At 44.6% G+C, this 1,062,852-nt stretch overlaps 1 protein-coding gene and 1 long non-coding RNA gene across 2 annotated transcripts; one reads left to right on the plus strand and one right to left on the minus strand.

Moving 5' to 3' along the window:
• Positions 1–188,914: 188,914 nt before the first annotated feature.
• On the minus strand, positions 188,915–802,178 carry PDSS2 (decaprenyl diphosphate synthase subunit 2). Its single transcript, XM_069235439.1, has 8 exons — positions 801,613–802,178; positions 588,508–588,642; positions 517,909–518,107; positions 398,447–398,521; positions 319,766–319,939; positions 279,776–279,907; positions 213,192–213,227; positions 188,915–189,891 (listed from the first exon to the last, which is right to left on the minus strand). The coding sequence occupies exons 1-8, from the start codon at positions 801,858–801,860 to the stop codon at positions 189,733–189,735; spliced, it is 1,158 nt and encodes a 385-aa protein (XP_069091540.1). The 5' UTR covers positions 801,861–802,178; the 3' UTR covers positions 188,915–189,732.
• Positions 802,179–926,897: 124,719 nt separating this feature from the next.
• Positions 926,898–928,300, plus strand: LOC138297370 (uncharacterized). The gene is made up of 3 exons (XR_011204062.1): positions 926,898–927,183; positions 927,577–927,647; positions 928,175–928,300. It is a non-coding gene; the product is annotated as an uncharacterized lncRNA (long non-coding RNA).
• The last annotated feature ends 134,552 nt before the right edge of the window (positions 928,301–1,062,852 follow it).

Raw genomic sequence — 1,062,852 nt, forward strand, 5'->3', positions numbered from 1 at the left:
AGGCCATTCAAAGGATGGGTTCTCCGAAAACACAAAGAGAAGTCAGATTGTTCTTAAGAGTGGCTGACTACTGTAGACAGTGGATACCCAACTTTTCCTTGGTGGCTAAGCCTTTATTGAGGTTGGCACACAGAGATGTCCCTGATCTGATTCCACAGAATAATAAATACATGAAAGCCTTCCTAGAGCTGAGAGAAAGCCTCTGTCATGCCTTTGAACTAGGAATGCCTGATTATACCAAGAGATTTACTTTTTCTGCAGTGAGAGGGAGGGATGTCCTCTCAGTGCTTAGCCAAATGCATGGAGATGCATAAGAACTTGTGGCCTATTTTTCAGTTACCCTTGATCCTATCGATGTAGGGCTGCCTGGATGTCTACAATAGGTGGCTGCTGTGAGTACGAGCCTCAAAAGATGTGAAAGCATTGTGGTGGGACATCCATTAACTGTTATGCTGTCTCACTCGATTGAAGTTTTGTTTACCAGAACCCAATGCATGACTAGCTCACAGTTCACTAAGTATGAACAAGAGATACTTGCCTCAGAAAATATCTAGCTAAGATGTTGCCAGATTTTGAATCCAAGTATTCACTCCCCTTGCCTCAGAATGATGAGTCTGATAAACTTGAGCATGCCTGTTTTACTGTCACAGATTTATGCACCAAGCCTAGATCTAATTTAAAAGTTGAGCCCTTTATAAGTCCTGATAAGGCTTTCATTGTTGATGGCTCATGCTTAAAAACAAATGATGATTCCCTGAGAGCAGCTTATGCTGTGAGAACAATACAAGGGTTTGTAGATGCTTCATGGCTTCAAGGAGATTCCTCAGCACAAGGCACAGAATTGATTGCTCTTACCAGAGCTTCCATCTTGACAGCCCAAATGACAGTGACTATTTTTTACAGATAGTCAATATGACTTTGGTGTGGTCCATGATTTCAGTCAGTTATGGTCATAAAAAGGTTTTATGATCTCATCTGGCTCGTCCATAAGGAATGGCGAACATGTGAGAAGGCAACATGTGTTGCAGCTTCCAAATGAAATTGCTGTTGTAACATATGCGGCACACAGGAGCGACAATGGTTATGTCACAGCTGGCAAAAGATACGCAGATGAAATGGCATGCTCTTCTGCGATTGTGCCATGTATGTTTAATGGAACATTCACAGATGTTCTCAAGAGGACTGTAAGAAATTGGGTCTCTAGCTGGCAGGTGTACACACACTGTCCACGTAGGGACTACAATCCTAGTCAGGTTAAGTCAAATACACAGCATAAATTAGCCTGTGCTCAACCTTTGGTAGCTTGGCACGCAGCAAGTAAGCGTAACTTAGAAGGCAATGTGTAAAGTATTTGTGCGACACACTTATAGTAAACACAATGAAACACCACAAAAAGGACTCCACACATATATTAAAAAATAGAGATTATTTATCTGAATAGATCAGGACCAAAATGACGATGAAATTTCAATGAGTATTCACTTTTAAAAGATATCACATTAAGTGTACTGTGTATGAGGCTTGTTTTAGAGTCTTTACGGTATTGTGTGAGAGTATGGGTGTCCTTCTACAGGGAGCACAGTGCAGACTAATCAGGGGCATTTGGGAGCAACCTGGGCAAAAAGTACAAGGTATTTTATCCTTGGAAAGCAGAGAGTGCAGTGGAAGCTTTAAGGCTGCTCGGGCCTACGTGGTCTGGGAATGCACTTCCGCAGCCGCGGGTTTAGGGCAAAGTGATCTGAGTCAGGCCGGAGTGCGGTCAAGAAGCAGGGTTGCGCCTGAGCGTGACTCACTGGTTGGGGAAGGCCAGCGCATATCACACATCTCCGTCACTTGGCAACACGGGCGGCGGCCTGCACTGAAGCTGCTCCGAAGTCTTGATGAGATGGGTGGCAGGCTGCAACGAAGCTGTGCTGAGGTCTTAGTGCAAGGTTCAGCAGGTTGCAATGATGCTGCGCTGAGATCTTGTTAAAATGAGCAGCAGGCCACAATGAAGCCGCACTGAAATCTTGATGAGATGAGCAGCAGGTTGCAACAAAGCCGCACTGAAGTTTTGTTGAGGAGAGTAGCAGGCCGCAACAAAGCTGCTCTGAAATCTCGATTAAATGAGCAGGACGATGCAGTGAAGTCACGATTGAGGTCTTTTAATATCCCGGAGACTTAGCATGGAACGGGGGCAAGTCGGCAAGCCCTTGGAGTCACTCTCCGGGTGATTGCTCATTCTTGGGTTGCAAGGCAGAAATCAATAGGCAGCAGGACAGCTCAGTAAAGCAGGGCAGCATTTCCTTGAAACTGTCAGACACAGCAAAGTGGCAATCCTCCACAACAGCAGCCTTTACTCCAGCAGAGATTCCTTTAGTCCAGAAGTGTACTGATTTTAGTGTGTCAGCGGCCCAGTCCGTATACTAAAAAGTGCCTTTGATGTGGGGGATGACTTGAAAGCTTTCTGTGAAGTGCATAAGTCCCCCTTTTAGCTCTCCCCTGGCTCCAGCCCTTTGTGAGGTCTCAAGCCAATATCCTTTGAGATGTAAGTGAGAGCCTTTCCTAACCTTCCCTCCTAGGAAGACCCATCAGTATGCAGATGAATGCAGATGCAACTGAGTATCCTGAGTTTTGGGTGTCTGAAGGTAATGCACAAGTGTAGCTGTTACCTAGCCAAGGCGAGACGTGTACTGGAGATAGGCTGTAGGCACAGAGGACAGTGAGGGCGGAGAATTGCCCACTTTCCAAAAGTGGCATTTCTAAAATAGTAATAATAAATCTGACTTTACTAGTAAAGAGGATTCATTCTTACCATTCCAATGATACTAAACATGATGCAGCTACTCCTCTCTGGTCATGAATGACAGTTTAAAAGTATTATAATAACATTTCCAATGCAGGCCTATGAGGGGCAGGCCTCATAGTAATGAAAAACGACTTTGGGAGTTTGTCATTACCAGGACTTTAAAGACTTAAAAGTCCTTGTCCTGCCTTTTACTTACATGGCAGCCTGCCCTATGGGCTACCTAGCGTCTACTTTAGGGGTGACATATACAAGAAAAGGGGTATTTAAGGCTTGGCAAGAGGTTTTGAATGCCAAGTCAGGATGGCAGTAAGACTGCACACAGGCTCTGCAGTGCCAGGCCTGAGACATGTTTACAGAACCACCTGAGTGGTTGACACAATCACTGCTGCAGGTCCACTAGTAGCATTTAATTTACCGACCCTAGGAATACCACTTTACATGGCACTTATATGTAAATACAAAATGCCAATTGTGGATACACTAATGTTACCATGTTTTAGGGGAGAGGCACATGCACTTTAGCTCTGGTTAGCTTTGGTAAAGTGCTCAAAGTCCTAGGGCCAACAAAAAGTTACAGCAGGAAAACAGGCGGTAAAAGTAAAAAGTCTGGGGTAACACCAGCCTAGCGATGCCAGGTCTATCAAGGATGCTGTCTTTTTAATGTTGATGTCCATAGCTGACACATGAGAAGAACTGAAAGAGTTACAGAAAAATGGCACTGAAGCAGAGCAGCAGGGTTGGACCAGAGCAGGATGTGGAAAGGATGCGAATGACATTTGGGTTTCAGCAGATGGAAGAGCAGTGTTACCAGACAGTTTACTATCTCCTTAGACATAAAGGGGGTATTTACCGCCAGGGCCAACGACCGCGGGAGCACCGCCAACAGGCTGGCGATGCTCCCTTGGGCATTCTGACCGCGGCGGTACAGCCGCATTCAGAAACGGAAAACCGGCGGTGCACCGCCGGTTTTCCGCTGCCCAGGGGAATCCTCCATGGCGGCGCAGCTTGCTGCACCGCCATGGGGATTCCGACCCCCATACCGCCATCCTGTTCCTGGCGGTTTTGGCCGCCAGGACCAGGATGGCGGTATGGGGTGTCGTGGGGCCCCTGGGGTCCCTGGGGGCCCCTGAAGTGCCCATGCCAATGGCATGGGCACTTCAGGGGCCCCCGTAACAGGGCTCCACCATGATTTTCAGTGTCTGCCATGCAGACACTGAAAATCGCGACGGGTGCAACTGCACCCGTCGCACCCCTTCCACTCCGCCGGCTCCATTCGGAGCCGGCATCCTCATGGAAGGGTGTTTCCCGCTGGGCTGGCGGGCGGCCTTCTGGCGGTCGCCCGCCAGACCAGCGGGAAACCCAGAATACCCGCGGCGGTCTTTTGACCGCGCAGCGGTATTCTGGCGGTTCCAGCCAGGCCGGCGGCTTCTGCCGCCGCCCAGGGTTGGAATCACCCCCAAAATGTTCATAGTGCTACACATTTTGGTAGGGATGCAATGGTCAGGTCACTTAGGCAAAGTTGGTTCAATCTCAGATTTAAGGCGTGTTCTTTCTCTCGACAGGTTGAAGCTATCAATGAAACTCTGCATCAAGAGCAGTGCCACAACCTCAGCCCCCGTGATTGGGTGCTGATCAAGAAACATGTGAGAAAGTCCTGTCTGCAGCCAAGGTGGAAAGGCCCATACGAGGTAATTTTAATCACAAATACTGCAGTCAAATGTGCTGGAATGCCAAACTGGGTGCATGCCTCACATACTGAGAGAACAAGAGATCCGTATGATGTAATAGTGGTCTATGAGCCGGAACCAAGAACACTGGTGACTGTACACCTGCAAAGTGTACAAGTCACACAAGTGAAAGAAGCAAGACAATAATACAAAAAAGGGATAAAGAACTGCAGACAGGTGCCAATGGCAGAAGAAATCCAATTCTTGGATATCTCACAAAGTGGCATTAGAGCTCTTGTTACAGAAGATGTGGAAGCAAGAACACGGACTGAAGTGACAGTTGAAACAATTAGAGAGTAACCAGATTATCCAGGGGAAGGAACAAGATCTGAATCAAGAACAAAAAGAGACAACAACAATGCTAGATAACCAAAAGCCTACAGTCAAAAGAAACTGAAGTCAAGTGTGCCAATAGATTCAACACCACCGACAATTGTTGGGGAGACAAAAACAAGCAGGATAAGTGACACAAAAGGAGATCAACAAAAATTTAGAAGATCCAAAAAGAGCCAGAGTACCTTGTCAAAGGTATTCAGCACCTGAAGGGACTTATTACATGAGCCAAGTGCTAAACATCCCAATATCAGATCTGCTTGACTGCAATAAAGAGCTGCCTAACCTCCTTGAAAACTGTTAAAAGCAAAACCCAATTGTGAAACATTTATTGAATGAACTGTGCTAATAGACTGAAGTAAAAACTGATAAGTTGTCAAAAAGAAGAAAGAAGATTTACGTAGGCCCAAAACAGCAGAAGCAGAGTAGGGATAACATTCTAGAAGAACACTGGGTAGGGTTAGGGAAGGCTATGCGAAGATTGCTGTAAATAAACCTGCAAGAAACTGAATTACAAAAGAAAGAAGAAAAACAAAGACTGTCTGCAGACTAAGTATCTGAAAGCAAAAAAACCTACCACTTGCTGCTACATTTGTTATTTTAAAGAATCTAACTTTAGACAAACCTGTGTTCTAACTAGAGCTAGATGCAAGATTATTATAGACATTACATTCTTACTAGTGGTCTTATTGGCTATAGCAATATTATTAATGATACACTTTTGCACTAGAGACAGAGAAATCTGTACATGTATCCACTAACGCAACATCTTTACCTGACATAGATGAGGATAAGTTGAAAGCCTCATTCGTACATGAAAGATAACTTGCACATGTTTATTCTAGATTAGTTCAAGATTATAGACAAGCTATAAATGGTAAGGATTGTTATGTGTATGCACACTTACCTTCATCAGCTGATGAAAAGATGGCATACTATCACATTCCTCTTGTCACATCATGTAGTATTTCACTAAGCTTACTTTATAGACAAATACATTTCGAGTATTATAATTCTAACTTTGACCTGATTCTTTCAAAAGTATCTTTGGAGAAAACCACAGATTTACATCCACAAGCTAAATGAATGGAGACAGCTTTGCATTACTTTAGACCTTTCTTACCTATAGACACTGTTAACACATATGAAAATACCCCACCCTGCTCAATGAATCCATTAGAGCAGTGGTTCCTAACCTGTGGTCCGGGGACCCCTGGGGGTCCATGAAGCCTCTTCAGGTTGTCTGGGACTGCTCAGAAAATTTTATATTATTATCAGATAAGGTCCCCAGCTTTCAATAATGACTTAGTGGGCGGTCCCTGGATTCTAATAATGATTCAGTGGGGGTCCCCGGGTTCATGTAATGATAAAGTGGGGGTCCACGGAAGTCAAAAGGTTGGGAACCACTGCATTAGAGAAAACTTTTATCATGATGTTAGAAGACAGAAGAACCCATTTTGCATGTAGCATTAACAAGAATAAAGATGTTTTATGGAACATTTGGAAAAAGGAAGAAGATGAACTTAGAAAGAAAATGCCTTATCCAAGACTAAAGTTAAAGGCGAGACATAGAGGGAAAGTGTGTATTTTCAGAAGAAAAATTCAAGGCAAAAAGTGACCTGTAGGAAATAGTAATAGTGATCATGCGTTTGAATTATCAGGGGGTACATGGCAGATTTTACAGGAAATTGAGTCAACTATACTTGGAGTTTACTTTGTGTGTGGTGAGAATGCATATTCACAATTACCTACAGATCGGGAGGGAATTAGCTTTCAGGCTTGCTTTTTCCAAAAATGTACCATGCACAGAGCCTAGATACTTTAACAATGACATATACACAGAGATACACGCATAGTGTTAATGAAGAAACACAAATGGTGGGAGACATTTTTGGAGCTATTATACCCGCATTAGGTGTGATACTAAATGATGAAGATTAGAAAGCTTTCAACTGTAGTGGGCAATGTAGCAGCCAGTACATCTTGAGCTATACTAGTTGAGAACACAGAGCTAGTGGCAATTAGTTTAATGGTTTTCCAAAATAGATATGCTTAAGACATTTTACTGGGAGAAGAAGATAGAGTTGGCAATATCCTAAAATTAGAAAAGTGTTGCAATTATACCGCTGAAGAGAGTAAGAAGACTGTAGAGTATGCATAGAATATGTCTGATCTAAAGCTTCATCTAAAACCTTTAGAAGCCACTAGTATAGTAAAAAGCTTCACAAAAGGAGTTTCTTCAATGGGCAACTGGATTGCAACAGCAGGAAAAGGATTCATCCAAGCTATACTAGCACCTGTATTAGCTTTAGTGGTTTGTTTACTACCTATATTAGGAGTCTATAAAGCTATAAAGGCATTATTGCAAATGATGAAAAGCAGAGAGATGAATAAAAAAATGAAGAAATACTTCGAACTGAAAGACTGTGTAAATAAGGAGTATGAGAAGCTAAAAGAGAGGAAAAATTTAAAGAGAAAGACAAAATACACAGCTGAAGAAAGAGTGAGCTCTAAAATCATCTGTGAAACTTTGTGATGGTTAGAGACCATTAGACAGGGGTGGGGGTTGTGAAGGTGTTAGGGTATAATGGAACTTGTAATACGGCGGACGGGAAATCCTTCATATTTGTGACAGACTAATCCCCTCTGCCAAGCTTGTAATGAGGCTCTAAGAGCTTGGCCTGAGCCAAACCCTTAGTAGGGTTTTTCTAGAATAAAGATAAGCCTTACTAGGAGTTGTCAATTATCATCATGTATATATGTAAAACCACAAATAGTGTCAAAGAAATGGTTTCTTTAAAGGACATTGAGTGATCACCAGCGCTTAATTTGAAGTGGTGGTTGCTGGAGGGGCAGCACTTATTTTTGGGGACCTGCACCTATGTTTTCTGTATCAGATATTTCTTGAGTGCAAGAGAGGGAAAAACACATTGATTGGAAAGACTAATTAAGAGAAAGACAGAAAAACTCTCACAGAAGGAGAAATCACGACCCTGCAAGAGTGAGAAAAAAGGGGCAGGAGTGTTCTAGTAGTAGATTAAAGACTACCAGCCTTAGTATGTGGCACACCAAGGCTTAATTCCACTGTATGTGGGTTTCTGAGCAGAGCTTCAGGCACTGGCACTCTTTTTGTTTTGCAAATTAAGCACTGGGGCCCCTCACTCTCCCAAAGGTGGCATGCTTCCTCACAGGCCCCGTTCTCACATTTGAGAGTGGACTTTCGCATGTGTGAGCTCAACCTCACCATTGAGGGTGTGCTTATTGTTCTGCAGTTTACTTTGAGATGCTGTCCTTACCGTATGTTTCTAATGAAAGTAAGGAATGCTGATGTTTTTATTGCCTTAAGGTGTGCCAAAGTTGTATTCAATCAAAAACCTACTGAAACCATAAGAAAGTGTAGGACTAATTCACCCTGTGGATCAGGCCAACATGTTGCTGCCCCCGTTGACAAGCCCAAAAGGGTGTGGGAATTTTCTCAGGGTCAAGAAAATTGTTTATGTGGGGTTGTCGCTTGATGTTTATATTTTCCCCCTATTTTGTATTTACCACACACAGGGCTCCAAAGAACACCATTCTCTTATGCCCGAAACAGATAAAGGAGGGGACAGTGTCCCATTAACTAAGGAGCTGTGTTACCTCATGTGCCACAACCTTGCCAGTTACTGCGCATAAACATCATATGCAATTCCATACACTTCAAATGTGGCAGCACAGACACAGTCCACTTTACTACTGAGAAAGCAGTGCTGCTTTAAATGGGCAGGTACTCATAGGAACTTTAGGGCATATTTATACTTTTTGGTGCAAAACTGCACTAACGCAGTTTTGCATCAAAACTTTTTGCACCCGCTTGCACCATTCCTGAGCTCCAGCCCAGCACCATATTTATGGAATGGTGCAAGACGGCGCAAAGGGTGGGCTAGCGAAAAAAAATGATGTTAGCCGGGTGGGGTGGCGGTATGGGAGAAGGGGGTTTTGCACCAAAAAATGACATTTGGCAGGCTAGAGTAAATAAAAAATGACTCTAACCAGCCTCATGTCATTTTCTGATGCAAAACCATCCATACCACACGACTCCTGTCTTAGAAAAGACAGGAGTCATGCCCACCACCCCAGTGGCCAGCACAGGGGACCAGTGTCCCCTTGACATGACCATTGCACCCAGTGCCACGTAGGGGGGCCCATTTCAGGGCCCCCAATGGCACTTTAAAAAACAAAATAAAATACTTACCTGTACTTACCTGGGATGGGGTCCCCCACTCTCCGTTGTCCCTCTGGGTGGGGGTGTCCTTGGGGCCTGGGGAAGGCACCTGTGGGCTTATTCCATGGTGTTCCACCATGGAAATAGGCCCATAGGTCCCCTAACGCCTACCCGGACCTAGGCATTAAATAATGGTGCAAAGCAAGCTTTGCACCATTATTTGACCACTCCTCCCCCGTGCGTGATTTTAGCATGGGTGATAAATATAGCGCTAAGGCCATAGAGTCATTTTTTGCACTGGAACGACTACCTTGCATCTCATTGACGCAAGGTAGGTTTCCAAGTCCAAAAAAGATTTTATCTCCATAACTTTGGCGCTGGACGGGTCTAGCACCAAAGTATAAACATGGAGTTAGTTTTGCACCAAATTTGCGTGAAAAAAATGATGCAACTTTGGCGCAAAATAAGTATAAATATGCCCTTAGTACCTGCAGTGTTTTATTTTTAATGGGAGAGTACCTGCTCTTCTCAACAAGAGGGCAATCCTTTTACTGGGAGCATACCAAGACCTCTCAGAAGCAAACAGGCTCTCTGGATTTATGAGTACCTGCACCTTTCTATTTCAATTTCAAGAACTGTGAGAAAGGGACTGTAGAGATTTACTCTGGGTCCCTTGGTTGTCTGCAAAAGGAGTTGCACAGTAATTACTATTTCATCAATGTGTGCAGGCATTAAGAAGTAAGAATGTTTTTCAGTGGGTTGAGGGGCCCACGTTTGTGCTGTTAGGTGAGAGAACAACATTACCAGCAATAAAATAGACCAGGACCACACACACCCTCCCTAACCCCAACAATAAAGTCAACAACAAAAAATAAAGAAGATAATATACTTTAAGACAGCTTTACAACACAATTAAGATTCCAAATGCAACCATCCTCTACCTGCACTGCTCCTCTGAACACCTTGATAACTTTAAATGGTTTACTGAAATGGGTCAAAGAATTCCCACGGTTTCTGGATAATATTATTTTCACCATATCGCCCACCTTTACCTCAACATGTTTGACTGACTTGTGTATATCATGTCTCATCTTCCTTTGCTCTTGAATGCCAAGTTGTCTCATCCTTCCTTCCTCCATCTGTTCAGTAAAATCTGACAGTTCGTTACCAAAGGCTGTCACCCATGGGGTACACAAATTGGTATGAGAAAAACGTTTCCTTAATTGTACAAACGGACTAATCCCAGTGGTAAAGTGAGGTGTGTACCTATACTCTTTCACTCTACACCATACCACCTCACTCATAATCACCCCTCTCTGTTTAGCTATTTGAATCACTTCCTTCAGCATCCTGTTACATCTTTCATCCACACCATTCATCTCTGCGTGGTACAATGTACATTTTTATGTACAATCCCTCTAGAATCGTGAAACTCTCCCATTGCCTTAGATGTAAATTGCACCTCAAAATGTAAAAAATATTTTAGGAGTTACCTTCACACACAAACACTTCTGACAGGAATTTCATAACACCCGCTATAGTAATCTCAGATGTCACCATGACTATGGGCCATCTAGAAAGTGTGTCCATCACGATCAACTCATACTTGGAAGTAGTATCACTGCTAATAGGTCTAATGATATCCAAGGAAACATCTTCCCACACTTTTTTTGGAATCTCTCTCTTTACCATGGGAGGTGTTCTAACTTTAAGAGTGTAATCAAACAATTTACACTCCTCACAATCTCTAACCATTTTTTCACCATCAGATCCATCCCAGGCCACCAATAAAATGTTCTCAGCCTTTCCTTCATTTTACTCATGCCTTGGTGTCGTCCATGAGCTAAGCGTATAGGACGCCCTCTAATACTATTAGAAGGGCCAATTTGCAACTTTGCAGTACAATACCCTTGTTGACCGATAGTTCCTGTGAAACTTTGATGTAACCCATCAAACTTTCAACACGGGAACACAAATCATTCACTGAAAAAATACTTTCTCTCACTGTCTTCAACTTCTCATCCTTATTCAATTCGTCCAGCTACTCACATTCTGACACACAACCACTAGTTACAACACAAACTTTAACCGCATCATCAATCCGCCAAGACCATCATCTTCTCCTGCTCATTGAACTTCACTTCTTAATCTTGATAAACAGTCTGGCAATTTATTCTCTCTTCCTGGAATATACTTCACTACAAATTGAGAATCTCACAAACCCACAAACCTTTCTTCCAGAAAATCTCTTGTAATGGATTATGATCGGATTGTACAACAAAATGCAGAACCCATAAAAATTACCTAATTTTTCTGAAAGCCCAAAACACAGCTAGAGCCTCTTTCTCAAAAGTGGAGTATTGTCTTTCTGCTCCTCTTAGAGCTTGGGAAGTGAAAGCTTCCCTTACCATGTTGCATTTTCTTAAGTACACATCCCATGGCTTTGTCAGATGCATTAGTAATGACACAACATAGTAACCCTGACTGGTAACTTTTGAGTAACTGTGCTGAAGACAAAGCACACTAAGGCCCTTATTACAACCCTGGCGGTCGGTGTTAAAGAGGCGGTAATACTGCCAACAGGCTGGCGGTAAAAAAAAATGGGATCACGACCACGGTAGAAACCGCCAACAGACAGCCACTTTAACACTCCAACCACCACGGCGGTAGCAACAAACACCGCAGCGGTCACCGCCAACAGACAGGCGGAAGACAATGTACCTCCCACCCCACCACAACCCGCCAATCCGCCAGCTTTTCCGGGGCGGTACCAATGCCATCAAAAGCATGGCAGAAACAGTGTTTGGAAGGGAAACCACTCGACACTCAACGAAGAACCAGGATGCCATGGAGCCCGAGATGCAGGTCCTGCCTATGATGGTCTACCTCCTCATCTACCAAGAATACGAAAGACGGCGGCGACGACCACGGTGAGTACTGCACCTAGTACACAGGGGAGAGGGGGAGGAAAATGAGAGTGATACACACACGCAACACCCCCACCCCCACTCTCACCCACAACACCATGCACACAAACACATGCAGCAACCGTACATTTACACCCCATTACCCCCTGGAAGAAGGCAAGGACAAAAGGAATATATCAGTGTAATTTTAGAAATAGGCAGATCTACGTAAATATTATAAAAACAGTATCCACAAAAATATACAATATGTACATAAGGCCGTACATTGTCCCTTCTAAATGTCCGTGGGCCACTGGGCCAAAAATCATGGGCCAAGCCCACACTTGACTCCTGCCTCAATACGGAGAAAAAACTGCAGGGGCATCAGGTCCAAAACACACAGGCACCTCAGGGGGACAGGGAAGGGGGGGGCACCTCAGCCAGAAGTTTAAATCATGCCACTGCTCCTCGAGGGGGCTCCATGCTCATAAGCGATGTCCTGGGGGTGCAGGGCCACAGTCTCTCAAGTGGGTGGTTTGCCCACTACTTGGTCCTGGGGAGTACAAAGCCACAGTCTCTCAGGTGGGTGGTTTGCCCACTGCTTGGTCCTTGGGAGTGCAAAGCCACAGTATCTCAAATGGATGACTTCTTCCATTGGTTCTGGAGGGGGCATTGTGCCCAGTCTGCTTCATCCTGCCAAGGATAGGGAGAGTGGATGCCTTTCTCCACTGGTTCTGGAGGGGGGCCTTGTGCCCAGTCTGCTTCATGCTGCCATGGATAGGGAGAGTGGATGCCTTTCTCCACTGGTACTGGAGGGGGCAATGTGCCCAGTTTGCTTCATCCTGCCAAGGATAGGGTGAGTGGATGCCTTTTTCCACTGATTCTGGAGGGGGCCTTGTGCCGAGTGATGCAGCACTTGGGTTGTGGCAGTTCACATTCCCTCACCTGGGTATCTGAGGCATGGGATTTCCAGGGACCAGGTTGCATGATAGTCCCTGGAGGCAGGGCTAGACTCCATGCTGCGGCACCTAAGGCTGCAAACTGGTGGTGTTGCCGGTGCTGGTGGGGGTGCTGCCAGTGGTGGTGGGAGGCTCCAGCCCGTCTCCTGCAGCCTCGGATGGCTGCCCACTGGGGATGTTGCTGCTGACAGTAGTGGTGGCAGCGGCAGTGCAGGTGGCGGTGCTTGTGACGGGGCTGCTGGCGGTGCTGGCCGTGGTGCAGTTGCCGGTGCTGCCAGTGGTGGAGGTAGGCCCCAGCCCTTCTCCTGCAGCCTCAGACAGCTGCCCACTGGGGATGCTGCTGCTGACAGTAGTGGTGGCAGCGGCAGTGCAGGTGGCGGTGCTTGCGGCGGGGCTGCTGGAGGTGCTGGCCATGGTGCTGGTGCCGGTGCTGCCAGTGGTGGAGGTAGGCCCCAGCCCTTCACCTGCAGCCTCGGACTGCTGCCCACTGGGGTTGCTGCTGCTGACAGTAGTGGTTGCAGCGGCGGTGCAGGTGGCGGGGCTTGCGGCAGGGCTGCTGGCAGTGCTGCCTGCAGTGCAGGAGGCGGGGCTGGCAGTTCTGCTGGTGGGCACCAGGCCTTCACCTGCAGCCTCCGATGGCTGAAGTGCCTTGCCTTGGGTTTTCTGCCCCTTCCTCACCTTGGCAGATGCTGTTGTGACCTTGGCTCTGGCAGCTGGATTTTTGGAGGAGGCCTTGCTGGGTGATTCGTGCTCCTTGCCCTTGCTGCATGTCGTCCCCTTCTTCACCTTGGTAGGTGGGGGAATGGTTTGGTCCTTTGCAGGGGTTGGTGGCACACTGGATGGCCTGATGGGTGCCCCCTTTGAGCCTCTGGGAGTTGGAGGTACCACAGTGGACGCCGACTTGGTGGCTGAGGGGCTGGCCTGGGTTCTGGACACCCTGGCCCGAGGGGAAGGATGGGGGGGAGGGTACAGGTCAATGTTTGCCAGGAAAAGCTTTTTAGACACACTGGGGCGGGAAGAGGGAGAGGGTTTGGGAGTGGAGGAAGAGGGAGTGGTCACCAGCCCATGGGGTACAATGCCTAACGCCATCAGCTGCACACCAGAAACCCACAGGACCCTGCCCAGTAGTAGATGCCCACTAACAATATTGGGGTAGGCGTGCTTCAGACCCTGCCCAACAAGGGACCTACCCTGCCATTTTTACCCTGGCCTAGGGGCACCCATAGCCCTCATCCCCCACCCAGGTACGTCTTAACGCGCGCAAAGTCAGGAGTCAGATTCTGTACTCACCCCCTTGTGGCTGCTGTGATGCCTTCAAGCGCCCATCCAACTTGGGATAGGCCACCGCCAGGATTCGGAACATCAGGGGGGTCATGGTGCGACGGGCACGCTTTCCTTGTTGAGAGGCCAGCCCCAGCTGGGCCTCCGCTGTCTTCTTTGCCCAGCGGCGCAGGTCCTCCCACCTCTTGCGGCAGTGGGTGCTCCACCTGTCAAAGACCCCCAGGTTCCGCACCTCCTTGGTGATGGCACGCCAAATACCCTTCTTCTGGTGGGCGCTGACCTGCAGGGAAAAGACAGCAGATAAGGGAATTAGTCAACCGTCCGGACCGTCAGACTCATGGCCCACCAGATCCCTCCCCCATCCCCTGACCCACATACATTGTCCACCTTACATGCTGCACTCTGGCCAGGACACCTCTGCCCCCCATACATGTGGCTTACATACACAGCACTCCATACATTCATGGCCCACTCATCATGCTCACAGTGTACTCACCTGTTTGTCTGGAGGACCGTAGAGTAACGTGTATTGGGGTAGGACCCCATCCACCAGTTTCTCCAACTCCTCCGCAGTGAAGGCAGGGGCCCTTTCCCCAGACACATGAGCAATTGTCACTTCCAGACATAGGTCACAGCAGCACTTGTAGTGTAGGTCCTCTCCTGGTAAAGGTCAGGTAGCAAGTGAGTGGATAGATAGAAAATGGCGGTCATCTCCAAGGCGGTGTGTACCGTCACCATCAGCGTTCTTCGCCATTGGCTCCTGGAACCCATAGGGCCCAATGATAACCAATTCAAAGTTGCACCGCGGTCATTGACCGCCTACTGCGACGGCACACAACGCCAGCGCAATTACCTGATTTCCACTTGTCCCTCCTCACAGGTCAGGCATCCGCCATTTCAGGGGGGCACAGGGCATGGCACCTAACTGCGTCACAGCAGACATTGACACGGCAACTGACAGTCAGGTTCAAATTTTGTTTCTGTAAAGTAAACAAATCATCATTAGTGCAATAGATGTGGGAATATGACCCTCTGCTCACCGTTCTCTTCCATAGGCTTCAATCGCTGAGGCTGAATATGAGATGGTGGCATCCTCCGGTGTACAGACCACTGTTGGACCTTGCAACAATGGAGGACAGACACATTCTCATTACATACAGACTTGATCGGGCCACAATCCAAGAACTGTGTGCCCAATTGGAGCCAGACCTAATGTCAGCTATTCGCCAGCCCACAGGAATCCCCCCTCAACTGCAGGTCCTGCCAGTGCTCCATTTCCTGGCAAGTGGTTCATTCCAAACAACAGTAGCCATGGCATCAGGGATGTCTCAGCCAATGTTCTCCAACGTGTTGACCAGAGTGCTGTCTGCCCTGCTGAAACACATGCACAGCTACATCATGTTCCCCCAGGTGGAGGATTTGGCAACAGTGAAAGCTGACTTTTATGCCCTGGGTCATATCCCAACATCATTGGTGCCATTGATGGTACACATGTGGCATTTGTACCCCCCCCGAGAAATGAACAAGTTTTCAGGAATAGAAAAAGCTATCACTCTATGAATGTGCAGATGGTTTGTTTGGCGGACCAGTACATCTCCCATGTGAATGCCAAATATCCTGACTCTGTGCATGAAGCCTTTATCTTGAGGAATAACAGCATCCCATATGGGATGGGTCAACTCCAGAGGCACTGGGTGTGGCTAATAGGTGAGCCAAGGGTCCCCACCCAGTATAAGTTGGTGTCTGGGTATGGGGTTGTCCCTAAGGGTTAGTGTGTGTCTAACAGTTGTCCCTCGATATTTGCAGGTGACTCTGGTTACCCCAACCTCTCATGGTTACTGAACCCAGTGAGGAATGCCAGGACAAGGGCAGAGGAACGTTACAATGAGGCACATGGGCGTACAAGGAGGATTATTGAAAGGACCTTCGGCCTCCTGAAGGCCAGGCTCCGGTGCCTCCATCTGACAGGTGGCTTCCTGTACTACTCACCCAAGAAGGTGTGCCAGATCATCGTTGCATGTTGCACAACCTGGCTTTGAGATGCCAGGTGCCTTTTCTGAAGGAGGATATGCCTGGAGATCGTCTTGTGGCAGCGGTGGAGCCTGTGGACAGTGAGGATGAGGAGGCATAGGAAGAAGATGTGGACAACAGAATCAATATAATTCAGCAGTACTTCCAGTGACACACAGGTAAGACACTGTAGGTTCACTTTACATTTCAGTTTTCTGTTGGACATTGTACATGGCAGCCTGATTTCCCTATGTCTATGGCCACTTACTGTACCCTTTGGCATCTCTATTTTCAGATCTCTGTGCCCCACTCTGGCTCCTGCTATGTGTACTGCTGCCCACCAAAGGTCATTCCAAAGTATATTTCACTGTACATTTGAGTTGCAATGCTTTGATAATGTTGTACTAATACATTTGTGAATCATTTGACAGACTCCAGATTAGTATTTGTTCCAAGGGTGTTTATTTAGGTGCTCATAAGTAGAGGGGGGTGTGCAGTGGGCTGGGCTGATGGTGGAGGAAAGTCCAGGGTAGAGTCCAGTCTCTTGGTATCACAGGTGCATTGTTCAATGGGGCATAGGAAGGGGGGTAATGGCAGTTCAAGGTGGACAAGGTGACAGAGTGGGACAGAAGGGTGACAATCAGGAGAGTCTTATTTCCTGGCAGGGGTCTTGGCAATGTTCTCTGGCTTCTGCCTGGATCGCAGGGACCGTTTGCGGGGTGGTTCTCCTTCTGCAGGGGGTGGGGTGCTGGTGGCCTGTTGGTCCTGTGACGGGGCCTCCTGTCCACTAGCGCCGGCGGAGGTGGAAGGCTGGTCATCCATTTTGGCTAGTGTCAAGCACCCGTTGTTGTGTCACTGCCTCCCTCATGGCCTTGGCCATGTCGCCAGCACCCCTGCAATGGTGACCAGGATGGTGTAGAGGTTAGTTAGGTCATCTCTGATCCCAGGTATTGTCCCTCCTCCAGCCGCTGGGTCTCCTGCAACTTGGCCAGTATCTGGCCCATCGTCTCCTGGGAATGGTGGTATGCTCTCAGGATGTGGGAGAGTGCCTCGTGGAGAGTGGGTTCCCTGGGCCTGTCCTCCCCCTGTCACACAGCAGTCCTCCCAGCTTCCCTGTTGTCCTGTGCCTCTGTCCCCTGAACCGTGTGCCCACTGCCACTGACCCCAGGTCCCTGATTGTCCTGGGTTTGTGGGGTTGCCTGGGGTCCCTGTAGTGGTGGACACACTGCTGATTGATGTGTGTAGGAAAGTACCATCTTGCCTGGCATCTTACCCCCATTTTCACTGTATGTATGTTTGTTTTTGCCCATGTGTCACTGGGATCCTGCTAGGCAGGACCCCAGTGCTCATAATGTATGCCCTGTATGTGTTCCCTGTGTGGTGCCTAACTGTATCACTGAGGCTCTGCTAACCAGATCCTCAGTGTTTATGCTCTCTCTGCTTTCTAAAATTGCCACTGCAGGCTAGTGACTAATTTTACCAATTCTCATTGGCACACTGGAACACCCATAAAATTCCCTTGTATATGGTACCTAGGTACCCAGGGTATTGGGGTTCCAGGAGATCCCTATGGGCTGCAGCATTTCTTTTGCCACCCATAGGGAGCTCAGACAATTCTTACACAGGACTGCCACTGCAGCCTGAGTGAAATAACGTCCACATTATTTCACAGCCATTTTTCACTTCACATAAGTAACTTATAAGTCACCTATATGTCTAACCCTCACTTGGTGAAGGTTGGGTGCCAAGTTACTTAGTGTGTGGGCACCCTGGCACTAGCCAAGGTGCCCCCACATCGTTCAGGGCAAATTTCCCGGACTTTGTGAGTGCAGGGACACCATTACACACGTGCACTGCACATAGGTCACTACCTATGTGTAGCGTCACAATGGTAACTCCGAACATGGCCATGTAACATGTCTAAGATCATGGAATTGTCCCCCCAATACCATTCTGGTATTGGGGGGACAATTCCATGATCCCCAGGGTCTCTAGTAGCACAGAACCTGGGTACTGCCAAACTGCCTTTGCGGGGTTTCCACTGCAGCTGCTGCTGCTGCCAACCCCTCAGATAAGATTCTGCCCTCCTGGGGTCTGGGCAGCCCAGTCCCAGGAAGGCCTAACAAAGGATTTCCTCTGAGAGAGGGTGTTACACCCTCTCCCTTTGGAAATAGGTGTGAAGTGCTGGGGAGGAGTAGCCTCCCCAGCCTCTGGAAATGCCTTGATGGGCACAGATGGTGCCCATCTCTGCATAAGCCAGTCTACACCAGTTCAGGGATCCCCCAGCCCTGCTCTGGCACGAAACTGGACAAAGGTGAGGGGAGTGATCACTCCCCTGACCAGTACCTCCCAGGGGAGGTGCCCAGAGCTCCTCCAGTGTGTCCCAGACCTCTGCCATCTTGGATTCAGAGGTGTTGGGGGCACACTGGACTGCTCTGGGTGGCCAGTGCCAGCAGGTGAGGTCAGAGACCCCTCCTGATAGGTGCTTACCTCTTTCAGTAGCCAAGCCTCCTTTCTTAGTAGCCAAACCTCCTTTTCTGGCTATTTAGGGTCTCTCCTATCAGATAACAAATGCAATAGTTCACCAGAGTTCCTCTGCACTTCCCTCTTCGACTTCTGCCAAGGATCGACCGCTGACTGCTCCAGGACGCCTGCAAAACTGCAACAAAGTAGCAAGACGACTACCAGCAACATTGTAGCGTCTCATCCTGCCAGCTTTCTCAACTGTTTCCTGGTGGTGCATGCTCTGAGGGCTGTTTGCCTTCACCCTGCACTGGAAGCCAAGAAGAAATCTCCCGTAGGTCGAAGGAATCTTCCCCCTGCCAACGCAGGCACCAAACTTCTGTATCACCAGTCCTCTGGGTCCCCTCTCATCCTGACGAGTGTGGTCCCTGAAACACAGGAGCTGGGTCCAAGTGTCTCTCACAGTCCAGTGGCCCTTCTGTCCAAATTTGGTGGAGGTAAGTCCTTACCTCCCCACGCCAGACAGCAAACCTGTGTACTGCGTGATTTGCAGCTGCTCCGGCTTCTGTGCATTTCTCCAAGGATTCCTTTGTGCACAACCTAGCCTGGGACCCCAGCACTCCGTCCTGCAGTGCTCAACCCGCTGAGTTGGACTCCGACGTCGTGGGACCCTCCTTTTGTGACTCTAAGTTCACAGATCTTCTAAGTGCCTGCTGCAGTACTTCTGCGGGTGCTGCCTGCTTCTGTGGGGGCTGTCTGAGTTGCTGAGTGCCCCCCTGTCTCCTCCTCCAAGGGGCGACATTCTGGTCCTTCCTGGTCCCCAGCAGCATCCAAAAATCCTCAACCACAACACTTGCAGCTAGCAAGGCTTGTTTATGGTATTTCTGCCTGGAAACACTTCTGCAACCTCCAGCACGCCGTGGGACATCTTCCATCCAAAGGAGAAGTTCCTAGCCCTTTTCGTTGTTGCAGAATCTTTGGCTTCTTCCACCCGGAGGCAGCACTTTTGCACCTTCATCCGGGGTTTTCTGGGCTCCTGCCCCCCCGGACACTATCGTGACTCTTGGACTTGGTCCCCTTCCTTTACAGGTCCTCAGGTCCAGGAATCCATCTTCAGTGTTTTGCTGGTGCTTGTGGTTCTTGCAGAATCCCCTATCACGCCTATTGTGTCTTTCTGGGGTAGTAGGGCAACTTTACTCCTACTTTTCAGGGTCTTGGGGTGGAGTATTTTGGACACCCTTACTGTTTTCTCACAGTCCCATCGACCTTCTACAATCTCCCATAGGTCTGGGGTCCATTTGTGATTCACATTCCACTTTTGGAGTATATGGTTTGTGTTGCCCCTAGGCCTATGTCTACCTATTGCATCCTATTGTGATTTTACATTGTTTGCACTACTTTTCTTACTGTTACTTACCTGTTTTGGGTTTGTGTACATATAACTTGTGTATATTACTTACCCCCTAAGTGAGGGTATTCTCTGAGATACTTTTGGCATATTGTCACTAAAATAAAGTACTTTTATTTTTAGTAACTCTGAGTATTGTGTTTTCTTATGATATTGTGCTATATGATATAAGTGGTTAGTAGGAGCTTTGCATGTCTCCTAGTTCAGCCTAAGCTGCTTTGCCATAGCTACCTTCTATCGGCCTAAGCTTCTAGAAACATCTCTATTCTACTATTAAGGGATAACTGGACCTGGCACAGGGTGTAAGTACCACAAGGTACCCACTATAAGCCAGGCCAGCCTCCTACAATGTGTCCTGGGGACAGTGGCATGGGCCCACTGGGTGGGTGCTGTGCTGGTGTTTCCTGAGGGGGGAGGCTCTGTGGTGGGTTGGGACTGTGGCTGGGTACCCGACTGTCCAGAGGTCCCTGATGGGCCAGGTTGGTCATCCGGATCCAGGCTTGCAGAGCTGCTGTCGTCACTGTGGACCTCTTCAGGGAGGGGGACTGGATGTAGCTGGAACCTCCTCTCCAGTGACGTTGAGTATGGGTCCTGTGGGGATGCAAATGCAGTGTTAATGTAGCTGTGTGTGCCATCTTGTGCATAGGTGTGTTTCCCTGTATGGTTGTGATTTCCCTGTCAGCTTTGCCTTGTGTGAGTGGTGATTTTGTGGGCTGGGTGAGTCTCTTTAGTGGGCATGCTGTGGTGATGGGTGTCCATGCAGGTCTGTGTTGGGGGTCCATGATTTGGTTTTGCATGCAGGGCTTGGTATTGGGATGGGTGAGTTGTGATAGTGGGGTATACGTGAGGTGGTGGAGTGATGGGGGTGTGGGTAGGAGGAGGAGTTTGTGATGGCATGCAGGTAGGGGGGGTGAAAGTAGTAAAATGTTTACTTACCAGAGTCCAGTCCTCCTGCGACTTCTGCAAGGCCCTCGGGATGCATTATTGCCAAGACTTGCTCCTCCCATGTTGTTAGTTGTGGGGGAGGAGGCGGGGGTCCACCGCCAGTTCTCTGTACTGCTACCTGGTGTCTTGCAACCAAAGAACGCACCTTCCCCCGTAGGTCGTTCCACCTCTTCCTGATGTCATCCCTGGTTCTTGGGTGCTGTCCCACGGCGTTGACCCTGTCCACGATTCTCCGCCATAGCTCCATCTCCCTTGCAATGGACGTCTGCTGCACCTGTGATCCGAATAGCTGTGGATCTACCTGGATGATTTCCTCCACCATGACCCTTAGCTCCTCCTCAGAAAACCTGGGGTGTCTCTTGGGTGCCATGGATGTGGTGTGTGTGATATGTGTGGGGTGATGTGTGGGGTGATGTGTTGGGGTTTATGCTGTGAGGTGTGTGGATGGTGTATGGTGATGGTGTTCTGTGGCTCTGATTGAGTGGGTGCTCCTGGCTTGTGTCTCTCTGTGTTGGCAATCTTTTTTTTTGTTGAAAGGGTTGTGGGTAATGTGGGTGGGTGTTTTATAGTGGTGTTAGTGTGTGGGTGTGGTGTGTGTATGTTTGTGTCAGGTGTGTGTAGTTTGAATTTTCCAATGTGGTGGTGTTTTGTAAATGTGTGTGTATTTTGAGGGCGGCGGTATGTACCGCCAGTGGTTTACCGCGATTGAAAGACCGCCGCGGTGATTCATGGGTCGTGTTACTGTGGGCGTATTCTTGTTGGCGTAATGGTGTGGGTTTGGCTATCGCCAGTTTATCACTGAGCTTTGGTCTGGCGGACTTGTGTGGCTGTCTGTATAGTGGTGGATTTCTCAGTGTGGGTCATAATACCAGTAGCGGAATACTGCTGCAGTCACGTATGTTGGTGGCCGTCAGCACGGCGGTAGGTGGCATTTACCGCCACGGTTGTAATGAGGGCCTAAATAAATATCATCTCTCTGATGCAACAAAAGCATTTAGCAAAATTTGGTTTGTATCTAGCATACAATTCTGCCATACCTAAGAAAGCTTGAACTTCTTCCTTCTTGTTAGGATGTGCCACTTTAAAGATAGCTGTCATTAACTCATCTTTTGGTTTCACCCCATTTTCAAATATCACATGCCCCAAGTAAGTTATCTGTGGACAACAGAATTTTCATTTCCCACTTTTCAGAGTAATCCCCCTTGAGCGGAAAATACTCAACACTTCTTTCACTTTAGGTAAATATTCCTCTAATGAATTGGTAAAAATAAGAACATCATCCTGAAAGAACTTTACCCCTTTAACACCTCCAAGTAACTTTGTTATTAGTCTTTGAAAGACGATGCACAGAACATAATCCAAATGGCATCCTGTTCACCCTGTAAACTGCAAATGGTGTTATAAACGCAGTCACATTATTTGACCCCTCACACAATTCTGCTTGATGGGACGCAGAACGTAAGTCCAAAAATGGTAACATTTTTGGCCTTTCCCAATAAACTGATAATTTCTGTAATATTGGGTAACCGAAATTTGTTCTCAATAACTACTTTTTTAGATGCTCGCAAAGCCTGGTGCTGCCAGAACTTTTTGTGGAAACCACAACTGGGGCAATCTATTCAGAAGCTTCAACAGCTTCTATAATACCATCTATTTGTAACCTTTTGAGTTCATGTCTCACAGCCCCTTCTAGACTAAACGAAAGTTTTGCACCTTGCAAGATACTGGTAATGTATCGTTCATAATACATATATGGTGTTTGTACCCTTTAACACATCCCACTTTTGACGAAAATACATCTGGGAAATCATTCAGCAATTCATCATTTGTGATGTCAACTTTGCGAATCTCCACCTGAGGAACTGCATTTGGATTCGGATAAATTCCCAGTAACTTTTGATGTGGCCAGTTCAAAATAATATCACATTTTACTGGCACATACATTTTCCCCGACGTCCTGTTCCCTCTAAAACTAATATCGGCATCAAAATAATCTACAAATTCTATGGGTTCTATGGGTTTTTCACCACAGCTCTAGGGAGTAACATCTGGATCATGTAATTAAACTTTCCCATGAAAGTATTTAGAAAAATCGGATTCTGAAACTCATGACAACTTAGTTCAAGAATTCATCATCATGGATACACTTATGCCATTTGGTTCAACTACATTAGAAGGATACTCACAGCCAACACTACAGACACAATTCACATCATTGGCTGTGAAAACTGCACAGCACAGCACCTTCTTGAGTAACACACTCGAGAGTCCACCGCAAGATCCCTGGTGCAGCATGCTTCAGTGTTTTTGTTTCCTCAAGCTTAGAGCAGGCGAAGTCCGACACAAGAAAGACATGTCACAGGAAGCAGCCGGTAGAGGCAAGGGCTCACAATCATGGCAGGGTGAAATAATGCTCCAAATTAAAGTCACCACTAGTAGAGTTTAAGAAGAGATTCCCACTGAAATGAAATAACTGTGAAAGCAACAATCATCAAAGGACAGTGGGAAGGCAGCAGGGTTACCCAGTCACCGCCAAATGTGTAGTAAATTTCAAAGGCAAAGATCCAAATGATAGACAGTGAAGATGAACAAAGCCTTTATTATCAGATGAAGAAACTCCAGCCACTGTTCATCCAGCTCCTCAAAATATACATTCCAAAGGAGAATCACTATAGAACCACTCAATTGAATAAAGGGGGAATAGGGAACATACCTATAAAATATGAATGAGCCCAATATTATAAAATAAACCAATACCACAGAAATCTTACATTGTACATTTTTGTGTGAAATCGGTATCACCTGATCTACCCACATATTTATGTCTTTGAGCTTGAAAGATTACATGGCTGAGATTTGAATCTGTGACCAGCAGGTCAAAACAAAGATCTGAGGAGTGAATACTTACACAAATGACCTTTATTGAAACATGTGCCCATGGCTTTGGGGCAAAGATCTTGTAAATAAGTTGTTTAAGGAAAAACAATTTGTGGGGATTTATAAAGATACTCCTATTGAGGTGATAAGGCAAAATTCTACTCAGGAGCATACATAGATTTCTGTTAGAAATTGGTTCTCTATTTGGCAGTCAGTTTACACCCTGTCCATGTAGGGACCCTCACTCCAGTCAGAGTAAGGGAGATACACAGCTCAGATAACCCCTGCTCCCCCCTTGGTAGCTTGGTTCAAGCAGTCAGGTTTATCTCAGAGGCAATGTGTAAAGTATTTGTACAAACACACACACAGTCATACTGTGAAAACACCACAAAGAGAACTCCACACCAGTTTAGAAAAATAGCCAATATTTATCTAAATCAAACAAGACCAAACCGAAAAACATCCAACGTACACAAGTAAAGATATCAAATTTTAAAGTAAAAAGAGTCTGAATCCTTAGGAATCAATGGGTGTGTTATTTTAGGACAAAGTACCTGGTATGCATCAAAAATAAAGCCTCAGGGTGAGCTTGCATGGGCTAAGCAAGTAAAGCGTCAATTCCTTACTCGCAAGAGTGGCAGTGTGTCGAATCTTTCTCTGCCAGGTAAGCAATTCATTGATTCTTTCCTCAAAGGGAAGGGATGCGCCGGTTTCTGGACAAGCAGCCTCGGCTCTGTGCAGTCATGTTGAAGATTTTGACGTCCAGGGACGATGCGTGGAAAATCTAGATGCACGGCAGCGATGAGTCAGAGATGAGCTGGCAACGAGTCGATTTCATTGGTGCTGTATTGATTTTTCAGTCGCTGTGCAGGCGCTGCATCGATTTTTCTGCCACTCGGCTCCAGTGCACGGATTTTCACCTTGGGTTCACCAGTTTCTCCTTTCAAAGGACTGGATGTTGCACCACTTGGCAGGGTAGGGGTTTCAGCAAGACAGCCCAGGTGCTGGCAGATGAAGTCTTTGATGGCCCTGAGACTTTAGAACAGGGTCAAGCTCAGTCCAAGCCCTTGGAGAGACTTCATGAGCAGGATTTTAGAAAGCAAAGTCCAGTCCTTTCCCTCTTAAGGCAAAAGCAGCAGCAGACCACCACAGTAAAGCAACAGGCACAGTGGCAGGTCCTCCTCAAGCATCAAGCTCTTCTCCATGGCAGAGGTTCCTCTTGTTCCAGGAGTAATCTGAAGTTGTTGGGTCAGCAGTCCAATACTTATACTCATTTCTGTCTTTGAAGTAGGCAAACTTCAACGGAAAAGTGTTTGTAGTGCACAAGACCCTGCTTTTTCCTTTCCCTGCCCCAGACACACACTAGGAAAGACCATCAGTGTTGGCGTGATCTGTTCCAGGGCAGTGTTCCACCGTAATGTCCATTCCCTGTAGGGAGATGGACCACCTCAACAGTTAAGGGTTCTCACCCCTCATCTCCTTTAGCCATCTGAGGGACCTGTGGTCTGTTTGAACCCGGAAGTGAGCCCCAAACAAGCAGGGCCTTAGCTTCTTCAGTGCCCAGATGACAGAAAAAGCTTCCCTTTCTATTTCGGTAGGAAGTAAGCTCCTACTGGTGAAGGCTACAGGTTGATCTAGGCCGGCTTCGTTCAGCTGTGAGAGCACAGCTCCCACACCATGCTCTGAAGCATCTGTCCGCACCACAAACTCTTTGGAAAAGTCAGGAGCCTTAAGCATGGGTGCTGTGCACATGACCTCCATCAGGGTGTCAAAAGCACTCTGGCACAACTGTGTCCAGATCACCTGACATGGCTGCTTCTTGGATGTCAGCTCTGTCAAGGATGCATCAATGGTGCCATACCCCTTGACAAATCTCCTGTAGTAAGCAATGAATCCTAAGAAGGCCCTAACCTCAATCTGAGTCCTGGGGAGTACCCAAGCCAGAAGGGTGTCAATCTTGGCTTGTAGAGGCGCCACCTGGCCGCTCCCTATCTGGTGTCCCAAGTACACCACAGACCCTTGCCCTATCTGGCACTTACTGGCTTTTATAGTGAGGCCTACACTCCTCAGGGCCATCCACACTTCCTGGAGGTGTACGCATGGCCTCTTTCAGGGTACCAAAAGCAATCTGGCACACCACTGTCCAGATCACCTGACGTGGCTGCTTCTAGGAAGTCAGCTCTGTCAAGGGACCAACAATGGTACCATACCCCTTGACAAATCTCCTGTGGTAAGCTATGAGTCCTAAGAAGGCCCTCACCTCAGTCTGAGTCTTGTGGGTACCCAAGCTGGAATGGTGTCAATCTTGGCTTGATAGCACTGGCATCTAGGTAGGCAGCACTGAAGTTCTCCAACCCAGCCAGGACCCGGTTGACCAGCCTTTGGAATGTAGCAGGGGTGTACTTGAACCCAAAGGGCATGACACAAAACTGGTAGTGCTCCTCTGGTGTGGAGAATGCAGACCTCTCTTTTGCTCCCTCGATTCTGGCAATCTGCCAGTATCCAGATGTCAGATCAAACATACTGAGGAACTTGGCAGCTCCCAACTGGTCAATGAGCTCATCAGCTTTGGGGATGGGTTGTGCGTCAGTCCTGGTGACGGCATTAAGCCCCCAGTGGTCAACACAGATCCTAAGTTCAGGTGTGACCCCGGGTGGGGCAGCCTTGGGGACCAGGACCACTGGGCTGGGCCAAGGACTGTTGGAGTGCTCAATCACCCCTAACTCTAGCATCTTTTGACTTCCTCATTGATGCTGTTTTTCACTCTGTCTGTTAACCTGTAAGACTTGTGCTTAACAGGCAGGCTGTCCGCAGTATCAATGTCATGGGTGCACCAGTGAGTGACCCCAGGGGTAAGTGAGTATAAGGAGGCAAACTGTCCCAGCAACTGGAGACATTCCCTCTGCTGATCTAGGGTCGGAGTAGGGGAGAGGTTTAAACCCTCCACTGACCCATCCTGCTCTTTGGAAGACAGGAGTTGAGGAGAGGTTCACTCTCCTCTTCCACCCCATCATCAGTGACCAAGAGCATGGTCAACTCAGACCTCTCAAAGTGTAGCTCGAGGTGGCTCACGTGTAACACTCTCAAAGGGTTTCTAGGAGTCTGCATGTCCACCTAGTAGGTGACATTACTTTTGCACTCCTTCACCTCAAATGGCCCAGACCAACGGTCTTGGAGAGAATGGGGCTGTACTGAGGCCATTACCCACACTTTCTGACCAGGCTGAAACTCAACCAGAGTGATATTCTGGTCATACTATTGTTTCGTATCTTCCTGGCTAGCTTCCACATTCTCTTGGGTGAGTTTCTAGAAGTAGGCTGCCTGGTTCCTGAAGGCTAGCATGTAACTGAATACATCCTGAGGGGGCTTTTAGGGAGCTTGTTCCCAGCCCTCCTTCACCGAACTGAGAGGCCCTCTCACTGGGTGCTCATACAGAAGCTCAAAAGGGCTGAAGCCAACCCCTTTCTCTGATACCTCCCTGTAAGCAAGCAACAGGCATGGTAACAAGATGTCCCACGTACTCCTCATGGGATCAGAGAGACCTATAATCATGCCCTTCAGGGTACGGTTCAATCTCCTAACCAACCTATTGCTTTGGGGGTGGTGAGGCATGGTTAACTTGAATGTTACACCACACACCTTCCACGTGGCCTTCATGTACAGCGACATGAAATTGGTACCCTGGTCAGATACCACCTCCCTGGAGAAACCCACACAGGTAATGATCCCCATCAGTGCCCTGGCCACTGTTTGCGCAGTTACTGTCCTCAGGGGGATAGCTTCTGGGTACCGGGTGGCATGGTCCACCAAGACCAGAATAAACCTGTTGCCCATGGCTGTCTTGGGATCCAGAGGCCCCACAATGTCAATGCCCACTCGCTCAAAAGGGGAACTCACAACAGGCAAGGGATTGTGAGTACCCCTTTTGGGTACAAGAGGAGGAGCCTTGCACCTCTTCCCAGATTTGCCACTTGCCTGGTAGGTCTTACAGGTCCTGCAGAATGCATCTGAGGTCTTCTTCATTTGGGGCCAATAAAAGTGGGTGAAAATCTTATCAAAGGTCTTGTCCTGCCCCAAATGACCTGACAGTGGCACATCATGAGCCAGACACAGTAGGAAGGCTTTAAAGCACTGGGGTACCACCAGCACACGGGCTGCCCCAGGCTCAGCAACCTTAGGCTCACTACATAGGAGGTCATTATCCAAGTAAATCAGGTCTGATTCAGAGGTGTCACCAGCTGCCTGTGCCTCGGCCTGTTTCTGAAGCCCCTAAAGGGTAGAGCATGCATTCTGCGCCATGCAGAACTCCTCCCGGGTGGAACCTCCTTCCTTCTATCAATGGGTCAGCTCAGGTAAGTCCCCCAGTTCAGCCACTTCTTGCCCTATAGGTTCAAGGGCAATCCCCTCAGTTTCAGCCTCCTCCCAGACCGTGGGAATCTCAGGAGAGGGTTTCCTGCGTCCCTTGCCCCTTCCTTTCTGGCAGGCACCTGGGCCACTGTTTCAGGCTCCAGGTCCTCCTGATCACCTTCTATGGTGGCCATGGATCATGTGGTAATGCATGCCGACTCTGGCAATCCCAACATTTCCAAATGGGACCTGAGTTCCACCTCTTTCTAGGCAGTATGCTCTAGGAGGTTCCCTAGAAGACAGTCAACAGGCATGGATGGACTCACAGTTACCCTCAAGGAACCTGATATCCCCGCCCCCATTCAAAGAGAACCTGAGCTACCAAGCATTGGCGCTCACTGCTGTCTACTGCTACAACTTGGTGGACCACATTAGGGATTTCCTGCTCTTGAGGCACCAGATGACAGGGGACTGTTGTCATACTGGCTACTGCATCTCTAAGAGCATCTAACTGCCTTCCATTGATGGTCACCCACTGTCTATACTCCTTTGTATTATCAGGTATGAGGGTTTTCTGGACCACCTCATCCTCACCCAGGGAGACTAGGGTTAACCTATCTTGCTCCCAACCACTAACTGGAGCCAACTCCTCCTCAAGCAATACACTGGCCACCCCAAGTGACTGCCCACTGGTGGGGGCGCTGTGTCCCCTCAGGACACTTGGGACTCCCTCTGATGTGCCCTTCCTGACTACAGGCAAAGCACTTGATGGGTCCTTTTCCTGCAGGCTTTCCTGAAGGGAACCAATTCTTCTTCTCAGCAGGGGGCTGGGAATTGTTACCCTGGGAATTAGTTTGGGGCCCTTTAGAAAACTCCATACTTTTATCCCTGCCCTCCACCCCCCAGTCCTTGCCCACCCTTGGCACAGTCTCCCATATACAACTTCTTGTGGACCCTGTTACTCATCCAACGGTCCGCCTCCTGAGCAAGCTTTCTGGGTTTAGTAAGCCTGCTGTCAAGGAAAATACAGACTAGGCAATTGGTCCCATACAAACAAATTGTACAGTCTCTGGTAATCTGTTTCCTCCCTGCCCTTCACCTAACCATCCAGTGCTCTGTAAAATGAATCCACACACTCAAACTAGGTCTGGGAATCAGGTATCCTACTCTCTCCGAACTTCTTCCTGTACATTTCTGGTGTCAGGCTATACCTACTGTTGAGGGCATCCTTCACATTAGAGTAGGTGAGCTAACTAGCCGCCTCTAGTGCTTCCCCCTTCTGTGAAGTAGTTCCACAGGCCCAACCCCCCCCCCCCAATCTCTATGAGGTGTTCCGTGCACATGGAGAGCTGCCTCATAGTCCTGAAACCACCTGTGGCTCTCATCCTCCTTAGTGTACTTTCCCTACATTCTTGGGACAGTGCACTCTCCTCTCAGACTGCACTGAAGAAACACTGCCACCATCTGTGATGGACCTGCTCCTGCAACCAGCTCCTTCAAGCCCAGCTCCTGAGCTAAATACATTTTCTCCTTCTCCGTAGCTATTCTCTCTTTTTCAATAGCAATTTTGTCTTTCTCTTCCTCCCTTATCATCCTAGCCAGCTCCAGCTGAAGCACCCTTCAATGATATAGCTTGAGCTTCCCCATTTCCAATTGATGCCTCCTGATTTTCCGCCAGTCCTCCAGTTCCTCCCGGGTCAGACTTTTGGAAGAAACACTGCTGCCTGCCCCTGGAAACTCCCTCCAGGGAGGCTCTGGTTATCCAACAAAATATCATAGATGCTCTGCACCTCTTCATCCACAGCAATAATCTCCTCTGCTGTATGCTCCTCATACTCTTTTGCTGCCAACCAGGCCCTCAGTGCCTTTTGCAGCTCTTCCTTCTTGGTGGAGCTTTTGAGTGGATACTTGAAATCCTTACAAAACTGCTTGATCTGGGCTACTGTGTAATCCTCCAACTTCTCCAGCTCAAACACCACATTTGTAACACCTACTGATGGCTCCCAGACTGAGACATGCTTGTGGATAAGGCTCAACAAAGGTGCAGAGTTTCAGAAGGCAACGGAAATCCAAAAAGAAAAGAAAAAATCCAAGAGAAAAACAGTATGTGGTTGTATAATAGTCTGCAATAAAACAGTAGTATACACCAGTGGTTCCCAACCTGTGGTCCGCGGACCCCCAGGGGTCTGTGACACATTCCCAGGGGGTCTGCAGACCTGGGCTGGGAGAAAGGCACTTCTCCAGCTGGGGCCTCTGACACACATGTGCGTGTTTTTATTACTTCCTTTATTCAGCAGTTTTAAAAGCACTGCAAAGCTCCGTGTGCAGCAAAAATGAAGTGTCAAGATAACTCTAGTGATTAATGTACCTGCTGAAGAGGAATGAGAGTTTTGGGCAGTGGCAGTTTTGACTCAAAGGTAGCGCAGGTGGTTAATATGCCTGCGGCAAAGGACATGTATCATGCAAAGAACAGTAATGGATGTGTAGTGAATGGCACAGTGTGTTACTGCTTTTGTCAGAGATTCTTTTGTTACTGTGCGTAATCGTAATATAGCACAGTGAACTATGAACTGCCATTAAAGAGCTGCATGCAAACTGCAGGTCACAAATTAGAAAGTTGTTTTTTCCTAGTCTTTCATTTTCCTTATGGTGCTAAAAAAAAGGTTTGCTTGTGTAGAAATACATTCTTATAATTAAAGACAATGCTAACAACTGCGTTGTGTTCTGAATCCTGGGTTTGTGCTTCTCCAGACCATGCACTGTTAGAAAATGCCTACCAGTGTGGATGACATGTGAATCCTACACCTTGTAGCCCCCTGTAAAGTGGTCTGACAGTGGTATGAGAGGTGCTATAATACAAATGAATTACATGTGACAGAGAGGGATGAGAGGCCCTTATGACTTACTTCCTTTACCCACCACATATTTATGTGAAAAAGCTTTCTCAGATCTTACTACCTAAAAAAATAATAACAGAAATCGCCCGGAAAGTAAGAATCTGACCTGAGGATTCACCTTTCCTAAATAAAACTAAACATTAAAAAGTTAATATTTGTTTGGTGTATACTATTTATTGCGCATTACTGTTTGAATGTTTGAAATTTAAATTGTACAAATTGCTTGGGGGTCCCCGGCTTCCAGCAATGATGCAGTGGGGGTCCTCAGGAGTCAAAAGCTTGGGAACCACTGGTATACACCAATCACTGTATGTCAAGGACAAATACAAGTTCTATCCTCACCGCTCATCACCAATGTTAAAAATTGGGTCTCTAGTTGGCAGTCAGTTTATACCCTGTCCAAGTAAGGACCCTCACTCTAGTCAGGATAAGGGAGATGCACAGCTTAGATAACCCCTGCTCACCTCCTTGGTAGCTGGCACAAGCAGTCAGGCTTATCACAGAGGCAATGTGTAAAATATTTTACACACAGTAGCACAGTGAAAACAGCACAAAAGCACTCCACGCCAGTTTAGAAAAATATCCAATATTTATCTAAATCAAACAAGACCAAAATGACAAAAATTAAACCTACAGAAGTAAAGATATCAAATTTTAAAGTAAAAAGAGTCTTAATCCATGGGAATCAATGGATGCATGGTTTTAGCACAAAGTACCTAGTATGCATAAAAAATAAAGCTGCAGGGGTGAGCTTGAGTCAGAAAAGCAAGCGATGCGTCAAGTCCTTCCTCGGAAGTGAGGCCATGCATCGATTCTTTCTCTGCTGGGTAAGCGATGCGTTGATTCTTTCCTTGCGTGGAAGAGATGTGTCGGTTTCCGGCCAAGCAGCCTCGGGTCTGTGCAGTGATGTTGAAGGTTTTGACACCTGCGATGAGCTGCTGATGTGTCGATTTCACCAGAGCTGGGTCAATTTTTCAGCCGCTGTGCAGGCGCTGCATCGATTTTTCCTCCGCTCCGGTGCGTGGATTTTCACCTTGGGTTCACCAGCTTCTCCTTTCAAGGGCTCAGGGACTGGAGGTGGCACTCCTTGGTAGGGTACGGGTCTCAGCAAGACAGCCCAGGAGCTGGCAGATGAAGTCTTTGATGGTCCTGAGACTTCAGAACAGGGGGCAAGCTCAGTCCAAGCCTTTGGAGAAAATTCACAAGTAGGAATTCAGAAAGCAAAGTCCAGTCTTTTCCCTCTTAAGGCAGAAGCAGCAGGCCAGCACAGCAAATCAACAGGCACAGTGGCAGGTCCTACTCAAGCATCAAGTTCTTTTCCTTAGCAGATGTTCCTCTTGATCCAGAAGCAATCTGAAGTGGTGGGGTCGGCAGTCTAATGCTTATACTCATTTCTGATTTGAAGCAGACAAACTTCAAAGGAAATTCTTTGTAGTACACAAGACCCTGCCTCTTCCTTGATTGCCCCCGACACATACTAAAGGGTTGGAGACTGTATTGTGAGAGGACAGGCACAGCCCTTTCAGGTGGAGGTGTCAGCTCCTCCCTCCCACTCTAGCCGTCAGGAAATGCAGGACACACCTCAGCTCCCTTTGTGTCACTGTCTAGGGGCAATTCATCTAAGCTAAAGTTAGTCAAAATTAGGTATTAGACATGTTTTTTAATAACTTTTTGGAAATAGATTCTTCCATGCCATACCCTGTGGTCCAAACGTGATTAGCACGCAAACAGCAGTATTTAAATCATAAAATAACAGATAATATGTAGCATGTAAATGCATAGCATATTTTTTGACAAAAGAAGAGAACACATACGCTCCTTAAAAACATCATATGACCCAAGTATCTACATTTCACATAAAAGACTTGTGTGTGGCTGTCACTTTTTGCAAGCAATGATGGAATCAACAACACTGATAAGAGTAAAAACAAAAAAAACATGAACGCAGACCTGTATTCAAGTGAAATCTTTATTTTCTTATACGTTCCTACAAGATCTGGTAATTGAGTCACAAAACGCATTGAAGCATAGTTTTAAAAAAAATATAAGAAAAGCTCCCTGCAGCCCTTTAGTAGAAAGCTTGATGCAAGAAGATTCAGTTGAAGCGATAAGAAGGAAAACAATTAAATAGAAACGCTCTCAAACAACAGACCCCTGGAGAAAACATTTGCCAATTGGAGCTCCAGCTTCTTGCTATTTTATAGAGCGCCCTGAGGCATGACAGCCACTTGAGGTCTAGGCACTAGAAGAAGGCTCACAAGCCCTCATCTAGACACTCGAATGCCACAGGCTGTACTGTCGCAATCGCATGTTGCAAAAGGCAGAGAGTCCCTCGCCTTCGGAAGATGCAGGACAGACGAGTTAGACTTTGACTCCTGTTTTGCTGGTCGCCTCGGTGGGTGTATTTTTGCTAAATTTGTTTATAAAGGAAGTCGAGAGGGCCATAGGGTGTTGCAGAAAACTACAGTTCATTTCAAATTTGTGTGGATAATCGGATCCAGGTGGCATCAATGTCCATTGAAAATTCCGTTGTCCCCAGTAGCTTATGGCCTCTCCCCACCACTTTTACCATCATTCAGCAGGTTTGGTGACACGGACGAACTCTAATGGAGTGACACGCCTTCAAACCTCCCTAACCAGCAATATTGCTCTCAGAAAGACATCCAGTAATACTTGTAATGCAAGCAGAGAGGCTACTTTCGGAGCTCCCTCCCCGTAGCCTCATTTAAACATATTGCCATCAAACAATGCACATACACAAATATAGAATAAAGATAGAAATAATTTAAGAGAGTGACAGTGTAGAAACAATTCCCCACATCCTGAAGTCCTGTCCATCTTGAGTGAGACATCCAGCTGCAGGGAATGAGCTGTGTGAAGTAAAACTTCACTTTGGTGAATTCAGAAAACCTAGCCCTTCTCTGGAAGGGGGTAAAGATTTGTAGCTTTTCTCAACTTCTCAGTTGATTGATTTCACCTTCGCCAACTCCTAATCTGGGGTCCCTGGAGACTACAAGCGTGCCATATCCTCCATTTCACCACCAACTATGTCATACTGAAAACAACATTAACTATAACATAAACTATGTGTCAACTACATCACACAGACCTCTGTGGATTTGACCACACATTTTGAGCATTAACGTTATTGTCCAGAAGTAGAGGGAAATGGCACAACTGGTAAAGAGATCAGGATAGAAGCCAGAGCATCGCAGAGGTCCACCAATACATCAGGCACTGCGTAATCTAGTGTGCCAACTGGACCGGAAACGGAATTAGCCCCAGAGCTCTAATCAATGACTGCAAAGAACATATAGGCTACACCAAAAGCATTGTTTTGAAATGTTTTATATGTTTCCTTGCCACAAAAATCTCTCTTCAGCGATTATTAGTATTAATTAAGCATTTTGAACCCAAGGTCAACTTGTATGGATTAAAAAGTCCTCGCATCAAGGCCTTAACTACAACCCTAGCAGGTTCACCCGAAGAAAGGCTTCTGAGGGTCTATACATGGCAGGATACGAATCCAGAGAAAAACAACTATTTGCTAGCCCTTGTAAAAATAATTGCGAAATTCGGCTCAACTGGACAGCAGGTGTCAAATGGTGTTCCTGTATTACCACAACCCAACGACAGACAATACCAACAGAGGATCCCATTAAAACTTCTGCAGGAGGAAATTCACTTGCTCCGTACAACTCAGCACTCATATTACCTATAAAATAGATCTCAGTACCCTGTTGTAATGTCACCAAACACTGTGTTGGGGGCATTAGTCAATGTGTGCCACAGTATGACAGCTTCTACTTAGGCTGTCTGTGGACTCCGAAATTCATCATGTAAGATGGGAGTATTACCTGCACTGAGACTGTCTCAAAGGACCAGCACCGGGCTGAATAAAGGATGCAGTGTCACTTAATTAGTCAGGCTCTCATGCTTGTGAGGACAGCTGCTACCAGTACGACAACGAGCATGTGCAAGCACAAGAACCAACAGAAGCCTTAGGAACACTCTACCAAAGCCTATGGCACCCATGTGTAAACTGTACAGCAGGGAGAATACAAGCTTTGCATGTATCCATGTTTGGTTACATGATCCTAGTGAAACAGGCTTGCACTGCAGTATACTAATAATCAACTGGTTACCAAGGTGGGCACCAGAAGAGGCCGCTGTACATGCCCGTGTGCACATGGTGTGGCCTACTGCTCTGGCCTGGAATAGGCCTGGGTCAGTTCAGTGAGCATCTACTTGTGTTACAAGCAGCTTGCGTTAGCAGTCCCAGAGCCTCAGAGTGGCTTTGGTGGAGGAGGGAGGCAGCAGTGTATCAGGACTCCCGCAGTGGCCTTTATTTCAAGTGGAACCGCTGCAGATGTGCTGCAATGTGGGGAGCCCCAGTCGACAGCACTAACATCTTTGTGCCAAGAGCAGTGTTTCAGAAAGCTGAGCAAACCACTTTTGAGCATGGTATAACTCCCTCGCCTTATATGTTTTTCTCTAAAGTTATCCTGTAACCTCCTGATCCACTTAGAAAGAACATATTTATACTAATATACAGTGTATTTATTACATAGCATATTTATTATATCTTCCTTGTGGTCTTCATCCTTCCTTCCTTGTGTCGCTTCAGAATGTGGGGCATTTGATTCCTAAGGTTCAACGCAGCCGTTGTGGTATTCTGGCTGCGGCACTCCTGTTGTGTTACCAGCGATCTGTGTGTCATGTCTACCGCTATCATCCCTTTGTATCTTTCATTGGTAAATATATTGCACATAGTTTTTTTGTGGGTGAGACTCGGAGGCGCAACAGTGCCTTTCTGCCCTCTGAAAGTTATTGTTGGATATTGTCAGACCCAAAATGGCTAACTGGTAATATCTCCTGCTCAGATCTCACCACATAGGCGCAACTACGCCCGAACTTTGTGGGGGCACTACCTCAGTCAGTGGTGGTGGGGAGGATACCATTTCATAAAATGGCAGCTGAGACATCCTCAAAGCCAGTACTAGAATACACATTCGGAAAGCCAATAGGTCTGGCTTTAATGTGCTCAGGCAGTCAACCAGGATGTGTGCATGCCAGTTCCTTCATAGTTTAGCACATTAAAGCCAGACCGATTGGCTTTGCTAATGCATTACCCTGAGACACTGAGCACTGGTGGAGCCCAGAGAGTGCCAACCAGACCTGCGACCATCTGATGTCTGCAAGATGGTCGGTACCAATTTAGTCTTGTGCATATTTGACACACAGCAAAGAAAGCACCGAAGGATTACTGGGAATGTGTCTTTTCATACTGAAAGTTGCACTAGCTGCTTAATGAACAAATACTTTGGAGAACAAGAAAATGTGTGTGGAGGGAATCGCACAATGAGCTCAGTGCTCCTACAGACAAAGAGAAGTAGACTTATATGAACCCCATTAATTTGTGAAAAATAAACTAGGATAATAAGTTCATGCATGGGTTCACCAACAGCTCAAAAGGAACGGGTATCCACAGAGAATAAAAGGCTGAATACCTGTTCACAATGTATAAACACTCCCCCTGCACGTCAGCCAGTGCAGAGCTAATGCTCCCTCACCTGAACAGATGCCTAGTGGTCTCTCACAGAACGATTGAAGGTACAGCTATCAGTGCAGGGGTATAGGGAGTGATAGAGCGGTCCGTAGTAATAATTTACCTGCGTTTGGACGCTCTTTAGGCCGATGAATCTTTTGACTTAGTGGGAACTCACTGTACTCTTAATTCGATCAATCTCATCAAAATCAATAATCAATAACGAACATAAGCAACACCTTGAACGACATAACACCTTACAATTAATCCAGAATACATTTCGGCGAACCCTGACCTTTCAGTCAGGAATAACCACACCAGTTTATTGCAAAGTTAGTGAATTTATTTCCCTATATCAACAAAGCTAGCACAATATAAATGTGTCTCAACACCAAATGATAAACATATATGAACATTAATAGCTGTCCATAGCGTCGAAACAAGTGCAATCTATGAAGCATTTGAAACACAAGGCATTCGATAATAGCAATGCAAATCACTAATACGATAATCTGTAATGAACTAATTGCGTACATTTAGTCAGCATAACAAGATCTCAAATTGCATCGTGCGACATATGGAAACCTCGTCTAACCTCAAATTAGCATCGGCATGTGGGACTTCATGCAAAAACAATTTAGCAACATTAATTTAGAAAAACTCTTAACTAGGGCTCTTACCAAAAAATCAGCAGTTGGTTACCTAAGAGAAACACAATGCAATTTTACAATTTCCTTTCATAATTACCAATTACGATCAGCATACAAGGAAGTCTTCGTCTCACAGGTACCGTTCTTCGGTCATCATGGGTACCGCTTCTCGATCAGCATGGGACGGGACAAAGGGGCAGGGGTGAACGGGGCAATTGCCTCACGGCGGCAAGGTAAAACTATTACTTCATGCAAAGGGATCAGATCAAAGTTACAGTCTCTAGGGCAAGAATCATTTAAAGTCTCTTTCTCTCGATTAGAGAAAGAATCAAAGTCTCTCAAGATGGCGTCGTAGCAAAGTGGGCCATAATAGCTACGAAGTCTGCAAAATGGCGGGTATCGAGCTGGTAATGGCTGCAATGGCTACCTTCTTCTCGTGCACCTTGTTTTTATAGACAACAGTTCAAGTCCTGTAGGGTCTCCATTGGAGGGTTCATAGGTTAGCTTCAAATTGACCAATCAAAAACGACAGTTCTCAAGCTTTTACTTAAGCATACATTATCCTTGGAGATGGGTACGCAAGTTGCAACATTGTCTCCCAATTAGCTTACTCTCAGAGCCTCCATTGTCCGCACCTGCAAGTCGACCTTGAATTAAAGAGAAAATATGCCAGGCTGGCACTAACTTTAAGATAAGCATGTGAACAGCTTCTGTGGAAAAGTACAGCTTCAAGCAAAAATACACGTTTAATAGCACAGTGGAAAAATACGAGCATCTAAACCGTGAGACCGGGCAACTAGGCCAAAGCCTCCGCTAAAGTAATGCTAAGCTAAACATTTCAAACAAGCAAATCGTAGCACACGTTTATGATTATGTCGGATTAGTGCAATTCTAATTCACCACGTTATATAAAGCACGCGTATAAATGATGGCAAACTACTCTGAGGGCACATTTTGTCCCCGTACAATCTTTATTAGTTCGGTTAATGTCACACATGATTATTTCACACTACGTTTTAGCGTTAATAAATCAAAACCTTCATTTTCTGCTTCATCAGGAGTGCACATAGCCTTTGTCCACTTTGGACACCATGATTTGTGGTGCCACCAAGCTATACATTAACAACTGTTGAACATGCACTAACAGGCTGCTGTAGAAAAACCTTCTTATTGTAACCTGGAGGTTAAGCTGCTCTTACAAACTTTATGCTTTACTTTTCTATCACCCACATTAGGGGGTTGTCTGCTCCACCAACCCCAGGGAGGCAAATGAATAAAACAGCAAACTCCTTCAATATGTCAGGGGTTTGTGTTTGATGTTCCATGCAAAACACAATTTCCGAATGGACTAGTCACTAGATTACCTTGTACAATTCTCAAACATAGCTGCTAAGTGACTCTGTCACATGTGCAACACCTTCACTCAACCCAGTGATTAATTTGTTAAAAAACACACATACGTGCTGGTGACCAAATGCTTCTTTGGAGATTTGTACCTGCAAAATCCAGTCAGACTTACGGTGAAGAAGCAATAGGAATGGGTGAAATGTGCTGTAAAGAGTGCCTTAGCATCACTGTTGCGCTTTTTGTTCACACCTCTCACTAGGCCATCTCTTGTTTCACGCTCATTCTCTGCTCTATCCAATCTTAGTCATAATCTCCTCTCCTTTCTTTTTCCACTCTCTCCATATTCTCTTACGCACTCCTCTTTCACTAGCTCCCTCTCTCTTTCTCCAATCGTCTCTAAATCCCTTCTCTTTCTGTTATTTTCTCTCTCATCTTTTCCTCCTCACGCTTTGAGAAACAAGCAACGTGCAAGGCTAACTGGGGGGAGAGGCATGTGACACTCCCCCAGAATAGTAGCCTGTCTGAGTTTCTCAGTCCTAACGGAACTTCAGTTTTTCCATTATAGGAATGAATACTGATTGGGCTGAATTCTGCCTTTGAACGTGCTCACCTTGATCTATGTCTGTTGAAGGGTCCAGCTCGGTCTGGAATGGGCCTCAGTGCTGTGTTTGCAGTCTCAACTCTAGCTAAGTGAAATAAATCACATGTGTGTGCACGGCCTCTGGTCTATCTGTGCAGGGGTTCTGGACTTGGTATGCATGGACTTGCCTGTATATGTGCTAGAGCTCAGCTCTATCCGCAAAGGAGCTCTACAAAATGATGGCATCTGTGGCAAAGTCCCACTGTCTCTGTGTGCTTAGGAAGTCATTTTCATCTGAGCAAGAACTCGTTTATTTTTAATAGGAGTTCGCTCTATAACCAGAGTAACAACCAATTTCAGTTTTGGCTTCCGCTCCTTAATAAAAGAGGTACTTCCCCTTTGATTGGTAGTTTGCCCCACAATAGTTTGGACATGTGGCGGTTTGCTCTATAGTTGCACCTCTGATCTTTACTTACCTTGTCTTCCTACACTCTCTCAACAGTACAGCTACTTCCTCCCCTGGATATGCTTTATTGTCAACATCTTCTTGATGCTCATTGCTTTTATGTCATTTTAATGTCCTTTTGGTCGACATTTGTAGTGAGGAAATTTAGAAAGAGTAGGGAAGATCAGGCAAAGTAAGGAGACAATGTACACATAAAATAATACGAAGGTGAAATATAAAGGGTTGGATGGGGTGGTGGACAAAAATAAAAAGGGAGGATGGCAGGGAGCATGGCAGGATTGAGCTGCATGTGAACAGAGTGACTACAGGGACAGAGGGCAGGATAAAAAGGGCTGAGTTCCAGTTGACAGCCTTTGGGCAATACAAAATAAGTTAAAATGCACTTTAACACAAGGGAAGGAAAATGCAGGCCTGAGTGAAAGAGTCAAAGCACAGAAAAACAAATAAAATGTGAACACCTAACTCCCCACCAAGCTTGAGCTTTAAAATTCACTCATCAGGCAGAGACTGAAATGAGGAGAGACATATGTTTCAGACGTCAGCGTTACCATGGGGTAGTAGAAGGCAGGGTGAACGCCAGCAAAAGTGGGTAAGCTTGAGAGACAAGTTCCAGCAAAAGCACAGCCATTGTACATTTAGGTGGAGCCTTTGAAATGTATATGTGTCTTGTATACGAGCAGACACCCTTCTCCCTTTGCTCAAGGTTTTCCAAACACCAAGTACAACTTACAGTGGCAGAGTGGACTAGGGAACACCATGCTGCTGTGTCTGTAAGCTTTGGTAGGTGAAGTGCCAGGTACAGCCCATGGATGGCATCATTCTGATCTTCCTCTTACGTCTATCACATGTCCAGCCACCAAACACCAAGGGGGTGGGAGGCATACAGGAGCCTACTGTAAGGTGGGCTGTGAAGTCAGCACCCAACAGACCCTCACCTTTGCTTAAGAGAAGATTGCACCACACATGTACAACTGCTGTGGTGAGCATGTCCAGCCCTATCCCATTTGAGCCAAAGAGCAATCATGAACAGATGGGCACATTGAGGTGCTGCACTGCACAGCTGCATGAGTATGAACTGTTAGAGTAACTGCATGGCATCATGTTGAAGCCACCACACTGGCACTACTACTTCCTCACATGTAACATCAATGCTTGGGCCTTAGTCAGCATTCCTGAGGGGAAAGGACAGGCAGCCACAAACAATTTACACAGAGGATAGGCACTGCTACATCTTGGACTTTCTTTTAAGTGTCCCTGTCCCCACTAATAGGTGATGCTGCTGTCCACCAGCCACACCCATATTTAGCCAACATCATTTTACATGTTCTTATTTTTAAGTGCCACATGAGATAGGATATGCGCTGTAGATTGAAAGACATTTTGTTTAATTACAGGGGATTTAGATCCCGCCAATTGCTTAGCATTAGTTGGCTTCATCATAACTTTCATTTCCTTGCTTCTCTTAGGTCCTTGTGGTTGTCCCTCCCCTGTAGCATGGCCGAAGTACTGCCAGTGTCCTATCACTGTTTGCACTTTCAGAGCTACCTGTTTCTTTTAGTTACAGCACTCCATAAGAGTGCATGTGTTTGCAGGCCATCTTCCACCATTCTGTCCTGCTCCACATTGTTGCATGTACCCTCTACCAACCCATGTTGTTGCTTGCTCCCTCCTATCCTTCCATCCACTATTATTGCTTGCCCCCTCCACCCTCTTGTGCTCCATTATTTGCCCCTCCCTCTCTCCCATCCTTCATTGTTGCTTGTCCCCGTTGTAGCCTGCCCTATTGTTGCTGACACCCTCCCACCTAGCATTGTTCCTTGCCAGCTTTGTTTCTTCCTCCTCCAACATTCCAAACATAGTTTTGCTTCCCCTTGTTGTTGTGTGGCCACTTCCAAATTCCGTCCTACATTGTTTTGCCTTCCCGTTGTTGCTTGCCCCCTCCCACCCTCGCACCCCGCTTTGTTGCTTGCCTCTATTTGTTACTTGCCCCTGTTGTTTCTTGCCTCCTCCCATTTTTGCTTGTCCCCTCCCAGCTGGCATAGTTGCTTGCTCACGTAGTTGCTTCCCACTCCCACACTCCTATTCTGCATTTTTGCTTGCCCCCTCCCACTTTCTATCATGGGTTGTTGCTTTCCCCCACTGTGCCTCCACCCTCTCACCTTGTGCTGTGGCGTGCCCCTTTTGTTGCTCCCTACTGGCTCTTGTTGTGCATTGTTTCTTCTACCTTAACACTCTCCCGTCACGTTTTGTTGCTTCAACCTCAACCCTCTCATCCCCTGTTCTTGCTTTCACCTCCCACCTGAAAGATACAGTTGTGTACAGGGCAAACAACAGGTAAGTTGTAATCTTTTGGGGGTATAATACTTCTAGCAGAGATGGGTCTACAATTTCCTCCTGAGTGGCAGCAGGGTAGAAGCCATTCTGATGTCAATGGGGATACTGCTCCAGATCGTCAGTATGGCGAAGGTTTGTCTTCCTTTTTAGGGTCGAGCCTGCAAATGCATGAGCTAGCGCATGCATCTCGCGTGCAAGATACTGTTGTTTACAAAAAAGGGCTTGGAGTCCACCCATTGCTTATAGTTTGTTGCCTTGTATGGCACGCTTCTTTACAGGTTTGTAATTTGTCACTGCAGGCCAAGCATAATTTCCGTTCCTTTATATTGAGCAGGGACCAAGCACTGATCGATTCAACTTAATCAGTGCCTGTCCACTGCTCCTGATGTGATAGAGGTACTATTTTGTTCTTTTTATCAACTTCTAGTAGCCTGCAAACAGAAGATGTGTGACTGACAAAAACGTGCCCAGCAGGGCAAACAAAATTGCAAAGGTTTTTTTCGATAGTTAACTCTTTTCTTTTTTTTTCATCTTTTCTCACTTTGCACTTGTGTTTTGTTTTTGCTTGTGGGTGCTAGCTATTCTCACAAGATGATGATTATCTTGTTCTAAATATTGCAAAGAGTTGTTGTTTCTTTCCTATATGTAATGTCCTACATTTTCTTTGACACATAATCGTGCAGTACACCACCTCACCCCACACCAATCCATCCCAATCCAATCCACCCCACACCAATCCAATCCACTCACCCCATTCTAATGCAATCCACCACACCAATCTTGCCAACCCAGCCAATCCAATCCACCCAACATCAATCCACCCAATCCAGTCATCCTCATTCCAATCTGCCACAGTTGAATCCCCTAATCCAATCTGCCCCACTCCAACTCACCCAATCCAACCCACCTCACCCCACACTAATCCACCTCACTGCAATCCACCCACTCCTACCCTATCCACTATACTCCAGTCCAATCCACCCCACCCAATCCAGTCTTCCCCACACCAATCCAATCCAGTTCACCCTGCACCAAACCACTCCACCCAACTCAATCCAATCCACCACAATCCACCCCACACCAACCTAATCCTCCACACTCCAATCCAATCCATCACAATCCACCCCACTCCAATTCACCCACCATTCAAATTCAACCCATCCCATTCCAATTCAATCCAACCTCCTCCACTCCAATCCATCCCACTGCAATCAATCCACCCCACTCCAATCCGCCATACTCCAGCCTAATCCAATCCATCCAGCCCACTCCAATACACCCTACTCAAATCCACCCACTCAAGTCTATTCCTCCCCATTCCAGTACAATCCACTCCACCCCACTCCAGTCCAATCCACCCCAGTCCAATCTTCCCCACTCCACTCCAATCCACTTCACTCCAATCAACCCCACTCCAAACCATCCCACTCAGTCCAATCCCACCGCAGCCTAATCTACCCCACTCCAATCCACCCCATCTAATCCACCCCACTCAGTCCAAATCCCCCTCTCCAATACAATCCACCCCCACCTCAATGCAATCTACGCCACTCCAATACCCCAATACAATCCACCCCACCCCAATCCACTTCACCCCAATTCAAACCGCCCCACTGCAATCCACTTCATCCCACTCAAGTCCACTCAAGTTCACTCTACCCCAATCAAATCAACCCCTCCACATTTCAGTCCACCCCACTTCAAACCACCCACTCCTATCAACCCCACTCCACTCCAATCCAATCCACCCCACTTCACTCCAATCCAATATTCTGCACTCCACCTCCAATTCAATCCACCCCATTCAACTTCAATCCACCCCACTCCTCTTAATCCACCCCATTCTACCCCAATCCAACCCATCCCATCCCACCCCACTCCAATCCAACTCACCCAATCCAATCCACCCCACTTCACCCCACTCTAACCTAATCCAGTCCAGCCCACTATGTCAATCCACTCCAGCCCACTCCACCCTATTCTACCCCCACTCTACGCCACTCCACTCTACTCTACAACACTGCAGTCTACAACATTCTCTGCACTGAACCACTGAACTCTTCCCCCTCTACTCCACTCTACTCCCCCTACTCCACGCCAACAAATCAACTCTATGATACAATACTCCCCCAGTCCACTCTACAACACCCCACACCATCATGCTTTAGCCAAAGTGAACAGCAGCCAACTAGGGTACAACATGGCTAAAAAAACATTGCAAAAGCCAATTGCTGTTGTATAGGTGAGACCTATTGGCTTTACCAGTGCTTGTTATAACATGCCCTTGACGAGGCAATGTCTAACATTGCAATGGAGTCAATCTAATGACCCACAATGTTGGAGATCCAATGTGCATCATCTTCTTTCAGAGCAGATATATCTGTCTTTATTGTTAAAAACTGGAGAATGGTACTACACACCTCTGATGAAACCCTAGATTATTTGACCCTCTGTATTCTTGACTTACACTTACACTGGACCTTCCCCTCTTATCTCTCCAGACTCACCACCTTGCCCTGTCATTTCTACTTCTCTGCCTGCACTCCTGGACCAGGACAATTCTCTAGTGCTCCTTCAAATATCACTACTTTTGTTCCGGACCTGTGGCATCTCTCGCTCTCAGTTTACACAGCTAAACTATTTCCTGGTTGCCTAACATTACATTACATTATGTCCGTGCCCGCTTCCTGTCCTATCTGTAGTATTCAGTGACTATACCCCGCTGACAAAGCTTACTTTAATATCTCTCCTCTGACTTCGTTTTCTTTCCTCAAATTCATCTGTTCACCTTCTTACGGGTCTAATTCATTATACTACCTCTTAACCTTTCAATATATTTTCTACCAATTGCCCCAAATGATACTGTAGCTCCATACTGTGCTCATAAAATACCTAATGTCAATGTACTTGCTAACTGGAAGCTACCCACCAAGAACCTTTATCACACCAGAGTTACCATGGATTATATATACTTATTGTTTGAAATCGAACAACAAAAAAAGTACTCCCTCATCAGCTATCCTACACACTACCATAAACATTCCCCCAAAAGGAACCATCTTATGTCACCTCTATTGATTTGTCAAAGTTAGTTGTTGACTACAACTCTTATAACAATACACTGTCCACCAGAACTCTACTAATACTCCATAAGTCTGTGGACATAGACCCCCAAACACACAGAAACAAATACACCAACCACAAAAATATTTTTGTGATACTAACTGATTTCTTCCCTATCAAAAAAGGCAGAACATTTCTAGGTTAACTGTCCTTTACATAACTGTAGATCAGCTGGTAAACATGGAACGGAGACAACAAACACTATTTCTTCACCCTTGATCTTTTTTCTTGACTAAAACGTGGCCTAAAGATCTGTCTCAACCAGTCATGCGGTTCTAATTTCCCCACCCCTGATTATTCAATCATATGTTTTGCCCACGAAGGAAGAAGGAGTTGCTGTTATTTACTACAATTCAAATCAAAGTACATGTCTAAAATCTGAGTGATACATCACTTTTCAGTGCCTGTAGTTTACAACCTATCATACTAAAATGCATATCGTTTAACCCTCTGACTGACAATCCCTCTATAGTAGACCAACTCATTCCTAGCAAGACATTGACATGCTGACGCATTTGGCTTGAATACATATGGTGGTGCCAGAACGGCATGCATGTGAAATTGTGAAGCAGAAAATTACTGAACCACATCACTGCTGACATAATGGAAAGGCAATGGTAGCGTGGCCACCCACAGTATGCTGGGCCAGGTACTGTAGCATCTCATTTGCATCTGAAAGAGGAGTGCTAAAGCTGTCTGTAACCAGATGCTAAATGTAGTGCTTAATTGAATACAATTTTTGTGGATGACACTTTTTAAGGCCCCAGAGTGTATCTTTTTTGGAATAAAAGTATGACCCTCAATTAACAAAACGTAACACAATGGGAACAACTCAATGATTGTTGCCTATGGTCAAGGGGAAAACACTGCAGGTCAAGCAATGCGGGAAGGATTCACCGAATAGAAACAATATGAAAAGTCAGATTAATGCATGCCAAAATACAACAAGCATTGGCACAGCCAAAGGGTGTGGTCTTCTCAAGCTTGGGTTACTTTTTCATTTTTATTGATGGCATAAAATAAAAATAATAAGAAAACAAAAACAAAAGAATATATGTCATCATGTAAACGCGGTGACGTGCTTACGATAAAAAAAATCGAATGTAAACAAACTAACATTATTTATAATTTTATTAGAACAGTAGAGTGCTTTTTAGCAAGCTGTTCCACAACAGAAATAGAAATGTATTACTGTCTTTGAATTGTTGTAACATGAAGACATATCGTTGGCACCAACAAAATATGAAAAATGGAAACAAAAAAACATTGGCAAAAAAAGTACTGGCCTACCAGCCCTGACAGTGAAATGCACTTCTCTTGAGACAAATGCACCCGTATGGTCAGGCAAAATGCAGTTACTCACGCTGCAAGAGAGGCAATGGCAGAAGTGGGCTGAACTGAAGCCCCATGCTGTGTGCTGCAGTGGGCAGAATGTAAGTTGACCAAGGAATGAAGAAATCCCAGATCCCCTCTATTTATTGACACATATATGTATTTTATATTTAAGATTTTTTATCACATGAGGCTGTCGAGAGAACTAAAGATGTCACTAGGCCAGACGTAACAAATGTACTCTCAGTATTATGAAGCCAAATCCAATCACTTTCAAACCCCTTTGTTCCTCTTAGTATTGAGACGTATAAAAGAACGCAGTCCTGTGTCGGAGAAAGTTGCCTTTACATTTTAGCCTTAAGAGCCTCTCTGATCATCATACTAATATTAATGACACTAGTATCAACTAACTCAATTCTCATTACAGTGAAACAAGGTAAGATATCCTTCACTATCTTGCCCCCCAGAAATGAAATTAAATGAACCAACTCTATAACATTTACCCAATGGTACCTGGTACACTTAAATGAAGAAATGACACCACCTACACTGCTCTACACAGTTGGTGCTAATATCCTTTGAGGAGTGATCTGAAAATACTTTACTGGGCAAATACAAATAAAAAATACATTCGATGATAACTATTTCAATCAGTTTAAAACTGACTTCCCCAACAATTACCCTCAAAACATTTTGAGATTGTGAAACTGATGACTAATCCCATCTATGCTTTCACTGGCGATAACCCAACAGAGACATGCAAAGAATTTGCCCGTTTCCTTGAAGCAGAAGTCATAAAGACCAAACTTCTTCTAACTTTGTCTAATTACCATCAATAATGTTTTTATCAAATTCAATCCACTTGGAGAATTTATAACGTTTAAGGAGGTAAGTGACTAACATCTTTGTAAGTTTAGGAGACTACCTTCCGTTCTTCTACCCTTTTCCCAACTTCTCTGAATACCTGGCTCCATCTTTGGCTCAGCCTGATTAAATGCGGTCTGCTGCCCTCTCTTTTCTCATTTTGGTCAGGACCCGCCTGTACTATAAAAATAAAAAAATAAAAAACCTGGTGCTTATTAGAGAATTTAAATAACGCCCACCCTGTTGCAGGCATACCTTTTTTCGGCAAAAACTATGGAGAGTTGAGTGGCTATACAACTTAATTCTTTCTTGAAAATGATGGGCATGATGATTCACAATCTTATTTTCGATTGTCTTGCACTTCAAAGGCTGCTATATTATAAGTATTTGATCAGATGCTTTGCATACTGGGTATTGGTGACCCCTACCTACTTATTCTCCTGAGCATATGAGTGGCTTGTAATACTGTTAATCACTTCACTTTACTTAAAACCCTCAAGAAGCAAAGTGTGGACAGAACAGTACAAACTGGTTTGCTTCCACCTTAACAAATCGATTGCAACTGATAACTTCTGGTAACACATTTTCGAAGACTTCCTGCCATCAAAGGGTCCACCAAGTTTCTATTTTTGTTTTGGCACACTTTATCCTAAGCAATAAACCCTTTGGATCCATTTTAGCTACTCAGGTATTTCTTACCATCATGACACCGGTGATAGTCTTATTTTTTAAATCCGCTTTTCTTGATAACATCACTCTAAAAGCAAGGGCTTTTCAAAACCATCAGGATTAGCATTCTCAGCAACAGCAACAGCTCAATTGCAGGCACTCAAACCCAAGTTTCACTTCTGTGGGGCAATATTCCATTTCAACTATGGCTAGATTTCCATAAATATCGTAGACTGTAAGACATCGATTATCAGGTGTCCAAAATCTATTGAAAACATTCTCATTAAAAACTATGGAGCATATTTAAGAGCCCCATAGCCAATCCAACGCCACATCAGCGTAATTTTCTACCACTAATGTGGCGTTAGAAGGGCAAAAACGCTGCACCATATTTACAAAGTGGCCCAATGCTGACCTCTGGATGCTTTGTAGGATTAGCGTCAGGAATGTTTACGCTAATCCTGCAAAGCACCAGACTAGCGTAAAAAATTCTGACGCCGATTCCCCTAACTACCGTCATGGTGCACTGTATATGGCGCACACATGGTGGCGCTAAGGGGTGCAAGAAAAGTGGCGCTGCACTGTGTGCAGCGCCATTTTTCTTAAATACGCACCCAAATGTATGTTTATCTCAGCAACTTGGCCAGAACTGCCCAATATCAATAAAGAATCTTACATGGGAAAAATCAACATATAGAAACTAATTTCAAGGATATAGTACAATCTTTAGTTCTTTCTAGACTGTCTGCAGAAACTCTCCACCCATGAGTATTCCAAAGGTTCAATTTGTTCCATCAACACTGCATCAGGGTTGCTCACAGTGAGTAAACGCAGTGCCTACATTACTCCTGACAATCAAATAATATAATTAAAAAATGGCTTAAACCTGTTTTTGTAACATACATACGCACAGTCTATGCAGTGCATAGGATACTCATTGTAGGAAATTGGGTTACTGGTTGAGGGGGTGAAACCCTACTCAGGCAGCAAACAATTCTTGTCAGGGCAAAACACAGGCAAACCGCACATTAACCTGTGCTTAACCCTCTGGTAGCTTGGCACAAAGCAGTCAGGCTTAACTTAGAGGCAATGTGTAAAGTCTTTATGCAGCACTTCAAACCATAATAAAGTGAAAACACAGCACAAGAAAAAATTCCACACCGATTTAGTAAAATAGAGTAAAATTCAATACATTATTTGAGACACAAAACACAAAAATCCAATTAGTAAAAACAGACATATGCAATTTTAAAGGTTTAAGTGAAAACATGGCTAAAAGAAATAAAATTCCAACAGTGGATATGTGGTTGTGCTGGACCAGGACAAAGTCACAATTCAGGCATACTGTGCTGGAGCGTGAACCGGGCATAGGGACCAAGTTAAGCCCACCAAACCTTAAATCCTGGTGCGCGGTCTGCGTGGCATTGCTTTCCTAGGCTTTGTGTCATCCTACGCTGGTTCTGAGGACATGCGAGGTCCTGCATTGCACTGCGTCAGTTCTGGTGAAGTGTGGCGAGGCCTTGTGTCAAGTTGCGTCAGTTCCAATGGGCTGGCAGCTGGGCATCCAGGCGTGGTGAGGTTTTGAGTTGCTTAGTGTCGATTCCGTTGAGGCTAGCATCTGTATGGCAAGGATCAGTTGGGGTTCTGTGTCTCTCTGCACCGGCACCAATAAAGCTTGTAACTGTGCCATGAGGCTTAAGGGGATTTCTGTCACTTTGGATTTGGTGAAAACCATGGCTGTGTCAGCAGAGCACCTTCAGGTCCTTTGAAGCGTCCAGGACTGGGGTGGCACCACATGGGGGCAAGACTCACAGCAGGCAGCATCCAGGTGCTGGACTGAAGGTGGAAGGAGCCTTTTCTGTCCCTGAGGCTCTGATCAGGAGGGTAGCCAATTAACCCTTGGCATCACTCTGGTGGTACTGGGCTCAAGATGCAGGTCCAGTCTTTCTGACTTAGGGTGCAGGGCAGCAAGGCAGGAGGGTGGCAGCACTTCTTTCACCACAGGTCTTAAGGTCCAATATTTATGTCTGGTGCCCACCTTAAAGTAGGATATATTTCTAGATATTTCTCCTAACATGAGGTGTTTGGAATTTCCTGCCTTCCTGACCTAGCCCAGATTGTCAAGGGCCAAAAAAGACTATAGGCAAACCGTTTGTAAGTCAAACCCTTTGTAAAGGTGCTGAGGCAGAGCGCCTCTGTGATGTTCAAGTGTGGTAAGTGACAGCTCGACCCCTGAATCAAGTTAAAGATGACCTATTCTGCTAGCACCAATTCCTCCTTAGTCTCACTGTCTGGGAGTAATACACAAAGACCAATTGGAAGCTACACCTAGTCATGTGACCCAGGCTACAGGCACCAAGTGGTTAGGACAAGAAAATGCCAACTTTCTAAAATTGGCATTTTCAGAAATGTAACTTAAAATCCAACTTTACCATCAAAGAGGATTTTAAATTACAATCCTTTAGACACCAAACTCCTATCTGCTCCAAGCTGAAAGTTACCACATATTAAATGTGATAAGGGGACCAGATGTTATCCTTTGAGAGAGGCAGTCCTCACAGTAATGAAAAATGAATTTGGGAGTATTTCACTACCGGGACATGTAAAACTTAAAAGAACATGTCCAACTATTTAAATACACTGCACCCTTTCCTCTGGGCTGTGTAGGCCTACTCTAGGGGTGACATATGTATGGAAAAAGGAAGGTTTAGGACTGGAAAAAGGCTTATTTTGCCTGGTGGCAATAGCAAGTTAAAACCGCAAACAGGCTACAATGGCAGGCCTGAGGCATGTTTAAAAGGCTACTTAGGTGGGTGGCACAAAGAGTGCTGCAGGCCGTTACTAGCATTTACTTTACAGGACTTTGGTACATGTAGTACCACTTTATTAAGGATTTATAAGTAAATATGGCAATTGGGTGTAAGCCAATTCTACCATGTTTAAGGGGGAGAGCACAAGCATTTTAGCACTGGTTAGAAGTGGTAAATTGTGAAGTCCTAAAAGCCAATACAAACTGGTTCAGAAACAGGGGGTTGAAGGCAAACATGTGGGAATGACCCTGCAGAAGGGGTCAAGTCCAGCACTCATGCTTAGGTTAAATCACTAGAATAATTTTTTTACTATCTTTTGGTTGTTTTTGTTTTTGTTTTCTTATACATTTCACCTTTTTGGATAACTGGGAAATTAGCACATGTTCCTGTAATTCCATGAGCACTTAAATCTGAATGAGTCAGGGGGACATGCACGGTGCAGAAATGTGTGAGAAATGCATTTTCAAATGTTTTGTGAATCACTGCTGAGTTCAGTAAGAGTAGGTGTTAATCAGTTCTACACATGATTTCACTGATCACTCTTCTGACTCATTCTTGGGAATATCCACTGATGTCACCTATGCTAACAGCTGTGACAGCGCAGTGAGCAGATGGCACAGTGAATTACTGTATGCATTTAACCTGGTTGAACGAACTTGTAACTCAGACTTAAATTATGCAGCTGTAGCATTACCTTTCTAGTCGTATATTTGATGTAATCACCCCATGGGAATCTGACCCTGGCTGTCAGTGCATGCTCCTGAGCCATTACCTTTACACAAGATACCGAGCACCCCAGTCTTGAACTGCAGCAGTCCCTCCTGGTTGGCAGTGGTGGCTGGTGAACTTTAAAAGTGGTGAGGCATAGACTGTGCCCCTCATTGTACTAAGTGAGTAAGTGTAGCAGTGAGACCCAAATATTGCAATAAAAGATCACATCTACACACATAACAATGCAAGGGCTTCCCATTTACATGCAGGCGGAAAACTGAAAATGCTGGCTTTCTTCACAGTCGTGTGCAGTGGTACAGCTAAAAACATAGTAAAAAATGGACTCAAAATGATGGGTCAAATTCACAAAGACTGACTGGATGCGAGAAGAGAGAGGTGAGTGCTGGCTTTCTCTCCTACATTTCCAAACCACAATCAGGTTGCACACCTGAAATCTTCTACTGCCAACGCTAGGGCGTCTGTAAGAGAGAGTGTGTGCGCGTTAGTGTGTGTGTGTGTGTGTGTGTGTGTGTGTGTGTGTCGGGGATGTGAGTGCAATGTATGTATTAGGATGGGCGACGGGGATTCCACTATGTGCATGTGGCTGTGTGATTTATGTATTAGTAGGGGCGATGGGAATTCCATAGTGGCACACACGTGTGAGTGTGTGTGTACGTGTGGTAGGCTAGGGTGTGTGATGTATATATGAGCAGGAAGTGGGGATTCGAAAGTGGCAACATCAATCGGTAACTAGGAAGTGCAGAGCCAAGAGTATCATCCATTAAGGTGTGAAAGGCTGGTTCAAGGGCACACTGATGGGTAATTCTAAACAGCTGCGTAGAGTACCAAAGCAGTGGGATGCTAAGCAGGCTGTGCATATAGCAAATGATAAATTGTTATCAGAGGTAGCTGGAAATTCCTATTTCACCTGAAGCAAAAATTATTATTAAATAGATATGCTGTCTTCCAGATCGTTGATATTATTTATCTGTAGGTGGTTTATGTATATTCTAATGGATTTAGAGTGGAGAATGCAAGCTCGCTAATGGTTGTGACCCCATGTGTATATATAAGTGTGTTGAGGAAGTCTGGGGTGTCAGGGAGAGCTACTGTGCATTCTAGGGGTGGCAATGTGTTGACATGTGAAGTGCGGAGATAGTCTAGCTAGTTCATTGACTCCATGCCTAAGTGCCCGGAAAGCTAGAAATACATTTTACAAGATTTGTAATGTTTTTTAAAAAAAATGCTCCTACTACACACATTAGGTACTTATTTTACCCATGTTGTGTACTTCCTGAAATTTGAAACAGCTTTTAGGGAGATGTCTTTAAGGCTCCTTCCAGACCTCAAAACTCATATACACGTGTAGCCAAAGGCACACGCCCAAAAACACAAACCTTCAATATACAGACATGCTCTGTCTCACAATACCCTAATACACACATACACACTCACTTGAGTGGGCCCTAGACACCCTGTAGGCTTTGCTAATAAATCACACACTCTCTACATCACAAACACACAGGAGCATATTTATATTCTGTTTGCGCCGCATTTGCATCATTTTTTTAAGCAAATGTGATGCAAACTTAACTCCATATTTATATTTTGATGCTAGACCTGACTATCATCAAAATATTGGAGTTTGCACCATTTTTGGATGCGTGAACCCACCTTGCGTCAATGAAATGCAAGGTAGGCATTCTCATCCAAAAAATAACACTATCCCCATAGTGCCATATTTATCCCCCCATGCTAAAATGACGCAAGGGTAGGAGGCGGACCGAAATAATGGAGCTAAGGTTGCTTAGCGCCATTATTTAACACCTGGATCAGACCAAGCCTAGGGGACTGGTGAATCCATTTCCATGGTCAAACACCTTCGAATGGGCCTACATGTGCTCACCCCAAGCCCCAGGAACACCCCTACCCACACCAGAGGGACACCAGCGGATGGGGGACCCCATCCTAGGTAAGTAGGGTAAGTATGAGAATTATTATAGTATTTTTTTTCAAAAGTGCCATTGGGGGCCCTAACATGCATGACACTGGGTGCAATGGCCAAACCCAGGGGACACTGGTCCCCGAGCTGGCCATTGGGGTGGCGGGCATGACTCCTGTCTTTGCTAAGACAGGAGTCATGTTTTTGGATGGTTTTGCATCTGGAAATGACGCAAGGCTGGTTAGCAGCATTTTGTTTGCCTCTAACCAGCCTAGCGTCATTTTTAGATGCAAAACCCTCTTCTCCCCTACCCCCACCCCCACCCGGCTACCGTCTTTCTTTTAGATGCTAGCTCAAGCTTGGTGCCGGCTTACACCATTCTATAAATATGGCACCTGGCTGGTGTTGTAAAATGACGCAAGCCAGCACTAATTTTTTTGCTGCAAAACTGCATTACTGCAGTTTTGCAGCAAAAAGTATAAATATGGGCCACAGTCTCTCCCACACACATGCAACTGTTTCCACCCATATACCAGCTGAAAACATGCGGTTCCTGTTTTCCTTTCTTAATAATTTTCTGGTGGGCCTCCGATGGGCCCCTTAATCTGTTCAGCAACCATGATGAGGTTGTGGAGTTTGGCAGCCCCATCAGAAGGCAGGATAGGCCCAGGGCCAGACTTTTCTTAACCCACTGTCTACTCGGTTTTCTCATAGGACATGGGGCGACAGAGATGAAAAACATGTCTCCGCCCCGTCAGGCTTCACTCTTTCACATGCGTGCAATGCACTGGGAATGATCAGCATTCCTTATGGATTGCTAACATGTGAAGGGGGCGGAAATGAACAGCACTCTACACATATGCAAGGCATGGATGGAACTCTACAGATGTCCCCTCCCTGGCCTGCTGCTGCTGACATGAGCAAATTAATTTGCCAGCAACACAAACTTTGGAAATGAAAAAAGATGAACTGACATATCGGTCATTATATCTGTTTACATTTCTGCTGCTCGAAGCTGCAAAGAACAACTCAGCTTCTTGTGTGGTGTGTTGGTAATGGTGGGGTTGCACCCCACGTCCTCAAGGCACCAGCCGCCACTGTGGTCAGCCAATACTTACAAATTACTAAACCGATGTGAAAAATACTGAACCTTTCATGTGTTTGAATGACACAAAAACATTAAAAATATACAAATCTGCTAGGCCCAAAAATATTTTCATAAAAAATCCCTGTTCTCTTTATTAATTTGCTGTGGCTTGGTAAAACCAAAGTTTGAATGAATACAAAATTGCAACCCCGTTTTTCATAAGCCTTATAGGCTTTCAGAAACTTCAAACCCTTCATGATATTGCAGCAACCAACAGCAGTCATTAATGCTAGTTGTGTTAGACACACAAATATACCTCTGCCATACAGGGCATGCTAAGCTTTCTATAATGATGGGAAAGCAAATTCACAGCTCTCATGTTGCAACCATAAAAGACTGTTCAATGAAGCTGACACATTGAACTAACATAGGCAGAGACCCATTTGCACTATTGAAAGCACACCTTCACAAGCCTAAACAGACTATGGTTTTCAATGGAAACTTTAAAATCTTTTGTAAAGTCATCATAGGATTACCAAATGCACTGAGGTGCTTCAATTCTGGCAGATTGTGTGTCACACACGACTCTAACACAGTGCTTAATTTGTAAATAAAAAGGTGCCGGTGTCCAAAGCCCTCCTTTAAAACAAGCGGCTGCTACAATTAAATGTCTGAACACGAATACTGAGGCAGTGTAATCCTGAAGCCATCTCGGGCCTCTTCAAACCATTTAAAGCCACTCCCTGCCCCTTCAGCTCATTCTTGCAGCTTTCTGCTTTCTCCCTTTGTGAAGCTTTTTTGTTTTGTCCTTCCTCTGTCTTTCCCATATGTGTCTTTTGCTCGCAGAAAATGCTTGAGGCAGAAGAATAAGCCCCGGCCCTAAAAAATAAGTGCGGTGCTCAGCACCGGAAACAACAAGAACAAATTAAGCACTGTCCTAACATAACATGTTGGTGCGAGCTTGCAAAAGCATTTTTGAGTATTGAAAGTATTACTAAAGGGGAGGTATGTTACATACTCTTACATGCCTTTGTGAATCAGTCTCCTAAACGTCCAACTCACTATTAGTAAAAATGCAAAGAAGGCACAGTCTTTTCTATTTGTGCTAGTTGTGTATGAATAGTCCCTGAACATTCCAATTTTATTTCCATTTTAGATGGATTGGGGCCAACTCACAAAGGCATGAAAGAGATATGAAACAGTACTACAGTACTACTGCTTTACAGGTTCCAAAATGCCTTGCGGACAGGTCACACCTTCCCTACAGCTGAAGACAATCAAAGAATGATCACTAAAGCTATCAAAACTAGTTAGGGGCTGAATAATCATAGTTCCGCTAGAGGGCGCCCTCTGCTTCTCGCCATTGTTAGGCACAATAGCATTCTTTTAGCTTTGAGGTATTCTGCAGATACACTGGAGGAAGGAATGTGATTCTGAAATAACGTTTGCACAAGTACAATGCAATTCTCGTGCTATGTAATGATATTTCACAGAAACTGGATGGCATGCATTCTTTAAAGCATCTTTGTCAACAGGCTGAATGTCATGAGGGTGACTTCAAAAAGTCACACATTTTAAAACAACAATACATTCATGCTGTGATAACCACTTTCGCTTTTCCTTTCAAATGTTCGCCACGGCCTGTATTGTGTTCTTGGCAGAAAAAGTAGAATTTGCTGGAAGCCCGCCTATTGACATAGGTCCACTTTAAAGCTATGTAAAAGCATGATTTAAAATTCTATCGGGTGACCTCTTCTTTTTTAGGTTAGTATGGGCGTTTTCATTTGTTCGTAACTATGGGGGTTATTCTAACTTTGGAGGAGTGTTAATCCGTCCCAAAAGTGAAGGTAAAGTGACGGATATACCACCAGCCGTATTACGAGTTCCATAGGATATAATGGACTCGTAATACGGCTGGTGGTAAATCCGTCACTTTTCCGTCACTTTTGGGACGGATTAACACCTCCTCCAAAGTTAGAATAACCCCCTATGTCTCTAATTTATGTTACCATTCGTGAAGCTAAAGGATTGATTCATCAGTCATCATATACTTTATTCGACCATAGGTCATAAAAGTTACATATTAAATTGTACAAAAAAGGTACGTTTTCTTCATTATACTTTTACACTGGCTGAAAATAGTAAGGTTTAGAATAGGAGAAGCTTCTATAGGCAATGGCCTACTATAATCCACCATTGATCCCGATACATAACTTAACATTTAGATACCAGGGTTTCTGAGACAATTACTTCATAACGTTAAAATAGTACAAATATTTAAAACTCTTAAAACAATATGGGGTGATTTCAAAATACATATTTCCCAGATGGTGTCATCATCAAGATAAATACAAACTATCCGACCCAAGGATTGATTAAATTAGACGACATCATGTAAGCCGTGCAGGATGCCCTTTTCCTGACTATTCAGTTTCTCAGGCCTGGCATCCATTCTGACAGCATCTGTCACAATTATTCGCAGCGCTGCCATTAGTCCGTCTTTCTATGGTGACAGCGCCCGGGGTGACAAAGAGCCCAGGGCGCCATTTCTCGTGCTCCTCAGATGAGTGGGGGATATAGCCAACTTTTACTGCCTCTTTTTAAATTTCACTTTTCGACCCAAGAACCATTATTATTGCTTAGAATTGTTTAAAAGTTAACACAAATTTATTTGATATTAGTTTTAGAGAGACAATGGATAATAAAAGTATTTTTTGGTGGGGTGATTTTGGCGCTATAATATTTCAGATTTAAAACACACGCTACTCTTACTCTCTTTAATGAGGACGGTTCTATTGATCGTAATGAAATATCTTTACTTCATGGGCGCTTTGACAGAGGAATTTATCAAAGAACCTAAGAACATGTTTTATATTTTAAACATACCTGCTCTAAAATACTTTAAGCTCAATATGCATACACACAGAAACGTGTAAAATTAGTGTAACAAAATGTGTCTGTATAATTTTGAGAGCGACAATACAAACCCGGCTCATGATTTATAAAATGAGTCATTTGCTGCAAATATCCCCTCAAAAAGTCAATGTATTGTGGGCATAGTCTAGACGTATTCTGTTTACCCATTTGAAAATGTGCTCCCCTGCTTGGCTGAGACCGCTGCTGGCCATACCGGGTTTAGTCTGATATTTTACCAATGTGTTTTCCTAGCCAGGTCTTTGTGTACGTGTCATCTATCTCATGGGAAGTTGACTTGCTAGGAGTATATGCCTGTTCTGGTCCTGTTTGATGAGGGTCTCGTTAATTAGATAACCGAAGCCTATCACACTCTCACGCAGACCTCAAAGCGCTTTAGAGCACGGAGAAGGAGTGGCAAGTTGATGGAGGGATGATGGGACGAGAGGGGACAAAAGGGGGATGACCGTGCAGTAAGGCTACTCAGGGTTTCGAAATTTCAGGCAGAAATTCAGAATGCGACACTGACCTGATTTTTAAAACCGTGTTGAAAGGGATAGGCTGAAGTTCATGATCACTCTCAAGTTTCTTTCTAGTTCAAAGTGGTTGTTTGGTGTTCGAGTGCCTTGGACCAGATGGAGATGAAGTGATGCTTTATCCAATTTCCACAGCGAGAAATTCTGTTCTTGGCAAGTTGAGCTTGAGTTATTTGTATAGCATTCAGTTTGCCCTGCTGCATATTTTTTTCTCTTTTATTAGACCATTAGGATGTTGGGAGCTCCACTGAAAACAGTGGAGTGCTCAGGCTTCTAATGGCCAGTAGGACTTAGGGGCATATTTATAATCTGTTTGTGCAGAATGTGCGTCAAACATTTTGACACACAGTGGGCGCAAACCTTGCCCCATATTTAAACTATGATGCCTGACCCCGCGGACGTAAAAAATCCTCTGTGTGCGTCATTTTTTGGATGCGGGAAACCGCCTTGCGTTAATGACATGTAAGGTAGGCGTTCCCGTCCAAAAAATGACTTTAAGGCCTGTGCGCCTTATTTATACTCCTGCGTTATTTTGATGCACAGGAGGGGGAGGGCCTTAAAAAACGGCGCACAGCCTGATGCGTGACGTTTTTCAACGCCTGGGTGAGGGCAGGCGTTAAGGGACCTGTGGGCTCACTTCCGTGGTCTCAGACCATGGAAGCAGTCCAGAGGTGCCCTTCCCTGCCCTCAGGGACACCCGCTGCCACCCTCGCCCACCCCAGGAGGACAGCCATGGATGGGGGGACCCATCCCAGGTAAGTGCAGGTAAGTTGGGTTTAGTAGTATTTTTATGTTTTTTAAAGTGGCATAGGGGGGCCTAATTTGGGCCTCCCTACATGCCACTCTGCCCAATGGCCATGCCCAGGGGAATGAAGTCCCCTGGGCATGGCCATTGGGCAAGAGGGCATGACTCCTGTCTTTGCTAAGACAGGAGTCATTTCAATGGGGGTTGTGTGTCAAAAAATGGCGCAAGTCCGGTTTGAGCCATGATTTTTGACTCAAACCTGACCTGCACCATTTTTTGATGCACAACCCCCATTTTCCCCTACGCTGGTGCTGCCTGGTTTAAGTCATTTGTTTTTTACTCTGACCAGCCTGCTGCGCCGGCTAACGTCAATCCTTAAATAAGGCGCCCGCATGCTGCGTAGGAGTGGCGTTAGCCGGCGGTAAATTTCTTGACGCAAACCAGCGTCGGTGCTGGTTTGCGTCAAAAAGTATAAATATGGGCCTAAACGCCAACATTCCAATGCCTTTGTTCTCAGCTGATGCTGTGAACAAAAGCCTCATGGAGCCTGAGGGGATTTCAATCCCCTCAAGCTCGTGAGGCCTTTGTTTTTATTTATTAGAACACTCTTCCCTCTAGTGGCAGAATGTTCTAATAGCCTTATAGCCCTTTGCAGCTGGGCTATACCGGCAATTAAAGTCCTGCTTCCTTGCTAAAGGGCCGGTATAGCCCACTACAGCAGGCTCTACTCTATATTAGAACTTTGGAATTTTGTAGTGCTGTGGGCTACTAATGGCCAGGAGAAGCATGGAGCTACATCATTCTGTTTTCTTCACAGCTATTGCTGTGAACAAAGGCCTCACGGAGCCCGAGGAGATTTTAATCCCCTCGAGCTCCGTGAGGCCTTTGCTTTAGTTATTAGAACATTCTGCCCTCTGTCCACTTTCACCACTAATACATCCCTCCTCTTTATCTAAAAATAATAATAATAATAATGATAAGTGCGGCCCAAAGGGGGGGGATTATTAACAAAATATATATTTTTTTTAAACGTACCTCTGCTCCTGCGCCGCTCCTCTCCTTCATCGCCGGATGCTGCAGGCACAACAGGCTCCCAGCCTGCCCTGCGGCCAATCCTGACACTGCTCAAAGCAGCATCAGGATTGGCTGGGAGCGCCCAGCCAGGACACTCCCAGGCAGACTCGGAGCCTGTGCAGGCTCTCTCCAGCCCAGCAACTTTGTTGCTGGGCTTAGAGAGACCTGTGCGCATGTGTGTTTGGCCAGCCCCAGACGGCCGGCCAAACACACATGTGCTCTGAGGGGCATGCACAGTGCACTCCCCTCTGCTCGTCACCACAATGGCCCACCCCTTTCATAAGGAAGGGATAATAAGTACAGTTTATTATCCCTTTCTTTTGAAAAGATTTGCAGCGGTTGCTGCTGGCAGTGGGGTCATGATCCTCCGCCCTTATGGAGGAGCCGTCCCTGTGAACAGTGCCTCAAACATTATAATCTCAGTAGAAATTGGACTGAAAAAATAGTCACAGGTTTGCTGCTGATTGGCCGTGTAAAGATCACATATAATCCATTGAGAGTGTATAAGAATTTAATTACTTGTGTAATAAATGAGAGCTCTTGCATTATTGCTCTTCAGTAAATGATTCACGCTAATGCCAGACATTTTATGAAATTTACTCAGAAAATTATGAAATTTACTCAGCGCCTTGAGACCTTCCGGGTGAGTAGTGCACCTTACAAATCCCTGATTGATTGATTGATTGAAGAAAAGACTGAATTTGCCTCCACAAAGCCCTCTGCACCATTTTCCACTGTTTTCAGTGCAAAGAAAAGATGTGCTGGTACGCAGTGATCCCAATGAACTTTTAAAGTGATGTGGTATAAATAGGGGAGTGAAAGCGGCAAAGCAAGCAAAACTGGATTTTTGTAGGATGGCTTGGAGCTGCGTTCTTCCTTTGAGAAAATACTGAAACTAACAATGCCAAATGGTGAATTGTGCTGCAAAATGTTCACATATATTACCTGAAAATGATGAAGTGGTACTAGTGGAATGTTTATGGTGTGTACCAGGTATGTATTAGCCTTCTAAAAGAAGCCTAGAAAAATGGGGCAATACAGTGGACTCTTCAGCACAATTTTCCAAACACTATATTTAATTTTGTGTGTTTTGACCCTTTTGAAGTTCTGGTTGGTGATGACAACACTACTAAACATTTGGGGGGGAAAGACTAGGACCAATACATGTGAGCATTGGGAAAAGTTGGAACCAATCTATGTCAACATGGCACCCAATGCAGCATTTGCCCTGGAATGATGGCATTTTAAGTAATATTCTCTGCGAGCCTCAGGGTTTCACAACAGTTGCGTAATGCCAAATTGCACTTAGCAAATGCCAAATGTCCTGCCAGACTCGTCAATATGCATCATATTCATAACCAAATCTAGTTTGATCTGCACATCACAAGGTCCAGTCTTTACAATTCAGACTTTCATCCTTCTTTGGGAGATGCTTTGAGGACTTTTAAACTGTGTTATTGCCACCTCTTAGTTATAAAGTTCCAAAATGGCATGAAATATAGTATAAAGACATTAAAAATAAATTAAGTTATCATCAGGATTATCAGCCATAATATGTCGCCTTGCTCACTGGAATGGTTACACATCATTCATAAATGACTTATACATTATGTATGACTCTCACTGAGCCCCACTAGCATAAACACAAAATTCTAAATCTGGTTATTCACTGCTAAGATGTCGCCACAGTATACAGTGACTTGAGGGGACACTGGATCAGATTTATCATACTTTCACCCAAAACAAGGCAACTTTCTGAGCTGCGTGAAAGGGAGAGGGCAGGAATGCTACATTTTACCAATATAAGGTGTATTCATGTTCTCTGCCTGCGCTGGTGCACCATGCGCTGCCTTGCACTAATGCAAGCACCCTTGGGCTGTGATGCAAGGATGCCCGTATTGTAGGCAGGATTGCTTTTGTGCTAGGGAAATTCTTTCACAATTAGAATATCAAGGTGTTATTGAACCTTGTGTCTCTCCAATGAATAAACATTTATTTCTTGTGCCAAACCGGATCATCCCTATTGCATTGTCTTAGACTATAGACATTTATACAGTCATACATAGAAGCTTGCTATACAAAATTCTCACTGTACAGCTTTAATGCACATGTTCTTAAAACATTTCTGATTTTTTTTCTGTCAAAATATAACACTGAAAGCAAATATTTAATGGCTTTCATTGCTCTAGGGATCCAGAGAAGATTCTGTAGGCTCCTTCGGAGGTATGGGAACAACCCAGGTTTGTGTGGTGCCTGTGTAACATCAATTTGACAAGAAATCGATTCAGAGGCATTGTCTTACGTTGATGACATTTACCTCACAGATGATGATTTAAATTAGGGTAGGTGGTAAATGCCACTCCCCCAGCAGAGTTCGCGGAGTTCTGACCACTCTGCTTGCAGCTTGGAGTTCCGGAAAAACTCTGTCAATCGCTCTGTGGGAGAGTTTTTTCTCATGTGCAGCTCACCTATGTTAAGCTGGCAAGCACATGTGAGAAAATTGAGCGATGGCGCGCCTCTCAGCGAGGTTTGCCAATGCGGGTAGTCGTGCCGGTTGCTACCACTCTCGTTGAGAAAGCTGCTGCTCGAGTAGAAAATCGACTCGAGTGGCAGAAAGAAGTAGCACCCTCTGATGTGTCACATAGTTCCATTGTACAGCGCGGAACAGGCTCCCACTGCTAACAATCAGCGTGACTTACCAAATTCCACCATTCACGGAACTCCACGGAATCTCACAGAGTTTTTAGGTAACCAAGCAGAATTCGGCAGAGTGAAATTCCGTGAGTTCCACCCATCCCCAATTTAAACACACATTTGGCCAGAGTGGATTGTATAGTTCAAAGATTTGCTCACTATGGCTATAAATTCAATTTTCCAAAATCTAAAGTTGCTTTACTCAGTGTCCTGTTTCTAGGATATGAATTGTCAAACGAAGGCAGAGGCCTTGCACCACACTTCTTAGAGGAGTGTGCTCTCCACCAAATACCATAAAAATGTTACAATCACTTTTAGGCTTTCTAAACTTTGATAGAACATACACACCAGATTACGCACAATGGGTTAAACTGTTGTACAATCGTCCTGATTCTTCTGACAAACACTGGACTTCAGAACATACTAACATTCTCAGAATAGACATATTTGCACCTAAACACTTACATACTCGTGTTAACACTATTCATATAGTAATCTGCATAATTGCAGGCTCCAGTGGTTACACATATGTCACTTTTAATGAAGGTGAAACTGTACAGATTGCACAAACCACATTTATATTCTAATTCAGAAAAGCGTTTTACATCAACAGAAAATATTCTGACTGCAGTTTAAACAGTTCTCCTATAGGAACATCCATTGGCTAAGGGAAAATGCACAATTGTGATGTCTTCCATTCCATGCTTAGAGGCTGTCACAAAGGCAAGCATTTCTAACACATAAGCCATACATCCACGATGAATCCAGTGAGCCACTTTCTTGACAGCTACTGATGTAGATTATGTTTTTGACTCTACATTGAGAACAAAGGAGCTTCTCCATTATGTACAAGAGTACCCCATGTTGAATTAAAGTTTGCCTCTGGATCAGTATGATTACATAATATATACTAATGGTTCAGCCCAACCTGCGGTTGGTACTAAACATAAGTACTCGGCAACATGTGCTGCAATGAAGGGTGTCATGAAAGACGGTGTATTTCAGGCAAAAAAAAACATATACAGAAACTTTGGGTGACTGTACTGCTCAACTGGATGAATTGAAAGCTTTGGTTCTGGCACTGCAGAATACGGATCCAGAATTCCCAACACTTATAGTGTGTGATTCCTACTGCGTCCAGTCCTATACTGATAATTTATATTATTGCCACTTGAAGGGATTCAGAGATTCTAAAGGTAATGATATCATGCATAAGTTGTTTTGGGGAAACGTGACAGCTCTTAAAGATGCTTTGTCACGGGCTCATGTCATTCACACACTGAGTCAATATGCTGAATTCATTGGTTGATGAAGTTGCTAAAGCGGCTGTTCAGACTGTTGTAATAGCTGCAATTACTCCTTCACAAACAAGGATAGACAATGATATTATTACTGCGGTCACTGCTTCGCCTAGTGGCACTCCTCTACCACAAAATTATCCGGCAAAATACTACTATCTGTTGAGTGCCCAAAATACTTCTATTGCCTGCATTTTCCGGGTGGGTGATCGAGTGATACCCAACCAGGACCGCAGGTTAGAGTTAATAATTGCTGTTCAAGAAGAAATAATGTCTGCCCATGCTGGTGTGGTGAGCACAGCTTCTTTGTTACAACAAGGGCTACTGATGGCAGGGTCTTTACAAACAGACTAAAAAATATGTTGTTTGTTGTGACATTTGTCAACAAATTAATAGTTCCACTGTTGCACGCCACCGCAGACGCCTCTTCTAGTCTGAAATACGCAACTACAATGTGTCTATTTGGATCACTGCTCACCACTTCTTACGGATGGTATGTTTACATTTTTTTTATTGGCTACTAATTCATGTTCTTGGTTCTTATGGGTGTGGCCACAGTGATCAACTGACGCTCAAACTGTTATTAAAGGTTTGCAATGCCGTGGCGGCATTCCACTCGGATCATGGAACGGCCTTTGTCTCCAAAGTTTACCGGGATATCATGGGCACCCTCGGTGTTGCTGTGCATTATTGCGCCCCTATCATCCTGAGGGAAATTCAATAGCAGAATGGAAGAACTGTGACTTAAAGCAGTCCTTAACAGCTATAGTATTAGGTTCAGGTAGGAGTCATCACCTGTATGGAAGGCAGAGAGCTCTAGATACTTTGCCTAAAATACATTTAGGTGGTAAGACTCCATTTGAGGTCCTTTCTGGGGTCCAAATGTATGTTCCAGATCTTGATAACCCTGGCACAGTGGTGGCAGATGTGCCCATTGACAGCAATGAACATTTCACTGTCTTACCGGAATTTCAAGACTTCAGAGATGAGAGCTTAAATATAACTTCTAAACCTTCTGCCACTAACAAAGTGAAGGAGCAATCAGTGACTTCCCACTTGATTCCTAAATTTGGGGCTCTAGTCTGGGAGAAGAGTACAGACAAGAAAGAGTTTGGCCTGGCATACCATGCACCGGTGCCTGTCCTTACTGCTCAAGGTACTCCAAATGTGATTATGCAAACGCTTGTTGGTTGTAAGCAGAAATGACATGTTTCCATTGATTTGATAAAATTACATCATGTTGCCAGTTTTCCAAAGTGAACCACAGGGATATCTGGGCAGTTCTGTATCTCCTCTCCCTGCCTTGCAAGAGATCCCTCTACATGCATTAAGCAGCCATAATATTTTTAACCACTGGCTGGGGTCTTCTGATGCTGAATTTGCACTCATGCCTATTACCTCTGCCAATACAGGATACATTTCTGATGTGAGTTTACAGTTTTCCACTGCTGCTCCAGGCAATTAAAATGTTTATTATCAACCACCTTTGCCTCATGAGGTTCCTGTTTTGGCACAGACTGCATCTGGCTAATTTGCTGACACTGATGATTTCTGTTTAAATTATTCATATACTTTCTTGCATGGTGCACATGCGCTGTTGTTTTGGTTGAAAAATACTTATTTGATTCCTCCATGGTCAATCTTTGGATTTTTCTTTGCTTGTTTTGTCTCTTCATCTGGATTTGATTTGTTACAGTTTTTGTCCTGCTGTTGAATGGCCACTGTCTCTTAGATCGTTCTCCTCCACAACCGGTAGCTGAAGTACTTCAGCCCAATCCTTCCTCTCATAAGGTCAGAAGAAACTTGTCCCTTGTGAACATTACTGCATTTCCTGTCCAAAAAGGTATTGTTTGGGATAAGGTCCCCTATCATATTTTTGGTACCACAGAAACCTTACAAATGCAAATGTCTTCAAGATTGCTATGGATGACTTTGTCACCCTAGGTCCCATTTGTGATGAATGGGATGTTGCAACTGTTTCTAATATGCAATCTGAATTACAACCCTATAGAGTATTCAAAAATGAGGATTTGTATTTGAATTCTGAAAACTATGGTGAAATGTTTTACTACTATCATTATGCATATCACTATTTACACAGAGCTAGTACTCCATGTGCTGTTTTTAATAATATACAGTGGGAACATTGCTTAACACCACCTGTAGGGCGTCCCCAACAATATTTGAAAAAGTTCAGTTATTTTTGGACATGTTCCGACAGACCCAGTTTTTTTTATTACAGGCTTGCACCTTCTCAAGCAAAGAAAAATATGCTGACACAACAAAATTGATTTATTCAGATTCCTTTATTTCCCAATTAACCCTCAAGGGTTATGAATATTGGAAGGACAATACTGATTTGAAATCCATTTGGAGTACACAACACTGGGAGTTTCAAGACATTGATGCTTCATTTATGGCTTGTCTGATCCCTTGACAAATTATATTTTTTTAAAACAGTACACAAGACTATGGCCCTCATTATGACAAATCTATTATGACAAATCTCATTATGAGTAAATCCCACTTACCGCCATGCTGACTGCCACCAACAAACCGCCGCCGCAGTGGATATCCGTTCACCATATTATGACACACACAGACCAATCCATCACTATTCAGCCACAGACACAACACCAAAGGTCAGTGATAAACTGGTGGTATCAAAACCCACACCGTTAAGCCAACAGAACAACGCCCACCACATAATGACTCACGAATCACCACTGCGGATATTCAATGGAGGTGAACCATTGGCGGTACATACCGCTGTGCTCAAAATACACACACTCAAACAAAACAACACCACATTGGACAATTCAAACTACACACACCTGACACCCATACACACACCACACCCACACCACTATAAAACACACACCCAATATACCCACAAACCTTTACGAAAACAAATCATTGGCACGAGACAGACACCACGACCACAGACAAGACCAGAGCCACACATCACCATCACCTATACACCACTCCACGTACCTCACAACACACACCCCAACACATCACCCTACACAGCCTCACCCACACTACTCACACAACACCCATGACACCACAACACCCCCAGATCTCTGAGGAGGAGCTAAGGGTCATGGTGGAGGAAATCATCAGGGTAGAGCCACAGCTATTTGGAGCACAGGTGCAGCAGATATCCATTGCTAGGAAGATGGAGCTATGGTGGAGGATCATGGACAGGGTCAACGCCGTGGGACAGCATCCAAGAACAAGGGATGATATTAGGAAGAGGTGGAATGGCCTACGGGGGAAGGTGCGTTCCATTGCAGCAAGACACCAACTCGCTGTACAGAGGACTAGTAGTGGACCTCCACCTCCTCTCCCACAACTAACAACATGGGAGGAGCAAGTCTTGGCAATCATGCATCCTGAGGGCCTGGCAGGAGTAGCAGGAGGACTGGACTCTGGTAAGTCAACTCTATACTACCACCCCCCCTACCTGCATGCCATCACATACCCCCACCCTCTTTCCCATCACTTCCCACACACCCCACCATCCCAATGCCAAGCTCTGCAGGCCATACCAATGCATGGACACCACTCACAGACCTGCATGGACACCTATCACTAAAGCATGCACACTAGAGAGAATCACCTAGCCCACCAAATACCAACTTACACAAGTGAAAGCTGCCAGGGCGAATACAACCAAAGAGGGCAACCCACAGATGCACAATATGTCACACACAGAAACAATAACACTGCATTCACATCCCCAGAGGTACCCCAGCCAATGTCAGCGGAGAAGAGGTGCCAGCACTATCCAGTCCCCCCACAGAAGAGGCCCACAGTGATGACAGCGACTCTGGTCGCCTGGATCTGGATGACCAACCTGGCCCATCAGGGACCTCTGGACAGTCGGTAACCCAGCCAAAGTCACACACCACCACAGAGCCTCCACCCTCAGGAATCGCCACCACAGCACCCACCCAGCATACCCATACCTCTGTCCCCAGGACACGTCAATCAGCAGTGTGTCCACCACTACAGTGATCTCATGGCACACCTCGCCCCCAAGACAATCAGGGACCTGGGGTCAGTGGCAGTGGGCACACGGTTCAGGGGACAGAGGCACAGGAAAACAGGGAAACTGGGAGGAGTGCTGCGCACCACGGGGAGGACAGGCCCAGGGAACCAACTCTCCAGGAGGCACTTGCAACGATCCTGGGAGTCTATCAACATTCCCAGGATACGATGGGCCAGATCCTGGACAATGTATGTGCAGGAGAACAGGTGGCTGCAGGAGGGACCGTACCAGGGGATCAGGGAGGACTTGCAGGCCGTAAACACCACCCTGGTTTCCATTGCAGGGTCGCTGGCAGACATGGCCAACATTATGAGGGAGGCAGCCTCACAACAGTGGGCTCCTTCCACTAGCCAGACTTCTGAACTGCCTTCCACCTCCGTTGCGGCTAGTGAACAGGAGGCCACGCCACAGGACTCTCAGGCCACCAGCACCTCTCCCCCTGCAGAAGGTGAACCACCCCGCAAACGTTCCCTGCACTCCAGACAGAAGCCAGAGACTATTTCCAAGACCCCTGTCAGAAAATGAGACTCTCCTGATTGTCACCCTGGTGTCCCACTCTGTCACCCTGTCCACCTTGAACTGCCATTGTTTCCTTTCCTATGTCCCCTTGGACAATGCACCTGTGCTACAAATAGACTGCACTTTCCCCTCTACTTCTTAGCACTTAAATAAACACCCTTTGAAAAAATGCAAGCATGGAGTATGTCAAATGATTTAAGTATGTATTTGTTTAACCAGGTTCAAACATTGCAATTTAAACGTACAGTAATGTTCACATTGGAAAGACCTGTAGTTGGCTGCAGTGATCACACCAGGAGCGATAGTTGGGGCACCAACATCTGCAAAATGAGTTACCAAAGGGTACAGAGAGTGGGCATAGAAGTGGGAAATAACAGCATGCCAGTGACAAAGATAAACAAGAAAACGTCAATGAAAGATGAAGTAACATTGGCCTACCTGTGTGTCATTGGAAGTATTGTCTGATCACAGCAGTTCTGTTGTCCTCATCCTCTGCCTCTTTATCTTTACTGTCCACAGGGTCCACTGCTGCCACACGGCGATCTCCAGCCTCCTCCTCCTACAGAAAAGGCACATGGCGTCTCAAGGCAAGGTTATGCAACATGCAGCATGCCAAGATTATCTGGCAGACCTTCTTGGGTGAGTAGCAAAGGGATCCACCTGTTAGATGGAGGCGCTGAAACCTAGCCTTCAGGAGGCCAAAGGTACATTCAATGATCCTTCTTGTTCGCCCATGTGCCTCATTGTAACGTTCCTCTGCCCTTGTTCTGGGATTCCTCACAGGGGTCAGTAGCCATGATAGGTTGGGGTAACCTGAGTCACCTGGAAATATTGAGGGACAACATTTCGCCACACACTATGCCGTATGGCCCACACCATACCCATACACTAACATCCACTGGGTGGGAACCAAGGCTCACCTATTAGCCTCTGTAATTGGCCCATCACATTTGGGATGATGCTATTCCTCAGGATAAAGGCATCCTGCACAGACCCAGGATACTTTGCATTGAAGTTGGAGATGTGCTGGCCCACCAGGCACACCATCTGGACATTCATTGAGTGAAAACTCTTTCGATTTCGGAACACCTGTTCATTTTGCTGGAGAGGGGGAACAAATGCAATATGTGTGCCATCAATTGCCCCAACGATGTTGGGGATATGTCCCATTGCATTGTAGTCAGCCTTCACTGTGGCTATATCCTCCACCTGGGGGAAAACAATATAGCTGCACATGTATTTATTTAGGGCATCCAGCACTCATGTCAGCACTATTGAGAACATTGCCTGTGACATTCCTTCTGCCAAGCCCACTGTCACTTGGAAAGAACCAGTTGCACAGATAGGACTTGCACAAGAGGGGGGATCCCAGTGGGATGACGGATAGCAGATATCAGGTTAGGCTCCAGTTGGGCACACAGCTCCGTGATTATGACCCTGTCAAGTCTGTAAGTGAGGATAATGTGCCTGTCCTCCATTGTTGCCAAGTCTACCAGGGGTCTGTCCACTGGGTTTCATCCGGTGTGTGTGAAGGCCTCGTGTAGGGGGGGGTTGGTGGATGTCCCCTGGATCGCATGCAGCTTGTGTGCTGGTCTAGGTCTGTGCTAATGGGGATGAGTGTAACAGGCAGGACTGTCTGACTAATACATTTCCCTGTGTGTATTTCCTCTGCAGGTCAGCACCCATCAAAAGAAGGGCATATGGCGTGCCATTGCCGAAGATGTGCGGACCCTGGGGGTCTACGGCAGGCAGAGCACCCACTGTCGGAAACGGTGGGAGGACCTGAGTACCTGGGCACAGAAGACGGCGGAGGCCCAGCTGGGGATGGCCTCCCAATGAGGAAGGGGTGCCCGTCGAACCCTGACCCCCCCCTGATGGCCTGCATACTGGTGGTGGCCTATCCGGAGCTGGATGGGCGCTTGAGGGCATCACAGCAGCCACAAGGGGGTGAGTACAGTGCTCATCATTACTACTTAGGTCTGGTGGGGTGGTATCCGGGTGGGGGATGTGTGTCTGTGGGTGCTTCTAGGCCAGGCCTGACATTGCAAAGTAGGTCCCATGTTGGCCAGGGTTCTGATGTGATAGTCCTCTTACCTAGCTTGTAGGCGTCCACTACTGGGCAGGGCTGTGTGGGTCCCAGGTATGCTGCAGTTGGGGCGATATGTGTCCCTCCCCATGCCCAGGTGACTACAATTGTTACTGATAGTGCATTGCATAGTGTGTAGGACTGTTCCCTCTGTGTGAGTGTGCTGTGTACGCCAACAGTGGTGTTGGTGCAGCCATTGACCAACTGTATCCTTTGTCTCCCATCCCCCTTTTTTGTTTTGTCATCCTGTCCTTATGTGCATTACCATCATCTGGCGGAGAAGCAGAGGCACTGGCAACGGAGGGAGCTGCATCCCACAGGACCCAGGAGGCAGAGTCCACCGACGGTGAGGGCACCAGTGGGATGGAAAGTGAGGGGAGCACCACGGCGGAGACTGGAGGGGACAGTTTGGACACAGATACCTCCTCCGATGGAAGCTCCCTGCTGGTGGCGGACACCTCTGTGCCCAACCCAGCTACAGGTACAGCCGCCACCCACCCTTACCAGCACTGCCCTCCCAGCAGCCCCTCATAGAGTAGACTGTGCCCGCTCACCCAGGAGGGTGGGCATCTCCTTCGCCCCAGGCACCTCAGGCCCTGCCCCGGTGAGCCCTGCTGCCCTGAGTGAGGCGGCTTTTGACCTCCTGCGATCCATCTCTGTTGGGCGGTCAACCATTGTGAATGCCATCTAGGGGCTGGCAGCCCAAATGCAACAGACCAATGCATTTCTGGAGGGCATTCACACTGGTTTGGCAGCCCAACAGAGATCAATCCAGGCTCTGGCCTCCTCTCTGATGGCAGCCATTGTCCCTGTTTCCACCCTCCCCCCCTCCAACTCCCAGTCCCATTCCCCTTGACCCCAGCCTATCCCAAGCACACATGCAGACGAGCATGCACACAAGTCAACACACAAGAGTGCCACAGGCAAACACAAGCACCACACTTCATCCTACAGGCACTCACACAAACACCATCCAGATGCAGACATACCAACATCCACTGCCTCCACTGTGTCCCTGTCCTCCTCCTCCTCTACCTCCCTCCCAGTTCCGTCTACACTCACACCTGCATGCACTACATCCACATCCACTACCACCATCACCAGCACACCTATCAGAACACACACCTCACTGGCAGTCACCACCCCAACAGTCATGTACACAGTCCCTGTGTCCTCTCCCTCTGTGTCTGTTTCCCTCCTCCCAAGGTACAGAAACACAAGCACTCAGACACCCAACAGCCATCCAACTCACAACAGCATCCAACCCATGCACCTGCCCCCAAAATCAGCAGACACCTCCTACAACCACTCCCTCTTCCTCCACTCCCATACCTTCTCTCTCTTCCCGCCCCAATGTTCCTAAAAAACTTTTCCTATCCACCATTGACCTCTTCCCTACCCCTCCCCCTCGTCCTCCATGTCTGGCCAGGGTGGCTTAAAACCAGGCAGGCACCTCAGCCACCCAGTCCACGGGCCCAGTAGTGTCCACACCCACTCTTGGTGGTAAAGGATCCAGGACACTAGGCTGCCTCACAGAAAGGGTGCCTGCCACAAGTGCTGCCAGGAAGGGCAAGGAGCCATCCCCAGTTGCTGCCAGGAAGAGCAAGGAGCCTGCCCCAAGTGCAGCCAAGAAGAGCAAGGAGCCATCCCCAGCTGCTGCCAGGAAGGGCAAGAAGCCTGCCCCAAGTGCTGCCAAGAAGAGCAAGGAGCCATCCCCAGCTGCTGCCAGGAAGGGCAAGGGGCCTGCACCAGCAGGCAGGAAGGACAAGGGGCCTGGTGCTGGGACTCAGTCGGAGCCCCCACCTCCAACCATGGTTGTGCAGCCATCTGAGGCTGCAGGGGATGATCAGAAGCCTCCCCCACCACTACAAGCAGCAACAGCACCACCACCAGCAGTAGGCAGCCGTCTGAGGCCGCAGGGGATGGGCAGGAGTTTCCCCCCACCACTACCAGCAGCACCACCACCAGTAGTGGGCAGCCATCCAAAGCTGCAAGGGATGGGCAGGAGCTTCCCCCTACCACTACTAGCAGCAGCACCACCACGAGCAGTGGGCAGCCCTCCGAGGCTGCAAGGGATGGCCAGGAGCCTCCCCCCACCACTACAAGCAGCAGCACCACCACCACCAGTGGGCAGCCGTCTGAGGCTGCAGGGGATGGGCAGGAGCTTCCCCCCACCACTACCAGCAGCAGCACCACCACCAGCAGTGGGCAACCGTATGAGGCTGCAGGGGATGGGCAGGAGCTTTCCCCCACCACCAGCAGCACCACCACTGAACAGCCATCACAGTCTGTAGTCGTGCCTCCATGGGCTGTTGTGCGGCCTGCCCCCTGCAAATCCTGTGGGAATGACACCCAGCTGAGAGACTGTGACCTTGCACACCCAAAGATCTGCATCACAGGGCTCGATGCCCCCCTCCAGAACAAGTGGGGAAGCCACCCACTCACCTCATCTTCCCCAGGATGAAGATCACAGAGCACGATGCCCCCTCCAGAACCATCACAGGGCACGATGCCCCCTCCAGAACGAGTGGTGAAGCTACCCACTCACCCCGTCCTCCCAGGATGAAGATCACAGGGCACAATGCCCCTTCCAGAACCAATGGAGAAGTGACCCACTCACCCCATCATCACCAGGATAAAGATCACAGGGCACGATGCCCCCTCCAGAACCAGTGGGGATGACACCCACTCACCCCATCCTCCCCAGGATGAAGATCACAGGGCACGATGCCCCCTCCAGAACCAGTGCGCAAGTCACCCACTTGAGATACTGTGGCCTTGCACTCCCTAGGACAGTGCACAGGGCATGTTGCCCCCTCCAGAACCAGTGGATTTGTTCCATCTGCTGGCTGAGTTGCCCCCAGTTCCCTGTCACCCTGAGGTGCCTGCCTATTTTCGAACTGATGCCCCTGCAGTGTTCTCTCCGTGTTGTTGCAGGAGACAAGTGGGGCCTTGGACTTTGTCATGTGGCACTGTGGCCCACGCACATTGAGGACTGGGCAGTGTCCCTTGAATCGCACATATGTATTTACTTTTAGATTGGATGCAGGTATTTCTACTGTATTTTTATTATTACACTCACTTTCATCTATTTGTGTTGTCCTTGCCTTATTCCTGAGGGGCACGGGGTCAATATGTTTTCTTACTGCATCTGATTGTGTGTATTGTGTTGGGGGTGGGAAGGGGTGTGTGTTGCATGTGTGTGTCACTCTCTTTTATCTCTCCCTCCCTCCCCTGTGTGCTAGGTGGCTATACTCACTGTGGTCGTCTTTGCCGTCGTTGGTGTTCGTGGTGTAGCAAGATGTAGAGGAGCATCGGAAAGATCTGCAGCTCGGGCTCCATGGCGGCATGGTTGTTCTCTGTGTCTCCAGTGGTGAATCCTTTCCCTTCTGTGCAGTGTTTCCACCAGGCTTTTGATGTCGTTGGTACTGCCCCGGAAAAGGTGGTGGATTGGGCTGTCATAATATGGTGGGCGGAACATTGACTTCCCGCCTGGTTATAGGTGGCTACCGCCGATGTGGCTGTTGTTTCCGCCCTGGCAGTAGGTGTGGTAAAGTGGTCATAATTTGGCGGTAAATACCGCCAGCACATTGGCGGTATTACCGCCACTTTATCACTGACCGCCCAGGTTGTAATCAGGGCCTAAGTGTCTTGGATTAGCTAATATTAAGAATTTAAATACACCCAGCATTCCCTTTGTTCCACTGTTTGACAACTGGCAACTGTACATTATTCTCACAGAAGAACAGCTTAATGAAATGGTGCAGAATGGTACATACAACTCTTCAGTTTCTGGTTCGGTTGGTGTGGCTCGTTGACACTAATTGCTGCCATTCATGTTTTGTAAACTCTTCACAGGTTTTAAAGCAAGCAGACCAGCCCCCCAGTATATTCAGTCTCAACTCTTGGGTGTAGTAACTACCTACAGCGTAGGAAAGTTATGCCAGCAACGGTTAGAACATTCCACCTTGTCCGCAGCCAAAGAAAACTTATCTCCCCATTCTAAACATTTCATATATGCCACTTATAATGAAATTTGGAAACTTTCCCAACAGGAAGCTGCTTAACGGTTCCAACAAATTGATGAGAAAATTTAGAAAAAGCATTTGCTGTTGTCGATAATGGCATGACTACACTGTCTATTTGTATTCATTCATTTAATAAAGTTGTGTCCTTTGCATTTGATATCATACAACATGACATGACTGTGATTCAACATGGTCAAAGTCTATTGAGATCGATTTTGCAATTGAGTTGGACATTGCAGGTTTTAAAATCAGAGTGCCATGGAAATGTAAGAATGTGAGAATTGTTTTTGCCTTATAACTTGTCACATATGCAACAGGTGATGGCGGAAAAAGAAGCAACCTACAGTATGCAGAGTACTTAGAGAAATTGCACTTTATAGTAGCTGAAACGCCTTCAGATATATGGCTCATCCATGGCTTCATTTCTTTACCAATCTCTAGGTTTCATTTCACATCAAGTCTGAAATATTTTCAAGTAGGCAGACAAGAGCTGATGGGTGGGAATTGTTTACATGAAGCTTGGTTTCTTCCCTTTGATTACAGATGTATGAGTGAGAGCAGAGAGGTTTTTAACTTAAATGAGTTAAGCCAACTGAAAGCCTTATTGTTTCCAAAAGACATGGCACTATAATCTCCCCAAGAGTATTTTGCTCTCCAAGTTGCCCGATCCTCTTCAGAAGTACAGTCGCTCTTGTGCACTAACTTGACACTGCATTTTGGTGAACTTGAGCACTGCATTTTTAATGCTTGAAACACTGCTGGAGTGGCACACTTTTTTAAAGTGATTGGGTCTGCATTTGTCACTACATTTCAGACTCTGTTCGGAGTGACTCCGTCTTCTATATATTCTTTATTTTCAAGCATTTTTGAGAGGCATCCTGCTTGAATTATTACTGTTGATCGCTATTTTGGTTCTATTTTTGCTACCCTGCAACGGATGTTCCGCAACAAAGCCAAATAGTGATGAAATAGCCACACACCCCTCTGTCGTAAGCGTGTGTTCCAGTACTTTGAAGTGTCCTTGTTACAGGAACTGAATGAGAACTTGTCTTTATCTTTCCGACGCACGTGGTTTCAGAGTGTACAGACTGTGTTTCATTGTCTATGGTGCCTTTTCAAATGGGCACTAGAGTTATGCCTTCCGACACAATTGACGCAAACTATGGATATAAACCTGTTCGGGCATCCTTAGCTGTTGCTGCAGGAAGCTTATTATGCGGCACCTCCACTACTTTGGATAGATGCTTCCGCTTCCGGTTCTATGGGGTCTGGGTCCTCTTCTGAGGCTGCACTCAAACCACTGAAGCCTTTGGCTTCTGCTGAATGGGCTGGTACTGACCATGTTTGTCCGTTTGTTTTGGGGATACCCTCCTGCACTTCCAGTGCCTCCTATACTGTTTTAATTTGGCTCCTTCTTTTACAATTTGTTTCATTCTATTTTAAACAGCTTGTGTGATTTTTCAATTTGGCTTTTTTAATGTCTTTCAGTAACTGCTTGGATTATTAAAGTACTATAGTTTTAGCTTGACAGCTTTTTCTAATGCTTACTTTTGACATATTTTCCACTAACACGAGAATGTGCTGCATATGTATTTATTTTTAGTAGGCATTGTTGCCCTGTTGTCTGCACATTTGGGGCCTCATTACGAGTCTGGTGGTCCTGGGACCGCCAGACTTGCGATGGCGGTCAGACCGCTGCAAAAGCAGGGGTCCAGCCTACATATTATGACCGTGGCAGAATTGCCACGGTCTGACCGCCAGCACCTCCAGGTTGCCGCCAGTCGACAGCCTGGTGGTTTTAGCGTTCGTAATCCGCCAGGGCAGCGCTGCAAACAGTGCTACCCTCCAGATTACGAGTCACCTTTCCGCCAGCCTTTGCATGGTGGTCGGACCGCCATGCAAAGGCTGGTGGAAAGGGGCATCGGGGGCCCCTGCATTTGGCATGGGCAGTGCAGGGGCCCACATGGACAGCCCTGTCACACTTTTCACTACCCGAATTACCGGCAGTGAAAAGCGTGATGGGTGCTATCGCACCCGACACACTGCAACATTGCCACCGGCTTGATTACGAGCCGGCATCAATGTTGTGGTGAGTTTCCTGCTGAGCCAGCAGCTATTCCCGCCTGCTAGCCCAGCAGGAAACTCGTAATAGGGCCTGCGGAGGGATGGCGGCATATGCGGTCATCACGACATGGGACTTTGGCAGGGGGCCTCTGCCGCAATCCAAAGTCTTAATGAGCCCCTTAGCCCAGGGATGTACAATCAAAATGCAATGCCCTTGTCTTCTCTTTCTTTGTTTGTTAGGAGATATCCCCTTTATGCTAAGCGAAACAAAGTAGCTGTTCTGCACCACTGTCACAGTGCGATAAGGAAAGAGTTTTATTATAAAAAACAGCATCCATGCTACACTCATTAAGAAGAGCACTTCATGCTGGATTATCCCAGTTCACAGTGGTAGAACTGTGCCTGAGCTGCAGCCTTGCTGGCTCCGACCTTCATCCTGTGAAGGAAGACAGCCTAAACACTTAGTCCCATATTTATACTTTTTTTGCGCCGCATTTGCGTCATTTTTTGATGCAAACGTACAAAATATAATTATATTTTGTACGTTTGTGCCACTTTTGCGTCAAAAAGTGACGCATATGCAGTGAAACAAAGTATAAATATGGGCCTTAAACTGGCTTTCTGACACCTAAGACCAAGGTACGGGGTTAGACTATCCAAACTGATCTGTCAGAGGGTACTCATTCTTTGCTCTCTTTAGTATAGTATTAGATAAATATAGGATTGAGGTAAAAATAGTAACAATTAAGGCAGTTGAAGTGTTATATTATTCACCATTCTAATAATTCTGATTACAGTAATATGTCTCATTCTTCTAATAATCACAGCTCATGTTTTCTTTGCAAGAATACGGTCATTTCAATAAGAGTTTTGAAAATGCATTTTCATATCTTTCTTGTGTATACCCTGGGCACGCAAGAGTGACAAAACGAAAGGGTTAGATCTCGGTCCATAGATTCCTTGGGAATCAGAGAGTTCATGTTCGAGGAAACCAATAACATCTATTACCCTGGTCAGTTTAGGGGTTTGTACTTGTAACTGTGAGCTAGCCAAAACAAACCAACATTCACTAATGATATTTGTAGACTGAGACTCTAAATTGTGAAGTTCGTTATATGCACAGCCCTACTAAATTTGTAGTAACCGTATAGCAGCAGTAACAGCACTGTTTAAAGGCTGTACTGTAGTTTCAAAAGGGGATATCGCTCCCTTGCACACTAGATTTTGTTTTGGGAGTCAACGACAGTCGGCGAACGTGGGAGCGGAGCTTTAGGGTCGCTCATTCCAAGTTGGGGAAAAGAAAGAAACTGACATCAGCGCGTAGGGGTGGCACTTATATGTGGGCTCTATTTCATTTCTTCCATTACGAAAGCCAATGCGGGGCCACAATGCACCACCATGTGGTGCGCAGGAGCATTGCTATGAAGAATTTTTGCCTCCAGTCTGGTGCACCGGACATATTCAAAGGTGAGCCATCAGCAAGTTGAAATTGCTTAATAGGTACTTCCCGAATTGCAGTCCAGTAATAAATCTTCCTCTCCTAGCCTTCAGTTGACGGTTGTGGAGGTACATTAATTGGGAAACTTTTTGTTGTTCGTAGGTTTTGCATTGTAACCTTCATATTGATTAATTTTCTCATGCAATGAGACTAGCACTGCAAAGCCCCACTGCCACCCGAGTAACTTGAACATCCCTTTGTCGGAAGCAAGCACAGTGAAGGCTACAGCCATTCTCCCTGTGAACTAATCAGATATCTGTTCATGCCCGAAAGTTGCCAACTGCGAACTGTTTTTTTATTTGTATTATTTGTTACACATAGCGTACAGCCTCGATTCACGATCTATGCTTCAGAGGTCTCCACGGTTTGTACCCTCCATCTGGGATGTTATGGGCTCTAAAAAAAAATCTGCATATATGATGATGCCCAGGAAGTTGGTTCTACCTGTAAAATGCTACAAATGCATAATGATGGTACTAAAATGTATGTAGGAGGGGATTTTCAAACATTCCCTTCTACCACATGTGCAAAAGGCTCGTGGAAATGTTTGAGTCACCCCAAAATTAGCATTTTTGTCCATCGGTGTAATCACACGATACAAACAAGAGGCTAGATTATTGCCCAGTACCAGAAAGTAAAATTTAGTTTCGTCCATGCACTTACAAATGTGGTTAAGAATGCTTTGAGTGTTCCTGTGTCAGGAACTGATAAAATGCATCTTTCAACCCCCTCCCCTCCCCCCATCCCCACGCCCCTGTTAAATTACAGGTTCAACGTGGCAGCAGGATACAGAGTAACAACCCATTTGTTCTTAGTTTGTGAAGGGTATGGACCATTGTGAATGTAAATTAAGTGGCCTAATAGTGGGCCACAAAGACCTTAAATGCGAATCAACATGTGGGAGTAAAGGCTGTGACCTCAAATACCAGAAACAGACCAAACAACACAACATTGTAATACGCACGGTGATTCTCATGAGACAAAAAACATTCCATCATACAAGTGTTAACTGCTGTACAACAGAATAGAGTTCCCAAAACACACAGCACGGATCTGGCATGCAAGACCCACGCTCGGAGATGTAAGCTCCCAACAAAAGGTGACCCGTGGGCACCCGGAGGCACAGCCTTCGGGCTAGAGGCGAAGACCCATGTTTGACAAAAGGTCACCTCAGCTCCACCAACAGGGAGCAAAAGCACTGTTTTGGGAATACCAGGAAAAGGCGAACACTTCCCAACGAAGCTGTTGGCCCCATAATTGCTGCGCACAGATAAAACGCAATAACATGTTTGGAAACAGCGAGAAACACGAGGAAGCCCATGAAGCGCGATCGAATTTGGGGTGGGTAGGTAGGTGGCTGAAGGCGGATAGAAAATTGGAAACCGGAATGGGAAGAAGCCTCATTAGAAGGATAAAACAGGAACCAACTGAAAATTAAATTGGGCGTCACAGGATGTGTATAAAGGCTAAGAGAATTGAAATAACTGCCGTGGGTTCAACCACGCTTCCAACGCCCTTGAAAGTTAGTCAAAATGGCTGGAAGCAAGCGGTGAGAAGGCCCTATAGCCCCCAATGGTCAGTGCCCTTCACACACACGTAAGGTGAGTTTTCGCCATTTTTATTACAGCGGCGCGCGCACATCTCTCTGACAGTCCAGGCACCTCCCAACATGTTTGTTGGTGACTTAGCAGCTTTAACCCTTTTTCACTCACTTTTTCCTAAGTCCCCTCACAGTTTTTGCAACAGCAATTTAGGAACACGCGGACATGGCATACGATTGTTCTGAATTGTACAGATGTTGTTACCGACACTTTACATGTTATCAGTTCACAATAATATGCGCTGCTGCCTCGGTTTGTAAATTCACCATTCCGCTTTCCGCCGCCGTGTGTGATTATTCAGTTTATTTTCCGACAAAGACCTCGGATAGAAATTCTTCTTGACAGTTTTTCATTCCCGTGGAGATGACCAGCATGTGGGGTTAAATCTTGCGATTCTAAAAGAAAGTCACCGAGCTCGCGCCTTTTCTGCAAATGTCTTATTTATTGAAGATCAACAACACATTCCTGTTATCTCCATGAAAATAGGAACAGAGATGCAGCTTTCTCATGCCTGCTCCTGTTACCTCATTTTCACCTGTCAAATTATTTTATTTGTACTGAATTATTCCGCGCTGCGCCACAGTTTGTGGTCCACCAGAGGCTATAATTATGAGGGCTGTATGTTTGTCACGGTTGTCATGGAAACCGTGATTTTAGCATTTGTCGCGAATTGATAAGTCATTTTTAAATGTGTTTTTGTAACATTTACTCTGCCGGAAATGACTGACGTAGGACAAATGGAGAAAATAATCTGTTGTTCAGTCGCCTCTCATTCTGGTTCACATTTAACCATGCAGTGCTTATTTTAGTTCCGCTTTTGTTGACGAAACTAGAAGCTTGGTTAAGATATATTAGTAAAACTTCCTCTAAAGCGAAGTCAAACTACTTTTTGGGCGCATTTCTGTTCTTTCTCTCTTTTTGATTTCACTGACGCAACTTTTCGTTCGCCAATGAGCTTGTCACAGCCTTGATCAGGGCTGCCATTAAAAATATACACCAATGGTTCCCAACGTATTGACTTGTGTGCACCCCCACTTTATCAGTTCTGGAACCCGGGGACCCCCACTGAATCATTATTGGATTCTGCCAACCCCCCAATGAGTCATTACTGAAACTGGGGACCTAATCTATTAGTATTCTTAAATTTTCTAAGCAGCTGTGGACCCCCTGAGGAGGCTTGGCGGACCCACAGGGGTTCCCGGACCACAGGTTGGGAACCACTGACACGATTTCGCACATGAAGGGGGTTTGCCACTAAACAGGTGACCTGCAATTCAGGATCGTTACTAGTAGCTACCATTAGTGCAACAGGTGCAGTCAGAGGCGTAGATGTCATCAGTGTAGCAATTACAATGGCACGGGAACTCAGGGGTTTGAGATGGAAGATGGGGACAGCCCATTCCTTCGCTTGTCCTGGGCCCCCCGCACTATAATCAGGCCGGCTTTAGGGCGGTGCGGCCGCACAGGGTGCTGACCTGGATTAGGGGGTGCTGACTTCAGGGGGGCGCTCTGTTTAGCAATAACGTACGAAACTTGTGATTTAAAAGCACCTGCTGAAAAGTTCCTTGTGGGTCCGGCCTTCAGGGAGCAATTCAAATGTCAAGATACCTTTTGTGAATAATGCTCCTGTTAGGGAGAGAGATGAGAGTTTTGTCTAGCAGCTTTCACTCGCCATAAAGTAGTGCAGAGGGTTAATATGCCTGCTGCAAAGACAGAACTATATTTTATGTGGATAGCTGAAAGGATTACTAAAGCCATCCTTTGCAATCACTTTAAAACAAATTAATGTATGTGAAAGTGGGGCTATGGAGAGATGATGGGCACATTTTCTGGGTGGTAGTGAGGGAATCTGAAGAATTGGTAATGGGGTAAGGGGTGCCTAAAAAGTTTGTCGCCCAGGGTGCCACCAGTGCTAAAGCCAGCCCTGACTACAATTATGAGTGTATGGTCTCCAACTATTGGGTAGAGGGGCCCATTTTCCTTGCTTACATTAAGCTTCATGGTACCTTTGCAATGCCACTTTTCACACTAATATAATATACAAAATCCATGTAAATATGTATCGGTCATTTTGACATAGCCATGTAAACAGCAGAAGTGAACTTTATACACTCTCTGACACCATGCCGTGTAGCTGTGCTCTACCATTCAATTGATCCTGATGCATAGGGTCTATGATAGCACTAACAGTACTGAGACCAAGACAGAAATATGCTCTCCCACTCCTTCATACTCTTTAGCACTCTCTGGCTACACATTAAATGGATTTCACTCCCTCAGTAATGGGCTAGGGTTAAAACAGTCTGAATCCATAGGAAGTTTCAAATGATAGTATAATTGTTGTGTCAATCACTGGTGTGGAATACCAAATCAGAGATGCACAAATTTTATACTCACTAGTTTGAGAATGTGGATGTAATCTGCAATGCGACCTTCCTGCTAGTAGGTCGCATTGCAAAATGACCTGCCTAATGAATATTAATTACTAATGTAGACATTTTTGACCCTATGTGATTGGCTGCAGGTTTGATGGTTTACAAGGAACAGCAGACCACCATCCATTTATTTGCTTTTCCAACCTGGAGACATTTTTTTATGCAGGTTGGGCTCATACACAGGTGTGGCTCTTTATTTTTTGGGAGCAATTCACCAAGAGCATGCAGTGGTGTTGTAGGCCACTGCATGATGTCCCCGAGACTGCCCAAGATGAATCCCAAAGTGGAAGCTGCTTCATGGTGAGCGGGTTTGCACAACTAGGGGTTGCTAACTGAGCAATGGTTTGATGTCAGTTGCAGTCACAAACCACTGGTGCACAGCTTTCAGAATCGTAAATATGAGGGAGGTCAGCACTTTCACACCCTCATCTATATGTGATATGAAAGTAGTTGGAAAAGCCATTTTATGAGCCAGAAATACTTTTCTGACTCCTAAAAGGGTTTTAGAACAGCATAAAAAGCCCTTTTGCAGTCGCAAACCTTGTGATTTTGTGATTTGCACTGTCTGCAGTGGAAAAAGGGCTTTGCATGTGAGCCTTTCAATTCTTTAGTGACCTGATCTGTATATACATTGTGACTAGAACATAAAGTGACATTACTTTCAATCTCTATGTAGAACCACTTTCTTCTCTTCTCACAAATAACAGCATTAACAGTCACCAATATACTGATGATACACAATTCAATTTGAAATTCTCTTCTGTGTCAGACATCCAATGCGGCAAACACTGTATGTACATCATCCATACAGGGATGTCCAGTGTCTACTTCAAGCTAAAACCAACAAATATAGAATTCTTGTTATTTGCTAAGAACAACAACCAAGAAACAGTACAAACCTTGAAGATCTCAAACCCCAACTTTAATTGAATGCAGTCATGTGGATTTATCGTGGACACTAACTTCACCCTCAAGTAACTTATTTCCAACAAAACACATAAAGTCTGGTACCAGCTCTCTTTTCTAAAGAAAGTCAAACCGTTTCTTCCAGGAAGTGATATCAGAGCTACTGTTCAAGCCCATTTATTCTAGCATCTGGAAGGTGGTACCGCCCTGGTCCATGGCCTCCCAGGCTTCACAAGTGCACTTCTTCAGGGCATCCTACGCACATGTTGCATCCATGGCCTGAAGGAATATAAAATCAACCCCATCCTGATGAAACTCCACTGGCTCCCCTTGCCAGCCCACATCATCTTCAAAACTAACCACATCATTTACATAGCCATCACAACCAACGCCCCACATACCTTACAGGCATGTTTATCATCTCCTGTAGCTACTGGCAGTCTAAGAAGCATAAAAAAGTAAAAACTAGGCAGTAGGCCTTTTCTGTGTATGTACCCAGCTGCAGGAAAAACAGCCCTGTATTTGTAATAACACCTCAATGCTGAGATATTAAATAAATAGTTGAAGACACACCTCTTTCAAGAACACCACATCACAATGCATCAACACTCCACAAACCACCTACCCCTCGTATCACTTGATGAGTTTATACTTGTCTTTCACCCTGTATTGTGCTTTGCTGCCTATTGGCTAGGTTCACACTATGGAAACAGCACATGCATGCATATTTGGTGGCGATGGAACCTAGAAACTTAATGCTACACTTCATAATGCCGGGCCCTCACTTACCAGTGCAGTGTCTTAGTGTGTGGCGTGATCCACATACATTTTTTTAAAATGTATCTTATAACGACTGTGGGATCACTATTACTTCAGGGGCTCCATCGCTTTTAACACCTCTCCACACAATTCTATGAGTCACAAGCGGCCTCATCACTCATTTCCAAAGGAATAACTGTATTATTTCAGGGCTACACACTCCTGTAATCCACAGCATTGTTTAGTGAGTGACAAGGGTTCATCACTGAAACCCATTTGGGGTTTCAGGAAACTGAGGGGCATATTTATCGAGGGGTTTGTGTCGCCCTTGCACCATGCAAAGGAGCACAGGATGATGCAAAACCTCTAATGAGATTTACCAATCCATGCAAGGCCACCTTGCTTGGCTTGGTAACTCTGGAGTAAGACAAGGCAGCACAAGTTAGTGATTTGTGTTACTCTGTCCCAGGGATGCATTCCATGTAGGTGTTCCCACACATCCAAACATGGATTCAGAAGCATTCCCAGATTTACCAATACTGGCAGACCTGGGAATGCGTCAAAATGCTACGCCTTCCCAGGGGATATGTAACAAGGAGAAATATCTTTTTTCCTCCTAGTTTTTTCCTCTTTCTACAGGTGCTGCATTCAGCACACACAGAATGACGAAAAAGCCTTGGAGGATTGTTTTTATGCTGGAAGGTGTCCCTTCTTGCACAAACACAATCCTGCCTGTAACAAAGAAACTCTTGCACTACAGTGCAAGAGTGCCAAATCTTGAGGGATATGGCACATTCCTGCCCTCTCCCCTTCAAGCAGCGCAGCAAGGTGTCTTGCTGCACTGCAGGAAATAATGATAAATATGGCCCTTGGTGTCTAGTAGGCTAGCCCAAACAGGCCCCAGTTAACTAAAGCATTACGAGTTACCTTAGGGGCTATCTGCAAGAAACTTTCTGTCAGAGTTACCATGTGTGAGTTTTTATCCATGGATGTGTAGTTTAGTATGATACCTTGCAGAGCAGTTAACAATAAACTTAAACACCATTATAGCTAGCAACTTTAACCATTAACATTTGAGGACAGGACAGATAGAGTAAATCGTTGATCACCCTGTTGTCGCACATTCTACATTCTAAAGGGTGCCCATATATATATATATATTGGCCTAGATCTTATTGGCTTGCATTCGTAAGTTTTTCTGTGTTAACATTACAAATTACAAATATTACAAATTAAAAAACCCGGTAGTGTCTGCATCAGTCCCTTCACCCAGTGGAGAGCTACCTCTCTTTCAGCAAGCAATAAAAGTATTGCAACAAGATGCATTAAAGACTTTGGTTATCTTAGTTACATATCCCAGCACAGCAACATCCAGTGCAACAAAACCTCCCCACTCATGCTGTGGCATTCTGCCCTCCATTCTTACTGATCTACACATGCCTACTATCTTTTCAGGTGAGCATTTCCAACTGCTGTTCTCTACTCAGCATCACAATTGTATCAATGTCACTACAAGACTCATTAATCTTCTGAACAATAACACTAACACAGATCTGTGTCACACAGACATGCACACCAAGAAATACAGGAAAACAATGGCATATATAAATACGGTCTGGTAAACAATCCATTCCTACTTAGACTGTATAGACTAAATAACATTGGAAAAATACTATGATGACCTCTGAGGTGCTGGGAAGGAATTAGTTGGGCATTTTGGCTGTGGGGCACACATCCGTTTTTCTAAGAGGGTTCAGTACTGTTGAACTTCCCCTGAAGTGTTTGTAGATAGCTACAGTTTCAACAATTGTTGTTTTTCTGTACTGAAATGCAGCCTTTACAAGGGCAGTGCACATCACATCAAAGTACCTGTGATCCAGGGTTGTAACCTGTTTGAATCACCCATTTGGCTGATTTGTACCCATCCAATGAACACTTTCAGTGCAGTGCTGGCTCCTACAGGACATGTGGGACAATTGATCAAACTTATATTTTATATTTGTGAACTGCCAATAATCTTTGTAAGGAAATGGCTTTTTTTGCATGTCCAGCCCAACATTTGTGGACTGCTGCTGCTGGCTTTTCAACTCTGAGAGTGCACGGAGGCTTGCTAACCAGACCTCAGTGCTAATGTTGTGCACCCATTCAAACTATATGTCAAACTGGATGCACCCAATTGGCAAGGCCTGACTTACTTATACGTCCCTAGTAAATGGTACCCAGGAAATGTAGGGCAGAGTGCCCACTCAGGGCTGCAGTAGTTTGTGTCCACCGTTCATGTCACAAGGAACAAAATGTCTCCCAGCCTGCCATTGCAGATTGGATGGACGGTGTTTTCACTGTTAGTCCGACTTTGCTATTCAAATAAATGGCAAAGTCACTCTGCCCCTTAACATTATATATAAGTCTTCCCTAAGGAAAGCCTGTGGAGTCCTATGGCAGGGAGCTGTATTTTGTTAAGTGAGATATATTTTTTCGATATGTCTCGTTAGCAACACTTCCAAATTGTTGTTTTGCTGTAGGTAAAGAAGGTAGTCCCACTGGCTAATACGGGGTTACCGAGTGGCACTCCCACTCGACTAACCTTGGCTGGGACTACCCAACTGGGTCATGTGAGGTATGAAATCATGGCATTAAATGCAATCTGATGCTCAGGTCAAAATAAATGTCACTATTAATGGTTGGCCATTTTTAGAAAGTGTCCACTCTATGTTCTGCTCGTCCAGCAGCCTCACAAAAGCACAAACATACAGACAATTTTCTGACCACCTGGGGAGATGTGTGAACAACTCCCAGGCCCAGGGACAAATGCAGTTCCTCAGCAGTGAGGTGTCACCTCCTCTGCCAAGATGGCCACTTGGGGGATTAGCCCGGAGGTGTGCTTCATAGGGAAAGCCGCTTTTGATAGGCCACCTGGCCCAACACCCCTGAGAAGGATGCCTTTTGTCCCTGTAGACAGCATGGACACAGGGCCAGAGAGGGGAAACTCACCCCCAAACTGGTTTTACTGTGGGTTTGTTGTCCCCAGGTAGCCACACCTCTAGGGTGGGCTACCTTGCTCTCACGACTGAGGAAGGGCTATGCCATCTTGAAGAAGGCATGAATGTGGCGTTCTGGGACAGCCAGATGCCACACATCACAGGAGCTTCAACACTAGGTAAGAGGAGACCTAGCAGCCCATCGGCACAGGGCACTTTCCTTGGATAAATATGGCATCCCTGGCACATTGACCTTCAGTACTCGCTGGACTTAGGAAGAGGACAAGAAAGAGACCACTCTGCACCCATTGGAAGCACACAAAGAGAGGTTGCAATGCTGGAATGACTGAACCTGCTGCACTTTGGGCTATTGGAAGTTAAACCCTGTTCCGCATGCCTGGCTCAGGAAAAAGTTGATTTCTGACCCCCAGTCTGAAGCAAAGACTCCAAGGGACATTTGGCTGACCTTCCAGAATGGCACTTGGGACACTACACCTGAAAAAGCCCAAGTCACACCTCTGGTAGCCACATCAGAAGTCTTGTCACTACCGTATGCCGGGCACCCCAAAGGAGAATTCGGAGATAGCCAAAAGCTCAACCCGTCTGCCGGGCTTATAAGTGTTGGTTGGGACCGGATTCGTCACCCAAGAGGGACACCAGACTCTACCAAAGATTTGCACCATGACTGCTGGGTGACAAAAGCACAAGGTCTGCATCAGCATCTCTTGGAACCCTGCAAAGAGGACTTTGTGGGACCTTGAAATCCATGGACTGAGTCGCCCCCACTCGCATGTGGACCGAGGACTCAACCGGACTTTCCCCCCACGGACCGCACAGCATCTGGAGCATCCTTGAGCCTACATCCCTCAGCATCAGGACCACTCCATTATCGCCTATGGTGGTCAACCTGTAAAGTTTGCATATTGCGCTAAAAACGCTTTGCTGGCCAGGTGACTGTCCAAGGTATTTCTCTGGCCCCTTGGACCTCTGTCCTGCCGGACTTGGTCACCCAAGCTGGGCCAGAGTTGCTGAGCTAACTCTTCCAAACTTTTTAAAAATTTCTTACGTTTTTGTTGACCAATGCTGGTTTGCAGTTGTTGCTAAAGTTATTTATCCTTTTAAAAATCTATATCTCTGGAACCCTCATGCGGATTTTGATGATCAAGATCTCTAAAGATTACTAAAAATCAAATCAAAATGTCTTGTTTCTTCCATGTTGTGTGACTTTCTTATTCTGCTGTTTGGTGTTGTTAAATGCTTTGCACATTGTTACTTTGCTAAGCCTTACTGCTCGTAGCCACAGCTACCCAGGGTTGACGTTGAGGATGAGTAAATGTACCTGACAGGACCAAGACGGTATTTGTAAGTGTACTGCACAGTGGGACTTCCCAGCCATACAATACACCCTAAATCCTCACAGTCTTCTTTTTATGTTCTTTTTTTGGTTTAGCTTTGGATTCCTTGATCTTATTACCATTTTTTTAAGTATTCCATTTTAAGTTAAACCTGTATGGGACATTTTTGGTTCTTCGGCCCATATTCATACTTTTTTAGTGCTGCATTTGTGCCACTTTTTGATGCAAAAGCGGCGTAAACTTACAAAATACAATTGCATTTTGTAAGTTTGCACAGCTTTTGCATCAAAAAATTACACACATGCGGTGCTAAAAAAGTATAAATATGGGCTTTTATTTCTTAACTGTAATGTTATAAGGTTGAGCTGCTACACCTCACCCATAATTTCTAATGATTATTATTAGGTCTGGTTACTAGCCAAGGAACCTTAGGAGGAAGCTTTGTGAACTGGCCTTTGGCTGCATCCGACAGGTCAAACTCTAAAAGAAATCCTATTCAAAATAACATATGTACTCAATGCAGGATCTTCAAACATGTCTGGGAAGAAAGCAAGAGAAAGGAAAGAAATAAGTATCCCCTTACAAACTTCAGAGAACATGGGGGAGCCATGTTTTAAGTAAACTGGAGACTTCACACAAAGATTAGCTTAGTAATGCAGGGTAAAGAGAAAACCGATTAAATAATGCACTGCACCAGAAGAACACTGCACCTGTGTCTTTGATTTTCAACAAAACAAAAACAGAGAATCCAAATTGGTGTATGGTACCAATGAACCCAAGACTTCTTTACTGAATATGATGTTGTTAGACCTGGCATCTTTTGGCATGTTTCCCCTGTCTTTTTGCCTTCTGACCTTATGTTTTTATGGTATGCTGGAATCTGTTCTTGCTGGTTTATTCCCTCTGCACACTTTACACTGCTGATCAGTGCTAAAGTGCAAGTGCCCCCATGTAAATTGTATTGGTGATTGGTTTATCCATGATTGGCATATTTGATTCACTCATAAGTCCCTAGTAAACTGCACTATGTGGGTGCAGGGCCTGTAAATCAAATGCTGCCAGTGGGCCTTCAGCACTGATTGTGCCACCCACATGAGTAGCCCTGTGAACATTTCTCAGACCTGCCACTGCAGTGTCTGGGTGTGCAGTTTTAAACTGCCAATTCGACCTGGCAAGTGTACCCACTTGCCAGATGCAAACCTTCCCTTTTACTTCATATAAGGCATCCCTAAGGTAGGCCCTAGGTAGCCCCATTGGCAGTGTGCAGTGTATTTAGAGGGTAGGACATGTACAGGTGTGTTTACATGTCCTGATAGTGAAATACTGCCAAATTTGGTTTTCCCTATTGCAAGGCATATCTCTCTCATAGGTTAACATGGGAACTGCCTTTAAATATCTTTTAAGTGCAGTTTTCCATGGGGAGCAGATAGAGATGTGGAGTTTGGGGTTTTTGAATTCACAATTTAAAAATACATCTTTTGGTAAAGTTGTTTTTTAGATTGCCAGTTTGAAAATGCCACTTTTAGAAAGTGGGCATTTACTTGCTCACCCATTCTGTGCCTCTGCCTGCTTGTGTATTCCACATCTGGGTCAGATTGACATTTGAGCAGTTTGTGAATCTTCAGTAGACAGTGACACAAAGGGAGCTGGGGTGTAGCCTGCATATCCTGATGGGCCATCAGGGCTAGAGTAGAGGGAGGAGTGGTCACTTACACCTGAAAGGGCTGTGCCGGCCTTCACACAATGCAGTCTCCGACCCACTGGAGTGTGTCTGGGGTCAGGCCTGGGCAAGGCAGGATCTTGTCAACAACAGAGACTTTCCGTTGAAGTTTGCCTACCTCAAAGGTATAATTGGGTATAAGTAGTGGACCCAAAACCCCAGACTTGCAGAACACTTCTGAATCCTGCCAAGGAGAAGAGCTAAAGAGCTGGAGGAGGAGTACTGCCCCTTTGCTGTGTGTGCTTTGCCGGGCTGGCCTGCAGTTGCTGCTTCTGTCTTAAAGAGGGCAAAGAATGGACTTTGCCGTTTGCTGGTAATTCTGCTTATAAAGTTTCTCCAAGGGATAGGAGTAGAGCTTGCTTCCTTTTGGAAGTCTCAGGGATATCAAAGACTTCATTTTCATCTGCCTACAGCACTGGGAACTGTGTTTTTTGTGCTGCAACAGAAGAAAAACCACTGCGATGATGCTGCTGCCTGCACCGTAACCTGATGATGCCACACAGAGCCGTGCCCCATGTTGCACCGCAACCCTGGTCTTACAGACGCCGCCATCTGATGCCATCACTGAGTCGCTGCTTGCACCGTGACCTGTGGGTCCGCACTTCGCATCACCTTGCTCAGACCGCAGCCCTGGCATCCTCGACACCACCGCTCCACGCTGACACCGACGCCACTGCCTACACCGTGGCCTGAGGACACCACTCATGAGGTACGCGACGCACAGTCCCGAAGCCCTGGTCCACTGACGAAAGCACCATCGACTCCTGCGTTGTCAACAGACACTCCTGTCTGCACCGCAACCGGTGGGCGCTGCATGAAGCCCGACCCGCACCGCCCCCTTGGGCACACCGACAATAGCGCTTCAGCAACAACACCTCTGCCTGCACCATGACCTGGAGACACCGCACGTTGCACTGCCCCACTTTGCACCGCAGCCCTGGTCTCACCGATCCTGCAGGATGCCGTCACCGAGCCGTTGCCTGCACCGTGACCTGTGGGCACTTTATTTTGCATCATCCCACTTGGCACCACAGCCTCAAAGCCATCCACACCAGCGCTCCTGACTTTGTCATCCGCCCGGAGTGCGGTCTGCAATGTGTGTGATTTCAAGGGACGACGACCCCTGCACCAATCTCCGGGACTGACGCCTGTGACGCTGCCCTCTGGATCTCATCATGAGGATCACGATGCTCTACATTTCCAAGGTAGTGTTTGCGGGTCTTCACAACACCATAGCTGGCCCCCGATGCAGCGGCTGGCCTGAACTGTTGGATTTGTTGTTCATGACTCCGAGATAGCCCCCGAAGGAGCCATCAACTTCAAGGAACTTTGTTTTCAAGTTAATTTTTGCAAAATTCATATCTTTATTACTGTATGTTGGATTTTCCTCGTTTTGGTCTTGTTTTACATAGATAAATTTCGGCTATTTTTCTAAAACTGATGTGGTGTCCTTTTGGAGTGTTTTCACTGTATTACTGTGTGTTATGTGCAAATGCTTTACACATTGCTTCTGAGATGAGCCTGACTGCTCGTACCAAGCTACCAAAGGGGTGAGCAGGGTTTATCTGAGCTGGGTATCTCTCTTATACTGAATAAAGTAAGGGTGCCTACTTTTACACGGTGCAAACCAACTGCCAACTAAAGGCCCCATTTCTAACAGATGTTATGATGAGAGATCTTATTCATCAAATCACAGTGCTTGGCCATGTGACATATGATAATAAAGTGGTAAAGGTGGTAACATCAGTCACTGATGACAACAAAATGTAACTCCAACATCTTTGTCTTGAAATAATTTATAATCTTTATTAACTGCATAGGTGAGTATATGTCCCTCAAAACAAGGCAGATGTGGTTCTAGATATTTTTAAAAGTCAGCATGTGATGAGATAAAGATATCTTATCTCATCTAAGGTGTCAGAAATATTACAGTGCCGTACCCAATCATTAGGAAAAGACTGGCTTGATGTCATGCAATTGAAGCTGTTGTTCCCAAATGTATATTTAACAAGTAATTGTCCAGCATGTCCTCTCCATGTCTCAATTAGATCTCCAATGATTATATACTATTTTAAATCTTTACTTACATTTTTAAGATAGCAAGGCATGTCTATTTTCACTAATGAACACTGTGGGGGTCATGACCGCCGGGGCCAGGGTTGGCGGGAGCACCGCCAACAGGCTGGCGGTGCCCCGCAGGGCATTCTGACCGCAGCGGTTTGGCTGCGGTCAGACAAGGAAAACCGGCGGTCTCCCGCCGGTTTTCCGCTGTCCTTTAGAATCCTCCATGGCGGCGCAGCTCGCTGCGCTGCCATGGGGATTCTGACAGCCCATACCGCCATCCTGTTCCTGGCGGTTCTCCCGCCAGGAACAGGATGGCGGTATGGGTTGTCGTGGGGCCCCTGGGGGCCCCTGCAGTGCCCATGCCAATGGCATGGGCACTGCAGGGGCCCCCATAAGAGGGCCCCACTTTGTATTTCAGTGTCTGTTTTGCAGACACTGAACTACGCGACGGGTGCCACTGCACCCGTCGCACCTTCCCACTCCGCCAGCTCAATTCTGAGCCGGCGTCCTCGTGGGAAGGCATTTTTGCACTGGGCTGGCGGGCGGCCTTTTGGCGGCCGCCCGCCAGCCCAGTGCAAAAGCCAGAATCACCGCAGCGGTCTTATGACCGCGGAGCGGTGTTCTGGAGGGGGGAACTCTGGCGGGCGGCCTCCGCCGCCCGTCAGGGTTAGAATCACCCCCTGTGTCACAGTGTGAAAAGACACAGAGATTTAAGAATGTTCTCTCTTCAAGAATCCTGAAAGTTCCTAGGCCTTAGCATCAATGAGGCTAGAAATTGTTGAGGCATTTTCCTTCTCAGGATTATGCTTTGGACAAGGTTGTAAATCTTTTCATCCAGCATAAGGGTGTAGAGACAAGAACATCACAACTTCACAACAGTCAAGTTAAAATGGCAGTATGACCAATATGGCCACATAAATAATACTCCAAGTTAAAATAAAGTCCAAGGATTTTTATCACAGATTAACTCTCAGAGTAATGAAAATAACTCTCAAGACAAGACTATAGAGCTACGGAATCATGATAGGCTGTCCAAACCTCCTAAAGAAGTTCAAACTAACTAACATCAAAAAGACTAAACCCTCAATCAATGCTACACATAACAGCAATAAAAAAAATGAAAAGGAGGAAACAAATGCTGGCTGATTCTGTTAATTATTTAGCAGTTAATATTACTGTATATTGCTTTAAAAACCTGGACAAGGGGTAACCCTATGAATGAGCAAGTCCATGTTAACATGTGCTGGGTTAAACATGTGAACAAAAAGGCAAAAAAGCACAAAGGAAAAAGGAAATCTAGGGAAACAGGTGACTAAGGTTGGAAAAAAGAAGGTAAAAAGGAAAGGGGTCAGCATTTCGGACGTTCTTGAATGTATTGGGCTCAAAGATAGTTTCTCAGTCTCACTATGAGTAAAACAATAGAGTATCTATTTCCAAGCTAGCATTCTCATGACAACGGAGTCTGAAAGAAAAGTACATGTTAGCAAGGATGATTAAACATTTTCTGTACAGTCAAGAAACAGGGCCTTGCAGGTCTCACTTAGGCTAAGCAAAGTGAATTAAATCACTACATTCATTAATGCAATTAATACAAATATAATATTCAGAATTATGAATTTAACATTAAAAAGCTTTGCCAATATTCATGTTATAATAAATTCAAAACAAAATGACTATTAACCCATTCTTGTAACTGTGGCACATAACTACGTTTTCTACATCTGCATGTCACTTTTAAAATAATTCTTCAGTGAAAATCATTATCATTTTAGTACAGACTGTTAACATCATGAATTATAACACAGAAACAAATATTAATTAAACGTGACATGTAAAGGCCATACCACAACAGTTTAGTCTAGTGACCTACAGTGTATGCACATTATTTTGGCCTTTCAGTGCACCACTTTTCAACAAAACTATTAGTACTTTGATTAACAAAATGCATAGATTGTCACATAAAGATGATCACTCCGACATCAGGGACAGTACTAAAGTTTCTGCTGCATCAAAATTAAGCCTCTTTGAGCCTGCTGGAATTCTCAAAGTTCATAATGGGTTTTATTAAGATAGATATGATCTCCAAGTGGTTGATCAATCAGTGAAATATTCTAGGGGTAATCCTCTTCAAAGAAAAACCCAAACAGTAGGTGGTGGGGACAAAGACCTTTATGTGGACTTGGCAGAGTGAGTGAACTGCTTTAAACTGGAGGTCCACCTACTAAAAATAAACTGCATTTGGCCTGCTGCATTTAGAAGTTGGGAAACCAAAGGGTTTCTGAAGGCAGAATCCCAGCTAACTTTGACACTTGGCAATAATTACATTCCTCTGACCTAGAACACCACTCAAGACATGGCATTTCTGGGTAGGGAAATCACTCAGTGGCTCGCAGGAACAGGCAGAAAACTCCCTGCATGTCAGGGCCATTGAGTTTTTGTTTTTCAAAAACAAACTGCTGCTTTGGGAATTTATTTTTGAAAAGTAAGATATTTTCTCAAACCGGCATAACAAATACAGTGACTGGTCAACAAACTATTCAGCCTTCATAGCCAGCATCTGCAGTTAGTCTGAAGGCTTAGAGACCACTGCCGCAGGTTAGAATCTATAAATCTGGCAGATGGCCTTCACTGGGGGAGCCAAAGCCACCATTTACCTGGCGAGCTGGTGGTCACTCACCAGGGACTAAATGATCCTTGTAGAGGTTACACTGAAGCAATACCTACCCATCTGGTTAAGCTGCTTTCAAATAATACAATAGGTGCCTTCAACATCATGATGTGTGTCACTTCAACTGTGTCACTGTAAATGATAATTAGCTACCACACAATGCTTTATTTACATTCACAAATCGCCCCTCATGTCCATTAAAGGTAGGTGAGTCACAAGTTTGTTGTTCTGAAAAGTAGGTGGTGGTTCTAAAAAGTTTGGAAACCACTGAGTTAGTAGATTAATGGATGAACGGATGGGTGGATATATGGATCATGGTTGATGCAAGCATAGCTAGAATGCAAGAATGGATAAGTGCTTGAATGATGGAGATTAGGGTGGATGGACGGATCTTGCTGAGTGGATGGATGAATCTTGCTGGGTGGATGGGTGGCTAGAAGAATAGATGGGTGATGGGTCCTTGGATGGACTGATGGATAGACAGATGGGTGCTCGGATGGATGATTGTATCGGTGAAAATGGAAGGATCTTGGTAGGTGGTTGGATGGATGGACAGGTGAGAGGATAGATAGTTCATGGTGGGTGCATGGATGGGAGTACAGAAAGATCGATAGTTGGGTGCTTGAATGATGATTAGACAACAGTGGATGGATGGATCTTGGTGAGTTGATGGATAGATCTTGGTGGGTGGACATATGGATTTTGTTGTGTATGGATAGATGAAAGGTTGAGTGATGGCTGTTTGAATGGACGGGCGCTGAGATGGATGGATGAATCAGGGTGAATGGATGGATGTTGGCATGGGCATAGATGTATGGGCAGATAGGTGGATGGATGGATCTTAGTGGGTGCATCAATGAATATTTGGAAGGGTGAGTTGGTGGATGTTTGAATGGATAGATCTGTGTGGATCACTGTTAGTAGGTGGATGGGTAGATAAGGGAGCTAGGTAGATCTTGATGGGTGCATGGATTGATGGATGAATGAATAGATGGGTGTGAAAACATTTTTGATGCATTCTGTTCACATGTTGAATTATTGTTGTGCCTCAGTATTGCATGATCTGCAGCTTGCTGTGTCAGCCAGAGTTCAAGGGCTTCTGGCTTTGACTCGGATACAGAGGAGCTGCTTCTATTCATATAGATACCAGGAAGATCTATGAGAAACACCAGTGTCAAAGCTTCGGAGGCCTTTAGACAATACTGTGCTCTGTAGGCTTCTCAAGATATAATCTAAGTGATCATCTTACAGTGGTAAGGTATAACTACGATGCTGCCACATCATGAAAGGGATTGTATGCCTAATGTGACAAAATCAATATAGGCCACTTCCCTTCCCAGTGAAAGGCTCAGGTACCTGTTCTGCAATATCCATCTGGATCAGATCGGATGGTAGGTCTAACTAAGACCCTTTTTGAATTTTATTGCCAGAAAATACTTTATAAAAACGCTCAAGCTAGCAAAGAGGAAGTGAAATTCTTATTTAGATTGCATGGTATTAAAAATATATCAGGTACAGCTGTAGAATTACATTCTGGTAGCGATTATAGATCTCTTGAATGCCCTTGTAGGTAGGGTGCCCATCTGTTTACTAATTTCTCTGACTCTACATAGTTTGAGCCTAATTTCCATTGTCTGTTATTGATCTGACAATGGACAGAATATATCCATAACCTCAGCACTCTTGCACTTTCTTCAGTGAACTTGTCCAAGTAAGATGACATAAAATAACAGGCTTGTCCGTTATTCCGAACTTATATACCAGACAATATTTGCCTACACTTTTCATGCTGCTTCCTGACAGCCAATCTTGTGACTTACTACACCCTTCAGTTGCTACCCTCAGCTGTGGCCAGAGTGTATATGCTGGCCTCGGATCCACTTACTCATCGGACAGCTAATCCTAGAGCTCTCTATGCAACATGCTCTCTGCTCAGTGGTCCTAAAAGTCCAAGCTAGTCATTAATTTATGGCATTCTACTGTGCCTTTGTCCAGGTAATGGACTCTTTACTTGGGATACACTGGACTTGTTTTTGATCTATGTCCTTCAGAGGAGCCAACTATGACGTGATAACTTGATCTGGCCCCGACCTAAGCCTACCCTGCCAATACAGTGGGCAAGTGACACGATCAGTGAAATCTCTTCAGGTGTACAATAACACTTTTCCTCTGACAGGGATATAACGCTCCATGAGCTCAGAGTCCAATTTAGGAAAATTACAGGGGATTCAAAATTCCACAGCAAGGGCAGCAGTCAGAATTGTGAGGAGAGAGCATGTATTGCCTATCTTGTATTACATGGACTTGCTGCCAGATGAGAAGGTGATTTATTGTAAGGTACTGAAACTGGTTGAAAATGTAATCTACAGATCAGCACCTGCATGCCTGTAAATAGATCTGAGATTTAGGATCCTATTTGAGGAGTCAAATCTCCTCCATGTCTGGATGCCAAACAATAATGAACTCATTACAAATGATGATGATAATGACTGTCATTACAACGGTGATCTATCCAGAGTGCGTAGATGTCTTCATTGAAATGGTGGAGTTGTCTATCAAAGTTAGTTATGACTGCCCTAAGGCAGTCTTAGGCATGTTTTCCAACAAAAACCTACACATACTATTCTGGGGAAAAGTCCATGATATGCTTTAGAGTTCTGCAAAAGTGAAATGTGGGCATGAACTAGTGGACATTTGATGGTGTAGCTTCAAGAAAATAGTAATTATGCTTTTCAAATGCGTTACCTGAACCGTTGCTTCAAAACTGGAGTCTTAAGCAGTGTGAAAGCAAGTATTCTGAGGTGTTAAATAATAGACAATGGATTGGACGTGTGGTGCGGTGTGCCAGAAATTATGGTTCACTGCACTGAAGGTGATGTTGGACTGTACCAAAGTTTAGAGCTCACTGTGCTGAGGGTTCACTGTTCTGGGTGTGATGGTGCACTTTGCCATTGGTGGAGGTACCCAGTGCTGTGGGTGGTGGTGCACCTTGCCACAGGTTTTAGTTGACTGCTCGGAGGGTGGTGCTGCAATGTGCCTCAGAATGTAGTTTGATGTGCTAAGGGTGGCATCATGTAAGTAGTAGAGCTATGTGGGAGTGGGCACTATGGCTTTGGTTGAGGTATATGATGCAGGGGGTAGTGGTGCAACGTTTAGCACATCCCTGGTATGATGACTGAGGTAAACGTGTGTGGGATTTTTTAAATTGATGCAAGTGCTCCTTTTGTGCATCTCATGCATGTTTGTAGTTTGACCTGTAATTGGTTCATCCTTCTTCAGCCAGTAGTGTCCTTGCATCAGGAACCTTCAGGTACTGATGTGATACATTGTTAGTCAAGTCTCTTATGTATACTACTGTCCTATTGCTTCCTTAGGAATGCAGGAGGAACTATTTCAAATCTGAAAAGTATACACTGTACTTACACATTTGATTATTTTTCTTATCCATTCAATGTATACACACACTAATCCTATTTTAATTTTGATGCACTGCATCAGACATTTATACTGCTTTTTTGTTAGCACTCAAGCGTAAACATCAAACCTGTTGGCTGTGCCAGTGGGTGTAAAAAACCTTGAAGCTATTACCCAAGACTGGGTCTGGACTGATGGATGCAGAGACAGAGCAAATACCATTTAGGGGAGGTTGAGTGAAGCCCAACACTAGGTTTGTCAGAAGCAATCAAGCTGAAATATCCACGCTTGTACATACACTATCTCTCTCAAACTAATGACTTACACAACACTTCTCCCCTTCCTGCCTATAACAGTAGTAATACTAGTGCCCATGAGCAGAAATAAATAGAGCTTTGCTTCAAACACTATCATTCAAGGTAAGGGGTCAAAATAGTACACATTTACTACACAAACATATACCTACGTGTGCAGAGGTCCTCACAGTCAGGGCAGAGATCTCTGCAAATAAAAGATAGGCGAGGCGGAGGCATAGACCTCCACATGTAGATTAGGGAATAGCATTTTATAGTATATTAGTGGTACTATTGTAATACTACACAATCCAGTTTTTGAATAGACCCTTTGTCTTTAAGTCGTTTCAGTACACCATGTGAAAACATAGGTTGCAAAAACAATTTTTGCTCAAACAGCTATGCAAAAATAAGAATTTTCAAAATTCCAACCTCACAAAATCTTTGAACTGTTTTAATTCATATACTCAGCTAAACCCACTCCTCACCTATTTTTAGAATGGGTTAGTATATGATCCTAAATACAGGTGTAGTTCATCTGAGGGAAAATACTTGATAACTTTTCTAGGTATAGCTTTGTAAAGAACAAGATTTTGGATTCTACATTTTTGATGCTACGTTTTAGAAAATACATTTTTGGAATTATGTTTTCACCCGGTACCATGAGGGGTCATTTCCAAGTAATTTTTTCCTGGCCTTTAATTCTGTATAGAGATTTTCTGGGTGCTAATTGCAAGAACTAATGTTCCAGCCATGGCTGGTCCCAAAGTTAGACACAGTGGCACTTGCACATCTGAAGGATAGGTACGTGTTGTTCCAAAAGAGACCAGACATGGAAGTGGTCGACATTTTCTAGGACTAAAACCAAAGTTGGGATGAGACGGGTCTTTTTTTAGAAACGATATGACATAAGATATTGTTGCCATTAGATATACAGTGTTGACTTGATCCACTAGAGCTTTCATATTGACATTCCATTTATTCTTTGTTATCCCATCAGTTGGTTCAGTAATCTGACACTGGCACAACTTCTCTTTGATAATGTGGAGATCTTCATGGCTGATGCTTACACAAAGCTTTTTGTTGGGGTGGGGCAATTTTCTCCTTATCCAACAATGATGTGTGTAGAGTACAATTAAGAGCAGTGGTGGCTGGTGATCCCTGAAAGTGGTGGGGCATCATATTAATTGTAACACGTTCATCTTATTCTTTAAAACAAAATGTCTTGGGTGCCCTCACATGCAAATGTACACATACACACACACACTGTTTCTCACTCACAAAGGCACCTGCAGAAACTCACACTTTTACAATCAATAACCCTCACTCACAACTGCTGGAGTACAGAGGTCTGATTTGAGGTTCTGGAAGGCAGGTGCTCTGCTTTAATAGTGCAGCACATGCAGTTGCACCAGTTCCTTTAGACCCTGGTGCATTTGCACATGTTGCACCATTGACTCACTCCCACTCCCTCTCCCTCTCCCAATCTCTGCCTCACTCATTCATTCTAACGCACTCACACTGCTTTACTCACTCTCTCTCTTTACCTTATTCAAACTCACTCACTTATTGATTGTCTCTCTTTCGTTCTCATTGACAGTCTCAAACACATTAAACTAACACATTCACTCAATTTCATTCTCTCTCTGTCACTCACAAATACACTTTCACTCATACATACACAGAGAAACAACACAGATTTTTTTACCTACCTTTCTTCGTTTGCTGGCAACTCAGAGGCTCCATAGAAGCAGCGGAGCAGGAATCTGGTGCTGGACTTGGAACCAGCAAGCCATGATTCCTAACGAGGAGCCAGACAGAGCAGCAATGCCAGGTTTCAGAGGAGGACCCACCTCAATCCCTCTCCCAGCTTCTTTATAGGACTGGAAGCACTGCTCTATCAGAAGCGGGGACAGTTCTGGTATTCTTTCCCCTTGCTGCTCTGTGTGGCTCTTCATTGGCCTCAGGGAATGTGTTGATGTACGCCAACAGCCATATTATAGCAGATATACTGTGCTGCCTGAGGCATGCACAGTATGTCTGCTAAATAAAAAGATTGTGCCTGTGGTAGGGGATCATAGTTGAACTACGCCCCTCACATGCGCAGTGCTGAACACCATCTGCAAAGCGCTGTGTTTTTAAACAGCACATTGTAGCTGGATCATTGCTCAGCCCTCCCAGCCCCTCCTCCTGTCATCTGGAGGAGTCCGACCTGTTCCCTGCAGAGTTCGTGTAAACGCAAAATTAAATTATTACAAGTGTAATAATTAAATTTAGCAGTCACTCCTTAGGCTCACAGGTGGTAGGACGACGCCCTGCAGCCTCTGAAGAACTCCCCCATTAAGTGTTGCATATCAAAACGCCTACATGATAATTCATGTATTAATGGCACCTTAATTCCTCATCTACAAACTAAGCATCTGAAAGGTGACATACCAGCGCTATACAAAGCACCAACATACATTTTCTATCATCCGTTTCAGAAGAACTCTTAATCTGGTTTCTGTCCAGACCTTCCCCTAAGGGGTTAGATGGATCATATATTGGGAATATGAAGACTAGTATAACGCGCTGTTATGCAGAGGCTCATATCATCTGCAACATCATGGTAGATTTGAGAGAAGATGTGTGTTTTAAAAATTTCATTGAGCCGAGAAAAAATGGGGGATTTCAGAGAGTTATTCATAAAAACAGTAGTAATAAGACCATATGGTATTGGTCACAGTAGGCCTCTATTGGTGGACTGCCAAGCTTGTCGCTGTGGGTAGAAATAGCAGCTTGTTAGTGAGATATGAGGAAGTCAGGCCATGAGTGCATTTAACCCCTTAGCTGCTACCCCCTCCCCCCCCCCCCCCCCCCCCCAACAGTGCTGAGCACTTTTTTGGCTATTTGGGCAAGTTCACGCTTAGGTCCCCCATAACTTTTTGTGCACATAAGCTATCCACACCTAATTTACGTCCTTTTTTACCAACATTCTTGGGATTGTAAAGGTACCCAGAGTTTGTGGGTTCCCCTGGAGGAGACCAAGCAATTAATCAACGTACAGCTAAAATGTGTGTTTTTTTTTTAAATGGGAAAAAAGTGCTGCAGAAGAAAGCATCTGTTTTTTTCCCCTGCAAATGGCATCAACAAAGGGTTTGCAGTGCTAAGATCACCATCTTCTAAGCTTTCATGATCAGGCAGACTTGAATCAGAAAACCAAATTTCTCAACACAGTTTTGTCATTTTACTGGCACATACCCCATTTTGACTATTTTTTGTGCTTTCAGTCTCCTTCCAGTTAGTGACAGAAATGGTTGTGAAACCAATGCCTCGGCAGCTAAACATTTCTGAAAAGTAGACAAAATTCTGAAATCAGTAAGGGGTCATTTGTGTAGATCCTTCAAGGTTATCTTACAAGAATATAACAGCTGAAATAAAACAAATATTGAAATTGAGTTGAAAAAAACTGCCATTCCTGTCCACGTTTTCTTCTGTAACTTTAAAACAATATACTGTTACGTCTGCTGGACTCTTCTGGTTGCAGGGCTATATAGGGCTTGTAGGTTCATCAAGAACCCTGGTTACCCAGAGCCAATAAATGGGCTGCACCTTGCAATGGGTTTTCATTGTATACCGGGTATACAGCAATTCATTTGGTAAAATATGAAGAGTGAAACAAATGGTATCAAGACAACCTCTGTATTTCCACAATAGACACAAGATAAGGAGTTTAGAAAAAGTGGTTATTTGCACATCTCTGAATTTGGGGGTCCCTATAATAGCATGTGAATTACAGGGCATTTCTCAAAATTATTTCTTTCTTACACACTACCTTACATTTGAAAGGCAAATAGACGTCTTTTTTACACACTCTCTTATATTTGGAAGGAAAAAATTTAGAGAAAGACAATTGGCAATAACACATGTTCTTATATTCTGTGTTCCCCCAAGCCTCCCGATAAAAATGGTACCTCATCTGTGTGGATAGGCCTAGTGCCCGCAACGGGAAACGCCCCAAAACGGTACACAGACACATCATATTTTTCAATTGAAAAATAATGTGTTTTTTCTAAGTGCCTAGCTGTGGATTTTGGGCTGTAGCTCAGCCAGCACCTAGGGAAACCTACCAACCCTATAAATTTATAGAATGTAGACACCTAGGTAATCATGTATGGGGTGACTTGTGGGGCTGTCACTGGGTTCTGTCACCCAGAATCCTTTGCAAACCTAAAAATTGGGTTAAAAAAACACTCTTTCCTCACATTTTAGTGCTACAAAGTTCTGGAATCTGAGGGGAGCCACAAACTTCCTTCCACCCAGCATTCCCCCAAGTCACCCAATAAAAATGGTACCTCACTCATGTGGGTAGGACAGGTGCCCGTGACAGAAAATGTCCCAAAACACAACGTGGACACATTACATTTTTATAATGGATACGGAGGTGTTTGTTTTACAAAGTACCTAGCTGTGGATTTTGGTGTCTAGCTCAGCCGGCACCTAGGGAACCCTACCAAACCTATACATTTATGGAAAGTAGATACCTAGGGAAATCCATAATGGGGTGACTAGTGGGGCTCTCACTGCATTCTGTCACCCAGAATCCTTTGCAAACCTCAAAATTGGGCTATAAATACACATTTACCTTACATTTTGGTGCTGCGACGTTTTGGAATCAGAGGGGAGCCATAAACTACTCCCACCCAGCATTCCCAGGAGTCTCCGGATAAAAATGGTACCTAACTTGTGTGGGTAGGCCTAGTGCCACAGGCAAGAAATGCCCCAAAATACAATGTGGACACATCACATTTTCCCAGAAGAAAACTGACCTGTTTTTTGCAAAGTGCCTAGCTGTGGATTTTGGCCTCTAGCTCACCCAGCACCTAGGGAAACCTACCAAACATATTCATTTATTGAAAGTAGACACCTAGGGGAATCCAGAATGGGATGACTTGTGGGGGTCTCACCAGGTTCTGTCACTCAGGATCCTTTGCAAACCTAAAAATGTGGCTAAAAATCACGTTTGCTGCACATTTCGGCAATGGAAAGTTCTGGAATCTGAGGGAAGCCACAAACTTTATTCCACCCAGCATTCCCCCAAGTCTCCTGATAAAAATGGTACCTCATTTGTGTGGGTAGGACTAGTGCCGTGTCAGGAATGGATCACAAAACAGTCAATGATAGTCCTTACATGATGGCAACTGTTGACCCTGAGTTGATCCATTCCTGATGCAGGCACTAGGTACAGGCACTCAAGTGGGGTAGCATTTGTATCAGGATAGGTGGTGAAACACTGTTTTTTAGGAATTTTGTAGATCCCAGCATATTCCTGTAGTTTGTGTGACAAAAATGCAAGAAAAAATAGAGTTTTTATTCAACATTTCACATTTGCAGGGTATTCTGGATAAGAAAACTTTGGGGAATCCACACAAGGTACACCTCCGTGGACTCCCCCAGGTGTCTAGTTTCCAGAAATGCCTGAGTTTGGTAAAATTATTTTTTTTCGATACCGGCGCGTTCAATTGGGGGAAAGAAAAGAAAAAGGCGCTCTGAGCTAACCAGGTGTAAGTCAATTCGTGAACCACTACTGTATGCGGTGCACCCTTGATGGACCTCACCCCTCAGTCCTAACCGTATGGAAACCTTACGGTTACAAATACTACAAAAACAAGAGGCACTCAATATATTTCCACAAATAATTACAGTAATGCTAAATCATCCAAAAAATTCATTAGCAATGACCAAAATCATTACATGATAGCTTCTATTACATTATAGTAAGATACACAAAAATGTATTCATGAACAAATACAGCTATATTATGCTTATCAGTGATAGTATCCTCTGATATACTCTCAATGTCCATGAATTGCTACCAAATAGCTTTATTATGTGTCCATCCAGTCCATATTCATATATCAATAATGAAAAGTATATATTCCTTCCTTCCACGATATTTGGCCAATATGTTGTTGAATTTAATCCCAATTGTCGAAGCCAATCCGATTCAGTTTGATCTTGTCACCACAGCCACAGCCAACACGTGTTTCGTCAGGGGATCATCCCCTTTCCCACTTCCTCAGGGCTGAATATTATATGCTTTGTTGGATTAATAAAACTCCAAGTATACACAGCACAAAACTGTTGCGAATGCAACCTCATGAATTCAACTCAGTAAGTAACCTCCCGATCAATGCCATAAACCGCAAATAACTCCAAACGTATAATCGTGAGTGCGCATAGAACTAGTATCCTGTCACCTGAGTTTGGTAGGTTTCCCTAAAGGGCCGCTGAGATCAGGACCAAAAACGCATGTGCCTGCCTTACAAAACCAGGTTGTTTTGTGATAGATAATTTTGATGTCTCCACAATACGATTTGGGTGGTGGAATTTTGGGCTGAACTAAATTGGGGAGCTCCCAAGAGAGCACTCTCTCTGTGCTTGTAGCCGCATGCACCTGCTCTCTGGGTTGGGCTAACATGCTGTTGTCCCGCCGCACAGACTGTGCTTGTGAAGGGGCAGCAGGACTGTCCTCATCACCTCCCTCAGAATCACTGGAAGAGGAGTTGTCGGATGGGACCCCTCCGACTGAAAAATCACTCCCAGAGTCTGCGCCATTGTCCTGTCCCTCAGATGGTGTCTCAGTATCTGCTGTCTCAGTCTCTGATCCTACGTCAGAGCTGTCCTCTATAACCCGAGTTAGGGCTTGAGCAGCAGTCATCCAACGAGATGCCATCTCTGCTACTGGCTAAACTGCCCCTCTAAAACACTAGCCTATGTAGAGAGTCACAAAATTGTTGGTCGGTGTGTGTGATGCGTGCAACAAAAAAGGTCAGTCACCTTACCTTCGCTTTTTCCCTCATTCAGCATGTTCTCTCAAAACACTCAAAAAACAAAAAAGGTACTATTACTTCACCTTGTCACATACCAATCGTCACAAGTCTTTAGTGCCTCTGGCGCCCAGTCCAACAATCATTATTGGCGCTCCCACTCCCATGACCTCCTCCTTGGATTCCCTCACTACCACCCAGCAAAAGTGCCCTTCATCTCTCCATAGCCCCCCTCGCAAATACATTTCATTTGTATTATAGCGCAGGTAATGGATGGCTTTACTGATCCACTCAGCTATTCACATAAAATACAGATTTGATCTTTGTAGTAGGCATATAAACCTTCTGCACTACTTTATGGCATCAAAACTGCCACTGGACAAAAGTCAGATCCTTTTCTAGCAGAAACATAATCACAAGAATTATCTTGACTTTTTTATTGCTGCCTAAATGCTACGGTTGAACGCGTTGGTTGGAGTAGGTGCATTGCTTTGAAGATGCGAGCTGCGAGACAACTGGTGGCAAATATATATATGTATGTGTGTGTGAAAAGAGATCACTTTTGTATGTGGGTGTGGTTTCCCGGGGGGGGGGGGGGTGATCGCAGCCCCCAGGGAAACCACACATGCATTGACAAAAGTGAGATATATATAGATATATAGATATATAGATCTATATATAGATCTATATATAAATAGATATATATCTATATATATAGATCTATATATATTTTTAAATAGCTGTATGGTTTTTCCTTGTGGGGGCGATTGTGGCTACTTTTTCAGAGGGAGCCGACCCCCCCCCAAAGTGTAATCCCTGGTGTCTAGTGGGGTTTCCCCTTTCAAAGGAGGTCTTCCCAAAGGGTGGGGAGGCCCTGAGGACCTTTCGGGCCCGTTTTCCCCACCGGAGCAGCCTTACCTGCTGCTTTCTGCTCCAGTGGGAAAAAAACAAAGTGTGACGTCAGCGCATCTCGGCACGCTGACATTACAGAGGGGCGGGGAGAGACACTGAAGGTCTTCTGTGTCTCCCAAGGGTATTTTTTTTTTTTTAAATCCTCCAGTTCAAACCCCTCCCTAGCATCGGCGAGACCCGCACCAGAGAGGGTGTGCACGCGTTGGCCAGTGGCCGACGCATTCACTGATGGGGTTAAATATCAGGGATAAACACCTGAAAATTATGCAGACTTCAATCTTACCACTTGGCGGTCATGTCTGGTTGTAGATATGTTCTCTCTGTTGCAAGGCTCTCCTATAAGTCTAACACCTGCACTCTCTGTGAATATAAGTTATTGTAGTAGGGATTTCTTTTGATGCCCAGCTATTAAGAATCGGTGTAATTTAGTTTAGAATTAACTAGGATGCCAAAACGTAGTGTCGACAGTGGCTTAGAGAAGAGGTGTTGCATTTTTCGGAAGCTGATTAAACGTGGTTTTAAGGGGAATGATTCGTCAATGAGAACCCAATGACTTGGCCCTACAGTGAAAGGCTTATGCCTTCGATTTAACATGTGCGTTACAACTGGTCTGCATTTTGCTTAGGTGTCCCCTAGGAACAAACAAGATTAGCTGTGTTTTGTCATGATTAGGCTGCAGTCAGTAATTGTTTAACTTAGTACCAATCATAAGGTTGGTTGGTCTGCCCAACTGATTAGGGCTTCCATCCAAGGAGAATATATTCTAGGTGCCACGTGTGTAAGACAGATAGTTCAAGTAGTTGAATGAGGGACAATCAGAGGTGGCTATAGATACTGATCAAGTAAAGTGATGAGTCCTGCAGAACTCCTAGTTAAATTTGTAGCTGGTGAATGGCACCTTTCAAGTTCAATAGTGGTCTTCTGATCTGTCAGAAAGAGTGGGACCGTGACAAAGAGACCCTCAATTACTTTCCCACTTGCTGCAGTCTTTGCAGCAGCTGTGAAGGCCCAACATAGCAGGGCTGCCTTCCATCTGCTGACCATATCATACATAACTGTGCAGTCTCAGTGTGTGTCCTCATTTAAAACCTGGCATCCTGAGGTTAAGTAGAAAGAGGTAGTCCAGGTGTTCTTGAAGCTGACCTTTAACTATTTCTTCTATTAATTTACCCAGTACCTGCAAACCTGCAAAAACTACTTGGGAATGAGGGGTTCACATGTTTTTTTTCGGCAGGAAGATATTATATATGAGCGGAAAAGTTCTGGAAAAAGATTTGGGAAAGAGGCTAATGCCAATACATTGAAGATCTAACACGAGGGCTTAATTTAAGTGAAGGCTAATTATTTCCTGTGACATGCTGGTAGATTCAAAAGCATAGGCTTGCCCAGCAAAAGGGAGATGGATGACCAGGAAATTATCTGGTTTATCAGTCACTGTGATGCTTGCCACATTATCATAAAAGAAGTAAGAAATATTATTGCACTTTTGGAATGTTAATAAAATGGACATAAGTTCAAACATTTCTGTACTCAAATTACGAGAATTTTCTATTTGTTTGCGAGGGAAACTGATTTGGTTCTCTGTATGGGACTGTGATCCATTTGATACTTTTCCAGACAGTCTTTGTTGGTTTTCTTATCAGTTTTTTTGTCCACTCTCTAGAGAACGGGTCTGAATAGGTTTCTAGAAGTTCATGGGCCACTGACACAAAAATCATAGACATCTGAAGAAAGATCACAGGCAAGCTGTAGTAATTAGTCACAGATGGAGGTCGGACAGATTTTAGTTATTTTCCTCACGATCGGACCCCAGTGCAGTGAGTTAAAAGTTTGAGTTTAGCTCCAAGATCTCAACTCTGTATAGAAAATCTGACATCAGTATTGTCTAGCAACGATTAATCTCTTCAAATATAATATTCTTGCTGAAGAGCAGATCCATAATGAGTATGCCTACAGTTATGAGTGAGGTTATTAACATATTTATTGGACCTTAAATGACCCATAATCTGTCTCAGGTCAATTGTGGATTAATAAGGCCATCCATTTTGAAACTTAAGTTTCCAACCAGCAAAACTGATTTAAATCCTCTAATGACATCTATCAAGAGTTTTTGCAAAGTCCCTCTAGGGCAATATACAAGAAGCTATATTATATATTATTTAGTAGACATGCAAGTTGAATGTTTCAATTAGTTGAAAGATCACAGGATAGTCCTATTCATGGCAGTCCCTTATTTAATATGTCCTTCTTAGACTACAAATTGATGGGACCTAAAGCCTCAATAGTGTCTTACAACATAGCCACGATTCTAATAAGAATGGATAATCAGGAGCATGGCCTATGATATGATAACAGATATATTATGTATGGCAGACTGCCACATGGATATTATCTCGGGAGCACTGCAACCTGTCACTTGTTGGGTTCCCTGCCCTCAAAGGAACTTTCATTTATAAAATCGGCAACTGCTGTAATTGGTTTAATGTGAAGTACTTGGTACTTGGAATGTATGCTGCAGAGCGAGAACAAACGTTTTGGAATATCTGGGAATGAAAGCAGGCACTGGAAACCAGAGACGTCATACTGGGAAATACAGGCTCCATGCTGTTGAAGCATATCCTAGCAAAATGTTGTGTTGCTACCGCTGTGCTCTGGCATTCTTCGGCCAAAGTTGGAAGGAGTGATATAGTGTGGCAAAAGTGTAGCACTTGGCCCCTACCATTTCCTCATACCTACAATCAGATCACCAACACAGAGGTCTCAATAAGCAATGAGCACTTGTCACCTCTCAATTTAATGCGCCTCCAGCATGTACAGTCAATGTGGCCAGGTGAGCAGGCCTACATGAGCTGTACGTAAGCATCACACCCCTTTTTGTTCCTGTCTATCTGGACAGACTTCAAAGGTTTTTGAAGGACACCAGTGGCGGACGTGAAATACTCTCATGGGAGTCTAAGGTTTTCAATGTCACAAAAAAAGTAAACAAAATTACATATTGAAAAGTGGATAGACAGGTTAACACAGCTTACCAACAATGCTGTACAAGGTAACACTGAGATTCCAGTCAAGGGGGTAATAGACAGTTCTTCCTGTTTGAAAAAACTACCACTCTCCAATCCTCATCTCTTCTTCCCATTTGATAATCTTGTGCTTTCCTCAGTTGGACTGTTATCCCAATGGAAAGACCTCGCTAAGAGTTCCAGATATTGATAAGAGGTGGCAATGTGCCATATTATTGTGGAAAGTGGTTAATGCAAGAAAGAAAGAGGAAGGAATTTAAGCTGCTGGAAATAATATGATGATATGAGTAAATAACTTGCTACAGATATGTTAGGATTGACTAACTGCTCATAGGAAATGGCATCTGTTGGCTCATGTTTGGTAACATTGCGAAGAAAGGACTGATCTATTTTCAGGCGGTCTGTGGCCAAAACTTTACACTGTGCAGGTGGTTGTCAGTGGGCACCTGCAGCACTTATTTGACACCACTGCCGCACTTCTCTTCTTACATCAATCCAGATTACTAATTGAATTTCACTGTAGCCTGGCTTGTGGATTTCATCGTACAAAGGTCCATGCATGCGTGAAGCACACTAGTCCTCTCTCAATGACTGTGGTGCTTTGAGTTACTGGGTGGTTGTCAATCTAAGGATGACAGGAGGTGGAGTGACTGAGATCGGAAGATTTTGGCAGTACGTTTATGGTGTGCAGAACCATCCTAGGTTGACACTAATAATGCTGCTTGACCCTCAGCAATTCTGTGACACTAATAAGTTCAAAACGTCAGAGCAGAAAGAGTACTGCACAACATCCCTGCCGTTGCTTACCGCTCATGTGTAGTGACAGAAAGTGGACTATTAGTTGAGAGAAGTGACAACCCAACCTAAGTAGTAATCATAATCTTTGTCATGGTGAACTACAAAAGTCACTAAATAAACCTGAATTCAACCCTTTGGTAGCTATGGCACAGAGCAGACTTTATAACTTAAAAAGCTATATGTAAAGTATTTGTGCATTGATTCAAGATTAATATAGTCAAAACACAACAGAAGAAAAAAACCTAATCCAATTTATACAAATAGAGTATAATGTAATAAATAAAATGACACCAAAATGACAAACATCCAATAAAAGGAGGCCGAGATATGAGTTTTTAAAAATTTGAAATGGAGCCTAACAGCATCAAGCACCATCCCTGGTAATCTGGTTGCGCTCAACTGGCCCTAAGGTGAAAGTTAAGGCTGACCGTGACGGAGCGCGGTTTGGATACAGGGACTTGGTTTGTCCTGTTCAAAAATTTACCTTTGGACTTAAAAACGTCTAGAGAAGCAGAAAGTCTTTAGTTGACTCAGGAAGCAGGCTGTGGCTGAAGATGGGCTAGTCGACAATGGGGACGAGGTCTTAGTGAAGCCATTGAGGGAGGCAGGAAAAGCTCTGTGTAAACAATTGCATTACTGGTTGAAGGGGTGAAACACTACTTAAGCAGCAACCACAATCCTTGTCAGGGTTAAGTCCAGTGCAAACGACAAATTAACCTGTGCTCAACCCTCTTGTAGCTTGGCAGGGAGCAATCAGGCTTAACTTAGAGGCAATGTGTAAAGTATTTATGCAACACTTCAAACAGTGATAAAGGGAAAGCACAACACAAAAAAATCCCACACTAATTTAAGTCAAGACCAAAACGACAAAAATCCAATCAGTACCACTAGAGATATGCAGTTTTAAAGATTTCAGTGAAAATATAGCCAAGAAGCACAAAGCGCCAATTGTGGTTATCTGGTTGCGCTAGACTAGGACAAAGACACAAGTTCAAGGTGACCATGATGGAGCACGGGCTGGGTACAGGGATCCAGTTAGGCCTGCTGAACCCAGTTCATTAATCCTGGTACAGAAGAGATGCAGAGTCCTGTGTCGAGGATGTGTTGAATGGTAGAGGTCATGTAAGGTCTGGCTAGGAGGTGCTTCTCGCAGCAGTGGTTCTGATGGTCTGGGTCAGGCAAGGAGATGTCCTTGCATGGAGATGCGTCAGCTGTGATGGGGCAATGCCAAGTCCTTGGGTTGGGGAAGTCCACACAGCAGAGGTGACTCGCCGGTTCTGAGGGCAGTATGTCAAGCAGCATATGCAATGCTGCTGGATCCACAGATGGGCTGGCAGAGCACTTTCAGGCCCACGTCCAAGGGTCCAAGACTGGAATGGCACCACTTGGGATGGGAGGACTTACAGATGACAGATTCCAGGTGCTGGGGTTGAGGTGTTGTGCCTACTGCCTGTGCTGTCTCTGCCATCAGGCACTAAGCACTATTTAATCAAGGCAGGCCCTGTTTGAAAGGTCTCTATTCCCCACACTAGAGAGGGCAACAAAGATTAGTTCATTACTCCTCTGCCCCCTTCCTGGGCAAGAATCTAGGTTTCCTGTGCCCCTTTCCTTTTCCTCACATATTCTCCATGGGCCGTAGCATAACAAGCCCTTGTCGCTTGAACTCCAGCGAGATTTAGTGGGATTTAGAGTGAGTTTTGTGATCGGCGGCCATCTTGGCTGTGACTGGTATGAATGCCATGCCACAGCCATGAGACAGTTTCTTGGCTTTATGTTTGCAGAGAGGACAGACTCTCCCCATTGCCTGTGACTTACCTGCCAGCTAGGATCCGCTTCCAGGACCAAGAACTCCTTGCCCCCAAGGCCTTGCGATCCAGAACTCCTTTAAGAAAAATAAAAAGGACAAGGTCAGTGATTTCAAACCTCACTGACTTGTGAACTAGTATTTCCTTCTACCTCTCTGTGCACAGAACTGTGAGCCTCACTTTGGAAATCTCTTGGGAAATCTCCAGCAGGAAGAATCAACGGTTTTGAGTGCAACAACTGTAGAAACTGATTTGAGTGGATGTTGAATAACTGTGGAAAAGACTGTTGATTTGCTTGTTCAAAGTTTATGGATTGAGAGAAGGAACAACCCTTTAAGTGTTGAACAGCAACCAATCACGGAACCCAAGAACTGAGTGGAAGATTAGAACACTATATTTGGGTGAGTCTTGTTGGGATGCTTACCAGGGTAGATTAACATTTGCTAGTAAACTGTGCTTGTGTATGATAGTAATTCCCTGTTCTTGTATCCCTAGTCTCCTGGGACACTACCCACATCGTAGTACGATCATGGAGAACTAATGACTTAGAATCTGAATGCTTCTCATCCCAAGTGTTGATGCTGATACTCTTCACTCCTTCCCAACCCCCTTTCCCATTCCGGGACAACTGCCAGGACCAGACTATAAGCACAGGCACTGAGAGTTGTGCGTGAAGAGATAGGGAGGACAATCATTATTCCTGCGGAGGCCATCAGCTTGGCAGGTGAGTGGCAAAGTACAGCAAAAGGTTTTTGGAAGCCTGTTACTTCCCTGAGGCTTTTGATCAGGAGGCCAGTCAACTAGACCATGGAGTCACTCTGGGGTTTTGGGTGTAGAGATGCAGGTCCAGTACTTCTTACGCAGGCAAGAGGACAGCAGGACAGTAGGTCAGCACAGCAGGGCAGCAGGCCTTCACAGCAGCAATCCAGCAGAGTGGCAGTACTTTCAGTAGCACAGCAGTCCTACTTCCTGGCAGAATATAGGTCCAGAAGTGTGCTGAAAATGTGGGTCTAAGGTTCCAATATTTATACATGGTGCATACTTTGAAGTGAAGAAAGCTTCTAGATATTTCCACCCCCTGAGATGTCAGGCATTCACTTCTTCCCTGTCCTGGCCACTGCTTATCTGTGGCCACAAAAGACTAGTGACAAACCATTTGTGAGAGTGCTCAGGCAGAGCCTTTGTGATGTAAAAAGTGTGGTAGGTGACAGCTCCTCTCCCTCATTAACTCAGATTGGCCCATCCTGCCAACACCTATCTTCCTTTTGTCTCCCTTGTTGGGACCAACACAGCGACCAACCACTAGATCCATCTAGTCATGTGAACAAGGATACAGCCTTCAGGCACTGAATTGTTTTGACAAGCACTATCAAAGGGAAAAATAAAGCTAAACTTTCATGGCCAATCAGTCCACAAGGTTGAACAGATCCCCTTCGGCGGTGGCACTGGTAAAGCTTTCTACATTCAGACTTAACATTTCTGGGACTTGGATTTCCTCAATGGGGCAAGGCTGCAGGCTGTGGTAGAAAAGAGCATGATTTCGCTGAATGCTGGTCAATAGCGATCCTGCTGAGGCAAATTTGCTGCTGCAGAAAAGACTGTAGCATGAGCTGCAGCAAACTCAATCCCAGCAAAGATGCACACTCAGCAGATTGGCTGGCCAGGTTGGTCCCAGACCCATGTTGGTTCTCTTTTTTTCCCTCATAAAGGGAGCAGTGGCATAAATACATAAATGGCTATCTTGACAATAAACTGAAACATTAAATTCAATCTATTATTATACAAAAACAATTACCTATACAGGTGGGTGAACTTACCTAACAACTGCAAACAAATTCCTTCACCACAGCCATCCAGAAGTCAAATCGAATGGGAGTCGGAACAACGCATGCTGGAACCACGCATGCCTAAACAACGTGGTCGGAACAACAACCACGTTGTTACCACGAATGCCGTTACCACGAATGCCTTTACCACAAATGCCTTAACAACGATTTTTCGTTCTAAAGGCATTCCTGGTAAAGGCATGCGTGAACGGCATGCGTGGTACTAGCATGTGACTTCCATCACCCCAACCTCCCACCCCTAAAACAATCGCACCTCAACCCCCCACCCCTAAAAATAATTCTACCACTACCCCAACCCCCATTCCTAAAACGTAAACTACCACCCGCCCCAAGAAAGACCGCGACCCTCCACCCCCCTAAAAATTAAAAATACCTGACCCCCCTGCTCCGCCCCCTTAAAACTACCCCAAACCCCCACCCCACTCCTAAAAACTAAAAATACCCCGCCCTTCCAACCCCGCCCCTAAAAGTACTGTGACCCTCACCCCCTAAAACCTAAACTACCCCGACCTCCACCTCACCCCTAAAACTAAAAATACCCCAATGCCCCATCCCCGCCCCTAAACCTACAGCGACCCCAACCCCGCCCTTAAAACTAATGCAATCCCCCACCCCCTAAAATCTAAACTACCCGACCCCCAACACCGCCCCTAAAAACTAAAAATATCCCAACCCACACCCCTAAAACTACCACAACCCCCACCCCTCTAAAACCTAAACTACCCCAACCCCCCACCCCACAATCCTAAAAATACAGCGATCTCCCACCCCGCCCCTAAAACTACCACAACCCCCACCCCCTAAAACCTAAACTACCCTGACCCCCACCCGCCCCTAAAAACTAAAATACCCCCACCTCCACCCCTAAAACTACTGCGGCCCCCCACCCTCCTAAAACCTAAACTACCCGACTCTCCCACCCCGCCCCTAAAAACTAAAAATACTCTGACCCCCTACCCCGCCTCAAAACTACAGCGACTCCCCCATCCCCACCCCTAAAACTAAACTACACTGACCCCCCCACCCCGCCCCTAAAAAGTAAAAATACCCTGACCCCCACCCCGCCCCAAAACTGCAACAACCCTCATCCCTGCCCCTAAACCTAAACTACCCCGACCCCACACCTAAGAAATAAAAATACCCAACCCCCAACCCCGCCCCTAAAACTACTGCGGTGACTGAAAGCAGTGGTGGGGCACAAATACAAGACAGAATTGCACCTTGTGAGTGAGCCTCACTACCCACGTATTTCCATTCACCTACTCACCCACAGCCTTTGGTCACCTACCCATTTACTCATCCACATTGTCATCCACTGCCATTCACACAACTCTTATACACAGACACCCACATTTTCTCAGCCACTCAGTCAAACCCTTATTCAAACAAGCACACATTGCCTCACCCATCCAGTACCTGAAACTGCAGTGATAAAAGGTACACGTTTATATGAGCTGCAGATTACATGTTTAATATGACATATCACGTCATTAGTCTGTAGAAGAAATAAAACGAGCATAACTAGCCATGATAAATTACTGGAACCATTACTGCCTTTGAGAGATGAAATCACCTACAGAGGCAGTGAAGGGAGAGGAGAGCTGAGAGAACAGATTTTTTTCTTATTGTCTGTAAAAAAAAGATAGAGCTCCAACTTATTTGTGTGCAGGATTGTCTTTGGCATATTTATGACTTGAGGTCTTCAGGTCACACTCCTGTCTCACAGAGAGCCCTGGATGGAGTTATTTATTGTATTTATACCATTTCTCTGCCACAGACTGCTTGTAATGCAGGAAAAGGGGATTTTCTTTGCGCAATGCCACATCTTTTAATAAAATGTGACCTCTGGTACGTAGACCCTTCTGATCACACCCCACCATTTGAGTAAATAGGAAAGGGTGGATAATAATATCGGAGTGACATGAAGTTTTCAGAAACCCGGGCTGAACAAAAAACGCTCCAGGCTGTTTACTATCAGGGCTTCTGGTGGAGGAGGAGATAAGCCAGGGACGTGACTGCGTTCTGAGAAAATGTAAGGGCTTTGTGTGGGCAAGCCCCGTCAGCCCTACTGTGCAGCTTTCAGCCACATACTGACACAGACGCAGTGGGGCTTTACAAAGTGCACAACTTTCACTCAGAAAATGTTGTGCAGAAAACGTTTTACTTTCATCATGTAATTAAATATATGCTTCACTAGAGAGGTCAGAAAAGGCTAGTGGCGCAGCCCCTTAGCTCTTGAACACCAGCCGCCCCTGCCCCACCCTCTAAAACCTAAAATACCCGACTACCCACCTACACCCAAAACTACAGTGACCCCTCCACCCCTAAACCTAAACTACCCTGACCCCCCCACCCCACCCCTAAAAACTAAAAATACTAGACCCCCACCCCATACTTAAAACTACCCGACCCCCCATCCCGCCCCTAAAACTACCACGAGCCCCCACCCCTAAAACCTAAACTACCCCCACCTCCACCCCTAAAAGCTAAACTACCCGACCCCCAGACCCTGCCCCTAAAACTACCACAACCCCCACCCCCTAAAACCTAAACTACCCCAACCCCCCACTCCGCCCCTAAAAACTCAAAATACCCCAAACCCCCTACCACCGCCCCTAAAACTACTATGGGCCCTCTCACCCCCCTAAAACCTAAACTACCCCGACCCCCCACCCCGCCCCTAAAAAGTAAAAATACCCTGACCCTCCACCCCACCCCAAAATTACAGCAACCCCCATCCCTGCCCCTAAACCTAAACTACCCCAACCCCCACCCCACTCCTAATAACTAAAAATACCCAGACCCCCCCAACCCCGCCCCTAAAGCTACTGCAACCCCCACCCCCTTAAACCTAAAATACCCCAACACCCACCCCTAAACCTAAACTACCCCAACCCCCCACCCCTAAAACTACCACAAACCCCACCCCCTAAAACCTAAACTACCTCAATACCCACCCTGCCCCTAAAAACGAAAAATACTCTGACCCCCCACCACCACCCCTAAAACTACTGTGACCCCCTATCCCTCTAAAACCTAAACTACCCGACCCCCCACCCCTGCCTGTAAAAACTAAGAATACTCCGACCCCCCCATCCCCGCCCCTAAAACTACAGTGATCCCCACCCTGCCCCTAAAACTGAAAATGCCACGCCTCTAAAACAGCCCCAGCCCCATTTACCTGATCGCGTCTTCCTACAAAGCCGACTCCCTTCTTATGTGCCTTAACCACGCATGTGCGTTGTTCAGCACATGCGTGATTTAGGCACCGAACAAGGAAGTCGTGGTTAACAAAAGCGTTGTTCACAACTTCGTTGTTCGGGAGTCGTGGTTGGGGATGATTCCCAGTCACATCACGTAGCTTCACCATAATCCAACACAAATTCAGAGAATAACAAATGCACATTACCCTATTGCCCACAGATTCAACAAGGCACATGATTAAATATGGATTTGATCATTGCCATACACGGGTATATCACTTTTTACATAGATAGCCCCAAAAAATCCCATTATACAATTAATTAATCACATCAGGCCAGATGTTACGGCTTGCACACAGTAACCCTTAAAATAAGTAGACAAAGTATGAAGGCGGGACACTCAGTTTCACCAGCTAAGATTAACATTACACCACAAACTTAACTACAAAGGCTGTGTCGAGACGGGGCCATTCACCTGAAAAGCAGGATGTCTGCAGGGGCGATGGTATGCCCCAATCTCCTGGAACACCTCTCGGTACTTTCTGGTGGACACAGAAACCCCGGCAGGTGTTCCAAAAGGAAAGGGGGAGTGGAAGAGAAAGAGACAAAACACTGCCACGTCTTGCCGATCCAGCCAGGCACCCTGTATCTTCGGGGGGCAGGTCGTTGTTGACAGGGTGATAGTAGAGTTAGTGCACTCAACTTCCTTGAAACTGAATCTCTCATTCTGATATGGGCACCGGAGCGGTAGAAGAACACTGGAATGCTCCAGCATTTTTCTTGGATAATAATAACTGTTGGCACAATTACTAACACTGCATTACCAAAAACCCAAACTGAGTACCATAACAATAAGTACTGCGACACTAGTGCTGGCTTCACAAGGATTCACTGTTGCACACTACAATTAGAACTGTGGTTGCACTTATCAAGCACTACAAAGACAAACAAGGGCATTAATTATATCACGTATAACTTTCCTGCATGCATATCGTTAATCTAAAAGGAACAAAAACAATCCAAGAAATACAAATGTCCACTCTGGGTTTAAACAGTCAGGGTGGCACAGTTTGGTTTGGTTTCACTGTGTGTGTGAAAACCCTTCAAAAGCAAATTCCTCAAACCTGAAACACAGGCATGAATGACAATTTAAATGCAAGAGTTATGCTATTAAAGAAAGAAAAGCCACATAAATGCTCTTTTAAAACTGCACTGTCACTTTTTGTAGTACTTGAGCTCAAGCAGATTTCCTGAAGCACATTTAGGCAAGTAACTACAATAATAATGTAGAATGTTCAGAAATGAATTTGTCCTTTCAAAATAAGCACTCTGCCAAAATACGAGGTCTGAAATACACCAGCTGTTCTAGGAAAGTGCAGCGCTGAAAGAACAAACTCCCTGGAGAATACTAGTCACTTAGCTGCAGTCTTTTCCGGAGTGATGGAGGAATGCCTGGTGTCAGATGGTACAGGAACGAAGAAAAGAATTGCCTCATAAGTCCTGAATGCGAGGATGACAGCAGGGGCTGGACTTCCAAGTCAGATGCTCAGATCAGGAAGCAAAACAAAGCCAAGCAGGGAGGCATGCTTCACTCTGCTATTTATAACCATTCAGGAAAGCAGTTGAGTTTCCACATGTGGATGAGTCACCACACCCAATTAGAAGCACATGTCTACACCAGCTCACATTAGCAAACAAGCATTGGTAAAACAAGCATTGATAAAACCAATTGTATTAAATAGCACATGTTTACTTAGAAACATTAAGGTTTAACCAAGAACAGAGATATGATTTAACCCTAATCCCTGGGGATGCTGACAGATAACGCAGGAGGCACATTGGGGATTCCTGACAAGCTGCACCTAATAAAGAACTCCCTAAGCAGTTAGTTCTCAGATCAGGAGATGATAAAGTGGGGTTGATGAAATCTTTGATTACAACAGCCAGTTATTCATCCTCAGACTGTCTTTTATCCAGTCAGTCATTGGTGAGCTTACTTGCTCCCCTTCCCTTACAGATACACATATCTTTCTCTAAATTATACAAGCTCAGCATGTGTGAGAACCACGGCTGCATAGTCAGTGGATTCACACTCTTCCAATCGGTCTCTATAAGGAGGCGCGCTACAGCCACAGAAATAAAAATAAAGTACAACCACCAGAAATCCCCTGAAATTTGCCGATCAATACCAAATCACATCAGTGCTGGGGTGATATGGCTCTCCGTTGCGAACAGCTTCTTCAAAAAAGCCTCAATCCCTTCTTTAAATGCCTAGAGCTTCCCACACTTGCCGAAAATTTGTGCAGTGTTGGTGGGAGCCTCGCCACAGCGGAGGCACCTATCATCCGTTTCCTCACCCCAACTAAACAAGATGGCAGGTGTATAGTTCAGGTTAAATATTGTTTTTTTTTTAGTATTGGGTTCTCAGGCTAACAGTAAGGAGCCTTTAGATCTATCCTCTGTATCCCCACCCTCTCCTCACATCTACAGCGTTGCAGCTCAAGGTCATCCTGTACCCTATCATTCAAGATGGAGTAAATCTGGCCAATCTAATTTCCAAGGTGAGGATTATAAGATTATATCCAAAAGAGGAATTTTTCAACTGATAAAGACTTCTTACCTAACTTGTTCAAACAATCTCTAACCTGCAAATATTTAAAGAAGGTATTCAAATCGGGCCCAAAATCCTGATGCAAATCACTAAATGAGGAGAACTGTCCCTGAGAAAACAGGTCTCCAATATTACACAGTCCAGCTTGCTACAATTGCCTACATACCCGTCATGAAATACAGATGAGAAGACACAAAGGAGTTAATCTGTTATACTTCTTAATTCCCAGCATTCCGTTGACCTCATTCCAAATCTTCACTGCGGCTGCGACAGTCTTAGTCCTCACCTTCTTGTAGTGGCTAGGCTTGATACAGCTTAATAACCAGTCTCTTGCATTCTATCCCTCAGATAATTCATAAATAGATGAGAGCTCTCCCCTTGCAGAGATGGAACCCTGCCTGGTTCCCCTATACGTGATAAGAACCCCCATATGCTGCACAAATGCCACCCATTAATAAAACACAAAATTGGGGACTGCCCTGCCCCCCGAACTCTAGGGAGGGACAGATACTTTAACGAGCACCATGTCCTTTTATATTGCCGGTTTGCTGAGGACTGCCCCATCCAGTTCAAGTGGGATGGCTCTAAACTGATAATATTTTAGGAAGCACGTCATTTTTAGCACATTGCACCTACCGGCCAGGGTAAGATGCAATCCTTTAATCTGCCTCAGATCTTTGTTAACTTTCTTTAGGAGGGGATCAAAGTTTAACGCATAAATGGAACCTATTCTAGGCGAGCCCTTAACCTCTAAATAGGTGGCATTCTCCACTCTGCAATTATCTGGCATGCCAACCAGTACAATCTATCTGGACTTTCTTTTTATTAAGATGGTACCCAGAAACTGTCCCAAAATTTCCAGCCAGTCTTTCAACTTCTACCAGCGCAACCTGGGGGGTCTGATGTTTACAGGGTGATGTTGTAAGCACATGCTAGATCTTTAGTTTCATAGCCATTGATCCTTACCAGTTGAATAGATTGACTCCTTAATAATTGATTAACGAGAGGGTCAATATAGAGGGCGAACAGAATTGGGCAACAGGGACATTCCTGCCTAGTCCCCCTAGTTATTGCGATCCTGCCTGATTCTAAACCCATATTCTGAAGTCAGGCAGCCGGGTTAAGATCAAGTGCTCTTATCGCCTTGAGCAGGTCGGGCCCAAACCCCTTACACCTCAGTACCTCCCACAGGTACCCCCCGGACACTCTATCAAATGCCTTTTCAGCATTGAGGAGGATCATAGGTACAGGGTTCCCAGACACTGTGACTATATCACCTAGTGTAACAGTGCGCCTGACTTGTTCTGTGGTTCCTTTCTCTGGTATGAACCCATGCTGCCAAGGCGAAACCACCCCGGCTCTGACACTCCCCATACGTGCTGCAAATAACTGAGTAAAGTTTAAAATTACAGTTGATCCAAGATATAGGCCCATAAGACCCAGGCTTATCAGGCGACTTTGCCTTTTTTGTAAACACCACAATATTAGTGTCACCCAAAGAACTTGGTAGAATTCCCTCACGCTGCACGTTGAGCAAAGTATCTAGCAGATTCTTAGCCATTTCTGGAAAAAAAAAGCTTTATAAAACTTTAATGGTATTCTGTCGGGGCCTGCAGCGTTGCCTGAAGCCAATGGTTTCAAAGCGCTAGCATCTTCCTCCATCCTAATCTCAGTTTCCAGTATCTAGGCATCTTCTGTCTCTAGAAGATCACTTTTAACTTCCTCTAAAAAATCCTCTTACAGGACAATTGAGGGAAGACTAGCTTTCTGATATAACTCGCTATAATACTCCTCAAACACTTTGACTATAGCAGTTGGTTCTGTCACTTTGCTACCATCACTCTTTTCTATACTATCGATGCCCCGTCCACCTCTCCTTGCAGTATGGGGAGGGCCAGCAAATTGCCCACTGTATCCTCATACTTAAAGGTTTCTGTTTTGTATATTTGAAATTTCTCAACCATCTCCCTTGCTTGATAGCTATTAATCACAACCTTAGCGACTGCTATTTTTTGTTGCATTACTAGGCCATCAGCCCCTACCATGACCATCTCCATATGCTGTGCCTCCAACTTAGTTAGTTCCTCATAAAGCCCCCTGAATCTGCTCTTTCCTATGGTATGAAACAGAGCTAAGGGTCTCCCTCTGACCCCCAGCTTTTAAAGCATACCAGACCGCCCCTCCCGATGCACTGTCCCGGTCAACTTCAAGAAAACCCGTTAACCATTTTCTCATATGGGTTATATAATTACTATTCAAGAGCAGTTTACTATTAAAAGATCATGTGCCCTGGCAACTAGTTGTTGCTACATCAGATAACTCTAGGATTAAAGGGTTATGGTCCAAGAAGATTTTAGGGAGTCTCCTCATATCTGCCTTCCCCACGAACCTGGCGGAGATCAGGAAGTAGTCCAGCCTAACATATTTTTGATGAGGACAGGAAAAGTGGGTTTACCTAGGATCCGGAGCATTGATACTGTCTCATATATCAACCAGTCCATGAGTAATCATTAAATGATGCATTGCTTTGATACTTGCAGTTTTCTCCCCTGATAGTTGAGCCCTTGCTTTCCACCAATGCTCAACTGCAAGTTAAAATCACCACAGAGGCCAGCTCCAGCACTAGCTCTTCCAAGATGGCGGATTCATGCAAATTAGACCCATAGAGCAGATGGTAAATCCAAAACCCCCGACCTAACACTCTGCAATTGCCGGTCTACCAAACATGTCCACCAACTTTTGTTTCCCTGCTCCAAAACTACTTTTTGCCCATACTGCCAGCAACCTAGTAAAAGAGTTCTGAGGTGTACAAACGATCAATATATCACCCCAGACCTGCAATAGGTCTATTTTCTCCCAGGGGATTTGAGTCTCCTGTTGGCAGGCAATATCAGGTCCACAAGTTCTGATTACTGTGGCCACATTTTGCCTCTTAGATTTATCATTTAAACCATAGACATTGACAGAGCATATACGAATTCTACCAGCCTGTGTCATGTCTGATTTCGCTGGTCCTGAAACAATATCCTCCCCACAACCTGTACATATGATTCTTTCCTCCCTATACTAAAAGCCACAGTGACTAAATTTACCCACAGTTCAGACTGTCTCTCCTTTGCTTTACCTGTGTTCCCTTTGGTTTTTTGGAAACTTACAGACTGACCCTTGCAGTTTACGCGTCGCAGCTTGAACCCTGAGGCTATCAGTCCGGGGTTTCCTCCCTATGTGTCATTATACACTTGAAAATGGTCTCCAAGGCTGGTCGATTCAACATGTTCTGGCCCTGAAAATCATCCACTATGTCCCCCACGAATTGAGCTGCTGCAGGGGGAATAGTTCCATTTCAGCCCTTTACCAGTATCAGCTTGCCGCTTAGCCCTTTGGCAGCTTTGCAAGCTATTGGCGGACTACTGCCACCTAAGATATCACTATGCTCATTAAGTGCACTTCCTTGAGATGCATCTCACAAGTCCAAGTCCTCCTCAGACGTCTCTGTCCCCTCCGACAAAGAAAAGTAACACTCATTAGCACCAGCCTTACCCACAATGAGTAAGCTTTTACCCTGCTTAAGAGACCTGGATTACTTAAGTGCTTTTATGGACACTACATTAGTTGAGGTCAGTCCCAGCATTGTCCATGTTTCCATAAAGCCAGGTGACTGCCAGCCCCCCCCATCCAACTGCATCCTCTCTCAGAACCCCCTCTGTACCTGTGCATGTCAGAGTACCTAACTCACACTGCTGAACCTCACCTACTGGATGATGACATGATTCATTAACTCGAGATCTTGAAGGGTGAGTTACCTCTATTGCTGCCACGAAGTTTCAAGGGGGTGGCCCTCCAAGCTGCCCACAGATGTGCCTGGGTTTTCATTGGAGCTGGTCTGCTCTGTTTGCTCCACTTGTTCTGCTTGCCCCACCTGCCCTGCCTCTGCTGGAGGCACCTCATTTGCTGCCTCAAGTTTTGCTTCCACTAGCTGGCTGAACTTCTCAACTGGTTTACAGAGGAGCTCAGCAACAGTTGTCCCAGCCGAGTGGGGAGGGAAGGAGCAGCCATTTCTTCTTTTCCATGTTGCCCTCTGATTGATTAGTGTTCCCCCCAGAGGGGTGGTCCAACGGCCACTTTGCCTCCCAAAACCATCAGCAGGAAAAGGACTCGAAGTTTGTTGTGTCCCTGTAGCTCAAACACATCTTAGAAAATGCCTTATATGGAAAACACTGAAAAGAGAGAAGGCCTTTTGTACAAAAAGTATTTTAAAGGGAAAATGTAGAATGCAGCTGATCAGCAAAAACAATAAGTTTGACATTTCTCCTTTAGCGGAAGTGACATCACATACACTTTGACCTTATTGACATCAAAGGAAGTGATATTATATGACCATTGGCCTGGAATCCTAAAAGGAAATGATGTCATTTGACCTTAACCTGGATTACATCACAATTATTGACATCACTGAAGTTACATTATAGCTGTCATTAATAAAAAAAAAACTACAACACAAATGTCTCTTTTGGATACATCTATATTACACCTATATTAGGGTGCTGACATAATGTTTGAACGGGGTGGGGTGTAATACATTACTTGCCCTAAACTGTACTGAGCAAAGCGAATGAACCAGAGATCGATTGAATGGGTTCAGGGGCAAGGGGATCTACCCACAAGAACATTCGGAAAAAATGGGTCAAATAGTGCATTTTAAAGCAAACTTTTCACATAAATCTACTAAAAAGCCACAGCTTTAAAATGGCACTCATTTTATGGTGTGCCAAGCGAATGAAACCTACCGTTCCACAGGGGTTGAACGCCTGTTTTTCAAAATGTGCTATGGGTGCCTCCATATGCCAAAAATAACCTCCATTGTGCCAGGACAGCATTTTGCCATGGGTGCCACCTATATGAAATGGATCCCTCCTTATGCCAACAATTACATATATTATGCCAGTCCTATGCTATTAATGTTATCTATGCACCATGAGTGAACATAATGTCAAGATTTACTTCTAGTATGATAGGGCCAGCAGTCATGCTTGTCCCCACCTATTTGCCACAGGTGTCATTCTTTATGCCACAATCGCATCCAATGTGCTTGCCATGGGTGTCCCATACCAAGAATTACCTCCATCATGCTTGCTGCAGCCTTTTGCCATAGATGTCCCCTATATCCAGTATTACCTCTAATATGTCAGGTCGCTGTCTGTTAAAAATTGCCTGCAGTATGCCAACACCAGTATTTTTCCAAGACCGAAAGCAGACTCGCAAGCATAACACCACATTCTCACTCATACTAATTTACATTCACTAATTCACTTTCAATCTCATTGGCTCACTATTACTCAATCATTCTCATTCAATTACACTCATTCATTCTCATTCAATTTTACACTTACTTGCACATTGTCTCTCATTCTTTCACTGAATTACTCCCACCTACTCACTCATACTGACTTGCATTCCCTCTTACTCTCACTTCATCCTTCTTCTTCACCTTGACTCATAATCACTTACTGACATTTATGGCCTGATTTAGATCCTGGCGGAGTTGAATACTCCGTCACAAACGTGATGGATATCCCGCCTACCGTATTACGATCCCATTTTACCCTATGGGGATCGTAATACAACGGACAGGATATCTGTCATGTTTGTGACAGAGTATTCCATCCACAAGAATCTAAATCAGGCCCTTAATATTATTTATTGCCACTCCTCTCACTGTCACTTTTGCATATACAAATGCTTCTACAAACACTCCTTTTTGTCACACAGTCTCACCCACTAGCATTCACAGACTATACATTTAAAAACATTTTTTCTTGCCTTCTGCTTTTTATTCCAGTTTTTATTACACTAATTGTGAATAATATAGAGTTATACACTTAACGTAATTAGAAAGGAGCTGCAAACAAGGAGGGCAAAGTCATCCCTGTCTTCTTGGCACTGTTTTTGCCACCTCTGGGGCAAGTGGCCACAGGAAGCACACCAAGGTTCGCAACTGCGAACCCTGAACTGCGTCCATGTGAGTGGTCTCTCCTCCAGCATGGGTGGTTTGGAATCGCATATTTGACAAACTCATTTGCCAAACTTCTTTGCCAGTAGCTAGTTATACCTAGGTCTGCTTTTCCATAGATGGAGTATTTTTTGGTTTGCTTATAACTTTGGCCCAGTTTGATGAATCTTCACAAAACTTTCAAAACAAAACTTCATCTACCTCAGCTCTTTTCTGGAAAGTTTTGGATGATCTGTCAAGCGGAAGCTGGGCAAAAAAAGCACGGTCCCAAAATGCTAAATCTTCCCCTGCATTCTCCATAGACATTTTTAGACAACGCTGCTTCAAAAACTGCTGAACAGAACTATACCAAATTTGGCAAGAAGCTAGTTCTTGGCCAGCAGATTGTGCTGTTTGTGATTTGGTGTAAATCTGTTCAGTAGTTTTTTGAGAAATTAAGGTTAAAAAATCATTGTAAATCTAAATGGTTGGGTAAGTGACACTCTCAGGAAAGTCCCTCAAACCCCATTTAAAAAAAAAAATATAGAGTGTTCATATGGGCCCAGGGAGGTTTTGTCTTCTTGGGCCAATTCGGTCCCACGTAAGTCGAACTCCCGCTGGAGTCAGAGCACTGATTGGCTGCAAGCAACATGAGAAAAATGTTGCGGGCAGCCATTACAGGACTCGGTCCCCTGTCCTGAAAAATAAGGTGGCTGGGTACCCCTATCCTACACTTTATGGGTAGGACTGCCTGGGTCAAAATAAAAAAAAACTACAATTTTTCCTGCGAACCTGGGGGACTTTTGCAATAACTAAAAAAAAAAAAATAGAAAAATGGCATCCACCACTCTCTTTATTGAATACATGGGGAGGAGGGTGAGTAGGTCCCTTTCCACAAGGCCATTTTGGCCCTATTGCAACCCATGCCCCAGAGCCAGGTATATTAATTAAGTGGAGGGGGTGTAAGGCCCCCCTCCCTGAGTGTTGACCAAATCTCCTGAGCCTGAAATCATAAAAAAAGAGGAGGGGGATGCATGGCCTACTCCTCAAGCATTGACAGACCCCGGGGACCATATTCTCTGGGGCCAATTTGATTAAAAAAGAGATGGAGGCCATGTGGCCACCCTTCTTGAACCTTTATAGGCCCTCAGGTCCCCAGCCCCCTGGGCCAGCTCACCTACTGTGTCCCATGAAGCTCATCCCCAAGACAGTAGTATCCCTGTCTGCACCAGAGCAGGCAGGGAAACATGTGTTTGCTCCTGTCTGGCAGGAGCATTTTTTAAATTTCCTGCCACACTGGAGCAAACATGGAATACTGCTTCTAGCCGGTGAGAGCTTTAAACATGCTCCCACAGTGTGGAAGCAAACGTCTGTGAGTGTGAGCAGGTAAAGCAAACACATATTGCTTCTGACCAGAGGGAACGTGCATAAATAGCTGCTCCCACCTGTAACTTGTAACTATAACTTGTGTCCTTGCCAGGCACTGCTTATGACCTCAAGCATTACATCACTCAATCATGTTCTATGACATAATTTATGACAAACTGATGTCATTTCAAATGACATCACTGATGACTGTGTTCGTTTGTTTTAGTTTAAATAGTTGCGGTTAACTACCATATTGCCTCTCTACCTAATTTTGTACAGCCTGTGTCCAGCTAATGGCTGTATGTTTTTGTAAAATGCATGTGTTCCTAATGCATTATAGATGTGTAGAGGTAGCAGAAAAAAGTTTCCAACAAGGCAAAGATTCTACATAGTAAATACTAAGTATTATAAGCAGCCTATAGTTTTTTGCCAGGATCGATGAGCATGAAAATGTCTACATAACATAGAAGACTGTGTGCACGAGGTACTAACCCATGTATGTAAATGCCCTTCTTTAGCTTCAAAAGATCAGCTATCATTATGAAGGCTACAGGTAGTATGATCTTTAGCACCTTTAGACCTTAGTTATTTTACATAAATAGTCTCTCTTTGGACAAGTTTTGCATTGTGTGTACACTTTTCTTAGTAGATACCTTTTAATACTCTGTGGTATGTTTCTCATTAGAGTGTCTGTAGAAGGGCATTAGTTTTGGAGCAGATGTTGAGTATCTTTAGGAGCTTGGATTTCTCTAAACAGGTGTATACAGATTGAACACTGTGCAGGAAGAGTTTCCAATATATCTGTGGGTGACTTCTTAATGTGAAGTAGGCTAACCTTGAAGTTTTTCGTATATGGTCAATGTTGCACATAACACAAACTTGCTACACCTAGGGGAGTTTTATCTATGATGGCATTAACGAGGCTTCATATTTTTCTGCGCTATTTTGTACTTTCAGACCTCTAATGTCATAGTTGTTTATAGAGTAATGTGTACAAAAGAAGTTTGGAAGAGGCAATTAGTGATGCCATCAATTATGTCAGTTGAGATATCATGAGTGATGTTATAAATTATCTCATAGAATATGTTGTGTCATGTAATGTGTAATATATAAGGTCATATGAAGTGCATGGGGGAGGCACAAGTTATAGTTAGCTCAGCTAGAACTGGTGAATTTCTGTGTGTGTTTTTTTTTTTTAGTTCAAAATTTTAATGTTAGCACCGACATATTCACCCTAGCTATAATGTCACTTTAACTTAGTTTTTTCAGTGAATATATAAATGTGTACTTCAAAGGATCCCAAGTAAACAATCACTGATGATCAAGTGATCAAGACCCTACTGGGCGAAATGCGTTATGAGATGCTATCAGAATAAACCACTATTTTACTAGATTTTATTCTACTTAGATGCTTGCCTGCTCTTCCAGCTACACCCCCCTCCGTGTTGTACAAGAATTTTATATATATATATATATATATATATCTGTATATATATATATATATATGTATATATATATATATATATATATATAAAAACAAAGGTTACAGGAAAACTATATTTAGGCTCACATTTAAATGTACAAATTCAGCAGTTATAGTTAGGGGCACTTCAAGTAACTGTAACTCGTGCTCTTGCCATGCACAGTTTTGTTTAGCGGTTCAGGCTGTAGGTGTGTCTAAAGACCCTATGGGAAAATGAATGAGGAAAACGTGTTTTGGGTAAAAAATATATATACTAATCTAAAAAACACAAAGGTTACCAGGATGTTATAGTTAGGTTCTGATTTTACTCGCACACAATCATAGAATTTAGCAGTTATAGTTATGGTTATCTCAACTTGCGCCCTAAGGTAACTATAACTCTCACCCCCTCCAAACACAGTTTTCTCATCAATAATTTGAGTGCTAATGTTACATTGATTTTTTAAATGATGTTATAAAAGATGTCATGAGTGCTGTATCTGGGGTAATTAGCAGTGTATGGCGTTAATCCAACCACTGCTGTAAACATCCTTCTGCCAACCTCCTATAACCACCAAACCTTGTCAACCAGGCCCTGTGGTCTACCCTCATACCCACTCAACCCCACTGTGATCGGGCAGTCCCGATCTCGGCCGCAGCGCCGCGGTTGCTTGACGTGTCGGATGGGTCCGACACGTCACTTCCGCGTCCTCGCGTTGCCGTGACAACGCTCCCTGGCAACGGAGCACGTCACCAGGACGCCGGAGAAATGCCGGAGGACTTCCGGGCCGCGGCGGGATCAAAAGGGAAGTGTCCTGACGATGAAGGAGGAGGAGAGAGAAGCCGGGAGGGAAAGGACGATGAAAACACGAGCAGAAACGGAAGACGTGGAAGAAAGACCGGGACGCCGACCCACGACGAGGAACTGGAGAAAGAGGTTATCCCCAGTGAACCTCAGCTGACGGGACACGCAGGAGCCAGCCACGGCCCAGGAGGGTCGTGGCTCTCCAAGGTACGGTCCTTTTGGGACAGCAAAAGCACAATATAAATTAAGAGGGCACTGGGGAAGGGACCCGGGAAGGAGTGAAGGGAGGGCTGGGAGGGATTGTAGAGAGCACCTGTTACACCACCTTAAGTCACCAAATGTGCACTGTAAAAAGCTGGTATTTCACACTATCCTACCTCACTACCAGCACCACCCTAACCTTTTCCACCTTCCCCTTAGTATAAATAACCTGCCTACAGAGTTAAACGTCCCACTTACCGTAGCGTTTTCCTTCTTTTCCGGTCCATCCTCGCTGGAGCCCCACCGAGAGGCAGAAGGAACGCCAAACTGAGAAACAGAAAAGAGAAGAGAATAAAACCCAATAAGAAGATTGGAAGACGACCACGAGAGACTTTTAAAAATCCTATAAACCTCCGGATAATAAACAAACTACCCACCCCACTTAAATAAAAATAAACCACGATATTGTCACCACAATATCTCTCCGTTGTATTTATACCGTTCGATCTGCCACAGTGGTGTCAGAAGTGGGATTTTGGATATATCCCAGGGCGACTGAACGGTATAAGCCATGAGTGAAAGTCCGAACCTCGAGGATATGATTAAGCAACTGGCGGAAGGCCAACGCCACTTGCAGTTGGTATGGGAAGCCCACCAACGCGAAGCCAAAGAGGATAGGGAAGCCTCACAGTCGGCCTTGAAGAGTCAAGCTACAATATTAGCAAACAACCAACTCGTCCACGAGACAGCAATGAAAAAACTAACAGAGACAATAGCCGCAAGCAAAGTTCACCCCAACGTCCCCAGTTCGGTGTTGCAAAAGTATCAGGAGGGAGAAGACCCGGAATCATTTTTCACGAACTTTGAAAGAGTTGCTTCTTCTGCTCAATGGCCAGAAGAAAGATGGGGACAATACGTCGCACCTTTGCTTACTGGACTCTTGCAAGCCGCGTATCAGGCAGCGAACCCAGGGGGAACAACACCCTACAAAGACATTAAAACCAGCATCCTAGAACGGATGGGACACGATGCAGAATATTATCGAGTTAAATTTAGGAAAGTAAAGTGGGGTCCGAATGAGGACCCCCGAACCTTTTATTTCCGTGTTAAAGATTTGGCCCTAAAATGGTTGGGGCCTATCGGAAATAGCCGGGAAGAGGTCATACAAACGGTTATCCTCGAACAATATTTGGATACTTTACCCACTCCTACAAAAAACTGGATAAGACAACATCCAAAGGTAGACACGGACATGGCCATCGACTTAGCCTGTGCATACCATCGATCCACGGATGTGAGGAATATATCTTCCAGACCCAACATAAAATCGGTCTTACCCAGTCCCAAACCCCCACTGAAATTTCCGCTAGAAAGCCCGATTTCCCGCAGACTTGGAGAAGGCCCACCGTCACAGGGACCACAATGTTTTAACTGCGGAGACTGGGGTCATATAGCTCGTATGTGCCCGGGGAAATCGGAAGTGAACCGATGGAAATAGGAGTGACCCGGCGACGTGTTCTATGTACAGGAGGGGGAGACATTAAGTTTAAGCAAACCCTCAAAATTAATGGTCGATCCTTATGTGCTCTCATTGATTCTGGTTGCAGCCAATCGGTTGTCCGCGAAGACTTAATAGACCCTATAGATAGGGTAACCAGCCGATGGGTCACTATTTGCTGTATTCACGGTGACAAGGAACAGTACCCCCTGAAAGTAGTCGAATTAGAGTGGGGAGAACACAGGGATTTTCTTCCAATGGGAGTTATGTCTCACCTTATTGAGGAATGTATCATTGGTACCGACTATGACCATTTCCCAGATCTCCTGGATCATGTTCGAAGTCCCAAATCTTCCCAGGAGGGGCGGCTTGAGGCTCCCTTTTTGAAAAGTCCCATCGAATGCACGGTAACCCGACGTAAACTTTCACGTAGCGAAAAGCGGGGTGAGCGAGTACAGTTCCGGGCTCATAATAACAAGGAACAGACCCAAAGACTTATAGCAGAGACACATGAAGCACCATTAAGTTTCCATCATCAACAGAGAGAAGATCCTTCCCTCACTCAGGCCTGGAGCTCCGCAAAGACAGAAGAAACCGATGAGGTGGGTCCCTACTTCCTGGTTAAAAGAAATCTCCTCTATAGGGTTACCACTACCCGAGCAGGAGAACGAAAACATCAGTTAATTGTACCCGAATCCTATAGAAATCAAGTTCTGACACTAGCCCACAATCAACCTGGGGGGGGGGCATTTTGGGAGAGAAAAAACTGAGGAGTATCTCCTCCGACGGTTTTATTGGCCCGGGGTTTTTGCACAGATCAGGAAATATTGTTCCCAATGTCCCAGGTGTCAACTCACTGAACCAGGCAGACCCAGGAAAGCGCCCCTTTTACCCCTTCCCATCATAGACATTCCATTCAGTAGGGTGGGGATGGATCTAATTGGGCCCTTAGTGCCTTCCTCAAAGGGGCATACATACATATTGGTGATTGTAGACTATGCTACCAGGTACCCCGAAGCCGTTCCCCTGACAAGTATGACCACAAAAACAGTGGCACAAGCAATGATAACGGTGTTCGCTCGAATAGGCTTTCCCCGAGAGATACTCACAGACCAAGGGACCCCATTCATGTCGAATCTCATGAAACAAGTTTGTAATACATTGGGCATTTCCCAGATAAAAACCTCCGTTTATCATCCACAGACAGACGGATTGGTGGAACGTTACAATCGGACCATCAAATCTCTATTAAGGAAAATAGTCAAGGATTCCGGCAAAGATTGGGACCAAAAATTGCCCTTAGTTCTGTACGCTATCAGAACCCATGAACAGGCCTCAACGGGACATAGCCCATTCGAACTCGTGTTCGGCCGACAACCCCGTTCCCTGTTAGATATGGCAGTAGAAACCTGGGAGGAGGAAGCCGTGGGAGAGGGTAGGCCAGTGTTGGAATATGTCCACACCTTGAAATCCCATTTACAAGGATTGTGGGAAGAGGTACGACAGAATATGGAGCAGGCTCAATCAATACAAAAAAGGTATTATGACAGAGGGAGTAAGTTGCGGACCTTTCAGCCAGACGACCAGGTGTTAATAATGCGCCCCACATCAGAGCAAAAACTTCTCGCAAGATGGCAGGGTCCTTATCGGGTTGTTCGAGCAGTAACCCCGGTCACTTATCTCATAGAGCTAAGTACCAATCCGAAAAGGACCCAGATCTATCATGTAAACCTCTTAAAGAAATGGGAGACTTCAGAGAATGGGGATAATTCAGTAGAAATGGGCCGGTTTTTACATCCCAATAAAGACCTAGAAATAGAGTTCTTTCCTAAGGACCGGCCCGATAGTACCGAAATGCCCGCTATCAATAGTTCCTTAACCGGTCTCGAGAAAGAACAGCTATATACCTTATTAAGTCAATTTCCACAGGTGTTTTCAGGAAAACCCGGAAAAACCTCATTAGTCTGTCATAAAATACGAACAACCCCAGGTAAAATAGTCAGATTACGCCCCTACCGTATTCCTGAGGCAAGGAAACAGATCATAGAGGACGAGATACAGAAAATGTTGGCCCTCGGGGTGGTGGAACCCTTCAATAGCCCCTGGTGCTCCCCAGTAGTCCTCGTACCAAAACCTGATGGGTCCATCAGATTTTGTATCGACTTCCGAAAACTTAATGAAGTATCTATGTTTGATACATATCCAATTCCCCGAGTAGACGATGTCCTTGAAAAATTGGGAAAGGCTAAATATATGTCCACATTGGACCTAACTAAGGGGTATTGGCAGATTCCTCTGGCACCAGAGGATAAAGAGAAAACGGCCTTCTCTACCCAATCAGGACTGTATCACTTTACAGTCTTACCCTTTGGTCTACATGGAGCACCAGCTACCTTCCAGAGGCTTATGGACCGGATATTAAAACCTTTTCACACCTTCTCAGCAGCATATTTAGATGATGTCGTCATTTTCAGTGAAACCTGGGGGGATCATCTAGATCATCTACAGCTAATATTTAAAACACTGGCAAAGACAGGGCTGACAGCCAACCCCAAGAAATGCCTCTTAGGGAAGACTGACATCTCTTACCTCGGATACAATATTAGCCAAGGTACACTACAACCCCAAACCACAAAAGTGGAAGCCATCAAGACTGCCCCTACCCCTAAAACAAAGAAGGACTTACGCTCTTTTCTGGGACTAGTAGGCTATTACCGACGGTTCATACCGGGATATTCCACTCTCGCCGCTCCCCTCACAGACCTCCTTTCCAAATCCCACCCTAATTGATTGTTACCATTTTCAGACCCCCAGATGGATAGTTTTGAAAGGTTAAAATCCTATCTGACTAAGGAACCGGTATTGAACTGTCCAGACTTCTCCAAACCTTTTCATTTGTACACAGATGCCTCTGATGTGGGACTGGGGGCCGTTCTCTCGCAACCTGACGATGAAGGCAAGGATCACCCTATAGATTTATCAGTAGAAAACTTCTTCCCCGTGAACGCCATTATCCCATCATCGAGAGGGAGTGCTTGGCTATTAAATGGGCCGTGGACAATTTGCAATATTATCTCTTGGGCCGACCTTTTGTTCTATATACGGATCACGCTCCCCTTACCTGGATGGCCGGTCATAAGGATTCTAACTCCCGGATTTTGAGGTGGTTCCTTGAATTGCAGCCTTTTTCTTTTCAGGTTCGCCACATCCCGGGTGCTCAACAAGGTCCTGCGGATTATTTGTCCCGTTTTCCCTGTTCTTCTTCGGTCCTAGAGCAGGACCGCTCTTGGGATGGGGTGTGTGATCGGGCAGTCCCGATCTCGGCCGCAGCGCCGCGGTTGCTTGACGTGTCGGATGGGTCCGACACGTCACTTCCGCGTCCTCGCGTTGCTGTGACGACGCTCCCTGGCAACGGAGCACGTCACCAGGACGCCGGAGAAACGCCGGAGGACTTCCGGGCCGCGGCGGGATCAAAAGGGAAGTGTCCTGACGATGAAGGAGGAGGAGAGAGAAGCCGGGAGGGAAAGGATGATGAAAACACGAGCAGAAATGGAAGACGTGGAAGAAAGACTGGGACGCCGACCCACGATGAGGAACTGGAGAAAGAGGTTATCCCCAGTGAACCTCAGCTGACGGGACACGCAGGAGCCAGCCACGGCCCAGGAGGGTCGTGGCTCTCTAAGGTACGGTCCTTTTGGGACAGCAAAAGCACGATATAAATTAAGAGGGCACTGGGGAAGGGACCTGGGAAGGAGTGAAGGGAGGGCGGGAGGGATTGTAGAGAGCACCTGTTACACCACCTTAAGTCACCAAATGTGCACTGTAAAAAGCTGGTATTTCACACTATCCTACCTCACTACCAGCACCACCCTAACCTTTTCCACCTTCCCCTTAGTATAAATAACCTGCCTACAGAGTTAAACGCCCCACTTACCGTAGCGTTTTCCTTCTTTTCCGGTCCATCCTCGCTGGAGCCCCACCGAGAGGCAGAAGGAACGCCAAACTGAGAAACAGAAAAGAGAAGAGAATAAAACCCAATAAGAAGATTGGAAGACGACCACGAGAGACTTTTAAAAATCCTATAAACCTCCGGATAATAAACAAACTACCCACCCCACTTAAATAAAAATAAACCACTTACCTGTCACCACAATATCTCTCCGTTGTATTTATACCGTTCAATCTGCCACACCCACGTCACTCATTAAGTGTTTCTTTGTTTGGTGGAAATGTAATCATATTCCTAGGCATCAAGAATGTGCCCCAAATTGTTGGGAAATGTGCTCAGAAGGTCCTTTTAGTAAGCTGTTCATCATCCTGGGAAAATGGCAGGAAGATATTGCATACCAATAATGTATATGGGGTGGGGCCATATGGGTGCCTCACCCCCCCAATCAGCATTTGAGATGTCATCAATAATGTCATAAATGATGTCATAGAACATGTCATGAGTGATGTCATATGTGGGGTCGTAAGCAGTGCTTGGCGGGGAGGGCAAGTTATAATTAGCGCTGCTAACTATAACTAGTAAATTTCAGGTGTTTTTTTTTTTGTTCAAACTGTTAATGTTGTCACTGAGAAATTCACCTAAGGGCAACACAACTTTAACCTGTTTTTTCAGTTTTTCTTAGGGTTTTAAAAAAAATATAAAAAACAGATATTTTTATTACACCTAACTATAACACTACTTTAACCTTTGTTTTTTTCAGTGAATTTCTAGGGTTTGTTTTTTAAGTAAAATAATTACTTAGGTGTGTGTATCTGTGGTACGGCAATTTTGTAATATATGTTGTGCTTAGATATTATTTTGTAAAAAGAACGTTTTTTCTTGTAATATAACAGGGTATTAAACAGATAATTATATTATATTTCACTAGTGAATGTGTATGTGCTCAGTTCTTGTAACTCCCAAATGGATACATGATACTTTCAATCTATTTTTAAGGTGTCATAACTCTCACAAGAGACTCTAAACTGTCAGCTAAAACATCTCTTTACAGAGCTACTTTCCATTTTTATCATATATGTTGTTTTGTACTGTGTCCCTTGTGAGACTCTTGCGAGAGTTAAAGAAACCAATCCTAACTGGTGGCTCTCATGATCTTCTCGCAAGAGTTAGGGAGGTAATTTCTAGGCTGCTGTCCGAGGGGGGAGTGGTTCCTGGCTTGCTCTCATGAGCATCTCGCAAGATTTTACTTTTTATAATGGAATTTGAATTTACACTGCAGATATCCTGGTGTAGTGTTTATAATTTATATACACCAGAATAGTATCAGTTTTTTAGTTTAATGAAATGCAGCCCATTATATAATTGAGGGGAAAATTAAATCACTTAGATTTTTTTTTTTTTTAAACATGTGGTGTATGGCGGGAGACTGGCCTCTTCTATTAGATGATGGGTACATGTATTAGGGTGTGTACATGGACTGGCCTATTCTGTCAGACCTGTCTCTCAGATGGCGGGTTAGCGTAGTAAGGTGTATGCATGGACTGGCCTCTACTTTCAGACCGCTCTCGGATGATGGGTGTGCCTAGTACGCTCTGTCCAGGGACTATCCTCCCTGCTAACACCCTCTCTCTGATCATGGGTGTGCATAGCAGGGTGTGGGAAGACTGTACTCTACTCACAACTCTTACCAATCCAATGGGTGTAAGCAATAGACTCTGATAAACACCATCTCCAGTAACACTCCATCCCACAGTAGTAAGTGTGCACCTACGCAATTCTACTTTTCATGATCCTGCCATAGTCTTGTGAGATCATAACTTTTTTTGAAAATAAGAATTAACCATCTACTCATCACAGTACTTATCTCTTACATACTTCCTCTCAAAAACAAGCCACAATAGGTATTCCTACTAATGGAGTGTATTGGGAACTCATGTACCCATTTTTACTACCCATTGTACTGCAACAGTCCGGAGAGATTGTAAAAATTTGTTAAAAAATATACATTTATTTTCTCCACCATAGTTATCACTTAGATGTTTCCCCTTTAAACTTACGGGAACAGCATACCTTTTTACTGCCCCTATACTGCTTTATTATTTAATTGACACAACACCTCAATTTTTCACAGTAAACAGGAATGGCAGCTATTTAAGTTCTAATATTCCAACAGCCAGCCAGCATGCTCGCTCTTATGGGATTCGCAAGAACCTCTCACTCCTGCAAGAGTATGAAGGGTAGAAGGAAAAATGGGCCTCTCAACCAATCACAGGACTCCATTTCTAAATTTTTGCTCTTGTGGTAGGCTTGTGGGACTCTTGCGAGCCCAACCGACAGTGGTGGTCAGCGCAACACGCACATTGTTGTAGGGCAGCAAGGCATAACACATAGCCATGGCCACACTCACAAGAAAGCCCCTAGATGGGGGTATTGCCTCCCTAAATTGAGATTGTATTATTGGGCGATGCCGTTACAGGTGATCAATGAATGGGCCTCACAGCAGGAGCCCTCGGTACAGGCATGCAATGGACCTGGGGAGGTTCACACGTTGGCTCTACAGAAAGCAGGAGAGGGCAGTCCTCCCGACTGCCATAGTGGTGGTGGTCAAGACTTGACACACGGCAAATCAGACCCTGGGATGGCAGGGGACATTGATGATGGAGGCCCTGCTGTAGGACTTTGAGATTCTACAGGGGCTGCACGAAAAGAAGGGCTACAAAAAATGGGATTTGATGGATATTTTGATGGTCGGAGATGTCTGGTGGGCAGCGGAAATTATACCATTCTCCAATACTACAGAAGCAATGCTGTCGTAGCTGGACTCTCGCTCCTTAGCAAGACTGCTGGTTTAGGGGCAGCAGCACTTTTGTTTGTAGGCGACTGAGTCACTCCTACAACAAGTCGCAACTATCAGCCCAAACCTCCTAGTTCACAAGCAGTACCTCACCAAACTCAGAAAGCAAAGGTGATTTCTGGCAGCCTTATGCATGGGCTCTAAATGCACCTCTCATGGGAGTCGTGGTGGAACATAAGTTACCCTTTCCTCTTGTTAGCAATAAGTCTCATACAAACATAGGCAATGAAGGAGGTGCAGGTGAGTTTTCAATATATTTATTGAAAAGATTACAATCTATTGTAAAATGCATGAATTGCAATGATTAGGATAATGAGCAATACTAAAAGCAAAATCATAAAGATGAGAGTTGTGAATATAAAAACTCCCACCATATTGCAATAAACATAAGATATGAAATTCCTAACAAAAAAATGGCTAGGTATGATAAACCCTAATCTGCCAGTACCATGACCATGAGAAGCGGCCCCCAGCCCTCGTTACCTTGGAATGAGGTCCCTAGGCCAGACTGTGGAGACACAAGGTGACGTGCAGCATAGATGGCATCTGGAAGGAACCCCTCTAATGACCCTGCCCGTGTGAGGTGTATTTATACGGCTCATGTAGGATCCCTGACACAGATATGTACCTAAAAAACTGATAATGTGGCAGACTTGTGTTGGCAATTACATAAACAATCCCTAACAAGTGTGTATTATGGTCCTGTCAAACGTAAGAGAGAAAGGGACATGATGACAATACTTACGTACATCACTGATAATGACCATTCTCAGAACGACACTGATAATGAAAAGCAAAACATTTCTTATATAATAATAACTATTGGCAAGTGTTAAAAGAAATAATAAAATAAATGGAATGAAACAGAGCATGCTAAGTGGGTAAAAGGTCACTAGGTAAAAAGAGGAACAGGCCTGCAAGCCGATGGCTAAGCTATCTCCTGTGCACAGTGGGGAACTAAAATGGATTCACCACAATGCTAACAGGGGGCCAATATCTCTGTTATCAGCAATTGCGTCGCCTACTGTGACTCCCCAGAAAGCTGTTGAAGGAGGTTCTCGATTAAATACCCTTGGAGTACAGAGTAATAATGTCTCCCTTGACCAGTTACGTCGTGTCTCGGTTATACGCCTCCTTCCTACTCAATGGCATGCCTTCGCTGGACAAACCCAGGGACAAATGGGATCAAGACCTGGGCAGTGTAGAGGACGATGAATAAGGGGAGGGGAGCTTGCTGATAACTGTGCAAGATGGCCATCAGGGTAGGCTTTAGGTTAATCTAAGTAAAGATACTCCATAGAGCATACTACACCAGCCAGGCTGTTCTGCATGCCACAAACTGACTCAGATCTGTGTTTGCAGGGGTGTGGGAAGAGGGGCACCATGGGCCACACACTCTGGGGATGTCCCAAGATTCAGGACTAATGGGAGAAAATAGGCTGTCTGCGGTCTTGGAGTTCACTTTGGAGCTCATCCCGCAGTTGATGACACTGGATTTTTGTCATGCTGGTAACAAATGTGTAATATTGGTACAGTTTAGTGGTGTGGAGTGGAGTGTTATTAAGTAGGGTGTGGTAGAATATATATATTTGGGATAGTGCTGTAAAGTATACTGTAGTACAGAATGTTTTGGTATACTGGAGTGTAATAAAGTGGAATTAGGTATACTGGAGTGGCATACACTGAAATGGCACATAGCAAAGTGACAAAGGGTGGAGCAGCATCGACTGGAGTGCATTAAACTGAAGCTGGATAAGTAGAGTGGTGTATGTTGCAGTAGCATAGAGTAGTGGCATACTGTTAGTGGTATACAGTGGGGTAACATACGGCGGACTGTGGTAAAGTGACATTACATCCTGTAAATACTGAAGCATGTAGCCTGTAGTGGCGTGCATGGAGTGCTACAGATAGGAGTGTTGCATAGTATGGGGCATATATTGGAATATTGTATACTAAAATAGCATACAGTTGAGTGGCATACTAAGAAGTGTGGTAGACTGGAGTGGCATAAACTGGAATAGTGTACACTGGAGTGGGATACAGTAGAGTGCAGTGGAGTGGCATATATTTGACTGGTGTACCGTGGACTTACATAAAGTTGAGTGTCATACAGTGTGGTGTTGTAAAGTACAATTGCGTAAAGTGGAGTGCTGTATATTGGAGTGCCATACAGTGCAGTGGGGCAGAGCAGAGTAGCGTACACTACAGTGGTGTACAATGTAATAGGGTACAGTGCAATGGCATTTACTGGAGTAGCCAAATTTATAGTGTTGTACATCAGAGTAGCGTACAGTTAAGTAATGTTTAGTGTAATAACAGAATTTCGTGGTGTTAAGTCTTGGGACGTAGATTAGAGTTGCACATAGTGGGGTGCCATACAGTAGAGTGTCACACAATTCACCAGGGTAAATTGTAGAAGCGTAGAGTCTAGTGACGTATACTGAAGTATTGTTTAGTAGATTGGTGCAGAATGTAGTTTTGTAAAGTGACATAGCATACAGTACATTATGGTACACTGCAGTGGAGTATACTGCATTTTATTCAAATTCAGTGTCGCAGAGTGGAGTAGGGTACACTAGAATAGCATGTAGTATGGATCATAAAGAGGCTAGCATATATATATATTATGTCACTTTCTTTTAATTTACCTTCAATCCAAAGAAATAGTGTTATTATTTTCCAAACAATAGAGCAGTATAAACGAAATAACTAGCTCAAAGCTTTACTTTAATTAGAGTTCTAGTATAGCAATATAACAAATGTAAATACTGTTTGCGTACGTTTAGCAGTACTGGGCTATGCTTGTAGCCTACTAGTAAATGTAATGCAATAGCAATATCTGTTACATCCAATTTTTATTTATAACAAACCGTATTATTTGGGGGGGTGGGTTTGTCATGTGATTACAGTAAGTCTCAGTTTCACAACAATTTTCTACCAAAACACCAAATACATGCATATTTGGTGGATTACTCTTGTAATACTATAGTCTATTAGTTTACATGTTCATATGACCTTAAATTGTCACAAATTAGCTACAGCTACTCTATAGTATGTTTAAAGTTTACAGTCTAGCCTTTTTTAGGAATAGATATTCTTCTCTAGTATGGTTTGGGCTATGTTACCAGTCTAATCTCACATACAGCCACAATCAGCCTGTTTGTTTCATAACTATTATGTAAGGTAACTAGCCAGTATTGTAGCTCAGTACATCCATATTTTACTTTAATACATTCACTCAAGGTTTCTTGAAGGTAGTATTGAAAGAACATGGTTTCTACGGGGATTATTAGATGCTGCTATATACTTTGGGCTACAGTGTATGCCAAGAAGAGAGGAATTGAGCATAATTAAGGTACGGCAAATGTTGAGATCACATGGGTGGCTGAAAGAGGTATAATGTGGAATAATGTTCTACTTCTCATTTCATCTCAGTAATTGTGACCGTCCCCATTTTATAATTATTCATTGTGGATGCCATGATATTGGTCACCTTATTGGTGTATGAATAGAAATAGAAATGAAAGCTACGCTTAAATCTTTAATGATTCAATGATTTCCTCACACCCATTTTGTATATTCCAATATTTGCCAAAGGATAAAATGGAAGTGCTCAGCTGAAAATGCGGCAAAGTATGAAAAATCCCACAGACATTTCAACAAATGGTGTCTGCCTTCCTAAGGAATCGCATCATGTCTGCCACATATCACCTGAACATTATGCTTTCCAATCCTCACCTTTATCGTGCAGATGGTGTACTTGTTAATGCAACTGGTAATAACATCTTCATTAATAGCATCCGTCAACTCCTGCTAAAGCACATGTGAATCTGAAATACACACTTGCAATAAATGACTCTTCTAAGAGCCAATCTAACAGGAGCATAAGTAAATATGAATATATATGGGTTGTGTTTTTCAAAATACCTTCACGGTACAGCTGTACTCTCTAGAGACCAACTCAAAAGTACAAAGGTATGCCATATTTTTTTTTAGAAAATACCTTTATAACTTTACAAACAATATTGACTACATATCATTGCAATACTGACCTCAGTACAATTACAAGCCTGAAGTAAATTTTTCAGGTCTACTTTAAAACACAGTGAAAGTGATTCGGAAAAGAACAAGGCTGCCATCAGCCTTAGGAAAAGTATACATTAGCAAATCAGATAATACCTTGTCATTGCTATGTGCCATGGTTGTCAAATGGTACTACCACAGGAACAGATATAGCTAAAAAATAAACCTTATTTCTTAACTTTTACTTACTGTACTTGCCTGAGGTACACTACAGAATCATCTAAACACCCTACTATGCAATACTGCCAAATTACAGACAAATCCAGCTGCTGGGTTCTGCAATACACGAAATACAAAAGTCTATGCTAAAAAAGGATTAGATTTCAACCCCGTTCTGGGACCCCCCTCTTTATTCTTTGCACCCCCTTGATGAATAGACACAACATTTTCAGGACTCCAAGAATAAAATGGGGGAAGTAGGTCTGCAAAGGTCCACAGATGTGCATTAAACGGTGGTGCAAAGATATTAGAAGCAAGAATTCCAATCTCTGGTGACCCTAACTATAACTACAGAGTGGCTATCACCAACTCTGTAATTATTAATATATATATATATATATATCCAAGCATGTCCTGTTATTCTTCCTGTGCTCGTCTGAAGATGTGGGTGCTCAAACAATGGGCACAGGACCCATTCTAAATATGCTTCACATAAGATTCAAACGACGGCACTCCATGCAGTTTACTGTCCTTTATTTATGTCAGGAATGCCATATAAATTCAAAAACCTCAAGGAATCACAGGTTTAGGGCGACACGTTTCAACCATCACGGTCTTCCTCCTTGCCCTCCAAGTGCTCAAGTCATGTGACCCATCTTACTCTTTAAATAACCACTAGTCTAATTAATAGACATAGAAGAAATCTCATTTTTTTTTCCTTTCCTTTTTCTTCCCCTCCTTCTTTGTGTCCCATATGCATTGCTCCTCTCTGTAAATTATACATTTCTAATTACCTAATTCATCTATTCATCTCTGATGGGCATCATTGCCCCTCCCAACCTCAAAATTAACCTATAGGACAATACGTCATTATTTATACCGTTCCTTGTCTCCCTTTTAGGAGGAGTCACCACATGACTTCACTAACTGAGTTAAAACTATAAAACTAAAGAACTACCAATTTGTATAACACTAACCCAATTCTCCCTTTACTGGATATTATGCACTCATCCAATATGGACATGAAGTCCTTCATCCCACGGGAAACGACAATTCAATCGAATAATGTATATCTGATTCTATCTTCCTCAATTGTTTCTCTCTGTCGCCCCCCGATGGTACCCACTACCCTATCAATCCCAAAGAATCTCATCTCATCTAATTTCCCATCATGTACTAAGTTACAATGGCGCGCCACTGGATATGTAGTATCCTTATTCACTATCGCGCTCCAATGTTCTAAGATATGTTTTTTAAGAGGGAAAATTGTACTGCCAACATATTGCAACCCACAAGGTCATTCAATGACATAAATGGCAAAATCTGAGGTACAGGTGATAAATTTCTTAATATTCTCTTTCTTGCCCATCGGTAAAATATACTGTTTCCGATTACTGCTATGTCTGCATGCTTTGCATTTGGAACATTTGTAGAACCCCAATTGTGTGTCTAGAAAGGTTCCCTTCTTTTTCGGTACAAAACTGTGTACCAGAATATCTCGCATGGAACTACTTTTTCTGTAGGTTATCAGTGGTAGGGGACTGACTAACTGGCCAATCACTTTATCAGCTTTGATTAAATGCCAATATTTGGTCATAATCTTCTTGGTCTCCAATGAATATGCATTAAAAGTTGTCACAAATCTCAGGGGACCAGGATCAGTTTCCTTCTTTTTTGGGACTAAAAGTTTCTCTCTATGAACCTCCCCTGCCTTACGGCATGCCTGCCTCACAATATTGCATGGGTATCCCCTGGATTTGAACCTCTATATTATTATATCTCGTTCCCTGTCATAACCGTGTACTACAATTTCTCTTTGCTCTAAGCAATTCTCCATAGGGAATGCTCCATTTAACACAGGGTGGGTGGTGACTTGCCGCATGTAGGATACTGTTACCCGCTTTGGTTTTCCTGAATAGCCTAGTATGTAGGGTGCCATCTTCTATGCTGACCTCTACATCTAAGAATTCCATATTCTGGCTGTGTATTTTATATGAAAACTGTAAATTCAAATCATTATTTGGTAAGGCACTCAAAAATTCACGTAACAGTAATTCTGGACCGTCCCAAATCATAAAAATATCATCGATGTATTGTGTCCAAAAAATGATATGTTGGAACCATTTCAAGGTCTCATCTGCCATTACCCATTGTGTTTCCCACCACCCCATAAACAAACAGACATAACTTGGAGCAAAGCAGCTCCCCATTGCATATATATATTTGTTTCAGGTGACTCATAAACTGCACTGTCGAAGGAGTGGTTTATAAATGCCCCCACAACCCTGAAATGGGAATCTATAACTATATGGTACATAATATCCACAGCTCACAAGTGTAATTGATTGGGATTAGAATGTTAAGAATTTGCTTAGCTTCCATATATCAAGTGGTAAGAAAACAATGGGCAATGGTGAGATCAGTGGATTTATGCAATTCTGAGGCAGAGGCATCTTGGCACAGGTATTTATTAAATGCAACTACTATGTAGTTTGCTACATAATTTGCAAATTTGCAGATTTCACAAAAATGACCTTTCTAGTTCAAAGAGATAAAAATTATATTGCCTGAAAATGTGCAGCATAATTTGAATTTTTTGCTGCATATTTTAGATAACATTGTTGCAAAATTTGGTCCTTCACCTGCGCAATTCTAGCACCACTGACAATGTGTAAGATCTGCAGTCACTTGGAAGAGATCATTATGATGATGAAAACCATTTTTCACAGGCAAACATTGTATTTTTCCATATATCACGATTTCCTGCAATATATGAGTTTTTTTATCACTGCTGTTTGCGCAATAAAAGGACTTATATATATGTCATATAAAACACACATGGGTCTCCAGCCCGGCGGCCGTCACTATACAGCCGGCGGTATTTGGACCCGGCTGACCGCCATGGATTTCATGCATGGCGGTAAGCACGATCAGTGCCAGGGAATTCCTTCCCTGGCACTGATAGGGGTCTCCCCCACCCCCAACCCCACCCCGACACCCTCCCCTACACCCCCCACCACCCCTGCCACCCCCCAAAGGTGGCAGGACCCCCCTCCCCACCCCGACCCCCAACATCACAGCACTCATGCACACCCGACACGCACGCAGGCACCACCAACACACATACACGCACACACACCGACATACATGCCAACATCCACACACACAGTCAGACATGCACACCCACATTCAAACATACACGCACACATCCATACAGACATACCTACAGACATACACGCCCTCATTCCCAAACACACAACACCCCCGCAAGCATACACGCACTCACACACCCCCTCTCAATACACACATGCACACCCCCATGCACGCACACAACACCCCCCCACCCCCTCCCCTCACGGACGATCAACTTACCTGGTCCGATGATCCTCCGGGAGGGGACAGGAGCCATGGGGGCTGCTCCGCCGACACCACACCGCCAACAGAACACCGCCACGCCGAATCACAGGACGTGATTCGCTGGGCGGTGTTCTGTTGGCGTGGAGGTGGAGCAACCCCCACTTCCCGCCGCCCGCCAGTATGGCTGTTGGCGCATCTCCGTCCGTAAAAGGACGGAGAGCTGCCAACGGTCATAATAGGGCGAGCGGCAAACCGCCACCACTGGCGGTCTTCCGCACGGCAGTCCCTTGGCGGTCTTGGAAAAAGACCGCTGAGGTCAAAATTACCCCCTTTGTCACTATCTAGCTTGGCGTGGATAGCACTATGCTGAACCTATGCTTTAAAACTTTGCTAGATAAACAGACATTTGAGGTGAGCAAATCTAGAGTGTCGCGGGTGTTGTAGAGTGCTCCTTATTGGAGCTGCTCGCCACCTAACTTTGGGAACTACCCAGAGTTCTTGCTTGTATTTTGCATAATTTATGCGTCACTCAAACCCTGAAAGGGTCTTGTTTTGGTTTATACTGGCTGCTCCCTTGTGTCTGGACAAAGCTAATCCCCTCTGAAGAGCTCTAATAAGAGTGAAACACGTGTCAGGGGTTGCTTTACACATTCCAGGTTGGCTTGGATGGTATTTGAGCAGTCCAAAGCTGTTATACTGTGCCTGGAGCGGTAAATGGCTTTTGTCGTTTTATAGCTCGGCGAGGATGACACTGTGTCAATCCTATGCTTAAAGATTTTGCTGTACAAATAGCAAAAGACTTTGGTGGTCATTACAACCCTGGCGGTCAGTGTTTAAGCAGCAGTAAGACCGCCAACAGGCCGGCGGTAAAAAATTAGCAATTCCGACCGTGGCGGAACCCGCCAACAAAGACAGCCACTTTAACACTCCGACCGCCACGTCGGTAGAAACAAACAGCTTGGCTGTCACCGGCAACAGACCGGTGGTGGACAAAGTAACGCCCACAGTATCACAACCTACCAATCCGCCACCTTTTCCGGGGCGGATTCACTGCGGATAAAAACACGGCGGAAACAGGATTTCGAAGGAAAAAAGCTCACCTCTACACACCCCACGAGGAACCAGGACACCATGGAGCCGGAACTCCAAATTCTCCCTGCGATAGTCTTCCTGCTCCTCTACCAGGAGCTCGAACGCCAGCGGCGAAGACCACGGTGAGTACTACTCCTACGACACAGGGGAGGGGGGAGGGAAAAAACAGGGATGCACACACGCAACACCCCCACCCCCACCCTCACCCATGACAACACACACACTAATACATATTTATACATGATAGTTAAACCCCCCAACCCCCCTGGAAGAATACAAAGACAAAAGAAAATGAGTGTAACCATTGTAATATATTAAAATCAAGTAGGCAAAAATATATATATACACCAAGCATAGTAGTCCAGGTAGTGCTCCAATTAAGCCTGTGGAACACTGGGCCCACACGGTATGGGCGAGGCCCACACAAGATCCCCGACCATGACGGAGAGAACACTGCAGGGGCATCAGAGAGCAAGAAAACAGGCACCTCAGGGGGAGGGAAAGGGGGGGCACCTCAGCCGGTTGAGTGCACGACGCCAAATCCACGAGGGGGCCACATGCCCACTGTTCAATCCTGGGGAGTGCAGAGCCACAGCCTCTCAAGTCTCTACAGTGGGTGGGTTGCCCACTGTTCCATCCTGGGGAGTGCAAAGCCATAGTCTCTCAAGTCTCACAAGTGGGTGGGTTTCCCACTGTTCCATTCTGGGGAGTGCAAAGCCACAGTCTCTCAAGTCTCTACAGTGGGTTGGTTGCCCACTGTTCCATCCTGGGGAGTGCACAGCCACAGTCTCTCAAGTCTCTACAATGGGTGGGTTGCCCACTGTTCAATCCTGGGGAGTGCAAAGCCACAGTCTCTCAAGTCTCTACAGTGGGTGGGTTGCCCACTGTTCCATCCTGGGAGTACAAAGCCACAGTCTCTCAAGTCTCACAAGTGGGTGGGTTGCCCACTGTTCCAACCTGGGGAGTGCAAAGCCATACGCTCTCAAGTCTAACAAGTGGGTGGGTTGCCCACTGTTCAATCCTGGGGAGTGCAAAGCCACAGTCTCTCAAGTCTCTACAGTGGGTGGGTTGCCCACTGTTCCATCCTGGGGAGTGCAAAGCCACAGTCTCTCAAGTCTCTACAGTGGATGGGTTGCCCACTGTTCAATCCTGGGGAGTGCAAAGCCACAGTCTCTCAAGTCTCTACAGTGGGTGGGTTGCCCACTGTTCCATCTTGGGGAGTGCAAAGCCACAGTCTCTCAAGTCTCACAAGTGGGTGGGTTGCCCACTGTTCAATCCTGGGGAGTGCAAAGCCACAGTCTCTCAAGTGGATAACAGTCTCCACTGGTTCTGGAGGGGGCATTGTGCCCAGAGTGCTTCATCCTGCTCGTGACGGACTCAGTAGCGTCAGTGCCCTTGGCGCTCATGGCCAGCGGTGCTTCAGGCGGCGGTGCCCTGTTCAGCGGTGCTTGTAGCGGCGGTGCCCTGTTCAGCGGTGCTTGTAGCGGCGGTGCCCTGTTCAGCGGTGCTTGGAGCGGCGGTGCACTGTTCAGCGGTGCTTGGAGCGGCGGGCTCCTTTGCAGTGACTCAGCTGCTGGCGGTCCTCTCTGTCCCAGCGGGGCTTGTGCTTGCGGTCCTCTCTAGCCCAGCGGGGCTTGTGTTGGCGGTCCTCTCTGTCCCAGCGGGGCTTGTGCTGGCGGTCCTCTCTGTCCCAGCGGGGCTTGTGCTGGCGGTCCTCTCTGTCCCAGTGTGGCTTGTGCTGGCGGTCCTCTCTAGCCCAGCGGGGCTTGTGCTGGCGGTCCTCTCTGGCCCAGCGGGGATGATGGCGGTGGCCTCCTGGGCAGTGGGGATGATGGTTGTGGCCTCCTGGCCAGCAGGGATGACGGCTGTGGCCTCCTGGGCAGCTGGGATGATGGCGGTCTCCTCCGCCATGCTGCTCTTCCCAGACTTTCCTGGTTTCTTGTGGCCCTTCCCCACCTTGGAAGGTGTCGCAGCTGACTCCACACTCCCACCGGGACCCCTGGGAGCGGCTTTGGTGGCTGGAGTCTTCCCCCTCTCCCGCCGGGCACTGGCCAACTTTTGATGCTTGACAGGTGGGGGACTGTCCGTGCTGTGGCTCTGTGCCACACTGGCTGCCCTGGTGGCCGGTGCACTCCAGATTCCGGTGACTACAGGCACCACTGGTCACGGAGATGTTGTGGCTGAGGTGCTAGTTCGGGACCTAGGAGACGGACGGGGTGGGGGAGGTGTGGGAAAGAGGTCAAGGTTGGACAGGAAATGTTTTTTGGAGACACTGGGACGGGTAGCTGGAGGGGTTTTGGGAGTGGAGGAAGAGGTTGTGTTTGTAGGAGGTGTTCGTTTGCTGACTTTGGGTGAAGGTGCATGCGCTGGAGGCTGTCGTGAGGTGGATGGCTGTTGGGTGGGTGTGTGCCTGCGTTTGTGTATCTTGGGAGGTGGCGTCACAGACACTGGGAGAGGACACAGGGGACGTGTGAATGGTCGTGGGGGTGGTGACTGCACGTGAGCGGGGTGTGGTGGTGTGTGTGCTGATGATGGCAGTAGTGGCTGTAGATGTAGTGCATGCAGGTGTGAGTGTAGACGAGACTGGGAGGGAGAAGGGAGACGAGGAGGAGGGGGACACAGTGGAGGCAGTGGATGTTGGTGTGTCTGCATGTGTGTGATGCTTGCGTGAGTGCCTGTGCGATGTGTGGTGCTTATGTTTGCCTGAGCTTCCCTTGTGTGTTGACGTGTGTGCATGCTGGTCTGTAGGTGTGCTTGTGATAGGCTGGGGTACAGGGGATTGGGTCTGGGTGGAGGAAGTTGGAGGGGGGAAGCTAGACACAGGGACAATGGCTGCCATCAGTGCTGAGGCCAGAGTCTGAAAAGCTCGCTGAAGGGCCGCCTGACCAGAATGAATGTCCTCCAGGAATGCATTGGTTTGTTGCAACTGCCTTTCGACACCCTGGATGGCATTCAAAATGGTAGACTGCCCAACAGTGAGGGACCTGAGGAGGTCAATGGCCTCCTCACTGAGGGCAGCAGGGGTGACTGGGGCAGGGCCTGAGGTGCCTGGGGCGAAGGTGATGCCCACCCTCCCAGGAGAGCAGGCACGGGGCAAAGGCTGAGGGGCTGCTGGGAGGGCGGTGCTGGTGGGGGGGTGGCGGCTGTAGATGGGGGGGCACAGAAGTTGCCGCCACCACAAGGGAGCTCCCATCAGAGGACGAGTCCGTGTCGCTGGTCTCAGCTCCTGTCCCCGCCGTGGAGCTCCCCTCGCCCTCTGTCCCACTGGTGAAGTCCGAGTCCGTAGTGTGGCCCTTCATGGCCATGTGGGATGCAGCCCCCTCATGCTCCGGTGCCACTGCTCCTCCGCCTGATGATGCTAATGCACACAAGAACAGGGAGACCACAAAAAGGGGGGGGGGCGACAGAAGAAAGACATGTTGAGTGCATGCATTACCGCTACCGTTGGCGGACACGACAGACACAGAAGCCCCCTGCACTACGCCGCGCTCTTGGGCTCCACTGTTCAATTCCTGGGAAATGGCCTACTAGGCTATGGACAACATCTGCACACATGGATGACACAGGGGTATGACTAGGTTTACTTGGCACTCTACAGAGGTGGGGTGGGGTGCCACATGGCCTGCCTTACGGAGGGACCTTGCCTACTAAACTCGCCCTGGCCTAGGGAAATCCACACCCCACTTCCCCCACCCAGACACCTCCACTGCGCGCAAAATCAGCAGGATGAGAGTGTACTCACCCCCTTGTGGCTGCTGTGATGCCCTCAAGTGCCCATCCAACTCCTGGTACGCCACCGCCAGGATCCTGAACACCAGGGGGGTCATGGTGCGAGGGGCACCCCTCCCATGTTGGGAGGCCATCCCCAGCTGAGCCTCCGCCGTCTTCTTGCTCCAGCGGCGAATGTCCTCCAATCTTTTCTGGCAGTGGGTGCTCCGTCTGTGGTAGACCCCCAGGGTCCGGACGTCCTTGGCGATGGCACGCCAAATATATTTTTTCTGGTGGGCGCTGACCTACAGGAATTGTACAGGGGGAAGAGAAACTTATTACCAACTGCACCGTCACAGTCACTGGCCCCCATCCCTACCCTTGCCATGTGGCACATGCACTCACCGTCGTTTCATGCACGCCGCAATCTCTCCCCCTTCTTACATCCACCCCACTCCACACAGGCATAGCCCATACAGCATGCTTCCAGTGTACTTACCTGTTTGTCTGGAGGACCGTAGAGTTGCATGTACTGGGGGAGGACCCAATCCACGAGTTTCTCCAACTCCTCCGATGTGAAGGCAGGGGCCCTTTCCCCAGACGCACGAGCCATTGTCTCTTCCAGACCGAGGTCACAGCAGCACTTGCAGTGTAAGTCCTCTCCTGTCGAAGATCAGGTATCGAGTGATTGAACAGATAGAAAATGGCGGTCACGTCCGCGGCGGTGCGTACCGTCACCGCCGGCGTACATCGTCATTGGGTCCTGGGACCCATAGGGTCCAATGTTAACCAATGCAGCATTGTGCTGCGGTCTTCGACCGCCTAACGTGACGGTGTACAACGCCAGCGCAGTTACCTCACATCGTCTCAATTTACAGGTCAGGAAGCTGCCGTTTCAGGGGCCCACATGGCTTCATATTTAACTGCGTCACACATACCTAGGCCTAGACTCAACACACATACAGGCCACTTTTTGGATTATGATTCGTGTTCTGTGTAAACTGTGGGTACGTACCTCTGAGTTGGTTGACTCTGTGCTTGCTGTTGTCCTTCATAGGCACCGTCCGCTGGGACATGTGAGGAGATGGCGGCATCCTCCGGTGTACCAACCGTTGGTGGACCTGTCGACAATGGATGAAAGACATGTGATCATCACCTACAGGCTTGACCGTGCCACAATCCAGGAACTGTGTACCCAGCTGGAGCCAGCCCTGATGTCAGCTATCCGCCATCCCACAGGAATCCCCCTCAAGTGCATGTGCTGTCAGTGCTCCATTTCCTTGCAAGTGGGTAATTTCAAACAACAGTGGCCATAGCATCAGGGATGTCCCAGCCTATGTTTTCCAACGTGTTGTCCAGAGTGTTGTCTGCCCTGCTGAAACACATGCGGAGCTACATCGTTTTCCCTCAGGTGGAGGATTTGCCTACAGTGAAAGGTGATTTCTATGCCCTGGGACATATCACCAACATCATAGGTGCCATTGATGGGACCCATGTGGCTTTGGTATCCCCGCAGGAGTGAACAGGTGTACAGAAACCGGAAGAACTACCATTCCATGAATGTACAGATGGTATGTTTGGCAGACCAGTACATCTCCCATGTTAATGCCAAGTTCCCTGGCTCAGTGCATAACACCTACATCCTGCGGAATAGCAGCATCCCTTATGTGATGGGTCAACTCCAGAGGCACAGTGTGTGGCTATTAGGTGAGCACCTGGAAGCAAGACAGTGGGAATGGTTGTCTGGGGATATCCCTACAGGTTAGTGTGTGTCTAACAGTTGTCCCTCGCCATTTGCAGGTGACTCTGGTTACCCCAACCTGTCATGGCTACTGACCACAGTGAGGAATCCCAGGACAAGGGCAGAGGAACGCTACAATGATGCACATGGGCGTACACAGCGGATAATCGAGGGGACCTTCGGCCTCCTGAAGGCCAGGTTCAGGTGCCTCCATATGACAGGTGGATCCCTATTCTACTCACCAAAGAAGGTGTGCCAGATCATCGTGGCCTGCTGTATGCTTCACAACTTGGCTTTGCGACGACAGGTGGGTGCTCCCTTGTGTCCGGACAAAGTTAAACCCCTCTGAAGAGCTCTAATGAGAGCGTAACACATGTCAGGGGTTGCTTTACACATTCCAGGTTGGCTTAGATGGTTTTTGACCAGTCCAAAGCTGTAATACTGTGCCTGGAGTGGTGAATGGCTTTTGTCATTTTACAGCTCGGCAAGGATGACACTGTGTCAATCCTATTTTTAAAGATTTAGCTGTACAAATGGCAAAAGACTTTGGGGGTCATTACAACCCTGGCGGACGGTGCTAAAGTGGCAGTAAGACCGCCAACAGGCCGGCGGTAAAAAAACGGGAATTATGACCGTGGCGGGAACCGCCAACAAAGACAGCCACTTTAACACTCCGACTGCCACGGCGGTACAGACAAACAGCTTGGCGGTCACCGCCAACAGACAGGCGGGAGACAATGTACCACCCACAGTATCACAACCCACCAATCCGCCACCTTTTCCGGGGCGGATTCACCGCGGATAAAAACACGGCGGAAACAGCCATTTCAAAGGGAAAACGCTCACCTCTACACACCCCACGAGGAACGATGACACCATGGAACCGGAACTCCAAATTCTCCCTGCGATAGTCTTCCTGCTCCTATACGACCATCATCAACGCCGGCAGCGAAGACAACGGTGAGTACTGCACCTACGACATAGGGGAGGGGGAGGCAAAAGTCAGGGACACACACACGCAAATCCCCCAACCCCCACCCCGACCCTCACCCACTACAATACACACACCAATGCATATCCAAACATTACAGTAACAACCCGCAACCCCTCCCCCCCCGGAAGAATGCAAAGATAAAAGGAAATGAGTTCAACCATTGTAATATATCAAAATACAGTAACCAAATATATACAGATATATATATATACATTCAACAAAATATACATCACGATTAGTAGTGCAGGTAATGCACCATTCATTGTCCGTGGACCACTGGGCCCAAAATGCATGGGCGAGGCCCACATCAGATACCTGATCAAAACGGAGAGAACACTGCCGGGGCATCAGAAATACAACAGGCAACTCAGGGGGAAGGGAAGGGGGGGCACCTCAGCCGGATGAGTGCACCACGCCAGATCCACGAGGGGGCTCCATGCCCATTGATGTATCCTGGGGAGTGCAAAGCCCCAGTCTCTCAAGTCTCACAAGTGGGTGGGTTGCCCACTGTGCCATCCTGGGGAGTGCAAAGCCACAGTCTCTCAAGTCTCTACAGTGGGTGGCTTGCCCACTGTACCATCCTGGGGAGTGCAAAGCCACAGTCTCTCAAGTCTCCAAAGTGGGTGGGATGCCCACTGTACCATCCTGGGGAGTGCAAAGCCACAGTCTCTCAAGTCTCTACAGTGGGTGGGTTGCCCACTGTTCCATCCTGGGAAGTGAAAAGCCAGAGTCTCTCAAGTCTCACAAGTGGGTGGCTTGCCCACTGTACCATCCTGGGGAGTGCAAAGCCACAGTCTCTCAAGTCTCACAAGTGGGTGGCTTGCCCACTGTACCATCCTGGGGAGTGCAAAGCCACAGTCTCTCAAGTGGATAACAGTCTCCACTGGTTCTGGAGGGGGACTGGTGCCCTGAGTGCTTCATCCTGCCAAGGACTGAGGTAGTGGATGCATGTCTCCACTGGTTCTGGAGGGGGACTGGTGCCCAGAGTGCTTCATCCTGTTAAGGACAGACAGAGTGGATGCATGTCTCCACTGGTTCTGGAGGGGGACTGGTGCCCAGAGTGCTTCATCCTGCCAAGGACTGAGGTAGTGGATGCATTTCTCCACTGGTACTGGAGGAGGACTGGTGCCCAGAGTGCTTCATCCTGTTAAGGACAGTGGTAGTGGATGACAGTCTCCACTGGTTCTGGAGGGGGACTGGTGCCCAGAGTGCTTCATCCTGCCAAGGACTGAGGTAGTGGATGCATGTCTCCACTGGTTCTGGAGGGGGACTGGTGCCCAGAGTGCTTCCTCCTGTTAAGGACAAACAGAGTGGATGCATGTCTCCACTGGTTCTGGAGGGGGACTGGTGCCCAGAGTGCATCACTCTCCCCATGACGGTCCCAGTTGCGTACACCCTGGATGGCATTCAAAATGGTAGACTGCCCAACAGTGAGGGACCTGAGGAGGTCAATGGCCTCCTCACTGAGGGTAGCAGAGGTGACAGGGGCAGGGGCTGAGGTGCCTGGGGCAAAGGTGATGCCCACCCTCCTGGGTGAGAGGGCACGGGCGAAGGCTGAGGGGCTCCTGGGAGGGCGGTGCTGGTGGGGGGGGGGTGGCGGCTGTATCTGTAGAAGTGGGGGGCACAGATTTTGCTGCCACCACAAGGGAGCTCCCATCGGAGGACGAGTCCGTGTCGCTGGTTGCAGATCCTGTGACCACCGTGAAGCTCCCCTCGCCCTCCGTCCCACTGGTGTATTCAGAGTCCGTGGTGTGGCCCTCCATGGCCATGTGGGATGCAGCTCCCTCGTGCTCCAGTGCCACTGTTCCTCCGCCTAAAGATGCTGATGCACACAAGAACAGGGAGACCACAAAAAGGGGGGGGAACGACAGAAGAAAGACAGGTTGAGTGCATGGCTTACTGCTAACGTTGGCGGACAATACAGACACAGCAGCCCCCTGCACTACGCCGCGCTGTTGGGCTCTACAGATGCAGTTCCTGGGATATGGCCTACATGGCTGTGGTGGACATCTGCACACATAGATGACACAGGGGCATGTATACCTGCACTTGCCACTCTACAGAGGTGGGGTGGAGTGCCACATGGCCTGCATTACGGAAGGGCCTTGCCTACGGAACTCGCCCTAGCCTATGGGAACCCACAGCCCTCCTCCCCCACCCAGACACCTTCACTGCGCGCAAAGTCTGCAGAATGATGTTGTACTCACCCCCTTGTGTCTGCTGTGATGCCCTCAAGCGCCCATCCAACTCAGGGTAGGCCACAGCCAGGATCCGGAACATCAGGGGGGTCATGGTTCGACGGGCACCCCTCCCACGCTGGGAGGCCATCCCCAGCTGAGCCTCCGCTGTCTTCTTGCTCCAGCGGCGAAGTCCTCCCATCTCTTCCGGCAGTGGGTGCTCCGTCTGTGGTGGACCCCGAGGGTCCGGACGTCCTTGACGATGGCACGGCAAATATCCTTCTTCTGGTGGGCGCTGACCTAGATGAAATGTGCAGGGGAAGAAGAGAAGTCATTAGCAACTGCACCGTCGAAGTGAGTGGCCCACATCCCTAGCCTTGCCATGTGGCACATGCATTCACAGTCCTTCATGCACTTAGAACTGTGGCCCCTTCCTTCTTACAACCAGCCCTCTACACTCAGGCATAGCCCATACAACGTGCTCCCTGTGTACTTACCTGTTGGTCTGGAGGACCGTAGAGTAGCGTGTACTCGGGGAGGACCCCGTCCACGAGCTTCTCTAACTCCTGTGCAGTGAAGGCAGGGGCCCTTTCCCCAGACGCATGAGTCATTGTCTCTTCCAGACCGAGGCCACAGCAGCACTTGCAGTGTAGGTCCTCTCCTGTCGAAGATCAGGTATCGAGTGATTGAACAGATAGAAAATAGTGGTCACGTCCGCGGCGGTGCATATCATCACCGCCGGCGCACTTCGTCATTGGCTCCTGGGACCCATAGGGTCCAATGTTAACCAATGAAGCATTGCGCCGCGGTCTTCGACCGCCTACCGCGACGGTGTACAACGCCAGCGCAGTTACCTCACATCCCATTGTCCCAGTTTAGAGGTCAGGCAGCCGCCATTTCAGGGGCCCACATGGCTTCATTTTCAACTGCGTCACACATACCTAGGCCTAGACTCGACACACATACAGGCAACTTTTTGGATTATGTTTCGTGTTCTGTGTAGACTGTGGGTACATACCTCTGAGTTGTTTGACTCTGTGGTCGCTGTTGTCCTTCCTAGGCACCGTCCGCTGGGTCATGTGAGGAGATGGCGTAATCCTCCGGTGTACCGACCGCTGGTGGACCTGTTGACAATGGAGGAGCAACATTTAATCGTCACCTACAGGTTTGACCGTGCCACAATCCAGGAACTGTGTACCCAGTTGGAGCCTGACCTGATGTCAGCAATTCCCCATCCCACAGGGATCCCCCCTCAAGTGCAGGTGCTATCAGTGCTCCATTTCCTTGCAAGTGGGTCATTTCAAACAACAGTGGCCATAGCATCAGAGATGTCCCAGCCTATGTTTTCCAACGTGTTGTCCAGAGTGTTGTCTGCCCTGCTGAAACACATGCGGAGCTACATCGTTTTCCCTCAGGTGGAGGATTTGGCTACAGTTAAAGGTGACTTCTATGCCCTTGGACATATCCCTAACATCATAGGTGCCATTGATGGGACCCATGTAGCTCTGGTCCCCCCCCCACAGGAATGAACAGGTGTACAGGAACCGGAAGAGTTATCATTCTATGAATGTACAGATGGTATGTTTGGCAGACCAGTACATCTCCCAGGTAAATGCTATGTTCCCTGGCTCTGTGCATGACGCCTACATCCTGCAGAATAGCAGCATCCCTTATGTGATGGGTCAACTCCAGAGGCACCGTGTGTGGCTATTAGGGGACTCTGGTTACCCCAACCTGTCATGGCTACTGACCCCAGTGAGGAATCCCAGGACCAGGGCAGAGGAACGCTACAATGAGGCCCATGGGCGGACTAGGAGGGTGATCCAACGCACCTTCGGCCTCCTGAAGGCCAGGTTCAGGTGCCTCCATATGACAAGTGGTTCCCTATTCTACTCACCAAGGAAGGTGTGCCAGATCATCATGGCCTGCTGTATGCTTCACAATCTGGCTTTGCGACGACAGGTGCCTTTTCTGCAGGAGGATGGTCCAGATGACGGTGTTGTGGCAGCTGTGGAGCCTGTGGACAGTGATGAGGAGGAAGCAGAGGAAGAAGACATTGACAACAGGGACTCAGTGATCCAGCAATATTTCCAGTGAGACACAGGTAAGAATACAAACCTGCCTACTACATGTACTTTAACACTACTACCTCTCTACTGTCTGTCGTTTTCACCCAGTGTATGGTCACTGAGTTGTCACTTTCCCTTACGATTTCACAGATGTGTGTTCCACAGTGTGACTTCTGCTTTGATTCATCATGGACTACATCTGTGTGACATAGGTATGTTGACATTACAAATGAAAGAGCTTTTTGACACTGTAATTGCTAATACACTTTTCCGAAATCACAGACTGACTCCAGATTGTTTTGTGCTTCAAGGGTGTTTATTTTAGTGCTCTATATTGGAGGGGGTAGCAAATTGGTGATGGGTGATGGTGGAGGAATGTCCATGGCAGAGTCCAGTCTATTAGTCTCACAGGTGCACTGCCCATATGGGCATAGGAAGTGGATCTGGGGCAGTTTAAGGATGGACAGGGTGACAAAGTGGGACAGTGGGATGACAATCAGGGTGGTCTCATTTCTTGGTGGGGTCTTGGCATCGTTCTCTGTCTTTGTCCTGGATCTCAGGGACCGTTTGCGAGGTGGTTCTCCCTCTGCAGGGGGTGGGGTGCTGGTGTGGTGGTCCTGTGGCGGTGCCTCCTGTCCACTAGCGCCGGCGGAGGTGGTGGGCAGTTCTTCGTCCATGCTAGTGTCAGGGGCCCCTTGGAGTGCCACAGTGTCCCTACTGGTGTTAAGTATCTCCTTCAGCACCCCTACGATGGTGCCCAGGGCGGAGCTGATGGTTCTGAGTTCCTCCCTGAACCCCAAATACTGTTCCTCCTGCAGGCGCTGGGTCTCCTGAAACTTGCCCAGTACCGTTGCCATCGTCTCCTGGGAGTGGTGGTAAGCTCCCATGATGCTGGAGAGGGCCTCGTGGAGACTGGGTTCCCTTGGCCTGTCCTCCCCCTGTCGCACAGCAGCCCTCCCAGTTCCCCTGTGTTCCTGGGCCTCCGTCCCCTGGAACGTGTGCCCACTGCCACTGCCCCCAGGTCCCAGTTGTTGTTGGGGTGGTGGGTTAGCCTGGGTTCCCTGTAGTGGTGGACACACTGCTGATTGACGTGTCCTGGGGACGGAGGTATGGGCCTGCTGGGTGGGTGCTGTGCTGGTGTTTCCAGAGGGGGGTAGCTCTGTAGTGGCCTGTGACTCTGTGATGGGAACCGACTGTCCCAAGGTCCCCGATGGGCCGGGCTGGTCATCTAGATCCAGTTGGACAGAGGTGCTGTCATCACTGTGGGCCTCTTCTGTTGGTGGTGTGGACCCTCCTGTCCGGTGACGTTGGGTAGGGGTCCTGCAGGGGTATAAAAGGATGTTTATTACATCTGTGTGTGGCCATGGTGTGCAATGGGTGGGTGACTGTGTACCCCAGTGCTTGCATTCCTGTGTGGGACCTTGTGTGATGATGGTTTAGGGGGGTGTATGGGTATGTGCAGTGGACATGCTTTAGTGATGGGTGTCCATGCTTTGTTGTTGCATGCAGGGCTTGGAGTTGGGATGGGTGGTTTGTGATGTTGGGACATTTGTGAGGAGTTGGAGTGATGGGGGTGAGGGTGAGGGTGGGGGTATGTGATGGCATGCAGGTAGAGGGGGGGATGTAATAGTTAAGATTTGACTTACCAGAGTCCATTCCTCCACCTACTCCTGCGAGGCCCTCAGGATGCAGAATCACCAAGACCTGCTCCTCCAATGTTGTTAGTTGTGGGGGAGGAAGTGAGGATGCGCCGCCAGTCCGCTGAACCGCAAGGTGGTGTCTTGAGACCACGGAACGCACCTTCTCCTGTAGGTCGTTCCACCTCTTCCTGATGTCATCCCGATTTCTTGGGTGCTGTCCCACTGCGTTGACCCTGTCCACTATTCTTCACCATAGCTCCATCTTCCTTGCAATGGAGGTGTGCTGCACCTGTGATCCGAATAGCTGTGGCTCTACCCGGACGATTTCCTCCACCATGACCCTGAGCTCCTCCTCCGAGAACCTGAGGTGTCTTTGCCGTGCCATGGGGTGGTGTGGGTGATGTGTGGGGTGGTGTGTGCGGTGATAAGTGTGCTGATATGTAGTGGAGTGTTGTGTGAGGTGCGTGGAAGGATGTGGGTGATGGTGTTGTGTGCCTGTGGATGCTAGTATTGTTGATGGTGGTGTCTCTCTCTGGCCTTCTCTCGGTAATTGTGGTCGTAGGGGTTTGTGGGTGATGTGGGTGTGTGTTTTATATTGTATTGGATGTGTGGGAGTGGTGTGTGTATGTGTATCAGGTGTGTGTATTTCAAATTCTCCAATGTGGTGGTGTTTTGGAGATGTGTGTGTATTTTGAGCGCGGCGGTGTGTACCGCCAATGGAATACCGCGGTTGAAAGACCGCCGCGTGGATTCATGGGTCGTGATAGTGTGGGCGTATTTCTGTTGGCGTGACGGTGGAGGTTTTGTTTTCGCCAGTTTATCACTGACCTTTGGTGTGGCGGACTTGTGTGCGTGTCTGAATATTGGCGGATTCCGTGCTATGGATCATAATAGCTGTGGCGGAATTCCACGGCCGCGGCGGTGTGTTGGCGGTGTTCTGCACGGCGGTAAGCGGCCTTTATCGCCAATGTTGTAATGAGCCCCTTTGACTCTATCTAGCTCGGCGTGGATAGCACTATGCTGATCCTATGCTTAAAAACTTTGCTAGATAAACAGACATTTGAGGTGAGCAAATCTAGAGTGTCGCTGGTGTTGTAGAGTGCTCCTTATTGGAGCTGCTCTCCACCTAAATTTTGGGAACTACCCAGAGTTCTTGCTTGTATTATATATATATATATATATATATATATGTTTTCATTGTTCAGCACTCTGTCCATCATCCTTTTGTGCTGCTAAAGTTGCCCTAAGTGGGAAGGGTATGCCCAGACATGGGTCCCGTGCTAACTGTGCCACTGGATTCAAGCTAGCCTGGCTGATGAAGGGTGAAACCCTGAAACCTGAATGCTTGTTTCTACTCCAGGGAGGACCTGGCCTGGCGGTTCGGACTGGACTGTTCCCATGCAGAGCAGGGTCAAGAGTGATTTGCATATGGCTGGGTCTCAACTGGGGTGGATAGGTGAGCAAAAGAATGATGGATTTAACATAGATCTGTAACTGAGGATGAGTATTTGAAGAGTGTCAGCACTCCATCCATCTTCCTTTTGTGTTGCTAAAGTTTTTATATATTTTCATTGTAACTTCAGGACACAGGAACAAAACACCCCCCTTTTTTGTTTGCCCACGCTAGATGGATCATCCTGTAACTTTCCAGGAAGGAGCTGAGGTGGAGTGAGTGAGAGTGTAGGTGTGTGGGGGGGATGTTTACACACACAGATGCATACATACTTGTCACTTTCAAAATTAAATTGATCAGAAATGTATCTGAATAAAAAATGAAATTACATGTGTAAAGTGCATTTTGTTACATTCACCATGATTTAATTTTTTTTCTCAGACAAATGGGAAAAAGGACTGCAGAAGAAAGCATGTGTTTTTCTCCCTGTAAATGACATCAACAAAAGGTTTGTGGTGCTACAGTCACCATCTTCTCAGCTTTCTGGAACATGCAGACTTGAATCAGAAAAACACATTTTTCAACATAATTTTGGCACTCTACTTGGACATACCCCATTTTTACTATTGTTTCTGCTTTCAACCTCCTTTCAGTCAGTGACAGAAATGGGTGTGAAACCAATGCTGGATCCCAGACAGCTAAACATTTCTGAAAAGTAGACAAAAATCTGAATTCAGCAAGGAGTTATTTGTGTAAATCCTTCAAGGTTTTCCTACATAAATTAACAGCTACAATACAAATATATTGAAATTGAGGTGAAAAAAAGGCTATTTCCAGCCACGTTTTCTTCTATAACTTTTTCCAGCTATGGTACTTTTTGAAAGCAGTTTGCTGGACTCTTCTGGTTGCGGGTATATATAAGGTTTGTAGGTTCATCAAAAACCCTAGGTACCCAGAGCCAATAAATGAGTTGCACCTTGCAACTGGTTTTCATTGTATACTGGGTATACAGCAATTTATTTGGTGAAATATAAAGAATCAAAAATAGGTATCAAGGAAACCTTTAAATGTCCAAAATAGGCACAGGATAAGGTGTTGAGAAGCAGTAGTAATTTGCACATCTCTGAATTCAGTGGTCCCGATACTAGCATGTGAATTACAGGGCATTTCTCAAATAGACTTCTTTTTTACACACTGTATTACACTTGGAAGGAAAAAATGTTGAGAAAGACAAGGGGCATGTTGTGCACTTGTTGTGCTATTCTGTGTTCCTCCAAGTCTTCCGATCAAAATGGTACCTCACTTTTGTGGGTAGGCCTAGTGCCCACAAAAGGAAACGCAACATAGACACATCACATTTTTACATTGAAATCTGACGTGTTTTTTGGTAAGTGCCTAGCTGTGGATTTTGGCCTCTAGATCAGCCGGCACCTAGGGAAACTTACCAAACCTGCACATATTTGATAACTAGACACCTAGGGAAATCCAGGGTGGGGTGACTTGTGGGGCTCTCACAAGATTCTGTTATCCAGAATCCTTTGCAAACCTCAAAATTCGGCAAAACAAACACCTTTTCCTCACATTTCGGCGATAGAAAGTTCTGGAATCTGAGAGGAGCCACAAATTTCCTTCCACCCAGCATTCCCCTAAGTCTCCCGATAAAAATTGTACCTCACTTGTGTGGGTAGGCCTAGAGCCTGTGACAGGAATGGATCACACAACGGTCAATGTTAGTCCTTACATGAGGGCAACTGTTGACCCTGGGGTGATCCATTCCTGACACATGCACAGGCACTCAAGTGGGGTAGCGTTTTTATCAGGACAGGTGTGGAAACAGTGGGTGGTAGGAATTTTGTGGATCCCAGCATATTCCTGTAGTTTGTGTGACAGAAATGCAAGAAACAATTGAGTTTTTATTCAACATTTCACCTTTGCAGGGTATTCTGGGTAGGGAAACTTTGGGGAATACACACAAGTCACGCCTCTGTGGACTCCCTAAGTTTCCAGAAATGTCTGGGTTTGGTAGGTTTCCCTATATGGCCGCCAAGCCCAGGACCAAAAATGAAGGTGCCTGCCTTACAAAAACAGGTTGTTATATATATATATCAAACCAAGGCCCTTTCAGGGATAGAGTGACGCATAAATTATGCAAAAAACAAAGGAGAACTCTGGGAAGTTCCCAATTTTAGGTGGAGAGCTGCTCTAGTAAGGAGCACCCTGCAACACCAGCGACACTCTAGATTTGCTCACCTCAAATGTCTGCTTATCTAGCAAAGTCTTTAAGCATGGGATTAGCACAGTGCTATCCTCGCCGAGCTAGATAGTGACAAAGTCTTTTGCCATTTGTACAGCAAAATCTTTAAGCATAGGATAGACATAGTGTCATCCTTGCCGAGCTGTAAAACGACAAAAGCCATTTACCACTCCAGGCACAGTATTACAGCTTTGGACTGGTCAAATACCGTTCAAGCCAACCTGGAATGAATAAAGCAACCCCTGAGACGTGTTTCGCTCTCATTAGAGCTCTTCAGAGGGGTATAGCTTTGTCCAGACACAAGGGAGCACCCAGTATAAGTCAAACCAAGGCCCTTTCAGGGATAGAGTGACGCATAAATTATGCAAAAAACAAAGGAGAACTCTGGGAAGTTCCCAATTTTAGGTGGAGAGCTGCTCTAGTAAGGAGCACCCTGCAACACCAGCGACACTCTAGATTTGCTCACCTCAAATGTCTGCTTATCTAGCAAAGTCTTTAAGCATAGGATTAGCACAGTGCTATCCTCGCCGAGCTAGATAATGACAAAGTCTTTTGCCATTTGTACAGCAAAATCTTTAAGCATAGGATAGACATAGTGTCATCCTTGCCGAGCTGTAAAACGACAAAAGCCATTTACCACTCCAGGCACAGTATTACAGCTTTGGACTGGTCAAATACCGTTCAAGCCAACCTGGAATGAATAAAGCAACCCCTGACACGTGTTTCGCTCTCATTAGAGCTCTTCAGAGGGGTATAGCTTTGTCCAGACACAAGGGAGCACCCAGTATAAGTCAAACCAAGGCCCTTTCAGGGATAGAGTGACGCATAAATTATGCAAAAAACAAAGGAGAACTCTGGGAAGTTCCCAATTTTAGGTGGAGAGCTGCTCTAGTAAGGAGCACCCTGCACCAGCGACACTCTAGATTTGCTCACCTCAAATGTCTGCTTATCTAGCAAAGTCTTTAAGCATAGAATTAGCACAGTGCTATCCTCGCCGAGCTAGATAGTGACAAAGTCTTTTGCCATTTGTACAACAAAATCTTTAAGCATAGGATAGACATAGTGTCATCCTTGCCGAGCTGTAAAACGACAAAAGCCATTTACCAGTCCAGGCACAGTATTACAGCTTTGGACTGGTCAAATACCGTTCAAGCCAACCTGGAATGAATAAAGCAACTCCTGACACGTGTTTCGCTCTCATTAGAGCTCTTCAGAGGGGTATAGCTTTGTCCAGACACAAGGGAGCACCCAGTATAAGTCAAACCAAGGCCCTTTCAGGGATAGAGTGACGCATAAATTATGCAAAAAACAAAGGAGAACTCTGGGAAGTTCCCAATTTTAGGTGGAGAGCTGCTCTAGTAAGGAGCACCCTGCAACACCAGCGACACTCTAGATTTGCTCACCTCAAATGTCTGCTTATCTAGCAAAGTCTTTAAGCATAGGATTAGCACAGTGCTATCCTCGCCGAGCTAGATAGTGACAAAGTCTTTTGCCATTTGTACAGCAAAATCTTTAAGCATAGGATAGACATAGTGTCATCCTTGCCGAGCTGTAAAACGACAAAAGCCATTTACCACTCCAGGCACAGTATTACAGCTTTGGACTGGTCAAATACTGTTCAAGCCAACCTGGAATGAATAAAGCAACCCCTGACACGTGTTTCGCTCTCATTAGAGCTCTTCAGAGGGGTATAGCTTTGTCCAGACACAAGGGAGCACCCAGTATAAGTCAAACCAAGGCCCTTTCAGGGATAGAGTGACGCATAAATTATGCAAAAAACAAAGGAGAACTCTGGGAAGTTCCCAATTTTAGGTGGAGAGCTGCTCTAGTAAGGAGCACCCTGCAACACCAGCGACACTCTAGATTTGCTCACCTCAAATGTCTGCTTATCTAGCAAAGTCTTTAAGCATAGGATTAGCACAGTGCTATCCTCGCCGAGCTAGATAGTGACAAAGTCTTTTGCCATTTGTACAGCAAAATCTTTAAGCATAAGATAGACATAGTGTCATCCTTGCCGAGCTGTAAAACGACAAAAGCCATTTACCACTCCAGGCACAGTATTACAGCTTTGGACTGGTCAAATACCGTTCAAGCCAACCTGGAATGAATAAAGCAACCCCTGACACGTGTTTCGCTCTCATTAGAGCTCTTCAGAGGGGTATAGCTTTGTCCAGACACAAGGGAGCACCCAGTATAAGTCAAACCAAGGCCCTTTCAGGGATAGAGTGACGCATAAATTATGCAAAAAACAAAGGAGAACTCTGGGAAGTTCCCAATTTTAGGTGGAGAGCTGCTCTAGTAAGGAGCACCCTGCAACACCAGCGACACTCTAGATTTGCTCACCTCAAATGTCTGCTTATCTAGCAAAGTCTTTAAGCATAGGATTAGCACAGTGCTATCCTCGCCGAGCTAGATAGTGACAAAGTCTTTTGCCATTTGTACAGCAAAATCTTTAAGCATAGGATAGACATAGTGTCATTCTTGCCGAGCTGTAAAACGACAAAAGCCATTTACCACTCCAGGCACAGTATTACAGCTTTGGACTGGTCAAATACCGTTCAAGCCAACCTGGAATGAATAAAGCAACCCCTGACACGTGTTTCGCTCTCATTAGAGCTCTTCAGAGGGGTATAGCTTTGTCCAGACACAAGGGAGCACCCAGTATAAGTCAAACCAAGGCCCTTTCAGGGATAGAGTGACGCATAAATTATGCAAAAAACAAAGGAGAACTCTGGGAAGTTCCCAATTTTAGGTGGAGAGCTGCTCTAGTAAGGATATATATATATATATATAGAGAGAGAGATCTGTATATTTTTTCGATAGCTGTATGGTTTCCCTGGGGGCCATAGTGGCCCCCAGGGAAACCATACAACTATTTTAAAAAATTGCCCCCACGGGGTGTGAGCTCTGCTCACAGGCGACCCCCTGTCAATTTCATTTTTTAAAACAATTCATAATTTTTATTATTTTGTACCCTCGGGGGGGAGTTATAGAGGGAGTCGACCCCCCAAGTGAATTCCTTGGTGTCTACTGGGGTTTCCAGGCCCTGGATCACAGCGTGGCTGTGATTCAGAGACACAAAACTGTTTCAGGAAGGTCTAGTTTGAAAGGGGAGAATCTCCCCTTTCAAACGAGGCCTTCCCAAATGGTGGGGAGCCTCGTTTGGGCCCGTTTTCTCCACCGGACCAGGAAGCAGCCTTACCTCCGCTTCCTGCTCTGGTGGGGAAAACAGACTGTGACGTCAGCATGCATCGCTGCCCGTTGGCGTTACAAAGGGGCGGGGGAGACACGTAAGATTTTCCGTGTCTCCCAAGGGGTATTTAAACAAAAACATTTTTTACCTCCGGTTGATTTTTCAACCCCCTTTCTGGTGTCTGCCACTGGTTGTGACCCACACCAGCGAGGTAGTGCGGGTGTCGGCCAGTGGCCGACTCCCACACTAAAGAGGTTAAGACAAGTCACAAGTCTCTCAAACAGCCTTTTCTCCCTCTTTATGTAAAGTACAGGTACATACTCATATCTTGAAAGGTCATCTTTCCCAGGTCAAATCACTAGCTGTCCTTTCTATTGTGATCTTTTCACATGGAATCATGTTATCTTTGCATGTGACAGGATGTAGCTTTGTAAGAAATACGTAGAGAAAAATACATTACATTTGTGTGTACTAATTAATGTGATGTCATTTTTTTTGTTTTACCCCTGTAACCGAAATCTGAATCCAATGTGCATTTATGAAGTTGGAGAAAGCAGAATGAATGCTTGTTAAGAGCTATTAGGGCATACGCAACCAATGTGGAAACCTTAAAACGCACATCTTCAACCGGAAATACTGGGGTGAGTGTGCAATGTTGACATTGACATTCCTTCACATTGACATGTATTAGCACCCCAAAATGTTTAGCAGTTTTGCAACGACTAGGAAGAACTTTAAAAAGGTCACATGTTAAAAAAAAATGTCACCTTGTTTGTTTTGTCATGGTTTACTAAGGGAAGAAGATTTTGTAGCATCTAAGGTGGTCTTTACAAGTTTGGCGGACAAATGCCAGCTATGCTGGCAGTGGCGATCCGACCGCTAACAGGCTGGCGGTGCAGACCACCGTAATACGACCATGGCAGTGAACAGGCCAGCACTCACCCAGTACACCACCCATACAGCAGTGCAGGCCAACCGCCACCGACAGTGGATGCCATCTACAGGGCAGCGGGAAGGATCTTACCGCCCACCATATTAGGGATCAGCACACCGCCACGATTTCCGTGGCGGCCCAACCTCCACTCCAAGCATGGCGGAAAGGAACAGTATAAAAGGAAACACTCACCGCAGGGACACTGAGGAGGCCGCCGACGAAATGGAGCATGACCTGAGATCTTCCCAATGCTGGTACTTAGTATCCACCTCCAGGACATACAGAGTGAGTGCGACAACGGTGAGTGCGTTGCCTACCACGCAAGGGAGGGAAAGGGACACTTACACACCCGACACCGACTGCCACACCCACAGCAACACCCCTACCAATATACACACACACACACATACACTCACACACAATACACTCACGCACAACCAGAACACACACCACGCCCTACAGACACGACACACACACCAAACAACACTAACCATAAACATGTCACAACACACATACCCAGCCACACACAAACTGATCACAATACCACGGCTGACACAGACACCAGGCAGAAGACAGCATCACAGACACACATACGGCACACAACCACAAGTGCCAACCACACATACACTGGTACCATACCATGACGCCATCGTCCATACCAATCACTCCACCCACACCATGCACAACCACTGAACACACATCACAAACAATTACCCACACACATACCATCCACACCAACTTCCAAAACTATCACCACACAAACAGCATTGCACACCCAAATACAGACAGGGGCAAAAGTGAAAAATAGAAGTGATGCACCCACACAAGCACAGTACAAATGCACAGATAGGGACAACGATGCCCATACCTGTGCACACAAGGCAGCCATTGTGAAATGCAGGACAACTTGATCAATGTGCACCAACTGTGCAAGTTGGCCAGATATATTATTGTGCAAAACAAAAGGGGAAACTGGAACTAATTACAAATGGGCCCATTGGGCAGTTCATTAGTCCATGATCATGCAGCCAAACAAGCACAACAAGGCCCCAACTTGACTCCTGACACAACCATGATCTCAATAGGGCAGAGGCATCAATGGGGCAGGCACCTCATGGAGCAGGGGAAGGGGTTGGTGGTGGGGACTCAGGTCATGAAGGGGGGGGGCTTGGGCTTCGGCTTGGGGGGGGGGGTAGCTTTGTCTTCGGTTTGGGGGGGCTTGGCCTTAGTACCTGATGGAGAAGGGTGGGTGGTAGCGGGATCAGAGTTCTTGCCTGGTGTCTTCTTGGAAGGGGAAGGGACATGGGAACTGGAAGGAAGGTCCAGGAAGGAACATGAAGCCGAGGTACTGGTTTTGGGGAGGCCACAGGAATGTGCAGAGACAAGACGGAGTGGGCCAGCGTGTTCAAAAAGGTCAATGCGGGAAAGGAAACGTTTTTTAGGAGCACAGGAAGGGGCTGTGGAAACAGGTGTGGGAGTAGAGGTAGAGGGAGTAGTCCTAGGACATGTAGGTGTGCTGGACATGGATGCAGGTGGGTGACTGTCAACGGGGGCGGGATCTGGAAGTGAGGATGCAGCGCTTGCGGGTGTGTGTGGTGAGGTCACTGTAAGGGAGGAGGGATTAGGGGAGACAGTGGAGGACGTGGCTTTTGTTGTGTTTGCATCTGTATGTTGAGTGTGTGCATGGCTGTGGTGTGACTTGTGGTGCCTGTGTGTGTCCTTGTGTGGTGTGTGTGGTGTTCTGTGTACATGATGTTTGGCTTGTGTGCTTAGGGTGGGTGAGGGGAGAAGGGTGCTGGATGGGACACAGGTGGTTGGAGGGGGGACGGAGGGACCTGGGACACTGGCTGCCGTCAATGAGGTTGAAGGAGCCTGAAACGATTTCTGGAGGCCAGACTAGGCACCATGAATGCTTTCCAGGTAGGTATTGCTCTTCTGCATCTGGGATGCCAGCCCCTGGATGGCATTCACAATGGTTGTCTGTCCCACAGAGATGGTCCACAGGAGGTCAACAGCATCCTCATTGATGGCAGCAGGGCTGCCTGGGGCAGGGGCTGAGGTGCCTGCGGCAAAGGAGATGCCCACCCTCCTGGGTGAGTGGGCGCAGGCAACCTCTTTGGGGAGCTACTGGCAGGGTGGTGCTGGTACGGGGATTGGCAGACGAAGATGTTGTTAGGGTGGTCCCAGAGGGGTTCGCCACCACCAGGGAGCTGCCATCACAGGAGGAATCCGAGTCTGATATTGCAGTGGTAGTAGGCTCCCCCGTGGTTCTCCCCTCGCCCTCCAACCCAATGGTTCAGTGTCGGTGGCTGTGCCTCCTGGATCCCGTGGGCTGCAGCATCCCACTCGCCGGTGCCTCTGCTCCTTTGCCTGCTGATGCACACAAAGACACAAGAAAACAGAGGGGAGGAGGGAGACAAAGAAAGGGATGCAGGCTGTGAGCAACTCAACTATGATGCAGGTAGGCACAATGCAGTACACACTTCAGTCTCAGAGCTCACCTTACCATAGCCTATGCACTACAGAAATGTACCACTGATAGGGAGTATACCTGCCTCTTTGGAGTACACTACACTGACAGTGGTGCCCTACAGATTAAATGCAAATGTCCTGCAACTCAAACAGGGTATCCATTTAATGCTCAGATGTATTGAGTACCACTACGTCACTTAGCAAGACAACCGAAACATTACCTGACTGACTTTACTACCCAATTTCCACCTTACCTGGGTACACATGCCCCCTACACTACAAGGTAATGTAATCTGGTCAAGAAGCAGAACACACCTGCATACCCTGAGTCACTGTAACAGCAACTTTTCCCCACATTGCCTACCATTCCCCCACTACAGTTGGCTGCAGGGCAGTGTGAAAACTCACCCCCTTGTGGCTGCTGTGATGCTTTCAAGGGCCCATTTTAGGCTGGGTAGGCCACCGCCAGTATGCGGGCCATTAAGAGGGGTCAGAGTCCGACGTGCACTCCTCCCTCGTTGGGCCTCCGCGGTGTTCAGGGCCTCAGGTCCTTCCACCGTTTCCTGCAGTGGGTGCTCCACCGGCTATAGACCCCCAGGGTCCGGACCTCCTTGGTGATGGCTTGCTATAACCCCTTCTTCTGATGGGCGCTGACTTGCATGGGAGAAATATAGGAATACACATTAATGTAGACTGACCACACGCATGCTGACTTAGGATACAATCGCACTAACAGTTGAAAACAATACACTCGATTATCTCCATACAGGTACACATTGATGGCTTACTCCACTACTCCTACACGCTTGGTAATCCTACATTCACACATACCAGCACCCAAGCAATCGTACTCACTGCTAGGACACTGTATCCACTCACCTGCTCCTCTTGTCGCCCATACAACTTGGCATACAGGGGTAGGACACTGTCCATAAGCCTCATCAGCTCCTCCTGTGTGAAGGCTGGGCCCCAGTAGCACGTGCCATCTTCTTGACCAGATGCAGGACACAACAGGACATGCAGAGGAGTAGTGGTCGTGGGGAGTGCAGGAGTCAAGTAGCTAAGGGAAACCCAAATGGCAGTGGCGGTATGCACCGTTACCGGCAGCAATTGTGATTGGCCCCTGTTCTCCATACACACCAGTGTTAACCAATGGGGAAGTGCAAAGCGGTACAGACCGCCTAACGCAATGACGACTTACACCAGCGGGGTCATGTCACTTCCATCTGCCCTCAGCATGGAGTACAGGCGACCACCATTGAACTGTAAAATGTAATAGAGTGCAATCTCTACGCGCCCTCCTTGCCGTCATATCTTCCTAAACATGTTATGCACAACAGCCATACATAGCAATACATGCGATATGTGATGTGTGGCATCAGTTATCTGCATTTGTAGGTTGCATGGCACCATGTACACACATCGTTTGTCACAGTGTTAGCTGCATGCAACCCTTCCATAATGTGAAGGCTATGTTTGTGCAGCTGTGTGTGCGCTGACATAATCCGTAATGTGTTGGTGTGGATAATTATGTGTGTTGTCCCTCTCTAGGTACCGACCCCTGCAGAGACTGAGGGATGCACCAGTGTATCGGCCCCTAGTTGACCTGGCAACCATGGAGGAACGACACATCATGCTTACCTACCACCTGAACCGGAAGACCATATGTGAACTGTGTGCCCAATTGGAGCCAGATCGAATGCCAGGTCTATGTAATCCCTATGCTATCCCACCTACTGTGCAGGCACTATCTGTGCTACATTTCTTGGCCAGTGGGTCATTTCAGGTGACAGTTGCCTTGGCAGCAAGTGTGTCACAGCCAATGTTCAGTAATATCTTAAGGGATGTCCTGACTGCCTTGCTGAAACACCTCCACACCTACATCACGTTTCCCCAGCCTGCTGATATGCCCACTGTGAAATCAGATTTCTAAGCCATTGCATGGATTCCACATCTGATTGGGACCATAGATGGCACCCATATTCCCTTGATTCCTCCCAGGGTAAATAAACAAGTGGTACGGAATAGGAAAAGTTTTCACTCCATTAATGTACAGGTGGTGTTGTCTTGCATACCAGTACATCTTCCAAGTAATTGCCAAATTCCCTGGATCTGTGCATGGCTCTTACATTTTGAGGAACAGCAGTGTCCAACACCTGATGGCACAATTACAAGGACAGAAAGCCTGGCTTGTGAATGAGATGTGAGAGTGCAGTAACTAACAACCTGCCTTTCTAACTCGTTACCCTCTACACAATGCTGACATGACCTATGTTTTCCCACTCTTCCCAGGTGATTCAGGATATCCAAACCTGTCCTGGCTGTTGACACCAGTGAGGTATCCAAGGTCAGGGGATGACATTTGCTACAATGAGGCACATGGCTGGACAAGAAGAGTTATCGACAGGACCTTCGGCCTCCTGAAGGCAAGATTACAGTGCCTGCATTTGTCAGTGACAGTGGGATCCCTGTGCTGCTCCCGAAACAAGGTTTGCCAGATCATCGTGGCCTACTGTATGCTGCACAACTTGGCACTAAGGAGACATTTACCCCTACTGGAAGATGAGGAATGACCTGATCCACCGGTGGCTGCTGAGGGGACAGAGGACAGCGATGACTGGTGTGTAGTGCAACTGACAAATGGTAATACTGGTCAGTGAATAAGTGACAGTACTCTGTCAATGATGTTCAACTTTGGACACAAAGCAAGTACATGTGTCATTGAACAAACTGTCCCTAAATGTATGCTACATATCTGTTCCTTGCAGGCCTTACTATGGTGAGATACCCATTGCCATGCCGTGTACAAGGAGGATTACGACATTTCTGGTGCAAGTGTCAGGAAACCATTTCTCAGATTTGGAATATTACATGCCTGCAGAAATTTGCCCTAGCCAATTTCTGGTACTGTTTAACATTTGACATAGAGAAAGTAATACATCACATGCACACATTATGAATAAACCACAGATACATTGGGTGTGAATGTACGATTTTTAATTAAGTGCAGCAAAATAAGGGATGGTGAAATACAACGAAGTGGCCAGATGGTGGATGAAATAGTCAGTTTGGTGTTCACAGCTGTTGGTAGCACAGGTCCAGGGTCCATGGGGCCATTGGGAAATGGAGCACAGAGATGGCCAACAAGGTGTGTCAGTGGCACACAAGGGAGACAGTACAAGAAGGGATCACTTCCTGGTGGTGCGTTTGGTCATCGCTAGTGTCTGAGGTATGTCTGGATGGATGGCCACATTTGTGAGGGGGTTCTTGGGCAGCAGAGGAAGGGGTGCTGGTGTTCTGTGAGTTCCCTGGCAGGGCAACCAGTCCACTACCAGCAGCAGATGTGGAGGGCTGGGGTGTCTTGTGTCTTGTGGATGGGGCCTGCATGCGGGTTGAGAACTCACGCAGTACTCCAGTCATGTCCTGCAGCACCACTTTGATGGAGGCCATGGTGACATTGTGGGCCTGCAATTGCTCCATCACCTCCTGATAGTGTTCACTCTGCAGCCTCTGAATCTCCTGCAAAGTGGGCCGAATTTGGCCCATCCTGTCCTGGGTGTGCTGGTATGATGACAGGATTTGGGAAATGGCCTCTTGGCCAGTTGATACCCTTGTTTGGCTCCCCCTTTGTCCCACAGATGGCCTCCCACTGGCCCAGGTCCCCTGTGTTTGTGACCCTATTACAGTCACCACACTCCCACTTGCACCAGGACTTTCATCATCTTGCCTGGTGACAGGTGGTGACTCCGGTCTCTGTACAGGTGGGCACACAGTGGCTGAGCCAGGGACACTGGTTTTGGGGCATATGGACACAGCTGTTGGTGTTTGCTATGTAGTGGGGATCTGTCTGGTGGGCTTGGTGGGGCTTCTGGAGGGTGACTGACCAGAGGTTCCCGATGGACTAGGCTGGTCGTCCAGATCCAGACACCCGCTGTAGTGTCAATACTGGGGCCTTCTGCTGTGGGACTGGCACTGGCACCTCCTGGAGTAAAACAAATCAAGTTGATTGTGTGTCCTGCAGAGTGTTTGACTGTGTGTTAGCTGGGTGGGAGTAATGTTCAACCGCAGCAGGGGATATGGCAGTTGTCGATGGTTGACATTGCACATGTGCATTGCTTGCACACATTCTCAGTGGCATGTGTTGCATTCTGTTGTCCTGTCATTGCCTTTTCCCTGTCAGCATCTGCCACCAGCTGACTGTGCTTACATCCCCATACATCTGCATGCAGGACTCCCATTGGGATGAGTGCAGTGCATGGAATTAGTGAGATGGGGGATGCATTGTGGGACTTGTGTTTCAAGCATTACATGCAGGGACTTGTGGTTGTGTGCACATTGGCTGGGTAGGTGTTAGTGGGGTGTGTGGGCATGCATGGGATGGGTGTGGGTAGTTGATGGGGTGGGATGGATATGGGATAGGGTGTCTTGGGACCAGTAGGGGGGGGGGGGTGACATGCCTTTCAAGTGCAGGTGGTGGGAGGGTTGTGTCATTGACTTATCAGAGTCCAGTCCTCCAGTGAGTCCAGTGAGGCCCTCAGGATGAAGGATAGCCATCTCCACCCATGCTGTCAACTCGGGGGGAGGTGGTAGGGGATCACCGCCAGTCCTCTGGATGGAAATCTGGTGCTGTGATGCCATTGCCCGGACCTTCCCCCGCAGGTCGTTCCACCTCTTTCAGATGTTGCCTTTTGTGCGTGGATGGTTTCTCACTGCATTCACCCTGTTGAGGATCCTCTGCCATAGCTCCATCTTCCCGTCTATAGATGTCTTCTGGACGTGTACACAGAACAGCTGTGGCTCCACACGGATAATTTCATCCACCATGGTCTGCAACTCCCTGTCAGTGAAATGGGTGTTCTTAGGGGGTTCCATAGTGGGTTGTGTGGGTAGATGTGGTGGCGTTGTTTGGGGTTGTGCAGTGTGTGAGTGAGTTGGTGGCAGGTGTGGTGAAAATTGAAGGTGACGTTGTGGGATGCATGGTTGTGTGTTTGTGAGTTATGTGTGGCATGGGGTATGCAAAAACGTGACTTGAGTTTGTGGTGTCCCTTTCCAGTTGGCCAGTAGTTGTGTGGCAGAAGATAGCAATAGCTTGGGATTGTGGGTATGGGGGGGAGGTTTATAGTGGGGTGTGTGAAGTGTATGTATGTGTCTCAGGGGTGGGGTTTGCAAATTGTCCAATGTGGGGTGTTGTTGTTGGTGAGTCCATTTTGTGAGCGCAGTGGTCCAGAATGCCAATGGGGTACCACCCTGTTGCATGACCGCGGTGCTGATTTCTGCTTTGTACTTAGGAGGGCTGTTTAGTTTTTGCCATGGCAGTAGGGGATTCTGTGCAGCCTGTTTCCCGCTGTCGTTCGGCCTAGCGGGGTCAAATAGTTCCCTATTGTCTGGATGATTTTGCCTTTGGGGTCTTATTACGGTGGTAAGTTTCCTGCGTCCACACTGGTCTTTTCACAGCAGACTGCACCACGGTTGGCAGTGATTACTGCCTAATTCTTAATGACCACCTAAATCGACATTCTGACTGTTGGTGTACATGCTTCTAGTGGTTTGAAATTAGACCCTCCTGAAGTCAGGGGTAACTACATTAAGAAATGGAATCTAATTCAGGCAATGGAACAACTATAAAATTATATCCACTTTTCCAGATTTTGACTTATTGTTCAATATCAAGCCACAAACACTGTATATGCACTAAGCGGTTAGTACAGAGAGGGTAGTTCGAATCTGCTGTATGCAGTAGACCAGAGAGACACAAATAAAATTAAAAACTGCAGCAGTTTCTCCTGAAAACAAGGCATCTAAATAGGTGAACACTTAATACTGTGGTGTTAACGCAGGGAAACAGGCATACTGTGTGGGATAAGCTATAGCCATCTGCTCCCTGCTGTAACCGAGTACTCTGTTCCCAAATGAATGTCTGAATGTATGTAGTAGTAGTGAATATGAAGTATATGTGCAATGGAAATGCAAAAGTGACTTTACACTGGTTTAATGGCAGCAATCTACATATCAGACACTGCTCAATATTGTTAAGGGAGGAGACAATTGCCTGAGAATGAGACTAAGTCCTCTCTAATCTAGAAGTGCTGTCTGCGGTACTTGATTGTGAGTTCGGTACATCTTTTAAGTTCTTGGCCCCTGATATTCCAAACGCGGGATGAACAAAATGAAACAAAGAAAGATGTTGTATACATTTTGATAAACCATATGGCTGCCTGGCAGACGTTAGCCAAAGAAATGCCGCTAGAAACAATCACAAAAGGAGCCATGGCCCTAGTGGGGAGGGCAAACATGGGTTCCAAAGGGGCTTTCTTGGCCAGTGCATAGCCTATCTTGAGACATAAATTACCTTGATACATAGATCCCTTTCTTGGCTACACACAAAATAACAGCTAATCTTCCACTCTGTTCTGTTGAGTATAGTCGACGGAGCAGGAGTCCACAGTAATCCAGTTTATGTAGTCTGTCCTTCTTGGTAAGGTGAAGAAGGAATGTTGTAACAGTGATAGACTGAGCCAACTGAAAACACCTTGGGCAAGAAGGCTGGGCAGGTGATGAGGACCAGTGTAGAAAGCTGTGAAAGGGGGACAGACTGAAAGGGACTGGGCTGAAGTTCTCTGACCATTAGTTGAGGTTATAGAAAGTAGTAATAGTGTCTTCAGTTAAGGAGCTAAACTGGGTAACAATACATTGGGCCAAAAGGGAATGCCATCAAGAATGTCAGCACGGGATTTAAACACCATTGAGGAACAATGAATGGAGTGGAAGGAAACAGGTAAAGCAAACTTCTCAGAAAGCGTACCTGTACAGGTGACCTAAACAACGCTAGGTGATTATGAAAACACAAGAAAGTCGATAGGGTAGCCAGCTAACCCTTGACTCTAGCCACAGCCAGACTCTACTGTGCAAGAGATCGTGTGAAACGCTGTATGCCAGAAGGGCACAACTTAAAGGGATCCAAGCCTTCTGACCCTCAGCAAAGCAGACATTGTGATGCACATAGACAAATTTTAGAGCAGGTTTTTTGGCAGCCATGGTGACATCTGCAACCCAATCAGAGAGAAAAAGGACTACCTAACATTGCTCATTGGCCTAGCAACCAGTGTTTAAAGAATGGAGTGGTCTTTTGCTGCAAGCACAATCCTGCCCTGGGTGGGACAGGTAGAGGTGGCTAAGTGCTGAGTGTCAACTGAGCAATGCAGTAGATCCCCCTCAACCAATACTGGGCAATTAGGATCAGCTGTGCTTGGTCTTTCCATACGTTTTGCAGCACTTTAAGCAGAAGCAGAATTTTAGCTGAAGGCATTCCTCGAGGTACCATTTGGAGGGAAGTATAGACAGTCAGAACTTTCATCTGAATCTTCTGTGGCTTTAGGACCGTCCCCGAGAACAAGGGGGAGCGCAGTTTTGGTGAATGGTAACATGACTCAAAATGGTCTCAGGAATGGTATATTTCCTCTAGAGAGAAGAGAATTTCTCGTTCCAGTGGTGCTTTTTTTTTATTCTTCTGGGAAGACCTCTTGGGAGACCATTCCCTACCCATAAATATACCTGTTGCTGGGTACGCTTTGGCATGTCCCTCTGAGCCAGGGCCAAGAAAATCCTCCACTTGCTGATGCACTCTGGGTGCATCAGGCACAAAGAATCGCAGTCCAATGCGTTATGCTCAAATCAAAAACATCACTTTCAGATTTTACAAGAATCTGATAAACACATCTGCTTGTATCCCTTACAGCAGGGTTTGAACACTATACCTTTGGAGAAGATATATGACCTCGTCATTGTCGAGGCCGGGAGGAATTTTGTTGGTGAAGCACTGTGAGTGAGCTCTTGACTGCATCAATGAGGTTCAGAAAATAGGAACTGCCCTCAGCATGCAGGTTGGCTTATGGCATACACCGGTGACGTCATGTCTGCCGGGTGGTGTCACAACTGAAGTGTAACGGCGTCACCTAGTGGTACTGGAGAGGTACTTCTGGGAAAGAAGCTTTTCCAATCCAGTCTGATGCCTGGAGAATGTCCTAAAGGTGAGGAATATGCAGTAAGGTGTAGCAATCATAAATAGATCTTCCCTGTGCTGACTGCATCAATCTAGTGGGTAAACTCACAAGTGCTTTTGACAATGAAAAACTAGGTGGAAGTGGGAATAATGCTATCACTAGAATTACTGAGCATGTTCCACTTTGGATGCGTAGCTTTGGCTATACCACAGGAACTGTCATCAAGGTGGCATGACAGGTCTGATTTGTTCAGGACATTTTTTGACTATAACTCTACATCATTCAGTAAACGTCTAATTCCATTGCATGTTTAACAAAATTTAGAACCGTCACAATAGCTATTAAGATCAGAATCTTGTTTAAAACATCAACAACGAAACACACCAAATTATACTGAAATACTAATAACTTGTTTTGATATATCACTAAATATCACATTTCTAAGTGCTATCAAAATCGTGTATTGCTATGACCCTATTTAATGGTACTCAATGTACAGACCTTTGAAGGATGGAAAAACTATGTTGAGCATGTCCAATCTAGTGAACAGCAGATGACAGAAAATATCTGCAGCAAGCGTTTACTTCATTAAGCTGTCTTGTCCACCTTTAATATTAATCTACATTACACAGAAACACTGAGAAAAAGAAAAACAAGGACTGGCAAAGCTAGTAGGTTTGGATTTTAATGCATCAAGCATTAGTACAATGTAGCAAGACAAACAGAAAGAAGCCATGAGGGGTCGAAGGAGAGTGATATAGTTGCAAAGCTGTCCCTCATTTTGTTCAATGAAAGTGCTCCAGTGGAGGCCGAATGACACACCTAAACAGCCAACAGCATACATTGAGATATGAATATCCCACTGGGCTGAACAAAAACATGATTGATAAAGTCTATAGCCTAATACTGAAAGAGGCTAGTTAAAAACTGCACGTAGCTGAAAGTGGTGGACTGAAAGCCCACTATAAGTATATTTTAAGAAAGAGGTCTATTGACAGCTATGCTGCCAAAACCCAAACCTAAAACGAATAATACGCTCGATCAGCCAATCAAGAAACACCAAGGGAATGTATAGAATTAGGACTTGCCAGTCCAGTTGCGGCTTGTGACTTAGCAAAGTGGTGGGGTTGAGGGGAGTGGGGGGTGGGGTGGGGGGTGGGGGAGTAAAATAAAAATAAACAGCGCATCCATACTGGAAAGCGAAAACCAAATAAAAAAATAATAAAAGAAAAAAAAAACTCCAGCTTCCTGCAGTTGTGTGAACATTCTTTCAATATACTGAGCTCATGATGGACAAGCCCAAGGTGCACAAGGCCCCTGGCTCACTCGGAACCTTAACCAAAAGAGACTGGGCCCACTGACAATAGGCCAGCGGCTGCAAATCTCAATGTGGGGAGGAAGTGGGGGGTGCTGGTAGAAAGGGTACGGGGGAAAGAACAAAAATAAAAAATAAAAAGACACTTACCTTCCGCCGCAGACTCCTGCCACCTTGCTCATCTCTCCTCTTCTTGTTGTGTCCCAACATTCACTAGGACACCAGCACAGGCTCCCAAACAATCCTGGTGCTGCTTTCATGACAAAGATAGCATGAAAGCAGCGTCAGGATTGGCTTGAGCGGCAGTGACTGCGGCTCAGACACAGCCCTGGGGTCTGTGCAGTTTCTCCAGCCAGGCTGTTAAACACAGCTTGGCTGGAGAAACCCAAGTGCGCACGTGGGTTTGGCTGGCCTGAGATAGCCGGCCTAACACATATGCACACTAGGGGGACTCTGTACTGCTCCCCCCTCCCGCCTCCTGTGACCCAGCCCCACCCCTCCCTGTGCTGCTGGCTGAGCCAGCAGATGAAAAGTGAAACAATAGTAGAACTATTGTTTCATTTTTCATCACCTGGCTTTTGGCCAGGGGGGATACGCTCCTTCGCCATTGCAGAGGAGCCGCAGAGGAGCTGCCCCTGCAATAGGAACGATTCAGATCTGATAACCACATATGCATAATAACCAGGCTTACATAGACAAATTGAATAAGATTGTCCCTAATATCACAGGAAACAAGAGAGGCACAGGAGACCTAAATAGACATGGTATAGATGGATGTGGGTTTCTGGAGAAATTACCAAAGAAAGTTATCGGACATGGTTAAACAGGCAGAGACCTCACTGAGTGAACTACAACCAAGCAAAGCTGCCCTGCAAGGGCAGGTACTGAAGTTGACTTAGAGGGCCTGCTTCCTTGAATCTAAGGCTGAAGACCTTTAAAGGCGGTTCAGATGCAACACTATCAATGTAATACGCCATCAGGAGGGGTCAAAAGTAACAATATGAAGCATTTTCTGGAAGACTGGCTGACAATGGCAATCACACTACCACATCTGCCAAATTCTACTCTGTAGAGAGGGCTCATAGGGTTCCTATCGCATCATCCCTTCTCCTCCTCTTCAGAAGACCCCCACTGGAAAAATCATTCCCTAGACCAATGGTGGTGGACCACTCCAATACCTGGGCAGTCCAACAGCAGTAGGCATCCTTCGTGGAAATCAAAAAACTCTACATGAGGCAGGCATGCACTATTTGCTGTTGTTTCCAGCAAAACAGAAGATGAATGTGGACGACATGACTTCCTTATTCACTTACCCTATACCATGCCCCAGCCGGGCTACACTGCCCACAATGTTCTTCCTGTTGTGGGCCACAGTTCCCATAGTGTACTCCCTGGTGCTGGAGCTCATAGTCACCAAGTCACAGTTCCTCTGCCCCCCACACTCTGTGTCCAGACCACGAGCCCTTGTTAGGCAGCACCCCACCTCAAGTCTTCCCACTTATGGAATGTGCCAGCTCCTGAGATTTGCGGAAGTGCCACCCATCCTAGAACTCACAGGAACACAGAAAATAATTATGGTGCAAGCTATATAAAAAATCATCTTTGATTCTCCAATCTTTGCTTGGCTTTAGTGTTTTTAGAGAGAAAGAGCATCCTGAAGCACATACTCCAGCGGGAAGACGGCCTTTCCAACCTCCGGGGAGCCAACCAAAGATCCAAAGGCCCAAGCATCTATCAAGGACCAGAAAGCTGTGTCCAAAGATCAGTCTCAAGCACTAGGAAATTTCAGGATAAAGAACAGAAAATCACAATAAGGTCAGTGCCTATGGCAATGTCTCCATTCCTTAGAGTTAGAACAAAGTTTCACCAGCAGGAGAAAAGTGATCGAATTTGAGGTAGTATCTGCAGGAATAAACTTTTCAGGAGTAGACTTTGGACAGTGAACAACTTAGAAAAGCAATTGCAGGGTATCTTAGGTCTAAAGAATTTTTGATCAACCTTGCTCGGTGAAGTTAAAAAGAAAACTAAGTGGAATAGTTACCTCTGATGGCAACAGGAAATAGACTGGCACTAAGCTCTGTGAAGAAACAGGGAATAAGACTCTCCGAGAAACTCATTCAAGTCAAACCCAGATCAATGACAAAACTGAGGGAAATTTAGTATGAAAACAGCTAAAAAAGTGGAATTGCTTGTTAAGACAGAGCCTAGAAATGTAAAGATCTGGTCCTATAATTCCACCTGTTTGCAGATAGCGGCCACCTGTCTGACTAAGGCGAGCAACTACCACAAGCCACAACAAAAGTCGCCACAAAGGTAGCAGGTTTGGCCCAGGACATTACCAGTCTCTCTCAACCTCCCCTTTCACCTGTGCTACCTTTTGAATGCCCAAATAGAATCCTAGTGGGAAACTGTGACGAAACGAGGAACTGGAGTCATTCATATCATCCCTCCAGCAGTAGCTGGGATCCCAGGTTAGTGACTTCTGACAAACGTAGGAAGCATGGGACTTGCTTGAACTGTGCAAGGCAGGCAATGACAGCCTGACCGCTAAAGAGCTAGAAGAAAAGAAAATCTAGATGGCAAAACACAAAGGAAACATCCCGTTGCTGGATGAGAGCTGAGACAGTGGCAGTAGTAGTGGTAGCGATTGAGTCCTGTTGTGAGTGGACTCGCTCTCGAGCACAGTCCCCCCCAGAGCCCCCCGAAGAGCACCGGTTCAGACTGTGACCGCTCTGTACATGAGGAATCTGGGCCTCCGCAGCTGATCCAGGTAAAGGCGGATGATTTATGATAAGTATGTTCTGTGCAAACGTTGCTTCTGTTGTTGAAAGAGTGGGGTCCGTGTCCTGGGAAGCTCCTACACGTGAATATGTTTTGGGTGGAAAATGGAGGGTGGCAAAGGAAGAAACTTTGAAACAACAACCTACCCACCAGATTATTACTTCTGTGACAGAGTGGAAAGATATATGGTTCTTATAATTTAATTAGACGCACAAATATGTGGGGCAGAGTAGATAATTTCGAGGAGTGGATCACATGTAGGACGCGTTTCCTGGTCGGGTTACAGGGGAGGCAGCAGTTCAGTGGTCTTCCGGGCCTGTGATCAGGGCCTATGGTGTTGTTCTACAATTGGAACACACATTGACAGGCTACAAAGATTCACCTTTGTTACTTGGAACATAAACGTCATATGCTTAATAGGCAGGAGTGCCAACATCCTTCAGTACCTCAGGTATATGGGTTTCCATATAGCTTTCCTGCAAGAACAGATGCCAAACAGGATAGGTTCCAATGTAAGTGGATATGCTAAATTGCTCTGCATATGCTTGGTGGCCCTAATTTGGATTAGGCTTGGGATAGCGTTCTCTACCATTAAAAAAACGGATTGACAGGGAAGGTAGAATTGTATTGGTCACAGGTACACTTGATGGGATGGATATTATCCTAAGTAATAACTATTTAGAACAATAAACTCTTTCAGACCATCACAGAGTACCTTTCACATTGGTCCTGGGATCCCAATGATACTAGGTGGGGACTATAAATGCATTCTGTACATTGTCTTGGACCCTTCATGCCCCCCACCCACCTACCCGTACCCCGCCTCCCGCAAACAGGTATAACCTCTGTAGAGTGGGTCTCTCATTGTTTAGAGACCTGGCTGGAAAATTGGTAGATATGTGGAGACGTGCACCCCAGTCTACGTTTCCTCAGTGCATGAATTTCATGTCAGGCTAGATAGTGTTATGCTCGACCTCCCTTCAGTTCCTATGGTCCCATGTGGAATAAATGACCAGAACTATACCAGACAATAACTATCCTATACTGTGCATGACATGAGAAAAACAACACAAATCCATCCTCGTTTGGCATCTGCAAGATCAGGCATTTGCAGAAGAGTTGGGAAATGACACTAATTCAGGGGGAAACAATGGCACTGATCCCAATGTACATGCCGATTGACAAGCCTTTGTTAGTGGACAGTGCATTAGAATGGTAGTGGAAACACTACCTGACAGAACAGGAAGGGACCCACGAACCCACCCTTAGGGAGAGACAGGTGACAGCAAGGAAAGCATATATCCTGTTGTTAGAAAGCTTGAGATCTCTGAACCACTTTGACTACTTGGTAAAACCACTCAATGAGGTAGTCAGGTTCAAGGCAAGGAGTTCTAATGCACGGCTAATTAAAACCAGTAGGAGAAACAAGAAATGACCATGGGGAAAGAGTTAGTACACAAAATCGACATCAATACAACCTACCTGGACTATTGTTCCAATCTATACAAAGAGAGAGATAGGAAATCAGACGAAATAATCAAATCCTGCAAAGATAGGGCAATTCTGACCCACAAATGTTAGTTGAAGGGATAAGTACCCACCTCAAGTAATAATCACAATTGCTGCCAGGGTGAACCCTCAATGTCACTAAATTAACCTCTGCTCAACCTCCTGATAGTTATGGCACAGAGCAGACAGGCTTAACTTTGGGCAATGTGTAAAGCATTTATCCATTACCAAATCAGAGATAAAACCGAAATTGAAAACAATAAAAATCCCAAACTGAATTAGAAGAATTCATCAAAATTTAGTAAACAAAATTGCACATACATGACAAAAATTCCAATAATGGGAAGCAGAGATAGGAATTTTAAACTTTTAAGTAGAATTAGCGCCAAGAAGCACAAAATGACTATGATAGTCGATGGTATAACAGGGCCCAGGCGCAATTTGATGCTGACTGACATGGAGCACAGATCGGTCACGCTAACCAGTTCTGTCCAGGTCAAAGATTTTACCTTAAGACTTTAGTTCTTTTAAGTCCCAGTTCAGCACTAACTGACCCTTGGAGTCCATTTCTTTCTCCTGCGCACAAGACATCTAGCAGGTCCAGACTTGTAGGATCTTTTCATGTCTCTGACAGCAGGTTCAGTCCTCTTCTGATTTCCACAGGTCCAGGAGTGTTCTGAAGTGGGTGCCTAGAGGTGCCACATTTATGTCTGGCATGAGCTAGTAGGTGGGAATGACTCCTGGGCATGCCCTAACCAAAGGGGTAAAAGTTCCCAGTGCCAACCCTGTCCACTTTCAAAATGGCAGGAGTCTTCAGCTACAGTAAACTTGGGCTCGGAGGGCGGGGTTGTGCTTGGGGAATGTATTATGGTAATCATAGTGTACTCCCACATCTAACACTAAAATCCAGTTTCGGCAGTCACTCTACCCCCCAATAAACCCAGAAACAGAAACGTGGTACAACAAAGCAGGGTTTTCCCATGAATTGTCTTGCATCCTGTTCTTGCTCTTAAAAGTGCCACCCAAATATTACATGTAAATCCCCAGCAGACCAGTCAAGCAGGGTTTGACACTCCAGCAGGGCTTGACATTGTAATGTCAAAAAGAGACCTACTGTGATTATAGCCTGCGTGGCAGGGGTGTGGGGCAAAGGTGACATTTGCCTGTGACAGTGGAAGCCTCTTTGAAGTTAATCCATTTCCTGGGCCTGACCCCACTGGCCATCATGTCAAGGAAACATCTCCCCACACCCAGGCCTTTGTTCTCGTCTCTCTTCTGTCATCGAGGGGGCTATTCAGCTGCTGGATGACAGTTGGAGCTCATGTAAATGCAGCCTCCAGTGGCTTACGCATGGAGAAGGTAACTTCCTAAATGTAACTTGTCCTTAATTATTAAACATATGACTTAATCATTGAAATAGATTTTTATTAATTATTAAAACTGGTTGTTTCATATTTGCTAGTCAATCCCATTCCAGAGTTAGAGTATCAGTATTTAATATTCCATCCCAGTGTTTTCATATAGAACAACCAGCCTTACTACAGGGGGAATAGCTTTTGGGGCCTTTTTCATTGTAAGGGCATGTTTAACAATAAATTCCTACACATCCTACTGTTAAATATGATGCAAGCTGCCGGCATAGGGTGACAAATATTTAAAAGAAAGGTTTTGATCCATCAAAAGTTGCTATTTTGACAGGTCAAACTTCAGATTTCAAACTATCGCAGCCAGGCTACCATAGTATGGCCTGCAGTCATGTTTGCATTACTACTGTGGCAGGTGGCCACAATGCGTGCTGCAGTCCACTAGTGACATTTAGTTTACAAGCTCTGTGCATACTTTGTACCATATACTAGGGAATGATAGGTAAGTTAAATATGCCATTCAGAAGATATACCAATTGCGTCATGTTAAAAGGAGAACCACAGGCATTTTAACACTGGTTACCAGGGGTAAAGTGAACAAACTTCTACAGCCAGTAAGAACAGCTAATGCAAGAAATCTGAGGGAGCACCACACAAAAGATGGTAATTTCCTGCAGTTCGAAATCTGTGAATCTCCCTGTAACAGATTGTGAAGTTAAGGAAACTATAGAGGACATGGCCAGAGGTAAAACACCAGGATTCAATGGCCTCCCTGGGATATTTATTGCACACATATAGTTACATTGGTACCACATAGATTTGGGTTATCTCACAGGGGCTACTAGGAAAGCACTCAGTTTCTTTATTCAAACCCTGCGAACTTATTCAAGAGAGCCTCAGATACACCCTTAGCTATACTAAACTCAGATTACAAAATCCTCAGTCACATCTTGGTTCAATTCATATATCTGCTACTACCTCCCCTATTAGATACCAATGATATGGCTTTATCCCTATCTGCAAAATGTCCTTGACTCTCCGTTGCTTATTTCAAACACTGGGGGTGGGCCCTTGAGATCATCTATATTCGACAGTCATGTCGATAGACATGGAGAAGGCATTCAACACACTCAATTGGCGCTACATGTTTGCAGTGGGTATTGGAAGTGTTGGGACACTTTATTAGATCTCCCCATAAATGCTCAGCCGGAGTTAAGACAGGCAGAATAATATCAGATCAACTCAAACCAACTAACTAGGACTCTGAAAAAGGTTTTGCATTTCCACAAAAGAAATATGCAGACTTTTGTAACACCCTGCCTAACTCTGGGCAAAGTAACAATGACCAAGATGGTAGTATTCCTCCAACTCCTGTACAAATGTACTACTCTTCCCACACAGGGTCTTAAAGTGTTCTTCTGAGAACTTGGTGCCTTGTTGAATCACCTGGTTTGGGGATCCAGCAAGCATCAGGTTGCATTCAATAAGCAAAACCTTCTGATAACCGGTTGACAATTTAGTGCATACAATTTTGTACACTACTACCTGGCAGTACAACCACAATTGATGGTGCAGTGGATGCAGCAGTGCGCCTATGTGTGACTCTGGTGTGCCCAGGCAAATGTCAGCCAAGGTGGCCTTGATCTGGCTCATTCTGAGATGTGGGACCCTAGGTGGCCAAGTATAAGATTGAGCCAAACAGAGTCAAAGTGCTGAAAAGAGGATGAGGGCTAACCAAATATATACTGACCCATATTCTGTCCGTCCCATTGGTAGGCCTACAAAAACTTGAAACCCACATCACAGTCAGACAGCTTGAGGCCTGGATAAGGGCTTAGATAGACACAGTTGGCCACTGTTAATTCATGAGAGTTATGAAGTCACTGGATCAATGACTGAAGAGGACAGACTTCCAGCAGACAGTCCTACTCTATGGTGTCCTAACTAATGTCCTACGCGTACAATGGAGCTCTGCAGAAATAAATCCCCAGACTTATGACCTACTATAACAACACCTGTCCATCATAAGTGAGTGTAGAAAGAAAGTTTTGTGGCATGTAGGTTCCCTACACTCCATGACAAAGATTGATTAGTGTTAAAGCAAGCTGGATCTGGATTTAGGAAAGGAATTGGATGACAGGGAATGCAATAATGTATTAGAATCCATCTATATCGTATATGCAATTTAATTAAACACACAGGACATATTTGACTTCCAAAAGAATTAACAAAATACACGCTCTAATATCTTTATCCTGCTCCATAAGCGCACACATGGATTCTTCCACATAGTGTGGATTTGTCCTAACATTAGGAGACATATTGGATACAACATTATACATACCAAGGCTTGGACACTAATGTTACATGCTGACAAGGCACTGGGCTCCTGGGAGATCCTGGTGGAACAACATCTCCCCTCCACACAATACCCTTCCTGTGGTCTAAACCACAGGCCATTGCACAACAACATAGATACCCAGATGAGTATGGAACTACAGACGACCCATACACTCAGCATGGAATCAATAGCCTGCGATAAACTGTCCTTCGCCTATTACAGGTTGAAATCATTTTGGACAATTCTGCCTCAGGTCATTTGACCACTGCTTGCTGAATTGTCTTTATTTTTATTACTTTGTTTGTCATCCGTGTACATCTATGAGAATGATACACTTGACTCAATGTGGTTGAAGATTTTCCACTACAAGATATCCTGATTACATGAAAAATACCTCTTTATTTCTGTTGTAAGGCATGATTGAATGCTTTGCTTCAACTTAACAAAAAAAACTTTTTTTTTTTTAAAGTACACCAAAGTTGTCATGCATATTAACGTTGCCACTTAATGAACCAATGCCTGCAACATTGATATTGCCCTGGATGGAACACGTAGGGCCAGATTTACAAAGATTTTGTGCTGTGTTTGCATCACAAAAGTTATGTAAACCAGGGCAAAATGCTTTTTTATTGGTTACTTTCAAGCTTAAAATTTGTTTTGCACTGGAAAGTTGTCTAAAAGTAACGCTTTGCATTGCTTTGCATCAAGGGGGTGTTACATGGGTAGTATATAGGCAATTCCCATCCAACCACCCATGCTTTTTTGACACAGAACCCTATCTACAACAATACTAGATAGGGTTTTCTGTCAAAAATTACCACCACTTGAAAGCAGGCATTAAAAGGAAAATGGTTTTTATTTCTCCATTCTTTTCTGACTTTGCATGTGTACTGCACTGCACAGCACACACACAAATTAGAAAACATTTTAAAAGTTGCCTAGGCATAGTATTTTGTACTGGAAGTGAACCCATTCTAGTACAAAACTTATCCTGGGTTCATGCACACACCCTTAGACTCTAGTGCAAAGGTGTGAGTGTGGTGCTTGTCAGCAAAATTCTGCAACAGCACTAGGGATACAGGAGGAGAGAGACGTATCTTTGTAGATACAGGGGCGTAACAAAGGCCCCTGCAGCATGGGGGTCCACCGAGCTCCGGGGGGGGGGGCCTCAGCATAGCACCTGGCCTGAGTGAGTTCAGCGGGGGGGCTCCCTCCATGTTTGTTACGCCACTGTGTAGATATGGCCCTCTCCTGCTCCCTCCCTGTAACGCAGAGTAATGCAGCATATTTGGCTGCTGCACTGCGTTGGATGACACTTTTGTAAATTTGGGCCCACGTGCACACAAAGGTTAATCAATAAGGTTCTTTTATGTATGCCTAAACACACTATTGATCACAGGAACATTTAGGGACCTGGAAGTTCCAAAAGTAGAGAAAAATATCCCAACTCTAAATGAGCATTGTCTCCGTCTTGATATAGGCAGGAAAAGCCTGTATGCCCTTGGAACAGTCACTCTTGACAGGCGAATCAAAAACAAACATTGATTTTATCAGTCAAACCATACACATCACATCCTTTCCAGGTGTTCGTCAATCTAGATCCCACAAAAAATACTTAGGAACCCGAAACGGGAAATATCCTTCGATACATCTGGCTCTATGACAGTGTCACTAGAAGCGAACATGTGCAGCGGTTCAAACACTGAAAACTTAACGTCTGTGGCTATGGTGCATGTCTTGGCAGATAATTCACAAGCAAACATTGTTTCAATCACCACATTTCCCACTCGCTAATATTTTGCCGGATCAATGTGCAGAAGTTAGTCATTCTGGAACCTACAAATTGTGGGTATGTCTGGTTTGTGAGACTGAAACTATGTCCGCATGCAAATCTTCTGTCAAGGGTGACTGCTGTACAGTAGGTAGACCCCTTCCTCGCAGGCAAGGCCGGCACCGCAGCTACAATGGCGAGCTTCCTGTCTTGAAACTACAGCACTTGAGGACTCTACTAACACTAATAGGTGATCCGAAGGGATAGATGGGTACCGCCTTTGATAAACGTGCCATACATCCCTAACAGGACGCTGCAATTAAGCAAACGCACACACCACGCTTATGTCTGACAAGATCAAGCAAATTAGGCGACCATGCAAATTCGACGAGTCATATTTAACTGTATGTATAGGAAATAGCTCCAGCAAGCCAATCCTCGATCAAATCAGTTTCAACACAGGTGGGAGGGTGCAAGGGAGGAAGAGAATTTGACAGAAATAACTGCGCTAAGTGTTTGAGTGAACGATGTAATGAAATCTGTTTGCTGTGCTAGCTGTCTCCAGATTGGGCTGTAATTACACCACAGAAGGAAGAAAGGTAGCTGAGTCTCAATCTGCATCATTTATGTAAACTCAGCCTTCTTGTCAACGGCCTTCTCGGGTTGCATGCATGCAAACCACAAAAATCATCTCCTATGGACGAAGCAGAGACAGTGTCGGGTTGCAGACTTGCGATACACCTTATATTGTTTCTGTCACTGGGCTGCTGCGGTTCTAGACTTTCAAGCGCTGTCAAACTAAGGTTAAAAACTTGTCACGCCCCAGACTTTCTGGGATAAGCGTGAGAGAGGGAAGCGTAGGTGTCTGTCACGTATCACCCCGAGAGTACAGAGGTGCAGACAGTACACCTCAAGCAAATATTTTGGAACAAAAGCTAACACATTTTAGAGTCAGTTGAAATCAAAGCAAGTCTTAAACGACTTACAAGAAATAAATATCTTTTGAGGAGATACAACGGCTTGGGTGAAAATAATCCGACAAGAAAGTATATCAAAGCAAGTTTCAACAGATTTAGACGAAATCTGAGGAGAAAATAACGGTTAGGGGAAAAACAATGTGACAAGAAAGTAAAGAGCCGCTGGAGTAAAATATTTATTTCCTATGCAAAGATGAATTGATATATTTGGCACAGGTGTGTGTCATCAGAGCCCCAGGCACCTAATACAAATCAACAGTCCCTTCACACATTTCTTTTTTTTTTCACATAATCTGTAGGATTTAAAACACATCTAGTCCAAAGGTTAACTGCAGGTTCATTTATAGGCATTACTGATTTTTTAACCAGCGTAAGGAGACCCAGCAGCACGGCAGACGGAGACGATTGCTGCTGTTTTAATTGACTGTCTGGACTCTTTTCTGCTCCATTGATAAATGTGCACGTTTAATTCTCGAAGCCTGTGCCTTCTCTCCCTGGCTGCTTTAGAAAGCGCTTCTGACACCTGCAGCTCGGCGCTTCCCCTCCTCCTGGTCCCCTCCCTGTCCTCTGGAGGAGGGAAACCACAGGCCACCACACTGGCGCCATCCCCGGCTATGTCCAATCAATAAGGACTTATTTCCTGTCCATTTGCTGAGGTCACAGGAGGGAGTCTCATTAATTATTTCTGCCGGTGCAGCCTCAAGTGTGCTTCTGGCATGACAAGTGAAAACTATTTGACCTTATTTTCTGATTTTGTTTGCTGCAGTTCCAAAGGGAAACATGCTCCTGCCGTGATGTGGTGAATGAGAAAAAAAACTTGAAGCCACCAGTATGAATTCAGATCCCCCAGATGTATGAAGGGGTCTCCCCGCTCTCTTCGTCGACGTCCACACCGGGGCCACTCCCCTCGCTGATTTTCTACATAATAATTTAAGGTGCGTCTCGTCTCCCCCATATGACTTTCGTAATATCAGGAGAATCTGGTCACTGCATAGACGATGTTCTCCAAGGCAGACTTGGCCTCCGAGGGAGGAAAGCCCTTGAGGGCTTCCAATGCTTTGTTTCCATGGTAACGACACAGGTCAATAGCTGCAGTGACACCTTTGCCAGCTTTGATTGCTTCTTCCAACTGTAAGAAAAGCAGACAAGGGGAGCATTAGCAGTGATGGTAACGAACCGTTTTCCTTTACACAACAAGCCCTCAGTTTACCATGCCTTGCAGACACCACAGTCATAAAGGTAAACAACCATCTCGTCTGTGCACCTGTTGTTCGTCCCCTCTGTGAGTTCTAATAAAATAAATATATTTAAAGGCAAATAACCACAATATATTTACTCCTATTACTCCTAGAATTAGTGCTCCACGTGAGACTTTTTCTTCTGATTACATGCATGCGAATTACATGCCCAAGTGGATGAATCCCAGATGACAAGTTTAGCTTTTGGTTTACACAGTATTTAGTGTGTGTGTGTGTGTGTGTATATATATATATATATATATAGAGAGAGAGAGAGAGAGACGCCACATATCAGCAATGCCTCATATACAGATCGGACCTGCATGTGCAAACGGAGAAGTAACAACCCTTGATCGATCCTTCTAACTTTTTACAGATTCCTCAACTTTTGATTTTTCCCTAAGAACCAGGCTGGAACTGGAAACGTTTCTAGTAACATCTCCCACACACTGGTCAATGGTGCTGTAAAGACTCTGAAGCCAGTGGTGTTACAGAACTTGAGGGCCCCTCCCTGTAAAAACATGAAGGCACCCCCCCCCCCATCAACACAGGGCCGGCTTTAGTGCTGGTGGTGCTTGGTGCAACAGTCTTTTTTGGGGCCCTCCTCCGTTCGTGACCTCCTTCTCTGCAAATTCCTTCACTACCACTCTCCAACAGTGCCTCCCACCTCTCCATAGCCCTTCTCTGACATACATTTCTTTTTAAAGCGCTACTCATAATTCACTCACAGTTTTGTGATCTGCACAGTACACGTTCTTTGCAGCAAGCGCAATATCCCTTTGCGCCATTTATGATGAGAAAGAACTGCTACTAGACAAAAATCGGGTCTCTCACCAGCAGTAACATTAATCACCAGAGTTAGCTTGACATTCTTATTGTTGCCTGAAAACTGATGAATGCATACACACGTTCAGTGCTTCTATACCCATAAGTAATTTTTAAACACAGTGCCCATACCAAACTTAGTGCACTGGTCACACTGCCCTAAAGTTGGCCCTGCCCCCACGCTATGGACCCAGCCAGGAGCTCTCAGGCGAGGGGACCATGCACAGTGCCTGGGGCCCCCTGGAGCTTGCTCCCCACCCCGCCCCGGACCGCATGGTCTATCGTTAGGCCACTATCTGAAGCAGCCTTGTACCATATCCAGAATTGACAATGCAGACCCCCATACAGTCCCCGCCCAAGTACATCGATGTCAGTTCCTTTCTTTCTGCATGCCCTTCAATGTGGATCTGGAGGTCTGCACCCAACATTTTATTGTTGTTTATCAACTCAAAAAAAAAATATATTATTGATAGCGTGCTAGGGAAAGTTCTCCCCTGAAGCCTACATCTTTTAAGTAATGCTGTGACAGCAGGAACCAGATTCAGGCTACAGATCCACACAAAGCCTGCCTATGGTATCTAGGGTCAAGGCACAACTCCAAGTCTTGTAATAAACGGTCCCTGATGCATTCAAAGGCTATCGGAGTGTGGGAAGCGAAGCTGTATGATAGCAAACACAAGAAATAGAGCAGGTAACACTCCAAGTGCCAGACCTGCACCCACTACAGGTTTTGGTCCTGCTCAAAGTCGGTATCCTCCTGAGTTGAAGTCGAGACAACTATCACCACAAAACCAAAAAGTCTAAGATAGCCTCATCACGCTCCTCTCACTCCAGCTCCAAAAAGAAGTCACGCAGCTGCCACTCAAAGGACCTACCTCCGCTTCCAACATCTGACTCCAAACCCATACCAAAGCTGGTGTCGGGCACCCACCACGTTCCCCATGCCATCGTCTACCCTGCAGTAGATAGAGGTCGTCAGGTAGGGCACACTGCAGTTTTTGGAATGATGCTGGCTCTTTCTGGAGCTCCTTTCGGACACAGGGCCCCCTAATCAGACCTATTCTGGCAGATCCTGCTCTGGTGCTGACTGATCCAGTTGGGCTTCCATAATGGTTGCTTACCTATGCTGGCTCATATCTCCACTTTGCGTTAGAGGTTGAGTCGGCTCGCACTACAGACTAACTTTCATGGTGAGCGTAGGTTAAGTGACAGACATCCTTGCATGCTCCCATGGAAGTGACCACCACTTGGGCAGAATTTACCACCTTATCAACGGTTTGTACTGCTGAGGCAGTGTGGCTTTCTTTTGCTGGACCAGTGGGCCCGGCAGCTTACTGGGCGGCATATGACGATGCAGAATGCTGTCTGTTACGGGATGTCCTTCACCTGCAATAGTGAGTTGGGCTTGCATGGTGAAAGCCCTGGCCAGGGATCAGGCGGAGGTGTGGGGGATTCCTTTCTGGTGCAGGAGTGCCAGCATGAGCACTGCCCTAGGAGGTTGAACCTATCGGCAAGAGAACCGGAAACAAGTCTGGGAATGCTGTAACAGTACTCTCAGCAGTGAAGATGGTGGTGAGAACAGCATGGAGGTAGCTTGCTTGCAAAGGTATGAAACAGCATGGAGGTAGCTAGCTTGCAAAGGTATGAAACTCAAACTGTCAAGGCTGGATGGTATAGTTGTTCTATGTCAGTGGCTTCACCTCCTGGGCCCTTAAATGAACGGGCTGTTTGGACTATCTATCCAAGGGGACACCACACCAGAAGGAACATAACAGGAAGGAGAGAGAAAAGGAAGGGCTGACTAATCCCAGAAAAAGCTCCTGGAATTCCAAAGTTTCTCAGAAGTCAGAGGCTCTGCTGGGTGATAGTTCATTTAAGAGGAAGCAAAAAGTTGTTTCCCATCAAAAAAGGGCGAACAGATACCGAGTAAGCACAACTGGTTTGGAAACCAGGGTGGAGGACTCCATTAAACCAAGACATACAATAGACTGGTAGGCAGCAGGGCGAGGGAACATGTCCAGGATCCCTTAGATAAGAGGTCATGTTGCAAGAAAGTCTTTCTGAAAAAAACTACAGGTCATAATCTACTAAAACCATTCCCATCTTTGTGGACTTATTTTAAAATCATAAGCCCATCAGCCATGTCAGTAGCCGTTTCACTACCAGAGGTGTCTTTGCTCAGAGTGTCTAACAAGATTGGAGGGGGACCTTTAGGTCAAGGGTGGAACAGGAAGGCATTTCATACATGTCAAAGATGCACCTAGCTACTGTAAAACCGACTCTTACTTTAAAGAGCTTGATGGGCCCATAGAACCACCAGGTCTGCAAAGCTCTGGTCAAGCTGCAGTGATTAGGAGGGATGAGAAAGAACAGGGGGAAGCTGGTAGCGTTAACATCTGACTCTCTGATGGGCTGAGGCCTAATTTTAACTTGCCAGTGAATGAAGGACTAAAGGGGAGCCTGGCACAGCAGCTGTAGACACTGCCTACTGCAAACTCCTGGGCCGGTCATTACAAGAAACAGGTAAAGAGCCGGATCCAGGGGGGATTGAGAGTATTCTAATAAGCATCTTGGAGGAAATTAAAAGTAGGTTTGCCATCAAAGAATTAAATCATAAAGAAATCTGCGAGTTGTGTCAGATGCTGAGCAGAAACCTGGATGACCTGCTGGTGAGAACTTCTATTTTGAAGGAGAGCGCAGCAAGCACAAAGAGAACAGTGGAAAGAATTTGCACTCCTTAATGAATGAGAAAAATCAACACAAGAAACACTGGAGAGATTGGAGACTCAGGCAAGAAAGAACAACATTAGGATCATGAATGTACCCGATGGTGCTGAAGGAGCAGATGCAAAGACATCTGTCATTTCCTTAATTCAAGAGTGGTTACAGAACACCTTACAGGGATATCTGACACAGTAAATACAGAGAAACCCCCCAATAAAAGTATGCCCAGGAAGATTCTTGTCAATTTCCGTTCCTTCTTAGTAAAAGAAGAAATTCTCTCCACCACCCTGGAAATCAATACTATTTGTCTATAAAAATTAGACATGTGAAATTAGATTGGACCTATGTCATGCTACAGAGGAAAGACACTGGCAGCTGGGGATGAGAGCGAGTAAACTACAGGAACTGGGGGGCAAAGGCCCAGTTGGCATTCCCTGCGCAATAAAAAAATGGTGACTTACCCATAGGAGTAGTTTTGATTTGCAGTTTAAGGAATGTTTTGGATTCACATGCTTATTCTGCCACCTAGTGGTTGGGTCCAGAACTATTTCCTTTTTTTTTTTTTTTAGTTTTGTTCTGTTATTGGACAATGACTACATCCGCCATTTGGTTTAGTCGAGCATTCTACTGATGTCAGGCACCTATCTGGAGAATCTTCTGCACGTGACCGCCATCAGACAATTTTTTCTGGTGACTCTTTGTTCATTTTATTATGCCATGTTGTAGGCTTCCTCCTGATTTGTATCTTATCTGAGTCCTTATTTACTCTGCCTCGCCTTCATTATTGGGGAGATGGGTGGGATGCATGTTAATCCAGAAAATTCCTTAAGCTACAAAACTACTCCGACTAGTATGTAACCACTTCGTTTTGCAATGTAAATCTTTTTTTAATTCACATCATGTGCATCGATTTTGTAGTGGGTACTTCACTATGGTGGCTAGGTTGCAGATGAGGCTCTGCTTTCAAATAAATGTTTCAGTAATCTCTGTCCCACCTGTGCTTCTCTGTTCACCTGGACTCTGCTGCAGTAGTGTTTTGTGAACTGACCCCATGTTGCTGCCATACATATGTTGCTCAGCAGGATGTTTGCCAGGAAAGCAGAGTGTGCTCTTGGTTTAGTGTCTAGTTCAGGTGTCCCCAACCAGTCAATCATGAGCTTCAAGTAGCTTCCTGACCCCTTCACAGTAGCTCACAGCCTGGAGTTCTTTTTTAAATAAACACAGGGTCAAATATTTCCTTTTAAAGTTAAGGGAAAGCTGCATTTATTTTACATTAATATCACCAGGCTGCAGATAGCAAAGCCTGATAAGCAGTAGTACTGGAGTCAGATTTATGACCCAGGTCACAGAAGTGAAGAATAGAGGCACTACGGTATTTAACTCTTAAATAAAAGTCCTTGTCAACTCAGTGTTAGAATTTAAATAGGAGAAAATTTAAATGAAAAGTTATCTTACAATTAAGCTAACTTTTCATTTTCATTTTCTCAAGTTATTTTTTAAAGTGTTACATTTACAAACAGCAGGCCTCTTGCTCCCAGCGGCCACTACAACACTGTGGAATATTTATAACTGAAAAATACAATCATTTTTTAAATGGGAGAAATTTAAAGTGCAGAAAAATGTTCACATTGTTAACATATTTGCACTTTAAATTTCTACCATTTAAAAACATGGTTGTATGTTTGTGTTATACTTGCAACTATGCGACATATGGCGAAAGGTATGCCCTGTGCCACAAGTACATATGGCATTGGCTCTCAGTTACCCGTACACATATATCCCATCCATATGCACACATGTTCATTCATCCCCAAAGACCACGCTCCTATGGACACACGTGGCTCTAGTTAAAGTATTTTGTTCAAACCACAGCATCTTGCTCTATGTCTGAACATTTGGCTTAAAGTCAAGGAAGTTTGCCGTGTGGGTGTCTGGAAATAATGCTCGAGTTGTTTAGCCTTCGATGATTTTCACTGATCAGAAGTAGCTCCTGCTACAGAAAAGGTTGGAGATCACTGGTCTAGCTGATGTCAGCTTTTTCTCTGCACATTTTAATTGTTTGAGCTATTCACCGTGCAATTGTGTTCTTGGTAAATAGTTTTCTCTTGTTATGGTCTACAAATGATACAAGGATCGGTTTCCTTTTTACTGATTGATTTTGTTCTTTCCAGGTAGTGCATTCTCTATGGAGTGGCAGTGTGGGTGTCTGGATGCGTAGAACTGGCATTTTGTGTTTTGTGGTGTTCTGAACAGGTCTATTTCTGGTGTCCTCCATTTTTGGCACACCTGTTCGATCACTGTTTCATTCAGCTCCCACTCAAGTGAGGCGGACTGGTGTCTGCTCAGTTTGTCCACTTCTACGTTGTCTACCCATGGTAGATGTATTGCTGTTATGGTTATCTGTCTCTCGATAGCCCGCCTCCATATCTATTATGCTAGCTTTGATAGGGCGGGGGGATCTTATCCCCTCTGCTTGTTGAGGTAGAGCATTGTCATTGTGTTGTCTGACTGAACTTGTACTGATTTCCCCATGACTGCTTCTGAAAAGCTTTTAAGGCTAGGAACACTGTCTAGTCCCAGTGCATCTATGTGTGTACTGATTTTTCTGACTTCCAGACTCCTCTGATGTTGCGCTTCCTCATATGAGCTGTGCATACCACGTGTGAGGCATCCATGTTGATGATTACCGTCAGAGTTCATAGCATGAAGGTTCTTCCTATTGTTATGTTCTCCCTGTTTACTGTAATGTTCACCCAGTTCTATCACGTCATTTCCTCTTGTACTCTTTGGGTGACAATCACTACATCTTCGCAACTCCCCGTCACTTGTGACCATTGGTTCTGGATCAGTCTCATGTATAGCCTCAAATGTCGTATTAGTGGTATGCAGAAGGCCATCACTCCCAGCAACTTTCCTGCAGTACTGAGTCAGAGAATGGTCCTTCTGGTAGCAGCTATCTTCTTGCTTTGTTGCCAGTGCCCTCTTTTTGCATGGGATTGCCCCCGTGTGCATTGTATTGATTCTTGCTACCAGGAAGAGCTTCTCTTGCTCTGGAATGTGCAATGATTTTTCAATTTTTTCTGGACAGCCCCAGCCTGTGGAGTGTCATCATCACTGTTTCTTATGCTATCGCTGCACTTGTGGAAGGAACTCTCCTTTACCAGCCAATCATCTAAGTAGGGGGTATACATGTATTCCTTTATTCTAAGATGCAACTCTATGGCCGCTGAGGACTTTGTGAATACACAGGGTACTGATTTTTTTCGGAATGGTAGCACCCTCAACCGGTACTGTGCTTTGTCTATTTTGAAGAGTAGAAATTTCCTTAGTCTGTGGTTCATTGGAATGTGTAGCTACACGTCATTTAGGTCTATGGTTGCTATGTTATCCCCCTGCTGGAGTTGTGGGATAATCTATTGTAGCATTGTCATTTTGAATTTCTGTGTCTTTATGAACTTGTTTAGAAAGTGGAAGTCTAGTATGGGTCATAGTGATTTGTCTGGTTTTGGTACAAGGAAATATGTTGAGTAGTTTACCTGGTTGATCTCCTTCAGAGGTATTTTCTTTCCTGCCTGTTTTTGCAGCAATTCTCTCACTTCCTGGCAAAAAAGGCTTTTTTTTCTTTCTTCATTTGGGTTCTCTTCTTTCCCTCCACTCCTGAAGGAAGACTACTATCCCCGCCACAGGTGCTGCGTGTCCCAAAAAAGCACTCTTAGCTTTTACATGGAGCACAGGAAGGAGCACCAGATGGATGACTATCTTTTTATTAGGTTTACCGCAGGTAAGAATGGAAAGGCAATTCCGAAGCAAACCTTGTCTTGATGGACCGTCTTGTGCAAAAGGCAAACTATTACCTAGCATAAAAAGGAGCTTCCCAAGGGTCTTCAAGCTCATTCCACTAAAGTGAAGGCCGCCACTATGGCACTGGCTAGATGGGTTCTAGTTTTGGACATCTGCCAGCCTGCTACATGGGCGTCCGTACACTTCTTCACCAGTCGCTACTGTCTCAACAATGAAGTCCAAAGTGAAGGTTCAATTTGCTGGCTCCCTCCTGCAGGAGCTCCTGATGTTTTTCCAGTCCTCAGACCCTTCACTTTTGGCAAGTCCTGCTTTGGTATCTATTGAAAAGGTGAAGAATCTGTGGTTAGAATTGTTTCATCAGAAAGCAATTACCTTCAATAACTCTCCTACTGGTGGACACTTTAGCTGCAGATTCCTCAATACCTTCCCTCCTCCTTGTTCTTTGGGGTGGACTTCTGATAAGTCAAAAGGGTCCATTTTAGAGCCAGTAAACTGTCCAACTCTATGTCAGACACTCTGCTTCCAAAGGGGCTAAAAATAAACTAACAGCGCGCATGGTTTTTGCCTACATGTGGGCCAAGGTTGTGCTTCCAGAGGTGGGACGAGGCTACAGTGGAGTCTGATGGCGCTACCTACCGGCATGATGGAAGTGTTTCTGAATGCAGTCTACTGCTGTGGAAAATTCCATAGGTAAGCAATCTGAAATTAGAATATCCACCAGAAGAGCGGTAGCAAGGGTTTAAGTAACTTGTTCTACACATCAATGAAGAGACAGCAATACAAAAACAGATACCCGCATTTATTTATTTAATAGATGAACAGGCTATCAGAAATGCAGTCAACCATAGCCACCAATAGAGGTACACTCATAAACAACACACATGCAGTCTAACACAAAACGCATACAGTAAAACAAAACACAAACACAGAAGGTCATACAGTGAGAGATATGGCGAACGGTTAAAGACTACATTGATGCTCCCACACGCAGACCCATACTTACAGGTACTTGTGCACGCAAACCAATCACAAACATGCATATGCACACAAACAGAAATACAAATATACATGCACATCGGACAAAAGACAGTCACATATACCAATAAACAGCTTTCCTTTTAATTAATTGTCACAAAGTCTACCCCTGCCACCCTGGGTTCCCATTGGGACCCCTGAACCGCCTTTGCTATCCACGGTCTAAGGGGTCACGAGGAAGTAGGAGGCACACTTCAGCAGAAAATTAGGCTGTTTAGAGGCTGATGGTTGTTCATAGGGTTCAAATGATGTATGATTTTACTTCCACTGGTATTTTGGTGAACTGAAGAATGTGGTAAACAAATAGGTGCACATTCACATAGGACGAAAGACATACAGATGTCCATATACTCAGACATACAGGCACTAATACACAGACCTAAAGAAAAGCAGATGGCTAATATCACACAAAGACAACACACAAACTGTTACAGGCATACAATAAAGTCTGCGGGCCGACCCAATCACAAAGATACTGTGTGATAGCAGACTTCAGTCTGCGGGCCGACCCAATCACAAATCGGTAAAAAATACAGTACACTCGGCATGTTCATTCCATTCTTGGCTTGGTTGGTATAAACATGTACATATAACAATGCAATTTAGTACCTGCTGCTCTGTGTACTAACAATATTGGATCAGTGTGAAGATAAAAACCAATCAACCATCGGTTTCGTTTGATTTACAAACCTCCTTCTAGTTGGACATTTCACTATATGTCCTTAGCTAGCTGTAATGAATCCAAAGTGTGAGAATAAGCGTGGCGATCACCACCAAAACATTTTATTCTGCTGCCCAGCACCTTCAGTTTTCACACAGGATTCTGGTATAGCAGGGATCTCTTTTATTGTCTAATGTATTCTTCATTGCGTCCTGAAGGGTATGATGTAGGGTGACCAGATTTTGAGGAGCAAAAACCGGCACAGGTCAGACATAAAAGAAGGACTAACGACTTTACACTCACTTTTATATCTGGCATGTCCCGTTTTTTTGCGTAGCTTTGTGAATGTGTGCCTATACAATATATACATACACACACACATACACACACTTACAAGACTCCACATATAAAATAAACTATGGCTTTACCTCTCAATCTGCACCCTCAAACCGCCCCCACACACCTCTATCTCCTTCCCACTCCCTCTCTCTGCTGGGAGCAGACAGGGGACTGTGTTGCCTGACTGTAACACATGAATTGCTTTAAATATTGCATACTTTGTAGGCGTCTGTTAAAGGAGAGCATACCTTGAATTTATACTTCGCTAGATAATCTGACTTTTGACCCAAAAACCAGGACATTTATTTAAAATTAAGAGAAGCATCGGGACACCGGGACAGTCCTCTAAAAACCGGGACTGTCTGGGGAAATCCGGGACATCTGGTCACCCTAGTATGGTGCCTCGCTTCCCCTGGGATAAGATGACACCTTACCTCCATTGCTGCATCCTCCAGTCTGCTAGTTTTGCTATTTGTAAGGATGAGAAGATGGACATTTTCTTTGACTTCAAATCTTTGCCTATTATGGTTGGAACACTATTAAGCCAACAAATTAGTAAACTTGTTGACAAATAAAGCGGGTATGTAATATGACATGAACAAACAGCACATGTGTAAATGACCCCAGTTCATGCAGAAATTAAAGTTTGGACACGGAATGGAATTCGCTCGGTAGTTGTAAACCGGGCCAGAGATGCCAAATAAAAACAATCTCGGCCAAGAGGTATACAACTGGTATGTCCGATGAGTGGCATAAGCCAGCAGAGAAATGTGTAATACTGGTACACTTTGTTATGAAAAAATCTGGCAAAACATTTGATCTGAATAAAATAACTAGGATTTTACAATTTGCTTTGAAGAAAAAAAAACTGCCTAAATATATCATGGCTAAACTTTACTGCGATTCAGATTCACCAATCACCACAGTGGGTCCACGTCACGAAATGTCTTGCCCAACAGAATTCAAAGTGAGAGCACAAGAAGTTGAATTTGCAGTTTGAAATTCTGGATTTGTTGATTTTTCAGATACAAATACCAGGTCGTATCATACAGATATTTAGGTTAGGAGTGGGAAAATGAGTGTTACAGCGCCGTGTCCGAACAGGATGTAGCAGGGGCCCACAAATGTGTACGTTTAAGGATACTCCCAAACCTTTCCAATGGTTTTCGACATGCACACTTAGTGCCAAAGGAAACTGAAATGAGTGTGCATATTAGTGGTGAAAAAATCCCAAATGAACAGATTTCTTCACAAGTAAAAATATTAACCATAAGGAATTGAACGAAAAAATGTATGTGTACATGAAAAAATGCACATGCTTCCAGTACATTCTACTGTGCCCGTGAAACACAGGGCCGGCTTTAGCAGCGCTGGTGGGGGGCGCCCTGTGCGACGGTCTTTTTTGGTGCCCCCCTCCCCAAACTGCCTCCTCGGATTCTCTCACTGCCACCAAGCAAATGTGCCCCTCATCTCTCAAACCCCCCCCCCCTTTCACATATTAATTTGTTTTAAAAGGCTGGTTTACTAATCCACTCACCAACTCTACTGAGAATATAGTTCGGTTCTTTGCAGCAGGCATATTAACCTTCTTCGCTACTCAATGGCGGGTCAAAGCTGCCACGGAACAAAACTCCCATCTCTCTCCCTAGCAGGAACATTAATCACAAGAGGTATCTTGATATTTTAGTTGCTTCCTGAAGGCTGGGGGCCCAAGAAACTTTTCAAGAGGTGCTTTTAATTGGTAAACTTCTAAGTTTTTGCTGAAGACAGCGCCCCCTGAGGTCAGCACCCGGTGCGGTCGCTCCGCTCCCACCGCCCTAAAGCCGGCCTTGGTGAAACATCAGCCCTATGAACTATACGAAGAAATGTAGGGAAGAAGGAATAAACATGTAAATCAATTACTTATTTACATTTTAAGACATGCTGCGTGGTACTTTGGTGCATTCCGTGAAAACATGGGGATCTATATAAACCTCCAGCGCTTCGATTTTTCTGAAGTAAAAAAACGTATCAACATATTTTATTTGCTAACGGGGCCTATTTTCTCAAGCCTCCGACCCGATTAGCAGACATTTTTGATTTCTGGGTATTGTATTGTATTGTATTGTAATCGTATTTATATAGCGCTTACTACCCCTGACGAGGCGTCGAAGCGCTTTTCGATGAGTAGCACGCTACTCTGGTACCCAACAAGAATTAGTGATGGATTAGTATAATTTAATAAGGAGTACAGTTTTAGTATTATTATGAGTTAATTTGAGTTGCGGATATGAGAGTTTGTTAGTTAGATTGACTGGAGTAATGGAGGGGTGGAGGAGGAAAGAAATCCAGAAGTGTTAATTGGGAGTTTGTCCTTCATTTACTCAATCCAAAGGCTTGAGATGAATAAAAGGGGAGCGGAGGGGAAAGAGGATGTGGAAGGGTTAGGGAGAGCATAGTAGCAGGGTGAGATGAATGCAGGAGAATTTAGTAGGGTTGTGTGGGAGGTCACAGAGGTAGAGAGAGGTTTGGTGAGTTAGATGTGGAGGTGGAGGGAAGAGCTTAGGCAGAGATATTTAGGAGATTAAAGTGGTCGAAGGGATTTGGGATGAGTCCGAGTGAGAATGGAGGACAGTTTGATAGAGACATGACATAAGAGTGATGAGAAGATAAGTGTGATAAAAAGAGAGCAGAAATTCGTAGATATCTAGTATAACAACCCAAAAAACCAGGAGCCATGCAATGATCCACGAACATGCCAGGCACAGAAACAAAATATACACATACATACACATATATATATATATTTGTACACACACACACATGAATACACACACATATGCACATAGAATACATAATTAGAATCATGGGTAAAAAATACTTAGTCAGACAGGTTTAAAAGAGTGTGTGTGTATTTTATTGTTATTGGTTTAGTTTCTGTAAAATGAGCATCGTGGCCTACCCAACCGGAGTATTTTCTACGAGTATGTCAGTAAGCGTTACCTAGCATGTTTTATACGCCCCATATATATTGTACACTAAGGGTACGTGATGGGCCACGGGGTAAACGTCTCCAGCAACCTTGTGTGCCTTTGGCAATGTGATTGTTACTAGTGCGTCTTTGTGGAGATGTCATTGTGCTTCTGAGCATCAACAACGCACCACCGGAATCGGCGGTAAAACGAATTGGGGTCGTTTTGGAAAGCTGTCCATCATCCTGGTAAAAAGCGGGAATTCCTTTACCTACTTCGAGGTGGACGGGGGCGTGGCTCAGCGGGCGGAGCTTACAGGTGCTTTATAAAGGGAGAACCTTCTACTCTGTGTCTCCAGCAGAGGAAGATAGAAGCCGCGCGTCTCAGTCAGATACAGATTACGCTCCAGTACATCATCAGTTCACCTCCAGGATGGATTCTAGATCTTTTCTGCTATGGGATCTCTGAGCGCACAGCCTTGCTTTAGTTTCCAAAAGAAACTATAAATAAATAGAAATATACATATAATCTGAAAAAAATAATTATCCACATAGGCATATGCAGTTCATAGTTGTTTGAAAAAGGTGGTTATGAAGGAAAGAGCCAACTCTTGAGTAGTTTCCTGAAAAACAAGAAAGTTATCTGTGGCTCTTATAGTTGGGGGTAATGAATTCCATAGTTTGGCTGCTTGGACGGAGAAGGATGTACCACCTACAGTCTTTTTCTTGTATGGTGGTGTTCTAAGGCGGGGTGCCACTCTTGAGCGGAGGGTTCTTTGTTGGATGTATTTGGTAATTTTCTTTCTGATGAAAAGCGGTCCTGTTCCATGTATAGCTTTGTGGGTGATACAAAGCAGCTTGAAAGTGCATCTTCTGGCAACAGGTAACCAGTGTAGTGCTCTCAAGGCAGGGGAGATGTGGGCTTGCGGCTTTATATGTAGTAGTAGCCTGGCTGCGGAATTCTGGATACGTTGTAGTTTTTTCATAACAGATAGAGATGATCCATGGTAGAGGCTATTGGCATAATCCAGTTTGGATAATACAAGTGAGATAGTAGCTTGCACCTTGTGTGGAAATCCGAGGTGAGGGAAAATGCGTCGTAAAGTCTTTAAGGTGATGAAGCTTGTGCGTGCTAATTTGTCTACTTGGGCATTCATAGTTAGTTTGGAATCCATGGTGATTCCTAGGTTTTTCACTTCCTTGGATAATTGAGGAGGTGGTCCGAGATCGTCAGGCCAGACGCACAGAGGGTCATAAAGTTTCCAGTCACCACATATGAGTATTTCAGTTTTGGAGGAATTTAGTTTGAGATGGCTCCAGGTCATCCATTGATCAACGGCTCTGAGGCAACTGAAGATTTGAGAGTTTTCAATGTTTTTGGGGTCTTCTAATTGAAGTAGTATTTGTGTGTCATCTGCATAGTTGTAGCATGTGAGATGGAAATCATTGATCAGTTCTGGTAAAGATATCATGTAGATGTTAAAAAGCAAAGGTGAGATGATTGACCCTTGGGGGACCCCTGTTTTTGTGAGGTAGGGTTTGGATGAGAAGGGGGGTGAGTGGATGATATTTGCTCTTTTTTGGCGATAGGAAGTAATCCAGTCGAGTGCAATCCCTTGTATGCCGGCTTCGTGGAGTCTTTGAGTTAGGGTGTCATGGTCAACCGTATCAAAGGCAGCTGAGAGGTCCAAGAGAAGTAGTGCAGCAACTCCATTTCGGTCAACTGTGTTTTTAAGATCGTCCCAGATTGCCATGAGTGCCGATTCAGTGCTTCTTCCTAGGCGGAATCCAGTTTGGAAGTCTGAAAGTATAGAATTGTCTTCAATGAATTGTGACATCTGGGCGAATGCTGCTCTTTCTATCAATTTGCCCAGGAAAGGTCCATTTGTGATAGGTCTGTAGTTGTTGGGGTCTTGCGGGTCTAGATTTGTTTTCTTCAATAATGGTCGTATGTATGCCTTTTTCAGGTCTGTAGGAAAAGTTCCTGAAGTTAAAGAGTTGTTGATGATTCTTCTTACAGGTGTGGCAGCGGAAGTAGATAGCAGGATGTTCTTGAAGATCTGTGGTGGGCAAGGGTCAGAAGGGCAACCAGAAGGTCTGCTTGCTTTGACCAAATCCATAAATTCATCCTGGGATATTTCTTTGAAGGACTGTAGAGGTTGGGATGGTTTATTCTTAAAGGGTATTTTAGTAAAGGGGTTGGTGCTGATGGTTTTCTTCTGTTTTAAATAGGAGTCCAATGTGTCTGCCTTGGTTGTGTAGTGAGTTGCCAATTTGTTTGTGAAATCTTGAGTGGTGGGATGACTTCCTTCCATGCATGTGGGTTTTCGAAATTCATTGAGAATTTTGTAAAATTCCTTGGTTGTAGATTGAGCATTTAGAATTCTGTCTGAGTAGTATCTTTTTATAGCTTTTTTGATTGATGATTTGTATATCCTGTTAAGTTTGTGTAGCTGCAGTTTGTCTTGACTGTTGTTTGTTTTGAGCCAGGTCCGCTGCAACTTTCTGATTTGTTTCTTTATCGTTTTAAGTTCTGTGTTTCTCCAAGGTGTTGGTTTTCTTTTGTCATGTTTAGTTTTTCTGAGTGGTATTAGGACATCAAAAGCTTCCTGTAGCCACTCATAAAGTTTAGGTACAGAATTGATTGTATCTAGATCTGTGTTTGCTGTAAGTTGTGTTTCTAAGTGATCCAAATTGAGTTTTCTCCATGGTCGATAGGTGTATGTATGTAAGTGATTGTGGGGTGTGTTGATTTGTGGAGTTGTCTGTCGGAAAGTTATCAGATGGTGGTCTGACCAGATGGTTGGTGTGATGCTATGAATAGTAACAAGTTCAGGCTTAGCAAAAATTACATCTAGGATGTGACCAGCGATGTGTGTGGGATTGTGTACAATCTGATGTAGATTCAATGCGAGTAGGCCAGTGGTGATAGCTTTTGGATGGGGCATATTGGGTTTGTCAAACCAAATGTTTAGGTCCCCAAGAATGCATAGATTGGAGTATAGTGTAATAAGGTTTGAGACTATGTCAAGAAAGGCATCTGGGAAAGTGGAGTTGTTAGGTGGAGGTCTGTAAAGGAGGAGAAAGTTACAGGTGGAAGTTGGAGTAGGGTGGCATCTGGTAAGGAGGGCTTCACAACCTTGTATGGAGATGTTGTCTGTTTTACTGAGGTTTATTGCCTGTTTGAATATAATAGCTAGTCCACCTCCTCTCTTGCCTATACGGTTTTGTGTGATGGTTTGATAGCCTGGAGGAAGGGCTTCGTGCAATACTGGTGCCATGTCATCTCCCAACCAGGTTTCCGTAATGAATAGTAAGTCAGGTTGTGTGTCTGTGAGAAGGTCGTAGATGTGGTGCTTGTTTTTTTAGAGTGATCGAGCATTTATGAGCTGGCAGTTTAGATAGGGTGTGTTAGTGGTAGTGTTGTTTTGTTTAGTAGAAGGGTAAGTAGTATAATGTGAGCTTGAAGCAGGAGTGTTGCTAGTTGTGTTAACTGTTTGAGGCTCACAATAGTCTTGCTTTTCAACATAGTGTTCCTCTTCCAGCAGGTTAAGGAGGCATTTTGTTGGGTCTGTGTGTGTGGGTGGTGAACTTGGTGGCTGAGAGAGCCATGAGGAGTGTAGTGTTTTTTGTAGGGTAGTTTTATTATGAAACAAACAAGGGGATGCGAGGTTTCTATGAGTGGCATGTTTTTTATTTTGTTTGCGTTTGTTTAGTGTGGATGGAGTATGGGTTAGGGGTGGAGGAGGAGCATGTGGATCATGATGTAAGGCTCTAAATTGTGCAATGGAGGAGAGGCGACTGAAAGAAGGTTGCTGGGATGGGGTGCTTGTGGTAGGTGTTTGTGAAGAGTGGGGGGGTAGGGGTGCAGATAGGGTGGAATTTGTATCCTTTGTGTAGTCTTGGGGGTGAGAGTGGGTATGATGATGAGTGTAATGTAAGTTTGTGTTGCTTTGATGTTCTGATGTTTGTGGTTGGTATTGTTTTTGTGGAATAATGAGAGGGGCTATTGGTGTAGTTGTTTTTGGTGAGGGACTTGTATGTGAGTTAGTGCTGTTAAGTGGAATTTGAGTGTTAGATGGGGTGTTGATGTGTTTTGGAGATGAATGTGTGAGGTGTATATGAGGTGATGGATGTGTGTCAGGGAGATAAGTATTAGTTGAGATGACTGGAAGAGGTAATATGTGTGGTGGAGTGAAATGTGGGGATTGTATGGTTGTGTGTAATTGGTGAGCAGAGGGGAAGAGTGTGTGTAGATGAAGTGTTTGAAGGCAGGGTTTTGGCATTGTTATGAGTTCAGGTGTGAAGCGAACAGCGGATAGTGTTTTTGGTTAGTATGTGTAGAGAGTGTGTATCTGGGAGACTGAAACTGAGAGAATTGTATGTTGTAGTTTTGTATTGTGTGGGCGGTGGCAGGTAGTGTTAGTGGGAGGGGACAGAGTAGTGTTTGCTGTGAGTATGAAGGTGTTTGACTGTAGTAGTTATGGGGTGTATGTGTATATGTGTTGTATGTAGGGTATTGTGTTGGGTGGTGGGGCAATGCAATATGTCTATGGTCAGTTTGTGATGCATGAGTTGGATATCTTTGCAGATAATGTGTTTGCATGTTGAGGGATGTGTTGGGGCAGAAACCATTCCTGGTGGAATGGGAATTGGGCAGCATTTCTGGCCCTAGTCCCTAGTCCCTACCTGTCCCGAACAGGCCCAAACAGACAGCTGCCCTTGTCCTCTCCGCCCTTTGCTGAGACGCCCTGAATCCTGGCCTTATATAGCCCTACTGGCCAATAAGAAGCTGGTCCTAACCCTAGCCAATCCGATTTTAAACCCTGATTTAGCAAATTAATGGGAGGCCCAGCCCTAATCACCAGTCACAGCCCTATTTCCTGACCCCCAATCACAGCCCCAGCCCTAGAACCAACAGCCAATCAGAATCCTAGCCCTATCCACCAATCACAGCCATAGAACCAACAGCCAATCAGAATCCTAGCCCTATCCACCAATCACAGCCCTAGAAACCAACAGCCAATCAGAATCCTAGCCCTATCCACCAATCACAGCCCTAGAACCAACAGCCAATCAGAATCCTAGCCCTATCCACCAATCACAGCCCTAGTACCAACAGCCAATCAGAATCCTAGCCCTATCCACCAATCACAGCCCTAGAACCAACAGCCAATCAGAATCCTAGCCCTATCCACCAATCACAGCCCTAGAACCAACAGCCAATCAGAATCCTAGCCCTATCCACCAATCACTAGCCCTATCCACCAATCACAGCCCTAGAACCAACAGCCAATCAGAATCCTAGCCCTATCCACCAATCACAGCCCTAGAAACCAACAGCCAATCAGAATCCTAGCCATATCCACCAATCACAGCCCTAGAACCAACAGCCAATCAGAATCCTAGCCCTATCCACCAATCACAGCCCTAGTACCAACAGCCAATCAGAATCCCAGCCCTATCCACCAATCATAAATGCATCCCTTGAGCTAGCAACCAATGAAACACCATCTCCCAAAAACCAATCACAACAGCATATGCAACAACCACGAGGAACCTATATAAGGAGCACGTTAACTAAAGTCCAGTCCCTGTGGCCTGGGGGGAGGCTACTGCTGCTCTATTCAGTATCTCCTTGGATACAGACAGGCTGAATCCACACTTCCAAGCTAGCAGAGTCTACTTTTCAGGTAAGGGGGAGATTGTTTAAGAGACAAACACTGCAATAGTTCTGGGCGCACACTCTAAAATCGGGCTTTTTTAAGGCAAAAAATACAGGGGGGCAGACAGCTTTTAAGCACAATTTAAATCACACAAACAGATTAAAAACAGTCTCCTAAAACCACACTCTGAAAGATCTATGTAGTCTTTTTTACTAAGAATAGGGGTGAAAAAAGGGGGGCAGAGGGGGGGAAAAGGGGGGAGGGGGAGCCACAAACTAGCAAGGGAATTCACACAGTCACAGCAAAAACGATTTTGAAACAAACACCACTATAAAAGAGGCCAGGCTGCCTGAAAAACACAGAGAGTCCACAGAAAAACATACACTTTTTGAACAATTAATACTATTTGACTAGAAAATATCTTTGGGCTCCTTACCTAGGTCTCTTTGCAATCCTTGAACACTGGGCTGTACCAGGACACAGGAGAGATGCACAGAGGAACACAAAATGGAGGTGTCTCTGACATCTATGCATCAAATATTTATATCTGTATTTCACGTAAATTTCAACATTTTTGGCACTGATAAAGATCCCTGGAGTATGTTTGCAGTTAAATGCAGGTTGCAGATTTCCACGCATAATTGGGTCACTCTGACCGTACGTTTATGGATTGTCGAAAGACAATCAGCTAAAATACGCCAGGGGAAAATGGTTTAGTCGCACATTTCTTTTTACTTTTGGACGCAGGAAAATATTTTCCCTTACGGAGAAACACCTTGCTCCCTCCCTCCATACTGCTCCCACATTCTCTTAGGAATATAAATAAGGATATTTCCCAACCACTCTTTCTTCTCTACGCTGGTACTTACGCTCCTATCTGCTGCTGAACATTCTCGCGGTAGGCAATGATCTGAAAAATATTTCACACAAACAAACACGTAGGTTTTACTCCCTACTCCAAATCCTCTCTAATGTGGCATTCCACGTTCCTATGCCTAAAGTTAGGAATGCGGAAAACGAAAATCCAGACAACTAAGTTCCATCTGTTACCACAAATATGAGTTGAACCCAATTCGGTGACTCTGGTCTGGATAAAGACACCGCTTGCTTGCAGAATACTTTTATGAGGTGCAAAAATATGTATTTATATCAGGCCCTCTGACTTCAATGGGTCTCTGTGGAAATTAAAACACAGAAGCATCTAATGATGGGTTTCAATAGACCTCATGGGCCACTCAATACAACAAATGATTAATAGGCCTTAAAGGGTATCATCATAGGGCATGTCCCTCTCAGCATGCCTAGTGGCATGTGTCATGTGATGAGACCCTTTAAGCCCTATTATTAGAGACCTTTGTTTTTTAGCATTTTCGAAGGATTCTAATTATTCAGACTGGACGGTTGATACATGCTCTTCCACTCCACTAGAACAGTATTAAAGAAGAAGCCACATGCACTAACTTGGTGCAGACCTAAGTGGTTAGATTAACTTCTAGAAGAAAATGAGATAATGTGTTATACAACTGACAATTTCCCTACATACATTACATATGTGTGGGTTTTAAACCAAAACTGATAATCCAGTTTTGTGCAATAATTCACGGAATACTCATAAACCTCACTTTTTGCAATTGTCTTAGTCTTCGAGGCTCTATGAGCTACGCAGGCCAGTTTGAACCAATTCTCTGCTTTATAGGAAGACAATGCAGTTCTTTCAGAGCTGCTGACCCGGAGTCAAATTTCCTTCTATTAGTGATCAGCTTGGCCGACAAATTCTGTACCTTTCGCATTCTGGACAAACTGCACAAAGACTCTCTTGGAAAAACATGATATAGAGCATTATAGTCATCCAGGTGAGATAGAATTAAGGGCTGGATTATTCGAATATAAATCTGCTTGGGGAGAAATGGCAGAATCTTTTCGTAACTGTCAAAGTTGGAGAAAATGGGCAACAGACACTGCAATTACTTGCTTGTCCATGTCTATCTGGTTCTGTGTCAACAATGACACCTAGGTTTCTTTCCCACAGTGGCTGGTATGGGAGGTTCTCCTAGTTCACTCAGCCAAGAGTTTGGAGAATTTGTAAGTGCTAGTGGTCTGAAACAAATTAGCTTGTTATTATCTCTGGTCAATTTCAGAGCATTTCTACACATCAATTACATTATGCCTTGCATGCAGTCATGAACATTTTGTTAGCCGTTGCCTCTTCTGCTACTGACCCCACAATTTGGGCGTCACCTGCATGCAACATCATAGAAAAAAATAATTTCCTGATTAGTGAGGCCAATGGAGAGACACAAAGGGAGAACTAACTTTGATACCTAACTGAAATGTGAGGGAAAAAACTTTGACTCATCCAACAGAAAATGAGGATGTTGGACGTCGGTCTAGTGGTGTGTCAAGCATTTAGAGCTGTAAGATGAAAGGAAATAAACTGTTTCCACACCAGAGTGCACGTGGCAATTTGTTCAGGCGCAGCCTCTCCATGTGAGCAGAGGAGCATCGCTGCTAAATAAAATGCCCAGTACTGAAAAATAAAATAGTAATAAACTTTCTTTATTACCATTTTATTTTTCAGCACCTCGTCCTGAACTGAATGTCAGGATGTGGCGGGGCAACTGCTGCAAGTAGCGTCACTGCTGCAAGTACGCAAGTCCCTTTGGCCGGCCGTCTCGCGACGGCCAGCCAGACATGCACACTTTAAACATCTCAAACCCAGCTGTCTTTAGGCAGCTGGGTTAGAGAAAGTACAGGCCAGAGCCCGCTCCTATTAAACCTGATGCTGCTTTCATGCTAGTTACCAGCATGAAAGCAGCACCAGAATTCGGTAGTGCAGTTTCCTGGTTTCCGTCGTGCATTGGAGCCAGGAGAGGCGAGACGACGTGAAGACATCCCAAGGTAAGTGCAGTTTTAAAAAAAATGTATTACTACTGTATCACCCTCCCGCCCCCCCCCCATTGTAAATACGAGCCAGCCACCACTGAAATTTTTGTTCTTCATGGGAGTCAAATACCTCTTACAGAACTGGAAACTTCCACATATTGAAAGGTCAATATAATATTGAAAGAAAAAGTAAACTAAAATTCTCCTGTTTTGGCAGGGGTCTGAGTCTCCCAAATGCACTACTGATTTGTTTTTGCCACAAGTAATATCTCACTCCTCCCCAAGGACTTTCTTTCTTGCAGGGTGCTCCGGGGGAGGATACTTCTCTGATCTTATTTATACGTATATTTCTACACTACCTTCATCCACACTAGCATTTCAAAAACAAATCTAAACCTTAATTTTTTTTTTACACCTTAATTTTATTTTTACACCTGGCATGAAACTACCAACAAAAAAATAATTTCGGATAGAACCATGGAGGTCATTTAGGGGTACCAGCAGCGACCCCTGGCTCGCCATTTGCTACCCCTGCCACTGCTTTTGCGACCCTTGGCCCCCAAAGTGGCAAATTCAGTGCCAGGAGCACAGGGTCAGTTCGTCCTTCTGGATATCAGTTGGGGCTCCAATCTCCTTGTTTTTCTGTCCATTTGTTTTCACTAATAGTAAATAAGGACATATTATTCACCATTAGTGTAATAAAAATGGAGTTCAATTAACTGGAATATGACCCTCCCTGGTAGCTGATATATGTAAAAAATGCTTTTAAATGTATTTTGTATGCGTGCTTGCGGGTGAGTGTGTTTGTGTAGGAGAGAGTGTATATAAGTGTGAATTTGTGTGTATGTATAAGTATGTGTGTGTGTGAGTGAAAGTGGATGTCAAAGGCCATGTGATGTCACTTCCGCTACCCCTGGCATTTTGGTGAAATGACGTCCAGGGATAGAACGCAATTTTCTTTCCCCAAACGTTTTTGCCCAGACCACTGATTGAGAAACATGCTCTCGAAGGTAAGCGATTCTTTACAAGATTCATTTCAAACAGACTAGATACAAGTGCAACCACGTCATCTCACAATCATTCTACATATGTTCTTTACGGATTTAGTGTTAATTTTGACATTTTTTGTATGAGATTATTTATTTGTACAGAACTAGCAGATGGAACTGGTGATCACATACAGTGCTGTACACTGCATACGGAGAAAATTTTAAAAAACAGCATTTTAGGGGAAACACACACAACTAACTGTATGTATAATACATCTTGTATTTGAAGAGGAGCTCTGGGCGATAATCGACTTGTTAAACAAGTTTTTTTTGTCTACACTTTTTCAAATCACCTGAAATTAACCAACAAAAAGTTATAAAAAATGACAAAATGCTTCATACACAAAAGGTAATGTGACTGTACTTACAATATGATTTAAATATACTTTAACCACTAGATTTTTATCATTGCCTCCAAAGAGCAAAATCATGATGTTTTCGTGTTTTCTAAGCACCATGCACACTAATTTCGGTAAAGACAGGGTCATTTTGAGATATCAGAATATGTCTTATTGATGTGTATTAAAGTGAAGTGTGGCTAATGTCAGCGGCAGCCGTCACATATCTCAAGAGGAGGGGTGGGGGGAGCCGGAGGGTGAGAGGGCATAAACAAATATAATTTAAAAAAACATAAACTTACCTTTTCCTGCCACCGCCGGCTGACTTGCTCTTCTTCTGATGGTGTTGGTGCCCCAGCAGTCCCTGGGACACCAGCACAGGCTCTCCATGCAATCCTGGGGAGAGCAATGCCAGGACTGGCCTGAGCAGCTTGGTCTGCCGCTCAGACACTGCGTGGGGGTCGGTGCAGTTTCTCCAACCCAGATGTGCAACACAGCTGGGTTAGAGAAACCTAAATGTGCATGTCAGTTTGGCCGGCCTAAGACGGCCGGCCAAACTGACATCCGCACTTAATGCACTGACTCCACTCTTCCTCTTCCCCCTCCCATGGACCAGCCCCGCCCCGCACCCGCTGGCTGAGCCAGCAGCTGAAAAATAAAACGATCACAAAACATCGTTTTATTTTCAGGTGCTGGCTCTTAGAAGAGGGGCGACGCTCCTTTGCCATTGCGAAGGAGACACCCCTGGCTAATTTATGCATTTGCCACGGCATGTACCAGCCTCAACCAGTAAACCTTAAGCCTCCCATTACAAACACACCCACTCACATGAAGGTATATATCGATTATGGGCCTATGCTAGAGCTCAATTAGAAAAACGCGTGTGAAAAAAATTAATGCTGCACAGTGACTTTACATACCTTAGTAAAGTCGACCATACTCCCTTTCAGCCGTGCCTGGAAAAGAAAATCAAAGACAAATAGAAAATTGTTTAGCCAGAAAAATAAAAGAAAACTAATACAGGCACATACTCCTCAAAAGAATTAACATGACATAAAAAAGTATCAAGCACGTACAAATAAAGTCCAAAATCTGGACAAAATGGGGGTTATTACAATTTTGGAGGAGGTGTTAATCCGTCCCAAATGTGACGGATATACAACCAGCCGTGTTACGAGTTCCATAGGATATAATGGACTCGTAATACGGCTGGTGGTATATCCGTCACTTTACTGTCACTTTTGGGACGAATTAACACCTCCTCCAAAGTTGTAATAACCCCCAATGTTCCTTCAGCTTTGTTAATGTCATAGAATTTCCGTAAATGTGTCCCCAAAACAAAATTAAAGCAACTGAACAGTTCCTTAAATACATACAACTAAGCAAAGGACATGAAGCATTAAGTATCTTTTTTCCTACCGCATTCATTTAAATTTAAACTCTGATCTAAAATAAATATCTTCTCCAATAGAGAAGATACATCTTAGTATCTCATATGCCTATTTTTAAGGTCTTGGCTAAAAAACACATTAGAAGTCTCACCAGTCTCATGTAATAGAAAAATCATAAATAAAAATGCACATATATACGCTCCTACATGCATAAAACAACAGCACTTTCCGTCAACCCTTTTTACCTATGATCTGTCCAACTATGATTCACATTTTGCTTCCACTCACCATAGCAAACAATATGGGAAATGGGACAGCCCACTTCAGCCATTGGCTCTCTTGCACTGCGAGTGACTTTTTTGCCTGATCATAAGCACACAGCCACATAAAACGAAGAACATTGTACTGCCAAGACTTCAGAGCCAATACTTCTTTTACCAATGCTATTCTGTTTCCATTTCTTTTCTTTATTTTTTATACCCTCGAGTAATCTTTGTCTATTAAAGTATGTCTTGAGGTTACACTAAACGCCAATAATACAGTTTTTTGCATCAATGCGAATCCTATCTCATGTGATGTGCAATAAAATAAAAAAGGGTTTCTAATATAAGTTCTAAGTACAACTGCCTACAAGGACACAATGTTATGGTGTTATTAAAATTATATGCAGCGGTTAACATATGCCATTACCACAAACATTTTGTTGTACAGGCATGGTTGGTGCAGGGATTTGTGGAGTAAAAATTTAATAGGTAAGTATTATCTATCCATCTATCTATCTATCTATCTATCTATCTATCTATCTATCTATCTATCTATCTTATATATATATATATATATATATATACACACACACACATATATATATATGTATATATATACACACACATATACACATATATATATACACACACCCATACACACACACACGCACACACACATATATATATATATAATCACTTTTCCACCCACAAATCCATATCCACCCTAAACCCTAAAAATACCCATACCACCCAAAAACTCATGCTCACCCTAAACCCTAAAAACCCCTTACCACCCAAAAACCCATACCCAACAGAAGCCCTAAAAATCCCTTACGACCAAAAATGCACTTGCCACCCAAAAACCCATACCCACCTTTAACCCTAAAAATGCCCTTACCACCAAAAACTCATACCCACCCTAAACCTTAAAAAAGCCTTATCACTCAAACACCCGTACCTACCCTAAAACTTAAAAATGCCCTTACCACCCGAAAACATCCACCCTAAACTATAAAAATGCCCTAACCACACAAAAAAAACCATACCTACCCTAACCCCTAAAAACTACACATAAATAAAACACGTAATACTTACTTTACCGCACATCTGTCTTTACCATTCATGCCTTTACAAAATTAAAAAAAATAATGCTTACCTTTAAAACCTTTACCATGCATATGGCTTTACCATTCATGCCTTTAGAACGAAATTTGTTGGAAAGACATGCGTGGTAAAGGCATATTCGAGGTAAAGGCATATTTTTGGTAAAGGCATGCGAGATTACAGCAGCGTTGTAATGGCTGTTTCCTGCAAATGCCAGGTGGTGGAGTGCTCTGCAGCTATATTTAATCTGACTCTTTGATCTTCCACTCCATAATAAACAGACTTCCATGCATGATGTAGTGATGACAATGGAAACGTTCAAACTTTGATTTTTCTTTATTACTAGATGCGGATGGCTTAATGTGATACCAATATTGTACACTAGTACGTGGTTAGCCAGTGTGCAGTCTCCAAATCTTTGTAATTACGATAGTTAAAAAAAAAAAAAAAAGCTCTTAATTATGGCGTGATTTCATAACCACAAATAGTTTATACTCTGATCAATTAACATTGTATTGGTAAGAGTATGGTTAATGCATTTCAGAGAGTTAAGTAACAATCTCTTGGGATATACATCTATTAATCAGTGCTCTACTTTCCTTCCTGGACACTGTTCCAATACTGTTTCCAGCAGACGCATACCTTAATGCCATTGCATTCACTCCCTGGAATTGAGAATTGACCCAAGTGCAAGCCTCATGCACTTCCTGGCTCAGCATCGCCAATCGTCCGATGCTGCACTCAGAGTACTCTTCTAGTGGCACCTCCATCCTCAGTTGCCTTTTCACCAGAAAATAGTCCTCTTGCCACACTTCGTACCAGATTTGTTTTCTAGAGCCCAAAGGCTAGGCTTCTGTTGACCAACATCTAGATAAGCAGGAACGATTTCCTTTCAAGACCGGAGGCCATCATTATGCATAACAGCTTTTAATGCCACTCCTGCAGCACATTTAAAGAACCACAATAACACTCTAGAACTAGAACTCCTAAGTCCTTAAATAATCCCCTCACGGAACACTCTTCCTCTTTTAAATTCTGCTCCTGTGGAGATAAGTATTACCTTTTACTGTCTTAACAATTACTAATTTGATATTCAGTATTAAGAGATGTACATTTATTACGATCTAAAGTATTTCCTCACAACTTCTAATTTTTAGAAGTGCGCTTATTTAGAATATATTTAATAATTATGGGTTTTCAAAAACGTAACCCTGTTATTGGGATGTTATTTAGTAGATTGATTCAAGCATTTAATAAGATCACAAAAAACTGATAACGTAACTTTGTTACATGAATAAGGTCCATTAATTTTTTGATGAGGCAGTGAAAAAAAACTAACCAGTTCGGGATCCTGTCCTGTTAGAATTTAAACACATGCAGGAGACGTGTGTGGGAATTGGGAGTGTGTTAAGGGAGCGCTTGATTGAACAGCATTGCTTGAGTGGCAGGGCAGATAACAATCGTGTCGGTTCTAAACACAAGGTTGTGCAGCCCTTATTAGGCTTGGAACATAAGTATGTGTAGAATTTCTGCTCAAGAGTCTCTACGGGAGCCGTTGATCTCATATGAGCAAGTAACGTGATATTTGGCGGACATTTTACTTAAGGAAAAATAACATTGATGCCTGTGCAATTGATGAGAGCAATCCAGAAGGTACCATTTCAAATAACAGTCTCATTAAAGCATTGGTTCAGGAAGAGGTCACCAGGTCTTTTGAGCCGTTAGATGGGTACTGTTTGATAAAGTTTACATTTTGAGGCTATTATTATTAAGGTTAGTATACTTGTGGTAATTTCTTGAGTAGTAAGAGACAGTGGTAATTAGACATATTCATATCTTGAGTTACTCCACGGGTGGAGTCAAAGAGCTTATAGGGAATGCAAACTCTGGATTATTGGCTGAAGGAAGGAAAGCCATTGAATTGAGTGTGGAAGCGAAGGGGTTGTTATTTGGAAAGATTTTGTGAAGAGTTTAGGGAAGTATGTATCTAATTTTACTGCCTTAGACAAAGCACAAGTAAACATGAGAAATGTTTTTGGGAGTAGTGTTTTTGGAAGGGCCAGTAGACTGGAACCATTAACTGGCTGAGGAGTACAAATGTCCCACCATAATAGTCATTACAGAGGTTATAGTAGAGGATATCAAAACTCCGCAAGTTTTTACCCATGTATGGGTAGAGGGGGACATACAGGAAAAGGAAGACTTTCAAGACAGGGTCAGAATTTCCAAGGAAATCAAGGTGAGTATGGTGACAAATTATGGGTCTTCCTAGGCAAGTGTAGGAGGAAGACTGAAGTATTTTGTGAAAGAATGGGAACAAATAACAAAAGATGCATACGTTTGGGTTTGATAACAATACAGGGATTCAAGAGGAGTTTTTGAAGAGACCTCATCAAGTAAGAGATCAAAGGCAGTTCTGCTTACCAAAGGAACAACAAACTGTGGTAGATTCAGAAATAGAATCTACCACTGTTACAAAAGAATGCAACAACAGAAGAAGAAGAAGAGGAAACAAGGTGTTTATAAGTAATCTGTTCTAAGTGGAGAAAAAAAAAAGAAAGGATGGGCACCAGTTATAAGTCTGAGGGAATTAAACAGGTATTTCGTATACAGACATTTCATAATCAAGGGAATCCATTGTTTGAGAGACATGTTACTAAGAAAGGATTAAGTGGTGAATTGAGATCAAAAGGATGCTTACTTCACAATTCCTATGGAAGAAAAAAGTCAAAGATATTTACAGTTCAGATGGAGAAAGAAAATGTATCAGTTTTCAATGACTTCCTTTTGAATTGTCTTAGTAGTGATGACCCACCTTCACGAGAGGGGTGTAAGACTGACTGTTTATTGAGACGACATTTTACTAATGTCCCAGGATGCAGAGCACTTAAGAAAGGAGTTGGAAACTGTGAACAATTCACTGGAGAAGTTGGGTTTTTTGATAAACAAATCAATCTTCATTTCTACTCAAAGCATAAAGTTTTTATGATTACCGGTGGATACATTGAAGGTGATGTTATAGCTTCCACAGAGAAAGGTAGATATGATAAGAAAGGAGATTTTGCATGTGCTACAAAATGACAATTAATCTCTGTGAGATTTGGCTTGTATGGTAGGTCTGTTATCTTCATCAGTTCAGGCAATATTTCCAGGTCCCTTACATTATCGTGCTTTGCAGACGATAAAAAGGGATGCATTGGAACAAAGGATTGTGGTATGGAGACAGAGTTACAGTGAATAAGGACCAAGAGCGGAATTAAATTGGTGGTTATAGACCGCAGAGGCATGGAATGGATGGGCAATATTTGGATGTGTACCACATTGTGCCTAGGTGACAGATGTCAGGTTGACAGGCTGAGGGGCACGTCTGCGAGAGAAAGAGACAGGAGGGTGTTATAATGTGGACTGGGAGATGAAACCTTTTGGAACCTGCCACCCAGTTTGTTGGTTACCATATCCATGATGTCACTATGAGAATGGATGGAATGTTGGGGAAGAGCTGAAAAGGACAGTTGGAGGACTGCAGTTGAAGGAATGGTTCATGTTGTATTTGGCTTAAATAAATATACTTGGATTATACTTACACTGTGGAAACTACTTCGATTTGGCGACGAGCGCCTGCTCTCCAGCCAATACACGCCCACATGAACCACTACCCACCAACCTGAAGAGAAATTAAAGGGAAACATGGGCAATGGACATTACACAACTGAGCGACCCACCGCGAGGAAGCGCACAAATTGTCCACACACCTTGCTGACAGTGAGGGTACTTGGAAGTACCCATTTCTACGAGCGGCCAGCCTACAAAATGATAACCATTCGGGACCAGCAAGATCAAGTGTACATCACATCATCAAGATTCACAACAGTGAAAGAAAAGGATTCAGCGATTCACCTAAGGCTTGGTGTGATGAAGAAAAGCCCTCTTGTGTGGTAATTTTTCAGCATATTTCTTCAATTTGGCAGGCGGCAGTAGCAGCAAACCTTAACGGCCTCAGTAACAAGTGAGCACACATCACGCAACTAAGGCGTGCGTCATACGCGTACACGCCATGTTGGATCTAGTTTGTTCAGTGATACGCAGACCACTTACACTGCGTTTATTACGCTTTACAGGTGTGTGTGACAAATGCTTGGCGCTATATTGGATTGAGTTTGTACAGTGATACGCACATCGTTTCAGATGCGTACACCACACTTACAAACAGTGATACGCACATATAAGAAGGAAAATATGTATCAATGTGCATGTTGCCAGTAAACGCTGATATGCACACCTTAAAAATAACGAAATAAAATAATTATATCTGAGATGAACAACAGTGAAATTTTGGCATTTGCTCACAGTCTACAGCGTCCTTACTGACTGCAGCACCATTACCTTTTACAGCATATGGATTGATAAGACCAATAAAGAGTCACAAGCAGCCATAAACATTAAGCCTATTTATTTACCTCAATTCCGCCCAGCACAATTTCCGCTGAGCACATCTACATACAGGGATTACCCTTGAAAGCACTGTTTACAAATCTGATTGGCCATTCTGAACGGCGGCCATTTTTGCTTGGGAAAGTGTACTAGTGGCTACTTAGTGGATATTTTAGTGGAGATTATTTGTGTGGATTTACCTATTATCTGACAAGTAGTAAAAATTCACGCAGGGGTGATACAATATTTATTAGAAACTGCAGCTATGGATCTTTGAGCCACACAAGGTGTAGCTGCACCACCTATGTTTTTGGAGCAAGCAGGAACTTTACAAATTGAGTGGGTGGAATGGAGTGTTAACTTTGAAAATTATCTGGAGGCCATAGATGGGTAGAATTTCGGAGCATTTAGAAGAAAAGGTTTATTATTAAATACATTGGGAAAGGAGGGCCAGCACATGTTTAAATTCATACCTGTGGCAGTGGATGCGGATAATGAGGAAATCCATACTTTGAAGCAAATAAAAGGTTGGGGACGTATTTTGGGAAGCAAATGAACATCATCATGCAAAAGACATACAAGTTACTTACCTTCGGTAACGATATATCTGGTAGAGCTATATTCTAGTTTCAGATTCCTTACCTTAGAATTTCCCCCAGAAGTCAGACTGGATCCAGAGATTTTTATTCGAACAGTATCCATGCGCGCTGTTAGGTGGCGTCGGTTGACTCCGCGGGCGTCCTTGGCACCCTGGTCGCCGTGATGATGTCACGTTGTATATAGGTGCCACCCCAGTGCACTGACGTCAGTTTCTTTTCACGACTTTCCACGCCAGTAGTGCAAAGCCTTGAAAGACACTCAGAATGGTGCGCCAAACTAGGGCCCTTAAAGGGAAGTACCTGCCCTAGAAATCAGTTCGCAGTGCGGGGAGGATGGGCGGGTCAGTAAGGAATCTGCTGCTAGACTATGTCTCTACCAGATATATCGTTACTGAAGGTAAGTAACTTGTACATCTGATAGAGACTTCTAGTTGCAGACTCCTTACCTTAGAATAGATACTCGAGCAATAGCATGCCCGGTGGTGGGCTGCGAACCAAGATAACACCAAAAAGTCCGGCAGGACCGAACTGCCAAAGTAGCCGTCTCTGCGGACCTAACTGTCCAGGTAGTAATGCTTGGTGAACGTATGCCCATGTTGCAGCCTGGCAGATATCCAGGACTGGAACTCCGCGTGATAATGCCGTGCTAGCAGCAGTTGCCCTGGTTGAATGAGCGTGCAAACCCTCAGGGGGTTGCTTTTTCGCTAAAGCGTAGCACATCTTGATGCAGAGGACTACCCATCGCGAAATGGTCCTCTTCTGCACTGCCTTCCCTTTCTTCACACCCACATAACCCACAAAGAGCTGATTGTCCACCCGGAAATCTTTGGTACGATCTAGGTAGAACGCCAAAACTCTTTTTGGATCCAGACAGTGGAGTCTCTCCTCCTCATGAGAGGGATGTGGGGGTGCGTAAAAAGTAGGCAACGTGATAGACTGGCCTACGTGAAAAGGTGTTACCACTTTGGGAAGAAAGAAAGCCCTGATACGAAGCACCACTTTGCCAGGATGCACTGATAGGAATGGTAGCTTCGAAGAAGTTTACTCACTCTGCGAGCACAGGTGATGGCAATCAAGAAAGCTGTTTTAAGGGTTAAGAGCAATAGAGAACAATTGTGGAGCGGCCCGAAAGGGGCATACATGAGGTATGTGAGGATCAAGTTCAAATCCCACTGGGGCACGATGAACAGGGTGGGAGGAAACATATCAGTGAGGCCTTTAAGAAACCTCCCAACAATGGGAGATTTGAAAAGAAAAGGTTGGTCTGGTAGCCTTAAAAAGGCAGAGACAGCAGGCAAATATCCCTTGATGGTGCCCAGAGCAGAGCCCTTCTGAGCAAGAGAGAGAATAAAGAGGAGAACCTCTGAGAGAGGTCCGGAGAGGGGATCAACAGACTTGTTGATACACCATGCAACAAATTTCTTCCAACAACAGGCGTATACCATTTTGGTGGAGGGACACCTGGCTGCCGAGATGACATTACAGACTTCAGGTGGAAGGTCAAAAGCTGTCAACTGTTGCGGCTCAATCTCCATGCAAGGAGGCGGAGACTGGACAGGTTCGGGTGGGTAACCGTCCCCTGCTGCTGTGACAGAAAATCCTCCCGAAGGGGCAGCCTGATCGGAGGATCGATGGCCCTGCTCAATTACTCGGGATACCAGACTCTTCGTGCCCAGTCCAGAGCCACCAACATTACTTGGGTCCGGTCTTGCCTGATCTTCTTCAGACCTCTGGGCATAAGAGGTATTGGCGGGAAGGCAAACAGGAAGCCTGAGTTCCACTTGTGACGAAAATCATCGCAGAGCGAGTGCCGCCTTGCTAACTCCAATGCACAAAACAGCTGACATTGCGTTTTCTCTGCAGAGGCGAACAGATATAACCAAGGCTCTCCCCACTGCTGAAAGAGACCTTCAGCCACCTCCAGAAGGAGACGCCATTCGTGATCAACTATGCATCGACAGCTGAGTTCGCCTGCTCTAACATACAGAGAGCCTGCCAGATGTTAAACCACCAGGGAAATGCCCTGGCGTTCCAGCCATGTCCAGAGGTGAAGAACCTCTTGACAAAGGGTCCATGACCCACACTTCGCCCTGTTTGTTGAAGAACCACATGGCAGTGATGTTGTCAGTGAACAGCTGCACCACTTTCCCTTTGAGAGAGGGAAGGAATACTTTCAATGCAAGTCAGACCACCCAGAGCTCCAGAAGGTTGATGTGGAGCCCGGAGTCCGCTGGAGAGCAGAGGCCTCTGATTTCCGCCTCTCCCATGTGGCTGCCCCGTCCCAGGAGTGATGCATTTGTCACTACTGTGAGATCTGGTTGGGGAAAGGAGAGCGATCGGCTGTTGACCCAATCTGGATTCAACTACCACCACTGCAGACCTTTCGCAGTTCCCTCCGAGATCTGAACCATGTTGGAGAGATTCCCCTAATGCTGCGCCCACTGGAACTTCAGATCCCACTGCAAAGCCCACATATGCCATCTGCCATGTTGGACCAGCAGGATGCAGGAGACCATGAGGCACAGCAGCCTCAGAGTCATTCTCACGAAATCCAGGATAAAGGCTGAAACATCGGTATCAAAGCCCAAATATCATGGACTCCCTTTTTGGGAGGATAAGCCAGAAACTGCACTGTGTCCAGAACAGCTCTGATGAAAGGGAGGGTCTGAGAGGGAGTCAGGTGTGTCTTCAGCACTTTTATAGTGAACCCCAGCGAATGCAGGAGGTTTGCCGTAGTCTCGAGGTGAGAGATGACTTTCCGGGCCGTGTCCGCCTTCAACAGCCAGGTAGGGGAAGAATGGAACCCCTAACCTGCGCAGATGAGCAGCAACCACTACTATCCCTTTGGTGAACACCTGAGAGAAGCTGGTAAGGCCAAAAGAGAGCACAGTGATCTGAAAGTGCTCGTGACCTACCATGAATCGTAGGTAACGTCTGTGGGCTGGCAGAACGGGAATATGATAATAGGCACCCTGCAAGTCCAATGTTACCATCCAGTCTCCAGGGTCCAGTGCAGAAAGGACCTGAGCTAGGGTTAGCATCTTGAACTTCTCCTTCTTGAGGAAGAGATTGAGGGACAAGAGGTCTAAGATAGGGCAAAGGCCCTTGTCCTTTTTGGGCACCAGAAAGTAGCGGGAATAGCAACCACGACCCACTTCTGGCGCAGGGACCCTCTCCATGGCTCTCTTGGCCAGGAGAGCCGTGACATCCTCGTGGAGAAGTGCCAAATGATCCTCCGACAGATGATCGAATGATGGTGACATGGCTGGAGGGGAAGTCTTGAAGGGGAAGGAGTAGCCCCTTTGGACGATTTGTAAAACCCACCTGTCCGTGGTAATGGATTCCCAGTGAGGTAGGTGATGGTAAATCCTGCCGTCAACTGGTCCCAGGTGTTCAGACAGACTAGGAAGGTTTGGAGGCAGAGGGGGGTGGGTGGACTGGGTGGCCCCGCTGACTCCCTGATCCACGAGCTTGTTGGATCCTGCTTCTGCGCAGGGTTTGAACAGCATGCGCGGGTTGGTGGCCAGGTGGAAATGAACGTGGTTGGGTGCCCCTTCCCTAGCCACGAAAAGCGGACTGAGGGGGGCGAGGAGCAGCTGGGAGGCCAAGGGACTGAGCTGTAGCCGGGGAATCCTTAAAGCGCTCAAGCACTGAGTCCACCTTGTTTCTGAAGAGACGGGTGGCATCAAAAGGCCTGTCCATCAAAGATTGCTGGACATCCCCCGAAAAGCCAGACGTCCTCAACCAGGCATGGCATCTTAATGCCACCATCGAGGCAACCGATCTGCCAGGTGAGTCAGTCGTATCCAGTCGACAAGGTATCATGAACTTGGCTGTGTCTCTCCCATCTGTCACACCTTGGGAGAGAACATTCCGGGCCTCCTCTGGAACTCGAGGCAGCACGTTCGTGACCGTATCCCAGAGAGTATGGTAATAGTGGCCCAAAAGGTATGCAGTGTTCACGGACCGCAGCGCTAGACGGCGGAAGAAAACATCTTCTTCCCCAAGGTGTCCAGTCTTTTTGATTCCCTGTTTGGGGGAGAAGTAGGGAATGCACCAGAGGATGACAAAGCCTGGATGACGAGGCTCTAGGGCGTAGGGTATTGGGTCAGGAATTTCGGGTCAGCAGACGCAGGCCAATGGCGGTGGGTAACCGTCCTATTTACAGGAGCCCCTGTGCTGGGTTTGGACCATGTCGCCAGAAGGAAGTTCATAAGTGCTCCATTGAAGGGAAGGAAGGGTTCCGAGTTGGAGGCCCCAGGCTGAGACACTTCGGTCAGGAGATTAGTCCTGACCTCCAAAGAAGGAAGTTTGAGGTCCAAAACCTCAGCAGCCCTTCTCACCACCATAGAATATGATGCTCCCTCCTCCGTAGCCACGCTCCCTCCTCCGTAGCCACAGTAGGGGGAGAAAGCATGCCAGCACCAGGGGAGGTGTCCATCCCACTGGCATCTCCCAAATCCTGCACCCAGTCCATGTCAGGGTCAAGCTGGTATTCTAAAGGCTCCAGCGACCCCCTTTACACTATCCCCGTATCCATACCCATAGCAATAGGGGTTAGGATCAACCCTGGGCCCAGGAGAGCCCATGGAAAACGGAACCGGCGTTGAGTGACATCGTTCGGCTCCAGGTTGTCGGGGATAAGTATAGGGTTGGCGTCGATTGTGGGTCCACCCGGCGCCAGGAGCGTCGACGTCTGACCCGACGCGTTGGCACAACCAGTTTGGAACAGATCCGGAAGCGGACCCTAAGGTGCCCTCCCAAGTCACTTGGAACACAAGGGGACCCTCACCAACTCCCCTGAGCCGAAGGCGCAGAGGGTGGATCAGACTGCCCAAATATGAGGTGCATGGCCTCATAAAATTCTTTAAGTTGGGCAGGGGTGGCACCGTCTCCCGGAAAGTCGGGGAGGCGCGGAGCGAATGCAGACGGAGGCTCCAAAGACAGAGGCCTAGAGCGTCAACGACGGGGCGAAGCCAAAGAACGCTTTGTCTTCTTCGACTTCTTCTTCTTCTTACCCAAATGTCCAGATGACTTGGATGAAGACGAATGGTGATGACTCTGTGATCGGTCTCCTGACCTTCCTCTTGAATAGGACCGACACGGAGGCGAGTGTCGGGCCGCCATGAGCTTTGCTGATGCAGAAAGAAAAGAACTGAGATCAGCGCACCGGGGCAGCGCCTTTATACAACCGCAACGTCATCATGGCGACCATGACGCCAACGACGCCCACGGAGTCGACCGACACCACCTAACGGCATGCAAGGGTACTGCTCGAAGAAAAATCTCCAGATCTAGTCTGACGCCTGAGGGAAATTCTAAGGTAAGGAATCTGCAACTATAAGTCTCTATCAAATATACGTTTTGTTTATATCCAAAAAAGGTGCATGAGTCGATTGACCAGTTTGTAACACATTTAAGAGTACTGGTGTTAAAATGTGACTTTGGAAACATGACTGATCAAATGATTAGGGGTCAATTACTAGTGCAGTGTAGAAAGAAAACGATGCAGGAGAGGTTATGGGCTGCTAGGAATCCAACATTGCAGGAAGCTATTGGGATAGCCAAGATAGTGGAAGAAGCAGATTTGTGTATGAAAGAAATGCAATATATAGAACAAAAACAATCAACAGCCTCCAATGATGAAGTCAATGTGGTGTGCAAGAAAGAAACTCAGGCGAAAGAAACACAGGCGAAGTCAACAAAAAGTGAGGGTAGCAAAGAAAAATCTACTAACGATAAAGCAAAAGAGAAAACAAACCCCAAGTCAGGAATCAAGGGATGCAATAGGTGTGGCAGCCTATCACAGACTGATGACTTTAAAGGGTGTGATGCCCAGGACAAAGATTGTCAAAAATGTGGAAAGAGGGGTCGCTTAGCGAGAGTTTGTAAAAAGCTGTCAAGGAACTGTGTGGCATGCATAGAGGATGAACAAGAATACACTCCTGATAGAGTGTATGTGTAGGGTATAAGGAGGGAGCAGAAATTAACAGACCTAAAGCAATATCTGCAGTAAATGGAAGAAAGATTGAGTTAATGGTGGATCGGGGATCAATGTACACTATTGTTCCGCAAAGTGTGTTTGATAAAGAGTGGCGTGGAATGCTATTGCAACCAAGTGATATAAAACTCAAGGGATATGGTGGTGGTGACATTCGGATCAAGGGTTTCATACATTCAAAGTTTTAATTTAGAGGGAGGAAATCAGAAGGAAAGATGTACAGGGAGTGCAGAATTATTAGGCAAATGAGTATTTTGACCACATCATCCTCTTTATGCATGTTGTCTTACTCCAAGCTGTATAGGCTCGAAAGCCTACTACCAATTATCTCTGTAATGAGAAGGGGTGTGGTCTAATGACATCAACACCCTATATCAGGTGTGCATAATTATTAGGCAACTTCCTTTCCTTTGGCAAAATGGGTCAAAAGAAGGACTTGACAGGCTCAGAAAAGTCAAAAATAGTGAGATATCTTGCAGAGGGATGCAGCACTCTTAAAATTGCAAAGCTTCTGAAGCGTGATCATCGAACAATCAAGCGTTTCATTCAAAATAGTCAACAGGGTCGCAAGAAGCGTGTGGAAAAACCAAGGCGCAAAATAACTGCCCATGAACTGAGAAAAGTCAAGCGTGCAGCTGCCACGATGCCACTTGCCACCAGTTTGGCCATATTTCAGAGCTGCAACATCACTGGAGTGCCCAAAAGCACAAGGTGTGCAATACTCAGAGACATGGCCAAGGTAAGAAAGGCTGAAAGACGACCACCACTGAACAAGACACACAAGCTGAAACGTCAAGACTGGGCCAAGAAATATCTCAAGACTGATTTTTCTAAGGTTTTATGGACTGATGAAATGAGAGTGAGTCTTGATGGGCCAGATGGATGGGCCCGTGGCTGGATTGGTAAAGGGCAGAGAGCTCCAGTCCGACTCAGACGCCAGCAAGGTGGAGGTGGAGTACTGGTTTGGGCTGGTATCATCAAAGATGAGCTTGTGGGGCCTTTTCGGGTTGAGGATGGAGTCAAGCTCAACTCCCAGTCCTACTGCCAGTTCCTGGAAGACACCTTCTTCAAGCAGTGGTACAGGAAGAAGTCTGCATCCTTCAAGAAAAAGATGATTTTCATGCAGGACAATGCTCCATCACACGCGTCCAAGTACTCCACAGCGTGGCTGGCAAGAAAGGGTATAAAAGAAGGAAATCTAATGACATGGCCTCCTTGTTCACCTGATCTGAACCCCATTGAGAACCTGTGGTCCATCATCAAATGTGAGATTTACAAGGAGGGAAAACAGTACACCTCTCTGAACAGTGTCTGGGAGGCTGTGGTTGCTGCTGCACGCAATGTTGATGGTGAACAGATCAAAACACTGACAGAATCCATGGATGGCAGGCTTTTGAGTGTCCTTGCAAAGAAAGGTGGCTATATTGGTCACTGATTTGTTTTTGTTTTGTTTTTGAATGTCAGAAATGTATATTGTTGAATGTTGAGATGTTATATTGGTTTCACTGGTAATAATAAATAATTGAAATAATTGAAATGGGTATATATATATATATATATTTTTTTTTTGTTAAGTTGCCTAATAATTATGCACAGTAATAGTCACCTGCACACACAGATATCCCCCTAACATAGCTAAAACTAAAAACAAACTAAAAACTACTTCCAAAAATATTCAGCTTTGATATTAATGAGTTTTTTGGGTTCATTGAGAACATGGTTGTTGTTCAATAATAAAATTAATCCTCAAAAATACAACTTGCCTAATAATTCTGCACTCCCTGTATGTATCTAGTAAGGGTCCTGCAATTTTGGGGTGGATGCATTAATATGATCTGCATGTGGTATTGGATCCCAGGTTGTATGAACAAGTGTTGGTGGTACAGGAAGAAGAGGGATTTGAGAGAACAATAAGGAAATTTGACGAAGTATTTGAGGATCGCATAGGAATGTTAAAGGGGTATATGCATGAGAACATGCTGAAGAAAGGTGTGGTGTCAGTTGGGCATGGTATAGGAAAGGTGCCAATTGTGGTACGGAAAGAAGTTAAGGAAATGTTGTTGGAAATGAAGAAGGAGGGTGTTATTGAACTGGTGGAGGCATCGGAATCGTAGTCTGCGGTGGCCATAACGAAAAAACTGATGGGCGTTTGCGATTCTGTGTGGATTTGAGGCTTCTGAACCAGCGCATAATGATGGATAGCTTTCAATTGCCATGCATACCTGAGATGGTTTTACAGTTGAATGGGGCAAAGTATTTCACATGGTTAGATTTAAAGTTGGTATATCACCAGATCAAACTGTATGAAAAATCAACAAAATTGACAGCTTTTATCACAATGGAAGGGGCATTTCAATTTACAAGATTACAGTTTGGCCTCTCATCAGCTTCTAGTGTTTTTCAACGGCTGATGAATACATTGTTTGAAGAAGTCCCAAATGTTAGATTTTTCCAAGATGAGATTCTAGTCTATGGTGCCACGAAGGAGGAACACAACAGTACCTTGGTCAGAGTTTTGGAGATCACAAGAGAGGCAGGGCTAACCTTGCATAGGGAGGAATGACAGTTTTTGGTGGAAGGAATAGAGTACCTAGGCTACACCATTTCAGGACACGGAGTTAGTCCCAAAGAGGATTTAGTCAAATCCAAAAGGGAAGCCCCAATACCTACAGGAAAATAGCTGTGTTGGTCCTTCATGGGGTTAACACAATATTATTAAAATATTTTAAGTAATTTTGCTGAGAAGAACGAGCCATTAGGGGGGCTACTAAGAAAAGGTGTGGAATTAGAATGAAGTGAAAGGCAGGAACAAGCTTTTGTAGGAGTTAAGGATGAAATTGCTAAGTCCAAAATGTTAACGCCTTTCGAACCAAAGTGTAGGACTGTGGTAACGGAGGATGCAAGCGCACATGGTCTTGGGGTGGTTCTATCCCAATACAAGGACGGGGTAGAAAAAACTGTGGCATTTGCTTCAAGGTCTCTTAGTCAAACTGAACACAATTATGCCATGATTGAGAGGGAGGCATTGGCAGCGGCGTGGGGAGTACAGCATTTCCGCACATATGTGTGGGGGATCTATTTCACTTTACGCAAAGACCATAAGCCTTTATTAAAGGTGCTGCAGCCTGTGGGCACAAATAAAGCACTGGCCAGATTGGCATCCCATCTTCAAGACTATCATTATTGTGTGGAGTATGTGGTTGGGTAGAAGAATGTACAAGCAGATTGTTTGTTAAGACTAATGTTGAGAGCAGAAAGGAAAAATCAAGCTGACGACGAAGTAGTGTGTATAGTAGCAGGAGTTGAGGATGCATTGGAAGGGGATTTCAAATCCATTACACATGAAGAATGGGAGGCAGGTGTACGTAGCAATTAAATCTTTCAGGAAATTAAGAACATTTGTGAAGTGTGGAGAGGTGAAGGTGATCTTAAAGTGGCTTTATGGGCTTATGTAAAATTGCAAGATGAGTTGAGCAGAGGGGACAATGATGCCATAATAATGTGAGGAGAGATGTTTGTACCTCCCGAAGGAGTTAAAAAAAAAAAAAAAATGGGGTGTGCAGAACAAGGTCAGTTGGATCAGACCATTTCTAAAAAAAAGTTTGAAGGCAACATTTTAATTTTGGTGGCCAAGGATCGAAAGGGATGTGAGGGAATGGGTTGAACAGTGTGAGTTATGTAGGGAAAGTGAGAAGAGATTGAAGGTAACAAACAAAGGCATGGGTTCCCTTACCAAAGAGGGAGGTGCTTTGAGGAAGGATATAATTTGGCCCATGGAATATTTGAATGATGGTGAGCGTTTTGCTGCAGTAATAATGGATGTATAGTCATGATGGTTGAGTGTGGAGTTTGTAAGAAATATACCAACGGAGAAGTAATTAGAGTATTACAAAGAGTGTTCATAAGAGAAGGAAACCAGGCATTCTAGTAACCAATAATGGTACGCAGCTCACGTCAATGTTAATGAGAGCCTTTTTGAGTGGACATGGTATTAGACACAAATGTACATCTTTGTATAACCCACAGGGAAATGGAATGGTGGAACGTGCTAACCGTATGGTAAAAGGCATGATTCAAACAGAAGTGAGTGAAGCAGTGGAGTAAATTATGTCGGCATACAATGCAACTGAAAACGGGACGACAGGTGAAACTCCTTTCTGGAAAATGAGAGGTAGAGAGGCAAAAACAAAGCTGTGGCCACAGTGGCTGAGTGAAAGTGAAGTAAAGAGACAAACTAATGAAAAAAAAGAAAGCGGAAAGATAAGTAAAGCTGATTTTGTAAAAATAAAGTTGGGCAGGAAAAGAGATGGTGCCAATATTTTTGGTTCCCAGGGAGGTTCATGATTGGCATGTGGTGTTAATTAATGGGCAAAAATGGAACAAAAGGAGGGTGGCATTGTATTGTAAACAATGTGATGTCCCCACAAGGTAAACATGAAGACTGGAGAGAAGGGACGTAACAATGTTCGGGATTTATGTTGATGGATCACAAGGAAATACCAGCAACAGGAAGGAGAAGAAGACAGAATGAGTGAGATGAGGGGAAAAGTCAGGGGGGATTATGGAGCTATGTTTTGTGGGAGGAGAAGGGAACGTAAGGCATGTCAGATGGCCGTCAAGTTTCGTGATTATATAATGAATTGATATTTCATTTTGAGTATTCAAGTTCTTGTATGTATTAGTACAAGGGTGTGACGTTGAAATGTATAAAGTTTATGTTTCAATTATTTGTATTTAAATGACATCTAGGGGGAAACATGTTACATTAAGTTATTCATGGGTGTTGTAATTTTATTGTGAAAGAAAGGGGATATGTTATAATCTGGACTAGGAGCTGGAACCTCTTGGAAACTGCCATTTATTTTCCTCGTTACCACAACCATGATGTCACTATGAGAATGGCTGGAATGTTGGGGGAGAGCTGACAAGGACAGTTGGAGGAGAGCAGTTGAGGGAATGATTCATGCTGTATTTGGCTTAAATAAATATAGTTGGATTACGCTTCCATTGTGGAAACTACTTCAGAGGGCTTTGGTCAGGAAAGGATAGATTGAATCACATAAACTGTCTAAAATTAACAGCGGGTTATATGCTTTAAAGAGCATCAAGGAAATTCGGAAAGGACAGTCAGTTTTGATGGAGATAAACAATGTGTCAGTTGTACTTTATATCAATCGTTTAGGGGAGCAGATCCTAGAAGTTGACAGATTTGGCAAAAAAGCTTTGGTGTTTTTGCATGAAGCACAAAATAATAGTAAAGGTGGAACACTTGCCAGGGCAAATTAATTCAATGGCAAACTCGAACTTGAGGAATTTCAGGGATTACAGGAATTGGAAACTGAACCCATGGTATTTCAGGAAGTTAGACAATTTGTGGGGGGCTTTGAAGGTGGCTATTTTTGCAAGCGGAATTACTTTCCAGATAAAGAATTACTTCAGTTGGATTCAAGGTCCAGGGGAGTGTGTGGTGGATGCTTTTCAGCAGACTTGGAAGGGGATAGAAGCTTATGCCTTTTCTCATTTTGCTATGGTACAGAGAGTATTACTGAAAGTGAGAATGGAGAAGTGGCAAATTGTATTGGTGACACCATTTTGGGTATCTCAGGTATGGTTACCTGCTGTAATGGAGTCGGCGTGTGCAATTCCTTTCTTAATTCCAGCATAAGAGGGACTACTACAGAATGGAGAAGGAGAAGAATATACGTTAGTAGAGAGTAAAACATTGAGCCTTCTTGTTTGGAAGATGTCAGGAGATCTGAATGTTTCCAGGGACTTTCGACCAGAACTGTTGAATTGCTAGAGAAATCTTGGTGACCAGGTACAAGAAGAGGATATAAAGAGGTTTGGAGAATATGGTCTGGTTGGTGCATGGAGTGGAGTGTGGATTCCCTGGAGGCGCCTGTAGTTGAGGTGGTAAATTATTTGGTAGAGCAATATGAGAAGGAACTAAGGTACAGGCTCTGAGTTGTTACAGGCTATATCTGCAGGACACATTTATGTGGATGGAAGACCTGCGGGTAGAAATCATATAGTTTGCAGAGTTTTAAAGAGTATGAGATTTAGAAGACCTTACAGCACGGTATGAGGTTTTGTGGGATGTGAATCTACTAGTCTTTATTTTTGTCACGGTCAATGAATAGATTTATGGAATTAAAGAAACTAACTATTAAGTTAGCAGCTTTATTATGCTTGATCTCATTTAGAAAAGTTTCAGATGCCAAAGCATTAAGGTAAGTAGTAAGGTATATGGACCAGATGGAGTCTATTTCCAGATATGGTTAAGAACGGAAAGTATGTCAGAGCCGGTACTTTACATAAGTTTTCCTGATTGTAAGAAATTGGGTGTGACTGATTGTTTGAAAAAAAATTGAGAAAAGAGCAATGGAAATCAGACAAGATGTTGAGTATCAATTGCTAATTTCTTATGTGAGGCCTTATGGAGCAGTAAGCAATGCCATGATTGGGACTACAATGGAGCAAGCAGGTATAGATGTAGCACAATTTAAAGTACATTCAGTAAGAGATGCAATGGCAAGTAAAGCCTGTTGGTCTGGTGGTAAATCGGAGGAGATTCTGAAGGCTGCTGATTGGTCGAACACTGACAGTTTTGCAAAGTATTATTTTAGACCAACAACACATATGACAAAGGAGGTATTGAAAAGCATTCAAAATGCATAAGGGTAGACTCCGGCCTTGAAATTAAATTCTCCATATTATATGAACAGGGAATCAAGATTTCATTAAAGACGTGGAGGCTAACACTGTCCCACCCTCCAATTCCTGGTTAAAAAAAAAGAAAAGATAATAAAGGAAAATAAAAGATTGGATATATACGTTTTAAGAGTAATTTGGATGACAAATGTTTTGCAGTATTTATGTTTACAGGTTAACTGCTTATATTTATGTTTACAGGAAAACTGCGTATATAGATTTTTGGTTAGTATTGAACATTGTTTTATTATTTTTAGACGCCCAATGAGAAAGATAGAGGAAGGAGGAATTCATATGTGCTTCCACACAGACGAAGAGGTTGAATCCAGAAAAATGAAGTCTACTGCATTTAAAAGAGGGAGAGTGTTCCGTGAGGGGCTTATTTATGGACTTGGAGTTCTAGTTCTAGATTGTTGTTGTGGTTCGGTAAAGGTGCTGCATGAGTGGCATTAAAAGATGATATGCATAATGTTAGCCTCCATGTCTTTAATTAAATCTTGATTCTCTGTTCATGTAATATGAGGAATCGCCATTACAACTTATAGCAGACACCTAGATTAGCCCCTTTACTTTGTCCTGGCCACCAAGGTTTGCAGTGGCCCCTTCATACCAGTCACTGCATTTAACATAAACTTTCCTTTCTAGGAAGGCCACATGCCTCCTCTTGTGAGGTCCTGAACTCAAAAATCTACGATGCTTGTCTGTTTTGCTGCAGCATTTCCTTGATCCACCATATTAGGACCCACCTTGATCACTTACTCTCTCTGTACATTACCTGGAAGCCTTTACACTGCAAAGAGAAGCTGCTCAGTCCCTCAACGGTTTCATGTCTCATCAGATAAACTGGTGCCACCATTCCTCATGCAACTCTTTGCTTCAGAAATGGTGCTCCTCCTTGAATGCTTTTTTCCCCGCACATCACTCATTTTTGTCAAGGTATCCCTATTGCATGTGGCCACACCTTACAAATCTTCTAGTTTAAAGTATATTGTCACACCAAACAGTTGAATGTATTGCAAGGATGTTTTTTAACAGTTCTATGTGGTTGCCCCCAATAACAGCATCAGGGGCCCGATGTACGACCATTACAGTTTGCGACTCGCAATTTGCATATTTTTTGCAAGTTGCAAATTGTGAGTCGCAAACTGTAATGTACAACAGTGTCTGGGACACTGTTAGCGAGTCCCAAATGGGTGGAAAAGGGCTTGCCTCAATAATATTCACAGGGATGGTGGCCTGGTGTGGTCAGCAGACCACCAAGTCTGAGACAGCTTTTTCAATAAAGCAGTTTAAAAAAACAAAAATCCTTAAAGGAAAATGGGAAGCATTTCAAAAATACAAATGAAATGTTTTCTTTTAATTTTTTCAGAGTAGGCAGTGGTCCCTGGGCCCACTGCCTGGTCCAAAAAAACATTTTTGCTACCATTTATAAAGGGGAAGGGGTCCCTAAGTGACCCCTTCCCGTTTGGGAATGGGTTCACACCATTTTGAAATTGGTGTTAACTGCAATTGTTTTGCGACCGCATTCACAGTCACAAAACAACCATACATGGGCCTACAAGTTGCAATTAGGAAGAGTCGTCCTTGGAACACCCCTTCCTAATTGCAAGTTGCAATCCCCATTTTGCGAGTTTGTAACAGGATACCAACTTGCAAAATAGGGATGGTACACTGTACAAGGCCATTTTGCAGTCGGAATCGGCAAATTTCGACTGCAAAATTGCTTTGTACATCAGGCCCATAGATACTACAGTAACGCCAACTCCCAGGGCTTCACAGTCATTAACACTTTGTCGATGCCAGAATCTCAGGGGCACTGCTGCATCACAGCTGACAATTCACAGTGGGTCCCAGAATCAGAAACTCACAGTGACTATCAACACCTGCGCCAGAATTTTAGGGACCGTTTGCAACATGCGATCCTCCTCCTGTTATCTTTTACAATCTACAAACACTATGGACCTAACCCAAGACCTAGGCTGCAGCCTTACTTAGCATTATCGTCCCATGGGGGTGCTTGCTCAGTTAGAGGGGAACTGCTGCATGGAACAGCATCCCTCTATAACTAATCAAACAGCAAACAGCACTGGGCCAGATCCTTGTTCCAGACATTAATGTCATGGGTGAGAATCCTGATGTCACCAACTCGCATAAACATATTTGAGTCTCCTCTAAACTGCTGCAGGACACAGGTTTGATAGATAGAAGGGAATATTGAGAAAAGGTTTGAGCATAGCTAAATGATCACTATTTTAAAGTGGAGGCTTCTGTACCTTTGCATGTCAGTGACCTCTGTTTCCAGTCCTGGATCTCTGCTCTGCAGTAGCTATATATACAGAGTGATTTAGGAAGTTCTGTTAAAGAGTGAAAACTGTAGTAGACAAAGTGAGTCTATCCACTGTGAGCTGCACAATTAATTTTAGTATACTTAGGCCAAGGTAGCAACAGTGATAGTTCTAGTAGTGTTTCCAATAATGCCCCAAACTTTATAAATACCGTACTTATCTACCATATGTATCATAATACTTGTAGAAAGTCAGATCATGAAAAACCATGAGTAGTGAGAAACTGGCACATCAGCGAAGGAACACAGAAACACCCCAATTCCTAATAAATTAAGTTGGACTTCCAAAAACAGATTCTAAACTCTCCAATTAAATTTGAGTGGAACTATCACAATTAAATATCCATGAAATGAAATGATATAGAATTATAAAGCACACATCTACCACAAGTTGTCAAGGCACTAAAAGAAAAGAGCTCCAAAGGAAAAGGAAAAAAGTGAAATAAAATCATATCTGATTATGAGAACTGCTGGCCATTAGTTAAAGGGAAAAAAGCCAGGTCTTCAACGCTTTCCTGAAGATGTTGTGTTCCTACAAGTCACTGAGAGCTCTTGGGAGGGAGTTCCACAATTTTGCTGCGGCCACAGAAAAGGCTCTACTTTTTCTTCCTAAATTTAGGAATGACTACAAGATTGTAACCAAGTTGAAGACGTATGATTCACCCAGGTCACAATTTACAAACCATTTTGTGAACATATGCTGAACTTACTTGCAAATTAAGTGCCCATCTACTGGTCTTAATTCACAGAATCATTCTCATCAGTGACATATGCCTAAATGGGAAACTTATTATGTGGAAAATCTCAAATAATGGTGCATTTTCAGCAGTTGTAAATTTGTAGTGTATGGTGGTAGACTGGACATACCCAGGTAAGGGGCAGGCCCCTGATCAATATCCCCAAAAGTTTAACTTTGGAGGCATTCCTAAACTATTCCTCTGGCATCACCCTCAATGTGCTCACCTACATTTGGTACCCTATATATCTGGAGTGAGTGTGGACATTTCAGGTGGGAAAACACTGACTGTGCACCTTAATTCTTAATTTAAGCAGATTATCTACCGTTGAAAATCTGCCACTTTAAGGATAGGTGTTTGCATGGAAATTCTCGATTTGAATATAATTACGTGGAAAGGCACTTGGATTTTTTGTGTCCCAAGAAAAGAACGGCTTAACAACATTCGGTGTAAACCTACAAATAATAAAGATACGTGTTTATTTGTAAGCGGGTCCGAAAATGTGCTCTAAATGTAGTGCTATGTAAACTGAATCAGCGGTTTTGGCAGATGCAGGAACTGAGAAGAAAAAGTCGAGGTGCGCCAGGATCACACACTATGATAAGTGAGAAAGACAGGATGAAGTGCTGTTTTGTCACAGTTGGGAAACGATATAACAAAGGGATATACTTAGCATTCAGGAACCTAGCTCGAAAGTCATGCCTCTCTATTCCCTAAAAGACAGTACAAAAAGTAGTAAATCAATTTCTCTTTGATCTAACAAATCTTGACGAGGGTAATCACAAAAAACTGGAAAACATTTAATACAACAAGAATCAAGATCCCTAATCATAAAGAGTTCAGATTCCCGCCCAAATCTAAAGCTAAATGTTTAGAAATGCAGAGGCCCTGACCCTCCCACTCCAGACTCTTTTGAGTACACAACTACAGGTTTCGTTTTTTCTCCCTGGTCCAAGGTTAGCTCTATCACAATCTAATCAAACCCTAAAGGGACACACTTTGCCCCTTTCACTGACCCTGTAATAGGCCTTAAACACCTCCACATTCAGGAGAACTCACACTTCCGCACTCGGGTTTTCTTGGGATCTCGATGGGCTAAAAACCTCTTGTAAACAAGCAAATTACTAATAGTGTAAAACCTACAAAATCCTGTGCTTAAAACCAAATACTATGCTTTGATGGAAAACTACAAGGCGGCCATGCACTGCGTTTGTGGCTCTCTACACCGTGAATGGATCTGCGTGCTCAAAACACCACTAAAAATCTTTTACATTACTCAAGAACTTGGTTACCTAGCGTATAACAAGACACTGGTGCCCCATATGTACTCCTGTGTGAAGATTTGTATGCCTTGTTTCATATCCAAATTCAAGTCACTGAGAGATCCTTTTCTACCAGCTGTCCTCCAGGGTAGATATGTTTACTCGCTGACAGCGGAACCTCAGACTATGTTCTAAACAGCTTCCTCTCTATATCAGTGTCCGAATCACTAACATTTTGCATACCAGTATGTCGCATTCTCCTTTGTAACATTGCTAACATTAGGAGTGGACTCTATGTTACTAAGGACACTGCATTCCATTCCTGGGCTTAACTTTTTTATAGATCATTTTTTTCTTGGCTCAGTTGCAACAATACCCAGGATACTAGGTTATTTAAGGAAAGCCCAGGGCTAGAAAATTGTGTCCCTAATGACGTAGCACTAGCTATTACATTTTGGCTCCCTTTACAATTATGTATTGCAGCTCTAATCACAACACTCCTGTTCAGTATTGTTTTCTTAGCACTGGACTGGTTTTGTCCTACCTTAAGCAAGAAATTATCAACTGATCATGGGATCTATCTTGTACTTTGATATTTGTTGTGATTTATTGAGATTTTGTTGCCTGACAGAGTCCTCCTCTATTTAATCGTGATAAAACTGCATCACTACTATGGTGAAAGAGGTCAGCCCAGAGTCTCAACATTGAGGGCCATATTCCAAGGACTGCCACACTCGCGGTGACGGTCAGACCGCCACAACATTGGTTCCTGACGTCATGACGGCAGTCTGAGTTGTACTCAGCCAGGGCGGTGTTGAACTCAGCACCACCTGGCTGATTACAACTTCCCTTACAGCCAGCCTTTCCATGGCGGTCTGACCGTCAAGGGTGTGCTGAGGTCTACAGGGGGTGCCCCTGGACTGCCCATGCCCATGGCATGCGGCCCCCTGCCCAGCACCATCGGAATGCACATTGTCTGCTTTGCATACAGTGCACATTCCGAGGGTTCTAGTCGGCGCCCTCTGTGCTACGGTATAGGACTCGTCTCCCTTAATTGAGCCGAGTCCTTTATCGTAGCACTGCTCCTGCTGGTCTATCATAATGTTCCCGCTTGTCAGCCCAGCGGAAACATTGTAATGGGGGGGGTGCCACCGGTATGATGGTGGTGTCCTACCCACGGCATTGGCGGTTGACTGGTCCGACCGCCAATTTCGTAATGAGGCCCTGGGTATTTACTTAATTCTGCATTTCTACTGAATGGCACTATCTGCCCTGTCCATTTTCTATTGTTCCTAAAGTCAATACCGAGCTGACATATTCATGCAGACTTTGGATTGGAGGGAGGATTCTTGCCGCAAGCCGGTCTGCCACACTGAGCGCTGGGGGAAGCAAAAGAGACGTGTGCAGATAGTTCTGTATTTGTGATGCCTTTATGAAGCACATCTGGAATGATGGGGGATTGGCAACTGTCAGGTCCTGTTAAGTCAATCAGGGGAAATCTGAGCCAGTATTCAGATGTTACTAGGTGGAGGGACACGGACAGTAATTTGTCTTTGGGACAAAGAAAGGGGATGCTTCCTGTGTCAAATGATAGTCAATCACGACAGTAGAACAGCAAATTAACAGTGCACTCTTAGAAGGCATGGAGATGTTGCCAAGCAAGTAAATAGTGGTGATGGATTAGCCCAAAAGCAAAAGTACAGCACAAAGATTGGGGAGGCTGAAGGGACGACACTGGTATTTTGATTAGAGTATAGTTGCTCATAGTGATTTGGGGAGACTGTAGTGACACCAGGTGTGGAGAGGTCATTTCAATGTAGAACAACAGGGAGTCGAGTGGACTCTCTAAAAACTGACTGAAGGGCTGGGAAAGAGCAACATAATAGGGCAGTGTATGATGGAGTAAAGAAGCAACACACTCAGCATATGTTACTAGGTTTGTGGGGTGGCCGCTAAGCTACTTCAGTGTGACTGCAAATGTATGTCTTTATCAACAGGGGACTTGCTAGAAAACTACAGGCTTTTGAGTCAGCAGATGCACAGGGAGGAAGCACATTAGGTCTGTGTGGCAGAGAGGTAGTGGGCCAACATGTGATGGTAGTGTGCAGTTAAACCTGAGCACCAGATGTCTAAGCCCTGCCTGTAAATCAGTAGTTGGTGAACAGTTTAGTGGGAGATCAGGCAAGGATGGAGGAAACCTTGCAAAGCGCAAAGACTATTCAGGAATCTGCGGTAATGTGGGTTGTGTGCTGCCATGAACGCCAATTCGCCAAAATGATAGCACAAACCCTTTGACCTTCTCACACACACACGCACACTCTCTTACATAAATACACTTCTCACTTGCAAGCACGCACACAACATACATTTTAAAGTGTTTTTACTTACCTCAGATGCAAAAAGAATGCCATGTTCCAGCTAACTACTACATTTTTATAACTATAACAGTGAATAATGTTGTATTATTCACTATTAGCATAATACAAAAATTGTCAGACAACAAGACGTGCATTAGAATAAGCAGCCCCTGTGTTCCGTGCATTTTGCCACCTCAGCCAGGGTAGCAAAGGTAGTGCCAGGGGTCGCCAGGGGCAAGCCAGGAGTCACAGCTGCGACCCCTGGCGACCAAGGCAATATAATACTGGCCAGTGAGATTTACACCCAGAAAACTTTCTGTGCGAAGTGTCAGGAATTATCTGGGGCTGTTAAGGGGCTTGTAGTGTTTAGTGGTAGTCACTGTGGTTCGATAATTCCTGGGCTTTGGGACAGTTTGTCAGCCTTGTGCTCTCAGTGATTGCAGGAGTATGCCAAAGCATACAGATAAGTAGGCTTGTTGCTTGTGGGTGTTGCATTCGTGTGTGGATGTTATTAAGTGAGCTGCAATCTCGATAATGCTATTTAAAGGCCTTGCGCTCCACATAGAGAAATCTGACAAGGCGACATGTTGATGAGGTACCCACTATACAAAATGGATAATTACAATAATGCCGGTGGTATTCTATGGTGCAGCAAGGTCGTCTATCCTAAGTTTGAACTGTTTCTGTATTTTCTAAATTCACAGCTTTCAGTTCAATAACCCTACTTCAGCCTTCAGAGAGATTTATTTGCCAATACATTACAAAAATATTTTATTAGCTGAAATATTAATCAAAGTATCAAAGGTCTAAAACAAATTGTGTAAATTTTGAACTGCAGGCAGAAGTGGACACAAATATTTAATGAATTTGCTTCATTACTCATTGTGAGATGTATTCATCCTCAAAATGTCAAGAGATCCTATAATTGCCAAAAACTATATGGGTCAACTAATAGAACCTTCTCTTCTTCCTCGAGTCACCTCTCATGGACAACAAGAGCGCTGAGCCTTCCCTCTATGATCCTGGAATGCAATCATATGACTCCTCAGCATTTACTTGGCACTTGACAAGAAGAACCCCCAGGCTCTGCCCTAGCACTGGCAGTGAAAGACGATCTGACTCCAGAAATTCATGTTTTTGCGGCTGCGACATTCTAGGTGCTTGAAAAGAATTGGTCCGCATCTCTATGATTCTCGCCCAGCTTCTGAGATATATGAGCAGTGTTGGTTTTCAATTCTATGTCAGGGCTGGAGGCGAGGATTATTCATTCTCTTCTTCACTTTAATAAACAGCAGGTTCAAAGTCAAAGAAAAAACATTTACTACGTTTCCCATGAACACACAGTCCCAGGTAGCCATAAAACCAATGACCAATCATAGTTTAGTCTCCAGTGTATATCTATATCCATGAAGTCATTTCCTCTTCCTTCTTCTTCATTACTCTGTCAGTTAAATTCGCTACGTTCCTTACCTCTCTCTAAGGGGTTGCGGTTTCTAGTGGGATTTGAAACTGATGTGACTCGTGATACTGCACGCTATTTTGTGCACTGTTCTGATTGTTATTGTTATTCTGCCACTGTTTTCCTTTGTAGATTACACCGCTTGGAGGCTTCGGTCCAAGCGTGCTTTATTTTCAATACACAGCGGGTCCATTAGAGGGCGCTCTTTTGCGCCGCTAGCGGTCCTCGGGCATATTGCGGTCTGAAGGAGCAGCTTTTGTCGCACTCCTCAGCCCAGGGATAAACGCTAGGGCTTATTATAGAGAGTCTACGCTGTAGACCTCTCTAGTGCCTCAAGCCCTGCCAACCCTCGCCTGAACGCCGCAGACGTAGGCGGTTATTACTATGACACCACGAGTGCGGTCAGCGGCGTACGGGCCTCAGTGCCCTCTGTATAAATATATACAGCGGTATCAGCCGTTTTCAAGTACATTCTTCCATTTAATTTTAATAGACATCTGTGGGTGTTTTGGCTGATATTATTATATATATATATACTGACACTGGTGCTCACACCCTGCAATGGCCACCCCAACACCAACTCCCTGCAGAGGTGGACAAGCTTCTCTCAGTGGCTATTTCCCGAGCGCTTGCACCTCTGCAGGAGAGTGTGGATAAACTGATGTCTCAAGTCTCTGGGGGACCTGGTCCACAAATTGACCCAGATCAGAAGCGCAGTAACCAGCTCCTAAGGAGTACACCTAAGGCCCAGAAACGTGATGTGGGGCACCTTGAGGGCTTCAACCGTCTTCAGGAAGCTTTCTCCAAGAGTGTGCGCACATTAGAAAATGCACCCTTCCGGGGGGAGAAGGTACCAGGAGAAAAACACGACTTAGTCGTCCCAAACCTTGACCCAACAAGGGGTCACCGAAAGAAGGAAAAGGTGAGACTGACGACAGCGGCTCCTCTGGCAAGGAACAGGATTCTGGATGTCCTTGGCCTCCCGGATCTGCCACCTCAGATTCCTTGGTGGGAGAGGCAGGCTCATCTGATATGTTCGATCCAGAGGGAATATTCCAACCCAAGTCATCAAAATGGCTCCTGGAACCCAAAGTGGCAGAATATGTGGCCACCAAAATAAGGCGACCCTTAGACAGAGAGGTATGTGCCCGCTTGAGAGTGGAATGCCCACAGCCCTCTCGCCATAGGAGGATAGATCTAACACCAGATATTGACCCAAAAATGTGCACTTTTTTTCCAAGTATATATGAGACCCTAAGAAGCAAATTGATAGATCTTGGCGGGTATGCCAAGATACGTTGCTTGATGTCTTGGGGCTGCTGACTAAGATCATTGAGTTGGCAGAAATGGCTAAACAGACGGGTGAACCACTCCCAACCGACATTGTTCACCTAATGGGTGCAGAGGGCGGTATGCCTCCTTGCTAACGCCAACTGTGCCCTGTCTGCTGAGAGAAGAAGGTCTTTGTTGATTAAATTCGACCCCAAGCTGGTCGAGCTCACCTCATAGAAGGCTGGAGCGGTGGCACACAGGCACTTATTCGGGGACTCATTCGTGAAGAAATTGGGAAAATTTGTTGCCACCTTCTCAGTGCTTGACAAGGCCCAGGCCTCCATAAAAAAAGATCTTCCCCAGTAACGTTTTCACCGGGGCCGGAAGAGGCAGGGGCCGCTTCTCCGGCCGTCCAGATCTCCAAGTCTCCTACAGAGGACAACTCAAGAGGAACAATGGATGGTATGACGGCCGTCAAGGGGTCGACTTCCCCATTCGAGGTGAAGGCAGAGGCCGAGTCAGACGAACAGCAAGAGGAGGGGCAAACGCCCCTGGAGGTTTTAATGGTAACGAATCACCTTTATTTCCCTCAACGCCTGGGGCCAAATCTAATACTTTCTTGTCTCTGATTGTATATAAAGTTCTTGTTGTGCATTCCAATGGGTATCAATTTAGTATAATAAAAGATTCAAGTCTTCAGTAGGCATGTATTCAATGAATGATTAAAGGCGCATTAAACTTACCTTCCTACAGCGAAGAAGGAAAAGGAAACAACGCCATGGACATATGTATATTGGGGACTACACTATGACTGGTCATTGGTTTTTATGGATAAACGGGACTGTGTGCTCATGGGAAATGTAGTAAATGTTTTTTCTTTGACTTTGAAACCTGCTGTTTATTAAAGTGAAGAAGAGAATGCATAATCCTCGCCCTTGTGTCCTTAACAGAATTGAAAATGTCCTTCTCGTTAGCTAGGAAATGTTTCATTGTGCAGAAACCATCAGGGTCTTGGGGTGTAAGTGGGTGTTTGATAAGTGGGTGCAGTCATGGGGCAAATGAGCGTCTCGGACGTTTTTGAAGAGGAAGCGTTGCCTGTTAGGAGGAATGACTAACAGGTGGAAGATATAAAACAAACCAAAAGCCTCTATTCAAAATAAGAAAATAAGCAATCTATGACAGTGGCTGGGGCAAGTGTCATCTAACGAATTGACAGGTGCGGGCCCCCACAGCACTTTTGATTTTCTCTCGCAGATACTGTCTCCCTGTACTTGAAGGCATAAGTGCAAATCATTGACTAATCTCACATTTACTGACAGCTCGCGAGATGGCAGACAGATCATGCATTTGTTAGTCCTACAAAACTCAGATTTCGCTATTCAATAACATTGTTTTTTATTCAATATGGTTTATCAATAAGATATAGACATTAGACCACCTATGACCCCAGAAGTTAAGCCAAGAATGTCACTTCCAGAGGAGGCTGAATAACCAAAATTCATTAATGTCAGCAGAGGTCACCATACACAATAATCTGCTGCCAACACATCCTTTCTTTCCAGGCCCCTGTGGAGAACTGTTTTGTTACTCTGATGCACCTAGTTTGGTCTATGTTTGGTTGATCAATGTTACAGCTTTATTCTTATCTAAACTTTTTTAAAAACTTTAATAACACATAAAAAACATAATGAAAATGCATTATATTTTTTGTACATGTTCGATCAGTTCTCAACCCTAAATCTGCCCCTTTCACCTGCGTTAAAATGGTACAATATTTAGCTTGGTTCTAGTTATTTTCGCAAGTACATGTTTTTATTAGCAATATTATATTTTTTATTATTCATCGGCACACAACAATAATGAGAACCAGTTAAAGTCTACACTGGCCCAAGCAACAATTCAGAGCAGGGATCTATTTGTCTACAGTGCTCCCGCTGGCACCATGCAAAACCTTTGAAGAAAATACAATGATGTTCAGTTGCCAAGTCATGCCATGTCATAGAGCTATGGAACATTTTTTTGTTTCTGAAAAAAAGCATAAAACAAACATTTCTACTGGACTGGGAGATTTCTCCCAGTGTGTCAGGAACATTTTGGTCCTTTTCCTGTGCAGGATGTACGCCTTCCATGGCAGACCCAGGCAGTTAAAATCAGCAAAATCAGCGACTTTCTGATGCATGTCAGTCGGCAGCCGGGAGGTGGATGGGCTGCAGGCTAAGGGCTGGTTTTCCTAGTCCCTGCTGTTTGAAACACAGTTGTTCCTCCACTTGTGAATCCAATGGGGGAGCCGTGAGGCTGGCGGAGAAGGAGATCTGCTAGTTTACAGCAGATGTCCCCCATTTGTCAACCTCATAATGGCCCCCTCATCTATGAAGTACTCTGATACTTTACAATGACTTTTCTATGGCACATCAAAGAAAACTGTTATTTTGAAGAGCCTCTTTGCCACTGTAGGTCAATGTTATAAGTTTGTGACACTAAATATGGGTTATGTATCAGTATTATTTAATGTTGTTAAATTCACCCCTTATTACTACTGCATACGTAGGAAGTAATTTAAACAGCTCTGGATAGAGGACTGTAGATCAGATGAAGACATTATGATGGTTTCTGCGTATTAACTCATTTTATTTGCAACCTAATCCAATTTACAATTCTAACAGAGGTAGTTTGTTGGTGAAGAATTTAAGTGACTCCAGGGCTACAATAAATATTAGAGACGTCTGGTGGCACCCCTGCCTTGAATTTCATGACAAAGAAAAAAGGGTATGTTATACCATTTACCGAAACAACTGCTTTGTGTGTAGGTAGCATGCTAAAGTCATTTGCACAGTACAATCACCAAATCCAAACCTATAGCGTGCTTTCTGGCAGAAGATCCATAAACCCTTTCAAAGGTTTTTCTGACCCCAAAATCTAGTCCTTTTATTGGTTTTACTCCACTGATGATAATGTTAGCAGATTTCTTAATCTCTCCTAAGCGAGGTGAGAATAAGTTCCTAAACTTGTACGGGATGCATTGCTGATTACCTGCAGCCTCTGAGGTTAGGCAAGATGAAAGCCTACTCCACATCGTTTATACACTCAGTGAATCTCAAATCTAAGAGATTAATGTACATAGAATTGAGGACCTTGGAGGAAGGTGGCAGATATCAGGTTGGCTGAGTACAGAAAACCAAAGAGACTGGAGATTGTGAATGTTATAGACAACACGTTGGGGGAAATGCCACAAAGACACAAATATATTAGGATAGGAAAATAATTTCAAGGAAAAATAATTCAAATGTTTAGAGCACTCCTCCTATATCTGTAACAAAACATCTGAGCAAACAAGCAGGTCAGCTTCAAAAACTGCACTTCCACAACTCTACTATGCAACCATTTAGATTATGTTAGGGCATTAGTTCTGTTTCTAATACAGTGAAAGAGGCAAATAAAACTGGTGTAGCTGGCTCAGTTTGGTGAAGTGCCCTAAGAACCTACAGAAAAAAAACTATTCAAAGACAACCCCAGATGCATACATACCTATACTGTTTTGTTTGAAGACTCACAAGTTGTATTCAAGATCCATTCAAACACCCTCCCACAATAGAGCACCACTGAGGGGAAAACCCTCAGCTGCAGACCACATCCTTGACACTGAGTCAGGGTATGGTCAGAAGTTCCTCTAAACCTCATAACACCTACCCTTTGGAGATATTCAATTGGGGAAGCCATCAAATCTAAGTTCCTATTCTGCCATATGACGCATCAAGTGGCCAAGAATTTGACCACCGCTGGGCTCTTCACATAAGCTAACATAAAACAGAATGTTACTCTGATTTATATGGCACTAAAATCGATTTGTAAATTAGATGGGTGACATAAGCCATTGACCTTCATCATGTGAAAAGGATCAGTCATTATGAGTTGACCGCCTTAAAGACTGACTCATAATCCATGCCAAATCCACCTGGGCTGACTTTGGCTTCCCAGGTGTCCACTGGGTCGGCAGTGTTATAAATCTACTGTCACTTCACACTGTAATACCTTTTTTTTTTTAACAACGCATCACATTTTTAGATGTTCTTTTATTAAAGGCAAACAATGTTTCTAATCCGCAGTTCAAAAGTTACACAATTGATGTGGACAGCTTTCAGAGTCTACACTCTTACCACACACCTCTCCCTTCACCGAGTAGTGAACTTGTGCCCATCCTAGATTTACAGACACTAGAATCGTGCTTACTCCTAATCCTCTATCAATGGTTCAAGAGTAGTAAACCCTCCTTAAAATTCAAAAGATATTCAAATTCCATAAAGCACTTGTCCTGAAGGGAAGAGACAACGTGGTACATGTAATTAGTTTATTGACTTCACTCATAGTCCTCATGGCACCAACTCCACTCTCCGCCACCCCCAGGTTCCACGCAGGGAACCAGAACCTTGCCCCACTAACATTCTCCCTAACACACCCCTCCTTTACAATGACAACTAAAAGAACACTAGCAGAAAAATGATAACAAGTCAGAGAAAACAAAATTCATATACAACACCCTTATCATATTTAATGTCATCAGGACATTTGAACTCTCAACTAACCTGGTTGGGCCATAGAAGTTAATACATATTGTAATCACTGAACCTTACAGGACTAGATTTAGAACTACGTGATATTCTCCTTTCCTCCCTACCATTTCTGCAACACTCACTTGTCTGCACACCCATCTTGCCACTCACATATTCGGCTTTATTTTCAGGTACGATGGAAAGGAAGGACTTGTTCTGTGTTTTTCCATTAGCCCAAACCACCACGTGATCCTTGACCTCCTTCACTCTCACATGAGAAGAAAAACGAGCTAGCCCTTTGTGGACAAAACCCGGCTTCCTGATCCTGACTAAACGTCCTTCCTGAACAACCAAACTCCTGTGCGTACAGTCCTTGGACATGTTCTTCTTTTGTACTAACATCCACCACACCTCCCATTCTCTCCAAATCAATACCCTTCTTGTCCATCCATTCTTTGCTTAACTCAGAACCAGACAATCTTCCTCTCAGGAGGGTGAATGGGGACATGCCAGTACTAATGTGTGGTGTAGGTCTTATTCCTCACAATAACTCTTTAATAGAATTCTTCTAATCTATTTTATTGATAAGAGCAAGTTGCAGATTTTCTTTTATGACCCTGTTGGACCTCTCTACCAGGCTGTTGCTGCGGGGATGATACCGGGATTTCAAAACATGCTTTATGCCAGCACCTACTAGGAAATATTGCATTTCTAATGACACCAGTTGTGTGCCATTATCAGTCACCATTCCCTCTGGGAAACCTTCCCTCGAAAACACTTTCTTGAAGAATCGATAACCGAATAGGAACTCTCATTATCCACAAACTTTACTTCTGGCCGCTTACTCATGTAATCTACCATGACCAAAGCATATTTAGGTGAACTACCAAAGAATCCAAATGGACCAGATACATCAAATACAACCTTGGTCCACAGTATATGCTTTATCCTCTATTGGGTGCACAGGTAAAGGATACATTACCTGAGTTTTGTCACTTAACACACACAAACTGCATTCTTGAACATAATGTTCAATTATTCTGTCAATTGCTGTCCACCAAAAATCCTTCCTCACTGCGTTTCATAGCATGCATTCCGGGATGCCCTTCATGTGCTAAGTCTAATACCCTCTTCTGCAAAGTTTCTGGAACCACCATTTGATAACCTCTTCGAAGCAAGTTCCCAGCCACAGACAATTCCTCCTCACTTCTCTTGTAAGGAATTAGGACCTCATTTAATTTGTTTTACATCTGGCCAACATTCTGTTATGAATTTCTTTACACATTGTAAGTGCTCATCATCAGCTAATGAATTCACCCACTCCACTTCCATTCGGGCCCCCTTGGATACCTCTGTAACATAATTCACCATACACACCATCTCTAAGTCATCTATCACATCCAAACTGTACTCATTAGCATCGAAATGTAATCTTGAAAGACAATCGTCCACCTTATTCTTCACACCGGGTACATACACAAGCTTATACTGAAATCCTTGCAACTGATAATGCCACTTGGCAATACGAGGGGCAGCCCTACCACCAGTTTTTGTTGTGAACAAATCCACTAAAGGTTTATGGTCGGTTCTCCAAATGAACTCTCTTCTCCATAGGAAGTTCTTAAAATATTGCACTCCCCACCACAATGCCAACACCTCCTTCTCTATGGTGAAGTACATATTCTTAGTCCCCTCAAGGTCCTTGATTGCAAATGGTATAGTTTCTTCATTTTTATTGTTACGTTGCTGCAGGAGAACTGCACCTAACCCTGTGTTACTTGCATCAGTGGTAACAATACATAAATCATTTATGTTGAAGGCCTTGAGGGGATGCGCTTCTGCAATATCTCTCTCTTAATTTCTTTAAATGCCTTGTACACTCCTCGTTCCAAGAATACTTTGCATTTTTCTTTATAAGATTACATAGGCATGCTGTCTTATTTGAAAAATTACATTAAAACTTTGCATAAAACTCTACTAAACCAAGGGACAACCGTAGTTGGTTTTTGTCAATAGGTTCAGGCACATTTTTTATAGCATCTAAGATTTTCATTTTGGGTTCTACACCCTTCACAGATACATGATGTCCTAGGTAATGTAACCCATTTTGTTGGAATTTGCACTTGTCCTTCCTCAAAGTTAATCCACTTGTTTTAATGAGCTCCATGACCTCCATCACCCTTGCATCATGTATCATTTTATTTTCACTGAAAATCTAAATATCGTCCCGAAAGTATACGACCCCCTGTATCCCTTCAAACAATATTTTCATTAATCTTTGAAAAACTGCAGATGGAAGTCGAAATGGCATGTAGACATACCTGAACGCCCCTTCTTGAGTCACAAATGAAGTGTAATGTCTTGAATTCCTGCTCAATTCAATTTGATGATAAGCTGATGAAACATCAAGTGAAGTGAAAAGTTTCGCCCAACCCAAAATCAACACCATTTCATTTATATTCAGTAAAGGTTGTCGATCAACCCATATACTCGCATTGAGATCTCTCAAGTCTACACACAATCTTAAGGACTTATCAGCCTTACGCGCCATAACCACAGGGGCTAACCATTCAGATCCTTCAATGGCTTCAATAATTGCCAGGGAACATAGTTTATCCAATTCTTTTTTTAGTTCTGATCATAACCCCAGTGGTACTCTGCGTACCTTGTGTGCTACTGCCTTGGTGCCCTTTTTCAACACAATACGATGTTGGAACCCTTTAAGCTTCCCTAGTTCCTCCTTGAATACCTCTGGATATTCTTTGATCCAATCTCTGCACATAATCCGATTCACCTGGCATACAGCCTTACTCTTGGACAGAACCATACCTGGATGATTAGGATGTAAAATGATTCCTAACTCCCCCTGTTTATCCCAACCCAACAGATTGGCTCCATCTTTTATAACCTACACAAGACCTACAGCACACTTCCCATCAAATTGTAAGTTCGTCTTGAATATCCCCATCACCTCCACTCTTTGACCACCATACGCAAATATGTTTGTGCAAGAGTCATGTAACACAATGTTGTCAATCATGTAAAAATCTGGTATGTTCATTAATGTGAATGGCGAACCAGAATCAGACAGAAATTTCACATCTTTATTGTTGTCTGAAATGACACACAATGGAGCTTTTCTCTTCTGTGCCACCACCATAGATGATATTTCCATGGTTCCATCCCATTCTGGTCTAATCGATGAAAGCATAAGCACTTCATTATTTTCCTCTTCTGAATCACAATAGCTGTTTTCTAGCATCCTGACTGCCTGATGAGTTCCACCATTAGTGCCGATGCCTGCTTTACAATCATGTGCAAAGTGTCCCTGCTTTCCACACTTAAAGCAATTTTGGTTGACTGCTGCCCAATACTTGGAGTTACCCATGTACAACTTGCTGGCACAACGGAAACATATGATCGGTCCCTTCTCCTCTGTTACCCTGGATGGTGAAACTTCATGATCCCGATGTAGCTTCGTCTTGCCCCCCCTCGAGGTTTGACTCGACTTGGGTTTGACTTTCAAGTGTTTCACGCCCAGAGCCTTCGCTCCCTCATTCATCTCTTTCATCTCTTTCATGCAATACTGTGAGTGTTCAATGCTTCTAGCTATCTGAAAAGCAGTTTCCAAATCAGGATCATCTGTGGCTAAAAGTTTTCTTGCACCTTCCTGTTGTTCGTTTTCTCAATAAGTTGATCCCGGATGATATCATCTCTAAATTCCTTGTAATTACAACACGTTGCAAAAGTTCTTAATGCAGCCACAAGGTCATCTATCGGCTCTCCTTGAATTTGCGCACATTGAAGGAATCTGTGTCGTTCCAGAACTATATTTTTCCTCTTGTTGAATCTCTTTTTCAGTGTGTTTATGACTGTCGCATACTCATCAATGGTGGAAGTAGATTCTTGTTCATCATCTCCCACTACATAAACACTGACTACTTCTGGAGGTAACGTTTTCAAAATGTTTCTGCCTTCCGCTCCCAAATTGTACATTAATAAGGCTTTCTTCTTTTTAGGTGTCAATATCCTTTAAATACGCCTCAAAAGTCTCTTTCCAAATTTCCCATGGCACAATTGGTGTACCTGCCACCTGCATGAATGGCGCAGGTGCTAGTATTTTATCCATTTGTGCTTCACAAAATAATGATCCCAAATTTTCCTTGTATTTACTCTAACTCCTTGTAATTAACTTTTTTTCTTTTTAAATCACCACAGTGTCTTATTACTCTATTATATTATCCTCATCAATGTTAGCTTCCCAACCTTTCAAAATGGCCACCGCACATGCTCAGATGTGCACGTGTTGGCCTTGTTTCTATATCCGTTTGGGCACAGTACTAACTGCTTCCCAATCTCTCAAAATGGCCGCCGGACATGCTCACTTGTGCACACGTAGGAATTGTTTCTTGCACAAGTTGGGCACAATCTCTCCAGTTTCCTATGTCATATATGGCCGGCAGACATGCGCAGATTGCTGATTCCTTGCGCACGTGCACAAACACCCCCGTAACATCCTCACCAATTAGCCGACTAGACCTCGCCTCGCTGCGATGGCATAGTGACAGTTGTTTGCCCCTCCTCACTCGCCTGCTGTGCGGTGTGATCCGTTCCCGCACCCGGCCTAACTCCATCAGCTGCGCACTTCATGTAGTTTGCCGTACACTTTGTCCTTTCACTACGCGTTCTGCAGCGACTCGCTCCTTATTGTATCCTGGAAGCAGTTTTAAATTAAAACACAAAACAAGCTTTTCTCCTGGACAGGTCATTTGCTGGTCCAGGGTGTCATCTAACGTGGCACAGGTGACACTCTGACGAGCACCAAGTGCCATGTCCTCATGCAATACATAAAGCCTAAAAAATGCTGACCAGCCTTGCCCCTACCACCAATTAAACTGGGATATGCAATAACTCAGCATGCACTCTCCCATGTCCAGTAGCCTCTGAGAAGCCAATGTGTGCCGCCAGCGCTGGTGTGGTTCAGTGACGTACCAGGCACCCACCAATCTGCTCCCCCAGAACCTTGCTCACTGAGCACATGGCACACCATCAAGGGTAACTGTGCCAGTGCTGAGGAGTGGGGGCAGGTAGTCATTAGTGCTGTGATTCAGACCATGTGGATGGGCTAGCTCTGGCGATTAACCAGAGTGATTACCATGTACTTGCAGTCACTGGCCAATAACACTGTCCTTTAGTGTTATTGGTTTTACATGGGGGTTACCTTTTTTCAGAATTTTGGTTTCCAAATGCTGGCCCAGCTTCTCACTTTGGGTTACACATGCCTTAATCAGGGGCAGCTCCTCCACTAGGGCGGAGGAGTGTCTCCCCCCGCCAGCAGCAGGAGCTGCAAAACCTTTATAGAAACAACATAATAAACTCTGTTTGTTATGTTGTTTCTGTAAAAGTGGGTGGGCCACTGGCATGATGTGGACGGGGGGAGGGAAGTGCTGTGCACACCCCCTCCATCCAGTGCGCAAGCATGTTTGGCCGGCCATCTGGGGCCAGCCAAACACACATGCGCACAGGGCTCAACATGGTAGCTGGGCTGGAGAGAGCCTGCATAGGCTTCCAGTCTGCCTGGGAGCGCCCTGGATGGGCGCTCCCAGACAATCCTGACGCTGCTTTGAGCAGCGTCAGGATTGGCCACAGAGCAGGCTGGGAGCCTGTGCCTGCCTGCAGCCTGCGATGGGGTAGCAGAGCGGTGCAGGAAAAAAGGTAAGTTTAATTTTTATAATTATTATTTATTTTGTGCCCTCCCCGCCACACGCTGCCCTGCCCCTTTTCCCTCCTGCGAACCGCGACTGGCCTTAAAGCAGTAATACTCATAGTATGGCCCTTGGGCCTCCTGCTGCCCCCTGACCTTCACATGCAGGCCCCCTGACCTTCACATGCAGCCCCCCTGACTTTCCCATGCAGCCCATGGCTGAACGATCGCGCTGGGTTGCTGTTTATTTAAGAGAGCTCTAATTTCCAGAAAGAGGTTACAAACATAAATGAGCAAGCGTTTATTTACAGGACTGAAATATATGAAAAGAAGAAAAAAGGTGTCCTACACCACTTAACTTTAGGAACACATTCATTTTTAAGACACTTTGCTACAAACCTATAAAAGAATTACAGTGTCTCTTCAAAATCCAAATAGTTCATTAACAAGCAGAAGCGTTTCACCTTAGTACTACAGATTAAATCAATATATTAAGAAGTATTTTTTAAAAGTGATAGACTTCAAAAAATGAACGTACAAACGTGTACCTCCTCCCAACCTGACAATATTGCCAATAGTGAACTACTTAGTCAATCTGTTCTCAAGTTGAACCCTCTCAGTGGCCTTGATTCTTATACGTGGACAAGGTTATAGTTTATTAAATAAGAAACAACAGAAGGTTTTGTTCAGTACAATATCCTGAACACACATATTTCAAGGTGCTCTTACATGTGAAATGAAAAGGGCGGTAAAGTGAAATAAATCAATTAGCTAGGATCACACAATTTGGTCAATTGGGGAAGCTGGGACTGGTCATAATTTTTTTGTTTTAGTTTGTGCAATTCATTTTCATTTCAATTCAACAATGAAGTTCCTTCTTTTTTGACACTTGATTCTGTTGCAGGCAGAGAAGGCTGGTAGAAGGATAGTGATTCAGATACTACCTAACTCAGTATTGTCAAATCTATAACTCTTCTAGAGACTAGGGTATTAAATTAGAGGGCAGTATGGGATGAAATTCTCTGAGTAAGTCCATGACTTACTGACCACACCATGTACATGCTTCTCTTCCCTAATGCCCACCTTACTTCTCACCCCAGTCCTCAAAGCCCCAACCCCACACTTTTGGCTTCGATGTGACCCTCAGGCATACGGCCCCTGAGAAAATGTTTGCAAGTACCCATGCCTTAATGTGTTGTAAGCTGTACTTGTTCTCGACCCCCTCTACCTGGGGATGGTAATTCATCACCAAGGAGGGATCTTGGGTGTGGGAGTCCCAAAAAAGGTGGCTGAATATGTAGTTCTTAGCTCCTAATCAGATATAGAGAAATATGAAGCAATCCGGTAATCCTGTGGATCTGGGTAATTAATCAAATCTTTCATGTTCCTGAATAGTTGTGGGCCCCTACACCACTGATCTTTGTATGGTGTTGATGGTGAGGAAGACTGATTCCCATGCTCTATCAAGATAATTTGGCACAATACAGTCTCTGTGCTGAGTTAGCTGCTACCTGTTGTAATCACTTGTGGGATTGAAACGTCAATTTATCACTAAAGGACTGATACTGATGTTGTATATTTTACCCAAGAACTATAATTTTGAGTCTTGCTGCTAAAGGATTGCTGAATATTAGCCCCTAGATTGTGCATACTGCAAATAAGCACGTATGTACTTTATTCACCTATGTCATTTTTCACTGCGAGTTTTTGGGAGCACCTACATATATGAAATACAAACCATAGCTTTGCTATAGTGATACTGTATTTGGTCAATAAGCTATATTTACATACTGTACCAATATTGAATTATTATGATTCTGTTAAAAATGGGTTCTCTAGTTGGCAGTCAATTTACACCCCAAGATAAGCCCTGTTCACTCTCTTGGTAGCTTGCACAAGTAGTCAGGCTTATCTCACAGGTAATGTGTAAAGTATTTGCATGCGCACACACACTAACACAGTGAAAACATCACAAAAGTACTTATCACCAGTTTAGAAAAATAGCCAATATGTATCAGAGTAAAACAAGACCAAAACACAAAAAATCCAACATACACAAATAAAGTTATCACTTTTGAAAGGTTTAAGAGTCTTACTCCTGCAAAATCAGTGGTTGTATCCTTATAACACATAGGGGGTTATTCTAACTTTGGAGGAGGTGTTAATCCGTCCCAAAAGTGACGGAAAAGTGACGGATTTACCACCAGCCGTATTACGAGTCCATTATATCCTATGGAACTCGTAATACGGCTGGTGGTATATCCGTCACTTTACCGTCACTTTTGGGACGGATTAACACTCCTCCAAAGTTAGAATAACCCCCATAGTATCTTGGATGCGTCAGAGACAAAGATGATGCGCCCCGCAAAGGAGGGGATGCTTTGGAAAAGTAAGCGATGCGTTGATTATTTCCAGGCTGGATGGGCGATCTGTGGATTCCTTTCCCACCGGTTTATGATGTGTGGATTCTTTTACCGCCGCACGTCCGAGACATGGATTCTTTTCCTGCCGGGTTGCCGATGTGTCGATTCCTTACTGTGGTGCAGCATCGATGAAGAAAATGACGCCCAGGGATGATGCGTGGAAAACACAGACGTACGGCAATGATGGATACGCACTGTAGCAGACGATGCATCCGTTTTGCAGCCGTGAGACAAGTGCTGCGTCAATTCTTCAGCTGCGGTGCAGGCGCTGCTTTGATTTTTCTGCCGCAACGGCCTTGGTGTGTGGATTTTACTTCAAATCACCAGCTTCCACTTCCAAAGGCCCAGGGACTGGATTTGGCACCACCTGGCCAGGGAGGACTCTCAGAAAAAGAGCCCAGGTACTTGCAGATGAAGTCTTTGATGTCCCTGAGACTTTACAACAGGAGGCACATTCAGTTCAACCACTTGGAGAACCTTGGAAAGCAGGATGTAGAAAGCAAAGTCCAGTCCTTTCACTCACATGAGAGAAGCAGCAAGCAGCAGGCCAGCACAGCAAAACAACAGGCGGAGTGGCAGTTCCTTCTACAGCTTCTTCCTGTCAGAATGCCCTCAGTACAGAAGTGTTCTGAAGTTGTGGGGTCAGCAGTCCAATACTTAAACTAATTTCTGCCTTTGAAGTAGGTAGACTTCTAAGCAAAGTCTGTGTGGTGCACAAGACCCTGCCCCTCCCTGTCCTGGCCCCAGACACACTCTAAGCGTTTGGAGACTGCTTTGTGTGAGGACAGGCACAATCCTATTTCAGTGCAAGTTTCTGCTCCTCCCACTCAGAAAGACCAATAAGGATATGCAGGACACACCTCAGCTCCCTTTGTGTGACACTCTAGAGTGGATTCACAAACAGCCCAACTGTCTGTCTGACCCAGACAAGTATTCAGCAGCCAGGCAAAGGCACAGAATTGTTAAGCAAAAAAATGCCCACTTTCTAAAACTGAAATTTTCAAACTTACAATCTAAAACTAACTTTACCAAAAGATGTATTTTTAAATTGTGAGTTCAGAGACCCCCATCTCCAAATCTCTATCTGTTCCCAATAGGAAACTGCACTCAAACGATATTTCAAGACAATTCCCATGTTAACCTATGGAAGAGATAGGCCTTGCAACAGTGAAAACCAAATTAGGTAGTATTTCATTATCAGGACATATAAAAAAACACTGCAGTATATATCCTACCTTTTAAATTCACTGCACCCTGCCCATGGGGCTGCCTTGGGCCTACCTTATGGGTGACTTACATGTAGTAAAAGGGAAGGTTTGGACCTGGCAAGTGGGTGCACTTGACAGGTCGAACTGGCAGTAAACACTGCACACAGACACTGCAGTGGCAGGTCTGAGACATCGTTACAGGGCTACTGACGTGGGTGGCAGAATCAGTGCTGCAGGCCCACTGGTAGCTTTGATTTATATGCCCTGGGCTCACATACTGCTCTTTACTAGGGACTTACCAGTAAATCAAATATGCCTATCATGGATGGGCCAATCACCAATACAATTTAGACAAAGAGCACTTGCACTTTAGCACTGGTCAGCAGTAGTAAAGTGCCCAGAGTCCTAAAGCCAGCAAAAACAAAGTCCAGCACGGGATAAAAAAACAGGAGGTCAGAAGCCAAAAAGACAAGAAAAACCCTGCAGAATGGGCCATTTCAATCAGATTCTTACTGGCCTAGTAGGGAAAGGCTATTTCTTTTCTCCAAGGGGATTGTTGTGTTGTACATTATCTCCTAATAAGCTCAATATTTTGACTCTTTGGAGCATATTCTATCTCTGCTGCATGGATAAACTTTACTGCAGAGGTTCTATTTACATTGTGTTTTCCTTTGATAATGTATTTTACCTTAAGAAAGAATTTCCAATGAGTCCCAAATAATGTTAATTAAGATAGTGTAAATATATTATTTGACGTTCTTGCAAAATTCCATTTTGTTGTGAAATCCCAGAGCATCTGAAAACAGCAATGGAGAATCTATACCTACATCACACATGGAGCAATTCAGGATCAATCTTTCTTAATATAAATGTACAACTCTGCTTCTTTGAAACAAATGTCATAAGCATGATCTGACTATTATTAGTTCTAATGTGTGCAGAAAGTCTAGTTGAGGGCTTAATAGCTCACACAGGAATAAGGCTGACACAGGAACTCTGTCAGAGAGAGGGGGAGTAAGACAGGGGAGGCACTAGGTGTTGCTGTGGGTTCCGTCAGCAAGGGAGGTTAAGCCAGCAACCTAAGAAAATCATTTGGTCCTGGCACATAACCCTCAAGCCTTCAACAACTGATACATAAGATCCTTCACTTGCTTCTGAATGTACTACCATTGCCATTCTCTCTTCAAAAAACTCAAATATGTTTTCTTTTCAACTATCTCCCTGCTCTCCTCTTCAGAATCTCGACATCACCCTCTTTCCCGTTCTAAACTCCAGATACTTCCTCATATTCATAATGCTCTATTCCAAGTGGCCTGGTATTTCCTCAGCAAGAAAAAGCACTTGCATAATCTTTGGGACGTATTTTGCCGTGAGCAGAGCCACAGATTGGCCCACATCCGACCCACTAACAAACCAGCGAGGGAGACTGCAGCTTTGTCTTAGCAGTTCGAAGCCTGCTCTAGCTTCAATACATTAGCCACCCCACCTCCAAGCCACGGATCCATCACAACAGCCTCCTGACCATAGATGGCTTATGCCTCCTAATACTGCTGATGCAACTGGCCATATTTAACATGGTTGACCACTCCACCTTCAATCACAACATGAAGTCTCAAATGGAATTCACTGGCAATCCCCCACTGGTTCTCTCCAAATAACAATGGCTCAATCACACAGAATACTCCAGATACTAGAAACGTCTCATCACCTGCAGAGTTCCCCAAGGATTATTCTTGCTCCCCCTTGGATTCAACTTCTATCATACATCTGATCATACATCTGATCTTATTAAAGTCTCCTCTATTCCAATTATTCAATGCCTTTAACACTGCCTCTACTTCATCTAGACCTGGATGTCTAGCAACTGCCTGAAACTTACTCCTCCCACAACAAACTGGTCCAATTTGGAAAACAACAAGAAACAACTAGTCTTGACAAAATGAACCTCAAATCCCATTGACTGACCAATGCCAACTCACTCAAACTCACCCTGAACACCGACCTTGTTCTCAAGAAACACACTGCTAAAATACAAGAATGGCCTAGTTCCAACTATCCCTGTTAAGAAAAGTGAAGCTGTTCCTTCAAGGAATAGACTTCAGATTTGCTGTTCAAGCCCCCAGAACTTTTTAATCTTCATGAAGGCAACACTCCAGTAACCTCTCTTCATAGGAGCACCCCACCCCAAATAAGGGCATTTTACACACCACACCAAGCCTTACCAGGCACCTGAAAAATATGACACGTCTCCCCAACCTAATGAAAGTCCACAGGTTCCCCTTGGGAAATGAACCATGTTCAAAACCACCCAAAAGCCATCACAACTAGCACCCTCACCTATTTAGTTGACCAGCTCACCATCTTCAGTGAGTCTTAATACACTTGAGGTCAGGACACTATGAGGCTAGAGACAATGAAAATCAAGCATTGGCGAAGCCAATAGGTCTTGCCTATGCAAGATCTATTTGGTTTGTTAATTTGTTTTAGCCATGTTGCACAGAAACACAGCTGAGGTGCAGCATGGCGAAAATATATATATATGTATGTAACCTGTGAGCAAGGAGCGGAGGCTCTGAAACGCGTCAGGATTTTTCTTTGCTGTATGCAGAATAAACACGCTGGTGAGAAAAGAGTTGCGGTACGTTGCTTTGTTGACGCTGAGGTGGTTCGGGTGTTTTGGCAACGCGTTGCTTGGATATGTAGGGCTTGCTATCCTGCTGTGGACTCGCCGCTATTAAGAGGCTGGAACCTAGCAGTTCCAATACTATATATATATATATATATATATATATATATAGAGAGAGATATATATATATATATGGGTGACTGAGTCACTTCCACACCGACTGGAAGCTGTCGGCCCAACTTCATCAGCTAGCTAGCAGCACCTCACCCAGAAAGTAAAGGTGATTTGTGGCAGCCTAAAACATGACCCTCTGACTCCTCAGGGAAGTCCTGGCAGAACAGACCATATCCCTTTCTCTCAGTTACACAAAGTCTGACACATGCGAAGGCAGACAAAGAGATAAACAATAAGTTTCAATATTTACTGAAGCAATTGCATTTGGTAATAAAAAGCATGAGCTGCGATTATTAGGAAGATAAGCCATAATACAGTGATGACTGTGACCATTAGAGAAAAACATAAAGACAGTCCCAACATCCTGATCTAATCATAAGATCTAGTATTTCCTACCAACCCCTAATGTTTAAACCTTAGAGAATAGCAGGCTTGGCCCTTCTGCCCATCTTGGTCTATGGAAGGAGCCCAGACTCCATACCTGAAAGGAGGTCAAGGGTTTGCCTACTGTTTGCTGGCAATCCTCCTGGTTGGTTGGAACGACAAGGCCAGGATCAACGAAGCTGTCAACAGATGGATGTACATTCCCACACGGCCATGGCTGGAATGCCCTCTACCCTACTTTGGCCTATGCAGAGTTTATCTAACAAAACTTGTTGTGTTCTGAGAACAGGCTTGCCATCATAATATGTCTAGGGTTTGAGTATGACTCCGTAACTCTTGCAGCAACAATACTGGGTAAACGATTGTGTAGCAATATGGCAACGTGAAGGAAGCCCTGTGGAGGTGGTGGTCCCCAGGGACCCCCTTTCTATTGTTTACTCTTTGCCCCGGGAACGTGGTAATCCCTGGGACAGCGGGGGGAGGGCAGGTGCCCACGTGTATTTATAAGTGTGAAGCCCCAGGGAGGTGGTGGTCCCCGGGGTGCAGGAGGGCCAGATGCCCCCCGCACTTCAATTTAATAATGCCCCTAAAACTTGGACTACCTGGGGGCTTAAAGAAAACGAAGCGCATGAGCCCATGCTTCCTTTTTTAAACGTTTTCACCAGATTCGTGGATCCTCTGCGAATTTTGATGAAAAGTTTAAAAAAATGCTTTTTAGCCTTGGGGGTGTCCCTCTTGGACCCCACCACCAGAGCTAAGGGGTCAGGGTGATTCTCACCGGGACCCTTTTCTTATTTTTAACGTTTTTTGTGGGACACGGCTGAAGCTAAGTTCCAACATGGTTGACAACACTTCCTTGTTGAAATGTTGGGTAGCCAATCAGATCTCAGTATGAGATCCAGAGGGGGCGTGAATCCTTTGAGTTACTAGATATACAAATTTTGATTTTCCTTAATTTCTCTAAAACTACTGAACGGATTTACGTCAAGAGCTACCTTTCTGACAAATTTGGCATAATTCAGTGCAATGGTTTTGGTGCTATCGATGTTCAAAATCCCTATGGAAAAATGAATGGGGAAATGTATTTTGGCACACCCCTTCTTTCCTCGGTCCCCGCTTGACAAATCACCCCGAGGGTTTCCAGACAGCAGCTGAAGTGAGCGTGAACGTTTTTTGGAAACTTTTGTGCAGATTCGTCAAGCGGCGCCAAAGATATCAGCAAAACAAAAAACTATTTTTCTATAGCAAGTAGGTCCTAACTATAACTACCTAGTGGTGATCGCCGTTAGGATTTACATATATATATATATATATATATATATATATATAATACTTCAACAGATGGACTGATGGCCATCTGACGGCTGCACCGATCCCGTCGAATGGATCCCAATTATCGAAGCAAATTCATATCCAATAAGCTCGTATTCAGTTCATAAATTTATTTTCTTATGCAGGTAACACAGAGTCCTGAAATGCAATGTCAACGCGTTTCGGCAATATATATATATAGTGCTTTGGCTGTTGTTTTCTTTCTACATATGTTTACTATAAACAAAGGAATTTTATGTTTTACTATTGTGTTTATGGCAGCGTACAGAGTATAAGGTACATATGTTGGAAGATGAAAATAAAGTAAGCTCCTGGAGTGCGTGTCGAAAGGATAGGGAAGGCAGAAATGGTTTGAAGTGCTTAGAAGAGCATTGATTTTGCCTATGCTGAACTTGTCCGGGTGTAATTTTCAGACACCGGGATACGTCTAGCAGAACATGCACTGCTGTCTGCTTTCATTCTAAGCAGCAACATGCAGGCTGGGAGGGGGCTTTTAAAAAACGTTATTTTAACCTCCAGCTGGGCCAAAGATAAAGGCTGAAGGCCATTAGGCCTCCTTTTGTGTCAAACTGATCCTGGCTGGGTGCGGTCTGGACTCTCACACTTAAATGCAGATGGAATGGAGGGAAAATAAAGGCTCACAGCTTGTAAGCACTTCAGAGAAGGTTAAGAGAGGCATGCTTTTGACTTTGTTCAGATCCTTTTTATTAGAGAAATGCATGCACTGTAAAAACGTCAGATTTATTGGTCTGTCAAATGACAATGTAAATACCACTATTTTCTTCCTTTTATAGTGCTACTCATCACAGTGCAGGGTGTCAGAGTGGTTTACTTATCATACAAATTATTAATTGACAATAAATCATGTAAATATATAAATCAAAGTGCAAGATATTTGTTGCATAAAACAGCGAGTGCTTTGCACTGATTCGAAGTATTATAATTTATTAACTGCAAGTCACAAAATGATCTCTATGGTAAAAGTAGTAAGCCACTAACATATCTAGCTAAAATAAAAATCTGTCAAACGCATTTAAGGGTTATGTTACAGCGTCATACACTGAAGCATAGATGGGGCACAACGCGAGCTACATGGGGAGAGTAATCTGCATTCCTCTTTCCTATGAACCCTCTCATTTTGAAGCCAGCGAAAGCAAAGTAAACACCAAGCTCCCTGGAAGACACAGATTAACATTTGACCTGTCTTTGAATGTCCAGAAATTGTGACAAGATAAGAACACGATTTAAAGGCCTGTTGCAGAAAGTGAGTTGTAGAAGAATAAAGTAAACAAGGTTTGGGCAAATGGAGAGACGAACACACGCTGGACAGCTGAAAGCAAATAAAGCCAGCAAATAGAAACCCAGAAAAATGTGAGTTATAAGCCACCAAGACAATGGTAAGCAACGGGTAGACTGCATGCCCAGGCCAGCTTTCTGAATGTCTCCAAAATGTTTTTAGCAAACCAGACAGCTGGGCTGTCTGGTAGGCTGTGACCTAAAAAAACTACGCTGATTAATTTTTATACCAGCCTACAGACCATCCTAGTATGCAGGATAAGTTACATGCATTTCTAATACACTGCAGCTATTTTCTTTTGTACAACTGCAGGTTTTCTGAACTGTGTATTGAGTATAGCCTCATTCAGAGGATTGTCACTACAAAGTGAGAATTTTAGAAAATAGTGCAGTCAGCGCCTTTCTATGCCTTCAGCATCTTTCCCTTAAAGTCGTCCCACATTACATTACATTATATATATATATAAACAAGGCCCTTTCAGGGTTAGAGTGACGCTTTTTGCCATTTTACAACTTGGCAAGAATGGCACTGTGTCAATCCTATGCTTAAAGATTTTGCTGTACAAATGGCAAAAGACTTTGTCCCTATCGAGCTCAGCTTTGATAGCACTGTGCTGATAGTATGCTTACAAATTTTGCTAGATAAACAGATATTTGAGGTGAGCAAATCTAGAGTGTCGCTGGTGTTGTAGGGTACTCCTTACTGGAGCTGCTCTCCACCAAAACTTGGGAACTACCCAGAGTTCTCTCTCTCTCTCTCTCTCTCTATACATATACATATATATATATATATATATATATATCCATATACATATATATATATATATATCAAAAACGAAGTTGTCCTCATGTGAAAGCGCACTCCCAACAGGTTATATAAACGGGAAGAAAAAGCAAAGCCGGCAACTCACAGTGAATTCTTTAAGCAGTTTCATTATTCCAGGCCTTAGGTAATAAAATCATCTCTGGACACGTGTTTCTAGGTCAATCCTTTCTTCAGCAGAGAAAAATATAAAAGTGTTTCACCCTCGTAGGTGCAGCCAGTGCTGGAAGTGTTCCAGGCATTTCTTTCTTACTGAAAAGACCGGCATGGCTTCAGCTTGTCTAATTACAGGCACCTACCTGGTTGATCCTGCCAGTAGCATATGCTTGTCTCAAAGATTAAGCCATGCACGTGTAAGTACACACGGCCGGTACAGTGAAACTGCGAATGGCTCATTAAATCAGTTATGATTCCTTTGATCGCTCCTTATATTTTTCCCTGCTGAAGAAAGGATTGACCTAGAAACACGTGTCCAGAGATGATTTTATTACCTAAGGCCTGGGATAATGAAACTGCTTAAAGAATTCACTGTGAGTTGCTGGCTTTGCTTTTTCTTCCTGTTTATATAACCAGTTGGGAGTGCGCTTTCACATGAGGACAACTTCGTTTTTGATATATATATATATATATATATATATATATCCACATATATACACACACACAACCTAGTGGCGGTCGGCACTATGTAATTTAATGTAGGGCCATGTTTCCACAGAAAAATAGTTTGGGACCATTTGCCGAATCTCCACAAAATTTTCCAACAAAAAGTGTGCTGTGATTCTTGTTGCACACGGAACGTTTTGGGGTGATCCGTCAAGCTGGGGCCGAGAGGTGTCAAAATAGTTGCACTTCTTAAATCCCATAGGACCTTTAGACTTGACTACAGCCCGAACAACTGGTCGGAATTAGATCAAATTTGGTAGAAAGCTAGGTTTTGGTACTCTTTTGCTTATCTGGTGTAAATCTGTTCAGTAGTTTTTGAGAAATTAAAAGGAAAATAAATTTGTACATCTAGGGACCCAGATCCTTGGCGATGCATTTACAAATAATGACAAGCTCTTGCAGGGAAATGCACAGCTCTGACTGGCTGCCAACACTTCAAACAAGAAAGTGTTGACAGGTATTATGGGACTACGCCTCAGCCGTGTTCCAGTAAAAAATGTGAAAAAAAGAAAAAGGGGCCAGGTAGGCACACTCTGACCACATAGCTCTGGTGGTGGGGGCCTAGAGGCCCCCCAGGGCTAAACAGCACTTTAAAAAACATTGCAGTGAATTTGCAAAATTAGCACATGTGCAGTAAAAATTTTTTAAAGTGGGCTCCCTGGCTTGCTTTTGTGAGCCCCCAGGAGGGCCAGGTCCCGGGGACATTTACATTTTTACTGCAGCAGGATCACCACCTCCCTGGGGATTATAATATGGGGGCCCTTATCCAACCGCATCCCCAGGGTCCACCACCTCCCTGGGGCTTTAAATCAATATAACGTAAGGGGCCGCACCCCCCCCCACACACAGCTTCAAACAGTTTAAATGGATGGAGGGGGCCTTGTTCCCCCCGCAGCCCCAGAGACCACCACCGTACTGGGGCTTTGGTCAAATTGTATGCAGGTGGTTGCGCAGCCCCCCCCCTCCCCAGGACCCCATGGACACCCACCTCCCAGGGCCATTTCTCAAAATATGTGTGGGGGGGGGGGCCACAGCTCCCCCCCCCCCCCGCCCCGGGGACCACCAACCCCTGTGGCATTTCTGAAAGTATGTGTGTGCCGCATGACCCTCCGCAGCCCAGTGGACCACCACCTCCCAGGGGCAAATAATAAACATAGAAAAGGGGGTCCATTTCGGACCCCACCAGCACGGGGACCACCATGTCCCTGGGGCTAAAAAGATTATTGGAGGGGGCCCTCTTCAAGGAGCCAATGATAGCCCTGAGGACCGCCATGCCCCAGTGCTGGCTCATGCTATGTCCCGGCCTGCACACCCCTGGGGCATAGCTGTTTGCTGTGGCTTGGCAGCAGCTTTGATAGCTCAGGTAAAGCCACAGCAAACAGCTCTCCCTCACTGCAAGCAGAGGTTTCCTAGGTCTTCCTGCCCACGAAGATGCAGGCAGGAAGATAGAGGAAACTGCTCTCACAAAGAGGGAGCTCAACCCCCCTATCCACCCTAAAAATTAAAATGAAATGTTTAAGCTGGACCTCAGGGCTAAGGTCCCCTGGGGCTGGGTTTGGCCTGGGAAGGGGGACCATGCGGGGTTGGATTATTACAGGGGTTGCTGCAGGGACTGGCCACAGATCATGAGGCATGAGTTATAGTTACTTGAGATAACCCTAACTATAGCAGATGCATTTCTATGGTTTTGTACGTTTGAACTATAAGCCTAACTATAACATCCCTGTAATCTTTGTTTTTTAAGTGAATATATATATATATATACATATATACATATAAACGTAATTATAATGTAATATTTTACAATTTCTAATTTAATTTATCTACTATCCTATAAATTGATTTTTAAAAATAAATTAATTTATTTACATTTAATTATGTCCGTTTTTACTCTACCTGTTTACTGGTTGTTGAAACAATTGATAAAAAGATATAGAAATAATAATTTACAATTTCATTTATTTGTAATAATTACACTGGTTTTACATTGAAAAGAATTAGATACGAAACAAATATTATTAAACAAGTAAATTATTATTACTTTTTACTTCACTATATTTTACTTAATGTATTTTGAACTATTCATCCCTCTTTCCTAGACAGACCGTACTATTCATATACATCCCTGAACTCTTGACTGCTAAACACTACCAGTTCATGAAACTTAAAACTTCTTACAGCCCCTATACACAACCCATAGCATAACCATAAAAACCTCTAACAACAGTTATGGGAAACACGGCGCAAGTGCAGACAGTCTGTGCATGTGCTATGTGGCCCATAACTGCGCTGCAGTGCACGCTCGGCCCAAAGACGTTGGCAGTGGCCGGGCGTGGCGCTGCTGGTGAGGGGCTGCACTGGCGCCAGCAACGGATCCAGGCCTCCCTCCTTTCACTGTCCGCAGGAGCCCGGGATCAGGGGCAGAAGGAGGCAGATTTACATGGTATATCCCCAGATTTGTGGCTTAGCTTTTTGTTGCTGTAGAACTTTACCCCTGCAAACTAGTGGCAAAGCGCATGTGCTCTGCCTCTCAACATGATTAAACTGGTATGCCCCTAACTGGTATATTTAACTTACCTGTAAATCTTTGATATATGGTCCCAATGTACCCAGGGCCTGTAAATTAAATGACACCAATGGACTGCAGCACCCACTGTGCCGCCCACTACAGTGAAAAACGTGGCTTCAGGCCTTCCAATGCAGCTAGACCTTTTTGTGCACAAACTGTATTGCTTTTACAATTGTGGTAGCACATGAACAAGTTATAAACAGACACATCCAGGATTATATGAAAAAGCATAATGGTCATTTCCCCTATGGGTTGCAGCAAACTATGACACTGTGTAAAGTCTGCCAGAAGCTCTTGGTCCTTAATTACAAACTAATAAATCAACAATGATAACAAACTAGGTCATAACAGACACATGTACAACCATGAGAGTGTAAAAAAAAGGGTGTGCGCTTGCTAGTCCCTGGTGTAGTCTCCTCCCTCCGTGTGCCCATAGGTGCCCATTTGAGGGAGCACCAAGCACATATCGGGCTGGGACTGGTCAGGTAGAGGGTTGTGATAGTGACTAAGGTCTTCTACTGAGGGAGGGGGGGTTGAGGCCTGATGTTTTTACTGGGATTTGATTATGGGTAAGATACCAGTTTGAGTCCCTGGATTAGAGCCCCTCAGCCAGGTAGGGCCTCCTTAAAGTTTTACAGCTCATATAGAAGTTAATCCCAATCCGTCACTGTGGTAACCCTGTGCAAACCCCTGACCTCCTGCCGCCGGAGGGCCACAGATTCAGCCTTACCCCATTTAAGTGTCGCTGCGCACCAGTGCTTTAGATTAGGCAGTGTGTTGGCTTTCTAGTGCACAGCTATGGATCTACCAACTATGAGCAGTGCCAGATCGAGAAATCGGTTAGTAGCCCCCCGCCTTCCTGTCCCTTGACAAGCCCAGAACCCCACTCTCCATAGTGCAGACGTTTGTTCGACCCGTGATTGCAGTCAATGCCTCTGTAACTTCCCGCCATAGTGTGGCCGCAATCGGGCAGCTCCGAAACCTATGAGCTATGTTTGCATCTGGCACACGGCATCTGGGGCAATGTGAGGTTGAACTGTAAATTTTGTGCAGGAGTGAGATATGCCCTGTGAAGAATATTATGATGGATGTACTGAAATTTGGCACTGTGAGTAAGCTTAGATGGGCATGCTATTGTCCTGTCCTTGTCTTTCTGGGACAATTCCCAGCTTATGTCCGACTCCCATTTCTGTCTTGTTGGCAGTAAGGGGTCCTGTGAAGTGCATGCTAATGATCGAGTGACTCAGGTAATAGGTCGACGGCCTACACCAAAAATGTGGACTATGTGTATATCAAGATGTGTGCTTGTGGTTCTGTATCCATTATCTGCCACAAGCGTTGCATTTCAGCTGTCTATTATATGCCAGGAAATGGCCAGCTGGCAGTTCACAATCCCTTTGAAGCTGTGCAAATGAGATGAGTGCACAGTTTTGAAATAGGGTGCCTAGTGTGTCCACACCGGCAGCTTCCCAGGTCACTAGGCCCTCCCTCCAAACTATTTTTTTTTTTTAAATCTGTTTATTAAACATAACATTCACATACCAGTACACTGGCTGTTTACAATTTATCTAATTTTTTGCTTGCATAAATAATCTTGCACGGCCACGTTGCATATTAACTGGTATGAAAGAGAAAGAAAAAAAAAAAAAAAAAAATTTCAAATTATAAACAAACATAAGATAATGCCAACAGAGCAGGGAAAAAGGGAAACATACAGCTTAAATACTGTGCGGCAACTACTTGCCGAGTATCAATGCAGCTAAGCACGACCAATGTCATTGATAATATTTGCAACCTCAAGCCGAGGTAGAGAGAGGTTAGAGGAAGGAATGCAGCTAATATATGTAAGTGTGTTTAGATCGAAGGACAGAGGTGGGGCAAGGATTGTGTTTTGTGGGGTTCAGCTGGATGCTGAGCCTAATTGGCATTAATCGAACTGGGTTTGACCTGCGTAGAGTCTTGTATGCAGTGGAAACAGCCTGGTTTGTTAGGTTAATACTTTGAGGATTAGAATGAGAGTGTCAGCAATGTCTATAATTGAGATTGAGGCAGTTCAAGTATCCTGCTGAACGTATCCACCTTGCTGTAAGATTTGTGTATGTTGCACTATTCACGGGGGGTGCAGGTCATCACGCGCTTCTATTGCCACCACGAAGGTATTCCAGACTTCAGGGCCCACTTCGATGAGACCTTTACGTTGCAATAGATTGAGTGTCTGCGCCTCGGCCTGCGAGCGACTATGTAGGTCGTGCAGCCAAACCGAATGGGACGGAACATGTGGAGCCTTCCAATGTGTTGCAATCAGACATTTGAAGACAACAAACGCTAAGTCTATGAATCTGTGTGTCTGTTTATCTCCCTTAGTGCGATGACGTATGCCCAGTAAGCAGGACTCTGGTATGGGGGATAATGCGAGGGATGAAATGTCTGCTGTAACGTTTGTAACTCGGTGCCAGGCTGAGTTTATTGAGTGACAACTCCAAACCATGTGGTAAAAGTCGGCTGCCGGGGTAGCACATCTTGGGCACGACGGAGTTGTGTTCGGGTATATTCTTAGAATGCGGGCTGGGGATAAATAAGCATGGTGAATATAATTAAATTGGGTATAGCGTAAGCGAGGATTACGGGATATTGATTTGATCGTTGCAAGAGCTGCGGTCCAGGTTTTTTGTGGTAATGGCGTAGGAAGGACCATGTCCCAGCGTGCTTTAGCGTGCGGCAGGGTAGTGCAAACTGCTGCTAATAGTATTTTGTATATTTTAGTTATGGTACCTTTTGCGCTACCTATTGTAAGGATAGTAGTGAATAATGGGGACTCAGGGGGTACATTATTGCCGAGGCCCCAGATCTTGTTTAGCAGTCGTTTAATGGCGCTGTATGTCAAAAAGGCCCCATTGTGCATCACCCCGGCAGACACCAGTTCCGTAAAGGAGTACAGCGCGGAATGGGAGTATAGATCGCCTACCTTCAGTGTATTTATATCCCATGTGTTATGATGTATTGAAATAATTTGGGTGCCCGGCAATTGAAACAGCGGTATCAAGGGTGAATAAGGCGGGGAGGGGGACTTGCCATGGACATATCTGTACCAGCAAAAGCGAGCTGCTTCCATCAGTATGTGTTTCGAGGGTAAGGAGTGAGGGGTAGATAACAATGTGAGCAGCAGCCCCTTGGGGGCCATACATGACTGCAGCAGTGCGCCCTCAGCGGAAGGGGTATCCTGCAGCCATCCAGCCAGCCACGACAGTTGAGCGGCCGCGTAGTATCTTTCGAGGTTAGGCATGCCCAGCCCGCCCATTTCCTGCGGATGTTGTGTTATGGTTAATGCTACTCTTCGTCTATCTTTGCCCCAGAGTAGGTCGGTTAATATTGAATGTAATTTATTAAAGAAGGAACGTGGCAGGCACACTGGCAGGGCAGTAAAATAATATAGGAACCTCAGGAGGATAATCATCTTGGTTATTGCTACCCGGCCCAACGGGGATAAAGGGAGTGAGCTCCAGAATGGTATCGAGCTGCGAGTGGATCTCACCACTCTGTCAATATTGCCCTCTTTTAAATTTGTAACAGAATGGTAAATCTGCACCCCGAGGTACTTAATGGTTGTATATGACCACGGTAGTTTATATTGCGGAAGTGTTATATGTGCATCAGTCGGGTTGGAGATAAGAGGGAAAATACTGGATTTGGACCAGTTGACGTGAAGTCCAGAGGCGAGGGCGAAGGAGTCCAGCAATTTCAACACCTCTGACATGGAGGTAGAATGATTACGCAGATAAATCAGGGCATCATCTGCATATAGAGATATGATATGATAGGTGTTAGATTCCGGGATGCCCCATATATGCGCGAAGCTACGTAGTTTAATTGCCAGTGGCTCCATGGCAATGGCAAACAGCAAGGGGGACAATGGGCAACCCTGTCTGGTGCCTCTACTTATGGCAAATGCTTCGGAGATAATGCGACCATTTTTTACACGTGCTGTGGGCTTAGAGTACAACGTCCTGATCCAGTTTATGAAGCCAGGTCCGAAGCCGAACGCCCTGAGTGTGCAGATAAGATAATTCCAGCTTAGTGTGTCAAACGCTTTTTCAATATCTAGGGAGAGGGCGACCGCTTCGGTGTTTGTGTTGTTATGCATTATATGGAGCAGCCTCCTAATATTTAGGAAGGTGCTCCTGCCGGGGATAAAGCCGGACTGGTCTTGATGTATCAGACTCGGTAGGTAGGGGAGAAGCCTATTCGCTAATATTTTCCCTAGTAATTTGCAGTCTGTATTTAGGAGGGAGAGCGGTCTGTATGATTTAACATCAAGTGGGTCCCGACCAGCTTTTGGAAGGACCACTATTAAAGCTTCGCGCATAGAGTCTGGCATTTGCAAATTACGGTACGCCTCATTGAACACTTCTACGAGCGGGGGCAGGAGATGACTCGCATGAGAGTTCAAATATTCCACCGGGAGTCCATCCGATCCGGGGGTTTTACTGCGCGCCATTTGTGCCAAAGCTGAGCGCAGTTCTTCAATGGTAATGGGGCCATCTAGAATATGGGTGTTATCGAGGATAAGTTGGTTTTGAGAGACTAGTTGTAATATATCAGTTAGGTGTGATTCCGGCAGAGGGGGGGGGAGACGTATAAAGTGTGCGATAATATATGAAAAAGGCTTCATTAATGCCAGACTGAGTGTTAACGATGACGTTGGGGTTTAAACGTATCGCGCCGATAGGTGTTGGCTGTGAGGGCTGTCGAGTCAGCCAAGCTAATAATCTGCCGGATCTGTCTCCTTCAGCGTGCTGTCTTGATATATAATGTCTGTAGTCATGTTTGCTTAGCCTAGTATCTGCTTCGTTATGGGCGGCCCTGAGCGAATTCAGTGTTGTTAGTATGGACTCGTCCCCGACAACCGCAGCCTCCGCATTGCGGATTTTTACCTCTAGTGTTTGTAGCTCTTTAGTGAGTACTTTTCTCACCCCTACCGTGGCTGCGAGGCAGTGTCCCCTTATCACCACTTTGTGGGCATCCCACTCTATAGAGCGGGATGATGACGAGTTTTTATTTATCAGGAAATAATCAGCTAATATTTTAGCTATATCTGTTTGAAAGGGGGGATCTAAAAGGGCTTCCGGCTGTAAACGCCACGTTGGTATGCGGGTGTGCATGTGACCCCAAGCTATTGTTACACATAAAGGATTATGATCTGATATAGTGCGCGCTAAGTATTCCGATCCGCACACCTTCTGAATCACTGTTGCAGATACAAAAACCATATCTATTCTGGTATACAGCTTATGTACAGGGGAATAATAAGAGTATTCCCGTTGGGCAGGATGGGACGTCCTCCATACTTCGCTCAGGCCATTGTTTAAAGCCCAACTTGCTAGTGCTTGAGAGGCACGATTGGAAGGAGCTGAGGTAAGCGGGGGGAACGAGCGGTCCTTTTGAGTGTCTAAGACACTGTTAAAGTCTCCTCCCCAAACGCATTCCAACGTAGGGTCATTAAGGGTGCCGGTTGAAAGTGTAGATAGGAAATCTCGCTGGTCTGCATTTGGGGAGTACAGTGCAACTAGGGCTAAAGGGGATCCATCTAGTATGCCCTCAACTATCACGTGGCGACCATTTGAGTCACATTATGTGCGAGACACGTGAATGGAACCCCGGGGGCGATCCAAATCGCTACCCCACGGGCAAATGATGAAGAAGTTGTGCCATGCAACTGCCCCTTCCATTTTGAGCGTGTGTTTTCTAGCGTAGCTTTAGAGAGATGTGTTTCTTGCAATAATGCTATATGTATCTGATGTCTCTTAAGAAAGGCGTAAACCCTCTGACGCTTCCGTGGGGTTGCCATGCCTCTAATATTCCATGTGAGCACTTTGTATTTTGCTATACTCTGATGGGTTTGAGTGGCCATGATATTTTTGTGGTTTTCGTATGTCCAGGGGAATGAGTGTCTGCTGACCATGACATAAAAACATTGTGACATGCGCACGCTAAGGTTGGGTAACCTATATCAGCGATATTGCGAGCTGTAGTCCTATTGCTATGATAATCATGACATGTACATTTGCTGCTGCATTTGCAATTAACTAACATGTGATAAAACCAACAATTAAATAAAAGGGAGCACACTAAAACAACACACAATAACAACTGAATTGAAAAATAGTAATCTATTCCAGCATTTGCTGGCATGAGAGAATGGTCCATATGGAGCAGGGGGGTGTCGGGAAGCATTGATACAGAGTCTAGGGTTTACCTTGCCCTGTTCACTTGTGGTGAAGAGTGTGCCGCCCAGGGGCACAACCGAATCACGCGGCGTAGCAGGTAGATGCCGATGGCGCTCAGAAGGAGGTGTGATAGTATTGTAATACTGTCCACGATCTGTAAGCACCAGTAGGGTCCAGCTGTTTAGCAGATATCATCTGCTGTGCGTGGTGTGAGGGTAGGGCCACGTGTGGATTCAGCTGAGTCAGAGTTTACATCTTGTTCTTGCTCAACGTCCGCTTGTGTAGAGGAGGCAGTAGGTGACGCGTTAACAAATCTGGATGTGGCTCGCAGAAGTCGGGAGCGTTCAGTTTGCGCTTGTTCAGGCGAGGGCTTCGCGCCTTGTTTCTTGCGCTGTCTACGACCTGACGTGGAGGAGGGTCTATCGGCTCCCAGAGCATTTGTGTCTAACGGATCGGCTAGCCCCTTGGCATGTAGCCAGGTCCAAGCATCCTCTGGAGAAGTAAAAAAGAGTGTGCGAATGTCATCTTGTATCCGGAGTCTGGCAGGGAACAACAGCGCATACTTGATGTCGTGTTTTCGGAGACACGCCTTAACATGGTAGAAAGAGTTGCGTTTCTTCTGTACTTCTGCTGTAAAATCTGGGTAGGCTGTAATCACACCATCTTCGAAGCTTACCGGACCAGATTTGCGGAATAGCTGTAGGATAAGATCTCTGTCACGGTAATTAAGGAGCCTCACTATAAGCGGACGTGGTTGTGAGCCAGGAGGGGGAGGCCTGGCAGGAATCCTGTGTGCTCTTTCGACAGAGAAGAACTTCGGGATATTATCCTTCAGAATAGTATCAGTAAGCCATTTCTCTATAAATAGTTCAGCACTGAGGCCCTCGGCGCGCTCGGGGAATCCCACCATACGGATATTGTTGCGGCGGGATCTACCCTCTGCATCCTCAGCTCTGCGTTTTAAAGAGTCCACCTCTGTCGATAAGTGAACTAGTTGCGATTGGAGATCTTTCATCGAGCGGGGGATAGCCACAGTATCTCTTTCAAGTTCCGATACCCTATCAGCTAGTGCGTGTTGGTCAGTGCGAAGTATGTTAAGATCTTCATTACCGAACCTATTTTAGCTTCCAGAGTAGTTTTAGTGTCTAGAATGGCTTGTAGTATCTTTTCGAATTGTGATGTGTGTGATTGTAGGGTCAATTCTAATTTCTGAAGTGCCACTTGTGTGTTGGCGTAGGGCTCTGAGGAGGATGAGGTGGCGTGTTCCATCTTGCCCAGAGGTGCACGTGGGGTTTTTGGTTTGACCATTTGGCAAGTACAGGAGCCCTTAGACGTTAGCGTGCTGAGAAAACACGAAGCAGTGCGCACGATCTAGTCGAGTGTCACGCCAGTTCGAGCCTAGACGTTGAAAAGGAGCAAGGCCAGGAACAAGCAAGGCTTTGGATAGCTAAGAGCCTGGTATTTTTGCTATCACTTGTGTCACTTAATAATGACAGGGCTAGTATGAATTTATAAGACTGGTGGAATAGGGAGCAATACGCTGTGCATTGTGACAGAAGTTACAGCAGCACATGGGAACTAGTGTCCCAGGAGGGATGATTCGTGCGTGTGCGTCCTACCACACGGTAACTGTTAACAATAGGCACTTCACTTATAGACAGCCAGGTCCATTATGTGTTTTCCCCTCTCCCAGATAGCTGACTTCGTGATACCTCGGTCTCCCAGAGGTGAAGCACGGGCCAATGCAGGACAAGGATACGTACAGTAGGGGCTGCGGCTGTGGTCCCCTGTGCTGGTGTAGCAATCCGCATTGATTCAGTGCGTTTAGTTGGCTACAATTTATCATCCAACGTGGCCTACGACACTGGAGCCAGTTATTTAGTGAACCTGTTTTCCCGGACTGCTCTGTGCAGGGAGCAGGGATGCCACAGGTCGATGCCGCCCCCACAGCAACAACGCAGAGTGAGTTTACGGGGTGCGCGCCCCGATACGACGCGCCATTGCACAGCGCCACCCACGCGCCAGCGGGCCTTTTATGGCAGAGTTAGGCGCTGTTGTTTGCAATTTGCAATGGATGCAGAGGTGTTACGTATTGGCCGCCGCCTGTTGGGCCCGTTGATGCGATGGATTAATCAGTAGCCAGAGCGCGGGGTGCCATGCAGCTGTGGGTGAGTAGAGGAAACCAGAACACAGTCATCCACACCGGCTTCTCATCTCGGTAATTATGGTGGGGGGGAGGGCCTAACTTGACAGGATTCGGCCCGCGAGGGGCTCCGCCGCGGTGAATAAAATAAATTCCAGCCGGCACAGTTCCGTGTAAAGTTCACGATGGCGCCTTCCGTGCATGCGGCGCAAACCCCAGGCCACACCAACAGGAGACGTGTTCCGTGCGGTCCGACCTCAAGGAAGGCCACGGAACGGTGTGTTACCGCAGAACAGCAAGAGAGTCACAATGCGGGGAGCCCCATCCACCGGGTGTAAAACAGGTAAGCCTGCTCCGGCAGGGCTTATCTCGCTAAGATGGCGCTGTAACGTAGGTGGCCTGGACGGCACCGCCCCTCCAGAGCGCGCACCCCGGCGCCCCCCACCACCGGGTAAAAACGAAGGTGCTGTGTCGCCTCAGCAGCACGCGAACCCGTGTTCTGGGACCGGGTCGCGGGTGGTTCCGTGTAGCGCTCGCCGCGAGCGCGTTGTCTGCAGCGCGATCACGGCCTCAATCCAGCCGAACGCCAGCCGTGCGAGTAGCGCGTCTCCGGCCGCGATCAACGATGCCGCCCCCGGGCAGCCCCCTTAGCGGCAGTCGGACCCCCTTACGGGGGGGGCTCGGGCGCCTCAAACAGGATCTTTTACCGGGCCAGGGATCGGAGCTGCAGTTATGCTGCCGCTCCGGTCGCCATCTTGGCCACGCCCCCCCTCCCTCCAAACTAGACCTCAGAAGGGTCATATGGAGCTGGTATGAATCGCCGGCATGTATGGCATCAGGTCTGGCATCAGTCGCAGGCTCTTGTGGAAACTGTTGTGTGGCATGTGTAAGAAAGAATTAGACCCACAGGGCACTCTATCCTGAGGTAGGAAAATTTTGCGCACCAAGCACAGCACTCTGACTGCCATGGGCATTACCTTTTCCTCCAGCAAGCGTCCCGCTAGCCAGCTACGGGGCCACTGTAACTGTGCAGCGAAGTAATAAGGTTCGATATTGGAGGCACCAAACCCACTTTTTCCACTAGGAGCTGCAATTTATACAGTGCTACACAGCACCTCCCTTGTTCCAAAGGGAGCCTCCCACCATGCCATGCAGGGAAAAGAATGTGCTGCCGGGTATGTACACTAGAAGGTTCTGTAAGATAAGTGCAGGAACATTACCATTTTAACTAGTGATACTCTTCCCTAGACTTTGAAGGGGAGTGTGCTCCAAACTGTCAGTTGGAGGTGAAGGGAGACAATAGCTCTGGTGAGGTTACCGTCAATTAGGTTCCGTGTATTGTGGTACATCAGAATACCTAAGTATGGGGAAATGTGTGGTTCCCAACAGAGAAGGTGCGTATCCACAGTCAAGGGTTGCGGTAGGCAGTCAGGGCTGAGTGGGAACAGACATAACTAAAACCAATTGACCCCCCCAGGGCTGATACCACCCGGAACTCTATCAGAATGTCTCTGAGCTCCACTATCCTGCTACGTAAATCTCAGATGTAGACAATGTGAATTTCATCATTGATCGGGATGCCCCACCCCCGTTGTATGAGCCACTGTTCCACTGGCTCCATCATCAGAGCAGAGAGGGGAAAGTGGGCATCCCTGTCACATCCTTCTGCTTATCTGTATAGGGTCTTGGATAAACTGTCCAGTTGTCACACAGGCAATTAGGTCTGTATAGAAAAGTTTAATGAGGCACTGGAATCTGCTGTCAATACCCAGAGATAAGGTCACAAATATGAACTCTCAGTCTATTGTATCGAATGATCGCTCTAGGTTCAATACTAGGCAAGCCGTGTATGGCAATAGGGCCGGTGTGAGTGCCATCACCCTACAGAGCCTGCATATTCTGAGTGGTGGACCTCCCATGAATTAAATCACTCTGGTCTTTATGGACCACAGAAGGAAAACACTCGAGAAGTTGCCCTGCTATTACCTACCTGAATTTTACAATTGGTCCCTAGCATGGATAATGGACGATAAGATGTCAGCTCTAGGGGGTCTTTGTTGGGCTTTAAAAGAGAGATGATGAGGGATTTGCAAAGTGATGGTGGAAGTCAACCTTCCAATAGTGCACTTTGATTCCTTTTAAGCATTTTAGGGACCAAGAGGTCCTCACAGGCGTTGAAGAACTCAAATGGGACACCGTCCAGGCCGGGTGTTTTACATGTGGGGGAGCCATGAATGGCCCTCCCGATCTCTTGCTCTGTAATGGGCACGTTTAGTTACTTGTGAGCAGCAGGGTCAACAACCGGTAGCGTGATTTAGTCTAGAAAGTCTAGGACATGGGCTGTGCAATTTACTTCAAGGGGATCGTATAGGGTCTGGTAATGGGTAGTGAACGCTGCATGTATGTCTGTTTGACTGGTTCCTAGGCATGTTGGTGACCGATGAATGATGGTGACTGGGGCAGCTGCTGTTGCACTAGCAAGCATGTCAACAGGTGACCGGGCTTGTCCCCCTCTGGTGCATTTTTGTCTGGAGGGCCTGCAGTCGAGTCATCTAAGTTGTTCAATTAATTGGACATAGTGCTCCTAGGCTGATGCAAGCGCCTGTTGAGTGGCAGTGTCTTTGCAGGTCTCAGCTTCTAATGTACCCAGGGATGTCTCTATCCGGACCAGATCCTCGTGAAGGTCCGCTCACACCCCACTATCGCACTGATGTACTGTCCCCGAAGCATGACCTTTAGTGCCTCCCATTCGATGGGGCTAGATGCAGCTGTGCCCCACTTCTCTGTTAGGTACTGTGACAATGCCTTGTAGGCCATGTCGTGGAAGACTATTTTTTCCAGCATGGTTAGCTGCAGGCAGCATGTAGGACTAGGTGGACCTGAAGTGTCTCAATCTAGGTTGCAGTTAGAGAATATATACATATATACATCAAATTATATATGTAATAATATAACTCTTGTGTAGCTTAAAATATTTAAGAATGCGTAGCTAAGATTAAAGTCAGAAAGGGTTGCAGGAAGTCAATCTAGATCTTTTTAAAGAAATTACGTCAATTCATGTCAAAATAACTTTTTCAAATCAAACGTCTCAAGTGTATTTAATATTGCTTCAAGCACTGATTTCCTCATGCAGCCATTACACGCTCGCCTGTACAGCATTCTACAGTCCTTCATCCCCAGAGAACAGATAAATACTGAATGAGGTGAATAGAAGAATATTTTATTTATATCACCAATTTAGCGTGTGAACATGAGCCTTCGGGTGCAGATGCCGCAGTTAAGACCTAACAAACATTTACAGCAGTACAACACGAGGCCAGAAATATAAGGAAGCAACAAGACAAAACATGCGAGGAAAAAGCAGGGATATTTATGAGCTCGTTGACGACTTTAAGGAAAAAAAACACCCCAAAAAGTATGCATTGTAGCACCATAGGACAAAACACATCCTAATACGTAGGAACCGTAACAGCCATAATAATAACAATTATCAAAAGTCTCACTATGACAATTTACGATCACTTCATGAACGTAGCTTATGAAAGCAAGAAAATATAACTGTGTTGTGTCATGTCTTTTTCTGTCATTTTCAGTGTGCTAATACCATGACGTCATTAACATGTAAAAATAATTATACGAGAAAATGTTGTTTTTAAAATGTCGTGCAAGTGACAGTAAAACGCCACTATGTGCAATTTGGTAACACCTAAATAAGAAGTAACATGGGAATGGAAATAAAGAACGAAAAATGAAGAAATGAATAACAACTAGAACACAAACAAAGAAGACTCCCAAAAATGTGCTTCAAAAAATTAAGAAGCCTCTCGGAAGCACCCAGCTCCATCACACTGATGCTGTATAGCCTGCCTCAATATGGAGGTACCCGTCGAGGAACGCAAGAGAGACTGTGGCTAAGATGTGGAACATGTGCATATTTAGCATGTGACTGGCCTGCGAAATTAGGTCAATTTTACATACTGATCCCAGATCCCATATTAACATTCACAGGAGACTAAAGAGTTTTTTTCTCGGTCTCTGGGACCATCTATGGTATATGGTTTTCATTAAACAGCTCCACAACTTGGATACCAAGATTTGGCAGTTTTTTTTCTAAATGTGAAAATGAAGCTTGAATGAATGAATGTACTTAAATTTAAAAAACACACTTGAACAAATGGTGTGTCTCTGGGCAGGTTTGCCAAAGGGGCTGCCTAAAGAAAGAAAATCAATTAAAAAATGATAGCCTCTGCCTCGAGGATTAAATCAATACTCATCTCCAGGCACGTGTAAGAACCATAACTTTCCGGACAGCGGTGGCGTTATGACCAACCAAGGACCGAGTACCACAAAGGGAGAATCCAAGGTTTTAATGAGTTAAGCACTTATTGTTGATATGTCAACATAACTTCAATTGCCAGTTCGATAAAATGAGAACCACTAAGTTGTAACTCAGTAACATCACTTGTTACTACTTAGAAATGGGCACATGAAACCAACACTCAAAGATAAATTCAATGTAGATACAAAAAATCTAAAATAAGGTAACAAATAAAATGCCTCAGGAACCTCAACCTGGCGATCAGTGGTATGGTAACTAACACAAAAAAAACCCTGCTCATGGAAGCAACAAGATGCCTCTAGATGACAAAGCATTCCTATCAATATAATAATAAATCAATCAATATGGAAGCTGGGATTATTAGGCTCAAGTGAATTTGGTATTTATGGCTACTCTTTACCAAAATAAATTAGCCAAGTCCTGATCTCTCAAGACAGCAATCCCTCATAAACTGTGACGCTCAAGTGAAAATCAGACAAATGGCACCTAGGGGAAGTTGAATCAGACTATCAAGTAGCGCAATGTCCCTCTTTGATACACTGAATAGATGATGAGAACTCTGGAGCAGAAAGGAGTTCTGTGCCAACCAATCTGAGGTTCAAAACCGAAACACTGGTGCCTAGCTAAACTCACTTTGCTCGGCTAAGTGAGCAAAGTGCTCGCTGAAGACAGCTGGCGAGGCCACAAGTGAGAATCCTGGGTACGGCCAAATCTCATTTCTTTCTTCTGAGGGTGAGAAACGTGTACTATTTCATGGTCGAATAGCATCATGAAACCTAACAAAACTGCAGCATTATCATGTACGAAAAAGCTCATGATATCATACTTTTCCCTGTTTGGGGCACTGCTGTACACAATGGACTCTTCCACTACAGACTGAAGTTAAACAAAAAATGTGGCTTGAAAATAACTGAGAGGAGTCTGGTGTGGTAGAGTCTCACAAAAAGCACCCACAGCGACAGTTCTCTCATGAAAAGGTTCAGTCAAAAGAACTAACCAGCACATCCAAAAGCATTACTCTACAGAATAACATATGAAAGAGAGCAACAAAATCCCTTCTCCATGTTCAGACCAGTAGCAGCACTGAGTAACAATTGAATTTTAGGAGATTGTTGTACCTCTTCGATCTGATGGACCCACGCCTCTCGACCAACAAACTCCTGATGCAGGACCACTGGTGCTGAATTGAAACTGAAGGGCGAGGGGCCAGCTGACTTTTCTTTCACAAAGGGCAGAAGGTCAGAGCTTAGCTGTAGGGAAGAAAATAAAAATAGAACATGATGGCATCAAGGCATTCTGTGTAAGTCTACGTTCTTGAGCAAAAACATCTAAAGAGCTGCAGGAAATTTGGTGATGTGGCAATATTCAAGGTCACCTTCTCTAGCATACTAGGCATTACTTCAAAGCGTGATATTTATATGTTGCAATTTAGGCTATATTAGAAGGTTCTTATGTAGCAAAACTGAGGCTATTTACAAGACCTCATACTGCAGTTTGGTTGCCTTTGATTAGCAGAGTGAGGGGGATGCTGGGGGTTTACATAGAGGGGAAGCCACACATAGGGGGACTATTGAGACTTACAAGTACCCCCACCACCCAAGTAAAGTCAGTGGGGTGTATGTTTAAAAATAATGGCTTCACAGCAAACTACCTTTTTGTTTTTTCCTGGGACTCTTTTGGCAGTCTTGATTATCAGTGCCTCGTATGACGGTTGTGGGCCTTCCTGCATAGATGTATACAGCAAAAACAACTAATGTTTCACTTAGTTTTACCCACAAATACAAAAGGTGTCTTAACGTAAGAGTTCTTGCCTGAGAAGAGTGCAAAAAGTTCCTCAACTGCTATGGCTAAGGGCTACTGAGTGTTTTCAATTCCCATTAGTAATATGTCTCAGGTTTATGGATGCTATTCCTTCCATTACCAAAGGGACTTATGAATCACAACTTCACTGAGTCAAGGAGTGTGGACACATGAATGCCCCTCTTGGCTTCTGTGAAACAGTGCCCAGGTAGGAGGCCACGTTACAGATTAGGCTAATGTATTTTTTTAGGATGACCTTTCAAAGGTATATGACATCCATCCTTCCTTTGAGATCATATGTCCTTTTTCTGTCACATATGGATTGTTGGTGCTTACTGATCAAAATGTTACTGAAAGCTGGTTGTGGAGATTTAGGGTGTCAGGGGCTCTACTGCGAGCAAGGAAAGTGGGAATCCCTACAACTAAATTGGGTAGTAAAATCTTGCAACAATTACGGGCCCCTAATACATTTAAACTTGATGCAACTGCACTTTCAGCACAAATGACAGCTTCAACTATGAGCTACAAATTGTCCTATCCCTGGGACTATGGGCCTCATTATGACCCTGGAGATCTAATGACCTCCAGTGTCGCGGTGGTGGTCGGACCGCCGCCCGTGCGGCAGTCCGAGCGCCATATTATGACTGCGGCTGAAGCGCCGCAGTTGGACCACCAGCACTGCCAGATTACGACTTCACGTCGGTCTGGCGGTCATAATTCGTCAGGGCAGCACTGCAAGCAGCGGTGCCCTAGGGATTACGACCCCCTTCCTCGACAGCGGATTCATGGCAGTAGCACCACCATGAAAAGACTGGTAGAGACAGGGTGCATGGGACCCCTGCACTGCCCATGCACTTTGCATGGGCAGTGCAGGGGCCCCCCCGGCCAGACACATCTGAATGTTCACTGTCTTCTGTTGCTGCCGGCTCTATTACAAGCCTGAGACAATGCTGTAGGCCGTTTCCCGGTGGGCGAGAGAGACACTCGTAATGGGCCTGGCAGGGAGGCTGCCACACTGGTGGCAACCTACCTGTCGGGACTTCCGCAGATGGGCTTTTTCGCCCGCTGAAGTCATATTAACCCCTATGTGTTTTCAAACACTTTTTGATTATCTTCTTTACAACTCCTAGATGCAGTGATATCTCCTGTTTCTGTGGCTGTTTGTAGGTGCCTATTATGATTGAAGATTTGCGTAAAGCTGTAGTCATCTGTGCTCATTGTCAGATGTTGGGGGTAACGATCAATCTGCTGACCATCCTAATTTTTTTAAACCATTTGTTTTTTCTTTTTAAACTCATTTTCCAAACAAGTTATGAAAGACAAGTTATATTTATATTACAAACCATATCTATAGAGATCCCTTGCATCTCATATACATAAGATTAACTGAAAAGTAACACTATAACAATATTTGTGAAGGCAGGAGTTTAGTTTCTTGGAAACAAAGAAACAATAATAATTAAACAAACTTAGGGTGTGATTTAGAGTTTTTAAGAACGGGGCAATCCGACACCACCTGGATACCAGGGGCATATACACACATCAAGGACAATGGTCCCTAGTGAAACAATGATACTACTTAAGGTCAAATCAGTCATCCAAACAGTAGAATGAATCAACAGTAATTAAGTCATATAATTAATCATTATCATTTTATAATAGAATATGAAAAAGAAAATGAAGATGTGGACCTGTATTGAGAGTGTAGATAATAAAACATGTATTAATATTAGGATATAAAAAGAAAAAAGTGCTCTGGGCTCAAGTGATCACACCATAGAAAAAAACAAAATAGTGTTGAACAGTTTGTATAAACATGACAATGAAACAGTTTCAGGCAATAGAGGTCAGAGCAAGCCTCCAGTGCCAAAATGCAAACACTTCAGATATTGTGTTCACATTGTCATAGTGGTCAACAGCGTTTTGACCCCACATGACTAAGGGGTCATCTTCAGGACAAATAACAGTTCAATGATGCAGGAGCAAGGTTGGAAATCTTTTCAAAAATGTATTTCATTTAAGAGGTGCACCGACAAGTGATTCAGTTGAGCTCAAGAACCATATCAAAACTGGATTAGAGAGTCCTAAACTTTATTGAGCAACCAAGGGGAACCATCTGTTAAATAGCCCAAATATTCATATTTATGGCGAATCACTGCTATCTCTTGATACTTAGAAATAGCACTTTCTAGAGATAGAGATTTTAAGGTTCGTAAGACATAGAAAGCTTTTTTAATTAGGGTGCCATGGTGGCCCACTGAGTCTGAGACAAGGTCTTCAATACCCTATCAATGAGGAGAAAAGGAGAGAAAAAAGTTTGATCTGATAAATTTATCGGAACAGTTTTGTCACAATCTACAGTGAGAAGCAAATGCAACATTTGCCATCTGCTATGATGTGAAAGATGTTTAAAGTCTTAAACAGAACTATTACAACCTGATGTTCAAGGTGACGATGTGCAGACATTCAACCTACGGAGCTCATCTTATTGAATCCTGACAGAGTTCCAGAGAGACCAAAACACCTCAACAAGATAATTACTTTAACACAGGGGTGTAAACTGATCTCTCTTATATTTATATTACTGTGGTCTTCTGTAGCTGGTACTTAATTTATAGGGGAAAAAAACTGAGTATGTCATGAATCCAAAATCTCTTAATGGTTTTTTCTCCCACTCAATCACAAAGTGAAATTGCCTCATCTAATTTCAACCCAGAGTTGTGGTCAGAACCCAGTTCTAAAGCTTTTCTTGCCACCAATACCTGAATAGAAGAGGGACTTCATGCAGTATGGTGTTCTTGGTCAGCCACCAGCTGAAAGGCTTTGTATGTGGTTATTTTTTGTAGATGTACGTCTGCAAAACCTACGGCTTTGAAGAAAAATGCTCACAATATGAAGAACTCACAGGAAACAAAAATCTGTACCATGGCTCAAAACAACAAAAAAAGACCAATAAAAAAAAGAATGCTTCACATTACATCTTGTAGCCAGTAACAGAGCCCACTGCTGTAGCTCAGTAGGCAACCTGTACGTCACAGGTTGAAACACAAAAGAGCTAACATAGACACTGCCATCGATCATAGGCTCATGGATGAATACATCAAATTGGGTGGTAGTAAGATCGACTATTTACAGCTCTCAAGCAACAGAAGAAACCGGGCCTGTAAGTGCTAAACTAAGCAACACATTATTACAACTAGTTCCAGAATTACTCGTATACTCCAATGCTCAAAGACAGCTATTGTTAATGTTTCCTACATGATTGATAGCCCTAACAGCTGAAGAGAATTTACAACTTATCTAATATACAGACCCACATAACCAGCTTCCAGACAAGGATCGTCATATCACTTAAGGTGCCTGTAGTGCAGGCGTCACCATAATGCATGCCCTTTTCCAGATATGAGGTGTAAAGAAAAAGCATTAAAATTGGTCTTGGCAAGCACTGATATTACCTGTAAGAAGTGTTTGAAAGTATCAGGTTTCTTTCAAGTAACCCTATGGCAGCAGGTGGAAGCTGGCCTCTAGATCTCCAGGGAAGATACAAGGTGGCACAAGGCAGTTTAAATGGCCCATTCAAAACGATTTTGCGAATTCTTTCAGAACTACAACCAGGGCCGGCTTTACCATTGGTGGCCCCCAGTGCAACTGCCTTTTTCTTTTTTTCGGAGTCCCTCGTCATCTCCTTCCCCACTAATTCCCTCACTTCCACCATCAAACAGTGCCCCTCATCGCTCCAAAGCCCCTCTCTGACACACATTTCATTTTTTTATAGTGCTGCTCATAGTTCACTCACTCGGTTCTTCTGTGATCTGCATGGTACACCTTCTTTGCAGCAGGCACATTAACGCCCTGTGCAACTTTCTGATGAGTCAAAACTGCCAGTACACAAAATACCGATCTCTCTCCAGTCGGAACATAAATCACCAAAGTTATCTTGACAATTTTAATGTTGCCTGAACGTTGCTAGATGCACAAGGAAGTTCATGAAGTTCACATGCTTTTAAATCCATAAATTATTTGTAAAAACTTGCGCCCCTCACCAAAGTAAGCACCAGGTGAGGCTGCACCGGTCGCACCTCCCTAAAGCCGCCCCTGACTACAGCATAGGGACACCTCAGTGTTTTCTGAAGACTCCAGAAAGAGTTTTCTGCTTTTGTAAAGTTTCCCTAAACTAGCCAGGTGTCCAACAAATGAAAACATAGCACCTTATGTGGAAAGAGTGATTATCGTTGAAAGAAACCATCAGGAATTTTTCTTTTCCATAGATGGGGGAGAACAGATGTGGAAAGCTTCCCGATGTCCCCCTTGCTTTTTCAGAAAGAAGTGGGGCATCCTAATTACAGTGCCCTATCAGGTGGCCACTGAACGTCACATCCTGGGGAAGAGTGCATGTAAGATGGAGACGAAGGGTACATGAAGAACTCCAACTAGGACAATATGACGCGCTTTAGTGGCAACGTCTTTCTCATTATAAATATACACACCATTGTCTGATTACATTTGGATGCCTCAATTTCTGGTTTCTTTTCAAAGATGTCCTTTTATGAATATCATTAAGTGTAAAACGTTATGGTGATCTACTCAAATTATCAGTAGAAAGCCCTTGAGTAGTGCTGAATTTTCTCTCCGTTTTTTTCAGTCATTTTGCTTGTATTCCCTGATATTGCAATTTCATAAGAAGAAGTTAGGGTACACAAAAAATGTTTGAAAAAATGAGGGCCTCTCTTTCACATCCCATTCATAAAATTGGGTACAATACCTTATGCCTTTCAATTTACAATTTTGTAAATTTAGGACATAGTACTGTGAATGTAGGAAATTTTAAACATTGTACAAGATGGGCAGTTGAATTATTATCGACTTCATTCTAGGATGATTGGGACTGTGAAGTGATGAACCTCTTGAATATAGTAACCAATAATTTACGTGTTTGGTAGACACTTCGTGTAGCTTGAACCTTGTGATCCTTTAAGAGGTACATAAGAAGTGATACAAATTGGCAATAACAATTATTCATGATAGGTTAGGTTTTGCTGTATTGTATCATTTGACCACCTTTTTTCTGTAAATGGAATTGGTTTTACGAGTAACTCTCTACAAGGAACAATAATGGAATCTGAGCACACTGGGAGGTGTAGGCAATGGAATATTACTTGAATGTTAATAATATGACTTAAATTACTATATAACTTGCAGATTGTCACAGTCAAATCTTTGAAAGCATACCTGGGATGGATTGGGAATACAAATCATCTACTTCTTTTGACATATTTTAGACTTTATTTAATTTGAAAGTGTTTTCCCATTACAATGTGTGTGGCAGTGGGAATTACCCCATGCCATTGTGATACCACCACCAAACAAAGCACTTGTCACTTTACGTTATTTTGTCCACTTTACGCAGGTCCAAGAAGTACCTTTCTGATTCCACTGTTGCAACGGGGGAGTTTAGGCAACATTGATCTGCAATGGAATTTTTTAAAAAATGAATCACAATAGGTTTGTGCTCTGCAGTGTTACATTTTATGAGAGTTGTTAGACTTTTCATCCTTGGCGTGGTCTCCCTTAACTTTTTGCCGCTGTTCCCCAGGTTGTTGATGTGTACTGGACTCTTATTTTACTGTTTTTGTTACTCTGGGCACTTTACCACTGCTAACCAGTGCTAAAGTGCAAGTGCTCCTGTTTAAAATGTGTACGTAATTGGTTCTCCATGATTGGCATATTTGTTTTACTGTTAAGTCCCTAGTAAAGTGCACTAGAGGTGCCCAGGGCCTGTAAATCAAATCTTACTAGTGGGCCTGCAGCACTGGTTGTGCCACCCACACAAGTAACCCTGTAATCATGTCTCAGACCTGCCGCTGCAGTGTCTGTAAGTGTATTTTTACACTGTAAATTCGACTTGGCAAGTGTACACACTTGCCAGGCCTAAACCTTCCCTTTTCTTACATGTAAGGCACCCCTGAGGTAGGCCCTAGGTAGCCGCAAGGGCAGGGTGCAGTGTATGGATAAGGTAGGACATATAGTAATGTGGTTTATATGTCCTGACAGTGAAATACTGCCAATTTCGTTTTTCACTGTTGCAAGGCCTGTCTCTCTCATAGGATAATATGGGGGCTACCTTTAAATATGATTAAAGTGTAGATTCCCCTAGAGAGTAGATGGACATGTGGAGTTTGGGGTCCCTGAACTCACAATTGAAAAATACATCTTTTTAGTAAAGTTGATTTTAAGATTGTGCGTTTGAAAATGCCACTTTTAGAAAGTGAGCATTTTCTTGCTTAAACCATTCTGTGACTCTGCCTTGTTTGTGGATTCCCTGTCTGGGTCAGTTTGACAGTTGGGTTGTTTTTCACCTCGCACTAGACAGTGACACAAAGGGGGCTGGGGTGTAACCTGCATTTCCTGATTAGCCATCTCTGCTAGGAGGGAGGGGTGGAGTGGTCACTCTCATCTGAAAGGACTGTGCCTGCCTCTGGCAATGCCGGCTCCAACCCCCTGCTGTGTGTCTGATGCCTTGCCTGGGCAGGGCAGGATTTCACAAGTAGGTGTGAGTCCCCTTTGAAGAAAGGTGACTTCAAAGACTAAAATGGGTATAAGAAGGGCACCCAAATCTACAGACTTTAGAAACACTTCTGGAACCAAGAGGAACCTCTGCCTGGAGAAGTGTTGATAGCTGAGGAAGAAGTGATGCCCTGCCTGTGACTGTGCTTTGTGGAGCTTTCCTGCAGTGCTGCTTCTGCCAGAGTAAGAGGGCAAAGACTGGACTTTGTGTGCCTTCCATCTTGAGAAGAAATTTCCAAGGGCTTGATTTAGAGCTTGCCTCCTGTTGTTTGAAGTCTCAGGGACAGCAAAGACTTCTCTCTGCCAGCACCTGGAGTCTCTGGAGAGACTCCTGCCCCGACAAGTGGTGCCCTATCCAGTCCCTGGGCCCTTGAAAGGAAAGCTGGTGGAAATCCAAGGAAATCGACTTCGGACGACTCCGGACCAACGCCGCTGCTGAACCCGGTAACGCCGCCTGCACCTGACGCCGTGACCTTCGCTGGAACGCAAAGCTCTTCGCAGGCCCGGCGCTATCCATGCTCCTAGCGACAGATGACAGGGTGGAGGAAGAGAGTGAGCCTCTTCCTGACCTCCTGTCTGCAGGAGAGAAGGATGGGTCTGTGGAGGGGGTGATCCTCTCCCCCTCCCTGGCTGAGGAACAGCAGAGGGACTGTCGCCACATGCTGGGACAGTTCGCCTCGCTGTTTTCCCTGATCCCAGGAGTCACACACCTGTGCACACATGATGTGGACACTGGGGACAGTACACCTGTTAAACATAAGGTTTACAGGGTGACTGACAGGGTCAGGGCTTGCATTAAGGAGGAAGTCTCCAAAATGTTAACCCTAGGGGTTATTGAGCACTCCAACAGTCCTTGGGCCAGCCCAGTGGTCTTGGTCCCCAAGGCTGCTGCTCCTGGTGCCACTCCAGAACTTAGGTTCTGTGTGGACTACCGGGGTCTCAATGCGGTCAGCAAGACTGACGCACACCCCATCCCCCGAGCTGACGAGCTCATTGATCGGTTAGGAGCTGCCAAGTACCTCAGTACGTTTGATTTAACATCTGGGTACTGGCAGATTGCCTTATCTGAGGGGGCAAAGGAGAGGTCAGCATTCTCTACCCCAGATGGGCACTTCCACTTCAATGTGATGCCCTTTGGGATGAAGAACGCCCCTGCCACCTTTCAGAGGTTGGTCAACCAGGTGTTGGCAGGACTGGATGAGTTCAGTGCCGCCTACCTGGATGACATTGCTGTGTTTAGTTCCACATGGGAGGAACACCTGCAACACCTCTGGAGAGTGTTAGAGGCCCTGCAGAAGGTAGGCCTCACTATTAAGGCGAGCAAGTGCCAAATAGGGCAGGGTTCTGTGGTGTACTTAGGACACCAGGTGGGGAGTGGCCAGGTGGCACCCCTACAGCCTAAGATTGACACGATTCTGGCTTGGGAGCCTCCCAAGACCCAGACTGAAGTGAGAGCCTTTTTAGGTCTCACAGGATATTACCGGAGGTTTGTTAAGGGATATGGTACCATTGTTACCCCCTTAACTGAGTTGACTTCTAAGAAGCAACCCAAGAAAGTGATCTGGACAGAGGCTTGCCAGAACGCTTTTGATGCCCTGAAGGCTGCCATGTGCACAGCACCTGTGCTGCAGGCACGTGACTACTGTAAGGAGTTTGTTGTGCAAACAGACGCCTCAGAGCATGGTATTGGAGCAGTACTCTCACAGCTTAATGAAGAGGGCCTAGATCAACCCGTAGCCTTCATTAGCAGGAGGTTACTACCCAGGGAACGTAGGTGGAGTGCCATAGATCGCGAAGCATTTGCTGTGGTGTGGGTACTGAAGAAGCTAAGACCCTACTTGTTTGGGATTTACTTCCGAGTTCAGACCGACCACAGGCCCCTCAGATGGTTAATGCAGATGAGGGGTGAGAATCCAAAACTGTTGAGGTGGTCCATTTCCCTACAGGGGATGGACTTTACAGTGGAACATCGTCCTGGTACAGAGCACGCCAATGCTGATGGTCTGTCCAGGTTCTTCCGCCTTAGTGATGAGAACTCCCATGAGGTTGGGTAGTTGCGCCCCACTTTTAGCTGGGGGGGACACGTGTTAGACTTTTCATCCTTGGCGTGGTGTCCCTTAACTTTTTCCCAATGTTCCCCAGGTTGTTGATGTGTGCTGGACTCTGATTTTACTGTTTTTGTTACTCTGGACACTTTACCACTGCTAACCAGTGCTAAAGTGCAAGTGCTCCTGTTTAAAATGTGTACGTAATTGGTTCTCCATGATTGACATATTTGTTTTACTGTTAAGTCCCTAGTAAAGTGCACTAGAGGTGCCCAGGGCCTGTAAATCAAATCTTACTAGTGGGCCTGCAGCACTGGTTGTGCCACCCACACAAGTAACCCTGTAATCATGTCTCAGACCTGCCGCTGCAGTGTCTGTAAGTGTATTTTTACACTGTAAATTCGACTTGGCAAGTGTACACACTTGCCAGGCCTAATCCTTCCCTTTTCTTACATGTAAGGCACCCCTAAGGTAGGCCCTAGGTAGTCCCAAGGGCAGGGTGCAGTGTATGGATAAGGTAGGACATATAGTAATGTGGTTTATATGTCCTGACAGTGAAATACTGCCAATTTCGTTTTTCACTGTTGCAAGGCCTGTCTCTCTCATAGGATAATATGGGGGCTACCTTTAAATATGATTAAAGTGTAGATTCCCCAAGAGAGTAGATGGACATGTGGAGTTTGGGGTCCCCGAACTCACAATTGAAAAATACATCTTTTTAGTAAAGTTGATTTTAAGATTGTGCGTTTGAAAATGCCACTTTTAGAAAGTGAGCATTTTCTTGCTTAAACCATTCTGTGACTCTGCCTTGTTTGTGGATTCCCTGTCTGGGTCAGTTTGACAGTTGGGTTGTTTTTCACCTCGCACTAGACAGTGACACAAAGGGGGCTGGGGTGTAACCTGCATTTCCTGATTAGCCATCTCTGCTAGGAGGGAGGGGTGGAGTGGTCACTCTCATCTGAAAGGACTGTGCCTGCCTCTGACAATGCCGGCTCCAACCCCCTGCTGTGTGTCTGATGCCTTGCCTGGGCAAGGCAGGATTTCACAAGTAGGTGTGAGTCCCCTTTGAAGAAAGGTGACTTCAAAGACTAAAATGGGTATAAGAAGGGCACCCAAATCTACAGACTTTAGAAACACTTCTGGAACCAAGAGGAACCTCTGCCTGGAGAAGAGCTGATAGCTGAGGAAGAAGTGCTGCCCTGCCTGTGACTGTGCTTTGTGGAGCTTTCCTGCAGTGCTGCTTCTGCCAGAGTAAGAGGGCAAAGACTGGACTTTGTGTGCCTTCCATCTTGAGAAGAAATCTCCAAGGGCTTGATTTAGAGCTTGCCTCCTGTTGTTTGAAGTCTCAGGGACAGCAAAGACTTCTCTCTGCCAGCACCTGGAGTCTCTGGAGAGACTCCTGCCCCGACAAGTGGTGCCCTATCCAGTCCTTGGGCCCTTGAAAGGAAAGCTGGTGGAAATCCAAGGAAATCGACTTCGGACGACTCCGGACCGACGCCGCTGCTGAATCCGGTAATGCCGCTTGCACCTGACGCCGTGACCTTCGCTGGAACGCGACGCTCTTCGCAGGCCCGACGCCGCAGCAGCCCCGCTGAAGTCCGCGACTCCGTGGAAGTCGCCGCACCACGTCGTGACCGACGCCGCTCGAAGTGCACGGATTCAACGTTTCGCACAGACGCCGCGATTCCCGACTTCGCGCATCGGCTTGTTTTCACTCTTCACCAAAGGTACTGTACTTGGGGGTCTACATGACTCCGTGTCCCTCGCCGCTGGTGTCGGCTGGTTGGGAACGACCCCGTCACGACGCCGTGTTAACATCTCATCGAAGCATTTTTGTTTCTAAGCGCTATTTTTTTAGTTTAATCTCTAAAAATTCATAACTTGACTTGTGTATGTTGGATTTTTGTCGTTTTGGTCTTGTTTTGTTTAGATAAATATTTCCTATTTTTCTAAACCGGTGTTGTGTCATTTTGTAATGTTTTCATTAAGTTACTGTATGTGTTGGTACAAATACTTTACACCTAGCGCTCTGAAGTTAAGCCTACTGCTCTGCCAAGCTACCAAGGGGGTAAGCACGGGTTAGCTGAGGGTGATTCTCTTTTACCCTGACTAGAGTGAGGGTCCTTGCTTGAACAGGGGGTAACCTGACTGTCAACCAAAGACCCCATTTCTAACAAGAGTGCTATCCGAATTAGAAACAGTTATGAGTTTGTTAATGTAAACTGAGGTTTTGTCGTAAAAGAGTATTAACATTCCCCCTGAATTTTAGGAACTTCATTGAATGTGATTTTTATGCGTTTTATTGATCACTTGTGTTATTTATATGGAATTTTATGTTTTGTTATGTGTAAGGTGTTTTTTTATGGCACGCCGCTGAAATAAAGTTGTAATGACTGACTGACTACATAACTATTTGTTTAGGAATAACAGAATTGGCATGTTAGGGTTCCGAATCATGGCCTTAAATTGGATCTTTCCAGCTTCTTGATTTGTAATTTATTTAGCACTGCTGCATTACCCTAATGAATTAGAGAAGATAAACTACGATGTTTTGTTGTCTAACAAATATGAAATAAGAAATGCTTGTTCAATGGGGTGCTATCATTATAACCAATGATTGGTTACATTTGTGAATTTGTATTTCAATGCACAATATCTGTGTTTTAATTGATGGTTTATGTATTGTTTATATGTTGGTTATTTGTATTTTTATTGTAGCCCTGAAGAAGTTCAGTTGGAACGAAACCCATTCGCTGCAGTTGATGAATTAAACATGATCTTCAAATAAACCTTCAGTTTCAAAATGAGACATTGGATCATCAGATTAATTGATTTACTGAAATTTACATATTTTTTTCATCCTTAATGGTCCAATGTGTTAGACTGGAGGAATGCTGAGTTATATTTTCAAAAATATATTATACCATACCAATCAGAAGGACTGACACTGGCAGAGTTAGCCAGTACTCCTGGGACCCTGCACAAAATAATAACAGGACCTACACCCTTTCTAAAGGGGTGAGGGGTTCCTGATATAAAAACAATCTGGCAGGTTTTAAGATAAGTCGGAAGAAGGATTGAAGGACAAGTGCATGTACATTTCAGCAACCCTAAATATGAGCAGCTGATCAACAAGGACCATTTGCTTAATGCCATTTTAAAAGTGGCCAAGATGTGTTAGGTCTGGATAGAGTCATGGGTTGAATTTATATTCAACTGAGGTAGAGGTTTACCTTCAGAGAATTTCAATTATTTAGTTCTATTGCAATTATTTGGTAGACATATTACTCTTAAGCCATTTGATTACTTGCTTAATTGTTTATCTTCCATCCCTGAGACCTGAGAACTGACCTAGGTCTTGTTACTAGTCCAAAAATAAAGTGATTTCTGGGGCTAATCACCTCAAAGTCTAGTGCCTCAAATTTTAAATGTAAGGCAATGAAAGCATGAGTGTTAAGATTATCAAAAGAGGGTTTATGCACCATGCATTTGTTTTGCACAAGAGATGTCGTAAGATGAGGACAATTTAAAGTTATAGCCAAGAGAGAAAGTGCGTTAGGATGGCCTTATCGGGAAGAGTTTGGTATTAGTTAATCACTAATAAAAAACACCATGTGATGCAGAGTGAGGGAATTGAAGTGCGAGGTTGCAGAAGTGGATTTTGCAACGAGATGTAATCTATCTGCCCTACTATTTCTAAGTAAGAGTTTGGGGGTCTCAAAAGATGTGCACAATGCATTTGGGCCAGGGCAGGATCTACACCAGTTGTTAACAAGGTGCAGATCGTTCCTATAAATTTGAGAGAGGCATCAAGAAAATCCTGTATGAGGCAATCACCACTGAGATGATTACTACACATACATGGATCAATCTAAGTAACAGCTAGAAGTCTCACAGACAAGACAAGATTGTAATTATTTATTTAGAGAGTCCATCTTCACTGACGTTTCTTGGTGCCAGAGGACAAAAAAAGGACAGACCACATCAGAAGAGCAAAGAAAATACAATACTTAATAGCTGAGATTTCAACTGCTTCCAGAACTAAGGTGATCTGATTGGCTCCTTAACCATAATGGCAAATCATTCCATTGTATTGATGTCTGTATTCAAAAAGTTCTTCCACTAACTATAGTCTATTTCATTTAGGAAAATAGACTGTGAGGTTAAAAGTGGCGCAGTTAAATCGCCTTCCATTACACTACTGAAACTAGGTGGTCGAAAAGTAGTTGACCTGTTTTAAACTGTTTCATAGATCAAGCATACGGACTTAACTGCATTCTGGTATGAACAATAACGTGAAATTATATCTAAGTATTTGTAAATCACAACAGTATAGCACTTATCTGAAATGTTTACGTTAGATTAGAGCCCGCGATTAGCCAAAGATTCCTAACAGCATACGATGGTCGAGGACACATGAGGAACCAGGCCTTAGTCCTCAATTCGCAGTGCCCGAAGTGGTCACCAATTAGGTTTATAAAAAAAAACACTGACAACCACCAGGTCCGTAATGATTAACAAGCATGGAGCTAGGCGTGATGCTGAAGGTTTTTGCAGCGGGGGGAAATTACTTGTGTTATGGCATGTACATGAAAAAAGAGATATTGTACGCTGTAAGAACACGTAAAGGGCTGGAAGGACCAGTTAAGTGATAAAGATTATTAAAGGGAAAAAACAGCATTGGCAAAGTAAATAGTCTTGACGCATTAAGTCAAGAGTTGACCAAAAAAAACAATACAAATGCCTACCACAGAACACAAGAATGAAAACAAATGCTTTGTGCACCCGCCGCATGGATGTGATAAAGAAATGAATGTGGAATTACAGAGATTGTGGGGTGAAGTGTCTCAATGTGATATAATATCATAAGTGGGTCAGAGGAGTGTGGAATCACTATTGCTACCTTTCTATGATTGTAGTGAAATGACATCAGCTATGAGCATCGGAATGCAGGGCTTGCAGACTCTTGCACTGAGACAACTTTTTCAGGTAGTGAGCAGACACTCATCAATCATATAGATGGCCGAACTCTGACATTATCTCCATTTGATTAGCGTATTATGGCCTCTCAAGCCATGCTTATGAATAAACTCTAGTTGAATTGCTCCATAAACACAGATTACACTCCTCTGCTTGCTACCTGCAGAATCCAAAAAAGCGTGGATTCAAGAGCAATGGAAGACGATGATTGAGTGTTAGGCTAAATTTAAATGGCTTATAAATTATGTACCGAAAATCTGTTCTGTTCCATTACAGTAAGCAGCGGAACAGCGAAAACAGCTTTATATTAATTTATTATCAACGAGGAACCGTGGAGTAGCCCTGGGAGGAACAACGTGTGCTGCCATTTCTAAGTTGAAGTGCTTTTATTTTTCATAACAGGTAGCTAAATATGAAAACACATCTGTTATTTTACATGCAACACGCATTACTGACGCAATCCCCCTAACTGGTAATGAGCATAATTATGTTGGCGTTCTTTTCCTAAAAGGCATCTACATTTTATCAGATGAGTGTTCAGGGTTTATTCTATTACCATTGACATTTGCATTTTTTACGTTTATTCGTTAATAGTCAAGCGGTGTCCACACTTGCCTTAAAAATGGCCCATTTTATTTATTTTTAGCACTATTCATTGCATGTGATTTCGACCTTTCGAAATACTTTGCATGAAGAGTGAATGCATATACTCAGCAGCAAAATCATGTTTGGGCCTGCGCAGTTTATGTAAAGCAGAAAAATCTAATATTTACATTTGCCTTTAGAAAACAGGTATTTTATGAGGGTGATAGAGTGGAGTGTCACAGAGTGCAGTGTCATAGAGAGGAGTAGCATAGAGTGTAGTGTGTAGAGTGGAGCATAGTGGAGTGTTGAAGACTGGAATGTCATAGAATGGAGTGGCAGGTCGTAGAGTGGAGGGTCGTAAAGTAGGGTAGAGTGACATAAATTGGAGTAGAGTGACAAACTGGAGTAGAGTAGAGTAGTGTAAAGAAGAGTCGAGAAGAGTGTCGCATAGTGGAGGGAAATAGTGTAGAATGCCATAGAGCAGTAGTTCCCAACCTTTTGACTTCTGTGGACCCCCACTTTATTATTACTGGAACCCGGCAACCCCCACTGACTCATTACTAAAAGCTGGGGACCTAATTTGTCAATATTTTTTCATTTTCTAAGCAGGCGCGCACCCTGTGAGAAGGCTTCGCGGACCCCCAGGGGTTTCCGGACCACAGGTTGGGAACCACTGCCATAGAGTTCTTTGGCGTTGAATGGAGTAGAGTGGAGTGGCGGTGAGTGGGGTAGAGTGCTGTGGAGTGTCATGTCGTACAGCGGATTGACGTGGAATATCGTAAAGTGCAGTGGCATAAAGTGGAGTGGTGTAGCGTGAAGTGGCATAGAGTAGAGTGGGCTGGTAGAGCGCAGAGTGGAAGAAAGTGTTGTAGAGTGCTGTAGAGTGGAGGGCCATACTGTGGAGTATCGCAGAGTGGAGTATTGTAAACTGGAGTAGAGTGTTGTAGAGTGGAGGGACAGAGTGGAGTAGAGAAGCTCACAGTGGAGTAGAGTGGCACAGAGTGGAGTAGAGTGGACTAAAGTGGTGTAGAGTGGAGGAGTATGTCATAAAGTAAAGTGGCGTAGAGCGAAGTAAAGTGGCATAGAGTGGCGTTTAGGGATTTGCCTATAATGGAGTAGAAGTCAGAGTGGAGTGGCATAGAGTGGAGTGTTGTGGTGTACAGTGGGGTGGCATGAGGTAGAGTGGAGTGGTGGGTCAGAGTGGAGTGTCATAGTGTTGAAAAGAGTGACGTAACATGGAGTAGAATTGAGTACACTGTGGAAGAGAATAGTGCAGTGTAATAGAGTGGAGGGACATAGAGTGGAGTGTCGTAGAGTTTCGTAGCGTTGAGTGGAGTGCCAGGGAGTGGAGTAGAGTGCTGTAGTGTGGAGTGTCATGTCGTGGAGTGGCATAGAGTGGAGTAAACCTTCGTAGAGTGTTGTAGAGAGAAGGGGCATAGAGTGCAGTAGAGTAGAGTTGAGTGGAGTGGCTGAGTGAAGTGGCATAGAATGTGAGTGGCATAGAGAGGAGTTGAGTGGCATAGAGTGGAGCCATGTGGCACAGAGTGGAGTGGTGTAGAGTGCACTACTGGAGCAGAGTGGAGTCATGAGTCACAGGGTGGAGTGGCATAGAGTGGAGTAAAGTGCCATGGAGTGACATAGAGAGATTTGCTTAGAGTGGAGCAAAGTGGCATACAGTGGAATAGAGTGTTGTACAGTGGAAGGGCATAGAGGGGAGGAGCATAGAATGGAGCAGAGTTGAAGGGTGGAGTGGCACAGTGGAGTGGTGTAGAGTGGCATAGAGCAGAGTGCTGTGATGTGGTGAGCTGTAAAGGGTCAGAGTGACATGGAGCAGAGTGGAATAGAGTGATGTAAAGCGGAGGAGAGGAGAAAGGAGTAGGGTGTCAAAAAGTAGAAAGGAGCATTGTAGAGTAGAATGTCGTAGAGTGGAGAGGCGTACAGTGGAGTGCCATAGTGTCATGGCGTAGAGTGGAGTATAATAGAATACTGTAAAGTGGAGTGTCAGAGTGGAGTGGCTTGGAGTGGGATAGGAAGTACCACTATACTTTTAATGGCAAGTACAGAAATATCGAAATAAAATATTGTTTTACACTAATATTGCTAAAAACAATACACACATTTTTATATATATACAGGGAGTGCAGAATTATTAGGCAAATGAGTATTTTGACCACATCATCCTCTTTATGCATGTTGTCTTACTCCAAGCTGTATAGGCTCGAAAGCCTACTACCAATTAAGCATATTAGGTGATGTGCATCTCTGTAATGAGAAGGGGTGTGGTCTAATGACATCAACACCCTATATCAGGTGTGCATAATTATTAGGCAACTTCCTTTCCTTTGGCAAAATGGGTCAAAAGAAGGACTTGACAGGCTCAGAAAAGTCAAAAATAGTGAGATATCTTGCAGAGGGATGCAGCACTCTTAAAATTGCAAAGCTTCTGAAGCGTGATCATCGAACAATCAAGCGTTTCATTCAAAATAGTCAACAGGGTCGCAAGAAGCGTGTGGAAAAGTCAAGCGTGCAGCTGCCACGATGCCACTTGCCACCAGTTTGGCCATATTTCAGAGCTGCAACATCACTGGAGTGCCCAAAAGCACAAGGTGTGCAATACTCAGAGACATGGCCAAGGTAAGAAAGGCTGAAAGACGACCACCACTGAACAAGACACACAAGCTGAAACGTCAAGACTGGGCCAAGAAATATCTCAAGACTGATTTTTCTAAGGTTTTATGGACTGATGAAATGAGAGTGAGTCTTGATGGGCCAGATGGATGGGCCCGTGGCTGGATTGGTAAAGGGCAGAGAGCTCCAGTCCGACTCAGACGCCAGCAAGGTGGAGGTGGAGTACTGGTTTGGGCTGGTATCATCAAAGATGAGCTTGTGGGGCCTTTTCGGGTTGAGGATGGAGTCAAGCTCAACTCCCAGTCCTACTGCCAGTTCCTCGAAGACACCTTCTTCAAGCAGTGGTACAGGAAGAAGTCTGCATCCTTCAAGAAAAACATGATTTTCATGCAGGACAATGCTCCATCACACGCGTCCAAGTACTCCACAGCGTGGCTGGCAAGAAAGGGTATAAAAGAAGGAAATCTAATGACATGGCCTCCTTGTTCACCTGATCTGAACCCCATTGAGAACCTGTGGTCCATCATCAAATGTGAGATTTACAAGGAGGGAAAACAGTACACCTCTCTGAACAGTGTCTGGGAGGCTGTGGTTGCTGCTGCACGCAATGTTGATGGTGAACAGATCAAAACACTGACAGAATCCATGGATGGCAGGCTTTTGAGTGTCCTTGCAAAGAAAGGTGGCTATATTGGTCACTGATTTGTTTTGGTTTTGTTTTTGAATGTCAGAAATGTATATTTGTGAATGTTGAGATGTTATATTGGTTTCACTGGTAATAATAAATAATTGAAATGGGTATATATTTTTTTTTTGTTAAGTTGCCTAATAATTATGCACAGTGATAGTCACCTGCACACACAGATATCCCCCTAACATAGCTAAAACTAAAAACAAACTAAAAACTACTTCCAAAAATATTCAGCTTTGATATTAATGAGTTTTTTGGGTTCATTGAGAACATGGTTGTTGTTCAATAATAAAATTAATCCTCAAAAATACAACTTGCCTAATAATTCTGCACTCCCTGTATATATATATATATATTATATCACGAATCCAAACTCTCCAAAAGAGAAAACGCACGCTCAGGAATTCAAAAGTAGAAGTGTTTATTCCACACAACGCGTTTCGGCTGACAAGCAGCCTTGATCACGTGTATAGTTCAACCAATGTGCTATCCTTTAAATACCATCTTGACATCACCATAAAAACAGGACTAAGTAATTGTTTTCGTACAAGTAAATATCCTAGAAGAGATTTTAAATGGATGATATAAACAAAACTAATTCAATTAAGAACTGATTCAATTAAATAAATATATAAATATATATGTATACAGCCACATAACTTATTATATCACTAAATTACCACCAAGTTATTAAGTAGTGAAAACATTATAAATATATGTAAATATGATTGTACATTATTTATATCAGTATACATATAAAAATCATCATAAATATATAAATATAAGTGTAATTATAAGTATAAATATTGCTCTATTAACATTTATAAGAAATATTTTTTACAATAAGAGTATCATATATATATATATGTAGAGATATATATATATATATACACACATATATATACAGTTTAAAACAGTAAATCTTAAAAGTTATAATATATAACATTAATATAACTAATATTAAATATGATATAATATATACTTATAAAAACATACAAACATGTGTAAATGTACACACATACACATATAGTACCACTATTATTAAAAACATATATTTTACATTATATTACATTTTAGAAAATATTTTTTAAATGTACTATTTTAAAAGCAAATATATATAATTCACAAAAATATAAAGAAATCAATTACAGAACATTAAAAAATTACAAAATTAATAAAATATAAAACAAAATTAAAATCCAGAAAAAAAGAATATTGACTTTATATATATATATATATAGTCACTTCTTGTAGCGTAACTTATCCGCACCTGAACGCCGGTGGTGCCGATATCGGACGCACGCCACAGCGTCTAACTATATAAACTTTCCTTTGTCGATACACAAGGATACGGCACTCCACAAACGAAGGAAATAATTAGAAGTCCATTTTATTCAACATGCATCGACTTTCCTTCGTTTGTGGAGTGCTGAGTCCTTGTGAATCGACACAGGAAAGTTTATATATATATATATATATATATATATATATATATATATAGAGAGAGAGAGAGAGAGAGAGAGAGAGAGATATATATATATATATATAAAATAAAATACAGAAATAAACAAATGAAGATAATAGATATATTTAAACAATATTAGGAAAAGTCTAACAATAATAGATATACTATTCCTACTCCAGTCTGTGCAACATTAGGGAAAGCTTTGGACTTCGGAGGAGTAAAATTTACTATTCCCACTCCAGTCTGTGCAACAGTAGGATAGGCGTTGGACTGCTGAGGGCCAAGATTCACTATTCCCACCCCAGTCTGTGCAACAGTAGAGAAAGCAATGAACTTCGGAGGGGTAAAAATGACTATTATCACTTCAGTCTGTGCAACAATAAGGAAAGAGTTGGAATTCAGAGGGATTAGATTTACTATTCCTACTCCAGTTTGTGCAACAGTAGGGAAAGGATTTGACTTTAGAGGGGTTAAGAAACAAGTTACTTACCTTCGGTAACGCCTTATCTGGTAGAGACACAGGCTAGCCACAGATTCCTTAATCTCCCCTAGGTGTCAGACTGGATCCGGAAAATTTTCCTCAGCAGTACCACTGAACGTCGGTAGAAGGCATCAAGCGACTTCGCAACTACTTCATCCCCAGACATGACGTGAGCGGAGTCCATATACTCCCTCCTCCGACGCACTGAAGTCAGTTTCTTCAGTCACTTGAAGCCACTGAACAACGCAGCACCACAGTGAAACTGGCAGTGAAATGGTAAAACAGAGTAATGCTGAATATGCCAACCAGAAAAGAAAAGACACATCATGAGATGTACAATAACTAGAAAACACCCAAAACCACCCTAAGAGAGACCGCAGAGTACACAGTTCGCAAGCGGGGAGGATGGGTGGGTTGATAAGGAATCTGGGGCTAGTCTGTGTCTCTACCAGCTAAGGCGTTACAGAAGGTAAGTAACTTGTTCATCTGATAGAGACAACTAGCCGCAGATTCCTTATCTTCGAATTAGATATCCAAGCAATTGCCCGCCCCTCTCCTCCACCCCAGAGGATGGGTGCGAACAGATCACACCAGTCTTGCAAAGAACAACCCAGTAACACCGAGGAATAACCAGGCTCGAGACAGAGAGGGCAAGAGAATAACAGAAGTTACTCATTTGAAAAAACAACTGGCATATCCACAGGGGAAATGCCAAGGCAGGACTGGTAAGGGAAATTGACTACAGAAAACAAGGCAGTGACCCCGCCCATGGGGCAGTGAAAACTGCAAAAAAAAAATAGTCAGAGACAGAAGCAGAAAACACGTGATAGATACCGTGTAAAAGAGGCAAAGTAGACGAACAAGCATAAGCGTGCTATACAAACAAACCCACAGTCAGAATGTGAGAGTACCCCAGCAGACGCGATATGTGAAACACCCACAAGCCAAGTCAGAACACAGGGTCAGGGAAAGAACGAATGAAAAACCTGAAGGGTACAGGCAGACCATCAATGGTTGCGTTAGAATGAGCAGTGAAGGCAGCTCCAAGCCCCAATGAAATATAAAGGGAAAAAAAACAAAGGTCCTGCACTCAAGCGCAAAGTGTATGGACATGCACAAGTCAGAGAACGAGAGAAAGTGAAAGAGATAACACAGAAGTGAAACTGGAACGGCAAGGGAAAAGAAATGGAAGGTCCTGTATGAATCCAGTGCAAATAAATGAATGTGAAAAAAGAATTGCAGGGGGAACAAGATTGCCCAAACAATGAAAACAGGCTTGAAAACAAGGAAGCAGCCTGACATGGGAACCAGAGGCATAATAACCATCCGCACATAAAGGAACCCTTAGAACTGTGCAGCAGAAAAGCACAGAATATATCGAAAGGAGCATGACTGAAAAACAAACCAATCATGGCACCCCGAAGAAAGAAGAGGTCAGGAAAGGAAAATGAAATTGGAGACATGTCCAGAGACAAGAGTCTGAAAAGACCCACTCCACGAAAAAGTGAGGGTCTATGACCATGTCCAGGAGGACATGAAAGCATGGAAAGACAACTGTTGGCCATGGCCAAGAAAAAAGGCAGGAATTAAGCAAGGTGTCAAAACACCAGGATGTATAGGGAAAACACAGAACCCACCCTAAGCCAGAGGATGGAACATACGGTAAGGAACTGACAGAATCAGTGCTCAGAAACAATGAACAGGTAAACAAGAGACACCTGTGAAGGAAATAATCCCCGCAGGCGTGCACAAAAGGGGACCAAACAACCTGTCGTCAGCAGAACCACAAACAATAATGTAATGAAGACCGACAACAGAAAGCAAAAGGTAGCAAGCTTCCCATGTCATCACAATGAATAAATGAGGAAAAAGGCACCAAGCAAGCAGTAAGAAGCCTGCACAAGTAAGATCAAGAACAGTACCATTGCCCTCCAGTCGAAGTGGAGGGAGGGGGGAACGGTTGAATGTGGTGCCAGGATGAAAAATCAAAGAACAAGGGACACCCCTGTGTAGGCCAGAAGGTGGAATGGCACTGCCTCCAGAAGAGGGAGTACCACAAAAGCGCCCACAACATCCCGTGGGAAAGAAGGAACCTGTGAACAATAGCATAGGAAGGGCTCAACTCAGGAAGGACCCAAAAAGAGTGGGCAAGAGAGGAATGTACCCTCCAGTGGAGAGTATAATATTAGGACTGTCCGTTTATTTTATTTTTGTTTTTTGTTTTTTACATAAACAGTGTTGCAGTGGCTAGTCTGAGACCCATGGTATGGGGGAGCTGGTGCCCCGAAAGTAAAGAGACGATAACATTGAGCCAGTGATTAATGGTCCTGAAAGAAATGTGAATATCAAAGGGTACAGTAGAAGCAATCAAGAACACCCTGAAAGACAGGGAGAGGAATCTGCAACAAGCACCAATATGACCCTGTAGCAGAGGACAACAGGGACAAGGTGGAATCCATTGAAAAAATAGGGAAAGAAGCCTTCCCACAAGATATAAGAGGAAGCGACACCAGAGGTGGAGACCCTACAAAACGTAGGCTACCAGTGGACTACAACAACATATTCCCACATGGGAAGAAAAACAAGGTAAATGCGTAAAGTAGCCTACTACCAAAAGCTCAAAAGAGTGAATCTCCAACCAATTTCCATATCAACAGAGACGATAGGCAAGATGCCTAGGGTAAACTAAAGTAGAGGCAATGTTGTCAGAACGCACAACAAAAAGAGAACCACTAACCGCAGAATGAAAAGGCCAAAAGTAGGCAGAGGGATCCGCCTGTAGATATAGCCAAATGATAAGAGGGCACTTGGCCCGCCTCAGAAGTAGAGCTACTACTCAACATGGCGAGAATCCACCGAATGTAAATGAAACTGAGAGTTGGAACTCACACAGAAAGTTAACTGAAATTTATTGTTACAGGCCCTGGAATCAAATCCCCGTACAGAGGAGCCTACAGCAGCAGAAGCACCTGGCCATGCCACAGAACTACAGCACTGCAGAAATGAGCAGCAGCATGAAAAGCACACAGATCACTACGAAAGGAGGTGCAACAATATCCAACGTGGATAAAAAATAAACTGGAAAGAACAGGAGGAGACTCTGAAAGGACTCAGAAGTCACAGGGACACACTAAATGCAATAACATGTAACAGAATCAGGTGAGTACGTAACAGGACCCATATCTCAGAGGCACCTGGCGGTGCAAATATAGTTGCAACAGAGATGCGTAAGAAGAGGATGGACATTAGTCTCCCACATGAGAATCATGAAAACGGCGCAAGGCTGAATCTGCATCAGCCCCAAAAAGAGATCTGCCATCAAATGGCATATCAAGAAGAGCATCCTGCAGAGGAGATGAAAAATTTGAAGTGGACAACCAAACCCTGCGACAAATGGCAACGGATGCAGCCATGACCCGAGCAATGGAATCAGTAGAATCCATACCTGAGCAGACTATAAGTCGAGCAGCCTTTTGGCTATCTCTGATCAAAGGCATCAGGGCAGTGTGAACATCTTCAGAGAGCAATGGCAACAAATGTTCAACGGTGTCCCAGAGAGTATGGGAAAAACGGGCCAACACACAGGAAGTGTTGGTGGAACGAAGAGCGGTACTAGAAGAGGTGAAGATACGCCTACCGGCAACATCCAGCTGAGCGGTGGAGTCAGAGGAATCTGCTCAAAAGCCAGGATGCCCAAAGCAGTTTGGACAACAAACCTCCAAGGGTAAGGATGATGGCGAAGAAAAAAGGCACTCGAACACCGAATCCACGTTTCTGCGCAGAAAAGAACTGACTTCAGCTTACCGGAGGAGGGAATATCTGGACTCTGCTGACATCATGTCTGGGGACGACGTCGGTGTGGAGACACTCAATGCCCTCTACTGACGCACAGAGGTACTGCTGAGGAAAAATTTCCAGATCCAGTCTGACGTCTGAGGGAGAATTTTAAGATAAGGAATCTGCAGCTAGTTGTCTCTGTCAGATTTGACTATTCCCACTAATTAATCATACTTAATTAACTTCCTTTCCTATACCCCTACAAACCCAGCAACCCACAATGACACTATAAATTACTACTAGGAATTACATAAAAAACAACATAAATCAGTTGAAATTACAAACTATATTTAAAAAATGTGAACTAAAACACAGATGCATAAAAAACTATATTTTTGACAAATTATCGAAAATGACATTAGCAACAAAGATATTCTTGAAAACGATATTACTTACCTAATCGATATTCTTGTCAACAATATTTCTGCATCACAATATATGTGTATCACAATATTTGTTTCCCAGTATTTCTGCAACTCGATATTTAAAACTCAATTTTGTGTCCAAACAATGTTGTTGAGTGGTGTCTTAGAATGGAGTGGCATAGAGTGGAGTAGCATAGAGTACAGTAAAGTGACAGAGTTGAGTAAAGTGACAGAGTTGAGTAAAGTGGCACAGAGTGGAGTAGAGTGGATTGTCGTAGACTGGTGGTGTTGAGTGGATTGTCATAGAGTGGAGTGACAGAGTGTGAGTAGCATAGAGTGGAGTGGCATAGAATAGAGTTAAGTAAATAGAGGTGAGTACATTAGAGTGGAGTAGAGTACCCTAAAGCTGAGTGGAGAGGAGCAAGTAGAGTGGCGTAGAGTGGAGTAGCATAGAGTGTTGTGCAGTGTTATAGAGGGGTGTGGAGTAGCGTAGTCATAGGCTGGCACAGAGTGGCGTAGAGTGGAGTATCAAAAAGGGGAGTGTCAGAGTGGAGGTACGTCGAGTAGAGGGATGTAGGGCGGAAAAGAGTGTTGTAGAATGGATGGGCATAAAGTTGTGAAAAGGAGTGTTGTAGAGTGAACTGTCGTAGACCTGAAAAGCATAGAGCTGAGAGGCACAGCGCAAAGGGGCGTAGAGTGGAGGGGTTGAGAGCAGAGTAAAGTTTTGTAGAGTGGAGTGATTTAGCATACAGTGGAGTAAAGTCCCGAAGAGTGGAGTGGCACGGAATGGCGTAAATGTTGTAGATTGGAGCGGCGTACAGTGGAGTAAAGTTGCAGAGTGGAATGATGTATAGTGTAGTTGAGTGGTCTACAGTTAAATGGCACAGAGTGGTGTAGAATGTCATAGGGTGGAGTGGAGTACAGTGTAAGAGTGTAATGACAGAGTGGAGGGGCATAACAGTGGAGAGGCAAAAGTAAAGTGTCTTAGAGTGGAGAAAAGTGTTGTGAAGTACAGTGGAGTGGAGTGAAGTAGAGTGGAGTGGAGTAGAGGGGAGTAAGGTGTGGTAGAGGGGAGTAAGGTGTGCTAGAGAGAAGTGGCGTAGCAAATAGTGTCGTTGGTTGGAGTAAAGTGGCATGGAGTCTAGTAGAGGGGCATAAATTGTCGTAGAGTGTCACTGAGTGGAGTGTCGTAGCGTGATGTACAGATGAGTTTTGTAGAGTGAAATATTGTAGAGCGGATCAATGTGGCCTAGTGGCAAGGGTGTCGTTAAGTAGAGAGGCATAAGTAGGAGTGATGTAGAGTGGCGTGGAGTAGGGTGGCACAGAGTGGAGTGTCATAAAGTGGAGTTGAGTGTCACAGAGTGGGATAGAGTGAAGTGCTGTGGAGTGTTGTAGAGTGGAATGGCTTGCAGTGGGGTGTAGTGGTGTAAAGTCGAGTGTCATGGCGTAGAGTGGAGTGTCGTGGAGTGGTAAGTCATACAGTGGAGGATCAAAGATTGGAACAGAGTGACGCAAAGTGAGTGGAGGCGCATAGACACGAGGGGATGGGGCATTGAGGGGACTGTCGCAGAGCTTCATGGCGTTGAGTGCCGTAGAATTAAATGGCATGCAGTGTCGTGGAGCGGCGGCATAGAGTGGAGTGGTGTAGACTGCAGTGGCATAGACTGGAGTGGCATACAGTGGACTGGCATAGCGTAGAGTGGAGTGAAGTGTTTCAGAGTAGAGTTGCAAAGGGTGGAGCAGAGTGGAGTAGGGTGGCAAAGGGAGGAGAAGAGTGGAGTAGGGTAGAATAGAGTGGAGGAGAGTGAAGTGTTGTAGAGTGGAAGGGCGTAAAGTACCATTGAGTGGCATATCAGAGTGGAGTGGTGTTCAGTGGAAGGACGTGGAATAGAGTTGAGTGGCATGGAGTGCCACTGACTGAGCAAGTAGAGTGGAGTAGAGTGGCATAGATAGGGTGGGGTGGAGAGTAGTGGAGTGTCAAAGTGGTGTGAAATAGCATAGAGTGCTGCAGAGTGGCAGAAAGTGTTGTCGAGTAGAGGGGCATGGAGTGTATTACAGTGGTGGGGCGTACAGTGTCATGGAGTGTTGTAGAGTGGATTAGAATGTTGCAGAGTGGAGTGGTATAGAAAGCAGTGGTGGAGATTAGAAGCACCTAGAGTGGAGAGGAGTGGAGGGACATAGAGTAGAGGGGCGTATGGTTGAGTGGAGTAAAGTGTCAAGAGAGGCATAGATTGTTGTAGAGTGAATAGAGTGTCCTAGAGTGGAAAAGAGTGTCAGAGTGGGGTGGAGTGGCGTAGACTCAAGGGGCACAGAGTGAAGGGGCGTAGAATGGTGGGACAAAGAGTGGAATAAAGTGTTGATGATTGGAGGGGCCTAGCATAGAGCGGAGTAAAGTGATGTAGAGTGGAGTGGCTAGAGTTGTGTAGTGTTGTAGAGTGGAGTGATGTACATAGTAGAGTGGCCTAAAGTTAAGTGGCACAGGGTGGCATAGAGTGGTGTAGACTGTTGTAGAGTGGCATAGAGTGGAGTAGAGAGTTTTGGAGTGGGGTGGAGTAGAGTGGAAGAGTGGAGTGACATCCAGTGGGAGGGCATTATAGAATGCAGGGTCATAAAGAGTCTTAGAGAGGAGAAAAGTGTTACACGGTGGAGTAGAGTGGAGTGGCATAAAGAGGAGTGTGTAGAGTACTGAAGTAGATAGGAGTAAAGTGTCAGAGTGGAGTGGCATAGCAAATAGAGTTGTGGAGTGAAGTAAAGTAGCGTGGAGTCTAGTAGAGTGGCATACAGTGTCAGAGTGGAGTGTTGCAGAGTGGTGTACAGTGGAGTGTTGTAAAGTGCAGTGTCGTAGAGAGGAGTAGTGTGGCCTAGACTGAAGTTGCAAGAGTGTTGCAAAGTAGAGATGCATAGAGTTGAGTGGCGTAGAGTAGCGTGGAGTAGTGTAAAGTGGAGTGGTGTAGAGTGGAGTAGTGTGTCATAGAGCAGAGTAGGTTAGAGTGGACGGTCACTGTGTGGAGTGAGGTAGAGTGGAGTGGTGTAGAGTACAGTGGAGTGGAGTGTCAGAGCGGAATGACGTAGAGTGGTGGGTCGCAGAGTGTAGTAGAGTGACGTAAAGTGGAGTACAGTGCCATACAGTGCAGTACAGTGTCGAAGAGTAGAGTGTCAAAGAGTAGAGTAGAATGTCGAAGAGTACAGTAGAATGTCGTACAGTGGAGGGACATAAACTAGAGTGTTGTAGAGTTTTGTGGCCTTGAGTGGGGTGGAGTGGAGTGGCAGGGAGAGAAGTAGAGTGCCAGAGAGTGGAGTGTCGTGGAGCTGAATGTCATAGAGTGGAGTATCGTAGAGTGGCGTGTCAGAGAGGGGAAGGGCAGAGAGGGGAGTGGAGTGGACTGGAATAGTGTGAATTGGAGTGAAGTGTTGGAGAGTGAAGTAAAGTGTTGCAGAGTAGAGTACAGTGGTGTAGATTTGAGTGTTGTAGAGTAGCAGGGAGTGGAGGGACACAGAGTGGAGTATCTTAGACTGGAGTGGAGTAGCATATAGTGGAGTAGCATAGAGTGGAATGGCATAGGGTGGAGTAAATTGGCATAGAGTGGATTAGAGTGATGTAGAGTGGAGCAGAGTGGCACAGAGTGCAGTAAAAAGAGTGGAGTAGAGTGGCATAGAGTGGAGTAGAGTGACGTGGAATGTCGTGCAGTGTCGTAGAGTGGTGTGAAGTGGTGTAGTGTCATAGAGTGGTGTTAAGTGTTGTACAGTAAAGTAGAGTGATGGAATTATCAACAGAGTGAAAAGAAAGTGTTTGCTTACCTTCCCAGGTATCAACTAACATCATGGAAAGCGAGCACATTACCTAGTAGTCTTGGTGCTCGGTGCTCCCCTGGCGTCAACAATTGAAAGAGGGAGGGGAGGTCAGGTTTTTGTTACACCACCCTTTGGGTTTCTTTCGCAACCCTTCGGTTTTAGTGAAAAGACCCCTTACTAACCAATCTAGTTGACAGCATGCTTCATCAAGGGGGGATCCAAACTGGGGTGGCATGGAGAGCAAAAGAACAATGGATTAAACCCAGACCTGGGACTGGGGGGTGAGTGTTTGAAAAGTTTCAGCACTCCATCCATCATCCTTTTGTGTTGCTAAAGTAGACCTAAGTGGGAATGGTATGCTCAGACGTGGCTCCCTTGCTCACTGTGCCACTGGATTCAAGCTAGCGTGGCTGATGAGGGGTGATACCCCGAGACCGGTCCCAGGATGCTTGTTTCTGGTCCAGGGAGGTCCTGGCCTGGCAGTTCGGGCTGTACTTTGGGCCAAGACTAATTTGCATATGGCTGGGTCTAAACTGGGGTGGCATGGTGAGCAAAGGAATGATGGATTAAACCCAGATCTGTGACTTGGATTGAGTGTTTGAAAAGTTTCAGCACTTCGTCAATCATCCTTTTGTATTGCTAAAGTAGGATTGACTGGTAATGGATTGGGCCACCATCGCAGCATTTCCAGGTGATCCATTGCTTGCTGAGACCCCGGGGACCAGCAGGTGAGAACACAGCAAATACTGCAGTCTGTTCGGGTCGACTACGGTGCTCAGGATATGGCGGCCATGTGAGTCCCAACGGCCGCAGACCTGGAGAGAAGACCCTCAGTTGACGGAACACTCAGACTTGGTTGGGAGGTGCTGCCAGTAGAAGCAGTTGTGGCTCCAGCTAATTCGCCAGATCAGATAGCCCTACGGTGATCGCCGTGGCCTTGATTGAGGCTCCGGTGCCCTTCCCCCCCAGTGACTGCAACTCATCGCACCCAGCCAGAAGACCCTGCCGGTGGCCGGACTCAGAACACCAGCACAGATTAGACCTTGCCCTGACGAGTTCCGAGGCACAGGAGGAACTGGCATTCAGGGGCCTAGCATGGGGCTGACCGGAATCAGTGTTACTTTGCATGCACTTTAGAGCTGGCACCTCGTGCGCCCTCCAGGGCAGGCATACTAGTGAATGCTAGTTGCCTAGGGACCCTGATCTCGCATGTAGGCCCCTGGGCCAGGCCAGCACCTGTTAGGTAATTTATAGTGACTTTTTCTGCCAGACCCCGCGCTGAGGCCTCTCCATTGAGTCGCTTGCAATGAGGCCGGTGTGCCCAAGAATTTTGATTTAAAGCGGTACAGCAAGTAGATCTTGACCAGTCTCCCTCCCCACAGAAACGGCACTGAGGTGTCCTAATAGGCACAATTGTACCTATGATAAAACTGTAATGATTCCCTTGTGGCCAACATTAGACTTCCGACACAGCAGTGAACACTAAGAGAGGCCATGGGGGTGGACCTGCCTGTCCTGATGGTGTCAGTGACACCACACTCTTCCAGTACCTGAGCCTCTTCCCCCCTCACCCCAAAATGAGTCCTTACCCTCGATTATAGCATCCTCACAAAGTTATTAAAAAAAAGAGGGTTCCCACAAAGACCTCTCCACCAACACCTCAGCAAAAAAGATGGCCTATCTAGAGAAAACACAACTGACTCTGGTACAAATGAAGAAGAGGGGGTCTTAGAAGGTGACAATACCCCGATAACAGGGTCATTTCTTGAACAGCTCTTTGGTGTCCTCAGAGAGGATTTTGCCACCCTTAAGTATGACATAGCAACAGAAGTCAAAGACCTCAAGAGAGATGTCGTCGACCTGGCACAACAAGTCGATTCACTAGATGCACACAAAAGGAATTAGACTATCACTAATGCGTAATCCTTGCATTGAAAGACAGAAACCAGGAATTTCTGCATCATTTGGAGGATCTGGAGAACTGATCTTGGCGCTCCAACATCCTTATCAAAGGAGTCCCACTGCAAGCAGTATCTGGGAGCTCTGAATAGTTTGTGGTCCGCCATGTGGCCCCAACTTAAAGATCAGGACATACTACTTGACCGTACCCATGGGGCCAGCCAGCCAGCCCGCCCGCTTCCCAGGCCAAGCACAGGACTTCCTCACTTGTCTCCAATACTATAAACAAAGAGAGGCCATCTCGTCAGCAGTTCGCAATCAGAATACAGTGGACTTTGAGGGTCTCAAAGTAGGCTTATTTGAGGACCTTTCCTCAGTGACACTGCAACGCTGCCGGTCCCTTCATCCTAGGACAGATTTCCTCCAGGAGATGGGGATTCAATATAAGTGGCGAACACTCTTTCCGTCTACAATTTGTGTGGAATAATGAGACACAGAGCATCCGTTTGCTGGAAGAAGCCTATTTGCTGCTGGACATGCCGTCGCATTTGGGAGACCCCAAGCCACAGGAGCTGACCCGGGAACTGGCTGCACACACCGCGGAGCGACACCACAAAGCCTGACAATGGAAAGGTAAACAACACAAGACCGCAGAGGTTAAGAGCAGAAAGAAAGAGCTGCACTAATCCTCTGCTTGCAGAACCAGTACAGTGCGTCAGAGGCAGACCCGGACCACTAAGAACGTGTCGCACCTGCTTACCTTGACTGCCTGCCTACATGGGGGGCATCCTTGCCATGGAGGCCCATGAATACCCTACTGACTACCCGTGATCGCCAATGGGTGGCAGCCTGCTGCTGGTTGCAGTGTGGGCAACAGGGCTCCACCCCCCTTCTACTGGATAACGAACTAGCGCAATCTTGTTCCACTGATATGGACCCCCTAGAGCATGTTTGACTCTGTTCCCAGGCGGGGAACTGTTTTGATTATTGGTTACTTGTTTGTTCCTGTTCCTCTAGCTCCTTATGCATACATTTCATGCTGGCACTATCTGTAGGTAACCCTTGGACGAACCCTCAACTCCTAGTCTGACCCTGGGGGCACACATCAGCCAATCCATAATGCACAAATAATGGTAAACATACTTAGTCTTACCATTAGAGGCCCTAATGCCCCTGTGAAGAGGATGGTCCGTCTTTCCTTTCTCCGAGAAACCAAAAGTGACATATGCCTTATACAAGAAACACATCTGTTACAGCCCGATTGGAAACGCATGAGGTTTAGGTAGAATGATCACCAATATTTTTCCTCAAGACCTGGGAAATGAGCTGGGGTGGCTACCTTAGTGGAGACTCACTTTCAGAGGAGGGTGGTACAAATACAGGTTGAGATATCAGGGAGGCTTCTCTCCCTACAGATACACAGACATACATTCACAGGGGCCAATATCTATGGCCCTAATGACCATCAGGAAAGCTTTCTTAAAGATGAACTTGAAAGAATTCTTACTACATCAAATGTCAACATTATTATAGGAGGTGACTTTAACACTATCCCTGACTCTCAGGTGGATAGATCTATCCAAAGACATGGACAGACTGGTTCACTGTCTCAGAACTTTCATGAATGGCTAACGGAGGTAGGCCTTACAGATATTTGGCAAATGAAACACCCCAGAGATAGGAACTATACCTTTCCTCTGCTGCACACCAAACTTACGCTTGTGTAGATCTTTTCCTCATATCACCATGCATCACCAGTGTGGCATCACTGATAAGGATTAGTGGCTTTCTCAGATCACTTCCTCATCAATTTGAGCTTCACACTTCCTAGGCTCAGGTCTGGCCTACAACCTTGGCACCTTAATACCAAACTTCTCATGTATGGTAACATACTTGAAGAAATTAGGGCCACATTAGAGGCTTTCCTGGCCATGAACGACACACTGACGACCACCATTGCACTACTGTGGAACACCCCTCAAGGCAGTGGTGGGTGGACAATTCATTGCCATTGCAGCGCGCTTCAACACAGTTAGACAGAATAAACGTCTACAGTTAGATGACACACTGAGGGAACTAGAAGCTTCACATGGATACATGGGATCATTAGCAATGAGGAGACAGCTCAATGTGACTCGCAAACAACTGAGAGCATTGGAAATGGACAGGGCAGAGCACGCCTTATTGCAGACAAAACAAAAGTATTATGCTGGAGGTAATAAGGTGGGACGTCTCCTGACCCACCTTCTCCGCTCACAAGCAGTGCAGTGGAGAGTGGAAGAGTTAAGACTGCCTGATGGTACCCTGACTAGTCAGGAAGAACAGATCCTTAGAGAATTTGAATCATTCTATGCTACCTTTTATGTCGCAAGATTCTGATGACATTGAGGAATACTTGGTGTTGGCCCCCTGACGGCTGGTGCCAGATTAGATAAAGATATAACCCTTACTGAGGTACTTTTGGCAATACAGCGTCTCCAGGTGGGTAAAGCACCAGGACATTGTGGTTATGGAGCAGAATTTTATAAAACATTTGGGACACTACTGGCCCCTGTGCTGGCACGGCTATATAACGATTTTAGTGCATGTGGCTCCCTCACTCCCACGGTACAACTGAGTATAATTATGGTCATCGTCCAACCAGGGATGGATTTCCGGCTTTGCTCCTCCTATCGTACTGAATGTGGATATTTATGGGCCTTCTGGCTAATAGCCGTGACCCAAATATGCAGGACCTGATACACCGGGATCAGACTGGATTTATCCTTGAAAGAACCTGCAGCAACACCACCAAGCGCCTCTGCCATCTTTTGGACAAGACACACCGCTCCCAAATGCCCTTCTTCTTCTATCTATCAATGGGGACAAGGTATTTGGCCGTGTGCATTGGCAATATCTACATGCGGTTTAGGCTCGATGTGGGTTGGGCCCACGGTTTTGTGGATTGATTCAATGCAATTATGAATCACCCAAGGCCATGGAGCGTGTGAATGGAACTCTGTCCCGACAATTTTCTATCTCCAGGGGCAAGCAACAGGGTTGGCCCTGTCGCCTTTACTATTTCCTCTATACAAGGAACTGTTCGCTGAGTGAGTACGCCGCCACTCACATATAATGGGTATACCTATGGGGGGGGGGGGTTAGAAAACATAAACTGGCACTCTACACTGATAATGTGTTATTTCTTCTGTCTCAGCCACAAGTCTCGCTCCCAGCCATCATGAAGGAACTAGCAAACTTATGGGAGGTATCTGAATTTAAAATCGGTTTGCACAAATCATCCATTCTGAATCTCACTGTGCCAGCGGTGGATAGAGCACTGCTGAAGACCCCCTTCCCGTTGACTGAAAAACATGAGGGGGGGAAATATCTGGACCTACAGATATAGCCTACGCCAGCATCCACGGCAGAGCATAATAATTACAGCCCGCTTTTGGAAGATGCTCACTCGAACTTGACTAGGTGGAAAGCCCATAGCCTCTCCTGGCTTGGCCGTCTGGCAGCAGTCAGGATGATGCTTCTGTCAAAAGTGTTATATGTCATGCAGATCTTGCCGTTGCAACTCCCCTCCCCAAGTTACTGGACAACCAACAAAGTTTCATTTGGGAGCTCATCTGGGACAGCAAGAAGGCAAGAATGGCGAAAGCACAAGCTTACCTGCCACAGGCTGAGGGAGGATTGGGAGTCCCATACCAGGTGAGCTACTATCAAGCTGCCCATCTGCATTATATGGTGAAGTGGTCCTGCCCAGGCACCGAGAAACACTGGTGCTTTATTGACCAGGCAGTGGCAGGGGTGCATATCTGGAAAGTACTGTGGTTACTGAAGGTGCACCGCCTGCCCAGAGTGCATATCTCCCCTGTTCTGTGAGCCATGATAAGAGTCTTGGGCAAGGTACAAATATGGAGAGGTTTGTTCATCCCCATATCTCCGTAGACCCCCATTATAGGGAACCCAGACTTTTCGTCCGCTCTGTCCGAACCCTCCTACCACGCGTGGCAAGAATCCAATTAAAAGAATAGGCGACCTCTTTGATACTGATTGACTTATGGATTTTACTCACCTCCAAATGGGGTATAGCCTCCCTGCAAAGGCTTATTGGCAATACCTGGCTGTTCGCCACTGGGTGTTCTTGCCCACAATCTGTCCACATGCAAGTAAACCCCTTAGTCAGTTTCAGAGATGGCTGGTAACTCGTTCATCTGATAAACAACTCCTCTCCAACATATAGGCTTTTTTAGTCACACCTCAACTTCTGCCCAGAATCCCTGCGCATGCGAATGCACTTTAACAGATCGCGAGTGGTGTGAGGTCCTACACCATGCACGGGTCTGAGCATGTAACACAGCTACTAAACATATGTTCCTGAAAATAGCCTATTATTGGTACTATACCCTGGCGAGGATAGCCAGCTGGAAGACAGGTAACACATGATGGAGACAATGAGGACAGACAGGTACTTTTACACTTATATTGTGGCAATGGCCCAAAATTGGCTTCTTTTGGTGAGATGCTCTACAAGTTATAGACGAGAACTACAATACAAACATCCCACGATTCCTGGGCACCTTCTATATGTTACCTTTCAAAAGAGTTCAGGGAATTGATGTTCCCCTTATATTTGCGTATTCTTCGTTTGATTATTGATGACATTGGCCTAACCTAGAAGGGTGGGCTGCATTAAATGACACATGACTCTGCCAATCATTACGTTTGTTCCCCATGAAAGGCTTACTAGGTAGCTCACCACCACAGACAGTCGTCACAGGTTGTTCCACCCCGACCCTCCCTTCCCTGTTTTCTACCCTCCCTTCCCCTGTTGCATATCATTGATGCCCCAACGGCCTTTGGATTTAGGTGGGTGATGTTGTATTTGTTACGTATGCTTAAAATCAATAAAAGAGATCTTAAACTAAATAAGTAAAATACATTTGTAGAGCGCATAGTACCCAAAGGTGTCATGGAGCTAGCAAAACCCAGTGAAAAAATCACCCCTCTTTCACACCCCCAGATTGTCAAATAAAGCATCCCACTTTGATGTCAGAGAAAGAAAAGTAAACACCTAAGCTCCCTAGGAAGACAGAGCTTGACATTTGAGCAAATATGACAAGATAAGAACAAAATGTAAAGGCCTGTTTACAGAAAGTGAGCACTCGGAGAAGAATATCGTAAAGAAGCTGTGCTTCATGGGACGGACTAACTCATGCTAGACAGACAAAAACAAATAAAGCAAGCAAACAGAAAGCAAACAAATGTGAGTTACAAACCATAAAGCCAATGGTAATCAATGGATGGAATGCATTCCAAGGTCAGCTTTCTGAATGTCCCCAAGGTGTCTTTAGCAAACCAAAAAGATGTGCTGTCTGGTAGGCTTCAACCAAAACAACTTACTACTTCCCCTTTTGAATCCATTCCTATCATTCTATCCCTACTCAAAACTCTACTAAACACACAAGAATCAAAATCACCAGCCTAACACAACTAATGTACAAGAACAAAATCCGTATTATTATTATTCTACCAACTAATGATCTCTAATCTTGGGTTATATACTGCTTACCGCCCCTGACAAGTAGTTGAACCGCGTTGTGGCTACACACGACGAAGCGATTCAACCCCTTGTCAAGGGTAGTAAGCCATATATAAATATATTTTGTAATTACAACATTAATAGACAAATCAGTGTAGTGCAAAGTGGATTTAAAAGAGGAAATTCAAAACTGGATTACTGTTTTAGTTTATAGTCGATAGCCTGGAACTCAACAGAAATGAAGGGCAATTTGTATTGTTGTTTTGTTGAATTCCGGTCAGATTTTGATATGGTAAACGGGGAAATACTCTGAAAGTCCATTAAAGAATTGGAAAAACCAAGAGGGTTATTGGGTACACTTCAAGAAATACAAAGAGGGAACTTGGCTAGAGTTGAATTAGCTCAAGCAGGTATATTATTTAAAAAAATATATATCAAGAGTAGGTTATGCAGAGATGTGTCCTGGTGACAGCAATACCTACTCCCCATCTAATGGATTTACCCTCTGTGTTATTGAGTACCCATTAATTCTCAGCCAAAATGGGAGGATGAGATGTGCCCTGCCTGTTATACTTTGATGACCTAATGATTATGGATGTAACTTGGATTGGGTTGCATATATTTTTAGCTCACTCTGCCACAACGTTTTTAATCAAGAAGTGACTCTATTGCAAATCATAATGTGGCTATGCTAAATCGCCAGGACAAGTCCCCTCTGAGTGGATACAAAGGTAACCCAATGCAAACTTTCAGCCTTGTTCAGCCTCACCAGTGATTTACAGCTTAAGTCCTGCACCATAGTGCACTATGGGATCGTCATCTGGGAATACCCGATGTACTTAGAGAGTTTGAATAAGGAAATCAAAAAAGTCAAGTGTAGAATGCGTGAATAAAATTGAGCTTCATTCCAATGTACTGCCTTTAATCCTCACTGTTCCTCTTCAGTGACAAACATTATTCAAGTAATCACCCATCCTGCTCCAATATGGACAATCCAGCATGAACACACCCCACTCTAAACAGAAAGACATGCAACCCCACCTTGAAACCCTCACAGGTGATTTGCTGTGCTATATAAATCCTGATTGATTGACTGACTGACCCCAGACCCAGTGGAGTGGAGTTTTGTAAAATATCTACTTGTCCAAGAGATGGGCCGCTTCACAAATCTACCTGTCCTGTAAAAATTCCACATATCTTTTTTGTCGCTATGCAGCTGAAGTGAGAAATTATGGCAGTATTCTCATATCTAAGCTATGATAATAGCCTCCCTTATTATGTGAGAGCTCATCACGTTTTGCAAGGCTCTGATTTTGCCACTGTTCTGCAAAGATACATACAGTAGCTGTAAGAAGGTGGAAATTGCTAGTTCCTGGACAGGTATGCCTATACGTTTGTGCATTTCCACAAGCGTACATGTTTAAGGGTATTCACCAACTTCTCTACTATCTCTTTCCACACTGGAAGGAAAAAATGCACTCCTTACAAGAGAAGGATTAAAAATATTTCCCAGCTATGAAAAAAGTTGTGACGTAGGGAAAGGAGTTTCTGCTTGGGGAAAAATATTTCCTCCCTAGAGAAAACAGGAAAGAAAAAACTAAAGTGAAATTGAATTCATTCAGCAGAATGCAATTCACAAACGTTTGCTAGGAGCACAATTGCCAGACCTGCTTCTGTAAACGTTTGTGAATTCCTGAAAGCCGTAAGTCTACACCAATGCAAGGTCATAGACCTACAGGTGGGCTTTTGTGGCTTTCCTTACGAATGAGGCCCCTAATTTATATCCATGTTGCTTATAAAGCTGCCCATAATTGATTTAATTGATTGTGGAAAACTATTTTGTTTTTAACTATGGCTATGTTTAGGTTTTTAAATGATGCCTCTGAAAAATTATATTTAAAGTTGCACAATAGTTTAGGAAAATATTTTTTTTCAACTTTCCCCTAAGTTTGTGTAGATTTCCTTAAAACAATCAATCACCAATCTTGTGTTTAGCGTCCTGGATATATTTGCACATTATCAGGGAGCTTTTTGAGAGTATAATAAATAACCTCCAATTGTTACAGTTTGCAAACATGTACATTAGGACAACTATCAGTAATGCAAGGTGGGTGTACAGCTTACTGCATTTCTTTAGATTGCTCACCTAATAGTGAATGTTTTGCATTAATCAATCATCTATACCAGTGGTTCCCAACCTGAGGAGTCGGGACCCCCGGTGGTCCGCGAAGCCTCCTCAGGGGGTCCGCGATTGCTTAGAAAATTAAATAATATTAACAGATTAGGTCCCCAGCTTTCATTAATGACTCGGTGTCGGGGTCACCAGATTTCAATAATGATAAAGTGGGGGTCCACAGAAGTCAAAAGGTTAGGAACCACTGATCTACACAGTATTGAACAACTTATACATATGGATACGAATCTTGCCTTTGTAGCCTGCAATACTCCATCCCGCAGCCATACTGTGATATTGTAAGCTGGCAGCCAATTGGCTTGTGCTGCTGAGGGTTGGACATGGTCTTCTAGTCTACTAAAGAAAATAAATAAGAAAATGTGTTGTCATTGACCCCAGAGAATATGTCCTGGGTGTCAGGCTATAGGAATTCTCCATCATTGTCAAGATTGGGTTGAACCTTGCTTGGCCAGCAACGAGATGCAGCTTTGCACCCTATGGCACAGTGAGCATGTGACCCACGGCTATATCACTTGCACGTAAGGTGTCTCATTGAAAAAAACAAAAAAGTGATGGGTGGAGTACTTGAATTAATCTGAGCACTGGTAATTACTCTGAGTTGAGATTAATATGAGTATTGCACCCATCTCTTTTTTCTCTTTTGTGACTCAATTGATAAGGATATTAGTGGAAGTGCAAAGTTGAGGAGAACAGCATTCCATAAAAGACTGAGCACAAAATTGAAAAACACTATGGGAGCTGTAAATGCATTACCTTCTAAGAATGTGAAAATGAATCTTTTGGCACGGATACTAAACAAAGATGTTTCAGATGATCATTTTCCACCAGAGCAGTTGCAGCTGAAGCGTCCTAATATAATGTAGTGTCAAGCTTTGGCCAAAGAAGTGGATTCGCTGACAATCCCGTCCATCTCCCAACTTTCTATGATGGTACTGAGCACTTTAATACCTATCAAGGGAAAGGAGGGGAAAATGGGGAAGAAGAAAAGATAACCCAATACACCTTGGTGTGGTGTGGTGCGGTGTCCTCAGTGAAACCTGGTCTGAAATGGCATCTGTTAGTAGACTGGTACCATGGACGACTTTTAGGAAGGAGGTGAATTGAGTTCTGAATAAAGGTGGTACGTGTGAGAAAGTTAATGAACTTGCCATTCAAAGTATAAACTTGCACAGCAAGACATAATTCACTATCGGGGTGAATATCTTACTGTGATACAGAGTGGGAGAGGCGGTGAAGAAACCAGACACTAACCAGGACACCAGTGTTGTTTGCCAAGATGATAAAAAGCAGAGAACATTTCAAGCAGCAGTCACCAGATGATGGACAAGCAAGTTATAAGGAACAAGGACTAAGGGCCTGATTACAACTTTGGAGGAGGTGTTAATCCGTCCCAAATGTGCCAGATATACCACCAGCCGTATTACGAGTTCCATAGAATATAATGGACTTGTAATACGGATGGTGGTAAATCCGTCACTTTACCGTCACTTTTGGGACAGATTAACACCTCCTCCAAAGTTGTAATCAGGCCCAAAGTCTTAAAAGCACAAGGACAAAATCTATCCAGTAAAGGGGAACTGGGAAGCAAAAAAAACAGAAGTTCTGGGACACCAGGCTGGATTGAAAAACTAACCAGGAGCAGAGGGCCAATACCACTATGAATAGTTGCCAAGCAAGAAGCTAACAGTGTAATAGTGTTAAGTATGTTCTACCACTTTTGTCCTGGAAGTAGAATCCTAATTTTTGAAGTTCCTACCCAGAGCTAGTTAGTGGTTTAGTTATGATACTGTCCCGGTTTCCAGGGTTCCCAGTGTCCTTTCCTATCTAAAATGGGTGATCATGTAATATGGAGGTGATGCTGCAATAATAGTGGTTAGCAGATTTCTTAGCGAATATTTTCTTACGCAAGCGAGTATTTGACCCATTCCCAACTTGCTCCTGGAATTAAATCCTGACTGGTAATTTGGAAAAAGCAAACGCAAGTAGGACATATAAGGCCTTCTATATCCCGGACTGGGGACGCTACTGAAGGTACGATGTCTTTGACAATAATATATTGTCATCCATAGCAAGTGTTCAGACAATAGCAGCAAGCAATGACCAATGGTCGTTTCAAGAAAACAAGGGAGTTACAACTGAATAATAGGGTTGGAATACAGCACTGGACAACAAAGAATACACCAGCATCGAAAAAATAGCAGTTTACATTTTAGCTATTAATGTAGTTTATATAAATATGTAAGTAAACATACCTTGTGACTCAGTGACATATGCTCTCCATATCTATATGCCATAGTCTGTAACAGCGAATCATGGTTAGCTAATTCCATCGCAGCCTTGCAACTCTTGGCTAGCAGTGCACCATGCGACAGAAAAATGTGCTCTTTCCAAGTTGATATTCCAATATCGTCCGTAATATTGTTTTCCTGAAACAAAACAAAGGTAAAATGGACATATTTACATTGACAGTTCACACTTCAGCTCTTCCCTCGACTTTTCGTCCATTTTGTAAGAGAGCCAGACTTTTTAGATTGACAAAGGTGGTTGCTGCTCAGGGGTAAAAAATAGTTAAATATACAGGGAGTGCAGAATTATTAGGCAAATGAGTATTTTGACCACGTCATCCTCTTTATGCATGTTGTCTTACTCCAAGCTGTATAGGCTCGAAAGCCTACTACCAATTAAGCATATTAGGTGATGTGCATCTCTGTAATGAGAAGGGGTGTGGTCTAATGACATCAACACCCTATATCAGGTGTGCATAATTATTAGGCAACTTCCTTTCCTTTGGCAAAATGGGTCAAAAGAAGGACTTGACAGGCTCAGAAAAGTCAAAAATAGTGAGATATCTTGCAGAGGGATGCAGCACTCTTAAAATTGCAAAGCTTCTGAACATCGAACAATCATCGAACAATCAAGCGTTTCATTCAAAATAGTCAACAGGGTCGCAAGAAGCGTGTGGAAAAACCAAGGCGCAAAATAACTGCCCATGAACTGAGAAAAGTCAAGCGTGCAGCTGCCACGATGCCACTTGCCACCAGTTTGGCCATATTTCAGAGCTGCAACATCACTGGAGTGCCCAAAAGCACAAGGTGTGCAATACTCAGAGACATGGCCAAGGTAAGAAAGGCTGAAAGACGACCACCACTGAACAAGACACACAAGCTGAAATGTCAAGACTGGGCCAAGAAATATCTCAAGACTGATTTTTCTAAGGTTTTATGGACTGATGAAATGAGAGTGAGTCTTGATGGGCCAGATGGATGGGCCCGTGGCTGGATTGGTAAAGGGCAGAGAGCTCCAGTCCGACTCAGACGCCAGCAAGGTGGAGGTGGAGTACTAGTTTGGGCTGGTATCATCAAAGATGAGCTTGTGGGGCCTTTTCGGGTTGAGGATGGAGTCAAGCTCAACTCCCAGTCCTACTGCCAGTTCCTGGAAGACACCTTCTTCAAGCAGTGGTACAGGAAGAAGTCTGCATCCTTCAAGAAAAACATGATTTTCATGCAGGACAATGCTCCATCACACGCGTCCAAGTACTCCACAGCGTGGCTGGCAAGAAAGGGTATAAAAGAAGGAAATCTAATGACATGGCCTCCTTGTTCACCTGATCTGAACCCCATTGAGAACCTGTGGTCCATCATCAAATGTGAGATTTACAAGGAGGGAAAACAGTACACCTCTCTGAACAGTGTCTGGGAGGCTGTGGTTGCTGCTGCACGCAATGTTGATGGTGAACAGATCAAAACACTGACAGAATCCATGGATGGCAGGCTTTTGAGTGTCCTTGCAAAGAAAGGTGGCTATATTGGTCACTGATTTGTTTTGGTTTTGTTTTTGAATGTCAGAAATGTATATTTGTGAATGTTGAGATGTTATATTGGTTTCACTGGTAATAATAAATCATTGAAATGGGTATATATTTTTTTTTGTTGAGTTGCTTAATAATTATGCACAGTAATAGTCACCGGCACACACAGATATCCCCCTAACATAGCTAAAACTAAAAACAAACTAAAAACTACTTCCAAAAATATTCAGCTTTGATATTAATGAGTTTTTTGGGTTCATTGAGAACATGGTTGTTGTTCAATAATAAAATTAATCCTCAAAAATACAACTTGCCTAATAATTCTGCACTCCCTGTATGTAGTAGAACACTCAAGGCATCTCATTGAGTTCTAAATACTCTCCTGTGGCCTCACACATAATAAATTCTGCGTATCTGTGTGTGTAAAACAGTGGATTGTGGTCATAAAACACAAATCCGGATTCACAGACACTACAACTGAGGGGTTGACATCACAAATTCAATTTCCTAATGTGGAAAATTACAACAAATTCTCAGACTTGTCCACACGAGGAAGTCTCCAACATCAGGGTCACAAGGGGAGGAAAGTGGTCTCACAGGTGGGGTTGGGGAATACAAACACACACATAATATAAGAAATTTGTGAGTATTTACAAAAGTTCTGATAGCACGTACCATAATGCAAGGGCACACGACTGCAGCAGCAAAAGGTATAAGATTGCTGCCAGGATGGAGATGGGAATACCCTGGTATTTGTTGCGAGTGTAGAAGACGGTAGTTCCCTACAGGGGAAATAATTCCACTCCCAGAAAAGGGAAGAATAGTCAATTGTGCTAAAGAACAATCACCCTAACCTCACTTAAACTGGGGCGCTCGGGTCTCCTCTTGCTGGTGGCCCTCTCCCCTCTATGTTGTATTTTTGTTATATGAAGGATGACATGCTTACAGTGGTTCCAGTCAGATGTAAGTGTTGCATATGGAAAAACCAATAAAGAGATTTAAAAAAAAAAAAAAAAACTCACGTAAATCTTCCTCTTTGTGGCCACTCCGTATGAGACTTTCAACTTTCAAATAGATGTCTGTGAATTGTCCGTGAATAGTAAATCCTCTTTCGATTGGTCAGTGCAGGGTTTCAAGGGATAACGGACTAAGGCGGTCATTCCAACTTTGGCGGGCGACGGTAGCCGCCCGCCAGGCGGGAACCGCCAATCGGCCGCCATGCGGCCAAAAGACCGCTGCCGGCATTCCAACATTCCCGCTGGGCCGGCGGGCGCTAACCAACTTAGCGCCCGCCGGCCCAGCGGGAATGAGGCCGCAACACAGAAGCCGGCTCCGAATAGAGCCGGCGGTGTTGCGGCCGTGCGACGGGTGCAGTTGCACCCGTCGCGCTTTTCACTGTCTGCTAGGCAGCCCTGTTGGCATGGGCAGTGCAGGGGACCCCAGGGGCCCCAGGACACCCCTTATCGCCAGCCTCTTCCTGGCGGTGAAAACCGCCAGAAACAGGCTGGCGGTAAGGGGGTCAGAATCCCCAGGGCAGCTCTGCTTGCAGCGCTGCCCTGGCGGATTCGCCCAGCCGGGGCAAAAACAGCAGGAAACCGCCGGCCCCGGTTTTCCGACCGCGGCTTTACCGCCGCGGTCAGAATGGGCTTTGAAGCACCGCCAGCCTGTTGGCGGTGCTTCCGTCATTCTGCGCCCTGGCGGTCCAAGACCGCCAGGGTCAGAATGACCCCCTAAGTTTATATACTTCTTTAAAGATGATTCCCAAATTCGGTGCACAAAAAGCCTTGTTTGATCGTGAATTCCTAGTTTCTGATTCACAGAATCAGGATTTGTGGACATTTATTATTATTCACGCTCTTGGATGGAAGTCCGGAAGTAAGGCAACAATTCTAGACGAACTACAAAGTTGTAACTGTGGAAATTAATGGCCACTTTCACTCCCAGCCTGTAAATACACCTACTTGTGCTCCGAACAGAAGGGAGGGTTAATTAAGCATATTTGTAGGATGGTAAAAGGATGAAGAACCCTCCTCCCTTTGTTTCGCAGGGGTGTACAGAAAGACTGCTCCACAGGAAAACAAAAAATCATATGAACAAAAAAATTATTTTGTGCATGGAATCTTAATCTTGCCATGGGTATTCATAAGGGTCTGCCCTTTCGACAGGGGTGCAGAGGCGCAGCCCTTCTCATGAAAACACATTTGCAGGATAACTCAAGTAATTTTAGGGCTTTTCCAAGCCGAAAATCTATTAAAATCAATAATGTAAATATATAATCATTAGAATTTTGACTTTTATAATTTAAAAAAACCTGGTTGATTAGCCCTAATGAGGGCGAAACCCAGTTTTGGGAAGATTGTGTTCCAGTTCAGGAAGAACCTGGTCTGGCACTTGGGGCTGGACTGTTCTTACTGGAGCAGGGTCAGGATTGATTTGCATATGGTTGGGTTCAAACTGAGATGGCATGGTGTGCAAACAAGAAGGACTGGAATGCGCCCTCGAGTAATTAGCAGTGGCTGAGATTAATACATGTATTCCATCTATCACTTTGTGTATACTTCAGTGTGTCTTTGTAAGTTATGCACATAGTGCCTGTGTCAGGCACAGGGTATTTTCATGACCAAAAAGCTAATTCTTGAAACAAGACATCCATGCACTTAATTTGCCTTTAGAAAAGGCAGTTTTACTGATGCCTCTGTCCCAAGCCAAGGTAAACAAAAAAAAAACAAAAAAAATGTAAAGTCACTTTCTGCTTTAACGTGGTAGATGCCCATATACGTTTCCAAAATAACGAAGCAGAAACACAGTAGTGAGGAAAATGGGTATTTAATGAATGAAACTGATTTTTATTCAGAACAAAACGGGGAAATTACACACCTGATAATGCAAACAATTGAAGTTATGATTACCAAAAACAAATTGGTTCCTAATTACCAGAAGAGTCACAAAATGGTGGCATTCTAGATGCATTAATCCGCGTAGTAACAAATGTACTAGACTACTTATTCATAAATTGATTTTCCATAAATGTCACAGGTACAGCACTGGACGTCGTTCTTCGTTGGAAGACCGGCGATGATCTATCAAGTGTATTTGTCAATGCGCATTATGCTGATGCTCACTGTGGCAGTTCATAAAGGACCTAAAAGATAAGTCATAAAGTTGCGAATTGTAGGACGCAACCTATTATTTACTTTACAATTCTGAAATTGTGGAGATTTTAAGAAATACGGATGGACAGCTGCATAAATCATAGACTTCTACGTGTATGTCTAACAATAAACCTTGCGCTCTTCGGTGGCGGTGAACGGCTGGCAGTTTCCATGGCGGAGGATAAAGTTCAGCAGGCACTTCTGCTGTTAGAGGAAGCCGGGCTCATTGACCTAGTTCGACCGGAGGTCCGGCCGCCGATGCTCCCGACTCAAAAATCTGCCAGTGGAGTGGGGGTGGCAGTATGGGCGTGTTCGCCCCCGCGCTGGGAGAAGGTCCATGTGGTCCAGGTGAGGAAAAAGGGGGGGCAGTGGAGGGAGGAGCGGGACGACTAGTGGGGGGAGGGCTGGCGGGTGTCGTACAGCTTGCCGGATCGCCGATGAAGGTGTGGCAGCTAAAACATGTGGCGGGGACAGCCGCGAAGGGTGAAGTTTATGGGAAAGGGTCGCGCGCACCTTCTGGCGCGCAATCAGTGAGGTCGGTGTTCAGAGCGCAGCCCAGAACGACTTAGAGGAAGCGACGGTGGGGCCTGAGGGGCCAAAAAGAGTGAGAGTTGCCGTGGTCAGGTTCGGGGAGCTGGGGAGAAAACGGGCGGTAAAAACTGATGTAGCAACGTCGTCAAGGGTAGCCCCGCATGTCATGCTACAAGGAACGCATGACAATGCAGAGAATCTGCATTCAAGGGGTCACAGAAAAAGGGAATGCAGGAGCAAGGTGACAGTGATGATTGGCGTAGAAGAGAGTTGGGAGGGGCAGGGGAAGGTAGTATGGCGGCAGGGCCGGCTCATAAGGAGAGTGCGGACGGCTGGGTACCGGTTTCCAGGAAACGGCCTACGATGCTGGTATGGAGTGAGTCTGACAGTGAGGGGGGGGGGTTGATGAAGGTGCGTGTTTGGGACGTGTGTCTCCGTCTATGCAGGTAAAGCTGCTGGGATGGGTTTATGGTCAGCAGGAGCAGTTTTTGGGGGGCAGGAGCGGTTACTCAGGGAAAAGGATATCAGCAAGAAGGTGAGGGAGTGCGTAGCGGGGGGCGCTCCAAGTAGGGGAGTCTCGCACAGTTTAGGAGTTAGTTCTCAACCTGGCACATTGGACCTTTTCTGGCTGGAAGAGGCAGGAACGAGTGACGGTTACCCAGGCAGGCAGTTTGCAGCTCTGCTGCGCTGGGGAGAAGAGAAGGCGGGCCCCAGTGCGGGCAGCCGGTTGGCGTCACCAGAGGTTTGGAGATCAGACAACACGGTCAAAGATGCTCTTCGGGGAAGGTGGGATGATCGGGGCAGTGCGCACAACAGTGTTGCCTTTCCTGGGGAGCAGCATCTTGGCGCAGCAGCAGGTGGTTTGGCAAGGCAGGCAGTACACCCAAAACGGTATGAGGCTGGTGAGTTCATGGTCAGTGAGGGGACCGGAGAATGGGACCCAGAATGACTCAATGACGACTTGGACTTTAGTGAGGGGAGCTTGGAGCAGGGAGAGATATCAGACGACGAAGAGGATGAGCAAGCGTGGTGGGGAGGTCGGGGTTTTTCTAAATCTGTTGATAAGTCATTGCAGGTGGCATGTCCAGTCAGAAGAGGCATACAGGAAGGGGCCCAGCTGGTTAGGCGGAAGGCACAGGAGGGGCCACCGACCTTGGCGCCAGGTAGGGGCTCATGAGAATGGTTTCGGTAGCGATTAAATCAAAAGGCGAAGTCAGTGAGCACGAGAGGCGTTTGGTGAAAGGGGTGTATGTGGTGGATGCAGGAGTGTCAACAGATAGTGAGGCATCGGGGCCGTCGGCTAAGGTAGAGGATAACTCAGAGCAGCAGGTTCCTAAAGGGACAAAATTGCCCTACAGGGGCACGGCTAAGCCGTTGGCGGCTCATGTGATGCAGACTACAAAAGAAAAGATCTGGAAAGATGAGTATGTTGAGATTTTGAAGTTGTTACACCGGGAGGTCCGATCGAAGAAGGAAGAATATGAGTTGGTTAAGAGGCCTAAGGTGCCAGTGAATATAGAGAACTGGACGGCTGCCTTTTTAATTTTTGCAAGTGTGTATTGCGAACGTCACCCTGATAGGTCGGTGGTGCTTTTTAAGTACACGGATGTGATCCGAAAAGCACAGATCAATTATGGAGGTTACAAGTGGCTTCAATATGATGAGGAATTTAGGGCAAGGATGGCAGTGTCCCGGACATACAGTGGGGGGAAACAGACGTGGATCTGTGGCAACATACCATGGGTCCAGCAAAGTTCGAGAAAACCATATTTACGGCTACTGGACTTCCCATCACTTATCGGCCCTTTCAGGAGGGCCCCACCCAAGGGGTGGGGGTGATGGAGAAGGACAGTTAGGGCAAACCGCCAGCACTTGAGTGGGAGCGTGTTGGGACTACAACAAAGGAGCGTGCTCTCTGGAATATTGTAAGTTCTGACATGAGTGTTCGAAGTGTGTGGGCCACCATGCCTTGGTGCACTGTTATGGGCAGCCCAATCAGTCCGGGGAGGAGCACCACAGGGACCTCTCCAGGGACAGGCTAATGCGGGGGGACAGCCTACCGGCTCCGGGGGACAGCGTTTTAGACAGGGCTTTGCAGGAAAAAGCACATACTCCAGTTAAGGTTGATCGTTTGAGATTTTGGTTGCAATATATGACAGACATCACAACACTGAAATGTTGATTCAAGGTTTTACGCATGGTTTCCATTTGGGGTACACGGGACTGAGAGAGCGCAGGTGGGCGGACAACCTCCTCTCAGTACCAGGTAGAGAAGCAGTGGTGAAAGAGAAACTAGACAAGGAAGTAGCGGAAGGTCGCATGGCTGGCCCTTTCACAGTTTGGTTGATGCAGAATTTGATTGTCTTGCCGATTGGTGTTGTCCCCAAAAAGGAAGCAGGCCAATTTCGGTTAATCCAACACCTCTCCTGGCCGGAAGGCTCCTCGGTGAATGATTTTATACCAGTGGAATTGACAAGAGTCTCCTATGAGTCTGTAGACGTGGCAGTTGAAATAGTGGAGTCTATGGGGCCTGGCGCATTGATGGCGGACATCAAATCGGCCTTCTGATTGTTTCCAGTTCACCCCCTTGACTTTGAGCAGCTTGGAGTTCAGTTTCAAGGGAAGTGGTATGTATACAAGGCGCTTCCGATGGGGTGTTCTATCTCTTGCTCTCTATGTGAATGTTTCAGTACTTGCCTGCAGTGGATTTTTATGAGGGTCACGAGGCATGGGGCACAGACATGTGACGCATTAGCTCGTCGATTTTTTCTTTGTGGCACCGCAGGATTCTCCGAGGTGTGCGGAGGTTCTACAGCAATTCCAAGCGGTGATGGGAGACCTAGGTGTATCCTTGGCCCCCGAGAAGACCATGGGGCCCTGTACGGCTTTGTCATTTTTGGGAATTGAGCTAGATATGGTGAGCAGGACGGCCCGACTCCCTGGCGACAAAAAGGTTCGGATGTTGCAGACCATTTACGCTATGCTGGAAAAGAGTAAGGTGACTGTGAGGGAAGTGCAGGTGTTGCTGGGTCATCTCAATTTTGCTTGTAGGGTGGTGAGAGCTGGACGGACTTTTTGCAGAAGGCTGGGACTGTCTTTGGCGGGGCTTTACCTTCCTCATCATCACGTTAGGCTCAAAGCCGGTGTGCGGGAAGATTTTCGCATGTGGTGTCTATTTCTGGACTCGTTCAATGGCATTCCACTGCAGGCGTGGCGTGAGTATGAGTGGGATGTGCAGATTTTTTCAGATGCCGCAGGGGCTCATGGCTTTGGACTGTATTGGCAAGGATTTTGGTGCACGGAAGATTGGCCAGCAGGCTGGATGAATGGAGGATGCAGTATAGCGTTTCTCGAGTTGTTTCCGCTGGTGGTGGCAGTATGTTTGTGGGGGCATCTGCTACAGCACTAACGGGTACTGTTTCAGGTGGATAATCTAGTGGTGGTGCAGATGATTAACAGGCAGTCGGCTCAGGTCTTACAGCTGCTTCAAGTGTTTGTTTTACAGTATTTGCGAAGGGATATTCTGTTTAGGGCGCGACATGTACCCGGTGTAGACAATGACACTGCGGATGCTCTGTCTCGTTCACAGTGGGAGAGATTCCATGGGTTAGTCTCGGGCATGCCCCTGAACAGAACAAGAATGCCAGACAGGATGTGGAGCATAGGAACGACAGGATGCTTCCATTGGTGCGGAATTCATTGGCGCCCTCCACGTGACGTACCTACATGGGCACATGGCAGGAGTTTTTTAGATCGGTAGCTCTGAGGAGAGTGATGCATGCTGACAGGGTGGAGGATGTGGTTTGGTTCATAATGGATTTAATTGCTCAGGGACAGCCCAGGGTGACTATAGCCGGGTAGCCGGCGCGCTGGGGTTTATGGTTAAGCTCTTCTGGGGATATCACCCGTCAGCGGGGGAATTGGGCCAGAGAATTCTTGAGGGTTGGGCGAGAGAGGGAGATAACAGAGGGAGAGTGAGACAGCCTCTGTCGGTGAGTTTGTTGAAGGGGTTGTTGGAGAGCATGAGTGTGGTGTGCGTGAGCGAGCGGGAATCTTTGTTGTTTAAGATACTCATGTCATGGATGTTCTTTGGGACCTTTCGTGTTTCTGAATTACTGGGTATGGGTCATAGAGCTGGCATTGCATGAGAGAATATTTTCTTAGATAGAGAGGTGTTACGATTAGGTTTCAGTCTTCCAAGACAGATCAGGTAGGGAGAGCGTTAGATGTCAGGTTGCGTTGGTACCCGGTGGCTGCCATTTGTCCTTTAGCACTGGTCGAGCACGGGCGTCCGGGAAGGAGCGGTTTTTCGACATGAGGATGGCAAGGCAGTCACAGCATACCAGCTTTTAGGGGTTATGAGGAAGGGTTTTAGCCATGTTGGGAAAGGGCGGGGAACGATTTGGTACCCATTCTTTTCGGATTGGGGTGGCTACGGAAGCGGGAAGAAGGGGATGGGGTAGGACGGAGCTCATGGGGTTGGGGAGATGGAAGTCAGATAGTTCTAAAAGATATGTGCGGTCAGGGCACATTGTTTTTTAAGAAATATAATGCTTGTGTTTTTTACCCTTTACAGGTGTGGTGCCTGGGCCAGAAGTTGCTTTCCTTTCAAGTTGGGAGGTGGGACATTCATTTATTAAATGGGCACACAGACAAGCATGCAGAACTGCCATTGGAGAGAACCTGGGTTTGGATAGGAGGCTTAAGGTGGTGCGAATTATTACCTCGTCTGCGTAATTTAGTGGTGCGGGGGTTTTGTCCTGACATTTTGATCGTGGATGCCGGGAGAATGATCTAGTTAAAACAACAGGACTTGATTTAATTAAAAGCATGAAGAAGGACTTAGAGATTTGTGGTAGGTGGCGAGGCTGCCATGTGGTCCTTGCAGGATTCGTACTGCGTTGGGTGTGGCGGGGGGCTAAGAAGCCCAGCGCCATTGAGAGGGCCAGGAGGAGGTTAAACAAAGAGATTAGGAGTTTCCGTGTGGGCCGGGGCATCACTTTTATGGAGCACAAAGATTTACGGTTCGAGGACGTAGAATTCTTCAGGGGTGACGGAGTGCATTTGTCTTTCATGGGGATGGAACTTTACTTACTGTATATAAAGGAGACGTTGAAGACGATGCTTTGCGAAACTTGATGAGGCGGTCCGAGGGGAGTGAAGAAAAGCCAGGCTAGCTGGCTTTTCTGGTGGCGACAGTGAGTCTTACATGACAAAAAGACATACGTACGGATAGCGAATCTGACAGGACCCTAGCAGTTACTGAGTTATTGGAAGGGGAGACAATAGAAGGACTAGACGGACAGGAAGGTAGGCTGACATTAACAGTTATGACACTGGGCAGGGACGATTGTCAGGTTGCATTAAAGAATGGATAAGGTGAACAAATGGGTGGACAAAGAAAAAAGGAACGGACAAATACATCTGGGGAAGGAAAAAAGGAAAGGGGGGAGGGCAGGACGGGGGAGGGGGAAGGGCTTTGGATAGGTGATGTTGATGTTTAGTGCCGTTTTAGTTTTGTAAGGCATAGGCCAAGGTTTGTTATTTGTAAGTGCACCTGTTTCTAATAAAGCGGCCTTTTCCACACTCAGCAACAGTGTCATGTTTCTGTGCCCTCTTCCCCAATAAATCTTTAATTCATGAGACATTTTGGTGTGGGGAATCTCTAGGATAACACTATGTTCAGTGTGTTGCAGGGCTCAAGTCGGGGGTACGGGCGGGTGGACGGCATCCACACACTATTTTCCTGCCAAGAAGCTGGGCCTTACTGTAAAATGCTGAACGTGCCTCACCGGGACACTTTCAGCAGCACCAGCACGTTGTCTGCCTTGAAGTGATAATTTAAAATACCGCTACTTTTTTATTCCTGTTATAATGCACCTCTTCAAAATGCAGGGTTGTCAGAGCAATTTAAATCAAAGAGACTCTTTACATTGACATTCAATCACACAAGTGTTTCATCAATGTTCAAGATATGTTACATAAGACAGAGATACAAGGTGTAGGAGTCATATATTGCCCTTCATAGCTCACTCCACTATATTTATATTAGAAAGTAACAAATGTATCACTTTATTAGAAGCAGTAACCTACTTACCTCTCTACATAAAATAAAAATATGTCCTCTAAATGTTACATGATGTGCTTTACAGAAGGCACATTAACCATCAACTTACTCTGAGTTAAAAGGGGCACTAGACAAAACACAGATCATTCTAAATGCGTTCACCACCAAAGTGATCTTACCATTATTATTATTCTCTCAGATTTACTAGGAACCCAAATACATCTGCAGCAGGTGCCTTACTCCCATAAGATATTTTAAAATTCAGACTTTCCAACCAATTAAGCAGAACAGATTTACTGTCCCGTTTCCCTTGTTGCCAATTTCTTTGTGGCAGAGTCTTTAAAAACATATGTATAAGTTGAGGTGCAGATTTTGCATAACAGTTGCAGCACTTTTCTGGAGCAACTCTGATGCAAAAACTATTTGGGGATATATAGTGCCACACAAATCCTGGTTGAGTTAATTTGTTGAAAAAAAAAAAACACAAACGCAAGGCAGCATATTGCCCTGCATTGCATTTCCTTGCATCAGGTAGGCGTAACATGTAAGGAGTGTTTTTATGTATACTCATAATGCGAACTCACACAGCCCGGGTCCTGCGCATCGGCCCTCTGAATTTATTACTCCAAAGTGTAAACAGAATTTTGAGGGAGGAATGCGGGCAAGGATATAAAAGTGATAGAATAGAATACAATTGAAATACACAATTTGGTGCAAATTAGAATGTGCAAAATGTAATTAACTATTCGCACCTCCAAAATTGTCAGGAGTCAGGGAATCCTGGAATCACCTGTATTAAGGCTGCTGTTCCTGTTGATGGGTCAGGAGTTGCATTACGTGAGTAGTATCATTAGGGCTTCTTCTGAAACAAATTGTCTTGCAGTTAGTGTTTGTGTTGTCTTGCAAAGTGTGATTTAGAATAAGTCAATTGATGTGTGCAGGCAGCGTAGAATGTTATGTCAATGGTGTTTTGGCATTTCATGTAATGTTTTATGCGAATTGCTGAAGCTGTTTACAATTTCTGTGGATGATGTGATTTTGTGATTTTTTGTATGCCTGCAAACGTTTTTCGTTTTGTACATAAGGTTTATGGATTTAGGGAAATCATAGATCTCAAGATAATATTATAAGGTTGCCTGCTTAGAAGTTGGCCCTGTTATAGGTTAAAGTTCTTTAGGTTAAAATCCTATATAGGGCTTAATAACCTGTGTACGAAGTAATTGGGGTTATATCGCTTAGTCTTTGGTGCACAAGAATAGACATCCTTTTTCTAAGGGTAGGCTGCTGATCGAGAGCCCATCTTGTTGTGACTGGAAGCTCTCAAGGTGTTTTTCCCCTTTTCTGTGATAAGTTCATATTCTGTGCTGTGTGCCGGTAGGCAGACATGGCTGTATTTGTTATGGTTTACATATTGTGTTTCAAGATTTTTTTAAAAAAATCATATAGTGACTGGTTGTATTAATATTTTGTATATTGTGCGCTAGATTGATATTAACATGGTGAACCTTTGAATACGTTTATGATTCCTGCTAATATAGGAGACACTGCTCCCAATTGCAAACCCCACCTACGAAATGCTGTTGGACCACAGCATACATACATATTTGTGGCTTAAAGAATGGAATAGCATAATTGCTTCCAATAAAAAAAAACAATTTCATGTACATTGCACATTTGAAGTGAAAAAGACTGAGAATCTGAGGCGTGTCATGTTTGAGATGATGCCACAGACAAGACCTGTGTAGTTCAAAGCCTTGAATGAGTGGGACTATGTGGAGAGAGAACACATAGAAAGATGTTAAAGTGGCAAATTGTTAAGGCTGTCAACCATTAGATGGAAATGAGATTGCAAGGTATTAAAGAGAATGGACAGAACCAGACAAGGCATTACAGAGGTAAGTAACTTGTAAGTAAGACTTCTAGCCACAGGGTCCTCACATCAGAATAAGCAGCCAAACAATATCCCCCTGTAGGTGGGTTTGCAAAACAATTTCACACAAAAAAGACCTACATGACCAAACGGACGAAGTGCCCATCCTTACGGACCTGACTGTCCAGGCACTAGTGCTTGGTGAACGTATGCAGAGAGGCCCACATTGCTGCCTGACAGATGTCCACAACAGGAACTTCACAGCCCAATGCCGTGGTCGCAGCCTTTGCTCAGGTGGAATGAACACGCAACATCTCGGGGTTGCTTCTTGACCAATGCATAGCAGATTTTAATACAAAGCACAATCTATCGGGAGATGGTTGGCTCCTGCATGGCCTTTCCATTCTCACACCAACATACATTACGAAGAGTTGGTCAAAAAAAGTAGGCAGGGTGGTGGACTGGCCTACATGAATGGTAGTGATGACTTTCAGTAGGAAGGAAGCTTTAGTTCGCAGACACAGCTTACCTGGGTAGATGTTCAGGTACGGAGGATTGGATGACAAAGCCTGAAGCTCACTGACCCTATGGGCGTAGGTTATTGCCACCAAGTAGGCAGTCTTGATGGTAAGGAGCCTGAGAGGACAGTTGTGCAAGGGCTCGAATGGAGCACACATCAAGAACGTCAGGATTAGATTAAGGTCCCACTGAGGTAAGATAATAGGCGAATGAGGAAACATATGTTGCAAACCTTTCAAGAACCTATGTCCAATAGGAGGTTTGAAAAGGGATGGCTGATCAGGTAACCGCAGAAAAGCAGGTATAGCAGAAAGGTGGCCTTTTTATATGTGCATTTTTATCTGTGCACAGCAGAGTCCTGCTGGGCAAGGGAAAGGATGAAAAGGAGAACCTGACAAAGGGCAGCAGTCAGAGGGTCAACCTGTTTCTCTGCACAGCACCTACAAATTTGCTCCTACGGCAGGCGCATACAGTCTTGACAGAGGGATACCTGGCTGCCAAGAAAACATCAAAGACTTTGGGTGGAAGGTCGAAAGCTGTCGCCGCTCATTCTCCATGCAAGAAGGCGGAGCTTTGACAGGTTCGAGTGGAGAACCCTGCCATTCTGCTGTGACAGAAGATCATCCCGAAGGGGCAGCCTTATCCGAGGACAGATGGCCATGCTCCCAGACCAGAGCCACAAGGATGGCTTGGGCCCAGTCATTCCTGATCTTCTTGAAAACTTTGAGCAGGAGTGGTATGGGTGGAAAGGAGTAAAGGAGACCAGAGTGTCTGAATGAGAGCCGCCTTGGAAAATCCAGCATGCAGAACTGATGGCATTACATGTTCTCGGCAGTCGCAAACAGATCTAATCAAGGTTCTCCCCACTGCTGAAAGAGTCCTTGAACCACCTCCGGATAGAGACGCCATTTATTTGTGATCTACTAGGCATCTTGAGCTGAGTCCATCCGCCCTGGCGTTTAGAGAGCATGCCAGGTGTTGAACCAGCAGGGATATGCCTGGACATTTCAGTAATGTTGAGAAATGCAGGGCCTCTTGACAAAGGGTACATGACCGCACTACACCCGGTTTGTTAAGGAACCACATGACAGTGGTGTTGTCCATGAGCACCTGCACTAGCCTTCCCTTGATGGAAACTAGAAAGGCTTTAAATGCCAGTCAGATTCTCAGAACTCCAACAGGTTGATGTGGATTCCCGATTTTGCCAAAGACCAGAGGCCTCTGATCTCCACCTCCACCAGATGGCCACCCCATCCAAGAAGTGACACATCCATCACTACTGTCAGATCTGGTTGGGGAAGGGAGAAGGATCTGCCGCTAACCCAATTGTGGTTCGCTAGCCACCACTGCAGATCCTTTGCAGTACCTCCCAGAGCTGGACCATGATGAAGAGATTCCCCTGATGTTGCGTCCACTTTAACTTCCAGTCCCACTGCAGAGCCCGCATATGCCAGTGGGCACGTGACACATGCAGAGTACAGGAGGCTGTGAGTCCCAGCAGCCTCAGAGTCAGTCTCATAAACATCCAGGATAGAGGCTCAAACATCAGTATCAAAGCCTTAATATCCTGGACTCGCAGTTCAGGAGGAGAGGTTTGAAACTGCACAATGTCCAGAACATCTACGATGAAATAAACCATCTGAGATGGAGTCAGGTGTGACTTTGGCATGTTTATAGTGAACTCCAACAAATGCAGGAGGTCTGCCATAGTCTGGACGTGGGAAAAAACAGCCTTTGGCAAGCCCACCTTCAGCAGCCAGTCGGGGAGGTAGGGGAAGACTGACAACCCTGATCTCTGCAGATGATCTGCAACCACTGCCATCACCATGGAGAGCAGTTGAGGGGCACGGGTAAGGCTGAAAGGGAGCATGGCGAACTGAAAGTGCTTGTGGCCCACCTTGAAGGGCAGGTGTAATAGGAATGTGAAAATATGTGTTCTGCAAGTCTAACGCTACCATCCAGTCTCCTGGGCTCAGGGCAGACAGGACTTGAGAGAGAGCATTTTGAACTTCTCATTCTTGAGGAAGAAATTGAGGGTGCAGGTCTAGGATAGGATGAAGGCCTCCATCCTTCTTGGGCACCAGAAAGTAGCAGGACTAGCAACCACGGCCTACTTCTGGCACTGGCACCCTCTTAATGGCTCCCTTGGCCAAGAGTGCTGTCACTTCCTAGTGAAGGGATAGATGGTTCCCGTCAGAATGTCATAAGTGGACGACATGAAAGAAAGGGTAGACACAAACGGGAGGAAGTATCCCCTCCATACAATTAGGAGAACACATTCGCCTGATGTGAAAGACCGCCACTGGGGCAGGTGATGGTATATCCTGCCTCCTACTGGATGCCCATGATGGTAAGAGGGCAGATTATAATTGTTTGGAGACTGCAGCTGCCAGGGGAGGGGTGGACTGGCTTGACCTCTGGCTTCCCAACCCATAGGGTCTGTGGGTACTGCATCCTCAGCGTGCAGAGGGTGGGAAGCTTGTGTGCCGCCGTGACTGGGAGGGTAGAAACACAGCTTGAAGGATCTTCTGTGGTCATGAAAGAAGCGAAAGGTGGATCGGGTGTGTCGAAGGGACATAGAAGGGACCTGGCCGTAGCCCTACTGTCCCTAAAAGGCTCCAGGGCTGAATCCACCTTGTCTCCGAAGAGACAGGAGCCATCAAAGGGCATGTCCATAAGTGATGCTTGGACATCCCCATAAAAGCCAGTTGTCCTCAGTCAGATGTGGCACTGTAAGGCTTCTGTCGATGAAACTGCTGTGCCCAGCGAGTCGGTGGTATCCAGTCAACATCTGATTGCTAGCTTAGCTGCATCTCATCCATCAGCAAACAGACTGGGAGAGTACAGCCCAGGTCTCCTCTGGGACTGTTGGCAGCACATGTGCAACAGTATCCCACAGAACGTGGGAGTAGCAGCCCAAAAGGCACAGGGTGTTCATGGACCCAGGTGCGAGGCTGGTAGAAGAAAACATCTTCTTCCCTAAGGTATCCAAACCTCTTGGATTCCCTACCCCGTGGCATGGTAGGGAGTGTGCAAGGATTTACGTGGGAGGTAGAGGCCTGGACCACTAAGCTCTCCAGGGTAGGGTGTTGTGAGGGAAATGGGGTCCCCTGGGGTGGAGCGGTGGAGGTGGGCAATCATCCTGTTCACAGGAGCCTCCCTGCTGAGCTTGGACCAGGTCCCAAGCAGGACGTCTGTAAGGGCTTTATTAAAAGGGAGAAGCAGTTCTGAGGGGTTCACTCCCAGTTGAAGGCATCTCCATCAAGACGTTAGTCTTGACTGCCACACAAGGCATGCTAAGGTCCAGGACCGTGGTTGCCCTTCTCACTATCTTTGTAAATTATACTTTCTCCTCTGTAGCCACAGTAGTGGGAGGAAGCATGGCAGTATCTGAAGATGTGTCCAGTCCACTGGCTCCTGCCAAATCCTTACATTAGTCGATGCTTGGGTCGAAAGGCTGGTATTCTTCAGGGTCCAGCAAGCCCTTCTAATCCCCCCTGAGTCCTAGCCCATAAGAACAGGGCTCAGGGTCCGGCCTGGTAGGCATGGCTCCAGTTGGCACTCGAGTCGGTGTAAGACACGTCCCTCTGGCTAAGTGTCTGAGATGGTTATCAGAATGGGGACGGCACCAACGATGGGCACCAGGAGCATCAGCCTCAGGATTTGGGCCAGGGAAGAGTGAGACGGTATGACCAGTGCCAGTCTGGTTCCATCTGTGGATCGAAGGGGCCCAACTGGCACTGAATCTGCTGGCATCTATCCAGTAGGGGCTCATCCCGAACCCGCAGGGCCCGAAGGCACAACAGAAGGATTGGGTTGCTCAAATATGATGCGGATGGCCTCATTAACCTCCTTAAGTTGAGCGGGGGACTCAAGGATCATAAAGACAGCCCAGGCTCTGGCTCGACTGTGGAGCCAGTGCTCAAATGCCGAAGCTCCCTCGTCTCGTTGGCCGACGGACAAGGTGAAGTCGAAGACCACTTCCCAAATAACCTGACAACTTAGAGTGTGACAAAGATCTTGGAGTCCGAAACCACTCCTGAGACCTTCCTCTCGACCACGATCTGGAACATTGTGGTGTTGCGCGTTGAGCCGCCAGGAGCTTGAGGGATCACTTCCTCAAGGCCTTCGGTTTCATGGCTTGCCAATCAGAGCAGGCCTTCGGATCCTGGTCGCGCTCAACCCACCAACAGCATCTAAAGTGACACTGAGCAATGACAGGCACCACAGGGCTTGAGGCAAGCCTTCCGAGAAGACATCCCTGCCACACCAGGAGAAGATTCTCACAAAAAGACTTTGACATAGAAAAAGAAAAGATTAGTCAAAAAGTGGATAAGGAGTACCTCTCTCTTGATCTGCCCTGACTGGTGCAGAAAGAAAAGAACTGAAGTCAGCACTGGAGTGGCACCTATATAGGCACCACGCATGTTACTTTCTATGTGGACAATGCCGACAACGCCATGCCGAGCTGAACGTCACCACCTACCAGCGCACAGGGGTACTGCTCATGAAAAATTTCCAGATTCAGTCTGATGCCTGGAGATAATTCTAGGATAAGGAATCTGCAGCTAGGAGTCTCTGTCTGATACAGTTGTGCACCAAACCAAGACCGTATATTCAAGATGTCCAACTTGAATTGGCAGATTTGGTTTTATTTTGGATGGTTCTTGTCTGAGAGATCATTATGGAACTCTTCAAGCAGCACTTGCAGTTTGTACAACAGCATATACTGCGAAATCATCATACTTGTGTAATGTAACTTCAGCACAAGTAGCAGAATTGACCACAATTACAAGAGCAGGCTGCATAGTCAACGGATTGACTGTTACAACCTATACAGATCACCGTAGGGTGTGGAGTGGTCCATAACATTGGCCTACTGTGGTCACAAAGGGTTTCTTGATAGCCGCTGGCACTCTTACACAAAATGTCCAGGAATCCTGGATTTGTTAAAAGCCCTACAATTTCCAAACAACATTGCTGTTGTTAAATGTGCTGCACAAGAGTGGAAATGTCAAAGTTTCAGTGGGCAACAATTTTGCAGATGAGGTTGCCAAGGGCTGTGCTCTTGGGAACAAATGAAAAATCATAATATGAAATAGAAAAGGTCAACAAGCGATACCTCAATCACTTGGGGAGCTGAGAGAAATACAAAATTAAGTGCCAGAGGATAAAAAGAAAATATGCGAAAAAGTATGATGTTCAAAAGACAATAAAGAGATTTGGATGACAAGTGATAGAAGATTCATACTGCCTGTTTTCATGTTGTTGCTGATTAGTTTAGTTCACATTTCTGGAAAATTGCAGATACACTATGTCAGATTTGTGTCACTTGTCAACAGGTAGGTAAGCCTTGGTAGTAGGACAAATGTGACCATGAGTTACAAAGGAATTCAAAAGGTCCCTTCACAAAATCACAAATAGATTTTATGAGGATGCTCCTTTGTAACACTGTAAGATATTTTTGGGTAATTATCTGTCTTTTTTTCTAGATGGGTTGAGGCTTATCTAAAACCAAGATGCAAATCACTAACTGTAGCCAAGTTTTTCTTTAACCGAATTGATCACCTGATTGAGGTTGCCACCTTCTTTAGAACTATGTAGAGCAACTTGTTTTAAAATTGAGGTAATGAGAGTCCTTTGCTTGGCACTAAGAATGGAGCTGAAATGCCATTGTGGATATCATACAGAAGTATCAAGAATTGTAGAGAGGGCCAATGCTACACTGAGAGCTCAGTTGGCCAAAGTGTGTATGACAACAAAATTGAAATGGCTGCATACCCTTCCTTTAGCTTTGCTGAGTGCGGGCAGCACACCCAACAAGACTATAGGCTTGTTTTCCCATGGAGTCTTAATGGGGTGCGCAATGTGGATTCCCTGTATTCCATTAGCTGCACTTGTGCATATTACTGATGATCTAGTTCTGGGTTACTGCAGGGGTTTGGCTGATCTTGTATACTCTACCCCTCACAAGGTGAATTTGGCTACACCTTCAGAAAGTGAAGAACTCTACAGTGACCTAAAGCCTGGGGACTGGATAGTGTTAAAGAAACATGTTTGAAAGATTTGTTTAGAGCTTTGATGAAAAGGCCCTTAGTGACAAATACTGCTGTGAAGTGTGGATATGTGCCACAATTGGCCCACACATCTCACTCAAATGGTCTGGTAAGCTCTATCTCTCACACAGTGAATTTGGTTACACATTCAGCAAGTGAAGAACTCTACCATGAACTAGAGCCTGGGAACTGAGTAGTATTTAGAGCCTCGATGTATAGGCCCTGGCTGACAAATACTGCTGTGAGGTTTGGATTTTTGCTACATTAAATACACACATCTCACACAAAGAGAGTGATGACTGTAGCTGAAGAAGTAGTTACAAAGACCACTAATTCACAGGGGTGAGCTTGGGTTTGCTTCGTGGATTCAGAGGAAGAAGAAAAAAGATATGAAGAAGATGAACAACCAAAACAAAAAGAACAACATGAAAATGAAACTTAAAAAACTCAAACTCCGTAATCCCCGAAGCAAACTCAAGTTGTTCCATTTGCAAATTGTGTAAATCATGAAACAAGTGAAGATAAAAATGATAGAAATGGAACAAATCTGATTGAATATGGAAGCTTGATAGAAACTGATTGGTCTGACGCTGTGAGAGAGGGGAAAAGAATGCTGTAAAAATTTGGTAGTTTGCAGAAAAATTGAGAAAACCCAGCTGAAACAGTGACAGATTTGAGCACCAACAATTCTAAAAAGCCTGCAGATGTACATCTGTGTCTGATAATAGCAAGATGAATAATACGTAGATTAAAAATATAACTAGTATTTCGCACATAGCTAAAACCTTGGGAGAGACTAGTGCACAGGAAATGACTGGTTCATGGTTCAGTAGAGCTGGAAAAAACTGTAAGGATTGGTGAATGGTTTGGTGATGTGGGTGGTGGCAAATTAAAAAAGGATACTATGTTTTAGTATTAATTATTCTTAGTCTAATTGTTCTATTTCTTCTATTAAAAGTTTTAAAAGTTATCTGTTGTAAGGGAGGTTTGAAATGTGTTTGTGGAAGGAAAAAGGCAACCAGAAAAAGAAATATGGAGGATATTGTATTACAAGACATCAATTCCAGAGTTTACGAAGAAATTAAGGCCTTGGAGAAGACAAATTTGAAGAAAACAAAATTGAAGGACGATTTATTATAGAGTAGTGTTTGTAATGATTTAAAAAGTAATCAGAGGGGCAACAGATCATTTGGTATTAACAGGAAAAGTATTAACGTGGTTGATCCACAATGGATTTGATGTTCGTGGGACATCAGGAAGATTGGCGCATGTTGTAGCATTAGAAAGCCCAACCACCTCCAATAAATATATTAATTGGGATGGTTTGATCAAGGCCATCGACCACTGCCAAGCTTTTATAAAATAAAAACTACCATAGTTGTTGCTCCTGAGCCAGTATGCTTACAACGCTAATGAGGCCAATATGGACATGAGTTGGTTATTTTCTTTTTCCCTCCCTGTAATCAGACTACCAGGATCTAACAAGCTTTGAGAGTTGTGATACAGGCATTATTGCAAAGAAGTTTCACAAAGAATAGAACAGTGGACATATGGCTACAGTCATATTTTACCAGCGGGTCACATCCTGTTAGCCTTAAAGGGGATAATTCAAAACTATTTGATAGATTGGGTGTGTTACCGAGTTGAAGATGCTAAATACGTGAAATACTGGCACCATGACACAACTTTTACAAATGGCACTGAAGACGGTCTTTCTCACTAAGAAATCTGATGGAAAAAAGCAAGATCATCAATGGTGAGTTCTAGCACTGATGGTAAATATTCTTGCCTAATAGCCTTTTACAAAATAAATACTGACATTACTCCAATAGACATTGATGCAAATTAAAGAGAATCTGCCATAACAAAAGGCTTTAACGAATTGAAGCTTGGGTGATGGGTGTGATAGGGCATGACTAATATCACTTGGAGTACCAGCCACTGGAATTTAGGCGAGTGAGTGTTGTGATGAGGCACTTTCAGTAGGAGGGCGACTGAGACAAGAGGCTGGAAGAAAGTCTGTGTGCTGCTGTTTGGGCTGTGTATTTACCGTCTACCTGAAGCACAACTGGAAATTATATATTTGAACTCTCCTCCACATTGGGTGTGGATCACCTCAGCATGTGACGGAAAGTGCTTTGTTACATTAGCAACAATCATCTTACTAAGGGAGCAGGGGTAAGTTATATGGCTCATCTGTCCCTCTTAACAGTAAAATAAACAACTGTCCTTGGAACACATACGAAGGTAGCTAAAACAACAGAAGTATTCCTTAAGTTTACAATCATGCTGATATCTTGGCCATGGATTTCTGCAGCTGAACTGAGAGATCTGTACCTACCAGGTGATGAGGTTTTTTTTCCATCAGTGCCTTTTTTTAAGGAGGGTGGTAAAATGGCGCATAAGATTAAGAATTTTCTTGCTGGCATCTAGTTTGACCTACAGGTCAGAATGCCGAATCTCAACACAGCCAAATCAACCAATCATCCTTTCGAGGTCGATATGTGAGTACTAATGACATCTATTCTTTACAATGCAATATAAGCAATGCAATAAAACACATTACTATTTCACTCTCCACCCCTTTGTGTGTGCTGCCTCTTCAAAAAGTACTTTCATTCAAGGTAGTTCTTGCACCTTTCCAGGGGAGCTGTTTTTTTCCATCTCTTCACACTCGTGCTTACACGAAGCAAGCCTTTTAAAGTCATATGATTAATACCCACAAAGTCTGAGCTTTCACATCGTGACACCCACCTTCAAAATACATTGAAGAAAACTGCAAAACACAAAAGCCTCTTCCTATTGGTCTTCGTTGGTGTTTGGAAGGACAGTTGTTCCTCCATGCTACACTTGTGAATGGTTGATTAGGAAGCAGTATATTTGAGGTTTCTATGTCCCCTACTGCTACGAAAGCTGTTCACCATGTAGCATTAATATAACTATTATTAGGTGTTGTCTACAAGACAGAACAAGTTGCCTGCTTGTGAAAGACCTATTGTGAGTTTACAGTGGGTTTACTGCCCGCCCATTGCTTACCATTGGCTGGATTAATTGTTAATCTCATTTACTTGCTGCTAGCTGGATGTCTTGCCTTCCTGTTCTTGTGTTTGTCCCTCCCCTAAAGCATAGCCTATTTACTTAACTTTTGATTGGCAGACTTGCATCCTTCCAATTCTCACATTTAGAGAACTACTTTATTCTTCAGCGCTCCATGAGAGTGCATGTGTTTTATAACTATTTCACTCTTGCACTGCTTTCCTCCTTGAAATAATCCCTCCATCCGTGCTATGTTGCTCCCCAACCCTCTCAGCTCGGCTGTAAAAGCACACCAATATGGATATTTTCGCTGTGGTATGGATGAGGAGTGTAACTTATGGTTTCTTTTTGCTTTATCTCCTGCATTACACATGTCCAAGTGATAAAGATATTTCTGATTAATAAATAATGCTTGCTTAATAAAACAAATGTGTTGTACCGAAAATCTGAAAGCTTCATTTTACACAACCGTGTTTTCATAGCATTTGCCAGATAAGGCCTTAACTAGGCTCATCTCCATCTTGTATTTCTCTGCATGCATTTTGTGTCTCATTCTGTCCCCACACACAGAGGAATGTACAGAAATGAAATACTTTGTTGATGTGTTGTTCTTGATAAACTTGAAAGGTGGCTTACATCGAAATGTAACTGTTCAAGGCCTTTTCATGCCTGTTACAGCAAGCTTATTCATTACATAAGCCTGTCATTGTTTTGAATGTAACTAGATTTGTACTGTCATATCCGATGACATTAGTTCAAGAGGGGTTGCATTAATATTCATTTAGGCTATAGTGTTAGATGATGACGCATTTCATTCTGTATTCTGATTTGTTACACCTGTGTAACAATTTGATCACCTTATGCTGACAATGTGATTTTCACTGTGTATTTTGTTAGAAAAAGGTTCAATTGGGAAGTGACCCCAGGGTCATTTTCTTGATTTTTAGAGACCTTGCCCACATCAGTCTGTCTTTTTGTTAGATTTAGTGCTGCATTTAATTGAGCCTGATGCTAATTTATTATGTTGACTTTCTAACTATATTTTTGCCTTCTGTAATGATTTCTAAACCTCCATGGCTTCTAACTTGAAATCTGACTCAAGAAAGCTAATTTAACTGATTATGTTGGCTACTTTATTGTCTATTGTGACTCTGTTAGTGAAAAATTGCCCCATTTATTGCTGAGTGCAACACTATGCCCGATCTTGCAAATATGGGTTAATCTACTATCTACCAGATTATCAAAGATAGCGTCAACACAAGCAGGTGTACTTAGCCTGACACTTCTCTTGGAGACCCATAAATCTGCTCTTTGGGCTACTTCAGAAGAACAAAAGGCTGAATCCTGTGGAAAGTAAATTCGTTGGCAAGTGCTTCCTCTTACATTCCAATACTACCTTATGCTTTTTTAAACTCTGTTCTGAAAAATAGTTGAAAAATAAAACATGCTTTTCATAAACATCGAAAACATTACACTGAATGTATAGATATGAGATACCATAAGATATGCGTTGGCATTTCCTGAAGTATTTTGACATTATTTTGTACTTTTTTAAAACAAGATGTTATAGATTAATATTGGCAAAGCAACAGGTCTTCGCTCAGATTAGATACCATTCGTTTTGCCAATGCTTGTAGTTACCGTTTTTAACAACAACTGTTAGATTCTCAAATTCTATCTGTGGCATCCATGCTACTAATTGGGAGAGGAGATATGCCTGCCCTGTCCCTGTTATGTATCTTTTGTGTCTGCTTCTGGCTAGAAGTACCTGTCCTGAGTAACTGTGATGTTTCAGTGCGTTACAGGAACAAAAACTGTAAATATCCCTCTTCTTGCATCAGTCGTGTGCTATTGTCCAAATGCAGGGAAACTATGCCTGCCGTGTCCCTATTCTTAGTTGAGAGGCAAGATTCAGCTCGTGTGGTATTCTTTATGCTGTTGCACATGGTTTTATCCAGCTTGGTAGAACTATTAGGTAACAATGTGATTTTCATGTAACCCTGCAAAAAAACATAGGTTCTGAAAGAGCAGTAATAAAATACTGAAGTAATTTTATGGTGCACCAATGAAGTCTGACAGTCCCCAGGCCTTAACTTAACATTTTTCAAAATGTTCAATAGGCACGGGAATCCCCCACAAGTAAAGAATTACCTACAGTGTGCCAGGGCCAACGTTTTTTCATGGCCCTAATGCCATTACCTACAATATGCATGTACCATTAATGCCTCCCATGTACCACGGAGATGCCTCATTCTCAGTCACTCACACTTAGTCTCTCGCGCTCTCACTAAAGTGTTGTTACTCACTCTTGTTCTCATTCAGTCCTACTCAATCACCCACCCTCAATTTCCTCTTCCTCATTCACTCTTGCTCACTTTCACACTGTCATTCTCTCAAGCACAGCCTCCCCCACACACAGAGCAAAAATTTAGTTTGATTTCTTCCTACTTTTCATCCTATGCTGATGACTTTCCATGGTTGTAGCATAGACGAAATCTCACGCTTTAAATGAGAAGCCAGGCAGACAGCATGGACAGGACTCAGGAGAGGAACATCCACTCCAAGCCTTGTGACAACGTCTAACATACAGCCCTCTCAGAGGCTGGTCATTGGTGTGCCAATCCCATTCCAAGCCGCAATCTCTCATTCACCTTCATTAACTAAAACCCCCAGACACAGAGTCTAAACACAGTCACCTTCAGCTATAAAGGGATCACTATATTGACAGTCCACTCATTAGTTCCACTCAAATTCAAATAACTATGACTAAAACCTAGAGAACCATGGATCGCAGATAAACGGAGTGCTAGAAGAAGAGAAATTTAAAATTCTGAGAATGTTTGATAAGCCTCCAAGCCACTAGTCCTCTTCACAATAGTACATTTTTAAAGGAAAAAGTACAAATCCCATATCACATCTGCAAAATCTAAATTCCTTCAGAAGCAGTTAAAAAAAAGTCACTCAAACTGTACATAATACTATTTTATTTATACACTCTTACCACATTCACCTCAAAATCCTTACCATCTAATCTACTGATGAATGTAATGAGTTCCTGTCCTACTTTAATGTCAAGATATGAGAAATCAGATACTCCCAAATCCTCATACAACCTCATCAAAGTTCCCCCAGTCTTCTAACAACCTACAGCGCAAGCTCCCTTGAATCAGAGCGCTTAGCAGCACTAACCTGAATCATACAGCACTTCAGGCCCACTTTCTATCAGGAGGTTACAGGCAAACAGCATCAAATATAATGTCTGCATCATTACAGAAAAACTGAACAAACTAAGAAATATCTCTCTGGCAGAGTACATTCCCTGAACTCTTGAAATGTGGAGAAATGGTCAAATCATACCCATCCTTAAGCAGCGTAACCTAGACCAAAATCACTCATCTACTACAGACCAATTTCCAACTTGCCATTGCTACACAAAGCTTTCAAGAGATGTGGATCTCTGCAACTGACAGCTTACATAAACTCAGAAGATCTCTTACCAAGCTGCTAGTCAGGTTTCCATATAGGTTGCAATATCAAGACCGCCACATTAAAAACCCTGGACGATGTTCATCAGATTCCATTTAGAGGGGATTCCTATCTCTTGGGAATCTTAGATCTTACAGTAACCTTCAATACTGTGGGTGACGGGCCGTTATTGTCACCTATTGAGCACCATGTGGATTACTGAGGCATGAACTGGTTTGTTTCCTTTCTCTTAAACTAGTCTCAAATGGTAAAGATTGACTACCACACCTACGTGCAAGGGTATGGGAGTTGCTCTTCATCAGTAAGTAAGATGATACCCAGGATTACATTAAAACGTACTCGATACAGGACATGGGCACACTGCACTCAGATAGCATTAAGCTACAAGTACGGATGTCAGATAACTTCCTAAAACTCAAGCCCAAAAAAAAAAAAGTTTATTCTTTTCTCAACAAAACTAAAAGAAATTCAACCATGGTGTACTCAAAGAGGTGACCACTGGAGGCTTCTCTTCTTCTCTCTCACCCTCTGTAATCTCTTTATAATTTACGATCAACACTTCCCTTTCAAAGGTACAATTAAGAATAAACCGTAGTCTATTGTTTCTTCCCCAAAAAATTAAAAACTCGCCTTTCAGAGTGCACATCTAAATTTATAATTGTTTAACTATTTCACTCTTTTTTTTCTGTTCAACAGAAGGCTTCTATTATTCACAGTGAGTCGTTATACCCCACTGAGGGACTTCTTTGTGTTGTATTCACTACCCATTAAGATCGCTGATTACATAATGTTACAAGTAATCAATTGTTGTATTTCTATATCAATCACATACTCCCGAGTCATGGAGAACTAAAGAAAAATAAATACATATAATATCACAGAAACAGACTTCAGTTTTATTAGCATGTACAAGAAACAGAAATGGACCTACAGTCTGGATTTCAGTCACTAATGAAGGTATCATTAGTTTCCAAAGTGGATCACACCAGGTTACACCCTACATTACCTTGTCACACTGCTGATTTATTTAAATTCCTTTTCATTCCAATTATTTCCGAATCATGCAGCTGTCATCTAATAATAATAATAGTGAGACATCTTCCATCTCTGTAGGTAAAGTTAATGTTCTTCATCCTCATGTATACCTGAAGCGCATGAGCCATCAATCGGAGCTGAGATCTCAATGTGTCTTGATCATCACCTCCATCCATGACAGCGCTGAAACTGGGCACTTTATGTTTCCTTGGGGATCACGGATAAAAGCAGTGATTCAGGTGAGGGGTGTGAACTGCAGGTGCAATTTGTTGCCGATGTTTGGGTTTGTAATTTTAAAACAAAGTAGGAATTTGGCTGCAACAATCTATGGGAGTTGAGTAGATGCACTTGAAGGTTAAAGACAGGTATTATAGACTTATGTTCATCATATCTAGATTTGATAATCATTCCCGATTCCAGAAGAACCAATCCAACAGAACATGCAATAATAAAAAGATTACAACACTGTAGCATGTAGATCGTTATCAAATATCCATTGAGGCACCTTGAGATGTACAGCTTAAGCCTGGCCCATCCTCAATAATGCAATCACCCACTGTCCCAAAGGGATATCCTGAGAACATGGCACTCTAAACCAAACCAGTTTAATCAGGTCATTGGTACAGGGGTCTTATGGTCTTATTTATAGTTTGATGGACGTGATACTCCTTGAAAACGTGGCGATTATACAGCCTGCCGCATTACATGTGCAACAGGCTAAAATGCTCTTGTAACACAGCAGACAGGACATCCGCCACATCTGTGACCAAGTATCCCACCCACTAAACTCTAAATAAGTCTGATTGTTCCTACCCCAGGTAAAAGAAATGCCCCACCCTGAGCTATCATGTATTTGTCCCAAGCCTTTTCATTTCCTAGCACTTTCCATAAATCGATCCAAATCTCTATGTAAAGGAAGAATATCTTAAATTACCTCTACTTGCTAAGGAACAAAACATATCCATGTGACCCATAATTTTATAATGAGGTTTTATCTTTACAGAAATCAATGAAAGAAATTAAATAAAATTCCAGAATCAGGTAGCAGCCTTCCTCCCGCCTGCATGTACCCGGGGTGCTGCGTTACAGAGGGAAGAAAATATGAGACTAATGAGGAATGTAACAATATCTTCGACACCATCGAAATACACACAGTCCATCTGTTTGCGAGAAGGGACAGGGCGCATTTAGGACCTGACTTGGACGAACAGTTTCTGTTGAATAAAACACTGCCCATTCCTAAGAAAGAAATGTTCTGATTTATTATTATTTTCCTCCTCCCAATTACCAATCCAATGTGAAGTATAACCTTGGTTTCACACAAGGAAAGACTATTTAATAAGCATTTCCCATTCTCCAAAAAAAACAACTGGATAACTAGAGTTATACTTATCTCACTAGAAATGCGGTTACAATTATTGTGGCTCAGTGGTTATGACAGACTCATGAAAATGTAACCGAGAATAACAAAGTAGTCCTCCACCTTACGCAAAGTAAACCAAAAAGCCAGTGGCACACAGGTGAGTCAGGTAAACAGAAAGTTACTACAACGTCAGACGCACTCCGTTACACTTTCTAAAACTGCTAGAAATTCCATCGTTTGAGATCAGCAAGAGGGTACTTGCACGCCTTGAAAACATAACTAAACTTCGTGTTTAAGAGGCAAGGTGTTCAAATCCTTGTGCACCAACAAGCAGAATATGTGAGACAGACATCATGGGTTAGATTTAATCATCATTTGTGGTATACTCCAGATCACAAACACCGGTTAGCTTGTGGGAGCTAGTTTCCACTGCTGCATTGTCCCCGATTCCTCTCTGTAATCTGTTACCCCACCACCCTACTCCCTGTTGTGTCTTTTGTCCTTAAAGGAAGTAGTCCCAGATGTCGAGTTAACGTGCTGTCCCTCTTAGATGTCTTGTCCTCCTGACTGGATGACATGAACGTGTGTTTAAGGTGTTTTTTGAATCACGTATAACCACTGCATAAATACGTGAAACGAAGACTGTAGGTTTGACACCAAAACAGGAAGCAGAAGGGTTGCGTCATAACACATGACAAAACCAAGGCTATGTAACGCTGCAAAACTGGGTCCACTGGATGACACATGATGGAGGCCAAGTAATGAAACAAATGAGGCCATGTGATGACACGTGACTGAAGTCAAAAATGGATTGCGCCGATGTTGTGTAAGCAGCTTTTGTGTCACTTGTGTTGATCTCCTGGGGGGTGCAGCTTGCTACTGGATCCCCACTCAGAAGCCAATCACTGATCACTGAGTGCCTGGTAGCGGTCCATGGTCTGTCACAACTGGGATTCTCATAAAGATGTTAGCAACTTCTGGCGGGTTTTCAGCTAGGAGCCCTAAGGTCTGTCCGTGTTGTTTGCATGATTGGATGAGCAGATGCAACCTCAACCTTGCTGGCCAGCAAACCTGCACTCGATCACCTGCTCACAATTTGCAAAGCTGGCTGGTTGCTGGCTCTCATGAGTTCAAAAGTGGCCCTCCGACTGGGTGCTCGGGCTCGTGCTAGTCCTTGCAGGTGGCCTACTTATGGAGGGAGGCAGTGGCAGAAGGGCAGAGGGGGATAAGCAGCAATAGTGCTATGATGCCGCAAGACAGGAGCCTTAAATCCTCCTATGTATGTTGGTTGGTTCGGTTTCAAATTAAATTCTCTCATGGGAGCAACTGAAATATTATTTTAGGGATTCAGACACGTAGCAATCTTTCTATTTTTAGCTAATTTTATTGATTTAATCAAAAACCACAATGGATCCCGAATAATAATAGCAGGACAGCCACATCAACATATTCTTTTTACCGAGATTGTACATACGACCAGACCGTACTCGGGAAGGTAACAACACCAAACTGGTGTTGACACATTTAGCAACGAAACTATTCCAGCAGCTATAATCCCATCTCTTTCTAATGATCTAATCTCGCATGCCGACCATGTTATTGGAACCTCAGTACATTATTCCCACTCATGACCTGCATTGCAATACCAGGTTAACTGGCATGACAATACTACTCTGATTCACGCAATTGGCCTAATTCATGAGGTTAGAGAAAATTACGTAGAGGGACCCAAATATCAAGTGTCCGGCCAGGCACAGGCAAAAAAGATAAGTAATTACAATTAACAGCCATCTGGTTTTGTTCTAGGTAGGCCCCATAACCAAGACATCAGCTAACAATGGTATCATAGCTGTGAATCTTCGATATTTCTTACGGACATCTCTCATAAACCCCAGTAACACGAATATTGGGGTGGTGTTAGTATTTCCCTATCATTTCAGCTACTGCACCAGAATTTCCACGCAGTAGTCCTGAGTCATCATGTCTCCACAGGCCAAGTGCATAATGCCTACCTTGGTGTGCCTACAACGAAGTCACGCAGAATTAACTGTTGGGTCAAATTTCTGCAGTAACCTTTACACAGAGGAACCTAAAATATCGTATCCTATGACTGTGATTGAGAAAATATTTTAATCTGTTGGAAACAAAACAACCATTGGTCATCTGGCTACACTGTGCTCACAGCTGAGTATTCTCGTCCTCAGGCAGTTGGCACATCACAGATTTTTGCACCAATTGTGTAACGTCACATTGTGGGTGCCAGACATACTACATCTAAAAATGTGAACAAAGAATGTGAAATCTGGGGAATATGACAAATGATAGTCAAGGGGACCCTGGTACACGCACTCCAGAGTTACTTAAGTTTTTTTTTTTAAACTTATCCAGTTGTGTCCACTTGGAAATGATCACCCTCACCCCCTCCCCCCCTCCCCCCCCCCAAACACACACACACACACACACGCTGGTGGTGAACGCACATGTCCGCACATTAATTAGCACACCTATGCTCAGGAGATATGACCTCCAGGAGCAGGACCCTGTGTCAGACTTTAAAGCGTCTCCTCTTTGTACACACAAACACTTTTGACAGTGAATTCTGGCCATTTCGAAATTCTTTCTATTCCAAGAATGATATACAAAATGTAAAGACTCCACTAACCACATTTCAATGCATCATCAATTCAATAGGGCAGGACTCACAATGCTTTCAATGTGTTCGGTAGTCTTCAATACAAAAATATTGCGATTCACTTATTTCTTGTCATTAAAGGTGCCCAGTGTTACAAAGTGGCCTCCTATAAACAAGTCATCCAAACTCCTAAATCCCAAGTTATCTCTTGGCTCCCTGGCTCCAGAACAAGATGAATATTAGAACGAACCCGGCCAGGCACTGTCGATGAATACAGAAACTTCAACCAACAGTACTAATTCTAGGGATCTATGTATTTAATGTGGGTGTGTTTTTGCCATTATACTTTACAGTACACCAGAGGCCATTAGCTACCGTCAGACTAACATGAGTGGGTACCGTGTCAAGGCAGCCCTTCGTTACTTCTTACATTTAGCTTTTGAAGTATTGTGTCCCAACTAGAGATCCAGTCATCCGACCTACCCCTTATTTGCACGCTGCCAATGTCGCATCTCTGCTTCTGCTCATTTGAGAAGGTCCCTCTTCCACCTCACTATCAGTGGGGCAGTGTCCAATTTCCACGACATGGCTATGTGTCTTTCGGTCTGTACCAGGACCAGGCCCGTGAATCTATATTTGTTCTTTTTAGCTGGAGTAATAAGACCCAACAGACATGTTTTAGAGGTGGGTTAAAATTGTTTTGTGTCTCAAACAATCCAGTATTGCGAGATGACCATACAATTCCGAAACGTGTGCATGAGGCCTGAGGTGTCAGAGCTACATCTGGCGCATTTACCAGTGGGTGATGAGCTCATCTTACGTAGCCTAGAGGGTGTTGGGTAGCTGTGCTAACGCAGATTATATTTAGGAATTTAATTCAGGCATTTCCAGAAGCTGCTTTAGGATACCCCATCACACACCTCCACCCTGCATCTGGCAAAACTCCTCCAGATCCCTAGCCTATGCATCTTAATGCCTGAAGAGATGGCCATTAGTGCTGGGTCAAGCTGGCCCACTGCCTTCCTACAGCTTCCCGGACCAAGCATTATTTGCAGTACAATATACGTCTTAGGTGCCTCTGCACCACAGGTCCTGATCTGTTTAACAATGCTAGTTACATCATTAAAGGCTAGAAACTATCCCACCACTATAGAACGGTGTCCTGTGAAGTCTGAATTGTGTGTAGAGTGGTCCCTTCAAACATATTGCCAAAGGTTGACACTCCTGTTTTAATCCATGCCGTTATGTTGGGTATAGCCTCCAATGTCTCTGCACAGTCACCGGTAAGCACCGTGGTGGCCATTCTGGTGCGTAATCCACCTCCGTGGGGGGATCTGTTCCAACACTGCTTGGCGATACTCAACATCTTGCTTGATGTCTACACAGTTTCGTAAACACGAGTCAGCAGTTTCCCATATCTCCTGCTCCCAGCTACCAGTGCAGCATATATGTAATACATCTGAACTCCCATTTCACCAGTAAATCAGGTAGACCACTTGGGTCCTGTCCTTGCAAGGGCCTCAACTGGTACTGGCATGGCTTACCTATGTCCACCTGCAGCCCAGACACCACCCCAAAGTGGTTTAGGTGTGCCAGCGCGGCTTCTAACCCCACTGAAACATCATTTATGCATAGAAGTACACTGTCTTTAAAGAGACACAAATTGTGTGCGCCGACCTACTGTAATTGCATTGAAAGCTGCTTCTTTGCGCAGTGACTGAACTAAAGGCTCCATTGCCAGTGCAAACACAAAAGGGTGTAGGGGGTATCCCTTGCGTATGCCTTTCTGTCCCGGAGAGGACTCAGACACAACTCTAACAGACTTTACACTAGCAGCTGGACTTCAGAAAATTATTTATCCACAACATTAATCTAGGACCAAAGCCCATTTTGCTGAGTACTAGAAATACATATTTCCAGTCAAGTGTGTCAAATGCCTTCTAAGTGTCAAAGGATACCACTGCTGTTGAGTTATACCACAGACGAAAACACTGATGTTGGAGGCATCAGGTGATGAGTACTGAAGAGGTATTGGTGAGAGTGCTGGGGCAGGGGATCCGAAGGACGATGAAGCCCTGGAGGAAGACAGTGGTAAATAAACGAGGAGAACTATTTATTGAAATCTGGGACATGTATTTTGTTTTGGTCTTCGTTTTGGTGGAATATTTTTTTATTTCTCTTTCCCGCGCACCACAATGTCTACCTTCTTGGTTGCCAGGATATTCATTTATCTCATCAAATGTCCTCTTCCACATCCCTTCCACCATTAGATCTGAGTTGTTCTATATTTGTCACCTGCCCTATCTCTACAGATGCCACTGTGATTAAGCTTGGTTAGGAGTTGTGCATGACCATAGCGGACATGCATCCAAGTTGATATGAAAGCAGTTATGGTGAGTAAATGGCTTAATAGGAAACAGGTACATGTAGGTGCATGAAGCACAACAGTCAGGCAGGCAGTGAAACATGTCACATCCAAAGACTGGTACTTTCATTAATAACAGTACACGCTCTTTTGTAAATCTGTACACCTACACATGAACATGAGACAGAATCAGATAGGAGGTGTAAAAAAATGTAAAAAGGGTTTTTATTTAAAACAATGATTGGTAGAGGCACTTATGCACGGCACATGTGGTCCTTACGCGCGTAGGCATTCGGTACAATGTCGTTCTACAGTGTAAGAGCGAACATTTCCTCAGAGTGACAGACATACTTTGAGGTTTTGTCTGTTGGTAATGGGGAGGCATCTTCATCGCCTAATGAGTTCTGAAAATGGTGCAGTCGAAGGGATGTAGGTGTGGACAATGTCCTTACTGAGACAAAGGCATTGGCCAGGTGGTGTTCCTTTGTGCTGCAATCTTCAGTACGTGTGCAGCAAGCGTCCCAAAGAGTTACTCTGGGTCTGCCTGTTGCCTCATTAAGCTTGATTTCAGCTACAGATGTCACCATACTTAGCCTCTATCAATGCGTCTCCACAGCAGCAGGATAACCTCACGGGTGGAAGTGTGCTTTACAAATACACATAACACAACATATAGCTCTACCCTTTGCGTCCATAACAGCACTGATGTACTGGCACCCAATCAATGCATAATTCTCAACAACTTCACACTTCATTCCATAGAATAGGAGTGGCTGTGTCACAGTCTCGTAATGATGGTAGAAATTGTGCTTCTACACTATGCAATCCTGCACACATACAACTCCAAGCATGGGTGATGCAAGGGGACAACAGGCAGTAAAGAGGCACACAATATGGGTGTGGTAAGAACATGCAAGGGCTGAAATGAGGTAATAAGGCATTCGGACTGCCTGAAGAAGTGCCGATGGAGAGCTCACAGCAAGGTGGGAAATCGCTGGGGGCATCAGGTGTAGTTTCTGCATCTGCACTGCAGGCATTGGCACGGAAGCCAGCACTGACAACACAACGAGAGATCCGAAACTGGGCCTAGAATGAGAAGATCCCGAGCATCGGCCCTGAGCTTCCTAGTGGGATTTCCCAGTTGGGTGTAATAGTCTTATGGAGGACAATGATCTGCCTCTTCCACCATGTCATATTTCTGGCTTATTGTGGCAGGCAGTACCTTTAGGTGCTTGAGAGTAAGCTGATCAGCCTCTACAAATGGATGATGCATAGATTGTACTGCTACAGGATTTGTGTGGGAGAAATGTGGTTGTGGAAAATAGCTACACCCAAGAATGGCTATGTCCATTTCAGGTAGCATATACATTGTATATCTTCACATGCATAAAGAATGCTTGGCCATGCTTATGAGTGACTTTTACATTCACAACTTGTTGATGTCTTAGTATAACTGCAGATGTTTGTTGTCAATAGGTTGAGTACAGATGTGTTTTAGAGTGCTCAAGGGAGCAGACAAGATGGAGTACGGTAAGGGAATATGATGACATAGGTACCTTAAGACAGGGTGACAGCTTTACATGGCAGAGGCACCTCCAGGCGGTGACACATCGAGAAGGGTGTGATGAAGGCATAAACGTAAACATTGCACTTGTATAGCGCACTACTCACCCGTTAGGGTCTCAAGGCGATGTACGCATACTGCTGTGGAACCCCTCCTGGCTTTTCCCTGTGAGGCGCCCACTCCTGGGCAACCCCTAGGGTGAAGCCAGGCATCCAAGCGCTGGCAGGGCCGTTGTGGACATTAAACAAGCTATTGCCCAGAGTTACAGAGTGGGACCCATTAATTAGATTAGGCACCAAGGCGAGAATTATCTGGTCCAAGGGAATTGAGCCCAAGATCCGCTGAGGCGGAAATTGAACCCAGGTCCCGGGCCAGATCTCTGCATCAGGGTCTGCCGCTCTAACCACTGTGCCGCACTTCTCCACCTGGAGACTTACAGACTGGGGTTTATAGACGTTGGGGAGAAAAGGGACTTTGAGATGTGCGAAAAAGGTTCATGGGGACAAGGGAATAGAAGGACAGGGGTACTGGACATGGAGATAGACAACAGAACTAAATAGAGATTGGAAACATGAAGTCAGCGACCAAGGGGCAAGGTCAGAAAGATGGGGTATAGGAACAGCGGTACATGGAGGTAGAGGCATTGAGATGGGTTATGATCAGGGGGTATGAGGACAGATAGGCTTTTCAACAGGCAATCAAGGAGACATGAGGAAAGGAGTAAATGGATATGGGCGGTTGATGGGACATGATGACAAGCACAGGAGGAGGAGATGGATACATCTGGGCAGTAGACATAAAAATAGAGGACATTTTTACGGGGCAAGAATACACGGCATGCATCCGATGGTCCCAGGCCATGAAGCTTTTAGAGTTGTTTGTTTCTTAAGCGGAGAGAGTTGGTCAAAATCCAGGGGAAAATACTTCCCACCCACATTCTGCTGACCTTCTCATTGACCTGTCCTCTCTTCTTTATTTCACCCACAGTGCACGTCTACCCAAGCACATTCACCACCATTTTTGACTTCCTTTCACAAGACTTACTTGGCTGCTGCAGTCAGGATGTGAGGGCTGAGCTGAGCATTTTCTTCCATCACACAGCTCCCAATGATACCTGCCTTTGCGTCTGTAAGAAGGATTTTTTCATACTTTTTAATACCATTGTCTGAATCCCTCCACTAAGTGAACTGTAGCTACAGAGGGAGAGGAGCCGCTTATGGCTCATGACTATTTATGTTTTTACTTATCTCTACGGTATTCATAAACCTGGGGTTATCGTGGCACTTGGAAGCAGTAGACTTAAGGGCAAAGATGTATGCTCAACAAAATTTAGCACAATAGGTAAGACTTCGAAGCCCTGTGACCTTGCAGACAGCTGAAATTGCCTTGACTGGTGAGGAAAGATTATTCCATAGCTGAATGTCAAAAACCTGAATGTGTCCGACATACACGCTAGAAGCAGGGACCCGAGAAAGGAACATGCCACTTGATCTACGAGTTCACACAGGAACATACAGGGCCACCTAATTGGAAAGAAATAGTGTCTAGTTTTGTAGAAGCTCCTTTGAAAAAGAACAAGGCCTTCATATGAGAGTCGCTGATTGACTGCTAGCTAATGGAGCAGTCAGACAGCTGCAGAAATTTAATGAAATCCACACAGCGCGCACAAATGTTACAGCCACATTCTGTATTATTTGAAGCATGTCAATGAAAGAAGCTGCCAGGCCTAGATATACATTCTCATAATTCTGACACAAACCGTCATGTACAAGGCATGCTATGAGACAGGAAGGAAGTTAGGATTTGCAATAACAAAGGAAACTACAAGGAACAATATTACGAGATTGTAAGGAGCTGGGCTTTGGTTTCACTATTCTCCCCTCCCCACTTTCTGCCTGATTTTTAGATGCGGCTTTGACTAAAGTGCACAGAGTTCCTGCTAACCAGGTCTCCAGTGCCAGTGTCCCTTCCCTAAACCAAGACACCTAGTTACTTGATCCCCAAGTGATCAGGCCCTTCAGCCCCCAGTTAGTCCCTAGTAAACAGCACCCCAGGTAACTAGGGCCTGGGTCCTGAAAAGAGCCTCTCAGAGCTGCAGCACAACGTGTGCCACTCAGAGGGACCCAGCACCAACCTTATGCAGACTGCCATTGCAGGCTGCGTGACAAAGTGCTCCCAAATTTGAAAACATGACATTGCACACAGCCTGTGTGCCATGACTCCTAACACTGCATGTAATATATGTAAGTCACCCTCTAGCAGGCCTTACAGCCCCCAAGGCAGGGTGCATTATATTACATGTGAGGGTATGGTTGCACGAGCAGATATGCTCCTGCTTTGACTTTGTCGATTCTCAGACAGAGTAAGTGACAAGGGAAGCCATTTTAAGCCTGTGTTGGACACTGGTCATTGCGAGTTCCCCAGCTACATGATGGCTTCACTGAAAATAGAGATGTTTGGTATGAAAGATCTCATATTGGTGAACCCACACTGATGCCAGTGTTGGATTTACCAATAAATACACCCAGAGCGCACCTGAGAGGTGCCTCCTGAAAACCTACCAGCTACTAGCTCCAGTTCAGCACATTTGCCATGTTTCTGACCCCCCAAGGTGAAAGGCAGTGCTCTCGGGGTCCAAAGACAAAAGCCTGCACTCTCTGGAATCTCCAACTCACCTGTTGGCCCCACTCTTCAGGTAAAGGCTAAGAGGACCTCCTCATCTGAGGAATCATCCCCTATGGGTACACTAGTAACCCCTGGGGGTTTACTAGTGGGTTTGTTTTTAGGTCAAAAAGTGTCCTTGGTGCAGTGCTCCGTCTGTTTACAGTCAAAGCACTGTGTCTTTGTGGTATCACAGTTTTTACCCTGGTACCCACTTTTGTTTTGTGAGCTGTCTTGAGACCCACCCTCCTGAACAGATTTTTGGGGACCTACAGAGGACGCAGTTTCTTTATTTTTAGGGTTGGACACCTTTTTCTCTTGATGGGGCTTCCTTGACTGTTTCTTGTGGTCACCCACTCCATGTCTGGTCTTAGACAGTCTAATTCTAACCCAATGGTCAGGCTTCCTCCCCAGCTCTTGGGGAGAGACTGCCCCCAGAACCACTGGGTATTGATGCAACTACTCAGAAGTACAGTTACTTAATAGAATTTCCTTCATAATCAAATTATAAAGCTCATCATAATCTTGCACCGGACTTCCCTTTAACCAACCAGCTAGTGTTTTCAATGAAAAGTCCACAAAATCAACACAGGATTGACTCTGGGGTTTATGAGTCTTCCTGAACATGATTCTATACTCCTCAGAGGTCAGTCCAAAGCCCTCAATCAGGGTGTCCTTCATGAGGACATAGCATCTGCCTCATTCAGTGTCAGGAGTCTATCCTTGCACTTTCCTGAGAACATTTCCCAAAGGAGAGAGCCCCAGTGTTTTTGTTAACCGCTATGGAAACAAAGGTCATGAACCACTTGGTGATATCATCACCATCCTCATTTTTTAAGACAATCCCTTTAGGGATTTTAAGGCCAGCGTGCCCCACTCTGTCCCTAGTTCTACAGTTACTGCCACCATTCATGGGTGCTAAATCCATCTCTGCTCTTTCCCTTTCCATGGCTAGTATCCTGTCCTCCAGGGCATTTCTTTGAGTTAATCTTGCTAAAAGAATCTCCTCTTCAGAGAGTGCCTCACTAGGCCTTGAGGAACCTGAGCCATCCTCACTTAAAGGAGGGGTGCTCTAGGCACCTTGGGGCGTGGTGCAGGTTCCTCTATTTCAAGTGATGGATATTTCAGCTCTTCATCTTCACTCATTCTGCCCTGATCATCAGGGTCAAGGGCTCTATCAGTAGGATGGGGATGCTCATATTCGGCAACAGGTCCTGGAGCTTTACAGTGGCCGGGTTTGAGCCTGTTTTAATTTTGTACCCTTTGCAGAGGGCTTATGAGAAAGCTGGAGGTAAGGCGTAAGGTCGAGCTCCTTATCCACACCCTCTGAGGTACTCATTATTTCACTAAAGCTGGGAGCTTTTTGAAGCTAGAAAAAAGTTCTAACCCAGATTTTAGAGTCCTAACTAAAGTACGTTTTAAAAATGTTTAGAATGTTAAACTACAAGGACCTAACCAGGGCCCTAACAGTTACTTTGAAGAATTTGGAAAAAAAATACCCAATTAAAAAATGCAATGTATCTAAAGGCAACTTTTGAATTAACTCATGTAGTCACTTATTGACCAAGTGGTATCAGCAAATGCTAAGTCGCAGACCCCACCGCTGTTCCACCAATGTAGAAAGCTGGCTCTGCTATGGTGCACTAAAAAGAATTACACAGTGTAGTGAGTCCAGCAGATCCCCAATTGGTTTGCAGAGGCAAAAGTAGAAATGCTCTATTTTGTGGTAGGGTGGGCGAGCAGTTAGGCTTATCAGAGGGTAGTGCCACGCACTGGTTGTACTCGCAGAGGTAAAATAAATAGACACACACTCAAATAATAATTCCAAGACCAATTTAGAAAAATAACCTCTTTGTATATATACTTTGAACCCAAGAACTTTGTTATAAAGTAAGAATGTTTTAAGCATAAATATTTTTTAGTTCCAAAAATTGACACATGGTGCACTTTCAGAGTTCTTCAATGTTAACCTACAGAAGGAAAACACATTCACCAAACAAGCACTTACTGACAACTCATAGGACCAATCTTGTAGACTTAAGGTAAGTACTGGGCAAGGGTCAGGACCACACCAACAGGTCACTCCGGGCAGCACTGGGGTGGCTGGGTGCAGATGTGCAGTACGTATCTGGTGTCCAATGTATTTCAATGGGGATTGGTGGAGTGCTCGGGTATATAGGTGCACCTTTGGCCCTCTTCGCCAGGACCGAAGTGCGACGGATCCAGGGGCGTCCTTTGGCATCAGGTTTCCTTGTCCAGAAGCACTTGCAGTTGGTGAGTGCACTTGCACTGCACGACCAGTTGCAGTTGGTTGTGCAGTGGTAACTTCAGGTGTCAGGTCTTTGTGGTTCTGGAGGCTCAAAGTCCTTTCCTTGGAGTTGGTTGGAGAGCAAGCCTGCTGTTCATGGGAGACTTGAGTCTTTGTTGAAGGCAGGCAGTCTCCCTAGGTTTCTGGAGGTTCAGCTGAAGGACGAGACGTCTTTTGGTACAGAGACCATCGAGAAGTGCAGACAGACCAGCAGGGCTGGTAACAGGTCAGTTGCTCAGGATCATGTGGAATCCTGGAGGATCCTGCTCTATCCTCTTTTCTCTTTAATATGTGTCAAGGCCGGTTGGGTTGGTAACAGGTCAGTTGCTCCTTCTTCTCCTCTTCTGCGTCTCTTTTTTGTCCTTTTCTTCTTAGCGCTTCAGGATCTCAGTTCTAGGGCACAGCGGTGCCACCTAAATACTCAATTTAGGGGTGTTACAGGGAGTGTCAGGTGAGTATTTAGGTGGCATCCCTGAATTCTAGAACTCAAATACCCACGACCTAAGAAGAAACAGACAAAGAAGAGACACACTAGCAGAAGAGAAGGAGCAACTGACCTGTTACCAACCCATACGGCCTTGACATATATTAAGGAGAAAAGAGGATAGAGCAGGATCCTCCAGGACTCCACATGATCCTGAGAATTCTGCACACAGAAAGAGGCACAGAAGCAAACTGGGCCCACCTCTCAGAAAAGAGGAGAACCCGTCCATAAAAGAGCTTGGTAAACCCATCTCCCAAAAAAGTCACAATTGACTGCATCAGAAGTCGCTGAGAGATCTACTACCAGCAGGCCTTCTAGCAGCCCATCATCTCTTGTGACCCAAATTCATCTAGGAAGTTAGTAAGATGTCTGTACTGTCCCTCGTCCGGAACTAGCCTACAACCAGTTTGGCATCCCATAAGAGTCCAAACGATTGGAAAGTCCTGAGGCAAGACTGTACATAATGCAGCTTCAAACTATAAGCACATAAATGGGGAGTTTCTTCTGCAAGATATCAAGCTGGGATGTTCACACATCATGATTTTCTATGTATCTTGCAAATTTCTACACATAAAGTGATGCACATTCGTACATGGTGCAAACACAGGGCATTTCTGACCACGAAAACGTTAGCAAAACATTCTCTGCTCATACATATGTACGTAGGTACATTTCAGTAAAATGTGTAGTACCTGCAGAATTTATGCCTCCTTTTTTTTAAGATCTTCACACTTTTACGTCAATAATAAATTTTGCCTTGATTGCTGGATGTTTTGTAAAACCCTTTGCTGATGGAACATATGCACACCAGGATTAAATTATGATTTGTTTTGGTGGATTAACTCAGAAACTCAGCACTGTGTTTCTTGAATTAATTATAGTTCATTCTAATAGCGTTTTAGCCTGGCGAGCACCGAGCGAAGCATGGTGCGTTTTCTTCACGGGCTACTGAATTACTCCCTTTCACCCAACATTACACATTGCTGTTTATCAACCTGGGTTTTCTTACTCATCGGCAAGGTTTAGAAATCGGTGTTGAATCAGCATTTCAATGTTTACAGGTAAACACACCTGCCCTAGTAATAGACGGTACTCATGGTAGTAAGACATGCAGAAATACATAAGACTGCTCTGGCGATATGACTACCCAGTCCTCATTCTGATTTAGAACATTGGAATGTTGGGGTCTCCATTGCAGACAATGGAGTGCTCCTGGCTTTTACTCACTGGTAACAGCCTGGAGCGTCAACATTCCAATGATCTCTTTGTTCACAGCATGATCTGTGAACAAAGCCTCACAGAGCCTAAGGGGATTTTAATCCCCTCGGGCTTTGTGAGGAATTTGTTTTATTTGATAGAACATTCTTCCCTCTAGTGGCAGAATGTTCTAATAGCCTTAGAACCCGCTGCAGCAGGCTCTATCGGCCATTAAAGGCCCTTTAATGCGGGAGCGGGCCTTTAATGGCCGGTGGAGCCCGCTACGGCGGGTTATAAGGCTATAATAGCCATCACTACAATGCTTCGAAGGCCACTGTGAAATCACCATCTCGAGATGGCGAGGTGCCCAGCCCACACAAAGCAATAATAAGAGTGATAACTAGGAATAACGGTATGAAAAGTCTCTGTATGCACTACCACACCTCGCAAGGGGACATAGGAGAAGAATATTGCAAGAAAGTATCTTTCTAACCATTTATCAGTACGAGAGGTATATCTGTTCAGATAGTCTTCAAAATGGAGGGAGTGGAGGGGGTTGACATTGTAAGAGTTTGGCTTCACAGGCAAGGAGGTTGCTGAATGTCCATGTGAACGAAAACTAACTCCAAATTACAATGTACTACAGAATTATCTTTCACTTCTTTTCGTCAGACAGAATCTTTACTCAGTGAGGAAGACAATCCAGCAGGCTTGCGCGTTGGGCTGCAGTCAGGGTGCGGTTAAACATACTCTTAAATTGTGTGCGTTACCGGTATCTTGCGTGTGGTAATGCTAACCTTCCTCAAATGAGTCATAAAGGGCACCCTGCTCAAAGGAGCTGCTTTGAGACACTGAATGAGAAGAAAAGTTAAAAAAAAAATACCCCTGCAGGCCTGTTTTAATTGGCTGTCTAAATAGAGCGGACTAATGAGCCCCTGTGTAGAATGCAGCCATCTCTTCAAGACCTGCGCTGCCCACACCGGCCCACCTCTGCTCTCCCCGACACTATATGGAGCTTTTAACATGGCAAACTAGCTTCAACAAGGATCACAGACATGACTGCAGACTACCAATGTACAGGGGTGGGGGGCAGCCGATGGTTTACAAATATTTCCACATATAAGCTGAAAATACAGTTTGACATACCAGACAAAATAAACTTTCCAATTTAATGTGTCTATGCAATGCTCCACTGTTTTTTACTGACTTTGTACGGTGTTACCGTATTATTTTTCATTGTTTGCCATTTGTCTAACACTAATACTTCATTAGGGTGTGGGCAATACGGAAAATCATTAGGATGTAGGATGTGCATTAGGGGTAATGGCCCTCTGGGAAGGAGAGCGCAGAAAGACCATAAAAATAACAGGGAAGATCTGAGCAATATATGGTAATCCCACCTCCTCTAGGGAAAGAAAAGTTTACTTTTCCAGCAACGTCATTTATAGGTGAGATGAAAAATTAGCTAACATAGCAAAAGGTCGTTGAACCTAATAATTCAAAGAAAATACACCAAGTACTTCAAGAACTTAGGCAGGTTCAGGCTGAGGTTGTGGTTGTGACCAAATTTCTTCAGGAGCCATGATACCCAATCGCATTCAACTGGTCGCAAAAGGGCATTTCCCCAGATGTTGTAATGGAAAATCTCCATATGTTGCTTCAACTGGATCATGTCTCTATGACTAGGGACTTCAGTGGAGTATGGGACATTCAAGAAAAGCTATTTATATCCCTGCAAACTGTCCAATTTAGAAGTTTGTTTGTGAGTTTTATACAGCACATCAAACACCTGGAGGGCTTCTTGGTGCAGCATGCACTTAGGGGTTTCTTGGCTCTATAGTATTAGTGAACAAACTGAAGGTGGAGACTATCAAAACCTTATCTGGTGCCCTAAACATTTTCAAATAATCTTTTGAGATCATAGATTGATTTCTATGAGTGTGGGTTGCACCTACCTACATTTAGAACATTTCATTCAGCATGTTCAGGACTTTTGCTGGAATTAAGTTTCACTTTGATTATTTTCAAGGAATCATTTTTATCCTGTTTTTGTGTCTGAGTGCATGTATTTAGATCACCTAATCAGGTGTACGTCATAAAAGCTTTAGAAAGCTTGTGATGTCACGTAGATGGTAAGGCACGGCAAATTGTTTGAGGGTAGCATTTAAAAATGTGAGAATTTATAGGAGTTGCACAGATCTGCACCATTGTAAAGTATCCTCAGAGGTCTCACAACATGATGATGATCATAGAGTAGAGTTAGTTTAAAAACCTACCATAGAACTGCTCACGGCACTCCTGACAAAGGGCCCTGTGTTTCCATTTTCATGGCACTGAGTGGCTGTGTCTGCCTTTATTACTTCAGAAGGATTGTACAAGAGATGCACTCTGTGATTACAGATTCTCAGATGAACTATCAGGAAGCATATTATACAAAGTCTCCTGGGTGTCTGCCCATTTTATTCACTCCTCGGGCATTACAGGAAGGGCAGAAGACGCTTGTGTAACCCCTTCTGGTGCAAGGACCGCTCCGTTGCTAAATCTGCACCTGCGTAATCCCAAAGGAGTGAACCTTAATTTCACTAAATGTGCACAACACAGAAGTGGTGCACACTAAGTGTGTCCACCCACCCCACTGTACCCTGAGGAAGATTGCATAGGGTCCCATGGATTCTCTAGGTATTCCCCTGCTGGCAGGTGAAAGTCACTCACAGTTCTCGCCTGCAGGGGATCACTACCTCCCTCTAACAATGAGGCCGGGTCCCGTATGCTGTGAAAGGCAGACAGGCTAGCAGAATTAAACAGACAGTCCATTTTCAAATAATGCACAGTTCACAATGAAGGAGCACCTTTGTACCTGCACTGTGAACAGCGTACATGCTGCATTAGGGTGCACTGTCCTTGTCAGCGCCTAGCGCACACACTTAAGGATGCACCATGGTGTACAGTTGAACAGTGTCCTTTATCCGTATTGCGGTTCCAGGAGTCCTTATGGCACTGATTTAAGGCTGAATTAAGAAAGTCTGTAGGGTGAATGTCTGCATTTATATAGCGAGTAAGCAAGCAGGTGCACAACAGAGCGCTTAACATGGTCAGGAGCCCAGGATATATATATTCAAAATTATATACAATGAAGGAGGCTATTCATAGGTGGTCATTCTTATCATTTAGAGATTCAGCACTCTACGAGGAGGTGAGTATTTATATCTTATATGAACTCAAGTATTGTTGGGATACTTTTAATTTTGATGGGGATGTTGTTAAACATCTTGGGAATGTAAATGGAGAAGACTGATCTTTCCATTTTCACATTCCTCCATTTCTCCCTTCCCAGTCCGGCAATGCCTTGGATTTAATGTGATGCTGTCTGCCTAAAGAACAAGTTACTTACATTCAGTAACGCCTTATCTGGTAGAGACTCTATCTAGCAGCAGATTCCTTACCTTAGGTTATCTATACCCAGGCACTGGATTGTATCCAGAAGATTTTCAAGCAGTATCCCTGCATGCCAATAGGTGACGTAGTTCAGCTTTGCATCATCGGCTTTGCAGAGATTACAGAAAGATACCCTTTTGACAATGCCAATAGCAGAGCCCTGCTGGACCAGATAGGGCAAAAAAAGACTATTGGATAAAGGTGCAGGAAGGGGTTTAACATTGTGGGAAGCACACAGTGACACAAAATTATCCCAACAGCAGGTGTGTATCGACTTCGTGAGGGGACGCTTGGCTGCCAGAATAACATCACAGACTTTGGGCAGAAGGTCAAAAGTTGTCAACTTTCGCAGCTCAAAATCCACGCATGCAGGTGGTGGGAGCACAGGTTCGGTGGAGAACCCTGCCCTGTTGCTGCGACAGAAGATCCTCCCAAAGAGGGGGCCTGACTGGAGGACTGATGGTTATGCTCAACAAGCTTGGGATACTACGCTACCCATGCCCAATCCGGATTCAGAAGAATTACTTTGTCACGGTCGTTCTAATTCATCTTGAGAACTCTGGGCAGGAGTGGTATTGGCAGAAAGGCGTCCAGGAGGCCGAAACTCCACTCTAAACGAAAAGTGTCTCCGAGTGGGAGTCGTCTTGGAAACTCCAGCACGCAAAACTGCAGACATCACACGTTCTCAACAGTGGCGAACAGATGTAACCAATGCTCTAGCCATTGCTGAAAGAGATCTTGCACCACTTCCAGATGGAGACATCATTCGTGAACCACTAGGCGTCTGCAGCTGGGTGCCCTGATGTTCCAGCCATGTCTAGAGGTGCAGGGCCTTGTTACACAGAGTCCACAACCCCACCCCTCCCTGTTTGTCACAGTACCACATTCTTAGGTGTCTGAACACCTGCACCAGCCTTACCTTAATCAAAGGAAGAAATGCCTTTAATGCCAAGCGAATCACTCAAAGCTCCAACAGGTTGATATGGAGCCCGGACTTCACCTGAGACAAGAGTCCTCTGATCTCCCCCTCTCCCAGAAGGCCCCCCTCGCCCAGGAGTGACACATCTGTGGTTGGTAGAGGGGTCTTTCCACTGACTCAACAGCGGTTCGTTAGTAACCACTGCAGGTCTTTTGCAGTTCCCTCCAAGATATGGACCATGTCAGAGAGGTTCCCCAGATTCTGTGCTCACTAGGTCATTCTCACCGAATTCCAAAATAGAGACTGAAACAGCAAAATACTGAAACATCAAAAGCATAGCTTGAATATCCTGGACATGTGCTCGGAAGGATGGGCTCAAAACTGCACTGTGTCTAGAACTGCTCCGATAATTTTGATGGAGCAAAGAGAGATGGTCCTTCATCAGCCTATTATAAGTGGGTGGCATGGGTGGAGGGACTGTCACAAAGGGGAGGGAGGAGCACCTAGGGACCATCTGGAGTACCCAACTGTCTGAAGTTATCGACCACCAGTGGGGGAGGTGAAGGCATATCCTGCCTTCCACTGGATCCTCATGATGGTCTGAGGGTGGTCTAAAGAGGCTTGGAGGCAGTGGCTGCTGGGGAAGTGGGAGGGGAGAAATAGACTTACCTGACCGCTGGCCACCTGTCCCATGTGGTCTGTGGGACCTGTGCCATCGGCTACAATAAGGCTGGGAAGCCTGCTGGCTGTGGGGGCTGGGAGGATATGGGCGTAACTGGAGACCCCTTCCGTGGCCATAAAAGGGGCAGAAGGCAGATTGGGGTCGACGAGGGGCCATAGACAAGCCCAAGGACTTGGCCATAGCCCTTCTGACCTTGAAGTGTTCTAATGCAGAGTCCGCCTTCTCTCCCAAAAAAAAAGGCCATGTCCATGAATGAAGCCTAGTCATTACCTGAAAAGCCAGATGTTCTCAGCCAGGCGTGGCACTGAAAGACCACTGACGATTAAATTGCTCTAACCAGCAAGTCAGTTGTGTCAAGTCCACATTGGATGCTACACTTAGCCGCATCCCTCCCACTGGCAACAGCTGAGAGAGTATGGGCTGTGCCTCCTTTGGGGCCATAGGCAGAACTTGCACAACTGAATCATAAAGCATAAGGGAATAATGGCCCAATAGGCATGCAGTGTTCAGTGACCGCAGCACAGGCTGGTGGGAGAGAACATTCTCTTTAAAAAAGTGTCCAGCATCTTGGATTCCCTATCTGGTGGAGTGGTGGGGAATGCATCAGGGTGTATACAGGATGAAGAGGCTTAGACCAACCAAGCTCTCCAGGGTGTGGTGCTGGGTAAAGAAATTGGGGACCCCAGGAGCGGGGCAATGGCAGCAGGCCATCGACATATTCACAGGAGCCAGACTGCAGGGCTTGGATGAGGTCCCATGTAGGACGTCCATAAGGGCTTCATTGAATGGGAGTAACTGTTCTGAGGGGGTGACTCCTGGCTGAAGCACCTCTGTCAAAACATTAGTCTTAACGTCCACTGAGGGCAGGTTAAGGTCCAGACCTCAGCTGCCCTGTGCACCACCACAGCAAACGGATCCCTCCTTCATAGCCACAGTAACACAGGAAACTAGGCCAGTGTCAGGTGAGGTGTCCAACCCACTGGCCTCATCAAGTTCATCATATCAGTTGGCCTGTTCCTCAACTGGTTTATCTCCATAAGGGTCCATAGACACCTCCCAAACCTCTCCCTCACCAGGTCTATTAATCAATTAAGGCACATATCCAGATTGGGAAGAAAGTCCTCGGGTGGGGCTGGATGTGTTGTTAGATGACACCATCCGGCTCTGTCAGTGATACTGAAGGGGATGGCGCCAGCACCATAGCAGGCACCAAAGAAGGTCTTGGTATCACTGGCGGCTCTGCTTCTGATCCAGCACAGGATCCATGGGGGACAGCTGGCACCAAGGGCGAACCCACCAGCCTACATCCAGTAAGAGCCCCTCCGAGGCCCATGGAGCCCAAAGGCGCTGGGCCACCCAAAGATGAGGCACATGGCTTCATACAGTTCTTTTAGTTAGGCGGGGGATAGGTCTGGCTCTGGGAACATGAGAGAAGTGCGGAGCAGGCCCAAGATAAGGCCATCCTGACTAACAGGATCTGTGCCGACACTTCCTTGTCTTGTCAGAATGACTTTGACAGACACGGTGAAGTGGAAGAGAGCTTAGACTCCTTTGTTTTCTTGTGTTTGTGAGACTTGCCTGACTTCCCTAATGACTTTGAATGCAACGATGACCGGACCTCAAGTGTTGTGGAGTCAACCAACGTCGGGCTGCAAGGAGCTTGAGGAATTGCTTCCTCAGTGCCTTGGGGTGCATGGTGCAGTAGCCTGACTGGTGTCGTGTTCCAGCTCCAGGCACTACAAACATACCAAATGATGGTCTGTCACAGACAACTGTCTGTGACAGGCTCCACTTGGTTTGAAACCAGATGTTTTTTTGGTTAGATCCTCACACCGAGAGATGTAAAATCTCAAAAAGAGTTGACAAAAAGTCAAAAAAGACCAGTCAAAAAAGGAATGGGGGTAGCTCAAACCAGATCAGCACTATTTGGCACAGAAAGGAAACAACTGAAATCAACGCACTGAGGTAGCTCTTTTATAGGTAGTGCACATATAATTTCTGCTGCCAACACTACCGATGCAGAGCCAAATGATGCCCTATACCGGCACGCAGGCTCACTGCTCAAAATTCTTCAATAACCAGTCCGACGCCTGGGGATATTCCAAGGTAAGGAATCTGCAGCTAGGAAATTCTATCAGCTGTAGTTCTTGTATGTGAGGCAGTTGGGGAGCCAAGTAGTTCCTTCAGGGTTAGCGTAAAATGATTCAACTTCTCCATGCTTTTGATTGGACACGGTCAGCAGGTGGGATTTAATAGGTGGCTGTAGAGTGTGGTGTTGCCTCCAACCAGGTGTTGGGAGAACCAAAGAAAGTTTGTTTCCGGGAGGAAGGATTTTAATTTCTTCAGGGGAGTGCAGGTACCATGCTATCTTGGTTTCCTGGGCTGCAGCTGCTTTTACAGTGATGTTAGCGCAGAGGGATTCCGATGTTAGCTGGGGGTTAAAGCTGCTTAGGGAGTCAGGTTTCGATTTGGGGTTCTTTGTTGCTGTTGGTATGCAGCAGGGAATCTGTCTAGATTAGGCTGAATTTTAGGTAGGCTCCCACCATCTCATTCTGAATATGACTGAAGCAAGATGAGTTGCTGAATGTGGAGATCAATGAAAGTTTCATGTATGATGATTTTGCCTGGCTCCATAGTCTTTTTGAGAGTTTTTATTTTAAGCTTTAGACAAGCTGAGAGATATAAGGCACCTAAGAGTATTGGTATCCCTTTTTTATAAAAAAAAGATTTAATTTGATTTTAGGGTGATTTCATTGTTTATTTCACTCTGACTCAATCTCTTAAGAGTGGCACTACTGTGGGTAATTTCTATACGTCATCACAGCAATGGCCGGAAGGATGCAATTTATTACTCTTTTGGTGTTGAGGGGCCAAAAACGGCTAAATGAATGGGGAATTATTTAGAGGATTACAACCCAATTTAATGAAGACTACAGAATAAAACACACAATATTATACTTTACAACTCCTTTGTGAAGAAGAAAAGGCAGCATGGTTTTGTGCATGTAAGTGATGATACAGGAAATACTTTTGCTGGTTTCTATTTTAATAATAAAACAACAGAATGTTTATTTTGTTGGATTGCTATCCTTGTCTGGCCTTCATTATGGACACATCACTTATAAGTATCAACCAAGGGCCTGGTGTAAGTAAGGATGGAAATGAAAATCCCTCAATATCTGGAGGAAACCCTAAATATGGATAAAAATCCATTGGCTGAATTTCCTCCACAATCATATCCCTTAGTGGAGGAAATACAGTTGGTGATCTTCACTTCTTCAGTAGTGTTTCCACCAGACCTTGAAAGATTGTTTCAATTCCCCCAAAATCCCAAATGAGCCTTTAGTTTATTTTATTAAACATGCAGCTAGTGACTGGTACTTAAGGATTCTCCTTAGATGATCAGATATATTGGTATACATGAACTCAAATAGCTATCAGCCCTGACTCCATTCTCCTGTTTTATCATACAGCCTTGCAATGGGGAGTACAGTGTTAGGTAAGATATTTGGGTAGAATGATCTATTACTATAGTGCAGGTAGAACCAGCTTTGAATTTTATTCTAAACTACGGATTGTATTTAAAAAAAATACTCCAGACCGTTGCTACCTCAGCGGAAACCTTTTGTCCACTGAGGAAAACTTTATGTGGTTGGAGATATTATGTGCAATCATTCACAGGAGCAAAGCTGCTGAGTTGGGAGATACATAGTAAAAAACGACAATCCACTTGATAAAGTAGGGTTCCACTTTAATCCCTGCTGAACTGGTAGCTAATGCAAAGCTAGCAGTGCAGCGCTGATGTGATCGCTCTTCAATCTAAGTAAGGTATTCTGAAAGAATTCTACTCTTGAAAAGATAGACTTTGAACACCCCAAATAGATTTTCTTACAGTAGTCTAAATGTGAAAATACAAGCACATTAACTATTGACGCTTTGTGAGGAAACAAATAGGAATGCTGTCTTTGTATTGTGCAGATAAACTGAATTGATCTGTGGATGCATGAATAAGTCACACTGACACTGGAAGTGGAGCGGTTCCTAGAGAACATGGTCAGTAATTACCAGTTCATATAAGGCACAGATTAATGTTTTATTGTCATTCAGCTCATGTCAATTACGACACGTGCTGGCATACAAGGTTTGTAGATACACCTTTAGGTTCCACACAATGGCAACAACACTGGAACCTCAATTCAGAAGGATCATAAATTGCAGAGAAAGAAATTGACAGACAACTAAAATCATATCTAGAAATCAATAGTAGGTACAGTCTTTCTGCCACCCCTAATCTGCGTCTCCCTTGGGGGGGGAGGGGGGTAAAAACCTCACCAGACACCAAGAGAGCTTGGCTAACTCCTAACATTGTCTCGCTTGCAGTGGTGAGCGGCTGTACTTTTTGGACTTGGGTACCCTGCCACCTGGAAAAACCTACCAGACCCAGACACTTATGAAAACTGAAAATCTAGGGGAATCCAGGGAAGTGGTCTTCACAAGCACCACACACAGTTTTCTTACCCACAATGCCCTCCTAACCTACAACTTTGCCTGAAATCACACATTTTCCTGACATTTCTGTGATGGAAACTTCAGCAATCCTAAGGAATCCACAAAATTTCTACCACCCAGCATTGCCCCATCTGTACTGATTAAAATTCTGCCCACTTGTGTGGGTGCCCAAAGCAGAGTCAACCTAAAAACGCATGAATACAAACTGCCCTTGTGGACCCTCCTTGGCTCCCCCCCTCAATTTCTACACATTTTTGGCCCACCCACACAAGTGAGACATCAATTTTATTGGGAAATTTAGGAGAACATAGACTAGTATAACAAGTGTTATTAACAATTGTCTTTCTCTGCCTTTCAAATATAAGACAGTATGTAAGAAAGAAGTCATTTTGAGAAATGCTCTTTAATTCACATGCTAGTATGGGCTTTTCCCAAATTCAGAGATGTGCAAATAATCACTGCTTCTAAACTCCACACCTTGTGCCCATTCTAGAAACACATAAGTATCCTTGCTATCTATTTTTCACTCTTGATATTTTACCAAATGAATCGCTGTACACCTGGTACACAATGAAACACCATTATAAGGGGCAGCTCAGTTATTGGCTCTGGGTAGCTTGGGTTCTTGGAGAACCTACGAGCCCTATATATCCCTGCAATTAGAAGTGTCCAGCAGATGTAACAGTTTATTGCTTTAGAAAATCTGCCATAATTAGAAAAAGTTACAGATGAAAACTTAGACACAAATGGTTGTTTTCTCCAGCTCAATTTCAATACTTTTTTTTATTTCAAGTGTTACCTTCTATAGGAAAACCTTGATCTATGCATATGACCCCTTGCTGAATTCAGAATTTTGCCTCCTTTTCAGAAATGTATAGTTTCCGTTTACATTGTTTTACACCCATTTCTACCACTAACTAGAAAGGAGGTTGAAAGCACAAAAAATATGAAAAAAGGCCATGTCCCAGCAAAATGCCAAAACTGTGCTGAAAAATGTGTTTTTCTTACTCAAGTCTGTCTGTCCTGAAAGCTGGGAAGATGGTAGTTTTAACACCGCATACCCATCACTGATGTCATATGCAGGGAAAAAAGACACTTTCTTCTGCAGCGCTTTTTCCCAAAAAACTCCTCCAGGGGAATCCAAAAACCCTCGGTACCTTTAGCATCCTCAGGATGTTGGAAAAAAAGGACATTTGGCGTGGATACCTAATGTGGACAAAAAGTTATGGAAGCCTATGTGTGAACTAACCCAAATAGCCAAAAAAGGCTTAGCACAGGGGGAAAAGGCCTAGCAGTGAAGGGGTTCATATATTGTGTCCTGCAGTTGATTCAAGCATATTGTACAAGAGTAGGTGCAGGAGGAATGTTTCCAGTTAAGACACCAACACATGTGGTAGATTCTCACAGTACTGTTTACACTTAGAGCCAAATAAAGACCAAGGTTTAGATTCAGTAGTTGACATGTCAACTAGAGGGGGTAATGTTACTGGGAATGTAGAATATGTATGTGAAAATATTGTGCAACAAAAAACATTGGGAGAAAGCATTACAAGATATGAAATAAAAGAACACTGCAGGCCCAAATCCAATGCTGACCAAAATAAGGTGAAGAGTTTACTCGAGGACACGATTGGAGCTAAAAGCGAACTCCTGTTTAACAAACATTTAGGAATTTATGGCCCAAAAACACATGGGTTCACTGGCACATATTTTGTGTGTCCAGATTGTAAATCTGATTAAACAATGGGTGTAGAAAATGTAATTAGCTCGGACTACACAGAGTGCTTAGGGTTACAATGATATACACACTTGGTATTAAAATTGAATTTGATGAAGAAATGTATGAATTCTAGCGTGAAGAATGGATAGTTTGTCTAGCATTGTTAAAGCCACAAGTAAAGAATGTGTAGAAGATTAGTTAAGAGTTTAGGGGCTACCGGGTCACAGGTGTTCAAATGTTTATCTGTTTCAATCTATGACTGACCAGTGAATCATTATTTATTGTTTTGTAATAAATCACTGTGTGATTTTGTATATAAAAGGCTGTCTGTGCTATAGCAATTTAAGATTGGCTGCCTGCCTGTCTGAGGAGTGTTGATCTCCCTATCACAACAGTTTAGAACTGTCTTTTCATTACCATAGGAGAGTTTGTCTTTTTTCCAGTGTTTACGCTTTTTTTATTTGCCCTGCAACACTGTACTGAAAATAATCACAAGTCAGTTGCCCAGGCCTCTATTCTATATTGCCTGGACTACTATAATGCTGCAATGCACTACACTTGGGACAACCAGCTAATCCTATCATGAGATTGTAACAAGTCCAAAATTGGGCAGCCAGGCTTCTACCAGGAACATGCCATTATAATGCAGTGTGTCCAGCCTTAAAATCTTTACATTGGCTGAAGGCAGAGAAAAGGATTATATTTAAAACTAGTTGTTTAGCTCATAGGGCATTCTATAAGAAGGGACCTATGTGATTAGGTGAGAACCTTTTAGCTTATATGCCTGCACATTCCTGCATTTGGCTGAGGTTTACCTTCTTAGTCTTACCCACATAAAATCTGCACATAAAGGAGGGACGGTTTTATCCTGTCTTGCCCATTTGATTTTGAATGGCCTCCCCATATGCTTAAGAGCTGGAGCTAACCAGCTCAGTTTACAACAGAGTCTCAGAACATGGTTATTCAAACAATCTTGGTAAGAGTAGACAGTAGACTTTAGTTTTAACTACACACTTTTGGGGTAGTGTCTTGATGTGTGAAGCAGAGAAGATCTGAGGGCAGCTATGTATGGAATAATGGCTTGAACTAGTGTACAAAGATCTAGAGGACACAGATAGAATACTATTGTGTTTATTAATTCACCAATGTGTTTTTCCACATAAAGATGAAACCCCCCCCTAACTTTTTCCATGTGATTTCCCTTGTCAGGTTGGTGGCACGGTAATATCGGGATTCAGGATGGACATAGGAGTCTTCAATTCTGGAAGCATCAAATGAGGCAAGTATCTCGCACAACACTAGTCAAGATCATGGCCCTTACAGAAGACTGCTCACTGGTCTCTGACTGGATGTTACTCTCATGCACAACTCATGGGAAGATGCCTGCTTCCTTCCCTCTATACTTCATGTTAAATGGACTTTAACCTATCAGCATGCCCAGTGAGACTGAGTACTCCCCTTTTTAAGACAAACTGAAGTAAAATAAATGCTCCCTACCTAAGTCTTCGATTACTTCACTCTTGAAAAAAATTGAGATTTTACCTGTAGAGATGATGTTGTCCAATATTATAGAACTCATCACCTGAAGCCCCCTAAAGTGATCACATTCTTCTTAGATTCCAAATACACCTCAAGACAAACCTGATGCATTAAAAATTATTTTGTTGAACTTACCTCAATTCCTTTAATTCCACTTTGCAATGTCCAGCCCTTTTGCCTTTTTTCTGCCCTAACTGTAGGAGCTATCCATAGTTACTGAGCCCACTATTTCTGACAGCATTCAACACAAGTGAAACAACTCAGTCGATGTTAATGAAAAGTGTGCTCAAACATTGAAACGTTTACTTGCTCCTTAAATAGTTTCATATTAAATTAACCGAACTAAACATTATTTGACAAAGAAGTATTGCGTGTACTAGAATTTCTGCCTCACTTCTTACCCACTTAAAAACAGTCGGAAGCCTAACCAGAGTTGTTTAGGATGCATGAGTTTAGTCTCAAATGTATGACTTGTAATGAGATGCTAGTTAGCATATCAAAAAAAAAATTCTACTTCAGGCTGTAATGGAAACATCTTGAAAGTTAACACCCTAGAATGCAAAATAAATGTCATCTTGCCACAATGAAGGTAGACTGTGTGCTAAACAAGTGGCAAACAACAATACCAATATGTGTTAACATAAAGTGTACGGTAGAAAAAGAAAGAGTATGTATGTAAGTATGTGATATTTGTCTATCACAAACCTAGCCAAAAAGCTGTACAGCACTGTACAAGGTGACACACAATGATACAGTCAAAAGGTCACTGGAGGGAAAGGTTGGTTCTGAGAGTTGACATGAACTATTACTTTGATATAATGGGGTGTTCTTAAAAAAAATGTGTATTCACTCTTTCCTAAACAGGAGCATGGTTGGAGTGATACTGATACAGGTCTGCTGTTTCAAATGCAGGGTGAATAAATAAAGGAGACCTTTTGGCGTGTTTTTAATTTAACTTCTTTGTCTTCAGCCTGATGGCTTTCTGGCTGCAGGGGTGCTGAGAATCACAAGAGGTGGTAAGCTTGCCAGCCAGACAGGCAGAGTTGCCATTGATGATGGCTCTGAAGATAGTGTAAATGTTTTTTGAAGCTGTGTGGGACAACAAGGGAAGCCAGTAGGGTTCCTTCAGGGGCAGTGGGTGATAAGGTCATATTTAGTCAGGTCTTTGATGAGATGAACTGCAACATATAGGATGGCCTTAAAGGGGGCCAATGTGGAGCATGGGAGCCATGGAGCACGACTTTACCACGATCCATATGTGATAATTCTTCAATAGCAGTTCTGAAGCTGCTTTATAGGATGAATGGTAGATACTGATGATCGGTGTGTGGTTCTTTCAACCTGAAAGTAGACATAGTGGAATCCCACAGGCTTTTACTTCATCCACCTGAAGCATAATGTCGAGAACTCTACTTTTTATTAAACTGTGGGGGTTTGTCCATATAACATCTCATGTCATTCTTGTCTATAAGTGATGAAGGATATCTGGACTGACAGACATGCCACCAATGAGGTTGATTGCAGGGCATATATTGACAGCATTGGATTTAACCTCCAACATCAATGTGACAGACTTCCAAAATTGGTTTAAATCCCACAGACATCCTGTGGGAGAGAATCATCAGACAATATAATTTAATTTTCCTTGAATCCTTACTGTTGGTGATTGTTGGTTATGTAAAAAAGAGAAAAGAGAAATAGATGCTTTCTTTCCACTGGAAAGACCACTGAACAAAAAAAAAAAAAGCCTATGTCTGGTTAAGGAAAGGTACCTATGTGCGTAAGGGATGACGATAGCTGGAAGAACAAAGGGGTGGATGCGGACTAAAGAGGGTCCTACATAGCAAACTGCAGTGCACCTTATTACTGATTGAGTTACAAGATAGACCCCTTTAAAGAACACTACTTTACAGTGCATTAACACTAATCCCTCCTATCACTTGTTGACCTAATGCTTGTCTTTGGCCCTGTACAGTGCTCCGCCTCCTTTTGGCTATGTTTGCGCTACAGAATTATCCAGTACATACATACATACAAGATGGCGGATTTGCGGTCAAGATGATAAAGCACTTGCTGCTGACATCAGCGTGTAACCTGCAGTTCTCAAGTTTGAACACCAGTACGCATTGATGTTTTGTCAGCGGCTTCAAGGTGTCGCCCTGCCTCCTGTGAGGAACCACTTACCTCCCCTTGCCTCTGCTTCTAATGAGTGAACTGAGCAGTGTGAAAACATGACTCATGTTTTCATGAACAATGCCAGTGTGCAGGTCATCCCTCTCTGCATTGTCTCTATGGCGTCTGATGACAGGAGGAGGGGGACAGAGGGGCTGAGGCATGATACATCTACAGAGTGTAGTTTAAAAACAGTACTCTGTAGGCTGATGCCTGGATTGCACATTCTGAGGGGTGTATTCACTTATGATCACCTCCCGCAGGCACAATGTATTTATTTGGCAGACATGCTGCGCAAGCCTCAGCCAACTCAGTATATATCTGATAAAATGTGGCTGCTAGGGTGCACATCAGTGCATCCTTGAGGCCAATGAGAAGTCACAAAGAACAGCGGGTCCCGGAACCCAGCACTGTCCCAGCTTCTGATGGGGCTGTGGTTTCAGTCCTATCAAGATCATGGGAGTAGGACTGAGGTGGGCATTTCCCTTTTCAAACCTAGCCTTGCTGCTCTCTCTGGCACCTCCGTAGAAACAATGTCTTAATGGTTCTAATATCCGGAGGCAGATTCCTGCTCTGCTGCTGCCCTGGAGCCTCTGGAATGCCAGCAAAGGAATCAAGGTAAGTAAAACATGTTGTTTTTCTGTGCATGTTTGTGAGTGATTGAGTGATGTGGTGAATGTGTCTGAGGGTGTCAATGGGAGTGAAAGTGAGTGGAATCTGAGTTTCAGAGAGTATGAATATGTGTGGGTAAAGGAGGTGAGTGAAGGACTGCGGGTTTAGCATCAACCACCTATCTCTAGCAAAGAAAGCAAGGTAAGTAAAAATGTTGCTTCTCTGTGCATGTTTGTGAGTGATTGAGTGATGTGAGTGAATGTGTCAATGAGAGTGATAGTGAATGGGAATCTGAGTTTAAGAGAGTATGAGTATGTGTAATAAGTACACAGGGGTGAATGAGTGACTGGGAGTTTTGCATCAACTACCAATCTCTACCCATTCAAAATCGCTCTAAATCAATCAATAAATCAATCAATCATTAAATGTATAAAGCGCACTACGTACCCGTGAGGGTTTCAAGGCACTAGGGGGGGGGAGGGGGGTGCTGTTTACTGATCGAAGAGCCAGGTTTTGTGGAGTCTTCTGAAAGCGAGGAGGTCTTGGGTGTGGCGTAGGTTGGTCGGGAGGGAGTTCCAGGTCTTGGCAGCGAGGTAGGAGAAGGATCTGCCACCGGAGGTCTTTAGCTGGAAGCGGGGACGGCAGCCAGGGCGAGGTTCATGGAGCGGAGCTGGCAGGCAGGGGTGTAGAAGTTGAGTCTGCTGTTAAGGTAGGCAGGTCCGGTGTTGTGGAGGGCCTTGTGTGCCTAGGTGAGTAGTTTAAAAGTGATCCTCTTGTCTACAGGGAGCCAGTGGAGGTCTCTCAGATGGTGAGAGATGTGGTTGTGGCAGGTACATTGAGGATCAATCGGGCGGAGGCATTTTGGATGCGCTGAAGGCGTCGTAGGTGTTTGGCAGGGATGCCTGTGTAGAGTGTGTTGCCGTAGTCTAGCTTGCTGCTGACGAGGGCTTGTCTCACGGTTCTTCTTGTTTCAGTCGGGATCCACTTGTAGATCCTGCGGCGCATACGGAGGGTGTTGTAGCAGGAGGAGGAGACTGCGCTGACCTGTTTGGCCATGGAGAGGGAGGAGTCGAGGAGGAATCCTAGATTTCGTGCATGGTTGGTGGGAGCTGGAGGGGTTCTCAGGGTGGTCGGCCACCATGAGTTGCCCCAGACTGAGGGGGTTGGTCTGAGAATGAGGACCTCTGTCTTGTCCGAGTTCAGCTTCAGCCGGCTGTTCCTCATCCATTCGGCGATGTCCTTCAAGCCCTCGTGGAGGTTGGTTTTGGCAGTGTGCGGGTCTTTGGTGAGGGAGAGGATGAGCTGTGTGTCATTGGTGTAGGAGATGATGTTGAGGTCGTATTGGCGGGCCGTTTGTGCGAGGGGGGCCATGTAGATATTGAACAGAGTAGGGCTGAGGGAGGAACCCTAGGGAACGACACAGATGATGGCAGTAGCTGTGGATCGGAAGGATGGGAGGCGTACACTTTGGGTTCAGCCGTGGAGGAAGGAGGCGATCCAGTCAAGGGCTTTGTCTTGCATTCCGGCCTTGAAGAGGCGGGCTATCAGGGTGCGGTGGCAGACTGTGTCGAATGCGGCAGGAAGGTCCAGGAGGATGAGGGCTGATGTTTCTCCGTTGTCCAGTTGGCGTCTGTGGCAGCTAGAAGGGCGGTCTCGGTGCTGTGGTTCCATCTGAACCCTGACTGGGAGAGATCCAGGATGTTGTTCTCTTCGAAGTGGCGAGTCAGTTGCGTGTTGGCGATTTTTTCGATGACCTTTGCCGGGAAGGGTAGCAGGGAGATGGGGCGGAAGTTCTTGAGATCAAGGGTGTCAGCTTTGGGCGTCTTCAGGAGGGCGTGGATTTCTGCTCTAATAAGAAAGACTTGAACAACTAATCCTTCATCACAATATCACATTTCATCTCCCACTGAGCTGTGTTCCACATAAACAGATAAACTGTCAAATATATTAATGCATGTAATGTCTTGAATGCAATGTTCTCTATCAACACTCACTTGGTACCAATATCAACACTTTCTAGTTTCTATCATCCAACAAACTGTTTATCTTCATGCTAGTTACCACAAAACATGTTGAAATATATAACATTTGTTGCAGAAAAACTCATGATACTGATCAACAAAAACAATAGAAGAGACAAAAAGGTTACAGGTCGACTTACTATGTCTCTTGCATTGGCTAAGTTCAGCTACTATGCACAGATAACCTTTTTACAAGCCACATTCATGATTCATAACATGTTTTCACACTCATACAAAATTGTGGGCACAGGTAGTGTGAACAAATCGTCTTAAGGAGCGGTGTGTCTAAGAGTTCCATTACAGGAATGCCATTACAAAGTATGCACAACTACAAATCTGCACGTTAGTGGGTATTCACAAACTTCCTCTTTGAGCCCATTACCCTGGACAAAGTCACAAATGTAGTCCTGTCAAGGGATCAGTAAATACGCTTCTAGCACGGCAATGGGAAGGGAACAGCAAGAGGTTTTCCAACAGAGAAAATATTTTATGCATGGAAAATAACTGTAAGTGCTTTGGCACTTGCTCAGGAATTTTCACATGGGCATATTATACTTGTGTATATTTTCTTATGAGACAATGGAACTCACAAAAGGGTTTCTTACAACAAGTAGTCCTGGAAATATTTGTGAATTAAAATAAATTCATAAATCTATCTTAAGCCTAGATACACACCTAAGGGATTAAATGCACATTTTTTGTATGTCTGGTTCCTGTGTCTAATAGGCAACATTTAGTGCCTGATTACTACCTAGGGGGATGGGATACTCTGTCACGAACGAAATGGATATCCTGTCCGCCATATTACAAGTTCCATTATATCCCATGGAACTTGTAAAACCGCAGGCGGGATATCCGTCACGTTAGTGACTGAGTATCACATCCTCCAAGGTCGTAATCAAGCCCTTAGTCTTACATTTTAAAGAGTAACATTACTATTATTATTAAACAGCATACCGTTTTTTGAAAAAAATGTCCGCCACATCTTCCAGAACTATAATATGTGGTGTTATTGGGAAATATTCAGTGCCAAAATAAACACACAAATATGCAACTAGTAATCTTTCAAAAACATAGTAAAAGCAGTTTAGACACTTTATAATGCATGGTAACAGGCTAACACATTCCTTGCTTTCCTGTAATCAACTCTAGAACAGCAATTAATAAACTTGCTACAATAGAAAAGTGAAGGAATGCGAGTGTGCTAGAAGAAATAAGCGATTAGAGATTGTGAGAGGTTGTAGAAGTGAGCCAGGGGTGTAGCTATCAATCATGCAGCAGGTGCATTTGCACCAGGCCCCAGAGTCAGTGAGAGTGAAAGGGAACTGTGTGTAAGTGTGTTTGTAAGTGAAAGTAAGTAACAGTGACTAGGAGTAAGTTTGTCAACAAAAACAGTGAGGAAGAATGAGTGAAAGATGTTAATCTGGAATGAGTGAAAGGGAAGACTGAATGTGAAAGCAAGTGAGTATAAATGAGAGTTAAGTGAGCGAGTGTGGGTAAGAGTGTATTTGTTTGCTTGTTTTATGATTGTGACTCTGCCACTAACCATGTCATACTCAACATAATTCCCAGCTTACAGCAGCACCCAAGGTAACATGCTGAAGCTGGACTACTGGAGATAACTCTTGGCATGATGAAGAGCACCAATGGCAAAAGACAGGCCCTGACATACTAGACTTAATTCTTAGCATGGGGCTGCTGGAGGGGGGGAAGGGACTCTGTGGAAAAATGCTGGTGCTGGCATACGCAAGGTAATTTTTTGCCTCAGTGAGGGCAGCCATGGCATATTGGGGCTGAGGGGTAGGTTGAGGAAAGCAAACCATGATAAAATGCTGGCTCTGAAATACTGGAGGTAATTTCTGACATATGTGCCACCCATAGTATCTGAGCAATATCAATGGCAAAATTCTGGTACTGGAATACTGGATGTAATTCTTGGTATGAGGGGAGACCCATTAACAAAATGCTGGAATTGGCACAATGAAGGTAGTTCTTGACATGTGGGTTACTCTCAAGGCAAATTTTGAAAAGAAATGAGAAGAATTTCTAGTAAGTATTACTCGCCACCACTTTCAAAGATCACCAGCAGACACTGAGTAAAGATAAATGTATGTTTCGGTTTTACTGGATCACCCCTTAACCCCTAGGGTGCCTTGGACGAGGTCACCTCGTCCTACACCAGGGAACTGGGGGTAGCGCTAGCGCTCCCCCCATGTGCACCACACCCACTCCCCCAAGGCAGGGATGGAAGGGGAAGCCCTTCCCCTTCCACCCCCTGACCCCCCGTGACGGATTTGTCACAGGGCCTCCTCCCATCGCGTGATCGGAAGAGAAATGCTTTGCATTTCTCTTCCGATCACGTGGGGGAGGCCGAGAGAGGCTTCAAAGGGAAGGAAAGTTATTTCCTTCCCTTTGAAGTCTCTCTCTGCGTTTCAAAAGCCGGATTGCAAAGCAATCCGGCTTTTGAAACGCCCACCAGACACCAGTGATTTATTTTTTATTTTTGAAAGTGGCATAAGGGAGCGACCCCTTGGGCAAGGGTCCCTCCCAGGTAGGGCATTTTTTTGGAAGGCCTTTTCTGCCCCCCCACCCCCGCCCCCGCAACAAGGGATCATTTTTTTTTTTTTTTCCTTTTTGTTTTGTTCTGTTTTTTAGGAGGTGGGGAGCGACCCCATAGGCAAGGGTCGCTCCCCTAGGGGGCCAATTATATTTAGGCCATTTCTGGGTTCAGAGGCCTATTTTTATGAGGCCAATCTGCCCCCAGGGGGACAGAAACCACTAGACACCAGGGAGTTTCTTTTTTTTACGTGAATTTCACGCAAGGGGAGCAACCCCTTAGGCAAGGGTCGTTCCCCTGGGGGGCAAATTTATTTTAGGCCATTTCTGCCCCCCTGGGGGGAAGATCAGCCTATTTTGATTAGGCCGATCTGCCCCCAAGGGGGGCAGAAACCACTAGGCACCGGGGATTTTTTTTTGTTGTTTTACAGATGGGGAGCGACCCCTTGGACAAGAGTCGCTCCCCTGGAGGGGAAAATAGTATTTAGGCCATTTCTGCCCCATCGGCCGATTTTTGCTACGCCAATCTGCCCCCAAGGGTGGCAGAAACCACTAGGCACCTGGGATTTTTTTGTTTGCGCCAATGTCACGCAGAGGGAGCGACCCCGTAAGCAAGGGTCGGGGGGGAGGGGAGAGGGTTGGGGGGCAAATTTATTTTAGGCCATTGCTGCCCCCCTGGGGGCAGAAACCTCTAGGCGCCAGGGTAATTTTTTTGGGGGGGTGTTTTTTGTTTTTTTAGAGGTGGGGAGCGACCCATTAGGCAAGGGTCGCTCCCCTTAGGGGCAAATTGTATTTAGACCATTTCTGCCCCCCTTGTTTGTTTGTTTTTTTAGAGATGGGGAGCGACCCATTAGGCAAGGGTCGTTCCCCTGGGGGGCAAATTGTATTTAGACCGATTTTAGGTCAATCTGCCCCCAAGGGGGCAGAAACCACTAGGCACCGGGGATTTTTTTTGGGGCGCCAATGTCACGCAGGGGGGGCGACCCCGTAGGCAGGGTCGCTCCCGGGGAGGGTTGGGGGAGCAATTTTATTTTAGGCCATTTCTGCCCCCAGGGGGGAGCAGAAACCTCTAGGAGCCAAGGCAAAAATAAAATTGTGGTTTTTTTTTGTTTGTTTGTTTTTTTAGAGATGGGGAGCGACCCATTAGCCAGGGGTCGCTCCCCTGGGGGGCAAATTGTATTTAGACCATTTCTGCCCCCCTTGGGGGCAGATCGGCCGATTTTAGGTCAATCTGCCCCCAATGGGGCAGAAACCACTAGGCACCAGGGATTTTTTTTTTGCGCCAATGTCACGCAAGGGGAGTGACCCCGTAGGCAAGGGTCGCTCCCGGGGAGGGGGGTGGGCAAATTTATTTTAGGCCATTTATGCCCCCTGGGGCCGGCTGAGCTAGAGGCCAAAATCCACAGGTATGCACTTTGCAAAAAAACACCTCTGTTTTCTGTGAAAAAATGTGATGTGTCCACGTTGTCTTTTAGGTCATTTCCTTTCGTGGGCGCTAGGCCTACCCACACAAGTGAGGTATAATTTTTATCGGGAGACTTGGGGGAACACTGTGTGGAAGGAAATGTGTGGCTCCTCTCAGATTCCAGAACTTTCTGTCACCGAAATGTGAGGAAAACGTGTTTTTTTAGCCAAAGTTTGAGGTTTGCAAAGGATTCTGGGTAACAGAACCTGGTCAGAGCCCCACAAGTCACCCCATCTTGGATTCCCCTAGGTCTCTAGTTTTCAAAAATGCACAGGTTTGGTAGGTTTCCCTAGGTGCCGGCTGAGCTAGAGGCCAAAATCTACAGGTAGGCACTTTGCAAAAAACACCTCTGTTTTCTGTCAAACAATGTGATGTGTCCACATTGTGTTTTGGGGCATTTCCTGTCGCGGGCGCTAGGCCTACCCACACAAGTGAGGTATCATTTTTATCGGGACACTTGGGGGAACATAGAATAGCAAAACAAGTGCGATTGCCCCTTGTCTTTCTCTACATTTTTTCCTTCCAAATATAAGAGAGTGTGTACAAAAGACGTCTATTTGAGAAATGCCCTGTAATTCACATGCTAGTATGGTCACCCCGGAATTCAGAGATGGGCAAATAACCACTGCTCCTCAACACCTTATCTTGTGCCCATTTTGGAAATACAAAGGTTTTCTTGATAGCTATTTTTCACTCTTTATATTTCAGCAAATTATTTGCTGTATACCCGGTATAGAATAAAAACGCACTGCAGGGTGCAGCTCATTTATTGGTTCTGGGTACCTAGGGTTCTTGATGAACCTACAAGCTCTATATATCCCGGCAACCAGAAGAGTCCAGCAGACGTAACGGTATATTGCTTTCAAAAATCTGACATTGCAGGAAAAAGTACAGAGTAAAACGTAGAGAAAAATTGCTTTTTTTTCACCCAAATTTCAATATTTTTCTTTTTCAGTTATTTCCTGTAGGAAACCCTTGTAGGGTCTACAGAAATTACCCCTTGCTGAATTCAGAATTTCGTCTACTTTTCAGAAATGTTTAGGTTACTGGGATCCAGCATTGGTTTCACGCCCATTTCTGTCACTGACTGGAAGGAGGCTGAAAGCACAAAAAAATCGTAAAAATAGGGTATGTCCCAGTAAAATGCCATATTTGTGTTGAAAATTGGGTTTTCTGATTCAAGTCTGCCTGTTCCTGAAAGCTGGGAAGCTGGTGATTTTAGCACCGCAAACCATTTGTTGATGCCATTTTCAGGGAAAAAACCACAAGCCTTCTTCTGCAGCCACTTTTTCCCATTTTTTTGAAAAAAATGAAATTTTCACTGTATTTTGGCTAATTTCTTGGCCTCCTTCAGGGGAACCCACAAAGTCTGGGTACCTCTGGAAACCCTAGGATGTTGGAAAAGAAGGACACAAATTTGGCGTGGCTAGCTCATGTGGACAAAAAGTTATGAGGGCCTAAGCGCGAACTGCCCCAAATAGCCAAAAAAAGGCCTGGCACAGGAGGGGGGAAAAGGCCTGGCAGCGAAGAGGTTAAAGAAAAAATGCGGCCTCGGACGGGTAAACAACAGGGAACTATATGAGCAAGGCTTAATGACGACTATAAAAATGATTAGTACAATCGGCACATTCTACCATCTGCCTGATCTTTAGGCGCTCACAGCGGGCGTAAATTATTATCTACCTGGATTGTAATCTTTTTATTGACCCAGGAATGATAGGTGTCCTTCTTTCCACAAAGACTATATTTAAGTGCCTCATCCGTACATCATTACTGATTTTCATTTGGCCAATGCAACACACTTGCAAACGCAAAGTGAACTATGTCAACCCCTATTTTTGCCCAGAGGCGTACCCGTTTGACCAGCACCAGAAATTGTAAAATCCTGATGGAAGGCTCATTTTGGGCTTCATGAATCTACATCTGGATCTTAGTAGAAGTCATCTTATGTTTCTGTGACAGAAATGTGCTTGCATCACCTGCACAAAGTAGTGCTACAACAAAAGTTCCCACTAAACGCACAATGATTTATAATGCTATCCCCACCACAGTACAGTCTTTTTCAGGAATTCGAACCACTCCACATTTAATAAAACGAGTTGCACATTTCATACTACATAAAATATATATATTTCCATGAATGTGGATTGTGCTGGAAGATGCAATGTAATCATCTGTTCTGGTGTGATGCTTTATAGACTGAATTATGGGGGACGGTGGAATGAAAGGATCCCTTTCTTTAAACACTTCTAATGAGCGGATAGTTAATATAGACTTTATACAGATGATGAATTAAATGACTCATTTATTCCATGCCCGTGCTCACGCTTTGTTTCACAACATGGGTCGATCTGAATGAATTTGATCTTCATATGAATAAAATGTGGAACAACTGCTTTCCATTTATATTAGCAGGTAATGCCTGTGAATGAACTGCTGCAATTAATGTGCTTGATTGGATGATAAGACATTCTAAATTAAAAGAAACGCTTTAATTGTAAGGCTTCACAGGGAGAATCTCTTTCCATATAGCCTTTTTTGTAATATTTAATTGGTTTTTCAGAAACATTTTCCATCACTGAAGTTTGATCTCATTATGTCACTTGATATAAAGAATGGTCTTTTTGAAACTCATCGAAAGCAGAAAATCAGATGTGCAACAAACGAGAGGATGTGCAACAAACGAGAGGCGGTTAGCAACTGTCTTCTCGTTTAATATATTGAGCTTCATTTTTTATCACAACATTTTATTGAAAATTACAGCAAAAACGGAATTGGAGAAGAGAGAGCAAATACAAAAAATAAACAATAATGGTCACTAACAGAATCAATGTATTCATCTTCTTCCCTCTCCTCTATAACTGCAACATCAAAGAGGGAGAACCATTGTTATTTCATGTAATAAAGTCTGAATTTCTCATGTACTCAGTACGAGGGAAGAAAAAGCTGTGTATACAGTACAGCGGAAGTCAGGCTCCCCTCCAGGGCGAACAAAGGGTCCTATGCTGACTCAGTGCGGGTAGCATTCTCGGGCAAGGTACTCACCCCTTCAAGTAGGCCCAGGGAGCTCCCAGTCCACAAAAGAGTACTCTTAAAACTTCTCACGCACACCTACAAAGCCCTGCAAAACATTAGCCCTCCTTACCTCAACAACCGCATAAAGCTCCACAAACCTACCAGCACCGCAGCCTGGCCACACAGAGTCCCCGAATATCGCAGAACCAAATCTGGCGGTGGTGCCTTCCTACCTCACGCTCAAAGCCTGGTAGGACTTACCACTCCATTTCACAGCCGCCTCTTTAATTCTTGTATTCCATAAGAAACTGAAGACCTGTCTCTTTACCTAATCTTACCCCTGGCCTATGTTGATCCTGCTTAAAGTGCAAGACACCCTCCCGAGTGAGTCATGCGCACTACAAACACACTTAAAATATTGTCCTGAATTTTTTCTACTCTCCCATGACAGAGTAGGAGAGCATTTCCATAGCCACAATGTTCCATGACGGAGTAGGTGAGCATTTACGTAGCCACACAATTACCCACTGTAGGCCGAGTGGTCTATTTTTCCAGTGTCCTACAATTCCTGTTTCACTGTAAGTAACATGGGTGAGTAATACCCTATCATTGCTGGGCATGTTTTCTAAATCTACTGTCCTCAGTCCCAAAACTGTCATCTGAAATTCCGCAGGGATCGGGTGGCCTACCACCTTTTGAAATACTGATGTCCAATAAATCTACAGTGCAGAGAAGCCCATCTTTGTACTTTGTCCGACTTGTGACCACATCCTTTCCAGCACAGCTCCACATCAAAACTCTGTACTGCTACAGGTAGGTGAGTCGGCAACTGCTGACGGTGTACCATTTTGAGGAGCAGTGGTCTGACAGGACCCAGCCTTTACATTACACCTGCATTTTGCCTGCTAACCCAGTGTGTGTATTAGCAGTCACTCCTCAATATGTTCTTGGTGGGTTGTTGGCACAAGGAGGCATTTCCGCTAATAAAGAAAATCTAGGAGGAGGAAAGGTCGGCAGAGGAGAGAAGCCATGGAGGAAGCCTCCATGTCACCCTCCTCCCGCGATTCACAACCAGGAGGCCCTTCTATAGAGCTCACATCCAAAATGGGCATACTAGAAGCCAATACAACCTAGGACACTTGGAACGAGGAACGTTTTTTTCCTGTCACACACTCAAAAAGAGCATAAACAACAAAGGAGGTATGTTTTCGATATTTTTTGTGCATCTAAGAGTTACATATTTAATTCTAAATTGAAAGTAACCAGAGACTGGAGACTTGCTAAGCTTTCCTGTTCCCAGACATAGCTTGACTTACAGAAAACAGAATGTAAAACTCCAAAGAGACTGAAGAGACTCACAGTATTATACTTTATGGAAAAACTGAATCGTTACTTTAGATATGACAATGTTTGTATTTTACTGTATATATTTTGTATTAATAAAAAGTATTTTGAATAGCAATATTCTAGAGTTGTGTGGTTCATGAGAGGCATGTTACATGTGTACATGCATGTGTGCAAGGGTTAGAGATGGGTGCACACTGGCTAATCTAATTTAGTTCTAAAACTAGGCAAACATGTTAGTGTAGAAAGAGAAGGGCAAAATTGGCAAGAGGGAAAGACCATAAGACAACAGGTTAGCAGAAAGGGGGGAGGGGGGGAATGTACTCTACGTTGACGCAGTGATCTGCACTCAGTGACTGCCTGACCCAATGGAGACAGGACACAACTATGAACCCTTTACATGAACACTCTGCCAAATCTGTCCACTACGCAGAAGTACAAGAGGATCCACACAGAACTGCACTGAGTTGGCCTCTTGTAATGAGGGCTAAGTCAGCCTCAATGGGGATGTGATTTACAGATGAAGTAGCATGATCATACTTTTACCTCATTCATGACGCCCTAGTAGACATGACTTGGGCAGTATGATCTCTTTTACAAATGTATAATATCCCAGGGGCAATGGATCTGCCATTCAGGGAGACAGATACCACCATGTGGGTGACTGGAAGGAGACCAAAGTCACAGTAGAGGCAGTTACAACTGCCACCCTAAACACTTCTACAGGAAGTACGGATAACAGGATATTTATGAATAAAGTGAAATCAATACACTAAACAGGGAGGGAGGTACGATCTGATACTGGTGAAGAAATACCCCAATCACAGGGCTATTATGATACTAGACAGACAGACTTGCATAGCATATGGTCCCTTTAGTTCTCCCACAATCTTTGGAAAGATGGTAACTCCAACACCTTACACCATACTTCTGCATATATTGGAGTGAAATAAAATGGCAGTTCCTTTGACAGCATCCTTGGCCATATTATATCATGGTAAGACATCAGACTAGAGAACTTCCTAGGTTGTTACATATACCTACATTAATGAATAAATACGTTTTGTAAGATGCTTGTGAGCCAGGAATGTTTCATGCTGATGGGGATCTACTCTAGACAGAAGACTTTACTGGAGAATTCTGGCTTCCACTGGTCAACTGAGCCTGTGTTGTGCAATGCACATGAAAGGCAAGCCTTTTAACTCAGCAGACACAGCTGAGCTTAGTGATTGTATTAACACCTAGCCTTCAACTCACAAGCAGTTGCCAACCAACCTTTTGATGCCTTGCATGAGCAGTATGACTAGCAGCATGTTGTAATCAAAGATCCTTTCTTTGGAAGTAGGAGTCAGATAGCCAGTCCACGTAGGGTAGAGGTTGTAGATTTATTTAAAAGGTTACAGAATAAGTGTTAGATCTGACAGCCTTAGGGTGGTCTTCCCTCAACATTTTGCCTGCCTGCTCCATTTTTCTGATCTTGTTTTTGCTGATTTTAAGACTCTGTGCACTTTACCACTGCTGAGCAGTGCAAAAGTGCTTGTGCTCTCTCCTCTACATATGGTAACATTGGGTTCTACCCAATTTGAATATTTACTTTACTTATAAGTCCCTAGTAAAGTGCACTAGATGTACCCAGAGTTTGTACATTAAATGCTACTTGTGGGCCTGCAGCACTGGCCTGCAGCACTGACTGTGCCACCCATAGAGCAAGCCCCTTAACTGTGTCTCAGGCTTGCCACTGCAAGGCTTGTGTGTGCAGTTTCACTGCCACTTGGACTTGGCATTTAAAACTACTTGCCAAGCCTTAAACGCCCCTTTTATTACATATAAGTCACCCCTAAGGTACCCCTAAGGTAGGCTCTAGGTAGCCCATACAGCAGGGTGCTATGTAAGTAAAAGGCAGGATATGTGTTTGTAAGTTTTACATGTTCTGGTAGTGAAAAACTCCCAAAATTGTTTTTCACTATTGTGAAGCCTGCTCTACTCATAGGCCAGCACTGGGAATTCCCTATATTTAAGTGGTAGTTTCCGATTGGAAAGGAGTGGCATTGTCATGTTTGGTATGGTTGGAATGGTAGTGAGAAATCCTGCCTACTGTTGAAGTTGGATTTAACATTACTATTTTAGAAATGCCACTCTTAGAAAGTAGGCATTTCTCAGCCTTTCTGCTCTCTGTGCCTCACAGCCTGTCTCCAATCCACGTCTGGTCTGCGCTGGTTGACAGCTCAATTTGTGCATTCCACCCACACAGCCATAAACATGAGACACTCAGATGGATCTGCATACTGATAGGTCTTCTGGGGCAGGAAGGGTGGAGGGGCTCTCACTTACACTTCAAAGGCTAGTGGCCTGACCCAACACAAAGGAGTGATAACCTCCACATATTTCCAGGCAGACAGAACTGGGTTGAAAGGGGAACTTGTGCATTTCAAAACTAATCTTTGAAGTCCCCTTAACTCCAGAGGCACATTTGGGTATATATACTGGGTCTGTGACCCCCTAAAATCCGACACTTCTGGACCTACAACTGGCTCTGTAAGAAAGACTGTTGTGTTGCCCAAAGGACTCTTCTGGACTGTTTTTCTGGAAGAACTTCTCTCTTACTTGTTGCCCTGCTGTCTGCTGCTCCCTGGCTGTGCTGGAAGGACTTTGCTTCCCCCCACAAGTGATCTCTACCCCCCAACACAAGTGATCTCTAAGGGCTTGTCAACTTGCTTCCTGTTCAAAAGTCTCAGGTCCATCAAAGACTTCATCTAAAGGAAAAAATCCACTGCAATGGAAAAATCAACGCAATGCCTGTCTCGCAGCTGAAAAATGTATTGCCTACAGAATCAATGCAGTGCCTGTTTCATCATCATAGTGTGTTTAGATTTTCCATGCATCGTCCCTTGGCCTCAATTTATCATCAAACTCTGCACGGCAGTAAGGAACCATGGCTATGTGCCTTTAATTTGACGCATCACCTTGCCTGCGAGCAAAGAATTAACACATCACCTCCCTCGCACTGGAAAAATCAAGGCATCTCTGTTCTTTCTGACGCCTCACCTCCTTCGCGGCTCCCAGCATGGGTATTTTTGATGCATCCCAGGTACTCTGTGCTAAAGAGATACATAGATTGATTCCTATGGATTAAGACTTACTTAACCCTCTAAAAAGTGATATCTTGACTTGTGCATATTGGATTTTTGTCATTTTGGTTTTGCTTTATTCAGATAAATAATATATATTTTCCTAAACTGATGTGCAGTACTTTTTGTGGTGTTTTCACTGTGTTACTGTATGAGTTATTGCACAAATGCTTTACACATTGCCTTCTAAGTAAAGCCTGCCTGCTCTGTGCCAAACTACCAGAGGGTGAGCACAGGATAATTTAGGTTGAGTTGTGACCTACCCTGATTAGGACTGAGGTCCCTACTTGGACAAGGTGCATACCTCTGCCAACTAGAGACACAATTTCTAACAATAGGTTACAAGTTACTTAGTAAGGAAACCCCACCATGAGCAGCATCCTCTATGCTCAGCCCACTCTCTCTCTCTCACACTCCTCCAATCCCTTACCAACATTCCATGACATCACACACTGGCTGAGCAGAGAACAATGGAGGAGTGCACAGAATGCATCACAAGCATAGAAGATTATACCACAACTCCTTTCTTTAGAAAACAATAAAAATGCAAACAGGAAACGCAAGATAGAAAATAATTAAATACAAACAGAAAACATAAGAGACTCTAGCTTTGATTAGGCCTATACACTATTCAAACCCTATAAAATATTCACACAGTGGTCGCATGCAACCCCATTCATACACAACCAAAAGCACACCCATATACAGGTCTCACTGAACCTTTAACACACCACCCATTACTTAACCAGGCAGAAACAATCAAATGAAACACAAAAACACAAAATGGGTATTGTAAAACCCTCACTCACCCTGGAGCAGGGAAAATTATGCATAACATAATGGGTGTCTTTCAACCCTTGCTATAACGGTAGACAAAGGTGTCTTTCAAACCCCATTCTAGAAATTCGCAATGGGTATCTTTCAACCCTCATCCAATCTGTGGCAACAGAGAACCTCATGAATTTAGCAAATTGGTCTCTTTCAACCCACACTCAAACCCAGAACTTTGGGTATCTTGTGAATTTAGCAACTTGTCTTTTTCAACCCACACTCATCCTAAAACAACGCAACATCTTGTGAATTTAGCAATGGGTCTCTTTCAATCCACACTCATCCCAAAACAACAGGATATATTGTGAATTTAGCAACAGGTCTCTCTCAACCCACACTTATCTGAAAACAACAGGGCATCTTGTGAATTTAGCAATAGGACTAGCACTACAAGTTCAACCTCCACTGCTTACTCTTGCAGGCTTAGGAACACTCACTCTCTACTGCATGCTTTCACAGGACCAGGGACTCAAATGACACAATGCATGTATCATACAAATGCAAAATATGGACATCTTCTATTGTACACTTTTTCAGGACCAAGGATTCAAATGACACAATACCTTATATACAACAAAGATAAACACATTTTCCTGACTACTCTACTCAGAAATGGAACGGAATGAGCAAACATGTACAATGCAATTTGACATCAAATATAAACATTCAGCGTAGCATTAACATGTTCTCTAGCAGCAAACCTAAAATCCTTCTCTCTGGTGAGCAGTGTCACCTGACCCTTCACATAGTGCACGGACTGATAGTACACTGACTGTATACAGATTCCTGTGTCTAGCTGAATGCTTCAAAACAGCTACATTTACTATTCGTCACATTAAAATGAATGCTACTAATTTATCCTTCTGCAGAAACTTGGCATTCTAGCCTTCACTGTACTTGCCCTGTTCTCCTTTGTCAGGATGGTGCACTATTGTTTTCCCCAGACTCCTTCCCGGCACATATCAGCTATCCAATGGCTTTTCTTGTAGAAAAAAGGGGCGGAACAAAGTGGAGCCATAATGGATTAATTAGGGAATGATATGAGGCTTTCTATTGTTTGTAAGGGAATACTGGTATGCATTTCATTGTTTTTAGTGTCTGTAACTTCCCTCTCCTCAGCTGGACACACACAGCTGTATCGACACACGCTCTGTTGACAAAGTTTCCCTTAATAACGTCCTTGGCATGTACACTTTTGGATTCATGATGCTTTAATGCTGAATGAGTACAACATGCTCGGGTCAGACAATACAGTCTTGTGCACATAGTACTTGGCATTCAACGCAACTTCAATGGTTCAGTAGGTCCCACTAGTTTTTTCAGACTGCCAGTGACAGGTCTTTTCATGCTCCTTTAAATCGTCAACGCTCTTTCCTGATACTTGCTTCAGGCTGCCGATGACAGGCGCTCATGCGCACTATTTAAATCATAACACTGAGGCAACACCTGTCTCCACTGCACAACACCAGCACTCTATTACCGCTGCAAAATTTAGGGTGACCCACCCTTTAGCCCCAGATGTAATTTCCTACAGGCAAAGGTTGAGTCAAGGTAAAGTTGCTGACAATGCCCGCATTTCAGGCAGTGCCAGTTCACTCACCACAGGTGTGCCTTCACCCACTGCTGGTTCACTCACCCACCTGTACATCTTGCAAAAGTGACAAAATGCTATATCAAAGTCAACTCCACACAATGCTGACACTGGTTACACAATCATCTCCGTACACCTGCATACATTCAGAGTTCATCCAGTCCAGCGCCCTTACACTTTCATTTTCCGCAGGCTGTCTGATGGAAAAGACACTGGTAGGGTTACAGGGCGTTTCTTATTTCTTTTTAAGCCTTCAATCTTCAATTTACCTTCACTTCTTTGTTTACACTGGTTCTCCTCACGCGTAAGTTCGGTTTTCAGTTGTAATCAAAGATCCTTTCTTTGTAAGTAGGAGTCAGGTAGCCAGTTCACGTAGGATAGAGGTTGTAGATTTATTTAAAAGATTACAGAATAAGTTCCAACGTACTTAACATGAAAACCTCACCAGCAGCAGCATCCTCTCTGCTCAGCCCACTCTCTCTCTAAATGTCACACTCCTCCAAGCACTCAGCGGCATTTCATGACATCACACATTGGCTGAGCAGACCAGAGAACAATGGAGGTGTGCACAGAATGCATCACAAGCATAGCAGATTATAACACAGCAGAAGCTTTTAATGAGACATTAATGAGGAAGCCATTTACTTCACACTCGTTTAGCACTGGCAGTGCTAAAGAAATAGAAGTAACTGCATGACAGGGTAGAGATCAACCAGTGCTTATATTGTATTCTAACCCTTTCAGGGTGCGGAGGGCTTTGATAGGCTCACTTTATATATGGCTCCATTGTCACTGACAAGCAGGGGAAGAAAGTGAGAGAGTGAATGGACCCAGGGGTAAATGGGCAATGCAACCACTGTGCTTCTCCTAACTAATCATCCATGTAGCAGTTTCTTGATGTCAGTTATACATGTAACAAGAAAGCAGGCTCGTGTCCATCTTTCATCACATGGGAACTTGAATTATTCCACTTGAAGCTTCATCCACCAACATACTGTATTGCTGAACCTCTGAAGAAAATAGTGCCTGCATGCATCTTGTACTTGGATGGGACTTTGATTGTTGTGCTCCAAAGGTAACCTCTAATACTTTACATTCAAAATGATTACATTGTGTGCTTCTTCATCTTCTGTATGCTGTCAGTGGGCAGTGCACTGTGTTGCAACACTGGGTCACCGACCTTGCTCACTCTAAGAAAATAAATGTGGGGATTCCCATCATTGCAAAATCCAGTCAACTTGATGATACCTCTGCACAAGATGTAGCAATAATGCTTTTTGGCAGAACTTCCAGACTACCAAAGTCAATAGTGATTGATATCTTGCCACAAAAGATAGAGATACAATGGCGGTCTAGGCATACAAAGTCTTAAGAGAGGTCAGATGGACAAAGCCTGCAAAGGAAGCATAAGTGTATATGTAGGCATAGGTACATGATTCACTAACATACCCCCTACTTCATTTAGATTACTAAAAGTGGTCAACGTATTAAATCGTCTAGAGTCAAACACACATGTAGACGGTGCAGGGAAGTCATTGAGATAACAGAATGCCACATCAGAAACTGGGAGACATTTGGAAAATGGAATTTTAGAACAAGCATTTGCAATGCAATAGGTCTCACAATTTCATGAGCTAGAGCTATTGGCACTGTAAATTCATAACTGGACTTTTCTTGCCACATAAATTGGTCAACCCTGCCTCATAATTTTGTCTTTTCCTGCCATGTAATTCCAGTGGCCCTGCATATAACTAAATCAATTCCATTTAATGTCTTCTATCTGCAGCAAAAAATGAAAATGTTGCCATTTAGCATCCTAATTTAAATCTGCCATGGAAAGGCTGGAAGATTTTGTACATGTGTGAGAGAGATAAATAGTGCATGTGTGTGTGTTGGGGGGGAAGGGTGATTTAACCGAGAGGCATTATTTTAGAGCTTCATGTTTTAAAAAATAAATAAAACTAGTTGTTTTCAGTTGAATGCAATATGACTAATTTGGCTAAATGTTGATGTTTTAAGAATAGTATAGAAAACAAAATGGCTCAAATTGGCGTTCTCTTTATTTAATGTGTTTTTCTCATGCAAAAATATGTTACAAATGTATTCCAGGGATCCTGTATGTATGCTGAGATATTCTACTGGTAATGGATATAAGATAGCATCCCATGTATGAGAAATGGCTTATTACCTACCTGATACACATCTAAGTTTTAATCTCTGTCAAACTGCCTTACTTGTATGTTGGGCATGGAGCTTGGGAAGAAATCATACAGGAGGTCTTCTTTCTTCAACATCTGGAACTCATCCATTTCTGTTAGAGGGGTTGTTCAGGTGAGTCAGAAAAGCCACATCAAACTTTCTTAGTTACCTCACAATCGGGCTAGTGAAGACTCTGCCAGAGGCCTGCTTTTGAACGGACGATAGAGCAAATTCTTCTAAAGCATGAAATAATTTTGTGATGATACCAGGAATAGGGTTAAGGTTTTTTATTAAAGCCTCTACATGGCTCTCAAGATGTCCAGAGAAATGTGGTTGATTTAGCACATGAAGAGGACAAACAAATCTGTCAAGACCTTCAAAGCTGAAGTGCAGACATTACAAAGGTAAATCCTGTTTGTCATTCTGAAAATTCCTGTGCACAAAGAACAAATAAGATACATACCACCACATGGGCATCTACCTGTTGGGAGATATATTAAAGTACCACCTGATCCTACACCAATCCATACTTCCCCTAAACTCTGAGCCGACACTAGAAGACAACTGGAAAACACCTTATTTTCCCAAGGTCTCAGGGGGAGGGGCTCGCGGAGAGAGAAGCACTAGACAAGTTGGATAGTACTCGCTTGTGAACTCTGGAGTCTCAAGATTAAAATCTTCAAAGGTGCAGAGACAGCACCTCTATAGGAAAAGATAATCACACAGTGACCTTAAAAAAGCACTAATGTTAAATCAAGATATTAAGATTTGCAGGACTTAATTTGTAGTACACCTCGTCTGCCTCCAATAAATTAAATGTTATAACGAGCCCAGAAAAGGCTAGGAACCAACCTTGAACCAGGAACAGAAGTGAGTCTGAAACAAAGCACTGTGAAGGTGGGAAAAGAAGAGGCATGTGAGAGAGGAACCAGATGGAATGAAAATATTGTAATGGGAGAGAAACAGCCAGGCGAGAAATGAAGCAACTAGCGGAAGACAAATAAAAATACAAAATGTTGCCAGACACAGACCCAAATATTCGCCCTCTCATATAATATTACTGCCCCAGGCAGCCCTCTGAGCACCCATATGCCCAGGGTCAGGGAGTAGGGGTGCGCATATCAACAGCAGGAGGCTTAAGCCCATTGGCCCATGCTAGCCCTGGGAAGAGTGCGAATCTGAACAGTAAGAACTCTGCCAGAATAGAGAGCGGCTTTTTGTGAAACCTGATGTTAAGTTTGATCTCACAAGCGAGGTTCCATAACACACGCTGTCAGAGCTACAGGTAGCAGGGTTTAACAGGACTGGGTTCTTGGGAAGCGGCAGTGGAGGGCAAAAAAAATAGAGATAACTAAGGGGAGGAGCAAAGCAATGAAAAAATCTTACAGAAAAACACAGGGGGTGGAGAAGGCGGATAGGGACTAGAGATAAAGAAGACAGTGAATACAAAGTGAAACGAAATATGAGCTGTTTGCTATGTGCTGCTGTTAATAACCAGCAGGGTCACAGAGCTTCAACTGAATGATAGGCGGGATAGATAAAAACAGGATCGAGTTCACGCTACATAAAACTGCCAACCAAAAAAAAAAAAAAGTTGTGACCTCCTGTAGGCTTGCAACTAAAATAACAAGCCATATATTTTATTATTTTAAATAAGGGCATTTTAACAGAAGCATGAGGTGAAAAATAAACCCAAATACTGCACTAAAACAAGACAAAGAGCAAGGGTGAGCTGGCCATTGAAACAACCCCCTCTGCTGTTGGTTTTATGTGTGCAGAGGGAGCTGGGGGGGGGAAGGGAGTCCTGCTGAGGACTTGCCCAAAGAAGAGTGTCTGCTATGGAACACACACCCAACAGTGCAAGACGAGCAGGCAAAAACAAAAAAACGTCCCCTACATAAGAGATAAAAAGGACAAAGCGTAATTATACAGTAGTTGGTCCCTGCTCCCAAAGAGAAAAAGGCAGGACAAAGAGGCATGTTGACTACTAGCAAGCAAGGATTTGTAAATGACACAAACTATCAAATAAAATAGCTGGAAGACCACAGAAGAAGTATACTTAAAAGTATACAAGAAGTCGTATACTTACGCTCGACCTAAAAATGAGGCAAAATGGTGTACTGTGAATCTTGTATCAGTGGAGACAGGGAAGGGGAGAAGCAACTAATAAAAGGAAGTAGCATTAATACTTATAGTAAAAGTAGGATCAAAATATTCTTGCAGGTAGAGGTTAATATTTACGCAGACAACATTAGTGAAGGCATTACTTTGGAAGAACTAGGCCAGAAGCTATTGTTTGGTTGGGCCAGAGACAGAGAAGTACACCGGAGACAAGATATAGGTTGTATCATCTAAAGGAATGAAAACTTAAAGTGAGATGAAAACTCACAATTGAGATAAGAGTTAATGTTGTGTCAGAACCACAGAAACAATGGACTGGCACTGGTGGTCTCTAGGAAATGGGAGACTGAATAGGTGCTTTCAAAGTGGGTGTAAAAGTATAAATCCTGAGAAGGGCAGGGCTATTGCAGCTCCACTAAACCTTTGCCTAGTAAAAAGCTGTTTTACTTTGTACAAATAGTAACTCCTTATGGGGTTTAGTATGGCAATGCATGAGCGAGGATTGCACATTATGCGTAGATAACCATCAGAACTAAGCATATGATTTCAAGGGAGCGTGAAAGAACTGGGGCTCAAGTCTAAGTAGGAGAAAGCTCTAAGAGGGTACTGAAAAACAAAAAAAAACAGCCCAGGATGTTCCTAATTCTACTGCTCTCTATTCCATGATGTAGTCTACAAGCTCTCTATTCACTTCCATGATGGCACACATTTGTTTCAGCCTGTGTATTCATTGAGGGTGCCACTTAGAGTTTATTATCAACCATTCTGTCCTCTAATGCATCACAATTCCCCTTTAGGTTGGTCAGTTTCTCAGTGTCCTACATGGATAACTGAATGTATATTGACGTGTGTTTTTTTGCATTGCTCTATTTGGTCTTATATTTCTTATATTATTATACATTTTTGCATTTCACAGTGAACAGATTTCATATGTTCTTACCTCTGATAAATTAGAGTTTTCATAATATATGCCTTGCACCAAATCACCTATTGCGCTCGATACAAGCTCCACAACCTGAAATATAAAGGAAAAGGAATTAAACCCCTGCACACCCAATTGTGTGTATGCAACATAATGCTCAATAACTTGAATTGCATTTAGCTGATCAGTGGTTTCCTGAAAGACTAGGTGGGCAGTGGATGATTATGTGTATATTACCAAGACTACACATATTATTGCGTGTATAAATGAATCAACACGTACCCATTAAACTTCTTAGCAATTTATTTAGTCATGAGTTTCATACAGCACCACACATCATCTCACATCTACTTCAGAACTTGGTACCTCAAAATTAAATATGGGGGGAGTAGGAGTCTGCCTAACAGTGACTAAAAGCCTATCAAGTATTTAAAGGCCAGTTTCAATAACTCAGGGTCCTATTTATAGTTTGGCAGAGAGGGTACTCCATCACAGTGGCAATAGAGTACACTCTCTGCCAAACTAAAGGACCACCTGTCTCATTTAGAGTCAGGTTGACCTTTGGTATGTCCACAGAGCTTTGGGAGGTTTAACCATTTGACTGCCCAGCCTACTCCGAGTAGGCCGACCAATGGCCAGATGTCACTGTCCGTCACCGTCAGGAACAAAGACAACTGTAAAATGACCCCCACACCATGGCAGAAAACTCCCATGGCAAAGAGGTCAATGTATTTTTACGTTTCAAAAAGAAAATCCTGCTTTGGGATTTTCCTTTTTAAAATAAACCAAAAAAATCACTGAAAGTATGCTGCACGGCTCCACCATGTTGACCGAGCCGCCGTCAAACTTTCCATGCATTTACAGAAACTGCCACAACTGTGGTTCCTGTAAATGGAAGTGATGCTCGCTGGGCCGGCGGACATCTTAAAATTTGTCGAGGGTGTACTCCCTCAGGCTGACACCGTTGCCCTGACAGAGTAAATACTAGTCTGCCAAACTCTAAATGAGGCCCTTAGTTTTTAACATTTTTCTGAAGCACAGATAGTTCGGGTCTTGTCCTCAAGTTGGCTTGGAGTACTCCAAAGTTCTGGGTCTGCAACTCCTAGAGTTCTGGGTTATGGAGAAAAGAAATTGGAAAAGGGTGTTGAGCTACATAACCCTATAACTTTATTTTGTTCTGCCAAACCACATGGAACCCTTTCCCCTTTGGCTCAGGTGCTCCAAAACTATACTCTGTTTCATCCTCTGTAGATATCTTAGCCCCAAATAAGTTGATTCCGCAGAAAGCATTTCCATCTAATGGCTCGTATGCACTTGAGCTAAAAGCTCTGTTAGCTTTGTCTCAGCGAACGACACTGGTGTTGGGACTACAATCCTAGTACCAAGGGTGAGTGGAGTAAACTGATTACAAACAAGCTATCCAGAAAGCTAAGTATGTTTTCTATTCTAACACAATTTAAAAATCAGCTTATTCAGCTAAAACTATTTTTTTAACAAAAGCCTCCATAAATCACCCATACATTCTAACCTAAAACAAATTTGATTACAGAAATTTTCTTTCAGAAAATGAATGTTATTCAGTCCTCCCTGAATGTCTCTTCCAACTAGCCACAGATTTTTATACCCCCCTCTAATCAAACCACTTTATGTGAATTTTCACTATGAATGACAAGGAATTTAGCCTACTGGCAGCTCAAAGTAAACTGCCTGGTTCTCCTCAGAACTAGTTCCCAGCTCTCCTGCATAAGGAGTACCTCTTGCTAGTCTCCCTCGTTGAAGGCTGAATTCAGGACTTTTTTTTTAAAAAGGGCATTTGTAACCCCTCCCCCATTAGAAAACATTCTTTGAACCCTCAAGAACTATATAATTATAGGCCCATCTTTAAATTGCTTTTTCTCAGTACATTATGTGAGAAAGTGATAAAACAACAACTTTCTAGTTTTTTTACTAATAATAGACTTTCACATTTCTCTCAGATGAGGGTTCATACAGGTTATAGCACTAAACTCACCATTGTCTCAGTGCCTGAATACGATATACTGCTGATGAAGGCATTCTTACTGTATTGTTCTTTTTGGATCTAATAGCAGATTCTGACATAGTCAAGCCACAATGTGTTATTTTCTAAGCATACCTAAACTAGCCAGCATGTCTGAATTGCGAAATGAGTGGGGGGGGGTTCCCAGAAAGCGCCTTTTGGTTTTTTAAGTTATAAAAAAGACCCAGTGCGACAGTGAGTGAGTCAGTGGCCTCAATCAGGATTCTAGACGTCAGATGCCTGATGTCTTTCCCGTGAGGGTAGAGATCTCTTTCTCAGTCGAACGGGGTCATCGTCTTGCTGGCATGAGAAAGATGAAGAACCTGGCAGGCCCTATGGTGATGCATTTTTAATTCATTATTTGCTTTGCATTACATAGATTTGCTGTGTATATAGCAGTGGAGAATCATTTTGGTATGTTTTCCTTTCTTTGCTGTGACTATTTTTAAATGTGTGCTTTAAACATGCTAATCTCCTTTTAGGAACCTTGAGGTGAAATAATAAATGTTTTCTTTGAACTAAGAAGTGCATTCCAGAGATTTGGGTCAGCTCGGTCATTAGTGCAAAACAAAACATCACGTTTTACAGCTGCTTCAAAGTTTCTTGCATTTGTGGTTGTTAGTGTGGGAATACCGTGTTTATGCAGCCATTCAAAGTAGATAAATGTGAGGTTTGCTTGGTAAACAGAAGGATTTAAGTTTAACAGCTATTCACATCAAGGACATTTTACTGAATTTGATGGTACAATGGTTACTACAGTCTGTGGCTTTTCTGAGTGACTGCAAATTGAATGTGCATTTGGGTGTTATCAGCATCTCTGTGACAGGATACATATAAATTGACTTACCAGAGGATTAGACATCTGATAGCTCATTACCTTTGCAATGAGTACCCTGACAGTATATTAATTTGCATGACTTGGAAACATGCATTGGGCAACGCATATACACCTGTACTGGATGAAGTACAATCTTGTTCTTTTAGGGTTTGGGCTTTAAGGGAAAAACGTGGTTGAAAAGGGGTGTATGTGAGAAATCTTTGGAAACGTGAATGCAACAGTAATTGCAATAGGTTTTCAGCATAACACTTTAATTTCATCCATCAGTTTGAAGAAGAGGCACTAGTTCATATCTTTACATGTAAACAATGACATGCACCTACTGCTTCTTCTAACTTTGTAAAGGTAGTTGCAATGTTATAGTTTGTGGTTGTGTATGTAGTATTTTAACCCGACATTGTCTTGACCACAATTACCCATGCCAGGGGTCACAATTGCTCAGAGTGGCCAGCAGGCAAACAGATCAGAATGCTCTGTTGGTTCACTGAGAAGGATACCTAGCAAGTTCACTGGACAAGGTGGAAACATGCAACACTGTGCTCAACCCCAAACGTAGGTTAATAAGGCAGTTCATACATTATTACTGAATTTCACACTAGACGTTACTCTCTAAGAGAAAACAAAAACAATGGGTAACCAAAACCCATAACTGTAATCACTATCAAAGACCTATTAAATCTGTCTATTGATCTATCTATCGATCTATTTACATATCTATCTATTTATCTATCTCTCTATCTATATTCACTGAAAAAAACAAAGGCTACAATAACGTTATAGTCAGGAAATATAATTTAAAAAAACAGAGAAATTCATTTAAAAGACCAAAGATTACTGGGATATTATAGTTAGGATCTGAATTTACTCGCACAAAACCATACAAATTCATCAGTTTTAGTTATGGTTAGCTCAAGTAACTATAACTCGTGACCTAAGGTAACTATAACTCGCGCCCCCGCCATGCACAGTTTTCTACTAAATAATTTTACTGCAAATGTTACAGTAATATTATCAATGATGTAATCGAAGGTGTCATGAGTGATATAATATTGGGGGTAATTAGCAGTGCATGGTGAGGGTGCAAGGTATAGTTACCCAAGGGCACAAGTTATAGTTACTTCAACTAACCATAACTATAATTTCTGAATTTCTATGGTTTTGTGCAAATAAATTCAGATCCTAACTATAACATCCTTTTGGTTTTTAAGTGAAATTCTGTGTTTTTTTAGTTCTACTTCCCAACTATAACTTCCCTGTAACAATTGTTTTTTTCAGTGAATTTCTATGTTTTTTTTTTTTTTACATAAAGTAATTTTAATTACTATACGTTACTGCAACCACAGCCGTGCAAAGCCTTTGGCTGCATGGTCTGGCTTGTGGCTAACCCGCTATAATTACTCAACTATGCCACACGCAAGGCCTTTGGCTGAGCACAGCGTGGGTTAGCTGAAGGGCCTGGCTTGCGGCCAACCCGCTATAACTACTCAACCCTTCCCATGCACGGCCTTTGGCTGTGCGTACTGGGAGTTGGCCGCAGGGCCAGGCCCTGAGGCCAACCCACTATAACCTCCCAAACTTGCATTATTAAGCCTCTGGATAGGTCTGTGAGTGTGTGCATGAGTACCTCAGTGGGTCTCTCAGTGGGTGTATGGGTCTCTGAGTGAATGTGGAAGTGGATGTATCACCCTGAGTGGGTCCGTAAGTGGATACATTTCTGTCTGAGTGGGACTGTGAGTAGGTGTGTGAGTGTCTGAGTGGGTCTGTGAGTGCATCAGTGTCTGAATGCCTGAGTGGGTCTGTGAATGGCTGTGTGAGGGTCTGAGTGGGTGTGTGAGGGTCTGAGTGGATCTGTGGGTGCGTGAGTGTTTTAGTGGGTCCGTGAGAGGTGCGTGAGTGTTTGAGTCGGTCTGTGAGAGGGTGCATGAGTTTCTGAGTGGGTCTGTGAATGGGTGTGTGAGTGTGTGAGTGGGTCTGAGGGTGCATGAGTGCCTTAGTGAGTCTATGAGTTGGTGAATGAGTGTCTGAGTTGGTGTGAGAGTGGGCAGAGTCTGAGTGGGTGTGTGAGTGGGTGCATGAGTCACTGAGAGGGTGTGTGAGTTCGGGCATGAGTCACTGAGTACATAAATGAGTGAATGAATTAGTGTCTGAAAGAGTGTGATTTTTTTTCAATTTTTGCAGTATTAATTACAAATTTGTTGCAACGTTATATGGGGCTGCTGCGCTGATGGTCACAACAACTTCGCAAATATCGCACTTGAGGGATAAAACCTTTTTCTCAACATATTCTACGCATCGGAGGTCACTCACAGACACCTATATTACAGATATGGGGTCAGGCTATATCCATCCTGACCCCTTAAGCAACTTTCTGCCATTTCATTTGAGTCCCGAGGACTGCCCAATCAACTAAAATGGTGGCTGCAACTCTCTGCTCAGGTTGCAGCCAGCCAATCACAGCATTCGTATTGTCATGCATATTCACAAATTCTCTGCAATAATCATGAATTTGTCACCAAAGATCCACGGCCTTAAAAATAAAAAATATAATTTCCTTTAGTGTCCCAACAATTACTGAACTAATTTACACCAAATAACAAAAACACAATGTGAGGAACAAAATCTTGCTTTCTGACAAATTTGGTGTAATTCCATCCAGCGATTCGGGCTGTAGTCGTGTCCAAACCTCCTATGGGAATAAACATGGGAAACACTTTTTTTGACCCCAAGCCCTTTTTCTCGGCTCCCGCTTGACAGATCACCCCAAAACTTTCCATGTGCATCACAATCACACTTTTTTGGAAAATTGCATGAAGATTCGTCAAACGAGGCCAAAGATATAGGCACGTCAAAAAATGCTTTTCCAATGGAAACATCATCCTAACTATAACTACCTACTGGTGATATATATATATATATATATATATATATTTATATCCTAGGAGTGGTCGCCATCAGTTAGTTGAAGTTAGGACCTAGTTTTTATAGAAAAAAGTGTTTTTTTGTTTTGCTAATACCTTTGGTGCCGTTTAATGAATCTTCACGAAATTTAAAAAAAAAAAAACAACGCTCACTTCAGAGTCTGTCTGGAATGTTTTGGGGTGATCCTACAAGCGGGGGCAGAGAAAAAAGGTGGCATCCCAAAACGTTTTTTCCCCCATGCATTTTTCCATAGGAATTTTTAACAGGAATAGCACCCGAACCACTGGATGGAATTACACCAAGTTTGGCAGAAAGGTAGCTCTTGGTCCAGAAAGCGCTTTTTTTATTATTTGGTGTAAAACCGTACAGTAGTTTTTGAGAAATTAAAGAAAATCTAAATTTGTATATATAGGGACACAAAGGCTCCGTGAACCCTCCCGATCCCATGCTGAGATCTGATTGGCTGCCAACACTTCAGCAAGGAAGTGTTGGCAGCCACGTTGGGACTAAAAAGAGATTTTAAAAAATAAGAAAAGGGGCCAAAGTAGGGACACCTTGACCCCTTAGCTCTGGTGCTGGGGTCCCAGCAAGACTCCCTAGAGGAAAAAAGCATTTATTTTTTTAATTTTCAGTGGGAGTCACGGCGGATCTGCTCAAAATGAAGAAAAAAAATAAGAGCAGGGCTACATTTAAATAAGATAGGGGGTTCATTTCAGACCCCTGGCCCAGGAGGCCACCTCCCTTGGGCTGTATAAGTTGGAAGGGGGCTGCAAGGCCCTCCTCAAGGAGTCAATGATGGCCCTGGAGACTGCCACCCACCCACCTCCCCCCTCCAAGGGTTGGCTCCTGCTATGTCCCAGGGTGCCCACTCCCAGGACGTAGCTGTTTGCTCTGACTTTAGTCGCATTAGTGGCTCCCGGCAAGTCAGAGCAAACACTCCGGTTCAATGGTTGCTGGAAGTGGAACTTTCTTCAGTTTTGCTGCCGCTAGAGATGCAGGGAGGAAAACAGTTGCTCCCACAGACAGGGAGCTGCATGTTTAGAAGCTCCCTGTCTGTGACAGCAATGCTGGCTCCTGCAGGAGGAGGGGAGCCGACTGGGACTGTGTCAGCCTTCAGGCTCCCCCCACTGTCTACAACAGTGGTGACTGGGTAGCCTGGGGGGCACACAGGTGACATGGCTGGACCATGGGGCAAGGGATCCCTGGGTCTCAGATCGGCCTGGAGAGGGGCCGCGCATTCCCACTCCTCCGAGTAAAATATAAAACATTTAACTGGGCCCCCGGGGATGGGGTCCCTGAGGCAAAGATCGGCCTGGGAAGGGGGGATACGCGGCACTCCTGCCCCACAAAAACAGGGGCAAGGGATCCCTGGGGTGGAAACTGGCCAGGGGAGGAGGGCCACATGTCCCCCCTCTTACTCCCACAAAAAACAATTTTAGAAGGCAGGGCCCCAGTGGATGGGGTCCTCGGGCCAAAATAGGCTGGAGAAAGGGGCCACACGTACCTGTGGCCAACTTTCACTGAGCGAGGCCAAAGGCTGTGCGCAGCATGGGGTTGGGTGGTTAGGGGGGTTGGCCGCAGGGACTGGCCACAGGCCAGGAATTTTGGTGCATTAAATACAATTATATGCATGTTATTCCCTAAAAATTCAGAATGCATACCACAGGGTATCAATATTTCTCAGGTGCAATAAAGAGAACCTGTTCGTCTGATGCACTTCAGACGAATCAGGCATCAGGGCTTAGGTGTCAATGGACCTCCAACTGTTCAACTGAGCAGTGCCCTGCAGACCACAGCAAGACAGCTTTCAATGGAAGCTATCAGACAGCCAAAGGGTAAATGGGACATTGAGGTAGAAGCCTTGCAAATCTGATTACTTGATTTTCTCAATTTTGGTCTAATAATGGAATTGCATCATGGCAGGGAAGTTGTATTTCACTGCCCCTGAACTGGATGGTGTTGGACTTTTTTGCTTATGCAGGGACATCCCCAATCTTTTTGCCTCCTGCCTCCTATTTTTTCTTACCTGCTGCTGTTGGTTTTTGAACTCTGAGCACTTCACCACTGCTAACCAGTGCTAAAGTACATATGCTCTCTGTGTAAATTGTATTGTTGATTGGTTTATCCATGATTGGCATATTTGATTTACTAGTAAGTCCCTAGTAAAGTGCACTGGAGGTGCCAGGGCCTGTAAATCAAATTCTACTAGTGGGCCTGCAGCACTAGTGGTGCCACCCACATAAGTAGCTCTGTAATCATGTCTCAGACCTGCCACTGCAGTGTCTGTGTGTGCAGTCGTTAACTGTAAATTCGACTTGGCAAGTGTACCCACTTGCTAGGCCTAAACCTTCCCTTTTCTTACATGTCAGGCACCCCTAAGGTAGGCCCTAGGTAGCCCCAAGGGCAGGGTGCAGTGTATGGTTAAGGTAGGGCATATAGTAATAATGTGTTTTACATGTCCTGACAGTGAAATATTGCTAAATTCGTTTTTCACTGTTGCAAGGCCTGTCCCTCTCATAGGTTACCATGGGGCTACCTTTAAATCTGATTAAAGTGCAGATTCCCTTTGGGAGCGGATGGACATGTGGAGTTTGGGGTCTCTGAGCTCACAATTTAAAAATACATCTTTTGGTAAAGTTGATTTTAAGATTGTGTGTTTGAAAATGCCACTTTTAGAAAGTGAGCATTCTCTTGCTTATACCATTTCTGTGACTCTGCCTGTTTGTGGATTCCCTGTCTGGGTCAGTTTGACAGTTGGGCTGGTGGCACCCCACACTAGACAGTGACACAAAAGGAGCTGGGGTGTAGTCTGCATTTCCTGATGAGCCATCTGTGCTAGGAAGGAGGGGAGGAGTGGTCACTCACACCTGAAAGGACTGTGCCTGCCCTCACACAATGCAGTCTCCAACCCCCTGGTGAGTGTCTGGGGCCTGGCCAAGGCAGGATTTCACATTCAAAAGAGATTTTACTTTGAAGTAGGCCTACTTCAAAGGAGAAATTGGGTAAAAGAAGGGCACCCAAAACCACAGACTTTAGAAACACTTCTGGAACCAAGAGGAACCTCTGCCTGGAGAAGAGCTGAATAGCTGAGGAAGAATACCTGCCCTGCCTGTGACTGTGCTTTGTGGAGCTATCCTGCAGTTGCTGCTTCTGCCAGAGTAAGAGGGCCAAGACTGGACTTTGTGTGCCTTCCATCTTGAGAAGAAATCACCAAGGGCTTGATCTAGAGCTTGCCTCCTGTTGTTTGAAGTCTCAGGGACAGCAAGTCTTCTCTCTGCCAGCACCTGGAGTCTCTGGAGAGAATCCTACTCTGCCCTGTGGTGCCCATCCAGTTCCTGGGACCCTGAAAGGAGAAGCTGGCAGCATAAAGACAAGAAAATCCATGCACAGAGCGCCGTGCGGGGAAAAGATTCACGCGACTCCGATCTGCGCCTGAAAAAACAACGCGCCACCGGCTTCGCAGCTGAGAAAATGACGCTCGCAGGAAACGCAACCGAAGAATCGACGCACGGAGCAGGAGAAACGATGCGCAGCTTCGCTGACGGAGGCTGGGAGGTCACAACCTGCGCTGCGGGGATTTCAGATCATCGTATGGCTGGATTTCCGACTCACGTACCGCCGTGCGGAGTTATTTTTGATGCACACCCACCCGTGTGGGGTTATTTTTGATGCACACCAGGTACATTTTCACGCTAGCAGTGCTAGTGTGTGTTTAAAACTACTTAAAGACTCTTTTTGTATTTTTATTGATAACTTGACTTGTGTATGATGGATTTTTGTCGTTTTGGTCTTGTTTTGTTTAGATAAATATTTCCTATTTTTCTAAACTGGTGATGTGTCATTTTGTAGTGTTTTCATTAAGTTACTGTGTGTGTTGATACAAATACTTTACACCTAGCACTCTGAAGTTAAGCCTACTGCTCTGCCAAGCTACCAGGAAGGGTAAGCAGGGGTTAGCTGAGGGTGATTCTCTTTTACCCTGACTAGAGTGAGGGTCCTTGCTTGAACATGGGGTAACCTGACTGTCAACCAAAGACCCCATTTCTAACAGTTGGGAATAGGCGTATTCTCCTTTTCAAACATTTTTTTTGCAAATTAATGGGTTGTTTCAGGCAGCAAGACGTGTGCACTGGGCTATCTGCTTTTAAATGCAACAGAAAGGTATGGCTATCAGCAAATAGTACACGCTCTGTGTAGTCCAGCTTGTACTTTTCTCCTAATCCGGAATATCATGAATGGAGTGTTGTGGATTTAGAAATCAAAGTGTTCTTATTGCCTGCCTGTCCTACACCTCATAATATATAAACTAAACTGACCTGTTTTCTGGATGACGGAAAAGCAAATTTCTCATTAGTCAAAAACTCTGCCTGCATCATTGTTGTCAGTGCGACTTTCTGCCTCCCTGCTTGTGTATTTACTTTCAGGATACCCTAAGTGGAAGACAACAAAATAATCAGTACGTTTCTTAAATAAAAGAGCCATATATATTTTCAATTCTGATATCTAATGATATTAAAAAATAATTATTATATGTACTTTCAAAGTAGGAACTTCTAACTCAAATAATTACCTACACTGGGGAAAACATTTTGTAAGGACAAGCTGTGCCATCCCTGATGTTCTTCTGTTTTTTGCTTTTCTGTAACACTGCATAGGACTTCGGTTCCTAAAGGACCGCTCAAAATGCAAACTGGTGCTCCTAGGATCACAAGAGAAGAGCCCAAATGGTACTTTCAAAGGGGTAGCTCCTACACTGCATCTGCAAAAGCAATTGGAGATTGATGATGTATCCTTTTATTTGTGAACAATATGTGCATAAGGTTTTCAGTAACCTATTGCAATCACTGGAAGATGTCCTCAAAGTAAGTGGTTCGCACATACTACAGGTACACTAGCTGTTAGAGGTACCTGTAGTTGGTGGCAACCACTTATTTGTGTAAGAACATACACTGCAAGATGGAGAATGGATGCTGCACACTGACAGTACCCCCATTCCTACATCTTCTTTCACTGTTCTTTGCTCCAGAAGGCTGTTGGGAGGGTAATTCCAAGATTTCCTGTGAGGGCAGGCCCAAGGATGGTGTATGGAGGCTTTTTCACATAGGCAGAGGCCACCTGGATAGAGGAACTTCCTAAAAATCCTCTTTGAGGATGGAATCTGTAATCTAGTTTGATTGACTGGAACCTTTCAATGTGAAGGATGCACTGACTGGGATTGTCAATAACACTTTTCCAGCTACCTAACATTTACAATTTGAGCTAGAATGTCCCTCCAGATGGATGGTCACTTTTTGGACCTTGATCTGAATGGAACCTGATGCTGTTCGCCACTGCAGAATGTGGAGCTGGGTGCTGCACACTACTTCTTGGCTGAAAACAAGCCTGAGGGCCCTGCAGAAGCTCTGTAGGCCAGTCCCACTACTGCTTGGAAGTTCACAGCCAATGCAAGGAGTAAAACATCACGGGCACCGCATCAAGAACCTTCGCTACCCTTAGTCTGATAGCAGAGGACCACTACCTTGAGAAACTGCAACTACAAGTGGTGACCATACTGTGGTCATTAATATAACCTCAAGAAGCAGCATTTATGTCCTGTAAATGCATCAAGTATCACAAATGCATTTTATAATATGCTACAGCTGCAGCTCTTTTTGCATGATAATAAAAAGACCTAACTGAGTAACATCTCTCAAAGGAAAACCACTTGATCTTCAAGAAAGATCAGTCAACGTTTCAGCTGTATTATTTTGAAAAAAAGATACCAGATTTTCCAGCATTCTGAAGGTATGTCTTGCATACATTAAACAATAACCTATTTGATGCACTCAGTTAAGAATCATTTCCTTCACATTTAGCCTGATTTGGTCATGTGGCTGTGCTGGATTTCTGCCTTTGCAGGTTTATTCACGTCAAGCAGTTGTGTCACATACTAAAACATATATTTCTATAGAAATATCTGCACAATGTATTTCTCACAGTCTTCCCTTAGCTGGGCCAAGACAGGATACCTTATTTCTTCAACATTAAGGGTCTGATGTACTAATGGATCTTGTTGTCACAAAGCCAACAATTCACAAAGCCTGCGATTCACAAAACCACAGACTTTGAGACCACAAAATCCAAAGTTGTAAAAACAGATAGAGATGAACACATGCCTTTATGAGCAGCAATGGATGCTTTGCAACCCACTACAAATCTTTAAAAAAGAACATTTGAAATGTTTGTTCCCATTTGCTAATGACTCGCCATTGAAAATAACAATCATTTGTAACCACTAATTTGATACCCACACCCAAAACTGAAAGCTGTCCATGAGGGATAACTTTCTCCTTGTGAAGCTGGGCTGTGGCCACTCAGATGGACATACAGGGTCCAGGGGACAGCTGTATGCTGCCCCAATAAGTCCTTTACATCATGCCAATACTTTTTTTATTTATCGTAGGCACTGTCTTTTAAGGGAAAGAGACAGCAATACAAAATAACACTTTGTAATCTGGAATGCAAGGATATAGGTTTTCTGTCCCTGACATGCCTCCATCACTGCATTCCCATCTCTATAAGGAGGATTAGCAAACAGAACTCTGTTGCATTCATATTAGTAGGGCAGGTTTCTGCAAATCTTATTGAAAGACCATGTTGCACCGCAAAGGAGAAGCTCATCTATTGATACAAAAAGTAGGCTCATGGTCACCAGGTAGAGGTTTTAGCGTGCAGATTCATAAATCAGGACATTTAACATTGGTAAAGAGATCATTCTACAGAACAGGAAGGCGGAGGACAATGAGGAATCTGCTGTTAAAAAGAGTATATACCTGCAAGAGCATTAGCAAAGGTAAATGACTTGTTCTCCTGATGGATACTTCTAACCGCACATTCCTCCTCTTTAGAATAGATATCAAAGCAACACCTCCCAAGGTGGTGGGTATGTGTAATAGCTCAGATGAAAAAAGTCCTGCAGAACTAAGCAAGCAAAATGCACTTCCCTGGGAATGTGATTGCCAAGGTAGTAGTGCTTTGTGAATGTGTGTAATGATGCCCACATCGCTGCCTGATAGATGTCAAGGTCGGGTATTCTGAATGCCAGCACACTGGTAAAAGCCTTGGCATTGGTGGAATGGGCTCTCAACCCCTCCAGAGGCTGTTTCTTGGTCAGTGCGTAGCAGATTTTGATATAGAGGACTAGCCACCTGACAAAGTCCTTTTCTTCACTGCCTTGCCTTTCTTTGCCCAGAGAACCCTACAAAAAGCTGATTGTCCACTTGATGGTCTTTAGTGCAATTGATGTAGAAATTCAAAGCCTGTCCACCTGATGGTCTTTGAAGCGATCAATGCAGAAATTCAAAGCTCTTTTAGGGTTTAGTCGATGACTTCTGTCCTCTCTTTCGAGGGGAGAAGCATGGCATAGAATATTGGAAGAGTGATGGATTGTCCAACTTGAAGAGCAGTGACAGCTTTTGGCAGAAAGGCTGTCTTGGTCCACAGTATCACTTTGTCTGGGATAAAAGGTGGTATAAGATGCCTGCACAGAGAAAGCTTAAAGTTTGTTTACGCACTAAGCCAAGGTCCCCACAACTAGAAACACAGCATTCAGAGTCAGGAGACGTAATGGACAGCTGGGCCCGAGTTTGAATGGCATTCCCATACGGAAATGAGAATCAAATCAGGATCCCACGGTGGCATCACAAAGGGTTTGGGAGAAACAAATAGGTCAAAACTGTTAGGAACCTCATCACAACAGGTGATTGAAACAAGGACAACTCATCCAGTAAACATAAAAAGCTGAAAGGGCTCAAAAATATTCTTTAAGCGTGCCCACAAAAAGTCCTTGCTGGGCCATGGATAAAACAAAGAGCAAAACATTCAATGGCTTGCCCTGTAACCGGTCAATATTGTGCATGCTACACCAGGCTTCAAACTTGTCCCGGCAACCAATGTTGACAGACTTTGTAGAGAGGCTCAGCGCAGCAAGGATGGCATCCACGACCTTGGGAGGAAGATCTAGTGCACTGAACTGCCGCTGCCCAAACTCCACACATGAAAGTGCAGACTGAGTATGCTCGGGTGCAGGACCCTGCCATGCTGCAGCACCAGAAGATCCTCCTGAAGTAGTAGCCTGATCAGAGGACAGATGCTTGAGGCTAGAAGTTCCAAGCACCACACTCTACTTGTCTAGTCCGGGGCCACTAAGATGGCTTGGGGCACTTCTTTCCTGATTCTCTTTAGAAAATGGGGCAGGACAAGCAGAGGTGTCCAGGAGCCCTTGTGTCAATCTATTCGAAATTCATCTCTATGAGACAGCCTTCTTGGAAACTTCAGCATAAAAAGGTTTTGCCACTGCACATCCTCAGCAGAGGAGAAAATATATACCCAGAGTTCTCCCAATTGCTGGATAATGCCTGGCACCAATTTGGAGTGCAAAAGCCCCTCATGATCTGCTAGGTGTTGCAGCTACCCTGCCCGGGCATGTAACAATTCTGTTGGGTGGTTCATGACCAGGGAAATGCCTTGGCGCTCCAAAGTGCCTCCTGGCACATGACCTAGAACCACACCCCTCACTGCTTCTTGAAGTATCATATGGCTGTGGTGTTGTTCGTGAGCACCGGAACATGTCTCCTTTTGATGGATGGGGAAAATCATTCAGAGTCAGTCAAATGGCCCACACAACCATCAGGTTGATGTGGAGGCAGGTCTCCCACAGAGACCAGAGTCTTCTGATCTCCATCTCTCCAAGATGACTTTCGCATCTCAGCAGCAATGCATCTGCCACTACCCTCAGCTCTAGGTGGGATGGGGAAAAGGGTTAGCTACTGGTTCAACTGCAGTTGAACCACAACTGCAGGTCTTTTTTTAAGTTCTTCCTCCCATGGTCGTGGAGGCCATCCTTGCTGCATTGCACCCATCTATGTAGCCTGAGACATCGTTGGAATCCCATAGATTCCCCTGGTGCTGGGCCCACTGAGACTTCAGGTTCCACTGCAGAACCCACATGTGCCACCTGTCGACAAGCAGGATACAGGATGGCAAGAGGCCTAAAAGCCTCATCAGCCACTCTCACTAAGACCCATTACTGAGACCGAAATTCTGGGATAGGAGACAACATTTCTTACGCTTGTTATGGTGGAGGGAGGGCTCTAAACTGCATCATATCCGCAATGACTCCAATGAAAGGGATTCTCTGCGAAGGAGTCAGTTATGATTTCAGCATGAGGATTGTGAACCCTCAACGATATCAAGGTTTGTCATAGTCTAGAGGTGGTCTACAACAGACTGTGGCAAGTCCGCCTTCAACAATCAGTCGTCGAGGTAGGATCTAACTGGGATCCCCAACCAATGAAGATGTGCTGCAACCCCCACCACCATCACCTTTTTGAACACCCAAGGCACTGGTGAGGCCGAAGGGGCACACAACAAACTGAAAGTGCTCCTGGTACATCTTGAACTGCAAGTAGCGTCTATGGGTCTCCAGGATGGGTACATGAAAGTAAGTGTCCTACAGGTCCAAAGCCACCATCCAGTCTCCTGGATCGACGGCAGACATAACCTGAGCCAGCATGACATCTTGAATTTGTCCTTCCACAAGAAGGTATTCAGGGCAGGGATGTAAAATAGGACAATGTTCTCTGTCCTTCTTCGGCGAAATAGCAAAAACAGAAGGTAATACCCATTTCCTGGGCTGGGACCCTCCCTAGGTCTTGTTTTGCCAAAACAGCCTGCACTTCTTGACCCAGATGGACAAGTGCTCTTCTGAGAGATGCCCCAAAGTGGGTGTAAGGTGTGACAGGTCAAAAAGGAATTGAAGGCCTTAGCCTTGTTGAACAATCTGCAGCACTCACCTGCCCAATGTGACCTTTTGCCACCCTCAAATGAAATATCTGAACTGCCTCCCAAAAGGGTGTTTGTGTGCCTGTAAGGACAAAATAAAGTAGTTTAGAGGTAGATGCCAGGGGGGTGGGGGTGTAAAGTTCACTTTCCTTAATGGCCTGGACATTGTCTACTTGATCTCCAACTAAGACCCCGAAAGGACTAGGGTGCCTGTTTCGGGGGTAGTGGGCCTTGGCAAGGGCAGTAGGTCAACCCTCTGGAGTAGCCTAAAAAATAGCAAAACTGGGAAGCATACTGTCTCGCAGGGGTAGAAAGGCAGTGGAAATGTGCCATGGCCCAGCTTTCTTTAATCGTTCCAATTAAATCTGTTTTCTTGCACAACAAGTGAAAGACGTTTAAAAGCGTTTAAAGAGGGTAGCATGTCCCCAGGGAACCCCGAGCGTTGCATCCAAGTATGCCGCCGAAGCATCATGCTAGTGCCAACTGCTCTGCCCAAGCAGTCTGTCATGTTGAGTCCAGAGTGGATGATATACTTTGCAATGTCTTGACCATCCTGGATGGTTTGAACCAAATGGGCCTGAAATTCCTCAGAGTCCACAGCAAGATCTTGCCATCCATGGCCCATAAAGAATAAGTATAGCTCCCTTGCAAATAGCTGGCATGATTCACCGGGGGCCAGGCTAGTCAAGGAAACCATCCGCTTTATGAATTTTGTTTTTTTTATAGTCAAATTGTATTGTTTTTTAAGTGAGCATGTACATCAAACATAATGCCACAAAATTGCATCCATCCCCGCACTCCACCTCACATCCGTTTGTGTACAGGACCACCACATTTCAATGTTCACAGCACAGCTAGTTTTTGGACACCCTTTGGCTGCGAAAATGGACTCTTCTTGCTTTGCACACCAGTCCATCACCTGCTCCCACTCAGTAAGGGTTGGTGGATCCAAAGAAGCCCATGTGCGTGCAATGTCTCGCTTGGCTGCAACCGTGACCATCCTGACTAGCCCACTCAGGCATCTCCCACATCCTGCAGGAGGGCCATTGTAGGAAAAGGCCACTGTTGGCATGGTTACGCCCTAACTTTTTGCCTTTTGTTGATGCTAGTTATGATTGAAAGTGCTAAACAGGCCCCAGCACCAGTGTTCTTTCCCTAAAACTGTACCTTTGTCTCCACAATTGGTACAGCCCTGGCACACAAAAAAGTCCCTTGTAAATGGGACCCCTGATACCAAGGGCCCTGTGGCCAGGGAAGGTCTCTAAGGGTTGCAGCATGTACTATGCCACCCTGGGGACCCCTCACGCAGTACATGCACACTGCCTCACAGCTTGTGTGTGCTGGTGGGGAGAACAAGCGTAGTCGACATAGAACTCCCCTCAGGGTGCCAAGCACACAACCCACTGCCTGTGGCATAGTAAGTCACCCCTCTAGAAGGCTTACAGCCCTAAGGCAGTGTGCACTATACCACAGGTGATGGCATAGCTGCATGAGCCAATTCATAGACATTGCAAGTGCAGGGTAGCCATAAAGAGTACATGGTCTGGGAGTTTGTCAAACACGAACTCCACAGTTCCATAATGAACTGAATACTGGGAAGTTTGGTATCAAACTTCTCAGCACAATAAATCCACACTGATGCCAGTGTGGGATTTATTGAGAAATGCACACAGAGGACATCTTAGAGATGCCCCCTGTATAACAGCCCAACTACTAGTGCTAGGCTGACCAGTTTCGGCCAGCCTGCCACATCCAGACGGACTTCTGGCCACACAAGGTGAGTGCCTTTGTGCACTCTGTGACCAGGAACAAAGCCGGTACTGGGTGGAGGTGCTTCACACCTCACCCTGCAGGAACTGTAACACCTGACGGTGAGCTTCAAAGGCTCAAGCCTGGTGTTACAGCGCCCAAGGGCACTCCAGCTACTGGAGATGCCCGCCCCCGGACAAAGGAGGAGTCACCCTCCAGCTAGGACAGCCCCTAAGGAGTCCTGAGCTGAGGTGACCCTTGCCTTAGAAAATCCTCCATCTTGCTTTGGAGGATTTCCCCCAATAGGATTAGGGATGTTCCCCCGTCCCCACAGGGAGGAGGCACAAGGAGGGTGTAGCCACCCTCAGGGACAGTAGCCATCGGCTACTGCCCTCCAGCCCCAAACACACCCCTAAATTGAGTATTCAGGGGCGACACTGAACCCAGGAAAACATATTCCTGACAACCTGAAACAAGAAGAACTTCTGACCTGAAATCCCCCAGAGATGACAGAGACAACAACTGGCTTGGCCCCAGCCCTACTGGTCTGTCTCCAGACTCAAAAACCAGAAACAGCGACGCATCCAGCAGGACCAGCAACCTCTGCCGACTCAGAGGACTGTCCTGCAACCCAAAGGACCAAGAAACTTTGAGGACAGCACCTCTGTCTGAACATCCAAGAAGAAACCATCTTTAAAGGGACTCCAGCCTCACTCCGGAAGCGTGAATCCCCAACACTCTGCACCCGACGCCCCTGGCTCATGTCCAGAGAAACCAACACTGCAGCGAGGACCCCCAGGTAACTCCCACAATGTGGACACCCTGAGATTACCTCCCTGCACCCCCACAGCGATGCCTGCAGAGAGAATCCAGAGGCTCCCCCTGACCACGACTGCCCGGTAACAAAGAACCCAACACCTGGAAGAAGCACTGCACCCGCAGCCCCCAGGCCCGAGAAAAAACAGCTACCAGTGCAGGAGTGAACAGCAGGCAGCCCTCATCTTTGCCCAGTTGGTGGCTGGCCCGAGAAGCCACCCTGTGCCCTGTTTGCATCGCCAGAGTGACCCCCAGATGTCTCCAATGATTTCTATCTAAAACCTGACACCTACTTTGCACACTGCACCCGGCAGGCCCTTTTGCCGCTGAGGGTGTATTTTGTGTGCCTGTTTGTGACCACCCTCCCCCCCCCCCCCAGTGCTCTACAAAACCCCCCTGGTCTGCTCCCAGAGGATTCAGGTACTTTCCTGCTAGCAGACTGGAACCGGAGCACCCCTAGGCTACATAGGTGCCTATGTTATTTGGGCCCTACTTTGACCTCTGCACCTGACCAGCCCTGTGTTGTTGGTGCTAGGTATTTGGGGTTGACTTGAACCCCCAACGGTGGGCTGCCAATGCCCAGGAGACTGAACTTTTAAGTGCTTTACTTACCTGCTAAACTAACTTGTACTTACCTCCCCCAGGAACTGCTGATTTTTGCAGTGTCCACTTTTAAAATAGCTTGTTGCCATTTTTGGCAAAACTGTGTACATTACTGTTTTAATTCAAAGTTCCATATTTACATATGCCAAGTACCTTACAATTTATGTACTTACTTGAATTCTGAATCTTGTGGTTCTAAAATAAATTAAGAAAATAACATTTTTCTATATAAAAACTTATTGGCCAGGAGTAGAGTCTTTGAGTGTGTGTTCTCATTTATTGTCTGTGTGTGTACAACAAATGCTTAACACTACCCTCTGGTAAGCCTACTGTTTGACCACACTACCACCAAAAAGAGCATTAGTATTATCTATTATTGCCACTATCAACCTCTAAGGGGAACCCTTGTACACCATCTCTCACTTTGAGATAGTATATACAGAACCAACTTCCTACAGCCATCTTAGGTGACAACTCAAATGGTCTTTGCGTTAAGGTATGGGAGATGTGCTTCCAGTACTAAACTGTACATTCCCACACCATTTGGAAGAAGTCTGCTTCGGGGTGCATGCAGGGGGTGCATGTGGAGTCGGTAAGTAATCCAGCTCTCCCGAGCAGCTGCAGTGTGAAGTAGGTCATGTGTATCTAATGTAGGTGAATCACCTGGAGGCATGCACATACTGCAATCTCTCAGGGAGCCATAAAGGCTTCTCGCCAGTCCATGTTGTTGAAGGTACCCACTCACTGCTCCCATCTGTGGCAGAGGTTTTTGAGTGTATTGGGGACGCTGCAGATCAACGAATGGTGAATCTGGGTTATTGCGCAACAACCCAAGAAAACCCATAAGAAGTTTGGCCTTCAACAGGCTGAAGTCTGATACATCAATGAGTTCTGTGGATTAATTTGATACTGCATGGCGAAATTAGAAGTATTTATGAAATTAGGTATGTGAGAGTTTGAATTCCATCTGTAGCTCTTGGAAGGACATCCTGTGAATCCTTTTCCAGACAATCCCTTGGGTGGTGATCCCTATTTTATCTTATTTCGAAAGCCTTTTAGGTGGGCAGGTTGGTGTACCAATCAGTGACTCCATAATGGAGTCAGCTGTTTCAGCCTCTTGTCCCGTCTGGTGAATCTATTAGTGGCTCATCGGATTAATAGCACAACCCTTGTAATCTCTAGGGCATGAGACGGGAGGGGCAGCCATATAACATGTCCATCAGATTATCGAGTTCTAAAAGAGCAAACTCCAGCAGGTATGCCGGGTCACTCCTCCCTTAAAGCCCGCTGCCCTGACCCCCTCAGTGTAGACTGGCAACCAGCATTTGTCAAGTGCGATGCGCTGCCCCTCCAGAGAAAGGAATAAATTAAGGCCGACAAGTCAGTGATCCACCCATTTGGAACAGGGAGTGGGAAATTCTGTAACAAACACAGAAAGAGCTGGAGGACCAGCATTTTGACAAGGGCTACTTTACCCATGACATTGAGTGGAAATTTAAACCAGCTATGGAGGTTCTCTTTAATCCTACTTAGGAGGGGGTTCAGGTTGAGATTACAGGTAAACTCCAGTATTACAGATATGTGCACCCCCAGGTATCTGAAACTGAGATGCTGAGCGGGGTTACCGGATTGCCAGGTGAAAGTAGCATTGCCTCCCTGGAGGGGGACCAGGAGGGATTTACTCCAATTGTTTTGGAGTCCAGAGGCCTCTTCGCATAACTTCCGGAGCTCTAGGGTTCTAAGACTTCCTGAAAATGTAAAGACTTTTCAACCCTCTGTCAGGAGGTGTAGTGGGAAAAGAATGGGGGTTCCCCTACTAGTTGAAGCTTGAACCAACAAACTGTCTGATGAAGGGTACTGCGTCAAAAAATCTGGGTCGCCTGGCACCAGCCTATGGTGTCTGACAACCAGTCTATTCAGTGGAGGACAGGAGCAGGGCTTAGACTGGGTGCCCATAAGGGTGTCAGTCAAGGATTTCTTGACTGGGTCGGAAGAAGTTTGTCCTGGTTTTAAAACCTCTTTTAGGACATTGGTTTTGAATTCTATAGTTGGCAGTTGTAAGTCTCTCTTCTGTTGGTAGTCCAGGGAGAGAACACAACACAGTATCCAAGGAAGTCTCTAACCAACTGGCAATGTGCAAATTCTGATATAAATTGTCATGATCAAAACACTGGAGAAAAAACTCCTCTTTAACACCTTTGGCATCCCCACAATCTGTCTGGCTCCGATCAGAGTCTTAACCAAAAAGCTGCTAGAAGGCTGGCTTGAGTCTACGAGACAAAGGAATGGTTCTGTCTAAGTCAAAATGAACTGTGGCTAGGTGCGTGGGTACGATGTCAAAGCATGACTTTGGTCAAGCTGGGTTGGATTTATCTCAGAGTGGACTATAGAAATGGAGGTGCCTTCTAGCAACTTCGGTGCTGGCATCAATGTTGCAGGGGCCGGCATGGATTTCCGTGCCAAAATCGAATTCGTCTCATACATCGTAGTGGAACCTGAAGTGGCTTCTGGATGCACAGAAGGGACCAAGGGTGAACCCACTATTGCAACTTAACTGGAGGGCCCGCATATCCATGGGGCCCAAAGGCGAGCCCGAGGAAAGGTGCAGAGAATTTGCAATATGGCTTTTCCGAAGGCTTCAATCTGTTGTGATGTTGCTAAGGGATTTGGAAACACAGGGTGTATCAGTATCAGTTGTAGAATTGGCTCTTTAGCAGGGGCCTCAGAGCAGGACCGCGAGGCATCCTACAGTCCCTGCTGATTTTCAGGCTGGAATTGGTGGGACTGGGACAAATCCCATTTGCTCTTCTTGTACTCTGGTTCAATTTTCACTTACCAGAAGGCTTTACCTCCACGAGGACCTGTTGTGGGAATATACTTGGCATCGGGAATGGGTTTGAGCACTCAACTTCGAGTGGAATGGGACTGTCGAGACTTCTTTCAATGTTCAGCATTGGACAGCTTTTCCATGCATTCCTGGATCGTCTTTGGGTTCATAAGGGCGCACTCCTTGCAGGACTAGGAGTTGTGCACAAACCCAAAAGCTGAACTCACAGGGATCTGTCACAGACATCTGTTTGCAACAGATTCTAACAGGCTTAAACACTGTAATTTTAGGAGGGGGCAAAGTTTCTTTGCACAATAGGAAAAAAATATATTTGAGCAAAAAACTCAACTGAAAAGGGAAAAAGTTGGGAGCGAGCTCCAGCTCCACATACGAGGGTGTGGAAAGATAGCAACTGACATCAGCTGCAGGCGTTACATGAGGCGCTGGTTGTAACTTTTGGGGAGGAACTAAGGTGGTGTGGAGCTGCATGATGCCACGTATTGGCACACAGGAGCAATGCTGTTTAAATCTTGTAGATCCAGTCTGGTGCCTGGAAATATTTTTTAGGTGAGGAGTCTGTGGTCAGAAGTATCCATCAGAATGTTCCATAGCTTATTGTATGCTTCCCCCATTTAACCAATGCACTACCTCAGTAAAGATTTTTTTTATCTTCATTGTCCTGTCACCTGTTGTGGGCATATTATTTCATTTTGCACTTGTAAGGAGCAGGATTTACCATTAGAAGGCACTTCAGCATTTTGGTAATGCGGGGATGTCCTACGTCATCCACTAGTCAGAAATAGTAACAGGCTCTAAACTATTTCGGACCTAACGTTTAGAAAATGATGGATCCGCTTTGCAGACATTTTCCGTAACTGCAGAGTGTTCCTATCTTACAATTTCCATTAAATTCAATAGGTTTAAAGAGATGAAGATACGTAACTACAGCACAAAACATTTGCATATTCTTCCTTGTAGTAAAAAGTAAATAGGGAGGGTGGCAACTTAAAGCAGGATGGAGCTTGTTAAGAACTTTATTTAGCTAAATGTTACATCTACTAATCTATACATTAAAACTACTAAACTGTATTTAAAGGTACTTTAACGCATCAAGGATAATATATCGCTGTGTGATGTGACATAAACAACTAAATGGGCCATGCAATGTACAGAACAAAATGTTCTTTTTATCACGTTCTGCATCTCTAACAATCACCAGCAATCAGTGTTCTAAGATGTTGCCGTGTTTTATGATGTCAGCTGGGTTTTTGAGATGTACTGTGACAGGATGTCTCCTTTATAATAAGAAGGGATCATGCTTCCTAAAACTGGGGAGAGGTAGCTTATATACGAAGCAACCAAACAGCTAGTCACTATTTTTGTTGTAATCGTGGCTGTCTCACTGAGTATTACAGTGCTTAATTTGAGCTGGTGGTTGCAGTTGGGGCCCACCGGCATTCATTTTTGGGGGCCAAAACTTATTTTTCCACATCAAACTTTGACCCAGAATGAGAGAGTGAAAGCATACAAGAAAGAAAGAAATGATAGAAAGACTGAAAACCGTGAGAAAGGAAGAAAACAGACCCCTACAAGAGTAAAATAAAGGGGGTAGGTCCCTGGTAGTGGATTCAAGAGGCACAGGGTGGAATCAAAAGTACTCAGCCTAGGTATCTGGCACGCCGACATCCATCACTGGCCAGGGGCTTCCAAGCTAAATATTGTGACCTGGCACTAATTCTTTTATAAATTCAACACTAGAGTCTTCAATATATAAGCGGTCAGGACATTACTCAATATTGTGAGCATCTCAGATACAGGAGTCTGTATAGAAGACCACACACAGACAAGGTACATAGTGGTGAATAGAGGATTTTATGCGACAGAACAGAAAGTTAAAGAGATCTGCTTTATTGTAGTAGAACTACATTTGCTGCCAGTGTCTTTTAGTATTAGAATATGAGTGTGTGGATGGAAATTGTGTGATCTTTTTAGCACAACCTTTGTGAGATTCTATAGAACACTTTGCACCTAGAACATGTAATAGCTAAGTTTTAGGCATTTTAAAATATGCGTTAAAAAAATCATGAATTTATATCACAAAAAGTAAGTTTGCAGACAAAAATTCTATACATTTGCTACATTACAGGTAGAAAATCTCTGTTTAGGGAAAGCTCACAAAGAAAAAGCCTGCAAATATTTTACCCCTTGACTGGGTTTGATGACAGTAAAATTATCTGAAAATGCGCAAAAAATCTGTGCTCAGTTGAAGGCGAACTTGCATTGAGGATTTTTGCATATTGCATGAATTGTGAAAAACGGAAACTTCACAGAACGTCGGTGGCCTACAAAAAACTTCGCACAGCCTTATCAGAAAGACAATGTTCCAGGTACTGTCTCAGAAAGTTACCAAGAAAATTGTGTTTTTTAACTGCTCTGTTACTTAGCTCGTGCTTTTTTTGGTGTGATGTCTGCCCCTAATCATAACAGATGACTCGACAGCCATTCATCAGTGCTGCAGCCATGGAAGACGCCGACGCAGCCTGGCTGGACTTACTCTTTGAAAAAGCGCACTGAGTAACTTCCAGACACCTCCGTGCTCATTTTTTTGGGGACGGGAACATATGTGTTTTTTTATCCGACTTTAACCTAAACCAAGAGAAAGAAAGGAAAAAAATGAGAAAAGGGAACGAAAGAGAGGAAGACAGAGAAAGCTGAGGTGAAAAGGTACTTGAAAAGTGAGATAACGGGACAGGAAGAGTGGCGTAGAGGTAGAAAGAGGCGCGAGGTGGAAGCTCCACGAAGCAGCCTTGGCAATCTGCAAGCCTTGCATCCCGCAGCGCCTCTGGCAGGCACATAAGAAAACACTGGGCCCAGCACTTTTTTTTGTTTTATTTATTTAAAAAATAAGCACTGAAACGGCTTCTGAGGCAATAGTTTTCCAGCTGCAGCTACTGTATTTTCACTCTGGTGGGTACATGTTTACTTTACAAAAACGCAAACGTGGGTGGTGGGTCAAGGGAGATTTTGGGACCTTGCCGCAGTCACCTCCGACTGGAACGACATATCTGCCTATCTACTTTGGCAGGTTGCAAAGTTTTAGTTTCTCAAATGTTTAATTTCCTAACACTGCCCTTCCAGGGCCATCCGATCCCCTGTCTTCGTTTCCTATACTTTTGCCGCGCTCTGATTGAATTAAAGGATTGCATTTCAGTCTTTATCATAATTGTAACCCAAGCCCTGCTGCTGAAGGATACAGTCCTAAATCACATGATACGTCTCAATATCTCAGATGTTCTTCATTTCACAGCAGCACAGACATACTCCCCTCATTCGCTAGCGCTGATAATGCTCACTAATATTTTGGGGATTTTACTTTTATTTTAAACATTAAGCAAGTCTGCTTGTTGCCGTAGGATTGCTGTTGTGATTGAATTTAAGGTTTTATCTTGTAATGCAGTTCTGGTAATTTGTAAGATGTAAAATATATTCAATTTCCATTTCTTTATCGTGTTCCCGCCTGTGGTAACCGGATACACACGAAATATTGCAGCAATATGAGCTGAAAGGACAATGAGCCCACAGTCTACCAGATGTGTTGAGTTATTTAACTGGTAACAGAGAAAACCGAGGGCTTTTTTCAGAAGGTATCAGATAAGCTTGATTCCCAAATCCAGGAGTATTGAGTATCGCCAACAGGCCCATGAAGGACTGTAACTGAGCACGGGGCAGATCAAACTTCACTTTATAGAAATGACATCTCTGGATACTCCTGATGGGCGGACACCTAATACATATCAAGCACTCACTCGAACATCTTATGGTTTCTGAAACAGGTTGAGTCAAAAGAACGGTTCTGACAAGTGAGCAGAGGAATTTACAAAGACTCTGAGGCCTACTCGTGATGTACAAGCGGAGGGCTTATAAAAGTTCATTCTCATCCTTTGCACTCGTTAATAAAACCCTAAACACAACACAGAGAACCAATGGACTGGGTCCATTCTTCAATGCCCCGACTTTTCAAAGGTTGTTTTACCTTCCTATTGTGGATTCTAGCAACAAAATAGAACAGGCATCAAAGTAAAATGGATTTACTGCTCAAAGACCGCTTTGGAGAGAGATGTAGGACAACAGGCATAACCAGTCTGCCATTTCCATTCCCTCTATGTCTTGGCAGTCCTAACTTCGTCTCCATTTTTATGGGCGAGCGCAAAGCGCTCTGTCCATTCTGTAATCTCTCTTTGGGCTACAAACCACGCCCATGGCACATCAGTCACTCACATTGGCTCCTAGGCTTGCCTTTTTGAATCCGCTTGCTTTAATTTGTGAAAGGCATGCATAGGTTATGCCTTTTCCGGTGTTTAGCCCACCTACACAGCACCAGTAAAGTACTAAAAACATCCGAACCTCGATGTTTTCAGTCTGGGGTCCGGACTACTTTATCTGTTTATTTTTTCTTTAATCGGCTAGCTTATTTCAACTGCTTTACTTTTTATTTTCAGTTTGTGTGGCAAAACAAAGTCCAGTTAGTAATTTTCAACGCAAATAGCTCCAACTCGCGCGAACGTGAGAACCATTGCATTGCAAATGCTTGTTATCAGTGCTCTGGAAAGACTACTGCTACCTTTTGCTGGTCCTAAGCTTAATTTAACAGTTGCTATGAATGCCTCAAGCACTACTGCTGGAGTGATGGTTTGGTACCTTCACCACCGCCTCTTTCGCAACTTATTTCGATATTACACTCATGCCTCCATTCTTAATTCCCACAGAACCAGACCTCAATCTAGAATTGCTGACCCACTCCAAAATACTGCTTGGTGCAGGGGTATTTCATTGTGAGATTTCAATATACCCGCAGAGCCGCTCTCCATTCTGCCAGTTAATAAGAATCTAAATCTTTATGTGTTTCTTTGTGTTCCTAAATATAGTTCAAACCCTTCATCTCTCTGAAACCTTCAAAATGTGGCTTATTTAGAGAGGGGGAGGGACGTATTACTGCTAAATAAAAGGCTAATTCAACTTTTGTTTTCTGCTGGTTATATCGCTACAAATGCACCTCAACATCCTGCGCCATCTTGCCACTATTCCGTGCCTTTGGAAGCTTTGAAAGCAACCAATAACGTATGGTCGTTAGTAGGTGGTTCTTTTTAGGTCTGGCTTGACAACACAGCTTTCTTTATGACCCATTTTACCAATTACTTGAAATATGAATAAAGTGGGCTTTGGTTCCACCCAAATGCACAATTCTATCTCACGTTATGCCGTCTGGGGTATAATTCTGCCTCCCATGAAATGCTTGCATTGAAATTCTCGATGGATTATTACACATCCCAAAAGTAAGCTGAATCACCACACATTAAATTCTTTACCTGATGCATGCACTGTATACACATATTAATAATTATCTCTATTGTCCCTGCAACAGACTCTTTTTAACTAATGTCTTAGTCAGGACTCATCTGTGCTCCCTGTAATGTCCTCTGCATTGTTCTTACCCCTCTGTGTTTTTCCAACTGCTTCTCCATGTTTTCTCCCTGTCTCTTACTCATTGGTCTTCACTGGCTGTGCATTTCGGTAACAAGAGCATAGCCAAGGCCGAAAGGTTTGGTTTTAAACGAGTTAACACATGCAAGGCATGCCCAAATGCAATATTGAGTCGTTAGCACATTAAGGCTAGCCCTACTGGATTTGCCACTGTTTGTTTTCACCAGCCTTTAAAACCTCTTAGTCAGTCTTGGGGTTTATGCAGACAAAGCACATGAGGTTTTCTTTTGGCTTGTTTGGTTCACCAATATTCTAACATGGCATAACGTTTTCATGATTTCTGCATTTACATCGATGTTCAACAAATGATACTGAATCCAAGATCAAAACAAATTCCAGGTAGCAGAAGGACGAAGCACCAAGAGGTTATCTAAACTCTTTCTTCAAGAAAGAAAAGATCATTTTAACAAAATGTAGGTGAATCAACGCATAAGGAGGCGTGGGCCATTTCAGAGCAGTGGTTACTTCTTCATTTTACTTATCAATTGCACATCCTACAACGATGACATCCCTATATATTTTGGAATGTGATAATGTACTCATATTTACCATAAATGAACAGGGACCTTACTTATACCGAGGCTTCACTTCTGATTTGAATTCTCCTTAGTAAACTCGCTTCAATGCTTAGGGCTAGGTTTGAACACATCAAGTTTATTTTACTTTTTACATTTATTTCTGGATTTTTTTTAAATGGCACTGGATCAACTAGATTGAAGATGTTAATTACGGAATCATCGGCGACAGAAATACAAGAGGCAGTTGGGGATCAACTAGGAAACTTCATTATTAGGAAAGCATACTTTGTCTAGTAACATGCCCAAAGGAAGGTCAGATTCATTCTGTCAATACATTATTTTTCCAATATTGAAATGCTGTGTCATAATATTCGAATACATAAAACGCTCACATATATTTCCACAGTAGAACCGAACTATGTGCGAGACTAAAGCTTATTTATTCAAGCAAAGTTCAGCCCATGTAGAACAATTTATGTTTAATTAAACTGCTGCTTTCCTTGCACCTCTAATAAAAATACCAACTATCAAAAATAGTATTTATGGAAAACAATGAAGGTACCATCACTGTGTTACGTTATATAATTCCTTTGAATAGGTCTCAGACTACCCTTTAGCTGCCTCAGATTAATTTCAGGCAGGAGAGCTGGGAAAGCATGGGTAGAAGGGAGTGAAATGACTAAGGAATGGCACTCCATAGACCACAAACTAGTTTATTTCATGTGACGATAAGGCAAGGCAGAGTGTAAATTTGACGCTCTATCTGAGCGACCACCCTAGCAGCTTTACTGAGACCATGATTTGAGCAGCTCTTCTTGGTGAGAAATTGAGGCAAAGTTTACAGTTTTGCATTCTTTGAATATTGGCTTCATTATGGCTAACAGGTCTCTGTAATCACTAACCACCATTGCAGTATTCCTCATGAGAGAGGAGGGTATTTCCTTGAAGTGTCAAGGAAATACTCAAATTTTTGCTTTTGTGCTTTTGTCGTCGACGTTTTGAGAAAAGCTCTTTGACCTGATAGTGTGTGACAGGATCTTTTTGAGCCAGAGGTGGTTTCAGTGTTTTGTATTTCTCGTCATCTCTTCTGTAATATTCGTAACATTTCGTAACATTGCACAGTTTATTCCACTGCTTAGCTTAATTTTAGGCTTTTCTCTAACAAAGCCTTGTTTTATGACCACATGCTTTCAGGCTGAGGTTGATCTTCAGGGCCGGGTGGCTCAGGCCATCAGTGCCTGTTTTTAGCAGCTCACAACTCAGGGGGTTTCGTTATGAGGTCTCTGTTAATCCTGATTCAGCTTGTAACAGGAGGTGTCATCTGAACCGGGATTACAAGATCTTCAGTAACTGGGAATCTCTAGTGTTGCACCCAGAAACTCCACCTGCTGAAACAACGTGGAGTTATTGGGTGCAATATGAGTAAAATACCTTGGGAATCAAGATCGGAATTATTAACTCCCCCATAAATCTTTTTTTTTTAACCTTTTTTTGTGTAATCAGGTAGAAAGGGTTAATTGAAAATTTCCATCATGATTCGATGTCTTCATGTCAATTAATGCACAAAACAAATTATCTGTATCTCCAACAGAAATGCACAAAAAGGAAGATAACATCCCACAAAAGGATAATCATATAACTTACAAAAAAGGCCACACACCCACACAACTGAAAAGGAAATTAAGACTTCACCAACCGAAACTGTTAAAAAAACTGGCATTATACAGCCTTAAGGAGAATGGGTAAAACCCATTCATTAAGACCCAATCTGACAAGATGTGCTAAATGTTCCTGAACTGTTTGCTAGCACCAACTCTTTTCACATAAAACTCTTCAAGCTGTTTAACCTGCTTCGTTTTAGATAGCTATTGATTAAGGGTGGGGATCTTGGTGGATCTCCATTTTTGCAGATGTAAAGATTTAGCAACTAGTGTGGTAATAAAAAGAAACTGTTGGTGTCAAAGAGTAATTTGTCTATGTGGAGCACACATGCCAAACAAGGCCCAAAAGGGGTCTGGACTGATGCGGACCTGCAGCTTATCACTAATAAACTGAAAGATCTTTTCCCAAAAGCGGCACAGAGCTGGACATATAAAACAAATGTGTAACCAGTCGCCCTTACCATGGCCACATTTGAAACATGCTGCTGATTAGTAGAGTACATTTTCTGTAATTGATAAGGAGTAAAGTACAGAATCCATTTCGGGTAAAAAAGCCATTCTTCTATAATTTGCTCGACAAATGGCTTTATGGGTCATTTGATTATACCAGGTGCATGATGCCAATCTTACATTCTGTGGAGGTCATTACTTTAAAAATGGGGGAACCACTACCTCAAGTAACTTCTGCTATATTTGGCGATACCGATGGCCAAATCCTGTGAGACAGGTCAAGAAATAGGCTTTTCTAATATACCTGGCAGGTTCACTGAGTGCCTGACAATTGTTTCACAAGAAATGACTGATTTTTCAGGAAAAGAAAGCAAGTGGGGGGTGGTGGTATCATTATTAATCAGCTGTTCCCAGGACATTACTACACAGTTCAACAAAAATCACCAAGCCTGTGAAATCCAGCGTTTTCCCAACTCCAAATGGCTGCGGTCTTTAATTGAACACCTAACCGAAAGCAATCACTTAAGAGCATGGAGGGATGACCTGGGGAAACTTGAATTCATATTTTAGTTTCTTATATATAAAAGTCAGAATGTAAGGTAGTCTGTATCTAGTACGATCAGGTAGTTTTGGTACTTTTAAAAAACAGAGAGCTGGATGTCAGCTTTGCTCAGCATATGCTGAAGATAAAAACAATCCCAGTGATAGTTTACATTTGCAGCACGGATGAGCCTATCGAGGAAGGCTGCTTGATAATACAATTTACTGAACAGAAGTGCCGGCACACCATCATCAACATTTAGCTGTAATGTCTTAAAGTTGGTGCATACCTTTTTCACCTGCCATAAAAAGTGGTGTAGCTTTTGACAGATTTCATTGAAAAAGATTGATGGATTTTAATCATAATGTTTCAAAAGATTAACATGAATAAAGGAAGGCTAGCCATCTTAACTAATGCTATAAAGTCCCATAATAGTAAGGGCAAAGGATGCCATTGAAGAAGTAGCCCTGCACTTTATTGCGGGGGTATAATATAATTGAACTAAATCTGCAAAGTTTGTTGAGACGTAGATCCCAAGATATCTGTTGAGGCGGGTATCAGAATTATGAAGTCTCATTGCAGCGGGTAAAACTGAGGAAGTACTATTAAATGAGAGAGCTTCAGACTTGGCATGAATAAGCTTGTACCCTCCCCCCCCCCTCCAATATCTGTAAATTCTTGAATTTTAGCAAGTGCGTTTTGATCCTCAGTGGCCAGATGTAATATTTCATCTGCAAAGAGTATAATCTTGGATCTGCCCCGACTAGGAACCCTGATTTCCAAATCTTGTCTGAAAACTGTGGCCAGAGACTTGATGAATAGGGCAAACAGAACAGGAACAGGTGAAATAGGGCACAATTGCCTTGTGCCTCTTTTGATTGTAGCACGCCCCATTGTTAGCAAATTGATTATGATTTTAGCCTTTGCCTTCTTATCCACGTCCTCCAATAAATAAACAAATTTCGAAGGGAGCGCAACAGTATAGTGAACATGACCTCTCATTGTACTAGATCGAAAGCTTTTTTGGCGTCAAACATGATAATGGACACCTTTGTGTTGTTAACTGAGTAATAGTCAATAGCCTGTACCAAAACATTGGTATTGGATGAGATCAACCTAGTAGGTAGGAATCCACTTTGGTCTAAGTCAGGGTTCTGCAAAGTTGGTCCTGGAGAGCCGGGTCCATGCCTGATTTTTAGCATATCCACATTTAGAAAAACGTAGATTTCTGAAACATCTTTTTCTAAATGTGGATATGCTAAAAACCTAGCATGGACCTGGCTCTCCAGGACTGACTTTGCAGAACCCTGGTCTAAGTGAACAAGAGTTTGTGCTAATGGGACTAGCCTGGTTGTGATCATTTTTGTAAATATTTTATAGTCACTGTTCAACAGGCTGAAGGATTACCCTTTTTAAGGAAGCTAATAATCATGGCTTCTGTGAATGAGCTCGGTATATTGCATCCTTCTAGAATTTCATTGATAAGGAAAACTAGAAATGTGTCCACTTGGGCTTCAAACAACTTATATACTTCGGCCATGAGGCCATCGCTTCCACAAGGTTTTGCGTTGGGAGATGATTATATTGCATCTCACTAAAGAGATGGGAACAGCAACAGTGGCTTGAAGGTTTCTAGTGAGAACAGGTAGCCGAATCAAATGCAAAAATTCATCACTATATTCGGGGATAGATTTATTGGATGGTGCCTAAAGCCCTGCATAGTGGTCACGAAGGACTTTGCTAGTTAGATCGGGTTGAGTGACAATGAGTGACCTCATTAAAAGTTGCTTTAGTAGTCTCATTATTCCTTTATTTCTCCACTGACCATGAGTAAAAAAGCCCTACTTGCTTGCTTTCCTCCCAACGTTTCTGGAAGCATGTATTTTGATTGACACTTTCTCTAGACATAAAGTGATATTTAAATTTTTGATGCACTTGTAATACATTGTCATAGTAATGGAAGTACAAAGTGTGTAGTATGTAAGCGTAGTCAGGTCACATACGCGCTGTTGGGGCAGAGGCCTGTTCCTGCCTTTGTTTATTAATATGTGCCCTAAATAAATTGCTTACCCCCCTAATAAAGGCCTTTAAAGCGCCCTAGACTGTGCAAGATGGAGCTGTGTCTTATATTTCTTTCATGAAATTAATCTATGGCAAGACGCATCACTATAACTCAATTATTGTCCACTAATAATGACCTATCAAAGCACCACCTAGGCTGCTTAGCCCTCTGATTCCTCAATGACACATCTAAGAATGGGGTTAAATGGTCCAAGAGGGAGTTTGCTAATATACCTGTTTTACTTCTGCATCACTTACGTGACACCATAAAGAAGTCAATCGTAGAAATGGAATTATATTGTTTTGAGAAACAGGTATATTCTCTCACCTGAGGAGGACCGCCAAGGGCCAATTTTGAGCAAAAATGCTTCCCAATTTAGCTAAAAAACATGCTGATCTCAGCTTATTTTGCTGCTTGTTGGTGCATGAGCTGTCCAGTCTGATGTCCTGGATGACACTGAAGTCCCACATAGAACCATGAGCCCCTTTAATTGCAACATTAGGTTATAAACTACACGAAGGTGGGAACTTCATCCTTGCTAGGACCATAAATAGCCAAAAAAGTGGATGAGCTGTTTGTGGATCCTAAGGCTCATCAAAATCCATCTTGCCCTGAGATCTCTTAACGTCTGATGCACAGCACATGGAAGATCTTGTGAGTTCAGCACTGCCGCCCGCCTAACTGCAGCACTAGCAGATGAATAATATGCATGCATGATAAATCCTGGGATACTTGGCTGTTTAGCTGAGGATGTGAGGTGAGTCTCCAAGAGGAGACTAACCTGCAGCTTGGATAATTTGAGCCACTCCAACACGGACCAAAATTTAGCCTGCTTATTGATCCAATTAACATTGCAGGCTGCAATCCTGAAGCATCTAGTATTCATAGTCGTTAAGCATAATGAGGCTTGGTCGAGCCTTCCCCTGCCTCCCAAGAAAATTCCAACCATAGTCCGAATTCTTTTGTACCTCACCTCCCTGTAACTTCAGAACTAAAAAATCTTGTAGCCTGCACTCATCTTTGGCAGTGGTTTCCCAACCTGTGGTCCGGGGACCCCTGGGGGTCCGCAAAACTTCCTCAGGGGGTCAGCGACAGCTTAGAAAATTAAATATTATTAACAGATTAGGTCCCCAGCTTTCAGTAATGAGTCAGTAGGGGGTCCCTGGGTTCCAATAATAATTCAGTGGGGGTCCCCGGGTTCTAGTAAAGATAAAGAGGGGGTCCACAGATGTCAAAAGGTTGGGAACCACTGATCTATGGCATTTCTCTGAAAGGTTAAATATTTCTGAAATTTTCTACCTGAATTTTTCTGCCCTCTAGTGACCCTATTCCCCCACCTAGATCCCCACTGACTCCTACCCCTTGAGCCCCACCTGTCACGGGAACTCAAAAGAGCAGCCACCAACCCACCCTTGAGTGCACACCCTCCCTTCCCTATTACCTTCCTTCCCATAGGAGAGTGCCCTGACAACCTCAACCTAAAACTGCAGATGGTCAGTGGCGGTCCAGACTGATACATGACCTTTAATAACATAAAATGAACAAAAGTGAGAAAATAAAGTGCTATTTAAGGGGCAGAGCATAATAGAGTGAATGAACATTAACAACATATTGAGACACTCCTGTCCATAACACTTACTCCTCCCCCCACCAATCAGAATTTTGAATAAATTGGAAAAAGATTTTGGCCTGGTCCACTGAAAGAAAGATCTGTGATTGCCATTTATAGAGGGCTTTCAATTTAGATTGCTGAACAATCCCTGCTTGTGCCCCTTGTCTCCTAAAGTTGTCAATCATTGCTTTGAACTCTTTGCACCACCATGCTGCGTACAGAGACATATCTGAAAAGATTTAGAAAAAGTAATTTTCTGAGGTTTGATATGTTTTATCCCTTACTGCCATGGACAAAATCTGCTTTGTGACAGGAAAATCTCCATACTCTACCAAGGTAGTTCTGAATAGTTTGAGTTGGGGGACAAAAAGGTCTGGACATTCTCTTGATCTTCTGGGATCCCTACAAAGCACAAATTGGAAATGTAGATCTGTTTTCTACATATTCAAGTTTTAACTGTAGCTCAACTAATTCCGATTGGAGCTCTAGAGTTATAGGGTAGAGTTTATTCTTAAAGTCTTCTAGATCAGAGACTCTTTGCTCCACTTGTATGACCTGTAAGCTGAGGAGCTGAATGTAAAACTGGCCCAGTTGGTCATTTGTCTCTTTGTGGGCCTTCTGCTGTGAGATTTTCATCTCCCTGATTTCACCTAATATTTGCTGCAGGATCTCTTCAACTGGAAGGGATCGGAATGGGCACAACAGGAGCAGTTGGTCGGCTACCGTTGGCTAGGCCTGAGATGGAGTTAGACCCAAGAGAGAGAGGCTTGGGTTGTCCCACAATAGATTACTGCTGCCTTTGTTGAGCCTGTTCCCTCTGGAGAGTTTAATGAGGCATCGTTAGTAGAACATAGCACGCTGGGCTGAACGCTGCCCCACAAAGGTTCCCCATCTTGCTCTGGACAGTTATTGAACTATCTCCTCCCTCACTGATCCTTTGAGGCCTGCGGAAAAGAACTTAGGGTAAGTTAACAGCTTTTTTTTTTATATATAACAGCAGTTCTAGGTGCAGGATCACAGGAAGCACTTTCCAAGTTAGAAGATATGCATTCGATAGATGGCTGGAAAATTAGGTTCTGAGATGGCGATGTTGCCACCTTTGAGAAATGCTCCTCCAGGTTAACTGTGGCCATCTCTTGCCTACCCCCTGTCAGGGCAAATATATCAGAAGATGAATCAGACATTAATGGACTAGTAAGACTGGTTTCACTGAGTCCTTACATGGAAGCTGCCAGGTGTCCTGGTGCCCCTATCCCTTTAAGATTCTCATATAGAGGCTGTCTATTTGGCCAAGTGACCTGCCTCTCCTCCTGAAATCTTGGCCCATGACATCAGAGTAGGTGGTATTTGGGTGTGGTGCTTGGCTCCTTTGGCAACTTTGCCCAGTACACAAGTTCTTACATAGATATCTCGAGAGAGTTGCTTCATTTGATTGCAAAGACAGTTAGACTTGCTTTAAGAATCAAGAGCATGCTGGGAATACCTCAGTGGGCTGCAAGGCACATCCGCTGCTACACGGACCGCCTCCACAACACAGGGGGTGGTTCCAGCTCCTGGGAAGGCACGTATTGCACTGCGCCCACACAGACGACTTAGGCTACTTAAGTCACCAAATCACCAATCGAAGTTCCCTGTAAACTCGCAATGTAAAGTGGTGCTAGAACTGCTGTACTGAATTGTGTGCATTGTGGGCCTTCCAGAGACACTTCCAGGGACACTTTAGTTTGCTTGCCTCCTGCTTGAATGCTTGTTGACCCTCTAGCTCCTTACCTGCCCCCCACTGCTCACCATTCACTGCTATTGCCCACTTGCTGCTGCTCTAAAATTGTACATGTGCCTGGCACTAAAATGTGTCCCGTAATGTCTGTCTAAGGGTGCAGGCAAAACACTTAGCCATCGTCTTTTATTGTAACATATGCCCCTTCCAGCAGTCACCACACAATCATTAGGAAGATATATCCTGGTACCTCAAGTAGCTGGGTTATGCTTGCTCCTCCAATTAGTATCATCCACTGCTTTGTGGGTAGCAGTGATGATGCGAGGACTGGTGTGCAATGAGGACTCGTCGATTAAAAGGGGCGGTGTTGATGACAATGTGCTTAAGGTTCTGTATGAGTGGGAGCAGTGGGCAAGTAAGGGTGCAAACCACAAGGGGCTTTCTTTCAGCCAGTGGTAGCACGTATGCAGTCACGGCTCGAAGTGTATGGAAGGGGCAGGGCGGCGCACAGGAGGGGGGAGTTTGGGAAATAAAAATTAAATTAAAAAAATAAAGAAATAAACACTTACAGTGCTTGCCGCCGCACCACACCGCTTCATCTGCTCCTCCATCCTCGAATGCAGGCACAGATTCCCAGCCTGCCCTGCGGCCAATCCTGATGCTGCTCAAAGGATTGCCTGGGAGCGCCCAGCCAGGACGCTCCCAGGCAGACCGGGAGCCTGTGCAGGCTAGGCTGGAGAGAGCCTACTGCGCATGTGTGTGTGGCAGGCCCGAGCTGGCCGGCCAAACACATATGCGCTCTGAGGCGGAGTGCACTCCCCCTCACTGCTCGTCAACCCCGTGGCCCTGCCCCTTTACAAGGAAACGATAATAAACCCGGTTTATTATTGTTTCCTTGGAAAGGTTTTGTGGCTGCAGCTGCTGGCAGGGAGAGGGGCGGCACTCCTCCGCCCTAATGGAGAAGCCTACCATGTACGGATGTAGAAGCCTTCATGTGCCTGATGGGAGTCAGGAGGATGAGGAGATGGAGAACAAGGTGCGGCGATGGCAGATCATGCTTGCGTCATCTTGGGACATGCCCTGATCACCTGGAAGCAGTTACTAGTGGAGCATGATGAGAGCTCCCACATTTCCCTCCCATTCCCTCATAATTCAAACTTTTGAAGAAGAACCTAGGCCCCCTACTTGTATTCTCTGATAACTCCGGAGGAGGCAAAGTTACCTTGGGAAGTGACAGGGTCCCTGTAAGGAAGCCCAATACATTTCTAGGCTGAAAAGTGGAGTCAGCCTTGCACTATTGACGTCTTGACAAGGATTAGTATTTTCAACAGGGCCGTAATGGAAACCAAAATCAGTGTTGGGAAGCATTTTCAAACGAGCCCCAAACAGCCACAGGCCTGCAGCCCAACAGGAAAATGACAAAGTGGTAATACCACCAGTCTGACCCCGCTATTCAAAGATTCTTTGCTAATCTCTGTGAGCTTGACATACAGATAGTAAATGATCGGACCAGTTAGAATAAAGTTATCAATGATCATGGCTTCTACCTCTAAAATAATTCTAGAATGTGTACTTTGTTGTGAATTAGAAATCAACTATCTGCTTTCACTAAAGACACACACACATTTTCCTGCTGTGTCTTTGGATTCCGCATGTTACGAATAAAATTAACATATACAGAAATCTAATCAAAGCAGTTGAGATTATTCAGACCACGTCAAATGTGCAAATGTTCAAAAATACTTGCGAGGAGAAAACATTCACAAGTTAGAGGTGTCAGTGACAGAACAAAATCACATTAGAAGCTAAAAGATGCACTTTTCTGTTCTCGGTTTGCTTGACAAGATTCAGTAAAGACTCTGTTGTGGCAGCTAATACATCACATCATCACCATGCTTACTTCCTGGAGCGCAGGGGTGTAACTCACGGCCACACAGTCCACGAGGTGTGGGGTGGGGTGGACTCCCCACCCAGAGTGGGGCGGGAGGACTCATCCTCCTCTGGACCTGCCACAAGCACTAAATAAACAGCTGCTGTCGCTGCGATAAAGCCAGCGAAATTGGAAGTGCGTGTTTACTTCCCCAATAATTCAACAAACACACTTTTTAAAAAATGGCTTCATTGTTGCATGTGCAAAGGAGGCCCTGTTGGAAAAGGAATCCTATCTGTTACCAAGTGTGCAGCAGGGGAAGACATGGTACATCACTTGAGGACATAAAGCAACAGGCCGTTAACAAACAGCCTAAACCCACTCCTTTGTTTAGAGCAGCGCTATTCATCTGGGCCAGGGCTCAATAGCAATTTAATATAACGTATAAAGTGATACTTCAAATAGGGACAGGACATAACTGAACCTGCAAAAGACAAGGTTAGGAGGGCCCTTCATTTTGCCTTTCTGTGGAAACTGTGGAGCTCCTGCGGCCAAAGGCACAACAAGAATATCAGGGTATGTAATGCTAGCACAGTAAATATTCTCCCCAAACTCTCTCTCTAAGCCTGGTGAGGTGAGGCCCACTGGTCTGTAGCTCCTACACAGACTTCCATCATGATTATGCAGCATCATGCTAAAAAAAAACATGGCTGAATCCTTTCGGTGGCGTCTCCTGCGCTAACTGTAATTTTCTTTTTAAATAACTTGAGTGAAACACGGACCTGGCTGGAAAGAGAGTAGAGGCCCTGGTACATTTTTTTCAGATTGACAGCCCAAGCACTCTCAGATGTGCATTGTAAAGTTCTAACCACATTTATATAAATGATTATTAAAATGCCTCTATTCCGCCATGCAGATGGGTGAAAAGCTTACATGTTCAAGCTCCGGGAATATATTACTTGGCTGAAATATTTAGGGCTTGATTAAAATATTTGGACGGTACTGAAGTAATGGTAAAGTAGCATGCAAATTCACACACACACACACACACACACACATACACACTTTAAAAAAAAAAAAAAAATTAAAAAGAAATCAGGGAATGGGACAGGGCTCCTGCTGCAGCCAAAGCCTCAAGAGATTTTTCATCTGGAATTCACTGCTAGAAACATTAGGTACGGTTTTCCAAACCCCCATCGCCAAACACCTACACTTTCAGATTCAGACCAATCCGAACATCACACTCCGTGGTGCCCTCATATACAGACCCCCTCCCCCCCAGTACCCCAATCACCTTTCAGTGAAGCCCTGGCCAACCTCATTGCTCCCCATGCCCTCACCTCAATGGGCTATAACCTCCTTGGTAACCTCAACTTTCACCTCGACAACCGCAGCGACCCGAACACCTCATCCCTCATCCCTCATGGAGAATCTCACCAACCTCGGGCTCAAACAACAGGTCAACCTCCTGACACTCTCAGCACGACACACCCTTGACCCTGTCTTCTCCGCCGGAAACAATATCTCCTTCTCACACACCTCCGAACTCCACTGGAACGACCACCACTGTGTCCATTTTTGATTCACCAAGACTCCCGAAAGTCACCACGCCCACTGCCCCTTGCAGAAACTGAAGCAAGGTCACTGAAGCCCAGCTCAGGAGCTACCACAGCACTGAAACCGCAATTCTAGCAGACACGGACGACAGCTGCACCATACTGGACCACTGCGAAACAGCTGCCCTCATCCTCCTTGACCTCTCCTCCGTGTTTGACACCATCTCCCACACCACCTTCTGCACCAGACTACACGACGCCAGCATCCACAGCAAAGCCTTGGAGTGCATCCGCTCCTTCCGCACCGGCCGAAATACAGAGTCAGGCTCCCACCTTTCACCTCGAAACTGACGGAAACCACCTGCAGAGTACCCCAGAGTTCCTCTCTAAGCCCCACCCTCTTCACTGTCTACACGACCCCACTCGCCGAGATCGTCAGACGCCACGGGCTCAACATCGTCTCATAAACCGACAACACATAGCTAATTCTTTCCCTCACCGATGAGCCATCAACAGCCGAAAGCAACTTTCACAATGGAATGAAGGCAGTCGCCGACTGAATGAAAGACAGCTGCCTCAATCTCAACTCGGATAAGACGGAGATCCTCTTCCTGGGCCCCACCCCTACCTCCTGGGACAGCACTGCCCTCAGACCTGCTTCATCTCCCACCGACCATGCACGCAACTTCGTCATCATTCGTGACTCCTCGCTGTCTATGGCCCGCCAAGTCATCGCCCTCTCACTCTCAAGCTTCCACACACTCCACCTGCTCTGGAACATTTTCAAGTGGATCCCCATCGACGCAAGAAGAACAGTCACCCATACACTCATCAGCAGCAAACTCGACTACAGCAATGCACTTTATACAGGCATTAACAAGAAACTCCAAACAAGACATCAGAGAATACAGAACACTGTCCACTGAGAGACCTACATTGTCTCTCCGTTACCAAATGCATCACTTTCAAACTCCTGACAAACACTTACAAGGCCCTACAAACATTCGACCTGCCTACTTCAACCACCGCCTCTCCTTTTACGCACCCCCAGGCAACTCCGCTCTGCCCAACTGGCCCTCGCCACCACCCTTAGGATCGAGAAGAACACAGCTGGAGGAAGCTCTTTCTCCTACCTTGCCGCGCAGACCTGGAACGCGCGGCTGATTCACCTCAGGCAGTTCCCCTCGCTGGCTCAGTTCTGGAAGGACCTCAAGACCTGGCTCTTCGACTGATCTGCATGCCCCTAACAGGGCCTTGAGGCCCCAGGGGTGATAAGCCGCACTATACAAATATCTGATTGATTGATTGATTGGTTTTCCCACACCAGAGAACTAAGGTGCGGAAATACCTACCCACGCTGACTCAGGTGGAACAAAATTCTATGTTAATTTTGCTCTACCTGATTCTGAATCAGATTCTTTGAAGATTAAACCTGTCACTGTGAGTGTAACTGTATTTCAGACTTTGTTCTCACAGTAACTGTGCTTGATACTACAACACACACTAGCAAATAGCAAGTTTTATTTATAATGCATGTTACACCCTGAGCTATGGCCATCACTAATAATACAATTTAAAACGTATGTGCAGACTTTGCAGCTATCTAACCGTTATATCTCTGCAGCCACCACTTTGCCTGCAGCATACCTGTCAGACAGTGAACGAAGAGATCATTATAAGAGTCTAAGGCCCTAATGAAGGTTGCATTACAGACGCCATTTTTGTGCGATCCGAGAACATGTTTGCACTTCGACGGATGTAGTAATCTAACATTCAGTACGAGTGGCAGAATCAGTGCCACATTTATATTTACAAATTGCAAGGATGGACGTCTGTCAAGTACAACAGATCCCCATATCTTTATTCGCATTCGCAAAATGGCAACATGATGGGCAGAATCCCCTTGAAGGCGTGACCTATTTACAAACTGCAAGCTCCCTGTTACAGACAGCCTACTTCTAGCAAATGCACAGGACCCCTACGAGCTGTTCAATCAATGGTCTGCAACGGCAACTCCAGTCGAACTTGCAGTTCACAATCAAGGCAGGAGTCCCTTTTGAACCCAAATTTCTTGAGGAGTCGGTACAGTTTGGCCCATCGAAGACAATATTTTGCCAGCTCTTATCTCTATGTCTGGGTGTGCCCTGTGAGTGGGTTAGCTCTAACACATAACCAAAGCGTTTTAGACAAAATTAAGTTCATCACTTAGTCCATAAAAATCCAGCACTCGCTAAAGGTGTCAGATATGGCACAGACATATGCTTCAGTAAGTTCCTGTTACTGTTAGATGCTGCTCGCCTGTACCAGTTTTGTAGGGAAAGCTTGCTCTGCTCATCCTTGTACTGCATCTATTTCAAGTGAATGAGGCTTGCAACTCTGCTATTCTTGTTTTTCTTGTTTGATGAACAGGATCCTTACAGAGCTCTTGCCATGCCTGTTTTGTGAGGAAGGCTTCTTCCCTTGCACTACAACTTTTGTGTCTAAACAGTTGTTTTCTGTACTATGCTCATTTTTTGATGGAAGCTTGCCTTGGTGTTCCTTATGCTGCCAATGTTTTGCGAACTGAAGGCCTGCAGATCTGCCTTCTGAGCGGTGCATGCTTCGTGAAGGAGCCTTGCACTATTACTTCTCATGCTGTACCTGTTCTGTGGTAGGGATGCCTACAGGTTTTCTTTCACCACTGCACATGGTTTATGTTAGAGCGGCTTGCACAGTTGCTTTCCGTGCAGTACATTGTTTTTGTAAGGGAGGCCTCCACAGCTGTTCAACCAGGCTTGCACTCCTAATTCACATGCTATTTCTGTTTTGAGCGAAATTGGGGTTTCACAGTTGCTACCCACGTTTTGTACTTTGTCTGTGTAAAGCATCCTTTGGCTGCTTTGTTATGAGGTGCCTTTCCCCTTATGCCCCGCCTGTAGTGTGAAGGGAATGTATGACTGCTGCTCTTTGACGCTGAATCTGTTCTGTTTGAAGGAATCTCTCTCCTACCTATGCAGTACCAGTTTTGATGTGTCCGATGCTCACCGTGTTATTGTATATGCAGTGCCTTCAGTATGTGTGAGCGAAGCTTGCTTTGCTGCTGCCTGTGCGCCCTTGTTGTGTGGAAGTAAAACCTCCTCACCTCCTCTGTTGCTTCCGTTTCTTACGTATATTACTTCAAGGGTTCAGGTGATCACTGGAATATTGTCTCAATTCCAGCACCTAGTTGAAAAGTCTTAGATAACCCGGGGAAGAGGCTAAACCAGCAGAACTTTAGTGTTCAGGGGCTGAAGTGGAGAAAAGGTCTCAGCATAGTGACGTAGAAAGATAAAAACGTGGAGAGAAAGGAAAACAAGTTAGGATGAAGTAAAGGAAGAGTACTGAGAATGAGGAACAATAAATGGGAGAGAAATTGAAGAATGGAGAAAGAAAAAGTAAAAGATAAGAAGTGGGTAAAGGAAGAAAAGTAAAAGGAGAAACACAAGAGAAGAATTCAAACATAATTGGAGGAAAAACCAAGCAAGGTAACAAGGGAACTCGCAGCAGAGGCAAGCATGTAAAGAACACACGATAAAGAGGTAAATAACTAAAGGGAAAAGAAAGAAAGAAGAGGAAAAGTGATAATGATGAAAGACAAGCATATAAGTATGAGGTGGAGAATTCAGGAAACGGGAAGAAAAAGGGGGAAGAAAGGATAGAAAAAGGAAGTGCAAGGTGGAGAATTGGAAAAAGATCACGAAAGGGGGAGCATGAGTGAGGTATCAAGAAAGGAAAGTCAGGAGAGAACAGGAAAAAACATTAAAGAAGTAGTGGTAATGACTTATTCAGTGAATGGAGCATAAGGGAGTGAGGGAGGATCCACACAGATGTAGCACGATGAGTAGAGAGGAAAGAGGTGACAAAATGATGGGGAAAGGTGTGAGCCATGCAAATAAAAAGGGAGGAAGAAACATGAACTTGAGTCTGCTGAACGGGCCATTGTGGGATAGGTACCCCATTGTGCAGATTCTACGCACTGTAAATAAAAAGCAATACTGTTACCCAGTTTAATGGTAGTCAATTACTTCGGAAGGATGGAAGGCTGTGTTGGTACTGGCCGAAATCAAAAAAGTGACCCACAGATCACCTCGAGCATCCACTCACTGAGCCATCATAATGCTTCTGAGTATTGTGGCAAACTCTGAGTTATTGGACTTCTCTGGTAGTGACCCTTCGGCACGACCTGTAAAATCTAGAGATTGCTATCTCATTATTTGTGAAACTGTGTTGAAAAAAATAAACAGCTTATGCTCAATGTTCTCCAATTTCCTTTAGTGGAAGGACCACCCTTAAAGCCAATCAGTCACTTTACAAGGGACTTAAGTATGAGAATGGGTGGCAATTATGCTTCAATTGCCTCAAGCACAACTGAAGCACACCCTTGGCATTCCCAGTATCAACAGCCACATATATTTCCATCCCAGGACTGCAGAGATTTGGTGAAAAGAGAGTTGGAATTTGTGTTCAGGTCTCAATGGCTACTAGCCACTAGCACATTTATCGTCCTCAGGGCTGGAATTCCCATTCCGCTGCTCTGACAGGCCCCTAATGGGCTGCAGGCAAGGGAGCTGCCTTCAGAGCCGGGTGGTCTATCATAACATATCCATGTCCCCATGGCTTCTAGTGAACTGGTGGGCTTCTGAAGTGAGAGTCGGGTTTGAACATTTTTGCCAGGGCTGATTTTGGTTTTCAGTCCAGCCACGTTTGTCCCAGTGTCCTTGTACATTAACAAGAGTCACCTAAGTAACACTTCACCCGATAACATTTCCTCTCTAAAAAGAACAAGCATTGGAAATGGCAACAGGCTTTACAAGAATGTTGTACGGCAATGTAAAGCACAACAAGTAAACAGAATGGACATTAATATGTATTTGTGTGGAAGCAAAGAACTGTGGAATAGAATTGGTGTAGGTTAAAGGGTCAGGTGACGGTTGCACTGTCAAACCAGACCTACAAATCCACCTAGTTTGATGACTGCCCTTCTCCCATCCGTGCTCATGCCAGAGAAAAGAAACAAACTATCTTGTTATCTAAGGCACATTCATAGCATTACAATGTCGTGTGTGCACTTGCAAGTTCAATCCCAGGCTGCTGGATAAATACAAAGCTGTGTGGAAGACGAGCACATTTTGTGGAAGCACACAACTTCTGCTCAATCAAAACATGTACTCCTGGCTCACAACATGTAGGCCCAGCCAAGGCCCCTCTCAAGTAATGCTCACATAATTGTCTGGCGATAGCTGCGTTGGCAAGCCAGACCATAAAAATTAACTAAGGGTGCAAGGCACCTCACAGAAAGGAAGTTCTGATTTTAACCACTGGATTAAGGTAAGAATTCTTGAATTTTAGTTTTCACTTCTTTGTGAATATAGTTAATTTGCATTTATATAACTCCGACAAAATGATTTACTCAACTCCTTTTCTTAAAGGCTGCACTGATTTAAGTTTTTGTGATGTGCTACTTAAAGTTTCCCAAAACTCCCATTCTGCAGATCAATCACACCAACGCCTGTTTTCAGTGTGACAACTGTCACTACAGCTGCAGAAAAGGTGTTTTACTTTCACTGTAACTGTACTGTTAAAAACGCATTGATATTGTGGGGGCAGGAAAAAGGAACTCGCACAGAACAGGTTGCAGGGTGAGGGCACAAGGCCCCCACAACATACCGCGCAGGGGGATTATGAGGGATATAGGATTGACGGTAGTCAATGTGGTTAGGACATGTGACATCAGGACACAAAACTGAGAGCTTTGCCTTTCTTGTGCTTGAGCCATCTACGTTAAAGTGCCGATGTTAACTAGGTGCACCCTGAGCTTACCAACAACGACAGGACTTCTCATTATGCAGACTATAATACTGTCTTTCGATGAGCAGCACGAGAAGGAAGATGAAGAGTTTCATCCTTGCAGCTGGCATCGATATGGATATGGTACAGCTGAAAATAAGATCACCGGGCAGAGTTCCTTTCTAGGCAGTTTTCGTCCCTTTTCTATTGCCATGGGTCAACCTATGAGGTGCCTACGTTGCAACTGGATCGCTGCAGTGCACTTCGACATGTTTTTGCTATTTTCTACTTTCCACTGACTTTCAATGCAATGCTGATTCTCGTCCTATTCCATTTTCCCAGCGGACATCAGTCTGGCAAATATCAGTGCGTATGTTTAATACCAGGATTCATTCTAGCACAATGCCAGGTTTATTTTCAATAGGACATTTTTCTTTTTCCCAGTGATTGAGCCCTTTATCAAATTTGTTTCCTTTTTTTTTTTAATCTTCTCTTTTTAAGTAAGATTGGCGTGGACTTTCATGTTTTTATTTTTTCAGCTGTATTCTTGAATTTCTGCTTTGTCTGACTCTTGAGGATTGCTTTGTGGCCCAGGGCAGGCTACTCAGAGTGAGCGAACATTACTCCTGGTGAAACCTATTTGCCTTTGGTTAGAAATGGACAAGTAATGAATGGAAGACTACATCGAGAAATAGCTGCCTTAAGGCTGGACCGCTGCATACTAAGTACTAAGAGGTGGAGGCTTAATCTTTAGCCTCTTTGCAGAGCCAAACACATTCAAGAGATTGAAAGGAGCTCACTGTCAAAACCCATTCTGTCTTTGGCCTCTGTTATTACTTCTACTTCTTGACAGAATAATTAATTCTTCATGCCTATCAAACCCTTTGCCAGAATGGAATAATCACCGGAAGGTACAAGACACCGGGCATTATTTCATCGTTGGAGACTTTGGTGCAATCCTACAAATGCAGCGCTGTAATCCAATGCTTGCACCACCATAGTAGCAACATATGCCACACACTGTTGCCGGATCCCTCCACATACGTCAAAGAGGTGGTGTCCAGGCTAGGTCTTTCCTGCATCAAATGGATAATCAGGTGTGTTAGTCAATTGGTTCATTTCAAGTAATTAGACTACAGTAATGAAATGCATTGATTTGTTAATTGAAATCCGGAGACAAAACAAAACATCAGGGGCCAGATGTAGGTAGGTAGATTTTTGCGACTTGCAATTTGCGAGTCACAGCGACTTGCAAATTGCAACTCGCAAAACGAAATGCAGAAAGGTGTCTCAGACACCTTCTGCGACTCGCTATGGGGTCGCAAAGACCCACCTCATGAATATTAATGAGGTGGGTCGCAGTTTGCGACCCCATAGCGAGTCTAGCCACTCACAGGGATGGTGGCCTGCTGGAGACAGCAGACCACCATGTCCGTGACTGCTTTTTGAATAAAGCAGTTTTTTTTCTTTTTGCAGCCCGTTTTCCTTAAAGGAAAACGAGCTGCAAAAAGAAAAAATTCCGACACCATTTGGTTTCGTTTTTTTCAGAGCAGGCAGTGGTCCACAGGACCACTGCCTGCTCTGAAAAAATATTTTTATTGGCATTCACAAAGGGGAAGGGGTCCCCTGGGGACCCCTTCCCTTTTGCAAATGAGTTACCATCCACTTCAAGTGGATGGTAACTGCGAGTTGGTTTGCGACCGCTTTCGCGGTCCCAAAGCAACTCTGCACGGCGATGCGGTCGCAAAAAGGAAGGGGTCACCCCTTCCTATTTGCGAGTCGCAGCCTCAAATTGCGAGTCGGTACCGACTCGCAATTTGCGGTTGTACATCGCGTTAGGCCTTTTGCGCCTCCCAAACTGCGTTTTTCGCAGTTTGGGAGGCGCAAAAGGCTTGCTACATCTGGCCCAGGTTTGGCATTGACAGAGACACTTGACAACCTTAGTTACACTACAAGTTTGCATTCACTGTTCATGATGTCGACAGCGTCACTTCTTTGTTACCCCTTTGTAGGAAGCTGGCTCTGTATATACTATTTAAAATTAAGATATAGGATGCACAGAGTCCAGGGGTTCACCAGAGGCTTAACAGAGGCTAAAGTAGATAATACTAGTGCTCTTTAACATGTGCTCCTATGGAGACAGGGAGTACTCAGAATCAGGCCTGCCTGCAGGTAAGTACCCGCAGCTCAGAGGGCATACCACGGGGGATTAGAAGACCACTGAGGGGGCCACAAGTAGGCACTAAACACATACCATCAAGCAGCAAAAGGGGCGGCCGGGTGCAGGGGGAAAACAGGACATCAGGTTTTCAATGCTGGTCTATGAGGAGACTCCAGGCGGCAGGCGACTCCAGGCTGCAGGCGAGGTCCAGGGGGGTGTCTCAGGCACACCACTGGTTGGACAGGAAGGAGGGCCGCCTGCTGACCGTAGAGGCACCGAGGGTCAAGGCCTGGGGCTGCGGGTGCAGTGTGTTCTTATGTGTCGGATATCTTCGTCCGGAGTTTCGCGGTCAGGGGGTTCCTCGGGATTCCCTCTGCAGGCGTCGTTGTGGAGGGTTGGAGAGGTCAACCCAGAGTGGGCACTTGCTCACAATCGGCTGGGGACCTTCTTTTGCTGGGTGGACCACCTGGACATGTGCTGTGTTTCCTCAGACAGAGCCGCTGTCCTCGGGAGTTCTTGGTCCTTTTGGGTGCAGGGCAGTCCTCTGGAGTTGGGCAGATGTCGCTGGTCCTGCAGAACTAGTCACTGGTCTTCTTCAGGCTCTTTGAAGCAGAAGACAGGCAGGTAGAGCTGGGGCCAAAGCAGTTGTCGTCTTCCTTCTTCTCTTTGGGGGTTTCAGCTAAACAGCCTTCTTCTTCTTGTAGGTCACCAGGAATATGGTGAGCTGGGTTCAGGGAGGCCCTTAAATCCTAGATTTAGGGGCGTTTAAGGGGTCAGAGGCAGTAGCCAATGGCTACTGTTCCTGAGGGTGGCTACACCCTCCTTGTGCACACTCCCTTTGGGGAGGGGGGGCACAAACCTAATTATATTGATCCATGTCCTCCAAACCAAGATGGAGGATTCAGCAGGGAGGGGGTCACCTCAGCTCTGGAGACCTTAGGGGTGGTCCTGGCTCGGGTGGTCACTCCACCCCGTTTACCCTAATTATTCTACCGGACTTGCTGCCAATAGTGGGTCTTTGTCCAGGGGCGGGCATCTCCACTAGCTGGAGTACCATGGGGGCACTGTAATCCGAGGCCTGAGCCTTTGAGGCTCACCGCCAGGTGTTACACTTCCTGTAGGGGGGAGGTGTGAAGCATCTCCACACAGGACAGGCTTTGTTTCTGACCACAGAGTGCACAAAGGCACTCACCCCATGTGGTCAGAAACTTGTCTGAAAGTGGCCGGCTGCCACAGACCGGTCAGTCCTACACTAGCAGTTTGGCTAACATACAGGGGGGATCTCTAAGATGATCTCTGTGTGCATTTTTCAATAAATCCCACACTGGCATCAGTGTGGGTTTACTGTGCTGAGATGTTTGATATCAAACTTCCCAGTATTCAGTGAAGCCATTATGGAGTTCGTAATGGCAAACTCCCAGACCATATACTCAATATGGCTATACTGCACTTACAATGTCTTAAGAATGGACTTAGACATTGTAGGGGCATATTGCTCATGCAGCTGTAGTATAGCGCACCCTGCCTTAGGGCTGTAAGGCCTGATAGAGGGGTGACTTACTTATGCCACAGGCAGTGATTTGTGGGCATGGGACCCAGAGAGGGGTACCATGTCGACTTTGTCTTTTTCTCCTCACAAGCACACCCAAGCTGCAAGGCACTGTGTATGTGCTTGGTGAAGGGTCCCCCAGGGTGGCATAATACATACTAACGCCCTTAGAGACCTTCCCTGGCCACAGGGCCCTTGGTACCATGGGTAACCTTTACAAGGGACTTAACTGTGTGCCAGGGTTGTGCCAATTGTGGAAACAAAGGTACAATTTTAAGGAAAGAACACTAGTGCTGGGGCCTGCTTAGCCCACTTTCAATCAAAGTTGGCATCAACACTTAGGCAAAAAGTGGCAGGAGGTAACCATGCCACCAGTGGCACTTTCCTACACCCTTTTAAATAGGAAACACGATGTATCTAGGATGACATTCTGCAACACTAAACTCGCTGCAATACAAAATATTTTACTATGCTAGATCATGAAACTTTTTCATTATTATGTGTTTACATTTCACTGAATTGAAAAGGTGGGAACACCCTGTATAAGGCGAGACACTGGGGCATTTAACAAAAGCATAACTAGTTCTCCTGAAACAATTACTGACAGATACTTGAATCAAAAGTCAGCTGTGATAATGTGTATGGATGACAACCCACAGCAGATTAATCCTTCATACTGACTAGTTTCAGTGTCAATAAAAGACAGTCCATGATAGATTCTGAACATTAGATTCCAAAGCTGTGTGAATAATCTGTAGTTTACACTATTAATAGAAAACACAGTGAATCAAATCAAAGGAAATGTTAATTACATAAAATTGTAGCTGTTCAGTATTACCGTAATCTAAATAGGAGTCTTATGGTAAACATACAGAGTAGTGTAATGTTACAAACATAGGCAGAAAGCTTTGATATTGCAACACAACAGGCCTATTCACATTATTTTAAACAAGATTTGAAGTCCAGCCAATCAGTACATTCTTCACTCTTCCCTACCCAGTTCACCATGATCAGATTTCATAGCACAAGTGCTGAAGAACAGTATAACTTGGGAAGTGTGAGATGGTAAGGAGGAAAGGTCACATAAATCTATGAAAGAGACCAATACTTGACAACCTTTTCTTTCTCCAATATTGAATTTTTCAAAGATTCACATGCTTGAATCGGAGTAGCATGCAGTAAATATACAGTATATGTAGTTAAAAGTGGATTATGGAGAAGAATCTAAGGGGGAAAAGGGCTGATCTTGTTCCAAGTGATGACGCAGCACTACTTGAATCTATGCCACATCTGGTAACTGTTCAATCCAGAAAGTAAAGTTGTGTGAAAGTAGGTTTTTTCTTCCAGATTGTTGGCCTGCAAATGCCCTCCAGCATACATGGCAGTGGACATCGTTACACTTCTAACGGAGTGGGCTGAAACAAATTTCAGAAGGGATATCCCACTTTTTGACAAAATAACAATGGCTGCCAACACCCAGTGAGGAACTCCTTGTTTTAACAGAGATTGTCTTTTCTGTGGGTGATGGTGATCACAGGACACTAAGAGCTGATCAGTTTGTCAGAAAGATTTAGGGCCTTATTTAGATCTTGGCAGTCACACTGCCAATCCGCGTCGGCAGCAGACCCGAGAAGACCGTCAAGTTGACAGTGTTTTGCACGCAGTATTTGATGTTACAGAGTGGCAGGCGGTGGGCTGGAAGCGGTTCGCTGACGGAGGGAGGATATCACGGGACCCAATGGACAGCGGACAATGGAGTGGCTGTGGAATAGAGGTAAGTCTTGCACACACACACACACACACACACACACACACACACACACACACACACACACACACACACACACACACACACACACACACACACAGAGTACATCTGCCATATATGTCCCCCCGCATCACACACAACACACCACATACATTCCTGCATCAATTGCATTTCCACCACAACACGTACACCACTGACACTGCAACCACACACAACACAATTACATATTCAGCTATACAAACGCACAGCTACACACATCACGACAACGACCGTCACACAAAACTACCCACCTGAATGTTGCATGCAGCAACGCAATACAACAACATCAAACCCATATACAGGTGACACACATACTGACACAACCACAGCACCCACTCCAGCTCCCTCCTCCTCATCCAGCCAATCGCATTGCATACACACATAGACATACTGACTCACACACACAACTCGCAGCACAACATGACAGGTACAGGTCCCCTGGCAAAGTGTACACATAGACACAGTTGACAAGTATCAATGCAACATCTTTGTGGTGTCAGCATTCATTAGGCAATTAATAATTACACCACAATGACATCTGTGTATGTGTGCCATATGTGTTGCATACCAGTGTGTTCCAGTATGTCCCCATCCGTGTCTGACCCACTCAGGGCCCGAAATAAGTATGTCACAGTAACTTAAAAAAATTACTGCAACATGTGTATGTCTGCAGTGGTCTCGAATACATGTGCAGTAATGCCCACAACGTACACAGCAAATGCAGGTTCCCTACCTTTGTGTCCAGCGATAGGAGGGTGGTGTTTTCTCCGTGGTCCAGTGGCAGCAGCAATGGAGGGTATTGTCCAGTCAAAAACGAGAGTGAAATTGGAAAAAAGGTGAGTTCTCATCGCCTTCACCCCCCGCCAATCAGAAGTGGGGGCTGGCCCGCCCCTTTTTTCTTGGCGGTAAGACATATCCAAATCTGCACGGCAGGAGGGATGGCTGGGGTCCCGCCAGCATTCCCCTTTCCCTCTCCCGCCATTAACGCAGGCAGTATTTCTTGACGGGGATGGCAGTTTGAATGAGGGCTTTCCTCTATGAGACAACCAAGATCTAAATACAGCGGGTGGACCATCATGGTGGCGGACAGGTTTTCAGCCAAAAAGTCGACAGCAGGACCATTAGCACCACGATTTTAATCAGGCCCTTACTTCTGTTAACATAAACCTTTAAACATCTCTTTACATCTAAGGTATGAAGTGTTATTTCCACTGCATTGCTTGGATTTTGAAAGTATGTTTATAATGCTCCTGGTTTGTTCAAGTGTAAGTCAGTTGGTACTTTAGGAATAAAACATAGATTTGTTCACAGTATGATTTGATTCTATCATCCCTATATTAAAAAAGTTTCTTTGATCACGAAGTCTTAAATTTTTCTAACTCTCCTTGTGGAAATTAGCGCCAACAGATGTGACACCTTACAAGGAAGGATTTTTTATTCTGCCTTGTGAGTTGGTTTTAAAGGACTCCTGATAAATTGGTAAAGAACTATGTTTAATTGCATTAGACACCTTTTAGGAAATCATTAACACATTTTTTACACCAAGGGGATGGCTGGTTTAATGTTCTTCTAGAGCATGAAAAAGAAGCTAAACATACTTTGACTTATGCATGACTTAAGCCAGATCTTGCTAAATTAAAAGATGTGTTAATATTTGCCATGGAAAGGGGTGATATTGGGTGAAAACTGTGGTTGACACACCAGGAACAGAATTGTTTCCATTTTCCTCCATAAATCCTATTTGTGGAAGCTGCTCTTGTACTAGACAGTATTTTTCTGCAGCCTTCCGGAATATCTAGGTGGTAGAATTAATTGAATTAAGGAACCAGCCAATAAGCTCAAAAAGTTTGGATCGAGATGCAGGATCTAGTCACCAAGGAATTCTGGGTTGCTCTGGGAGAAGTAACTGTGAACCAGTACTGTCTGTGCCACCAGGGGGCTATCAGAATGAGGCGACACAGCTCTCTCCTCATCTTTGTCATGGCCCTCTGACTGATTGGAAGTTCTGGCAACACAGTATTTTGTGATTCCTTGGAAAGCAGGTGGGAATGTGTTCCTCCCTGATTGTTGACATAGTACATACTTGAATTACCTGTTCGGATCAATATGGAGGAGTTAATTTTTTTATTCTTGGGGAAAAAACAATGTAAACTTAGTGTTGTGGCTCTCAACTCCAGGACATTAATATGTAGCTGTGCTTTTTGCGCGAACCCTTGTGAGCCCTTGCTGCTAACTGCTGATTACTGCAAGTGTGCACCCCAACCATTTAAGGTGACCTTTGTGGTCATAACAAATTGAGGATTTTCTTGGAGAAAAGACAATCCCACATTGGTATTGTTGTGCTGTGTCCACTATAGTAAGGCTTCTCTCATTCTGTTCGTCATCCTTATGTGGTTGTCGTATGATCCCTCTCTTTTTAGCTAATGTTTGTTGAGTTCCTCTTGAAACAATCATGTGGGAAGGCGGCAATGTGGGATCAAAGGGATACCTAAAAAGGACAGGCTGAGTCTTGCTATTCTGTCAAAGAGCTGCAAGCAGTCTCTGGTTGATTCTCTTGTGGAATTGGGGGAGTTTCCTTCAACTAGTCAATCATCCACATGTGGGAAAGTTTGAAGACCTTGCTCTCTCACTAGGCCTCTACTGGAGCCATGCACTTCATGAATATCCTCGGGCCGACTTGAGTGCAAACCATGGACTTTAAGTTGATATATTGACCGCCAACTGCGAATCTCATGTATTTACCATGATCGGGATGGGTTAGTATATGCATGCTTTAGGTCCTGAGATGTCATGTAATCCTCTTGCTGCAGCAGCTGGACATTGTCTTGCAAAGTCACCATGAGAAAAGTTTGTTTTTTGAGAAACACGTTCAAATTTCATAGATCCAGAGTTGGCCTCCATTCTCCAGATTTTTTCTTTATAAGGAAAAAGCAATAATAAAGGCCTTAACTCACTGGGATTTGGGGACTTTTTCTATTCCACCTTTGTGTAACATAGTATGAATCTTGGCTTGCAACAGACAAAGAGGTTGATGGGGTGCACTACTCGGTGGTGTAGGTGGTGGTTTCTGAAAGAATTCTAGTGCATGGTCATATTGCATGAGGTCCAATGCCCAGCGATTCGAGGTTATATTGGCCCACTATCTGTAGTAAGATGAGATTCTTCCTCCTACAGGTATTCCTGGATTTACTGCGACTTTTGTTTCCATAGAATTAATGATGTGTTCATAGACTCATGACTGATTTCCAAACTATCTGGCGGGGGAGGGGGCGGTGCTTATGGTAGGCTGCTGGTTGTAGTGCACTATACTGTTGCAGAAAACCCTGGAAGTATGTTGGGTGGGCCGGTTGATACAGTAGGTCCCTATGCCTACCAGGTTGGTAACCCAATCTAAAAGAAAACTGTCCCTTTCAACAGACTTCCTGAAAGAGCTGAGGTTGTTTTTGTTGTAGTTCACCTTGAGATCCTGCCATACCCATGTATGTCCTAACAGACTGTAGAGCATCCAAGAGAGATTCTCTGTCATGCAGCATGTCTATAAATCCACTTTGTACCTTTGTCTAAAAGAGGTGGAAAACAGTTGCCCTTACCTGCATAGTCCGAATCTTGTTAATGCAATGCCCACTGCAATGTTGATGATCGGGGAAAATGTTTCCTCCCCCTATACGAGCATTGCTTTTGCTTTGGCCTTCTTATTGTCGGGCAAGTAGTTAAGATATGGACCTATAGGGGACCACGTATGGCAGTCACACTGTACAAGAATTGCCAGTGGGTTAGCTAGTGAAGATTTTCCTGATGTGCAGTTTTGGCTGAGAAATTATTTGTGCAAATTAGTAATTTGAATGAAGAGTATGACCATACCAATAAACTAATGATTTTGCACTTACAACGATATAATTATCTCATTTAGCACAGTGATAAATAATGTAGTATAGTTATGGCACATTTTGTGTGAAACACCAACTAATTAAAAAGGATGCAGTTTCTAGTGTGCTGCTCTTCTTGATCCTGCTCATTTCCACCACTCAAACAGCTACCCGGCTGTGAGTCTTCTCTCCCCACAGTTTCCGTGGAACACAGAAACCTAGGACGCAAATAGACTGTTGTATTAGAAAGCCTGTATTCTGAATGAAACTTTCCATTGTGTACCTGATGTGTGATTTTGAAGGATTTCCCCTACATTCCAGATGCAGGCATAAAGAAGAACATAAACCTATGAGCTATCGTTAAGAAATGTTTCATATTATGCTGTATATCTCCGTAGTGCAGTTACTAAGGAAAGAAATGAGTTAGTGCTAAAAAGCTTTTATAATTACGATAATGTTTTTGATTCATAAATGCAACCTAATCATCACATGAATGCTGAGTTTCGATTTTTATTATTTAATATGCATACTCTGTGTATTAAAATCCCTGGCTTTGGAGGATTGGAGTGACATTCCATTTCCTCTAAAGATTCTGTCTGATTTTTTTTCGATTTTTTTTTCTTCCTCGTTTAGGATGCTGTCAGTACTCTTTGGGCCAGATGTAGGAACATTCTGAATTGCGACCCGCAAATTGCGAGTCAGACCGTTGGATGGTGTCCCTGACAAAGTCTGTGATTCGCAGGGGGGTCGCAAAGGCCCACCTCGAATATTCATGAGGTGGGTCGCAATTTGCGACCCCCTTGCGAATGGCGGCCCTCACAGGGATGGTGGCCTGCTGCGGACAGCAGACCACCATGTCTGTGACTGCTTTTTAATAAAGCTGTTTTTTTTTTTTTTGTAATGCAGCCCGTTTTCCTTAAAGGAAAACAAGATGCATTACAAAAACGAAAAATGAAACGTTTTAGTTTCATTTTTTCAGAGCAGGCAGTGGTCCATAGGACCACTGCCTGCTCTGAAAAAATGTTTGCAGTGCCATCCTCAATGGGGAAGGGGTCCCATGGGGACCCCTTCCCTTTTGCGGATGGGCTACCACCCATTACAAAACGATGCAAACTGCGATTGGTTTGCGACCGCGTTCGCGGTCACAAAGCAATCCTGCATTGCACTGCAACTCGCAATTAGGAAGGGAACACCCCTTCCTAATTGCAACTCGCAAACCCGTTTTGCGATTCAGTAGCCAGGTTACCGAATCGCAAAACAAGGTCTGTGCATTGCAAAGTGCATTTTGCATGTCGCAAACAGCAAAATCAGATGTTTGCGACGTGCAAACTGCTTAGTACATCTGGCCCTTAATGAGTTTATAACACTTAAAATGTAAAGAGATTTTATTTCCTAATTAGGGTTTTCATTATGATTCTGTGTCGAGTCGGTTGGAAATGTCCCTTTTTGCAGGGTCATCCTTAAACTGTTTGCCTCCTTTCTCCTATTTTTTCTGACCAGTTTTTGTTGGCTTTAGGACTCTGGGAACTTTACCACTGCTAACTAGTGCTAAAATGCATATGCTTTGTGTGCAAAATGATTTGGTGATTGGTTTATCCATGACTGGCATATTTGATTTACTAGTATGTCCCTAGTAAAGTGCACTAGAGGTGCCTAGAGAGCCTGTATATCAAATGCTAATAGTGGGCCTGCAGCACTGATTGTGCCACCCACGTAAGTAGCCCTGTAAATATGGCTCAGATCTGCCACTGCAGTGTCTGTGTGTGCAGTTTTAAAATGCCAATTCGACCTGGCAAGTGTACCCACTTGCCAGGCCCAAACCGTCCCTTTTACTACATGGAAGGCACCCCTAGGGTAGACCTTAGGTATCCCCAAGGGCAGGGTGCAGTGTATTTTAAAGTTGGACACGTACTGGTGTGTTTTACATGTCTTAACGGACTGCCAAATTAGTTTTTCACTGTTGCAAGGCCTATCTCTCTTTTAGATTAACATGGGGGCAGCCTTTAAATATTCTTAAAGTGCACTTTCCCTTTGAGAGCAGATAGAAATAGAGAGTTTGAGGTCTCTGAACTCACAATTTAAAAATACATCTTTTAGTGAAGTTGGTTTTTAAATTGCTAGTTTGAAAATGCCACTTTTAGAAAGTAGGCATTTTCTTGCTTAAACCATTCTGTGCCTCTACCTGCTTGTGTGTTACACGTCTGGGTTGGACTGACAGGTGGGATGATGTGAATTCCCTCTAGACAGAGACACAAAGGGAGCTGGGGTGTAGCCTGCTTATCCTGATGAGCCATCTGGGCTGGAGTACAGTGAGGAGTGGTCACTTACACCTGAAAGGACTGTGCCTGCCCTCACATAATGCAGTCTCTGACCCCCTGGAGTTTGTCTGGGGCCAGGTCTGGGCAAGGCAGGATCTTGTGAAACACAGAGACTTTCCTTTGAAGTATGCCTACTCAAAAGGCAGAACTGGGAATAAGTAGCGGACCCAAAACCCCTGTCAGGAATAAGGCCAGGCGAGGTCAGGTCTCGCCCGAAAATCCACTGCGCGACTCTGCAGCGCTTTATGCGCACCACTTGTCATCCCCTCTTGTTCCAAAGGTGACCATCAGCGTTGTCTGCCCTGTTGCAAAGCTCATAGAGCTGCAGGTTCAGGACATTGGTGGACAAGATGCACTTATCAGTGCTATTCTATGAAGGGACTACAATTCCCATGTTTTTAGAGGCAGCAGCCATCTTGCGGTGTGGCAGGCCTATAAAGCCCAGCCACATCCAAGCACGTTGCTCACTATTTTAAAGACTTCGATGCAGCCAGACCTCGTGGGGGTTTCTCTGGAGAAGAACAGAGTTCCTGAATGGCAAAGGGTCGTCTAACCAAAGAATCCTTGTTTCCATGGTGCATTCAAAAACGAGTAGGTCGTACTCATAGCGGTAAGGCCTTGCTGAATCCAAGTTTGGAGGAAGTCATTACTTCCAAAAGGTAAAGCGCCCCTTAGCATAACGAGCAAGGCGTTTTCCAGTTTCTAGAGTACAGCAGCCTTGGCTCAACGATCAAAGGCATTTCAGAGCACAGATGTAAAGCGCTCTTTTGCACACAATTCAAAGCGTTTCAATTCACAGATGTAAATCGCTTTTGTGCACAGCAATTCAAAGCTTTTCCGTTCACAGATGTAAAGCGCTCTTTTGCACAACAATTCAAAGCGCTTCATTTCACAGATGTAAAGCACTCTTGGCATGACAATTCAGGCGCTTCAGTTCACAGATGTAAAGCACTCTTGGCACGACAATTCAGGCGCTTCAGTTCACAGATGTAAAGTGCTCTTGGCACAAAAATTCAAAGCGTTTCAGTTCACAGATGTAAAGCGCTCTTGCCATAGCAATTCAAGCGCTTCAGTCCTCAGGTTTAAAGCGCTCTTGGCACGACAATCAAAGCGCTTCAATTCACAGGAGTAAAAGGTTCTTGGCACAACAATCTAAGTGATTCAGGCTACTTGAGTGAAAGCGCTTCCTGGTATTATTGAGTAAAGCGCTTCAAGGTCAATGAGTAAAACGTTTTGCCGTTTATTGTTGTGAATGTGAAAGTATTTCTGGAGATAAGCAAATCATAGTTTTCATTGTTCTTTGAAAAGCTTAAGATGTGAAAAGCATATTTAATTCTTTGAGATTTTCTAAGTCATGATCAAAGGTTTATGTTGTAAATACATAGATGTTACAGGATTGATATTCTGTGTATAATCATAGTTCAAAATTCTTGCCATCTCTTGATTATGAGGTTGTAGTTTACTCTTGTTCCATGTATCAAAGAAGGGGCTTTGTCCTCATTTCAAAAGAGGTCTCCATCTGATATCTCGGAGACGCATTTAGTCAAGAGTTTATTGATGAGTTACATTTCTATGAATGAGTAAATGCATATTTGTTCTAACCTTTACTTTTCAGATCTCTCTCCCTGCTGTTCCCTACCCTAATTCCCTTCCCCCGACTGGCTTCATCATAACTCCGTGCTATAATAGCTTTCTGAGCTGGTGACGCCGGAATGTGGGCCTTTTGTTCAGCAACGTGCAGATCCCGGGGAAAGGACACAGTGACAGAATAGGGAGCCCACGAGTTTTATACTTTCCTCTTGGTCTGTATGGGAGCTGTGCAAAATGGCCACCCTAGATACCCTTATGCAAGTAGTCACTCAGATACAAAGGGATTTGACAGACTCAAAAAATGTTACAGCTGATTTAGTAAAAGGTAGATGGTTCTGAATATGAGTCTCGTCCTACACCTCCCGCATCTACTAACATAGCTGTGAATGTGCCGACACAGGTTCCTTTAGCTGCACCAGAGAGGTTTTCTGGGGACCCCAATAAGGTTAAAATTTTCTGACACAGGTGGAATTACATTTTACGTGTCGGCCTAGTGCTTTTCCGGGCGCACAATCTAGAATTGCATTCCTTATATCATATCTGAATGGTGAAGCAGCTACTTGGGCAGTGCCATTAGTCTGATTAGACAGTCCTCTTTTATATAAGTGGTGCCATTTTGTAGAAGAATTCGTAAAGGTTTTTGACAGACGCGCAATCATTATGACTGCAGACAAAGAGTTACTAGAATTACGTCAAGGAAATAAACACCTGATAACGTATTTGTCACACTTCAACTGGTTAGTGGTGGAAACCGCTTGGCCTGAGGAAAAAAGGTCAGCAGTATTTTATCAAGGGCTAAAAGACGAACTAAAAGATGTATTGGCCCAAGTTGAACCACTACTAGAAACTTGTACTGATTTAATTAATCTAACCCTACAGATAGATCACAGACTTTCTGAAAGAAAAAGAGCAAGGAAAAAATGGGAAAAAACAACCTGGCGAATGGAAAGATCCAGACACTTTCAATTGTCTTCAGATTCTATGATAGAACCGATGGATATCGGAACTGTTCGCCCACCACTGACTAAAGACGAGAAAGACATGCGACGAAAAAATGGTCAGTGTCTGTATTGAGGGAAAAAGGGTCATTTTGTAAAAGAGGGCCAAAAGAAACCCAAAGGCAAAATTGATCCAACAGTTGTGACAAAAAAAGATAGCGGTTGCTTTGGAAAATTCACAGGAAAACTAAAGTGCCCATGAAAAAACGAAGGGGACCTCTTGGGCAAATTGACAATCCCTTCAGTGTGCTCTTGCACAAATCGTTATGTCAAACATTTCCGAATCTTAGTACAAATGACTGTGCGGGGAAAAAGACATAGGCCCTCATTCTGACCTTGGGCGGCGGAGGCCGCCCGCCAAAGTCCCGCCATCAGGTTACCGTTCCGCGGTCGAAAGACCGCGGCGGTAATTCTGACTTTCCCGCTGGGCTGGCGGGCGGTCGCCTTCAGACCGCCCGCCAGCCCAGCGGGAAAGAGGCTTCCACGATGAAGCCGGCTCGGAATCGAGCCGGCGGAGTGGAAGCTGTGCGACGGGTGCAGTTGCACCCGTCACGTATTTCACTGTCTGCGCAGCAGACAGTGAAATACATGTAGGGGCCCTCTTACGGGGGCCCCTGCAATGCCCATGCCAGTGGCATGGGCACTGCAGGGGCCCCGCGACCCCCCCTACCGCCATCCGGATCCCGGCGGATGGCGGTAGGGGGGGTCGGAATCCCCTCGGCGGCGCAGCAAGCTGCGCCGCCTTGGAGGATTCAATGGGGCGGCGGTACACTGGCGGGAGCCCGCCAGTGGTGCCGGTCCGACCGCGGCTTTACCGCCGCGGTCGGAATCCCCATTGGAGCACCGCCGGCCTGTCGGCGGTGCTCCCGCGGTCCTCCGCCCTGGCGGTCTTTGACCGCCAGGGTCAGAATGACCGCCATAATGTTCAAGTCCTAATTGATTCAGGGGCAACAGGACATTTTGTGGACCAACAAACTGCACTAGACCTGCATATACCCAGTGTCAAGAAAAAGGTTCCAGAAGTTGTGTATGCAGTTGATGGAAGGGAGTTGGCAGGGGTCCCCGTTACTAAACAAACCTCACGAATACAAATGATTTGCCAAGATGAGGAGAATCAGAACCACTATGAGATAATTCGCTTTGATATAATCCAAGCACCTCAATATGGTTTTATTTTAGGAATGCCGTGGTTAATGTTACATAATCCATGCATAGACTGGCGCAACCAGGTTTTGCATTTTTCTTCTTCTCCTTGTGCAAAGAAATGTTTTCAATCAAGACGAAACAAAGAAGGAAATCTTCAATACTCTATAGCTACTGCAGTTGAGAAGGAAATTGATTTACCATCACAGTATTCTGAATATACCAATGTTTTCAGTGAAAAGAAAGTGAGCTCATTACCACCTCACAGGCCGTTCGATTGTCAGATCGATCTTGTACCTGGCGCCAATATACCAAATTGTAGGATCTATGCACTATCAGAGAAAGAAAATCAAGTCCTACGAGAATACCTTGATCAATGTTTAGCCAACAAGCTAATTCTGCCATCATGATCTCCAGCGGCTTCTCCACTATTTTCCGTACCCAAAGCAAATGGCGATTTGAGGCCTTGTATTGACTTTAGAGCGATAAATAAGATCACAGTTAAAAATAAATAAATATCCACTACCTCTCATACCAGTCTTGTTAGACCAGGTAAAATCCGCTGTCATCTATACTAAACTTGACTTACAAGGTGCTTATCACCTAGTTCTAATTCGAAAGGGAGATGAGTGGAAAATGGCTTTTAAGACTCGTTATGACCTCTTTGAGTATTTAGTGATGCCGTTTGGTCTGTGTAATGCCCCAGCAGCCTTTCAATATTTCCTAAACTATGTCCTGAGAGACTATCTAGACATCTTTGTCATCGTTTACATTGATGATATTTTGATTTATTCAAACTCTGGTGATATACATGAAGAATATGTTAAAAAAGTGTTAAAAACTCTACAAAAACATCATTTGTTTTGTAAGCTAAGTAAATGTGAATTCCATACCAAAGAAGTTGAATTTCTAGGAGTCATTCTAACTCCTGACGGTATGCAATTGACTAAAAGAAAAATTCAAGCTGTATCCAAATGGCCCACACCAAAATCAGTGCGTGATTTTCACTGTTTTTTGGGTTTTGCGAATTGTTATCAACGTTTCATCCATCACTTCTCTAAGAAAAAATGCTGTTTTCAACTGGTCCCCAGAGACCGAGAAAGCATTTCAAGATTTAAAAAAGGCTTTTACTGCCGCTCCCATTCTAGCTCACCCTAATGTGGAAGAACCATTCATCGTGGAAGCTGATGCATCTGATGTTGCCGTTGGGGCCATCCTGACTCAACATCATCGAGAAACTGTACAATTGCACCCCATAGCATATGCATCAAGAAAACTGAATGAAGCAGAACAGAATTACACCATAGCAGAAAAAGAATTACTGACAATTCGTAATGCCTTCAAAGAATGGAGAGATTATCTGTTGGGAGCGAAACACACCATAACTGTATATTTTGATCATAGAAATTTACAGTTTATGAGTTCTGCCAGGCTACTAACTGCAAGACAACTAAGATGGATGCTCTTCTTTGCAGAACTTGATTTCATAGTGACTTTTAGACCAGGAATAGATAATCGTAAGGCCGATGCATTATCTAGACAAGATTCTTCAATCACACCTACTGAACAAAAACCTTCAAAAGTGTTGTGTTTAGTAGCTGCCGAGAAAATGTTCGATCTCATTCGTAATCATTTTCACATCACTAAGTGGCAAGAGTGGTTACAACAAGACACCAAGAGATCTATTCAACAAGGCTTACCTCTACATGAATCTTGAGTATTCCTGCCTACCTTAGAGTTAAGAGAGACAGCTTTTCATTGGTTACACAAGCATCCTCTGGCAGGTCATCCAGGTCCTCAAAAAACAATAGAATTGATGAAAAGGTATTTTGGTGGCCTACATTCGTTCACGACCTTAAGCAAATGCTACAATCATGTGAAGTATGTGCAAGATGCAAAAGCGAACATAGCAAGCCTAAAGGTCTGTTGATACCTCTACCCATTCCCAATCATCCATGGGAACATACTTCTATGGATTTTATTACTGGTCTTCCTCAAATAAACAACCATTCCAGTGGTAGTAGACAGTCTTACCAAGTATGCTTATTTCATTGCCTGTAAAGGACTCCCAACTTCCGACACCTTAGTGACTATCATTTTCAAAAATATAGTTTGGCTTCACTGACTTCCAAGACTTATCCTCTCTGATAGAGGAACACAATTTTCTACACGTTTTTGGCAACAATGGTGCAAGGCTCTACAAATTGATTCGACTTTAACTACTAGTTATCATCCACAAACGGATGGTCAAACCGAGAGACTAAACCAAACTCTGAAACAATATTTACAATGTTATGCAACAAAGTCTCTTACAACCTGGCTGGATCTTTTGTGGCTTGTAGAACTGGCTTATAATAACTCTCACCACTCTTCAATAAACTCAACTCCGTTCTATTGTTTATATGGGCGTCATCCGCACATTTTGCCAGTTACGTTACCTGCATCTACTCAAACCACTCCAGCAGTCAAGGACATGCTAACACATGAAAAATATACATGCACAATAACAAACAAATCTTTGTCAAGCAAAGAAAAAATATACAATGCAATATGACAAAAAACACCAGCCTGGTCCTCAGTATACAATCAGTATACAATCAAAGATAGAGTTTGGTTATCCACAAAAAATGTATTCAAAAATAAAAATATGTTTCATCCAAAATTCATAGGGCCCTATGAAGTAATACGACAAGTAAACCCAGTAACATATAAGCTAAAATTACCATTGTCTTTGAAAATTCATCCAGTGTTCCACACTTCGCTTCTTAAACCAGCTTCGCTCTCAAGCGTCACACAACCTGCTCCTCTATTAGTTCAAGGTCATTGGGAGTATGAGGTGCGATCTATTCTAGACTCTAGATATAGGGGGTCTTCCCTTTGGTACTTGGTGTCCTGGAAAGGATACAGACCCGAAAATGACTCTTGGGAACCTGCAAGACATGTCCATGCACCACTTTTCAGAGTTCCTGAGTGGCAAAGGGTGGTCTAATCAAAGAATCCTTGTTTCCATGGTGCGTTAAAAAACGAGTAGGTTGTACTCTTAGCGGTAAGGCCTTGCTGAATCCAAGTTTGGAGGAAGTCATTACTTCCAAAAGGTAAAGCGCCCCTTAGCATAACGAGCAAGGTATTTTCCAGTTTCTAGAATACAGCAGCCTTGGCTCAACGAGCACAGATGTAAAGCGCTCTTTTGCACAGCAATTCAAAGTGTTTCAGTTCACAGATGTAAAGTGCTTTTGTGCACAGCAATTCAAAGCATTTCCGTTCACAGATGTAAAGCGCTCTTTTGCACAACAATTCAAAGCGCTTCAGTTCACAGATGTAAAGCGCTCTTGATATGACAATTCAGGCGCTTCAGTTAAGAGATGTAAAGCGCTCTTGGCACGACAATTCAGGTGCTTCAGTTCACAGATGTAAAGCATTCTTGGCACAACAATTCAAAGCGTTTCAGTTCACAGATGTAAAGTGCTCTTGGCATAGCAATTCAAGCGCTTCAGTCCTCAGGTTTAAAACGCTCTTGGCACGACAATCAAAGCGCTTCAATTCACAGGAGTAAAAGGTTCTTGGCACAACAATCTAAGTGATTCAGGCTACTTGAGTAAAAGCGCTTCCTGGTATTATTGAGTAAAGCGCTTCAAGGTCAATGAGTAAAACTTTTTGGCATTTATTGTTGTGAATGTGAAAGTATTTCTGGAGATAAGCAAATCATAGTTTTCATTGTTCTTTGAAAAGCTTAAGATATGAAAAGCATATTTAATTCTTTGAGAATTTCTAAGTCATGATCAAAGGTTTATGTTGTGAATACATAGATGTTACAGGATTGATATTCTGTCCAGCAATGTGCAGATCCCGAGGAACGGACACCGTGACAACCCCAGACTTTTAGAATCTTTCTGGATCAAGAGGAACCTCTGCCAAGGAGAAGAGCTGAAGAGCTGTAGGAAGAGTAATGCCCCTTTGCTTTGTTGCTTTGCTGGTTTGGCCTGCAGTTGCTGCTTCTGCCTGAAAAGAGAGCAAAGGGTGAACTTTGCTGTGTATCCTGCTTGAGAAAGTTCTCCAAGGGCTTGGAGTAGAGCTTGCCTCCTGTTGGAAGTCTCAGGGATATCAAAGACTCCAGTTTCATCTGCCACAGCACTGGGAACAGTGCGTTTTGTGCTGTTCAAGAAAAGAAATCACTGCGACGCCACCAACGCTGCTGGCCTGCACACTGACCTGCCGATGCCTCAGGGAGCTGCACAGCCCCACCTCACACCACAACCCTGGTCTCACGGACGCACCATCTGACACTGCCACCGAGCCCCTGCTTGCACCGTGACTTGTGGGCCCCACACTCATGCATCGCCTTGCTCACACCGCAGTCCGGGCATCCCCGATGACAACGCTCCTGCTGACACCAGTGCCGCTCCCTGTACCGTGGCCTGTGGACACAGCTCATGAAGTACACAAAGCACCGTCTTGTCCCGCACTGCAGCCCCAGTCCACTGATGCCAGCACCATCAACTCCAGTGTCATCACCATGCGTCCCTGTCTGCACTGCGAGCCGTGTATGCTGCACGGAGCCCGTTCCGAGCTGCACAGCCAACTTCGGTCTACAAACGACAGCCCTTCAGCAATGACAACGCCGCTTCCTGCACGTGACCTGGTGACACCACACGTCACCCCGCTTCACACCGCAGCCCTGGTCTCACCGACGCCGCTGGATGCCATCACCGAGCCGCTGCCTGCACAGTGACCTGTGGGCACCGCACATCGCAATGTCCCGCTTCACACCGCAGCCCCCAGGCCATCCACGCCAGCGCTCCTGACTTCATCAGCCCGGAGTTCATTTTGCAACGCGTCTTACTTCAAGGGCCGATGACCCCTGCACCAACCTCTGGAACTGACAGCGCAATGCCGCTCCCTGGAACTCATTGCGAGGATCAAGACGCCCTGCATTTCCAAGGTACTGTTTGCAAGACTTCCTGACACCGTAGCTGCCCCATGAAGCTGCAGCCGGCCTGAATTGTTGAATTTGTTGTTCATAACGCTGTGATAGCCCCAGATGGAACTACTGACTTCAAAATACTGTATTTTTAAGTAATTCTTGCTAAATTCATATCTTTATTACTGTATGTTGGATTTTTCTCGTTTTGGTCTTCTTTTACACAGATAAATACTGGCTATTTTTCTATAACTGGTGTTGTGTCCTTTTGTAGTGTTTTCACTGTATTACCGTGTATTATGTGCAAATGCTTTACACATTGCTTCTGAGACAAGCCTGGCTGCTCATGCCAAGCTACCAAGGGGGTAAGCGGGGTTATCTGAGTGGGTATCTCCTTTATAGGGGAACGCCGTATCATAGGAGTTGAAGGCACTAGTATGATAGAAAAGCGCACAGGATTGTGTGGGGTGCATGGTCTTACGTGAGGTCCTTGACTGAGGCAGAGATGGAAGTTTTGGAGACTGATTTGCAGGTTCTGGTGTTGATTCCAAAATGATTTTACAGTAGTCTGCAACCATAAGTCAAAGATCTCTGACTAAGGTTATAGGAACCCGGCTCATTGGTTCCTGTAATGTCTACCTAGTTTGAGTATAAGTACCAGAACTGTATTTCCAAGTATTATCATCCTCATCCCTAAATTGTCGAAAAGCTGGTAAGAACCTTTGGAATTAGGGTCTTGTGATTGATTAGGATCAGCCAAGTAAACATCCTACATATCTCTGCATTCCTCTTTAATATTTCTAATATTTGACTTTTCATTGTGTTGGACTGTATGTGGGTCCAAAAGGACCAACATCCTCAAACTCTTCCATATACAAAAGTTTTTGTGGTGGATATGGAGATACCTTGAAAAGTGACATATTTCGTTGTCAACAGTATTTTCATCATTGAAGGAGTCCTCATTGTCAACGGTATTAATAGTATCTCTTGGACAGAGTTGTAGTTGGTGCTGAAACTGTCATTTAAGGGTGTCATTATAGTAAGTGCTATTGCCGTCGACGATAGTCTCATTGACAAGGATTTCTCACTAATCAAGACAGCTAAATGACATTCAGCTTTCTTCATTGAAGATGGTCTTGTCTACAGAAATGCTGACGCTGGTTTTGTCGATGATGATGATGCTGTTGCCTTTGATTTTGAAAATGTCTCCTCAGACATCTTTCTTGGGGAGGGTGGCTCAGATGACAGCTTGTGGGTTGACCTTGAAGAGATCCTTTGAGTCAGCCTGATTATCTCACTAATAACCCCAACAGAAAATAGTCCTCTTAAGAGGTGTGTGTCTCTCCTGATCTTGATTTTTGGAGCCATTTAAAAGTCTAACTTCTGGGTCTTTTAGCGTTCTTGGGGAGAATGTAAAACATATATTTGCAATTCTTAGCCTTGTTTTCAGGACATAGACAATATATGCAGTCCTTGTGGGGGTCTTCTGAATGAAGTATTTCCTTGCCACAGGCAGCATATGATCTAAAACAAACTATGTTTAAGAAGATTCAGCTATATTAAGTGTAAATATGATGATATGCTCTCTGAAATACAGAAAGATGCAGAAACAGCAAACATATCTGTGACTGTTTGACCAAAGCTCAAGGGACTCCCTTCACACACAACATGCTGTAGAAATCTGAGGATTGTGCTCTAACTAGGGAAGGGTGAGGAGTAAGCTGTGCACTGCTTGGTTGAACTGTAGCATTCTTTGAGAATTATGTGAACTGGTGTCAGGAAAACTATTGCAGCGTTGTTAAGTTCTTTCCTCAGTAAAAACGATTCCCCTTTTCCTTGTACCCACGTTGGTTGCAGAGGAGTCCTCACTCCTGATGGCTCTTGCAGAGGCTGTTCTTAGAACTCAACATGGTGGCCGCAAATCCTTGTGAGGTCAGCGCTCTAGTGTTTCTACCTTAGTTTCATGCTGAAGCTTCCCTCCAGCTGTTTCTCTCTGGGAGCCCTGCACTTCAACTGTCATCCTGAGGAGAATGGACAGTGTTCCTGAGGTGCTTCATTTCATAGAGAATTCTTCCAGTTTTGAGTAATTAATTATTTTTCTTGATACTGTGTGCACACCAGCTACTTTTTCCCTTTTGGAGAAGCTGAATTTTTTCCTTCTTCCAACAACTGGCTATCAGCTTTCTGAGGAGAATTTGTTTACGCATAACTGAACTTCAAGCAACTGCAGTAAGGAATTCTTTTGTATGATTTCCAAACTTGTCAAAATATATAAGTACGTATATATTCAAGTACTCTTTGCTTTGCAGACTTGTCAGTCTTAGAGACAAACCTCAGTGCTCAGACTAATTCCTAGAGACTGTGACTGAGAAAACTGAACCTTGAGATGGAGTTTTCGTTTCCTGTAAAAGACATTAGTAGTTTGTATTTTTTATGAACTTTTGAACTGTTCTCCAGAGAACCTTGGAAACCTCTGGGTCCTGGAGTTAAGAAGATATTAAGTTACCATTGTTCTCTTAGAGAGTCTCTCAAAAGATCCAGGTTAGGAGAATGATAGAATTGGGTGAATGTGAATGGCTGAACAGTTGAATGTGCAATAGGAATGTATTTATCTATGCTCTTATCACCCAACTGCAAGTCCTTCCTTTAAAGAAATCCCAATAAGAAGAAAGGTGAAGGTTTTCAGAGACACACACTGAATATCCTATCTTCAAGTTGGAAACACGGGCTGGAATTGGATCTGGAGGAGGTCTCTCTTTTTCTATTCCCATTCCCCTTTCCCCCGAGCAGATGCAGGGTTCAGATAATCAGTTAAAGTCTGAGCACGCATCTGTTGGAGGGAGTTGGGTAAAAGGCATCTGCTCCTGTAGACGTTTGATTTAATGGGTAATCTTCTGACAGATAGAAGTGCCTAAAAATACTTATTTCCACCCGAGCAGAATGGCTGAATGTTTAGATTTTAATGCCTTGGCAGCACTTATGGACGAAATGCAAAAACAGTTAACCCTTACCCCAGATGAAAACAAAAACTTGAGAGAGGAAATAAAAAGATCCCCTGTTGAGACCCAACAGCTCATGCACAAATTAAATAACTTCACTTCTGGGAATACCGCAGGGACTAGGGGGGTTTCAGGTAAAACCTTCCCTACCTCTACCTCAGGAGTATTCACACAAGTCATTCATTCCATCTCCCCTATCATTGCCCAGGCCCCAACTGAACGTTTTAGTGGAGATCCTTACAAGGCGCAGATATTTTTATCCCACTGCTCCTTACACTTCCTTTGTCGTCCCGTTATTTTTACAGACGATCAGTCGAAAATAGCGTTCATTTTGTCTTATTTGAGTGGAGATGTGGCTTCATGGTCCATGCCTCTGGGGTCACGAAATGACCCTATATTATATGATTTTGAAGTCTTTAAAACCGAATTCCTTCGGATCTTGGACCGCAGAACAATTTCTCAAGCCACAGATAATGAATTAATAGACTTAAAACAAGGTAACAGGGATTTGATCTTATATCTGGCCCAATTCAAAAAATTAATTGTGGAGACTGATTGGCCTGAGGGCAAAAGGGCTGCAGTTTTTTACTGAGGTTCACAAGAAGAACTAAAAGATGCGCTAGCCCAAATTCCAGATCGACCTACTGATGTGACAAAATTAATTGATCTAGTTTTACAGATTGACCAGGTTCTGTTTGAAAGAAATGCTGAACGCAAGAGAGAATTTTGTCCTATCCTACCACATTTCGATAGGAGTAAAGAGGAAAGTATCAAGACCTCCGAGACACACTCTTCGGAAGAGCCAATGCAAATCGGCAGGGTTAGAGATCCCCTGTCTAAAGAGGAAAAGGACAAGCGAAGATCTAAGAATCTATGTCTCTATTGTGGGTTGTCTGGGCATTTTGTAAGAGAATGCCCAAAGAAGCCTAAACAAGATAATTCAGGAAAAGAGAAAATGCATTCTACCAAGAGAGTAGCCCTGGTTGACTTACCACACCAACCAGCCCCTGAATCCCAATTAGTGGCAAACGCCTTACAGTCTGCTTCCCATCATCTTACCATCTCTTTTGACCTTATCTTCAGAGAAAAGAAGCTGCAAGAGGTTTCAGTGATGATTGACTCAGGAGCTACAGGAAATTTCTGCAACATCCGGTATGCCACAAAAATGGGAATACTTTTTGTAAAAAAAAAAAAAGAGAATAGCAGAGCCTGTTTGTGCAGTGGATGGAACAAATTAGTCTTCAGGTTCTATCACAGATGCAACTGAATCTATAGTTCTGAAAGATCATCTAGGACACCAAGAAAAGATATATTTCAATCTCATAGATGCTCCTCAATTTCAGTTGATCTTGGGCTTACCGTGGCTTACGGAACACAACCAAGAAATTAATTGGGAAAAGAGGACTGTCCAATTTAATTCAAGTTACTGTCAAAAGCATTGTTATGGTCCTCAAGAGATGAGTAGTGCACTATCTCCCACTCACGGTTTAGCTACTAAATCCAATGTGGTTTGTGCTCTGGAAAAGGTTGTCATTCCCCCAGAATATAAAGAATTGTCTGCAATGTTTGACCAAGCAGAGGCAGATAAGCTACCTCCCCACAAATCTTATGATTGCAGGATCGATCCTGAGCCAGGTGCGAATCTACCTTGCAGTAGAATCTATGCCTTTACTGAAAAGGAGAACAAATTCCTAAAAGAATATTTGGAAAAATATTTGGCAAACGGTTTTATTCATCCCTCTCAATCCCCAGTCTCTTCCCCACTTTTTTTCGTCCCAAAGAGGGAAGAAGAGTTAAGAGCTTGTATCGACTATATAGCGTTAAATCATGTTATCGTAAAGAATAGATATCCCTTGTCCTTGATTTCAGTACTGCTAGATCAGGCAAAAGATACAAAAACCTACACCAAACTAAATGTTCGCGGAGAGTACCATTTAATTCGAGTTGCTAAAGGAGACAAATGGAAAACTGCCTTCCCCACCCGGTTTGGTCTATGCGAGTACCAAGTGATGCCTTATGGCGGCCATTTTCCAGCACTTTGTGAATGATGTTCTGAGAGAAGGTTTAGATAAATTTTTAGTAATGTACACTGATGATATTTTAATCTTCTCCCAAAATTTGCGAGACCATGTAGATCACGTGAGAGCAGTTCTAAAGAAATTGTTGGAAAATAACCTATATGTAAAGTTGGAAACGTGTGCCTTTAATATGAAGGAAGTAGAATTCTTGGGATTCGTCTTATTGGAACATGGAGTTTCCATGGATCCTGCTAAAATTCAAACAATCCTGGATTGGCCGTCTCCTAAAACAGTGAAGGAGGTGCAAAGTTTTATTGGCTTTGCCAATTTATAAAATAATTTTCTAAAAAGGTGGTCCCCATTACAAAATGTTTGAGAAAAGGAGTACCCTTCCATTGGTCAACTGATGCTGAAGAATCTTTTGAGTTCCTCAAAGGAGCCTTTACGACAGCCCTGATCTTTCTCCATCCTAACCCTGCGGAGCCATTTTTTGTGGAAGCTGACGTCTCTGACCAAGCGATTAGTGGTGTATTGTCTCAGAGGCACAAGGAAACAGGTCAACTTCACTCAGTGGGATTTCGATTCAGGAAATTAACTCCTCCTGAAAGAAATTATCCAATTGCTGACAAAGAGCTATTGGCAGTGAAGGATGCCTTTCAGGAATGGCGGCATTATTTATTAGGGGCTCGACATGTAGTCAAAGTGTGCACTAATCATAAAAATCTTTAGTTTTTAAAGTCTGCTAAGACATTAGCTCCAAGGCAATCGAGATGGTCCTTGTACTTTGTAGATTTTAATTTTACCATTACCTATCAACCTGGCTCTGCCAAAGGCAAGGCAGATGCGCTTTCAAGAATGAATAATATACCTGGAGCCGGAGAAGCTGAAAAGATTCCAATTATTCCAGCAGACAAGTTTGTTTCTACCTTACAATTTTCCAAAATAAAAAGGAAGGTTCGAGAATCCATGTCTGACCAAGAAATTTCAGATTGGGCCAACCAAAAAAGAAGGAAGAAGGGTTTTAGAAAATATTCCTTTTGCGGAAAATACTTTATATTTGCCAACTTGTGAGTTGCAAGAACTAGCCCTGCAAGCGTGTCATGATGATCCTTTAGCTGGTCATAAAGAAATTTTGAAGACTACCAAATTAATTAAGAGGTATTTCTGGTGGCCTGCCGTGATCCCTCAAATAAGACAATACGTTCAAACCTGTGATAAATGCATTCAGGGAAAGACAACACGATTAGCCCCTGAAGGTGAGCTTCAGCCTCTTCCCATTGCACCATATCCCTGACGCACCATTACTATGGATTTGATTGTAGATTTACCTTCAAGTCAAGGTTTTGACACAATCCTAGTTTTTGTAGACACCTTTTCTAAAATGAGTTATTTCATCCCTCTGAAGAAGGTTCCTAGAGCCTCTCAGTTAGCCCAGATATTTTCACAGCACACAGTGAGAGCTCATGGCATTCTGGTGGTTGTAATCTCAGATCGAGGTCCCCAATTTGTCTCCCAATTCTGGAGGGCCTTTATGAAACAACTTGGAATAGACTCACGTTATTCTACCAGTTATCATCCGGAAACGGAAGGACCGACAGAAAACGTTAACCAGGAGATAGAGCAGTACCTACGCTTATATCTCCTGGACCAATTTAATGATTGGCCAGATTTCATTTGGACAGCAGAATTTGCATAAAACAATGCTATTCATGCCTCCCATGGTTATTCTCCTTTCTATTTGAACTCTGGTAGGCACCTAAACATTATCTTAGGAAGGTCAGGAGGCTCGGTCCCAGCTGCAAATGACTTTAGTAAGAAAATTCAAAAGACCTACCAACCCGCTAGAGAACACTTGATCATGGCGAAGGTCTCTTACATGAAACATGCTGACAAAAAGAGGAGAGGCAACCCTGGTTACTGCGAAAGTGAGAAGGTATGGCTATCCACTCGACATTTACATTTAAGAGGGAAAAAAAAATTCCAGCCTAGATATGTAGGACCCTTTAAAATAAAGAAAATTGTAAACCCAGTAACAGTCAAACTCGCCTTGCCCCCTCAGATTAAGGTTCATCCAGTATTCCACATCTCGCTACTCAAAGAAGCCCTCCCAATGTGAGGACAACCACCCCTCCAGATCCTATCCAAGTAGATTCACATTTAGAATATGAAGTGAATAGAATTTAGACTCAAAGTTTAAAAAAGGAACGTAATATTACCTCATTGATTGGAAAGGTTTTGGCCCAGAAGAAAGGTCCTGGGAAGCCTTCCAAAATGTGCATGCTCCTAGGTTGATAAAGCAATTTCACAACACTTTCCCCAACAAACCTTCTGTGGGAGGGAGTTCTCTGGAGGGGGGTACTGTCAGGAAAACTATTGCCAGTGTTGTTAAGTTCTTCCCTCAGCAAAAACGATTCCCCTTTTCCTTGTACCCACGTTGGCTGAAGCGGCGTCCTCGCTCCCGTGGCTCTTGCGGAGGCTGTTCTTAGAACGAGCTTCTTCAGGTTTAGCTGTCACTCAAGATGGTGGCTGCAAATCCTTGTGAGGTCAGTGCTCTAGTGTTTTTACCTTAGTCTCGTGCTGAAGCTTCCCTCCAGCTGTTTCTCTCTGGGAGACCTGCTCTTCAACTGTCATCCTGAGGAGAATAAGCAGTGTTCCTGAGGCGCTTCGTTTCATAGAGAATTCTTCCAGTTTTTAGTAATTAATTCTTTTTCTTGTTACAGTGTGCACACCAGCTACTTTTTCCCTTTTGAAGAAGCTGAATTTTTTCCTTCTTCCAACAACTGGCTATTGGCTTTCTGAGGAGATTTGTTTTGGCTTAACAGAACTTCAAGCAACTGCAGTAAGGAATCCTTTTGTATGATTTCCAGACTTGCCCATATATATGTAAATATATATTCAAGAACTATTTGCTTTGCAGACTTGTCAGTCTTGGAGACAAACCTCAGTGCTCAGACTAATTCCTAGAGACTGTTATTTAGAAAACTGAACCATGAGAAGGAGTTTTTGTTTCCTGTAAAAGACAGTAGTTTGTATTTTTTTCGTGAACTTTTGAACTGTTCTCCAGAGAACCTTGGAAACCTCTGACTCCTGGAGATAAGAAGATATTAAGTTAACATTGTTTTCTTAGAGAGAGGCTAGTCCCTCAAAAGAACCAGGTTAGGAGAATGATAGAATTGGGTGAATGTAAATGGCTGAACAGTTGAATACACAGCAGGAATGTACTTATCTATGCTCTGATAACCTGACTGCAGGTCCTTCCTTTAAAGTAATCCAAATAAGAAGAAAGGTGCAGGTTTTCAGAGACACACACTGAATATCCTATCTTCAAGTGGGAAACACAGGCTGGAACTGGATCTGGAGGCGGTCTCTCTTTTTCCATTCCCATTCCCCTTTCCCCCTTGCGGAGGCAGGGTTCAGATAATCAGTTAAAGTCTGAGCACGCATCTGGCCTCTGAAGACGAGGGGAATTACCTGCTGGTAGACTGGAACTGGGGCACCCCCTTCTCCATTCAAGCCTATTCGTTTTGGGCACCACTTTGACCTCTGCACCTGACCGGCCCTGAGCTGCTGGTGTGGTAACTTTGGGGTTGCCCTGGATCCCCAACAGTGGGCTACCTTGGACCCAACTTTGAACCCTGTAGGTGGTTTACTTACCTGCAAAACTAACAAACACTTACCTCCCCTAGGAACTGTTGAAAATTGCAGTGTCCAGTTTTAAAATAGCTTATTGCCATTTGTGTGAAAACTGTATATGCTATTTTGCTAATTCAAAGTTCCTAAAGTTCCTAAGTGAAATACCTTTCATTTAAAGTATTGTTTGTAAATCTTGAACCTGTGGTTCTTAAAATAAACTAAGAAAAGATATTTTTCTATACAAAACCCTATTGGCCTGGAATTGTCATTGAATGTGTGTTCCTCATTTATTGCCTGTGTGTGAACAACAAATGCTTAACACTACCCTCTGATAAGCCTACTGCTCGACCACACTACCACAAAATAGAGCATTAGAATTATCTCTTTTTGCCACTATCTTACATCTAAGGGGAACCCTTGGACTCTGTGCATGCTATTTCTTACTTTGAAATAGTACATACAGAGCCAACTTCTTACATGAAGTCACTCCGGTCCCTATATCTGAAGATCTTTGTTTCAAGCTTTCTGAAATATTTTTAAATAAAGTTCCGCAACTAAGTCCATCGAAGGCTATGCCTTCTTTCACCCCTCCCTCCCACACACTGATCAAACTTAGGCCTGTCATCACTGGCATTCCATCAGTTTCTTTAGGAACTTTTTCCCTGTTGGCAGTTGACTTCTGAGCTAAAGCAAAATGCCAGTTTTGAAACAAAACTAATGCAGCTATTTTTATTTTGACCAATGACCATTCTTTTTCTCTGTTACCATTCATTACGCAAATATATAGCGCAGTCAACACTCAACTTTCCAAATTTCTACAGGGACAACCACCTGGACCCTGCCATGCTACAAGCCGTTGATGACACACAAAGAAGAAGACCAATAAGCATTAGTTTTTGAAGATTTTGGAACGTCTTTGGTGTAGATGTGCCAAAAAACAGGAGCATCTTTACATTTAAACCCAGAAACTACCCAGAGTTACTGCTTGTGATGTTCATAATGTATGCAGCACCTTAAGCCTGCAAATGTTTGTTTTCTCCTATACTGATTCCCTTTTGTGACTGGACAAAGATAGTTAATGTCAAGCGCAAATGAGAATGAAATGTGTGCTTTTCACTTATTCTAGGTTGGCTTGAAGGGTATTCTACCAAACCAAAGTAATACTGTTCCTGGAATAGTAAGATGTCTCTGTCATTTTTCAGATGCACTGACAGCAAAATCTAATCCTATGCTTAAATACTTTGCTGGAAAAATGGTAAACATTTGTTGTCATTTTTCTAGCTCGGCATGGATAGCACTGTGCTATTTCAATGGTTACATTCTGCTAGAAAAACAAAAGAGTCATTCGAGGTGGGCAGACTTGGTGTGTTGTAAGCATTTGGATGCGCTTCATTAAAATACATTAAAAGGAGCAGCACTCCATCAAGATCCAGGAACTACCCAGAATTCCTAACTCATAAGTTGTGTATCTTTTTACCTAACATTACTGTATATGAAAATTAGAGGCAGTCCCACGAATTCCCTCAAATCTAGGACAAACTCTTCATTCATAGGAAGCATTACTGATTACTGAATACCCATTTTGGAATATCAGCATTTAATTATCAACAATACCAGACAAGACAGGAATTAGTGTTTCCCTCAATCATTGAAAGACTGAGAACCTGATGAATTCAATGTCAAAATATCACTCAGTATGGATTATTTTAAAGAAAACACAACCATAGATAATTTATGGGGTGTTCTAATCCCTGATGTTCCATGTTATAAACCCCAGCATTGGTGTAAGTTACAATGCGGAATTATGTACCTGTGCTTTGTGTCTAGTTGCCTTTCAGTGCTCAGTGAAAGATGGTAGAAAAACCTTTCCTCAAATACAGTACAAAATAATAAATGAAAGATGAGCACTTTTTAATATACAACTAAAAATATAATAATCAATGCTGTAGTGTACTCCTGAGCCTGGGTACCCGCCAATGGATACGCGACACACGGAGCTATGTATTATATGTCTTTATTCGTCTGCATGTAACCGCAAAGTCAACATCTTAAATCTGCATTCGCTTCACCACACTCTAACGCTCACGTCATCACTCTACAGAGTCTTTCGGGGGTCAAAAGGGTTCTGGTCATTCACACTCACATGACACTACATCTACCCTTTTGTTAAATAAAAAAATTACATTTTTTTTTTTACAAACAAATGCACAATCTTAACTCTTCAATAAGCCTTCTTGGCACTTTGACGACGTGTCCTGATCATGTCTTCAGAAACTGGGAATCAGCGACAGGAATGTCAGTAATCTGTATTAGAGATAAAGGAGCAACAGCAGTCTGTGGTTTTCTAATAGTCTATTTTGAACCAGTCTCTACGTTGACATCAGTATCTGACAAGCGATGAGCCAGGTGTCTGAAATGCGAAGAAATCTTGTGTGATGGATTTCCCAGGACGCTGGGCAATCCCCATGTGTCTTTTCCTGGTTACAACATGGAATGGCTCTGCATCAAATAGAGCATCAGATTTATGTTTTCTCGGCTGACAAACATGCACTTGATCTCCTCTTATGAAAACATGCATGTTGCCTTTTGTCGGCATAGGCCTTCATTTTATTTCTACAACCCAAGTTTGTTCTACATGTCTCTTCATCAGTTGTTGATCTGGTGTTGGTCCACTGAGATAACTTGGTCATCAATGGTTTCCCAAACAACAAGGTTGAAGGGCTTTCACCTGTGGTCGAGGGAGGAGTTAAGTGGCAAGCTCATTGGGTTGAATTCAAGACAGCCTTGAGGTCGAGCTTTTCGAATGCAGCACACTGAACAGCTTTCTTCAATGTACTTATGAAATGTTCAACAAGGCCATTAGCTTGCGGCCAAAGAGGTGTGTTCTTCTGATGCTTTACATTAAGCAGATTGAGAAAGTCCCTGAATTCTCGACAATTGATAGGTGGGCCATTGTAAGATTTTAAAATTGCAGGAATGCCCCTTGTCACAAAGATGGCATCTATTCTATTGATTACTCTTTCCTGCGTGATAAATGAGAGATCTTCTATGAATGGAAAGTGGGAGCATTCATCCACAATCACCATCAGGTGATGTCTGTTGTCAAGCTGACAGAAAAAGTTAACAGCAATTAATTCCCATGCATGCTTTGGCAACTGACATATTTAAGGGGTGTTGAGTACCTTTCGATGACAGGGCATTGCATAAATCACAGGTTTTCAGTTCACTTTCTTGTGTCAACAATTCTGCAATATCCTTTATGGGCTACTTCAATTATCTTTTGTCACAGACTCTCCGGAATGACAATTCTCAAACCTATCAAGATAATGCCTTCTTGTGTCACGGACAGTTCATCTTGACATTTTTTGCCTTCTAGTATACACTGGTAAGAGGTCAAGTCAAGTAAGAGGTAGCTTGCTTAATCTCCACAACGGCCCCAACAGCGCTGGGATGCCTGGCTTCACCTTGGGGGTTGCCCAGGAGTGGGCACCTCACAGGGAAAAGCCAGGAGGGGTTCCACAGCGGTATGCGTTCAGCGCCTCGATACCTTAGGGTCGGAGTGCGCTTTACAAGTACGAATTTACATTACATTACATTACAAGTATGTTGATTCCATGACTGATGTGTAATAAGGTCTTTAAATTTTAACTTATCAATATCTTAACTCATGGCTGTGATAATTTGTTCCAATGAAATGGCAGCTGGTGTTTTTGATTTCAAAATGAAGTTTATATAGGTGTATAGGCACTCTGGAGAAGCAGTCTGCAAGGTTTTGATTTTTCCCTGGTCAACGCACAATTGTGTAATTGTAATCTTGCAGACCTCAACGATCAATAATTGGAAGCATCTTAGCCTTTGGATTGCCAAAGATGACCAGCAATGCTTGATGATCTAAAACAGTCGTGAAAGGTTTTCCATATAGGAACACATGGAAATGTTCACAAGCCCACACCGCTGCTAAACTTTCTTTTTCTGGCTGTGAATAATCATGTTCAGTCTGGGACAAACTTTTGCTTGCATATGCCACAATAGGGTGTCCATTGTGCAGTGCAAGGACTGTGCCGAACACGACCGAGCTAGCATCAACAACTTCTGTCTGTTACTTTGAATTAAAATATGCCATTTCTGTAGCATTTTCAATAGCTTGTTTGATTCTCTTAAAACTTTGCTCACATTCTTGTGACCAGTGAAAAGACACATTCTTTTCCGTTAGGTCTCTCAATGGAGTACTTACAGTTGCAAAGTCTTGCATGTATCTGGAATAATAACTGGCCATGCTAAGGAATTAAAATAACATGGAAACATCTTGTAGGGGACTGGCAGTTGACAACACTTGTACTTTAGCTGGATCTGCTGTCATGCCCCATCTGAAAAGATATGGTGCAGAATTTTAGCTTTGTCTTATTGAATTTACATTTCTCAGCATTTAGCCTTAAACCTGCATCAACGAGCACACTACACACTTGCCTGAGAGCTTTATCATGCTCCTTCTGTGTAGCTCCAAAACCTAATATGTCATTGGTATAGTTGAAAGCATTCACAACAGGCTGCATGGTACGTCTAATGACATCTTGAAAAATCTCTGCAGCTGATGACAAACTGGAACTTAGTCTTTTGTACTGAAAAAGACCAATATGTGTAGAAAAGTTTGTAATGTATCCACAATTCTCCTTGAGTTATAATTGATGATATCCTTTATTCAAATCAAGTCAAGATAAGACTTTTGCACCATTTAATTCTGTTATGTCAGCAGTGTGTGGACCTGGATGTCGTTCTCTTTCAGCTGCCTTGTTCACTTGATGCACATAAAAGGAGATGCATACCACTTCTTAACTGTCTTTATTGGGCACTACCACTATGGGAAAAACCTATGGCATTAGGCCAGTAGAATGCTGAATGATATGCTTAAGTAATAATCTGAGTTCTGTTTCAACAGCTTCTTGTAAATGAAATGCAATACTTCTGTGATTTTGAGCAACTGGACAAACATCCTCATTAATATGCAACTGTACTTTCATAGTCTTAAATTTCCCTAATTTATGAAACAATGAAGGTAACGCATTTACTATTTCATGATTAGCATTCATATTGTAGTTCACGGAGGGTAGTCCCATTTCAGCAACTGTGCTCTAACTGAGTAAACAGGCACTTGACAATGTACTTGAATGGGCATCTGCACTTTTGTTTTCTTGTGTTTCATATATGTAACAAATTAACCTTTACTTTTCAAGGGTGTCAATGCAGCCCATGTGTACAATTTGCCAGTCCATGTGCACTTTTTTCTGAGGTAAACATCGATATTGCACAATCATCTTCTTCACTTTCACTTCATACTGACAAACTATTCAACGACAATTTAGATGATGATCAACTTTGTTTGGTGTTGATTTGTCTCAACTGATGTTTGCGTTTGGTCTTGTGGCCATGCATGGAGCGTCACTTCTGGAACATTCGGTCATCTATTTTGTCTTGTCGTCATGACTCACTTTTTTTTCTTCGCCTTGCAAACCGTTACAAAATGGTTCTGTTTAAAATGGCCTTTGCATATGTGTTCGATGGTGGGACATTATCTTCATGTGGAACTGATAATCCACATCTGAAACACAACTTATTTTTCCAGGAAGACACCCTGTGTCCTTCAGCTTTGTGTTTCGGCTTGCTTTTCATGTTAATGACTGGCTCACTTTGGGCACCTCCGGCCCCCATGTTAGCAGCTTGTTGATCAGCATGCTCTTCAGCCCTGGCAGCCATGAGAACTTGCACCTGACTAAGAGTTTCTCTCAGCATTTATTGTCTGAATGAATCGGACAGGCATCCATTAATAACTCTGAGACGTATTGCTTCTTCGTCATTAAATTATTTGAATCTACACTGTTTGATTAGCGTATCCATTCTCTCAACAAATGTGTCTATGGTTTCACCAACTCTTTGTCGCTCTTGACTGAAAATGTATCTTTTGTAATCTACATTCGCCTTTGGATTGAACATGAGATTCAAAGCTTCTTTAATTTGACAGGAGGTAAGTTCTTCAGCTCGTGGTATTTTCGTTCTGACTTCTTTTACACCATAAACAGCAAGATTCTTCAGGTACTTGATGATCTTTTTGTTATCTGTTTCTTATAGCGAATCAATGAAATCATCAAATGTCTCTATCCAGACAGTCCATCTATCGCCAATATTCTGCCTTTTGGCAGCATCAAAGGGTGGTGGTGGTTTCAGGTAAGTGGCAGCATTATAACTGTTCAAAGGAGTCTCTGACACTTTGACTGGTGCTCTCGTCGAGTCCATCTGCCATGCATCAGGATCTGTTCCATTCATATCATCAGCCTGGTCCTGTGACGAGCTGTCCTCAGGGTCATCTAAATGTGGCCTCTTTCTTGGTCTCCATTGGAAGAACAACCTTCTAGCTGGCATTTCGCCGCTTCAAGTATGGATGGCCCTGTAAGCACAAACCTGGGCACTTCTCTTGGGCCACCTCCAGCAGCAGTAAGATGACTGTCTTTAATCAGTTCTGATAAGCATATCACCTTTCATTGTATCTGAATTGCTGAGTTCTCAGGTGTTGTTTTGCGCTTTTGACACTTGGTTGATCACTGCCTCACAGTGCTTCTGATCGCAGCAGTATTGTGCAATTTAATGTCCCTATTTGCTGCATTTTTAAAACCTGGTTGTATCCACCTTCAACAGTAGCACTCCATATACTGCATAGCTTTATATTGTATAGTAGTGCTGTACCTTGTTTCCTGGCCAATGAAGCGTAGACTTCTCAGAGAAGCTTTATCTTCAAATGCTTCACACTAAGTTGAGGTGCGCTTTGACGCCACATACGCCGAACATTGATTTTGCACTTCGACAAACACACATGTGGCATGCACAAGCAGTTTGCTTGGACCATGGCAAACTCTCTGGGAAAGTACTGTCGAACTTCAAGTCACTTATCCCCTACCTCATCACCAACTGTAGCGTCCTCGCCAATGAATACGCCACACACGGAGCTATGTATTACAAGTCTTTATTCGTCTGAATAGAACCGCAAATTCAATATTCTACACCTGCATTCACTTCACAAGGTTCTAACGCACATTACATCACTATACGGAGTCTTTCAGGAGCCAAAAGGGTTCTGTCATTTGCACTCACATACAAATTACAGATTATAAAGGTTTTTTTTTAGTATTTCCTTGAAAACAACTACAGTACACTTTTCTTTTTATGTATTTTTACGATGAATATTTAATGTGCATTTTGCAAACTTTCAAACAGATACTGATTGAACTAAACTCTAAGTTTTTTGGGCACCCACCACTTACCAGTTTTATAGGAAAAAATTCCAAAAAGACTGGTCGGTTTTTAAATAGAGTGGCACTTCCTAATCTCTAGAATAGCACATGTGGGTTAGGTGGCTTACAATATCCTTATAACATTCGGTCGGGATCTTTCTCCCCTACCAAGATTATATATGTTCTGGTCCTACTGGAAACGTACACCTTCCCACAATTCCAAATAAACCCTGGGAGGTGTGCTATACCTAAAGTGTGAACTGAGTGTATAGATGTACTGTTATAAATATTCACAAACTGCAATGTTTACATGTTGCTATCAATGCTACCTAACAGGTACTCGAAATCGGCATAAGCATTTTTATATTTTTAAAAAGATGGTGACTTAGTTTGTCTCCAGGGAATCTTTGCTTATAATGGAACTAGAGATGCTTTCTTGGGAAGCATACACTACATTGACTATGGTGCAAAACTCGGACCAATTTGTCAAATGAAAAGTCCTCTGATGTATCCTGGCCTACATGCTAGCCATTTTGCCACATTCTCCTATTACTGACAGAATGTCTCTCTGGCTGAACATACACTTATGACGCTTCTCTGCTTCCCATATACCTCATTCTTCTTTGTACTGTGTATCGCCTATCAAGTTGTCACTCGTGGGCAGTGCTGGTACTGCAGTTTTTTCTCTTTACCAGGGGAATACTTTTTTTTGTACTTTTTGAAAAAACTTCTGACATCCCTGCCCCTTATTTGACCACTGGATCTGCTCCCCCTTCCTTTAACATTAGCACCCCCTCTACATCCTGTCCTCTGCCAACGCCCTTTCCGCAGTCTCCTTCTCTGGCTCTATCCACAATTCAACCACTCCTACTTCGCATTCCCCAAGAACACCTGTCAATCACTACAAAAAAACTTGAATGTAGGTGACAAGCTGCCTTTCAGGTGCACTACAGTAATAAAAATACAGAAATAATGAAACAATTATAAAATGAATTAAAGCAATTACAATATCGTCACTGTAAATTAACAATCAGCGTTGCCTCAGGCAATTACCTTGTACCACGCTAGTGTCTGCAGGGAAAGCCTAAGGGAAAATAAATTACTCTGATTATGTTATTCGTGGCAATTAAAATATTGGTCCCCATTTCATTAGAAGTGTTGAATCTCATGTCTAAATGTCACCCCCATGAGAAGTACTGCGTAAACGTTTGCTACAGAGGATACGATAAATCAGGCAGATACATGTTGTACTCCACCAACAGGCTTTCCTGGACAATGCAAGCATGGTATAAAGAGGCTGTCTCTTATTTTATTTTATGGTGTGCCTTTCCATTTCTTCTATATTGCCAGCCTACTTACTGTAGTCCGTGTAAAGCTGCGTGTGTGTATTTTAATTTCGGTAAAACAGATTTGTTTGTGGAACTGAAATAACTGCCATTCCTTTTATTTTGGCACAGTGAGAGTGCTAGCTTCTTTGAACGACTAACTCAGCTCCCCATGCTGATGTCGCAGCCTGTCGTGACATCCATGCCTTGGCATATGTGCGAGTTTTTTGTTTTCATGCTTTAAAATGAAGCATTCAAATTTGTGTTGATTTTGATTTCTGATCAGGGCGTAACAGCCGCACATAACCCATGAAACTGGTAGAGAAAGCATTTGCAACATAAATTAAATGGTTTGAGCCAGACCTTAAATTAAGGTCGCCTACCTGTGACGCAACGTAAGCGTCCGTCACTTTTCCGACTATTTTCACTATTCAAGAAAATATGTTTTCCATACAGTAATAACATAACCGTGGGCAGTGGATTGTGAGTGTGCCTTCGTGTAAGTGTAAGGCAAAAATTAAAAGACTTTCATGATATATTAGTTCACTTATTAAGAGTGACTAGAGACTAAAACGTATTTGGTGCCAACCAGCACAGAGGATGGCTGGCATTCGTGATTCTGGTGATCAGACACACCATGGTGGAATGGAGATGCGTGTGCGCGAGCAGGAGGCCATCTTAGGGTTATCCCAGTATTAAGCTCTGTGCATATACCTGTAAATGGATCAGAATGTAACCAAGCTGACACCTGCTTAACTCAGCCTTACTCTTTGAAAGGTATATACATCACATACTGGCCACCGTGCCGACCAGTAGGGTGCCAACATACATAGTGGGTGGCTTTTGCTTCGGTCTGTAAAATGTAATAATCTTACATTTTACTCAAAAACATTACAGCTTTTGAAATTACAGTACAAAGGTGTGCTATATCTTAGTTTTGTTTAAATGTTATAATACCTATTTCGGAATTTACCATGTAATCACAGAGCGATCACATTTCCTTGACGCAGTGACTGACGTGTGCTAGAAGACAGAAATGTCACCCTGAACTTCATCGGGAAAAGGCTTTAATGCCAAGCCAGGCCATGGCTGTTCCACTGCTTTGTTGGACCCCTAATTCCATCCTTGGCCCTTTAGTGGCCTCTTATTTACTGCTGAGGGGCCAAGGGAAACAAAAGGTGTAGCTTCTACAAGACTACCCAGGACTCTTAGACGCCAATTTACTTTTTTTTTTGCTGGCACTGTCTTCATGACCCCAGAGACCAGGGGTTACTAAGGCAATGTGAGAGTTTCCGTAGGGAATGCTAGGGGCAGCTACTGCTACTCCTGGGTAACTAATAGACGTCCACGTGTTCCACCATTTCGTAATGATGCCTTGCCGTCTCCATTCTCTATAATCCTAACCCTATTACATATCTTCTCTACAACACGTTGTCACATCACTGACAAAAATCCATACTTCCCTTACCAGCAGTACTACTTATGAATAAATTAATGAAGACTGAGGCTACATCCATGAGGTAACATATTGCCTCCGTTTCCTCAAAATGAAAACCCGCATATTGCACTGCTCATCACTCAGCAATTTGCTAACCTCCTTTGTCAAAGTCATTCCCATGCTGTTAAACACGTTTTGTGCCCCATAAAGTACACAATTATGTAATATACCATCGTCTAAGTAGGACCCATCCATCACTTCGTCTTCTACCAGGATGCTCGACCTATCAGATCATAATCCATGTGAACAATTAATTTAAGAAAGAAAAGCAACCAACCTAAGGTAGAGAGATTTTATAACTAGACACACTGACTAATCTGCAATTACTAAAGTCATGAAACGCTCAGTTACTTCAGGATCTCTTGTGGATACGTGGTACCAAACATTAAACTGCTGATCTTTAGCTATCATTCATTGTTTTTAGAAAGTGATCCAAATATGTACAGTGCCAGATGTGGGCATGAACCACCGTGTTATTTGAAGACTCACGTGTAACAACCAGCGGGGGTCGACTTACAAAAAAAGTTGTATACATATGGGCAATTTAGGAGTGTAGAATTTTGGATTGTAGCTGCAATTGACAAGTCGTCGGTGAATGAACCAGGGTTAGCACATTACTACACCTGTCACTATGGTATAACCATAACGTCTGCTACACTAAATACACAGAACATTTAAGGAGAGATGCCAAAGGATGGCCATGGATAGGTCATGAACAGTAACAAAATAATAGCTCTGTGGGTATTTGTCAGCCTTCCTCAAAGTGTTTCCCGGCCATTATACGATCCTGAGCATGTGCCTCAGACAACGGGGGTGCCCTGAAGGCTTCACAAGCCCATACTCTCTGCAGCGGTGACCTGAGGCGCGGAGCTTGCTTCAGATCGGCCAATGAGGGGATTCTATGCCTGTGGAAAGAAGTGATCGAGGCAATCAAGGTCTCTGAGCTGCGGCACTCTTTTGGCTGGCTTTAGAAGCTGATCCCTACCCCTGAAAGAGCCCCCTTATTCCGAGGTGACAGCAGTGAGTGGGGCGTGTGCATCATCTTGGCATTATGGACTACACTAGTGGCTGGGGTTGAGCATGCTTGAGCTTGCACCCAACCTGGCATGAGTGCACATGAGGCTATATATTATATATATATATATATATACATATATATATATATATATATATATAGATCTGTGGTGGCGCTTTGCATCTTGTTCGCTGGAGTCTTTCGCAGCTACCACGAACTTGGAGACCAGTCCGGGGCCTTGCATGTGGGCCCATTGCATAGCGGAAGACTGTCACTGAGTGGATTTATAGTCCTGTGATTGATACCGGGGCTGTACATTGTGGCCCTGTGAGGATTCTGAGGTCCCACATGATGGCAGTCTCTTAGAGGCTGTGTGGGGTGCCATGGTTTGCCACACCAGAGCCTAGGATACATTACATACTTACCATGTTTCCTGATTGCGAACCCTGGTGCTGGGGGCTGCCCTAATGACATATGCTGGTTTACTTCCTGTCTCTGGCCAAACTGCCCAAACTGATGCAACCAGGGGCACTTGCTGATGGCACGCTAGAAAGTGCCATAAGGAACATGCTTCTTTTGCCAAATTCCCTGTCTGGTGTGTCTGACCTTTCTCCAGTTCTGGCCTGCCTACTTTGCACCTTATGGTGAGTAGGGGCGCCCAAGGGGGTGTTTCTCAGCTGGCCTGTCAAATTGAGGGAGGCCATTCCCCGTCATGGTGCTCCGCCACAGCTACGTGCTGTGCCCTCCGAGGACCTGCCGCACCGCTAATTTGATGTTATCTCGCCCTTTTGTTTGTCACACCACCCGGGCGCATGGATGGTAAGGCCCAAGTTTACCGAGAATGAGAGCCAGGACCCCATCAATGCCGCTCCTCCGGCGACATCTTAGGATTCGAACACTGACGCAATGGCCCACCTCCATGCCACTCTCTCAGTCACTCTGCTCAGTTCCACAAAGTCCTTCAAGCTATTTTGGACTCAAAAACCTCCACAGAGGCCAAGATTGACATAATCTCCCTAATGTTAATCTATTCAAAGTGGATCACAGTAGGCTGGCAGAACGGGTAGATGATACCGAATCAACTCTGACCCCAATGCAGCCTACACTTCAGATTCATTCAGTTTCAAATACAGGAGCTACAGACAGAGGTCACAAACCCTTTCACCTCCGGGCAGAAGATGCAGAGAGCCACTCAGGTCGGAATAATGCTAGCTTCCTTGGCTTTCCTGAACACTCGGAGGGTCCTAATGTGGAACTGTTTCTGGAGAACTGGCTAATGACAACAGTCCTGGAAGGCAAGGTGCCAAGATAATTTTCTGTGTAATAGGCACATTACATACGTGGAAGGCCACCACCTCCTGGGGACCGTCCATGACCAGTTATAGCTAGCTTCCTAAATTACAGGGGCTGAGACTTGATTTTACAGTTGTTCCGATCCAAAGGCCCATGGCACTATGAAAATGTCACCATCGTGGTGTACCCGACTTCACAGCGCAAGTATAGCAGAAGCTCAATCCTTATACTGCAATTAAGCAGAAGTTGCAGAACTGTCCTTGAAGTATGCGCTACTGTACCCAGCCAAGCTTAAAGTTGTGGGTAGTGATTCTACTCAGTTCTTTTCCTCGCCCAAGGATGTATGGACCTGGCTGCATGTTAAAGGTTTGGTAATGGATATGGTACTGAACATATTTCTGGGGAGTGGCTGACACCTAAGCTGTGCTGCAGAAACACAGGAAAACAGCACATCACTTCACCCTGGAGCTGGTGTTAAGGGAACAAGCGCAAGCAGTGGAGGAGGCTTCGCACCTTGGATCAAATCCATTTGCGGTGTTACATCAAAAGCGCCCCTTGGTTACCAGCTCGTTGGCAAGCAGCTCAGACACCTCACCGGAGACAACAACTCGAGGACCGGTTGTGATGCCCAGAATGGCAGATGACTTGATTTGATGATCCCATTGACTTTTTGTTCCTATATTTAACCTTGTATTCGTCGCTTGTCTCCTTTGCAGCCCAGTGGAGGGGGTCCCATTGGTCGGATCCAGCCCAGTTACCATGAGCATAATGGTGGGCACCATGGCCAGAACTATGTTCTCATAACTGTTCCAAGCCCTGTAGGGATTCCGATAAAGGAAGGGTTTGTTGGATGTGTTTTTTTTTTTGTATTGTTATTTGTGTGGGTGCTATAGGAGGGAGAAAAGTAGTCTTACTCGCAAGGGTGGGGTTGGCACTGCTCTGTTTTTCTTCACTGCTTTTCTCACTTTCTTTATTTTTCTCATTGGATTATGATGTTCATATTCACTGGAATCTGCTGTGCAGCTTTACAGGGGTGGGCACTGCCTATGGCAGTCAACCCTTAGCTTGTTGTGGAATGACGTGCAAATAGGGCTTGTGCTAAACAGGTCAATAGATCGGAGGGCAGTTGTACTTACATACACTTATACATGGGCAATATCATGCCTGGCACTGCTCCCAGTCATAGACTGCTAACTTGTAATGTCTGCGGCATCACCACTTCCACCAAGCACTGTAAAATACATGCATACATCAAGCACCGCCACATTCATTTTACTATTTTACAGGAAACACACTTTATGCATGGAGAACTCAGCACGGTGAGGGTGAAATGGAGGGGTCAATTCTATGGAACTATGTCATCGGCCTATGTGAGGGGAGTGCTGGTTTGAACAGCCCCAGGTGTTCCTTATGTGGTGGATTCAACTGTTTCCATCCTAAATCCCTGAGGGAAATCTCCCAGCTGGCTGGTTTGTGCGCCCCAGGCGTAACTGCTTTCAAGTAGACAAATTTAAAGGCCATGCCAATACTCTGTCTACTCAACAGCTAGACAGACTATACCCTGCTCGGTTGATACTTGCAGCAGCCAAGAGAGCCAAAAACAATAATCGTTAGGCACTTCTGGACATTAGACCTCCCAAACCACCTTTGGAGAGATTAGTGTGTGTAAAAACCTTCTGCAGCCTCTCTAAACTGATTAAGAAATCAATATGTAGCAACTGACATTTCCTGAATAAAGGCAACCTGTCTATTCCACACACCCTTTTTGTGTTCAAACGCAGTCACAACATCAAGGACAAACTTGTCAATACCAGACCTGCCTCGCAGACCAGCAAGAGACAAGTTACGCTTTGGGGCCTTCCATCAGTACAAGGACATTTTCCTTGCAGTTCCTGCGGTGTATGTGCTTCAACCGAACATACTACCCATATTGATATTGGAACTGTAATATGTTGTGCATTTAAATTCCAATTCCTATTGTGTTTTATGTAATCTTGATTTTCTGTTTTGCTTTCTTGTGTACTGTTGTCTTTTGACTCGATCCATGCAGCGTAGCTTAACGATCCGAGTTCAAGGTTCTGAGGGCCGTCAGTTGGTGACAGACTCTCGGCTCGGATGGTTGTGGCTCTCGCTGTCGTGGGTCCCATATCTACAATTAAACCAACTTTAACTGAAGAAGCACACTGAAGTGTCTTGGTGCGTTATTTTCCTGTTTGGCAGACGTCCCTCCTTTGCTCCTACATTTTGGTACCAGGAGTGTGGTACCAAAAAAAAAAAAACTTTTTGCCGTACCTGGGACCCACCGCCGTACCTGGGACCCACCGACTCTGCAAACGTCATCTCGGTGATTTGATGCGGGAAGCCAATTTCTTCTTAGCAAGTACGGTACGTGGAAGATTTCATACTTGAGAAGATTTGTGGAGACATAGAGATTTTTGGGCATTTATACGGCTGTTCAAAAAAACTGTTCTGTGCGGACCGTTGGATATATGTCTGTGTGTGCAGACTCCTACCTGCTGCACGAGCTTTAGTCGTCACGAGATCCTGCGAGCCTTCAACTTCAGCCCCTACGTAACCCATCTTGGATACGTCACCACAGCACGTGACTACTCGCAACCAAGACAGCACGCGTCTTAGCAACGACGCATAATCTCAACGCATTGGGATACGCAACGACGCATAATTTCAACACATCGGCATACGCAACGACGCATAATTTCAACGCATCGGCATACGCTTAACAGCCTTCACGTCAGAAGACGACTCAGGCTGTCGATGTCGTTTTTTGGTTATTTTCTTTTCCTGACGCTGTGTTGTCGCGGTGATACTACGGTGTTAATACATATCCTCTCAGGGTGCTAAGACTGCTATCATGAGCGCGCTGACTGCTGGCACGCAGTAAGTTATTTTATTACTCAACTGGAGGACTAGATGGAAACTTAATTTTCTTATCTACACCCTGAACTTTACTGCTTTGGTGGACATATTAAGAAAGAATCCTCTGTGTATCTGGAGTTGATTCTTCAGTTTGACTTTGGGGAAAAATTTACACATTTTACTGTTTGCTGTCTGTTGACTGGTGGTGTAACTGTGTTATACGTTGTTTTTGCACTTCCAGGTTTTGGGTTAATCACTCTCTTACCATGGCCTCCTATCAAAATGTTGTCCAACCTCCGTCTTTCCTACAAAAGAATGGGAAGCCTGATTTAAAGTGGTCCGAGTGGTTAAAGATATTTGAGAACTATCTTGTAGCCATTGATGCCCATGCGTTTTCGTCTGCAAGGAAAATGGCTTTGTTGTTTAATCACTTGGGGGTAGCAGGGCAACGTGTCTTTGACAGTTTGCCACCAGTGCCCGCACCCCTTTCTGGTGATTTGTTGTGGAATTAGTATGAAGAAGGAAAAGCTAGAATGATGAAATAGTATGCGGACGAGTCCAGTGTTTTATTGGAGAGATTTAATTTTGTCATGTGCAAACAGGCTGCTGATGAGACAGTAGAGGAATATGTGGCTACGTTGCGTGTACTTGCAGCCAAATGTGATTTTGGTGCCAATTTTGATCTACATATTAGAGATCAATTTGTTTTTTTACTGTGTTTCTAAAAAAATTCAGGAACGCCTTTTAGCCTGACGCAACCCAACCTTAATTTTGACCATTGACATCGCAAAAAGCATTGAGAGATCTATAGTATCTTCCAAAGCTCTATCCAGTCTTAATCATCACATGGGAGTTAGCTCCGTGGTGGAGGAAGATTCTGTTTGTAATGTCTTTGACAAATCGCAGAAAAGTAAGAGAAATTCCAGTCAGAACATGAGCATGCCAGTCTGTTTTAGATGTGGCTCTTATAGTCACTTAGGGAACTGCCCATCTTGTCCCGCTCTGAACAAAAAATGTTTGAAATGTAAGAAAATTGGTAATTTCCAAAAAGTATGCAGGATGGGTAAACTTAAGCCAGGTTCAGGTACCAATGCATCCAAAATGCGTATCAGTAATGTATATACTACAGAACCAGAGAACGATGTTTCTGAATGCCTGAGTAGACTTTCTAATGTTGTATTGACTGTAGGTACACACAAGGATTTCAGTTTTGATGAGGTGAAAATCAAAGGACCCCTATGTGAGGCAAGTATAGGTGGAAAACAATTAATGGTCATAGCAGACTCTGGAGCTCCCGTGACCATAATTGCTGATAGGACATATTTTGCCTTATGGCCAGATTCTTCTGAGTTGCAGTGTCCTGACAACAATCCAAAAGCTTTTGGTGATCAGGATATAGACTTATTGGGGTATTTTTGGTCAGATTTATCTATTTTAGGAATATTAGTACATACCAAAGTCTATGTGGCAGTCAATTGGAGAGATATTGTCGGTTGGAGGGATTTAGCGAAGCTCGGTATTACTCTACGTCCGGGCCATTGTACACCCATTACGTTAGCTGACTTGCCGGTGAGTGGCACTCCTGTTTTGTCGGTGATGTCTTCTGAGTCAGTTTTCTGTGATCTCATACTCAGACTTCCCAAAGTGTTTCAGGACAAAGTTGGAAACGTGAAAGGCTTTGAACATAATATCAAGTTAAAGAAGGGAGCATCGCCTGTAGTTTACAAAGTTAGGCCAGTACCCTTAAGTATCAGGGAAAAGTTGAAAGAGCTGTTGGACAAATTGATTTTTGAAGGTATAATTACTCCTACAGACTCCTCTGAGTGGGTTTCACCCATTGTCCTTACAAAAAAAAGATCTGGGGACTTGAGATTATGTGTAGATTTGAGGTCACTGAACAAAAATATATTAGTAGATTGTCATCCTCTCCCTCACATACAGGAGCTTATTACTAGCATAGGGAACTCTAAGTATTTCTCCACCATTGACCTACACTCAGCATATCATCAGATACCCTTAAGTCAGTCCCTCACCACTTTTGTAACCCCTTTTGGGGCATATAAATATCGTAGGCTTCCATTCGGGTTGGAATACGCAGCCTCAGTTTTTAAAAAAATGATGGATTCCTTGTTCAGTGGGATAAATAATGTGGTAGCTTTCCAAGACGACATTTTAGTTCACAGTGTTACATCAGAGGAGCATATTGTTCTTTTACGCAAAGTTTACGATATACTGCAATCACATGGCATGACTATTAAAGCGGATAAGTGTAAGATTCTAGCTGAACAAGTAGAGTATCTTGGTCATACCATTTCAGCAGAAGGGATAAGACCTAAACTTTGTAATCTAGAAGCCATTAAAAATGCCCCTCCTCCTTCAGATAAGGATGCTTTGCGTTCCTTCCTGGGTCTGTGTGAATACTATGCCCGTTTTGTGCCTGGGTATGCTCTGATTGTCCAACCATTGAGGTCTTTGCTCAAGAAAGGTCAGAAGTTTATCTGGGACACCACGATGAATACTACTTTCCAAAAGATCAAGGAACTGGTGTTATTGGCACCCTTACTTAAATCTTTCATATCTGGAGGTGAGTCATTTATAGCAGTAGACGCCAGTCTAAAAGGTTTAGGAGCTGTTTTTGGGCAGATTGTCAATGGTAGGGAGAATACAGTTGCGTTCGCCTCTCGGTCTCTGTCTGATGCAGAGAAGAACTATAGTACCATAGAAAGGGAGGCTCTTGCTTGTGCTTGGTCAGTGGAAAAGTTTAAAACATACATATGGGGCAGGAAATGTGACGTATTTACTGATCATAAACTGTTGGTTTATCTTCTTAGTGGCAATGGCTTGGGGAAGGCTTCTGCTCGCTTAGTGCACATTTTATCCAAATTACAAGAATACAACTTAAATGTCAAGTATATTCAAGGAGGCATGAATGTTCGTGCTGATTGTCTGTCTCGCATGACACTGGAAGTTTCTGGAGACGAAGTGGATTGTCGGGAGGATAAGTGTGTGGTTGGCTTAGTGGAAGCTGTTTCAGCTTGTGATGGAAATATTACTAAGGATGAGTGGAAAGCAGCCATGTCTTCAGACAAAGCATTGTCTCGCATTGCTCATTTCATCAAATGTGGTTAACCTACTGAGAAAACCCTTGATAAGGTCATGAGAACATTCAAGCAAGTCTCAGGAGAATTGTCTTATAATAATGAAGTTTGCATGAGAGGAAATCTATTCATACCACCCAATGATCTCCGCCATAAGATTATCAAAATTGCTCATCTAGGTCACTTAGGAATCTCTGCTATGGTAAAGAAATTGAAAACATCATATTGGTGGCCTGGTTTACATGAACAAGTTGCACACTTTATTGATAATTGTGAACATTGTGTTGTATTGGACAAACACTGGAAGAGTTATACTAAACCTTTACATCCTGTCCCTTTTCCAATGAAAGCACGGGATAGTTTAGCCATTGATTTTTTAGGACCTTTCCATATTTTACCAAGAGAATTTAAATATCTTATTGTACTTGTTGATTATTTTTCAAAATGGATATATTATTCTTTTGTCGAATCTGCTAACTCTGAGTCTGTTATGAAATTTCTCGAGAAACTCTTCCATGTGGAGGGTCCGTCTACTACTATAGTTTCTGATAATGGGGTGCATTTTTCATCTCATAAAATTGAATCTTTTTTCAAGAAGCATGGTGTTAAGCACTCACAAGTGTCACTCTATAGTCCCTCTTCGAATGGCTTGGTAGAGAGGGCCAACCGCATTTTGAAAGAGGGTATTCAGACAGCTATTGCCATGAACATTGACGTTGCTCTTTTTCTTCAAGAAACGATTTGGGCGTACCATACTACACCTCATTCTACCACAGAATTAACTCCCTTCTTACTTCTTAGAGGAAGGGAACCGACTACCAACTTGACTCCCACATGGCTTCTACAGAACAGAAATCCTAAGAAAGAAGGTGAAGGTTTGATAAACTTGGATAAATTAAGATGTACTGTAGAAAAGAAACAATTGGCACAGAAAGAGAATTATGATTTTAGACACAAAGTCAAAGATATTAACATAGACGCTTAGGACTTTGTTCTAATAAAAAAAACCTTTAAAACAATAAAGAGGGAATCCAAGTTCTCCTTACGTGTTAAAGTCATCAAGGTTAACAAAAATGATCTTTTGTTAGAAGGGAAGGGATGGTGGAATAGGAATAGTGTTGTTCCGGTGTCTAAGCAACAAACTGAGATTTTTAGTAAAGTTTACTCAGAGCCTGATTTAGGTATTTCTGCATCTCCTAATAGTTCGAATTTCTCAGACTTTTCTATTGGTGGAAGTTATATGCGTGATGACTCCATGCCATCAATTTCGGCACAATTTTCTTCAGACACTACGACAAATACTTCAATACAAGCCGACAACATTCCAACCAAACAGGCTGAGTTAGCTTTTGACACAGGTGAATGTAAAAAAAAAGTACAAAATACAAGGTTCAAACGTACTATCAAAATGCCTTCTAGATTTAGTGATTTCTTGTTGAATTAACTTTTTTTTACTTTGTTGTTTTGTTATGAAAGGGAGGTGATGTAATATGTTGTGAATTTAAATTCCAATTCCTATTGTGTTTAAAGTAATCTTGATTTTCTGTTTTGCTTTCTTGTGTACTGTTGTCTTTTGACTCGGTGTTCTCGATCCATGCAGCGCAGCTTAACGATCCGAGTTCGAGGTTCTGAGGGCTGTCAGTTGGTGACAGACTCTCGACTCGGATGGTTGTGGCTCTCGCTGTCGTGGGTCCCATATCTACAAATAAACCAACTTTAACTGAAGAAGCACAGTGAAGTGTCTTGGTGCGTTATTTTCCTGTTTGGCAGACGTCCCTCCTTTGCTCCTACAGGAACCAAACACCCTGGGAATTGAGATAGCATATTAACAATAACAGCAAAAATCTAATCTACCTTATCGCCTGCCCGTGTGGGCTGTGGTATGTTGGCAAGACATCACGCAAAATCATGACTCATACTACGGGACATAAAGCACAATCAGATGCAAAAAAACAGACCACCACAATGATCAATCACTTCATTAAGAAAGGGCATACAGCTGATGAACTACACTAGACCATGTTAGACAAGGCAATACCACAGATGTCTGTCCATAACCTTTCACAGTACCTTTTAGTCAAGGAACAAAAATGGATATTCAGATTACGGAGCCATATCCAAGGGCTCAACGATGAAATACACTGGTCATCCCTTCCATGATTCAATAAGATATTGTGTCATGACACCACCCATTAATCTGAATATAAGCACATCTTTCTAGCACCCAACCCTGCTCGCTTGACTTTCTGGTATTGAAGAATATCATTTTTTTCTTTTATCAAGAGCCCTAGGCACACTTGTCTACATACACATTATCCATGTTCTGAGTTTATCTATACCCATTTAGATGAGTCCAACTCAGCCAGAGATGACTGTGGGTAAGACCAATTTTGTTTGGGGATTATGAATAAACGCCTGGTCATGACTGATCTTTTAGCACACGCTGCACCAGGTCGCTACTAATTCACCTCTTACTGGGTGAATTGAGTATGGACGCAATGACTGCTTTGGTTTATCACATATACTAAGGTGATAAGTGATACAACTTTCTACTGCCACATTCATCTGAACTATAACCTAGCTGTTTTTAATTTCTCTGAAGGTTGACTGGCAGTGGATCTGTTCTGGATTTGACGACAATCCACTATTTGGTTTTGTATCTCTACACATGACCACATACTTTTTGGAGCAGTATCAGTTTTCTTCAGAGGTCATGAAGAATGCCAATACACCTCTGTTGAGGGTAAAGTGGCAGAAGCATGCTGACCTTCTGTTGTGACACAATGAAGCAGGACTAATTATCCCCTGCTGTGTCCACTTGTGTTGATCCTGTCCCAGGTGCACACTGATAAAGTTTCCCGCACATTCTGTAGTCAGTTTTCATCACTATCGCTTGCACACTCTGCATATCTCACCACTTTTTTGCTCCCCATACCATCTCGCTATAAAACAGCCTCAGAGCTCCTCTCTCACAGTGAGGGATTCATAGCCAGCACTGTGATTAGCTGTCACAGTTGCCAGGAGATTTCCGATAATGAAGCATGCCACCTTCGGCGGGTGAGACAAATCATCCTTAAAAAGGAATATCCCACCATCAGCTAGGTTGTGCTCCCTTGTTTCTTTCCCAGTTTACCTTTTTAATTTCTTCCTTAAAGACACAGGTGTTTATTTTGTGAAAAGTATATAATGCAATTCAACATGCAATACACACCCTCTGGGGAGTGGAGGGGAGGGAACCCTCCCCAAATCCCAATTATTGCATGTTTGTTATCCTGGGCAGGGGGAAGAAGGCGGGGGGTGGGGGGCAACGCACGGTACACCATTACAAATGTATATACTGCCTTAAAGTCCATGGCCCATGGAAGTTCAGGGCAGGCATAAGGTCAATGGGACTCGGTTTTACTTACTCCACTGGCAGACAAACAATGTGCCCAGGTTTTCCAGCATGTCAAGGCGGTATCCGCAATCTGTGCTTCTGGTTCACTCAATTCAGTTTTGTACACCAAACCTACCTCACCGCATACAACGCATGTGCCCAGGGGCTTCCTGGGAATGCCGCAGATGCAGGATACCAGATGGTGGTTTTTATGGGCGAGCACAAAGTGCTCTGTCCATTCTGTAATCTCTCTTTGGGCTTTAAACCACACCCATGCCACGTCAGTCACTTACATTGGTTCGTGGGCTTGCCTTTTAAAATCTGCTTGCTTTCATTTGTGAAAGGCATGCATACCCCATGCCTATTCCGGTGTTTAGCCCACCTACACAGCACAGGTGAGGTACCAAAAACATACGAGGCTCAATGTTTTCAGCCTGGAGTCCGGACTACTTTATCTGTTTATTTTACACGCAGTGCGATCGCGCTGCATTTTACATAGCGCGATCGCGCTGTGTTTTTTTTTGCTTTACAATGCTAATAGCTCTAACTCGAACAAATGCGAGACCCGTTGCATTGAAAATGCTTGTTATTATACGACATAAGATTGTGCAGTGCTTCAACGTGCATGGGAGCAGAAACTGAGATAACGCCTGGAATAATGCAGTGCACGCTACCATCCACACTGGAATCTTGTGCGTTAGGGATTCGCACCAAGGCAAAAGAGGATAAGTTAATAAATTCATAAGCCTGCTGTTTATCTAGTTTAAACGCCACACTGCCATGCACTGGTAGGCCGCCGTAGCGCTAGAAATTTAGGGGTGGAATGGGGACGCTCTTGACATGGGCTTGCATTGAATCAGACTTCTTTATATTAATGCGTTTCAAGGCATGGCGGAGGGGAAAGGAACCTGCTGGGACGGATATGTTGGAAAGATCGAAGCAAAAAAGGAAGACCGTCTTCCCTCAGTTCTATGTACTGCCGACTCGACTGCGGATTTTGCCTGTTGTTGCTATCTAAGAACAGTTCAACACATATCTGTCTGTAATATTCCTAACTTCACTTACCTTTTCAGGGCTTGTACTACTATTATGATTGCACATGATCATTTTGTTGATTCTATTATTGGTGAATTCATTATCCTATTGATTTTTTATCTTGCTCTATCAGTATATTTGTTCCTTCCACAATAGGGAGATGCTATCTAGCCTATAGAAACAGGGTGCTCTGTTGCCCTTGTTTAAAATCAATAAAACAAATTACCAAAAAAAGAGTCGTAGAACCAGCTTGTCAGGATAGATGTCCAACTATGGAAGCTTGGATGACATAACCTGCAGCTCACTGACCCTCCGGACAGATGTGATTACCAGGAAAGCTGTTTTGATGGTAGGAGCCTGAGAGGACAGTTATGCAAGGACTCAAAGGGAGAGAACATGAGGAACATCAGGACAAGATTAAGATCCCACTGAGGCATGCTAAAGGGAGAAGGAGGAAACATATGTTGCAGACCTTTCAAGAACCTATATACAATAAGGGATGTGAAGAGGTATGGCTGGTCAGGCAACCGCAGAAAGGCTGACATGGCAGAAAAGTAACCCTTTAAGGTGCCCAGAGAAGAGCCCTGCTGGGCAAGGGAAACAATAAAGATAAGAACCTTTTCTGCACACCATGCCACAAACTTGCCCCAACGGCAGGCACATACCGTTTTGGTGAAGGGATGCCTGGCTGCTAGAATAACATTGCAAATTTCTGGGCAGGAGTGGTTTGGGCAGGAAGGCATACACAATATCTGAGTTCCGCTCAAGATGAAAAGCGTCTCCGAGCGGGAGCTGCCTTGGAAATGCCAGTGAGCAGAATTGCTGACATTGCGCATTCTCAGCGGTGGCAAAAAGATCTAACCAAGGCTCTCCCCACTGCTGAAAGAGACCTTGCACCACCTCCAGATGGAGAAGCTATTTGTGATCCAGTGGGCATCTTTGACAGAGTTTGTCCACCCTGTCATTTAGAGAGCCTGCCAGGTGTTGAACCACCAGGGATATGCCCTGACATTCCAACCATGTCCAGAAACCCAGGGCCTCTTGATAAAAGGATTCACAACCCCACAACAACCTGTTTGTTGCAGTTCCACATAGCGCTGGTGTTGTCCGTGAGCACGTCCACTAGCCTTCCCTTCATGGATGGTAGAAATGCTTTTAATGCTAGTGAATCGCCCAAAGCTCCAGAAGGTTGATGTGGAGTCTAGATTCTGTCAGAGACCAGAGGCACTGATCTCCGACTCTCCAGGCTCTTAGACCATCCCAGGAGTGACGCATCTGTCACTACTGTCAGATCTGGTTGGGGAAGGTGGAGGAGTCTGCCGCTGACACAATCAAGGTTTGTTAGCCACCACTGCAGGTCCTTTGCTATTCCCTCCGAGATCTGGACCATGTCACAGAGATTCCCCTGCTGCTGCACCCACTGTAACTACATATTCTGCTGCAGACCCCGCATATACCAGCGGGCATATGTCACAAGCACGATGCAAGAGGCTATGAGGCACAGTAGCCTCAGAGTCAGTCTCACTGAAATCCAGGCTAGAGGCTAAAACATCAGTATCATAACCTGAATATCCTGGACTCGCAGTTCGGGAGGATAAGCCTGAAAGTGCAACATGTCCAGAACAGCTCAGATGAAAGGGAGCGACAGAGAGGGAGTCAGGTGTGACTCTGGCACACTGATACTGAACCCTAGCAAGTGCAGGAGGCCCACCATAGTCTTGAAGTGAACACCCGAGGGGGTGCTGGTAAGGCCAAAAGGAAGCTCTGCAAACTGATAGTGCTTGTGGCCCACCATGAACCACAGGTAATGCCTGTGGGCAGGCAGGACAGGAATGTGGTATGCATCATGCAAGTCCACTGCCACCATCCAGTCTCCTGGGTCCAGGGCAGACAGAACTTGAGCGAGCATGAGCATTTTAATCCTCTCCTTCTTGAGGAAGAAATTGAGAGGGTGCAGGTCTAGGATAGGACGAAGGCCCCTATCCTACTTGAGCACCTGAAAGTAGCAGGAATAGCAACCACAACCAACTTCTGGGGCCGACAACCCTTTCATGGCTCCCTTGGCCTGGCGGAGAAGGGATACATGGTCAGCCTGTCATATCTGGGTGGCAAAGGGGGTAGACACAAAGGGGAGTTAGTATACCCTCTGGACAATTTGGAAAGCCCATTGGTCCGATGAGATCGGCCACCATTGGGGCAGGTGATGGTATATCCTGTCTTCCATTGGGTACCCATGATGGTAAGAGGGCAGACTATAAGGGTATGGAGTCTGCAGCTGCCGGGGGTGATGGACTCGTCTGACCTTTGGCTGTCTAACTTAAGGGTCTGTGGATGTCACATCCTCAGCCATGCAGAGGCTAGGAAGCTTGCACACTACGGTGGCCGGGAGGGTACAGTTGTAACTGGAAGCCCCTTCCGTGGCACCAAAAGGAGTGAAAGGCTGACTGAGGGTGACGAGGGGCCACAGAATGGCCCAAGGACCTGGCCATAGCCCAGCTGTCCCTATAGTGCTCTAGCGCTGATGAATCTGCCTCATCCCTGAAGAGAGAGAAGCCATTTAAGGGCATGTCCATAAGAAAAGTCAATTGTCCTCAGCTGGCTATGGTGCCTTAAGGCCACTGTCGAAGAAACCACTTGGCCCAGTGAGTTGGTAGTATCCAGCCCATATCTGATAGTGAATTTAGCTGCATCTCTCCTGTTAGCAACAGCCTAGGAGAGTACGCCCAGGCCTCCTCTGGAACCTTTGGCTGCACCTGTGCAACCATATCCCACAGAGCATGGGAGTAGCAGCCCAAAAGACACACAGTGTTCACAGACCACAGTGCTAGGCGGGTGGAAGAAAACCTCTTGGATTTCCTATATTGTGATGCGGTACAGAATGCACCAGGATTTACATGCAAGTTGAGGCTTTGAGCCCCAACCTCTCCGGGGAAGGTTGTTGCGTGAGGAAGTTAGGGTCCCCTGGGGTGGGGTGGGGTGGGGTGGTGGTGGTGGGCAACCGTCCTGTTAACAGGGGCCCCTGAGCTGGACTTTGACCAGGTCCCAAGCAGGAAATCTGCAAGGGCTTCATTAAAAGGGAGAAGCAGCTCTGAGGGGGTCTCTCCTGGCTGAAGCACCTCCATCAAGATATTTGTCTTGACTGCCACAGAACGTAAGCTAAGGTCCAGAACCTCTGCCACCGTTCTAACCACCATTGCAAAAGATGCTCCCTCCTATGTAGTCACAGTAGGAGGATAAAGCATCCATTATCCAGAGATGTGACAAGTCCACTGGCTTCCACCAAATCCTCACACCAATCCAGTTTTGGGTCGAAATGCTGGTATTCTTCAGGGTCCAGTAACCCCTCCCAATCCGTCCCAAGTCCTGCCCATAAGAATGGGGCTCAGGCCTAAAAGGCATGCTCCAGTTGGTTCCCGAGTCAGCATAGGGCAATACCCCATCAGCTCCATGTCGGTGTCAGGGATCAGAATGGGGCAGCACCACCGGTGGCGCCAGGGGCGTCGACATCGGAACCAGCACTGGGGATTGTCGAGATGGTATGACATGCGCCAGTCTGGAACCAGACAAGGATCCAAGGGGACCGAATGGTTTTGAGCCATGCTCAAGGCTGCCAATGTGAATCCAGTAGAGGCCCCTCCTGAACATGCGTGGCCCAAAGGCGCACCAGCAGGAGCATGCTGAATGCTGCTCAAATATGAGGATCATGGCCTCATAAAACTCCTGAAGTTGAGCGGGTGTTGTTCCAGGTCCCGGAAACTCAGAGAGGAGCAGAAATGGCCCAGGCACTGGCTCAGCCATTGAGCCAGGCCTCAAAAGCCAATGCTCCCTTGTTTCATTGGCCGACGGTTGATTTGAAGTCAAAGACCTCTTCGACTTCTTACTCTCCTTTTTGCGGTAGGACTTACCTGAATGACCCAACTACTTTGAGTACAGTGAAGATCTTCGACCACCTTACAGCTCCCGGGACCTTCCTCTCGACTGACATTGAGAATGTTGTGGCCTCACACATTGAGCTGCCATGAGGTTGAGGGATCGCTCCCTCAAAGCTTTCGGGTTCATGGCGCGGCAATTGAAGCAGGTCTTCAGGTTGTGGTCATGCTCGAGGCACCAAAGGCATACATGGTGTGGGTCTGTCACCGACATCGAGCAGCCAGCATGCCGAGATGATATCCCTGTCACATCTGGAGAAGATTATCACAAAAAAAGACTTCAACAAAAGTTTTTAAAAAAGTCCCTCGAAAAGTGACTATGGTGTAGCTGACTGGCGTGAAGAGGAAAGAACCGATGTCAGCGCGCTGGTGTGACGACAATATATGCACTGCACATATTCCTTCCAGCACGGACTACGCCACATAGAGCAGATCGACACCACCTACCAGTGCGCAGGGGTACTGTTAACAAAAATTTATAATTCTAAGGTAAGGGTAGAAGTCTAGAAGTCTCCATCAGATAAACCCCTTTGTTTCTTTTGTTTTTTTATGTCTGGCTGGAGAAAGCAGGTGTCCGTAGGACATTGTTAACCGTGTAAAAAAATACAAAGAGTGAACTTTGGCTTTACCCACAGGGGCATTTCTCTCTCACATCTTGCCACTAGCTATTTAGTGTATCATTCCCTCTTCCCGGAAGTGTTCTACTGGAATGCAAGAGAGACTTTTACATCTGAAAATTACACTAAGTCGTCATCCTGTTTGTCACATAAAGCAATCATGTTGTGTTACTTCTACCAGCAGTAGCTCAGCCAATACAGCAGCCATTAATGTAACAAAAACATCTGTGCTTGTAACACAAGTAAACATTGTATGTGCATGCCTGTGTTTATACATCAAAGCCAGACCTATGGCTTAGCCAGTGTCTGGCATTGCTGTGATGTCACAACAATGAATAACCGGCAACAGATTATGCTGTTGCTGTTAATGCCTTTTTATGGAAGCTAAACACTTAAGTGTTAATGAATTCTACTGACAAATACAAGCTTTCATAATTCAAAGATGAGTAAAACACACAGCAACCTACAAAAAGACATGTCTCTAGTTTATCTTAAAATGTTTCATGTTAGTGAATCACACGTGGATCCCTACAGTAAACTCTAGGAGTGGGTCCAAAATGTTATGTGTTATTGAACTTAAGTGAAATAGCAGGGTTTAGTTAACTGAAGGTACATGCCAGTTTTACCTAAACCACCACACCAACTATGTGTATGAGTGCTACCATTGATGATGAGATATGATAGTGGATATGCAGTTATTGGCAAGGATATGGTGGCTAACCCTCAAAATCTCATAACATTTTCGACTAACTGTGGCAGCTTCTGTACATTCTTAAAATAATGAACTAGCCTGCCCACATTCATATATAATTCCGCTGACTACAATGGCAGTCCAGCAAAATGGCTCGACTTAAAGAAGTTTCGCTAAAGAACACCATAACATTATTGTTTCTGCTTTTACTGGATGTTCTGGGGTGGCTATACTAAAAATACACCTAGGCATCTACCATAAAGTAAACTTCTGAATCTTGTACACGTCTGGGAGTTGTAAACATTGTGCCAGAAATAACAGACTTTAATTACATGCAATAATTCTATAATACTCCATGACTGCTTACACTTTTCACTTAAGGCCTTCTCATAGTTTCACTTGCCCTTCAGATCTCCCCCCTCCACCTATTTGCACAACTCCAACCAACTCTACTTTCCACGGATCTTTGGATAACACACCTTAAGTAATCATACATACATTTTACATGGACCACATATCACCTGTGTCTTCATCCCTTGTTACTTCTTCCTTTGCTGACACCAACTTTGAGAGACAGGTGCCACTGTATTTTTCACCCCGATATATTTCAAATATAAAATGTGCACCCCTGAAGAGAGTGTAGTCTGCCTGGCCAACATGGTGGAGGCACACTGAGCGGGCTCAGACCTGATTTTCAGCATTTCACCGACAGGAACTCGAGGTCGCACACCCAGGAAGACCGTCATGGGGTGCCTCTGCCTCACTGGAGGACTGGCGGACTGAAGGTGGGGGCACCGGGATGGTGGAAGTGACACACATAAGCCCTGGGAAGAGGCCCAGCAAAACCACTGTGAGCTCACGCGACCCTCTGCCTCTGACGGTGCATTGCTTCGTAGCTCACTAGCACAGTGCAGGCGCTTCGCAATGGGTCATTGCCGTAGCTGTGCTCTCCACTGCTGCTCCTGGGCCAAGCTCTGGGAACACTGCGCGTCCCTGGATTTGCATCGCGGCCGCACCTGATTGGGGAGCACTTCATGGAACGGCCCTGGAGACACACTGAGAGCTGGACTGAGAGCAACACCTGGGGATAGAATGAGATAGATCACCGGAGCCAGGAGCGGGCTCCCCCTCGGTCTGCGGAGTTGCAGTGGGCCTTTTTGGCAGTGGGGCCTGCTCAGCCCGGCCACATCTGATGGACTACCACTAAAATCTGCTGATTTATTTTACTGAGGCGCCAAGGGGGCAAGATGTTTTTGTCTGAGGAACTACAGAGAATGAGGCGATTCTGAGTTGAGGCAGTGACGGGCTGATTTTCAGCTATCTGGAGGTAATTGGAGGCAACTGGCGTGCAGCCCACAAGGAACCTTCCCCCTCCCCTTTTCAAAGACTAGCGATTCCCTGCATAGCCTCACGGTAGGTGGGGGCCTTTAGTAGTTTTGATTGCTGGGCATCAAGTAGGTGGCTGAAGCTGACGTGGGACTTGACTCTCCCTCATCGACTGGAGTCAACCGTTGACGGCCCTCACCGCAGCTAGTGGCATAAAGACAAGATAAGGGGATACTGCACCTGCCAAATCGCAGCACATGCATAAAAAGTGGTGATTCACAACCCGGGCCTGTGTAAATTACTACATATCGTCCCCTGAACTACCTGTAGTCTCCAATGAACTGTGCTTTTTGAGATGGGCCAACTTCTCACCACCATCACACAGGGGACCCCTGCGGCACCCTGCACATCGCAAGACTGGATGGGGCACACAGCTGACGCTGCTGATGAATTGCCATCACAACACGCCATCAGTGATAAGCTGGACATGGTCCTAGCAGGAGTGCATAGGGTAAGAGCTAGACTGGAAACCACAAGGACATCCCTAGAGGGCAAAATCAATGCAGTGGCACTCGCCTTGACACTGCTACATGCGGACCAAACAAAACTTGCTAGTAGAGTGCATGCAGCAGAGCTAACTCTTGATGAACTATAACCTAAGGCAAAGACACCTGAAACATCTTGGAACAACCCGAGCTGGAGGACCTTGTGGATAACGCAGAAGGACAGTCCTGCTGTAATACCATCCGCTTTGTGGGACTGCCGGAGGGTGCTGAGGGGTCAGATGCTGTGCGATATGTAGAACCTTTGTTGAGCCAATTATTGCCCCCGGATGTCCTTTCTTCCTTTTTTGCAGTCAAAACATGCTCACGAGGTTCCAACTTGCCGCCTTCTGCCGGGCACGGGTCCCAGCCATTTCTCTTCTGCCTGTTGTACAACAGAGATAGGGACGTAATCCTCCGTAAAACAAGAAACATAGTGGAGATTACGGTGAATAGTGCAAAGGGAATGTTTTTTCTTGACTATACCCTCACTGTACAGCAGAGGCTTAGTTCCTACACTGCAGTCAAACAGAAGCTCTGCAAGCTGAATCTACAATACGTGCTTCAGTTTCTGGCGAGATTGTGGGTGGCAACGGGGAACCAAGACCGTTTTTTTAAATTTCCCTGAGGAAGCTTGGAGTTGGCTGGAGATGGAGGGCAAGGTGGGACCGGACCAGGTTAGTCGGTGTGAGCCTCCCTCACGTACTAGGAGACCATCTCGAAGGAGGCACAAACAAGCTTGCCTGGAGCAGACACGGCTGCACGGCAATGCCCCTACCTAAGAGCAAGTGATCCAATAGCACCGTCAGGCCTTGTGTAGAAGGCCACTGAACTTTGGGGTTCGTGTCATCGCTCGGATTCTGGAGAGGACTCTGAGGGAGTGAGGAGGGTTCCGCTGTAACGGACTTATCTGGTACTGATTCCATTGCTCTCCCGAACATCACTCCACAAAGTGTGGAAAACATTGCCTGGTGTGATATTAATATATGCATATTCTTATGTTTCAATGAACATTTCCTTTTGAATGTGTTGAAGGGAGACTCATGTTGGGGACAGGCGGTGTTGTAATACTGGTTGCCCCCCGAAGTCAAAGTAGTAAAGCAGCTCGTAACCCCCGCCTCTGTGTCACTCCCACTGTAAATGTTTCATATGCGTTTGTCCCACGTGCTGGTTCCACCCTACTACTGTTAGTCTGTACCTGAGATTGAGATTTAACCCTCCCATCTATATGCACCATGTGGGATGGTCTTATGCCGCTCACGTGCTTTTTGCATCATTGTTCTCCTCACTCCTTTTCTCCTTTATTCAACTCAACACCCAACTGAATTGAATTCCAGTTGTCTTTCATTGTAAGTTTGGGCAGAAAGGCTGTTGCATCTCTGCACTAAAGGCATTTATAGTTTAACATTCACTGCAGTTCTGAACTTTGCAGAGACCATTGCTCTACTTGCCCCAACGCCCCAATCCTTGCTCTACTCTACCCGTAGAGTGAGCTACTACAATTGTGCAAATAATGGGGTATCATTCACTGACACCAGTGCACTGATTCAGAAGCTATGGCGCAGTTTAATATATTTACATGTAATGTGAAAGGTATCCACACTCCATAACGCAGATATGCAAATATACTCTTCCCTGAAACATCACAATGTACATATAGCCTTACTGCAAGAGACGCACATTACTCAGGCCGAAGCACTTAAGCTACAAATGTGCTGGAGGTCAGGTAATCACCACAAACTTCTCCGCTTACGCTAGGGGAGCCATGTTGTGGGTCAGGCCCGGCGTACCACTTACTGTGGAAGTTAGGATGGCTGATCCAGGGGGCCGCTATGTCCTATATAGAGGGTGACTTGATGGCAAGGTCATACTATTAGGGTCTATTTACGTACCCAACACTGATCAAAGCGCATTCTTGAGAACACTTTCTACCACTCTCTCACAGTGGGGAGACATCCTATGGTTACTTGGGGGGGGTGGGGGGGGGGGGTTTAACAACGTGTTGGATAAGAGACTAGACAGTTCCTTTCCGCCACTGTCACGTACCACTGCGGTCACAAATGCGCAGGAAGTAACTGAGTTTGCTCCGACACTGGCATCTGGTAGACCTTTGGTGAAATAGAGAGCCTGAAGAGAAAGTCTATTTGTTTCATTCTATCCCCCATGACCTGTATGTCCAGTTAGACCGACTTGCGGGGACGGCAATGCTGCTCTCCTCCATCACTGACGTGACTTACCTGGGGCACACTCACTCAGACCACAATCCCCACATGCTATAAATAATATGGGATAGGACACCACCACCACCTATCCCCACATGAAGGCTGAAACCAGTGCTATTGGAGGAACCCCCCATTCTGGAACTAAGTGTGATCCATGGTCGCTGATTACTTTGAGGTCAATGAAATTACGGGATCCACAAGGCTAGTGGAATGGGGCACTTTTAAGACCACACTGCGAGGACACTGTTTCGGGGTTCAGGGTTACATGAGACAGACACTTAATGGGGATATCACCAGACCAGAAAGTTCCTTCATGGCTCTAGAGGCATGTGCGGTGACCGATCCAGAAACGGACCCTAACTGAGGTGTAGGGTGAGCATTCGATGTTTTTGGACTGCCTGTGCTGCTTGAATTACACAGCACACTGCACATTCACACGTGTCGGCAGACAGAGCGGGGCGACTCATAGCATGCCTAATTCAGCAGGACAAACAACACTCACCCATAATGTTCCTGTGCATAGAAGATGGCAGACACAGCGGGCCATACATAGGGAATTGACCAGCCACTATTCCCACGTGTATCAGGCATCCTCAATCGCGGAACGAGAGTCCTACGATTCCTTTTTTAACAGGATATCTACACTCAGCATTACTGCCGAACTGCTTGAGGAACTTGATGGTCCCATCACCTTACTAGAAATAACAGAGGCCATACGGTCGCTGGCAACAGGCCGTTCACCTGGACTGGATGGGCTGCCTACTGAATTCTACAAGGCTTTTGCATCCCGTTACCTCCGCGATTGCTAATAGTGTACAATAATACTTTAGCTGCAGGCACACTCTCTGACTCCCAAAGGGAGGCGCTGGTGGTGTTGTTGCCTAAGCTGAACAAGGTTCCCACCCTAGTCAGTTCCTATCGACCTCTGGTGTTACTTAATACCGACTAAAAACTTTTAGCAAAAATCCTAGCAGAGCGCTTGGCACCTTTAGTCCCTGATCTGGTTCACACTGACCAAAATGGGTTAGTACCAGCTTGCAAGGCCTCCCTAAATTTACGGCGTTTCTTCAGAGTCATGTCGTATGCCACTCACGATTGGCCTCGAGCGGGCTGTATGGTCTTATATCTAGAAAAAGATTTGACTCTTTAGATAAGGAATATCTCTTTGCATACTGTTGAGGTGTGGCATTGGGCAACGTTACCTGCGACTGTCAAACTGTTGTACAAAGATCCCTTAATACGCGTCCGAACATGACCTCTTATTTCACATGCAGTCACCATACGCAGAGGAACACAGCAGGGTTGCCCGCTGTCACCTTTGCTTTTCTTAATGACAATGGAGCTCTTGGCATTGCATAATGCGTTGGTTGGGCACAACATGGGGTATCCCTCTAGGGGACGGAATGCATGCAATTTCTTTGTATGCCAAAGATATGCTGTTATACAACTGTGATACTCACAGGGTGCAGTTTACCATCCCTCACATGCTCTCCTGCTTTGCTAATATTTCTGGACTTTGGGTGAACTAGATAAAGGGCCTCATTACAACTTTGGCGGGCGGCAACTGCTGCCCGCCAAGTTGTAACCGTCTTGCGGCCGCCAATGCGGCTGCACTCTTGCAGTGCCCATTTTGACATCCCTGCTGGGCCGCAACATGGAGCTGGCGGTGTTGCAGCCGTGCGACGGCTGCAGTTGCACCAGTCACGCTTTTCACTGTCTGCAGAGCAGACAGTGAAAAGCCGCATAGGGACCCAGGGGCCCCGCGACTCCCCGTACCGCCAGCCTGTCGTAAGTCCGTAATGACCTCGGAAGCACCGCCAGCCTGTTGGCGGTGCTTCCGTCATTTCAGCCCTGGCGGTCCTGTACCGCCAGGGTTGAAATCACCCCCTTAGTCTTGTATGTTTGCCTTCTCACCTACGCCCCAAGCCTTGCGATTCAACAGCTTGGGAACATCTCTGACATGACCTCTTCGATGGAAATATCAAATGCACAGTGTCCTCTACTAAAGTACAAATAGTTTTCTGGTGCACACTGCCTTTGTCGGTGACCAGGAGGGTAGCGCCGCTAAAAATGGTGGTCCTCCCTATGCTATTATATCTCTTCGCTAACCTGCCTCATTATATACTGGTTGCATTTTTCAGGGACTTAGATGCGCAGGTGAATGACTTTATTTGGCATGGCTCGAGATGTAGGGTGAGGCTTGCTAAACTTCACCTTCCCACTGACAGATGGGGGTTGCAAAGCAGTACTATCTAGCAGTTCAGATCCAATGGATCGCTAAGTGGTTTGCTGGACTATATTTGACGGACACTGCTACAACGTTGCCTACGTGAACCTCATAATCTTTAGAACATTTGTTCCATCCATGCACATGAACTCCTGACCCCATATTGCTGCACACGGCATACCTCTGTTTGAGACGCTACCTTACCATTACAAAGCATGTCCATCCATATGCCCCGGGATTGCTGCTTTTGGGAACACCCAGACCAAAAGGGCTCACGACAGTGGCATGACATGGGACTATACACAAATGGGGATCTATATAAAGATGGTGTCTTAATTTTGAGGTCCTGATCACTGAGCAAAACTACCCCTGGGGCAATATCTCTTGTATAACTCCTTGTTTGTCACACTAGGACGAAACTGGGGAGATCTTTCTGCTGAACCAAAGATGCACTTCACCCTGCTGTACTTGCCTGTCATAGGATGCAGGAGACGCCTCATAAGTTGCCTTGCTGACTCACTGCGAAGTCATACTGCTTTCTCGCTTGCACAATTGCACCTACACTGGGACACAGACTCTGCTCGCCTCTACACAGTTAGACATTTTCAGGAAATATTTGAAGGCCCAAATAATGTTCCTCATAATGCTTGATTTAAACTCATCCAGCCATATGTTTTACATAGGGTATATCTTACTCCAGCCAAGATAAAACATTTCTATCATAGAGCTTATGTTGGCGACAGAGTGGATGCCCATTTGTTGCATATGCCATGGGGTTGTCCCACATTATACGATTACTCTATCACTACTTTTCTGTCAGAATGCACGGGCGAGAGGACCTTCACAACTGGGAGACATGTTTGCTTGGTCTTTACAGTAGGAAAAAGACCCAGAGGGCGATCTCTCTCTTCTTGGATCTGGGGTTCATTGTGGCCAAGTGACTTATAACATGAAAGTGGTTATGGCCCAATCCTCCAAGCTATGCAGCATGGAACCACTCCATGCTCAATTGGACACAAGCGGAGAGTGTAGCATTGCGTAAAGAGGACCCTCTGGGACACCGCAAATACCCCATAGCCGCCTGTTGGGACAGCATTCTTATGCAATTTCAACATGGGCATCCACATGACACTGTGGACCCTAGTGAATCCAGTACTCCCATGCCACGCTCCTAGCGCACTGCCACAACAAGATATGGTTGGTATCCCTCACAGCTACACTTTAGTCAATTACGATTTCTGTAGCATATTCAGCTTAGCTTGGCAGTTATTGAATACAAATATTGGATTCCGGCATGTTTGGGGCAAACTACAACTGTTTTTACGCCTCTATGGTCTCTGCGATTATTTGTGTTATATTGTTGTTAACTATGGTAAAATTGTTTCTCATAAAAATCCATGGCCCTGCAATCTGACAACATAGTCGCGGAGTTATTATAACTCGACTGATGCTTAATGACTTGTCATATCTATTACACAACGCTGTATTCCTGCTTTTGAATCCAAATCGCATGAGGTGAAATTATACTGTAAATTGTATCTAGAGTTGCACACACACTAACTACCAATAAAGAGATTCAAACAAAAAAAGTGTGCTCCTGAAGGCAGGCTACCAATTCACAGATTCTAGATGGCACATCATCTAATGCATTTCTCCCCAAAATATCTCACCTACAGGGACAAGCTAAAAATCAGTCATAATCACAACTTCTGGGTCCCTCTAAACTTGCATTACAAGCACCCTTTACACAGCACATCAGTGACTCTGTGTTCCAAATCTCTAAGACAAATGGGTTTCAGCAACACCTTTTGACCCCCCTGGTTTCTAGTCAGCATCGCTTTCTGGTCATAACATTCATCAGCTCTTGTTTAGTCAGAGCGTTTTTCTACAATTGTGTCATCGACTTCCTGAGGTAAATCACATAGTCATCCAGACCTTTCTGAGGTTACTTGAAACTTCCAACCCACCCTTTTATGAACAAGGTGAGTGGGTCACACATTGGGTACCCAAACAGAAGTTCAAAGCGCCTGAAACCCTTTCTGTCTGTGGAATTTCCCTATAAGCGAATAGGAGACACAGCAGGAGAGCATCCCACTTTCTGGTGTTCTATAACAGATCTACCATCATGCTGTGGGGGGGGGGGCTTTATAGAACCCTACCAGCAACCCATTAGTTTGTCGGTGGCATGCCTTGGAGAAGTGATAAGTCACATCTGTTTGCTACCACATGTATAAGGAGATAAAGTTGGTTCCCCAGTCGGAAATAAAGAGTCTTTGGAAATCCGGCCATATAACAGATCCCTAGGAAAGCCCTAGCTACTACCTTTGCAGTTGTGCTCCTCACAAATACCGCCTCTGGAAACCCAGTTGCATGATCCACCACAACCAAGATATACTTGTCTTATGTCATTAGGGGGAGAGGGGAAAAGGGTAGAGGTGCGGCCAGGAGCAATGGGCAGTGCCTTTTTTTTTTTTTAAGGGTCTGCCTTGACCTTGTCCAAGTTAGTCTGGAATGGTCCCAGCCTGATGTGACCAAAACCATGTAGGCTTCTGGTCCTGAAATCTAAAGCAGGGACAATTTAAACAATGGCCAAGAGACATTAAGAACCTTGCTTCACCCCTATATCAACCATGGCTGACTTGATTTTGGTTTCTAAATCAGCACAGGCAAGCGGGTATTGTATGTTCTCTCCACCAGCCGCCACACCAGTGCCATTGGCACTGGGGAGAAATCCCCTTTGGTTTGAGATACTTCCTTTCAACCATTGCTCTGTAAGCTGCTGTATCTCTCAGGGCAGGAACCACTTTCCATATATGCTAGGTTTGAAAACAAACCCCATCGTGTTTAGGTGAATATGCCTCACGGCACCTGGATCTGTTTCCCAAATGTCCATGTGAATAGTCACTATGTTAAGGGCACCAGGGCTCTCTCGGTCCCTTCATCCACAGTCAAAATACTCACTACAATGGGTGCTGCTGGTAAAGGGTCTTTCACTCAACAGTCTTTTTTATAATGCTCTGCTAGTGACACCTAAAACAAGTATCACATTGTGCTTGGAAGGACCTTTCTGTCCTTCTTTCTACTTGTGTTCTACCTGACTTGGAAACCAATTTCCTTTCTGTTTGCGTCCTCCCCTGGAAACTTGGGAAGTGCCACGGACTTTACCCTTCAGTTTGGAACAAGTCTGGTGAGCGTTCCTTCCTCCATTTGCCTGGCTTAGGTTAATAAAGGACTAGAGAAGCATAGCTCTTATTAGCTAACCGCTTATCAGACAACACTGCATGTTTCTTTGGAGCCTTCTCAGTCAAATCTGAAAGGTTTTGCTAAAGTAAGATATAGCATTTCTCCTAGGGCCTCTATGCACCACCAATTGGTTAAGGCATTGAACATTTTTGGCCTTATTATCTCCTGCCCCTCATTCCAATCATGCAACATATCATGAATCTAGGTTTCAAACTAAACAACATGCACTCCCCTCCTTTCTTTAAACCTCTGAAAATACAGAGCTGGCTTCAGCTCAAACCATCTGATCTGAGTTTCCATTGTTCACTCATAGCTTAATTGCTCAGCTACATGCATCCTTCCAATGGCTGCTGTGCCTTCCAACCTTCTATGGGCAAGCAATTCAATAAAGTAACTGCTTTAGACACATCATTCAAAGCCTGCACTTCACAAGTGATTTGAAAGCTCTGAAGCTATCCTCTTGTTCTCTCGCCAATTCTCTCTCCTTTCCCTTTTCCAGCTTTTTATTTCCCACTCCTCAGATTCCTTTTTTCTCTTTTCATGGGACCATTCTTCCTGCTTGTCTCATTTCCTTTCCTCTTGTTCCATCTGAGCTAGTCTCAGGTTCTCCATTTCAAAATATCTGGGCTTCTCCTCTTCTTCAGGCTTCGCTTTCTGAAAAGTTAAGTGCAAATTCAGGTTCTCAGCTCGACCCAACGCAAAGAAATAACTACTGGCATTGGTGACAATGGTAGCCTAGAAATGGGTGACAGTGATTAGCTTAGGGAATCACTGCAAAGCACATTTGGTAATATACATGGAGCCTGCCTGTGTAAAAGGGCTTAGAGCGCATGACAACATAGCATTCCCTCCCTGGGTCCCTTTCCAGGTACCCTCCACAGAGTCCATCACAATTTCTTCCCTCCCCTCCAGATTATCTAACTGAACTTTTATGTAACTCACAAGGACATCCTTGTCCTTGTTCCTGGGAGCCTTCCACCTTCTATCCAAACACACATTCCTCAACTGATCTAAGCATAGGGTGTCAAGGACTATCCTCACTGACCTTGTATTTGCATCATCAAAGTGCAGGGTCTCATGTGCACATGCTGAACTTATCACATGACTGCGGCAAGTTTGAATTGGCTTTGAGTGGATCCCACACCGCTTGCTGCCAATTGCCAGGCGGGGTCAAAGGCCAAGAAGGAACTACTAGGCACCAACAGTAGCAGTTGATATTGTTTGCCTCTGACATTTCAGGGTCCACACTCCAATGGCTCTGCAAACCGGGCCAAATACAAACCCCTCAGCACTTGACTATATCGTTAGCAAGGGCTTGCAGTCGCAGGTTTCTCAGGGAGGCAGTATTGGGTGTTCAAGCTCAGCACATTAATGTTATAAATGATTAAGCAACCTAGTGTTTAATTTTCAAGAATGATAGCTCTTTAATGTACACTAGAACTACACACTACACATGTGAAAATGCACACAATGATTTCACTGTCCTAGGCACTGAAGGATGTCTGTGCATCTCCTCACTAATGACCCAGCCCCCACCCCCTTATGGTGCAAGCAGTTCTCTCCCCGGGTCAATGTCCAGCTTGATGAAGTTCAGGTGCAGATTACCCTCGTACTCTTGTAGCTGCACACAGTCTTTCTTTCAGTTCACTGTTTAATATTCAGCAAGTCTCCCAACCTATGCTCAGGTCGGCTTTCTCAGGTGGTTGCTGGCTCCTTCTTTGGTTACCCTCTATGCCTCTTCTGGGTGCGCACGAGTCAGCAGTTTTTCCTGGCTTCCTCGTTGTACACGTCTCTGGAGATGCAGCTGCTTTGGGCTATTGAGGGTGGCTGCTGTGAGGGAAGTCCTGATTCAAACATTGATGGTTTGGCAAGTGCAGCCCTGCTCTGGGTGATCGGGTCTAGATCACTGCGGGCAAGCAAAGCCTGGGTTCGAGTAGGAGGTAATAGGACTGCACAGATCTCACTGACTGAATGGCCACAATGGTTTAGATCATGCCAAGGTCTCAGTCTGTACAGGTGCTTCAGGTCACACCTCAACTTTGATGCGGGTGCAACAGCTCAGATCACACCACAGCTTCACGAGTTGGGCACAGCAGCTCGGGTGACATTGCAAATTCACAATTTGAGCCTAGAAACACAGTGGAGAGTCACGGGGCACACAGATCACTCTCCACAGTCTTCATCTTCAGGTAAACCAAAACATCAGAATCATGCTGCACCTTGCTCTTCCTGGACAATTACTCCTTCTGCAGAGTTGGCAGGCTCCTTCGGTGTCTCAGCAGGCAGTCTTGTTTCTGGACACTTCAGAGTAAGGGACGACTCATGTGATGTCCCCTGAGCTCAGATAAGTTGACTGTCAGGAAAACACTAGTGCTGGCTGTGGAGGAATCCTTCTAGGACTCTGCTGAGCAATCTTTCCTTGGTCTTAATGAACTTGAAACTGGAACAAGTGGGTCAGAGGGTCTGACGTTATATAATAAAATCAGACAGTAGATGTGGATCAGCTGTCTGCATTTTCAGACCCGATTTCATCTGGTTCTCCTTTCAAGTGTCCTATCTAGGTTGTTCTTCAGACACAGCCTTTGCGTAGAATGATGTTCCTGAGCTGTTCAACTGCACTAACTCAAACACCATCAAAACACCCTCTCCAAATAACTGTGAACCGTAAACAGAACCTTTTCCTCTCACGCTTAATAGATTCCCCTTCAGACCTCACTTGACCCATTTTTTTCAAACAGATTTCTAGCTTCTCTTACAACTCCTCTTCTTACTTTACCTCGGGTAGCATATGCTGTAGCTCTCCAAATTTAACACAGGTCATTTGCAGAAGCTGATCTGACCATTTTGTGTCTTCGCAGAGCAACAGTTATCCAGCACATGACTGAACTATATGTACTACATGGGTAACTGAAACTCGCTGGCCTGATTTCAGAGTAAGGGTGCATCTATTCCACAGGAGACACTGGATTGTATCAATAGGATTATTTAAAAAACATGTTTTGCATTCCTACCGCTGACTTTCACTATTAAAAGGTGTTTGATTTAAACACCAAAAGCAACAAAAAAACACTCAACTGTAGTTTGTCCTAACAGCAACATCACAGAACTAAATTGTATATTTTTAGGTCTCACCTAATGGAGCGTATTCGCTGTTGCTGCGAAGGATATTGTATCAATAAAGGGCTTGGAGGCTGGCCATTACTTACCATTTGCCGACTTGACTGCCAACCTTTTTAGCAGCCTCCTAACTGGATACCATATGCATCACATCACTTCCTTTAATTTCTCAGGAGCATGGACCAAGTACCAAATGATTTTGTTTAATTTGTCACCTTCCGCTGCTCGTGTTGTGATTCAGGGTAATTTGGGATTATTATTTTTTTTAAACAATTTTTTCTGACTGGCATTTTGTTCTACCTTTGACTTCGTTTTCTGTGACTTCAGCGTTTCCTTTCACCTTGATTTCGTGTGTTTGTGTCCCTCTGCTGCTCAAGCTGTGATTCTTTAACAATTTTTTCCGATCAGCATTTTGTTTCTACCTTGCTCTTTCTTTTACGTGACTTTTTATGTTTGGTGCTTTCTTTTACCAACACCTTTAGGTTGCTTAATTTCTTCTGCAAGCCAGCACTTTGTTTTACAGGAACAAATAAACAGCACAGACTATTAAAGCAGTCTATGTGCCTGCATGTATGCCACAGTCTCTTGAAGGAGCTACCCCACTCCGCTCTAATCAACATCACTCCAATCTACACCAATCTATCACATCCCACTTTAATCTAACCTACTCCACTCCATTTTACCCCAGTCTAACCTACTCCACTCTACCCAAATCTAGCCCACTCCACCCTTATCTACCACACTCCAATCTACTCACTCCAATCTACACCACTCAACCCCACTGCACTACAATCTACCTTACTCCACTCTGCCCCACTCCAACGTACTTTAATCTACCCTACTCCACCCACTTCACTCTACCACAATCTACCCACTATACCCCAATCTACTCCACTCAACTCCAATCTACCCCATCCCACTGTAATTGACCCCACTCCACAACAATGTACCCCAATCTACCCCACTCAAATCCACAGTACTCCAAGGTACCCCACTCCATTGTACTCAAATCCACCCCACTCCACCCCAATTCAACCCACTACAATCTACTCCAATATACCCCACTACACTACAATCTACCCAAATCTACCTCACTACAATCTATTCCAACCGGTCCCACTCTACCCCAACCTATCCCACTCTACCCCAACCTATCTCACTCCATTCTACCATAATCTATACCACTCCAATCTACCCTACCAAAATCTATCCCATTCCAATCTACCCTATTCCACTCTATCCCAATCTACTTCACTCCAGTACAATATACCCCACTCCAATGTACACCACTCCACTACAATCTACCCCACTCCACTCGACCACAATCTACCTATTATACCCCAATTTACCCAACTCAATTCCAGTCTACCCCACCCCACTGTAATCGACCTCGCTCCACAACAATGCGCCCCAATCTACCCCACTCAAATCCACCCCACTCCAATCTATCCCCACTGCATTGTACCTAAATCTAGCACAGTCCTATAGCACAATCTACCCTAATCCACTCTACCCCAATTTAAACCCCAACAATCTTCCCCAATCTACCCCACTCTATCTCCATCTACGCAACTCCACTCCAATCTATTCTACTCTACCCCAATCTATCTCTCCCCAATACATCCCACTTCACGCTACCCAACTCCACAGTACTCCAATCTACCACATTCAACTCTACCTCAATTTAACCCACTACAATCTACCCAATATGCACCCCTTTACTCCACTCCACCAACATCTACCACTCTCCACTCCAATCTACCCAACTCCAATCCACCACAATATACCTGCACTCCAACCCACACCACTATACCCCAATTTACCTCCCTCCACGTACCCCTATACCTCACACCAATCCACTGCACATTACTTCTCTAAACTCTACCCCAATCTACCCTACTCTATCCCCCTCCAATCTACCTCACTCCAAACAATTCCTATCTATTCCACTCCAATCCACCCCACTCTACCCCAATATATCCCACCAAAATCTACTCCACTCGACCCCTCTCCACACTACCCTAACCTGTCCAACTCCACCCCAATCTACCCAACTCCATTCAATGCCAATCTACACTACTCCAATCCACTCCACTCTGCCCCGCCCTACTCCACTCTACCCCAACCTACCCCACTCAGTTCCAACCTACCTCACTGCACTACACTATATTGTACCCTAATGTACCCACATCCAATCTACCCCATTCCAATGCACTCTACCCCACTCTTCTCTACACCCATCTACACCACTGCAAGATCACCTCAATCTACCTCACACTACCCAACTCCACTCTACCTCAGCAATCTACACAATCTGCTGCATTCAAATTTCTCCACTCTGCCCCACTCCAAACTACCCCACTCTACGCCCTAATCCAATATACTCCACCCCATCTGCCCCTACATGCCCCAATACACCCCACTTCCCACCACTACAATCTAGTCCATGCTACCACACCCTACTCCCATTCCAACCTACCCCAATCTATCCCACTCCAATCAACTTCAATCTATCCCACTCCAATCAACTTCAATCTACCCAACTCCACCCTACCCCACTTCAATCTACCCCACTAATTACAATCTACCCCGCTGATTACAATCTACCCCAATTCACCTCTACTACACTCCAATATACCCCACTTTACTCTACCCCAATCTACTCCACTCTAACCTCATATAACCCACTCCACTCTACCCCAGTATGTTCTACTTGAATCAACTCCGTTCCAGTCCACCACAATCTACCCCACTCCAATCCACTCCACTCTTACCCACTCTACCCCTCTCTAATCTACCCCACTCCAGTCTACCCCACCTAACCCCAATCTATCCCACTCCACTCTACTCCAATCTATCGCACTCCACTTTACCCCAATCTACCACACTCCAATCTACCCCACTCTACTCTAGTACAATCTACCCCAATCCAATCTAAACCATTCTACCTCAGTCTAACCCACTTCACCCCATTCTACCCATCTAACTCGGTCCACTCTACCCCAATTTACCTCACTCCACACCTACCCGAATCTACCCCACTCAATTCCGATTGACCCCAATATACCCCACTCACTCTACCTCAATCTACCCCATCTACCTCACTCCACTCTACCCTAATCTATGCTATTCCAAACTACCCCAATCTACCCCACTCCAGCTACTTTAATCCACCCCACCACACTCCAATCTACGCCAATGCACACCACTCCAAGCCACTATCTTTTAGCCCGGTGAACATCAGCCACACTGAAGTACAACATGACAAACATATTTCCAAACAGAGACCTATTGACTTTGTCTATGCTTGTGTTTTTAACCAGTCGCAGAGAAACCTTGTTTATAATTTTGTTATTTACAGGATATATCCCGGAATTAGTATGTTACCAGTAAATAAACATTTGCTTATAGACCAAACATCAGTGAAAGAAGTCACACGTGGGCCATATGAAGGGCCTCATCCCACAATGTCATCCTTGTTATTTAATCATTTTGCAAAATCAGGAAAGAGTAACAATTCTCGAGTTTTTAGGACCTCAAGTGGAGTAAAAAGCAAACTTTTTTAGGAAAAGGGTCAGGCACCAAGGTTTGGGGAAGTTATTTTTGTTTTGTTTTTTATCCTGGTAGGTGACAGAGAGGAGCATAAATCAGAGTCTCGAATAAAATTAGTTGTGAAAGGAAAATCCTGCCTATAATGACACCTTCTGGGGTATGTCTTTTTATGTATGTCCTCTTGAAAATCGGACCAGTTTACATATGCTAAAGAATGGAACTGTGCACCCTTGAAGTAAGGTAAAATCCTAATCGACACTTCCTTCCCCAACTGACAAATCAGCTGAAATGACAGGTCTGTATCCCAATTTTCAATATCAACCTTTTATAAAACTACTTTGTTGATGATATAATTTATAAACCAAACAATATAAAATGTTCAAAGGGCGAAATAGGATATTCTCATCTCCGCCACTGTGGTTCGCAGAGGGTACTAAACACAGACAGACATGTTGGAGGAATATCTCGCTCAGTGTGCTTTAAAAAAAGAATAGTAAAGTACAGTGAGATCAAAATAAATTTTGACTTGGAAAAATAATGTAATAATGTCATGGCTAAATGGTACAGCAAATTTTCCTGTATGTCTAACACTGGTTATCAGTCCAACACTTTACTTTATGTGTATGCCTTACTATTTCATCATTCACCGAGTATTATGTTTTGGTCTCTTTATTACGCCATGATATCGTTCTCTGCACTTCTCTTCTTCCTCTTTCCTTAGTTCCATTCAATCTACCAGTTCTGATATAGCCCCTAGACAACTACCCCTCCATTCTACACCCCACGTATGGCTCTTTTCAAAATACTCATAGTCTATCAAGTAGTCCTTCTATATAAGATATATTTTTCACCTTAACCCAGGACCCAAACATTATTCGGAGAGACTTCAATTTGATCATCCACTTTCCAATAACTGAACAAACGTTTTAACAGTACCAAAATCCTTGTGGTGCAAAAGGATATCCTTTTACTTATTGGTGACCTTAGAAGCACGTGTAATAGTTTAATACCCGCATATTGCCCCCAATCGTCTTTCACGCGTCTCTGAGGTGGACTCCCTCGGCTTCTTACCTCTAACCTGCAGTGCAGCTTTGGTCAATAAATGATGTTATAACTCCCCTTTTGGGACTGAATAAGAAATATTTTTTGTGTGAGTGTATGTTACTCTGAGATACTCAGGAGCGTGTCACACTTAAATCAGGCACCCCTCCAGCATAAACAATAACCCACTTCTATCACCCACCGAAAAGCAGTGGCAGAACATTCACTTACCTTGGTATTCTGCAGCTGCGCTAGGCCTGTGCAAGCATTTGCCAGAAGAAAATCTCCGCTCAAAATCGCCATTTTATTTCCAAACTGCATGTCCTTCATTGGCCCATCGCAGGCCTTCAGCTCTCTGATGTTGACTATCCCCCGATGCACAAGAAACGCAGTGTGGATCAACTCTGTAATTTCAGCAAGACCTCTCTGACTGACAGAAAAAAATGCAGAAAGTGACAGGTCATTTGTAGCTTCCACAACCATTTCTCCGACATAGTTTCCACAAGGCATCATACAAATCTCCACGACTAGGACAACGTCCCTTATATCCGCTTTAAATGGAAATGTTGAACACAGCAATTAGCGTCAGCCCGCCATCCCCAGACCCAAATTTCATATAATTACCGGCAAACAAACCCAGATCCAAACTATGGACTGATGCACCTGTGAGGAAGGGAAATGTTTGTGACGTACTCCTACGCTGAAGTTGTTCACCTTCAGAACATTCTATTTTCAGTTTTTCCAGATACAATTATTGCCCCTGAGAACTGATTTCTTGGTGATCCCATGTGCGTTTATTCAGCAGATTTAATGAATACAACTCGTGCTATTTTTCATTTTTTAGATATGAACTGCAATGAAAAGGGCAATGTTTCCCTTTCCATTTAATGTTGATAGTTTACGTCTTTAGGCGGCATTGTCTGATGCAATGTCTGCAGTCTGCTGCTTCAAATTGGATGGGCTATAAATAAGGATAAATGAAAAGAACAAAATGCTGTTAATTTTGGGTTCCAGGCTTTTCTACTTTAACCCTTCAATCAGGGTGCAAAAAATTTACAGAAATTAACAGTTGCTCCTTTAAACATGAATGCAACTTTGTGTAAGGAATGAGATAGGTTTAATTGAAGTATCTGTTGAACAAGATAGCTGGGGGACAGGGTATGGGCGATTTGTGGAAAATGAAAAGGGCTTGGGTGCAGAGTTTGGATGGTCAAAAATAGTGCACTTTATGTTTACATATTTCAATGAGTTTGGTTTGTAATATTTCCTTGTTCGGTTGTGCTGCTGGAGTGCACTGCTGAGAAGGCGCCAACTCAGGAGGTTTGGAACCTGTGACCAACAGGCCACACAAGAATCTCTGCCACAGGTGAAATAACCCACTGACCCCTCTCACTGGGATTAGAAACTGACAAAAGCTGGTTGCACATTAATCTTTGCAATTGTCACACAAATTGAAAAGCACTGCTACTACCTATATACACAAAGGCATAAGGTATATTAACCAACTGATCTCATTAGTCTTCACTTAGTGGCCTACAGAATGCGCATAGATTCTGTACATTTAAACACCTGGTCATTTCCCTTCGTTTGGGTGGTATTTTTTCAATCTTTACTTTTTTCTCTCTCTGTTCCCGACCCTCTTGCCTAGACCGGGTCGCTTTCTTCTGCATTTTCTTATTTTTTCATCTTAGTTCTCTTCCTGCAGTTTGTTTTCATCTCGCTTGTTTTCAGTTTTTTAGCTACATCTCTCTTCTGTCACTCGTTCACTTCTCACCTATCCCTCTTCACAGGCCCCTAAGGCATCCGTGTTGCTCCTTTCTCTCTTCTGTTGTCCGAGTCTTCTTGTATTCACTAATGCCCAGCAAAGTGACAAGTTCTCGTTCCCTGGTGTTAAATGCACCGAACCGCAGCAGCTTTTCAGGGGCTCAGGGCAAGGAACCCCCGGGGAAGCAACAACTGAGGTCCTGGCGTTATTTGCCCACCTCATCCTATGGTAAACCCACGTAGGCTAATGTCTACATTATCAATCTTTTGTAATTTACTACATCGGTAAAATCCCAAATGAACTATGGACGATCAAAACAATGACAATAATGTATAACTACTCGGAATTCTGTTTCACTGAATACGCGTTAGTGGGTTTGGCAGTGCTTGTATTTTGTAATAAGCATCAGAATCAGCAGATCTGCCACAGAAAGTAAGTCAGAAGGGAGTCAAATCAGGCCCCTATTCCAGGGAGCTAGTGAAAAATGCACTTCGGAGATTTGAAGGTTAGCTTTACTCAGTCTTTCATCCTTAAAAGGTCGACAAAACTGGCACACTCAAATTCGATAATGGTAATACTTGGAATGCGTGGCTTGGGAGCATCCAATGCGAAAGCTTAGACTGCGGACACTGACTGCAGTTTCTTGGCTGAATTGTAAGCTCACTGAAAGTGAATGCCAGGGACAGGAAGCCGTTATTTGGGGGTGAACATTGGCAGGACAGATGCTAATGGCTCTACTATCCACAAGCTGCCAGTCCTTAATAGTTAATAATTACAATTTCCTCTCAACAGGCACACTACCTTTCGGTTCTCTCCCATCATTGAGGTTTGGGCCATTAATAGCTGTTAATGCCCCACCTTGATAGCAATAACCCTCCATTATTTGCAGTGTTATGGAACATAACCAAACATTAACAAGTTCTTGTCTCCACTGAAAACAATGAAGCTCGGAGAGCAATACTCTCTGACATACGCCATTGTCAGAGGATGATAACGTGCTCAGCTTTTAATTATTGGCATTTTTCACCCCACTCCCCATCTTAGCAGCGACTGCTTCAAACTGACTGACAGCAACAATATGGCGTCCACAGCCCTTGCCACAACTGTCATTCGTCATAAACAGGTTTCGGGAATCACTGGGGACCAGCTGCAGGTATTTGGAATGGGGGGTTTATGCAAAAGTAAGTTGCCTTAATTGGGGTCTGTGCTCTAGTAGCCTAGTGCTTAATTTGTGCAGGCAGTTGCAGGAGGTGGGTTCCAGCACTCCTTTTGGGGGACCACAACTTTAATTTGATTTTGACAGAGAGCAAGAGAAAAAGGCAGTAAAAGAACGAAGGGAAAGAGAAAGACCAGGACCAGAGACAGAAGAAGACAGAAGGGGTGAAAAACCCTGTAAGAGTAAGATAAAGGTCTGCATTATGAATGGTCCGTTGAATTCTGATATGTGCAGTAACGCAAGTCATTGAAGTTATCAGCCAAACCCCTATCAGCATTAGGGGTTTGGCAGATTTGATCATAAATGGAATAGCCGGAGTGTGACATGAACTGCATTTCCTTGAATACTTTTCAGCAAGTCAACCCTGACGATATCTACGGGGGGTGGGGGGGATTACTGGCATATGTGGGTTTTTGTAAGGTAAGCCTCAAAATATGCACATATTCCCCCTTTTAAGAGCAAAACTGGTAATAGTAGCTACTTATCAGACCTCATAAATAACATACCCCATGGTATTGTTAATTTTCAATGAGTATATGAGTGGAAGACCTCATGAATCAATCAATTTATGCTTTTCAACTGAAATACCTGTGGTAACACTATAACAAAATAAGCAATATTGTTATTGTGTCATTGTTATGATGAATGATGCATTTGGATGAAGATGTGTAGCTGTGACAGCGGGGCAGGCAGAACCCCTGCCATAGTCATAAACAAATGGCAAGGGAGGGGGAAGGTGGCAAAAGAGATGGTGGTGTGGAGGCATTACTCCATAACCCATGAGATTCTGCACATTTTCAGGATGAACTTACATCTTGCATCTATAACTTATCACTCCTTGGTATCCCTGCCTAGACTAACGGTTCTCTTCACAAAGTTCAGTTTACATGTGTAGATTTACTACAAGTAAATCTACTCTTACCGTTTTGAGTAACACTACTTCCTGTGGTTACTCATCATTTACAAGTGTAAAGATACTCAAAAGTGTAGACTTACATGTCCCCACCCCTTGAACTAAGGGGGGTTGAGCCTAATTTAGAAGTGTAAAGTTACTACTTGTAACTTTGCAGACAAAGGTCTCTGCCACGGGGAAGATCTGCCCATGGTAAGGATAGGGAATTATTTAAACGTCTATTAAACTAAAAAAAAGTACAAATATATTTAATTTAAATATTAATGTAAATTAATTTAAAATATTTATTTTAAATATAGAACAACATTTAAAATGCCACAGCATTATCTTAATTTTGGACTAAATACTTAATTTTTTGCATATATGAAATTATTAAATAATGCTAAATTACAATTGTTGTTCTTAAGATTTAGATGAAAAAACACCTACATTATAAAATGTTTAATTATTAAGTTATAAAAAACAATCAATGTTAGGTACAGAATGAATTTAACTTAATTGTTGAGAAACACATGAAAGTTACATTAAGTTCATTAATTTTTAAAAACAAAAAAGGCTAACATATTTACATTAAATTAATAATTATGTTTTATTTACCCATAATTGCTTTAACATTAAGTTTATTTATTTATATATTTTGTAAACGTAAAAATAGGTTAAATTAACTTAACATTATATTCTATGGGCTTTTATTTTACGTCCAGGCCTCCATTATTTTCTAGGGAAGGTCGTTGGAGTACCAGTGGTTGGTCATGTATGGTGCTGAACTTACTCCAGCTCTGTGCGAGTGGTTGGTCATGTGCGGTGCTGGACTTCCTCCAGCTCTGAGCTGGAGAACATTTACTACTGATCTGGGTCCTTTTTGGGTGTTATAACTGTAGAAGGGCAGTTTATAAATACCAATGGCTATTCTTCTTTGTGCATGAGTGCATGATCCTCCCTAAATTCATCCAATTTAGTTGTAAGTTTTCCCCATTTTCCAGCCACTTCCCTGTCCCTCCCACATTTAATACTAATATGAGACACACATCTCAGCAGGAGAGCAGGTGGGGTAGACCTCAAAAGGTAAGTTAGTGAGTATAATTTTGTAGTAGGTAAGTAGTACCACTGTATTACTACAATTACTACAGTCTGTGAATAGACCCCGCCCCCCTAAGTTTGTCAAGCATGAAGCCCAAGGATTTTGAGGCCACTGAGTGTGTATTATTATTATAGTTATACTTGTTTATCACTGTGATACAGAGCAAATCCTCTCAAAATGCTTGCAGGAACGGCAGGCATTAGCTTTTGGTATGTATCCTAACGTTGAACAAAAGTATAAATGATTAGATGACTGTGTTAGAATGTGTCACTAATCAGACTACACCCAGGATGTATTCTTCATTCTTCAGGCCCACACACAAGTGCTGATTGTTCAGCTAGTACAGCACCATGATTAGAAGATAAGATCTAGAGATGTGGACGGTAGTGTTACCAGTAAACCAATAACACTTGGGTCTATGACTATTTTGCTCTACAACCATATGCAGCTATTATTCTATGTACTGGCATAGGTTGGTGAATGGATGGACCAGAAACTGGATGAAATTAAATGTGACTGCAGTTACGACTGTGCGCTGAATGCTGAGCACGGAATGGTCAATATTCCACTGATCAACAGGACTTGCCCACAGCAGATGCCTGTGGACACACAGGTTGAAGCTACCCTCCAAGAGGATTTTATTAGCTGAGAGGAACCATACCAGGAAGATTTTCTCAAATCACAAAGCCACGCGACAAGGGACGAAAGCTGGCTAGTGTAACATTCACATCTCCAAACACTACTGCAAGTACTTGGAGAGTACCATCTTACTCTGCACTCTACATCTACCTCCTTTCAAAATTACCTCTTGATTACCTTCTTGGCCCACAAAACACTCCAAAGAATGGTACCCGGGTCTGTCCCGAGCCAGCTGCCCCTTCAACATGTTTTCAATAATCTTTATGTTCTCAGGGATCTTCAGACTTCACCAGCTCATATTATTACATTGAGCTGTATACAAAAAATAACCCTCGATTTGGAAATCTGTACCCTTGGAGATCAATGTACCAAATCCAGCAGAGCATCTTACTGACGAATACATGCTACACATGAAGATTTGCAGATTCTATTTATTACCCTTGTTTAGGGTGGGGATGAGCCATGACTCACAAGAGGCAAATGCTGAAGTGAGTCATTCTGAACCACGAGCCCATTAACAATAATAATAATAATAATACACAGCATACTGCACTCCGAGGATCCTCCAATATGGTTTATACCATGATGTTGTTTCATGTCTATTAGTTGCAAGCTTTGGGTCAGATGTACTGTTCACAATTCATGAAGGTGCACGTTACTCTCTGGCATGTTTGCGAAAGGGAATGCATAGGTTGCATTACAAATTGTAGATTAGCAGGGGTCGCAAAAGAGAACTGACTAAAGGATGGTGATTAGGGTGGTCTCGATTTGCAACCCTCTCTGATTGGCTGCAAATACAGAGATGGCTTCCTGCAATGCACAGCAGACCACCAACCCAGGATTTGCTTTGTCAAACTGTAAACATTTTTTTAAAGGGGCACTTCACCATGAAAGGCACAGGAAGCTGCTTTAAAAACCATTCCCCATTGGGAAAACATTGGAGGAGCAGGCAATAATCCGGGCTACAGTTTGTTCCTCCACCTTCCTTCCAAAATGCCGACATGATTCTCAAAGGGAAAGGTGCACAGCTTCCCCTCTGGATATCAGGTAACACTCCCATCTGAGGATGGGCAAGTGATCAATAGTTTGTGACTGCAATTGCAGCAATAATCCATAGATGCATGCCTTTCAAAATAGAAAATATGAGGGTGGATACCTCTTTGATGCCCCCTTCTATTTGGCAATTTGCTAAGTGTTGAGAGAGCTCTTTTATGAGTCGGAAAGGTCTATTGTACATTGCATTTTTTGCTGCTGCCAACTCTTTGATTTTGCGATTCACATTTGCAACCAAAAAAGGGCTTTGTACATCTTTACTAAGTAGACCCAGAGCACAATCTCATTTGCCATAGCGTGAATTAGTGGCCACATGAAGGCTCAAGGGTATGAACCTGGCTACAATAAAGTTTTAACAGGCCACATTTATTAAGGTCGAGCCTCTGAGAGACTCTGTTGTATACAGTAAAGGACTTGGGCCCACCAATGCTTACCATTTGTGTGCTTCAGCGTCACCTCTTCTTCATAGGCTCTTTAGTTGGCTATGGCAGGCAAAACGTCATATCCGGTCATTTTTGAGGAGCAGTGACCAAGCACAGATTGATTAAAGTTAATTTGTGCCAGTCTGCTGCTCCCAACGTGATTACAGTACTATTTCTTCCCTCCTCCTACTCCCCCTGCCTACTCTCTCCACAGTGCTTTGCTTGTTTTCTTTTTTTTTTTTTAGGTACGAGGAGAATAATTGAATTGTCCAGAATCACAGGATGTTGAGGCAATGCTGAGACTGGAACCTGGTTCCCCAGTTTGGACATCAGCATCTTTGCCCCTAGCGCCACCTTCTTCCTCTCTCCTCCCAGCCACTACTCCACCCAGGTATTGTATTGTAATGGGCAGGTCTGGATTCTGCACCATTAATGTAGATTTTCCAAGTAATTTATGATGGAAAGTCTTAATTTTATTTAAGACACAGAGGCGAGTATTATGCTTTTCTTTTCCTGCTTTATTTCAATAAAGCTCCAGTCAAGAAAACATTAACCAATCCCAGAAGGCTAGCAAACATGCAGCCAATGGGAATAAAGTAACAATACAGTGGACCAATCAAATATACGTAATACATATAGAATACCTAACTTGACTGCAAAAAGCCCTCTTTTGTTCTGCGAGAAAGTCAAGAATAAGATTTAAACATTGGAAATATACATGCGATTATACATATAGCCAAAATGAATGATACCAGGTCTTGAAATCATTTCAAACAAAAAACTTTAACAGCGTGATTCTGAGTTGGAAGAAGTGAATCCTTAGACATCACAGGGGAAGCCAGGAAATCCCATCTTGGAAAGGATATGGAGCGAGGAAACTTGTTATGTGGAAGATGGTGTAGCATTTGTAAAAACTATAGGGTGGGAAAGAAACAAACACAGTTGATCAATTATGGAAGGGATAATACTCACCTCCGTCTCTTTAATAAAATTAAGACTTTCCATCATAAATTACTTGGAAAATCTATATTTTATGTTAAGACCCGAGGCTCGTATTATGCTTGTTCAAAGCATAACAATTGCTACCGAAGATGCAGTGTACATAGGTTTATAATAGGAAGTACAATAAATAACGTTGTTGGACCAATCAGCTGATCTCAGAATGTCCTCCAAATGGGAACCGGCCCAATAGGCTTTGGAAGCCATGGCTCCCAGGGAAGAATGGGCTCCAAATTTAGACGTATCAATTCCAGCAAGAGACATGACCCATTTAACCCAACAAGCTAAGGTGGGAGAAGAAACTGGTTTACAGGGTTTTCTGAAGGATATGAGGGGTTGGGTGACAGAGGACATTCTGAGATGAACAGTTCTTTGTTCATAAGATTTTAAACAGTTTTCAACACACAATTTTGGATGACTGGGAAAGAAAGGGTAAAACACAGTAGAGATATTGGTTTTGGTACGTCTTGTAACATTAAGTAGACCCCTGTCCTTGAGTGATTGACCATTAACTCTGTTTCACTCTTATGATTAGTTTTAACCTTGGCCTCTGACCTATATATTCTTATTAAATAGATTCCTCTTTGAGGTTCAGTGAGTCAATTTTAGATTTCTTTTTCTTGATCTCCTTACTTTATGCACACACTTAGGGTCTTGGCATCATCTCAGACAAGAACTCCGGCAAAGAGCCCCCCCATCTGGGGTGGTGCCCGTCAGACATTGCAGCGCCAGTCTGACAAGGAGCAACTCCGATGATGAAGCATGACACCTATTTGGGTGTGTGAGGTTTTTGCTCCTAAAATAGGATCCTCCTATAGTTGCTGTCTTTCTCTCTAACTGGAACAGTGTACTTTTCTTGATTTGCATACCTCTAGGGAGGCTGTACACTGGACCAATATTCCTCCTTATCCCTCTGTTTATTAGTATACTAGCGCAGCTGTTCAGCTGTGGGATCTTGTGCTTCACTAAACCCTTGTGATGGATAATTTCCAGGGGCTTATTTTTGACGACGACATTGTATCTGCAATTTTGCAGACCCCGTCAATTTTGGGGAATGATGGGGCTGGACCTTCCGGTCCATCAAAGGAAGAGTGGGACAGGCTCTCCACACTTAAACGTGACCTTATCAAGACGGTCCTACATGGGACCATAATGACCGAATATTTGAGAGCAAACATAGCTCCTAATGGTCTCTTAGTATCAAACATACCCAGGATTTTCCTTCAGGATCTTGCATTTAGGAAAGACTGGGCCCAGATCGCCTGGAAATGTACCAGGGACTGGTTGGTACTAATCATCAACACATCCAAACGATTAGCAGAATCCATCTTGGTACAGATCAGTCTTCTTTAGGGTACTTTGAAAACCTCTATCTCTCTCACTGCTTTCAAGTGTCGGTTAACTGAAATTAACTCTGAACTCAACGAGACGAAGGAATTTCTAACGCAACAGAAGATTACTAAATTACAAAAGGATATCTCCAAATTCAGTAGAGAAAAGGTATATCCTTATATCTCAGACGACTTCTCCGCCGAGACTCACTCTGTCTCCTCGGATGAATCTTCTTCCTCAGTGAAGAAACCCCGGAAATACAGCAATAGCTCTTCTTCCGACGGATGGAATACGGATGATGATGGAGCACATCCTTTCTATCATTACCCCCATTACCCCCAGGACAACCACTGGGGTGGCAACAACCCTTCCCCTTCTACCAACCTCGCCCAATGCTTCCTTATCTGCCTTTTTTTGGCCGAGGCCGGGGCAGGGGAAGAGGCAGAAGGAGAGGAAGAGGCAGAAGGGTCCATTGGGCCCAGGAAGAACCACAAATGGTGACCCGCAGCCAAGGGAAGAATCCACCCAGTCGGACTTAGTGGTCAACCTTTCTTCCAGACTACTTTCCTCAGTGGAGACACGGGTTTTAAATAGAGGGTTAGGGTTTGTACCCACCCCTAACGAAGACCCCTTTCGTCTTCACTGTGAAATGTCTCAGTTTTTCAGAAAAATCAGATTACGGTGTTTCTTTGAAGGGAGACTTAACACTGAGGAGCCTCAGGACTCCTGCCTCAGGAGACCTTCTAAATTCACGCCCCCTACTTCAGCCATCCCTTGTGAAGTACTCGCTTTTGAAAAAGCTGTACTTAGTGACATTACTTCTCTACAACCTAAACAGAAGTTTGTCAATACTTCTAACACTGAAAAATGCGCTCTCAAGACTCTGTCATCCGACAGGAGCATTGTCATAAAACCTGCAGACAAAGGGGGAGCCATAGTCGTAATGAATTCCACTGACTATCGACAGGAGTGCCTTAGACTTCTTGGGGATTCTTCTCATTATATTCAGATCACTAACGATCCCACTGAGAGACTTCAAATTGAAATACGTGGAATGATAGAGGAAGCCCTTGGCAATACATGGATCTCGCGCAGAGAAGCTGAGTTCCTAGATAATTTGAATCCACGTATCCCGTATTTCTACTGCCTCCCCAAAATTCATAAAGGCAAGACACCTCCTCCTGGCCGGCCCATTGTCTCCGGTATCGGTTCTGTCCTTCAACCACTCTCTACTTTTTGCGATCATTTTTTGCAACCAATTGTACGGTCATCTTCTACCTACTTGCAAGACACTAAGGATGTTCTCAACTTGATTGAGACCATCAACTCCACTGTTCATGTCCATGCCCTAATTACTATGGACGTTGAGGCTCTATATATGAATATTCCTCAAGATGCCACATTGCGGGTTGTTGAGACAGCCCTTTCCTTCAGTGATCACCCTCTTACTACTCCGGCACATTTCATTATGCACTGTGCGTCTTTGGCTATGAAAGAGAATTTCTTTCAATTTGAGGATCTCCTGTTTCACCAGATCCACGGGACTTCTATGGGTAGTACTTTTGCCCCGAGTCTCGCTTGCCTTTATATGTTTGATTTTGAGTCACGATATATATTACCAGACAGCAATCCATTTTTTGACAATATCAAATTATGGCGTAGATATATCGATGACATTTTGATAGTCTGGCAAGGGACCATAGAAGAAGTCGATCTATTTACATCTTGGGTCAACACATTGGACCCCTTTCTGAACTTTACATCCTCGGTTTCTGTCACCGAGATACCTTTTCTGGACCTTCTGATCACAATAGTGAATGGCAAGCTACATACCAGCAACTATCGTAAAACCACTGACCGTAATAGCCTCTTACTATATGCAAGTCATCATCCCAAAGCATTAAGAGACAACTTACCATACGGTCAGTTCCTTCGGTTGCGACGTAATTGCAGCAATCTACAGACGTTTGTCTCACAGGCCAGAGACCTGTCTGATAAGCTTGACAACCGCCATTATCCCACTCGGGTAGTCAAGACAGCCTTCAAGCGGGCTAAATTTTGTAACAGAGATTCTCTACTGATTCACTCTCCACACGTCTCGGACACTACACTTACCTGTGTGTCCACCTTTACCCCCTTATCCAATTCCATCAAGAAAGTGGTTAACAAGAGGTGGTCTATTCTATGTAGTGGAGGTCTGCAGCTTCCCAGACCTCGTTTCACATTCAAACGTACTTCTAACGTCAAAGACATACTTGTCCACACTAGCCCACCCCCTGCCCCTCGCCTTCAGAGACAGACACTTCTGTGGGATACTCCTCCAGTAGCTGGGCACTTTCCATGCGGTAATTGCAACGTATGCATTCTGACTAAATGATTAAAGTGCCTCACTTTGGAACGAATAGGCACTTGGCATCTTTTGAAACACACTAATTGTAATACACGCAACTGCGTATATTTGATTACTTGCCCATGCGGGTTACAATACGTGGGTATGACCACACGTACGGTCAAACTCCGTATCAATGAGCATCGCAGCAACATTAGATGCGGGAGGGCCACTACTAAACTAAGTATTCACTTCTTTGAGGCAAAACACAGTCCAGACGACATGTGGTCGGTCGTACTCCAGACCAGTACATCCAACAATACTAGTGCCCTTTTTGAATTAGAACAACGGTGGGTGTATAAACTCCGCACTCATTTAACTGGACTCAACGATGATATACCTTGGTCAACTTTAGTCCGGTAGAACTTACCGTAACCATTAGTCTCTTGTGCTTGCTTTTTTCTTTCATATCAGAGTATAAAACTGACCATCTTATGTTTCATAAAAGCTATGCCATACCCAATACTCTAAGTCTTTTTTACTGAGTTCCAGATGCCTGACATTTCGATAGCTTGTTGTAGTTTAAAATTATAGACTCTTATATTGTGGTCGCTCTACTTTAATTATTTTTCTGAATTTCTTTTACTAGTACTAGTCCCTTTTTTGTGTTTCCTGTGTTGGGCCCGCAATTTGGGAGTCCTTCTACACTTTCCATGACCTCCCTGATCAGACGTCGTAACCAGAGTAGTTCCGGTTGGGAATGGCAGTGACTTCCGCATCAGACTACTCTTTTACCGGGTCCCTCCGTGCTCCTCCATTCATTCGGGAGACGCGGACCCGGGTAGGAGGATCCTAAGTCAGTAAGTTACTGTCATTTCTCTCTACGCTGATTTCTTTAACCGCTAGGTGCTTCGGATGAAGCACCTGTCCGGGACCTAATGGGGCTCCGTGGGCACTTTGAGATTAACAGCATTACTTTAAAGACACTAATCGGACCCTCATTACGAGGATCCCATTTTGTATATTTTGCGCTTTAGACCGCAGCAGGGTCTAGTACGGCTCGCTATGGTTTTTCATTTACAACCACTATGGCGATTAATCTCTCTTTTTTATGATATGTCAGGTTGAGAGTTAATATCTAATTTCTCTCAGATTTCATTCTTCTGTATACTGCCTCCATTAATGGATGAATTATATAAAACACTGCATTTTTATAATGACGATTTTTGATAATGACGATTTGAATACCAATAATTTTCGTTTCACTACCAATAAGTTGATTCTGCTTTGTTGTATTTTGTTTTGGATGTCTTCCTGTTTCATAAAAATAGTGTTGTAGCATCTTGCATTTTTGAGTATTTTACAAACTTTCTTCGCTCAATATAAGCACATCCTCATTTGTTACATTAATTTTTTTATGTACCATTACTCTCCCACTCCAGAGGAGATATATACCTGACCATTGGTCCGCTCTGTCCCATGTAGCACGCTCCTTAATGGGGACGGTAAGCTGTTTTTTGATGGTTTTTTTTATGTCTTTACACCTTTTTGTGGGGTCACTTGTTTGACACTCTCACTGAGCCTTACCACTTTGTTTGACACCACTATTTCCCTCTCCCATGTTGAAGAATGTGTCATTATGGGTATTTATGTCAATATTACATACCATTGCTCAATTATGTTTATCTCATTTCAGAGGGCGACAGACAGGATTAGCAATTCCATATTAGTGTGAGTGACTGGATACAGTTTGTCCTGACAATTTCAGGTATAAGTTTATTTGCACTTTACACAAATAGGAGATACATCTAGCCTATTTTTGGTCCTGAAGAAGCGTCACTAGACCCGTTTGGGCCTCTGTGAGACGCGAAACATGTTGACCTTTAAGGGGGATGGCGTGGAAATTCCCCACCCCTGTCCTTGAGTGATTGACCATTAACTCTGTTTCACTCTTATGATTAGTTTTAACCTTGGCCTCTGACCTATATATTCTTATTAAATAGAATTTTTGTTTTACATTTACATTTACATTCCTCTTTGAGGTTCAGTGAGTCAATTTTAGATTTCTTTTTCTTGATCTCCTTACTTTATGCACACACTTACGGTCTTGGCATCATCTCAGACAAGAACTCCGGCAAAGAGCCCCTCCATCTGGGGTGGTGCCCGTCAGACATTGCAGCGCCAGTCTGACGAGGAGCAACTCCGATGATGAAGCATGACACCTATTTGGGTGTGTGAGGTTTTTGCTCCTAAAATAGGACCCTCCTATAGTTGCTGTCTTTCTCTCTAACTGGAACAGTGTACTTTTCTTGATTTACATTAAGTAGAACACCAATAGGAGTGAAGTGGCGTGAGGAGATATCAAGGGCTTTGACATCTGAAAGTCGTTTCATAGAGACTAGACACTATAACATGGTTAGTTTAGCGGAGAGCATTTTGAGTGATAAATCATTATCCCGCCCAGACAAAAACAACTGTAAAACAAGATTAACATCCAATAATTTACTATATTTAACAAACGGCAGATGAGAGGGTGTTCGCCAACCGGTTTGCCATTAATGAAAGGGTGATGTAAGAAGATGGCTGAATGGTAGAGATTGATTGTTCTGTAGGATTTACCCGAACTAGCCTGAGAGGCAAGAAAGTTGGCAATTAGGGTGATATCTGTTGAAAAGGGATTACCACATTTTCCCAGACACCAGCTAGACCAAATTGACCAGGCAGAATTGCATGCCTTCGATGTGCCTGGGGCCCATGTCTTGTTGATATAGCATGAAACTTCGATCGACATTCCTGGATAGGAATTCGAAGTCCTGTGACTTTCCAGGCTGAAAGAAGAAAGGAGTTGTTGAGAAGTAGTTCGTGGGCAAGACCCTGAGGGCTGAGGAGGCGTTTGGGAAAGGAAGGAAGAAAGATTGGAAAATCCATTGCTAATTCTAGAAGGGGGGGGGGAATACCAGACCTGGGACTGCCAAAAAGGGCACTACCAGAACTAACGTGGCCATTTGTCAACGCACTTGGGCGAGAACTCTGTTGATCATCTAGAATGGAGGGAGGGCATAATTGGTCGTCAACGACCAATCTTGGAGGAAGGCATCTGTTGCTAAGGCCTGGGGGTCCGGTCTCCAGCTGAAGAATTGGGGAAGTTGGTTGTTCAATCGAGACGCAAAGAGATCTATATGCAGAGGACCCCATTTGAGGTAAAGCAAATTGAAGATTGATGGATGGAGTTTCCAATCGCTGGAATCGAATAGATGATGTGAATACCAGTCTGCTACTTAATTGAGTGCTCCTGGAAGGTATTCCGCTTGTACTGAAATTTTGTGGCAGAGGCAAAATTCCCAGAAACCTTTAGCGAGTTCTGCCAGCGGTCTGGATCTGGTACTGCCAAGATGGTTGATGTACCCTACGGCGGTGAGATTGTCCATGTGTAAAAGTATTGAGCATTGAACCCTGTTTTTTGTGAAGCTTCTGATTGCAAAGAAGCATGCAAGCATCTCCAAACAACTGATGTGCATTGGAGACTCCTGAGGAGACCATGTGCCTCCAGTCGATATCTGACCACACCTTGAGCCCCATCCTGTTAGACTTGCATCGGATTCTAACACAAGAGCTGGGGCTGATGCAAAGATGGTCTCGTTATTCCAAGCGTCTAGGTGATCTGCCCACCACTGAAGTTCTATACGTCATTCTTGGTCTAGGGGGATAAAATCTGAATAAGCAAGACTCTTGCGTAAATGTCAGATTTTCAATCTTTGGAGAGCCCGTTAATGAAGGGGTCCCGGAAAGATCGCTTGAATCGAAGAGGAAAGTAGACCTACAATCCTTGCAAGAGACCGCAGGAAGAGAGAAGTCAGCTGTAAAGAGTGGGTTAGCTCTGATTTTATTGAGTTTACTTTTGATTCTGGTAGTTGAAGGGTGCCTTCTGGGGAATTCACGAGAAACCCTAGGAATCCATGTTTTTAGAAGGATATAGAAAATATTTTGTTTTGTTTACTATAAAGCCCAAGTCTGATAACAGAAAGGGGGTGTAGGAGAGTTGTTTGAGAAGAGTTTGGACATTTTGGTGCACAAGTAAAATATTGTACAGATAAATAATCAGCCGGATACCTTGGGCTCTGAGATGAGCAACTACCGGTTTCATTAATTTGGTAAAACACCAAGGGTCTGAAGAGAGACCGAACAGAAGACAAGAAAATTGATAGATTTGGTTTTGCCATTGGAATTGGAGGAATGTCCTGGGTTTGTGATGAATGGGGACTGTAAGGTAAGCGTCTTGGAGGTCGAGGCGAACCATCCAATCGTTCTGTAAGTGAGCATCCCTGAGATGTAATATTGTTTCCATTTTGAATTGGCAATAGACAACGAATTGGTTGAATTGTTCTAAATTTATGACCAGTCTCATCTGTTTGATTTCCTTGATAACAAGAAATAAGGAACTTAGAAACCCTGACGGGTGAAGATGAGAGAGTTGAAATGCGTGTTTGTGAAGAAGTGTTTGAATTTCTTGAGAAATTAGAAATGTCATATCTGTAGAGAACTTTATAGGAGGAGGGAAGGACCTTTGAAAAGGTTTTTCATAAAATTCTATGGAATGGCCCTGGACTGTGTTTAAAACCCAGGGATCGGAAGTGACGTTTTTCCACCTGTGAAGAAAGAATTTTAGGCGACCCCCTACCAAAATATGACCAAAATCTGGACTTACCTGCGGATTGGAAGGACTTGAAATTAAGTTGGTTTCGACCTCTGAGGCCTCTTGTCCTTTGGGGATAAAACTGATGACGGAATTCCTGTTGTTGAGTTGGATTGGAGGATCCTCTGTAACCTTGGTAGAACAGCCGGTAAAGCGACTCCTTTCTCTACCGGCCCTGGCAAAAACACAAGCATTGAAGACTTTAAGTGACTGTTGCGCTTTATCCAATGAGGCAAAAGTTGGTACATATTTGCTTAATTCCTTTATGAAGGAATCACCGAATAATAAGCCATCAGCCTTGTGGCCTGGATCCATTGCTGCAAGATTAGCTAGGTTAGGGTCTAGCTTGAGGGGCAGATCTTTGCCTCTTTCGTGCGTTATCGCAGAGTTTGCATTCCTTAAGAGACAAAAGGCCCTGTTGAATCCAAAGGGAAAGTTCTTCCGGATCAATTGTATCATTTTGTAATCTGGCTGTCTCTGCCATATCGAAAATGGGGGATAAAGGTCATACAACATCCAACATTTTGTCTTGACAGACAGACCAAGCTCTGTCAACACCTTTACAAGGGTCTTTTCCAAATTTAGAAAAGAATGTTCTCATAGAGGGATCTATAGCAGGGGTAGAAGTGATGTGAAGAGGAAGGGAAGGCCTCGGACATTCAGAACGGAATTTAGACCAAACTTGTTTGCCAAGGGGAATACGTAACTTGGCGGTAATATAATTCGCAACGTGATCTGAGGGAAGCCACTTTAGATTTGGGGTGATGAATCAGTTTGGGACCAAACATGGGATTACCATCTGCATCCAGAATGGGCGTGGAAGAAAACAGATCCATAGAAGGAATCAATTTATGTTTTTTGGAAGGAGGTCCAATCCAAAAATCAGAGTTACTCACGTTATTAGTATCTTTGTCTGAATCAGTGTCATCAATGTCCTCATCCGCATCTTTAATATTTGAAATCACAATCTTGTAAGCAGAGAGTAAGTGTTTTGTTTTGGATTTACTCTTAGTGCCTGGAGTTTTCCACTCCTGATCGGAGGCCTGTGAGGAACTTCACCCTCCATCCTGTGTGAGGAAGACTCACTGTCCAAAAGCGCAGAATTTAAATTAGTTTGTGTACCTTGAGAAGCCTCTGTGGCTTTGTGCTTTCTGCTTTCCCCCGCAGATAGAGCCAGATTGGATTGTTATATACACAATGACACCGTATTTTCAAATTGTTTAGAAATTGTACTCATTGAGTCTGTCACAGCCTTTGCGACAGAGGAATGTATAAATGTATTTAAGTTGTTCTTGAAATCCTCTTCGCTATCATTATTTTCCTCAAAAAACGAAGAAAAATCCATTTTAAATAGGAAAGATGTAAATAAACTGGCAAATAAGGGGTTAATGCAGAAAAGGAGAGGAGGGGGAGGTTCTATGGCTGAGGGGGTGGGGAGCAAAGACGAAAACCTTCAACCGGTGTGAGGAGACTGTACAAGCCGCGCCCCTGGAAGGAGACACAAGTCGTAGCGAAGCGGAAATTAATTGCTGTGACCCAGAGGAAAAACGGCTGCCCGGTCGTGTATGAAGCAGCGAAAGATCGTATGGAGTTGAAGACGACGCATGCTTGAAGCGGTGTCTGAGAGAAAAAACAATGCGCGGTAAGAAGCGCACAAGCGTTTGCACCGACCAAGACGGTCGGATGGGGAGGGGAGCCCAAAAAGACCGAAGGAAAGTAGCCGAGGCTAGGCAGCGGCTGCTGGGGAACAGAACTATTAGAACAAAGTCAATAAAAATAGAAACATATGTAATAACACCAACATAATTATGAAGAACAATTGCGTTTAAGAAAAGATATACTCATCTTGACTGCGAGCAGCAAGAAAAGAGGGCTGCTTGCAGTCAAGTTAGGTATTCTACATGTATTACTCTTATTTGATTGGTCCACTGTATCGTTACTTTTTTCCCATTGGATGCATGTTCGCTATTCTTCTGGGATTGGTTAATATTTCCTTAACTAGAGCTGCTATTGAAATAAAGCAGGAAAAGAAAAGCATTATACGAGCCTCCTGTCTTGACATAAAATTAGTCGTCATGCTCTGTTATTGTGTGGCACATCCTGTGCATTGTATTCGCTCTGCTTCAAACTCCGTGTTTACATTTATATAGCAGCCTACTTGGAACCAGAGTAGCCTCGGTGTGTGGGGGTCGTTTGTACAAAACCTACACCCTTTCTGTCTTATTGTGGGAACAGCCAAGTTTTATACACTAGATGTGCTTCAAAAATGGAATGTGTTATTGTACATTGCTTGTGAAGAAGAGCCCCCTTTTTGCTTCAATTGGTGATGCGCCTTCCCCCTCAACAACAGAATCTAGCAGACCTTAGCTCCCCTGTCCCCCTTAGATGCCTGGCTTGACGGCAAGTCCTGTTCTGCAACCCAGCTAGTGCTCACATATTCCATTAATGCAGCAGTGACAATAAGATGTCAAAGTCAGGACAGGGAACTGTGGTGCTTATCTGGCATCCCTGGGTCCCATTCACTGCATTAAACAGAGTGTCCGGCTGTGGGAGGAGGCTTAAAAAAGTAAACCCTCAATAATGTATCTTTACACAACTCTCACAGTAGCACGATGTTATCATGCCTCCCACAAGATATTACTTTTTTATGTATTATTTTTCATATGGTGCCCGCGTCCACATCCAGCGGTGGTATGGGCCTCTTCAACAATATCGACCTATTTTGAGATGCTTGCCGCATTGATGCGCTATTGATGACATAGTGTTGTTATGAGGCCGACGCTTCAGAAGGATGAGAGGCTTCGTCAGCCCTCAAGATGGAAAATTAACTTCTGCTGCAGGTGCACAACTCCATCAAGCTATTTAATACATTGCTAGAAAGGGGGACAGATGGCTTTAGAGATATGAAAAGCATAACGGGGGAGCAGTTTGCATTATGTAAGTGACCCTTTCATTGCAAAGACATGGGGTGTCACCTATGTCAATGACTGTGAGCCCTGAGTCAACGGATGCAGTGCGAATCTTGTCAGTGCTCGCACACAGGGCATACGTGTGAGAACAGCATGGCGCGCACATGGACTGAGGTACTAGTTCCAGTGCTGTCATCCTGCAGGCACTGACCACCCGCACCCTGAAATGGGTAAAGCATACTACATTTTATGACATGATATTTGTGGCACTGAAAATGCCACTTCTAGCTCTCTATATACTAGCTTTCAAGCACTGACAAAGCCAATAGGTCTCACCTATGCGACACCTATTGGTTTTGTCAATGTTGTTTTAGCCATGTCACTGCCAACTTTATTGCTTAGTTAGTAAAAACTATAACAAACAATGTATACAAATAACTATAAATATTGTATAAAAAAAAAGCAAGATCAATAAAAAAAATTGTACCACCACTACATAAGGACTGACCGGTCTTTCAAGAGCATGCATGCGGAAGGTCACCCTTATGCCGTACAGTTTATAGTCGCTGAGTGAGTTACGTGTGAGCATAGTGCCACTATGGGCTTAACCCATAACGAAAGTGCTACGTGCAGAGAGCCACCCCGTATCAAGGATATTGTTCAATGATCTTGGAGGCATAATGTGTTATGAGGTTTTAGGTGTCATTGATGTGGTTTGGGTTCTTTATAGGAGAGCTCTGAGTTCTTTAACATATTTAACTCATCTACTAACAATTTTGAGTCAGTTTGGGAGAAGCAGAGCGAGGAAGCCGCCTGGCAGGTACAAACCCACTTTGCCAGGAAGAGGGTTTCAGTAGGGTCCTCCTTGAGGTGTCAAGTGCGGGGCAGCAGCACAGAAGATGCAGGTATGATTCGCATTTGAAGTTGCACAGTCTGCAGGCCTCGTCGTTGCCTGGGCTAGCCCAACCTGGGTTGAAAGTCTGTTATTGGTAGGCCAATCAGTCTCATGCACAAGATAGGTGTTTAGCCACGTTCTCTAGCAGCCCACATGCAGTGCAGTATGGCTAAAAGTTAAAAAAAAAAAAAAAAAAAAAAAAGTGCTATGGAGCAGTCAGCCTAGTTGCCTGCCAGCTCCTGTTTTATTTCAACCATGCTGCACAGCGCCAAGCAGCTGTACAACATGGATTAAAACACTGAAAAGCCAATAAGTATAATTATTTGGCTTTTCAGTGTTTTCTTTGCCATGTACTACAGCTGTGTGGCTACTGTGCAGCATATCTGAAAGGGAAAAAAGGGGGGGGGGGAGGCACTATAAAGCAGCCAGTGTTGACCGCGCCAAAGCACTTTTTCTTTACTTTCAGCCATGCTGCACAGCAGCTGAGATGCTACACAAAATTGCTAAAAAAAAAAAAATGACTACGCCTATAGATCTCACAGAGGCGAGACCTATTTGCTTTTCCAATACTTGTTATTACTTGGATGGCATAAATTGTTTATATCACCATTCCATTTCGAAAGGCAACGTTATGGTAAAAGACCTCTTTGATGTCGAATTTTCTTTTATTGTAGCAAATGAAGTAATGTTTATGGGCATTTTTTTAAATAGACATAGATATATCAATAGATGTAATAGCTGACAGACGTAAGCGCTATTCTGTTTAACATCCTGATGTTAACAAACACAATTTAACATGGGAATCTCACAACCTAAAAAGAAACCAGCGATCAGTGAATAGTGCAAATCCTAAATGTTAGCCCTCTGAAAATTATTTGACATTTTGTTGTTTGCGAAACAGCAACGGTAAAAGCAGCTCTGAAATTTGGCGCACTATTTACAATTGCCAATGTATGAATAGGGGGAATCATGCCATCTTCCGCGTTCGCTCATTGTAAAAAATACTTTTAAACCCTTCGGGATAACAGGGGTAAAAAGAATTGTTTTGAAAAGACACTGAAAATAGCCTAATGGCGCATCCTGACGAGCTTGCGGCCCCTGTCATGGCACCCCTCAGAAAGGACGGCCACGTCAGTTCGCTTGCTCAGACAGCCGATCGGCATTAAACAGTCTCGAAGTGGGCAGACAGCAAGGTACCTGTCAGGAATACCAATGAGCGGCCTCCGCTCCCCTGCGCCACATCTCGCGGGTCACAGGGGGCTCTCTGGTGATGGGCACAGAGGGCGGCAAGCCTCTCAAGTGATGCCTCATTTCCACGGCTGACGGCCGTCATTAATATCCCGAGGGCATCAGCCCTGCCTCCCTGACCCCGCCGACTCAAGCGGGAAGACGACCGTCCTATTTCCGGACTAAAAAAATGCTCTAATGAAGGAACAGCAACCCCCTCTTTGACTTCCGAACCGCTGCAAATAGAGAATCTGCATAACCAGGCATCCGATTTATAGACACTGCTTTAAGGTGATGTATTAATTCAATCGAATATTAGGATCCTGCCATAGCAATTTGTAAATTCTGACGTCTTTCCACGACGGGAGTGGAGTCGAGATCAGAATTACGCACGGCTGAAATACCGACCTGCAAAAATATCGTAACAACATCGAATACCAAAATATTGTCAAAGAAGGTAAGCCTGGAGTTAAGAAAATAAGATCTAGTCAAGCCTAGAGGAAAATATGCAATCTTATGGGAGTGAAGGGAATGTGACTAACTTTTGTAAAGTTAACTGTAAAATCGATTACCATATCGATGTTGAACGTTATTCTTGTTATCTGCTAATGAAACTCAATACAACTGAGTAATGCAAAGTAGTACATGTATATTTCCCTGTATGTAAGTAGCTTTAACATGCAGCGACAGTCTTAATTTGACATTTTTGCAAATCAAGACGTATATAACAAGCCACAGAGGCCTTCCTCCAGGCACGCCTGGCTCTAATCACCCACACTAGTGACGTTTGTATGTTATAAAAACGCTAGCTACACGACATATGGTTCGTAGCTACACCTGCATCTGCGTCTGAAGGAGACATCTTCGCAAGGAAATGTTGAGGGGATTCTTTCATGCCAAAGCCGCTGCCATTCTCCCATTGCTATTTCCTTGAATTATTGGACAGCACTAATTAATGACTCCTCCACGTCACACACAAGTGATAGTATTTCTTTATTTTTCATTGTTGTGAGTTATAAGAAGCATAATTAGGTAGTCTGGGGGATCTGAGACAGGACAAATGCTATCGCATTTCCCCAGGATTGTTCCTGCTTGGTATCACAACGTTTCATTAATATGTTTCCACGAAAAAAAAAATAGAACGCTATCATTAGCAGCTCTTTACTTTTTCACTCCGCTTTCCAATAAGGAGCAAAGCAATAAACGGTTTATCACTGGTTTGCATGAGAAGAAAGTAAATTCAGTGCAAAACAACTGATATCCCTCCCCCCACAACTGTGGAGCAGTAGAACCTTAGCCATAATGGCCCATGAAGGGCCTGCCTTTGTGTACGTCTACGAAACATACAGTGCAAACGTGACTGTACAGGAAAGGGGCAGACAAAATGACCTGAGGAGCGGGTGGGCGCGCTTGGGGAGAAGGAGATTATGACGGGAATGGAAGCAGGACATTCTTGTACATGGGTTAGGAGTTCCTGGTTGAGCCAGGAGAGGGGGCAGAGGGCAAGGCAGTCTAGCAGAATAAGGAAGGGGAGATGGGGGTGAGAGTCAAGGGCAACACCGCACAACACTCAGGGCACAATAGCAGGAATCTCTATGCTGCTGGCACTACATCGATAGTCGCTATATCACAGGCACATTTTCATACAAATACATCAGCAGTCGGTTCACCGTGGAGGTCATTACATCACAGATAAATATTAAAATATATTTTATATTTTCAATCGATATACCCGTCTCTCTCTGTATGTAGATATATGTTACAGAGAGGCAGTAGCTACTCTAGTTATAGTTAGGGTTACCATAGATAGGAATTCCTTGGACATTTCAACATTAATGACGGACTAATAGACACAAAACTTTGCAGACTTGTTCTTCCTTCAAATCTGGCAGATGATGCAAAGCTTTGTGGTGACTGGTAAAGGGGGTGCAAAGATAAAAGGGGGTTCCCAAAATGTGTTTTTACAGCAATGCACTTTCTATAGACGTTTGTATTGGATGTAACACAAAAACAGCTTAACGGATTTACACTAAATGTGGCAGGATTGCACATTATGGTGCACAGATGATCATTTTGGATACTACAGATAAGTACTGTTAAAGTTATAAGGCTTTTTAACTTAGTGATATTTGTTGCAGTGTTTGTGTGAAATTGTAAGGTCTTTCACAGCATTTTGCAGAAGTACAGTGTAAACAGCGATGGCAAGTCATTAGGTGACTGGCTAAAGACTATCTTTACAAAAGTTAAAGGCAAGTATGTTTTTTTTGAGGTACAGTTTGGCCGTGTTCTGTGTTACATCTTCAGATCTAGGTAAGCATTAGTAACTAAGCCCTAAGCTTTTTAAAACTTAGAACTTTAACAGTACTTACACTATTCACACATACCACAAAAAATTTGCATTTACACCTCATAATGTATATATCTTCCACCTTACATTTACATCCATTAACATACTTTTACGCTACGTTTATTTCCATTAACACACTCCACTCTATGGCACTCTACTGTATGCTATTGCACTCTACACCACTCCACTCTACACCACTCCACTCTACGTCACTCCACTATACTCCACACTCATACACTGTACACCACTTCACTCTACACTACTCTTTACTATTATAAGCTATGCCACTCCATTGTATGAAACTCCAGTCTGCACCACTCCACTGTATGCCCCTTCAGTCTATGCTACTCCACTGTACGCAAATCCACTTTACAACACTAAACTCTGCACCATTGTACTCTATTGTACTCTATGCCACTTCAGTGTAAACCACTACTGCACTGTACGCTCTTCCACTGTATGCCTCTCCACTCTACACCACTACACTTTAGCCACTCCACTCTACGACAATCCAGTGTATGCCATTACAGTATACAATACTACATTCTACGCCACTCCACTCTACGTTATTTCACTCTAGGCTACCACACTCCATGCTGTTCCATTGTACAACACTGCACTCTATGGCACTTTACTCTACTCCACTATATGCCACTCCATTCTACATCACTACACTATATGCCACTACACTCAACGTTATTCCACTCTACATCACTCCACACGTATGCTACTCCACTATATGCCACTACTTTCTATGCCACTAAACTCAAAGTTATGACACTGAATGGCAGTCCACAGTACACTATTACACAGTATGTCATTACAGTCTACCTCACTACACTCTGCCTTGCCCCACTCTACAACACTCCACTCGAAAACACTCCATTGCACGCTATTCCACTGTACGCTACCATATTGTGGGGCATTTTTAAATTATTTATTTTGCTGGTGGTGGTGGTGTCACTTTAATGTTTTCAGGGGCTGCAGGAAGTGTGGGATCCGTTCCACTCTACAACACTCCACTTTACGGTATTTCACTCTACAACACTCCACTTTACACCACAACACTGTACGTCACTCTAGTCTATGTTGATCCACTGTACACAACTACTGTGTAACTCACTACACTGTATGCCATTCCACTGCATGCTACTCAACTGCATGCTACTTCACTCCATTCCACTCTACCTCAGTCCAATATACAATATTCACTGTACGTCACTCCACTCTACGTGACTTCCCACTACTCTTCTGTACGCTACTTCACTACAATCCACTCCTCTCTATGCCACTACACGCTATTACACTGAACGCCACTTCACTCTACACCACTCCACAGTATACTATTACACAGTACGTCATTACAGTCTACATCACTACACTCTAGCATGCTCCACTTTACAACACTCCACTCTACGCTATTCCAATGTACGCCACCACATTGTGTACCTCACTCCACTCTCCCGTACACCTCTCCTATCTATGTTATTCAACTTTATGCCATTTCACTCTACACATTTCACTACTCAGGCAAGGAGCACTCCATACTACCCTAGGGCATTTTTAAATTAATTATTTTGTTGCTGGTGGTGTCCCTTTAATGTTTTGGGGGCTGCAGGGAGTGTGGGACCCGTTCCACTCTACAACACCCCACTCTACGGTATTTCACTCCACTCCACTTTACGTCACATTCTAGTCTATGCTGTTCCATTGTACGCCACTACAGTGTAACTAACTACACTCTACACCAGAGGTCTCCAAACATTTTAATGCCGCGCCCCCCCCCAGTTGAAAAATAAAAATCATTGGGCCCCCCTCAGAATTTTTCACAATTATTTTATAAACATGGCAATGATTAAATATGTCTAAACCTATTTAAACATTGCAGTTAAGTACTGTTACCTTTTAAAAACTGCAATAACATGCTTCTGCTTAAAACAAAGGCCTGTTATCTGTATAATATTTATTTTGGCCAGAGTCTGGGACCCCCCTGGAATCACTTGGGGGCCCCCCTGGAATCACTTGAGGCCCCCCTAGGGGGGCACGCCACCCAGTTTGAAGACCTCTGCTCTACACTATTCCACTGCATGCTACTCCACTCTATGCAACTCCACGCTATTCCACTGTACACCACTCGACTCTACCTCAGTCGAGTATATGCTATTTCACTGTATGCCACTCCACCCTACGTGACTCCACTCTACGCGACTCCACACTACACTGAACTTCACTCCACTCTATACCTCTCCACTGTACGCCACTCCACTGTACACCACTCCACTGTATGCCACTGCACACCACTCTACCTTACGCTATTCCACTCTATGCGGCTCCACTGTACGACACGCCAGTCAACACCACTCCACTGTATGCCACAGAACTGTACGCCAATCCACTCTACACTATTCCATTGTACACAACTCCACTGTATGACACTCCACTCTATGTGATACCACTCTATGCCATTCCACCGTACACCACTCTACAATATGCTGTTTTTGTACACTACTCCACTTTATGCCACACCATTCTACCACATTCAGCTCTACACCACTCCTCTGTATGCCACTCTGCTCTATGCCACTCCAGTCAACGCCACTCCACTGCATGCTATTTCACTCTATGCCACTCCACTCTACGCATCTTCCACTCTATGCCACCCCATTGTATGTCACTCCACACTACGCTACTCCAGTGTAAGCCACTGAACAGTATGCACCTTTACTCAACGCTATTTCAAAGTATGCTAGTCTATTGCACGCTATTCCACTATAGGCCACTCCACTCTACGCCCCTTTATCTATGATACTCCACTGTATGCTATTACACTTTACCACGCTCCATTCTACACCACTCCACTCTTTGCCACTACACTGTATGCTACTCCACTCTATGTCACTCCACTATAACCCACACCACGCTTCTCCAATATACACTATTCCACTGTATGCAACTACGATCCACACCACTCAACTTTACTCTATGCCACTCATTCTAATCCACTGCAATGTACGCCACTCCACTGTACCTCACTCCACTCTATGCTATTCCACTGTACATCACTGCATTCTATGCCATTCCACTGTACCCTACTACACTCTACCTGATTTCACCATATGGCACTACATTCTACGCCACTCAACTGTATGCTATTCCACTATATGCTACTCCACTATACGTCACTACACTGTACAACAGTAACACTCAATCTTATTGTGCTTTACACCTCTGCATTGCATGCTACTCCACTGTATGTCACTCCACTATTGGCCACTACTATGTGTTATTCTACTGTACGCCACTCCAATCTACAACACTAGACTCTACGCCACTTCCCAGTACGCTATTACACTACACACAAGTACAGTCTGCCCCACTACACTCTAAGCAACTACACTGTACACCACTCCACTCTAAGCCACTCTGGTGTAAGCTATTCCTCTGTATGCCACTACAATGTATCACACTTCACCCTACTGTATGCTACTCCACTGTACACCAATCCACTCTACTACAGTCTATGCCATTCCACTCAACACATTTCACTGCTCTGGGAAGGAGCGCCCTATAAAGCCCTAGGCCATTTTGAAATTATTTATTTTGTTGCTGGTGGTGTCTCTAGAAAGGGCAGGGGCACCGCCAAAAATGTGTCTATGTTTTTGGGGTCTGCAGGGAGTGCAGGAGCCACCCAACGTTAAAATAAGCACAGTAAAAACCCTAGTTCATTGAATCCATGGCACCAGAAGAGCTTACCATATGTGTTTTTAAAACACTCCGAGCTGGAAATATATGCTCTTCAGGTGGGGCGTAGAGCCTTCTAGTGGTTGGTTTTTGGTAGCACTTTGTGGCCTAAAAAAATAAAAACCTCAAATACAAATTAATGTTTTTTAGAGGGCTTTATTGAAAGCATTTTGTTACAATTACTATTAATAAGCTTTTATTTATGGTTATTATTGACTTATGACAAAGCCAATAGGTCAGCTTTATATGTGTTGATCTGCTGACCCCATGATAAAACCAATACACCGTACTATTAGTTGTCTTGAGCCTTTGACAAAGCAGGTAGGTCTGCCTTACTTTAAATGACACCTTTTGTATTGTTACATGATATAGCAGCCATGCAAGTGGCTTAGAGCCTAGCCACAAACCAGGCCCTGCGCCCAACTCCAAATTGTGCAATAGGAAGGGTGAAGGGCCTGACCGCAAGCCAGGCCCTGCACCCTAATCTAATGTCAAACATGGTGATGGACTTCTTACTTTACATTTAAAAAACATAAACATTTATAGAAGAGAAACAAAGGTTAAAGGGGCAGTTGTAATTAGGTATTTCAAAAATACTTAGAAATTCACTGAAAAATAATGGGTAAACGGGCAAGATAGCTAGGTGAAAATGTCAATTAAAACATACTGTTTGAAACCAACAAATCCACAGATATTCACCACTTACAACTGCATAAAGTAACTGTAACTTGTGTCCAAAAATAAGTATAACTGTGACCCTCCCCATGCATTGCTAGTTCACTCACATACTACACCACTCATGACATAATTGATTACATCATTGCAACATCTGAAATTAGATAATTCATGACAAAGCTATGGATGGCAGGGGCGCAAGTTCTAGTTACTTTTAGGCATAAGTTAAAGCTACTTGAGAGAACTAAAACTGGTGAATTTCAGTAGTTTTGTTAGTTTTAAACAATATGTTATAACTACCATTTCACACACACACACAACCCTCTCCCACGCTCACAGACATATGTATATATTACCAAGTGGAGGTCGCTTCTAGGTAGTTATAGTTAGGACCATGTTTCCATAGAAAAAGCATTTATTTGACTTGCTATTTCTTTGACACCATTTGACAAATCTTCATGAAATTTCCCCCCCAAAAGTGCCCTGGTGATTCTTGTTACGCACAGAAAGTTTTGGGGTGATCCGCCAAGCGGGGGCCGAGAAAAGGGGTGGGTCAAAAGTGTGTCCCATGTTAATTCCAATAGGGCCTTTAGACACAACTACAGCCCGAAACACTGGACGGAAATACACCAAATTTGGCAGAAAGCTAGTTTTCGGTACACATATTATGCTTTCACTTATTTGGTGTAAATCCATTCAAGAGTTTTTGAGGAATTAAAGGAAATCCAAATTTGTATATCTGTGATCTTGAAGATTTTACAAACAATGAAGAGCTTGTGCAGGGAAATGCACAGCTCTGATTGGCTGCCAACACTTCAAACCAGGAAGTGTTGGCAGCCGTGCTGGGACTCAGCTTCAGCCGAGTCCCACAAAAAAGTTTTAACAATTTTTTTTTTTAAAAAGACAAGGGGCCAGAGGAGAGTCACCCTCACCTCTGGTGCTGGGGTCCCAGAGGGACTCCTCAGGGAAAAAAGCAGTTTAAAAAAAAAAATACTGAGAAACAGTGATGACTTTGCAATTTTTCAGCCAAAATAAAATTAAAAAAACAAGCGCAACCTACTTTGCATGTTTATTAAGCCACGTGGTGGGACAGGTCCCAGAGGCATTTTTTTTTTTTTTTTTTTAAATTGGGGAGCCTCCTGGCCCCCCAACAGCCCCAGGGGCCACCACTTCCCCGGACATTTGCTAAATTTGGTGTGCCCCCCGCCACACCCCAGCTCCGGTGACCACCACCTCCCCGGGGCTTTTATGTAATATGGTGCGGGGGCCGCGCCCCCTGGAACCCCAGGTACCACCAACTCCCTGGGGCATTGTAGAATTTTGGTGCTGGGGGGCCACGCAGCCTCCTGCAGCCTTGGTGGCCACCCTTCCCCGGGGCATTTAACCAATAAAGTGCAGGGGCCATGCCGCCCTGGGGACCACCACCTCCCCTGGGCATTGTAGAATTTTAGTATGGGGGGGGGGGGGGTCACACTGCTTCCCACAGCCCCAGGGAACACCACCTCCCCAGGGCAAAAAGTAAAAAAATGTAAGGAAGGTCTCTTTTGGAACCACAAGCCCTGGGGACTACCACCTCCCCAGGGCTATATCCACATAGGAGGGGGGCTGCCCCCCCTTGAGAAGCCACTGATGGCCCTGGTGACCTCCACCCTTCGGGGCCAGCTCCTACTATGTCCCGGTGTGCCTATACCCTTGGCACCGTTTGACAAATCTTCATGAAATGACCCACAAAAACGTGCCCCCGTGATTCTTGTTGCGCACAGAAAGTTTTGAGGTGATCCGTCAAGTGGGGGCTGAGGAAAAAGGGGGGGGGGTCAAAAGTGTTTCCCATGTTAATTCCTATAGGACCTTTAGACACAACTACAGACCAAACCACTGGACGGAATTACACCAACTTTGCAGAAATCTAGTTTTTGGTACGCAGATTCCGCTTCCGCTTATTTGGTGTAAATCCATTCAGGAGTTTTTGAGAAATGAAAGGAAATCCAAATTTGTATATCTGTGATTGTGAAGACTTTGTGAACAATGACGAGCTCGTGGAGGGAAATGCACAGCTCTGACTGGCTGCCAACACTTCATACCAGGAAGTGTTGGCAGCCATCTTGGGACTCTGCTTCAGCCGAGTCCCACAAAAAAAAAAAAAAAGAGTAAAAAAAAGACAAAGGGTCAGGGTAGAGTCACCCTGAGTGACCCCTTAGCTCTGGTGCGGAGGTACCCTCGCCGGGGAAAAAAAAAGATATTTTTTTAATTTACTGCAAAATTATGACAACGCCGCAAATTTGTGGTAAAAAAAAAACAAGCACGGACTCCTGCACTTATTAAGCACTCGGGTGGGTCAGGTCCCGGGAGCATTGTTTATTTTTACTAGGTGAGCCTCCAGGCCCCCCACTGCTCTGGGGACCACCAACTCACCAGGGCAAAATTATCTTCTTGTGTGGGGGATGTCCGACGGCCTCCCCCACAGCCCCAGGAACCACCACTTCTCCAGGTCTTTTATGTACTATGGTATCGAGGGTGTGTGCCTCCCCACCCACAACCCCGGGGACCACCACCTCCCTCGGGCATTGTAGAATTTTGGTGCGGGGCAGAGAAGCCCCCATCAGCCCTGGTGACCACCCCTCCCTGGGTATTTAACTAATAAGGTCTAGGGGGCCAGGCAGCCCCCCTGAGACCCCAAGGACTACCACCTCCCCGGGCATTGTAGAATTTTGGTGCGTGTGGTGCCACGCGGCTCCCTGCATCCCCGGGGACCACCACCTCCCCGGGGAAAATAGAATAAAAATGTAAAGAAGGTCTCTTTCGAAACCCCAAGCCCCGGGGACCACCACCTCCCTGGGGCTTTTTCCACAAGGGAGGGGGGATGCATGGCCCTTCCTCGAGAAGCCACAGATGGCCCTGGGGGTCGCTGCCCCCCCAGGGTCGGCTCCTGTTATGTCCCGGTGTGCCCACCCCCAGGACATAGCTGTTTGCTGTGGCTTGGCTGCAGCTTTAACAGCTGCAGCCAAGTCACAGCAAACATAACTCCGCTATCTGACAGCGAGGCAAGTCAAACAGGTCCCACTGTCAGAAAGTGGAGTTTTCATCTGTCTTCCCTGCACGCAGATATGCAGATGAAAACTTTGCTCCAGCGAGCAGGGAGCTGCTATTAAAAGTAGGTCCTTGCTGGCTGTATCATTGCTGGCTCACGCAGGAGCTGGCAGGGACCACGGGAGGAGGCCTTGAGGCCACCAGCGATCCCAGATAGCCCAGAAAGGGCAAAACATGTTTTTAAAAAAACAGTCTGGTGGGACTGCGGCGGAGGCCTTAAGGCTTCCCCTGTGGTCCCCGATAGCCCATAGAGAGCATAAAAAATGGAAACAAGAAATAATTAGGTAGGCTAATGGTGAAGGTCACAGACCTTCACACTGAGAATTTAGGGTTCGAGTCCCGGTGATCCATAGTCATTTCCCTCCTTTAATTTATTTCCAACTGGAAATGTTTAAGGCTCATACTGAAAGGTGATCTTACTTTTTTAACTGACAAATACATTTTTCTTTTTAATTTGTAGAGAACATCTCATTCTAAGAATATTATCTATCAAAGCCTAAAAAACTCTCCATCTCTCTATCTCTAATTCAATCTTTCTCCCACTCACACACCCACCCACTCAGACCCTTATGCACCCACTCACAATCCCACTCAGACACTTGTGCACCCACTCAAAGACCCAGATTCTCACCCACCCACTCACAGACCCACTGACACCCCCATGCACAGACACTGAAGCACACAAGTAAGACACTGAAGCACACAAGTAAGACACTGATGCACGCACTCCGACACCCAGACAGAAACTCTCACAGTCACTCTCATCCCCAGATACACCCTCTTACACCAGTTCTCACACCCAGAAAGATAGTCTGCTGCAAACTTCCACGCGCACAGCCAAAGGGCTGTGTGTAGAGTAGGGTTGGGCAGTTGGCCGCAGGGACTTGTGCTGAGATCTGATTGGCTGTCAATACTTCAACAACGAAGTGTTGCCAGCCATGTAGGGACTCAAAAAGTGTTAAAAAAGGGGGGCAGGGTAGAGTCACCCTGACCCCTTAGCTCTGGTGCTGGGGTCCCAGAGGGACCCCTCCAGAGCTAAAAGCATGTTTTGGTACGCAGATTACACTTCCGCTTATTTGGTGTAAATTCGTTCAGGAGTTTTTGAGAAATGAAAGGAAATCTAAATTTGTATATCTGTGATTGTGAAGACTTTGTGAAAAATGACGAGCTCGTGGAGGGAAATGCACAGCTATGATTGGCTGCCAACACTTCAAACCAGGAGGTGCTGGCAGCCATCTTGGGACTCTGCTTCAGCCGAGTCCCAAAAAAAAGTAAAAAAGCTTTTCTGTAACTTTTCACCACGATTCACTGTGGATCTGGTGAAAATAAAAAATAAAAAATAAAGCACAGGCTCCCACACTTGCAAAATCTGAAGTTCCTGGGTGGGCCACGTCCCGGCGGTATTCCCATTTTAATGGGGGGGGAAGGGGCTCCTGGCCCCCACTGCCCCAGAGACCACCATCTCCCCAGGGCAAAAAAAATATGTTTGGTGGTGGTGGGGTACCTGCCCCCCCCCCCAAGCCCAGAGACTGCCTCTCAGGGGCTTTATAGTAATTTGATGCAGTGGCCTTAAAACAAAAGAATGCTGTTGGCCGTGTGACCCTGCATCCACCTCCCGACACCCCCCACAGACCCAGTGACCACCACCTTCCTAGGCCGCCAAGCCACAGCAAACACTCCAGTCTGATGAGGGGAGGTGTCAAACAACTCTCCCTTCATTGATATACATGGCAGCCACAGAAACCCATAAATCAACTGATTCTCACTATCCTTATAACCAGTCTGCCTTTGGTCTCGTACTTTATAATGTCACCAGAACTCGTTGGTGGCATTATTGGGCCATATTACATGGTTAGCTGTAATGTATTATAGTCTCTGAAAATTAAAATCCTAAGGCATAATTGAGAATCCTGGATCACCCCGGGACCTGAAGGCCCTAATGGGACCTCAAGATTTGCAAACTCAGTACAGGATTTGTGAATCCTGAATTAAATGGAGAAAAAATAAATCAGTGCACTAAGGCTGCACCTGGCCAACGGCCATTCACAGAGGATGGCTGTTCACGTCAGATCAGAAGCAGGGCCCAGTCAATGTCCAGTCCCATTCACATTGAGGTTGGCTGCCCTCAGCAGCATGGAGCCCTACTGCCAACACACACAGCAGAAAGGTTTGAGAAGAAGGGGATTTTTACATGCTGTGGGTTGGGCGCAGGGCCCGAGTTTCTGTGGTCAACCCCAGCTACATGTGGTTCATGTCCTTGTGCAGAGTGGTTGCTCTCCGATGGGGGGTTGTACTCAATGTATGGATAAAGGCCAAACCTTAATAAAAGGCTGTGCATAGAGCAGTGTAACCACCTGAGGAGGGTCGGTCACAGGGCCTGGTCACAGGCCAGTCCCTAAAGCCAACCACCATGGTGCATGGTCAAATGCCAGGTGCACTGGAAGTTAGCATGTGGGATGTCATCAAAAACCACAAACATTCACTGTAAAAGACACAGGTAAAAATGCAGTTATAGTTATCGCTGGTTTTAACACATTGACATATGTTTTGAAAAATTTAGAGGAACCCACGGAAAAAGGAACAGTTAAAGTAGAGTGTCCAAGAATACATTGCATCTGGTGTTGGAGTTAATGGTCTGCATGCCTGTTGCGCGAGTTATGGATTGTGGTCCTAACCATGACTTGAGAATTTTGGTGCCTTTAAACGGTTTTAATTCTCAACCATAACTCCACTTTAAGTGTGTTTCTAAGGGTTTTTTAAAACATATGTTAGTATCTTACAACCAAAGCTAACACATGCACACATATGTAAACGTAATTAAAAAAAATAAAACTTAGCGATGTACTGACTAACTACATAATGGCATTGCCAATATACTTGCTCCTGACGCAGTGGCTGCGATGGAGTGGCTGTCAATGTAGTAGCATATAACCATGGGGTGAGGAAGATGAGGATATGAGAAATCCTTGCCAATGGAGAGAAAGAGGGGAAAGTGGCACTCCTTAGAGGGTCCTGAAATACAAACTCAGTGTGTTTGTCAGGCTGCAAATTGGAAATAAAATGACATCAAGGTTTTGTAGACACTGCACGGCATGCATCATACATCTCGAGGAGCTCTTCGGGGAGTGCTGAATATTCTCAAGACCAAAGGTCAGTTTGCTGATTGAGAAACAGGGTTGGTCACCTGACTGTGGTATTTTACCTGAGGAGCTTGCAGAAAAGCTTAGTTTTTTGCAGACCCTCTTTTAGTTTGTTCGACTTTGATCTGTCTAGGAGCTGCTTATTCGAGGGCTTGACTCAACACTGCAGATCTCTACCTTTCTTACTTTACTTTTCAGGCCTATATAAGATTCATTAATAGCAGCGCCATAGTACAAACTTGATAAGGAAATGCGATTTAGCAGAGTTTTTGCTCAAGTTGAATTTTCTCTTCCATTGATATTGTTTAGAACTAAGGGTTCAGTATGAAAACTAGTGGTTAAAGAAAATGGGTAGTCTGATATTGCTGTTAGTTTTTCGTACACTAGTGGGTCTACAAGTCCAGTTAAACACTTTTTTCAGACTTTTGCAAACTGAAAGGATTGTTGGTTGATACTAATAAAATGAATGCAAGTTTATTTAGACCTCACACGTATGCACAGCCAGCCAAGAAACTAGCTGATTCCATTTTAGACACAGAACCCAACTTAGACTACCTGGGGATAACTCTAAACTGTGATGGAAAAAGGGTGAAACATGTTCACAAGAGTAATATGGTACTGGGTCTTTGCTGGGACAGACATGATAGTTCTCAAACATTCCCACGCTGATCATCAGTGAAATATATTTTTTAAGAAGACGTGTTAAGGTTGCCCATAGGCACCAATGTTCGTCTGTACCTGGAACGTGGCCTTAAAAATCTATCAGCTTTAGCCAGTCTGAGGCCGCTTTTCTATTGGGCCAGAACTGGTTTACACCTGAACTGATGCTCTATAGAGAATCTCTGAATGATGGAAGCAAGAAAAAAAAACGATGTTGGCGTAAGCATCTCCATGAACATTTGGGAGCACTGGGCCCTGCAAGTCTGTGGTTGGCAGATATGATCAAGCCAGCGACGTACACGTCATTAAACCTAAGTATTTGAGTTGGATCAATTTAGTTCCTTAAATTACGTCCGGTGTGGGTATGATAATTGAGTACTTTTGACAATTAAATGTGTGCCTGTGTTTGAACATTATTTAGATAATACAGAACACCAAATGACAACGCATTATAAATGTAATTTAGCCTAGACCTACTCCTGTGAGCGATGTTCATTCAGTCACTTGCTTTTGTGTTTTATATATGTGTCATGAGAAATAAATATATTTGATTAATTGGTCAAAACAATGTAAATTATCAAGGTGTAAAAGTACAATGGTTTAATGCAGGGGTCTTCAAACTGGGAGAGAGGGGCTGCCAGGCTCTGGCCAAAAGATCCATTGTGCTAACAACAGGGCTTTGTTTTAAGCTTAAAATGAGCCGCAGTAAACCGCTCAGTAATGGGCCAGCACTAACATGTTTGGTCATGTACATCCAAGCTGGGAGTATGCGTCAAAAGGGAAGGGACTCCAAATACTCTTCAAAGCCCCAACCCCCACTTCTAATAGTCACACTGTGAATACTTTTACATGGTAGTAAGGCCTTGCTGACCAGAATGGTATGTTTGGCATTATGTATTTGATTGCATTTTTAAAACAGTAACAGAACTTAACTGCAAAGTTCAAAGAGATCTAGACACAATTAAACATTGCCAATTCAATAGAATAATTGTGAAAATTCAGAGGGGGCCCAGATATATATTTTTTGTTTTCCACTGCATTAAAAGTTTTGAAGACTGCTGGTTTAATGGGACACCAAGAGAATCAAGCATTTATCTACCCTAGGTCACTTCCTAAAAACTTAACTAGAGGGACAAATAAGTAACTGCAAAAAAAAGCTAAAACACAGTGCTTACAAATATATGCAAATTATTGGCAATCCCTTGAAGAATTCAGGTACAGTTTTTGATCTTGCATCTTGAACCTCAATGATTTAGCTGGAGTCCAGTGCAATGTATAGACCGTAAAAATCACTACCCCCACCTTGAAAGCTGTCCCCTCATTATACGATATAGTTGTAAAATAAAATGAGCACTACAAGAGGCAAATCCGTGAATCTCGACAGCATCCCTTGCTTTATTGTAGATAAAATATCCCAATAAAACAGTGATGTGGTCATGGGCGGCTGGTACGCTTTGAAAGTGGTGGGGCCAGTTAAGTGCCCCACCACTTGCCAAAAAACAATATAAAACACCCCCTTCCCTCCAAAACCCCAAAGTAAACCACCACTCTCTAAAAATCCTGAAGAAAAAATACCCCCTCCCTCCAAAAGCCCATATAAACACTAACACTAACTACAAAATAAACACAACCACTTCACATACATGCATTATACACTTACATGCAGTACACATTTGAAATAAAATAAAATAAAACAACCTTTACCCACAGACTGCGCGTCCTCCTCTGTGTTCTTCTGCTGTCAGAGAGAGGAAGAGCTCCCCTAACCAATCCAGATGCTGCTCTCATGCTGTTACCCAGCATGAGAGAAGCACCTGGATTGTATGGAGTGGGCTGGTCGGACGCTCCTTCAGTCCCTGGAGGCCTGTGCTTGGTCTCCGCCCAGCTTTCTTAAGACAAATGAGTGGAGAGCTTCAAAGTGCTCATTTGACTTTGGCCGGTGCAAAACAACCAGCTAACGTGACATGCGACCTTTGGAGCATCCACTCAGCCCTGCTTCTGTGGCACCAAAGTAAAACTGTGAGCTCAATAAAACTACAAACTAAATGCCATGGGGAAGTGTTTTAGTGAAGTGAAAGTGAAATAGGTGTATGTTCCCAGTCGCTGGACAGGACTACACAATCCTTTATATGCTATTCCATGTAGATCATTGCATCCGAAGCTGCTTTAAGATATAAATAAGATGCGTGCAATTAGAATAAATCAGGTGATATCAAATGCATGAACATTTAGATTCGGCATCAGCCCAAACATGACTATTTGCTGGCAACTGCAGGTGCCCACGGGTTTTTGCATTGTCGACAAATTCTCTGATTTCGATGGCATCATTCCCCGGTATGGCTGCCTTTACTTTGGCAGTACTTGATGACAGGCTGCAAGCCTGCCTTACAGTGACACGATTGAGCTTGACCAATAGCGGGGCTGCATCAGTTTTATAAAACACGTACGCTGCTGATCAGAAAACACTTCCTTTAATTATAGTTTTTCGCATAACCATTAGCTTGGTCCTGGTCAGGCAAGTCCAATTTATTAGCGGCAGCATGTCAAATAGGAGTTGACAATTACAGGCTATATCAATACACATTAGGCCGGATGGTAATGAGCCGTTCCTAAAGGGCCAGCCATCCAAAATAATCACGCCATTTTCTGCAGCAATGCTGGAGAGGTTATGGTTTATTACACAGCGCTCATTAGATATACAGTGGCAATTTTTACTTCATTGTGTTTCCGTTTAATCTCTGCCCCCCAAAAGAAAAGTCTTAACAGCGCACAAGGTTAAAACCATTATGGGTTGGAAAAAAAAAAGATAAAAGGAAGCAAGACACATTTTTGTGATCTTAATGAGGGGATTAAAAGGTCATTGAAATCCATTAATTTCTAAATGAGCCTACCAAAAATTAGCACAAAAAGAAAATCACTATAGCAGTGAAGTGTGGGCCATCTATAAGAAGCTGGACATTGTCACTGTAGTGTCACTATGTATTGGATACAGGGAGAATGCAGCAGGACCAAGAGCTGCACCTATGGAATATTCTCAAATATCTAGACTCATTTATTCGTTTAAGGATCTTCATAGACAAATATCTGCAGGTTGCAAGTTCTTCCCGACTGGTAGCAGTTCTGTGCTGTCCCTGAAGCTGTTAGGTGTGTCATGCAATACTAAGGTATCTAGCATGTCGTCTGTAAAGCGACATTGAACAAGATGATTCCTTGGCATGTACCTGGTGCTTAGCAGGCGTGGCTAAAGAGTAAAAGTTCTCCAGCCATGGGGCATTTGGAAACCATAACTAGTAGTCACGACAAACCACAATCGACATAACTGTCCAGGCCTCACTAGCGAATATGTTTGGCTCCACTGTAGAGTCAATCCGCGGTCCTGTTCTAGCATTACTATCAAATCACTGCCTGCAGAAGTCCTACCTTCATAGAATGTACCTATGGATTAACGAATTGTATTAAGCGCTACGTGTAAACACTAGGTTACGTCAGAATACTAATAAGGGCTTTCCCACATGCCCAACAATCTTCAAAGGGCAAGGCCTACCTTGCTGTCATTGGATTCCAGTTTCGGCCACGCCCCTCGCTGATCAGACATGGGGCTTTAGATTAAAGACGGTCATTCAATAAGCCGAGGCAGATTTCAACCTGTTTGTGGCAGGAGTTGCGCTTTCCTTCGCCTGTCCAGTAGAGAAGCCCGGGGCCTGCAGCTCGGAATTATTTATATAATAATAAAGTCAACTACATGCAGAAGCACGTTTGGAGCCATTGAATTTATTTGTTTTTAAATGTTTTTGATAGAACTTTACTAAAACACATTTGGGTGACGATGTCGTTTATAAACAAAGGTTCACCGAGTAGATGAGAGCTTTGAACAACAGTTTAAGATGAAATGTCAACACAACATAATACTTAGAAGAAACCATGCATTATTAGAACGTTGTAATTAAGGGAGTTCCATTGATGTGTCTGAGTGCCAACAACGGCTCATACAGCACTTCCGCTCCAACGTTTCAAAGGTTGTCTTAATGTTTCTCTCCGTATAATTTACAACATTCTCCCCTCAGTGGGTTGAATGTTTCAATTGCGTTGTAGCCATTATCACTCGTGCTATATAAGGAGTTAAAGGCTTCTCTTTTGTTAGAGGCTCTTGCCTGTGGCTCGGGCATTTACCTCGGGTAGAGGGCTTCTAATGACCAGTTCAGCGCTCAGCAGTGTGCCAAAATGGGATATTTTTACAATGGAATGCAGGGAACTCCACTGAAAGCTATGGGGTAGATCAGGGCCAGTAATGGCTAGTACAGACCATCTTGTTTAGCAAAGACGATGTTGGTGAAGGACACAGCCTGTAGCCACAAGTTGTATCCTGTGTCCACGTTCCCAAGAGGCACTAGATGGGAGGTTAGGCCCTTCAAGATACCCTGCATACAGTGCACGGTTGGGGCATTTTCTTCAGCCGCTCTTAACAATGACTAGATGCAGGGTATCTCGGAATTTCCTAATGCTAAATATTGCCCCAAGCACCCAATGGGCTTGCCTATGGACACACAAGGCAGTGCTTGACACAGCCAAAGCAAGGGGGGATTGGGCGAAAGACCTAAGGGAAGGACGTTGACAAGGTGCACTCTCTGTGCTCAAAGCCTCAGTGCATGGCTGGAAGCTATGCAGAGCGTGCACTAGCGGGGTGAAGAAAGAGCACATAAGAAAGGCAACTAGTGTTCTCGGTGGATACTGCGGGAGCGAATGAGCGTATGCCACTGGGTCTTAAACTTCTGAATTCTGTAGACCTCTACTGAATTACTATTTATTTAAATCTAACATATACACAAAATATGACATATTTTCTTTAATTCAAAAATACACAAAAACTGAAACTCTAATGGGAAGGTTGGAGCTTTTCCAAATTTGGTTTTACTTCTAAAAAGGAAAGCGAGATGCTAGACTCTAGCACATCACTCTGGCTTTTTCTCTCCTAATGCATCTTTTCTTTTTGCTGGAGAATACAGTAACATTCACCCATAGTCTAGTTTGCTGTACTTGTACTAGTCCCATGAATGAAGCTAAGGGTACTAACTTAATTTTTAGCTCCCAGTTTCTAATTCTCTTACGTGAAGCTACGGTTTTAAATTTTTTTTGTTTTACATTTTTATGTGTACATACCTGATTAGTCTGATGCATTATTTATTTTCCTGAACAGCTGTGGCACACTTGAGTTTGCATCTCAGACCCCCTGAATCGGCCCACCACAGGCTAAGAACCGTCGGCCTACAGCCAGGACTGGGCATGGTTTAAGGCAGTGCCCTGCAAGTATACGGTTAGAGCGACTGCAACCATCTTATGGCCACAGGCCACACACGCCACAGGCAGCGCCACAGCCAGCATCCACTTTCTCACAATTTAGATGCCCAGTTTTCTTGGATACTGGTGGAAGAGATACTGGAATTCATAATATATCATTAACAAAAAAATACAGGTAAAGGGACTGCAGTAACGCTGACTATTAATCAATATCCTCGCACAGGTGAAGAGATCCTGACAGCAATGAACAGAGGGGTCTTTAAAAAGGTTACAGAGAGACCAACTTCAGGGTGGAGATTCACAAATATTTGATGAACGCCTCAGCAATAGACTTTCTTGGAATAGGCGTTAACTTTGTTTTTTACAACAGCTTCAAGACAATAGATAGCAATAATAGCTATTATACAGATATTAAGTTTCACAAACTTGTTTGGGTGAAAAAAAACTGCACAAGGACATGGTTTGATTGGTTCAGTCTTGAAAGCAAACACTGGGAAAGATTGAGTGCGGCGGGACATACAGACATGAGGTATCCGTATTCAGTATACACCCCACTGAATCTTGGAAGGTGAAATGCTCACTAAAATGCTAATTAATGCACACCGGCAGCTTGCAGGAATGAACTCTGCCAGATGTCTGCTGCTGCCAATGCTGCCTATTTCAGGTGATTAACTGCAGTCCGGGGGGAAGGAGTGAAAGGGGCTCTATTATAGATCAGCTAGTTCGACTTCACGGGCTGCCATACCTATCAAACACAGTTCAAATGCTATTTGTAATGAATATTTTGAAACAAATTGCACCCGAGTAATACAGATTTCCATTACTGCGTGGTGTCAATTACCATCAGACACCAGCACATCTCTGGGCGGCTGCGGGGCTAGCCAAGTGTTTCCCTGAAACCGATGAGTGTGCATGTAAATGTAAGAGGTGAGATACACACGACTTAACACTCGCTGGCTCAGAGCAAGAGACGGTGTTGAAAAATGATTAATCTGAGAAGAAATTTTAAACAGTGGAACCTTTTGGTGTCTTATTTTAAAAGGTACAAGCACGTGTGATTAAAATATGGGCAACACACAAATGCAAGAGGAGCTGACCATCACGCACAGGTGCACTAGGCATAGTTTTTTAAATCTAGTAGGTCACCCACTCACAAAATGGACTACGTTAAAACAATTTGTACAGGAAAGCTGTACACATCAGGCATCACTGCTTCACAAACGAAAAAAATGAAAGTACTGTTGGATGTAACATTCAATAAAACATATAGGGCCTCATTACAACCCTGGCGGTCTGTTAAAGTGGCGTTCGTACCGCCAACAGGCTGGCTTTACGAATCGCCATATTATGACCACGGCGGTAGCGCAGCGCTGCCCTGGGGATTTTGACTCCCCTTATTGTCAGCCTGTCCATGGCGGTAGGCACTTGGCATGGGCAGTGCAGGGGCCCCCAGGCACAGCCCAATCGTGATTTTCACTGTCTGCTTAGCAGACAGTGAAAAGCGCGATGGGTGCTGCTGCACCCGCCGCACCGCCACATTGCCGCCGGCTCCATTAGGAGCCGGCTGCAGTGTTACAACCGACATCCCCGCTGGGCGGAAACTGTTTCCACCCGCCGCCCCAGCGGGGAGGTCCAAATGCGGCCGGCGGGGTTCCGGCCGCATGGGCGGCTAACTGGCGGTTCAGCCTTGGCGGTCGGCCTCGTCCGACCGCCAAGGTTGAAATGAGGGCCATAGTTTTCATAATCATGTATAGAAGGCTAAAGAGACATTCAGTGCTGCAAACCAGAGGCGCACAAAACATTGTTTTACTTATTGATATTAGAGCAATACTGTTTCTCCAAAAATAAAAAATAAACACTCCAAGTGTGAAATAAATGCACTATTTTGAAAAATGCTTGACAGAAGTAGCCAGTAACTGCCATGTTTTCAGTTTAAGCTAACTCTGTGCACAGGATGTACCCATCCCACAGGCGAGACATGGACGTGCCTGGCACATAGGGCCATATTTTTAGAACTCAACTTGTTCAGTCGAAACTGTACTAGGGTTGTGTATTTGCACTCTCTGAAAAGATTTCACATGTAAACCTACGAGTATCTCAGTGACTACTTAGTAGTGTGACAGAAACTCGCAATTTCTGCAATAGTGTATTTGTGTGTTCTGACTTGGGAGCTGGGCTTCAGTGTGACTGTTAGAGGTATCTCCTTGTCGCTCAATGTCACAGATCATTTTTTTTTTTTTTCTGTAATGGCTACTTTCAATACTAAACATGAAACTGAATTCGGTGTTTTCTTCAATATCTAACTCTACAAACACAAGAAATTGGTTGTAATCGATATACAGACGTTTCAAAGCTCCTTCAACTTGCACTGTTTTGTAGATACGATTCCAATCAACGCTATATGTCCCATGGTGTCTTCATTGCGGATGCCTGACCTGAAAAAGGTCAGTACCGTAAAAACACAGTTTTTCTCTCTTTTGCTTTATTTATCTTTAACAAAAGCATACATTTCAAAAGTACCCATGCTGGTGCATTTGTTCCCACCAAGCAGGAACATTGGACCGACCTGCAGAATGATGCATAGTTACTCTACTAAGAAGGTAACACATCGTTTACAGAGCCACCTACAAAACTAGTATCTAACCTGACCTAGATCATCCTATATAATGAATATTGACTCTGTCTTTGTCCCAACAAAAGAAATAGGTTTTAATGGACATGCAGGAGGCTAGAGACTGCTTCTAACTACTCTGGTATGTTTTGATCGATTCCACATGCATCACAATTCTACCATAGGTGATGCCTCATCGGAACAAGCATTGACAAAGCCATAAGCTCTCACCTATGCAAGAGCTACTGGCTTTGCCAATGTGTTTTAGACATGTTGTTCACCAGCGTGGCAGCTGTTCAGCATTTTCTAAAAGTTAGTGGCATAGAGGAGACTGGCGTGGAGTGCTGTAGAGTGGAATGGCAAAGAGCGGAATAGAGTGTTGTAGAGTAGACTGGCAGAGAGTCTTGTGTATTGGAGTAGCAGTCTGGAGTTGCGCAGAGTGGTATACTGTAGAGTGGCATAGAGTAGAGTGGACTTGTGTAGAGTGCGTTGGTGTAGAGTGTTGCAGAGTATAGTGGCACAGAGTGCAGTGGCACCCTCACACTCCTTCTCCACCTCAAGCCTGCATCCTGCACCTGGGCATAAGAAGAAATTATTGATATGCCCTAAAAGGTTTACAGTGCCTCCTTATTTTCCTTCGCTCTTTGCTGCCAAAAGTTGATTATAGGTTTCATTCAAAATGAGGAGTACGTGCAACACATACCCAAAACGTTTCACAGCTCTGTGCAGCCCCCCAAGAAACAACATGGCGCCCCAGTCACAGCGATGAACAAAACAACTCTGATACGGTACTACCGCTATCAGGGCCGGCTTTTGGGCAGTGTGAGCGGTGCGACCGCACCGGTTCCGACCTCAGGGGGGCGCTGTGTTTAGCAATAACGTCTGAAACTTGCGATTTAAAAGCACCTGCTGAAAAGTTCCTTGCATGTAGCCTTCAAGAAACAAGTAAAACGTCAAGATACCTCTTGTGATTAATGTTCCTGCTAGAGAGAGAGAGAGAGAGAGAGAGAGAGAGATATGGGCGTTTTACCTAGTGGCAGCTTTGACTCAACATAAAGTAGTATAGAGTGTTAATATGCCTGCTGCAAAAAAACAGAATTATGCAGCATATTTAAGGAAAGCGGCGCTGCACACAGTGCTGCACCACTTTTCTTGAATCCCTTAGCGCACCCCTAGCGCCACCATGTGTGCTCCATATTTAAAATACGGTGCACCATGGCAGTAGTTAGGGACTAGCGTCAGAATGTTTTACGCTAGTCCAGCGCTTTGCAGTATTAGCGGCAATAATTTTGACGCTAATCTTGCAAAGCACCCAGAGGCCCACTGTAACCAATGGAAGCCTCCTTTTAATGTCTGCTCTGAGCAGGCGTTAAAAGTGCTGGAAGAAAATGATGCGAAGAAATCAGATTTCTTTGCGGAATTTTTTTTGGCCCCCCCTAACGGGAGGATGCCCCCTTTGCGTATATTATCCCTGGTGCAGGCATAATGTAGCACAAAGGGCTACAAAGTGGTGCAAAGCCAAATATGGTGCAGCATTTTTGCCCTTCTAACGCCACATTAGTGTAAAAAAAAATGACACTAATGTGGCATTAGAATGGCACTAGAGGCTCTTAAATATGCCCCTATGGCAGTGCTTAATCTGTGCTTGTTGTTTCCGGTGCGCAGCACCGGCACTTATTTTTCTACCTCAAGCATTTACTGCGAGAAAAAGACACATATGTGAAAGACAGAGGAAGAGAAAAACGAAAAAGCGTCACAATTGGGAAAAGCAGAAATCCACAAGAGTGAGTTGATGGCGCAGGGAGTGCCTGTAAATCGATTGAAGAGGCCCGGGTTGGCTTCAGGATTACGCTGCCTCTGTATTCCGTGTTCACACATTTAACTGCAGCAGCCGTGTGTTTAAGAGGAGGGCTTTGGGCACTGGCACCTTTTTATTTACAAATTAAGCACTGCCCTATGGGACATATTAGAAAAAAGTGGCACTGCACACAGTCCTGCGTCCTTTAGCACCCCCCTAACACCACCATGTGTGCGTCATATTTAAAATAAGGAGCACCATGGCAGTAGTTAGGGGACTAGCATCAGAATTTTTTACGCAAGTCTGGCACTTTGCAGGATTAGCGGGAAAAATGTTGACGCTAATCTTGCAAAGCCCCCAGGGGCCCATTGTAACCAATGGAAGCTTCCTTTTAATGCCTGCTCTGAGCAGGCGTTAAAAGTGCTGGAATAAAAATGACGCAAAGAAATCTGTCAGATTTCTTTGCGTCATTTTTTTGGCCCACCTAGCGAGAGGGTGCTCCCTTTGCATACATTATGCCTGGTGCAGGCATAATGTAGCGCAAATGGTTACAAAGTGGCGCTAAGCCAGCATTGCGCCACTTTGTAAATATGGCGCAGCTTTTTTGGCCTTCTAACGCCACATTAGTGTAAAAAAATGACACTCATGTGGAGTTAGAATGGCACTAGGGGCTCTTAAATATGCTCTATTGGGCATACCTGAAAAACGTGGAGCTGCACAGAGTGCTGCACCGCTTTTTTTGTGCCCCTTAGCGCTCCCCTAACACCACCATGTGTGCGGTGTATTTAAAATACGGTGCAACATGGCAGTAGTTAGGGGACTAGTGTCAGAATTTTTGATGCTTGTCCAACGCTTTGCAGGATTGGTGTAAAAAATGTTGATGCTAATCCTGCAAAGCACCCAGAGGCCCATTGTAACCAACAGATGCCTCCTATTAATGCCTGCTCCGAGCAGGTGTTAAAAGTTCAGGAAAAAAATAACGCAAAGAAATCTGTCAGATTTCTTTGCGCCATTTTTTTGTCCCTCCCTAACGGGGGAATGCCACCTTTGCATACATCATGCCTGGTGCAGAAATAATGTAGTGCAAAGGGATACGAAGTGGCGCAATGCATGCATTACGCCACTTTGTAAATATGGCATGGCGTTTTTGGCCTTCACCACATTAATGTAAAAAAATGACGCTAATGTGGCGTTAGAATGGCGCTAGGGGCTCTTAAATATGCCCCTATATTTAATGTAGCTAGCTGACTGGATTAGTAAAGCCAGCCTTTACAAGTGCTTTAAAACACATGAATGTATGTGAAAGGGGAGCGATGGAGAGATGAGGGGCACATTTGCTGGGTGGTAATTAGTGAAACCGAGGAGGAGGTCACGAGGTGGGAGGCGCCACCAGTCCTAAAGCCGGCCCTGACTATATAATTAGAACATCTCTACAATTGGGGCAAAACACACTTAAACCACGAAAACTTCTGTCAGTCTAACAACAATTTTGTCTGAATGATAATGGTACACCCAGACAATAAAAAATAAAATGCTACTTACAACTCACATGATATCAGTCAGTAATTAATTGTATTACGTCTTTGGATTTCGGTTTTTAATCTTCGAAGAACTGCGGGGCAATTAAAAAATGTTTTTTATAAGAAAAAAAATTGCAGGTTTTCTGTGATGGCCCGGACACACACAGTTTTGCGATACTCAACATTTACTTTTGATACGCCCCTGGCTTGTCTCTAACACAACAAATAGTGCAGTTTCCCAGGGGCGCTCATTCTGACTTTTGGGTAAAACTGGGAACAAGCGCAAAGAATGTTTGCACACTGTCCCGGTATGCCGTGTAGAATGTAATTTCGCAAGCCCTCGATTTCCCCCAAGCGTATTTTATTACGTGGTACCTGACAACATCTGCACAAGGAAAATGCCCAAAGGGGGAAAATGCGTGAACACTGGACGCGACGACGATGCACATTATAACTCATTCCAAGCAGGAAGCATCATGCGGTAAACAAAAGGGAAAAGGGACAAATCGCAAGTACCATTGACGCAATTACCACACAGTTAACCTGCCTAAATGAGAACATGAGTCAGTACTTGGCGTGTTTTCTACTCCCAAAGTAACTGCGTTATTTATTATATATATCTGAAGAGACTAACAAATGACAAAGAACGAATTCAGTTAAGCTTTGCACGCTTGTGACGTAAATCTCCATATTTTAAGTTAAATTTTAAATATATTTTAATAAACGACCATGTCATGTTGAAATCAAAAAGACCGAAAACGGAATACTCGGTACAACAAATGCCTATACTGGGTGCCCAAGAACAATGCTGTTTCACATACTATAGCACAGTCAATGCAGGAGGTGAGTATGAGCTGTTATGGACAATTGTGACGATAATTACACACTTTGTCACCAGACAGCAATTATCATCCCCATTAATAAGATGAATTGATTTGATGGCTGCAGCTGAGACCAGCGATGCTGTTTAAATCGCGAGGGCCTGAAGTTCAGGCTCCTTTGAGAGACACTGCTCTCAAATGATTTCATGTATCTGAGTGCATGCATAATTAAAAAACATAACTAAACATTTAATCACACTCTAGGCTCTTAGAACGTGAGGAAATGGCTAAGCAAAATCACATCGGAGATATAAAAAATGCCCAGGCTACTGAAAGAAAAGGCACCTTCAGGGAGATGTTTTAAATGTGCATACATTCATTAGTTCGCCTAGCCTTTATGAGCAATTTCTGTGTGTCTTTGGTTTTATCTATGAACACCGGTGTTGTGAAAAATGCACCATTTTACTCTAGGGTTCATCTAAATCGGTAGGTAGTACATATAATGTTAACATTTTGGAATGTGAGTCAATGAAGGCAAGATTAATTTAAGAGACGGTTACGGTCTAGACTCTAGGCTTCCCTCATGATGTTCTCATCACCTCCCTCTATCTTGTAGATGGGAATCCAAGTGCGAAAATATTTTTTTCGCCTTTACACAGTCACTCTATGGCCCCCCCAGAGACTAGACTGTTGAAACTGCTAAAATTCAAACATGCCTGATCATGCTCCTAGTAATCTGCCTGTCTTTCACCCTACTCCTATCAATCTTGGTTTCCTTGTCCTCACGCACCCCATGGAAGGATGAACTAACCTTCATTTGTCTAACCAATCCGGTCTCCCCTTTCATCGGTAAAAGGATTTTCCGAGCCCTAGACAAATTGGCATTTTGCTGTCAAAACACTCACTTTCTACATACAACAAAGTCCTTTCCAATGTCTTTAGTGCAAGCTGGCATCGTCTTGATATCGCTGGTGCCATAAGGTCTTGTAATGGCCTTAATGCAGGACTGGCACTGCCTCTTGACACTTTACTCCATCCTACTCACACGTCACACTCTGCAAATCAGTTAAAATGTCATGACTTCATTGTTTAACAGTTTTGAATACAGGGAGTGCAGAATTATTAGGCAAGTAGTATTTTTGAGGATTAATTTTATTATTGAACAACAACCATGTTCTCAATGAACCCAAAAAACTCATTAATATCAAAGCTGAATATTTTTGGAAGTAGTTTGTAGTTTGTTTTTAGTTTTAGCTATGTTAGGGGGATATCTGTGTGTGCAGGTGACTATTACTGTGCATAATTATTAGGCAACTTAACAACAAAAAATATATACCCATTTCAATTATTTATTATTACCAGTGAAACCAATATAACATCTCAACATTCACAAATATACATTTCTGACATTCAAAAACAAAACAAAAACAAATCAGTGACCAATATAGCCACCTTTCTTTGCAAGGACACTCAAAAGCCTGCCATCCATGGATTCTGTCAGTGTTTTGATCTGTTCACCATCAACATTGCGTGCAGCAGCAACCACAGCCTCCCAGACACTGTTCAGAGAGGTGTACTGTTTTCCCTCCTTGTAAATCTCACATTTGATGATGGACCACAGGTTCTCAATGGGGTTCAGATCAGGTGAACAAGGAGGCCATGTCATTAGATTTCCTTCTTTTATACCCTTTCTTGCCAGCCACGCTGTGGAGTACTTGGCGCGTGTGATGGAGCATTGTCCTGCATGAAAATCATGTTTTTCTTGAAGGATGCAGACTTCTTCCTGTACCACTGCTTGAAGAAGGTGTCTTCCAGGAACTGGCAGTAGGACTGGGAGTTGAGCTTGACTCCATCCTCAACCCGAAAAGGCCCCACAAGCTCATCTTTGATGATACCAGCCCAAACCAGTACTCCACCTCCATCTTGCTGGCGTCTGAGTCGGACTGGAGCTCTCTGCCCTTTACCAATCCAGCCACGGGCCCATCCATCTGGCCCATCAAGACTCACTCTCATTTCATCAGTCCATAAAACCTTAGAAAAATCAGTCTTGAGATATTTATTGGCCCAGTCTTGACGTTTCAGCTTGTGTGTCTTGTTCAGTGGTGGTCGTCTTTCAGCCTTTCTTACCTTGGCCATGTCTCTGAGTATTGCACACCTTGTGCTTTTGGGCACTCCAGTGATGTTGCAGCTCTGAAATATGGCCAAACTGGTGGCAAGTGGCATCGTGGCAGCTGCACGCTTGACTTTTCTCAGTTCATGGGCAGTTATTTTGCGACTTGGTTTTTCCACACGCTTCTTGCGACCCTGTTGACTATTTTGAATGAAACGCTTGATTGTTCGATGATCACGCTTCAGAAGCTTTGCAATTTTAAGAGTGCTGCATCCCTCTGCAAGATATCTCTCTATTTTTGACTTTTCTGAGCCTGTCAAGTCCTTCTTTTGACCCATTTTGCCAAAGGAAAGTAAGTTGCCTAATAATTATGCACACCTGATATAGGGTGTTGATGTCATTAGACCACACCCCTTCTCATTACAGAGATGCACATCACCTAATATGCTTAATTGGTAGTAGGCTTTCGAGCCTATACAGCTTGGAGTAAGACAACATGCATAAAGAGGATGATGTGGTCAAAATACTCATTTGCCTAATAATTCTGCACTCCCTGTAGTGCAGACGTACCCCAGCCTGTAATAAGGTGGCCGACAACAGACAAAAAACAGACAGAGAAACCAGAAAACAATAGGAAGGTTAATGAAGGAAGAAACTGAAGGGAGTAAGTTAGCCCTACAAGAAAGTAAGCTTCTGTTAAATCAGACACAGGCAGAACCACTGAGGCTTTGGATGTCTTCACAAGGACATACAAGGCAAAATTGGGGGTGGGGGTGGCACTAATATTTAGATATTTCGTCACTTGTCACCAGTGAGATACGTCCTACAATGATTCATTCAAAAGCATGAAAACGGCACTGGTAGCAAATCCCTCCTTAACTATCTACTTTCACATAATCTACCGACGACCAATCCTGTAACAGCTCTGCAAAGCAGGTTTCTGAATACGTAGCTATCAACTAGATGCTCCCCCAAACAACATCTGCATGAGATATTTCAATATTCACCACGGGAACCTTCAATCGAACCTCTTAAAAGAACTGGAAAATGTAATGAGAATGCACCACTTCACTCAATTGGCCACACTTCCGATACGCAACAAGGGAAAAATCTTATACTTATTTTTCACATTTATCGAGGGCGGCATGTGCTTCCCCTCCTGTTGAAGTAGGCTGGACCGACCATTTTCCTCTACAGTTCAACTTCCCAATAGTGAACCTCATACACAAGAAACCTCCGAATTCCAAAATCTGGGATCAGAACCACTAATTATTTGTGTAGTACGTAAGACTACTACCTTTACTGAATAAGACTGAAGAGAATAACCACATTAGTCTCATCTGGGTTTATTAAACAAAATCAATTGATGATTTCACCAACATTTCTGCTCAGGCAAATCTAAAAACTCCAAAACGCATGCCCAGAAAACTATGGTTCAACAAAGCCTTACATAAAAACAAGAAATAAATAAAAACTTTGAAAAGACTATGGCAAAAAGAAACATCAGACATATTTGAATCCAAACAACAACAAAAAAAAGAAAGCTGCACAAAGGAGAAATCTAAAAAACAAAGGCAACCTTCGTTCAGGAACTAATCTCTCACTCGCTGAACCCTCTCATCCCATATTAAACTTCATTAGAGAAAACACTAAAATCTGGTAGAGTGAAAGTCCCACTTCCTTTACTTTGCAAAGTAACAGTTTTCTTGATTTTTTTCTCTAACCAAATTGCAAACCTGAAAGTGGACCTTGCTAGTAAAAGTCCCCTACCACCTGTCTTCACCCAAAAAACATTCAACATGTGGGTGTCATTTCAGAAGCTAGACACTGAAGACCTAATCAAAATAATCAACAAAATATGACCTGCCCCATATTTCAGAGACATGATCCCAAACAAGACATTCAAAGAGAAGTTCAGAATATATGCATCAACTTGGCTTACACTTATCAATGCATCACTATCCCAAGGTCTCTTCCCTAACAGCCAAAACTGGGCCAGATTTCACCTATACTCTAGAAACCAAACACCGACCTTGAAATTCTAGAAAACTTCACATTCGTCAGCAACCTACCTTGGCTAAAAAACAAATATGAAAAATGTGTTGAAATCAAATACATAAGCAACAATGATTTACTCACCAGTGTTACATCTGGAATCAGAGAAGACTACAGCACTGAAACAGCAACCTCGATAGTACTACAGAACATGTACTGCATCCTCGATGAAGGCGAAGTTTGCCTAGAGGCCCTTTTAGATCTATCAGCAGCGCTTGACACAGTGGACCACAATCTCTTCCTCAAAACCCTGGAACGTAGGATGGGCCTCAGAGAAACAGTATTAAGATGCTTCTGCTCCTTCCTGAATGGCATGTCCAGCTCATAAAACTGGGGAAATTCATATCAGTAACAGAAAGAAAGGTCTTCTGTGTACCTCAATGCTCCATGCTCTCCCCAGTATTACTCAATATTTACTAGGAATACCTCGAGCTGCTTATTGAACAATATGGCGATAAAACTCCACCAATATGATAATAATACCCAGCTTTTCATAAAACTATATACTGTGCAAGACTTACCCGCCTTATAAAAGGGCTAGAAAACAATTCATGGCTGGAGGGACTCAGTGCTTTAAACTAAACCCAACAGAAACGGAATTCCTTCTAATCCCCTACAAATCCTCAGTCAATGATGATCAAACAGTGATCACAGAACTATTCTTGATGGGGCTCAACACAGAACATAACACCATAGTGAAAACCCTCGGCTTCAAACTACATTCTTCTCTCACTTTAACAGATCAAGTGAACAAAATGGCACAATCTGCCAACTTACACCTCACCCAGTTTATGAAAATAAAAAATCTACCCTCCTCCATTTAATTAGGCCCACGCTCTAATCACGTAAAGATTTAACATGGGCAATCCCATCTTTACAGGCATTGCATCATCAACACCAGCCCCCCTCAAAGCTGTCTTCCACACCACTGCTAAACTCTTCGCGAGGAAAAAAAGACTTGATCTTATCTCCCTGATTCTGAGAAACCACCACTGCCTCCCACCTAAGGCGCAGATCAAGATTGGGAGCATCGCCTACAAAGCTTTACGCAACAACACACCAATATAACCAAAAAATCTCCTCGCTATCAGAAGACGAAAGACTATCAAGAAGAGAGGCCTCTTTAACCCTAGATATGTTTAAATGTAAGTCCTCTTTAGCTCTGCAGTAATCTTTCTCAAGTGTGGCACCCAGATTTTAAAACTCTCTGACCCACGATGCATCCACAACATTCTTTCTTTCATGAAAGGCCTCAAGACTTACCTTAATCAAGCTCCAGGTTGGACCAAAAACAAAAGTCTTCTTCTTCGTCACCCTTACATTTTCTTCCAAAAGTCTCTGACTTCATACGTTGTCTTTATTCAGCTGTTTCACTCTGTTGACCCCCCATCACCTCCACCTCTCTCCCCACCCATCCAGCCTGTTTGTCTCCCTCTTTTCGAGCTCATGTTATTTGTTTAGTTCTCTATAAAGCCCTTTAATATTTGTCCAGGTGACAAGGCACTATAAAAACATAAAAATAAGAAAATAAGAGAAAACAGACCAGGCTAATAAACCTGAAGCTCTAGAGTAAAGGAGGCCGTATAAACCCCTGAAAAGGCTGAATCTATGCTTGTAAAATTATAGAATGTGCTCATTTATGAAAGAGTGAGTTCATTCATCTGAAGTGCCATGAGCCACTCAAAACAGCGAGAAGGCCAGACAGAAAAACTGACTTGTTGTTGTGCATTCCTTTAGATTTAACAGGCAGAAAACCTGATATATGTATGAACTGAAAAAGGATAAATTCACATTACATTCTGCAAAGGAGGAGTTAAACATGATAGTTAAAAAGCAAGCAGAAGAGACAGTTCTCAACACAGGACAAATGATCGTTGAACAGGGGAGGGTGAAGGGTCTGGTAAGTAACTTTTCAACAGACGTTAGAGAAGTAGAAACATTATGGCCAGTTAAATTAAAGAACAAAACAAAGTATGTGAGGAGCCAACAAATTAACAGGGAGACCCGAGCCAAGTGTCTGGCTTGACTCTTAGACCCCATGCAAGAGCGGAGCCCAGAAAATGTTTGCTATGTAAATCATACAAGAAACATTATGTAAAAATGATAAGGTCACTCCAAAATTACAAAAAAAAGAGTATTTATTCAAAATGTAGAAGGTTTGACATTAATACATCTCATTATAGCACTGCTGTAAGAAACTGTTCTCTTTGCAGATGCCCCCCAACTTTTTGCCCTTATTTAGTCTACTTGATGCTGTAGTTTTTGATCTGAAAGTGCACTGAGGCCTGCTAACCAGACCCCAGTGCCAGTGCTCATTCCCTTAAACTGTTCTGTGATTGGTAATCCCAGTTGACAAGGACTTTAACACCCCTGTAAGGTTCTAATAAATGGTATCACTGGTACCCAGGGCAGGGATGGTAAAGGAGTCACCAGGACTGCAGCACTGATTGTGCCACCCTGCTTGAGCCAAGTAAAAGCAAAGCCAGCAGAGCTCCATGTCAGCCTACACAAACAGCTTGCCTGCTCGAGTTCGACGACGCCTACAGCAGGCGCAGGCAGAGTATCCTCAATGCCCATAGCACAGGTCAGTCACCCCTAAGGAAGGCCTCCTACAGCCAAGGAACCAGGGTTCATTGTGTTAGGAGTGTTGATATATATGTGCAAGCATATATGGCCCTGTGGTAGCATTTAAAATGTAATACTACCGCAAGTGACGGGCGGTCCATAGGATAACATGGGCTGGCACCCGGGCAAACCCCAGATGTCCAGCTCCATGATGGTCCAACCGAATTCTCTCGTTTTTGGTGTAAAACACTGTGCTATTTAACCCTGAACGCAATTCTCGTGCCCAGGTTTACATAGCATGTACCCAGATGGCATCCTCAGAGGATGCCCACTGAGTTGCAGCTTTTCCCTGCCTTGGTGGGCTTTCCCAAGTGTTTGCGGCCAAGACAGAGTTCTGACAATCTTCTGGGGAGTGTGTGCGCCACTCCTAGAGGTAAACAAAAAAAAAAAAAAAAAGGCCTGTGCAGGAACAAGGTCGCACCTCAGCCCTGCCTGGATGGCTAGTGATTCAATCCATCATGGCAGTGAGATTCAAAGGCTACACCACCCTGTTGGACAAAGGAATTTGTCCCACATTCGAGGACAAAGCCTTTCCTTGCCCCAGGCACATTCTGAGGTAGGCAGACAGGAAAATTAGCTAGTCAGGAGGCAGATACTCCCCTGAGGCTGACCACACCTCTAGGGTGGGCTAGCTGGCAAGTACCATGGCAGATGGCCCAGCCATCTTGAGAAGGCTTATAAATAGTGGGTTTTAGGTAATTTAGTGATGCACTCCCACCAGATGTGGTGACCTCAAGGACAGGTTAGCTGCAGGATTAGATGCCCATTGGCCACTGGTCCTCACTCCCCTTAACACTCCTAAAGCTAGGTTTTAAGAGGCAAGCCTGGCACCAGAACCTCAGATCTGCAGTGAAACAAGAAGAGACCTAACTTCACAACAAGGCAGGACTCCACAAAGAAGAGCTGCACTATCTGTACCTGTGGTAGCCACTGGTCTTCAATCACTCTGGTCCAGAGACTTGTTCCAAAAGGAAGGTGAACCCCTCTGCAACCAGACCCCTTCACCAGGACTCCCTATGGCTAGAAGAACTAGTCTCCTGACAGTGACAGGACCAAAGCGCATTTTCCAAGGCCACTGAAATACTGGCCACCGGGCCCGAAGCATGGCCACCTGAAAGTTACTGGTCAGGAGCCTTCAGAGAACTGCAGACCAGACCCTCAGTGAGGCTTATCTGCAACGTATCGACTTTGTTTTGGTGTATAAATATAAAAATCTACTTTATTTTTTATGAATTGGTGTCGGATTTCTTTTGAGCCGTGCCAGTTACTTATTGTCCATGTTGGTGTTGTGAAATGCTTAACACGTGTTCCTCTAAGAAGCATGACTGCTCTTTGCCACTCTATCTGGACTGAGCTAAGGTTTACTTATGTGCATCTGAGGTCTACTTCAGGGTAAAGTGTTATTATTACATGGTAAGACTGCCAGTTATACCACATAATAATGCCATCTTGCTACACCTGCACTGAAAAGTACTGTTTATAAGTTTTCAAACAAGAACTCAGGAATCATTCTGGCCCCCCCATTAATGTGCCAACAGTGCCATTAGTAAACAAAGAGGCACAGGGTTCATGTGTATCCCGTACATGGCCCAGATCATTACTGAGCAACATTTTAGTCTATTACATCTAACACAATAGGTTTTTTTAACAGCTGGTATTTTGAACTCACACAACTGAAAGCCCTTTTATACACGAGTATGTAGTAAATGGACTTTTGGTGAAATAAAATATTTGCATAAGATCACACAATTTAAGCAGTCGTGGCTCATGTGGATTAAAGTGGGCAGGGTAGGAGCAGGAGGGGGTGTCGGGGGAATATTAATACATAAAAAATAAAAAAAATAAAAAACTTACCTTAACGCCGTGCTCCGCCGCCGCTCCTCCATCTCCTCAGCATGCTGTATGGACAGGCTCCCAACCTGCCCTGCGGCCCATCCTGACTTTACACAGAGCAGCGTTATGATTGGCTGGGAGCACCCTGCAAGGGTGCTCCTAGGCAGACTGGGAGCCTATGCAGGGTCTTTCCAGCCTAGCCTGAGAGAGCCCTGTGCACATGTGTGCTTGGCCAGCCCGAGACAGCCGGCCAAACACACGTGCTCTGAGGGGGAGTGCTGAGCACTCCCCCTCAATTTGTCACCCCGTGACCCCGCCCCTTACAAGGAAACAATAATAAACACGGTTTATTATCGTTTCCTTGCAAAGGTTTTGCAGCTGCCACTGCCGGCAGGGGACAACGCGCCTCTGCCCTAATGGAGGAGCCGCCCCTGAATTTAAGCGGGGATGCCACAATTCATCCAGGTTTTAGATTTTCAATTTGTAAAACTCAGCGACTAAATGGGTACCTATTTGCCTCTCCTATTTAGGTTAATGCTTCGCTTATAACTCTTTGTGCATTTTTGTGCAGTTTTTACATAGTGTGAAATCGACCTGAAGGTATTGGAGCACTTTACATGAATTTCAGTCACATTATACAAAGTCACACTAATTTTCAGGCACAAGGAAATTAAGTGATTCGCCAAAAATCATTGGATGTTCAGCCAATGTCGAGGGTCAAAATTGGTTCACCAGTCACAAAGATGGCAGCTTCGGTCATAACGCCACAAACTGGTTATAGCGTGGATGGCAGGCAGAAGCCACATGAAAGCTCAGCTCGTTATGAGCTCCAGGTTCCAACAGGACCTCGAGCTGAGCCAGAACAAGGCTTCAGGCTCGAGCCTGGCTCTAGTTTTTAATGACAAGCCCACCTCTACAATAACGTTAATAAAAGCAAGTTTATTAATGATGCATTCATGGAATTTGTATACAGAGTTATACAGTGAAAGCGCCACTCCCGCACAGAAACCTATACCTTTAGTCAATGATTGCAAGACAGCATGAATAGAATAACCTGGTATAATAGATCTTGGCCACACACCTAGACACTCTCTTCCTTCCCTTATATTCCCCCAGCTAATTCCATTAGCAGGGAAAGATGATGTGTTTAGATACAAATAACATGTTCAATTCGATTTTTTTGGTTTAATACACTACAAAAACCTATCTACCATGAAATGCCAGTGTTACTTCAATGCGAATTCTACCGTTCTCAAATAGACTTTTAAAATAATGGAACACAGATTTGCTGTTTTGCCTTTAACCCTTTTCAACTTCTGCAACATGCTCCTCATCGAGATGGATCAAAAGGGATGACTAGATAGTTTCTGCTAAGTACAAGTTAAAGATCGATGTAACTCAGCGGGTATTAAATTATTTAGCTAGAAAAGCCAAATTCTACCTTTTTCTACCTCTAGCAGGGTTCAGCGCCTGGGACATAACTTACAACAGAATCAGAAGTCGCATTACACACTACCGGTTACCAACGGGCTTGCCTGTGGCGGAATAATCATACAGGCAAAGTATTTAAAACTAGAGTTATTTCTTTTTCACCAGGATAATGATGGGCAGTTTCTTTCCTTGGATATAATGCAGTGGCCAATGTTCTCATGCAGCATAAACACTTCCCTGCTGTGTATTCATTGTTTCTTCCAGATACTCTTCTGAGAAATCCACTTTAATATATTTTTCATTCAAATCTCATTTCATTGTGCTTTTTAACAGTAGTCATCGGAAAAATGCATAGAGTGTTTTGTACATTATGACTTGCTATTCTTCTATTGGGTAGACAACAGACCGGTGTCCATGCATGCTAATAACGGTACTATCAATTTATAGTACAGTCTCATATATAGTGATATTACCCTTTGAAACAACAAAACGGTATTCATAACCATCAAATAAAGAAGAAAACAAAAAATAAGGAAGCACATCTCAAACTGGCGTTTCCCATAGTCTGAATGTGCAAGTAATTCCAGCGTCAGGTATAAAAGGGAAGCAAATACTGACATTTCTTCACAAGTTAAGAGTCACAATTTACCTTAAGGTGTATTATCTAGACAACGTAACTGCAATGTTGGAAGTGGACATATAAACCAGAGTCCAAGTACTTTGAGGAAGGTGGTTTTATTGGGGAGGCAGAATTATGGGACTTTTTGTGGAAATAAATGTAATGTATCCAAAGTGGTCGTGTACCTCAGAGTCTGAGCTGTGTGTAAGGCAGGACCAAGCCAAACAAGAATATACTTGGCTGATTTCCATTCAGTTAATATTGCTTTACTTCCCACTGATAAAAACAGGTTAGACTAAAGCAAGTGCGGCATCTCCAGAACTGGAAGTGGGGTTATTGCAATAGGACGTCATGCTTCAGTTGGACATGCAGCACATTCTGTACATGCGGATTAATATATTTGATGTGCCGAGGAGTACTACTCTGGCAGTCATGATCTTCTTTTCTGAACCTGTTCTAAAGTATGTCATTTTCTGACCAATATGTTTGAAAATGTGTATTTTAACATGTGCAGTTTGATTCCATTGTTCAAAATATTTCTTATGGAGTGATCATACCCTCCCTTTTCCAGCCACCTCTTGAGAGTGTGGCAGCCACTCCTTATGCTCAACACCATGTAATGCGGATCTGGATTTCCTGTGCTCCAAGTGGGCCCCTGTCCACTTCCATAGCCAACAAACTGCAGCAACTGTTACTGAAGCAAGTGTTACACTAGTTTTAATGTCCTTTCTAGTGCCTTGCATTGCACATAAGTAGATCATTTATAAAACTAAGGATATTAAATAGTTTAAGTGCTTCACTCTGCTTGCAGTAAAGTGTCTGCCACCTGCCATACTTGAAACAAGGAAATCTCACACTTAAGCAAGCTGAAAACTTGCCAACTGTGTCCAGGTCTCCTTGAGTGGAACGTGAAGTCCAAAACAAATATGCCCAAATAGACGTGTGAGGATAATAAAAGCAAGCTCTGAAGAATTCAGTTCAATCGGTGTACGAAGCTGTTGTGCATTATCATAGCCAAATGTGTCTATTCTCCACTAATCACTTAGGTCTCAAGTACGAAGTGACACTCCATAATCAGAACTGAAAGAGCAGGTTAATCAGAAACAATCATGGAGGAAAGTGTCCAAGATTAGGACAAAGAAGATACAACAGAAAAGAAAATCAACTTCTGCTTACAGCGAACGTAAAACTTTACTGTGAAAGGTACCTCCATGAAGCATGTGTCAAATTAAGCAAGTAGGTCACTTTTCTGACCAAGGACTCAAAAGCAATATGAAGCAGCCCAAGAGGGGGCATGGAGCTTGCATCAAATCAATGGAAATATTTACCATATCTACACCATTTTGTGTGAGGTCTAAGGGCGCCAGAGTTCTCACTCCAAAAAGACGAGCCATGCCAGTACTTGTGAATATTACAGTGATGGTCCCGCTCTAAGACATCGCATAGAGGAACAGACAAATAGTGCAGGAGATCTGGGTGGGAGCTGGGGTGCTCTACAGCAGTCAACATGAACCAAGGCCAGTCAAGGAGATGCATGAACATTGGCGAAGTGGACAATGACATTTTTCCCTTGTCTAACATGGTGAAGGGCCTCTGACATTTCTTCCATGCACGATAACTGCCCAATCACAAACATGACCAATCTCATCCAGCCGCCCAAAAAACCCTGCCTTTTTTCGAACAATCTTTTTTTTTTTTTTTTGGTCTGCTACTAGTGTCTCGGGCCTGGATAAGGACTTCTGAGGAGGGGCTTGGTAACGTGGGATCCCTTCTGCCCCTTACAAACGAGGTGCATAGGCATTCTTTAATGCCACTAACCTAGTCTTATTGCATAAATTGTAAATCTGCTTCATCCATACACGCCAGCAACCACTAAGACAAAAGTATATTATAGAAGGAAAAGCTGTGAGTCCATCGCCTGCGCTCGTGCCTTTTGCTTCCCATGCTCCCTCCTGAACGAACATAAGGTCAGGCTCTAAGCACCATTTCACGCCACTCTATTCGGCAGAATTCTTTGATGCGGCTTAGTTCTATGACACGAGAGTTCGTTTGTAACCCATCATGATCGTTTTATAAAGACATTAAAAACGCCGACTATTAAATGGCGTCGGCTGATTGATAGTGGCAACTACCAGGGAAACAAGATGCAAATATAGCCCAGAGCCGGAGTCCCTTCCAAAGAAAGCAGCCAGGAGAGCGCGGTTTGGACTCGTGTAATTGCTGACCACGTGCTGGAAGAACTTAGTCAGGGCTTGCTAGGACTCTGCGGGCCGATAATTAATTTATCACGACTAACTGCCCCAGAACCCAGCGACCCAGAACAGAGCCAACAGTGTGTAACGCAAGTCTGGTAAATGGGAAACGCTCGGCGCACTTCAGCACCGGGCAAAGGAGAGGTTCGTTTCAATGCCAGAAATAATACCTCAAGATGATTTTTTCTTTTGTAACGGAATGTCGAGTCGTGGCACTGGGGCAGAACAGGATGCTTAATTTGCAGTGGCAGAAAGCGTAGGCTGAATATCCCTCCCGTGGCCAAGAGGTATGTATTACTAAACCAGCAAGTGAAAGACATTTGAACAAAAAAATGCGGGAAAGGCATGAGCCTACTGTTTGACAAAACTACCAGCATGGATAACATTCCAAGAAAAAGACACGTGTTTGTTTCAGTAGCTTTTTTACATTAAATAACTAACAGTAGACTTCTGCAGCCTGTCAATCTAAAAAGAGAATTCCAAACATGTATGAATGAAAACCATAAATAATAGGGGAGGACAAGGCTGAAACAAGCTTTTGTAATGCAATTGGCCTCGCGTTTGCTCGAGTTAGATCTATTCGCATTGTAAATTCCTAACTGGACTTTTCTTGCCATATAAATTGAAAATGAACAGTAAAACGGTTGGAAAAAGCAAGCCGATTCAAAGCTCCACGGCCACCATGAGCGCGAAGGAGAGAAACAAAAAGAAAAAGAAGTTTGCTTGCAGTCATACAATCGGCAAACGTGCAATTATCCATGTAAAAGGGTCAGTGCCCATGGCAGTTACAAAACCGCCCCAAGGAGGGACAAAAGTAAAGCATCTACCAACGATAACAAAGGATTTTTTAAATCCTTACATATGATAATGGAAAAAAAAGAGGGAAGTAAAATAAAACAATTGCCTAGGATCAAACAATTTGGTATAGGGAGGAAGCTGTGATTATCTCATGTTTTCTTCTTGTGCAGTTCAGCCACTATACCCATCTTACAGGCAACCCCCAGCCCCCACGTGCTTGAATGCTACCGCTGGCATCAATGAGGCCCTCGGTCACATCACAGACCAAACTTTTAAGAGTGTACTTAGGGAGGCCTCATGCTCGCGTCTGCATTTCAAATGCACGCCCGTCTGCACCCGTCAGCATCCTGGAAGCGCTGGCATGGAGCTCTTTGCCCTCTTTATCTGCTTTATTCCTGTGAAGAACCTAATGCACTTTGAACTGGAGCTAATGTGACCTGCACAGCGAATAGGTAAGATAGCATTTGTTAGAAGTTACCATCTTTTGCGTAGTATTCCCCAAGATTTATGCCTTCTATTGCTGAAACCATTTCTGTTGGCCATAGATCTTTGTGCACTTTATCCCTGCCAGCCTGAGGTAAAGTGCTCTCCTTTTTAAACATGTTAACATCTGCAAACACCTACATATTTAATTCACTTATAAGACTGTAGAACATGGCACTACCTATACCTAGGGCTACTAAATACAAACTACTAGTGGGCTGCAGCACTCACTGTGCCACCCACTGCTGTAGCCCTGTAAAACCTGTCTCCAAGCCTGCCACTGCAGCCAAAGGGTGCAGTTTTAAACTGTCATTTCAACTGGCTAAACATTCCTTTTTAGGTCGAGTGCGCAAGCACTTTGACTGGTTGTAAGTATTGTGGGCTTTTAACCAGGTCCACCGCATGTCCATCACTTTCACTCGTTCGTGAGCTTGTCTTTCAAAAATCCTTTGTTATCATTGGTAAATGCTTTAAGTTTGTACCTCCTTGGAGCAGTTTTGGTACCGCCTTAGACACCGATCCTGTTACATGGATAGTTGCACGTTTGCCGATATGTATGACTGCGAGCGAACTTCATTTTCCTTTTGTGTCTCTCCTTCGCGCTCATGCTCATGGCGGCTGTGGCGCTATGAATCAACTCGCTTAATTCAACTGTTTTACTTTTCATTTTCAATTTATGTGGCAAGAAAAGTCCAGTTAGGAATTTACAACGCCAATAGCTCTAACTGGAGCAAACGCGAGACCCATTGCATTGCAAATGCTTGTTTATACTTATAAGTCACCCCTAAGGCAGGCCTTTAAAGCCAATAGGGCAGGGTGCAATTGATTTAAAAATAGAACATTTATTTTAATGTTTACGTGTCATTGCAATGAAACACCTCCAAAGTAGTTTTTCCACTGTGGCTAGCTGGCTCTCTCGAAGGTTAACACTGGCTTACACTATCAAATTTAATAAGTGCCAAACTCAGTTTGGGACTAGCTAGAAGATATTTCGAGGTTGCCTTTTAATGGTGATTTAAAACCTAACTTACTGGCCAAGTCGGATTTTATATTACTATTTTGGAAATTACACTTTTAGAAAGTTGTAATTTTCCTACTTAAAACCAAAAGGCTTTCCTGGAAGTCTCCAGCTGTTTTCTGGCTCCGGGTGGCTCTCCTGTGGTGATATATTTATGGCTTGCAGACAGTGGACAAACAGCTATTGGTGTGATGAGGAAGGTAGTTTCCTCCCTTGACAAGATGGCCAGGGAGCTGTGCCCAGCCCCTCCTGACCTTCAAGGAATGCCTACTCTGTCACTGCCAGATGAAGCCCATACTTGTACATGCCTCCCTTTTGTTTCTCTAGTCAGGCAGGCTTCAAGCCCACTGAAAGGAGAGGAACTGACCAGAACAGGTTAAGGTGGCAGACAAACAACTGTCCCTACCCACAGGCAGGCCGTGGGCATAAATGTGGACCCCACAGACCTCTCCTCAGACCACTCCTGGACTTATGAATTACCAAAAGAAAGACTTCTCTGCTGTCTGAAACATCTGAAGGAAGACGGAACCTACCTGCCTTGAACCTATTATACCAGAAGTGATTCCAAGGGTCAGTTGACTTCCTGTTTGAGCTTCAGGGACACAGCAAGCTTCCAAAGGCCTCTATCCCTGCAATTACCCAGGTGACCAGTTTCATTTGGACCTGCCATGTAACCTGCTGCTGACCTGTATTGGAGAGAGTCGTAGCCCCAAAATGGTGCCCTCCAGATCCTGTGGACACAGCTTGTGTTATAATGTATTCACTGTGTCCCCAAACAACAAGAAGTGGGACTTAGAAATGTTTGCTAACTTTCTGCCTGGAAAAAGGACGGAGATCAGAATCGCAGTGCAAGTCAAATTGCTGTCGGCCTCCACTTGCCTGGTTCCCCACTGAAGGAGCTCTAACTTCCAGAAAAGCTTTTAAGTCCGAACGTAGAGGGCATCACCAGGACTGACGCCAAGGCTTTTTTGGGGATAGACTTCATCCACTCTGAGCTTTGCCTCTGTGGCTGATCGCACTGGGACCCCACTCTGCAGCAGCCTGCTATCATTGAGGCTCGCTTTGGATCCATCTTGCCCCCTGATAACCACTTTTTCACCATAAAAGCTTCTAAGTCAAAAAGTAAATGTTCCACCAGGGTAAGCCTGGTCCCAATATCTAACCAGCCAACCATCGCAGTCAGCTTTACTTTTTGACTTTGACCTGGTCTAGTGCAATCACATTCCAGTGGTTGTGCTTTGTGCTTTTTGGTGCTATTTTTAATTCAAATTTCCAAAAAATCTTATCTCCAATTCTACTTACTGGATTTTTGTTGTTTTTATGTCGTTTTATTTACTAACATTTTCTCTATTTTTTCCAAATAGGTTTGGGATTTTTCTTGTGTTGTGTTTTCACTTTATTACTGTTTGAGTACTGTGGGAAATTGGGTTGTTGGCTGACTGGAATGTTAGCCCTGGTGAAGCAGCAACCACAATCCTTGTCAGGGTGAGGCACAAGCCAACCCTAAATTAACATGTGCTCAAGCCTCTGGTAGCGTGGCACAGGGCAATCAGGTTTAACTTAGAAGCAATGTGTAAATATTTTGTGCAACACTTCAAACAGTATTAAAGTGAAAACACAACACAAAAGGAATCCCGCACCAAGTCAGGAAAAGAGACCTTTCCTTAATAAATATAATAAGACCAAAACAACAAAAATCAATCAGTAGGACGGGAGGCATGAATTTGAAATATTTTAATGAAAATAGTGCCAAAAATCACAAAATGCCACTTCTGGATACCCGAGCACGCCGGACCAGGTGCAATGCAGCTACAGGGACCCAGTGAGGCCCACTGAACAAAGTACCTTAAATCCTGGGTTGGTGAGAGCTACGAGGATCCGCCTCAAAGATCCGTCAAGTAGTCGAAGCGATGAGTCGTTTCCAAGATCGAGGATACCATCATCGAGGATACCGTCAATGGGGGTTTTCGATCCAAAGTCTGGCATCGAGATATGCTGCGCAGTTGAGGTGCTACATTGGTTCAGAGGAGCTGCGAGTCGGAATCCGTCATCATGGAGTCTGCTTTAGATGGGGGATGTGAGGGCCTGCGCCGAGGATGTGTTGCGCAGTGGCGGTTACAATGGGCTGCGATGCGATGCAGATCTTTGTGACTGGTCCAATCCACACAGCATCTGCAATGTGTCGGTTATCCTCGGGTTTGCACAGCACAACACAGAAAATGTGTTGGTTCAGCTGGAACACATAGGCTGGCGGAGCACCTAAAGCCCACTTCCAAGGGTCTAGGGCTGGGGTGGAATCACTTTGCAGGGTAGACTCAAAGAGTCCAGGTGCAGGTGCAAGGTTGTTAGAAGCCTGTTGTGTCTCTGAGGCTTCAGTTCAGGAGGCCATCCAACTAGCCCCTGGAGTCACGCTGGGGTTCTGGGTTCACCAGATGCAGGTCCAGTCCTCACTCAGCAAGAGGGCAGCAGGTCAGGGCAGCAGTCCAGCACTGTGGCAGTCTTCCAGCAACACAGCAGGCCTACTTCCTAGGAGAGTAGCCACAGGTCCACAAGTGTACGTGTCCAAGGTCCAGTATTTATATTCAGTTGTGCCTTTGAAGTGGGGACGAGCTCCTAGAGGCAGGTCTTTAAAATGGCCAGGTGTCCTGCTGCCCTGGCTCCAGGCTTAAATGGGTACTTAAGTGGGTGCACAATCAGACCTGTAGGCTCATTAGTAGTATTTAATTTACAGACCCTGGGCTCAGGTAGTGCCACCTTACTAGGGGCATATAAATAATTTAAATATGACAATTAGGTATAGGCAAATTCTACCATGTTTTAAAGGGAAAGCACTTTAGCACTGGTTAGCAGGGGTAGTGTGCAGAGTCCTACGTCCAGCAAAAACGTACTCAGCAAATAGGAGGGTTCAAGGCAAAAAGCAAAGGGAAAACAAGGCCAAGGATGCCAAGTCTAAGTATTACATAAATACTTTACATATTACTGCAAAGTTAAGACTGACTGCTCTGTGCCAAGCTAAGGGCTGAGCACAGGTTTATTTAGTTTTTCACCATGAAAAAGACTGCAATTATTTTTTAAAGTGGGTCTCACCACCCTCAACTAATACTCTAATTTCTTATAGCATCCTCTAGCCTTGGGGATGAAACAAGTGCACCATGACCTGTTAGTAAATAGCAACTAGTTTCATTGTTCCATCTTCTCTTTAAATTCTACGTTAGTTGCCTTGCCCCACCACTCACTTGAAATTGCACGATTCTCCAATCAGTTTATTTTATTTAAATGTGAATATAAATAATATGAAGCCTGGCTCAGGGACTCATCTGGTCCAGGTATAGCTATTGGAGTTCCCGCTGGCCCTACTCATGCCAGAGGGGAGCTAGCAGTTCTCATTAGTGCTTCCCTCTGACTGGTAACTTCAAACAGGCCTCACTTAGGTGGCAGAAGCCCTACTTTTTAAAATAATGATATTCCCAAACTCCAAGGCCAGTAATGGTATTTGCCAAACTCCAAGGCCATTCTGAAATTTTGGCACTGCATTAACAAAACACATCTTACCTTTTGTGCTCAAATATTCCAATTTCCTGCTCGTGAGAGAGTTTAATATCTAGCCTCAAATGACTAGGAAGTCCGGCACAATCAGTTTAGTTGGTGCCATGTATAGACTAGGCCCAAACCAACTAATCTGGTGTCCTGTAAACAAGACCATCATATCCTTGCCTCTACTTTAACCTACACCAAAGTCATTATGAACGCTGTTCTTATGACTTATCCCTGCACTGGCCCTCTTGAAGTTCCTTTCTCTAACTTTATGATCTTCCCTTTTGAAACAAGGGTCCCCTCAGGCAAATGTAGCAACAAAAGCTGTCTCAGAGTACCACTCCCATTGCTCCTTGGTACTCAGGGGACCTATCTTCGACCAAGCAATGGAAAGGGTATGAAGGTCAAATTATATCTGATTCAAAAACAGATTTATATATAGGAAATCTAAGTTTGTAAAAAGCTTTGCCGAGATTCTAGAGCTATTTCACATCTACCATTCTTACTGCACAAAATACTTCTAGATACATTTTTAAGATTGCAAATAGTATAATTTTGCAAGCATCAATTTCCTTCTTTGTCCCACATTCTATGAAATTAGGTGAATCTACCTGCACTTTCTTTGAGGAGAAAATCTTGAATGTATATTGCACTTTTAACAATAAATATATTTTAAATAACAACCGATACTGCAGTGTCTCTTATACCTCCCTCAGCTCTCTACCTATGCTTTGACAAGTGGGTTGTATAAAGCTGGATACGATCCTGGCATATGCACATCTGCTTAAGTTTGGTTCACCTAATGATCCTTTCTCTGCACACATTTTCTGCCTGGACCTGGATATTAAAGACTCACAGCTCCTTCCCCTTTGCTATGCATCTCGGATTTCGGCCTCAGTGCCCACGCTGTGGAAATAACTGCTGGCGGCTGCCCACCTTCAGCAAATCCCTAAGTATTTACAAATTACTATTCAATTTCACTTCTCCCTTTTCCTTCTAAGATTCTAAATAAGGGTTTAGTTTTTTCTTAATGCCCTATGCAGAAGATATACAGATTGTCATCTCTTTTACAGACAAATCTGCTGTCTTCACCAGCAACTTTCAAGCCTGTATGTTTACCAAGGCCTTTTGTGTGAGAAATGACTCACTAAAACTGAATGGAGGGAAAGTCACGCTGCTCCTCTTAGGAAAAGTCCTCAATTATATAGCTTCCCTCATGGTGGCCCTCAGAAATGGGTAAGTTTGCAAATTCTAGGAGTGATCATAGAGGTCTAATTTTTTGTAAAAAAAGATCAATGCTCCTATTTCCACTTTCTTCTACTACCTATGTATATTACACAAAATCAGAATCTCACCGTTCAGTGGTCTAAGAGATTATTTTACTACAAGTAGACTACTGTAATATTTTATATTCTGGTTTGCCTATACGATTACAACATATACAACTAATCCAGAACCTTTGTGGAAACTTAGGCGTCCGTTGTATCTCAAACAGTCATACTGTGATAAGGATGTTAAATTGGCCTGAATTATGGTCATAATTGTAATAAGGAGAGATTATGAAAACATATACAATTATCATATAAAACTTTATCAGAAATAAACTTTTGGCATTAGACCATAATGCTTAAAACAGCCCCTAGAGGGCACCATAACAGAAATATTATTTGTAGGAAACATGGTCATGTAACCATATTGTTAGCCCCTACAGGGGATAATCTCATGAAAAAAACAGGAGAAAGTAATGCAGTGTAACCCTATACTTAGCCCCTAGAGGGTGTTTTTAGGGCTAGCAGGCCTTCTACAATGATATTACAAACAAGGCCTTTAAAAAAAATTCTCCCAGCTGTAAAACAAAAGTTGTAGCCATGAGAAAACTTAAAAGACACTGAATGGTGGGGTGGGAGGGGTTAATTTTTTGGGGTCCCTACTAACGTAGTGTGGGGACCAAGAGATGATTTAGACAGAAAGAGTGTTTTGAAGGTGTTCCCATTGTCCTAGGACCACTACAGGCTGAGTTATGAGTAAAAATGTTTTGTAAAAGTAATGTCCTGCAAAGCATTCTAGGGCTAGGTTCCGTGCCGCAAATATTATAGTATGTTGACTGCAATGCTCAGAAAAGCCCCTCAAGAACACCACAATAAAAATAGCATTAACCATACAGTCAGCCCTTAGGGAGCATAACCACATGAAAAAGGAATGGGAGAAAGTAATGCAGCCAAACCATATATTTAACCCCTAGAGGGCCTAGTGCATTTTATATGTTCAAGGCTAGCAGGACTGTTGTAATGTTATCACAAACAAGGTGCATAAAACTTAACTTCTCCCAGCTGTAAAACAAGTTCCAGCAATGAGAAAGCAAAAAAGATGAATAGTAGTAGGGGTTATTATTTTGGAGTCCCCACTAACATAGTGTGGGGACCCAGTGATTATGTAAACAGAAAGAGCACGCTGTTGTGAATGTTCTGGTGGTGGTCTCATTGTCCTAGGACCACCACAGGTTGAGTTATGAGCAAAGAAAAAAAAATTGGAAAAGTAATGCCCTGCAAAGCATTATGGGTCAAGTTTTCCAGAGTGCAGTGAATATTGTAGAATTTCTGTTTTACATAAAGCATTCACCAATTTCAAGTGTTTCAAGGGGAACACCACAAGAAATTACTCTTATTAGGTAACTTTGAACAATGTGACCAGTGCTCCAATACCGCAGATCGAGTTGACGCTGTTGTGCCTGTTCGCACTGTGAGCGCCAGGGCCGCCATGCAGCACTAAGGGGAGAGCCAAAAGAAATAGTTCACCACGCTGAGGTATACTGGCAGTTGTGCAATAATTCATGTAACGGGGCAGTCTTCAAGGTGTGACAAAAACAGCCTCAAGGCGGGGCAAATGGAAAGCATTTACCAATGACATCAAGTGATTTTTGAAAGTCAAGCCCACGAACGAATGAAAGTGATGAGCTTGACATGGGCGTGGTTAAAAGCCCACAATGCTTACAACAGGTCAAAGCGCTTGCACGCTTGACCTAAAAAACTTACCACCTAAAAAAGTGAGCAGTAGAAGGACACAAGTAATGTGTCTATGCTCCAGGAGAGCAATAAAACACAAAGAAGGAAGCCTATAGTGAGAGTGACAATGATAGCAACCAGTAAAAAGCAATAGGTGGCCTCTATACCCACTGAAAACAAAAGGTCTTGAGGGGACAGCACACACAGAGACCTAGAAACTGAGCTGGGGAACTTCAGCCTGATGCTTTACCATCTAAGTTATGCTACATGTGAGTATAACTGATGACTGTTTCATTGCTTACATGTACACATGCTGGGGGTATTGTGATGAAAGTCTCACTCTGAAACAGAAGCGTAGGTTTGTATCCTGCTGGAACAGATTCTGCTCACGCCATTCTAAATGTGAAACTGTAAAATGGTGCAATCAATAAACGTAACATCTTAAAGAAGGATTTCTGAGCTACCCCATCTTTCCTTTGCCTTCTACGAGTCTGACAACTTTTTAATAGCATATATATAGGAATACAATGAAACGAAAAATGCGGGTTGTCTCCAAAACAGCACCATGGTTTTCAAGTAGCATAAGTCAACGCCGTATTGTTTCATAAGGTAGAAGAATCTGTTTTTTTAAACATATATTAATATTATGTATCAATCACCTTTGCTGTTTATTTGTAGTGACATTAGGAATACAACAGGTTTTTGAAACATTTCCTACATATGCTACAACAATACAAAGTATTGAACTGTTGTTTCTCCCAACAGGGTGCCTCGTGGAGATTATACCTCCACCTCCTTGCTGGGCACTGCATCTTTACCTGTCTATCTCATGATGCCTGGCCCATCAGTGTTACAGGAAAAAGACTAGAACTCAAAAACTGCTTCCACTCCTGGTGCACAATATAAGTAGCACTTGTTGCAATATGATAAAGTATCTATACATAAAACAGAATCAGCATCATGCTTACATAGATAACAGTGGGGCATAACACACCAAAGGGGAGAATGCTTTTTTTATGAATGAAAATATGTAAAGATTTATGTAGCATCCTGTCCCAGGTTGCCCTCTAGTAATGCCAAGCACCTAATCTAAATTAGTAATAAGCATTGGCAAGCCAAAAGGTCTTGACTTTTGGGACGATTGCCTTTGCCAATGCTGTTTGCTGAAATTGTGCAAATTCGGCAAAAGTGTATTTTTTGCCTTTGCTGTGCAACATCGGCCACCCTAATGCGAGGTGGGGGCGAGGGTGGAGAAGCAAACAAGGGAAAGAGCAACACAGAGCACGGGTTTGTATGGAGTAGAAACAGAGCAGGGTGACAACAACAAGGATGTGCAAGTAAAAAGCACAAAGGAGGGAGATCAACACAAAGTGCAGAGGAACGAAGGAATAAACAAGAGCAAGACAACTAATGTCTTATTAAAACAAAGGCTTCTGTAAATGAACAAACAAAGACCATAGTTTATTTTTTTTTTTAAACGTGGCTACATGTATTATTATCTTCTAGACTTCCACAAAGCCTGTTTCTACACTTAATATCCTAGCAGTGTGAGCCACTCTACAGCATCCCACCTGTACGTGCCTCTTTTAAGATAAGAGCACCTTCTGGGAGACCGAAGGAGTATTCAAAGTAAGAAAGATGGCATCTCATTGACCTAAAATCCATGTTAATATTCAAGCTCTGTCTGGAGCTCTTAGTCGAGTCTCTAATTTCTAAACAGTACCGAAAGAAAATGGCACCATTGCTCATGTTCTAGGCATAATTTAAATAGACCCTTCTGTGCACTTCAAAGCTTCCTGGACTGGTCAGCATAAAGGAGGAATGAGGTACAAACTGACAGCTATCACCATTCACAGGACACTGTCCACAAAATAACTTCAATATCCTTCGAGGAATCTATACCTGGAGTAAATACCGCTGACCATGTCGTGCTGGAGGGGGATGTCTGCAGTCTTGCTGGGCCCAGCGGCTTTTGACATCAGCAGAACCACCAACCCACGCATCTGTAGATTGTTCCGGCTATCAGCCACGAAACTCCTGCCAACAAAGGAATAAATACACATTTAGCCATTATTGAAAACCCTGTATGGGCACGTAACTACTGCTTGGTCATGCTAACATCCCCTATGATAACTCTGCTGAACTATCATTATTGTTTGTTAACTCTGAGGGATAAATGACAAATGGGGGCAAAGCACCTTTCCTCTATCCAACACAGGTGGCATCACATAACCACCACATGTAATGAAGAGCTGTCAGTGTCCCCATTTTGTTGTCACTTCTTGTGCATTTGGCCTTGTACAAACATTTCCAATAGCTTCGGAGAGATCAGTGAGCATAAACCTTAAATGCAGTATTCCAAGAGGGGAATTTTTTTTATGTGGAATGAGCATTTGCTTTTCTTCCACGGATGAAATTTAGCCCAGTTAGCACTGCCAAGTTTCCTAAGTCCATGCATGATGCACTGCTCCAATCTAGGTTTTTTTCTTTGCATACACAGGATGTGTAGTCTTGTTTATTACATCATAAAACAGGACTTCAAGTCCCACAATTGAAAGAAAACAACTGCCCCTGAGCAGCACATCATGCCTGGACCTGGGAAACCTAGCAGCTATGCCCAGGCATAGTTTTTTACCCCGTAGAGAAACTTCACACTCTGGACTTGCTATTAAATATGGTAGCGCTCCCTCCGAATTGTCACTGCTGCTCCTCTGCACCTTGCTCCCTTCTTGATTTTTCTTTGCAATGTCTGAGCATCTGCACACCGGGAGACTTACACCTCTCCGTTGCCTTTCCATCTCTTCCCTTCCCACTTTTCTTTTTTTAATATATTCTTTTGTTGGGAGGCCTGACACACCACACCCTCATACTGGGCTGCTCATTTCTTTACTCCCACCCCTACTTTTTATGGTAATTTAATTTACCATTCTAAAACGACCATCTTTGAATGCTAAATTAAATGTAATTTTGGAGTGAGTTTTCTAACAAAAAATACACTAATCCAAAACCGGTGATATAGCATGCATGTGTGTTGTGATAATATGATGCAGGCATAGACCACAGCGGCCTTCCTGTAACAGACATTTGCTTTTTCAAAGAAAACACATTCCAAAATGGCAGCCAGTGTGTGTTTACTTTGTGTTGTCACTATTCATGTGCTTACCGTTTTGAACATTTTCGAACGTGGTTTGCTTTAAGAAAAGAAATGCTTAGATGACTGCCAGTGTAAGCATGTGTGCTATGACGCACCTCTAGCCACTTTCAGACTTTTCAAATATGCCAAAGCATTTTAAAGGAGAGATTTATTGCTGTGCCACTGCTTGCTCCAATTTCCTATTCAATCATAAGTTTATACTAAATCAGAGCTTCTTGAAATGCAAAGCGTCTTTTACTTATGGAGGAACATTTGAATTCATGTGCAGTGTTGCAGACAGTGGCACAGCTCCCAGACAGCAGCACATTTTCACCATAAACCTTTTAAGATTATTACCTCTTGTCTGTGACCTCCCAAAGGCAGAAGCAAATGTCTGGTGGCAGATGGGGAGGATGAGGAAGGTGGTGGTGGGATTGGTTTAAAAAAAGTTCTGCCTGTCCCTAGAACAACAGTGAGTGTGCGTGGACCTAAGCACATGTTCTGATATCTTACATAGAACATGTCTGGGGTTAATTCTGAGCCATGTTGTGCCTCTTAAGTTGACACTAAATAAGCATCAACTCAAGTGGTTAATTTAATAAAAGTAAAACTGTGCAGGCAGGCGCAGTTTCGACACACAATTATGTGAGAATCACTAGGAGAGGAGCTTTGGCTCCACCCACATGTGTTGGGAGACAGGAGTGCATGTTTTGAGTGGGCAGAAGTTGGGTGCTTCCACAAAAAAGTGTTTGCCTTCAACCCAGCTGTGATAATTTTATTTATCCAGCTGTCTGAGCTTGAACTTTCAGGAGTACACACATGACATTGTAATGGTATTAAAGTGTCATAAATACCTAGGTATGTTGGTTTTCTCTAGCAGCAGCACAGATGTAAGGAGGGCAGTCATTAACACAAATGGATTTTTTGGTCTGGTTTGACAGTGCAACTTTAACCTACATCGATATTATTCTAAAGTTCTTTGCTTGCACACAAATACATGTGGGTTCCCATGCTATTTACTTGTAATGCTTCACATTACCTTACAACAGTTCTTCAAGGCCGGACCCTATTGGCATTCCCAATGCTTGTGGAGCATATGTCAATATTAACATCAGTGGCCTTCCTGGCTCTAGTTCTCACTCCAGATTCCCATCCAACACCCAAGGATTGCTTTGCAGAAAAACAGGCATTATATGGCTTCATAATTAACAGAAGGGGTAAAAAAAGACACTTCAGGAACTATCCATATCAGCTTAAGTCTTACTTTTAATGAACTGTCAAATCACACTGCGTGAACCCCAAAAAGCCTGTGTGCATTCTGGGATAGTACAAAGAAAATAAGGTTACAAATGTTAATGACACATAATTTTACATGTTGCTGCTGTATAACTGTTTTCTTCAACTGACAGTGCAGCTGACAGGGTTTTTTTTAACAGATATCATAGGCCTTGGAAAGAAACTCTGAAATTCAGTATAATATATCCTGTCTGCTGTATCGCCGGCAGCCTTTTCCTACGCTGAGCCCCTGGGAGCGGTAATAAACTATTCAATCACTATAAAAATGACAGCATACCTACACAGAAGATTTTTATGTCTCTTTAATTCCCATTCACATTCCCGACGCTCTCTCTGCTCCTGCCGCCCACAGCCAGCACAGTACAAAATCAGTCACGTCCAGCACGGCAGGACCTGAGGGGAAAGAAGGCTGCCTCCTGCATATACCTTTACGTGCTGCGTCCAATTAGTTACGCTGACGTCTGCAATATTTGGGGGTGGGAGCGGGGGAGGAGGGCACCTGCTCTGCTCCTACACAATGCTTTCGGAAGTGCACAGAGGTAAGAATTAACCTCTTCTGTGAGTACTAGTGCGGGGACCTGTCCATTATCACTTCGCAGGACACTTTTTACGAGTTTAAATACAATGCGCACTTGGAGACATTTCACACGCGCGAAGGCGTCAGAAGGCGCGAGGGGACTATGGGTCACATAGGGCATTTTGGGATTTAATTCTAAATCGTCTATGTCCCCTTTTTCTAAATCAGGCTTTCTTAAAAGTTATAACTTGACCAAAATTGAGCATATACAGTGTTGTAAGAAGTTGGCTCTGTATATACTATCTCAAAGTGAGAGATAGCGTGCAAAGAGTCCAAGGGTTCCCCTTAGAGGTCGATAGTGGCAAAATTAGATAATACTAATGCTCTATTTTGTAGTAGTGTGGTCGAGCAGTAGGCTTAACAGAGGGTAGTGTTGAGCATTTGTTGTACACACACAGGCAATAAATGAGGAAGACACACTCAAAGACTTAACTCCAGTCCAATAGGTTTTTATAAAGAAAAATATCTTTTCATAATTTATTTTAGAACCACAAGATTCAAGATTTTAGGTAACTGCATAAAATGCAACGTACTTCACACAGTTAAGGATAGAACTTTGATTTAAGACAGTAGTACATACAGTTTTGGTTAAAATGGCAATAATATATTTTAAAAGTGGACACTGCAAAAATCAACAGTTCTTGGGGGAGGTAAGTTTTGGTTAGTTTTTCAGGTAAGTAAAGCACTTACACAGTCAGTCTCCTGGGCATAGCCAGCCCACCGTTGGGGGTTCAAGGCAACCCCAAAGCCACATCACCAGCAACACAGGGCCGGTCAAGTGCTGAGGTCAAAGGGGGGCCCAAAACACATAAGCGCCTATGTAGAACAGGGGTGCTCCGGTCCCAATCTGCTAACAGGTAGGTACCTGCATCCTCGGGGAGCAGACCAAGGGGGTTTTGTAGAGGGGGACACACACAAAACACACCCTCAGCGGCACACGGGCGGCCGGGTGCAGTGTGCAAAGTAGGCGTCGGGTTTGCTATTGAAAGCAGTGGAGGGACCCGGGGGTCACTCAGATGATGCAGGTAGGGCACAGGGGGGCTTCTCGGGCCAGCCACCGACTGGGCTAGGATGAGGGCCGGCTGCTGGTCACTCCTGCACTGGTGAGTGGTTCCTCTCGGTCCTGGGGGCTGTGGGTGCAGTGCTTGGTCCAGGCGTCGGGTTTCTTTGTTAGCAGGCAGTCGCGGTCAGGGGAAGCCTCTGGATCCTCTATCCAGGCGTCACTGTGGGGGTGGGTGCAGGGAGGTCGACTCAGGGTGTCTATGTCTATGTCGTTGGAGTAGCCTGGGAGCCCTCTCTGCGGTGTTGGTTCTCCTGAACTCGAGCCGGGGGCATCGGGTGCAGAGTGTGAAGACTCACGCTTCTGGTGGGAAGTGAGAGTCTCTTTAAAGTTGCTTCTTTTTGCAATTTTGTTGCTGTTTCTGAACAGTACCGCTGTTCTCTGGAGGTTCTTGGTCCTTTGGGTAGTCCTCAGAGGTCGCTGGTCCCGATGGATGCGTTGCTGTGCAGGTTCTTTGAGTCTAGAGACAGGCCAGTAGGGCTGGGGCCAAGTCAGTTGTCGTCTTCGTCGTCTCTGCGGGGCTTTCAGGTCAGCAGCCCTTCTTCGTGTTGTAGGTTGCAGGAATCTGATTTCCTGGGTTCAGGGTCACCCCTAAATACTAAATTTAGGGGTGTGTTTAGGTCTGGGGGCAGTAGCCAATGGTTACTGTCCTTGAGGGTGGCTACACCCTCCTTGTGCCTCCTCCCTGAGAGGAGGGGGGCACATCCCTATTCCTATTGGGGGAATCCTCCAAAACCAAGATGGAGGATTTCTTAAGGCAGGGGTCACCTCAGCTCTGGACATCTTAGTGGCTGTCCTGACTGGTGGGTCACTCCTCCTTGTTTTTCTCATTATCTCCTCCGGACTTACCGCCAAAAGTGGGGGCTGTGTCCGGGGAGCAGGCATCTCCACTAGCTGGAGTGTCCTGGGGCATTGTAACATGAAGCCTGAGCCTTTGAGGCTCATTGCTAGGTGTTACAGATCCTGCGGGGGGAGGAGTGAAGTACCTCCACACGGTGCAGGCTTTGTTTCTGGCCTCAGAGAGCACAAAGGCTGTCACCCCATCGGGTCAGAAACTCGTCTCAGTGGCAGGCTGGCACAGACCAGTCAGTCCTGCACTGAAGGACTGGGTAAAATACAGGGGGGCATCTCTAAGATGCCCTCTGTGTGCATTTTGTAATACATCCAGCACTGGCATCAGTGTGGGTCTATTATTCTGAGAAGTTTGATACCAAACTCCCAGGAGCTGTGGAGTTCGTTTTGACCAACTCCCAGACCATATACTTAATATGGCCACACTGTACTTACAATGTCTAAGAACAGACATAGACACTTTAGGGGCATATTGCTCATGCAGCTATGCCCTCACCTGTGGTATAGTGCACCCTGCCTTAGGCCTTTAAGGCCTGCTAGAGGGGAGACTTACCTATGCTACAGGCAGTATTTTGTGTGCATGGCATCCTGAGGGGGATGCCATGTCGACTTTGCCTTTTTCTTCCCACCAACACACACAATCTGCAATGGCAGTGTGCATGCGTTAGGTGAGGGGTCCCTTAGGGTGGCACAACACATGCTGGTCAAAGGGCCCTTGGTACCACTGGTACATTTTGCAAGGGACTTATCTGTGTGCCAGGGATGTGCCAATTGTGGAAACAATGGTACAGTTTTAGTGAAAGAACACTGGTGCTGGGACCTGGTTAGCAGGGTCCCAGCACACTTCTCAGTCAAGTTTTTTTTTTTAATGCTAATGTGGCCCAACGAGGCAAAAATCGCCACGCCAGATTTACAAAGTGGCGCAATGCATGCACTACTTTATAACCCCTCGTGCCACATTATGCTTGCGCGAAGTGTAATGTATGCAAGGAGGCCTAAAAAATGGTGCAAAGAAATCTAAATGATTTATTTTCGCCATTTTGTTTTGCCATTTTTTAACGCCTGCTCAGAGCAATTGTTAAAAGGGGGCATACTATTGGTTACAATGGGCTTCTATGTACTGTTCAGGGTTGGCGCCAACCCAGAACATTACATCAATAGCGCCATGGCACCCTGCGCCAAGGTGCGCCGTATTTTAAATATGCGCACACATGGTGGCGGTGGGAGGAAGCTAAGGGACACAAGAAAGGTGGCACTGCACTAGGTGCAGCGCCACTTTTCTTTAATCTGCCCCACTGTTTTTAATCCCAGCCTTCAAACCGGCCAAATTACATCCTCTCCGGTGTTCAGTTTTGGATCTTATTGCCCTGTTCCCTTTTTGGCAAGGATGGGAGAATTTAGCATCAATGTCAAAGCTGATAAGTGTTTGGTTATACAACTGACTGGCTATTACCCAGGGAAATGAAGAAGCTCCCAATCCCATGGTATACTCACTAAAATGCAATATAATGGTAAATATATAGTCTTTGCAGCAGCGTACTACAGTCTTGGGTCTACCATTTTAACAAACTTTGTGATCTTGGGAAAATCATACTGTCTCACTGTCTCTGTCGATTAATTTGCCAATATGGCAGCACTTTCAACCAGGCTTAATAAAAGAAATAAACATAAACACGGAGGAGATACTCCCCAGGGAGCATTCTAGCACGGTTTTCATTCATACATTCAGGAATGTCGATCAGCAGGTATCTAGATTTGCATCTCAATAACTGAATGTCCTCCTAAAGCAGCATTGTGGTCACCCACCCCGGTGCTGCAACTCCTCCCTCCTAGCCGCCAATATGTGCTTCTTGTACAGTTCATAAAGGGCCGAAAGAGTGAGAGTTGATTGTCCTATGAGAGGTTTAAAAGTGGTGGGGAAGCAAAATGCGAGATAGTAGTCATTCCACAGTGCACCTGCGAGGGCAGTGGGACAGGCACCACATTTGCAGGACAAACTTGTAAAATGTGCAACAGTTGGTCACTCTCCTGGGAACTCCCTTAGCAGAGAATGGAAATAAGTGTAAAAGTTTGTACATGCAACCAAGGTAGGCAAACCATAGACATCTGCAAAGACAAATAATTCAAACATGTTGTTAAGGAAATTGGAGCACTCTCTCAACAGAGATAACATGGCTGATTACAGAGCAATTCACAAAGTTGGGTTTTTATGATGAGTTGTCTCTTACCTGCTCCCTTAGTTGTGAATTATACCTGAATATCCAGGCTGGATAAAAAAAAGACTTTATGTGAGCAGTAGTAGCGTGGCTCAATATGGGTTCAGGTTTCACACGCTGAACAATTTCTAGGAGTAAAGCATGCTTGGTGAACCTAAACAGCATGTCTTGCATTTTAATACAAGCAATTCAGACCTTAGCCTAGAGTAAAACACAATCACTCCTTGGCATTAAGTGGGATGAAATAGGTGAGGGGTTTCTGAAATAGGCGTGCCAAAGCAGCATAACAAGGATCCTTAATTAGAAGCATGACTTACACAATTACGGATGTGGCCTATAAAACATGTGATGCAGAATCCTATATTTTGTCCTCTGTGTTTTCTGTTATTTCTTACGTATACATCAACCAATAGTCTGTTACCAATTTAATATTAGATTAGTAAGTAAAAATCCCACTTGGTCCCTTCACATCATGTCCCTCTGTAATATCTTTCTCTGCATTAGCCACTCGTGCCATTTCCCTCCACACCTCTTTTTAAAGTCCTTCCATCACCTAGGTCTAACATTTCATCTTCTTCCACTCCACCATTGGCATTTCACTCTCTTTTTCTGTATGTGTTTCCTTTCATCTCCTGCCATTCATCATCCTCTCTAACACACAGACATGTGCTTTGCATTTTATTTTCCTTTGGCGCTGTTCAGATCTTAACAAATGTGTAATAACTTCAGGTAAAGAATTTAAATTACAACTATCACATATGTCAACATTGCCCTGTGCTCTCTGCAGAGGGTCCAACGACTGAATGAACATATCATCAAAACACCCTTTATAACCCAATTAAAGACACTATGAGAAACTTGCAGTGCCTTCACCTCAATTTTAGAGCTTTCAACTGTGCCCCGTCCTGAGCATCCATCCGCACCCAGAACCCAATGAGACGCACACAAGGCGATTCAGACTGCACACTGCACTATACAAAGCTCAGACATACAAAAGTAGGAAAAGTGAAATACTCCAAGGAAATGGGGGCATCCATGAAGTAAAACATAAAAATATAACAACACTGTTAAAGATTTTTTCTGATGTGCAATTTGTGAGTGACAAATCAGTGGTGCGAATTAGTGATTTTAAAGCTGCACATGACCATAATAATCGATGAACTAATGATTCTGCACTCGAAAAAAAAAATCTTATTATTTACAAGTGAGATAAATGATGTAGTACAATAATGTCACATTTTGAAGCGAAGCAACTTTTCTTTAAAGTGCCTGCAGTTTCTGGTGTTTTGCTCTTCTTGCTCCTGCTCATTTCCCCCTCCCAATCAGTTCCCCGCTGCAAGTGTTCTCTCCCCACTGTTTCTGCGGAGCGCAGCGTGCAATGGCGTAAATGGATCTTAGCGTTAGAAAGCATGTATTGTGAATTAAAATTTCCGTCATGTACCTGATATATCATTTTGAAGGATTTCCACGGGGAGTTCCAATGTAGGAGAGGAAAAAAACTAAATCCTATGGGCTTCTGTGAACAAATGTTTCTTATTGAGTTGTACATCTTAAAAGTACAGTTGCTGAGGAAGCAAACGGAAGATTTCTCTTACCTTAAGAAATGGGTGTCAGTAACCTATAGAATTGACGAAGTTGGGTGTAATTTGCAAATGTGACTTAACTATGACTGTGCTATGCTGAATTTGCAGTTTTGTGAATTAATATGTATGTATATTGTGTATAAAAACCTCTGTTTTTTATAGATCAGGGGCGACTTTCCATTTTCCACTCGAGACCGTGTCCAGTTATTTTGAGATTTTTTAAAACGCTGTCAGTTCTCTTTACAAGTTTGACACCTAGAATCTAGAGAGATTTGCTGATTCACTTGGGTTCTGTTGTGATTTATGATCCTGTATTTCTGTATTTTGCGTCTTTACAATTAGATTATAATAGCAAACAGGCTTTTTGCAGGTTACCCCCCCCCTTTTTGCCCCTATTTGGACTACTAGCTGCTAGTTTTTTACTCTGACAGTGCACTGACGCCTGATAACCAGGCCCCAGTGCCAGTGCTCTCTCCCTAAATAGGATGACTGTAAATTGGTATCCCCAATCGGCAAGGACTTTAACCCCCTTATAAATCCCTGGTAAATGGTAGCAGTGGTACACATGGCATGGGAGTTAAAGGGGTCATCAGGAACTGCAGCACTATTTGTGCCACCCTGAGTGACCCAAGTAAACATATGACAGCAGGCCTGCCATTGCAGACTGAAGGAACAGTGCAAACCGCTCCAATTCAACTTTGCCCTCAACATGCTTGGCAAGGTCAAAGCACTGCTCTTGATATTTGCCAGACACCCCTGATGTATGCCTGCTAAGCCCAGGAGGCAGGGTGCATTATATTGGAAGTGTGGACACAAGTGCAAGCTTATGTCCCAATAGTGGCCTTTCCTATTAAAGGCAACTATAAGCGGTCAGCAGGCCTTAGGCTGACATGGACTGGCACCTGGGCATCCTGAGGTCGGCAACTCCATTATGGCCCTGCTGAAGCATGTCATGTTCAGTATCAAACAACTTGTCTTATTAAACTTGGCCCGAATCTGAAGACAGATATAATGTGACATGCACCCAGGTGGCTATCTTAGAGGTTGCCCACCTGGTTTCCCTAGCATTTCCTGTGTCCTGGCTGACAGCCTGCAGCTGCTGCCACAAAGACAGGAATCTGAACCCCCTGCAAGGAAGTGTGAACATTCTCAGGAGTCAGAAATAGAGGCCTGCCTGGGAGGGAGGTATCACCTCCCTCCCTGGCAGGCTGGCTAGTGAAATGGCACACGAAGGTGATGAGCTTCAAAGGGCACACCGCCTCTGATATGCAAGTAGGCTGTCCACCAGAGGAGGACAAAGCCATTCCCCTGCCCCCAGGCACATTTGCACCCGGGCAGGTTGGAAAATTAGGTAGGCAGGAGGCATACAACCCGAGAAGGCTAGCCAAACCTCTAGGTTGAGCTACCTGCACAGCAGAGGATGGGTTCTGCCATTTTAAAAAGTGACACAATAGAGGGTGCTGGGTAGAAAATGTGACACACACACACAGATTTGATCACCTCAGGGGCAGATTAGCCACTGGGCTAGTAGCTTAGTGGCCACTCATCCCCAAACCCATAACTCCCCCAACTCTAGGATTTAAGGGGCACCCCTGACACCAGAACCTTAGGTGTGTACCCATGGATAACGAAGAGACTCTAGTCTGACTTCAGGCCATACACAAAGAAAGGGCACGAAACCCTGCACCTGTGGCAGCAATCCTGCACATGCACAATTAAGCCTCGTCCTAGAACAGAGACTGGTTCCAAAGTGAAGATTAACTCCTCTGAGCACCAAAGGCAACTACAGAACTTCCTAGGACTAGAGTCCTCTGCAGCCTGCAGGAACCAGCACGCTCCCGGAACCAAAGAATCACTGACCATTGGGTTTGCCTAGGGATTGCCCAAAAGTAAACAGTGTAGTGCATTGTGGGAAATGTAGTCCTAACTTCCAGCAAGTTTGAGACTGCTACTGTTTTCCCCCAGACCCCAGGACATCGAAGTGACAGCACGCTGTGGATGCCGCTGCCAAGGCTTGTTGGTGGCCAGCCAGGCTATTACCGCCTTTGCTCAACACTGCACCTTGCAGGAACCCGGCAGTACCTTCAACCACCCACCACAGGTTCTGTTGTCAGGCATTTGCATCCATTTCCTCTCCAGCGCCATCTAAGTGGTGAATCCAGCACCCATAGCTCCCATGTTGAGCCCCAAGGACAGCCAGGATCACTCTACACCTGGGTCGTAAAAGCCAGGTAAAGTTGTACTTCCTGGTGTGCCTTGGAACCGGGGCCTTCACCAGCTTATTCTCCAGTGGGTTCCCCTAAACTCGACCTTCAAGTGACCGTGTGTCATAAGTGTGTTTTTCTAAAACCCCTGCTCCCATTTTCAGCACCAAGGACAGCCAGGACAACTCTGCAGCAGCGGCCCTACGAGCCAGGTAAAATTGTACTGACTGCTGAACCCTGGTCCTGGGACCTGCAGCACCCCCGTGGTTTCCACTGGACTCGACCTGCAAGTGACCGGTTGTCCCTAGCTGTTTTCTCCATTGATCGCAATATTTGACAGTAGTGAACTGCACTGATTTATTTTTAATTCTAAAATCCATAACTCCGGTTATACACATTTGATTGTATTTGTTTTGGTGTCTAAATGTATATAAAAATCGGCTCTACTTTTATAAATTGGTGACGGCTTTCTTTTGAGTCGTGTCAATTACTTATTGTCCATGTTGGTATATTGAAATGCTTAACACATGTTCCTCTAGTAAAGACTGTCTGCTCTGTGCCACAATACCAGGTATGAGCAAGGGATTTATTATTGTGAATCCAAAAGACCCAGCTGGGTGCATTGTGAGAGTACTGCATAGTGAGACCTAACCAGCCTCACTAAATAAGACTCAACTTTCCTAAAATTATGCATTCCTTTACAATGCATTATTGATAATTCTGTATTAAACATTTTAAACTCAGTTTTGGTCTAGAACAGTGGTTCCCAAGCGTTGGTCTGGGGACCCCTAGGGGACCGCGAAGCCTACTCAGGGAATCCACAACTGATTAGAAAATTAAATAATATTAACATTAATAAAGAGTGTATAAATTTAAAAAAGCAATATATAAATCTGTACATTTTAAAATGTGCTATAAATGTGAAGGAATTTAAAATTGGAGGCTAAAAATTAAGTTGGTGTCCTTGATTTTGCTTTGATTCATGGAAGCAGTGCAAGCGCATCAAACAGAATGCAGTATGGACGACTAGTGGCCTCATTTGAATTTAGAAAAGGTCCACCCTTCCCATGAAAAGTTAGATTTTTTTACATTTGTTTGTGCATTAAATAAATGATTGAATATTTTGTGTATTTGTTAGAAAAATTGTTGGTTCTGTAATTTTGTTTATTGCTTTGTGGTTCAAATCATAAAAAATGCTTAGGCTGGGGTCTCGTGCTTCAAAGGGTCCCATGATTCCAATAGTGATTCAGTGGGGTCCTTGGGTTCCACTGATGATTAAGTGGGGGTCCACAGAAGTCAAACGTTTGAGAAACACTGATGTAGAAATCAGTTCTTGAGTGGTCTCGTTCTATAAAATGTTTTTATCCTGCTGAATTTGTTCTACTGAAGGGAAGGGTGGTCTCTTGCTGCTACATCAATTAGGAGATTCCTGGAGCTGAACTACCTAAAGTAAAATCTGGGGTTCATGTGATATTTGGGTTCAGGAAATTATTGGGGTTCAGCTCCCAGACCTGTATCACTGGCTTGGACTTAATAGAGATCCTTTGCAGAGACACAAATACATGTATTTGCTTCTAAAGCCAAAGACATGAATACAAGGCCAGGTAGGGACCCATTCCTAGTCTGTTTTCAATTACTGCTAGCACTGAGCACCAGAAGGACCCTGCTCACTTAAAGTCTTGAACTACTCGCTAAAATGTTTTATGAATCTGGCCTGGATATTCAGCTGTAATTCAAATCTAAGACAAGAATAAGACATAACTATTCATACAATTGCCTTTACAATGTAAAAATATTCAAAGATACAGAAGGCATTTTCTAAGCGGAATATACTAGAATACTTTAAGAAAAGTAGTGTGAGTAATCCAAGAGCTGGATGACCCAGGCATCTTCTCTTTTGGGTCCTGACATGGTGTGCTTCTGAGCTCAACAAAAAAAAAACATTATTAGTGGTTTGACCATGCTAAGGACCATACTGAGAGGTGCAGCAGCGTAGTGATGCTTGATAACCACATCATGATGTATAAGATAATGTACCCCTCTACTGTGAATTATATAACGACTTTACAAAAAAACAGAAGATATCAGCCTTGATTCTTAAGGAGAGACCTGAATGAAATATGAGTAAAAGTATAACATTTATGAAAGGAAATGTAGATTATTTTAAGGGCGCTTCCGTTGTAAACTATATACCCCAATATTATGTTCACAGTTACTTTTCAGCAACATAGCATTGCTTCTACTCCATCACTTCTAGCTTCTGTGGCTAGTACATTTACTTTGATCCCATCCCTCCTATACTGACCCTAGACAATGTAAAAATACATAATTATATGACAATACATTAAATTAAAACTGGGAAACCTTAACTTACTTAATATTGATTATTATATCAGTATTTCACTTAAATAAACATTACAGCAAAAACATGTATCCGCTCAGTATAAGTTTAAAAACAATCTGAGCTATTTTCACTACTGAAGCAGGTTGTCCTCCATGAACATTATGGTGTATTTGTCAGACAACTGGTCTTGCTATGTGTGATTTTGTTTGCAAAACAGTACACACTGTATACAAACTTGGCTTGAACAAGTTTAGCACTCTCAAAATCTAATTTTTATATACATAACACTAAATTAGTTGTTAAAGTTGTGATAAAATATTTTGTTAACTATATAACTTGTATTTGTTGTAACTCTAATATCCGGTTACACATTTTTTTAAAGTTATATTATATTTTTGTGGTGAGATCCATACAAAACTCTCTGTTTACTATTACTCTAAAGAAATAACAAGTAATTCAATAGGTTCCTTCAGGGATTGTGTTTGTAGATGTTTAGTTAGACGTTCTGGGAATGTTCAAGAATATGGAGTTTCAGCATCTGTTATCCAGAATGCAAACCCATTTGTTGCTTCACAAAGCAGTGTGAATACCAGTGTGTCTATGAAAATCTAAATCCCATTCTTCAGGTAACTACTACAATCTCAAAAAGCTTTCTAGGTTGATATATTTCACACACACCACCAATTCAAATCAATTTGGGACACAATGTATAATATGCCTGGTCTATACTTCAAATCAGGATACAGATTGTGCCACTGAGAATATTTATTTGCTCAAAGCATATCCTAATGAATGTTCTTAATGCTGTGAACTAAACTCTTGAACTTCATAATTATGAAAAAGACAAATTATTTTACTTGCAATCAGGAAGTAGTATTCACCCTGGTAGTGGAATCTGGTCTCATTACAATCATTCTGGAAACTGCCTCTCTAGCAGTCACCCTGTCAATGCTACGATGATAAAATGTGTTAGCAGATAATGTGTAATCTGAGAGTTAAAGACATAAAACAAGCCCCCAATGCCAAGTGCTGGGTACTGCAGCCTACTACTAACAGTGGCACAATCCTCAGAATTCATTTCAAGTTTTGGTCTTATCCAAAGTTGAAATAAGGAAACGTTTTATTCCTAGGCCTCCCCAAGCCCAAACGCCCACCATTAAAAGCTGTTTCGTCTCCAGGACAAGGATTTTCCACCACATCACCACAGTTGTAGCATTACTCAACTGGCAGTCCCTAAAGGCACGGACTACATACAAGATCACCCGCATCACTAACAAAGCATTACACCTGTGTGCCCCAAAATATGTGGACTGGCTACCCTAGTTGAAATATTAACTGATATGTATATGACAAAGTAGAATTGAAAGACCATAGTCACTGAGAGTGACAACCTTAACTATGGGTGATCACTTTTGTTCTCAGTAACTATCTCATCAGTTGTAGTTGTAAAAAGTACATTGCATCTAATGGAAGGTTAATGTTTCAATGATGTGCCTTTTGCATCAGAATAGATCATCCCATCCACCCAGCATCCCACAGAACAATACACCTTGTTGCTATTTTAAGAAGTCACAGATAGAGCTCATTAAATATTTCTGTATTTGATTAGTGAACCACACAAGCCTGATCCTCCCAAGGATCAGCCGCTTCTTGAAAATTGTGCATTTATTGCCATTGTCTAAAATGCTGTAGAAGTTACTGGCAATTCAATAGATGCAATTTTGCATTACCTGTCATTTTCATACACCTCTCTACACTTTTACCATTAATGTACTTTCATTTTTACAACCTGCTCCTTCTTCCAAGCAGATTTTCATTTATACGTTATGAAGGTCAGTCTCTATATATTGAGCACGATAAAAAAATAAAAACATACCAATCTCAGTAGTACACAGCAGAGTTAGATAATGTCACATGCTGATACAAGCAGTGATATATCAGTTTATGGAGACCTTAGAGATTCAGACAGCAGGTTGGTTATAACAAACTTACACAGTAGGGTTTAAGACGCCAGTTGTAATTATCACTTAAATTTGAGCTTCAAAGAACAAGTTACTTACCTTCAGAAACTCTCTATCTGGTGGATACTCTATTTAACCTCAGATCCCTCCCCTATTGAATCCTCACTTTCTAAATCCCCCTAGGGGCCAGACTGATCCAGAGAATTTACTCAGCAATTCTCTTGTGTGTTTTTAGGAAGCGTTGTGTGACTCAATGTCTGGTCCATCCTGCCCTGGATGTGACGTCTGGCCTCTACATAACCGCTACCTCCGTCACTTTCTTTTTGATCTGTCAGCGCAGTTGGACAAGGGAGCCTAAGTAATTAAATTGTGCCAGTGTGCAGAACTCCAAGTTAGAATGCAATTAACACGAACGAACCATAAAAGACTATGCCGCAGAACGAGGAAGAGGGTGTGTCTGTGAGAAACCTGCTGTGGCAGTATCCACCAGAAAGAGTGTTACAGAAAGTAAATAATTTGTTGTTCTGATGGATACTTCTAACTGCAGATTCATCACCTTGTGAATAAATACCAAGGCAATACAACCCAGGTGGTGGGTCTGGGGACTGGATCAAACTAGGAAACCCTGATGGACAGACCAGGCAAAAAGCCCCTCCCACCGGGCCTGGTTATCCAGCTAGTAGTGCTTTGTGAATGTGTGGAGTGAAGCCCACGTGGCAGCCTGCCAGATGTCCAAGACTGGCATGCAGTGCGATAGCGGAGTCGTATCAGCCTTTCCTCTGGTGGAATCAGCACACAGGCCTTCAGGAGGCTATTTCTTGGTCAGTCTGTAACAGATCTTGATACACAAGACAATCGATCCGGAAATGGTTCTTTTCTGTGCTGTTTTCCCCTTTTCACCCCAGAAAAACCTACAAAGAGCTCGGCAACCATCCATTGTTCTTTGGTATGATCGATGTGAAAGCTGAGGTCTCACTTTGGGTCAAGATGATTGTCTTTTTTCCTCTTTGGATGGGTGAGGCAGGGCAAAGAAAGCTGGCAGTGTGATATCCTGCCCTATGTAGAAAGGCCTGACAATCTCTGGGGGAAATGCCGTTCTCGTTCTGAGGACTAGCTTGTCTGGGAAGAAGGTGGTGTATGGCTGCTGGTCAGAGAGTGCCTTTAATTCTTTCATGCGACAAGTAGACAAGATCGCTTTGAGGAATCTTGTCTTTAGTTAGTAAATGGATGCAAAAACCAGCTGTGCATTGGTTCAAACGGCGCACATATGAGGTAAATAAGGACCAAATTACGGTCCGGATGAGGCATCACAAATGGTGTTGGTGGAAACATATGGGGCAACTCATTCAAAAGTGCATCACAATAGGTGATGTAAATAAAGATGGCTGTTCAAGTAAACGTAGAAGGGTAGAAAGATGACCTTTACCTGTTGCAACAGCAGTGCCTGGTTGGGTTAGAGAAAGACAAAACAGCAATATAGCACACAATTGTGCCTCTAGAGGCTAGATATTTCGAGAGGAACACCAGACAAAAACTTCTTCCAACATCCTGCATAAACTATTTTAGTAGAGGGATGCCTGGCTAATAAGTTGATAACCACTACTTGGGAGGAACCTCAAAAGCCATCAACTGTTGCCTCTCGGTTTTCAAGCATGGAGGTGTAGTTTGTGCAGGTGTGGATACAGGACCCTGTCCTACTACTGCGACAGGAGGTCATCCCAAAGATGTAGCCAAATCGGAGGACAGGTGCTTACAGCCAGAAGTTCCAAGTACACTGTGTGTTCTCTGCTGTGGCAAAAAGCTCAAGCCAGGGTTCTTGCATTGCTGCAACACCTGTCAGTGCAGCCACCATTGTGATCTGACTGGCAGATTTGGCTGAGTTTGTCCACCCAGGAGTTTAAAGATCCTCCAAGGTGTTGATAGACCAGGGAGAGGCCCTGACAGTTCAGCCACTTCCAATGGCATAAAGCCTCCTGTCACTGGACCCACTGGCGCACTGAGACAGAGGAGCAGAAGATATCCCTGCAAGAGGAGACTGCCCGGAGAAGCCCAGCCACCAGTAGTCAAATGGAAAGGAAAGACCATAAGTACAGACAAGCATAGAAATGACGCATGTGCTGACTCAAGTGCTAAGGTGCATCTCCCTTTCTACCGACCGCTGTTAACAGCTGTGGTGTGTTGCATCCAAGAGGGTGAGGCAGTGATGCAGGAGCTGACCCAACTGCTGGAAAGGGCCTCCCTGTTTCTTGATAGCTGCTTAAAATATATAACAGGAGCACTGGGCACTCATGAAGTAGGAGAGTGAGAGAGAATGACAATGTCTGGTGCCTCCATACATAGTGCCTGACACATTGGCCCTCATTATGAGTTTGGCGGGCGGAACAGGCCGCCTGCCAAACTCAAGCCACCGAGAGACCGCCTGTGTGGTCCAAACACCGCCGGCCGTATTTATTGTTCACCGCTGGGCCAGCGGGCCTTAACACTGCAGCCCTCTCGTAATCAAGTCAGCGGCAATGTGACGGTGCACGGGGTGCAGCAGCACCCATCGCACATTCCACTGCCTGTAATTCGGGCAGTGGAATGCGCGACGGGGCTGTGCATGGGAGCCCCTGCACTGCCCATTCCAAGTGCATGGGTAGTGCAGGGTCCCCCCAGGGGTCCCCGACACCCCCATTCCGCCAGCCTACCGTACGGGAACTCGTAATCCGGAGGGCTGTGCTGCTTGCAGCGCTGCCCTTCCGGATTACAACCGCAGGGACCACCAGGCTGGCGGTGTCGGTGGTCCGACAGTGGCGGTCGGACTGCCACGACCATGACAGTCCGACCGCCGCATTGAGTCTGGTGGTCTCAAGAATGCCAGACTCATAATGAGGGCCATTATGTCTGATGCAGACTCTGCCGGAGAGTGAAGAATGGCTCAACATTCACCAGTACTGAAGGGTCAGCTCTTCTCTTGTTTGGGAGGGCGGCTTATGCTTTGGGCCTGCCCCCATGGTGGAGACTGCAGCTGTCTCCTCTTACGCAACTTTAGAAGAAGAAAGGAGGGTTATGTGCTGGGGACCGCACTGCTGTTACACTCCGGTGTCTCCTGCACATCTGAACTTCTCACCTGACAACGGGATTCTTTTGGCTTTGGGATAAACTGTGGTGATTAACAATGACCATGGGCCAGCTGTAGCATGCATTTTTGCGATCGCTAACGGCCCAATCGGGCCGTTTGAGATTGCAAAAATGCATTTTGGTATGTATGAGTTCCAATTTGTCATTTGGTAACTTGTTACCGAATCGCAAACTGGAATTGTGACTACATACCGATTCAGTATTACGGAGGGGCATGTCAAGGGTGTCTCTTCCTAATACGGAATCACAGCGGTATGTAGTAATGTTTTGTGATCAAAATGCGGTCGCAAAACATCTGCATTTTACCACCTACTTCAAGTAGGTGGTAACCCATTCGCAAACGGGAAGGAACCCCTTCCGCTTTGTGAATGCATGCAAAAACATTTTTTAAGAGCAGGCAGTGATCCCACGGACCACTGCCTACTCTTAAAAAATAAAACTTTTCATTTTTCTTTATTAAACGCAGCCCGTTTTTCTTTATGGAAAACAGGCTGCATTTTTAAAAAAAAATATTACTTAATTTAAAAGCAATCACAGACATGGTGGTCTGCTGAGCCCAGCAGGCCACCATCCATGTGATTATAGCCATTCACAATGGGTTGCAAATTGTGACCTACCTCATGAATAATAATGGACTCCTGGAGTTTCATACATTCAAATAACAATTACGTAATTGTGATTCGCAGATAATCACAATTAGGTAATTGCTATTTGGATAAATTATACATCTGGCTCCAGGTCACCAATACAGAAGTGTTTATGCTTTTCACAGTGAGCCTGCACCTGTGAGATAATTCCAAACCTGGCACATTTTGCCTATTTTTCCTGTAGTACCAGCTATAGAACTTTGTGCCCATGAGCATATTTCTTTGCGCTGGGTTTGTTTTGATATAATAAAGTACAAAACATTTCGAAAAGACTAGCACTGGATTGGACAATTGCTGTTGCATGCTATTTGATAACCATTGAGATCTTAGTCGCTACCCACCACACTACCTCCCTGAGATGCCTTAGACCGCTCAGCCAGTTATCCAGATGGTCAAGAGCTGAAAAAGTATATATGGCATTTAGTTTACAGTGTTATAGTAGCTCAGGTTCTGCAACAGCAGAGGTAAAAGGTATCAACCACCACGGTTTCGCATAGTTACCCCTCATTTCCCCATGGCCCACAAACAAGTTCTGAAAGTAGACAAACATTGATCAGTTATTTTCATAAAGTGCTCATATGCACTAATGCCACAAATTGAAAGATTGTGCTATGCTTACTGAAGCATCACCATCTTGTGCCCTGAAAGCGCTGTGAGAACTAATAATTATACCACAGCACGTTACCAAGGGTGGACATCATTGTTCCATCAACATTGGAAAAAAGCAGGAATTAACACCATTATACCATGGTTATCATTATACCAGTGTGTGCACCATCAAGCCATGGATGCCCCACAAGTCAGGAAGTACGACTAAGATGCCAGGAATGAGAGTCATCATGCTCTAGATGTCCACTACCTGCTATGAATTACCACCATTATGCCAGGCCAGCAGTGTAGCATGGCAAGGCACAGTCAAGCCATGGATGACCACAATATGCCACAAATCAACTACATTTTATCTGGAACTGCGTTATGCCAGGGGCGGGCATCATCAAGCCATGGATGCCCACAATATGCCAGTGATTACCACTGTAGGCAAGGGCCAGCCTTATACAAAAGGTAGACATTTTAATGAAATGGATGTCCGAATGTCTGTGGTCCCTTAAGCACTATGTCTTCAATTCACTGTTACTATTACTTCTTTGAAGCAATGCCATAAAAAAATATTATTTTCTCATGTGCACTGGAAGGTGAGTTCCACGGATTACTGGGCTCATCTAATTCCATATACTAGCACTTTTCCTTGTAGAATTAGTGTTATCCATTGCTGGAAAGGTAAGTCTTCTGCATGTCTCTGGAGAGCGTGCTTCCCCTGCCTTATGGTGATCTACAGGCAAGTCACTTAAAAGTTACTGTATGGTTTCTGGATCCCTACTTCAGTGAACATGACAAACATGTATGCCCACTAAGGATCTCCCTGTTTACATGGACTGAGATCCTAGAGCTTAGCTTTGAGATCGAGGGGGCATGCATAGTACACCCCTATTTCACAGAGTGGCTATTGCCCTCTCTACCAAAGCAGTAGCAGACTGACAGTGGTGGCAGTAATAAATCTATAGTCGGGATACCTGTATCATTGTACACTTGATGTGGGACGGGGGGGCTACTAGCCACCCTCCTGATCAAGTCTGTGCAGTCTTCTTTGCCTGTGGTCCTGGTGTCTTTGTCTACCTGGGATGTGTGTGAGAGCTGGCAGTTTCTCTAGGGGAGAATGGTGAGGTGAGTGGTCATTGGTTGTTAAAGATTGGCCTTCGGTTCTAACAAGCATCTATAGACGCCGACTGTGGGCCTGTGCTTTAAAGGCAATTAAGCTTGCTCACCGCATCTGAATTTAAGAGTTCTCTCTGTGATGGATGGATTCTGCTGTGAAAGAATTTGCCAGCTGTGAAAGAGCACAAGGATCAATTGGCAGCCTGAAAGCAGAGGACCAGCTGTGTTGTGAGTCTTGTTGAGCATCGGCTTGGAAGACAAGGAAATTGAAAACAGCTGATCAAGATAATGAAGCTTGCATCACAGCAACAGAGGGAGATGGGGAGGCTTGATGCCAGCCAGCCCTGTAAGGTGAGATCACTTTGCCCAGACCCCTCCCCTGTGGTGTAGGAGCCTGTGTGACACTAACAGTTACCATCTGTAGCTGGTGAAGAGTGCCCTGGGGTACAAGCCCCCTTACCTTACCAACGTGTACTGGCACTCTGGCCAGCCAATACCCTCCTACAGCTAGCCAGTGGCTACTGGTCTAGTGGGACTCCAGTAAACTGTGCCAAGACATCAGGCACCTGTGATCAGATCCCTGACGCCACCAGAGCGGTCTCCCTGTTAAGGACGGGAGGGCACTTCTGTTCTTTGGGTGGTGGGTTCTGGGGCTGATCTGGAATGTGTGACTTCACATCATTTGCTGAAACTACAACATTGCAGTACATGGACTGGTATCATGGCTCTAGCGAACAAGAGCAACCCTGTGCAACGTGGTCTGTAATATGCAATGCTAATGGTGTCCTATAGTACTTAGTATCTAGGTGCTATTCTACTATCTGGAGTCAGAACTCCAGCCCAGAGGGTTGTAGAGATATCTGGTTTTCACGGTTTATCCTAGTTTTATGTGTAGTATAGTTCTCTTGTGTGTACTGAAGTACTTTTCATTTTTAAAAGTAAAGCACTGACTGGACATTGATCTTATTAGCTGCTAGTGCCGTGTGCACTGTATTCTGACAGTCTAAACCCACCTCACCTTCTTGAGTAAGCCTTCGGCTGCTTTGTCTCGCTACCCTGAGACAGTCAAGTGCTGGAGAGGAGTACTTGGTCATCCAGTTTTGGGTCCACTAGTACTGAGCCCCCAGGACACCAGTAGGGAAAACTCCAGTTAATGCGATTGGAGCATAGTAACCCCTGAATGCCCTGGTGCCCAGGAAAATGGGTCTAACATTAGTAGCAAGCGGTGTTGGATCACTAGACTTCAGGCTGAGTGGACACAGTTGATAAGTCTGGCAGAAACTCATAAGCTATATGTAAAATGGCACATAACATTGGAGAGGAATTTGAACTGCAGAACTTGGCCATAGAGGAATTAAAGCAAATGTGTGCTGACAGAGGGTGGAAGGTCCCAAGGTTTAAAGGCAGGGAACATGTGATTAGCCACATGAAAAAGTGCTTTGAGGAAGAGGTCACTGCAGTGTGGGAGGTAGAGAGCACTGTTGTCACAAGCCTGCCAAGTTCGTCAGTGCAGGCTTCCCCTACACTTGCTCATAGGCTTTCCCCTAGGTTTTCTCCTACACCTGCCCTTAGACTTTCACCTCTCCCTAACTCTAGAGCGAACTTTTCCCCTGCCCCAGGACTCGCCTCCTTAAGAGGGACTGACCTAGCTGAGACCCTGAAACACCAGCTGAAACTCCAAGAAGAGAAGGATTTGGCCGAAGAGAAAGGAAGGGGATTTGAGAGGGAGAAGCTAAGAACGGCCCGCCAGGCTGAAGAGGAGCAGCGAAGGGCCAGACAGGAAAAGTGGTCTTGGAAGGGGAAGGAGTAGCAGGAGAAGAAAAGGTCAAGGCAGGAGAAAGAGAAGGATAGGGAACTGGAGAAAGATCAGATAGCCCTGGAGACAGAAAAGATGAAGTTAGCAGCAGAGAAGGGGCTTAGCTCTGAGGGCGGTGAGTCCTCTTCAAAGTCCAAGAGCAAAAAAATACCACAAAGGTACCAAAGGAATGGATACACATGTATGTCCTTGACACTGGTATTCTCCGCTGGATGCGTGCTTTTGATCTTGCATGCAAGGGTCAATGTCTGAATGGTCAGTTCAAAGCAGCAACTCTACTGAGTAGCCTCCCACAGGAATGGACCAAGATCATTGAAAGGATACCTGAGAGACAGTCTGATATATAAGTGCATGAGAGATGCTTTGATAAGACGGTCTGGAATTAAACCAGCCCAGTACTTGAAGAGGTTCCATGAGAACAAGAAGACCGACGGAGTTCCTTTTGAGAATTTGGTCCATGACAGAGTGAGAGACTGGAATCAGTGGGTGAGAGGGATGGAAGCAAATGATGACCAGTCCCTGATTCAGGTGATGACAGCAGAGCTCCTCTGGGAGGAGCGCTTTAACCCACTCAGACAGTATGTGTCTGACCTTGCTGAGAGGGATCCCGAGAAGCTTGCAGTGTTGGCTGATAAGTGACTTGTCAACAGAGTGAACAAGGGGCAGGAGCACCACAGTTCCAAGCCAAGGGGAAGAAGAACTCCCAGCAGCCTGACCCTAAACCAGAGGGGAAGAGCCAGAACAGTTCCCAAGGCTCTCAGCCAGGACAGAGGTCTAAGGGGAATAAGACCTCTGGTGAGCACCAGAAGGGGAAAGGAGGGGAGGGTCCTTTCACTTCTAAGGTGATTAAATGCTATAATTGTCACCGAGAAGGACACTTAAAGACAGACTGCCAATGGAAGGATGTAGTGCCAGTGGCCCCTGTGATAGCAAGTGTGCTTTCAGTGGGGGCAGATATGAAAGGGAGGATCAACTGAGTTTAACTTAGTCTCCATGGACATCTGGGAACTCGACCCAGAGGCCCTTAAGAATATTCACCCTAACTCAAGGGGGTATATGAATTTGGCAGGTAACAATGGAAGGAGGGTTCCTGCCATGAGGGATACAGGTGCCCACAGGACTATGGTTGAACTAAAATATCTCAAACCCAAGGAGATTATCCCTGGTTCCAAGGAATATGGACTTGTAGCTAGTGGTGATGACATGGAGTACCCTCTTGCCAGAGTGGAGGTAGAGGTGAATGGCAAGAAGGGCATGGTTGACATAGGGGTGCGAGAGAAGCAGGGTGCGGAGTGCTTTTTATGGAATGATCTGGTTAAAACCGGGTTAGTACCAGGCCCTGAGGCCTATGTGGCCTGGATTTCATCAGCTGTGCTCACTGGGGCACAGTCTTTAAAACTACTTTCTAGTGAGGTGGGGACCACTCTATCGAAAGAGAGACTAGAGGGGAATAGGCCAGAACAAGAACCAAGGGCAGATCCTGAGAACGCACTTGTCTTGGTGTCTGCACTTTCTGCTCCAGTTGGAGAGGAAGGTGAACATCCAGAGGCAAATAAGGTGTTGGAGTCTGGGTCTCTGCCAGAGCTGCAGGAGATGCTTGTGGCAGGAAGACCGTTCCGTGAGGAGTTTTGTAAGACACAGGCTGAGTGTCCTACACTTGCGGGTCTGCATAAGACTGCTCACGAACAGGTCTCTACTGGAGTAGTCAAAAAGCACAAGGTGGCTTGGGAAGATGGACTCCTTTACAGTGAGCCCGGTGGCCCAGAGCCAGGAGCCAGCCAAAGGTTGGTGGTTCGTCAGGTGCACAGGTATTTCCTGTTGCAGCTAGCCCATGAAGAAACCCCGAAACCGGTCCCAGGATGCTTGTTTCCGGTCCAGGGAGAACCTGGCCTGGCAGCTCGGGCTGGACTGTTCCCATGTGGAACAGGGTCAAGACTGATTTGCATATGGCTGGGTTCAAACTGGGGTGGCATGGTGAGCAAAATAATGGATGGATTAAACCCAGATCTGTGACTGGGGGTGAATGTTTGATTGGTTCCGCATTCCGTCCATCCAGTTACGCTATCCCACAGCGTTTGTATTTTGCTTTGCTTTTGCCGCCCTAAGTGCGCCGGGTATGCCCAGACGTGGGTCCCGGGCTCACTGTGCCACTGGATTCAAGCTAGCCTGGCTGAGGAGGGGTGATACCCCGAAACCGGTCCCAGGATACTTGTTTCCGGTCCAGGGAGAACCTGGCCTGGCAGTTCGGGCTGGACTGTTCCCATGTGGAACAGGGTCAAGACTGATTTGCATATGGCTGGGTTCAAACTGGGGTGGCATGGTGAGCAAAATAATGGATGGATTAAACCCAGATCTGTGACTGGGGGTGAATGTTTGATTGGTTCCGCATTCCGTCCATCCAGTTACGCTATCCCACAGCGTTTGTATTTTGCTTTGCTTTTGCCGCCCTAAGTGCGCCGGGTATGCCCAGACGCGGGTCCCGGGCTCACTGTGCCACTGGATTCAAGCTAGCCTGGCTGAGGAGGGGTGAAACCCCGAAACCGGTCCCAGGATGCTTGTTTCCGGTCCAGGGAGAACCTGGCCTGGCAGTTCGGGCTGGACTGTTCCCATGTGGAACAGGGTCAAGACTGATTTGCATATGGCTGGGTTCAAACTGGGGTGGCATGGTGAGCAAAATAATGGATGGATTAAACCCAGATCTGTGACTGGGGGTTAATGTTTGATTGGTTCCGCATTCCGTCCATCCAGTTACGCTATCCCACAGCGTTTGTATTTTGCTTTGCTTTTGCCGCCCTAAGTGCGCCGGGTATGCCCAGACGTGGGTCCCGGGCTCTCTGTGCCACTGGATTCAAGCTAGCCTGGCTGAGGAGGGGTGAAACCCCGAAACCGGTCCCAGGATGCTTGTTTCCGGTCCAGGGAGAACCTGGCCTGGCAGTTCGGGCTGGACTGTTCCCATGTGGAACAGGGTCAAGACTGATTTGCATATGGCTGGGTTCAAACTGGGGTGGCATGGTGAGCAAAATAATGGATGGATTAAACCCAGATCTGTGACTGGGGGTGAATGTTTGATTGGTTCCGCATTCCGTCCATCCAGTTACGCTATCCCACAGCGTTTGTATTTTGCTTTGCTAGCCCATGAAGAACCATTAGTGGGTTAACTGGGCATCAAAAAGACAAAAGACAGGTTAGCACCTCTGGTTTACTGGCCAGGATGTGGAGACTTTTTGCCGTACCTGTCTGGTCTGACAGGCCAGTGGCAAGTCTGGAGGCCAGAAAAAGGCACCCTTGGTGCCCCTACCTGTCGTGGGGGGGCCCTTCGAGAGGGTGGTATATAGTTAATCCGTTTGACTCTCCATCATCATCAGGCAAGAAATACATTCTTGGTCTGGTGGGTCATGCCACCAAGCATCCTGAGGCGGTGGCTTTGAGGAGCACTACTACCAAGGTGGTTGCTGGGGCTCTTCTAGGGACTTTTTCCAGTGTTTGATTTCCGCAGACTGTGGTTATTGATAGGGGGACAGACAAACTGCATTTCATCTTATATGAAGGGCATGCAGGTCGCTAGCCTAGCAGACATGTGCAGTTTGCATTTGTTCATGTTCCAGTCAATCCCAGGGGCTGGAGCTGTTCAGTATATGCGGCACACCTTCTAGCCTTCGAAGTGACAGGAAAAGAAAATGAGCAGCACCTAAATGACTCAGTGAGTAGACTACCTCTGCTAACAAGCACTTTCATGATCAGGAAATTATATGAATAAGCACATTTGCACTTCTGATTTTTTTGTAGTTTTCTGAATGAAAACGGTTGTTATATTTTGCCACTATGCCTAAAAGAAAACATAAAACAGGGTACAATCAAAATGTCCATGTATAGTGAAATAATGTGTTCTTGTATCTTTCAAAGTAGCTGAGGTATATGTGCACGCCTATTAAGGCATCAAGAAATGGCTCAGTATTTGAGAAGTATGCAGGGGTAAAACATGATCCAACTGAGGCCTTTGTCTATGTTGTTCACCTTCTACTTTGGCTCCTACGCTAAGCAATGCAAATACACCTATCTGTGTTTTGATATGTATGCTAAATTGAAAATCAACAGAATTAGTAATTTTAGATATCCTATCTTATCTTTTGATTAGATTGCACTGCACTCGGATTTATGGGTTAAGGGTTTTATATTTCCTGGGCTAGGTTTCTCCAGATCCAAAATCCTGACAGAAGCAACAAGCATTGGCAAAGCAAATAGGTTTTTACCTTTTTTACCTATTGGCTCCGCCAGTGGAGATGCCGAAGTTGTGCAGCATCAGCAAAGAAAAAAGCGTAATTTGCCGTTTGCATCATTCTGTAGGAATGCACATGCGTCATCACACAGGTGCGTACCTATAGAATGATGCAGGTGCGTGTCTTTTTTTTATCATTCATGGATCCTATATTACAGATGCCATTTGGATTGGTAAATAAAAAAAGTTAATGTAAAACCATAAAATAAAAAAGGAAGAGTGGGATGGGGGAACACCTGGACAAAGTGAGGAAAAACAGTATACAATGGAGGGAGCAACGCAGGGGGTGGGGAAAAGCACACAATGAAGATAAGAACATGAAGCACAGGGGGGCTTGGCGGTGGAAGACGCAACATGAGAGAGAACAGCACACAAGGGAAAAAGCAACATGAAGGGAGAACAGCATAAGGAAAAGAGCAACACGAACTACAGCAGAGAATGCAGGAGAAACATACGAGAGAGAGAGAGAGAACAGCACACAAGGGAGAGAGAAACAAGCATAGGTGGAGAATCATATGAAGGTGATACCTAGAAATCACATGCACTCTGTGGAGAGCCTTATTAATAGTAGTTCCCCAAAAGAGAGCAGTAGAAGGACAGAAGACAGCCAATCAAAACGATGGTCAAGAGGCTATTCCCCAGGGGAAAGAGAAACACAAGAACCGAAAGGCATGCTGTTGAATAAAATGCACGCTAACAAAGGTGACAATAAAGCCAACCAATAGTAAGCAATGGGAAGGCTGTAAGCCCATTGTAAATTCACAATAGGTCTTTGGTAAACGAGACTTGAAAACCCTGAAAAGTGCTGAGTCTCCCCCAGATTTCTCAACAGGCAAACACCAATCTAATGTTTGGGCTGGTGATTGTTATTAATGAGTTCTGCTTTTCAAAGAGAAACAAGTACTGTGCATTTCTCATATTAGGACCTCGATTTACACCCCAAAACAAGGATGTGATGATGCCAGCCACAGTCAGGAGGGAAAGGAAGAAAGGGAAGGAACAGGTAAAAGGGAAAGGAAAAAGGGGACGGGAGGCAAAAAAGCTGAAGAGAGTTGAGTACACAAGAGGACGCAGGGGAGAAGGAAAAAGAGGGGTGAATGAGAAATTAGGAGAAGGAGATTAAGAAACAAAAAGAGGGTTTAAAAAGTGCAATGACTGATGAGGGGAGAAGAGAGAAAGAGGAGAATAAAAAACAGAGTGGTGGAAGGGTAGAGGCTAGAGAAGAAAATGGGAATGAAGAGGAGAATATAAGGAAAAGAGGAGCGAAAAGAAAGGTCGAAAAGGACAGAAAGTGTGCAGGAAATTAGAGGGCTAGAGACAGAAACCCAGAGGTAGGAGAAAACATGGGAAAGGCGCGAGAGAGAAACAGCAGAAAAGAGCAGAGTAGAAGAGTAGAAAAATTTATAAGGAGAGAGACAGGTAGAAAGAGTAGGAGTGGAAGGAGGAAAGAAGATGGAGCCACAACACAATAGAGGGAATTCAGAAAGGAGGGAAAGATGAAAAGAAAGTATGAAGGTGAGGGATGTAGAACATGAGGAGGTTGATAGATATAGAAATGAAGTGACAATGTGAGGTGAAAGGATAATAGAAGGCAAGAGCGGGAAAGTAAAAGAGAAAGGAAAAAATGATGACAGAGAAGAGACTGGGATAGCATCAGAGATAAGTACGACTAGGAAAGACACGGAGGGCACAAGGTAGAGGGACATGATATAGACATGGTGTTGTGGAAATTCGCCATGCCACTGACTTTTGTTACTGAAATGTACCATTTGCTGCTCTTTCTTTTTCTAAGTCCCCAAACTACCCTTGTGAAAACCCTTACACGTGCAGGGTTTTCTTAGTTATTAATATCCCAATGTGATATTAATACCACAACAGGCCCTCCTTTGCTGAAAAAGTGTCCTGGCGAAAAACCTCCAGCTCCCTTTAAATATTTTTAGGATGCGCGTGCAAGGGCTTTGACCTGTTGTGTAAGTATTGTAGGCTTTTGACCACACCCACCATTTTCAATTGTTCATGGGTTTGCCTTTCAAAAATCCTTTGTCATTATTGCTAAATCCTTTACCTTTGTCCCTCCTTGGGGAGGTTTTGTTACCGCCTTGCTGACTGCCCGTTACATGGATAATTGCACGATTGCCAATACGTTTTGTATGCGAGCGAGTATGTTTTGTTCTTTTTGTTCCTCTCCTTCACGCTCATGGCAGCCGTGGCACGATTAGAATCTGCTCGCTTATGTCAACTGTTTAACTTTTCTTTTTCAATTTATGTGGCAAGAAAAGTCCAGTTAGGAATTTACAACGCTACTAGCTCTAACTCGAGCAAATGCGATAATCATTGCATTGCAAATGCTTGTTTTAAATCGTGCTCTGACCAGTGTTTCTGGTCCGGTGTACTCAGTGCTTTAAATGGAAAAATAGAAGTGCAGGTACTCTGTAATAGAGTACCTGCTTGTTTCTGAGAAGTGCCGGTACTCTCCAATTAAAAGTATTACGTTTTTCTTGAGATGTGCCGGTACTCTCCCTCTCAAAATAAAAAAGTGCCGGTACTCAGTACCGGAGAGTACCGGTCCATTTAAAGCACTGGGTGTACTTTTATAAATGGTCTTCGCGCACCCACTGCTGACGTGTAGGAATAATAAGGAGAAAGGGACGTGATCGTAGCACGCTATATTACTGACAAGCAGTCTTCTCGGCGATCAAGCAAGGGAACTGGCACGGATAGGAACTCATGTAAGCCTGCGAGTGAACTCTTGCTCGTCTTTAACATCAGCCATATGTCAGCAAAACTACTTAGAAAAACAGGCTTTACAGTGCGTTACTTGCCCCCTCTGAGAGGGCTTGCTGCAGTCACTCAGTTAGTAACCCCCGGGCTTTTATCGAAGCCTCCTGCGCTTAAAGCCCGCGCGGCATCACCCGCTTCCTCACCCAACATGCAAATTTAACGGCGGCGCGAGGGAAGGTCACGCGCCAGCTCCCCTGTCTTCTCGATGACCTGCCTACGTGCGACCGCTTGTCCCAAACAAAAGGCGACACAGAAACGAAAGGCAAATTGGAGGCAGAAAACGCCTCAATCGTGGCCTGTCTGCAGGCCCTTATGACACAGAAGACGAGCATGATAATGACCTTGTCAGAGAGCTTTATATCCCAAATGAGGTTGCTTAACTCCCTAAAATTGCCCTTGGCGGGCAGCCAACCCGTGGTTAACTACCACAAGGCTTTCACTGCAAAACAATGGCAGGAATTATTCATTTTATCGGTTTGTCCAGAGCTGGGCAGCAGCCACGCTGCGCAACTACGCTTTGGATTTTAAATCAGTGTATTTGAACTCTGCTGCTCTGCAGTGATTCTCATTAAGTCGCTGGCCACCCACGGCTGTGAGTTTCACGGGGATTAATGCGGCCTCTATGCAATTAAACCAGCAAAGAAAGGAAAAGGCCGGGATTGGGAGAGGATTAAAGCCTACGGTGTTTAAATTCATACTCGACGTGCTTCAATATTATCGTACTGCAGATTCACTGTCTAAAGGAGACGGCGCAGACTCACGCAAAGCACTCCTCGCAATAACATGATGCTGCTGACTCGGGGACCTCGTACACAGAACTTGAAAAATTAAAAGGTGGAAAGGCCACATCAGTGGCCGAGTCAAGTTGTGGTGCCAATGGGGGCGATAGCATCCTCTGGGAGCACCAGCCCGGTCCCTTTTTCGTATTTGTGAAACACACGCACATCAGGAAATTATAAAACACAGACAATATTTCACAGTCCATTGTGAAATATGGATTTCATCATTTTACTGACAGCGCCCAAAGCCAAGTTTGTTTTTTGACCATTGTCAAGACTACTATGGTTGTGCATCAAGGAGGACGAAATTATTCATCAAGGTTGTCTAAATTATGCAGCAAAACACACTTTATGCAGCACATTCTCCGGTAGTAGTATTTCAATCATCTTAACTAGAAACACTTTTTTTGTGAAATCTGCAAATTATGTGGAAAATTGTGTCATGAATGTATTAAGTACATTATATGTGGTAAATGTTGCTGCCACAGAATCACTTTAATCCGTGGGCCCTCATTATTTTATTAACAAAACAGAGCTATTACACTTACCGCCTGCTGCATTTAAAAGAAAATCTTGCATCAGGTATCAGGGGAAATACTACTATTATTAAATACTGTGCCAGGGAATAATGCAACCACTATTTCTGTGTTAGTAGGAAGCCCATGCATGTATACAGTGGTATTTCTAAAGTGTAAACCTAGCTGGCTATCAACGAGCACTATCACCCTCTCTCTTTACCTTTCCTTTGCCTTAGCCCTCTCTTTACCTCGTAAATTAATAAAATGCCCTTTACGGGCTATCTGGGATCGCAAGGGAGCCCTTACGGGTTCCTTGCCTTCCCTCGCAGTGCCAATGCTTCAGCAAGCACGGAGCTGCTTTGGCAGCAGGACCTACTTTAAAGGTCCCACTGTCAAACAGAGGAGTGTTTGCTGTGGCTTGGCTTGGCTGCAGCGCTGCAGTCAAGCCACAACAAAACGTTATGTCACGGGGATGGGGACCCTCAGGACATAGCAGGAGCCCTAGGGGGTGGCTGTCCCCAGGCCATCTGTGGCTTCAAAAGGGGGGCTGTGTGGCCCACCTCCAATTTGAAGATAGCCCCGGGGCTGGTGGTCACCGGAGCTACTGGGGGTTTCTTTTTTAAAATATTTGCCTGGGGGGGGGGCAGAGAGGGGTGCTAGTCCCCGGGGCAGTGGAGGGGCACCGCGGCCCCCCTCAGAATCCAGTGCAGCCCCAGTGAGTGGTGGTTCCTGGGGTGCGGAGGGCACTGCCCCCTGCAAATAAATTAAATTTTGGCCCGGGGAGTGGTGGTCTCCAGGGCGCTGGGGGCCCATAGAGACCCCCTTTATTTTTTTAACATTTGCCCCAGGGGGTGGTGTTATCCGGGGCAGTGGGAGGGGCCAGGCGCCCCCCCCCCCCTCGTTACATTAAAGCCTTGGGGAGTTGGCGGCCCCAGGGCAGCAGGGGGAAGGGCACAGCCCCCCTCATCCAAAAAATAAGCCCCAGAGAGGTGGCATTTCCTGGGGCATCAGGAGGCCCCCCAATTATAAATATATATTTTTTTTTAAAAGCCCCTAGGACTTGGCCAACCGGGGGGCATTAAGCCAACGAAGCGCAGGAGACCACGCTTCGCTTTCAATTTTTTTTACAAGTGGCTTTGATGATTCACCATGTTTCTGCTGGTAACATTTAAAAAAAATGCTTTTGAGGGGGGGGGGGGGTCCTTTTGGGACCCCACCACCAGAGCTATGGGGTCAGGGTGTTCATACCCTGGCCCTCCCCTTTTTTTTCCTACTGTTATTTTGGAACTCGGCTGAAGTCGAGTCCCAAGATGGCTGACAACACTTCACCAGCTTCTGTTGTTGAAGTGTTATCAGCCAATCAGATCTCAGCACGAAATCATAAGGGGCGCAAATGCTTTGCTTCCCTAGAAATACAAATGTGTTTTTCCTTTAATTTCTCAAAAACTACTGAACGGTATTACACCAAAACAAAAAAAGCACTGTTTCTGGACCAGGACCTACCTTCATGCCAAATTTGGTGAAATTCCGTTAGTTTTGTAGTTTTTGCGCAATTGCTGTTCAAAATCCCTATGGAAAAATAAATGGGGAAAACATGCTTTGGGACCCTCCTTTTTTCTCGGCCCCCCTTGACAGATCACCCTGAATCTTTCCAAGCAGCAGCTGATAGGACTGGCAATTTTTTGGGGAAAGTTTTGTGAAAATTTGTCAAGTGGAGCCAAAGATATAGGCAAGTAAAAAACGCTTTTTTATATAGAAACTAGGTCCTAACTATAACTACCTAGTGGCGACCGCCACTGTGTATATCTATGTATATACATATATATATATATATATATATATATATATATATATATATATGTGTGTGTGTGTGTGTGTGTATATATATATATATGTAGCTTACTACCATATCGTTTACTAACTCTGACGAGGTGTCAAAGTGCTTTTTGGTCAGTAGCATGCTACTCCAGAAACCAAAAGGATTAGTGGTGGATGAATATAGCATAGAAAAATATGAGTTAATCTGAACGGTGGACATGTGAGTCTGTTAGTTTGACTTAATGGAGGGATAGAAGAGGTAAGAATCTAGAAAGTGTTAATTGGGAGATCATAGTAGTACAATGAGGTTTGGAATGAGTAAAAGAGGAGATGGATGAGGGAAGAGTCTGTAGAAGGGATTAGGAAGATCAGAGTAGTAAAATTAGGTTTGTGATGAGGCAAAGAAAAGACACATGAGGGAAGAATTTAGAAGGATTGCTTGGGAGATCATAGTAGTAAAATTAGGTTTGGATGAACCAGGTGGGATAGAGGAGTGAAGAGTCCAGAAAGAATATTATGGAGATAATAGTAGTATAATGAGGTTTGGGATGAGTCATAGTGGAGGTATAGGATAGCTTGAGAGAAGTAAAGTGGTGAGACAGAGTAGTGCATTGGAGAGAGTGATTTATTTTTCCTCTTCTACAGTAGGAGTAAAGTAGATAAATATATCCTTTAAATGGCTACATAGGGTCGATATGTACAGGGAAGATAATATATTGAGATTTAAAGTTATATTGTATAAAAGCATAAAATAATATATATATAACTAAGTAATATATTCATCTGTTAAGCAGACTTGAACAGTAGCTATATATTTTAAAAACCATAGTTCGTATACATATTTGTAGAAAGAAATACACACATCTAGCTATACATGTGTAATCAAATTATAAATGTTTACATACACAGAGATATGCTGTACATCAGTTTACAAACAATACATTCTCCCTTTATCTCCTATATCAAAGAGCATCAAGGTACAATTAAAACTAAAACAGCTGACAGACTCAAAGTCTTCCATAAATTCTCCTCTGAGTTATATTCTCTTTCGGTCTCTACTCCAAAAAAAAAGTGTCTAAATTTCTTTCAGACTCTGTCAATGAAAACAGTTTCAGCTTTGGATTCTCTGAAGCTAAACAAGCTTATTGATTGTATAGAGATTCCAAATGTAATTAAACGCATACCAGCGGGCAAAGCCCTGGTCCCGAATGACCTGCATATGAATTTTTACAAGACCGTCCATTCCATGCCAATGGACCCACTTTGCCTCCACTGGGGAGGTTTCGGGTATGGCAGAGGAAACCACAATTTTTATCATCCCAAAAGAGGGGGAAGAATCACTCTGTTCCTAATAATCTCTGACCAATCTCCCTAATTGGCATGGAAACAAATCTATGCCAAAATTCTTGCCATTCAAATGGCTCCAATGATTACCAGGTTAGTCCATCTTAACCCAAACAGGTTTCCTCAAGGGCAGGCTAGCAACTGATAATATTGGAATGTTCTGTTATATCATCAAAAAGGCATCTTTAACTCATTCCCCCGCTTCAGCAGCAATAGTGTTGTATGTGGAATAAACCTTTGACAAAGTATCCTGGGCGTATTTGGAATCTGCATTATGTAGATACAATCTGGGCCAGCCTTATATTAAAATGGTCATGTCCCTTACACTAAACCTTTGGTGAAAATCAGAGTCAACGGTGAGTTGTCAGCTTTGACTACGCTTCTATTTCTTCTGGCCATCAATCCCTTATTACTATTGATAAATGATTCTAATGAGAATGATGGCCTGAAATTTGGGCATTTGATGTTTAAAACAGCAGCTTACGCAGACCATAGCCTATTATTTATGGAAACCCCTGAAGTAGCCACACATGCAAGTGTAAACGTCATTAATTAATTCTTATTCTTTTCTGGCTAATCTCTGAACAGGGTTAAATCATAAGTCCTACCTCTCAATGTGCATTTGTAACCCTTCCTGTGTAGTGAACTCAATTTTCCACCGGCAATCTAAATTCATCAAATCAAATTTGGTTCTGTAATAACTTGGCAGAATCTATTTTCCATAATGAACTCAAAACACTCGATACAATTATTGACTTAGTAACAGTTTGGTCTTCTAAATATGTTTCATGATGGGGCAAATTAGAAACTTCAAAAGAGGATGATGACCCCCTTTGTCAATTTCCTGTCAAGCATGCTTCCTTCCTGCTTGTCCACATTATTTTTGGTAACATGAGATAAGATGGCGTCAGATTTCCTCAGGGGTAACAGGAAACCCAGAATGAGTCTTAAAATACTTAGGTCACCAATAGTAAAAGGTGGATGTAACCTGCACAACTGGTTAAACCACCAGATGCTGTTTTTGGTGGCACAGGGTTCCTGATCGCTAGACACAATCCCTATGGTAGGCCAACATGGCTCGAGACTGAAAATCACATTACCAATCCATTCCCTCTAGCAGTGAACCTAACCATGTCTCATCATACTTTTACCCATTACACCATTTTCATAGATGCCATTAAAGCTCTACTTCTAGTGGACACATATCTAACCTCTAACATTAATAAATCCTACTCCATCCCTCTATTAAATAATAAACTTCAACTTCTACGGCTTCTTGAAAATAAAAACGAAGATCTCTAAACTAGGCCATCTATCAAATACAACTTTTTTCTCTTCCCAGAAACATATCTAATCGGATGGCGATGTAGCATCCAAGATCTACAAATTAATTTGTAGTATATCCAAATGGCCCACCTCCAGTTTATGTAGTACATGGGATTTTTATTTTTCTGATAAATAGAGACCACTGCCATTGGAGGACTCCTGGGTAAAACTCTGCTACAGGGAAAACTTGCCCCATGCTTAATACAAGCACATTTTTTATGCAGCACACTCTCTGTATGGGAACCCAGAAGACTTTTTAAACTAAAACTGAGTGACTCCGATTCTCGCTGGTCATGGTGACCCGGAACACGTTCATCTCTTGTATCCTGCTCAGAATACAATTTCCATCCATTTGGGTCAAATATTCAAAACACATATTTCACTGGAATTCCCATCTATCATACCTGGACTGTAAACACCATTGCCCCAGTCAGATGTGGACCTTACCCTACCCAATTTACTTATCACTACTGCCCTCAAAGTTATCCACCTGGACTAGAAGACCACTAACAATGTCTCCTATCATATGTGGTGGGCATGGGTCACATATCATAGAAGCATTCTGCAGACCAAATGAAGGCTATGGGAAACCCCATCACCTCACAGCGCATATTGAAAACTTTGGACTCCGTTATACACATTTCACAGCAGTTTTTACTTCATTTTTCGTCCCTTCTGCCCTTCTTACTCTGCCCCTTTTATGGTCAGATATCTTGTTCTCCAACCCAAGCTCAGACCTGTGCTCGAGATCCTTTTAGCTAGCTACATGATTGCCTCCTTAGTTTGATCTCCCTTCCCACATTTACTGATTTTAGCTCTTTCTTTTTTTCCCTACTCAATATGTTCGGTTTCGTAAGATCCAGGGTCCATGCTTGCGGTCAATGCTCAATTTATATCTTTAGATCTTTCGGTATCCTTTAAGGCGTCCCCGTATAATGCAGTAATACAATATGTTTCAACAAATAACGGAATTATCGATATACGGTTATCTGCTCTTTTTTCTCCTACAGTTCCTGCTTCTATATTGTCACTACCGGTAAAACTGTAGTCATATTTTGCACTATAATAATACTAGTGGAAGGTACACTGTCAGCACTGCTAACGCTTTGTAAAATCTTAAGCTCTGAACATTACTATGCATGGTTATTTTATGACTTTTTATAACATTAGAACTCAATAAATCCTTTGGAATACACAGAGAAAAAAATCTTCACTTTCGCAAGTCTAATGATTTTTGCTTTCCATGGTCTAAGTAAACAACCTGAAACTAGATTAGGATGGTGAATGATACTTCAAGACTCCAGTCCCTATATTTTTTGGAAGAAGCCACCCTGCACCAGTGCGTAGAGCCTAGAAAGGAAAGGAAAGCAGAACAGACCGGGTAATGAAGGAGGATGGTGGGAGGACTGGGGTGATGTGGAGAAGGAAAGAGTTTACAAAAGTATGGACAGAAAGGAGAGGGAATGATGTTAAAAGGGAAACAAGTGATGGAAGCGAAGACAATTTAAGGGTATTAAAGATGGCAGGAGCTGGTATGAGAGGAGGTGTGTAGCACCACCACTCAAAGCACACCTTCAAAACCTAATTGAACCAGTAATGTGACAATGTAAACTTCTAAGAATGCCATGGCCTTAATCATCAGGCCATTCAAGCAACGGTGTCTGGAGGGGACTGGCCTAAAGACCACTATTTATTATTGTACTTTTTACCCAATTTGTTTTACTGTAGTTTATTAAATATATAACATGACTTTTAAACGCTATGCTTAGTAAAAAAAAAAAATAATAACAACCTAACCAGGGGAAAGCAATCATCTAAAATAACCCCCAGGTAACGTACGCCCCTCCATCGGTCCACCAAATTCATAGGCTCAAAGGAAAAAAGCTAAATGCAAACTATCTATATCCATCAACTCTTATCTGCTCCTACTGTCTTGTCATTTTGGGTGCTACCTTCCGGCATCCTTTCCCAGGCACTGTTCTGAGTTTAAAACTTTGTAGCACTTGTAGCCACAGTAGAGCCGTGCAAGTAATCTTAAACTGTAGCAGGAGTCCTATCAGTGGCTAACACCTCAGCTCGAATCTCTAGCATCTTTTTTCTACATCAGGGTAAATCCTTCGTAGCCTATCTGGGGTCATGTACCATTGCAATATTACTTTGTAAGCCGTTTCCCTATGGGAGACCACTCCAAGATGTTTGGGCAGGTACCTCCACAGCCTGTCACAGGTCTAGTCAGGAACCTCCCTCTGTATGCCTTCTACCAATGAACCTGATTTTGCCACTGTGGGTGGGTCTCCACCTATCCCACAGTTTGTACATGTTCAATATCAGACCCCAAGTCCCTAGGTGCATTTACACAAACCTCTCCTGGGGTGTAAGCTTCTACTAGGCTGCTGCTTTATTTATGGGTTAGAGCGGCCCAGTGCTGCAGCTGTTGGTACTCCATCATATCTGTCTCCTGTAGCTTGAACTTTATTTCACATTCCTCAAGCATTTTAATCTGCTGCTGCTAAGAAGACTTGATAGTACTCTACTACCTCCCTCCTGCTGAAAGCTTCTTTTGCATTCCAGGTATGACTTCTGGATTGTCAAACAGTGGGATGCCAGGTAAAGGGAAGGATGTGAATGAGCCTCTTTCAATTATTCTATCTCATACATCCAATACTAACTTAGTAGGGATATACAGGTGTTTTTTGGTCTTTCAGTTCATAATAACCATGCTAAATCTCACATTGGTCTACCAGCGTTTATTGTGCTTTTTAAAATAGTCAATATAATATTTTCTAGCAAAGCCTAAAAACACAGACCTTGCCAGATGCTCCCGACTTGGAAATCTGCCTAAGAATATCTCTATATTAGACAAACTAAAGGCCTCTCCTATGGTGTTTGTCATGGAGTTCAAAACGTAAAATCCCTACATGTTGAATTTGTCAGAAAATTCACTCCATAAAACCACTTCCTACTATTATATTTGTCACAGTGTTACACCATAGAAAGTCCCTTCTTACTGAGTTACAGACACTGTTAATATGCACTCTGTCTCAAACAGTTATGTGCAATGAAACTGCTTCAAAGTGGACTTACTAAACTTTTGCCCAGTCAAACAAACTAAAGTTCAATAAGAATTGGAGACAATGAGTTTCTATACAACTTTTCACTTTACTTTCTATGATTATAGGAGGCCTGAAAGAATTTTTAAAGTCTCTAACCAGACAAAACAATGGAGGCCCTCCTGACTCCTAAACTTGTCTGTCTGTGCTAGATAGTTTTCTTCCTGATCTGCAGGACACAGCATTTAAGCAGGTAATCCCTCCTCTTCAGTACTCAACCATCGATTCACTTACTGGTATTTAACGTTCACGTTCCATGAATCTACATGTCTGTTTGGCATTCACGTTTCAGTTCCTACATATATGCAACCTAAACTTAAGTAGAAGACACGCCTGTGGAAGTGCTTGTAATAAGTTCATTCAAGTAACATTACAGGTTTTGTCATATAAAGGCAAGCAATTATATAAATTATTTTCCAATTATTTGTGCTTTTTGATTCCACCACTTTCTCAGCATTATTTTGAGGGGCACAATAAATATACTTCATTCCAGGACCAGAGGCTCAGATTATGCATTTCTTTCTCTACTTCACCCGCTCAGCAGCCCAAAACAAAACACCACAACACAAGGACCACAACTCCCACACATCCCCGAAACAGTTGCCACTAGATAGCTATAGTTAGGTCTGCTTTTCCATAGTCGGAAAATTTTTTGGTTTGATAATAACTTTGGCCCCGCTTACAGAATCTTCACAAAAGTTTCACAAAAGAAGTTCATCCACCTTAGCTTCTTCCTGGAAAGTTTCAGGGTGATCTGTCAAGCGTAGCCCCAGAAAAAAGAGGGTCCCAAAACCTAAAATCTCTATGTATTTTCCATAGACTTCTTTAAGACAGGTTTTAGCAAAAGCTGCTGAACGAAATTACACTAAATTCGGCAGGAATCTATATCAGAAATTAAGTTGACATGAGCCAAAAAGTAAGTACTGTAAACATTTATTTTATCTATGGAGAGAGTTTATTCTGTATCACACTGTTTGCACACAGTGAAACTGATCAGACATGCGTGTATTAAAAAAATCTGCTAAGTACATAGTACACTCTATGAAACAGTTTAAAAAAACATATTTGCTAAAAATAACCACAATCTGAAGGTGCTAAAGAACCTACTATCTGCACCCTCCACACCGAGGTGAAAACTTTGCACATAGCTCATCTATTCTAGCAAAACTAGCACACGTGAATATCTTAGTTCCTGGTACACACAGTCCCCTATCTTAAGTATAAATTATGCTGACAAGATTCTCTGTAATAAATCAAGAAAGATTACAAAATTTAGTATCTAGTAAGCAGAATCTTTCTCCTGTACAAAACTTTTTCTATAGAACCAAAACACTTGTGTGAAGCATAATGAACAAAAGTCAACTGTCACCTGCACACCGAGTTACTCTTGAATAAGAAAATTTATAACGTGTTCAATACTGGTACACAGCTGTGGTGGTTTAGGAGCACATGCATTCTGTAAACACTTTCACGCATTATCTGAATCCAAGCTGTAGAAACTTAAGCAGAAAAATAATACAACAGATGCCTGCCACTGTGTAAACTATAAAACAAACTACTACACTCATTGGATGATAACATCACTGACATCATCACTGATTTAATCAATGATGTAATTTGCACTGTCATCAGTGATGTCATAGATAATGTCATAGACATTGTTATGAGTGATGTGTGAGGTCATAAGCAGTGCAATGTGGGAGGGCAAGTTATTGTTAGTGCTGCTAACTATAACTGCTGAATTTCTGTGGTTTTCTTAGTTCAAACTTTTAACATTGTCAGTGAGAAATTCACCTAACTTTAATGTTACTTTAACCTTTGTGTTTTTTTCAGTGAGTATATAAATATATATATTAAAGGTCAAAGGAGCCATATGGAGAAAAACTCTGACAACCACTGGTGGTGTCCTCTATTGGCCACACACATGCACAGATTTTGATAGCGGAGCACAGCACACACCCTACGAGCTCCAACTGAGTCTCAGGTGTCTGCTGTACTTTAACTGGCACATTACAGAGGATGTGCTATGGAAGCCCTTCTGTACACTTAAGCTAATTTATGGGACACCCTCCCCGGTGGGCCACTGTATGTTATCACCCATATATTTTGTTACAATATTTTTTACCCACACATCTCATGCTCACTCTGCAGCCATTTTGCAAGCTTGGTAATTAAGGATACATCTTATCCTTTCAGGGCACAGCCACCACTCATGACTTAATCCTTTGTTACTGAACCTGGGGCAACTGATACTTTAAAATTCGGTTTCATTAATTTACCTAATCTTTCTCATTTCTGCAAACTATCTTTTTGAGGCCATCACAAGTCATTTCTGACCCATCTTTGTTTCTCTGTGTTTTCTCATTATTCCTATAGGTCCTCTGACTTTCAATATATGCAAGTAACCATTGGAGTTGTTTTCACACCTTTATATAACCACTACATATCAGCCTTCCTCCTTTTATCTTCCCTCATTCTATTTAAATTTCAGAATTTTCTCTGAGGCTCCATCACTTTGAGTCCTGATAATGGTTCCTCATCTATGGCCGGCTGAAACGTCATTGACCATGGCGAAAATCCATTAAAAACATTTTGTATCAAATATTATCGGGCCCTGCTGTTTTTATGTATTAGATACGCACTATGATAACTTCTATCACACATGTGTGTGTAACGTTTGAGACAGCACCAAGCACGTTTCATTGACTGGCACCTTCTGCGTCACTGTAAGATACTTATTGTTTTGCATTTTATGATTAAATTTTAGTAGGGTATGTTACCAATTGTTTTTCATTGACATATTAGGGACCACTGTTTCTGTATTATACCGTAACTACTGAGCACATTGTTGCGCTGAGTGAAGTTAAACTAAGTCTCCTAGTCATGTGACTCTAGGGTGAAGCGGGACCTAAATTAATCTATGACTGCATCAGCCCACTGCCGTTTATAAAAATTCCTACCACTGGGACACTGCACAGCTGATCACTTCATGTGGCTTTGAGGCCAGGTCTGCCAGTCGTTGCTGTGGAGCTTTCACCTCTGGAACAGCTGGACTCCCTACTTGCCTGCCTCATCCCTAATTGCTAGAATGTGGAAAACAGAACTACAACAATCCAAATTGGTGATTATGAACAAATACTCAAGGAGAACTCTTAGAAAAAATTAGGACACTCTTACTTACAGCCCACTGCTAATGAACACCTGGAGCAAGATCTACGCAGTCTACTCACCAAAATGAAGCAAAGTCTGATTACAATAGACCACAAGAGAGGCATGCTCAAACCAAAGGAGGAATGGATAGATAAACATGATAATCATATCAACCAACTGGAGCACAGTCTATCCAACGTTCAATAGGATGCAAATGGCTGCATTGAAAAACACTTGCAAATGGAGATGGTCATAGAGATTATAAAAGTCATGAACAAAGACCTAGAGGCCTGATCTGGCCAGAACAAGTTGCGCATTTTGAGAGTACCACATTTCACTGCAATGGACCATATGGAAATGTTTGTGGAAATTATTCAGTTTTCCACATTTGAAAAAAAACCTACACCCTCACGTTCTCAGTGGAGTGGGTGCACCATTCCCTGGAACAGTACACCCCACCTTCCCCCACAACCTCTTCTGGAGGTTCCAGCTCGGCCTATCATAATCTGTCTGTTTTAAGACCGTGATTCTGTTCTTCAGCTGGCTAGGTTGCATGGTGACTTCATGTACCAGGGCAATAAAATTAACATCTATCTTAATTTCACCTTGGGAGTGTAAGCTGCTAAGAGGTAACTTCGCCTAACCAAATGCACCCTGGTGAAAACTGGCATACAGTATGTTTTTATCTACCTGACAAAGCTGTACATAAACATCAATGGGGATTCACGTTTGCAGATCCAAAGCAAGTGGCGAAGATTTGCTGGGGGAACATCCACTCATTACCAGGGCATGAAAGTAAACGGAAGCTCCTCCAGCTAAATTAGTGAAGCAAATTGATGCTAATGGACTGTTCTCAGGCAATGAGCACAGTTGCTAACACGTTATGTTATTTAATACTTATAAAGCGTGACAATAACCCCCAAAGAGGCATCTCAGCGCTAAAATCCACACTTCAATACCATGAATCCGGGCCAAAAAAAGGGTTAGATTATACGTGAGAGAAGAGCCAGGTCTTAAGAAGCTTTCTAAAAAAGCTTCCATTTTCTGCTTGTTTCAGAAACAGGGAAAGCCGATACCAGGCCTTAGCTGCAACCACTGAGAAAGTTCTCCCTTCTCTAGTCTTTAGCCTGAGTAGTAGGAAGGGATACCTTTAATCACCATATTAAAAGTGACAGTTGTCCCGCCCCGGAAATGACGTCATATCCGGTGGCTGGGACTTCCGGTGTCCCAGAAAGCCCTCCCCGGAAGTGACGTGCATGGGGGCTGTCACGTGGTTTGTGAACACGTGGTGTCAAGTGTTAGCCCTGTGTCTGGGTCCTAGCTCCTGGGTTTTGGCCTATGAGCTGTGTAAAAAAGTATGACTTAGTGTTGTGCAAGTGGTTTCAGAGCCTGAGAGGGACAGGTCTGGACATGTCAGACATTCATGCCCAAGTGCCAGTTAGGGGGCCTCTGCACAGGGCTGCAAAGTGGGCGGTCTGGTCAAACCTCCACACTGTTGGCTAATCCAAAAAATAAATAAAGTGGGAATGGTCAAATGCTGCTTATGTTAGAGCCAGCCTATCAATGTAGAGAGGTAAATCTAAAACAGAGGTGGGCCTGCAATCTTTCATGGGTTCCCAGATGGTTTAAATTAGAAAAACTGACCCTGTAATTAAAAGTTTGAAACACCCCAGAGGTTGTTGTGGCATGGCTAATCTAAAACAGAGGTGGGCCTGCATTCTTTCATGGGTTCCCAGATGGTTTAAATTAGAAAACTGACCCTGTAATTAAAAGTTTGAAACACCCCAGAGGTTGTTGTGGCATGGCTAATCTAAAACAGAGGTGGGCCTGCATTCTTTCATGGGTTCCCAGATGGTTTAAATTAGAAAACTGACCCTGTAATTAAAAGTTTGAAACACCCCAGAGGTTGTTGTGGCATGGCTAATCTAAAACAGAGGTGGGCCTGCATTCTTTCATGGGTTCCCAGATGGTTTAAATTAGAAAACTGACCCTGTAATTAAAAGTTTGAAACACCCCAGAGGTTGTTGTGGCATGGCTAATCTAAAACAGAGGTGGGCCTGCATTCTTTCATGGGTTCCCAGATGGTTTAAATTAGAAAACTGACCGTGTAATTAAAAGTTTGAAACACCCCAGAGGTTGTTGTGGCATGGCTAATCTAAAACAGAGACGTGTCTGCATTCTTTCAGGGGGTCCCAGAACTGACCCAGTAATTAAAAGTTTGAAACACCACAGAGGTTGAGGGGCATGGCTGATCTAAAACAGAGATGGGCCTACATTCTTTCCAGGGGTGACAGAGGTGGGGTTAAATTAGAAACTGACCCTGTAATTAAAAGTTTGAAACACAACAGAGGTTGTTGTGGCATGGCTAATCTAAAACAGAGATGGGCTTACATTCTTTCCAGGGGTGACAGAGGTGGGGTTAAATTATAAAACAGACCCAGTAATTAAAAGTTGAAACACAACAAAGGACAAGTATTGCTAACCTATAACAGATGCCTATTTTCAAGTCCCACCAATCACAGAGCCCAGGCATAATTACCACTGTGATCCTAGTATAAGAACCCCCCAACTTCACAGGCCTCTTTTTTTTCTGAACTACATACTGACATTTGTGGCAAGCAGGGACGCATCAGGACATCATGGCTGGAAACATGAAGGGCAGAGCTCAGACTGGTGATGCTGAACATCTTCTACTTAAGGTCTGTAACAGTGTGATGTGTGTATGTGTTTTACTAAAGTTTAACAATGACATTAGCACCAATCTGTTTAACTATACATAGAGATGTAAAATGCCTGCTTTTAAAAAATAAAAAAATAAATAAAAAAATGTAAAAGCTGCTATTAGTGTATTTTTGAGATACTGTAATTACTTTGTGGGGTGATTTTGTTTAAATGGTACTAGTAGGGTCTTGTGCTATGTATTTGTCTGTATTTTTATGGGGGCGCAATTATTTTGGGGATTGTATTGGTACTGCTTAACTTGTACCTGCTGGTTCTGGACCTGTGTATGGGCATGTATTTTTGAAAATCTGCACTCATTTTGTGGGATGGTGTTCTTTTAATGTGTACTTGCTGATTCTGGGGCTGTGTATCTGTCGGTATTTTCTTTTTTAAAGTCTGCACATGTTATGTGGGGCTGGGGTTGTTTAATTGGTACTTGTGGGTTAATGTGCAATGTATAGGCAGGTATTTCAGGGCGAGCGCACTTACGATGTGGGGCGTATTTGGACTGTTTGATATGTACATTGTTGTTCTGGGGCTGTGTAGGGGCCTGTATTTTTGTGGGGTTGCACTTGTTTTGTGGGGCAGGGTCTGTTTAGCTGGTAGAGGGCGGTTGTGGGGTTGTGTAGCAGTCAGTATTTTTATATGAGGGTGTATTTAATATGTGTAGGGCTGCTGTGGGGCTTTGTATGTATTTTTTATTTTATTTTGGAGGTGTAATTTGTTGGATGGTCACTGTATACTGGGGGGGGGGGGGGGGTCATACATTTAATAGTAGGCTTTAGGGGTAAATGAGGGGTGCTCTGGGGCCCCGGTTATTCATTTTAGAACACACCGCTGCAGAGAGCAGAGTCCTAAAATGAATAACCGGTGGGGCCCCAAATCAATCCGTTGCTCTAGGATGTGCAATTATCAACTTTCCAGGGCTTTGCTCTCAGAGCCCCACGTGGGCTCTGAGAGCAGCTTCAGGCATTTTTTTTTTCTTTTTTTTTTCTTTTTTCATAAAGCGTTCACAGCGGCGACTGCAATCGCCACTGAGACCTCGTTATGAAGTTAACAAAGCTCTGCTCGAAGCCCTAGTGGGCTTCGAGCAGAGCGTTACTAGCTTTATAGCGAGGTCCCCGCGGCGGCTGCAGCCGTCGCGGCGTCCTCGTTATGAAGTTAACAAAGCTCTGCTCGAAGCCCCCTTGGGCTTCGAGCAGAGCGTTACTAGCTTTATAGCGAGGTCTCCGCGGCGGCTGCAGCCGTCGCGGCGTCCTCGTTATGAAGTTAACAAAGCTCTGCTCGAAGCCCACGTGGGCTTCGAGCAGAGCGCTACTAACTTTATAGCGAGGTCTCCGCGGCGGCTGCAGCCGTCGCGGCGTCCTCGTTATGAAGTTAACAAAGCTCTGCTCGAAGCCCACGTGGGCTTCGAGCAGAGCGCTACTAACTTTATAGCGAGGTCTCCGGGCGGCTTCAGCCGCCTGGAGACCTCGTTCTCTGGACAACGGAACTCTGTTCGGAGGTCTTCAGACCTCCGAACAGAGTTCCGTTGTCCTGGGAACGTGGTCTCCAGGCGGCTGAAGCCGCCTGGAGACCTCGGGTTTTAGGATGCCGGGCGATTCTCTAAAGCCGCTGGGGAATCCCCCCAGCGGCTTTAGAGACCCGCCTTGAAGGTTTAATTACCGAGAATGCCGCGTTTGTTTCAGCGGCATTCTCGGTAAATAAACCTTCTTCCGACCGGCTCGCCGAGGCCTCGGGGAGTTCCCGAGGCCTCGGAGTCGGTGCTAGCCGCCAGAGTGCGGCGTTTGTTTAAAAAAAAAAAATTATTAAATAAAAAAGTAATGGCCCGAGGTCAGGGCCTGTGGGGGCCCCTGGGCCACAAGCGCTTGGGTCCTAGGGCCCTTACAAATAAAAAAAAATTAATAGCGTTTTGGGGGGCAAGGGTATTGGGTCCCCAAGGCCCCATAGGGCCCCATTTAAAAAAAAACAAATACAAATAAGGCCTTGGGGGTAATGAGGGCCCTGAGCCCGAGTCTCAGAGGTCCCCAGGGGCCCCACAGGCCTACCTTTAAAAAAAAAAAAATATATATATATATATATATATATTTATTTATTTATATATATATATATATATATATGTGTGTGTGTGTGTTTGTGTGGCACGTGTGGCCCGGGGTTTAGGGGCCTACAAGGTAGTTTTTTTTAAAAGCATGTAAATAAAAATAAAAAAAATGAAATAAATTAAAATAATAATGATTAAAAAATAACTATCCCTGCTAAAAGCTTTTCAGACCCCTCAAGTACCCCAGCCCACTCACCTTAGTTCAGGATGGCATTGGATCTGATTTTGTTGCCTTGAAAAAAACCCAGGACCTCACACATGTTGCATCCACATCCGGCCATTTTCTTTTTTTTTTTAAAACAAAGACTGTGTGGTGTTGGAATTGGCTCAGCTAGGAGTTTAGACTGAGCTCCGCCCCCACACATGGTTCACAGCCTTGTTCAGCTAAGGTGAAAACCAGGCCTGGATCCTAGGATCCACTTTCCAGTCTATGTCTTATAGAGACAGTCCTAGAGGTAGTATTATGCAAGAGCGCCACCATGTGGAATTTGTTTATTAAACCATGTATAGTTTTTGAGAAAAGTTTTACAGTTGTCAATATGTATTTATACTTACAGAACATAGGGATGCAACAATTTGAATCTTGACATATATATATTTTTAATTTTTTTTTTTTTTTTTGTGTTTTTTGTTTAAATTTTTTTTTTTTTTTTTTTTTTTTTAGTCCAACCCATGTTGTGCTTTTATGAAGGGTTCGGACGTAGAAGATGAATTGTGGTATGTTTAAAGGCAAATCTGTCTCTCTTGTACACAGGACTGTCAAGAGTCTGGGGAACCCCCTGTGCAAATGGAGACCGTGCAGCAAGGTGAGTTACAGGCCCTTGGTCGTTCTGAACGACGTTGTCAGGAATGTTATTTTTATTTTACTGCTAATGGGAACCCACGTGCTTGCATAGGTTATGATGCTGAACTCAGGTGCACGCTTGCCTCTCTCCAACAAATCCTTCATGTTCAAGATGGGTCAAACACCTTGTCACAGGCTAACGTTACTGCAGGTAAATATTAGGGTTCTTTTTGTAACCCTCTCTGAAAACCTAACAAGCCCTACAATCAGACCTATATTTGGTCATCATAGTGAGTTCGTATAGTCTATGTATTATCTTGTATGTGTAACATTATTTTTTATGTTTTTTATCCTGAGGGGTCCCTGTGGATGAAGCGATCCGGAATTTGGATGCAAAGCTTAAAAGCCAGCCCCGCAAAAGGAAGTCCCCTGGTTCTAAGGACGGCCCGCCCGTTAAGAAGGGACCCTCAAGCCGGAAAAACCATGGTGAGTTTAAGAAAATGTAGAGTTTGGTGTATACAGTGCAGCGTGTGTCTAAACGTCTTTCCGACCCATAGGTATAGCCGCTCTAACTAGCCCTAATCTATATTTTGCTATCTTTACGTCCTAGAATCATCACACCAGAGCTCCGGAGACGCCTGCCCTCAGCCTAAGCCGCGGATGTCATCTTTAAAGGTCTACACTGGGACGGTTCAAAACCCCACAAAGTCATCGGTACTCGTGAGCCAACCCGAGCACCGAGACCCACCTTGCAACATCTCCACATCCATCGCTCCTGGACCAGGTACAACTCATAACGACACCACATCATCCATCATAAAGGGAATACCTAGTACAGCGGGCACTTCTGCAACAACTATCCCGGGTTTGGGGTGTGACCATCCGGACATTATCGTTCTTACAACACCAAGCGCCCAACTGTTTGCACCTTGTGAAGCCTCTGGAGGGTCCCCAAAACAGTGCAGCAACCCTAAAATAAATCGGCTGTCCTTAAAGAATCGTAGGAAGAAGTTCCAGAACCCTGAGCAACAATCTGGGCCTCTAGACCTGTCTTTTAAAAATTTTGTTAAGGTACAGCCGGATCCGTCTGGGGTCCTTAGTTCTAATATCGGTGTGTCTGGCCGCGACCTAACCTCTCCAGGGTGTACAACTAAACCATCCCGGTTACATGACTCATCATTGGAAAATGACCACCCTGTAGAGGATCCTTATTCCCACTGTATAGACCTTCTTAAGGCTCTAGCTGGTACTACCCCGAGTTCTGAAGCCCTGACATCCACTTGTGTCAATTCTAAGATGGCCCCCTTAGGGTTACAAGCAGTAGGGTCTCAATCAGTAGCATCCAGCCACAGCCCTGCCTCTACAACAACGGCCACCCTTTATAGCGATAAACATTTGACCTCCCCATGTCTGATGTCCCCCGATACACCCCCGGGGGCATACGACCCCACCAGTCCTGCGCCAAGTGCCCGTGCGCAATGGTCTTCACCATCATCATCAATATACCCCGACAGCAGTATAGGGTGTAGCGGAACGCAAAATCAGAGTTTTGGAACACCCTCGAGCGATGATCAGGGCTCTCAAACTCCTGGATGTTCACACTGGAATCCTGTTTTTACGTCCCGCTCTGATCCCTCAGCTGTGATTGGGGGTGATAACAACGGCCGCTGTCCTATAACTGGGGATGCTCAGGGAGTTGGCAATCACCCCTCTAGTGTCACAAGTACTGGCCTTGAAACAAACCTTTCAAGCCGGGCTAGAGTTCTAGACAACTACGTTAAAGAAATCCATCATTCGTTCAGACAGTTAAAATGCCAACTCCGTCTAAAAACTTTAAAACTATGTAAGAACGACGGTAATAGAGGGGCATCCAGAGCTAGCATAAAGGCTTTAAAACAGCTGATGGCTCGGTGTAGAAACACAATGGCCCAAACTTGCGCTTCAACAATTGTGGCCATGGGTAACATCCCGTCATGACTAGGTGAGCGTACATACCCGGGGAATGTTAGAACTACATTTACCAGTACAGGGGGCCATAGGTCTAAATATGAAAAGAAGCCCCAGCACCTGCTTAGTAGAGCTCTAAGAGTTTTACGAGCGCTCAATAGTCAGAGGTCATGTCAACCCCCAAGCCCTGCACCCATAAGACCTCAAAATATAGAGTTAGGAGGTGCTGTTGGTCTTTACAGGCCGTCTGGGGGTGGCGGTCCGAGCCGTCTCAGCCTTAAGCAGTCTGGAGGAGCCCCGTCCGAAGTCGGTGTAGTGTCAGTGTCCCCATTTGTAAACAAGCCAGACATTGTTCAGATCGGCGGGGGTCGTTTACCAAAAACCAGATGGGCCCATGAGAAGCCAGAGTGGCTTGATAGCTCTAGAAAACGCAAGCTGGTAATAAAAAAGTTAAAGAAAGCCAGACTCTGCGTTACCAGAAGGTCTAAAAACACACATACATCTAACCACACCCCTGGGAGCTCTCCAACAACCAGTAATTCTCAAACTGAGGCTTCAGAACCAGTTTTTATGGAAAGTGTGAGACGGTATAGTCGTGTTGTAGAGCGGTTTAACGCTACAGAACACTATGAGGAGTTTAGGTTCGTTAACCTAGATCGCCTACACTCCTCAGATCATGGCATCATAGCTATACATCAGGCTGTGCAAACGCTGATCGAACGATTGTTACACGATGTGGGTCCTAATGATTTCTTTCAGATGCGTTTTCAGGGACAGGGTCTCAATAGTCCCCTGTTCACCAGACGGTCATCTCGGGATGTGTTTGACGCTGTAACGTTTTTAGAAAACCTATCTAAACTTTTACAGAGCAAGGCTGAATTACTGGCGTACGGGTCCTTTAGAATCATCTCCCTCGTTGTTAGGGGGCGCGAGGGGGGTGCTTCCAGAGCCTTAAAGAGCGTTATGTACAGTAAAATCATTGACAAGAAATCACGATGGTTGCTCGATTTTAATACCGGAGCTACCAACATGTGTCTGGCCGCAAGCATTGCAGGCTTATTGATGGACCGCTCTACCCCAGACGCCGTCATTATGGCGATGGCTGTAGCAGCACATGAGGCGCTTCAGATACCGACTGACAAAATGGTCGGTTTTGGGGATCTGGGACTTTTTGAGAATCACTTCGCCGTGACGGTTAAAGTTCTATACCATGCAGGTTCTTGGAAGTACTTCACTACCAATGAAGGTGTGAAAAACAAGACCGTGTATGTGCTACATCATGAAAACCACTTTTACGGTGTCTTGAACCTGAAGGGTTTTCTAGGCGCCAAGTATGTGTGTGAGCATTGCGATCACATATACAACAACCGGACCAAACACCAGTGTGAATTACACTGTAAAATGTGTCAGAGGGACGGTTGTGTCAATGACAATGCTCTGAAAGTGAACTGTCCAACGTGCAAGCTGTTTTGTCGGTCGCAAGACTGCTTAAACACGCACATAGGCCTCGCCCAATGTGTTCTTAAAGCCGACTGTGGGACTTGCGGCCGTTATAAACCTGTCGATCACAAATGTGAAGGTATGCAGTGCCCTAGGTGTACAGCTCCTTTTATAGCCGGAACAACCCATGAGTGTTACATGCTCAGAAGTCACTACCAGAAAAAAACAGAAGACTATATCGTATTTGACATAGAGTGTACGCAAGAGACGGGGGTGCACCAACCAAACTATATTTACGCCCACCATCTAACCGGTGATGGGAGCTGGGAGTTTGAAGGTCGGGCTTGCGTGAATGATTTCCTCCTCACATTTATGCAACCCCGATACCAGGATTATACATTTCTGGCTCACAACTCCAAAGCATATGATTCTTTTTTCATTATCAGGGACCTGATACATGAAAAGTTGCCCATTAGTCTCATAACCCAAGGTTCCAAACTAATGCTGCTTAAGGTTGTGCCTTTTGACATTAGGTTCATAGACACCTTGAATTTTCTGCCCATGAAGTTGAGCAAACTGCCAAAAGCCTTTGGGTTTGAAGGCTGTAAAGGTTATTTCCCACACTTTTTTAACACATGGGCTAATCAGAATTACTTCGGGCCTATGCCTCCGCCCGACAGTTATGGTTGCGATTATATGATGCCCTCTGAAAAAGAGAGTTTTCTACAGTGGTACGATGAAAACCGTGAAAAACGGTTTCATTTCCAAACTGAATTGAGAGCATACTGTCAGGCGGACGTTATGATATTGCGAAAAGCATGCAACCTATTCAGAGATGTTGTGGTGGCGATGACGAAGCGGGTCGTGTTTATTGAAACAGATCCGTGCGAGCGTGAAAAAAAAATAACTGTATACCTGGACCCATTTCAAAACATTACTCTGGCTTCAATGTGCATGTCTATTTATAAACACATGTTTTTAAAGTCTGAAACTATCGCCTTAATACCACCTGACCTCTATAACGGCAAGCAGAAACGTTACTCCACACCTTCTATTCAGTGGCTCATGTACGTCTCTGCGAATGAGAGCATCTTCATTCAGCACGCTTTGCAGGGCGGCGAATACCGTCTAGGCCGCTACTATCTAGACGGGTATGCATTAATTAACGGTGTTCCAACGGCCTTTGAGTTCAACGGGTGTTTTTACCATGGTTGCCCTCAGTGTTACAAACCCCATGAATTTAATAGACTGCAGGGCACCACGTTTGAACATCTGTACCGCCGGACTCTGGCAAAGGCGCAGTATATTGAGAGTTGTGGGTTTGTTCTGAGAACTCTCTGGGAACATGATTGGGTAACTGAGCTATCGAAAGATGGCGCACTGAGCACTTTTATTAAGAGCCAGCAGCTACCTTCACCGCTGGAGCCCCGTGACGCCTTATTCGGCGGCCGTACAAACGCCATTCAATTGTACCGTGTAGCTGGCCCTGGTGAGAAAATACATTACTACGACTTCACTAGTCTGTATCCATTTGTGAACAAGGTGAAGTTGTACCCTGTGGGCCACCCTACAATTGTATACAGGAACTTTAAACCTCTCAAAGAGTACTTTGGAATCATTAAGTGTCAGATTCACCCTCCGCGGAAACTTTACTTTCCGGTGCTCCCTTATAGAGTCGACGGTAAGCTAATGTTCCCCCTATGCCGTACCTGCGCTGAAAGTAAACAGCTTAGCGAATGTCGGCATAGTGATGAGCAGAGGCTGCTGGAAGGGACTTGGTGTACCATTGAGGTGCAGACGGCCCTAGAGAAAGGGTATCGTCTTGGTAAAATCCTGGAAGTCTGGCACTTTCCAAATACAACAACACAGCTCTTTTCTGAGTACATAAACTTGTTTCTTAGAGACAAGCAGGAGGCCTCGGGGTATCCAGAATGGTGTGTCGATGAACCCTCAAAGAAAAAGTATATCGCTGATTACAAAGCTCGCGAGGGTATTAAACTGAGACCTGCGTTCATTAAGGTTAACCCCGCCCGCCGGCAGTTATCTAAGCTCTGTCTCAACTCCTTGTGGGGAAAGTTCGCACAGCGGACCAATTTGTCAAACACATCCATCGTCACAGATCCGGATGAGCTTTTTAAGTACATATTCACACCTGTTTATGACGTATCCAGTTGTGAATTTATTGACGACGAGACGGCCGTTCTATGCTGGAAATACGCCAAAGAGTACCCCACAACGTGTAACAATATAAACATCTTTATAGCATGCTTCACAACCGCTCACGCCAGGTTAGAGCTTTACAGGTTGTTGGACCAGCTTCAGGAACGGTGTTTGTACCATGACACTGACTCTGTTATCTTTGTGAGTAAAGAGGGTGATGAAGATCCTCCGCTGGGTGATTATCTAGGGGATTTGACCAGCGAGCTCGAAAAGGGGGAGTATATACAGGAATTTACCTCATCAGGCCCTAAGACGTACAGTTATAAGACCTCAAGCAACAAGGTTTGCATGAAAGTCAAAGGTATCACTTTAAACGTCAACAATACGATTAAAATAAACTTTGACAGTCTGAAGGGCCTGGTGCACGAATACTCTGCATCGAGCGATCACAAAAATAGCAAAGCCATTGTTGTAAACCATCCGAGCATAGTCAGGTCCAAGAAAAAATGGGAAATTACAACACAGCCTATGTTTAAAACCTTAAGAGTAGTGTTTGACAAACGGGTCCTCACAACGGACTACAAAACACTGCCTTACGGTTACTAAAAGCCATTAGAGGTTTGAACATCACCCAGATATGGACACCAGACTGCAGCACCCATTCTCCTGCGTTTTAGCGGGGCCCTCCAATAGCGGTAAAAGTTTTTTTATAAAGAAACTGTTAGAAAACGCTCCCGGTGTTTTATCTCAGACCCCTAACAACATCGTGTGGCTTTATTCATGCTGGCAGGATCTTTACACTGAGCTCACCCTAAAATTCCCCCACATTCGATTTATAGAGGGTATCCCCGATAATCTCAACGACGATGACTTGCTACCAAAACACCTTGTAAACATGGTCGTGGTGGATGACCTCATGCGTGAAGGAGGGGACCACCCCGAGCTTGAGCGGGCTTTTACGCAATATTCACACCACCGCAATCTGAGCATATGCTATATAGTGCAGAACCTGTTTTACAAGGGCAAGAGCAGCCGGTCCATAACTCTCAACGCCTCATACCTGGTCTTATTTAAAAACCCTAGAGACAAACTTCAAATCTCAATTATAGCTAAACAAATGTACCCCGGCAACACCCAGTTTTTCATGGATGCCTTTAACGATGCTACAGCAAAACCCCACGGCTACTTACTGGTGGATTTGAAACCCAACACTTTTGAAGACTACAGACTACGATCCGGCATAATACCCCCGGACTTCCCAGTCGCCTACACGCCTAAAACAGTGTCCAAAAACTATAAAAAGAACAAGTAAAAAGCTGCTTATAACATTTACACTCTAAACCTTGTAATATAAGGTCCCCACAATGTCTGCGCGGTTACGACGTAATTTAGGACTTCTAAAAATGTTGATCACGGCCAGCCCCGCGAGAAGAAAAGCCATCCTCTGCGCTGCCACGGATGATTTAGTGGCCGCCATTTCAGAAATAGCCCTAAACACCCTAAAAGGTAATGTCCCTATATCAACGCGCCAGTTCCGGGTTCTGAAGAAGAAACGCCACATTATTAAGAAGCTCAGCAATAAGAGGGCTTCACTCCTTTCCAAAAGAAAACTGTTCAAACAGTCAGGAGGCTTTATAGGGTCGTTGTTAGGTATAGCTATACCCCTAATCACAGGGCTACTGTCGCGATCCTGATGGAGCACGCCCACAAAATGTACCTCGTGCCCCGGCAACAGGTGGAACATCTGGCCCCTTCTAACACGGATGTCTGGGACATACGCAAAAACGAAACACATCGTCTCGATGCGGAAATCAAAGCCATTTTGAACCGGACTGATTTAAAACCCCACGACAAGGCAGGGCTTTACTCAGGAGCCCTTCAAAACTTTCTACAATACTACAAGCAACTCACCTCTGAAAAAACCAAACTGACGCTGTACACCCCAGATGCTGAACAGCCGCCTGGACCCTCTACGCAGGCTCATGACATAGGTCCCACACCCACAACTGATGCCTTTGTCTTAGACCTTTTAAAAAATATCAGTCAGAAATATAGAGGGGCTGCGCAAATGTTACTCAGTAAAATGAGTACTACTAAAGATTTGACCACTTGGAACGCCCGGGGTGAATTCGTTTACAAAGGGCAGCCGGTTGTTGGTTCCCATATGTATGATCTGGTCCGGGGTCTCACACACGGTAAAACCCTAACAACACGAGAAGCTCCTAGAGGCTGGGAACAGTTCCTAAATGCAGCTGCGGAACTCAACATTCCCTCCACGATCATCGGAAATGCCGAGAATCGCCGTAAGCTTGAAAGTTTAAAAGACCCGGCCCCCGCTATTTTTACAAGGAGCCCCGCTATATCGACATCGCCTTTCTTTCCACAACTAACCCCCGCTCGGGACCGTGCTGATCTTCCTATGGGGCCTAAAAAGAGACTATTCAAAATGAACACATGGCTACCGATCTAATTTTGCACACATGTACAGTTTTTTTTTGTTAAAAGTTTTTACGGTTCGAAAAAATGTGCTTCATTTTATATGTTTAACCATGTAAATGTTCGTGTTGAAACATGCTTGTAATAAACACTTTTAAACTTTCAGCCGGAGTATGCCATCTTTTTATTTATGAATGGTTTGAAAATGTACACAGTACGGATTAAAAAAAAAAATGCCTAGGATGAAAGCTTGTTTAAGATGTTTTTTATTTTAGACACTCACAAGTACAAATAACAGCTTTAAAAGACCTTACACTTTTGACAGAGACCAGAGTCTGTTTTAACAACGTGTGACATTGTCCTGTAGTTTTCATTCACATATTTCATAACAACATCATCGTTGTTTACTAAATCATCTGAGTATAGATTTAAAAAATTTCTAAACGTTATACCTTCAGACATTTTACTAATAAAGTATATACAATGTTCCCCACATGTGATGGCCATAGGATCCTGTACCCGTAGTTTATTATACACAACAGTGGGTGATGCTTTTTTTACATATTTGAATATCGGCTTTGTATAAATACTATGCTTAGGGAATTCAGCTAAACTATCAAACACTATAACCTTGTCCACATCCAGAAACAGTGCAGCCCAATGTGCCCCACCCTTGTAATGGGGATCGGTGTTAAAGACGAGGGTACGTGGCCTTTCCGGACCTATCTTTTCAGGTAGTCCATCGCTAGGGTATACCCCTAGAAAGTATTTCTTAGCATATTTATGTCTACTTAAGAAGTCACGTATCTCAGTAGTGTCCATTTTATATATTTTTTTAAAAAATAAATTTTTTTATTTTACACTTTTTCAATGGTAGTCAAACATAAGCTGACGGGCGTGGTTGATCTGAATAACACTGTCGAATACAGAGAACACAACCATGTTCACATTGGCCGCCAGTGCCTGTGTAAAACGTATTTCCGCTTTTAGATTTCCGTTTTTGATCAGGTTGTAATGGTCGCCATCTTCCATGTCCGGCGTCAGGTCGAACGCAAACAGCGTGTAGCCTGCAGCATACCCTTCCCTTGAAACAACTACTCCTGAGTCCCGCAGCTGTTTCCCCGTTATCGAGACCAGTCCTAGATATTCCCGGACAAAATTTGATGTTCCAAAATTCGGCGTGAAAGGTTTTGCGGGGATCACAGCACCCTCGTGAACCAGAGCGGCATAGTTGATATCATAGTGTTTGAAGTTGAAAGGGTTTGAGTTGTAGGCGCCACTAAAAGCGGTATTGTCCACAAACCCTATGATGATGAGTTTCGGTAACTGCCCCAGAAATAGATTCTGCTGCTGCGTTAATCGGGTTCCGGCGGGGATGCTGAATATCTTCAGAGCAACTCTTTCAATGGCATACTTGGCGTTCGATAATTGTAAAGCTTCAGCATGGGCCAGTCTGACACTTGGGGACACTTTCACTCTCTTTACAAACAGGCTCGCTGACAATATAACCATTTTATACTGCTCTGCATCACCGCTGATGAGACAGAAAGAGTCCTTGTTACGATTGAGTTTGATCTTAAGATCAATACCGTTGACTAACAGTTTGTCTTGGAAGAAAAGGTCTGAATGTACGTGCCCCAGGAGGTCAAACTGCCTACTGCCGGCGACGAAGCTGGCTCTTTTTTTAAAACCCTCGTTGTCTCCGTCCAAAGCTGTGTTCTCCAAATGCGCTTCGGTATCTCGGTAGAAGAGCCCCGCTGAAAGATGTGTGTCCAGCGCATCACGACTATAATTTAGAATACTCTCTATGTAGGCCCTGTAGGCATACATGTTATCACTCTGTGTGACGAGGCGATCGCCTAGGTTAATGTCCACTTGATTAAACATTGTTGCGATGGGATAGGCTATAGGGGCCACTCTAGCCTCATCCTCGATGTTGTCACCGTTCGCTTTGGTTATTTTACAGACGAGGTGCAGGAGAGTATTGTTGAGATCAAGGTACATATCCGTGGATCCCGACACATAAAACTCTATAGGTGCAAGGGGTGTCAGAGCGGCCATTGGTGACACTTCCATGAAAAAACTGTTTTCAATGCTAGTCTGTGTGGGTTTGAGAGAAAACAGATCTAACTCAGATTTGGCGCATTCACCCGATGCACAGTGTACGAAGGCCATGATCGATGTTTTAAAAAATATTCGCACTAGAACGAGTTCTCTTCTTCTTGGTTGATCTCTTCCGTCTTATGACTCTTCTTTTGTGAGGGCCTTTTGAAGTAGTCCGGCGCTTCTTATAGGGCCTTGGCGGCCCCCTACGCAGCGATGCCCTTCGCTTCCTTTTAACAAAACCATGCGCTTTATACAGCAACCCCGCTCCTTCTTGGGGCTGTCTATTCATGCGCTCTGCTACCGCAGACGTTACACTGCCCACAACGTCCTGGGCTATGTTTGTAGCTGCCGCTTTAACATGAGGTTTTGCAATTTCGAACCCTCTTCTCAAAAAGGGCATGGCACGTCTAAACATGCTCCGGAAGAAACCCCCCAATCCCGCCCCATACATAACCGGAGCCCCTTGAAAGTAGGGTTGGGGACCGCCATACCCGGCCTGAACTCTATAATAGTCCCTGTACATCGAGGGATCCCCGTAGGTTTTCATGGTGACCATTGCAGCTGTCTAATAGTCACCTTCGCGCCGTGGCCTTAAATGAAGCTTAACAATAACTTTCCCGTATTTAAAGGCGACCGGCTCCGACTGATCGTTGTACACCATGATGGTTATAGTGTCAAAATGGTTTTTAGAAATTGCAACATAGTCGAGTTTGTGATGTTGTATATTAACCATTGCGTTATTTTCACCCTGCACCGGGACCCACCTCAACAAAGGGGAATAACTATCCCCGACCCTCTGCGGCTCTACAATGTCGCTATAAACGTAGAGTGTATAAAAACCGCCGTTAATATCGGGACATGTAGGGTCTGGATCCATCTGCCTTTGGTGATGCTGTACGGTCCCTAAAACCCGTTGTAATTTACCACTACATTTAAACACTGTACTGAACTCTGGGGCTTTAAGAACCACCTTTCTTCTAACGTGATCCAATACCAGATATATATTCGCATACGCTTCAGTGCTGGCTATAGACTTGTTGATGGCATCGACCACTGTTGCGACGGTAGGGTAATAGCCGTGCGGGAAAGACAAGTTATAGGTCAGTGCATCCTGAGGTCGCTTTATATGAAATTTAACATCGGCCTTTGTAAAGGTATTCCAAGTTCTAGGGTACTGTATTTCCGTTAGTGCCACCTCCCACGGGCCTTTCAAATCCACTGGCTTTGCAAGTTTCACTGTATAACTCGAAATCTGATTGTCTGGGAACATGTCCTTCGAAGCGTTGGATGGCAGCGTGATATAAAAAGGGGAGTTCTCCATCATAGCGTTTACAGCTATACCTCACACACCGTGCAACGAGCTGGCCAGAACCCAACTGTTAAATTTCTCGGGCCACCCGCGCCATTTGACCAACGCCTGTCGCCGGGCTCCGCTCCCTTTTCTTTTCAGAACCTTTTCAACCCTGTACACCCTGTTCGGGTCGTAGGGCACCTCTTGTAACTCTTCTGTGTAAAAGACACCCGATACCTCTTCCCCAGCGTAGTCCTTTAACCTGTAAATATATACCCCTTCTTTAAGCTGTACACTTTCCACTATGAATATCTCATCGCTGAATGTTTGCTGGTAGCCTTTGGTGAAGACCCCCTTCAACTTTGAAACCCTGACATGAGCCCCTTCTTTTAAATCCGGTTTCTTGACCTTCTGTGTGAGACGCCCACCGTACACCGTTCTCCACACCGTTAACGAATTATCCCTTGTTACCTTAACAGGGGCCATTTTGATTGTCCTGTGGTAGGTGGCGTTATAAACATCTATAAAAGCCTTTAGAACATCCACGTATCTGTAGGTGTTGTTGGCGGTGAAATATCGCCACATCTTCGACTTTAAAGTACGGTTAAAACGCTCTACAACAGCAGCCTTTACCTCTGTGTGCGTTACAAAATGTTGAACAGCGTGCAGGTCTAATAATTTTTGGAAGTGTTTGTTTAAAAATTCCTTTCCGGCGTCTGTTTGTAGTTTCTGGGGCACACGCCCGCTAGCGAAGATGTCTTTAAAAGCAGCTGTAACGCTGGTACCACTTTTATCGTTTAATGCCTCTGCATAGGCGTATTTGGACAACACATCTATGACGGTTAATATATACATGGCGCCATCGTTATGTTTTGCTAGATCTTGAAGACTGATTATGTCGGCCTGCCACTGATAATCGAGCTGTGCGTTAACAACGGTGGCCCGCCTCTTAAAGCGCCTCCTGGCAGGTTTGTGCAGCGAATAAGCCTCTTCCCCAGCTAACCAAGTCTTCACACTGGCACGTTTTACAGATTCATTTTCAGCTCGAGCCCTTCTAAATAGAGCTTCGGAGCCTCCGAAACTTCCAACCCCCTGTTTATCGTAATAAAGCTTCCTTAAATCAGCATCCGTCATGCTGTCTCACATCAACACCCCGAAATGAAAGACACCTGTTTTGTGTAAGGTCATTTTATTAAACATAAAAAACATACATGTGCGGCTGGGGTATACAATCAACGTGTATTTGACATTTTGTGCTACATAGCTTATAAATGTCAAAACCCGGATCCAATGTGGCCTTTTTTACAAACGTATACATAGTACAACATCCACTACACATGTTACTCAGAGCATGTTCCTTTACAAACCCTAAGCGACACAAACTTTGATATTTTTATGGCTATACTCTCAATAGCTCTAGACATGACTTCCCGTTCCCCACGTCTATAACTCTGAACGCTCAGGATACTGATATAATTCAACAGTTCATACAGTTCTAGATAGGACAATGCAGAACCTTTATTTGTGAGATAATCTACAGTCATGTTCTCCAAAGCCTCATGCACCCCCGTCTCAGGTGAAAGTCTTAACTTGCGCTTGTGGTCTTTGTCCAAGGCCCAGCATTTAACAGATGCGTTTAGCCGGCCATTGATACACCACTTGGCGATACACTCATGGCAGTTACATTGCAACAAGGCCGAAGGTTCCGAAATGTTCAGACATCGCAGAGTCACAGGCTGTATTTCAGCTATTCTTTCTTTAACCAGCACAAAAATCAATCTCCCGATACAGATGTAGCCCGGTTGTAACTCATAGACATCTTGCACCTCGATACCCGGAATCCCCTCCTAAAAGTGAGTAAGTATGGAGCGTTAAGTAACATATTTATGGTCTACTTTTTTATTTTTTTATTTATTTATTTATTTTTTATTTATTTCTTTATTTATTTATTTAAAACAGTTTTCGAGGGGCTAAAGACAACATTCTTCTGTTTTTATAATAAATGTCACACATTCGTCTTTCTATAACCCGTTCTACCATACGTTTGTCAAAGGGGGGACACATCCCGTGCATGCGGTCGAGTTTTGAGCATGGCTCTGCAGCGTATCGGATCTCAAGGACAGCCGCAGCCAAGACCTTCATCATGTCACAGTGGACACTTTTCTTCACAGCAGACAGCCCATACACAACCCTTAACAGCTTATATACCCGATAAGTGTCTATCCGGTTACAAACGTGCCGAATTGTTCTTGCAGTGTATGCATCGTATAGACATTCGTGAGCCTCCTGTTGAGGGTCATTAATTTTATGCCCGTAGCAAAGGTCATAATAATCCCTTTTAACACAAGCGTTCACAACGGCAGCTGCAAAGCCTTTAACCGGCCATATGGTGTCACAGGGTACGCCCGGAGCTTCCTTTTCAAGATCGTGGCTAGTGTAGGTGCAAACACATTTCTTACGAGGCTCTTTGTTCTGGCTTGTAATACTTTCAGACTGTCTGGAACAGCATAAGCAGAAAAAATTTACGGTGTTAACCTTTGGAGCTGACCCTTCTAGAGGCTCTCTTTCTTCTGTTATGTTCTAGGGTTCAAACAGAAAGCACAAGACACATTATTAGTTAAAAGTATGACATTAGAGTATACAGGCATAAAAAAATAAAATAAAAAAATGTCTTTACTAACCTCAGCATTCGCTTCACACTCAGAGGCTCCTCTGAAATCTTGGGAGTCGCAGAGGTCCATTGGGGCAGAAACAGCGCTTGAACTCACACCTGATGGTTGTAAAATAAAGGCCTCTGCCTCGGGGTCCTCCTGGAAGCCCATGTCTTCATAGATGGGCGAATTCGGGGGTGGTACACATTCTTCAACTTCAATGTCTACGACGTTAGATGCCCCGCTTAATCCATCTTTCGAGACATCGCTGTCACTGCCGGCCCCCTTAATAGGGGATATCAAGGGCGACACATCCTTGAGGTCAAGCTTTTCAAGCCGATGGCAAAGTTCCTCTTGAAAACCTGTAACATCGGTATCCCGGGTGTCTGGGACACCCTGTTGTGCATTCTCATCCATCGTACGAGGGGCGAGGGTCCGGTAATATCTACCAATAGTGTTCAGGGCCCCTGAGGAGACGGCTTTTCTGGCGATCGGATTGTATCTCTTCATAGCGCCTTGGCAAACTGATTCAGCCCTGGTTTGCGGTTTGACAGCCGGTTCTAACCAGCTCCTTATATGCAGCATTTCAAAAAAAAAAAAAGGGTGGCTCTACCAGCCAACAACACGTGTTCACAAACCACGTGACACCCCCATGCACGTCACTTCCGGGGAGGGCTTTCTGGGACACCGGAAGTCCCAGCCACCGGATATGACGTCATTTCCGGGGCGGGACAACTGTCACTTTTAATATGGTGATTAAAGGTATCCCTTCCTACTACTAGCCTGAACCTGGAGGCTGCTGAAAGTTTTGCTTTGCCTGATCTTAAAACTCTAGTGGGGTACGTACAGTGTAAATCAGTCTAAGATGAATCTGGGACCAGTCCAGCGGATGGTTCTAAAGACTTTTGTAAGGGATTTAAACAAAATTTGTATTTCAAACGGACGCCATTGGAGTTCCCTCCACCATTTAGCTATGGATGTCTTGTGGGGGAGTTTCAGCACAATTCAAACTGCATCATTTTGTATTATTTGGAGTTTTTTGATTAAGTATTTAGCTACTACAAGACAGAAGCTGTTGTAATAGTCAATCTTGAAGGTGATCAGAGCATATGCCACAATTTTTCTTGCTTACAAAAGGAGAAACGAGAAAAGCCTTCGGAGTGCTTTGATCACAATGCAGCAAGTTCCTACCACTGCAACAATTTGATGACGAAAAGACAAGTCTGTATAACTGTTGATTCCCAAGTTTCTGGCCACATCAGTATGGGGAGGAGATTTGCTGAGACCTTCTGGTCACAAGTCTGAAGCAGAAAATTGGTTATTTTTTACCAAAACAAAGGATTTCAGTTTTTTCCGTGTTACATTACAGGTGATTCCAGTGCATCCATTTAAACTACAACAATTACATTTGTGGGGAGGGACACCCCCATCTAGTTGCCCTTTACTTGGCACTCCATCCGTTTATAAACTGATTTCTATACTACACTAATGAGCATCTACTCAGCACCAGACACCTTCTAATAACAATTCTTAATGTTTCCTGCAATTGCCATTACAGGCTCACGTTTACTCCTGCATTAACCATCGCACAACCTGGGTGCTCTACACATCCTGTTTTCTCAACCGCCCTTCTCTCTCTTTAGGCGGGAAGAAGCCTAGCACTCTAGTCACCTGTAGAATGTTTCTATATATCCAACATGATATCCTAATTAATTATTTTTTTTCTCACTTGCTGGAAAAGATGTTGCCTTGCAACATCATGGTCTCTTACTGTTGATACAAGCCTTTGGCTTCTAGTATTCAGCTCAATATTGGGGTTGTCCGGATGGGGGTTAAGCGTGAGTCCTTCGGCGGGTTGGGGTTGCCAGAGTTGGTGGGTGTTCGGGAAGTACAGAGACCACAACAGGGTTCTTTGGTCAAGGCTGAATATGGACACAGAGATGACACATGGGAATGCTCAGCGACAGAGTCATTATGAGGAAGTTGTTGAATAGCACCTCAATCCACCCAACGGTCTGTCAACGAGACATCAGTTCATGACACCCATGGAAACCCTAAAATTCTTGACATGGAATATCTCATCCATAAAATAAACAACCCCCTGAGGCATGTCAATTGTTTGCATACTTAAATAGACGCCAAGTAGATATTCGTTTTTTTCCAAGAGATGTACCCAACAGAGCACATGACCTTTAGAATCCACGCAAACTCCCTATTTGGCCTGTGCAAGAGGTGATGAATATCAGGAGGGGCACCCCCGGTGTACACAGCAGTTTATTTGTGACAGTTGAGGTAGATACATCTGGCTACATGGCATCTTACTAGGGAACAGGGTCACTATTAGCTGTCAATATGGGCCTAGTAGTGACAGTCCTATAGTTTTCCTTGAGGTCTGGCATAAAACAGTTAAACTAAGCCCACAGAAGTTTATTTGGGATGGAACTTCAATTTTATTCTTAATGCTTCTCAAGATAGGTCCAGCTCCACAAACCTCCCACATACACTGGCATTCCAGAAAGTAAATACTATTAGCGCACACAATTAATGCCTCCTACTGAGTAACAGTGACTCTTATGGTGCACCCAAACTTGCGTACTCTTGCCTAACTATAGGCTGCGATTAATATATTCCAAATTCCTACATAGAACACATCACACTCCAGACTCCTAATGTAAAATGGACCTTCGAGAAACTCTGTACTGCACTTGTGGTGGGCCTGAGATGCACACTTTCTCCGCGTGGCATGGACTTGCTAGACTGTAGTTGACTTTTGTTCCTCAGAAAAGCATACAATGACTGATATGAACAGCTTTACCATCCAGAGGTTACCGCTGATTCCCTTGTTGTGATATGTGAAAGATATTCTGGAAGGCGCATGGCCATGATGCTCCTCTTGGCGAATCTGAGAGCGGCTATACACTGGATGTGGGGCCACACTCCTGAGGTCAGAGTTTGGCTGTGAGTTATGGTGTACTGGTAACAACTGGACACATTTTATGGGAACTGGTGCTAAAATAATCCAGGCATAAAGATATCTTAAGCCCCCTCAGAGCCTATGTACTTCGTAAGGCAATGGGAACCACTTTTGTCCACTCACATTGCTGAGTCCAAGTAATACCAAACACCCACTAGAGCACTGATAGAGTTAAATCAATAACTGAATGCACACTGACAGAAAGTGCATAGATGAACCGGCCCCTGCCCCTCAGGGTCTCAGATGTAGTCTGTTATCGAGCAGTCATTTTAGGTGGGGCGTGGAGAAAAAAAGCTATGATGGTGTTGCCATGGTCATAAGTGCTTTTTAAATTGCTTTCGGTGTTGACTACATATGGTTGTTTTCTCTGTTCTGATTATCTAAAAACCTAATGAACAAAGTTTTTTAAAGAATGTAGGGTCTCTGAAGCCTTTGCAACAAAGTAGAGTACCGTTTGTCACAGAGAACGTGTTTATTCTAATGTTCTATTTGTGCTAGATTTTGTGGAGAAGCCCTATGCTATCAAGGGCTGCAATGGGGAGTAGCATGTATGTTGTCAAGGGTGTTACACCTTTTATGCTGCTCGAAATTCTGCTAACTTATTTCTCATTTTTTCTACTTAACATGGCATAGCTATTGTTTGGTAACAGTGAAACAGTAAAAACTTAGTAAAAAGTAAGTAACGAAATATCAGTTTGTTAAAAGTGTTGCCCGTTTATCTGCTTATAGTTCCACAAATGCTGAACAAAATCACTTTCATAATTCACCTATAGAGATATAAACTGCCACTTGCGCCTGTGCCTCAACGTTTGTCAAAAGACAATAGGTACAATTATGTTTTTCTGAGATCACAGAAATGAGACTGAAAGAATACAATGTATATCGTTTCACTAAACATCATAACTATTTAGCCCAGACAACCTCTAGTGCTGGACACCAAGAAGCTTTTCATACCTGATCCTGACAAGCAGGAGACCTGTGGAGATTTCTAGTGGAAGTCAGGGCTTCGTAATTCGGCTAAGATGGGCGTGCCACAGACGACTCAGGCCTTTCAGAGAAGATTTATTAACACTTTGGGCTGGTCCAAAATCACCAAAAGTGATGCAAACGTGTGCAAATTGTTTTTTTGGGATGTTTTACTTTCCAGTGCAAATTGCTTTTGTGCTGGGAAGTTGCCTAAATTAATGAAAAGTAGTGCTTTGTGTTTCTCTGTGCTACTTTGCATCAAGGGACGTCTCAGAAAAAGTGGATTTCTCACATTACAATATTGTAGGAGGCTGGCCTGGTTTGTAATGGGTACCTAAGGTACTTAAACCTTGTACCAGGTCCATTTATTCCTTATTAGTTAAATGTAGGCAATGTTATAGCAGCTTAGGCTGTCCAGAGGTACCTGTAACAGGGCAGCTTAGGCTGAACTAGGAGACATGCAAAGCTCCTGCAATACCACTATAGTTACACACTACTTATACACAATGAAAGACAATACTCAGTGTTACCAAAAATAAAGGCACTTTATTTTAGTGACACAAGGCCAAAAATATCTTAGAGGCAATACTCCTTCTGGAGGCAAGTATAATACACAGTACATACACTAGTAACCAAAATCAGGTAAGTAAACAGTCATAGAATAGTGCAAACAGAAGAGGGCAACACAAACCATATACTAAAATAGTGGAATGCAAATGTCTAATTATTCCCTAGGCAAGTGTAGTGTGTAGAGGGGCGCTGGGAGTGTAGGAAAACACATAAGGTAAGTAAAGTATCCCACCCCAGAGCCCAGGAAATCAGGAGTAAAGTCAGGGGTGTGGAATTTATTAAAATATCTACTTGTCCAGGGGACAGGTTGCTTCTCAAATCTACTTGTCCTGTAAAAAGATCTACTTGTCCCTTTGGTGCCATGTAGTGTGGCGACAAATTATGGCAGCAATCTCATTATGTAAGAGCTCTGATAATAGCCTTTCTGATTATGCCAGGGCTACTACCTTAGTAGGGCTTGAATACTTGCAGTTTCAATCCCTACTGCAGCAATTTCCTTATTTTGCCACCTTTCTGCAGATCTGCATACTGGGGCTGGAGGAATCAGTAAGCAATAGTTCCAGGGCTGGAATGCCTTTGAGTCTGCAAACCTACTAACCTGCATGTTTTAAAGATTTTCACCAGCTTCTCTCTAATATTTTCCCATAATAAGAAAGGTTGGACATTTACTCCTGACAATGGCAGAATTAGAACTTCTTCCAGGGTTGGGAAGAAAGTGGCTGGAGGGAAAATGAACTTCCAAATGCTCAACAGATTTTCACATGAGCAAATCTACACATCGTATTTACCCATGCTAAAATACAGTTCACAAATATTTTATAGGGGTACGACATATACCATGGGTGCACTTTTGTGACTTTCTTTAAGAATTTGGGGCCACATGTCGGTAGGTTCAGATTTGCGACCCGCAAATTGCGAGTCAGAGCGACTCCAATTTGCGAGTCGCAAATCCGAATGTAGGATGGTGTCCCTGACACCATCTGTGATTCGCAAGGGCTTCGCAAATGCCCACCTCATGAATAATCATGAGGTGGGTCGCAATTTACGACCCCCTTGCGAGTGGCGGCCCTCACAGGGATGGTGGCCTGCTGGAGACAGCAGACCACCATGTCTGTGACTGCTTTTCAATAAAGCAGTTTTTTTTGTTTTTTTTGTAATGCAGTCCGTTTTCCTTAAAGGAAAACGAGATGCATTACAAAAACGAAAAATGAAACGTTTTCGTTTCATTTTTTCAGAGCAGGCAGTGGTCCGCAGGACCACGGCCTGCTCTGAAAAAATGTTTACAGTGACATTCCCTTTAGCGACATTCCCTTTAGCGAAAGTGTTAGCACCCATTTGAAATGGGTGCAAACTGTGATTGGTTTGCGCCCGCGGTCACAAAACAATCCTAAATTGCACTGCGAGTTGCAATTAGGAACACCCCTTCCTAATTGCGAGTCGCAAACCCGTTTTGCGATTCGGTAACCAGGTTACCGAATCACAAAACTGGGTTTGTGCATCGCAATGTGCTTTTTGCACGCCGCAAACAGCGAAAGTCGCTGTTTGCGACATGCAAAAAGCTACCTACATGTGGGTCTTGGTCCCTAATTAGGTCTGGTGTTAACAAAGACATTTTGTTTTTATTAAACTTCTATTTCTCTCTCTTTCGGCTGGCTTTACTGTGAGCGATCGCATTCTGCTCTTCCACAAGGAGCATATTGGCACACAAAGTAGTTTTGTTCAGTGTCAGGAACTACAGTGGCAATCAGTGATGTAACGAAACTGGAGGGCGCCCCTTTGCAAAGAACATGGAGGAGCCGCCTCTCCAGACTCACTCAGGCCTGGTGCTGTGCTGAAGGGGCCCCCTGGAAGGCGGCTGCGGGCCTTTGTTATGCCACTGGTGGCAACATGTGCTTTTAGAGTTCAAAAACTTTTTTTTTTTTTTGCCAGTGTTTGTTACAGTGTTGAGGGCCTGATAGCTCCCACAACAATAAAGTGTTACAAAAGCCATGTCAAAACAAGACACGCATTGATGAAACTAAAAGACTTATAAAAATATGTCAGATCAGTTGGCTTTGTCAGTGTTTGTTTATTTTCATGCTTCCCATAATCGTGTTGAAAATGGTTACACTGATTTTCCATTAGAAATATTTTTGGGAAATACTAGCATGCACCAACACATTTTACTAAATGACACTTCATTTGCATCTAATCAGAGAGCATTCTGGGAGCATTATACTTAGCCTCATAGCCTAAACTTTTCAAACATGTGTATACACGTTTTTTTTTTTTTGTACTGGAACCAACGTCAGTAGTGATGTGTGACCTTAAAACATTTATTTACAGCACTCACCCTAATAATGAAGGCTTTCAAATAATGAACCATAAATACAAGTTCGAACAGCATTATCTTTTGGAAACACATTACCTCAACTGCAGAGAGTTAAACTCTCTGTAAACAGGCATTCAAAGGGTTTGTGCTGCAGAGGGTTGGGCCTACTTGTCCCAAGGACAAAGTAAACATAAAAACTTGTTGCCCTTGACCCCAAACAAGATGTCCTCCATTCCACATCCCTGAAAGTACAGAAAGTTTCCTCAGAACACACTACAAGTCGTGATAAAAAATGTTGCAAGAACCAAGCAAGACTGAAAGCAACAAACAATGGATTCCTGGACCTGAAGACCTGTGGAGAGAGGAGACCAAGTCCAGAAGTCAAAGAAGAGTCCAGGAAGGACAGGAGTACCCGCCAACCTAGAAGAAGGTGCAAAAGTGGATTCTCCCGTCAGAAGAAAAGTACAGAAGTGCACCAAAGAAGACGGCTGCGGGTTCCTGCCTTGTGCAGGAGATGTCCCATGTCGAGTTGTTGGATGCAGGCTGTTTGCATCGCTGGATTCCACCAACAAGCCTTGGTTCAGCGAAGTATGCGGTTTGAGTCATAAAGGAGCTGCTTGGACCCAGGAGGGACCTGGGAGTCTCAACTCGGACTGAGGAGATGGAGGAGGCTCTCAGCACTTCAGAGAGCCCTCAGAAGACCAGGCAGCACCCACAGGAGTCCCAGAACACAAAGACAAAGAAGATGCAAAGTGCGGTTGTTGCAGCACTACACTGGAAGGTCCCACGGTGCCTGAGAACAACTCAGGGAGCTGTGCGTCACAGGATGGAGTGCTGGGGACCTGGGCTACGCTGTGCACAAAGAACTTTTGGCAGAAGTGCACAGAAGCCCAAGAAGCTGCAGAAGAAGTGGTACACAGGGGTACTGTCGCAACATGGTGAGGCAAGCTCTTACCTCCACCAAATTTAGACAGCTCGACCGTTGGACAGTCTGGGTCACTTCAGTCCACCACCTGTGTTCCAGGGAGCATGCTCGTCATCCGGAGAGGAGTCCCAGAGTCCCAGTTGTCATCGCAAAAGGGTGTCTGCAGAAGCAGGGAAGTGACTCAATCACGCAATGGGAGATCCCTTCAGTTCTTCTGGTGCAGGATGAATACAGGCAGTCCTCAGAGCGTGCACACCTTGGAAACTATTGCAAATGCTGGCTGTAGCTGAAGTTGCAGGTCAAAGGAGTCGTTCTGGATACTTTGTTGCAGGTACAGCGCTTCCCGGAGCAGGCTGTGGTTGATCCGACGGTCAGAAGCTGAAGCAGAGGATGCAGAGGAGTCCTGAAGGAATCTTGTAAAACCGTATCAAAGGGACACACCCAGAGGAGAGACCCTAAATAGCCCTGAGAGGGGGACTGGCTACCTAACTAGGTATGCACCTATCAGGAGGGGTCTCCGAAATCACCTGCTTGCACTGGCCACTCAGAGGTCTCCAGAGGGTACTCACACCTTGGAATCCAAGATGGCTAACGCCAGGGACACACTGGAGGAGCTCTCGGCACCACCACTGGGGTGGTGATGGATAGGGGAGTGGTCACTCCCCTTTCCTTTGTCCAATTTTGCGCCAGAGCAGGGACTGGGGTCCCTGAACTGGTGTAGACTGGATTATGCAAGCAGGGCTCCATTTGTGCCTTTTAAAGCATTTCCAGAGGCTCTGGGAGGCGACCCCTCCAATGCCTTGAACACCTATTTCCAATGGAAGAGGGTGTAACACCCCTCTCCTAAAGGAAATGCATTGTTCTGCCTTCCTGGGATTGAGCTGCTCTATCCCCAGGAGGGCAGAAACCTGTCTGTGACGTAGCAGCAGCTGGGGCTGCAGTGGAATCCTCACAGAGCTGATTTGGCAGTACTGGGGGTCCATTGTGGAGCCCCCAGGGTGCATGGGATTGGCCCTCCAATACCAGATTTGGATTGGGGGGACAATTCCATGATCTTAGACACCTCACATGGCCATATTCGGAGTTACCATTGTGAAACTACATATATGCATTGGCATATATGTAAGTCATGCTTATAATGGTGTCCCCGCACTCACAAAGTCCGGGGAATTGGCTCTGGACAATGTGGGGGCACTTTTGCTAGTGCAATGGTGCCCTCACACACAGTAACATTGCACCCAGCCTTCGGTAAATGAAGGTTAGACATATAGGTGACTTATAAGTTACTTAGTGCAGTGTAAAATGGCTGTGAAATTGTGTGTGCACTATTTCACTCAGGCCTCAGTGGCAGTCCTGAAGAAAGGTTTGTATGAGCTCCTTATGGGTGGCAAAAGAAATGCTGCAGCCCATAAGGATCTCCTGGAACCCCAACGTCCTGGGTACCTAGTTACCATATACTGGGGACTTATAAGGGGGGGGGGCAGTGTGCCAATCAGAATTGGAATATGGAATCACTAAACTATAGTGACAAATTTGGTAGAGAGAGCATAAGCACTGGAATTCTGGTTAGCAGAACTTCAGTGACACAGACAAGCATACTGACAACACTTATAGGCCACAAAATATGAGCACTGCGGTCCTGGCTAGCAGGATCCCAGTGAGACAGGCAAAACACACTGACAAATAGGTTTTAAACTACGAGCACTGGGGCCCTGGCCAGCAGGATTCCAGTGAGACAGTAAAAACACACTGACAAACACTCACAAACAGGTCACAAATGGGGGTAACCATGCTAGAAAGCAGCTACTTTCTCACAAATATGTACTTTTTAATGTAAAGCCTTAATACTAACAATGGAAGACAGGTCTTTCCATCAAGAATAACTCATTTTATAGATAAATGTAAAGTAGGAGAATACTACGGTTTCTCAGAACTATTCAAATGTTGCAAGTTGCAAGTGTGCTGCATTGTATAGTACACACTCCAAACAGAAAAGGTTTTAAAGACTGTTTGAGTACAGCATTTTGTTTTGGAAGATAATCCTCCCAGTAAAAAAAATCTATGCTAGACATCACACACACCTCTGCATTATGGCAAATGTGTCTGTGTGTCACCAGGCAGCCTAAGAGCTAAGGGGCAGCAGCAGCACCTCAGTAGATTTGACTAATTTGCTCTTTCCCGCTCACGGAATGCAGTGCAGCAACTTTGGTTGCTGAACTGCACCGCATTGCATGAATTATTAGTAAATCTGCCCTTTCTTCTCTTTCCCACTCTGTGCACTTTGCAGCTTTCAGCTGCATATGCCCACCAGTGCCCTTTGTCTGCTCTCTGTTCCTGGTAACAATACCTGAAGTGCAACAAAGTGCAGGAACAAAAGATGCTGTGCTGGTTGCATTAAGGAGAAAGCAATGGAGAGCCATATTTACTAAATATGGCCTGCTGCTGCTGTCTTCCCCTGAGCTGGCGCACAAACTGCCTTAGAGCCACTCATGCAGCGCACCATGTAGAATGTTTTTAACATTCCACACATTGGTTGAGTGTTTTGCAGTGCACATGCCATGTGTGTGAAGTAAGGATAAATACAAACATATCTCGTTTTCCATCGACGAGGCGCTACATTTTGATGCAAAGTGAGGTCTTACAGTCTTTGTAGACCTTGCTTTGCATCAGAAATCATGGGTGATAACGCTGGAATGCCCACATGCCACCCGCGGAATGCCTCTTTGATACACTGTAGTGCAAAAAAATTATTTGGTGCTGCAAAGTAAATCTCCTATCTAGGCTTTGCATTGCTCGAAATCACTCTCGATGTCTTTGCAGTGGCACAATGTGTTCTGCAATGTGCCCTCCTGTGGTATGCTCCTGCCTTAGGCCCTTCAATCAAGTTAGGCTACAGGAATTGAGATGCATTTTACTTCCGAAATCCAACAATCCATTTGAAAACTAGCCACTCTGCGTGCTGCTTTAGCAAATGAAGGGCACGCATTTCAGTTGTAAAATTAAAGCAAATACCCGGTTTGCTTTGGGAACAAAAGAGCAAGCCAAAGGAGTGAGTGTGCACTATAGCTGACGTCGGTATCTTAGAAAAAACAAGAAAAGCGAACAAGCATTGGCAAATCCAATAGGTTGTGCCTTTATAATGCGAGTGGCAAAAACTGGCTTTGCCAATGCTTGTTTATAAAGTATTGTTTGAAAAAAGAAAAGGAAAAACATGTCAAAATACTGGAGCAAACGTAAACATGTCTTAAGATATTTAAAAAACGTACACCAAATTCGATATTTTCACTCCTTATAAATACTCGGCTATATTTTTCAAATACTTTTTACTCTGGAAACTCTGAGCATACATTATACATTAAAAAGAAAAAGGACGCAACAGAATGTAAAGGAAAATACTTGTAAATGCCTAATTTACTTTCTGCAGGACTCAGAACTGTAACAAACGCTCTAGTCTTTCGGTCTTCCAGAACATTCCAGGCAGCAGATGTATAGGCCTTCAGAAAAAACAAACATCTTTTAAGTCATGCAAAGTAGAACTTCTGCCTCAAATGCCAGCTGAGTGAGTGCAGCAGCAGGCCCCTCCTCAAGCACGATTACTGCCCTGCATTATGTGAAGTGCAGCAGATAAAAGAAAAACAATTAAAGTCTGCTCTTTAGTCACACTCTGGCAAACGTATACTTTTTTGTTGTGCTTCTAGTGACAAGAGTGAAGGAATGGGGAGCAATACTTAGGGCAGGGTTTAAGGTGGATATTTGAGGAGGAAAGCAGCAAACGAGGGATGCAGCGGAATGCATAAGAAAAAGGTAGGTTCCTGAGACATAATAGTAGAGGAAATAAGTCAGCCAGTCAAAAAGGATGGTAAAAAGACTATGCTACAAGGCAGGGACAAATACAAGCCATCAAAAAGAATTAAGCGAACCAAACAATGGTTAGCAATGGTCAGTCTCCAAGTTCACTGTAAGTTCTGGGATAATACACGGGAGATCTTTTGACAAAAGAGAGCTAAAGCTATCTGTAGGAGAGATCTAAAAATGTCAACCCTGTGGACAAAGTAAAGTGGTCAACTTTTGATTATGACTGTTCAGAACGTTGTGCTTGTTTATACAATTTGCTTGTGTGCAGATGCTGCATTTTTGGAGATACATCTGAAGTTTGTTGGGGAGCTGGAGGATCATAAATTGAATTTCTGGATTTAATTCCATATCCCCTTCGTCTAAATTAAGCCCTTTTAAAAGATATTACTGAGCTGGATAAAGAGCTTATCCAGTCAGATGACTGTGATTCTGTATTTGAGTTCCAACCCTGTTACCACCTCCTGAATTAAGCCTTGATTCCTGATAGTTGGTACCTTTTGAGAGACAAGTTTATAAAATTAATAACTTCATCACTCAAATGATACAAAACATTTTTAAGACCTGAAACACTAATGGTAAATCGCATCCCTCAAAAATAAAGTCCAGTAAGCACTTTCTGCCCGAGGACCTACATAAATAGTTCCACAATATATTTTTGCTTTTTTATCACTATATGAACATACTAAGAAGGGGGTTTAGAAATAGGCTCAATACAAATAGCAAGCACTGTCAAAAAATCACCCCCGCAGCAACTCCCTACAAAGTCAGCAATTCACTACATTGAGCAAACACCACCACTAGACTTAACATATAAAAACTGGCTTTACCACTCTACCAGAATATGTTGGAAATAAATATTCAATTAGACACCTGTGAATGGCCCACAATATAGTGACATTTTTCTGGGAAGGTAGCCCTTGGCCTTTCAATCAAAATCACTGCAACCCCAGTTATTGTCTCGAGGGCTAGCTGGAAACGGTGGAATCGAGAGGCGTATTTTAATTCCAGCCTCCATTTGGCTACATTGTGTGCTCTTGGACAATCATCTTTTGAATGTATTCCTCTGTATCCATTTTGTCCAAGATTTGGTGTATTTAGAATTTAAAAGCTGTTACTATGTTTGTGTTTGGAAAAACACAAAACTGAAAAAAACCTGGACCAGATATCGCCTCAGGAAATAGTGGGTACAATGTGCCTACTCTTATGGTCTAAGCACCAAAATGTAACATGGTAGTAAGGCGAAACCCTTTGGAACAAGGAGTACTGCATTACAATTTCACATATCCAACTTTATCATATTGTTTAATCTTTGGCAAATCATATTCTCCCTTTGGTTTTGTCCTCAGATATGACAAATATGTGGCACGTTGTAGGAGGTTTACTGAAAGAAATAACTACCAAGGGCATTTTCTAAATGGATCTGTACGCTTCAAGTTATTTAACTAGAGACCGCCATAATCCTCATTAGCATTTCTAAAGACAACCTTGTCCTTTAAGCTGCATTGTGTAGGACCAATCCTGTCCTTCAGCTCTTCCTTTGCAGCCACAAGCACCTTTTTCACAGCTCCAAGAGCTGAACAGTGAGACATTATCACCTTGGTAGGCTACTGGAGGTATCCTATCAGGCAGCTACCTGTGAAGGGCAAATAGTGAGACCTTTGGCATCCTGCATCAGCTGTGTACCTGCACCAGGACAGATCACCCAAATGCAGGACAAACCTGTAAAGAACTACAGTTAGTCACCCAGGGGCAAATAGAGTATAGAGGAAATAAGGCAGGAAAAAAATGATGGGAAAACTAGGTGCTTAAAACAGAAGGTGGACAAATCCCTCATAAGAGGGGCCCTATGTTCATGAACAAAAGGTTAATCGTCAGATTTAGTTCTCCTACCACTACACATGTATGATCTTATGATTCTGCTAAATGCAGATAGGTAGCTGTGACAATAACTGAAAGATGTAGCACAGTACTCAATTAGTCAGGGCAGAATGTCTCTGTTGTACTTGGCCCTTTTTGCAGGGTCATCCCCAAACATTTTTCCCCCATCCTCCTGTTTTATTTTACCTGTTTCTGTTGGCTTTATGACTCTGGGCACTTTACCACTGCTAACCATTGCTAAAGTGCATATGCAGTCTGTGCAAAATGTACTGTTGATTGTCTTTACCATGCTTAGCATATCTGATTTACTAGCAAGTCCCTAGTACAGTGCACTAGAGGTGCCCAGGGTCTGTAAATCAAATGCTACTAGTGGGCCTGCAGCACTGCTTGTGCCACCAACATCAGTAGCCCCGTAAACATGGTTCAGACCGGCCACTGCAGTGTCTGTGTGTTCAGTTTTAAACTGCAAATTGGACTTGACAAGTGTGCCCCACTTGCCAGGCCTAAACCTTCAATTTTCTTACATGTAAGGCACCCCTAAGGTAGGCTCTAAGTAGCCCCATGGCCAGGGTGCTGACAGTGAAATACCGCCAAACTCGTTTTTTACTGTACAAGGCCTATCTCTCCCATAGGTTAACACGGGGGCTGCCTTTAAATATTACTAAAGTGTAGATTCCCTTTGGGAGCAGATAGAAATTTGGAGTTTAGGGTCTCTGGACTCACAATTTAAAAATACATCTTCTAGTAAAGTTTGTTTTTAGATTCTGTGTTTGCAAATGCCACTTTTAGAAAGTAGGCATTTTCTTGCTTACACCATTCTGTGACTCTGCCTGGCTGTGGATTCCCTGTCTGGGTCAGACTGACAGTTGGGCTGTTTGCACCTCTCTCTAGACAATGACACAAAGTGAGCTGGGGTGTAGCCTGCATATCCTGATAAGCCATCTGTGCTGGGGGGCAGGGAGGGCAGGAGTGGTCACTTACACCTGAAAGGGCTGTGCCTGCCCTCACACAATGCAGACTCCAACCCCCTGGTGTTGTCTGGGGTCTGGCCTGGGCAAGGCAGGATCTTGTAAACAACAGAGACTTCTCTTTGAAATAGACCTACTTCAAAGGCAGGAAGGGGTACAAGAAGGGCCGCAAAACCCTGAAAATTAGATCACTTCTGGAATCAAGAGGAACCTCTGCCAAGGAGAAGAGCTGAAGAGAAGTGCTGACCCTGCCTGTGACTGCGCTTTGTTGGACTATCCTGAAGTTGCTGTTTCTGCCTGTGAAAGGGGGCAAAGACTGTGTTTTGCTGTGCATTCCTGCTTGAGAAGAATCTCTAAACTGAGCTTGCCTCCTGTTGTTGAATTCTCAGGGCCATCAAAGTCTTCCCCTGCTAGCACCTGGACTCTCTGCTGAGACCCCTGCCCTGCCAAGTGGTGCCCTATCCAGTTCCTGGGCCCTTGAAAGGTGAAGTTGGCAGACAAGAACTGGAAATCCACGCACAGACCACCGTGCAGGGAAATGTTTGACGCACCCTTTGTGGCGTGGCTGATAAATGACGCGCCTCCAGCTTTGCTGCTGAATCAATGCTCCACCTGCATCGCAGCTGGAAGATCGACGCAACGCGGCTGGAGAAACGATGCACAACACTTGCTGACGGAGGCTGATAACGACGCAAACCCACAAAGCGCGGTTTTGCGATACCTTGTGACCGGATTTTAAATGCAACATCGATGGGTGTGGAAAATCAACGCAGAGCCTTCCCAGACCCGAGGTGCTCGTCTGGATCGACACATCGCTCTCTTGCGGGAGGGAAGAAACTACGCACGCCGACCAGAGGAGGAACGACGCACGTGAGAAATCGACACATCGCTGGCCTTTTCCAACACACACTCGCCCGTGTGGATTTATTTTGACGATACCCAAGTACATTTGAGCGCTAATAGCATTCTCACTGTTTTATAAAGGATTTAAGACTCTTTTTCCTTTTAAATTCATATCTTGACTTGTGTATGTTGGATTTTAGTCATTTTGGTCTTGTTTTGTTTAGATAAATATCACCTATTTTTCTAAACCATTGTTGTGTCATTTTGTAGTGGTTCACTGCATTACTGTGAGTGTTGGTACAAATACTTTACACATTGCTTCTGAAGTTAAGCCTGCCTGCTCATGCCAAGCTACCAAGGTGGTTAGCGGGGGGTTTACTGAGTGTGATTCTCCTTTACCCTGACTAGAGTGAGGGTCCTTGCTTGGACGGGGGGTAACCTGACTGCTAACTAAAGACCCCATTTCTAACAGTCTCCAGAAAGATACTTGTCCAAAGACTGTTACTACCACAGTATACACCCCTGCTATCTGAACGGGCAATGATGGTGCTACTCCAAAGAATGACAAACCATTAAGTCATAAAACAATATACTGGGGCACTCAAACAACTTGCTTAAAGAACTGTGCTTGAAGACAATTAAATAGAAAAGTCAGTCCATAAGTCCAAGGTAATGTGATATATTTTCATCTCCTTTATTGTGTTTCCATGCTTGCAACCAAGCATATGATCATCGGCAGACATGTTTCCTCCCCAACAGGGCTTTTTCAAGACATGTGACCAACTGTAATTCCTATTCCTCTAACCATAATACACGAAGTAAGATAAAATATGTGCCGGTGTACGAATTTATTCCCACATTTGATTCTGCGAAGGACAGGACAGAGCTTATCAGGGCTCTCTACGCTGTTGTCGCCCATGACTAAATAGCAACACCACTTTATTCTGAGCTTGAGAATATTGATGATAAACAGATGAGGATGACTGCATTTGTTATTAGGAGGAATCCAACAACGAATAGGCACTGGAGACATCACAAAGAAGAAACTCATACTCTGGCATCTATTTCGTAAAAGCAACAAAAATATATCTCTTGACTTGTACTTATGGACTGACATTTTTGGTTATTTGTCCTCAAACAATGTTAGTTACACAATTTGTTGGAGTACTCCAGTATACTGTTTTATGATCTTATGATCCTGTTAATGGCAAAAATGTTTGCCAGTGGACACCACTGGACACCAAGAAAGACTGCACTCAGCATATTTACCTAATCAGAGGCCTAAAATGTTGCCATTGTCTGAAGTAGGAAGCCATAATGGACAAGGGTGGTTGTAGTTAAAGTGGGTACAGAAGAGAGATGCATCCTATTAACTCTGTTAGTCGATCCTCACAATTATATTCTTCTAAGCCAGTAGATTAGAGGGCACCTGACATGTGAAGACGCAAGGATTTCAGGCTGTAGATGAATCTGTAAGAGGAGCAAGTTGAGGTGAGGAGGCAAACGGTTCTCAAACTGTTTAGTACTTTTTGTAATGCAATCAGGGTGCTCATCCCACTAATTCTAAAGTTAGAGAGAAGATCAGTCTGGAGATAGAGCGTGATAGGACATGTAAAAACGATTTGACTATCATGTGAGATGTGTTGATTATGCCTTCAAGAAGACATTAACCTAATCTCCATGGGAGGTAATATGGACTTTTTACTGGACACCTTCTGTTACCCCAACATCATAATATAATGGGGTTGAGATTGGGGCAGGATAATTGGAGGCATTGAAACATGCTCTGTATTGGCAGAAAAACAAATGAGAGACTGGAAGGTACATGAAGGAACAGTGTAAAGCAGCTACAGAAGAAAATAGCAAGAGGTACTTCCTCAGTGAACCGAAAGTGCTTCCACATTGTAACCTTCCTTAGCCAAAATAAGAACATTCAGATAGAAGTTTATTATGGTGTTTACTCTGCAAATTAATTAAAGGCTCCAAGTGATGCAATGCCAAGGGGTTCCCCCTGCCCAGGGATTTTGCGAGCAATTTCAAAACAGCGCTGAGAAGGCACTAAATAATTACTAACTGCAGTAATTCTGAATAATGTGGCCCTCAAAGAAACACAGCACAATTATGCCATCACTAAGAATTACAGGATAGTGTTTGTAACTTTAAATAGCCAACATTCTGAAGTAGTAGAAGGAATACTTTCTCGGGAGCCATTTTGAAATAGAAATAAGATTTCACTAAGTACACACTGGGAAGAAGAGTGGCACCTGTGAGTTGAAACCCATATTATTATAAGAATATATAACACTTTTCTTTACTAAGCTCTGAATTTGCCCTTCGAGTTGAAAGAAATAACAAGCATTGGTATAGCTAATAGATCTCGCCTTTTAGCCAGAACTATTGGTTTTGCCAATGTCTTTAAACTATGCTGTAGAGCATTATGGCTGCTGTGCAGCATGTTGACACGGTATACTAAAAGGGTGTTATAAGCTTTTTTTGTTACCTTATGTTTAACTAAGAAGACATTGGGCCTCATTTCGACTTCGGCGGACTGAAAAGCCTGTCTCCCGAAGTCCCGTGGTCAGGTCACCGCCAGTGCGGTGACCTTCCTACATCCCCTATAACGAGTTTGCCACTGAACCATGAGGAAACAACCAACAACAGTGGCAATGTTGAGGTGCACAGGGTGCAATAGCACCCATCGTGCTTTTCACTGACTGATAAGGCAGACAGTGAAAACCACAACGGGGCTGTCCATGGGGGTCCCTGAACTGTCCATGCCAAGTGCATTGGCAGTGCAGGGGCTCCCATGGGGCCCCCTGCACCCTGTCTCCACCAGCTTTTACATGGCAGTGCTACCACCATGTGAAAGCTAGCGTAGAGGGGGGTCATAATCCCCAGGGCGGCACTGCATGGAGCGCTGCCCTGGCGAATTAAAACCGTCAGCACCACCAGTCCCTCCAGTGGAGGAAAACTGGCAGTGCTGGCAGTCCAACCGTGGCCAAACCACCACAGTCATAATGTGGCAGTCCGACCGCCGCCAAATCCTAGGACCGCCAGACTTGTAATGAGGGCCATTATGAACAACTGAACGACCATATTTAAAAAAAGAGTTATCATTCAAAAATGTCTTCTAGTTTTTTGTACATAGGTTTGAAGTTCCCTGGGCTTTTCTGGGAGCAACTCTACTAGTCATAGCAGCAAGGTTTCCCATGTCCGTGTGTGATAAGCGGCTCCAGTCCAGGTTTTTTTTGTTTTCTTGGAATTGTGCGACTTGTAGTCCTGGTTTCATAATGGAATAAAAAGGACAACAAATCCCAAAAACCTAGACTGGACCAGCCTGTCACACATGAAACTGTACCATTATAAAATCAGGCTTAAAAGTCCCAGAATGCAAAGGAAAAACTTGGCGGGATGAGTGACTTATACGTTGACCTGGGAAAATGAAGCGCTGAACGTTATGTTTACAGTCTGCTTAACCCTTATGGCAAGACACAATTTTCATTGCACATGGTGCTCTTTCAGCTCTAAATTCCTTCGAAACAAGACGTCTTGGGGTCAAACCAAAGGGTAGATTTAGAGCTGACATATAATTTCATGTCATAGGACACACTGTATCCAGTCCTCGTATTTTCTGATGCAAACCGTTGTTTTTTTGAGGTGCGATTGCCCAAATGTCTTGGAGTAATGAAACCAAGACTACAATTCCCAGAATGTATTACGTGAGATATTGTTACACTTTGTTTTTGTTGGTCTGCTCAGAAAAACATCTCAGAGCCAATGTGCTGTGGAGAGGAGTTTAGATCCCTACACCTGCACTGTGACCAGTTCATCATTATATTTAGTATGGACTCCACGGTAGCAACACTTTGCGCCAGCCACACCCTACCTGACAACCGTTCTAATCCGGTGCGGATAAAACTGTTTCCCGACCTGCCAAGCCCACAGATGAGCATGGAAATGTGGCCTTTTGGGAGAAAGATCATGTGATAACGAGGGTCTTTTGAGTGGTGGGTTTTTACTTTTGAAGTATGGCATTCTAGAGGCCACCTAGAAACACACATTCTTCAATTTTCATGGCCAAATCAGTTCTTAACATTTTTACATTAAAAATAAACACCAACATTGTAATTCAATGTCTGGTCAGACAAGTCATGGGACATAGTTGTCTACTGGTTCGGTAGCATGACGGTCCCCTACAGCCAGGCGTGCTTTAACAAGTATCACACTGGATTCTGGGACTTGTAGGTTACTTGAACATAATGACTACAATGGCATAATAAATGCAGGACAGTGGGTACCAGAGCTCTTGAGTTTCTACCGTCCATGCTTGAGTATCTTTTCTAGTCCAGGTTTGTTTTCTTGTGTTGTGGCACTTGCAACCTGCCTTTAAACAAGTATTAAACAAGACTACAAGTACCAGAATGCAAAGATAGCAAGGCAGCGTGTATTGTAAGCACAAGGGGAGATCAGGAATGCCTGTAAGGGGTAGGGGCGGGGCATGGATACTGTCCGATAGAATCATCTTCCTCCCGCAATGAAAAACCTGTTCATTTAATGAGGGCCACGGCTAGGCTTTTTAAAAACTCCACATTTCTCAGGGGATGGTCCAGAAAGGAATCATTCAAAATCGTATGTGTTGCTTCAGGTGCAAAACACCAAGGCACAGGTGAAGCATGTGCCGCCATAAAATGTCTAAAAGTATTTGGAAACGCCATTACTTGCTGGAAAAGGTCTACAATATGCGTGAATCTTTGTATGGCTGAAGTGATACCACCCTACCTCCATTGACACACACAGGTAGGAGGTCTTTATAGTTAAAAGCAGTACAAGCTGATGTCGGACTGGGACTTCACTGCTGCTCCCTGAGGCTGAGCCCGGGGAAAAAGAAAAAAATAGTGCGCGGTAACTAACACAAATGGCCAGAAGTGAAAGCCTACAAGTAACGGACAGTTGCCATGGGCGTGAGCAACACACCAAAAGGAGGGAAAGGGAGTGACAAATGTAAGCGATTCACCACAGTAGAGCAAGGATTTTCCAAGGGCGCACAAAGGAACAAACAAAAAGTGGTGGGTGTGCTCTGAGCCCAGAGTAGAAAACAGCATGCCTCAAAGACACAGCACATGCACTGCCTAAGCGAGCCCTAAAAACAGCAATATTTGTAGACTCTACTAGGGGTGTGGAATCAATAGCAGTAAACTAAACACATAGGTATCATGTTAATGCTGTTTCTGGAGGGAAATGTGAAATATGTGTATGCTACATATGTACGTTTTCCTTCTGTACCTAATGTATTATGGAATTGTGCACACAGTAGTACATCGAGCATAGAAGTTTTTGGTGCATACGAGTTTATTCCCTCTGCAGTAGAGTACAGGAATGTTTGCTGATATAGAAGACAGGATTGTGATGGTATTTTAAATTACTACATATAGGGTATCCAGAGTATTACTAATCTAGGAAGTGTCTTACCATACCTAACCTCTCTGATAATACAGCCTAGGTAACTTGCTTGACAATTGTTTGACTGTATTTTTATAATTTGGACGCACGGCTTATAAACACTACTTTCCTGAACTGAACAAGACATCTAAAAAGGACTTGCTTTCCAGCAGGAAGACACACAGAAGAGACAAGCACTGAAACACTACGAGCTTCCCAGTGGTGTATGCTTGCAAAGAAATAAACCTAGAGGATGCTGAACATGTAGGGTCTGACTCACAAAGTAATTTCTACGTGCAAGCTCAATTTAGATGGGGAAATGTTTTGATTTATGAATGTAAATGTACATTCTGTAATTACAAGTTACACTTGTAAACCCATTTACTAAAGTCCTATTACACCAACATTAAACTAATATGGTGTAATAGGACCGGGAAGTAAATAGGCAGCCATGGGGAATCAGTGTTCCTGGGGGGGGGGGTACCCTTAAAAGTGGACCGCCACATACTGTAGGATTTGTGAGCCTTTACCAAGTTTCATTCGGTCCATCCTCACCTTAAAAACGATTGAAGATTTGCTCATGTCAAGGGAGAAATAACCACATTTTCTGGGTGGTAATGGACAAGGTGCCCCCAAAATTGCTGAAGGGGAGGGGGGAGGCTTTCTTTACAGGAAAACATTATTTCCTGCGAAGAAGAAAAAAAGTTTATAGTCTAAATGCACATTCGGTGAACGCTTACACAACACTCAGTTTAAGATTCGGGTGTCCCTGAAAATCCGCCGCTGCAGGAGCATACCAAAAGCACCCCACGAGTTATTTGAGGATTACAAATAATCTTAAATCTACGCCCAGAAATAAGAGCAAAAATACAGATGTAGAGTTACAGTTTATTTTGTGGGAAGTGGACCCAAATTTCACCTAGTACATTTTACATGCACAATATCCTACCATGCTCATACTAGCAAGGGGGCAAGCTAAAGGAAACATATTTTGTTGTAACACTCACACAGTCCAAATTCACAAGCCGCTTATCGCGGTAAACCAGACATAATTAAATTGATGAAATCTAAATCCCAGGCGCAAAAAGCCGTAGTGCGTTTTATGGAAGTGTGAAGGTTGGGGAAAAAAAACCTCAACTCGATGCGCCGTATTTCTCCACTCTTTCTCTCTCTGAGGAGCTACATCAGACACAAAAAGGTTGGAGAATTCCTGGGTTTTTGAAACGTTAGTTTCCATGGTGACCAGCGAGGTCTTCCTCCTCGAGCTTTAAGCACAGATGGCTAAGAGTGGTCAGGTCTCTCTGCCAGCATATCGCGGGGAACGAAACAACCCCCTTTCCCCGTATATTTGTATCATAATTTAAGAGTATAAACCAGAAAGAAAGCAGAGACATTTGAGTTGGACCACCAGATTAATTTCCGCCACCCCACCCATGTTGTGCCACCCCGTATTAAAAATGAGCATTTGAACAGCGTGCCCACTGCAGTGTGTACAGTCAAGGGCCTTTGGCACGGCTCGTGCCAAATGTTTTCTCACAACTTGCCATGCAAGGCACGTAACCACAAATATGAACCTGCTTCGGAAGAAAAAAAAGGAAGCTAGGTGGAACAAGATCACTGCGCATTTGTCGACTTGACGAACTCCTTACATCCATCTGATTTTAGGATTGGTTAACCACTTCATATTTCACTCGCAAAGAAAGTAAACACCCTTGGTTTTGGGGCGTTTCAGTAAAGACATGTCTATTTAAAGAGCAGCCTCTCGGTTGACAGAAGTAAGTGAATCAAGAATTACAATCTGCACCCTGTACTATAGTACAAGGTGCAATGCCAGTGGCTGCAGGTGGTATGCACTGGCACTCTGTGTTTTTGGGACCGGGACCTATTTTTCATCATCAGACTTTGACACACTGAAAACACTGCTAAGCAACGGCAAAGACAGTAGGTCTTGGTTATGCAAGCTACTAGCTTTGTTAATGTTTTTATCCATAATGCACGGCTGAAAGTAAAAAAAAAAAAAAGAAAAAGCTGGCTGCGTCATAGTGTCCCTGTTTAATTGCTGATGAGAGAGCAGGGCAGGAGGGGGCAAGCAACAACATGGAGAGGGACTGCAAGCAACACGGACTGGGGCTGGGGGTTGGGGCAGAACTAAACTAAACTAAAAGAAAAAGTACCTCCAGACGGACGAGCAGTGAAAGGACACAAGTACTTGGGCTGTGCTCTATGAGAGGGACAAACACACAGAGGATGTGAAGCCAGCATGCGCTGACCAAAGAGAAGCAAGGAAATGAGAACTGGTAAGCAACGGACGGGTTCTAAGCCCATTATAAGCAAATAAAATGTCTACGCAGCAACATCGCTTGTGCTGTCTCAGGCGAAACCTAAAAACAGGGTTATCAGTTACCAAGAGAAAATTAAGGGATGAAGAGAACCTTGCAAGAGTGAGGAAGAAAGTCATCTGAGGTGGAATCAAAACTAAGAAGCCTTGGGATTCTGCAACACCAACAGCGGGCTCTTTGGGTCCTGGCACTTATGGTGGTTTAAATTAAGCACTGATTAGGTAAATTTGTCAGTGAACTCGAGGTACATCTAAATATTTGATTACTTAGTCCTGCTACCCTCTGCTTCCTCTTTCTTTGCAGGCTCTCTCACAAAAATACAGGTAACATGCACATGTATGTAGATCATACACTGGCCCCAGAATCCCCTCATGACCGCTGGCAAGCTGAAGTTATCCAACTTTTATCTTTTATTGGTTTCATGCAAAGAACGTGAGGAGGCGCCAGCATGTCAGTGCAGGGTTTTTTGTGTGTCCATTTAGGTCCTGCAGGGAGAACAGGCCCACAACAGACAATGCAGTGCAACTTTTTTGTTTTCACTTATCTTGTCCCACTAATGCGCACATTCGTAAAAGGGTCTGCACTTAGTTTACTAAATGCATACTAAACAGTATTCCACGTGCTACTACATCACAGGATTTGAAATTGAAGATTGAGGGGTGTCACTTTACTGGAATGTAAAGCGGTTGCTCTTTAGACCCATACAGCCACCAAAATTCTGCAATATTCACTGGTCAGAACGGGCCAATCCCCCTCAGACACACTTGCTGAGGGAATACAAAGTGCTTGAACACCTAGAGTGTCTTGTTTAGTTTGCAAGCCACAGACTTTGTTCTGTGTGAACAAACTAGGGGGTTGAATGCGCTTCATGGCAGGCCTCTAACTTCATTCTCCAAAGTCCTCTGCCCTGCAGAAGCCTGTCAACAGTACCCATTGTTGCTGAGTCTGGAGGCTGGACAGAAGGTTAAGCAATCACTTCCTGGGTAGTATAGCTTTTTGGGTCAAGTTACAGCCATTCTTTCTCGTGTTTGGCATTCGAACTTTTGTGAGCTGCTCCTAGCATTCTTGACCGAGCCTCCTTGGACCTTGGAGGTTGTGGCTTTCAGCTGAGTGGGCAGATAGAATTTGGTTGCGACCACAGTCATCTACAGTGGTCACAAATGGTTGGGTGTAAAGCTGCTGCTATGTCACCTAATGCTGTCACCTACTGCAGGAATTCATTTGGTGGCTCTGTCTCCACTCTCCCCCCTTACCTTCTGTGGGCCAGACATCACTTTCACACACATTTAATGAAGGTGTTAAATTAATTAAACAGAGTGGTCTTCATTAAAATTTTAAACTTGTTATAGTATTACAAATGTTATAAGAATTCAATATAGAGTAATTACGTCACTATATACACAACTGAAGAGCGATAAAGAAAAGTTCATTAAACAATTAATCAAAATTATATAGCACTATAACAAAAAGACTGCTCAATGCATAGCTCTTTTCAAATTAATAAAGCTAGAGTACTTATCAACAGATTTCTTCATATCCAAAATATTCCAGTCTAGTGTGTCGACCTTTCGGTTCAAATTGCAAATAATGCTGAAAACTATAATCATGAAAAACGGGTACAAAGGTCTCCTCAAAGTCACTATGCATACTACACTATGTTCAAATTCGAGTCATCTGAATAGTAACAGAGCCAAAAGTTGGAACTGTTGGAAGTGCAGAATAGAAACATAAATAAAACCAATCTCAGGGCAACCTGGGAGGCATGCAGTGAGGAGTAATAACACTTAAAAATAACTTATTTTCGAAAAAAACAGCACAAGAGAGCCAATCAACGACATTAGGTGCTCAGGAACCCTTATGTGAAGCTAAACCCAACATGGTGCCTATAAGGATTTGTCAAAAGCAATCAGTGTCGGTTCAATTCATTTCACGCTTCAGAATCTGTATTGCACATAGAACTTGGAGTTGTTCCCAAATTAATTTGCTGGTTAAAAACCGGAGTCAGGCCAAACAGCGTCAATGCCTGAGCAAGAGTGAACCGAGCACCGCCTCCATCTACTACGACTGCAATTGTAAACTGAAGAGGGCAAAAACTCAGGTGGTTCAGATCAGTCCTAGAATCAAGTAGAGGTCGCGGAACGGCCCACTAAAGCTACAGAATGAATTAAATCCAACTTATGATCAAAACACCAAATACCTCTCTGTAATTATGGTTACTGAAATTATTCGTGTCAAAACTGATTATGCCATCAGGGGAGGTTGTGCTTCTGATTTGCACGTATTGTTTAACAGTACCCTCTTTCTTACAAGACTTGAGTTTCTTCATACATGCAACAATTTTATTAATTTGTTCATAAATTAATGTAACCAGAAAATGATAATGCACTAACCTGCTATTAGAAAGTTTCATAATTAATTGTAGATAACATCAGAGTATTGAGTCTAGAAACAATGTCTCGCAGTTTTAGAAATGCTGCACTCGTACAAACACCGGGCCCTTGGACAGGAGCAAGATACTAGAAAGCACTGACAATAGGTAATAGAATTGCTCCCCCAGTTCTGCACTTTTTTAAGGCAAAAGTCATTTTCCGGACCTGCTGAAATACAACTGAGCAACCATACCCTATGTGAGACCATTCAAGGCAATAATTCAGATATGGAACAAATGACCATCTTGTACATACCACCATGCATTCACAATGAGCGAAGGGGAAGCCAAACAGTGGCCCATGGAGATAGATAAAGGCGGATTTAAGTCTTAAATCTTCCTTAAGACTAAGGTAAGGCATGTAATTTATGTCTTAGATTAAGAAGCTCTTGAAGGATTGGGATAATCTGAGGATCAGCCTGACAAGCACTGGTTGTTCTAATCTCTCTGTAAAGACACCCATGGAAAAACATAGCAATTATCAAAGTGGAGAATCAAATTTCTTTTGTGGAATGAAGCAGGGGGTGAAAAATTACTTGCAAGGCCATGTCTCGATAAATATTAATATCAATTATGCAATCATATATATATATATATATATTTTTTTTTTACAAGAAACGTTGTGTTTAACCACCTAAAGGCAGAGGATGACTTTTTGGCACCCTCCGGTGTTACACCGCAGCGCTCGCTGCGGCCGCGGGCTCAGGTTGCCGCGGTGCGGCACGTTAATTTTGCCGCGGCCGACGCCCGGGCCGCGGTAGACGCCGAGGCAGACACCCAGGTCGCGGGGGTTGCCGCGGCTCCGGCGAGGGCCATAAAGGCTCCAGGGAGCCGGTCTGGGGGTCACGGCGCTCGCCGCTCCCCCTTTTTCAAGTTCTGCCTTAAAGGCAGACGCGGCAGAGCCTGAAACCCCGAGGGGGTTTCAGGCATGGCCGCACACAGCGCATTATGCGCTTAACATTTATTTCTCTTGCATGTATTCACCTGCCCACCACCACTTACCGATGTTCCTAGGACAAACCGAACCCTTACACTGGGGGTTCTTTATACTTGCCTTTTTTCTCTTCCCAGCATGCTTACCACTTCCTCTCTACCCAGCATGCATTGTCTAACACACATACCTAATTCATTACTGTTTTCTTTTCCCCAATCCAAGATGGCGGTGTTCTACTTCCTGTTTCCTGTCCAGGGGTATTTAAGGGGATTCCAACTGCCTGTTCATTGCGTTGCAACACTCCTTGGTGATAGTCACGCTCCTATTTGATATCCTTCTGCGAATCCTGTCTGTTCCTGATTTGCTTCGTTTTCCTGCCTTCCTGAACTGCGGTCCTAATACCCTGGTGTCCTCCTTTCGTTTCAGGGAGTTCCTGTGGAGGTTTTTTACCCTACTGGGGTTTTTCCTCTGGGACTCCTTCTGGAGGGCACGGACTGTAGTGGTTCGCTCATACCAAACAGCACCGTGGCTACCGGAAGGGGTCGCCCCTACCTCGGCCAGAGCAGAACCCGTCGGAACAAGGACCGTTCCCCTACGCCTCTCCGCTGCGAGGGTAAGACCGTTGAGAACCGCGACAGATTGCAACGCCCACAATTCCTGTTGCAGTCCGGAACTATGGATAACCCAGTGGTAAACACGGAACCTACTAACCAGGACCTGCTGGCGACGATACAACAACAGGCTCAAGAACTCCAGCAATTACGTACTGAGAATACTGTTTATCGACAAACCTTTGCCTCCAGGACCACAGATGTCCCTGCAGTAGCCGCCTCTACACCTCGATTTTCCGGGGATCCCACCACATTAAAAGAATTCCTGGATGCCTTAACGGTGTACTTTGCCTTTCGCCCCTCGCAATTTGTACAAGATAAGACCAAGGTGGGGTATTTGATTAGTGCCTTATCAGGACCAGCCTTGGCCTGGGCCACACCTCTAGTAACCAGAAACGATCCCTGTCTATCTAATTATTCCACCTTTATCACTACTTTTAAACAGATGTTTTAACGCCCTGGACTCGAGGCGTCAGCAGAAGAGGCTCTTTGCGAAGTCCAACAAGGGAGTCAGGATGTATTACAATACATCACCCGTTTCAGACAATTAGCTGCAGAAACAACCTGGGTGGAACGTACCTTGGTGACACTCTTCCGTAGAGGTCTAAGAGAGGACATCAAAGATGAACTAGTACATTCTGCCAGGATAGAAAACCTCAAAGGTTGATGGACCAAGCACTAACTATAGAGTATCGGTTAAATGAACGACGAATGGAGAAAAAGAAGAGTCGTTTGCCTTTTCACTCAGTACCATCTCGTCCCTTCGCCCATCGTTCCGAGGAAGCCCGCCCTGAATCCAAAGGGAATACCGAGGAAGAGCCCATGCAGATTGACACAGCTCGCGGACCTCTATCCGCCAGCGAAAGGGAACATAGACGAAGGAAGGGGCTTTGCCTATATTGTGGTGCAGCTGGTCACCTAATTCGCGCCTGCCCCATTCGTCCAACCAAGCCCTTGGGAAACGCCAACTCCCGTCCCCAGTAAGAAGGGTGAGGACGGGATATCGTGATATACCTTCTATTTGCTCTTCCAGGGAGGAAGGAACTGCTCTTTTTCTCTTACCAGTTATCCTCCATTTAACTGATGGCCGCGAAGCAAGAACTTTGGCTTTATTGGATTGCGGAGCCAGTGGCCTATATTTAGATGAAACCTGGGCCAAAGAACAACAAATAACACAAATACCCAAAGAAATACCAGAACAGGTACATACTGTTGATGGGTCACTCTTGGCCTCTGGACCGGTACAATACACCACCCCTACTTTCTGTTTACAGTTCGGTAAACATCAGGAAATTCTCTCGTTTGACTTAATCTCATCACCACACCATGTCATGATCCTGGGAATTCCATGGCTTACACGGCACAATCCTTACATCAACTGGGAAACAAAAACCATTTCGTTATCCTCCCATTTTTGTCAACACCATTGCTATCCGGCCGGGGATTATTGGTCCCCAAAAAGTCTCTCAACAGCACCTGCCCAGGTGGGAGGATCCATTAATGTTTGTCAGGGAGTTCCCAGACAGTATCAGGACTATATCGATGTATTCCAGAAGCCAGAAAGACCTGAATTGCCACCCCACAGAGAATACGACTGTGCCATTTCTTTAGAGCCAGACACTGTAGTTCCTTTTGGGCGGATGTACTCCCTCACCGAACCAGAGAAACAAATTCTGAAGGAGTACCTAGATGAGAATCTACAAAGTGGGTTAATAACTCCCTCCTCTTCACCCGCCGGGGCTCCTCTTTTCTTTGTACCAAAGAAAACCAAAGACCTGCGTCCCTGTATCGACTTCAGAGGGTTAAACAGGATCACTATCAAAGACCGGTATCCGCTACCCCTCATCAAAGACATCTTAGAAGCAGTCAGAGGAGCCAAGAGGTTCACTAAGCTGGATCTCCGAGGAGCCTATCATCTGCTAAGAGTCAGAGAAGGTGATGAGTGGAAGACCGCCTTTAGAACACCTTTTGGTCACTACGAATATAGAGTAATGCCCTTCGGACTCACTAATGCCCCGTCCATCTTTCAAAGATTCATGGATTCTATCTTTTCTGATCTTTTGCAACAAACAGTGGTAGTGTATCTTGACGATATCCTAATTTATTCGGTTCATCCAGAGGAACATTCCAAACACGTCCGCCAAGTCTTAGAAAGACTCCGACAACATCATCTGTTCTGTAAGCCTGAAAAATGCGAATTTGATCAGATAGAAGTGAAATATTTGGGATACTGTATAGACCAAACCGGAATTGCCATGGACTCAGACAAAGTACAGGCTATATTGAACTGGCCATCTCCTTCTTCCATCAAGGAGACTCAATGTTTTCTGGGACTAGCCAACTTCTACCGGCAGTTCATAGCAGACTTTGCCCAGAGAACCAGCTTCATTACTCAAACCCTCAAAAAGGAACACCTAAAGAAAGGTTTTTGTTGGACACCAGGCGCTGAGTCAGCTTTTCAGGACTTAAAGAAAGCCTTTAGTCAAGCCCCTATTCTTCGACACCCAGACACTAGCAAACAATTCATTGTTGTCACAGACGCCTCAGAAAGAGCCATTGGGGCTGCCTTGTTACAAAGACAAGACGATGATGACCTAGAACACCCTGTATTCTATCGATCCCACATTCTATCTGATTCTGAGCGAAACTATTCCGTGCTAGAACGCGAATTACTCGCCTTAAAGGTCGCGTGCACTGAATGGAGACACTTTTTGATGGGATCAAAGGAGCCCTTCGAAGCCCGGACCGATCATAGAAATCTACAGTGTTTAAGAAATTTCCAGTGCCAAAATAGCCGGCAAGCTCGATGGGCCTTCTTCTTCAGCCAGTATGATTTCTATATCACCTACATCCCTGGTTCTCAGAACATCCTGGCGGATGCCCTGTCCCGACGTTATCCTGGGTGTGGTGATTCCGCGGTTCAAAACTTATTCGACAACAATAAAATCATAGGGGTAGCACAGACCTTTTTAGATCAAGTTAAGTCTGAATATGCCCGTCTACACGAAACAGAACTAAAGAGGTTACGTCCACAGCTGCACATAGATCATGACTACTATTATCATGATAAGGCCCTGTTTTTACCCACTAAAACAGTGCAAATCGAAGCCTTACACATGTGCCATGATTCTCCTATTGCGGGTCATCGAGGAGTGAAAGCGACTCAAGATCTTTTGCTTCGCTCTTTCTGGTGGCCAACTCTCAAGGCTGACACTGAGGCATATGTGTTATCCTGTCCTACATGTGCTCAAGCCAAGACACCCCGAACCAGACCTGTGGGCTTACTCCGCCCATTACCTGTTCCCCCAGGCCCATGGCTTACCATATCCACCGATTTTATGTGCGCCTTACCTTCCTCAATGGGAAACCACGTCATAATGGTAACTGTGGACTCCTTCACCAAGATGGCCCACTTCACGGCCTTGAGAAAGTTACCCACGGCAAAGGAGTTAAGTCAGGTCTTTACTCAAGAAATTTTCAGGCTACATGGGCTACCCCAAGTTATTATATCAGACAGAGGTCCCCAATATATCTCCCGTTTCTGGAACCAATTCTGCAAGATCTTGGGGATCCAGGTGGCCTTGTCATCCGGGTTCCACCCTCAAACCAATGGACAAACAGAACGACTCAATCAGGGTCTCGAGCAGTACTTACGTAGCTTCTGTAACGCTACACAAAGTAATTGGGCTCCCTACTTACCGCTTGCCGAATTTTCCTATAATAACTCTCTACACAGTGCCTCTAAAGTCTCTCCTTTCTATGGCTCCTATGGTTTCCATCCCAGGGCCTTCCCAACTCCCCTGAGAGACAACTCCAACCTTCCCGCCATCTCCTCTTTCGTTCGACAGCTACGGGGTATACAGCGAATTATCCATTCTAACCTTGTGTCCACCAAGTCCCGCATGAAGACAATAGCAGATAGGAGACGCTGTGCGGCTCCTCTATATCAAGTCCATGATAAGGTCTGGCTCTCCTCTAGATTCCTACCTCTCCGACTCACCCAAAACAAATTCAAGCCCCGCTTTTATGGTCCCTTTCTCATTCTCAAGAAGATCAACCCAGTGTCCATGCGTCTTCGCCTACCTCGGACATGGAAGATCCACCCAGTATTCCATGTCTCGCAACTGAAACCTTACCGTCCTGATCTCTTTCATAGGCAGTTGCCCTGTCCCCCTCCTTTGTTGGTTGACAATGTGCCTGAATACGAAGTGCAGGAGGTCTGTGACTCTCGATTTTTCCATGGGCGCCTCCAATACCTTATTCATTGGAAGGGGTACCCTTTGAGTGAGTGTTCCTGGGAGGATGCCTCTTCAGTCCATGCTCCTCTTTTAATCCGCCGCTTTTTTCGGCTCTTCCCTAACAAACCCGGGGCCTCGGGGAGGGGGCATACTGTTACACCGCAGCGCTCGCTGCGGCCGCGGGCTCAGGTTGCCGCGGCGCGGCACGTTAATTTTGCCGCGGCCGACGCCCGGGCCGCGGTAGACGCCGAGGCAGACACCCAGGTCGCGGGGGTCGCCGCGGCTCCGGCGAGGGCCTTAAAGGCTCCAGGGAGCCGGTCTGGGGGTCACGGCGCTCGCCGCTCCCCCTTTTTCAAGTTCTGCCTTAAAGGCAGACGTGGCAGAGCCTGAAACCCCGAGGGGGTTTCAGGCATGGCCGCACACAGCGCATTATGCGCTTAACATTTATTTCTCTTGCATGTATTCACCTGCCCACCACCACTTACCGATGTTCCTAGGACAAACCGAACCCTTACACTGGGGGTTCTTTATACTTGCCTTTTTTCTCTTCCCAGCATGCTTACCACTTCCTCTCTACCCAGCATGCATTGTCTAACACACATACCTAATTCATTACTGTTTTCTTTTCCCCAATCCAAGATGGCGGTGTTCTACTTCCTGTTTCCTGTTTCCTGTCCAGGGGTATTTAAGGGTATTCCAACTGCCTGTTCATTGCGTTGCAACACTCCTTGGTGATAGTCACGCTCCTATTTGATATCCTTCTGCGAATCCTGTCTGTTCCTGATTTGCTTCGTTTTCCTGCCTTCCTGAACTGCGGTCCTAATACCCTGGTGTCCTCCTTTCGTTTCAGGGAGTTCCTGTGGAGGTTTTTTACCCTACTGGGGTTTTTCCTCTGGGACTCCTTCTGGAGGGCACGGACTGTAGTGGTTCGCTCATACCAAACAGCACCGTGGCTACCGGAAGGGGTCGCCCCTACCTCGGCCAGAGCAGAACCCGTCGGAACAAGGACCGTTCCCCTACGCCTCTCCGCTGCGAGGGTAAGATCGTTGAGAACCGCGACATCCGGGTTACCTCTGCAGCTCGGAGAATATCAAACAGCCCCCAAGGGATGGGTGTGATCAGCCTCCCCGGGAAGGGAAAATTAGGTGGCCATTTTGTTTTTTGGTCCATTAGCAAGGACCCACTAGACGCCAGGGATTTTTTTGTCTGTGTGGGTGTGAAGAGAGTCAGCCACCCAAGGCCTTTCAACGCCGCCCTACCTGCCTTCCCTCGGGTCAACAATTATTCATTTACATCTTCCTTCCTGATTGGTCTCCGTGGGTGAGGGCAATAGGCCCTAGACAGAAGGGATAGTGAGGCAACTATTTTGATTTTTGAGTTTGTGCTGTGTGAGGCCTGTTGTGCAAGCACAGGCAGCCTAAACCTTAAAAAAAGTTCATTGGAAAGAGGAGATTCGTCTCTTTCCCTTTCCAACAATGCCTTTTATAAACAGATCCATGTTTGAGGATTGGGACAGAACCATGATCCACAAGCAGAGATCTCTATACATACCAGGGGTGACTTGTTTTGTTTGTGGGGCCAGCCCCCCTGGGATGATCAGCCTTCCCTCTTTTGCAAATATTGTAGTTTGCACTTTTACCCTTCAGAGCGATGGGGCCCCCAAAGATAAGCTCACTCTTGGAATGTAAACATGGGAGCCATTTTTCATGTAGAAATTCTTTGAATCAGATAAATGCAAGTTTTGAGACTGTTGCTGTTATCACACTTTACTACACTCTCACAGCATTATAATCTATTCTTTTAGTCTACAGCACACATGTACACACACACAGCATTCATTTCAACATGTACCTCTAAATTATACCTACGCAAGAATGTTTTAGATAATAAACAGAGATGGCATCTCATTGGCTGGCTGCTTCTGAGGCTCTAACTCAAATAATGAAGGAGAGCTCTGAGGAAGGATCTGATACTGAGACAGCATCAGAGGGAGACGGTCAGGGAGCTCCATCTCAGACTGATTTTGCAGTCAGAGTTCCTTCCGATGACAACTTATCTTTCATTGATCACAGGAACACTGCCATGAGAGTTGCCATGTCCCTTCGCAAGCACAAACTGCACAACGGAGAGCTAGCGACATGATAGACCAATGTAGAGTGCAGGTACAGGCAGAGTACTCACTTGGTAGAATCATAATTTAGTTCAGCAACAAAATTCTCCATTCACTGAGGATGACAAATGTAAGGACAATACAGCAAATTTTTGCCTGTTTACTACTTCTATCTTTTTCTGGTTGTAGAGTTCCTTCAGGAAATTGTGCAGCAAACAAATGTGTGCTGAACAGCTTTTGAGGGAGGTTTGCGACTCTCGGGTATCTCACTCTAGGACACGCCTGTGGACTGCCTCTTCACTTGGACTGTTCAAGATATTTCTGGGCCTAGCACCAGAGAGTTCAATAGCACACAAACCAACCTTACAATCCTACTGGTCTACTCGTAAGGTTTGGGCAAGACCCCATTTTGCCCCAGCGATGAACAGTGATAGGTTTCTGATTTTGCAGCATATGCTGCACTTCAATGACAATTCTGCTGCACTGCAAAGGGACCACCCAGGCCATGACAGGTTGTTAAAAATTCAGTCTCTCATGAGAAACTTGTCTGCCAGGTGTCCAGAGATTTATACTCTTAGAAAGAATATCAAAATGAACAAGTCCTTGATCTCGTACAAAGTGTGACTACTGTCAGGCAACACATACCTAGTAAAAGTGCTTTTTACAGCATAAAGATGTGCACGGTGAACAAGATTTCTACTAGTAATGTGTAGAGCTTGCAAGTATATACAGAGAAAAACTCTGCAATAAATCCTGCAGGTTGTCATTCATTGTTAGGAGTTAGTGAGAATAGGGCATGGGAGCTTGCCCAATCTTACCTTCTCCCTTCAACCTTTACTGGAGTCCAACTTTTTAGTGAAATGTACAAAGCTGGCCCTGTGGCTTGCGGACTACTGGAAAGCTACTCCTAATGTGGAAGGTTCCAAATGTAAAAACTAGAATGTTATGGACTGTATTATGCGTCCTTGTGATAAATTATAGGCAAACTCACACAAACAAAAATGGATAAGAGCAGGAACTGAGAATACACCTTCGGTAGACCAATACACAAAAGAAAAACATGAAACGATAGCCATGATTTGTTGGTTGGGGAGATGTTAAAACAAAAAAATCGGCTAAAATATTGATGCATTTTTGACCTTTGAAGAAATCGCTGGATTTACTCGAAACAGCTTCCCCAGGAGGGGGAGCATTTGAAAGGCACCTGCTTAATAAAAGTTCATGGTCTTCCTGCATCCAACAGGGAGGCACCAACATACACAGCATTCCCCCAGAGAAGTTGCTTTTATAAACACTACCACTGATCAGGCATTACCATTACGATAATTACGTTGTTTGGTTGATGACAGTGCTCCTGAATAGTACTATATTGGGCTTTGTATTGCACCGTATGGTCTTTGCAGCGAGAACTAAGAATTGCACACACAGGTTGCAGTTCTCACCGCGAGAATCAAGAAATGCGCTGCTCACTTTATTTTGTAAGCCAATACAGATCATAAGAAAATGGCAAAATTACCAAAGATTTACATCCACTTTCTGTGGTTTAAGAAAACTGGCTAGTGATGAACCCGCTGAGATAAAGTGTGCCACCTTACAGCTGAGAGAGCACAATTGAAATGTAGGCTGACTCCTGGATTGGGTAGGAATTATGATCCCCATCTCCTCCAAGGAGGTGCGGACAGCAGATCCAGCGGCAGCCCTCACAAGGGCGCAAGCCATGTACAAAAAAAGAGGAGAGGGATTACCCAGTAACAGATGTACTGTGTGCCTGCAAGTCCAGGGGTCAGGACCAGGCTGAGTGAAGTTCCAGGTGAGGGGAGGAATCACCAGATCGGCACTGGAGGCATGAGGGAAAGTGCAGAGGCCAGTGAGGCAAGGCAACAAATGATATTCCATGTGCAAAGGAGAACTAAAGGCTGAATATCTGGGTCACCGATGAAGGGAGGAACAACTCTGAGGCATCTAAAGAGAGGTCTATGAGAGGCGGCACTGGAATCATCAAGAGCGGTGTGATCAGAAGAGATGGATGAAGAGGAAATACCCATGTGCAGAGAGAGTTCTTTGTGTAGCAGTGCATGAGAACTGCTACTCCAGTGGTTGAAAATACATTGCAGCTAGCCATGAAAATGAAGGGCGTTTGCCCACCGAAGCAATAACTGGAGAACAACATGACTTGGCTAGAAAACAAGCACCACAAAGACGTATGACAAAGAGAGCAGAAGGCTCGGCATCACTAAACTACAGAGACTCAGGATCAAGAGGTACAGTGGACGGAGATTTGTGTTGCATGTTAGAATCAGCCAGAGGCTGACAGAATAATACTGTTTGGGGCTATGAAGCAAACAGGAGAATACAGGGAGTGCAGAATTATTAGGCAAATGAGTATTTTGACCACATCATCCTCTTTATGCATGTTGTCTTACTCCAAGCTGTATAGGCTCGAAAGCCTACTACCAATTAAGCATATTAGGTGATGTGCATCTCTGTAATGAGAAGGGGTGTGGTCTAATGACATCAACACCCTATATCAGGTGTGCATAATTATTAGGCAACTTCCTTTCCTTTGGCAAAATGGGTCAAAAGAAGGACTTGACAGGCTCAGAAAAGTCAAAAATAGTGAGATATCTTGCAGAGGGATGCAGCACTCTTAAAATTGCAAAGCTTCTGAAGCGTGATCATCGAACAATCAAGCGTTTCATTCAAAATAGTCAACAGGGTCGCAAGAAGCGTGTGGAAAAACCAAGGCGCAAATTAACTGCCCATGAACTGAGAAAAGTCAAGCGTGCAGCTGCCACGATGCCACTTGCCACCAGTTTGGCCATATTTCAGAGCTGCAACATCACTGGAGTGCCCAAAAGCACAAGGTGTGCAATACTCAGAGACATGGCCAAGGTAAGAAAGGCTGAAAGACGACCACCACTGAACAAGACACACAAGCTGAAACGTCAAGACTGGGCCAAGAAATATCTCAAGACTGATTTTCCTAAGGTTTTATGGACTGATGAAATGAGAGTGAGTCTTGATGGGCCAGATGGATGGGCCCGTGGCTGGATTGGTAAAGGGCAGAGAGCTCCAGTCCGACTCAGACGCCAGCAAGGTGGAGGTGGAGTACTGGTTTGGGCTGGTATCATCAAAGATGAGCTTGTGGGGCCTTTTCGGGTTGAGAATGGAGTCAAGCTCAACTCCCAGTCCTACTGCCAGTTCCTGGAAGACACCTTCTTCAAGCAGTGGTACAGGAAGAAGTCTGCATCCTTCAAGAAAAACATGATTTTCATGCAGGACAATGCTCCATCACACGCGTCCAAGTACTCCACAGCGTGGCTGGCAAGAAAGGGTATAAAAGAAGGAAATCTAATGACATGGCCTCCTTGTTCACCTGATCTGAACCCCATTGAGAACCTGTGGTCCATCATCAAATGTGAGATTTACAAGGAGGGAAAACAGTACACCTCTCTGAACAGTGTCTGGGAGGCTGTGGTTGCTGCTGCACGCAATGTTGATGGTGAACAGATCAAAACACTGACAGAATCCATGGATGGCAGGCTTTTGAGTGTCCTTGCAAAGAAAGGTGGCTATATTGGTCACTGATTTGTTTTTGTTTTGTTTTTGAATGTCAGAAATGTATATTTGTGAATGTTGAGATGTTATATTGGTTTCACTGGTAATAATAAATAATTGAAATGGGTATATATTTTTTTTTGTTAAGTTGCCTAATAATTATGCACAGTAATAGTCACCTGCACACACAGATATCCCCCTAACATAGCTAAAACTAAAAACAAACTAAAAACTACTTCCAAAAATTTCAGCTTTGATATTAATGAGTTTTTTGGGTTCATTGAGAACATGGTTGTTGTTCAATAATAAAATTAATCCTCAAAAATACAACTTGCCTAATAATTCTGCACTCCCTGTACATTAAAGATGACTGGTTTGTAGTGAAATGAGTTGAATAAAAGCCACTACAAGGGAAAAGCACACAAAGTGGTATTTTAACACAGCCATATGATGCGGGGCTCAATCCCATCCAACCACTCCCATTAAGGCATGTGTTTTCCGATTCACAGAAAGTTAAATGATCAAAAGGTCACATTTAAGTGTTAACCTCTGAAGCCACTGAACTAAGCTCAGTGTACCATCCCTGAACAGATCTAGCCCAACTGTGACACCCATTATGGACATTTTCTTGTTCCCATCATGAAAAATGAATGTTTGATATAGTCAACAACAGCTTGGTGACATCCTAGGCATTTTGAGTGGCCAAGACCACAAAACCAAAGCTTTCAAAATTACCATATCATGGCTCTTCACAGTATGCCAGGAACTGTCACCATTAAATCAAGGCTAGCATTATCCTAGGCTGGCACCATCATGCAACATGTCATATATTACCACCATAATGCAGGGGCCAATAATATAGCTGGTGTTGCTTTTGGAGCCCACAACATGTCAATAATTACTATCATAATAAAATGGATGCACCCGATATGCCACACATTGTCGCTGTCCTGTCAGAGTAAACATTATGCCAGGGTTGGGTATCATTGCACAATGGATGCCCAAAATATGCAAAGAATAGCAATCCTGTTTCCAATATGCCATATGTGGGCAAAACATAGAAAAGGCTAGCAGGGGAGTCTTGCAATACGAGGATAAGTTTACCTCCACTTCCTCCCTCTTCTGGCACCAGGTTGCGTAGAGTGCCACGCAAGGTACCATTTAGGCATCTTACAAGAGCGCAAAAAAAGGCATTGCCTCAGTGAGATGCTAAGCTGCACCATTGAGGCAAAACCTAAATAGGGAATGAAGAGGTTAACTTAAGAAATTTTTCAGTGACTGAGAAAATTAAAGTCATTTACTGTTCATACTTACCAAAAAACCTCATTATCAGAACAGGCAACACCAGCTCTCATATCCACTTTATGATTTGTTTTGTACGAGGAAGGCACGCGTACAAACAAACTATGGGAAAATCACAACTCCCCTAGAAAAATGACACGGAAGAGAGATGCACCCATGACAGTTGATCACTACTTATTTTCATAAGGTTCCCTATTCCAACTGGCTATGTATTCATTAAACAGGACTGCTGAGCTGTAACTGAAATTACAGATTGGCGATGGTTTCCTCATTCAATATAATGAAGGTACTACCTTATCAGAAATTGACAAATGTATGGAAAACTAATTCACTGAAGCAGTGGTCTTCCAAACTTCAAATCGGATTTTAATATCTATAAAGAACTGGTCCCGTGAGGCACATTTTCGCAGCCTGTTAAATATTATAGCCTACTTAAATTAAAATCAGCACATTTAGCACCAGACAGTGGATTAAATGAAATTAAAATGGCACTGAAAGTAAAACTCTTTCATAAAAGGTAAATGTAGTGTTCTGTTTGTGTGATCTGTAACCTACGCCACATTTTACATTATATGAAATAGTCTAGCTCCGATACTTGCCAAACATCACAGTAACAAAAGGGGAATGAACGCCCAGGCCTGGCAGCTCAGTGCACTAATGCATAAGTTCCAAGTAGTATTTTTATCAGGACAAGTGGAGGAAAAGAATGCTGGGTGGTAGGGATTTTGTGGATTCCTGCTGATTCCGGAAGTTTAAGTCACAGAAATGCAAGGAAAATATGCAATTTTAGGCAATGTTTGTGGTTTGAACGGCATTGTGGATAAGAAAACTCTGTGAAATCTATTCATGGCATACCACCCTGGGCTCCCCCGGACATCTAGTTTTCAGAAATGTCTGGGTTTGGGAGGTTTCCCCAGGTGGCAGCTGACCCAAGCCTGAAAAGGGCAGCCATTCAGCATAGAAGCAGGACAATACTGGGACTTAGCCCAACTATGCTGCCCATAAGTATTAAATAATTCTTGACAAAAAGATGGGAATGCTTTAGTCTCCAGGGGACAGAAAGAGTATTGGGTCATATTGGCCTCATGTGTGGGCATGCCAGCCACACACCCTGCAGCAATAAAACAAACATACCTTGTGAGTAGTGGGCTTTCTGCCCCTCCCACCAGGGCAGACTGGAGTTAAAGACCTCTTATCTGCCCCCTGGAGGCAGGGCAGAAAGACTGCTGCAGGTCATTTGTGGGGTGATGTTGGGCCCAATGCCCATGAGGGCCGCCCACCCCATTTCTCCACAAAACAATTGTTGGTGTGTAGTGGGCTTTCTGCCTCACCATCCTCCCCCAGAGGCAGATTGGAGGTAACAACTTCCAATCTGCTCCCATGGGGGCAGAAAGAGTTTTGACCCTGCGGGATGGTGGAGCATTGGCCTACTGCCAGGAGGGCCACTCCCACCCTCCCAAATATAATCCCTGGTGGTCTAGTGGGCTTTCTGCTTTGGAGCAAAATGTCTCCTATCTGCCCTAGGTTGGGCAGAAAGGCTGCTGGGGGTTGTATGGGTGGGTGGGGGCTAGGCTCAATGCCTAGGAGGGCGGCCCCACCCATTTTGTATTTAAAAAAGTTAGCTTTCTGCCCTCCAGGGGACACTGACGGGGGTGGGGCGCTCCCCCTCCAAATATAATCCCTGTTGTTCTATTGGGCTCTCTGAATGCTGGGGTCAGATTGGAGGAAAACCCCTCCTTCCTACTCCCGACAGAGGTGGAGGGTGGGGGCAGAAAGTTGTCTGGGGGTCATTTTTTGGGTAGGAGGGGGCTAGGACAAATGTCTGTGAGGGCTGCCCTCACCTATTCCGCAAAAAAAAAAAAACTATCCTGGTGTCTAGTGGGCTTTCTGTCCCCTCGCTCCCCTGGAGGGAGGGGGTACATTGGAGGTAGCAAACTCCAATCTGCCCCAGGGAGGGCAGAAAAACTGTGGGCCTGGGGAGAGCATTAGGCCATTGCACGGGGGCACCCCAGCCCTCACAAAATGGTCCCTGGGGTCTACTGGGTGAATCTCTGCTTGGGGATTGTCCTCCTGCGGCGATCCCCAAGCAGGGACCAACTGAGCAATGGTATCATTGGAAAGGGGAGATCCTCCCCTTTTTAATGGCACCACCCCAGTCTGAATACGTGCTCGGGGAGGCTGAGATAGGCCCCCGAACACCGATGGAGTGAAAATTAAATGAGCCGATCCGCTAATTTCTTTTTCACTTCTGTGTAATGACGTTTGTGCGCCATGCACGCCAATGGTAATTACACAGAAACGAAAAAAATAGCCTTGGGTTCTGGGGAGGCTGTTCCCCAGCTCCCAAGGCTTAAAATAATAAAAGCACCAAAGGGATTTCCTGCTTATGTGCGAGAGTAGCCTGGAGCCGCTCTCAATACACTAGGCCCAGTGCTGAGGACGGCTTTGAGCCATCCATTGCACCAAAGGCATTAACAATAAACAGATCAGACACACAGACTTGATCATTGCCTTGTCACCATTGGCAACTCAGTGGTGCTGTATTGGACATTAGAACACTTCTGCTCAATCAAATGCTGTACTCAAGGGAATCAACATATAGGCTCCCTGAGGAGGTGCCTGCTTTTAAGATGGAGAGTGTTGGTGACTCAAGGAGAGGTGCTGAGTACGTGAACCCTGAAAAAGATGTAATGTGCTGCACAGTGCACTGAGGCTAGGATGTCCTCCCTGAAAGGAAGACTGGATTCTTTTGTGAGCTGAATCTCCAAGAATGATCAAGGGATGGGATATCTGGACTGACAAATGGGAGTGAAGGAACCGAGCTGCAGGGCAGGGCCATTCCAATGGAGTCAGCAGTTTCAAAATAGTTTGCTGTTATCTCCCTCCTGGAAACAAAGGTTGAACATCTTACAAATTACATCCGGGCCACAAAGATCGTGATCCTGGTAATCATGGTTACAGTAAAGGCAGAGAATCTAAAACCTCTTAGTTGGTTAATGTAAGTTGTATTACTGCAGCAATTTAGTTTTATCTGAACTGCTTAGATTCACACATTGAGCTCCAATTACGTTTCCCATGCATAGTGACTTGTTTTGCAACACCTCTGTGAGTACAATGTAATCTATCTTTTTCACCTACGCAAAAGTATTTTTTGTACTCCTTGAGTGGTCATGACTGGCCCATGTCTGGCTTTCTCCCTCCGTCTCCTTCTGAGCCAACCTCAGAGCAAATCAGGGCATTCATTAAGGGCCAACTTGACGGACAAGATTTCTGCTGTTTGGTTAGCATGTGGGAGGAGGCGAATGGCTGGGATCTTAGCAGCCTGTCTATTCACCACTTTGTCCACAAGGCCAGCAAGACCTTCCCTGTAACCCATCACCATCAGGAGTTTAGATCAAGCAGGGATTGGTGGGGGCTGGAGGTTTCTACAGATTAGCAGGTGCTAATCCTTAAACCCTGTTTCTGTTTCTCTCTTACTTTGGAGAATTACTGCCTAATTGCACATCTTTTCTGAGACGAAGGCATGGAGTTGCATAGCAGTGGTGCTATGCCAACACCTTCTTGGGAAGAACCCCTTAAGATCTATAAGATGAGTATTACGATGACCTTTCAAAGGGATAATGGAGGGTAGACAATGACATTTTTTTCACAGAGGGAGTAGGGACTGGTAAACATATTTGGCTAGATGAGGTGGTAAGGGGTCAGCCTGAAAGCTTGAACTCCTAATGGACCAAGTTATTTCTTCCATTATTTAATAAGACTTTGAATGAAAGACATACAGCCTTCCATGCACATGTAGGGGCGATGTTAGAATGGATGCAGCAAGGAGTAGTTTCCCTAAAAGCAATCTTATGAATAACAGTGTTTATTTTGTTAGTGAAAAGATACACAACTCCTCACAGCAATCAACAGGTACCACAGCGTATTTTGAATTATCACTGGTTTGTGACTTTGCCATACTGAAATTCCACTGGACTGATTTTTTGCTACTTTAGTTCAATCTTTGACAAAATGGCTTTATTGTTCAGTAATTTACATTTGTATTTTCTTCTGTTTTGTAAATGCTTGTCAAAGTGGTCAATCAGCATTTATTCCATTTGCATTCATGGTAAGGTATGGTTCGTCTCTCTGACAGACACTCTCTCTAGGGAGGGTGGGAGTCAACCTTTTGTAAGTCTTTTCTTTTTTAATAGAGATTCACAGTATCTATAATTGTCAGGCTAGAGGAGTTGTTGAGGGCAATTAAAATGAAGACATTTTTGTAGGTTTTGGAGAAGTGATGGCGGGGCTTAAAGCTTCAAGGATTATATTTTTATGCGCTTGGACTAGTGATATTGGGGTTAAGTTGAACTCGCAGGGAAATTTTAGGACTACTGATTTAGAGAGGGACTATGAAGTAATCTGACTAATATATTCTGAGGATCAATATTTGTGCTAATTTCTTCCACAATAACCTAGAGTCTGATTCAGAGTTTGAAGAATAGGTCTCTCTATCACAAACGTGGCAAATATTCCATACGCCTTATTACAAGTGCCTCTGGATGCAATGCACTTGAAATAAGTTGGATGGGATATCCGTCTTGTTTGTGATATAGTCATCTGCCTCCCAAACTCTAAGACCAGCCATCAGAATAGTTCACTTTTTGTGAGTCATTTCCTGGCATTGTTTCCTTCAGGAATAAGAAACCAAAGCTACCAAGTAGCAATTTATGTGATTCCAGTTGGTGCTAAAGTCCCTGAGTAGCAATTTATTGAACAGTAGTGAGTTAGTTGAGGGTGAATAATTGATTTAACAAAAGCTTTATAAAAATTGAGGATGATTCAAAAGAGTGGTATTAATTTTTTCTATCTCGGATACCAGATTAGTTACTTGCACACATTTGAAGGAGTTGGTAAAATAAGGAACTATCAGACTGCATCTGAAATGCTGTTTATGTAATATGGCCACTCAACCTCCCTCACTGTCTGCTCTGTTGTTAGATGACGTTTTGTTCTACTGTAGGACCATCTGATTAAAGAGAGGTTGTGATCTGCAGCAAAGCCAATTTTCTGTCACAATGAGAATAATGATTGTAATGTGTTACTTTTGATGTTATGCAAGGCTTATAAGTCTTCCCTTCACATCACATAAGCAATGGTGTTTAGGTGTACTCCAATGTTTTGGAAGTGTATAAAGTTACCGTTGGGTGATCTTAATTTCCTGTATCTTTTCCTTGTTAGCATTATTCTTGTAGGGTTGTTCAAAATCCATACATACAGATGGTGAAGCAGTTGCAGAAATGTCTTTATGGCAGTGGGTCTGAGAAGAGCTTTCTGTGAAAAGATATCAGTTTTTCACATACGTTTTGAGTGATTACTATGGGGAACAGAGTTGAGAATATTGTCCAGTTTCGCTGGTAGAGCATCAAAGGCATTAGTGAATGTTTTGGCTAGAATTCATATAGTTTGGATAGTCTAATACCCAAGCAGGACAACTTGACACCAAAGAAGGGAATCCATTGCGAAAAATAGTCTCTAAAGGTTGTCTGAAGCTAACGAGTAGGATAAGTCCAGTGATCCCTTCTTTGAAGAGAGTATAGGGAGAGGGGTAGAGATTTTGAAATCAGCGGCTTCGTTCGCGCTGTTGTCCTTGAATCTCAGGTAGGTGTTTGAGAAGAAATGAAAATTAATTTAAGTCTACCCTGCCATAATTTTACACATCAAAAATGGTCAACCTAAGATGTGGAGTTTATCACCACGAAGAACAGGGTTATATTTGATGACTTTGAGAAAGATATTGAAGCAGGTGGTCCAAACATGGTCTCAGTATCATCTATGACAAAGACCAGGTCAGGTTTACTAACTCCATTTAATTATCAGTTAGATGGTCCACAACAAAGGTAGTACATGTTGTGACTTTTAATTTAATGCGATAACTGGATCATTTAGCATTTATAGGAGCCACAATCTATCTATTTTAGAGATAGGGGTAAGGAATGTCATTACATAAGTGTAACACCTTACAGTGTAGTTATAGATATGAAGGTAAAGTAGATTACAAGGTGGGAGCCCTGGAGGTATTCTCAGAGAAGGAACAACATTATAGAGTTGGGCAGTTGGTATATGAGCTACTTAGAGATTTTTTAGGAGTATGCAAAAGGCCTAAATAATCATAGGAGCATTCAATTTAGTATTACATTAAGGTGATAATTGTGAATTTAAATTACACTCACACAAACATATAGTTCCAAAACAAATTTACTGCATGTGCAATTTCTAACAGTTTTCAGTCAAATATACAAAACACAGTTATGTGTAGTAAATAGATCTTTACTTTATTTTCATGAAAATCATATTTTCCTACAACTCAGCCAAAATATGTTTCCTTACAAAAGTCACTTCTTCAGTGTTCAGTATAAGACGGACAAGGGCAGCTTAAACAACTTTTCTGTGAAATGGCTTCAGGGTTTTATAAGGAACCTATAAAGATATATGCATAAAGTAGGATAAAATATACTGACCCCTGAAAACTTACATCCGCTTCCTCTGAACTGTTTTTAATCTGTTTATGAACTGCTCCTTAGGAGCCAGGGTACAGACAACAAGTGTTCCTTCCATATGAAATAAGCTTCTAACTTCAAGTTTCAAAATGTGATACAATGTTAGAAAAATATGTAACACAGAAAAATGACTGATACACTTTTGCATTAGAATAGGCGTACGGTTAGGTTCAAAGATGTCCTCTGATCCTAGATGTAGTTGGATGGAGTTAGGCAGTGAGAGAGTATAAACAATAAGCTGCCCTTGGGTTTGTCAGGGTCGCTTCAAGGTACAAATAGCATTACAACTAAAAAGTTAAGATAATTAGGCATTATATTCAATGGGCAATTTTGCATTTAAAACAGACAGGCATTTCTGTTGGCATGGTTATACTTTAATGGAATTGTGACATGCTTTGCAGGCCGTTTTGCACGGAGACCTTAAATAAACAAGCAGTGCAGCTATGCCACTAAACAGGAGTATAGTCAGGTTCAGAGGTGCATACCAAACTCTAGGTGTAGCTGTCCTCTTTACACTGAAGAGTAAACTATATAGTGTTATCAGGATGAGTTAACTGTAGGTAAGTGTGCAGTGACCTTGTAAACAGTAGAGTTTTATACAGGAAGGAAATGTAGGCTAGTGACTGTGGCTGCTAAAGAACCAGGTTTGAATCGCAGCATTGGCTCAATGTCTTGTGATTCTGGGCAAATCATTTAATTTCCCTGTTCCCATTAAAAAAAAAAAAGTATAACTTCTGATTCTGTTCTGAAGTCGTCAATGACCTTGAGCCACGTTTGTGCTGTAAAACTGCAAAAAAAGAAAACCTGAATAGAGGATATGTTCAGGTACAAAACTCCAAAAGCATAATAACGAAAAGGCAATCTTGCAACATATGTGCTATGCAGACAACAGTTACGAATTGCTCACTTTTGTTATGCAGTAATATGCAGGTATCAAAAAGGGCATAAAGACAGGCACTGTGTTGTACTGAGTCCCAAAAACACACTGTCTGTATCCTTTGTGTGTCAGCCTTCATCTAGACACCTGGGTGAAGACACTATTGGGTGTTGTAAGGATCCCAAAGCCAGACTCCATTTTGAGGACTTTCAACTAGCACATCTGCCTTTGGCCCATAGGTGGCATGTTTTTATCTTTCAGGGAACCCGTTGTAGCGTCCTCCCTAGCCTGGATACCCACCAATGACTACACCACACACGGAACTATGTATTAAACATCTTTACTCATCTGCGCGTAACCGCAATTTCAACATTCTAAACCTGCATTCCCTTCACCACGTTCTAACACTTACGTCATCATTCTATAGAGTCAGTCAGGAGCCTAGAGGGCTCCATCATACACACAACACTACATCTTCCCCTCTGTTAATTATCAAATTAGACTTTTTTACAAACATATATACAATCAAAGCTTTTCAATAAGTCATCCCAAATGTGTCTTCTGGAACTGGAAATCAGCAACAGGAGTGTCCATGATCTGCATTGGCGATGCAGGAGCTACAGCAGTCTGGGATTTTCCAATTGTCTTTTCTGAACCAGTCTCGACGTTGACATCAGTATCTGACAAGGGTTGAGCCACATACTTGAAATGTGAGGAGTCTCGCATAATGGATTTCCCAGGACGTTGTGCCCTTTGCTGGTTGGCTCAGCATCAAATGAAGCATCAGAGTTACACCTTCTTGGCTGACGGACAAGAACTTGACCTACTCTGGTGAAAACAAATGCCCTTTGCATGCCGTCTCTTGTCAGCATAGGCCGTAATTTTATTTTTACCATTCAAGTCTTTTGTATGGGTCTCTTCATTAGTTATTGATCTTGTGTTGGTCAACTGAGGGAACTTGGTTATCATTGCTCTCCCGAACATTAACGTTGCAGGGTTTTCACCTCTGGTCAAGTGAGGAGTTGAACGGTAAGAATTTGTGACCGTCTTGAGGTTGAGCTTTTTTAATGCAACATACTGAACAGCTTTCCTTAACGTACTCCAGAACATTCAACAAGGCCATTCTCCTATGGTCAAAGGGGTGTGCTCTTTGATGCATCACATTAGGCAGAATGAGAAAGTCTCTGAATTTCCGACTATTGAAAGGTGCCAATGTTAGATTTTAAAATCATTTGAATGCCCCATGTCGCAAAGATGCCATCTAATCTCTCAATGACTCTTTCCTGAGTGACAGACGAGAGATCTTCAATTAATGAAAAGTACGATTATTTGTCCACAATCACCATCAGGTGATGTCCATTGTCAAGTGGACCGAAAAAGTCAACAGCAATTCTTTCCCATGCATGCTTTAGCAATTCTGACATATTTAGGGGATTTTGAGTGGTTTTCGATGACAGGCAGTTGCATAGATGAGAAGCCTTCAACTCTCTTTCAACTCGTTCATCGAGGGAAGAGGAAACCAGACTCAATCTCAGAGAGCTCATGCAGTGGCAACGATTCCTCAATGTCATTCATGGGCCGCTTTAATTATGTGTTGCTGTATACTCTTCGGAAGGACAATTCTTGAACCCCTCAGAATAATTCCTTCTTGTGTCACGGACAGTTCATTTTGACATTTTTATACTTCTGATATTCACTGTCACTGGTAAGAGGTCGAGTATGTTGGTTCCATGGCTGATGGGTAATAATGTCTTTCAGACTCAACATGTATTTTGACGCATGGCAGTGAGAATTTGTTCCAAAAAAATGGCAGCTGGTGTGTTTGATTTCACATTGAAGTTTATGTAGACATTAGCTGTCTTAGACGGGTTACCTTGAGACTGCATAGGCACTGTGGAGAAGTAGTCAGCAGGGTTTTGATCTTTCCCTCGACAATGCAAAATTGTGTAGTTGTACTCTTATAATAGTCAGCCCCAAAGTTCAACGCACAGACATTTTGGCTTTTGGATTGCCAAAGATGGTCATTAAAGGTTTTCTATGCAGCATTACATGGAAATGTTCACAAGCACGTACCACTGCTAAACGTTCTTTTGCAGGTTATTAATAAGCATGTTCAGTCTAGGACAAATCTTTGCTTACATAAGTCACAATATGTCTTTGAGCATTTGGTTGTCTGCTGTGCAAGGATAGCACCTAACCAGACTGGGCTGTCAACAACAACATCTTTATGCAGCTTTGGATCGCAATATGCGATTTTAGTAGCATCTTCAATAGCTTGTTTGAGTCTCTTAAAAATTGCTCACATTCATCTGACCACCGAAATGAAAAATCATTTTTCACCAATTATCTCAATGGCGCACTCACAGTAGCAAAATCTCATATATATCTAGAACCTAGCACAGAATCATATTGTGGGGGACTGGCAGTTGACAATGCTTGTACTTTATCTGGAGACATGCCCCCATCAGAAAAGATATGGCCAAAGAATTTTAGCTGTGTCTTACTGAATTCACATTTCTCAGCATTTAGTGTTAACCTGCATCAATATGTAAATGACACACTTACTTGAGAGTTTTGTCATGTTCCTTCTGTCTAGCTTAAAAAACAAATATGTCATTACTATAGTTCAAAGCATTTACAACAGGCTGTATGTCTAATGACATCTTGAAAAATCTCTGCAGCTGAGGACACACTGAAACTTAAGTCTTTTGTATTGAAACTAACCACGATGTATAGAAAAGGTTAGAAAGCACCTGCAATTCTCTTCAAGTTCTAACTGATGATATCCTTTGTTTAAATCAAGGCGAGAGAAGTCCTTCCCACCATTCAATTGTGTTATCATGTCAGCAATGCGCGGACCTGGATGTCGTTCTCTTTCAACTGCCTTGTTTGCTTGATGCATATCCACGCAGATGTGTACAGCTTCCTTATTGTCCTTCCAGTGCACTACCACTATGGGAGGAACCCATGGCGTCAGACCAATAGGACGCTCAATGATATCATGCTTAAGTAATGATTCAAGTTCATTTTCAACAGCTTCTTGTAAATGAAATGCAATTTTTGTGTGCCTTTGAGCAACAGGGCATACATACTCATTAATATGCAATTGTTCTTTCAGAGTCTTAAGTTTTCTTAATCCATGAAATAATGAAGGGAAATGACTTACTATTTCATATTGATGAGCATTCATATTGGAGTTCACAGATATCTGTCAGATATCTCATATCAGTAGCTGGTCTGAAGCTGAGTAAACAGGCACTTGACACCGTACCTTGAAGAACGTGGATGGGTACTTCACTTTCGTTTTCTAGTGCTTCGTTCTCACTATGAATTAACTTTTACGCTTCAGGGGAGTCCATGCAGCCCATGTGTAAACTTTGGTGTGGGATTGCATCAGTTGTGGTAATGGAATTCGTTCATTATATTTCTACTCTGACATAATATTTGTTGACGCACCACTGTCAATAATGAAAGGTATAGAACAACCATTTATTTTCAGTGTAATCTTCGGGCAATGTTTGAATGACTTGGATGCACATTTTCTGAGGTAAACATTGTCACTGCACAATCTTCTTCAATTTCACTTGATACTGACAAAACGTTCTGCCGATGATTTAGATGGCACTCAACTTAGTTTGGTGTTGATTTGTCTCAACTGATGTTGTTGCTTGGCCTTGTAGGCGAGCATTGCTACTGGAAATCTCAGTCGCCATTTTGTCTTCTCACCGTGACACACTTTTTCCTTTGCCTTGCAAACCATCACAAAATGGTTCTCTTTACTACAGCCTTTGCATATCTGTCCAACGACAGGACATTTACTTTTGTGTGGAAACAACATATGAAACATAATTTCTCTTTGCATGGAGACATCACCTTATGCCCTCTAGCTTTGTGTTTCTGCTTGCTTTTCATATTCATGATTGCCTTACTTTGGGCACCTCTGACCTCAATGTCAGCAACGTTTTGATCAGCACGCACTTCAGTTCTGGCAGCCATGAGAACTTGCTCCAGACTAAGAGTTTCTCTCAGCATTTGTTGTCTGAATGAATCTGATATCCGTCAATAACTCTGAGACGTATTGCTTCTTCGTCATTGAATTGATTGGATCTGCTGTGTTTTATGAGCATATCCAGTCTTTCAACAAGTTAATCTATGGCTTCACTAACTCCTTGCCGTTCTTGACTCAAAATGTATCTTTGGTAACCTACATTCGGCATTGGATTGTACTTGAGATTTAAGGCTTCTTTGATTTGACAGTGCATAACTCATACGTAACTTAAATCGTTTCTTCACTTTGACAAAGGCACGTGTGGCATGCACAAGAGGTCTGCTTGTACCTCAGCAAACTCTCTGGGAGATCACTGTCGATCTTCGGGTTACTTATCCCCTATATCATCGCCAGTTGTAGCATCCTCCACACTCTTGCTACCCTCCAATGACTATGCCACACATGGAGCTATGTATTACATGTCTTTATTCGTCTGTGTGTAACTGCGAAATCAACATTCTAAACCTGCTTTTACTTCACTACGTTCTAACACTTATGTCTTCATTCTACTGAGTCATTCAGGAGCCAAGAGTGTTCTGTCATACAGACTCACACAACACTACACTAGTGAAGTATCAAATCATCCACACAGTGACCATGATAAACATCTAAGGCGACATAAATCTGTCACAAATTCCTGATATCTACATTTCAAGGTCTGACAATGAAAGTGCAAAATAAATGTGTAGTCTGAAAGTATTTTCGTCCTACTGGTTGATACCAGTTATGTTTTGGACTAAGTTGAAAGACCCCTAATATAGGGCCAAGGTCAGTGGTCAGCCCTTAAAAAAAACATGAAATGACCACTGATTCAGAGGAGCATCCATTCCTATGCTGAGGGCTGATACTGAGTCAGTATCGAGAGGGGCCCAGCTGATGTGTGTATTTCTTTTGAGGGAAGTCTGATAATTACAGCTCCTCTGTCAGAACAGACATGCAGGGCGCTGAATCCCAAGAAACTCTAGTGGCAAGTTAGCTACTCCACGCTCTCAAGGTGTAGGACATTGGAATAGACTTTTGGGGTGTTAGAAATGTTCATATTATTCTTGCTGTTAGTGGCACGCGTTAGTGTTGTTCTCATATATTCGGTGTGGTTATTACTCATGTACTAAGCAACAGGATTACACTGTTGAAATAAACATTTTAAAATATATAGTGCTTTTTTCTTAGTGTAGCGCTTGTGTGTGTTTGAATTACCACTGTATCTCTGACCTCTCTATGGGACTGGTAGTAACTCAGAAGAGCAAGGACTACCACACTGAAAAGTATGTTAACTGGGGTTGTGTGGGACTACAACAACCTGGACTTTCACACTCAAGCGCTAGTGCGCTTAACTAATTTCAGGCACCTATGCTTTGGGAAAGCCAAACATTGTTGAACTAGGCCAGAACCCTGGTTTACACAACAGTGGCAGGTTTAGGAGGAGGAATGTGGGTCTTGCAAGGGCCCCTTTTCCCCAATCACAAAATCTTTTTTGGGAACCAAAAGGCCTCATGAAGGGAAAAGAGATGGTTCCTTCTTAAATATGCAGGTTTTACCGTATCACAAAGTGCACACGTTGATGCTTGGCATAGTTCTTAAATCTGTAGCTGTGGTAAGCTTCTTCTCCATAACTCCTCTATAAGTACAAACTCTCCATCCATGCTTCCAGGATCAACCAGTACCAGCAAGATACTTCTCTCCTCCCTATTTTCACCCTTTCTAACTGTTCTTCGGTGTCATTAGAGTTCCCATCCTCAAGCTTTGTGACCAACTCCTTAATTGTAAAAACTTAAAGGAAATTTTGCCCTGGGCTCCCCTTTGTATGTCTTCCCACAGGAGACATTGGCCACCCTGTTTTAGCTGCACCCAGTATTGTTTCCCCACCTCCTAGTAGGGGCTGCTAGTTTATCTCTCAAATAGTCTGGTGTGCCTGGGGACTCCCACACTGGTGCCATATCTACTATAGTACGCTAACTTTGTGACCCTTCTAATCTGTGGCCAAAGGTAAGCCATTGCTTGTAATATTTTTTCATACTCATTTGTAAAATTTTACATCCCCAAACTCGTATAAAAAAAGTGAGATTCACCCCCTTCCACATTCTTTAACAAGACTTTAAGTAAGATTACCCTGAATACTTCCTCTTTAAGTGAGCAGCATCAGTTCTTTGACTGAAAGGTCCATGCGTAAATCTGAAAGTCTGGCAGTGAGATGCCTCTCTTTTCTCGTTTTCTAAGTAGCTTCTTCCACGTAATTCACAGATTTTTAGACGATCAAATGAAGTAATTAATAATTCCTTGTAGCCTCTCCGACCACTCTTTTTTTAAGTACATGGAAATCGAATTGAAGAAAAAACTGCATTTTGGGAGAATAGTCATTTTTATAAGGTTTGCCCTCCCAAAGATAGTTAATGACAGATGACACCAACTAGCTAGGAGACTATTAGTATAATTCAACACAGTTTTAAAGTTAAATTAGGCAACCTTGCCTATATATCCTGTGTAATTTTCATTCCTAGATACTTCATCTCTCATTTAACACCTTAATTGTCCTCCAAGCCATTATTTCCATCTTTGTGGCATTTGCTGCATATCCTGATACTCCCCCAAAATCTAATACCAAGTCCTCAATAACTGGTAGGGAGGCCTGCAGGACTGCTGTGTATATCATTAGATCATTTCGAGATTGGGGAAAAGGAGTCCAGTGTGCTGTATGGAATGTGGCCTGGAAATGGCTGATGATTTTCATCTTTTCATGGATTGCCCTGAGATTAAGCAATACTGGGAAGATGTGAGTGAGTGCATGAGTCAGGGATTCCAGTTGATATTCAGGTAAGCTTTTGTTCAATAATTTCTGGGAGAGCGGAAAAATCCTGGAAACTGAGCAAAGCAGACAGTAAGCTGGTGTTCTATTTATTTGTTTTGGAAAGGAGAGAGATCTTTAGAAAATGGATATTGAAGTTTGCTCCTACTAAAACTGATTAGTTAAATTCAGCAATGTATACTGTGAGAATGGACACACAACCTAAGGCGTCAAGAAGATCAAGCATTTGGGGACCTCCGATTGCACATATAGGGGAAAATGAGGTGGAAGGCAGCCAAAGGGTCCCATGATTACACCTGACCTAAAAACATGGTAGTCCAGGAGATGCGGGCTACTTCAGAAAAGGTTGAAAACTTCTTCTCAGGCTGATAAACCTAGCACCCCAAGTATATAAACAGGGCAGCACTAAAGGGGTTGTAAGTAGAAAGCTGGAGGTAGAAAAAGGGTGAATGATGACAAACAAAGACAGTCTTGCAAGATTAGGAATCCTGGCCACAGGTATTCCATAGTACATCCAATCCAAAAATCACACCCCTAATGCAAGTGTTTTTTTGGTTTTTTTTTTACTTGACCTGCAACAGCTGTTAGTGACGGGATGCAGGAGGCTCAGGTTCTAATGCAGGGCGATGCTGAATCCTCAGGAAAGGCACCGGACAGCTCAATGTGCAACTTCAAGAATTCTGACTGACATTGTTGAGGAGGGATGGTGGGTGTGGGTTCACTCTGTTCGTACCTGGTTTACAACTTCAGGATTCTTGTTAGGGGCCCCGGGGCAATCCGATATGGATCAGTGGGATCAGCAGTATTAGGAGTGCTGAGCTTAGGGAATGTTAGAAGCATCTAATCGAAAATGGCACAGCCTTGTGCGAGCCTCCAAGGTGGTGCAACCTGAGTTGCAGTGGCCACTATCTCACAAAAATCTGGGGTAAATCTCATGTGACTGTCAACGGGCATATAGGCAAATAGCATATATACAGTCAGCACACTGACAAACATCATCCAACTTGGGAGTTGACAACTAAAAGAGAAACTGCTCCAACCAGGGCCTATAACTCCAAATGTGACTTTCCTACTTTTGGAGATATGCAAAATTAGACTGTCTTTATTGCGAGGAGGCTGTGGGGTGTGATAAAGCTTGAAAGTACATGACAATAGGGAGTAGGGAGCATTATAAAGTACAACATTAGGCAGCAATAAGGTGTCATAGTTTACAAAAACTTACCACATGAATACATCCAGTCATGCATTCCTCACATCTGTTAACACATCCCTCAAAGTCACTATTGGCCCCCACTTGAGTTTAGAATGAAACTCAATACTGGAAGCATTATAAGTGAAGTATACTGGGTCAAACGTTCAGACTACCTTCAAACCTGGCATGTCAGTATACTCCTGCCAGCCACTTGAGCTCCTTCTCACCCTGTTAAACAACACCTCTTTATGAAACTTTAGTATGGTGGAAGATCCTTGGATGCCCGGGGTCTGAAATCATGGAACAGCTCAGCTCCTAACAGAAGTCGGTTAATTTAATTTAATGACACACCTGAAAGCAGAACTGTTGAAACAAGCATTCGGTTGATTTCATTATGTACAATGCCGCTAAAAAAAAGAACAAGTGTCTCTAGAATACATAGGGACATAGGGATTTAATAATAGCCCATTAGGCCATGTGCAGCCAAGCAAAGAAGCTGTGCCGAGCCATCTTAACATTGTCATATTTATCTAGAGCAAGATGAGTTATTGTCATTACAGTTTGTACTCAGTGAATTCACTGCATCAAGCACTTTGGAACAACGAGTTAAATACTCTCACCAAAGTCTAATGTTTGGATAAAAACATCACACAAATAGATGTGTCACAAGGGAGGATAAATCCAGCAGTAGTTGGACCCTATCCTTTCGGCAGTCATCTCAGATTTTGTTGCTTCTTTGCAGTTTCTGGCATTCCAGGAAGATTTACGTCAGAAATTGTAAGCAAGTTCTTCCACTCTACTGAGACAACACTCATGAGATGTCCATTTCCTTTTTTGTTATTGTTGCTCAGATTGTGGGCTTTAAACATTGATTTGTTTAGAGTTTTCATTGTTTATTAGGATGCAGTTTAGGTTGCAGTATGTGTCTATTAAGTTAGTGGTTAGGGAGAGTGCTTGCCATTTTCCACAAAGTAACTGAAAACTCTTAATACCTCAAAACTGAAACTCTCATACCCACCCACAAGGTGAGACAGCCAGTCATAAAATGACTGAAAAATGTAGGCACCAGAAGGCACACCTGTTACAATCTTATATTAGCTGTAAAATTCTCTGTAAATTGCCCTGACGAGCTAAAGAGTGGTACTGTATTTTATCTGCTACCCTGTATGGTGATCCACACAACACATTCCATCTTCTCATACAGCACAGCATAACAGCTGGAAGGTGGCAAAGAAAGTAAATATGTATTGGTAGATAATTCACAAATTTTTTATTGAAACCAAAACTTTTTATTCACTACTGCAGAGCCCATCCTGACTCTATACTGTATCATTCTCAGGCTATTGTTCTGTTCTATCCTGTTCAAGATGTTTATTTATCAGGTTTTAAATGAAAATGTTTGGTTCAACATTGATAAGAGTGATTGGTCTATTGTTCAAAGATTTATCAGTTTGTCCTTTCTTGTAAATGGGAATGAGAAAATTGTTCTTTATGGGCTGAGGCACCCTCATCAACCCTACAGCAATCCAGACAATCGCCCCCAAAATGTGACAGCAGTGCATATGACAGAATTAAAAAAAAATCTTGTTTGAGGACAGGGTAGAACATGCTACTTTAACTACTTTATGGTTTCTCATAAAAATGTCTGCAGAGAACCAGCCATCTACAGTGCCTTGTGATTTTCTAAGTTTTGCTACTTTATTTATGCTATGTTGGTACTGATCGGTCCTCCATAACCTCACACCTTTACTAAACATTTATTGGTAATGATTGTAATATTGAGCTTAATGCTGTTATTTCTTGGAGTCTTTTTCAAATGGTTTGGAACTTGTGCCGTTAATAACTGAAACCTTAATGGGTTCTGGATTTAGTGCATTTGAAAGTATCACATTTACACATCATCAGCTATTAGGTTTATTGAAGTACAATTGTAATATACTTGTATTATAGGCTCTCAGTTGAAAGAATGAGCTGTATAGACGTGTTAGTAGTTCTCTGATCCATTTGAGACATTTTGAATCAGTGTTTGAGAAGGTACCTTTCACATTATGATGATTACATTTCTGTAACAAACAGCATAAAAACATGAATTGTCAATAAGTGCAATCAATGCATTCTAGCACTTTGCCAGATTCCTATTCTTTAGAGTGAAAGTAAATTATGGGGCCGCCACTGAAGTTCATAGTCCATTTCGACTATTCAGGGATTCGATTTTTATGGGTCTCTAGAATTGTACTGAAGAACAATATCACTGTTCATCAGTATTTCTTCAGATTGCAGTACTTGAGTTCCACTGTCCCTTACTGTATATGCTTCTCATCTTGGCAGGAGGTAGTTCTTGCTGTAATAACATTACGTATCTCTATAAAAATTTGAGTAGGAATTTTTTCAAAGATAATAGTGTTGGTGGTAGACCAGAACAGTTCACTACCAATCCTGGACTTACTTTCTTGTGTAGTATTTATCTGAACAGCATGTGTTTTGCAAATGCCTTGCAATTGCCTTGAGTAACTGCAAAGGATGGTTCAGCCGTCTTACAATCAATAGCTCAGAGATGGTGATTTCTACAACAAATGTTATTTTTAAATACAAAAAAGAAAACAGTCTGTAAGCTCTAACCAGTCACCTTTGCTAAGGTTGATGATGGAGAATTATACTACAGGCAAAATCTTCTTGAAACCAAAGCAATCTTTTATTCTTGTTGATGGTTTTACGATAGCTGCGTGACACCTTATGGTGGTTTTATTGTTAGCTGTTGATGAAAATGTGTTCATGGGAAAAGGACTAGTGTGAAGGGCAAGACCTGTGTGCCTCTAATTAATTCCTGCTCTCATAAGTAGGAGAGTTACAAAAAAAAAAAAAAAAAAAAAAGTATTTCCACTGAAGACATCAAAAGACAAAAAAGCTAGGACCACTGGATATGTAGGGTGTAGCGGCCAACTGTTAAACTGTGTGCTGTGCTAATATGGTAGGCTAGCACATCCCTTTCAATTATTCATATGCCTAGCCAGGAACTGGCTTCTCAAAGATCAAAGTAGCGCTGGAATTAAACTTCACAGTTAAACAGTCACTCCTCTGCCAGGCCAAGCTCAAACATGGCTGAGTGGGGACTAGGGAGTTAGAAAGCAAGACACTGTACAATGTGAATGTCATTTGAGGAATTAACTAAAGAAACCAGTTTGTGCAGCAGAGGACAGTGAGGATATAGACTCTTTTGGGGCAATAATGGTATCAGACTGAGTAAAATGTCAGCTTGCTCTGTATAACGAAAACAGAAGTCTTTGAAATCTCAGTTCACCCAAATGTGAGTGACTACATCTACACAATAAATTTTTCCATCTTAAGTGATGAACATCCATTACATTTTGCAAGGGCTCTGTGTCTGTAAGAGATGGTGTCTGTAAACGAATGGGCGGCTCCATACTAATGCTAATGCTGAAACCAGCTTGGATTTTGAAAAATTACAACTTCATCATCAGTCCTATAATCCTGTTCCACACTGTTCTCAAATCACTTTAATTGGTATTAACTTAAAGTGATTTGAGAACAGTGTGGAACAGGATTATAGGACAGGGAAAGTGGTAAGAGTGCAAGTAAAACACAGCTTTTTAATGGTGAAAGAGTATAACCGGAATTTTGAAACAAATATCAAACAGTATTTCAGCTGTTAGGAAGAAGAACTATCATGCAAATGTGTGCACAACAGAACCTTTATCGTAGCAGATGATGTTATTTTGCTTTTTAGGACATTTCTTCAAGTGCACATTTTATACTTAGCAACTTTAGGTATAGCGTGCCTAACAAACATCCTTTAAGTACATGTTCAGATAGAAATGAAAAAAATATTGTCCTCGTGTATATTCAGTTAATTGATGACTGCTGCTTATGCTCCTATTTTTTTAGCTTTTTTATCTAAGAAAACGCTGCTTGTTTGTTGATTATAATGGTATTGGCAGACAGTGTGTTTTAAAAGATTACCATGGAAATGGACGCCTTGGGATGCATCAACTTAACATTTTCATAATGAAAGATGAAATAACTAGAAGACAGCGTTATGAAAAAAGAGGAAAACCGAAGCAAAGATCCCCAAGGTGCTTATTCTGACTACAATATAGGTCCAACATCTGGGGAACCAAGCGGCCAACATGCCCTTAGGCAGTGTCATATGTTGCATGTTCCTTCCCCGCATAAAGAGCAGAGGGAGAGATAATTGGAATTGTCGGTGTATTGCCTGTGGAAAAAAATGGTCAATGGGGTTCTCTTCTCAAGATGCAAACTGTAAATAATGTCTCATCCCGCCTACATTTATGAGACAGAATTTGGGGAAACATGTATCAAACGTTTTTACTTTTGCAAATGGTGCAAATCACTAAATTCCACCATTTGCGAATGCAAAAGTGCCTTTCCAAATGTATGAAGGGCATTGTCAGTCCCATTTTAGGGAAATCACAGTTTTTTGCTATTCAATAAAATTGCAACTCCAAATAGAGAATCACACTTAGCGTTTCCCTAAGCACATGTAACAAGCATTTTCTAAATGTGAAATGGGCATTTAGGAAATGCTATTACCGCCAACTCCAAATTGGTGGTAACCACGTGCCATTTTTAAAAAGTGCCATGTAGTGCACACATGCACCTGGGGCATGTGTGTACTTCACATGTGCACAAATTATTTTTGGGGTGCATCAAAGTGGGCCTTAGACCCTTGGCATCCTTGGTTTTGCATGTCCCAATTTTGCGATTTCCTAATAGGAATTAGCAGTTTAGGAAATGCAAAACCATTTGCACCTCTGCGATTTCAGGCCTATAGGAACAAATGGAGTCGCAATCCCAAATAGCGATTCCCTAATAGCGACTCTGTAGGAATCGCTATTAGGGATTAGCTATTTTGTTACATACCATTTTGAAGTTCCATAAATAGCGATTTCTTTTAGGGAATGCAAAATGGGATTTTGATACATCTGGTCCTTCATTCTTTAAACATTTGCACTTGCTTTCCTTAAGGTGTAATCCGGACACATAGAATTAACTGCACGTAATCTCTTTTTAATGGTATTTCTCTACTTATTTATTTACCTTTTGAAATTGGATAATTTACCAGAGTACCGCCAGCTCAGGGTTGAAATGATTACATTATACTTGTTCTATAATTAAGTAACACCTCAAGTTTGTAAAAGGGGAATCTACAAATGAACATTCTTATAGCCAATATTTGAAACCAAATAAATAGTGGTGGCATTACGCCAAGACTACAGAGGGAAACGTGCAACCAAGAAGAAGGCTATTAAAAGATGACATCATTTATAATAAAATGGCTGCAGTTAAAAGACTGACATCACCTTGTTGAAATAATCATGTTCTTGAAACCTCTACTTAAAGGGATGCAAGTCTAATAAGCATTTGCACCTAGTACAGATCTTCCTTCTCACATGGGCTAGGTTCCTAATGTTTTAGTTTCTGAAAAAAGATTAAGCAAGAAAAAAAGTTTTGGATTTGCACTGTAATTATGCCACAATTATAGCAACGGTCTAGTAGTGTCTTATGTTTTGCCAAACACTGGTCAGTGCTCAGATTATTGAGCTACGTTAGGAACTGAAAAGGAAGGATCCGTTATCAAGTCACACTCACACAACCGGCGTGTATGCAACACTGTTCAACACAAAAGACAGAGAATTCAGATTCCTACCACAGGGCACAAATAAAGTCAGCAAGCGAAATTCGAGAACCTGAAAACTATTAGTGAGTGCCTTGATCTTTTGGGGAATTGTTTTGCATCAATAGATGTTTCGTACTAGAACAGCAATCTTTATGAAAGCAAAGAAAACTTGCAAAGCAGTTTGAGCACAACTTTTTAAGAAGAAAGAAGGCACTTTAACCCTTTAAATGTGGGCGTCGGCCAGTGGCCGACGCCCGCACTACCTCCCTGGTGCGGGTCACAACCAGTGACCGACACCAGGGAGGGGGTTAATAAATCCTCGGGTGCGTTGCACCCGAGGATTTATTTATTTATTTTTTGTTCCCTGAGAGACAAGGAAGCTCTTCCGTGTCTCCCCCGCCCCCTTGTGACGTCAGCACGGCACGAGTCGCGCTTACGTAACTATGTGGATTTCCCCATCAGAGCAGGAAGCGGCCATGCGGCCGCTTCCTACTCCGATGGGTAAAACAACCACAAACTGCCTTCCCCACGTTCGGGAAGGCCTCGTAAGAAAGGGGAGAGTCTCCCCTTTCTTACGAGGCCTTCCTGAAAGTGTTTCCTGGCCTCCGATCGCAGCACAGGCCAGGAAACACCACTAGACACCAGGGATTTCACTTGGGGGGGGTCGGCCCCCTCGGAAAATGGGCCGCCCCCCGGGGGCATATTTAAAAATAAAAAAAGGTAGCTGTACCCCCCACCGGGCAATTATTATTATTTTTTTAATAGAAAAATAAATGGACAGGGGGTCGCCCGTGGGCAGGGTAGATAGATAGATCTATATATATATATCTATAGATCTATCTATAGATATATCTATGTAGATATATATATATATATATCACTTTTGTCAATACGTGTGTGGTTTCCCTGGGGGCTGCGATCGGCCCCCAGGAAAACCAGACCCACATATAAAAGTGATATATATATATATATATATATATATATAGATTTGCCACCAGTTGTCTTACAGTTGCAGCTTGCGTCTTCAAAGCATTGCACATACTTCAACTGACGCTTTTCAACTGTAGCTTTTAGGCAGCAATAAAAAAGTCAAGTAAGTATTGTGATTATGTTTCTGCTACAAAAGGGTCAGACTTGTCTACTGGCAGTTTTAGTGCCATAAAGAAGCGCAGAAGGTTTATATGCCTACTGCAAAGAGCAAATCTGTATTTTATGTAAATAGCGGAGTACATTAGTAAAGTCAGCCATTACCTGCGCTATAATACAAATGATATGTATGTGCGGGGTGGAGGGCGGCTATGGAGAGATGAAGGGCACTTCTGCTGGGTGGTAATGAGGGAATCCGAGGAGGAGGGAGTGGGAGCACCAATAATGATTGTTGGACTGGGCGCAGGAGGTGCTAAAGACTGTGACGAATGGTATGTGACAAGGTGTTTTTTGAGTGTCTTGAAAGAACGTGCTGATTGAGGGAAGAAGTGCAGGTAAGGTGGCCTCTACTGTTGCACGTATCTCACACACACCATCGATTTTGTGACGGTCTAGGTAGGCTAGTGTTTTAGAGCAACAGTTTAGCCAATAGCAGAGATGGCATCTTGATGGGTGACTGCTGCCGTCACTCGGGTTATAGAGGACAGCTCTGACATAGGATCAGAGACTGAGAAATCAGATACTGAGACAGCATCTGAGGGATAGGACAATGGCGCAGACTCTGGGAGTGATTTTTCAGTCGGCGGAGTCCCATTCGATAACTCCTCTTCCAGTACATTATGAGGGAGGTGATGAGGACAGTCCTGCTGTCCCTTCGCAAGCAGTCTGTGCCACTGGGTAATAGTGGGTTAGCCCAACCCAGAGAGCAGGTGAATGCGGCGGCAAGCAGAGAGAGAGAGAGAGAGAGAGTGCTCTCTTGGGAGCTCCCCAATTTAGTTCAGCCCCAAATTCCACCGCCCAAATCGTATTGTGGAGACATCAAAATTATCTATCGCAAAACAAACTGGTTTTGTAAGGCAGGCACCTGTGGCTTTGGTCCTGGGTTCGGCGGCCATATAGAGAAACACACTAAACCCAAACATTTCTGGAAACTAGACATTCGGGGGAGTCCACAGAGGTGTGACTTGTGTGGATTCCCCAAAGTTTTCTTACCCAGAACACCCTGCAAAGATGAAATGTTGAATAAAAACTCTATTTTTCTCGCATTTCTGTCACACAAACTACAGGAATATGCTGGGATCCACAAAATTCCTACCACCCAGTGACTCCTCACCTGTCCTGATAAAAACACTACCCCACTTGAGTGCCTACACCTAGTGCCTGCGTCAGGAATGGATCACCCCAGGGTCAACAGCTGCCTCATGTAAGGACCAACATTGACCGTTGTGTGATCTATTCCTGTCGCGGGCACCAGGCCTGCCCACACAAGTGAGGTACCATTTTTATTGGGAGACTTTGAGGAACGCTGGGTGGAAGGAAATTTGTGGCTCCTCTTAGATTCCAGAACTTTCTGTCACGGAAACGTGAGGAAAACGTGTTTTTTTAGCCACATTTTGAGGTTTGCAAAGGATTCTGGGTAACAGAACCTGGTCAGAGCCCCACAAGTCACCTCATCTTGGATTCCCCTAGGTCTCTAGTTTTCAGAAATGCACAGGTTTGGTAGGTTTCCCTAGGTGCCGGCTGAGCTAGAGGCCAAAATCTATAGGTAGGCACTTTGCAAAAAACAGCTCTGTTTTCTGTCAAAAAATGGGATGTGTCCATGTTGTGTTTTGGGGCATTTCCTGTTGCGGGCGCTAGGCCTACCCACACAAGTGAGGTATCATTTTTATCGGGAGACTTGGGGGAACATAGAATATCAAAACAAGTGTTATAGCCCCTTATCTTTCTCTACATTTTTTCCTTCCAAATATAAGTGTGTGTGTAAAAAAGACGTCTATTTGAGAAATGCCCTGCAATTCACATGCTAGTATGGGCACCCTGGATTTCAGAGATGTGCAAATAACCACTGCTCCTCAAAACCTTATCTTGAGCCCATTTTGGAAATGCAAAGGTTTTCTTGATACCTATTTTTCACTCCTCATATTTCAGCAAATGAATTGCTGTATACCCAGTATAGAATGAAAACCAACTGCAGGGTGCAGCTCATTTATTGGCCCTGGGTACCTAGGGTTCTTGATGAACCTACAAGCCCTATATATACCCGCAACCAGAAGAGTCCAGCAGACGTAACGGTATATTGCTTTAAAAAATCTGACATCGCAGGAAAAAGTTGCAGAGTTAAACATAAATAAAAATGGCTGTTGTTTTCAGCTCAATTTCAATATTTTATTTATTTCAGCTGTTATTTTCTGTAGGAAAACCTTGTAGGATCTACACAAATGACCCCTTGCTGAATTCTGAATTTTGTCTACTTTTCAGAAATGTTTAGCTGTCTAGGATCTAGCATTGGTTTCACACCCATTCCTGTCACTAACTGGAAGGAGGCTGAAAGCACCAACAATAGTAAAAATGGGGTATGTCCTAGTAAAATGACAAATTTGTGTTGAAAAATGTGGTTTTCTGATTCAAGTCTGCCCGTTCCTGAAAGGTGGGAAGATGGTGATTTTAGCACCAGAAACCCTTTGTTGATGCCATTTTCAGGGAAAAAAACACAAGTCTTCTTCTGCAGCCCTTTTTTCCCATTTTTTTGAAAAAAACTAAATTTTCACTGTATTTTGGCTAATTTCTTGGTCTCTTCCAGTGGAAACCACAAACTCTGGGTACCATTAGAATCAATAGGATGTTGGAAAAAAAGGACGCAAATTTGGCGTGGTTAGCTTATGTGGACAAAAAGTTATGAAGGCCTAAGAGCGAACTACCCCAAATAGCCAAAAAAGGGCTCAGCACTAGGGGGGGGGGGACAGCAGCTAAGAGGTTAACAAATCACCAAAATAATTTCTGCAAGTGCATTACTGGTCTGAGAGAAGCAAACTCTGCTCCTCAGACGAGGCTGCTGCTACCGCATCAGACGTTATTCTAACCATAAAAGTCTATCTGAGAACATAGATTGTAGTTTTTGCAAATGGCATATACCACATCACATACTGAAAATTATTATTGATGCTAAATAAGGCGTGTTTACTATTTTCCAACACATTGGGATTCGTTTTATCCACTTCAGAAGTGTGAAAAAACTGAATAAGCTCCACTTGTCAGCCATGAATGCATGAATGTGGTACATTATCTTTTCATCCACAAGACTTTGCAACATACAAGAAAACAGAAGATGGAGGCATGGGCCACTTACCCCTCTCAAAGAGCCATTAGTCAGCAGTGTAGTTCCTTGGCTTACATATCTCTCTATAAACAGAAGACTTATTCCTAGGGTGAGAGGTAAGACAGTTCTCAGAAATCTCTTTTATTACACTACAAAAATGCAGTCTAACCAATGTGTCCTAATTCCAAGAAGTACCGTTCCTGTGGTGCAGTCGGAAATGAACTGGTGTAGTAACATTTGTCCTACTAGTGCAGTGGCCAAATACAAAACAAATGTAAGGTTAAACGCTGCAAATAGTTTAGTCAGGCATCAAGAAACTTAAGAATTTCTGTCTAACATCAGCTTTACGTCAGCTATTTCCACAGGTTTCACATCTTTTAAAACCAATACATGTCCTCCTGCTTCTAATGTATGAACATTTGAGATTATGCTACAAAACTGGGTTTCAGTGGAGATCCAACTGCAGACTTACTTTGCTTAATTAAGTACTCTTAAAAATTGATCCTTACCAGCAGCATCATGAATCATTAATATTCTAAAACATCATCCCGGCACAAGATAATTGCCACTGGTAGATGTCCAATTAAAATGACTTACTATGCAAAAACAGAAGGCATTTGGTTGTGCCTGAAAACGGAGTGTCAGATGATGTCAAAGGTGTGCTTGTTTTTTCAAGAGCCTTTTCCTGTCAAATAATCTCCATCTGAAAGCCAATCTTTAAGAGCAATAACTAATGCTTTATTGAAAAATGAATAAACGAATGAATGCTCTTATAAGGTATACAAAATATATTAAACAATCACAACTCTTTGGCTATTTTGACTTTCTCTCTATATGACAGGACAAAATAATCTGTCACTAAACCTCTTGTGTGGAGGAATGCTCTCAGAGCTAATCGGTTCAATTAAACATCTCCACGGCATGCCCAAAGCCAGAGAATCACATCCCAAATTCTTACATAAATGCAAAAAAATCTATGTTCTCCACCTTCACACCCCTCGTCCCCTTGCTATCGGAATGCTCCCTTGAGTGCATCAAAGTAACTAAACGTGATTTAAATAAGAAGGTTGAGAGATGGTCATGTATATAGGAAAAGGGAAGGTGACTTCCCCGGAGCACTCTGCTTACTGCTCGTTTATGCTCCCCTCCTCTCCAATTGTCATGTTTTGATTATTTTCATTTTGCCCATTATGGTTTTACACTGATTCCCCTTCAGTTTCTTCAGAAATAATGGCATGCGCAAACACAGGCACTAAAATATGCCTCACAGAAACCTGTGCAAGTTTAGCAAAATGTTTTTTTCAAGTGGATTTTTTTTGGTGTACATTCTTTATTTTGAAGAAAAAAAAATCACTACTCTTGCTTTAAAGCTGCGCTTTATAAACCCTGGTTTGATTTTAAGTAGATTCCTGGAACATCACGTCCCTTGGGCAATTAGATATTTTAATAAATTCAACACCATTGGGTCCTCACTAGGCAAGTTTTGTTACTTTCTTGTTTACAAAGTGGGAACTAGACTCCAGAAGCTGGCTTCTTCAATGGAGATCTCAAGTGAATCAAACAGGTTTCAAAAGCCCTTTGTGGTTATCATTTTGGGAACTTCCTTTCCAGAAGTGGGTCCTTTCAGCTGGATCCCCGAAATCTTAGGGTCGGCTGGAAGCTTCTACCCACAGGTTTCTGGCCCCTGTCCTGTTTGGTACCTTCATTGTAGTTTCTAGATTATGCCTTCTTTAGATTGAAGTGAGGAATCAACAATCAACGTATCACTCCTTTTAAAATGGAGGCCACAACTTTTGACTGCTACCACTTTCTCTAGTTCCACTTCCAAGAACTTCCAAGGTGACCCAATCAGCATTTAACTAAGTAGCTTCAGAAGAGTATTGTTTTCTATCACATATGTAGACATTCTTCAGAACTTTTGGTGACAATCTGGAAGTCACTCACTGTGATGAAACTTATTTTCCTTTTCCTTACAGTGTGATCCGAATACATGACCTCAAATGAACTGTCTCACTCATCTTACTTCAGGCAAGATAATGCATTCCATTCTACCCACTTGTAACCTATATCAAATGTTAAAGCTCCCCCTGGTTTTCACAAGATTGACTCTGATGACTTTGGCTTCCTTGTCCTTTCTTCAAGTCTTTCTGACAGTTTCCTTTTGTTCCCTGAATTTATGGAGCACAGACTGATAGGATTGTCTCTCCCTTTATTACTAGTTGGTTGAGATGAGTGGCATGCTTTTATCCCACTGTTTTGAATCCAGAAGCTGGATGATAATGATCTTGACTCCAAAGGTGTCCCTTGGCTTCTACTCGGCTTGAAACAAAAACACTATGGGGTGATTCAGACCTTGGCGGACGGCGGAGGCCGTCCGCCAAGGTTCCGCCGCCGAATGACCGCACCGCGGTCAAAAGACCGCAGCGGCCATTCAGACATTTCCGCTGGGCCGGCGGGCGCTCTCCAAAAGAGCGCCCGCCGGCCCAGCAGAAATGCCCCTGCAACGAGGACGCCGGCTCAGAATTGAGCCGGCGTAGTTGCAGGGGTGCGACGGGTGCAGTTGCACCCGTCGCGTATTTCAGTGTCTGCAAAGCAAACACTGAAATACTTTGCGGGGCCCTCTTACGGGGGCCCCTGCAGTGCCCATGCCATTGGCATGGGCACTGCAGGGGCCCCCAGGGGCCCCGCGGCACCCCCTACCGCCATCCTGTTCATGGCGGGTTTCCCGCCATGAACAGGATGGCGGTCGGGGGTGTCTGAATCCCCACCGCCGCCATGGAGGATTCATTGGGGCAGCGGTAAACCGGCGGGAGACCGCCGGTTTACCCTTTCTGACCGCGGCTGAACCGCCGCGGTCAGAATGCCCTCGGGAGCACCGCCAGCCTGTTGGCGGTGCTCCCGTGGTCGGTGACCCTGGCGGTCACCGGCCGCCAGGGTCAGAATGACCCCCTATGTATGGCCCAAGGTGCCTTTCAGGTATATCTCTGGTCTGCAAGCAGAGGAGAATTGTGTCCCAGCTATCCCAGAATTACTAACAGAAGCCTAGGAGGGTATCAATAGTAGCAAATGTTTTAGAAGACGCTGACCTCTAAATGGGCGTGGAGCATGTGGCACACTTGGGGGTGGGTTGGAACATTTAATAATAATTAAAGAAACGTATCCCCTCCGTTGCCGCCACACTGCTCCTCTGTCCCTCGTCGCTCCAGGGTGCAGGCACAGGCTTCCAGTCTGCCCTGCGGCCAAACTGATGCTGATCAAAGCAGCATTAGGATTGGTTGGGAGCACCCAGGCAGGGCGGTCCCAGGCAGACTGGGAGCTTGTGCAGGCTCTCTCTAACCCCGTAACACAGTGTCGGGCTGGAGAGAGCCTACTGTGCATGTGTGTTGGACAGCCCGAGACGGCCAGCCAAACACACATGCGCTCTGAGGAGAGTGCTCTGTGCATTCCTCAAGTGCTTGCTCGTCACAGCAATGCCCCGCCCCTTTTCAAGAAGACGATAATAAACACAGTTTGTTATCGTTTTCTCGAAAAGGTTTTTCAGCTAGTGCTGGCGGGGGGTGGGAGGGGAGGGGATGCCCCTTCGCCCTTATAGAGGAGCTGCTGCCGTGTTTCAGGGTTCCTAAAAGCTAAAGTATTGGGACCCATCTAGTAATTCTGATACATCAGCTGCTTCTTCTGCTCTTTTAGGCTGGCTGGTCACAGTACCCCAGAAGGAGGTGTGGTCAGCTGATTGTTGCTGAGGGGCTGCAGTTAGGTGTTCAATGCTCAAGGCTAACCAACTTCTTCCACTCAAAATCCTACTATGTGCACTACTACCAATTGATCACAGTGCAACACACTGGGCCCATTTAGCCATGTAAAGTTTCCTTAGCTTCCTTTTCAGAGCTGTTAAGCTCAGGCCCAATGCCATCTACATTTTTATTACAAAGCCCATAGTTAACTGACAAAAACTTTATGAAATTATGACAACTGTATTAATTTACAATGTAAGTAAAACTGGAAAAGGCAATTGCAAAATGTCAAGATTGTGACAACCGCTGTGAATGGCACTCCTTCTTTCCAGAGCCTTTTTGATCATCATTGAGCAGAACATATCAGGAGTATTCAGACCTTTTGCCTCGGGCTAGCGAAAGCGCAGCACAGTCAGCCATCATTATTTTGAGGACTGGAGATCATCATCACACTGTTACATACCTGGTATGAACACATTATTTAATGTCACGAAAAACAAATTCTAGACAACTTCCTTTTGACACTTACAGACTACTGCTGTCCATCAGAAAATCTCTGACAAGTGACAACAAATTTGCTCTAGTGGGAGATGTCTAAGTGCTGCATACAGGGCCCTTGAGATTTTAAATTTAGAATCTGGATGAGATATTTGAGCCGGTATTTTGCAAACTAACGAAATGTTTGCAATAATTGTCTGAGATCATTAAAATCACTGTAGACCTAACATATTTTAAACAACTGGCATAGATAAAGTCAGATCTTCAGATGCACGGACTGCATAGCAAACAGAATTAAGCAAAGGGTAAGGGGAGACCAAAATATGGGGATAATCAAGGTAAAGCAGCTTGTGAAACCAAAAGGGAGCCGCTGATGCATACGTTCAAGCTGTCAGGCTGAATCTCAAGGTGATGCGGATTTATTCAAATTAAAGAAAACAATCTACACAGACTTTCTGAGAAAGGACAGCATAAAAATCAATCCAATAGAAGACCATTTTGAAAACTACCCGATGGTGAAAATAGGAGCTATGACTGCAGAAATAGTTGTCAAAAATATCATATTCAAATGAAGAGGAGTCAAATAAATGAGGGTGCAAGAGAAATTGTGTGACTACACTCTGCGGGCAGTGAGTGGATGCTTGTAACGTGATGGGACTTTCTATGATACAAAGCAAGTAATGAAACAATGGGCTTTTACTGGTAATTCACACATTCACAACTACATCCTTTTTGGCTTGTTAAATAGTACTGCAGTTTTCTAAAAATATATACATATATATTTTTATAGCACGTTATTGTTTGCATCCCCCTCATGCTCCCCATCTTGCCCAGTAGATCAGACTATGCAGCATTTCGTCCTTAAAGTTGTGTTGGGAATGTCCACTCGCAGACTGGAGCTATAACAATCACAAATTATATCACAGCATGGGTGTCTTTTTCAAATATCTGTGTGTGTGGGGATGGACGAGTTCTTACATGACTGTACGTGTGGGTTTGCAAGTGAGAGGGCTAGAAAGAGGGAAATGGTCTACTAATATTGATTGTCGCACATCAGCTAAATAAGAATATCAAATAGCTTCCATATACTGATAATATTGTCTTTTTACTTTAGTTAGACATCTATGTTGGAAATGGTGGTTTTCTTGCAGCCTGTTAATGCATTGGACAGTTATTGACTTTAGAGCTCATTTCGCAAAAAAATAGCCTGGACAGAAATACTTGGATTATTGTGAACTATCAGCAATTAGTCTGGACGCATTCCCTAACATCGTTGTTTTACCAAGTCTGTGCCATTACAGAAGAGTACCAACAACATTTAAAGACCTTGATGCTCCTGTAATACACACAGTCCGGCAGTCACTGCTACAACACATTTCCTCTGTGTAGGATCACAAGTAACACACGGTTGGTTTTAACCTTGCTGGGCCTCACTGGTGTGGTACAACTTATGTCACTTTGGAAGAGTCAGCATGGGACCAATGACAGGGCATGTCCATGCCACTTAGGGGAGACTCACTTGGACAGTAGAAAAGTGATAGGTGGAAATGCCTGAATTAATCTCAACCTCTAGCAATTACTCTAGGCATATTCCATTCCATCATTTTAAAGCCCTTGTGCACATTCAGATGTGGCCTCCAGATGTAAATTGGCCATGGTCCAGTAACAACAGAAACCGTTCAACTGACACAGTCAGTCTTGAAATACCCTTAGTGACATATTCCTAGTAGAAACTGTAGTTGACCGGTTAAAATGGTTTATACCAGTTACACGTGATGTGCAGAGGCATTTTGTTGTACAAATATCTGTGTATATATATATATATATATATATATATATATATATATATATATATATATATATATATATATATATATATATATATATATATACACTTTATTTTTATTTATTTTCCCAAGCACTCCTCACAGCTTCTTACCAGCAAGAAAACAAGCCCCACCACTGGAGTCGGGTGCACACAATTAATAGCGGAAAACAGGAGAAACAAAACAGCACATTTCGACTGGTCACTGTCTTGGTCACGTGATTTATAATCTGTACACAATTCTTTTTAAAAAACTACCAGTGTCATGAAAGAAAGACTTCATGGTGCTTATAACATAAATGACAATCAAGAAATATATATAAATTGATTCAAAAAATATAAATGCTCATTAACAATGTATTAGTTCATTTAAAACACTTACTCAAATGATCAAAACAGACAGAAAATGCCATGATTACAAATAAACAAGAAAAGTAATTTCTATTTCTGTCCATTTCCTAACCAAACTAAATCGTAGCGTGTTACCAGCACATCTTAAAGCTATAGTAGCCAACTCTACATTATTAAGCTTACATTACGACTTATGTAACAATAAATGTAGCTACAGTAGCCAATTCTGTATGTTGCAAAAGTTAGAAAAGGGGCTACTTATCCGTTATTTTAATATCCAACCATACTGTCTACATGGAAACACAAATCCAGGATTATAAAACACACAACAAGTATCTAAAAATCAAAAAAGAAGAAAAAAAAAAAAAGGGTTTATTACATTTGGCGAGGGTGCGTGTTCTAGTCACTGTAGGGCACGAATTATAGTTACTTGAAATAACTCCAACGATAACAGATGAATTTCTCTGGTTTTGTGCGTTTAAAATCTGAACCTAACTACAACATCCCTGTAATCGTTGGTGTTTTCGTGAATTTTTAAGGTTTTTAAAATCTATTTCCTAACTATAATGTCCCTGTAACCTTTGTTTTTTTCACTGAATTTCTAGGGATTTTTTTAACGGTAAGTAAGATTCCCATCACAATGCACAGTGGGGAGGAGGGGGGGTTGGGAGCAGGGCCTGGCCAACCAAGCTTGCTGCTCCTGCCCACCTCCTTGCCATCCATTGTCCAAGTCCATGCCCCCTCATTACAACCATGTGTTGCCGTTGTTCTGCCACTGCACTTTCCGCCTGCCCTGAACAGGTAGCTTTCTGCCCCATCCACCTCCTCCCAACCCTCTGCTGTCCGAGTCCATGCACCAGCCCCCTCCCTCCTGCCCTGCATGGTCTAATGTGTTGCACTGCTGTACCACTTGCCCTGTGTGGTGTTTTGTGCTGCTGCAACCCCTGACACTTACCCTGTAAGGTGAGTTTGGTGCCCCTGCCCATCTTATTCCTGCCCTTTGTTATCCCAGTCCATACCCCTACTCCACTCCTCCTGCCCTCAGTGAGCCAATGTACCATACTCGCCAACATTTTGAATTTGGTAAGAGGGAGAGTTTGGAAAACAAAACTTGGGTAATTGATTTTCCCCACTGACTTACACTGAAAACGAGGGGATTTGAGGCAGGAAGCAGATAAAATATAGCCCTTTTGGGCTTAAAAACAGCTGGAGTCTCCTGCCTGAATAAGGCATGTATGGCTGTACTGCTACTATCTCTTCCTTCTGCCCTAAATGCTCTGTTATATTGCCACTGCCTCTCTTGCCTGTGCTGCATGGTTGATTTGTTGCCCTGCCCTCCTTTCACCTGCTCTCCATGGTCCATTGTGCTGCCACTGCCACTCCTGCCTGCCCAGTGTGGTCTGCACCCACCTCCCTGCCCTTAGTTATTTGAGTCTGTGCCCCTGACCTCTATCTCCCCATAGTATTCTAATGAACAACTAGATTGCTAACATTCTATATTTATTACAAAAGTGTGGCAACCGGACGTCATCTAGATGTAATCAAAACTGGAATACCTAATACATTTCCCTTAGAAATTATAAAAATTAGATGGTCTTTTTCCCATAGAAATTATGGTTAGTGCTCTAAAAAACGAAAATGAGGATATATTTCTGAGTTCTCAAACAGCGACAAAGCATTTTCAAATTATTTGCTATCTTTATGTACCAAAATGAATGTGTCATTGTGCAACGTAATTGATGCTCATGTAAAGTACCCCAATACCTTTGCATCAAGTCTGCACTATATAAAACTGCAAAACAAGTAAAGAATTAAGTGTTGCGCACACCTCTGTCATTAGGCTGTGCTTGGGTTACACTTGAATGACGTGTGGTACGTGTGGGTTCTTTTTCTCTGGTGGCCATCTTGGGAAACTTATTTGTTATGAAGCTCCGTAATTTCCTTATTTACTGCAATATCCTCCGTAGAAAATGCTTTCAGTTTTCCACTTCAGTTCCATCAAGATGGTGTTCAGATGTGCCACAATTTTGGCATACATTTAGAACGTTAGCACTCTCGTTACTCATTAGAACATTGTAAGACACTGATCATCTGGGAGTTAACTGGCGGTCTTGCTGCTGGTGTTGAAAGTGCATGTTTCAGTCCGCATGTCAGAATGTTAGAATGAAATAGACAAAGTGAGCTCCCTTAGTTTGTTCCTTTCTAAATGAAATGTTTTAAGTTTTACAAGTTTGCTTCAATTGAGATGGTATCAGGTGTGCCACACTTTCGGCATAAATGAGAGTGCTTAAGTTGTTCTTTAGACACTCAGGGAGGCTGCAGAACAACACAAGGGAATCAACTGACAGGCTGAACCCGTTGGAAGTATGTTTTACTGAGAATGTCAGACTTCATTTTCATATGGCTGAGAAAGATAGTGTGAATTTACAGAAAAATATTCTCTCATTTTAGCTTCTGGCGCACCTTCCATCACCTCTATAGGAAAGTCATGAGAAAACATGCTTCAGGAAATCCCAGCAGAAGGCTTTTTCACAGGGTAAAATCACTTTGGAACACACCACAATTTCTAAAATAAGTATGGTAATATCAAAAATGATTTATATTGTAACTAAAATCTGTTATCATCCTTTGTATGTTCTCCTTTTTGTGACCCTCAAAACCCGGTATTCACTACAATGCATTTCTATGGAGTGCTATTATGTATACTGATCCAGGATAACTGCCAGAGTTTCCTGGTTGAAGTGCCGGCAGCAGGCTCTACCCAGATATACAAATTTGTTTTTCTTTAAATGTCTCACAAACTACTAAATGAACTTACATCAAATAACAAAAAGTGTGCTTTCTGGACCAAAAGCTACCTTTCTGTCAAATTTGGTGTAATTCCTTCCGTCCAGCAGTTCGGTCTGAGGTCATGTTGTTCCCTATTGGAATTAAAATGGGAAACATGGAAAATGGGAAACACACTTTTTTTACCCCCATTTTTGTCGGCCCCTGCTTCATGGATCTCCCCAAAACTTTTCATGTACAACAAGACCCTTGAGCTCACTTATTGTTTTAGAACCTTTCATAAAGATTCAGCAAACAGTGCCAGAGATATAGAAAAGTCAAAAAACACTTTTTCTATGGAAACTGGGTCCTGTCTATAACTACCTACTGGCAAACGCCGGTAAGTATTTTATTTATATATATATATATATATATATATATATATATATATATATATATATATATATATATATGAAAGAAAAGATGTCCTGATCTGCGTGTTACGGCGCACTTAATTCTCCGGTGGTGCTGGTTTGAGGCAGGACAACCATATTTTCAAAAAACAAGATTCTCTTTCTGTTTTAGCAAGAGAAAACCGCACTCTGTCGTTGTGCCAAAATACCTTAACTTTTAATACATTAGTGAGATCATAAACAAACAAACAGGAATCCCCTGACGCGTTTCGGTCTCACCAGACCTTGTTCACAGGTGTTTCCTGTGTGCTAATTTCGGCGCTTAAAATAAAGTACTCCAAAGTAACAGAAAAAATACTCAAGTTACACCACTTATCAAGAGTTACTCCATAACATCACTAAATATATATACTTTAACAAAGAAAAATTTAACGTTTTTCTATATACATATTTACCAAATTGTAACAGTGTTTTGACTACAATCCAAGGTGTTTTTCACTGAGTTCCACATTGCATTCTGGTATATGTAGTTTATAGCATTTCATTAAATCAAATTATTTTTAAATATATGTCATAAAATCTTGTTTCAGCGACTAATGGAGACTTCAAAACAATTTCTGAGGTGTGTTAACAAAATATAGGGGCCCTCATTAGTTTTTAATTTATATTCACATTGGATTCATATTCATGTATTGCATGTTACCTACAATAGCACAATCCCCAAAGTTTCTTTTAAACAAGGCCCTCGCTAAATCCTGCACCTCTGATGGAAGAAAATTAATGTTTGGGTATTATTCCTTCAGTCAATTTATATTGATAGCACCAAAATTGTATGTCTATCTGACAAATGACAACGGGAAAGAAAGCATCTTATCAATTGGTGGAAATGACATAAAATAAATGAATGGCAACATCTTATGAGCTATGACAACTCTTATAGGTGTACAAATAACTCCTCATCCTGGTTTAAACCTAGCGGGGTGAGAGATCGGATATCAAGTATATGTCTGGATTCTAGTTGACGCAATTTCTTTTCTCTGTCACCACCGCGTTCTGATTTTAGTACCTGATCAATTACATAGAATGTCATGAGTTCCCACTTGCTATAATGTTTCTGTTCCATATGTCTCGCTGTTGCATAGCTCCTATCTATATTGATAGTTGCTCGAATATGTTCTAAAATTCGCTTTTTAGTCTCACATATGGTACTGCCAACATATTTCAACCCACAAGGACATTCAATCACATATACTGTGAATCGACTTTTACAGTTCAAGTGCTTACGTATCACTCTCTCCATGCCAGTATTTGTTGAGTACTCTTTCTTATTCACCCCAATTTTACATGCCTTACAGCTGCTGCACTTCCAAAAGCCAGTTTTCTGTAACCAGTTTGCTTTTGTAGTTTGGAAATGGCTGTGCGATAATTTATCCCTTAAGTTTGCTGTAATTCTGAAAGTCATTAATGGGTATTGTCCCATGATTTCCCCCACTATTGGGTCCATTTGTAAAATTGCCCAATGGTTTTCCAAGATTTTACGAACTTGTGTAGCACTCTGTGAGTATGTTGTTATGAACCTCAGCTGTTGTTGTTTGGCATGTTTAATGGCTTGGTTTCCTCCATGAATTAGTTGTTCTCTTGATGATTGTCTCACACGTTTCTGTGCCAGAGCTACACACTTTTTCGGATATTGTCTTGCCAGGAATCTCTCCTCCGCTAATTTCAAGTGCTTCTCACACTCTTCCGGCTCTGAGCAGATTTTCTTTATTCGTAGAAATTCACCATAGGGAATGTTCCACTTTGTTCGTGGTGGGTGAAAACTGTTAGCATGTAATATGGAGTTCGTAGCTGTTATTTTCCTGTGCAATGAAGTCTGAATTGTCCCCTCTTTAACATAAATTTCTGTATCTAGAAATGTCACACGTGTTGCACTGATGTCGTAGGTGAAATTAAGTTTGGCTACATTAGAGTTCAAGATCTTAAAGTATTCATCAAATTCTGACTCAGTACCATCCCAGATAAGAAAAAGGTCATCAATAAACCTAAACCAAGTCACTACTTTTTGTTGGTAAATCTCGTTTTCTTCTGCCCAAGCTATTCGTTGTTCAAACCATCCCATCGTCAGATTCGCAAAATTGGGAGAAAAAGAAAAACCCATTGCCGTGCCCTTAATTTGCAGATACAGTTGTTGGTTAAACAAAAAATAATTATTTGTTAGACAAATGTTAATCATTTCCAGAAGCATCTCATTGTGTTGATAAAAACGTATATTCCTTTGGTTGAGAAAGAATTTGCATGCCTGGATTCCTATTTGATGTTCAATGTTCGTGTACAGCGAAACTACATCCATTGTTACTAATTTATAGGTGTCCTGCCAAGGTATCCCTTCCAATTGTAACAGTAAGTCTCCTGTATCACGTAAATAGGAGTTCAAATTTCTTGCCAAGGGTGCTAGAAAGAAATCTATGTATTCTGACATAGGTTCTAATAGAGATGCTTTGGCTGATATTATAGGTCTACCTGGTGGATGTTGCAAATTTTTATGAATTTAGGGAGGAAGTATATTGTTGGAGTTACAGGATGTTCCACTAACAAATATTTTGCCTCTACTTGATCAATGAGGCCTTGATCTTCCCACCTTAAGATACACGAATTTATCTCCTCCTTCAGTTTTATTACTGGGTTCCCAGTAGCAAGTGCATAACAGGTTTTATCCGACAATTGCCGCATCGCTTCTTTCACATAATCCTGTTTATTTTGTATTACAATGTTTCCACCTTTGTCCGCAGGTTTGATTTCAACCATTGTTTCCATCTGAAGTCTGTGCAACGCCTGTTTCTCTGGTATGGTTAAGTTCTCCTCTTTCTTATTCCAATTCTTTTTATAAAGATCATGAATGACCATCTCCGCAAATAAATCTATTTTATTCCCTGCTGGTAGTGCTGGGTAAAACTTGGAAGGTGGTCTTTTATCTGTCAGGCCCGCCCCAAGGGGTTTAACTATTTCAGTAACTTCCAATGGTTTGTTTCCCAGATCTAAATTCACCAGAGTCATCAACGTCTCTTTATCTCCCACAGTAAGGTCATACTCCTGTGTTGGTGCATCATTTTTCTCTTTCATTTTAGTTTCCGCAAAGGTTTTGGCAAGTTTGATTTTGCGTATATACTTATAAAAGTCTATGCGTGTTTGTACTAAATCCAAATCTGTAGAGGGACAGAATTGTAGCCCCTTTTTTAGGACAGATTCCTCCGATTGGGACATTTCTCTGGTGGAAAGATTAATAATATTTAGCTCTTGAAAGTTGCCGCTGTTTGAGCCCTGGTTTTTCTTTGTCTTCCCTCTTTGTCCCCTTCGTGTGGGTTTATTCCTTTTGCGCCTCGTCCTCTTCCTCTCCCTCTTGTTTTGACTTGCTGATCTTTGGATTGTTGTTGGAGGGCGAGGCGCATCTCGTTTAACAAAGTTAATTTTACTCCCTGTGTATTTATTGAGGTTGATTCTCCTTCACTGGATTCATTATCAGTTGACCTTGATTCATTACTTGATTTATCCGATTTTTCAAATTGGGATACATCTATTTGTTCCTTCAACTTTGCATATTGAAATCTCCTTGCAAAGGTGAAAATTCTCCCCTCTTCATAGTCACTTTTGTCCCTTTGAAATTTAGTTTGTTTGCGTGTTTTCACAGTCTCCTCATGTTGTTGAATTTTTGAAGCCATTTCACTCCTGATTTTACTTTCTTCTTCAGTTAATTTTATGCCCGCAATTTCTTGTTCTAAAGCCTTCAATTCAATCTGAATTTTATTCAATGCTATTTCCACATGTTTGATTAATATCAAAACTAATCCCTTTGATGAATCCAAGATATGTGCACCCCATTCTTCCAACAGTGCACTGCTTGCATCTTGGTGACTGGGCATGATACCAATTCGCAGGCCTCTTGGGATTCTGTTCACTTCAACATATTTCTTCAGGGTAAAAAGTTCCCATCATTTATTAATCTCTTTACGTGATAGTTTCTCCCATTCACGTAATTTCATCTTCACACCACCATGATTCTGCGCCACTCCACTACTTTTGCCATTCAAGTTTGAGGTACTTGTCGCCTCATTAAAAATCTCTGCAGCTGTTGCAGTTCGTATAGCTTCTCTTTCCTCCATTGTGCATAAAACAACTCTATTTTGCTTGTAGATCCCACTAATGTACTTCACTTTTCAATTTAAATCCTGTGCACACACGACCACCCCTTTGGACAACAGCAAAGGATTCTCATTACCATGTGTGTTTGTCGGGGTTCCCTTTTAAACCATCAAAGAATAGAGAAAAGCTGAAGCCGCTTTTGCACCTACGTGTCTGTTGTTTTAACTGTTGAACTTGCACAGATACCAATCTCTCCTTTCTGTAACTTAAGACGGCAATTAAAGTTTCAACAATTTGCTTAGTTTCGATATGCTCAGAATTCCCTCAGGACTTCTCACACTGTAAAAGTCGATTCACAGTATATGTGATTGAATGTCCTTGTGGGTTGAAATATGTTGGCAGTACCATATGTGAGACTAAAAAGCGAATTTTAGAACATATTCGAGCAACTATCAATATAGATAGGAGCTATGCAACAGCGAGACATATGGAACAGAAACATGATAGCAAGTGGGAACTCATGACATTCTATGTAATTGATCAGGTACTAAAATCAGAACGCGGTGGTGACAGAGAAAAGAAATTGCGTCAACTAGAATCCAGACATATACTTGATATCCGATCTCTCACCCCGCTAGGTTTAAACCAGGATGAGGAGTTATTTGTACACCTATAAGAGTTGTCATAGCTCATAAGATGTTGCCATTCATTTATTTTATGTCATTTCCACCAATTGATAAGATGCTTTCTTTCCCGTTGTCATTTGTCAGATAGACATACAATTTTGGTGCTATCAATATAAATTGACTGAAGGAATAATACCCAAACATTAATTTTCTTCCATCAGAGGTGCAGGATTTAGCGAGGGCCTTGTTTAAAAGAAACTTTGGGGATTGTGCTATTGTAGGTAACATGCAATACATGAATATGAATCCAATGTGAATATAAATTAAAAACTAATGAGGGCCCCTATATTTTGTTAACACACCTCAGAAATTGTTTTGAAGTCTCCATTAGTCGCTGAAACAAGATTTTATGACATATATTTAAAAATAATTTGATTTAATGAAATGCTATAAACTACATATACCAGAATGCAATGTGGAACTCAGTGAAAAACACCTTGGATTGTAGTCAAAACACTGTTACAATTTGGTAAATATGTATATAGAAAAACGTTAAATTTTTCTTTGTTAAAGTATATATATTTAGTGATGTTATGGAGTAACTCTTGATAAGTGGTGTAACATGAGTATTTTTTCTGTTACTTTGGAGTACTTTATTTTAAGCGCCGAAATTAGCACACAGGAAACACCTGTGAACAAGGTCTGGTGAGACCGAAACGCGTCAGGGGATTCCTGTTTGTTTGTTTATGATCTCACTAATGTATTAAAAGTTAAGGTATTTTTGGCACAACGACAGAGTGCGGTTTTCTCTTGCTAAAACAGAAAGAGAATCTTGTTTTTTGAAAATATATATATATATATATATATATATATATATATATAATACTTACCAGATAAAAGGAAACTCTACTAGTTACACAAACATGTTATTCAGAGTATTTCACTAGACATCCAAAAAAAAGTAAGTGATATGTGACCAGGTGAGACCTATTCCTACAGCGATCTCTCAATCCCTCAGCATTCACCATAGTGCTAAAGACAGTGTGCTCTATAAATAGCACAACATACCTAAAAGAAACAGGGCAGGAAATGGCTTTATTCAACTAACATGTGACTGTGGGATGGTGAAAACTTCCTGGGGTGAGAGACATCCCTGTGAATCCTGGATATATTTTAGCAATGTTTATATAGATAGAGGAGGGTAATCAGAAGTCCCAGTGACTCTTGGATATTTTTTAGGAATATTTATATGGATAGTACAGAGTTCTCAGACTTACACTGGTGGCCAGATGTAGAGCAAACTCCAAATGTGGTTACATACTGTGAGTTCTTTGTACAACACTTTAAACCCAAGAAATCAGATTAACCTTTTGGAACTGGAGGCCAGAATTTGTGATTGATTAGTATGATCCACATTGTATCACAGCATCAGAATTCGAGCTTGTCAATGGTTTGGATAAATCATTTGTCATGCACAGGTCATAAGCTGAAATGTGTCTTCATACTTGCCTTTTTCGTCTCTTAGCTAATCTAGGACTACCTATGGGTCAGTTCAATAGATCCAATTTAAGTACCCTTCAAGTATTTGAAAATCTGAGTTTTTAACCTGTATTCGTCCGAACTGTCTTGTTTGTACTGTCTTTGTTGCACTCACAGACTTTCAATGTTGTGCTGTCAGCTGATCAGTGGACTTGTCCTTGCATCACTGGCCTGTTACAATATGAGTGGGGCGAAGGGATTCATCGCTAAAATCAATGTCTACCACCAGGGCCTTACCGATGGTGAATGAACATACAGATTAATTGCTGAATGAACAGCAAAGCTTATATGTTACCCACATGCTCTGTGCCAAACTTGATGTCCTTATGGCAAACCACGTCTTGCGTAAAATTATTATTGAGTTTTGTCTACATGCAAAAAGTTTCCTCTGCTGGAAGAGCAATGGAGTAGCTCTTGACCAACAGCCAATACTTGTTCTTACAAACAGTGGTCTCTCTAAGCATGTGGTGGAACACTGCTCAGATAGAAGTTGTGAAATTCCTCCGTTTGCCACCTTAATTTGAAATTGCCCAAAGTTACCATTTCATAACTCATGTAATCAATTTGTCATTTGTCATCTCCTATCACCGCAGGATGTAAATCAGATAGGAACTTTGTATCACTGTTCAGTGATTTGTAATTGTTTTATCCAAGGTGGCAGAGCAAAAAGAACTCAATAGCATTAGTGCGCACCTGGAGTATTGCATCTGTAAGACAATGAGCCCGATCAGTGCTTAATTTGAGCCGGTAGTTTCCGGTTTTCAGCACCAGCACTTAATTGTCATCACTCATGGTGGTGCTGTTTGTCTAACGGTGAGATGAGCACAACAAGTTATTGATTCAAAATACATTAACAATTATCTATACCCATAACCCAAACCATTTCTATAACTTTGGGGCCCAGGATAATCTGAACTGCCACACTAGTAGGAGTGTTATGGTTTGTAGTTCTGTTAGTACTGTCAATGGCAGCACTGCCTGGGGCAATGGGCGGTGCAAGTTGCAGTGGTTTCCTGACCAGGGCCCTGGCACTTTTATTTTTTACTTTTTAATTTATTTACAAATTAAGAACTGCCTGAGGCCCTCCAACACTGCCAGCAATTAATGTGGATCAGCATTACTTTGCCAAGGACACTTTGTAGGTCCCGCCTGGGGCAGCACATGCATGCACTCTCATGTGCAAGGGGTAGTGTTTACACTGAGGGACTTTGAGCCTGCCCACTGCTTATCATTTGCTAGCATCATTGCCACTCTTCTTTGCTACCTCCTAATTGGCCAGCATGTGCCAGGCATCACTTCCTTTTCTTTGTGTGGCGCATGGACTAAGCACATATTGATTCAATTTAATTAGTGTCTGTCTGCTAATCATGCTATGATTGAGGTATGTGTTCAGGACACTTTCTCTGTTTCAAGTTCTCGTGCTGCTTTCTCCATTCGTTCTGTTTTCAAACACATTTGGACATTATTAATCTATACTTGAATCTTTTGGCTTTGTCCTACAACTAAAATAAAATTGCATACACCTCTCTATTCTAATCCACTTTACTCTACATCACTACATCCCATACCTCTACTCTAAAGCACTCTACACAATGCCACTCTACTGCACTCTACTCTATGCAACTCCACTCTACAAAATGCCACTCTATGCGACTCCACTCTATGCCACTTTACATTACACCACAGCTCTCTACGCCACACAATGCCACTCTACTCTTTGCCACTCTGTCACTTCATGCCACTCCACACCACTCCGTCACTACACTCTACACCACTCTACTCCACAGCCCTCTTCTCCACTTTATGCTCTCCATTCCACGCCACTCCAATTCACTCTGTTCTACACCCCTCTACTCCAAGCTATTCTATGCCACTTCACTTCATGCCACTCTATGCCAATCCGTTCCACACCACTCTAGAACAGTCCCCTCTGCTACTCCACTATACTCCACTCTACACCACTCCACAATACTCTATGCCACTCCTTCCTACGCCACTCTACTTCAGGCTACCCCACTAACTTTTAGCCATGCTGAACAGCAGCTACACCGCTATAAAACATGACTTAAAGACATTGGTAAAGCCAATAGCTCTTGCATAGGCGATACCTATTGGCTTTGCCAATGCTTGCTGTAGTCTTATCTTGGATGGCATAACTGGACTGCACCGATACACTCATCTCGAATACTACTTTGCAAGAGAGAATGTCCTGTTGAGGGCGGGAAACATACTGAACAACTAGGTCCTAAACAACTACTTGCCTAAACCACTACTGCTAAACAACTAAAAAGTCTCTACAACGAAGTACTGAACAACTACTGTCTAAACAACGATTTTGCCTGAATAACGATTGCCTGAACAACTAATTTTAAGGTAAATTTTTCTTTTTTGGGGGGGGTTTATTAGTTGTTTAGAATTATATATTTATATCTCAATTCTAAACAACTAATAAACCATTAAAAAAAAAATGGAAACATTTACCTTAAATCTAAAAATTGTTGTTCAGGCAATTGTTGTTCAGGCAAAATTGATGTTTAGACAATAGTTGTTCAGTACTTCGTTGTACAGACTTTTTAGTTGTTTAGCAGTAGTGGTTTAGGCAAGTAGTTGTTTAGGACCTAGTTGTTCCATCACATGTTCGTTGAGGGCACCCATTCATTCTTAGGAAGTGAGCCTAAAAGGCTCCTGCGGAGGTGCTAGCCCCACATGGCCCCACCCCACATGGCCCTCTCTGCCAGAAAGCTACCTCACTCTACTACAGACAGGTAGAAAAGATGATCCGACAGTGAAATGGGCTGAAATGCCATTTTTTTCATCCAATCGTATGAAGGCTCCCAAATTATCAGTAATATATCAGCCTCCATTTATAAATTCAAAATAACTCCAGGGCCATTAACATATGATTCAAGACACACAATTCTGTCTTTTAAGGATATGTTATTCTTTGTTACAAATTGTATATAACTGATAGATATATTTAACAGTTACAAACATATTACAGATCTCAAACGGTCCTAAATCATTTTTGAGCAAAACACAACGAACACACTAAATATATTTTAATTTCATAATTAGTAGGATAGTTCAAAAGAAATATGATTCATCATCAAACCACACGTACTCAACACATTTCTTCAATCAGTTCTTTGATCTTAAGCAACCTCCTCACTAGTACATGAGTGATAGTGTAGGTGAGGGTACTTATTAGTACTCCTTCCCCTATGGGGTAATCTATCATTAATCTACTGAATATTAATGAAACTCCAATTTACCTAATTTTCTCGTTTACACTGTTTTGCTGTATTGAATCAACGCCAACAAATGAGTTTCTGCCAAAAACGTTGTTTCTATACTAGTTTCTTAATCTCTGTATTCTATAGTCTATCAGGGAAAGATGACTATTCATCTTCTACTCCACCCTGTCTTCGGTTCTCTCCTTTCTTTCTGTATCTTTTTTGTTTTCTTTTTTTCCAACACATTCCTCATTTTCAGTACCCTAGAAATTTTGAGAAAAACTCTGCTTTCCCCTCCTGCATCTCTTTTATGTTTAGCATTCAGCTCCGTGGTCTGTTTCCACTGTGGTACTTTCCACTCTTCCAATCCATCCATTTGTCGCCAGTTCTGGGGCACTACACTACTTACAACCATGTACTATCTCCCCCAGATAGCACCCAATTCTAGCGCACTGCCTGTTTATTTATTAAAAATCCTTATTCAAATACTTTCGGTTGGCATTTCATTATGTTAAATGTGCTTCTTTTTTTTAGCTTTCACTAGAAGACATTTTCCTTATCATGTTTCCTTAAAACTAATATCGTCTGTTGTTAGTTTTTTGTGAGCCATAAATAATCCCTGTGCCAACCAACCAATGCCCAGACATCTAACATATAACATTAAAGCGCTTGTAACACATTTTGGGTACAATCAGTGCTTAATTTGTAAATAAAAAGGTGCTGGTGCCCAAAGCCCTCCTCTTAAATGCACGGCTGCTGCAATTAAATGTGTGAACACAGAATGAGGCGCTGTAATCCTGAAGCCATCTTGGGCCTCTTCAATTCATTTACAGGCACTCCCTGCCTCTTCAGCTCACTCTTGCAGCTTTCTACTTTGTTCCTTTGTGACGCTTTTTCGTTTTTCCCTTCCTCCGTCTTCACCATATGTGTCTTTTGCTTGCAGCAAATGCTTGAGGCACAAGAGTAAGCCCCGCCCTCAAAAATAAGTGCTGGTGCTCAGCACCGGAAACAACAAGCACAAATTAAGCACTGGGGACAATTGAGAGAGTAGAGAAAATTTCAAGATAACTTAGTTGACTGGTAAAAAGGGAAGCATTCTAGAATGCTCGTCTCCCAAATCCAGCACCGCAAAATTCAGAGTGTTTTCCATATGAAGACTGGAGGCACAAAATACGCTGTGTTCCATTACTTTGAAACGTGTGAACTAAACACAATAGTGGCTACAGTTCTCATGAACCAGGGATAGAGGTGGTATTAAAGGACCAGGGACCAAGTGTACAAGAGGGTCTTTCCCCTCTGTGACTAAGGGGAAAATGTGTTAGTACATATGGGCCCAGAAGTCCATACCCATTTTGCAGTCGCAAACCCAGCAATTTGCATAATCGCAGGGTTCGCAACCACAAAACATGTTTTTTTTTTTTTTTTTATACTATGTGCTAAACCATTTTGGATAAGAAAAGACAATCCCAATCTTAAGGGGTTTTGTGCCTAATTCCAAAAAGCTATTAATATGGGGCAACAAAAGGGCATCCCCTCCTAAATGCGATTTGTATGAAACATATCAATAGTTTGTGACTGCAATATATGTTGAAAACCACTGAAAACGTATTGATAATTCAAAGGAGATGGCACCTCAAATGTGAAGGAGAAGCTGGCTCATGGGTAGCTGCCCTTTTGAGTAGTGTGCTCTGTGGCACAAAGAGCGATACTCAGGGGAAAAGTTCTTCATTTTTTTGGATGTTAGGCATGAGTGTATCAAGGGCTATCCAACAGTATGATACGATTACAAGAAGAAGAAAAAAACATTTGGGGATCACCAGCATACCGGGGATAGAAGAAGCCAAGAGGGGAGATAATATCAACTAGAGCAGTTGGTCTTGCTGGAAAAAGGAGTCTCAGTAGTGACTCTTGGGAGACACCGAAAGGCAAGGGTGGTGGGAAGGGGAAAAGAGGAACACCGGGAGGTAGAGTCGGGGAAGAATGAGACGAACCAGTATAGTGCCATGCCTGCTTATATTTTTGTGTTATGTGGACTACACTCAGGTACTGTTCAGGTATAAAAACAAACATGACAGAATTGGCAATACAATTTAATGCAATCTCGCCGCCATTGTCCGAAGGATATAAACATACCTTTTAAAACTAAGAGGCAGTAAGAATGCTACAGTAATCCTTCTGGACCCATGTTGTCAGACACGGGACTATGCTTCACTCAAAAGGTGAGGAACATCTTTGTAATGCTTAACGAAAACTTAACATTCATCAATCAAAATAAATTGATTGTGAAGGTGTGCATCCAAATTACCCCTAGAAAACCTGTCAACATGGATTGCTTCTGCAATAATACCATTACTCTTTCACTTGTCCGTCTCTGTCGGGGTTTTCCTAATTATCTAACTGAATGCATTCAGCAGCTACAAAAAAATGGCTGTCACATAGCAGTCCAGATACTTATACATAGCTAAATATTTCTCCAGTTTTAGTCAAGGTGCACTGGCAGTCAATCATGCACCTTTATTACATATGTTTTCTGGTAACTTGGCTCAGGAAAACGTTCTAGTACATTGGGTTGCTCCTTTCTGAAAACTGTGTTTCATCATTATGAGTCTCTGCATTTCAGATAAAAAGTTGAATGAAGAACCACAAATTCTGGAAACCCTACAACTGGAGGTATGTCCTTTTTTCATCATATCCATCATACTCCTTCCTGCTTTGGAATTCACTACCGGCCAACATCAGAAAAACTAAAATTCAGTTAGCTTTCCATTAAACATTAAAGATGGCTCTCCTCCCTTGGCACTAGTGGCGTTGTTGCGTGCTGTTTATGTTAATGAATAAGTATCTTAATGAAATACTACTACTTTTTGTATATTCACCCCCACATTTTTGGCCTGATGCTGCTGGTTTTTCAACTCAGAGTGCGCTGAGGCCTGCTAACCAGAACTCAGTGCCATGGTTCTGACCCTATACAAACTGCATGTCAAATTGGATACACCCAATTGGCAAGGACTGACTTACTTAAGTCCCTAGTATATGGTACCCAGTGCATGTAAGGCAGAGTGTCCACTAAGGGCGGCAGCACTGTTTGTGCAACCCAGTGTGTAACAAGGTACAAAATGGTTCTCAGCCCGCCACTGCAGACCAGAAGGACAGTGTTTTACTATCAGTTCGACTTTGCCATTCACTCCAATGGCAAACCCACCATGTCCCCTAACACTATATGTAAGTCTTCATTAAGGAAGGCCTCTAGAACCCTATGGCAGGGAGCTGCGTTTTAAGTAAGACATATATTTTGAAATGTCTTAACAGCAACACTTCCAAATTGTTTTGCTGTGGCTAAAGTTAACAGCCCCCTTGGCTAACACAGGGAACCCGGTTGGCATTCCAACCCAGCTAACTCCAGAATGAGACTACCAAACTGGGTCATGTACGCAAATAATTAAAAGTTATGCAATGTTTAGAAAGCTACTACTCTATGCTCCAGCTGGCCCAGAGGCCTCACAAAGGCTCTAGCACACAGATAGGTTTCTGACCACAAAAGGGGGGGGGGGATTGGGGGGGTGGGGGCAGGGGACATGTGAATGACTCCCCAGCATACGAACAAAGGCAGCTGCTTCACAGAGAGGTGTCACCTCTTCCACCAGGATGGTCACTTGAAGGTGTTAACCTAAAAGGAGAGTTTCAAAAGTGAAGCCGCCTTTGTAAGGGAAGTAGCTCCAAAAGCTCCAAAACCCCTGAGCAGGATGCCTTTTGTTCCTGCAGACAAAGTGAAGACAGGGTGAAAGAGGGAAAACTTGCACCCAAACCGGCTCTACCGTGGGCATGTAGACCTCTGGTAGCAACACCTCTAAGGTGGGCAACCAAGTCTCTAATGAAGAGGAAGGGTTGTGCCATTTTGAAAGGGGCAAGAATGTGGTACTCTGGGATAGCCAGATGCCACATATCACAGGAACTTCATCACTAGGTAGGAGAGGACCCAGTAGGCAATCGGCTAGTGATTGTGTGGTCCCCTCAGGGCACTTTCCTGGGAGAAATATGGCACCCCTGGCACTCTGATCCTCAGATCATGCTGGAATCAGAGAGAAGACTGAAGGAGGACTGCTCAGCTGTCTTTAAACTCAAACAAAGAGAAGCTGCATGCTCGGAAGGACTACATCTGCAGCACTTTGGGCTAGCAAAGTTTGTACTGTGCCTAGGGCTCATGGCTCGATGAAAAGTTGATTCCTGATATCGAACAACAGCAGTGACTCCAAGAACAGTTGGATGATCTCCTGGAACCTGCTCCAGGGACACAAGAGCTGAAGTTGCCCAAATTGCCAAGTTGGTAGCCACCGAAGACGTTTTGCTGCTATCAGTTACCAGGCACACAAGAGGAAAAAATCTGAGATAACCAAAAGTTGCACCCAAGTCTGCCTGACACAGGAGTGCTATTAGAGTCTGGATTCATTTTACCCAAGAAGCACTAGCCCCTACTTAAGGATTTCGCCCAACAGCGATGCAGACTGACCAGCAGCCCAGCATCGGCTAGCCTCCTACTGCAATGTAGAGAACATCAAGGGATCCCGATTGCGGTGGCCAACTTTGCCCCACTTTACCCGTGGACTGAGGAGCACCCATAAAGACACCCCCATCAACAGCACCACAACCAGAGCATCCTTTGAGCATCTTTGCCTACATCCCTCAGCACCAGGACCACTCCATTGTCTTCTGTGGCGGCTGTACTGCAAAGTTTGGATTTTGCTTCAAAAAACACTCTGGTGGCCAGTTAACTGTCCAAGGTGTCCATGCTGGCCTCCTTGACCTCTGTCCTGCCAGATTTCATTGCCCAACCCAAGCTGGAGTAGTCAAACCATCTGTTTCAAACTTTTCAAAAGTGTCCAAATTTTTTGTTGACCAATGCTTGTTTGCAGTTGAATTTAAAAGTAATAATATCTTCGAAAATCTGTATCTCCAGAACCCTCTGGTGGGTTTTGTTCATCAAGGTCTCTAAAAAATTGATAAAAATATAATCTGTTTTTATAAATTGGTGTCTTCTTTCTTTTGTGTGTTGTTGTTTTTTTATTTTGTTGTTTGTTGCTGTTAAATGCTTTACACATAGTTCCATTGCTAAGCCTTACTGCTTGCAACAACAGCTTCCCAAGGTTGAGCTTAAGGTTAAGTAAACATACTTGGCTGGACCCAAGAAGGTGTTTGTGAGTGTACTGCAAGATAAGGCCCTACAGCCATATCGTATAGGGACACCCAAATATTCACAGTATCATAAAGAGACAATTAATCATTGGATAGGATAGCTCATTATAACCATATTGAACAGACCATAACACTACATAAATTAATCACTAGTTGATTAACTGTAATCCTGCTCTGTACGGTTTCTGCGAGTAACCGTGTCTTATGGTCTACTATTTTATGTATATGGAAACTTGGAAGTCGCTCTTACATACTCTAGTTAATGTGGGGTTGAGTTTATCTTTATTTAGACTCAAACTAGAGGACTTGCACACATTCTCCTTTTCTTTGAGTTCTTCAGCCACTCAGTGTCTCAACTGCAGAAAGCTCCAGCTCCGTCCTTCTTCCAAACATTCTCTGCCTGTCACGAGGACATCTGTGTTAAGTAGGCATCCTCATGTTCATATCACTTCTGTACCTATTCCTTCTGCTGTATCTCAGGTTTTCCTATTTTGACAACACGTTGGTAGTGAACGAATGCTAGCTAAGACTAGTCAATGGACCTCAAGAGCCAGAGCATGTCAAAATATGCTGGTTGGTGGTCATACGCTGCATGAAGGAAGAGGCTATGCAGCTGCTGCCTGCAATTCCTATGTCCTGCGTCATTCCTTGATTGTAGCACTATAGCTACAATTGTATAATTGTCTTTGGTATGCACAAATGCAAACAACATGTGCTGGTGTTAGTCCTGCTTACAGGCCCGACATGCTCATGGCGGCCTCGCTAATACCCGTATTTGACTACATGAATACAGTGCTTTTGGGCAAAGTGTACACTCATGCAAGGGTTGGGCCAACAACTTCTCTCGGCCCTTCAAATCTCTTCCAAGACTTAACCTGTGCTGGTACTAACATATCCAACAGGATTATACGCTTCAGGGGAAATACATACACTCATCTTGGTAAAGAACCTGTGTGGGTTTTGCCTGGAGCAGAGAAATATGAAGCGCGCTAGAATGGACACAGTTCCCCTGGCGAAGTAAGGGTGGAGCTTTGATATGGAGGTGATCAGTCCTTTTGACAAAGGTGAATGCTTGATACTATATGTTATGTCCCAATAGGATCAAAAGATTTTATTACTACTGACATGCCCTGGGGAAGTCTGTGAAATTTCATATTCTGAAACAAAGCATGGGTTGGCAAAAAGGATTTGTATTGGAATTGGGTGTGTTTTCTTAAAATAAAATAAAGAACATTTGGACAAATGTATATGATAAAGAAGTCAACTGACACATAACTATGAACTGAGTCTTGGGCTACTTCGCCAGGTTGACGTTTGTGAACTAAACTAGGAAAAAAGAATTGGACTCTCTGCAATTATTGAGGGGTGTAGTGAATTATGGATTAATGTTTTGCTATTGTGATCACTTTGCCTCAGGTTGAAAAGTAAAGAGAGGAAATTAATAATTGCTTCCATTACTATAATAAAATCACACTATTTACACTAATTGTGAACCTCTGAATTCCTTAAAAGAATAACTAAGTGCATTTGTCGTGTTTGGTGGTGGAGGTGGCTTAGCGGTAGGATGTGAAGTATGGTTGAGAAATCTCGGCAGTAATCTAGTAGTGGAGTGAATTCATGGCATTTATCTGCCACCAAAAAAACATTATGCTCTGATCGACCTCATCAATTGTGATTCGTACAGCAGTCGTCAGATGATTACAATAAATGCGGCCTCACCCAGAACAAGAAAAGATGCTACTCCGGTGTCTAAAATCGAATGAATTATACAAGTGGCCAGTTGTAAACTGCCTGCCTGCAGGAGACAGCTGTGTGCGACATTAACATGTTTCATTTCGGCAGGCCCCAGAGGCACAAGAGGCAGGAGGTGGCCTGTCATGCCTCACTGCTAGATGAACGGATGTAGGCCACATCACTGCAGGTAACTAGTGGCTTTCAGTGAGCTAACAGGGAAAATGCGGCAAAATCAAACAAGGTATTAAGCGGTACCCCGAGCGCAGAGCAGGATGAGTGTTGGGAATAGCTCATTGTTACATATCTTTATCTTTTCTTTTAGGCTGAGACCTTGAGCAGTCCTGGAGTACGTTTCTTTCATTTATGAATGTACTGTACTCGCAATCCAGCCGAGCCATTCAGTCGTCCTTTTTTACGGACGCACACTGCACATTCTATTTGCAACCAAGGTCTCCCGGGAAATACCCTTTGCATCTTCCTTTCAAACACAGAAAAGGTTATTTCGTGAAAGAACTTCGAGGAACTGAGAAGCAGGCAGAGTGAGGGCATGTTTTGTTCTGACTTTCCTAACACACAGTGGCCCTACCCCTCTCTCAGCTGGCATACATTGTGCTACATTGTGTTGCGCTTGTGCAAAACTGACGAATAATGCTACTGGGGCAGGGGTGAAGGGGAACTGGAGCCAAAAATAATACCGAAATACCATAAGAAAAGCATAATAACTCCCATAACGCCTTAAACCTCTGAACATTTTCACAGACACTTCTACGTTTCACTTAGTCAGATAATGCATGTCCCTTCTTTATGTTGCCATCTATTAAAAACGTGGCTCAGCGTAAACATATCCGTAAAGTGCTGCAAGAGGGAATTTCGTTACAGTGCGCTTTCGGAAACGTTTCGTTCCCCATGAACCCCCACAGGGCTCTGCTGTGACAGATAAACAAATAGCACAAATGCCAGCACTCGCACAACCGACCATGTGCCTGTATGTAGTATACAGCTCTGCTGATACGTGACGCACGAGACTTTTGGTCACAAGTTCCCTAGGATGGCTCAGTGAGTTAAACTCGCGGTAGGAATCTGCGGTCACGTGCAAGACACGCGTGTGAATCCCTCCAATGCCACCTCTGCATGTTCCACTTATGACAGCAGTAAATGGAGAAACATTAACCTGGACAGAAGCGATGGTAAAACTGCGCTATGAAATCGGAATGTAAAAACATGAATAGATAAAAGTTATCACCTTTACATCTGCACTAGCTTAAATTTCAACATAAAGGTTATAAGCCAAGATTTCCTTCTTGAATACCTTTCCTTACACATATATTCCTTCCCAATAAGAAGCATATTCTTTGCACAGCAACCTGCAATTCCATCTATCACATCTACATAATTCAGATTATTTAAGCAGTTGTCTTCCACCCTCCACCAGCGCAGTGCCTTTCCTTACGGGTACTCTGCATGACAACAGGACTTGCCCGAAGTTCTGTTTCTCTACGCTGCCACCTCTCTGAGGTTGAAACAGGCTTGCCAGGGGATTGGTCTCGGCGACCTTCCAAGCTGCTTTCATTAAATGGAGGCCAGGGCTGAGAGACTGGCACGAGGTTATCTTTGAAACAGCTGCACCAAGGACTCGCCAGAGATAAGGCCCTGGCGGAACTCCAGCACTGCTGCGCCTGCCGCGAGCCCACTGGCAGGGGTGGAATCGGAACAATCCACACCTGCAACCCGGAGAGGGGAGGGGAGGGAGGGTCGGAAAATGGATCGGTCCCTTTCCAAAACGAGGCGGACGAATCTATCCCATGCTGTGCATTGCTTCATCTTTGCAGAAACCTGTAAAAAGCACAGGAATTAACGACCGAGAAGTACAAAGAACAGAACCGGCGCTCCACATCTGCCTCCTGACAATCCGCGCCCCTTTGGAAAAATGCCCATTATCTCAACATGTATAAAGAAGGCCGCGTGACATTATTTCTATTCTAATCATCTGATGCAGGTAAAAGGTAAACCAGACACATCAAATTAACAAGCGGTGCATGCATGGAAACACCTCGTCTTGCGAGTCCAGCACCACGCCTCACCGGGGACCTGACTGGAGCGATTCACAAAAAAAACCACTATAGTCTAGTTGCCATGACAACTTGGTACGGTTCTCCTCTGATGTCATTTGGGATCACATCATTTTGGAATTCGCCTGCTTGGCCCTGGTTGCCATGACAAACACAGCGCGGGTGCACTCAGCCACTGCACCCTTTCCGTTCACACTGTCTGTCAGCCAATGATTTGTTTGGAAGGGAAGAACTAACCTGAGATTACTTCTTTTTATACGTTTTCGCAAAAATCATATTAACAAATCATATTTTCTTCATTAGTGAAGCCCGGAAAAAAACGGAAATATATCCAGGGAATAACTTGGTATTTTCATAATTAACACTGAAAGGTGAAAGTCATTACTAAACACCGAATTATATTTGCCACTGCTCTATTGACTATTTTCTGACGTGATGTAAATGACTCTCAGTGTACAACGATGCGTTTACTATTTATTTCTTCATTTGTGTAGCGTCCACAGACGAGCCACTGGGTTCGAGAATCAGCTACCATTGATGCAATCAGAATCACAGGAAATTGGATTTACCGTGGACTGACACATGAACAATACTGTGCCTGTAACACATTTCAGTGGGGAGAGAAACGACAGAGAAAAGTGCTCCATTGTGTTCGATATAATTAATACATGGGGTAAAGTACTCTTTGCTATAAATTATAAAGTACTGCCAGTCACTGAAGAATGAGACCGAAAGCTGAGTTCCCCCATAAGGTCAAGGAAATCCGAGGTTACTTGCAATACCCTTTTAACGTAAAGCCGAGGGTATTTTATTCCTTATAATAAATTGCCACACTATGACCAGTCCCACAAACCACTTAAATCCGTGGTGACTTGTTAATTCATGGGGAAGAGATAGTAAAGGTGCAGATAATAAGTATAAAGGCAGAACATGTACCGGGAAATTATACATACACCAAAAAGCAGTTAGTAGTTGTTGTAAAATATAGCAAACAGTTTAATGTAAATTATATTTCTTTTAAAAGGCAGTCGCACAGAATGAGTAGTAAGTACGATGCAGGGAGTCTTTCTTTTCTATAGTGGAACAAAGCATGTAAAACATTAAACGTACTGTCAGAAATCTCCCCCTGTGCTGATCACTGTCCATTTTATAGATCATTTCATAGATCATTAGAAGGCTGCAGATGTAATGATGCTCTGCGACTGTGTTTCACCTTGGCTTTTGGCACCAGGCATTATGATGCCACACCTCAACTGTAATAAGTTATTACAGTTCAGCAGCTATTTTATTTTCTTGTTGCAGGTGACTAGATACATCACAACTGGAATGTTATAAGGACATTAGAGGCAGGGTTTCTTTTTTTTTACTGAAGGTTCAGGTCCCCACGTATTAAAAATAATAATTTATATAGGTGTAGAATGTGTAGTTGCCCGGTTATGTGATTTGTGAACACTGGCAATGGTTAGGTTTCCATTCAGCCTCTGGTGTAGCAAGGGGATCATGGGCCTCAATGCCAAAGAAAAAATGCCCCCTCCTTGCAACAAACAATAAACATTATTAATGTGCACAGGGTCTTATATCCCTGGGTCCTGATGCCACTGCATGGGTTATAACTACACCCCTAAACTTCGGAAGTGTTTTGTGGGTGCCAGATCACTGCCAAAGTCGGTGGCCATGCAGCCTGCCTCAACACCATCTCCCAGTAAGAATTAAGTCCGACTTCCTACACACACAGCATCAATAGGTTTCACATTAATGGTGCCACACATTAGAGTGATCATGATCAAATATTATAAGGATCTTATTCGTACTGAGATTCCTCCCAAGCAGATTAGCTGTTATTAGGAAAAACGAGGTACCATTGCCATGTGTGGGTGAAAAAATAACCTACCACCATCATTGCAATTCAAAAGAACCCCTCCTCTAGACCAGTGGTTCCCAGCCTTTTGACATATGTGGACCCCCACTTTATCAGTACTGGAACCCAATGAGTCATTACTGAAAGCTTTGTACTCAATCTGTTAATATTATAAAATGTTCTAAGCAGTCATGGACCCCCTGAGGAGGCTTCGCGGAGCCCCAGGGGTCCCTGGACCTCAGGTTAGGAATCACTGCTCTAGACCATAAGCAGCCAGTGGCGGCTCCTGCGTTTGGGCAGAGGAGCGTTGCCCCACGCCAGTAGCGGCAGCTGCTAAACCTTTTAAATGTTTATTATTGTTTTCTTTGAAGGGGGGGCACGGGGTGACGTGCACTGAGGGGGAAGTGCTCAGCACTTCCCCATCACAGCGGTTTGGCCGGCTGTCTCGGGCGGGCCAAACACACATGCGCTGTAGGCTCTCTCCAGCCCAGCAACCAACTTGCTGGACTGGAGAGAGCATGAACAGGCTCCCAGTCTGCGTGGGAACGCCCTGGCTGGGCTATCCCAGCCAATCCTGATGCTGCGAGCCTGTGCCTGCAGAGGCAGAGGCGTGTCGAGGGACAGAGGAGCGGCAGAGGAGGTAAGTGGTTTTTTTTTTTTCAAATTATTAAATTTAATGTTTATTACCTCCCTCCGCCCCCTCCGGCACCACCCCGCCCCACCCCTTCCGCGGCCCGCAAGCCACTACTGTAAGCTGCTTGTGTTGCATCCTCTGTCACATCCCATCTTAACTCCCCCTGGCGGACAGATTAAAAGAAGGTAGGACAGGCAGTGGAAGGTGGAAAATGCGTGGACGAGAGCCATCAATTAAGAACTAGGCATGGTCTTGAGCAAGACGTTGTAAAATATAGATATATATATATATATATATTTATATATATATATATATATATATATATCTCTCTATATATATATATATATATATTTATATATATATATAGCACACAAGTCCTCCATTAAAGGGAGTCATGGACTCTACAGGGCGGCTTCACACACCTGTGATCAAGGCTCGGGGATGGGCTGAAACGCGTCAGGAAGATGGAAGCAGGTTGGCACTTCATTTGTGAATAAATTATTGGAAGTTTGGAATTTTGCTTCTAAGTCTCTTTTTTCCTTTGGAGATATATATATATATATATTCACTGGGGAAAAACAAAAGTTAGAGGGACGTTATAGTTAGGTTCTGGATTTACTCGCATAAAACCATAGAAATTCAGCAGTACTAGTTGTGGTTAACTCAAGTAACTATAGCTCGAGCCCTAAGGTAACTATAACTCATCCCCCGCCATGCACAGTTTCCTCATCAATAGTATTGCAAATGTTGCAGTGATAATATCAATGATGCCATAGAAGGTGTCCTCAATGATGCAATATGCAGAGTAATTAGTTGTGCATGGCGAGGGCGCAAGTTCTAGTTATCTGAGGGCGCAAGTTATTTTTACTTGAGTTCACCATAACTAGAACTGCTGAATTTCTATGTTTTTTGTGAGTGAACTCAGAACTTAATTATAATGTCCCTGTAACCTTTTTTTTTTTTTTTTTTTAATGAATTTCTCATGTTTTTTTAAGCATGCACACAAGTAAATATCACCAGCGCCACGCACAGCCTTTGGACGTGCACAGCGGGGGTTGGCCGAAGGGCCTGGCCTATGGCCAGACCAAAATTGGGCTATTATGAGATTGTGGAGAATAAAGTGGATTGTGGTGTTTAACTCACCAAAATCCGCATGATACAGTAATTACCACATGGTTTTCCGCTGTTAAATTTCGGCAGGCTTGACTTGGTAAAGTTAATGAAGATTAAGGTATTTAACACATCCAATAATTATCGGATGCATTAAATAACACTCAACTTGTAATTCTGACCCGTGCGTAAACAGTGGTTTGCGTACAGTTTGGAAAAAAACCATAAGCCTCGTAATCAGGCCTTGAGTGTATACACCCGATGCTCCTTGCACATTTAAAAGGGGCGCTTTGTGTACTCTCCACAATTTATTATAAAGATTGAGCCTATGCTGAACCTGTGTGTGCACTACATTTAAATGGGCATTTTGTACAGATCCTCTCCTCCCAAATGCAATTATAAGACAAACTGCAGAGCACAAGGTACTGTGCCAAGCAGAGGGATTAATCTTGTGCAGGAAACATGAGGGAAGCAGGGCGCACTGCACTACTGGCTCAGTGAACTCTACAACTAGTATCATGAACATCAGGCTCCGTGATGCGGTACTGCCCCTTTCCCTCCCCCCCCCAAATGTCCTGACAAGGACCATACCATCCGCTGGGCTCCAGGGCACAATGGCCACCCAGTTCCGAAACACAGGGGCGTAGCCCTCTGGCTCTGCTTCAGCATACAATTCTGCGATGCATGGATATTCCCCTGACAGCTACTTTGCTGTACCCTGGAAAGATGACACTAAAAAGATGAATAACATGCTGAAAGGATCCTGCCCTGCAAGATCCAGTTTCAGCTTCAGTGAAATGGTTGATGGCATTCCCAAAACTCAAACACAATGACTGGAGTATGCAGGGCAACCATGTATGTGTGTTATTCTTATATTGCATGCGAAAACAGCTACGCGTCTTTAGATTATAAAAATAATCAATACTGACCTAGGAACTAAATGATAAACATCACTTTACATCAATAACATCACGTTACGGCTACTGGTATAAGCAAAGGTAGACATCTTTGGGGTCTACATCACCTAGACAACGCTAAGCATTACGTCCCAAGGACTAATGTATCAGTGGGTGGTTAAGCCCTTGAAACCCAAAATGTAATGATAAGCAATGATCAAGGGTATAGGTAAGTCACATATAGTATATAAAATCCAATTGTCCGATTCTGATTATGTTACAAATACAACTCTGAGTTATCACATTTATATTTATACGTTTTATAAATCTTGCAGCTCTAGGTAAGTCAAACATTGTTCACTTGATGAAAGATTTTTTAAATTGTCTTGCCAACATGTATACTACCGCAAAGACTAACGCAGGAAGAACCTGATCCCCGACTAGGACCACTTCACTTTTAGACTACCTCTCTCTTGATACCTGGAGATTACTGTCATTTTGTGAAGCTTGGACAACTCAATATATTTCTCAAACAAAGACCGGTATGGAAGACTCTAAACTACCCATTACTTATTGGTTTATCGCTTTGAAAAAGCTCCAGGCCTGCATGCCTCATGGGGCAAAACACTTATAGGCTGGTTCTGAACAATAGGTATGGAAGAAGGAAGCAGGAAAGTTAATGCAGAAGAAAAAGAAGCAGGCTCAATCAGGGTAATGGTGTCAAAAGTAACGCCGGGCTTTCCCAGCTTTTCCTTCAGCTCTTATGCTCATCCTCAATCCACTTTGCCAATACCCCAAGCGTTTCCACTCAAGTTCGGGTGGAAGTTCTCTCTCCTACTGGGCTGTCAAAAGCTGAAATCAACTTTTCTCTCCTCACGATCTGCGAGTAATTTCCCACAAAAAAAAAAAAAAAAAAAGGACTCAAACCTGGCTTTGTTTTCGGGTACACATTAGATTTTCCCACCAGTTCAGTAGTCCTATAGCACAAGGATACCCTTTTCAGGGTGAGATGTTCACAGGGTGAGAATCCCCATAATATAACAAGAATCAGTAGGGCTAGGAGCTATCAGACTGGTAACAAACACACTCCTTGCTGTAGCAGATCTCATAACAACCACAGTGAACAGGCTTTACTACACTGATAAACTATCTTTTTGGCCCTATGTTTATCCCAAACGAGGTTCACTATCCTGAGCATGCAATTTCTACAAGAACCACTAGCCAGTACAGCGCAAGACACAACCATTCATACCATAGTGTGCTATCTCATGTTTGAAAAAAATACGCAAAAAGCTTCCAGAAGAATAGAACCCTACTGAAAACAGATCCAAGTGAATGGATGCTTAAATGTCCAGCAGAACAAGAAAGCAGACAGGCGGGATTATGAAAACAATACTCACATAGCAAGCCTTCCATAAAAACTGGTTTAATCAATGGTTTTCACCAGCCATCACCACTGAAAGCTAAGCTAGGATCAATTCCAATTAGAAGCTGAGCTGATATGATAGGAAGGAATAAGTCAAATGTAGAATGCTAAGACCATGGGGTAAAATGGGATACAAGTGAAATTTTATAAAAGACTGTCGCCAGTGTTGAGCCCTTACTTCTCAATATATTCAACAGAGAGACTGGGGAATTACCACCTGACCTCCAGCATGCAATTATCACAGTAATCTCTAAGAAAGGGAAATCGACAGACCTACTGAACATGAAAATCAAAATCAAGAGAAATTTTGGCACGGTGATTGATAAAACGTATCTCCCCACTTGTACACAGGGACCAAAAGTTATTCATCGAAAGTAGGTCTACCAGACTTAACTTTAGAAGACGACACAACTGGCTAAACAAGATGAACGACACACGGGCATCACTGGCTGCTGGACACAATAAAAGCATTTTATTCACTTGAATGCTACTACCTTTTCCAGGACCTAGAAAAGTTTGGATTTGGCCCACAATTCCATCAGTGGGTGGCCTTGCTGTATGGGAGACCGACAGCGACAATGAAGGTGAACAGGGTAATTTCTGATACATTTCTCCTTGTGTGTGGCACCCATCATCTTCCTTTGCTATTTGCTCACTGTATGGAACCGCTGGTGAGCTACATAAGAGCAAGGGCAGATGTTGCCGTCTCTGCCTACAATCGTGTCGATATTTCAAAATGTACAGAGATATGCGGAACACAGGATGAGTTGAGACAAGTCTATTCTCTATGAAGTGGGAAATGGACAAAGGTGAGAGTTGTGCCTCAGGGCCCAGACGTGTCACAAGTGGGTTTCAGGTTTCTAGGTATTGAGATCAGGCCCAACAAATTGGAGTTCCAAGAGAAAAATGTGGGGGTGGTCTTTCAAGAATTCTGAAAGGATGTTAAATGGTGGCGGAATCTTACACTCTCGTTGCTACGAAGGGCAGCCATATTTAAAATGATCACATTGCCCAAGTTCCTCTATGCACTGCAAAACACTCCCTGAGTGATACCAGATTCTTTCTTTGACAAGACAGATAAAACTATGCAAATACTACTCCTGGAGGGGGGTCCACCTGAAATTGCCCTTCGAACATTGTTGCGTACAGTGTATAGTGGCTGTCTTTCGCTCCTGGATGTCAAAGCCTATTATTGGGCCTCAAACCTTCAGTTCATAAATGGCTAGGGTTTCACCTAAAGGGGAAGCCCGGGGGTGAGCCTGAAGCAGATCTCTATGGAAGCACACTCATACATTCACTACCTCTCTTGGCCCCACCAGAGCCACGCCAACAGCCTGGAACAGGGCCCTAATATTCACAGGGTGGCAAGACAATTTATCAACTGAACTTCCCCCCCCCTGTGGCAGCGAAACAGATTACATGAGGTGGGTTGGCTAACGACGTTTCCAAAACTGGGACCTCCATAGTATTTTGAAATAATTCAGGACAATTCCAAAATATCTTTTGAAGACCTATGGGAGAAATACAACAGTGCCCACCCAACAGTACAAATATTTACAACTCAGACATGCTCTCAGGATGGGGAAAAGGGACCGGACAAACCTATCTGGCAGTAATCTGCTGGAAAGCAGAGTGCAAAAAAGGCAATTTTCGGAAGGCCATCGCCTCCATCTACAGAACTCATTAACAATAGACCTGATAACATACTGAGTCTTAGAGAGGCATGAAAGGCGGACTTTGACCAACTAGAGGACCTCAAATTGAAAGCAGCACTGGTGTACCATAGGGAAGTTACTATGAAGGCCTGACAGATTATTTCAATTGTAACATAGTCCATAGTGCCTGTTACAAGTGGAGCAAGAGCTCTAAAATGGGGAGGGCACAATCTCCTCTGTGTACGTTATACAACAATACTGACGTCATTTTCTACCATAGAATCTGAGAGTCTCCTCTGCTCAATAATTATTGGGCGGAGATAACAGCCGAATTACTGGTAGTTCTGGAAGTCCCCATGCTTAATCGCCTCCTGGGGACCCCATACGATATTGACCTGCCCAGAAGCCAGTTCAATGTCGGTATATTAGGTTTTGTGTTGGTGAAAAGAGACATAGCCAAAATGTGAAGTAAACCTATTGCCCCAAAGAAACAAATGTGGATCGTGGGAATTACACTATGGAAGCAGAACAGAACTGTTTATGATGGGAGCGGCTGCCCAAACAAGTTTGTCAAGATGCGGGAAGGCTGGAGGGCCCATAATGGTATAGCCTGGGAAACCTGGATCGCTCAAGGAAACGACCCCTCAGAGTAAACCTTCAGAAACGAATCAAGATCTCATGGAGTGATTGGTGATACTCTAAAGTGGAGGGTGGGGAGGCACGATGGACTAATCTCCAAATCACCACGAGCCAAAGATGATGTATACTGTATTGATTGTATTTCATTTTTGTACTGCAGATACTATACAGGGAGTGCAGAATTATTAGGCAAGTTGTATTTTTGAGGATTAATTTTATTATTGAACAACAACCATGTTCTCAATGAACCCAAAAAACTCATTAATATCAAAGCTGAATATTTTTGGAAGTAGTTTTTAGTTTGTTTTTAGTTTTAGCTATGTTAGGGGGATATCTGTGTGTGCAGGTGACTATTACTGTGCATAATTATTAGGCAACTTAACAAAAAAAAATATATACCCATTTCAATTATTTATTATTACCAGTGAAACCAATATAACATCTCAACATTCACAAATATACATTTCTGACATTCAAAAACAAAACAAAAACAAATCAGTGACCAATATAGCCACCTTTCTTTGCAAGGACACTCAAAAGCCTGCCATCCATGGATTCTGTCAGTGTTTTGATCTGTTCACCATCAACATTGCGTGCAGCAGCAACCACAGCCTCCCAGACACTGTTCAGAGAGGTGTACTGTTTTCCCTCCTTGTAAATCTCACATTTGATGATGGACCACAGGTTCTCAATGGGGTTCAGATCAGGTGAACAAGGAGGCCATGTCATTAGATTTCCTTCTTTTATACCCTTTCTTGCCAGCCACGCTGTGGAGTACTTGGACGCGTGTGATGGAGCATTGTCCTGCATGAGAATCATGTTTTTCTTGAAGGATGCAGACTTCTTCCTGTACCACTGCTTGAAGAAGGTGTCTTCCAGGAACTGGCAGTAGGACTGGGAGTTGAGCTTGACTCCATCCTCAACCCGAAAAGGCCCCACAAGCTCATCTTTGATGATACCAGCCCAAACCAGTACTCCACCTCCACCTTGCTGGCGTCTGAGTCGGACTGGAGCTCTCTGCCCTTTACCAATCCAGCCACGGGCCCATCCATCTGGCCCATCAAGACTCACTCTCATTTCATCAGTCCATAAAACCTTAGAAAAATCAGTCTTGAGATATTTCTTGGCCCAGTCTTGACGTTTCAGCTTGTGTGTCTTGTTCAGTGGTGGTCGTCTTTCAGCCTTTCTTACCTTGGCCATGTCTCTGAGTATTGCACACCTTGTGCTTTTGGGCACTCCAGTGATGTTGCAGCTCTGAAATATGGCCAAACTGGTGGCAAGTGGCATCGTGGCAGCTGCACGCTTGACTTTTCTCAGTTCATGGGCAGTTATTTTGCGCCTTGGTTTTTCCACACGCTTCTTGCGACCCTGTTGACTATTTTGAATGAAACGCTTGATTGTTCGATGATCACGCTTCAGAAGCTTTGCAATTTTAAGAGTGCTGCATCCCTCTGCAAGATATCTCACTATTTTTGACTTTTCTGAGCCTGTCAAGTCCTTCTTTTGACCCATTTTGCCAAAGGAAAGGAAGTTGCCTAATAATTATGCACACCTGATATAGGGTGTTGATGTCATTAGACCACACCCCTTCTCATTACAGAGATGCACATCACCTAATATGCTTAATTGGTAGTAGGCTTTCGAGCCTATACAGCTTGGAGTAAGACAACATGCATAAAGAGGATGATGTGGTCAAAATACTCATTTGCCTAATAATTCTGCACTCCCTGTATGTGGCTAAACATGTTTTTCATGATAATGTAAGAAATAAAAAGTTAAAATACAAAGAAAGAGCGCTATAGATTAGCGTAGTCCTGCCTACCTTTCAAAAGCTGCAGGTCTGCAGTCCATTGCACACAATTAAATTGGACAAGCTACACTAAGGAATCCAGGAGCTCCCACCACTATTGGTGAGTGGTTAAACATGATCATTTCTTTGCATTCGTTTTGAAGCATCTTTGGAAGCATCACTGTAACTACCCAGGGCTCAGTTATTGGTCCTATTCATCATCCGTCTACTGTCTGCTTGGCCTCTGCTGCTCTCTTCTTTCGTTTCCTAACAACACCCAGATGGCTTGAGTTTCAGAGCTTACAGCTTCACAGGAACAATTACCCCATTCAATTTCTTTCACGTCCTTGTTCTTTTATTCTGCTCCAGTTTCCTTCTAATCGGTGCACTGTGAACTACCTAATCATTAACCACTTCAAACTCAGACTTTTGGTCCCACTACATTTAACAGAGAAACTTTCAATATGCAGATTGATATGGGCTGTCAGATTCATCAAGTATCTACATTTACTTGCTTTTCCTTTAACATCGGGGGCCTACTGGGCCACTGCTCTTTATTTATAAACTTTTAGTTGGCCTGTATCAGTTCTTTTTAATCGAGTTACTGTTTTTGTTCCTTCTGCCAGGAGATCACGGATTCAGCGCTCTCACCATAATTATATATTTACACATTTGTTTAGTGCTAAACTGGCAAATGGAGCAAAAGAGCATTATTCACCCACAGAGCCAGGGGGAAGACTGAAGATCATGTCAATCAAGTGGAATTTTACATAGGCTTGGAAGGTACATGGCCTCAGTAAGCACTATAAGGGCAAAGGAAAGGAACAGTACGCGTTATGTCTCTTGATAAGTACTAAAAGCGACGGGCCTTGTCCACCCATAACGTTAGGAACTAGGACAGACCTCTATTCAGCAGGACCACCCAAACCCTTCTACAATTTAGGAAAGAGGTGAAGATGCACCTGTACAGAATATTACATCACAACGCAGTGAATACCCACAGCATGGTCTTTCTGAACCCAGATATCCCTCCAATCATTCATTAACTGTATTCTTTCCCATAATGGTGTGCAGTGCTCACTTGTTTGCTGCTAGGTTGATGCTATACAGTACCATATACGTGCAAATGACTACCATGCCACATTTTTATTACACAGTTTTTGCATTACAAATGTTTTCAATAAGAAATAAATGAAGATTTGGGCACCTGGCCAGAACCTCAACGATTTTTGGTCAAGTGATAAAGCCAAGATTAGAACCCAGGCCTCCAGGAACAAAAATCAGCAACATGCAATTTTCAACCTAACTAAATCCCATATTTTAAGACTCATACCCAGTACAGCTCTTGCACAAAAATGTTTCTTCCGTTTTGTTTCCCGCTAATAGAATATAACTACCTCTATCAAGTCGAGGAATGTATATTTAATTTACTTTAAAAAGCGTTGTAAACTGTTAAACCTATATAATATAAACATTTGAAGAATAACATGTTCACACAATCTGCACTTCTTGTATATATTTTGGCAGATGGCTTGAACAACTTAACAAAAACCAAGACAGTCAAAATGTTGATTAGAGCTATTAAAGCTATTTTCAGTCACATTAACTGAGCTAACAGGCAGGCAGCCAAATGTTCACCAGATTGATGTGAAACACACAGTGTGATTTTCTCCAATTCACACACGAAAGGTAGCAAGACTTGCTGTTTAACATCCTCATAACATCTGCCTCCACAATCCCTTATTTCCTTTATTCTGTACACAGCTAAATTTAAGCTTAGTCACTGTGATTGTAGCTTACATATTAAACCCCTTTTTGCTCATCTATGTGCACGTACTATTGTAGTGCCGTGGTTTCCAGAATACCATATAGCACACACCCCTCACAGTGAGGTCTTACACGTCATTTTGACAACAATAAAATATCCACGTTTCTACAGTCTGCATCTCTTCATAGGCCACCTTTTATCGCAGTTGTTTCACACTTTCGTTTTGTGCAATATAGCCCTTACAGCCATCAAAATTGTATCGGACACTTTGAACTTTTTTCTAAGACTATCCATTAAACTGGATTCTGTATTTAGTTGACCCATATCACAGTTTTGACCTTCGGGGCTAATCGTCAAGCTTGTATTTCATCTGCAAAACTGTCACACAATCGTCTGCCAGTATAAGTTTAATAACCTATCTACAGAATAAAGGTAGAGCATTTTTTCCTCATGTGGCTAAAATCTCACCTTAGCTCTTTCACCCAATAAATCCAAAATAAGTAGCCATCTCACCATTCTATCATTCCAAACAGTTTCCTAGAACATCCACCCTGCCTCTTCGCCGGGACCATCAATGTTCCCCCCTGTAAATGTTAAATTACTGTAGTCGAGATTCTGTCACCCTAGAAGATTTTTTTATCAATACCAAGTGAAATTTACAAACTCTGATTCAGCAAATCAGAATTTGTTAAGTTCCTGCCACAAATTTAACGTTTTACATACCAAAGTTGATTTTCTGTGAAGCAAGGCCCAGATGTTTGGCAACTACTTACATTCCAAACATTAACCAAGTAAGCCTCTGCATGGACGATGTTCTTGTACTGGGAGAGGATAGCATGGAACCCATTGTCCAAATCTGGGGAAAAGAACTGTACCACGTCAACGCCACAGTGACCTGAAGACAAATGTAATGAGGATGTGGCTTAGACACCTTTGATACAGACATTAGATCACTGCATACGTAACCAAATGGAATTGTCTTTATACCACTAATGGCAATTTTACATTTCAGGCAACTGGTCAAAGGACATTCTCAAATAATTTCTAAATCTGAAATATCTGCGGTTCAGTTGTGCCATGGTGGTGGCAGATTTCCATTGGCACATGCTCCAGTGTGTTTCAAGATCTCGTTTGTTGTCAGATATTATCTCATTAACCTGAGAAAAGTGGCTGAGTCTTTGAGTTGCATGGAGGAGCTGTTATGGAGCCCAGTACCTCCAACCCTGGCAATAGAGCAATAATGGGATAGATCTTATGTTGTGCTAATAGTTTAAGTAACAATCTTGTGCTACACAATCTGCCGAGCAACCATACATCCACAGACTCAACCTTGGAATCATTCCAAACTGACCATAGCTTAATTTGCCACCGACAGGCCACAGTTAAGATAACCTTTTTAGATAAGTGCTTGCTACTGTAATCTCTCTGTGATCTGCATGTCACTGGTTCGTTTCTATACTAATGCATTCATATTTCTTGGTTAAAGACGTGTAGATTTCAACTGGATTAATATAACTGTCTGGTTAGTTTGCTCCAAGTAAAGAGCTTTGGTGAAAGCACAAAATACTCAGGTGATTTAGTGGCCACTCATTGTCACTGTTGTAAAGAAGACTATCCAGACTTAGGTCCAAGTTGAGCTTTAACAAGCACATCACCCGGAGCTTTAGCCATTCTCCAACTGAAGATGCAGAAAGAGGATTGGGAACAGTACACAGTTCCTCAAGATATCACAATGGTCGTGCAGTACATGAGTCAAGATCGCTCCACCAAGTGGCAGTTTCCATGACAAGCACTCGGCCCTTTCAACAACATAAAAGTCAATCAATCTGGAATTTGTAAAGTGCACTACTCACCCGTGAGGGTCTCAAGGTGCTGAGGAAGGGAGGAGGAGGAGGTGGGGGGAAGTGCTGCTACTGCTCGAACAGCCAGGTCTTGAGAAGTTTCCTGAACATAAGGAGGTCTTTGGTCTGGCGCAGGTGGGTGGGAAGAGTATTCCACATTTTGGTGGCGAGGTGCGAGAATGACCTACCACCGGTTGTAGTTCTGCGGACGCGTTGGACGGTTGCGAGGGCGAGGTTGGTGGAGATGACAGGTCAGGGTGTAGAAGGAGAGTCGTCTGTTAAGGTGTTCTCGTCCGGTGTTGTGCAGTGCTTTGTGAGCGTGGGTGAGGAGTTTGAAGGTGATTCTCTTGTTGACTGGGAGCCAGTGCAGGTTTTTCAGGTGGTCTGTGATGCAACAGTGGCGGGGGATGTCCATGATGAGGCGTGCAAAGGCGTTATGGATGCGTTGCAGCCTCTTCTGGAGTTTGGCCGTGGTCGCTGCGTAGAGGGCACTGCCATAGTCCAGTTTGCTGCTTACGAGGGCTTGGGTGACTGTTCTTCTGGTTCTGGTAGGTATACATTTGTAGATCTGTCGGAGCATGCGGAGGGTGTTGAAGCAGGAAGAGGATATGGCGTTGACTTGCTGGGTCAAGGATAGTGAGGGGTCCAAGATGAATCCTATGTTGCATTCGTGGTCGGAGCGGTTACAAGAGTGGCAGGTCACCAGGAGTCATCCCATGCGGAGGGGGTGGAGCCAAAGATGAGGACTTCCATCTTGTTGGAATTGAATTTGAGGCAGCTGCTCTTTATCCATTCGGCTATGGCCTTCATTCCTTCGTGGATGTTGGTCTTGGCGGAGTCTTTGGTGAGGGAAAGGATCAGCTGGGTGTCGTCGGCATATGAGATGATGTTTAATAGAGGGATCGGGCGATGTTAGCGAGCAGGGCCATGTAGACGTTGAAGATGGTCTGGCTGAGGGACGAACCCTGGGGTATGCCGCAGATGATTTCAGTTGCCTGTGAGCAGAATGGGGGTAGGCAGACTTTCTGGGTTCTGCCGGTGAGAAAGGAGGTGACCCAGTCCAGGGCTCTGTCGCGGATTCCAGCATTGCTGATGGGTGAGCTTAGGGTGTGGTGGCAGACTGTGTGGAACGCGGCCGAGCGTCCAAGAGGATGAGGGCTGCGGTTTCACCGCTATCCAGTATGGTTCTGATGTCATCGGTGGCGGCGATGAGGGCGAAAAGGAGGCAAAAACATTAAAAACCACAAACCTTATCACAAAGCAACAAAGGAAATCCAATGAGGTCATACCAGGCATAAAACTGCAAGTACTGAAATACAACCAAATGTTAACAAGGTAGCAAGCTCTAAGCCAATTGCTGTGGTCCTATATCAAAATAGCAGTATTCTAAGGAGTGGGACAGCCATTTGTTTCACATTCTATACCATCAATAAAGAACATTTAATATAGTTAAAATACAACATTATATGTGAAAATTGGAACGATCCTGTGTCCGTGGACAAAATGGTGAGACAGGATGCGATGTTTGCTGCTAGAGGGTCACTGTCTGACACAAAGATCCCGTTACTCACACCTTCAACTCCTGCGTCTGTTTGTGTCTGCTCCCTGGGAGCCAAGAGTGGTGAAGATGGACTGTGGAGACAGCAAAGCAGGGACTGTGAGGTTCAGTTGGGAGATGGATAGGCTGTGGCTGTTGCCATGCCAAAGAGGAAAGGGCTTCTTTTAGCCATCCTACCTTTAAGTTTTAAAATACAGCCTTTGGTGATGGTGTATCTTTGCTTCCCCTTTCCATGACCAAAGCCCTGCTCTTCATTCGCTATGACAAAGCCCCCAGCTTCTGAGTCCTCGAAGGAGACAACCACAACGCCCGATCAGCACCTTCAAAGTGTGGTGTTCTGAATAACTGCAAGGCCGCACAACAACCCATTACAAAACAAAAAACTGCCAAATAACTAAATAAAGTTTAAAGCCCTGGTATCAAACTCTCCAGGTGCAAGGTTTTAAACTTCAAATCTCATTTATGGATGTTTCTTTCTCGAAAACATTGCATTTTGGGATATCTACCATGTTGAGTAATACACTCTGATGATTCTAGATCCCAATGTTCACTTAAGCTTCGCTGTAATGCAATTATATTCTGCCCACTGTTCGCAGTCCTCCCAGCACTTTGCCTTCCCACCTAAAGGGCCTTAATTTTAAATATTCTTTATTTTTTTCCTGGTTTGACTTCCTCGCCGCTATTCATCATTTACACGTATGCTGTCTTACCACACCGTAGGTGACTTCTTCAATGAATTGCTATGATCGTTTTAAAGTATCCTCTGAAAAACGTGTTATAAAAAGTCCACATGGTGTTAATGAATGCTGATGAATTAGTCATTTTCTGGGAGCTTGTTCTGCAACGAAAAACAGCTGCAAAGAAATACGGATGCACATTGCTGGCAGCCACCCATTACCAGGGAAACCATTTAGCATTCAATTGTTAAGTGATTTGGGTGCAACAATTTCTGACAAGGTCACCATACACCATTAGTCTGGGATTTTACTTGTATTGCTTTACGTTATGTTATGTTAATTAATGCAGCGCACAACTCACCCAGAGTGGTACGCTGGCGCTGGAGCTGGATCAGTATGGGCAGAGCCAGATCAAGGTGAAGAGCAACATCTTGATTTTCTTGCAGAATGCAAGAACTGAGGAAGTGGCTCTGATGTGCAGGGGCAGTTCGTTCGGGTGGGAGGCTGAGAGTGAACGTGGCCATTGAGTTTTGTATGGTCTGGATTCTTCTGATCAGTTGAGGGTTGATTCTGGCATAGAGTGCATTGATGTAACCCAGCTTGCTGGTAATGAGGTCTTGGGTGACAGTTCTGCGAGTGATGGTGGGGATGCCAGTTAAAGATCTTCTTGAGGCATCTTGAGAGTGTGGAAGCAGGAGACAAAGACAGTGTTCACTTGGCCAGTCATGGTAAGTTGGTTTTCGGTTACTACTCTAAGGTTCATTGAGTGGGTTTCTGGGGGAGTGAGGGTTCGAGTTCAGCAGCCAGTAGGAGGAGTTCCAGAGGCAGGTGACTAGGAGACTTTGCTGAAGATTACTACTGCCATATGGTCTGTGTTGAAATTGAAGCAGTTGGTTTTCATCCATCTAGCGCCTTCGGTCATGCAGGTGGAGAAGTCGGTCTAAGTGTGTCCCATCTACATGGAGAGAGGTTACTGTCATAAGCGTAGGATGTGATGTTGATTCCATGGGCATGAATGATGCTGTTGAGTGGGGTCAGGAAGGCGCTGAACAGGGTGGGGCTGAGTAAGGATCCTTGTGGAATTCTGCAGATAAGATTGGCAACATCCGAGATGAAGGGAGTCAGCCTGACCAACGGTTAGGAAGGAGCAAATCCAGCAAAGTGTGGGCTCTTGGATGCTTCTTGCAGTCATCAGATAAGGATAGCGTGGGAGATGGTGTCGAAGGCTGTGGAAAGCTCCAGTAGGATGAGGGCAGCAGTTTAACTTTTGTGCATTATCACGCAGCGGTCATCTGCTACGGCAATGAGGCTGATCTCTGTATTGTGGTTGGGCCTAAATTCAGATTGGGTGGTATCATGGAAGTGGAGTAGGTGGGTAGGCGTTTATCATCTTTTCCATTACTTTTACCAGGCAGGATAGCAGGAAGACAGTCTGATGGTTGGACAGCATCTTCAGGTCTGCTGACTTTTTCTTGAGGAGGGGGAATACTATGGCATGTTTCCAGGCATCCGGGTTGTTGGCTGTGATGACTGAGTCATTCCAGACTCGTGTGAGGGCTGCGCTGATGGGGCCCAAGCATTTGATGAAGGCGTTGTGTGCCTGACGGATCTCTGGAGCGTATGGACTGCATGGTTATTGAGGTATTCTGGGTTGTAAAGGTGGGCCAGATGGTCAGGATGGTCCTTTATAATTGATGGCTGAGATTTATAGGGGGGCTACAAGGATGGAGGGGTCTGCTCAAAGTTGTCGTAGATGCTGGTGAACTTGTTGCCGAAGAATAGGGAAGTTAAGTGCAGAAGTGCTGAGAGGGGGTGCACTGGTGGAGGTTGCATCCCTGAGAGGTGAAGTCTTTCAGTATGGTGAAAATTTCCATGGCACTGTTGGTGCTCTTTTTGATGCCATTGGTGAGCGCAGAGTGTCTCTTGGCTTGGATTTGCTGATGGTGACATCTGAGGGCAGATGCTCTTGTTGATGTTGTCCTGACTGTTTCCATCTGCATTCAAGTTGCTTGCAGTGGTGCTTGGTGAGCCTGAGCTCTTCCATGTAGCAACTTGCTAACGGTCTGGTTCTTGTGGCTATGTTCCTTTAAGAGTAGACAGTATGTCTGTGCATGCAGTGATTCAGCCATTCAATTTGGAGATGGATTCGGGGAGGTTGCGGTTGTGTCTTGGTGGTGGTTCAGGAGTTCGGCAGATCAGGATGCTTCAGAGATCTTGTTCCAGTCTGTCGAGAAGATTCAGTAATGGTATTTCTGCGGTGGTGTGGGATTAGTATGCTGAAGTTGACGAGGGCTTTGTCAGGTCAGGCGATTGTTCTTGGCTTGTCTACTGTGAGGTCAGGGCAGCTGGTGAAGATAGGGTTGAGTACATGTCCCGAGTCCCTGCTGCTGTGCAACACGCCTAAAAACATTGATTGGCAAAACCAATTGATCTTGTATTGGCAAGACCTACTGGCTTTGCCAATGCCTATTTTTGACAGAGGTCGAGGCTGGCACATGCACAGCGAAACAGGAGAGTGGGCCTCAAACGCCTAAATTGATTACACAGAGGCTCGAAGAAGGCAACAGTAAATAAGCAACATGGGGCACAGTGAAAGGGGGACACAAATTGACGGACCAGGGGAGGAGGAGACAACCAGCAAGCAACATCAGGGAAGGAAGAGGCAAGCAAACCCACAGCCATTGGGAGGTAGAGAGCAAGCTACACCATGGATGGTAGTTGGAGGGAAGGAGCAAGTAATATCACGGAAAGTGGAAAGAGGTTAGGAGGGTAAAGGGGCAAGCACCGGCGGGAGGGAGCAAGCGCACATCACGGACAGCAGGAGAAAGGAAATGCGTGCACTGTTTTGGACTGCAACAAAGAAAATTAAAGCTGACAGGAAGTTGTGCTTGGCCCATGCTCCACAGAACGGACAAACAAAGGAAGAGAAGCAAGGACATTAGTGATGTTGAAATTAACCAATAGTAACTAATGAGCAAGAACTAAACTTTAAAAAAAACAATTTAACAAGAGACTCGCAAGCAACAGCAGATTATCATAAGGTAGCACACTGGGATGAAAATGGCAATCTCCATGATCCTTAGTACAGCAGACATCTTGAGTGGGGGGCACAATGAAGAAGCAATCTAGATCACTATAGAAGCCACTTTGCAACTCTGACATGCTTCAGAAACATGGTTGTGGACTCCTTTTTCTTTATTGTATATTCTAGCTCAAGAAGATGATTAGAAGAGACTTCTGAACAACATCTGTGCTCAGGGAGAGGCTCAGAACGCGGACTAACGAGGCAGTACTTGAGTACCTCAAAAAGTTTGGAATTGTGGTAAGTGCTGAAGGCAACACTCTATGTTGGTTTCCATGTAATTAGTGTAGCTCACAGTGAAAGCACACAAGGCGATATTGAATAAAGAAGGTAGTTGTTTTTATTGGAGCTCTTGAATAGACATCTTAAATAGAAGGAAAATGCAATCCATTAATTTCCAAGAACACACAAAATTGAAAGGCGTTATAATACTGTTTTCTATAGGTTTTAGAGTGATGAACATTTTCATTAGGTCTGATGGCTCTATGAAAGAAAGCAAATGAACGTGTGTAACAGGTACTGATTGCAAGAACAGAATGGAATATTCTAGAAATATCAACATTAGACATCACAAAGCAATACTCTAATTTAGGGCAAGCTCAAAAAAGCTTACATCCAAGAATATCCTAGGCAGAACTCAAAGAATCATAATGGCAGCAGTACAATTTGAAGTTAAGTTAGGCAGAAAGTAATTCTTTAGTATCTTAAATTGCAGATATTTTATTAGTATGCTTAAGGATATTAATTAAGAAAAGATTCAAAGCATGAGCAGAACTGCTTTGAATTTCTTATATTATTATTATAATATTACACTGGCGTTAAAGTAAATTATTTTTCTGGAGAGAAATGGATCAGTCTCACACAAATGAAAGTGCTTTAAAAAAAAAACATGTAATTTAAGTCAACTACAAAATCATAAATCAAAAATAAATATGTACAATGTACTAATTCCAGATTAAGCTCCACAAATCAAAGCAATTTAGCCGGATGACTAAACTAGAATCAAGCACTGGCAAAGCCAAAAAGTTTCTGAAGCTTTTCATGCGGAAGCTTTCTTTTTTCCATTTTGTTACCAACCAAGCTGGACTGATAAGTAAAAAGAAAAAAAAAATACACACACACAAGGGATGATGGCGAAAACAACAAGAGGAGGCAGGAAGCAGGTGGGGGAAAGCAACATGGAATGCACGGATGGAGGTATCGAATGGGTGAACAACACTAGGGGAGAAGAGGAGCAGAAGCACACAAGTGAGAAAGAGAACCTAGGGCGCTGCAGTGAGAGAGGGAGAGAAATACACGAGGGAGACAGCAGCAAAACACATGCAGTCTCATAGAATGCTTTAGCAAAAAAAGAAGCGTTTACAATGCAATAGGGCTCGCATTTACTTGAGTTGGAGCTATTGGCACTGTAATGCATAACTGAACTTTTTTGACACATTAATTGGTCAACCCTGCCACACATTTTGGTCCTTTTTGCCACATTCAGTGGCCCTGCATGTAACTAAATGGCTATTAGGCCTACTGAAATATTTTTGAAACAAGGCCCTGAAAAAACAAACTACTCCCAGGTGCAAAACATGTTTACTTGGCAGTTGGTACAGGCGACGTTGCACTCGGTGCAATGAATAAATAATTCTCCTCCAAGAATATGTGCTTACTGGATCACTGTCCATTCGCTGCAGTCTGGGGAGTTGAAAAAAACGGGCATGATTTTTCATGTGCTTGAGGAGAGCCACCTCACATGATATTAATGATCTTCAGTCAGTCTCGAATTAAAATATTAATTATAAAATATTGACCACTGTATGGTATAATCAACTGTAAGCTCTCCTCGAGGTTAGTTTTATAAATACACACACACACACAGCTCAAGTTTCACAGACTCAAACGTGTAGTTCATCTAGTCAGTTTCTGCTTTGTATTCGCAGCTTGTAACAAGTCATAGAAATAAAACTACAAGTCCCAGAATGCAAAGCTGAAACATAACTAAATGAGCGAATCACGCATTGAACTAGGGAGCGGGACAACTTTACAAATACTGCTCCAAGGGCTTGTTTCCAGCTTTTATCATGTTATAAAAATACAAGTAAAAGTCTCAAAATGAAAATGTGTGCTGCAAAGAACATGTAATAGGCAAATCAAAAAGTGCAGATAATGTAAACATGTCAAAATAACTCTGGTAATTTATGTTCTTTCTAGATAGAGAACGTACTTTTGTCTAGTGGAAGGTTGACGTTATCATAAGGTAGCACACAGGGTTAATATACCAGCTGCAAATAACTTGTACTAAGCAGATCAGAGTGCATTTAATGTAATTACAATACCGCCGTACGGGTTTGTGCTCTGAGCACCACGGCAGCCAAGAGAACATGCTTTTATCTAGTGGAAGCTTGGAGCCATCATAAGCTAGCGCACAGGGTTATTATGTTTGCTGCGAAAAACGTGTACTAAGCAGATCAGAGTGCATATAATGTAAAAACTATACTGCTGATCGAGTTCGGGCTCTGAGCGATGTGAGCGCAACGGCATCCACGAAGCGCAAACAAAAGAAAAAAGTAGTTCGCCCATGCTGAAGTATGTCAGCAATCGTACAACTAGCCTTGTAACAGGATAAGTGTCTAAGGTGGTAACCAAACCTTCCCAGGCAGGATAAACATAAAGCATTTACCAATAACATCAAGTGATTTTTTAAAGGCAAGCCCACAATACTTACAATAGGTAAGCCCTTGCGCACTCAACCTAAAAAAGTAGTGATCAGTGGAGGGACAAAATAAGGCAGCCATACACTAAGACTAGGATAGACACAAGAATATGAAAGAAAGACAACATAGATGATGAATGAGAAACCAGCAAATGATAGAGACAGTGAAACAAGCAATGGTAAGCACTGTACGGGCTCTAATCCCAATGTAAGCTCACAATATTACACGTAACAGACAGCACATGCCCTATGTAGGCAAGACCTAAAAAGGAGTATCAAATTACATCACCAATGACTACTGCAATGATAACAATAACACACTTCAAGCACTTTAATGTGGTATTTAAAAAATAAAACTGGGTAAACACTATACTATACTGTCTGAAAAATGTGCTGTATGATAAAATACAGCTTTAAACAAAATAAGACATTAAAGAGTTGTATGTCGAACAATTGATTAACCTCCTGCACAAATATGAATTAGGGAATAGTACAAAAACACCTACATGCCAAGTGCCTTCTACATAATAATAAGCATTGGCAAAGTTGGCCCAAGGTAAGGAATCATACTGAAATCTGAAAAAATAACACTGGGATTAATAAAGAAACATAAAAAATTAAGGCTGGGAAAAGATAGTGAGGAGCAAAGGTAACCAAAAGAAAACTCTCACACATTTTTATAGGTAAGAGGTTTCCTATTTTTAAAAACTGAAGAAAATGTCATAATAATATTTCATAATGTGCGACAGTTTTTGGACTTTACTGTACTTTGTGATTTTCATACCACCTCACATTCAGCAAAATACAGAGAATGAATCCATTTACCCAATCATCACATTTATGGATCAATGTAATTTCATGTCAGTACAAATCAGAGAAGCAACACAGCAGATCACATTTTCCCTTTTAAGAAAAAGGCAAATTTTGCTACACCGTTCATTAAAATTCTTGTTTTGTTTGAAAACAGAGTTGTTTTTAAATTAAATATTCCTCTTCATTTGTAAGTTTGAACGTTTCTGAAATATTATTTTTAGAATTAATTAGAAACCTTCCCCATCCCGTACCCTGCTCTATGGTTCTTTCCCAAATCATAACCTAATACTTACCTCAGCTTTACCTTGTCCCTAATACAGTCTGGAATCCTACTTATACCCTAATTTTACATGCTGCGACCGTCATCTTAAATTTTGCCCCTTACCCTTAAATTGCCTCATCACAACTAAATCCCAGATCCTAACATATAGCCTATTTTGTGCCCTAACCTAATGGTATATTTTACCCTGATCTTGATGCTCATCGTGACACCAAGTGATCCTGACTCAAGCCAAAATCATGACCATAACCTATCTTGACCTTATTTGGTAACCTAACCTTAAACTAACTCTATCCCTAACATTAATATTTAACCTTACCTCACCCTAACACAAAACTAAACCTCATCTTTTACTATAACCTCAACAGTAAATGGAGATGTGTCTTCTATTACAGTGCCACTAACCTAAGACAAACTTTCACACAACCATTACCCTAATTCAAATCAACAATACAACCTTGACCCTCACCCTTGTCTTGAACCTATCTTCCAGCTTTTCGCTAATTTCGATAAAACATATTTCTGATTTGGAGTTCTCTGATTTTGGTTTTCAATCAAATTATTTTTCAATGTCTTTCTTTGAAATTACTCTTTAAAATATGTACTGGAATAAAATTATGGAATGTATTAATTGGCTGTTTGACCTGTCAGCTCTTGCTGTGGTTTCCCCTGTCTTTCTGCTTCCGACCTCCTGGTTTCAATCCTGTGCTGAATTTCCTTTTGCTGGCTTTAGGTCTCTGGGCACTCTACCACTGCTTACCAGTACTAGATAGCAAGTACTCTATCTAAATTGTAGTGTTGATTGATTTATCCATGATTGGCATATCTGATTTGCTAGTAAATCCCTAGTATAGTGCACCATGTGTGCCCAGGGCCTGTAAATCACATGCTACTAGTGGGCCTGTAGCACTGATGGTGACACCCACGAGTAGCCCTGTAAACATGTCTCAGACCTGCCACTGCAGTGTCTGTGTGGGCAGTTTTAAACTGCCATTGCGACCTGGCAAGTGCATGCACTTGCTAGGCCCAAACCATCCCTTTTACCACATGTAAGGCACCCCTAAGGTAGGCCCTAGGTAGCCCCGTGGGCAGAGTGCAGTAGGTTTTAGCTTTTTGATGATCTGTATTCACTCCTATTTTAATACAAATAGATCTTGCCCACTGAAATATACAAAATAGAACAACACTGAGGAGCTACTCTTAACTGCTGCTTGGCAAATCTTCATTTGGATCCATGATGTTCTACAATGCAGAGTAACAGACAAGTACAATGTTCACAGCTTTTTTTATGTACAATTAGTGAATCATAGCATTTTCTTTGATTAAATTATTTTAAGACAAAGTTGAAATTGGTGTCTAACATTTCTTGCAAAATTGATAGAAGGAAATATGATATGGAACATTTCTTTATTTCAGGATTGAGTTTAGTGTATAGTTTATGTGTTTTCTTTTAGTGCCAATAAGCAGTTGTTCATTTCCTAACTCACCTGTTTGGATACTCTTCCTGAATAGGCACAAAAAAATCTCTTTGCCATTTAGAAAAGTTTCCAACATACATGCCCAACAATGCTTGCCATAAGTGTACTTTTCCCTTATCTGTTTAAAATGTCTTACCACTTTATTGTAATGTGTGCCTTCACGTAGGGGATGATGTTCAACTATGCAGGTCAAATGGAGTAAAACTGAGGTCACATCACAAATATTTCCTCATTGAACCACACTTTTTTAAGCCACTGACAAGTGTTTGAGATCTTGCTAGCATACAGTACTATCGGCTGTGCGTATTCACATTCTCCCTCATAATCTTTAATACTATGCAGGGATGCAGGGCAGATCAGTTCTGTCAGTGAACTATTCATCTTAGTATATAAATATAGCACTATAGCATATAGTAGGCTACATTGTATCACCTGTACTACATTTCTTCACTTGATGGTTTGTATATCTTTGTGCAGTTAAATCGTCAAAGCAAATTTCGGGGACTTTTAAAAGAAGGGCTTAGAGGAGATAGTTATGACACTCATAACTAACATGATATAAAAGGGTAACCAATTAATGAAGCATGAATGCCTCTTGGTCAAGTAGGTCTAGCTAGCTGGTCTAATGTGCCGGGCCTATTTAGGTGATGCAGTTCTAGGGTAAAATAGAGGGCCAAGATAAGTACCGCCCTGCTGACTCTCTTCAGCAATTCTTTTGGTCACTTTTAAAGTGAGCATCTGTAATTTTGGCATTAACGTCCCCTGATCAAACTATGAGATCATTTAGATAATTTCTTATTCGTCTCATTCAGTTTTTGTTCAGCTGTCTCTTCAGTTGGACCACCAGGCACGAAGAGGCCATCCGGTGCAGAGAAAAAACTTTTTCTTGATCCTGTCCAGCATCCATCACAATCACCAACAACAGGCAAACCAGAACGTTGTTTGTTTGATGATGTGGGTTTGGGATTTGAGACCTATTTTGACATCATTCACCAGAAGGCCCCTTTAAAAAACAATTTACCAATAATATGTTTTGTAACGTTCTTGATGGGGTTTCTTCAAGGATGAATCGGCCAGTCAGGTAGCGGACCGCATTTTCTTTATTTTCATGTTAAGCCCTTTTGTATAGCATCAAATATATAGCCCTAGTCAGGTCTAAACTTTGCCAATGACTATAACTGAAGGCTTCGATTCATCACACCCACATCACTATTATATTGCTACATCTTTCTCTCACAATATTCTAAGCAACAGCTCAGACATCCAGGGAATGGTGACACAGGATACTACACATTTCACCTAAAGGATCCTAAATCCCTAGACCAAATGCAGAATCTGTCCAGCCTGTACTTTTCTTACAATGACAACCTCAAGAATATGATCACACATAATAACGGCTGTTAATAAGCCTCCAGACCTCTGTCCTTATTATACTTCAACACTTTGCTAGTGAAAAACATAAATCCTGACCAATTTACATTAAAGACCAGTTTTCTTGTGTAACTTCTTGTGAAACATACCTATTTGAAGTAACAATAAATAATATAATACACAAGTGACATCTGCATGCAATCAATATTCCAACTATCAAATCTTTATTGGTGTCCTTGGGTAGAGTTTATCCCATCTTCATCAAGGTTAATATCTTTCCACAAAACTATCCCGAGAAGGGGGTACTCCACCATTCACAAAAGTAGAGAGCCCAAGGCCCATCTCTTAACTGAACACTTACTGGATAACAATCAAATTGCAATTGAGGATGTAGGGATAGACAACCACAGAATACCACGCCCAATCCTTAGTGGTGCATTGACTGGCATACATGTTGTCATAAGGCTGGGCTTTCCTGTGCATGAAGGGTGTTGCTAGTACCATGTGCCTCTAGGAAAGTGTCCTCAGATTTATCACAAAATTACATAGTCAGAGAAATGGTGGCCCAAACAAATTATCACATACAACTAGTGTGCACATTTTATAAACAATTACAGAACCTAGAGGTTATTCTTTCAGGTTTGATAATGGTCTGCTTGCACACCCTCAACATCTAATAAGCTTTATGAAATGATATACCTTATTACATTTGCTTTTTTAATTAATACCAGTCTTGTGTATTTTCAGTTCTAATTCTTTGGATTTTGAACTTCTGCTCTTTAAAAGCTTATACAAATGTTGACCCAGTCAGTGGCAATGCTTCCGTGGTAGTTAAGCAATTGTGTGGTCAATCAGAAAAATAATCACTAACCACAGATAATATAGTCATTGTGTGAAACATTTGGTCTCTCGCTGTGCTCAGACATTTGTTTTTTAATTTTTAACCTTACTAAGACTAACTTCCCCTATTATGATGTATGCTTGTTTGGTGAAAAAGTCTCACTTTGTCCACCTTTAATCCCACCCTCTCACCCACTAGGCCTCTCTGCTTGCCTCACACTGAGACCACACCTGCTCATGGAATATGTTGGAATTTCTATCTATCAGGTCTGCTGTGTGCTTTTTCTTCAAATAATGAGGTAAGATGGATCTTCCTGATATAAGCCACATAACTGCCTAGCACTGAACAAAAGGGCCTATTTGTGGTATCACGGACTGCACTTTCATCAGGGCGTTGATCTTTAATATTGTATCTCTAACACTTCTACACAGCACCTTGATGCCTATCAGATTTTAAGTACTTTATAAATCCGTTTGATGGAAATGATACGGACCATGAACAGAGTTTTTTGTGGCAATCACTGAGAGAATTTCTGCAGCATTGACAGAGGTCAGGGGGTTCATCGTTTTCCACAGACCCCTGCACCAGTGGGGTATTCCCATAAAAAAGGGTATAAATGAATCAGACTAGAAAGTTGACTTGCCACAGATTCAATAATTATCTTATTGTCTTTATCTCTATAAATTTGACACACTGCCATATCGCACACTGGAAACAGCAATTTGCATGCTAAGAAGTCAGAGAAGACACATGCCATCACTCTCTCCCTTGATGGCACAGCAGCAAAAAACAGATTCAGAAGCTCAAGAAGGGTGCATGGACAAGCGCAATGGAATACAAAGAGAATGTAAAGAATATGGATGTGTGGGAGCAATATGTAATAAACATTCATTCAAATGTAACCACTGTTTTTAAACTTCTGCTAAAACGTTATGCTACAATTCAGTAAATAACAGGAATACCCGAGCCTCGCAAACTCATCCGGTTACCCCGCTATCTTCAAAAGGTGGCCATAGATGCATTGATAGAAGTTTATTCATCTTTAAGCGGTGGGGCAGTCGTAATGTTAATACTTACTAAAGGCACATTTTGCCTCTAAACAAGCAAATGGTTGATCAATAATCTGGTTGATGAAGTGAGCAGTAACAGCCAAGTGCCCATAACAACCCTGACTCACATTATAGGGATTCATTCATGACGGGGTCACTCAGCAAATTTATCTGCATTTACGAGGTGTTAGAGCCCGTAGCCAAGATGGAGGCCGGATAACAACACTCTGTGATCCCCGTCAATATACTTCAGTTGCACCCGGATTTAGGACTCATCCATAGTGCAGCAGGTGCTCCCCTATCTGTTACTATGGATAGGATGCCAGTCTGTGCTTTTGAGGCGACTCAGTTGCCTACCTGAACTGTTTGCTGCTGCAGAGGCAGTGGAGGGTGGGCTACGCCTGCCGAGCCAAGGGAATCATGTCCTCTGCGGCCTGAAGCTCTAATATCTTTCCCAAACCAAACAGACTGAGGTGAGTGTGTGTGCGGAATTCCCGGGGGCCTGGAGGAGGTTGAAGACTTGTGGGCTCAGGGTGCATACAATTGGTGAGGGCCCTGGGGCTGCCATTTGCTCTCTCTTCTTGGGCTGGCCTGGTGCTCTCTCTCCTTGCAGAGTGGCAATCTTGGCACACAGCAGCCCTTACCCCAGCAACGTGCCTTGAGTCCAGAAGTGTACTGTCTTTAGTAGGTCACGGGTCCAATACTTATATCAAAAAGTGCCTTTGATGTGTGGGGTCACTACAAAAGAGTTCTTGTGAAGTGCACAGGTTCAGACTATCAGTGGGAGGTAATCATCCCCTTTGTGTGGGCTCCGGACACTACCCTTCTGAGGTGTCAGTGTGAGCCCTTCCCAACCTCCTCCCCAGGAAGATCCATCGGTATGAAGATGCATGCAGATACAGTGATATATCCTGTTTTGGGGGTGTCTGAAGGGAATGCAAAATTGTAGTTGTCACCTAACCCAAGTCAGATGTGCATTGGAGATAGGCTGTCGGCACACTAACATAGTAAAAATAAATCCAACCTCACCAGGTGGTGGGATTTGTTATTACCATTCCAATGGTACTAAATATGATCCCTCAGGGATTACAGCTTAAAGGTAATATGTGGAATTCCTAAACCTGGCCTATGAGAGGGGCAACCCTCACAGTAATGAACAATGACTTTGGGGAGTTTTTCATTACCAGGACATGAGAACTTAAAAGTATATGTCCTGCCTTTTGCTTACATGGTACCCTGCCCTATGGGCTACCCAGGTCCTGCCTTAAGGGTGATTTAAATGTAAGAAAAGGGGAGACTAAGGTTGGACAGAGTTTTTAAATGCCAAGTCATGGTGGCAGTTATTCTGTGCACACAGGCTCTGCAGTGGCAGGCCTAAGACATGTTTACAGAGCTCACTGAGTGGGTGGCACAATTAGTGCTGCAAGCCCACCAGCTGCATTTAATTTACAGGCCCTGGGTACAGGGTATACCACTCTGCAATGGACTTACAGGTAAATTAAATACGCCAATTGTGGACACGTCAATGTTACCATGTTTTTAGGGGAAAAGCACGTGAACTTTAGCACTGATCAGCAGTGATAAAGTGCTCAGAGTCCTAAGGCCAACAAAAAGATACAGCAACAAAACAGGAGGCAAAGGCATAAAGTCTGGGGATAGACATACCTAATGATGCCAGGTCTAACAGGGCTCATATCCACTCCCTATTGCGATAGCTTGTGGCACACATCCAGGATGCACCTTATCCCCATTGTTGCTTGCCATTGCAACAGAGACACTAGTCAGTATCCTGAATGAAAAACATCAACATCTGGACCCATATATCAGGGAGAGTTATATAAAATACTTGTACTCTATGTCAAAAACCCCATAGAAAACCTTAATCTTATCATCAGGGAAATCAATAAATTTGGGCAGCACTCATGGCCACAAATAACTTTGGACAACTCTCAGATGGTATGTTTAATAGCTGCACCCCTGCATCTTATGGCAGATACCTCGCTACAGTGGTGTGATGCTCTAACATGCTACATAGTAACGCAGATACATTGAGACCCTGCATTAATTATACACGCCAATTACAGTCCCACCATCGAAACATTTCAACACAAAGCCCTGCATTAGATGCTTCTGCCACTGTCTCAAGCTGGACCGATAGCAGTTATAAAAATAAAATAAAAATTTCTCCCTAAGCTATTCACTCTATTAGTCAATGTTCCCTTACCTCTCACAAAGGTTTTTTTCAGCACTATCCAATAATCTTTTGTAAATTTTGCTTGTGTGGGAGCATACATGTGATACTGAGCAACAGTTCTCCATGTTGTGTCTTCATCTTTATTTCATGAACCCTACAGCTACACAAACCCTGGCTTTTGTACGTAGGCCAAGGAGGGTAAAAGTCCTTGAACTGTTTATTCTTGCTAGCTTGCCCTTTGTTTTTAAGAACTGATGAATCAGGTGGATAAGAAAGGACGACAAACAGCAGATGTTCAAACCACCCTTGTCCTCACACCCTGAGAAGCTGTTCATGCTTTGCCAAGTACATTGCACTGTATTGTCCCTATGGCCATAGTTATCTTTAGAAGTCTCACATATGATTTCTCACCATTTCACATCATTACCCACAGCCATGCCAAGTTAGTGTTTGTAAAAAGCTTAACTTGCAAAACCTATTATTTGCACATATGTCTGACTCAGCTATTTCAATATATGTCAATGAAGTTCAAACACTATATAAAGATTGTGCCAACTGCATCTGGGAGAGTATATGTGGAAGCTGGCTGTATCTCCCAAAGCTCGAGCTTAAATAAGTATTACACAACTGTGTTTGATTGCTGTCTCTCATTAACAGACAAGTGTACCTGATTTTGCCTTCACAAACTGGGGGTGAGATCGGGACCCACCAAGTCAATCCAGAAGGAGCTGCGGTGATGGGGTCAGTTGGAAAACCGACTGACTTTGAAGTACGTACCCACATAGGATAATGCGTTTCCCATGGTCGCAGTCTGAGGGGATCACCGGTACCCGAGACACAAGAAGTACTATGGTTGTGTGTAATGATGTGAAATGGCATGAAATCATATGTGAGACTTCTAAAGATAATTATGACCATAGGGACAGTACAGTGCATTGTACTTTGTTATGTGATACTCCTGTATGATTTTTAGCATCTAGTGGTGTGACGGGAAGCATTTGCATTGTGACAGAGAAGATTCACCATAAGGTACTAAAATAATTATTTTATAGAAGTAGTGAACAATGGATAGTTGTTGTAGTACATTGTGTGGTGCAAATTAACATTATGTGGCTGAAGTACAGCCATGTCCAGTAGAAGGAACTCCATGGCAGATGATGACTAAACAAGGGATGGAGGCTGGACTGTTTTTGCATTTATGTCATGAAAATACTGAAAAGGATCCTTCACTACAGTTTCCTTTGAATGACACTTTTGATTATGATAAATTGAATTATGTAAGGGAATGCATGTTTGAGAAAGTGGAAAGTGAGACTCTTGCAGTTTGATGTGCTGAAAATATGGGAAAAATACACCAAGAAAATGGCCTCAGCTCCTTCCATTTCAGAGGCCTCTGAAATTGAACAGATTTTAACTAAAAGACTGCACATGCCACCACAGCAAGCTGCCACTGATCGGTTTGGGCAAACACTGGCCACATCAGAAACCTCCTGTTCCAATTTGTCTGTGTTAGAAGAACAGGGAGACCCAACAGAAGATGACCTTACTTTTCCTCCTCCCCCCAATTTGCGGTCTACAGGGGGACTTGCTCCCAGTACTAAATTATTAAGAAGTACCATCAAACCAGAGATGCAAGGTCGAATTGAAAGAAACATGGTAGTAACCAATATGCAGATAAGGAGAATGGAATTTGAACACCTGTGAAAAAGCAGTGAAAACCTCTATAACAGTGGTTCTCAACCTTTTGACTTCTGGAGACCCCCACTGTATCATTACAAGAACCCAGGGACCCCCACTGAACCATTTTTGGAATCTGGAGAGCCCCCTCCCACTGCTGAGTCATTACTGGAAGGTGAAGACCCTGGCCTAAACACCATTTATGATTTGAACCGCAAAACAATACGCATAAAATGCAGAAGCAAGCATTCATCTAGCAACATAAACAAATGACAACATATTTGATCTAATTTGCAAATAAATCTAAATTAAAAAAATAATAATTTTATTAGGAAGGTTGGCACTTTTCTAAACTCAGTTGAAGCCAACACTGCCATACTTATATTCTGTTTGATGCACAAGCACTGCTCCCACAAATCAATCTGAGGATACTGATTTCATTTTTAGCCTTCAATTTCAAATCTCTTGATATTTACAGTACGTTTTAAAATTAATTTTCAATTGTACATTTAGCCAGCTTATTAATATACACTTTATTAATCTGTTAATATTATTTAATTTTCTAAGCAGTCACTTACCCGCTGAAGAGGCTTTGCAGACCTCAAGGAGTCACCAGACCACAGGTTGGAAACTAAGAAAGGTTACATTTAAACAGGATCTGCCACTGGAACTGACTGCGAATCTGAGACATTTGGCCTGATGGACGCTGAATGTAACACTCCATTGGCCATATATTTTAACTCCATTGAGAAGTACCAATTCTTATTGCCAGTATGGTGGGCCCCATGCATGAAGTACCTGGGTTTGATGCCAACAACCCCTGGTACTGTGTCCCCTGAACCAAGATGGAATTAACAGCTTATTTCCAAAGATTATCCTGAAAGAGAAAACCTTGATGAATGATACACTATAACAAAAAAAGTACTATGAATAAGACAGCTAACATTGAATAGTATAGACCAAATGTTTTCTTGTATTCTTCCACCTGATTTATGGAACATGCATAGGAAGGAGAATTTTGAAGACGTATATTGGAGTAAAAATTAACAATCAGAAGCATGAAAGCTTGAGGCCAAGAAACTGATGAAATAGCAGCCATGACAGGCAAACCAATAGCTGGACTGCAAGAAGTGGTGCCCCACAAAAGATTAGACTGGCCTAACTTAAATAACTGTAAACAAGTAAAGGTGAAAATGTTGCAGCTTTCTTCTCCTGATTACAAAAGTTGTTCTCTGTCCGCAGTGGGGTGGATGCTGCTGATGAGTACGCCCAACAAGCCCTCTCTAGCTGTTTTGAAAATGGCCTTCAAGAATGTATAAAATTATCCATCCATACATTATGAGCCAATAATAGAAGTACTGACCATTGCCCAATACTATGCTGAGAGACAGACACAGGAAGAACAAGATAAAGATAAGAAACACAAGAAGTTAAGGAATAAAGTGTTGCTCCACCAACTACAGCAAGGGAGAGGCAGGTCCATATTTCGGGGACAGTGGGGGGTGCAACAAGGGGATACCATCCTCCAACTTACAGACTACAAAACATTCAAGTAGATAATGGATGCCACAATTGTAAGGACCCCAATCACTGGATAAGAGAATGTTTATTACCACATAAAACTAACAGAGGGTGCTCCATGTCACAAGAACGCGCTCAAGCAAGGGGGATACAGAAATTCCATTACAGAAGGTCACAAAAACATAATCATATGCCCAGTAATGGCCCCTATGATGAATATTATGCTAATTACACCATTTAACAGGGACACCAACAAAACTACTTTGATAGGCTTACGGATCTTAGATGGTAACTATTCCCTTGCCTGATTATGATTTTGCGTGGGAGGGAGTGAGGAACGGGTGGAGATTCCCAGTAGATCCAAGAGAGCCATATGTAGAGGCAATGGTAAAAGGACAGAAGGTGTAATTCCCCTTGGAAATATAAAGGATTGAGAACCCACTAAAAATGTAAAAGGTATTTATTGGATGCCAATTCAAAAAAAATTCTGAACATTTGATCCGAGAGCCTTGAGGTGCGAGGTTATTGATTGGTGTCCATTTAAAATAAAAGTCGTAAATGTTTTGAGGCAATAAAACAGAAAGCCGACATGTGTTTCGCCCCCTGTGGACTATCTACCTGGGGCTCTTTCAAGACTAGTGAACAAAATAACAATTCTTCCATTATTGGAAACATATGTAGTTGGTCAAAACATTAATTGTGTAAATCCCACCTTGCTAAACTTGGACACTGGGGCCACTAATTCCTCAATTTCTTGAAATATTATCCCACATGCACCCCTCTTGGGAAAAAATAATACATCTGTGGGTTTTTTCTATCATCCTCATACATAGCTCAGTCTCTGCCCCAAGGACATAAACCACTGCTTCAATAACTGACATTCTTTTGTGTCAACAGGCGAATGCACCCCTAACTTGTTGGCCATAGACTTACTACAAAAAATTGCATGCAACAGTAAAATACATCGCAGAAGGCATATATCTTGAATGTACCAAGAACACTCCTTCTCCCAATAATATATACTTCACCTGACCCCAAACTACAGTACCTGAATTGGTGTTTGACAAAGTAGACAACAGTGTTTGGGCCTTCGATAAGAACGATGTGGGATGTATGACAATATCACCTGTGCAAATAACTGTGAAACACAACGTTCCTCTACCATGAATGCTACAGTACAAAATATCACCAGGAGAACAGGGAATGGAAACAGTGATGCAGGGTTTGTGTGTTTTATTTGCAGGCACTAAAATCACAATTACACACCTTTTAGGTGATACCAACCACCACTAACATACAATACATAGATGAAATAATATTGGCCAGCACCAGCAAAAAAGATTGCACTTCTGACACCATTGCCCTATTAAATTTCCTTGGTACACATGGCTACAAGGTATCTCCCACTAAATTGCAGTTTTTCAACAGGTGTTTTCCTATTTAGAACACCCCCTGTCAAAGGTGGAAAGGACACTTGACCCTCAGAGTAAAAGCTATATTGGACATTCAACCCCCTGCAACACAATAACAAGCACAAGCCTTCCTCAGTATGGCATGCTACTGAAGACAATGGATCCCTAATGTTTCCCTTCTTTCCAAACCCATGTTAAATCTCACATCTAAAGATACCCCACAACTTTTTCTGTAATTAACTGAACACCAGAATAGTTTTCTGCAAATCAAACAGGCACTTTGTGACGCTGCTTCTCTTAGAATGCCTGACTACAGTAAAGAATTCCATATGTTTGCACATGAACAAGAGGGGTGCGCACTTGCTGTTCTTACACATAAACAGGGCGATGGGAAAAGGACCCCGTGCTTAATTTTTCCACTATCACAGACATTGTTGTGCGAGGCTTACTATCATGCCTATGTGCAACTGTAACAGAAGATACTTCCCTACAAACAAGCAGAAAATACAGATTCTTGAACACAAAGTGCATCTGTATGTAACTCACTTTGTAGATAAACTGTTAAATAAAACACAAACTCAACCTTTGACAAATTTCAAACTATCATATTATGAGTAATTAGGAGTTTTGTTTGTTCAGGCCTCATGTTACCACTCATCGATGTAACACACCTGATCCAGTGACGTTTTTGACCCTTCCTCATAATGCAAAAATAACAAGGTTATGGATGGAATGGTTGAATTAATCTAAGCCACTGGCAATCACCCAGGGCCACATCCTAATCCATTGTTTTTTGCACACCATGCCACCTCAGTTTGGAAACAGCCATATGCAAATCAGTCTTGACCCTGCTCCTCATGGTAACAGTCCAGCCCGAACTGCCAGGTCAAGTCCTCCCTGAACCAGATAACAAGCAACCTAGGACCAGTTTTGCCAATGTTAGGGATCTTCAGCGAGGTATGTCTTGGTTCCAGTGGCATAGTGAACTCGGGGCCCACGTCTGGGCATACCCGGCACACTTAGGGCTGCAAATGCAAAAAAAACAAGGTGATGGATGGAATGCCTGATTAAATCTCAGCCACTGGCAATAACTCAGGACCGCATCCCAATCCATTGTTTATTTGCCCACCATGCCACCTCAATTTGGACCCAGCCATATATAAATCAGCCTTGACCCATGCTCCTTATGGGAACAGTCCAGCCTGAACTGCCTATCCAGGTCCTCCCTGAACCAGAAAACAAGCAACCTAGAACCAGCTTTGCCCTAGTTAGGGCTCTTCAGCCAAGTATAGCTTGGTTCTAGTAGTACAGTGAGCCAAGTGAGCACAAAGTGAGGTCAGGTCCTCGCTGAACCAGAAGACAAGCAACCTTAGGACTGGTTTTGCCCTAGTTAGGGCTCTTCAGCCAGGTATAGCTTGATTCCATTGAGCCCTTCCCCAAAATGACACCTGCACACTGCATGATGGTGTACTGATCACAGAAGAACAGACCAAAGGGAGAATAGATTTACAGGATACACCAATGGAAGAAAGATATGGTGACTTGATGGCTAAAGGATGGGACAACCACTTCAGCTTATTCTGTTACCATCTTAATCATTGTCAGTGAAACTTGTAGTCTATTACAATTATTGGCACAAGCAGCCAAATCAATAATGTTAACAAAAACCTGTGAGCTGAGCACTGGATTAACTGTGAACATATATACTGATAGCCAATATATGTTTGGAGTCGTGTATAACTCTGGCAGGCTTTATTCAGAAAGAGTTTTCCTCACGTCTCGAGGAATAAAAATACAATATGGTCCACTGATTGTTAAATTACTGAATGCTTTATCCTTGCCAAAAAGAGCAGCTATTGTCAAATGTAATGCATACAAAAAGACAGTAGATAACACAGGCAAATGGAATGCTTCTGCTGACATGCACAACATGGCATGTCATTAACATGTTACCCATCAAATGTTTATTGACGAGAACGAAATGGTTATGGATTCTTGCTCTCTGACAAACTGTTGTATGCTATGACATTGATGATGCACAGCCCTCCACATTTGGGAAAAGATGGTATTGTAAACAGTATGAAACTGTTCTGGGAAAAACGCAAATATATGGAAATTTGCATTTGCAAACATTTCATGGTCTGCACACAGCATAATGTTGGTAAAGGAATTCGTAACCCTGCAGGGCATTTTGCACCTGCTGAGGCACCCTTCGAACATTTGCAAATGGGCCTTATTGAGCTGCCTCCTACAAATAGGTATCGGTATGCTCTGACTGTGATATGTATGTTCAGCAAGTGGATCAATGGCTACTCTACTAAGCGATGCAATGCTATGACCAGAGATAAATGCCTGCTGAAAGGATTATTTCCACGCTTTGGTTTGTCCCGGATGATTTCAAGTGATAATGGGGTGCACTTCAACAATAAGGTTATTGGAATTGGTCTGCAAGATGATGAGAGTACAACAGAAGTTCTATTGTGTACATCGCCTCGAAGCAGCTGGCGCCATCGAAAGGAGAAACAGCATCCTGAAGGCCAAGGTAGCTAAACTATGTACAGAATCGACATTTACTTGGGTGGATGCCATGCCACTTGCCCTTAATACTATGCAACAAGTCTCAGCCCGCATGAAACGGTGACTGGACAGCCACTCACCTGTTAAGAGGTCCCAAAACCCTGCTAACAAGACAAATAACTGATACACTGATCCAAGAGTATTGTGTTGAATTGACAAAATGTGTTTCTGCAATTAATAAACAGATCAAAGACGCCTTGCCATTGCCTCTGCAGGGAGATGGACACAATCTTGAACCTGGCAAATGGGTGATGGTTAAGCACTTTCAAAGATGTTTCTACAACCACGCTGGAAAGGCCCGGTACAAGTTCTGCTGGTGACACAAACAGGCGTGAAGTGTACAGGATACAAGAGTTGGAGTCATGCTACACACACGAAAAGAGCTCCCTTGCATCAGACATTGCCACTGCCTACCGCACACAGCATTGCTCTGAAGACTGCGCTACCTCAGCTTATTGAGGGCGCCGACTCTCAATACAGCCTATGCAGATGCCCTACAGTAAATCCATCTTATTGACCGAACCAACATTAGCGTATTATCGGGTCCAGAGCTGCAAAGTACTGGTGACTTCTCATGGCCTAGTGATGGTGAAGAATAAGAAACAATGGGACCCAACCACTCAGGAGGAACAATTAGGATGCAAAGGAACCATGCTGAGAAAATAATTTGTGCATACCATTTGCGCTGATCATCATTACCACCCTAACAGCCATCATCATCTACTTGAATGATCTATGCTACCTGAAATTACTGGGTTCAAACAACACCATGCTTACTAAAGATTGCAGAGGAGCAGCCTCATAATGTCTACTGTCATTGGATTAACAATGACAAACCTTTTCCAATGGTAAAGGTGGCTTTGTCAGTAATGCATTGGAAATGCCACTGGTAGAAAGTGTGCATTTCTATGTTCTAAAACTCCTTTTGTGTACCTTTTTAATTCAGCTTCATACCTCTGGAGGCTGGGGGAAAACACATGTGTGCATGTCCCAGCGACAACTATAAAACTTGTGCAACTGGAACGAAAGACCTCTGCCATTTGAGGGCATGGCTGAATAGACTGAAGGGAGAGGTTTTGACACTTGGCCTCTCAGAGCCAGATCATGGCCCCACTAAAGCTTACGATCTGGATTCCAAGGCCCCATTGCAGACAAGACTGAGATTTAGAGGAGACATCTGTGGTTCAAAGGGCTACGAACTTCAAAAGGCACCCCTCAGTATAACTAGGGGTACCACACTTCAGCAACGTAGAGATACCCCAAACTGTGTGGTGCACACTGCCAGAGGAATCTGCTGTGCACAGGAGTATTTACTGCCCTAGGAAGGGACTGCACACCCTTCCTGCAACATGGCTTGCCTGGGCAAACTGCTTGCTGCAGTGTGGCATTCTGAAGTGTTCTCTTCAGAGGCTTGTTGGCTTGCCCTCTGTTCTTTGTGGAGGCCTCAGGGACATCAAAGACCTCCTGCGAGGGACCTACACCTTGTACTTGTGTCATCTGGAGAGCGGTGTCCTCCTACGCATCAAGGTCATCTGCTCGATTCCCCTGGGTTGCAGCGGTGTGAGCGTATAACTAAGTATTGCGCTTGGAGACTGGATTTGCCAGGTGCGGAGCCTTCAAAGTATTGCCCACATTGTCGTGCACATGCATAAGCGTCTGGTTGGTGTTGAGCAGATTCACTGGTTGCGACACCCCACATGGCAAACTTTTGTTGAGCATGCCACATTTCTCTTGTGAAACACCTGAGTGTATGCTCGTTGTGTGCAGTGTCCGTGTCACTGGTTGCGATCCTCGGAGTGGAGAGTGTACCTGGAGCAATGCTACATTCTACCTTGTGCGGCACCGCTGAACTTGCGTGTGTGTGTGTTTGACCAGATTTGTCTGGTGCAGCTCAACTCATCGCACACCAGACATTGTGCCTCATTCCAGGGTGGTGTGGGATTGGAACTAATTGTGTGCCCTGAAGTGTCAGGTGTGACTCAAATCATTGTGCACCAAATGTTGTGACTCATTCCAAGGAGGTGCTGCATTGGTAACGTTTGAGTGGAATTGTCTTGTGCAACTCAAGTCATCGTGCACCAGACGTTATGCCTCATTCCAGGAAGGCACTACATTGGTCACTTGTCATGTGCAATTGGAATTGTCTGGTGCGGCTCAGGTCATCATGCTCAAAACTTTGTGCCCATACCAGGAGGGCCTGGAAATTGGTAACTCTTCGTGGGTGATTGGAATCATCTGGTGCGACTCACATCATCGCATCCCCAACGCTATGATTTCTTTCAGGGAGGTGCGGATTTGGTAAGTCTTTGTGTGCATCCAAGACGCCTTGGGCGGCTCAAGTCATCGCACCCCAGATGTGGTGCCTTCGTTCCTGGGAGACGCAGAATTGGTAACTATTTGTGGATTGGATGGTCTGGCTTGGCTGGGTACCACTGTAACAGTGTGTGTCCCAACACGACCCTCCTCATGCTTCGCAGTACGGAGCCTGCACCGGAAGACCAGTGTAGGGACCCCGAGTGAACTTTCCGAGTTGTGCTAAAGTTTTGGCCGAGTTGTGCTAAACTTTAATTTGTCAACTGTTGCTTTATCAGTCATTCTCTCTTACTTCTTCACTCCTTTGGCCTGGGATCTTGAGTAAGTGTAATCACTGTCCGCGTGCGGCCTAGTAGCTGGGGAAAGGTTACTACAGCTTTAGGTCTTGGGGACGGAAATTGTTGAAGGGTGGAGGAAGATGTGGGTCCAAGAGGGGTCTGCAAACTTATTGACAACCCACCTGCCGAATGTCACAGCACCGATGCTGGAAGCGAGGTTGTGCTTGTGCGTATATCTTAGCCTGTTTGATATCCTTAGTACCATGTCAGGGGTGCGGAGCGAGTGTGTACGAGTGATTGCCTGGGACTGACTACACCGTACGGCGGGGGTGCCATGCATGTTGTTTACTATTGAGGTTAACATTGGAGTTAATTGTGCGGCGGAGCTCTTTTAAAAGTGCTGAGATTTACACATTGCTGCTAACGTTGAGAACCGGGATGCATCCCATAACTACTGAATTGGGGTGATCGCTAGGATGGGTCCTGTGCTGGCAATGTGGTTGCAGCACATGAAGGTGCTGGGAAGGAAAGCATTATTTCTTCTCACGTGTACATACTGCTAATGCCGTATTATCACAGTTGGGCCTAGTACTACTAGTTATATTTTCAAATGTGATTGATGCCCGATTTACATGATGATCCTGTTGTATTAATTAATGTGTGTGTTAAATACAAACTTTATTTACATACACCTCGTGTGAAGTCTCTTTTGTGATGCTCAGTGTAGTTGTTGTGTGGTAGTGCTGTGCCAATGCTTTACACATTGCCCCTGTGATAGGCCAGCCCGCACTGTGCCACGCTACCCAAGGGTGAGCCCTGGTTACACAGTGAGTGTAACCATCCACCCCCTGAAGGGAGTGGTAGGTGCTGCCGGGCTAGGGCATTGCCTCAGCCAACCAGAACATACTACCACCAACATCCATGAACTGTTAAATTGCCCTTTGTTTTCAAGAACTAGTTCTTCTAGTCATTCACATCAGGGGTATGTGCCGTGTCCCACTTTCAAGCTAATTGGCTTCTCCCAAGCAGAAGGACAGCCACAGTTTGGTGTACCTAGGTGGGGTATTATCTCCCCATATGTACAACAAGCAGCCTTTAGCTGCGTTTGGTATGAAGCATCCCACTGTAGGCCTCATTCTCAAAGGGCAGTGCTATATGTTTGTATCCTGGGGCAGATCCACACCACATGAAGAAAGGTTCCTTTCCTACATCACTGAACAAGACATGGCTGGCAACACCCCGCTGACCACCTTCCCCGCAGGGAATGTAAATCACTCAAAATACTACACTCCAATATGGTTACATGTAAAGGCTCTGCCTGGCACTCTTTACCGCATGCTTTCTATTTGTGACAATCTAATCTTACAGCTGTCCTATAAGCCAAAGACACAACAACAACTGGAATCCCTTGGTATCAATACACTTGGAGATGTCTTTGTTAATGGGGAATACCTACCACTTTAAACCTTTAACAAAATAGCAGGACCCCCCTATTGATATTTTCCTATACTGGTGTGTGAAAAGAAAGTTTCCATAATTCCCAACCGTTCATTACTTTTGTAGCCCAGACTCTGGACTTTGCTTCCAAACCGCTCTGTGGTCTTATTACCAGTTTGTACAAAACTACCTCTGAAGCCTCTCTGGGACCTGAATCCACATCGCAGGAGTAATGGGGGCAGGATCTGAACACAGAGCTCACTGATCCGATGTGGAAATTTTGCTGTCAACAACTTCAAAGAATTTCTCTTAACAGCAGACATAGATTACTCCATAAGTTCCTTCACAGAAAGTACTACACACCTGCAAGCTTGCATGCCTTCCGCCTTGCAACAGATCCTAGCTGTTCTAGATGCTGCTCACCAGTGGTAAACTGTTATAATGTGGCATGGGCCTGTTCATTTGTTCTCTCATTCTGGGAATTGATACATGAAATGCTTTCAGAAATTATTTATTTTTCCCTCTCCCATGCTCTGATTCAGGCACTCCTCGGCTACCTAAAAGATGTCCTTATGCAGACAAGGTGACTTGCAGCCCTGTCCCTATTACTTTCAAAGCGCAGGTTTGCTATGAAATGGGGTCAGGGCCCCCTCCATCAGTTAAAGACTGGATTGATGACATGGATATATATGCGGCCACACCTTCCCGTATCTCACACCCCTAGGATATCTGGTATCTACTTCAAACCTATTTATCATCCTGAGAAACCCCCTCTCTGCCTGCTCCCACTTAAAGACTGCTGACTTTTAGATATTAGTTAGTAGTCTCTTAGTAAATTGTTGATTCATGTTTTCCTTCATATGTGCATTATTACCATTTATGCATCTAATGCTCATCTCAATCTATTAACTTTGGATTCATGCATTTATTTGGGGTGCTGTGGTGTGTAGCATATTATGTCCAATGTGAATGGCAAGTTTCTTGTTTGTGTCTAATAAAATCTGAATTACGTTTTTTTAAAATAACTGATGCGAACTGGTGATGTATGTGCTAAACATTTTTTTAAAGAACTCGGAATGAGGGAGAGTTTCTGGACAAATTGTACACCGGGCAGTCCAGGTTCTTAATCCTTGCCCTGCCCCCCCATGCTTAAATTGTGATACTCCTGTATGCCCAGTGGCGGCTGGCAGCTTTAGGAGGGAGGGGGGCGGGCAGGAAGCACACATACACACACACATTCTTTCACACACAGACACGCATGCACGCACGCACATCCATTAACAACACTCATAACATTCAAACATGCACCAAACATTCATTTTAAAAGTTCGCACACACTCATTCTTTCACACACACAGGCACGCACATCCATTAACACTCATACCATTCAAACATGCACGCATGCACCATTCATTTTAAAACATCACACACACACTCATTCTTTCACACACTCACGCACATCCATTAACACTCATAACATTCAAACATGCATGCATGCATCAAACCTTCATTTAAAAAAATCACACATACACAAACACACACACACACACACACACACACACACACACACACACTTACCTTCAGCCTCGGAGGTCCCAGGAGGGTTGGGACTGCTGCCTTCCCTCACTGACCTTAGGTCAGCCGATGAGGGAAGGCAGCAGTCCCAGCCTCGTCACAGAGTGGGATGGGGTCAGTGAGACTGCTGACCCCACCCCACTCTGTGACGAGTGTCACTGATTGACACTCGCCCTGGGCGCTTCAGGGCTTAAACCTGAAGCGCCAAGGGTGAGTGTCAATGGGTGACGCTTTCCTCGTCACCCAGGGGAGGGCCTTGAGGCACCTTTGCTGAGCCGAGGAGGTCACGCCCATAGGAGCTGTGACCTCCTCAGCCCAGCAAAGTTCAGCTCAGGCAGCCAGGAGTCTGCGCAAATCGCGCATGTCTCACTCCTGGCTGTCTGAGCTGAAAATGAAGAGTGTCTGTCAGGATGACTGACCTTTGGTCAGCCTGACAGACACTCTTCGTGAGGGGCAAAAGGTGTGGGGGGGAGACCCCTCCGCACTAAAGGACGGGCCGCGCCTGTGTATGTCAATGCCAAACAATGAGCTAGATGCCTCATAAATTCCTATTTACAATATCTAGAAACAACTGGAAGGGCATCTGATCAATGCTCATTTCATTTTGACCTAGATTATATTTGTGTATTCTGAGTTGTTAATAGGGAATCTCTTAAGAACAACTGTAGAACAGATGTAAATGGCTTTACTACTCCAGTTTCCTCTTCCACAGGCATGGAAAGATTTCTAGATTTAATTCCCGTGCAAAGAGTGGAAAGGGGGCATTAGTTGACATGGCTTGACTAGAAAGTTTATGAACACCTACAAACATATACATATACATATGCAGCCACTTAGGAACTGTAATCCGACACCTTCCTGCTCTAGAAATGGATGGAAATTTACTCAAGCTAACAGTTTGAGTAACTCCACTGCCAAGATAGAAAGTTGAATGTTCCACAACATGATTTTATGAAGGAAGAGCCGTCTCAGTAGAGAAAAAATATTTCCCAGTGGAAAATAAAATGTGCTTAATTTGCTTAAATCGACAATGAAGATTTCCAGAATAGTAAATAAGAGTCCATTGGAGATATAACATGACATTCCTGGTAGTACGCTGGGAAAAACTTTCCAGTTGTACTACTTGGAATGTTTGTTGAAAAAAACATAAAAGTACTTCAGGCAGAGAGTTAAATCTCCACCTGTACTTTTATGTTTTTTTTTTTTTTTTAAATGGGTCCACCGAGTTTGAATTTATAAAGCACATGATTACCAATGGGTGATCTGCTTGTTCTGTACATGGAACAGAACATGTGGACTGTTTCTGTATGTGCTACACCAGTTCTATTCAAGAGGGATGCTTTCAGTGACTTTCTGTACTGTACCTGTTTTGTATTTGATGGGAAACCGAGTTGCCTATGATGGGTGCCTGTTTTTTTATGTATACAGCCACTTACACTTTAGCAACCTAGTGAGTACCTGTGTCTGAGAAGCTTTCATGCTCCATGGCCACCAGAGAGTACAGTGGACTACTACACGCATGGAGGCTGTGTTTGATGGACCACGCTCTCACAAAGGGTTGCAGGCATCTCATTGACAATAGGACAAGGTATATTTGACATATCTCTGACCCAGTTTGTAAGAGGATTCGCCATATTCTCCAGCCTTTGATTTTTGTCAAATGGAGATGGTGGAGCAAGAGGGTTTTTAAAAGTGTTGCTTAATTATGAGAACATGTAGTAGCTGGAGGCTTGTGAAAAAGGACTACCTTGTAAGAGGACGTACCATTTAGTCATATGACTAATTCTAATATAAAATGATTGTAATGTGTTTTCAGGTCATGCTTGGGCTTGTCAGCCTAGTTACGATCTAACAGGAGGTTCTGTATTCTATGCTATGTCACAACTCTCTGGGATTCCACCTTCATCATGTTCTATGCACCTTGCACTCCATTCCATTGTTTCTTCTTCCTGGGTTATATTGGGCTGGTTTTTGTGCTTGTTTTTTCCCTTGTTTTGAATTTGATTATTTTGTCTCTGGAACTGGTTGCTTTGTTGAGAGAAGATTTATGTCTTGTGCTTTTTTCTAGTGTAGATACCATGTGTACATCTTAGTTCCTTTATTTCTGAACTTCTTTTGGGTGCCATTGCCTAGCATCACCTTTCTGTCTTTAAGTCACTCTGGAGGTCAGGGCAGAGGTTGCTGAGGGGAGGTCGCAGCCATCATCCTTGTTCCAGACTTCACAGTAATGTAAGATAGGTGCAACCTGCCATCCACAGAGGCTTGGAAAAACTAACATATTCAACATGCATATTGTACTAAACTCAAAGCTATAGTCCCTTTGTCAATATTTCTTATTACAAGGGGGTTGAACAGGAAAGCCAAATAGCCCACCTGCTATTGCCTTTTTGAAGTGGTGCAGGGCGGAAACTATGATGATTTCTGCTCGGCTTGTTTGAGCAGAACCTGCAACTGTTATGAAAACACAGTCTTCTCGTATACAAAATAAGGTATAAATCTAGTAAACTATAAAAAAGCTGTGCTAAAAATATGTTTTGTCATACAAACTCTCATGCACCACGTCTGGTGGCTATTTCAAAAAGCTAGACAGAAAATGTTTTCCATGTGTCTGTATGCAAAAATAACATAAGTGCACAAATTTGCATCATATTTTGCAAGGAGAAATGATACATACTTTAGGCCAAACAAGTGAGATGCTACACAGACAGTTTGGTTTGCTTTTATACAGCGATGTAATATCCTGAGTGGACTATAACCAACCCAATTAATTCATATTAACATAAGGACAGGAGTAAAAACAAAAATAGCTCCTCCTAGACTATTTCCTTCTGTTGTGTGTATCCTCTGACAAACAATTTAGAGATGCCTGGCTATCATGTTAGAGAAGTAAGCTCAATTCAGTGGGGGAGCAGCTACCTTTCATGCATCAATGTTAAACGTCTGCTGCTGCTACTCCTACTACTACCACCAAAGACGATTTTCCATTACACTTTATACTGCAGAACAAGACAGACGAGGTTGCAGAGATAACTACTTATTCAATATAAAAAGAGACTGAGACCCGATCAACTGAAGCTCACTCCACTACAGCTGAGGTAAGATGATGGAGCCAGAAGACTAGGGAGGAAAGGAAACGTATGCAGCAGAGAACATTCCACCGCTTGAAGGATGGAAAGTTAATACCAAACTCATCGCCAAAGACAATATGTGAATAACCTAAAAAAACAGGCCTTAGGGTTAATCATTTCAGCGCCTTGAGACCCTCACGGGTGAGTAGTGCACTTTACAAATCCCTGATTGATTGATTGATTGATTAGGGTTAATCATTCATTCAATATCAAATGAGGACCAAAACCTACAGCTTTCAACAATCAAAACAGATCCAAATCTTAGGCCTACATTCTAAAAACAAGAATGGAAAGAGAGGATAAACAGGAGAACTATAACATAACAATACATATATTATGCATATGTCACAAGAGAATACTAGAACTAAGATAATCCAACATTTCAAGAGATACGCCCAACTTTCCTACCTCAGCTCATGCTACTAACCATTTACTTTTGACTTAGCATTGGTGCACACATAACTAGACTCATTTCTGCCTCAAACATTGCATGCCACATCACTGATTTTAGCACAACCGTGTTGAGCTCATATCAGACACTGTGAACGACATACACTAAAGGAGCAGTGGTCCATGGTGTCAGAATCACAGCTCATGACCCATTCTACCATGGACCAATTTCTTCTAACAAAAAAGAAAATCTATTTATTCTTACAACACGCAGTGCTTTACTATATCTCTCTGAATGTGTGTTGTAATCTGAATTTAAAGTGAATTTTAATTGCCACAAAATCACCCTCTGAAACTTTCATACACATGATGGCATTCCTTCTATCATAATAACCATTCACAGTATTGCTTATCAGACACTGCTCTACATAAATTGTCATTGGAATCTTTGTGTTGTTCTTATTAATTTCATTCCATTGAACGTCTGTTATTGTCTATCGCCCTCTCAAAATCTCTAATAGTGTATTCTCTGTCGTACTACGTGGCACAGTGTAATAAGCCTACAGCTGTGTTCTTGGTGCCTCCCTCACAAATATCCACCTTTTCTGTGCAGATTATTGATTTATTTCACTAGTCTGTTGGACCTTTCACCTTGACCTTTACACTATGGAAACAGTGAGGCACTGATATCCTCAAAACGATTAGTTTTCAAAAATTATCCATATCGTTAGATATAAATTATCATTGACAAGATTACTTGAGAACCCTCCCTTGCTAAAATACAAACTTCATCTTTCTCCGTTTGCTATAATAAGCACTGGTCAAAATAGCAATACACATATTTAGGTGTCTGTGGTTCATTGGTCCATTAAAGTCAATTCCAATATTTTGCCTATATGTTTTTTATAGTTCAACGGAGGTCATGGCACACATTTGAAATGTTAGTGCTTTCTCAGCATACTTATACTTTTCCCACAGGCTCAAAAAACAGCTGCACATCACTAAACTTCGACCTTAAGTAACCTGGTATGACTAGAATCTCTCCTCTCATGACAATATCACCTTTTATATCAAGTTCAACATTTACATTGCAAAAGGACTGTAAATCCAAACTCGGCAGTCTTTCTCTGAGCCATCCCTTAACAAACTAATTTAGTTAAATATGCTAGTTGTCACTTGTCAATCATCTATTCATTTTTGGTTACTAAACTTACACTCTGGGGTGGCTCCTTCATAATGGCGAGGGAGTGTTACCACCCTGGCTAAGCCAGGAGTTGAAAAATAAACCAATATATCATTATCTTTCTATATTTCAGCTCCTGGCTCAGCCAGGATAATGTGAAGGGACAGGTGGGGCTGGGCAATGGGAGGAGTGAGAGGAGAGGGGGGGAAGGTGGAGACTGTGCACTTATAAGTGTGCATGTGTGTTTGGCCAGCCATCTCAGGCCGGCCAAACACACATGAACACTTAGGTTCCCCAAGATGGCTGTGCTATACAGCCAGGTTGGAGAAACTGCACAGGCTCCAGTGCACTGTCTGAGCGGCTGAACAAACTGCTCAGGCCAATCCTGGCGCTGCTCTCATGCTAGGTTTACCATAAGAACAGAGCCAGGATTGCTGGGGAGCATGTGCTGGTGTCCTATTGGACACCAGAAGAGCAGCAGAGGAGCTAAGTGGCAGGAGGCGGCGACAGGAACAGGTATGTTTTTTTTAATTATTATTTTTTATTCCCCCCGTGCCTCCCCCCAACCCCTCCCCTTGAGATTTGAGGCAGCTGCTTACACTGAGTTCAATATGCTACCACCAGGTTACAACCATCACTCCATTTACCACACTCCATTTTATACAGTGCACAGGATTATCTGCTGTGATGTTTACCCTTCCTAGAATGGGCTTGATGATAAATAAATACTCCAGTTACTTACAAGCTAATTTAGCAGTCAGTGACAATTTGACAAATATTTCCCTGACACCCCCTCCCCAAACTCCCCACACCTCACTCATTCTCCATTTTGCTCACTAAAAGCTTATGGTCTGCAAGAATTAAAGATTGTCTTCCCTAAAGGAACATTTTTAATTTGTTGACAACCCATACACAAGCCATTAGTTAATGTTCAATTACCTAATTACCTGGTATTTTTCCTTCAATCCTTTGAGTTAATTTGAAGGAAATGATACGGTGTGGTCTTCTTTTTCACAAGAACAGCACCTAATGCAATTTGACTTGCATCAACCATTACCGCCGACTTTAATAAGTCATAAAATTGCTTTAAGGATGGAGCAGCTTGATGTTCACCTTATGACTCATTCATGTTAACTTCAAATACAGGCTCCCACTAAAAGTCCACTACTTTTTGACTAGCCTTCTCATTGGTTTCACCAACCAGAATAATGTTTAATGAACTTCGAGTAAAATTCACACATCTGAATCAGGGAAGTGGAACTAGATGACACTAATTAATATTGAGGATACACATCATCTTCACAAACAACTTGGCCCATGATAGTAAGCAGAACTGAAATCTAGGATTTTTAATATCTTGGCGCCAACAACAGTCAACACCACTTTATGAATGAGTGGTAATGTTTGGTGGTCAACCACTAAATAACAATTTAGTTGATGCAAACTAATGCATAGCACAATCTGACAATTACCACCAGTGACAACCATTGAGATGCACTGACTGTTAATCGCACACTGCACTGCACCATTCTTGCAAATCCTACTTTCCTTTCATTCTAGCGAACAAAAGGCATATTAAATATTTTTGCTTAAAATTTTGTGCCCCTTCTTTTCAGATGATTTGATGTTTTAATCTTTTTAAACGTCGAAGCTCATGCTTGCAAAAACGTTCTACACCACCAATACCATGGTCTATTCATTTTCCTGAATGGTAACTATGTAGGGTAGATTACATAGATTAGTTAAGATCTACAAGTTTTGTTGTTCAGCCTATTCAAGAATATTCATACCAAGTTCCACTACAAAAACTTTTGCAATAGATTCTCTTCCTTCAAAACTCGAATTTAGCTTTGAAAATGCCTTTCAGTGTAATACTATGTCCCCTGTAAGCACAAGGAGTATCATGGTTGAATCTGAATTCCTCTTTTCTTTTTCAGGCAATTCTTCATAGGTATTTTTTCCAGATATCTTTGAACTGGTATTCGTAAATACACTCACATATATGTGTGATTATTTCACACACTACATTTTGGCTCACTTTCTTTGTCTTCATATCTAGGATTGCCACAGACAGTCTTATCTAGTGCTTGGCGGGCTTTCTGCTGAGAGGTGTGGGGGATAGGATAGAGAGGGAATGACTCCACCACCCTGGCAGAGGGTCGCCATCCGTATTTGGGGATTAAACCCTGGCCGGCGCAGTGTGGCCCTGGCCCTTGCCGGCGGCGGAGCTGCCACCACAGCAGTTTCTTCTCAAATGCAATAGTCTATGGCAAATATATAAAACGAGAAAGAAGGATTCTGTTATGTGTCCACAAAGTAGACAAACAGTGTTAAGTTAACATTGCATACTGGGTTACATTACCCCCTCAAAATCATAAATCAGAATATAAAATAGTCTGAATATTAACAATGTAATTGCATAAAAGTTTTGTCAAGGTTGCCAATGATCTTCTGATTTAACAATGGAGAAGCATACAGAAAGTATGGGATAAGTTCCATATCTAATACTTTCAATGCTGGCTTGATTGCTTTGCGGGCAAACAATTTTGCAAATCTTGAAACATATTTAGTGATCATGGCTGACTTATGCTTCCTGGTGGTTAAGTGGTTAAACCATGATAGTTTAGTGTCGAATGTGATCCCAAGATAGTCGTATTAATTAACTATTTCGATCATAGCATCTCCAAGAACCCACCTCGTGAACTTAGGTTTCTTTCCAAAAATCATAATTTTTGTTTTTGATAAATTGGCAATTAGTCCATTCTCCAAATTAAATCTATTTACGTTGTTGAATTGATGTTAAAAGCCAACTGGCGTTCCGAGAATACCAGCAGATAGTCGGCATAAGCCAAGGATGATACTTTAACTCCTCCCAACTTAGGCAGGCAACCCTGGTCTGACCGCACTGCTCCATTATGTATGCGATATACAAAGAAAACAATAGAAAGGGCCAAGATACAACCTTGCTTAAGGCCACTAATATTGGGCTGTGCTCCGATGTCATCCGAAAAATCCAATAAGACACAGATGGTAGATTTATACAAAGTCTTAATATGTGTTTCCCCACTTATCATTTGATATGAACATGTCATTGGTACACTTCTATCACCATGTGCCTTGACCAACTAAAGTCCACAAAGCTTGTTGAGGGTCGAGATGGCACACATTAACTTTGCCCAGGCATTTTCTTGGCCAGACAGTTTTATTTGTTTTCCTTTCTGAATGCAATCTTTAAATTTTGGATTGCTGCATTGCAATCCTTGGACGATGGTATTTTTAAGGTATGTTGCAATGCCTTACGGTAGACCCTCTTTGACTCATTTAGTTGCTGTTTTCTGGACAGATAAAAACGATTTCATTGTAACGGTGATTGCTTTGTCATTAAGACATATAAGATGGATTCAAATATACATTGCCAAGTAGTCGTCCAATCTTCACTGGTCCCAAAATTAAAATGGTTATTTTTAAAGGATGGAAATAACGACTAGAATGATCCAGCCAAATTAGAAGCTTTATTTATCAGAATGTTGCTCCATTTAAAGTTCTTGTCATTGACAGTGATCACATTGTTACTATTCGCCGTTATCTGTGTTTCCAAATGATCTAATTTGATGTTGATAATTGTCTTTTAAGGATCACGGTCACTCTCCGACCTCTGTATTATGGCAAAACTTTTACAAGGATGATAGTTTGTATAATGGACAAATGTGTAGTTGATTATGGTAGAGGCCATTGGGCCCCGATATGTTGTTTGCGAAGGCTAGTCATCAACAAGTCTCCCATTTAGTGCTCTATATCCAGAGTATATTGGAAGGTTATATGTATATCTAGTTTGCATATTACAACTTTTTTATTTCCCCCTGCTGTACATTTTTTGGGTGAGGAATATTATAGCTTAAGTCTGGGTCCTAAAGAGATAATAGCTGGTTCACTGAGGGGAACACGTTTTGGTTAAAGTCCTAGTGATAATTACATATAGATGCCTATACATTTCTAATAATGCCTTCAGCACTCCCAAAACTTCATAGAACTTGAATTTGTTCTTAACAAGAAGGGGGGAAAGTAGATGTTTATAATCAGAAGCCTGCCGGCGGATTCACTAGTAAGACTGCCAACATAAAATCTGAAGTTGATTTTAGTTTTACACTATGCAGTATTTGTTGCTGACTAATATTGCCAGCCCACCGCTCGGTCTTCCGGTATCATTCTTTTTTGCTTTAATTCCATGCATTGTGTAATTTGAAATTGTTAATGTGGAGAGGGGCCATGTCTCTTGAAGATATATTATGCTATGGTCCTGAATAAAATTTAAAAATGTTCCCCAGAATAATTAAATTGCCTGTGGAACCCTGTGATATTCCATGATATAAGAGAAAGTTAATTATATAAAGATACCCGTGGGTTCAACACGTTAGGTATACTGGCTATTCGTTGGAGGTTGCAACTGATGTATTGACTGCGGAATATGTGGCCGCATGATTGATCTCATATTGTGTGCTGTTCCTCCTGCTATAATATGTACCTTTTCAATAGCTATTATAGTGTCTGAGACCTTGTAATATGGGGTAATTTTTGCTGAAGGGTTGTGAGGTGTAACACACCGATGCAAGTTCCTGAGCACATGGGGATATTTAAGCTTTTCAGGTTGGGAGATCTTAATTCCTCAATCAGCTAAGGTTTCCCTCAGTGCCAAAATCCTTTGAGCCATGGTTTGCGTGGTCCATGTAGTTCTGGTGGTTTCTAACTCCAGGTTTGTTTTATGACAGTGAATAAAACAAACAGATGACCATGATTGAGAATCCAAATATTTTAACCAATCTAAAGAACTCAATAATTTCAATATATTCCGATGATTTAATATATTTTAAGGACCTTCTGATTCATATAACGGTGTGAAATCTACTATACACAGCTCTTGATTAAGGGCAGACTCGTAAAAGGTAGTATTAACACCCCAACTTGTATTGTTTGTGGCCGCCGTACATGGTTGATCGCTATTTAACTGTTGCAGACGGAGAAGGTTTCCACTAGAATCAGGTTTCAATCTTGAAGATTAATTTGCTCCTGATGTTACATTGGTCAAACTTGAATTAACTGGGGCGGGTAAGTCAGAAGGCTTGATATCAAGGGATTTAGCAATCCTAGCTACGTCGTTCATGATTGATTTGAAGAATTCAGAATCTTTGGTTTGAACTGGAGAGAAAGTTGCATTCGTTTGCGTAAGATGTTGATTATTATTAGAACATATGATGGACAGTCTTGACTGCAGTACTTCGCTGTACAAAGGTGGTGTTGTTACTTCGGAAGTGCCTGAAATGAATGGCAAAACAGGAATGGCTGGGATATTCGTGCTTGTTGGCTAATTCTGGTCAGTACTACATGTAATTGTTTCCATGTGAGAAGTAGAAGTGGACTGCCTACCAGTCACTGGAGTATTTTTAACTTGCTCTCCATAGTGCAGAGGATCTGCATTAGGGTTTATTACTTATTTCAGCTGTCCCTGTATTTCCAACAGTTGTGAAGTGATATGGAGTTCACTTGAATTACAAGCAACTGTTTTTGTTAATGGCTTATTAAAAATGGGGATATTTTCCCTTGGCATCACGTTAGCTTGTTCTGGATTAATTTGATTGGATCCTATGTTTGTCTTAAGTTTTTTCAATTTTTTTTAGCTGCCTCTAGGTAAGGAACAAAGCCATCTTGCCAGTCAGAGGAATTTTCCTGTACTGACAGTACTATGGTTTGCCGGTTTGAAGAGTGTTGTGAAACTGACATAATTGGCAATGAGGTCCTCGTTGGGACCCGCGTCATTTGTTTCAAACAAGGCGTCAGCTCCATCTGTTATAGGCGGTGAGGACCGATTCTTCGTATAATCCACTATATATTTTTTTACTTTTACAGGTAACAGTTGCAGCGAGTCAAGAATCTCCTCCAATCTCTCAAGGTGATTTGAGGCAGTTGATAATTTGCTCAGATTCTGATTAATTGCAGATAAGGTTTTAGAGTAATCTTTCATCAATGATAAGTCCTTAGCGATCTGCTTGAGAAAGACAACCTGTTTGAATAGTAAGGAAGATTGATTTGTTAAAATATCTGACATCTGTGACAATGTATTAGTTATCGCTCCCACTGCAGTCAATATTTCGAAAGTTGGAGGTGAGTTTTCCTCTTCTGTAGAATCTATTGGTTGTGGTACGGGTTTTCCCCTGTCGGGAATTGGTTGTTATGGTCTAACCCAGGAACTGCAATGATAGGATTTGGAGTCTGACCATGAAAAGTGATGTAATCTGGGTTACCCAAAAATGTTCCAGGTCCTGTAGTTGATCCAATGATAATGGGTTCTTAAAGGAATCGTCTAATATTTCCCCTTGATCGGGTTCTGCATAAGTGACCGTGTCTCCTAATGCACTGAGCTCTTCGTGACCATAGACAGATTCTGATTCCGAATTGAAATCTGTATCAGTATTATTGATTGACCCTGTACTTACCTGATTTACTTGCTCCCTAACTACAGAAGTGGTATCAGTGTTTGCAGTGGTCGTAATACCAACTGGAGCTACTAGAGGATGCACAATAGAGGGTGATGGACCAATTGGTGCCCCTTCCAACAGTGTTAAACCTCTCCCCGAGTTCTCGGAATTCTCTACGTTTTTGGAACTCACACTGTAGGACATACTGGAGGAGAGTTCTTTTCGTCTAAAGCAGTCCTGAATCAATCATGGCTTGGTATTTACTGGCAATGCCAACCCAGAAGGCACTCAGTTAGACATTTGGGACAAGCCTACCTCAATGCGCTCTTCTACTGAGCAACCTTGGGCTATATACTTTTGTTCTGCACCTCAATTATGCCTGAGTTAAGTTTTCTCAATGTGTTCCTTTTTAATCTCCTTAATTTATTCGTTTTGTTCGACGTTGTAAAATCTGCGGAACGCTGGCCACTTGATTTTGCAGAGCGGGTTTTCATCCTCCAACCGCCAGATGGTAAATATTGAAGATATTGTGTTGAAGTGTAATGCACTTAAGCAAAGGGGCGGGGAGAACGGACAGTGAGCAAGCTACCCCAGCACCTAGGCAGGCTGTTTCCGCACACTGCAACCCTACAGTGCTGTGCCTATTACACAGCTCCTCACCTCACAACTTGTGTCTAGATTTCACACTTCTCTGCACTGCTCGGTGCTTCAAGCAGGGTTCAAACAAACTGCCACCAAATCTCTGATTCTTTGACTAATTCTGCTCTTAGTTCAGTTTGTTTTCGAGCTGTGGCACACTATAAACCGTGGACTGCTGCAGTCCCAATACTTCAACGATTTCATATCTCAGAGCACATCGTTTCAGAACATTTTTCACAGTGAATCATGGTTAGTCCACGGGACTTAGGCGAGCCACTGGGCGTACTCGTCCACTGTCATTGCTATTTAAAATCCTCCTATTTAATCACATTACAGTTGTAAGGAGGGAAAATTACGCCGTACGAATGAACTAGGACTGACTGACCCATACAATTCCACAAACAGTTCTGCTATGCGTTATAGGCTACAAGCTGTGCAATAGTGTGCAATACTGTGAGGTCTAGCAAAATCAGATAGGAAGAACCCCACTTCACACAGAAAAGCAAAACCAGTACCTACAAGGTGATGCTGAGCCGGTCGATATTTGCTGTTTTTGGTAACCTGTTGCCTGTTAGCTGGTTAATTGTTGTCAGATTCTGTCAATCTCAAACATTGTTGAAGGTCCCTCAGCCCCAGAGGCAGTGCGGGCAGTGGGGGGCTCTGGCAGCAGGCAATCTAACCTTCTGCGTGACCCAATGGGAGGGGGGGGAACCAAGATACTACTCTTCAAGCGATCACGTGTGGACAGACCAACAACAACAAGGTTGGCCTAGTATTGCGCCTCAAGCCTGCACCACACCGCCCGCTTCGCTCCGAGCTTTCACCGCCACAGCCTTGCCTCCTCTCCACCACCACGGAGCTCCCAACTGCTAGCTTGCTCTCAGACCTGTGCTCACAGCCACAGTTAGTCAGTGGTTTTCCCAAATTCCAACAGGAAAAGCAGAGGTGGGAAACAGTGGGTTTGTTTGGTGGGCAGGGTGGCTGAGACACCATTTTATGATGTTTGTCATGCTCCGCCAAACCCTAAATTAGCCCCTAAAACATTCAAGTTTTCTTCAGCTTTTGTATATTTTTCGAAATGATTTGCAAACTTTCTAAACGTGCCCTTTCTTTCCACATTTCCTGCAATTCTTGCTTAATGTCGGCTGAAGCGAGAGGAATAAATAATCCACAGCGGTAGCACTATACATTTTACCTTTGAGCTATCCCTTTCTCTATTTAAAGTGCCTCCTCTGTTCCTCCCACTCACATTGTTTTGTGAATGAGGTTTACATTAGTTGCCCCTCTTTTTTTATTAAATGTTTTTTATTATTATTTATTTATATGTATGCCTTCGGCGGACTGCTCTAAACTTTTGAGAATGGCAATCACTTTCTCCAAAGCAAGGTTATGATAACACAGTTGTGTTCCTAACTATCATATCATGTATCATTTCGTCTGTATCCCTAAATGCAGAATTAGGGGCAGATGTATGACCCTCAGTTTTTGCGAACCGCAATTTGCATTTTTTTGCGACTCACAAATTGCGAGTCGCAAACACTCAGGTACAACAGTGTGTGAGACACTGTTTGCAATTCCCAAATGGGTCGCAAGGGCCCTGCCTCATTAATAATCATGAGGAAGGTCAACCCATTGGGAATAGCCAGCACTCACAGAGATGCCCTTTACACGCCCCTTCCTAATAACAACTCATAAGCCCTATTTTGCGAGTCTGTAATAGCTACTGCCTCACAAAATAGGGTTGGTACATAAGGAAATGCATTTCACCAGTCGCAAACGGCCACTGGTAAAATGCATGTTACATCTGGCCCTTAGCTGCAAGCAATCGTGATGTTGCTGCATAAGTCTCAACTATTTCATTTAGTGCCCGGTGTAGGTAATAAAATGGATGCGTTTCGGTAGTAATGCTGTGCGGTCTCATTCCTCGTCATCCCCCACTTTCTCAACTGGTGAAACGTGATCAAAGATATGTCTTCCCCCAACACCAACACATTTATACAGCAAAACCTGCTTTTGCCATTGCATTCTGTACCATCAACGTCAACAAGAAGAATTTCCAAACTCTAGCCCACTGGTATCACTTTTCATTTGCCACTCCTGCAACAAACAAAAACTTTGTTGGCGTTGCTACAGAATTCATTAACCCAGACATTCTTAAAATAAATGTAAAGCTTGTAAAGGAAACAATGTGACAAAATGAAGGCACACATAGCTAGCGTCCAAAAACGTATTCCACTGTCTTCTAGAGGATCACCGAATTTTATTAGGGCAGGAGTGTGCCAACTGCTGCATAGGCTACTGAAAATAATGTACGAGTTTTCCAATCTAAATCCATGCAAAATGATTTGAAATTGCATTTGATGAGTAATGGCAATGTAGCCGTAGTATAATATTGAGCTCATTTACAAAACAGGTCTGGGAAGGCTGATTGAATATTTATTGTTTATCCTCAACAGAATGCATAACTATGCATGAAATCGCAAAGGCTTCTACCCAGGTCAGACAGCGTCACTAAACTCACTGCAATTCCTACAGCAAGTGCACCACAGCACTAGGTCACACTGTGCGGCGCCGCAGGTAGGTGGCCGAACGCGACAGAGAAAGCAGCAGCACAAAGCACCTCAGAGAAGACAGACCCATTATGCCAGGGAAGCATTCGGTTGGCACAGGCACACTGCCACACATGTTTTCCCATCTCTATTGGATCAGTGGAGACACTGGAGAGCCAGGTGAGAACGCCAAATGATATTTCAGCATTGCATTTGAGTCTCTTGAGACCCAGGCGAGGCGGTGGGACAAATGCTAAGTAAGCACTTCCCCTAGGTGACATAAAAACAGGTTAACCACTACTGGGGTCACTACAGTGAATAACCAGATTCTGATCCAATTTTGAACGATAAAGGCTTCCACTAGAATCGATGTACAACAAATATACTATGCATGTACTTCCCAAAAGGACACTACACATTATAACATCATTGTAATGAATTTCAAAGCCAACAAGCATTCTTCATTTTAAAGCCTCTCTCGGGTGAGCCGTAGCCCCCGTGATTCTCGAAAGAGTAGGAGCAGCGTTTCATCTTCGTATGTTTACACAAGGATTGCGTACTTGTGCGGATTGGCAGAAGACAGGAAGTAAGTGTCCGTGGAACATGTCGAATGATCTGTGGAGGTTATTTAGTACACGTATATATCCACCTTTATACTTCTATAGATTTTTATGCGCTCGTTATTTTGTTGTGTCCAGAACATTACGAAATTAAAACACAGATGCCGGTATTTAAAACGAGTGTCGTCAATAGATAGGTAAGACGCGACTTGTGTTTTTACAGCATTATTCCCGATGGCACTGTGGTTGGTAAACTGAGGACTAATCGGGTTGCGTTCCGTGTCCTTTTGCTTGGTTTTTAGCACTCGAGAACTGAGTATTCTAGCTCGTACACTTTCTCTAATCAGATGGAGAGGTATGAATTACAACTTGGTTGTGTCACTTGGGTTGCATGTTTCAGCTTACATACCTGATAATTTGAGCCACCTGGGTGTATTTCTTTTAGTGGCGTGCTTTGTGGAAACATTATATATTTGAGAGTTACAACTAAAGCACAGCAGTTGGTGTCTAAGAGTAATATAGAACTGCAAACAATGTATGAGTAAAGGTATTCTGGGACTGATACTTGTCACATTTGGTGTTAGTTGGTGGAAAAGATGATCTTATGAGGTTGTTTATAATGTGTTTTTTTTCAATTTTGATAGTGATGCCAGTGTTCTCCAACAGTCCTGATGAGGTCTTGAGTTGTTAGGCCGAAACGCGTCGACACATTCCTAATGGGTTCAAGGAGTCTGAGCAAATAATTCACTGATTTCCTAAACTTATATAGCACTACTTACTACCTTGTACAAAGAAATTTAAGGCAGTATACAGCTGGGTGCAAGATCCTTGGTCACCATACAATTGTTGATCACTACGCTTACTGAGTTCTTTTGTGACTATTCTATAAAGCGTTGGAGTAGGGCACATGTTTTTTAGACATTGTATGTATTATTTGTTCCACATGTCTGGTACTATTGTAAATATGTATATATAAGTGTATATATGTCCACCTAAGTGTCATTAGTTTATAGATAGGCAGTCTTCCTCCGACTCTGATGTTGCTGTGTATTATTAAATGAAATAAATAAGGGAAAATAGTTTTACCCCTCCAAACCAAGAGTCAATATTGGTTGCGTGCAATAATTATTCAATTTGTCCCTTTCCTGCAAAAATTTTTGTGAGCATTGTTAAGTTAGTATCCTAAGCAGGCGAGGGTTATAGGATACCTCCCCCCCTCTTTTTCGGTTAGAATGGAAACAGAAAGGCATAAATGTATAACCGTATTGTTTTCCTTCATCTTGTTTTATTCTAAGGTGCTTAAAAGGTGTTTCTTTGACTAGTAATAAACATGTATTAGTAATTCCGAAATAGAGGGGCACATCCAGTGCTTAATTTGTAAATAAAAACGTGCCGGTGCCCAAAGCCCTCCTCTTAAACACGGGGCCACTGCAATTAAATGTGCGAACAAGGAATACTGAAGCGGAGTAATCGTGAGGCCATCTCGGACCTCTTCAATCCATTTAAAGCCACTCTATGCCCCTTCAGCTCACTCTTGCAGCTTTCTCCCATTGTGACGCTTTTTCGTTTTTCCCCTTCCTCCGTCTTTCCCATATGTGTCCTTTGCTCGCAGTAAATGCTTGAGGCAGAACAAAAAGCGCCGGCCCTAAAAACAAGAGCCGGTGCTCTGCACCGGAAACAAGCACTGGACACATCTAACATTTACAGTGAATACACATCACTTATACACTGCTGGAAAAAAATGAAAAACCAGCCTCCAAATCATAGTCTCTCTCTTAAGCACTAGCGAAGTGACAGTAGCAGTGTCTTCCTTTCTTCAATGGCACTGACATAAAAGTATTATGCTTCAGCTGCCTCACAGTCAGAAAGAAATTCGAACAAAGGGAGTGCTGATGGTCCTTTAAGTGCGGCATTTGTGTTGTGCCGGCTGGGCCCAAAAATAAGAGACCTCCCTCACCACATATAGGTTGCTGCTCTGAACTCAAAGCACACATAGTGCTGGCGCCACTAAATGTATCCCGGAATTTGCAAATCACGCTACGACACAGCACATTTCACTGTGACTGGCATGGATCCGGCTCAACAATGACTGCAGAATCTCGGATCCGGCTGCATCTCTCTCTTTTCCTGCATTAGTTAGATTCGATGCCAGCACGTTCAGTGCTTTATCACCTTATGCGAAGTACTAATTCATACATGGTTAATACTATATGTGAACATTTGGGTAATTACATTATAGTTTACATCTAGGCGCGGCCAGTGCTTTAAATGGGCCGGTTACGTCCGGTACGGAGTACCGACACTTCTTTATTTTTAGAGGGAAAGTACCTGCACTTCTCAAGAAAAAACGTAATTCTTTTAATTATAGAGTACCGGCACTTCTCAGAAATAAGCAGGTACTCTGGTACTGTGCACCTGGTTGGTACTCTGGTACAGTGTACCTGCACTTCTATGTTTCCATTACAAGCCCTCGGCGCGCAAGAAAAATAAAGGAAGACAAACAAAAAGAAAGAGGCGACATAGGGTAGAGATTTATAGACAGGTGGCGGCTGTGTGGTGTCTAGCACGAAATAGTGACCAGAGACGTCACCCGTGCATGCGTGTTGAGTGGGGCGGGGAAAAAGTTCAGAGGGGCGGCTGACAGCATGACCTTACCTGGCAGTATTTAGCAGGGGGTGCCGGGTGCCCACTAGCTTGCGGACCTGCATGGCGATGTTGCTGAGCTCGTCGCTGAGAAGGCAACGAAGACTCATGAAAGAGGTCGGGTAACCCACGATCTTTTCAGCGTCTGACACCACTTTACTCCAGTGGGAAGCGGACCCCTGGGATCCGGAGAAGAGGCTGCAGCGACCTGTGAACCCTGGGAATTGCCCAGGCCGGAGGCGACTAAGCAGCCGAGACATGGTCGTGACCGACTCGAAGCTGCAGCAGAGAGAATGCCACCGCTCCGCTCCTCTGATCAGTGTTGTGGTGCCGCTGCAGCTCTTGTTTTCTTTGGAAAGTGAAAGAATGGCTCTGCTCCAGCTTCGCCCTTGTCTTTGTCTGCTCCCACTCTGGTTTCCTCTATTGGGGCGGGGAGTCAATGCCTCCTGTTCGGGATGCTCTCGTTTAAAGTACCAGAATGAGCAGGGCACACAGCAGGGTTACTGCTCCAAATCCTAGAGATGCATATCAGAGGAAACTCAGGTGCCTGCCATGGGAGCCGCCATCTTGGTGGAAGCGAAACACGGCAGTGTCGCAAAACAGGGAGTGTGGCCGAAAGAAACTGACGGGTCTCTCTGCAAGCCCTGCGGAGCGCACTTTTTCCCTGTCGCTCTGAGTCATAGCTATAGCTTCTCACTCACTCTGGGCTTCCACTCTCGCCAGTTGTGCGCTGCAGTCTGACCTTTGCATATCCTAGTATGAATTGGTGAAAATGGTATTACTGTCCATTTAAAAAAAAAAAAATCTTATAAGAAGAGCATGACACTTTCAGGCAGTTGTAGGATTTAACACACCGCCCTTTCACTTTAAGATTTCTAAGCCCATACTTTTCGATGTCATAACACAACTACAAGTTCCAGAATTTAATGGCGTGGCTCAAAAGGAGAGTTTTGCTGAGGGTGCCTGAAGTGGCAATGATCTATCTATCTATCTATCTATCTCTAATGTTATTGATAATAAAACGAATCCACCCTTCGGTTAAATTAGAAAATACAATTAACCACAGTTGCTCCAAAGGTTAGGAGCTGGTAGAGGATTTGGAACTCGATACAGCATGACACAAGTGATAATATCTGATAGTCTTCATGTAGTCTAAATTTCAGTAGTATCCCTCATGTCACAAAAGTCATCAGTATGTGAGTTTATGCCTTATGTTCATCAAAGCACTAATGGATAAATGTAGAAGTTGCACTGAAACATTTTATTAATGTACATTTGTTTGACATGGGTGGTATTGGAATTAAATCAAATGTTAGAAGAATTAAATTGATATTATGATGTAATCTAGACTCTAGCCTAATAGAATCTATTGAAACAATATTGAATTTCTAATGATTACTGAATTAAATATGCATGCAAAAATGAAAGAAATGTAATTCCCCTTTATGTTTAATGCAATATGTTAACAGTCTTTTGTCCGTTTAAAGTGAATGCAACACGCATATTAATGAAGTATTATTAATGTTGATTTCATAAGTTTGCATATTAAATGTGTTTTATTAAAACATATTAATTAAATGTACTGCTATAATTATCTTGCGTTGGCCCAAGTGAGGCCCTGTATTTTGTGACTGTGCAGGAAATGCAGATTCATTCCTTAACATGAGCTTTCTTTCAGACTTCGTTCACACAAGAAGACTAGCTTTTGGTAATAGGCTCCTATTGTTTATACATAGAGAGAGTGTGACAGTGACTATGAGTATGGTACATTGTGGTACATGGACTGCCTTTGCATACAATTGTTTCTAACTTGTGTGGAGTCACTTTGATGGAAGAAGTTCCCATGACAGACTTGGAAAAAGATGTGGATGTTTCAGTTTTGAGTCTTGTGATAATTTTCTATTGGATGAAAGACCTTCAAAGTAAATTGGACTGCTACCTTTGTGGAATCAGAATTCCGTATAAACTTTGATATATTGAAGATCATTTGGACTTTGGTCAGAAGATGCTTTCCAGATTTCCCATTCCAATACTTTGCTGAGGAAGAACCCCGTATGCTGTGCGCCTTGGAGAGGTATCTTCCTCTCTGCCTTTGCCCCTCTGAGATGCCCCTTTGAGACTTGTACAACTGTCTTCAAATCTCCTTCAAAAGACTTTTGATCAAGCTTCTGACATGCTGACATGTTCCTTTTCTACCTATCTTTTGCCCATTTTAGCTAGTAACTTGCAGTCTGATAGTATCTTTTTCCAAATTATTTTTGTCCTTATTGTACTTTTTGTCTTTTTCTCACATGTGTTCTACACCACATATATTTTTCCCTGATTTGGCTAACTATAGGGATTTCCCTGTGCCCAGCTAAATTATGACTCTGCTAAATTGACTTGATTGATGATTGCAAATCCTGAGCAACACTTAGGTCCTCATTAGAAGTATGGTGGTCAGCGGACTGCTGCAGTGGAGTTGACGGTCGCACCGCTTCGGTCCCGACGGTGAAGACCGCCATACCACAAGTACTGGGAAGGCACCTGCAGAACACAGCCAAGTTACCGTTCGGCCTGCCACAGCGGAGGGACCGGCGCAGCTGGCAGCAGCCATCTCCTGGCCGGTGGTCAGGCCGTATCTCACAACCACATTTTGAGGTTGCACACTGCCAGGTTTTCCGGGGTGGGTCCACCGCCACCAAAAGCCTGGCGGAAACAAACAATATAAAAGGAAACACCCACCTTCAGGAACACAGGCACGTCCGTCAGCGTCCTGGCATGGGAATTGCAACTCCTCCCCATTCTCTAACTGGCCATGCAACTCCCAGACCAGCCACGGCAACCAAGATACCAACCTTAAGTACACCAGCCTAGCACACACTGGAGGGAACAACGTTAGTACACACAACACACACACAACACGGAAGCCATACCCACACACACATGAAAACAAACTCCTGTACGAACATACACACATGCATACACGCTAATACCCACAACCACCATTCATACATGTGGAAGGAAAGCCAGGAGTAGATAGGTACCATCAACACCAATGGTGTTGTGGCACTTATATATTATTAATTTCAAAATTTTGAATAACACTATGAACACACAGGCACAAGGGCCAGTCGAAAAGTCCCACAGTGCCCAGAGTACATTGGGGACAAGGTGACGCCCCAGCTTGACTCCTGACTGCAAAGTGCAGGCCTCCACAGGGCAGGGACATCAGTGGAGTATGCAGGCACCTTAGGGATTGGGAGGGGGTCTTTGGGCTTGGAGGGGGGTCCTTCGGCTTGCCCTTGGAGGGGGTTTTGGGCTTGGCCTTGGAAGTGGAGGGAGAGGGCTTTGCCTTGGAAATAAAGGGAGCAGGCATGGGCTTGGGTTTGGCAGGAGGAGCAGTGGACGTGACAGGGGTAGAAGTGGCAGGTGGTGGATGGGCAGTGGTGGACTGAGAGGCAGAAGGCAGGGCCCTCGGAAGGGTAGCAGGGCACTGGGGGGGGCAGGGACTGGGACAGTGGTCGGAAACTGGGAAAACTCTCTGAGGAAATGTTTTTTGGGGACACAAGGGAGGTCAGAGTAAGGACGTTTGGGAGTGGAGGGAGTGGGTATGGTTGTGAGTTGTGTACGTGGAGGTGCCTTAGGTGCAGGGGCGTGGGTGGATGAAATGTGTGTGCTGGGGGACTGTTGGGTGGGTCAGTGCGGGCATTTAGATGTACTGGGAGGAGGTGGGGAGAGATGCAGGGAGATGGCAGGGGGGACATGTGAGTGTATGTTGGGGTGGTGTCTGCAGGTAGGATGTGTTGCATGTGGGTGTGTTGACAGTCGTGGTGTCTGCGCCAGTGGTGTATGGGGTGCATGAACAGGGGTCAGATAATGTGGTGGCAGTGAGGATACATGTTGCAGGATCAGTGACTGATGTGGTGCTGTCTGCAGGTGTGAGCGGTGTACTGACTGTGAGGGGGGAGGTGATGGGGGAGTCGGTCCAGGGTGTGGATGTTTCCATGTCTGCATGTGTTTGTTGTGTGTGTGCATGGCGGTGGTGGCATCTGTGGTGCTTATGTCTGTCCTTGCATGCCGTGTCTGTTGATGTGGATGCATGTGGGTCAGTAGGTGTGCCTTGGATGGGTGAGGGGAGAGGGATGTGAGTATGGGAACAGGTAGCTAGTGGGGGGACAGAAGAAGAAGGGACACTGGCTGCCATCAATGCGAAGGCTAGAGCCTTAAACGATCTCTGTAGGCCAGACAAGGCACTGTGGATGCCTACCTGGAATACATTGCTCTGTTGCATCTGGGAATCCAGTTCCTGGATGGCATTCACAATAGTTGTCTGCCCCACAGAGATGGACCTCAGGAGGTCAATAGCCTCCTCATTCAGAGCAGCAGGGCTGACTGGGGCAGGGGCAGAGGTGCTTGCAGCAAAGGAGATGCCCACCCTCTTAGGTGAGGGGACATGGGCAACTGGGTGGATAGCTACAGGGAGGGGGGTGCTGGTAAGGAGGGTGGCGGACAAGGATGGTGCTGGGGTGGTCCGCCACCATCAGGGAGCCACCATCGGAGGAGAAATCTGAAGATGGTGTGGTTAATCCTGTCTCCCCGTGGCACTCCCCTCGCCCTCTGTCCCACTGGTCCCCTCGACCCCCTTGGTATCAGGCTCCTGGATCCCATGGGCTGCAGCTTCCCCACCCGCCGGTACCACTGCCGCTTCTCCAGATGATTCTGATGCACACAAAGACAGAGGAGGACAGGGAGGGAGGGAGCTAGTGAGAGAGACAGGGGGCATTCTGTCAATGCCAACACAACAGTTACACAGTGTAGAACATCAGCACTTGATGCCATGCCATGATACACTATGCCCACCCCTCCACATCCTACAGCTAGGGAACACCATGGGGGAAACCACAACAATGCACATGTCAGCTGGTGGTGGTCTGACTGATGCAAACATCTACATGAGGAGTGGCATACCCGCCACAACTGTCCAGTACCTGCCCACTGCCCATGGCCATAGAGACAGGCATTTGATGGACTGCACACCCAACAGAATCCTGCATGGCTTGTTGGCAGGCCTACTTGGCTATTGCCAATTAGCACTCTGACCACTTGGCCCACCCATCCCCACTACACATGCAGTGCCTGCCAGCTGATTGAGGTCCCGGGATCCAACCCTGACACAGTGTTTGGCAAGGACTCATCACAATGGCCTGATATTCCGGGCCCAATCATCCTGTTGCTATGAGCTGGCAAGCACATCTATCTAGTAGGTGGCCACACTGTTTCAACATTGGAGATAGCAGCCCCGCTACCACTGACTTCATGGCATTACCCACACCTGTGATACCAATCCTGCTCTGATGGACACTACCCATAGTGGACATCATTGTACCAAGCACCCATGCCACAGCTACCCAACAGTGCCCACCCAGAATCACTATGGCAACACCTGTAGCAAGTGAAAGTGGGTACTTACCCCATGTGGCTGCTGTGTTGCCCTCAAGCACCCATCCACCTCAGGGTAGGCCACCGCTAATATGAGGGCCACTTGGGGGATCAGGATCCGATGGGCACCCCTCTCTCGTTGGAAGGACATCCACAGCTGGGCCTCCGAAGTTTTCTGGGCCCAAGCGGTCATCTCAGGTCCTCCAACCGCTTTCTGCAGTGGGTGCTCTGCTGGGCATGGACCCCCCAGGGTCTGCACTTGCTTGGCGATGGCACGCCAAATCTCCTTCTGATGGGCACTGACCTGCATGGGAGACACAGACAGAAGACAGAAGGACACAGTCATGTATAGTGGCATCCCTGGGGCAGCAGTGGACCGGACACATCACACGTCCACACCCACATGTCGTCACCCAACGTAGCCTTAGGCCCCTCACCCATGTCCATGCTCCAGACATACTGCCACCCACCAAGGCCCCCATCCCCATGCGCACAACTCACATACAGGACAATGACATTGGGCTCACCTGCTGCTCTGGTGCCCCATACAACTGTCCATACAGGGGCAGGACCCCGTCCATGAGCTGCTCCAACTCTTCCTGGGTGAAGGCTGGGGCCCTGTCTCCTGCAGGACGTGGCATCTTGGCTACCAGAGTCAGAAAACAGCAGCACACGCAGTGGATGTCTTCAGCGCTCAAAGTTCAGGAGTCGAGTGAGCATGAGCTCATGAAATGGTGGTCACCATTGGCTCCTGCCTCCCATAGGCAACAGTGTTAACTAATGATGAGTTGCACAGCGGTCATGACCGCCTACCACCATGACATGTTACGCCGGCGGGATGAGCTCACTTCCACCTGTCCCATGCATGCAGGAAAGGCAGCTGTTATTTTACATGTCCATTACGTGTTGTGGGTGAAATGTTAGTGCGTAATGGGTGACTTTTGGTGGCCTGTGGCCACATCAGCACCATCTACACAGTCTATGGTGCACGACATAATACCCACTTTCTTCTGTTCCCAGGTATGATGTAAGGATGAGGAATGCACAGGTGTACAGGCCCCTAGTCAACCTTGCCACCCTGGAGGAGCATCATGTCATCCAGCCCTATCGCCTGAACCGTGAGACTATCATGAAACTGGTGGCCCAGTTGGAGCCAGATCTGTTACCTGCCATTCGCCATCCCAATGCCATCCCTCCCAAAGTGCACGTGTTGTCAGTCCTCCACTACCTTGCCTCAGGTTCCTTCCAAGTCATAGTGGGCTTGGCAGCAGGGATGTCGCAGCCCATGTTTAGCAATGTCCTGAGGGATGTACTATGTTCCCAGCTCAAACATCTGGCCGGTTCCCCCAACGTGCAGAATGGCCCACTGTCAAGGCTGCGTTCTAAGGAGTGGCACACATCCCTCATGTAATTGGGGCTATTGATGGCACCCACATTGCCCTGGTGCCACCCAGGAGGAGTGCACAGGTCTATAGGAACCACAGAAACATTAATTCGGTTAATGTGCAGGTGGTGTGTCTTGCAGACCAATACATCTCCCAGGTGACGGCCAGGTTCCCAGGCTCTGTGCATGATTCCTTCATCCTGTGGAACAGCAGTGTCCCACACATGATAGCACAACTTACGAGGGGCTGGGCCTGGCTCATCGGTGTGTAGCCCTGCATATGTATTCCCCTCATCTTTCTGCACTCTTGTGTCTCTGCCCCATCGCCCTCCCTGTCTTGACATGCCTCTTACCTCTGTGCACACAGGTGACTGGCTATCCCAACCGGCCCTGGCTCCTGATACCAATGAGGCATCCAACTACAGATGCAGAGGACTGTTACAGTGAGGTCCACAGTTATACCAGATGGGTCATTAAGAAGTCCTTTGGCCTGCTGAAGGCCAGGTTCTGGTGTCTGCACATCTCCTGGGGTGCCCTGCTCTACAACCCACAAAAGGTGTGCCAGATCACTGTGGCCTGCTGCATGTTGCGCAATCTGGCCCAGAGGAGTCACATCCCATTGCTTGATGCAGAGGAGGGTGTAGCTGTACCAGTGGCTAATCAGCGGGACATGGGGAATGATAAAGAGGAGGATTGTGAGGATGCAGTTGACTCCACGGCAGAGCTGATTCAACAGTACTTAACTGAGATGCAGGTATGTGTCAACTGTATGGTATGTGTCCTCTAATACTGTCTGCCTTGTCCCTGCTACCATCTGTTGTCTGTGCCAACTGACAGTATTGGTTTCAGCTCTGCCTCTGGCTTGGTTGGGGGGGGTGTCACATGTGCCCATGACTTAGGTAGTCACAGTGTACAGGTCAGGCCAATAGTCAGGCAGCTATTGTCTGGTGCACGAGTGCTATCAACGTGTATGCACCCCACCTTAGAACACCACCATACAAGAAAAAGACTATAGGTGGTACATCCTTCTCCGTCGAAGCAGCCAAACTATGGAATTCATTACCCACAACTATAAGAGCCACAGATAACTTTCTTGTCTTCAGAAAACTACTCAATAGTTGGCTCTTTCCTTCATAACCACCTTTTTCAAACAACTATGAACTGCATATGCCTATGTGGATAAATATTTTTTTCAGATTATGGGGGTCATTCCGACCCTGGTGGTCCATGACCGCCAGGGCCGGGGACCACGGAAGCACCGCCAACAGGCTGGCGGTGCTTCCAGGGCTATTCTGACCGCGGCAGTAAAGCCGCGGTCAGAAAAGGGGAACCGGCGGTTTCCCGCCGGTTTTCCCGCCGGTTTTCCCGCCGGTTTTCCCGCCGGTTTTCCCGCCGGTTTTCCCCTGGCCCAGGGAATCCTCCATGGCGGCGCTGCTTGCAGCGCCGCCATGGGGATTCCGACCCCCTTCCCGCCAGAACCAGGATGGCGGGAACGGGTGTCGTGGGGCCCCTGGGGGCCCCTGCACTGCCATGCCTAACAGGGCCCCACAAAGATTTTCACTGTCTGCTTAGCAGACAGTGAAAATCGCGACGGGTGCCACTGCACCCGTCGCACCCCTGCATCTCCGCCGGCTCCATTCGGAGCCGGCTTCCTCGTTGCAGGGGCTTTCCCGCTGGGCCGGCGGGCGCCCTTTTGGCGGTCGCCCGCCGGCCCAGCGGGAAAGTTGAAATGGCTGCCGCGGTCTTTTGACCGCGGTGCGGTCATTCAGCGGTGACCGCATGGCGTGCGGCAACCGCCGCCCGCCGCGGTCAGAATGACCGCCTATATGTATATTTCTATTTATTTATAGTTTCTTTGGAAAATATGTATTGCTACTATGTCATATCGATAAAATACACACACACTCTTTAAACCTGTCTGACTAAGTATTTTTTACCCATGATTCTAATTATGTATTGGCTGTGCATATGTGTGTGTATTCATGTGTGTGTGTGTATATATATATATATATATATATATATATATATATATATATATATATGTATGTATGTGTATATGTCGTTTCTGTGCTTGGCATGTTCGTGGATCATTGCATGGCTCCTGGTTTTTGGGTTGTTATACTAGATATCTATGAATTCCTGCTCTCATCTTATCACACTTATCTACTCATCACTCTTATGTCATGTCTCTATCAAACTATCCTCCATTCTCACTCTGACTCATCCCAAATCTCTTCTACCACTTTCATCTCCTAAATATCTCTGCCTAAGCTCTTCCCTCCACCTCCACATCTAACTCACCAAACCTCACTCTACCTCTGTGACCTCCCACATAACCCTACTAAATTCTCCTGCATTCATCTCACCCTGCTACTATGCTCTCCCTAACCCTTCCTCATACTCTTCCCCCTCTGCCCCCCTTTACTCATCCCAAGCCTTTGGGTTGAGTAAATGAAGGATATACTCCCAATTAGCACTTCTGGATTTATTTCCTCCTCCACCCCTCCATTACTCCAGTCAATCTAACTAACAAACTCTCATATCCGCGGCTCAAATTAACTCATAATAATACTAAAACTGTACTCAGTATTCAATGATACTAATCCATCACTAATTCTTGTTGGGTTCCGGAGTAGCGTGCTACTCATCGAAAAGCGCTTCGACGCCTCATCAGGGGTAGTAAGCGCTATATAAATACGATTACAATACAATACAATAAAATACAGTGTTCTGTGAGCTGCCACTTCGAGTGCCATGTGTGTGCCACACAGGGTTGTTGCATCTGTGCTGCATCTATCCTGGGAGTCAACACTGGGTGGCAGTGCTACATTGTTGTTGGTGGCAGTGGGTATGGGGTCAGGTCTGGCTCTGGATGCTGTGAGGGTGGTACCATAGGTATGTGTTGTTTTTGTGTGTTGGTACTGGACATATGGTTGTGGACTTGACTGCCATATCTTCCTTGGATTCCTGTTCCTACAGTGCATTTGTGTTGACTTGGCATCTGTGACTCCTACAGTGATTGTTGTCCTTGTCTTGCTCTACTTTCAGGACATTGTGGTGGTGTACTCTGGTCCCTGCCTGATCTGTTGCCTCTCTTGACACATATATCCAACCACTGGCTGCTCCACGATCGACCTCCCTGCATTTTTCTCCCCCTCTGTCACCCTTCCATGCATGTGCTGGGCGATGGGTTGACAGTTGCACATGTATTGGCAGTTCCATTTGTACTCATGACATATAAAGACCTAGGCAGTAACCATGCTCAATGGTGTTTATTTTGGAGGGACAAGTGCAAGGGGTGATGAGTGGGGTCATGGCGGCTGAGATCATCAGAGTGGTGAGTCCAGCTGTGGGTAGCCCAGGTCCAGTATGCTGGCCATGGGAAAACAGAGACATGAGAGTGGACAGTGTGTCTCAGTTACACACAAGGGAGAATGTTCAGGAGAGGGTCACTTCCTGGCGGTAGTCGTAGTCTTGGCTTCATGTCCGGCTGGATGCCTAGTTGGACGTCCTCACTTGTGTGGGGGTTCCTCAGCTACAGGGGTAGGGGTGCTGGAGTCCTGCGGGTCCTGTGGCGGGGCTTCCATAGCACTAGCTGCCGCTGACATGGAGGGCTCTGATTGGATGTGGCCAGTTGAAGGGGCCTGCTGGTGGGTAGTGGACTCACTCATGATGGTGGTCAGGTCCTTGAACACCCCTGCTATGGTAACCATGGTGGCATTGTGGGACTGCCACTGTTGCGTGGCCTCTGGATGGTATTCCCCTTGCAGCTTCTGGGTCTCCTGCATGGTTGCGAGGATCTGGGCTTCTGTGTCCTGGGTCTGCTGGTATACACCCAGGGCTTGGTTGAGGGCATCCTGGGCAGTCAGTTGGTGTGGCTACCCCGAGCCTTAAACCACTGTTCCTCTCCCACTACCCCTTCCCCCCTGTGCCTGTGCCCCTGGCACAGTGTGTCTACTCCCAGTAGCAGCCAGGCCTTCATTGTCTGGGGTGCGTGCCCTTGACTCTGGCCCTTGTACTATGGGGCACACCTCTGATTGTGAGGTCTCTGGGGCACAGGTTTGGTGTTGTTGCCACATGGGTCGGGGTGTCCGGTGTGTCCAGGCTGGGTCTGCTGTTGGTGGACTGTCCAGTGGCCCCAAATTGCCCAGGCAAGTCATACCCATCCAGACATCCAGTGGGGCCTTCATCCTGGGGAGTGCTGTCTGAGCCTGGCATCCTCTGCAGGGTGGCAGTGGCATGGCTACCTACGGTAGAGATTAGTTTTTTAACTGTAGTTGTTATGTCCCTGTTGTGATGCATGCAGTGGCTCGACTTGCTTCCCAGTGATGGCAGTGACAGCTGGTGCACTACAGACATTGATTTGGTGTAGGGGTTTGTGGCATGGTTTCCATGTGGCATGGGGGGTTGTGGATGGTGGTTCTCATTGCTGTCATTGCCATGTGTTGGGACAAAGTCGTGCCAGCCAGTTGGTGTTGGCTGTGGTATGGTTGTCCATGCAGATATTTCACTGTGCAGTGGGTCTGTGGTGTGCTGCTGTGTGGGTTGTGCTGGATTTTGGGAGCTGTGGTTCTCAACATTGTGGTTAGTCATCCATGCATTAGGAGTGATTAAGTACGGATTGTGGGAGTGGGGTGGTGTGGCATGCAGAGCAGGAGTGCTTGGGGGGTATTGTTGACTTACCAGCGTCAAGCCCTCTGCTGATGTCAGTCTGATCCTCAGAATGCATGATGTCTAGGACCTTCTCCTCCCAGGATGTCAAGTCAAGGGGATGAGTTGGGGGCCCACTGCCAGTCTTGTTGCTGGCTATCTGATGCCTGGATGTCATGGAACGGACCTCCCCCCTGAGGTTGTTCCACCTCTTCCTGATGTCCTCACTTGTGCGTGGGTAGGTGCTAACTGCGTTGACTCTGTCAACGATCCTCTGCTATAACTCCGTTTTCCTGCATATCGATGTTTGCTGTACCTGAGCTCTACTCTGATGATCTCATCCACCATGACCCGCAACTCATTGTCGGTGAACCGTGGGTGCTTCTGGCATGACATGTTGTGGGATGGGTATGTGGTGTGCGTGTCGGGTGCAGCGTGGGGTCAGTGGTTCTGTGGGGGTGTTTGGCTGTGGGTGCTGTTGGGCTGTGGTGAAAATTTGTGCAATGTGTGATTGTCTTTGGAATGTGTTTTGTGTCGAGTGTGTCTGCGCAAATTTGTCGGTAGGAATTGTGGGTATGGGGGTGTTATATGGTGGCATGTGTGTGTTTGAGTTTCAGGTGTGGGCTATTCGAACTGGCCAATGTGGTGTTGGCTACTTTCGGCGGTGCCTTTTCGTACCTCTGCGGTGTGAACCGCCAACGGTTTACTGACGTGCAGGTACTGCTGTGCTAGAGTTTGCCTCTAAATATGACGGTCGGAATGGTGTCGGCGTGGCGGGGCCGGTGGTTGTTCAGTCACTCTTTTGCCATAGGTTGGCCTGGCAGTGTTGGTTTTGTGTGTTTTTGGGAGGTTTATGTTTTGTGACTCGTGATCCGGAGTGGTCGCTATACCGCCACCACTGGCGGTATGGTGCCGCCATTTTGCATGGCGGTCTTGCCCGAAAACCACCAAACTCGTAATGAGGGCCTTAATTTCTGTATCACAGGTATTTTTGTTAATGATATGTATTATCCTTCTTGAATGTTTAGTTTTGTTAATGTTAGTTTGCCTGACCTTATTTTGTCGCTTTGGGCAACCCTTGGTGATTATGTATTTTTATAATCTGGTCTTGCGAATTGTCTACATTGGGATGACCAGATCTTGAGAACTAAAAACCAGGACATTTTGGAAAAACAGAAGAAGGACTACCATTTTACATCAACAGAGCTGTGTGGGGAATGACAGCTCTCATCAACATAGGAAGACAGAGAAGGCACTAAGATAATGATTAAAATGTAACTATTAAAACCAGCATCATACCTGTTTTTTTAAATTACTTACTTATAACGGGCTGCTAACTGGCACAGCTTTAGAACACCTAAAAGAGTGCCTCTAAATGTTTGCAGTAAACCCTCTATAAAAACCAAGACATTAGACAAATTTGCTGAAATCGTTTGGGACAGCTGGTGGAAAACAGGGACTGTACCTGCAAATCTGGTAGTCCTCAGCACCCTCATCTACATGACTTTGAGCTTTTAATAAATCTCTTAACTCTATTTTGACTGGAGTTTTCCTTCCGTCGCAACATTGGTTGTGGTGTGTAACTTAATTGGGTTTGTTTTGAAATTGTGATATTTGGTTCTATCACACCATGTTGCAGGGTCCAAAGTCTCAGCTACCCCGAAGGGCACATTGATTCCTGCGATAAATGAAAATGCTCCCAAAATCTCAATGTCTGGTCAGAGTTTTATCTTTTAAAGAGAGTAGGGTATTGGTTTGGGGGATGGTGGTATTTTGCACAGAACCCCAAAAATTTGCTTTAGGAATGATAGTCCGCCCAGACCTGTTCTCATGGGTTTATCCTCTCAAAGTGTCTTGTGAAGTGATAATGTAAAGCTTGTCACCCTAGTGTTATGGTAAGAACAATAAGACATGGTCAGACTTTGTGTGCAAAATAGGGTACGTCCCAGCCTTAGCCAATCGAAGAGCAAAGGCATCCTAGAAGATTTGATTAGAGCTGAAGAGAGAAAACTGAGCTAATGGCTGAGAGGAAGAAATGGGTGGTGAAGGCCTGAGAAAAGAAGCATTGGGAAAGCAACAGGTCTCCCCTATGCAAGAGCTATTAGCTTTGCCAATGTATTTTAGCCTTGTTGTCCACCAGCGTGGCTGCTGTTCAGCATGGCTAAATATTTTTGGTGTTTACTGGAGTGGTGTACCGTGGAGTGCCGTACAGTGGCATAGCGTAGAGTAGAGTAGAGTGGCATAGAATGGAGAGGTGTAGAGTGGAGGGACAGAAAGTGAACTAGATGGGAACAGTGTGTCTTTGCATAGAGTAGAGTAGAGTGTTGTGGAGTGTCGCAGAGTGGATGGCTTAGAGTGGAAGGGCTTTAGGGTTGCATAGCATGAAGTGGAGTAAAGTTTCATAGAGTGAAGTGTCAGTGGGGTGGAATGGATTGGCATACAGTGGAGTGTCGTAGAGTGGCGTGATATTGAGTGCAGTGTGATAGAGTGCATCAGAGTATTGTGGAGGGTTGCAGAGTATTGTGGAGCATCGTATAGTGTCCTGGTATGGAGTGGCATAGAATGGAGTAGAGTCTTTTTGAGTGGAGTGGTTCAGAGTGACCTAAAGTGAAGAAGAGTGGAGGGGGGTATAGTGGAGTGGAGTAGAGTGGAGTGTTGTACAGTGGGATGGAGTAGCATAGAGCGGAGTAGAGTAACATAGAGTGGAGTAGAATGTCGTAGAGTGGTGTTATGTAGAGTGGAGTGTTGTAGAGTGGAGTGCTGCAGAGTAGAGTGGCATAGCGTAGCATAGACTGGACTAAATTGTCATAGAGTGGAGTGGCATAGAGTGGAGTAAAGTGGCGTAGAATGTCATATAGTGGCATAGAGTGGAGTGAGTGTCGTAGAGTGAAGTGTTGTAGTACAGATTGTCATAGAGTGTCATGGAGGGTCATAGAGTGGAGGATCTTATAGTGGAGTGGTGTACAGTAAAGTAGCACGGAGGGTTAATATGCCTGCTGCAAAAAACCTGTACCATGCAGATCACAGATATACATTTTATGTCAATAACTGAGTGGATTACTACTTTTGTCACAAAGATTCTTTTGTTACCGCAGTTCATAAGATACAACCCTAATATAGAACAGTGACGTTTGCAAACTTTCATCAAAGGACTGCATGCAAACAGCATAAATCCGCTTAGAACGTCATGTTTTTGTCCCCAGTCCTTCATTATCTATTCCTAAGGTTCTGATGAGAGGTACTTTTGTGGTAGTGAGGGAATCCAAGGAGGAGGCCATGGGGTAGGGGCAAAAATTATTGTTGCACTAGTTGCCACCAGCGCTAAAACCGACCCTGGGTTTTAGTCAATACTTGGATGGCCATGTCTTCAGTCATGTTGGGAACATTCAGGGCTTTGGTCAGTCAGTTGGCTGCTGATGGATGCAAACCCTGGATGCACCTGGCACAGTAAGTGGTCATCCCCTCGGAAAGACCAAGAAGACAAGCCATGGAAGGACACGGTATAGATGTAAGAGCAATCTTTTACTAGCCAGGTTTCAATTCCTTCAGCTCAGCAGATATGGTCATGGTCATGGTCATGGTTAGGGTTTGTTGGCAGGAGTTATACTTTTTTTGATAGTGTGTAAGGATTGCACCACATGCAAGATCGCTGACTATTTTGCGAACATTTGTTTTGAAGGTGGTGGTTTCTTTTCTTAGTTAGACCTGCTTGTAAAGGCTAGATAGCGTTGGCTGAGTCAATGTAGGAAATAATGTTCTAACGATTAACCAGAAATGAACTCATTAAGTATGCACGGTTATTTTACTACTAATTGTTCTTTATTTTGAAGTAAATTCCAGGTGAACCACTGTTTTCATATATAATTATAATAATATCCAATTCACAGAGTTACTAAGGTAAACAGACAGCAGCACCTCTAAATCCGCACCACAGTTATACACATCTGCAAATCCTGAAAAGCACCTGCTGAAAAAGTTCTCCTGCCAAGGCAGAGAGAATAATCGAAAATGTATCAGGAAGTGCTACGTATATGCATGCCCCATGTTTAAACAGTTCAAAGAAGTTAAAAAAAGAGTCCCAACCTTGTGTTGGAAATGGCGTGGTCTGGACCACGGATTCTGGTGATCGTATTGTTGCTTGGACACATGACCATATGGAAGAATTGAGTATCAAATATTTCACTACATATATTGCATATTACAACCAAAAACCGAAGCTGGAATTTGTTTAAACTCCTTCTTATTTATTCCAGAAGAAATTCTCTTTGTAACAAAATGCTTTGGCTGTATCACTTTTTATGAAAGTACCCATAAAAGGAGACTAAAGGAACTAACTGACCTTGTTAGAGAGTGAGATTGTTTGAACATAGGATGTATACAGATGCTTCATGATTAATTTTCTATCTACGCCGAATTTTCCATTGGTGGAAGAGTTGCTCTTGTTTGTTCTAATACTATAAATTGCAGTTGAATAACTTAAAGAGCTAATCTAATACAGCTCAATTTAGGGGTTTCACATTTTATCTGAGGTGCATCTCAGTATACGATAACAGAAAGGGACCACACACACAGAGGAGTATATAACAAAAATGATTAGGAGCCAGTCACTCCTGTCAAGCACAATACCAATTAAGGTAAATCCGAAACAAGCCTCCCTTGAGAAACGTGAGAAATGCAAGAAAAATCATGTTTGCACTGAGTTACATGCTCACATGCTTATGGATTACCTGAAGGAACGGATTGTTCCACTAGGGTTACATGTTCACAATTTCCCTGGTATTTTCAGAGAGGTGGGTTTAGCCACATTGCCACAACATGCCATAGACATTTGATGGTTCTAGGCATTGAAACCGCCCTAGAACATAGTAAGAAGGAACTAGTTGAAATAGCAGAACTTGAAAAATACTACTAGACACAGACTCACTGGCAGAGGCAATGGACAATTAACATAAATCCATTGAAGAGTTTAACAGGGCACCCCGCCTTAGAACACCACCATACAAAAGACTATAGGTGGTACATCCTTCTCCGTCCAAGTAGCCAAACTATGGGATTCATTACCCCCAACTATAAGAGCCACAGATAACTTTCTTGTCTTCAGAAAACTACTCAAGAGTTGGCTCTTTCCTTCATAACCACCATATTCAAACAACTATGAACTGCATATGCCTATGTTGATAAATATTTTTTCAGATTATATGTATATTTCTATTTATTTGTAGTTTCTTTAGAAAATATGTATTGCTACTATATCATAAAAATAAAAAAAAACACACACTCTTTAAACCTGTTTGACTAAGTATTTTTTACCCATGGTTCTAATTATGTATTGTATGTGCATATGTGTGTGTATTCATGTGTATGTGTGTGTGTGTGTGTATATATATATATATATATATATATATATATATATATATGTATGTATGTGTATATGTTGTTTCTGTGCTTGGCATGTTCGTGGATCATTGCATGGCTCCTGGGTGGGTTGTTATACTAGATATCTATGAATTCCTGCTCTCATCTTATCACACTTATCTACTCATCATCATATGTCATGTCTCTACCAAACTATCCTCCATTCTCACTCTGACTTATCCCAAATCCCTTCTACTACTTTCATCTCCTGAATAACTCTGCCTAAGCTCTTCCCTCCTCTTCCACATCTAACTCACCAAAACTCACTCTACTACTGTGACCTCCCACACAACCCTACTAAATTCTCCTGTATTTATGCTCTCCCTAACCCTTCCACATACTCTTCCCCCCTCCACCCCCCTTTACTCATCCCAAGCCTTTGGGTTGAGTAAATGAAGGATATACTCCCAAATAACACTTCTGGAATTCTTTCCTCCTCCACCCCTGCATTACTCCAGTCAATCTAACTAACAAACTCTCATATCCGCGGCTCAAATTAACTCATAATAATACTAAAACTGTACTCATTATTTAACAATACTAATCCATCACTAATTCTTGTTGAGGTTCCAGAGTAGCGTGCTACTCATCGAAAAGCACTTCGACACCTCGTCAGGGGTAGTAAGCGCTATATAAATACAATTACAATACAATACAACTAAATAAGTACATATACTATCAAAGGATATAAGAAACTACAGCAAGAAGAAACATATCCCTATTTGTTAGAGGAATATTATAACCAGTCCCAAAACTACAACAGACCCCAGACCTGGGGAAGATACAAAAACAGAAAGTTGTAAAATTATCAGAATCCTCTTGTTGCTCGGATGACTCAGAAGCCCAAGAAGGTGCACGTTTGGGCACAGGTGCACTTGGCCAATTGTTTTGGGGGGCAGAGATGAAAGATGCAGGGGCAGATTTCAGAACCCAGGAAACAGACATACCTGGCAGAAATATTACAGATGGAGACCAGAGGGGCAATAGACAACACTGTATCCATGCTGACTCCGACTAAACAAACGGTACTCCTCTTTAATCTTTCAAAGCACCTCCTATTCTCCACCAAGATGTCAGTTCTAGTAGAGGTCTGTCTTTCGTGGTAACAGAAACAAATGACTTCTTTCTATTACAGACTGAAGTATTGAAATTCATTAGTACAATAGGTGTCAAGATTTTCTACTGTAATAAGATTTAGGGGGTCATTACAACATTGGCGGTAAAAGCCGCTTACCGCCGTGCAGAAGACCGCCAATACACCGCCGCGGCCGCGGAAATCCGCCACAGCTATTATGACCCACATCTCGGAATCTGCCGAAATTCAGAGACCCACACAAGTCCGCCACACCAAAGGTCAGTGATAAACTGGCGAAAACAAATCCTCCACTGTCACGCCAACAGAAACACGCCCATGCTATTACGACCCACGAATCCATGCAGGGGTCTTTCAACCGCGGTATTCCATTGGCGGTACACACTGCCGCGCTCAAAATACACACACATCTCCAAAACACCGCCACATTGGACAATTAAAAATACACACACCTGATACACATACAAACACCACTCCCACACACCCAACACAATATAAAACACACACCCACATCACCCACAAAGCCCTACGACCAAACATTAGAGACGAAGGCGACAGAGAAAGCACAGCAATAGACAACCCCACCACACAGAGGCACACGACACCATCTCCCACACAACATCCACGCACAAAACACCACACACCACTACATATCACCACACTCATCACCACATACACCACCCCACACATCACCTACACCACCCAATGGCACGCCAAAGTCACCCCAGGTTTTCGGAGGAGGAGCTCAGGGTCATGGTGGAGGAAATCGTACGGGTAGAGCCACAGCTATTTGGATCACAGGTGCAGCACACCTCTATAGCTAGGAAGATGGAGCTATGGCGAAGAATAGTCGACAGGGTCAACGCAGTGGGACAGCACCCAAGAAATCGGGAGGACATCAGGAAGAGGTGGAACGACCTACAGGGAAAGGTGCGTTCCGTGGTCTCCAGGCACAAGATCGTGGTTCAGCGGACCTGCGGCGGACCCCCACCTCCTCCCCCACAACTAACAACATGGGAGGAGCAGGTCTTGACCATTATGCATCCTGAGGGCCTCGGAGGAGTCGGTGGAGGAATGGACACTGGTAAGTCAAATCTCAACTATCATATCCCCCACCCTACCTGCATGCTATCACACACCCCCACCCTCTCCCCCTCCCCTATCACTCCAACTCCTCACACATGTCCCAATATCACAAACCTCACATCCCAACACCAAGCCCTGCATGCAACACCAAAGCATGGACACCCATCACCAAAGCATGGCCACTGCACATACCCATACACCCCCCTAAACCATCATCACACAAGGACCCACACAGGAATGCAAGCACTGGGGTACACAGTCACCCACCCATTGCACACCATGGCACACACAGATGCAATAATCATGCTTTTATACCCCTGCAGGACCACTACCTAACGTCACCAGACAGGAGGGTCCAGACATCTCTACCCCACCCACAGAAGAGGCCCACAGTGATGACAGCAGCTCTGGCCAACTGGATCCAGATGACCAGCCCGGACCATCGTGGGCCTCGGGACAGTCGGTTCCCCTCGCACAGGCACAGCCCAACACTGACCTTCCACCCTCTGGAAACACCAGTACAGCACCCACCCAGCGGGCCCATACCTCCGTCCCCAGGACCCGTCAATCAGCTGTGTGTCCACCACTACAGGGAACCCAGGATAACCCACCACCCCAACAACAACAGGGACCTGGGGGCAGTGGCAGTGGGCACACGGTCCAGGGGACGGAGGCACAGGAACACAGGGGAACTGGGAGGGCTGCTGTGCGACAGGGGGCGGACAGGCCAAGGGAACCCACTCTCCACAAGGCCCTCTCCTCCATCATGGGAGCATACCACCACTCCCAGGAGACGATGGCCACGGTCCTGGCCAAGTTTCAGGAGACCCAGCGCCTGCAGGAGGAACAGTATTTGGGGTTCAGGGAGGAACTCAGAACCATCAGCTCCGCCCTGGGCACCATCGCAGGGGTGCTGAAGGACATACAGAACACCATGAGGGACACCGTGGCACTCCAAGGGGCCTCTGACACTAGCATGGACGATGAACTGCCCACCACCTCCGCCGGCGCTAGTGGACAGGACGCCCTGCCACAGGACCACCACACCAGCACCCCACCCCCTGCAGACGGAGAACCACCCCGCAAGCGGTCCATGAGATCTAGGAACAGGACAGAGCACGATGGCAAGACCCCGCCAACAAATAAGACCAACCTGATTGTCATCCCACTGTCCCACTTTGTAACCCTGTCCATAATTAAACTGCCCCAGCTCCACTTCCTATGCCCATATGGGCAGTGCACCTGTGAGACTAATAGACTGGACTCTGCCATGGACATTCCTCCACCATCACCCATCACCATTTTACCACCCCCTCCAATAATTTGCACTTCAATAAACACCTTTGAAGCAAGCACAAAACAATCTGGAGTCAGTCTGTGATTTATAAAATGTATATTAGCTATGACAGTGACAAAATCCGTTCTCAATAGTAATGTCAACATACCTAAGTCACACATCACAAGTCCATGAAGGATGCAAGTAGATGACACACGTAGGTAACCACACCTGTGAAACCGTAATGGAAATGTACAACTCAGTTACCAAATATTGCTTGAAATTGACAGACAGGATAGAGGTAGAAGTGTGAAAGTAAATGTATTAGTAAAGAAAGTGTTCTCACCTGTGTGTCACTGGAAATATTGCTGTATGACTGAGTCCCTGTTGTCAATGTCTTCTTCCTCTGCTTCCTCCTCATCACTGTCCACAGGCTCCACAGCTGTCACAACACCGTCATCTGGACCATCCTCCTGCAGAAAAGGCACCTGGCGTCGCAAAGCAAGATTGTGAAGCATAGAGCAGGCGATGATGATCTGGCACACCTTCCTTGGTAAGTAGAATAGGGAACCACCTGTCATATAGAGGCACCTGAACCTGGCCTTCAGGAGGCCGAAGGTACGTTTGATCACCCTCCTAGTCCGCCCATGGGCCTCATTGTAGCATTCCTCTGCCCTGGTCCTGGGATTCCTCACTGGGGTCAATAGCCATGACAGGTTGGGGTAACCAGAGTCCCCTAATAGCCACACACGGTGCCTCTGGAGTTGACCCATCACATAAGGGATGCTGCTATTCCGCAGGATGTAGGCGTCATGCACAGAGCCAGGGAACATAGCATTTACCTGGGAGATGTACTGGTCTGCCGAACATACCATCTGAACATTTATCGAATGATAACTCTTCCGGTTCCTGTACACCTGTTCACTCCTGTGGGGGGGACCAGAGCTACATGGGTCCCCTCAATGGCACCTATGATGTTAGGGATATGTCCCAGGGCATAGAAGTCACCTTTAACTGTAGCCAAATACTCCACCTGAGGGAAAACGATGTAGCTCCTCGTGTTTCAGCAGGGCAGACAACTCTGGACAACACGTTGGAAAACATAGGCTGGGACATCCCTGATGCCATGGCCACTGTTGTTTGAAATGACCCACTTGCTAGGAAATGGAGCACTGATAGCACCTGCACTTGAGGGGGGATTCCTGTGGGATGGCGGATTGGTGACATAAGGTCTGGCTCCAACTGGGTACACAGTTCCTGGATTGTGGCACGGTCAAACCTGTAGGTGATGATTAAATGTCGCTCCTCCATTGTCAACAGGTCCACCAGCGGTCGGTACACCGGAGGATTCCGCCATCTCCTCACATTTCCCAGTTGACGGTGCCTAGGAAGGACAACAGCGACCACAGAGTCAAGCAATTCAGAGGTATGTACCCACAGCTACACAGAACACGAAACAAAATCACAAAACTTGTCTGTATGTGTGTTGAGTCCAGGCCTAGGTATGTGTGACGCAGTTGAAAATGAAGCCATGTGGGCCCCTGAAATGGCGGCTGCCTGACCTCTAAAGTGGGACAATGGGGTGTGAGGTAACTGCGCTGGTGTTGTACACCGTCGCGGTAGGCGGTCGTAGACAGCGGCGCAATGCTGCATTGGTTAACATTGGACCCTATTGGTCCCAGGAGCCAATGACGAAGTGCGCCGGCGGTCATGATACGCACCGCCGCAGACGTCATTGCCGCGGACGTCACCGCCATTTTCTATCTGTTCAATCTCTCGATACCTGATCTTCGACAGGAGAGGACCTACACTGCAAGTGCTGCTGTGACCTCGGTCGGGAAGAGACAATGGCTCGTGCGTCTGGGGAAAGGGCCCCTGCCTTTACTGCACAGGAGTTGGAGAAGCTCGTGGACGGGGTCCTCCCCAGTACACGCTACTCTACGGTCCTCCAGACCAACAGGTGAGTACATAGGGTGCAAGTTGTATGGGCTATGCCTGGGTGGAGAGGGCTGGATGTAAGAAGGAAGGGGGCAGAGTTCTGCGAGCATGAAGGACTGTGAATGCATGTGCCACATGGCAAGGGCAGGGATGTGGGCCACTCACTTCAACGGTGCAGTTGCTAATGACATCTCTTCTTCCCCTGTCCATGTGATGTAGGTCAGCACCCACCAGAAGAAGGATATTTGGCGTGCCATCGCCAAGGACGTCCGGACCCTGGGGGTCCACCAGAGACTGAGCACCCACTGCCGTAAAAGATGGGAGGACATTCGCCGCTGGAGCAAGAAGACGGCGGAGGCTCAGCTGGGGATGGCCTCCCAACGTGGGAGGGGTGCCCCTCGCACCATGACCCCCCTGATGATCCGGATCCTGGCGGTGGCCTACCCTGAGTTGAATGGGCGCATGAGGGCATCACAGCAGACACAAGGGGATGAGTACACTCTCATTCTGCTGACTTTGCGCGCAGTGGAGGGGTCTGGGTGGGGGAGGAGGGCTGTGGGTTTCCCTAGGCCAGGGCGAGTTCCGTAGCCTAGGCCCCTCCGTAATGCAGGCCATGTGCCACTCAACCCCACCTCTGTAGAGTGCCAAGTACAGGTATACACCCCCTGTGTCATCTATGTGTGCAGATGTCCACCATAGCCATGTAGGCCATATCCCAGGTACTGCATCTGTAGAGCCCAAGAGCGCGGCGTAGTGCAGGGGGCTGCTGTGTCTGTATTGTCCGCCAACGGTAGCGGTAAGCCATGCACTCAACCTGTCTTTCTTCTGTTTTCCCACCCCTTTTTGTGCTCTCTCTGTTCTTTTGTGCATCAGCAACCGGATCACCAACCAGCGAAACAGACTCGTCCTCCGATGGGAGCTCCCTTGTGGTGGCGGCACCATCTGTGCCCCCCACTTCTACAGGTACAGCCGCCACCCCCCCTACCAGCACCACCCTCCCAGCAGCCCCTCAGCCTTCGCCCCGTGCCCGCTCACCCAGGAGGGTGGGCATCACCTTCGTCCCAGGCACCTCAGCCCCTGCCACCCCTGCTCCCCTCAGTGAGGAGGCCATTGACCTCCTCAGGTCACTCACTGTTGGGCAGTCTACCATTGTGAATGCCATCCAGGGTGTAGAAAGGGAGTTGCAACACACTAATGCATTCCTGGAGGGCATTCATTCTGGTCAGGCTGCCCATCATCGAACCCTGCAATCTCTGGCCTCAGCACTGATGGCAGCCATTGTCCCTGTGTCTAGCCTCCCCCCTACAACTTCCTCCACCCAGACCCAATCCCCTGTACCTCAGCCTATCCTAAGCAAACCATCAGACCAGCCTGCACACACCTCAACACACAAGGGCAGCTCAGGCAAACATAGGCACCACACATCCCACAGTCACTCACACAAGCATCACACACATACAGAAACAGCAACATCCACTGCCTCCACTGTGTCCCCCTCCTCGTCGTCTCCCTCCTCCCTCCCAGTCTCATCTACACTCTCACCTGCATGCACTACCACTACAGCCACTAGGACTCACACCAGAACACCCACCACCACACCCCGCTCACCTGCACTCACCACCCCCACTACCATTTACATGACCCCTGTGTCCTCTCCCAGTGTGTCTGTGACGCACCCTCCCAAAGTACACAAACGCGGGCACACACACACCCAACATCCATCCACCTCACGACAGCCTCCAGAGCATGCACCTGCACCCAAATCATCAAAAGTTACACCTCCTACAACCACCTCCTCTTCCTCCACTCCCAGACCCCCTCCAGCTACCTTTCCCAGTGTTCGTCAGAAACTTTTCCTGAGCAACGTTGACCTCTTTCCCAACCCCCCCCCTCCAATTCATAGGTCCCGTAGTAGCACCTCAGCCAAAAAATGTCCGGTACCAGTGGTGCCTGTTAGAGGTATGTGGAGTGCACCAGGCACCAGGGCAGCCAGTGTGACACGGAGCCAAAGCACAGCCAGTCCCCCCCTGTGAAGCACCCGAAGTTGGACAGTGCCTGACGGGAGAGGGTGAAGACTCCTGCCGGAAAAGCCGCTCACAAGGGTCTTAGGGGGGCTGTCGAGTCAGCTGTGACTCCTCCCAAGGTGGGGAAGGGGCAGAGGAAAGTGCCAAAGTCTGGGAAGAGCAGCACGGTGGAGAAGGCCGCCATCATCCCCGCTGCCCAGGACGCCACCGCCAGCCCCATCGTCACTGGTCAGGAGACCACCGTCAGAGTCAGTGCCCAGGAGGGCAGCACAATCGTCACTGGTCAGGAGACCACCGCCGGAGTCAGTGCCCAGGAGGGCAGCACAATCGTCACTGGTCAGGAGACCACCACCAGGAGGGCAGCACAATCGTCACTGGTCAGGAGACCACCGCCAGAGTCAGTGCCCCGGAGGGCAGCACAATCGTCACTGGTCAGGAGACCACTGCTGGAGTCAGTGCCCAGGAGGGCAGCACAATCGTCACTGGTCAGGAGACCACCGCCGGAGTCAGTGCCCAGGAGGGCCCCGGCAGCCACAACCCCGCTGGGCAATGAGGGACTGCCATGGCACACACCGCTGCACAGGTCAGAGACAGGGGACAAAGTCAAGCACCGCTGAACAGGTCAGGAACTGCAAAGTCAAGCACCGCTGAACAGGGCAAAGACCGCCATGGCAAGTACCGCTGAACAGGTCAGGAACTGCAAAGTCAAGCACCGCTGAACAGGGCAAAGACCGCCATGGCAAGCACCGCTGAACAGGGCAAAGACCGCCATGGCAAGCACCGCTGAACAGGTCAGGAACTGCAAAGTCAAGCACCGCTGAACAGGGCAAAGACCGCTGAACAGGGCAAGCACCGCCAACTCAATCACCGGTAGCCCATGTGCATCAGGGGCAGTGACGGAACTGGGACCGTCACGGGGAGAGTGATGCACTCTGGGCACCAGTCCCCCTCCAGAACCAGTGGACAACAGCATCCACTACCTCAGTCCTTAACAGGATGAAGCACTCTGGGCACCAGTCCCCCTACAGAACCAGTGGAGACTGTCATCCACTTGAAAAACTGTGGCTTTGCACTCCCCAGGATGGTACAGTGGGCAAACCACCCACTGTAGAGACTTGTGAGACTGTGGCTTTTCACTCCCCAGGATAAAGCAGTGGGCAAACCACCCACTGTAGAGACTTGAGAGACTGTGGCTTTGCACTCCCCAGGATTGAACAGTGGGCAACCCACCTACTGTAGAGACTTGTGAGACTGTGGCTTTGCACTCCCCAGGATGGTACAGTGGGCAAACCACCCACTGTAGAGACTTGAGAGACTGTGGCTTTGCACTCCCCAGGATGGTACAGTGGGCAAACCACCCACTGTAGAGACTTGTGAGGCTGGGGCTTTGCACTCCCCAGGATAAAGCAGTGGGCAAACCACCCACTGTAGAGACTTGTGAGACTGTGGCTTTGCACTCCCCAGGATATATCAATGGGCATGGAGTCCCGTCGTGGATCTGGCGTGGTGCAGTCATCCGGCTGAGGTGCCCCACCTTCCCTTCCCCCTGAGGTGCCTGTTGTATTTCTATCTGATGCCCCAGCAGTGTTCTCTCCGTTTCTGGACAGGTATCGTGTGTGGGCCTCGCCCATGCATTTTGGGCCCAGTGGTCCACGGACATTGAATGGTGAATACCTGCACTACTAATCGTGATGTATATTTTTGGAATGTGTATATATTTCTGTATATATTAGCTTACTGTATTTTGATACATTACAATGGTTGTACTCATTTCCTTTTGTCTTTGCATTCTTCCGGGAGGGTTGGGAGTTGTTACTGTAATGTTTGGAAATGCATTGGTGTGTGTGTTGTAGTGTGCGAGGGTGGGGTGGGGGTGTTGCGTGTGTGTGTCCCTGACTTTTGCCTCCCTCCTCCCCTATGTCATAGGTGCAGTACTCACCGTTGTCTTTGGCAGCGGCGTTGCTGATGTTCGTAGAGGAGCAGGAACACAATCGCAGGGAGTATTTGGAGTTCCGGCTCCATGGTGCCCTCCTACCTCGTGGAGTGTGTTAAGGTGAGCGTTTTCCCTTTGAAATGGCTGTTTCCGCCGTGTTTTTATCCACGGTGAATCCGCCCCGGAAAAGGTGGCGGATTGGCCTGTTGTAATACTGTGGGCGGTACTTTGTCTTCCGCCTGGCTGTTGGTGTTAAAGTGGCTGTCTATGTTGGCGGTTTCCGCCACGGTCATAATTCCCTTTTTTTTACCGCCGGCCTGTTTGCGGTCTTACCGCCGCTTTAACACCGTCCGCAAGGGTTGTAATGACCCCCTTAGTCACATAATACAGCCACCAATGTGAGACCACACTCTCTTTCCCTCCAAAACAGAGATGCCTCCTGAAATATTAGCTTTTGAAAACCTTGTGCTTAACGACCTGTCTTGCATCAGAAACCTGAGATCCTTTACTCCCATCAGTATTAGCCCCCCAGTGTGCCAAGCACTCAATAGCCTAAAAAATAACACAAGGACCCTTGGGACAACAGTACGATACTAAGTGTACTGTAATTCTATCAATCTGTAAGTGAGTTATTTTCTGGTTAATAATTAGAATATAATAAGCTACATTGACATCAGCAACACTAACATCTAACTTTTACAAGCAGGTCTATTATAGGTGACTCATTTGAGTAAGTAATACCTCTATAATCCTCACCCTTGCTGCCCCACTGATCCAAATCCTTATATAGATACATACAATATGGGATATACCTATTTATTTGTCACCCCCATGAGACACTGCCAATGACTATGGACCTCTCATTTAAGTAGGCTCCTCCTAAGACCATTGGTTGAAGCTTGTAGCCTCTCAAACAATCTGAGGAATTTCCACTCACCTATTACAGTGTCCCAGTATCGCATCTCCTGATATTGTCCTTTATATTTCAAACAAGGTCGAAAAGTTGTGGTCAATAGACTACACACAAACCTATTGATTGCATATAGTTAAAGGAATCTGAAGCATGTATATATTACTAAGAAAACGAGTGAAGTTGTGTGGTCAATATATTAACACATACTAAAACTTTACTATGTGTTCACTACTTTCTTCTTTATGTGTTATCACTGAAGACACAATGCACTTGTCACTTGCTTTTTGTCTTTGTATATATTTGCACCTGAAATATGGATAGTAATATATGAATAATTGTCATTGCTTCTTGTTTAATAAACTCTTTACTCTTAAGGCTAGATGGAATCCCTAATCTCATACTTTGAGTGTACGTAGTTATTCTACTGGCAATTGTTATTTGTTTTGAAATGAGTTCCGGGTGTATCACAGTTTTCATATATAAGAACGTCAATGGCAGCACAGGTGCCAACCAGGAATGAAATACTTATATTCTGTATTCGACTGTCCAGATCGAGGTATATCATCATGTTCAGTCAAAACAATATTTTTAGAGACATGTAGTGTCACATCAGTATGTTCAAGGTGGAGGAACTGCATCTTGACTGACTCACTGTAGTCATCACACTGGCACAGTATCTTGATTTGTCTCTCCGCTTTGTTACTCTGTTTTTGATTCTTCACATATTTTGAAAGCGGCACTTCTGCCAAAAGTCATATCATTTGATCAAACCTGGATAACTATCAGAGAATGATGTCATGAACCAACACTGAGGACATTTGTAGGGCTCCTGCTTCTTTGGGTATGAAGTGTGGACATGACCTTAACTTCTTTGATTTCAATGCACCCAGACTGATCATTCATTTTAATTTGAAGATCCACAGGCCATGGCAGAACTGTCTGCAGTTGTCTGTGGATTTTGCTACCCTTTCTTAATGAAGGAGGACTGTAAGAAAATATGTTTTTTGCATATGTTTTGAATAGCTAGAATTATGATTCAATGACCCAAATCAATAGTAATTTAAAATCCAATCTAATGGTCAAGTAAGATTTTAAATTACAATTTTTAAAATGCAACTTTTAGAAAGTTGGCATTTCCTCCCTAAACAATGTGCCTTTCTGCCAGTTTGCACGGTCACCTGACTGTTAATGGCTCTTCTGTGGTGAGATGTGAATATTTTCCCACTGAGAGAATTGCCACCTGGGCTGTGCCCAGGGACTTATTTAAACTTCAAAAGGCGCCTACCATGTCACAAGCAAATGTAACTCACACCTAGTACTGCCCTTCATTTTTCTGACCAACTGGAGGACCAACTAGTAGGAGAGGAGCTGCCCCCCAGGACTGGTTAAAGTGACCATGAGGGAGGGGTTTCCCATTATACTAGCCACTCCTCTGGGTGGTCCCAGGCAGCTCTCCACAAGAGAAAAAAGGTTCTGGCATATTGGTTTTAGGTGGAGAAGAACATTGTGGGATAGTTTACAGTAAAGCACACAATGAGTGCTGCAAAACTGGATTGGGTAACACCAGGGATTTGTTTTACCCCATTTCTTAGGGATTGGCCATTAGTACCCTCGTTAGCACACCCCAGGACCTGTGGAAGACAGAAGAAGGGGTGCATCTGTTATGTACTCCATGGAGAGGAACCCTAAGGGCTGGCCCTGCTTCCCAGTTGTACCCAGTGCAGAAGAGTGGAATCCAGGGCTAGTTGGCTAGCCTCCTGTTAAGCTCTAGGAATACAAACAGCTCTAGGAATACAAAGCTGAAAGAAGCCCAGATCTCAGTTGAGCCCAACTGACCAGTTTCAATTAGATTTGCCCTGGACCACGCTGGTGGCTTCTAAAAGATTAAGCCCTAACCCCCAAGTGGTACCCAGAAGGTCCCAGACCCTGGGCTGTTGTTAGAGTGAGCTCTTTCCCCCTTCAAAATTGCAAGACAGGAAACTTAGAAACGTTTCTTAACTTTTTTCCAAATGAACCAGAGGCTACCACCGAACCACTGCTGAGTCACAGCTGTAAGCATCAAACTGCTAGTTGGACTTCACATGCTGGTTTGCCCATCTTAAAGGATCCTGACTTCTAGAAAATATTTTAAGTTTGAATGTAGAGGACTTTTCCAGTACTAACACAGAGCAATACTCCTACGACGACAATGCCTGCCTTAGAGCTGACTTTGGACTTTGCCCGCTTGAGGTTTTCCCACCTTCGACGTTGAGAGCCTCAAACCTCTTGCCCAAACCAAGGTCCCCACCGAGGACTTGAGCTTCAGCCAGCTGCCGTCAATGAGCCCATCTTTCATTTCAGCCCGACGACAACCCAGTTGACAAGGACTTTTCTACAGAAAAAGTAAGTCCAAAGGTAAACTTTCCAACTGTATCCGACCAGCACTCCATCGCAGTCAGCCTTAACTTTTGATGTTGACCTGGGCTATTGCGACTAGACACCCACAGTTTGAGCTTTGGTCTTTTGGTGCTAAAATTATTTAAAACTTCTAAAACTCATATCTCCAGTTCCCTACATCTGTTTTTTTATCGTTTTGGTGTCTCTCTGTTCATTACCATTTTCTTTAATTAAGTGGAGTTGGATTTTTATTGTGTTGTGTTTTCCATTTTTAAACTGTTTTGGTACTGGTAAATGGTTTACACATTTCTCCTAAAATAGGGCTCTCTGCTATACTCTGTGCTTCAGCTACTAAGGGTTGAGATCAGGTTTAAAATATAGAGACCTAACTGGACCTAGTAAAGAATAGTGCCATGAATACTTGAAGAGGACTACTATCCACTTCAAGTTTCTCAAAAGAATAATTCATAACCTGAATTGATTTTACGATTTGTGGACTTTGTTACAGTAGCTGTGCTTCAACAATTTGAAGCCCTTCATGCATGCCCTCTGGCTTGCGATACAAGCATTAATTTTTTCAACTGGATTTTAGCCCGTGGAGCGTTCTATGCAACATTCAAAATGCTTATTCGTTTGAGGCAGACGGTACACCAACAAATAGTTTTCTTATACCAGCATACTTGTCAATTTCTGAGAATTTAAAGATCATTCCTTGTGTGTCAAGCCCCAGGTAATGCGTTAGGAATGTTCACATGCACCTGATGGAGATGGGACTTTAGTTAAATATTTGGTTCACAGCGTAAGGCTTACCAACTCATCCAGACATAAAGCCCCCTCTTTCTCACCTGGGCCCAGTTGACGGAACTTTTTCAAAGATGAGACTAACCAGAAGCTGTAGATTAAAATCAACTAACCACCATCCTTGGGAGGCATTAATAAGAGTTGGTGTGAGTTTTAAAGCTTTATTTAAAATCTTTCAGTAAGTAAGTATATCTTCCTGGTTCAGATACAAAATCTCAATCAATTGTTAATCAATATAAACCATCAATGTCAGAGCAAGTGCATAAAGTACGTTCCATAAAGGAAAAATCGCTATTTTAAGCTATGGACAATGAGAGTAAAGCTTCAGTTAGAATCCATAAAAAGCTTTAAATTTTAGAGGTGAAAGCATGACACTTTTAACAATAAATCTCAATTATTAATCAAAGCAGAACTTCCCTTAAACAGAGGTTCAAGAAACTCAGTAGAGTCTCAGAGCAGCATAGATTCAGGCAGGGTAATAAAAGGGTCTCAGAACGAATCTGAGAAGCATCTGCAGAGGACTGTGCAGAGAGTCGGGAATCAGCAAAGTGAATGTGTTGAATTTGAAATAATCTACTCTAGGAACAAACACATTTATAATATTCTCATATCTGTGACTGAAACACGTTGTTGCAGTATTCAAGCAGCTCATCCAATCAGCGCACTGTGTCATCCTTGGAACAGGTAAGATTCTGTTGCCTAAACAGTCAAGAGACAATGACTCACAGATATTAAACTTTGGAATTAAACATTTTTCAAGTCACAGAAAGATTCCCAGCATTCACTTACTAAAAGGCAACTACATTTCATGGTTAGGCCTCTAGATTATACCATGAGCTCATATTTTTCTCATCCATCTAAATTAACAGTACCATAGGTCATGTGAAACATTCTATGAAAACTAATTAAACATTTGAATACATTATTATATTCTATGAAAACTATGCCTACAGGAAGGTCCAAATCTAAAATTTTCTGTTAAATCATGCATTTCTCAATATATTCATGTCATTGAAAGTTTAACATTTCACATTTTGGCCTAGATCATGGTTTGTAAAAGCAACAAAAAAGAAAAAATGCATTCTATAGCCTTTCAAACTTAACACCGATAAATGTGAAAGCTTAGTGCTGTCACTTGCTTTTAAAATACAGATTTTCGTCTAAGGCCTATGCGTTATTTCTACATGTTAATTAAATTAATTTATTTAAGTGTGTGCCAGTACAGTCCTCCCCTTTATACGTGTAGCAACAAGGTAGATTTTGAACATTTTGATCCATTTTACCTACTCAGAACCAATTATCCTGGGCTTGCTCTCATGGATGTGCATAATGATGTATCTTAGAATGTTGGAACCTTGTGCCTTGCACATCTGAATGTACATGTGTTTGAGGTCATTGTGTATATAGTTGTAAGTGGGCAGTTGGCGACAGTTGGGGCATGCCTGCAGTTGCCCTCTCTGCTCTCGTTCTATAAGTAAATGCTACTTATACATACCTTGTGATTTTATTTTTGGCAACAAGGAAGGGATCTTCGCCTATGTAATGTGTTAAGTTTGGCAAGGGTGATCGGTTCCAGTGCTATGCGCTGGTGCTCTTCAGCATGGCTTGTAGTGAAATTAGAAAGATAGCTGTATGCTGAGGTAACAACGTTAACCTGCATTGAGTTTTCAGATAGATTTTCATGTGTCTGTTTTCAAGTGATGGCTAGGGGAAACGCATCCATGGTTTATCATACACATTGATGAACACTTGGCGAATTGTGTCAGTTGACTGAGCCACAGCTCCTGTAAGCGTATTCTGTGACGAAGATTGCGTAGTCACGGTGGTCCAAGCCTCACTTTGATGTTGGGAGACTTTTTGTATAACCATAGGCTGCCATATATTGTGCGTCTCAAGCCTCATTTTGGTCTTAAGGGGCTATTTTGTTCCAACTAACACTTGTGAACAACCACACTTGCATATTTTAGCTTTGTGATACACATGTAGTGTGTCACTTAAATTTTTTAAACTGCTATGTACGTCCACATTAACAATTATGTGCATGGAATTCTAAGAACTATATAAGAAATCTAAGATGCACACAGAATCAGTTGAGTATTTGGACTTGTGATGTGCATGCATTGAATGTGTATCTAAGAAGCCCTCACAGATTGCCAATAACCTAAGATGGGCAAGTATTTAGACTGTTGGGTGCACGCAGTCCTATGATACACGTGGAAAGTGGTATTTATGCTCAAACATCAGTTATACAACAATTTTATATTTGTCGCCAAGGGAACAGTGCAAGTAGTCTCAATCTATTCCTATCTGGTGTTTGGTAAATTTCTTATACATTTTAAACATGTATAGTTATACCACCATGCTTGTGATTAGTGTTTTTGTTTTCATTATAACTTCGAGCATCGTGACAGTATACTGGGCCATTGCTCCTGTAAGTGTATTCAGTAAAAGAGAATACGTAGTCACAGTGTACCAAGCCTCAGTGTGATGGTGGCTGACATTTTGTATCCCGATAGCCTCCCACACACACGTAATCCTTACGACAAAGCATGTCACTTACATTATTAAACCTGTCATGCACATTAATAATTAAGTGCATGGAATTCTAAGATACATATGAAATCTAAGATGCACGTGGAATTAGTCCAATATTTGGATTAGCGTGCAATGTGTATATTTTGAATGTGTATTTACAAAGCCTTCACAGACTGCCAACAACTTGAGATTGATACACATTTAGGTGGTCATAAGGACCCTGGTAGTAGTGCCACAGTCGGACTGCCAGCACCGCCAGATCACAACTTGTTGTCAGTCTGGCGGTGCCGGCGGTCCTGATCCGCCAGGGCAGTGCTGCAAGCAGCGCTGCACTCGGGATTACCAGTCCCCTCTCCTCCAGCTTTTACATGGCGGTAGCACTGTCATGTAAAGGCTGGTGGAGATGTGGTGCAGGGGGCCCCATGGCCAGCCCCTTTGCGCTTTTCAAAGCAGGCAGTGAAAAACGCGACAGGTACAGGTGCACACTATGCACGCAACATTGCCGCCGGCTCAATTATAAGCCGGTGTCAATGTTGCGGGCTGTTCCTCGCTGGACCAGCGGGAAACTCTTAATAGGGGCCGCGGGAAGGGCCCGCACTGGCGGTAACCCGACCGCAGGAGTTTGGCAGACGGCCTTATCCGTCCACCTAACTCATTATGAGGGGCTTAGACTGTTATTTGTGCACAGACCTATGAAATGTAGAAAGTGGTATGTGTCCTCTACCATCAGTGATAAAATAATTTTACATTTGACATTAAGGTAACAGTGTTAGTGGTCCCAAACTATTGCTGTCTGGTGTTTTGTAAATTTCATACACATTTGAACATATACCCACCATTTCACTGTTATTTGTATTTTTCATTATGCCAATTACGCTACATTTATAATTTCTCTTAATGGTACAGTATGTAAGGTGTTCAGTGTTTTCGTGCTCCTCTTAAGTTTTTGAATTCCCACAGAGAACCAGGAAAAATGCAGGAACTGTTTTAGAGTTTATTGATGGTGTGAAGTAATCGCCACAAAGAACATTTTGTTTTGTTGTCTGGGCGCTGAAGTGCAAAATATTTTTGCTCATGTACCAGAATATGGTATGGATGTTGAACGAGAAGTACTTGATATTTGTCAAGAAGCTGTATTGCCCTTGGACCAAGATTTTGCATATTATCCACGTATCGTTGTTGAATGGTGGACATTTTTTATGTGATACCAAAAGGTCAATGAGTCAATCGACAAATATGGTGCTGCTCTTCATTTCTCGTCAGCCTCGTGAACATAAATTTTTTACAGCCCCAATGACTCGTGACCAAATTCTACAACACCGTTACACAAAGAAAGGGGAAGAACAACCAGAGGCATATATAAATCTGATATTGCAAGACACGATACTTATAGCAGGGGTGTAGAACAATCAATGCTGTCTTCAAAAGTTTTAAATCAAGCTCAAAACGAGATTATAAGGATGTTAGTAAAGCTGTTGCAAGAGAAAATAACAGTTGTTCTATAAATTAACAAAATAAGACTTGACAAAGTAAAATGCAAAACTTGTAATGCAAGTAATGTTTCACCTGTGGTTATGTTCATCGTATTTCTTCATCTAATCCCCAAAGTTATCCTGCATATAGCAAAGAATTTAACAAATGTGGTTGCATGTGCCATTTGGTCAAAGCCTGTAAGGCAGATGTTAAATCTGACGTATTAATGGTAGAGGAAACTGAAGAAATGGGAGAGAATTTAGATAATATGATTTTGATGGCAAATTGCAGGTCCAGTGTTAAGCCCATTTGTAAATGAAACATACATGGTCGATTCAGGGTCACCCATTACTATCCTTGACAAGGATGAATTCGTAAATGAATGGTCAGACATCAGGTTCAAGGAATCTGATATTAAACCTGGTGGTTGCAAGAAAAAAACATCGCTTTGGATGGTTATTTTTGGATACAATTTAATTTCGAGGCAAACACATATTTGGTAAGGTTTGTGTAGCTCATGATGGAGAGAACATCATTGTTTGATATCACTTGAAAGCATTACAAATGAAATTTGATTTATGTTCGAATCCATATGTGTACATGGTGGAAGTATTTAATTTCATAGAGTATTGTGCAGAATACAAAGATGTTTTCAATGAAAGATTAGGCAATTTTAAAGGATTTCTGCATGCCATTAAATTAAAAATGAGTAGCTCTGCCGTAAAACATAACATTTATGGTATAGCATTATCTGCCCTACAGTACCTAAAATGTATACACTTGTTAAACTCCCTACATGGTGGCAAGTGGTTTAGCACTTTAGATCTAAAAAGTGTGTGCCATCAGATTGTGTTAGAAAGAAGTTCACATGACCTTACCTCAGTTGTTACCTTTGATGGTGCCTAAGGATTTAAAAGAATGTTTTTTGGTCTGGGATGTGCCTCCTCTATTTTTCAGAGGTTGATGCATTTCCTGTTTCATTATGTAACTGCCATAATTGCTTTCCATAATGACATTCTTTTGTTTGGTGGCTGTGAGTCTGAACACGTGTGGCACTTGAAAAGTTCTTATGTATTTTTAAAGAAAAAAATACCTTTGAAAAGGGATAAGTGTGTATTCAGAAAAAACGAAATTGAATAAACTAATTTCTGGTGAGGGAATATTTCCTAAGAAAAACCTTGGTGATGCCATGGTAAAGCCCCATTGCCTACTTACAAAGGATAAATAATATCATTGTTAAGTCTTTGCATTAACATTACAGTACAAAAGGTGCTCAATGTATTATTGCTCCTCCAATGTTTTTGACTTCCCCCAAGGATCCAGGAAAATGTAGCATCTGGTTTATATACGGGAACGCTGCCTGGAGGGTAGGTCCATTGTGCAGGACCGCTGATGGAATTCGTCAGCTTTAGTCCCTGGCATATGTTTTCCCAAGGAGCTACATCTCGAATTTGGGGATGGGCGACCTATTTTGACTTAGCCAGTTGACTTAAAGTAAGTGACTGTGCCCTATCCCCCACATTAGGGTTTATATTTAGTTACGTTATTTGGAGAAGCTGTTATTTTCTTTTTGGTCCTGATGAAGTGTCGATGGATCCGGCTGGACCACTAGACGCGAAACATGTTGACCCACGATTAGAGGTACCATAACAGTTTTAGTCCTCTCGTGTTTTCTGTTTTTTTTAGAGTAATTGAGCATCATCACTCAAATCTTTACTTTCGGTTTGGTTTTAATCTTGGCCTTCGTTTCATTTGTACTGATTAAATTTATGATGTGTCTTGAGATGAAGAACCAATTTTAATTTTTGCTCTCTCCTGTTTGTCTTGGTGCCTGTAATAAGGTATCCTTCTCTATATAGTCTGAACCCACAAGTCACTATTGTAGCAGCACGGTTAAGAGCCCCCCTTCGGGAAGCCCGTCAGGCATTGCAGTGCCAGCCTGACGAGGAGCATTCCCGATGATGAAGCCAGTCATCCATTGTGATGCGTGAGGGCTCTTGCTCCTGAAGCAACAGGTCCCCTTGAACTTTTTTCATTTCTTGGAACAGTGTACCTTTATACTTTTTGTGATTACCATTGTTGGGAGACTGTACACTGGACCATTAACCACCCGGTCCCTCCCCCCCTTCAGTCTGGGTCTGGTTTACAGTCTTCAACGTATGTGAAGTTTGGAAGCTAGTGATTATGTTATTGGTACAGTATTAAGTCAACATGAGGAAGGGACAGATAATATCATTGCATTTATATCAAAAACTCATATGCAAGTAGAATTTAAATATTCTATAATAGAAAAGAAAACTTTGGCCTGCACATGTGTAGAGTAAAATTTTAAGCCATTTTTTAGGGTGATAGATTCATTATTATGTCTGACATAAACCTTTAGATCAACTTTATTAGGTGAAAAGAGTGCCAACTGTTCTGCACATTTTAGATGTTTAGCAGCTTGTATAAATAAATATCAATAAGACATACACCACATTCAATAAAAAAAAGTGTGTGGATTGTTTACTTATTTACCCATAGAAGAAGATGAGGTCGAATGTGTTCAAGATGATCTTGATGATTGTATAATTGTGAGTGCAGTGAAGATGAGTATATTGTGTGCATAATGGACAGGTAATGCATGTGGTTTTGCATTGGATTTCCCATGTTTGACCATGTTTGTGCTCCTTACCCCCCAAAAACGTTTGTCTTCTTCTTTATAACCATTCTGGAAAATAAGGGAGAAATTATCCATGGAAGATGAGTTAGTGTGTCACATCAATAAGCTTTTCCCCCTTGCATTTTGAGACACAAGATTATGGCCCTCATTACAACCCTGGCGGTAAATCCCGATAACCGCTGTTCCGAAGACCGCCAACACACCGCTGCGGAATTCCGCTACAGCTATTACGACCCACAGCTCGGAATCCGCCAAAATCCACACACCCACAGAAGTCCGCCACACCAAAGGTCAGTGATAAACTGGCGATAACAAAACCGACACCATCACGCCAACAGGAATATGCCCACACTATCACGACCCACGAATCCACGCAGTGATCTTTCAACCGTGGTGTTCCATTGGCGGTACACACTGCCTCGCTCAAAATACACACACATATACAAAACACAACCACATTGGACAAATCAAAATACACACACCTGATAAACATACACACACCACTCCCACACACCCAATCCAATATAAAACACACACCCACATCACCCACAAATCCTTACGATCAGAATTGCGATAGAAGGCCAGAGAGAGACACCACCAGAAACAACACTAGCATCCACAGGCACACAACATCATCACTCACACAACATCCACGCACCTCAGACAACACACACAAACTCATCCCCTCACACATCACAACCGACACCACCTCACACATCAACCACACCACATCATGACACCTCAACGACACCCCAGGTTCTCTGAGGAGGAGCTCAGGGTCATGGTGGAGGAAATCGTCTGGGTTGAGCCACAGCTATCTGGATCACAGGTGCAGCACACCTCCATTGCTAGGAAGATGGAGCTATGGTGCAGAATCGTGGACAAGGTCAACGCAGTGGGACAGCACCCCAGAACACAGGATGACATCAGGAAGAGATGGAACGACCTACGGGGGAAGGTGCGTTCCGTGGTCTCCAGACACCAGATTGCAGTACAGAGGACTGGCGGTGGACCCACACCTCCTCCCCCACAACTAACAACATGGGAGGAGCAAGCCTTGGCAATACGGCATCCTGAGGGCCTCGCAGGAGTAGCAGGAGGAAGGGACTCTGGTAAGGCAACTCCTAACTATTATATCCGACACCCTACCTGCATGCCATCACATACCCCCACCCTCACCCCCATCACTCCAACACCTCACATATGTCCCCCTATCATAATCCCAGCACCAAGCCCTGCATGCAACACCAAAACATGGACACCCATCACCAAAGCATGTCCACAACAGATACCCACACAGACCCCAAACCAAATATCACACAAGGACCTAGACAGGAATGCAAGCACTGGAGTACAGGGTCACTCACCCATTGCACACAATGGCACACACAGATGCAATAATAATGCCTTTACACCCCCTGCAGGACCCCTATCCAATGTCACCGGACAGGAGGTTCCAGACATGTCCAGTCCCCCCCACAGAAGAGGTCCACAGTTATGACAGCAGCTCTGCACAACTGGATCAAGATGACCATCCCAGCCCATCTGGGACCTCGGGACAGTTGGTTCCCCTGACACTGTCACAAGCCACCACAGAGCCTCCCCCTCAGAAAACACCACCACAGCACCCACCCAGCGGGCCCATCCCTCTGTCCCCAGGACACGTCAAGCAGCAGTGTGTCCACCACTACAGGGAACCCAGGCAAACCCACCACCCCAAGAAAATCAGGGACCTGGGGGCAGTGGCAGTGGGCACACGGTTCAGGGGACAGAGGAACAAGAAAACAGGGGAACTGGGACGACTGCTGTGCGACAGGGGGAGGACAGGCCCAGGGAACCCACTCTCCACGAGGCCCTCTCCAACATCATGGGAGCGTACCATCATTCCCAAGAGACAATGGCAACAGTACTGGCCAACTTTCAGGAGACCCAGCGGCTGCAGGAGGAACACTATCTGGGGATCAGGGAGGAACTCAAGTCCATCAACACCACCCTGGTTACCATTGCAGGGGTGCTGCAGGACCTTGTCAACATCAGGAGGGACACTGTGGCACAACAAGGGCCCCTGACACTAGCCTGGATAATGACCAGCCCACCACCTCCGCCGGCTCTAGTGGACAGGAGGCACCGCCACAGGACCACAAAACCAGCACCCCACCCCCTGCCTATGGAGAGCCACCCACAAACGGTCCCTGAGATCCTGGAACAAGACAGAGAACATTACCAAGACCCCGCCAGGAAATGAGACCCCCCTGAATGTCATCCTTCTGTCCCACTTTGTCACCCTGTCCATCCTTCAACTGCCCTTGCTCCACTTCCTATGCCCCTTTGGACAATGCACCTGTGAAGCAAATAGACTGGACTCTGCCATGGACATTCCTCCACCATCACCCCTGACCATTTTACAACCCCCTCTACTGATTTGCACAAAAATAAACACACATCACAAAACAATCTGGAGTCAGTCTGTGCTTTCAAAAATCTGTAATTGCAATAACTATGAAATATAGCAATGTCAATTTAAATGTCAACATACCGATGTAACACAGCTCTAGTCCATGAGGAAATATAGCAGAGGTCACAAAGTGGGACCCACATCTGTTAAATGGAAAGGCAAAGTGAGAAGTCAGGGTCCATACACTGGGTGAAAATGACAGACTTATGATAGGTAAAACAATAGTATGAGATGTGGGAGGCAGTGATATCTTCTTACCTGTGTCTCACTGGAAGTATTGCTGGATAACGTTGTGTCTGTTGTCGATCTCCTCTTCTTCTGCCTCCTCTTCTTCACTGTCCACAGGCTCCACAGCTGCCACAAGACCTCCAGCTGGACCATCCTCCTGCAGAAAAGGCACTTGTCGTCGCAAAGCCAGATTGAGCAGCATACAGCAGGCCACGATGATCTGGCACACCTTCTTTGGTGAGTAGTAGAGAGAACCACCTGTCATATGGAGGCACTGGAACCTGGCCTTCAGGAGGCCGAATGTTCTCTCCATGATCCTCCTAGTTCACCCATGTGCCTCATTGTAGCGTTCCTCTGCCCTTGTCCTGGCATTTCTCACTAGGGTCAGTAGCCATGACAGGTTGGGGTAACCAGAGTCACCTGAAAATATTGAGGGACAACTGTTAGACACACACTAACCCCTAGGGACAAACCCAGACAACTATTCACAGGGTATAGGGTCCTTGTCCTCACCTATTAGCCACACACGGTGCCTCTAGAGTTGCCCCATCACATAAGGGATGCTGCTATTCCTCAGAATGCAAGCGTCATGCACTGAGCCAGGAAACTTGCCATTCACATTGGAGATGTACTGGTCGGCCAAACACACCATCTGCGCATTCATCGAATGGTAGCTTTTCCGGTTTCTGTACACCTGTTCACTCCTGCGGGGGGTACCAACGCCACATGTGTCCCATCAATGGCACCTATGATGTTGGGGATATGTCCCAGGGCACAGAAGTCACCTTTCACTGTAGGCAAATCCTCCACCTGAGGGAAAACGATGTAGCTGCGCATGTGTTTCAGCAGGGCAGACAACACTCTGGACTACACGTTAGAGAACATTGGCTGGGACATCCCTGATGCAATGGCCACTGTGGTTTGAAAAGACCCACTTGCCAGGAAATGGAGTACTGACAGGACCTGCACTAGAGGGGGGATCCCTGTGGGATGGCGGATAGCTGACATCAGGTCTGGCTCCAACTGGGCACACAGTTCATGGGTTGTTGCACAATCAAGTCTGTAGGTGACTATTACGTGTCTCTCTTCCATTGTCGACAGGTCCACCAGCGGTCTGTACACCGGAGGATGCCGCCATCTCATCACCTGCCCCAGTGGACGTGCCCTATGGACGAGAACAGCGAGCAGAGAGTCAGCCAACACTGAGGTATCACAAAATGTCATTTGCACACATTTATTAATCCGCAATGTGCCTGTTACTGTGTGTATGCAAGGCCTAGATAGGTGTGATGCAGATATTATTAATGCCATGTGGCACCCTGAAATGGCGGCTGCCTGACCTGTAAGGTGGGACAAGGGGATATGAGGTAACTGCGCTGGCGTTCAACACCATTGCGGTAGGCGGTCGAAGACCGCTGCGCAATCCTGCATTGGTTAACATTGGAGCCTATGGGTCCCAGGAGCCAATGACGATGTGCGCCGGCGGTGACGGTACGCACCGCTGCGGACGTGACCGCCATTTTCTGTCTGTTCACTCACTTGATACCTGACCTTCGACAGGAGAGGACTTACACTGCAAGTGCTGCTGTGACCTGGGTCTGGAAGCGACGATGGCTCATGTGTCTGGGGAAAGGGACCCTGCCTTCACTTCGGAGGAGTTGGAGAAGTTAGTGGATGGGGTCCTCCCCCAGTACACGCCCACCAGAAGAAGGATATTTGGCGTGCCATCGCCAAGGACGTCCGGACCCTGGGGGTCCACCACAGACAGAGCACCCACTGCCGGAAAAGATGGGAGGACATTCGCCGCTGGAACAAGAAGGCGGCGGAGGCCCAGCTGGGGATGGCCTCCCAACGTGGGAGGGGTGCCCGTCGCACCATGACCCCCCTGATGTTCCGGATCCTGGCGGTGGCGTATCCGGAGTTGAATGGGCACTTGAGGGCATCACAGCAGCCACAAGGGGGTGAGTACAGTCACAATCATCTGACTCTGCGCGCATTACGAGGTGTCTGGGTAGGGGAGGTGGGCAGTGGGTTCCCCTAGGCCAGGCCGAGCTTGGTAGGCAAGGTCCCTTGTGAGGCAGGCTCAGTGGCACCCCAACCCCACTAGTGGTTAGTGCCATCTACACCTAGTCAGGCTCCTGTGACTTCCATGTGTGCAGCAATCGGGCATAGGCCTTGTACCCCATGGCCCTGTGAATAATGTAGGAACTATAAGTGCATGGCATAGTGCAGAGGTCTGCTGTGTCTGTAGTGTCCGCCAAAGGTAGTGGTGTTGCATGCACTGAACATGTCTTTCTTCTGTCTTCCCCCCCCTATTTGTGCTCTCCCTGTTCTTGTGTGCAATAGCATCATCAGGCGGAGGACCAGTGGCACCAGAGCAGGAGGGAGCTGCATCCCACTTGGCCCTGGAGGGCAAAACAACGGAGTGGGACGGAGGGCGAGTGGAGCTCCAAGGCGGGGACAGGAGGTGACAGCAGTGACAGCGACCCCTCCTCTTATGGGAACTCGCTTGCGGTGGCGGGCACCTCTGTGCCCCCCGCATCAACAGGTACAGCCGCCACCCCCCCTACCAGCACCACCCTCCCAGCAGCCCCTCAGCGTGTGTCCGGTGCCCGCTCACCCAGGAGGGTGGGCATCTCCTTCGCCCCAGGCACCTCAGGCCCTGCCCGAGTCAGCCCTGCTGCCCTCAGTGAGGAGGCTATTGACCACCTGAGATCCCTCACTGTTGGGCAGTCTACTATTGTGAATGCCATCCAGGGTGTAGAGAGGCATTTGCAACAAACAAATGCATACCTGGACGGCATGCATTCTGGCCAGGCAGCCCAACAGAGAGCATTTCAGGCTCTGGCCTCAGCACTGATGGCAGCCATTGTACCTGTATCCAGCCTCCCCCTCCAACTTCCTCCACCCAGACCCAATCCCATGTACCTCTGCCTATCCCAAGCACACCATCAGACCAGCATGCACACACATCAACACACAAGGGTGGCTCAGGCAAACATAAGCACCACATATCCCACAGGCACTTACACAAGCATGATACCCATGCACACATACCAACATCCACTGCCTTCACTGTGTCCCCCTCCTCCACGTCTCCCTCCTCCCTCCCAGTCTCGTCTTCACTCACACCTGCATGCACTACATCTTCAGCCACTACCTCCATCACCAGTACGCCCATCACCACACACCGCTCACGTGCACTCACCACCCCCACTACCATTCACACATCCCCTGTGTCCTCTACCATTGTGTCTGTGAGCCCTCCTCCCAAACTACACAAACGCAGGCACACACACACCCAACAGCCATCCACCTCACAACAGCCTCCAGCCCATGCACCTTCACCCAAATTCAGCAGACGTACACCTCCTACAACCACTACCTCTACCTCCACTCCCAAACCCCCTCCATTTACCCGTCCCATTGTGTCTAAAAAACTTTTCCTGGCTAATATTGACCTCTTCCCTACACCTGCCCCCCCCGCGCGTCCCCTAGGGCCAGGCTTTCCAGGTCCCATCCCAGCACCTCAGCCACCACATCCCGAGGCACAGTGGTAACAGCAACTGCGGGCTATTGGAGTGCGCCAACCATCAGGGCTGCCAGTGTGCCACGGATTGAGGGCAAGGACATTCCGCCACCTGCAAAACTAAAAAAGTTGCCCACATCCCGGAGGGAGAAGCAGAAAATACCTGCCACCAAGGGCTCTGGGAAAACAAAAGGCGATAGTGGCAAGACAGCTGCGCCACCATCCAGGGTGGGGAAGGGCCAGAAACTCAAGGGCAGGTCAGGAGAGGGCATGGTGGCACCGACTGAGGGACCAGTGTCACACTTTCTGTCCACGTCGACGCCAATCTGTACGGCGGAGAAGACCGCCTCCTGCACCGCCACAGACCCCGCCGCCAGCACCACCTGCACCGCCCCCACAGAGCCCACAGCCAGCACTGCTGCCACAGAGCCCGCAGCCAGCACCACTGTCATTGAGCCCGCCGCCAGCACCACCGCCACAGAGCCTGCTGCCAGCACCACTGTCATAGAGCCCGCCACCAGCACTGCCGCCACAGAGCCTGCCGCCAGCACCGCCGCCACAGAGCCCCCAGCCAGCACCTCTGCCACAGAGCCCGCCACCAGCACCGCCGCCACAGAGCCCGCCGCCAGAACCGCTGCCACAGAGCCCGCAGCCAGCACCGCTGGCACAGTGCCCGCAGCCAGCACCGCCGCCACAGAGCCCGCTGCCAGCACCGCCGCGACTGACACCGCGGCAAGCACCGCCAGCGGCCCCGCGACATCCTGAGCCAGTGGCACCACCGCAGACATGGCTGCCATCCCCAGTGGTCATTCATCCGATGAAGCACTGTGGGCACCAAGCCCCCTCCAGAACCAGTGGAGTATCACATCCACTACCTCTGTCCTTGGCAGGATGAAGCACTCTGGGCACAAAGCCCCCTCCAGAACCAGTGGAGTATCACATCCACTGCCTCTGTCCTTGGCAGGATGAAGCACTCTGGGCACCAAGCCTCCTACAGAACCAGTGGAGTATCACATCCACTACCTCTGTCCTTGGCATGATGAAGCACTCTGGGCACCAAGCCCCCTCCAGAACCAGTTGAGTATCACATCCACTACCTCTGTGCTTGGTAGGATGAAGCACTCTGGGCACAAAGCCCCCTCCAGAACCAGTGGAGTATCACATCCACTACCTCTGTCCTTGGCAGGATGAAGCACTCTGGGCACCAAGCCCCCTCCAGAACCAGTGGAGAAAGGCATCCACTTGTGATACTGTGGCTTGGCACCCTACAGGATAAAGCAGTGGGCAAGCCACCCACTGAAAGTACCGCCCACAGTATCACAACCTACCAATCCGCCACTTTTTCCGTGGCGGATTCACCGTGGATAAAAACACAGCGGAAACAGCAATTTCAATGGGAAAACGCTCACCTCTACACACTCCACGAGGAATGAGGGCACCATGGAGCCGGAACTCCAAATACTCCCTGCGATAGTCTTCCTGCTTCTGTACGATCATCATCAATGTCGGCGCCGAAAACAACGGTGAGTACTGCACCTACAACATAGGGGAGGGGGGAGGCAAAAGTCAGGGACACACACGCGCAACACCCCCACCCCCACCCGACCCTCACCCACTACAACACACACACCAATGCATATCCAAACATTACAGTAACAACCCCCAAACCCCCCGGAAGAATGCAAAGACAAAAGGAAATGAGTGCAACCATTGTAATGTATCAAAATACAGTAACCAAATATATACAGATATATATACACATACAACAAAATATACATCACGATTAGTAGTGCAGGTATGCACCATTCAATGTCCGTGGACCACTGGGCCCAAAATGCATGGGCGAGGCCCACACACGATACCTGAGCAAAACGGAGAGAACACTGCAGGGGCATCAGATCGAAATACAACAGGCACCTCAGGGGGAAGGGAAGGGGGGCCACCTCAGTCGGATGACAGCACCACGCCAGATCCACGAGTGGGCTCCATGCCCATTGATGTATCCTGGGGAGTGCAAAGCCACAGTCTCTCAAGTCTCTGCAGTGGGTGGGTTGCCCACTGTTCAATCCTGGGGAGTGCAAAGCCACAGTCTCTCAAGTCTCTACAGTGGGTGGGTTGCCCACTGAACCATCCTGGGGAGTGCAAAGCCACAGTCTCTCAAGTCTCTACAGTGGGTGGGTTGCCCACTGTTACATCCTGGGGAGTGCAAAGCCACAGTCTCTCAAGTCTCTACAGTGGGTGGTTTGCCCACTGTACCATCCTGGGGAGTGCAAAGCCACAGTCTCTCAAGTCTCTACAGTGGGTGGGTTGCCCACTGTACCATCCTGGGGAGTGCAAAGCCACAGTCTCTCAAGGCTCTACAGTGGGTGAGTTGCCCACTGTTACATCCTGGGGAGTGCAAAGCCACAGTCTCTCAAGTCTCTACAGTGGGTGGTTTGCCCACTGTACCATCCTGGGGAGTGCAAAGCCACAGTCTCTCAAGTGGATGACAGTCTCCACTAGTTCTGGAGGGGGAATGGTGCCCAGAGTGCTTCATCCTGTTAAGGATTGAGGTAGTGGATGCTGCTCTCCACTAGTTCTGGAGGGGGACTGGTGCCCAGAGTGCATCACTCTCCCTGTCACGGTCCCAGTTCCGTCACTGCCCCTGCCGCACATGGGCTAACGGTGCTTGAGTTGGCGGTGCTTGCCCTGTTCAGCGATGCTTGCCATGGCGGTCTTTGCCCTGTTCAGCGGTGCTTGCCCTGTTCAACGGTGCTTGCCCTGTTCAGCGGTGCTTGACTTTGCTGTCTCTGACCTGTGCAGCGGTGTTTGCCATGGCGGTCCCTCATTGCCCAGCGGGGCTGTGGCTGCCGGGGCCCTCCTGGGCACTGACTCTGGCAGTGGTCTCCTGACCAGTGACGATGGGACTGCCCTCCTGGGCACTGATTCTGGCGGTGGTCTCCTGACCAGTGACGATGGGACTGCCCTCCTGGGCACTGACTCTGGCGGTGGTCTCTTGACCAGTGACGATCGGGCTGGCGGTAGCCTCCTGGGCAGCGGGGATGATGGCGGCCTTCTCCGCCGTGCTGCACTTCCCAGACTTTGGCGCTTTCTTCTGCCCCTTCCCCACCTTGGGAGGAGTCACAGCTGACTCGACACTCCCCCCGGAACCCTTGTAAGCGGCTTTGCCGGCTGGATTCTTCCCCCTATCCCGTCGGGCACTGTCCAACTTCTGGTGCTTCACAGGGGGGGACTGGCTGTGCTTTGGCCCCGTGTCACACTGGCTGCCCTGGTGCCCGGTGCACTCCACATACCTCTAACAGGCACCACTGGTACCGGAGATTTTTTGGCTGAGGTGCTAGTATGGGACCTATGAATTGGAGGGGGGGGGGTGGTGGGAAAGAGGTCAACGTTGCTCAGGAAAAGTTTCTGACGAACACTGGGACGGGTAGCTGGAGGGGGTCTGGGAGTGGAGGAAGAGGAGGTGGTTGTAGGAGGTGTAACTTTTGATGATTTGGGTGCAGGTGCATGCTCTGGAGGCTGTTGTGAGGTGGATGGATGTTGGGTGTGTGTGTGCCCGCGTCTGTGTACTTTGGGAGGGGGCGTCACAGACACACTGGGAGAGGACACAGGGGTCATGTAAATGGTAGTGGGGTTGGTGAGTGCAGGTGAGCGGGGTGTGGTGGTGGGTGTGCTGGTGCAGGTCCTAGTGGCTGTAGCGGTAGTGCATGCAGGTGAGAGTGTAGACGACACTGGGAGTGAGGAGGGTGAAGAGGAGGAGGGGGACACAGTGGAGGCAGTGGATGTTGCTGTGTCTGTATGTGGGTGATGCTTATGTGAGTGCCTGTGGGATGTGTGGTGCCTATGTTTGCCTGAGCTTCCCTTGTGTGTTGACGTGTGTGCAGGCTGGTCTGATGGTGTGCTTGGGATAGGCAGAGGTGCAGGGGATTGGGTCTGGGTGGAGGAAGTTGGAGGGGGGAGGCTAGACACAGGGACAATGGCTGCCATCTGTGCTGAGGCCAGAGATTGCAGGGTTCGATGATGGGCAGCCTGACCAGAATGAATGCCCTCCAGGAATGCATTAGTGTGTTGCAACTCCCTTTCTACACCCTGGATGGCATTCACAATGGTAGACTGCCCAACAGTGAGTGACCTGAGGAGGTCAATGGCCTCCTCACTGAGGGCAGCAGAGGTGACAGGGGCAGGAGCTGAGGTGCCTGGGGCGAAGGTGATGCCCACCCTCCTGGGTGAGCGGGCACGGGGCGAAGGCTTAAGGGCTGCTGGGAGGGCGGTGCTGGTAGGTGGGGTGGCGGCTGTACCTGTAGAAGTGGGGGGCACAGATTTTGCCACCACCACAAGGGAGCTCCCATCGGAGGACAAGTCCGTGTCGCCGGTTGCTGATCCGGTGACCGCCGGAGTGCCACATGGCCTGCATTACGGAGGGGCCTAGCCTACGGAACTCGCCCTGGCCTAGGGAAACCTACAGCCTCCTCCCCCACCCAGACACCTACACTGCGCGCAAAGTCAGCAGAATGAGAGTGTACTCACCCCCTTGTGTCTGCTGTGATGCCCTCAAGCGCCCATCCAACTCAGGGTAGCCCACCGCCAGGATCCGGAACATCAGGGGGGTCATGGTGCGACGGGCACCCCTCCCACGTTGGGAGGCCATCCTCAGCTGAGCCTCCGCCGTCTTCTTGCTCCAGCGGCGAATGTCCTCCCATCTTTTACGGCAGTGGGTGCTCCGTCTCTGGTGGACCCCCAGGGTCCGGACGCCCTTGGCGATGGCACGCCAAATAGCCTTCTTCTGGTGGGCGCTGACCTACATGACATGTACAGGGGGAGAAGAGAAGTCATTACCAACTGCACCTTCGAAGTGAGTGGCCCACATCCCTGCCCTTGCCATGTGGCACATGCATTAACAGTCCTTCATGCTCGCAGAACTCTGCCCCCTTCCTTCTTACAACCAGCCCTCTCCACCCAGGCATAGCCCATACAACTTGCACCCTATGTACTCATCTGTTGGTCTGGAGGACCGCAGAGTAGCGTGTACTGGGGGAGGACCCCGTCCATGAGCTTCTCCAACTCCTGTGCAGTGAAGGCAGGGGCCCTTTCCCCAGACGCACAAGCCATTGTCTCTTCCAGACCGAGGTCACAGCAGCACTTGCAGTATAGGTCCTCTCCTGTCGAAGATCAGGTATCAAGTGATTGAACAGATAGAAAATGGCGGTCACGTCCGCGGTGGTGACGTCCGCGGCGGTGCGTATCATCATCGCCGGCACACTTCGTCATTGGCTCCTGGGACCCATAGGGTCCAATGTTAACCAATGCAGCATTGCTCAGCGGTCTTCGACCGCCTACCGCAACGGTGTACAACGCCAGCGCAGTTACCTCACATCCCATTGTCCCAGTTTACAGGTCAGGCAGCCGCCATTTCAGGGGCCCACATGGCTTCATTTTCAACTGCGTCACACATACCTAGGCCTGGACTCAACACACTTACAGACAACTTTTTGGATTATCTTTCGTGTTCTGTGTAGCTGTGGGTACATACCTCTGAGTAGCTTGACTCTGTGGTCGCTGTTGTCCTTCCTAGGCACCGTCAGCTGGGACATGTGAGGAGATGGCGGAATCCTCCGGTGTACCGACCGCTGGTGGACCTGTTGACAATGGAGGAGCGACATTTAATCATCACCTACAGGTTTGACCGTGCCACAATCCAGGAACTGTGTACCCAGTTGGAGCCTGACCTGATGTCAGCAATCCGCCATCCCACAGGAATCCCCCCTCAAGTGCAGGTGCTGTCAGTGCTCCATTTCCTTGCAAGTGGGTCTTTTCAAACAACAGTGGCCATGGCATCAGGGATGTCCCAGCCTATGTTTTCCAACGTGTTGTCCAGAGTGTTGTCTGCCCTGCTGAAACACATGAGGAGCTACATAGTTTTCCCTCAGGTGGAGGATTTGGCTACTGTTAAAGGTGACTTCTATGCCCTTGGACATATCCCCAACATCATAGGTGCCATTGATGGGACCCATGTAGCTCTGGTCCCCCCCCCCACAGGACTGAACAGGTGTACAGGAACCGGAAGAGTTATCATTCCATGAATGTACAGATGGTATGTTTGGCAGACCAGTACATCTCCCAGGTAAATGCTATGTTCCCTGGCTCTGTGCATGACGCCTACATCCTGCGGAATAGCAGCATCCTTTATGTGATGGGTCAACTCCAGAGGCACCGGGTGTGGCTATTAGGGGACTCTGGTTACCCCAACCTGTCATGGCTACTGACCCCAGTGAGGAATCCCAGGACCAGGGCAGAGGAACGCTACAATGAGGCCCATGGGCGGACGAGGAGGGTGATCGAACGCACCTTCGGCCTCCTGAAGGCCAGGTTCAGGTGCCTCCAGATGACAGGTGGTTCCCTATTCTACTCACCAAGGAAGGTGTGCCAGATCATCATCGCCTGCTGTATGCTTCACAATCTTGCTTTGCGACGCCAGGTGCCTTTTCTGCAGGAGGATGGTCCAGATGACGGTGTTGTGGCAGCTGTGGAGCCTGTGGACAGTGATGAGGAGGAAGCAGAGGAAGAAGACATTGACAACATGGACTAAGTCATCCAGCAATATTTCCAGAGACACACAGGGGAGAACACATTCCTGCCTACTACAAGTACTTTCACACTTCTACCTTTATCCTGTCTGTCTATTTCAAGCAGTATTTGGTAACTGAGTTTGTACATATCCATTACGGTTTCACAGGTGTGGTTACCAACGTGTGTCATCTGCTTGCATCCTTCATGGACTTGTGATGTGTGACATAGGTATGTTGACATTACAATTGAGAACGCATTTTGTCACTGTCATTGCTAATACACATTTTCAAAATCACAGACTGACTCCAGATTGTTTTGTGCTTCAAGGGTGTTTATTGAAGTGCTAATTATTGGAGAGGGTGGTAAAATGGTGATGGGTGATGGTGGAGGAATGTCCATGGCAGAGTCCAGTCTATTAGTCTCACAGGTGCACTGCCCATATGGACATAGGAAGTGGAGCTGGGGCAGTTCCAATATGGACAGGGTTACAAAGTGGGACAGTGGTTTGACAATCAGGGTGGTCTCATTTCTTGGCGGGGTTCTTGGCATCGTGCTCTGTCCTGTTCCTGGATCTCAGGGACCGCTTGCGGGGTGGTTCACCGTCTGCAGGGGGTGGGGTGCTGGTGTGGTGGTCCTGTGGCGGGGCGTCCTGTCCACTAGCGCCGGCGGAGGTGGTGGGCAGTTCTTCGTCCATGCTAGTGTCAGGGGCCCCTTGGAGTGCCACGGTGTCCCTCATGGTGTTCTGTATATCCTTCAGCACCCCTACGATGGTGCCCAAGGCGGAGCTGATGGTTCTGAGTTCCTCCCTGAAGCCCAAATACTGTTCCTCCTGCAGGCGCTGGGTCTCCTGAAACTTGGCCAGGACCGTAGCCATCATCTCCTGGGAGTGGTGGTATGCTCCCATAATGGAGGAGAGGGCCTTGTGGAGAGTGGGTTCCCTAGGCCTGTCCGCCCCCTGTCGCACAGCAGCCCTCCCAGTTCCCCTGTGTTCCTGGGCCTCCGTCCCCTGGACCGTGTTCCCAATAACCACTGCCCCCAGGTCCCTGTTGTTGTTGGGGTGGTGGGTTATCCTGGGTTCCCTGTAGTGGTGGACACACAGCTGATTGACGTGTCCTGGGGACTGAGGTATGGGCCCGCTGGGTGGGTGCTGTGCTGGTGTTTCCAGAGGGTGGAAGGTCTGTGGTGGGCTGTGCCTGTGCGAGGGGAACCGACTGTCCCGAGGCCCACGATGGTCTGGGCTTGGCATCTGGATCCAGTTGGCCAGAGCTGCTGTCATCACTGTGGGCCTCTTCTGTGGGTGGGGTAGAGATGTCTGGACCCTCCTGTCTGGTGACGTTGGGTAGTGGTCCTACAGGGGTATAAAAGCATGATTATTGCATCTGTGTGTGTCATGGCGTGCAATGGGTGGGTGAGCGTGTACCCCAGTGCTAGCATTCCTGTGTGGGGGCTTGTGTGATGATGGTTGGGGGGGTGTTATGGGTATGTGCTGTGGGCATGCTTTAGTGAGGGGTGTCCATGCTTTGTTGTGTCATGCAGGGCTTGGTGTTGGGATGGGTGGTTTGTGTTATTAGTACATTAGTGAGGATTTGGAGTGATAGGGGAGGGGGGGGGGCGTGTGATAGCATGCAGGTAGGGTGGGGGATATGATAGTTAAGATTTGACTTACCAGTGTCCATTCCTCCATCAACTCCTCCGAGGCCCTCAGGATGCATGATGGTCAAGACCTGCTCCTCCCATGTTTTTAGTTGTGGGGGAGGAGGTGGGGGTCCGCCGCCAGTCCGCTGTACCGCGATGTTGTGCCTGGAGACCATGGAACGCAGCTTCCCCCGTAGGTCCTTCCACCTCTTCCTGATGTCCTCCCGATTTCTTGGGTGCTGTCCCACTGCGTTGACCCTGTTGACTATTCTTCGCCATAGCTCCATCTTCCTAGCTATGGAGGTGTGCTGCACCTGTGATCCAAATAGCTGTGGCTCTACCCGTACGATTTCCTCCACCATGACCCTGAGCTCCTCCTCGGAGACCCTGGGGTGTCTTTGCCGTGCCATGGGGTGGTGTAGGTGATGTGTGGGGTGGTGTATGTGGTGATGAGTATGGTGATGTGTAGTGGTGTGGGGTGTTTTGTGCGTGGATGTTGTGTGGGTGATGGTGTCGTGTGCCTCTGTGTGGTGGGGTTGTCTATGCTGTGCTCTCTCTCTGGCCTTCGTCAATAATTTTTGGTCGTAGGGGTTTGTGGGTGATGTGGGTGTGTGTTTTATATAGTGTTGGGTGTGTGGGAGTGGTGTTTGTATGTGTATCAGGTGTGTGTATTTCGAATTGTCCAATGTGGCGGTGTTTTGGAGATGTGTGCGTATTTTGAGCGCGGCGGATTTGTGGGTCGTGATAGCATGGGCGTGTTTCTGTTGGCGTGACGGTGGAGGACTTGTTTTCGCCAGTTTATCACTGACCTTTGGTGTGGCGGACTTGTGTGGGTGTCTGAATTTCGGTGGATGCCGAGATGTGGGTCATAATAGCTGTGGCGGTTTTCCGCGCCCGCGGCGGTGTATTGGCGGTCTTCTGCACGGCGGTAAGCGGCTTTTACCGCCAATTTTGTAATGACCCCATAAAACCACACTAGTACTACTCAGTACTGTTGGTGGATGCTGTTTACGGGCCTTGCATTGTTGGTCAGGTCAACAGGTTATGGCGATCATTATTATGCCCTTATAAATCAGGTGCCCTTCTTCAGGGCCAAAATATCTCAGCACAGTATTGACGGAATCCTATTGTGATTCACAATTTGTAATAATTATACATACAAACTTATGCACACTTACATACTTTTTATGAGACTCACTGGTTGTCTGTGAGGTAATGTAAAAATGTGTCAGTAAATACACACATAGTTCATATCCGTAGAACACACTTTTGTGAGGCACACTGAGTGATTACACTGCACACGTTCAAACATGATAGTGCTTTTAGTGACATACATTTCATGAACACATGACCTGGTCCAATAGCTCCTGCAAATCAAAGTCCAACTCTCATTATCCACACTGCACATTTACCACAAGACCCCTCGGATCACCATTTCTGTACTGAGAGTCAAGGTGCCAGTGCACTTATTCCTCAGTAGATGGAAGAAAATGCAATCTGTTGAGCCCTTCAAGTGTTAAAAGCTGAATGTGCATGCCTTCACTTTATCACTCAACTCACTGCTAACACCTGACCTGAAGTGATTTACACCCCCCCATCCCTCGCATTGGTACAACTCAATTTTGCTCTTGCTTCCAACTTTACCTCCTAGTCCATGTTCAAAACTGATACTATCAACACCACTTTTAGAGCTTTGTTCTGTGTCCCAAAGTCCCTCTCTTGCAGCCTTTAGCCTGCCACTTCACCCACTGCCACATTTTCCTTCTTCAAATCCACAAACACAGAATGTTATCATTCCTATACTCAGGTGCCATCCTATCATGGATAGCCCTTCCGCCCCTAATCTTTCAAGCACCTTTCTTTCTCTTCTAATATTCTCTGTTGTCTAACTTCAGTGTTTAACCACTAATCCTCTCACTTTCAAATAACTGCCAAGTCCCTCGGCTAACTAGATAGTAAAGCATGTGTATTGTTAAGCTGTCACAATCCAGATATGGTTGTTATTTAGAGTTTTGAACTTTGTCACGTCATCACCCCCTACAAGCCTATCTTCTGTGCTTATTCTACTGGAACTCTCAGTGACATTCAAAACTGTAAACTACCTTGCACTGACTAACCCACATTACCATTGGCATCCTTGGCTTGTTTTCACCATACATCTCAACCCAATCCTTTTAAGTTTCCTGGGGCTGCTCATAGTTGCCACCAGCTCTTTTACCTATTGGTGGCAACCAAATCTCAGATCATGAGTCCTTGCTTTTCCTTCTTCCCATTCCTCTAAGTGAAACAATTTGCTACTTTTACACCCACGCTGCACATGCAAAATGCACTCATTATTATTATTGTTGAATATAGAATTATTTTGGATGACCGATAAAACCCCAAATATGAGATATCAGAGATGTGTCAGATATGCGTTGTAAAGAGCCTAGCTTTGTTCTGTCTTGTACTATTGAGGTGGGTGGGTGCATATGGAAGTGGATGATGGTCTCCATCTGATGGATCTTGCAGTGTAGTGGAAGGCAAGGGAGTTGCAACATTAAATGAATGTCCCATCCTACAGAGCTTCAGTGAAAAGGTTAACCTTGAGCCTCTCCATTTCCAATATGCAATGAATAGGAGGCGTCTTCTGCTCATTAAATTATCCAGTCCATGCCAAAATTTATTTTCTCAGGCCTCTCTAGCTCTAATACACAATACACCTTTCTCTTGCTGAGAAATCACAAATGCGCACCTACAAAAGAAGAACATGCAGAGCACAGAAAAGTACTTTTCAAGTTAAATGAAGGCCTACTCATGCTAACCTAGCAAATCATTGTCAATGTGAACTTTTAATACTCAATTATTACTGCAAGCATAATGTCAGAATAAATGCAAAAAGTGAATACTTTAATTAATGATTACAAATGCATTGTACTTTCAATAAATGCAATATTTCAAAATACAAGTGTAAATGTAAATGAGAACTATGAATGTTCATATTAAACATTAGAACTCACAGGTACGTATGTAACTCTAATTTCTACAATGAATGCACCTTCAATATTACAGTTTGGTGCTTCACTTTACAATGATAATGTTAAGTCACACAGACTATAAAGTGTACTTTACTTTTTGCGTTATCACTGTGTTGGGGTGAAGCCACACACGCTACTCCAGAGGTAATGGAGATAATTATGTGGAATCATCTATTGGCCTTATACATTTTAACAGTTTACTTTTGAAAATTATACTTTCAAATTGCCTTAATTATACTGTCTGTTTCATTTTTGTTGTGCTGATGCGTCCCTTATAATTTACAATGACTTGGAAGCTGACATATTATAAATCGAATGTTTTATTTTACATTGAAATGTAGAGGCCACAAGCAGCACTTAGTAGCATGGCATTACATTTGGAAATGGCAGTCATGAAAATACAAGTAGGCCTGAAACACGCAGTAAGGAATTCCCGGGATTCCATGTGATGTTGTACCCTGTGCTGGCTAAGAAATCTGTCAGCTTCAGTGCTCATGCAGAGAGGATCTCACAGAATGAGAGACCGTTCGGATGCAAGCTGAGAACATTTTCCCCTGACATGAATGAAGCGCCCAGAGGATGCTATAGTTTACTCTATAGAGAGTTAATGGAGCCTTATGGTCTCAGTATGTCAAATGGGTGACGGAGAAAACAAGGTTCAAAAGTTGTTGTGAGTTACAAAAAATACGGCAACTATATATTTTTTATTACATTGATGTATTAATGACCACTACCAAGGTAAATTAAAAAAAAAAAAAATGTCTAACAGGCACAGTCTGTTAAACACTGTGGCTTCCCTCAGGTGTTCATCATATCTTCTCTGTTATTGACCAGCTACATAACCCCCTTACGAGACCTAGATAAAACATTCTGCCTCGCCTGTTACAACTATGCAGATGACACACAACTCATTCTAAAAATGGATGGGCAGGAAAACAGCTACAACTCACAATTTGAGGACTGCCTTTTGCCATAAGTACACGTTCGGACTGGCCTATAGGGCAATCAGGCAGTGCCCGATGGGCTAGCCTGAAAAGTCTTTGTGTGGGCTGGATTTTTTTTCCTTTTTGTGGGCCTGCTTTATAGTCTTGTGGGCCATATTTTCTGTCGATATCCCTGAAACTACCACAAACATTGCCTGTAGCAAGCACAACTATATTTGTTCCCACACACCTTACAAAACACATCTAAATAGCATCTAAAAAAGTCAAAACGGCCCACTTTGGAAATGTGAGACACTTTTATTTAGCTACCTCATTTGTTAATGTGGGCCACTTTTATTTTAGTGTGCAGGCCTATTTTCTGTCCAGGTCTGACCCTGCATAAGTACATGGGAGTTCAGTTGCCACCAAAAGCTCAGAACCACAAAGTCAGAGTCCATGACCTGCGGACAGTGGCAAAAATACCAGTCTACCAGCATATGGCTCAAGGAATTCAAGTCCCCTACAACATCAAGAGAAGTCACAATTAATGGTGTGACAGTGGTTTATAAGCTATGTTTCCATTTGTCAACAATGTCACTAAGAGTGCCTACTGCATAATGAAAGCCCTGTATCACATCTTCTGGTACCTTGGATACCAAATGAAATACAAGATATTCTCACACTCGAAATCTCCAAGCTTAATTTGTGCCAACAGCCTATACTGTGGCATACCCGGATTGATCACACGCAAAACACAACTAATCCAAAATGCTGCTGCAAGACTCCTCCGCAGACTTCCGTCCTGCAATCATTCTACTTGCTAGGTATAGCTAGAAGAGCAATGCTCAAGGCACTCTGCATAGTCCACAGAGCCTCCCAAGGAAAAGGACTGCTATCACTAAACAGTCCTGTAACATTTGACTTCTTGTGCCCACCCACGCTCATGCCCATGCCTGCTGACGCCGTACTGCGTCCCATCGCATTGCCACAGAGAGGAGCTGAGTCCGCGGAGACCCTCTGGTGGAAATTCTCTGGCTCCCCGGCCCACCACCGAGGTCACTGGCACCCGCATCGTGTTGCATCGCCACAGAGCTGGTGGTGGAGAAGAGATGAGCCTGCGGAGACTCTTTGGTGGAGACTCTCTGACTCTCCGGCCCACCACTGAGGTCACTGGCCCTCTGAGAGAGCGGCTGCAGGCGTATGACTGCAGTTGCGCATGGGCAAAAACTCAGGTTTTTCCTGATTCTTCCATGGACGGCGGCGCGCAGGGGTTGACCGTCAAGTGCTTGCCAAGTGCTTCAGCTGCTGTTTTGCCTCCCCCACCTTGCTGACTATATGCCACCCCTGTCGCTTCTGCTTCGGGCTCCAGTTTTGTTTTCAGCCTGCCTCTGGAGCATAGGAAGGTTTTTGGGCAACTAGCAGGATTCTAGTGATAGTGTTGAAGGCCCTCTTGGGTCGGGCTGAGCTACAGCTGTCAGATGCTGGAAACATTTAGGTCTCTGGGGCTATACTGGAGGAGGATCCGCCATAGTATAATCCAGCGCAGTCCTCATGCGTGCATGTGGTGGAGGCAGCAGCAAGACCAGGAGGGGGAGGTAAGTGTAAATGTCATTGTCATGTGTTACTTACTGTTTATGCATTGACTGCAGAACAAAAGAGCCTTCCTTTTTACCATGGTCGTGTTCGCATGTATGCTCCTTGATCTTTAACTTTTACCATTTATTCGGAGGTCACTTCAGACGTCCTGTGCTGGGTGCTGGGACCTGCTTATGAGACTATGGTTAAGTGTAAATGACCGGGGGGGCATGGACACAAAAAGGCAACATTCATTGACCTGATGCTCCAGTGGGCAATTGGGGTGGTCGCCACAGAGATTGAGATGACTGAGAGGAGACTTTCTCCTTGGGATCTTCGGACACCAAACGCTAATTATCGGGGAGGGCGATTTTACTCTAATGCCAAGTGGTAGTGTATCCAGCGGTGTCCCCAGTGATGCTGGAAATGCTGGGCCAGTGCCAGTGCTAGACACTGTGCCCTGTATCTCTAACCCACAGGCATTGATCCTGGACCAACTGGCTTCTTATCAAACCCAACCAGCCTGGTTTTTCCCCTGCACTTGGGATGGTTGCTGGGACATCAGGAGGGGGAGCATGCTGCCAAGTTCATAAAAAGGACTGTTCCGCGAAAGCAAGTTCCTAATAATACCACTGTCATTCCCACCAAATTCCTGCTTATCTTCTATCGGCTCGGAAATCATGCATCTGATATTCCTGATAATGCACATAGTGCTACGCCAAGCTGGTGACCTCCTTGGTGGAGCTGGCGGTCAGGTTTGAAGAGACTCTGAAATTGCAACTTGCTCCCTTCTTGGTTCGGCTGACGTTGTTGGAAAAATCCCTTAAGGATATTAGCAAGCCTTCTTTATTGTTACCTTCATTGCTTTCTCTACCCACCCAGCCTACTCAGCTGTTTCAGCTCTCCCAGACTACTCAACTTACCCAGCCTACTAAGCCCACTCAGATAGCTCAACTGATTGCTAGCAATAACAACAGCGTTTTCTCACAGATGCTGGGTGAAGCCGGATATGATAAAGGGCACCTCAGGGGATTAAAGTCAATTAGTGGGGAGCGCTTAGCATCAACCCTTTAATTGGGTGCTAATGGGAGGGTACAGTTGCAAGAAACTAGGAACCTCCCTGTTACCAATTTACCCTGTGCATCAAGCCCTTATGTACTAGTGCTGACAGGAGTACTGGGCTTGGGTGTCGAACAGTTCGAACCTCACAACAATCTGGTAATAAGTGCATGCACTTGTTCACGAAGTATAAGAACTCCCGCCCCACCCGGCCCATAATATGCTCCTTACATGCAAAGTACAGTGGATTGAAAAAGTAGAAAGGATTGCCCTGGGGACTGTGTTGTAGTTAATTTTAAAGACCCCGGGCTGGTTTAAAAGCTGCTGGCTGCCACCAGGACTCCATGTGAAGGCCATACTAATATTCACCTTTCTCCCTAGGGCATTTTTGTAAACCTCTACATGATCTGGGTGGGATTGTGCAGCCTACCACACTAGTACAACTCCCAACACGCACTTGTTTTCCAAACACTAGTGCTCCACAGTCAGTTGGACCATATAATGTACCGGTGTCTAACCCTTTTGACATTCTTGATGAGGTTGATTGACTAATTAATATGGTGCCCCCACGGTGCTCCACAGTAAGAATAATATGGTTTGCCTCCCTGTTGGTGGGTACTCAAATATGGGGGGTATCAGCAGGCCCTCCCTAGCTAGGGAGCCTGTCCATATGTTGGGAGCCATGGCTTGCAGATATACCTTAGTGGCCAGTACATGTCTGGGGCCCCTCATAGTGACACCCCTTCACACCGATGACTTGAATTTGGGGGGCTTTTGATCCGTGGCAATTGTTCCCCCGCCTCTTTCCGGGACCAATGTGACCTGTCACAAGCATCGGGCCACCATGGCAATTGGGGTTCAGCTCTAGCCCCTCATGGAGCGGGAGTGCAAACCTGGAGGTAGAGGCAATTAGAGATTCTACATTCCAGCTAAAGGGGGTGACATTAGCAACTTGGAACATTGCAGCAACACTTTGTCACCTGCCTTAAGGCCAGAGCGTATAGCTCGTCTTTTGCAACTGGCATAGTTGTTGGTGGCCAATTGTCACTCAAAAACCTGGTCCTTGTTTAAAGTTTGCGGGACCCAGGACAAGTGATGTGGGATGGAATCAACTATTGCTCACCCAAAAACTACATGTCCAGGAGCTCGGTTAGTAGTTGAGTGAGGGTTCTGACGATAGTTACGTAAAAAAGAATAAATGGCGTAGTTGCTGGATTGACCACTCGTATGAGGAATATGGATTATTTTGTTAAGAGTTCTCATAAAACGCTCTACTTCCCTATTGGCTTGAGGCCAACGGGGCGTGATCCGACAATGTCGAATGCCAGTGTTCATAAAGTACTCAGCCATTTCTCGACTCTGAAAAGGCGGGCCGTTGTCGGTTTTGATTTCAGTGATAAGAGCATGGGTGGCTACAATCTTCTCCATCCGAGATACCACTATTTCAGTCGTGAGAGAGGGCATAATTTCACCTCAGGGTATTTGGAGAAATCATCAATCACAACCATAGTGTGGTGACCATTTGGGAGACTCCCAAAATCGAGACTAGCTGACACCCACGGTGCATCAGGGCTGGGTTCAGTTTCAACTGGGACAGGGCGGCTCGACTCACCAGAGGCTTGGCACCATACACATGACCTCATCACTTCTTCAACTTGCTCATCAATGAGATGAAACCATACTTTAGACCTCAGTCTGCTCTTTGTCTTGACCATGCCTTGGTGTCCATGGTGGGCTAACTGCACCACCCTGGCGGTGAGAGACGACGGCACAACCAACCTGCATCTTCGGAGCAGTCATCAATCTACATCTATGGTAAGTTCGTCTCTAACGTTGTACAAACTTCCAAGAATCCGCTGGGATCCAGCACCAAGAAATGGCAGTTGTCTCCATTGGTTGGTTTGAATTGCAGAAAGTGCCTTTTGAAGACACTCATCATTAGCGGTAGCTTTGACTATCTCACTGAGAGAGATGGGCAGTGGTCTCGATCGTTCTGAGACATATTTGACACATTCCTCCATCTCCTGGGCATCGTGCACCTCTTCATCTGAAGCTGCTCGTGGGTGTCTAGACAGATAATCCACTGGATTTTCAGACTCTGGGCGATACTCTAACTGACACCGGTAGTCCTGTAACTGGAGCATCCACTTTTCTATCCTCGGTTTTGAGGCAGTACCGTTGAACAAAGGCAACAGAGGCTTGTGATCAGTTGTTACCATGAAAGGACGCCCATGGACATAAATGTGAAAATGTCTACAACCCCAATGCACAGCAATTGCTTCTTTTTCTATTTGAGAATACCTTTGTTCAGTTTCAGTCAAAGACCTGCTGGCATACGCTACTGGGGACCAAATTCCGCTTCCTTGTTCCTGAAACAGCATAGCACCTAGTCCCTCTGGACCTGCGTCTACTGCAACCATGGTCTCTTTCCTGGGGTCAAAATATCTTAAGGTGGTGTCACTTGACAAAGCATTTTTAATGGCTTCGAACGCTATCTGTTCAACTGAGCCCCAAGTCCAGGATTCAGACAATTTGGTCAGATTCCTGAGCGGCTGGGTGAGAGTTGACAAATCCTTGATGAATCTCCAGCAGTAGTTCACCATTCCCAGGAAACTTCCAACCTCTGTTATGCACGTGGGCGGAGGTGCATCTTTAACATCACATACTTTTGCTGGGTCAGGAGCAATGTCATCTGCTGAGAATACGTATCCAAAAAACTGTAATTTGTTTTTCAAAAACTCACACTTCCGACGATGCAATGTCAAGCCCGACTCTTGGATCCTCTGCAGGACATTTCTGAGACGAGAATGATGTTCTGCGATAGTGGGAGCGTGTATCAGAATGTCATCACTGACATTGAGAGTCCCTGGAAGATCTGTTATCAGTTCGTGGATCACGTTTTGAAAAACTTCAGCAGCACTGGGGATCCCAAAATGTAAACGCTTGTATCTCCTCAGCCCGACATGTGTGGAAAAAGTAGTGATTTATCAGCATTCTTTTGACAAAACTAGTTGATGGTACCCTGATCGTAAGTCAAGTTTTTAAAACCAGCACGACTCACTAAGTTCCCCGATAATGTCATCAATGGTGGTAGTCAGATGTCGTTCACGTTTAATGGCAACATTAGGGAGCCGCATATCCACACAGATGCGGACTTCGCCAGGCTGCTTGGGTTTGCGGGCAACTACAATGGGAGAAACCCAGGGAGTGGGCCCTGTCACTTTCTCTATAATGCCCGCCTTCTCCAAGTGATCCAGCTCCTTTTCTACCTGTGGTCGTAGATGAAACACAATGAGCCTAAGGCGAAGGGCAACAGTTTGCACAGTCTTATCAATGTGGAGTTGCACCTCTTTCGTTTTCAGGCACCCAATCCCTTCAAATATTCCTTGATACTCGCTCAAAAACTCTGTTATAGACTGATGGTGTATACTAAGTGCAAAAGTGACGAACCCTAAGTCTTCAGCTGTTTTGCAACCCAGCAGCATACCACGTCCCTCTTCTGCCACATAGACTTTAACTTGAATTGTCTTGGACTCATGGGTAATGGTCGTATTAAACACTCCTCTCAGGGCCAGTGGGGTAGTCTGTCCATAGGCATAGACTTTTACCTTAGCTCTTGACAGTATAGGAATTAGGGACATTTTGCAGTGTTCATCTGCAGCCAAAACATTGATTGAGGCTCCTGTGTCAATCACAGCCAGAACCTCATGGGTACCTAAATGAACTTGGCATTTTGGCAATTTTGTCGACATATGAGAAGCATTTCCAAAAGAGAATATCGATGAACCACATGTACTTCAGCTTTGTCATCATCATCCATGTCGCTACCGTGTTCAGACGGGCTTGTCGTCACATTGACGGAAGTGTTTCTGGTCCGCGTTTTGCCAGACCTACACACTTTCACAAAGTGGTTCAACTTTCTACAACCAGCACACTTTTTGCCTCTGGCTGGGCATTCAGACGGTCGGGGTGATGGTCCGCCACAATACCCACATTGTTTCGCCAGAGGTTTGTTAGCATGGAATTTTGTCTTGCTTGTGACTGGAGCTACTGTGTTTGTGGATTCTTCTTTTATTGGCCTCTGTAGAGCTGCTTCCATATGAGATGCACAGACTTTGGACAACTCTTTGGTGCGTCCCATCTGGAGAATGTCAGGTAAGGACCTTTCAGACTCCTCCAGGATCCGTTCTTTAAGTTTTACTGACGAACACCCTTGAATAATTTGCCCTCTTATTTCTTCCGCTTCGTTGGCAAATCTGCACGTGCTGGCCAGATCTCTAAACCTCATGTGGAAAGAGTCTATAGATTCTTCAGCAAGCTGGCGAGCCTGGCTAAAAACAAATTGCTCATAATCTGTATTGGCCATGGGCTCGAAATGTCTATTTGGAGTGGCAATTAACGTGATGTGTTTTTGGGGCATCCTCAACAATATTCTTGGATATTTTGTAGATATCTTTCCTCCTAAATGAAAAATTAAAGCACGCTTCTGAGCGTCTTCGACTTTGGTGGCCTCAAAATACAATAAAACCCTTCCCACCCACTCCTTCCACTTAGGGGCTTAGGTAGATGGGGCACCTTCCACTAGGAAATGCTCGACGGGTGGAATTGTTGACATGACAGCAGCAGTCAGGTATGCGTTTAATTTACAGAAACAGTCTTGGCCTCAAACTACCAAATCTGGTACTCACTGGACCGTGGTTGGCACCAAATCTGTAGGGGCTGAGTGGCTCCAGTAGTATAGTCACTGCCAGCAGAAATTACCAGGCCTCTTCAGAAGCAGATGGGCATAGAAATGACCAGAAAAAATTAATAAGAGCATGTACAGAGTCACCTTGCGAGTAGTACCATCTTCAGAGTCACCCTTCACACAGAAAAAAAAAACCAGCAGTTGTAGGAAGACTCAGGCACAGTCACAGAGAAGCCAGAATCCACAGGGTAACTCACAAGACAGGAAACAATAGCGTCCTGCAGCAATGTTCTTAGCCCATGAACTGCTGACAGCAATGTACAGCATACACTGAGTGGTGGGCAGAGTCTCGTTCATAAGACTCCACTGGCGTCAATGTGTGGAGCCCAAATGCACACAGAGCTGCTACACTGCAGAGAGCAGGAAGCGCAGCGCTTCGGCAAACACCCTTGTACCAGAAAAGGCGTGGTAGGCCTTGGCAAACTCCCTCGGTCTGGAGAGGGCGTGGCAGGCCTCGGCAAACTCCCTCGGACTGGAGAGGGCGTGGCAGGTCGACAACGCCTCCACTTGTGGCACGAGCACCGCACTGACAAGCGTCGGCCACAGAAAAGGAAAAGGAGCGGTGATCCGGATCACACACCTTCGTTGCCAATGTAATGTCGGCACCTCCCGACATTGGTGTTTAACCATAAATAAAACACTAAAATGATTTAGTTTTGTTTGGTCGTCGTGACCGGGCTAGGTGCAGCGGCACGTTACGTTACGGAGGTGACCCTCTGGACTGCTCCGAATCACCTTCCTTTCTGTCCACAGACACGCCCTTTTATTATATACTAGCCCTGATGACAGCAGGGCAAAACCATGCTATGACAGAAGATAACATAGGGGAAAAACACGTGGGGCAAAGGAAAACCTCCACACCCTTGACCCCCACTGATGGAAGTGTCCTGGCACCAGTTTCGTCACTGGTACTCAACACTACAGACAGCTGGGTAGGAGCACCTCAACATCTCTATCACTGGGCGTGCACTACTGATTTTGTGTGCCGCTTGAATCTGGTAGGAGTGATGTTTTTTCAAGCCTCAGCAGTGTAACTAGTGCGCATCCGAGATTAAGATTTTGATCTTTATCCTGTCTCTCCTAGAGTGTATTGAATTTCTGTTATCTGGAAAATATTTTTATGAAACGCAGTGTGCTCATGTCTACTTTCACAAAGCAAAGTGAGGCGCGTTCTAGGAGTAAGAAGTACACACTTAAAACGTATGCGCTATGCATGTTTAGCATTTAACAAAGTCGAGTCTTTATCGTGTGCGGCCCAAGGTCATGCAACCTATTCTTTAGGAGCAGTGCACACGTGCTGAGGAAAATCATGAAGATGCGGCCTATTCGTGGACACTGAAATAAAGCAGTCACAAAGACTGCGTGCAGGCTATTCTTGGTGCGTAGTGCCCCGTGCTGAGATAGTTAACATAGACTGCTTGTGGCCTTATCTTGGTGCGGAGAGTCCGCACACTGAAATAAATCACTAAAACTGTACCGTGTTTGGTGAAAGAGTCTTTGCTGTAAAGCTGGAAATCATGCAAAGGGTTGTGGATTAAATCTCACTCTGAGATGGAAACCTCTCTTCTCATCCATTGCCTTGGGTGTGAGGGTCAAGAGATATTTGAAAGTTTGTCACGCCTGGATAGGAATGATACAGAGGATGTTCTGAAGGAGTTTGATTCATGTATAAAGAAATTTGATTTATACGTTTTGCCCAAGGTCACCACTGTGTTAGAGAGGTACCATTTTGTAATGAGAGAACAGAAATGTGGGGAGATTGTGGAGGAATATATAACCAGCCTGAGTAAATTAGCCTTGACTTGTAGACTTGGTGCTACGGTCGAAGGACACATAAGAGATGAGTTCACGGGACACTGTCCTTTCTGACAAGAAAAGGCAAGAGTTATTGTTAAAGGGTGATCCCACGTTGAATGAAATAATTACTATTGCTAAACGTGTGGAGCACTTTTGGGCTGTGTTGAATATCTGGAGAGGAATAAGAAATCTGATATCTTCAAAGTGGGGTTAAAAAAAGAGGAAGAAAAAATAAAACTAAGTGGCTCACAGTGGCAAAATTTAAGGGGGTATGTTACAGATGCGGTGCTCCTGGGCATGGTGCCTCATTTCAGATATGTCCAGCCTTAAATGTTGTGTGCATAATGTGTTAAAAAAAGGGCATTTTTGCCAAATGCTTCTGTTCACAAGAAGGATCTGAGAAGGATCCCCTGAACCTAAAGAGTTTATAGAGGCTTTATGGTATCTATGTCTACTGGTGGAGAGAAAAATAAACATCCGAAAGTCTATATTGCCATTAATGGTTTGTCCATAGAAGGTCCTTTAGACCCAGCGGCCTTTCTCAATCTGGTGTCAAATGAAATGTCTTATTAGCAATTGAGCAGTATGGTATCTCTTGAATGGCATGATGTCACAGCTGGAGGTTATAGTGGGGTAAACATAGAGCTCAGTGTTTTTAAAAATGGCAATAAAATTAGGATTAATGGGAAGGTGTATGTTCCTTTTAAATTAGACAGTGTTCTGAGTTGGCCTCACCAAAGGGACATAGAAATTCTGTTTGAACCTATTGCTTTGTCGCCAGTTAGACTTAGGGAAGAATGCATCAATGACACATGGGACAAGGATGTACAAAGTGTTTTGTAATTGAAAACTGAGCCTAAGTTCATTGAGAACTTTCCAGAGGTTTCTTGTGAGAAATTAGGGTGTTTAAAATATTATATACACCAGATAAGACTAAAAAAGGTGTCTCTACTTGTGGCGCACAAGATTAGGCCAGTGCCTATTGCTATGAGAATTGCATTTGAATCTCAACTGAAGAGACTATGTACCAAAGGAATAATTGAACCTCTCGATAATTCAGAGTGGGTTGCCCCCATTGTTGTTGCTCGCAAACAATCTGGCAACATCAGATTGTGTGTGTGTGGACTTAAGGGCTCTGAACAAATCTGTGGTGGTTGATTATATTCCTTTGCCCAACATCACTGAAATGGTGTTCCTTCTATGTGGAGCCAAATTCTTCACTATTTTGGATCTCACTGCTACATACTACCAGATCAAATTGCACACAGACTCTTAAGCTCTTACAACTTTTATTACTCCTTTTGGAACATTCCGTTTTGTGAGGATGCTGTTTAGTTTGATGTCTGCAGCAGCAGTCTTCCAGAGAGGGAGGCATTCGCTGTTTGGTGATATGGAAGGTTTGATGGTATAGAAGGCGTAAAGTGCTTCCAGGATAAGATCTTCATTTATGGAGTGCCTGAACAAGTGCATGATGGCAGTGTAAGACATGTGCTGGAGACACTCAGTAGAAAGGGATTAACACTTAAGCTGAGCAAGTACAGGTTTAGCAGAGAGGAAATTGAGTATTTGGGACACTACCAACTATGAAGGTATTTTCCTAAGAAAGATTTGATTTCCAGCACCCAGGATCTCCGCAGTCCCAGCAAAAAGGAGGAACTGATTCCTTTTTGAGCATGGGTGGATTCCATGCCAAATGTGTCCCGAATTGGTGTCTAAAATGTACAAAATGAGGCAGTTACTTAAGAAAGACAAAGAGTTCAGGTGGGATGAGGAGTGTGAAAAAGAATTTGTGAGTGTCAAGGAGAGTTTGGCGTGAGCAGAGATGTTGCAATATTTTGTTACCTCGCAAACTTTTTTGTTATGACAGATGCTAGTGATATAGGTTTGGGTGCCCTGTAGATGCAGAGTAGGACGGACGGAACTGACTGTAAGACAGTAACTCACATCTCTAAGTTGTTGCGTAGAGCTGAAGCAAATTACTCCATGTTTGAAAAAGAAGCATTGTGTGTGATCTGGGTGGTCAAAAAACTGAAGGATTTCCTGAGGGGAAATTTCTTTAGAATAATGACAGACCACAAGCCGCGTTTTATGCAAGAAAGGACTTAATGCTATTTCCATGTGCATAAGCCGATGGGTTGTGGGTTTGCAAGATTTTGCTTTTGATATCCAGTATGTTCCTGGTGTTCTCAATAGAGTGGGGGACTGTCTGCCTAGACGTACTTTTGTTGTAAAAGATGATAAAGGTGTTCACGAGGAACAGGTGAAAGTGTGTGTAATCACTGAAGGAGCTATTTTGCAAGAAAACTGGTTGGATGCTGTTTGAATATGATTCTGCAGAAGATGAACAGAGCTATATGCGAAGGATGGGGTTTGGACTTACGCAAAGATATGATGTTGCAAGGGTACTGGAAGAAGGTGAGGATGAATTGTTGTGTGAAAATGGAATTGTTTTGCAGGGAATGTGAATAGTAGTCCCAGAGAGACTGTGTAAGAGAGAGTCGTGGTCTTAGGACATGAAGGGCACCAAGGTATGAGTAGAACAAAGGCAAAGGTAAGATTGAATAATTGGTGGCCCGGAATGGATTTGCAGATTTGATAAGAGAATGTCCGGACTGTTTAAGGAGTGATAAGATTACAAGGTGAGAAATCTACACTTGCAAGCTAGAGATGTTCCCACAAAACCATATGAAACTATTGAGGTGGACATTGTTGGTCTGCTGCATGGCCAGGGAACTATCTGTTATCCTCTAGTTCCTGTGGATCAGTTTTCCTGTGGGGAACATGAACATTTTAGTAGGAAAGGTTTACCAGATACCATGCGCCTGGACAATGGTCCACAGTTTGTTTCAAGAGAAATGGAGGAATATCTCCATAAGAAAGGGGTGAAACACAGGGAATGTTCCCTTTGTCACCCAGAAGAAAACAGAATAGTGGAGAGGTTTAAAAGAGCGATCAAAGAGAGTGTGTGCAATTGGAGATGAGTGCAGGCAGGAATTGGAAGAATGGTCTCAATACTCTTTTGCATGTTTATAGGTTTTCTCCACATTCTACAATAGGCAGAGGTCCTTTTGAGATGTTTAGAGGAAGGAAAGCCAGCACAGAAATGTGCCTGGGTTGGATGTCCTAGGGTAAAATACCAGTGTCCAATGGGTTTATTGAAGGAAATAAAGACAGTTGCAGATCATAAATCCAACTATGATGTGAATAAAGCAGTCTCACAGTGCAACATTGTTGGTGAATGAGTATTGATTAAAGGTCCTGTGAGGGCTGGTTGTGTCTCCAGGTTCTTGGGTCCACTTAAAATATTGAAAATGTATTGCAGTGTAGTGAAACTGGAGGATGGGAAGGTTTGGAATCTGAACCAGGTTGTGGACTACAAAGGGTCATCATCTTTCATGAAGCAAGTGCATTTGTTTGTTCATTTTTCATAGCTTGATTCAATTTTATTCATGTAATAGTATTTATTGTTTCATTTTTGGGTCGAGCGCGCAATCGCTTTGACCTGTTGTAAGTCTTGTGGGCTTTTAACCACGCCCACTTCACGCCCATCACTTTCACTCATTTGTGGGCTTGCTTTCAAAAATAGTTTGTTATCATTGGTAAATGCTTTAAGTTTGTCCCTCCTTGGGGCAGTTTTGTTACCACCTTGCAGACTGCCCCTGTTACATGGATAATTGCACGATTGCCGATATGTTTGACTGTGAGCAAACTTCTTTTTCCTTTTGTGCCTCTCCTTTGGCTCATGCTCCGTGCAGCCATGGCGCTTTGAATCGGGTCGCTTATGTCAACTGTTTTACTTTTCATTTTCAATTTATGTGGCAAGAAAAGTCAAATTAGGAATTTACAACGCTACTAGTTCTAACTCGAGCAAATGCGAGACCGATTGCATTGCAGATGCTTGTTGAGATTGTATCCTGAATTTATGTTCTAAAGTTTTGTTTTTTGGAGTTTTTGTGTCTTATGTTTTGTTTTTGTTGTATTGTTGGAGGGAAGGTATGTGGTATCATCTAGGTGATTCGCGGAATGAAATGCTGTAATGGAATGTTGGGCTGCATTTCAGTTCCAATGAGGTGATGTATGTAAGGTTCTAATGTGGCAGTTGAGCTAGGATATTGAAGCTGTTGGATGTGAGGTGCCCCTTAAAAAGAACCTAATCCACCAAACTCTGGATGGTGTTATCTTTACAACTTACATGGAATAACTGAAGAGACCTGCCACATATTACAGATCCCAACTAGTTATATGCTGTTACTGCCTCTTTACATTTGACAATGACATTTAGATATGGCATCATAGTTATAAAGTCCATCCCAGCAGACCTCTCCATGGCTGCTCCCTCCAACCATGCCTTCTCAGGACCATAACCGATATACAAAATGTTAGGCTGGACAACCCAGTACGGTAACAAGCTAAGTAGACCATGATCGTAAAAAAAATACAATAAAGGGACAAATAGAGATGGTCAAAGCTGATTGAAAGCCATATACTCTGTGTCTGTCTCTTACTCCTCTCCATCCACCACACTTCTAAGTGCTGTGTTCCATATTGCAATTACTGCACCTCAATGGTCATCATGCACAACGTGAAAAAACATCCCACATACGATCAAAAACAAAGACAACACTCCTCCAGCCAGACACCCTACATAGTTCAATGTAGGAAAGCACTCCAGTGTCCCACATAGGTATAGAGCCACTGCACAAATTCTACAATACAATACTAGGATGACTGAAATAAGAAATATTTAAAGTGAAAAGGTGTGTATGCAGCAAACAGAAATAATGACCTGCAAAGTAAACCTTTGCTTCCAAGCAATGCTTCATTGCATGTAAACAAACTGTAATGTTCTTTGGAATCAATCATAGCAGAATAAGACTTTTTTTTAAATTCCAGAACGTTTGATTCCAGAATAGCATAGTTTATATCACTAAGGGAACTTGTCATTATTTAAGAGATTGGACTCTTTAAATATACAGCTATTTATTCATGGGGTTATTTCTGTATTATAAGTAACTGTGATTTATTACCTTATTGCCCATGAGTAGTCATCTGCATATATACTGATAGTCTTTTAACACTCGAAGCAGGTGTTTAAGGATGAAGAAATTTTACGTTAGCCCATTGTTTTCTATCGGTATTTATGTAAACATACGTTTATTTATGTTTAGGAGTACTAAGAAGTACTAGAATGATTTTTAGGGCTCAAGAGTGGATAGTTTATAGAGGTAGTGAGGAGCTTTTAATTCTCAGTAATGGGTGATGTATAGGGGTTGTAAAGAGTTTTAAGGGTCAGGGGTGTGTAGTGCACAGGGGTAGTAAGGAATTTTAGGTCTCAGGTGCCTGTAGTCCATGGGGTGGCGAGTAATTTTTAAGGCTCAGAGACGGATAGTTTTTAGGGGTAGTAAGGAGTTTTACGGCTCAGGGATAGTTAGTGTAGAAGTTTCGGATGCCATCAGTGACGTGTGCAGTCATAAGCAATGCGTCATGGCAGTGCAAGTTATGTTAGTTATGTATGACCGGAGATTTTTTGTTTGTTTGTTTTTTAAGCGTTATTGTTTAATTATTAGGAGAGCTCTTTAACATAAGTTAAAATATTACGACATTACTTACGTAAACTCCACTTGAACTTTTTTTTCAAGTAATTTCTATGTTTTTTTTAAACGGAAAGCACTATTTTATCATGATATGTAGGCGGCCAATCCCCACCAAACACAGCTGTGTGGGGGGGTGGCTGCAGGGCCTGGCCTGTGGCCAAGCCCTTCACCCAATCCTTCTCAGGCAGCCAACCAGCTCTTATGGGCCCCTCTTCAGGCCAACCCCCAACTTGTGGGCAGCCTACCCTGCCCCCAACTCCTCTCCGGTGCCCAGACCCCTTGAGCGGCCAACAATCCGCAGACCCCATATTCTCCCTTTTTTAAATGTTATTTTGTCCCACAGGAGCACGGGCCCTCACACTGACTCAGGCAGGAGCCCAAAAGGACCACATAAGGCATTGCCGGTTTCAATGTGAGTCCAAAGGGACCGTGATGGCCCAATTTAAAAAAAAAAAATTGTGCCCATGGAGGGTCTTACTGGGACCTCCCACAATGGCTAGGGGGTCTGGGTATCCATGGCCTGTCCCCTTATATGCTTTTATTTTTTATTTATCAGGACTTGGGGGCAGAGTCCTTGTGTCTTGTAATGGAAGTTGCAACATTTTTCAAAAAAACAAAAACAAAAAAAGAAAAGAAAAGGGGGCAAGGTACTGTTCCCTGGCTCCCTATCCTTGGTCCAGGGAGTCCCCAGGGCTGAAACTTGAAACATTTGACCAATCTGCTGATTTGAGAATGTCAACTAAGCTCAATCATGCCCAAAAGGCCTTGGATGCCATAACTCCTCTGGTGGAATGCGCCCCAACAACAGAAATGTCAATACCTGCAAGGTTCATAATCCATTTTACCCAACAGGCTAAAGTAGTGGACAAGACAGGATTGTGAGGGGACCTAAAGGAGATGAGGAGTTGAGTTTCAGAAGGCTTTCTCAAATCGCTTGTTCGTGATATATACTCCCCCAGACAACTTCCCACACATAATTCAGCATGATCCGGAAAATATGGATAAAATACTGACATCAGGTTACTTTTTGTTCTTCTTCGTACCTGAAAGAAAACACCAGCCGCAGTATACTGTACAGAGGTGACATCTAAAGCTCTAACATCAGAAATACGTTTTAGAGAAACTAAACAGAGGAGAATAGTAAGTTTAGCCGAAAGGAGTTTGAGGGATAAGAGATAATTAGGTTGTTGAGATAACAAAAATTGCAAAATGAAATTGACATCCCACATAGCGTTATACTTAGATAAAGGAGGTTTAGCAAAATGTACTCCCTTTAGAAGGCGGCAAATTAGAGGATGTTCACTGATTGGTTTATTGTTAACTCGAACATGTTCAGCAGAAATCGCGGACCTGTACATATTAACTGTCCAATACGCTCTACCCCGAGCTGCCAGGGAGGCAAAAAATTAACAATGAGAACTACATCCGCTGAAAAGGGATCGGCACTCCTGACCAGGCACCAATTATGCCAAGCTGACCAGGCTGACGTATACGCCTTGGTTGTTCCGGGATCCCAGGCCTGGCGGATGAAGCTAGCAGCTTCCTGCAAAATTCCTGGGGTTCTCCAGGAAGACCCAAAACCATCCATGCCACCAGTTGAAGTGAATGATTCATTATTAACTTGTGAGGTTGTCCCATCGGGTTCAACAGAAGAGAGGGGAAGAGAGGAAGGAGGATAGGGAAGTCTATTAGCAATTCCAGAGCTGAAGGGAACCAAGGTTGGCCTTGCCAAAAGGGAGTGATTAACAAGATCCTGGTGAATTGGCGGCGAATGTGCGCCAAGACTCTGGAGATCCTAATGAAAGGAGGAAAAGCGTAATTCGTTTGATTGGACCAGTCCTATTGAAAAGCGTTGGAAGCCAACGCCTGAGGATCCGGTCGGCAACTGTAGAAGGGAGGGAGCTGAGAATTCAAGTGAGAGGCAAAGAGGTTGATCGAAAAAGGACCGAATCTGGAAAAAAGTTTTTTGAAAACCGAAGGATTAAGCTGCCAATCGCTGGAGTCCTGAAGATATCTGGAAATTTGATTTTGAACACAAAATTCCCACAGACTCTTCGGTAACTCAGCCAGAGGTTTTGACCGAGTACCTCCTAGATGATTTATGTATCGGACCGCCGAGAGATTGTCTATCCGGAGGAGAATAGAACAACTTACCTTGTCTTTGGCAAATGTTTGGATCGCAAAGGAACCTGCAAGAATCTCTAAACAGTTTATATGCAGTGACAACTCCTCCTTTGACCATAGACCTCCAGTCGAGAACTGAGCACATCTTGCGCCCCAACCAGTCCAACTTGCATCGGATTCTAAGACAAGATCTGGGGCCAGATGTATCAAACGTTTTAGCATTCGCAAACGGTGCGAATCGCAAAAATTGTCTGTTTGCGAATGCAAAAACTTGTTTTGTAATGTATGAAAGGCATTTGCAGGCCAAAAACAAGGAATTGCAAAAATTGCGCATTTTAGCAAAGCAACATGGTTTTGTGTGTCGCAATCTGCGTAATGCAATTTGCGACATGAAAAACCGAATCGCTATTTGCATATCGCAAATTGCGAGCTTGAATAGCGACTCGGAAATAGAGATTCGGTATTTCATGTCACAAATTCCGATACGCATATTGCGACACGCAAAACCATGTCGCTATGCGATGCATCAAAAATTCGCAAATTGCGAATATTCGCAGAATGGCCTTTTGCACATGCAATTTACCACAAATTGAAACCAGGTGGTAACCAGGTGCAACCTATATAAAGTGGCCCAGAATGCCTCAGCCGCTCTACCACAATGGCTGCACTCTACGTCATGACGAGGAGAATGAGGATCTTGGCAGGTTTGAGGAGAGGGAGGAGGAGACAGGAGCGCATTTTCAGACTGCGCATAACCCTTTTTGATCAGACTGAGGAGGAGATATATGAGAAGTACAGGTTGAGCTTAGCCATGATACTTGACCTGATAGCTGAGCTACAACCCAAACTGCAGCGCACAACACACAGGACGAATAGCATACCCACCCATGTGCAGGTAATATGCTCCCTGCACCTACTAGCCTGAGGGAGCTATCAAGGGGTCATAGCAGCAGCTGGAGGGGTATCACAGAGTGCCCTCTCTAGATTTTTCAACACATTTCTAAATGCCATGCTGAGCAGGATACACCAGTACATCAGATTCCCCCACACCCCACAGGAAATACAGCAGACAAAAATCGATTTCTACCAGATAGCACAGTTCCCCCATGTCCTAGGTGCCATAGATGGGACACATGTTTCAATCTGTTCACCATCGGCCACAGAGTATGTGTACTGCAACCGTAAAAACCAACATTCAATGAACATACAGGTGATATGCAATGCCTCCTACATCATAACTGATCTTGTGGCCAGGTACCCAGGGAGCACACATGATTCGTACATCTTTCGCCACAGCGGGATTCACACAAGACTGCTAGCTGGGAAATTTGGTGAAGGATATCTACTAGGTAATTTGCAACTTTACAATGTTGCATTGATGGCAGTGTGACGTCAGATGGCACAGCTACTCATTATACCCTTTGTTCCTTCTAGGAGACAGTGCCTACGCAGTGCGCACCTGCATGATGACGCCCTACCTAAATCCTGCAACACCAGCAGAGCGGAGATACAATTCAGCACACAGGGCAACCCGCAATGTGGTGGAGTGCACCTTTGGCCTGCTGAAGAGTCGCTTCCGGTGCATCCACAAAAGTGGAGGGGCACTACAGTTCAGCCCGGACACGACCTGTAGAATAGTGGCTACATGTGCGATCTTGCACAATATAGCTACCACCAGGGGCATACCTGTGGAAATATCGGAGCCAGACTCAGATGAGGATGATGATCCCATACCACCCCTACAGCCAGCAGACAGGACCAGTGCAGCAGAGGGCAGGCAAAGGCATGCTGACATCACGCTCAACCATTTCAGATGGAAGTAATGACAACACCACCTCACTGACATGTATTCCGGTAGTTAGCACCTTTATTACCTTGACTTCTGGTAACATATGTGTCACTAGGACAAAGCAATGCACAATAAGCAGACATGAGCCATTAACAGTGTCACACTATTATCATCATAGTTTTACTGTATTGCTACAAGTGAAGGTAATCCCCTGTAGCCCTCAATGTCACTTCTTACGACCACGCATTCCACTTGAGTGCGCAGTGGCCTCACCGGCACCTCTTGTATCAGGCTCACTGGCAGTACTGTGCCTGGCACTGCAACGCCTAGGATCCATCACGGGGACTGCAAGACTGCTGAGGCTAGAGGACTCCTCAGTATCCCCAACAACCAGTTTGCTGGATGTAGCACTGCGTGCTGTCTGCATAGCATCCAGAACGTTGGTTATTTGCACCAATCCCTGTGCAACGTCCCGACTGCTATGTGCTGTCTCCACCTGTGCAACCACAGCACGCCGTGGTATCAGGGCAGTTGAAGTAGCTAGTCGATTTACGGATCTGAAAAAGCCATTGAACATTCCCATGAATTGCCGTTGGCGCCTGCGGTGGCTCACACGCTCATGCCTGATCTCAGTACAGAGTTCCTTAATGGCATTTGTCAGTTCCTTCGTGTTATCTGCAGCTGTTTGCTGTCCCTCATGCAGCTTGTAGATGTTTGCATTCATAGACTCCAACTGCTTGTGCAGTCCTCCCATATTGTCATTGTATGACTGCAACTGCCTGTGCATTGCCCTCATGTCTTTGCATTGCTGACGTTGCACTTTGAGCATGGATGCTTCAAGGCCGCCAAAGATTGATGAGCCCTCGCCTTCATCTGTGTGCTGTGTGCCTGCATCGTGAGGCCTCCTGCGGGGAGTTGAGTGACGCTGGGGCAGGGACTGCTGCCTTCCTGTGGATCTAGCTTCTGGAGGTGGTGTGTGGCCTTCATCTGGCCTTTCACCGGAGTCCAGGTTCAACTCTTGGAGAGGTAACACCCTTGCCCTGCGTCTGATTGGTACTGTACACAATGACTCACTGGTGTTTGAGTCAGACAGTGGCTGTGTTTCTGCATCCCCCACATTGGCACATTCTGCTGCTGCTGGGCCATTTATGAATGTATCACCAAATGTTGCACAGTGGTAATAAATGTACACTTACATCGTATCACTGTGAATTGTGTGTGTTGTTCGTCTGTGTGTCTGTATACTTAATTGCTATCTATGTGCTATTTTCAGCTCAGGATTGTAGACTACCACTCCCATAAGGCATTGTTGTGCCGCATGTAAGATGTGGAATGGACTACTTATCACAATGCTTTGCACTATTTGCTATTTCCTAAGGGGCATTTGTACATGCACATATGGGGATACACATCATTATTGGACTTATTTTTGCTGGTGCTGGGTGTGCCGGAAGTGTCAATGTCAGTGACCCCACTGACAGCTTCTGGAAGCAGTGTGGACTCCACCAGATCTTCCATGGGGGCGGAAGGTGTCTGGGTGGATGGTCCGCCTCCTGTGCTCCTTGCCTCCTTTAGCCTGCTGGCCACCCTCTTCTTGGCATGGGAACGTAGGTCGTACCACCTCTTGCATATCTCTTCCACCGAGCGCTGCACAGCCCCCACTGTGCAGATTTTGGTCTGGATGTCAGCCCAAAGTTTCCGCTTCTCACTTTCTGGTACCTGGAGTGAGCTCTTCCCAAAGACACGGTAATGGCTTCTGACCATCTCCTCAGTGAGCACCTCCAATTCTTGCTCACTGAATTTCAGCTTCTTCTTCCTGTCTCCCTTCTCCTTCCCATTGCCAGCATTGGCCATGTTGGTGTTAGGTCCTGGCTTGCTCCCGCAATAGCCTCCCTGGGGCTGGTGTGTGACTCTCTGACTGCTCCTGTGGGTGTGGTACCTGAAAACAGCATGGGCTGACTCACTTCCTGCTTGTGATGTCATCAGGCTGTGCCGGGTAACCGTTTTTGCAATTTGTGATTTTCAAATACCGAATCGCAATTTTATTTGCGATTCGGTATTTGAACCTCACTAATTGCATTAGTGATTTTTAAGAAATCGCTATTTCCGACTCGCAATTTTGATACATCACATTTTGCGTGCCGAAAAAAGAGATTTCTTAAAATTCGCTATTTGAGACTCGCAAAGCATAATCCTGATAAATCTGGCCCCTGGTGCTGTAGAGAAAATTGCTCGGCCATTCCAGGCGTCTAGATGATCGAGCCACCATTGGAGCTTGACACGAGAATCGTGGTCTAGCGACACCCAGTACTCGTACCCGAAACCTTCGCGAAGATTTCAAATTTTCAATCTGTGGAGCGCCCGATAATGAAGGGGACCTAGAAAAATAGCCTGAATAGACTAGGCAAGAAGATTGATTATACGAGCTAAACCCTTGATTGTAAGTTGTGACTTGTTCAAAACCAATACTATTTCTTTCTTTCTATGGGAAATCTTTTGGGTTGGAAGATGAAAGGTAGCCTTGACGGAATCTATGAGGAAACCTAGAAACTCCATCTGACGAGACGGAATAAGATTGGATTTTTCTTTGTTGATGCGAAAACCTAGACTTTGGAGGAGAGAAACACATTTTTCCAAATGCTCTGTCAATATGGATCTGTCCTTGTGTAAAATGAGAAAATCGTCTAAATATACCATGATCCTGACACCTTGAGCTCTCATGTGTGTCACCACTGGCTTTAACACCTTGGTAAAACTCCATGGGGCTGAAAAAAGACCGAAGGGGGGGCATTTGAACTGGAAGAATTGGTCCTTCCATTGAAATTGAAGATATTTCTTGAAGGACTGATGAATTGGGATGGAGAGATATGCATCCTGAAGTTCTAAACAAACCATCCAATCATTTTCTAATAACGAGTCCCGAAGATGGAGAATAGTTTCCATCTTGAAGTGATGGTACACTGCAAACTTGTTGAACAACTTTAAATTTATAACTGGACGATATTTTTTGTTCTTTTTTTGAACCAGAAATAGAGTGCTGACAAAACCTGAAGGATGAGGGGAACATACTTCTATAGCTTGTTTGAGAAAGAGGGAGTGGATCTCTTGAGAGAGCAGTTCCTGTTGCCCCTTGGAAAAAACCAAAGGTTTTGGACGGCAATGTTGGATTGGAGTGGAATAGAGCTCTATACAATAACCTGAAACCGTTTGCAAGACCCACGGATCTGTTGTCAACATCTGCCAATTCGCTAGGAACAAAACTGTCCGTCCTCCCACCAACAATGGACCAGAAGTGCGATCTCTTACCTGAGTTTTGGAAACCTCTGGATCTGTAGCCATGCCTGAAAGAGAGATTCCTCTGTGGATAGAACTGTGGCTTGAACTCTTGTTGGTACGAAGTGGAACCTCTGGTCTGATTGACCGCACCCCTGTGGGTGAATCGGCCGGCAAAGCGGCTCGTGCCTTTGCCGGCCCTGCCAAAAACACGAGAATGAAAAACCTTCTGCATAGATGACTGTGCCTTGTCTATTGATGTAAAGGTGGCTATGTATTTACTAAGCTCCTTAATAAAGGAGTCCCCAAAAAGTAGCCCATTAGCTTCAAGTCCCATCTCCTTGGTAGCGAGGTTGCTTAACTTGGGGTCAATTTTTAATAAAAGACTCTTTCGTCTTTCCTGTGCCATGGAAGCATTCATGTTGCCAAGAAGGTAAATCGCCCCTTGGGCCCAATTTGACAGAATAACCGGGTCAACTTTCTTGCCCTCCATTCTGGCCTCCTCAACCAAATCTAAAATTCTTGTCAATGGACCAGAAAGATCCAATAATCTGTCCTGGCAATTGGTCCAGGCTCTGTCTACCCCTTTTTTGGGGTCTTTGCTGTAATCAGTAGATAAAGGGTTAAGAAACCTGAAGGGCAGAACCAGGAAGTGAAGGTCCGTAGAGGAAAACAGCTGAAAATGAGTAGGAGGCGTGGTTTGGCACTCCGATGCCACAGAGCGTCGAAGAACGCAGTGGTAACAAAAAGGGGAATCCGAGCTGACGTGATGGAGCGGGAGCAGAAAGGACTTCCTTCAAACGAAGCCGATAACAGCTAACTCAAGAAGCGCTGCGTCGGGAAGTGCCAGTGAGAGTGTAACGGTCAAGAAAAGACCGTTATACAGCGCACGCTGAAGGCGCTCCAGATAGAATGATAAGTCGTGAAAGAGTTCAATGCATTCAAAGTGAAAAAAAATTATCCGAACATGTAAATAACAATCATTAACAATAATTAACTGTAATTAACACCAAAACAAGATACAAAAACGTGTTAATTGTATATGAAAGCAGGAATAAAAAAGGTAGTACTTATCTTGTCTGCGAGCAGCAAGAAAAGAGGACTTGTTGCTCTCAGTCAAGACATTTATACCTACCTGTTATCCTGATTGGTTACATATTTGTGACATATATTCTGTAGTCTTCCCAGCTAGGATTGCTGGGAGTTGTAGTTTTTTCTTGGCTGCTAATCGAATTAAAATAAGAGAAGATAGCATAATAGGAGCCTCTGTGTTTTTGTAATAAAATTGTTTTTTTACTTGCCTATATCTTTGGCGCTGGAGAAAAAAGGTGGGCCCCAAAACACATTTTCCCCATTCATTTTTACATAGGGATTTTGAACAGTGATAGCGCCTGAACAACTGAGCGGAATTACACCAAACTTGGCAGAAAGGTAGCTCTGCACGCAAATATACGTACTGGGAAGACAGTTGAAAACATTGTTCCTGCAAGCATGGAGCTGCTATTAAAAGCAGGTCCCTGCTTGTGGGAGCGATGCCACAGGACATGTGGAATGGACTAGGACCGTGGGTCCTTGAGGCTCCCCTTACAGTCCTTTCATTCTCGCTCTCTTTCATCCACTAATGGGATGGAAGAGAGAGAGTCATTGCAATGGTCTCTCCATACAATGAGTTGTAAAAAAACATCAGCGGAAGGAGTCATCTGTGGCATAGTGGTTAAGGTCACAGACCCTCACACTGAAAGTTGACGGTTCTAGTCCAGGTGTGTCTGTGGTCATTTTCCCTGCTTTAATTTATTTTCTACTTCAAAAGTTTAAGATTCATAATAAAAGGTGATTTCACTCTTTTTAATTGACAAGTACATTTTTCTTTTCAGTTTGTCCAGAAGTACCTTCTTCTAAGTATGTCATTCAACAAAGCCTAAAAATCTCTCTCTCATCCTCTCACTATCTTTAACTCTCTCTCTCTCTCTTTCAATCTCTTTCTCCCACTCACACGCCCACTCAGACCCTTACGCACCCACTCACAGATGCACTTAGATACTAACACCCACTCACAGACCCACTCAGACCCTTATGCACTCACTCATAGGTGCACTCAGACCCTCATGCACCCACTCGCACTCCCACTCACAGACCCACCCAGACTCTCACACACCCACTCACAGAACGACTGAAACCCTCACTCACCCACTCACAGCCCCACACAGACACTGACGCACCCACTCACAGACCCACTAAGACATTGACGCACCCTCTCTCCCACCCAGACAGACGCTCTCACAACCTGTCACACCTATTCTCACAGCCAGAGAGACAGGTCACGGCAAACTTCTGCTGCGCATATTTAAAGGGCTGTGGGCAGCATTGAGTTGGGTGGTTAGGGGACTGGCCAGGCCAGGCCCTGCAGCCAACTGCAGCCATGCGCAGCAGTGGTTGGATTAACATATAGTGATGAAAATTACTTTACGTTTAAAAAAAAACATAGAATTTTACTGAATAAACCAAAGGTTACAAGGACATTATAGTTAGGAAATAGAATTAAAAAACATAGAAATTCAATTAAAAAAACAAAAGTTACAGGTATGTTATAGTTAGGCTCAGATTTTAAACGTCCCAAATTATAGAAATTCACCAGTTATAGTTGGAGTTATCTGAAGTAACTATAACTCGTGTCCTAAGGTAACTATATTTCGCTCCCTTGTTATACACTGCTAATTACGCCACAAATTATGGCACTCATGACATCTTTGATAACATCATTGATAATGTCACTAACATCTGCAGTAAAATTATTTATCAGATAACTGTGCATGTATATATATATATATATATATATATAGACACATATATAATTTTTTATTTTGTATATATATATATATATATATATATATATATATATATATATATATATATATATATATATATATATATATACACATATTTGTATGTTTGAGCCTCCTGCAAGAGTGCAAAATCAAAAGGCATTTGCAATGCAACAGGTCTCGCATTTCTTTGAGTTACAGCTAGTGGCATTGTAAATTCATAACTAAACTTTTCTTGCCACATAAGTTGGTCAACCCTCCCTCATTACTTCGTCCTTTCCTGCCATATAATTCCAGTGGCCCTGCATATAACTAAAGCACTTCAATTTACTTTCCTCCTCTATCTGCAGCAAAAAATGAAATTTTTGCCATTTAGCATCCTAATTTAAATGTGCTGTGCTAATTCCAGTAGAATACCACTTTCACCACCCGACCATCAGAGTTGCTGGCTGGTTAACACAATTCCCCAAAAAAGACACAAGATAGCCATAGAGGAGAAATAAACTAGAAGGATCACCCAAGCATATCAAGAGTGTTCAAACAGTCATCGTGTAATAAGGTTGTTTAGTAGGCCTGAATCATGGTCATAATTGTAATAAGGAGATATTATTAAAACATATACAATTATCATTTTAACCCTTATAAGAAATAAACTTTTGGCATTAGACTGTCATGCTCAAAACAGCCCTTAGAGTGCACCATAACTAAAATATCATCTGTAAGAAACATGGTCTTGTAACCATATTGTTAGTCCCTAAAGGCCATAACCCCATAAAAAAACAGAAGAAAGTAATGCAGTATAACCTTATATTTAGCCCCTAGAGGAAGTTTTTAGGGGGGCTGGCAGGCCTTCTGCAATGATATTACAAACAAGGCATTTAAAACAAAACTTCTCCCAGCTGTAAAACAAAAGCTGCAGCCATGAGAAAGCTTATAAGGCACTGAATGGTGGGAGGGGTTATTATTTTGTGGTCCCCACTAATGTAGTGTGGGGACCCTGAGATGAAGAAGACAGAAAGAGTGTTTTGAAGGTGGTCCAGTTGTCCTCAGATCACTACAAGCTGAGTTATGAGCAGTAATGTTTTGTAAAAGTAATGCCCTGCAAAGCATTATGGGGTGAGTTTTCGTGCCGCAAATACTGTAGTTTGTTGACCTCAATGCTCAAAACAACCCTAGGGAACAGCACAATAAAAATAGTATTTGGAAGAAACATGTTCATACAACCATACAGTCAGCCCTTAAAGAGCATAACCTTATGAAAAAAGAATGGGAGAAAGTAATGCAGTGCAACCATATATGTAGCCCATAGAGAACATAGTGCATTACACATTTTTTAGGCTAGCAGGCCTGTTGCAATGATATTATAAACAAGGCCCATAAAACATAACTCCACCCAGCTGTAAAACAAAAGTTCCATCCATGAGAGAGCTTAAGAAGATAATTAATGGTGGTAGGGGTTTTTATTTTGGAGTCCCCACAAACATAGTGTGGGGACCCAGAAATGATGAAGACAGAAAGAGCAGATTGCGGTCAATGTTTGGAAGGTGATACCATTGTCTTAGGACCACCACAGGTTATGAGCAAAAATGTTTTGAAAAAGCAATGCCCTAAAAACATTATGGGGGAAGTTTCCGTGCCGCGAATATTTTAATATGTTGAAATGACTGTCATGCTTAGAACAGTACCTAGAGGACACCACAATGAAAATAGCATTTGTAAGAACCATAGTAAGGTAACTATGTAGTTATCCTCTCAAGGTCATAACCACACAAAAAGAAAATGGCAGAAAGTAATGTACTGTAACCATATACTTAGTCCCTAGAAGGTGTAGTACATTACACATTTTCAGGACTGGTAGGCCTACTGCAACAATATTACAAACAAGGCCCCTAAAACATTAACTACTCTCAGCTGTAAAACAAAAGTTACAGCCATGAGAGCTTAAAAAGACACAGACTGGTGAGAGGGGCTATTATTTGGGGTTCCACAGATGACCTTGACAGAAAGAGTTTTTTGAAGGTGGTCCCATTGTCCTAGGACCACGACAGGCTAAGTTATGACAAAAATGTTTTGTAAAAGTAATGCTCTACAAAGCTTTATGGAGCGAGTTTTCGTGCTGCGAATATTATAGTATGTTGATTGCAATGCTCCGAACAACCCCTAGAGGACACCACAATAAAAATAGAATTTGGAAGAAACATGGTCATGTAACCATACAGTCAGTCCTTAGAGATCATAACTACATAAAAATAAGAATGAGAGAAAGAAATGCAGTGTAACCATGTATGTAGCACATAGAGAACATAGTGCATTACACATATTCAAGACTAGCAGGCGTATTGCAATGATATTACAAACAAGGCCCATAAAACATACATTCTCCTTGCTACAAAACAAAAGTTCCATCCATGAGATAGCTTAAGAAGATAATGAAAGGTGGTAGGACTCATTATTATGGACTCTCCACTAATATTGTGTGGGGACCCAGAGATGATGTAGACAGAAAGAGCACATTGTGGTCAATGTTTTGAAGGTGGTCCTATTGTCCTAGGACCACCACAGACTTAGTTACGAGCAAGAATGTTTTGTAAAAGTAATGCCCTGCAAAGCATTATGGGGCAAGTTTACGTGCCATGAATAGTTTAATATGTTGATGTGACTGTAATGGTGAGAATAGCCCCTAGAGGACACCACAATGAAAACAGCATTTGTAAGAAACATGGTCATGGAATTATATAGTTAGACCCTAGAGGAATTAACCACACAAAAAGAAAATGGCAGAAAGTAATCCACTGTCACCATATATTTATCCCCTAGAGAACATAGTGCATTACACATTTTCAAGACTGGCATGTCTTCTGTAGCAATATTATAAACAAGGCTCCTAAAACATTAACTACTCACAGTTATAAAACAAAAGGTCCATCCACAAAAGCTTAAAACAACACTCACTGGTAGTAGGGGTTATTATTTTGGGGTCTCCCCTAACCTAGTGTGGGGACCCTGTGATGACCTAGATAGAAAGAGTGTGTTGTGCTGCACATTTGGTGGTGGTCCCATTGTCCTTGGACCACCACAGGCTGCGTTATGAGCAGAAATGTTTTGTAAAAGTAATGCCCTGCAAAGCATCATGTGGCTATTTTCCTGAGTGCAGCGAATATTGTAGTATCGGCTCTCCCGCTGTGTCAGGAAAGCCGCTTTTGCTTTGAGGATTTCTGTTTTACATAAAGCATTGACCAATTTCAAGTGTTTCACTGTGAACAATGTGACCAGCGCTCCAATACTGCTGATCGAGTTCATGCTGTTGTGCCTGTTTGCACTCTCAGCGCCATAGTCACCATGCAACATGAAGGGGAGAGACAAAAGAAAAAGATAGTTCGCCGAGGCTGAAATATATCGGCAATCGTGCAATAATCCATGTAACACGGGCAGTCTGCAAGGCGTGCCAAAAACCGTCTCAAGATGGGATGAACATAAAGCATTCACCAATGACATCAAGTGATTTTTGAAAGGCAAGCCCAGGAAAGAACGAAAGTGATGGACGTGGTTAAAAGCCCACAATACTTACAACAGGTCAAAGTGCCTCTGCACTCAACCTAAAAATGGAGCCCTGTCGAAAGGGCTGTTTTTCCTGTGAGCCTTCACACTGACGCGGGAGCGAGAGGCTTTCACCAGACCCGCAAGAGCTCTGATTAGCTGACTGTTAAAATGTAACAATTTAAATGGAAGCTATTACTCTTTATTTTGAAATATTAAAGGTGTCGTGGAAATTAAGTAAAAAACTATATATGGGGGCAGCAGAAAGACATGCTACCCCCCAAGATTTAGAGAGGTGGTGTTTAAGGGATATCCACTATGAAGATTATAAATGTATATTGTTTTTAACAAATGTTTGCAATCTCGCGGGATAGTAAATATGAAAAAGGAGTTTGTCAGTTTTCAATACACTCTACTAGTAGAAATGCATATTGTGGTCCTTGTTATTGAGAGGATCTGTGTAAGAGATAAGTACTGTTATGATTAGAAAGTTCATTCTTTTAAAAAGAAAAATTAGGATCTTGCGAGACTCTTGGAGGATTGTGAAAAGTAGAAAGGAGTAGGTGATCTTTGAATACACTGTAGTATACACACTTGCTACTGTATGAAAGGGTATTACTGTAGATGGTGTTTATCAGAGTCTACTATTTACATCCACTGACTTGGGAAGAGTTGTTAGTGGAGTTAAGCCTCTTCCTACATCCTATTATGCACACCCCTTATCAAAGAGAGGGGTCTCAGCTGAGAGGCCAGCCCATCTATGCACCCTACTACACATACCCATCATCTGAGAGAGAGATGCCTCAAATAAGTGGCCAGTCCCTCACCATACACCCTACTGTGCACACCTGTCTTATGAGAGGGAGGTATCAGTGGAGAGGTCATTCTCTCTCCACACACCATACCACGTGCACCTGTTACCTGAGAGACAGGTCTGAAAGGAGAGGCTAGCCCATCCACACTCACTACTATGCACAACCGTCATCTGAGAGAGAGGTCTGCATGGAAAGGGCAGTCCCTCTCGACTCACTACTATACACACCTATCATCTGAGGGAGATGTCTTAACAGAGACACCAGTATCTGTTCTCACATTCTACTATGTACACCCATCATCTGAGAGAGAGAGGTCTCAGTAGAGAGCCTAGTCTCTACCCACACACCCTATTTGTCACACCTGCCATCTGAAAGAGAGGTCTGAAAGGAGAGAGCAGTCTATGTATACAGCATAATGTGCACACCCATCATGTCAGAAAGATGTCTGAGAGGAAACTGCAGTTCTTCTCCACTCCCTAATATGCACACCTGTCATCTGCGAAATACATTTTAGTGGAGAGGCCAGTCTCTCTCCACACACCCTACTACGCACACTCATCATCTGAGAGAAAGGTTTAAAAAGAGAGGCCAGTCCATGCACACACTATACAATGCACACTTGTCATCTGGGAGAGAGATTTGACAGGAGAGGCCAGTCCCTCCCCTCGTACTACTACACATACCTGTCATCTGAGAGAGAGGTGTGAAAGGACAGGCCTATTATTTCTGTACACGACTATACACACTTTTCGTCTGAAAGAGAAGGCTCAGAGAAGAAGCCAGTCTCTCTCCACACACCCTATCACACACCCCGTCATCTGAGGGAGAGATCTGAAAGGAGAGGGCAGTCCTTCCCACACCCTACTATGCAGAGCCGTCATCTCAGAGACAGGTTTGACAGGAGAGACCAGTTCCTCCACACGCACTACTATGCATACCTGTCATATAAGAGAGAGATCTCAAAGGAGAGGCCAGTCTCTTTACATACAACCTACTATGCATACCTGTCATCTGAGAAAGAGATCTCAAAAGAGAGGCCAGTCCATCCCCATGCACAACTACGCACACCCGTCATCTGAGGGAGAGTTCTGAGCAGAGCCCACGTAAGGGATTGCATATCTGGCCCCTGTGAGCATGTTGAGAGAGCCATTACTTTAAATAAACAAATAAATACATTTCCAATCATCTTTTATTCAGTACTATATTATAGATTAGCATTAAACAATAAATGAAAACATGATAAAGAACCATATACAATAGATGACAGTGAAATTTAGAATTTATTGATCTTGCGAGTGTCCCATGAGCATCTCGTAATCCTCTCACAAGAGTAATGACACCTAAAAAAAATTATTGCTGGTGACATCTCTCAATATCAGAGTTACAATAACTGAGTAAATAAAAAATTTCTATTGAATATTTATTTAATACTCGCACACATTTTACAAAGATTTTACAAACTGTGAACCGTATCCTGTTGTTTATAATGAATCAACATTATTTGACAAAAATAATTCCCAAACATATATTATAAAGTCATTCTACCGTACATACACTCCTAAAAATAATTAATTTACTTTTATCTGTTTTCATTTTTTTTTAAAACCTTTGAAATTCCCTGAAAAAAACAAAGGTTAAAGTATAACAAAGGTTATAATTAGGTGAATTTCTCAGTGACAACATAAACGTTTTAATCTAAAAAAAAAAAACCATCAGCAGTTATAATTAGTAGCCCTAACTATAGTTTATGACCTCACATATGCCACAGGAACAAAATATTAACATAAATTAGCCAATTTATTAAATATAAAAATTATAAAATAAAATAAAAAAAAAATATCCCAAAAAAAACAAAAAAAAACTATATATAAACCTGAACACACAAACAAATTATATATACTGTATATATATATATATATATATATATATATATATATATATATATATATATATAAAATTAATATCGCAAATAAGTATTTAAGTCCCCACTCCAGTCTGTGCAAAATTAGGGAAAGCTTTGGACTTTGGAGGAGTTAAATGTACTATTCCCACTCCAGTCTGGGCAACAGTAGAAAAAATGTAAGACTTCAGAGGGGTAAAATAATCTACAATACCCACTCCAATGTGTGCAACAGTAGGGAAAACGTGGACTTTGGAGGGATTACATTTACTATTCCCACTCCAGTCTGTGCAACAGTAGGAAAAGCGTTGGACTTCAGAGGCGTAAAATTAACTATTTCCACTCCAGTCTGTGGAACAGTAGGGAAAGTGTTGGACTTCAGAGGGGTAAAATGTATTGTTTTCACTCTAGTGTGTGCAACAGTAGGGAAAGTGTTGAATTCAAGAGGGGTAATATTTACTATTCCCACTCCAGTGTGTGCAGCAGTAGGGAAAGTACTTCACTTTAAACACATAACATGTTTTAATAACCCTATCAGTTGACCAGAAATATAAAACTCTTATTAAGAACAATATTTATATATATATATAAAAAAAAAAAAATATATATATATATATATATATATATATATATATATATATATATACACAGACTAGAAATGCTCGAAATGAACTCATGTGGCCCGAGAGGGGTGGTGCAAAAACCGACACGAGCAAGCCGGTAATTATAATTCACCAAAACCAAAAAGAAAAAAGTAAAATTCGCACACTCAGGATTCAGGGCAAGTGAAAACCATGTTTAATCAAAGCACAACGCGTTTCGGCTGACACTGCAGCCTTGGTCATGTGTATATATATTAAACAATGTACATGATTATTTTAAAATGTAATAAGTAATTATGATTTTAGAAATATTAATTGCGCATTTATTTTTGATAAACCTATTTTATTGTTTTTGGAAAATATAGCAAAAAGGAAATTAAAATAAGATTAAAGACAGAGAACAATAATGTATCGAGCAGAGAGCAATTACAATTCCAAATGACATTGCAGTAGATACCAAGGACATTAGTAAATTCCAAACAGACACAATGTGGGGATAAAAGTCTAGACCGGTGAGGGTGGGCCACCGACCTATTTGCAATACGGCCATCTTGGCCAGTCTCTCATCTTTTATTATGGCAGCAAGTCTATCCATCTTCCCCATATCTTTTCAAATTTCCGGGGGCACCCCCTAGAGTCGTAGACCACTTTCTCCTGGGTTGCGCACCAGTCTACCCCTTTCCCCCATTTTCAGAGCGATGGGCCCTCGGGGGAGGATCCAGGTTGCTGCTTTATCCCTCTTGGCTATCAACAGGGCTGTGGCCACCAGAGCCCGATGGGCCTGTGTTCCTCTCATGTCCTCCATCACCCCTAGTAGGACCAGTTTGGCAGATCTTTGTATTTTACAACCCAAGACTTTCCCCAGCACTTGGAGCACCGAGTCCCAGTAGAGCAGAATCACTCGACAGGACCAAACCATGTGGAAAAAATCTGCAGGTTCGATCAAGCATCGTGGGCATTAGGCAGAGAGTCGAAGGCCTGCGCGGTGTAGCCTAGCAGGAGATAAGTATGCACTGTGCAGATAATAGAATTGCACTGTGCGGAGCTTAGCCGACACCGCTAAAGACCTGGGTGTCATCATGGCTTCTTTCCATTCTGTGTCCTCTAGGGCGCCCATCCATACCTCCCATCTAGATCTAGTGAGGTTCAGATCCCCAGGAGCATTGTTGATCAGCGTTTTATAAATTTGGGAAACACCTTTCGCTCCTAAATTTCCCATGAGTAATTTGGCTTCCAGCAGGTTAAACTCTGCCAGAGAGCCTATTGTCTGTATGTGGGTTCTTAAAGCATGTCTGAGTTGGAGATATCAGAAGAATTGTGTTTGGGCTAGCTGGAAGTCCCTCCTTAAGTCTTGGAAAGATTTCATAGAGTCCCCTGACTACACGTCTCCCACCAGGGAGATACCCACCAAATCCCATTCCCCCAAATCCCTCCAGAGCTGCAATTGCGCATAGCCATTTCCCTCGCCATAATGGTGTCTGGTGGGTAACAGTGGCTTTCCAGTGGGTGTACCTCAGGGCAGCACGCCATGCCTGAAAAATCACTTTGGTAACCTCCCCCATTCCTCGGGGTAGGGGATTCCCATACATTATGTCTAGAAGGCGAGGGAGCCCCAGGAGTTCCAACTCCACTCGGTAAGCTGGGTCTCCCAATCCCCCGTTAAACCAGTCGTGTATCACTATTAGTTGGGAGGCTAGATAATATAGGTAGGGGTCTGAGGCACCCAGGCCTCCATCATATACCCCTTTCCAGCAGTGTTGGGCCACTACACGGTGTCTGGTGCCCTTCCAGAGGAACATCCCCGTGGCACTTTAAAGGGCTCTGAACCACGAGCTGGGGATGAGTAAAGGAAAATTTTGAAAGGTGTAGAGGAGCCTCGGCAGAATCATCATCTTGTACAGAGCCACTCGGCCCATTACGTTTAGCGGCAGAGTCTGCCATTTCTGAAGGTCAGCTTTTATGCGTGACAACAACGGAGTCAAGTTCTTGGCCCAGGTCAGTTCCGGCAGCAGTGACACCCAGATTCCCAGGTATTTAAAGCTTAGTCTGCGCAGTGTTATCTGTTCCTGCCAATCGAAGCAGTGTCGTGAGTGTGCAAGCGGAATTAATATGGATTTGACAGGATTCATTTTCAGACCCAACGCCACTTCATAGCGATCTAGCAGTTTGAGGCATCTTGGGCCTGTCACACTGGGCTCTTCCATGTACAGCAGGACATCGTCGGCATAAAGCGCTATTCTATCTTCCTGGGAGTGGTTCCATTGCCAGCCGCGATATATTGGGTCGGATCTGACCATCTGGGCCAGAGGTTCATTGGCTAGGGTGAATAGAAGGGGAGACAGAGGACAACCCTGTTGTGTGCCCCGGTGAATCTCTAGGGTCGATGACAGGGAACCATTAACTTGCACCCGGGCAGTGGGGTTGATGTATAACGCCTGAGCCAAGTGGCAGAATCTGGGGTCGAGGCCCACGCGTCGGAGTACCAAACAAAGAAATCCCCAGTCGACCGAGTCAAAGGCCTTTTCGAAATCAATGAGTAAAAGGGCAAGGTCTCAGGTTAAACGGCCACGTTCAGCTAATGCTATGTGCAACCGACGGAAACAATGCCGAGTGCTGCGAGTGGCTATGAAGCCACATTGATCTGGGTGTATTAGTTAAGGCAGAACCCTTTTGAGACGGGCAGCAAGGATGGTTGCAAAGATTTTAATCTCAGTGTTAATCAGTGAGATCGGCCTGTGCACCACAATGGTAGCTGTATCTAGTTCTCTGGGGAAGACACCACTGCTATCTACGTCTGTAAAGAGGTTCAACAGGTGTGGTATTAATGCTTCTCTAAAGACCTTGTAGTATTCTGAGGGGAGTCCGTCGGGTCCTGGGTTTTTCCCTAAATTGAGTATTTAATTAAGGCACTACACTATATTCTCTAAACCCTAAGATCCTGCACTTAAAATAAAACTAAAATAAATAAGTATAACACAACATATTTAGTAATCAATTAAATAATTATGAATAAATGAATAATTAATTTCTGGTAAATTCTTACTTAAATACCTTCCCACCCTATGCCCCTACAAGCACAATAGCCCACACCTAATATAGAACTTAGAAACTTTACTTAGTATGCAATTTACATAATTTACAATAAATCTATTAATTATTAATAAATTAATAATGATTATCAATCAATTATTACTTAATTACCTTCCCAACCTATAACCTACAAACACAACAACCTGGACCTAATATATTACTTGAAAAAATAATAATTACACAACTGACGTAATTGATCATCAATTACATACCCAATAATAAATTAATTATTCATTAATAATGCACTATTATTACTTAATAAAGTTCATACCCTATACCCCTACAAACCCAGTTACCCACACCTAATATAACTAAACATATAATAACTACACAATTCTCATAATTAATAACCAATTAAATAATTAATCTTAAATTAATTAATTGTTAATGAATTATACATTTTTAACTTCCCACCCTGTACCCTCAAATCTCACATCCCACTATGACACTAAAAATTACTATTAGCAATTAGATTAAAAATTATAAATCACTTAGTTACAAACTATATTTAAAAATATTGTCAACAAATATGCAAACAATATGTAACATATAAAATTAATATCTAAACTAAACAGAGAGATAATTAAAAAAAATGTTTTTGCAACTATATTATTGAAAATGATACTAACAGTACAGATATTCTTGAGAACGATATTACTTACCTAAAAAAATGATTTTCTTGTCAATTATATTTCTGAACACAAGATTTTTGTATCACAATATTTTTTTCTGATATTAAAACTTGATATTTTGTCCAAATACCACGGGAAGTGCTAATGAAGCAGAAGAAGTAAAAGGTGGTACTGGAGGGACAGATTGAGTGGGTGGTGGTGGAGGTGCTGAAAACACATATGAAGCTAAAGGTGTTGCAGTAGCCGAAGAAGTGGCTGCTACCAATCTTCTTGCTTCAGCCTCTACTATCCCCTTCTGACACATTTCTGCACGCGGCAGCCTTGTTGAATGAATTGCCTGCAGGTGGTTTCTCATTCCCCTGGTACTGAATGAGTACTGTTGCACGTTCCCATGGAAAGTTAACTTTGTTGCATAGGTTGCAGGTTACTAGTTTGAAGTTTATCTTTTTCTCTCCACGTAACAATGAGATAAAATCCCCACACAAGGAAATCCTTCAGTTTCTTTCTTCGCTCACCTCTTGCATCTTCCGCTCCACCTCTTGTTACACCTCTTCCAGCAGGACAAGCTCCTGTTCTTCAGCCATTGCAATTCTCCAAAACCTCCAAGATGACTTCTGAACAGAAGATTTTCTGTCTTGCTAAGAGCACACCCTTCACCTTTGAAGATATCAGTTGGAATGGAGATAAGAGGGGAATACACTTCCTGTTTCCTACAACTGACAGAGTTCTAAGCCACTGAAATGCTGTTTAACAAAAGTGCAGGTACTCTGGTAGTATCTCAGTACTACTGCAGAACCTGTATAGTTCACAAGCACAACCTACAGGTACAATAGTAGCACATATACAAAGAAAATCGCAACTAGCCATGAAACCCTAAATACATATTTTAAATAAAACATAATTATTTGGTGTAAAAATAATTTTTAAATTGTACAGCGGTGCTGCAGTACTTTCAAGGAACGGCAAGTGTAAGCAAAGCAATCATGCAGACAACTCTAATGTTCGAAATGAACTTTGACCTATTGCGGAAATACTGAGGTGCAAAAAAAATAATAATTCCAAAATAAAGAACAAAGTATGGTTAACCCCTTCACTGCTAGGCCTCCCCCCAATGTGCTAAGCTTTGTTTGGTTATTTGGGATAGTTCGCCCTGAGTCCTCCATAACGTGTTGTCCACATAAGTTATCTATGCTAAATTTGCTTCCTTTTTTTCCAACATTTTGGGAATTGTAAAGGCACCCAGGGTTTGTGGAATCCCCTGTAGGGGACTGAGAAAGTAGCCAAAATAGAGATTAATTTTGGGGGGTTTAGAAAACTGGGGGAAAAGTGCTGCAGAAGAAAGCATCTGTTTTTTCCCCGCAAATGTCATCAACAAAGGCTTTCAACCTCCTGGATAATACCACCTGGATGGACTAAACCTCGTTGTTAAAGGAACTTGGAGGGAGTACAGAGATAAAGATTATCTGGATAGTGATGGGATCCAGTTGTGCTATACAGAAACTAAAAACACCTAATCAATCATCTGTGTTATACTTATAACCATCTTCATGACCCGCTTATATTATATCTTTCCTTCTCTTCCCCTTACCCCTCCCCAACCCCATCTGCCCCAACACCCACCACCCCACAACCCCTCGCCTGCCCCACCCCCTTCTTTTCACTTCTCCGCTTCACTCACAGCAGCTTTCTCTGCATTTCGTGGGAGACATTGGACTACATATCCCATCCTCCCCTAGGTCAAACACACGCAATGTGCCCACACATCCCCCACATCACATGGGACTACATATCCCATCTTCCCCTGGGTCTGGCGCACGCGACGTGGCCCACCCCCCACACCCCTGGTCTGAAGCTCACCAGCCTAATGGCAGGTTCTTTATCTTCCGAGGCTCCCCGGCCGAGCTCCATTGACGGGCGGGGAGGGACTCAAACTAGGTGCGCCAGTGAGCGTCAGTCACCCTTTGATGGAGTAAGTGGACGTGACCCGGGCAGCGTCCTTGGATGTTACAGATAAGAATGACTCTTTTTTAATTCTCCCTTTACTTTTGTCAAAATTCTTCGCCTGATTTACTACTGCCGGCATGGCTCCATTACAACCCAGTGTCTTTGGAGCCAGTTGGCACACATCTTAATGTTACTGTGTTATATGGGCTCCCTTCGGCGCCTTGATGTGATATGAAGAAGGGGTCCCCATTCCCTTCCACTGTTTAAGCAATTTGGGTAATTATACTTGTGTGAGGATACTTGCAGCCTCCTTCTGAGCCCATAATTTGCGCATTCTTTATCTGCTAACTACCATTTCATGTCTACCTTTTCCTTGTTTATCTGAGTTTCTGCCGCCGTTCTTCTTTTTGTAGAGTGTGACTACAAGGGTGACACTCCCCCCTCCCTTAGACCGCATTCTCCTTTATTCCCACAAGTAGAGTGTCAAATTCTTATGTATTAGTTTACCCAGTGTGGTTGGTTTTAATTATTTTTCATTATTTTCAGCATGCAACTTCACCCCTTCGTGTGCAGTGGTTTGCTGTGTATAGTATCACATACATGTAGTGTGCATGTCATATTTAATTAATTGTTCTCCTTCATCTACAGGCCCCCATGTTAAGTAATCCACAGGTAGGCCCATCTTTATTACACCATTCCAGCCACCTCCTACGCATGTAGGCCAATTTTCTTCTTAGTACATTACCCTTTAGTGCATGAACCTAGGTATCCTGAGGCCTTGATGAATGCCCCTAAACCTTCTTTGGCTTAAGTTAGAGGGCAGAAAAATTTTGGCCAGTAAATAGTAGGTGACTCTTCGAGTCATTCTCTTCTAGAAGCATCCCATTTGTTTTAATCTCACCAGCAATCACCACTAATAAAGGTGGTACATTACACAGGTGATTGATTAGGTGTTTTTAGTTTCTCTATAGCAGAACTGGATCCCATCACTATCCAGATAATCTTTATCTCTGCACTCCCTCCAAGTTCCTTTAAAGAAGAGGTTTAGTCCACCCCATTCTCCTTGTGTATTTGTTCATGTTTTCAGGGGAGACAGTATGAGGTCTCAATTCTCTCTCCGCTCCTCTCTCGTTGTAATTAAGACATTTTTGACAACTAGACACCCAGGGTAATCCAGGATGGAGTGACTTTTGTGGCTCTTACCAGGTTCTGTTACCCAGAATCCTTTGCAAACCTCAAAATTTGTCTAAACAACACATTTTCCTCACATTTCTGTGATGGAAAGTTCTGAAATCTAGAGGGGGCCACAAACTTCCTTCTACGCAGCATTCCTGCATGTCTCTTGATAGAAATGGTACTTCACTTGTGTGGGTAGGCCTAGTGCCTGCGTCAGGAAATGGCCCAAAACGCAACGTGGGCACAACACGTTTTTCCAATGAAAACTGACCCATTTTTTGCAAGATGCCTAGCTGTGGATTATGGGCCCTAGCTCAGCGGGCACTTAGGGAAACCTAGCAAACCTGTACATTTTTGAAAAACTAGATAGCCACAGGAATACAGCATTGGGTGACTTGTGTGGCTCTCGCCAGGGTCTGTTACCCAGAATTCCTTGCAAACCTCAAAATGTGTCTAAAAAATACATTTTCTTCACATCTCTGTGATAGAAACTTCTGGAATCTGAGGGGAGCCACAAACGTCCTTCTATACAGCATTTCCCCAAGTCTCCTGATAAAAATGGTATCTCACGTGTGGGTAGGCCTAGTGCCCGTGACAGGAAATGGCCAAAAATGCAATGTTGGCACATCACATTTTTCCACTGAAAACTGACCCCTTTTTGCAATGTGCCTAACTGTGGATTATGCGTCCATGCGTAGGCACCTAGGGAAACCTGGACAACCTGTACATGTTTTAAAACTAGACACCTAGGTGTATCCACAGTTGGCTGACTTGCCTGGCTCTCACCAGGTTTTTTTTACCCACAATCCCTTGCAAACCTCAAACTTTGACTAAAAAAACTAATTTTCCTCACATTTCTGTGATGGAACGTTCTGGAAGCTGTGGGGAACCACAAACTTCCTTCCACTCAGCATTCCCCTATGTCTCCCAATTAGAATGGTACCTAACTTGTATGGGTAGGCCTAGTGCCTGCAACAGAAAACAGCCCAAAACGCAACATGGACGTAGCGCAGTTTTCTACTGAAAACATACCCTTTTTTTCCAATGTTGGTAGCTTGAGATTTTGGACTCAAGCTCAGTCAGCACCTAAGGAAATCTAGCCAACCTCTATTTTTTTTAAAACTAGGGTCATGAAGGGTGGGCTGACTTACATGGCTCATACCACATTGTTTTATCCAGAATCCCGTGCAAACCTCAAACGGTTACTAAAAAACACCTTTTCCTCACATTTCTGTGATGGAAAGTTCTGGAATCTGTAGAGAGCCACAAACTTCTTTCCACCAGGCATTCCCCAAGGTCACCAGATTAAAATGGTACCTCACTTGTGTGGGTAAACCTAATGCCCGCGATCGGATATGGCCAAATATTTATTGTGGAGACATCAAAATTATCTATCACAAAACAACCTGGTTTTGCAATGGGGTAACCTGCATTTTAGGTCACAGGCTTGGCCGCCATCTAGGGGAACCTACCAAACCCACAGGGAAGTGTGGCTTGTGTAGATCCTCCAAAGTGTTCTTATCCATAATCCTCAGCAAACCTACAATTTAGCTACAAAATCACATTTTCCTCACATTTTTGTGTGTGCAGGCACAAGTTTCATACCACCCAACATTCCCCTCAGTCTTCCAATAAAAACGATACCTCACTAGTGTGGGTGGGTCAAGTGCCTGTGACAGGGAAATGCCAAAAACAAGTAGAGATTGATGGGGCACCAAAGTGTGTTCAAAAGCCCAGTTTTTTAAATACGTTTTTAGGCTGACTCAACTTTGGGCGCCCATACAAGTGAGGTAAGTCAGGAAAATATGAATTTAAAACAGCCTGCGTCAGGGCTGTGTGTTGGCCCCATTATTATTTTCCTTATTTGTTGTAGATCTTCAGAACACTGTAAAAGAATTAAAAGGCTTAGGCCCCAAGATGAATGGTTTGCATTTTTTATATAAGTTATATGCTGTTATAGTGGATATGAGAGAAGAAGGCCTACAAGGAAAACTGGGTTTCTTCCATGAATTGTGTCTAAGGAAGAAGCTCATAGTAAATTTTGATAAAACAAAGATTATGACACTAGGAAGGAAATGCAAAGTACAACTGCTTGTTGGGAGGGAACAAGTTGGATGTATTGGAAAAGTACAAATACCTAGAATGTGGTTTGATCCAAAGTTAAACTGGAAAGAATACATAGAATCGTGAAAAGCTACAGCCTTGTCCTCATTATGGGTCCTAAAGCAATTTAATAGAAAGTTTTGTAGTCCCTCCCTACAACCAGTACTGTCAGTCTTTAACACTATGGTCTGTCCTCAGTTCCAGTATGGAGTAGAACTCTTAAGTCTATGTGGTAAACTAGACTGGAAATATGAGGAAGGTAAATGTGTGAAAAGTCTGTTTGCATTGCCACCGTCATCTATGATTCAGGCTGTAAGGATGGAAACCCAGTTTATGGCTTGGAGTTATCTAGGGTACACAGCTATGTTTAGGTTATGGTTGTGGTTAGCTAGGGAAGGAAGCTCAAAAATCTCTTCTTACTGTAAGGGTGAGTTACAAGGCTTGTGAAGTGAAATTGTCAAATCAAGTGATACCAACGTTGTGTGAAATATGTAATAGATTTACAATAAAATTGGATGAGATGAAGTTGGGGATGAAGATCTCCAAACTAGACTTGCGAGTGCTGTCAAAAACGTGTACCAGAGAACATGGACTTTAACGTTTTGTTAAAGGCATAGGTAGACAACAGCAGTTTTCTGTACATTGAGGCATTGCCGAACCCCAAGCTAAGATACGCTGTATTGAAATTTAGCGCTGGGATGTATCCTTTCATAAAAATGGGAGGGTCAAATCAATATTTATTGATCATCTGTGTATGTGTACATGTGGTATGAATACAAAATATAATGGGCTTCATATTTTATTAGATTGTCATTGGTTTCTAAATTCTAGTAAAATGTTTTTAAAACCAATCTTTTTAAAATATGGAATTGCCAATCGTTAACAAGCTTTTAATCTATTGAGCGATATGAGATTCCTGAACTTTACTTGCACAATTGGGGAATTTTAAATCACAGTTAAGAGTGTTCAAAAAGATTTTGGAGTTTAAAGAGATAAACTATGATGTTGAGCAGAATGATTTTGTTTAGTAGAGTGGGTTCATTTATGGGTGTCTTTATATTCTTGTTCTTTCTTCTCAAGTGCATTTATTGTATTTACAATGAGACAGTTGTATTTATGATGGATTTTATAGACTGTGGTCTAAATAACCACAACTGGGTAGATAGAAAACACAATGCAAGAAAACTCCTAAACCAATTTAGAAAAATAGAGTCAATTTTAATAAATTATTTGAAACCAAAACAACATAAATTTAATCAATAGAACTGGAGTGATGATTTTTTAAAGATCTTAGTGAATACTAGTGCCTAAAAGATCAAAGTGACAACTGCTGACATCTAGTCATGCGAGACTGGGTCAAAGTAAAAAGCTATGACTGATGGTATGCAGTTCGGTTTAGGTTTTGGGTTTTGGCCCTCTGGGCACCTTTAGAACCACAACCAAGGATCCAGGTCTGGTGGGACACCTCTTTGGGATTTAGGAGTCACTTAGACTTGGTGCAGGTGTGGGTTAAAGATGGTGGCAACCTTTTATGTCCCTGTGGCTCTGAACAGGAGGCCAGCAAACTAGCCCTTGGAGTGACTTCTGGCAATCCTGTTTGCAGGTGAGGTGCAGGACTCAACAGTAGGACATGCATCTGAAACTCTAAGGCAGGCTCCAGAGGGTAAAGCAGTCCTTCCAAGTACAGCAGCAGTCTGCCAGAGTGCACAGCAGCAGGCAGTTCTTTGTGAGCCTTCTAAAGGTCTAACAGTGAACTGAAGAGTGGGTCTGAATGTCCTATTTTTATACCCACATGCCCTTCTTCTGGAAGGTGGGAGATGCTTCTGGAAGGGTTCTTTGAAGGACATGGAATTTCCTGACTCTCCTGCCCTGGCTCCAAGCTGGCTGCAGGCACAATACAGGGTTGTTAGGCCCTTTGTGTGAAGGCAAGGTACAGGCAATCAGATGTAAGTGGAGCTGTCCTCGGCTGAGCCCCCTTATCCTGCCAGCAGATGGCCCATTGAGGCACACCTAATCCCTTTATTGTGTGTCTGTCTGGGAGGGATTTGCAAAGTCTAACTGTCAGCTACACCCAATCATGTGACCCAAGACAGGCTGCAAATACAAAGGGCTAAGTGCAGGAAAATGCCAACTCTCTAAAAATAGCATTTTCAAAATTACAATGAAAATCTGACTCTACCATTAAAGACAGTTAATCATTAAATTTGTTATAGGTACCAAACATGATGTTTCAAACTGCTCCCAATTAGGGATAAGGAATCCCCAGTGTTAACCTATGGGAGGGATAGACCTCAAAATAGTGAAAAAGGAATTTAGGGTTTTTTCAAGACCATGACATGCAAAACTTAGCGGTACATGCCCAAACCTTCGATTATACAGCCCCCTTCCCTATGGGCTGACTAGGGCCTACCTTAGGGGTGACTTATATGTAATAAAAGGGTAGTTTAAGGCCTGTCAACAGGGTTTAAATGCAAAGTTAGTCAACATGGCAGTTTAAAACTGCACTCATGCTGTGATGACAGGCCTGGGACATATTTTTGAGTACTACTTAAGTGGGTGGTATAATTAATGCTGCAGGGTCACTGGTAGCATTTAATTTACAGGCTCTGGCTATACGGAATACCATGCTACTATGGACTTACAAGTACATTAAATATGCCAATTTGTTTTAAGCCAAGTTTACCAGGTTTTGGGGACAGAGCACAAGCATTTTATCAATGGTTGGCAGTGCTAAAGTGCACAGACGCCTAAAGCCAACCAAAACAAATTCAGCAAAAAGTGGAGGGAAAAAGGCAAGAGGTTTGGTGGTGACCCTGCAGGGAGGGCCAGGTCCAAAATGACCCTGCTCCAGCCTAAAGCCAGGGGTACTAATCACTACCTTGATTAACTTTTCTGCTTAGGTGATAGAACATAGGCAGTGGCCCTCTATTGCAGAAGCCTGTGTCAGTTCTCTGCTCCTCTGAATTCATTTGGATCCCTCTGTCTACACTCTCCTGATCCACTGGACTGATCCATGGGGCACCCTTCTTCTCACCTGTAGACCCCCATCTGTGCAGCTCCTAACTCTAATTTGCTCATAGATGCATCCCGGTAAGCAGCCAGTACCACTACAGTCAACACAGTGATGTGGCCTATTCCTTCCCTTGGATCATACTTCTGTCCCCTATCCAAAGACACCTCTGGCCATAAGAACAACAACCAACAGAGGCCACAGACAGCTGTCAGTGTCAAAAGCCATGTCCAAGTCTTCCCCGAGATCTCTGACCTCTGAGGCTTCTCAGAGTGGGGGGCAACAGCCCAAGGTGTTAGACATCCTTTTTCTACTCTCCCTCCCACCAGTCCAGGGATTGTAGCCCGAGACTGGCCACTCAGCCCAGGATCTCTACTCTGAAGCTGCACAGAAGTCAGGGGTGAGTCCTGGAGCTCTGTACCCTGCATGTGGGAGTGGTACACACAGATGCCTGAGTTTTTAGGGCACCCAGGGCAGCCACCCTTTTTAGCTCTCCCTAATACTGATGACAACTCTTTCCTCAGAAGACAGTCAATGGGCATCTGAGGACTAACTATGACCCTTCCATGGGTCATCTCCCCAACCCTCTCCTGGGATACCAGTGCCATTGGGTGGGCAAAGACATGCCCCTCTGCCTGAGTACCCTACACACCTGACTGGTGCACTGCTGTGGGGAAGCCAACCTTTTCACCACCATGGTCTGGCTGGCCCCACTGTCCCTCAGAGCCGTGACAGGGACCTCATTCACCTTGACCTGTTTGACGTGAGGACTCCTACCCCCCAACTAAGGGAGGTTAGGGCTTGATCTATCTTCTGCCACTGGGGACTACCTGTCCCCAAAGCCCTATTGGCGGCCACCCCTGTAGAGGGCCCACCAGTGGGTGGTTTCTTTGGAGAGTGCCAGAGCTGAGAACAATAAAGGCAGCAGAGTTGGAAATGAGGTGCCCTGGGCCACCGCTCACCAGAATCTCCCTCTTTCTTCTCAGAAGAGACATGGGAACTCTTCCCTTCCTCCCTAACCTAAGACTTGTCTGGGTCTCCCTTGATCCCCCCTCACTCTGTTGGGGGAAACCTAAACCACCCTTCTTGGGGTCACATCTAGGTATCTTTTTGGACACTCGGTGCTGGCCCAGAGGTCTGCCTCTTCAGCAAGCCTCCTGGGGCCAGCAAGCTTTCTATCTACCAGGTGTTGGTGCTGCAGCTCTGTAAGACAGGTATTGAGCATGTGCTCCCTCAGAATTAGGTTGTACAGCCCAACAAAATCATTCACTTTGTTGCCCCTCATGCAGCCCTTTATTGCCTTGCTAGAATAATCTAAGAAGTCCACCCAAGACTGGTCAGGGGGGTTTGTGACTGTCCCTGAACCTCTGATGGTATTTCTCAGGGGTCAGCCGAAATTTGGCCAGGAGAATGGTCCTCATGGAGGCCTACCTGGTTTGATCCTCTATTGCAAGTGTTAGGAGTGTATCCTTCCCCACTGTGTACATTTACCTCCACAAGCTACCCCACCAGTACTGCTTCGGGACCGTGCATACCCTTAGAGCTATCTCATATGCTGAGAACCATTTATCTATATCATTGCTGATCGATAAATGGGCACCAAGTCCTTGGGTATGCAGACCCTCAACTCTCCACTTGGCACCGGCCAGTACCCTCTCTCCAATATTGCTGGGCTCCATCTGCTTTGCTCTTAAATCCAGCTCCCTGAAACTGAGCTCATGGGCCATTCTTTTCTCTCCCATCCTTAGCTTAGCCAGCTCCAGCTGGAGCTTCCTCTCCTCTCTCCTGTTCTCCAGCTCCTCTTTGGTCAGGCCCCTGGCAGACACTCTGCTCCCTGCCCCATCCTGGACATCTGCTGGGGTCGAGTTGGACTCTCCTGGCAGTTGAGGATCCTGGGCTGGGTCTTCTCGCTCCTCATCCTTAGCTGGCCAGCTCCAGCATCAGCTGGAGCTTCCTTTCCTCGCTCCTGTCCTCCAGCTTCTCGGGGGTTAGGCCACTGGCAGACACACTGCCTCATCCGAGGCATTGTGGGCATCTGCTGGGGTCAAGTTGGGCTCTTCTGGCAGCTCAGTACCCTGGGCTGGGTACTATCTCACCCCATACCATGTTTGTGCTCCCTCCTCCTCATTGTCAACCATGTCTTCCTCTCCTGAGGTAGACTGCCACCTCTGAACCTCCTAAAAGGCCCTGAGAGGTACCTGGAAATCCAGTTTGGTAGCCTTCTTGTCTGCTTTCATCCCCCTCTGCTTGCACAGATTCATTTCTGTGGTGTTAAAAAAGGAAAATAGTGCACTTAAATTTAGAAAAGGGAAAAAACAACAAATGGAAAAACTAAGGAAGAATTTAAAACGTGGGTTACTCCGATGTCAAATTATTTATCTGGGACTTTAGTGTAAACCAAATCATTGTATGGTACTGCACAAACACAAGTCCTGGGCCACACAGCTAACACCAATGTGAGAAATTGGGTTAGTGGTTGCACTGGAGTGTGGGCCCTGGTCAAGAAACAGCCACAATCCCTTGGTGGGTGAACCACGAAAGGTCACTAAATTAACATGTGCCTAATCCTGGGTAGTTTAGCACAAAAAGCAGTCAACCTTAACTTAAAGGCTGTTGGATATGGGTCTTTCTAGGGGATTTCCTTGAAACTGCTGGTCCTTCCATTTTTTTTGCTTTGGGTGGCCTTAGGACTCTGGCACTTTCCCACTATACTGCGGTGGGAAAGTGCACATACCATTCATACACATGCCAGAAAGGGGCACTTACGTGGTTGGTTAAGGTGCTGTCCCCAGGAGTGCTGTGTAAAAAGGTACATCACCTACCCAGGACGGGTACAACCCCAGCTACTGGTGGGGTGCTGCACCACCAGAATAGTATGTCAACCATGTATCAGGCCTGCTGTTGAAGGGTGGGGAGGTGCAGTTGTGCTGGCACTTGGGGTGGCATTTCTTACTTCTTGGCCAACTCTAAGTGGGCCCTACACTACCCCTAGAGTACCCCCTGAAGGACGGAGCAGGTGTTAGGCGGAAGGCAGGGCAGGTACGCATGGGTGTTCCATACCCAGGTAGTGTAACCACCACATGGGATTTCCCTACCTAGTAGAACGACTCTTTCCATAAGTTTGCTGATTCTCTTTTAGTGACCTTAGGGCCATGGGCACTTCTCCACCATAAATATAGTGTGAAAGTGCACACGCCCTTCCTACATATGTTAGGAAGTGGTGCTAAACAGTGTGTGCTGAGCCTGCCATTGCAGACCAGTGTGTGCGCACTTGCACATTAGTGGTTAACATGTGTCCAGCCTGTCATAGCAGGCCCATGTGTGTGGGCTTGCACAATGGTGTTTTAACATGTGTCCAGCATGCCATTGCAGGCCTATGTGTGCGCGCTTGGGCAATATTTTCTTAACATGTGTCCAGCCTGCCACTCCAGGCCCGTGTGTGAGCGCTAGCACAATGGTGTTTTAACATGTATCCAACCTGCCATCGCAGGCCAATGTGTGTGCACTTGCACCAAGCGTGTTTCTAAATGTAGTGAAGAATACCTTTGTGTGTTCTCACTACCTCAGGTAGCTCTCCCCATAGGCTAAAATGGGGGAATGAGTGAAATCACTCACAACTGCAATAGTGAATTGCAGTGGAGCAGCTTCATGTGGTTTCGTATCATTTGATTCCCAGTGATAAACCCTTTCCTATGGTAAGGGTGGTTTTGTCATTAATAGGTGGGAAATGCCACTTATGGAAAGTGGGCATTTCTTTGTTCTAAAGTCTGTTGTGTGCCTTTCTACCAGGCTCCAATCGACACCCAAGGTGGGGGAAGCACATCTGTGCATTCCTCAGTGACAGCTATAAAGGTTTTGACACTTGGCCTCTGGGAGCCAAATCATGACCCCACTAAAGATTAAGATCTGCATTCCATGGCCCCAGGGGAGACAGGAAACACATTTAGGAGAGACATCTAACCTTTGAACCACCCCCAGCTTCAAAGGCATCCTACAGTATAACTACTGGTTCCATAATGCAGCAGGCTGGCGATATATAGGTGCAGGGATGTGGGACTGGATAACCTGGTCTGTGTGGTGCACACTGTGAGAGGAATCTGTTGTGCACAAGGAGTATTACTGACCTTGGAAGGGACCACACACCCTTCCCGATTCGTGGCTGGCCCCGGCTGATTGCCTGCTGCTGTGTGGCACCCTGAAGTGTGCTCTCCAAAGGCTTGTTGGCTTCCCCCTGTTCTCTTGTGGAGGTCTCAGGGATAGCAAAGACCTTTGGTGAGGGACCCACACCATCTGCTCGTGACACCTGGGGAGAGGTGCCCTCATAATGGCCCACATTCTCTGCTGGGTTCTAACTGAAAGCGCGGAGGAGCGTGAAACTAAGTATTGTGCCTGGAGACCGGATTGCCTGGAGTGAAGCCCCAAAAGCTTTGCTCGCATCTGAGGAGTGTGGCCCCTGCATTGTGGGGCCTCAGCACACATAAGCAGGTTGTTGCGGGGGAGCAGATTTACTGGTTGTAAGACCCTGTGTGGCTCGCTTCATCGATCGTACCGTGTCTGCTTTGTGCATCACGCTAACTGCATGCTCAATGCGTGAGGTGTCCAATTCACAGGTTGTGACCCTCAGAGGTGGGGGAATAACCATAGTAGTGCCTCATTCTACCTTGTTTGGCACTACTGAACTTGTGCCTGTGTTTGGGACTGGAACTGTTTGGTGCGACCCATATCAACGTGCACCAGGCATTGTGCACCCTTTGCGGGGAAGTACTGAATTTGTAACTTTTTGATTGTTTGTGATTGGAACTGTCTGGTGTGACCTGTTTCAAAGTGCACCAGGTGATGTGCCTCACTTCTCGGGAGGCACAGGATTGGTAACTCTTCATCGTAAGTGATCACAACTGTCTGGGGTGACCAGTATTAACACGCACCAGCAGTTGTGCCTCATTCCCATGGAGGCACGAGATTTATAACTCTTCGTGGTGTGTGACCAGTACTGTCTAGTGTGACTCATATAAATGCACACTGAGCATTTTACCTCATTTCCAGAGAGGCATGGAATTTGTAACTCATCATTGTGTATGAAGCCAGACTTGTCTGGTGCGACTCGGATCATCGCCACCAGACGTTATACTTGGCTTGCCTGGGTGCAACTCTGATCAAAGTGTACCTGTAGTGTCCCTTTACCTTCCGGATAGGCTCCCCTGCTCCATTCCCATCTTCATCAATCATTCCTTTTGAGATCTCTGGGCGTTAAACTACCTGCCCTCTCTTCACCCAGCCCCCGATGACAGCATGTGCCTGGTAGTATTGCCCGGACCAGGCCTGGGTGGTGAGAGTAATTGACTGGGATGGAGGAACTCTTCGGAGAGTGATCGGAAGCAGGTCAAGAGATTGCGTGACACCCTCACCTCCCCGGTGCTTCGCACAGCTTGGCTGGTGCAACAAGGCATGTTAAAGAATCCTTTAATTTAACAAACTATTGCCCTCAGCTGCTTCTGCTCCACATCCTGTGGGTGAACGTCCTGAATGGTGGCCAACCCCCTTTTGTTTGTCAACTGCCTACTAATCAGTCATGCTACCTACTCCCAGAGTGTGTCCCTGGCCGAGAGCGGCCAAATCTCATGGGAGGGGGTGATCCCTTTCTAAACTATGGGTGTGGGGTAGGCAGGGTGAGACAGAGGTTGAAGTAGAGTTTGGACCACGGGGTCTGCATTGTGCCAGCAATTGACCTGCCCGATATCAGTTGCACCGCATTACAGTGCTGCATGTGTGTGTTGATTCAAGTGTGCTCCATACAAACCTGCTTGATACCCATAAGACACATGTTCAGAAAATAGCTATGCATACTCTACCCATTAATGATCATAGTTTGACCATCATTTCCTATTTGCCATCAATAATGAATGTAAGGGTGACATTTCTTAAGTAATTCCAGGTATCGCAAGGTCCAAATGTCAGCTATCCAAATAAACAAAACCAAGGAAAGTTTATAAGTGACTGATCACTTTGAAAAGTTCAGAACCAGTTACCTGAACAAGGGGCAACAGTCATCATCGAGGAAATAAAAGAATACTGATTGCAAAAGGATTTATCTGTGATGATAATGAATGATGTAGAGGACGCTTGTATTGAGAAAATTAACTTGTGCATCCTGTGAGATGTGGACATGTTGGAGGAAAAAAGGAATGTGATTGTAGACCCTAGTTAGTGTTCTAGTGAGTTTGCATTAATTAAAGGAGTGGAAGCATGAAATAAATACTTTCCAGTTATTGTTTCTTCCTGCTCTTGTCGACATTTGGCATTTGGTTTTATTGTGCGAAGTCTTGTCTCTTGTAGTATTCAATTCAGGATTCTGTACAGGGAGTGGGACCGACAGGGTAGAGATATCAATTTCCATTCACCTATGCAGATTTTCCACCAGGCCAGTGGCACTAAGATGATGTGTCAATCTATAGAACATAGACAAATGCTTGAAGCTGAAGATGGGTCAACCATGGAAAACCATTGTTTAAAGTTGGCCACAGAAATAATAACCATATATGGGAAAGGGACCTGATCTACTTGACATTCATTGTCACATTTACTGTTCTTATGGTAAATATGTATTTCAATATGCATGAAGTAGTGGACATATGCACTCATTATTTGTTTATTTTGTCAACTTTCCTTTTCAGCAGTCATTGAAGGTGAAATCAGGGATAAGCAGTCAAGACAAAGACAAAGAAGGACCTTTGTGTTGGGCAAGCGCTGCAAGACTCCAGCACCACCAGTAAGGAGGAGACACAATCTACAAGCAGGGAGACAGTTATTTGCTCTCAATTAAAAAGACTCCAAGTAGAGGCTGTGGATCCAATCAAGGGTTTGGTAGAGGTGGGCAGCACATACCAAGAGGAGTCAAATGATGGGGCTTCTGTTGACTCAGGGGGTGAAACATAAGTGGTGTCCCAGTAGCAGGCCACACCTGAAGTGTCAACTGAAGGGTGCACTCCATCTGTCAAGGGGGCCCTACACCAACTGGGCCTCCATATCCACCCCCTGCTGTCCCTTCTCTTCCTGCAAGCGCCTCCTTTGAAGATCAGCAGCCAAGGATAATGTTTGCCCCAAAATCTGCATTTTGTGGTTCTTAATGTAGTTTGACTATTATACTGCTGGGTACTACAAAATACAATTCACAAACCGACGGCCGGAGGCCTGTACCTCTGCCTCTCCTATCTTTTCTGTGCCGAGATCACAGCCACAGTGACGGAACTCTCTGCACACCCAAGTATACTATTTTTTTAATAAATGTGAGAGGGACCGGGGGAGCTGTGAGAAACAGAAATTTTTAACACATGGGCAAAAAGGGGGCAATTGCCCGGGGGCCCCACTTTACAAGGACACCCCTGGAAAAGTGAACATTCTTTCTAGCTCACTTCTGTTTATTTTAGTTTATTTTTGTGTCTTTGTGCCTCATTATGACTTTGATGGTCTGATGGTAAGACTGCCGCGGTTGCGGCCACCAGAAGACCGCCATGTTGGCAGTCATTCGACCATACTACTGAGATACACAGCCCAGACTGCCAAAAAACAGCCAATTTGCTGAAACCGCCAGGACACAGGTGGTTGTAAAAAAGCTGATCAGACCACCAGCACCACCAGCTCGACAAAAATTAACCAATCAAATTATGATTCCCAAATCACAAGAGCAGTTCCTTCATGGCGGAAAAACATTGGCTGAACTCAAATCAGTCAGAATACCACACCACATTGGACAGTTCGAATACCTGGCACACATTCATACATCTGACACACTGACACACTGCACTACAAAGCACACCCCTACACAACCCATAATCCTTTTCAACCAGAACGTCACTCACACCCAGAGAGTAGGATAAACCAAACAAACTAGCCAAACAAACAATAGGCACCCCTACGCATAACACTCAGTACACATCCCACATTTGCACAACAGACACTACGCACAATTTACAAACCCACACAATACACAGCAAGCGTCACCCACTCACATCACAGCACCCACACCTCCTCACAAACATCATTCATCCATCTATTCACTACCTCACTGTCTTTAGCACCACTACCATGTTCCCACAAAAACACCCACGTTTGACTGATGATGAGTTGAGGGTCATTGTGGACGAAATTGTCAGGTTAGAGCCATACCTATTCGGAGTACAGGTCCAGCAAACATCAATAGCCAGAAAAATGGAGTTGTGGCAAAGGATAGTAGACAGAGCAAAAGCAGTAGGCAGTTACCCACACACAAGGGAGGACATCAGGAAGAGGTAGAACGACCTCTGGGGGAAGGTAGGTTCCATGGCATCCAGGAACCAGCTGGCGGCCCTCAAGACTGGTACTGGGCCCTTCCCTCCTCCCCCACAGTTCATATCATGGGAGGAGAAGATCTTGGACGTCCTGCATCCTGAGGGCCTGACAGGAATACCTGGTGAGTGGAGCTGGGTAAGTCACTAAACCAATCGTGTCATCAAACAATTTTGTCTTGCATGCTTACTCATCGCCTTTCCCCACCCCAATGACCAAACACCCACCACCCCTCTGTCCAGATCTCCAAATACACCTCACTGCTGTGTCAAGTACAATCACCTTGGACCACAGTGTTTGGGAAGGGCATGTGAAGTCCTGGGAACTGACAATGACAGCTATGCAGTGGCCCACTACCAGTACCATTACAAGCAAATCATAGCTACAGCTGTGTCCCATACCAAACTGGACTTTGAGAATATCTCCCTAAATAGGTCATATATTCACATGGGGGGGGGGCACATAAATGTCAAACTGCACACACTTGCAGTACATCCAGACAGAAGCCCAGGTTACATTTTAACACCTATATAGTGTGCCAGCTCTGACACCACTTTGCATTGTTCAGCTTCCAGTTGACTCAATGAAACAACACACCTTACTAGGAGAGAAATGTACATTGTCATGTCTGCACTCAGCCAAGATACGAGGGTATTGGCAGCCAATTCAACACCAGCATACTCCAAGAGCATGGAGCATTCTGTATGCAATTTCAAATCTCTGTGTCCCACATTTCACTAGCCAAGATTAAGTAGCAGCTGTCATTGGAATGGCAGGGAGTCATATAAAAGAAGTGTGTGCATCTCATATACCATGTTCAGTTGTCTAATTTATACATCACTTGTTGCATTACATTCACCAACTGTGTGTTCCACATCTCCTGCAGGTAACCTTGCCATCCCCAACATAGAGATGATACCAGAGACAGACACTACCCGTCTGGATGAAGGCCTTATTGAGGAAAACAGCCCTGGATGTCTGAACTCTGAGGACGAAGCTGGCCCATCAGGGACACCTGGTCTGTCAACAACTGTCAGCCTCACCCTGCCCACAACAACTCCTCACAGCCCTCTTGCAACTACCCCACAAGCAACAATTCTCCCCCAAACCTGTGTTCCAAGGACAGTCTCTTTCATTGTGTGCCCCCCAGTACAGGTACCTGACTCTCCTCATGTCACCACTGACAATGATGGTCCTGCCACCAGTGGGAGTGTGCACACTGTGCCAGGGGCACAGGTTCCTTGGGGTAGGGTGCGTGGGATGGATGGTGTGGATCCAGATGATGGGGTCTCCAAGGGAGACAACTGACTAGGAGACCATCTCCCAAGTCTTGGGAGCCAAACAAAATTTCCTAGGCATGTTGGGCCAGATACTGACCATGACTGGGGAGATCAGACGGCTGCAGAGGGACAACCACAGGAAGCCATGCAGCAGTGGCAAGCACAAAATGCCATCCTGGCTTCCATTGCTGGGGTGCTGAGGGACATCAACACTACCATGAGTAGCTCTGGCCCCCAACATCAGGCCTCTTTCACTAGCCATGAGTCATCAGGCCCCTCGACATCTGTGGCTGCTAGTGGAATTGAGGACCTGCAAGGGGAAGGGAATGCCTCAGACACCCCACCCTTTGTAGCAGAAGAACTCCCCCGCAAATGTGGAAGTCCACCCAGACATCCAGGAGGAGCAGATGCTAAGACCAAGCCCACTGCCAGGACGTGAACCTCTCCTGGTTGGTCCCTTGTGTGTGACTTATACACCCTATTGACTATTAGGACACCTAACTCAATTTTTCAATGGTGCAAGGACACTGGACTTGTGTTTCCAAATGGTGTAGCTGCAACCCTGGTGATTTAATCCGTCGTGCCTGAACCCTTCACTGTCATAATCATTTCATTTTTGTTTCAATTCACTCATTTTGTTGCTCACGCCCCAATAAACACCACTTATTTACAGATATTGTGTAAGTGTGATGTATCAACCATAAACAACTGACGTATGGAAACAATACTACCAAAATGTTCCTTTCCAGTGTTATACATCTGTAATGGTCATCACACATATACTGCACAACCAGGATACACATTGCATTGGTATTGTAACATACACATGACACAAGTCACCTGCATTGTACATCTCCACAAATTTATTAGAAGAATGGCAATCAGCACATTGTGAAGTGGACTTCAGGGTTCCAGCATAGGTGTCATACACTGCCAACCCACAGACTACACAAGTTATGAGCATGTCAGTCTATCACCATACTAGGAGGCAGACAGATTGGTTCAATATATCATCTGCTAAAGCCTTATCAGATACCCATACCTCATCCTCCCAAATTACCATACCCCATCAAACAGAAAAAGGTTGGTACTAAGCTCCGTAGTCATGGAACCTTCCACTTACCATGGTCAGATATCTGTAGGCTAGCCACTCAACTATGTCAGTGTTCAGACACATGCATATTGATCTGCAATGAGGAAACACACTGAGAGCTATGCACAAGTCAGGTCACAAACAGCACAAACCATAATGATGGTGGAGGATCTGGATACCACATTGTGACATGTGTCAGACACAAATTGACACACACATGCCACCATTTGAGCCACCTCCAATTTCAAAACAGGTCTATTTTGTGAAAATGGACACTTCCAACCCACTGTCCTGACAGTCTGGACATAGAATTTATACACCACAAATCTGATGCAAAACTGTACCCGGTCTAATCCATGTCTGTTGGTCATGTCAGTCAGCAAATCCCATCTGCCTGTGACACTGTCTGACAATGGCAAATGAGGATGAGCCAGTCTGCAAATCTGTGATTGACAAAGATAAGAAATAGGCCAGAGTGGATTACAAACATCACATAGGGGGTCATTCTGACCCCGGCGGTCAAGGACCGCCGGGGCCGGGGTTCAGCGGTAGCACCGCCAACAGGCTGGCGGTGCTCCACCGGCATTCTGACCGCGGCGGTACAGCCGCGGCCAGAAGCGGAAAGTCGGCGGTGTACCGCCGACTTTCCGCTGCCCATGGGAATCCGCCATGGCGGCGCAGCTTGCTGCGCCGCCATGGGGATTCCGACCCCCTCACCGCCATCCTGTTCCTGGCGGTTCTGCCCGCCAGGAACAGGATGGCTGTGAGGGGTGTCGTGGGGCCCCCGTAAGAGGGCCCCACTTTGAATTTCAGTGTCTGCTCAGCAGACACTGAAATTCGCAACGGGTGCTACTGCACCCGTCGCACATCCTACACTCCGCCGGCTCCATTCGGAGCCGGCATCCTCATGGAGGGGTGTTTCCCACTGGGCTGGCGGGCGGCCTTTTGGCGGTCGCCCGCCAGCCCAGTGGGAAACCCAGAATACCCGCGGCGGTCTTTTGACCGCGCAGCGGTATTCTGGCGGTTCCCTCCAGGCGGGCGGCTCCCGCCGCCCGCCGGGGTCAGAATGACCCCCATAGTCTCTGCATAATTGCTAAATGTACTTTGATTGTGCATGTACTGAACAATAGACCATGTACATTAAATTAATTTACACAACTTGAAGGAACATCCAGCATGCATATCTGAGTCATGAACTTTGGAGCCACTTAAGACCACACTGATGGTGGCAAGAAGCACATTACATGGCATGCATTACCTCAACGATGCCCCATGGAATCTCATACCTTGAGTCAGTTGAAGTACTGATTGTTGATATCTGCCCTGATGTCTCCAGCTTCATCCTCGTCATGCTCATCCTCACTTGGCATATCTGCATTCCCACCGACAGGATCTGTAGGCTCCCCCTCATCTGGTATGAATGGTATCTGATGTCTCAGGACAAAGTTGTGGAGCATGCAGCAGGCAACAATCTTGGACATCCACATATATGGTAGGAGGAAAAAAAGGGACAGACACAGTTGACATACATGACTTACCAACCAGCGAGGCCCTCTCTGTGTATAGTCGTATCATCAGCAGTGGGATATTGCTGTTCCACATGATGAAGGAATCATGGACCTAGATACCTTGCACAAACTTGTGAAATGTAGAGGTCAGCCAAACAGACCAGTTGGACATTTATGGAGTGGAAGTTTTTCCTGTTCCTATATACCTGTTCATTTACACTTGGGGGATCCAGGGCTACCTGGGTGCCATCTATGGCTCCAGGCATCTGTGGAATGTGTCCCAAAGCATAGAACTCAGCCTTCACATTGGCCAGATCCTCACGTTGGGGATATCTGATGTAGCTTTCCAGGTGTTTTAACAAAGCAGACAGTACAGCCTCCAAAATCAGACTGAACATGGGCTGAGACATCCCTGCAGTACGGGCCACTGTATTCTGAAATGACCCAGTGGCCAGGATGTGCAGCACTGACACAACTTAAATGATGGGAGGTATGCTATTGGGATTGTGAATGGCAGGCATCAGATCTGGCTCCAACTGATGACATAGATCCATAATTGTATGGCTAGCCATGCGATAGATTTTGATTACATGTCGCGCCTCCATGGTCTACAGGTCTTCTAGTGGACAGTACACTGGAGGTTGTCTTACTCTCCTCAGACCTGGGTAACTATGTGGGAAAACACCAGAAGGAATGTTCATGACCCAACCCATCCAACATAAGTATGATCACAAGAACGTCACACATCGAAATCATGTCACATGTAACTGTGAATATGTGGTATTCAGCACATAGCCAGCCAAAATATGAAAGTGCACCGGATTCAAATCCCCTAAACCCTTGTGTGTACTCTATATAGAGAAACTTGTCACTGACAGTGAAAGTTACATCAACCCTCACACATATATTTTTGCACCTATGCCATCTTCTGATTGTCATTAGTACGGTGAGAACACTGTTTCATGTGCCAAACCCAAAATACCTAATTTCACTTCCTCTACTAATTACATGCACATTAATACTTGTAAACAGTAAGTCTGCACTTCACACTTTGTCATATATATGAGGTTTCTATAAATGACACAATTTTCATTACTTCATCTTACATATTAGAGCCCTAAAATGGCAGCTGCCTGACCTACTTTACTGGACATCAGGAAGTGAACTGACCACACTGGCGGAAGTTGTCATGGCAGTAGGCAGTTACAACCGCTGTGGACATTGCTATTGGAACACATTGCTCCCTTTGGCGGACTTGGGGCAATGGCGATGTCCACCGGTGGTGACGGTCCTGTACATGGCAGATGTTACCCCCATCTTCTGCACAGTTCCTCACTTGACTCCTGACACTGCTGCCAGCAAGACCTCCATGACCTGGGAGCAATCATGCCACGTCCTGCAGGTGATAGTGCCCCTGCCTTCTCGGCGGAAGAGCTGGCCAGCCTGTGGAGGAGGTCCTACCCCTGTACAGACAGCTATATGGTGCACCAGAGGAGCAGGTGAGTCCAATGCAACATCAATGAGTGAAAGGTTGAGTGTATGATGAGGTAGATTAAAGGTGCATGAATGAAGAATTGAGCTAACATGTGTTGGTAGATGGTTATGTGCACATGTGCATAGGAAGACTGTTAGCCTTGTTACATAGTAGGCAGTGTGTGATGTATGTACCCTGATCTACATGTATACATTACAGCATTTACATCAATCTTGCTGTGACAAAAAGTTGTTGAGATGTACTATTTAAAGGACATACTTATGGTCGGGTCTTATGCTTCTAGCCAAAACCTGGTACTGGGTATGCATGTTGTATGCCTGACTCATCTTCACACATGGCCTGGCTGCAGAGGGAGACTTGTAAAAGAGTTTGAAGTGTGAGGAATGGTATGTATGGTATGTATGACAACTTGCACTAACTTGATTGTTCATTCTACTTGTTTGGGAATAGAGCATGTGTACATGACTTTCTCATCTTGTCTGTGTCATCCATGCAGGTCAACGCCCATCAGAAAAAGGGACTCTGGCATGCCATCTCCAAGAAAGTGCAGACCCTGGGGGTCCACAGCTTGCGGATCACTCACTTTTGAAAGTGGTGGGAGGTCTTGAGACGCTGGGCCTTATGACCTCTGAGGCCCAGCTGGGGATGTCCTCCCAAGGAAGAAGGGGTGCCTGTCAGACCTTGACCCCCCTAATGGCCCGCATATTGGCAGTGGCCTACCCTGAGTTGGATAGTCGTTTGAGGGCAGCACAGCTGCCACGAGGGGGTGAGTACCGACTACAGTCATTTACACTCCTCTGCAAGGTCAGTGTATGATTTGAAAGACTGTAAGCTGTTGCAGTGTGGTAAGTGCAAAAGGCAATATGCGTCCTAGGTAAACCTATATCTGGAATACTCAACATTGGTACATAGGGATGCACAATGTATTATGTAATGGGACATATTACTCACCTATGTCATCCCTTCTGCACCGTAGCATATGATGATGCACGTGTGACTGTCTCATATGTGCATCACTATGCTGCTCTTAGTACACTGCTGGTTGTTCTTTGCCACCTACAGATCGATACTTCCAACATCCTGATGGTAAGTTATCTTGATCTTTGCCCTCTGTCCATTCAGAAGCCCCTTGATCAATTTCTATGTTCAACATTGAATCAGACAAGTAGAGTAGATACCTAAAATTCCTGAGGTTTCTAATGAGAGTCAAATTATTGTGAGGCTGTGATCTCAATCTGACATTTCACATGCCACACTTGCTGCACTTACCCAGATCTGTTAGGAGGTGCCCTCATTGGTAAGTGGGGACTAAACATTGGCACGTGTGATGTTTTCTCAGAATAGAGATCATGCACACCCTAAACCTTGGTGGTATTACTACACTCCGACGGCAAGCTATTTCATTGATGATGTGAGTGTTCAGAATATTTGTACCAGGTTCATGTTCTTTGGATGATAAGTGGCTACACAGCAATTTCCCATTGCAATGTGTTGTGGGCATGCTAAATAGGTCACTCCATCTTGGTAATTGGTACAATCTGAACTGGTTTTTGTCAACATCATGTGTACATTGTTAGGTCCAGACATATATCAACAGTGTGATGCAACTTAAACATACTTACTTTTGCCATTGTGGATATGTTTTGATGCATCTTGGTATGGAGTCCTAGAGTTAGTACTGACTGAATTGTGTTGCAGATGTGGCCTTTCACCTTCACATGTTGTTGGAATGGTATGTGTAGTCAGTCATTTGGCTTGCCTCAAGGTGTATGTCCCTATCATGTTAAGCTCAGAAGTGTGTTGTGGCATTGCAATGGCCATGTGCAGATGTAAGTTTGCTCATGTCTGAAGTGTGGATAGTGATGTGGCCACTTGAATATTTGGGCTATTGATGTTGCCAATCATTATGATTAATTGTACTGTATGTGGCCTTCATGCACATGACAGGTTTACATTGTATTTCAGGTGTTGGCATGGTACCTGGGCTTGTCTGTGGCTAAATCCTGTGGGCTAAGTTGGCCCCTAAAAGTGTACATGACCTTGTTTACAGGTGACTTAGATGAGTAGCTCCCCAAAGTATGTATCGTCTTTACTACTTGAATATTGGGCCCTGTGTTGCTGACATGTGTTTAGACTCTATCATACCCCTATAAACACAATGGCAGGTATGATTGTTGCATATTTGCTTATGTCAATAGTGAAGGTTGTGGACTCTGACATGAAATGGTATTGGAATATGTGCAACGTGGCACATGACATCTGCTACAAATGTAGGCATGTGTGGGTTTTGTGTTTGTGATATGTAGAAATGTATGTTACCACTATTTCCCATTGCTTGGTTGTTGGTTGACTATGGTGTTATGGATAGGGACTCAGATTCATGTGGGAAGTCAGGTTGTCATGGAATGGTTATTGTGATTGCTCTACTGATGTGATGGTATAGTAGGTGTGTGATAGGTGGTTAGCTGGTGTGTGACATTGTTGTAATGTAGAGGTGTAGGTAGTATCAAGTTATGACGTGATGTTGACACTGACCTGATTCTACCTGATGGTGCAGTACAAGTGGTTGTAATGTGATTGATGTGTACAGTGTGATGTAAGTGTTTGAAAAGAATGTGATGACCCTACCACTCTTTCAGTTTGCCAGCATCGGCAGGCGAAGGAGAGAGGGCACAACCGAGTGGGGAAGCTGATGGCCACAGGACCTCAAGTCATGATACTACCGGCACGAGGGACCGAGTGGCCCGGAGGGCAAGGAGAGTGCTATGGGGGAGACAGGATCCAGTTCATCATCTTCGGAAACCTCCTCCAGTGGACACTCCTTTCGGACCCATCTGGGACCACCCAAGCACCATCTCTGTCCACCACCACCCTTTCTACCACCACCCTCCTTGTAGCTCCCCACCCAGTTAGCTGTGCCCTCTCACCCAAGAGGGTGGGTGTCTCCTTTGCCGCAGGCACCTCTGCCCAAGCCCGTTAGACCTGCTGTCCTCAGTGGGGAGGCTATTGACCTCCTGAGGTCGATCTCTGTGGGTTAGTCGACCATTGTGAATGCCATCCAGGGACTGGCAACTCCAGTCTAACAGAGTAATGCGTTCCTGGAGGGCATTCACAGTGCTCTGGCTGGCCTACAGAGATCCTTTCAGGCTCTGGCTTCCTCACTGATAGCAGCCAGTCAGCCTTTGTCTACTAACCCCCCTCGACTTTCCTCTTCCCAAACCCAAACCCCCCTTACCCTACCCAGCCAAACCACACAGACAGAAATGCATGCATCCACCTCAACATCCATGGGTAGCGCAGAAAAACATAGGCACCACACGACTCACCACCGGCATGCGTACAAGCAACATACTGATGCAGACACAGCAACAGTCACAATCTGCCCTGACACCCCCACAACCCCCCGCATCACTGACTACACCTGACACACTGCAGACAACACACCAACATTCACACATCCAGCCACTACACCTATCCTACCCAGAGTCAGCACAACAGCTCAGACATCCACCCCGGTCACCAGACCCACAAAAACCACAACCACTGACACTCCTACATGCAGCACATCCACTATACCTGCAGTCACCACCCCACCAGACCATCACCCACCCACCACGGCATCCCTCAGCATCTCCACCCCGTCAGTCCCATACACATAAACAAACTCACTCACCCCCCAACAGACACACACTACCTGCAAACATACCTCCCACAAACATGCACCCACGACACCCACACATGTACGCAGACAACCACTCCCTCACCCTCCACACCCAAACCACCTTCTGATGACCGTCCCTGTGTATCAAAAATAGCTTTCCTTTCATGTTTTGACCTTTTCCCTACTCCTCTTCCCCCTTGAGACCTCTAAACACTCTGTTTCCCTTCTCAGGCCGTCCCTTCTACCTTCAAGCCCTCCACTACCCCCCCTATGCAAGTACCCATGCCCCTCCCCCACCAAGAAGTCTGCCCCTCCCAAGAGAACCCAACCTTCCCCTAAGCACCCCCCTCCCAAGTCCCATCCCAAAGGACCCCCTCCAAAGCCTAGGCCCAAACACCCCCTTTGCCACCCACCCCTGATAATCCCTGAGGTGCCTGCCTGCACCCTTGATGCCCCTACTTGTGGAGCTTACATAGCAGTCATGTTGAAGGTACATAGCTGTGCATTGTGTGCATTTTGAATATTTTACTATTGTACTGGCCTTAGGCCGTAGGCCTTGGACATTTATTGATATTTATGATTTTTAATACATCTTTGGACCAACCAGTTGTTGGTTTCAACATTACATATTTGTCCTGCATCTCTTTTCTTAGGGCAGATTTGTTCATGGCTGACATTGTTTGTTTGTGAGTATTTGTGTGTAAGTGGTGCTTGTGCCACCTGTTTTGTCTGGCCAGCATGTGAGGTTGGGTGCAGTTCTTTTGTCCCCCAGTGATGGGTGTGTGTTGTGTGATGGGCATGTGTATGTTGGGGACATGTTGTTGTTATGGCATTGAGTTGTGTTTGTGTTGGAGTGTTGTGTGGCTTTTTGTGCTTTGACTGTGTGCGTGTTTGGTGCATGGTATGTCAGATACGATGTGCTGTGTGTTTTCTATGTATGTTGATTGCTGCGTTGTATGGTTGTGTGATAGCGTGTGTTTATTTCTTGTTGGTGTGACTGGGCCTGTGCTGTGTTTCAGGGAGTTGGTCTGTGTTTTTGATGCATGTTTGTGTGTGATGGCCCCTAGTGTGTGTACTGTGTATGTGTGGGTGTGTATGTGGCTGTCTGTGAGTGTGCGTTTCAGTGTCAGGTTACATGTGTATGTCGCCCTCCCCCCCTTTCCCAATGGTATTTTGTGTGAGCGTATAAACTTTGGCAGTATACAACAGTCACCGTAAGTGTGTGTACTTACGGTTGTTTGTCGTCGTCTTCTGCGTTGATTCCGGAGTCTCTGAGTGAGTACGAGCATCGGGATGACGGATATTTCTGGTTCCATGGCGGCTTGAGATGAGTATGGCCTCCTGAAGGTGAGTGTCTCCTTTTATGCAGTTAGTTTCTGCCTGGGTTTGTGTGGTGGTGCGACCGCGGCGGAAACCTTGGCGTGTGAAGCCTCGTAATATGTCCGGCGGATACATGGTCTATGCTGCCCTGCGGGTGCCTTCTGATGTGCGTGGTATTCAGACCGCAGTGGTGGTGCCAGGGGTGTATTGACAGTATTCTGTTGAGAATACCGTCATGGTAATAATTTGGCGGTCTTCTCCGCCAGCCTATTGGCGGTATGACCTCCAACATGGCGGACCTCAGACCGCAAAATCTGTAATGAGCCCCTTAAGCTTTATGGTATAAATCATTATTGTTAGGTAGCATAGTGCTTAAATTAGCGGGAAAATGGGTAATGCAATTTAAAGTTATTCCAAACAGGAGCCCCAAAGTATTTCATACCAAAGGCCCCAAAATTATCAAGATGACACAGGTGGGAAAAATGGGAATAATTATTGAAAAAAGAATGGGGGTAAGGAAAATTAAAACAGATTAACAGATCAACTGCAAAACATTGAATACATTACCAGATTAATTAAATTAAATATAAAAAACTATTATATCCAAAAAATATGTTTATCAAAAATATTATAAAATTAAACATATAAAGGAAGATAAGTAGTTATATATAGTAAGTAGGTAGTAATAGTGGGCACTTAGTTTCCATAGGAAACGCTTTTTTGTTTTTCCTAATAACTTTGGCACTGTTTGACGAATCATCACAATATTTTTAAAACTAGTGTGCCAGTCACTTCAGCTGTTGTCTGGAAAATTTTGGGGTTATTCATCAAGGGGGGCTGAGAAAAAGGGGTGTGTCCCAAAACATATTTTTCCCATTCAATTTCCCATATGGGTTTTAGACACAAACTGCTGAATGGAATTATACCAAATTTGGTAAAAAAGGTAGATCTTCGCCACGAAAGAGCGATTTTTGCAATTTGGTGTAAATCTTTTCATTATTTTTGTAGTAATTAAAAAACATATATATATATATATGTATATGTTTATCCAGAGACACAGAGGTTCAGCAGATTCGAAAGATCTCAAAGTAGCTGTCACCACTTCAACCAGGAAATAGTGGCACCCATCTTAGGACTGAGCACTCAGTCCGAGTCCTAAAAATTAAGGAAAAGAAAGACATGGGGCAGGGTAGGGATACCCTGACCTCCTAGGTCTAGTCTCCTGCACTTGTTTTCTTTTAAGTCCTCCATGTGGGCAAGGTCCCGGGGGGAACAATGATATATGTTTGGGGATTGGTGAGGGCCCCATGGTCAAGGCTGTGCACAGTGTGGGGTTGGCTCCATGCGTGGGGTTGGCTGCATTGGCTTTTTCAGTGAAGTTACATACACATATATACACGCATATACACATATATATATATATATATATATATATATATATATATATATATATATATATACACACACACACACACATATACAGTAGGGAAAGCATTGGACTTCGGAGGGGGTAAATCTACTATTCCCACTCTAGTCTGTGAAACAGTAGAGAAAGTACATCATTACAAACACATAACATATTTGAATACCCCTATTAATTTACAACAAATATAAAACTCTTAATATAAATATTGTTACTTAACCAAAAGAAAATATATATGGAAAAATAAAAAACAATTAAACAATAGGCGAAGCGTTGGAGTGTAGAGAGGTAAAATGTATTATTCCTACTCCAGTCAGGGCAACAGTTGGGAAAGAGTTAGACTTTGGAAGGGTTAAATTTCCTATTTTCACTTCCAGACTGTCGCTTGCAAGGCAAACTCCAGAGGTGGAGAGGGTCCAAGGCACTAGCTTCCTGTATGAACTGCCAAATTAATTAGTGTAGAGGGACTTAACCGGAGGACATGGACCCAAGTCCTCCTAAAGTACAAGTATATGAAGACTGGAAGTGGGAAAGTCCATCAAAAAGATCTTTACCAAAGGATCCAAATACTTAAAGATTAGAGGAAGGTAGGACAAACTGTGATAACATCGAAGGTTGATCCATAGGTTCCTTATTTATTATATTTAATGATTTTTTTGATTTTTTGTAGGTGAAACACGGTTATTTCCAAAGCAGTTAGCGTCTATATATGAGTCCAGAGCAACAGCACAAAGAAGAGATCAGCTTTAATGATTTTTTTGATTTTTTGTAGGTGAAACACGGTTATTTCCAAAGCAGTTAGCGTCTATATATAAGTCCAGAGCAACAGCACAAAGAAGAGATCAGCCAACATGTGTTTCACCCCAAGTGGCGCGTAAGCCGGGGCTTTCTCAAGGCTGGAAGGGAAAAGGAAACAAGATCCAACTAAGAATAAGTCTAGTCATTATTAGAAAAAGAAGTTCTAAAGAGTCAGACGCCACCCGAAGGTGTAGGAATCCATGGTGCAGATTAATAATTAGTATTTGTCAAACATCGGTAATAACTAAAGGACAAGTAATAGGCAATATTATTACAGAAAGAAACCAGGGAGGAGAATTCAAGGCGCAAGAGTGATAATTAGTGATTAGCTGACTAATGTGAGTATATAGAGCATCGCAGATTGGAAAACCACTAATGTGAGAACCCCTATAGTCGTGAAGATCATACTATCAGGAGTGAAAAAGTTTTAGAGTTAGAATTAAACCAGGTATCTGAAAAAAGAAGTATTAGCAGTGGACTCCAATATAGTACTAGGAATTAAGGAAAGAAAGATAAGGAAGAGTGAAGTAATTATATGCCTACCAGATATAAGGAGATTAGCAATAATATACTAACTAAAGATGAAGAAAATTAAGACTAAGAACTCTATTAAAAACTGACATACCATTTAGATAGAACACGACAGTGCAAAAGCAAACCAATTTGTAGCATAAGATAGTCTGGTATGTTCTGAGTCTGCAAAAAATATATATACAACAAATATATACTCTAGGAGGATCGTAAACAATGATATAATCATCATAATCCATCATAACTCATAAAGGTGTAAAGTAATACATGAAGAAACATTACTGTGATACTAAACATTATAAAGCCTCATTAGGGTCAGAGATTAATACAGGATATAATTAATAACAAATTAAACTTAGTGTAAGATGTATAAAGAGGAAAGAAAATTGTTCTGGAAGAAGTAAGCTTATAAACAAAGGAGTTAGCAATATTGCTACAAGCCTCGTTAAACAGAGGCTACATGTCGAAGATACAGCTGAAACACGGCCGCTTATATAAAGTGTACTAAAAGAGCGAGAGAATTACAGTGGTACAAAGGGTGTAATCACCAGTCTTACCGGAGCACAGCAATCCAATAATAAATCCAGTGTTGCGTCCGTTTTCAATTGAAAAAGCCGGGTCGGACGCGAAGACGCCGACTGCAAGTTTATAAGCTGAGCCTCGGACACTAGAAGTCCTACCTCAATGTTGCCGTCGGGGTGCAGAAAGAAAAGAGGGACTAATGAGATGTTAGTGAGTGCCGGTTTACTGGGACCAGGCTGAATAGTACTGAATGTGATAAAGTTAAGAGAAAGAGAGAAAGTTAGTTAGAAACAGAGGAAGAAAAGAAAAACAAAAAAAACAAAAAACAAACGAGAGTCAAATAAAGAAACCCAAACGAGACTCACATCAAAAAGGGAAGTTCAAAATGGAATATAAGATATAAGAAGCGAAAAGTGAAGAATGAAAAATAAAAAGATAGACCGTAATGAAGACGATACAACCGAGAAGGAAAGGAGCATAGAAGTAGGGAGACGATAAATAATTAAAAATTGAAATAAAAAAGATTAGTGAAGAGATGACGTGTAAAACAGTAAAACATTTATTAAAGGTGAAAACTAGATTACTAAGGTGTAAGTGCAATGACAGTTGTTAATGGAAAGATAAGAAAAGAATGTTTTTTAAAGGCACCATTGGAAAATGCTCTACAAATCTTTGAAGAAAATTTGAAAACATATTGGAATAAACATGGGAAAAAAGTATGAAATCAAATTTTCTTTTTTTTTTTTTATACTAAATAAAGCCAGAGGCAAGTGAGATAAATAAATGCAAAAGACAATAACCAAATTACTTTACATTAACCAGAAATGCCATTCATGGTCCTTATTAAGTCCTTGATTAACTGTGTCATGCTTGATGATGAGCCGGCTTTCCTCTTGACGCAACCTTAACAGGACATTGCCGCCTCGTGGAGAGGATTTAATGTCACGGAGTCCACTGAAAGTAAAAGTACGTTGTTGGGGATGGAATTCCAAAAAGTGTTCAACTAATGGAGCTTTAGTATCAAATTTCTGAACATTGCGATAGTGTTCTTGAATCCTGGTTTTTAAAGGCCGAGTAGTGCTGCCGATGTAGGTTAAATTGCAAGGACACCAAATCGCATAGACAACATAGGAGCTGTTGCAATTGATGAAATTATGAATGTGGTGAATTGAATTATTGATAGTAACAGATCTGGATTTAGAAAGTCCCAACTTGCAAACAGAGCATTTACTGCAGGTGTAGAATCCCTTAGGTTTGGGCGGTAGAAAAGTAGAAACTGGCTTCTCGCGATAAAATAAAATGATGGACAGAGTTTATTACGAAGATTAGGGGCCCGTCTGAAGCCCATTTGGGGAGAATGAGTTATATGTTGGTGGTTGGAAGGATTGTTCAGTAATAAGTACCAATGTTTCTTGAGTAGTTTCCGTATACGTTGGTGACCATTATGAAACACCATGATAAACCTGATTACCTGCTGTTTATTAGTCAATTTTGTTTGGTGAAGCAATTGGTTACGATCCAAGTCTCTCAAATGTGCCTGTGTACTGTTTAATGAGTTACGATTATAACCCCTAGTGGTAAGTCTCTCAATCATTTGAGAAGAAGCAGCATCATAATCAGAGATGTTAGTGCAATTTAATCTTATTCTCCTCAGTTCTCCTTTGGGAATATTACGAATAGTGCTGGGAGGGTGACAACAGGTAGCGTGAAGAATAGAGTTAGCTATTTTTTTAAATTTTTTATACTAAATAAAGCCAGAGGCAAGTGAGATAAATAAATGCAAAAGACAATAACCAAATTACTTTACATTAACCAGAAATGCCATTCATGGTCCTTATTAAGTCCTTGATTAACTGTGTCATGCTTGATGATGAGCCGGCTTTCCTCTTGACGCAACCTTAACAGGACATTGCCGCCTCGTGGAGAGGATTTAATGTGACGGAGTCCACTGAAAGTAAAAGTACGTTGTTGGGGATAGAATTCCATAAAGTGTTCAACTAATGGAGCTTTAGTATCAAATTTCTGAACATTGCGATAGTGTTCTTGAATCCTGGTTTTTAAAGGCCGAGTAGTGCTGCCGATGTAGGTTAAATTGCAAGGACACCAAATCGCATAGACAACATAGGAGCTGTTGCAATTGATGAAATCATGAATGTGGTGAATTGAATTATTGATAGTAACAGATCTGGATTTAGAAAGTCCCAACTTGCAAACAGAGCATTTACTGCAGGTGTAGAATCCCTTAGGTTTGGGCGGTAGAAAAGTAGAAACTGGCTTCTCGCGATAAAATGATGGACAGAGTTTATTACGAAGATTAGGGGCCCGTCTGAAGCCCATTTGGGGAGAATGAGTTATATGTTGGTGGTTGGAAGGATTGTTCAGTAATAAGTACCAATGTTTCTTGAGTAGTTTCCGTATACGTTGGTGACCATTATGAAACACCATGATAAACCTGATTACCTGCTGTTTATTAGTCAATTTTGTTTGGTGAAGCAATTGGTTACGATCCAAGTCTCTCAAATGTGCCTGTGTACTGTTTAATGAGTTACGATTATAACCCCTAGTGGTAAGTCTCTCAATCATTTGAGAAGAAGCAGCATCATAATCAGAGATGTTAGTGCAATTTAATCTTATTCTCCTCAGTTCTCCTTTGGGAATATTACGAATAGTGCTGGGAGGGTGACAACAGGTAGCGTGAAGAATAGAGTTAGCTATTTTTTTAAATTTTTTATACTAAATAAAGCCAGAGGCAAGTGAGATAAATAAATGCAAAAGACAATAACCAAATTACTTTACATTAACCAGAAATGCCATTCATGGTCCTTATTAAGTCCTTGATTAACTGTGTCATGCTTGATGATGAGCCGGCTTTCCTCTTGACGCAACCTTAACAGGACATTGCCGCCTCGTGGAGAGGATTTAATGTGACGGAGTCCACTGAAAGTAAAAGTACGTTGTTGGGGATAGAATTCCATAAAGTGTTCAACTAATGGAGCTTTAGTATCAAATTTCTGAACATTGCGATAGTGTTCTTGAATCCTGGTTTTTAAAGGACGAGTAGTGCTGCCGATGTAGGTTAAATTGCAAGGACACCAAATCGCATAGACAACATAGGAGCTGTTGCAATTGATGAAATCATGAATGTGGTGAATTGAATTATTGATAGTAACAGATCTGGATTTAGAAAGTCCCAACTTGCAAACAGAGCATTTACTGCAGGTGTAGAATCCCTTAGGTTTGGGCGGTAGAAAAGTAGAAACTGGCTTCTCGCGATAAAATGATGGGCAGAGTTTATTACGAAGATTAGGGGCCCGTCTGAAACCCATTTGGGGAGAATGAGTTATATGTTGGCGGATGGAAGGATTTTTCAGTAATAAGTACCAATGTTTCTTGAGTAGTTTCCATATACGTTGGTGACCATTATGAAACACCGTGATAAACCTGATTACCTGCTGTTTATTAGTCAATTTTGTTTGGTGAAGCAATTGGTTACGATCCAAGTCTCTCAAATGTGCCTGTGTACTGTTTAATGAGTTACGATTATAACCCCTAGTGGTAAGTCTCTCAATCATTTAAGAAGAAGCAGCATCATAATCAGAGATGTTAGTGCAATTTAATCTTATTCTCCTCAGTTCTCCTTTGGGAATATTACGAATAGTGCTGGGAGGGTGACAACTGGTAGCGTGAAGAATAGCTGCTGTAGTTTTCCGAAAAAACTTAGTTTGCAATTTATTGTCTTCTACAAATATTAGTAGGTCTAGGTACTCAATCGAGGAATTGGAAATTTGATAGGTAATATCGATATTCCAGGCATTAGGAGTTAAGGACTGAATAAATTCATGGAGGATTGCGAGTATGGGCACTCACGGGGATGGTGGCCTGCTGGAGACATGGGGACCCCTTCCCGTTTGCGAATGGGTTACCATCCACTTCAAGTGGATGGTAACAGCGATTTCATTTGCGACCGCTTTCGCGGGCGCAAATGAAATTGCATAGCATTGCGAGTCGCAAATAGGAAGGGAACACCCCTTCCTATTTGCGAGTCGGAAATGCATTTTGCGAGTCGGATCCGACTCGCAAAATGCATTTCTGCATAGCAGAGAGGCTTTTGCGCCTTGCAAACGGCTTTTTTTGCCGTTTGCGAGGCGCAAACCCTTTGCAACATCTGGCCCCTAGTTTTCACCTTTAATTAATTTTTTACTGTTTTACACGTCATCTCTTTTCACGAATCTTTTTTATTTCAATTTTTAGTTATTTATCGTCTCCCTACTTCTATGCTCCTCTCCTTCTCGGTTGTATCGTCTTCATTACGGTCTATCTTTATTTTTCATTCTTCACTTTTCGCTTCTTATATCTTATATTCCATTTTTAACTTCCCTTTTTGATGTGAGTCTCGTTTGGGTTTCTTTATTTGACTCTCGTTTATTTTTTGTTTTTCTTTTCTTCCTCTGTTTCTAACTAACTTTCTCTCTTTCTCTTAACTTTATCACATTCAGTACTATTCAGCCTGGCCCCAGTAAACCGGCACTCACTAACATCTCATTAGTCCCTCTTTTCTTTCTGCACCCCGACGGCAACATTGAGGTAGGACTTCTAGTGTCCGAGGCTCAGCTTATAAACTTGCAGCCGGCGTCTTCGCGTCCGACCCGGCTTTTTCAATTGAAAACGGACGCAACACTGGATTTATTATTGGATTGCTGTGCTCCGGTAAGACTGGTGGTTACACACTTTGTACCACCGTAATTCTCTTGCTCTTTTAGTACACTTTATATAAGGGGCCCGTGTTTCAGCTGTATCTTCGACATGTAGCCTCTGTTTAACGAGGCTTGTAGCAATATTGCTAACTCCTTCGTTTATAAGCCTACTTCTTCCAGAACGATTTTCTTTCCTCTTTATACATCTTTAACTAAGTTTAATTTGTTATTAATTATATCCTGTATTAATCTCTGACCCTAATGAGGCTTTATAATGTTTGGTATCACAGTAATGTTTCTTCATGTATTACTTTACACCTTTATGAGTTATGATGGATTATGATGATTATATCATTGTTTACGATTCTCCTAGAGTATATATTTGTTGTATATATATTTTTTGCAGACTCAGAACATGCCAGACTATCTTATGCTACAAATTGGTTTGCTTTTGCACTGTCGTATTCTATCTAAATGGTATGTCCGTTTTTAATAGAGTTCTTAGTCTTAATTTTCTTCATCTTTAGTTAGTATATTATTGCTAATCTCCTTATATCTGGTAGGCATATAATTACTTCACTCTTCCTTATCTTTCTTTCCTTAATTCCTAGTACTATATTGGAGTCCACTGCTAATACTTCTTTTTTCAGATACCTGGTTTAATTCTAACTCTAAAACTTTTTCACTCCTGATAGTATGATCTTCACGACTATAGGGGTTCTCACATTAGTGGTTTTTCAATCTGCGGTGGTCTATATGCTCACATTAGTCAGCTAATCACTAATTATCACTCTTGCGCCTTGGATTCTCCTCCCTGGTTTCTTTCTTTAATAATATTGGCTATTACTTGTCCTTTAGTTATTACCGATGTTTGACAAATACTAATTATTAATCTGCACCATGGATTCCTACACCTTCGGGTGGCGTCTGATTGTTTAGAACTTCTTTTTCTAATAATGACTAGACTTATTCTTAGTTGGATCTTGTTTCCTTTTCCCTTCCAGCCTTGAGAAAGCCCCGGCTTACGCGCCACTTGGGGCGAAACACGTGTTGGCTGATCTCTTCTTTGTGCTGTTGCTCTGGACTTATATACAGACGCTAACTGCTTTGGAAATAACCGTGTTTCACCTACCAAAAATAAAAAAAAATCATTAAGGCTGATCTCTTCTTTGTGCTGTTGCTCTGGACTTATATATAGACGCTAACTGCTTTGGAAATAACCGTGTTTCACCTACAAAAATTCAAAAAAATCATTAAATATAATAAATAAGGAACCTATGGATCAACCTTCGATGTTATCATAGTTTGTCCTACCTTCCTCTAATCTTTAAGTATTTGTATCCTTTGGTAAAGATCTTTTTGAGGGACTTTCCCACTACCAGTCTTCATTCACTTCCAGACTGTGAAGCAGTAGGAAAAGAATTAAGGGCCAGATGTAGCAAAGGGTTTTACCCATTGTGTGTCTATGGGAAAATTCGTTGGTACATATGGCCCTAAACTTCAGAAGGATTAAGGGCCAGATGTAGGAAAGTCTGAGTTTGCAACTTGCAAATTACGAGTCTGAGCGACTCACAATTTGCAAGTTGCAAACCCGGATGCAGGATGGTGTCCCTGATGTCGCAAGGGGGTCGCAAAGACCCACCTCATTAATATTAATGAGGTGGGTCGCAATTTGCGACCCCTTCCGATTCGCAGCAGTCACAGGGATGGTGGCCTGCTGGAGACAGCAGACCACCATGTCTGTGACTGCTTTTGAATAAAGCAGTTTTTTTTTTTGTATTGCAGCCCGTTTTCCTTAAAGTCCATAGGACCACTGCCTGCTCTGAAAAAATGTTTTCAGTGCCATTCAAAAAGGGGAAGCGGTCCCATTGGGACCCCTTCCCTTTTGCGAATGGGTTGGCACCCATTTTAAATGGTTGCTAACTGCGAATTGCTTTGCGACCGCGTTCGCGGTCACAAAGCAATTCTACATCGCGATGCGAATCACAAATAGGAAGGGGAGCATCCCTTCCTATTTACGTGTTGCATTCCCATTTTGCGAGTCAGTAACCAGGTTACCGACTCGCAAAATGGGAATGAGCATCGCAATATGGTGTAAACAGCGAATTTCGCTGTTTGCGCCATGCAAAAAGCTTCGTACATCTGGCCCTAAATTTACTATTCCCACTCCAGTCTGTGCAACAGTGGGGAAGGCACTGGACTTCAGAGGGGTTACATTTACTATTCCTACTCCAGTCTGTGCAACAGTAGGAAAAGTACTCTACTTCAAACATATAACATATTTGAATACCCCTATTAATTTACAACAAATATAAAACTCTTAATATAACCATTGTTACTCAACCCAAAAAAATTATACATGTAAGAATAAAAAACAATTTACATGATTATTAAACAATGGAATAACTATCAAGTCAAAAATTGTTATTTATTATTTAAATAACTTCCCACACTATACCCCTACAAACCTAGCAGCCAACACTTAAAAAGTAACTAAACTAAATATGTATAACACAAAAAACATAGGGGGTTATTCTAACTTTGGAGGAGTGTTAATCCGTCCCAAAAGTGACGGTAAAGTGACGGATATACCACCAGCCGTATTACGAGTTCCATAGGATATAATGGACTCGTAATACGGCTGGTGGTAAATCCGTCACTTTTCCGTCACTTTTGGGACGGATTAACACCTCCTCCAAAGTTAGAATAACCCCCATAATCATTAATCAATTAAATATGTTTTAATAAATTAATAAATAATTGTAAATTAATTATTACTTAATTAACTTCTCAGTCTATGCCCTTACAAACTCAGCAGCCCACACCTAATTTAGAACTAAAAAATATAATTATTATACCATTTACATAATTAAAAATCAATTAAATAATGATCATAAATTGATAATTAATTGTTAAATATTATTACCTAATTAATGTCCCAACCTATACCCCTACAAACCCAGCAGCCCGCACCTAGTACATAACTTTAAAATATAAGTATTACACAAATTGCATAATTATTAAGCAATTAAGTAATTAATAAGAAAATATTAAATCATTATTAATTATACTTCCCACCCTGTACTCTTACAAACCTAGACACCCACAATGACACTGTAAATTACTATTAGACATTAAATCAGAAATTAGAAATCACTTAAAATTACAACCTATATTAAAAAATATTTTAACAATTATACAAACAATAATAACACATAACATGAAAATACATTAAAATACCAACTAAAAAACATAAGGATAGTAAAAAAACAAGATTTTTACAACTGTGTTATTGAAAATGATATTAACAACAATGATATTCTAGAGATCAAGGTTACTTACCTGAAAAAATAGATATTCTTGATGATATTTCTACATAACAATATTTTGGTATCACAATGTTTTTTCCAATATTTCTGTAACTTGATATTTAAACCTAAGGCCCTCATTACAACCCTAGCGGTAAATGCTGCCTACTGCCGTGCTGATGGCCACCAACATACCGTCACTGCGGCGGTATTCCGCTATGGGTATTATGACCCACACTGAGAAATCCGCCACTATATAGACACCCACAAAAGTCCGCAACACCAAAGGTCAGTGATAAACTGGCGGTACCAAAACCCACAACGTTACGCCAACAGAAATACGTCCACAGTATCAGGACCCATGAATCACTGCAGCAGTCTTTCAACTGCGGTAAACCATTGGCGGTACACACCGCCGCGCTCAAAATAAATACACCCTAACAAAACCATACCACATTGGACAATTCAAACTACACACACCTGACACACATACACACACCAAACCCACACACCCACAACACTATAAAACACACACCCACAACATCCACAACCCTTTACGACCCAAATATTTTGGCAAGTGAGAGAGAGACAAGCCAGGAGCACCCACTCAATCAGAGCCACAAAACACCATCACCCATACACCATCCACGCACCTCACACCACACACCCCACACACCGCACACATATCACTTACAACAGTCTTGGCGATCATGCATCCTGAGGGCCTCGCAGGAGTAGCAGGAGGACTGGACTCTGGTAAGTCAAATCTTTACTACTGTATCCCCCACCCTACCTGCATGCTATCACAAACTCCCACCCCTACCCTCAACCCCATCACTCCACCACCTCACATATACAACCTTATCACAACCCACCCATCTTAAGACCAAGCCCTGCGTGCAACACCAATGCATGGACAGCCATTACACCCCTGTATGGACACCCATCACCACAGCATCCACACTAGTGACAATCAGTTAGCCAAACGAAGCACAACTCACACAAGCCAAAGCTGCCTTGGGAATAACAACCATAGTGGGGAACATATCCATGCACAAGATGGCACACGCAGACATAATAACACTGCATTTGCATCCCCTCAGGACCCCTACTCAACGTCACTAGAGAGGAGTTGCCAGCAACATCCAGCCCCCCCCAGAAGAGGCCCACAGTGATGACAGCAGCTCTGCTCGCCTGGATCAGGATGACCTGGCCCATCAGGGACCACCAGACAGTCGGTTACCCTGCCACAGTCCCATACCACCACAGAGCTTCCCCCCCTCAGGAAACACCAGCACAGCACCCACCCAGCGGGCCCATGCCACTGTCCCCAGGATACGTCAATCAGCAGTGTGTCCACCACTACAGGGACCCCAGGCAACCCAACAAACCCAGGACGATCAGGGACCTGGGGTCAGTGGCAGTGGACACACGGTTCAGAGGATAGAGTCACAGGACAACAGGGAATCTGAGAGGACTGCTGTGTGACAGGGGGAGGACAGGCCCAGGGAACCCACTCTCCAGGAGGCACTCACAAACATCCTGGGAGCATACCACTTTTCCCAGGAGACCATGGGCCAGATACTGGCCAAGTTGCAGGAGACCCAGTGGCTGCAGGAGGGACGGTACCTGGGGATCAGGGAGGATTTCAAACTCATCTACACCAATCTGGTCACCATTGCAGGGGTACTGGGTGACATGGCCAACACCATGAGGGAGGCAGTGGCACAATAACGGGCCCCTGACACAAGCCACACTGAAGAACAGCCCTCCACCTCTGCTGGTGCTAGTTGACAGGAGGCCCCACCACTGGAACAACAGGCCACCAGCACCCCACCCCCTGCAGAAGGAGAACCACCCCACAAACGGTCCCTGTGATCCAGGCAGAAGCCAGAGAACATTGCCAAGACCCCCACCAGAAAAAAAGGCTCTCCTGATTTTCCCCCTTCTGTCCCACTCAGTCACCTTGTCCACCTTGAACTGCCATTGCTCCACTTCTGATGCCCCTTTGGACAATGCACCTGTGATACCAAGAGACTGGACTCTAACTGGACATTCCTCCACCATCACCCCAGCCCATTGCACATCCCCCTCTACTTATGAGCACTTAAATAAACACCCTTGGAACAAATACAAATCTGGAGTCTGTCAAATGATTCAAATATGTATTAGTACAACATTATCAAAGCAGCATGTGAGGCAAGTCATCTGTACAGTTCATTTTACATTGGAATGACCTGTAGTGGGCAGCAGTAAACACACCAGGAGCCAGCGTGGGCCACAGAGATCTGAAAATAGAGATGCCAAAGGGTATAGTAAGTGGCCATTAGACATAGGGAAATCAGGCTGCCATGTACAATGTCCAACAGAAAAATGAAAAGTAAAGTGAAGTTACAGTGTCTTACCTGTGTGTCACTGGAAGTACTGCTGTATTATATTACTTCTGTTGTCCACATCTTCTTCCTCTGCCTCCTCTTCCTCACTGTCCACAGGCTCCAGCTGCCACAAGGCCATCTCTAGGCTCATCCCCCTGCAGAAAAGGCACCTGGCGTCTCAAGGCCAGGTTGTGCAACATGCAAAATGCAATGATGATCTGGCACACCTTGTTGGGTGAGCAGTACAGGGATCACCAGTCAGATGGAGGCACCTGAACCTGGACTTCAGGAGGCCGAAGGTTCTTTCAATTATCCACCTTGTTCGCCCATGTGTCTCATTGTAAGGTTCCTCTGTCCTTGTTCTGGCATTCCTCACTGGGGTCAGTAGCCATGAGAGGTTGGGGTAACCAGAGTCACCTGCAAATATCGAGGGACAACTGTTAGACACACACTAACCCTTAGGGACAACCCCATACCCAGACACCTGCTTATACTGGGTGGGGACCATGGGGTCACCTATTAGCCACACCCGGTGCCTCTGTAGTTGGCCCATCACATATGGGATGCTGCTATTCCTCAAGATAAAGGCGTCATGCACAGAGCCAGGATACTTGGCATTCACATGGGAGGTGTACTGGTCCGCCAAACACACCATCTGCACACATTCATAGAGTGATAGCTTTTTCTATTCCTGAAAACTTGTTCATTCCTCCGGGGGGGACAAATGCCACATGTGTACCATCAATGGCACCAATGATGTTGGGGATATGTCCCAGGGCATAAAATTCAGCTTTCACTGTGGCCAAAACCTCCACCTAGGGGAATACGATGTAGCTGTGCATGTGTTTCAGCAGGGCAGACAACACTCTGGTCAACACGTTGGAGAACATTGGCTGAGACATCCCTGATGCCATGGCCACTGTAGTTTGGAAGGAACCACTTGCCAGGAAATGGAGCACTGACAGGACCTGCACAAGAAGGGGTGATACCTGTATGCTGGCGGATGGCTGACATCAGGTCTGGCTCCATTGGGGCACACATTTCTTGGGTTGTGGCCCGATCAAGTCTGTATGTTATGATAATGTGTCTGTCCTCCATTGTCGCAAGGTCCACCAGGGGTCTATACACCGGAGGATGTCGCCATCTCATATTTAGCCTCAGCAGTTGAAGCCTATGGAAGAAAACGGTGATCAGAGGGTCATCTTCACACATCTATTGCACTAATTATGCATTTTTTCCTTTACAGACCCACTATGTGAATCCAAAAATCAGTTGCTGTGCCAATGTCTGCTATGACGCAGTTAGGTGCCATGCCTTGTGCCCCCCTGAAATGGCGGCTGCCTGACCTGTGAGGAGGGACAAGTGGAAATGAGGTAATTCCACTGGCATTGTGCGCCGTTGCAGTAGGCGGTCGTAGACTGCCGCACAACTTCGCATTGGTTATTATTGGGGCCTATCGGTTCCAGGAGCCAATGGCGATGTACACTGGCGGTGATGGTACACACCGCCGTGGACGTGTCTGCCATTTTCTATCTGTTCACTCACTTGCTACCTGATCTTCAACAGGAGAGGACCTACACTGCAAGTGCTGCTGTGACCTGTGTCTGGAAGCGACAATGGCTCATGTGTCTGGGGAAAAGGCCCCTGCCTTCACTGCGGAGGAGTTGGAGAAACTGATGGATGGGGTCCTACCCCAGTACACGTTACTCTACGGTCCTCCAGACAAACAGGTGAGTACACTGTGAGCATGATGCGTGGGCCATGAATGTATGGATTGCTGTGTGTGTAAGCCACATGTGGGGGGGCAGAGGCGTCCTGGCCAGAGTGCTGCATGTATGGTGGTCAATGTATGTGCGTCAGGGTATGGGAGGGATCTGGTGGGCCGCGAGTGTGACGGTCCAGACGGTTGACTAATTCCATTTTCTGCTGTCTTTTCCATGCAGGTCAGCGCCCACCAGAAAAAGGGTATTTGGCGTACCATCGCCAAGGAGGTGTGGACCCTGGGGGTCTTTGACAGGCAGAGCACCCACTGCCGTAAACGGTGGGAGGACCTGCACCACTGGGCAAAAAAGACGGCAGAGGCCCAGCTGGGGCCTGACTGCCAACGAGGAAGGGGTGCCCATCGCACCATGACTCCGCTGATGTTCCGCATCCTGACAGTGGCCTATCCGGAGTTGGGTGGGTGATTGAAGGCCCCACAGCAGCCACAAGGGGGTGAGTACAGATTCTGAATCCTGACTTTGCGTGCGTTAAAGGTTACCTGGTTGGGGGATGTGGGTTGTAGGTGCCCCTAGGCCAGGGCGAAGATGGCAGGGTAGGTCCCTTGTTGGGCAGGCTCTGAAGCACTCCTACCCCAACGGTGTTAGTGGGCATCTACTACTGGGCAGGGTCCTGTGGGTTTCATGTGTGCAGCTAATGGCGGTAGGCATTGTACCCCATGGGCTGGTGACTATCTCAGTAACTGGTAGTGCATGGCCTAGTGCATAGGGCTGCTCCATGTGTGTTGTGTACGCCAATGGTGGTGGTGGTGTTGCTGGCATTGACCAAGTGTATCCTCTGTCTGCCCCCCCCTTTTTGTTTTGTCACCCTGTCCTTGTGTGCATTAGCATCATCTGGCAGAGGAGCAGAGTCATCGGCGATGGAGGGAGCTGCATCCCCCATGGGCCTGGAGGCCGAATCTACCGACGGTGAGTGCACCAGTGAGACGGAGGGCGAGGGGAGCACCACGACAGGGACAGGAAGGGAGACCACAGACAGCGTCTCCTCCTCTGATGGAAGCTCCTTGGTGGTGGCGGACACCTCTGTGCCCACCCCAGTAACAGGTACAGCCGCCACCCCCCCACCAGCACCGCCCTCCCAGCAGCCCCTCAGCGTGTTTCACGTGCCTGCGCACCCAGGAGGGTGGGCATCTCCCTCGCCCCAGGCACCTTAGGCCCTGCCTCAGTCAGCCCTGCTGCCCTCAGTGAGGGGGCTATTGACCTCCTGAGATCCCTCACTGTTGGGCAGCCAACCATTCTGAATGCCATCCAGGGTGTCGAGAGGCATCTGCAACAAACAAATGCATACCTGGAGGGCATTCACTCTGGCGTGGCGGCCCAACAGAGAGCATTTCAGGCTCTGGCCTCCTCCCTGATGGCAGCCCTTGTCCCTGTCTCTAGCCTCCCCCCTCCAACTTCCTCCACCCAGTCCCAATCCCCTCAACTCCAGCCTATCCAAAGCACACCTTCAGACCAGCATTCACCTAAATCAACACACAAAAGTGTCTCAGGCAAACACAAGCACCACACTTCATCTCACAGGCACACACAAAAGCACCATCCCCATACAGACACACTGACATCCACTGCCTCCATTGTGTCTCCCTCCTCCTCATCATCCACCTCTCTCCCAGTAGCGTCTCCACTCACACCTGCATGCACTACATCCTCATCCACTACCTCCATCACCAGCACGCCCATCACAATACACCCCTCACTGGCAGTCACCACCCCCACATCCATGCACACGCCCCCTGTGTCCTCTCCCAGTGTGTCTGTGACCCCTCCTCCCAAAGTACACAAATGCAAGCACCCACCCACGCAACAGCCATCCACCTCACAACCGCACCAAGCCCATGCATCTGCACCTAAACACAGCAGACACCTCCTACAACCGCTCCCTCTTCCTCCACTCCCAAACCCTCTCCCTCTTCCCATCCCAGTGTCTCTAAGAAGCTTTTCCTGGCAAACATTGACCTCTTCCCTACCTCTCCACCCCCCATCCTTCCCCTCGAGCCAGGGTGTCCAGGACCCAGCCCAGCACCTCAGCCACCAAGTCGACATTGGCTGTGGTTCCTGCAGCTAACAGAGGCTCAAAGGGGGCACCTGTTAGCCCAGACAGTGTGCCACCAACACCTGCCAAGGACAAAACCATTCCGCCACCTGCCAAGGTGAAGAGGGGGACAGCATGCAGCAAGGGGAAGGAGCACCAAACACCCAGCAAGGCCACCTCAAAGACTCCAGCTGCCAGACCCAAGGTGACACCACCATCTGCCAAGGTGAGGAAGGGGCACAAAACATCAGGTAATGCACTTCAGCCGTCGAAGGCTGCAGGTGAAGGCCTGGGTGCTACCACCACAACCGGCAGCACACCACCTGCACCGCCGCAAGCACCACTACTCTCAGCAGCAGCAGCCCTAATGGGCAGCCTTCCGAGGCTGTAGGAGAAGGGCTGGGGCCTCCACCCACCACTGGCAGCACCGGCACCTGCACCACGGCCAGCACCGCCACCTGCACCGCCGCGAGCACCGCCACCTGCACCGCTGACAGTAGCACCACTACCAGCAGCAGCAGCCCCAGTGGGCAGCCGTTCAAGGCTGCAGGAGAAGGGCTGGAGCCTCCCACCATCAATGGCAGCACCGGCACTACCACCAGTTTGCAGCCTTAGCCGCCGCAGGATGGATTCTAACCCTGCCTCCATGGACTATCATGCAACCTGGCCCTGCAGACACCCAGGTGAGAGACTGTGAACTGCCACACCCCAAGTGTTGCATCACTGGGCACAAGGCCCCCTCCAGAACCAGTGGAGAAAGGCATCCACTTACCCTATCCTTGGCAGGATGAAGCACACTGAGCACAAAGCCCCCTCCAGAACCAGTGGAGAAAGGCATCCACTCGCCCTATCCTTGGCAGGATGAAGCACACTGGACACAAAGCCCCTTCCAGAACCAGTGGAGATATGCATCCACTCACCCTATCCTTGGCAGGATGAAGCACACTGGGCACAAAGCCCCCTCCAGAACCATTGGAGAAAGGCATCCACTCACCCTATCCTTGGCAGGATGACACACACTGGGCACAAAGCCCCCTCCAGAACCAGTGGAGATATGCATCCACTCACCCTATCTTTGGCAGGATGAAGCACACTGGGCACAAAGCCCCCCCAGAACCAGTGGAGATATGCATCTACTCACCCTATCCTTGGCAGGATGAAGCACATTGGGCACAAGGCCGCCTCCAGAACCAGTGGAGAAAGGCACCCACTAGAGAGACTATGGCTTTGCACTCCCCAGGACCAAGCAGTGAGCAAACCACCACTTGATAGACTTGAGAGACTGTGGCTTTGCACTCCCCAGGACCAAGCAGTGGGCAAACCACCCACTTGAGAGACTTGTGAGACTGTGGCTTTGCACTCCCCAGGACCAAGCAGTGGCAAACCACCCACTTGAGAGACTTGAGAGACTGTGGCTTTGCACTCCCCTGGACCAAACATTGGGCAAACCACCCACTTGAGAGACTTGTGAGACTGTGGCTTTGCACTCCCCAGGACCAAGCAGTGGGCAAACCATCCACTTGAGAGACTTGAGAGACTGTGGCTTTGCACTCCCCAGGACCAAGCAGTGGGCATGGAGCCCCCTCGAGGAGCAGTGGCGTTATTCCATCTTCCGGCTGAGGTGCCCCCCCTTATCAACCCCTCCAGGTGCCTGGGTGTTTTTGACCTAATGCCCCTGCAGTGTTCTCTCCGTATTGAGGCAGGAGTCAAGTGTGGGCTTGGCCCATTACTTTTGGGCCAGTGGCCCACGGATATTTTGAATGGACAATGTACCGCCTTATGTACATATTGTATATTTTTGTGAATACTGTTTTTCTATTTATTAAGTATATCTGCCTATTTCTAAAATATCACTGATTTAACTCTATTCCTTTTGTCCTTGTGTTCTTCCAGGGGGTTACAGGGCGTAAATGTAATGTTGATGCATGTGTTTGTGTGTATGGTGTTGTGGATGAGGGTGGGGGTGTTGCGTATGTGTGTCACTTTCTTTTTCCTCCCCCCTCTCCTGTGTGCTAGGTGCAGTACTCACCGTGGTCGTCGCCGCCGTCTTTCGTAATCCTGGTAGATGAGGAGGTAGATCAGCATAGGCAGGACCTGCAGCTCGGGCTCCATGGCGTCCTGGTTCTTCGCTTGTGTTGAGCGGTGAGTGGTTTCCCTTCCAAGTCCTGTTTCTGCCGTGCTTTTGATGGCCTTGGTACTGCCCCAGAAAAGCTGGTGGATAGGCGGGTTGTGATGGGGTGGGTGGTACATTGTCTTCCGCCTGTCCGTTGGCGGTTACCACTGCGGTGTTTGTTGCTACTGCCGTGGCGGTCGGAGTGTTAAAGTGGCTGTCTGTGTTGGCGGTTTCCGCCGTAGTCGTGATCCCATTTTTTTTACCGACGGCCTGTTGCCGGTATTACCGCCGCTTTAACACCAACCGCCAGGGTTGTAATCAGGGCCTACGTTTTTTGTCCAGATAACATTTACAGATACTTAAATGTTGTGTGTGTGACATTCTACTGTCTTTCCTTTACCCAGCAAATTTGTTACATAGTTCACGTTACAAAATTATCTCACTTTGTCATCAGATGTGGAAACGAAAATATCAATTTCCTTTTTAAATAACAAGCAGCTATTTGTCAGATGACATAGCCTGACATTTGCCCCAGAGCTTTAAGACATTACAAATGTGACAACATTAAATCTTGTCATATTTTCAGCTTTATTGCTTATTCACTTTCTGAACTCCACCATGTTTATTTTAAAGGTGATGCAGCATCCTCCGCCCCTCTAGTCCAGCACCTACATATAAACTGGATCTGCAAAAGGATTTCTGTCAAAATTATGAATGGCCTAAGGATATGAAGTGAGCATGTTTTGACGGGGCACTGGCATTTGTGTTGTTGAAGAGCCCTGAGAGCAGGGGCATAGCTTAGTCAGTCAGTTTCAGGGTATGTGTACCTCAAATTTCCAAAGTAATAAAAGCAGTGGGCCACAAGGTGAATGGGTGAGATGACTGATATTCAGGATGGATTGTTCCCAAGAGGAGCAGGGTCAGTACTGATTTGCATTAAATACGCCTCCTTGGCTCATTTAGACTTCGGTGTGATGCAGTACCTTCTGCGACACTGTTTGCCAAACTGACGATCTGCCCATCTGATTTTGAGATGGGTGGACTGCAAGATTTATGCTGATGGAGTAAAATTTGCACAGCTGTGTAAAACTTCCTCCAACAGTCCAACAGAGTAGTAGCCATCTGAGGTAAGCCATCTGACTGTCTGCCCAATTTAGAGTGGAGGGTTGAATGGCTTTTTTTTTACTGTTTGCCATCGTCAGGTATATCCTGGGTGTGAGGGACAGTAAAAAAACGAAAAATTACCCCCACACCATGGGAGAAAACATTTTTAAAAAACTCCCAGTTTGGGAGAAAAATCAAAAAACTTTGGAAAAGTTTGATGGCCGGACGTCATGGTTGACAGAGCCAACCATCAAACATTTCCTACATTGACAGAAACCTGCATAACGGCGGTTCCTGCCAATTTATAGAGATGTTTGCTGGGCCAGTGGGCATCTCTAAATTTGGACAGCAGAGTAAAGGCAGGGTAGCAGATGTACAGGCCTCCACTGGCCTGCCTTTGCAATTGCCAGTGGTTAGACTATTTGGAAGCATTCATCTCTTCACCTTTTGGGTGTTTGACTGCCCTGGAAACCCAAGACTGGCACAGCTTTCCAAGCCTACTACTGCCAATGTTTTTGACTGACAATAAGTAGTAAATTTGCATCCATTCAAGGAGTACTTCTGTGGGTGTAGATTTGCTAGTTGTTTGGTAAATCTGTCACTATATATATTTAAGCTCCTGATCCAAAAAAAATGAACAAGTTAAAACCTCTGAGTGAAATCAGGCAATAAGAAACAACAACACAGACCAGACTCGGGACCCCCACACCCAACTACCAAGCCAGGAAAGGATTAATTTAGGTGATGTCACATCCCAAAGACCCCTTGAAGCTATGGGTGACAGTGCAGTGTAATTAATTGGTCAAAGGTGCAGACATCTTGGATGGTTTTGTTAGACGGTCTTCGTTTTACTGGCCATGCTGTTGACAGTAACTTCGGACGAATAAATAATGCATTAATATAACAATGTCTTATAGTTGAAAAAGAGAAAGTTAGGGAAAGTGGATTGGAGCATGAGCTGTTTTTGGTTAAGGCTGTACATCTGAGCAGGAATATGCCCACTATACTAATGTAAATCAAGTCAATCAAAACTGATTTCTAAAAACCAAGCAAACAACGCACAGCGATCGCATTTACAGTTTCAATCAGAATATGTTGTTTTACATGACAAGGCATATGGTAACTTGATCGATGGCCTGCACGGCGTTCAGGAAATAGTCACATTTCAGGGTTTGAGTGCCGTTTCATTCAGCTACATCAAAACAGAAGTTTGGCCTTCGTTTCAATGTCTTATTTATTTTATACCCAACCTGTGAAATCGTACCTCGCGGCACTCGATATGTATCTTGCTATTTGATACGAGCCGAATAACAGTGAGTCCATTGTAACGGTACTGGCACGAGCCCCAAGTGAGGGGCCTAAAAAAAAATCCAGTTAAGTTGGAAATGAATTAAGTACATGTACATGAAGTAATTTCTGCAGATAGATGTTAAAATTCTGTAGTTAGCTGCGTAGTCATCCAAAAAACATTTTATAAAACAACTGTCATGTGCTTTGGACAGCAGGGCTGGATTTTGTTTTGACAAGAACGCTCTCTGACCACGCATAGGTTTTCCTATTTTGGGATAGACAGCATGGTAAGACCCGCAATCGGTTTGTTCAGATGATGAAATGCAGTTTTATTTACAACGTGGTCCAGCCCTTCAAGGCTGTTTCTATGAGCAGTGCGTCTGGGATGTAGAGCAGTGCAGACTTTTTTCTTGATCTGTGAGATTTGTGCAGTGGCAATGCTCTTTGCTGAAGCTTAGTGCAGAATCTTTGCTTGGTGCTAGTTAGCAGACACTGCATGATGTCAGTGCAGCATTGGAGTCTCTTCAGGAGCTTCCTTTGGTGCAGGAATCCTGGGAGACAATTTGTACATATTAGTGCAGGAGCTGTGCTTGGTCCTTGGACTTGCGGCAGCAGCACAGTATTATGCCCAGGCTGGGCAGGTGCTGTAGTGGGTAGCAAATGCTCGTCCTGAGGATGCCTTTGGAGGTAGAACCTCGTAAAGCAAGGCCTGTGCAGTGGACTACTGCAGGATCTCTGGTTGGGGCAAAGGATGGTGTTGGGGCTTTGGTGTGTGCTGGGGAAGGATATTCTTGGTAAAGAACACGGGTGCAGCATCTGTCCTGGGGACTGAAGGATGGTGAGGCACTGTACTTACTGATGAAGGATGGCCCTGGGACTATGCTTCATATCCGCCATGGAGGCAGAGGCAGCGCTGCCAAGTACTGAGGGCACAATTCACAAAGGTATACTTAGACCTGAAGTCTATGTTTAGACCTGAAGTCTAAGGGCCCAATTCAGAAAAGTAAAGTTAGACTTGCAGTCTAAGTTTAGACCTGAAGTCTAAAGGCCCAATTCACAAAGGTAAACTTAGATCTGAAGTCTAAGTTTACCTTTGTGTATTGGGCCCTTACTGATCTTCTGTTGGCACTGGAGGCTAGTGCATAGGCTGTGCTTGTGGTTGGAGCTGTGTTTAGCATAAGATGATGGTGCACAGGTATCACTTAGTACCAAATACTGGTGCAGGTTCAGTTCTTGGTTTTGGAAAGAGATACATTTTTTTCTTATTGTAAGTTCTGCTTAATATGGATGATGTTGGGCTATATTTCCCTTTACCTTCTTCAGTGCTCTCAATGCAGGAAATGTGAATCCAGACAGCTAGCTTTTGTCTAAACTGGGAGACCCAACCCAAACAGTGCTTGGGATAATGTCCCTGATCTTCTGTCCAGATTTCAATTCAACAAAGCAGTCTCTTCAATGACTGCCCCTTAACAGACCAATTTAGCAGACATGTGGCACTATTTCAGGCATGGACATTGTGACTGGTGCGGCCTGTGGATTGCGCCTGAGTGAGAGAACGATCCTGAATTACGCCATTATAAATGCACAATCCAGAGATACATCCGGTGAATATTCTGAATTTATATGTCAGTTGCAGGCAGATGGATTGTGGGTTAAACATATAGGCCCTCATTATGAGTTTGGCGGGCGGAAAAGGCCACCCGCCAAACTCATGCCAGACGAGAGGTACGAGACGTAATACGGCATGGCGGAGTCTTGCCGGTGTGGTGGTGCTGGCGATGCAAAACCGCTAGGACCCATTTCCTCCCGGATGACCAGCTTGCCGGAAAAGGTAAGCTGATCGTCCGATGGGGGAAGTAGGGGGTCTGTGTGTGGGGGTGTCTGAGTGTGTGTTTGCAAGTGAGTGGGGGTGTGTGTCTGCATGTTTGCGAGTGAGTGGGGGTGTCTGTGTGAATGTATGCGTATGCTGAGGGTTGTGCAAGTGAATGCATGCATGTGTGAAGGTGTGGGGGTGGTTGTAAGTGTGTGGACGGGTGGGTGTCTGCATGTGTGTGGACTTGTGGGGGTGCGTGTGCCGGTGACAGGAATGGGGATTCCTGTCACCAGGTGCAATACCGCCACAGTTTTCATAGCGGGGTGACCGCCACAGAAAGTCTGGCAGTCTGCAGTGTGAAATCCGGCTGGCAGGCTGAGGCGTGCCGCCGGATTGGAGGTGCTCGCGGCTGGCCGCGTTGGTGTGAGCGCATTGGCGTGCTAGGCTCCGTTGTGGAGGTTTGGCTTCTGCCAAACCTCACAACATGTGATTTGGCGGTCTTTACCGCCGGGTCCGTGGTGGTAAGACCGCCACTGCGAGAGCCTCGTAATGAGGGCCATATTGTATTTTTTTAATTTACTTCATAAGAAATGCTCATTATTTTGAACTACGCAATAAAAGTTATAGGAGTGGGATGTAAGGAGTATTGGGGTAATGGGTGTGAAAGTGTATCAATACTTTGGTATTAATTGAAATAACGCAGTGCTAGTGGAGAAGTGTGGCACAATAGTTAGAGCAACAGACCCTGATGCAGAGATCTGGTCTGGGACCAGGGTTCAATTCCCCCCTCGGTGCCTAATCTAATTAATGGGTCGCACTCTGGGCAATAGCTTACTTAATCTCCACAACAGGCTTGGATGCTTGGCCCCACCCTGGGGCAGTCCAGGAGTGGGTACCTCACAGGGAAAAGCCAGGAGGGGTTCCACAGCAGTATGCATACAGTGCCTTGAGACCCTAATGGGTGAGTAGTGCGCTATACAAGTGCAAAGTTTACAGTATTAAGCATGTAATCTAATTTAAAAGTATTTTACAATTGTTATAACAATTACTGCATATCAATTTAAAATATGCAATTAAAAGTTTTAGGAGAAGGATGTGCGGGATATAGAGGTAATGTGTACAGAAGTGTATTAATATTGAGGTATTAGTTTAAAAACCTGAGTATATTTAAATTTATTTAAATGTATTTTTAATTATTAAAACAATTAATGCTTACTAATTTTGAAATTTGCAAATAAATGTTTTAGGACAAAGGTGTAGGGGGTTTATGGGTAATGGGTGGGGAATTGTATTAATAGTGGAATATTCATTAAAAAAACCTGAATATTAAATACTGATATTAATTTAAATGTTTTTATAATTATTAAAATGATTAATGCAATAAATAAATTACATTAAATTATTCTAAATAGTAATAAAAATTGTAAAAAATAAATGTGTAATTCATAATTGTTATTTGTACATTATTCCATGATAAATCTTTACTGTAAATATTATAACGATGTAACAAATTTTATTTGTACAATTTTTTTTTAAATATAGAAATATAAAAAATATTTTTGAATACTAAAATATTCTTTACTTTTTGACTTTTATAAAATTAATAAACATTTATGCAAATAGCTTGCTAGTCTTTGTATCAGAACTAGTCTGCAACTGCACAAGCACCTTTGCCTATTTGGGGGTCACTTTTTATTCCTCTGGGTCTTGGGTCCCTAACATTGTTCAGCGTAGAGAGATGTTGAGTGCAATTAGTTTGCTGTGCAGCCTACCTCGACCTGTGAGAGCTGGATTGCTTGGCCCGTAGGTGCGATGGGTGCGTTCACTTTTATTGTGTTTCAGGGCAGACAGTGTAATTCTTTTGTTTTTGTTTCCCTTTATGTTTTTCGTATCATTTAGCTGATGTCCCATGTCCCTGTGATGGCAAATGCACTTTGCTTTCTTCTGAAAATTGTATGAAGGATATGCAAAATATTTTTTAATACCGATTTTAAAGAAGAAATATCGGGGCATCAGAGAGGTGAGACCAGCCTTCCTGTTCCTACTGCAATTACCTGGTTTTGAAACTGTTTTGCACATGGGCTCGTTTTTAAAAACTGCATTGAAGGCACGTAACACTATGCTCACTTAAATCCCTGTGCCCATGGTTTTTTACACACATTTCTCAGTGTACGGCCCATATTGTTTTTACTTATTTATGCTTTTATTCTGTATTAATGTAGGGCAGTTATTTTCTTTGAAATGCATATTGTTTCTATTGTACTTATATGTGTCTTAATATTTTCTCTTTTAATTGTAATGTGTTTTTCTTTTTTATGTAACTTTTATAGAAGGATTTTATATCCGAATAAAGTTTATGAAATCTGAAATCTAATAAACATTTTTCTAATAAAATAATCTCATTTTAGTAGCATATTTTCAACATTTTCTCACGGTTTTTGATTCACTATGCACCAAGGCGCCTGCACCAGCCATCAGAGATTATCCAGGGCTGATAACACCCCAAGCCCTGGCTTCAGACCCCTGGCACGCCTCAGTGTCTCCCAATCTGTGATGTGTTGAAGCGTCACAGATAAAGTTAACCATGGGCATTGCAGGCTTAAGCCTTGCAGTGCCCATGCCCACATGTCAACCCACCCTTTCCCAACTTGTCACAGAGTTGGGAAAAGGTAGGTTGTAAAAGCTGAGACTGAAAACTCAAATCTGCGGCTGCGTAGGTTTGAGGGTTCAGTTTCAAGTGTCTGAAGCTGAAAGAAGCGGCAGAAAACAGGACCTGCACAGACAGCAAGATAAGTAAAAAGAAATGCTTTTCAATACTATGTATGTATATGTCAGTGTGTGTCCATGAGTGTGTGAATATGTGAGCATGTCTGAGGTTTATGTGTGTATGTGGGGGTAAAAGTGGGAGTGTCCGTGAGAAAGAGAGTCAAAATGAAGACAATGAGTGACAAGAAGTGTGAGTACATGTGACAATGAATGAGGGAGGGAGAATGACAGAATGTAATTGAATGTTACTGTTTGTGAGACTGCGTGAGTCAAGTCTGAATGAGTATTAATGAGTCAGAAAATAAGTGAGACAGTGAGTCAGTGTGAGAGTGAGACTCAACTGTGTCAGGCTGAGTGAGAATGATTATGTCTGAGTGAGTTTGAGTCAGAATTGGTGTGAATCCGTGAGTCTGAGTGAGTATGAGTGAATTCGAGTGTATGACTAAGCAAATCAGTAAGAATGAGTGAGATTGAGTGAGAATGACTGAGGCTGACTGTGAATGAGTAAGACTGAGCAATAGCGAGCCTGAGTGAGTCAGAATGAGTGAGACTGAGTGAGAAAATGTGCATGAGTGAGACTGCATATGAGTGAGTCACAGTGAGATTAAATCAGAATGTGTAGAACTGAGTGAATCAGGGTGGATGAGTGAGGTGAGGGGAGACCCATGGAGCGAGACTGAGAGGGAATAACTGAGGTACAGTGAAACAGAGGTAAACTTGGTGAGGCTCAGCGAGACTGAGTGAGTCAAAGTGACATTGTGTGAGCCAGAATGAGTGGGACTGAATGAGAATGAGTGGGTCTGATTGAGTATGGGTGAGTCACAGTGATATTGAGTGAATCAGAATCAGTGGGACTGAGTGAATCAGGAAGAATGAGTGAGCCATTGGGAGACTCAGGGACACTAGATGAGAATGAGTGAGACTGTACACAAATAAGTGAGTTAGCATGAGATTGAGTGAAACTATGTAAGACTAAGTGAGTCAGAGTGAGATTGGGTCAATCAGAATAATTTGGAATGAGTGGGATTGAGTGAGATTAACTGAGAATGAGTGAGACTGAGTGGGTTAGATTGAGAATGAATGAGTCTACATGAGTCTGTGAAACTGAGTCTAGGTAAGTAAAAGTGTCTGCAAGTGTGAATGAGAGTAAATGACTAAGACTGAGTGAGAATAAAACTGCCTTCAAGCGAGTGTGAGCAAACTCCCCCACCCGAGCCTTCTAATTAAGTGAGCCTACCTCGTCCACTGAAATTCAAGCCAAGGATTATGCCCCCCAACTTTTAATGGTCACCAGCCGCTATTGCTAAAGCTCCGAATTGTATTGTATTGTGGGCTATTTATAGAGCACATTCCGGCCGGTGCATTGAATCGCTAACGTAACATGTAAAGGGAAACCTAATAAAAATGGAAAAAGAAAAAAGAAACGCCAAAAGCTAGGATATCAAAAAAGTTTAAAAAACAGCAAAAAGACAGAAAGGACTACAAGTATACAAGGTACCTAGTCTAGTCTGAGAATAACCAAGTTTTAAGCCGCTTTCGAAAATGGAAGTACCATCTTGATGGGAAGTGGGAGAGAGTTCCAAAATCTTGCCGATGTGACTTAGAAGGCTCTATCCCCCCTTCTAGTGCAGATGATCTAAGCTGACGTCCAGGCTGGTAAGGCCGTAAAGTGGAACTTAAATAATTACAGCCTTCCTGATGAAAAGCCTTATAAGTAAGACAGGGTGCTTTAAATATAACCCGTTTTTCCACCGGTAACCAGTGCAGCTGTCTTAAACTGTTGCTAGCCGATGAGGAACTCAGTAGTTCCAGAATAAAGTGAGCTGCCAGATTCTGAATCAATTGTAGTCACTTAAGAGAGACCTTCTTAATGTTAAGCATCAGCGCATTACAATAGTCAAGTCTAGAAATCACTAATGCTAAGATCACCTGAATTTTAAGTTCTCTTTGAAGAAAGGGAAATATTTTCTTTAACAGTTTCAGGCACCAGTAGCAACTTTTAACTGTGCTGTTAATTTGATGTTCAAAAGAGAGAGTCCTATCAAACAAAATGCTGGCGTTTTCTTACCAAGGAGCTTGGGACAGGGCATTCATTGCAGGACTTAGGCCACCAGTGAGCACCCCATATATTGGTATCCAGGCCGAAAAGGAGAATTTCCATCTTTTCTCTGTTCAATTTCAGCCAATTGCTACTCATCCAATTATTGATTTCATTCATACATGTATGAAATCTATCTGCCACCTTCTCCCAGTTCTGATTAACCAATACGGTGTCATCGGCATAAGAAACCACTTGAAATCCAAATGAGCGGATCAGTCTGGCAAGGGGAGCCACGTATAAATTATACAAGGTGGAGCTAAGTGATGATCCTGGTGGAACCCCAACAGGAAGTTGAAATGGAAGAGCCCTGAACTCTTCGCAGCTGACCGTGATTGATCTATCCACCAGGAAAGACTCTAAAATATCAAGTGCCTTATCTCTGACACCAGCTTGATGAAGACGTTGTAACAGCAGCTGTGGAGATATAAGGGGTCATTCTGACTTTGGCGGGCGGCGGAGGCCGCCCGCCAAAGTCCCGCCGTCAAAATACCGCTGCGCGGTCAAAAGACCGCCAGAAGGCCGCCCGCCAGCCCAGCGGGAAACCCCCTTCCATGAGGATGCCGGCTCCGAATGGAGCCGGCGGAGTGGAAGGGGTGCGACGGGTGCAGTTGCACCCGTCGCGATTTTCAGTGTCTGCTTGGCAGACACTGAAAATCTTGGTGGGGCCCTGTTAGGGGGCCCCTGCAGTGCCCATGCCATTGGCATTGGCATGGGCACTGCAGGGGCCCCCAGGGGCCCCACAACACCCGTTACCGCCAGCCAGGTTCTGGCGGTCAAAACCGCCAGAACCAGGCTGGCGGTAAGGGGGTCGGAATCCCATGGCGGCGCTGCCTGCAGCGCCGGCATGGAGGATTCCCTAGGGCAGCGGGAAACCGGCGGGACACCGCCGGTTTCCCGTTTCTGACCGCGGCTGTACCGCCACGGTCAGAATGCCCATGGATGCACCGCCAGCCTGTTGGCGGTGCATCCGCAGTCCCCGGCCCTGGCGGTAGTCAACCGCCAGGGTCGGAATGACCTCCATAGTGTCAAATGCCACGGAGAGATCTAGGAGTACCAAAATAGAACCTTCCTCCTGATCAGCTTTCCTTCGGATCATGTCAGCAGAAGAGACAAAGGCAGATTCAGTGCTATGATCTCTGCGGAAGCCATGTTATGACAGGTCCAAGACCCCACATGTCTGAAAAATACCAGCTCGGTATTGAGGTGTTTCTCTAGTATTTTAGCTGTGGCTGGCAGCAAGGAGATGGGGGTGTAGATTTTTTAGATCATTGGGTTCCCTGCCCGGTTTCTTAAATAGGAGAATAACAATGGATTCCTTCCAAGCAGGAGGAAAGTGTCCTTTCGTCAATATTTCTTGATAGACTAGTTCAAGGGCGGTCAAAATCAAATCAGGAACTAGTTTTAAGATCTTAGGAGGACACAGGTCTAAAGGGGAACGTGATTTCAATCCCCCAAGGAGATCTTTGATTTTAGGTGCCTGTAACATTGAAAAACATGTGAGCTTTGGGCCAAGATCTTGGACTGGAACGGCTCCATGATCTTCTCCTCTCATCTCCATAGGTGGCTGCCTAAAGTTGGCATGGAGTTGAAGAACTTTATTCTTAAAAAAGTCAGCAACCCTTTGGCAAAACTCCAAGGAGTTCTCCAGCACCGGGGCAGAGGGGGGAGAGGTAAGAGTATGGACCACCTTAAAGAGTTCTCTGGGCCCATTATCTGCTTCTATAATTTTACAGATATAGGATTCTGTTTTAGCTTTTTTGATTGCTTATTTATAGTTCTCTAGCTGAGCCCTAAGCTTGGCTCTCTCCTCCGCGTTCTGATAAAACCTCCACCTCCTTTCCTGGTGTCTATAAAGTCTCTGAAAATGTTTTAATTCCTCCATGTACCAAGGGAAAGATATGGTCCTCTCAGGCTTAAAGCCTGATTTAACCCGGGGGTCCAACCTATCGATGGCCCCTCTAAGTCCTTGTTCAAAACCCTCTCACACTGACATGGAGGTTTCTCTAGCCAGATTCCACCCGGTCTTGAGGGCACACATCAAGTTCTGCTCCTCAATCCTAAGCCATTGTCTAGAAAATGTAAAGGCCGGAGAAACCTTAGAAGGGGCCAAGAAGCATGTAGCCTTTATAGTTAGCAGATGGTGGTCCGCCCAATCCATGGGAGAGTTGTCTAGTCTACAGAAATTATCATGACGAACAAAAATAGCATCTAACGTATGTCCTGCAAGATGTGTAGGAACTGTGCTGGTGCTATCCCAATCCAGGCTTGCCATTAAATCAAGAAACTCCTTTATTGCTAAGTCCTTTGTATTTTCCAAATGAATGTTAAAATCCCCCAATATTAACGCCTTTGTGGCCATGGCAATGGATTCAATCAGAGCTGGCCAAGAAGATAAAAAGGCATTGTATTTTTGCTAAGAACCTTTTCAACATCTCAACTTTTTTTGAAATTTGAGCATTCAGACTACCCATCAAAGATGGCACCATTCTCATCCTTGGAAACTTGCTCCTTTTTCAAAAATGTCTACGAAATGGTGAATGGTGGTGTGACATATCCTGACAGAACAGTTAAAAGAATTATACCAACCCACAATTGCATTGTTTGTTTGTGCACCTCCCTCTAAGCAGTTTGAGTAGCAGTTCTACCATTCAGCAGGAAAATATGGTTTTCTTCTGTGTCCTGACCTGCTTATATGGTCAATCCATGTGTCTTCAAAGTAATTTAGAGTGATGCCAATTTTTCTTTGTTTTGAGCAAAATATTCTGATTGTATAATTGATGTGTAGAAATCATCCACACATTCAGGAGGGCCAAAACATAAGACAGATAGTTTTGTAAATTCAAATTGGAGTTTACTCTTTGACATATAGGGGGTCATTCCAACTTCGGCGGGCGGCGGAGGCCGCCCGCCAAAGTTCCCCCACCAGAAGACCGCACCGCGGTCAAAAGACCGCAGCGGTCATTCTGACTTTCCCGCTGGGCTGGCGGGCGACCGCCAAAAGGCCGCCTGCCCGCCCAGCGGGAAAGCACCAGCAACGAGGATGCCGGCTCCGAATGGAGCCGGCGGAGTTGCTGGTGTGCGACGGGTGCAGTTGCACCCGTCGCGATTTTCAGTGTCTGCCAAGCAGACACTGAAAATCAATGTGGGGCCCTGTTAGGGGGCCCCTGCAGTGCCCATGCCAGTGGCATGGGCACTGCAGGGGCCCCCAGGGGCCCCACGACACCCGTTCCCGCCAGCCTGGTTCTGGCAGTGAAAACCGCCAGAACCAGGCTGGCGGGAAGGTGGTCGGAATCCCCATGGCGGCACTGCTTGCAGCGCCACAGTGGAGGATTCAGAGGGGCAGCGGGAAACCGGCGGGAAACCGCCGGCTTCCCTTTTCTGACCGCGGCTTTACCGCTGCGGTCAGAATTGCCCTTGATGCACCGCCAGCCTGTTGGCGGTGCATCCTCCAACCCCGGCCCTGGCGGTCCATGACCGCCAGGGTCGGAATGACCCCCATAATCTTCAGATACTTTTCCTTTAGTCCTGAGAAAAGTGAAGAAACACATCCTTAAACTTGAGTGGTTAGGTAAATCTTAGTAATAATATTGATTATTAATTGTTTGTAATTCAAAGTAAATTATGATTTTCTTAGGACATTTACTGCTTTTACTACTAATAAAAAATTAGTTTGTGTAGGGATTGTTTGTCAGGCAGTAAAATGTAAATTAATTGTGTTATTTATGCTAGTATGAATAGTATAAACTTGGGTGAATGGATGGGGGTTGGATTTAAATGTGCCATTCATCATCACAATTTCACTATTTTTAGGAGTATCGGTGTTATATAGTGTATCAAAGATTAGAAGGTTATTGTTATCATAGGAAAGCAAAAGAGAATGATAATGTCAGAATAAGTTGAAAGAGTTACTCTTTAGGGATTGCTTACCTCTTTTTGTAGTTGCACCACTCGTCTTCAAATTGTGATTGCGGACATACTTCTAGCAACATGCATGGGAATGTCCTGTGATACCTCTCTCAAAACTGAGACACATTGGCCCTCATTCTGACCCTGGCGGTCGGCGGAGAGGCGGCGGTCGGACCGCGAACAGACCGGCGGTCAGAAAAATGGCATTCTGACCGCGGCGGTCACCGCCGCGATCGCCCGCCACTTCCCCACTCCGACCGCCACGGCGGTCATGACCGCCGGGCTGGAGTTTGCGCACTCCGGCCCGGCGGTCGTCCCAAGACCGCCAACGGTATCATGACCCTGCCTACCGCCGCGGTTTCTTGCGGTCGGGAACCGCCATGCGAACCATGGCGGTAAGCACTATCGGGGCCAGGGAATTCCTTCCCTGGCACTGATAGGGGTCTCCCCCACCCCCCACTACCCACCCGAGTCCTCCCCCCACACCCTCCACCCCCCTGCCACCCCCCAGAGGTGGTACGAACCCCCTCCCCACCCCCACCCCGACATGCACATACATGCACCCCGACATGCACACACCCCCAACATGCACATATACACACCCCCTACACACACATACACAACGGGGACACATACCCGCACACATACATGCAGACATGCGCACCTGCCGAACAGCACACATTACCCATAGACACAGCAGCACCCCCCGCCCGCATACACGCACTCACACACCCCCTCTACACACTCACACGCACACCCCCATGCACGCCCACATCACACAACCCCCCCCCTCCCCCTCCCCTCACGGACGGTCAACTTACCTTGTGCGTTGGTCCTCCGGGAGGCGACGGGAGCCATGGGGAGGTGACCGCCAACAGAACACCGCCAACAGAAGACCGCCACACAGAAATGTGGGTCGTAATTCTGTGGGCGGTGTTCTGCTGGCGTGGCGGTGGAGGTTGACCAGTCTCCACTTTCCCGCCGACCGCCAGTGTGGCTGCTGGCGGTTTTCCGGCGGTACGCTCCCAGCGGTCAGAATGCGCACAGCGGCATACCGCCGCGGTCGGCGGTCTTCACCGCGGCGGTAACTCGGCGGTCTTGCGAAAAGACCGCCAAGGTCAGAATGAGGGCCATAGTCATTGGAGGTGGCCACAATTTATTTTATATTTTGAACATTCTCTCTAACTTCTAACTCTGTTTCAGAGGAAGACCGGTTATCCTCAGTGGTTCTCTCCACTGTTTCTTCAAGGGGAACCCACCCTGCCTTTGCAAGAGGTTTTGAAACATTCAACACACCTCCAATGACTCCTGGGCTCAGTTAATCTCTTCTTCAAATAACCCACCATATTTTAAAAGTTCATTACCCCTTTTGGATAGCACATACTGAGCTGATGTGGCATTTCCATAGTTTGATGATCTAAATAATAGACAGACAAAACACCTCAGTATATTGTAATAAGTTGGAACATATTGTACTCATTTGTTGTTGTACCTGTGGAGAGAAACACTTTTTGTTAATAGTTTAAACCAGCTGTTAGAAAAATGTAATTTTATATTGTTCAATCTAGAAAAAAAAATATTATGTTAATTCCCTATTTATTTAAAAAAAAAATGTGATTATTCTTTATAATAATGTTCACTGTGAAATATTTTACCTCATGATTGTTCCTTTGACTTTTGGAAGACTAATTTTCTCTGGAATAATGCTGGAAGTTTTTCCAGATTTCAAATTATGTGTTGGTTTTGGCTTACTCTTTGTATTATTTGCTTTTTCCTTTTAATTCTGAGATGAGAATGAACATTGTTGGTTTTTATACTGTATGGATTTCAAGTCTTGGTTATTTAGATGTAAAATTACAAGTGTCATTTATTTTTTTACCTATAGTATGCTTCTTTCAGTTTTGGTTGGAAAGTTGTAGGTACTTCTATTTTAGAAAATGGTTGTTTTTTTCCAAAGTTTTAATTTGTTTATGAACATCCCAAATAGGAAAAAAAGTTGTTCAAATCTTCCCCACTGTCACTGCCCAGCACCTTCCCTAAGTTGGCACAGGGCAAATATTAGAATAGCAAATCTGTCTTTTACTCACTGTCCAGTTGTTTCCCCAAATTGGTGCAGAGCGGACGTAAGAATAGTAAATGGGTCCCCCGTCACGGTCCAGCACTGTCCAGCACCTTCCCTAAGTTGACACAGGGCGGAGCTTAGAATGAAAAATCTGCCCCAAGCCAATGGCCATCAATTTTCCCAAATTGGCACAAGGAGGACACAAGTATAGTAAATCTGCCCCCTAGTCACTGTCCAGCACATTCCACAGGCTGGCATACAGAGGATTGTGATTCCAGCAGCCAATATCTCCCTCCTTTATTCAGCTGGTAATAATATAAAAATGATAGCACTAATTTAGCATATTTTTACTGCAAATTTCCAATTTTTGTCTAATGGAAACACGATCTGATATATTTATTATTATTGCAGCTCTTGTTCCAGCTGCTTATAAACCTTATAAACACTTAGAAATAGCATTAATTTAGCATGAACATGAAAATTTGTTGCAAGGCGCCCTCCCACATGCAGTTCGGTATGTAAGACTGGGTCCTCTCAGTAATAGGCTATATATCTTATCCAAATGCACAATAATTAAATCAGGCTGACACACTAATGCAGTTTGTTATGCATGCTCTAACTACTGTCCCAGCAAGGGCTCTTCAAGCTGGGCAGCTAGCAGTCCTGTTATTATTAATGCCATTATAAATAAATAAATCCCTACCAAACAGGTTGAAATTCAGTTTTGTATTTGTGAGAGTGTGAATTTTCTAATATGTTTATTAATGATTTTCATATTAAAAATGTGTAATGAACTAACGTGTAAAATGAGTAACTTCTGAAATGTCTATTTTTCTGTTCTTGACTGAGCAAAATTATATCCAGACGCTGAGGTTATTTTCCATGATTCAAAGCTTTCATAAAAGTGTTTTCGAAGTTTATGTAGATGTACCCGCAGCTACCTGTAGTGTGTTGCAGCGTTATGTCTGATAAGGTCATGCATTAATCAAGCATTGCATAAGTTGAAATGTCCTATTGTTTGAGAATGTTATTAATATCTTGTCTTTCCTCGAGGATGGAAGTAGATAGAAACTGTAAAAGTTTCTTCCTGAGAACGAGATACTCGAGAGGTGATGAGACAATGGAGTTACAGACGAGACGGAAGAGACAACGAGACATTGGAGAAATTTTTTATAGTTAGCGTAGATTGTTGAGTCTTAGTTTATCAATTTAGTTGTCGATTGGCTGAAATGAAACCACCCCATACACTGACCAATCAGGAGTTTATTAGAATTTAGTATAACAACCTGGGTAGAACTCTCTGGAGGAGTCGAATAGATGTGATGAGTCTGACTTTTAGGAGAGAGAGATTTAGATTTCCGGAGCAGATGAGGTTCGAGTCTGATGGTTCGAGACTTAGCTGTTGTTAGGCCCAACACTTCTGACGACATAACTGATGGTGTCCTCAAGTTGAAGAAGACCATTTGCTGTTACTACTTTTGTTATTGGTAATGTATGTTATTAAATGTGAATTGTGTCTCTTTTGCTTTCCAGGTACCAGCTGCAACTAATGATTTTATTGCTGCACATTAATAGTATTTTCATATTATAATTAAGTCAGAAGTTTTTTTTCTAAATTTGTGTTACTAAATTCTTTTTACATGAAGCCCAACATGTTGATGCTAATTTGTGGTTAGTGAGGGAATTAATCTTGCAATGCTCACGTTTTGTCTTGAGATTATTTGATGCTGAACTAATGTATACTTTGCCATTATTACCAGCTTTTGTATTATTAATAAGTGTGATTCTTTTGAAGATAATTTGTTTAATTGTATTAATCAAATTGAGATATATACGACCGCTATTGGTCTTATATGCTTATCATTTGTGTTTGAGAGTTATTTTCGTGACATTAGCATTGTTAATATAGGGAAATAAATCTATGACTTATTCTTAATAAACTGGTGTAGTGATTGACTGAAGCTTTAGAATGTTGAATGTTATTGATCTTGTTGATCCTAACGCTTCCTGTTGATGACATCCCCTCAAACCTATGTTGCTTCGATCCATCGTCCTCTAGCACAGAATCCACTATTCAGTGTTAATAATAGCTAGGATTCCATGGCGCGTTAGCAGTTTTCAGAAAAAACAAATCAGCTTGAAGCAGGGTTTTCCAATACAGAACACCAAGATAAGTTTAGAATTCTCACTTTGGGGGTCATTCTGACCCCGGCGGGCGGCGGGAGCCGCCCGCCTGGAGGGAACCGCCAGAAGACCGTACTGTGGTCAAAAGACCGCGGCGGTCATTCTGGGTCTCCAACTGGGCTGGCGGGCGACCGCCAAAAGGCCGCCCACCAGCCCAGTGGGAAACAGCCCTCCATGAGGATGCCGGCTCCGAATGGAGCCGGCGGAGTGGAGGATGTGCGAAGGGGGCAGTGGCACCCGTCGCGTATTTCAGTGTCTGCAATGCAGACACTGAAATACGAGGTGGGGCCCTCTTACAGGGGCCCCTGCAGTGCCCATGCCATTGGCATGGGCACTGCAGGGGCCCCCAGGGGCCCCGCAGCACCTCATACCGCCATCCTGTTCCTGGCGGGAGACCCGCCAGGAACAGGATGGTGGTATGGGGTGTCAGAATCCCCATGGCGGCGGAGCGCGCTCCGCCGCCATGGTGGATTCACATGGGCAGCGGAAAACCGGCGGGAGACCGCCGGTTTTCCGCATCTGACCACGGCTGAACCGCCGCGGTCAGAATGCCCTGCGGGGCACCGCCGGCCTGTCGGCGGTGCTCCCGCCGACCCTGGCCCCGGCGGTCGGAGACCGCCGGGGTCAGAATGACCCCCTTTGTGTCTTCCACTTGGTATGGTTCCCCCAGTAGATTGTGTCACATGGGGTACTGGGCTTGCTGCCATATATACCATTACACATGGTACCCCATCAATTGCAGTTTCACCTGAAGTGCTTAAGCAAATTCAAAATGAACAAATGGTGGCCCCTGCCCTGGATTTGGGGGTGAAGCTAATTGGCAATTTTGCCACAGTGTCCTCAACAATTTTGAGTAATATTAAGGAGGAGGTAGCTTCTTTGGCAATATGTCAACTCCTCACGTGGGTTCCTATTGCGGATCAGGAATGCGCTACCTAAAATTATTTCTGAAACCTGTACAACAATAGGTCTGGATAGTTCGGGAACCAGGCCTAGTAAGCCACAAATTAAAACAGCAGACCCAAGCAGACACCTGAGTCTCCTAAAAAATGGTGGGACAAAAATAAAGATAAAATCAAAACATGGACTGGATCGCTGCAACTGAAGTCTTCTGAAAAACGTTATAACCTATGTAAACGTGATACAACTAACCAGCCTAATAGATTTCAGTATTGTGGTACACGTCCATCTTGTTCTTTTCAGGACCCTTCTGACACAAAGTCAGAGAGAGGGGACCGGGGTGAACGCCGACCTTCAGAGTGTGTGAAACAGAAAACAGACTCACAACGATCTCATCATGATAAATGGCAGAGAAACATCCACAAAAAAAACAAAGGAGAAAGTGGCACACCTTTCCGCTAAATATGCCACAAATACTCATAACTTTTGTTCTGAACAAGATGTGGGTGAAACTCTGCTCGACAGCTCAGCAGAGGTCATAATATTTTGCCAGACTTTTCAAGAGTTTCCATTGGCGAGACTGACTAATGACTATATTCAAGTTGAAACTCCAGATCAGCCGCTAAGCCCTCCTGATAGACTTTATGATTGGGGCATCCAAATTGAGGGCGATATACTGTGTACTATTGAAGTATTATTTTGGCAGAATTTGACTACTGCATATGACATTCTCTTGGCTGAGGTAGATTGGCCGCATGAGATTGTCAGAGAAGTCCAACAGAGGGAGGATATAATATCACTATCCTTTTCTGTTCTTGTCCCTGAAGAAGTTAAAGAAGCATATGCTGCAGAACGGGCCCTTGCACAAGTCGCAGCATTATATTGCAATCAGGCAGGCTGGGATAGGGACTCGCCTTGTCATGTTATACCTATAAGGTCCAGTCCGCAAGTGCAACCACAGTACCATATTAAACATGAAGCTAAACATGTTGTTAGGGAGATTCAGTCTCAATTTGAATATCAAAGTGTGATTGAGCCTTGTGTCTCTTCTATGAATAATGCATTATTTCCTTTAGTGAAACCACATCATTCCTATCGCATAGTCTTAGACTATAGATATTTAAACAGACATACACGTATGTTTGCTATACAAAATTCCCACAGCACAACTGTAATGAATCATATTGTTCGGAAAAAAAAAAAAAACTACATTGGACATTTTTTATGTTTTTTTCTATCACAATATAGTCCCTGATAGCAGAGATTTGACTACTTTCACTGCGTTTGGGACGCAAAGAAGATGCTGTAGGCTCCTTCAAGGGTATAAGAACAGTCCAGGTCTGCTTGCTGCCTGAGTGACGTCAGTTTTGGAAGAAATTGACTCAGAAGCATTGTCTGACATTCATGACATTTATCTTACAGATGTTGATTTAAACACACATTTGGCCAGAGTGGATCGTATAATTCTAGGATTTGCTGACCATGGCTATGAATTCAATGTTCCAAAATTTTAAATTGCTTTTCTTAGTGTCCTGTTTATAGGATATGAATTAACAAATGAAGGCAGAACCCTTGCACTATACTTCTCAGAGAAGTTTGCCCTCATACAACCAAAGAATACATGAAAAACGCTACAATCACTTTTAGGCTTTCTAAACCTTGCTAGAACATACATGCACAAGGGGTTAAACCATTGTACGATATCATTTGTCCTGATTTTTCCAGTTAACATTGGATTACTGACCATACCACTTTTCTTAGAACATTACAGACATGCTTACATCTAAACACTTTCATACTTGTGTTAACACTACTAATTTGGAGATCCACATAATTGCTGGTTCCAGTGGTTACTCAAATGTCACTTTTAATGAAGGTGAAACAGTACCAATTGCATATAATTCACATTTATACTCAAATGCAGAAATGTGTTTTGCATCAACAGAAAAATTGCTGACTACAGTTAAAACAGCTGTTGTAAAAGAACATCCATTGGCTCAGGGGAAACTCATAATTGTGGTGTCTCATATTTCAGCCTTGTAGGCTGTCCCAAAGGCAAGCGTCCCTAACGTGAAAGCCTTAAATCTAAGATGGATCCAGTGGGCCATTTCCTTAACTGCTACTGATGTACATTTTTCACCCTACATTGAGAGAACAGCAATTTTTCCAGTATGAACAAGAATATCCCATGTCTAATGAGATTTTGCCTCTATATTCTTATATAATATATACTGATGGTTCAACCCAGCCACGATTGGTACTAAGCATAGGTACTCGGCAGCATGTGCTGCAGTAAAGGGCATCATGAAAGATGGAGTAATTCAGGCATCAAAAATATATACAGAAACTTTGGGTGACTATACCGCTCAGGTTGCTGAATTGAAACCTTTGGTTCTGGAACTGTAGAATATAGATCCAGAATTCCCCACACTTCTAGCATGTGATTCCTATTACTGCACCCAGTCTTTTTATGATAATTTACATTATTGGCATGTAAGAGGTTTCCAGGGAGGTTCAGTATCAATGTCAGGTATTTTTAGTACAATATAGGCCAAGTCATGAACATGAAAAAAAGGTTAATAACAGGAGCTTTATTGTGTTTTCTATGTTTTACTTTCTATAATGATAATACACTTTTCTTTTTTTAGTCTAGCTCAGTTAGTTCACCATTTATTCATGTGTTTGGTTCTCTCTTTCCTCTCTTTCAGGTGGTTTCCGGTCCTCTGGTAGGAGTCAGCGCTTGGTCATGTGTACCATTCGGCAGGCAAGGAAAAATAAAGGAAAGAGAAAAGAACCAACGACAGGCAAGTACTTTTGTTCTACAGGGATTTTCAAAAAAATAAATTATCATATCCTAGGAGAAGGAGTGGGTGATTTTTGTGAGGAAGGTGAGTGCAAAACATAATAATAAAGACATTTTTTTTAACAAATGTGATTGCATGCAGTGTTTCTCCAGTCACACATCAATCTGCATGCTTCGCAGTGAGAATGCCACAACTCTTGTAAATCCCCTCTTCACTTCTATTTCTGTAGGGTGAGAATTTAGCCTACCTTCTGAATCTCGTCCTCTCCCCACCCCCTTTTCCCCTTTCTCGCCGGCGTCTGCAATCGTTCTCCCGTTTTCCTTGGCGTTCGGTCTCCTCTCCTCCACGCCCACCACGTCCCCTTCCTTGGGACGTCTCGCTCTTACTAGACCCCCTGGGGGACTCTGTCCCCAGGCCCAGCTCTGTTTCTGGGTTTACGGGGACAGGTTTTAGAACCCCGTCACATAGCGCTTGAATGGATTCAGAGATTCTAAAGGTAATGCTGTTAAGCACAAGATGCTTTGGGGAAAAGTGGCTGCTCTTAAAATGCTTTGCCATGAGCTCTTGCATTCACACACTGAGTCATCAAAGTCTTGGAGTACACATTGTAGGGAATTCATTGCCTAATGAAGCTGCCAAAGTGGCTGTTCAAACGGTTGTAGTAGCTATGGTTACTCGTTCACATATAAGAATAGATGATGACATTGTGGCTGTGGTCACTGCTTCGGCAAGTGGTTTGCCCCTACCCTCTCTGGTTCAGATGGGTGGTTACTATGGCCCGTTGACACTAATCGCTGCAATTCCTGTTTCTTAAACTCTTCCACTGCGTTTAAAGCAAGCAGGCTAGACCCTGGGATATTCAGTCACAACACTCAGGTGTAGTTACTCTCTATAGTGTAGGAAAGTTATGCTGGCAGTGGCAAGAATATTCCACCTTGTCCGCAGTTAAGGAACTCTTCTGTAAGATTACATGGATTTACACTATTTTTTGTTAGGTCCCAGATTTCCCCAATGTAAACATTTTATTAATGCCATTTATAATGAATTTAAAAAAAAAATCCCAAATTGATGAGGAAAATGTAGAAGAAGCTTTGACTGTTGTCGATAAAGGCATGACTACATTGTCTACTCATATTTATTCATTAAATAATATTGTTTCATCTGCATTTGATATCATGCAACCTAACAGGTCTATGCTTCAACACGGTCAAAGTCAGTTGAGATCGACTTTGCAAATGAGTTGGACATTGAAGGTTTCAAAATCAAACAGAGTGTCATGGAAATATTTGAATGTGACAGAATTGTTTTTGCAATATAATTTGTCACATATGCAACAGTTCATGGTGAAAAAAAGACGCAACCTACACTATGTTTAATATAGAATCTTTAGAAAAATTGTCCTTCACTGTAGCAGAAACACCTTGTGATAATTTGCTTATTTATGGTTTCATTTCCTTACCAATTTCTAGGTTTCATTTCAAGTCTTTATTAGTGGAAATGATTGTGGAATTTCTTTGGGCCATTCATTAGTTTGTAAAGAGATAACACTTTATGGAGTTTGTAATGCATCCAGTGCCAACTTAGCATTTTATTTGAAGGGAGTTCCTGTATCTTTGATAAAGTCAGTATTTCTGTTACTTTCAAATTGAAGCTACTTAATTTTAAACAACCAAGGCTGCTGCAGAATGAAAACAGGTGTCCCATATGTAGTCACTGATTCCAAGGTTGTGATTCACTGTATGAATATCTTATATCCTCCTGCACATACGGCTGGGGAAGTTACCCTGCAACAAACAGTCCCTATTTCTGAAATTAACTTTAGTAAGTTAAGCTCACAGAATGCCTCATTGTTTAAAAAAGAAGTGCCAATAACATCTGCCTGAGAAACTTTTGATCTCGAAGATGCCCGATCTTCCTCAGAAATGTAATCGCTTCTGTGCACTAACTTGCCACAGCATTTTGGTAAGGTTGCACACCATGGGCTGGTTCACAAAGGTAAACTTACACTTTGGGTCTACAATTAGACCCAAAGTGTAAGTTTATGACTTTTAGGTATTCACAAAGGTAAGGTACGAGTAGTATTTTTACGTCTGCACTTGGAGCAGACCATCCGGACTCAGGGTGGATCATCCGCACTTGGGCCAGATCATCCGCACTCGGGCCAGATCATCCGCACTCGGGCTGGATCATCCGCACTGGGGCAGAATGAGTAAGTGCCTACCATCCCCCACCCAGCTCCAGCTGAAAGACCCCATTTACACCCAATCCCAGCCTTATTGCATACATAAAAGCAAAGCTGACACAAACAAACCCTTTCAAACCTTGCAACATGTTGCTGAATGTGTTTGTCGGTTTGCCCTTGCTATATGACAGGATTATTTGAGGAGAAGGAGGAGAATAGAGAGGATCTTCAGACAAAGGATAAACCTTTTTTTGGGGATGTCCAGCCAAGATGTCATTGCCAGATACTGTTTTCCCCTCATATCATCTTGGAGATGGTTTGGGAGTGGGATCAGGATCTGCCCCTCCCACGCCATCCCAGCCTATGTCAAGATCCTGGCAGCTCTCTATTTCTTAGCTACACAGTCATTCCAAGGGTCACAGGTGACCTTGTGGGCATCTCCCAGGCAACTCTGTCACGTAGGTTCTCATTAGAGTAATGAGGCTACTGGATTTGGGCAGTAGGATCACCTGAGTTGTGGGTACTGAGTGCAATTCCACACCAGTCATCACCTGTCGGCGTAATCCGGGGTTTCCGGCTAACTAGCAGTGCCCCATCTCTAACCGAGCTGATTGTGGCAACCGAGCTAATGGTAAGATAGACTCCCCAAGGAATCCTGGTACATCAGATTGCATCCCTTTCTCTCAGTTACCAAGATCTCACTCAGGCAAAGACAACAGATGCAGACTATATTTAAATAAGCAGTTATTAAAATATCTGCATCTTAGATAAAATCATATACATAGCAATAACAAGGATGATAGAAAACAATAGGAGCGGGCATGTGACTAAAAATGTAAAACACAAAAACAGTCCTACCATGCTGTCTAAACAGGGGAGTGGATCTATAGCCCCTCACTTACGCTAAGTATGAGAACAGCATACAAAGCCTAATCTAGCCTTCGGGTTTTCCCTTGGGAGAACCTCATTCCTCATACCTGAAGAAAGGGCCTGAAGTCTAAGAAGACACCGTAGCCATCTCGATCAGGGCTTGGTCGTCTAAGCAGGTAGCTGTAGTGAAACTTGCAGCAATCAGCATACAGTTGTGGTCATCTGCTTGGAATCTCCCTCTAACGTGATTGGAACTAAGGGGTGTTTTATAATAAAATAGCTGACATTCTAAGAAATGGTCCCCACGTATGAGTGGGTGTTTCTCTGTGAATGCTGGAGACACAGCAGACAACATTTGTCGGCAACCCTATCTGACTGTAGCCTTTGAGAAAGCACACAGTGAACTATATGTCCTACTAAGAACACAATGCTTTCCTAGGCGAAAGAACAATAACATAGAGAGAAATAAAACAGCACCGCTAAAGTAGCTATTGCTAGAAAAATAAAGCAACGCTAAATAAAACATGACTGTATTAAAGTGCACAGCTGCAGGCCTAGTTAGCTCAAACGTGTGTAAAACATGGCTAAAATAGCTACACAACAACCCAGTCCCAATTCCTGCATTAGGTACTAAACTGCATCAATAGGAGAGCCCCTCAACATGTATGATTGCCCAATACACTGGCCAGAAGGCAAAGGGTAGCTAGGATTTTTTACCTTATTTCACACTTCCCACGTATGCTGGTTGCACTTGATTGCACTCATGTGGCTTTACAGCCACCTCGCCACAATGCACACATCTTCTGCAAGAGACACCGCTGGCACTCCATCAACATGCAGGGTGTCTGTGATGCCAGCGGTAGCTTCATTGATGTGCATGCAGTGTTCCCAGACCGTACCCATGACAGCTATGTATTCCCCAGGTCACCTCTTGACTGCCGATTGGCAGCAGCAGAATTTGGCAACATGTGGCTACTGGGTAAGTACCAAGCACCACACAAATCTGAGATGTATAATTGTGTCTGTACATTTGCACAAAAATTAGACAAAGCTGATCCTCATGCCACATTCATGCCCTCAACAGACACAGTATGTACCACTTCATACTATACAGCTGCATGAGGAACAATTTTCAAATATCAATTCATTTCCTTCCTCAGGTGATGCTGCATATGCACTCTCCCCTCATCTCCTCACACCATACAGACATGCAACCACTGTACCTCAGCATAGGTACATTAGAGCACAGAGATGTACATGAGCCATCATTGAATGCAGTTTTTGGCTCCTGAAGTCAAGATTCAGATGTTTTGACATACAGGGAGATGCTGCTGTACTCCCCTCAAGTTGTGTAAAAGATTATAGTAGCCTGTTGTGTTTTGCACAGCATAGCATTAAATCATGGCTTACACATACCTCTGGATCCTCAGCTAGGTCTTAATCCATGCAACCGGGCCATTTTACAAAACAGAGAAGGCAGGGAATGCAAGTGTGTGACTAGCTAGTTGACACTTTTTTCACCCTAGCAACATGTTATGTCATTGCATTCATGTCGTTTGAAGTCTGTCATCAATGATGATGTCCTCATATGCCATCCTGAGACTACTTTGCTAGCCATAGATGATGTCTGTGAAGAACAGCTGTCCTCAAGAGTCAAAAGATTGTCGGTGCATGTTGCAATGTGCACATATCATGGACTAGCATGTAACAAGTCTCTTAAGGCTTCATTGGCTATGGGAATCAAAGCTCAGCATGTGTGAGACCTCCCTGGACTATGTCAAAAGAGGCACCTGCTTCATAAAGGGCCTTATCCATTGGGGTGGAGGTGCCACATCAGAGGCTGAGTACCTGTAACCAATGTGGATTTCCTGCTATGAGATATCACAGTGTAGTGACTCACATGGAATGATTGAGGGGCCACTGCCACTACTGCATAGGTCATGGCCATGTCCTGACTGGCCAGCAGGTATTGGACTTTTGTCACGGGCACTGAAGGGGAAAGGGTAGGTCTCATTACGGTGTTGTGGTTGAGAACTGGCATGGCAATATTTGCAACCAGTTTAAAATCTGCAGTCCTGTATGATTCACACGCTTGCAGTCACTGTTTCTATGTTGGGATTGATGTGACAAGCTAGTCAGTGCTGCAATGGCATTTCACTCATACTCTGTACCTCCGGCCCATGGTGTACTTGTCACTATGGCCATCATTATGACATTGGTGGTAAATCCTGTTTACCGCCACGGTGACGGCCGCCAACATACTTTGGTGGCGAATATCTGTTCTCCATATTATGACACACAAACACCAATCCAACAGAATACAGCCACATATACAAATCCACCAGCCCAAAGGTCAGTGCTAAAGTGGTGGGACTAACACCCATACCGTTACGCCAACAGAACAATGCCTACCACATTATGACCCACGAATCACCACGGCGGACATTCAATGGCGGTAAACCATTGGTGGTACATACCGCAGCGCTCAGAATGGACACTCACATACAAAACAACACTACATTGGCCAATACTAAAAATACACACCTGACACTCATACACGCACCACACTCACCCACCCACAGCACCATAAAACACACACCCACATGACCCACAACCCTTTACGAACAACAACTACTGCCAGGGGATTGACACAAACAGCACAGAGTCAACTAGACACACACATCACATGCACCCATATATCCCTCACGCACCCCACATCACACACCCCACCACATTACTCAACACACTCTCACCAACACACACACCACATCACAACACCCATGTCCCCACAAAGGCACCCCCGTTTCACTGATGAGGAGTTAAGGGTCATGATGGAGGAAATTGTCATGGTAGAGCAACAGCTGTTTGGAGCACATGTACAGCAAATATCCATTGCCAGAAAGATGGAGCTATGGCGGAGAATCGTGGACAAGGTCAATGCTGTGGGACAGCATCCACGAACAAGGGACGACATCATGAAGAGGAGGAATGACCTATAGGGGAAAGTACGTTCCATGGCAGCAAGGCACCAGCTAGCCATACAGAATACTTGCGGTGGACCCCACCTCCTCCCCAACAGCTCACAGCATGGGAGGAGCAAGTTTTGGCATTACTGCATCCTGAGGGACTCGCCGGAGTAGCCGGAGGACTGGACACTGGAGAGTCAACATTTACTACTTATCACCCCCATACCTGCATGCCATCACACCCCCTCACCCTCACTCCCATCACTTCACTCCATCCCACACATTGCACCTACACATATGACAAACCCCAATGCCAAATCCTGCATGCCATACCAATGCATGGACAGCCCTCCCAGCCCTGCATGGACACCAATCACTAAAGCATGCACAGCATAGGGAAACTAACAATTCCGCAATACATCACCATACACAAAGGTGGCAGGGCAACAGCAACAATAGAGGGGAAGCCAGGGATGTACAATATGTCACAGGCATGAAGCATAATACATCACTTACATCCCCTCAGGTGCCCCAGTCAATCCCAGTGGACAGGAGGTGCCACGACTATCCAGTCCCTCAACAGAAGATGCACCCAGTGATGACAGTAACTCTGGACTTCAGGATCTGGACCAACAACTTGGCCCATCAGGGACCCCAGCCCACTCATAGTCCACCACAGAGCCTCCCCCATCATTATCCAACACCACAGCACCCACCCAGCGTACCCAGACCTCTGTCCCCAGGACACGTCAATCAGCAGTGTGCCCACCTGTACAGGAACCCCAGTCCACACCTCGCCCCCAAGACAATCAGGGTCCTGGGGTCAGTGGCAGTGGGAACACCATTCAGGGGACAGAGGCACAGGCCAACAGGGACACTGGGAGGACTGCTGTGCGCCAGGGGGAGGACAGGCCCAGGGAACCAACTCTCCAGGATGCACTCACCGAGATCCCGGGAGCCTACCAACATTCCCAGGACACAATGGGCCAGATCCTTGACAACGTGCATGAGAACAGGTGGCTGCAGGAGGAACAGTATCAGAGGATCGGGGAGGACTGGCAGCCCATCAAAAACCGCCTTGATCTCCATAGCAGGGGTGCTGGCAGACTTGACCAACATCATGAGGGAAGCAACAGCACACCAGCAGGCCCCTTCCACTAGTCAGTCCATTGACCAGCCCTCCACTTCCGCTGCAGCTAGTGGGCAGGAGGCCCCGCCACAGGACCTACAGGCCACCAGCACCCCTCCCCTGCAGAAGGTGAACCACCCCGCAAACGTTCCCTGTGACCCAGACAGAAGCCAGAGACACGTGCCAAGACCACTGCCAGGAAATGAGACTCTCCTGATTGTCCCCCTTGTGTTCCACATTGTCACCTTGTCCACTTTGAACTCCCTTTGCTCCCCTTCCTATGGCCCCTTGGACACTGCACCTGTGCTACAAATAGACTAGAACAGTACCCTGAACTTTCCTCCATCATCACCCCATTCCATTGCACTTTTCCCTCAGTTTCATAGCACTACAATAAACACCCTTGAACACAACTTGACTACTAGTATTTTATGTGTTGAAAATGTGCATTTATGGAAACAGTCACATCTAGTGCAAATGATCTGAACACTGTGAGAGCATATAAATAATGACCTGTAGCTGTCTGTAGTTATCACATCAGTACACAGTTGTTATTTCACCAACATCTGTAAAATGACAAGCCATAGGTGACAGTAAGTTGAGATGGAATGGAAGTTGATGCCATCATGCTGCAGCCACACTGAAAACATCAATAGTCAGAGGAATGGTCAGTTGCACTGTCTCACCTGTGTATCATTGGAAGTATTGACGTATAACTGAAGTTCGGTTGTCCTCAGCCTCATCCTCTGCCTCCTCATCCTCACTGTCCCCAGGTACACTGCTGCCACAGGGGCATCTCCAGTCCCCTCCCCTTGCAGAAAAGGTACATGGGGTCTGAGGGCCAGATTGTGCAACATGAAGCAAGCCACTACTATCTGGAGAACCTTCCCGGGTGAGTAGCACAGGGATCCACCTGACAGATGGAGGCACCTGAACCTGGCCTTCAGGAGCCTGAAGGTCCACTCAATGATCCTTCTGGTTCGCCAGCGTGCCTCATCATAGCGTTCCTCAGCCCCTGTCCTGGCAGTCCTCACAGGGGTCAGCAACCACAATAAGTTTGAGTAGCCAGAGTCACCTGCCAGTATTGAGGGACAACATTTAGCCTCACACAATGAAATGGTGGTGACACCTGAAGGCATACACTAACATACAGTGGGTGGGGACCATGGCACAGCTATTACCCACACCCCGTGCATTTGTAGTTAAGCCATCACATTTGGAATGCTGCTGTTCCTCAGATCAAATGCGTCATACATGCAGGATACTTAGCATTGACGTGGGAGATGTACTGGTCCGCCAGGCACACCATTTGCACATGAGTGGAATCTCTTCTGATTCCTGAACACCTGTTCATTCTGGCGGGGGAAGCCTAACGCAATATGTGTTCCGTCAATGGCGCCAACAATATTGGGTATATGTCCCATTGCATAGAATATGGCCTTCACAATGGCCAGATCTTCCTCCTTGGGGAAAGCTATGTAGCTGCACATGTGTTTCAGCAGGGCAGGCAAAACTCTTGCCAGCACGATAGAAAACATTTGCTATGACATTCCTGCTGCCAAGCCCACTGTCACTTGGAAAGAACCAGTTGCCAGAAAATGGAGCACTGATAGCACTTGCACAAGAGGGGCATCCCAGTCGAATGACGGATAGCAGATATCAGGTCAGGCTCCAATTGGGCACACAGCTCTGTGATTGTGGCCCTGTCCAGTCTATAGGTGAGTATAATGTGCCTGTCCTCCAGTGTAGCCAAGTCAACAAGGGGTCTGTACATGGGGGTTTGTCTCCTCCTCCTATTCATCTGCTGCGGTAGGTATCTAAGGGACACAAGAGAGAATAGGCTGTCACATTTTGAACAATGGAACCCCAACCTCAGTGTACATAGTGCATTTTTGTGATGGGACAATGGGAATGGTGAGGAATGTGCTAATCTAGGCTGTGATGCAGTTACGGTTGATGTGACCGTTGTCCGCCACCATGAAATGGCGACCACCTGTCCTGTATGTAGGGACAGGTGGGAATGAGGTAACTCTGCTGACGTTGGGCGTCGTGGCAGAAGGCGGTCTTGCACCGCTGTGCAATTCCTCATTGGATAATAAGGGGCTCTATGGAGTACAGTGACCAATGGGGATCTGCGTCGACGGTGACGGTGTACACCGCCGCAGACGTGACCGCCGTTTTCTATCTGATTCCTCACTTGTTTCCTGACCTTCAATAGGACAACTCCCGTACTGCGTGTGCTGCTGTGACCTGTGCCTGGAACCTACCATGGCCTGTGTGACCGGGGAAAGGGCCCATGCCTTCACTTCGGAGGAGTTGGATTGTTTGGTGGATGGGGTCCTACCCCAGTATGGACTGCTGTATGGGCCTCCAGACCAACAGGTGAGTACACCTTTGGCACGATGCACGTGGGAAGGATGCATCGAGATGTGTGTGCAAGAATCGTGACATCGGAGGGGATGTCATGTGGTGGTGTACATGGTGTGCGCCAGCTGATGTGTGTGCCAATGGTGATGGAAACTGGTTTGGTGGGCCATATGTGTGACAGGCTGGATTGTATGTGTAATGGTGTCTCATTGTCTGTATTGCCTCTGCAGATCTGCACCCATCAAAAGAAAGGACATGCGGACCCTGGCGGTCTATGGCAGGCAGAGCACCCACTGTCGGAAAAAGTGGGAGGACCTGAGACACTGGGCATGGAAGACCACGGATGCCCAACTGGGGATGGCCTCCCAACGAGGAAGGGGTGCCTGTCGGAACCTGATGTCCAGCATGCTGGCCGTGGCCTACCCAGAGCTAGAAGGGCTCATGAGGGCATCACAACAGCTGCTAGGGGGTGAGTACAGTGACCATTACTACAATAATTGGCAGAAGGCATGTGATCCGGGTGGTGGGTGTGAGTTAGTGGGTGCCCCTTAATGCCAGCAGCCATTGCAGGGTGATCCAGCTCAAGGGTAATGGGTGTATGGCAAATGCAGGTAACCTAGCTTGTTAGCATTCCATGTCAGTCAGGGCTTTGTGGGTCCCAGGAAGGGTACATTTGGTGGTGTATGGCCCTCATCTGGCCGTGGTATCTAGCCAAATCACTGGCAGTGCAATGCATAGTGCTCAATCATGATCCCTGGGTGTGATGGTGCTATGTATGCCAACTGTGGTGTTGGTGCTGTAATTGACCCAGTGTTTCCTTTCTTTCTCTCCCCCCCTTTTTTCTTCTGTCATCCTGTCAATGTGTGCATTAGCATCATCTGGCAGAGGAGCAGGGGCACTGGCAACAGAGGGAGCTGTATCCCACAGGACCCAGGAGGCAAAGTCCACCGATGCCGAGGGAACCAGTGGGACGGAGGGCGAGGGGAGCACCACGCCAGAGACAGGAGGTGACAACACAGACTCAGATACATCCTCCGATGGAAGCCCCCTGGTGGTGGCAGACACCTCTGTGACCACCCCAGCTGCAGGTACAGCCGCCACCCCCGTACCAGCACCGCCCTCCCAGTAGCACCTCAGCGAGTTGCCCGTGCCTGCTTGCCCAGGAGGGTGGGCATCTCCTTCTCCCCAGGGACCTCAGGCTCTGCCCCAGTGAGCCCTGCTGCCCTGAGTGAGGAGGCTACTGACCTCCTGTGGTCCATCTCTGTAGGGCAGTAAACCATTGTGAATACCATCCAGAGGCTGGCGTCCCAGATGCAGCAATGCAATGCATTCCTGGAGGGCAACCATAGTGGATTGGTGGCCCAACAGAGATTGATTCAGGCTCTGGTCTCCTCTCTGATGGCAGTCATTGTCCCTGTTCCTAATGCCTCCCTCCATCTACCACTTTCAAGTCTCCTCAACCTGAACCCATCCCATGTACACATACAGACAAGCATGCACACAAGACAACACACAAGAGTGACACAGTCAAACACAGGCACCGCACTTCATCCCACAAGCACTCATGCAAACACCAAACAACTGCAGACACAACCACATCCACTGCCTTCACTGTCTCCCCCTCCTCCTCCTTCGCCACCTCCATCACAGTCACATCCACACTCACACCTGCATGCACTGCATCAACATCCACCACCAGCATCACTACACCAAGCAGCACACACACCTCACTAGCACACACCTCCACAACATCCATGCACTCGTCCTGTGTCCTCTCCCACCCTGTCTGTCCCCCTCCCCCAAAGGACACAAACTCAAGCACTCACACACCCAACAACCATCCACCTCACATCAGCACACTACCCATGCACCTGCACCCAAGTCCAGCAGACATACACCTCCAAAAACCACTCCCTCATCCTCCACTCCAATCCCTCCTCCCTCATCCAGCTACACTGTCCCTAAGAAGCTTTTCCTTGCTCAACTTGACCTCTTCCATCTGCCTCCTCCCCCTGTCCTGCCCGTAAGGGCAGGGTCCCAACGACCCAGCCCAGCACCTCACCCAAACAGTCCACGCAAATAGTGGTGGCCCTACCTAGTCATGGTGGCAAGTCAGTGACGGATCCCACTCCAACAGCCAGGAAGGTTAAGGATCCCACACCTCCTGCCATGAAGGGGAAGGAGCCTGCACCTCCTACCATGAAGGGGAAGAAGCCCTCGACTCCTGCCAGAAAGGCGAAAGAGCCCGCACATGCTGTCATGTAGGGGAAGAAGCCCTCAAACCCTGCCAGGAAGGGTAAGGATCCAACACCTCCTGCCATGTAGGGGAAGAAGCCCTCGACTCCAGCAGAGGCTGTCAGGGTGACGCCACCACTGCCACCCAGCACCAGTGGTAATGGGGCCCCACCGCCAGCTGAGGAAGTGCAGCCTACTCCTCCTGCAGAGGCTGCCCAGGAGGCACCTTCACCTGCTGAGACAGTGCAGCCCTGACCTCCAGCAGAGGCTGCCCAGGAGACACCTCCACCTGCTAACGCAGTGCAGCCCTCACCTCCAGCAGAGGCTGTCATGGTGACACCACCACTGCCACCACCAGTGGTCACGAGGCCCTCACTGCCAGCTGAGGAAGTGCAGCTTACTCCTCCTGCAGAGGCTGCCCAGAAGGCACCTTCACCTGCTAAGACGGTGCAGCCCTCACCTCCACAGAGGCTGCCCAGGAGGCACCTTCACCTGCTGACACAGTGTAGTCCTCACCTCCAGATGACATAGTGCAGCCATCACCACCAGAAGAAGCCATGTAGGCCACCCTCCAAGGATTGTTGTACAAGGGGCCCCCTCCAGAAGCAGTGGGCATGTTCCCCACCTTAGGGACTGTGACCTTGCACTGCCCAGCATAGAGAAATGGGCATGGAGCCCCCTCCAGAACCAGTGGGAGAGTCACCCACCTGAGAGACTGTGGCCTTGCACTCCCCAGCAGAAAGAAATGGGCACTGAGTCCCCTCCAGAACCAGTGGGAAAGTCACCCACTCCAGATACTGTGGCCTTGCACTCCCCAGCAGAGAGAAATGGGCATTGAGCCCCCTCCAGAACGAGTGGGCTTGTTCCCGACTTCGGCTAAGGTGCCCCCCATCCCCCTGAGGTGCCTTCCCACTTGCAAACTGATGCCCCTGCAGAGTTCTATCTGGATGAAGTCAAGATTCGAGTTGGGCCTTGGACTGTGCCCTGTGGCGATGTGGGCCCTTAGTACTTTGGACCTGGCATTGGCCCTTTCTGTACATTTGTACATATCAGTTTTTCGTACAATTGGTTCTTTTGGTAGCTTTTTAAAATCAATACATTCTCCTCACTGCATTCTTGTTGTCCTTGCATTATTCTGTTGTGTATCGTGTGCCATTGTTTTTCGTCTGCAGCTGTTTGTGTGTATGGTGTGTGTGTCATGCGTGTGTGTTTGTGTCACTCTCGTTTTCCTACCTCCCTCCCTTGTGTGCTAAGTGGCTGTACTCACCGTCATCGTCTTCGTCGGCGTTGGTGTTCCAGGTGGAGCATGAAGTAGATGAGCATCGAGAAGTATTGCAGTTCCATGGCAGCACTGTTCTTCCCTGTGTCTCCGATGGTGAGTCTTTGCTCTTCTGGCCGGTACTTTGTCTTCCGCCTGGCTGTTGTTGGCTACCGCCGTGGTCAGTGTTGTTAACGCCCTGGCAGTTGGTGTGGTATAATGGCTGTCTATGGGAGTTATCTTGCCATGGTCATAATTTGACGGTAATTACCCCCAGCCTGTTGGCCGTCTTACCACCACTTTATCACTCACCGCCAATGTCATAATGAGGGCCTATGTGTACAGGGATTGAGATCACAAGCAGCACCTGGATTGCTGATACAGCACAGTTTTGCTCGATGTAAGATATGTTGACCACTTGTACCATGATGCAATGCAAAGGGCCAAACTGTGCTGGGAAGTCCTGTAATGTAGAGTTTAACCACAAAACATTCCATTCCTCCCTCAGTATACCTAACCTTCCTACATGTTTGCATATGTCACATTTGATATTCTATTTTTACTTTTTTGAGGGGGGGATTTCTGTTCTGATTACAAATGCCATGCCCCGCAAGCGGATCCTACGGAGTGTATGCTCTAGGTGCAGATGATCTGCATTAGTGGAGTAGAATACGGCGATGGACCGGATCCCAATGATAATCAGCAGGAAGTGACATAGAGGAAATGCAAGACAGGAAGTCCATGACAGGAAGTTGCAGGCAGACATTTTCTAATCATTCTGAGTCATCCTCTGCTACAGACAGGATCTTCTGCCATCCTGCTTCTCTGTCCACTCTTACTTCCCCCAACATGGCAGAGGTAGTTGAGGAGAGGACACCCTCCGTCAGTGTGAGGGAATTTGACATTTTAGTTAGGGAGTGCTGAACAACTACCCTCAGCTTTATGGGGGCCCGAGGAGCAGCTGAGCCATGCAGCGCATGCCAGGATCTGGGACTAGAGAGCGCAGCACTGCACTGCAGTGGGCGTATACCACCGGCAGGTCAGGACATGCCGCAAGCACTGGGTGGACCTGAAACTTTGGGCCCAACTGAGGGCCCAAGAATTGTTGGGACAATCCACCCAGCCCCATGTGCACCGGCCCCCCTCATGCCACTGTACAGGAGTGTCCTGAGTATAGCCTGGCCGACCCTCCATGCTCAGCTGGAGTATTTGGAGCAGCAGAGATCTGGTGAGTGCATTGCCTGCGTACTGTGTCTGGTAGCATGGTGTGAGTGGTTACAGAGCTGTACAAACATTTATCACATGTCATCATGTACAGAATCTGGGCATTTGCTGCAGCAGTCGTAAGGCCAATGCCCATGAGATCACATTAGAAGCACTGACCAAAGTGTATTCTGAAGACTTGTAGTGTGTTGGACACTACAGGGGAAATAGCCATCACTCATGCATTTGTGTAATGAAATGCAATGCCTACACCGCAACTGGTGAAACAAGGGCCTTAGCACTGTTGGGTGCTATGCTAAAAGGATGGTCCAGATACTGTCCAATGTGAGGTCAAGTGGTTACAATTTCTTGTGTCAGATGCTGTGACATGCATGCTCTTTGTGTGCCTCTCATGTCCCTTTTCACAAAATCACAGCAATTGCAGCAGCAGGCAGAAGGCCAATGCCCCATGGGATCACATTGAAGCACCGACCAAAGTGCATTCTGGGACTTGTAGTGTGTTGGACAGTACAGGGGAAATAGCCATCACTCATGCATGTGTGTGAAGACATGCAATGCCTGCTCCATGACTGGTGAAGTAAATGCCTTACTGCTGGGTGAAATGCCAAGAGGATGGTCCAGACACTGTCCAGTGTGAGGTCAAGTGGTTACAATTTCTTGGGTCGGATGCTGTGACATGCATGCCTTTGTTATGTGTTTCATCAGTGTAAAGTATAATTTATTGTATCTTGGAGTAATGGCTGACTTTGGAATACTTGTCTCACACAAAATGTTTCCTGAATTTTCAATGATGAACTAATGCACATGGCTTTACAACAATGGCTCGTGTGTATCATGTAAAACCTAGCTAGCTCAGCCAACTTTTCACACATGCATACTGGTGTGCAGCACTAACAGTCAGTCTTGAACTCCCAAATGTGGCACATGTCATATGGATTGGCAGATAGTTTCAGGCATCCCCCAATGCATATACTCACAGTTAGAAAAGGTCAGAAGCAAGGGCTGTTTTTCACTTGTACTCCCATTCAAGCATTCATGTGGAATCAGACCATCCTACACAGCAGATGATATGCAATAGTTTGAGACTACCAATTCTGCACTTGACAGAGTGATGATAGACAGGTGGCTTTGGGCTGGACAGCTCCATCTACACAGTGTTCCATCTCTACTTCTAGACTGACTTGTGAAGATGACCAGGTAGTGAGTACCGGAAATCCTTGGCCCAAATTACTTAGGATAACTTGAACGTCTGTCAAATCATTCACATGTACAGCTTTTATGGCCTTTGAGAATCTGGCCAAGCTTTTGAGATCTTGCTTAAGGTTAGGTTTTGTCACTACAGTATGGTATGCCACCCACAATTGTGACAGATATCAAAGTGTGAATTATGTCTGAACATATCAGTTATAGTAGACATTCTATTGGGAATCTAAGTCACCTGGAATTGGTCAGTGAGATCAAAGGAGAACAAAGTCAGCATTTGCTTCTTGTACTCATGTACCTTGCAATAAATTGGACATCAACTACATAATGTTTTCACTTCCATTTCAGTGGACCCAGCTGGCCAAGAAGACCTAGGAGAGGAGCGTGGACTAAGGAGAGCTACCTTGGGGCGATGGCTGGCACGGCCTCTATCGTCTACTGAGGAAGAAGAGGAGGAGGGACCTGTACAAGCTACAGGCAGGGGAAGTGCGTCCACCCAGACGGACTCTGAGAACAATGACCAGGTAGAGGCTGTGGAGACTGTAGGGGGGGGCCTTGATCTGGACACCTCTGGCTAGGGGTGGAGGATGTTGCATCTCCCAGACATTGAAGACCTTGACAAGCCAGAGGTGTCCCCAGAGCGGTGATCTACATCACCTTATCCTGCTTCTAACCCCTCCCCAACATGAGGACCCCAGTCTAACGGGGTCCCCAGCTGCCATTCCTGCCACCAGTCCCACTCCAGGTGCCTGCCTTAGTCCAACGGGGAGCTCAGTTGTACCCGACACCCCACATCCCTCTTGTGCTACCCAAACCCCTCCCTGTGTTGTGACCCCTTTGGCTGCATCCCAGGAAGGGATGGTGGCATCTGAGGGGAAGCGAGTTAACCTCTCTCGGTTCCTACTGCTGTTGATAGATGAATAGCATAGGACCCGAGAGGAGTTGGCCCATCCCCTGGATTCAGTCAATGCCACCCTCACTTCCTTGGGTGCAGCCACAATAGCTGCCCTGTCTCAGCATCCCTCCCACACCACCGTCCATTTGTCTCCATGTCATTCCTCCCACTCTGTTTCCCCTCCTATCCCTCGTTCCCCATGTGTGTTTCAGTCCCATGGGGTGTTAGGTCCTCCAATGGCCAGCCAGGAACAGGCCACAATGGCAGAAGATCTCATCGTCATAGAGAAGAGGATGACCAAAGTGACAGTTGACTGAACATTTGATTTGGACTGGACTTTTTCTTCCCCCCCGTAAATAGACTGTTTTCCATGACGTTTCCTGGCATGTTTTATTTATTTTGCCCAACCTCCTCCATGTCCTCTACCCTTACCCTAAGAAGAGCAATATTTTATTTTATTTCTCCCTTCCCAATGTTTGCATTACATTGATCCACATATAAACAAAAAAAAAACAAGACAAACTGTGTTGTGTAGTTCACTGTCTGTGCTGGAACCATATTATGGAATTCAACGTTTGGAGTTGGGTAGCTATGCCTTCCACATGACACAACTGTACACAGATGGTTCTAGTGATGAACATGTCTTACCCACATTGTTGACACATAAATGGCCTACAGCAACATTAAACCTTAGAACCTCATCGACTAATGTCCAAATTTATTGAAATGTGGAATATTTTACTTATCTACATAGTGCTGTCCAGACATGTGTTACAGTGCTCAAGGGCGATCCGACTGCACCTTCTCAGTTTTGGTGGTGAGGACCTTTGCAACATTACGTGTTTCCTGGAGTGCTTAGTTGCAGGTGGGTGTGGTGCCTGTCCAGTGTGGGGGTCTGCCTGGATATGGGGTGTCTGAGCCTGTCCAGTGTGGAGGTCTGCCTAGACAGGGGGTGTCTGTGCCTGTCCAGTGTGGGGGTCTGCCTGGACAGAGGGGATCTGCGCCAGTACAGTGTGGGGGTCTGCCTGGACAGAGGGTGTCTGTGCCATATCAGTGTGGGGTCTGTCTGCACAGGAAGTATCTCAGCCTGACCAGTGTGGGGGTCTGCCTGGACAGGGGGTGTCTGAGCCAGTATAGTGTGGGAGTCTGCTGGACAGAGGGTGTCTAAGCCTGGCCAGTGTGGGGGTCTGCCTGGACAGGAGGTGTCTGAACCTGACCAGTGTGGGGGTCTGACTTGATAGGGGGTGTCTATGCCAGTACAGTGTGGGGGTTTGCCTGGACAGGGGGTATCTGAGCCGGTCCAATGTGGGGGTCTTCCTGGACAGAGTCATGGAGCCTGTACAAGGAGAGTACATGGCAGTGCATTAGAGGGTGTGTGCAAGGGAAGTGTTCCCATGGTTGGGGGGCCTGTGCAGGTTGCCTAACCTTGGGTTGGAGGTGGGATGGTCCAGGTAGATGTGTTTGCTCCCCTCCATGCATTGACTGTGAAGGATTTGGTATCATTTTGAGTATCCTGTCCATCATTTTCATAGCTTGCAGTCTCTTCCCTCTGTATGACCATGATGTCATTCAGCCTCTTCCCAATATCTTCCCAAGATCTATCCATTGTCTCTAACATCTGGGTCATTCCGTGCACCAACTGTGGGAGTTGGTGCATGTCCTGTGTGTCCAGTGAAGCAGACATGTCAGTCAGTGTAGCCGCTATGTCATAAATATCCTGCCTCACATCTGACTGCTGCTGGAAAAAAATCTTCCTCCTTCTCTCCGACATGTATATATGCCAGCCATCTCCACCTGGGATGGCCTCGGATACAACCAGCAGGTCAACAAGCAGGGGGTGGTGCCAAGAGGGAGGTTGTGAGAAGTAGATTTGTGCCTAGGGGCTACCTGCTCCTCACCAGGGCTGGCATGTCCCTCAGATGTTGGAGAGAAGGCCTGGGAGACACTGTCAGAGTAGGAGTATGTAGGGGAACCAACATGTCTGACCTGGAGGTGAGGACTGTGAGGATGTGAGCTGTGGTTTGGGATTTGTGTGAAATGGGCAATCCTCTGGGGTGTAGGATGAGGCACCATGTTAAACACAGCAGATGTGGTCTTTTTTGTGAGCTGCATGGGCCAAATAGAGTGTTCAGGGGATAGGCCATAACTTTACTTGAATTCAGCCCCTGCTTTCCCTCCTCCTCCCCCTCTTTTGCTGTTCTGGCAGCTGATAAGGCAACTTGAAAGAGGACTGGGTTCTCCAGTCAGATTGCCCAGCGCCTGTCACTGGTAGTTGCTCCTTCATCTGAACTCAATTCTTCGTTCTTACCACCTGTGAGAAAGAGTTTGCAACAGGCTAAGTATTTGGCTTACAACATGATGCGGTGCAAAACAGGTATTGGTCATAAACATCTTCGACTTAAAGGATGTTCTACATTTGACCTAGTTGGTGTGCCCCTACACGTGATAGCTCGCAATGTGGCATTGAGGTGTTCAGTGCAGATGTGAAATGCCTAAGTAGACTTTCAGCCACAGGTCTGTGTGGCACTGAAATCCTCCTATAAGTCAGCTACTGGGCCGGGCTCCTTGAGTGTGCAGCTGAAGAACTGGTCGGTGATCCAGCAGCTTTGGAAAGAAGTGACACCATGGTTACTATTCTCCATGTATTAAATGTGATTATGCACACCTGACATAAGCATCACTATTCTTTTATGTTACTTTTTACACAGCAATAACAGGAGAGTTGCTAAAATGGCAATATCTGCTCACTCATCCACTTCCACAAGGAATTGGTTTTTGTTCAAGAGTAGGGTACCAATAACATACCACACCATATGGCACACTTACCTGATGGACGGATGGCAGTGGGTTTGACTGCTGCATCTAGGATGTCTTCTAAACCGCTGTCCTTATCACTGATGTAGTCTTGGCAGCAGCTGTACCATGACATACGTATCAGTTACTGATTGCAAAAGATGTTGGTGATGATTCCACATGTACATGTAAGAGGTATGGACTAGTGATCTACAAGTTACATGCAGCTCCAGATAAACCAGGTGTCAAACTTACAGGCAAACATGTGATAGGAGGTTTCTGAGAGCTATAGGATGGAAATACCTAGGGTGCCCTGCAGTGGCTACCACTGGACACATCTACATCTTCATCGATATCATGCATCCTACGTATGATGTGGCTTATGGTAATATGTAAAGAAGTCTTCCAGGGCATGCAGAGCTGGTCAGTCTCTACACATCAGAATTTGTCAGTACCTTGATAAGTACATGTTTGATATACACAATTATCAACCAAGATAAGGGTGACATTTATTCTACCCCCCAAAGGACAACATTGCTAATTTTGGGCTGTGAGGGTAGCCATTTCTGCTGTGCACTTTCTCTTTGACTTGTGTTTCAAATGTATGTGTACAACTTCATGGTCTTTGTTACCTCACACTGAATATCGTCCTGTACAGCACGCATCCTTTGGCCCTCTATTCAGAAGTTCACTCATTTGTGATATTGTTGGCAAAGGGAGATTGACAGTATTTAAGGAACCCACATTGTGCTTAAGTGGAAAAGCTGGGCTCCCCACCTTTACTGTTTTCACAATGTGCTGTTCAACCACTAGATGTCTAGACTTCTCCTCCTCTACACCCAACTTGCCAGCCAATAATACTCCCAAAATGCAAGCCTCCTGGTATCAGTACACCCCTCACCAAAGATACAAAAAACATTTTAGGGACACAAAACTAAGGAGAATGATGTGGTCCAGTGCATCAATCTCCATAAAAACAACACTCAATGGGCACATAGTAGTGATCACATTTCCCCCCCTCAAAAAACACATGTTTCAGATGTATGTGAAAATGACAAGCCAGACTCATGCATGACGTGGGGTAAACTTACCATGTGCTTATGCTGAAGCAGAGGAGAAACAGTCCCCCTCAAGTTATTCTTACCGTCCTAGGTCAGGTATATGGGCCCCTTGGGGATCGCATGGATGCTGGCCTCTTTTCTATCAAAACAATCTGATAACCATGGTTGTGAAATACATGAGAAATAATTATTTAGGTGTCCTCTGAGAGGAATGCCTAAGTTGCACTGAATTAATAACATCCACAAATGTATACATTACATGAAATCCTAAAGTGTAAATTCATAACAGAGTATTTAAGTGTAAATAATATTGGTTGCTGCCCTGGGCAGTCCTATACTCCCATCATCAAGAAATTGACACTGATTGAGAAAGAACAGGGGCGGGTCTTTTGGTTACAAACCCATATCCATGGGTTAAATGATGAGATACCGTGGTCAGAATTCTAGAACACGGAGTAGGAATGATGACCTCCTTCCCTGAAGTTTGGCACAGTATAGAGGATGAAGTGAATTACCTTAACTAGATACTATGACCATAATTGCATCCTACGAACTGAGCATGCAATTGATTTCACTGCACCCCGGTTATTATTTATTTATACTTTTAGCTTAATTTTCTTTGTGTGTGGTAAGGCACAATTTATAACAATTATATCACAAGATTTGTAGATTCATTCCTTTATCCTAGATATAGATTTTCCCATACCAATAGGCTGAGAGAAGATATAGGGGGTCATTCTGACCCTGGCGGTCACCGACCGCCAGGGCCAACGACCACGGAAGCACCGCCAACAGGCTGGCGGTGCTTCCATGGGTACCGCCGCGGTCAGAAACGGGAAACCGGCGGTGTCCCGCCGGTTTCCCGCTGCCCCAGGGAATCCTCCACGGCGGCGCTGCTTGCAGCGCCGACATAGGGATTCCGACCCCCTTACCGCCATCCTGTTCCTGGCGGCTTTCACCGCCAGGAACAGGATGGCAGTAACGGGTGTCGTGGGGCCCCTGGGGGCCCCTGCAGTGCCCATGCCAATGGCACGGGCACTGCAGGGGCCCCCTAACAGGGCCCCACATTGATTTTCAGTGTCTGCCAAGCAGACACTGAAAATCGCGACGGGTGCCACTGCACCCGTCGCACGCCTTCAACTCCGCCGGCTCCATTCGGAGCCGGCTTCCTCGTTGAAGGCGCTTTCCCGCTGGGCCGGCGGGCGGCCTTCTGGCGGTCGCCCGCCAGCCCAGCGGGAAAGCCAGAATGGCCACCGCGGTCATTTGACCGCGGTGCGGTCATTCGGCGGCTCCCGCCGGGTGTGCTGTTAACGCCGCCGGCGGGAGTCGGAATGACCCCCATAGTCTAATATGGCTGCCACTTTCCTCTTGAAAATCGACCTATTCTGAGTCTGTTTTCAGTTTCTCTCCTCGATGGGAACACACTCTAAGATGGCCGTAACCTTTTAGTTCATCTTTCTTTTTAGTCCTTATTTTGTGTCCATTGATTTCCTAGTCCCCACCTACATGGGGTAAATGCCAGCACTTCCCAGATTCGAATCATTCTGGGGAGCTTGGACGATGGGGTAGGTCAGACTGACCATGGCGCTCTTCAGTTAAGCGAGTACTATATATAAATATATTATTTTTTTGCATAAGGTCAATTTCTGGATGTTGGGAGTATGGCACTGCCCAGGGCCACAACCAACCAATATGATTTAGACTTAGGTACTCTGTTATGAATTTACACTTTAGGATTTCATGTAGTGTATAGATTTTTAGATGTTATAAATTCAGAACAACTTAGGCATACCTATCAGAGGACACCTAAATAATTATTTCTCATGTATCTCACAACCATGGTTATCAGATTGTCTTGATAGAAGAGCAGCCAGCATCCATGCAATCCCCAGGGGGCCCATCTACCTGACCTCGGAGGGTAAGAATAACTTGTGGGGGGATGCTCCTCCTCTGCTTCAGCAAGAGCACACGGTCACTTTACCCCACATCATGCATGAGTGTGGCTTGTCATTTTCACATACACCTGAAACAGGTGTTTTTTGAGGGGAGAAAATGTGGTCACTACTATGTGCCCATTGAGTGTTGTTTTTAGCTTATCTTGTTTTATGTTGTTTGATTAGGTCTCCACATTCAGATGTTTATGATTCTAACATAAGATTTCAGTTATTTCTCACATAGGCAATAGGAGTAGAGTTTTTTATCTCTTAGTGAGGCTTAGGCACAACAAACAGGTCCTGAAGAATCGCCACCTGATCCGTGTGACTGTATTAGGCGAGAAACTTGCTTACCATGACTAGCAGTTCTGTAGTGTAGGGAATACCACAAATAGTTCCATAATCTCTAAATCTCTAATTACAGTGGTAGACATACATTAGGTGTTGGTAGAGAACCAGATAATTGTTTTCTGTACTTCCCCCTTTTTTTGTTTTAAAACGTGGCAGGGGTGCCAGGTTGTATTAAAGATACTTTTCTTGGGGATCTTTCGCTAATTTTAGCAGTTTTCACAGCCCCTCTCACATCCACTCCCTTCTGGCATTCTTTCTTAAAAATATTTCTGGCAAAGAGCCCTCCAGTAGGGCCCGTCAGGCATTGCAGCGCCGGCCTGATGAGGAGCATGTCCCGATGATGAAGCAATTCACCCATTGGTGACTGAGGGCTACTGTCCCTGTATGACTAATGCATGTGGTGACTGAAAAGACCCCCTACCCTAATTGGTGGAATGCAGTCTTTTCTTTTGGAACAGTGGATCTCATTTCAGTTACACCCCTCACCAACAACATTACTTTAGCAGTTGTTTCCTGGCATCTATTCAGCAATTATCCATGTTATGAAGTTAGGAACAGGTTGTGACTCAACCTCTCCATGATGGACTTGGGGACAACTTAATGAGCCCCTCAAGGCAACAGAGGATCACTCTTTGTTCAACTCCAGCTGCACACACCAATAAATCATGTCTATGAGGCCACAGCAGGCCACTTTGCATGGTTTGTACTGGCCTGTGTGGAGTGTGTCAAGGGTGGACAAATCACTGTGTTGCCTCACTCTCCACTTGAATGGCGTTCCATGGACAATAGGAACACTTGTGACAGTTCCCCAGGGTGACAGAGCCATGTATACCTGGAAAGGCACAAACGCCGTATGCCCCATGAGGTGAGGCATTAAGAATTGTCACATGTAGACCTGCACCACTGACCCACGCAAAATCAATCAACGTGAGGGCCCATTTGAACCATTCGGTAGGTACTGTACACATACATATTTGGTTGACATATGATTGGCCAACATGTCATGTTGGTGTGTGGTATACTGTTATGAGCCATATATGAGCATATGGGGATGAGTGACAACAGTGACATTAGACAGATACCACATACTGCTGACATTTACACCACAATTTAGGCGCATAAGCCTTTTGTGAAGCCATTTTCGTGTATCCTTACCAGTGTCTGACATCCGCTCAATGTGTGGTGCCTGACCAGAAGTCATATCCATATATATTGCAAAGATCACTGCAGGCTGTACCTTTCTTGACAACGTCACAGGGCCTACAATGATGTGTGTGTGTTCATCTAACATATTAGTTGACATGTGATACACAAGCATACATAGTTCACTTCACAGGTTTGCCACAATTCATGCATTCCATGTACATTGACTATGAATTGACTGGTAACAGTGTATGAAAGAATGCCCTACCCTTGCAATATTTATTTACCAGTTTGTGCTGATGATATGGATTGCTGTGCTCCATGATGTTGCCTCTGTGATGGTGCAGGGACCGGTGTGTCAGAGTGTGACTGTTCTCTGGCTGTATGTGGCAACAGAACAAAAAGGTCATCAGAAATGGCCAAGATATTTGATTATGTGCAACCTGTGACATGATGAGACATTTGCATCTACATGCCAACAGCAGCAGTGAATGTATGAGGGACATTATCCCTTGCAATACACCAGTGTAAAGTGGATGAGGCAGCATTGATGGCTTACTGTTTGGGACTGAGCTATTGTAAATTTAATTTGCCATCACAAAGTGTTCTGGTACTTCTAGTGTACTGGACTAGCTGCAATACGTGAATGTCTGAGTCACCATGCAGCTTGCACTTATTTGGGATACCATTCATAGTCAGATTTTATGAGTATCACATACATTACACATTTGGTGCCATTGTCAGTATCATTCCAAATTACCTCCCACCACATTGCAGTCATCATTCACAGGCAGCCCATGGAGCACCAGGGGTCAATGGAGGAGAGGACACCCCTCTCAAATCGGGTGAGTTGGAGGCGGGCTCCTGTTTGTACACCTGGGAGAGCCCTGGCCACCTCTGCCCTGGCATACTTCTCCTTCATCCTCCTATTCTCATCCTGCCACTTCTTCTTGATGTCATTCATGGTCTGCATGACCTCCCCCAATGCAGTGACTGTGGTGGCCAACTGCTGCTATAGAGCAGCCTTCTGTGAGGAACTGCTGCTATAGGGTTGGAGAACGTGCAGTCTCTTATAGTTCCTCACAATATATTTTAGGATCATGGTGGTCTCCTCTGTGTAGTTGTCTTTCCTCCTAGTGGGCAGCATTGCTTCAGGATATGCAGCACAGGCAGGCACAGTATGGCTCTTGGGAAACTAGAGCCTTGCTTGTATGCTGCTTTTATCTGTTTTTTTGGATCTGGGTTGCAGATGGGTCTGATAATGTGTAGGTGCATGTAATTACACTGATTACGGTAATGACCTGGAAGTTCTGGCCCGAGTGTGGATGATCCGCCTCGCGTGCGGACGTAAAGATACTACTCATAACTTACCTTTGTGAATACCTAAAAGTCATAGACTTACACCTTTGTTCTAAACTTAGACCAAAAGTGTAAGTTTACCTTTGTGAATCAGGCCCAAATATTTTTAATGCTTCTAACACCACTGGAGTGGCACGCTTTTTTAGATTGTAGGGGTCTGGATTTGTCTCTACATTTCAGATTGTACTTGGAGTGGTTCTGTCTTCTATGCATTCCTTGTTTTCAAGAGTTTATGGAGACATTCTGCTTGTATTATTCCTATTGATTTCTTTTTTGGTTTTATTTTTGTTGCTTTGCAATGGGTAGTCCACAACAAGGCTAAATAGGTATTCCACAACAAGGCCAAATGGTGATGGAATTGCCACACTTCCCTCCTGTCGTCAACTTATGGTCCAGAACTTTGGCGTGTCCTTGTTATTGGAAGTGAACGAAAATTGGTCTTTGTCCTTCTGGCCCATGTGGTATCAGAGTGTACAGCCTGTGTTTCACCAATTATGGTGCTCTTTTGAATGTGCACTAGACTTATGCCTTGCTATGCAACTGTCGCAGACTGAGGATATGAATCTTCTTGTGAGTTCTTTGCAGATGCACCAACAGTGTTGTCCTATGCTGCTTCTGTTGCTGCAAGATAAGCAGCATGCGCCACTTTGGATGGATCCTTCTGGTCTAGGTTTTATGGCATCTAGATCCTCTGCTGAGGCTACACTCCTGGCACCAAATACTTCAGCTTCTGTGGAATGGACTTGTACTGACCATGTTTGTTCCTTGGAACTTGCTTTTAAGGCCTCTGTGATTCAGTCGTCTGGGGTTGTGGATTCCTTCATGGACCCCAGTGTCTCTGTTGACATGCTAAACGTTTCATGGATAAAGTCCTGCAATTTAGGTGCCTCCTAGGCTCTCTAATGTGGCTCCTTGTATTTAAATTGGTTTTATTAATTTTTTAATACCTCATGTGGATTTTAATTTGACATTTTTATGGCTTTGAGCATCTGCTTGGATTTTTAAAGTATTTTATTATACAATGCTAGGCTTATTAATATTGTTTTAGTGCTGCTATAGATCCTAGAGTAGTCTCCTTTTCAACCATGGGGAGGGTATTGTATGGCCTGGCATAGTCTTCATGTCTTCATTTTAGGTTTCTGTTTTAGCTTGACAGTGTTTTTCTAATGATTACTTTTTACATATTTTCCACTAACACACAAATGTGCTGTATACTCCTGTATTCTTGGTAGGCATTGTTGTCCTGTAACCTGCACATTTAGTTCCAGGGCTGTACAATTAGAAGGCGATGCCCTTGGTTTATTTTCTATGCTCATTGGAGACAACGCGTTTATGCTAGAAAACTGAAGAATATGTTCTGCACCTTTGTCACAGCGCAAAAAGGACAGTGTTTTATTATATAAACAGCATCCATGCTGGGCTTGGTGATAGGAATAATTAATGCTAGGATCATCATGGAACCATTGTGAGCTGTGACTGAGATGCAGCCATGCTGACCCCGACCTTCTTTCTACGGAGGAAAATAGCCTGCATATTTAGACCATCTTCCTGACACCTAATACAAAGATATGAGGTTTAGATTATCCCAATAGATCTGGCAAGGGTACTCCTGCTATGCTCTCTTTAGCATAGGTGCTAGAGACAGATAGGAGTAGAGTAGCCTTCGTAACAACATGGTTGAGTTGTTTGTTTTTGTCACCATCCTGTTCATGCTTATTACAGTAATGTCTCATCTGTCTAATAATTGCAGCTCATGTTTTCTTTGCAAGAATACGATCATTTCAATACATTTTTTGAAAATGCACCTTCGTATCTGGGTTACATCTGTTTCAACAAATTCCTTGGGAATCAGAGTGGTCATGTTTTAGGTTACCAATAACATCTATTACCCTGGTCAGGTTAGGGTATTATAAATGGTACAGTAAGCTAGCCAAAACAAACCAACAATTACTGATGATATATGTTGACTAAGAGTTAGATTTAGAGTTTGGCGGATGAGGTTACTCCGTAACAAAATTAATGGATATCCCATCACCTGAATTATGATCCCATTACATCCTATGGGGATCGTAATCTGGTGGATGGGATATTTGTCACACCAAACGCTAAATCAGACCCTAAGTCTCTATATTGTGAAGTTTTCGTTGACATAATACACCGTCCTACAAAACTTATAGGAACCATGTAACACAAAAGCGTCTCTGAAACCTTTGGAAATGAATTTATAAATTTAGAGAGAATCTCCTGCACTGGTCTGTAAACTAACACAAACTAAACACTTTCAACATTTGTTTCAGAAGCCTGCTAGGAGGATATTTTTGCAGACATTAGTGTAGTCAGGGTATTTATGTACATTGACAGACAGCACTTGCAAAGCAGCCATAATTTGTCTGTGCAAGCTCTGTGTGTGCAACTCCTTCAGCATTAATCCCACACCTTAAAACGTCCTAAGAAAAAGTAATAAAAGAATATAGGAAGAACAGTTATGCATCCAAGAATCAAGTGGTCAACATCAGTAAATAAAAAATACAAAACAGTGCAGACATTTTTAAATCCCTAAAAGGCTTAAATATACACACTAGAATATTGGCAGAGTAGTGAACTGATCATTTAGTTGTTTGTATTAAAAGTATTTTATTGAAGAGACCTATGTGTAGCATGGCCACCTCAAACTTTAACTGTAGTGGGAAAATGATGTAATTAGAACCACAGAGTTGGATTAGAAGCATCAAAGGTTATGAGGTAGGTATATTGACTGGCATGAGACCATAGTAACTGCAGAAAACAGTGCTGAAACTTGTCACATTGATCAGTGGCCAAAGCATGGGACACAAGTGAGAGCCATCTTTGCCAATGTTTGGAATCATCCAGCATGCTTGCAGTCATTGTGAAGTTAATTATGAAAGCAAGGGACAAGAAGCATATATGCCAACACTCCTGATTTACAACTCACACTTTTGTAAGCTACACATAAAACAGTGTTGCTTTTTGTCAGTATAAACCTTCCTTTACCCACGGATTGGGCAACCTTACTCCGCCACCAGCTCCGGAGGTGAGCCTGCCCTCCTATGTGAAGTATGCTTTTACAGCCACACCCACCACTTAATGGGTCTGTAGTGAGCACCTGCACTTATTTTATGAGATTGAGGCTCACTTTTTACCAACAAACCACGACCCTGCTGCCCAGGGATCAAGGATGGTGAGGAAATGGTGAAGGGATTAATTCACTGAAAAAGAACACATGCACTTCCAGTCATGTGCCCTTGCAAGAAAATATTGGTCTTTGTGTGGAGATGTAGGAACAGGGAGGGCCACTGCAAACCAGAGCCAATAATCAGAATTTACATTAGACAGCAGTCGCTCATAAGAACTTTGCACATCCTAAATGTTACACAGCCAGCATGATGCACTAGAGAAGGCCTTATTGCTTATAGGACCACTGACCTGAGGGCTTGCCTATTCACTGTAGCCTCATCCGGAAGGATCCAATGTTAGCACACATGGTATTTCCTCTCATACATAGAGTAACTCTGAATTGCAGCAGTCTGCCATTCCTAAGAGCATTGTTACTTCAAAGCGACCTTGTGTTATTGTGTTATGATACAGTACGTCACAATCTCTACAGCATAACTGCAGTAGATGGGCGGGGGGCAAAGAAGAAGACCTGCCTTACCGAGGCACGCTACCAACTTGACAAACGTTATCACAGTCATATCCAAAGCTCTTGAGGTTCCAGAGCTATATGTCTAAGAAATGTCTTCCTTTCATGGAAAACAGCTCTTCAACATTTTAGTGATTGGTACTTGTAAATAAAGCGCATAATTTCAATCCTGGAAGTCATTTTTGGTGTGTGTGATGGGTTTAGATGCTTCTGCACAAAACTGAATTATTTGGGTAATGGAGGAACATGCAGGATTATGCGAGCCAGCCCTTATTTGAAGGTACAATTGTGCAGTTGCAGCATGTATGAGAGAAGAAACAAGCATGTGATTACTACAAGTTGGCAAATAAGTGTGCATCAATCTGTGGTACTGAACCAAAGTGAAATGATCAATTCAAGTTGACAAGTACAACATACATACATTGGTCCATGCACTTTCAAAACATTCAGCAATAAGTAGAAGCTGAACTGGAGCTTAGCTAAGAGTGGTAGACCGGTAACTCATTTGAGTGATTTAATCACCAATAATGTAATTCCATACATAATAAGAATATCTAGGCCATATATAGTTTGTACATGACGAGTAACTTGCAGTTTACTTCTGCCCGCCACCCACATTCCAACCACATGCCACCCACACTCCAACCACATGCCCCAAGAATTAAAGGCAAAACATTTACCTTTGATGTAAACAAGAAAAATAAATAGATGTCTTCAAAGTGGCTGAATTTAACAATGTGAAAGCAGAAAACCTGGGATCAATCCTGGCTTCCACACATGACCATATTGTGTGATTCTAGGAAAGTCTTTCTCTTATGTTTAATGTGGTCAATTATAATGTTGTGCCTTGTATAATAAGAATCTAGGCCACATATTAGGTGCACATAGAAAATGACTTGCATGTGGCTCCTGTCGGCCACCGATGTTCTGCCCTCAGACCCCATGAATTAAAGATAAAGCTTTCACTTTTAATGTAAAAAAGGAGATATAAAGCAATGTCTATTTAGTGGCAGAATTACACAATGTGAAAACAGAAAACCTGGGATCCATCTCTGCTTCTCCACTAGACTAAGGGGCACATTTATACTCTGTGCCGCATTTGCGTCATTTTTTTATGTAAATGCAGCACAAACTCAACTCCATATTTATATTTTGGTGCTAGACCCGTCTAGCGTCAAAATATTGGAGTTTGCACCATTTTTTGAATGTGTGAAACCACCTTGGGTCAATGAGAAACAAGGTAGGCATTCCCATCCAAAAAATGACGCTATCTTCATAGCACCAAATTTATACCTGTGCTAAAATGATGCACGGGTGGGAGGCGGACCCAAATAATGGCGCTAAGCTTGCTTAGTGCCATTATTTAGCACCTGGGTCAGACCAGGCGTTAAGGGACCTGTGGACCCATTTCCATAGTCAAACACCAAAGAATAGATCCACAGGTGCCCACCCCAAGTCCCAGGAACACCCCCACCCACAACAGAGGGACACAACAGGATGGGGGACCCCATCCCAGGTAAGTAGGGTAAGTATAGGTAGGTATTGCTTAACAATTTTTCAAAGTGCCATTGGGGACCCTGCCATGGGGCCCCCTACATGGCATTGGGTGAAATGGCCATGCCCAGGGGACACTAGTCCCCTGTGCTGGCCGTTGGGGTGGTGGGCATTACTCCTGTCTTTTTTAAGACAGGAGTCATGTTTTGGATGGTTGTGCATCTGGATATGATGCAAGGCTGGTTAACGGCTTCTTTTTTGCCGCTAACCAGCCTAGCGTCATTTTTTGTCACACAACCTCCTTTCTCCATACCCCCACCTGGCTAGCCTCTTTTTTTTTACGCTGGCCCAAGCTTAGTGCCGGCTTGTGCTATTCCTTAAATATGGCACCTGGCTGGCGCTCTAGAATAATGCAAGCCGGTGCTAAACCTTTTGATGCAAAACTGCGTTAGTGCAGCTTTGCATCAAAAAGTATAAATATGCACCTAAATTGTATGATCCTATGCAAATCTTTCTCTTGTGTTTGATTTAATAGACTACAGTATTGTTCCATGTACAATAAGAATCTAGGCCACTGATAGCATTGTCATGACAATTACTTGCCTCTTAGTTTATTATTGCATTGTTGGCAGGATAGGAGTGGGCTTGAATGTTTCTAAGTTCACACTAAGGGATAGATGTACAACTACTTCTTGAGGTCACAAATGGCCCTATTGGCTGCATGTTACTTAATCGCAACTTGGAATTGACAAATACCTACTGATTCTGTATTTGGAAGGGGAGTGTTTAGGGTGCCCATTCCAAATAATAAATCAGAATGGGATGTATGAATGTCTTGTGACCAAAATGCGGTCAAAAATCATTTGCACTTTACCACCAACTCAGAGTTGGTGGTAACCCATTTGCAAATGGAAGGGGTCCTCTTGAGATAAAAATTAAACTTTTAATTTCTTATTTTTAAACACATCCCTTTTGCCGTTAAGGAAACTGGGCTGCATTTAAAAAAAATGCTTTATTTAAAAGATATGGTAGTCTGCTGGCCCCAACAGGCCACCATCCCTGCGATGGCAGCGAATCGTAGTGACCCACTATGAATCACTATTTAGGGAATAGGGGCTAATTAACTCCTTTGTACATTAGTAATAGTGATTACCAAATAGCAGTTTGAAAAGATCGCTATTTCTATTCTTCATATGTCTAGCCCTATGTTCAAGCTATCACTTTTAGTAAATGCCTGTCAATATAGTGATATAAACTGAAATACTATGGTGAAACCTTTCTGCATTTTAACAACATTAGCAATGCATGTTTTGTTGCATGAATTACTTGCCAGTTTCATTACTCAGCTCATGCATGGGTTCTCCCTGTTAATGTGTTAGCTCACCCACTTCTAAAGAAGCTACGGTTTGAAAGCAAGTTGGGGGCCTGGATGATTGTAATAGTCTCCTTGGGCACACGCTTTGCAGTTGCAAACGTTTCTTTGACATCTGGCCGCAGGCCAAGCAGAAGCCACATCACACCAACAGTACTTTGTCCAAAGACACAGTTTTCTTTTACACTGGGATGGGGTAAAGTCAGGCTGGGTAGTAGTACTTACCAAGAGCTGGAATGAAGACCTGGATACAGCTGACTCCTTTCCTACAGCAATCTCCATCTGGCTTCTTCTTTCCTCTCTCTATGTGCAACGTATGCTCCAGCTCCAAAGGAAGGCAAGGTACAGGAGAGCTAAGAAAGCTTTACTCCAAGAACCAATAAATTGGAGGTCAAGATGTGGCAACGAAAAGGGTTTGGAGTCACGAGGGATGACGCCATAGAAAACAGTCTGACAATCAACATATACATTTTCTTTTTAAAGAATAGTCTGCCACAAAGAAATTGCAACAAGGACAAATGTGATGGTAAATCTGCTCTGGCTTAATTGGTTGCAAAGGCTGCATTTTAAAATGTTTTAGGGCACCTGCTGCAGAGATATTTGTGTGCCCAGTAAATCTCGGAATTATACGAATTGTAAAATAACTATGGTGGATAGTGCCTTTGCTGGAGTGATCTGTGGTTGTCTAGCCAAAGTTGTGGCTTAAAGTAGTATAGAAGGTTAATGTGTCTCCTCAAAGCACTTTGTGTGACATGCAGATCACATTTTTATTTTATGTAGGTATGTAAGTGGATTACTGCTTTTAACACAAAGATCCTTTTCTTATTTGCCATTCATAAAGTACAATCCTTATAATCTAGCATAAGGGTTTATTTACAATGTATAATGCATGCTTGTGATGTTTAGCACTCTGACAAACTACATTGGGATAAGTAATGCTATAAAAGAATTCAACAAACAAATGTGGTACTTAAATTGTTTTATGTACATACCAATACATCTGACATTCTTGCAGTGCATGCACATCTCTTTTATTGAGAGTGGCCAAAGTCAAAAGCCTGCATCCAAATCATATTTTCTCTAAAATACTTGTGAAGTGAAAATAAGCTGTGTGCCTTTCTTTCCCCTCCATTACTCTGGCACTTAGGTGTGAGGCTCCAGATAGCAGTTACATGAAATAAAAGAATAGCTGATGGTCCTTTAATTCAGGCCTTTTTCTTGGTCCCAGCTGGAATTGAAAATAAAAAGCCACTCCACTGCTGCCACATTGCTACTTGGAACTGTAAGAAGACAAAGTGTGGGCACTGCTGAATGTGTCCTGGTCTCTGAAAACTACACTGGAACAACTTAAGCATATTTCATTGGAGCCAAACTTCTTGGCAGGGGGGACTGTGTCCACCCTGTGAAAATAGTGGGTGGACACCATCCATCCATGTGTAACCTTGCCTTGTGCCATGCTAAACTTGGAATGCACGTTAGCTGATTTGATATGGTGTTACCAACGATCTAGGTGACATTAAAATTGACGCAGGATAGCCCTCAGAAAGATATGTTTGTTACACCTCCAACTCATTCATGTTGTCTATTTAAACATATGTGTGTGGTATTGTAGAATAAATGTTTTCTGTGCTAAAATGGGTGATATCTCCATGGATTAACATCAGTCAGGCGTAGGGTGAATAAATGTGTGGGGGGAAGAGGCCCTGTTTGTGCACAAAAAGAAAATTAAGGAGAACAAGTGCAGATTTATCACCATTTACCATAACCAACATGAGAGATGTTGGTCAATTTTGCATGACCATTGGCACTTTATTAAAAGGGATCCCTAAAAAGGGAAAGGAGTAACTAGAAGAATCCAGATTACATTCGGAAGGACTTTTTCTGAGAGACCAACTGGTGAAGAATGAGGTCGAAGAGAAGAAATGGATATGGCTGAATCCCAACGGAGGCTTTGCAAAGATCAATAAGTGTATGGTATGTCAAAAAACAGTAAGTATTAAAGACATTAGAACTCCTCTCAAAAAGAAAATAAAGATCGGTAATGCCTTGAACTGTAAAACTGAATTTGCAGTTTAAATGCTGATATGCCCACACCCCAAAACTTATGTAGGGAGTACCATTTTGCCTGTACAGAAACGAATCCTAAAACACCTGAAAGCCGTAAGAGATAATGGCATTAGCGATCCTGTGGCCCACCACTTTCAGAATATTCCTAAAGGGGATGAGAAACTACTAAACTACAATGTGACTGACCATGTATTGAGAAAGAACTGAGGCGACAGGAAAAAACAGCTAAGAAGTCTAGAGTCATGTTATTTTTTGATAATGTATTTGATGGAACCTTAGGGACTCAATATTGATGAGGAAATATATGTTCATTTGTGAACTGCTACTGTGCTAGTTAATTTTAATTAGTTTAATTTTAGTGGTGCTGTATGGTTCTAGTCAAATATTTTTTTTTCTGAAGCACTTCCTGGGCAGCTAGCATTTTGGATCCAAGAATCCAAAAAGGCCTTCTTTTGGAACAAGGTTGGAAGATTTTTGTTTGATTCACTTGTTTATCAAAGGGGTGAGAGCATGAATTGGTAGCTGAGCCCATTGGGGTGGGATGTGTACGACAGAGCAATGATTTTTGCTAACAGCAGCCCTGAGCAATGAACTTGTAATAATTATATTTGCTGGCTCTCTAGAAATTTATATAGTTTATTATTTTAAGAGTCAGTAATTGAGCCTACTGGGGCGATACTGTAGTACTTGATGTTAGCAGAAGCCCTCAGAGGGTTATGAGCTGGTAATTTCTTTGCTATCCACCAATTAAGAACTTCAGGAGCAAACAGCGAATTACATTTACATGACAAATCAATGAATTGGGAAATTGTTCAAAGACTTTATGAATTCTGTAGCTGTATTGTAATTTGAATTGTTAGTAGTGCTATGAAGAGTTTAAATTAATATCATGAGATAACGCCTGTATTTGTTTCTCACAGCAGTGCGTTTTTTAAGTTTATATTAGTACACTTCATATACTTAAGCAAACACAATATGATGGCCAGCGTTGTGATCAAGGCTGAGAATCGGAATGTGATGAGGCTGTTGTGCACCGCCTCACAATTAAAAAAGAAATAATAATTTACACCAAAATGACTTGGAGTGCTGTGCTCTTCCTGAATGGAGTGAGATGGTGGATAGAGCTTAAGAGGTGTGAAGTCAGCACTATTCACCATGCACTGCCGGCGTTCTGGTGCCCATCAACAACTTCTGGCTGTTTGGAAAGACAGAGAGAGAGAGAAAGTAGTGTGCATGGCAGGGCGTGAGTTATAGTTTGCTTTATGGCACAATTTATAGTTTCTAGAGATAACTATAACTGGTGAATTTCAAGCAACCCCACACTGAACATGGTCTTCCAGGGGTTGGTCGTGGGTTATTGTTACTTTACAAAACAAGTTATAGTTACTAGGGATAACTATAACTGGTGAATTTCTAGCAATCCCATGCCACGCATAGCCTTCCCCCACATATAACATGGGGTTGGCCACAGGGCCAGGCCTCTGGCCAGGCCTTGATCTAACCCCACACGACAGCCCCCCGTCGTGCATGCCCTTCTGGCATGTGCAGCATGTGGTTGGTCTCAAAGTTCCTTGCCCCGCTCAGGCAGATTTACTGACTTTCTCCAAGAGTCACGATATCAAAAATTAAAAAGTGACCATATCAGCTTTCTCGAGGGGTGAGGATATCAATATATATAAAGCAGATCTATCACCTTTTTCCAAACATCACCAATATTTTTAATGTAACGTATATTTCAGTAATTTACACAATGCAACATTTACTCATAGAGCTTATTATACAAAAATGAATAAACTTTTTATCTAAATATGTCTGTGAGTCTTTCTTTTAACATACCTTTTAATATTGCATTTTTTAGACTTAAATTTGTTAAAAGAAAAACTCAGAGACATCTTGTTTTTTTCTTAAATAAAACATGCCTCTTAATCTTTCTTTCAACATTTTCAGCCCACAAAATGCAGTCATAAAAACTCCCACAAAAGGACCTTGCACTCCAGCTCAAGAGCATAGAGCTCCAGCTAAGACTGCTTTAAAAAATATGGTAGTTCTCCTCAGGTCACAGATTTAATGTTGCTGGGGGCAGCTACACTCCTTGCGCCCACACAACATTAAACAACATGCTTAGTGGTTCCCATACAGGGCATTATGATGCTCTCCTTCATGGAGCAGTGAAAATAAATGAGCAGCTCCCACTTCTCATTTATTATTTACTTTTTCCATTTTTAATTATTTTTGTGGGTATCCCAGTGCCCATTTGGGACACCCACATGTTTTATTATAGTTGAGGGCTGTGGGTTGGAGCCCCAGGGCCCCTGCAGCGCTAGTCAGCACCTATAGTGTGCCGTCGTCTGCATATTTTTTACTAAGCGGGTACCCCAATGCTAACCAGGGGCACCCACAACTTCTTTTTTATTTGGAAGTTGTTGGGGAAGCTGACAATTTTTTTATAAATGAGTGCCCCTGTGCACTCCCAGGAGACCCTCAAGGTTGGGGTCCAAGACCCGCTGCCCAATTCAGCACTCCTTCCCCCTTTTTTATTTACATATCACCCTGAGGGATTGGGTCCCTGGGGCCCAATATTGTCTCAACAAGGGGTGATGCATGTTTACACCCCATTTATTTAAGATTTGGCACCAGGGGATGGGGTCCCTAGGGACCAGTAGTGGCTCGGGCAGAGGGGCCTCCCTCACGCCTCCTCCCAGATAGTTTAAAATAATGATCCCCAGGCTCTGGCCTACCCTAGGAGGTGATATATACTTCAATAGAAACAATGCTGGTTGGCATTGCTTTTTTGTTTGCCGCAATCCCTCAGGAGTACCTAAGGTAACTATAACTCATGTCCCCGCCATGCACAGTTTTGTCATCAATAATTCTATTACAAATGTTGAAGTTATATTATAAATGATGTCTTAGAAGATGTCATACTTATGTAATGCGTGGGGTAAGTAGCAGTGCAGGTGAGGGCACAAGGTATAGTTACCTTTGGGCACGAGTTATAGTTTCTTGACATAAGGATAACTGTAACTGTTGAATTTCTCTTGGTTTTGTACTTTTAAAATCTGAACCCTATGATGATGTCCCTCTAACCTTTTGACTTTTTAGGGAATTTCAAAGTTTTTTTGTACATTCCATTGCCTAACTATAACTTCCCTGTAACCTTTGTTTTTTTCAGTGTATTTCTAGAGTTTTTTTAAACTTGAAGTAATATTGAATTACCTTACAATAATCTACCCGTTGCTAATTGGTCTTTGGCCATACACAAAGTGGATTGGCCACAGGGCCTAGCTTGTGGCCAGGCCGTGCCCACAACCCCTTCGTAGGGACCCAACCCTATGCCATGCATGGTCTTTGACTGCAGGCACCTAACCCTGCACCATGCATGGCCTTTGGCCATGCACTGAGATGGGTCGGCTCAGGACCTGGCCTGCAGCCCTCCCCCATATGTAGGCAACCCAGAAGGGTGGCATGCAGCCCCCCTCTCCGGGGCAATTACAGCCCTGGGACCCCATTCCCTGGGGCCCACGCAATTATTAAAAAGGGAGGGGGACTCACAGCCCCTCTCCCCGGCAGATTTTATCCCCTAGGATCCCATACCCTAGGGCCTGGACAATTACTGAACGGGGGATCGGGCTGTGGAGCTCCCCTCCCTGAGCTAATTTCGGTCCCCGGGACCCCATCCTCTGAGGCCTGGCCAATTAGTCCAAGGGGAGGGTGGCTGTGCACCCCCCACCCTGGATCAATTTCCTTATGACCCCATCCCCCGGGGCCCAGCCAATTAGTAAAAGAGGATGGGGCCAAGTGGCCAATTAGTGCAAGGGGGCGGGGGGCATATGGCCCCCCTCCCTGGGACAATTTTGGCCCAAGGAACCCATCCCCTGGGGCCTGGCCACTTCATGTTGGGTGCTTTGCCCCCACCCAGGGCCCCCAGTGTGCACTGTTGGGGGCCGCGGGGGCAGGGGGAGCCACAGGGGGAGCCACAATGTCCCAATGGTCCCTGCCAGCTCCTCACCTCTGGAAGGAGCTGGCATTGCTTCACATGCAGAAAGCAGCAAAAACACCTGCTCTCTGTGTGCCGGTAGCTATTTTTTTATCCGTTTTCTTGCCCGCTGGACAGTGGGGAGGGAAACAGATGAAAAGTCCACTCCCAGTTGGCAGGAGCAATTCTCCTGCTCCCGCCCGCTGGGAATGGAGGTGCTGTTTGCTCTCACATGGTGGGAGCTGTCAGTGCTCCTGCCAAGTGAAAGCAAACATCTATGTCCTGAAGGTGGGCACCTTGAGACTTAGTGAGATAGCCCTAGGGGGTAGTGGTCCCTAGGGCCATTAATGGCTCCAGGGAGGTGGTGCCCCCCTCCCTAAAATACTAATTAAGGTTTGCCCTTGGGACTTGGCCCACCGGAAGCTGAAGTAAAAACAAGTGCAGGAGACTGCACATGTGTTTTTTTTATTTTTTTTATTGCAGAGACCTGCAGATTTTCTGTGATTTTCATGGTAACATTTTTTAAAGAAGGCTTTTTGCCTCCAGAGAGGTCCCTGTTGAACCCCACCACCAGACCTAGGGGGTCATGGTATTCCTACCTTGCCCCCTTCACTTTTTTTAAAAATTGTTTTTTGGGGCTCGGCTGAGTCAGAGCCCCAAAACGGCTTCCAACACTTCCTGGTTGAAGTGTTGGCAGCCAATTAGATCTCAGCATGAGATCTGTTGGATCCACTGAGGATCCACGTCGGTAGATATACAAATGTTTTTTTCTTTATTAACTTGAAAGTTGCTGAATAGTTTTACACCAAAATACAAAAAGGGTTCTTTCTGGATGAAGAGCTAGCTTTCTGCCTAATGTGATGTAATTCCGTCCAGCGGTTTAGGCTGTACTCGTGTCTAAAATTCCTATGGGAAATTGCATGGGGAAAACACATTTTGGGGCCCCCTATTTCTCGACCCCTGATTGACTAATCACTCCAAAACCTTCAACACAGCAGCTGAACTCCGGTGCATAATAGTTTGGAAAATTTTGTGATGACTTGTCAAATAGCACAAAAGTTATTGGCAAATCAAAAAATGCTTTTCCTATGGAAACTAGGTCCCAAGTATAACAACCTACATTTGCCACCATGCCCAGGGTTGTCATCAATTATGTCATTTGACAATTTATCAGCGATGTCATCAATGATATCTTTGAGCATTTCATGAGGGATGCAATCTACCAGGTCATAAGCGAAGCATGGTGGCAACACAAGTTCTGTTTCACTCAGAATATTTTAACTGGTGACTTTCAATGTTTTTTTTTATTTAAAATGTTACATTCTAACTGCCATGTTCACCCATTATAGTGTCAATTTAACCTTTATTTTCTTCAGTGAATTTCTGAGATGTTTATAATGCAAAGTAAGATATTATATTCAAACTCCACAAATAAGGACAGCCAGCCCACATTTTATTTTTGTTCTTCATTTCCCATTCCCCTAGGAGTATCACTGGACTCCCTCAGAGACCCTCAAAAAGCCCTTGGTACTCCCTTGAAAGTCTTTTCGGCATCTCAGATGATCCCAGTGAGCCCATAAAAAATGTTTTCTTATACATTTTGGACCCGCGAGGGCTAGAGGGTCAGGTATTTCGACCCTTCTCCCTTATATCCTTTTTCAAAAATGTTTTCAGAGAGGGGACTATGTCCCCGAGTCCTGTAATGGCCCCCAAAACATTTATTTTCATGTTACAAACAGCCAATCAGAGCACTCCCCCAGAAAATGTCCTCTTGGCCAATCAGAAGGCTTGAATTTTTTAATTTCAGCCCAGTGGTCTAGATATGTGTAAATGTTGAACCTTGATTATCTTGAACTATTGAACAGATTTACATCAAATCACAAAAAGCATACTTCCCGGGTAAAGGTTTAGCTTTCAGAAAATGTTGCTATAATATCCATTCTGGCATTTTGGCTGTACCCCTGTTCAGAACCCCATGGAAATTACTTTGTGAAATCACATTTTGGACTCCCCCCTTTTTCTCAGCCCTTGCTTGGTGGATCACCTTAAAACGTTCAAGGAATGAGCTGAGGTGGATGAACTTAGTTTTGGAATGTTTTGCAAAGATTCATCAAATGGTGCGAATGCTATTGCTTTAATAATATTTAGAAATAAATATTAATAATCTAGGAGTGTGTTTTATGAAGGTTCCATGTTGTTGTTGTTTAGTGTGTTTTTTAAAGTAAGGTCCTTGCTACTGAGTGTATACATAATAGGTCTTGGTTGGTAATAAAGAGTCTTAATTGGAGTACAAAGAAAAAAGTTTATGTATTTGTTTAGTTTGTTTGGACAATTTTGGTTTGAGTTGAGGTAGGGGTTGTTCCATTCTTAGCTACTGGTAGCTTTGTTCTTTTTTAAGTATTTCTAAAATTGGTAAAGTGTAGGGTTGCTTCTTCCAAGTGTTCCATGGAAGGAACTGTGCCACCCTTCCACTGTGTTAGCTGTTTTTTGCTTCTTGGGAAATGTTGGTATCATAGACATTCCACCTTAGAATGTGACACTTGGGTTGGCAATTGTGGCCTGCTTGGTGTGAGCAACTAACCCCAGTATCTTCAAAATAATCAATTGGTGGTGCTAGTTTGGTTGTATGTTGTTGGTAGCAGGGGAAATCAATTAGCATGTCATAATGTCTAGTGACTTCTGATAAAGTTATTATTTTTTTAAAAAATGTATTTCATGTGCAAACTATAGATAGGTTGCCCATTATGTGCTCAGGATAGATTTGTGCAGGTGCCTCTATATGCTCTGGCTAAAGTGATGATAGCACCCTTGAATTTCAGTGGGTAGGTATATTTTAATTATGATTTAAATTATTGCCTGTTTAAAATCCATTAAGATTTTTTGTGGGTTATTGTTGTTAATTTGTTTTAATATGTTTTAGCATTCCAATGTGAGTTGCACTTTGTCATGTAGTAGTGCATACACTAATGGGATGTTTGCATTTTGATACTGACCATGAATTGTGTATATTTCGCTGAATGGTAGTGAGCACAGCTTAAAAGTGCCCCCTATCATCCTTGTATTGCATTGACTTAAGGTTAGTAAATTGTTATTGGTAGTATAAATAATTATTTGTTATTATTATTGTGATAGTCATGTAGTAGATCAATGTCTTTTTATTTGTGATTGTTAACTGTTGCGCTATGTCTCTGGTCTTCATATTTTGTACGTTCTACAGGTTTTCACCTGGCTGAAGTATTTGTTATGGCAAGTAATCTTTTTAGGGTTGTTCTGCCAGAAAGGTGGCCTATTGATGGTATGGGAACTTTTAATATAATGTTTTAAGTATTGTTCCTGATGATTGGCCTATTTTAGGTCTTATAAAATATTGCTGACTTCTTTTCAGTAATATTGGGGGGGAGTGATGGTTATATTTCCTAACACTTTCACATATTTAATTTTTAGTAGTACCCCTGTCAAAGCATGTGCTTGAATAATGTTTTTTGTGTTTCCGGTGTTTTTCCTCACTGGTGGTGTTCTCTTTTCTCTGAGTGTATCCTTTATAATTTAATAACGGCCTCCCGTTTTGGGTTTGATGTATTTTTCTGTTTTCTGGCATTTTAACTGTGGATTTCATAGTACAGAAATACACATGATTTTTATTTAAAAAAATAGGTGATTATATACATTTTAACATCTTTACTTTGGGGGTGCACATTTTAACTTATGTTATGGATATTGTCTTTACTTTGTTCTAGTTGTAGACTTTTCCTTTTGTGGGTCTGTTTGGGGCTGTTTTAGACATATTTCATTTGTTGCAGAGGAAAAATGTGTTAGTTAAGTCAAGTGATTTTTTTAATCTCAATTTTAATTGGGAGACCTTTTTTTCTTTTTTTAAAATGTTAAAGCATCATTTTGAGTTTTGTTCTTTGGTTACAATATTAACTTTCAAGGTGGTTATTTTTTAATTTCGAGTAATTTGTTTTCATTTTTTGTTTCTTTCTGGCAGAGGATGCACATTTTGTGGCCTTTTTATACTGCTTGGTAATTAGAAAAGTGTTTCTATTTGTTAACTATTTAAGCTTAATTTGACTGGTTGGAGGTTAGTTTGATTTTAGTTTTTTTTCGTTTTTATGGTAAACACTAACTAGTATTTTTGTTATTTATTTAATTTATATTTATTTTGTTTGCACATAATGTAAATGTGTTCATAAATGTAATGTCTTACTGTTTGTTGCAGATAGAATTATGTTGATTTTCTGTTTTTTGTTTTTTGTGATTATTTTTATGTTTTCTGATCTTTAATGTGTCGGCAATTAATTGTATAATTTGCTTACATTATTGTTATATTTTTGATGTTTTTATCATAGTATAGGGTTGCTGTATGTACGTTTTTTATATTTTTGGGTGATATTTATAGATATTGATATTGTTCTTCTCAATAATGTGTCATACAACCTTCTAAGCACTAAGGCCCTCCTTATGAAGGTTACGGTCATGAGACCTCCCAGCCTCGCTGTGACGGTCCTACCACCGTGGAGCCAGCAGTAAGGACCGCCACATTAAGAGTTGTGAGGCTTGGCAGCTGCCAAGCCTCCACAACCCCACCTGGCCCGCCGGTGCGGTCGCACTGTAGCAGCCGGCGGTGAGCACCTCTCACCCGGCGGCACGCATCAGCCTGTCATCCGGATTACAAGGCTGCAAACCGCCAGGCTTTCTGAGGCAGTCACCCCACCACGAAAACCCAGGTGGTCACGCACCTGGTGACAGGAATCTCAATTCCTGTCACCAGTACATGCATGCACAAATGTCCCCACACATGCACACATCCACCCACCCGTCCACACATACACCCCTCACCCCTTCACGCACGCATGCATTCACATACACACCCATTCAGCATACACATACATGCACCCAGACACCCCCACTCACTCACATTCATCCACACAGACACCCCATACACGTGTACATACACGCACACATGTTCACATTCACTCGCATGCATGCACGCATTCAACACCCTCCTCCCCCCTCTGCAGACACGCACCCACACACCCTGCCCCCCTTTCGGACACCCACTTACCTTCTCCATCGAGGATGACATCTGGCAGGGGATGGGTCCTGGTAGTCTTGCATCGCCAGCACCACCACACCAGCAGGACTTCGCCAAGCCGTATTACGGCTTGTAATATGGTGGGAGGAGTCCTGCTGCCGTGGCGCTGCTGGCCATGGACCCGCCTCTGCACCACCGACCGCCAGCACGAGTGCTGGTGACTTTTCACCACAAATATGGCGGACGGCTGCCAGCACTTGCATTTTAGTGGCAGATTTGGCTTTGGCGGTCAGAGAAATTGACCGACAAAGTCAAAATGAGGGCCTAAGCCTACACTTTAGGAATAATTTGACAACACACTGCTGTGGACTTAAAAGTCACAAAACATAACTGTGTGATACTCACAGTATCCCATGCACTTGCAGGTGAATGTGCCTATTAGGATTTCTTTCACACGTTTTCAGATGAGTGTGCAAGCAACTTTTGGTCAATTATGTGGGGCACACTATGTAATTTTCTGAAAAGCTTATATATCTACAAAATGTTTGACATGAATATTCAATATAATACATTATGTGACAAATTTCAGCACAAAAATGTTCATTGCATCACGGACATGCAGATAATCAGCAACTGATCACATTTCCTTTATCGCGTGTTGTTATGTGATAGGGCCACCAAAAATGAATCAGCAACATCCCAGTTGTGATGTGCTAATGACATTGTTGAAGTGAACATCATGATCATAACCCATAGAACTCTCAGAGACTATTTTGAATGTGCATTACAATTGACTTGCACCCCACTATTGACTCATATTTATATGTTAGGTGATTCTGCTGTCAGATGGTAGGGCTGAACAGAAAACTGATTCTGTAGGGTGTTTCAGAAATGTGTAAAGGATGGACCTGTCACTCAGCAGGGGCCATGGAGTACAGGGCCCAGTGCAACTTGAGGCAGGGAGGTCGCCCTTGCTACTTTCGTACCAGGAAATACGTTCTTAACCCCTCCTCTACTCCCACAGTATGGGACAGATGTTTCACTGAGCTGAGGCGGCGGACTATAGGGCCCAGTGCAACTTCCAGCAGGGAGGCCTTTCTCACTACTTTTTGTGCCAGGAAGATGCTCTTAACCCCTGCTACACTCAAGCAGCTCGGGATGGACCTCTCGCTCTGCAGGGGCCATGAACTACAGGGCTCAGTGCAACTTGTGACAGAGAGGCCGACCTTTCTACTTTTCACACTAGGAAGGTGCTCTTAAGTCCTGCTTCATTCCCGCAGCATTGGCCACACCCAGCCACATGCTCAGGCAAAGACTGGGCCAAGAGCAGGCATGTCTGCATCTGTCCACGCCGGGCTTGGCCACCCATTTTGATCTTTTTCTCCAAATCTTGTTTCTTTCTACTGAGCTGTGAGGAGTTGGGACACTATAGCAAGAACTATGAACAAGAGAAAGTCAAGCATGAATTCAGCATCTGCTAATGAGTGCTTAATAACTCGCTCTGTCACTAATTGTCTGACAACTGCAATGAGTGCTATAACCTTGGAGATCAAAAGTGTGGGATAAAGACCGGGGGTCACTAAGAAAATCCCTGTTACTTGCCTCCATTAGAGATCCTGCCCCTGAGACTTTGTCAACCAGTATGGGTTCAGGGCACTGTCAGCAACTCACTATCCGTCGGGAGAGCAAGACCTCAACCACCCTATGTCCCTCTTCTCCCGTACAGGAGAATTCGACATCTTTAAGGGAAGTTTCCTGTCCGACCAGGAGGAGCGACCCGAGAATTGCCTCCAGGTGATTGCTCCGGGATCACGGAGAACAGAAGAGCTAGCATTGGAGCCAGGTTGGTTGCCATGGCAGTGGAAGATGGAGCGAACAGAAAATCATGCAGAGAAGCCCGATGAGGAAGGGATGCCGTGAACGCCTTCAAAGAAGACAGAAGAACGCAGTGGGAACCACAGCACCCAATGGAAATGAGGAGAGGAATCGGAGGAAAAAAAGCAACCCAAAACGGACAAAGAGATGATCCAGGAGGCCATCTGCCGTGGAGCTACATCTTCCAGTCACGTTTCAGGAGGAGCATGGCTCAGTCAGGTGTGTGGCCGGGTGCTGCGTCTGGACAGAATGCTTTGCAGCCCTACAGCAGCCTCAATAGATTAAGGGGAAAGAAGCACGAGGAGGGAGGTGGGCTGTTCTGTGGCGGCATGTTGGGGTTGGATACAAACTACGCTTCACTCTCAGGCATACTTAGCCAACCAAAGGAGCACTTCTTTTGATAAGAAACATGGTACACCTTAATTTTTTCCTTTGTTTTTGCCTATCTTGCTGTATCAATCAATCAATCAATCAATCAGGAATTTGTAAAGCGCACTACTCACCCGTGAGGGTCTGAAGGCGCTGAGTAGGGTAGGGGGTGAAGACGGGGTGGGGAGGGGTGCTGCTACTGCTCGAACAGCCAGGTCTTGAGAAGTTTCCTGAAGGTAAGGAGGTTTTTGGTCTGGCACAGGTGGGTCAGGAGAGTGTTCCACGTTTTGGCAGTGAGGTGCGAGAATGATCTACCGCCAGTTGTAGTTCTGCGGACGCATGGGACGGTTGCGAGGGCGATGTCGGCAAAGCGGAGATGCCGGGTCGGGGTGTAGAAGGAGAGCCGTCTGTTGAGGTATTCTGGTCCGGTGTTGTGCAGTGCTTTGTGAGCGTGGGTGAGGAGTTTGAAGGTGATTCTCTTGTTGACTGCGAGCCAGTGCAGGTTTTTCAGGTGTCTGTGATGTGGCAGTGGCGGGGGATGTCCATGATGAGGCGTGCGGAGGCATTCTGGATGCGTTGCAGCCTCTTCTGGAGTTTGGCCGTGGTTCCTGCATAGAGGGCATTGCCGTAGTACAGCTTGCTGCTTGCGAGGGCTTGAGTGGGTATCCTCTCTTACCCTCCCTTTGAGCTTCCAGTGCACATGTCAGGTGATTATGGTGATGGTACAATTTATGAAGAAATGTTAATACTTACCGGCACTTATTGTGTTCTCTTGAGGGAACAGCAGATCGACCTCTTAGCTGGGACCTAGAAGAGAGAAGTAAGAACATAAATTGAGTTCTCAGTTTGCGTCTGTATTGGAATTAATCCATACAAATAAATATATAGTTTACAACCCATATCAAAAAAGTGACTGGTTCATAAGTGTCGGGTGTGTCCCATTTAAGGGTGAAGTGCGTAGCCTTAAGGCAGTGCACTGCATCCTGATGATTGCTCATCATCTGAGTTCCCTCCCCCTTCCGTACTAACTACTGTTGGACGCAGTGTTTACATCATCCACCGACTTCCATCTTCCGATCGATTGGCGTCCTCGTCTAGAGTTGCAACAGGTCTCTTCTCAGCAACAGAAGCTTTGGGTTCCTGGCTTCTGCATTTCAGTTTCCTCGTTATTCCTGCAAAAAATAAACAAAGACCTTATTCAAGCGGCAATCTACGAAACTGGTAACATTTAAGAATTGTATGCAAGTCAAAGGATAAAATATTCATCTTGTGGAGTCTTGTTGAACGGACTGGTGATGTTCACCTTTTTCTGCTATTGTCTACAAAAGGAGAGAATATATATATATTTATATATTCAATTTCTGTACAAGTTGTAATGGAACAGAGACTTATATTAAGGTAATTATTACTCGCACATAATATTGATTAACAAAGAGTGATCACAATTAGGGGGCACAGTTTATTAATGTATTTCATGTTACAGGAGACAAATGCTGACTTAAGCATATGAACCTTATATGAACCTTGATTTGTTATCAAAAGAACTAATGTTATTGTCTACTAAATTCATAGAGATTATACATTTAGGTAGGTGTTATAGAGTAATGTATGTTAATATACATGTATGTGAACAGTACACGTTGAAATTGTGATCTTGAGATCTGTGTTCTAGATATATAACATAGCAAGGTCCCGCCAACAGAATCCAGCACCTAGAAGGGAGAAGGGACATTAGGTAATTGAAAGTGGATTACATACATAAAAAGGAATCACAAGGTATATGTTTAATGTTCTAAGATTGTTCTTATGTTTTTTAAAAACTGTTAAGATGACCTACATGATACAGTGGAAACTTGGTGCTGGCCTTGGTCAAAATCCCTCCCTTCATCCCGGTTGGTCAGGTGTGACATCTTTGGAGTCTGTTTTAGCTCACAGGGAAGTAGGGAACTACTTTGTGTCCATTTCACTCCTGCGAAAAAGGTATCACGCCTGACAATGAGAAATGCTGCTATAGTTCAAAAGTGATGGAGAATGCAGGTGACTGCCATCTGATACAGGATGGAAAACGTCATACATCAGCTATGGGAAGGACAGAAAAGATTGGAATGGGTGCTAGAGAAGTATATGGCCTAAGCTGAAATAGACCAAACAGTCTTCACAAATGGCATTCATGCCCTGGGGGAAAATATGACCAAGATGGCTGAGGGCCAAGGACAAATAGTGTTGGGTCATTGCAGATTAGAGCAGGAACTTCCCCTTGTCCTATAGCACCACTACAGAAGTTCATGGCACAGGGAGACTCTATTGCTTTTTTCCTAAATTTCGAGAGGGTGGCTAAGACTAGTGCTTCAGATACACAAGCTGCTTATCAAGTAGCCAACACAGATGGGACATTCTCCTATGCTGACATCAAGAAAGTGATTCTTGACTGGTTGGGAGTGGACGATGAGACCTACTGGTTAAAATTTAGAAAACAAAAAGGACTACCGGGAGATACTCCTAAAATCATTTATTTTAAGCTTAATGATGCTGCTGAAAGGTGGCTAAAACCCTCTGAACCTTACAAAGAGGAGATTATGCAAAATATATATTTAGAACAATATTTGGAAGTATTACCCTATCCAACCTAAAGATGACTTAAACAGCATCCAAGTCTCATGGTAGAACAAGCCGTTGACATGGCTACAACTTTTACTCGGGTCCATTCCTGGGGTCTGCCAACAGAGTGGGAGAAAATGAGCAAACCCATGACCTCACTCTAGTCAAAAGCTGCCAGAAAAACTCAAACTAAACCTACACAAGAAGTCCTCAAAACGAAAAACACAAAAGTAGGACAGCATCCTGGGGAGTGGGGCAATATAGCCAGATTCTGATGTAGAACCAACGGATGTCAGCTATGCTCTGCGTTAGCAGCACAAAAGAATGATGGATGGAGTGTTGAAACTTTTCAAACACTCACCCCCAGTCACAGATCTGGGTTTAATCCATTGTTCTTTTGCACACCATGCCACCCAGTTTTGACCCAGCCATATGCAAATCAGTCTTGACCCTGTTTCCCCTTGGGAACAGTCCAGCCTTAACTGCCAGGCCAGGTCTTCCCTGGGCCGGGAACAAGCATTCTGGGACCGGTTTCAGAGTATCCCCCTTCATCGGGCAGGCTAGCTTGAATCCGGTGGCACAGTGAGCAAAGGACCCACGTCTGGGCATACCCTTCCCACTTAGGGCAACTTTAGCAACACAAAAGGATGATGGACAGAGTGTTGAAACTTTTCAAACACTCACCACCATTCACAGATCTGGGTTTAATCCATTGTTCTTTTGCTCACCATGCCACCCCAGTTTGGACCCAACCATATGCAAATCAGTCTTAGTCCTGTTTCCCATGGGAACAGTCCAGCCCGAACTGCTAGGCCAGTGGATTCAAGCTATCCTGGCTGATGAAGGGTGATACCCTGAAACTGGTCCTGAATCTGTGATATTGGTGGTTGCCGGGGGGGGGGGAATCTGGGTGCTGAAGCTGTCGTGGATGTCTGCAATCTTGCGGTGGAAGTAGGAGGCTAGGGAGTCGCAGAGGTCTTGGGATGGAGAGATGTTGTTGACGTTGACTCTGGAGTTGGGGTTGGAGAGTTCCTTCATGACGTTGAAGAGCTCCTTGTGGCTGCGTGCATTGTTGTGGATTCGGTCTTTGAAGGCAGTTCTTTTGTCGGCTCGGATGAGTTGATGATGTCTGTGGATGGCGTTTTTGAAAGCCGTGTGGTTGTCCAGAGTCTGATCTTGGCGCCACTTTCTTTCGAGTCTTCGGCAGCTTTGCTTAGATTCATGGAGGTCAGCGGTAAACCAGAGGGCCTTTCTGTTGGTGCGTCTATTGGAAGGATTCTTGATTGGGGCAAGAGTAAGATAACTGGACACATGCACAGTCTAATGCAAAGCTATGACAACTGAACACACTCCATGTCTGTACTAACAAAACTCAAGCAGACACACATCAGATGAATGCATAAGCCATATCTGGGACAAGTCTGACACCATACATGCTCACATTGGACAATACAAGATGAAATACTAACCATAACAAACATTACACAATGCCATGACACCACCATTGCATGTACACACACATATACATACAGTCAACATATACCCTCGTCTTGGGGACAGCAGCACTGCCCACAAAGTCACACACTGCACACAACAGCAAATGGGGCTGCAAGCAGGCACAAACACACACAACTGTAGGCACAAAACACAAGTTAATAAGGAACAAAAAAGGCAGAAAAGGAATTTCAGGACAAATGTATACCCAAGGAAACAAACTGTTTTGGTTTATTGAACAGAACATATCAAATTCCAAAGGTCATTGGTCAGTTCATAAAAATGTGCCCCAAAGTAGCACAGTAATGTGCCAAACTTGACACCCAACTGCCAATGAACCTCCTCAGAAAGGGGCATCAAGGGGACAGGCGGGCACCTAAGGGATTATCCAGGGTGTGGGTCAGATTTGGGGGTTGGGCTTGGGCCTGGGAGGGATGGTCTTCTTCTTTGGAGGGGTATGCCTCTTTTTGGGAGGGGTAGGCTTCTTCTGGGGGAGGTAGAGGTATGGGTGCTTGCAGGGGGCAAGGGAGGCTGAGGAGGTGGAAGGAAATTCTGGGAGGTGGGTGGGGGCCTCTTGGGTGTGGTGTTGTGAGTGGAGGGAATAGGGCAAATGTCAAAGTCTAACAAAAAAGTATCTTAGGGACACGGGGATGGTAATCAGAAGGGGGTTGGGATTTGGAGGTTGAGGCAGTGGTTGTATGATGTGTCGGTGTGGATATTATGGGTGCATGATTATGGGAAGTCTGCTTGTGTTTGGTGGGTGTCTGTTGGGTGGGTAAGTGTGGTAGTTTGTGTGTCTTGTGGGGCTGGGAGGCAGAGGTGCTGGGGGATGAAGTGGTGGGTGTATGTGTGGATGGTGACTGCAGGTATGTGGATGTGATGGATGCCTGCATGCCTATAGTTGTGGTGTCTGCAGGTGTGGTGCTTGTGGTGAATGTCTTCGGGTCTGCTGGGGTGGTGTCTGCAAGTTTGATGGGTTTCGTGGGTGTATCACTGACTGCTGGTGTGGTGCCTGTGGGTATGCTGGATGTGATGTGTGTGATGCTTGGGGTGGTGGGGTATCAGGGGAAGTTGTGACTGTTGCTATGTCTGTGAGTGGAAGTTGTTTGGGTGCATGCTGGTGTGTTTTGCGCTGCTTATGTTTGTGTGTGCTGCTGTTGGATGTTGAAGTGGATGGCTGCGGATCGGTCTGTGTGCTTTAGGTAGGTAGGGGAAGAGGGGATTTGGAGTGGGAAGGGTAAGGTGGAAGGGAGACGGAAGGTGAGAGGTGACTGGCTGCCATTGGTGAGGAGGCCAGAGCTTGAAAAGATCTCTGTCGGCCAGCCATTACACCATGGTTGCCATCCAGGAATGCGTCGGTTTACTGGAGTTGTGTCATCAATCCCTCGATGGCATCAATCCCTGGATGGCACAATGGCTGTCTGACCAACAGAGATATTTCTCAGGAGGTCAATAGCCTTCTCACTGAGGGCAGCAAGGGTAACGGGCTGGGGCAAAGGTACCTGTGGCAAAGGAAATGCCCACCTCCCTAGGTGAGCGCTCACGGCCAACTGGGTGGAGAGCAACAGGGAGGGCAGTGATAGATCGGGGTGGTGGACAAAGATGAGACTGTAGGATGCCCCGATGGGCCCACCACCAATAGAAAGTGGCCACTGGAAAAGGAATCCATTAAAGAGAATGTTCCGGTTTCTCCTGTGGCACGCTCCTCGCCCTCCAGGCCATTGGGTCCCTCTGTGTCCATGGTGTCTTGACCCAGGGTCCCATGGCCAGATGCTTCCCCACTTGGCTCTGCCCTGTCTCCTTTGCTTGCCTGTGCTGATGCTCTAAAGACAGAGGACTAGAGTCATCACATGTCCATAAACAAACTAGAACAACAGCTCTAATTAACAAACATGATCATGATGTCAATTAGGCCCCAGGAACAAACTCAATCTAAGTAGGCCATACATGGGCCATACCATATTCATGCATGCTATCTGAACAGGCAACAATTGCCCACAGGAAAATCAGGAACTTGCAATAATACAATTGCATGGCTGAAGTTGTGCAAACACCATAACCTGCCATCCATTTGGAGACAACATCATCCACAAAGCATTGCCCCTTGGAGCAGACCTCAGTCATCTGTTCGCATACAAATTTAGGACAATGCAAAGTCCATTCCCACCAATCCCACACAAGGCCATGCACACATCCATTTGTCACATACATCATGACCCTACAATTTGAAATGATGCTCCAAACTTCAGCAATGTTGATGGCAAAAGTACAATACCCTGGAGAAGGTGACATGGAAATACCCATGTCACACTGGGGAAACCATCTACCTTTTACACCTCACTTGGGGCCAGATGTAGGAACATTCTGAATTGCGACTCGCAAATTGCGAGTCAGACCGACTCGCAATTTGTGAGTCGCAATTCAGAATGTTGGATGGTATCACTGACACCATCTGCAATTCGCAGGGGGGTCGCAAAGGCTCACCTCATGAATATTCATGAGGTGGGTTGCAATTTGCGACCCCCTTGCGAATGGCGACCCTCACAGGGATGGTGGCCTGCTGCGGACAGCAGACCACCATGTCTGTGACTACTTTTTAATAAAGCAGGTTTTTTTTTTGTAATGCAGCCCGTTTTCCTTAAAGGAAAATGAGATGCACTACAAAAACGAAAAATGAAAGGTTTTCGTTTGATTTTTTCAGAGCAGGCAGTGGTCCATAGGACCACTGCCTGCTCTGAAAAAATGTTTGCAGTGCCATTCTCAACGGGGAAGGGGTCCCATGGGGACCCCTTCCCTTATGCAAATGGGTTACCACCCATTACAAAAGGGTACAAACTGCAATTGGTTTGCGACCGCGTTCGTGGTCACAAAGTAATCCTGCATTGCACTGCGACTCACAGTTAGGAAGGGAACACCCCTTCCTAATTGCGACTTGCAAAACGAGGTCTGTGCATTGCAAAGTGTATTTTGCACATTGCAAACAGTGAAATTTGCTATTTGCTACGTGCAAACTGCTTAGTACATCTGGCCCCAAGTGATTATTGTCCCAGTAGAGACAAGGAGATAGTATCAATGTCGTACAGATAGGCCACACATGTGGCATGGAAATGAACACTGCAGACATCATGTCCAATATTTCAAGGACAGATGTCCCCAAAAAAACAACACAATAAATCAGCAAACCCCAGGGTCATAACCAGTAATGTCTGGCACCCCTTACAGCTACATACTATGAGTGCTTCAGTAGAAGCCATCAGTCCTTTGCATGTTGGAGAGACACAGAAGTAGCAAGGACTTTGAGGAGGCTCACAACATGTTTCCAAATGGGAAGCTACATCAACAACCCCATCATTGTCATGCATACTCAGGCGTCTATTTGTGGATGTATGCCTGTACCCAAACACGTGTCTAGAACATAACTGCAAATCACTCCATGATTCATGCCAACAGTGAGGGCACATACCTTATCCTTTACACATGTGCAGTGCATTGCTCCGCATGATGCTGCATCAAGCACAAAGATATTCACATTGCAACTTTGAACTCTAGGCCTACCTGTCACGTCCCTCATTGCTACTGCAGTAGCACATGCCAAATAACATGCTATGACACATTAGAAAATGTGTCAGCTAATGAACAGTGGTGGCACACTCCTGTATGTGGCACACCTTAAAATGTAAACCCATTAAAATGTAGTATTCCAAAAACAGTTTGACATGCACAGATAGGTAAGGAAGGGACACATGCTGACATGTAGGCACGAGGAATTTTGGCAACAGTAATGGCACATAATTCATGTAAAAAAACATTCCCCACTTACCAGTGATCCATTGCTGTACACAATGTAAGCCCTGACACGTATGTTGGCCACCTCTACACTATAGACTGCAGTGAGGCACCAGCAACCATCCTAAACTGAGAAAACAAGCTTCTGGGTGGCAGATGCAAACATACACATTTACACAGACAAATGACTGAGGACAGTGATCCATCACCTACTTACCTGTGGACTGCAACACTGAGGAGTATTGGTCTGTTGCTCAGAAATTACACACACTGCAACAACACAAAGTATATGATTTATTACTGTACCCAGCAATATGTGGTATTTTCAGAGCAAGTGGTGTGAGGATTCCACCCATATTTTTCCTAGGTTCATGCTCCAATAGACAAGGAACATCAGTGCAAAACACATAACAAGTCAACACAAACAATCTCTCAACCACTGTATGACACATGTCTTATCCATAATAGTCAGGGGGGCAGTCAGAACCTCACTCAATCACTTGGCAATAGGAGAGGAAAGAATATGCCCTGTACTCGCCCCCTTGTGGCTGCTGTGCTGACCTCAAAGGCCCATCAAGGTCGGGATAGGTGACCACCAGAATGCGGGTCCGATGGGCACCCCACCCACGCTGGGAGGATAGCCCAAGCTGGGCCTCCATGATCTTCTGGACCCAGCATTTCAGGTCCTTCCACCTCTTTCTACAGTGGGCGATGGCTCTCCATATCCCTTTCTTTTAATGGGCATTGACTTGCATGGATACAAAAGACAAATAAAGAGATCATGAACACAAATATCATCACAAATTGTTCATTCACATACTTGTCAGTGACATCAAGATATAGCTTTCCCACATTGCCAATACTCCCCAATTGTGACACATACAAGCCAATAACTACTCCTTAGGCATGAATGGACCAATACATTCACACTCAACGATTATGACTCTCTGCATACAGTCCTTACAGGTTACTGCCAGAGGGCAAACTCCAAAATCACACAAAAATCACACATTTGTAACAAGTAAAGAACTGACATGGTGGGCACAGAAAGTGTTTACCCTGTCCATGTGTGGACATTTGCAATAAACAATCCAGACTTCAGGGGGTAGGGTTCTGTGGTATCTACCTGTACCACAGAATATGCTTATGGGCATTTGTGTCTATCCTACATAGATGGCATCCTAAAACACAAAGACATGCTTTGACCATGCTTTGACTTAGTCACATAGGCCCTCATTACAACCCTGGAGGTCGGTGTTAAAGCAGCGGTAATACCGCCAAAAGGCCGGCGGAAAAAACAATGGAATCACGACCATGACGGAAAACGCCAACATAGACAGCCACTTTAACACTCCGACCGCCACGGCGGTAGAAACAAACAGCGTGGCGGTCACCGCCTATCCACCACCTTTACCAGGGAGGAACCAACGCTATCAAAAGCACAGCGGAAACAGTACACAGAAGGGAAACCACTCACCTCTCGACACCCAACGAGGAACCAGGACGCCATGGAGCCCGAATTACATGTACTGCCCATGCTGGTCTTCCTCCTGCTGTATCAGGAGCAGGACAGACGCCGTCGACGACCACAGTGAGTACCGCACCTACAACACAGGGGAGGGGAGGAGGGAAAAGAGAGTGACACACACACGCAACATGCCATACCTCCACCCCCATCCTCACCCACAACACCATACACACAAATACATGCAGCAACATTACATATACACCCCCTCGCCCCCTGGAAGAACGCAAGGACAAAAAAATTGTAACAAGTGTAATCATGAAAAATCAGATAGTGAAAGTTCAAAATTCAGTATATACAAATATGTACACCAACTACACAAGTCCGGATAGTGTACCAATCATTGTCCGTGGACCAGTGGTCCCAAAATGCATGGGCAAAGCCCACACAAGATACCTGACACGAAATGGAGAGAAAACTGCTGGGGCATCAGATCGATATTAAACAGGCACCTCAAGGGGAAGGGGAGAGGGCACCTCAGCCGGATGAACGCACAACGCCACTGCTGCACGAGGGGGCTCCATGTCCACTGCTGTATCCTGGGGAGTGCAAAGCCACAGTCTCTCAAGTCTTTCCAGTGGGTGGTTTGCCCACTGCTTTATCCTGGGGAGTGCAAAGCCACAGTCTCTCAAGTCTTTCCAGTGGGTGGTTTACCCACTGCATTATTCTGGGGAGTGCAAGGCCACAGTCTCACAAGTTTTTCCAGTGGGTGGTTTGCCCACTGCTCTATCCTGGGGAGTGCAAAGCCACAGTCTCTCAAGTGGATAACATTCTCCACTGGTTCTGGAGGGGCCTTTGTGCCCAGAGTGCTTCATCCTGCCAAGGACTGAGGTAGTGGATGTGATTCTCCACTGGTTCTGGAGGGGGCTTTGTGCCCAGAGTGCTTCATCCTGCGAAGGACTGAGGTAGTGGATGCTTTTCTCCACTGGTTCTGGAGGGGGCTTTGTGCCCAGAGTGCTTCATCCTGCCAAGGACTGAGGTAGTGGATACTTTTCTCCACTGGTTCTGGAGTGGGCTTTGTGCCCAGAGTGCTTCATCCTGCCAAGGACTGAGGTAGTGGATGTGATTCTCCACCAGTTCTGGAGGGGGCTTTGTGCCCAGAGTGCTTCATCCTGCCAAGGACTGAGGTAGTGAATGCTTTTCTCCACTGGTTCTGGAGGGGGCTTTTTGCCCAGAGTGCTTCATCCTGCCAAGGACTGAGGTAGTGGATGTGATTCTCCACTGGTTCTGGAGAGGGCTTTGTGCCCAGAGTGCTTCATCCTGCCAAGGACTGAGGTATAGATGCTTTTCTCCACTGGTTCTGGAGGGGGCTTTGTGCCCAGAGTGCTTCATCCTGCCAAGGTCTGGGTTAGTGGATATTTTCTCCACTGGTTCTGGAGGGGGCTTTGTGCCCAGAGTGCTTCATCCTGCCAAGGACTGAGGTAGTGGATGTGATTCTCCACTGGTTCTGGTGGGGGCTTTGTGCCCAGAGTGCTTCATCCTGCCAAGGACTGAGGTAGTAGATGCTTTTCTCCACTGGTTCTGGAGGGGGCTTTGTGCCCAGAGTGCTTCATCCTGCCAAGGTCTGGGTTAGTGGATGTGATTCTCCACTGGTTCTGGAGGAGGCTTTGTGCCCAGAGTGCTCCACATGCTGTGTGGCTGGTCCCATTACCTCACATGGGTGTGTGTGCCACGAGATTGCCTAGGAACAGGTAGCATGATACGCCATGGAGGCAGATACATACCCAACCCTGCTGCGGCTTCGCCTTCCACCTGCAGGTGCAAACAGTGATGAGAGTCATGCCTCATGGAAGCTGGGCAGGGTCTTGGAAGTCTCCTCCAGCCTCGGACGGCTGCCCACTGGGGATGGTAGCCATGTCAGCAGTGGTGCCACTGTCCGAGTACGTCGCAGGGCTGGTGGCGGTGCTTGCGGCGGTGTCTGTGGCGGAGGTGCTGCCGGTGGTGCATGTGCCAGCACCTGTTGAGGGACACAGCAGGACGTCTCCTGCAGCCTTGGACGGCTGCCCACTGGGGAAGATGCTGGGGACTGTTGCTGAGGCTGCAGACGTGCAGGTGGCAGTGCAGGTGGCTGTGCTGGTAGCGGTGCAGATGGCGGTGCTGGTGGCGGTGCAGGTGGCGGTGTTCGCCGCCGTACAGGTTGTTGTAGTGGTTGACAGAAGGGGTGACTCAAGTCCCTCAGTCAGAGCCACCGTGCCCTGTCCTGACCTGCTCTTCGGCTTGTGTCCCTTCCCCACCTTTGATGGTGCCGCAGGTGTCTTGCCACTGTGCCCTTTTGTTTTGGATGAGCCCTTGGTGGCTGATAGGTGCCGCTTCTCCCTCTGGGATGTGGGCACCTTCTTCCTGTTGGCAGGTGGCGGAATGTCCTTGGCCTCGCTACGTGCCACACTGGCAGCCCTGATGGGAGGCGCACTTGATGACCCTGCAGTTGCTGGCACCACTGTGCCTGGGGATTTGGTGGCTGAGGTGCTGGGGTGGGACCTGGAAAGCCTGGCCCTAGGGGAAGGAGGGGGGGCGGAAGTGTAGGGAAGAGGTCAATGTTAGTCAGGAAAAGTTTCTCAGACACACTGGGACGGGAAGATGGAGGGGGTTTGGGAGTGGAGGAAGAGGTAGTGGTTGTAGGAGGTGTACATTTGCTGAATATGGGTGAAGGTGCATGGGCCGGAGGCTGTTGTGAGGTGGATGGCTGTTGGGTGGGTGTGTGCCTGTGTTTGTGCACCTTGGGAGGAGGGCTCACAGACACACTGGAAGAGGACACTGGGGATGTGTGAATGGCAGTGGGGGTGGTGATTGCACGTGAGCGGTGTGTGGTGATGGGCGTGCTGGTGATGGAGGTAGTGGCTGAGGATGTAGTGCATTCAGGTGTGAGTGGAGACGAGACAGGGAGGGAGGAGGAGGACGTGGAGGAGGGGACACAGTGGAGGCAGTGGATGTTGCTGTGTCTGCATGGGGATGGAGCTTGTGTGAGTGCTTGTGGGATGTGTGGTGCTTATGTTTGCCATGTCCACTCTTGTGTGTTGATGAGTGTGCATGCTGGTCTGATGGTGTGCTTGGGATAGGCTGAGGTACAGGGGATTCGGTCTGGGTGGAGGAAGTTGGAGGGTGGAGGCTGGACACAGGGACAATGGCTGCCATCAGTGCTGAGGCCAGAGCCTAAAATGTTCTCTGTTGGGCCGCCTGGCCAGAATGAATGCCCTCCAGGTATGCATTTGTTTGCTGCAAATGCCTCTCAACACCCTGGATGGCATTCAAAATGGTAGATTGCCCAACAGTGAGGGATCTCAGGAGGTCAATAGCCTCCTCACTGAGGGCAGCAGGGCTGACTGGGGCAGGGCCTGAGGTGCCTGGGGCGAAGGAGATGCCCACCCTCCTGGGTGAGCGGGCACGGGACACACGCTGAGGGGCTGCTGGGAGGGCGGTGCTGGTAGGGGGGGTGGCGGCTGTACCTGTTGATGCGGTGGGCACAGAGGTGCCCGCCACCGCAAGGGAGCTCCCATCAGAGGAGGAGTCGCTGCCGCTGGTGTATGCTCCTGTCCCCGTCTTGGAGCTCCCCTCGCCCTCCATCCCACTGGTGGCTTTAGACTCCGTTGCTTCACCCTCCAGGGCCATATGAGTTGCAGCTCCCTCCTGCTCCATTGCCAATGCTCCTTCGCCAGATGATGCTAATGCACGCAAGAACAGGGAGATAAAACAAACGGGTGGGGAGACAGAAGAAACACATGTTCAGTGCCTGCAACACCACTACCGTTGGCAGACACAACACACAGGGAGCAGCCCTATGCACTAAGCCATGCACTAACAGTTCCTAGCAAATCCACATGGCCATGGGGGACGAGGCCTAGACCCAATTGCTGCACACCTGGAAGTCACAGGTGCCTGACTAGGTGTAGATGGCTATTACCAGTAGTGGGGTCGGGGTGCCACAGAGCCTGCCTAACAAGGGACCTAGCCTACCAAGTTCGCCCTGGCTGAGGGGAACCCACAGCCCACTTTGACCAACCAAGACACCTCATAACACGCGCAGAGTCAGCAGAAGGACAGTGTACTCACCCCCTTGTGGCTGCTGCGATGCCCTCAAATGCCCATCCAACTCCGGATATGCCACCGCCAGTATCCGGTACATCGTGGGGGTCATGGTGCGACGGGCACCCCTTCCACGTTGGGAGGCCATCCCCAGCTGGGCCTTCGCCGTCTTCTTGCTCCAGCGGTGCAGGTCCTCCCATCTTTTACGGCAGTGGGTGCTCCGTCTATGGTAGACCCCCAGGGTTCGGACATCCTTGGCGATGGCACGCCAAATATCCTTCTTCTGGTGGGTGCTGACCTAGAGGAAAAGTGAAGTAAAAATGGATGTTTCTATCCCGTACATTAATCTCACGCATTGCCAAACACCTCCCACCCTGGCCCAGACATACATACACACACAATCCTGACATGCTGGCCTGTCCCCCTCCCCACCCTATTCCATCAATGTCACTTCATATACTCATGTGCCATCCACCATGCTCACAGTATACTCACCTGTTTGTCTGGAGGACCGTACAGGTGCGTGTACTGGGGGAGGACCCCATCCACCAGTTTCTCCAACTCCCCCGAAGTGAAGGCAGGGGCCCTTTCCCCAGACACTGTAGCAATCGTCGCTTCCAGACACAGGTCACAGCAGCACTTGCAGTGTAGGTCCTCTCCTGTAGAAGGTCAGGTATCAAGTGAGGGAACAGTAAGAAAATGGCGGCCACATCGGCGGCGGTGCGTACCGTCACCGCCGGCATACATCGTCATTGGCTCCTGGGACCCATAGGGCCCAATGTTAACCAATGCTGGATTGCACCACGGTCTTCGACCGCCCACTGTGACGGTGTACAACACCAGTGCAGTTACCTCATTTCCCCTTGTCCCACATTACAGGTCAGGCGGCCGCCATTTCAGGGGGCCACATGGCATGAAAAAAAACTGTCACACCTACTTAGGCCTGGAATATGAACAGATAAAGGCACATTGTGAAATTTCCAACTTTTAACCAAATAACACAATGTGATACCTAAGTGTTGGATGACCCTCTGCTCGCTGTTCTCCTCCATAGGGTACGTCTGCTGGGGCAGGTGATGAGATGGCGGCATCCTCCGGTGTACAGACCCCTGGTGGACCTGTCGACAATGGAAGAGAGACACATCACTATCACCTACAGACTTGATCATGCAACAATCCTGGAATTGTGTGCCCCATTGGAGCCCAACCTGATTTCAGCTATCTGCCATCCCACAGGAATCCCCCCTCTAGTGCAGGTTCTGTCTGTACTCCATTTCCTGGCCAGTGGGTCTTTTAAAAAAACATTTGCCATGGCATCAGGGATGTCACAGCCAATGTTCTCTAACGTGTTATCGAGAGTGTTATCTGCCCTGCTGAAACACATGCGCAGCTACATCGTTTTCCCTCAGGTGGAGGATTTGACCACAGTGAAAGGTGGCTTTTATGCCCTGGGACATATCCCCAACATCATTGGTGCCATTGAAGGTACACAATGTCCCCCCGCAGGAATGAACAGGTGTACAGAAACTGGAAAAGCTACCATTCACTGAATGTGCAGATGGTGTGTTTGGCAGATCAGTACATCTCCCATGTGAATGCCAAGTATCCTGCTCTGTGCATGACGCTTACATTTTGAGGAATAGCAGCATCCCTTATGGGATGGGGCAACTCCAGAGGCACTGGGTGTGGCTAATAGGTGAGCCCAAGGTCCAAATATAGTTGACAGTGGTGTCTGGGTATGGAGTTGTCCCTAAGGGTTAGTGTGTGTCTAACAGTTGTCCCTCGACATTTGCAGGTGACTCTGGTTACCCCAACCTGTAATGGCTACTGACCCAGTGAGGAATCCCAGGACAAGGGCAGAGGAACGCTACAATGAGGCACATGGGCGAACTAGGAGGATTATAGAACGCACCTTCGGCCTCTTGAAGGCCAGATTCCGGTGCCTCCATCTTACAGGTGGCTCCCTATACTACTCACCGAAGAAGGTGTGCCAGATCATCGTGGCCTGCTGTATGTTGCACAACCTGGCTTTGCGACGCCAGGTGCCTTTTCTGCAGGAGGATGGGCCAGATGGTGGTCTTGTGGCAGCTGTGGAGCCTGTGGACAGTGAAGAAGAGGAAGCAGAAGAAGAAGATGTCGACAACCGAAACAACATCATCATGCAATACTTCCAGTGAGACACAGGTAAGAAGATGTAACTGCTTCCCACATCACATGCTATTGTTGGAGCTAGCATAAGTCTGTCATTTTCACTCAGTGTATGGACCCTGACTTGTTACTTTGCCTTTCCATTTCACAGATCTGGGTCCCACTTTGTGCCCTCTGCTATGTTTACTTCTGACCTACAGCTGGGTAACATTGGTATGTGAACAAGTACATTGACATTGCTATATTACAGAGATTTAGCAATTACACATTTGTGAAAGCACTGGCTGACTCCAGATTGTTTTGTGATTCAAGTGTGTTTATTTCTGTGCAAATAAGTGGAGGGGGTTGTGAAATGGGCTGGGGTAATGGTGGAGGAATGTCCATGGCAGAGTCCAGTCTATTTGTTTCACAGGTGCATTGTCCAATGGGGCATAGGAAGTGGAGAAATGGCAGTTTAAGGTGGACAGGGTGTCAAAGTGGGCAGAAGGGTGACATTCAGGGGGTACTTATTTCCTGGCGGGGGTCTTGGCAATGTTCTCTGTCTTGTTCCTGGATCTCAGAGACCGTTTGCGGGGTGGTTCTCCTTCTGCAGGGGGTGGGGTGCTGGTGGCATGTTGTTCCTGTGGCGGTGCCTCCTGTCGACTATCACCGGTGGAGGTGGAGTGCTGTTCATCGTCCAGGCTAGTGTTAGAGGCCTGTTGGTGTGCCACTGTGTCCCTCCTGGTGTTGACAAGGTCTCCCAGCACCCCTGCAATGGTGACCAAGGTGGTGTTGATGGACTTCAAGTCCTCCCTGATCCCCAGGTAGTGTTCCTCTTGCAGCTGCTGGGTCTCCTGAAACTTGGCCAGTACCGTGCCCATGGTCTCCTGGGAATGGTGGTAAGCTCCCATGATGTTGGAGAGTGCCTCGTGTAGAGTGGGTTCCTCCCAGCTTCCCTGTTATCCTGTGCTTCTGTCCCCTGAACCATGTGCCCACTGCCCAGGTCCCTGATTGTCCTGTGTTAGTGGGTTTGCCTGGGTTCCCTGTAGTGGTGGACACACTGCTGATTGACTTGTCCTGGGGACAGAGGGATGGGCCCGCTGGGTGGGTGCTGTGGCGGTGTTTCCTGAGGGGGGAGGTTCAGTGGTGGTTTGTGACTGTGTCAGGGGAACCGACTGTCCAGGGTCGCTGATGGGCCGTGCTGGTCATCTTGATCCAGGCGTGCAGAGCTGCTGTCGTCACTGTGGGCCTCTTCTGTGGGGGGATTGGATATGTCTGACACCTCCTGTCCGGTGACGTTGGGTATGGGTCCTGTTGGAGTGTGAATGCATAATGTTAGTATCTGTGTGTGCCATCTTGTGCAATGGTGAGTTAACCTCTACTCCTGTGCTTGCATTATTGCCGTGGCCCTTGTGTGATTGGTGATTTTGGGGCATGAGTGAGTCTCTCTACTGGACATGCTTTGGTGATGGGTGTCCATGCATTGGTGTTACAAGCAGGGCTTGATTTTGGGATGTGTGGTTTGTGGTAGTGGGGCACCTGTGGGGTTTTGGGGTGATGGGTGTGAGGGTGAGGGTGGGAGTATGTGATGGCATGCAGGTGGGGTGGGGGGATATGGTAGTTAAGATTTGCCTTACCAGAGTCCAGTACTCCTGCTTCTCCTGCGAGGCCCTCAGGATGCATGATCGCCAAGACTTGCTCCTCCCATGTTGTTAGTTGTGGGGGAGGAGGTGGGGGTCCACCGCCAGTCCTCTGTACAGCAATCTGGTGTCTGGATACCACGGAACGTACCTTCCCCCGTAGGTCGTTCCACCTCTTTCTGATGTCATCCCGTGTTCTTGGATGCTGTCCCAATGCGTTGACCCTGTCGACGATTCTCCGCCATAGCTCCATCTTCCTAGCAATGGATGTCTGCTGCACCTGTGATCCGAATAGCTGTGGCTCTACCCGGATGATTTCCTCCACCATGACCCTGAGCTCCTCCTCAGAAAACCTGGGGTGTCTTTGAGGTGCCATGATGTGGTGTGGGTGATGTGTGAGGTGCTGTCTGTTGTGATGTGTGAGGGGATGTGTTGGTGTGTGTTGTTTGAGGTGCATGGATGTTGTATAAGTGATGGTGTTGTGTGTCTGTGGATGCTGGTGTTGTGTTAGCTAATCTCTCTCACTGGCCGTCTTTCAAATTTTTGGTTGTAAGGGTTTGTGGGTGGGTGCTTTATATTGGATTGGGTTTGTGGGTGTGGTGTGTGTATGTATATCAGGTGAATTGTTCAATGTGGTTGTTTTTTGTAAATGTGTGTGTATTTTGAGCATGGCGGTGTGTACCACCAATGGAGTACTGCAGTTGAAAGACCGCCGCGTTGATTCGTGGGTTGTGATAGTGTGGGCGTATTCCTGTTGGCGTGACGGTGTGGGTTTTGGTATTGCCAGTTTATCACTGACCTTTGGTGTGGCGGACTTGTGTGGGTGTCTGTATTGTGGCTGATTCCGAGCTGTGAGTAGTAATACCTGTAGCGGAATTCCGCAGCCACCACGGTATGTTGGCGGTCTTCTGCACAGTGGTAAGCAGGATTTACCGCCAGGGTTGTAGTGAGGGCCATAGTCTGCTATGTGACTAAGATAGAGAGTCACATATCATGGTGTCCCTGGAATCAACACACTGTCTGCACTGTCATTTATGGAATAAGCCTGCACAGGAGAAATATGACCTGCTTGAAGGTGACAACAGGGCTGTGGGAGTAAGGGACCTGTCAGTAGTCAGGGACACACATTGACAATGATACCAAGTGCACTTGTGGTCTATATCAGTAACTTACCTGTGGACCCATTTTCAATCTGAGCAAAGGAATGAGGCATTCTTGGCAGCATTTTACAACAGAGCCTTATATTTGCCACATCAAAGGATCTGTTGGTGTACAGGGAGTGGGCACAGTGCCACAGTTGCTTAGCCACAGAAACCCCACCCCAGCCTAGACTATGACTCATTCTTGGAGATAAATGTGACAGGCCCTGGTCTCTGCAGGCTAAGAAATCAGAACATACATGACATCTTGTTTTAATTACCTCCATGCATAACAGTACATCATGTAGCCATCAGCAAATTGGCATTTGGTGTGTATGCCAACCTAGAAGACAGAGACAGTGATGACATGCATTATGAACAACACTCTAGCAAGGGCAGATGTGCTAAGAAGTATCTGTGGTATCATACACATAGCTCACATTACACACAACTGACATATACAAAATACATACTCAGCTCATGCTGTCATGCACATACATGTAGTCTCACATATGCAACATTATTGAGGAAAGAGAAGTCAGGGGATGGCTGTAATGTCACCTCACCTAGTTATGTGCATCCAACACACGGTGGATCATGGAGCACAATTAACACACACACCGTACTGGACTGAAGTCAACAAGTGGCACTGGCAACCAATATATGCACATTGAGTCTCCCATTGATGGCACACAGATCGCACCAACCTGCTCTATCTGCCACACATGGGCACATACTGGTCTGTGAGGAGGGAAAGGATGGTTAAGTAGATAGAAAACTGTGCTCATGTGACACTTATCTGCTCCTCTGGTGCACCATAGAGCTGTTCATACAGGGGTAGGACCTCAGTTCTCCAACTCCTCTGGTGAGAAGGCAGGGGCTCTATCACCTGCTATATGTGGCATGTTTGCTTCCAGAGGCGGTACACAGCAGCTTGGTAGTGGAGGTCTTGCTGGCAGCAGTTGCAGGAGATAAGAGAGGGATTTAGCAGAACATGGTGTCCACGTACACAGTCGTTTCCGCTGTGGTTGCAACCGCCTACCGCCATGATGACTTCTGCCTGCAGTCGCGCGTGGTTCCTAATGTCCAGTGAAGTAGGTCAGGCATCTGCCATTTTGGCAGCCTTAAATGCAGGTTTGGGTTATTAACACTGCGTCATACATCAGAAATTCTCTTTATTTTTGTACAAATACCTGCTCATCTTGTCTTGTCATGTAGGTCCTACATCATTGTTGTATGTTGCAGGGCAAAGATGGTAATTCAAAGGGGGACACAGTCTACCCCCATTAATGGTCATTTTTGTGCTCTGTACATTCAGTCACATTCCAAGGGACATTTGTGATGCACAATTTGAATTTAGGTCCAGTTACATGTGGTCTACACATGTGTGGCAAACCAAGAGGGTAACGTGAACCTTGTGTCATTGACAGCTGTGATGTTTACTGTTAACCTGGACATGCATCATGTATGTTGCTGTGGACACAATGAATAATGGCAGAACTCATTTCCTGTCGTATTTTGGTTCCAAGGGAGAGCGAGGATGTGAGAGCCACCGGTCTACCATCCTCTGCCAGACCTACAGGCCATGGAAGAAAAAAATAATATTGGGAAACAATAGTGGATCTGTGTCATCACTTGGAGCCAGATCTGGTGCCAGCTATTAGTCATCCAAATAGCATACCACCCATTGTACAAATCATGTTAGTGTTGCACTTCCTAGCCAAAGGGTCCTTGCAACATACAGGGGGTCATTACAACATTGACGGTAAAAGCCCATTACCGCCGTGCAGAAGACCGCCAATACACCGCCGCGGCCGCGGAATTCCGCCACAGCTATTATGACACACATCTCGGAATCCGCCGAAATTCAGACACCCACACAAGTCCGCCACACCAAAGGTCAGTGTTAAACTGGCGAAGACATTTCCTCCACCGTCAAGCCAACAGAAACACGCCCATGCTATCACGACCCACGAATCCACGCGGCGGTCTTTCAACCGCGGTATTCCATTGGCGGTACACACCGCCGCGCTCAAAATACACATACATCTCCAAAACACCGCCACATTGGACAATTCAAAATACACACACCTGATACACATACAAACACCACTCCCACACACCCAACACAATATAAAACACACACCCACATCACCCACAAACCCCTACAACCAGAAATTTTGAGGAAGCCGAGAGACAGAGAGCACAGCAATTGAGAACCCCACCACACAGAGGCACACAACACCATCACCCATACAACATTCCACGCACAAAACACCACACACCACTACACATCAAAACACACATCAACATATACACCACCCCACACATCACCCACACCACCCCATGTCACGCCAAAGACACCCCAGGTTTTCTGAGGAGGAGCTCAGGGTCATGGTGGAGGAAATCCTACGGGTAGAGCCACAGCTATTTGGCTCACAGGTGCAGCACACCTCCATAGCCAGGAAGATGGAGCTATGGCGCAGAATCGTGGACAGGGTCAACGCTGTGGGACAGCATCCAAGAAATCGGGAGGACATCAGGAAGAGGTGGAACGACCTACGGGGGGAAGGTGCGTTCTGTGGTCTCCAGGCACAACATCGCGGTACAGCGGACTGGCGGCAGACCCCCACCTCCTCCCCCACAACTAACAACATGGGAGGAGCAAGTCTTGACCATCATGCATCCAGAGGGCCTCGGAGGAGTCGGTGGAGGAATGGACACTGGTAAGTCAAATCTTAACTATCATATCCCCCACCTTACCTGCATGCTATCACACACCCCCACCCTCACCCCCTCCCCTATCACTCCAAATCCTCACTAATGTACTAATAACACAAACCACACATCCCAACAACAAGCCCTGCATGACACAACTAAGCATGGTCACCCCCCACCAAAGCATGCTCACTGCACATACCCATAACAACCCCCTAACCATCATCACACAAACCCACACACAGGAATGCTTGCACTGGGGTACATGCACACCCACCCATTGCACACCATTACACACACAGATGCAATAATCATGCTCTTATATCCCTGCAGGACCACTACGGAACGCCACCACACAGGAGGGTCCAGACATCTCCACTCCACCCACAGAAGAGGCCCACAGTGACGACAGCAGCTCTGGCCAACTGGATCCTGATGACCAGCCCGGACCATCGTGGGCCTCGGGGCAGTCGGTTCCCCTTGCACAGGCACAGCCAAACACTGACCTTCCACCCTCTGGTAACACCAGCACAGCACCCACCCAGCGGGCCCATACCTCCGTACCCAGGACACGTCAATCAGCTGTGTGTCCACCACTACAGGGAACCCAGGATAACCCACCACCCCAACAACAACAGGGACCTGGGGGCAGTGGTAGTGGGCACACGGTCCAGGGGACGGAGGCACAGGAACACAGGGGAACTGGGAGGGCTGCTGTGCGACAGGGGGCGGACAGGCCAAGGGAACCCACTCTCCACGAGGCCCTCTCCTCCATCAAGGAGCATACCACCACTCCCAGGAGACGATGGCGACGGTCCTGGACAAGTGTCAGTAGACCCAGCGCCTGCAGGAGGAGCAGTATTTGGGGTTCAGGGAGGAGCTCAGAACCATCAGCTCCGCCCTGGGCACCATCGTAGGGGTGCTGAAGGACATACAGAAGACCATGAGGGACACCGTGGCACTCCAAGGGGCCCCTGACACTAGCATGGACGATGAACTGCCCACCACCTCCGCCGGCGCTAGTGGACAGGACGCCCCGCCACAGGACCACCACACCGGCACCCCACCCCCTGCAGATGGAGAACCACCCCGCAAGCGGTCCCTGAGATCCAGGAACAGGACAGAGCAAGATAGCAAGACCCCGCCAGGAAATGAGACCACCCTGATTGTCCTCCCACTGTCCCACTTTGTTACCCTGTCCATACTTAAACTGCCCCAGCTCCACTTCCTATGCCCATATGGGCAGTGCACCTGTGTGACCAATAGACTGGACTCTGCCATGGACATTCCTCCACCATCCCCCATCACCATTTTACAACCCCCCTCCATTTTTTAGCACTTAAATAAACACCCTTGAAGCACAAAACAATCTGGAGTCAGTCTGTGATTTGGTAAATATGTATTATCAATCACAGTGTCAAAATGCGTTTTCAATTGTAATGCCAACATACCTATGTCACACATCACAAGTCCATGAAGGATGCAAGCAGATGACACACGTTGGTAACCACACCTGTGAAACTGTAATGGAAAGGTACAACTCAGTTACCAAATACTGCTACTAAATGACAGACAGGATAGAGGTAGAAGTGTGAAAGTGAATGTAATAGTAAAAAAAAAATGTTCTCACCTGTGTGTCACTGGAAATATTGCTGTATGACTGACTCCCTGTTGTCTATGTCTTCTTCCTCAGCTTCCTCCTCATCACTTTCCACAGACTCCACAGGCTCCACAGCTGCCAGAACACCGCCATCTGGACCATCCTCCTGCAGAAAAGGCACCTGGCGTCGCAAAGCAAGATTGTGAAGCATCGAGCAGGTGATGATGATCTGGCACACCTTCTTTGGTGAGTAGAATAGGGAACCACCTTTCATATGGAGGCACCTGAACCTGTCTTTCAGGAGGCCGAAGGTGCGTTCAATCACCCTCCTAGTCCGCACATGGGCCTCATTGTAGCGTTCCTCTGCCCTGGTCCTGGGATTCCTCACTGGGGTCAATAGCCATGACAGGTTAGGGTAACCAGAGTCCCCTAATAGCCACACACGGTGCCTCTGGAGTTGACCCATCATATACGGGATACTGCTATTCCGCAGGATGTAGGCGTCATGCACAGAGCCAGGGAACATAGCATTTACCTGGGAGATATACTGGTCTGCCAAACATACCATCTGTACATTCATAGAATGATGACTCTTCCGGTTCCTGTACACCTGTTCACTCCTGCGGGGACGACCAGAGCTACATGGGTGCCATCAATAGCACCTATGATGTTGGGGATATGTCCAAGGGCATAGAAGTCACCTTTCACTGTAGCCAAATCATCCACCTGAGGGAAAACGATGTAGCTCCTTACGTGTTTCAGCAGGGCAGACAACACTCTGGACAACACGTTGGAAAACATAGGCTGGGACATCCCTGATGCCATGGCCACTGTTGTCTGAAAAGACCCACTTGCAAGGAAATGGAGCACTGACAGCACCTACACATCAGGGGGGATTCCTGTGGGATGGCGGATTGGTGACATCAGGTCTGGCTCCAACTGGGTACACAGTTCCTGGATAGTGGCACGGTCAAACCTGTAGGTGATGATTAAATGTCGCTCCTCCATTGTCAACAGGTCCACCAGCGGTCGGTACACCGGAGGATTCCTCCATCTTCTCAAATGTCGCAGCTGACGGTGCCTAGGAAGGACAACAGCGACCACAGAGTCAACAAATTCCCAGGTATGTACCCACAGATACACAGAACACGACACCAAGCACAAAACTCTTCCTGTATGTGTGCTGAGTGTAGGCCTAGGTATGTGTGACGCAGAAGTAAATGAAGCCATGTGGGCCCCTGAAATGGGGGCTGCCTGACCTCTAAAGTGGGACAATGGGATGTGAGGTATCTGCGCTGGCGTTGTACACCATGGCGGTAGGTGGTCGTAGACTGCGGCGCAATGCTGCATTGGTTAACATTGGACCCTATGGGTCCCAGGAGCCAATGATGAAGTGCGCCGCCGGTGCTGAGACGCACCGCCGCGGACGTCACCGCCGCGGACGTGACTACCATTTTCTATCTGTTGAATGACTCGATACCTGATCTTTGACAGGAGAGGACCTACACTGCAAGTGCTGCTGTGACCTCGGTCTGGAAGAGACAATGGCTGCTGCGTCTGGGGAAAGGGCCCCTGCCTTCACTGCTCAGGAGTTGGAGAAGCTCGTGGATGGGGTCCTCCCCCAGTACACGCTACTCTACGGTCCTCCAGACCAACAGGTAAGTACACAGGGCCCACGTTGTATGGGCTATGCCTGGGTGGAGAGGGCTGGATGTTAGTTGGAAGGGGGCAGAGTTCAGGGAACATGAAGGACTGTGAATGCATGTGCCACATGGCAAGGGTAGGGATGGTGGCCACTCACATCGACGGTGCAGTTGGTAATGACTTCTCTTCTTCCCCTGTACATGTCATGTAGGATAGCGCCCACCAGAAGAAGGACATTTGGCGTGCCATCGCCAAGGACGTCCGGACCCTGGGGGTCCACCAGAGACCGGGCACCCACTGCCGGAAAAGATGGGAGGACATTCGCCGCTGGAGCAAGAAGACGGCGGAGGCTCAGCTGGGGATGGCCTCCCAACGTGGGAGGGGTGCCCGTCGCACCATGACCCCCCTGATGTTCCGGATCCTGGCAGTGGCCTTACCCTGAGTTGGATGGGTGCTTGAGGCCATCACAGCAGACACAAGGGGGTGAGTACACTCTCATTCTGCGGACTTTGCACGCAGTGGAGGGGTCTGAGTGGGGGAGGAGGGCTGTGGGTTTCCCTAGGCCAGGGCGAGTTCCGTAGGCTAGGCCCCTCCGTAATGCAGGCCATGTGGCACTCCACCCCACCTCAGTAGAGTGCCAAGTACAGGTATACATGACCCTGTGTCATCTATGTGTGCAGATGTCCACCATAGCCATATATGCCAGATCCCAGGAATTGCATCTGTAGAGGCCAAGAGCACTGCGTAGTGCAGGGGGCTGCTGTGTCAGTATTGTCCGCCAACTGTAGCGGTAAGCCATGCACTCAACCTGTCTTTCTTCTGTCGTCCCCCCCCCCCTTTTTGTGCTCTCCCTGTTCTTTTGTGCATCAGCATCATCAGGCGGAGGTACAGTGGCACCGGAGCACGAGGGAGCTGCATCCCACATGGCCATGGATGGCCACACCACAGACTCTGAATACACCAGTGGGACGGAGGGCGAGGGGAGCTTCACGTCGGTCACCGGATCACCAAACAGCGACACGGACTCGTCCGCCGATGGGAGCTCCCATGTGGTGGTGGCACCATCTGTGCCCCCCACTTCTACAGGTACAGCCGCTACCAGCACCGCCCTCCCAGCAGCCCCTCAGCCTTCGCCCGTGCCTGCTCACCCAGAAGGGTGGGCATCACCTTCGCCCCAGGCACCTCAGGCCCTGCCCCAGTCACCCCTGCTGCCCTCAGTGAGGAGGTCATTGACCTCCTCAGGTCACTCACTGTTGGGCAGTCTACCATTGTGAATGCCATCCAGGGTGTAGAAAGGGAGTTGCAACACTGTAATGCATTCCTGGAGGGCATTCATTCTGGTCAGGCTGCCCTTCATCGAACCCTGCAATCTCTGGCCTCAGCACTGATGGCAGCCAGTGTCCCTGCGTCTAGCCTCCCCCCTCCAACTTCCTCCACCCAGACCCTATCCCAAGCACGACATCAGACAAGCATGCATACACCTCAACACACAAAAGTAGCTCAGGCAAACATAAGCACCACACAACCCACAGGCACTCAAACAAGCATCATCCACATACAGACACAACAACATCCACTGCCTCCACTGTGTCCCCCTCCTCGTCATTTACCTCCTCCCTCCCAGTGTCATCTACACTCTCACCTGCATGCACTACATCTACAGGCACTAGGACTCGCACCAGAACACCCAGCACCACACCCCGCTCACCTGCACTCACCACCCGCACTACCATTTACACATCCCCTGTGTCCACTCCCAGTGTGTCTGTGACGCCCCCTCCCAAAGTACACAAACGCGGGCACCCACACACCCAACATCCATCCACCTCACGACAGCCTCCAGTACCTGCACCCAAATCACCTAAAGTTACACCTCCTACAACCACCTCCTCTTCCTCCACTCCCAGACCCCCTCCAGCTACCCATCCCAGTCTTTGTCAGCAACTCTTCCTCAGCAACGTTGACCTCTTTGCCCCCACCCCCACCCCTCCAATTGATAGGTCCCGTAGTAGCACCTCAGCCAACAACAGTCCAGTACCAGTGGTGCATGTTAAAGGTGTGTGGAGTGCACCGGCCACCAGGGCAGCCAGTGTGACACAGAGCCAAAGCACTGCCAGTCCACCCCCTGTAAAGCACCTTAAGTTGGAAAGTGGCCGACGGGACAGGGTGAAGACTCCTGGCGGCAAAACTGCTCACAAGGGTCCCAGGGGGAGTGCTGAGTCAGCTTTGACTCCTCCAAAGGTGGTGAAGGGCCAGAAGAAGTCTGCACAGTCTGGGAAGAGCAGCACAGCGGAGAAGGGCGCCATCCTCCCCGGCGGCCGGGACGCCACCGCCAGCACTGTTGTCACTGGTCCGGAGACCACCGCCAGAGTCAGTGCCCAGGAGGGCAGCACTATCGTCACTGGTCCGGAGACCACCGCCAGAGTCAGTGCCCAGGAGGGCAGCACAATCGTCACTGGTCCGGAGACCACCGCCAGCGTCAGTGCCCTGGAGGGCCCCGGCAGCCACAGCCCCGCCGGGCAATGAGGGACCGTCATGCCACACACCAATGCACAGGTCAGACAGCAAAGGCAAGCACCGCTGAACAGGTCAGAGACCGCCATGGCAAAGCACCGCTGAACAGGGCAAAGCACTGCTGAACAGGGAAAAGACCACCATGGTGAAGACCGCTGAACAGGGCAAAGCACCGCTGAACAGGGAAAAGACTGCCATGGTGAAGACCGCTGAACAGGGCAAAGCACCGCTGAACAGGGCACAGACCGCCATGGCAAAGCACCGTGGCTTTGCACTCCCCAGGATGGTACAGTGGGCAACCCACCCACTGTAGAGACTTGAGAGACTGTGGCTTTGCACTCCCCACGATTGAACAGTGGGCAACCCACCCACTGTAGAGACTTGAGAGACTGTGGCTTTGCACTCCCCAGGATGGTACGGTGGGCATGCCACCCACTGTAGAGACTTGAGAGACTGTGGCTTTGCACTCCCCAGGATTGAACAGTGGGCAACCCACCCACTGTAGAGACTTGAGAGACTGTGGCTTTGCACTCCCCAGGATGGTACAGTGGGCAAGCCACCCACTGTAGAGACTTGAGAGACTGTGGTTTTGCACTCCCCAGGATTGAACAGTGGGCAACCCACCCACTGTAGAGACTTGAGAGACTGTGGCTTTGCACTCCCCAGATGGTACAGTGGGCAACCCACCCACTGTAGAGACTTGAGTGACTGTGGCTTTGCACTCCCCAGGATTGAACAGTGGGCAACCCACCCACTGTAGAGACTTGAGATACTGTGGCTTTGCACTCCCCAGGATACATCAATGGGCATGGAGCCCCGTCGTGGATCTGGCGTGGTGCTGTCATCGGCTGAGGGCCCCCCCCCTTCCCTTCTCCCTGAGGTGCCTGTTGTATTTCTATCTGATGCCCCTGCAGTGTTCTCTCCGTTTGTGGACAGGTATCTAGTGTGGGCCTCGCCCATGCATTTTGGGCCCAGTGGTGCACGGACATTGATATGTGCATACCTGCACTACTTATCGTAATGTATAAAATCTGGAATGTGTATATATATCTGTATATATTTGGTTACTGTATTTTGATACATTACAATGTTTGAACTGATTTCCTTTTGTCTTTGCATTCTTCCGGGGGTGAGGGGGTTGTTACTGTGCTGTTTGGACATGCATTGGTGTGTGTGTTGTAGTGGGTGAGGGTCGGGTTGGGGGTGGGGGTGTTGCGTGTGTGTCCCCCTGACTTTTGCCTCTCCCCTCCCCTATGTCGTAGGTGCAGTACTCACCGTTGTCTTCGGCGCCTACGTAGATGGTGATCGTAGAGGAGCAGAAAGACAAGCGCAGGGAGTATTTGTAGTTCGGGCTCCATGGTGTCCCCCTTCCTCGTGGAGTGTGTTAAGGTGAGCGTTTTCCCATTGCAAAAGCTGTTTCCGCCGTGTTTTTATCCACGGTGAATCCGCCTTGCAAAAGGTGGCGGATTGACGGGTTGTGATACCGTGGGCGGTACATTGTCTTCCGCCTGTCTGTTGGTGGTGACCGCCACGCTGCTTGTCTGTACCGCGGTGGCGGGCGGAGTGTTAAAGTGGCTGTCTATGTTGGCGGTTTCTGCCACGGTCATAATTCCCTTTTTTTGTCCGCCGGCCTGTTTGCGGTATTACTGCACCTTTAACACCGTCCGCCAGGGTTGTAATGACCACCACAGTGTCCCAAACTGGTGATATGCCCCATCCTATGTTCAGTCTGGTTTTGAGAGGTGTCCTCTCAGCAATCTTGAAACACCTGGACATGAGGATTTAGCCCATATGAAGGCTGACTTATATGGTTCTGCCTGCATCCCACATGTGGTGGAGGCCATTGATGGCACACATGTTGGCTTGGTGCCACCGCTGCCACTGAACAAGTCTATCTCAACAGAAAAACACCCATTCCATCACCATTCAAGTTGTCTGTTTTGCAGATCTCTACATCTCCAACATGTGTGTCCGTTTTCCAGGGTCAGCCCATGATTCCTTTATAATGCGGAACAGCACCATACCCCAGCTGATATCACAACTGCAACCAGCGAGAGCCTGGCTGCTTGGTAAGTCACATCTGTCCTGATTGTGTGTGAGCAATGTCAGGTGCTACAATCATAAGTGACTGAATCATTGTTGCACTTAGGTCCCATTCCTTAACAGGAGTCTCAGCATATTCAAACTGTCCGTGGTTATCAATCAATCAATCAATCAAACAGTCATACACTCCGGGGCCCCCACGGACCCATGCCCCCATCACGTCTTCAACAGAGCTGCAGACACTATTGCCCCCAAGCTCTGCCTCACCATCAACTGCTCACTAGCTGCCGCCAGCTTACGCGACGATTGGAAGCACACCGAGATCAACCCCCCTCAAGAAACCCTCTGCTGATTCCAAATAACGAAAAAACTTCAGGTCCATCTCCCTACTTCCATTTCCTGTGAAAGTCATAGTAAAAGCAGTCAACAGCCAACTCACCATGTTTTTAGAAAGCCACAACATCCTCGACATCTCCCAATCCGGATTCAGGTCTAACCACAGCACCAAAACAGCCCCTCGACTGGATCCAATCCTTCCTCTGCGGCAGAACTCAACGAGTGAGACTTTCCCCCTTCTTTGCAGAACCCACACCCACCACCCACCCTTGGAAACCCACCCACCCCCGCCAACCAAGCCAGCAACCTCTGAATCATCCTGCAGCCCGACCTCAGCATGAACCATCAGATCAACTCAGTCACCTTCACCTACTTCCACACCCTTCGCCTCATACACAAGACCTTCAAATGGATCCCCCTCAAGGGTAGAAAGACAGTCACACACGCCCACATCACCAGCAGACTGGACTACGGCAACGCACTCTACGGCGGAATCAACAAAAAACTCACCCGCAAATTGCAAAACATCCAGAACGCCGCCGCCAGATTGATCCTCAACTTACTCCGACACTGCTACATCTCACAACACCTACGCACACTGTACTGGCTCTCCACTGAGAAAAGAATCACTTTAAAAATCCTCACCTATGCACACAAAGCCCTCCACAACACTGGATCTGCCTACCTTAACCAGCGACTGAACTTCCACGTACCCCACAGGACCGTACACTCAGCCCAGCTCTCTCTTGCAGAAGTACCCCGCATCAAGAAAACCAGAACAGGAGGACGCTCCTTCTCCTACCTCACCGCCACCACCTGGAATGCCCTACCCATCCACATCAGACAAACCCCCTCCCTTCCCAGTTTCACGAAGGAACTGAAGACATGGCTTTTTTAATCCACCTCCGGTACTCGCTACAATCTCCCCCCTCCAGCGCCTTGAGACCCTAACGGGTGAGTAGTGGCACTTTATAAACTCGGATTGATTGAATCATGGATTTGTAAAGTGCGTCTAATCACCCACAGGGTCTCAGGGCACCGAATGTAGGCGTGCTCCTCACTCGAAGAGCAAGGTCTTGAGGTCCTTCCTGAACTGCTTCAGTGATGCGGTCTGCCTGATCTTGAGGGGAAGTGTGTTCCATGTCCGGGCTGCTAGGTAGGAGAACTATCATCCTCCTGCTGTTCTGGATCTTGGGGACGGCTGCAAGGGCAAGCTGGGAGGAACTGAGACATCTGTTGGGTACGTAGAAGGAAAGGAGGTGGTTGAGGTATGCTGGTCCTATGTTGTGCAGTGCTTTGAAAGTGTGGATCAGGAGTTTGTATGTGATGTGCTTGTTGACTGGGAGCCAGTGTAGGTCTCTGAGGTGGGAAGAGATTTGGCTGTGTTGGGGGATGCCCGGAATGAGTCTGGCTGCTGCATTGTGGACTCTTTGCAGTCTTGATTGAAGTTTCTTGGTGATGCCAGCATTGAGTGCGTTGCTGTAGTCCAGTTTGCTGGTGATGAGTGCGTGAGTGACTGTCTTCCTCGTGTCGGGGGGCATCCATTTGAAAATCGGATGGTGTGGAAGCTTGATGAGGAGACGACATTAACTTGACGAATCATCGATAGAGAGGAGTCTAGGATGAATGCCCAGGTTGCGGGCATGGTCAGTGGGGGTGGGGGCATTACCCAGAGCGGTGGGCCACCAGGAGTCTTTCCAGGCCGAAGGGGTGGAACTGATCACAAGCGTTTCTGTCTCGTCCGAGTTGAGCTTGAGGCAGCTGGCCTCCCACCAGGTGGCTCTCATCCCATTGTGGAAATTCCTCTTGGCTTGAGCAGGGTCCTCGGACTGGGAGATTATCAGTTGGGTGTCGTCTGCATAAGAGACTACGTTTAGCTTGTGTTGTTTGGTGATCTTAGTGAGTGGGCCATGTAGACGTTGAAAAGCGTTGGGCTGAGTGAGGATCTTTGGGGCACTCTGCAGCAAGTGTCTTTAGGTTCTGTTGTGAACAGTGGTAGTCTGACCCTCTGTGTTCTTCCAGTGAGGAAGGACCTGATCCAGTTCAGGGCTTTGTCTTGTATGCCGGCATCATGCAGTCTGTTGCAGAGGGTTAAGTGGGAGGCGGTGTCAATTGCTGCAGAGATGTCAAGGAGGATGAGTGCATCAGTTTCTCCGAGGTCCAGTATGATGCGTATGTCATCGGTGGCTGCTAGGAGTGCAGTTTTGGTGCTGTTGTAGCTTCAGAATCTGGACTGGGATGGGTCTAGAATGCGGTGTGTCTTGAGGAATTCGATGAGTTGGTGTTTGACAGCTTTCTCCATTACCTTGGCTGGGAGAGGGAGCAGAGAGATGGGTTTGTAGTTCTTCAGTTCCCTATGGTCGGGGTGGATTTCTTCAGTAGCAGGCTGATTTCAGCGTATTTCCAGGCTGAGGGGAATGTGGCAGTCTTGAAGGATAGGTTGATGTTTCCACTGAGTTCCGATGCTATGGTGCCGCTGGCCAGGTTGAGGGTGTGATGAGGACCTGGATCTGAGGGTGCTCCCGAGTGGATGGAGTCCATCAGTTTTTGGGTGTTCTCTATGGTGATGAGGGTCCAAGAGTTCAGTATCTGGTGAGGTGCTTGGTCTGTGGCAGTAAGCAGTGCTGGCGTGCTTTGGTTCCTGATGCCTTCCCTAGATGTCCTGGATCTTACAGTGAAAGAAGGTGCAGAGGAAGTTGCAGAGGTCTTGTGAGGGAAGGATGGATGAGGTGTCTGCCCCGGGGTTCATGAACTCTTTGACGATGGTGAAGAGCTCTTTGCTTTTGTGAGTGCTGGTGTTGAGGCGTGGTTGAAAGGTGACTTTTTTGGCTGCTCTGATGTTCTGGTTGTGCTTGATGACTGCATATTTGTAGGCTGTGCGGTCTTCGGTGGATTTGCTGAACCGCCATTTACGTTCCAATCGTCTGCAGGCGTGCTTGAATTCCTGTAGGTCTGGCATAAACCACTTGGGTGTTTTGCTCTGTCGATTACCTGCTGATTTCCTTACGGGGCTACATTGTCAGCGCAGTTTGAGAGCCAGTGGTGTAGGTTGCTCTGGCTTCATTTGGGTCCATTGTGTCTGGTGAGAGGGAGTGGTTGAGAGCTTTGGTGAGCTGTGCTTCTGTGACTTTGCCCCAACATCTGCCGGGGGGGACGGGAGGTGTGGTGGCATGCGGTGTTCTTTGTGTAGGTAAAGTGGATGCACTTGTGGTCAGTCCAATGGTGTTTGAAGGTGTGGGAGATGGTCATGTTGTCCACTGCTGAGAAAACGGGGTTGAGAATGTGTCCGGCTCTGTGGGTGGGAACGTTGATGAGTTGTTTGAGGCCAAGAGTTGTGAGGTTGTCCAGGAGGTTTGAGGTGTTGGGGTCATCGAGGGTATCAAGGTGGAAATTGAGTAGGATGTAATCGGAGGAGGTCAGTGCTTGGGGGGCGACGAGGTCAGCGATGTCTTTGCAGAACTGGGGTCAGGGTCCGGGTGGCCTGTATATGAGGGTGCCATGTAGGGAGGTGTTTGGGTTGGTTTGGATCTGGAAATGTAGGTACTCCTGCTTTGTCTGAGACTGAGATTCAATGGTGGTATTCAGGCGGAGGTTGTTCTTGCAGATTATGGCAATGCCTCCTCCAGGCCCGTTGGGTCTGTTCTTGTGGATGATATGTAGTTGTCAAGGGTAGCCGTGGCGATGTATGGGGCAGCGGTGGGGGTGATCCAAGTCTCCTTGAGGAAGGCAACGTCCAGGGCTGTTGAGTCAAAGTGGTCCCAGACTCCTACCACGTGCTTGACTAGGGAGCGTGTGTTGAGGAGTAGACACTGGAGGTGGCTGTTCGAGCTTGTTGCGCATCGTGGGGTGGTACTTGGAGGTTGCTGGGGCAGGAGCTGCAAGAAAAAGGTCCAAGGGTGTTCCTGGGGTCGGCATGGTGGGATCTTGCCAGGTTGAGGGAGAGTAGAGTGCTGGCGTCAAACCGGCGGAGGGGATGAGAACCAGGGTCTGTGGCGGTGGGTGTGGTCCAGGACCAGATGGGCACAGACGGGCTTGCCTTTGGTATGCCAGCGGCGTTCCCGCTGCATGCAGCAGCGCTGTGGCTGCCATTAAGAAGGGGAGGGAGGCAGGGGGTCCGGTCAGCTGGGAGGCGGGAGAGCGGGAAAAAAGCTCTGCGGGAGGCGCAGGGGCAGCAGTGGCGTGGGGAAAATGCAAGAGGGAGAAAAAGAGAAAGATATAGAAAAGAAACAGTAGTGAAACAAATAGAAGTAAAGACAGAAGTAAAAAGGCAGGACTAAAGAGAGCCACAAGACACTTAATTTCAGATGGCCAGGTGGCCACTAGGTCATCGGGGATGAGGTGCAGGCAGGAGTCTACAGGTGGAGGTGGGCCTCAAACTGAGAGTCAGGCAGGCTCTCAGTTCATCCCAAGCAGAGGGAGCAGCAGCAGTGACGCCACTGAGGAATCCAACTACACCGGGGAAGTCTGCTTCAATGAGACCCATGGAAGAACAGACAGGCAGTGGAGTGGGCTTTCGGGCTCCCGAAGGCCAGATTTCACTGTCTGAACAGAACTGGTGGAACTCACCTGGAAAAGTGTGTCAGATCACTGGCATGCTCCACAACATCACCCTATGGAGGAATATCACGTACATCCCAGAGGCGGGTGAGCCTGCAGTGCCACTGGGCGAGAATCCTGAAATGTCAACTGAAGATGACAGTGGTGAAGAAAAAGGAGCTGACTTGTGAGAAGACGTCAGCCACAGCTACTTCTTGTGAGTGTAAGTATGTCATTTGATATCATGAATATGACTTTGCAATGAACCGCAGTTGTGCGAATATGTGGAGTTTAGTGTTTTTAAAACAGGGAGCTGAAACTCTGCATAAATCAGCCAATGGCTGATTAATAAGATTGCTTTTGACACATCTCCACTTTGATGATGTTGCTTTGTTTGTGTCAGATTTATTTTAATGTACTTTGTTTTCCAGGTGCTTGCTATGTGACTTGTGTCATATTTATGGTTTCAAGCCTATACTCCTTGTTTTGTTCTTTGTACAGGTACCTTCACCATGAGATCTTCATGTGAGCATTTCAGAGTTGTGACATTGGCAGGTATGTGATGCTGTTCTGACATACAAAGTGGGCATAGATTGTTCCAGGTAATGTAGGTCACATAGTTTGGGTGTAGGAGAGATGTGCCAAGACAGCTTGCACAATGTTTGGATGGAAGTTCAAGTGCTTATTGGCCTTGTTTTGTCTCCTGTGGTGGACCTGATGTATAATGTGTGTCATCACGTGGTCATAAAATATGTAATCCTAGGTCACAACCGAGGCAGTTTCCATTCACATTGGCTAAACAATTGTATGACCTGCATATACCTTTAGATATGTATTATTATGCTAGGCCACAGTGTATGAGCCAAAATACTGACATATGTTTGTGTCATACCACCAGATGCATGAGCATTGGATTATAATGGCCCTGTGATCAGGAACTGTTATACTGTCATCTGTCTGAATCTTCGATCCTGTGATGTTGGAATACTTTGCTGTGGTTTGTGATAAGCCTCAAGCCGATGACATCAATCACTTCAGTGTTTGCCTATTCTACAGGATAATATCTGGCTAATCCCTTCATTCCATGACCTGGAGGTCTGTGCCTGTAAATATGTTCATTTACTCAGTATGAGTCAATCATTTATGATTTCCAATATTTCAGACATATTGACAGCCTATGTGTTGAACACTGTAATAACATTTTAAGTTTGACCAGACACTTATATGTAGGTGTTTATGTGGGATGGTTGTAATCCTGAGCTGGAAACTGTGTACATGCAACATGTTCCATCTTGTACAAGTACCTTGGATCATCATAATATGGTTACATTGTCTGTCATATCTACATGGCTAAATATAAAACAATAATCATAATTCATTATGTAAAAACTTAATAAAAATGTATACAAAATAAACTGTACTTGAAAAAGTCAATGAAACTTGCAATCTCATCTTTTTTGTTTAAGGATAAATAAAACAAAAATGCTACACAATATAATTTACAACCTCAGCAGCAAGTGAGGAGACCCAAGAAGAAGCACAGGGGTTGTGCGTAGTAAGCTGTCCAATACCTGAAGCGGCACACCATCAAAGATGCTGGGTGCGAGCTCAGAACAACTCCAAAGGTCTCCAGAAAAGTGAAGGACTCTAATGAAGAGCAAGGAAGAGGTCACAGTTCTACAATTGTCCAAGATGACCCAGAGGCCAGCACTTCACAAGGCCTTAGAGACAGCATGGAAGAAGTGGGGCCTAGTGGACAGCAGACAGTACCGGAGAGAACTCCATCTTCACTGTCAGCAAATCCTGTAAACAGTTATAATGCTGCTGCCTTCCTGAAACCACCACCATCACTTGATACCGCCAAAAAGCAGAATATTAGCTATTGATGGACTACCTGGTTAGAGACATTTGATGATCTCATTGATGCGCTAGAAGAAACTGAGAAAAAGATGATCAAACACCTCAAGAATCTTGCTGGTGAAGGTGTAAAGGAAATCATAAAGAAAATGCTGCGAGCTGAAAAAATTACATACTGTCATTAAAGTTGCCCTGAATGTAGATTATGAAAGGTACATTTTCAGTCAAGAACAACAGAAATTTGGTGAAACTATAGACAAATTTGTTGAGAGACTGGATACGCTCATCAAACACTGCAACTTTTATGAAATGAATGATGAGGAAGCAATATGTCTCTGAGTTACTGACAGATGCTTGTCAGATTCATTCTGACGACAAATGCTGAGAGAAAATCCTAGGAGTGAGGTCTCATGGCTGCCAGAGCTCAAGAGCGTGCCGATTGACAAGCTGCAGACACAGAGGCTGGAGGTGCACAAAGTGAGTTAGTCATGACCATGAAAAGCAAGCAGAAACTCAAAGTTGAAGGACACAAGGTGATATCTCTACAGAAAAAGAGGAAGTGTTTTAGGTGTGGATTGTCGTTTTCACATGAAGGTAAATATCCCGTCATTGGACAGATTTGCAAAGTGAAGGAAAAAGTAAGTGCGCCACGGTGAGAAGACATACTGGCTCCAGAATGTTCCAGAAGCACGCCTACAAGCCCAACCAACAACACCAGTTGAGAGAAATTGGCATTAAATGAAGTTGATCGCCATTGAAATCGCTGTCAAAAAGTTCATCAGTATCAATATCAACTGAAAGTGTAAAAGATGATTGAAGCAATGTCGATGTTTATCTCTGAAAAATGTGAGCAGGGTCTGGTCGCATGTGAGGAGACTTACCAGTCAAAGAAAAGTCAACATAAAAAAACACCAAAGTCATTCAAACATTTCCCGAAAATTACACTGAAAGGAAACAGTTATTCAATACCTTTCATTATTGACTGTGGTGCATCGATAATCTATCTTCATTACTGCGACTGACAACATTGAAAACTAAATTATACACATGGGATGCATCAATGTCCTTGAAAAGTCAAGGTTCTTTCGTAGCGATGATGATACCCAAGACAAAAGTGCAAGCGTCCATTCATGTGCTTCAAGGTACGGCATCAAGTGCCTGTTTCTCATTTTCAGCACAGATCCTGATATGGGACTGATCTCAGTGAACTATGACATGAATGTTAATCACAAAATAGTAAGTAAGTTCCCTGCGTTGTTTCATGGATTAGGAAAATACAATTGCATATTAATGAGGATGTCCGTCCTGTTGCACATAGACACAGAAGAACTGCATTTAATTTACAAGAAGCTGTTGAAAAGGAACTTGAATCATTTCTTAAACATGATATTATTGAGCGTTCTGCTAGTCCATCGCCATGGGTTTCTCCCATAGTGGTAATATCCAAAAAGGACAGTGAAAGAGCTGTATGCATCCGTGTGGATATGCGTCAAGCGAACAAGGCAATTGAAAGAGAATGACATCCACGTCCGCACATTGTTGACATGATAACACAACTGAATGGTGCAAATTTCTTCTCTTATCTTGATTTAAATAAAAGATATAATCTAAAAACTTTGTCAACTGCAAGTCTCCCACAAGATGTTTCCATGTTACGTTCCTCCATTGGCATCTCCAGTTATGGTTCCAGATACATACAAGACTTTCCCATTGTGAGTGCTCCAAAGGGAGACTTGCCGAAACAGAATGTTTCATTTCATTGGTTACATAAATACGAGCAAAGTTTTAAGAGAATTAGACAAGCTATTGAGAATGCTACTGTAATGGCATATTTAGATCCAAAGGTCCATACAGAATTTTTTGTTGATGTTACTCCAGTTGAGTTAGGTGAAAACCTTGCACAGCACCATGGACACCCAAATGCTGATAGACATATTGAGGCATATGCATGCAAACATTTGTCCCAAACTGAACGTGCTTATTCACAATCTGAAAACGAAAGTTTAGCAGTGGTGTGGGTTTGTAAACATTTCCACATGTTCTTATATAGAAAGCCTTTTACCCTTGTGACAGATCATCAAGCATTGTTGTCCACCTTTGGCAATCCAAAAGCCAAGATACCTCCTTGCATTGAACATTGGTGTCTACTATTACAAAAGTACAATTACACAATTGTGCATCATCCAGGGAAAGATCAAAATTCTGCTGATTACTTCTCCAAAGTGCCTACACAGTGTCAGGGTAACCCTTCCAAGTCAGCTGAAGCCAACATTGTGAAATCAAACACACCAGTTGCCATATTCTTGGAGCAAATTATCACTGCTATAAGTCATGATAGTGACATGTTAAAACTGAAAGACATTATTACACATCAGTCTTGGAACCAGCACACTCGACCTCTTGCCAGTGAAAGTGAATACCAGAAGTTGAAGAATGTCTAAGATGAACTGTCCATGACTCAAGAAGGCATTATCCTTAGAGGTTCACAAATTGTTGTTCCAGAGAGTCTGAGACAATGGATAATTGAAGTGGCACATGAAGGACATTGTGGAATAATTGCTACCAAGCGAGCTCTCTGAGACCGAGCTTGGTTTCCTCATCTTGAAGAAAGAGTTGAAAGAGAATTGAAGAGCTGTCATATAGGCAAGTGCCTGTCATCGAAAACCAATCACCACCCCTTAAGCATGTCAGAGTTGCCAAAGCATGCATGGGAAAGAATTGCTGTTGACTTTTTCAGTCCTCTTGACAATGGACATCACCTGTTGGCGATCGTTGATGAATACTCCTGATTTCCATTGCTATAAGAGCTCTCATCTGTCACTCAAGAGAGAGTCTTTGAAAGATTTTACGTCATCTTTGTGCCATGGGGTATTCCTCCAATCTTAAAATCTGACAGTTGCCCACCTTTCAACAGTTCAGAAATCAGAAACTTTCTCAGTTGTCAATGTGAAGCATTAGAAGATCACACCTCTTTGGGCACAGGCTAATGGCCATGTTAAATGGTTCATGAGTATATTAAAGAAAGCTGTTCAGAATGCTGCATTGGAAAAGGTTGATCTTAAAACTGTCTTGAAGTTTTACATATGTGCTTACTGTTTAAATCCTCAGCCGACCACAGGTGATAGCCCTGCAACTTTGATGTTCGGGAGAGCAATGACGACCAAGTTACCTCACTGGACCATAACAAGAACAAGTGGTGAGGAAGAAACAAGTACCAAAAACTTGGATTGTAAAAAAGAAAATAAAGGCCTATGCAGACAAGAGACAACATGTAAAAGTCATTGTTTTCACAAGAGGAGATCGAGTGCTTCTTCATCATCTGAGAAAACGTAAGTCTGATGCTCCATGTGATGCTGACCCATTCCATGTCGTTACTAGCAAAGCACACATTGTGACTGCCCAATGTCCTGGGAAATCCATTAAGTGAGATTCATCACATTTCAAACATGTGGCTCACCACTCATCAGATACTGATGTCAATGTAGAGACTGGTTCGGAAAAGACAATTGAAAAACTCCAGACTGCTGTTGCTCCTGAATCGCTGATGCAGAAGATGGACACTCCTATCAGAATGAGAAGTCAGAGTGCCACGAAGGCTCATCGAAGAGCTATGATTGTGTAAAAATTTTTTTTATTTTTTTTTATTTTTTTTTTACAGATTGAGAGATGTAATGGAACTCTCTTGGCTCCTGAAGGACTCTGTAGAACTGTGACATAAGCATTAGAATGTGGTGAAATTAATGTAGGTTTAGAATATGGAGTTTGTGGTTAAATGCAGATGAATAAAGAAGTGTAATACACAGCTCTGTGTTTGGCATAGTTATTGGGTGGTATTCTGGCTGGGAAAGACACTACACCACCCTCTGACTCTCTCAACGTATACCATGCCCTTGCTGGACATATGCCAGATCTCTTCACAAGACAAGGGCATTTTCGACTTGTCGGACCTTTCACTTACACCACAACCTGGTGTGATATTGACGTGATTATGTTCTTCTCCTGCAATCTAACTTGATGATTAATTCATCCCGCCTTCATCCGTTCCATGATACTTTTTTGATCTTCTTACCTTCGTGAGCGCCATCCTTGTTTGTCTCACACAAGGTGGTGTCCAACAAAAATATTAAGATCCATGTTAATTAGTTCCCCTTTTTTAGAAATTCCAACACATTACTCTTCTTTATGGGGGTCCAGTTAATGTTTGTTTTTTCATGCATTTGCCTGTTGATTCAGCAAGTGCACAGTTGGGGGTCAGCTATCTCTCTCGCTCACTCTCTCTCTCTCGCTCATATCCACAGTGACACTTTTTAAATTGTACTCTTTAGCCCCCAATAACAATTTATATTGGATACTTCACAGGTGTGCCTCCTCCGCTATGGCGAGCAACGTCACCTGCTGCTGAAAGGCAGCAGAAAAATAAAATAATAAAAAAACTATTGTATTATCATTTTATTTTTCTCTTCCCTCCTCGTAGGGCAGAGCGGGGCAGTGCGATGATAATTACCAGGGGGGAGGAAGGGTAGTGTGCACTCTTGGAATTCTCCAGCCCAGCTGTGTATCACATCCCGGGAGAAGAACCAATGCAGGCTCCCAGGCCACAGCTGAGTGGCATTTCGGGCTGCTCAGACCAATCAAGGCGCTTCTCTCATGCTGAGTAACAGCATGACAGAATCTTCTGGATTGGGTGGGGAGAGGCGACGCAGAGAAGCACCAAGGGGGGAGGAACACCAAGGTGGCATGCAGCAGGTAAGTGTTTTTTTTCTTATTTTTTTTCTTATTCCCACCCCGGTGCAAACACCCCCTATGCGCGAACCCCGTGTGACCCCTCCCCCTGCCCCACCGAGCATTATTAAAAGCACCCACCCGTGATACTTCATTAGATGAAAAAATGACGTAAGTGACTATGGTCCTCATGTATTCTACACTTTTTTGGCTTATATTTTTGAAAATGTAATGGAGTTATTATTTTCATTTATTGTAGAATTCCATGTGCGAAATCTTAACAGCCTTCGTACTCAGGATAACCGTAAAGTAAGACTATTGTCGAAATGCCTTCAATATATATGGCTGCAAAGATGATTTCAGAAGGGCATCGTTTTTTAATGAAAATTCTTGAGTTCAGACACTTTGCAATTAACATATCACTGTAGCCCCATTCTCTGTGCTATAAACGATGTGGGCTGTTTTTATTGCCGATCACATCGGCACAGTGTGCTCACCTTTCTTTGCACTGAGCATGTGTAATGTTGATACAATTGTGTCGACTTATGTGAACAGTCCTGATTGAATTGAATGTATTTAATTGTATGCTTATACGGCTCATGTTTTCTCTTTATTCTTTTATTGTTGCATATGGTATATTGAATATGCTACTGGAAATGGATCGCTGCTTTTGAAAAAAAATATGTTTGTCCGTTGTTCAATAAGGGATTTATGGGTCTTTTGCTGTAGCCCTTTAACTATCTGTGCAGTCATCCAGCTGTGTGAGCTTTATAAATGTACATCTAAACCTGGGATTAATAATGCCTATCCCACACTGGAATTCCATATATTTCTTCACAGTACAAGTAGAAGTGAACTAACTGCATATTCAGATAAATACATATAAAAGTTTAGTGCCCCTTCCCTGTCAATCTTGTAGTCTTTTTTGTGCATTTATCAAATTTATAAAATTGCGTATTACTAACAGCATAAAACGGAATTACACTTGAATTCACATGTGCACACTTGTCTGATAATATTGCCCTTGAAATGATTCTGATAAAACCTTCAGTGGCGGGCGCCACAAATCTCAATGGGGGAGGGGGAACAAAAAAATAAAAAATACATTTAAAAAACGTACCTGTTCACCGCTGGCTGCCTCGCTCCTCTTGACTCCTGATGGTGTTGGTGTCCCAACAGCTCCTTGGACACCAGCACAGGCTCCCCACAAAATCCTGGTGCTGCTCTCATGCTATATATAGCTTGAGAGTAGTATTAGGATAGGTCCGAGCAGTTTGGTCTGCCGCTCAGACAGTGCACTGGAGTCTGTGCTGTTTCTCTGTTCTCTGTTGGAGAAACCTGATTGCGCCTGTCAGTTTGGTCAGCCTAAGGCGGCCGGCCAAACTGACATGCACACTTAAGTAAACTCACTCACTCCACTCCTTCAACCCCCCCTACCATGGCCCAGCCCTACCCCTCCCTGCACATGCTGGCTGAGCCAGCAGCTGAAAAATAAAACAATAGTAAAATGTTGTTTCATTTTTCAGCTGCTGGCTCTTAGACAGTGGGGGGGTGGGGGGGGACGCCCCTTCGCCATTGCGGAGGAGCCGCCCCTGATGACCTGCTAAAGTGCCTTTTTCATGGCTTCTGCTAACTACACTTCAACTAGGCTTCAATGCCATCTTGTTTAAAATGGATGTCTCACCGCACATTCACTAATTATTACTTCTACATACAGTCAAGCACAGTCATGTTTATTTTTTTCTGAAAGACATTGCTCTCAAAGAAGATTCTCTAGCATGGCTCATTAATGTTTCCACCTTTAAGGTTGCTTCAGCCTGCTCACTGTGTTGCATTCATTCACAATAGTTCACTGTTGTTTTATAACTAGTTTGTTCTGCCATCTCTGGATGACATTAGCATAGAGAGGGCTGAATCACTACTCGTGTGGTGGGGTAGTATTTAGGTGGTAAGGCTATGTGACACTGTGTGGCGCTTATTTCTTCTGTGCTCTGATTGCTGAAACTATTCATTTGCTCATACCATGATAAATCTGCATTTGTTGTGATCTATGAGAAGATTTCCTACATAAGCCCTCAAAGTCAGAATTATGAGAAGGCTTTCTGACACTACTAGGGGTGCTGTCTGGTTTCTTTGCTGCTCATTTGAAAATGTCAACGTTTTTGATTTTGCTTATTATTCTGTATGGCTCCTTTAATATGAGCCTTCTTGGCAATTTCTGTGTTGTACCCTTTTGAATGTTGTAATAACTATTTCTAAATTTTAAATTTCTGCCCTAGAACTCACTTATTGAGTCTGTCCTTACTCAAATGATTGTATTTTCGATTTGCTATTTAGTATGTTTTCCTGGGAGCATTTCCTCATGTAATTGAGGTTGAACACGGTCCCCATCCAAACTCTCATGGGTGTGTTGTTGGGGTGTCTTTTTGGGGTAAATGATTTCAGGGATTCCCCACTCCCACAAACTCCACTATCCCATAGTATATTAATACTTATTAGGCCATACTTGACAAACTGAGGAAACTCAAAAAGAAGCAACAAATACCTGCCTACATGCTCTCATTTTAAATGATTTATCTAAAACGTAGGCCCAGATTTAAGACAAAGTGGTGCAGCGTGGTGCTGTGACAGAAATAACAGCACCATGCTGCACAACTTTTGAAATGCAGCGATGTGCCGTATTTACATGATTACGGAGCATTCCCGCATTTTCCCCTGTGCTGATGCAGAATTAAGCTGCCTGTGCCAAAGCAGGCATCCTTGCACCATAGGGACTCTTAAATATGCCCCTTAGTGTAATACCATTTGGCCTAGAAATTATGACCACACCAGTAATATTTATCGATGATCCAAAATTCCAGGTAGGATTCAGTCACTCATCAAGTATATTCTCCAGGCACTGGATGCATCTAGGCATACATACTTCCTTGGAATGCCGTAGGAAAGACCTTAGGGGGATAGCGGAGTTGGAAAAACAAATCGTACAATCCAGTACCTTCTTCAACACGAAGAAAGCCCTTGAAAAACTGAAAAAAGACTATTTCTGAATTTTGCATAATAGAGCAAAATACAAAAATCAATAAAATTTAAAACAGCATCAAAAATACTAGAAAAGAGAAGGTGTATCAATTCATATTACACTAGACTTACTGACTCCCCAAATTCGACACTGATTCCCAAACACCCTTGTTGACGGTTTAAAAAAAGGAAAAATAATTCCTATCTCTGAAGAAATTGACCCACTGGAGGGTAGAAGTTCTGGGACTGGCAAGGCAAAAGCAGGAGTAGGAGTCACCCTCTGCATTATGACTACCCAGGCAAGCACGAAACCCACAGGAAATTTACCAAGGGGGCCCACAATAACCAGTTTTTGGTTCAGATGAATGACAGGAAGGAGGAACTCAACAAATACCCATACTCAACACGCCCTTTCACAGTCTAGTTAACAATGCAATTTCTTTCCTTCATACCCACACAATATATTGACTTTTTCAAACTTCATAGTGGGGCATCACATTTCTTGAGTGGTATCGAGCTAAAAGACATGTTTTCTCAGATCCAGTGTCCTGTTACAAATTATACCAAAGGACTTCGACTACCATCAACTTTCAATCCACTTACTTTTCCCCAGCCTCAAAAGTTGTTGCATTTGAAAGCCAAGGATTGAAAGAAATTACCAACCTAAAAATACTCTTTTGACAATGTCCCGTATACCGATGGACGTCATTTAGGGGTTGCCAGGGGTCACAGCTGCGACCCCTGTCCCCCGCTTGCCCTTTGCGACCCATGGCACTGCTTCTGCGACCTCTGGCCTCCGAGGTGGCAAAATCAGTGAAAGAATACAGGGGCAGCTCGTCCTTATGGACATTGGTTGGGGCTCCACTTCCTTATTTTGAATCAGTTTTCTTAATTACACTAATAGTGAATAATGTATTATTCACTATTAGTGTAATAAAAAAGGGAGTACAGTTAGCTGGAACATAACCCTCCTTGGTATCCGAGGTAATTAAAAAACACTTTTAAATGTATGTTGTGTGCATGCTTGTGGGTGAGAGTGAGCTTATGTAAAAGAGTGTGTGAGGGAGAGAATATGTGTGAACCCATGTGTGTGTGTGAGTGAATGTGGGTTTGTGTAAGCATGTGTGTGTGAGTGAAAGTAAAGATGACATGGCGCGTGATGTCACTTCTGCTACCCATGGAATTTTGGTGAATTGACGCCCATTCTTATACCAGAAACAAGAACGAACATACCGTCATGTAAGCTTTGAAAAAAAAATATTTTGTAATAAAACCTGCTGACGAGGGGTGGCATTGTCAGAGGATAAAGTCTAGTCAGGCAGGAGAAATGGAAACAACTGTATAACAGAACCCACTAATGACCACTCAACGATCACCCAACCAGTGAAATTCAACAAACCATTCTAGACCTATTATTCCTAACACTCTCTGCTACGTTAAAAATAGCACTGATTTGATAAATCAAATCAAAGATTTGAAATTTGACATCACAAGAGATCTTATAGTTGGCCTTGACATCAAATAATTGTATACCAACATTCCAAAGGAGGAAGGTATAGCCATAAGTAGTGTTAGATTAAATATGACTACGACCCCCTACATAGGTTCCCACTAATTTCCCTGTTTCCCTTCTATAACTTTGACAACAACAAAATAATTTGAAGACAGATTTTTCTTATAGATTAAATGAGTCTTAATGGCAGCATGTGTTACCCATTATTTTGTAATTTTGTGATTCTATACTTAGACGGTTTTGAAACTCGGGTACTCCTTATCGAAAATAATCCGCCTCTTGATAACATTAATCTGAGGAGATAGTATATATACAACATTTTGTTGCTCTGGCAAGCACCCTTAAAGAATTCGTGAACTGGCTAAACATTAAATAAGGACCTCTTAGGCGTGCATGTAATTACAGAAAGCACTGGTTGCTGTTTCTTTAGCTTTTAATACAAACGGCAGATAGCATTCTGGGTTTGCGCCTTTATCATACACATATGGAACACATTAAAGCAACCATCCCAGGAGCCTTAAGGAAGTGCTTCTTCCATATGATCATTTCCTAATCTATCCATAGGACCTGGAGGTGGAAACCAGACTTTTATAAGAATGTTAAAACCATTTACGATAAACTGACCAATTAAGGTTAGGCATGCCGTCTGATTTCCAGAGGTCTGAAGAGAGCATGGTTTTACCCTTGGGACGTCTCATAAACACCTAAAATTAAAAAAAGAAAATTACAGACAGGATTCCCTGTATCACTAATTTATGTCTCATGTCTAACAAAATTATTAAAATCGTGAAAAAACACGGAATACTACTAATGATTGCCGATGTATTCACAGACCAAGCATTGTTTCCTTAAAGAAACATAAAGACCATTGAGTCAAGGCATCCAGTTGGAATCCACATGACAGTTCCATTACTAGTTTATAGGCTGGGGCAGTGGCTCCTATGAAGGGGTGGCACCCATGAAGAGACATTATAGATATGCGATCTGCTGAGGCTGCTGCTTGACCTTTAATACTAAAGAAGTTAAACAAGGCAACACAACATATGTCGAAACATTACACTGACAGCAATTTTCCCCAATGTGATATACCCAAGTTGGTGCCCTTGTGGTCTGATTTACATTGGAAAGGCGATGCTAAATGTCAAGGGCTATATCATCTAAACCCAGGCGTGCGGTGAAGTGCAATACACCCAATGCTCCATTTGTCTCACACTGTGTGGCCAGTACCTACATGGACATGCAAATTCAGTGTAAATACCACCCAGGGCAAGGGATATAATGCTATTATTTGGCAGTTGTAACAGTAAAAGGATGGCTTACAGTGACTCCATATCCAATGGGTTAAACAGGATTAATAAATGGAGGAATATCACTGCCACACAGTCAAGCTAGTTTTTTTTCTGATATCCATAATGTACATTCACGTAAGGCTGCTGATTTTTTTTTTTTTTTTTTTTTTATTCATACTATTTGGTTCTCTAGTAATTTATTATTTGCAAGCACTGATAGCTCCCAACTATATCATATGGCAGCAATGTTACTTTCTCGTTAACTCATGGCTTGGACTGCTATTCTGGATGTTCTTGATTTCAACTTCTCTTTATATAGAGAAGTTTGAGTACCGTGCCAGGTTCATTAATACTGTGAAAGACCTTTATCTCAAATTTGGTTCCTCCCGCCTCCCAGGTTATCGAGGGGCTTAGTACTTTTTCCAGCTTTTGAGTCCCTGGAACTACTCGCATTTCCCAAATTTTTAAACTTAACATCGCCATTTTCTTATTTTTCACCCATGCATTTCTCAATCTACTTTTGCACCTTGCTACCTTTGGCGCTGGGTATTTCTTCTTGTTTTTGAAGACTCTTGGACCACATGATTGATAGTCTTTCTCCTATCCCTAAAGATAAGTATTTGAATTTGTCACCTTCTAATGTTCCTCTAATCCTTCGATTATTTTCAAAATGAATTTGAGGTTTTGAGATAGTCTTTATTCTCAACCTACTTCTGGCTGGCCATATCTCCTTTGCAGGGTCATGTTTGCGCCTTTCATACATTTGCACATATGTAATTGCACTGAGTGAGATGGCATCTGCTGACTCCCTTGCCATGCACAAGTGCTTTCCTAGATTAATGCCAGGTCACTTCACAAGGTAAGGGCATTTCCAAAATCTACTGGACCTCTAATTCACAAGACACTTGGCCCTTGATTATGACTTTAGCAGACGGAAAAGGCTGTCCGCCGAAGTCCCGCAGTTGGGTTACCGCCAGTGCTATCCCCTTCCTGCGGCCCATATTAAGAGTTTCCACTGTGTCAGCAGGTGGAAACAGAATTTCCGGCCACTGGCCCAGCGGGAAACAGCCCACAACATGGACGCCGGCTCATAATAGAGCCGGCAGCAATGTTGCAGTGCATAGGGTGCACCTGCATCCGTCGCACTTTTCACTGTCTGAAAAGTAGACAGTGAAAAGCGCGACGGGCTGGCCATGGGGGCCTCTGCACTGCCCATGTCAAGTGCATGGGCAGTGCAGGGGCCCCCTTGGGGCCACCTGCACCCCATCTCTGCCAGCCTTTACATGGTGGCACTACCACAACTGCCACAGTGGTAATATGGCTGTCAGTCTGCCACATTGGTGGGGGTCCGAACGCCACCGAGGCCCTGGTGGTCTTAAGACCGCCAGGGTCGTAATGAAGGGCTTGTTGTGAGATTGGTTGTATGTAATAAAGTCAGCTTTTAAAATGTCAACTACATTACAGTCAAGTTGAAATTGTTCAGGCAATATTGTTGTGTCTTTCACTATTACCTATGGCAATTCCAAAATGTCAAATTTCATAAACTGTACCCTAAAAACTCCTTAGTATCCCTTAACACTTCCCATCCCTGAACTGGTAAATCCCTGAACTACACCTTACCTATACCCTTCTCTGAACCCTAAAACCCGTACTATCCCTGACCACTACTCTGCCGTGGACCCTAAAAGTCCCTTACTACCCCCTACACTACCAATCCACTTAACACTACCCTCCCCTGGATCATCAAACCTCCTTACTGCTCCTTTATGCACCCTCTCCTGAACCCTAAAATCCCACACTACGCTTAACTTTACCCTTCACTGAACCTTAAAACACCTTACTGTCACTTATAAGTTATTTTCCCTGAACTTAGAACTCCCTTGATTTCCCTTATTGCTACTCTTCCTTGAACCTTGAAATTCTCTGGGTACTAATGTTACCCTTCCCTAAAACCTGGAACCCCTGACTAACCCTTAACATTACAGTTCTCTGAATCTTAAAACTCCATAGTTCCCCTTATTGCTATCTTTCCCTTAACCTTAAAACCCCCTTACTATCTTGTATTCAACCCTTCTCTGAAGCATTAAAACCTCAAACTACCTTAATGCTACCCTTCCCTGATCCCTAAAAGCCCCTCACTACCCTTTAACATTACTCTTCCCTGAACCTCAAAATGCTTACTTCCCCTTAATGATACCCTTCTGTGGTCCCTATAACCGAAACTATGACTTAATGCTATGCTTCCCTGAATCCTAAAACCCCTCAATACCTCTTAAACCTAAAAACCAGTTACTTAATGACTTACTTTAATGGTACCCTTCTCTGAACCCTAAAATCCCTTACTACTTATTTATGCACCCTTCATTGAATCATAAAACCTATTTTCTACCCTTTAACGTTACCCTTTCCTGAAAAAATAAATCCTTACTTCCTTTTAACATTAACTTTCCCGTAACACTAAAATTCCCTTAATGCTACCTTTTCCTGAACATACAAACCCTTACTTCCCCTTATTGCTTCTCTTCCCTGAATTCTAAAAAACCCTTACTAACCCTTCACGTTACCCTCCCTTAAGCTCTAAAAGCCCCATTCTACCTCTTAGAGGTAGCCTTCCCCGAGCTCTAGAAACCATGTGCTACCCCTTAATGCTACCCATCATTGAACCCTAAAACACTAACTACTCCTTTACGCACCCTTCCTTGAGCCCTAAATGGCCCTTACTGCCCCTTAAACCTACCCTTTGCTGAACCCTAAAACCCCTTATTACTCTTTTATCCTACCCATCCCTGAATCATAATACCCTGAATTATGCCTTAATGCTATCCTTCCCTGGACCCTAAAAACCCTTTTGTATCCTTTAAAGCTATCCTTACCAGAACCCTAAAAGGCTCTACGTACCTCTTAATGCTACCGATCCCTGGACCCTGCCAACCCCTTAGTAACCTTTAACACTACCCTCCTCTGAATCCTAAAAACCTCTTAATGGTCCCCTGCTCCTTCCCGATCTCACTGTAAAGGCCCCTCTCTACTTTAACAGCACGATGCCCCCTTGCCGTTCTCCCAATACACTTATCTTTGCACTGTCAGGTGTACAATTTTAGCCACAACATTTTTTCAGTCTACTTTATACCCACAACATTTTTACTGCAAACTGTGACTATATTGACCTGATCATGTTCTGCAGGCTAACCTGATAATTGCTTCATCCCACCTTCAACCTACCCATCATACTTTTTTGATCTACCTACACCTGTTACTTTCATGCTTGTTAATTCTACACCGAGTGGTGTCTAGCATAAATTATGATCCATGTTAATTACCCCCCCCCTTTCTTTCAAAAACTGATACACATTGCTCTTGATTCAGTTAGGCTGAAGTATACAAAAAAGAGATAGATGGAATGCTTAAACTAATCTCACCCACTGGTAATTACTCAGGTTGCATCAAGTCCATAGTTATTTTGCACACCACATCACCTCAGGTTTAACTCAGCAATATACAAATGAGTCTTGGCCCTGCTCTTAAAGAAACAGCCTCGTCCTAACTGTCAGGCCAGGTCCTCCCTGAACGGGAACACAAGCAACCCAAGAACGGGTTAATACTTATTAGGACTCATGAGTTGAGTATAGCTTGGTTCCAGTGGCACACTGTGCCACATTTGGGCATACCTGTCACACATAGGGCGTCACACTGAAGTATACAAAAAAAAGTGATGGATGTAATCCTTGAATTGCTGAATGAAAATCCAGGAGACATAGAGTAAAACAATCAAAACGTGAGTCTCACTAATCCTACTGAAACAGCAAATGGGATTGAAGATTAAGGGATATTTATTAATGACACAGATGCATATTAAAAATAGCTCTTCTAAAATTAGTTATATTTAGCAGAACTGCAGTACATTCTATGTAATATAATATTCAAATTAAGGTAAGGTCAGACTCAATCCTTAAAAGCTGAAGTAAAACGTTGTACACTTTAATTTGTATTAGTTTGCTCCACGGACTGCTAATTTTTGTTTTACCCTTTGAGTCTTTAGCAAGACCCATTTTTACTAAAGATTTTCGAGCTCGGTTATACCTGGCATCCTGATGATGATCATATTATCTCCTTAATGATCGAAACATCGGCTGAAATCACAGACCCTTATCTATGTTGTTGATTCATCAAGAACAGGCCCTGCTATTCTTACTTTTAGATTCACAATTTTCATCACTATTGTCTCATTTGTATCACTGACGAGAGAGCACCAAGCCCTTTTTTCACACTCACTGCACTGCTGCACAATGCATTGATAAAAAAACATTTTCTTGATTATTGTTTGGAATATATAACCATTTGGTTGGTAGCATTGTTGCATTCATATGTCTAGAAGCCATTGTTTTGTATTATAGAGTTTACCCACACTCCCCGACAACTCTTGGGTTCCCATATTATGTAGAAAGAAAGGAACACTGTGGAGTTATATGCAACCCACTGAGTGCAATTCATGCTACATGGGCATTTGTGGCATAATTCCATTGAGGAAAGCAAATGTCATTTTTCTCTGCAAGTTTGCATTTTATTGAGCCTTTCTATGTACTCTCACATTGCATAGGAGAAGAATACTCCGACCTTCATTCCAAGTAAGTCAGAATTACTGGGTGTTGAAATCACCCACTGTTAAAATGTGCCACCAAATCAATCAGTTGTTTCCCTGGGTGACTTTACGAAGCCATTATGAGTTTTTAAATTCAGACTCATGGATTTTGTGCAGGATTGGTTTTACCTCTCCCAATTTCCATGCATATTCCATTGCATCAAATATTTTCCCAACAAAAAAAAAATCCTCGGATTGATGCTACCCAATTGATACTTACCCTGGCTCCACGATGATAACCACACAGGACACCACCTGGGCGATTAGGTGTAGACAGCAACCGGAAGTAGAAAAAAGAAGAACATAAGAACGTGGTGAGCAGGAGAGCATAAGAGAGAAAATGCACCTGAGACACTCAGGGAGAGGAGGGAGGCGTAGACGGTGGATGAGGAAGTGGGAGGCCCAACACATGAATCTGAGGTCGGCTGAGGACCAAGAAAGCTGCAGTGAGGACTCCGCTGATGCGCAACACTGTTTTTTCCAAAAGGGACATTATGACACCTGGAGTCCATTGGTAGTCCTTTGGCAAGTGACAGGAAATGAAACTGACGGGAAGGAGGGGCAGCCTATGGGACAATGGAAAGTCTTGTGTCTGTTAAAGGTTTAAGCATAAGGAATGAGGTACTGATAATGAGAGACTGATAATTTTAAATTCCCTAAAAGATATAGACCATAAAACAACTTAAGAAGGAAATAAAAGGGAAACACATGAAAATGAAAGAAACTGGAAATATAGAAGTTTGTTTGCAGGAAAGAGTTCGGAGGCTAAGCAGGGAACAGAAAGAGAAAACGGAAGAAGGCAATAAAAAATAGAATGCAAAGAGAGAGAAAGACAGCAAAGAACGAAGACAGAGAGAAAGTCGATGAATCATCAATAACTACTTACCTTATTTGTATTGTGCGATATGTGTATTCTCCTGAGGGAAACACTCCTGAGACCTGCAAGGAATCACAAGCCCGCCGAACCTTAGGTACTTATCAGGGACACTTTAAGCCAAAGGAAAGAGAGAGAGACGATGAAAGAAGTCATCCAACTGGGAGTTCCCTGAAAGAGCACATCTCAAAGCCACAGTCATTTTCTTCGTTATCTCTTTGGTTACTACATTTTAAGAGAATTGGGGACCTGTTGGTAATAAACTCACTTATCACTAAGATACTCAAAGGTGTTTTCTGCCACTCACTAATATTTAGAGGCATTTGTCTCGGAAAAATCAAAGGGTGTGAAATTAATATGGGAAATTTCACAATTTCGCATACTTTGCAATTCATATTGCTTTTTGATATGTTTGTGAAAATCCTAACTCTTTCACCAATTTATGCCAAATATATCCATGGTTCGCTCACCGAGAAATTGTTCTTTAAAGGTATGCATCACAGAAATCAGTTTGGCCTTTATTTTGAGTTTAAGAGTAAATCACAACTGGTACACAGCCGAGTTTGTACCTGAATCCAGATTGCAAGTTGTGCATGTTTAACAAGATACATTCCCCTTAAGGTAACCTGGCCCATTAAACGGGCATGCATTTCATCTGAATAACCTGAAAATCTAGCCCGGGTTCCTGCCCCTTATCATTCTGTATACTCAACGCTCTTCCATTGCAGTGGAGCAGGGGAGGGGGATACTGTTTGTTCACCTCCCGAGGGGGAACGCCGAAGGGTGATCTCTTGCACGAAAATTACACCAGGATGCCAGTGGTGTAAGAAAAAGTGGTTTCGTGGGGATCAATGGGTCCCCCTGAAGAATTGGGACCCTCCTGAAAGACTGGAGGCTCCCCTGTGCTGTAGGGCTGCAGGGGCTTGTGTTACGCCCCTCTAGTAACAGGAACGTGTGGCCAAGGTCTGCGGTGGATAGAAGTATGTTGCTGTAGTTTAGAGGAAACGAGGTGGGGATGCAGATGGGCGATGAGAAGACTAAGTTGAGAAAATGGCAAGCTTGAATGATAAAACTTGAAGCAACGCCGAGTTGCACAATCCTACAAGTAGGTGTCGCTCTTCCTTGTCACATGGACCCTCATATCATCCTTCCAAGGATATATAATGTGGGTTTAGTTTGCAATAGGGGGCTAAATAAATATGCGGGTTGACTATCTCAAAAGAATCTATCTAGGTGTTCTTGCCCCAATGTCCTTATGTATTCCACATAACAATTAGAGTAATAGGCGTAATCGAAAGTATGAACCAATGATCACTCATGTGCATGTAAGTGAACAGTAGAATAGACGCTAAGCGAGGGCAGGCTCCCCTCTACAGAGGGAACCTCAACTCTGCATCACAGGGCTTCTCTTTCCAGTCTGACGTCAGCCAAGATGGGGGAAGTCTCCTGAGCAGTGAACATGGCCGCTGGGAGGCCACAATCACCGGCAGGATTAGACATCAGTTCTCTTCTCACCTCTGAAAGTTTAAAAAAAAATCCAGAGGAGGTGACGTAGGTGGGTGGGGGGGATTAAGTTCATTGTTATAGGTATTCATTCCTTGTAAATGCTTAAATGAATCGACAGTATTTGTATGTAAAGGGCCTAGTACCCATTCACCCCAGTCCTTTTTCTGCACCTCTGTGTTCCCTTAGAGTTGTTTCCTGTGTTAAACATGGAACGGAATTAATGGTTGGAAAATTCTTCTTTTCTTACTTTCTGTCCTTCTTGTTTCCCATAACTCCCACTTTCACTGACATACCTAAAAACGTTGTGCCTCCTTTTATCACATATTTAACAATATTCACTCCTGACCTTCAAAGAGAAATGAAACATTGTGTACCTCCCGACAACATACGGTTTGTCTCACCAAAAGAAGGGAAAACACATTCAGGAGCTGAGATAAGAGGCTTCAAGTATACAGCACTCAAATTCCAGATTACTTTCACCTACTGCTTTTCATGGTGCTTGAAAATGTGAAGGAGAAATAAAGAAGGGCTTCCACATTAAGCTTCGAAAATAAACTATTACATGAAAAGAAACAACATTGAATCGACGTGCTTAGCTAATTCTTTGAGCATCTGAGCTCTGCTTGCCTAGTTTGATTGCAGCTTTTCGCCACCTTAACAGGTATAATTACTGTTTTAGGGAAGAACCCTAGTAAATAATATATATGGGAACAGAGATTGCATAGCGCATGCTGTCCAGAGCCACACAGAACACACGATTTCATTCAAGGACCAGGAATAGGTCATTGTGTCCACTGTGCAGTCAGAAAGAAGAAATCCTTAGAAATGCAATTTTAGAAAAACGAACAATGTCGACCCAGGCGTGTTGTAACGTGTCAAATAAGTATACATTGCAGGACGATCTAGGGAATCATAACTCAGGAATTAACAATCTGAACTCTCCGGCCCCTCCTACTGTGGTGATACGTCACTGAGCCACCTCCCACAAGGATGGCGTTTTAAAGACAACAAACTATGAAAAGAGCCAAGTAAGTCAACTGAGTGTTTTCGTGACCGATGCAGCATTTTATAACACTAGTTCTTTTAATCAATTGTTTAATCTAGTCTGGGAGCTGTAGAGAATAGGGACAAGCCAATGCTGCCTTGCGATATTCACTACTTGGCACTTTAGTCTGGAAGCAAACGTGCAAATAAATCAGGACTCGGTGAACCCTGGTGATACTGGAGCTGACACTGATTTACTTTACTGCCTGACGTCACCATAGTCACAAACCAGCGGTACATTGTCTTCTGAGTTGTACTGGTCTATAATAGGAAATGCATTAGGGGCACTTTTGAATATCTAGAGAAACAATGCTAGTGTGCGTGTGTGTGTCAACCCTCCATCACTCACAGATGAAAACCTTGTGCAGCTGGGGGTTGATCACCTGCACGGGGTTGGATGCCCAGTCTGGCAGCATGCCAGGTCCTGCTGCCAACACCCCTCACACAGGCCAAAGGTCGTGCACATTTGGGGGTTGGTCACTTGAACGCTGAGCATGGCCAGGCCTTGTGTCCAACACCCTTCTGTACACGGTTAAAAGCTATGCTCTGTGACAGACTTGAGTGAATATGGGTGACTTGAGTCAACAAAATCACTGAAATTCACTGAAAAAACAAAGGTTAAAGTGGTGTTATAGTTACATCAGATAATACGATTTTAGCTTACATTAAAAAAAAAAAACTCTAGACATTCATTGGAAATTACCAGGAGAAAGTGATCTTATAGTTAGGTGTTATTATAATATAAAAACTAATGTTTAAAAAACAAAAAAACATGCCATAAAGCTGCTGCTCAATAATGTTTGGGGCGCAGGAGACTCGGAACCTCCCGAGTCCTCGCTGCTCACCACTATATTAACCATTGGCAGCTCAAAGAGCATTATCACCATATTATATAAACCATTGATCGGAGCAACATGCACAACACTGCCACACGCAAAGGCTAGATGGGATGCTGCCCTTCCTACCCCACTACCACAGAAGACTTGGATTACTGCCCTTGCAACAATCAAATCAATATCTCGCAATCCTCGTCTGCGGTACACTCAATTTAATTACCTCCACCAATCATATCTATCGCCAGCCCGCATTAAAAAAATCTACCCCAATACAACACCAACCTGCCCTAGATGCGCTACACCAGCAGCTGACTTCTACCATATGGTTTGGAGTTGCCATCCAATAAACTCGGCCTGGCAACGTGTGACGGAGGTCACAGCAGAGATCTCCTCTCATACCCTAGTGCCCACTCCTGACTCTTGCCTACTTGGTATAAGACGTCGCACTAAAGCAGACAAACATACGCAAAGATTCATTGACCTGGCATTCGTAGTGTATAAACGCTTGATAGCAATACATTGGAAAGCTCCACACGCTCCCTCTCACGGGACATGGCTACGTGACTTACATAGCCGATCTCAAGCTGAAGCCCAGACACTTCACTCGCTACAACACAGGGGCCTTATCCTAGATGGCCCGGAGGTCTGGGATACATTTGTGGTGGCAATAGAGGCCAGAGACGACACGTATCCCCCATGAACGGGTCTCGACTCACGTACATCACAGCCTGTGCTGATACTGCTAATACCTTAGCCGTACGGCGCTCACTCTAACTGTCTTAACATACACTCACTGCTAATACCCCTCTTCCCCCTCAAAAGACATTTCTTAACTGCACCCAACTACTCCCCACACGTTCATACAAACATAAAACATACAACCATAACAGGTAAAATGCTCCGGCCCCTGAAACTGTCAACTCCACAGATACCCTCTACAGTCTGGTAGTGTTTTCTATATTAATCACGGATATCGTCAATGATTGGCCAATCTTTTATTAAGCTGTAATTGTTTATCATAATAGTTTGCATGCTAAATGTTGCCGCACTCTCTATTACGCCCTTAACTCCTACGCATTATTAGGTTTAGTTGTAAAAATCTCCCCTTCCAGCTACCCTTGTTTTCCCCCTCAATTTCCCTTTCTCCTCCTTTCTTCTCACACCTTTTGTTGTGGCAATGCTGTGTAAAATTATACAAGTATGCAAATATATCGCAAAAGAATGTACAGCTGGTATTGTTGTGTGGAATTTGTGTTCAATAAACAGATTTTAAAAAAAACACTGAAATTCACAAATTATAGTTTACTGAGCTAACTATAACATGGGCCTCTGTCTTGCCCTGCTTACGACCTCATATCTTAAATGACTCATAACATGTTAAATTACATCATTGATGACTTTCTGCGCCTGGGACCTGTGCCCAACCCCCCACAGGCAGCCAACACACCACAAACTCCTACCCCACATATTTTGTATTTTGAAAAAATATTTTTTGATAATGCTGTACTGCTGCAGTCCTACCACCAAGTGTCAACCACCAGTACACAAGACCATATAAGCATCAGTTTGTGAAGCTTGCTTTCGGCATGCTGTACTGTGTCTTACTGCTGTACCATATGAGAATATGCTCTAGGTCTCGCAAGAATACCACAGTACCCGCAGCTTGATTTTCTTTGCTCATTTTGTCCTTTGGGGGGGGGGTCTCTGTGGGTCATCCCCAAGAGTATCAAGAGATTAGAGTACCTCCTACTATGCCTTCTTATATATTATTTTCTTTTAACTTTAGGACACAAAGACTGAACCTGAGGTCTTGTAATGGCGGCTGCAAAATTTCTCTTTAGGTTGCAGCAAGCCAATCAGGGGACAGAGGGACCGACTGAAAAAATCCTCTCAGCCAATCTGAATGCTTTATTTTTTTTAATTATTGAAACCCGCAGAGTACAGCAGTACTCACACTGGACAAACCGTTCAGATATCACTGTATTTTCAACTTTAATTTTCTCTATGAGTTGAATGGATTTATACCAAATCACTAAAAGTTCACTTTCTGAGTAAAGAGCTAGCTTTCTGCCAACTTCTTTTTAGCTGTTTTTTTCCTGTATTGCCACCCAAAATTCCTGTGGGAAACTGGATTTTTCTTTCTCATGGCTTAACAAACCACTCAAAAATTCCCCAGCAGAGAGCTGAGGTGGATGAACTTTAGTTTTAAAGTTTTATAAAGTTTCATTAAGTTATTAGTTTTATACGTATGTAAATACATACTACATCGTACCACTCTGTCTAGTTTTGGTTAGGTCAGACTTTCCATAGGAAGAATTTTTAGTTACATTTGGTGCCATTTGAGGAATCTTTACAAAACTTACAAAAAAGGTTATCCACCTCAACTCGCTCCTAGAAAGGATCACAGTGATCCATCAAGCATGGGCCAAGAAACAGGGGGGCCCAAAACGTGTTTTACCCATACATTTTCCCATAGGAACTTTAGACACAGCTGTAGCCAAACTGCAGAATGGATTTACACCAAATATGGCAGAAAGCTACTGCTTGATTCCAAATGAGTGCTTGTTGTGATTTGGTGTAAATCCTTTCACTAGTTTTTGAGCAATTAATGCTCAAATACTTTGTATATTTCATACTGCGAATGATCCGCAGAGCTCTGATTGACTGCCACCAGAACAACAAGGAAGTGGTGACAGCCATCTAGTTAGCTATAATAGGAAATGCTTTAGGTGCACAAGTCCTAAGAACAAAAGTAAAAACAGACATAAGGGGGCATGGTAGGGATAAAAAACAAGAGCGAGCTCCACAGTGGTTTACAAATAATCCCAGCGGAAAAGGTGCATGTTTTTATTTTGTGAAGGGGGACCTTGGCTCCCCTCCCTGAATCTCTGAGAGGCCCCGGGGCTTAAGAAAATAAGAAGGGAGGGGGCACACGGCCCCCCTCCCAGAACCTAATTAGGCCCCAGGGAACCCATCCTTTGTAACTGAGTAATTAAATGAAGGGAGGGAGGTGTGGGTGTCCCTCCTGAGCCTGATTGGGCCATGGGAATTCCAGGGGAGGCTCCCTTCTCATAATAAAATGCAGCCCCAGGGGCTGGGGACCCTCAGGTCTAATGAAGCTCGGGAGTGGGCACTTGCCCCTCCTGTTTTTTTGTAGTTAGTCCCATGGGATGGGGTCCCTGGGCCCTATTAAGGCTTGGGCAATGGGGCAGCCTGCAGGAGGATTGGCTGCCTTCAGGTGGGTTTGCCACAGGGCCTGGTACCAAAACCCTGCTGTGCACAGTAGAAGCCATGTGCAGCGTGGGGTTG

The sequence above is a fragment of the Pleurodeles waltl genome, chromosome 5 (assembly GCF_031143425.1).
Source record: "Pleurodeles waltl isolate 20211129_DDA chromosome 5, aPleWal1.hap1.20221129, whole genome shotgun sequence".
Taxonomy (NCBI): domain Eukaryota; kingdom Metazoa; phylum Chordata; class Amphibia; order Caudata; family Salamandridae; genus Pleurodeles; species Pleurodeles waltl.

Coding starts and splice junctions, on each gene's coding strand:
- PDSS2 (XM_069235439.1), bottom strand. CDS start 801,860: ATGTCTCGGCTGCTTAGTCGCCTCCGGCCTGGGCAATTCCCAGGGTTC. Junction 588,643..801,612: donor CCCCTGCTAAATACTGCCAG/GTAAGGTCATGC, acceptor CTTTGTTGGCAG/GAGTTTCGTGGCTGATAGCC. Junction 279,908..319,765: donor ATATGTCACTGAGTCACAAG/GTATGTTTACTT, acceptor TCTTCCCTACAG/CTAAGCTCTGACCTTCTGCC.